The sequence below is a fragment of the Schistocerca piceifrons genome, chromosome 7 (genome assembly GCF_021461385.2).
Source record: "Schistocerca piceifrons isolate TAMUIC-IGC-003096 chromosome 7, iqSchPice1.1, whole genome shotgun sequence".
In the NCBI taxonomy this organism is placed as follows: Eukaryota; Metazoa; Arthropoda; class Insecta; order Orthoptera; family Acrididae; genus Schistocerca; species Schistocerca piceifrons.
This window is the reverse complement of record NC_060144.1, coordinates 203,900,209-205,053,641: the sequence shown is the minus strand read 5'-3', so window position 1 is coordinate 205,053,641 and position 1,153,433 is coordinate 203,900,209. Positions and strand designations below refer to the sequence as shown.

The 1,153,433-nt window shown below is 42.5% G+C and overlaps 2 protein-coding genes and 2 non-coding genes across 4 annotated transcripts; 2 read left to right on the top strand and 2 right to left on the bottom strand.

The window, feature by feature from the left end:
• Window positions 1-98,141: 98,141 nt before the first annotated feature.
• On the bottom strand, window positions 98,142-98,216 carry Trnat-ugu. Its single transcript has one exon. It is a non-coding gene; the product is annotated as a tRNA-Thr (tRNA).
• Window positions 98,217-276,752: 178,536 nt separating this feature from the next.
• On the bottom strand, window positions 276,753-277,793 carry LOC124805553 (TSA1-like protein). Its single transcript, XM_047266120.1, has one exon. It carries the CDS (start codon window positions 277,791-277,793, stop codon window positions 276,753-276,755), a length of 1,041 nt encoding a protein of 346 aa, XP_047122076.1.
• Window positions 277,794-306,309: 28,516 nt separating this feature from the next.
• LOC124805552 (neuropeptides capa receptor-like) lies at window positions 306,310-1,040,155 on the top strand. The gene is made up of 5 exons (XM_047266119.1): window positions 306,310-306,503; window positions 306,585-306,798; window positions 756,564-756,791; window positions 1,003,328-1,003,555; window positions 1,040,150-1,040,155. The coding sequence occupies exons 1-5, from the start codon at window positions 306,310-306,312 to the stop codon at window positions 1,040,153-1,040,155; spliced, it is 870 nt and encodes a 289-aa protein (XP_047122075.1).
• Window positions 840,565-840,639, top strand: Trnas-cga. Its single transcript has one exon. It is a non-coding gene; the product is annotated as a tRNA-Ser (tRNA).
• Window positions 1,040,156-1,153,433: the final 113,278 nt, after the last annotated feature.

The following is a 1,153,433-nucleotide window of genomic DNA, read 5'->3' as shown; positions in this document are numbered from 1 at the left end:
TAGCGGACTATGGGTGTGCCGTTGCAGCCGAATCAATAGGGAACAAAAGATGTTCGAATATCGGGAAGACTTCGTGTAGTCGGAAATTTTTGAACGATGGTAAAACGGAGAGCCACGAACGACATACGACAAATCCAGACTGGTGAAGGATGAGAGGCGGACGTGCGTTTGAAGGTAACTTTTGTACGTTATTCTTGAATACCCCAATAACCGTGGCTTCCAACTGAAACGTATCCCAGTACAAAGTTTGACTACATTAAATTTCCTACACGAGCATCTTGCTCATTTTTCTTCGTAGGAATAACAGTTTTCCCATCGCGAGCGGGAGAATATGAGAATGCAGAGAATGGTTCATGAAGGTCATATACAGTACTGGCCTTTAAAATTGCTACACCAAGAAGAAATGCAGATGATAAACGGGTATTCATTGGACAAATATACTAGTACTGGCATGTGATTACGTTTTAACGCAATTTGGGTGAATTAATCCTGATAAATTAATACCCAGAACAACCACCTCTGGACGTAATAACGGCCTTGATACGCCTGGGCATTGAGCCAAACAGAGCTTGGATGGCGTGTACAGGTAAAGCTGGCCTTGCAGCTTCAACACGATACCACAGTTTATCAAGAGTATTGATTGGCGTATTGTGACGAGTCAGTTGCTCAGCCCCCATTGACGAGACGTTTTCAATTGGTGAGAGATCTGGAGAATGTGCTGGCCAAACTACATTTTCTGTGAAACATGAGGTCGTGCATTATCCTACTGAAATGTAGGGTCTTGCAGGGATCGAATGAGGGGTAGAGCCACGGGTCGTAACACATCTGAAATGTACCGTCCACTGTTCAAAGTGCCGTCAATGCGAACAAGAGGTGACCGAGACGTGTAACCAACGGCGCCCCATACCATCGCGCCGGGTGATACGTCAGTAACGTTTGCATTGGGCGTTCACCGCGATGTCGTCAAACACAGATGCGACCTTCATGATGGTGTAAACAGAACCTGGATTCACCCGAAAAAATGATGTTTTGCCATTCATGCACCCAGTTTCGTTGTTGAGTACACCATCGCAGCCGCTCCTGTCTGTGATGCAGCGTCAAGGGTAACCGCAGCCATGGTTCCGAGCTGATAGTCCATGCTGCTGCAAACGTCGTCGAACTGTTCGTGCAGTTGGTTGTTGTCTTGCAAAAGTCCCCATCTGTTGACTCAGGTATCGAGACGTGGCTGTACGATCCGTTACAGGCATGCGGATAAGATGCCTGTCATCTCAACTGTTAGTGATACGAGGTCGTTGGGATACGATAAACAGCAGTCGCGATACGCTACAATCCGACCTTTATCAACGTCGGAAACTTGATGGTACGCATATCTCCTCCTCACACGAGGCATCACAACTACTTTTCACCAGGCAACGCCGCTCAACTGCTGTTTGTATATGAGATATCGGCTGGAAACTTTCCTCATGTCAGCACATTGTAGGTGGAGCCATCGGTGCCAACCTTGTGTGAATGCTCTGAGATGCTGGTCATTTGCATATCACAGCATCTTCTTCCTGTTGGTTAAATTTCGCGTCTGTAGCACATCTTCGTGGTGTAGCAATTCTAATGGCCAATAGGGTACAGTGTTGCGGGTTGCGTGAAATGACAGCAGTAGGGGAATTGAGTCACCCTGTATATGTTAGACGTACACTTTTTGTGTAACTTACATCGAGTGTCCGGAGATAGTGTTGCTACGACGGACAGGATGATTCATCATCAATAGTTCTCTGCTTCTAACCGAATTGTTCCACGTACTTCAGAGCAGTTCCGAATCAGCAACTAAAGTGGGTTCGCATGCGCAGTGATGCGTTTCCATATTTCACCATCCCACTACGTTCTGTCAAGTCTGAGTTTGTCAATGTGCTACAAGTTTGGTGTTGCTTTGCCAGAGGCACGGCGCACGGCAACAGTCATCACATGTCGCTCGCGGAGCCCGAGCTCTGGCCGCCTTGTCAGCTGGGCTGCCGCAGGGCCCTCGTCTTCAGCCATTTTCTGCGAGTGCACCTTATTGCGTCTGCAAAAGCGGGTCGTACCATTTCGGAATTCAAATAATATCTTCTGCATTTGCTCATTACAGTGCAGCTGCGAGATACACCGAGTACTCAACAGGGCATTCATTTTTATATACAAATGTTATGTATTGTCATCCTGTCATATTTTAAATGTTGGAGCAGATAGAGGTTATCAACGGCGTAGATCTTGCAAGATTTGAGCATAGACAGAATGTACCTTGTAAGAATACACATGCATCTGCTGACCTCTCACATCCGTGATGAGCAGCTAGTAATATGTTCTAAAATTAGTCTATATTTTCAGTTCTCCTCTGAAATCCAATACGATCCTACGACATTTGTTCCCAACATCAAGACAATAAGTACGTGAACAGTATCCAAATCTTTTGCTTTCATAAAATATACGCTTTGTGCAGATCTTTCAACTGGCAGAATATTCTCATACGCAACATTCCATTCTGCAATTTAATCTTTCACTTTAGTATTTTCGCCAGCTATTGTTGTAATCTTCAGGCAGTAACTAACTAGTTCACGAAGTTCATCTTTGACAGATGTTATTCCATGAACACATGAATTATTGCCTACCTCTTTTTAAGCTACCAAAAAATCTAATCGCTCGACCAATTCTCTTAGGTTATTCCACTGAACAAAATCGACTTGTATCGGCGGTTCAATGGAGTCTGTCATCCAGCTGCGAACTGCAAATGCATTTTCATGATCTTTCAGTGATGTTTGCAGCCTTAACGGTGTAACTACATTATACACTGTCTTCGAACTAATGTATCTGTAGGGGAGAATTCTTTGAATATGAGGACTGGTAGCGTTGAGAATTTTACCACAATTTTGACGCTCCCGCCCTAAGTAACTTTTCTTAAGTTTTTTTTAATTTTAAAGAATAGATTATAATTACATTCCTCTCGTTCATGAGTATATTAGATTATGAATTATTAAATCATCTCCTTAGACATCTACCCCCGAATCACCAGTCATCCACGGTATTGCTACAGGTCTAAATCTGAGATCGTACTTATTCCCAAGCTTTTAGTCAGATTCCTCAAGAGAACAAATGACGTTGCTAGTTTACCTTCTTCCTCTGCTATAATTTTCTTTTGTGACTCTTCATTATCATCAGCAGAAGCAGCAGCAGTAGCGTCACTACATTTTCTACGAAGTATTCATCTTTATCTTCTTCTTCTTCTCCAATCCCTGCTTTCACAACTACATTGCGTTCTATCGTTTCATCTTCATCTGTGTTCTCATTTCGGAGTTGCTGTTCCAACCTCTGTAGCGGTCGAGAAACGGATTTAAGCATATTTTCCAGTACAGAGTCAGCTTGAGCATGTGTTTTTTGGAACAAAATTTGTTTCCAGCGGATATTTTATCGAGAATTCAACACCTGATATTAAGAATAATCTTCTGTCCGGTGGACTCGAGAGACATGTTGATAAGTATAAGACTCAATCACATCTTAGTCAACGGAAAAAAACATCACAATTTAAATGACTCATCACAGCGTTAGGTGTTAAACCTTATACGTTAGGCGTTATGGTTTAGATATTCTGCACCGCCAGTCTTCGGTTCGAATTTTTAGGTCCAGACTTCATGTCCTGATAAGAACATTTTTGTTATGACATTGACCTCAAGACTCCCTCCAAGATGGTGGATAATTTAAAAAATTACGCAGTGATGAGATCAGAAAGCATTTCAATTTTGTACCAGTGACAACAGTAATAACAGAAGAATGCTGAAGATTAGATGACTAGATCATATAATTTATGAGGAAGTATTGAATAGGATTGGGGAGAAGAAAAGTTTGTGGCACAACTTGACTAGAAGAAGGGAGCGATTGGTAGGACATGTTCTGGGGCATCAAGGGATCACCAGTTTAGTATTTGAAGGCAGCGAGGAGGGTAAAAATCGTAGAGGGAGACCAAGAGATGAATACACTAAACAGATGCAGAAGGATGTAGGTTGCAGTAGGTACTGGGAGATGAAGAAGCTTGCACAGGATAGAGTAGCATGGAAAGCTGCATCAAACCAGTCTCAGGACCGAAGACCACAACAACAACAGCATTGTCTTTAATTACTTGTATCGGAATTTTGCTATATGACTGGCATAGATAAAAACTGTCTACACCGTAATGATGATCTGTCAAAAAGTAAGCTCACTCATCATAAACAATGTCGTCGAGAATAAAAATCGAAAACGGAAGTGCTTCATCAGACAACATTATCTCTCTTCTTCCTTACCTGAAAATGTGAACTATCCAGTATTATTCAGGTTTTCAAGCATCTTTTCTAGAAATTTATACTTTTATTGCTAAAACAATAGCCGGTCGGAGTTGCCGAGCGGTTCTAGTTGCTACAGTCTGGAACCGCGTGATCGTTATGGTCGCAGGTTCGAATCCTGCCTCGGGCATGGATGTGTGTGATGTCCTTAGGTTAGTTAGGTTTCAGTAGTTCTAAGTTCTAGGGGACTGATGGCCTCAGAAGCTAAGTCCCATAGTGCTCAGAGCCATTTGAACCATTTGCTAAAGCATTTGGGAATATAAATATATATTCTTAAATCTGAATTCTGAAAAGGAAGAGATGGAAACGTAGTAGGTGAGTATGGACTGGGAGTAAGGATTGAAAGAGGAAGCTGCCTGGTAGAATTCGGCGGGGAGCATAACTTAATATAGCTAACACTTGGCTTAAGAATGTTGTATACGTGGAAGAGGTCTGGAGACATTGAAAAGTTTCAAGTAGATTATATAATGGTAAGGTAGAGATTTAGGAGCCAGGTTTTAAACTGTATGACATTTTCAGGGGCATTTATCTGGACTCTGACCACAATTATTGGTTATGAACTGCAGATTAAAACTGAAGAAATGTAAGGAGCTGGGACCTGGAAAAAATGAAAGAATCAGAGGTTGTAGAGAGTTTCACAGAGAGCACTAGGGAACGGTGCACAGGAACAGGAGAAAGAAGTACCGCAGTAGGAGAATGGGTACCTTAGAGATGAAATAATGAAGGCAGCAGATGATCAAGTAGGTAAAAAGACGAGGGCTAGGAGAAATACTTGAGTAACAGAAGAGATATTGCATTTAATTGACGAATGAAGAATATATGAAAATGCAATAACTGAAGCAGGCGAAAAGGAATACAAGCGCCTCAAAAATGAGATAGACAGGAAGTGTAAAATGGCTAAGCAAAGATGGCTAAAGGACAAATGTAAAGATATAGAAGCATAAACCACTAAGGGTAAGATAGATATTGCATACAGAAAAATTAAATAGACCTTTGGAGGAAAGAGAACAGCCTGTATGAATACCAAGAGCTCAGATAGAAAACCAGTCCTAAGCAAAGAAGGAAAAGTATAAAGGTGGAGGAAGTATATAGAAGGTCTATACAAGAGCGATGTAATTGAGGGTAATATTATGGAAATAGAAGAGTACGTAGATGAAGATGAAATCAGAGATATGATACTGCGTGAAGAATGTGACGGAGTACTGAAAGACCGAAGTCGAAACAAGGCCCCGGGAGTAAACAACATCCCATTAGAACAACTAATGGCTTTGGGAGAGCCAACCATGAAAAAACTCTTCTATCTGGTGCGCAAATTGTATGAGACCGGCGAAATACCTTCAGACTTCAAGAAGAGTATAATAATTCCAATCCCAATGAAAGAAGGTGTCGACAGGTGCTAAAATTACCAAAGTATCAGTTTAACAAGTCATGGTTGCAAAATACTAATACGAATTCTGTACAAACGAATGGAAAAACAGGTAGAAGCCGACCTCAGGGAAGATCAGTTTGAATTCCGTAGAAATGTTGATCCACGTGAGTCAATACTGTCACTGAAACTTATCCTAGAAGATAGGTTAAGGAAAGGCAAACATACGTTTCTACATTTGAAGACTTAGAAAAACTTTTGACAAATTATGAAGGTGGTAGCGGTAAAATACAGGGAGCGAAAGGCTATTCACAATTTGTACAGAAACCAGACGGCAGTTAAAAGAGTCGAGGGGCATGAAAGGGAAGCAATAATTGAGAATGGAATGAGACAGAACTATATCATATCCCCGATGTTATTCAGTTTGTACAATGAGCAAACAGTAAAGGAAACAAAAGAAGAATTCGGAGTAGGAATTAACATCCATGGAGAAGAAACAAAAACTGTAAGGTCTGCCGACGACATTGTAATTCTGTCAGAGACTGCAGAGGGCAAGGAAGAGAAGTTGAGCGGAACGGACAGTGTCTTGAAGGCAGGATAGCCGGCCAGAGTGGCCGAGCGGTTCTAGGCGCTGCAGTCTGGAACTGCGCGACCGCTACGGTCGCAGGTTCGAATCCTGCCTCGGGCATGGATGTGTGTGATGTCCTTAGGTTAGTTAGGTTTAAGTAGTTCTAAGTTCTAGGGGACTGATGACCTCAGAAGTTAAGTCCCATAGTGCTCAGAGCCATTGAACCATTTTGAAGGCATGATATAAGATAAACATCAACAAAAGGAAAACGAGGGTAATGGAATGTAGTCGAATTAATTCTAGCGATGCTGGGTGTATTAGATTAGGAGATGAGACAGTTGAGTTTTGCTATTTAGGGATCAAAATAACTGATGATGGTCGAAGTAGAGAGCATATAAAATGTAGATTGGCTATGGCAAGGAAAGCATTTCTGAAGAAGAGAGTTTCGTTAACATCGAGTATAGATTTAAGAGTAAGAAAGTCTTTTGTGGAAGTATTTGTACGGAGTGGAGCCATGTATGGAGGTGAACTTGGAAGATAAACAGTGTAGAAAAGAAGAGAAAAGAAGCTTTCTAAATGTGGTGCTACAGAAGAATGTTGAAGATTAGATGGGCACATCACGTAACTAAGGAGGAGGTTCTGAAGGAAACTGGGGCGAAGAGTAATTTGCGGCACAACTTGACTAGAAGAGGGAGTCGGTTTCTGGGAAATGTTCTGACGCATCAAGGGATCACCAATTTAGTACTGGAGGGAAGCGTGGAAGGTAAAAATCTTACAGGGAGACCAAGAGATGAATACACTAAGCAGATCCAGAAGGATGGAGATTGCAGTAGTTATTCGTAGATGAAAAAGCTTACACATGATAGGGTAGCGGCCTCAAACCAGTCTCTGGTCTCAAGACCACAACAAGAACAAAAACCCTAACATAAGATCATAGATTGTAGTATATCACTCGTGCTATGGAATTCAAGCTACGAACAAGAATAAGTAGGAAAGCAAGGTGGATTTCCCCATAATCGTGTTATTAACAATTTACTTGTATGTAGAGCTTCATGTACCTGGCGTATCATACTGTATGCCAGGAACACATTTTGTGGAACGGTTAAGTAGAGGTGATTAGATGCCGCATGCAGGAAACACAATATCGCTTCTGCAATGCTTCCAGACAGACTTTCAGATAGACATCAAGTAGACCAGATTCTGGCTGAAAAAGTATGGCGTGGAGTGAAGGGGAAAGACGCTAACTTCAGTGAAAAATTTTGTGCTTTAGTAGGGACTGGTGTAATGAAAGCTAAAGTTAAAATGAGTAAGGATATGAAAAAGATGACAAAGAAGAAGAAGAAGCAGGAGGAAGAGGAGGAGGAGAAAAAGAAGATGAAGAATGCAGAGAGACTGGAATGAACAGATTAATTAAATCAGTTCCATCTAGTGTAAAGTGTATGAAGTCTGGCAATAATCTCATGGTACCCGCAAAACTCGCTTCAGAAGTTGCTTCAAAAGAAAAATCGCTTGACAGAGAGCTTATAATACTCCTCCCAAAGCATGTATGATATTACCTCTAATTCCTATATTTCCTGCTTAATCTGTACTTGCAGAATCACATGAAGTGCAACAGCGGTCACGAAGGCTGTAAATGGTATAAAAGCTGCTCCTAAACAATTAGCTCACATGCAGATACAGTGGGAGAAATAGCATTTCAGGAAAGGAGAGGTTGCATTTAGGATCATATACGAAAAGCAGGTTTGTTCTACATTTAACGAAAAGAAATTCCCCTTAAGCATGGTTCCACCTAGAGTACTGACTAACTTTGACTTAGAACAGTATGCTAGCAAACTGGATATACCACATTTTTGAGATGCGCTAATGAGAGAAAATTACCCAAAACACATAAAAGTATCACAGTGCAGTTGTAATTGTATATACCGGAATTGGTCTAATTCTCCAGAAGAAAACTACTCAGCTGATTTTAGCACACACACACAAAAAAGAAACACTGTGCGAGCTTGAGAAATGCACTGCAATTTTCAGTCGCTGTATTATGATGGAAGAGGATTATGGAGGAATCCATTTAGGAGTCGCACGGAGCTCAAGAAATATCCCATATGCTTCATCGATTGTTTGCATCAAGATCAAGAAGCACTGAAAATCTCCGTCACTTATATGAGAATTGAAATGCAAAAAAATAGCCGATTCTAAAAACCACGATAGCACACTGCCTGATCATTCATGGTTCACTTACACAAATGACAACTTCTACCAACCTGCTAACAAGGTTTACCCATATACAAGTGATTTAATGATGTTCACGTGAAATCAATCTCTCAGTTTCTCAACCGGATGTGTATCGTGTGTGTAAGGATCATTAAAAAAAACTACAATACATCACTAGAATGCCGGACATTCCCGAAAGAACTTGCATTTATGGTGCTGAGTGGTACCCGAATTAGAGTGGTAGCTTCCGGTGGTTTCATTCCATAGTGGACATTATGCTGCCTTGAGTTGGATATAACTTCTGCAAAATGGTTGATGGAAAACCAGTACCAGCATAGTATGAGCTCAGCTGGTGTGGCCTGGTAAATGGTGCTGACTGGTATATGCTCAGTTATTGCGCCAGAGTCACTAGTCTTCGTGAAAGATTTGGAGAAAGTGAAGTGGATTAAAGACTTCCTACCAGAATGTGATCTGTGTAATACTGAGGACAAGGTGTTCCCGTCGCTTCTTGCGCTACAACTGAAAATCGGTGTTGACAAATACGAACCAGTGGCTGAAGAGTATAATGTGAGGCTGGTGTCACTGGTGAGATTTCTCAGATGACACCAACCAGGGGTATGGACCATGTTGTGGAAACAGTAAAATAAATGCAATGTAAGTACCCTGTTAAAATTTGTGTCTGGAATTCATTCAACTTCGTAGTGTTGACAAATACGAACCAGATGCTGAAGAGTATAATGTGAGGCTGGAGTCACTGGTGAGGTAGACCAGATGACACCAACCAGGCGGATGGACCTTGTTATGGAAACAATAAAAGAAATGCAATGTGAGTACTTGCTAAAATTTGTGTCTTGAAATCATTCAACCTCGTAGTTGAACAATGAAATGTTACTTTTTATTTATAATAAAATTTACACGTACAGTATTATAATTTGTGTGCTTGCTCTTTCTTTCTTTTTCTTCTGTTCTGCCCTCTCCATCTCTAATAAAATATGTAAAGCAAGATTTTATTACTGATGCATCATTCCAACTAGGTCTTGCTGACGTCAGTGTAATCAACTTGAAAGCTGGAACAGATGAAGAGCTTCATCGCCCTTCGCATGTAGTTAAGAACAGTGATTTACACAAAAGGAACTGTTGACCTTCATCAGACCGATGTTGCTGACCTGATTGTATATTCCAAATACAATTCAGGTTATAAATATTTATTAAGAGTAACTGATGCGTACCTCATGTACGCATGGGTTACTAGTCTAAAGAGTAGGACAAGTACTGAAGTTGCAGATATGTTCCGAAAAAGTATACAAGAAAAGTAATAGAGTTTACAATCCGACTTAGGTAAGACATTATACAATACTTGTTTGAAGAAGCTAATGGACAAACATAAAATAAATCATTACTCGCCGTTTTCCACCTTGAAAGCTTCAGTTCAGTAACGATTCAATGGAAGTGTTTCAGGAAAGATGTTTGAGCATTCCTCAGCTCAGGATTCTTTCAAATGGATTGATATAGTGGAAGATGTAGTCAGTTACTGTAATCTTACAAAACAGAACAGATAATATGAAACGTGATGACGTGAAAGATAACAGCCTACTGTCTATTGTGTATAATAAGATCACATCATAGATGCACGAAAAGCTGAATTATAAGTCGGTAACTTGGTTAGAATTAGTAAAAGTAAATTCATTTTCGTGAAAGGCTTCAGTGCGAAGAGGTCTACTGAAATATTAAAAATTAGAGAAGTTATTTGCTAGAAGACGACATGTTGCGACCTGCAGTAGCAGTTTACTACAGTACACAACTACCAAAAAACAAATACCCACTCATTGATCTAGTTGAAAAAAATCATATGAAGAAAAGGAAAGCTTTCGTAAAATGGCTGGGTTTTGATAAATATACGTAATTCCTGGATTACTTTGTAACAGAGTGTGTGGTTAAGGACTGAAGCAAACTTGTTTACCCAGCTAATGTGTCCTTTATCGCTGGCGTATGTGCCGAATCGGGAGGTGCATATGTAAGTTACTACCAATGTCAGAATAGTTTTTGGCACAGTTCAGGATTTGTCGAAGTAAATTACGTGGTGTGCACTGTACTGCAGCTAATGGAAGAGAGAGATGCCGGGAGCAGTAATCCGCGCTAATCTCGTGCCACGGCGACGGCCGGCAACCCGCTTCACGATGCATCTCTCTGAGAGGTAAAGCAGCAGCCAGGCTGGTAATATTCATCCAGCACGTGCGGAGTGGCGTCAGTCCGAGCGCGTGCGTTGAATCTCAGAGCGAGACGCTTGTTGTCTGCTGCTCTCTGGCCGACATCTGGTCAGGCTGCCCACACGACGTTGTACAAGTTGCATGTCACTACGAGTATACACAAACTGGCAGTCGTATTATCAGAATGGCTGATAGTAGTGTGTACTGAATAGCACCGATGTACACAATTACACTCCTGGAAATGGAAAAAAGAACACATTGACACCGGTGTGTCAGACCCACCATACTTGCTCCGGACACTGCGAGAGGGCTGTACAAGCAATGATCACACGCACGGCACAGCGGACACACCAGGAACCGCGGTGTTGGCCGTCGAATGGCGCTAGCTGCGCAGCATTTGTACACCGCCGCCGTCAGTGTCAGCCAGTTTGCCGTGGCATACGGAGCTCCATCGCAGTCTTTAACACTGGTAGCATGCCGCGACAGCGTGGACGTGAACCGTATGTGCAGTTGACGGACTTTGAGCGAGGGCGTATAGAGGGCATGCTGGAGGCCGGGTGGACGTACCGCCGAATTGCTCAACACGTGGGGCGTGAGGTCTCCACAGTACATCGATGTTGTCGCCAGAGGTCGGCGGAAGGTGCACGTGCCCGTCGACCTGGGACCGGACCGCAGCGACGCACGGATGCACGCCAAGACCGTAGGATCCTACGCAGTGCCGTAGGGGACCGCACCGCCACTTCCCAGCAAATTAGGGACACTGTTGCTCCTGGGGTATCGGCGAGAACCATTCGCAACCGTCTCCATGAAGCTGGGCTACGGTCCCGCACACCGTTAGGCCGTCTTCCGCTCACGCCCCAACATCGTGCAGCCCGCCTCCAGTGGTGTCGCGACGGGCGTGAATGGAGGGACGAATGGAGACGTGTCGTCTTCAGCGATGAGAGTCGCTTCTGCCTTGGTGCCAATGATGGTCGTATGCGTGTTTGGCGCCGTGCAGGTGAGCGCCACAATCAGGACTGCATACGACTGAGGCACACAGGGCCAACACCCGGCATCATGGTGTGGGGAGCGATCTCCTACACTGGCCGTACACCACTGGTGATCGTCGAGGGGACACTGAATAGTGCACGGTACATCCAAACCGTCATCGAACCCATCGTTCTACCATTCCTAGACCGGCAAGGGAACTTGCTGTTCAACAGGACAATGCACGTCCGCATGTATTCCGTGCCACCCAACGTGTTCTAGAAGGTGTAAGTCAACTACCCTGGCCAGCAAGATCTCCGGATCTGTCCCCCATTGAGCATGTTTGGGACTGGATGAAGCGTCGTCTCACGCGGTCTGCACGTCCAGCACGAACGCTGGTCCAACTGAGGCGCCAGGTGGAAATGGCATGGCAAGCCGTTCCACAGGACTACATCCAGCATCTCTACGATCGTCTCCATGGGAGAATAGCAGCCTGCATTGCTGCGAAAGGTGGATATACACTGTACTAGTGCCGACATTGTGCATGCTCTGTTGCCTGTGTCTATGTGCCTGTGGTTCTGTCAGTGTGATCATGTGATGTATCTGACCCCAGGAATGTGTCAATAAAGTTTCCCCTTCCTGGGACAATGAATTCACGGTGTTCTTATTTCAATTTCCAGGAGTGTATGATGAAGAAGCTTACATAATTATTTTTGCCAGAAGAACCTACTGTAATGCAGTAAGACATAAAACAAGAAAATTGCTGACTTGTCATTGAATATAAACATATGTAGCCATCTTTACTATTTAAATGTATTATCCATCATCATCTTCAATATTTAAATTTCCTTACTACTGCCGCCATTTTTAATATTTGAAGTGTCTGTACATCGCCATCTAGATGACATCGTACGTTCAAGGTCATTGAAGACATCATTTTTGCAACGTCATTTATGACGTCATACATTCACGGTCAGTAATGACGTCACATCTGTACATGTGGGGACGTGTGACCTTCATAATCACGTCAGCACCTTGAAGGCCGAATAAAGGTCAAAAAGCGCTGAATACCGGTAAATGTACATATTGGTTTGGCTGTGAACTTTTGGTTCTTGAATGGTACTCGTGACACGAAACAAATAAACTTTTTGCGACCTATTTTGTACTTTTTATAGTCCTCTGAGGCTATTTTTGCGTCACCAAATTACTACATTTTCCAGCTGTCAATTCTGGATGTGAAAACGACTAACGCCACTCTACGTTTCACCTTCTAGGAACCGTAAATAAGAGTCATCAAAAACATCTTGCAACTGGCTGCTTTGTCTAAGAACACTGAATGTCTTTCTCTGTAAAATGGGGCGTGAAATTATCTGCTCAGCTGTCTGACAGAATGTGCCTCACTGAGCAGGTAATCGTCTCTAGAACGTATACAGTAATGAATGGTTCAAATGGCTCGGAGAACTATGGGACTTAACATCCGAGGTCATAAGTCCCCTAGAACTTAGAACTACGTGAACATAACTAACCCAAGGACATCACACACATCCATGCCCGAGGCAGGATTCGATCCTGCGACAGAAGCAGTCGCGCGGTTCCGGACTGAAGCACCTATAACCGCTCGGCCACCGCGGTCGGCTATACACTAATGAGCCAAAACATTATGAACGTCTGCTTAGTAACTTGTTTGTTTGTCTTTGGAACGAAATAAGACCCTGATTCTGCGTATCGTGGATCCGACAGTTTATTAGTAGGCTTGTAGAAATATGTGGCATTAGATGTATCCCATAGGTCATGTAATTCGCATAAATAACGGGCAGCTGATTGCGTTCGTGGTGATGACACCGATAACGACTCAGATAGGTTCCATAGGATTTACGTCAGGCGTATTTAGTCTCTGAGACATCAACGTTAGTTCACTAAATGCTCCTCAAACAACTGTACACGGTTCTGGATCCGAGACGCGAACTGCTGAAAGAGGACATCGCCGTCGGGAAAGACATCAAGACACCATTTGTGCAAAGTCATTTATGACGTCACATGTGTACGCGAGGGGAAGGAAGGCAGGTGGTTCACAGTTGTTAGTGTATCTTCGATTACTAACACAGGTCCCACGCATGCGCAGGACAATGTCTCCCATAGTATAATACCAGCCTGCATCCGTGGCGCGCTGCACGTTTCGAGCCGGTTCACCTCGATGGCGGCGTTAGTGGAGACGATCATCGACCAAGTGTGGGAAAATATGTGATTTACCCAAAGAGCCGACACGTTTCCATTGATCGACGGTCGAATCCTGATATCCCCCTGCCCACTGCAATCGTAACAGACGATGTAGTTAGGTTAACTTGTGAAAAAGCAGGAGTGATCAGCTGCTGAGCCCCATGTTCAACAGAGTACTATGAGCGGTGTGCTCCGAAAAACTTGTGCGTGCACCATCATTGTGCACTTTCGGCAGAGATGCCACAGATCACCATCAATCCTAGATTAAAGAACAGACAAGCCTCTTTACCCCACTTTCCGTGAAGAGTCTTGGATGTCCAGCTACTTAGCGCCTAGTGGTAGTTTCACTGTCCTACCTCTCTCCGTAGACGCTCACGTCAGTAGCACGTGAACATTTGACCAGTTTCGCCGATTTCGAGATACTCGGTCACCGTCTATGTCTAATAATAATCTGGCCTTTGTCAAAGTAACTTATCTTATTGGATTTCCTCTTTTGCAGCCCTTATCTTCCCTAGGATGTTCCGTCGTCCGTGTCCGCTCCTCTTACATACTTTTGTTATTGCATCACGCGACCGCAACGCCACAAGGCGGCATCTGACGTCACTGTGGGCAATGGTCATAATGTTTTGGCTTATCAGCTTATGTACTAGGACTGCGTTGTTTATTAGCCGGTCAGTGTTTCAGAAGTAAGTTAATAAGTGAAAGAATTAAAATTAAGGAGATCAGGAAATAAGGGAGTAGTTATAATAATATACTAAATTTTAAGTATTGTTCTGCACTTCAGGGAACATTTGTGTAGAGATTATAAGCCAGTGAGAACAAAGTTCAGGACGGCACGGCATGTTGACAGGTGTGGGAAACAGTCACATGTGACACGGCAGCGAAATCCTGTAACGCCTCACGTGCAGATGTCAGCAGAAGCTTGAAATTATAAGGTTGGTTACTTTTTTTTAGGGGGGGGGGGGAGGTAATGACCAAACAGCGAGGTCATCGGTCTCATAGGATAGGGAAGGATGGGGAAGGAAGTCGGCCGTGCCCTTTCAAGGGAACCATCCCGGCATTTGCCTGAGGCGATTTAGGGAAATCACAGAAAACCTAAATCAGGATTTCCGGACATGAGATTGAACCATCGTCCTCCTGAATGGGAGTCCAGTGTGCTAAGAAGTTATAAGGGTGCTTCGGTTTAGGTGTGTAACGTTAGTAGGGAAAAAAAGCTTAGAGGGAGATTTTTACAATACAAGCCGGTACAAGTAGGCAGAAAATGGCCTGCAAAGTTCAGAATGTAGGTAAATAGGAAAATTTCTGACTTAATACTCATTTATAATGGAAACACCAACGAAGTTATTCCTGTTTTTCACGTACTGTTGTTTGGCACATCCATACACTTTCTCATTCAAAAATGTTATTGCCTTTAACAATTTAGGGTTCGATCCAGCATGAAGCAGAACTTTTTCTCTAAGGTTCGCACATGTAGACTAGTTGCCAACCAAAACAAGTGTCTTGGAGTTCAGAGATGCTCTTAAAATTATTGTTTAGGAGAGCGTCCGTGGCGTAGACGAACTTATTCAACAGTTCGTGAGTTAAATGAAGACCCTACGCTGTAGACAGACGTTGATATACATCAACGGGAACAGTGAAAATGTGTGCCCCGACTGGGTCTCGAACCTGAGATCGCCTGCGTACATGGCAGACGCTCTATCCATCTTTTTTCTTCTTTTTTTTCGTTCGTTGCATCTGCTATGGGCAGATGTCGTAAGACACCCGTTTAAGTTCGTCGTTGATCAGTTAACTCAGCTTTTTTATTACAGAGGGCAGGTAACCCTCTGACCGTGCACGATGAGCTACGGTGCCGGCTATCTGAGCCACCGAAAGCACAGAGGACAGTGCGACTGCAGGGACTTATCTCTTGCACGCTCCCAATGAGACCCACATTCCCATCGTAATGTCCACACACTACATTCGTAGTGCCCCTGCCCATTACACTCATTACTCGCGGCAGACAGTCTTACCGAGTCCCAGAACAGTTCGAATACGTGTGCATCCGCACAGAAGAAGAAGGGCAATGGCCGTTTAGCCTTAACTATATGAAGATGGTATCTGCTCTTTTGGACATGTCCGAAAGAACAGATACCATCTTCATGTAGTTCGTGAATTCGTTAATACTTATGGACTAAAATGATGTTTGTGCATTTAATTTACTCTTCCTGAGAAGCTAATGACGGTAGCGAGTAGCAGTCATTAAAATCGTTGCTGAATGCTACCAGAGTCGTTTACAAAGCTCCGTGAACTGTGGTCTCAAAATAATAAAGAAATGATTTGAATGAAGTTAAGGAGACTGTTTAAAAAATCCTCATGAAGCTGCGAACTGTCTCGTAGAAAGAACGTCATGAAATTTTTTGTGATAAGAAACGATAGTTATTATCTTTTTAATTTTTGGATTCCACTGTTAGTTTCTAGGATATTATGGTAACAACAGATTTGCCTAAATAGCATTTGACTTACTTTGTAAAGCAAATACCACCATATCCCAGCACATCCATTTTGCAAAAGTTATTTTATTCATCCATTGGTCATTTACACATCGGTACTTTACATGTAATCTTAATACCAAGAGCCAACTAAAATTTAATTTAACTCAGAATGCGACACGTTGGGTCAGCCTCCTAGGAAACGAAAACGGAGATGGTGGAACGCAACTCATGATCAGGCATTGAACGTGAATCCAGGTCTGGAATAAGTTAAGCAGTAACTGCAAAAAAGAGACATGGTAAAATTTCCACAAAGTCTAGAAACAATCCTCAAAAGATATTAGAAAATTGACAAGGACATATGACAAAAACAGACTAAATGAAATCGAGGAAGACTTCAAGAGGAATAATACAAGAAATTTCTACAGAATATTTGGCGAAAATATAAATGGTTATCAGCCTCAAATATTTGCTTCAAAAGGACAGAGAACCTCTGGAAACAAGTACTAAAAGAAACTGCAAAATTCTGGAAAAAATTGTGATAAACTCCTCAATTGTGTGGAGCCTAAAGAAAAATTACATTTCACGAAAACAGTACCAACCCAGATTCAAACAGCTTTCAGTAACAGAAATAGAAAATATTATAAAACAACTACGAAACAACAGATCCCGAGGAGAAGATGCCATTAATTCTGAGATCTCGAAACTCAAAGAGCAAAACAATTCATAAAACTCTCACATAAGTGTGCAATACAGAGAAAATTCCACAGGAACGGAAATGAGTGTTGATTCACCCACATAAAGGGTGACTAGACAGCCCCTACTAACTACAGAGGCACAAGTGTCTCATTATTACCGGTCACCTATAAAATTCTTTCCAAGGCAATACTCAACAGACTGGAACCACAAGCTGATACAAGGTTAGATGAATTCCAACCAGGTTTCAGAAGATGAAAGTCCTGTGCTGAATAGATTTTGAACCTACGAACAGTCCTGAAAGTCAGACAGGTGAACAACACTGTAATCACCTTCGTGGACTTCAAGAGGGCTTACGAGTCCATAGACAGGAAGATTCTCTTTGAAATACCAGAAGAATATGGAAAAAACAGAAAAACTAGGACACTGATACAATAGATACTTGCAGACACGACATTCGAAATAAAATTTATGGAAGAAATCTCAGACCCATTCGAGATACATACAGTAGTCAGACAAGGAGACGGAATCTCACTGCTTTTGTTGAAAGTGGTCTTGAACAAAATTATCAAGCAATGGGAAGAGAAAGCAGAAGGAATTCGCTTAGAAAGAACATGCGCAAATATGACGATAGCAAAGTGTCTGGCTTTTGCAGATGACCTGGTAATACTCAGCAGTAACAAACAAGAAGCACATGAAGCACGAGCATACTTACATGAAGTCTCTGCCAAACTGGTATTCAGACATCGTATGAAAAAACGCAGTACACGAAAAGAAATATTAACAACCAAGCCATGTTCAGAGTGGAAAAGTTCAAATTTCTTGGGGAATTTATGCAAATAGGCGGATCAAACAAGACGTCCAACACAGAAAGAACAGAAAAATTTCAGAATGTGTAGAAACTAAAATGGACGCACTGCAATAAAAGAAATACTTCAAAGGCAGCTCCAACTCAGTAACTACATTACAGTTATACTACCAGAAGAACTCTCCGCATCAGAAGCGACCGCGATCGGACCATCAGGCATGACAGAGACAGAAGAAACAGAACGTAAAACCCCCTAAAGAAGTTTTGGAGCAATACAGAGAGTTGATACATGGATCGAGATACCAAACGAAGACTTATATGAACGAACAAACAGGCTCACAGACGAGCTAACAAACAAGATCATAAAACGCCGACTAACATTCTCTGGACTCATACATAGAATGAACAACAACAGACCCACAAAGAGGATTTTTGATGTGGTAAACAGTTCAATTGAAAAACTAATTGGTTTCAAGAAATACAGGAACACCTAAAACAAGATCAGTATTGAAATGATAAATGAAAGGCACACGTTCAGGAACATAATGACGAACTCGAAATTCGAAGAAAAAGGAAGGAAGAAACCAAGCAAAATACGGACAGAGTAAAGGAAACAGGAACACAGCCAAAGAATGAAGAGGTTTTGGGAAGAGAGAAACAGAAGGAAGCAAGAAGAAATGAATAATCATGTAACATTCAAGTTAACCACTGTCCTGGAGGCAATACGTATATATGAAGTAATAATTTGAAAAATGCAAGAACACAATAGTTTCATATTGCTCCACTTCTAATTCATTACACTACATTACACACACACACTCACTCACACACACACACACACACACACACTTCAGGCTGACATCAGGAACATCGCGATACTTCGGCCTTTGAATTACGTTTCACCTGTTTTACAATTTGTCTGTATACAAAAGGAATAAACATCCATCTGTATATGAAAAATGGAAGTGTGTTAGTATATTATCCGTTAGATACCTTAGGCATAAGGTTTCACAGTAAGGTACACTGTATTTTTACTGTAGAATGGTACATTGTAATGGGACACCCTCTTCTAACATTACTTTCCTTTTTTTGTAGAAAAAACCGATACCATATATGCTATCGATTCTTGTACAGGTGAACATTATATTAGCTGTTTAACTGGATGAACCCTATATGATTTTGTATACGATGTGTTATGTTTTGGTCTAAAATGTATATAAAGAAATCAATTCGTTAGTACTCTGTATGTACAGTTAAAATCACTCTTCTTTCAGAAATATGTGAAATTACGAAATATCTGGCAGATCCCAAAATTCATATTATTCATTTCACAATCTAATTCGGACTAAAATTTATAAAAAGAAATCAGTTTGTTAGTGCTCTGTACGTCCAGTTAAAATCACTCTTCTTTCAGAAATATTTGAAATTACGAAATATCTGCGTACCTGAAAATTCATATTATTAATTTCACTATCTAACGCTAATTATTAAATCTATTTCTACATTCATTTATAAAATAATGATATAACTTGGTGATGATTCTTCTTTTATGAAGAAAGCTTGTAAACTCTTTTGCTTTGTAAACTATATGTAATATTGTGCGTACCGCAGAATGTAAGTAGTAGTGGGCACGCCTGTGATGGAAGCGCACGTATTTGTTGATTCTGTTTACAACAATATAATCGCTAGTTTTATGAATATGGAGATGGGAACGGAAAGAATTTCATCGCTTATGCAGTTAAGCAGGAACCCACAACGTTATAAAAATTACAGCCTCAAGAATGTACGCCTAGATGCAAGAACTGCAGCCAACGACGAGATAATGAAGATAAGTAACAAGATTTTCTTTTGTATACTTTACGCCTCTCGAAGCTTTCAAAACCTGTGCAGAGATAGAGAATTTTACAATACTTCTTTAGCAATCCTTGCTTTGCTTTCACTAAATCATCCTTGAGTGCGTAGTTGTATTATTTAAAAATTATACTTGGAATTTTTATTCTCTAGAAGAAAATGGTGTTTTACCCTCATTCCTTGCTTTCTTCTCGTTAAAAGTAAGATTGGTCTTCGTTTTGCTCCATGATTATGAATGTCACTGACGTGCAATAATTATTGATGATATTGTTAACGTGAGCAACCAAATGATAGAAGTTGTACCATGGAGCAGTTATCATTCCCATTAGTGAGATCCGATACTTACATCACAGCGGTAAGTCGACGGTATTCTACGCTCCGTTTTGCAGCACTTCATGGGCTCACTTTTGAGTAAGATAATGCCCGCCCACATACGTCGATAGTTTCTACTGCTTTTCTTCGTGCTTCCCAGGCCCTACCTTGGCGAAAAAGGTCGCCGGATCTCTCCCCAATTGACAACGTTTGAAGCATTATGGCCAGGGTGCTCCAAGTAGTTGGGGATTTTGACGATTTAACGCGCCAATTGGACAGAATTTGGCACGATATCCGTCAAGAGGACATCCAACAACAGTATCAACAATTCTAAGCCGAATAACTGCTTTCATAAGGACCAGAGGTAGACCAGTGCATATCTGCTTGCTCAACTTGTGATGATCTTTCTCTTGAATACATTTTATTCTGTAATTGTGATCATTTGTTTGCCTGTATATGTGCAACACATTTACCGATTACTGTCCAATTCGGACAACTCCTTCGTCGTGCGACGTTTTTCCTTTGTATGAGGGAGTATTAATCGTTATTCGTGAATTTTCTTTTGTGTTTTGGAATTAATAATTTTTCTGATTGTGAATGGTTCTTGCATCTACTGTAAATCGCACTGAATTTACGTTGAGGATCACTTTTTATTCTGTCATATGTTTTCTTCATTTGATAAGCCACTGAACGTTTCGGCATTTTGATTCAGACACGAACTTCAAAGTTAAGTAAGAGTCTGTTCATAAAATCAAACCAAAAACTAAACTAAAAGCTACATACGTTGCACTCGGTGCAAATAAAAGGTCGGAACAACAGTAACAGAGACGACAGGCGGCAAAAGGGTACATTAAATAATAATGATTTGACATTGCCACAACGATCGAATGTTCCCGCTCAGAACTGAATTCGCCAGGGACCAGGCGACTCCAATTACAGCTGCCAGCGGTCCAGATGCTGCGAACTTAGTTAAAGATTGTTTGCAATGTTATCAGGAGATACGCTTCAGTGCGGAACTCGAAACTCGATTACCTCACGCTGCGTCACACGCACCGACATAGTCACGTTACACACCGCCATGTTACATTCTACGGTTCATTAGCGGCAGAGGGCTGTAGATATGTAGAAATGAGGAATAAAGATGGTAGGATGTCAATAGCACTGTTTGATATAAAAAGCTTTAACAGTTTTTACTTAACAATTTCGGAGACTTTTCAGCACCCCCAGATACTGTATTGTATTGAACTGGGGACCTAGAAACGACGGATAGGCTTCGTCTTGCTGTAGCCCCCAATGGTACACAACCCCACAACAGTCTACAGCAGTCAACTCACCCCATCGCCGCCCCACACCGAACCCAGGGTTATTGTGCGGTTCGGCCCCAGTGGACCTTCTCGACCACCCCCCCCCCCCCCCCCCCTGGAAACGCCTCACACCAGACAAATGTGACCCCAATAATTGCGTGATAGAGTAATTATCGTGTACGTGGAGAAAGTGTTTGCGCAGCGATCGCCGACACATTGTAACAGAGGCCGAATAAGGGGAACCCGCCCGCATTCGACGAGCAGATGGAAGACCGCCTTAAAAACCATCCACAGACTGGCCGGCACACCGGACCTCGACACTAATCCGCCGGGTGGATTCGTGCCGGGGACCGGCAAAGCCTTCCCGCCCGGACAGCAGTGCGCTAGACCGCGCGGCTAACCGGGCAGGCTGCCTCCTTGAATATGTTCCACGTTTATTTTAACTATGGCGTATCAACTGGGATACATACCGCCAATGATAGGTCTTCCCTTTGGGTTTCATACCATTATGTTAGTTCAGTAATAAAAGTACCACAGACCGGTTGCACTCATAAAAATGAAAAGAAAATGAATATATAACTGAGCCAGCTAAAACACTAGAGTGGTTTCATTTGAAAGTACGAAAATGTGCTTTAGCTAACTAGAAGACCATAAACTGGTTACACTTAAAGAGACAGAATAATTGTTTCAGTCATTATGCAAACCTATAATGCAATTGTATTCCACGGGAGGTGCCTGTGAGAAGTAATTAAGAAGTCCTAGATACTAGGTTCGAATCCTGACACTGCTTAAACGTTGAATAAAAATAATAAGCAATGGCAGCCGAGGAATTCCTACATAACAAGTTATCCTCATTCTGCCAACGGCCTTGTCAAAGAGGCTGAAGAGCTGTCAGATGTACAGGTACTCTCATGCCTTTGGCGTGGAAAACTGATACTAAAAGGCGGAAGAATCAGCAAAAATCAACAGCATGAGGATGCATAATGCATTGGAAACAACGGCATTAAATACACATAATGTGTATCCACAGGACACATGGCTTGCAATTGAGGAAGTGTCATGGTAATCCCGGCATTGGAAAAAGATTTCGAACTAGTTCCGCATTCGGATCTTTGGGAGGGGATTCTCAGTCGGGAGGTGACCATAAGAAAATGATCAAATAACGAACTAATGAAAAAGTTCTACGAGTCAAGGCGTGGAGTGTCAGAAGTTTTAACGTGGTAGGGAAGCTGGAAAACCTGGAAAGGGAAATCCTAATGCTCAATTTAGAGATAGCAGAGAACAATGAAGTGAAATGGAAAGAAGACAAGAAGTTCTGGTCCGATGAGTATAGAGTAATGTCAACAGCAGCAGAACATGGTACGTAGGGCAGAGAGTGAGCTACTGACGAAAGTTCAGTGATCGGGTTGTGCACAACAGAATCATCAGTAAACAGTAAACCAAAAGCGACAACATTAGTATCCACAGGACACATGGCTTGCAATTGAGGAAGTGTCATGGTAATCCCGGCATTGGAAAAAGATTTCGAACTAGTTCCGCATTCGGATCTTTGGGAGGGGATTCTCAGTCGGGAGGTGACCATAAGAAAATGATCAAATAACGAACTAATGAAAAAGTTCTACGAGTCAAGGCGTGGAGTGTCAGAAGTTTTAACGTGGTAGGGAAGCTGGAAAACCTGGAAAGGGAAATCCTAATGCTCAATTTAGAGATAGCAGAGAACAATGAAGTGAAATGGAAAGAAGACAAGAAGTTCTGGTCCGATGAGTATAGAGTAATGTCAACAGCAGCAGAACATGGTACGTAGGGCAGAGAGTGAGCTACTGACGAAAGTTCAGTGATCGGGTTGTGCACAACAGAATCATCAGTAAACAGTAAACCAAAAGCGACAACATTAGTATCCACAGGACACATGGCTTGCAATTGAGGAAGTGTCATGGTAATCCCGGCATTGGAAAAAGATTTCGAACTAGTTCCGCATTCGGATCTTTGGGAGGGGATTCTCAGTCGGGAGGTGACCATAAGAAAATGATCAAATAACGAACTAATGAAAAAGTTCTACGAGTCAAGGCGTGGAGTGTCAGAAGTTTTAACGTGGTAGGGAAGCTGGAAAACCTGGAAAGGGAAATCCTAATGCTCAATTTAGAGATAGCAGAGAACAATGAAGTGAAATGGAAAGAAGACAAGAAGTTCTGGTCCGATGAGTATAGAGTAATGTCAACAGCAGCAGAACATGGTACGTAGGGCAGAGAGTGAGCTACTGACGAAAGTTCAGTGATCGGGTTGTGCACAACAGAATCATCAGTAAACAGTAAACCAAAAGCGACAACATTAGTATCCACAGGACACATGGCTTGCAATTGAGGAAGTGTCATGGTAATCCCGGCATTGGAAAAAGATTTCGAACTAGTTCCGCATTCGGATCTTTGGGAGGGGATTCTCAGTCGGGAGGTGACCATAAGAAAATGATCAAATAACGAACTAATGAAAAAGTTCTACGAGTCAAGGCGTGGAGTGTCAGAAATTTTAACGTGGTAGGGAAGCTGGAAAACCTGGAAAGGGAAATCCTAATGCTCAATTTAGAGATAGCAGAGAACAATGAAGTGAAATGGAAAGAAGACAAGAAGTTCTGGTCCGATGAGTATAGAGTAATGTCAACAGCAGCAGAACATGGTACGTAGGGCAGAGAGTGAGCTACTGACGAAAGTTCAGTGATCGGGTTGTGCACAACAGAATCATCAGTAAACAGTAAACCAAAAGCGACAACATTAGTTCAGGTACAGATGCTGACAATACAATCAGAAGATGAAGAGATGGAGAAAATATGAAGATATTAAATGGTAATTCAGTACGTAAAGAGTGATGAAAATCAGTTATGCGGGATTGGAATGCGGTTTTAGGGAAGAAGTAGAAGAAAGGGTTGCAGGAGAATATGGGCTTGCGAGTGTTATAACTAACTTGAATCCTGTGTAGTTCTTTAGTCGAAATATGTGGGAGGAACAGATACTAATTTATTCTACATCTCGTAACAGATTGTCAAAACAATACGTAACTTCGCTGCTAATGATGCAGCGTAAGTTGCTAACAGTAGCTTTGTATGTTAAAACATATATAGATACTGCAGATTTATAAATCAGTCGTCCTTCAATACAATAACTATTCAGTGGATCAAGAGTCCTGGCCACAACGAAAGTCTGTAAATATTATTCAACTGGCAAACACACAAAATATGCTCAGTGCATCAATGTTCGAACTTAAGTAGAGCCGCCGCTGGAGCTGTGGAGAGGAGATGCTTGCATCTCACTGCCAGCGGTGTTGTCGTTCATGGCAGCGGCCTCGCGCCTCCGTGGCGACTGTAGGAAATGCAGTGGCGTAACCGGCGACCTGTGTGTTTGAAAGTGCGGCCGAACAGGTAGCGGCCGATACTGCACTCCTATCCACCCAACTTTGATGGTACGGAGGGGAGGAGGGGGGGGGGGGGGGTTGGCCTGTGCTGTGAATAGTGATGAGACGTTGCTTGGCTGGAGCTAGAGCAGACCAACCTGCTTCCCGACACTGTGTCTTCCGAACGCCAGGAAAGTTGGCCCTGGAAACCAGGCGCAGGGTGCATCCAACGGCCTAGGTAAGGTGGGAGGGTGCCGCAGAGGGTGCTGGCCTATAGCCGACGGTGACGGCGTCGATATCCATGGGAGAGACAACCTGCGGCGTTGGCGTCGGCATCGCAGATATGCAGGTGGAGACTTTCGTCGGTGCCGGCCGTTGGGTGGAAGCACCCACTCGATAAGTTGCGTAGGAGGCTGCGTTGCGGCGGCCGAATGTCGCGCAGTGACGAAATCTGAAGCAATTTGATCTACGGCAGGAATTCACGGAGCCGTAGCTGGTTAGGTGGCTCTGATGCGTGCCTGTGCTGCCACAGATTACTGCGTTCTGCCAACTGATCTGAGAACAACGCCTGATACCCATAAATGTGGCTTCTTGTACACTCGATCCGTCGGGTAGTTATAATTAAACTTTCCCTATTTAACACATTACAACACGGAAACTAATTACCGTGCGAATACCAAACTTGGTGGCATTAATGTCGAGAGTATGGGATGCATGATTTCCATGCGTCACAGCGCCAGCGTCTAGTTCCAACTACGGCCACCAGGTGCCGTGATCAGTCATCGTGATTCATAGTCTGAGACACCTCACCTGTCGCAGTGCATTTTTTCACGTTTCAACATGAGCTTGGGAAAAAAGACATTATTGGTGAAGCTCTATTACCACAACAACAGTAATTCTGTAGCTACACTCCGAGGATATCGCCGGCTGGAAGGATCACAGAAGGGTCCCCTTTCTCCAACTGCTATGTGAAGCATGAAGCGGAAGTTCAAATCAACTAGAAAACTGGGCTTCGCTCCAGGAAGAGGTCGACGACTGGTGCGGTGGTTGACGAGATCGCTGTTACTATGGCAGTCAACGCTGCGGGGAATCCCTGATCGTCAGACAGTGAGCGTGCTCCATCACGACAGTTGAACATCCCGGAAGGGGCTTCGAACCATTCTCAAATGATACTCTTACAAGATCCATATCGTACAGCATCTTCTAGCACAGGTCGTGTGGACCTCTCTCTACAGTTTCTCTGAAGGATTGAAGCCTGCACTTCATACTCGCCCTCTAGGAGGGAGACGTATTGAACTGTTAACAGTTTTCATGCAAGATGGAGCCCCGTCGCACGTCGCTCGTGAAATTCGCCTGCTTCTCCGAAATACATTTTGAAACGATCGAATTACCAGCGGATCGTTTCCAAATGCTTGGCCGGCACCATCATCTGATCTCACCCCCCTGTCATTTCTGGTTGTGGGGCTACCTGAATGACAGAATTGCCAGGGAACATTCACACATGTGTTGATCTGAAGCGCAGCGTATCGAGAGAGGTAGCTAGAATACCTACGGACATGCCTCGTTCTCCTGTGTAGAATGCAATCCTTCGCTTTCAGACTCTTCTGGACACTGATGGATGCCATACTGAGCCACATTTGAAGCAGTAATGGTACCGGTATGTAATGGTATGATATAACGTAGCGACACATTAAAAGTGCTTCAGTTGAATTGATTCTGGATTATTTCTCGTCCCCATGACCTTTACACTATCGCTGCCAAGTCTGGTACTCGTACGGTAATTAATTTGCGTGTTATAACGTGTTAAACAGGACAAGTTTAATTATAACCACCCGATAGACTCTGACTTTCGGGTGAAACTTCGTGCTGAAGCCAGAAGGTGGAGCAGAGCGATAAGAACTAATTAAATACAACAAAGTGTGATGGCGTCTCCCACGCAAATGTTCTCCGGCGAAATGTCAGGAGCAGGCGTTGTACGATACGAACTCAGGAACATCAGTAAGGGATCTCCATGTGAATGTCAACCTCGAAGTTCAAGACATGCTGCTCTCTTGACATGCTGTACTCCACTGTGTTTACAAAATTGCACAAATTTCTTGGAATAAAAAGGAAGTCTATTGTCACAAACAATTGTTTGTGGCAAGCCTCCGACAGTACAAAAAGACGCGAGCGCCCTGATAGTGGTAGCGGCATTCATCGAATGCAATAGGATAATAAAAGGGTATTTGTTCTAGGCATCGACGATAATCAACGTGTTCGTCAATAGGGCCCAGCGCAGTCTATATGGAAGCGTTGGAATGGAGCATCATAATGTGTCCAGGAGAAAAACTCCTGGCGTGGAGCGGCCTGGTTGTTCGCGCCAAGGCGACAGTGTCCCGTCACACGTTCTGTTTGCTTAGATAAACAAAGCAACGTAATATGTTGGCGCCACCAGATTAGATAATGTTACTTAAAATCCGTCTTGATTGCAATTTTTTTTTTTTTTATTATTCATATGACCGGTTTCGGTTCATTCAGAACCATCTTCAGATCTGATATTTCAGTTGCAGAAGTAACCCTTCCAAATCCAGCAACTTTCACGTGCTAGGTCACATGCTGTGACGTAGCATGTGAAAGTTGCTGGATTTGGAAGGGTTACTCCTATAACTGAAATATCAGATCTGAAGATGGTTCTGAATGAACCGAAACCGGTCATATGAATAATAATAATAAAAAAAATGCAATCGAGACGGATTTTAAGTAACATAAAATCACTGTTTGCTGTTATCCCACAAGACATTATGTCTGTTTTTGCCACCAGATTAGGGCGAGCTGTTCCCCAGATACCTCTATGAAGAAGACTTAACTCCCGCTGTTCCAACGACGCGGCGATGATCACTCTTGTCTCTTCGTTAGGCGTGTGAAGCAGATTCACATCATTCAGAGGAGATAAACTGCTGCGATGCGCAAAGTATCTTCGCACTAAACGATCGGGAATACATGTCAGAGAGCGTGGTCAACGTTTGCAAATTTAACTTTTTAGCAGTCGTTGTGATTTGTTATGCTCCTGTGACCTGTGCAACCCACCGTGAGTCACTAGGAAATGAATCCAGTGCTTGCGATCCGGAAGAGTCAGTATGTAAACAAGAAGCTTCCAATGCGTCGAATGCTGCATCTGTGCCGATAGGTGAACGAGGCAATGAATCGAGGTTTTGCATGTTGCGCCGTCGGGCGATATAGAATATCATACAGGTAATTTCACAGTAATAACTACCAACGTTAAGGATTTTGTGCCTTAAACGCCGGAACTTGCTTCTACGGATGAAGCAGTGCAGTCAAATGCTTATGGACCTTGAGCAGGAAAAATTTTCTGCCATACAGGTAATGAATGAACTCTCGTGACAACGTACACGAAGCTCCAAACAAACTGGTATAGGCATGCGTATTCAAATACAGGCAGAAAACGGCGCTCAGGTCGGCAACGCCTATGTAACACAACAAGTGTCTGGCGCAGTTGTTAGATCCGTTACTGCTGCTACAATGGCACGTTATCAAGATTTAAGTTAGTCTGAACATGGTTTTGTAGTCGGCGCACGAGCGATGGGACACAGAATCTCCGAGGTAGCGATGAAATGATGATTTTCCCATACGACCATTTCACGAGTGTACCGTGAATACCAGGAAATCGACAAAACAGCAAATCTCCGACGTCGCTGGGGCCGGAAAAAGATCCTACAAGAACGTGACGAACAACGACTTAAGGGAATCGTTCAACGTGACAGACGTGCAACCCTTCTGCACATTGCTGCAGATTTCAATGCTGGGCCATCAACAAGTGTCAGCGTGCGAACCATTCAACGAAACATATTCGATTTGGGCTTTAGGAGCTGAAGGCGCACTCAAATACCTTGATGACTGCACGACACAAAGCTTTACATTATCGCCTGTGTCCGTCAACACCGACATTGGACTGTTAATGAGCGGAAACTGGTTGCCAGGTCGGACGAGCCCCGTTTCAAACTGTATCGAGCGGACGGGTGTGTACGGGTATGGAGACAACCTCAGGAATCCATGGACCCTACATATCAGCAGGGACTGTTCAAGCTGGTGGAGGCTCTCTAATGGTGTGGGACGTTTGCAGTTGGAGTTATATGGGACCCCTAATACATCTAGATACAACTCTAACAGGTGAGACATACGTAAGCATCCTGCCTGATAATCTACAGCTATTCATGTCCATTGTGCATTCCGACGAACTTGCGCACTTGCAGCAGGACAATGCGACACCCCACAAGTCCAGAATTGCTACAGAGTGGCTTCATGAACACTATTCTGAGTTTAAACACTTCCGCTGGCCACCAAACTCCCCAGAAATGAACATTATTGAGCTTATCTGGGATGCCTTGCAACCTGCTTTTCAGAAGAGATCTCCACTCCCTCTTACTCTTAGAGATTTATGGACAGCCCTGCTAGAATCATGGAGTCTGGTCCCTCCAGCACTACTCAGGACATTAGTCGAGTCCATACCACGTCGTGTTGCCACACTTCAGCGAGTTCCCGGGGGCCCTCCACTATATTAAGCTGGTATACCAGCTTTTTTGGCTCTTCAGTGGAGATCAGGAACTATACAATCACGACTGGCTATCTAAGCTGCAACACCACTAAGGGGTCTCTACGCAAGAAACCCAAAATAAAGAAATATCTGTGAAGTTATTATTTTGTACGGACTTAATATAATGAATTTATCAGTAGAGGCGCTACAGTCGCAGGTTCGAATCCTGCCTCGGGCATGGATGTGTGTAATGTCCTTAGGTTAGTTAGGTTTAAGTAGTTCTAAGTTCTAGGGGACTTAAGTCCCATAGTGCTCAGAGCCATTTGAACCATTTTATCAGTAGAATGTTGATAGGAATTAACATTCATCTCTCACACACCGCACTCCGTCGCCTTCAAATTCCCAATGCCGCATGGCGTCCCAGTTTGAAACATCACAAAGACTTTCAAAATCACAGTTTATGAAATTTTTGGGGGTCTGAAGTGATTTAGACCTGACAGAAAGACGATTCAACTATATGACTTGTATTTCCTGCCGGGAGACACGAAATACTGAGCTATTGGAAGTGGGGAGCTTCACTTTCAGACATCTTTATTCGTCAACTAGACATTACAGGAGAGTATTTTATGTGATTGAAATATGTTGAATATCAGCGGATGAATTCTTTCGTCGGGTCACAAAAAAGGAGAATAATTTCCTGTTTAACCGAATCTGACGGAAAACTGAGGAACCAGCTGCCTGAATTCTCATTCCACCTTCCTCAACAAAACTTTTGGCATGCCAACATATCTGCGTTATTTTAAAACAGAACGTTATAAATCCTTTTAACCGATCTCCCTTTGTATCTAAGTCTTCATATTCAGCATGTCCCTCTCGCTCTCACATACCATGTATGTCTCATTCCCACTGCTTCCTCATTCTCTCATCGATTTACACTATATCCCACTGTCAATGTCCTCTCTATCATTTAAGCTGTCTCCTTTTGTCTTTCTTTCGACCAGTCACAGTCGCCACCATACCTCGGCAGCTGAAATAAACTGGGAGGTCCAAATTATTTTTCTCCCCTACACCAATGTGTTTAAGATTTCGGTTCAAAATGCGCGCTCACCTATACCTACGTGTAAAAAAGTTCGTCGGTCAGGAAGGAACCAGACGCCCCCTCCCCAAAGCGTAGGTAAGACCCTCACTCATCTGTATTCTTCATCACCACTGTCTTCCTTCTTTTTCTCCCAGTGCTTCTATCTCTATCCATCTGTCGTCAGTTACTGCGTCTATCTACCTCTGACCATCAATACCTCCTCTCTCTTTGGCTCGCACCTTTGTTGTCTTCATCCAACACTCTCTCTCTCTTTCACTGCCACATTGTCTAACCCACCATCACTATCTCCTCTCCATCCTTCTCTCCTGCTAGCACTGAATCCCCTATCTTCCAACACCACTGTATCTCTGCCACTGTCCTTTAGCATAAAAAAGGCGAGTATATTCCCGTGTTCTCGTGTCAAAATGTTTGGTGAAGAAGGCGGAATGAGCATTAAGGCAGCTAGTTCCCCTTTTTTAAAGAATCTTTTAAAGAGGAGCGTACTTGCATTTTTTGTGCTCAGGCAGGAGTGTTTTTCCTATGATTCCTTCGTTTTCTCTGCACCCGTTGGCACCAAAATGACACAACGAACTGATACAAACCGGTTACTTCAAGGTCAGCTCCTAGCCAGAAGGCCTGTGCCGTGCATTCCACTGACCCCAAATCACCTCCATTTGCGACTTTAGTGGCGTCTAACGAGAGATCATTGGAGATTATGTTGGAGGTGTGTTGGTAAAAGGCTTCGTACCATTGGTTAGGAGGAGACCAGCTGAGGGCCTGAACCCAACCTGTCTGTGTGCTGCCAACAGCCTGAAGTTATGATCTGGGGAGGGATTCTGTAAGACAGCAGAAGCACTCCCGTTGTTATTTCACGCTCTCTGACTGTAAATTTGTTCATAAATCTGATGATTCGAGCTGTTGTGCTAGCATTCGTCAGCAGTATTGCAGAACGACGCTCCCCAAATACCGCTGTTGGAACCGAACATGTTTCCTAGTGTGTCGACTTGTTGTCTTGTACTCCTCGATCAACCGATCTGTCTCCAATTGAGTACATATAGGACATCAACGAACAACAACTCCAGCGACTTCCACAAACAACATTAGCTGTCCCTGTATTTATTGACCACGCGCAATAGGCATGGAACTCCAACCCACAAACTGAATCCGCACCTGTACAATACAATTCATTCGCGCTTGCATGCTTGAATTCAACATTCTGGCTGTTATACCAGTTATTAATGTATCAGCATTTCACATTTGCAATGGCTTATCTAGTGCTTACATTAACTTGGGATCTTGCAACGTTAGTCACTTAAACAAGTTATCTAGGTAAATATATTCCAGCAATTCCATTATTCTGCGTTTGTAATTTTTGGTTTTTCGTTTTTTTTTTCGTCAGTGTATTAGAGATGTCAGCTCTTCAAGTTTGGCCGGCTTCGTTAAGTTCAATGCGAAGGCGGCTATACTCTTCGGCACATGCTATCACCTTTTCTATATGGAACTGATATGTAGAACGTGTGTCTTTGTATATACGTCAGTGAGGTTTATTCCATCACTGCTGTTTGAAGAGTCACTGTGGTATATTTGACTCTGAAAATGTGGCCACGGCTGCCGGCGATGTGGCCGTGAGGTTCTAGGCACTTCAGTCTGGAACCGCGTGACGGCTACGGTCGCAGGTTCGAATCCTGCCTCGGGCATGGATGTGTGTGATGTCCTTAGGTTAGTTAGGTTTAAGTAGTTCTACGCTCTAGGGGACTGATGACCTCAGATGTTAAGTCCCATAGTGCTCAGCGCCATTTGAACCATTTTGTTTTGTGGCCACGGCTGACAAACTGGCCGAAGACTGCTAGCAACCTTTTTGCTGTCGTGGGGGCTAACGGGAGCACTCGTGCCATATTGTTTACTTTAGATATAAGGTATATGTTCACCAAGACCACCCGTTGTAGTTCGTCCAGGGATCGGAGGGTATGTTGACATATATAGGCGTCTACTTTATTAGGTAAATCTTCGTTAGTGACTGCAACTGTGCGTGGAATGTCTCGAGTGGGTTTCACTACCAGGCACTTTTTCACCATGATCTCCTATATCTGTCGTTGTGTAGGAGTTCCCAGGGGCAGATATGGATGGGGATCACAATTTAGTTGTGACGAAGAGTAGACTGGAGTTTTAGAGACTAGTCAGGAAGACTCAATGTGCAAAGAAGTAGAATTCGGAAGTACTAAGGAATGAAGAGATACGCTTGAAGTCGTCTGAGACTATCGAGACTGTGATAACGAGAAGCTCAGTAAGCATTTCAGATGAAGAACAATGGACATTTCTAAAAAGGATGATCACAGAAGTTGAAAAGTACACAGTATGTACAAGGAAGCAACGGCGAGGAAAGCGTGGACAACACAAGAAATACTCCCCCTAATCGTCGAAAGAAGGAAGTTCAGAGAAATTCTGCCGTACACTTAGGAACAAAATAAACAGGAAGTGCAGGGAAGTTAAGGCGAAATGACTGAATGAAAATTGTGAAGAAGTCGGGGAAGAAATGAGCGTCGGAAGTACTGGCTCATTGTACAGAAAAGTGCCAGGTGAAATCAAAAGTAAGGGCGGTAACAATAAGTGTACAATGGGAATCCACTATTAAATGCAGAGGAGAGAGCGGATAGGTGGAAAGAGTAGACTGATGGCCTCTATGAGGGGTAGGTCTTAACTTATGACGCAATGGAATAAGAAACAGGAATCGACAGTGAACAGATAGCAGAGCCAGTATTAGAATCACAATTTAAAAAAACCTTCGAAACTTAAGGCCAAATAAGGAAGAAGGCATAGATAACATTCGATAAGAATTTCTAAAATCAATTGAGGAAGTGGCAAGAAAGAAGACTATTCACTAAGCTGTGTAGACCGTATGAGACTGGCGACATATCATCACCCTTTCAGTACAACATCATCGGCACAATTACGATGATAGCGAGAGCTATCAAGTGCGAGAATTCAGGCACAATCTGAGTAACAGCCCATGCATCCAAGCTGTTGACAACAATGATACAGATAAAAAGAAAAAGAAAAATGAGAATATGAAATTCATGATCAGTTTGGTGTTAAACAAAGGCAAAAGTATCAGAAGCACTTCCGACGTTGCGTTTGATAACGGAAGCAAGGCTAAAGAAAAATCGAGACACGTTCATTTCATGTGTCGACCTGAAAAAAGCATACAACAATGTAAAATTCTGCAAGATGTTCGAAAATCTGAGAAAAGCAGAGGTAAGCTACAGGGAAAGTTAGATAATTTATAATATCTACAAGAGCCAAGAGGGAACAATAAGACGGGAATATCATGAAAGAAGAACTCGGATTAAAGTAGGGTGTATGGAAGGGATATAGTCTTCCGCCAATACTGTTTAGTCTGTACATCGAAAAGCAATAAGGGAAATAAAAGAAAGTTTCAAAGTGGGATTAAAGTACAAAGTGGAACATTATAAGTGATAACATTAGCTGATGACATTGCTATCGCCAGTGAAAGTGAAGCAGAATTACAGGATGTGTGGAATGGAATGAACAATGTAATGAGTAGAAACAATGGACTGACAGTAAATCGATGACAGACTGAAATAATGGGAAATAGCAGAAATTAAAACAGCGAGAAACATAACAACGGAACTGGGGATCATGAAGTAGACGAAGTTGAGTAATTCTGCTGCCTAGGCAGCAAAATAACCTAAGACGGAAGGAGCAAGGAGGACATAAAAAGCAGTCTGTCACTGACAAGAAGGGCATTCCTGGCTCCAAAGTAAGTCTGCTGGTGTCAAACATGGGTCTTAATTTCAGGAAGAAATTTCTGAGAATATGCGTTTGGAGCGCAGCATTTTATGGTACTGAGACATGCACTGTGGGAAAATCAGAACAAAAGAGCATCGAAGCGTTTGAAATGTGGCGCTACAGATGAATGTTGAAAATTAGATGGACTGATAAAGTAAGGAATGAGGAGCTTCTCCGCAGAACTGGGGAGGAAGAGATATATAGAAAACTCTGACAAGAGGAAAGGACGAGATGGTGGGACATCTTTTAAAACATCAGAGAATAACTTCCGTTGTACTAGAGAGAGCTGTGGAGCATAAAAACTGTAGAGCAGAGGAAGATCGAGATTGAAATACAACCAAAAAATAATTGAGGACGTTGGTTGTAACTGCTACTCTGAAATAAAATCGTTGATATACTGGAGGATGTAGTGGCGGGCCGCATCAAATCAATCGGAACAACGACGACCAAAAATAAAAGGAAATAATTAAAAAAAATTATCATTCCAACGCCAAAGCATGTGTCGTGCAAGATATTCCACGGAATTCCGTTTAGTTCGAATATGGGCGTTAAACCTGCAGTATTCTCTATCGTGATACGTCCATTGTCTTTGGATATTGATTGTACAAATTTACGCCGCATGGTCAGAGAGAAAGGCCGGCCATGATTCTGTCTGCAAAATTTTGTGACTTACGGCTGGCGTCACGTAAATACGCTCAGGTCCGCTGCCTGAGTGGTTCGTGAAATGTGTAAATCGTTGCTGATCATCATTTACATGCTCCCAAGTATTAAACTAACGCCAGTACCTCATTAATGTAGTAGGTCTTGGCAACTGTGAAAATGCGGCATCTGGGCCTTTCGAGAAGAGGACGTATTTGTAGTCACCTCCGAAGATAATGAGTAATGTGATAGTACGTTTAGGCAAATAACGGGGCCATTTCTTGTTTTAAAGTTTCCGTCCCAGAAAGTGCGCAGACGGTGATGAGACATGGGCCCTGTTTGTTGAACGCAATACCACGGCCTATTGGCAGGTACTCTACGTCTTTCACCGCTATTCGTCCCTCAGCAAGTACTACTGCCCCAAGGTCTTGTGCAGTTGTTGGGTGAGTGTAAGCTGTATATCCGCTAATCATGTGGAGATCTATGTTCCGTCGCCTCCTGCAGTAGGACTAGTTGAAACTCCGTGCCGTATAGCATGTCACGTGAAGTCTGGAGCCTCAGGCTTCTGCTTATACTGTTGTACTGTTGCTGTTGAATTTCCGTGTTCTGTATGCCCGTGCCGGAATTGTTCTCTGAGGGGAGGCAGGGTATCCCTGCCGTTGCCTGTGGCTGCTGTTGAATTTTTTTCACAAAGGTGTCACTGCCCCATCCGTACGAAACTTGCCTGATTGCACTCCCTCTTCGAGACATATACCTTCGTTTCTTCGTTCATATCTTCACCTGATGGATTACTTTCCACATCATATGCCCAGTTTTCTGTCTTCCTGAGGTAACTCGACTCCGTACCGCCTTTACACCGCTGCATGGGTGGCCCGTTTTGTGTCGTCTCTTGTGTCCTGCCCTTTTCCATCTCATAAGTGGATGGATTCCATTTTGGGCGGATTTTTTCCCTATCGAGTAGGTGGGTGAGTGGGTTCCCTTCCGGGAAGGTGGTTCCCTTTCTCGGGCGACTCAGGGATGGACGCCTGATGGGGTATCTGGTGGATTCCGTACTGGTGTCACGGTGGCCATCCGATGTTCCTCCAAGTGTGCGGGCTATCCTGTACGCTCCTTCACGTATTTCCCTCGCGCTTTCATCCGCGTTTGAGGGAGCTAACCATTGTTTCTTTGTATTTTCATGGTGAGTGTTTTGCTCTGTCCTCGTCATTATCTGAGAGTGTGGTCGGTTCCGGCGACATAGCTCCGTCCACCTCCTGTTGCCCGCTATTTAAAACTGTGACCTCTCAGATTTGTTCTACTCCGTCATTGGTTGCTCATTGAACCGCTGAATTAGGGATTGATTCTGTCGTGTCCGTCTGCTTCTTGTCCATTGCTGTGACGCTTTCCTAAATAGCCACCACTCCTGGATCTTCCCCTCAGCTTATGACAGTTTTGTTCCCGTGCCCCGGACTCCTGCAACGTAGTCACTGGGAAGGTTAACATTTGCGTCGAACCAAGTGCTTCTCTCAATGATAAGTGGGCCAACCACCTCTACATTTAGATATTACATATCCTTCCTCGCCACAAGCTGAGCACTTTGTAGGTTACCCTTCGTAGATCATGATCGGTCTACATCCGCAGACTTACATCCATGAGGGAATATTTGGATAGAGGTCAATTGTAACCCGTCTAACAATGTTTAGAACAGGGAAGATTTCGAAACTTGTCCGTTGTTCCGCCGTGTCACGCAGTGCCGTGTCATACATGTTTAGAACTGAATTGATTTGCGCTCGAGTCACTTCGAATGAAAGCTCAGAAATGCTTATGGTCCTGACCCAGAATCCCACCATTTCTGCTGTTACTTTCCTCACGTTCCCGTCATAATAGTTGAATTTAATCGACTTCCCGCTGAGGCTATGGCTGTGTCAAAGCCTTCTGTGTTTATCACAGATCATTCGGCCATCAATCGGCAAATGAATGCCGATCGTTTCGCGAAGGCTTAGTTCTACCAAATCACGCAAAAACCAGGCTTTGGTGGTACACAGTAGTCTCTAAAAGCAAATATCTGAGTGTGATTACGGAGCTGAGATTCCACCGTCACGTCAGTATTATGTCTGACATGTTCTAGCGACTATTATGTCTGACATGTTCTAGCGACCGCTCTTCCCACTAAATTTACTCACCACTTGCATCGGTACTCGGCCCCCAGCGGCGGGGACGTGAACAGCGTACACCCACTCAGTTGAGATTTCGGCCTCTGATGTTCTTTTTTTTTTTTCAAACTGATTTTTGGTATATGACATTTGCCTATCAAAACACACCAGCTTTTAGATACAATACTTTATTTCTCAATGTGAAATGCTCGTTTTTGCATGGACATGAATTTCCACTCTTGTCCTTTTCTTTAAAAAATTATTCCTTTTCACTTTTGAATCTCGTCAGTTCATTAAATCAAGTACTGTGTAGTAAAATTTTATACAGTTAAATAATAAACCTTAGATGGAGCGTTATAGGCTTTGAGTTCGGAAATTGCTGTAAACTGCCGTTTTTCCAGGTCAGCTACCACAAAACTTCCTCTGTTAGGGCAAACGCCACAGCTTCACCCTAAATGTAGCCCTGTATGCAACTGTGTAAACTGTAAGATGTGGCTAAATAATTAGGATGAAGCCCTTTCCGAACCTTCGCTGGTGCATTCGCAAGAATTTAGCACGCTATAGCCTTGTATGGTGTAGGAAAACTGCAGGCGCTGTACGGAAGCGATGTGTCGTGTAGCTGATATGTGAGTCAATACAGAAGTAAGTGACTTTAGTCAACTGTGTTCCAGTGACGACCTCACGCACTAGAATTAGTACAGGTTATAAAGAGTCCATTTATTACTAGGCTAATTACTATTTAGCTCTACAGGGCCTTTATCCTGAAATGTTTCCCCACACCACCTAGTATTGTCTTTCTATGGGTGTGAGTGACTGTATGTTCACTGTTGTGGGTAAATACATACAGCGTACACAGGGCGGTGTGTGAAACTGATAGCGATTACACTCTTCCGCTGTTGTAGAAATCTGCTCCAGATGCTGCAGATACCGTGTTGAGCTGAAAGTGGTAACCAAAGTACGGAGAAATATTCTTCGGGGCTCTGTTGCATAGCGATCAGATTGCCTTCAGTTCTGAGAAATGTCCAGTTACTATTGTGGATTTCAATGATCCATGAAGTGACTTCTTTTCCGGAGAAAACATCGAACTATTTCACTAGAACTGAACGCTCCCGTCGGAACTGTTCTCAGCTGGTGTTTATTAGTAAATCACAATAGCAGTACATCGCTGGGTGTATAATAAGACGTACCTTCTTGAAATGAACAATATTTTATTGTTCTATTAACTGATTTCCTTCCATATGCACTTATATTTTACAATGTGAATCAAAAATTCGCAATGGCGTCGATTTTTTACATCACAAGAATGGCTCTCCTCTCCTAAAATTACTCTTAACAAGAACAAAACCTCTATATCCTAAGAATAATTATGTGAACGCTGACCGCCACAGAGTAATAAACAATATCTTTGTCTCTCTCTCGCACTGTCACAGCAAGTTACGCTGCATGATACATCATATATGCCCCTCTTGTGGAGGAACGTTTTTGGGCAAAAACAAACACGAGCGTTCACACAACACTATATGGGTGATTGTTTATGACGCTGTATTAAAGTCCACTAGAGTATTAATGTCCACTGTATTTCTTATGATATTTTGGTATTAGTGAATGACTATCTAGACGTAAATTATAGATTTGGGTGCATATACTGCTGACAAAGCCTGTGCTGAATACCTGATGCAGCTTATATGCATAGCATACATGCTTGATTTTATTCATTTGTCGAGGATGGCATGAGATGTGATCAGAAACCTTTTTCATCATCACTCAAAGCTTCTGTCACTCGCCTTGGGATGTCTCAAACGGATAATCTAGCCATTCGGCCAAGCCCCACAAAGGAAAACCAAGGAAAACCTCGGGGTAGATTTACCATCCTCGTATTTCTCATTTGCAAAGATAATTAATTGAATTGTAATGGAAAATAAAAAAAATATTTACAATATTGATTTTTTTTGAATGAATTTAAACACTGTTCACAAAAGAAACACAACACAGTTAATCTTCTGTGTCTTGAGGTGAACCGTCGACGCGTTGGTTTTACGTCCATCTACGATTCCCTTCTATCAGTCATCTCCGGGTAACTGATTGAATTCTATTCCCATTTCACCGTCTCCTCGTGGGTATTATGGTTTCCCGCATATGGTTAACATGAAAATAAGAGTCAGTGTAAGTTCCGTGGAAAAGGTGTTTGATCTATGCTGAGCTGAAATAGAATCTAATCTAAAGTTCTTTCTAATTCTCTGTCCTCAATTCGAAATATTCGGAAGTCGTAAGGTGTTCTTCATTTTTATCAACAACCCTAGAATGCACTATACACAAATCCAACTGGCGCTGCCGTGTCAACTTATGCTCGTCATCTTTCAGATGGACTTTAACACTTGTTGATGTGCTTATAACTGAAAGGCATTGGCTCAGTTGGTAACTTCGCGAGCAACAATTGATATAACATATTTTACATACACAGGTATGTTACAACAATAGTACAATTCTAAAGACAATGTTCATCACAAGAGACTGAAACAAAGTAATAGGCGTCCTTTTAAAACTGAGAACGGGTTACCCCTTCCGAACAGCATGACTTCAGCTCAGCGAGTAAAAAAGCAAATACAAACATACATTGAGATTGTTAAATTGACATAAGAAAAAATATCTTGCCATAGACCAGATTCATTTGAGTCACTAACCCATGGTCATTATGCATTGTGAAACCTGATTGAAGTTACTATCAACTAAATAAAAAAAATTTAAAAGAAATCATTCATACTATAGCTAAATTCTCTGCATACTGAAAAGAAAACATATCTTTACGGTGGAAAACAAATACATAATGTCAGCATATCTCTCGTACATTATGCCTGAAAAGAAAAACTAACTACTAAATTGCGAAATGAAACAAACTATCCTAAGTATGATTCATAGGTTTAATGGAAATTCTCTAATCAATGTTATTTGATAAGAATAGTATTTTCAATCTTCAGAATCTTCAGTCATCATGAAATTGCTTTAACAAGTGATGAGGATACATTCCTTTCACCTTTCCATTCTTCACATCCTTCAAAACATAAGTTCCTGGATGGGGTATTTTGGTAATCACAAATGGTCCTTGATACAATAATTGCCATTTTGTGTTCTTCCTCTGTATAAGTGAAGCCTTAGGATGAGTTTTTACTAAAACTTGGTCTTTCACTTTATATGTTTTTATTTTTCCAAGTCGATTGTCAAAATATATTTTCCTTTTTCTTGCCTTGTCCATTATATTAAGTAAGAATTGTCGTACTTTATTTTGTAGGTCTATTTTGTTAATAGCTACTTTAGTAATTGGTCGAATCCAGTCATTCTGTTCCTGTTTTCCAAACATCAGTTCGTATGGGGTGTATTCTGTCGTAGTATGTGGCATGTTGTTTACAATTTCCTGAAAATCGTGAAGATAGTCGATCCATTTGGGTTGCTGGTTGTGGCAATATGTTCTCATGAACCGGTTTAATTAACGAAAAATTCGTTCCACGGGATTCGCCGAAGGGTGGTACACTGATGTTAGAATTTGTTTTATACCACAACTGGCTAATGTTTGCCTCCAACGAAATCCAGTGAACATTGACCCATTGTCAGAAAGAATAGCCTCTGGTTTGCCTACCTTGACTATATAATCCTTGACCAGCTTCTTGGCTATGGATGCAGCAGTAGCTGATTTTAATGGATAAAGTTTGACATACTTAGTGAATATATCAAGAAAAGCTACAATATATTGGCATCCTCCCCTTGATGATGGTAGAGGACCCCAGACGTCGACCGAAATGACTGACAGCGGTTTAGTGGGTATAATAGGATGTAGGAAATCTTTCACACAAGAATTTCCTGGTTTGGCTAGCTGACAAATTTTACATTTCCTTAACTGTCTGTGCACTTTCCTGCGAATGTTTGGGAAGTAGCAATATGCTTGAATCTTCCTAGCACACTTTAATACTCCAAAATGTCCCCAAGTGATGTGCGTGTGCAAAATTAAGTCATTCTCATTCTTCTCGGGAATACACACCTTCCAATTATCTGAATCAAGATGCCCTTTGAAAAATAAGACGTCGTCCTGAACTTTGTACAGTCTCTTCAGATCATCGTTTCCAGGCTTTGCTAAAGTTTCCTTTATTGAATGCCAACGAGGATCTTCATTCTGAAGTTTTTCCATGTTCTTACACATGTCAATAAAATGTTTCCTATATATTCTATCAGTCATTATAAGAACATTAAATTCGGACGGATTGTCCGTGATGTTGATAGTTGACAAATCTCCATCTGGCATTCTAGACAGTACATCGGCGATGAAATTATCCTGTCCGCTTAGGTATTTAATTTCAAATTGAAACTCTTGGAGTGAGAGCGTCCATCTTGCTAATCTTCGATGTAATAATTTACACGTTTGCAAAAAACTTAACGCTTTGTGGTCACAGTACACTGTTGTCTTCGCTCCATATTAGTAATAGTAAAATTTCTTAAATGACCAGACTACGGCCAATGCTTCCCTTTCGGTAGTCGTATATGTTCTTTCACAAGCAGTTAAGAGTTGGCTAGCAAAGGCTATTGGACAGAAAGTTGATTTTCTGTCTATCATCTTTACTTGGAAGAGGCATTAACCTATTCCAATTTCCGAAGCATCTGCCATTAAACCGAATTCTTGGCTCATATCTGGATGATATAATAATTGTGGATTGACTAAGGCATGTTTTATTGCTTCAAATGCATTCTGACATTGTTGCGTCGACACCCACGGAGTATTTTTGCGCAACAAGCTGTACAACGGTTCTGCATTAATAGAGTGGTCGTGAATGAAACGCCTGAAAAAAGAGACAACTCCGAGGAAGCCCCTTAACTGTCTTTTTGGTGTTGGAACTGCAAAGTTTTTTATTGCCTTTAGTTTCTCGGAGTCCGGTAAGATGCCTTTTCCATTTATAAGATGACCCAAAAATTTGATTTTATCTCGAGCAAAATGGGACTTTTGCAGATTTGCGGTTATGCCTGCTTCCTTGAAACGTTCTAACACTCTTCTCAATAAATCAACGTGCTCCTTCCATGTGGTCGTAGCTATGAGCATGTCGTCCACAAACAAAGTTAAATTGCTTCGAAGTGCAGGTCCCAACGTATAATCTAGAGCATTTATAAAAACTCCTGAGCTCACGTTTAGCCCGAAAGGTAAAACCTTTAATTGATAGCTTCTACCTGCATGTACAAATGCGGTGTACTTTTTTGATGGTTCGTCTAGAGCCACCTGCCAAAATGAACTTCTCAAATCAGTATTTGTTAAGTATTTCATCCCCTCGAACTTTTGAATTAGCTCATCGATATTTTCCGGGTGAGTTCGCATGGGCACGATAATCTTATTTATCTGCCGTGCGTCTAGCACGAGACGAACTTTTCCTCCCTTTTTCGAGACAACATGAAGCGGATTACAGTATGGACTCGTCGAAGGTTCGATCAGATCCCATTCAAGCATCTGGTGGATTTCCGCATCAACTGCCTTTCGTTGGTGCCACGGTACTGGATAAAAAATACGGCAGAAAACTTGGTGTAGTATCACATCTAAATGGCATGTGTATCCCTTGATTACACCAGGTCTTTCTTGAAAGACTTCATGATATTCCTGTAGAAGATCATATAATTGCTTTCTTTGGTGTTGTTGCAAACATTCAGGTTCTTGTACCTTTTCATATGCCATATCTTCAGGGTTTAAAACTGGTTGAAAGTAATTAATTTGGTAATACTGTACAGGTTTGCTATGTATCCACTTTATTTGCAGATTTCGTCCCTGACAATACTTTCCATGGGTACTATATTCCCTGAGAAGATTCACTTGATGTTTCTGATCCATTATTGTAAAACTGGCACGACCTAGAGAAAAATCGATATGCCAATTTCTTTCTCTAAATTCATCTATACCCAGGATACAGTCCTCAACCAATTTTTCTATTACAAGGAACGTGCAATTTATAGCTGCATTTCCTATATCTAACTGGAGTTGAGTCTGCACTTTAACCTGAGAAGACTTATGACCAGTAGGACCTACAATTATACAACATTGAACAGGAAAAATCAGTGAATTTGCTTTCTGAAGTATTCTTGGAAATAACTTCTCAGAAACGACATTTACTGCTGCTCCTGAATCTAAAGTAACTTGCACAGTAATGCCTTCAATTGCCGTCTGAATTTTCGCAACAGGTTCAGTGATATGTTCTTCTTGACAAGGCATCATATCCTGCTGAAGTTCTTCTATTAATAATTTGCCATCATTGTACCGAAAGAAATTGACGCTTGAATTTTCGCCCCTGAAAACTTCCTCTACTGCACCGTCGGGGCTTCTGACAGTCGAGTTAAGTTTGACGATTGTCCATTATTAGTAGATGTCTGCTCCGTTACGTCGGTTATTATTGGTGGTTGATTTCTCCATCTATTTGCATTATCATTTGGTACCCAACCTGAAGTTTGTGGTTGGTTGTGATATTCTTGGGTTGGGTGCTGATATCGGCGTTTTTGCTGATAATTCCCTTCTTGATAGTATCCTTTCCTCTTCTTATTATTCTTCCTCCATTTCCGTTTATATGTTTGTTCACATTGTTGGTCATGATTACACTGGTCGAGATTTTCGTTACCAAATTTCACGTTTTTCTGGAAATAATTTACCTGTGGGTTTGGTGAATTGTGTGCAAAAGGTTTGTTTCCATACTGTTTGTTGTTACTATTGTATTTGTTAGGTTGGTAACTTGGCTGGTTGTAGCGCACACGTGATTCTTCGAACAGAATTTCTATTGAATCCACTGTGGCTAGAAAATCTTCCACATGTTGTTCAGGCACATGTAGAAGTTTTTGCTTAACTTCAAGTGGAAGTTTGCCCTTTAATATTCGAATGATATCCTGCGTCGGGATTGGTTCATTCCAGTATTTGCTTTTATTTATATACTTCTCGAAATACTTTCTTAGAGATCCATTTTTGAAAGAAAAGGGTTGTGGGTCAAAAACTTCCTTACGTAGTCTTTCTCGTACTCCCTTATTCCAGTATTTGTGCAAGAAAGCGCGATCAAATTGGTCATAACCTTGACACCAATCGGATGCTTCTGACGCCCACATCGATCCATCTCCATGTATGAATCCTGCAACGTACATAATTTTTTGTTGCTCAGTCCACATTCGCGGCAATATCCCTTTAAATTGCTTGATAAATACCACGGGATTGATCGACTTCCTTTCGGGAATAAATATCTGGAATTGACGATATTTAAGCATTTTTTCTTAATTCATAGTCACAGGTGTATTCTGGTGGCTACTTCGTGGCGAATGATAATCTCGATAATTTGTTTCTGGTTGATTACGTAAATATGCACCAATACATGGATATTGTTGCATGGATTCGGTTTCACTGGTTTCATCAGGAATAATGTCCGCCTTTGATAAACTGCAAGTAGTATGTGCCCCTCTAGTATTAACTAGACCTTGCTGGCATGCTTTTAATGTATTTTCTATCTTTGCTTTCCAAGCAGGAAATTCATCTCCTATATTCTCCTTAATCTCTTTAACTTCTGCTTTAAGTTGTTCTTGTGCAGCTTCGTTGTTAACTTGCACGTTAGAAACCGTTTCTTTCAAGGTTTTGTCAACATAATTTCGCACTGTCTCGGTTTGCTCTTTCGCCCAATCTTCAATGTCCTTAGAGAATGCGATCTTATGTTCATTGAAAAGTTTCTCTATGTGTTTCTCGCCTTCGAGACTGAGAGTGTCTATCCTCCGAGTAAGCTCAATGACAGCTTGCTCGTTATCGTGCTTAATTGTATTCACGTCTTGCGCAATAGTGTTCTGTACATGAATAACTGCCTGCACTTGATGATTTAGTGTATCTTGACGACATAAGATGTCTTTGTATTTGTTTGTTAATTCCTGATACTGCTGTTCTTGTGTAACTATGAGTTGTGCCTGACTGGTAATCAAGTGACTCTGCTTTGTTTCCAAACTCGGGAATTTTTCAGTAATCTTATCATTTATTTCTTTTAGTTTATTAGATTGCCAAATTAAATTGCGCACTCTCCAATACTTGGAATCTACGATTCATGTCATTTGCAAAAGTGGATTGCGTAGTTTCCAATGCCTGGAATCAAGGATTCATATCGTTTGCAAACGTGGATTGTGCCGTTGCAAGATTAGTTTGCGATGTTTCCAATGCCTTAATCCCTTGTGTTATGACAGTCAAACTTGACATCAGCTGGGATAACAAATCAGTATTCTCAGCAATTGGCGATTGCACTGGGCTTAATGAGGATTGTACCGACACAATTTTCGGTACAGTCATTTCGTTTTCGCACGCGTCTGTGTCAGAGATGAAATTCATGTTGTTTGTTGGTTGCTGCATATTTCTCTGGACTTCTTTCGACATATGAATGTCGGAACTAGCAACCGTTTGTGTCGACGGCGTGAGCGCATTAATTATTGCTGGTTGCTCAGCCGTAATCGACATATCGCTAACTACGGCGGTATTAAATTCTGTGGCACTAGTTGACGATGCATTCACACTATTTAATTCATTGTGTGGCATTGTGATGCGTGCTTGCTTACTGGCTTTGAACATAGATCTAGTTATCACCATGTAAATGAGAAATTGACAGTTTCTCCTCTAAATAAGTCCTACAAAGGTGACTATTGAACTTTTAGACACGCAAAAAACGTTAATGTCCTAATGCTGTCAATGTACACTTTACAATGTGACACAAACACAGTACATAGATAACACATAAAATATTGTCTAACTATATCTACTAAAATACAGGAAATCTAGTAAAAGTAATATAGCAACACTATTTATACTTAGAAAATTAATAGATGAAAGGTCACTAAATGCATAAATGCTCCAGAAAGCTAGTAACTCAAATGTTCTGGCCTTTTTGAAGTTTCTGCTCGGCTGCTGGGACGGCGTACTCGTTCTCCTCACAAGATACTCCCGCACGTTCAGTTAGCTTGAAACATACAAAGGACCATAATGTAGTTACTCTATAAAACTAGACATATATACACACAATGAAACATAAATTACTAAATTACTAACATGGTTATATTTCATGTTCACTATGAGTGTTGTATCAGGATCGTGTCCTGTCTAACGGTAGACATCTATAAAGACTCCATTTATTACTAGGCTAATTACTGTTTAGCTCTACAGGGCCTTTATACTGAAATGTTTCCCCACACCACCTAGTACTGTCTTTCTATGTGTGTGAGTAGCTGTATGTTCACTGTCGTGGGTAAATACATACAGCGTACACAGGGCGGTGTGTGAAACTGATAGCGATTACACTCTTCCGCTTTTGTAGAAATCTGCTCCAGATTCTGCAGATACCGTGTTGAGCTGAAAGTGGTAACCAAATTACGGAGAAATATTCTTCGGGCCTCTGTTGCATAGCAATCAGATTGCCTTCAGTTCTGAGAAATGTCCAGTTACTATTGTGGATTTCAATGATCCATGAAGTGACTTCTTTTCCGAAGAAAACATCGAACTATTTCACTAGAACTGAACGCTCCCGTCGGAACTGTTCTCAGCTGGTGTTTATTAGTAAATCACAATAGCAGTACATCGCTGGGTGTATAACAAGACGTACCTTCTTGAAATGAACAATATTTTATTGTTCTATTAACTGATTTCCTTCCATATGCACTTATATTTTACAATGTGAATCAAAAACTCGCAATGGCGTCGATTTTTTACATCACAAGAATGGCTCTCCTCTCCTAAAATTACTCTTAACAAGAACAAAAAACTCTATAACCTAACAATAATTATGTGAGCGCTGACCGCCACAGAGTAATAAACAATATCTTTGTCTCTCTCTCGCACTGTCACAGCAAGTTACGCTGCATGATACATCATAAGGTCTTCTCACGTTCTTTGTATTGCACCATGGAAGACTTAAGGAAAATGAAGACAGTTTCATGCCATTGGTCCGCACAGAAGAGGTATTCCATAACGTAAGCTGATGCAACACATCTGAGAAAAATAGGTACATACGATGGACAAAGACGAGTGTTACACAGTACATTCAAGAACCAAAAAAGAACAATACGAGTGGAAGACAACGAAAGAAAGTTGTTCAGATTAAAATAGACAATCGGAAAATATGTAATCTTCCTCTTATACTGTTTTAACTATCTGCCTATGAATGTAGACAACTAAAATTGAGAAATTACGTTTAGTTTAACTGATCTGATTACATAAAGTGCTATATAGTACTATAAGAAGTAGTCATTGACGTAACTTCCCTTGGAAATACCGAGTGGATTTAGTTTCATTAGTAAAAACTGAAAATTTCAACCTCTGCTATGTTTAAGTTTACTCCAGAAAATAACATTCTTTTACTCAAGTACAGCTTGTCAGTAGACCTGGTAATGTAACGTTATTGGATATCAGTACCGCTCTTGCACACGTGAAATATCTGATGACGGGGATAACGAAGGGAAATGTCTAATAAGACGCTTAGAGGATAACGTTACCAGGAGAAGTGGGTTAGAATTTAATAATAATTGACGATAAGGCGGCTAGATGTTCGATCGTTCTGGCATCAGATAAAGCACGATGCAATGCAGAAAGCAAAAATTCCGGAACTGTAGCTCTGGAAACATAAAAACTCTCAAGATTAATATTGGCAGTTATGTTAACTGTCGATAATAAATTCCGTATTATTTAAATATTTCCGCTATTGTGCTAGCATATTTTCTTCGTAAGACAAAATGGTTCAAATGGCTCTGAGCACTATGGGACTTAAAATCTGTGGTCATCAGTCCCCTAGAACTCAGAACTACTTAAACCTAACTAACCTAAGGACATCACACACATCCATGCCCGAGGCAGGATTCGAACCTGCGACCGTAGGAGTCGCGCGGTTCCGGACTGAGCGCCTAGAACCGCTAGACCAACGCGGCCGGCTACGTAAGACAATACGTTACAACAATGGCTTCAGTATATGTTCGTCTCAGAACGAATAGCGGCACGGTTCGTCCCGGGATAATTTATTCGGCGCGAGAGCGTTACAGCTGTACTTACTAAACTCCAGTGGCTGACGCTACGTTGTGCATGATAGAGAGGTTTACAGTTGAAATTTCGAAAGAGCACTTTCCGGGAAGTGTCGGACAACGTACTACTTCTCCTTACATACATCTCACGAAATGGCCACGTAGGAAAAATTCGAGAAATTTGAGGTAATACTGAGGCTTACTGACAGTCATTCTTCCCAAGCGCCATTTGCAAGTGGAAGAGGATAGGGGATATCAATTAGTGGTACCGTAGGTACCTTCTGCCATACGCCGTTAGGTGGCTTGTGGAGTATGGTGTAGATGTAAATGATGGTGTGCCATCATGAGCGCCTGTCGATTTTTTCAATTAGTTTTAAAGAAATTTAATCATTGCAGACATACAATTGTAGGGCACAGGTTGTCACAAGGACGCGTTAGTTATTAGCTCAGAGGTACAACAAAGCAAATGATTGCGTAATTAACAAATTCATACAGAAATACTGTACTGCCTCGAACGCGGAAAAATATTAATTACATAACTAATGTCATTCTGTGGTCTTCTCTTATCAGTTTATATCTTGGCCAACGGTTTATGTAACGTGTCTTTGTTTACAGAACAAACAAGGTCGGCCAGGGGACATAGAAATGTAAGTTGTTCATCGGATTACAAGTTATAGAATATACATCAATCGAGTTCATATTAGAGTTTGTGAAACATGCATGTATAGCAATTCTAAATTACTATACATCTTGCTGCGGTGAAGGCACGTCTTTCAATGCAAAGTGCACTTACATGCAGTATTTATCTAATATAAGTAAACAGTTACACAAGACATACTGTCAGAGGTTAGTGTATTAAGAACCTTGGATTGAAGTTTCATTCTTATGTAGGAACTTGGCCCTGATTTTCGGGAAGCCAAGGGAAAACCGTGAACAAGGTCTTCAGCCTTACATATCAACGGCTATTACAGAATAGCTTAATTTTTTCTGTACAGTAAGCGCATTTTTAAGTTTTACAATGAATTTTCAACACAAAAGCTCCAGTGTTCAAATCTGTGGAAACTATGTTCCAAAGCAGTGTATAACTGTGTGAATATTACATAACGTGTAAATAGAGTACAAAGTCATCAATATCAATACACTGTGGGCAGAGTACTATACTTATTAGCTTGATGATTTGTGAATTCGTTATAGTCTTAACGGCCAGTGTAATTCCTTGCTGAGTGGAGGACGACAATTTACGCAATATGCATATTTAAGAAAGGAGTACAGTCTTCATGATAAAGCACATAATAGTGTATAATAGACGTAGAACTGTTGCCGGTTGCATTGGTGTGTCATCCTGAATAGACTAGTCAAGAGTGTGAGGTGGTATCAGCAGAGGGACTCTCTGGTAGAACTAGCATCAGTTTACAGAACCGTTATCCAATACATCAGATAGGGAGTACATGAAACATACGTAAATACACATGAATAACAAACAAAATCGTAATCTACCTAAAACACGAACATCACTAACACATTGACGCAGTGGTTCGCACAAATTCAGTGTCCAGACGTAGCTAAGCTCGAAGAAACCTGGGGCCGACAAATTTCAGTCATTTACCTGACGTTTATAGACATACTGACATGCATCTGAAGCAGATCACAGTATGACATAACATGGTTTACAGAACGCATTACCGCAAATAATATTTCGTAGTTATTCTTAACGACCACAAGCGCACTCACTTAGTGTCCTTGTGGAGTTAATTGGAATACATGCACTGTACGTTTCAGATCAACAGTTCTATGACATACATAATTAATGAGTACCAATCTCTCTCGTTGATTCCCATGGGCTAGTATTTTGGCAAATATGCTCTTTAAAATTGTTCTGCATGTTCCCTCACCCACAGGACAGTATTGCCCTGCATGTAACTATTAAAATTGTATTTTCTGAAGATCTGACCAGCGTTTGGCAGTACACCACGGATTGATTAAATAAAGACGACTGGATGAATACCTCCTTAATTGGCTTGTGCTTCAGAAGGCTGTTTTCTAGAAAATCTGAGGGGAGAGTAAGCACAGCTCCCACAACAAAAGGTATGTGAGTGAGTAACTTGTCCCTTGGTCCAAATTGAGCCTGCTGTTGCCTACAGAACAGTAGAGTGGCTTCCTTAATGCTCTACAAGACGTTCGTGACCTCCAGTGACTTCAATAGATTACGCGGTGGACCTACTTTAAATCATCACTTAAATGACAAAATGGTTTATATTGAAATAAGTGATCATGGGACAGAAATTCAGCTGACGTCGCTCATCAGTGGGAAGGCCACTGGCCCTGACGCCGCGTCACCGATACGATTCTACACAGAGCATGCGAAATGACTTGCCCGTCTTCTAGCAGCACTGCGCAGTAGGTCTTTGGAAGAGCGAAGTGTTTCTCACGACTAGAAAAAACGCACAGGACTTTCCTATTTTCGAGAAGAGTCATCGAACAGATGCAGAAAAATACAAGTCCGTGCCACTGATGTAGATCTGTTGTACAATTCTGTAACATATTTTATGCTCGCTTATAACGACATTTCTGGAGGCCGAAAATCTCCTCTATAGGTTCTCAGAACAACGATCGTGTTAAATCCATTCCACTTTGTTCGTCCACGGGACCCAGAAAGCAGTGCATACAGGCAGCCAGGTAGATGCCAGGTTCCTACACTTCCGGAAGGCATTCGGTGCAGCTCGGCACTGCTGCGTAATAAACAAAGTACGAGCGTATGGGTTAAGAGACCAACTGTGTGACTGGACTGAAGAGTATCTAGCAAACGGAATATTTTAAATTGAGATAAGTGTTCAGAGTCAAAAGAAACTTCGAGCGTGCTCCAGGTGTGTGTCACAGGATCATTATTGTCCACAAACTATTAAGTTTATCTGGCAGATAAAGTCAGAAGTTCCATGAGGCTTTTTGAGGTGCATGCAGACAAGTCGCAACGCTAGAAAATTGTAGCTGAATGCAGCAAAGCCTGCAGACGATCGACGCTTGCTGCAGGGAGTGACAGTTGCCCTGAACATAAGCAAATGTAACGTATTGCGAACACACAAAGACGCGTTACCGTATGATGACACAATTTCTGAACATTCGCTGGAAGCAGTTACTTCCACAAAATATCTACGAGTATCAGTACGGAGCGATCTGAACTCAAATGATCACATGAAACTAATTGCAGTAAGACAGATGTCAGATTCATGAAAAGAATCCTCAGGAAATATAGTCCATCAACAGAGGAAGTAGCTTAGAAAACACTCGTTCGAGCAATGTTGATCGTCAGTATGGGATCCGTACCGCAGAGGGCTGGTATAGGAAATAGGAGAGGTCCAAAGAAGAGCAACGTGTTTCGTTACAAAAAATGGTTCAAATGGCTCTGAGCACTATGGGACTCAACTGCTGAGGTCATTAGTCCCCTAGAACTTAGAACTAGTTAAACCTAACTAACCTAAGGACATCACAAACATCCATGCCCGAGGCAGGATTAGAACCTGCGACCGTAGCGGTCTTGCGGTTCCAGACTGCAGCGCCTTTAACCGCACGGCCACTTCGGCCGGCCGTTTCGTTACAGGTTCATTTAGTAAGCTCGAAAGCTTCACAGAGATAACCATCGAACTCCAGTGACAGAAGCTACAAGAAAGACGTTGTACATCACAGTAGGGTTAATTATTAAGGTTTGGAGAGCTTTCGTTCCTATAAGTGCTTCCAACTACGAATATCTTGCGAAAAGACTGTGAAAATAAAATTACAGGGACTCGAGGAGACGTATAAACAACTGTTGTTCCCGTGAACTATTGACAAGTTTAACAGGAAATGGAGGAAGTGACATTGGTGCACAAGGTAACCTCCGGCAAGTTGGCTTGCGGAGTATACATGTAAATGTAGATGTAGGAAGTTCCCTTTTCATTACGTCATAGGAGTGTAAATAGTGTCGCACCATTCCGTAAAATCTTTTCGTAATTATTCCTTAATCTAAAAAAACTTCGGACATCACTTCCCTATTTAATTACTGCCTCACAATTTGACTCTAGATTTTTTTTCATTACCTACAGAGACCGAAATCCCGCACTTGTTCGAAAATCTTTGGCTCTATATTTCAAATTGCTCTTTCAGTTTCATTTCGTGTTCAGCGGCTAAATTGTCTGCCTTACTGTACATTTGCCGAATATTTCACGTTAATAAGGATTGTGGTCATGATCGTCGCCATTCCTTCTAACCTCCCAAATAATTATGCTAACGCATCTACATTTTGATTCTCCTGAGTGATATAATCCACACCAATGAGTACAACTCTGCATCGGAGCGCTCCGCAGAGTACATGTTTAATTGTTTTGCTATATTTACCTTACCATAAAATACAACAGATAAATCCCACAAAATTAGTAATTTCAATATTACAAAGACAATGAATGTGACCTATTGTTACGGCTATTGTAAGTCCAGAGCCAAGAATTAATTAATAAGAAGTTCGAAACTAAAAGCAATGTAATGATGCCTGACCATCTTGTATGCACCTGGCGCTAAATCAGCCTTCTTCTCTGCAAATGAGATTACAATCCGCGTGATTAGCTTCAAGAACGAAAATTTGCGTTTTTCTAAAAAAAATGTCCAAATGTGTGTGAAATCTTATGGGACTTAACTGCTAAGGTTTTCAGCCGCTGTGGCCGAGCGGTTCTAGGCCCTTCAGTCTGGAACCGCGCTGCTGTTACGGTCGCAGGTTCGAATCCTGCCTCGGGCATGGACGTGTGTGATGTCCTTAGGTTAGTTAGGTTTGAGTAGTTCTAAGTTCTAGGGGACTGATGACCTCAGAAGTTAAGGCCCATAGTGCTGAGAGCCATTTGAACCAATCATCTGTCCGTAAGCTTACACACTACTTAACCTAAATTATCCTAAGGACAAACACACACACCCATGCCGGAGGGAGGATTCGAATCTCCGCCGGGACCAGCCGCACAGTCCATGACTGCAGCGCCCCAGACCGTACGGCTAAACCCGCGCGGCACGTTTTTCTAAAACTTGTGCTTTGAACAAACTGAGAAGAGCGACTAACTTGCAAGCACGAGAACCCGAGAATAAACAATGATTTCTTTGTTTTCCCATTCCACTGCATTGACAGAAATTCTCTAGTTTGTCTCATCGTATCTTCAGTTTTGTTTTAGTCGCTGTTCACTCGTGATTTTCCTTCATTTGGTCATGAAAAACAAAAAACAAACAGTTGAAATTAGAAGAGCCATTATTGTATGTAAGGCATATAAAACTGTAGTTGACTGAAATTGATCTGATCTGATTACATGAAGTGACGTAGGTATCTTCGAAGACAGCCATTCGCGTAATTCCCTTGTGAGTACCGGCTGGCTTTAATTTTGCTAGTAAAAACTGAAAATCTCATCGCCAGCTCTGTTTCATTTTGTATATCACGCATCATGTATGGTTCACTGTTGTTATTGTAACGCTCCTGAATCTCAGTACTCATTTTGCTTACGTGAAATATCTCATGAAGTAGATGATAAAAGGAAACGCCTAACTAATACGACAAATCACAACTAAAAACGAAAGACAATGTTACGAAAAAAGCTGACACGACTTTGATAGGTAGGTGATTAACTACGGAGTTGTAAGGTGCCTCATCGTTGGAGCATCAAAGTAAAACACGAAGCAATTCAGACAGGAAAATTTCCGTAGTTGTTGCTTTAGTAACATAAAAATTCTCATGAATAATATTCACAGAAGTATTACATGTAAATAATCAATGCCGTAATATGAAAATATTTCAGCAATTAGGGTACCGTATTTGTATCTTAAGACATCAGCGTATGGTCATCTCACTTACATGTGGGAGGCCCAAGTAATTGATGCAAGATGCGTGCGCTCATGAATAGCAATTCAATTATTTTCAGTTCGTATTAAAAAAACAAACATGTGGTTCCTGAAGAGGGGCAGCAGCCTTTTCAATAGTTGCAGGGGCAACAGTCTGGATGATTGACTGATCTGGCCTTGTAACATTAACCAAAACGGCCTTGCTGTGCTGGTACTGCGAACGGCTGAAAGCAAGGGGAAACTACAGCCGTAATTTTTCCAGAGGAAATGCAGCTTTACTGTATGATTAAATGATAATGGCGTCCTCTTGGGTAAAATATTCCGGAGGTAAAATAGTCCCCCATTCGGATCTCCGGGCAGGGACTACTCAAGAGGATGTCGTTATCAGGAGAAAGAAAACTGGTGTTCTACGGATCGGAGCGTGGAATGTCAGATCCCTTAATCGGGCAGGTAGGTTAGAAAATTTAAAAAGGGAAATGGATAGGTTAAAGTTAGATATAGTGGGAATTAGAGAAGTTCGGTGGCAGGAGGAACAAGACTTTTGGTCAGGTGATTACAGGGTTATAAATACAAAATCAACTAGGGGTAATGCAGGAGTAGGTTTAATAATGAATAAGAAAATAGGAGTGCGCGTTAGCTACTACAAACAGCATACTGAACGCATTATTGTGGCCAAGATAGACTCAAAGCCCATGCCTACTACAGTAGTACAAGTTTATATGCCAACTAGCTCTGCAGATGATGAAGAAATAGATGAAATGTATGAGGAGATAAAAGAAATTATTCAGGTAGTGAAGGGAGACGAAAATTTAATAGTCATGGGTGACTGGAATTCGTCAGTAGGAAAAGGGAGAGAAGGAAACGTAGTAGGTGAATATGGATTGGGGGGGAAGAAATGAAAGAGGAAACCGCCTTGTATAATTTTGCACAGTGCATGACTTAATCATAGCTAACACTTGGTTCAAGAATCGTAAAAGAAGGTTGTATACCTGGAAGAATCCTGGAGATACTAAGAGGTATCAGATAGATTATATAATGGTAAGACAGAGATTTAGGAACCAGGTTTTAAATTGTAAGACATTTCCAGGGGCAGATGTGGATTCTGATCACAATCTCTTGGTTACGAACTGCAGATTTAAACTGAAGAAACTGCAAAAAGGTGAGAATTTAAGGAGATCGGACCTGGATAAACTGAAAGAACCAGAGGTTGTAGAGAGTTTAGGGAGAGCATAAGGGAACAATTGACAGGAATGGGCGAAAGAAATACAGTAGAAGAAGAGTGGGTAGCTCTGAGGGATGAAGTAGTGAAGGCAGCAGACGATCAAGTAGGTAAAAAGACGAGGGCTAATAGAAATCCTTGGGTAACAGAAGAAATATTGAATTTAATTGATGAAAGGAGAAAATATAAAAATACAGTAAATGAAGCAGGCAAAGAGGAATACAAACGTCTCAAAAATGAGATCGACAGGAAGTGCAAAATGGCTAAGCAGGGGTGGCTAGAGGACAAATGTAAGGATGTAGAGGCTTGTCTCACTAGGGGTAAGATAGATACTGCCTACAGGAAAATTAAAGAGACCTTTGGAGAGAACAGAACCACTTGTATGTATATCAAGAACTCAGATGGCAACCCAGTTCTAAGCAAAGAAGGGAAGGCAGAAAGGTGGAAGGAGTATATAGAGGGTTTATACAAGGGCGATGTGCTTGAGGACAATATTATGGAAATGGAAGAGGATGTAGATGAAGACGAAATGGGAGATAAGATACTGCGTGAAGAGTTTGACAGAGCACTGAAAGACCTGAGTCGAAACAAGGTAGTAGACAACATTCCATTAGATCTACTGATGGCCTTGGGAGAGCCAGTCATGACAGAACTCTACCATCTGGTGAGCAAGATGTATGAGACAGGCGAAATACCCTCAGACTTCAAGAAGAATATAATAATTCTAATCCCAAAGAAAGCAGGTGTTGACAGATGTGCAAATTACCGAACTATCAGTTTAATAAGTCACAGCTGCAAAATACTAGCGCGAATTCTTTACAGACGAATGGAAAAACTGGTAGAAGCAGACCTCGGGGAAGATCAGTTTGGATTCCGTAGTAAGGTTGGAACACGCGAGGCAATACTAACCTTACGACTTATCTTAGAAGGAAGATTAAGAAAAGGCAAACCTACGTTTCAAGCATTTGTAGACTTAGAGAAAGCTTTTGACAATGTTAACTGGAATACTCTCTTTCAAATTCTGAAGGTGGCAGGGGTAAAATACAGGGAGCGAAAGGCTATTTACAATTTGTACAGAAACCTGATGGCAGTTATAAGAGTCGAGGGGCATGAAAGGGAGGCAGTGGTTGGGAAAGGAGTGAGACAGGGTTGTAGCCTCTCCCCGATGTTATTCAATCTGTATATTGAGCAAGCAGTGAAGGAAACAAAAGAAAAATTCGGAGTAGGTATTAAAATTCATGGAGAAGAAGTAAAAACTTTGACGTTCGCCGATGACATTGTAATTCTGTCACAGACAGCAAAGGACTTGGAAGAGCAGTTGAACGGAATGGACAGTGTCTTGAAAGGAGGATATAAGATGAACATCAACAAAAGCAAAACGAGGATAATGGAATGTAGTCAAATTAAATCGGGTGATGCTGCGGGAATTAGATTAGGAAATGAGACACTTAAAGTAGTAAAGGAGTTTTGCTATTTAGGGAGTAAAATAACTGATAATGGTCGAAGTAGAGACGATATAAAATGTAGACTGGCAATGGAAAGGAAATCGTTTCTGAAGAAGAGAAATTTGTTACCGTCGAGTATAGATTTAAGTGTCAGGAAGTCGTTTCTGAAAGTATTTGTATGGAGTGTAGGCATATATGGAAGTGAAACATGGACGATAACTAGTTACGACAAGAAGAGAATAGAAGCTTTCGAAATGTGGTGTTACAGAAGAATGCTGAAGATAAGGTGGGTAGATCACGTAACTAATGAGGAGGTATTGAATAGGATTGGGGAGAAGAGTAGTTTGTGGCACAACTTGACTAGAAGAAGGGATCGGTTGGTAGGACATGTTTTGAGGCATCAAGGGATCACAAATTTAGCATTGGAGGGCAGCGTGGAGGGTAAAAATCGTAGAGGGAGACCAAGAGATGAATACACTAAGCAGATTCAGAAGGATGTAGGTTGCAGTAGGTACTGGGAGATGAAGAAGCTTGCACAGGATAGAGTAGCATGGAGAGCTGCATCAAACCTGTCTCAGGACTGAAGACCACAACAACAACAACATTTAAAAAAATGTCGATGCATTGCGCGGGCATAAACGAGAGCTGAAAGTGTCGCTGGGATGCGTTGATCAGTTATTGGTTCAGAGATATAACAAAGTGTATAAGTACGTAATGCTAACGATTTTGTACAGAAATACAACAATATAAAAGGTACTTTTAATCTTTATGGGTCGCAGAATGTTCTGGATGGTTCTGTGGTTCTCATGGGTGTGGTGTTGAACTTTATTTTTACGAAGAGTGACGTTTCTTCACACGACTCTGGTTGAATTACTGTGGGTTTTGGTCAGTGTGATTCTAATGAAAGCATCGGTGGTCTGGAGTTTTAATGGTTGTGCTGTTATTGCTTACCGTACTTTCCAAGAAATGGCTATAAGCACTATGGGACTTAAAATCTGAGGTCATCAGTTCCCTAGATCTTAGAACTAATTAAACATAACTAACCTAAGGACATCACACACATCCATGCCCGAGGCAGGATTCGAGCCTGCGACCGTAGCGGTCGCACGGTTCCGGACTGTAGCGCCTAGAACCGCATGGCCACTCCGGCCGGCCGTACTTTCCAGGTCATTGAGATGTGTAGTAGTGATTCTAGAACATCTTACTTTAGTTCTGGTATGCCTCTTATTGTTAAGATTCGCAATCATCGTAAAGCTGTCGAGTCAAAGGCGAGTTATACACTCCTGGAAATTGAAATAAGAACACCGTGAAATCATTGTCCCAGGAAGGGGAAACTTTATTGACACATTCCTGGGGTCAGATACATCACATGATCACACTGACAGAACCACAGGCACATAGACACAGGCAACAGAGCATGCACAATGTCGGCAGTAGTACAGCGTATATCCACCTTTCGCAGCAATGCAGGCTGCTATTCTCCCATGGAGACGATCGTAGAGATGCTGGATGTAGTCCTGTGGAACGGCTTGCCATGCCATTTCCACCTGGCGCCTCAGTTGGACCAGCGTTCGTGCTGGACGGGCAGAACGCGTGAGACGACGCTTCATCCAGTCCCAAACATGCTCAATGGGGGACAGATCCGGAGATCTTGCTGGCCAGGGTAGTTGACTTACATCTTCTAGAGCACGTTGGGTGGCACGGGATACATGCGGACGTGCATTGTCCTGTTGGAACAGCAAGTTCCCTTGCCGGTCTAGGAATGGTAGAACGATGGGTTCGATGACGGTTTGGATGTACCGTGCACTATTCAGTGTCCCCTCGAAGATCACCAGTGGTGTACGGCCAGTGTAGGAGATCGCTCCCCACACCATGATGCCGGGTGTTGGCCCTGTGTGCCTTGGTCGTATGCAGTCCTGATTGTGGCGCTCACCTGCACGGCGCCAAACACGCATACGACCATCATTGGCACCAAGGCAGAAGCGACTCTCATCGCTGAAGACGACACGTCTCCATTCGTCCCTCCATTCACGCCTGTCGCGACACCACTGGAGGCGGGCTGCACGATGTTGGGGCGTGAGCGGAAGACGGCCTAACGGTGTGCGGGACCGTAGCCCAGCTTCATGGAGACGGTTGCGAATGGTCCTCGCCGATACCCCAGGAGCAATAGTGTCCCTAATTTGCTGGGAAGAGGCTGGGAAGTGGCGGTGCGGTCCCCTACGGCACTGCGTAGGATCCTACGGTCTTGGCGTGCATCCGTGCGTCGCTGCGGTCCGGTCCCAGGTCGACGGGCACGTGCACCTTCCGCCGACCACTGGTGACAACATCGATGTACTGTGGAGACCTCACGCCCCACGTGTTGAGCAATTCGGCGGTACGTCCACCCGGCCTCCCGCATGCCCACTATACGCCCTCGCTCAAAGTCCGTCAACTGCACATACGGTTCACGTCCACGCTGTCGCGGCATGCTACCAGTGTTAAAGACTGCGATGGAGCTCTGTATGCCACGGCAAACTGGCTGACACTGACGGCGGCGGTGCACAAATGCTGCGCAGCTAGCGCCATTCGACGGCCAACATCGCGGTTCCTGGTGTGTCCGCTGTGCCGTGCGTGTGATCATTGCTTGTACAGCCCTCTCGCAGTGTCCGGAGCAAGTATGGTGGGTCTGACACACCGGTGTCAATGTGTTCTTTTTTCCATTTCCAGGAGTGTATATAGGAAAGTGTGTGGTGGTTGTAGAAGTGTAAATATTGTAGGTAGTCTTAGCCTGTATTATAATATATGAAGTCTACGACCTTAAAAAGAACTACATACCGATCTTGCCAAAGCCGAGAAGTGATTCTTGGTGCTGTAGCTCTCAGGGACACCCTGGGATGATCCCTGTGTGAAGCGCCACTGTGCATCCCTATGAATCGCAGATTGAGTGCGTAGCGCTACATAGAACGGAATGCTGCAGCTTGGGTAATGCGTGTTGCCTATGTACGGTTGCCCCAGCGGCGGCAATTAGCCTTACTTGCCGCCGGGGGGGATTGTTCGCTGAAGCCGGATGTTCCCGTAGTGATGGCTGTGTGGCTGCCGCAAGAGGCATGCTATCAGCGTGCGCTGGTCCTACCGGATCTAAAAGAATCCATGAAATCTCCCTCGGTCAGAGTTCTATTCCTCTCCACTCCTCTCGAAGCCTGTCCTAAGCCTTGAGCCGGAACAGCATCCCTCTTCACCCTCCCGAATTGCTCGTCTACAATTCAGCCCACGCAAACACCCTCTCACGCACTACCCCAACTGCTACATTCCCACGATACCCCTCTTCCTTGCACACTAGGCCCACTCATCACTTCAATCTGTGTATCTGTTTAATCAGTCAACACAATGACGTTTTACCTTTATGCACCTGTACCTCTGTCTTTTATATTTTGTGAAACATTCATTAACCATTTCATATGCGTCAGTCTTCTAATTGATCAACAAATCTGCCTTTATATTTCGAATTATGCAACTGAATCTATGTCTTTTTATTACGTCAAACATTCATCTTGTCAGATGCCGTGTCCAATTTTATTCTACTAGGTCTACAACTTTACGTCCACCGTTTTTTCTCAAAGTTCGGGGGTTTATTGTGAAAAAAACTAAAAATTAAAAATTGTGACTCATAGTATTGCCAATCGCTGGCCACTACATTCTCCCATCTTTCGTATTGCATACGAATCCCGTGGTGGAAGTGCTGGCTGTATTTTGTGGGGATCCATGAATCGATTCAATTTTGCAGTTGTTCATATGATCGGAAGTTCTGGTGAGCCAGACTGTATGCCATTGATCGAAAAAGGTGGTAGTCAGAGAGAGCAACGTATGGACAATACGGCGGGAGGGATAGGACTTCTCATTTCAACCTTTCCATGTATATTTTGACGGGTTTTACGGCATGGGGTCGAGCACTGACCTGTTGAAAACTTACCTTTATATGTCTGTCACTGTATTGTGTCCGTTTGTGTTTTTAACGCAACAATTGTTTTCGATAATGATGTCCTGTGACTGTCTTCGTCTGTCTCAGTAGCTACGAAAACTTTCTGTCTTCCCCCGCCGTGCCGGTCTTCGACATCAAAATCATCGTTCTTAAGGCGTTGAAAACATTCTCTGCACGTTCTTCCACTAATAGTTCCCTCACTATTGGTCTTACCCATCATTTTAAGAGCCACAGCCGCAGATTTCGTCATGTTAAAGCAGAAAATTAAAACTTTCCGCAAATGGCGACAAATGGGTACCTAAGTTGACGTACTTAATCGAGAATAATCTTATGATGCAATCACAAATCGAGTAATACTTTTATGGAATTATGTTTACAGATGCCTAAGCTTATTGTATTACACCTATGACCAACCACCGGAACCCCAATAGCTGCTACTGCAAAACGGCGGAAGCAAAGTTGTAGACTTAATATGTTTCAATCTTTTTGCTGTCATATGGCTGAAAAGCGGCGACTTGTATCCGCTCACAGCCCACCGCTCCCGCTCCCGCCTATATGGAAAGAATAGCACTGCCATTCTGTCTCGGGCTACTGCACAGGCAATTTCATTGAACGATTCACAGGATGCGTCGTGATAGGTGGAGTCGGCAGTCTCGCGCCGACTTTTATTAATGAGTGGTCGATGTAAAAGTAGCAGCTAAACCTTATGGGTCGCAGAATTTCTTGGATGGTCCAGCAGTTTTTGCAGGTCGAGTGTTACACTTTGCTTTTACGAAGAATGATGCTGATTCACATGGCTACGGTTGGATTACTGTAGCTATTGTTCGTTGTAGTTTTATTGACAACAAACAAATGAAAAGATTCCCTGTCATTGCTCCGAAAGTGAGGAATCTTTGCAAGACGTGTTGAGTGAGACGAAGAATGTGCTGAGCATAGAATATGCGTCAGTTAAAGACGGTATTGAGGAGTAGCAGAAATGAGTTAGCCTACAAAGTTAACAGCAAAACTGAGTTCAAAAAGTAGACAATATGAAGAAACTATTCTGTCTTACAAGTAAAATAATTAATAATGGACGATCAAGGAGGACATGTTAAAGAAGCCAGCACGTGCAACGTTTCGCCGCCCACGAAATTACTATAGTATCAAACATAAGTTTTAAGGACGATATTTTGTGCAAATATACGTTTGGAGCACAACGTAGTATGGTAGTGAATTGTGGAGAGTGGGAGAACTAGATAAAAGGAAGACTGAAGCGTCTGAGACGTAGTGTTAGGCACGACTGCTGAAAATTATGTGAGTTGTTAAAATAAGAATTAAGGGATTCTTCGCAGAAACGACAAAGAAGAGAATACGTAGAATAGGAAGGAACAAGATGATAGGATATCTATGAGGATATCAATAAGTAACTAAAGGGCGGAACAGTGGACAAACGTCGTATGGAAACACTGTGCTTCGATTATACAGATAAAATAACTGACGACGCTAGGTGTGTTTAGAAATCAGAAATCAAGACATTGGCTAGGAATGTACATGACTGGCTGCAGCCAAGTCCTCAAGAGGACCGATGATTCAATGCATACACAGACGTAGAAATAGGCAGGGAGACACGTCGTTTGCGAGATAATATCGACTGCAAGTAGTACGTGAAATGTATTCACATTTGCGAATATGGACAACTATTAGCTGTATAATGGATTGGCCACAAAAAAAATTTATGCTGGATCAGGACTCGAACCCGGATTCAGCGCTTATAGTGAGCGGTAGCTTTACCATTTTTTTGGTGTTGTTTTTAATAGGTTATGAAACTGAATTGCATCTTGAAGACAATGTTAGAAAATTGCAAATAGTAATCCGAATTGATTACGGTGAAAATAACTCTCTCTATAATACTATTGACTGCATTAACGGAACGCAAAATATTCTTCCATTAAAATTTAAACAAAAGTGAGAGAGAAGCAAAAATAAAAAGTAAGATAGGAAATTAAACTTCTTCAGTGATGCACGTCTTTTGCATGAGAATAGTTTTTCCTTGCTATTCTTGTGCTGTGGCATGACTCCTGTTACTTCTTGGGAAAACATGCTTTTTCGGGGTTCTGTTGAGGCCTTCACGGCTACCGTATCGGTCCCGGGGCACACGAAGTTCCCACCGTACTTCACCCTCAACAGCAATCCCCTACTCTGGCAGTCTATCTTGTTCGGTCGATTTCATATTATTTAGGTATTAACCGATGCCTTGTTTCTGAAACAAAATTTGCATCAAATTTCCGAACTTATTTTTATGGTCTTTGTTCCGGTATATTTTTAAGTATTCGTCTTTCATATATTCTCGATATTCTTGTAGATTAACATTGCCTTTGTTGCTAACAACATAATTGACAAAATTTCCGAATAGCCACAAGATGACATTGTTTTTTTGTGGTGGAAAGGAAATTTCTTCTGGGAAGAGTATATCGTTTAATGTGATTTCTCTTCCATCGTCCGTTTGAGAAAAGCGACTTGCAATACAATATCATTCCAAATATTCTTGTATCCATTGCAGATGAAGCGATGCTTTAAGGAGTTCAAATTGTGACATTTTGGGCACGCATTGGTTGCTTGTAGTCCTATTGAATACAGTTTTTCATTGGTACTAATAATGTTGTTGACAACTCTGTACCATGACGCTTGCACTTCCGTAGTCAGTGTTTTGTTATTTATATTTGCCGATACTTTTTCCCAGTTTTTGTTGGGATACTTCAGCTCCATTTTATTTTGGTTTTCGCGTGATCGTAACTTCTCTACTATATATTTACTTGTCCTCTTATTTTTGTCTGTTAAAATGCATGTCAAGTAGCTTAATTCTACATAAAAATCCTTAATACGCTTCAGGTTGTAATTTATCTTGTGAACATGTACTGGCGGCTGCGTGCTTCCGGGTTTGAGAAGGTCAAATAGAGCGGCAGTTATGCTGTTCGGCTGTGTGTCTATAAGTTTCAGCGTTCTTTTAATGAAGAGGGCAGTGTTTTTCCTCCTAAGGTCTGTCAGCCCTAGGCCTCCGTTTTCGGGTCTCGATGTAGTCGTTCCTACTGCTACTCTAAAAATATGGCCTTTCCATACGTATGGACAGATTGTGCTCATTATAGATTTAACTATGTCTGGAGGTGTTGGTAAGATCTGAACGACATATGCAGCTTTCGAAAGAATTGCACAGTTTATTAGTTTAATTCTTTGCTTGATATTTAAATCTCTCGTTAAAAAGTTATGCCCAAAGCAGTGTGACGGTCCACCCTGCTTGCCCACGGTAGCTGCACATTGTCAAGACCATGGAAATTTAAAAAGGAAGTCTTCGTTTCATTTATCCTCGCACCAGTTGCTGTGCAATAAAGCAATAACTTGTCTGTTAGTTGGGCACAGTCATCATCGCTCCTTACTAGAACCCCCACATCGTCAGCGTATGCATTTGTAACCGTCTTCAGCCCAGCTATTGTTATGCCTTCTAAGGTTGTATTCAAAAGCCGTAAAAGGGGTTCCAGAGAAACCACATAAAACTACATGGACAGGGGAATTCCCTGATGAACTCCACGGGATATCAATACTTCATTAGTATATTGTCCATTGATCGAGATTTTGGTCCGTATGCCTCTGACGATGATCATTAAAACCGCTAAGTTGTCATCATTGAAACCTATGTGTTTCAAAATTCTGAACAGATAACCGTAGTTGACTCTGTCAAACGCTTTAGCAAAATCAATGAAGGCAATGCCTCCATTCGCTGACGATGATGAGAAAATACACTCCTGGAAATTGAAATAAGAACACCATGAATTCATTGTCCCAGGAAGGGGAAACTTTATTGACACATTCCTGGGGTCAGATACATCACATGATCACACTGACAGAACCACAGGCACGTAGACACAGGCAACAGAGCATGCACAATGTCGGCACTAGTACAGTGTATATCCACCTTTCGCAGCAATGCAGGCTGCTATTCTCCCATGGAGACGATCGTAGAGATGCTGGATGTAGTCCTGTGGAACGGCTTGGCATGCCATTTCCACCTGGCGCCTCAGTTGGACCAGCGTTCGTGCTGGACGTGCAGACCGCGTGAGACGACGCTTCATCCAGTCCCAAACATGCTCAATGGGGGACAGATCCGGAGATCTTCCTGGCCAGGGTAGTTGACTTACACCTTCTAGAGCACGTTGGGTGGCACGGGATACATGCGGACGTGCACTGTCCTGTTGGAACAGCAAGTTCCTTTGCCGGTCTAGGAATGGTAGAACGATGGGTTCGATGACGGTTTGGATGTACCGTGCACTATTCAGTGTCCCCTCGACGATCACCAGTGGTGTACGGCCAGTGTAGGAGATCGCTCCCCACACCATGATGCCGGGTGTTAGCCCTGTGTGCCTCGGTCGTATGCAGTCCTGATTGTGGCGCTCACCTGCACGGCGCCAAACACGCATACGACCATCATCGGCACCAAGGCAGAAGCGACTCTCATCGCTGAAGACGACACGTCTCCATTCGTCCCTCCATTCACGCCTGTCGCGACACCACTGGAGGCGGGCTGCACGATGTTGGGGCGTGAGCGGAAGACGGCCTAACGGTGTGCAGGACCGTAGCCCAGCTTCATGGAGACGGTTGCGAATGGTCCTCGCCGATACCCCAGGAGCAACAGTGTCCCTAATTTGCTGGGAAGTGGTGGTGCGGTCCCCTGCGGCACTGCGTAGGATCCTACGGTCTTGGCGTGCATCCGTGCGTCGCTGCGGTCCGGTCCCAGGTCGACGGGCACGTGCACCTTCCGCCGACCACTGGCGACAACATCGATGTACTGTGGAGACCTCACGCCCCACGTGTTGAGCAATTCGGGGGTACGTCCACCCGGCCTCCCGCATGCCCACTATACGCCCTCGCTCAAAGTCCGTCAACTGCACATACGGTTCACGTCCACGCTGTCGCGGTATGCTACCAGTGTTAAAGACTGCGATGGAGCTCCGTATGCCACGGCAAACTGGCTGACACTGACGGCGGCGGTGCACAAATGCTGCGCAGCTAGCGCCATGCGACGGCCAACACCGCGGTTCCTGGTGTATCCGCTGTGCCGTGCGTGTGATCATTGCTTGTACAGCCCTCTCGCAGTGTCCGGAGCAAGTATGGTGGGTCTGACACACCAGTGTCAATGTGTTCTTTTTTCCATTTCCAGGAGTGTAGAAAAAATGTCTCGATATTCACATACAGTCTTAAAAATGGTAGGTCGAGGGAGACACGTCTGGTGGCATCCAGTGACTTTTCCTAAAATCGGTACCATTCGTTCTTTAATTACACGTGCAACTACCTTGTAATCTGAGTTCATTAGACTGATCGGTCTCATTTTAGTAATATCTTTCGTGTCCGTACTCCTTCCCTTTGGAAGTAGTACAGTTACACTTTCCTTGAAAGCAGCAGGAATTTCCTCTCCCCTCAAGACGTCATTAACTACTTCCGTGAATTGGGAACCTATTAGGTGCCAAAAGGTCCTATAAAACTCCACAGGCAGGCCGTCTGGGCCTGGAGACTTACGTGAAGGTGAAGATTTGAGTATATGAAAAACCTCGTCATTCGTAATTTCTATCGTTAAACCTCTGTTCTCCTCCTTTGTAACGACTGCATCTATTCCGGAGTTCTGTAAAAACTCTTGTACTGAGTTGTCGTCAGTAGCATTTCCAGAATATAATTGCTGAAAAAATCTATGTGCTTCAGTTAAGATATCCCTTTGTTCTGTCAGGACTCTGTTATCTTCCGTTCTGAGGCTGGCAATAAAATTTCTTCTTCTGTTTTTTGTGTGTTGTATCAAGTGGTAGATGGAGGTGTTTTCTGCCTCCACCGTCGTCCTAGTCTGTGATTTGACTTGTAATCCCTCCAAATGTACCCTCTTGATACTTATCATTTTGGCTTTAACGCTTTTAATATTGATAAAGACGTCTTGAGACATTGGTTGGTCGTAAAGGTCTCTTAAGCAAGAGTAGTAAAACTCCATTGTGTGTCTTGACCACATTGCCCTTTCTTTGGCGTAAGGTATCAGCGCTGCCCTTATCTTTTTCTTAGCGGCCATAGTCCACCATTCAATAGTTGTTCTATATTTAGTACGCATCCTTAACACAGACTGCCAAGTTTCTTGCATCTTTAAAGCTAGAGCGTTTTCAGAGAGGGTACTGATATTTAATTTCCATAGTGGGCGACCCCAATATGTCTTTTGCCTGGATAATTTGATGCTGCACCTCACTCCGAGGTGGTCAGAGAAGGCAGCTGGTATCACCTCGATACTACTGAATTTACTGCCTAAAGTGCGGGTGACATATATTCTGTCGATTATGCTCTGTGTAGCACCAGTGATATATCTGAAGCGAACCAGCGTCGGATATTTTATTTCCCACGCGTCAAACCACTTCATGTTGGTGACCAAAGCCTGCAGTTCTTGCGAGAAGTTAAAATTTGGTCGCTGATCCTTTTTATTTAAAACGCAATTAAAATCTCCACCAATGACAATTTCTGCAGGGTTTTCCTGGAGTAGAAATATAATGTTACTTTTAAAAAAGGCTGCCCTCTCACGTCTCGCATTGTTGCCCGAAGGTGCGTATAGGTTTATAAAAGTGGTGTTAAAAATTTTGCAGCTAATTCCCCTCCCCGACTCTAAAAGGCACACGTTTGTCATCTCGATCCCTTCTTTAGCAAGGATGGCTGTTCCACACGCGTTTTCTGGATCCACATTCAACACCTCTTTGTACCCTGAAACATACAATTCTTTGACATTAACTTCCTAGAGGAAGGCGATATCTGTATCTGACTGATACAGAAAGTCCTTCAGTGCAGCTACCTTTGCTTGACTCTGAATTTTATTTATGTTTAAGGTGGTCACGTTGTATGTATGTTCCACTTTGAGACGCTACGAGACAGTAGACAGAGGACACGGTATTGGAGCCGCGTACAGTAACTTCGGGTTAGATATATATAGTGTTATTTTATTTTACTTTTATTCCATTGACGGTTTTCCTTCTTTTTTCTTTTTTGTTTCTTTCTTCTTAGAGTTCGGTGTGACAATTTTTAATAAAAAAATTCTTCCTCAAAAACCCCTTCCGCCGCCATTGCATCGGTCTGATCCTCCTTTTCGTCCACCCAGTTAAATCGTGGCTCGGTGATGTCGTGTCCATGTCCTTGTCCAAGTCTGGTTTCATTGTCCATATCTGATGTCGTATTGTCATGCTAAGGTTCATACGTTCCGTGTGGCGTGTCAGCCCGTTCTTGTCCCTTGTTTCGATCCGAAGACTCGCCGACCGCTTCCTTTTGTGTATCTGCGTCCTTCCTTTCGGTCTCTCGTATCTTCCTCAGCCGCTCTTTTAAAGGAGGGGCCAAGTTCTCTGCAGCTTGATGTGCTCTGCGTCTCTTTTTATTTTTTGATGATTTCGGTGAAATCGTCGGTGAAACCTTTCGTGAACTTCCTGGCGACTCCATGGAAGGTCGAGGAGAAGTCACCTGTCCCGCCTTCGTGGCGTAAGATTTTTGAGCTCCGTTAATTTCGGATTCGGCCGTTGCTGCTGTTTCTACGACACGTGAGACGGGTGGTGTCATTGGTTCGTGTTCTTGCGCCCCTCCTTTTCTTTTGACGTTTCCTGAACCTGTCCGTGGTGTCCTATCATCTGTGTGATTGTCAGTTTTCTGTTGTATCACTTCCTCTTTATGTCCATCCACTGTAGTTCCCTCTGGGATGTTGGCCTTTTCGTGTGTAACTACCGCTTCGTACTCTGCCATGTCTACATCAGGTATGATCGATGAAGCTTGTCGCTCGTTGGAAGAGTTGTCAGACTCAGGGGGCAAGCGCGGTGCGTCCTCAGTGACGTCATTACTGGCCAGATTCTGATTGTCATCGTTAGTCAACTCCGCGGTGCTTCCGGTTTCCGTGCGCGCGTCGGAAGGTCCCGCCTGCTCGGCCATATTCTGTTGATAGGGGTCCCGGCTAGCTGCCGCGGCAGCGTACGTCACTTGCATGCTAACAACTTGTCCTGGGACAGCCGCCTCGTTAGTCGGTAACTGAGGAACACGCCTTCTACTGCACTCACTTCTGACGTGCCCTGTGGCGTTACATAACGCACAAGTCCGTGGTTGCCCATCATAAATTATGAGAGTGCGATGGCCACAAATATTCAAGTAAGATGGGATATGTCGTAAGAGCTCAATCTCAATCTGTCTAACTCCATTCAAAACCGGAAACATGTATTGCTCCGATCATTTTTCTGCAATATTAGATATAACCCTACCATACGGCTGATGAGCAGCAATGATTGCTCCGGCAGGGACCTCGAACGGCAGTTCGAAAACTCTCACTGTTCGAATGACTAGCCCAGCATGGGAAACAAGAACGTCACTAACGGTTCCGTCTGCATGATTAAATTTCATTTTGCCACCACACTTGTCAACTATCGAGGAGCACAAATCAGAGGAAATCAATTTCAAAAAGACAGAATTGGAAACAGAAGAAAGATGAACGCCAATAATTTCGTCTCTCGTGCTCTTAACTGTTTCTGAAAGCCACCTTTTGATCTCAAAAGCCTTTGGTCTTTTACAGGTCCAATCAAAAGTGAATCTAACGGTATCTCTTCTTTCACAGTTAATTTCGTTCATTTTGTCATTCTGTATCACTGAAAGATGCAAAGTAAACAAAGCGCTCTACTGACCGTAACAGCCACACAGCCGCTGTTTACGCCAGCCCTCCTAGTGCTGCCGCCACACGGCCGTCCGGCTCGGCGGCCGAGCAGCGAATACCATGAGCCTATCTCAACAAGTGATACAGCCACACAGAAACCTCCGTATATGGTTAACAAAGTGAGTATAGCCGGCACTCGTACATCTACCCTACAAGCGACTGATCACAATAATCAGAAAATCAGATCTTTATATCCCTGTCCGGCACACATTTTCATTGTCGTCGTTCCGCTATACAGCAAATGCGAATATATGCATGTCCGAAGGACGTCATACGTCTTAACAACACAGAAACTGCAGTATCGTATCGTAATTGTAACTGTGTGTTTATGAGGCCACATCTGAGTTCAAAAATGGTTCAAATGGTTCTGAGCACTATGGAACTTAACATCTGAAGTCATCAGACCCCTAGAACTTAGAACTACTTAAACCTAACTAAACTAAGGATATCACACATATCCATGCCCGAGGCAGGATTCGAACCTGCGACCGTAGTGGTCGTGCTGTTCCAGACTGAAGCAGCTAGAACCGCTCGGCCACACCGTCCGGCCGTCTGAGTTCATTACGTAAGTTTTTCCTAGTTGGTACATTTGTATTGGAAATGTAACCTTTTCAGTTAGGTCACCATCTGTTTGGGCTTGAATGGCCTCTGTGTATTTGGAAAAGCAAGGAATACTGGTAAAAGTAGTGATAATCAAGACGTGAAACCTTCAAGATATGCAAAACATGCAGTTGTGAAGTCCAAGAAAAATAATTTTTAAGCGCTGCCTAATTCTAAAAGATGATAGAAATTGTCACACAGACACATACTTTCATAAATGCTGCACAACAAAAGAAATGGGACTCCGTGCGTCAGATTTGTGTAGTAATTAGTGTGTACCGACTTGCAACGACGGTGAAAAAGTAGAAGATACGTATATTTCGGCTTGTAGTGTCCAGCTGTGCCATGTGAATGTCTCCATGGTTCTGTACACGTTAATTTGACGTGCAATGATAAAAAAAATCATTTGCGTATGGAAAAAAAATTCTCATTCTCATTCTTATATAACATCCGAATGTTACGTAGCACAACGTTTGACGCACAGAAATCCGTACAACAGCGTTCGTCGGCCGACTTTTAGCACCACCTGAAAGTTAGTGGCATGCAGAGGCATGTAATTTAATATCAGCATTTTGTGAGATCACGCTCCATAGTCTGATTTCCGATATACTCTAGTGGTAGTGGCGACACGCATTGCTACAGATATTAACAAGACGGGGCTCATGCTGCATGGCACGTTTCGTTGAGGAATGATACGGTTCATCGTGAAATAATTCCATAACAAGTTAATTAAAAGTGACATGGTGCACTGATATCAATGTGACCGCCGCCTATGTTCGGCGTCGACGTTCTATAACCAATCACAGACGGCACGTGAAGGGTTTATGAAACTTGTCGGAGGGACGCGGGGAACGGTGCAGTCGTTGTCATAATGCGGAAGCGGAGTGATGTAGCTAACATTGAAAAAGGCTTGATCATTGGCTTTCGTGTCAAGGGTGCAAACATTTCCGAAACGGCTAAGTTTGTAAACTGTTAGCATGGCACCGTGGTTAAAGTATACCGTGTATGGCAAAATGGTGCTACCCAAATTCGGCGCCAAAGCATTTATGGTGCAGCACGGACCATAGATGACATCGGTGAACAACAGCTGCGGATATGCGTAACGTCGAATATGCATGCAACAGTTGAGGAATTGACCGCCCAGATGAACCAAGGGGCTATCAATAGTGTCTCTTCAACGAGCGTTCAGCGAACGTCGCTGCTTGTGGGCCTCCGTAGTAGGCAGCTGATTCATGTACCAATGAAAATTGTTTATCAGCCACGAAGTATGAAATCTGCAAATCAATGCCGCAACTGAACGTTCACTGAATGGTGAAGGTACACTCATCAGATGAATCACATTACGTCACCACCGGACAACTGACCGTGGGACAATGTGCAGGATCCAGGCCGGAGGTGGCAGCGTTATGATCTGGGGAGTGCTTTCGTGGCCTTCTGTGGATGATATCGTCATTCAGGAAGACACAATGGGTCAACACAAGTGTGCCTCTGTCCTTGGGGATCACGTCCATCCATATATGCAGTTTGTTATATTTCGGTGCCTCGGCATCTGCCAGCAAGACAATCCAACACGTGAGACAGTTCGCCATGTACGTGTGGGATCCTAAGAGGACCAGCATGAGTTTACCACACTCCCTCGATTTACTACCAATCTGGGATCTATGCTCGATCGAGCTGCTCGCACCAAGGATCCTGAACGAGAAACTAGTACTACTGACAAAGTCACTGGAGTCAACATGGCTCCCGATCCTTCCCGGTACCTCCCACAACCTCACTGATCTCTGCCCGTACGTCTTTAAGCGGTTCGCATTGCAAAAGGTGTTTATTCAGGCTTTTGACAGGTCGTCACATTCATCTGGCGGGACAGTGTGTATTGTCACTGAATGCAAGTAAGTAACTTCACCGAATCGCAGGGATACTTAAACCTACACGTGCAAATTTTAGACTTATGATATGCACAAGGAATACACTACTCTCATCAATTCTTAACAACTAAAAGCTGCTTCTTTTACTTCAGGAATGGATAATACCCCTGAATTTTCACTGTCACGATGTAAAGTAATAAGCTACAACACCATACTCACGATCCGTTCAGCTACATAGTACCAACGTAAGAGCTTACATTTCCTACCCAAAGCCCTGTTCCTCCGAACGGATTGATTCTGACTGATATCCCCTCACCACAAGTAAGCTTCATCACGGCTAGTAAGTTGAAATGATCTCAGCCGATTCTTTATACATTGTAGGATCTACACAACAGTATGAACCTTCACCAGATGAAAGCAATGTTCTCTCCATGATACGGATCCACTTCAAGAATCCGACCGTCCCAGAACAGTACTCAGACTGGAATGTTATGCAGTAACGTAGCAGTGGCAAATTCTCTTTCGAACCTGGAAGACCACATGGGCAACAACCCCCCAATGATCCCCATTAGTCGAAAATAAAGCTGACTCTCACAGACTTGAAATTGCCACAGTGCCATATTACTACAGTGTTCATATCGATTAATCGAAACTGTTTACAGCAGATTCCCGTACATTATACCTAATATAAAAATCTCACGCCACTAGAAACAGTTTATAATAGGAAGAAAATGAAATCGCCGAATAAAATGACACCTTCCAGGTTCAAAGGTCAAGAATAGGCCAAGGTTAGAGAAGGTGGTACATGCATTATAGAGAAATCGCTCATTTTCCTGTAGTCCAGTATGGGGTGTATCTTGGCGTTCAGTATCTCTTGCCCACAGTGATACAGATTTTTATAAGTAGTCACTTCGGAAGTGAAGTGACAGCAGTCCTATTAAAATGGTTCATGCATTGGAGTACCGAATTTTCCAGATTTTTCCAGATTTAGGAGATGACACGGAAGTATTTTCAAAAATTCGTATCGCACTGCTGAGACGACCGCGGAACTGCATCTAATTGCGAGGATTATATACGGAACATTTCCATTACCAGTAAATTGCAACGTGCTGCAGCATTACCGTATCTCCTAGTAAGCTAAATCACGGGCGAAATTTGGGCTCTGTTTGAAGGGCACTCAATCGGAAAGTGTACGTTTCGAATATATTTGTACTATCAAACACAACGATGAAGTCAGAGGCGAGTCGTAAACACACATTAGCAATTATGTCGCAGATTCATCAATTGGAGACGGTACTCATCTTTATTGGAACATTTTTTCTTTTATCGGCGTGTACTTTCACACATGTCACTTTTCGTTATCTATCTAAAATACACATTCTGAACATATATAAATGCCTATTGCCGCAGAGATTGTAACTACCGAAGGACTCAGTCATTTTCCAAAAACTGGCTATTACAGGTCTACGGGACACCGGTAATCGATATCCACAGCTACATCTCTACCGTCACCACTCAAAAACCAGAAATTCCGCAAGTGAAAAAAATTTTCAGTCCACGGAACGACTATGTTTACGTCTCACTACATCTGCTGAGATATTCAGAATATCAACAGCAGAGTGTATAACAAAATGCAAAAGAAAAGGGAATAATTTCTCACTCAAATGTGCACACTGGCACTTATAGGAATTAACAAATATAAACAATCACAAACACAGTGAAGCAAACCGTTTTCAATTTATAAAATCAATGCATATGCAAACAGTAGATTATGGAAGCACCAGAAAGGACTGTTTGCACGAAAAATAACATGTTTTCACAAGTACAATGGACAAGGTAAATTTCGTCGAATGAGATACTACAGTGATAAAAACGTAGCTAAAGCGTTGTATAAGCAAATCAACGCATTAAGAAAATAAATCGACATTGATTTATTACGTCAACTGTCGTAAAAATATAGCCGTCGCTGTTGGAGGAGAGGGGGCGGCACATTGGTTAGTGGCACCAGACTCGCATTCGACAGGAGCAGTGTCCAGATATCCATACCACTATTGATTTTTCATGACTTCCTTACATCACTTGCGTAGCCGAATGTGCTTACGGAAAAAAAAGAAGCGGCCTCTTCCCCTAACACGCTGAAATGCGTCTGTGTAGTGTCTTCTTGGAATTAGCGGCTTCATATGCTAATTGTGGAAGAGATTTTCACCACTGATATTTGGCTGCCGAGAGAGAAGACGTAGTAGCGTAAAGTTTCTGATCGCCAGACTTTGGTTCAAGGCTTAATTTCGACCGGAACGTGCCGTAACGGCGTTCCGGAAACTCCAAGGGAATTTTTTTTAATTCACTCGAGCACGTCGCTAACGAAGATTTAGAATAGTACATGTCTATTAAATCGCAACGTAAGTTTAGTTTTTCACTGCACTGACACCAGTGAACGTGGTAACGGTCGACGTATTGTAGTGACGTTCGTGTTCAGTTTTGTTGCTTATTATCTAGTAATTAATCTGAACGTAGATCAGTTCATTCGGAATACAATTTAATGAGTAGAACTAAAATGACATTTAAAATACTAAATATCCGACTCAGTCTCCCATGTCACACAGCCATCTTTTTCTCTGATTTTTGGGAAGTCTGAATACCACGTGACCCCTATGGGCTACGAATATCTCCATGGTCATTCGTCGCGGAAGGCTTTATTAATTATTAGATTGTAGGCGTCCACAGAAATTTCCCCAGAGGATGGGTGGGTGGGGTGATGGTGGGGCGAGGGTGGGGCGCAAGACTCAAAAAACGCCATTTTTTACATTAATTACTTGATCAATTTTGAAATGTGTCATGCCACAAGAACTAAATTTTATAGGTGACACAAAAAAGTATTGTATTTCAGAGAATTAATGCTTATCTGCACAATATTTATATTCATTATATGTTACTTTGATACTTAATTGGTAAGCATTACTCATGATTACATTTAACGTAACCACTTTCGTATTATTTAAATGATTATAGATGTGACGTTTTAGAAGTTGACGATCTAAAATAATAACCCTTTGTGACAATATTTTACATGTATACAACAAAATTATACGAAATAAAGCAGCAAAATATTTAGAATAGACATTTTTATTCAAATACCGATAATGCTTATTGATTCTGAAATTGAAAAGTCTGAAGTAGGAAATCAGAAGTGAGAATCCTGTTAGTTATAAACAAAATAAACATCTATAAGGAACCGTTGACTACATATTTTCCTCGGAAGTACTTATACAGAGAAGAAGTTTTATGCATGCGTGTCTTACAAGGCATTCTGTGAAATTAAATAGCATTTTCTAAAAGGAAGGTGCTAATTCCATAGCATTATCTCACTGGGATCAGCCGCTTAGTGATACAATTAGATAAATGGGAGGTTTTGTGGAATCAGGAGGTTACTCCCCGAAGTGTATGAGAATTCTGTAATGAATAAGAACTTTGTACTCCAGATTCCAGTGTCTGTGGGGGGGAGGGGGGGGGGATGATGTCAAGTGCCCCCCCCTCTTTCTCCTCCCCCTCGCCCCTGCGGACGCATATGATTTTCATGATTTCCCTTGAATGTGTCCACCTACGTCAGTACTCAGCTAGTGACCTGACGGTGCGTGGCAGAGGATATTTCTGTTACCATTAACTGGTCCCCATGTAATGAGAGAATTCTGTAATGAATAAAAAGCGTGCCCCCCATGCCCACCATCCTCCCCTTGCGGACGTCCATGTACTGCACACAACTACAACACAACGGTTTGAATGTTCAAGATAATAGCAGCAGAAAACATGATGTCATAATCACTAATACTTTAGCCGATATGTATCGAGTAGAACTAAGGTGGAAAAAGTGACACTGCTTGGTGACAGATGATAGCAATGGTTGTTTATATTAACTTTGCTGTTTCACTGTTTTGATTATAAGAACTTATCTTTCGCAAACATCAGTTTCAGACCAGTATTTTGTAAGCAATGGTTTCTCAGTGTACGTTTTATTAGAAGTTTTTCAAAAATCGAAACTTATGATTTGTATGACTTGGGGTAGGGGGTGGGGAAGTTGTATGGTGAAAGAGGTGCATTCCGACACCTAAAACCTCCTAAATTAAACACTGCCTTCATTTCAGTGCCCCAGTTAAATTCCGTGCCTCTCTCTAATGGCACATGCATTGACAGCATTTGACGCTGCTGACGGTGGCCCATCCGTCAGTGTAGGACGTTAAGTTTGGCGGCTGTTCGAGAGAAGTGGCTATTTGTCAGGAAGCCAGTGTCTCTCTCTCCCTGCTACCATCATCATCATCATCATCATCATCATCATCATGATAATCGTCATAGAATAATCATCATAGAACAAGAGCATACCACAAAACCATCACAGTGATGTGCACTCAACAGGGACACTTAAGAGAGAACCCTCATACACTACATTGACAGAGGAAATTCTGCTTAGGGAAGGGTAGCTGTGCCAACAACCTCTCTGCATCGCGAAGCCAACATCGCCATCTGCCTGTTTCTTTTTTTGCCCACGAAAAAGGCTACTTGCCGCTTTCTGATCACATCATTGTCCTAGTCTATCCTTTTCCCCGCCTCTAACTACCTCTTGTTCGTGGGTACGTGGAACATTGCATCTCGTCCTATCAGTAGAAACGTCTGTCAAATTCAGATGTTACAAGCCCAAATTTTATTATTTTTATGTAACACGAAGGCGAATAGAGGTACAAAAGAAAAAATAGGCTCTCTCCTCCTCTTTGCAGCTTTATTTGATATCCTTCTGTCTAAACGACGCAAGTCGTTAAGACATTACAGTTTATACAACCAGCGATTTTGTGCGGCTGGAAACACGCACAATGTTATTTTTGTAGCAATGGAGGCACTTTCTTGCTTATTACTGAAATGTGTGAAGCTATACAGAAGGAATGTCACTAATTACATTCAAATTACCAAACCATTTCGGTGTCAGTAATGACACATCAACTGTGTTGTGTGCACACAGTTCAAGCTCTTAAAACAAAATTAAATTTCTCTGCTGGCAAGAGGTGTGTCAATGTTACTTGTCAAAAGAAGCACAGCTTTCGTAAAAGCTACGGCAGAAAATAAATACGGAATATCTAAATGTAAATAACCACTTGTCACACAGACAAAATCACAGATGATGTTCACTTAACGCCAGAAACTCTTTTTAAAAAAGACTCTGAACTAAAGAAAAATCTGTGTACTAACACTAACTGCTGACCGTTCCTGCCGTTTGGGTGACTGTTAGAGGGGGCAAAAAATAAATTAACTGATAAATAAGGGATTACTGAGAAGTGGCAGCTACTGTGATAATCGCTCGTCTGTTGTTATAGCGGCCATCATTAAAATAGGCACCTCAAGGTCGTCTCCCGCCGTACAATGTTACCAGTTAGTGGCTATTTCTCATGTTACTAAAATTCCGAAAAGATATTAGACGTCTCTACTTATAGTGTAAAATATGATGGAGTACTTTCCAGAAGCAAATCTTGCCAGCAACTACAAATAAATAAATAAATAAATAGAGAAAAATTAACATTACAAGAAATTTTGAAGAAAAACATTTCTTTACTTCAATCTGTTAACAAAATACAAGCACTGCTATATTTGAACAGGAAAAACTGGACATTCTGATACTATGTAGATGCATGTGATGACATCTTATCGTGAAAAATAGAACTATTCCGACGTAAATAATGAAATAGCGTAAGAGGCGTGAAAATATTCCGTATATGTTAGGATAAATGTCGTCGCTGATGAATTTGCGTTTTGTTGGACCTTGCACAAATGTGCAGCGAGAAGGTTGTTACGAAAACTATGAAATTGAATTTGGAAACGTCTGCGACATCATTATTGTATAATGTCACCTATTAACGCGTTTTATTTGCGAGAGACTGCGTGCGCGGGAGTACATGTGTGCCGCTGTTGGGTTTTTTGTTCCGACGGCTTGCCATAATACGACTAAGAATACTTCCTCGCTCCAGAAAATTGTTTTATTTGCAGTTTTTATTGACCCTTCGCCACTGCACCCATCAGAAAAATCGCCGATAAACGCTGTACAAAATTAACTATAGGTACTATGAGACGACTACTGTCGTTGTAGTTGGGCAAAATATATTTGTGCGTTGGTTTTGTGAAACCCAAGTTTTATCGGATTATACTACAAGACTATAGTCCTCAGTACGCCATAAATACGCTGTACACAAGACGTCGTTTTTGCTGCTGCTGTTTTTCCGTCTTCCATTAAAAGTTTTCGTACATTTTCTAAATAAAAAACCACGTGAGTGGAAAAGACAAAGAGAATATGTCTCTGAATCAAAATAATTAATTTTTTCAGTCAGGTTATTCTGTCCTTGAGTAGTCTCCTCTGTCGTAGTATCTAAGTACAATTGTACGAACTAATTTTTTGTCAGAATCGTCAAGTTCGTAGATTTCCGTTTTCACTTACATCTTTTTGTTTGAGAACCAAAACACAGTAACATCTAGAGATTCTGTCGAGCTAACTGTACTGTTAATGTGGAGTACAACCAATTCTGACATTCCACAATCTTTCGTTGTTATTTTATGAATTTGAGTAAAATTTATATTCTTCTCTTTTCTTCACTGTTAGCCACAACTATTAAGAAAACTTTAGTACATTCAATACGACAATTTTAGATCCTTTTCGAATATCTCTTCCCACTTTATGCACACTGACTGGTGTAGCACAACACGTCGGCGCAGCTCATCTGACATCAGAGCACCGTTCCCCACGGAAGACTGGAACTACAGGTGGCGCTGACGTACTGCACTGTGAACAGTGTGGCATCAGAGCTGTGTATAGTTCGCACAGGATGCGTTGGTCGATGCGCAGTGACCAATTTTCGTCCAAAGCGGATGGGCGACTTCATTTGTTTGTTTGGAAGGGGACGCCAGTAAGCGTTTTCCCACCTTTCGGCCGGTCAATTACGGCAGAATCGAGGTGAGTACACTGCAGTCTTTCTTAAACGATTTTACAGAAACTGCTGTGTAAAAAAAAATTCAATTTTGCTTTGCTGATAGTTTTGTATGTCAGATTCATGATGATGTGCCCATCATTTCGTTATTGGTAATAGTTACTGTCATATTTACGTGAAAGTAGGGCACTGCGTGAAATTCGGAAATGTATGAAATTAAAAATAAAGGTCGCTATAATTTTTCGTTTGGTTCATATTACATAATATGTTGTTGCATGTGAAATGTAACGTATTGAAATTTACTTAGACTAGGGTAGAGGTACCTATCTGTCAGGAATCTCGAGAAAACTGATCTGATGTAGAACACTCATTTGCCATCGCGCAGCGCCAGCGATAAAGTCAGAGGGAAATAACCATAACATTCCTCATATTTCACAAACGGTCCGAGTTACCGAAATGAGATTTTGGGAAATGATAGCATGCAAAGAGGAGAGTATTTTACCATATTATTATTATATGAGACTTCATTATCTATTGTATTATTTCAATAATTCCAGACTTTTTTGGTATGAGATTTAATTTTTAAGCGCCGTCGATAGCTGGTGAAACGAGAAATGCTGTCAGTTTTGGAACAACACAGACATTACAGATTTTTTTGTACAGAGGATGTGCTTTCTCATTAGTTACTGAGTTTACTTTTGCTCAGTTACTCATTAAATAAACTTAATAAACCAGTGTTTCAGAATTCTCTAGCAATTGTGTCTGCACAATATGTCAGTGAGGCGACACAGGGTAAACTCCGCTGTGTTTTGGCAAAAGAAGCAAATTTTGACGTGGTAACCAGAGAAATATGTGGGTTTTATTCAAAATCCGCCACTGATGAGGCTTCTCTGTAAGAAAAACGGTTAACGAGCCAGGCGAAAATAAATCGCTACATTTTCGGCGGAATTCTTTTTAGATGGTAACGAATGCAGTGGTAACAGAACTTTTTGAATTGTCACCATGCAAGTGTGGGCGTGGAATGGCCCCACTTAATGTTTACGAAAAATGTGAGGTTAGGATTCAGTTTAGAACAGCACATCCCCTCCAGCGCTCTGAGCGACCCCCCACTATAGCCGCTCTCCCTACGCTTTGCAAGCCGACTGTGCTTCTAGTAGCCACGGCATTTCGGGCGCACTGTGGCAAGTGAATCATTGCGCTTAGCTGCCGTGGACTGCAGGCAGCGTATGTGACCCTGAGGTGTCTAATTTCGTGACTGCCACTCTAGCTATTATCTTAATAACAGCCAGTAGTGCCTGATGCCACCCGTTCAGCGAAGCTCGTCCTACACTTTACATCATCTGAGATCTGACCATGGATAAATGAACAAATCAAAGGGGCGGATCATCTATGAGGTATTCTATAGCTGTTTATTCTAAGGTGTATTCGGTGTCGTGCTATCTAACTACATTGAGATTCCAAAGGGAATTTGTGTGATTATCGAAATGACTGTCAATAGTGGAGTAAAAGCTATTTTTCTGTGGCAGTTATAGCTGTCAGACTGTGCACTGTCCATGGAAATGACCGTCAGTCGATGAGTATTGCTGTAAGTTACTTTGCTGTGGCAGTTACTTGTCGCCCACAGTTTTATTTTCTCTGAAAGTTAGGGGCTACCACTACACGTAACCCGAAAATTGACAGCTGTGTCCAGGAATCCGGTAGGTCGTAGCAGACCATAATATTTCCAGACAGGACATATATGGGAGTGAAACAAGTAATTTCGTTCGTACTTCTCCGGCAATAACTACCGGCCGTCGGAGGAGGGTGTGGGATTCCAGCAAGCTTACAAATAAATGGATTGTCATCGCCCTTATCGTGACTCACATGCCATTACGTATGCAACTGCCAGCCACCTAATGTTGCTGTAAATGTTGGTACTAAAATTGGGAGATCAACACAAATCCAGTCACAAACTGAGATTGGGGAGAGACCTCAGACGCTTGCAAAATTTTAACCTATACGCCACTACTGAGCACAATACTTGTATAAATATATCTGGAAAGAACAAACGAGCCATTCTCCTCAGATGACACATTTTACATCAGGTTGTTTACTGGCATAATTATAAAACCCAGCACAGCTCAAATGCGCATAAGATGTTCTCAGTTTTCGTCACACTATAAACGATTCCATTGCCATCCATTGAGCTTCCGTTATGGAAAATTTCTCTTAGCATTCGGATATGCATGCGCCTATCAAGGAATATTGCTTCGTTCTCCTTAACACTGACACTCCAACATCAAATTTATCAGCTGATACCAGGCAGCGACTTTTAAAGTACGGGAATTACATAATGTGCGTATGGGTAGAGGCTGCGATGCAGGAACGGCGATGTGTGGAAGTTTGGATCTGGACTTCGTTGGTGCATGAACAGCGAAAACAGTTAATCCGACCACTCATGTACTGCGAGAAAGCTGATTGGGAGTCCCTGTGCGGCACTAATTTTCACTGTAATCATTCCCTTATACAGCTGTCGGTTGCTCGCATTCGCAACTGAAAATGCTTTTCGTGGCAATTCTGACTTATGAATGCTGAACTCTGCGTTTTTGAAAAAATCGATCCATTTGTTCTGGACAGGTAATACTGACTTCTTAATTATCCTCTGAAACTTTTAACGCAGAAAATTCTATACGAGTGTATACAGGTCAAACTTTCCTGACTGACAGTTATCTACATCTTTTCCCTTAAAATAACCTATTTCCTTCTATGTCTTCCCAATACAACAATTTAATCACAGACATCCACTTCAAAATATCAAAACCTAGTAGTTGATGAGACCAGTTTGTAAGGCAATGGCAGTGATATAAGGCTCTTTTACGTCAGTGTGAAATTGTTCGATGCCTTGTTCAGGAAAGTGATATACATTTTTAAAATTTCTGCACCTCTCATACCAAAAAAAATTTTCTTATTCTCGTGTAGTGGAATTATTCTATTATCAATAATGCCCTTAACTTCAATCACAGATATGTTACTACTCCCTCTTTTCTTTATTTGCTTGCTAAACTAAATCAGCTTATGGTGAATAAGCCAAAAGTAACCCTTGCTTAACGGAGCAGAGAAGAATTGTAATAAGATCTTTGGTGGTTTTTCTTCTGACAAGAAAAAAATATTTCAGAGCATCCCACTTTTCTAATATTCTCCCTACAACACACATTAAAGACAACCATCTAAAGTGTTAAGAGGCATCCTTATAGCAGGTGTGCACAAATTCCCAAGTTCAAAGTTTTGAGGTTCTGATTGTGTAGGCGGAAAAGTAGTTAAAAATGCTTCACCACGATTAACTCGATATCAACAAAAAATATATGTGCAACAGTTGTAGCACTGTTACGTAAAATGGGCGCTCAACATCCTACTCCTCCCAAGTTTCGCTTTTTAAACTACTAAATATGTTGTTTTCACCTGTATGCTACCCCCATAACTATCACCTCCTCCTCCTCCTCCTCCTCCTCCTCCTCCTCCTCCTCCTCCCCCCCCCCCCCCCCCCCCGCCCATGCCGCGAAACTGGTATTGCAGCTGACGCAGTAAAATCCTACACATTTTTTATAATTAATTTTTTTAAGATCTGTAAGCTCTGAAACGCATAATCTGGGTGTAGTCTTCCATGTTTCATTTTGTACAGAATACAGTTTAGTTTGTTTTTTATCCCTTCACCTGCAGCAAAATGCAGACTGACTACAGGAAATAATTTCAATCCTTTGTGATTGACACTATGAGTTACTGTTCGGTGAAACGTCTGTAGACACAGTGACATGTAAACGTTGCACCAATGGTTTTGCAGAACGTGACTGTGCATGAAGACGGTATCGATAATTATATTCTTATAGAAGAATTGAAAAAGAGACCTGTACTTCTCGTAAAAATCTGAAGGATTATTCGAACATAAATATGAAAATTAAAATATGGGAAGAGAGCAGTCGAATAATATTTTCAGGTGCTTGGGACAACTTCAGTTCTGCTGTAACCGACAATTTCATGTTCATATTTTTGTATGTTATTGTAGGTAAAACGCGAAGTACTTTGTTAAAACTTTCAACACTCACTCGAAAATATTAAATATTCCTTTGGATGTTATCGAAGTTTATGAAACATTGTGTAAAGCTTTCCACTTACGAGCCTATCTCTATAAACGGATTGTACACACCATTCTTTTGTGTGCTATTTTCTTATGAGTTCGCAAATAATGACCGTGTCTTCAAAGTCCAAATCGAAATATGACGTTTGGAATTCGTAAAAAAGTTCAGTGCTGTCACCCTTCGCGAGCACACTCCGCTTTGATAGTGTCACGTGACAGTGACGGAAACTTTTGTCACAGTGAGAAAAATCAACCGTGTGCGCTAGCCCGTAGTCATATTTGACACTATACTCAGTTGAAAAACAACAGCAACTAAGCTTGCAGAACGCTTGACCGCATCTTTGTTTCTTTTTATGAAAGGCCATACTTTGGTGTATCTATCACTGAGAGGGCACTTACGTTTCTCTTTTGACATCATAAAACTATATAACAACATATACAGGCTCTGCAATGGTAAGAATGAATAATAATTATGTATGCAGCATTGCCAACTGCTATCAGATGTACTAGATAGAGTATGAGAGCGAGCCGCTGCGTTACCCTTTATGCCGTAGATGTGCGGCTGATACTGCACACCAAAAACAACTTGCATGCCTAGCAAACCAAATAAAAGAAGTTAAGTATCTCAAGTGATGTTTCGAAGATTTATCCATAGGGCCACAATAAAAACTAATAAAAACATTAGTTAACAAAAAAATTGAAAAGCGGATCTATTATCACACAACTGGGCTGGGGGGATGGTGCACTGCCATTTGGTTATCTTGAAAGAGGACTACCTAGACATTAAGCGACATAACTTAAGGCCCCGTCAATAAGAAATACAATGGAGAGTCAGAGTTAGCTCGTACGCACGTTGAGGGAAATGTAGCACCTCCCGTTTCGCCGATGCTCACGATTAATCGTATCCATGTCTACTGAAGTCGATAGTAAAAATAGCTGACAGTTATAATCGTTATAAATAACCGGTAAAAAATAACCGTACCCACGATAAGTGATATTTCCAAATAACCGTCACGCTCACATCTAGTGGCTGTCCTTGTACGGTCTAGTAAACTACTGCTTGCAACAGTTGCAAATTCAGAGTGGATCAGGCAAAACTAGCGCTAAAGGCTGTGTGAAGCTGCACTACAAAATCGGCTTCCACAAAAGCTACTGCATGAAATAAATACGCGGCCACTGAACGCAAATAAGCACTACTCATCAGACAAATACACAAATAATGCTCAATTCTTGTCAGAAGATCGTTTAAAAAAAGACATTGAGCTAAACAAAAAGCGCCCGCATCTCGTGGTCGTGCGGTAGCGTTCTCGCTTCCCACGCCCGGGTTCCCGGATTCGATTCCCGGCGGGGTCAGGGATTTTCTCTGCCTCGTGATGGCTGGGTGTTGTGTGACGTCCTTAGGTTAGTTAGGTTTAAGTAGTTCTGAGTTCTAGGGGACTGATGACCATAGATGTTAAGTCCCATAGTGCTCAGCCATTTGAACCATAAACAAAAAGCCGTGTACTAACAGAGACTGCTGGACCCTCCTGCTGCCTGCGTGCGAGTCCTTACAATGTACAGTTCGACACCACTTTACCTCACCAAGAACAGCGACCAAAAGATCCCGAAACATATTCTGCTTGCTATCTCCTCACGTCGGTCAAATGACTTACTTTTTATTTGTTTGCGTTATCGATCTTCAGACTGATTTGATGCAGGCCGCCACGAATTCCTCTACCATCCTTTACATCTCAGAGTAGCAATTACAACTTATGTCTTCAATTACTTGCTAGATGTATTCCAATCTCTGACTTAGTGTTCCTCTACAATTTTTATCCTCTACAGCTGCTTCTAGTAGTAGCATGGAAGTTACTCCCTGTTGTCTTAACATACGTGCTACCATCTTATCCCTTTCTCGTTTCAGTGTTTTCCACATATCCCTTTCCTCGTCGATTCTGTAGGGAACCTCCTCTCTCCCTAACTTACTGACCCAATTTTCAACATTCGTCGGTAGCACCACATCTCAAGAACTTCGATCGTCTTCCGCTTATACCACATTCATGTTCACTACCATGCAATGCTGTGCTCCAGACGTATATTCTCAAAAAAATTTGCTTCAAATTAATGCGTATGTTTGATACTAGTAGATTTCCCTTGGCCAGTAATGCCCTTTTTGCCAGTGCTCGCTTTTTATGTCCTTCATCCGTCCATCTTGGTTATTTTGCTGCATAGGTAGCTGAACTCTTTAACGTCGTCTACTTCATGATCTTCAATTTTGATAAGTTTCTCGCTGTACTTGTTTGTTATTTCTCATTACTGTCGTCTTTCTTCGATTTACTCTCAGGCCATATTCTGTATTTATTAGACAGTCCATCACATCAACAGATCCAATAATTCTTCTTCACTTTCACTGAGGATAGCAATGTCATCAGCATATCTTGTCACTTATATCCCTTCGCCTTGAATTTTAATCCAACTCTTGAACTTTCATTTCCGCCTTTGCCTTTTCGATGTAGATCTTGAACAGTAGGAGCAACAGATTACATCCCTGTCCTACGTCATTTTCAAACCGGACACTTCATTCTCGCTCTCTCCGCCTTGTTTTTCCCCCTCTACGTTTTCGCACATATTGTATACTACCCGTCTTTTCCCATAGCTTGCGCCCGTCTTGGGGTTGGGTTGTTTGGGGAAGGAGACCAGACAGCGAGGTCAGCGGTCTCATTGGATTAGGGAAGGACGGGGAAGGTAGTCGGCCGTGCCCTTTCAAAGGAACCATCCCGGCATTTGCCGCGCCCGTCTTACTTTATTTGAAATTCTAAGGGCACCAGGGGTAAAATACAGGGAGTGAGAGGTTATATAAAACTTGTACAGAAACCAGACGGCCTTTACAAGGGTCAGAGTCGAGGGGCAGCGGTTGAAAAGGGAGTAAGACAGGGTTGCAGCCTATCCTACATGTTATTTAGTATGCACATTGAACAAGCGGTAAAGAAAACGAAAGCAAAATTTGGCGTAGGAATTAAAGTTCAGGGAAAGGAAATAAATAATTCGAGGTTTGCCGACGTCATTGCAGTTCTGTCAGAAACAGAGAATGACTTGGAAGAGCAGTTGAACGGAATGGACAGTGTCTTGAAAGGGAGGTATAAGATGAAATCAACGAAAGAAAAATAAGAATAATGGAATGTAGTCCAATCAAATCAGATGATTCTGGGGGAACTAGATTAGAAAATGAGACATCTAAAGTAGTAAAGGAGTGTTATTTGGATAGCAAAATAACTGATGATGGCTGCAGTAGAGAAGTTATAAAATGTAGACTAATATAGTCAGGAACGCATTCCTGAAGGTCAGAAATTTATTAACGTCAAATTTAAATGTTTGGAAGCCTTTACTGAAAGTATTTGTATGGAATTGAAACATGGTCGATAAACAGTTTATACAAGAAGAGGATAGAAACTTTTGAAATACGGTGCTGCATAAAATGCTGAAGATTACATGGGTAGATCACGTAGCTAATGAGGAGGTACTGAATGTAATTGGGGAGACAAAATATTTGTCTCACAACTTGGCGAAAAGAAGCGACCGGTTTATCGGACACATTCAGAGACATCAAGGGATCGCTAGTTCAGAATTGGAGAGATGTCAGGGCTAAATATCATATAGGGAGACCAAGAGATGAATGCGGTAAGCAGATACAGAAAGATGTAGGTTGCAATAGTTAATCTTGAATGAACAGGACAGAGTAGGAATGAGAGCTGTATCAAACCAGTCTTCGGACTATAGACCATAACAACCACCACCTCTAAATTCGCAGAATTTCGACATCTTGCTCCATTTGACATAGTCGAACGCTTTTCTCAAATCGACAAATTATATAAATATGGCTTGATTTTTCTTCGGTCTTGCTTCCATTATCGGCTGCAACGACAAACTATTATCTGATACCTTCCTCTTTCCTAAAGCCAAACTGTGCGCCATCCAATGCATTCTCAATTTTCTTTTCAATTCTTCTGTATACTAGTCTTGTCAGAAACTATGATGCATGTGCTGTTAAGCTGATTCTCTGATAATTTCCACACTTATCGTCTCTTACTGTCTTCGGACATTTTCCCGAAAGCCTGATGGTGTATCGCCAGCATCATACATCGTACACACCAACGTGAATAGTCCTTCTCTTGCCACTTCCTCCACTGATTTTAGAAATTCCGATGGAATGTTGTCCATCTTTTCTGCCACATTTGAACTTAAGTAGTCTAAAGCTCTATTAACTTCTGATTTTAATACTAGATTACCTAAGTGTTCGCTATCGACTCCATTTTTCTTCTGTTACCCCAGCAGGCTAGCCCTCAAAGAGGCCTTCAATGTACTCTTTCCACTTACCTTTTCTCTCCTCTGCGTTTAACAGTGGATTTCCTTTTGGATTCTTAATGTTCTGTTATCGCCCTTGCTTTAAAATTCACCAAAGGTTGTTCTGACTATTCTGTTTGTTTAATCAGCTCTTTCGATAATATTTCTCTTTCGATTTCTCATATTTTTCTAGCGGATATTTCGCTTTAGCTTCCCTACACTTCCTTTTCATTTCATTCTTAAGTGTCGATCAGCTGAAGCATTTTCTCTCTCACCCATACTTTCCTCGCAATTACGTTTCTTGTACTTAAGTTTTTACTTCCAACCTCTGTGACCTCCCTTTCCGGAGATATCCACCCTTCTTCAGGTGCAGTGCCTACCGAGGAATGCATTATCGCAGTACCTATAACCCCAGAGAACTTCAAGGGTGTCTCTTCGCTCCATAGTGCGTCCGTATCCCACTTCTTTGCACATTGATTATTCGTACATAGTCTCTTAAACTTCAACGTGGTCTTCTTCATTACTAAATAATGATCTGAATCTATCAGATCCTGCTCAACCGTACAGTCCAATACTTGATTTTGGAACCTCTGCTTGACAGTGACATAATCTAACGGGAACCCCAACTTTTCCAAGTGTATCTTCTTCTCTTGCGATTCTTCAGTAAAGTATTCGATACGTCTAGCTGAAAAGCATTGCGGAACTCAGTCTTCCTCCTGCCCATTCCTACTACCAAGCCCATTTTCTCTCGTAACGTTTTCTTCTACTCCTGCCCTACAAGAGCATTCCAGTCCCCCATGACTATTAGATTTTCGTCCGCCTTTACGTACTGAACTACTCGTTCGGTATCCTCATATACTTTCTGTATATCCTCATATTCGGCTTGCGACGGCGCCATGTATACCGGAAATATCATTGTCGGTGCAGGTATGCTGCCGATTCTCATGAGAACCATCATGTCATCGAACTTTTCACGGTAACTCACTCTTCTTTCTATTTCACTTCACTGACCTGCACTATACGTAGAGTGAGCCTTTGCATTTCCCTTTTCAGATTTTCTAGCTTCCCTAAAACGTAGAGATTTCTTATATTCTTCGCCCTGATTCGTTAACAGTAATCTGTACTTGATCAATTAATAAAAACAGTCAAGATAGCAGAATAACTCGTTTATTAAAATGACCGGTTCCGGCACGTTTAAACGGCCGTCTTCAGATTATGATCACCATTTGGCTGTAGATGACGCTGTGGTGAACACCTGCGTGTGATCACAACGATATCACTGTAACCACTCGCAAGCCCCCTGCTCCAGGCAAATTGTGATCATAATCTGAAGACAGCCGATAACACGTGCCGAAACCTGCCATTTTAATAAGTCAGATACTCTGCTATCCTGACTATTTTTACTAGCTGATCCCTCGCAAACGATTAATGAACACTTTATTAGCAATAACGTAGACAGGGACACTTCCGTTTAACAGGAAGGTCTGATGTTAAATCAGTTACAGAAAAACACCATAATATTTCTGGGTGCAGCATGAACTGATGGCTGTCTTGCTGACTGATAACCAATGACAAGTCTCAAACGTGGTTTTCCATTAAACACTCTTGCTGTAAGCGTGACTGAATAAATTTCTGTGTTCTGACGACCTCAATTTTGATAAAAAGTAAAACCTCTGCCCGAAAAGGCCATCAAGACCCAACGGTACCGACCGGCCGCCGTGTCATCCCCAGCCCATAAGCGTCACTGGATGCGGATATGGAGGGGCATGTGGACAGCACACCGCTTCCCCGACCCTTTTGTCAGTTTACGGGACAGGAGCCGCTTCTTCTCAATAAAGTAGCTCCTCAGTTGGCCTCACAAGGGTTAAGTGGACCCTGCTTGCCAACAGCGCTCGGCAGACTGGATGGTCACCCACACAAGTGCTATCCCAACCCGACAGCTCTTAACTTCGGTTATCTGACGGGAATCGGTGTTAACTCTGCGGCAAGGCCATTTGCCCTCAGTTTTGATGGCTCTCTGAAATGTACAACCACAGAAAGACAGTTGCTTAACATTTCCTGCTGTTGGAATTCGTGGAGGCCAAAGTTAAGAGCATTGCTCTTGTTGGACTGCTAGCACCTCGTGGAAGACGCCGAAGGCACTGCTGTCCACGAGGGAATCAGCTTCAGCTCGGTCCTGATTGTGTGCTGAAACTCCTGGCTTTAAACACGCTTTGGAGAGTTGATCATCGGTCAGGCCAGTGAACGGAACAGCTTTCATAATGCCTGGGCGGCACCTTGAACACCGGCCAAGCGGAAGGATATCTGTGAATTTCTCGCAGAACACATGAAAAGGAAAAGTACTGCTCGTGACTGCAGCGCTGTTGACTACAGTACTTGAATCGATGGTGGTGAGGCAGGCACCTCTCCTGGTGCGTCCAGCACTACGTTTCCATGGCGGCTGTAGGAGATTTCTTTGACAACTAATCGGCATGTTGTTCGGATATTCCGGCCAGTATTTGGACTGCTGGCGTGTTTGCTGCCTCACTCGGGAGACGCTGTATTGGAGAGGGGCCACCTTCCAGTTGCTGTAGTGGCATACGGACAGCGGTAATATAGTGACAACGTAATAAATATGGGGGCCGTTCCGAAAGTAAGGTTTGATTGGTCGCGAAATGGAAACCGCAGTGAAGATAAAAAATTTTCATGCGGCAGTTAACTACACCTTCCAGTTGCTCCCCTGCATAGTCTTCGCTCCGACTGAGACGTCTTTTGTAAGATTGTACCAACTTTCCAATACCTTCGTCATAGAAGGTAGCCTCCTGTGCTTTCTGGTAATTCTCCACACTTACCTGCATCACGTTGTCTGTGCCATGGTGTTGCATCATAGTCAGCGGTTCACGTGAGCAGAGATGAAAATCAGATGGAGCCAAGTCTAGGCTGTATGATGGGTGATCAAGCACTTCCTATCGAAAACGCTGCAGGAGCGTCCTCTTTGCCTCTGCAGTGTTGGCTGAGAATTGTCATGAAGAAGGAAATGCATGACAATTACGTTTTGTGGGCTGCAGGAAATAAGGCGAAATCGCTCACCAGACCCTCATACTTGGCGGGAGACACTACGGTTCCTGGCGTCTTTACATGCTCATTGTGAGCTCAGAAGCGAAAAGAGCGACGTGGCGCGATAGACGAGCGTACTAGAGACACTGTCCAACACATCTATGCGATGCTTCATCGGATTTTCATTCTGGTTTCCAATTTGGTGACCGAACGGACCTTACTTTCTGAATAGCCCTCGTATATAGTGACGATACAACAAAAGTATATTGTTACATATTTGAAGAGAGTGAATAATTTCGTAGTGAACTTTGAGCATCGTCAGTGACTGAGTCAGTAATGAATAGTAGTTTTCACAAAAACTCAATGATTACACTTCATAGCTTTAGCAACTAGGATTTTCGAAGACCACGAAAACAGTTGTTGTTGTTGTGGTCTTCAGTCCTGAGACTGGTTTGATGCAGCTCTCCATGCTACTCTATCCTGTGCAAGCTTTTTCATCTCCCAGTACTTACTGCAACCTACATCCTTCTGAATCTGCTTAGTGTATTCATCTCTTGGTCTCCCCCTACGATTTTTACCCTCCACGCTGCCCTCCAATACTAAATTTGTGATCCCTTGATGCCTCAGAACATGTCCTACCAACCGATCCCTTCTTCTGGTCAAGTTGTGCCACAAACTTCTCTTCTCCCCAATCCTATTCAATACTTCCTCATTAGTTATGTTATCTACCCATCTAATCTTCAGCATTCTTCTGTAGCACCACATTTCGAAAGCTTCTATTCTCTTCTTGTCCAAACTATTTATCGTCCATGTTTCACTTCCATACATGGCTACACTCCATACGAATACTTTCAGAAATGACTTCTTGACACTTAAATCAATACTGGATGTTAACAAATTTCTCTTCTTCAGAAACGCTTTCCTCGCCATTGCCAGCCTACATTTTATATCCTCTCTACTTCGACCATCATCAGTTATTTTGCTCCCCAAATAGCAAAACTCCTTTACTACTTTAAGTGCCACATTTCCTAATCTAATTCCCTCAGCATCACCCGACTTAATTAGACTACATTCCATTATTCTTGTTTTGCTTTTGTTGTTCATCTTATATCCTCCTTTCAAGACACTGTCCATTCCATTTAACTGCTCTTCCAAGTCCTTTGCTGTCTCTGACAGAATTACAATGTCATCGGCGAACCTCAAAGTTTTTATTTCTTCTCCATGAATTTTAATACCCACTCCGAATTTTTCTTTTGTTTCCTTTACTGCTTGCTCAATATACAGATTGAATAACATCGGGGACAGGCTACAACCCTGTCTTACTCCCTTCCCAACCACTGCTTCCCTTTCATGTCCCTCGACTCTTATAACTGCCATCTGGTTTCTGTACAAATTGTAAATAGCCTTTCGCTCCCTGTATTTTACCCCTGCCACCTTTAGAATTTGAAAGAGAGTATTCCAGTCAACATTGTCAAAAGCTTTCTCTAAGTCTACAAATGCTAGAAACGTAGGTTTGCCTTTCCTTAATCTTTCTTCTAAGATAAGTCGTAAGGTCAGTATTGCCTCTCGTGTTCCAGTATTTCTACGGAATCCAAACTGATCTTCCCCGAGGTTGGCTTCTACTAGTTTTTCCATTCGTCTGTAAAGAATTCGTGTTAGTATTTTGCAGCTGTGACTTATTAAGCTGATAGTTCGGTAATTTTCACATCTGTCAACACCTGCTTTCTTTGGGATTGGAATTATTATATTCTTCTTGAAGTCTGAGGGTATTTCGCCTGTTTCATACATCTTGCTCACCAGATGGTAGAGTTTTGTCAGGACTGGCTCTCCCACGGCCGTCAGTAGTTCCAATGGAATATTGTCTACTCCGGGGGCCTTGTTTCGACTCAGGTCTTTCAGTGCTCTGTCAAACTCTTCACGCAGTATCGTATCTCCCATTTCATCTTCATCTACATCCTTTTCCATTTCCATAATATTGTCCTCAAGTACATCGCCCTTGTATAGACCCTCTATATACTCCTTCCACCTTTCTGCTTTCCCTTCTTTGCTTAGAACTGGGTTTCCATCTGAGCTCTTGATATTCATACAAGTCATTCTCTTATCTCCAAAGGTTTCTTTAATTTTCCTGTAGGCGGTATCTATCTTACCCCTAGTGAGATAGGCCTCTACATCCTTACATTTGTCCTCTAGCCATCCCTGCTTAGCCATTTTGCACTTCCTGTCGATATCATTTTTGAGACGTTTGTATTCCTTTTTGCCTGTTTCACTTACTGCATTTTTATATTTTCTCCTTTCATCAATTAAATTCAATATTTCTTCTGTTACCCAAGGATTTGTACTGGCCCTCGTCTTTTTACCTACTTGATCCTCTGCTGCCTTCACTACTTCATCCCTCAAAGCTACCCATTCTTCTTCTACTGTATTTATTTCCCCCATTCCTGTCAATTGCTCCCTTATGCTCTCCCTGAATCTCTGTACAACCTCTGGTTCTTTTAGTTTATCCAGGTCCCATCTCCTTAAATTCCCACCTTTTTGCAGTTTCTTCAGTTTTAATCTACAGGTCATAACCAATAGATTGTGATCAGAGTCCACATCTGCCCCTGGAAATGTCTTACAATTTAAAACCTGGTTCCTAAATCTCTGTCTTACCATTATATAATCTATCTGAAACCTTTTAGTATCTCCAGGGTTCTTCCATGTATACAACCTTCTTTCATGATTCTTAAACCAAGTGTTAGTTATGATTATGTTGTGCTCTGTGCAAAATTCTACCAGGCGGCTTCCTCTTTCATTTCTGTCCCCCAATCCATAGTCACCTACTATGTTTCCTTCTCTCCCTTTTCCTACACTCGAATTCCAGTCACCCATGACTATTAAATTTTCGTCTCCCTTCACTACCTGAATAATTTCTTTTATTTCATCATACATTTCTTCAATTTCTTCGTCATCTGCAGAGCTAGTTGGCATATAAACTTGTACTACTGTAGTAGGTGTGGGCTTCGTATCTATCTTGGCCACAATAATGCGTTCACTATGCTGTTTGTAGTAGCTTACCCGCATTCCTATTTTCCTATTCATTATTAAACCTACTCCTGCATTACCCCTATTTGATTTTGTGTTTATAACCCTGTAGTCACCTGACCAGAAGTCTTGTTCCTCCTGCCACCGAACTTCACTAATTCCCACTATATCTAACTTCAACCTATCCATTTCCCTTTTTAAATTTTCTAACCTACCTGCCCGATTAAGGGATCTGACATTCCACGCTCCGATCTGTAGAACGCCAGTTTTCTTTCTCCTGATAACGACATCCTCTTGAGTAGTCCCCGCCCGGAGATCCGAATGGGGGACTATTTTACCTCCGGAATATTTTACCCAAGAGGACGCCATCATCATGTAATCATACAGTAAAGCTGCATGCCCTCGGGAAAAATTACGGCTGTAGTTTCCCCTTGCTTTCAGCCGTACGAAAACAGTTACTAATAATATTATATGAGGAGATTTGTGTTTAGTAACTGAAAATACACAGTACTGTAATCTATTTGTACCAATTGTAGTCCACCACATTTGGAGCTTGGTGGTTTTTCTGCCTAATCTCACAAAATATAGGTAAAAATCTTCTGCATTAACATTTGATTATCAAGTAGTGTCACGAAATTGTGGTAGGAAGGTCCTTGTGGCGTGAAAACGTACTAGTACCTCAGAATAAATTGTCTTTAAACAGTAGTTTACCAAAAACAAAATCAAATAATAAAAGATACACCTACAGTTGATCGGAATCGCAAGTGGTTGACAAGAATTAAACCAAGAAACATCAAATAAATGTCTCAAGAGTAAATGACAGGTGCCTTGCACAACACTACTTAAATTTTTAATTGTTGTAGTAACAAATAAAGGATCACAAATGAAATTTCTACTAAATAATTGACTTGGGTCTTTGTTCATAGACTGTTGAGGGAAATCAAATGACAACATCCGCAAGCTTACAAATTTGTTTCAGGTCGTAAAAAAAAAAAAAATGCCACAAGCAGGTACAATCAAAAAGGTAACGATGCAATGGAAATCTAAAATTGTTCTTAACAACTGTACCAACGACTTAGTGCCCAGTGAAAAAAGTTTATTATAATAATAGATGCAAATAGGAGAAACATTTACAGACGAAGAACGTGAAAGCTGAACCATTTAGATTTGACAGTTTCGTCAACGGACATTTGCCCCAATTAATTTACTAATCACGCTGAAGGCAACACCAAAATTTAATAGGACTACAAATTTTACAAACATAGAGCTTCGGTACTATTCAGTTCAATCAGTACATGTACACATTAACTAAATTTATGGCTGCTGGCCATGGAGAGTAGTTTTTTTGTCATCAATCTTCTGACTGGTCTGACGCGGCCTGCCCGCCACGAATTCCTCTTCATCCCAGAGTAGCATCTCCAAGCTACATCCTAAATTATTTGCTGGATGTAACCCAATCTCTGCCTTCCTCTACAGGTTTTACTCTCTACAGCTCCCTCTGGTACCATGGAAGTCATTCCCTGGTGTCTTAAGATGTCCTATCACACTGTCTCTTCTCCTTGTCAGTGTTTTTCACATATTCCTTTCCTCTCCTATTCTGCGCAGAACCTCCTCATTCCTTAGGTTATCAGTCCACCTAATTTTCAACATTCTTCTGTAGCATCACATCTCAAATACTTCGATTCTCCTCTGTTCCGATTTTCCCACAGTCCATGTTTCACTACCAAACAATTCTGTGCTCCAAACGTACATTCCCAGAAATTTCTTCCTCGAAGTTACCATGCGCTCTAAGGTTTCTCTGAAATTTCCCGAAAATGCAAGAATTACATTAATAACTATAGTGAGATTCACAGCACCGTGGTCAAGCAAACAATAGGCGGAAATTATATTGCAGTGTTTCTTTACTTAAACATTAAAAGATGTAACGTTTTAGTATAATCGCGTACTAATTCGAGAAATGAAAAATTCAAGTAAGGTAGGTCATTTCAGTGAGAGTAGCAAGAATAGAGTAAATACATAAAGTAAAATTATAGCCGTAACCAAATTTTATGAATTTAACACTACTTTAAAAGAGACACACTGAATTAACGGCTAACCGTCAATTAAGCAAGCTTTAAAATTAGTGGAGTTCTCATCTATCCTGAAATGTGATGAGAACACAAGAAGTCCATAAGTAATTGTACAACCAATTTCTTGCGGCCCAATGCCGAAGCACAGCAGCAGGCAAAGTTCCTACTACAGGGCGTCCTTAGGTGAAACCAACGCTTGACTTCAGGGGCAGTAAGAAACGGCAGTAGCTGCTCGAAACTACGAACAGAGTGGGCAAGGCCCAGGCAGCACGAGCAAATAAACGGTTGATAGGTAATTAATAGACAGAGAGCTAGTTCACAAGAAATAACACGGATTTACTCAGCTAGACAGCTGTCTTGCAAAATAGATGACGTTTAATGACTGTATTACCAATTCTATTTCATGTCTCTTACAGCTCTAACTAAAGCATACAGCGAGGTCACTGATAATAAAGGTTTAATTAGTGGTTAACAAGTCCTGCAGCATACACACAGAATTGAACATTATGTGATTTAAACCCAATGCGTCAAGTAAGTTTAACAAGTACTTAATACACCAGCAAAACACTTGAATAAACACTATTTCCATTAAACTTTATATCATCTGAGCCAGGGAAGCTACAGGAAACCTTACGCAGTAGTCGCCAAGAATTTGTTTTACAAAAAAGAAATACACACATACCAAGTGGACCACGTACGGATAGAAAATGGCTCTATCGACAATATAGGCAGCAAATGCAGAGAGATACTGAGACTTAGACCAAGGATAGATCGTAATGATCCAAAACTTCAGAATGAGGAAAGAGCACCTGTGAAACGGCGAAGCTTTTCGACTGTTAGCAAACATATGACGTGAATTTCTATAGAGAATCACTGAGGCATGCTGAAACTACGATAAGCGACGAGGTGTTGGACGTCGCAGCTCATCACAGACATCCAGGTGAACGGCTGCTAGAAATATGCACTACACAACATGCAGTACAGTTTGGACATTATTATGTCGCCGGTGATATTCTCCTGGACAGCAATGAACCTATTGACGCATATGATTTTGAATCATATGTATCTCCTGAAGTTTGAGATCTTCCTCAATGTCGATGGCATCTTCCAGCAAGGCAACTCTGCATGTCACAAGACCACAATCGTGCTACAAAGTTCAAAGAGAGTGACAGTGAACTCCTTTGTTGTCTTTTTCGCCAGATTCACCGAATCTAAAACACATTTAGGATGCTGTCGGGCGCCTGGTCAGCGCCCACAAACCAGTGGCTCGTAATTTACAGGAATTTCTACATCTGCGAATTGACACCTGACGCCGAATACTTAAGGAAACCTACCAACGACTTCTCGAATCCACGCCAGGCAGAATAGTTGTTGCACTGCGTTTCAAATGTGGACCAAGACATTATTAAGCAAATCGACATAATGTTTTCTCTCAACTGTGTCTACTTTGCCTTCAGACCGAGTGCCTTGTGTAGCTGGGTTCTACAGCACGAAGGCGAGCTGAAAAGTTATGCCTCCTAATTTATTATGTGAATATCTTCAAAGTTTTATAAATAAAAGTCTGTTTTAGAATTGTACATCATTATTTTTCATGTCTACATTTTTATTTCTCAACATACCATAGTCACCCAGTGCAACGAATACATTTCTCCAAACTATAGACCAGTTTGTTGAAACTTTTACTGTAGAATTCTCACTTTGTTGACGGAGCCACAACGTCACGCCGTTTGCTCGCCCTTCTCACTATCAAAATGGAATCCTCGAAGGTGTTATTTAGGTTTTTAAAAAAGATGAAAATCGGATATGGCGAGCTCGCGACTATATAGAGAATGATCGATGACAGTGAACTCAGGGGTCGGCCGCTGTGGCCGAGCGGTTCTAGGCGCTTCAGTCTGGAACCACGCGACTACTACGGTCACAGGTTCGAATTCTGCCTCGGGCATGGATGTGTGTGATGTCCTTAGGTTAGTTAGGTTTAAGTAGTTCTAAGCTCTAGGGGACTGATGACCTCAGCTCAGAGCCATTTGAACCATTTTTGAACGCATGGGGTCGGATTCCCTTAGATGTAGCTGCAATCGTGCGGTGTCATGCTGAAGGAGAGTGATTTCAGTTGGAGCCACAGTATCTGCTGTTGGAAACTCGATTACAGCACGCTGTTTCTCGCGTACAGACATAGGTACTTTGCGCTCCGCCATGTTACACGCTACAATTTGAAGCCCTCTAGCGGGAGAGGTCAACTCACATCGCAAAGTGGAAAAGTGACCGAGTAATATGCATGACATGAACAGAATGAGGCCGCGCGGTTTGGCCACGTGGTTTGAGGCGTCCTGTCACGGACTGCGCGGTCCCTCCCGCAGGAGATTAGAGTGCCCCCTCGGGCATAGGTGTGTATGTGTTGTTCTTAGCATAGGTTACTTTAAGTAGTGTGTAAGTCTAGGGGCCGATGACCTAAGCAGTTTGGTCTCTTAGGAATTCACACACATTTGAACATTTGAACAGAATGAAAAGTTCGGAGGCATTACCTTCTAGCACGCGCTGTACCAAAGAACCAAATGCTCACCATAATGATGAATTGAAGCTAGTTCTTGGAAACACTATAAAGTGCCTGACCTAAAACTTTCGAAATTCGACACATGATAAGATTTTGATGTTATTCTGCTGCCAAAAGAGTTCGGAGATATCTCACTTAGCGTTATCACAGAAATGATGATTTACCAAAATGAAACAATGGTCTCAACGATATTAATGGAGCTGATAAATGTACTTACACGTGTCTGTGCTCCAAATTAGCTACATCCTTGATGAACAGGAAAAAGAAGCAGCGCTGTACGTAGGAGAGTTCTGATTAAATATTAGATGCTGTAGTTAGCACCGTGAGCTGCTTTGGTACAGTTCCTATTGAATTTTGTTGTCCGTGACAGAAATAATAAACCGCCCGTTTGTGCAATCTATTCCAATTTCTAAAGTGAAGCATTATGCCATACCCTAATTAAGTTGAAATTAGAATTATAGTAATACCGTCAGCTGCACACGGGAGTTGATATAGATCAACGGGGACAGGTGAAAATGGGTGCCCCGACCGGGACTCGAACCCGGGATCTCCTGCTTACATGGCAGACGCTCTATCCCTCTGAGCCACCGAGAGCACAGAGGATAGTGCGACTGCAGGGACTATCTCGTGCACGGCTCCCGCGAGACCCACATTTTCACCTTGTATGTCCACACACTACAATTGTAGTGTCCCACCCCGACATACTCATTACTCGTGGAAGACATTGTTCCAAGGCCGGCCGAAGTGGCCGTGCGGTTCTAGGCGCTGCAGTCCGGAACCGCGAGATCGCTGCGGTCGCAGGTTCGAATCCTGCCTCGGGCATGGATGTGTGTGATGTCCTTAGGTTAGTTAGGTTTAACTAGTTCTAAGTTATAGGGGATTAATGACCTGAGAAGTTGAGTCCCATAGTGCTCAGAGCCATTTGAACCATTGTTCCAAGTCCCGTAAGAGTTCGGGGAATATGTGTGCATCCGCACAGGAGGAGGTCATGGCCGGTATCGCCAGAACTATATACTTACAAGGATATGGTGTCTGTTCCTTCGGACATGTCCGAAAGAACAGACACCATATCCATATAACTAAGTCGAGTCACGATATACATTTCCAAGGACACATTGCGATAATACCTGTCGGGAATAACAGGTGATCTTGCTAGAACATTCTCGAGATTTTATGAATTTCTACTCTGATATTTCTGTGTATAATCTACGTGTCAGACTTCGACGCCAGTTAAACAAACTACCTGCGTAAAAAGAGAACATAAAGGATTTTTATTCTGGAATGATTCTGCCTTAGTCTGAGCAGATCTCAAATTTTAAAGGAAATTTCTTAATGGCACTCCGCGTTTACGTATTGGGTATTGCAATTTCTCAGAGCAGGTGACGTTAATCTGCTGTACTTCACATTTCTTGTAGTAATGAATGAATGCACACTCTTTCTTCCGAGGTGATATTAAATTTGACCGTGGGGGAGGGGAGAATGAGTGTAGTAGCCTGCAAATTTTAGTGGCATTATACTAAAGAACAGATGTGCCATGTGGTTACATCGTTGTACGATTCAATGTCGATAGATCCTTCTGACTGGTAGTATCACGGACAGTGGTAGAGTCAGAGCGATTTTCCGCCATCAGAACGAAGTGGAGTGACGATTAGGTAGATTTAAGCGCGACCACTGGGGCGGTTGCGCTCTGTCAGTGATCGGGTGTCTAGCGGTTTGTGTGGCGACGGCGGTTAATAAGCGCCATGAAGTCGTGGCCTATGAGACCCTTAGCTCGCTGCTGCATTTGGAATGTTAACCAGAGCGGGTTACGTGATGTCCTGTGTCGGCCGTATCAGTGAAGACTGCCCTATGTAGGTGGGTATTTCTGTGTGTTGCTAGGGTAACTACTTCTCCTTTGATTTCGATCGTTCTGAAGATTCCTGTTTCCACTGTGGTGCTCCGTTGGTTTCGTGTCGGCCAATTTCAAAGGATTCAACACGACGATCACTGGTGGATATGCTCACCCGATTGCAGCCATGGACTGGGCGGTTGTTGACTTACGTTCCTACTTTCTGGGAATGAAGGTGAGCATCCATTTAGAGTCCCAATCGTATATGTGTGAACAAGCCCTTCTCTTATTCGCCATACCAGTTACCCGTCGTCATCTGTAGTTTTGCGAACCTTTGATATGATGTCATTCAGGTCATTCTACTGTGTATTTTTGACTATTGAACTGGCGGTGCGATAGCCTCGTGCCAGGGTTCCATCGCAGTAACTGACTTTAGTTGAATTTGGCAGTTCCTACTGCCGTTTCTTCGCACGACTCTTTTGCAAATTTTCTCCCGTCTCTTTTGGTGTTGTAATTTTCTCTAACCATTTAACTAGTAATTTGTATGTTACAGGTGTGTATATTACTATTGTCTAACCGCCATTTATGAAAGATGTTTATATTTTATTAATAGGATTAAGTAGGAATAATTAATATTTGTCATGTTGGAAATAATTGTGGTAGCAGGGAATGTCTGCACCAAAGTATTGTTGGCAGGAGTGACCGCACATTGAAATAATTTTAAAAAGGGTGTGAGAGGCCGTGTATGGATACATTTTAAGAAAAGAGCGGGAAAGACCGCGCATTGATACATTTTGTAATGGTATCAGGGGTCAGGGGCTGTCTGCACCAGGAAGCATTGTTGGCGGGAGAGACCGCACTTAGGAAGTCAGTAGTAAGCGAGATGTGAAGCGAGTCGGTAGCAGGTCTGAAGCGAGAGGAGCGGTGTGCCCGCCAGCCACCAGCTATGATTTACAAGAGATTATAAACTGATGTACAGAGACATCAGCTAACTATTATCATAAGAGGAAGTAATATTATTGAATCAATATTTTTTTTGAGGAACTCAAGACTACTGAAGGTATGTTTTCGAAATGGTAGTTGTAAGATTATTGTAAAAAGTAAGTCCCATTTGAAAGTTTGTAAAATCATTTCATTCAGAATATAATTAATTTTTGCTAAAAATATTGCATTACTGATTCTAATCATCCCAAAAACCATCAACGTAAAACTTTGCAAAATTTTATTGTTGTCAAGAAAAAGTTTAACTATGAATTACGTTACGTCAGTCAAATTAATTAAAGAATAACGTCAGCTTTGCTATTAAAGAATAACGTCAGGTTTAGTAATAAATACAGCCACTTACTATGACAGCCCACCAGCAGCTAATAAAGTAAATAGTAAAGTAATAGTAAAACAGAATAAGAATATTCATGTCGCAGTTCGATGTAGAAGTCAGATGGCGATCCAGTAACAGTAAAAAGGGTAAGGAACAGTTTTGGGCTATTGCAGATAACGACTGAGGGCCACGATGACAACACATTCTATGTTTCGTCGAAATAATCAGAAAATGACTTTTAATAAGCAGCAATTAAATTTGAAAGAGAAGATTGAGAGCTGGCCGGGGTGGCCGAGCGGTTCTAGGCGCTACAGTGTGGAACCGCGAGACCGCTACGGTCGCACGTTCGAATCCTGCCTCGGGCATGGATGTGTGTGATGTCCTTAGGTTAGTTAGGTTTAAGTAGTTCTACGTTCTAGGGGACTGATGACCTCAGAAGTTAAGTCCCATAGTGCTCAGAGCCATTTGAAGATTGAGAAAGAGAATGATTTCAAAGGGAAGATTTCATTTGTTGTTATTAAGGAAGAGATAGAAATCCTAAGGGGAGGTTTCATAGCTTATTGTAGAAGAGAAGGTTGCCTAACAAAAGAGATATAGGGGAGAGAAGGTTTCACAGGGTAGATTGTGTACACATGTCGCTTAGATTCTGAGTTCCTTTAACGTAGTCTTGAGTAAAAGAGGTGGTTAATCCTAAGACAATTGCTCTCTTTGTTAACCGTACTAAAGCGACATCCTAAAAGCCAGCTGGCCCACCAGGTTGAGTGTTGTTCATTGCCATAACTTCCTTTGCACGCTTTGTGGTTCTTTACTGGATACTGGAGCGCGGGACAGATGCGGTTCGTGGATAGGGAATTCACATATTAATTTATTCCACATTTAATATAAAATAGTAAAGCTACTATATACCTTCGTTTACTGTAGTAGCAGCGTCATTTAAAACTAGTAGATCTGAATGTATTTCAGTTACAAAGGTCTGCAATTCAGTCACTTTTCAATACAATGCGATTCCGTAGGTGACGAGCTCTGATCGCTAAATAAATGTTTTGAAATGGGAAACGCAGAAAATAGCGTATGAGCCTCGATGCTTGAACTGCAGTACAACCGCCGCTGGGGCTCCAGAGAGGGGATGTTTGCATATCTTTGGCAGCGGCGTGTTACTGGCAGCGCCCTCATGCCGCGGTGCCGGCTGTAGGGAATGTGGTGGCGTGACTGGCGGGCGGCACGCGTGTTGCAAAGTGCGGCCGACCAGATAGCAGCCGACACCGCATTCATAAACGAAAGGGAGAAATCGTTTTGGCCGTACACGGACACCTTGTCTGCACGACCAACTGACTGTATTTTGTGTAAGCTTGTCACTAGACTATTTACGAGGGGCGTTCAGAAAGTAAGCTCCGATCGGTCGCGAAATGGAAACGACTATGAAAATCCGATAAAGCTTTGCACAGATGTGTTGGGTAGTGTCTCTAGTATAACCCCAGTTAGCATCACGTCGCTCTTCTCATTTCTGAGCTCGCAGTGAGTGCGTAAAGATGTCTAGAAAATAGTGTCTGCCGCCAAGTACGAGGGCCTGGTGAGAAATTTCGCCTGAAGCTATGCAGCTAACATTACATAACTGTCGTGCTGTTTCGTCTTCACGACAATTCTCAGCTGCATTCTGCAGGGGCAATGAAGATGCTCCTGCATCGTTTTCAAATCGAAATGTTAGATTACCCACAATACAGTCCGCAATTGTCTCCCACTGAGTTTCATCTCTGGTCACATGAACCGCTGCCTATGAAGACAACATTTTGACACAGACAACGAGGTGTAGGCCAGCGTGGAGAATTGGCGGAAAGCACTGGCGGCTGCCTTCTATGATGAGGCTATTGAAAAGTTGGTACAACGCTATGACAAAAGTCTAAGTCAGAACGGCGACTACGTAGAGAAGTAGCTGAAAGGTGTAGCTAATTGTTACAAGCGAAACATTTCTGATGTTCACTGTGGTTTCAATTTGGCAATCAATTGGAGCTTACTTTCTGAACAGGCCTCGTACTTGCATTGCCTATTTCTCCTAAATGCTGTCTTGGCTGGGGTTGTCGGACATTAGTTGCCTGTCAATCACTTCTGTGGTTTTTAAAAGCTTAAATTTGGAATGCATTTTTAAACGGCACCTTGTTAATCTCATTAAACATCTCTGTTAAGACTTGGATTTACTGTCAGTATTTCAGGTAATTATTCTTAAAATTATGTTGTTAAATTTTTCTTAAATGTTATTACAAGGGTTTTGTGCTTTATACATCATTTGCCTTATTTACAAAAGAAAAAGTCACTAGTGGATTAAATTGTGGTGTAGTTGTTGAGATTATTTTTAGATATTTTTGTTGTGGCAATAATTAGGTTTATTTTTTACTATATTTGTTACTAAAATTATGACAGAGTATCCTACCATTCAACACCAGCCCCCTAACGCATTTCAGTAGCAGCGGTACTTATATTTAAAAGTTTCCCTTAATCTCTGATACTGAACTGGATTATACGTAAGTGCAAAGTAGGTATTGAATAATTAATTAGTTACTTGTTTTGCAAATCAAACTACCTTTTCCTGCTGCTATTTATTTTATTTAATCCATACGCGTTTCGCCCTCTACAGTTTTAAGGCATCAGTGGGATCTATAACGATACAGTTTCGTTATTTATAGATTATCAAACAGTTCACTTCGTGATTTTTTGTAAAAATATAATTACTTACGATTTGCTGTTCTGCGTTTCCTCACATCTGGTATGGAGGTCGCACTACCACTTTTATCACTGTGCTATATTCACCTCTTCGTGTTTTCGCCATCAACACACCGTTCAGCATGTTTCTCACTCTTTTTCGTGGTGGACTATCGTTCTTCTGTCACTCGATACAACTATTTCGTCGTTCGCTTCTTTTCACAGCGTAAATATTGCGACTCCATTACCTGTTTCATCGTCTTCTGATTTAGGTTTGCAGGGATTTCCCTAAATCGCTCCAAGCAAATGCCGGGATGGTTCCTTTCAAAGGGCACGGCCGACTTCCTTCCCCGTCCTTCCCTAATCCGATGAGACCGATGACCTCGCTGTCTGGTCTCCTTCCCCAAAACAACCCCAACCCCCAAACTAATACGTCGAGGCTTTTCATGTCGTATCTGTTCATAATACCATCACTTACGCTTCTCGCATATCCTGACCCATCCGCTTCCTTAATTTTGTTGTCACCTTATTCATTGTCCTAGATTATCTTTCTAGACTGTAAGTGGAAACGGGAACGCGCAGCACACATTCAGCAATTGTTCTTTGAGCTTCATAGCTTATGTTGGCCCTTAAGTTAAGAAAAAAGCAGCATCGAAACTGGAATCATCTAATGTATTACGAGCAACATACTTAAAACAGCCAAATCCACAACGTCAATTTTTTATGTCCTAACATGAAGCACAGTTCCTTAAACCGTTACCACTAAATTCTAGAAATGTTTGAAACTATCAGAATAAGCATTTGGTTCCGTATTTTTCACAGCCTTTTCATTGAGTCGAAGCTCAGTTTCGTTAACCACACTTTTCAAAAGTTTCCTTACAGTTGTCACAGTTTGTTTCTTATCACCAGTGAATAGCACGCTTTCAGCTTCTGTTGCGTCCACTTGTAGTTTTATTTTAATTTTATTTGGTATTTCCACGCTATGTTCATTACAATCACAAAGGCACAAATGTTTCACATATACAGAAACAATTACACGGAGCTGTGACATTCTGAGTGACTTTTTAAAAAACTTTACTTAAGTTTGAGACAGCATTTAACATATCGTCAAATACTTACAATGAAATTGTGACTCCTAGTATCTAACAAGGTTCCTCCCGCCAAACTTGTCAAATTCACACTATCCTTGTGTATAAGTTCACATAACATCATAATGAGCTTCGAGTATAGAAACAGGGAATTAGTGGAGGAGAGGTACTGAACCAGCACCGGTCAAAATCTTCAGGTATTTTTAAAACAGAATATTCTAAAGCACACTGAATTTGATGGAATACATTTTCTCGTTGAAGAGAAACATTAAAAACGTTATGTGTCGTTAACAACACATAATGTACGTTTTATTGTAGGGAGTTTATCCCTACAGTTGGTAGCGCAAAATGACAAAACATCTGCTCTGCAGTGAATGTAGGGCTACTGCTAAGAATGTTAACGCTTATGTACTCCATTATCAACCGGTTTAAACATGTATTCAGCTCTAGTACTTTACGGTTTAACCAGACATATAAACCTTCCCTTCGCATTCAAAGACGGTGACGGCGTAACATAACGAAATGGGAAATGCAGTTCACTTTGGTTAGAAAGACTTGAAGATTCGTCTACCATTAAGGAAAAATATTCACCATGGAGGATTGTTTCATTTTGATTGTCTTAGCGTCACCAAAGCAATGCAATTATTCTGAATCGGTATATGTGCTAACATATGTGGCCTTTTCACTCTGAAATTTAAAACATTTTTTTCTAAATTAGTGCTACTTTTTAGTACTATCTTACAAATTAGACATTCATACTTTGTGAGGGATTTCTTCCGCACGAAGCAAATACATATTTCCTGAGAGGCACCCACATGTCTTGCTCATACTGTGGCATCAAGCAGTCAGGCCTGCAAGATGAGTGGTCTGCCAAGCGAGTAGATTCATTCTTAATTTATCGAGTAACATGAACTCTCGTACTCACAATTTAAGTTACTAGTTATCCTCCTATATGATTAATACGCAACGGAAACACGCATCTGACTATCAATTATTTACAGAACTCTGACTGTACACTACGCACTGGCAATACTACATTTTCTTTTTGTCATTTATTTAACGGCTTTTGTCAACACGTGGCCACCGGACTGAATATGAATGGCGCACGCATTATAAATTTGGGACATTATGACAACACACAATTCGAAGGAATAGTCTACCAATCTTTTTCTTTTCAGTATCTTATTTATTCCGATAAATTCTCTAACCTAAACACACAAATTCTACAACCTAAAACAATAACACATGAGAAATTCCGCCCAGTGGGCATGGCTTTACAATGGTGAATCTCTATATTATGGTCTCGTAATTATTTTTAACGCTACAGTGCACTTTCTGGATAGGATGGTGGATCTTTTTTTGTACCTCACACTTCGACTCTCACAATCATCATCACTAAACTTTCCTCCAGACCGAGCGGTACAGAAGGAACAAGCATAACCCACTAATCTTTTGAAACTACCTTGCTACTCTCCCATGCAAACCACACATACCCAAATTACATGACATACATCACACTGCAATAAGAAATATAAAACACTAAATAGTCACAACACTATCACTTTCAGCTTTCTCACTTCAATTAATATTTATCCCAGTTTCACACGACACTGCCCCACTTCGTAATTCTACTTTCCTACTATGAACTCTGGAGATATATGCCCGTCTTCCTGTGCAATGCAAGCCAAGTGGCGTTGCTGGATAGACGGCCGACTCACCTTGCTTCTCTCTGAGTTTGAATCAAGCGTCACACGGAATCATATAACGCAAAGTAATATTAAGAACATCACACACGCGAGTCCTCAACTGATATCATGGACGAGTACTTCTCTTTATCCTTTGTCTCATACACAGATTGAGACTCACACAGTACTCACCACGTGGAACTACTCGTCTCTAATTTCAAGTCCTGCACACGCCATTTCTTAAATATTTCAACTTATTGTACACACGCTACTTCTTAAATATTTCAACTTATTGTACACACGCTAGTAATTCAGCTTAACTTAAGTACACGGAAGTATTTCAACTTATTGCTACACGTGGTTTCATTGTGACCGTTGGTCACTTCCGAAGATTACTACAATCCCTTTAATATGACCTGCCTGACATTTAATTCTCCCCACAAAAGTTCCTGAAATAGAGAAATTATTATTTCAAACTACTCTTAAATATTCCACATGCATACCATGTCTCCACTCTTTCGTCATTACAGAGCACAACTAAAACAGGTCTTAACAGCACAAGTTCCAGCGGCAGAGTGCCGAAACATGGCCGTTCTTTTAGGTTCTCTCCCACCTCTGTCGAGGTGGGGGGAGCACCTTGCTATTGTATTGGTCAGCCATATTTCAGGCGCTCAAAGCTCTGGTAAATTTCATCTCTTTGGTCCCACCAAAGGTGGCCAAAGGATCGACTCAAAGATGATCATATATTAACATTCACTATCTGCAGTTAGTAGACGACCATACATTCATTCATTTCACAGATCTCACCAAACTGGATGTAGGGATTTACTTTGTGGGAGTGCACATGTGATCAATTAAATAAATAAATTGTCATTCTTTCCCACACTGGTATCCGGCTTCGCTGTATTAATTGAAATTGAGTTATTTTACAAAAAAAAATGTGTTGTTCTGACAAAAATAATGAAGTATGTTGTACCTATTTTCAATGTCTGGCGGTACTGTACCCTTTCATTCCAAATAAAGAGGAAACTGCTCGCGATATAACATTTTTCAGATTCATTTTGTTTAATTGTCTGAGCATGAATTGGAGCGTTTAATCCCTGTAATTCACAGTTTTCTGGTGCAACGGATTTTGTATGATTTCAGACTCGGCATCCTTTTTTAGTTTTCTCGTCCTCCCAGTTTGTTTCCTAAATTTAGTGAAAGGCTCCGAAGTGAAAACCCACCCTTCTTTCTGTAGAGCTTCGATTTCATTTCTTTAACGCATTTCACGCGATTTGGAAAAATCTCCACCGGGATCGAGATCAAGGCATAAGCCGTTGTGCTTGCACTTTCATTATTGTTGGTACTTTATTTTTCGTTCAGCATTTTGTTTAGGATGACGACTTAATGTCTGGTCAGAAATAGCACTTTTTCGTTCGAAGGTTGAGGAAGTGTAGCTGAAGATTCAGTAAGTAATTCGGCATCAGGCTCAGTAGCATTTTTTCAACAGTGTTACACTCATCCATGTTTTCTGCAATACGCCGTCCTTTATTAGAAAAGAAAGAAAAGAAAGTTTGTAGTTTCGACAATGTATTTTGGCACCAACTCCTTTCTTTGTACGACGAATTGAGAACTTGATGTTTAAATAGCTGCATATAAGAAGATGAAACCTTTGTATTTAGTAGAACCTTTTGGCGCGTATCGGTATATGCAAAGCATCACGATTAGTCCATTGTTGATTCCAAACTTCGTAAAAAGTGGCTGCCGGTAGAGTAGAAATTTGTCAAAACAGTAGAACCTTATTAGTTATTACATTACACCAGCCCAGCCGATAGATTAAATTGATACATTATTTCATAAGTTATTTTGACTTTTAGCTTTATATACAAATAGATATTAATTTCTCGGAAGGGAGTTAAATTTTTAATTTTCGTGTTGGATTGCACCCACCTCTGGCCCATCCCTCGAATACATAACTGATACCATTATTTTTGCTTTCTTTCATTGTGTGTTAAGTGTATGAACTTAAGAATTTACTACATATTTTAACTTTCACTTAGGTTCCATTTTTAATGACTGTTTTTAACAAGGAAAAATATCTGAAAAATTGTCTATTCTACAGTAAATATGAGTAAAATGATACCCCGGTACCGTACGTTGCGTTACACGCTATTTCTCTGCTTCAGTATTTGTTACCAGTGTTGTCACGCCAGTAGTTCATGGGCAAGTAGTGCTATAGAGGCAGCGAAACACAACTCATTTTGCGCCAGCTGGTTGTTCATCTTTTCATTTTTGGTATTTCTGATGCGAATAACCTCTACGTTGAGATGTTTGAAACACTCGAAAATACATAGTGTAAAACGCTGCCTGGCTGCAAATTGTTGAGATGTTTCTTCTCCAAACCAGTATATTATAATCACTTAAGTAGTTCTAGATTGCACGTCAGTGTCTGAAACACATTTCATAAGGAAAAAGAAGAAACCTACACATTAAACTCACTTGTGACTCAAAACTTTTTGTTATTGGAAGCTAACCATCGTAAGTAACCCTTTTGGGGGAAAAATGAAATCCTCCTTTGTGACTCTGTAAAGGAGATGCTATTCCCCAAGGTCTCAAGAAGAGTTTACTGGGAGGCAGGTTGTGCTAATAACCTTGAAATGGATACCTACGAAGAGAGAGAAACGAGGTAGATTTAGTTAACGATTTGTAGAGGATATAATTTCAACAGCTAGTGCAAGTTTAGAGGAGGAAACGCTGTGATTTAAGTTGTGACGTCTACCGTGTGAAGAATGCCCCTTGATGTTTTAAAGAATGTCAGTTTATAGACAGATAAGTAAAAAAAAGTTGTGAAGAGCTATGGTCTTCTATGCAGTGCTTGCTCAGCTTTGCGACTTAAGAATGAAAGAGTTCTTTGTTATAATGCTGCAAAACACTGTAAAAATTCATTTTTTAAACTGCAAAAGCGACTTAAATTTAAAACCGTGTAAATTCTGACATTTAAGAAAACCAATTCGCCTTTACGTATCACACGAACATTTTTCAAAACAAGAAAGATATAACGCTGCCTGCTATTAGACTATAGCTAACAATATACCGCGCTTTACAAATATGTCTACTGAGACAATGAAAAGTCGTCTTGATAGTCCTGTTAAGATCAAACGGCGTAACGCTGGCGCAAAACTTAGCTTGCCTTCTTTCACACGATATTCTGCGAATAATGGATGACAAACTATAGGTAGATTTCATATATCTAGAGTTCCAGACGGAGTTTGGCACGGTGTCCCACTGCACTGTTAACGCTGGTACGAGCGTACGGACTAGGTTCCCAGAAAAAGTAAGTGGCTCGAAGACTTCTTAAGAAATAGAACCTATTACTTTGGCCTTAAAGGCGAGTGTTCAACAAAGACAAGTGTATCGTCAGCAGTGCCACAGAGAAGGGAGTGAGGTTCGATCTTATTCTCCTTATTCATAAATGATCTATAGGACAGGATGAGTAGCAATCGGCGGCTGTTTGCTGATGCTGTGGTGTACCAGAAGGCGTCGCCGTTCAGTGACTGTTGTACTTTGTAATGGAACGACTATTACCACGGTGGTAATTCACTTTTTGTGCCAACCTTGAAACCTGTTCCCTTGGAGATGTTTGGCAAAGAGTCAGCAGAGGGTGTAACCATGGTCCAACATGGCGGAAATATTATGCTTAATCACGCTAGAGAATGCACTGTATGTAGCACAGCGCACCACTGGCAGTCTTGCGACAAGCAACTGGCCTCCAATACTGGATAGCCTACGGCCAGGCGAGAATGTAACGGGTAACCATGGAGGTGTAAAAAGGGAGTTGCCAGGATGTCACAAACCTGAAGCTGAGGTGCACCATATTAAAAGCCCCAGACATTAGCTTTTGGTGGAATGATTTTGATAAAAACTACCACCTTGCACCATTCACAGGTATACTGGACAACTGATCATAGTCCAAAGTGTATAATAATCATATTTCATTCGTAAATGGTCTCGTTCAAGCGATATTTTCTTTTACATACATGTATTTTTGTTGCGGTGGTTACTTTATTCTGGTTTTATTTCTGTAAGTTTACTTTACATTTCCTATCTATATAACTCGTAGAGCGCTCTGGTCGAACGCTGAGAGAAGGAAATATAGCAAACCGCCCATACTACGAAAATATATGGCCAGCAATTTCGGAAAGAGAATATAGTCGGAGCAACGGTTTCGTCACTCCGAGCTAAGGAAAATTGTGGATTACGAAGGCATCCATTTTACATTACATAATTCGCTTCTTGGGTATTGTAAACGTGTAACAAATAACAAAAAGAAAGTTACAATAAAGAGACCAAATAATGGTAAGTATGTCCTTAAGACAAAAAGATCTGAAAATTACTTCCTGAGACTGTCATTCACGAAAATTGTTGCGTGGGCACAACGGAAACTAAGAACAAGAAGAAAATTGTAAACAGTAGTTGGCTATTGTCCTGCGGCTACTAACATGGTGGCGCCGGCTTCAAAGCAAAGTACAGCCCAAGGCTGTAGCGCTAGCTCCTTTCATTACACCTGCAGGCGGCTAACCTTCAGTTCACAAGATTTCTTACTAACTCGTCATTTTGACGTCAAACGCAGTTATCGAAGACCGCAGGAAATGTTATCGAATTTCGTTAGCGTCTATGCGGGATGCTCGGGAGTTACCATATTGGATTCAAGATACTTCCTGCTTTAAGGCACAGTAATATAACACAGTTAAAACCTTCCTGAAGTGTATGTTACAGTACAACGGCTGATATTTCGCTGGCTCATCGTGGTGTAGTGCTTATAACGAAGGGTAAAGTAGCCTGTTACTCCGAACTTTTTTCCATATTGGCGTTTTTAAAAGATTCCGCGACTTCCGTATTACCTTAATAGAAGTATGTTCTGCAATATTTGATATTTTGTTACTATGTACATTTGGAGTGTGTACACATGGAATTGATCTTCCCCTCCCATCTCTCTCTCTCTCTCTCTCTCTCTCTCTCTCTCTCTCTCTCTCTCTCTCTCTCTCTCTGTGTGTCAGTAGTCAGTAACTCAGAAATTAAACATGAAAGACGCAATAAATATAAATATTCAGACCACATTGGTCGTCTGGTAAAACAAAATACCACTCAGAATAAAAAGCCCAAAAAAGACGGACAAATCTGAAAAAGAATTAAAAGATAACTCCGTCTCAGCCATCTGTAAAGTATAAAAGAAAGTTGTTCCAGATACATGGTGGTTGGTTTGGGGAAGGAGACCAGACAGCGTGGTCATCGGTCTCATCGGAATAGGGAAGGATGGGGAAGGAAGTCGGCCGTGCCCTTTCAGAGGAACCATCCCGGCATTTGCCTGGACTGATTTTTAGGGAAATCACGGAAAACCTAAATCACGGAAAACCTAAATCACGATGGCCGGACGCGGGATTGAACCGTCGTCCTTCCGAATGCGAGTCCAGTGTCTAACCACTGCGCCACCTCGCTCGGTCCAGATATATGTAAAGTATAAAAGAATGCGTACGAGCTAGTTCTGTTAGCACATTTCTTTTCCACACAAGCACATATTCAATTAAAGTAATCTTTAACCACCAATGCGACGTTTTTCGACATTTTATTACAAAAAATTCTACCAATATCGACACATTTTTGAGAGATCCTCAATGTGCTCGTGTTTTGAAGCAGACGTTATTCATACGGTATGAAATAAAAGAGCTGATGCCTTAATTCATGTGCTTGAATGGCTTGCCCCTCTCCCCCTTTCTAATTACAGACGAAGTACTGAAACTAGTTTTCAGAGTTTCTGAAGATAAACTTAGGTTGGTGAGGCACCTTAATGAACACTGTTGAGTATATGTTGCCGGATTCAATGGTAGCTATTTTCAGCAGTGTTTTGCTTGTAAAACAAAGTTGCCTGACTTCTGGATTGATGAAGCCGTATGAGGAAAGATAATTAGCAAACAGTTTAATCTCTTCCTTATCTACTGGTCATTCCACGTGAACGAAAAGTTTACACATGTAACTTCTTGGTTTACATACCTTACAGTAATCAGAGTGTAACCCCAATTTCTCTCTGCTTAAGGTGAACGTGGTTGTTTCGAACCTCATGTTTCTCATGTGTCCAAAATCGAACGATCACGATAGAACTGTAGGTTATTTCAATGTAGCAGGCGTAACATAGATTGAACTGATACAAAATATTACAACAAAATGAAAAAAAGGTGCTGTGGTATGTTGGACTTCATCATCTACTACCCAACACAGCGTCAAGCTAAGATTGTGGAGTTATTCTTATAATATATTGAATTGAGAGATAGTTGGGGATTTTAAATGGTACGTAAATACATTCGTTAATAAGACGTATAAATGTTGATTGTGAATTTTAATGGAAGTGTTTAGTAATTTGTACGTGGATTACCGCTTCTGTTGAAACGTTAGTTTGCTATCGTGATTTGGACTTGGGCTTCATTGGAAACATTCTTGAAATAGGTTTGAAAGCAATTTACGCGAGTGACACTTTATTTATTCGGGAGCAGAGAGATTACTCTAGGACTCTGGTCAATTTTTGGAGCATTTTCACAGCTACGAATTTTTCCCGTACATTTCTTCTGCTTATTCATGCTTCACTGAGATAAGTCAGAGCTTATCAACGATTAGCAGAATCGTAATAATATTATGGGAATCTTTATTAAGTCCCGGTTTGCGTGGCTTCTCTATGAATCGGTGACTACATCTCAAAGCACTCAGTCTTCCTTAGGATAATCGGTTGATCGAATACGTGTGATGAACTGCACCGTACTGTACATGCAGGAAAATATATAAGTTCATGTGGTCGAGTGGGAAAAACTATCCCGCAAAATCCGAAGAAGCATAGTGTGCTGGTTGAAACATTCATGTCAATTAAATATCTAAGTGTAACTACAAAGTGATGTGAAGAACGGTAGTAGGAAAGGCCAATGGTCGACTTCTGTTTATTGGGACAATTTAGGAAAGTGTCTCATCTTCAGAAGAGACCGCGTATAGGACACTAGAGCGACCCGTTCTTGAGGACGGCGCGACTGTTTGGGGTTCCACTTCTTCGCATTATTGTAAGACACCGAAGAATTTCAGAGGTGGGTTGCTAGATTGGCTACTGGTTGATCCGATCAACACGCGAGTATTACGGAGATTAGTGAACTGATGTGGGAATCGCATCGACAAAGAAGACGTTCTTTTCACGGAACAATGTCGAAAAATTTAGAGAACCAGCATTTCAAGCTGATTGTAGAATGATTCTACTCCCGCCGACGTACATTTTCGCTTAAGGACCATGAAGATAAAATAAGAAAAATTATAGCTCATGCAGAGGCATATAGACAGTCGTTTTCCCCTCGCTCTGTTTGTGTGTGGAATGGGAAAGCAGTGGTACAAGGCAACTTCCACCACGCAACATAACGTGACTTGCGGAATATGTGTGTAGTTGTAGACTCCTGAAGGCAAGCTGGAAACTGTCGTAGATAAAACTCTGTATTCACACTTCTGTGCCTTATGGGTGGTGTACCCATCCGTTTTGGTTAAGATTTTTTAAAATTATCTCTCACACAGCAGAGAATAATTGCTGCAATAAAGCTCCAGAATTTTTTGCTCCGATCTCTAGAATGAGACATATTGAATCACATCTGATAAAACGCTATAAAGAAGTCGACATCTGAATACTACTTTATCACATAATGAGTTCTTACTTGCAGTGATTTTCGTTGGCTTCTGCTGTCAGAACCGTAGATCGTTCCTTACCTTTTCCCTCTTTACAGACGTTTCACTCCTTGATATCAAAGCGTTCCTTTGAATATTTTCCCCAATTCTCTCTTTAGTGGTAACTGTCGTGACGTGCAACGATGATTGACAGTGAAGTAAGTGGTGAGCCAACCATGGTGACCCGACATGTAAACAGTAACCACATGTTATGACATCGTTAGTTGCTGATATTACAGCTTACTAATATTAAATCCAACTGTTACTTTGGTTGCTGCACTTAAGTGAAAATACTTCTAAGCTTTTTCGCAGATTAAAACTAAGTGCCAGGCCGAGACTCGAACCCGGAAACTTTGACTTTCGTAGGCAGATGCTCTGCCGAGCCACTGAGAATCTCTTCTGTCAGTTTCTCCTGAAAAAATATTTTTATTTATAATCAGTCACAAAAATATGAGAACTTCCAACACAATTGGATAAGTATAACATCAAAAAGTACTAGATATTATATGTTTAGTCCATATCCTTTTGTAGCAAAAAAATGTTGATGGTATACTGACCGAATTCGAGATTATACTTTCTCATTTTTAGAGCGATTCCTTACACCAACGTAAATGAATATGTCACGTTTTCTTTAACAATTCTGGCATGAAGTACCTTACGGAGCGTGGTGTTTTCAGCTGTAGCATTTATTATGACAACGAAGCGAGGTGCAACTTATCGATGTTAACTACACTGATACGGTATCAAACCAGACTAGACGTACAGTAGATAGTAAGTATTTATATCTGGCGCAACATATATTTCAAGCAGTTATGGTAGCAATGTCGTGTTCTGTTATGTGTTGTTTATTTGCAACATTTAATTCCTTCCTCTTAAAGCTGCCACCTTATTACAATTACAGCCTAAAATTTGGTTAACAAAAAAAGGTATCAGACGGGGTTATGGTCGCATGACAGGAATTACGACTGAACGCGGAATGTTTGTTAGAAGTAGTTCTAAGTCTAGGGGACTGATGACCTCCTGATGTTAAGTCCCATAGTGCTTAGAGCCATTTGAACCAACTGAATCCCATTGGACGGAATCGAGAGGTCAGTTCGTGCACAAAATCAATCATCGGCAACACTTCCACAATTGTGGACGGGTGTAGAGGCCGCATGGCTCAATAATTCTGTAGGGGACTTCCAGCGACTTGTTCAGTTCATGCAATGTCGAGATGCTGTGCTACGTCGGGCAAAAGGAGGTACAACAAGATATTCGGAGATCTCTTACGAATATTGTTACCTCAATATGTATACGTAGTCCAGAGCCTTAGTCTAATAAGAGTTGATATTGTGCTGGCTGCATTCGAGTTTTTTCTTTCTCATTTTGAGAACGAGAAATAAATCAAGTCGTTCTTTTTAACATTAATGGTATGAAAACCTTACAGAAAGTGTTGTTGTTAGTTGTAGCATTCGTCATAAGATGGATGCGAGGTGCCAAAAGATACCAATGAAGCTTATCACTATTAACTATAGTGATATGATATCGAACCTCTTTATGCGTCGATAATAACTTTTTATGTATGTGGCAACATGTACTACACGCTATTGTCATAGCAATCTTGAATTTTAGTTATGTATTGGCGCAGTTAATTCCTTTCTTTATTATATTGCACCCCAAAAATTAGGTTAACGGGACATTCGCGACTTCAGCATCAGATAATAAACCGTTTGTGTTGTAAATAGTTCTAGTAGTTCAATCACGACTGGTGTCGGGCAATTATAACCCCATCTTCAGGTGAAGACGAGCAATTAGGTGCGTATCTCGCCTTCACGTGCGACTCTCACTTGCCTGCAGCCTGATGTCCAGTGCACATTGGCCACGCTCCTCATGGTTTTTGTTCACCTGAAGAGGAGCTTATATTCGCAGAAACCGGTCGTGATTCAACCAATAAAACTGTTCACGACTGAAGCTGTTCGTTAAGATTTCATAACTACAGCTGCTTATTTTTTTTAAGAGTAGCAACGATCAACTTTTCATTTGAGCATGATGACTGAACCACTCCTAAGTAAGGCATCTCGTCCACAACAATATTCTATGATTTTCTCAGCGAATTATAGAACATCTGCCTGCAATGAATTAATGAAAATCTTAATAGATATTTTTAAATCTGTGTTCATTAACTGCGTAAAATTGCATTATGTCACTAGTTACCTCGTAGTGTTACAGAAATAAAGTACTTCATGCTCACTATCATCCATGTCTTCATAACAGCTACTTTGCAGGAGACACCAGTACATACACGAAGGTGAAAAAAGTCGTGGAATACCTCCTCATAGTGTCGAACCTCCTTTTACCTGCCGTAGTGCAGCACCTCAAAGTGCCCAGGACTCGGCAACTCGTTAGAAGTCCTCTGTAGAAACACAGATGCATGCTGCCTCTGTAACAGCGCATAACTGCGGAATTGTTGTCGGTGAGGAATTCTGTGCACGGCCTTGTTTGTCACTCATTTCCCACAAATTGGTGGATAGATCGCCAAATCGTTCGTTTTAATAGTCCAGAATGTTCTTCGAAATAATCGCCAACAAATGTGGCTCGATGACATGGCGTATTGGCATCCATAAGAAATCCATCGTTGTTTGGGAACGTGAGTACCGCGAATGGCGGCAGATTGTCTTCAAGTAGCCGAACATAACCATTTCCAGTCAATGATCGGTTCAGTTGAACCAGAGGATCCAGTCCATTCCGTGTAAGCACAGCCCATAGCCATTGTGGAGCCACCACCAACATGCACAGTGCCTTGGAGACAACTTGGGTCCATTTCTTCGTGGGATCTGCACCACACTCGGACACTACAGTCTGCAGTAACCAACTGGAATTTGGACCTGACCAGGTCACGGTTTTCCTGTCTTGTAGAGTCCAACCGATATGGTCACGATCCCAGGAGAGGCACAGGAGGCATTGTCATGCTGTTAGCAAAGGCATTGCGTGTGTCGTTTGCTGCCATAACCTATCAACGCCATATTCAGCCGCACTGTTCTAACGGATACCTTTGTCATACATCCCACTTTGATTTCTGTGGGTAATTAACGCAGTGGTGCCTGTGTGTTGCCACTGACAGTTCTACGCATCCGTCATTGCTCACTGTCCTCAACTGGAGGCCGTCGGGCACTGCATTGACCGTAGTGAGACGAAATGCTGAAATCTGGTATTCTCGGTGCGCTCTTGACATTGTGTATCTAGGAATACTGAATTCATTGGCGACTTCAGAAAATGAATCTCCCATGCGTGTAGCTCAAACTAAGTTTCCGCATTGAAAGTCTGTGAATTCACGTAGTGCGGCCATAATGACGTCCGAAACCTTTTCACATGAATCACCTGAGTGATACTGACGACCTTACTGTACTTTGTTGGTGATCTATTATTTTCCATTTGTTTCTTATACATAAATTAGTATCTGCAGTTAGAGCTCCTCAAAAACTGTAAGGCCAGCGACTTACCTAATTACGTATTCTGCAGTCATCCTTTCGTTTTACTACATATTTGGAAATATTTCCATTATCTACAACAGTTCAGACTAGAAAACAACCTTAACCTCTCCCCCAGGGGGTCCACAACTCTTTTGTGGATACGTGCATAGCGAGCACGGGACCCCGAGCTAATGTGGCCCTCCTTCCTTTCCGGGATGCATACCTTCCTTTTCCGCATCCTTCCCTATCCCCCATCTTCGCCCCCCCCCCCTCCCCTAACCTCTGGCTCTTTCCTTCCCTTTCTCCCCCTGTGGGAGTATGGTTTGTGCCTACCTCCGGAGACGGACGCTCGTAAATTTTACGCATTCTTCGCCTTCCTTGCTTGTATGTCTCCATCCTTCCTTTGTCCTTCTCTTTTCCTTACCTCTTCTCTTTACCCTTTTCTCCACTGCGGCGTTTGAGACCTCTCCTCTTTCCTTTCCCTTTCTTTGTTTTTCCCTTTCTTTCTTCATCCTTGTGCGTGTCTGAAGGCCGACCCACGCATCTTCGTGCGTAGCCGGTGATGGGGTAACGCGTAATTCCCCGTCCCGGGTAGACAGGTAGGACACGTCCGTACCCCCTGGTAACGGCCAGCCCCAGGGAGGGGTGATTACCCGAGCTGATACCTTCCGAAAGTGCCGATTGGTCCCTCCGTCCGTTTGTCGGGAGGTGTGACCTGAGGTGTGAATAATCATCTAAGGTGGAAGTGCCCTCAGAGAGGGCCCCCACAAGGGAGGAGCGCGCCATCGGAGACGCCGGTAATCGTATGGGATTCTTCCGCAATGGTATCCTCACCTTCCCCTATGTCTGCTCACAAGCGTAAGTTCACTGAGTCTCAGCCACAGACAGTTCTTCCATCGTTGCCACAGTTCCTTGTTGTATCTCGGTCTGACGAATGTCACGACTTCTCCACGGTCAACCCTTTCATTATTCAGACAGGTGTCGACGCAATTGCAGGTCCTGTAAAGTCTTGTTCCAGATTACGGAATGGCACCTTGTTAGAAACAGTCAGTGCCCTCCAGGCACAATAATTGCTGCGTACTTCTCTGCTCCACACCTTCCCTGTCCGGGTTGAAGCGCACCACACTTTAAATTCCTTGTGTGGAGTCGTTTATACACGCTCCCTCGATGGATTGTCCGACGAAGAAATTCAGCACTACCTGTCTGACCAGGGCTTAACAACTGTTCATTGTTGTTGTTGTGGTCTTCAGTCCTGAGACTGGTTTGATGCAGCTCTCCATGCTACTCTATCCTGTGCAAGCTTCTTCATCTCCCGGTACCTACTGCAACCTACATCCTTCTGAATCTGCTTAGTGTATTCATCTCTTGGTATCCCCCTATGATTTTTACCCTCCACGCTGCCCTCCAATACTAACTTGGTGATCCCTTGATGCCTCAGAACATGTCCTACCAACCGATCCCTTCTTCTGGTTAAGTTGTGCCACAAACTTCTCTTCTCCCCAATCCTATTCAATACTTCATCATTAGTTATGTGATCTACCCATCTAATCTTCAGCATTCTTCTGTAGCACCACATTTCAAAAGCTTCTATTCTCTTCTTGTCCAAACTATTTACTGTCCATGTTTCACTTCCATACATGGCTACACTCCATACAAATACTTTCAGAAATAACTTCCTGACACTTAAATCTATACTCGATGTTAACAAATTTCTCTTCTTCAGAAACGCTTTCCTTGCCATTGCCAGTCTACATTTTATATCCTCTCAACTTCGTCCATCATCAGTTATTTTGCTCCCCAAATAGCAAAACTCCTTTACTACTTTAAGTGTCTCATTTCCTAATCTAATACCCTCAGCATCACCCGACTTAACTCGACTACATTCCATTATCCTCGTTTTGCTTTTGTTGATGTTCATCTTATATCCTCCCTTCAAGACACCATCCATTCCGTTCAACTGCTCTTCCAAGTCCTTTGCTGTCTCTGCCAAAATTACAATGTCATCGGCGAACCTCAAAGTTTTTATTTCTTCTCCATGGATTTTAATACCTACTCCAAATTTTTCTTTTGTTTCCTTTACTGCTTGCTCAATATAGAGATTCAGTATCATCGGGGAGAGGCTACAACCCTGTCTTACTCCCTTCCCAACCACTGCTTCCCTTTCATGTCCCTCGACTCTTACAACTGCCATCTGGTTTCTGTACAAGTTGTAAATAGCCTTTCGCTCCCTGTATTTTACCCCTGCCACCTTTAGAATTTGAAAGAGAGTATTCCAGTCAACATTGTCAAAAGCTTTCTCTAAGTCTACAAATGCTAGAAACGTAGGTTTGCCTTTCCTTAATCTTTCTTCTAAGATAAGTCGTAGGGTCAGTATTGCCTCACGTCTTCCAGTATTTCTACGGAATCCAAACTGATCTTCCCCGAGGTCGGCTTCTACTGGTTTTTCCATTCGTCTGTAAAGAATTCGTGTTAGTACTTTGCAGCTGTGGCTTATTAAACTGATAGTTCGGTAATTTTCACATCTGTCAACACCTGCTTTCTTTGGGATTGGAATTATTATATTCTTCTTGAAGTCTGAGGGTATTTCGCCTGTTTCATAAATCTTGCTCACCAGATGGTAGAGTTTTGTCAGGACTGGCTCTCCCAAGGCCGTCAGTAGTTCCAATGGAATGTTGTCTACTCCGGGGGCCTTGTTTCGACTCAGGTCCTTCAGTGCTCTGTCAAAGTCTTCACGCAGTATCGTATCTCCCATTTCATCTTCATCTACATCCTCTTCCATTTCCATAATATTGTCCTCAAGTGCATCGCCCTTGTATAGACCCTCTATATACTCCTTCCACCTTTCTGCTTTCCCTTCTTTGCTTAGAACTGGGTTTCCATCTGAGCTCTTGATGTTCATACATGTGGTTCTCTTATCTCCAAAGGTCTCTTTAATTTTCCTGTAGGCAGTATCTATCTTAGCCCTAGTGAGAAGCCACTACATCCTTACATTTGTCCTCTAGCCATCCCTGCTTAGCCATTTTGCACTTCCTGTCGATCTCATTTTTGAGACGTTTGTATTCCTTTTTGCCTGCTTCGTTTACTGCATTTTTGTATTTTCTCCTTTCATCAATTAAATTCAATATTTCTTCTGTTACCCAAGGATTTCTACTAACCCTCTTCTTTTTACCTACTTGATCCTCTGCTGCCTTCACTACTTCATCCCTCAGAGCTACCCATTCTTCTTCTACTGTATTTCTTTTCCCCATTCCTATCAATTGTTCGCTTATGCTCTCCCTGAAACTCTGTACAACCTCTGGTTCTTTCAGTTTATCCAGGTCCCATCTCCTTAAATTCCCACCTTTTTGCAGTTTCTTCAGTTTTAATCTACAGGTCATAACCAATAGATTGTGGTCAGAGTCCATATCTGCCCCTGGAAACATCTTACAATTTAAAACCTGGTTCCTAAATCTGTCTTACCATTGTATAATCTATCTGATACCTTTTAGTATCTCCAGGGTTCTTCCATGTATACAACCTTCTATCATGATTCTCAAACCAAGTGTTAGCTATGATTAAGTTGTGCTCTGTGCAAAATTCTATCAGGCGGCTTCCTCTTTCATTTCTTAGCCCCAATCCATATTCACCTACTACGTTTCCTTCTCTCCCTTTTCCTACACTCGAATTCCAGTCACCCATGACTATTAAATTTTCATCTCCCTTCACTATCTGAATAATTTCTTTTATTTCATCATACATTTCTTCAGTTTCTTCGTCATCTGCAGAGCTAGTTGGCATATAAACTTGTACTACTGTAGTAGGTGTGGGCTTCGTATCTATCTTGGCCACAATAATGCGTTCACTATGCTGTTTGTAGTAGCTTACCCGCATTCCTATTTTCCTATTCATTATTAAACCTACTCCTGCATTACCCCTATTGGACTTTGTGTTTATAACCCTGTAGTCACCTGACCAGAAGTCTTGTTCCTCCTGCCACCGAACTTCACTAATTCCCACTATATCTAACTTCAACCTATCCATTTCCCTTTTTAAATTTTCTAACCTACCTGCCCGATTAAGGGATCTGACATTCCACGCTCCGATCCGTAGAACGCCAGTTTTCTTTCTCCTGATAACGACATCCTCTTGAGTAGTCCCTGCCCGGAGATCCGATTGGGGGACTATTTTACCTCCGGAATATTTTACCCAAGAGGACGCCATCATTTAATCATACAGTAAAGCTGCATGCCCTCGGGAAAAATTACGACCGTAGTTTCCCCTTGCTTTCAGCCGTTCGCAGTACCATCACAGCAAAGCCGTTTTGGTTATTGTTACAAGGCCAGATCAATCAATCATCCAGACTGTTGCCCTTGCAACTACTGAAAAGGCTGCTGCCCCTCTTCAGGAACCACACGTTTGTCTGGCCTCTCAACAGATACCCCTCCGTTGTGGTTGTACCTACGGTGTGGCTATCTGTATCGCTGAGGCACGCAAGCCTCCCCACCAACGGCAAGGTCCATGGTTCATGGGCGGGAGGAGCTGTTCATAGAGTTACGAAAAGGGTTGACACGAACACCATTCCAACCCGCACTGTCTTCTTGACATTTGACATAGTTCAACTCCCATCCAAAATCAAAGCAGGCTATGAGATAATTTCCGTTCGCCCTTACGTCCCATACTCCATGCGTTGCTATCGGTGTCAGCGGTTCAATCACACCAGCCAGTCCTGTTCCAGACTTGCGACCTCACCTTCAGTGCCACGGTCGTCAGATCGGCCAGCGCAAAGATCGCCCATTCAACCTCACCACTTTCGCCTGCCCACTCTCCGGCTCACCCTTCGTCGGGTTCTGCTAAATCTCGAGCCCAAGTCAGACACCAAGACTTCGAAAAAAGAGCATACTCGTCAAGATTTTTACGTACCGCAACTTCCCAATCATCGGTTCCTCCTCCATCTAAACATCATACTTCCAAGAAGGCTACAAAGAAACCCAGTTCCTCTCCTTCTCCTCCAAGGCGTGTCCCATCTACAGCACCACCTGGCGGAAAACGCCCTCGGCCGTCTTCTGTGTCGCCGAGGCGCACTGCTGGCGGCCGATCAACCGGCCGATCGCTGGTGGCAGGAGCTGCTCCTGACCAACCTATGGATCAGGATCTTCTGCCTTCGGCTGAATGCCATTCCATGCTGTCGGTCGCAAGCTGAGCAGTCGTTGAGTTGACAGCAACCTTGGTCACATTCCTCCATTTTCTGTTCACTCTATGTCCATTATCCACTGGAATATCCACGGTATTCGAACCAATCGGGATGAATTGTCGATCCTCTTACGTTCCTACTCGCCGGTCATCATCTGTCTTCAGGAAACAAAGCTGCGCCCCCATGAGCGCTTTGTTCTCCATCATTTTCAGTCCGTCTGATATGATCTCCCCTCTGTTGAAGGCACTCCAGCACATGGAGGACTCAAGATTCTTCTCCATGAAACTCTCCATTATCACCCAATCCATTTAAACATTTCCTTCCAAGCTGTCGCCGTCCGTCTTTCCCTTTGCGGATACACGTTTTCACTTTGTACTGTATACATTCCATCGTCCACACCAATGGCACGAGCTGATCTCCTTCATCTTGGTCAGCTTCCACCCCCCCTATTTGCTGGTTGGGGACTTCAATGCCCACCACCCGCTTTGTGGTTCTCCGCATCCTTGTCCACGTGGCTCACTATTGCTAGACGTCTTCCACCAAGCGGATCTAGTCTGCCTCAACACTGGGGTCCCTACATTTTTGTCTGCCTCCACGATAAATTTATCTCATTTGGACCTAGTGGTCGGTACTGTTCCGCTAGCTCGGCGCTTCGAATGGTTCGCCCTTGACGATACACACTCGAGTGACCACTTTCCATGTGTCCTTAGACTGCAGCCTCAACTGCCATACATGCGCCCGCGACGCTGGAAGTTTGCCCAAGCTGATTGGACACTTTCCGTCTCTAGCGACATTCGATGACCGTCACTTTCCCAGCGTCGACGATGAGGTCACACATACTACCGACGTTATTCTTACAGCTGCGGAACATTCAATACCACACACCTCCGAATTGCCCCGCCGCCCCCCAGTTCCTTGGTGGAACGAGGCATGCCGTGATGCAATACGTGAGCGGCGACGTGCTCTCCCCGTTTTCCGCCACCATCCTACTTTGGCCAACTGTATCCGCTATAAGCATTTCCGTGCGCGGTGCCGTCGCGTCATCTGCGATAGCAAGAAGGCAAGCAGGGACTTCTTTACTAGCTCATTTAATACCTTCACTCCCTCCTCGGAAGTTTGGAGTCGGCTTCGACGGTTCTCAGGCGCACCTAGTTTCTCCCCGGTCTCTGGGCTCACTGTCGCGCATGATACATTAGTGGACCCCGTCGCAAATTCTAACTCGTTGGGTCAGCACTTTGCTGAGATTTCGAGCTCTTCAAATTACCCGCCAGCCAGCGTTTCTCCCGAAGAAACGTGCAGCGGAAGGGCGACCTCTTGCTTTCTTCTCCCAATATCGCGAAAGCTATAATACTGTTTCCTCCATGCGGGAACTCCAACATGCACTCTCTTCTTCCCGTTCCTCCGCCCCAGGACCGGATGGTATCCACGTCCAAATGTTGCTGCATTTACCAACCCATTGTATGCGTTACCTCCTTCGCCTTTATAATCCAATTTGGACCGACAGTACTTTTCCCAGACGATGGCGGGAAGCTATCGTCGTTCCTGTTCCGAAACCTGGAAAGGACAAACATCTCCCCTCTAGCTATCGCCCGATTTCTCTCACGAGTAGTGTATGTAAGGTTTTGGAGCGTATGGTGAATTGCCGTTTAGCTTGGTGGCTGGAGTCCCGAAGTCTTTTAACACTTGCCCAATGCGGATTCCGAAAGCATCGTTCTGTAGTTGACCATCTTGTTGCTCTCTCCACATATATCATGAACAATTTTCTCCGGAAACGCCAAACAGTAGCAATATTTTTAGATCTGGAGAGAGCATTTGATACCTGTTGGCGGACAGGCATCCTCTGCACAGTCTCTTGGGGCTTTCGAGGTCGGCTGCCCCTTTTTCTTCGCGAATTTATGGCAGACCGCACATTTAGAGTGTGGGTGAACACTACTCTCTCCCGTACTTTCTCCCAAGAAAACGGGGTACCCCAGGGCTCCGTGCTGAGTGTTGTACTGTTTGCCATTGCCATAAATCCAATTATGGATTGTCTCCTTCCTGATATCTCGGGCTCCCTCTTTGTGGACGATTTTGCGATCTACTACAGCTCTCAACGGACCAGCCTTCTTGAACGACGTCTTCAAGGATGTCTCGATCGCCTCCACTCTTGCAGCTTCGAAACCGGCTTCCGTTTTTCTCCCAGTAAGACCGTTTGTGTTAATTTTTGGCGACGTAAGGAGTTTCTTCCACCCTCCTTACATCTAGGACCTGTCAACCTTCCGTTTTCGGACGTCGCTAAATTCTTGGGTCTTACGTTTGACAGAAAACTGTGCTGGTCATCCCACGTTTCCTATCTTTCGGCTCGCTGGCTGCGATCCCTCAACACCCTCCGTGTCCTGAATGGTATCTCCTGGGGAGCGGACCGAGTGGTCCTTCTCCACCTCTATCGCGCCTTAGTGCACTCGAAATTGGACTACGGAAGCATAGTTTACTCCTCTGTTCGGCCATCTATTCTTCGGCGTCTCGACTCTATCCACCACCGTGGATTACGTTTAGTGTCAGGAGCTTTTTACACCAGCCCTGTGGAAAGCCTTTATGCTGAGACTTCTGAACCTCCGCTGTCCAATCGGCGAGCAGTCCTTCTGAGTCGTTATACTAGCCATCTGTCTTCCATGCCTGCTAATCCAGCCCATGACATTTTTTTCGACGCCTCCTTTGATGTAGGGTATGCAGGCCGCCCCTCCTCCCTACTACCACCGGGAGTCCGCTTGCGTCAACTGCTCCATTCTCTTTCCTTCCGCTTTCCTAAAACCACCTTGACAACTTGGGGTACAGCACCGCCTTGGCTCTGCCCCCGGATCTGCCTGCTCCGTGACCTTTGTCAGTTTCCCAAGGATGGTACCCCTACACTTGTTTATCGTCGTGCATTTTCTGCTCTATGTGCACAAATGAAGGAAGCCACATTTATTTACACTGATGGCTCAAAAACATTGTTTGGTGTAGGGAGTGCCTATATTGTTGGCGACACCACAAATCACTTTCGGCTTCCCGACCTGTGTTCAGTGTATACTGCGGAGCTTTACGCTGTTCTCCAGGCTGTCCACTACATCCGCCGCCATCATCGGATACAGTATGTTATCTGCTCAGATTCTCTCAGCTCTCTCCTCAGTCTCCAAGCTCTTTACCGTGTGCACCCTCTGATCCACCGGATTCAGGACTGTCTGCGCTTGCTCCACCTGTGGGGGGGGGGGGGGGGGGGCGGGCGTCTCGGTGGCGTTCCTCTGGCTCCCGGGACACGTTGGTATATGTGGAAATGAGGCGGCCGATATGGCGGCCAAGGCTGCAGTCTGTCTTCTTCGGCCAGCTATTCAATCGATTCCCTTCGCCGCTCTACGGAGCGTTTTATGTCGTCGTGTTGTTCTTTTGGTCGACACGTCCCCATAGTAAATTGCGGGACGTGAAAGCTCTTCCTTGTGCTTGGACCTCTTCCTCCCGAACGCGTCGTCGGGAGGAGGTAATTTTAACTAGATTCCGGATAGGGCACTGTCTTTTTAGCCATCGACATCTTTTAAGCGGCGATCCTCCCCCACTCTGTCCCCACTGCTCTCTGCTGTGGACGGTAAGACACCTTTTAATTGAGTGCCCCTATTTTACTCAGTTACGCGCCCGTCTACAGCTGTCGCCTGATATATCGTCAATTTTAGCAGATGACACGCGCTCGGCCGATCGCGTTCTCGAGTTTATTAGTGCTAGTGAAAGTCATTTGAAGCTTTTTTTTGGGGACAACCGACCCCTTTCTGTAGTGAATTTTTAAGCCTTCTGCTTTTAGTTTCTCCAATTTTTTGAGTTTCGTTCCCATTGCTACTGGTTTCCATTTTCGGTTTTTTACTGTTTCCTAAGTCACGGACCGGGCGCTAATGACCATAGCAGTTTTGCGCCATAAAACCAAAACAAAAAAAAACCTTAACCTCATTAAGCCTTTTGCGAATCACCGAAACTCTATTCTGCGGGGATCAGCATGTCTTATTTCGTAAATTGGTTATTAGAGTTTAAGATAACTTAAGTGTTGCTCCATTTCTCTGTCCTTTTTTTAAATTGCAGAGCTAATGATTCCACGTGGAGGAAAGGTTGGAGAGCCAGTTTCATCCTCTGCAATATCATCTGATATAGAGAACCAGCTGAGATATAGAGCGAAGAAAAAAGGTCATGAAAAAGTGATAAAGTACAGCGAGGTAGTGGAGAGATGCACCTGTCTAAAAATATCCGCTGCCCATAGTACCTCTTGTTGAGTATGGAGATTTACACCTTACCCTTCCCGCCCCCCCCCCTCCTCACTAGAGAGCATGACCCTCTACCCAGTCAGTGTAGAGTACTTAAGCAACGGTAAAAAGGAGACATAATAAACCGTTATTAAAACGAATATAAATCACTAAATCCTTGCAGAGGGCAGGTTTTGAATCACAAGCAATATAACAAGGAAGAAATTACCATCGTTGACTTGATTGCGAACTACTACGATGGAAATATCAGCAGAATTCTCCCACACGCGTACAACACTATCAAAGCTTATGCCTTGATGAAATCACCGCTCAGCAATAGAAGTTTCAATTTCACCTTTCAATACCCGAAATGTGTGCGATGTAAATCAAAAACATGTTACCCAAGGAAGCGTTCTTGCTCCCAAGCCATTATCTTGTATGCCAACGATGAAGCACGTAACAAGGCTTGAACCTCATTTATGTATGTAGAAAACTTGCCTTGATGACCTAGGAGAGTATTACGAAGCCAACAGCCTGAAGTCAAATAGCAGCAAAACAGTAGTCAACGCATTCCATTTCCGCCAGAAGTGTGGCAACTGCCAGTTAGAAGTCTCATGGCTGTGAGCTACTCTCACTCGTAGCTCGATTCCTAAATACCTTGGTATTATTGTTGACAGGAGTATGAAGTTCAATCAGCAAAGTGTCAGTGTCAGAATGAAGATCGTAGCACGAAACACTGTTTCAGGCACAACTAGGGTAGTAACACCACATGTACTTCGGTTGTCGGTTCTACCTGGAGAATATGCTTCTCCAGTGTGGTACCGATCCTGCCACTCGAAACGAAATATCTCTTCACCAGACTTGTCGCTAGATGTCAGAATGATTGACGCCAATTGCAATCGAGAAGATCCAAGTTCTGACCGGAATGGTACCATATGACATAAGACGGATAATAAGAGCCTCATCCTCAAGGAGAAAAGTCAATAAGGATGACAGGCATCCACTTCACGAGGATGAACCTGTTGCTCAACATTTTTTCCAGCTGAAAAAATCTCTCTCTAGATCCACTCCCCTTAGTGAAAGGCTAAGATGGAAGAGATTCCAATGCTGGGAGGACAGAGCTAATCCAGTAGTGGAGGCTGCTGTGTAATGGCACAAGAGCACGTGAACTGCCTAAATTTTGACACTTCGCGAAATTACTGGTTATTTTTCTCTGAGTGCTATAAAACGTAACATAGATACGGTAGTCTGAAATATACGGCACTCGACTGTAATGAGATGTGCTGTATCGTTATTCCTCTAGCAGCCGTGAAACTTAGCATCAGGATCGCGAGCACATCATCAGTTGTGCACGTTTGAACGAGCTTTTGCGCAGAATCAATTGGCATGATGTAATTGCCTTATGGATCAAATATGTACGGACTTGGTAAAGAATGTGCCATGTTCGTGGCGTGCACCGCTAGCTCTAAACACTCAAATAGAAAACTACGTCGGTGTCATTAAAGTGCAGATTTTCGGTTGGCATAAATCCCGCTTGATGATAGAACATTCCTGAAATATACCAATTCAGTCACTATATAGCAAAATCAGATCGAATGTCAGTAGTTGTACTGATGAAGAAACCGAAACCTATTTTGTGGGTTTCTGAATGTGTTACAGTGTATTAAGGTTTGGATATTATCATACAGTAATTCTGTTGTTTCTCAACAATGAAAAAGTATAAAAATTTTCTTGGAAACACAATGACGATTAACAGGCCTTTGGCAGTGGCAATGAATGATTGTAGTTGAGGAAAAGGTTGTGGATGTTACCAAAAACTTCAGTCATAGCTTGAGTGAGACATTTGCGCGATTTAAAAAGATACTCATGACCTTTCTTTATGAGCAGGCAGTGTTGTGTTGTATGGAACTGGGGACCTATAAAGAACAGAGAGGCTTCGTCCCGCCGTAACCCTCACCTCATCCCCGCCCCACACCGAACCCAGGATTATTGAGCGGTTCGAACCCTAGTGAACCCCCCCCCCCCCCCCCCCCCCGATCCTCCTCCCGGAAACGTCTCACACCAGATGAGTGTAACCCCAAATGTTTGTGTCGTAGAATAATTACGGTGTACGCGTACGTGGAGAAAGTGTTTGCACAGCAATCGCCGACATGGTGTAACTGAGGCGGAATAAAGGGAACCAGCCCGCATTCGCCGAGGCAGATGGAAAACTGCCTTAAAAACCATCCACAGACTGGCCCGCATACCAGACCTCAAACGAATTCGCTGGGAGGATTCGTGCCGGCAACCGGAACTCCTTCCCGCCCGGAAAACAGTGCGTTAGACCGCACGGCTAACTGGGCAGGCAACAGGCAGTGTTGTTCGTGTTTCCTGTATAGTTTTATCTATTTAATGTGTATGTGCAGCGCTGTGTAACGTGTATTAATATTAACTTTTGAGTGGCAACATGGGAGGACAGGACATTTCGTAAGAGGTAAATATGCCGTTTTCCCACTTCAAAAAATTTGAGTTGGTGGGTTATAATACTTCGATAATGGATTATTAATAATTGGCTGACGAAACTCAAAGTAATGAAAGACTACACATTATGTCGTTCCTGCCCTAAACTTCACTTAATTATGTACAAAACAACAAAATTGCCCAAAAACAATTTCTCAGAAAATTTATGCAATTATTATTATTATTATTATTATTTATTATTATTATTATTACTATTATTATCCTGGTTATTGTGTTGTCTAAGAAGCCTTCATACTAGGATCGCCAGACACACAATCAAACCAGTCGTATTAATGAGTTTTATTACAATAAGAACTTAACAGTACTTAACTTTGCAATTGCACAGATGTGCCACAAGCTAAGGGTGACATACGAAATAATAAAGCTTCTCCAGTATAGGCAATCTTAGGTCTTTGCTACATTGAGAATACAAGCGAATTGATCCAGCATTGACACTGCTATCGAAGTCACTAGTCTTGAAGCCGCTATTGAATTGGCCGTCACCAGTCGGTCGCGACGCTTATGTCCTCTTCACATAGGGTCCGCTGCTGTCGCGTTGTCGTCCTGGAGGGAGGTCCGGTCAGTGTGAGATGGGCTGGTCTCTTCTCATAGCCTTCCTTTATCTATCGTTCCCGATGGGCGTGCTGGAGCTTGACTTTACGCCGTAACAGTTATTATTATTAGTGACAGTTGCTGTAGTTCCATATAACTGTTCATATGATATCAGTTATAGAGCATACACTACTTCCCTCTTCCAAGTTTATTTGAAAGCAAAATTTGTGAAACCCCAAAATGTGTACTCATAGGCCGCCAGTGGCTAAACGTCACTGGGCCACGAAAAGCGAAGCAACTCTCTCTCTCTCTCTCTCTCTCTCTCTCTCTCTCTCTCTCTCTCTCTCTCTCTCTCTCTCTCTCTCTCTGTGTGTGTGTGTGTGTGTGTGTGTGTGTGTGTGTGTGTGTGTGTGTGTGTGTGTGTTTTTCAAGTAGATGATGAACCATTTCCTTCACTGCTTCGTTTACAGCATCTCCTCAGGCGCCGTGACTGAAGGGGATCTGGCATCAAGAAGCAAGGCGTCAGGGCGCCGTGCTGAGATGCTAAATTACATTTACTTCGTTGTCGGAGACACTCTAAGGAGACGAATACTATCTATTTCCCAATTAGAAATGAAATAATGGGGGAGAATTTGTACCTTAGGACGCTGTTCGAACTTTCACCTCTGCACCGTTCTTTAATAGAAGTTTAGTACATTTTCATTTTCAAATGATGGCGTTCAGTTTTCATGTGCTGCAGTCTTTTTCTGAAATTAAAAAGATTACTCCACAAAATTAAGATGCATTCAAATATCGTGCGTTCCAAGGTACAACACGGTCATGTACCCAGGAACACACATTCTATTGAAATTTAAAGGCATTGTGATCGAAAAAATATTTGTCAGTGCTGTATTTAGTCGTCTATCAGTTACGTTATTACTACACCACACACAGATAACCAGTAAATGAAACCAAATTAAGTGGAAGTGCCATGAAAATCCAGTTATAAGTTAAACTGATTTTGAAGCTGAAACTACTGGAGACTCACACAAATTTCCGTTTTCAAGACGGTAAAATTGTGAAGACACCAACTAAAGTCAATTAATTTGCAAATGTCCTGTTGCTGTTCGTAAAAAGACCTTGTTCTGTTCCAAGGTACATATGCGACGAAGTATGGCTGTGTTGTCCACATTTACGTATCGATTTCTAAAAGAGTTCAGATTTTTACTTGCGACAAAGTTCTGTAATGGAAGAATTAAAAATATATTGCCTAAGAATTAACAATGTATGTCAAATACCTTTCATACAATGTACAACACTTAAGTGTGTAGAGCTCCAAATACAAATCCTGTGCAAAACACAACTTTATGTCTAGTAATAACAAAAACAGAGAAAATATCGAAAACTGCTTACGACAGGCTCTAGTGCGCTACATCAGATTCTAAAATCGGTCACTAGACTGAAGTTCCTACCGAGAAACATCATGAGTTTCTGTGATACTACCTTCTAGGTGCAACACTATACGGCACTGCCAGGGCCAATACAGGGTGCGGCAGAACCGACTAAGCAGTTTCTATCGATTACTGCTGGGGCTGTGGTGGGGGTAGGCAGTTGCACGTGGTCTGCCTTCCTTCAGTCGTTGACCCCATTTCAGTAGCCAACATGATCTGGACTGGTGCACATCGTGGTTTCGCCGTTTACGGTTATTATGAAAACAGCAGATCTGTGATCACTACAAAAGAAGCTTTTCGGCGACAGTTAAACATTCTACGCAACAATTCCGTTCCTAATGCAAACACAATTCGGTGCTGGATTCGTCAGTTGGGGGAAACTGGTAGCACAGTAAGAATAGAAACACATGGCAGACGCAGATCCATCATAACACCAGAAAATGTGCGGCGGGTGAGAACAGCAGCTCAACAATCGCCTCACAGTTCTGCTCGACGACAAGCTGTTGTATTGGGGATTTCAGACCACAGTTTGAAAACGATTCTACAATGTGATTTGAAGTTCCGTCCTTTCAAAATATGACTGCTCAGGAACTGCGCCCAGCAGACTGTGTGAGTAAATGCTTGCTCAAATCGTGAATTCAGCTTTCTTTAGTTGTGACGAGGCACATTTTCATCTTAGTGGGTGCGTGAATAAGCAAAACTTTCGATACTTGGCTGAAAATAGCCCCAGAATTATTCATGAAAGACCGGAAGATTCTCCTAAATTGACCTTGTGGTGTGCCATAGGCCTTTACTTTTTTGAGGATGGAGTGCCCGTGGCACTAAATTCCACACGTCACCTTTCAATGCTGCAAAATTTTCTGCAACTCAGAATGGACTAGATTTTTAAAGAACGTGGACTGTTCGAAACTTCAGGGATCGTCTACAACAATGTATTTACGCAAACAGCCGCCATCATGAGGACATTATTTTCAAAACTTAATGAATGTAAAATTGTATATTGTACTAATTTAGGAAATAAAAAAAAATTTCTCTACACTTCCACATTTACATTTTATTGCTCCTTAAATCTGCTTACTCGGCTCTGCCGCACCCTGTACGAGTCTCTATGCGACACGTAATAAGACACGCAGTGTGGATGTCCGTTCGGTCTTTCTCGTCAGACAATCGCCTCCTTGGTTCCCTCACAGCTTCGTACGACGGCGCTGATGTTAGCTGCTCGCAGTGCACTGGTCAGGGACCCTGCACCCTCTGTCTGGTCGCCTCGCTTCCGCTCCGGTGTGGCGAGAGCCCTCCGCTACCTCCGGCTGGCCTTAGAATCGCTCGTCAGCTCCCGTAGTGGCACCAGACGTAACTAGAGCGATTGTCCTATTCAGAAATCCCGACTTGCTCGCTAATTAGCCTGGCCTGCGACCAGCTCGAATGACATGACCTTTCCATACCCGCTGCCGATCCCAAGGACACTACGTAATTTACTCTGAACAGCATGACATACAATCAAACCGAAGTTACATAGCAAACCCTAAAACTTCTGCATTTTATTTCATGCTCGGTAAAACTGGGATATATTAAACCAGTGATATAGTAGTACCCCAATAATTTCTGCAAATCGTTTAGACTACTTTCGTAAACAAAAAATATCATTTCTCTAGATCATTTTTGCAGCACCTGTTGGTGTGCACGACCTTGGTGTGTGTTCCAGGTGCTGATGTTTCTAAACTCTGTACATCTGCGCCAGTGTCTGATCCCAGCGAGTCTCGATGACGATATGTAATACCTTAGGTCTCTTTTCCATATTTAAATTACTCCCCATAATGTACCTTTAACAGACAAAAGAAAAACAAACAGTCTGTCTAGTGCATGTAATAAATAACTTTATTTGCACTCACTTAAACAACCACAATAATGCTACAATATTGCAGTCTCAGGCAACTGAACCCACACTGCTAACAGCAGCACCAGTACATGATGGGAGTGGCAACTGGGTGGAGGTAAGAAGGAGGCTTGAGTGCGGAAGAGAAGTGATAGTATGGTTGCAACGGTGACAATGAAGTGCTGCAGGTTAGGCTGAGGGCAGCGGAGAGGTGGGGAGGGGGGGGAGAAGTAGCGGAAAACGAGAGAAATTGAGAAAAAATAAAAAAAATAGAGTCTGGGTGTGGTGGTGGAATGACGGCTGTGTAGTGCTGGAATGGGAGCAGAGAACGGGGTGGATGGGTGAGGACTGTGACTAACGAAGGTTGAGGCCTGGAGGGTTACGGGAACGTAGGATGTATTGCAGGGAGATGAGAAATGTCGCGGCCACTATCCTTCCCACCTCTCTCACAGTGGTATTCCGCATTCCGCCGAAGCTACACAATTTACTCATCCATCCTTATACAACCCCTGCTCCCATTCCCTTACCTCATGGCTCATACCCCTGTAATAGACCTACATGAAAGACCTGTCCCATACATCCTCCAACTACCACCTACTACGGTTCGGTCACTAACATCACCTATCCCATCAAAGGCAGTGCTGCCTGTGGAACCACTCCTGTGGTCTACGGGATAAGTTGCAACCACTGTGCTGCATTGTATATAGGCATGACAACCAACAAACTGTCTACATGAGTGGCCACTGACAAACTATGGCCCAGAAACAAGTATACCACCCTGTTGTTCAACACTCTGCCAAACATGATATCCTTCATTTCAATGGCTGCTTCACAGCCTGCGCCATATGGATCCTTCCCACCAACAACATTTTTTCTGAACTGTGCAGATGGGAACTCTCCCTGCAGTACATCCTGCGTGCCCCGTAACTGTACTGGCGTCGGCCTTCATTAGTCGCAGTTCTCACCCATCCATTACCTTCCCTGCTCCCATTCCAGCACTACACAGCTGTCTTTCCACCATCATACCCAGTGTTTTTCTTTCTTTATTTATTTCTCTCCTTTACCGCTACTTCTCACGCCACCCCCCCCCCCCCTCCACAAAACCCCCTGCCCTCCACCTAACCTGCAGCACTTCATTGTCCGCCATCCCCACCATATTATCAATTCTCCTCAACACTCCAGCCTCCTCCTTACTCCCACCCAGTCGCCACTCCCATCATGCACTGGTGCCGCTGTTAGCAGTGTGGTTTCAGTTGCCTGAGACTGCAACCATATGTATGACTTGCGTTTGCGCGCGCGCGCGCGTGTGTGTGTGTGTGTGTGTGTGTGTGTGTGTGTGTGTGTGTGTGTGTGCGCGCGCGCGCGCCTATTGTTGATGGACGCCATTGGCCCCACAGTTACAATTGTGGGAGTCTTTCTGTTGTGCCTATCTGCGACTCAGAATCTCCGCTATATGGTGAATAGCCACTTTCCTTTTCATAATATTGTTACATCCCATCTTGGTTTTTGCTTTGTCAGACAATAATGCCACAGTATTTTGACAATAGGGAATGGCTTATTTTACATATACGAGACCGATTTGTGCACAGGTGTTGTTTACTTTGAAAACTGAGGCAATACACTTCCTGTAGTAAATTCCTATGATTAAATGCAGAAAGACCTGACACGAATCTGGACAAATTCACTGTAGTTCTTTCCTTCTCTTGTAGATTATTGTTAGCTGTTATATACGTGTAACTCTAGCAGTCTTTCTCTCACAATGTAACTCTGGATGACATCATACCACGAAAATAGAGCAGTTTGCAAAATAAACAAATAAATAAATAAAAACAGAATAGTGACAGCAAATTATGCACAGCAAGATATTTACGTAGGGTAAACCAGAAGAGAGCATATTTATGCAATGAATAGGCTGTTACTTATATTATAACTACGAGGTGCGGCTAGAAAAAAACCGGACTGATGCTGGAAAAAACATTTATTTACAATTATTTTCAATTTCATGTTCTCTCCTTCAATGTACTCTCCTCCTCGGTCTCTACACCGCTCCATACGAATTTTCCACTGTTCGTAGCAATGCTGCAGGTCATTTTCGGTAAGTCCATACATTACTTCCGTCGCTTTTTCTTTTACTGCTTCAACAGTCTCAAATCTAGTTCCTTTCAAAGCTGACTTGACTTTAGGGAAAAGAAAAACGTCACAGGGGGCCAAATCAGGTGAGTAGGGTGGATGATCTAAGATGGGAATGTTGTGTTTTACCAAAAACGTCTTCACTGACAACGCACTGTGAGCTGGGACATTGTCTTGGTGAAGGATCCATGACTTTTTTCTCCACAAATCGTTCCGTTTTCTCCGTACTCGCTCACGTAGGGTAGCCAGGACGCTAATGTAGTAATGCTGATTCACTGTTTGTCCCTCTGGTACCCAGTCAATGTGCACAATCCCTTTGATGTCAAAAAAAACAATCATCATTGCCGTGAATTTCGATTTTGACATTCGTGCTTTTTTTTGTCGTGGAGAACGGGGAGTTTTCCAATGCATCGATTGGCGTTTAGTTTCGGGATCGTAAGTAAAAAACCACGATTCATCGCAAGTAATAACATTTTGTAAGAACGTGGGATCACTTCCAATGTTTTCCAGGATGTCAGAACAAATCATTCTTCGGCGTTCCTTCTGTTCAATTGTGAGACACTTTGGAACCATTTTTGAACACACTTTGTTCATGTTGAAACTTTCATGAAGAATCTGCCTAACACTTTCCTTGTCAACTCCTGTTAACTCAGACACTGCTCTGATTGTTAAACGGCGATCTTGTCGAACAAGTTTACCGATTTTTTCAATGTTTGCATCAGTTTTTGCTGACAATGGTCTGCCAGTGCGAGTGTCATCACTGGTGTCTTCGCGACCATCTTTAAATCGTTTAAACCACTCAAACACTTGTGTTCGCGATAAATAATCATCGCCGTACACTTGTTGTAACATTACAAACGTTTCACTTGCAGATTTTCCTAGTTTGAAACAAAATTTGATGTTAACACGCTGTTCTTTCTGTACACTCAACATTTTCCGACGCACGGACAAAACGTCAACTACTTAAAACAGACGCCACGGGCAGACTGAGTGCAGGATGCAGATGAAACTCGAGCAGTAGGCGGAGCGAGAGTCACGTGACGGGCCACGCGACTTTCAGCCTTATTGCATTCGTTTTATTGTTTCACCAGTGCTAGTCCGGTTTTTTTCTAGCCACACCTCGTATTACTTCGCAAACCGTATCAAACTAATACCTGGGAGATTAAAACTCTGGACTCTGCTTTTCGTGAGCAGATGTTCTGTCGACTCAGCTACCCCAGAACAACTCACGACCTGGGCTCACAGCTGAGATGAGATAGAGAAGGAAATGTGTCTGCGAGAACGCCTGTTGATTCGTGCTTGGGCATCTCAATCGATTGCACACTTTCCCGCAAAAGGCGACGGCTCTTAGTTCGAGTCTCGACATACAATATCAGGTCCAGTAAATGAGCACTTACTTTCTTTTCCCTGTCATCAGTCTACCGAGTGCTTTGATATGGTTAACCACAAACTCCTTCTTTGCCGACCACTTCATATCAGCGTCGCACTTGCACCCTACGTCCCGAATTATTTGTTGGATATATTCCAGTCCATGAGTTCCTTTACAGTTTTTAATGCGATGGATGTTATTCCCTGACGTATTGACGCATGTGTTACCATCGTATCCCGTCTTCCTCTCAGCATTTTCCATATGTTCTTTCTTCGCCGTCTCTGGGGAGAACACCCTCATTTCTTACTTAATCACTTTACTTCATTGTGAACATTCTTCTGTAGCAACACATCTCAAATGCTTCAATTCTTTCCTGTTCGGATTTCCCTGCAGTCCATGATTCACTACCATGCAATTCTGTGTTCCAAACGTACATTCTCAGAGATTTCTCGTTGAAATTAAGGCCTTTGTTTGATCAGCGGACTTCTCTTGGCCAGGAGCGCCTTTTCCTACTTCTAGCAGAAAAACATTTAGTATGCGAATATTTCTTTGCTGTAGTGAATGAGGTTTCCTCGATCATTGATGAGATGTTTTCATTTACCTGACAGCGTATAAATTCACTGAACTGGCCACGTGAGCAAAAATATCCTGACAGTGGTTGTGGCCTTTACCTGGCACACTGATAAACGAGTGTCTTCAAAGTTCATCTCTATAAAGATTCATTCTAATCCAGTATGTATACCATACTGGGTGTTCAAATACTGGCCAACAGCCAACTTGCCAGTGAGCATGCAACACAGATTGAACTAAGCATCACTCTCATAAAATTGCTGAGCAGATAATACCAATTACTGCGAAGTCGGCCGTGACTGCAGCAATCAATCGCCTCATTCCGAAAATCGGTGCCCATTTCTATATTGGGAAGGAAATGCCCGTCCCTTCTGAACTGGAAGTACGTCACAGTCAATTGACGTAAAAGGAACAATAGGTAAGTAGGAGACCTTGGGTGTATGATCTAAAATGCGCAGCAAGCAAGAAGCTGAAATGATTCCTTCTTTTCCTTTTCTTTTCCCTTTTTTTTAAGAAAGTAGAAGTAATTAGGCCAACTCAGATGCTTAATGAGAGAAAATACGCTAAAATTTTTGCGTCACTTCTGAAAATGCCAAAATAAATTACAACAGTAGTCACATCGGTCACAAATTTAAATAGTTCTGATGTGGAAAAATGCTTTTACAGGCACTGGAATCATATTTAGGAGGTTGGAGGTAGCAATCTCAGTTTTGTAAATGAGTAGATAGACCTTTTGAAAGAGTACGCCCTATTTCGTTCTCTACCCTTCCCCAATGTGAGCTTGTGCTTTGTCTCTAATCTCCCCTTACAACAAGTTAGGAAATAAAGCTGAAAAATAATAGGATATTTATATATGGAAATGGAAATGATGTCCCATGCTTCTTGACACAGCGTAGGGAAACGATGAGGGAGGCCCGCACCGCTGTACTAGGCAAGGTCCTAATGCTAATGGTGGTGGTTTGCCGTATATGTATAAAGTGAAGGAACAGAAAATAAACTAGAAACTGCCGATTAAGCTGTATGCGGAATAAGTTAAAGAAACGTAGTGACACACTGCATGCTGTGAGCATTGCTTAGATTCCGTGTATGGGCCTAAGGTGTTCACGCTTCTGACGTTGGGCAGAGTGGCTTGGAAAGTTGAGTATGTATCCTCACAAATACTGAAACTGAGAAACCTCTTGTGCTTGATGAAGTTTACTAACTGTTGAAAATGATATTTCACTAGAAGGACGTGGTGGTACTGATTGGTTTTCAGCTAACAGAAATTGCCTGCTAAGCTTCTGATTGTATAGCAGCCCTAAATTTACACTTTCCTGTGAGACATCAAAAGTGGATACTTTGACGTTCTGTTCGTTGCTTGGTAAGTTAAGCCTGTTCCTTTCTTGGTAAGTTAATCAGTGCATTAGGTAGTCCGCAACATATTCTCTTCTAATATTTAATCAGCCCAGAGCATCGGCCCAGTGCAGTTACACCGACAGGCAGCATAATATACAAACGGCAGAAGTGTATCTACCCGACACCAGCCCCCAGTTTTAAAAAGGCTAGTATTTCCCTCCTCCTACATCTGCCAAAACACCAGTTACAGTTGATCCGAATTAAATTCCTGAAACTGGATATTTATCTTTATTTATGTATGTCTACTTTTACCAAATGGATTTGGAAGCACATTTGACTCCTAGACTCTGCTGCCGAACTCACTTGGAACTGGAAGATGAAGACAGTGGAAGAATTCAGATAACACACTTTTGTCTACAGAACTTCATATCTGACCAGCTTCATGGACTCCTTACGTTATACACTTACGTGACAGAAGTCATGGGATACCTCCTGATATCGCGTCGGACATTCTTTGGCAGGTGTAGTGCAGCATCTCGACATGGCATCGACTTAACAGCTCGTTGGAAGTCTCCTGCTGAATGTTGCTGCCCGTCAAAGCGACCATAATTATTAAAGGTTTCCCAGTGCAGGATTTTGTACACAAATCTACCTCTCGATTGTGTCCTATAAATGTCCAATGGGATTCATGTCGTGTGATCTTGGTTGCCATATCATTCGCTCAAAGTATCCAGAATGTTCTTCAAACCAGTTATGAGCAATTGGTGTTCCATGACATGGGGCCGGCCGGGGTGGCCGAGCGGTTCTAGGAGCTTCAGTCTGGAACCGCCCGACCGCTACGTTCGCAGGTTCGAAACCTGCCTCGGGCATGGCTGTGTGTGATGTCCTTAGGTTAGTTAGGTTTAACTAGTTCTAAGTTCTAGGGGACTGATGACCTCGGATGTTGAGTCCCATAGTGCTCAGAGCCATTTTTTTCGATGACATGGCGATTTGTCATCCATAAAAATTTAATTGTTTGGGAACATGAAGTCCATGAATGGCAGCAAATGGTCCCCAAATATCCGAACGTAACCATTTCCAGTCAATGATAGGTTCCAATGGACCAGAGAACCCAGTCCATTCTATGTAAACACGGCCCACACCAGTATGGAGCCCCCACCACCATCTACAATGCCTGTTTAAATCTTGGGTCCATGGCTTCGTGAGGTTGCGACACACTCGCACCCTACCTTCAGCTCTCACAACTGTAATCGGTACTCATCTGACCGGGAAAGGGTTTTTGCAGTCGTATAGGATTCAACAGTTACGGTCACTATCCGAGGAGAGGAGCTGTAGGCGATGTCGTGTTGTTAGCAAAAGGCATTCGCGACGGTCATCTGCAGCCATAGCTCATAACGATCAGTTCTGACGCACTGTTCTAACGGTTACGTTCGTCATACGTCACACATTTATTTCTGTGGCTATGACACACACCGTTGCTTGTCTGTTAGAACTGACGGAGCTACGCAAACGCCGATGCCCTCGGTCGTTTAGTGAAGGCTGTCCGTCATTGTGTTGCCCGTGGTAAGGGATAATTCCTGATATATGGTACATTCGCCACACTCTTGACACTGTGGATCTCGGAATACTGAATTCACTGAGTATTTCCGAAGTGGCATGTCCCGTGCGTCTAGCTCTCAATGACACTCCGCGTTCGAAGTCTGTTAATTCTCGTCGTGCGGCCATAAACGATCTGAAAGTTTCTAATCAATCACCTGAGTACAGTATATATGATGGATCCGCCAATGCACTGCCCGTTTACACCTTGTGTTGGTGATACTACCACCATCTGTATGTGTAAATATTGCCTTCATCACGTCACTGAATACTTGCTTTCTATTACCAGTACTCATTGGCGTAATAAAAATTCAGCAAAAATCTTTTCGAATTATTTTAGTTTGTTAACGTTTTACCTGGCATTCCAGCATTCGACAAGGTCAATGTGGGTGTAAAATTATGGGAAAAATGATTTGGAAATAATAAGGGAAATATTATTGAAAGGGCTAACTGATTTTTTAAGATTGCTCTGGAATATATTATCGCAAAATGGACGGGTTTCCGGCTATCCGACAGCCATAGTAGTTAATGGGGGAAAAATTGAGTAATACGATACCCTTATGAATCCATGAACATAAAATTTATATACGTTCTTATGTCCCTTCTTCATATGATTTCATATACATCTTCAACGCTGTGGCGACACATTGGTGGTTCCCCCCAATTATTTCTGTTGTCCTTGCAGGTCCTCACGATCGTCCAAACGTTTATTACGATGAACTTTCATGGACTAATAAATAAATATTCAAACAATTTGTTCTGAATATATTTCACACACAACCTTTACATGAAACATTCGCAACGTTAATAAAACCTGTCGAGCGTACATACACACATCAAAAAAAGTTTTGCATCACCCCAGTTCCCCGAACTCTTGAAGATAGACGTTAACTGTGGATTTTGTATCACAGACACAATCCCTTTGACTGTACAGAGATGTCACTAAACCCGCCCAAAGATGTAAACAACCATGCATGAGCAGCGCCTATTACACGGAGGGGATCTGACAGCCGATCAGTTCTCGTCATTCCACGAGAAAGGAGGGACACGGCTCGTGTTGTCTGTTGTCCAACCATGCCTAGTCGGTCAATACCGCGGTTCGATCGCGTTCGCATTGTTACTTTGTGTCAGGAAGGGCCGTAAACAAGGGAAGTGTCCAGGCGTCTCGGAGTGAACCAAAGCGACGTTGTTTTGACATGGAGGGGGGGGGGGGAGAGAGAGAGAGAGAGAGAGAGAGAGAGAGAGAGAGAGACAGGAACTGTCGACCGCTACGTAAGGATTATTTCTCGGAGGAACCCTAACAGCAACGGCACCATGTTGAATAAAACTTTTCTTGCACCCACAGGACGTCATGTTAAGACTCAAACTGTGTGTAATAGGCTACATGATGCGCAACTTCACTCCAAACGACCATGGTGAGGTCCGCCTTTGCAACCACGACACCATGCAGCGCGGTACAGATGGGCCCAACAACATGTCGAATAGACCGCTCAGGATTGGCATCACGTTCTCTTCACCGATGAGTGTCGCATATGCCTTATTCCAGACAATTGTTGCAGAGGTGTTTGGAGGGAACCCACTCAATGTGTGTGAAATCTTATTGGACTTAACTGCTAAGGTCATCAGTCCCTAAGCTTACACACCACTTAACCTAAATTATCCAAGGACAATCACACACACCCATGCCTAAGGGAGGACTCGAGCCTCCGCAGGGACCAGCCGTACAGTCCATGACTGCAGCGGCCCTGGACCGCTCGGCTAATCCCGCGTGGCGGAACCCAGTCAGGTTGAACGCCTTAGACACTGTCCAGCGAGTGCAGCAAGGTCGAGGTTCCCTGCTGTTTTGGGGTGGCATTATGTGGGGCCGACGTACGCCGATGGTGGTCATGGAAGACGCCTTAACGGCTGTGCGATACGTGAATTCCACTTCCGACAGATAGTGCAACAATATCGGCAGCATATTGGCGAGGCATTCGTCTTCATGGACGACAACTCGCGTACCATCGTTCACATCTTGTAAATGACTTCCTTCAAGAGAACATCGCTCGACTAGAATGGCCAGCATGTTCTCAAACATGACTGGGATAGATTGAAAAGGACTGTTTATCGTCGTCGTGACCCACCAACCGCTCTGAGAGATCTACGCCGAATCGCCGTTGTGGAGTGGGACCATCTGGACCAACAGTGCCTTGATGAAGTTGTGGATAGTATGCCACGACGAATGCAGGCATCCTTCAGTGCAAGAGAACGTGCTACTGGCTATTAGAGGGTTCGGTGTGTACAGCAATCTGGACCACCACCTCTCGCTGTATGGTGGTACAACATGCAATGTGTGGTTTTCATGAGAAATAAAAAGGGCGAAAATGATTGTTGATCTCTATTTCAATTTTTTATACAAGTTCCGGAACTTTTGAAACAGAGTTAATGCAAAACTTTTTTCATGTGTGTATTTTACACAGATCTCAACTCAAAGAGCTACTAATTAATTAACGCTTTTGTTGGCGTGGCCGGTTGGGTACACTTCTGCATTTGAGTGCCACATTCAGTATCACTGGCCACGGCCGGCTATTGTTCATTGTTAGAGTAGTCGTGTCAGTGTCTTGTCGTACACAATATCGTGAGAGCTCGCACACGAAATACACTTCTAACCGCACGGAGTCCGAGACTGGTTCTTCTTAATTTTCTCTGCGTAATACACAGACTCCGACGAGAGCACGAACGTGCAACGCCTTAAGAACCCGGCGGAACATCCACGCCCGACCAAATTATCCCATTACCTGAGGTGAGTATCGCTTGCATTCGCCAACAATTCGTCACAGTTCCGCTCTTAAGACTTGTCGTCCTTATTAAATAGATTTCTTCTCCGGGTATGCGGACAAACCTAACATACATTTTCATGGAGTTTCTAAATCTTACGAATTTTTGACATTCAGATTAGAGGTCTCATCTGATATAATCTTACTAGCTATTTTTGAAAAGCTCCCTTTTCAAAATTCATAGGTTTTTTCCTTTTATTTATTATAGTTTTCTCTTTCTGACAAAGAGAAAATGTCATTACACGAGAGAGAACATCCGGGAGCTGAGTCTGGAAATAATGTACATTGTTTCCGTAGATACTAGAGCATTTTCACCACACACGAGGAGAGAACAAGAAAACACTTCATTAAGCCGCTTACTAGTCAAGCTATTTGTTAAATTCTACCACTGCTAGCTATCTTAATCTTCAAAAGTTATTCAGCTTTTATTCCAATGAGCAAAAATCAGTGTTGATATACGTATTTATTGCGTCTCAAGAACATGTAATTTCGTATCTTACAGTACTAGAACATTCATTAATGCATTTGTACATTACGTATTATTTAACGAAAAGCGTTAAAAAGAATGTTTTGATACCTTCAAATTATTTGCACAGTAGCCTAATCATTATTGTTTTTGGCGCTCAAGGTTTGTGACAATATTCTATCCGGCAGGCTGTCATTAGTGCGACTTTTGATACGTTCTTTCCCATTGGAAGTAATGGAACAGAGTTCAGGTCTGCAACCTAAAAGAACAAGTGTACTTGGCCTGGACATTCCTCATTACCACTCGTACACAATCACAATCATATCTACCTATAAGCTAATAGAATAGGGGACTCCTTGTGTACCTGCCGCCTACACTAAATATTTACTCCAATCGGGTGGTGCAATCGCAATATACCCTGTGCAGTATTCATTATTATATACATTCTTAATTATGTGTGTCGTCTCCCATAGCGTAGACAAATTTTTCATTTATACACGTACATATACGTACACTCTTTGACTCCCCCGTTCTTTATCGAAAGAGCCTGCTACCGCTCATCGCTTTTAAAACGCTTTATTATTAAATGTTGCTCCACAGAAAATTTCTACGATTTCCATTCACGCTCGAAAGCAACGGAGACAGACGCCCTGATTAGTGGGTGGGTACTGTATTACATTAATCGGTAACAGCTGAGTATGACCCGAAATTAATTTTATAGACTGGGACGAAATTAAACCACCTCACTGCATTCGATGAATTTATAAATACTTCTTTTCCTTTCAAAGTCAATTATTTGTGCAACTTTTGGCCAATATTCGGATGTTTTCGTCAAGCCAGAGTGAGCGTCTGTGGTGTAAAGTGTATTACAGTTCTTGTTTCATTCCTTATGGTAAGTCTATGCGATAAACTGTGTGAATACCTTGCAATGCATGCTCTGTAGCAGTGCAGGAACAATGCACATTTGGAGTTCCGTGTATGGGTTCATGAAGTATTTAATGTTGATCGGAAGTGATACTTAAGGTCATCAGATTTAAACCAGAAAAATTTGTCGTTTTGGAGGTTTCAGAGAACGGAAAGGAATTGCTAACGCCGGTGTTAGAAAACGTCTACAGTTAAATGCTATTGCAAAAATTTAGAAGAAGGGAACTATATTAATCAACATGTGCACTTCATAAACAACCTCCTGACATGTTAGACCTATATGACGAACAAAGCTCAAATTCGTATCGTTGACAACCAGTTTGAATCTTTTCGGGAATTACTTTACAGTGAAGCACCTTGGCATTTGCAAAGGAGTCATCTGTGATATTAACATAATTTACTAAGTCGAAATTGCACGAAGATTGATGTGTAAAGACATTCTTCAGATTTCGTATAAGAAATTTTTACTAGCAGTATGCAACTCCATTAATTAAAATGGAAAATAAAAGGATGTATTCAGTGGCTTTCATGAGCTTGGAACTGCAATCTCATATAGCATTAGCATCGCAACGCATAAGGGAACCACTGAGCTAACGACACACTGGCGGCAACAGGCGGACTATAGTGACTGTGATATTGCTTGAGCCTCAAAATGCAACCTTAAACACACAAATAAGTGTTTCGTATGTGAAGAACTCCGTTCTTGGAGTCCAGAAATTAAATATACTTTCTAAGTGTCTCATATCTTACAGTGAGTTATATCGTGTGTGTCTTCGACGCGGAAAACGAATGTCAAGTGAATTCAGCGAGGTAATGCCAGGCTACACCCGAAAGTAAATGCACTATCACAGTGTTGACAAATACTTGCTACGACGCTGCCAATTCTCGGCTTTCTTACGAGGCAGCTCTTCAGCGAAATGCTTGTGATTGTCCGATACGGTTCTTCAGAGTGGAGACGCGCGCGCACGTTTAGCTTTGATGTGGCGTTCTCCCCTGATAGTTTCTGACCTCGCCTTGTGAGGTATGTATACATGTGAGGTATTCAATCATCATTAATCCAGAATGATAAAAGTTTCAGCTTCTGGCGTGGAAGAAGGCTGTTCACGTCGACATATCATTTCAACGTAGGAAAAGCAAAACGGATGATTCAGTGTTTCTCATTCAGCATAAAGCATGTGAGATAATTTTCCGTAACGTTCATAATCAACTCAAAATACAAACGAAGTAAAAATGCATCGGAGGCTTATCTGAATTGAATATAATGTAAGATACCAACGCTTTGCACCTCGATGTCGCATGTGTCCACGTGCAATCTTTTGAAGCATACATACAGAATGTCATGAAGAAACGTTGGTAGGCATGGAAGCAAGAAGAAAGAAGAGACGCAGTCAACAAATATTCGATTCCTCATGGCATTCATTTCATTTGAGATGTAAGAAGAGGTAAAGTGGGATATTACTTTCGTTAACACGAAAGATATGCCGCATATATGGATAACGAGGAAGTCTGCGTCTACATACGTTTCCTCCTCGAAATCTGTATGCTCTATTATACACTAAGTAGCCTGATCATTGTTTCCCTAATGTTACCCTCTTGTTTGTTCCCTTAACGATGAACAGATTCCAAATGCATGTCTCTCCACGAAACCCTTCCTGGGTTGTTTTTTGTGTTTTTTGCTTGGAATTCATGAAGCAGACCGCTGTGCCTCGCCCCCCCCCCCCTCCCCCACCCCCGCCACCCCTCGAGGGTTAGATCTCAAAACTAAACCGTTTTTTATCCAATGGCATAATTTATTCGGATAGCATCAGCACAAGAATATGAAACAAAGCCTTCCATTTACAGTTGCAACACTCTAACCAGCAGCTGACCCAAGGGTAATCCATGGTCATGGTCCGAAATTGGCAGCTCTCTGCTACAGTAGCAAAGTCCGTACAACATTTTCGATTCTGCAGCACCAGTTTATATGGTAACGCTGTGTTAAATCAACAGGAGTAGTTGCAGAGTTGTGCCAGTATATCTGTCCTCCCATTGTCAACTTTATGTATCTCACTTCTCCTGTACCGTTGATCATGAGGAGCCGAAGTAAATGAGTGGCTATGAAAGAAGGGAATACTGTGAATCGATACCAAATAGGGATGTGAAAACTCTTGCGAGTGAGAGAATGACAATAATACTCGTAACAAGACCACGCAAATAATGAAGTTCATTGCAATGCAGAATGAGAATGGCTGTGAAAATAAAAAACAAAAAAAATTGATCGTTGAGTTGGCACAATGCAAATATCTTCTTAGCATTTTGTTACTGAACTTAGTTCGGGATGTTTGCAGAGATAAAGGTCGGTAGTTCTCGCTAGTGTAAGATAATGTGAACCAGCAACTACTCTTTCCTTAGTGCACGACTCAAGCAGATCACCAAGTAGCTACCAAGGCACTGCTGCATTCTGTTCCCTGACATTGCTCTGAAGAAGGTTAATACGCCGGCCGGAGTGGCCGTGCAGTTCCAGGCGCTACAGTCTGGAACCGAGCGACCGCTACGGTCGCAGGTTCGAATCCTGCCTCAGGCATGGATGTGTCTGATGTCCTTAGGTTAGTTAGGTTTAATTAGTTCTAAGTTCTAGGCGACTGATGACCTCAGATGTTAAGTCCTATAATGCTCAGAGCCATTTGAACGGTTAATGCAGATAGTCCCGATTATGAAATACAAGACGTATTGCAGGTTAGTTCCTAGGATCGTAATATTAAATTTGCGATGTAGATGGCACATGAACGTGATGACTATCTGGATTATTCGTCAATATAAAAAAACAATATTTTGGGAATTTAGCAGGATTACTCAACATGAATTCTGAAATTGGGTGACTGACCGGGCAGGTGGTAAACGTCGTCAAGAAAATACGAAGTCCCAAACGCACTAACAATGTGAAGATCGTCTTCTCCACCCTACTGCAGACCGCCCTCGGTGGAGCTGCACTAAGATGCCGATGTCATGGAAAGCCTTAAAACCGACAACAGACCACATATTGAAAAATACAAGCGATCTCTCTTGCACCTTAAGCTTATTGTAAATAATCTAAAAATGATTGGAGAGCGGCATTGCCCTATTCAAAAAAAAGTTACACACTGTTGACGTCAAACAGACGTAATCTACGTCCTGTCTTGTGTCCTACTCATCTATAATATCAGGTGTACTATCAAAATGATTCTATATAATGGATACTAATGTAATGCGTTGATACCTGATGGTGGGTTCACAACACTACTGATGAGAAAATAAAACAGAAGTTCGCAAAAGTGCAGTTGTGCATTTTCGTACGTTTTCACCTCCAGATCTACCACAGATAATTCATACTAACAAACTTGGTCATTGTCCCTGTAGTTTTTTCCCCTCCTATTTCACACTGAGTTAATTAAAAAAAAAGGACAAATTCGTGGCTCTTACAGATGCTTCGAATCTGTTCAGTAATTTTGTCAGTAATTTTGATGTGACTTAAGATTAGTGAGGGCCGGCCGTTGTGTCTCAGCGTCTCTAGGCGCATAGTCTGGAACCGCGTGACTGCTACGGTTCGAATCCTGCCTCCGGCATGGATGTGTGTCATGTCCTTAGGTTAGTTACGTTTAAGTAGTTCTAAGTTCTAGGGGACTGATGACCTCAGATATTAAGTCCCATAGTGCTCAGAGCCATTTTTGTGATACCTTTACACCACAGATGCTCACTCTGGCTTGACAAAAACATCCGAATATTGGCCAAAAGTTACACAAATAATTGACTTTGAAAGGAAAAGAAGTATTTATAAATTCATAGAATGCAGTGAGGTGGTTTAATTTCGTCCCAGTCTATAAAATTAATGTCGGGTCATACTCAGCTCTTGCCGAGTAATGTAATACAGTACCCACCTACTAATCAGGGCGTCTGTCTCCGTTGCTTTCGAGCGTGAATGGAAATCTTGGAAATTTTCTGTGGAGCAACATTTAATAATAAAGCGTTTCAAAAGCGATGAGCGGTAGCAGGCGCCTCCGATAAAGAACGGGGGACTGCAGCGCCGCTGCTGTCGCCACGGCCGCTGCCGGTAGCCAGCAAGTGGATCCCGGAGCTTCGCCGCATACGGCGTCCAGAGGAGGACAGTCCGCAGAAAATCTGCCGCAAAATGCTTATCGGATTAAATTGTGATATCGGTGTGTCAGAAGGCGAAACAGATAGAATCAGCGCTACCATTACATTCACGTCCTCAGCATTCAGAGAGAGGAGGCTATAAAAAGATTTTGCGCCAGCTGCTCTCGATCCACAAACATTGTGAACACAAACAACGAACGCTACCGCTAGACCACAGGTGTAAACAGCCTACGACTCCTCTATCATGGAACGTGATTTCCTCCAGGAAGTGCCGCAGTCTACAGTGTTGACAGATTGTGCAGATAATCGGACTTAGAGAATTAGCGAGTTGGTCAGTTTATTTGTCCCATGTCGCGATCGGCGCGGACTTAGCCTCTGCAGCGGCCGGCCGCCGGTCAAGTTTTATGTCAAAGAGTGTACATTGTGCAGCTATATACCTCTGCAGATTGTTATGAACTTCTATTTGTTTGCTTCCCTCAGAACGGGTCTCTCTGTCACCTTCTTGTTTTAATATTTTGCAGTGAATTCACCTGCAGTGATGTTTCTCAGGGTCACGTTTTGTGTCGTGACGTTGCAACTTACCTTGTAGCTTGCTCCTGCTCACTGTGCTGCGTCTAATCCTTTCACGTGTACAGTTATCATTCCTTTCGGCGTTATAAAAAATAATTAGAAAATAATTAGAAATTTTTTCTCGCAAAATGTACTATTACGTAACAAAAACAAGAATAAACATTACTACATTGAACTATGTTGCCTGCTACAAAAGTTGAGAAACTCAACAAAGGGTGGGATTGTTGTGGAACAGCTCTCACTTGATCTCATCTTAAACGTTGTTTTGTCACGTTTTTTTCATAATTCGGAATTTTGTAAATTCCAGAGTAATTGGATGGTTTATGCGTTCCTTGTTCCCAGTAATTATTAACTGGCTTTTCCGTCTTTCTTCCTCATATACCATAAACACGCAATAAAATAATTGTTACTGCTATGTCGATCTCCAATTGTGTGTTCTAATTTTTATTATACTTACATGTAAAATTTTTGGAGATTGCCGTCATTGTTCGATCTCCATTTGTAGGATTATTATTGGGAAAAAGAATTTGTAGATAAGGGAAATATTATTTAAAGGTTTAGTTGATTTTTTAGCATTTTTCCTGGAATTCACTAATATGATCGGATAAAGGAAGGGTTTCGGCCATCCCAGCAGTCATTGTAGCTATTGAAGAAAAAATTGAGTAATATTCCGTTATGAATACATTAACATAAAATTTAAATATGTTCTTACGTTCCATCTTCAAATGATTTCTATACCTCGTCAACGCTGCGGTGACACGCTGGTGTTTCCCCCCATCATTACTGGTGTCGTTCAGGACCTCACGATCGTCCAAATGTTTATTACGATTTACTTTCATGGACTATATATAAATTACTCAGACGACTTTTTAAAACCGTCCCAAATACATTTTCATACGCAATCTTTACGTAATACATTCAGAAGGTTAATAATATTTCGAGCGTGTCCATTTTTTATTCGCGTCTGGTCTCTTTCAGATCTCAACACAAGCAGACAGCTACTAATTAAGTAGTGTGCAGTTGACTGATTATCATCATTTCTGGCATCGCTATCATTTATCGCCAGCCGCTGTGGCTGAGCGGTTCTAGGCGCTGCAGTCAGGAACCGCGCTGCTGCTACGGTCGCAGGTTTGAATCCTGCCTCGGGCATGGATGTGGGCGATGCCCTTATGGTAGTTAGGTTTCAGTAGTTCTGAGTCTAGGGGACTTATGACCTCAGATGTTAAGTCTCATAGTGCTTTGAGCCATTTGAACCATATCATTTATCGTTCTCATAGTATTATCGCTATGTAGCCAGAGAGCGCGTCTTTTAATCAACTTAAAAGTTACCGCCGCACTTTTGGTCGTGGTCTCCCCAGTGTGATACGTTACCGTACATCCCCGAGTACTAAGCTGTGTAATTCGTCCTCCCGACCGTGAAATTTCTCACATGTCCCCCCGCCCCCTGCCTCTACTTCTGCTACAGAAGAAACGTGTGGTTCCTCTATTCGTCTTATTACATGACGTACAGGAGAAAACACCTACAGACCTACAGTCCTTCATAGGAGTGTTCGGAGCGTAATAAAATCGCTCTACCGCATGGAACTGATGCTAGTCGCATTAAGTCTCGGTGAGTTTCCTTCGTTCACTGTCAGATAACAAAGTACAATTTCTCATTTATTTCCGTGTCTCTCGTCAACTCCGATAACAGCCACTTTATCTTCACGGGATGCCATGATTTAGTTGGATGCCTATATCCAATCATTTTAGCTTCTGTAACACTTTAGTCATCTGTCGGGAGGCTGGCTTGGGGCATCACTCTCCACTTCCATATCCTGTTCATGTCTCTTTACATCTATACGATAACTGCAACCTGCATCCTTTGAAACTGCTTGCCTTTTCTACCCTGAATTCGCTCTACAATCTTTACGTAACTGCCCTCCTTCACCAACTTTATGAATTCTTAATACGTCAGATTCTCCATATATTTCTTTTCCTCTATTCCATTCAGCGTCTCATTAGTTATTTGATCTACGCATACACTATTCAGCATTCTTCAACAGTACAACATTTCAAAAATTTGTTCCCTTCATCGAATGTTTATATGTTTCACTTACACGTAACAATACAAGCAATTACAGGTAATGACGTAACGTCTAAGCCCACACCAGAATTAAAATTATTCACTTATCCTTTTTATTCTTGTAACAGTTTCACAATTCCTCGTTCATACAGCACCTTGGCAAAGATGACCTCCATAATGTAAAAGGCGCGTCATTATACTATCGCAGCCGAAACAGATGTATACGAGTCCTCTTCCACTACGGAGTACCAAAATTTAGGTTTCCATACTAAAATGAAGACATCAGTACCACATTTTGTTTCGTATCATTTGATCCCAGTTCAAAATGGTTCAAATGGCTCTGAGCACTATGCGACTTAATTTCTGAGGTCATCAGTCGCCTAGAACTTCGAACTAATTAAACCTAACTAACCTAAGGACAGCACACACATCCATGCCCGAGGCAGGATTCGAACCTGCGACCGTAGCAGTCCCGCGGTTCCGGACTGAGCGCCTAGAACCGCTAGACCACCGCGGCCGGCTTTGATGCCAGTGTATCTTCGTGAGGCACTATTCATGTCATCTGATGACGTACACGATACACGTGAGCTTTGATAGAAATGCTATCTCTGTTTCCTGTTTATAACTAACGCGTGCACACTTTTTTGCCACGAGCTAGAATAATATTTGAACACAGTATTTCTAATGGTTAGCATCCTACCAGTTAATCTGAGACAGGTAACGGTAGTTAAAACTGTAATGCACATAAAAATATTAACCGAACTCCTTCAAATATTCTTTGCAAAATGGGCAGTGGCAACATGCTACAGTGAAAATTTGAACAATATTGGATTCAGACATTTATAGGTGAAAATGTACTACCTAAGACTTAGTTTCCACTTTATTGATTGCAACTGTACTGTAGTGTATCGTATATTTTTGGTCTAGTGGGGTTAGGGGTGGATTCTAGAATAATAATAGAGTAACAGAGACACCCAATGTAAATCCGTAGCCGTGTTTAAGGGGGATCAGCCAATAACATACAACTAAAATATCTTCCTACAATAAACAGAACGAAAATCAAAACTTTGCACAAGATACATAAACGTGTAACAACAGTAACAATTATAATATATGGCTCTCGCCCATAGACATTGAATGTGACGCATATCGGGTGCTCTAAAATTCCCTTTAGAAACTTGTAAGACTAGTAGAGGGAACTGAGTAGATAATGAAACTTCCTGGCAGATTAAAACTGTGTGTCAGATTGAGACTCGAATTCGGGACCCTTGCCTTTCGCGGGCAAGTGCTGTACCAACTGCGCTACCCAAGCACTACTCACGCCCCGTCCTCATAGCTTTAGTTCCGTCAATATCTCGTTTCCTACTTTCCAAACTTCACAGAAGCACTTGCCTGCAAAAGGCAAAGGTCCGGAGTTAGAGTCTCGGTCTGGCACACAGTTTTAATCCGCCATGAAGTTTCATATCAGCGCACACTCCACTGCAGAGTGAAAATCTCATTCTGAGTAGATCATGTTTTTAATGGGAACCCATGTCCGGAAACGTACCACCATGTGAAAACACGTTAGTAACGCGATCACTTTTACAAGTAATTTATCAGGCATGACCAGTACATCACTTGTTGAACAATTCCAGTCATTAATAACCAAAGAAACAAAAAGGAAACTTAATCGGTTTTCACAAACACCGTTGTTTACAGTTAAATCGTTGTCGTCCTTTTCAAAGAAGGTTTAGCATTCTGATCCATTGCAGGTAAAGTTCGATGTAGCGACCACCAAGTTCGACGTACATATTATACCTGCGATTGGTATTCTCTTCGATGTGGTGTACTACATTCGGGTGCGCGGCGTCTCCCTGGAGCACGACAGTCACGCCTTCTGGTCGTGAAGACACCCCTTTTTCGGAGCTGTTCCATTTGTAGCCAAAAGGGTATGCGATGAAGTCGGACTTCATGGATAGCGATCCTGACAAAGGTGACGAGCAGCTCTTACAGTACCGTGAGCTTCGGCATACAGGAAGGTCATACCAGTGTATGTTCCAAACGTGTACTCAACCAAGTTGCTCTCACACTCACAGACGCGTGAATGAGGCTCAAACCAGGTTACAGAGCTAGGACAGACGTCAAATTATATCAGCCGATCCCACTTAAGCAAACCCCCCCCCCCCCCCAAAATAGCACCCTGTTGCACACCTACCTCGCATAGATGCTTTCAAATGCCTGTAGTATGGACTAGGGTTCCAATTCAAAATATTGTCTACTGAGTCTCCTCTACAAGTCCTACAAGTTTGTAAGGGAATTTTATAGCACGTTGTATAGCTTCTCCAATGAAACATAATATACACTCAGACTTAATTATGATCATCTACATGGCATTTAACAACATAATGTTCTACTACAAATGAAGTTACCAAGTAGCTGCTACAACCAAGTACTATCAGTTATCTCCGAACGATCTACAAATATTCTCGTATCTCAATAAACGACAGGTATAAATTGAACACTTGCGTGGCACAAATAACGAGATGATTTTCTTAGTACAAAATTCAATCAAGAAATCAGTTACGTTCACGGTGTAGTTTAAATAGTCATTTTCTGTATAACACGATTAATCAGTCTCACGGTGTGTAACTTAACAGAGAAAATGGCTCTTATTCACAGAGAATATATCCGAATGCCCCGTGTGTCATCAGTCAAGCACAGCTTGTCACATGATAACACTGACTTCCATGTGCGATATCGTTTCCTAACCAATAACCCAATGCACTACTTCTCCACAGCTCAGAGTACTTGTGGAGAAATAAAACGAAAATGAAGGTATTACAACACGTGATCTAAGTTGTCAAATATTCTTATTCAACAGAGAACTGTAATAAAGCACTAAACCATCAAGGTGCAACGATCATCCGCTAAAGCTCTCAAGTAGTGATCCTCTCAACACACAGAAGGCACTTTATTTCCCTCCGCTGGAACCACCGCGCTCTCATCTGGAAGAAGACACCAACTGCTCCAGCCGATTGTTGTGTCCACTCGGCAACCACATCCTGCACTAACCGTTAGTGACGTCCGATCGACAACACTGCAGGGTACATGCTTGTTGAGGGTGCTGATCTTGGCTCTGCCGAAACAGGCTCGTTCCCCTTTTTCGTCCAACAGCTCACCGCAACGTCCATACCTGAGCCTTCTGGTTCGTACGGTGGTGTGCCCAAGACGCCCACCCCATGCCCACCTCCAAGTATAGCCCGAGTTGCTGACCTCATTTGCTGTCACCTACTCTCCACGCCCTGCGCTGACTGTTGGCGACAAGCTGCGACCATCCAACTCGGTCAGGGTGCTGGCCGGGAGATGTACTACGTTCGAAGCGAAGCGGAGGCCTGAACACAATCATATTGCGCCATTCTAACTTGTACCAGAGTGACACCAGCAGTGCCGCAAACGCCCCTGACGGCGCCCTTTTTCGAAGCCGTAGTGCGAGTGCAGCACTAAGACGGCCTGCAGTGTGAGGTAGTAAACTAGACGTGCCTCGTAGTGCAAATTCGTGGGACAGTGTATTTAATCGATAGTGCATTGTTTCAAAATGTTGCAATAAGAGTGTAAATCTAAACATGACATGTTATGTAAACTTCGTTACAAACAAAAAGTTAAAACTGTCGATTGTCACATACCAAACTGAAGGATTCTTAGAATTCTCTTGTCAATAAATATTTTGTTTTAATTTTGAAAACGCATTGGTTTGTAAATAGTCATCCTGTAAATTTGAGACAGTCTAGAGGATTCCAATATAAAATTGTAAATAAACAAACAACTATTACAACTTTTTTAGTTGTGCCATTTGAGACTTTCCCAGCGTATTAACTGCTTCATTGGTTAACGGTCGTCGCGTCAGATAGTTATGGATGCTGCACAATGTTTCGAAGAGAAAGGTGCTCATCATCTTCAGGTGCTTACTGACGTGTTGCGGTTTTTTCTTGGTTTATTGTAATTTCATGCCACTGCTCCACATGGGCAGGCGAGGTCTAGAAGTGGTACAGTCAATCGCTCTTCAGTCGAGTGGCCTTACACAATATATATATAAAGTGGAACTCATACATAGAGAGGAGGATATAAAAACAATCAGTGGAAATAATGGAAGTTAAAATTCACACTAACACAGGGACATTCACTGGGGTACAGTTGAAAAAGTCGACTTAAAAGAACACAGCTGGCAATTTGTGGGGCACTTAAAATACACTGGAATCACACAAAAGTGAAGTCAACCACAGTATAAAAATACACAGGGTGAGAGACACTTAAAAATCCACTGCAAACGATGGAGTACACACGAAGAATAAAAACCACTGGTAGGGACCTGCTAAGGAGCGGGAGGCCTGAGAGGAAGGAAAAAGAGGATGGTGCAGTGAGGAGGCTGGAGGGGGTAGGAGGAAGAGGAAAAAGTGGGGCAGGGGGTGTACCTAGAGGCAGGAGATGGGTGGGGCAGGAGATAGAGGGAAGACAAGGCAGGAGGGAGTACAGAGGTACAGAAGGGAGGCACGGAAAGGGATGGGGTCTAGGAGGGAGGAAAACCACTCAGGGGAGGGAAAGGGAAGAGGAGGGGAGTGGGAGCACTGAGGAGTAGGGAGACAAGGTAGGGTTAGAGTTCGTGGGAGCGGTAGAGATCATGGCAAAGATTATCATGTGGGAGGGGCAGGTGCTAGAAGTTGCATTGGAAAGAGAGATGGAGAGTGTGGAGATAGTGGGACATAATGGTAACGACGTGGCAATGGGCTGGGCGTGGAGAGGAGGCAAGACACCAGGGGTTGTGGGGGACTGAGTCTGCAGATGATGTACAGGGTGCAGATGTGTTCAAGGAAAAGGAGATAGGGCAAGGGATGAGGTGAGAGAGGATTTGCGTTGGGGATGGAAGGTGGATGTGGAATGTGAGGTGGATTGCATAGCATATCAGGATTTGCAGGGGGTTCTACAATATGGGAGGGGCGTAAATCGAAGTGACACTGGCATAACAAAGGATGAGTTGGGACAAGGATTTGTAGGTGTGACGGATGGTGGAAGGATGCGGTCCACATATTCAGCTGGGCAGGAGTTTCAGGAGGCGGAGTCTGTCGTGGGCTTTGCATTGGATCGTAAGGAGATGGGGAGACCAGGTGAGGTGACGGTCGAGAGTGAGGCCTAGGTATTTCAGGGTAGGAGTGAGGTGGATAGGACAACCATAAATGGTGAGGTAAAAATCGTGCAGCTGGAAGGAGCGAGTGGTACGACCTATAATGATTGACTGGATTTTGGTATGGTTGATGCGAAGGAGCCATCAGGTAGTGAACTGGTTGAGGTGGGTTTGAAGGGTACGTTGGGACCATTGAAGGGTGTTGCGGCAATCGCTCGCCAATATATATGCTGATTGGCAGGCGCCAAGGGGTGAGGCTCTAACGTCACCGTAGACGAATCACAGAGCACGGAGACATCGAGTCACGGTCCTCACATTCCCGATTTAGGAAAAGCGAGGCCACAAGTAGCGGCCAATCGCGCGCGAGTGCGCGCTCGCAGTCTTGGCATCCAGTTCAAGTGTACGGACTTCGATTGTCTGCCTGTGTTGACTCGGGTCGTTCATCTGCGGGAGACGCCTTAGCACCGCCAGTTCTTGTACCCATGTCTTGCTGAGTCGAAATCACGTGTCTGCATTGATCAGATAGTTACTTATACGTATTTCGACTCTTTCTTTAGTGATGGAGACCCATCACATGGAAGTTTATGCTTTGTCCCATGTCAAGGTAGTGTTCAGCCACACCAGACTTTTCCGGCTGATCCAGTATGGCCTGACGACGTCTGAAGTTCAGCACATCTACCCTTCACAGTGCGACACGTCTGGCCAGTCTTTGATTTTCCACACTGGCGCGAGATTTTATACACCCCTGATCTCCTTAGACCTAGCTTGTGTTTAACTGAACCCAGCATAGTTAGCACTCGCGCTGGAGTGCAGATGACACAATTTATTTGATTTCTTGAACAGCCTGTCAATCTTCTAGGACACGACGCCATCATACGGTAGAAAAACCGTCCCCGTGGAGTTCTTCATTTCTTCTGGCTGTTCTGGAGCTTTAGTGCAAGCAGGTTCAGATGAATGACAGATCTACTTATCAGAGTACCCATTTTGTACAAACACAGAGCGAAGATGGCTGAGCACTGCTGATAAGTTTCCTGCATCTAAAATAATTCTAGCGTTATGAACGAGAGACCGTAACACACCACTGCCTTGAGATGGGTGATGGGAGCTCTTAGCTCGCAGATATAGGTCAGTGTGAGACGTTCTATGCAACATACTGTTACACAAGGAGCCATCTTCTTTTCTGCATACCAGGACACCTAGGAAAGGGAGGTCTCCACTTTTCTCCACTTCCATGGTGAAGCAAATGCTGGTATGGAGGGTGTATAGTTGTTCCAGAAATGCAGAAGCGTTGATGCTCCGTGTGATCAAACTACGTGTCGTCCACACATCTCCACAAATATTTCGGTTTCCACACTACTGACTGAAGTGCTTTTTCCTCGAAGTCTTCCTTAAAAAGGTTAGCTACTAAGGGAGACAAAAGGCCACCCGCAGCAACACCGCGGGTCTGGTCAAAATATTGCTCATTAACTAAAATGTAAGTCGACGTTGGCACATTTTTAATAGATGCAAGATGTCCTCCTCCAAGTTACTTCATATAAGTTGTAATGAATCCACCAAAGGTAAGCGTGTGAATACAGAGGCCACATCGAAACTCACTAATACGCCAGATGGCTCTAGAAGCAAAGTCTTCAGTCTTGTATAAAATTTCCTGATTTTCGAATCTGGTGGTCACATTTTAGCAGTTTGGTTCTTGTACAAGATGGCAAACGATCATAATATAACAGTATCTAAAACTGAAACTAATATAATGGAATTCCACGGTAAGGCGTATTTAAGATCAAAAATAACAGTTGATTGCAAGGCGCTACACCAAATAAACTTTTAAATACCATCAATATAACGTCTCAAATAGCACACACAATATCAAGCATGCTAAACGCAAAAATTTCAGCAGTTGGTAGGTACTATAAACCGCATTCTCCTGAAGAAAGGTAGAAAAGAGATACTACTATAATTTTATAATTTGAAAGCAATGCCAGTTCTAATATATGGGTGACTGACTTGGACTCTAATTGCCAGTCAAAGAAGGGGGATTGAACCAGCAGAGATAAGACTAACACCTCCAACTGGTTACAAACTCGTAGATCAGATCAAAGTAGTGAATTGAGGAATGAAGTGGGTGTCAAAGGCATACTTCAGAAAATAGAAACTACAGAAAGAAATGGCATCAAAAAATTCAAAGGCTGCCAGAAGACCGAATACCTAAAATAATACGCAAAGGTACATCTCAAGGGAAACGGGATGTTGGGCATCCTGAGATGGGATGGAAAAACGACCTGCTACATACTAGAAATTAAGAGTAGACGAGGATGCCTAAACCCAAACTGGATCTGATGATGATGTTTAACAGAAGCATGAATAACAATAAATCACAAATATAGAGCAACAAATGTTCTTATTCACGAAGTTAAGAAGCCTGACCGCCTGGAAAACTAGACTTTTGTACAGATAGAAAATACTGCAGATTGAGTATAATAACTGGTTTTATATTCTTATTTGACCACTCGCCGTCGCAATGAAAATATCAGCCACCATATTAGCATTGGACTTAGTAGGCAAGTACTTTCCATTACTGTGATTTATGTAACGTTTAAGTTTCATGGACGATTTCTTTGCACGTTTTTGCAAATGCGTCGAAAGAACGTGTTCCACATCTACCGAATAAAAGGAAATAGAGACCTAAAAAATAAAGGAAATGAATATTACCTTTTAAACGGAATTATTAAGTTCTATTCCGAGGGAGGTTCATGTTTACAATCATTCTGACTGAGAGTGCCTCCTCCTGGATATCGGGCAAGGTGTCAGGCTGCAGCCATGTTTTCTTTAAGCTGGCTGTTCGGAACTGTAATCTACCTATGGCAATATGAAAAAGAGACAAAGAAAAGATTAGGAATTCAGTTTAACAAAATTCAAATCCGCCATGAGTATAGAGGACACACCGTTCCAAGGAAGCTATATAATTTGCCCTCAGCAGTCTGACAGCCAAGCAAACCGTAGCTGTGGAGAACTTGTTAAAGCCTTGTTGTCTCCAGCTGCATCGCAGTTTACACAGTTTTTTCTAGAAACACGTAAGAATTTTCTAGCGAATAAACTGTGACTACCACAGATTCTACGAGGAGGCCAATGCCCCTTGTACTGCCTTCAGCTCTCAATGCGTTTCATGTTTTATGCATACATGTCACATTACACATTTGAGCAGGTGGACAAACGCATAAATATGACACTATAAATTTAAACAAGTGAATAAATACTTAACTTGTCGGCTCTTTTGTTGATTTTAAGTTACTCCATACTTCGTAATCACGAAACGCAACTGAAATCAATCTCCACATCTTTGCACACACTCATCTGCTCTTTTTGCTGTAGTAGTGGTAACTTTAACCATTTAATCTTGTCAAAAACGATTTTCGTAGTTTACAGGGCGATTACATTTGATGAGTTTCATCAAGTAGATTTGCTGTACCGCTCTGATCAACTATAAGTAGGGAATCACCTGCATACCAGCCAATACGGTGTAAAATCTAGCAACAAACTGTCACCAAACATCAAACAGAACAGCAAATCATTTGTTTTTGGTAACTCGGAGCGAAGTTTTATTTAAAAGCAGCAATAAAAGCAGAAGAATGACAAAAAAATATTTTAATCAAAAATCATGTTATAACATTCAGGTCTGTAAAATGTAAATATTCTGAAGTACCAATTATTGCACAAAATTTAGGCCTTGGAGCAATTTGGTAATTTTGGTTGTTATTTTATTTTCTACATAACTGATTCCTATAGAATCCTCTTTGCAATATTGTACATTGGTGACTAAATGATGTTACAGCCACGTTGGTTGGTGAATTAATGCTTCAGTCTACCTTGTTGTTCTCAAATATTTCTTTACTAAATTTCACGATTACTTACAGTTATTTTAGAAATATCTGCCCCTATCTTCTTGTTTCTCTGTTTTGGAAATAAACGTTGTGTAAACGTTGTTGTTGTTGTTGTTGTTGTGGTCTTCAGTCCTGAGACTGGTTTGATGCAGCTCTCCATGCTACTCTATCCTGTGCAAGCTTTTTCATCTCCCAGTACCTACTGCAACCTACATCCTTCTGAATCTGCTTAGTGTATTCATCTCTTGGTCTCCCCCTACGATTTTTACCCTCCACGCTGCCCTCCAATACCAAATTGGTGATCCCTTGATGTCTCAGAACATGTCCTACCAACCGATCCCTTCTTCTAGTCAAGTTGTGCCACAAACTTCTCTTCTCCCCATTCCTATTCAATACTTCCTCATTAGTTATGTGATCTACCCATCTAATCTTCAGCATTCTTCTGTAGCACCACATTTCGAAAGCTTCTATTCTCTTCTTGTCCAAACTATTTATCGTCCATGTTTCACTTCCATACATGGCTACACTCCATACGAATACTTTCAGAAGTGACTTCCTGACACTTAAATCAATACTCGATGTTAACAAATTTCTCTTCTTCAGAAACGCTTTCCTTGCCATTGCCAGCCTACATTTTATATCCTCTCTACTTCGACCATCATCAGTTATTTTGCTCCCCAAATAGCAAAACTCCTTTACTACTTTAAGTGCCTCATTTCCTAATCTAATTCCCTCAGCATCACCCGAATTAATTAGACTATATTCCATTATCCTTGTTTTGCTTTTGTTGATGTTCATCTTATATCCTCCTTTCAAGACACTGTCCATTCCATTCAACTGCTCTTCCAAGTCCTTTGCTGTCTCTGACAGAATTACAATGTCATCGGCGAACCTCAAAGTTTTTATTTCTTCTCCATGAATTTTAATACCTACTCCGAATTTTTCTTTTGTTTCCTTTACTGCTTGCTCAATATACAGATTGAACAACATCGGGGACAGGCTACAACCCTGTCTTACTCCCTTCCCAACCACGGCTTCCCTTTCATGTCCCTCGACTCTTATAACTGCCATCTGGTTTCTGTACAAATTGTAAGTAGCCTTTCGCTCCCTGTATTTTACCCCTGCCACCTTTAGAATTTGAAAGAGAGTATTCCAGTCAACATTGTCAAAAGCTTTCTCTAAGTCTACAAATGCTTGAAACGTAGGTTTGCCTTTCCTTAATCTTTCTTCTAAGATAAGTCGTAGGGTCAGTATTGCCTCACGTGTTCAAGTGTTTCTACGGAATCCAAACTGAACTTCCCCGAGGTTGGCTTCTACTAGTTTTTCCATTCGTCTGTAAAGAATTCGCGTTAGTATTTTGCAGCTGTGACTTATTAAGCTGATAGTTCGGTAATTTTCACATCTGTCAACACCTGCTTTCTTTGGGATTGGAATTATATATTCTTCTTGAAGTCTGAGAGTATTTCGCCTGTTTCATACATCTTGCTCACCAGATGGTAGAGTTTTGTCAGGACTGGCTCTCCCACGGCCGTCAGTAGTTCCAATGGAATATTGTCTACTCCGGGGGCCTTGTTTCGACTCAGGTCTTTCAGTGCTCTGTCAAACTCTTCACGCAGTATAGTATCTCCCATTTCATCTTCATCTACATCCTCTTCCATTTCCATAATATTGTCCTCAAGTACATCGCCCTTGTATAGACCCTCTATATACTCCTTCCACCTTTCTGCTTTCCCTTCTTTGCTTAGAACTGGGTTTCCATCTGAGCTCTTGATATTCATACAAGTGGTTCTCTTACCTCCAAAGGTCTCTTTAATTTTCCTGTAGGCGGTATCTATCTTACCCGTAGTGAGATAGGCCCCTACATCCTTACATATGTCCTCTAGCCATCCCTGCTTAGCCATTTTGCACTTCCTGTCGATCTCATTTTTGAGACGTTTGTATTCCATTTTGCCTGTTTCACTTACTGCATTTTTATATTTTCTCCTTTCATCAATTAAATTCAATACTTCTTCTGTTACCAAAGGATTTCTACTAGCCCTCGTCTTTTTACCTACTTGATCCTCTGCTGCCTTCACTACTTCATCCCTCAAAGCTACCCATTCTTCTTCTACTGTGTTTCTTTCCCCCATTCCTGTCAATTGCTCCCTTATGCTCTCCCTGAATCTCTGTACAACCTCTGGTTCTTTTAGTTTATCCAGGTCCCATCTCCTTAAATTCCCACCTTTTTGCAGTTTCTTCAGTTTTATTCTACAGGTCATAACCAATAGATTGTGGTCAGAGTCCACACCTGCCCCTGGAAATGTCTTAAAATTTAAAACCTGGTTCCTAAATCTCTCTCTTACCATTATATAATCTATCTGATACCTTTTAGTATCTCCAGGGTTCTTCCATGTATACAACCTTCTTTCATGATTCTTAAACGAAGTGTTAGTTATGATTATGTTGTGCTCTGTGCAAAATTCTACCAGGCGGCTTCCTCTTTCATTTCTGTCCCCCAATCCATATTCACCTACTATGTTTCCTTCTCTCCCTTTTCCTACTGACGAATTCCAGTCACCCATGACTATTAAATTTTCGTCTCCCTTCACAATCTGAATAATTTCTTTTATTTCATCATACATTTCTTCAATTTCTTCGTCATCTGCAGAGCAAGTTGGCATATAAACTTGTACTACTGTAGTAGGTGTGGGCTTCGTATCTATCTTGGCCACAATAATGCGTTCACTATGCTGTTCGTAGTAGCTTACCCGCATTCCTATTTTCCTATTCATTATTAAACCTACTCCTGCATTACCCCTATTTGATTTTGTGTTTATAACCCTGTAGTCACCTGACCAGAAGTCTTGTTCCTCCTGCCACCGAACTTCACTAATTCCCACTATATCTAACTTCAACCTATCCATTTCCCTTTTTAAATTTTCTAACCTACCTGCCCGATTAAGGGATCTGACATTCCACGCTCCGATCCGTAGAACGCCAGTTTTCTTTCTCCTGATAACGACATCCTGCTGAGTAGTCCCCGCCCGGAGATCCGAATGGGGGACTATTTTACCTCCGGAATATTTTACCCAAGAGGACGCCATCATCATGTAATCATACAGTAAAGCTGCATGCCCTCGGGAAAAATTACGGCTGTAGTTTCCCCTTGCTTTCAGCCGTTCGCAGTACCAGCACAGCAAGGCCGTTTTGGTTATTGTTACAAGGCCAGATCAGTCTATCATCCAGACTGTTGCCCTTGCAACTACTGAAAAGGTTGCTGCCCCTCTTCAGGAACCACACGTTTGTCTGGCCTCTCAACAGATACCCCTCCGTTGTGGTTGCACCTACGGTACGGCTATCTGTATCGCTGAGGCACGCAAGCCTCCCCACCAACGGCAAGGTCCATGGTTCATGGGGGGGGGGGGGGGTGTAAACGTATGTTGTGAAAATGCACGTAGAAATGCGGTACCGTACATGTTTCTGAGGAATCCCATTCGCAAGATACTTTTACCTTTCACAAAACACAACGTTTATATTGCTGCTGTATGTCTTGTTTCAGCTGATATTCACTTGTTTTCGTATCAGTCTGGCATCAAATTGTAGAAAAACATAGTGTTAAATATTTTCGCACAACACAGTTACGTGTAGAGGAAGTGTGACTTGTCAGCCCGCCAGTCTACGTCACAGTAACATATTCTAGTTAATAGAGATTCAGAACCAAGGTGGTTACTGTTCAGAGAATCCAGTGAGTTAGTAAAATAATAGTACAACACATCCAGAATTTCTTAAGTCGATGGCGACTTCGGAGAGAACAAAGATGAATCTCGCCATTATTTCGAGTATATCAGTTGTTATATTGTTTCAGTTATTATATTATTTCGAGGATATCAGTAACATGTCCAAAAGTATGTGATGATTATCAACACGGAAGTGCGTCGAGTGTTATAACCCACCGATCCAGTAAGAAACAATTGATAGCTATAACAGATCTACCATAAAGAAAACGCTAACCAACAGTATTTACCAAATGTTGTTAAATTCATCGTAAGGCTTGTGTTCCTGGAAATAAAGGATACAAATGAAAAAAATTCTCGTTATACAAGTAATGGCGACATGTATTAAGAAAAAATTCACGAAAGGATAACTTTTATACTTGGTGTCCCAGGAAGAGTGGTCAATAATCAAGGATATGATAGGAACGCTCATTGGAAACAAGAAAACTTCATATTGTCATATACCCTATTGCAATTCGTTCCAGATACAGAACACATTTAATATTCATTTATTTTTAGGATAGTGTTTCGTTCGTATGTGTCTTATCTTCCCAACCTTCTTGAAGTTTTATCGTAGCTCAACCTACCTCGTAGCTTTCAACCTCTTCACCTGGGATGTCTTTCTGCCATTGAACTGGCCCGTTGAAAGCGCATTTTTCCAAAGTGTGTTGTGAATGACGTAGTGAGAGAGACTAAGAGTGCATCAGAGAGAGGTATCGGCTATTTGTGTCTGTACACTCGCTGGCTTAATACCACATATCCACACTAATGTTGGATGTGCAGATATGGTGTATGCTTCCAGCTTCTGCGTCAGAATGCTGCTCCTACGGTCGAAGAACACCGTCGGTGTTTTACCGTCACGTAGAATTCCTCACCGATAAGTGTTTACTAGAGTTCTCAGCACACTGCGTGAAACAGATGCTTTTTCAAGCTTTCATTTCTCTTCTGAACGTGTAGTTCAAAAACTGTGCAGCAAAAGCAAAGTTTGGTTGAAGTGGCTGAGCGTAGTCCTACTATTAGCACTTAGCGACTTTCTGCGCGTATAATTGTCCCATTAATACGTGTATGGTGTAAGATACATGTGGAAAACTTGTACCAATTTCGCATACAGCGTGTTCGCCATTTTCACGTTGGCGACAATCCCCTGCAACTTGAATTTCGTCAGTAGTGGATAAATGATAATCGTAATTTGCTTCCATTAACACTATTCACTGATGAAGCTATGTTTACGCGAAATCGAGTCAACAACACACGTAATGGTCACGGCGATCGAAGGAACACCGACACGCTACAACGGAGACCAAATTCGAAGTTCGTTATTCGATCAGTGTTTTGTGCAGAATGATCGGTAACATGTTAGGTCCAGTTATTATAGTAGAGCCAGTGGTGCAACACAGTTACGAACTTTTTTTTTTCGAAAATTCGTTTCTTGAACACCTTTAGGACGTTCCTTTGCCCACGCGGACAGCAGTGTACTCCTAGCATGCAGAGTCCCTTCACATTTTACCAGACCTGTGAGGGAATATCTCAACAGCACTAACCCTTATCACTGGATTGGCCGTGCTAGTACAATTAACTGGTTACCAACACTGCCAGACCTAACGTCATTTCATTTTTGTTTAAAGAATTATATGGAGTCTGAAGCGTTCAAAGGAAATGAGAATACACGAAATGAACAAAGTGGTCGCATTGTGGACGCAGCTGCTCTCATTAGGGAACGTGCAGCAAGCAAAATAACATGTTCTTACAATCGTGCACAAGTGAAATTGAAGTTTAAGGCGGGATATTTCAACTTTTATTGTGAATTATACAACACAAGTCAAGTGACGTGTATGATAGTACTTAGAGATGAACGTGTTAACAATACGTATATTTCAACTGATGTTTTGTGAAAACCCGTGTTATAGTGTTTACTTCCCATTGTACATGTGTAAACCTGATATTATAATAGAGAGTATAAATGACAAACTACATTAAATGTGTTCTACCTCGGAAACCATTCGGTGTCATATGTCCGTACGAAATTCTTCGCTCCAGTTGATCGTTCCTGTTATATTCCTGAATGCTAACCATCCCTCCTTGGACGCACTGCACACACAAATTCTACAAAGGTCTTTTCATTGCCAGTCGCCTCTGTGGCGGTCTTGGAATTGCTGGCCAACGTTACTGAAGCTGTTGCCTTGCGTGAGCGCGAATATCGATCCAGTGTTGCTACTAGAGACATTCAGCATTTATCTTTGATCACCGAAGTTAAACTGCCCATTACAATTCCTTTCCTGTCTTTCATCAAAGCCAAATTGAAATGGAAATTTACCTACAGTATAACTCGTTTCCCGCAGAAAGCTATTACGAAAAGAGTTCGAGTCACAATAACTTTGAAAGTATATGGAAGGGAGGACACAGCAAGAAAGTGTGAGGAGGTCTGACACAGAAGTAGTATTTATGAGAGGGGAAACTGTAACATGCGTGACGCTTCAAGAATAGAACACATTTAAAGAGGGGTTGCGCTGCGTTTGCTTGAGAACATTCAAATAATTACGCCAGTAGAAAATAAAGACGGACACTGCTCTCCGACGGAGTACAGTAAGTATTCCTTACGGCTCGTAAGTTGGCTGCAAAACAGTAATTCCGACAAAAATATTTTATTACGTAGAGATGGTTTGAATAGATCAAGTACGACCAAAGCTAATAATTCACAGCCGGCCGGGGTGGCCGAGAGGTTCTAGGTGCTACAGTCTGGAAACGCGCGACCGCTACGGTCGCAGGTTCTAATCGGGCCCCGGGCATGGATGTGTGTGATGTCCTTAGGTTAGTTAGGTTTAAGTAGTTCTAAGTTCTGGGGGACTGATAACCTCAGATGTGAAGTCCCATAGTGCTCAGAGCCAATAATTCACACTTCAGAAGAACATGTAATGGGAATCTTTTGAGGTGTAGGGCCGATTTTGCACTGTGTAATATGGTTTAGCAAAGTACCATATCTCATTAGGACACCACGAGAAAAAAAGAAATTAAAAAACAATTCACCTTCGAAGAAGCATCACGCCAATATCGTGTTAAACTATCTGTAACCTTGAAAAGGAAGAGAGGGAGAAGGAATAGACAAGTTCCTATAGACAATCCAAATCCACCTGAAGCCACTCATTGATGTTTGGGTCCCGTAAAACCACCAGAGCCGGGATGTTAAGTATTAAGTTTCACCCAATGTTCAGAATAACGCCAACCATTTACTGTTAGATTAATATCGGGTGGTTCAGCGGATCAGTCGAAGTCTTGTACGGTACCGGAGTGATCGTCAAACAAGTAACGTATGTTTATAACGTTATGATTACGGCTATTTTCGTTCTGGAAGACGGGAGTATCCGCAGCATACTCGTAATGAAGATGTGCCCGCTTCCTTCAACGGTCGGGTGACCGAATGAGTTGCCCCAGTGGTTAGCACACTAGACGCACATCCGGGAGGACGACGGTTCAATCCCGTGTCCGACCATCCTGACTTAGCTTTTTCATGATTTTCCTAAATCGCTTCAGGCAAATCCCCTCACCCCTCTCCGCTCAGCCGTGTCCATCCGCATGTATGCCTTCAAAACACCTTAAATACTACATTCACAACATGCCACTCATGCAGAATAGACTATAAAGTTTTTCAAAATCTTTGCGGCAAACGTCTATGGGTGATAGATAACGCCTCTGAGAACAACTTTTCCGAAAGACAAAATGTTCGCTGACGTTTCCCAGCTATGCTGTCGTCTTATTGAATTCGTCAGCCCTTGGATGACAAGATAGCTCCAAACTACTAGTGTCTACTAACCAGGTATGCTTCATCTACATACTATCTACCTAGTAAATAAATAGTGTTTCTGACAAGAAAGACTTAAGAATGGGTGCCTTATGAGGAGACGGGTATTTTAGTAGCTCGGCCTGTGTGACTGGCTTGTAGGCAACACAAATTGCAAATGAAGATCCCGGAGTGTTCTTGCTTTGCCGCTTCTCAAGAGCAAAACGAGTTTAAAAATAGCGCCTACGATCACCCGGAAATTGAAGTGAAGAAGGCGTGGGCGGTCGCGCAAGGCCGGAAACAAAGGGCGAGGAGTCAAGATTAGGTGACAGATTCGGGACCTTTTGACGAGGAACAAACCGCTTCGCTATCCATAATTTCATATCAGTTTTATTTCAAAGGTTCTAAGGATTCAAAAACGAATTAGAGTAGCTAAATAATTATAGAAACGAAAGAAACATTTTAACAATAATTATCTACATACACAGGAACCGAAACCTGTAAACAGATGTCGGCTGCCGTTATTTTGAGAGGAATTAATAAATTATTCGAAATGGCGGCTGCCGTTAAAAAGATTCAAGGTTAATCGCAGCGTCTTCTTCCTCTTGAGATGCGCATGAACACGAAACACCCTGCCGTCTCAACGGCCGAGGCTGCGCCGCTTCAGAAAGCTTCCGTGGCAAAAAGGAAGCTAGCCGCTTAACCATCCAGCACCGGAAATACTTTTCTCAGCTGCAGACACAATACTGTGATGTGCCAACCAGCTGACAAAAGCTCTGAGTATCGCCGTTCCAGGCCCACTCTGGAACTACTTCTCCGAAGGTCCACTAGCTGCCGCCTCGCCCAAAACCGCCAATCTTCCGTAATTACACTCCACCAAGTGACCGTAAAATGTCACGTTTCGTGACTTCGAGTACAATTTAATAGTGATGCTTGAATTCGATCGCTGTTTCCGTTATTTGCCGATTGCGAGTATTTCGCGATGCTACGTCAGAGCAGCAGCGGCTACCATGCGGTAAGGTTCACCGAATTTTGCCACCCCTCCTCCCCATTTGTTTTCGATATCTCGTTCTCGTGGTTCAGGATTCTAAGTGTCCTCAGTTCACCTTACATAGCTGTAGATGAATGCAGTCTCTATATGTCATTCTGCGAATATTTGTAGCTCAATGTAGGCTGCCATCGGTTAAGAGTACGTTGTTCTGTGCCAACATCAGAATATGTTTCCGTGTGCTAATTTCTAAATCTTTCATTATGTTCAGATTTCTACCACCTTCCCCCCTGTATCCATTTAAATCAGTAGCTCCTTGCAAGTAGGATCGTAGTCCATGCCTTCCCACGGTCTAATATAGGGTAGAATAATTACGTGAGAAGACGACGACCTCTCAATATTAATTTGACTAATTAACTGGGTGGTCTAGGAGTAGCGTCTTCGATTAGTAATCAAAACGTCCTCAGTTCTGGGTCTGAAACGAGCTACCGCTTAAATTTTGATTAATAATCAGCATTGGCTGCTGAAGACATCCGGCATAAGATGTCATACTCATTCTGCCAACGGCCTTGTCAAAGAGAGCGGAGGAGCGAACAGAAGTCGAGGGCACTCTCTTGTCCTTCGGGTGGGAAACTGCCCCTAAAAGTGGAAGAATCAGCAATGACGAAGGCGTCAGGGTGCAGAAGGCAATGGCAACCACTGCATTAAAGAAATATAACATGTATCCACGCGACATGTGGCCTGTAATTGAAAAAGTGTCTTAATGATCTGTCCATCGGCAAAAGATAACCGAATAGACCCGCATTCGTATCATCGGGAGGGAACTGCCAATGCGGAGATGACTATTAGAAAAAGATTCAGTAATCAAGTAAAGGATAACGTTCAAAGAGTCGGAGCAAGGCATGTCAGAAGCTTGAACGTCATAGAGAAATCTGAAAATCTGAAAAGGGAAATACAAAAGCTCGATCTAGATATAGTTGGGATCAGTGAAGTGAAATGGAAGGAAGACAAGGATTTCGGATCAGATGAGTATAGGATGTCAACAGCAGCAGAAAATGGGATAACGGGTATAGAATTCGTTATGAACAGGAAGGTAGTTCAGTTACAGGGTTGTTGTTACCAGAATCGACAACAAACCAACAGTGACAGCAATAGTTAAGTTATACATGCCGACGTCGCAGGCAGAAGGTGAAGAGCTAGAGAATGTATATGAGGATACAGAAAGGACACTAAGTACGTAAAGGGAGTAGAAAATCTAGTAGTCATAAGGGACTGGAATGCAGTTGTAGGTGAAGGAATAGAAGAAAAGGTTACAGGAGAATACTGGTTGGGGACAAAGAATTAGGGAGGAGAAAGCCTAATTGAATTCCGTAACAAATTTCAGCTAGTAATAACGAACACGTCGTTCATCACTCACAAGTGGACGAGGTGAACTTCGTAAAGATGGGATCATACGGAAATATTTCACTGAGATAACCTCGTGGTTAGACGGAGATTCCGAAATCAGACACTGGATACTTAGGCTTACGTAGGAGCGGATGTAGGCTCAGATCACAATGTAGTAGTGATGAAGCGTAGGCTGAAGTTTAAGATTAGTCAGGAAGAATTAATACGCAAAGAAGTGGGATACGGAAGCACAAAGGATAGACGAGATACGCTTGACGTTCTCTAAGGCTATAGATACAGCAATAAGGAGTAGCTCAGTAGACAGTACAGCTGAAGAGTAATGGACATACGTACAAAGAAGGTAACTTGCGTAGAAACTAAGGGTAACAGATGAAATGTTTCAGTTGATCTATGAAAAAAGGGAGTACAAAAATGTTCAGGGAAATTTAGGAATACGGAAATGCAAGTACCTCAGGAATGGAAGAAATAGGAAATGCAGTGAAGCTAAGACGAAATGGCTGCATAAAAAATGTGAAGCAATCGAAGATATGATTATCGGAAGGACTGATTTAGCATACAATAAAGTCAAAACAACCTTCGGTGACATTAAAAGCAAGGGTGATAACACGAAGAGTGAAACGGGAATTTCACTGTTAAGTACAAGAGCGGATAGGTGTAAGGAGCACATTGAAAGTTTCTATGAAGGTGAAGATTTGTCTGATGTGATAAAAGAAACATGAGTCGATTTAGAAGAGATTGGGGATCCAGTATTAGAATCAGAATTTGAGAGAGCTTTGGAGGAGAAGGGATAACAACATTCCATCAGAATCTCTAAAATCATTGCGGGATGTGTCAACGAAACGACTGTTCACGTTGGTGTGTAGGATGTATGAGTCTGGCGAGATACCATCTAATTTTCGGAAAAATATCATCCACATAATTCCCAAGACTCCAAGAGCCGACAAGTGCGAGAATTACCGCACAATCAGCTTAATAGCTAATGCATCCAAGGTCCTGACAAGAATAATATGCAGAAAACTGGAAAAATTGAGAACGTATTAGATGACTATCATTTTGGCTTTAGGAAAGCTAAAGGTACCAGAGAGGCAATTCTGACGCTGCGGTTGATAATGGAAGCAAGACTAAAGAAAGACACATTCATAGAATTTGTCGACCTGGAAAAAGCGTTTGACACTGTAAAATCATGCAAGATGTTCCAAATTCTGCGGAAAATAGGAGCAAAATATAGGGACAGACGTGTAACATACAAAATGTACCGGACCGAAGAGGGAAAGATACGAGTGGACGACCAAGAACGAAGTGCTCGGATTAAGAAATGTAAAACAGGGCTTTAGCCTTTCGCCCTTATTGTTCAGTCTGTACATCGAAGAAGAGATGATGGGAATAAAAGTAAGGTCCAAGGAGTGGAATTAAAATTTAAGGTCAAAGGATAAGAGATAATATTGGCTGATGACATACCTATCCTGAGTGAAAATGAAGAAGCCGGCCCCAGTGGCCGTGCGGTTCTAGGCGCTACAGTCTGGAGCCGAGCGTCCGCTGCGGTCGCAGGTTATAATTCTGCCTCGGGCATAGATGTGTGTGATGTCCTTAGGTTAGTTAGGTTTAATTAGTTCTAAGTTCTAGGCGACTCATGACCTCAGAAGTCGCATAGTGCTCAGAGCCATTTGAACCATTTTTGAACAGGGAGCGAAAGACTATTTACAATCTGTATAGACACCAGGTGGCAGTTATAAGAGTCGAGGCACATGAAAGGGAAACAGTGGTTGGGAAGGGTGTGAGACAGGCTGTTGCCTCTCCCCAATGTTAGTCAATCTGTATGTTGAGCAAGCAGTGAAGGAAAGAAAAGAAAAATTCGGAGTAGGTATTAAAATCCATGGGGAAGAAATAAAAACTTTGAGGTTCACCGATTACATTGTAATTCTGTCAGACAGCAAAGGACTTGGAAGAGTAGTTGAACGGAATGGATAGTGTCTTCAAGGGAGGATATAAGATGAACATCAACAAAAGCAAAACGAGGATAATGGAATGTAGTCGAATTAAGTCGGGTGATGCGGAGGGAATTAGATTAGGAAATGAGACAATTAAAGTAGTAAAGGAGTTTTGCTATTTGGGGACCAAAATAACTGGTGATGGTCGAAGTAGAGAGGATATGAAATGTAGACTGGCAAAGGCAAGGAAAGCGTTTGCGAATGAGAGAAATTTAACATCGAGTATAGATTTAAGTGTCAGAACGTCGTATATGAAAGAATTTGTATGGCGTGTAGCCATGTATGGAAGTGAAACATGGACGATAAATAGTTTGGACAAGAAGAGAATAGAAGCTTTCGAAATCTGGTGCTACAGAAGAATGCTGAAGATTAGCTGGGTAGATCATACAACTAATGAGGAAGTATTGAATAGGATTGGGGAGAAGAGAAGTTTGTGGCACAACTTGACTAGAAGAAGGGATCGGTTGGTAAGACATGTTCTGAGAGATTCGAATACATCCAGCAAATAATTGACGACGTAGGTTGCAAGTGCTGCTCCGCCTGAGGTGAAGAGCTCAGCACAGGAGAGGAATTCGTGGCCTGCCGCTTCGAACTAGTCAGAAGACAGATGTCTAAAAACTAAACTAAAACTTAAAAATAAGACCTGGAGCAAGCTATTTTCATTCAGGCCACCTGGGACACGGAAACAGTGGTGGTCAGTTAAGGTGCGGTAGCGCAAATTTCCAGGTTACATTTTACCTCTAGCAAAAGTTTTTCTCCATGACTTCATATATCGCTCCTTGAAGTTTGTCACTACGACGTTGAAAAAAGCTGTGAAATCCATATGTGGGGATCACGTTATTTAACTGTGCGCCAAAAAATCCAGCAGGGCAAGGCTACTTGAACACCTTGAATGCTATTTCAATATTAGACCTCGGAGTGACTGTTTTTCTAGGTGCACTCAGAAAATGTATGGACTACTCCGTAGAAAGACGCATAGGAAGTGGAATAGTGAACTCCTCGCGAAGGTGCCAGAGCTCACGATGACACGGGTCGGTACGCGCCCTGAAGGTCGAGCTGTCAAAGTATATCTGGGGCGACGTGATAAATGAGCAGCGCGGCGCGTTAGGGGGACAGAGTGCTTCATTGACGTGGCGCGGCTGCACGCGATTGGTGAGCGTTAGCGCAGCACATCACACCCTTGCGTTACAGCTGAGGAGCAGGTGCCAGCGCACCGTAATTCCGTGGTATTCGGTTCATGTTGATATTTCCATTGCTTGTAGGAAGAGCGTATAGAACTGTGGTCTTCAAATCACGGCTCTCACGCGGCCCCAATCTAGTATTTATGCAGCCCACGGTTATCAGTCGTATTTAATAAATGTACGCGTCTAGCATCTAACAGCCGGGTCAGCTAACGTTAGGTCTTTTTAAAGAGTCTATTTTTCTGATCAGTAAGAAATAAAACTACTCACAGGCAAGGTAATATTTCGATATTTCCTTCATTTTAATTGACGTTGGTGGATTTCACGTTGGTCTCAGCAGCATAATGTTAAATAGAGCGGCCACTGCGGGGCAGAGATTGTGAGAGGGACGCCCGTTTTCTTGTTTGTGTTTCAGTGCTGACAGCTCATTGGCGTATGTGCCTCGTGCCGATGCACTGTTACGGTATACACTTCAGACGAAAGTAACTTGGATTCGTGAATGCGCATTATCGAGACAGTCATCTCCAAATGCGTCACATAATTATAGCAATCAATATGAATTGAATTTTCCCGTTTTGAGAATACTGTAAGAGTTACCTGTTTTACTTGTCAAAAGCTTTCGGCAACCTAGATAAAATATTTTTTGTAACACAATCGTTTTCCACAGACTTTGCTGTCATCTTCACGTCTTAAAAATCTTTTTATTGTGAAACGTATTCATTTTCTTATGGACCTCACGCCGAGTTGTCATGTGGATAAAGATCAGCATATTATAGAAGGTTTGTTATGACTAAAACGTTTAAAAACATCACACCTTCTGCAAATACATATGGTGTCCCTTTTATCTCGACCACCCTAAATAACTGTTTGTCCAGATGCAAATTACAAAATGTTTCAAGTAAATGTTCTTTAGCCGTCAGAGGGACATGAATCATCATGATTTCCTTCGTTGTAGCTTTGTTTTTTGCAAATATATGAATAGCTGTATGACTTTTTTAAATAGCACCCTGTATTTTTTATTCGGTAATTCATTTCCTCTCCTAAAGACCTTTCAGAATTGTATCACGGTGTACCATTCACTGAAACACAACGTTATTGTTTACACAACACAACATTGACTTTGAGACCGGGATCACAAACTCGTCCACTTGCTGGAGTTGTCAGGAAACAAATGAAAACCAGGTAAAAACATTACACAAAACTGACTTTGACTCTCCTGTACCATAGGCCAGGAGCAGAACATTCAAATGTGCTCAAAGTGGTGACCCTGGACACCGATTCTGGTGTACTCGTTGAATCAAAGAGTTACTTACTGCTTCCAGTGCTGCCTGCTGAAGAGAATTACAAGCAAGCATGATACGTTCCTGCATGTCCTCCGGAGTTGTAGGAATATCGCGGTAGACAACGTCCTTAATGCATCGCCAAAGAAAAAAGTCCAGAGGATTTAAATCAGGAGACCTAGCAGGCCAACTAACTGTTCCTCCTCGACCAATCCATCTGGCAGGATACCTTCGGCTCAGAACACGATGTGCACGCAAGGCATTATGTGCTGTAAATCCATAGTGTTGATACCACATAAGCATTCTGGTTCTTAGCGGCAGATCATCCAGAAGAGGAGGATGAATTCCTCTGAGGAAGTTGGCATACGCTGTGCCGTTTAGACTAACATTGATAAAATAAGGGCCAATAATTATAGTACCAAGCATCCCACACCAGAAGTTAACTCTCCATTGACGCTGATCTTCCACCTGTCTAAGCCATTATGGGTTGTCGCTGGGCCAATAATGCATGTACCTAGTATTTACCTGTCCCTTCTTTGAGAAGGAACATTCATCGGTAAATAAAACATTGGCGAAGAAGTTCGGGTATACGAGTATTTGCAGCTATGCCCACTGACAGACCTGTACACGATTCTGGAAATCATTCCCATGCAATTCTTGATGTAGGTGTACATTGTGAGGATGGAACTGGTGACGTGTAAGATGCGATGTACACTGATTTTAGGAATGCCAGTCTCGTGTTAAAGCTGTCTTGTGCTCACATGAGGATTCATAGCAACGGAAGAGAGAACAGTAACTTCGGCAGCTTCGTGTGTGCGAGTGCTACGACGATTGCGTTGTCGTGCGTTGAAACTTCCCGTTTCCTGAAACATCGAAAAAAGACGAGAAGACATCCATCGGGAAGGTGTGTTCTTGTCAGGATGTCGCCTTCTGTACAGTTCTGCCGCCGGCGTAACATTTCGCCTACCTTCAACAACAGTAACAGCAGCAACAACAACAACAATAATAATAAAAGAACGTTATGTAAATGCAGTTTATATAAAGGACAGCCTTTCCTGTATGCCTTCTCTACACAACAGTATTTAAAAGGACTAAACTACTGTACTAAATGTACCCGTACATAAGAAAACAGTATTGCAATTACTGTTTTGCTAACTTACATTCTCGATACATGAGTAGCGTTTCTACATTATCTTCGTTGGTTTACATTCTACTTACAAAATTCTTCAGCTGACGATTGTTGACGGAATGACGGGTGTGCATTCTACTTATGATTAACTTTGTCCTCTGCCAAAGTCAGCACGTGGATGTGTTCCATTACCCTGAGTACCTGCACTAAGCTCTGGGAGCGTCAACGTCAATGTTGTGTTATGTAATTAATTTTTAAGATCTGAAGATGGCAGAAAAGTCTATCGAAATCGGTTGTTTCAAATAAAAAAAATATTTTATGCAAACTAGGGTGTTGAATGTCTTAACCATGAGTTGAAAGTTACACTGTTGTAAAAAGCCTCTATGAATAGAACAAAAATGCTATTCAAGGTATTTAATACACTCCTGTGTTTCATACTATGTAATGCAGTTACACGTAAGTAAAATTACTATTATTAACACTTTCACTGCCAGTCTCGTCAATTGACCAGACACTGAAATTGCGGAAGACTGCCGATCTCAACAAGTGAAGACTTCACAATTTACCCCGCGTTAAATATGAAGCCACATATACTGACGAGGTTCATCTATCTCCACCCTATTGCGAGGGAGGTATGGTTTCTAAGGCAGCCATTTGTTGTATGAAGTTAAGCTGTTGGGGTGAGGGGGGGGGGGGGGGGAGGGAGCAGTGGTTCGTACAGTATGTAAAGGAACGAAGGACACTTCTCCACGTTGTCTTACGGACGGCGAAAGTTTGGGTTAACTGGAACAAGACTTTGTTGACAATAACGGCGAGGTTGACCATATCGACGGTTCAGATAATGATCCTGACTTTGCGTGGGAAGAACTGTGTCAAACTTGAAGGAAGTGTTTCTCGTTTCGATTTCGTACGAGGTTCGTTTAAACGTTGTGTTCTTTCCTGATCACTCCTCATTGCTATGAATCACGAAACATTTTTTGATTTACTACAGGCAAGCAGAAAAGTCTGCAAGAAAAGACACTACTTACCAGTGCAGCGGGTGAAAAATAGTATGTGCAAGACGACTTGGTTAAAAAAATATGCTACTTGGAAGTAATGTTTAACAATCCATACATGTAACCCAGAAGAAGTAAAGGTAGATTCAGGCTTGTGTAAAAGGTTAAAATCGCAATTCACTACTGGCCAGTATCCTCAATAAAGTTGAAATCCATAAAGGCCGCCGGTATTCTAACAAACGAGAAGGCTTACGTGGCGGGCAGTCGAAGTTTTAACCCATTAATCATCTGTTCACACAGATAACACAGTAACCCTTCTTTAGGCAGTTAGTGTGACAACTTTAAGATTGCTGAGGGTGGCAGAAATCAGACAGAACAATCGCACGAAGTTTTCCGAATGGAGCTGACTTTTAACGATCAGTACTTGGAAATCAGGAGCCAAATTACCGCGTCCTTACTACATAGCTTGTCCATTTGGTGCTCACAGCATACTAATTTACGTAGGCTACCAATTAATAGCAAGGTAGTACCTATGCCCCCTATTGCCGCGTTCCAATTTCAGAACTGTCTGTTGGACAAACATTTTTGACGGCCACTGGTATAGTCCGTCTCAAGATGTTTTAAGAAAAGTATAACTTCATGGAGGCAGTGGTAACGTTGTTTGCACTTACATACGTATAACAAACGCTATACCGCACAACTACTGTTTATCAAAAAAATTGGAAAACCAAGGAGGATAGAAAATGACATTTTACTTAGTGTACGATAACGTATAATCGTCAGAATAGTAAATACCTTGGTGGTTACTAGGTATGGCGAGTGCGACATTTAAACACAGAACTGCCTCCTCTAGCTACAGCATCGGCTCTACGGTGGATAGGCACACAGTCGAACTGATCTTGGATGAAACAAACGTGTACGTCATCTGGCAAGTAGTGGATACATTGTTTCCCAGGAATTTATCTTGTGCCACTGATGGAATGATTGTCTCATGAAAAACTACTCTCCTGAAGCATGTCCCCGTCAGCGTTGGGTACAGTGACGCATTCAGGTACCATGATCTGCTACATCTTGTTGTCCTCTCCTTGAACACTTGACGAAATATCTCCAATCCTTCTTCCTTCACTTCCTTGAAATAGATTTTCGCATATAAAGCGTATCATTGCCTTAAAAGACATGGCTCTAAAAATGCAAATGACACTGTGGAACGATAGACTCGTGCTGACGATTCTCTCCAGTAAGTGCTAAACTGTTCATTAAAAAAAAGGATAAAAAGGGTTTCCACATGAATTATAAAAATTTTTCTCTAGTTTTAGTGCATAATTATTTTCATTGTTAAATGTGAGGTAAAATCAAAAGTGTTTTTCGGCGCTATTTTTTCCCTATGACAGCACAAGTGGCAAAGACGGAGCTCGTAGAAATTTATAAAAATACCGATTTACAAACTCCCGGAAATCATTTGGAGCACCATATGACTGTGGCAGCTTGGCTACATATGAGCAAATGTTGTAGTGGATTGGAGGTCTGAATAAAATGCTGGCCAGGGCAACCGTCGGACATTGTCTGTATAAAGGTAGGCCGGAACATTGTGTGCAGCATGCAGTCTTCTATGATATTGTTGTAAAATAACGTCACGGAGGTATCGGAGGATATGGTACTCTGTTTTGCCACTAACCTTAGATATTAAGGGCTGATGAACAAACTACCGGCGCTATGATGATCACTGTGGTGTGCGTACTGTAAGACCATGGGTACACACACCATCGGATTGTTTGACTTGTCGCTCTAACTAAGTAGGCGAGTGTCAGCAATATGTCTCGTGGTCTTATCGTGGCGTGTTTATCTTCTGCTGTTAGGTCAGACGATAGAAATGCCACTTGCACGCTTAGAGTAGCAGATTGACGCTGACCAACTTTAAACAGAACTTGATTAATTTTCACACACATTTATTAAAATAATAACAAGCATTAAATTATTTAACTTGATTCTGGATGCTATTTACAATTGACAAACTGAAGTTCCTTTGGCCCTGGTACGTTAACTTAGTCCCATATATCTCTGATACTTGACAAAATGTCTATTCATTTATCTTCATGGCTATGTACAGGAATATTGTAATCTTATTAGGCGCAGACTGAAACTTGACTACAGACTAATGCAGACTGACTAATCGGAGGTCTGTACACTCGTTACAATACCTCGAGCGTTCAGGTATCACGGCGCGAGTGTGTACCGCGAAGAGAAAAGGTTCTACGTTAGCAGCAATCTCATTGGCTGCGAGACATATTAATACGCGGATCGGCGGAAGCAGAATTTGGTCCGTCTGTAAGACAGCGCCATCTCGTAGTGCGGAGACAGACGAGCGCTGCGCCTGTGCTGTTGTGCTTAGCGGGGCGCGCTCTAGTGGGAAAGTTGTGTACGTGCTGACTACGCGGAACTGTGTACACAACAATCACAAACAGGGGTCAGCATTGTATATTCTTCTCGGGATCTCTGTATGTGGGTGTGTCCCAGGATCAAGACTCTTCTGAAAGACCGACGTAATCCTCTCCCGTGACTAGTGTTGTTGCTGGGCACATTGCTGACAGCGCGCTTGTCTTTACCAAAGCAACAAGGTCGCCATGCCTACAGTCCGTGGTGCTCCAGATGTGCTAGACGAAAATACACTCGCCGGTACAACGATGGGTACTTTGGCTTCTCCGGGGGAAGACTGAGGCGTACTATGTCACATAAATTGTTCACCTTATTACAATTTACTCTGGCGGAAAAAGCATGAAACGCCAAGGAGGAGTCGTGCGACATAAGGGAAAGTTGGTATACGTGTTTATACATCTGAAATACGATGTATATTAATCTTTCGCGCCAGTCGCATCAGAGTGGGCTAGTAGCGCCACTGTGAGGTTGCAAATCAAGTCTGTTTTATATAAATGCTGCAGTGTTCTGAGCGGTAATTACCTCTGAGTTTATGAGAGTCAAGGGAACAAAGACGCCATTATCAACACCTAACTAAGTTTGAACGATGTCGTGTAATAGGGCTAAGAGAAGCTGGGTATTCCTTCTGCTATACTGCAGAAAGACTTTTCAGGAATGTAGCCACAGTACGTGATTGATGGCCGCGGTGGTCACGAGAACGTACGGTCGTAACAAGATCGGACTCCGTACGGCCCCGTGGCACTACAAAGAGGGAAGACATTAGTGTTCCGCGTATATTTATGGCGCATCTTACTGAATCTGAAGCAGCAATCTGAGCAGCAGCTGGCATGTCAGTGACACAACGAACTGTTACATATCGGTTACTTGAGAGACAGCTCCGGGGCAGACTCCCTACAGCGTGTATTTCACTGACCCCCAAACCACCAGCACCACTTGCGACAACAGTGGGGTTAAGCAAGAGCTCACTGGAAGGTAGAGTGGAGATGTTTTGTGTTCTCAGATGAAAACTGGTTCTGTCTCGGAGCCAGTGACGACCGTGTGTTGGTTACAAGGAGGCAAGTTGAGCCTGCAACCAACCTGTCAGCGTGCTAGAGACATTGGACTTACACCTGGAGATATGGTCTGGGGCATGATTTCCTATGTCAGCCTGACTGCGAAGTTCAGTTTGCATAATCGACCTGTAGTTCTGCAATTCATAAACAGCCTTCTGGGGGCGCTTTCCAACAGGGTAACACTCGCCCACAAACCGCTGTTCTAAGCCAAGATTCTCTACGGAGAGTCGACATGTTGCTTTGGCCTGTTCGGTCACCAATCGGGCATATGTGGGACATCATTGGACGACAACACCAGCGTCATCCGCAGACAGTAATAACCGCCTCTGCACTGACAGACCAAATGGAAAAGACATGGAACTCTATCTCATAAACTGACACCTTTACAACACAGTGGAGTCCGTTTACATGTTTATATTCAACATACTGGAGGTTATATTAACATTTTACATTTGCAATGGATTATCTCGCCTCGACTTGAACCTGTATACTTGCAGTGTTAATCACATTCGTATGTTACCTAGACAAATGTATTCCCGTAATCTCATTACTCTACATTATTTTTTGATGTGGCGATTTCTTTTTGTCAGTGTAGATGTTAAGCTTCATTTAACTAGGAACGATCTGTTTCCACAGAAATGTTCTGAATACTTACAATCACTTGATAAACACAATTCTGCAAGGTGTTTCACTTAGAGAATACTGGCAAATCGTTCGCAATAAAGTTCCGCCTAATACATTTAATACACTGCCGGATTTTATAAGACGATACTGTCTTCTACATCGGTGACTGCGGACTGCGTCGAGCGTTGCGTTGTTCAGCCGTAAATAGATCATCGATTGCGGTGGCGTAGCGAAGTTCTCGAGGGCGTGACTATGCTGATGCTTCTCATTCATCACTGTGGCAGGCAGATACTACAGTTTTCTTTGCATCGTTGCGAGGTGCCAACCCTGTTTTGGCATCCCGTCCTTCGGACAGCACGAAACGTCACTGCACTCTCTGTGTGGATACTTAGATTCCTGAAAAACCGCTCATTTCCTTTCTTAAGATGCGTGACGTTGCCATAAGATCCTGCACGACCGAGTTGACGATGTCTCTGTCCTCTCAGGGGCAATTTGCACGAAGTAAACTCTGAGAAACAAAAAAAACTTAAACGAGTAATGAATATTGCAAATGGGACTCAAATCCGTAGATGTGAGGTATCTGCAAAGACAAACTAACTATTAAAATTTCAGAAAAGTTGGATGACTTATTCAGGAGAAAGAGCTTCACAAATTGAGTAAATAAATAACGTGTTTGTCCACATCTTGTCCTTATGCAAGCAGTTATTCGGCTTAACATTGACTGGCAGAGTTGTTAGATGTCATCCCTATCATGAAGGGCAAGAAAACGGGGCGAAGAATACCGTTGACGTACCACTGTGCTGCAAGGCTGCGGCGAATGACCACTAAATGCGTTCTCTATGAAATGACATGGCAACGCAGAAGATTACTCATGGCTGTCGGAGCGCATGGCGCATGGCAGTCTGGTTGGTATCCCATCACTGTCTGACGCTTCTCCAGACACGTCTTCACGCTGGATTCTAATTTACTGCTGTGGAATTGTCTCCAGTGATGACTCCCACTTCTAAATGAGCCCCGATGACCACCGAAGACATCTCTGGAGACGGCCCGGGGAGTGATGGGATACTAACCGGTCGTCCACCGTAATGTCCGAAAACCAGGAGTGATGCTCTGGTATCCCATTTATTACCATAGCAAGACCCCATTGTTTGTCATCCGCGGCATAGTTACAGCACAGCTGTATGCCGATGATATTCTACGCCCCGTTTTGTTACCATTCATGGCAAGCCATCCTGGGATTATATTTCCGCACACAACGAGATTTTCTACTGCTTTTCTTCGGGATTGCCGAATTCTGCGATGGACAAAAAGGTCGCTGGATCTCTCTCCGATTGAGAACGATTGGAGCATTATGGGCAAGGCCCTTCAACCAAGCCGGCCGAAGTGGCCGTGCGGTTAAAGGCGCTGCAGTCTGGAACCGCAAGACCGCTACGGTCGTAGGTTCGAATCCTGCCTCGGGCATGGATGTTTGTGAAGTCCTTAGGTTAGTTAGGTTAAACTAGTTCTAAGTTCTAGGGGACTAATGACCTCAGCAGTTGGGTCCCATATTGCTCAGAGCCTTTTGAACCATTTGAACCCTTCAACCAACTCGGGATTTGGACGATCTAACACACCAATTGGAAAGAATTTGGCACTACATGCCTCAGGACGCCCTCCAACAACTCTGTCAATCAATTTAGGAGCCGAATAATTGCTTTCAAAGTGCCAGAGGTGGACCAATGTGTTACTGACTTATTCAGTTGTGAAGATTTCTCTCTTGTATATCTCGTCCAATTTTGGGGAAATTGCAACTATTTTTTGCCTGTAAATGTACATCATATCCACCGATTTCCTTCCCATTTGGATAATTCGTTCGTGGTGCGTAATTTCTTGTGTTAGAGTGTAGCTGAGATATCGCATGCTATTAAGTATGAGCCTCCTGAACCCCTCTGTTCCATATTTGCACGACAGTCGGAGGATTCCGACCAGATTGAGCAGCACCAACGGGAAAGGAGAGTCACATTGTCGATATCTCTCAATCCTTCCTCTGTCAACATCCCATAAGGTGCTGGTAAACGTTGGTCTTTTTTTTACATCCGACATAACCCAAACTTATCAAGAATCGTCTAACTCAAATTCGATTTATGACTGAGAAACACACTACGCAGTCTCTTTCATACACTAATTGTAGATGTTGGTCCAGTGAGATACTAATAATTTTCATATACAATCATGTAGTATTCTTCACACATTTTTTACCTTCATGGTGTCGTACGTTGCGTGGCCGGTAGTGTAAAATGAGATCTACTAGGATGTTACAGCGTCAGCTGTAAAATTACCCTGCCTCACTGAATATTCAGTCTTCCTCCCCTGGTGGTCAATGTTCTTGGAGGACATCCAAGATAGAGTGCTGCAGGAAACGATCATTAAACTAACTGTATTTTAGAAGTATGTGGACGACTTGTGGTCTAATGGAGAGCATAGATTAATGGCCTTATTAAATACTGTGCTTCATTCATCAAAGCACTCAGTTCAATATGGAAATAAATATTACTGTCAGCCTTTCTTGTACATTTCGCTTCAGGTAAGGAACGGTGATTCTCCGGGACAACCATTTTATTACAAGCCTACTCTTAGCGATTTGCATTTTCTGTCGCATGTCGTCGTAATCTGAGTGTGTCCTTGAAATATTTAGATGCGGAGCCCACACCGTCTCTGATTTGAGTACTTCGCGTAAAGAGGTCCCCCATATAAAAACAGATATCCAGAAAAAAATGGATAAAGAATACGTGGAAATACACGTGACCCATCATAATGGATATCAGTTGTATAATGCACAGAAAACTTTCACTTCAACGATTTGCTGTGAGTGGAGGTGACAGAGTACGCCCATGGCAAGCCTGAGGATAGCTGAATTCCTCAGTTCCACCAGCGACGGCGCTGCACGACAAGTAGTGTGGTAAGCTTGTCACGACGATCTTAATGTGTAATCGAGATATACTAATGAATACACACTGAAGAGCTAAAGAAATTGGTACACGTGCCTAATATCGTGTAGGAACCCTACGAGCAAGCGGAAGTCCCGCAACACGACATGGCATGGACTTGACGAATGTCTGAAGTAGTACTGGAGGGAATGGCACAACGAGTCCTGTAGGACTGTCCATAAACCTGTAGCAGTACGGAGGAGAGTAGGGGGGGGGGGGGCGGTGGACATGTAAACAGCACGTAGCAAGGCATCCCCGATATATTAATGTCTGCGGAATTCAGTAGTCAGCGGAGGAAGTGTTTAAACTCGAAAGAGTATTCCTGTACCCACTCTGTAGCAATTCTCGACGTGTGGTGTGCATCATTGTCTTACTGGAATTGCCCAAGTATGTCGGAAAGCACAGTGGACATGAATGGATGCAGGTGATCAGACAGGGTGCTTACGTAGGCGACACTTGACGGAGTCGTATCTAGACGTATCGGGCGTTTCATATCACACACTGCACACGTTCCACATCATTACAGTCCCTCCACCACCTTGAATAATCCCCTGCTCACTCGTCCGACCAGGCAAGATGCTTCCAGTCACCAACAGTCCAATGTCGGTGCTGATGGGCCCAGTCGAGAAGTAAAGTTTTTTGTGTCGTGCAGTCACCAAGTGTACACGGGTGGGCCGTCGGCTCCGAAAGTCCTTATCGATGATGTTTCGTTAAACTGTTCGCACGCTGACATTTGTTGATGGTCCAGCACTGAAATTTTCAGCAATTTGCGGAAGGGTTGCACTACTGTGACGTTGGTCGCGTTCTTGCAAGATCTTATTGCGGTCGCAGTGATGTCGGAGACTTTGTTTTACCGGATTCCGGAAATTCACGGCACACTTGTGAAATGGTCGTACGGGAAAATCTCCACTCCCTCACTACCTCGGGGATGCTGTGTTCCCACCGGTCGTGCGCCGACTGTAACACCACGTCCAAACTCACTTAAATCTTGGTAACCTGCCATGGCAGCAGCAGTAACCGATCTAATAATTGTGCCAGACACTTGTGTTATATAGGCGTTGCCGATCGCAGTGCAGTATTTGGCCTGTTCGCAAAACTTTGTATTTGAACAGGCATGCCTCCACCAGTTTCTTTGGCGCTTCAGTGTAGTACAATGGTTAAAAAAATCATTGCGTCAAAATCGGTGAGATTTGAATTACCAGTTGTTCGCAGGTAATGCATAACAGTCTGTGTGATCCTGTATACAATGATTCGTATGTTAGAATTAGGGCTGTATGTGTTCAGTTCACAGCAGTGCAGAGGCAGTGCCCGTATAATGTGGATTCAGCAACATTGAGTTTGGAGCGAGAATTTGTTCTTGGTATACCAGTCCTACCTCAGTTTTCAGAGTTATTCTCATCATGCACAGGCCCTGACTGAAGTGATATTCGCCATAGACTAGATGAGTTTAGTGTAGGTGGAGTTTGGTGGAGGAATTCAATAGAAAGGTGTACAAGTTTCACATTATTGATGGTAGAGAAATTTTTGGCACCTTGACGTACAGATGGTTATGACCGTCCTGGAACCGCCCTGGTGGCAGGATACATCGCAGGCAAGGAAATGCAGCATGTGGACTCACCAGCCAAGTTTCTAGCTCGGTATGTTACAGACCAGTTTTAGTGGAGATGAACTGCAGCCCATCATCGTCCATCCGCAACTCTTACAGATCTTCTTCACACTGCTCCTTCTCATGAAGGAGAAAGACTGCCATAAGTGGTTATGAACTACCTGAGACAATATACAGTATTATTCAGAAGTACCTTTGCAGGGTCAGAGGCGCATAGAAAATACACATACATCAGTGGGCAGGGCTGCTCTCCAACTCGTTAACACACGTTACAGGCGTTCTATGTGGGCACTCTTAGTGACGCGGCGAACGTCAGTACGTGCTTGTAATTCACTGAAGATGGTGACTCGGACAAAATGGTTTGGTTCGACAGCAGCTAGTTCCAAAAAATTCTTTTATTGGGTTGCCTGTCTGCAGGCGCGAACTAATTCGACGCGACAGTGTTGAGTGGATGATTTATTGACACGTTCTGACGAGTCTTTCCCCTACTGCAACTGTACCAAAGCACGTATGACGAATTTACAAATTATCTGCCCACTGGTACATGTCTTTCTGCATATGTGTCGTAATTCCTGAACAGTCGTCATCTGAAATTCCAGAGGTACTTGCGATAAAACCCGTGTCGTAACGCTAATATACGTCTGTAAGTAACCACATCTTTTGTTAGCTTCAGTTAACTGCTCTATTATTGTGAAGACTTTTTAAATTAGGTTTTATTCTTATATAGACTCTATGATCAAAAAAACAATGCACTACGAAGCAATTATATGAATGAGATGGATATCGTTAGGTGTGACGTACATGTAAAGACAAACAAATGATTATAATTTCAGAAAACATGGACAGTTCATTCAAGAAAAAAAGCTTCACAAATCGAGCATGTCAGTAGCTTGCTGGTCCACCTCTGGCCCATATACCACTTGACATTGACGAACAGGGTTATTGGATGTCTTCCTGAGGATATCCTGCCAAGATATGTCCTATTGGCGCGTTAGATAGTAAAACTACCAAACTGATTCGACAGACTTGCTCATAAGGCTCCAAGCGTTCTCAGCTGGGGAGAGATACGGCGACCGTGGCTGCCCAAGGTAGGGTTTGGCAAGCACGAAGACAAGCACCAGAAACTCTAGCCGTGTGCAGGCGATCATTATCTTGTCAAAATGTAAGCAGAAGATGACTTAAATGTAACAAATGGGACGTAGAACATCGTCGACTTACCAATGTGATGTAGGACTGCCGCTGATGATAACTGAACGGGTCGTGGTGTGAAAAGGAATTGTGCCCAAGACCATCTCTTTCGGTTGTCGGGCCGTATGGAGGGTGACAGGTTGGTACCCCACCGCTGTCCACGGCGTCTCCAGACACCTCTTCGCTTGAGTTCGAAGGGGGACTCATGACTGAAGACAGTTCTACTCCATTCAATGAAATCCATGCCAAAGACGTGTCTGAGGATTCCCCTGACAACGGTGGGATCCATCCTGTTTGCCGCCCGCCATACGGACAGACAACCGGCAGCGATGGGCTGAGGGACCATTCCTTTTCATGGCTGGACCCCTTTGGTTGTCATCCGCGACACTCTTACATCCCAGCTGTCCGTCGACGATATTTTACGCCTTGTTTGTTGCCCTTCATTTCTGACCCCAGTGTTGTGATGACGTAAAAAGTTACCTCTAGTAATGGTATGGAAGTTCCACAAAATCATGGATTTTTCTGTTGTAATTGTTCCGCGATAGACATGAGAAATATACACAAGAGATCCTCTTTGTCGGATGACGACAGGCTTGTCCGAAACTGATTATAGTAAACTAAATCGTTCATTAAAAAGGTGGGGCTGCTTACAGTTTTTTTTATTCAGCGACTTTGCGGTGGCAATGAAGCCATTTTCTATTTAGAATTTGATATGAAAATTTTTCTAAAGATAATTAGCGTGATAGAAAATCGATCACCACGAAATTGAGAATATTAACAAAAAAAAGTCTCGTCAAAATGGAGAACCAGACATTGTATCCAAAATTGAAGTTAGGGTACTCTGTTAGAGTGGCAAGCATGTTTAACTCCAACAGAAAGAAAAATCTAGTTGATAGAAGATCTCTTGGAAGACAAAGAACACGCTACTTCGACAATGCCAGAGACGAGGTGTAAATCTTACTTGACAACATAGGACTAGAAAAGGGATTTCATAGCTTGTGAATTTTGCTAATAATTACAGTAATCATAATAATGAAGTGCCTAAAGAGAGCTACCGTGGCTCTACGTTACTGAGGCAACCGTAAAATTTTGAAGGTAACGGTGGTGTAATACCTAGATTGGGTTTAGTACTTTTACTTTAGTTGCGGTTGGACTTACACTGGGATAAAGTAGCAAAGTTTATAACATGGCTCAATGCGTCAACCAATTGAACTTGGAAAGTAAGAGTCATGTCTAAGTTCCGGTACGGCACACGTTTTCACTTCTCACGAGGTTTCCCGCAAGCGTGAACTCCACTGTAGTGACGAACATTTTTTACTTCAAAAAAAGAAAAAAAAAGAAAAACCTATGCCGTGACCGAGGCTATTCTTGCAATACCCCTTGTAATGCGCGAAACCGTTTTCAGCCCGAACAAAGCGCGCTACTTCTTTGTACCGCCTAAATTTATCATCGGCTTATATGTGCTAGAAGAATGAAGAGATTAAGTTGTTTACATAATTTTCTTAAACTTTTATGTTAAAATGTTGTAGATATGTGACGCTTGATGGTCGAGAAAAGCTGTGTCCCGTCAAGTGAGCGAGTTTGCAATGCACAGCCGATTGCTGAATAGCGGCGTGTGGCAAAGATAACAACTAAGACGCAGCGGGACACTACGAACTCCGCGTGAGTGCTCACATATAGTCAATTCCGGAATCTCGTTGGTTGCACTGAAGGTGAGGTCTGTATTAAAGAGATTGCACAGAAGAAACACTTTTTGTTGAAGAGAGAATTAGCGTGATATGTTTGTTCGTAGAGAATAGTTCTTGGCTTGTCCTTTGAGAATTTCAGTCGCAGTATTCGAGTAGTATCCGAGTATCGTTCTAGTAGCGAGCCTCGAGAGAGATTATCTCAAGAGTGTGATGAGATCGGCTCACACGTACCGTTGTTGTTGTTGTTGTTGTTGTTGTTGTCTTCAGTCCTGAGACTGGTTTGATGCAGCTCTCCATGCTACTCTATCCTGTGCAAGCTTTTTCATCTCCCAGTACCTACTGCAACCTACATCCTTCTGAATCTGCTTAGTATATTCATCTCTTGGTCTCCCCCTACGATTTTTACCCTCCACGCTGCCCTCCAATACTAAATTGGTGATCCCTTGATGCCTCAGAACATGTCCTACCAACCGATCCCTTCTTCTGGTCAAGTTGTGCCACAAACTTCTCTTCTCCCCAATCCTATTCAATACTTCCTCATTAGTTATGTGATCTACCCATCTAATCTTCAGCATTCTTCTGTAGCACCACATTTCGAAAGCTTCTATTTTCTTCTTGTCTAAACTATTTATCGTCCATGTTTCACTTCCATACATGGCTACACTCCATACGAATACTTTCAGAAGTGACTTCCTGACACTTAAATCAATACTCGATGTTAACAAATTTCTCTTCTTCAGAAACGCTTTCCTTGCCATTGCCAGCCTACATTTTATATCCTCTCTACTTCGACCATCATCAGTTATTTTGCTCCCCAAATAGCAAAACTCCTTTACTACTTTAAGTGCCTCATTTCCTAATCTAATTCCCTCAGCATCACCCGACTTAGACTACATTCCATTATCCTTGTTTTGCTTTTGTTACACGAACCATTCTGCACTGGGGGTAGAAGTTAAAGGTGTTTAAAGCAGTTATAAGTCGTTTAGAAAGGTATATTGAGGAGACTATCGGCTTGTGTAGTAAGCGATTATTTAGCCGATTTTGGTATGTGTAGACTCACCAAGCATAGAGAAAACTCCGATTTAATGAAGTGTGAGATTGGTTCCACCTTGATCTGATAAAAGGTGTGTTGTGCTGTTTAATAGCCATGCGATGGTAGGCGAACGGTATTTCAATATTTTTGAGATTTTCCTTTTGCAATGGTGTATGTGAAGAGACGTGTTCATGCGAAGTCGGTTAGTTGTTTTGTGATTGAGGATTAAAGCACGCATTAATGGATAGTAGCGTTGCATTGTACTATTGTGGTTGTATAAGTATACGCAAGTACTATGGAGTAGTGACTTAGCAATATTTGGATTATGATTTAATGTGTGACTTCGCGTGAGCGCTCACATATAGTCAATTCCGGAAATCTCGTTGGTTGCACTGAAGGTGAGGTCTGTATTAAAGAGAACAGTCGCGCTACGCAATAGATATTTATTGAGAAACAAACAGAAGTTTATTGAGAATGTGATAGCTTTTCCATTTGGCCCTAAACGAAAAATCAAGAATCATTTACAAGAGAAAACGCTAATTCTCTCTGAAAGAGCTCATGGAGTGATGGAGTGCTGTGTTTTGAATTTTAAATATTTGAGGGTCGTGGAAGTCAACGTCTGAGGTGGTTCAGCTTAATCTGATTATTTAAGTTCATACAGATGAAAAGTGGCGGTGACACTCAAACCTTTTGTTTCATTTTTTTATTACATTTCCGCTTAGTGGGGTATTGAATAGATAACCAGAAATCGAAAAATAAAATGCTGACTTCCACCTGTAGTTGATTTAACTGCAGGAAATTATACTGAAAGAGTCAGTAACTGACTTGTCTTGTATTCCCAAAATATTACGAAGGAAAATAATCAGAGGCTTATTTGAAAGCAGACTAAATCAGGAATATACCTTTTCGGAATAAAGTTAATCCGCAAATTTCAAAGAAATTAAAGAAAAGGCATAGTATTTTTTAGTGAACGACTTATAACGAAAAGAAAGATAACTAAGGGAAAATGGTTTGCGTGTTATGGAAAAGTAATTGATTATAAATGAAAAGTTGTCCAGTTAATTCTGAAAGATAGTATATTATGATAAAATTTCAATAGAGTCTACGATATTGTTGTAGCAAGGCACTAGATTTAGAGGTTATCGTTGATTGACAACGAGACATAAATAATATAAAATTATATCTTTGCTCTGTGAACGTATTCTCCAATGTAGGTTGCTGTTATTGATAAAGTAAATAAATCATTCCAACTGCCTGTAGACTTTCGCATGTAGAATATTTCTGGTGACTGATACTAGCTTTCGTTGTAGTTTATCTTTCGAACCTAGTGAACCCTGAATGTCAGATGCGTTGTAATTAATATCCAGATGGCTATCATTGGCCCCATTATACCACTAAAAGTGTTATCGTGTCCATCCTTTCGCACATAATGATGTATTAGCGAGCGGTAGTGAAATTTATAGCGTGAGAAGTTGAATATAAAACCTTACGTGACGTCGTTGTGTCTCTCAAGTCTCACACATTACGTCGTTGAGAGAAGTCAATATCTTGTCAGGACAACTAATTGTAGTATTACGACAGTGAGCTATATTGGCCGACGTTGCTTTCTACCTACATATTGCAATGCTGATATAGCTTATTCATACAGTACACCTCCTACGATTGAAACATAGCACAATGATGTAGTTAGTGGTATCTAAAGGGTGGCCCAGTACACACTTCTCCGGGAAGTGACAGTTATCTATTGAAGAGATCTTGTGACGTGCTTCGGAAGTATTATTGACACAAAGAAGCGGTGATGAGAGTTGTGAGTCGTGTGTCGATACCTCCCAAAGGAAGAGCCTTCATCGTTAATGGTAATTGTAGAAGCTCTCTCTCTCTCTCTCTGCCTGTCTCTCGTTCACCTGAAAGGTCCTTAAGACTGCAATCTCATCCACGTCTCACTAATAGATTGCACGATCTGCTTTCAGGTCTAACAAGTCCTTGAATTCATTTTAAAGCAATATGTAAATGAGCGGTTAGTCATTACGGAGAAAGGGGACAGGTTTTTAAAGTGCTTAACAAATGTGTGAGGAGGCTATAGAACGCCATGAAAAGAAGACGCTCCGACGCTGACGCCATTGTCTTCCCTACGCCTTACCTTGTGGAGGAGGTCGTTACTTCTGTGAAGCTATTGTGCTCTTGCCTCGTGGACCGAGCACTTCGCATTTCAAATGAGACAAGTGCGCATTACGAATGTACACGTCGGAGTGGGAAAGTGCAGCGTGTTACGTCGGTTACGCTGTGCGCTTTTGGCGGTTGAACTCCGGCGTAACGGCCACTTAACTGCTGTTCCTGTATTGCCTTCCATTACACTAGTCTACACTACACAATCTCCCAACAGAGACGCCTTCCTGAATGACGACGTACACTAAAGTCAAGAATCATCTCTAATAAAAGTTAAATGCTCTCCGCCCTACTTCCGGTGAAAGTACGGAAAAATCCTTGGACAGTGATCTCAGTGCACATTACTGGCTCACCATGTGTAACAAGGAGCAATACACTTTTAGCGCTGCCACCTGGCGTCTGGGAGTTGTTACTGCAAGCTGACGTCGAACACAGGCGGTTGTCACATTAATGTGACTCGACCACTCACTGCTGTTCGTGTACTGAAGTCCATTACAATTCTTTATGCTACACAATCACCCAGCAGAGGCGCCTTCCTGAATGACGACCTATAGGAGTTGTCACCAGACCGCCACCTGGCTTTCAACGACAACAGAGGTCAGTTCATGTGGAACAATAAAACCATACAAAACTACTACAGGCACTATTACAATGGTACCAGTGCGTCGGAAGGGCGTGAATGGCTTCAGTGTGGAAGTCTGGGTTGCCGACGGATCCAGTGGTTGTTCGACGTGTGCAGCGAGCCCTTCGTACATAAATACATCTGCGGACACCGTTTTAAAATTTATCCCCTGTTATGGTAGTATGAAAGGTTGGTTTAGATCCAGTTTTTGCGAAGTGAGGGCCTGATGACGGTGCAAACAATCACTGCAACAAATCGTGCTGGAATAAAGAAATTTAAATACACAGCTGAAGGCGTTACCCTGGACCTTCCGTTCAGTCGTGCACTCGCTTGTCACAGGTAAACCTTCGGTCATTCGGAGATCGATTTAAAGGGCCGAGTCACATGGAGAGATAATGGGTCTGTAAGGAGGATGTTTCACGACCTACTATCGAAATTTTTGAAGGAGTTCGAGGGTTATCTTTTCCACATGTGGTGTAGAATTGTTATGGACAAGCATTGTCCCATTCAGGAACTTCCTCCTGCGCTTGTTCTGTTTGTTGCAATATTGTTCAGCCAGTTTGTGAGTAGCTGTTCTTCTTTATCGAAAAAGAAGCTGAACATCACACTTCCAGTCTTCGGAGCAGACTGCGCTATAACTGGACGAGGGGAGCTAGGAGGTCACCTTTCCACGCCAATTCGTTTAGAGACTGAGTTTGAAGTGTTTTAGCCACGTTTCATCCCATGCCACAATATGAGGAATGATACCCGTTCCTTGCTCCGTGTTGTCAACTGACTGGACAGGCTAAGACACAATCTTGTTGTCTCCTGATGGTATGGAAAACGCTCGTGCACCCGCTTTGCAGATACTTCGCCATAATGAAGTTTCTCGTCAGTTATGTGATACACTGTTCCTTTCCTTATTCCGTCATTCACAGCAATGTCATGTGTGGTGATCCGATGATTCTTTCATCTGAGCTTCTCCGTAGCAGGAATAACAGCACTGGTGATGACTACGTGTGCCGCCTATTGACGCAACCGGAGTTTTGTTCATCGCGCGAGGCTCTGCTCTCAGTACTCCTCTTTCAACCTGCGTTACATACGTCAAATATGCAGCCCTCCTGCACGACCGCTCTTTGCGCCGCTCGGAATGAATTCATCGGGCAACGAACTGAGTCAAGGACTCTTCATAAATGAGGATACTGCTCCTAAAACTGTAACTCCGATTGTGCAACTGGGAATACGAACACCCCATATCTTAGCAAACACATTTATCCGTTAACATTACTTACAACCCCGCTACAGTGAAGATCTCTTTTTCAATTTTGCGTACCTAATGTTAAGAGTTGTCATGTTACACCAGCTCAGCCATCACTCTTGACTAACCACAGAACAGAGACGACGAAGCGCTCACCATCGCACCACTGTCTGCGCTGATGTAATCGTTGTCTCAGGGAACGATATTTGTCTGTGGACAAGTCATAGCTGCAAGTATACTCAATCATTATGAGGATAGACACTAACTACTGGCCATTAATATTGCTACACCACGAAGATGACGTGCTACAGACACGTAATTTAACCGACAGGAAGAAGATGCTGTGATACGCAAATGATTAGCTTTCCAGAGCATTCACCCAACGTTGGCACCGGTGGCGACACCTACAACGTGCTGACACGAGGAAAGCTTCCAATCGATTTCTCATACACAAACAGCAGTTAACCGGCGTTGCCTGGCGAAACGTTGTTCTGATGCCTCGTGTAAGGAGGAGAAATGCGTACCACCACGATTCCGGCTTTGAAAAGGTCGGATTGTAGCCTATGGCGATTGTGGTTTATCGTATCGCGACATTGCTGCTCGCGTTAGTAGAGATACAATGATTGCAAGCAGAATATGGAATCGGTGGGTTCAGGAGGGTAATACGGAACGCCGTGCTGGTTCCCAACGGCCTCGTATCACTAGCAGTCGAGAAGACAGGCATCTTACCTGAATGGCTGTAACGGATCGTGCAGCCTCGTCTCGATCCCTAACAGATGGGGACGTTTGCAGGACAACCACCATCTGCACGAACAGTTCGACGACGTTTGTAGCAGCATGGACTATCAGCTCGGAGACCATGGCTGCGGTTACCCTTGACGCTGCATCACAGACAGGAGCGCCTGCCATGGTGTACTGAACGACGAACCTGGGAGCACGAATGGCAAAACGTCATTTTTTCGGATGAATCCAGGTTCTGTTTACAGCATCATGATGGTCGCATCCGTGTTTGGCGACATCGCGGTGAACGCACATTGGAAGCGTGTATTCGCCATCGCCATACTGGCATATATCGCGGCGTGATGGTATGGGGTGACATTGGTTACACGTTTCGGTCACCTCTTGTTCGCATTGACGGCACTCTGAACAGTGGACGTTAGTTACATTTCAGATGTGTTACGACCCGTGGCTCTACCCTTCATTCGATCGCTGCGAAACCCTGCATTTCAGCAGGATAATGCACGACCGCATGTTGTATGTCATGTACGGACCTTTATGGATACAGAAAATGTTCGACTGCTGGCCTGGCCAGCACATTCCACAGATCTCTCAGCAATTGAAAACGTCTGGTCAATGGTGGCCGAGCAACTGGCTCGTCACAATACGCCGGTCACTACTCTTGATGAACTGTGGTATCGAGTTGAAGCTGCATGGACAGCTGTACCTGTACACGCTATCCAAGCTCTGTTTGACTCAATGCCCAGCCGTATCATGGCCGTTATTACGGCCAGAGGTGGTTGTTCTGGGTACTGATTTCTCAGGATCTATGCACCCAAATTGCGTGAAAATGTAATAACATGTCAGTTCTAGTATAACATATTTTTCCAATGAATACCCATTTATCATCTGCATTTCTTCTTGGTGTAGCAATTTTATTGTCCAGTAGTGTAGCCTAGTATTTGACAACATCGAGGGTGCAAATGAACTCCACCATACCAGTGCAATATGAAGCCGTGCGTTCGCTCACTGCACGTGCGCGGATGCCTGATGCCGACTCTCGTATTACATATTGTGTAATTTACGACCGGGGTGGTTTTATTTGGTCCCCACATGTTAAACGCAAAATCCCGTGGTAGAAAGACGCCTGGCGTTAGCTGCTGTTTCGCGATCCGCTTCGCACATTTACAACAGCCCTCCCACGCGGCTGTGAGTCTCGACACGATTCTGTGGTCTCATTTCCAGTATTTACGGTTGGCGTCACACAGTGCTCTTAACGCTTTTTGTCGCATCTCGGAAGGAGAGCAGGGCAGCTCACGGGAAGCTGCTTAACGGAAGCAAAGGCTTTACCGCAGTGTTGCCAATTATTCACACGTCTCAAGTTGTCCTGCATGCTAGGCTACCAAGTATTTTAATGCTGTGTGGCATACAGCTGAAACCTGCACATATATCGGCGCGTACAGTGAGGCCTATGCAGGATGTCGTCAAAATTTTTTTTGTAACTAGAGCTGGAGATGATTCATTCTAAAAAGAAGTTTTGTCCTGAAAGACTTACGCCGCTAAGCATGCAGAAATGTAATGAAATCTCTCGTAAGGTTTTTCATGAATCTGTAGACATAACACAATGAGGAGATTTCAGGGACATATTCTTCAGTTGGTTCCGGTTAGTCCAGAAATTTTGTGTCTAACTGAAAACGCTACCTATTTTCGTTTTCTCGTGATGAAAGCTTTTGTATATTTTTATGAATATCTAATGATAACACACTAGATGACGAGGGGGTAAAAATTGTAGGAACAAGAATATTGTACTTGACGGCTGTAGACACCTCCTATGGACTGCTGAACAATAATCACATGACACAAAGCACATCACTCAAGCCAGAGGAGATATTTATCGAATCAACATTAATACCAAAAAACGAAAGTAATGCCGATAGGAAGAAATATAAAGTAAAGATAATGCTGAATGGAGAAGTATTAGAACACGTGCAAAATCTTAAATAGCTCTGAATCGGGATAGAAAACCTACTGGAAGAGCTGCACAGAAATTAAAACCAGAATAGCAATGCCGAGAGAAGCATTTTATAAGGAATGGAGAATTTTACGCAGCAGTATCTACAAACAATTGAGGAAAGCAAAATGTTTTGCATGTAGTGTCCTTAAGGATGGTGCTGAAACGTGGACACTGAGGAAGAAAGACAGACCAAAGCTGGAGGCTTTTTGATTGTGGACATCGCAAAGAATGCAAATTGTAAGATGGATTGATAGAGTGAAAAAGAAAGAGGTACTGAAAAGAGGAGAGCAAAGGCAGTTACTGGATGTAAAAAAGGAAAGGAAACTGGACTGGATGTATACCAATATAGAACGAGGTCTTATAAAAACAGTCTTAGAAGAGTATGTCGAAGGAAAGAGGAGACCGAAGGAGGAAGAGATTGCAGATTCTGGATGATGTGGTGGACGGTTGCTCATACAACAACGTTAAGAAGGAAGAAAAGGATCGCAGTGAGTGGAGACACATACAAGCTTGTAATATACACTGAAGCGCCAAGGAAACTGGCACAGGCATGCGTATTAAAATACAGAGATATGTAAACAGGCAGAACACGGCGCTGAGGTCAGCAACGCCTATACACGGTGAAACGAAATTCACGCACTCGGGCTTAGCAGGGCGATAAGAAAACATCTCACAAAATTTCGTCCGGCGAGTACATCTGGCAGGAAAAGGACGGTAACGAGTGGCAAGCTGGCAATACTGTAACCATACATATGGTAAGTACCTCTGTCAGCAGCCGTTAGTCGTGCTGTACAGTTGGTGCAATGCATAGTTTTGGGTTATCATGCAGGAGGTAAAGGGTTCGATCCTCGGTTGCGACGCATTTCTTTTATTGGCTGATATCATTCTGACATTTCATACTGTAATATACATCATTTCTTAGGTCACATGTATCCTAAGTTTACAACATTTTGTAACGCTGAACGAGATATGTGGTAAGACAAATAAGAAATAGACAATAGAAACAAAAGACCTAAATGACCTGCCATAGGACAAATAACTACAAAAACAATATCAATTTCAAGATTCTGAAGATAACACAGTACAATAACATAACATCTACTTGTAATTTATGCAACATGTAATATGAGGGTTCAGATGTCGCACATTACCAACCAGTGTCAATAATATGTCCATATTAATGACGGCATGACTTTGAAACGTCCCCTTCGGAAAATTATGTATTACTGTGCTGGTAAACCTCTTACGTTATTTTTTTTTTTCAAACAGCTGAGCAAAACTGAACGTACTCAGACATTACTCTCTTTACTTAATCTCATCATCACCACACTGACAGTCAATATTTTTAGCGCAACACAATCTGACTTTGAATAATCCCCACAAAGGAATGGCCCTGACTTACAATAACCTATATCTCACTAAAATCTTCGTTCCTCGAACTACTGCAATAAAGCGAGCGCCAATACTGCCAGCTAAATAAAAGATTCTAACTACTGAAAGCACTAACTACTGATAGGTATAGTTATCAAATGAAAGATTTTCATAGAGAACAATGTATTTACCTTAGTAGTGTTCAAAAGTCATTATATATATATATATATATATATATATATATATCTACCAATTCATGACATCCATCTTTACAAAAAAAATGGTTCAAATGGCTCTGAGCACTATGGGACATAACATCTGAGGTCAGCAGTCCCCTAGAACTTAGAACTACTTAAACCTAACTTAGGACATCACAGACATCCATGCCCGAGGCAGGATTCGAACCTGCGACCGTACCGGTAGCGCGGTTCCAGACTGAAGGGCCTAGAACCGCTCGGCCACTGCGGCCGGTCCATCCTTACAAATTTCCTTTTTCTGGCGGACACACGTCCAGATAGTCCATTCTCAAAACTCTGGCATCTCTCTCTCTCTCTCTCTCTCTCTCTCTCTCTCTCTCTCTCTCTCCACATCTACCACTGCTGGCCGCTCACCTCCAACTGCGCAACGCTACGCGCTGTTCCCATCCAACTGTTCTACACTACATTAGTGAATATTCCAACAATGCCAATCATCCACAGACTGCACACAGCACAGTCAGTGATTTCATACAGAGCGTTACGTGGCGCTACCAACATAAAATCCTAAACAGCATACTTATAACTTTCACGACGGAATACATTGTCCTCAAAACAACAGAGTTTCAAAGTGACCTCCCTGCACGTCCAAACATTACGCAACCCGCCAGATCATACAGCTTTGGACCCTTCGCAGCAAAGCTGATTCCACAGTAACAAGAGCAGTATGAACACGCGCTACGAATTCTTCCACATCCGTCGGCGGAGTAGAGTACATGATCCCCTTTACGTTCACCCACAGGAAGAAATCCAAGGAATTTAGGTCAGATGAACGTGGTGACCATAAAACTGGACCTCCACGTCAGAGCTATTTCTCTGGAAACGTTTTTTTTTTTTTTCTTCCAAATACTGTCGGACATTAATTAGAGAACATGGAGGTGCACAATCAGGTTGGAACCACATCCTCTCCCGAACATGTAGTGGAACATCTTCCAGCGCATCAGGCAGATAGTTTGAGAGGAATGCATGATACACTCGTGCAGTCAACTGGTCAGGTAACATGTAGGGGCTCAATCACCTGTCGCTCATTATTCCGGCCAAGATTTTGGTACCAAAGCGAACTCGATATCCACGGTCGCGGATGATGTGCGGGTTAACGCCACACCAATGGTGGGCATTGTACATATTGCAGACACTCGCAAGAGTGCTCACGAAGACTTTGTTGGCTTCAAGTTGTTACTGGAACTGTTCACAGAATTGCATCAACTGATGACGATCTGTATGATGCAGGTGTTGCGTGAAAGCATAATGATAGGGGTGCAGCCCATGTTCGTTTACCAAATCAAAAGTATATGTCTCAACACAGCTTCGAACCCTCGACTTCCTGCATACTAACCCAAAACTCTACCCACTCTACCCACTGTACCAGCTGTACAGCGTATCAAAATCTTGTTGACGCAGGTACTACCATACATGTGGTTACAGTGTTGCCAGATTGCCACTGTTTAACGTCCTTTTCTGCCGGATGTACTCGCCAGACGAAATTTTGTGATAGACATTATTTTTTTATCGCTGAGATTGAGGAGTCGCGCAGCGAAGTCCGAGAGCTTGAATTTCGCTTCACCCTGTACAAAACAAGTGTCTGGGGCAATTGTTAGATCGGCTACTAATGCTACAGTAGCAGGTTATCTAGATTTAAGTGAGTCTGAACGCGGTATTATAGTCGGTGCTCGACAGATGGGACACATCTCCGAGGCAGCGATGAAATGGGGATTTTCCCGCACAACCATTTAGCGAGTGTACCGTTTTAACGGTGACACTGGTCGTCTTACAAAACGACAATCGATGCTAACGTTACACCTCGGCGAAGAATTTCTGAGAAAGTTGACAGTGAGATAACCTAATGGAAACAGAATAATCAAACTGGTATTCGTTTCAAAAAATGGTTCAAATGGCTCTGAGCACTATGGGACTCAACTGCTGAGGTCATTAGTCCCATAGAACTTAGAACTAGTTAACCCTAACTAACCTAAGGACATCACACACATCCATGCCCGAGGCAGGATTCGAACCTGCGACCGTAGCGGTCTCGCGGTCTCGCGGTTCCAGACTGCAGCGCCAGAACCGCGTGGCCACCTCGGCTGGTGGTATTCGTTTCCGAAACACTCCAGCAGAGTACAACCAACAGTAAACGGTGGGTCAGGAACAGACGTTGTCCCAGCACAAAAGCAAGTTGTAACACTGTATATTAAAACCGATCGCCAGCCTAATTGGCCATTCTTGTGTCAAGCAAAATGATACAGCAGAGGGCAGTGCTAATGCTAACATAACCCTCCTTGACACACACACACACACACACACACACACACACACACACACACACACACACACACACACACACACAAAACTCTTTCCTTACATCTGTTCACGCTACAACACAGCAACCTACAACCTTGCAGATAAATGTGTTACTAACTAATAAGTCAGACAAACAAATGGCCAATGACATTGTAAACAGTAATATATGCCTCTCAACAACACGTACTTTAAATGAACTAGGTGCAACAGTTTATAAAACCAAATACCGACACACACGAAACTAGTAGCAATACTGAACAGGGAAAAGCCGGAAAGGATTCTGAATTTAAATCACGGGGGTCTGCTAATGATCATACGCTTTAACTACACTGATTACCACAGGGTCTCTGTGCCTATGCATTAACCAACTTGCATTAGAATAGATAACACAGTAATTAGGACTTTCTTAAACTTGGTTGGAAGCAACCAAACAGAACGCAAATCTAGCTACACTGGCGTTTACATTACTTCATTCACTAACTAGCCTAGTACGTAAGGGCTCTTAAACTTTCATGGTTTGAACAACAATGCTTACTAACTAAACTACACCAGTGTGGTAAGTTTTCTTATCATTAGTTAGTAATTAATTAAAGCACAAGAAACTATAGCTCTTTAAATAATAAATGTGCTCATATAAGCAATCTTTCAATCTGCTCAAAATATATTTGGGTGTGCAAATGCCAACACTACATATTTAAAATTGCATTGGAAGTGGAGTATTTCTCAATGTATAAAATTGAACTTGAAACACTATCACTTCACACATTAGAAAGCAATCATAACTACTTTTACAGCTGCCAAGCAAGTCTTTCCATAATAAATTAGGACACTCGGAATTAAATTCACTGGGATGGGATTCCTGTCCAGTTTTGTACAATTGAAATAATCATTACCGTAAGATACAGTTTGTAGTAACATCTTGATTGTTATTAGAATCAACCAAATTTCACAAATACGTGATGCATTTATAGAATGTCAAATATAAACAATTTAGTGGAAGGCTGGTGGTACTAGTGGCGTAATTAGCAGTGGCCATTAACCTGGCGGCAGTACTATTGGCCTCACTCACTCACATATCTTCTTGGCGTCGAAATAATATTTTTATAGGGCCAAAAACCATCCCATGATAATGGTATCACAAAATGCATCATCCGAGGCCCATAAATACTGCCCTTCAGCTCTTCTGGCTGCAAAATTCCAAAAGTATGAACCACAATGATCTGCTAATACAAGCGAGATGTTAAACACAACACTGCTCAGCCCAAATTCCTTGCTCGTCACAAAGGAGAAGTTGACACTTGCGCACCAATCACACCTTTTCCACTCTGCCAGGCTACTTCTAAAGTTCCGGGGCTGCCCCACATCTTTCACATTCAACCCTAAGTTCCCTAACTATGGACCAAGTCATTTACAGTGTATTTTATAATACTCCTTCCAGTATCTATCAAAATCCACAAGCACAATTTCAACAACATCGTTCAGAAACATGTATACATAGTCAAAGACTTTCCATGCTAAATATAACACTCTACACGAGCAACACTTCAAATTGACATACAGATAAAAAATAGGTCGAAAATAAGTGTTACACCGTGAATATCAGGTATCTGGTAAAACATCAAATGTCCGACATCGCTGAGGCCAGAAAAAGATCCCGCAAGAACGGGACCAACGACGATTGAAGGGAATCGTTCAACGTGACAGAAGTTCTACGCTTCCGCAAATTGCTGCAGTTTCCAATGCTGGGCCATTGACAAGTGTCAGCGTGCGAACCATTTGCCTAGCACCCACATTATATGTATACAGGGTGAGTCACCTAACGTTACCGCTGGATATATTTCGTAAACCACATCAAAAACTGACGAACCGATTCCACAGACCGAACGTGAGGAGAGGGGCTAGTGTAATTGTTTAATGCAAACCATACAAAAACTCCACGGAAGTATGTTTTTAACACAAACCTACGTTTTTTTAACTGGAACCACATTAGTTTTGTTAGGACATCTGAACATATAAAGAAAGACGTCATCAGTGCCGTTTGTTGCATTGTAAAATGTTAATTACATCCGGAGAGATCGTAACCTCAAGTTGACGCTTGAAACCTCCAACGTTCAGTTGCGTGTTGTAACAAACACTGGCCACGGTCGGCGAGCAGCATCTGCAGGGACATGTTTACGATGACGACCGTGTTTACGAGTGTGGCTGTAGTGCACTGTTGTGGTTTGGTCTAGCTGTCGTAGTGTCAGCATGTAGCGCTTGCTGCTATTGTTACTCTGCATTCGTCTCCGCACGCAGACCAACTGTAGTACACCGTGTTACCAGACGTCTGTGATAGTGTAGTGCTGTAGGAACTGTTACCATGGTGTATTCGAACTCTGAAAAGGCGGAGATGATACTCATCTATGGCGAGTGTCGACGAAATGCAGCTGAAGCCTGCAGGGTGTATGCAGAACGGTACCCGGACAGAGAGCATCCAACGTGCCGCACATTGCAAAACATCTACCGCTAACTGTATGCAACTGCTATGGTCGTAGAACGCAAACGGGTCCGTAACAGGCCCGTCACAGGAGAAGCGGGTGCAGTTGGTGTGTTAGCTGCTGTTGCCATGAACCGACACATGAGTACATGGGACACTGCGAGAGCCGGTGTACTGAGTCAGAGTAGTGTCATGCGCATACTGCCTCGTCACCGCTTTCACCCGTTTCATGTGTCGCTACATCAGCAGTTACATGGTGATGACTTTAATCATGGAGTGCAATTCTGTCAATGGGCGTTAACAGAGAATGCGTTGCAGTTCTACCTGTTTACCGATGAAGCGTGTTTCACAAACCACTGGGCAGTGAATCTACGGAACATGCATTACTGGTCCATGGACAATCCTCGCTGGCTCACAGGTAGAGCGACAGCGACCGTGGATTGCTAATGTATGGTGCGGAACCATTGGCGACCACCTCATTGGTCGTCACTTCATTGCAGGGGCCCAAACAGCTACAACATACATCGCTTTTCTACAGAATGATCTGCCAGCGTTGCTCGAAAATGTCCCACTGGAAACGCGTCGACGTATGTAGTATCAGCATGATGGTGCACCTGCACATTCCGCAATTAACACTAGGCTGACCCTTGACAGGATGTTCGACGGGCGTTTCATAGGACGTGGAGGACGTATAAATTGGCCAGCCCGTTCTCCTGATCCTACACCTCTGGACTTCCTTCTGTGGGGTACGTTAAAGGAGAATGTGTACCGTCACGTGCCTACAACCCCAGAGGATATGAAACAACGTATTGTGGCAGCCTGCGGCGACATTACACCAGATGTACTGCGGCGTGTACGACATTCATTACGCCAGAGATTGCAATTGTGTGCAGCAAATGATGGCCACCACATTGAACATCTATTGGCCTGACATGTCGGGACACACTCTATTCCACTCCGTAATTGAAAACGGAAACCACGTATGTACGTGTACCTCAGCCCTCATGGTAATGTACATGTGCGTCAGTGAAAAAGACCTATAAAAAGGTGTTAGCATGTGGACGTAATGTGCTGTTCCAGTCTCTTCTGTACCTAAGGTCCATCACCGTTCCCTCTGGATCCCTACGTAATTCGGTGCTCTCCGATACACACGATCGAACAGCGGAGGAGTGGTACTCAAGCGTCAACTTTAGGTTTAAAATCTCCAGATGTAATTAACATTTTACAATGCAACAAACGGCGCTGGTAACGTATTTGTTTACATTTTCAGATGTGCTAACAAAACTAACGGGGTTACATTTAAAAAACGTAGGTTTGTGTTAAAAAAACACTCCCGTGCATTTTTTTTATGGTTCGTATTAACCAATTACACTACCCCTTCTCCTCATGGTCGGTCTGTGAAATCGAATCGTCAGTATTTGATGTGGTTTACGAAATATATCCAGTGGTCATGTTAGGTGACTCACCCTGTATATACAGAGTGTTCGGGACGGCCAAACTTTAAGGAAACATTCCTCACACACAAATGAAGAAAAGATGTTATGTGGACATCCGTCCGGAAACGCTTAATTTCCATGTTAGAGCTCATTTTAGATTCGTCAGTATGTACTGTACTTCGTCGATTCACGGACAGTTGGCCCAATTGAAGGAAAGTAATGTTGTCTTCGGTGCTCGTGTTGACATACGACACACGTAGCATCAACAGGTTATTGTTCATCACGAATGTGGTTTTGCAGTCAGTGTAACGTTTACAAATGCGAAGCTGGCAGATGCCCATTTGATGTATGGATTAGCACGGGGCAATAGCCGTGGCGCGGTACGTTTGTATCGAGACATATTTCCAGAACGAAGGTGACCCGACAGGAAGACGTTCGAAGCAATTGATTGGCGTCTTAGGGAGGACGGAACATTCCAGCCTATGACTCGCGACTGGGGAAGACCTAGAACGAGCCCCCCAGGGGGGTCCACAACTCTTTTGTGGATACGTGCGTAGCGAGCACGGGACCCTGAGCTAATGTGGCCCTCCTTCCTTTCCGGGCTGCATACCTTCCTTTTCTGCATCCTTCCGTCTCCCCCATCTTCGCCCCTCCTCCCCTCACCCCTGGCTCTTTCCATCCCTTTCTCCCCCTCTGGCAGTATGGTTTGTGCATACGTCCGGAGACGGACGCTCGTAAATGTACCGCATTCTTCGCCTTCTCTGCTTGTATGTCTTCATCCTTTCTTTGTCCTTCTCTTTTCCTTACCTCTTCTCTTTACCCTTTTCTCCGCTGCGGCGTTTGAGACCTCGCTTCTTTCCTTTCCCTTTCTTTGTTTTTCCCTTTCTCTTTCTTCCTCCCTTTGCGTGTCTGAAGGCCGACCCACGCATTTTTGTGCGTAGCTAGTGATGGGCTAACGCGTAATTCCCCGCCCCAGGTGGACAGGTAGGACACGTACGTACCCCCGGGTAACGGCCAGGCCCAGGGAGGGGTGATTACCCGAGCTGATACCTTCCGAAAGTGCCGATTGGTCCCTCCATCCGTTTGTCGGGAGGTGTAACCTGAGGTGTGAACAATCACCTAAGGTGGGAGTGCCCTCAGAGAGGGCCCCCACAAGGGAGGAGCGCGCCATCGGAGACGCTGGTAATCATGGGGGATTCTTCCGCAATGGTTTCCTCACCTTCCACTATGTCTGCTCACAAGCGTAAGTTCACTGAGTCTCAGCCACAGACAGTTCTTCCATCGTTGCCACAGTTCCTTGTTGTTTCTCGGTCTGACGAAGGTCACGACTTCGCCACGGTCAACCCTTTCATTATTCAGAAAGGTTTCGACGCAATTGCAGGTCCTGTAAAGTTTCGTTCCAGATTATGGAATGGCACCCTCTTGTTAGAAACAGTCAGTGCCCTCCAGGCACAAAAATTGCTGCGTACTTCTCTGCTCCACACTTTTCCTGTCCGGGTTGAAGCGCACCGCACTTTAAATTCCTCGCGTGGAGTCGTTAATACACGCTCCCTCGATGGATTGTCTGACGAAGAAATTCAGAACAGCCTGTCTGACCAGGGCGTAACGGCTGTTCATAGAGTTATGAAAAGGGTTGACACGAACATCATTCCAACCCGCACTGTCTTCTTGACATTTGACAAAGTTCAACTCCCATCGAAATTCAAAGCAGGCTATGAGATAATTCCCATTCGCCCTTACGTCCCTAACCCTACATGTTGCTATCGGTGTCAGCGGTTCAATCACACCAGCCAGTCCTGTTCCAATCCGGCCAGATGTGTTACGTGTGGCAAGGATGCCCATGAGGCTGCTTGTCCACCTCCATCCCCTCGCTGCATCAACTGTATGGGTGACCACGCTGCTTCCTCTCGAGATTGCCCCGTTTTTAAGGACGAAAAGCTCATCCAGAAAATCAGAGTGAAGGAAAAGGTGTCGACCCTTGCTGCTCGAAAATTATTCGCCAGTCGACAGCCCACCGTGCCTCAGAAAGGAAAATACAGCACTGTCCTTGCTTCTCCTGGGCCAACAAAGGAGGCAGCCACGCAGACTTGCGACCTCACCTTTAGTGCCACGGTCGTCAGATCGGCCAGCGCAGAGATCGCCCGTTCAACCTCACCACTTTCGCCTGCCCACTCTCTGGCTCACCCTTCGTCTAGTTCTCCTAAATCTCGAGCCCAAAAGTCGGACACCAAGACTTCGAAAAAAGAGCGTTCTTGGGAAGAGTTTTTACGTACCGCAACCTCCCAACCATCGGTTGCTCCATCTAAACATCATACTTCCAAGAAGGCTACAAAGAAACCCAGTTCCTCTCCTTCTCCACCAAGGCGTGTCCCATCTACAGCACCACCTGGCGGAAATCGCCCTCGGCAGTCTTCTGTGTCGCCGAGGCGCACTACTGGCGGCCGATCAACCGGCCGACCGCTGGTGGCAGGAGCTGCTCCTGAACAACCTATGGATCAGGATCTTCTTCCTTCGAATGAATGCCATTCCATGCTGTCGGTCGCAAGCTCTGAGCAGTCGTTGAGTTGACAGCAACCTTGGTCACATTCATCCATTTTCTGTTCACCCTATGTCCATTATCCACTGGAATATCCGCGGTATTCGAGCCATTCGGGATGATTTGTCGATCCTCTTACGATCCTACTCGCCAGTCATCTTCTGTCTTCATGAAACAAAGCTGCGTCCCCATGACCGCTTTGTTCTCCCTCATTTTCCGTCCGATATGATATCCCCTCCGTTGAAGGCACTCCAGCACATGGAGGACTCATGATTTTTCTCCATGATACGCTCCATTAACACTCAATCCACTTAAATACTTCCTTCCAAGCTGTCGTCGTCCATCTTTCCCTTTCCGGATACAGGTTCTCTCTTTGTACTGTATACATTCCATCGTCCACACCAATGGCACGAGCTGATCTCCTTCATCTTCTTGGTCAGCTTCCACCCCCCCTATTTACTGGTTGAGGACTTCAATGCCCACCACTCGCTTTGGGGATCTCCACATCCTTGTCTGCGTGGCTCACTATTGCCAGACGTCTCCCACCAAACGGATCTAGTTTGCCTCAACACTGGGGTCCCTACGTTTTTGTCTGCCTCCACGACAAATTTACCTCATTTGGACCTTGCGGTCGGTACTGTTCCGCTAGCTCGGCGATTCGAATGGTTCGCCCTTGATGATACACACTCGAGTGACCACTTTCCATGTGTCCTTAGACTGCAGCCTCAACTGCCATATATGCGCTCGCGACGCTGGAAGTTTGCCCAAGCCGATTGGACACTTTTTTTCGTCTCTAGCGACATTCGATGACCGTCGCTTTCCCAGTGTCGACGATGAGGTCACACATATTACCGACGTTATTCTTACAGCTGCGGAACGTTCAATACCACGCACCTCCGAATTGCCCCGGCGCCCCCCAGTTCCTTGGTGGAACGAGGCATGCCGTGATGCGCTACGTGAGCGGCGACGTGCTCTCCGCGTTTTCCGCCACCATCCTACTTTGGCCAACTGTATCTGCTATAAGCATTTCTGTGCGTGGTGCCGTCGCGTCATCTGCGATAGCAAGAAGGCAAGCTGGGACTTCTTTACTAGCTCATTTAATACCTTCACTCCCTCCTCGGAAGTTTGGAGTCGGCTTCGACGGTTCTCAGGCACGCCTAGTTTCTCCCCGGTCTCTGGGCTCACTGTCGCGCATGATACATTAGTGGACCCCATCGCAATTTCTAACTCGTTGGGTCAGCACTTTGCTGAGATTTCGAGCTCTTCAAATTACCCGCCAGCGTTTCTCCCGAAGAAACGTGCAGCGGAAGTGCGAACTCTTGCTGTCTCCTCTCAAAATCGCGAAAGCTACAATACTGTTTTCTCCATGCGGGAACTCCAACATGCACTCTCTTCTTCTCGCTCCTCTGCTCCAGGACTGGATGGTATCCATGTCCAAATGTTGCTGCATTTATCAACCCATAGTCTGCGTTACCTCCTTCGCCTTTATAATCGAATTTGGACAGACAGAACTTTTCCCAGACGATGGCGGGAAGCTATCGTCGATCCTGTTCCGAAACCTGGAAAGGACATAGTATGAAGGCTTTCACGACCGGATGACATATCTTCTGGTAAACCTTGCGGGATGTAAGGTCGTGGTCCATGAAACTCTTCAGCTCCTAACTTTTCGTCCAGTGCTTCGCTGGACATCTTCAGAGGGGTGTTTCTCCTCCGGTGAGTCTTGCCGTCGGCAAGACTCACCGGAGGAGAAACACCCCTCTGAAGATCTCCAGCGAAGCACTGGACGAAACGTTAGGAGCTGAAGAGTTTCATGGACCACGACCTTACATCCCGCAAGGTTTACCTGGAAAGGACAAACATCTCCCCTCTAGCTATCGCCCCATTTCTCTCATGAGTAGTGTCTGTAAGGTTTCGGAGCGTATGGTGAATTGCCGTTTAGCGTGGTGGCTGGAATCCCGCAGTCTTTTAACACCTGCCCAATGCGGATTCCGAAAGCATCGTTCTGCAGTTGACCATCTTGTTGCTCTCTCCACTTATATCATGAACAATTTTCTCCGGAAACGCCAAACGGTAGCAATATTTTTTGATCTGGAGAGAGCATACGATACCTGTTGGAGGACAGGCATCCTCCGCACACTGTTCTTTTGGGGCTTTCGAGGTCGGCTGCCCCTTTTTCTTCGCGACTTTATGGCAGAGCGCACATTTAGGGTGCGGGTGAACACTACTCTCTCCCGTACTTTCTCCCAAGAAAACGGGGTACCCCAGGGCTCCGTGCTGAGTGTTGTACTGTTTGCCATTGCCATCAATCCAATTATGGATTGTCTCCTTCCTGATGTCTCGGGCTCCCTCTTTGTGGACGATTTTGCGATCTACTACAGCTCTCAACGGACCAGCCTTCTTGAACGACATCTTCAAGGATGTCTCGATCGCCTCCACTCTTGGAGCATCGAAACCGACTTCCGTTTTTCTCCCAGTAAGACCGTTTGTGTTAATTTTTGGCGACGTAAGGAGTTTCTCCGCCCTCCTTACATCTAGGTCCTGTCGACCTTCCGTTTTCCAACGTCGCTAAATTCTAGGGTCTTATGTTTGACAGAAAACTGTGCTGGTCCTCCCACGTTTCCTATCTTTCGGCTCGCTGTCTGCGATCCCTTAACACCCTCCGTGTCCTGAATGGTGCCTCCTGGGGAGCGGACCGAGTGGTCCTTCTCCGCCTCTATCGCGCCTTAGTGCGCTCGAAATTGGACTATGGAAGCATAGTCTGCTCCTCTGCTCGGCCGTCTATTCTTCGGCGTCTCGACTCTATCCACCACCGTGGATTACGTTTAGTGTCTGGAGCTTTTTACACCAGCCCTGTAGAAAGCCTTTATGCTGAGACTGCTGAACCTCCGCTGTCCAATCGGCGGGCAGCCCTTCTGAGTCGTTATGCTAGCCATCTGTCTTCCATGCCTGCTAATCCAGCCCATGACCTTTTTTTCGACGCCTCCTTTGATGTAGGGTATGCAGGCCACCCCTCCTCCCTACCACCACCAGGAGTCCGCTTCCGTCAACTGCTCCATTCTCTTTCCTTCCGCTTTCCTAAAACCTTCTTGACAACTGCCTGCTACGTGACCTTTGTCGATTTCCCAAGGATGGTACCCCTTCACTTGTTTATCGTCGGGCATTTGCTGCTCTATGTGCACAAATGACAGACGCCACATTTATTTACACCGACGGCTCGAAAACATCGTTAGGTGTAGGGAGTGCCTATATTGTTGGCGACACCCCAAATCACTTTCGATTCCCGATCAGTGTTCAGTTTATACTGCGGAGCTTTACGCTGTTCTCCAGGCTGTCCACTACATCCGCCGCCATCAGCGGATACAATACGTTATCTGCTCAGATTCTCTCTCTCTCTCCTCAGTCTCCAAGCTCTTCATCCTGTTCACCCTCTGGTCCACCGGATTCAGGACTGTCTGCGCTTGCTCCACCTGGGGGGCGTCTCGGTGGCGTTCCTCTGGCTCCCGGGACACGCTGGTATCTGTGGAAATGAGGCGGCCGATATTGCTGCCAAGGCTGCAGTCTTCTTCTTCGGCCAGCTATTCAATCGATTCCCTTCGCTGATCTACGGAGCGTTTTATGTCGTCGTGTTGTTCTTTTATGGCACGCACATTGGTCGACACGTCCCCATAATAAATTGCGGGACGTGAAAGCTCTTCCTTGTGCTTGGACCTCTTCCTCCCGAACGCGTCGTCGGGAGGAGGTAATTTTAACTAGACTCCGGATAGGGCACTGTCCTTTTAGCCCTCGACATCTTTTAAGCGGCGATCCTCCCCCACTCTGTCCCCACTGCTCTCAGCTGTGGACGGTAAGACACCTTTTGAGTGCCCCTATTTTAATCCGTTACGCTCCCGTCTACAGCTATCGCCTGATATATCGTCGATTTTAGCAGATGACACGCGCTCAGCCGACCGCGTTCTCAAGTTCATTAATGCCAGTGAAATGACGTCAGTCATTTGAAGCTTTTTTTGGGGACAACCAACCCTTTTCTGTAGTGGATTTTTAAGCCTTCCTTCTGCTTTTAGTTTCTCCAATTTTTTGAGTTTCGTTCCCATTGCTGCTGGTTTCCATTTTCGGTTTTTTACTGCTTCCTAAGTCACGGACCGGGCGCTAATGACCATAGCAGTTTTGCGCCCTAAAACCATATCAAAACAAAAAACCTAGAACGACGAGGACACCTGCATTGGACGAGGCAATTCTTGTTGTAGTTGACCATAACCCTAATGTTAGCGTCAGAGAAGTTGCTTCTCTACAAAGTTAGGTTGACCACGTCACTGTATGGAGAGTGCTACGGGAGAACCAGTTGTTTGCGTACCATGTACAGCGTGTGCAGGCACTATCAGCAGCTGATTGGCCTCCACAGGTACACTTCTGCGAACGGTTCATCCAACAACGTGTCAATCCTCACTTCAGTGCAAATGTTCTCTTTACGGATGAGGCTTCATTCCAAAGCGAAAAAATTGTAAATTTTCACAATCAACATGTGTGGGCTGACGAGAATCCGCACGCAATTGTGCAATCACGTCATCCACACAGATTTTCTGTGAACGTTTGGACAGGCATTGTTGGTGATGTCTTGATTGGTCCCCATGTTCTTCCACCTACGCTCAGTGGAGCACGTTATCATGATTTCATACGGGATACTCTACCTGTGCTGCTAGAATATGTGTCTTTACAAGTACAACACAACGTGTGGTTCATGCACGATGGAGCTCCTGCACATTTTAGTCGAAGTGTCCGTACGCTTCTCAACAACAAATTCGGTGACCGATGGATTGGTAGAGGCGGACCAATTCCATGGCCTCCACGCTCTCCTGACCTCAAACCTCTTGACTTTCATTTATGGGGGCATTTGAAAGCTCTTGTCTACGCAACCCCGGTACTAAATGTAGAGACTCTTCGTGCTCGTATTGTGGACGGCTGTGATACAATACGCCATTCTCTAGGGCTGCATCAGCGCATCAGGGATTCCATGCGACGGAGGGTGGATGCATGTATCCTCGCTAACGGAGAACATTTTGAACATTTCCTGTAACAGTGTTTGAAGTCACGCTGGTACGTTCTGTTGCTGTGTGTTTCCATTCCATGATTAATGTGATTTGAAGAGAAGTAATAAAACGAGCTCTAACATGGAAAGTAAACGTTTCCGGACACATGTCCACATAACATATTTTCTTCCTTTGTGTGTGAGGAATGTTTCTTGCAAGTTTGGCCGTACCTTTTTGTAACACCCTATATACAGTAATTCTGTAGGAATGATAGGTCCTTTAAAAAGACCACTGTATTGTACTGCAGGGAACTGGGCAACAACAAACGACGGAGAGGCCTCGTCCTTGCCGTAGCCCTCAGGCTCACCCCACCGCCGCCCCACAACGAACCCGGTGTTACTGTGCGGTTCGGCCCCCAATGGAACCCTCCAGGAACGTCCCACACCCAGACCAGTGTAACCCCAATGTTTGCATGGTAGAATAATTATGGTGTACGGGTACGTGGAGAAAGTGTAGGTGCAGCAATCGAAGACATAGTGTAACAGAGGCGGAATAAGGGAAACCAGCCATCACTCGCCAAGGCAGATGGAAAAACGCCTCAAAAACAGTCCACAGTCTGGCCAGCACACCGGACCTCGACACTAGTCCGGTGGGCGGATTCGTTCGGGAAACCGCTAGGCCTTCCCGCCAGGAAATCAGTGCATTAGACCGCACGGCTAACCGGGCGGGCTAAAAAGGTCTTATCGTTTTCTATATCCTTGGTTTCACCAATTTCTGCCCACAAGGTCCTTCACAGCTCCGATAAGTTAGGGAACTATTTACGTCCCTCTATTACAATGGGTTTTTCAGTTTTCAATTGTCTATTTAATTTATTTTTTATTTTTGCATCTCAGGCCTGGTTTGACATGCATATGGTACAATAGGATAGATGCGTTACCTATGGACGCGCTATGTAATTTCCATAGCGAAGTTTTGCTGTTCGTGATTTTTGCCTAGCACACACATTATTACTTATTTTTAGAATTCAAATTCAGATTCTAACTTCCCTATGCTTTTTGTACTGAAGACTGTTAACAGGTATTTTATTTCCTTGACGTGGTGAAATTTTAGGCTGACTTCCAAGTTGTCATTTTTTTTTGGAAGCAGTCACAAACATACGTGACTATTCGGATAATAAAATCGGAAGAGAGAAGATAAAACTTCTTACTTCCATAAAATAATTGTTCAGTATTCTTCCGTCTCGTGAACCGGCACGTGTATCTGGACCAATAATAAATTGTATTTTAGAAAGTTTTTGTTTGCAGGATCCCTTGAATGTTTGGCTGGATTTCTAAGTATTTGCTACGCAATAGTCTACAGGCCCTGTAGCATTAACCCTGAGAAATCGTGTAGCAAAATTAAAAAAAAAAAAAGCAGACAGGAATTCGCAGTGAAGAATGATGTTCACTACTCACAGTGTTTTAATTTTTAACTGAACTGTGTGTATTTCAGTATGCCGCTCCACATATCGCGCGGTAACAATGGTTTAACATTAGTTTTTTATAATTAAATCAATCAATTTATTTATAATAAAATTGACTACAAAAGTTGATCAATCGGGTGTACTTATAACAATTTTTCTGATCCAAGGCTGGGTTTATCGGTAAATTAAATATTTCCTGGATCAATGTGAACTTAAAGATACTATGCCACATCTCTTTTAATGTTAAATTAATTATTATCTGATTGAGGACTTAAACGAAACGAACGCCATCTCACGTTCACATAAGCTTCTGGAAAATTTAGGAAAATTTAGGAAAATAATTAAACTTCCTTCACAACAGGTTCTAAATTAAACTTGGACCTTGACGAACTAGCTAAGTTTGAGCGCACATCACTCGTAGAAATAACGGTCACAAAGTTTTTGCTTCGCCAGACTTCAAACATTCGAAGTCACCAAGTTGAAAATATTTCAGAGTATTGGCTGGCTACAGTCGTGAATACCAAAAGCTCGTGACACATTCAGTTCACCTGATGCGAAATATTCTAGGTCCGAAAGCTGAAAATAATTCTGACACACGCAATTTGATAAGACCACGATTCAACACAGAATAATTGCGACACACTCGAGAGGATACCTACCGCCGCAAATACATACTCTGTCCCAGATTTCAATCCCGACTATTGAATGAAAGCAACCAAAGAGCCAAAATGGCTGCCACTGTTGAAGCCCTTGCCTTGGCATGAGTCAAGCAAGAGAACTGGTGACAGTCATCCTCTCTTTCTGCCGCCGGAGTAGGTACTGAAGCCGTCTGTAGTGAAGTTTATAATTTTGGTTAATATTTCCTGTGCTTATTTTGATAGGATTTCTATATTTCTTGGGATTACTATCTCATACTCTGACAAAATTAGTATCGCTAACAAAGTGAAACAATGACATTAAGAAGGGGATACACCTCCAAATTTTTTGCAGACAGAGTTCTTAATGTAAAGTTTTGATCCACAGGACAAACGTTAATTCGGAAATCTGCCGGGGCATCATCGAGTAAGTTTAGGTTCAGCCTGTTACTCGCAATTATGGTACGCTATTTAAGATTTTTGATAATGCATTTACAAATGTGGAGACTAGTTACGAAATACAGACTACACCTGAAGAAATGGTTAAAGGATGTGACGTGATAAAGTTGAAACAAGAAGAGGCTTTTAAGTGCTTGAAAGGTTACCTTAGCAATGAGTGACTCAGACAGAAGAAAAGAACGTAACAGACCGATGGGACACTTTCAAATAGTGGAGGCAGCAGAAAAATGTCGAAATAAAGAACAGGTCAACAACGCATATATTCATAAAAGTGTGGTGCTAATTTTGTCTGATGGTATAAAAAAAATACATAAACATGCTACAAATGAATTAGGCATGTGGAAACAGGGATTAACAGAAAGTGCCAACTGAGAGGACAGCAAGGGTGAATGGAGAAAGGCGCCCTTGCAGAGACAATGTGGAAAATATAGATGAAGCATTTTTGGAAAAAGTAATAAGACATTTGATCCATTAAAAGCAAAAGTATGGACAACAAGAGATCTGATGGCAAGAGAGAAAAGGGAAGGCTTAAAGAAGGAAAGAATATGTAGGAAGGCTATTTAAAGCAATGAAGATTGGAGACAGTGTTATGGAAAGGGTGGAAGAAATGGATGAAGACGATAGAAGTCGAAACAGGGTACCATCATGGAAAAAAAATGTTCCACCTAATATATGAGATATACAAGCGAAAAACCTTAGCCTTCAAGAAAGGCAGCTGGGAGTGTAACAGAACTGTGAGTGTAACAGAATCACAAGTTTCAAAATTCATAGTAGCAATATACTAGTACGAATTGTCATGACATGTCTTGTATGCGTAGTTATGTTTTATTGTATAAACTAGCGAATCCGACAATGCTTCGCAATAGCTGAATATGCATGGGAATAGGATATACGTCCTTATCTTTTTCTCCTGCCCACCCTCCTTCTGTATTACTCTTCCCTCCCCCCTCTAGTTGTCCATCTTCTCCTCCTTCCTCGTCTCTCGCTTTCCATCACCTGCACGTCTCTTACCCCACACTCTTGCTCTCTCTCTCTCTCTCTCTCTCTGCATATTTTCCTCCCTCATCTCTCCGGCCATATCCTTCTTCTCCTTCTTTACATCCATTTTCTCCCCCTTCTGTCGATCACCTCCTTCCCCTTTCTTTGATGTTATTTACTGTTACTGCAAACGCAACATTGACTGGGAATAGAAGTCAAAATGAATGGGTAAATCGGTTGGTATCATTAGTACACGGGGTACGAGAGAAAACTTTTCAGTTGGTGCAAATGGCTCTGAGCACTATGGGACTTAACATCTGAGTCATCAGTCCCCTAGAACTTCGAACTACTTAAACCTAACTAACCCAAGGACATCACACACATCCATGCCCGAGGCAGGATTCGAACCTGCGATCGTAGCGGTCGCGCGGTTCCAGACTGTAGCGCCTAGAACTGCTCGGCCACCCCGGCCGGCCTTTTCAGTTGCTTGGTCCTTGAGGGTAGTAGCTTTAATGACATTATTTCGGATGTTTCTATCAACGAACAGGCAGGATTTTAAAGGTAGCCATAAACACCACTTTCCTGTTTTCTGTTGAAAATGACAACAAAAAGGAGAAGAAAACTGCACATCATCACAGCACAGCTTGGCACGTTCTTTCTCGCACCCGGTTTAACTGTTCATCGTATAACATGTCTGTATCTCCAGTGGTTTAGGCTGTGCGTTGCCAGTCATTCAGTGTCAGTGAGTTGGTTGAGAAGGGATCTTTCCCTGTATTTGTCTGAACTGAAATAAAAAAAAAAATTCAGTAAGACCGCGAAATTAGTGAAATGAAGTAAGTCGGAATTCATTGTTTTGATAATAATTTTGTGGTATTTTTATTTTGTTCATCGCGACGCTTGGTGATGAACAATGTTCTTGCTTTCTGTCCGGAGAGAAAACGAGTAGCGTCCATGCTTTACCGACTCTCGAGAACGCCACGTAAAAGTGCCCATGGGGAAAACAAGGCAATTCCGCACACATCCAACAACTGGCCTTGCGATTTATTAATAGTCATTGCGAATACAAGGCGATCCAGAAGCTGGAAACGCTGAAAGCGAAACGCACCGTCGGTTGGAATCGATGGTGTCCTTGAAATCAGAACATTCTCGCCCTTGAACTTTCCTAAGATGACCGAAACTTCAGTCACATTGTTCATCAGATTCTTAACAGCGAGTCTTGTTCCATAGCACAGTATCGACTGGTTCAGGCTAAGTAACACGATTATCACCGAGCCGACCTTGAACTGCAAATTGTGCAATGACATTCCTGGCAAATCCAACAAGCTCGAGAGTGAAATGGTTAACTGACGATTTCGCCTGGATCGGTAACGTAACTGATCTAATTAAATGAATGCAGTTGGCCATCAGTTCTATTCTGAGACGTGTTCAAATCGTCTACGTCCTTGGTTTTCGGTGCCAAAATGACTCGTTCGCTCAACCAAACATGCGTTTTGTAATTTTCACCAACATTCGAGAACACATTCGTGCTGAGTGCTCCTTTTGATGTCGTGAACTGACAAAAATTAGGTGGTAACGAAATGCGGCCAGTGGAAGAGTCAACCGAAATTTTTTTATTGTCAGTGTCTAATAACTGCTTGCGAAACACTTCCGTCGATTCGTCATTTTCTACCGCGACTCACATATTCGTTGTTGACTTGAGAGTTTTCACGTATCTCCACAATGTCGATTATTTGATGCAGCTGTTGATCTTGCAATAACCGGCAGCGTTAGGCGAAAATCTCAGGCCAGCGAAAACATCGACCCTCGAAAGAGGGCTGGGTTCTACATCTACGTGATTGCTCTGCTATTCACAATAAAGTGCCTGGCAGAGGGTTCAATGAACCACCTTCATGCTCTCTTTCTACCGTTCTACTCTGGAACAGCCCGCGGGAAAATAGAACACTTAAATTTTTCCGTGCGAGCCCTGATTTCTCTTGTCTTATCGTGATGATCATTTTTCTCTATGTAGGTGGGTGCCAACAGAATGTTTTCGCAATCGGAGGAGAAAACTGGTGATTGAAATTTCATGAGAAGATCCCGTCGCAACGAAAAACGCCTTTGTTTTAATGATTGCCACTCCAATTCACGTATCATGTCTGTAACACTATCTCCCCTATTTCGCGATAATACAAAACGAGCTGCCCTTCTGTGTACTTTTTCGTCGTCATCCGTCAGTCCCACCTGATGCGGATCCCACACCGCACAGCAGTGCTCCAGAATAGGGTGGACAAGCGTAGTGTCAGCCGTCTCTTCGGTAGACCTGTTGTACCTTCTTAGTGTTCTGCCAATGAATCGCAGTCTTTGGTTTGCCCTACTCTCAATATTATCTATGTGATCGTTCCAATTTAGGTTATTTGTAATTGTAATCCCTAAGTATTTAGTTTAATTTACAGCCCTCAGATTTGTGTAACTTATCGCGTAATCGAAATGTAGCTGATTTCTTTTAGTACTCATGTGAATAACTTCGCACTTTTCTTTATTCAGGGTCAGTTGCCACTTTTCGCACCATACAGATATATTATCTAAATGATTTTGCAAGTCATTTTGATCATCTGATGACTTTACGAGACGATAAATGATAGCATCATCTGCAGACAATCCACGACGGCTACTCAGATTGACTCCTACGTCGTTAATGTAGATCAGGAACAATACAAGGCGCATGACACTTCCTTGGGGAACGTCGGATATTACTTCTGTTTTACTCGATGACTTTCCGTCTATTACTACGAACTGTGACCTTTCTGACAGGAAATCACGAATCCAGTCGCACAACTGAGGCGATACTCAGTAGGCACGCAGTTTGGTTAGAAGACGCTTGTGAGGAACGGTATCGAAATAGTTCTGGAAATCTAAAAATATGGAAGCAATTTGGCATCCCCTGTCAGCAGCAGTTATTAGTATATGAGTATAAAGAGCTAGTCGTGTTTCACAAGAACGATATTTTCTGAATCCGTGCTGACTATATGTCAAATCGTTTTCTTCGAGGTACTTCATAATGTTTGAATACAGTATATGTTCTAAAACCTTACTGCAAATCGACGTTAGTGATGTAGGCCTGTAATTCAGCGGATTACTCCTACTTCCCTTTTTGCGTATTGGTGTGACTTGAGCAATTTTCCAGTCTTCAGGTACGTATCTCTCTGTGAGCGAGTGGCTAAATATGGAGCGATTTTATCAGCATACTCTGAGAGGAACCTGACTGGTATACAATCAGGACCGAAAACGTCTTACTGTTCGATCGAGTACCACCAGCGCTAGTCTGTGCGCCGTCCTACAGTCATCCCAACTGATTATTTAGCAGTTCTGTAGTACTTCCGCCGTTGCTGAATTTTTGTCAATGTTACACGCCGCTACTCCCTGAGCGCAGAATGAGCTGTTCGTCATCCTTCCAACAACATGGCAGCAGTGCCAGATCATGCTACGGCCAGGGCTCTTTGACTTCATGTGCGAATCGAAAGTAAAATCAATAAAATTAGGAACTCGACTGAATCCATTGTTCCAGAGTCATAATGGATCATGCTGGAGAAATTATTGTTCGATTTGTCTGCAAACGCTGTCTACGCTCTTTGTCAGTCTCATTGACTCGTCCATCAGGTAGATGTCCTGCGTTGTGCGTACGCCGACCCATATTTCGAGGCCTCACTGGTGGCATTTTCTCCAAAAATCAAACCATGAACTGAAATCAACTGAATGTTTGCAACACAGACAACTACAACAAACTGACATCAATTTAATCTTTGGCATACTCAAATATATGATCACCACCGATAATCGCTTTCAGTTGTATTCTTTTTCTCAAAATATCAATATTCGGTGAGGAGTTTGTTGTTATAGAAACATGCGTTTGTTGTTATAGAAACATGCGACAGCAGAAATGTAAGACTGGACGTCGTATTTTTTGTTATGACAGCATGTGACAGCAGAAATGTCAAACCGACCGACACATTTCTTATATTGAGATTTTCGTAGAAAAATACATTAAAATTTCTGATTTTCTGGTGAATTTTCCAAAAATTTTATTACATATGAATCGCGAGAACGACGCGAACATCCTGCTGGATTGCCGAACATCCAAGATGTCAACAGATCGCAGGGAAAGCATGAAGAATTACAACTAGACACAGTCGTAGGAGAGTGTCGGGCTGCGTCATTCTTGGTACTGCGTGAATGGCCTCTACGTATCGTCAAAAGATGGCATGCGCCATGCGATACGCTACACTGAGTTTTGCCGTTCTTGGGCATATTGTTCGTGCCAGAAGTGCCTGACAAATGACGAGCCAGCAGGAACGAAATGGCTGACGGGAGGGGAATCTCGGCTTACTGGGGAGTGAAACACTTCAGGTGCATGTTCTGAATATGAAACATTGCACTTTCCACAACCATTTCAGACAACAGACCCATTTTCCATTGAATACCAGTGCAGTAATGCGTGTGATTTTTGGGCCCGGTGTACGTTACTTTTACAGTTCGTCTACCTTTTCCTGATCGAGGCAATCATGGGTTAAAAGAAGCGCACATTCCGCTTTCATGAATACGCAGCATAGATAGATTCATGTTCAAATCTGGTGCTCATGTGCAATACTGAATATGAAATTAGATTTAATCCCATTGTAAGACGTTAAGTGCTACACTGCAAAGATTTGTAGTAGTAGGAATGGGCAAGAAATCTGGCGATGAGAGGTATAGAAAAGAAAATTTAGAAAAGACAGACAATTAAATATCGCTTTCATTATTCAAAATAAAATATCGATTAGTCAGTGAATCGGTAATTTAAATATCGACGTTATCTTGATGTATCGATAGAACCTGGTATCGAGGTTTTATGTCGATCTGTAGCATGCAGGGTGGGGTGTGTCGAACCCGTGGTCCACGACGCGTTATGTGATGCAGGCAACAATGGCTACGACCAACTCGTCTCAATGACGGATCGACCTTGTGACGCTAGCATTCTTGGCTTGGCGGCGGAGCGGCGTCTTGTGCTGCAGTGGCAGAATGGTGCGTTTACGCCGAGAGCAGTTCATGCTGGCAGCGTGCCCCAGCCGTGACGAGTGACGGAAGTGTTGACAGCAGGGTTGCGACATCTGGCGTCGGCGGAGATCCAGTAGCTCAGTCGCTGGGAGGGTCTCTTGGCCCACTGAAGCTGTAGCACTATAGAGGCCGTCCTGTCAGAATGTCGTTGTGCGATGATGGCCTCATGGCGGAAATTTACACTGCAGCGGATGCCGACTCAATGACTCTGATGTCTAGCATAGCGAGACGGCCATTACTTATATGCACCAGGATGAGATTTTTGTAGCCACAAATGTCGCGTACACTGCTCACCGTACATCGACATAGGTTTCCGTGGTTATGGTACTTTTTTGGTCATTAACTGATTAGTTGCTTGTGAGTGTTCAGGTTCTACATCCGTGGTGCAGGAAACTTTTTGCTCCTAACGTTTCGTCCACAGCTGCAACGGATATCTTCGGAGGGGCTCCTGGTGACGCTGAATCTGGCAGACTGATGGGTCGGACGTTAGAGAGTGGCATAAATACTATGTAAAATGGACGTGGTCTAGTTTACACGTGATCAGCAAAGATAATCTTTGTCAAAGAAAAACTGAACTATCGAGAGTCACCTGTATAGGATAAAAAATTACCTATAGATTCTTTCTATGTCCATCCTTGTAATTGAGGTTACAGGGACTTTGGATGTTAAATACGAAAAGAAAATTGAAACATCCGCTACTATCACTTTTGCACTGAATTTATTTATACAGCTAGTTTCTGTTCCATCATAGCACCTTCAGGCCCCTTTAACACTGTGAATTGGGATGAATCCAGTCTTCTGTGCAATCATTACAGGAGCCAGAATTAAATAGCTGGTTCTGTAGATGTCTGATTTGTACGACACTATCCTTTGTTCATCTACCGACTACTCATCGGATGATAAAGTGATTGACGTTAGTCAACGGGAGTTGAAGATGGTGTAATGGGGCACCGAAACTGGTTTTATAAATAAATTATATGCTTTAATTTTCATTTCATATCTATCGATTGTACGATTAACCAAATAGTTGCCTTATGGCTTTTATACGCGCAGTGTTATGAAATGATGGGACAGAAGGGTTGTGGTACGCTTATGGCAACGATCTTTGACCTTGTCCACACCATGACGCCAAAATCAGAGAGATCCTAGCTGGTACAAAGATTCTGAAGCGAATGATTTGTGGCTGGAACGGGGCAGGGAGAAACAGACAGTAGTATACGAAGCACCCTCCATCACACATTATAAAGTGGCTAATAGGATACAGATGTAACTGTAGATGTCCCTTCGAAGTTCACTGAAATACTGTTGGTGGCTGGTCTCCCTCTGGATTCGTTTTAATGTCTTCTTGCTAGACAAACACAGTTCGTCTTTTCTGTCCACATCAGTTATTGTTCGGCCGAAAGACGACGTCCGAGGCATGGAAGCCAAGATTAAAGAGCCCAGATTAAATTTGCATTTGTAAGCAGGTGAATCATGTACTAGCATAACCTTTATTTTAATAATCGAGGCCTAATGGATAAGAGCTAATCGGATTTCACCGGTACGGAAGTTGTTTCGGTCGGATTTTGGCTGCTCAGTAATGCTCGTATGTTCAAAGGACATTACTGAAAATCGCGAAAGTTTGCACTAAAGGAAGTTATATATTCTCAGTAAATACAAACTGAGACACTCACTACCATTGTCGTATATTTCTGTTTGCGGCTAACCTCGACAGAGGTAAAATCTATTGAAATATCGCCACATTCGGTTGTAATAAGCTGCACACGTTATCCTCGCTGCGGTCCATTGGCCGACGTGCTAGATGCAAATGCGTAATATCGCTACTCCGTATTTCTAATCAAATTTCACTAAAAACGCTTTGTTACTAGCAAGCATAACTCGGTTTGAGTGGGTCGACCTACGGCGTCTGGGGACGCACACTCAGCCTGCACAGTACCCCCCCCCCCCCCCCCCCAATTACGCATTTAGAACAACCAGTTACTCACTGACTCAATTGAATTTGAATAACCTCACTTGCTGGGCGCATTCGGCGCTTGACTTCGGATTCGTGGCGTATTCTCGACCTGCGCGAGCAAAATAAGATTATCGACGAGTAATGGACCATGGATGCCTTACAATCCATCTATAAAGTTCTTCTTACAGAAGATGGCGTCTATTGCTTCATGCACAAGCGATTCAGTGTCAGCTCTCTCGAATGTTTTGCTCTTTTCTGCTACGTGGACTTTAACCTGTGCCCAAGTTAATTCATTACGGTTATAGTAATAGAGATACGTTTTCTAATGCAAATCCGTATGACCACATTCACGTGCAAACAAGTCCATTTCGCACGTTTTGCCACGTGAGTTGTTTAAATTAGATAGCTGTCGGAGTCTGATTTATCCTGTGCGGAATATTTTCATTTCTAAGGCAGAGCCGAATATCTGATTTCCTAGAGTTTTGTGCTTGGTGTTTCCTCAATAACGGCTGAAAGGTTGTGGGCATTGCCCAGTACTAGTATAGACTACAGAACAGGGTATGGCAAGAATTCTTCAGTGAACCACTTCTTGAAACTGACTGCATTCATTTCCTCATGAAAATCTCTGCTGTTTTTATTACCTCAAAATACAAGTTTGTTATGAGGGACAATATAAGAAGACGACCCTGCTCGTAGATTATTATTACTATTATTATTATTATAATTATTATAATTATTCGAGTGCCTTACCCAACGGGAACTCTGAAACCGCCAGTACCATTACTCATTTTCCTGGAATTATCTTGAATCACCTATGTTTTATCAAGGTAAACCACTGTTGAACTACCTTCAAATGGCTCTGAGCACTATGGGACTTAACTTCTGAGGTCATCAGTCCCCTAGAACTTAGAACTACTTAAACCTAACTAACCTAAGGGCATCACACACATCCATGCCCGAGGAAGGATTCGAATCTGCGACCGTAGCAGCAGCGCGGTTCAAGACTGTAGTGCCTAAAACCGCTCGGTCACTGCGGCCGGCTGAAGTACCTCCTCCTCTCACTTTGTCCATCTTTCTCAGAAATTTGGCTTGTTCCGCAACTATGTCGCTACCTTTCGTTCAAAACTATATTCCATAATTACTTTTAATGTACTTGAAGCTATTATCTTTTAAGATGCTTTGCACTGTCGAAGCGCTACCGTTGAAGCCAGTTTTATCATGCCTGATTGTAATAAGGTTTTGTGACGTATGAAATTCATATAAGTTTCAGATATGGATCGCCTTAAAAATCCTCGCCGAAACCAGTAATAGGTGTTATTGTTTTATTGCCATTTCGGTGCTTTCCAGGCGCCACAAAACCAATTTTTTCTCTCGTCCCACGGCTCTGACAGTGGCGCTTATAGCGCCAGTGTACAGTTCTCCTGCGACACCACATGCTTCCGAAGTTCGTTCTTCTGCCTTCAGAATGTCAGCAATAGGAATTCTTCTTTCATAATCACGTTTGAAGCAACTTTTTGCAGTCACCAGTTTTCTGACTCGTTTGACGCGAATTCGCCTTTTGTGCCAACCCCTTCATCTCAGAGTAGAGATTACAACCTACATCCTCAATTATTTGCTCGATATATTCCAAGCTCTGTTTCCTTCTGCAGCTCCCTCTAGTACCATGAAAGTTATTCCATGATGGGTTAACAGATGTCCTACGATCCTGTCCCTTCTTCTTGTCAGTGTTTCCCATATATTCGTTTCGTCGCAGATTCTCCGGAGAACCTTCTCATTTCTTACTTTAGCAGCCCCTAATTTTCAACGTTCCTCTGTAGCACCACATCTCAAATACACTCCTGGAAATTGAAATAAGAACACCGTGAATCCATTGTCCCAGGGAGGGGAAGCTTTATTGACACATTCCTGGGGTCAGATACATCACATGATCACACTGACAGAACCACAGGCACATAGACACAGGCAACAGAGCATGCACAATGTCGGCACTAGTACAGTGTATATCCACCTTTCGCAGCAATGCAGGCTGCTATTCTCCCATGGAGACGATCGTAGAGATGCTGGATGTAGTCCTGTAGAACGGCTTGCCATGCCATTTCCACCTGGCGCCTCAGTTGGACCAGCGTTCGTGCTGGACGTGCAGACCGCGTGAGACGACGCTTCATCCAGTCCCAAACATGCTCAATGGGGGACAGATCCGGAGATCTTGATGGCCAGGGTAGTTGACTTACACCTTCTAGAGCACGTTGGGTGGCACGGAATACATCCGGACGTGCATTGTCCTGTTGACACAGCAAGTTCCCTTGCCGGTCTAGGAGTGGTAGAACGATGGTTTCGATGACGGTTTGGATGTACCGTGCACTATTCAGTGTCCCCTCGACGATCACCAGTGGTGTACGGCCAGTGTAGGAGATCGCTCCCCACACCATGATGCCGGGTGTTGGCCCTGTGTGCCTCGGTCGTATGCAGTCCTGATTGTGGCGCTCACCTGCACGGCGCCAAACACGCATACGACCATCATTGGCACCAAGGCAGAAGCGACTCTCATCGCTGAAGACGACACGTCTCCATTCGTCCCTCCATTCACGCCTGTCGCGACACCACTGGAGGCGGGCTGCACGATGTTGGGGCGTGAGCGGAAGACGGCCCAACGGTGTGCGGGACCGTAGCCCAGCTTCATGGAGACGGTTGCGAATGGTCCTCGCCGATACCCCAGGAGCAACAGTGTCCCTAATGTGCTGGGAAGTGGCGGTGCGGTCCCCTTCGGCACTGCGTAGGATCCTAAGGTCTTGGCGTGCATCCGTGCGTCGCTGCGGTCCGGTCCCAGGTCGACGGGCACGTGCACCTTCCGCCGACCACTGGCGACAACATCGATGTACTGTGGAGACCTCATGCCCCACGTGTTGAGCAATTCGGCGGTACGTCCACCCGGCCTCCCGCATGCCCACTATACGCCCTCGCTCAAAGTCCGTCAACTGCACATACGGTTCACGTCCACGCTGTCGCGGCATGCTACCAGTGTTAAAGACTGCGATGGAGCTCCGTATGCCACGGCAAACTGGCTGACACTGACGGCGGCGGTGCACAAATGCTGCGCAGCTAGCGCCATTCGACGGCCAACACCGCGGTTCCTGGTGTTTCCGCTGTGCCGTGCGTGTGATCATTGCTTGTACAGCCCTCTCGCAGTGTCCAGAGCAAGTATGGTGGGTCTGACACACCGGTGTCAATGTGTTCTTTTTTCCATTTCCAGGAGTGTACTTACTTTCCTTGGTTTTCCAGTTTTCCCACAATCCATGATTCACTACCTTACAACGCTGTGATCCAAATGTACAATTTGAGAAATTTCTTTCTCAAATTAAGACCTATGTTCGATACTGGTAGACGCCTCTTGGCCAAGAATCCCATTCTTGCCAGGGCTAGTCTGCTTTTATGTCCTCCTTGCTCCGTCCGTCATGGGCTATTTTGCTTCCTAGATACCAGAATTCCCTAACTTCACCTACTTAGTGATCACCAATTATAATAAGATTCTTGCTGTTCTCGTCCGCAGCTCGTGGTCGTGCGGTAGCGTTCTCGCTTCCTACGCACGGGTTCCCGGGTTCGATTCCCGGCGAGGTCAGGGATTTTCTCTGCCTCGTGATGGCTGGGTGTTGTGTGATGTCCTTAGGTTAGTTAGGTTTAAGTAGTTCTAAGTTCTAGGGGACTGATGACCATAGATGTTAAGTCCCATAGTGCTCAGAGCCATTTGCCATTTTTTTTTTCCTTGCTGTTCTCATTTCTGCTACTCCCCATTACTTTAGTCTTTCTTCGATTTACTCTTGAACTGCATTCTATACCCATTAGGCTGTCCATTCCTTTCAGCAGATCATGTAATTCTTCTTCACGTTGACTATAGCAATGTCATCAGCGAATTTTATCATAGATATCCTTTCTCCTTGAATTTTAATTCTACTCTTGAAGCTTTCTTTTATTTCCGTCAATGCTTATTCGACGCGTACATTGAACAGTAGAGGCGAAAGAGTACACCCCTTGTCTCACAATCTTTTTAATCCGAGCACTTGTTCTGGTGGTTTTCCGCTCTTACTGTTCCCTCTTTGCTGTTGTACATATTGTATATTATGTCTTTTCCTGTAGCTTATCCTAATTTTTCTCAGAAGTTTTCTACCAACCTTGCCCCATTGGATATTGCTGAACGCTTTCTCCGGATCGGCGAATCCTATGACTGTATCTCGATTTTTTTTTAGTCTTGCTTCCATTATCAACTGCAAGATCAGAATTGCCTCTCTGGTGCCTTTACCTTTCCCAAAGCAAAACTGATTGTCATCTGACACATGATCTTCCCCCAAAGATTTTAGAAACTGCGGTAGGATGTTACCAATCGCTTCAGCCTTTTTCGATCTTAGATCTTACAAAGGTCTCTTAAACTCTGATTCTACTATTTCATCCCCTATCTCCTCTATAACGACTCTTGCTGCTTCTTCTGTCTCGCCATTAGATAGGTCTTTCAGCTCATAGAGGCCTTCAATGTACTCTTTCCACGTATTCGTTCTCTCCTCTGCTTTCAACAGTGGACTTCCCACTGCACTCCTAATGCTACGATCCTTGCTTTTAAATTCACCGTAGGTTGCTTTGACTTTTCTATATTCTGAGTCAGCCCTTCCGACGATCATTTCTTTTTCGATTTCTTCACATTTTTCAAGCATGCATTTTTAGTGCATGCATTTTTCATGCAGCTTGTGAAACTGTAGAGGGACGAGTGCGTTTACTTCATACAGCCCGCAACTGGCATACACAGGGTGAGTCACCTAACGTTACCGCTGGATATATTTCGTAAACCACATCAAATATTGACGAACCGATTCCACAGACCGAATGTGAGGAGAGGGGCTACTGTAATTGGTTAATACAAACCATACAAAAATGCACGGAAGTATGTTTTTTAACACAAACCTACGTTTTTTTAAATGGAACCACGTTAGTTTTGTTAGCACATCTGAACACATAAACAAATACGTAATCAGTGCCGTTTGTTGCATTGTAAAATGTTAATTACATCCGGAGATATTGTAACCTAAAGTTGACGCTTGAAACCTCCGACGTTCAGTTGCGTGTTGTAACAAACACGGGCCACGGTCGACGAGCAGCATCTGCAGGGACATGTTCACGATGACGACCGTGTTTACGAGTGTGGCTGTAGTGCACTGTTGTGGTTTGGTCTAGCTGTTGTAGTGTCCGCATGTAGCGCTTGCTGCTATTGTTATTCTGCACGCAGACCAACTGTAGTACACAGTGTTACCAGACGTCTGTGATACTGTAGTGTTGTAGGAATTGTGACCATGGTGTATTCGAACTCTGAAAAGGCGGAGATGATACTCATCTATGGCGAGTATCGACGAAATGCAGCTGAAGCCTGCAGGGTGTATGCAGAGCGGTACCCGGACAGAGAGCATCCAACGTGCCGCACATTGCAAAACATCCACCGCTAACTGTATGCAACTGCTATGGTCGTAGCGCGCAAGCGGGTCCGTAACAGGCCCGTCACAGGAGAAGCGGGTGCAGTTGGTGTGTTAGCTGCTGTTGCCATGAACCGACACATGAGTACACGAGACATTGCGAGAGCCGGTGTACTGAGTCAGAGTAGTGTCATGCGCATACTGCCTCGTCACCGCTTTCACCCGTTTCATGTGTCGCTACATCAGCAATTACATGGTGATGACTTTTATCATCGAGTGCCATTCTGTCAATGGGCATTAGCAGAGAATGCGTTGTAGTTCTACCTGTTTACTGATGAAGCGGGTTTCACAAACCACGGGGCAGTGAATCTACGGAACATGCATTACTGGTCCGTGGACAATCCTCGCTGGCTCAGACAGGTAGAGCGACAGCGACCGTGGACTGCAAATGTATGGTGCGGAATCATTGGCGACCACCTCATTGGTCCTCACTTCATTGCAGGGGCCCAAACAGCTGCACCATACATCGCGTTTCTACAGCACGATCTGCCAACGTTGCTCGAAAATGTCCCACTGGAAACGCGTCGACGTATGTGGTATCAGCATGATGGTCCCCCCTGCGGGTCCGGGGATTAGAATAGGCCCGAGGTATTCCTACCTGTCGTAAGAGGCGACTAAAAGGAGACCCTCCCCCTCAAGGGGGTAGTTAGCGCCTGCGTCCGGAGACGGACGGTTCCATGACCTCTATTTGCAGTCATTTTGCTTTTTCACTTCTCGTTTCTTCCTTCCTTTGGTTGGTTCCTTTCTTTGCTCTTCTCCACCTCACTGTCTTCCTTACTCTTTTCCCTTATCTTCTTCTCATTGCCTTCGCCTCATTGCCTTCGCCTCATTGCCTTCGCCTCATTGCCTTCGCCTCATTGCCTTCGCCTCATTGCCTTCGCCTCATTGCCTTCGCCTCATTGCCTTCGCCTCATTGCCTTCGCCTCATTGCCTTCGCCTCATTGCCTTCGCCTCATTGCCTTCGCCTCATTGCCTTCGCCTCATTGCCTTCGCCTCATTGCCTTCGCCTCATTGCCTTCGCCTCATTGCCTTCGCCTCATTGCCTTCGCCTCATTGCCTTCGCCTCATTGCCTTCGCCTCATTGCCTTCGCCTCATTGCCTTCGCCTCATTGCCTTCGCCTCATTGCCTTCGCCTCATTGCCTTCGCCTCATTGCCTTCGCCTCATTGCCTTCGCCTCATTGCCTTCGCCTCATTGCCTTCTCTGGTCTCCGCCTCGGCGTTTGAGACAGTCTGTCCTCTCTCTCCCTCTCTCTCCCTCTCTCTTCTTTTTCCTCTTCTTCCTTCCTCCCTGTGCGCGCCTGAAGGCCGACCCACGCGTTCGCATGCGTAACCGGTGACGGGGTAACGCATAATTCCCCGCCCTGGGTAGACATGTAAGGCACGCACGTACCCCCTGGTAAAGGCCAGGCCCAGGGAGGGGTGATGGCCTGAGCTGATACCTTCTGACCATGCCAATTGGTCCCTCAGTCTGTTTCTCGGGAGGTGAGACCTGAGTTGTAAACATTCACCTAAGGCGGGAGTGCCCTCTGAGAGGGTCCCCACAAGGAAGAAGCGCGCCATCGGAGACGCTGGCAATCATGGGGGATTTCTCCGCAATGGATTTCACTCCATCTCTCTCGACTTCTGCCCAAAAACGCAAACTTGACCAGCCACCAGTGACAAAAGTACTACCGCCTGCCACACAGTTCCTCGTCGTTTCTCGATCTGAGGACGGAAAGGATTTTTCCTCTGTCAACCCTTTCGTTATCCACAAGGGCGTAGATGCCATAGCCGGATCTGTCAAATCTTGTACCAGGTTGCGTACCGGTACCTTATTACTAGAAACTGAGAGCGCCTTTCAGGCACAAAAACTGCTTCGGGCCACACTCCTGTACAAGTTCCCTGTCCGGGTGGAGGCTCACCGAACTTTGAATTCGTCTTGTGGTGTGGTCTATACTAGATCCCTCGACGGATTGACTTACGAGGAGATTCAATCTTTCCTCGCTGAGCAGGGCGTGACGGCTGTCCATAGGGTCATGAAAAAGGTCAACAATGGCCTTGTACCGACCCGGACACTTTTCTTGACCTTTGATAGTGTTAAGCTGCCATCGCGCATCAAGGCGGGCTACGAGGTTATTTCTCTTCGCCTCTATGTCCCGACACCTACGCGCTATTACCAGTGTCAGCGTTTCAATCACACTCGACAGTCTTGTTCCAATGCGGCTAAATGTGTCACTTGTGGCAGGGATGCCCATGAGGGTGACTGTCCACCTCCGTCTCCTCGTTGTGTGAACTGTCAGGGTGACCATGCCGCATTCTCCTGCGACTGTCCTGTCTATAAGGAAGAACGCTGTATCCAAGAAATTCGGGTCAAAGAGAAAGTGTCCACCTCGGCTGCTCGCAAGCTATTGGCTAGTAGGAAGCCCACGCTGCTCCCAGCGGGCAAATACAGTACTGTCCTCACCTCTCCTCGGACTACCAGGGAGGTGGCAACCCAGACATGCGATCTGACCTTCAGCACCACGGTCGTCCGTTCGGCCAGTGCTAAGATCGCGCGGTCGACGTCTCCTCTTCCTCCCATCACCCCTCAGACACCAGCCCCTTCATCAGCTTCTGGTAAGACGAAGACCCCGAAGTCAGATGCACGGGCCTTCAAGAAGGAACCGTCCCGTGCAGACTTCCTACGTACCTCGACCTCCCAGCCTTCGACCGGTACTTCCACCAAACGACCTTCCAAGAAGGCTCATAGGAAGCACAGTTCTCCTTCTCCACCACGGCGCATTTCTTCTCCTGCGCCACCCAGCGGTTGCCGCCCCAGGCCGTCATCCGTTTCGCCTGGCCGCACCGCTGGTAGCCGAACATCTGGCCGTTCACCGGCAGAGGAAGCTCCCCCTCCCGGCCATCTTCCCAAGATGGCCGATGAACCTATAGACCCAATTGACGATGACTGTCCGCCTACTGATAGCGGCGGCAGTTTTCGCTCAAAGCCAGGCCCTCAGCGGCCTTCGAGGTGACCCCTTCTTTCATCTTCCTTTTTTTCTTACGATGGCACTTATTCACTGGAATATTCGCAGCATTTTCTCCAACCGAGAGGACTTGCAGTTGCTGCTCCGCTTGCACCATCGGCTCGTCGTAGCCCTCCAGGAATCGAAGCTATGCCCATGCGATCAAATTGCCTTGGCACACTACACCTCTGTGCGTTTTGACCTACCCCCTGTGGTAGGTATCCCGGCTCATGGAGGGGTTATGTTGCTGGTCTGGGATGATATTTACTACGAACCCATCACGTTGCACACCGGCCTGCAGGCAGTTGCCATCCGCATTACTCTCCCCACTTTTACATTTTCCATTTGTACCGTTTACACTCTATCGTCGTCTGCCGTTACCAGGGCAGACATGATGCAGCTTATTGCTCAGCTACCTGCAACATTTTTGTTAACTGGAGACTTCAATGCCCACCATCCCCTTTGGGGCTCTCCAGCATCCTGCCCGAGGGGCTCCCTGTTAGCAGACCTTTTCAACCAGCTCAATCTTGTCTGCCTCAATACTGGCGCCCCTACTTTTCTTTCGGACACATCTCACACCTATTCCCATTTAGACCTCTCTATATGTACTCCCCAACTTGCACGCCGGTTTGAATGGTATGCCCTTTCTGATACATATTCGAGCGACCACTTCCTGTGTGTTATCCATCTCCTGCAGCATACCCCCTCTCCGTGCTCATCTAGTTGGACCATCTCCAAAGCAGACTGGGGGCTCTTCTCTTCCAGGGCGACCTTTCAGGATCAAACCTTCACAAGCTGCGATCGTCAGGTCGCACACCTCACGGAAGTCACTCTCACTGCTGCTGAATATTCCATCCCTCACCCTACTTCTTCTCCACGTCGCGTACCGATGCCCTGGTGGACCGCAGCATGTAGAGACGCTTTACGTGCTCGTCGACATACTTCACGCACCTTTAAACGCCACCCTACAGTGGCGAATTGTATCAATTATAAAAGATTACGTGCACAGTGTCGTCGTATTATTAAAGAAAGCAAGAAAGCCAGCTGGCCTGCTTTCACAAGCACCTTCAACAGTTTTACTCCTTCTTCTGTTGTCTGGGGTAGCCTGCGCCGGCTATCTGGCACTAAGGTCCATTCCCCAGTTTCTGGCTTGACGGTCGCGAATGACGTCCTTGTGGCCCCTCAGGATATCTCCAATGCCTTCGGCCGCTTTTTCGCAGAGGTTTCGAGCTCCGCTCATTACCACCCTGCCTTCCTCCCCCGCAAACAGGCAGAGGAGACTAGGCCACCTAACTTCCGCTCTTCGAATCGTGAAAGTTATAATGCCCCATTCACCATGCGGGAACTCGAAAACGCACTTGCAAGGTCACGGTCCTCCGCTGCAGGGCCTGATTCTATTCATATTCAGATGCTGAAGAACCTTTCTCCTGCGGGTAAAGGTTTAATTCTTCGTACTTATAATCGCATCTGGATTGAGGGACATGTTCCCGCATGCTGGCGCGAGTCTATTGTTGTCCCGATTCCTAAGCCGGGGAAGGACAAGCACTTGCCTTCCAGTTATCGACCCATCTCGCTTACCAGCTGTGTCTGTAAGGTGATGGAGCGAATGGTTAACTCTCGATTGGTTTGGCTGCTCGAGTCTCGACGCCTACTTACCAATGTACAATGTGGATTTCGTAGGCGCCGCTCTGCTGTTGACCATCTGGTTACCTTGTCGACCTTCATTATGAATAACTTCTTGCGGAAGCTCCCGACCGCGGCTGTGTTCTTTGATTTGGAGAAGGCTTACGACACCTGTTGGAGGGCGGGCATTCTCCGCACCATGCATACATGGGGCCTTCGCGGTCGCCTCCCTCTTTTTATTCGTTCCTTTTTAATGGATCGACAGTTCAGGATGTGTGGGTTCTGTCCTGTCAGATACCTTTCGCCAGGAGAATGGGGTGCCACAGGGCTCAGTTTTGTGCGTCGCTCACTTCGCCGTAGCGATCAATCCAATAATGGATTGCCTCCCAGCTAATGTATCCGGCTTCCTTTTCGTGGACGATTTTACCATCTATTGCAGCGCGCAGCGTACGTGTTTCCTGGAGCGCTGTCTTCAGCGTTCTCTTGACCGTCTTTACTCCTGGAGTGTCGCCAATGGCTTCCGTTTTTCTGCCGAGAAGACGGTCTGTATCAACTTCTGGCGCTACGAAGAGTTTCTCCCACCGTCCTTACGACTCGGTCCCGTTGCTCTCCCATTCGTGGAGACAACAAAACTTTTAGGTCTTACATTTGACAGGAAACTTAGTTGGTCTCCACATGTGTCATATTTGGCTGCCCGTTGTACCCGTTCTCTAAATGTCCTCCGTGTTCTCAGTGGTATGTCGTGGGGAGCGGATCGAACCGTCCTACTTCGCCTATATCGGTCGATCGTCCGCTCCAAGCTGGATTATGGGAGCTTCGTATACTCCTCTGCACGCCCATCCTTCTTACGCCGCCTCAACTCCATACAACATCGGGGTTTACGACTTGCGATCGGAGCGTTTTATACTAGTCCCATCGAGAGTCTTCATGCTGACGCTGGTGAGTTGCCACTCACCTACCGGCGCGATATACTGCTTTGTCGGTATGCCTGTCGGCTACTGACAATGCCCGACCACCCATCTTATCGTTCCTTTTTTGATGACTCTCTCGACCGTCAATACGGGTTGTATGTCTCTGCCCTGCTACCCCCTGGAGTTCGATTTCGTCGCCACCTTAATTTTTCACTCCCTGCAACCTTTCGAGTGGGCGAGAGCCACACGCCACCTTGGCTCCAGGCTCAGGTTCGCGACCACCTTGACCTCTGCTCGCTCCCGAAGGAGGTTACCCCCGGTTCAGTCTACCACTCCCATTTTGTCGAACTTCGTTCGAAGTTCATTAATATGAGCTTCATTTATACAGATGGCTCTAAGGCCAATGACGGGGTGGGGTGTTCTTTTATTGTCGGGGCACAAAGTTTCAAATACCGGCTCCATGGCCATTGTTCGGTCTTCACAGCTGAGCTCTTTGCCCTCTACCAGGCTGTTCTTTACATCTGCCGCCACCGACATTCTGCATATGTCATCTGCTCCGATTCTCTGAGCGCTATCCAGAGCCTCAGTGATCCGTACCCGGTTCACTCTTTCGTACACCGGATCCAACGCTCTCTTCAGCAGCTGGTGGACGTCGGTTCTCCTGTTAGCTTTATGTGGGTTCCTGGCCATGTCGGTATCCCTGGGAACGAAGCTGCAGATGCCGCAGCCATGGCTGCGGTCCTCCAGCCTCGGACAGCTTCTTGTTGTGTCCCTTCGTCAGATTGTAGCAGGGTCATTTGTCGGCGCATTTTATCGCTGTGGCATGCCGATTGGGCTGCACTTACAGACAACAAGCTTCGGGCCTTGAAACCTCTTCCCGTGGCTTGGACGTCCTCCTCACGCCCTTCTCGGCGGGAGGAGGTAGTTTTGGCCCGGTTACGAATTGGACACTGCCGGTTCAGCCATCGCCATCTGCTGACGGCTGCGCCGGCGCCGTTCTGCCTATGTGGGCAATTGCTGACGGTCCGCCACATTTTAACGTCCTGTCCGGATTTTAACACACTGCGTCTTGATCTTGGCCTGCCATGTACTCTAGAAGCCATTTTAACGGATGACCCACGAGCAGCTGCTCGCGTTCTTCATTTTATCAATTTGACAACCCTCTCTAAGGACATTTGATTATGCTGTTTTCTTTTTTTAATCCTATGCCTGTCAGTATGTCTTTTATCGTGTTTTCCGTTTCGTTGCTGTTTTAAACTTGTGACTCGCGGTGCATTCCTAACGTAGTCTGGGCGTTAATGACCGTTGAAGTTGTGCACCCTAAAACCACAAAAAAAAGCATGATGGTGCACCTGCACATTCCGCAATTAACACTAGGCTGACCCTTGACAGGATGTTCGACGGGCGTTTCATAGGACGTGGAGGACGCATAAATTGGCCAGCCCTTTCTCCTGACCTTACACCTCTGGACTTCCTTCTGTGGGGTACGTTAAAGGAGAATGTGCCTACAACCCCAGAGGATATGAAACAACGTATTGTGGCAGTCTGCGGTGACATTACACCAGATGTACTGCGGCGTGTACGACATTCATTACGCCAGAGATTGCAATTGTGTGCAGCAAATGATGGCCACCACATTGAACATCTATTGGCCTGACATGTCGGGACACACTCTATTCCACTCCGTAATTGAAAACGGAAACCACGTGTGTACGTGAACCTCACGCTTCATGGTAATGTAAATGTGCGTCAGTCAAAAGGACCAATAAAAAGGTGTTAGCGTGTGGACGTAATGTGCTGTTCCAGTCTCTTCTGTACCTAAGGTCCATCACCATTCCCTCTGGATCCCTACGTAATTCGGTGCTCTCCGATACACACGATCGAACAGCGGAGGAGTGGTACTCAAGCGTCAACTTTAGGTTATAATATCTCCGTATGTAATTAACATTTTACAATGCAACAAACGGCACTGATTACGTATTTGTTTACATCAGATGTGCTAACAAAATTAACGGGGTTCCATTTAAAAAACGTAGGTTTGTGTTAAAAAACACTTCCGTGCATTTTTTATGGTTTGTATTAACCAATTACACTAGCCCCTCTCCTCACGTTCGGACTGTGGAATCTATTCGTCAGTATTTGATGTGGTTTACGAAATATATACAGCGGTAATGTTAGGTGACTTACCCTGTATATTTGGAAGTCGCACTTTAACAGATGCGCATTTACAGCTATATTGCTACAAGAAAGTAATATCGACAGTTGAATGAACAATTCGTCCGCTCTGTGAATGAAAATTTACTGTCGTGAAGTAGGGAGTGACGCTTGCTGCGCAGCAATAATTTGCGACTTACCGCTTGGAAAGATTATGAATCTTACTGGCTGCTGGAGGTTTATGGGAATGGATGCACAGACTGGCTGAAAATTGGGCTGCGTTCCAAAGCGACGAGGACTGTGCCCACTGATGCATATTTTGTCATTAACAGTCTCATCGAACAGTAGCTGATTTACGCCCAGTACGTTGCATCTATTTTGGTTCATAGCCAATTGCCGGTCCATGAGCCAATCTTCGACCCTCTGCATAACTTCAAGCATTTCCCTATAGGCTTCTGGCGTTGCTACATTTTTCTAGACAACATCTTCGTCTGCGGATATTCTTACGAAACCCCACTCAAACGTTGTTCTGCAGAACATTAACCCTTTCAGACCTGAACTTTTCTGGAAATAAGGAAAATTTTTCTTTATGCTGTAATGCTCCTAAGGGAAGTTTTATAAATTTAGATGCTAGGTTTATACAAAAATATGTAGCAGTCTTCAAAAAATACTTTATACGTCTGGCTTCTTTTTATGGGATAAAATAACTAATACTGAGATATTCACTGTTGTAATAAGTAAACTGATTATCCAATAATTATCATGAAAAATGAAAAAATATATTTATTTACACAGTGGAACATAGATAATCTACACATTTCCGTGTATTCTCGCTGACACAAGCTGCTGCGCAATGCTACATTGACTGTTGATAAATCGTTCAAATGGCTCTTAGCACTATGGGACTCAACATGTAAGGTCATCACTCCCCTAGGACTTAGAACTACTTAAACTTAACTAACCTAAGGACATCACACACATCCATGCCCGAGGCAGGATTCGAACCTGTGACCGTAGCGGTCGCGCGGTTCCAGACTGAACCGCATAGAACCGCCCGGCCACCCCGGCCGGCAGAAGTTAAGTCCCGTAGTGATCAGAGCCAGCCACTATTGTGTATACGAGGTGTCCACTGTCGGAAAAAATTTGTGTTGCAACTAAGAAACACTAAAATTTAATGTACACTAGTGTAGCCGGTTGTTCTGGAAGGGTTAATGCAAATTTTAAACAGTAACGGCCCAATAACACTCCTTTCTAATATTCCCGAATTTATCTTTACATCTCTCGATTTTGTTCTGTTGAGATTTCAGAAATGTATCGATTGCTTTCTGGAAATCAAGGGAAACGGCGTTATTGTCATTGTCTGGACGAGCAGATCGAGCGGTGTTTCGTAAGGATTCTGTTTGCGGAATCCTTGATGGTTTTTATGGAGGAGCTCCTCCTCCTCCAGAGAACCCAGTTAATTCCATGTAAACACAGACCACAGTTTCATGGAACTAACACCAGTTTGCACAGTGCCTTGTTGCAACTTGGGTCAATGGCTTCGCGGGGTCTGCGTCATACTCGAACCCTACCATGAGTTCTTACAGACTGAAATCGGTACCCGTCAGCCGAGTCATCTGTGCAGGAGAGGCACTGTAGGCGATGTCGTGCTACTAGAAAATGCAGCCGCCTCGGGTGCCTACTGCCATAGCCCAATAACGCCTCCTTTCGTCGCAGTGTTCTAACGGATTCGTTCGTCGTACGTCCCACAGTGATTCATGTAGCGTCGCTCGTCTGTTATCACTGACAACTCTATTCAAACGACACTGCTCTATGTCGTTAAGAGAAGGCCAACGGCCACTGCGTTGAGATAATGAGTGAAAATTGGTATTCTCGGCACAGTTCAAGATGGAATGTCCCGTAATTTTGGTTTTACCTACCATTCCGGATTCTAATTCTGTTAATATCTGTCGTGCAGCCATAACCACCTAAGTACAAATGACAGCTCTGTTAGTGTGCAGTACTTTTATACCTACCGGGTGATCAAAAAGTCAGTATAAATTTGAAAACCGAATAAATCACTGAATAATGTAGATAGAGAGGTACAAATTGACACACGTGCTTGGAATGACATGGGGTTTTATTAGAAACAAAAAAATACAAAAGTTCAAAAAATGTCCGACAGATTGCGCATCATCTGATCAGACTAGCAATAATTAGCATAACAAACTAAGACAAAGCAAAGATGATATTCTTTACAGGAAATGCTCAATATGTCCACCATCATTCCTCAACAATAGCTGTAGTCGTGGGATAATGTTGTGAACAACACTATAAAGCATGTCCGGGGTTACGGTGAGACATTGGCGTCGGATGTTGTCCTTCAGCATCCCTAGAGATGTCATTCGACCACGATACACTTGCGACTTCAGGTAACCCAAAGCCAATAATCGCACGGACTGAGGTCTGGGAACTGGGAGGCCAAGCATGACGAAAATGGCGGCCGAGCACACGATCACCACCAAACGACGCGCGCAAGAGATCTATCACGCGTCTAACAGTATTGCGTGGAGCGCCATCCTGCATAAACATCGTACGTCCCAGCAGGTGTTTATCAGCCAGGCTGCGGATGATGCGATTGTGTAACATATTGGCGTACCTCTCACCCGATGATGGTAGATGCGATTAATCAAACCCATACCGTGACTTTCTCGTCGAGCAGTGAAGTTTCCACGACAGTTCTAGGATTTTCGGTAGCCCAAATTCTGCAGTTGTGGGCGTTGACAGACCCTCGGAGCGTGAAATGAGCTTCGTCGGTCCACAACACGTTACTCAACCAATCGTCATCTTCCACCATCCTTTGAAACACCCACACCGCAACTGCCTTTCGCTTCACTAAATCGTCAGGTAGCAGTTCATGATACCGATGGATTTTGTATGGATAGCACCGGAGGGTACGCCTAAGTGCCAACCAAACAGTAGTGTATGGAATGCCGGTGCCACGTGCGACTGCACGAGCGCTGACTTCCCCGTGCATAGACGAACCCGCTACAGATTCCATTTCTTCTTGAACTGTCTCACAGCATTACGCCTTGTGCTCGGTCGGCCACTACGGGGTCTATCGTCTTAACATCCCGTGACTTCGAAGTTCGAAATCATTCTCGCCACAGCTGCATTTGTCAACGGACCTTTACCCGTTCGAATCCCCTTCCTAAGGCGATAGGATCGTAACGCTAAACTAGCACATTCACCATTCTGATAATACAGCTTCAGTAAAAGCGCGTTTTCAGGTAACGTCAACATGCTGCGACTGCTGGCGCATCTGATTCTCTATCATTACAGCTACTTTTATACACCATTCTCATGCGCAGTCACTGACGTTCTGCTGTCCAGCGCCATCTGTCGGACATTTTGTGAACTTCTTTTTGCTTCTAATAAAACCCCATGTCATTGCAAGCATGTGTGTCAATTTTTACCTCTCTATCTACATTATTCCGTGGTTTATTAAGTTTTCAAATTTATACTGACTTTTTGATCACCCGGTAGATTAGCGATACTTTCGTCATCTGTTTGTACTGACATGACTTTTTTTACCTCATTGCATATAACGTAGCAATAAGCAGATATGAATTACTATTTCTCATAGATTGTGAGAAAGCTTTAGATTCAGTGACAACATCTGTGGAACCAACTCTTCACATTCATGGCACCGATGCTGCCTCTGGCAATGTGGGTTCATCAATGCTTCCATCAGACTTGATCCATATAATGCGGAGTTGGGAGCTGATAACTGAAAGAGGCACGTGTACTGAGATAACATATAAACAAGACTGCGCGCAGCAGACCCAGAGGATGTTTTCAGATGTGTAAACTCCGAAATGTAAAAGGAATTTGTAGGGTGTTCGGAAATTCCCGTTACGAACTTCTAGAACTTGTAGGGGGGAGTGAATAGATAATTTTTTGAGTAGGAGTCATCCAAAGACGCCACAGAGCGTCAGAACCACAGGCGTCTGCGTCTGTAAATGTGTGTATATACAGTGTGATTCCATGATGATGCAGCAGTCTTTCAAGGAGAAGGACAAATATCAGTACGAATTGAGAACCCCTGTAACGGAAACGAACGACTCTAAAGTTACAATAATTAATCTTATTTGGTTCAAAGGGCTCTGAGCACTATGGGACTTAATACCTGAGGTCATCAGTCCCCTAGAACTTAGAACTACTTGAACCTAACTAACCTGAGGACATCACACACATCCATGCCCGAGGCATAATTCGAACCTACGACTGTAGCGGTCGCGCGGTTCCCGACTGAAGCGCCTAGAACCGCTCGGCCACACCGGCCGGCAATAATCTTATTTGGAACTCGTAATAATGAAATACTTACAAATACTAATTTATTACCGACTTCATAACGAAAGAGCACACATAACTCTAGAAACCGATGTATACCTGGAATGGTACGCTAATAAAGTATGATTTATTGCTTTCAAATTTCCATTGCTTTATTGATTAATTTATCCATATTTAAGCATTTCCCATGTGACTGATCTCAATAAAGAGAAAACAGAGTGTAAAACATACTCAGTGCTGAGACAAACATGCTTGATACATTTTAATCATTAACTATAACTGTGTTAAGGAAATACAGTACAGCAGTATGATACAAGAACATATTCGGAAAAGCACAAGTAATAGCGTGGTCATGTCATTCAGCAACTTTAGTAGCTTAGGACTTTCCTATTGCAAATTTCAAATCCTTCTCTTGTACAGAAGGCTTTTTGTTCAATCGACCCTTTCACAATATTTATGGAGACATTCAGTAATGCACTGTGTGGTAGAGGCGGTTATATAGTAAATAATTGTACCCCTATGTATATGTACTGTTTAGATTTTTTATCTAGTAACCTCATGTTCATCATCTGCCTTTGACGTGTGTCATAATTATGTACACTCTCTCACAGTATATGGCTGTCTTGATTTTCCTTGAAATGCATCAAGCTGCTGAGAAAAAAGTGATGCACCTGTTAGTATACTGAGCTCTTTAAAGTATTCTCTACATCGTATATTGTTTCTTACTGCAGCAACACAACTAATGGCCTTTTTCTGCCAAATAAAAATACTTTTTGTCCCAGAGAATTTGCCTAATAAGAGCACTGTGTACGTGAGTCGGCTCTGAAGAACGACATAATGGGTGTTCAGCAGTAGCTTTTCCGTCACACAAGTACTAAGCTTAGTTCTCAGACAGGTGACTCAGGCAAATTTTTTGCATACTTAATTAGTGTGACCTTCCCAGATAATTTTGGTAAAGATGAATGCCAAGAAACTTACCTGAGGCACTAAAATGTTGTCCTTTTTACATAGGTTGGAAAACATATTTACAGATTAAGAGTGGCTACTTTCTAATTCATTTGCTCTGAACCAAATGAAACGTCCTCTTAGAAAAATTATGAATGACTGTGCTGGTTAACGTCTACGTTATTTGATACAAAGACAGCCGACTACAACTGAACGTACTCTGACATTTCTCTCTTTACTTATTCTGATCATCACTAAACGACACACAATATTTTTACCGCAACGCAATCTGACTTTCAATAATCCCTACAAAAGAATGGCCCTGACTAACAATAACCTATACCTTTCACGAATCACTTACCTCACAAAAATCTTCTTTACTTTAACTACTGCAATCCAGCGAGCGCCAATACTGCCAGCTAAATAAAAGCTTCTAACTACTGGAGGTACTAGCTACCGATAGGCACAGTTATCAATGAAAGATTTTGATAGAGAACAATGTCTTTACCTTAATAATGTTCAAAAGTCATCATATATATAAATATATATATATATATATATAAATTCGTGACATCCATCTTTACAAATTTCCTTTTTCTGGCGGACACTGTATGCCGGAACGAGACTGGAACTCTCGAGTTCGAGTCTCGGTCCAGCACACAGTTTTAATCTGCCAGGAAATTGCATATCAGTGCACACTCCGCTGCAGAGTGAAAACTTCATGATGGTTTGTACTTGACAGAGATGTGTTCCATAGCGCCCATCAGTGCCTGCACCCTATTTCCGATGAGTTCATTTATATCTATGAATCAATCACTGGACTGGTTTTTCAACGTAAAGGACACTTGGCATGACTATATGGTCATCCACAGATACAAGAGAGTCGAAATTTCAGTAACAGGACTGCCACACATTTGCTATTAGACAAATGATGGCAGTGCATAAGAAGTACCTTCTGTCCCATTGGGACCAGTGGCGAATAACAAGGACACAGTCTGTAATTCACACAAGTGTTGAGACTGTGAGCGAGGCGGTATCGCCTCAGAGTCGCCCAGAAAGGCGCGTGGAACTTGTGGTGCTTCAGCCTTTCATCAGACACTTCACCGCCCCAATTCCAAGAGGAGCAATCTGAAGCCCGTCATGCGACGCAGCTGTCTGTTATTTTTGGGCGACAGCCAACTAATTCTTGCACCGGTAGCAACGACTCACTCAGAGCTTTCAAAATGCATCTGAAACTCACTACATTCTCACAGTGCCTAATTTATTAGGAATTCAGGTTCTTGATTAAAGGAGATAACATGTCCCAAAATGTTCGCAGTACGGCGTATGTGATGCTACCCAACCGAAAGAAGACGCGATGAAAATTTTCTTTGTGTTAATATATACGTTTTATGTGGTTGTACGCAAATTTTTATAACTAATGTCTGATGTTTCTACGACGACGTCTACTTTGCACTTAGCGTGTGGTTTTAAACTAACAGCGCTGTTGAAGTGTATGATTATTGCTGTAACCTGACTCCATAACAAAATTAGTGGAAAAACAATGGAGGAAATGTTGTGGAACTGTTCTTTTAATTTACGTGGTTAAAATTACAGAAGATAATGAAATGTTTGCAATAAATGGTCTACGACTCAGTTCGTTCCTCACACCTTAACTGAATTCGAAATGCAACGAACCGTTGTCACCAGTACTTTATCTATTCTAACAAAACTGCAATGCTACGACGAGCACTTAGTTCTTAACTGGTAGCAAAGAACAACTCTCATACTGTCAGCAACAGCATTAACTATTGTACGTTTACGTTTGAACGGCAATGCCTAACAGCGCAAAGTAAGTTACATATGAACTCTACAGCACAATAAGCGTGAAATAAGTTTATAAACCCTTTTATAAACTTAGACAAAAATATGACTGCAAATTGATATTAAGGCCAGCAGTTCAAATAAGACCTTGCTTTACAATGCAACTGAATTACGTAACCTGGAAAGTAGCAGGTGGAAGGTAACGTACTTACGTTAATTGGCGCATAAGCACAGCCATACAGTATTCCTATGCATGTGTGTGTGAGGAGGCTTTAAAAACTACGATACACACGTCGTTCTAGTGGCGCTATGTTAGAAGAAACTAAATTCCGTAGATTTTCTGAAAATACAGCTATGCTGCGGCACGGATGACAGGTGCATGACAATCTGCGAATGAAATAGCGCAGAAATGGAAGCGTACTCCAAAGTTGAAGTAAAGGGGATAGTGCAATTCATGTAGGCAAAACGATTAAATTCACACAGATTCGTCATGAAATTCTGGAGGTATATGGACCAAACGCAATGTGGATTCCAGCAGTAGTGATATGTTGCCAACAATAATTTATCAACGCCTCACAAACACGGTTGACGCTGATCCGAAAAGAAGTATATCGACCACAGATGACATTGCCCAACCAGACGAGGAACTTACGAGCAGCCGCAAATTTTCCAACGATGAGCAATTCTCGAATGGCTGCGTGACTAAAGATCTCTTCACAGGGGCCGTGTTCCCCATTGCGAAGCACGCCAGATGTGGTGTCCGTCATGGTTGCTGCTCTCTTGGAAATGAACTGCTACATCTCACGGAACGTGCTCGTCGTCGTATTTTGCGACCTGAGCACAGTCCAGCGGCAGTCTGCGGCGTGTGGCGCGTAAATCAAACAGGTTCTTTAAGGAAATGGACTGACGTAAGATAGCTGCGTCAACTCTGTTAGAAGCTGTCGAATTGAAACAGACGAAATCGCGAAGAAGATTCTGGAACAGCGGATAATGCTATACAAGGATCTTACATAGACACTAGTAGAGGCTACTCGTTAACTCAATTGAGTATTCACCGCATTTTCGGTTTTAAACAGCGTATATTTAAAGAATACCGTCTAATGTCAATCTGCAAATGCAGAATATCAAATTCTCGATGTTGCATTGACTACCATCAGTGTGAAGTACTGTACCTCATAGCATTGACTTTAAGATCGAGATTCGTTTTGAGATTTCATGTGAATGAAAGAGGAGATTTTTTGGAAACTGCTCTTTATCATTGAAAAAGACCGCTACTGGGTAGATAAAAACATGAGGCAGTCCACAGAACGAACAGATAGGTATACATATTTTACACGAAGTTTGATAATAGCCAAAACTTCCATTGTGTAACTTTTACGCAAGTTACAATAATTCTTTTGCCACGAATGTGATGTTTCTCATTATTTTATTGGAACGAATTACACAACTAACAACGGGTTTTCCAGTGATTCTCAATTTGCTGGTGCTCAGAAGCAGCATATATACATATAGGCTTGAAATGAATGCCAAATATGGCGTCTCACAACGCTCTACTGAAGGGAGACAGCGTGCTTGTGACATAGGTGGCGTTGTGCCATCTCATTGGTCAACACTCAGACGCACGCTCAGAATATCTGACATGCCAGATATTGCTCTGCACGTTCGGAAAGACTCCCGAACGTGCTATTACACGCTATGACGTCAGAAACTCGGAACGCTCAACTTTCGGATGCACGGCCCGTGTGCCGACGGCTTAAGCAACCTTCCTGGCAGTTATTTGAAGCGATTTAAGGAAATCACGAAAGGTCTCGGTCAGGGCTGGCGGAAGTGTGTGTGAACTGTCCTCCACCAGAATGTGAGTCTGGTGCGGGTTACCACTCTGCCACTTCGCTAGGTTTGAAAAATGTCAGGTGTCAGGTGATACATACTATGAAGTGTAGTGCAGCATTCTATGAAAGTTACTTGGTCTGTCATAATAATGTCTAAGAGACTTTTCCAAGTTACTTCGTAAATCATACAACATAGATGTAAACATTTCCGCATAGAAACCACAATCCTCAAATAGCATCAAACACGGTCCCACTCGTTGAGTGCCACGAGGGTGCCGGCGAACACAGCTGAGACTCACACCCGCTTTCCGGCGGCCAGGAGTTCAGCTCTCTTTAGTATAGAACATCTGTGGAAGGCGTGTTTGTACTACAGTAACAGCCATATGTGGCTTGAAGGTGAAACATACTGTCGATGAACGTCGCTGCAACTGTGATCATGGCGAGGTGTTACATTCAGCCTTGGTTTCAGATGTGCCTTCTTACAGTTCTACTCGCTGTAGATTTCTTGCAGTGCATTACCATCACATTTTTCAACACAATCGTTGTCATCGTCATTGCTGTCGCTGTACTCTGCGTCCAAAAACGCATCTTCATCAGAAAACTCAAGTAATGCTGGATCACCGACATCAAAATCTGACGGTTCCCACATACTGAGTAATCAATCTTATCCATTACCGAAGTTTTAGGACCGGTGACTGTTTATTCAATGTAAATAAATAAAACTGCGACCCAATACTTTCTTTTAAATAGTTCATTCCATGAGCCGGGTTTCGAACCATTTCAGGCTCCAGATGGTTTTCCAGAAGATACATAGCTATTTCAGCCATAATGATGGATGCTGGCTTGGGATAGTATGGACGGCTTTTGTTGTTAGTATCCATCTGTCTGGATGCAATGTCATGACCAGTTGGTACCACGTCACTCACTTTTAAACAATATGTATGCACATATACTGTGGTAATGAAACCTTGCCAGCATCCCACCGTATCCTATACATCTGTTATTTGTTACAAAGATCTTGACAAAAAGATATGACATAGGCCTACTTTGCTGAGAAATATTGTTTTTCTTTGACTGTACTGAACTCATTATGAGAGCAAATGGAAGCCCGAAAGAAAATAAATAAATAATTAATTACTACTGGAACAAACTTCAAGAGATCTGATGTCTTATTTCTATTCTTATATCAACGTATGATACCGTCAATTTATGAGCAAATACTTTAATCAGGATTGGCGTTAACATGAATGTCCGGGAATAAAATAATGTAGAGTTATAGTATTTGCAGTGAACTGCAACTGTTTGCTTGACCATTAGCTTTTTATTTAAATTTATAAAGGACAAAATTTCGAACGAATTGCTGACATATTTCCGTTCTTTCATTAACGTGATATGGAATATTAATAAAGACAGATTCTGTTTATTTCATCTAGAGTTAATATGTATGAAAGTCGCAAGGAAGTACCACGCATTATGTTTGAAACAGCTATGTAACTTCTCGAAAACCATCTGAAGATGAGCCTTAAAATTGTTCGAAAACCGGTTCGAAAAATGAATAAGTAAGCCAGAATCAAATTTTCACTCTTCAGCGGAGTGTGCGCTGATATGAAACTTCCTGCCAGATCAGAACTGTGCGCCGGACCGAGACTCGAGGAAAAGGTGCCGAGTTCCGAGTCTCGGTCAGACGCACAGTTCTGATCTGCCAGGAAGTTTCAATAAATGAGGCTTTCAAAAAAGTGACGTTGCAGTTTTATGTATTTACGTCAAACGGAGTAATTCTTCATCAGAGAAAGAAATAGATTTTCACCGTTTACTATATCGTGCCATTGATTGACGGTTCGGGTTCCATTAGAGCTACTACCATTTACGCTCGTACTATATCATAAGGTAGATATCACATTTCGCATCAAAATAGACTTGTACTACTGTCGTAGGCGTGGGCTTCGTGTTTATCTTGGCCACAACAATGCGTTCGCTGTGCTGTTTGTAGTAGCTTACCCGCAATCCTATTGTTTTATTCATTATTAAACCTACTCCTGCATTACCTCTATTTGATCTTGTATTTATAACCCTGTATTCACCTGACCAAAAGTCTTGTTCCTCCTGCCACCGAACTTCACTAATTCCCACAATATCCACCTTTAACCTATCCATTTCCCTTTTTAAATTTTCTAACCTACCTGCCCGATTAAGGGATGTAACAATCCACGCTCCGATCCGTAGAACGCCAGTTTTCTTTCTCCCGATAACGACGTCGTCCTGAGTAGTCCCCGCCCGGAGGTCCGAATGGGGGGACTATTTTACCTCCGGAATATTTCACTCAAGAGGACGCCATCATTTATCCATACAGTAAAGCTGCATGCCCTCAGGAAAAATTACGGCCGTAGTTTCTCCTTGCTTTCAGCCGTTCGCAGTACCAGCACAGCAAGGCCGTTTTGGTTAGTGTTACAGGGCCAGATCAGTCAATCATCCAGACTGTTGCCCCTGCAACTACTGAAAAGTTTGCTGCCCCTCTTCAGGAACCATACGTTTGTCTGGCCTCTCAACAGATACCCCTGCGTTGTGGTTGCACCTACGGTACGGCTATCTGTATCGCGCTATATATATCTTTGGATCTGATCCATATATGTACAGTCGTGCTCAATAGTATCCGAACGACCTGAATTGCATTTCGCTTGATTCCCATGCAACCCGCATAACGCAGCTGTCTTGCAGGTCCTCTAATCGCTCCTCGGTACAGTCGTTCGAATATTGAAAATGGTTCCAGCAAGTCACCACTGGAAAACACTGCTCTGTATCGCAATAACTCAAGACACAAAGTAATACCACGATACTACAAATATGAACGAACACCTTATCACAGACAAAACTGTCCTTAAGGCTTGTAAGCTCACATTTATTACAATAAATGACATACCTGCAATGTTACCACTCTAATCATTACGTCAGATACGTAATGCACATAGTAAGATCGTCGTATTCATGATTTCCTCTTCAAAGCAACATACCGTACTTGTTATTTAACCTTAAATGCCATACCAAATTTAAGTTATTCACGCGCAGCTAGTTGAAAATATGTACGAACTTCACATGACACGACGAACCGTCTCGTTTCATAAAGGATGTGGATATTTCATAAGAATTATTCATTAAAACTATGTAGAAGAAAAGGCTGAAAAAACCAAAATATTGAAAAATATTTTGTACTTCCCGTACACTTTTGTCAACTCGGTGAAGAAACAAAAGTTAATGCACACTACAGGACTACATATTGTACTAAATAGGTGTGGCGTGTAGCCACCGACCGGCACACGGTGGCAGCTGGAGGGTCCGCTGTCTCCATAGCAGCCTCGAGACAGCTAACGTGTTAATTAACATTCAATAATTTAGTTTGCTTTCCATTGGATCTGTCGATGCTAAGCATAGCGTAAATTTCACTACAGTAAGTGTTTCATACACTATGTGATCGAAAGTATCCGGAAACCTTGCTGAAAATGTCTTAAAAGTTGGTGGCGCCCTCCAATGGTAATGCTGGAATTCAATATGGTGTTGGCTCACCCTTAACCTTTGACAGCTTCCACTCTCGCAGGCATACGTTCAATCACGAGCTGGAAGGGTCGTTGGGGAAAGGCAGCCCATTCTTCACGGAGTGCTGCACTGAGGAGAGGTATGGAGTTGGTCGCTGTGGCCTGGTACGAAGCCTGCGTTCGAAAACATCCCAAAGCTATTTTATAGGCTTCTGGTTAGGACTCTGTTCCGGCCAGTCCATTACAGGGATGTTACTGCAGTGCAACCACTACGCCACAGGCCGCGCAATACGAACAGGTGCTCCATCGTGTTGAAAGATGCAATAGCCATCCCAGAATTGCTCTTCAACAGTAAGAAGGAAGAAGGTGCTTAAAACAACAATGTAGGCCTGTGCTGTGATGGTGCCACGAAAAACAAGGGGCGCAAGGCTTCTCTGTCAAAAAGACGACCACACCATAAGATCACCGCCTCCGAATTTTACTGTTGGCACTAGACACGCTGGCAGATGACGTTCACCGGGTATTCGCTATAACCACACGCTACCAACGGATCGACACATTCTGTACCGTGATTCGTCACTCCACACAACGTTTTTCCACTGTTAAATTGTCCAATGTTTACGCTCCTTATACCAAGCGAGGCGTCGTTTAGCATTTACCGTCGTGATGTATGGCTTATAAGCAGCCGCTCGACCACGAAATACGTTTTCTTACCTCCCGCCTAACTGTCATAGTACTTGCAGTGGATCCTGATGCAGTTTGAAATCCCTGTGTGTTGGGTGCCTATCACATATTACGACCCTCTTCAACTGTAAGCGGTCTCCGTCTGTCAACAGGCGAGGTCAGCCTGTACGCTTTTGTGCTGTACGCGGCCATACACGTTCCCACTTCACTATCACACCGTAAACAGTGGACCTAGGGATGTTTATGAGTGAGGAAATCTCGCGTACAGACGTAAGGCGCAAGTGACACCCAATCATCTGAACTTGTTCGAAGTCCGTGAGTTCCGCGGTGCACCCGACTCTGCTCTCTCACTATGTCTAATGACTACTGAGGTCGCTGATACGGATTAACTGGCAGTTAAGTGCCCGCACTATGCACCTAATACGAAAAACGCATGTTTTTAGGGGTGTCCGGATACTTTTGATCACATGGTGTAGCATAGAGAAATGTGGTTCAGAAGATACAAATTTCAAAATCGAACAAACAGCTTTACCACAAATATGGCTGTATTGTTCAGAAAATAGTGAAATTAGGCAACTGACTCAAAAATAAACATTCGCTAGGCACTCTCTGAAGGTGCCGATGCAACGCTGAAGCGTAACACACAAAGGAGTTATGGCGTAGATGCACTCGAAGCATTGAGACCCAAATCAGCGTCTATGATTCGCTTATTTAAATAAGTGTACCAGTCTAAAAGAATTTCCAACTTCCGCCTCAGGAGACATCACACTTATTGCGTGCAACCACCCCCCCCCCCCCCCTTCTTGATTATGACCTCAGTTCGCCGAGAAAGTGTGTCCCGAATTCTCTTCAGTCTTGTCATATCAAGATACAGCTACTCAATAATGATTAGATTCCGTAAATCGACCCGTAGTTCAACACGGTCCCATCCATTTACTGTCAGATTAAGTAGTTTGCTCTATTTAGCGTTGGAGCAGGGCGGGGGAGTGAGGGCGCGCGGGATGGCGGGCGTTTTGAAGTGCAACAGGGTAGGTCAGTACTCCTCAAGCCAGTCACGTATGCTTGTTGCTTTGGGAACACGGCTCTTGTCATGTCGCGAGTCGGCCTAGTGCGCCAAACCCATAACGCTTATCTTCGCTTAGAGTGCGTCCACGGGGGGCTTCCAAGAGGTCTCTGGCGAGCGGGCTGTGACCCGCCGAGGAAGCAGGTGGTGCCCAGCTGGAAAACTCGTGGGGCTTTCGGAGCGCCTGGCGGTTCAGGGTTGTCTGATGTGCTTTCGACGGCGCGCATGTGGCCCACATTCCGCCGTAATTAGGGGACGAAGCGCCTTTTCCACAGCGGCCTGAGGACTGGTGTCGCGAGCCGCCGTCTGCGCCGGAGATATACTTTGTAACGTGCAGCCACAGGACCGCAAGCTGGATGTTTACGTCTCTGCTTTAATACACTACTGGTCATTAAAATTGCTACACCAATAAGAAATGCAGATGATAAACGGGTATTCATTCGAAAAATATACTGGAACTGACATGTGGTTACATTTTCAAGCAATTTTTGTGCATAGATCCTGAGAAATCAGTACCCAGAACAACCACCTCTGGCCGTAATAACGGCCGTGATACGTCTGGGCATTGAGTCAGAGCTTTGATGGCGTGCACAGGTACAGCTGCCCATGCAGCTTCAACACGATACCACAGTTCAAGAGCAGTGACTAGCGTATTGTGACGAGCCAGTTGCTCGGCCACCATTCACCAGACGTTTTCAATTGGTGAGAAATCGGGAGAATGTGCTGGCCAGGGCAGCAGTCGAACATTTTCTGTATCCAGAAAGGCCCGTACAGGACCTGCAACATGCGGTCTTGCATTATCCTACTGAAATGTAGGGTTTCGCAGGAGTCGAGTGAAGGGTAGAGCCACGGGTCGTAACACACCTGAAATGTAACGTCCACTGTTCAAAGTGCCGTCAACGGGAACAAGAGGTAACGGAGACGTGTAACCAATGGCACCCCATACTATCACGCCGGATGATACTGCAGTATGGCGATGACGAATAGACGCTTCCAATGTGCGTTCACCGCGATGTCGCCAAACACGGATGCGACCATCATGATGCTGTAAACAGAACCTGGATTCATCCGAAAAAATGACGTTTTGCTATTCGTGCACCCAGGTTCGTCGTTCAGTACACCATCGCAGGCGTTCCTGTCTGTGATGCAGCGTCAAGGGTAACCTCAACCGTGGTCTCCGAGTTGATAGTCCATGCTGCTGCAAACGTCGTCGAACTGTTCGTGCAGATGGTTGTCGTCTTGCAAACGTCCCCATCTGTTGACTCAGAGATGGAGACGAGGCTGCACGATTCGTTACAGCCATTCGGATAAGATGCCTGTCATCTCGACTGCTAGTGATACGAGATCGTTGGGATCCATCACGGCGTTCCGTATTGCCCTCCTGAACCCACCGATTCCATATTCTGCTAACAGTCATTGGATCTCGACCAACGCGAGCAGCAATGTCGCGATACGATAAACCGCAATCGCGATAGGCTACATTCCGACCTTTATCAAAGTCGGAAACGTGATGGTACGCATTTCTCCTTCTTACATGAGGCATCACATCAACGTTTCACGAGACAACGCCGGTCAACCACTGTTTGTATATGAGAGATCGGTTGGAAACTTTCCTCATGTTAGCACGTTGTAGGTGTCGCCTCCGGCGCCAACCTTGTGTGAATGCTCTGAAAAGCTAATCATTTGCATATCACAGCATCTTCTTCCTGTCGGTTAAATTTCGCGTTTTTAGCACGTCATCTTCGTGGTGTAGCAATTTTAATGGCCAGTAGTGTACATGGTGAGAAGTTAAATGTTCTTGCGTACATTTAGCAGTGCAGCAGCGTTGTTGTAACTGCAGTTACGACACGTTATACCACACAGTGTCTTGCAAGACGCTGACACGGGTAATGCTGCTTAAATGGATGGACCTCTGAGTCAATTCGTTGCCCGCTAATTATCATCTTGCTATTCAAAACATTTCATTTGCTTGACAAGGGGTAGCCTCCCGTGGTAACTGTCACTTCTGTTTACAGGTTTGCTATTTATTGCGTTGGTTGTTTGGTGAGAGAAGTGGATAAGGGCATACAATCTTACGTTCAGTAAATTTAGCCGTTGTGAACGGTAAAGTTTGGTGTGAGTTTTAACGCTCCATCTATGCTCTCACGGCCATCTTTATGGAATTGGCCCGGCCTGAGCTCAATAAGTATTAATGGAATTCTTTATTTAAGCCCGGTAGTGCGGATCTTGCAACGAGAAAAAATTTCTACTTCTTGTAAATGAAAAAAAAACTTGCTGTAGCTCTGTGTTATATTACCTGGTACCAGGAATTGTTTGACTTGTCTTTTTTTTTTGTATTGTAAAACTGGCTGGTATTGACAGAAGGGGTGCAGGTAATCCCCTGACCTAATCCCCAAGTATGAGATGCAGTTGTTTGTTACCATGCTATATTCCGCGTGTTAATTTTATTTTTTTATTATGATAGTCTCAGATCGGGTGATGCTGAGGGGATTAGATTAGGAAATGAGACACTTAAAGTAGTAAAGGAGTTTTGTTATTTGGGGAGTAAAATAACTGATGATGGTCGATGTAGAGAGGATATAAAATGTAGACTGGCAATGGCAAGGAAATCGTTTCTGAAGAAGAGATATTTGTTAACGTCGAGTATAGACTTAAGTGTCAGGAAGTCGTTTCTGGAAGTATTTGTATGGAGTGTAGCCATGTATGGAAGTGAAACATGGACGATAACCAGTTTGGACAAGAAGAGAATAGAAGCTTTCGAAATGTGGTGCTACAGAAGAATGCTGAAGATAAGGTGGGTAGATCACGTAACTAATGAGGAGGTATTGAATAGGATTGGGGAGAAGAGAAGTTTGTGGCACAACTTGACTAGAAGAAGGGATCGGTTGGCAGGACATGTTTTGAGGCATCAAGGGATCACAAATTTAGCATTGGAGGGCAGCGTGGAGGGTAAAAATCGTAGAGGGAGACCAAGAGATCAATACACTAAGCAGATTCAGAAGGATGTAGGTTGCAGTAGGTACTGGGAGATGAAGAAGCTTGCACAGGATAGAGTAGCATGAAGAGCTGCATCAAACCAGTCTCAGGACTGAAGACCACAACAAGAACAACAGTCTCAGCTATGTTGTAGAATCGGTTAATCTGGGCTACTGGGCCGCGTTCTGTGGGAGTACCACGTGTTCTCCCACCCGGTGCGAATCGCTTACGGTACCAAAAGGTTGTTCAGAATATTTTGTAAAAATTTCACCTAGAAATTTCTTATAACAGTTGTTATATATGCAAAAGTGTAATATTAAAACTTCTAATTATAACTGTTGTATAGGTATTTTCTTAAAATATTCTTTAAATTGATTTAAATCCCACTGGATGTGCCTCGTTATGTTCAGTTGGGGGTAACTGTGCGTTGTGTACATTATTTCACGCTCTACGAAAAGCTTTTAGAAGTTTTTGGTTTATTTAAAGCCTATACCTTTAAGATTATGTAATTTTACTCTCAAATGCTCGTTGATATAAAGCATGTATGGTAAATTACACCATACCTAAATCTTTGCCTTGCAGTTCCCTTAATTTAGAAATTGGTAACTATACCCATTGGTTTTCGGGGCTATCCATTTAAGTTTGCTGATTTGTGCGAAACTTTATAATGTTAATAAATTGTAATTCAAATGTGCGTTAACGAATGATGTTCAGTCCCTGTTTGCCCAGGCATTTCTTGACCTTCCTTGTGGAGGCGTATTGAGGCGTCTCAGACTTGGAAGGCGGAACTTCCCACATTTTCAACAAGAAGATCCAATAGGAAAGTCAACATTTGGCCTCCGAGAATGTTACAGTAAACACTCTGGTTCATACTCATGGTAACGTGGAAGAGTGCTCCCAAGTCCTAATACAAAAAAAGAAAAACTCAAAATGAGCACCGAACCACCTCCGGTTTGAACTACAGCTTCAGCGCAAAGCGTGTTAACCGCATCATTGGGCTGTCGAAGCACTCGTTGCCTCTAAAAGAGGCGTAATCATGATTCGTCGTACTACACTAGCTACGCGTCCAGTCAGTTACTGCCCAGTTTCTGTGTTATGTGACCCGCTGAAGAAGTCACAGTCACCACTTGGCATTTGCGAAGTCCCCGACTCCAAATGTCCACTGCATGCCGTCTCCTCTTCAGTGCTCTTTCGGAAAGTGATTTATAAGTGCCTGCATTAATTGACAGTAGCCGTTCCCGTCGGGTCTGAAACAGATTGCCGGTGACAACAGATTGCCATTCACGAGTGGTGACATTCATTTGTGTCCGTCGTCCGGTACAATATGCTTATTGCCACTGACCTTCGTTATATTACATGGCTCTGAGTTACACACCTTTCCTAGTAGACACTTCGGATGCTACGGGTTGGTTCACCAACAATTTGCACTACTTCATTAACGTATGGTAATGGACACGCACAGCAGGCCAGTGTGGCCGAGCGGTTCTAGGCGCTTCAGTCTGGTGCCGCGCGACCGCAACGGCCGCAGGTTCGAATCCTGCCTCGGGCATGGATGTGTGTGATGCCCTTAGGTTAGTTAGGTTTAAGTAGTTCTAAGTTCTAGGGGACTGATGACCTCAGATGTTCAGTCCCATAGTGCTCAGAGCCATTTTGGACACGCACAAACATTATTGCTGCATTCTGCCACTCTGACACTTCCACACGTGGATCCATCTTACTGCGCTAAATCAATAAAAACGAGAACACACATTTGAACGTGTTACTGCTGTGTGCGGCCACAGCGTCTGAATATTTTACATATGAAAAATTAATACGCTGTATATTAATGTCCTTAATTAATTTGTACGACTAGCTAATTTCGACAATGTGTCATTGCCAAGTACCTGAAATGTCAAATATACCATCGGTAAAATAGTATATCTCTTATATACATTGTTATTTAGCTGTGAAACATTACACATATCGGATTTATATAACCACATTATAGTGTCATAGCTCTGCCGAATGCGTGATATCAATAACGTACATCATGTTGCACATTGTGTAAATTTCATATTCATCTCACACATATATGGCTACACGTCATAATACATAAAACTATGTGAGCAGAATGCAAATCATAATTCTACGCCGTCTTATGACATTAATAGTAGCTGCAAATAGGGCTACTGCACGGCTACTGCAGCCTAACATCTAGAACCAGCTCTTATAATGTCGTCAAAACATGCCTACAGCCAACACAGCAGAGTCATCGGTAGTTACATCGAAGAAGTACGTACATTTATCACTGGAAACCTGATTTAACCAATGTATTCTACTCTACCGAATCAGTGACGAAAGGCTACGTGAAGGCATACAGACAAACGTATTAAAATATTTTATGCAGTATATTAAAAGTAACTCAGAAAGTAAATAAAAGTTTCGGAAAATTTCACAAGATATACATTACATTAATTTTAGGCGTACCAGAATTAACCAATTTATTATATAGTAACGGAACTCTGTTGTACTGTATAGTAAGTGACGGAAGCGTACGTCGAGATACAATGATACCTATTCCAGTTTCATACAGGACAATAAAACTAATTTCTGGAATAAATACAAATTTTAAAAAATTATATTAAAAAGCCGATATATTATATTTCATGTCGGCATTATCCAATAAGTTTGTCAATTACTTATTATACATTAAGGTGACAAAAGTGATGGAATAACAATAAGTACACATACAGACGGCCGCAGTATCGCGTACACGAAGTATAAAAGGTCTGTGCGTTAGTGGAGCTGTTATTTGTACTCAGGTTTACGACGCGATTGTGACCACAAGACCGATTTAACAGACTTTCAACGCAGAATTGTAATTGGATCTAGAAGGATAAGACATTCAATTTCGAAAATCCTTAGGGAATTCAATATTCCGAGATCGGCTGTGTCAAGAACGTGCCGAGAACATCAAATTTCAGGCACTACTGCCACCACGGACAACGCAATGATCGACGGCCTTCTCTTGACGATCGAGAGCAGCAGTGTTTGCGTGGATTTGTCAGTACTAACAAAGAAGAAACACTGCGTGAAGTAGCCGCAGAAATCAATGTGGGACGTGTGACGAACATATCCGTTAGGACTGTGCGGCGAAATCCAGCGTTAATGGGCTTTGGCAACAGACGAACGACGTGAGGGCTTTTGCTAACAGCACGACATCGCCAGCAATGCATCTCCTGGGCTCGTGATCACATGGTTGGACCGTAGACGACTGTAGAGGGTGCCCTGGAGAGACGAATTCCAATTTATGTTGGCAAGACCTGATGGTAGTATGGTGCGGTCACCACGAAGCCATGGACTCAAGTTTTCAAAAAGACACTGCGCAAACTGATGGTGGTTCCATAATGGTATGGGCTGTGTTTATATGAAATGCGCTGGGTCCTCTGGTCCCAGTGAACCGATCATTGACTGGAAATGGTTATGTTCGGCTACTTGGAGACCATTTGCAGGCATTCATAGACTTCATGTTCCCAGACAGCGATGGAATTTTCTTGGAAGATTAATAGTCAAGTCATTCGCCATTGGTTTGAAGAACATTCTGGATTATTCGAGCGGATGATTTGGCCACCCACATCTCCCGACGTGAATCCGATCAAACATTTATGGGGCATAATGGAGAGGTCAGTCCGTGTACAAAATCATGCACCGGCAACACTTTCGCAGTTATAGACGGCTATCGTGGCAGCACGGCTCAATAGTTCCGCAGGGGTCTTCCAACAACTTGAGTCCATGCCACGTCGAGTTACTGCAGTACGCAGGGAACAAGGAGGTCCTAACTGCAGCTATATTATACGACACGATAGCATCTTTGGATCTGTCGTGTACTACGGTACAGTACCTCGAAAGGTAACACAACGCATCACAAATCCTGCTCGCACGTCTCAGTCTTGCAGTCAATATTTTGTTCTTTTTAAATGTGGCTAGCGATTCGAGTAGAACACACATCTCATATTAATGTCTACTAGCATCTGTGCATGTAAATTCTATCAGGAAGGGGAAGGGGGAGGCGTTTATAGAGATGCATTGTTTCAGCCTCCTGGTGCACGTGTGCCTGCAGAAGGGGATTCTTTCAATGCTGCTACTTCAGGTGTGACCATTGGCTGATGTATCGTGATATCAGTATGTATCTACTGGAGCGAGACGCAGTACTGCTGTAGATGTACCTTCAGATGCGTAGCAGAGGCCGTAAGCAACACTCCTTTTCAGCATCCTTCGGCATGCCAGAGGACAATGGCTGGTGACACATACAGGACAAGAGTGCCACTCTAGGCCAGGTTTCCTGTAGCCACCAGGAAGGACATAGAGCATTTTTCGTGTTTTTGCGTATAGGTGTAAGTGTCTGCTCCCTGACCTATCTCAGTGGTGGTGGTAGTGTTCTTTCTATAGAAAAGTGCACTTTTATTTACAACTCCATTACAGTCTTACACTGAAGCACCAAAGAAACTGGCGTAGGCTTGCGTACTCAAATATCGAGATATGTAAACAGGCAGAATATGGCGCTGCTCTCTGAAACGCCTGTGTAAGACAAGAAGTCTCTGGCGCAGTTATTAGATCGGTTACTGTTGCTACAGTGGCAGGTTATCAAGATTTAAGTGAGTTTGAACGTGGTGTTAGAGGCGACGCACGAGCGAGGTAGCGAAAACATGGAAATATTCCTGTACGACCATTCTAAGAGTGTACCGTCAATATCAGGAATCCGGTAAAACATCAAATTTCCGACAACGGTGTAGCTGGAAAAAGATCCTGCAAGAATGGAGTCAACGACGACTGAAGAGTCGTTCAATGTGTCAGAGGTGCAACCCTTCCTCAAATTGGTACAGATTTCAGTACTGGGACATCAAAAAGTGTCACCGTGCGAAACATTCAGCGAAACATCGATAGGGTCCTTCGGAGCCGAAGGCCCACATGTGTACCCTTGATGACTGCAGGACACAGACCTTTACGCCTCTTCTGTGTCCGTCAACATCAACATTGGACTGTTGATGACTAGAAACATGTTGCCTGGTCGTACGAGTTTTGTTTCAAATTGTATCGAGCTGGAAGACGTGTAAGAGTGTGGAGACAACCTCCTGAATCCATGGACCCTGTATGTCAGCGGTGGACTGTTCGAGCTGGTGGAGGCTCTGTCATGGTGCGGGACGTGTGCAGTTGGAGTGATACGGAACCCGTGATACGTCTAGATGTAACTCTGACAGGTGACACGTACTTAAGTACCCTGACTTGTCACCTGCACCCATTCGTGTCCATAGTGTATTCTAATGGACTTGAGCAATGCCAGCAGGACAATGTGACACCCAACACGTCCAGAACTGCTACAGTTTGGCTCGAGGAACACTCTTCTGAGTTTAAACATTGCCGGTGGCCACCAAACTCCCCAGACATAAGCATTATTGAGCCTATCTGGGATGTCTTGCAACGTGCTATACCTCCACCCCCTCGTACTTTTACTGATTTATGGACAGCTCTGCAGGATTCATGGTATCAGTTCCCTCCGGCACTACTTCAGACATTACTCGAGTCAATGCAACGTCGTGTTGCGGTACTTCTGTGTGCTCACTGGGACCCAACACGATATTAGGCGGGTGTACCAGTTTCTTTGGCTCTTCAGTGTATAGTCTCTGTCTGACATTTAGGAACCAGATTTTAAACTGTAAGAAATTCCAGGGTCGCATGTGGACTCTGGCCACAGTTTTTTCATTATGAACTGCAGATTAAAACTGGGGAAACTGGAAATGTTTTTGAAATTAAGGAGAAGGACCTGGATATGTTAAAAGAACTAGAGGTTGTTGAGAGTTCCAGAGGGAGCAACAGCTAGACATTTCATTTAGCATTGCAGAGCAGCATTTTTCGGCCGGCACAACTGTTTAAGATCGGCGGAATCTTGCTGTCAGTACTGGAAAAGGGGAAGGGAATACAGTAGAAGATAAATGGGTAGCTTTAAGAGATAAATAGTGAAGGTAACGTACGTTCAAATAGGCAAAAAGACAACTCATAGGACAAATCCTTGAATAACGCAAGAAGTATTGAATTCAATTGATGAAAGAAAATAATTTAATAACGCACCAAATGAAGTAGGCGAAAGGAAATACAAACGATTAAATAATTAGTTTCACAGGAAGTGCAAAATGGCTAAACAGGAATGGCTAAAGGACAAATGTAAGGATTTACAAACATATTTCACTGGAGGGAAGATAAATATCGCCTACATGAATATTAAAGGGGCCTTTGGGGAAAAGAGAAGCAGTTAATATCAGGAGCTCAGTTGGAAAACCAGTCCTAACCTAAGAGTGGAAAGGTGAAAGGTGGAAGGAATGTATAAACGGTCAGTCCAAGGGATATGAACTTGAAAGCAAAGTATTAGCGAAAGGGAAGTGGAGGTAGATGATGACATGGGTGATAAGATACTACGAGAAGAATTTGACAGAGCTCTGGAAGGTCTATATCGAAACGAAGTCCAGGTAATACATGATATTCCATCATAACTACTGGTAGCCTTGGAAGAGCAAGCCATGACAAAACTCTTCCTTCTGGTGTGCAAGATGTATGGGACAGGAGTACCCTCAGACTACAAAAGGACTGTAGTAATTCCAGTTCCAAAGAGAGGAATTGTTAACGGATGGGAAAAATTACCAAACTATCAGTTTAGCTGGTTCTGGTACCGCGCGCCGCGGAATTTGAATCCCCCCCAGACGTCATGGACGTAGAAGAGCCATAGAGGTCTTTGTACCATCGCGCAGTAAGCTGTGGCGGCGCGCACCTCCTGGCCCGCATTTAGAGTCTTCAGCGCCTGCCTGTTGCTCAGCCTGCAGTCTAGCCTCGCGTGCGTCTCAGGACATAATCGCCTCAGACAGCGTATTGACTTTCGTGTTTCTATACGAATGGACGTGGTTGTCTTGTTTGGTTCGTGACTCTGTTGTCTGTTCTTGTTGTGTCGTAAGGTCCTCCGTTGGTCGTGTTCGTCCTCTCCCGTTGTGTTGTTGTTGTTGTTCGCGGGCCGCTCCGTAGGTCTCGCCGCGTTTCCGTCACTACAACCCCGCGACCGTTCCGGTCGCCGGTACAACACTAGTCAATTTAGTGCACTGCTTTTACCCAGCACTGCAAGTTATTTTACAGGGCGCACTACAGTTCACGCATGCAGTGTGTGTGGGCCGTGTGCGGGCCGAGGCTCGGCCTGTCTCTCGGTTTTTCTCGGTCCTTCTCGGAAGCACACGGAACAGCTAGACATTTCATTTAGCATTCCAGAGCAGCATTTTTCGGCCGGCACAACTGTTTAAGATCGGCGGAATCTTGCTGTCAGTACTGTTTAACCTTCTCTGTTTGTTCGAGGCATGAAAGACTTTCACAGGTCCAATGGCTGTTCGTGAAATAAGAGGTAGTCTAGCAACCTGTCGTCACCGTCCTTTAAAGTGGATGACAGTGACAGGAGAGTGGTATGAGAATTCTGCACTTGCATAAGCGACAGGTACTGCTTTTTTGCTATGGAACGACATTACAACCCCATGCAGGGAAAATTTAAAGATGTAGTCGACAATGAAAGCGCAAAAAATTACAACGATCGACAGACGGGATGCATTGTTCCTTACATTAAGAAGCACGTAGCGCTAAATTTGCAGGCCTGGAGCACGTGAAGAAATTGATGGTATGAATAGTGAAATTTCTGAAGTCACAGGCATTATTCCATCGTGAATTGCTACAGTTTTAAGTGGAACTGAAAGAAGAGTAAGGAGATTTCATATACTAGTGAAAAGTGCATTAGATAAGTCAAGGGGCATCTCGAACGATTTTTCGATTTAAAACTGAGTATTCTTAAAATTATGAAGGAAAAGGGAGTGCAAGAACGAAAATTATAACATCCGGAATGGATTGAATATTGAGCGTTTTAAGTGGACTCGACTGTACACTACCCCCAGTAAGACAGTGCAAGATCACTTTTTCTGATTTGATAGGGATGCAATTAAAAAGGAAAATCGCGTTGTAGAAGGGACACATTCTGACAAAGACGTTACAGTTGCCTAAGCTCACTGTCGTTGAAAAAAACGAGAAGTTTGAAGAATTTGTTCTGGCCTTCAGAGCATTACAAGAATAGTTTCATAAAGATTTTGAGGACTCTGTCAATGTTACATTTGTTTCCGATGTGTTTCCGAAACCGTTTGCCATTTCAACTGAAAGCGGCCCTGTGCAAGTGCAGATGTTGGTTGGTTTGGGGAAGGAGACCAGACAGCGTGGTCATCGGTCTCATCGGATTAGGGAAGGACGGGGAAGGAAGTCGGCCGTGCCCTTTCAGAGGAACCATCCCGGCATTTGCCTGGAGTGATTTAGGGAAATCACGGAAAACCTAAATCAGGATGGCCGGACGCGGGATTGAACCGTCGTCCTTCCGAATGCGAAGTGCAGATGTAACTGATCTGTAGTGTAGTTCCCGTTTTAAAGACAGACCCATTTATATCCAGGAAGTCAACATGGTTTTCCTCAGATTGAGTTTCCAAGTCTTCGTAATGAGGTTGTAGAAGTGCTACAATGTTTCCATCGACATATTTGTGTGAAAGATAAGTAAATAAGTCACAATGACGGGGGAGCTTGAGTCTGAGTCTCTGAGAAATTTTGTGTGTCTGTATGTCGGCAGTTTATACCAGATAAAAATTAGATTACGTCTTCAGAGCGCCTAAAATAATTAAATAATACTGAAAATCTGTTTTGTTTGTGTCCCATGTTTTTGAGTAATGTAAAACCGAGTAGTACGCAGTGCGAATGCAAAGCCATTTAAATGTGGCGCGTTCGCAGTTTTCCCCTCTTTCCCATCGTCGCGCTCTGAAAGAGTGGCTTGGTGGTGAGGGAAATAAGAAGTGTGGCTGAGCGTTTCGCGCACTCGTGCATTGGCAAGACGAAATCTTGGCCGCCCTAGCCATAGTGGATCACGTAACCACTTGACTGCTGGAGACATGGTAGTTGCTTTCCGTAGTGACTGCGGTTTCGTTGTCGCTTTATACCGCTATGTGCGCTGGGACACCATGTTCCGTCTGCTAGAACCTACCTGATTGCTTACTTAGCTACACGATCTCCCTGGCCTCTGTTAAATATTCCTGGAGCACTGGGCTTGACAACTTTGCTGCTCTGCGTTTCGCCTCCTTCAATACAAGATACATACAGTTATTGTGACATCAATTTTTCACTTTAAAGCTCCTCTTAAAATGAATTACTTTACAGTCAAACACACAGGTGTATCAGTATTGTTTCACAACTAAGAATTAAATCTTTCCAGGAATTTTTAGTACGATATTAGAAGCGTATGAGAACAGCGATATGTCGCCTTGAACAGTAACTCGTCAGTAACTTAGTGTTCTTTCATAATTACCCTTCCATAATACCTGCTGTCCTGCATATATTCACAGCTGTAATAACTAAAGAAAAGGATGAATCACCCTGTGATATACCGCCCTAATATATCGGCAGCCCTTGAGAACCACAGAAATAATTTTATCACTCTATGTTCGTTGATTCTGTATGATGTGTCTTTTCATAAATTCATGTTTGATTTATTTTGTATACATATTGTCACAGGACAGATTGCCCCAGGGAAGTGTGATAGGACTGCTGTTATTCTCTTCATACGGAAAGATTGGCTGACAGGGTGGAAAGCAGTCCGCGGTTGTTGCTTACGATGCCGTGGCCTACGGTAAAGTGTCGAAGTTGAGTGGCGTTAGGAAGATACAAGACAATTAGACAATATTCTGATGCGCTGAGTGGCAGCTAGCCCTAAATGTGGAAAAACTGTAAGCTAATGCGACTGAGTAGGAAGATCAAACCTGTAATATTCGGATACAGTATTACTAATGTTCTGCTTGACACAGTCAGGTCGTGTAAATATCTGGGCGTAACGTTGCAAAGTGACATGAGATGGAACGAGTATGTGAAAACTGTGTTAGGGAAGGCGAATTCTCGACTTCGGTTTATAGGGAGAATTTTGGGAATGAGTGGTTAACCCAAATGAGACCCCATATAGGACGCTGGTGCAACCTATTCTTGAGTACTGTTCGAATATTTGGGATCCATAGCAGGTAGATTTGAAGGAAGACATCGAAGCAATTCAGAGGCTGGCTGCTATATTTGTTACCGGTAGGTTCGAACAAAACGAAACTGCTACGGAGATGCTCCAGGAACTGAAATGGGAATCCCTGGAGGGAACGCGACTTTCTTTTCGAGAAACACTTCTGAGAAAATTTGGAGGACTGCCATTTGAAGATGACTGCTGAACGATTCTAGTGCCGCCAACACACATCGCGCGTAAGGACCACGAAGATAAGATCCGAGAAATTGGGTCTCATGCGGGTCTCTCTCGTTCTATTTGGAGTGTAACAGAAAAATAAAGTACAATTAGTGGTACAGGGTACCCTCCGCCACGCGCCGTACGGTGGCTTGCGGAGCATCTACGTAGATGTATATCTAATGACAAGTGGTGTGATGTGTTTTCCCTGTCCTGCGTGCACAACAGAGCTGTGTTACACAGCCGGTCAGCGAAACTTAAGAGTGACATAACAGCCACTACGAAGAACTCGTCATCCGCTTTTAAGAAAGCTGTCTCGTACAAAAATTTGTTGGTTTCACTTCTTACAGCCTGATATCTTCATTTGATAAAAACTTAATTTCTTTTTGTTCCAATTTATTTTCGTTGTTTTTCTTATTGTTCTACGACTAATTAAGTAAAGAATTCCATGACGTTTTAAGAGTTTACAGAGGTAAAAACAAATTGAATAGATTTTGCGTATGGCTCACTTTAGTTCATCTAATGCTGTGTATGAAATGTACATAACATAGCGACATATATCAACGTTCTCGAGATTTTGGCTTTTCTATCTACGGGAAGGTAGCACGCAATGCGTCCAGTGTTCTACCCATGCGCAGCATGTATCATGTGATAGTAGCACCCATCTGTTTCACAAATGGTTCAAGATATGGAAACGAGGTTTCTAGCCAATGATTTCACGTAAGGTGGCGCTTGTTTTGCTGTATGTAATATGGAAGTAACTGTAGTTTCATTCCGATGGAACGACGTACCTGTTTAACAGTAAAAAAATAATAATGTGGCAGATCTGACTTAATATTCACCACATTCTATGTGGGCTATTCAGCCTGGTGTGTCACAATATTTAATCCCTAAGCAACTACGTATCTTAATCATTTCAGTTTCCATTCATATATTTGTTTACTAACAACTTTTTAAATTATTTATAGTTACTCGTACCGTTATCAGCTTGCCAACTAGTGTCTTCAGCAACACTACTGACGTGGTCTTTATGTGGAGGCATCTGATATTCTACACTACTGGCCATTAAAATCACTACACCACGAAGATGACGTGCTACAGACGCGAAATTTAACCGACAGGAAGAAGATGCTGTGATATCCAAATGATTACCTTTTCAGAGCATTCACACAAGGATGGCGCCCGTGGCGACACCTACAACGTGCTGACACAAGGAAAGTTTCCAACCGATTTCTCAAACACAAAAAGCAGCTGACCGGCGTTGCCTGGTGAAACGTTGTTGTGATGCCACGTGTAAGGTGGAGAAATGCTTACCATCACGTTTCCGACTTTGATAAAGGTCGGATTGTAGCCTATCGCGATTGCGGTTTATCGTATCGCAACATTGCTGCTCGCGTTGGTCGAGATCCAACGACTGTTAGCAGAATATGGAATCGGTGGGTTCAGAAGGGTAATACGGAACGCCGTGCTGGATCCCAACGGCCTCTTATCACTAGCAGTCGAGATTACAGGCATCTTATCCGCATGGCTGTAACGAATCGTGTAGCCACGTCTCGATCCCTGAGTCAGCAGATGGGGATGTATGGAAGAGACCACGGCTGCGGTTACCCTTGACGCTGCATCACAGACAGGAGCGCCAGCGATGGTGTACTCAACGACGAACCTGGGTGCAAGAATGGCAAAACGTCATTTTTTCGGATGAATCCACGTTTTGTTTCCAGCATCATGATGTTCGCATCCGTTTTTGGCGACATCGCGGTGAACGCACATTGGAAGCGTGTATTCGTCATCGTCGTACTGGCGTATCACCCGGCGTGATGGTATGCGGTGCCATTGGTTAAACGTCTCGGTCACCTGTTGTTCGCATTGACGGCGCTTTGAACAGTGGACGTTACATTTCAGATGTGTTACGACCAGTGGCTCTACCCTTCATTCGATCCCTGCGAAACCCCACATTTCAGCAGGTTAATGCAAGACCTCATGTTACAGGTCCTGTATGGGCCTTTCTGGATACAGAAAATGTTCGACTGCTACCCTGGCCAGCACATTCTCCAGATCTGTCACCAACTGAAAACGTCTGGTGAATGGTGGCCGAGCAACTGGCTCGTCACAATGCGCCAGTCACTACTCTTGATGAACTGCGGTATCGTGTTGAAGCTGCATGGGCAGCTGTATCTGTACACTCCATCCAAACTCTGTTTGCCGTTATTACGGCCAGACGTGGTTTTGTGGGTACTGATTTCTCAGGATCTATGCACCCAAATTGCGTGAAAATGTAATCATAAGTCAAATCTAGTATAAAATATTTGCCCAATGCATACCCGTTTATCATCTGCATTTCTTCTTGGTGTAGCAATTTTAATGGCTAGTAGTGTACTTCAGTTTATTTTATCACGTGATAAAGAGGAAACTTTAGGTCATTTTCAAGCACTGTATACTGTTCGCAACAGGGGAAGGGACTCGAGACAATGATGTTTGTAACGGCATTACTACGTACACTGACATAAATCTGAGACAATGTTTTGTGAACAATAACAGCACTGAAGTGGACTGGACTACCCAGAGTCGCAACCCGAGCCCAGTGTAACGTCTTTGAGATGTGTTTTGAACTGTTCGCTCCAGACTCCTGGGCCCTTCTCAGGTGCCGGCTCTTGACGAAGAACGGGCTGCTTCTGCTCCACAGACATTCCGACACCTCACTGAAAGCGTCCCCAGCAGAGATTAAGCCATCTTAAAGGCGAAGGCAGGACACAATCCGTAACAACGTCCACTCTATTTACTTTTAAGTCGATAATGAATATGCATCATTTGCCATGTACGTACAAGCAAATCTTGACACGAGACGTGGTTTCGGCTAGTGTTCCCGTTGTTTAAATAAGAACAAATTAGGATGTGTAATTGTGACAATATTACAGGGCGAATCAAAAGTCCTTGGACAACTTCATAAGTTGGAAGAGTATAGGGAAAATTGAAATGTGATGATGAAAACATAGGTTTGACGTTGGGCCGCAACTTTTGGAGTGAATGTCATTCATGGCCGCCATCTTGAAATCAGCCATTTTGGATTCGAGTAATTTTTTTAAATGGGAAGGGAGGTGTATGACACATCATATAATACTCGCTTGAGCCCTGAAATTGCGTGGTGTAATTTGTTTTTGTCTAACTTGTACAGTTTAGAAGTTATTAATGTTCATAGTTACCTTGATACCGATTCATGTCTCTCTTTGTTCCTGGTGATCTGAAACGTGTGTAGCAGTCGGTATGAAGGTAATTTCTCAACTTTGAACATTAATAACCTTTAAACTGAACAATATCGACAAAAACAAATTACACCACTAAATTCCAGAGCTCAAGCGAGTGTTATTTGATGTGTCATACACTCCCCTTCCCATTTAAAAAAAAATGACTTGACTCCAAAATGGCGGATTTCAAGATGGCGGCCATGAATGACATCCGCTCCAAAAGTTGCGGCCCCACGTCAAACCTATGTTCCCATCATCACATTTCAATTTTCCCATTAATCTTCCAACTTATGAAGGTGTCCAAAGACTTTTTACTCGCCCTGTATTTTTATATGTTATGACATTTATCGTTGTAAAGATTAACAGAATATTTAATTCAATCTTCAATGTAAACTCTTGGGTTTTTAAGTAATTGTTTACTTTTAAAGTATATTATTGAGTATACCAGACACTAAGAACCATACCACCTCTCTTGTCTACGTATGGTTATATAAAGATGTCGATACCCTCCATCTGCAGTAATTTTAAATTTTGAATTGCACAAGCTGCAAAGAGCAACGTATGACAGGATACATTTTTTACAGAGGATCGGAAAACAATTGATAAATGGGAGAAAATTGGTAGGTTGGCAAAATTCATCTAGTCAGAGAGACTGTAAACTGTGATTTGTAGTTCAAATTGGTGTGAAATCTTAAGGGACTTAACTGCTAAGGTCATCAGTCCCTAAGCTTACACACTACTTTCGTTGATTGTTTGTTGTGATGCCTTTCTTACTTTTAGCTTTATTTAATAAGTACTCTGACATAGGTGGAGAATGCTAACGCCAAAACCGGTAGTAATAACAAAGCGCATATGCGAGCATTGACTGAAAATAATTGTAGCAAAATTTTGCACATTCAGCAGAGCACATACAGATTCAATGTTAACGACGTCAGAATGACATGTGAGATACGTTGCAGCACTAGTGAGCGATAATGCGTACGATCTTATTTTGTAGCATGGAAGTCCCTCTGCAGCGTTGTGGCACTTACTAATAAATACTGCCACTAAATGCTCTAAGCACAACGGTCTTCTTGTAATAAACCGGAGATAGTCAAGTAATCGGAAGACCGCGCTACACTTACGCTGTGCAGAAAGGAAAAATAAAAGCCACTCAAAGTTTATAGCTACGTTACAGCTACCATTTAGAAGCAATCTGCCAGCTGTAGAAACCGTGTAACATCCACCAAAGAGCTCTTGTGTCGCACATACTCGCAGAGCGTTTATAGGACACATAAAATAGAAATGGCATCATTTTACGTCAAAATGGCTCAGAAGTACCGACGAACAACGTGGAGCTACGTAGGGAAGTGCTGTATCGACCTTTGAATCGGGCTGCTAGTCCAGCGAGGGAGTTTGCCGTCTTCTACCGAGCGCTCGTACCATTTGCTGGTCAATGTCCCGTGAAGAGCACTCCGCGAGCACCGATGTTGTCTTCTCAGTGGAACGCGCTGCACACCCTGGCAGTTCAGCTGTGATCCGAATCGTATGACTTGATGTTACTTAGGCCACCGAACAGACACGGGAATGAGCAATTTAGGCTTTGGATGGCCTGCGATCAGTATCTGGACTGCGATCTATGTGTATTACACACTGCATGGTAGTGCTCACTATATAGCTTCCCATATTTGCTACACAAATAAAGAGCTGTCTCGCGCTGTAACCAAATGAACGCTAATTTTTGGGGACTTCTGACGTGGAAATAAATATTTCTGAGATATTCTGATAGACAAGGGAAGCCAGCAGTGCACCACGGATGCAATAAAATGTTTCCTTTTATTACAAGAATGACCGGTTTCTCATAATTACCCTATAACGCGTGCCAGGAGTGTGGGTACGTTAGTTGCAGGTAATATAAGCTTCATGTCATACTGGACCACTAAATCTACCCCTTCATCCTACCTAGCAGATTACTGTGAAGCACATGACATTTCACCAAGTGTTAGCCGGCCGGTGTGGTCGAGCGGTTCTAGGCACTCCAGTCTGGAACCGCGCGACCGCTACGGTCGCAGGTTCGAATCCTGCCTCGGGCATGGATGTTTGTGGTGTCCTTAGGTTAGTTAGGTTTCAGTAGTTCCAAAGTCTAGGGGACTGATGACCTCAGATGTTAAGTCATAGTGCTCAGAGCCATTTGAACCTTTTCACCAAGTGTTAGGGTTTCTTCCCGTTTCATTCGCGGGTAAGAATGATATGTTAAATGTTTCTGTCGAGTTCTGTAATTAGTCTAGTATTGTCTTTACCGTTCGTATCTGTGCGTATTTTTACGATTCGTCGCTTAACATAGATTCATAAAATTCTTGACACAGTCTTCCGTGAAATAGTTCGTGTTCTTCTCCAGGCATCTGCCTATTCAGGTTTTTTTTTATTTACCCCACACTCTCCCGTAAGTGTAACGAAATAGGGATCATTCCTGTTGCCCCTCTTAGTATAGTTTCGACGTCCCCAGCTGGGCGAATATGATTTGGGTCACATACACTTGAACCATATTCTAGAATGGTTCGCCGGAGCGTAGAAAAAAATTGTTCAAATGGCTCTGAGCACTATATGACTTAAAATCTGAGGTCATCAGTCCCCTAAAACTTAGGACTACTGAAACCTAACTAACCTAAGGACATCACACACATCCATGCCCGAGGCAGGATTCGAACCTGCGACCGTAGCGGTCGCTCGCCTCCAGACTTCAGCGCCTAGAACCGCACGGCCACTCCGGCCGGCCGGAGCGTAGAGTTATGTCGTTCGTTGACTCGACGCATTTCCCCAATAGTCTAACAGTGAAAACTCACCTGATTTACTACAGTTGCGTCTGTATGAGCATTCTATTTCATACCCCCATAAACAGTTGCACCTACGTATTTTTACGATGTAACTGAATCTAAATGTAACTCGCTAATTTCATAGAAAAGTAGGTGTTAAGATTTTGTGAAGTGCACGATTCGAAACTTCTGAACATTTGTTGATAATCCTTGCACCAGTTTTAAATCCCATAAAGGCGGTACTATATATGTGTGTAGTTTACTTTCCGATGGTACTCCACTGCTGATAGACGCAACATCTGCAAAAGTCTGTGGTTACTATTAAGTTAGTCACATAGATCATCGGAACGATTCTTTTATCGAAATGAAGTGGACTTATTAGGTCATCAATATACAACAGTTGTCAGTACACTTCCAATCAGGACGCGTGATTTTATTTCTACGTCTATGGATGAAGGTTCATCAAAGATAACATATTTCGTCTTCTCTACCAAAATATTCTGTCCAATCGTGTATTTCGTTTCATAGCCCCCCCCCCCCCTTTGATGGTATTTTCCTTAATAAGCGCTGAAGTGGTGCCGACACAAAAGTTTTTCGGACGTCTAGATCTACTCGATTCACCTTGTTATCTTTCATAGGCGTTGTCCATTTTCACTGTTCTCAGCCAGACTTGTACCTACTCGCAGCCGCCAAGCTTCTGCAAGTGATTCATTCGCTTTCAAACCTCTATGTTGTCCAAAGCATTACATGTACAAGTATGACTAACGCATGAATAGACTCACCAACTAACACATGAACAAACCACGTACAATGTCAATTATCAAAGATATTTGTAAACCGTTTTCCATTTACACAGAAATTTTAATTCACCACAATACCAATTGGCTTAGCCTTATTATGTTCCTCATAAAATGCTTAGCAATTCATAGAATAAATACAGAACTTACACGGAACATAAATGAATAGGCTCTTCTGACACATACATCTCTCGATTACACCTCCCGAAACAGTAACGGCCACTAAAAACGGTTCTTGGCACCAAACATAAGACAGGTCTTATCACATAGCTTCAGAAGTCAGTGGAAATATTACATAAAACTGCGAATATTACCTATATCATGTCATTATAACACAGATTATCGACGAATACGAACTTGCAATACAATACCAAACTTTGTGGAAGATCTTTCGACCACTATATCGTCTACAGCACCTGCAGCAGTTGTAACCGAAAGACTATGGCCAGTGCCTTTAATTTTGTATCACAAAGCAGGAAGAATGCTAAGATGAACATTTCCCTTCCAGCCATATTGAGTGATGAAAGCAAACTTCCACTTAACAGGAAAGGTTAACTGCACCATTGTGAGACTGTGGGGCACTGAAAATGACCATAAAATTGTCGTACATCAACGAAATTCGCCAGAGCTTAATGTTTACTGTGAAAAGTCACAGACGATTATGTGTGGCATGTTCTTTCTCTGTGAGAAGACTGTGACGGGTACCTCTTAACTTCATATAGTGTAGTTGTGTTTGTTTCCTCGATCGTCTGATGATTCTGGAAGCTTTTTCTGCCTACAAGAAGCGGCACCTGTCCTTGGAGTATCGAGGTTTGACGCTAGCTGAACGACGAACTACTGCAGCTCTGGATTGGGCGTAATGGTGAAGATGATACGGGGCTATTCCCTTGCCGCAATTTTCTCCTCACCTAATGCTTGGTTACCTTTTCCTTTGAGTGTACATTAAGGACCGTGTGTACGTACTCCCACTGCCAAGAATATTGGAGCAGTTCAGTGAACGCACCAACGCTACTGTGACAACCACTGATAGGATGTTTCTGCATCGGTTATGAAACGAACTTTAAGTACAGCTTGGACGCGTGTCGTGTGACCTTAGGGGTGTTCATGGAGCATTTTCCTTGGTAAACGCAAACTTGGTTAGTTTACCGTTCTGATCATGGGTCAGTCATTTTTGTACATATAGTATCTTTTAAAATACACGGCTTTGAAAACGAATGAATCACTTGTAACAGCCCTGTGTATAATCCCATTAACACCAGTCAAGCAAATGTGTCTACACTTATCCGCAGGTACTACTATTAGGAAAATACACTCCTGGAAATGGAAAAAAGAACACATTGACACCGGTGTGTCAGACCCACCATACTTGCTCCGGACACTGCGAGAGGGCTGTACAAGCAATGATCACACGCACGGCACAGCGGACACACCAGGAACCGCGGTGTTGGCCGTCGAATGGCGCTAGCTGCGCAGCATTTGTGCACCGCCGCCGTCAGTGTCAGCCAGTTTGCCGTGGCATACGGAGCTCCATCGCAGTCTTTAACACGGGTAGCATGCCGCGACAGCGTGGACGAGAACCGTATGTGCAGTTGACGGACTTTGAGCGAGGGCGTATAGTGGGCATGCGGGAGGCCGGGTGGACGTACCGCCGAATTGCTCAACACGTGGGGCGTGAGGTCTCCACAGTACATCGATGTTGTCGCCAGTGGTCGGCGGAAGGTGCACGTGCCCGTCGACCTGGGACCGGACCGCAGCGACGCACGGATGCACGCCAAGACCGTAGGATCCTACGCAGTGCCGTAGGGGACCCCACCGCCACTTCCCAGCAAATTAGGGACACTGTTGCTCCTGGGGTATCGGCGAGGACCATTCGCAACCGTCTCCATGAAGCTGAGCTACGGTCCCGCACACCGTTGGGCCGTCTTCCGCTCACGCCCCAACATCGTGCAGCCCGCCTCCAGTGGTGTCGCGACAGGCGTGAATGGAGGGACGAATGGAGACGTGTTGTCTTCAGCGATGAGAGTCGCTTCTGCCTTGGTGCCAATGATGGTCGTATGCGTGTTTGGCGCCGTGCAGGTGAGCGCCACAATCAGGACTGCATACGACCGAGGCACACAGGGCCAACACCCGGCATCATGGTGTGGGGAGCGATCTCCTACACTGGCCGTACACCACTGGTGATCGTCGAGGGGACACTGAATAGTGCACGGTACATCCAAACCGTCATCGAACCCATCGTTCTACCATTCCTAGACCGGCAAGGGAACTTGCTGTTCCAACAGGACAATGCACGTCCGCATGTATCCCGTGCCACCCAACGTGCTCTAGAAGGTGTAAGTCAACTACCCTGGCCAGCAAGATATCCGGATCTGTCCCCCATTGAGCATGTTTGGGACTGGATGAAGCGTCGTTCCACAGGACTACATCCAGCATCTCTACGATCGTCTCCACGGGAGAATAGCAGCCTGCATTGCTGCGAAAGGTGGATATACACTGTACTAGTGCCGACATTGTGCATGCTCTGTTGCCTGTGTCTATGTGCCTGTGGTTCTGTCAGTGTGATCATGTGATGTATCTGACCCCAGGAATGTGTCAATAAAGTTTCCCCTTCCTGGGACAATGAATTCAGGGTGTTCTTATTCCAATTTCCAGGAGTGTATTATTACTGAGGCCTAGGCATTATTCATTTTTTTCCTTTTACGTAAAACTGTTTCTGACAAACATTTTATTTTGCATAAAGGTAAACTTGATGGAAGTGGAATAAAGTTTTACCAGCTGTGTGTTGTTGTTGTTGTGGTCTTCAGTCGTGATACTGGTATGATGCAGCTCTCCATGCTACTCTATCATGTGCAACCTTCTTCATCTCCCAGTACTTACTGCATCCAACATCCTTCTGAATCTGCTTAGTGTATTCATCTCTTGGTCTCCCCCTACGATTTTTACCCTCCACGCTGTCCTCCAATGCTAAATTTGTGATCCCTTGATGCCTCAGAACATGTCCTACCAACCGGTCCCTTCTTCTTGTCAAGTTGAGCCATAAACTCCTCTTCTCCCCATTTCTATTCAATACCTCCTCATTAGTTATGTGATCTACCCATCTAATCTTCAGCATTCTTCTGTAGCACCACATTTCGAAAGCTTCTATTCTCTTCTTGTCCAAACTATTTATCGTCCATGTTTCACTTCCATATATGGCTACACTCCATACAAATACTTTCAGAAACGACTTCCTGACACTTAAATCTATACTCGATGTTAACAAATTTCTCATCTTCAGAAACGCTTTCCTTGTCATTGTCAGTCTACATTTTATATTCTCTCTACTTCGACCATCATCAGTTATTTTGCTCACCAAATTGCAAATCTCCTTTACTACTTTAAGTGTCTCATTTCCTAAACTAATTCCCTCAGCATCACCGGACTTAATTCGACTACATTCCATTATCCTCGTTTTGGTTTTGTTGATGTTCATCTTATATCCTCCTTTCAAGACACTGACCATTCTGTTCAACTGTTCTTCCAAGTCCTTTGCTGTCTCTTACAGAATTACAATGTCATCGGCGAACCTCAACGTTTTTATTTCTTCTCCATGGATTTTAATACCTACTCCAAAATTTTCTTTTGTTTCCTTTACTGCTTGCTCAATATAGAGATTGAATAACATCGGGGAGAGACTACAACCCTGTCTCAATCCCTTCCCAACCGCTGCTTCCCTTTCATGCCCCTCGACTCCTATAACTGCTATCTGGTTTCTGTACAAATTTTAAATAGCCTTTCGCTCCCTGTATTTTACCCCTGCCACCTTTAGAATTAGAGTATTCCAGTCAACATTGTCAAAAGCTTTCTATAAGTCTACAAATTCTATAAATGTAGATTTACCTTTCCTTAATCTATTTTCTAAGATAAGTCTTAGGGTCACTATTGCCTCACGTGTTACAACATTTCTGCGGAATGCAAACTGATCTTCCCCGAGGTTGGCTTCTACCAGTTTTTCCATTCGCCTGTAAAGAATTCGCGTTAGTATTTTGCAGCTGTGACTTATTAAACTGATAGCTAGGTAATTTTCACATCTGTCGACACCTGGTTTCTTTGGGATTGGAATTATTATATTCTTCTTGAAGTCTGAGGGTATTTCACCTGTCTCATACATCTTGCTCACCAGATGGTAGTTTTGTCAGGACTGGCTCTCCCTTGGCCGTCAATAGTTCCAATGGAATGTTGTCTACTCCTGGGGCGTTGTTTCGACTCGGGTCTCTCAGTGCTCTGTCAAACTCTTCACGCAGTATCGTAACTCCCATTTCATCTTCATCTACATCGTCTTCCATTTCCATAACATTATCCTCAATTATATCGCCCTTGTATAGACCATCTATATATTCCTTCAACCTTTCTGCTTTCCCTTCTTTGCTTAGAACTGGGTTTCCATCTGAGCCATTGATATTCATACAAGTGGCTCTCTTTTCTCCAAAGGACTCTTTAATTTTCCTATAGGCAGTATCTATCTTACCCCTAGTGGAATAAGCCTCTACAGCCTTACATTCGTCCTCTAGCCATCCCTGCTTAGCCATTTTGCTCTTCCTGTCGAACTCATTTTTGAGACGTGTGTATTCCTTTTTGCGTACTTCACTTACTGCGCTTTTATATTTTCTCCTTTCATCAATTAAATTCAAAATTTCTTCTTTCACCCAAGGACTTCTACTAGCCCTCGTCTTTTTACCTACTTGATCCTCTGCTGCCTTCAGTACTCCATACCTCAGAGCTACCCATTCGTATTCTACTGTATTTCTTTCCCCCATTCCTGTCAATTGTTCCCTTATGCTCTCCCTGAAACTCTGTACAATCTCTGGTTTAGTCAGTTTATCCAGGTCCCATCTCCTAAAATTCCCACCTTTTTGCAGTTTCTCCAGTTTTAATCTACAGTTCATAACCAATAGATTGTGGTCAGAGACCACGTGTGCCCCTGGAAATGTCTTATAATTTAAAACCTGGTTCCTAAATCTCTGTCTTACCATTATATAATCTGATACGTTCTTGTATCTCCAGAATTCTTCCATGTATACAACCTTCGTTTATGATTAAGTTATGCTCTGTGCAAAATTCTACCTGACAGCTTCCTCATTCATTTCTCTTCCCCAATCCATATTCACCCACTATGTTTCCTTCTCTCCCTTTTCCTACTCTCGAATTCCAGTCACCCATGACTATTAAATTTTCGTCTCCCTTCACTACCTGAATAATTTCTTTTATCTCATCATACATTTCATCAATTTCTTCATCTGCAGAGCTAGTTGGCATATAAACTTGTATTACTGTAGTAGGCATGGGCTTCGTGTCTGTCTTGGCCACAATAATGTGTTCACTATGCTGTTTGTATTAGCTTACCCGCACCCCTATTTTTTATTCATTATTAAACCTACCCCTCCATTACCCTTATTTGATTTTGTGTTAATAACCGTGTATTCACCTGACCAAATGTCTTGTACCTCCTGCCACCGAACTTCACTAATTCCCACTATATCTAACTTCAACCTATCCGTTTCCATTTATAAATTTTCGAACGTACCTTCCCGATTAAGGGATGTGACATTCCACGCTCCGATCCCCTCTGTTGTGATACTTGAATACAAAAATACCTACTAACAGAGAACAGAACAGATGACCAGACAGTAAAAGTGTCATTAAATTTTCAGCCACCCAGTACGACGCACAATCTCATAAAGTTATTTGGTATATCATCTATGAAATACAATGAAAGAATATACTTTGATGCGGGAAGAAATTACTCAGAGGCATTGGTCTAATGCTTTTGAACGTCATTCCGGACTTTCGGCTGGGCTTCCTCACTACATGAGCAGACGTTTCGTGTTCCACCAAAGGTCGGTTGTTATTGGACACCGCTTAATATACGCTAGCTGTTCAAAAGTATCTAGACATATACTGATGAAGATTACTTCGTTGTTGGCGCCACACATGACGGCAGGTGACGTTCCCTAGGCATTCGCCAAATCCAAACCCTTCCTCTGGACTGACACAGGGTGCAGTGGGATTCATGGCTCCAGATCACTCGTTTCCAGTCACCCACCGTCCAGTGTCGCCTCTCTATGCACCATCCGATGCGCCACTTAGCAATGAGTGCAGGAATGATTGGATTCTGAGGAGCGCAGTCAGTGGACTAGTAGGACTGCTTGTAGTACTTAGGAAATAACGAGTGTTTCCTTCCACTGGTTTCATGAGATTTTTACAACCACACTTCGCAATGCTCGACGGTGGTGTCCATCAGTGTCTACACTACGATTATCCCCTGCAGAATCACATTACCAACAGACGGCTTGGACAACTTTAGAAGGCTGAAATGTCCCTGATAGATTTAGTATTCAGTTGACATCCAATGAACACTTTCGAAGTCGCTGAGCCCTCCTGGCCGACCCATCCTGCCTTACTGCTTCTCTACTAACAACACTGTAGTCACTGCGTCGTTTTATACTGATGGGTTCGCCTCCCGTCACACCTAATGGTGGGTTCCTCATTACGTAGTGATTTCGGGATACTTCTGGTCAGGTAGTGTATTAAGCCGTTTTTACATCGCCCCAGTCGTGGCCAAAGAACATTTCTGGTTATTGAAATGGGCTCTGCTGTCTTCCTATTGCACCTCTGTTTATTTTCTTTTGATTCTTTGTAAATTCGCAACGAAAATAGTGCGTACTTCTCTTTTAATGTGACTGCTATAAATCTTTCATTTAGATCTTCGTGCCAAGATAATGTTCATGTTCTCTCACCTACCTCACGATATTAAATAAATTATTACTTTCTTTTGTTGCACAACACAGCGAGTCCTTTAAACAGAATGATGACATGATTTGGAAGACATATTCCATTACCGGAGAATTCGCGGTATATAGTACTCTACATTTGCTCCTATATTCACTTATCCAAGCGTTATCACTTCTCACATAGTTAACCAACATGCCGATAGCGTTATGAGTAGCACTTACTTCATCATTGGGAAGGAACAGCAATATAGTGGTTCCTTAGACACACTAGTTGGAAGTAACTCATACATGGAGCCAGATTTTAAACATTGTAGAATGTCACTCCATATTCGCGATATCAGTTCAAGAACGGATAGAAATCGGGAAACCAAGGAACTACTGTTCAACTTTCTTGCTGTCCATAAAAACAGTGATGAATTGCGTTGGCGAGCTTATCAATAACTTGCCTTTCCTCTGTGGCTTTGCCCATATGCATGTATGACACATATACTACTCACACAGTCTCTTCCCCTGTCTCTCCGTCCATGTTGTTCTCCTCCCTCCCCTATTTCACCTCCTCCTCACAAATCAGTGTTCATCTTCTCCTCCCCACTCTCTTTCTCTGCATGTCCTCCTTACCCTCTCCCTGTCCGTCACCTTCTTCCCCACCCCCCTCTCCACCTCCTCCACCCCCCTCTCCACCTCCTCCACCCCCCTCTCCACCTCCTCCACCCCCCTCTCCACCTCCTCCACCCCCCTCTCCACCTCCTCCACCCCCCTCTCCACCTCCTCCACCCCCCTCTCCACCTCCTCCACCCCCCTCTCCACCTCCTCCACCCCCCTCTCCACCTCCTCCACCCCCCTCTCCACCTCCTCCACCCCCCTCTCCACCTCCTCCACCCCCCTCTCCACCTCCTCCACCCCCCTCTCCACCTCCTCCACCCCCCTCTCCACCTCCTCCACCCCCCTCTCCACCTCCTCCACCCCCCTCTCCACCTCCTCCACCCCCCTCTCCACCTCCTCCACCCCCCTCTCCACCTCCTCCACCCCCCTCTCCACCTCCTCCACCCCCCTCTCCACCTCCTCCACCCCCCTCTCCACCTCCTCCACCCCCCTCTCCACCTCCTCCACCCCCCTCTCCACCTCCTCCACCCCCCTCTCCACCTCCTCCACCCCCCTCTCCACCTCCTCCACCCCCCTCTCCACCTCCTCCACCCCCCTCTCCACCTCCTCCACCCCCCTCTCCACCTCCTCCACCCCCCTCTCCACCTCCTCCACCCCCCTCTCCACCTCCTCCACCCCCCTCTCCACCTCCTCCAACCCCCTCTCCACCTCCTCCACCCCCCTCTCCACCTCCTCCACCCCCCTCTCCACCTCCTCCACCCCCCTCTCCACCTCCTCCACCCCCCTCTCCACCTCCTCCACCCCCCTCTCCACCTCCTCCACCCCCCTCTCCACCTCCTCCACCCCCCTCTCCACCTCCTCCACCCCCCTCTCCACCTCCTCCACCCCCCTCTCCACCTCCTCCACCCCCCTCTCCACCTCCTCCACCCCCCTCTCCACCTCCTCTCCACCTCCTCCTCCCCCCTCACTCTGTCTGCCAGTTTGCTTCTCCCCTCTGTCTCTCATCTCCTCCCCTTCTCTGTCGAGCTCATCCTCCCATCAGTCAGTCTCCCCGTCACTCATCTTTCCCATTTCTCTCTCTCTCTCTCTCTCTCTCTCTCTCTCTCTCTCTCTCTCTCTCTCTCTCTCTCTCTCTCTCTCTCTCTCTCTCTCTCTCTCGTCCATAGTTACCTGTTCATCTCCACCTACCCTTCCTTCTGCCCATCTCATTCTCTCCCCTCTCACTATCCATCTCCTCTTCACCATCTCTGGTCTGAGCTGTGCCCATCCTCTTCCATACCCAATGGTATGCATTGTGATAGTACTTCAACACACCAGTCACGCAGGCCACGTAGAAGTCACGCGTTGCCAACAATTTTTCACCTTCAGTCCTGTGGGAGCTAGCTGGCACTTACCACAATAATACATCTTTGCAGATAATAAGTAGTAAATCTTACTAGTACGAGTTTTGTTGAATTCTTTACAACGGCTTAGGAAAATAATGTTGTACCAACATTTAGAGATATCCAGTTCACTCAAGATTTATTGCCGCAACAATGCATAGGGAGTATAGAATGATTACATTTTCAGACCAACAGCACAATTGGTTCTGAAGTACTAGTTGTGACCCATGATGAAACACTCATGTTGTTTCATGGTGTAGCCTCCATTGGCGGTAATGCAACTACTGACTCTGGCATCCAGTCGATCGTACAGATGGCGGTACATTATGCCACGCCTGCTCAACTTGTTCACGTTGTTCTGTAAGAGTTGTTGACTGACAAGTCACACTAGTCATTTGTCTTCACGAACAGTATGTGGGCGAGTATTATCCTGATGCAACAACGCATCTCGTTCCTGTTGCAAGAATAGCAAAAGAGCGGGCAAGTGCAATATGCTTCTAACGCCGGAGACCACTATCTGCCATTCTACTTTCTAAGTGTCCGCACCCGGCTGTCAATCCTACGGGCCCGAGTTCGTTTCCCGGCTGGGTTGGAGATTTTCTCCGCTCAGGGACTGAGTGTTGTGTTGCCCTAATCATCATCATTTCATCCCCATTGACGCGCAAGTAGCTGAAGTAGTGTCAGATGGAAAGACTTGCACCCGGCGAACGGTCTACCCGACGGCAGGCCCTAGACACAAGACATTTTTTTTGCCTTCCAAGTGATCCCCTAACGGCAACAGTCGTGCCGTGCACGTCGACGCTGTTGCGTGACTATAAGATGGGCTAGACGTGTGCGTGCCCTTTGTCCCACTGCTAATAACCTTTTCGCCACAGTTCGTGTTGGCACATCTGTACTCAGAAGGCTTCTTATTTGTAGTGTGGTGGGTGTACCCTCTGCCATTGCTGCCCTTACAATACGACGTTCCTGGCGGGCGTCTGTGCTGCGTGGACGTCCAGAACCTCGTCTACTGGTGTTACAATGTTCACGCGATACCACCGTCTTTGCACAACTGACATAGAACGTCTGTCTTGTGTGGCAATCCTCTGAAAGGACCATCCCGCCACTCGGAAGGCCGGAAATTGACCCCTTTCAAACCCGCTCGGTTAGCTCCAAGAGCCTCGAGTGCGTCTCCGTGGACTGGTTGACGGCTTGCTTCACACGTTTGTGTCACATTGGCCTTCTGTCTCTAAGAATTCTCTTCTAAAGTGTACACACAGATGGCGCTCTTTTATCTCTGCCTCTACGCTGTCTGTTGGCCGACGACTTTGACACCACTATCAGTACATCTACTATCCCCCATGTGGCATATACCGTCGTCGGATCAAAATCTATGTCGTCTTTCGAGGTGTAACATTCTTTTCCGACAGTGCATGAAGATCGAATTACAACATAGAAGCCTATATTAAATACAAAACAGACAGTGACTTTTGATATACCTGTCGTTATCCTAAATGGGGTAGCGATGTCGTAGAATGCAACTCCGATACGGTGTCCTCGTGTGTTCGTTTGAACTTAGAGCTAGATGTTCCATGCAATGATGTAATGCTGTGTAGCGTGGGGAATGCCAGACGTGGGTGAGGGGGAAGGTGGTGGGAGGAAGACAGAGATTTGTAGATCAATGCCGAACTGAACAGTTGAGAATCTCACCTTATCAAATGTAACTTTAAAGCCGACCATATAACTGTATAAATTTAGTTTGCTAATCTGACCACCAGGTGCAATGAGCGACAGGATAGAAACACAGGAAATGCAGCTCTTGTAGAATACATGGCGTCATGCAGCGAGGAAGGGAGGTGTCGCCACAGGTCAATTCACCAGCAATGCTATATATAGTTAACGACACGCCTGGCGAATCTGAATATTTTTAACCGCAAATTCGTTTCAGAACAGATGTGATGAAAAGAATAAAATGCCGGCCGGAGTGGTTCTAGGCGCTACAGTCTGGAGCCGCGCGACCGCTACGATCGCGGGTTCGAATCCTGCCTCGGGCATGGTTGTGTGTGATGTCCTTAGGTTAGTTTGGTTTAAGTGGTTCTAAGTTCTAGGTGACTGATGACCTTAGGAGTTAAGTCCCATAGTTCTCAGAACCATTTGAACCAAAAGTATAAAATGATATTCATTTACTTCTCTTTCTTTTGTACTGGCTTTGCGCCCATTGCTTCGCCCGTCTGCACAGATTTTCTTTTTTTTTTTTTGGTCTCTGAGATCAAATACTTATTTTGTTTGCAAGTTGCAAGTCCTTCTAAACTTTTCACGCTAATTAAGACCATAGAGACATGGGCTTTTCCGCAGGGAATTCCGACGAAAAAGCGATTCTGGTAGCTGGAGTCCAAGGTTTCTGTTAATGATGCCTTTTGCGTTCCTTTGCTGATATTCCGCTTAACATCTATGTCTTTGTCTAACTGAGAAATGAAGTATAAATTTCCGCAAATTTACCTTTAAAATGTTTTTAATACCTATATCGAAATATTTTTGTAAAACTTTTCACCCTCTTTTTCACCTTCTAAGGGACTGAATTTTCACAGACAGAGAAACACATTTTCTTTTTATTTGTAACAGAGTAGCCAAATACAAATTTTCGTAGATTTAGCTTTCAAATTGTTTTAAAAATGAAATAATTTCATAAAACTTTTCATCCCCTGTTTCACTCCCTTACGGTTCTGAATTTCCAAAAACACTCTCAACAACAATTTTTTTCTTTCAAACCGAGAAGTCATATACCAATTTTCTTAGATTTCCCTTTAAACATGCTTTCACAATGAAATATTTTCATACATTTTACCCCCTATTTCACTCCATTATGGATATAACTTACAAAAACATCTTTAATATGTGTTTGTATTTCTAAACGAAAAACATAATATTAATTTAGTTGGTTCTGTTTTCAAAAGTGCCGTAATAGCTACTTGTTTGCAAAAACCATATCATCCACTATTTTAGTTCCTTAGGGATGTAATCTCAAAAAAATCCTTTCTTAAACGACGCCTGCAGTATATGAGAACACACTCTACAAATTTCAAGTTTCTGTCTGTAGCGGTTTCGGCTGGACGATGATGGGTCGGTAGTCAGTAAGTCGGGGTACTGCCCTTCATACATAGATTTTAATATCTTCCCGCTATTTATTTTAACTTCAACAAAAATGCATTCACAACGCATATATAGACATTAAACATTCAAATACAAGACACCGACACCTGTGAAATAAAAAACCAATTATAATATTGGGTAACTGGAACTTTAATATAGCATGCCATTAATTAGTTACTTACCTCCTCCACAACATTTTATTTTTCAACGTGTAGTTAGCTATGAGGTATCGTGTCAGTTATTGATTCTAATTGTTTCTAATTAAACACCCGTTCTTCAGGAAAATCTTAACAACACTCTAGTTAATTTTGCCTGCAAGTATGCTTCTGACTTTATTCCTACATAAGAGGTGGTCATTAAATCGCATGTTGGTTCTTTTAACGTTCACGTGACAGTTTATTTTGTTCATTTTTGCTGTCAGTGTTTCTCGGTGCCCATTGATACGCGCAAAGAAAAGTCTCTCATTTTGTACCAGGAGGCGGATGATGCTGCAGTCTCTGCCTTCACTAATTGTGGTGATTTGGCGTGGTGCCTTTCTTTTTTCTATCTCAGTGTGTATTAAAATTATTATTGGCGCCCTTGCGCGGCAGACTGGCTTGAATTAAACAGCTTTCGAAAATTAAAAATAATTTCGCAGCAACATGATGGGATATTGAGGTAGGATTAATAGTTTCAATTTATTCTGTGACGCCGATTTACAACATTTGGTCGTTGCACCCTCTATATAAATATTGTGGAGCGATCCTTTATTAAACAGAAAAACACATAAAGCAAATAGTTGTGTAATACCTTCGCTAAAGAACTGTTTAGCAATTAGTCATTTCACATCATAGTTCCGTAAAAAGCCACATTCTTCCATCATTTGCAGCTCATACATTTGCTCCTCTGTGCTCATAAAATGCTTGCAGAATCTCAACAATTTTCATCTGCTGGAATCAAAAAATTTTATGCCACATTCATACACCTTATTAACTAACAGTTAGTACTGAGTCGCTCAGTTTGTGATCCCATACATCTGATAATAGTATAATCGCAAAGCAATTGTTTCTTTCTGCTGACTCTCCTGCCTTCCTCCAACTGCCTGTTCCTTTGATTGTCCTTAAATGTTTATCTCAGTGAGGAAAGCACACATACAACAGAAAATATACGTCTTCACTGCTTGAAGGCTATATAGATAATATTAATTACTGAAGAAGAAAACACGGTTGTAATAAACACGAGAGGCAAATACCGAAATAAGAGGTTTTGAAAATGGAAAAGCATAGACGTGTTAAAGGTTAATTTTGCCGGTAACAATAATCTACCAAAAATGAAAAATAGCTATGTGTCGTCGATTTTATTCCAAGTTTGTCTGCATCAAGTAACCTGCTGCATGGCTTAGGCGTAGGGCAGTTGTTGACCGCTTATCTTTTCATAAAAGTGCGAACATACCACTAGACGTCCAATCAACAAAATCTGCTTACACTTTGTGCTTTTACCTTTCAAAATTATCCATCCTCCTAGTTTTGTAAATTGCAGATGAACAGTCTGCTGCTTTATCGCTTACGGCCTCACATAACGGCGTATATGACGCGAAATCAAGTTTGTTCGCTATCAATTTCTGGACACTGCAACAACATAATTATCCAACAGTTTAATTACGATATAGGCGGATATCAATCTAAAGCATCAATTTACACTTACGTCGAAAGTTATAGAATGGAATGCAACAATTCAAAGTCAAAATATTATGAAACGTCCCCATAGAAAAATTAGTGAATTACTGTGCTAATAAACCTCTTAGGTTATTTGATTTTCAAACAACTGAGCAAAACTGAACGTCCTCAGACATTTCTCTCTTTACTTACTCTCATCAACACTAAACAGACACACGATATTTTTAGCGCAACGCAATCTGACTTTCAATAATCGCTACAAAAGAATGGCCCTGACTAACAATAACCTATACCTTTCATGAATCACTTACCTCACAAAAATCTTCGTTACTCGAACTACTGCAATACAGCGAGCGCCAATGCTGCCAGCGAAATAAAAGATACTGACTACTGAAGGCACTAACTACTGATAGGCATAGTTAGCAAATGAAAGATTTTGATAGAGAACAATGTATCTACCTTAATAGTGTTCAAAAGTCATTATATATATAGCAGTACATGACATCCAGTCTTTCAAATTTACTGTCTCTGATGGACACACGTCCAGATCGTCCGCTCTCAAAACTCCGCCATCTCTCTCCCCACATCCACCACTGCTGGCGGCTCACCTTCAACTGCGCAACACTACGCGCTGTTCACATCCAACCGCCCAACACTACAATAGCGAATTCCAACAATGCTAACCAGCCACAGACTGCACACAGCACAGTCAGTGGTTTTCATGCAGAGCGCTACGTGACGTTACCAACATAAATACCTAAACAGCCTTCTTACACAATTCAAAGTCAAAATATGACTAAAGTATGGTTAGGAGATGCTGCCCGAAAAATTACTTAGGTACTATTTCAGCAAATACCTTGATTTACGACTTTTTTGCAAAGCAATCAGCAGGAAAACTCGACATCCAAACTCGTTCCAAGTCAGTATTATAAAAATGTTGCCACCTTTCTTCCCGCGTTCTTGTACGAGGCCGTGCTGTCAAATAATGGCGTCGAATTTTTTTTCCGTTGAGCTATTACGTAGGCTACTTTTTATTCCGTCGACTTCCCTGCTTCGCTCACTCAAGTTCTAAATCTCTCCCACTAGAGGGTTCCCAATAGTAGCGTGTGACATGGTGCTGTGTAATGTAACTGTCTGTTCGTGAGAAACAGCGTGCTGTAATCGAGTTTATAGCCACAGTGGAGCACCCTCTCGTTCAGCATGGCAACGCCACACCACGCGAGCACCTGCGACGTCTGAAACAATCTGACGCCTTGGGGTCGCTGTCATCGACCATCCTCCGCACAGTCCCGACTTCACCACCTTCGATTTCCATCTGTTTCCAAAACCTAAGGATCGCCTTCGAGGATCTACTTCGACAATGATGGAGCGGTGCAACCTGAGATGACGTTATATTCTACAGTGACTGTATCAACAAACTGGTGTCTCCATGGCAGAAATGTGTGCGTTTGCGAGGATTACTGAGTTGATAAAAATGTGTAGATGCGAAGGATGTTGATAAAATTTGTTTTATTTAAAAATCTGTAAGAATTTTCGCATAAAAACTTTGCAGGCATTACTTTTCAGCACGCCCTCGTAGTTACTATTACGTTCACTGCACAACTCTGATAGGAGAGTATTTTAATTATTGGCAACGTGTGTCTTGTGCCGATTATGAAGATCATACTCTGTGTTCCCGTCGTTCGTGGCTTCAGGCCAGTGTAATTCTGAAGACAAGGACGGAAGCTTAATGACTATAACAGCGAAAACTGAGTAAACTTTCTCGGAAATAGCCTTATTAAGTTAGAGAGATCCAGGAAATTACATATTTATCAAAGATATTAAACACGGCGAAACCACTTCCCGCTCTATGATCGCCCGAAATCAAATTTATCGAGCCAAAATTGTGGGTGTCGTATCTGAACCGACAGATCTCATTTTCCATGTTAGTCAGATCTTACTTTGTTGGACGAAACTAAGCAAAAGTCGAATTACGAGGGGTCTTAAATACGTAACGCATCACTTTATTTTTCTCGGCAAGTTTGGATTGTAAAAATACGTTATTTGTTGTGTGACTTCGTGGAATATTCACAGTTCAGGCCGTACAGTTTCATCAAATTCCGACAGGTGACGCCGCTATACGTAGCCTCAAAATGGCATCTGTGACAGAGATGCGTTCCAAGCAGAGAGCTGTCATGGAGTTTCTTTTAGCGGGAAAGCATCACTTTATTTTTCTCGGAATATCGCAGATATTCATAGGCGCTTGCAGAATGTTTTCGGAGGCCTGGCAGTGAACGAAAGCAAGATGAGTCGTTGGCCGAGGCGTGTGCCATCATCGCAATAAGGTCCCGCCAACCAGTCCGATCTCCCGATTGCCAGTTGTGATTTCTGAAATGTTGGAACGTGGGGCCACTTTCGTTCGAGGTGATCGACGGATCACAATTAAACATTTCGCTGCTCAATTGGACGTTTCGGTTGGTAGTGATGACACACTCGTCCACCAATTCGGGTACTCAAAGGTTGTTGCTGCTGGGTTCGTCGCAACCTAAAAGAGGACAGTAAGAACAACGAAGGCCACATGCACGGAAGTGTCTCACGTTGCGAGGTGGATGGAGGTAATTTTTTCTCGAACATCGTGACGGCCGATGAAACATGAGTGCGTCACGTCGAATCGGAAATAAAACGTCAATTCATGGAGTGGCACCACACTGTATCTCCTCCGAATTTAAAAGTCGGACTCTCAGGCAGTAACGTCATATCGCAGATCTTCTGAGAATGTGAAGGGGCTATTCTGTTTGATGCAACGTGTGCATTGTGGTACCCTCAGGAAATTGAAGAAACTCATTCAGCGTGTTCGGCACCGGAAGAATACAAATGAACCTCTCCTTCACCGTTACAACGCAAAGCCTCATAGAAATCTTTGCAGTCGAGAGGAGCTCCCAAAATTTGTTTGGACTGTTCTTCCTAAACCACGCTACAACCCGGGTTTCCCACCTTCAGACCTCCATCTGTTTCGCTCAATGAAGGATGCACTCCGCGGGGAGCAGTACGAGGATGATGGAGAACTTATTGATGCAGCAAGGAGTTGTATCCGAAGTCACCCAGCAGAGTGATACCATGCAGGCACGCAGTCCCTCCCCGTAAGGCAGCGTAAGGCCATCGCAATACGTTGAAAACTAGGGTTTGGTACTCAAAAGAATGGAAAATGAAACGCTGTATTGGAATCCTGAATAAAACCAACCTTCTTTCAGAAAACAAGTGTGTTGACTTACTTATTGATGGACGTGCCTCGTAGTTGTTACCATATTTTCTCGCAATGCAAAGTTTGTCGTAAATATCTAGCGGTTGTTACGTCTAATGGGAAATGGCTCCCACAGGCCTGCAGTTAGGGATACACTGCTAATTCAGTTGAGGAAGATATTTTAAAATTGCCAGACATCTGCCACATATAAATCTACGAAAAGCGCCAAAGTCGGTATCCTGGATGTGCAGATGTAACGGCACAGGTAAATCATACACTGTCCGATAACATAAATGTGACTACCACCTGTGTTCGATGTCAGTATGTAATAACTATTCACAGAAGGCATGTGGCAGTACTAGTGCAGGGTATACAAAGAGCGTCGGGGAATTTAGGGTGGGTGGGGGTAGATGGGCAAAAACAGTTCAGTCGCTGTCGTAATACTTAGAGCGATTTATGTGACGTCCAAAAGGGCATGATCATTGGCTTTCGGGCCAAGGGTGAAAGCATTTTCCAATACGTTTGCTTGCTACCGTGGTTAAATTATGTGTACATGCCCAAATGGCGCTATCCGTGGCCGGCGCAGAGGCAACTGTGCTGCACCACGGCTGCGGAGGTGTGTACGGACGAATACACAAGTAAACGTTGAACAACAGGAAGCCCAGAAGAACCAAAGGTCTAACGACAGTGTCTTCTCAGCGCGCAAACTGATGCACCCATGCTGACTGCTGTTTATTCGACGAAGGTAGAATATGTGTGTCAATACCGCAACTGAACGTCAGTTGTGCCGGAGGGACTATCCAGATTAACCACGTTTTTTGCTACATCGGAGAGGCGGTCTTGGCGTGTAAGTCGTGAAACGTCTGAAAGCAAACACACAGCAACAACAGTCGAATGGGTCCAGGCCGGAGAACATATCCTGGGTGATCTCGTCGTTCTGAAACCCGCGATGGATCAAAACAAGTATCTATCTCTCCTACAAGTCAAGTTCACCCATACGTACTGTTTGTGTTTCCTCGAATGATGGCATCTACCAGCAGAACAATGCAACATGTCACACAGCTCGCGATGTACGTGCGTGGTTTGAAGTGCACCAGGATGACTTTACTGTACTCCCTTGAGCACCAGACTCTCCAGATTTAAACCCAGTCGAGAGTCTGTGGGAACAGCTTTATCAAGTTTTTCGTGCCCTGGATCCTCCACCGTGAAACGTAGAGCAGCTGGTGACGCTCCTGAGTTTGAATGTCTCTACAACCCTGTCCGTACCCTCCAGAACCTTATCGACTCTCTTCCCGCACGTCTCCCAGCGGTGCGTCCTGCAAAAGGCGATTATTGACGCCTTTGACAAGTGGTCACGTTAATGGGACTCGACATCGTAACTTTCACGTTAGTTGGAGTAAACATGCGTTGCGAGATGTTATGAACAATGTAAAGACAAACATATCCCCGGTTAGTTCTAGGTGTTTTATCTGTCACTTAACATTGATTTCACTCTTGCAAGGCCTGTTGATGACGAGTTGGACGTCGATTTTGGAGGCTACGTTCATTTTGGGTTCCCTCATAACTAGCTGATTAAATTGGCCCCAAGATCGCACAGAGACAAGGGCAAACGATACGCAATTGGAATAGGACCATGTCTAATAGTGTGTTGTTTAAACCGATCTTCTGGTTGGTATGAGTTACATTTTATTAATTTCCCATTCACTCAGACGTACATAACAAAATATAACAATAAAATTATAGCGTGCGGCTATGTAAGGATGCAAAAACACAGCAAATTTTGGGTTAAACTTCCTGGTTTATTAAAACTGTGTGTCGGACCGAGACTCGAACTCGGAACCTTTGCCTTTCGCAGGCACGTGCTCTACAAACTGAGCTACCCAAGTACGACTCACGCCCCGTCCTCTGGAAAATATTGCTTGCTTCTTGTGGGGCTAATCAGTTATTTATAGCAATACATAAAGATACATATAAATGTATAAAGTTATCTCAAACAAAAGCAAGATAGTGGCTACCACCAATGACAAAGAGCGAACTTCATTCCAAAGCAGAAAACGTAAATAGCTCTCCGATTATACCTGACAATATGCCAGAAGTTTGACGTTGCTATTTCGACAGAATGTTAATTTAAAAAAAAATATATGCGCCGTTAATACTACTGTATCGACGGACCTCACACTTCCATTAACTTGTATTCTTTCCACATTTACACTACAAATACCTTACTTCTTGTTCACTGTTGTAAATTTGTCTTCTTCTTTAGTGCCTGCAATTTTTTCCATGTAACTGTCATTACTATTCTTCTTCCTATTATAACTGTACTACTTGTATTTACATAATTAAGCAAGTATCTTTGGATTCAATTCTTCTCCAGATATTGAGGTCTAATTTTTGTTTTGCACATAATAAATAATTTCTGTTGCTTTCTTTACGACTGGCACATGACAAAGGCGACAAAACATAACAGAACTCTGAATTTATTGTCCATTAGATTTGGTTTTTGGGTTCCGAAGTTCTCAGAAAACTCTTACAGTGCAAGCCATTTGTTCCATTTTTCTGGTGTGAAGTGTGGCATGTCACCATAGTCAATATTTGTTTCATTGAGCTTGTACTACCGCTGGAGTTCAGGATGAAATGGGCGACGTACTTGCAGTGCATTATATAACATCTCTCTACAACTGTTTATGAAATTGATGATCAAATTGTGTGTATCCATATTTCTCCCTTACTGTGAATAACTGCGTGATTTTCGTATTTACAGTAGATTCCACTTTCAAGTATACAGAAAAACAAAAAAATATTTCACTCGCAAAAAAGAAAAGAGACACTGCGTAAACTATGTTGGTAAAGTCTTATATTTATTCGATTCCTTGAGATTTGTGTCCCTCCAAAGTTGTCTGAAATTGGAATTTCCTCGTATTTCACACCGGCATTCCTATTACATATATACTTGTATCTTTTGTCTCTGATTACTCCTCTTTCACTATCACATATTCATTTTTTCCACCGCTACCAGTGGAGGCGCCCGACTGAAAAACAGTAAAAAAGTAGATATTTCCACTAAATATTTAGAATATGCAATAAAAAATTTTAATGTTTTTTACGCTTGTAGCTAACACCTGTGTGAAAATCGTAAATGGTGTGATATTTTGATTTGCAGGCTCATTTCCACCTCAGTTGTTAAATATTGGCTAACTGTTGGTGGATGAGTTATCTCCTTGGCCATTAGTTAAGCAAACCTCGTTTTCGGAGCCATTAATTGTGCAGTACACAGCGGCGCTATGAAGCGCTCGAAAGGGCAATATTAGTCCACAAATGCAGAGTAGCAGATAACTGTTAAATTAATGCCAGTTGCATTCTCACTGCTATTCTCAAACAGCTCGTAGATTACGCGCTGTTTTCCCATTAAGGCTTCAGAGAAATCAGTAGTGAATGTTGTATGTAAGTTCCTGCCGTATGTAAAGGAAAAGTACGTTATTTCGTTAAGAAGACTAATTCTAGCTCCCTTGTGTGTAATGTACACTCAAAAAGTTACCGGGATGTGACCATAGATGAGAATGAACGAAGCACTACATAACTATAAATGATGGAATTATGATTCAAACTTGCTGACTCGGTATTCGTTAAACCTTTCCGAGAATTCGTCCAGCTTCGACTTAAGTCATTTACGGAAATTTTTGAGAGCTTCTGTCATCTCCTGACGTAACTACGTCAGTATAAAGAAAAGTAGGAGAAACGGAAACATTTCAGTACTAAACAGAAAAGTGGGGAACGTGACATACGAAATTAGATAGTACCTTCATGCATGAAAAACTGAGAGAAAGCGGTAAAAACCTGACAATATGGTTGTTGATTTAAAGATAGCCTGCAACTGCATATACAAGAAGAGGGTGTTCTAGCAATGACGGGTATCGCTGAAGCAACCGAATTTTGATTACACAGTTCCTTTTTCATCTCCAGTTTAACCTGCCTATTAATGCCGCTCAAAACAACCGGTTTCTGAAATAACTGATTTTCAGTTTTTTATTGTTATTACTTCCAGCAATAAACGTAGACACCGTAGGACTGAAAAATTCTAAGATGCCCTCAGACTTTTGGATTATATGAAGAATCTAAATATCATATAAAATACGTTAATAAAAGATAATTTGTTCTGTATTCTATTCGTTGCTTTCCTCAAAAACTAATGAGGGTTCGAATACTACAAAAAAATTAAAAATCAGCGCTATTCTCTCATCGATTCTAATTTTTTTCAACTCTGCTCAAGTATCACGTTGTAATAAAGGCTCATACAACTATTTCGGCATTAAGATAGTCAGTGCTGGATTGTAACAAATGATGTTGGAGAATCTGTTTCTCGTATTAAATTTTCCATTTTCAAGGACTACAAATAGATAATGAATTCATAGGTTTTTACCTTAATACTGGAACCTTAATCCCCTTTCTCTTTTGTTATTTTATAGCAATGACAAACAAATAATAAACTTCTATGTAAAATTTGTAGCGTTCTTTGTCTTTAATTATTTCGAATGAAGGAACCATTTTGTAGCCCAGTTTATTTGCTTATTAATGGGAATTTTAATACAACAGATTTCTTGTTGAGAAAACTAAAAATGCTGTTTCAAGAAATTCAAATGGTCAGTTTAGATATACGCAAAAAGAAACAGTTATAAGGAATGATTGCTTCACAACAGTTATAGTTTTTGCAATGAGTTAATCCATTTGCCACTGTTTGTCTATTCTGCTGAGAAATCTTCGTTCTGTAATGTGTTAGTCTGTAAGTCGACTCCTTTGATCAGGAACAACTTCATTTAAAAACGTCACCAATACTTCAGAGGCCCAGAAATAGCCAGCTTTCTGCTCTGCTTCCAAAAACACACAAGAACCACTGCTTCTGGGTAGTAAAGGACCACATACATTGTCTCAAGAATGCTGTGTCGATTCCCATGCCACATGTCCAAGTTGCTCGTTTATATCTGTCAGAGTTATCATTAATATAGCACTGATCGCTTTTCCCATTTCCCATAATAATTCAGTATTTCATAGTAGCGGAAATTTTACGGATAACCGTTACTCGTTCTTCAAAAGGGTTTTTGAATCAACTAGGAATTTTAACACTACTGCTACGATAAATCAATTACTTACTCCTAATTACTGCTAAAGAATAAAAAAGACCTATTATATCTAGAGCGAACAAATACAGAAATATACCAGTTATTCAGAAGTAAAATACCGGCCAGTTTTTCCCATCCTTAGTTTGTTCAGTTGTGAAACACGCTGTAAGGCCTGAGGATCAAAAACTTGTTAACAGGTGACTCCCAAATTGTGACGGGTCTGAGGCAAGGAGATGACTTACCTCTTGCCCTGCTCAGTTTTGCCATTGAGATGAGACCTTTAAAGAGAACTTCGAAGGGATGCAAGTCAAAGGGAAGAATTTGACATACCTAGCTTACACCGAATATATCTGCTTACTCATCAACTCCGAGGAGGAACTGAAACAAATGACCAGGCCACAGGAGAAAACCGCCGCAAATTTGGACTACTCATAAACGAAGCCAAAAAGATTACTTCATTATGACTCGTCGGCAAATGACTGGGAGACCGGCCGTAAAAGGTTGGTTGGTGGGTTGGTTGCTTGGTTGGTTGATTTGGGGGAAGAGACCAACCAAGCGAGGTCGTCGGTCCCATCGAATGAGGGAAGTATGGGGAAGGAAGTCAGCCGTGCCCTGTCAAAGGAATCATCCCGGAATTTGCCTGAATCGATTTGAGAAAATCACGGAAAACGTAAATCAGGATGGCCGGACGCGAGTTTGAACAGTCGTCCTCCCGAATGCGAGTCCAGTGTTCTAACCACATTGCTCGGTCCCTACAAGGTAGTCCGTGAATTTAAATACTTGGGAGCGCTTCTCATGTAGAGATCGTCAGGCGAAGGCAAACTATTTCTTATACAGCCTAAAACAACTGCTTGGGTCCAGATGTCTCTCGATACTGTTCGAGATTCGGCTGTTTGACAACCTGATCCAACCCGTGGTACCCGGCTGTAAGACGTAGAGTACTCTAAGGCGGGACTTGCACACAGTTCTCGTATTTGAAAGGAATTATTTCGGGAAATTTTGGAATTAAACGCGTGGGAATGGAAGATCAGACATAACCATGAGCTGCATAAACTGCACCAAGATGCCAATACAGCAGGGAACATCAAAAGCAAGTGACTACAGTTGGCTGGACATGCAGAGCGGATGGAAGACGACAGGTGGCCACGAAAGCTCCTGGTAGGAGATCCTTCCCATGAAAGATTTGGAGGGATGGCCTCCATGAAGATCTGTAACAGTCAGCGATAAGATATATGTGGACGGATTGCAGATGGCAGCGATGGATAGCAGACGATGGAGAAAAAAACGTATAGTAGAGTGCGGTCCATCGGGCTGCTCGCTTAATAACAAAAAAGTGGGAGCAAATGGAAGGAATATATGAAGCACAATCACTTTATTCTGGCCAAGAGAGAAGATAATAAGGATAGCACTGCCACTAGCGTGAAAATCAGTTAATAGTGTCTCATTCTGATGAAGAAATAAATAACTTTAATACAATACCGTTGTAAAATTATGTTGGACATCTGTGTCAGTGCGACGTAATCAGTTAAATCATGAAACGACTACAGGTACTTAAAACATGATGTTGCAGGAAGACGTCAGACGGTAAGTGAACTGGGTTTACAATGATAGTTCATCAGGCGGACTTTATAAACTCTCCTGGAACCCCTAAGGAACTAGACAGTTCGGAAATACTTATACTATGGTTAATTTGGACATTAAGAGAGCAAATACTTCGAAAGAAATGCTTTTATGACACTACATGGGAAATTTCCGTGGAGGAAATACACTGTCGAAATGAAAGTGAAGAAATGCAGGGAGTCCAATGGACGGGCACTCTGTCAGAACAATACATCCAAAGTCGTCGCTACAGCATGCACTGTTTTACGGAAAGTGGGTCTTTGCAGCGATTGACGCTGGTAATACTGGTGGCTAAAATATATTCATACAGCAGTCATCGGTAAGTTCTTGTATTGGTAGACAGGCTATACTTCATAAACCCAAGCGTAAAACAATGCTTAAATCGTGCACGTCCAATAAATGATACCAGTCTCTTCCAACACAAGTTTAAAATTTTCTAAATTTTAATGCGTACAAGCAACTGTACCCATCATCGCATCTGAGCTTTGTATTCATCATTACTACCTGGCCTCGTTGCATAGTTTATAGTACAGAGTTGGTCTTTTAAATAACGATTACGTAACCATCGCTACAATTTCACTTGATTGCAACTGTATGGTGTATATGTCTCTACGTAAACCACTTATATTAAGGGCGTTGCTGAAAGCTAACCACTAGTATACTTTCAGTTTCGTGTTCTATAAAGCAGCACGTAGTAATAAGCAGTCTGAGATAAAGAACTAGCGATGCACTCCTCAGTATTCTTTGTAAATAATATTTAATTCTGGTTTCGCAAATTGTACCCTTATTTAATTAATTTAGAATAAAAATCTGTTAATAGTTATTATTAATATTTATTTCTAGAGTCAGTCCGTAAGGAAAGAGCGCAACTTAATGGACAATTCAATCACAGTTACTGTACGTCGTTGCTTATTGTACAATTGAAATTGCGTAATGATTAGTCTCCCTAAATAATCAAAAAATCTGACAACCGCCGCCAATCATGGTTAATTAGATCTGCGTAAACCAACCGCTTAAGGAATTTGTTTCACTTCCAGTATTTATCAGTATATAATGGTAAAGATTCCCGTTAAATTGTTTAACTAGTGTAGACCATTTAAATCATAGAAGTAATTTAACATTGAATTAGCAATACAGCTTTAATCGACAGCGTCTCAAGTTTGTTTCAATGTAATTTAGTGGGTTTATATCTCCCTTACTTTCTTTTTCAAAACATTAACGCTGAAGTATTTTTTAACCTAACACTCATGTATAACGATAATACATTCTTCTTATTTACATTTGTGAATAAGCTTTGCACTCAAATAATATCGTTAAGTGGGATGTATTTCTAAATATTGTAGCTCTGATTTTTGTTTCTTTTGTTCAATTATCTGCCTTCCTACTAAGAATATCTTTGACTTTATCTTTTGTTTTCCGAAATTGTCCTCTTTGAAGTTTAGTTTGCTTTAATTTAATTACGTATTTCCTTTAAGACCTTAGATTGTTTCGAGGAAAGTATTTTCATTTGACGTACCGAAACTTTAACTTTTTCGGGTACATTAGATGCCAACTACAGTCAAGGAGCTCCAGCAGTTTCTGTCCTCAGTACAGTCATTTAAAATTCACAAAAACGACAAATGAAGAAACCTGCATGCCACCACCTTTTTTGGGCCCCGAAGTTCCACAATTACAGCTAAATTTATGCCTCTACATAGGTTGACAAATCGCAACCCATTGTTTTTCCCTAATTTAATGGTCGCTGGACACATGAACGATCTTAGTAGTGTTTATAATGTGACGTGTTAGTGTTAGTCGTTCCAATGGGCAACTATTTACCGTTAGGGAAAATATTTTGGTAGTTTCCGGGCAATCAACACTATACGACCAATATATATATATATATATATATATATATGGTTTCACTCCGAAATTCTCAGTGCCTGTTCAATCAGAACTGTTTCAAAGTTCAATCAGTGCCTCCCACTGCAAAATCACTAATCCATACTGTACACCAACAACGCACCACCTTACCTTCTTACAGTGTCCGCAGATCCTCGAAATCAGCACGGTGACCACTTCGTTCCCTGGAAGTGCGCTAACCAAATATACCAAGAACGTAACAACACTGAGTTGCCTCACAGTCTGCTAAACGGGAACGCAAGCTAGAAAATACAGAACAACCCAGATCGGTACTTCGCCGTAAATCCAATCAAGCATCTTGGCCTCAGTAGAGTGGTCACAACGAAATGTTTCTATCATGCAACGAATTACTTAAGTACGTTCGTTACACAATCTCATGTTCAGATCTCCCGCACTAACAATACAATGGTTGACAATGGGACACATTAGACAGCATTTCACCGGCGGAAATTCGCAGAGCTAAGCTAATCCACTCTCCCGAGCCAGTAATTACTCTGACCGTTATGTATACAAACTCTACTATTTCTACATGTTCCACCACTCCGCTGCTGCTCTTCGTCCTACAAGTTAGTGTAGCCGTCAGCACGTCACCCTCATTGACAACTTACTAGTGTGAACTTGATTATACAGTCGGACTCTTTCACAACACCTAACCATTAGACCCGTGTTACACCATTTTGAAACCACTTACACAAACAACCGTACAGCAAACTCATTACGTTTAATAATTAGATCATTGTTTCAGATAGTTGTCTTCTTCTCGTGCCCGGTTTCCCTGTTAAAAAATATTTGCCGCTCAAACTGCCATTACTGTTAACCACCGATGAAGATAGTATCTTAGCCGCTCGAACCATTACTATATTACTTCTGCATTGGCACCCTACAAGATACGTTAACATACATGTAGCAGCAAAATTAGTACAATGAATGATGAATATTCAAGGCGTGTCGTCGTAAATTCAGCTGCTGCGACAGTGAGTTAAAACGACAACACCACAGCGACGGTAGCTTGAATATACCAAATCTTTCCTGGACCCGCCACAAGCAAACAAATGAAACAAATACATGGATGACAATGATGAGAGCCACAGAAGAGAATAAATGTATTGTCGACGGTGAGGGAAGTAATAAGGGGGAGGATATTCCTATATTGAGGGATGACATTGAAAGGATCATTAGAGAGGAGAATATACAGGGTGTTCCCAAAATGACCGGTATATTTGAAACGGCAATAAAAACTAAACGAGCAGCGATAGAAATACACCGTTTGTTGCAATATGCTTGGGACAACAGTACATTTTCAGGCGGACAAACTTTCGCATTACAGTAGTTACAAGTTTCAACAACAGATGGCGCTGCAAGTGATGTGAACGATATAGAAGACAACGCAGTCTGTGGGTGCGCCATTCTGTACGTCGTCTTTCTGCTGTAAGCGTGTGCTGTTCACAACATGCAAGTGTGCTGTAGACAACATGGTTTATTCCTTAGAACAGAGGATTTTTCTGGTGTTGGAATTCCACCGCCTAGAACACAGTGTTGTTGCAACAGGACGAAGTTTTCAACGGAGGTTTAATGTAACCAAAGGACCGAAAATCGATACAATAAAGGATCTGTTTGAAAAATTTCAACGGACTGGGAACGTGACGGATGAACGTGCTGGAAAGGTAAGGCGACCGCGTACGGCAACCACAGAGGGCAACGCGCAGCTAGTGCAGCAGGTGATCCAACAGCGGCCTCGGGTTTCCGTTCGCCGTGTTGCAGCTGCGGTCCTAATGACGCCAACGTCCACGTATCGTCTCATGCGCCAGAGTTTACACCTCTATCCATACAAAATTCAAACGCAGCAACCCCTCAGCGCCGCTACCATTGCTGCACGAGAGACATTCGCTAACGATATAGTGCACAGGATTGATGACGGCGATATGCATGTGGGCAGCATTTGGTTTACTGACGAAGCTTATTTTTACCTGGACGGCTTCGTCAATAAACAGAACTGGCGCATATGGGGAACCAAAAAGCCCCATGTTGCAGTCCCATCGTCCCTGCATCCTCAAAAAGTACTGGTCTGGGCCGCCATTTCTTCCAAAGGAATCATTGGCCCATTTTTCAGATCCGAAACCATTATTGCATCACGCTATCTGGACATTCTTCGTGAATTTGTGGCGGTACAAACTGCCTTAGACGACACTGCGAACACCTCGTGGTTTATGCAAGATGGTGCCCGGCCACATCGCACGGCCGACGTCTTTAATTTCCTGAATGAATATTTCGATGATCGTGTGATTGCTTTGGGCTATCCGAAACATACAGGAGGCGGCGTGGATTGGCCCAGACATGAACCCCTGTGACTTCTTTCTGTGGGGACACTTCAAAGACCAGGTGTACCGCCAGAATCCAGTAACAATTGAACAGCTGAAGCAGTGCATCTCATCTGCATGTGAAGCCATTCCGCCAGACACGTTGTCAAAGGTTTCGGGTAATTTCATTCAGAGACAACGCCATATTATTGCTACACATGGTGGATATGTAGAAAATATCGTACTATAGAGTTTCCCTGACCGCAGCGCCATCTGTTGTTGAAAATTGTAACTACTGTAATTTCGAAAGTTTGTCTGCCTGAAAATGTACTGTTGTCCCAAGCATATTGCAACAAATGGTGTATTTCTATCGCTGCTAGTTTAGTTTTTATTGCCGTTTCAAATTACCGGTCATTTTTGAAACACCTTGTACAGTAAGTAATGGAGCACACAAAAGAGGAAATATAGAGGCAAAAATGAAGAGAGCAATAGAGGTTCCATAATGCTTGTACGAGGGAAAGAGAGAGAGATACAGGAGAGGGAATATATAGATGTCACGCCACTGAGAGCAAGAGAGAAGATAAAATGCTACGAGAAATCTTAAGGCAGCAGTGGAGTGGAGGAGTATTACACAGGAGTATGAAGTATGGAAATACACTCCTGGAAATTGAAATAAGAACACCGTGAATTCATTGTCCCAGGGAGGGGAAACTTTGTTGACACATTCCTGGGGTCAGATACATCACATGATCACACTGACAGAACCACAGGCACATAGACACAGGCAACAGAGCATGCACAATGTCGGCACTAGTACAGTGTATATCCACCTTTCGCAGCAATGCAGGCTGCTATTCTCCCATGGAGACGATCGTAGAGATGCTGGATGTAGTCCTGTGGAACGGCTTGCCATGCCATTTCCACCTGGCGCCTCAGTTGGACCAGTGTTCGTGCTGGACGTGCAGACCGCGTGAGACGACGCTTCATCCAGTCCCAAACATGCTCAATGGGGGACAGATCCGGAGATCTTGATGGCCAGGGTAGTTGACTTACACCTTCTAGAGCACGTTGGGTGGCACGGGATACATGCGGACGTGCATTGTCCTGTTGGAACAGCAAGTTCCCTTGCCGGTCTAGGAATGGTAGAACGATGGGTTCGATGACGGTTTGGATGTACCGTGCACTATTCAGTGTCCCCTCGACGATCACCAGTGGTGTACGGCCAGTGTAGGAGATCGCTCCCCACACCATGATGCCGGGTGTTGGCCCTGTGTGCCTCGGTCATATGCAGTCCTGATTGTGGCGCTCACCTGCACGGCGCCAAACACGTATACGACCATCATTGGCACCAAGGCAGAAGCGACTCTCATCGCTGAAGACGACACGTCTCCATTCGTCCCTCCATTCACGCCTGTCGCGACACCACTGGAGGCGGGCTGCACGATGTTGGGGCGTGAGCGGAAGACGGCCTAACGGTGTGCGAGACCATAGCCCAGCTTCATGGAGACGGTTGCGAATGGTCCTCGCCGATACTCCAGGAGCAACAGTGTCCCTAATTTGCTGGGAAGTGGCGGTGCGGTCCCCTACGGCACTGCGTAGGGTCCTACGGTCTTGGTGTGCATCCGTGCGTCGCTGTGGTCCGGTCCCAGGTCGACGGCCACGTGCACCTTCCGCCGACCACTGGCGACAACATCGATGTACTGTGGAGACCTCACGCCCCACATGTTGAGCAATTCGGCGGTACGTCCACCCGGCCTCCCGCATGCCCACTATACGCCCTCGCTCAAAGTCCGTCAACTGCACATACGGTTCACGTCCACGCTGTCGCGGCATGCTACCAGTGTTAAAGACTGCGATGGAGCTCCGTATGACACGGCAAACTGGCTGACACTGACGGCGGCGGTGCACAAATGCTGCGCAGCTAGCGCCATTCGACGGCCAACACCGCGGTTCCTGGTGTGTCCGCTGTGCCGTGCGTGTGATCATTGCTTGTACAGCCCTCTCGCAGTGTCCGGAGCAAGTATGGTGGGTCTGACGCACCGGTGTCAATGTGTTCTTTTTTCCATTTCCAGGAGTGTAGCTGTGTAGAGAAGAAACTATGAGGAGGACAATGAGGAGAACAATAGGACACAAAAAATTCACAGGTAACGATGATGAGAATATTAAATTGGAACCAATGGAGGGACATCATTGAAGGGAACACTAGTAGTGAGAAATTGTAAGGACCACAGTGGAGGGTGCTGCCGATATGAGGGGGGAGGGAGGGGAACTTCATGGATAACACTAAAGCGAACAGTAGTACAGATTAATTATACAGCCGCCTATATCTGAATCACCCAGGATCACTCATATAACGTCATCGTCCCACAGACAGTTAAAACTGCTAACACCCAAAAACGGGGATTCGAATATCAGGAGAACACAATGGACAACTGGTTAGTAATAACAACTTTCTTATGTTTTGAGTTATTGAAGAAAGACTTGACTTTCTGTAGGAGTACTTCATTTTTGTTTGAAATAAATATTACTGAGACACAACGGCTTCACATTCGAGGTATTCAGTAACGCATTCGGAAATTGTCCAAAGCGTAAGGCCAAAGCTGTTAGCAGAACAAGATTCAACTTTGAAATAAGCAGCACAGTTAGCAGCACTGATCCAGCCTGCCTCCTTGCCTTCTAAATGTAACCAACATATTCTAGCTCTTTCTGCGCGACATTTCACTGAAAAAAGGTGTAAGCATTGTACATAGAATGAATAAAAATAGACAATTTTTGCTGGAGTGCCCTTTGACCGGAATGTCGACGTGCCACTTCATTGCGAGATGAGCAAGAAGTTTTCCCCGCCCCCCTCTTTACTGTCAGGTCACATGAACACAGTGCTACTGACCACGGCTAGGACAGAGCGAGGTACGGTCTCTAACTTCAATGATTGTACGAATTTCGAAATGGCAGATGCTGAGATAACCGATCGCGGAACAGAAAGGCAACTACAATCCCCTTGTTAGTAGCGGAATGGCATCAGAAACCAGATGAGATACCTGTAAGATCTACAGACATCAAGCGAAAGAACTTAGCTCCTCTTCCAGCACCAGTTTATCGTAGTTAGCTGGAGCAACGAAGGCAACCTTACGTCTGTTTTCAAGAAGGGTCGTAGGACAGATGTAAATAATTATAGGCCTATATCGTTGGCGTTAATCTGTTGTAGAATTATGACACATGATTTCTGCTCAAGAATTATGACGTTTATGGATAACGAAAATCTCTCTTTGTACGGGCAAACGGAGATTTTGCGAAACTCGGCTCGCTCTGTTCCGCCACGACATCCATAGTGCTGTAGACAACGGCGCCGAAGTTGAGCCGTGTTGGTTGACCGCAGGAAAACATTTGACAACTGTCCGCCCTGCTGTTTAATGCATAGAATGTGACATTACTCAATACTGTACCAGATTTGTGACTCGATTAAAGATTTCCTTGCAGACAGAACTCAACACGTAGCTCTTAACGGAACAAAATCAACACATCACGGAACAGAATCATCATACTGATACTCATAGAAAGAATCTTAAGGAAATCTGACTCATTCACGATAGAAGTGGCTTACAAGGCACCTCTTGACTGGTTCTTGAGTATTGTTAGTCGATATGGAACTCTTAGCAAGTAGAAGTGATGGAAGAGATAGGGAAGATCCAACGAAGAGCGGGCATTTCGTCACGGGATCGCTTGGTCGGCGCGAGAGCGTTTCAGAGGTGCTCAACAAACTCCAGTGGCAAACGCTACAACACAGGAACTGTGAGTAATGATGAGGTTTACCGTTGAATTTTCGAGGGAGTAACTTTCGGAAGAGTCCAACGCACATCTCGCGAAATGACCACAACGTGAAAAATCGAAAATTGGGGCTAATGCAGGAGATTGCTAACGATCATTCTTTCTAAGTGCCATTCGCGATTGCACAGGGAGAGGAGCATCAGTTAGTGGTAACTGAAGTACCCTCCGCTCGCACCGTTCGGTGTCTAGCGCACTATGGTGTGAATGAGTCTTATTATTTGCCAGTGATTTACGCAATATTCACTTTATGTTGTATTACTAATAACATGCACGCATCAATCGACTCTGCTTAGAGATTAATCAGTGGAGTAGAGGGAGTTGACCACCAATAAATCCTTTGTACTCCTGTCAAGCAGAATTTTATTATTAGTTAAACATTTCGTGGCTGCTGGCATGTTATTGAAAAGGTGTGTTGCTGAACAGTGGACACTTTTCTAAACCACAGTTCGGGACTTTAAATTTTTGTGAAGGTTATTCTTATTTCTAGTATTGATACCATGAACTGAGCTGTTGATTTAAAAAAAAAAAAAAGATATATTTTTAATGACAAATTGTAATAATGAACAAATATATTTAAAAGCAGTAGTTAGTATTGCAAGTTCCTTAAACAGCCCTGTGCCGGACGTTCTTGCGGTCATGCCACAAATAATTACTGTTGTATGCTTTTGGTTCGAGCGACTTTCGTATGGCTTGATCAGTTACTCCAGAAAATAAACCCGTATGACACTATAGAATGAAGGTAAGCGTATCAGGCTGTTTCTTTTTTCATATTATATTCCCGTAGTAAATAGCGATTTACTTAGGTACTTCGGCAGATCTGTGGTATACTCTTCGCAGTTAAATTTATTGTCATTCTGTAATCACAAGAGCCGGTCGCTGTGGACGAGCTGTTCTAGGCGCTTCGGTCCGCAACCGCGCTGCTGCTACTGTCCCAGGTTCTAATCCTGTCTCGGATGTGTGTGATGTCCTTAGGTTAGTTAGGTTTAAGTAGTTCTAAGTCTAGGGGACTGCAGAACTCAGATGTTAAGTCACATAGTGCTCAGAGCCATTTGAACCATTTTTGTAATCCCAAGAACTTAACACTGTCACCTTCCTCTATCTGCTTGTCATATTTTAGGTATATACTGACTAGTATTGCCAACGGCCTTGTCGCAGTGGTAACACTGGTTCCCGTCGCTGTCTGGCTAGGCTAGCGCTTGGATGGGTGACCATCCGGTCTCCCGAGCGCTGTTGGCAAGCTGGGTGCATTCAGCCCTTGTGAGGCAAGCTGAGCAGCTATTTGATTGAGAAGTAGCGGCCCCGCCCTAGGAAACTGACATACTGCCGCGAGAGCGGTGTGCTGGCCACATGCCCTTGCACATCCGCATCCGGTGACGCCTGTGGAATGGGGATGACACGGCAGCCGGTCCGTACCTCTGGGTCCGCTAGGGCCTGTGAACAGAGATTACGTTTTACTCGATGGTATTACTTCATTTCGCTACAGTCTTCTGGCGTTGTTATCTCTCTCTACACAAGAGCAACGTCATCGAATATACTTATAGAACATCAGTTAGTAGTACCACATGTACCCTTCTCCACACACCCTCAGATGGTTTGTGAAGTACTGATGGAGATGTCGATGGATGTGTCTTGGACCAAGTTCTGATCAATGTCCGTGAACTGTGTGCATTGATGACCGACAATGAATTAGAATGCCTCCCCAAAGCTTTCGGTGTCTTAACGAATCGTCACATCGTGTGGACCCCATGACCAGGGGGAATGTATGAGCTGCACCTAAATCTACATCTGTACTCCAAGAGACACCTTACACTGTGTTACGGACGGTAGTTTATGTACCAGTTAGCTGTAGGTTACTAGTCAGCTATCTATAACTCACTTGCTTATGAGTGCTCATCGCTGTGAGGCACCAATGAAGACATCTTTAATGCTGTGGAAACAGTATTTCATTCCATATAAAGTCTGTAGTTGGCGGCACAACCTGATCTAATGGGCAGCAGCCATACTCTTTGTGTACGTAACATGTGAAAACTGATATTGCAACCTGTTGAAGGGTCGAACAGAGCATTGATGACAGATGTGGATAAATCAATCTACGTTGCTCAATTCTACACCAGAACTAATTGCAGCGTCTTACGAGTAGTGGTGTGTGCCAGTCTACTCGTCATCAGCTGTTTCCAGTGTGTGAGAGATCTGGAGAATGTGTTGACAAGGACAAGAGTAGCACACAGTCTACCTCGAAGTAGGTCAGGATAGCTCAGGCAGGCAGTTTGATGTCTCGCGTTATATTACGGAGAACACGAAGTTACGGCAGAGCTACCGGCATTAAAACGTCAGAAACGTGACGTTGGTTGTCAAAATCAGCGGGTATGTGAAGTAGAATACATCTTGTTATCAACCTGAGAGCATCTCTCGAGATGATGGACCCATATGACCATCACGAACGCAATCAGGCCACGTTTTCTCACCTAGGAGCTTCCACATGTAGGTACGTCCATTGTAATACTGTACACTACTGCCTGACCCGCCTGGAAAGATGTCATGGTGCTATTCCTACTTCCAGTATTTGGCGAGTTTCTCTGTGCGACCGGGTCAAGGGGCGCCGTACTGACGGTCCTTTCTGCCCCAGACGCTCTGTGCATGCATCCGGATACCTAGCTTGCTGCAGACAAGCTTAGTTCTTATTACAAGGCACGTTACATGGCTTCACGGTCCTGCACGACCAAGTTAAAAATATGTTAGCCCTTTCGGGTGCTAGTCGTGTAGGGCCACTGAGACTCTCCACCGTGTTCAGCTTTCTCAGGACCCCGAGCAACGCGAGCAGCAACATCGAGGATCGATGAACCACAGTCCAGAGAGGTCAGGTTTCTGTCGCTGGCAAATCGCTTGTTGTAATTTCTCCTTCTTACAAAAGTATGCTGTGGCCGAGCGGTTCTAGGAGCTTCAGTCCGGAACCGCGCTACTGCTACGGTCGCAGGTTGAATCCTGCCTCGGGCATGAATGTGTGTGATGTCCTGAAGTTAGTTAGGTTTAAGTAGTTCTATGTCTACTGAACTGATGACCTCAGATGTTGAGTACCACAGTGTTTGGAGCTATTTGAACCATTTGAACAAAAGTAATAACAAGATCTCACGAACAACCTGCAATGAGATGCAATTGCTCAAGGATAAACAGGTTGCATAAGCTTTCATTATAAATACAGAATGTAGATGAGTTTTGTCCTATGTATTTTGTGCGATTGCGCAGAAAAACTAACGATTTTTGTATCAAATTATATAGTTCTCTTCACGTCAATTCCATGTCTGTTACATATCGCTATCATGGTGCTGCAGGTTCAATGACTAATAGTGTAAACATGTAGTTCACACATTTTTATGCGAATTATAGAGACACCTCAAGTATAAATTTTTCATGAGAAACCCTCAGCAACGTCTTTTATATTTTTCACTAGCTGTACCCGGCTACACATTGCTGTGGCTCAAACTTCTTAATTGGAAAAGAAAGAAAAGAGGAAGCACACGCTTATAATGTGTATGGAAAATGGATGTACGTCCTAATCTTCTTCTCTGTACACCACCTCCTCCTCCTCCCTTTCTCAATCTGTCGATTACCTCCTCACCCTCTGTCAATCTGCTCCTCCCCCTCCTCTATCCCTCTATCCCCCCCCCCCCCTCTGCCCATTACGTCTTACCAGTTTCTTTGTCAATTTGGTCTCCTCCCCTCTCTCTCCAGCTCCAACTGTCCCTTCTATCTGTCCATCACCTCCTTCCCGTTTTCTATGTCCATTTCCCCCCACCCCTCTGTCCATCTCCTTTCCCGTCCCATTCTGCCTGACCTTCAGTCTCGTTTATTGTTATTGCAAATTCATATTCTGTAGAAGTATTATTGCAATCATAAGCCAATAAGCCATAAACACAACTTCTATGGTCCCTGAGAACGTTTTACTTCGTCTCCTTTTGAAACGTTTCCTTATAATGAAATTTATACAAACTTACGTTATATATATATATATTAAGAAACATAGGCAAATAAAAACTCCGGCGTATACCAATGGAATGTCGTGGCAAATTTTCAGAGGTACACTATTTTGAAAAAAGGAACATTTACATCTTTATATATAGTGATTTATTATTATTATTATTATTTTTCATTTTAATTTTCTACTTTTATTGATTTATTTATTTTTCACCGAGACGAATGCAATTGGAACGAAATCTGATTTTCCTCTTTATCTTCATTTTTACAGATTGTTCCGCTATCCGTGTTTCTGAAGACGGACAAGATCTGTGATGCACTCTTCACGAACTGTTACTGACCCCAGAATTTGGATGCCCAAATGACTCTAATGGCTGTGACTGTGCGTCCGCCTTTTCTCACTGACTGCGCAGTGTGGAATCCGATTCATCAGTCCCTGACGTGTCTACAATTAGCGCAGTATGAGGCTATAGCTGTTTTCATGTGAAGAAGATGAAAGTTATCATTCCATCGGGTTGATTATACGAGTCGCAAAGAAAGATGTAGTTCCTGCGAAATTACCCTATGTCTTCGTATGAGAGTTTTGAGAAAAGTTGAATCAGTGCTGAACTGTACGATAACTTAGTCTCATTTTACTCCCCAGTTGATCGGCTCGATTGCTACGTAGCGTGTACAGGACTGAACGTGGTAGTGGAAATATTGACGCATTAGTTTTAAAGATAACGGTGGATTGGGATGGTGCAGCAATCAGTACTAATCGGAAATAGGATTATGCATTATTCGTAAAGGTACAGATGTGGACAGGGAAGACTCTGGTCAGTCAGTAGATAAAATTTTGGGAAACTGTCTGCGAAGAGAGCTCGCCAAGCCATCGAAATCTGGAATCTGAAGAAAAGGTGAAGAATCGGACCAGTATGATGTTTCCGTTCTAAGATCGACAGGCATAATGTGAGATAAACAAAGACTACATGAAATAGTGTAACGAAGAGAAGAAGTCGATGAGATTGTCAATAAGTAGAGACTGTGGTGGATGACATAGTTCGATACGTGTTGGTTACTTCAAAATACCTTTGAGAAATAATAGCACCTTTTGAGGAAGCTGTACGTGCAGGCACGCTGTGGCAGTCCTCGTGCCATTCGTATACCTATATTTCGGTGGACACGTCCTCGATGAGTCAAAAGTGCTACATTTGCTCACTGGACAAATGAAGTTTCTAGATTACCGAGGGAGGAATCAGGCCGTAGGGAGATAATACGTAAATCGTTGGGTGTGATGTATCGAAGGGCTTGTAAAATCAGTCTCGTTTCGTGAATAAAGTGGAAGGGTGCATCCATACTGGGCGAAACAGATACTACGTTTGGAGTGGTACGTGAGGGCAGTCGGGTGTAGCGCACAATAGTCGTCATGGTGAAGTACGGGCTGCCGCTGGCAGAGGCGCCGGTGCCGGACACGTCGCAGCTGCTGCAGCTGTACTTCCGCGTGTGCGGGGGCGGGCGCGCCGGCAACGCCTCGCTGGCGTCCTCGCTGCCCGCCTCGACGCTGGTGTCGCTATGCGCCGGCACCAACTCCAGCTGGGCGGCGGCCGTGCTGGGCGGCGGGCGGCGCGGCCCCGCCTCCGTGGGCGGCGTGGGCGCCTACCCGGGCGTGGACGACGCGGGCGCCGCCGACGTGTGCAACAGCATGGTGGACGTACTCGACGTGCTCTACCTCTACTACATGCCCGCCATCATCCTGGTGGGCCTGCTGGGCAACGTGCTCAGCTGCGTGGTCTTCCTCAACACGCACCTCAAGCTCCGCTCCTCGTCCTACTACCTGGCCGCGCTCGCCGTCGCCGACTGCGGCTTCCTCACCACGCTGCTGCTCGTCTGGCTCAACAGCAGCGTCGGCGTACAGGTAGGGCGGCGCGCGGCGCTACACCTTGCCTGGCTTGTTACTGCCTGAGCAGAACAAGTATCGACCCAGAAATAGGGTCACACTGAAAGTTTACCGTCTCACCTCCTTGCCTAGAGACGCCAGATGAAATTTGATGTCGTCAAGCCCTGAATCAAAATTGCGCAACGGATAACTGGGGAGAGTAGCTAGAGAGCGTGTCCTTTCTGTACGATACTAACAAGGGAACCTCCCTATCGCACCCTCCCCTTAGATTTAGTTAAAAGTTGGCATAGTGGATAGGCCTTGAAAAACTGAACACAGATCGATCGAGAAAACAGGAAGTTGTGTGGAACTATGAGAAAATAAACAAAATATACAAACTGAGTAGTCCATGCGAAAGATAGGCAACATCAAGGACAGTGTGAGCTCAGGAGCGCCGTGGTCCCGTGGTTAGCGTGACTAGCTGCGGAACGACAAGTCCTTGGTTCAAGTCTTCCCTCGAGTGAAAAGTTTAACTTTTTATTTCCAGTTTATGTGACAAACTGTTATGTTTTCATCACTTTTTTGGGAGTGATTATCACATCCACAAGAAAACCTAAATCCGGCAAGGTAGAAGAAACTTTTTACCCATTCGCCAAGTGTACTAGTTAGGTGGGTCGACAACATATTCCTGTCAAGTGACGCACATGCTATCACCAGTGTCGTATAGAATATATCACACGTGTTTTCCTGTGGAGGAATCGGTTGACCTATGACCTTGCGATCAAATGTTTTCGGTTCCCATTGGAGAGGCACGTCCTTTCGCCAACTACTCGCACGGTTTTACGGTGCGGTCGCAAAACACAGACACTAAACTTATTACAGTGAACAGAGACGTCAATGAACGAACGGACAGATCATAACTTTGCGAAAATAAAGAAAGTAAAATTTTCATTCGAGGGAAGATATGAACTAAATACCTCTCGTTCCGCAGCTGCTCACGCTAACCACGGAACCACGGCGCTCCTGAGCTCCCACTGTCCTTAATATTGCCTATCTTACCCATGGACTACTCAGTTTGTATATTTTGTTTATTTTTTCATAGTTCCACACAACTTCTTCCTGTTTTCTCGATTGATCTGTGTTCAGTTTTTCAAGGCCTATCCACTGTGCCAACTTACAACTAAATCTTAGGGGGGTGCGATGGGGATGTTTCCTTGTAAGCAAGGGGCTGGAGGGCTCACACGCTGATGTGTGGGTCCCTGCATTCTGTAGCTTTTATTTTAAATAAATTCCTTTAACTTGACTTCTTTGTGATTTTTAAGGTATGTTAAAGATTGATGACAGTTGTTTTCCTATTTATTTTAAACATTATCACTCGACTTTACAGCGCTAGCAGCAATTGTTTGTTTACAAATATTACAGTTTTACAACTTATAGCTCGGGTATATTATACACTAATCTCTACGCACATTTCTACGGTAAGACGGAATTGCATTGGCCAAATGTATACCACCAAAGTCTCCCAACATTTTACATTCGCTATGAGAGGAGGATAACGGGCAAACTGAGGACCAGATACTTTAACACAGGGGGTCAAATTTCCGGAATTAAACGAGCACATTCATTACCTTACACAATCCGAAGCAGGAAATAATAGAATTAGTACAAATATTCAAATACCTCTCTTCCATGCGTGGAGTAAGGGTGGCGCTACTATGCTGCAGTACTACTTCCCAACAAAGATTTGGCCACGCTTTACGGAAATGTGTGAGGAGGATTAGGAAAGTTCATGTGGAGATTCACATCCAGGTACAAGAAATGCATAATACACGACACACGTAAATACATATTACGAAGCCTGACACATTTCTTTCCACCCGTCCACATGGGTTCTGTTGCACCCGCGGCCGGCTGCGTCGTGTAATAAAATTGGCTGCGGAGCCGCCTCTGTTTCTATTTCCCGGTGCGAGCGAGCAGCGAAACCTGCTGCTTATAGAGCGGAAACTACTGCACCGTTTCACTGGGGCAGCAGTGGAAATGCTACAGCTGTGTCATACTAACCCAAATGAATTCTATAGTCACATGTTCACGATAGATGAGTAAAGTCGAATCCCAAAACTCATTAAGCAAAATGATACTTGCGACTGTTTGACTGCCGTAGTTCGGTGGTAACACATTATGCTCGTGGAGGTCGAACCTTGACAGAAGCATTCTACTGAAATATCGTAAAGGGGATGCGGTAGTTTGTCAAGACAAAATGTCACAGAAAATTGCCTATGGGTGTGGTGTTACTCCCCAACAGGTCACTTCTCATTCTACACACCAGCTGCTTCTTTGGACTTTCCAACTGGCCTTCCTGTCCCCCACGTCCCTCCCTCTAGGACCCCTGCTGCTCCCACCTCTAATTTTGTTTCAACGTCGGCCTCCCGATTCGAACCTGGGATCGTAGCAGCAGCGCGCTTCCGGACTGATGCGCCTAGAACCGCTCGGCCACGACGGCCGACCAATATGTTATTCCGCGCTAGTTTGGCTACGAAACCCCATTTCTAACACCCTACGCAATCAGACGTGTGTATCATTATATCTGATCAAAAAGTAAGTTACTCTTCTAAGCTATAGCCATTTATTAAACCACACACACATAGACAACACGGCTGAGACAACATACAATGTGTCCACTTCTCCACATCCTCAAGGGACTGTAAACATCTCTCGGAATGGGCAACCAACTATTCGATTCCGGATGCCTAGAAATAACCTCCGGTGCTATGTAACACCTTGATGCAACTACTTTCACCGAGCGAGGTGGCGCAGTGGCTAGCACACTGGACTCACATTCGCTTCCGGCCATCCTGATTTAAGTTTTCCGTGATTTCCCTAAATCGCACCAGGCAAATGCCGGGATGGTTCGTTTGAAAGAGCAGGACCGATTCCCTTCGCCGTCCTTCCCTAATCCGATGAGACCGATGACCTCGTTGTCTGGTCTGCAAATGACCCTGAGCACCATGGGACTTACCTACTGAGGTTATCAGTCCCCTAGAACTTAGAACTGCTTAAAGCTAACTAACCTAAGGACATCAGACTCATCCATGCCCGAGGCAGGATTCGAACCTGCCACCGTAACGGTCGCTCGTTTCCAGACTGAACGTTGTCTGGTCTCCTTCCCCAAAAACAACCCAACAACCAACCAATTTCACCTCATCGTTTCGGAATCGTCCACCAAGATCCGCTTTCATCTTGCCGAACATTGGTAATCGCTTGGCGCTTGGTTTGGACTATACGGAGGATGTTACCATATCTCCCACTTGAATCGCTGGAGCAGTTCTGACGTTTAGTGGGCTGAGTGCGGTGTTGCTTTGTAGTGCAACAAAGTCGCACCGGCGATCAATTTTCCTTTAATTGCCTTACGCAACGGGTACAACGTTTGATAGAACGAAGCAGAGTTGACTGTCGTACTTCTCGGCATATCGGCATAAATTCCACGTGCAAAAAAAAAAAAAAAAAGTCATCACCTTTCCGGCTGAAGGTTGGACCCTGGCCGTCTTTCGTTGTGGTGATGTGGTATGCATCCATTCCGCCGATGTTCTGTTTGTTTTGGAGGTGAAGTGGTGGACGCACCTTTCATCTCCTGTGATGATTCGCCGCATAAACTCCGCGCCGTCCACAAAATATCGTTCCAAAAATGCCAGTGACAGTTGGAAAACTTGTCCCTTGTCAACAACGATAAGCAACCGTGGGACCCATGTGGCACACGGTTTGCGATATCCAATGTGCTGGTAAACCATGGAGAGCACCATACGCAATGTTCAGCGTGCTGGCAACTTCCTGCTGTGTTATGCTCCTATTCTCTCTAATGGTCACATCAAAACGGTCAACATTTGCAACAGCACTGGACGTTGCGTGCGTGCCTGCCTTCGCGATATTCATCATTGACATCCGCGCGCTCGACGTGAAATTGCTTACATCACTTTACAGTACCTGAGCGTCATAATGCACGCTCACCATATACAGTAGCGAATAGATGATGAATGTCAGCGCAGTTGAGCCATTTAGCCCACAGAAATCAGATTGTTGTACGTAGTTGTAATTTGCATTGAACATAAAGTAGACGCGCCATTGAGAATAGCCAGCTCTGCACACTTAACACAACAGGATACCACACAACTATTGCTATCGGACGCGGCAGCAGTTACTGTTGGGTGCTACACATTGGCCACGGTCTCGACACTCAGCGTGCTCTCCTGGGGAGCTAGTGTAACTCACTTTTTAATTCGTCCTCGTATCTGTGGCATCGAGCTTCCAAACGGAATATCCAATTTAAATGAAATTTTTCTTGTTTGAAAGCTGATTTAAAAGCTGATTTAATCGGGACAGTTCTTAACTACGTTCCATAAAAGTCAGTTAAAACATTTAAATTTAATCAGGTAAACATGGTGAATGGATTTTCCGCCAGCGCGCTCTCTTGATACACGCTATGTAGTATGTATGAACTACATCAAATTGCGTATTACGAGATTGTAGAACTCAAAGATTTATACAAAAGTCTGCGAGAACATATGCGCCGGCCGTGTGGCTGAGCGGTTCTAGGAGCTTCAGTCTGGAACCGCGAGACCGATACGGTCGCAGGTTCGAATCCTGCCACGAGCATGGATGTGTGTGATGACAAATGGGTTCAAATGGCTCTGAGCACTATGGGACTTAACATCTGAGGTCATCAGTCCGCTATAATGTAGAACTACTTAAACCTAACTAACCTAAGGACATCACACACATCCATGCCCGAGGCAGGATTCGAACCTGCGACCGTAGCGGGCGCGGTTCCATTGTAATGTCCTTAGGTTCGTTCGGTCTAAGTAGTTCTAAGTTCTAGGGGACTCATGACCTCAGATGTTAAATTTCATAGCGCTCATAACCATTTGAACTATTTGAGAACATATGCTTATCTCCTAAATATGACTAACAACCATGATTTTTATCTCTCGTACTCGTCCGTTACAGAACCTACAAAGCAGAAAATAGCTGATTGTGACCCAAATGTTAAAGATAAACATATGCTCTCGCAGACTCCTTTGTTGTTCTTTCTGACGTCTACAATTCAGAACTAAATCAGATGATTTTAACCTAGTACTTTGGGGCAGCTTGTTGCAGGGGAGCGTAATGGCAGCCCAGTTTCTGCAACTTGATGTAGAAATAGCGCTACTGCTTACTGCTAAGTTACCTAAGTTAGCTAAATATATACTAAATCACAGCCAAAGAATGTATGTGAGAATTAAAAGAAAAAACATGTAGATCATATAAGTGAAAAATATTTCGCATCGCAGCTTCGTGTTTCATCCTGGAAAGTATTTGTGTGGATGTGAGGATAGAGAGCCGATCGTATCAAATCTACTAGTAAAAAACAAATTTAAAAACCATGGGATAAAACTAATGTCAAAATTTTAAAAATCCCTGACAGAAAAATCTCTAAAAAGTAAAAAAGATAATATTGCATGCTGCCGGCATTGAGAGGTGGACATGTCACCCAAATTCACTAAAGAAATCCATGTTAGTTACGCTAATACACTCAACCCCGTTCAACTACCACAGTTCCTGTCATGCAACAGACTATTTATGGGGGAAATTATTTTATGGCCCAGTTTGAGTACCGTCTTAGATATGATTCTATTTACGATAATTTAATAGCTGATCACTCAATTTCAGGCAGACGGCGCTGATAATAAAGGTGAAATTAAACTATTAAATAATGCAATAACTTTGGTATCACAAAGTGATTTATTGTGAGAGTTCCTGAGGTAAGAGGGGCGTTTGAAAAGTCAATGCAAAGTACGAGAGATGGCACCATCGGCGTGTATCGATGTCATGTTTAGTTAATAGCATCTTTGGAAAGAACGCACACCAAGTTTCACCCATACTGGTCTACTTTTTGTGTTTAGCATTCGTGTGAATGAAGGAAGTCGAGTTATTGTCAAAAATTGGACGAAAAAGAATTTCGTATAGTGATTAAACATTACTTTATGAAAAGCCAAGCGCCTCAGGAGACTAAAGAGAAGCTTGATAAACAATACGGTGAATCTGCACCTTCTATTAGAACAGTTTATAAGTGGTTTCAATATTTTCAGTGTGGCCATAAGGGCACAAGTGATGCTGAACGTTCTGGGCGCACTGGGGACGTTACGACTCCTGAAATCATTGATAAAATCCGTGATATGACGATGGATGACAAAAGAAGGTGCGTGAGATTGTTAGTGCTGTGGGCATCTCGAATGAATGGGTACATAATATTTTGCGTAAACATTTGAGCATGAGAAAGCTGTCCGCAAGATGGGTTCCGCGATCGCTCACGCTTGACCAAAAACGGATGCAACTGTCCAGGAAGAATCCGCAGGATAGATGAAACGTGGATACATTACTATACTCCTGAGACCAAAGAACAATCTAAACAATGCGTTACCAATGGGGAATCTGCATCAAAAAAGGCGAAGACCATTCCTTCGGCCAGAAAGATTATGGCGACTGTCTTTTGGGATTCGCAAGGGATAATCCTCATCGACTATCAGGAAAAGGGTAAAGCTATTACAGGTGCCTATTGTTCATCGTTATTGGAACGTTTGAAAACCGAGCTACAAGAGAAACGCCGGCGATTGGACCGCAAAAATGTCCTTTTTCATCATGGCAATTCACCAACACACACCTCAGCAGTTGAGGTAGCAAAATTGATGCAAATAGGATTCCAACTGGTTTCACATCCCCCCCCCCCCCCCTATTCTCCGGACGTGGCTACCTCGGACTACTATTTGTTCCCCAATTTGAATAAATGGCTGGCGGGACAAAGATTTTACTCAAACGAGTAGGTGATTGCAGCAACTAATAGCTATTTTGCAAACTTGGATAATTCCTATTATTCAAAAGGATCAACAAATTAGAACAGCGTTGGACGAAGTGAATAAGTCTAAAAGGATACTACGTCTAAAAACAAAAAAGGTTTACCCCAAACATATAAGTAGTTTCTACTTTTGCACGGACTTTACAAACGCTCCTCGTATTACGAGACGAAAATATTGACTGGAATATAAATACGAACAGTGTAACTTGGGTAATGAGATGTTGGCTGAATTCGTGTGTAGGATCAACTATGACGTTACTGAGCCCTACAAAGTTGGTGAGTGAGCGTATGAGTTAACACGTTACCCTGACTGTTACAAACATCTACTTGGGAAGAGAGCCCTTGATACAGATCACACATGCAAGCCATGCTGTGTATGACAAGGCAAAAGCGTAAGCTGGGACGCGTCAAATTAATTAGAGAAGTACCTACTGCGGCGGTGCTGCAAATACATTACCACTTGCTACACTGGTCGCGCGCTTTTGTTCGGAGCACAGGGATTCTGTTTGCAGCTGCTGTAAGTAGGCTGTTTATCTTTTCTTATTGGCAACGTTACGTAGCGCTCTATATGAAAATCACTGGCTGTGCTGTGTGCAGTCTGTGGCTAGTTTGCATTGTTGTCTGCCATTGTAGTGTTGGGCAGCTGGATGTTAACAGCGCGTAGCGTTGCGCAGTTGGAGGTGAGCCGCCAGCAGTGGTGGATGTGGGGAGAGAAATGGCGGAGTTTTGAAATTTGTAAGACTGGATGTCATGAACTGCTATATATATTATGACTATTAAGGTAAATACATTGTTTGTTCTCTATCAAAATCTTTCATTTGCTAATTATGCGTATCAGTAGTTAGTGCCTTCCGTAGTTTGAATCTTTTATTTAGCTGGCAGTAGTGGCGCTCGCTGTATTGCAGTAGTTCGAGTAACCAAGATTTTTGTGAGGTAAGCGATTTGTGAAACGCATAGGTTAATGTTAGTCAGGACCATTTTTTGTAGGGATTTTTGAAAGTCAGATTGCGTTGCGCTAAAAATATTGTGTGTCAGTTTAAACACAGTCATGTATAATTTTTCAAAAGGGGACTTTTCACTGCTTTGAGTGGTGGTCCGCTCCCGTTGATAAAGACCCTACCGAAATTGAGGGAGCGCGAAACAACAAACAATACCGACTGCTGGCCCCAAGTGGTAACAGACAGGCTCTGCTCGGACTACCGTGACAAAAGTATTTCTGACTCCTGTTGTCACCTTCATGCTGGCTGACCAGAAAAGAACTATCGTTCGCTCTTTGTCCAAATGTGAACACGACCGATCCCATAAACTCCTCATTTAGCCTTCATACCTAAAGAATAGCGCCCGGTCCCAACCACACACGAAAATCTTCAACCGCGGGAGGACGGAAAAACAGCCGCCAATCATACTCTGATTCTGGCGCTCCTTTCCCTCCGAACCATTACAGTTAATTCTGCTTCTTTAAAGTGCCATTCCGCCAAATTCGCAGCGCGCTCCTTTCCGTCAGCACGTGTAATACCTGTCCACCAATCAGATGGCGTTTTTAGGTCTATGCACGAGAAATCATAGTCCTGAAACGGGGTTGAAACACTTGCACGGAGTGACACATGCACGGAGCCTCTGGTTCCTGCTGGACTAACCGGCTTTTCACAGGTACTGGAACACTAAGAAGTCTAGCAATCCAGCACAGCTACTCGTGCGAGCTGACTCGCGTTCACATCACAGGAGCCACCAACCATGTGTCGCTTCAGGGTGTCTCATTAACGCGTTTCGCAGCCAATTTTAATTTTAAGACTCTTGTATTAATGAGAACTTGCAATGAAATTCAACGTAATGAGAAATGGAAATGAAATGCAACATGGCAGCCTTATGATGACTGCCGCTTTAGATCGAAATTTAAATTGACACATTCACATTTCATTACTATTTTATTTAAACGTCAAACTAAATACATAGAATGTCAACGAATATTACTTATTTTAAAACTTCCAGGCAGATTAAAACTGTGTGCTGGACCGAGATTCGAACTCGGGACCTTTGCGTTTTACGGGCAAGTGCTCTGATTACTTATTTTACTTTTCACCAACGTGGCAACGTCTGGTACTATTTTCTGAGAAATGCTAATTCGAAGCCAAGCTCTCAAGTCTGCCAGTGAGCTTCTGTGGGCGGATCTCGTTACTAGTAAAAATGCAGGATGTACATGTAAGTCTAAACATCGACATAATAGTAGCTGCCGACTTCTTAAGTCGTGAAACTTCACACTGAAGAAACAGAAGTCGATGAGACTAATTTCACTATGAGTCTATAATCACACAATCGTTACACTGTAGGTGTGCAAGTTGCACCCTAGCTGTAGCCGAGTTTCCACAGTGTCAGTATAACCCGAAAATCATTGAAACAGCGCAACATGAAAAGCAGTTAATGGTAACGTGATACAACTGCAGATTCATTCGTTGAGTGTTCCTCCACAAAAACCAAAAATGTATTTCCGTAGTGAAAATGTTCGGAAACTTATTGAGATCTTTAGTTTCTCTGCTCCCTTATGATGAATACTTTCTTCAGTCATATCGCTTGGAAGTTTTTTTTCCTTTTTTTTCGACATCAGCTTCTTGCTGTTCGTCTTCCAAGTATCCATAATCTTTTGCATGGAATTTATTGTAATGCTGTTGTCAATTGAATTCTTTTGTTGTGTTCAAAGTATTGATCCGCATTAACAGAATACCAAGCGTATCAAGATACCATCACACACATCAAACATATAGACTAGGCATCCTGCACTGATACATGGATGTTAATGTGTCTGACTGCTTTGAAGTTCCTAAACCGAACAGTATGATACTTTCCATCATTTTAAAAAGAGATACCCTCCATTTTAAGGGGAGACTCCTCCCTAAAACTTCGAAGGACATTTAATGACTACTTCACATCTTTGGAGTGGTTACTCTTAGATCCCAAATCATTTGGCTCTATTCGTATAACAAGTACGTCTAAGAAATGTTCGAATTATGGACTGCATAAAGGGGTGTGGGGCACGGAAAGATGCCAAAGTTAATTTTTTATTTCCGTCGCCACCAAACAGAACCGAACTTGGCATAAAGCCAAACAGAGAAAAACGGAAGAGAAACAATTGGCAGTCAGTTGTTTGAAATCAATTTCTTGGCCCATTGACTGTGTAAATATAAATTTAGGGAATACAACGAAATACTCTTCAGTACAATAAACAACCGCCAAGGAAACAGCCATTGGCTTACGATCAGATATCCCTACCACTGTACCTCGTTAAAAAGACTGCACAGATTTTTATTCATAAAATTGAAGAAAAAGGCTACTTTGATCTGGAAATTACAAGAAGCCTCATACAAGCAAAATGGGAAAATGTTGTGGTGCCGGTGAATTTTAATTGGTATGTGTTATTCCAAGATTTATTTTTTGATAAAATGTAGAAATCCGTTTTACAACATTTTTTTTTTTTGGTTGTAGGATCATTGCACTTTTTTATCATAAATATTAACCTGTATGAATCAAATTATCGAAAATATAATTTGTTTATTTCATCATCACATTTCTGTACCGATAATTAGAGAAAATGCAAGGCTAAAATTTGAAACAAACTCTGAAATTTAAATTTTTAATACTTTTCATAAAATGAATGCTCAGAGCCGTGGAACTAGGTCTCGAGAAAGTACCTACAAAATCTATCACGTGAAAATTGTGCTGTGAGTAACAAAAGTTGGTTTTCAACAATACCATTAAAAACACATTAAAAATTAAAAACTCGAAAACCATTGAAATTATGGATCTCTAAACTTGGGTATTACTACATCTTTACAAAATAAACACGATTTTAAAATTTAATTGCTATTGGTAAAGTACAAAAAAATTGAAAATTTTGGGTGGAATTTCGCCGTATGCACTGCGCCGTATGTACTGTATGTTCGTATCTAAGGCTACGTCGAACCTAGTTATGGTCATTACTCTGAAGGCAGCAAATTGGTAGCAATTCTCTAGTGCTACCAGTCTGCCGTGCTGCGTTACGTAAAGACTTCTTACCGTCCCATGTTACCGCGAGGACTCACAACCCAACTGGCGAGGGAGGGAGATCGCTCTTACTCGCCTAGCCGCATCCTCAGCAGGCCTGCTGTAGTCGACGTCATGTGTTACTAGAAATAAGTTTTAACGTATGTTGAAAGCTTGCAGAACTGCGATAAGTCGCTTTTCTGTGATAATTTATGATGTCTTTTCTAGTTTCATGCTGGTTTGCTGATCTTCTAACGGTGGGACAAAGTGTGGATTTCATTGCATGACATTTTTCTGCGTTTCCGCTGCAAAGATGTTGTATTCGGTGTCCGCCACACAGATTTTAAGAACCTCTCAAGACTAATGCTGCGACTGTTCCCTAGAAAAAGTTAGAATTTGAGTAGTCTTGTCACTTTTCATTAGGAAAGATTTTGCAAATTTCAAGAGACATTTAACCGGCTTTTTGTCGTTTCCAGGGAACACCGGGCGTAGGTAGTCTCGTTTCGTCCCCATTAAATTTACTTACAATATTTACAATAGCGTCAATTAATACATTAAACCACTTTTCAATATTTACAAATGTTTCAACCATCTTGACGTTTCCTTCGCCATTGTAATTTCTATGAGTAGGCCACACAACTCAGAAATCATTTTAAGTTCCCATCAGTTTGCAGTTTCGTTGAAGCCTTTGCAATCGTTTCGTCTGTCTTCGTTTCTGACTTTTGTGTTCCCATCGAGGCTTAAAATTAGTCGACCAAATTGGTGGCCATTGTACTATGTATCTTGTCGAAGATTTTTCACTAAAGAGTAACCATTCGGATGAGCTTCTGATATTAATGTCTTCATTCTTCGATTCCATCGTTGGTGTTGCTGTTGTTGCTGCTGCTGTTGTTGTTGTTGTGGTCTTCAGTCCTGAGACTGGTTTGATGCAGCTCTATCCTGTGCAAGCTTCATCTCCCAGTACTTACTGCAACCTTAATCCTTCTGAATCTGCTTAGTGTATTCATCTCTTGGTCTCCCTCTACGATTTTTACCCTCCACGCTGCCCTCCAATACTAAATTGGTGATCCCTTGATACCTCAGGACATGTCCTACCAACCGATCCCCTCTTCTAGCCAAGTTGTGCCACAAACTTCGCTTCTCCCCAATTCTATTCAATACCTCCTCATTAGTTATGTGATCTACCCATCTAATCTTCAGCATTCTTCTGTAGCACAACATTTCGAAAGCTTCTATTCTATTCTTGTCCAAACTATTTATCGTCCATGTTTCACTTCCATACATTGCTACACTCCATACAAATACTTCCAGAAACGACTTCCTGACACTTAAATCAATACTCGATGTTAACAAATTTCTCTTCTTCAGAAACGTTTTCCTTGCCTTTGCCAGTCTACATTTTATATCCTCTCTACTTCGACCATCATCAGTTATTTTACTCCCTAAATATCAAATCTCCTTTACTACTTTAAGTGTCTCATTTCCTAATCTAATTCCCTCAGCATCATCCGATTTAATTTGACTACGTACCATTATCCTCGTTTTGCTTTTGTTGATGTTCATCCTATATCCTCCTTTCAAGACACCGTCCATTCCGCTCAACTGCTCTTCCAAGTCCTTTGCTGTCTCTGACAGAATTACAATGTCATCGGCGAACCTCAACGTTTTTATTTCTTCTCCATGGACTTTAATACGTACTCCGAATTTTTCTTTTATTTCCCTTACTGCTTGCTCAATATAGAGATTGAATAACATCGGGGAGAGGCTACAACCCTGTCTCACACCCTTCCCAACCACTGCTTTTCTTTCATGTCCCTCGACTCTTATAACTGCCACCTGGTTTCTGTACAAATTGTAAATAGCCTTTCGCTCCCTGTATTTTTCCCCTGCCACCTTCAGAATTTGAAAGTGAGTATTTCAGTTAACATTGTCAAAAGCTTTCTCTAAGTCTACAAATGCTAGAAATGTAGGTATGCCTTTTCTTAATCTTTCTTTTAAGATAAGTCGTAAGGTTATTATTGCCTCACGTGTTCCAACATTTCTATGGAATCCAAAGTGATCTTGCCCGAGGTCCGCTTCTACCTGTTCTTCCATTCGTCTGTAAAGAATCCGCGTTAGTATTTTGCAGCTGTGACTTATTAAACTGATAGTTCGGTAATTTCCACATCTTTCAACACCTGCTTTCTTTGGAATTATTATATTCTTCTTGAAGTCTCATACATCTTGCTCACCAGATGGTACAGTTTTGTAGAGACTGGCTCTCCCAAGGCTGTCAGTAGTTCTAATGGAATGTTGTCTACTCCAGGAGCCTTGTTTCGACTCAGGTCTTTCAGTGCTCTGTCAAACTCTTCACGCAGTATCTTATCTCCCATTTCGTCTTCATCTACATCCTCTTCCATTTCCATAATATTATCCCCAAGTACATCGCCCTTGCATAAACCCTCTATATACTCCTCCCACCTTTCTGCCTTCCCTTCTTTGCTTAGAACTTGGTTTCCATCTGAGCTCTTGATATTCATACAAGTGGTTCTCTTGTCTCCGAAGGTCTCTTTAATTTTCCCATAGGCAGTATCTATCTTACCCCTAGTGAGATAAGCCTCTACATCCTTACATTTGTCCTCTAGCCATCCCTGCTTGGCCATTTTGCACTTCCTGTCGAACTCATTTTTGAGACGTTTGTATTCCTTTTTGCCTGCTTCATTTACTGAATTTTTATATTTTCTCCTTTCGTCAATTAAATTCAATATTTCTTCTGTCACCCAAGGATTTCTATTAGCCGTCGTCTTTTTACCTACTTGTTCGTCTGCTGCCTTCACTACTTCATCCCTCAGAGCCACCCATTCTTCTTCTACTGTATTTCTTTCCCCCATTCCTGTCAATTGTTCCCTATGCCCTCCCTGAAACTCTGTACAACCTCTGGTTTAGTCAGTTTATCCAGGTTCCATCTCCTTGAATTCCCACCTTTTTGCAATTTCTTCAGTTTTAATCTACAGTTCATAACCAATAGATTGTGGTCAGAGACCACGTTTGCCTCTGGAAATGTCTTATAATTTAAAACCTGGTTCCTAAATCTCTGTCTTACCATTATATAATCTATCTGATACCTTTTAGTATCTCCAGGATTCTTGAACCACGTATTAGCTATCATTAAGTTATGCTCTGTGCAAAATTCTACCAGGCGGCTTCCTCTTTCATTTCTTCCCGCCAATCCATATTCACCTACTATGTTTCCTTCTCTCCCTTTTCCTACTGACGAATTCCAGTCACCCATGACTTAAATTTTCGTCTCCCTTCACTACCTGAATAATTTCTTTTATCTCATCATACATTTCATCAATTTCATCATCATCTGCAGAGCTAGTTGGCATATAAACTTGTACTACTGTAGTTCACTATGCTGTTTGTAGTAGCTTACCTGCACTCCGATTTTTTTTATTCATTATTAAACCTACTCCTGCATTACCCCTTACTGATTTTGTATTTATAACCCTGTATTCACCTGACCAAAAGTATTGTTCCTCCTGCCACCAAACCTCACTAATTCCCACTATATTTAACCTCCATTTCCCTTTTTAAATTTTCTAACCTACCTTCCCGATTAAGGGATCTAACATTCCACGCTCCGATCCATAGAACGCCAGTTTTCTTTCTCCTGATAACGACATCCCCCTGAGTAGTCCCCGCCCGGAGATCAGAATGGGGGACTATTTTGCCTCCGGAATATTTTGCCTCCGGAATATTTTGCCTCCGGAATATTTTGCCTCCGGAATATTTTGCCTCCGGAATATTTTGCCTCCGGAATATTTTGCCTCCGGAATATTTTGCCTCCGGAATATTTTGCCTCCGGAATATTTTGCCTCCGGAATATTTTGCCTCCGGAATATTTTGCCTCCGGAATATTTTGCCTCCGGAATATTTTGCCTCCGGAATATTTTGCCTCCGGAATATTTTGCCTCCGGAATATTTTGCCTCCGGAATATTTTGCCTCCGGAATATTTTGCCCAAGAGGACGTCATCATCAGTTGATCATACAGTAAAGCTGCATGCCCTCGAGAGAAATTACGGCTTCCTTGCACTCCCCTTGCTTTCAGCCGTTCGCAGTACCAGCACAGCAAGGCCGTTTTGGTTAATGTTACAAGGCCAGATCAGTCAATCATCCAGAGTGTTGCCCCTACAACTACTGAAAAGGCTGCTGCCCCTCTTCAGGAACCACACGTTTGTCTGGCCTCTCAACAGATACCCCTCCATTGTGGTTGCCCCTACGGTACGGCCATCTGTATCGCCGAGGCACGCAAGCCTCCCCACTAACGGCAAGGTCCATGGTTCAGTGACGTTATTAAAGCGATGGCGCCTTCCACTGCAGTCCCACATCTGTCTTGGCCTATGTTCGTTATCTAGCCACTGGTCCACAAAATAGTCATAAAAGTCCTGAAGCTTCTGTTTTTGAAGCGTGCTCTCCTAAATACACAGCCAACCATCATCCACCATTTCCAATGAGAGATGTTCTAAAGCACAACACACTTTTACGTGACAGTGCATTTCTATTTTTTCCTTATAGACTGGAACAAGGCCGTAACACTGAACTTGTTTCTACAAATATTGATTAAACTGACAATTGCAGCCAGTAATCTTAGTTCCAGGAAACAAACTGTTAGCTGCTTGGACGATGGCAATTTCAAAGTCCATCAGAGATGCAGGGTTCCATCCAGGCACGTTAGTTTTTTCTCGCTTGGCAACAAAGCGTGAACAACTGGAATGGTATTAGTTTCTGCAAAAAAAAAGAAAAAAAAACTACCGGTGCAAACTGCTTGCTCGAACTCTTGAACGTTCCATTCAGAAAGAATTATTTGCAATTTGCCAGCGAAAAGGGAAAAGCATGCTTATCAAACACCAGTATTGTCATACGGTTCCCTGTTATCACCTGCAAGTATAAAATTCCTACCATTATTCACCAGTAAATTATTTTTTTGGAAGAATATTATTCCAGAATCGTTTGACTTTTGCGTAGCGCCCATATATTTTCGCCTAATACGATGTAGCGAATGTTTCGCACGTGTGTGTGGTGGTAACGATGTTTCTAAGACGTAGCCCTCATTGATGAGCTGCCCTACTTCTTCAATGTAAACTGATTAAACTGTAGCGTCTGTTCTTTTTTTTCCGCCTGCTTCTTTGCACTGACAGTGTTTTCGAACTTCATTTGCTGCTTCATCTGGAATACAAGCCTGGCTACTTTCTCCTAAATCTGTTATCCTAATGTGGATAGTCTTCTTTTGCGTTTATTCTTTATAAAGTTTACTCAAAGCCAGTAAGTCACGTCTTGTTTCTTTGTATAGTCCACTACATACTGATGCCCATTGTAAATCAGCAAAGGCTTCCCTTTGTTGTTCTCAGTGAACTCCATTTTCTCACCCCTAAAACATGGTAAACTACTTTCTGGTAAAAGCTCAACTGCAGTACGGAACTCTGGGAGAAAGCCGCGCACACCACGAACTGGTGCGGGGACAGGCAATTTTGCGCAGGAAATGGGCTTTGCGCTTCCCACAGAACGTCGCAGGTATCGGGGACAGGACATTGTCCCTACTTCCGGAACGTCCTGCCCACTACATGCACTGTCCTGCGCTTCGTGTAAGTGTCCATGTTGTGTTGGCTGAAGAGCCAACGCCGTGTTACTAATGGGGGCCGAAATGCACGCGTTTTGGCTCACGCAGGCTGGCGTGAGGAGGGAAGGACTCTACTGACGTGAGGTCTGGAACATGACAAAGAGTTAGAATTCAGAAAGCGGACGTAATTAGTTTGATACTGAACTTTAATCCATTAATGATGAACGTCGCTCTTGGCGGTGCATGATTCACAATATTATCAGTTCAGAATACATTCTTGAAGAATATGGCGCCTTGCTAGGTCGTAGCAAATGACGTAGCTGAAGGCAATGCTAAACTGTCGTCTCTCCAAATGAGAGCGTATGTAGTCAGTGAACCATCGCTAGCAAAGTCGGCTGTACAACTGGGGCGAGTGCTAGGGAGTCTCTCTAGACTACACCTGCCGTGTGACGGCGCTCAGTCTGCAATCACTGATAGTGGCGACACGCGGGTCCGACGTATACTAACGGACCGCGGCCGATTTAAAGGCTACCACCTAGCAAGTGTGGTGTCTGGCGGTGACACCACAGTCCCTAATTTCCTCTCCGTACAGGTGTGTCTCCGTGCAAGTGTCAAAAACTCGCGTCAAACTGCCTCTGGCCGTTGGATGGCAGTGGTCTACATGAGCGACGTCACATTGACACCCCATGGACTCAGATATTAAAATTATCTGAAGTGGCACAGACAGTGAAGCGGTCCGGCATGGTCTGGTAGGCGACCAGCAAGCATCAGTCCACTGAAACGATTTGCGAGGTGCCAGCTCCGATGTTGCCCAGGTCCTGGACCCCCTGCTCGCCTCGCTACAAAAGACGAAAACGCCGGACTCCCCTGTGGTGCGACGAACGGGCTGCTACTGTGCGAATCAGGCCGAGCTCTCCAAACGCGTGGCTTACACTTAGTGATCAAAAGTATTCGTACACCTGGTTGAAAATGACTTAGAAGTTCGTGGCGCCCTCCATCAGTAATCCAGGAATTCAGTATGGTGTTGGCCCATCCTTAGCCTTTTCAGCTTCCACTCTCACAGGCATACGTTCAGTCAGGTGCTGGAAGGTTTCTTGGGAAATGGCAGCCCATTCTTCATGTAGTGCTGCACTGAGAAGAGGTATCGATGTCGTTCCAGAACATCCCAAAGGCGTTCTATAGGATACAGGTTAGGACTCTGTGCAGGCCAATCCATTACAGGGATGTTATTGTCGTGTAACCACTTCGTCACAGGCCTTGCGTTATGAACAGGTGCTAGATCGTGTTGAAAGATGCAATCGCCATCCCTGAATTGCTTTTCAACAGCGGCAAGCAAGAAAGTGCTTGAAAAATCAATGCAGGCTTGTGTTGTGACAGTGCCACGCAAAACAACAAGGAGTGCAAGCTCCCTGCATGAAAAACACGACCGTACCATAACACCATCGCCTCCGAATTTTACTGTTGACACTACACATTCTGGCAGACGACGTTCACCGGGCATTCGCACTACCCTGCCATCGCATCGCCAAACTGTGTTCCGTGATTCGTCACTCCACACTAAGTTTTTTCACTTAGTCGTCCAATGTTTACCCTCCTTACACCACGTGAGGCGTCGTTTGGCATTTATCGGCGTGGTGTGTGGGTTATGAGCAGCCGCTCCAGCATTAAATCCAACTTTTCACACCTCCCGCCTAACTGTCATAGTAGTTGCAGTGGATACTGATGCAGTTTGGAATTCCTGTGTGATGGTCTGGGTAGATCTCTGCTTACTATACATTACGCCCCTCTTCAACTGTGTCGGTCTCTGTCTGTCAACAGACGAGGTCAAAAAAAAAAAAAAATCGCTCTGAGCACTATGGGACTTGACATCAATGGTCATCAGTCCCCTAGAACTAAGAACGACTTAAACCTAACTAACCTAAGGACATCACACAACACCCAGTCATCACGAGGCAGAGAAAATCACTGACCCCGTCGGTAATCGAACCCGGGAACCCGGGAGCGGGATGCGAGAACGCTACCGCACGACCACGAGCTGCGGACAGACGAGGTCAGCCTGTACGCTTTTGTGCTGCTCGCGTCCCTTCACGTTTACACATCACTATCACGTCTTAAGCAGTGGTCTTAGGGATGTTTAGGAGTGTGGAAATTTCGCGTACAGACGTATGGCACAAGTGACACCCAATCACCTGACCACGTTCGAAGTCCGTGAGTTCCGCGTACCGCCCCATTCTGCTCTCTCACGATGTCTAATGACTACTGACGTCGCTGAGACGGATTACCTTTCAGAAAGTGGTAGTACTATGCATCTCATTTGAAAAACGCATGTTTTTGGGGGTGTCCGGGTACTTTTGATCACATAGTGTACCTGGCCTTGCCGCTCAGGTTGCAGTGACGTTACACAGCGACCCACGCCTAATAAACTGTACCAGCCCTCTCATTTAGCTTGTGTCTAAGGAAAATCAAATCTTTCATTCCAGATTTCATAACTCCAATGACCTTATCTGCTAGTAGCGACTCGAGAACTTCTTAAGAGAAGGGGACGAGTCTTGAGAGTTTGTCGTCTTTCATATACACTCCTGGAAATGGAAAAAAGAACACATTGACACCGGTGTGTCAGACCCACCATACTTGCTCCGGACACTGCGAGAGGGCTGTACAAGCAATGATCACACGCACGGCACAGCGGACACACCAGGAACCGCGGTGTTGGCCGTCGAATGGCGCTAGCTGCGCAGCATTTGTGCACCGCCGCCGTCAGTGTCAGCCAGTTTGCCGTGGCATACGGAGCTCCATCGCAGTCTTTAACACTGGTAGCATGCCGCGACAGCGTGGACGTGAACCGTATGTGCAGTTGACGGACTTTGAGCGAGGGCGTATAGTGGGCATGCGGGAGGCCGGGTGGACGTACCACCGAATTGCTCAACACGTGGGGCGTGAGGTCTCCACAGTACATCGATGTTGTCGCCAGTGGTCGGCGGAAGGTGCACGTGCCCGTCGACCTGGGACCGGACCGCAGCGACGCACGGATGCACGCCAAGACCGTAGGATCCTACGCAGTGCCGTAGGGGACCGCACCGCCACTTCCCAGCAAATTAGGGACACTGTTGCTCCTGGGGTATCGGCAAGGACCATTCGCAACCGTCTCCATGAAGCTGGGGTACGGTCCCGCACACCGTTGGGCCGTCTTCCGCTCACGCCCCAACATCGTGCAGCCCGCCTCCAGTGGTGTCGCGACAGGCGTGAATGGAGGGACGAATGGAGACGTGTCGTCTTCAGCGATGAGAGTCGCTTCTGCCTTGGTGCCAATGATGGTCGTATGCGTGTTTGGCGCCGTGCAGGTGAGCGCCACAATCAGGACTGCATACGACCGAGGCACACAGGGCCAACACCCGGCATCATGTTGTGGGGAGCGATCTCCTACACTGGCCGTACACCACTGGTGATCGTCGAGGGGACACTGAATAGTGCACGGTACATCCAAACCGTCATCGAACCCATCGTTCTACCATTCCTAGACCGGCAAGAGAACTTGCTGTTCCAACAGGACAATGCACGTCCGCATGTATCCCGTGCCACCCAACGTGCTCTAGAAGGTGTAAGTCAACTACCCTGGCCAGCAAGATCTCCGGATCTGTCCCCCATTGAGCATGTTTGGGACTGGATGAAGCGTCGTCTCACGCGGTCTGCACGTCCAGCACGAACGCTGGTCCAACTGAGGCGCCAGGTGGAAATGGCATGGCAAGCCGTTCCACAGGACCACATCCAGCATCTCTACGATCGTGTCCATGGGAGAATAGCAGCCTGCATTGCTGCGAAAGGTGGATATACACTGTACTAGTGCCGACATTGTGCATGCTCTGTTGCCTGTGTCTATGTGCCTGTGGTTCTGTCAGTGTGATCATGTGATGTATCTGACCCCAGGAATGTGTCAATAAAGTTTCCCCATCCTGGGACAATGAATTCACGGTGTTCTTATTTCAATTTCCAGGAGTGTATATTGCCCCTTTAAGTTTACTGTAAGTAGTAGCATTTGGATCCAAGCTTCGTCGCATTAGGGGACTGGTAACTAAATAAAATAAGAACATAATACATCTAAAAATGGTAAAATATGAAATTTAAATACAAGAACGCTACCTAGGCAACTGAGGTAAGTATCAAAACAACAATATTAAATCGTTGAGTCTAAGTCTTAATAAACGTACTCAGAGACATTGGCAACGTATACGATGCCTTTCCTTACGCAACTGCCCATTCAGGTCACTGCATTTCGTCGCATCCCTCGTGGAGCACGCTGCACACCGCGTGACTCAGTCTCGCGGTTTCATGAAGTGTGTGTTAGTATGCAGTCATCAAACCACTTCAGGGTATGTGCCTGGTAAGATAGACTTAGGCATGAAACTAAGTTCGTACGTAATTAGGCAAAATGTGATATAAAAAATATGTAACTCTATTCGTTCGCCGGCCAGTGTGGCCGAGCGGTTCTAGGCGCTTCAGTCTGGAACCGCGCGACCGTTACGGTCGCGGGTTCGAATCGTGCCTCGGCCATGGATATGTGTGATGTCCTTAGGTTAGTTAAATTGAAGTAGGTCTAGGTTCTAGGGGACTGATGACCTCAGATGTTAAGTCCCATAGTGCTCAGAGCCAACCATTTTTGCTATTCGTTCACAATTTAGGCCAGCTAAAGACGGTCTGGTTTCCACATTTGATATAATAAGTAATTATAATTTCAACAGCTATTCTGCGGTGTGGATGCAGTAGTGGAAGAGATGACGCGAAGTAGAAGAGGCTTATACCCAGCAAAAACGAAAGTATGCTGCTCGAGAAGGTATAACGGCTCTTAATGACATATTTTTTTATTTACTTAGCGGCCCCAAAATGATAACGCTTCGGTCATATTATTACTACTTATGCTAACGAGGCAATACATATATTTTTTTCCATTTTAGAGGTTTATTGCATCGGTTGCGTTGTAATTTCTTATTTAATTCAACGTAATCTTCGTTCAGTGCGATAGCCTTACGCCACCATACTGGGAGGGCCTGCATGCCTACATAGTACTACTCTACTATTCGACGTCGTAAACTTTGTCTTGCTGCAGCAATATCCTCTCCAACATCCATGTACTGCTCTCAGTGCATCCTTTATTGGGGCAAATAAATGGAAGTCGGAAGCCATAGGGTGAAGGGGGATGAATAATCCAATGAAGTTTTGTTAGCTGCTCTCATGTGCGGAGACTTGTCTGAGTCTTTGCGTTCTCATGAAAGAGGGGAGAATTTCGTTTGCATGTTTGCGGCGACGAATACGTTGAAGTAGTTTCTTCAGTTTCCTGAGGGTAGCACACTACACTTCAGAGCTGATAGTTGTACCATGAGGGAGGACATCAAACACAATAAGCCATTGAGACAACCAGAGAAGCATCGCGACGACTTTACCGGCTAAGGGTGTGGCGCCACTCCATGGATTGCCATGTGTCATCTCCTAAGACGATGTTCGACAAAAAACTGTGACGACCAGCTACGTAACGCGCAAACGATGACGCACAGAAGGTCTTTAGTAGCTCTTTGAAGTCTTGTGTTAGGCACCGAGGACACCAACGGGCACACACCTTTCAGGACCCCAGCTGGTGATGAAGTGTGTCAGCACTACGAACAGAGAGGTTCAGTTGTACAATGAGATATTTTACTGTGATCTTCCGATAATATTGAATAAGAGCGCCCTCACGTGCCGTCATTGCAGGAGTCACAGCTGTGTATGGCCGGCCGCCATGCGGGACGGGACATCGGATGTGTTTGTGCGACCTTGATGCGGTGATACAGACGCCTCCTCCAACGGCTCAACATGCTTTTGTATACAGCAACATGAGTTACGTGCAAACATATATCCTGGGAGTAGTGAAGCAGCTTGGATCACTTAACAAAAGCAAGTCTTCCGGTTCAGATATACCAGTTCGTTACCATTCAGAGTATGCAGATACAGTAGCTCCGTACTTACCATATACAACCGTTCGCTCGACGAATCATCCGTACCATAAGAATTAGAAATATTCAAGAAAAGCAGTACGAGTCATTCACTAAATTACTGACCCATATCATTAACATCGCTATGCAGCAGGCTTTTGGAACACATATTGTGTTCGTAAATTATGCATTACTTCGAAGAGAACGGTTTGCTGACACACAGTCAACAGGAATTCAGAAAACATTATTCTTGGGAAAAACAACCAGCTCTGTACTCACACGAAGTGTTAAGTGCTATTGACAAGGGATTTCAAATTAAGTAATTCCAGATTTCCAGAAGTCTTTTGACGCTGTACCACACAAACGGCTTGTAGTTAAATTGCGTGCTTATGGAATATCGTCTGTTACGTCACTGGATTTGTGATTTCCTGTCAGAGGTCACAAAAAATGGTTCAAATGGCTCTGAGCACTATGGGACTTAACATCTGAGGTCATCAGTCCCATAGATTTAGAACTACTTAAACCTAACTAACCTAAGGACATCACACACATCCAAGCCCGAGGCAGGATTCGAACCTGCGACCGTAGCGGTCGCGCGGTTCCAGACTGCAGCGCCTAGAACCGCTCGGCCACTCCGGCCGGCAGAGAGGTCACTTTTCGTGGTAATCAATGGAAAGTCATCGAGTAAAACAGAAGTGTTTTATGGCGTTCCCCAGTGTAGTGTTACAGGCCCTTTGCTGTTCCTTATCTATATAAACGACTTAGCTGCCAATCAGGGCAGCCGCCTTAGGTCGTTTGCAGATGATGCTGTCCTTTATCGACTAGTAAAGTGATCAGAAGATGAAAACCAATTCAAAAACGATGTAGAATAGATATCTGTACTGTGAAAAAATTGGAAATTGACCCTAAATAACGAAATCTGGGAGGTCATCCACGTGAGTGCTAAAAGGAATCCGCTAATCTTCGATTACACAATAAATCAGTCAAATATTAGACATGATGAATGGAAGTGGTGATGTCTGAAATGACAGCTGGAGTTTAAAATTTCGATCTGAATCTAGACAGTCATGGTTTTCGAGTGCTACAGATCTGTAGTGTGTATTTTCATTTTTAAAAGTACTATGGAATTCGTAAGTTGACCAATTTTTCACTGTTACAAAAGGAGGAAAAAGGAGGGAGGAAATGGTCTGCCACATTATGGGATACTATAAACAACAATAACAAATGCTGCTGAGATGTATGAGGAAGCACTTAACATGACGTACTTAAACCACATTCCAATCTGTAGTAATAAGTTTTCATGGCTATATATAGATCATGCCATGCTCACGTCTCGAGTTTCATGCACAGCATGCCGATCCCCTCATATACCACCAGAGTCAATATTCAGAAGTTGTTGAAAACTACCACCATGGCTGCAGGCGCAGTCATGCATGCACGTCTGTGCCAGAGTTCACCATCCCTGGCTGTGTTGGAGTGGCAGGAACTGGGATGTTATCAATACATCCAGCAGAAACACATCCGCTTTTAAATCTTCTCTCATGCAGCACACACATCCGCTTTTAAGCCTACTCACAAATCACACTTTTCACTTCACTAGACCTGGCTACCATGGGATAGATCAGACAGGTCGGCGCATTCTTTGCACATTCCTGCCCATCACAGGCTGAGATAGTCCATTACATTTGGTTGGCGACCCCTTGTGACCACCTATATCACTAGCTGTGATGCACTGCGGAATAGTGTTCTGGCTTGGATGTACACAGCAATTCTAACAAAGTCCATCCCTAGTTTAAGAAAACTCACTGTACCAAATCTGAGACAGTGATGTAGGTAGACCATAAACCTCGAATTTCTCACATGACGTGTAGATTTCTCTCAAGTTATTTTAGAAGACAAGACATCGGGGCACAAACGTTTTCACATCGATGAAGTACCGTTACTTGTTGTGAAAATAATTGTATGGTATAGGCTACATTTCCTCTAAGTATTCTCTCATCAGGTAGAAAAAAATATTTTCTTATCTGTTACATTGTGCATCACAGGACTAGTACATTAAACTCAGTTTTGGCTCAAGACGGAGTGCTGAGCATGCTGATGTTGGTCACAGGATGTCTCCTCACTTTTGAACTCTCTCTTAAAGTAACCAAATGCCTCATCACATACGATCTCTTAAGATAACAACACAGAGAAGATGTAAATATCACTTTATAAATTCGATCATAGATCTTATTTTATTGTGATGGACTCTCCGGGTGTGAGGTGAGAGATTGATATTTCATTAAGAGATATTGTTGCACCGAGAAAGAAAACGCCTGATTACTGCTCCAACTCAAGAATCATATCCGTGGTACCCTAGTCATCGCTTCCCCCTGCTAGGTGTCATGTCACTGATATGAAATTGATAGGGTAGTTAATTAAATTCGGCAAGAGTCACTTTGCATGGCGAATTATTTTTCTGTTTCAGCAAGAGGATTACACTCAGCAGGTAGCTCAAATGTGAATTCCTGGCGGGAAGACGATATTCTTTTCAAGGAACGCTATTGAGAACAGACATTTGAAGCTGACTGCAGAAGCATTCTGCGGCTGCCAACATACATTTCACGTATGGACCACACAGCTAAACACATGATGATGATACACACACAAGACTCACTGACAGTGTTACCCTTTCTGATGGAAATACTGTTGGCAATTTGGAGTCAAGATCTCGATTCAACAATATATTTGCGTTGGATTTTATGTACATGTATTTTAATAATTACAGCCACTGGTAAATCATATTCATGTCACTCTCATATCTCAAAATGAGTCACAGGTCACCTTTTTTGGCCCCGTCTGCTAAGGATACCATACAGCAAAATTCCAGTGTTGTTTTTGGATAGTCCCTCTGCATCTTGTAACTATTCCCCTCCTCCACCCAACCCTGCTGCTTTTTCCACGTGATCATTTCTATTTTAAGTTGAAACTGAATGTAAGCTCGAGAGGGCTGTATCCAAGACCTTCTGCATCCTGTGAAGAAGCAGGGTGAGCTACGTTGATGCAACAGTACTGCTACTGCATTGCGGTGCATCTCCAAACTACATGTGGATACGGCCGTCTGAAGGAGATCTGCGTCTCTCAGGGCACATTGATTTATGTCACCCAAACATTCTCTCTATCCTTGTTATTTTCCACTATCTAACAGAGTTGAACTATGAACTATAAAAACTTCACTAACGTTACCCAGTAGAGAACTTGATAAGTTTTTAAGTCATCTCTCGCTTATAATATATAGAAAACAAATACTGTCAGCTTGTTGATATTGACCATATGTGATCATTCCGTTAAATATGCATGTATTGGTCCATAGGAGATGGTGATCATCCATCGACATTGTTTCCACAGAACAGTGTAAAGTTTCATCCCCTGTACTGTAGGAGGACCATATCCCACAGACTATCAGTCACAAGAGAGCGTCCCTGTGTTGTTGTTTGATACATTGTTTTTCTTGCTGAAACACTTCCAAGCAGTGTATGACCGCAGCTTTGACTATCACCATGCAGTTTTTTTTTTTCAGCATGACTGTAAAGTCTGTGTCAGATGCTAAACTGATATTAAAACGTCTCCTTCCAAGTCTCATGAAGGAATGGAGTGAGCTGAGTCCATAGCTGCTGTTCAGCAAAGACTGTTCCACACCAGTCGTACTAATGGCACCCATCCAAGTCAACATGGTCTCTCCACATGCGCGCATGTTTTTACACTGACCACCCCCTTTACATTGTTTCACAGGAAACTAATGGGGGGGGGGGGGGGTTTGACCAGGAATTCGAGAATCTCTTTTTAAAGCACCAATGTTCTTGTACAGCACTTAAATGTGGCAAGCTGACGTCTGACCACGTCAAAAGATGTTTGACTACTGTTTCCTTTCCCAGTGTAGGAGAAAAATCTCTGTTGTTGTTAAATTCGTGGGGTGGTTAATGTGAAATGAACAATTTTGACCTTCGTACTTGAGGTGAAGGAACTTCATCTGGTGATCCCAAAAAGTTTGGCCGAACAAGTGGCCATGGTACGTATATGGCTTTCGAAGCAGAGAGAACTTTGTGAGAAAATTTTCAGGTCTAGTTCTGCTGAAAATATCAATCTTCACCTAAGAAACAATGTAATCATGCTAAAGCCACTAGTACATAATCATTTGTATTAGCCATTGTTTTTCAATTTACTGTAACATGCCTGATACAAAACAGGTTGTTAAGAACATCGCCCATCACAATTTGCGAACTCTCTTAAGTTTTAGTTGAAATTTGTGTTGTCCATTGTGTGTATTCCATGAAGAAATTACTCATTATGTCATGGTGTAAAAAAAAAATTATTTTAAGCTTCTCTTGACAGATAATCATTACTATTATATTTTTGTATCATGCTTATTATTTTCAAATAACAAAATTCACTTAAGTGAAAAGGTGAACTAAAAACAAAACTCTTAATATGTAAAATAACAATTGAAAAATAAAAGTGAAATAAGTAAAACAAATATATATAATAATAATGAAATTTTGGATATTTTAATTATTATACTGAAAATGCTTTGACTGCACATTATATACTGCTTATTTCCTGAAATTGTATTTCAGAAACCAGCTTTATTAAACATTGATGAATGTGGTGGCTTAACAAAAATCTTTAAAAGTTAGTTAATGGTGATCGTCTTCTGTACTAAATTCCAGATTGTTACAAAAGTTGAATATATAGTTTTTGAGAAAGTTAATTATGTTTCAATTATGTTTCAACATTTATAAGAAAACATTTTTATACATCAGGATTTATAAGACATTACCCCTTAATCTAATAGGCCAAATTAGCTTTTGGGGTGTGGTCTACACCGTAAAAGTGAAATTGTGAACAAACGAAAATATACATACTGGATTATTTTGACGCCTCTACACACCAGCCAACTTTAATCAATATCGTTCATATACATCTGGTAATATTCTCTTGTTAGCAGCGACGAAAAATAGTGATGGCGCTACGTCATTACCACATTCGTTTAGAATGTATAAATAAGTTTTTGTCATCACGAGCTAATTTCTTTTACTTTTTAAAAGTAAAAATTTCCCTGAAATGCTTTTAGTTTTATATCAAATAGTATTAAATGTGAAACCTAGCTTAATCGAAAAATATTAACTCTCAGTTAATGTTTGAATGAAAATAATCAGTGGTAGACGTCTGTGAAACGGTGTAAGCTCACCGACTGTATGCAGCTAATTGATCTCACAGCATGAAAAATGAGCAGGGGAAGCACTGATGCGTGGGACTGAAGTGGAGGGGGTTCGGACTTTGGCTTGTGCAGATGTGTGCTCAATTTTAATGACTGTTTACTTAACTTGCAGAATATCGACATACAGAATATGAATCAATCTGGCATAATTATTTGTTCTCTGTAGCCCAAATACAGCTCAAAAGAGCACAAACAATAACACAAAATATTCTTAAAATAACAATATCCAACACAGAATAATTAATATGGTCCTACAATGGGCAACCAAACACAGCATAAGTCAGGAGGATATTATGGTCGGCTCTTTAGTAGCGTGACGCTAGTCAGTTCTCATACTAGAGAATAATAAACTCAGCTTGGTTGGATACTGAATAATATTGCCTCTAACTTCCTCTCTAACTAGAAATCACTCCCAGTCACCAAGAAGTCAACAAGTAACAACAGTACCTAACTACCAATGGTTATATCTAAATGATTAGTCATCCAGTTACACAAATGATAAACCAGTCACATAAAACAATATAACAATATAACAACTTTAATTTCACTTAAATGAACCTCTGCTTTGATAGAAACAACATCATAGCCAAATTACAGTTCACTGTTTTCGGGTCAGGACCATTAATGTAACAGTTTCAACATTCATTCAATTAGTGCAGTCGCGCAGCGAGCATATACCGACTTCAAGGACTTGCTTACTGACAAAATATTCACTATCTCATGCGCTCTACGCTTTCCACAACAAGCTGTTACACAACTCTCACAAATGTTTACACCTCAGTGCAATACAATTGGCAGCACTTATATACTTTCGGATAGTTGTACATAACACTGTGCGTCGACTTGAAACCAAGGTCGTCCGTATACCAACATTAAAACCTGTGCCCTCTGATTGTGCTGCTTGCAATCCGCTGAAGCCGTCCATCGCTCCAGTGCAGTGTTGGGCGTGTGACCGGAGAAAACGACACCCACGCCCTCATGTTGCTGTCCACACGACAGTCGTCCGTGCTGACCGCTGTCCGTCCAGTATCGGTCCGCACCAACTCAGGGAGGCCCCTAGGACTTGGTCCCTTGCTGACCAGCCTTGTTCGTGTCTCTCCAGGAAATGATGGCCACCACGTGAAGTCCTTGGACCATGTACGCTGACACCAAAATTATGTGACCTGTGCGCCACACCCATAGAGAGTAAATGTCTATGGTGTGAGCATTCTGATGCGCTGAAGGAGAATTCTTTCTGTATCATCTCCTGCAGTTGAAGTCACGTGATTTTGGGCCTGTGAATTTTAGCCCGTGTAGCGCTTAGTGTATTTTGAGAGTTATTACTTAACTGCTACAGATGATCAGCTTCCAAAGCACTGTGAAGCTTTGATTACGCGTTTTGTAGAGATCTTGCCAATTTGATATCTGGTATTGATGTTACCTTAAAGATGTAAGTAGAAAGGATACTGTGCTTATTAGTCACAGTCTCATAGCTCAGATTCCACTTTATTTACCATATTTTCGGTTGCGGGAAATGTGACATCCAACAATATTCTTCTGCGTTTTTTGTTGCATTTATTCGTATTGTAAAATCTCTGTTCTAATTAATTATGTCACGATGGCATTGTATGGGGTGCTGAAGTGTCACGCCAAAACGACGCATAGGGAACTGCAGCGAACAGGCAAAGAAACTGATGCACCTGCCTAATATCGTGTAGGGCCCCCGCGAGTATGCAGAAGTTCCGCAAGACGACGTGACATGGACTCGACTAATGTCTAAAGTAGTGCTTGAGGGAAATGAGACCATGAATCTTGCATGGCTGTCCGTAAATCCGTAAGAGTGCAAGGGGGTGGAAATCTCCTCTGAACAGAACGTTGCAAGTGTTTAAACTCAGAAGAGTCATACTGGAGCCACTTCGTAGCACTTATAGACATGTTGGTTGTCGCATTGTACCGCTGGAAATGCCCAAGTACGTCGGAATGCACAATGTAGTTGAATGAATGCACGTTATCAGACAGGATGCTTACGTACGTGACACCTGTCAAAGTCGTATCTAGACGTATCAGGGATCCCATATCACTCCAACTGCACACACCCCACACAAAAACGGAGCCTCCACACGAACAGTCCCCTGCTGTCGTGCAGGGTCCAGGGATTCATGAGGTCGCCTCCATACCCGTATATGTCCTACCTCTCCATACAATTTGAAAGGTGATTCTACCGACCAGAGAACATGTTTCCAGTCATCAACAGTCCAATGTCGGTGTTGACGGGCACAGGCGAGGCGTAAACCTTTGCATCATGCAGTCTTCAAAGGTACAAGAGTGGGCCTTCGGCCCCAAAAGCCCATATCGATGACGCTGGTTTGACGCTGACACTTGTTGAAGACCCACAATTGAAATCTGCAGCAATTGTCGGAAAGGTTGCACTTTGTCACATTGAACGATTCTCTTCAGTCGTTGTTGGTCTCGTTCTTGCAGGATCTTTTTCCGGCCACATCGATGTCGGAGATTTGATGTTTTACCGGATTCCTGATATTCACGGTACACTAGTGAAATGATTGTACAGGGAAATGCACACATTATCGCTAAATCGGAGATGCTGTGGCCCATCGGTCGTGCGCCGACTGTAACACCACGTTCAGACTCATTGAAATCCTGATAACTCACCATTGTAGCAGCAGTAACAGATCGAACAACTGCGCCAGAAACTTTTTATCTTACATAGGCGTTGCTGACAACAGCGCCCTATTCTGCCTGTTTACACATCTCTGTATCTCAACACGCATAGCTGTACTAGTTTATTTGGTGCTTCAGTGTATACAACTGTTACAGTAAATAAGTGATTTACGCCACTATTTACTCCATTATTTTCAATTTTTCTTTATCATTCTTCTGATTTTTACACAGAAGTAAGATATCAAAAAAATTTCGCCATCTCGTTAGAAAAATAAAACCATACACTATGCACGTAAAGCTCAATGCTCGAATTTTGAAGCAATAAAAGAGGTGACAACCAACAATACTTCTACGTTCTGTATTGTACTTATTCACACTGTCGTATCTGTTGTAATGAGTTACGTTACAATGACACTGTAAGACATAAAAAAAATGGAGAACTGAAATGCAAGGAAAAAGGGCGTTTGGAACAATGACATTGTTACAGTAAGAAAGCTAGTGACACCATCCATCTATTTGGTCATTATTTTTTCAGTTCATCGTTCGGGAAACCATTATACAAAAATCACGTAATGTAGGAAACTGTCCCATGCAGAAGTACTTAAGTACATGCAAAGGTTTTAGAATCTGCGTAAATTACAGGAAATTCACCAGTCTGACTGTCGCACATAAATTTTATCTTCATAAGAACATAGCACGAATATGTTTACAGTGACCAGCAATTTACTCAAATACACTTGCAGATTTATAGAGTACTTGTCTAGTAAACAGATGGCTAAAAAAATCGCAGCAATTAGCTATACAATACAAGTCTTTGTAAAACCACAGAGGAACATGCTAATTCCGACGTATAAAGTGCTTCATGTCAATATGATATTTACAATGATATATATGATGTACCACCGCGCGGGTAGCAGTATGGTTTAGGGCGCCTTGCCACGGTTCGCACGGCTACCCCGTCGGAGGTTCGAATCCTCCCTCGGGCATGGGTGTGTGTGTTGTCTTTAGCCTTAGTTAGTTTAAGTTCGATCAAGTAGTGTGTAAGTCTAGGGACCGATAACCTTAGCAGTTTGGTCCCATAAGAACTTACCACAATTTACCAAAAATTTCCTGTCTGTTGTAAATAGCTATAAAAGATAACTGGTCTTCCTTTCATATACTTCTCTTTACATCCGAAGCAACTACAATACTGCATCATAGATATTAGTAATACTGATCACCGAGTGGAATGCTGCAGTGGTTATGACACTGGACTCGCATTCGGGAGGATGAAGGTTCTACCCTGCGTTTGTCCTTCCTGATTTAGGTTTTCCGTGATTTCCCAAAATTGCTTCAGGCAAATGCCAGAATGGTTCCTTTGAATAGGTGAAGCCGCTTTTCTTCTCCATCCTTCCCTAATCTGAGCTTGTGCTCCGTCTCTAATGACCTTTTTGGCAACGGGACGTTCAACACTGATCTCCTCCACTAATGCTCAAACGTGCAGAAAAGTATAACAAACAAGGCGAATACATATAATATTCAAGATTGGCTATTACCGCAAAGTTTAGACAAGCAGCGTCGTCTCAAAATCACGTGAGTGGCCTGGTTTGAGTTGAGACAGATACATATACTCTACGCATACAACGTCCTGGCGCCGGACCACAGCTTGTCAGCCACTACCCGCAGCAGCTTCCGGCGCTGGCTCTAGCTGATTTTGCTGCTTCCTAATTCCAACCTTCTTTCTTCTCTCTCTCTTTCCTTCCCCCCCCCCCCCCCCCCCCCTTCTGCTCGGCTGGACTTTACTCACCGCGCTCACCGATGGGCGGACTCTGCCGTCGTGACAATACCTGGTCACACGCGAACGGATTTCCGCCACGGGCCCGAACTGTGAGCCATTTCTGCGGATATATCTCACGGATCCGGCCCGCCGATCTCCGGACCGTCGTTTTTCACTAACGCGAAGGCTCCGCCCGTAGGATCTAACCTCTCAGATCTATGTGGAGATCGGTTTTCTCCGTGTGTGGCGTAAATCGCCAGTTTCGTGATTTATCCGCAGACTCAGATCGTGGCGCATGCTCGACGGACCACATGGCACAGGCAACGGAATTCAGGAGCTATCACTGAATCTCGCTGGAAGCATTTCGTACAGAGCAGCATTTTAAGACACTATTTGATTGTAGTACGTTTACTGAATTTGAAACTCGTTCATATTGTCGAGAAGTAGTTATGATTGACGACAGTTGGAAGAAATGTGGCAGTCGCACTGGATTTTTACGGTATGTAAATCATATATTTCTCGAAATAAATATAGCACAAAATGGATTAAAATACATACTACAAAAAGGCCAGATTCCACACATACAAATTTCTCGAAATAAACATTCCACAAAATGGACCAAACTATGTATTACAAAAAGGCCAGATTACAAACATATGAATTTAACTGAGAATCGTGAGAATTCTTCAGAGAATCATGAAGGTTCAATATGTCACAAAGAGGTCATTAATCATCGTTGTAAACTATAGTAAATCTACACAGTAGTGAACTGGCGATGGACATCGAAATATAAATATCTATATTCGATACAGTCGAATACCATTGTAATTAATATGGATACAAAATACCAACCAAATGAAAAATACCGATAATTCGGTATACAGGTCAATTTTTCGCCCCTTGTACAAAATCTAGGGACTGATCTATGAAGGGATACGGAATAGAAAAGGCCTAACGAACTTAAGTTCGGAAATGCATGGTTTCAATGCGAAGGAACATTTATTCAATCATACATTGTTACGGGGACAATGGTCTCCCTCCTAAAAGGTGGTACTGTTCCTCATACGTCATGCCCTAGCGCCCTCTCCTGCCATAATTATGTTGTACCCGATTCACTTCTATTGCTGACTCACCTTGTAGTGGATGTGATACAGCGTTGTACACGATAGTCCCGCATTTGAATCGAGAGCTTGCCGACATCGTGTTTACTTACGGAAAGGCAAATGGCAACGGACGGTGGGCAGCAATATTGTATCAGGACACCCATCCCCGCCGACAACAACCACAGTATTCAGTTTGCAATAGTGTTCCGCCGTTTGTCTGAGACAGGGTCGTTTCAGGGAGCAGGAAATTATGAGGGGTGTACCCGAAATGTTCGGACACCAGACATGGAGGAAAATGTGACTAACACTGTGGAAGGTGACTGCCGTGTCAATATCAGGCAGTTAGCTCGCCAGTACAAGGTAAGACAGTTGATCATAGGGAACATTCTCAGTGACTGTTGCTACTGCCCTTATCAATTACAGAGTGTACAGGGCTCACTAGCGACGGACTTTCCACATCGTGGGCAGTTTTGTCATCGGTTTCTTCACCAGGCGACCACGATTCCTGGATTTGTGTCATCCATCCCATTCATAGATGAGGCCCCCTTTACTCGGAGTGGTATCTTCAACTTTCATAACAGTCATCTGTAGGATAGTATGCGGAAATCAACAGCATCGGTGCAGCCGGAATTTGTGGTCAGGGATAATTGGCCACCTTATTTTGGGACCTGTCCTTCCACCACCACCAACAGGCCGCAACTATCGGCGTTTCTTGTGTATGACTTTTCCTCCAGTGCTGGAAGAAATGCCAATGATGATTCGAAGGGTTATGCGGCTGCTAAATGAAGGTGCTCCAGCCCACTTCACTGCTGACGTCCGGAAGCATCACAATCGTGTCTTCCCTGGTCGATGGATCGGATGAAAGGGCCCGGTTGCGTGGCCTGTTGGGTCACCGGATCTCAACCTGTGCAATTTCTGATTATGACGCCATCTCAAAAGTATCGTGTATGCAAAGCCCATTCCAGATGTGGAGACTCTGGAGCAGCGTATTTACGCTGCCTCTGACTCTGTTCGGATTCAGCCTGGTCGACGTGAGCGTGTGTGACAGAACTTGCTACGGCGCGTACTCGCATGTATTGAGGCCCATGGAAACCACTTTAGACTCATGCATGGTACATCGCGTATTGCCCGCATTGCCTGTAATAATGTATGGTTGAATAAATGGCCTGTAGCATGGAAACCATGCGTTTCCGGACATAAGTTCATGAGACCTTCTTTTTCCTTATACTCTCGTCGATCAACCCCTAGAGTTTGTACGAGGTAGAAGAAATCACCCTGTATAGGCGTCGAAAATTTAGTACGTAGACACTGCTGGCCTGACGACGTCTGCTCCACTGCCTGTAGCTACAGCTGTGACCTTACGATGAAGTTAATAACAGAAAACATTGTGAGTAGCAGGCCGTAATGTAGACGCTCTTTGTTTAAATCGTACTATTAGTTATATTCAACGAATTGTCATTTTCAAGCAAGATATTTGATATTTGTTATGCCGTAGTACTTACAGCGAAGTTCAGAATATGATGATTAAAGTTATCTCCCTAAAGAGGATCCATTCATGACAAGTCGTGGAAATTAACTAATCACAAAATTCAAATAAAGATCGTCTACATTACAGCCTGCTACGGGCCATGTTTTCTTTTATTAAGGATTTGAAGGTGGTGATTTCCCACAAAAACAAAATTTTATCATGAGGTGTTTTGAACTGTGTACAAATTATTTCTTCAGAACATGAGAAATATACCCTGCGGTACGCCGTTCTGTAAGTCGAAAAAGATCTAAGGAAACTGAATTTGTTTCATCCTTATCAGAAAAGACGTAATTGACAGTAACTCCCATAAGCCCGGTCTAAGGCGCTGCAGTCATGGACTGTGCAGCTTGTCCCGGCGGAGGTTCAAGTCCTCACTCGGGCATGGGTGTGTGTGTTTGTCCTAGTAAGCAAGCTTAGAGGACTGATGACCTTAGCAGTTCAGTCCCATAAGATTTCACACAGACATCGCATAAACCTTTTACTTTTATGTGCTGCAGTCCATACATCAGCGATTAATGTTACTGTATTTGGTTACTTAATTCCTGCGTACTTCTCCACACATTGCCAGTGATATGTTGACATACTGAATAATCGATCTTGTGCCGGTTGTTCGCGTTGTCCTCAGACGATACTTCGACAGCGTGACTCGCTGTAGTCTGTCCGTCGAAATACAGTGCGAGAACGACGCGAACAACTTTGCACAAGACCGCTTATTCAACGTACTCTTTTCTTGCTGGAGCGGCAAACGAAGCCGTTAATATTTTTCGTTCATTAAGTTAACAAAAGTCTTTAAGGTGGGTATTTTATACAAAGGCGCAAAAAGTACCTTTCACCACAGTATAAAATGGCACAAAAGCTATGCAAATATGAAATAAATTCGTTTCATTTATTTTTTTGTCGTCTTTTCTTACATCTGTAAACAAAATAACAATATTCAAAGCGGCAGCTTTACCTCCTTGTGTACAATCTGAATAAGCAGCTGATGAAGTTGAAGCAACTGCTGGACTAGAAGTGAGAAGTTTGCTTCCTATACTGCCAGCCTTCGATTTTGAAGCCATTTTTTATCGACGAGCCTGTAGCCGTCCGTTCCTGATTAAACGTTTTCGGATATTACTACTTTAATGAACTTTTATGCTCGTGGTGTTACCGGAAGTTCAGAGCACCTTCCCACAATAACTTCACTAAGTACTTTCACTCTCGTTTGTTCTAAAATAAGTCTACACATTGCTTTTGAAAGGCATTACTTTATTTACTATTTTTTCCTCACTCCAAAATCACTAATATAAATACACATCGATCGACGAGAAACAGAGACAGAAATGTTCCGAGACTTACTTGTCTACCAACCTTAATTTCGAGTGAGAGCAGATTACGAAAATACGCAAGTGTCAACAGTCAAAATTTCTCTAGGAGCCTCAACGTAAAAAAAAAAGCCTGCAGCTGGTGTTCTCATGTTTTGAATAATTTCATATTAAAACGAATGAGGAGCTGAGTTTTCTCTACTTCGACTTATATGATAATAAAATTATCCAATTATATTGCCACGAAATATCGGTCTTATCGGCATATCGGCTAGATAAATTGAAAGGTGGGTACACTGAGCCACTGCGCCAGAGATTGCGCCAAAGAGTATTATTAAGCCGCCTCCACAGTGCTTGTCGAGAGCTCGTGGTAGTCAGTGCCTGTCGAGGACTCGGGGTAGTCTGTGCTGAGATGTTGTAGCAGAGAGTGTTTGTTGAGATGTGCTAGTAGGCAGTGCTTGCTGAGATGTGATACTGAAGTCTTGTTGAGATGTGGCAGTAGAGCATCGGTGTAGAGATATATTGTAAGGATTAGAGTGATTTTCATCAATATAAATGAGGTAACTAACTCCGTTTCTTTTTATTTCAGTGTCCTAAATAATGCGTCATTACAGGTTCAGTCAACAAAGTATCTGGCTTGTGTTCTTGTATTAGAGTTTAATGTGCGTTGAGTCATACTTCCACATACAGAACAGTTATACTTGTGCTTTGGTTTCGTAGGTTTCATAGTTGCTGGGGACTTAATTAATTAATTGTGTTAACGAAAATTTTCATTTCATTCTTTGTTGTTGTTCTATGCAGTCAGACTGCGTACAAATACTAGTCAGGGCCAACCGTTTACGAGACTTGCGTAATCGGGGATACAGCTACCAAAAATAAAAAAGTATTTTCAATCATAAATAATTAAGCCCCCATGCACGTGGCGACCGCTGCTTCGGATCGTCCCTTGGAATTCTTCTGATTGTAAAAATAGTAGACCGTAGTATTGTTGCAGTAATTTGAGTTTAGTAATTGTAGTCTATTTTGCATGTGTAGATTTGGTAATTGTCATTCTTCTAATGGTATTTTTTTCTCAGAATTTGATTTGTTGTCGTGTATACGCGTTTGACAATCTAGTGCAATTATTTCAATTGTTCGACTGATCGTGTTTGAAAGAGACATTGCATGTAAATGGTATTGTTGGAGATAAGGAGGCATTGTGTGTAATTTTCGCACAGTGACGAGTTTTGTATGTCTTGCAAATGATTACGCGATCAATGAAAAAGGCAAAAATGATGAATAGTGAGAATGACGAAATTGTTAACATGGCGAACTCCCCAACAGAGGAAAACAGTATGATGAATAATGGAGTTGAAAACAATGTAATAAGTCGGGAAAATAGTCAGGAACCATTTCAAAATTTTTCTCAATCAGAAAATTCACAGAATACGAGATTAACGATAGAAGACTCTGGAATAGTATCGAACACAGATAGCTTTACAGCTATGACGAAGGAAACTGGTTTTGCGGGAAATGTTAGGGGCGAAAAGAATTTCGAACAAGTTAGTACGGAGCAGTTGATGAGTGCAATATTAAATTTGGCTAAGATCTGAATTTAAAACAGAAATAGGAACAGTTAAAACCGAGATGAAAGCAGTGGGATCACAGTTACGATCTGAATTAGAAACTGATATGGGAACAATGGAAACACAGTTAGGCTCACGAACAGGGACATGTTTCAAATACACGAAAGACGAATCAAATAAAGAAATTAGAGAAGTACAACCGATTCTGAAGGCTCACAATAATAGTTTAATTTCAACAGAAATCAGACGAGAGGAACAGGACAGAGAACGGGAAGAAAAAGATGGCGTGATAGTACAAAAATTTTCAGAATTAAATTTACAACGTGCACACGATAAGGAAGAAATAATTGAAAGAATCGAGGAATCCATACCAAATGACAGAATAAATAACTTAACGCAACAGTGTGAACAGTTAACTACTAAATGTGACAACACCGAAACCCGAGTCGCGACATTTACAGAAGACGTAAATAAACAGAAAGAACAATTAAGTGACTCATCGGAAAGAGTTGAGATCTCAGATAAATTGACAAGTGTTAGTTTAGCAGAAGGGTGTGAAGAAAGTAATTTGTTTCATTTACGGGATGCAACAAGAGAGCGCCAGGTGCGTGAATTTAACAATAATCGTCATTGGGACAGGGACAGACGCGGTAGGTCTTTGTCGCCACGAGGCGAAAACTTTGACTATAAACACTTCTTAACTGTTCGGAAGATTAAGATATTTCGCAAATCTAAGAATGACATACATCCATGTTCATGGTTAGATCAATTTACGTACGCACTTCCGCCAGATGTGCCACAAAGTCACAAACTGGAAATTATGTGCGGCTATTAAAGTCCTCAGGGGATTCACTACTCTAAGTGGATATGTGCCGTAGCGAGCATAGGGCCCCGAGCTGTAGTGGTGCTATTTCTCTTTTAGTTTTCTGCACCGCTGCCTAATCTTTTACTATTCTTTGCATCTGTCAAAACAACTCTTCGACTATCAATCTATCTAGTGAGTAAGTAAACAATAACCGGATATGACGATTTTACCCAATGGAGATTTCGAAAATTACTGTTTGGACTTACTGTACCTTCAGCAGCATTCATTCCTAGCTTAAATGAAATTTTACCTGTTTATCTTCGTGACAATATTACTTCATATGTTGACGACATTCTTATTGCCAAACATTCTTGGAGTGAACACAACAAAATTTTGGATTCATTATTACGTATCTTTGCAAGAGTTGGTATTACAGTGAACTTAGAATAATCTGAATTTGGTCGTTCTCAGGTGAAATTTCTCGGTCACATTATTTCTACAGAAGGTATTCTTCCTGATCCAGAGAAATTAGACGCTATTCGTAATTATGCTGTTCCTACTACAAAACGTGATGTTCGTAGTTTCCTTGGTGTCCGTAATTTTCTTCGACGCTTTGTTAGATTGGACGATTTGGCCACACCTCCTTTATGTGAATCATCTGGAAAGAAATCTAATTGGTGTTGGGATGAGGAAGCTCAGTCAGAATTTGAACAACTTCGTGATGCTTTATTTGCTGCTCCACTTCTTTCACATCCGGATTTATCTAAAGATTTTTGTTTGGCGACGCATTCATCATACAAAGGCCTAGGTGCACATTTATTTCAAGAGATAGAAGAAAACGGCGTTGTAGTACAAAAGACTATTGCATTTGGAAGTCGTGTTCTTTCTAAATCAGAAAAGAATTATTCGATTACGGAACTTGAAGCTTTGGCTGTTGTTTGGGCTTTCACAAAATTTCGCACATTTTTGTTTGGCAGACATACTAAGGTTTATACCGATCATCGAGCTCTGGAATTTCTTATGTCAACAAAATTAACTCATTGCAGATTGTCACGATGGGCGTTGTACCTACAGGAGTTTGATTTTAGTATTGTTTACATACAGGGTTCTTCAAATATTGTTGCTGATGCTTTATCACGTGCACCTATGGGTTTGAAACAAAGTGCTGAAGAGGACTGCATAGAAAACAATTATTGTTTGATGTATATTCAAGGTGTTGCGTTTGAGAACTTTATTTCGTCATCGCTCCAGGACATCGCTAAGGAGCAAAATAAGGATCCAATCTGGAAGGACATTAAGGAGAAGTGGAGGAGAAAGGAAAGCGTAGCGATTAGACAGCATTATCTAGTTCGTAATGACATTCTTTTTAAACGAAAATCGATCGACAACTCTGTTTGGTTAGTTTGTATTCCTGATGAGTGGGTCAATAAATTGATTTGGTATACGCATTTCAGTTATGCACACTTTGGTCACAGAAAATGCTTTCGTAAATTACGAGAAAATTGCTACTTCAGTAATATGGAAAAACGTATTCGATCTGTTCTGGCCAAATGCAAATTATGTCAAAAGGCTAAGCCGCCAACAGTTTCTCACAGAGCACCGTTGTTTCCTATCATTCCAGCGAAATTAATGGAGATGGCTGCAGTCGATTTGTTCGGTCCAGTGGTTCGTTCTACTAATGATTTTGCGTACATTTTCGTAGCAGTGGAGTTTACGTCAAAATATGTGTGTCTTACACCTTTACGCAAAGCAACAGCTCGTTCAGTATCTAACGCTTTCATCAAACATTTTCTTAAAGAAGTTGGTCATGTTGATAAGGTTATATCAGATAATGGATCACAGTTTCGTTCTAAAATTTGGCTTCGTACTCTACAGCGTCGTAAAATTAAACCAATTTTCATTTCACTTTTTCACCCTCAATCTAACGCTTCAGAGAGATGGATGAAGGAAATCAATAAATTGTGTCGTCTTTATTGTCATCAGAATCACAGAACTTGAGATCAGTATCTTCATATATTTCAAAACATTCTGAATGAACTCCCTAATGATTCAACTTCTTTACCGCCTTTACTGATATTAAAAAACAAAGCACCGACAAATCGCATTTCTGAAATCGTTCCTTTTCCACCTACACGGAAACTGCGGCATTCAGAAGTTGTCAACCCGGCTCTACGAAATATTGCATCTGCGGCTGCTAGAAGAGAGAAATCAGCTAAGCGTACTGGTCGTTCAAAAATCTTGTCAGTTGGTCAAAAAGTGTTAATTAAGTCTCATTGTTTGTCTCACAAAGGAAAAGGCTTGTGTCGCAAATTTTTTCTGCTTTATAACGGTCCATATAGAATTCGTAAAATTATTCATGATAACACTGTCGAAGTAGAAACTCTTAAATCTCGACGCTCTAAAGGAATACATCACATATCTAACGTAAAAAATTTTTGTGGAATGACGTACTTTTCAGGAACCAACAGCTAGATGTAAACATGCGGAGAGTACAAGGATACCGTGCTGTGTTTTGGCGGCGGCATATACTCAAAGCAACAGTCAAGTCTGCGCGCCGCACAAGGCAGTCGTTGACTGCGAACAATTGCTTCCTACGTCACGCGCCTACAGCTGATCGAGCGCTCAGTGCGAATGCACTGACAGCCGTAAACAAATACACAGTTTAATTTCTCCGATTAAATTCAGTATAAAGCTATAGTGACTTGATGAATTATGTTATTAACATTCAGTATTTTTCAGGATATGGTTCTATAAAATATTTAAGAACTTCAGGTTAATTCTGTGTGTCTCCGACGTTAAGAGGACTTGCTATCGAGAAATTTTCAGGAAGAATGTAATTTCGAAGAAGAAACTAATAAACTAAAAAAGGTAACTATTAATTGAGTTCATTTTTCAGGTAACATATTTCCACTTAGGTACGTACTTTAGACGTAATTTGCTGCTTGCGATTACGTGATTAATAATTTGTGCTAATTTCATGTTCTATGAATTTACTTGTGAAGCGACGTGCTTGCGTACATAAACTGATTTTGACTACGATTGATGATTGAATAGGGTTGTTATTTGTATATATTGTGTATCGCTTGGCTGCAATGCTTTTTCACTGATGTCATTTTTTATTATGTGCCTGCTGTGCTTATTTATTTAAATTATAATTGTCACCTGATTAGTTGTGCTGATATGTATGTAAGTTATACTTTGTGATTTATCTGCTTGCGCCTTCAGGTTTACTTATTCAGATGACATATGAACATTTATTTGCTTATGCTGATATGATGCTAATGACATGTTTACTGCTGTGCGTATGGATTGCATATTTATACATATCTGTTGTTGTCATAACTACTCTTTAATTTGGTGTGTACAAACAGAGAGTTTAGGTCACACTATTGTATTAATTATAGATTGTTTGCTTGGCAGAGCCTCGTTGTAGGAATTGTGCTGCATCCACTTGTTGACATTCTGTTCTCTACTGGTATATTTACTCGGTATTGCTTGTTTTGCTTACGCTCAGTGCCTTATATTTTTAAGATAAGAAAATGAACTGCTATAATTCGACGAACGACATTGGTACAAAGAACTTCGTTGAAGTCACATGAGCTGGAGGTTTTATGAAAGCTGTATAAATTTATGCTAATAGGAAGGAAGCTAACTACATGACATACCAAAACTAGGTTTAGACCATTAACAATTATTACACTGCATTTTTCGTGAGCAATTGAAATAGGAAGTGACACTTGACACAAGAAATACTCCACATGTTTGCTTCTGTTTGCCATAATTCTTGAAGTGGTGTACACACTGTGAAATATTACTATCATTCAAACTCCGTACTCGTACTTAATTACTGAGAATTATTCGAACTAAGTCTGTTAGAGGTCATGTATGCATTTCTTTGTTTATAATTCATAATGAGTAGAAGATTTGGCTCAGATGGATTACACAGATGTTGTGTGTTGACAATGTGTCTTCAGATTGTATGGGATGATGAGGTTTGCATTAGGATTTTATCTGTACTTGTTCGAGGAGACTGACTAGAGGAAAGAGTTGTTATGGAAGTGAAGTGATATTGGTAATAAGGTTTATATGTATCGACGTATTGAACAGGTATTGTTGAGGTATTGAGATTATATGAAGTTGATGATTATTGGAGTTTTTGTGGACAAGAGGTAAGGTAAATGCTATTAATGATAAGGTTTATATGTATCGACGTAAGAGGTATTATTGAAGTATTGAGATTATGTGATGCTGATGATTATTGGAGTTTTGGTATATAAGAGGTAAAGTAAGTGAGGAGCATATTTTTTTTTGTTGGTCTTATGGAACAAGGAGGATGAAGATAGCAGACTAGAACACTAAAGTAGAAGGAAGATAGTCTATACACACACTTTGTTAAATCACTAAGCAGTATATACTTTTTTTTGAAGAGAGGAAGTATTTGCATATCTTGGCTCACTGACAGTTGTTCAACAACAGTAATTTGATCTGGCTTGGCAAACATTGGTCTTGACATGATGACTATGACGTTGACTTAACTATTATTGACTGTTATACATTGCTGCCACTACTACTTGATACACATGATGAACATGAAATTTTGACAGAATTGCATTTACACAGTTAACACTATTCAATTACACAGTAGTACTTAATGTGGATGAAAGATGAGTGAGTGAGTTTTGTGTGTTTTCCTTTCCTAATCCTACCCACCTATCTCCTAAATATTATTTTATTTGTTTGTAGTGGCTTGCACTGACACTCATAAATATTATAGGTTTACTGATATTTGAGTATTTGTAATAGTTAATATGACAATTATCTGACATCATTTGAGTGTTTGTTATGATTTGTATGTTTAGTGTAAAAGCATTTGTATGTGCATTCAAACTATTGTTCATGCTTGAACTGTCTGATTAGTGATAGTGAATATTATGGACTGTTACTTGTACTTTTTCTACATGATTGGTGCCACTAGGACATGTTTAATTTCTGCTGATGAACAGTGTGATTAGTGATAGTGAATATTATGGACTGTTACTTGCACTTTTTCTACATGATTGGTGCCACTAGGACATGTTTAATTTGTGCTTATATACTCTGATGAACAGTGTGATCGGTGATAGTGTATATCTTGGACTGCTCTCTGGACCTGCTCATCATTGCTAGGTGCAACTGATGGACTACTTGTATGGAAATGAAGTCACTTGTTGCTGTCTGCACCTACTCAACATTGCTGGGTGCCACTGTTAGAACTGCTTCTACTGAAATGATGTCACTTGTTGGTGTCTGCACCTGCTCAGCATTGCTGGGTGCCACTAATGGAACTGCTTCTACTGAAATGAAGTCACTTGTTGCTGTCTGCACCTACTCAGCATTGCTGGGTGCCACTAATGGAACTGCTTCTACTGAAATGAAGTCACTTGCCGGTGTCTGTACCTACTCAACATTGCTGGGTGCCACTGTTGGAACTGTTTCTACTGAAATGAAGTCACTTGTTGCTGTCTGCACCTACTCAACATTGCTGGGTGCCACTGATGGAACTGTTTCTACTGAAATGAAGTCACTTGTTGCTGTCTGCACCTACTCAACATTGCTGGGTGCCACTGATGGATTGCTTCTACTGAACTAATGTGACTTGTTGCTGGGTGTACCTGCTAAACTTTACTGGGTGCCACTGATGGACTGCTTCTACTGAAAAAATGTTACCTGTTGGTGTCTTTTTTTGTATAAACTAATCATTGATAGCATTTTATGTGAACATTTGTATAAACTGATTTTTTGTGTATTGTGTGAACTCTTATGTAAAGTCACATGTATGAAAAGAAGTTGTATTGCTTACTGTATTTCATATATTAGGTTATTGAAAGGTCAGTGCAAAGCCAAAATTTTAACTAATTATGTGATATTTAGGTATTAATATTATCTTTTATTTTTGTCTGTATTTTTCTGGACGAATTTGGTGGTATTTTCACCACCAATGCTGGCAAAAATACCATCAAATTCTGGCCTGTGGAGGAGGGGCATATGAAAGGTGGCTACACTGAGCCACTGCGCCAGAGATTGCGCCAAAGAGTACTATTAAGCCGCCTCCACAGTGCTTGTCGAGAGCTCGTGGTAGTCAGTGCCTGTCGAGGACTCGGGGTAGTCTGTACTGAGATGTTGTAGCAGAGAGTGTTGAGATGTGCTAGTAGGCAGTGCTTGCTGAGATGTGATACTGAAGTCTTGTTGAGATATGGCAGTAGAGCATCGGTGTAGAGATATATTGTAAGGATTAGAGTGATTTTCATCAATATAAATGAGGTAACTAACTCCGTTTCTTTTTATTTCAGTGTCCTAAATAATGCGTCATTACAGGTTCAGTCAACAAAGTATCTGGCTTGTGTTCTTGTATTAGAGTTTAATGTGCGTTGAGTCATACTTCCACATACAGAACAGTTATACTTGTGCTTTGGTTTCGTAGGTTTCATAGTTGCTGGGGACTTAATTAATTGTGTTAACGAAAATTTTCATTTCATTCTTTGTTGTTGTTCTATGCAGTCAGATTGCGTACAAATACTAGTCAGGGCCAACCGTTTACGAGACTTGCGTAATCGGGGATACAGCTACCAAAAATAAAAAAGTATTTTCAATCATAAATAAATAACCCCCCATGCAAAATATCGGTAAAAAGTGGAAACTGATGTTTGGACACATCGCTGTCTTACATCTAAACTCAATAGTGAACATAGTGTCAGCAACATTTTATTGACACTCAGGATAGGAGGGGTATGTATATATATCTCAATCTCCCCGTTCCTCGCCTCCCCCCTCCCCCTCATTTTCCGCATTCTACGTTTTTTTCAGGTGGCCTACTCCTTTGTGAACTCTTTTCTGAAAGTAACGCCGATTTCTTTTTAATCCGTCTTTCCAACTAAAGGAAAATGCATATATCTGCTACAAAACGCGTTTTGTTTCATTGAAACAAGGGATGCTGTTTTTATTTGCGATATTTTGTCTTATTTTCGCTCACATCTGGAAGCGACATCTGTTCGCATATTTTTGAGTATTCCCTCGTTTTGGTATTGCTTCTTGTACTATAACTGCAAATACCCATTAAAATAGCTTGTGTAATTATAAAGCAACTATGGACAATATAGCCACAAAAATGAAGAATTTCCTTTCTGAATCTTTATTTCAAATTCTGTAGCTTATATATTGTAACACTTTGGACCATAATTGAAATACTGCCTATAAATGTTAAACCACCTTTCTGTGCGCCATGTGTTATACGAACTTGCTCGTGTAACGGTCATGTGTCAATTTTCAACAAACAAAATATTTCATGGTAAAATTCTGTAAGTTTGTTCATGTTATCATTGGTGCATCCTTTCACTATACAGGATGTTACAAAAAGGTACGGCCAAACTTTCAGGAAACATTCCTCACACACAAATAAAGAAAAGATGTTATGTGGACATGTGTCCGGAAACGCTTAATTTCCATGTAAGAGCTCATTTCAGTTTCGTCAGTATGTACTGTACTTCCTACATTCTCCGCCTGTTGGCCCAATTGAAAGAAGGTAATGTTGACTTCGGTGCTTGTGTTGACATGCGACTCATTGCTCTACAGTACTAGCATCAAGCACATCAGTACGTAGCATCAACTGGTTAGTGTTCATCACGAACATGGTTTTGCAGTCAGTGCAATGTTTACAAATGCGGAGTTGGCAGACGCCCATTTGATGTATGGATTAGCACGGGGCAATAGCCGTGGCGCGGTACGTTTGTATCGAGACAGATTTCCAGAACTAAGGTGTCCCGACAGGAAGACGTTCGAAGCAATTGATCAGCGTCTTAGGGAGCACGGAACATTCCAGCCTATGACTCGCGACTGGGGAAGACCTAGAACGACGAGGACACCTGCAATGGACGAGGCAGTTCTTCGTGCAGTTGACGATAACCCTAATGTCAGCGTCAGAGTTGTTGCTGCTGTACAAGGTAGCGTTGACCACGTCACAGTATGGAGAGTGCTACGGGAGAACCAGTGGTTTCCGTACCACGTACAGCGTGTGCAGGCACTATCAGCAGCTGATGGGCCTCCACGGGTACACTTCTGCGAATGGTTCACCCAACAATGTGTCAATCCTCATTTCAGTTTCAATGTTCTCTTCACGGATGGGGCTTCATTCCAACGTCATCAAATTGTACATTTTCACAATCTACATGTGTGGGCTGACGAGAATCCGCACGCATTTGTGAAATCACTTCAACAACACAGATTTTCTGTGAACGTTTGGGCAGGCATTGTTGGTGATGTCTTGATTGGGCCCCATGTTCTTCCACCTACGCTCAATGGAGCACGTTATCATGATTTCATACGGGATACTCTACCTGTGCTGCTACAACATGTGCCTCCAAGTACGACACAACATGTGGTTCATGCACGATGGAGCTCCTGCACATTTCAGTCGAAGTGTTCCTACGCGTCTCAACAACAGATTCGGTGACCGATGGATTGGTAGAGGCGGACCAATTCCATGGTCTCCACTCTTTCCTGACCTCAACCCTCCAGACTTTCATTTATGGGGGCATTTGAAAGCTCTTGTCCACGCAACCCCGGTACCAAATGCAGAGACTCTTCGTGCTCGTATTATGGACGGCTGTGATACAATACGCCATTCTCCAGGGCTGCATCAGCGCATCAGGGATTCCATGCGACGGAGGGTGGATGCATGTATCCTCGCTAACGGAGGACATTTTGAACATTTCCTGTAACAAAGTGTTTGAAGTCACGCTGGTACGTTCTGTTGCTGTGTGTTTCAATTCCATGATTAATGTGAGTTGAAGAGAAGTAATAAAATGAGCTCTAACATGGAAAATAAGCGTTGCCGGACACATGTCCACTTAACATATTTCCTTTCTTTGTGTGTGAGGAACGTTTCCTGAAAGATTGGCCGTACCTTTTTGTAACACCCTGTATATGTAGCAAATAAATCCTACTGTCACTTGAAAACCACATGACAACTCACGAAGCCTGTAAATGTTGCAATGTGGCCTGTCAGTGAAACCCTCACTTCCGTGCCAAGCTGGGGTTCCGCGTTCACCATTCCCGAGAATTACAGGTGAGAGCCTGCAACGCTTCGGTGGAGTCTGCAGGTTTAGCACAACCTTTTGGAAATGCCCGTGCCCCGTCGTTAAGTTGCGGTCTCAGGTAGGTAAGCTGGTGATGCATGGCCGCCGCGCGACGCGCAGCGGGATTTCCAGCAGCTCTGACGGCGGAAGATATTTTCAGCTGCTCGTCGTACAGCAGACTGGCCGTAGCCATCCGTTTCCGCTCCCAGGAGCGAAACGCGGGCTCCTACGGCGGTCACATATCCCGCGGCTGCTCTAGCTACACCAGTGCCGCTTAGCCAAGAACGAGTTCTCTGGCTCCGGGGAAAACAGCTGTGAAATTCGACACGGCACAGTATTTCACTCGTGAAGAGTTTATTAAAAGATTAAGTTAAACCTAGTGAAATGGAACGGGGTACGCCGGAGAAGCTTTCACGTGAGCCACGTGGTATGCGTTTATTCATAAATTACGCTCCATGAATTCCATGGAACAACAATCTTTTAAGTATGTGCAATGAGACAATGAGACAAGCTATGTACCTGCGGAAAAATGCCCCTGTCGATGCACAAAAAATGCAAATATGTTCCTGCTTATTTTAAAATATTTTGACTGAAAAGTGGTGTACTATCACCATTCTACCTTCCTCAGCTCCTTTAAGAATTACCGCAGAAATTTTAGCATCCGAACATACGCTGTTTGTTTCAAAATGCCACCCACCTTAAAAACCCACAAGCTCTAAAAATTGTAACTCACTCGCTCCCACTAGTCCATCGGCGCAAGTTGCTAAAACCCATCAACTCCCAGTTGCCCTTTCTCACTCATTCGGCGCAATTCATTGTCATTATTCCTTTGTGGCTTTCGAACTGTTACTGTCTCCTGTGTCACAGCCACTGCTCCTTAGCTTTTTCCTTCTGTCCTACTACTACGGTCTTACCTCACTGTCACTGTCTTCCTCTGGCTCTCTCTCACTGCTAATATCTCATTCCTTCCTTCTTAATGCTGCTGTATCCTCTCACTGACAGTATCTCTCTGTTCCTCGTTGTCATTATCAGGTATTCGCTTTCTCATTATCACTAGCTCTCACTCACTTGCATTGTCTCTCTCCCCTTAATTCCCCTCCCCCCTCACCTGACACTCTATACTTCACTCCTTTCCTAGCACTGTTCTTTTACTGTGAACTATGTTCCACGGCCACTGTTTCCTCTCTTTCTCTCACACTGCCATTGTCCCCTTAGCTCTTCCTATACCACAACCACTGCCTACTAACTTCCAGCATTTATTATTTTCCTTCTCTTTGCCATTGCCACTGTCTTCTTCTCTCCCAAACTCAATGAACAGCAATATATTAGAATTTTTTGTGTTCCGGTAGGATCACTTTTCCGCTGTTTTCCTCCTAGTCCGAGTTGCAGAAGGACTCGTATGAAAATAAATGTATTGGTCAGTAAAACTGAGGTAGTTTACTTAGGTGAAATTTGAATAAAACAAAACTAATTTTACACCGGATTTTAAGTGTTCCAGTGTTTCAGTATTACAACATGTCGGTTCACAGAAGATAAGACACTTTACCGCACGTTTCTTAGTGCTGCATCACTTCATAAACTATCTTTTCGCCTCACATCGGATTTTAAGTGCGTACTTCGCGTGTACAAGTAGGGTAGTTTGAACCTCTGTATCTCGGAAAGAGATAAAGGTATCAAGAAAATTTTCAAATCTGTTCAAGATCGGGACCGTAGCAATAAATCCTAAAAATTACAGCCATTTGCTATGCGTATCAATCTCGGAAACCTCGGCTGGGTTTTGGTACTCAAAAAAGCTTTTGAACTATTTCTAGATGACGGATAAAGAGTTTTGAAAACTGGGCGTGGTTCCTTCAATTAAATTCCTAGATAATGTACGGTTAAAGTTTGAGCAATTTGCTGCTATTATTTATTATTTAGATTAGGCGTCATATCTGAATTTACGTAGAAGTTGGGTAACTTTAAACTTCTGTATCTTGGAAACGGATAAAGATATGAAGAGAATTTTCAGAGTTATTCGAGACCGGTGTCTTAGGAATTTATCGTAACAATTTCAGGCAATTGGTGTGTATAGCCATCATGGAATCGTCGGCTGGCTTTTGGTCCACGGATGGTGGTGAAAATATTGTAAAAGAAATCTTTTTGTGGGGTTTTCGGAAGATCTGCCCATGTACTAATGTTGCATCCGTAAGTCTCATGAAGTTCATCGTAGACTATATCACATCCAAAGAGAACCAACCGATTTTCTCCATTTGCTAAACCAGAGGAAGTGCGTAATACGAGAGTTGTCCAGAAAGTAAGTTCCGATCGGTCGCGAAAAGGAAACCACTGGGAAAATCCGGTAAAATTTTGCACAGATGTGTTGGGGGGTGTATCTAGTATTCCAGTCGATCATGTCGCGTCGGTCTTTTCAATTTTGAGTGAACAGTGAGCACAGAAAGATGCGTAGGGAATAGCGTCTCCCGCCAAGTATGACGGCCTGGTTAGAGATTTGGCCTACGTCATGCAGCCCACGTAACAGAACTGTAGAGCAGTTCCTTCTTCATGCCAATTCTCAGCCGCACACTGCAGAGGCAATGAAGGCGCTCCTGCAGCGTTTCCTATGAGAAGTGTTCGATCACGCCCAATGCAGTCCGTAATTGGCTCCCCCAGAGTCTCATCTCTGCTCACAAGAACCGCTGGCTGTGTAGACAAAATTTTTCCACAGACAGCGAGCTGCTGACCAGTGCAGATAACTGGCCGAAAGCACAGGCGGTAGCTTTCTATTACGGGGATACTGAAAAGCTGACGCAACACAACGACAGAACTCAAACTTGGAGCGGTGACTATGTAGAGAAGTAGGTGGAAAGTGTACCTAACTGTTGCAAATAAAACGTTTCAGATTTTCACTGTCGTTTGATTTCGCGACCGATCGGAACTTACTTTCTGGACAACCCTCGTATGATATTTAGATTATATACTGTAGGATAGTGACACTAAGACAATCCTGCTGTTGCGCACGCAAATTGTTTCTAGCCCTTGGGCAGTCCAAAACACTTCACCTTACCTTTTTGTCACCAACAGAACGCGAGGTATGAGCACTGCAAAATTCTGTTTCTTATGCGCGGCGATTTGGGACATATTACGTACGCATGCTTTCTGATGCATATCGATTAACAGACGAGAACAGCGACTGCGGACTACTGCTGTAGAGTATAGCAACATCCAATAATGAGTACTCAGTTTTGAAGGTACTGAAAATAACTATGGATCACTAAATCAGGCAATAACCAGTTACTTCGAAAGAGCTGCTGTTCTACCTCTTACACACTTCTGATGCTGTTTTTATCTAACACTGGAAAGTAAGCATTTATGTAACGTACACATTCGACAGAACACTATTACCTTTCACTAAAGGGGGAAAGTAAAAATCCGCATCGAAATGAATTTCAGCATAAACCTCAACTTATTTACTCAGGTGTAAATATCCGATATATTATGAGATGCTAAGAAAGTACTCTGTTGCTATGATTTTAAATAGCGTTTTCCGGTTTACTGGCTGATGTCCGTCTGCAACCTGCATTAAATTTAATCTCGGGGATGAGCCTCAGTGCACTGCGCGTTGTCGACCGGCTGTCATCCTCTGCCATACGGCGTCATTGGGATGCGCATGGAAGACCAAAGGGTCACCACATCGCTCACTCTAGCACTGTCGGCTTTCCGGACCCATTCAGGTGGCCCCTCATTTAGCATCGCGGTGGTGGACTCTGATCCAGTCCTTCACCAAGGAGTAATGCCTTGTAGTACCAGGAACTGAATCTAAGTCCTCCACCTTGCAGTCAAATACACTACGAAGGAGAACTAACGTCACTGCATCAGCTAAAGTGGACAAAATGGACTACACCGAAATTATACTGTAGCACAAAGCTTGTTTCACTGCCATAGATTGCTAAAAGGTGGGCCATACAAACAAAGAACTGTTACAGTACAGTACAGAATGCAGCTGAAATGTACGCAGTGAGATGAACAGAAACGACACTGTCATTGAAAGATAATGGTTACTGTTATGTATGAAACGGAACTATGGGCGTCATGGAAAAAGGGTGACCGGGTTGATCACGCAATTTGACTCTTAGTCTGATCACGAGGTGTGGCCATTAATTGCACGCGTTGATCACGTAAGCTGACGTGAGGATCAATGAACTAGATGGGATGTATCAACATATTAAGTGATTAGAAAGTTTGTAGACAGGAATACAGTTAAATACTTAGCTTTAACTCAGCATCAGCGGTAAAATCCGTTTTTGAACTTTGTACAATAATATTTACAAGAGTAGTTACAGACGGAACTACGAATACTTCTTTACAATTCTGATTGCTTCACACATGTAGGTCAATTGTCGCTGCATAAACCGTATGTGGCGCCTGGCTAGGTCGTAGCTACTGACTTAGCTGAAGGCTTTGCTAACTAGCGTCTCTGCAAATGAGATCTCTCAAGCTATAACGAGTGAACCATTCCTATTGAAGTCGTCTGTAGAACTGGCCAGTGCGCTAGCTTGTCTCTTAAGACCAGCCGCGTGGCGGCGCTCGGTCTGCTAGCGTCGACAGTGGCGACTCGCGGATCCGATGTGTACTGACGGACCGCGGCCGATTTGAAGCCTACAACCTAGCAAGTGTGGTGCCTTGCGGTGACACCACAGTTACTCTAAAGTGACCGCGATTTGTGAAGGTCTACTATACGTCACAAATGGCAGGACATGATTCTTAATGTAACGTGTGATGTCCGCAAATTGAACCCATGCTGACCACAATGTTGGTAAGTTCTTGTGTTGGGACATTCGATTCCTCTACCACCATGGCTGTCAGTTGCTGAGTTACTGGTTCATGTAGTCATGCTGCAGTACTTCCCCCATCATGTCCTACATGCGCTCGATGGGATCTATGGGGGGGGGGGGGGGGGGGGGGGGACCGGGACCGGGACCGGGACCGGGCGTGCCAGTAAATTCGCCTTGTATCCTGTCGTTCCAAGAGGTCCACAACCTCCGCTGTTCGGTGCAGCCGCGCATTGTCATCCATAAAAAACAGTCAGCGCCGAATGCACCCCTGAGAAGACGCACATTGGGATGGAGTACAGTGTCACAATAACGTTTATCGATTAATTTACCGTGTTCAATGGAGGTCAGTACGCCAACGTCAGTGAACCGTGATTTATTTTCAAAGAATATTATTAAGAATTTATTTTATTTACTAGCGATTCATCAAGAACATTAAACATTTAATCACACTATGTAAGCGTGGAAGCAGTTGCCAGGGAGTAACTGATGAAATCATAACCAAATTCCTTTCAACAAATGGAATTTTATTCACTTTAATAGTGCCTAAAAGCATTTTTTAAAAGTAACAGATTTATAATTATAATCAGAAAGCACCCTCTAAATATCAAAGTTACAACTGATTCAGAGGCAGAAAGAAACAAGTTTTGACTACATGAGCTTTCGGCCAGAGAACCTTGCGGATCCCTTTTGACACGGCCGTAGTTACGACCGCTCACAACAGCCCCTGAAAGACTACACTGGTGCAAATCTGCAACACACCAGATAACTTTAAACTAAGACTTTTAACAATTTACACAAGCGCACAAACTATGCACCCCCCCCCCCCCCCCGTAGGAGGGTTGGAAATGGTACAAAACACTAACAATTAAACTATTAACCTTGCCACCGAAGATGCAACTTGATTTTAACTTCTAAGAAATGTATAAAATTCTACAAGGTTGGCCAAACAATAGTTAAGATGCTCTACAGTACACAGATACCGCCTCTCAACTCTCAAGATCGTCGGCAATAATATCAAAGTTTCCAAAAATCAAAACATATTTCAGGTATTAGGCCGTTATACTCAGAGCAATAAATTCGTTAACACACCAAATCCGACAAACATGACAGAGGCAGCTACTAACGTACGGTAGATTGATAGGGATATTACCGAACAACCCGAACCGCAGGTTGCTCTAACCCGCCCCTACTCCACAAGGGAAAAACCAACCACCCAATTGATAAACAACAACCTTCCCGCGGATGGGCAAACGAAGAAGAATGGTGGGACGACTCCAAAGCAAAACGGCTGGTAACCTCACCAAGAAAACAAGTAGAATTTAACAAGAGTAAATAAAACAAGATATCACCAATCACTTAACTTCAAATAAACTGCGATTTCTCGAGAAGACCTGGCGCAGCACCCCCGAATCCCTCTCCTGAACCGTCCGCTGCCAGCCGCTTCAACGGACGCAGGAAGGCGCGCCGATCTCCAGTCTCACGGCGTCACAGCTCGCACCGTCCAGACGTCGTGGATTGACTCCTGTTGCTCTCGTGTCGACCGCGAAACCACTACCCCTCGCTATACGCCGCGGCGCACTGGACTCACGTGGTGACCTCACATGCGCCTACGCTCAAGACGGGCAAGTCATCTTGTGTCTCAGTGGGCGACCGACCAACCGATAGATCCAACTGCCAATGACCCAGACTGGCGGTCTAACGCGCAGACTCAGATGCAGAAACTAAGCCCCTACCGAGCGACCACTCGCTTAGTTCCCTTACTGGCGGAGTGGAAAGACTCTCATTTCGCCGGCTTTAAAGGTTGATCCGAACGACAGACACACTATCACTTCGAACGACAGACAGACACACACTAACTGCCTAACAAGCCCGAACGAGAAACAGACTAGAAAGCTGGGGACGAGAGACTGACCCAAACTGACCGACTGGCGAGCTCATAGCGCTCCCTAAATGCACGTGAACAGGCAACCTTTCCCCTTTCCCACCAGAGGGAGACACCAAAGCTGCGACTGCCACAGCAGCGCCACCGCCAGAAACGGAGGGCAACTGCGTCACACTACGCGTTGTGGCGCGCTCTTCAAAACAGCAATTTTTACCACGGCTCAGTAAGATTACACACCCCCCGCCCCGGACACCGTAATACCTGGACCACCTAAATGACGATATTTGACAATGTTTCGGCCTGCATTCCGAGTTCTGACGTCTCTTCGTATGACGGTACGTTCAGCATTGTCGAACATGATCCTTCTGGTGGTCCATATGTTACGGAGTGCGGAGGCATAACACTTTATGAGTGTACTTACCTCCAGATGTTTGAACACTGTACACTCACCGGAACGTGTTACAGTGACGCTGTACTCCTTCTCCACGTAGGTCTTCTCATGGATACATACGACCCTTCTTTCATTTTGATGGATGGTAATGCACGACCGCATAGAACAGCACAGGCTAACAGCTTTTGGAACGAGAGAATATTAGGCGAATGGCTCAGCCTGCCGGTTCTCCAGATTAAAATGCCGTCGAGCACGTGTGGGATGATGTAATGCAGCACGTCATCATGCACCGACGGCCCTCTATCGCTTGTTAACTGTGGTATTGCAGGAATGGAACACACTACTCCCAGAACACCTTACTAACCTCCTGGCCATCATGGGAGCACGTTACAGAACATGCGTTGCTCTCCGTGGTGATCACACCCCCTATTTAGAAATATCCCCTGTCTTAAATAACGTCCAGGGGACGATCACAAGACACAATGATTTTGATGTAATTACCGCATTTGAATAAAAGTGTCATTTCTGTTCTTTACGTTGCGTATTTCTTTAAATTACCTTCAGTACCACCGTAGCAGTTCTTTCTACATATGATCAAAATTTCATCGACTTCGAGTGATAATATTTGACATTACCCACCCATTTCCCCAGAATATTATGCCATGGGACGCTACAAAGTGAAAATATGAAACAATTCCAGGAATAGGGCCTCTAGTCAGTATTCCGTAGTCCAGGGGCAACGTCTCGACTAATGGTCCTCGGCCGAAGGTTCGAACCAAGCCTCAGCTTAAATTTTGAATAAAAATCATCAGCAATGGTGGCCGAAGACCTCTGGCAGGAAACGGCAACCTCGTCCTGCCAACGGTCATCTCAAAGAGAGCGGAGTAGCTGACAGAGCTTCAGGGCACCCGTAACCTTGGGGTGAAAAACTGCCACTAAAGGCGGAAGAATCAGCAGTGAGCGACGACATGAGGATCCGGAACCGCAATGGAAACCACTGCATGAAAGACTCATGACGTGTATCCACAGGACATGTGGCTTCTTACTTGAAAATATGCCGTGATGATCTCTCCATTAGCAACAGTTTCCGGAGTCGTCCCTCATTCGGACCTCCGAGAGGGGACTGTCAAAGGGAGGATGACCATGAGAAAAACACTGAACAACCAACAAAAGGGTGACGTTCCATGATTTGGGGCGTGGAATGTCAAAAGTCTGAATGCGGCTGGGAAGCTAGGAAATCTGAAAATGGGAATGCAGAGGCTCAAGCTAGACATTGCAGAGCTCAGTGAAGCGAAATGGAAATAACACAAGGAAATCAGGTCAGCGAATATAGGTAATCACAACAGCAACAGAAAATTGTATAACTGGAGTAGGATTCGTTATGAAAAGGAAGATAGGACAAAATGAGTTAACAGCGAATAATTCACTGATAGGTTTGACCTCAACATAATGGACAGCAGACCAATTCCGACAATAGGCCAGGAATATGAGCCGATGTCGCAAGCAGAAGATAAAGTCGCAAAGTGTATGAGAAAACTGAACGGGTAATTCACTACGTAAAAGGAGATGAAAACCTAACAGTCATGTGGAATTGGAATGCGGTTGAAGGTGAAGAAGTAGAAGAAAGGTTTGAATGTGGGCTTGGTGGTAGGTATGAGAGAGAGGAGACAGACTAAATGACTTGTGCAATAAATTTCTGATGGTAATTGCGAAAAATCTGTTTAAGAATCGCAAGAGGAAAAAGTCAGGAAATACAGCAGGACTCCGGTTAGATTACATCATGGCCAGGCAGAGATTTCGAAATCAGATATTGGGCTTTAAAGCGTACCCAAGGGCAGATACAGACTCTGATCACAATTTAGTAATGATGAAGAGTAGGCTGAGGTTTAAGAGAATGACCGAGAAGAATCATTGCTCAAAGGAGTGGGATACGGAAGTACTAACGGGGGAAGAGATAAGCTTGAAGTTCACTGAGACTACAAATACTGCGATAGTGAATATTTCGGTAAGCAGTTCAACTCAACTGGAATGGACATCCCTAAAGAGCACAGTCACAGACGATGGAGAGAAAAGTGTAGGTATAAAGAAGGTAACTGTGAAGAAACCATAGGCAGCAGAAGAAATACTTCAGGTGAAACAAACTAGAATCGCAGAAAAGCAAAAGCGAAATGGCTGCTTGAGCTTTGAACGACTTAAGAGCAAGTAAGGCAAAAGGGACTGATAATATTCCATTATAATTACTAAAAATCATTGAGGAAAGTGACAGTAAAAAGACTATTATCGTCTGTGTGTAAAGTGTATGAGACTGACGATATACGTTCAGACTTTCGTGAAAACTTTGAAGATAGCAAGAGGCGAGAACTGTGAGAATTACGGCACAGACAGCTTAACAGCTCATGCATCAAAGTTGCTGATATGAATAATATGCAGTACAGGAGACTGGGAAAAAGCTGAGTATCCGTTAGATGACGATTAGTTTGGATTTAGAAAAGGTAAAGGCACCAGAGAGGCATTTCTGAAGTTTCTATTATAATGAAAGCAAGAATGAAGTAAAACCAAGGCACGTTCTTTAGACTTTTGACCGTCAAAAAGCTTTTTTTTTTTCGTCATTGCCAACCTCTTCATCTAAGAACAGCATTTACAACCTACGTCCTCAGTTACTTCTTGGATGTATTCCAATCTCTGTCTTCCTCTAGAGTTTCTGCACTCTACAGCTCCCTCGAGTACCATAAAAAGTCATTCCCTAATGTCTTAACAGATATCCTGTCTGGCTGTCCCTTTTGCTTATCGGTGTGTGCCACATATTCTTTTCTTCCCCGGTTCTCCATAGAACCTTCTCATTCGTTACCTTATCTGTCCACCCAATTTTCAACATTCTTCTCTAACAGCATATCTCAAATGCTTCGATATTCTTCTGTTCCGGTTTTCCCGCAGTCCTTGTTTCACTTCCATAAAATGCTGTGGGCCAATCATACATTCTCATAAGTTTCTTCCTCAGATTAAGACTTATCTTTGATACTAGAAGGTCTTTTCTTGGGCGGGAATGCCCATTTTGTTAGTGCTAATTTGCTTTTGATGTCCTCCTTGCTCCGCCTGCAGTTAGTTATTTTGCTACCTACGTATCAGATTTCCCTTAACTTCATCTACTTCGTGGTCTTCAATCCTGAAGTTAAGTTTCTCGCTGTTCTCGTTTCTGCTACTTCTCGTTATTTCCGTCTTACTTCGATTTACTCTCAGTCCATATTTTGTACTCATTAGACTGCTCATTCCATTCAGCAGATAATGTAATTCTTCTTCATTCGTTTCATTGATATCCTTCACCTTGAATTTCAGTTCCACCCCTGAATCTTTCTTTTATTTCCATCATTCCTTCTTCGATGTACAGATAGCACTATAGAGGCAAAGGACTACGTCCCTGTCTTCCACACTTTTTAATCTGAGAACTTCACTGTTAGACTTCCACTCTCATTATTGCTCTTGGCTCTTGTACATAATGTATATTAGCCGTCTCTCGCTATACCTTACCCCTACTATTGTTAGAATTTCGAACCTCTTGTACCATTTTACACTGTCAAACGCTTTTCCAGATCGATAAATCATATGAACTTGTCTTGATTTTTCATTACTCTTCCTTCCATTATAAACCGCAATGTCAGAACTTCCTCTCTGGTGTCTTTACCTTACCTAAAACCAACCTGATCGGTGTCTAACAAAGCCTCAATTTTATTTTCCAGTTTTCTGTATATTATTCTTGTCGAAAACTTAGATCAATTAGCTGTTACGCTGATTGTGCTATAATTCTCGTATTTGTCAGCTCTTGCAGACTTCAGAAGAGTGTGGATGATAATTTTCTGAAAGTCAGTAGGTATGTCGTCAGACTCAGACATTCTACACACCAATGTGCCTAGTCCTTTTGTTGTCACTTCCTCCAATCATTTTAGGAATACTGATGGAATTTTTTTTACCCATTTTGCATTATTTGATATTAAGCTCTCCGAATCTTTTCCAAATTCTGACTGTAATACTGGGCCCCTTATCTCTTCTAACTCGAGTCCCGGTTCTTCTTCTGCCACATCAGACAAATCATTCTCTTCATAGAGGCCTTTAATGTACTCTTTCCATCTATCCACTCTCTCCTCTGCATTTAACAATGGATTTCCCGACGCACTCTAAATGTTACCACATCGAATGTTTTTTGACTTTGCTATATGCTGTGCAAGTTCTTCCGACAATGATTACTTTTTCGATTTCTTCACATTTCGATTTCATTCATGCATTTCGTCTTAGCTTCCCTGCATTTCCTATTTATTTCATTCCTCAGCGACTTGTGTTCCTGTATTCCTGAATTTCCCTGAATATTGTTGTGCTACCTTCTTTCATCGGTCAACTGAAGTATTTCTTCTGCTACCCATGGTTTCTCCGCAGTTAGCTTCTTTGTACCTATCTTTTTCTTTCCAAATTCTGTGGTAGCCCTTTTTAGAGATGCCCGTTCTTGTTTAACTGTACTGCCTGCTGAGCTACTCCTTATTGCTGTATGTATACCCTTTGTTGTTGTTGTTGTCGTGGTCTTCAGTCCTGAGACTGGTTTGATGCAGCTCTCCATGCTACTCTATCCTGTGCAAGTTTCTTAATCTCCCAGTACCTACTGCAACCTACATCCTTCTGAATCTGCTTAGTGTATTCATCTCTTGGTCTCCCCCTATGATTTTTACCCTCCACGCTGCCCTCCAATACTAAATAGGTGATCCCTTGATGCCTCAGAACATGTGCTACCAACCGATCCCTTCTTCTGGTCAAGTTGTGCCACAAACTTCTCTTCTCCCCAATCCTATTCAACACTTCATCATTAGTTATGTGATCTACCCATCTAATCTTCAGCATTCTTCTGTAGCACCACATTTCAAAAGCTTCTATTCTCTTCTTGTCCAAACTATTTACCGTCCATGTTTCACTTCCATACATGGCTACACTCCATACAAATACTTTCAGAAATAACTTCCTGACACTTAAATCTATACTCGATGTTAACAAATTTCTCTTCTTCAGAAACGCTTTCCTTTCCATTGCCAGTCTACATTTTATATCCTCTCTACTTCGTCCATCATCAGTTATTTTGCTCCCCAAATAGCGAAACTCCTTTACTACTTTAAGTGTCTCATTTCCTAATCTAATACCCTCAGCATCACCCGACTTAACTCGACTACATTCCATTATCCTCGTTTTGCTTTTGTTGATGTTCATCTTATATCCTCCTTTCAAGACACTGTCCATTCCATTCAACTGCTCTTCCAAGTCCTTTGCTGTCTCTGACAGAATTACAATGTCAACAGCGAACCTCAAAGTTTCTTCTCCGTGGATTTTAATACCTACTCCTAATTTTTCTTTTGTTTCCTTTACTGCTTGCTCAATATACAGATTGAATAACATCGGGGAGAGGCTACAACCCTGTCTTACTCCCTTCCCAACCACTGCTTCCCTTTCATGTCCCTCAACTCTTATAACTGCCATCTGGTTTCTGTACAAGTTGTAAATAGCCTTTCGCTCCCTGTATTTTACCCCTGCCACCTTTAGAAATTGAAAGAGAGCATTCCAGTCAACATTGTCAAAAGCTTTCTCTAAGTCTACAAATGCTAGAAACGTAGGTTTGCCTTTCCTTAATCTTTCTTCTAAGATAAGTCGTAAGGTCAGTATTGCCTCACGTGTTCCAGTATTTCTAATCCAAACTGATCTTCCCCGAGGTCGGCTTCTACTAGTTTTTCCATTCGTCTGTAAAGAATTCGTGTTAGTACTTTGCAGCTGTGGCTTATTACACTGATGGTTCGGTAATTTTCACATCTGTCAACACCTGCTTTCTTTGGGATTGGAATTATTATATTCTTCTTGAAGTCTGAGGGTATTTCGCCTGTTTCGTACATCTTGCTCACCAGATGGTAGAGTTTTGTCAGGACTGGCTCTCCCAAGGCCGTCAGTAGTTCCAATGGAATTTTGTCTACTCCGGGGGCCTTGTTTCGACTCAGGTCCTTCAGTGATCTGTCAAACTCTTCACGCAGTATCGTATCTCCCATTTCATCTTCATCTACATCCTTTTCCATTTCCATAATATTGTCCTCAAGTGCATCGCCCTTGTATAGACCCTCTATATACTCCTTCCACCTTTCTGCTTTCCCTTCTTTGCTTAGAACTGGGTTTCCATCTGAGCTCTTGATGTTCATACATACCCTTAGAGATATTTAAACGCATATCGTAATACCTTAGTACTTCTGTATCCCACCTCTTTGCTTATTGATTCTTTCTTGACTAATCTCTTCAGCCTACTCTTAATCACTATAAAATTGTGGTTCAAAATGGCTCTGAGCACTATGGGACTTAACCTGTGAGGTCATCAGTCCACTAGAACTTAGAACTACTTAAACCTAACTAACCTAAGGACATCACACACATCCATGCCCAAGGAAAGATTCGAACCTGCGACCGTAGCAGTCGCGCGGTTCCAGACTGAAGCGCCTAGAACCGCTCCGCCACACCGGCCGGCTATTAAATTGTGATCTGAGCCAATATCTGCTCCGGGGTATGCCTTAGAATCCAGTATCTGATTTCGGAATCTCTGTCTGAGCATGATGTAATCCAACTAAAATCTTCCTGTGTCACCCGTCTTTTTCGAAGTATACCCCTTGCCTTTGTGATTCTTGAGCAGAGTCTCCTTATAACGAGCTGAAACTTATTACAGAATTCAGTTAGCTTTTGTCCTCTCTGTCATATTCCCAAGCCCATATTCTGCTGCAACCGTTTCTTATACTCCTTCTCAGTGGACAGTATATATCTCTGGAAAGCTATATTCTGCATGCATCACACAGAACCGATGTTTTAAGGAAGTAGTGTTTTTTGGTTTACAGTTTGTTGCCATAGTTTATCGCAGAGAAATTAGAATATTAACCACGGCCGGCCGCGGTTCTAGGCTCTTCAGTCCGGAATCGCGCGACTGCTACGGCCGCAGGTTAGAGTTCTGCCTCGGGCATGGATGTGTGTGATGTCCTTAGGTTAGTTAGGTTTAAGTAGTTCTAAGTTCTAGGGGACTGATGACCACAGATGTTAAGTCCCATAGTGCTCAGAGCCATTTGAACCAATATTAACCACATTACATTCTACACGACTAATAATAAACTGAAGCAATCTAAAATTATAGCCTATATTAAGTACAGAACCTTGTAGTCTTATGAGGACATGTCTTCATGATTTCTTTTACCAATTCCCTCCTGGTACTGACCCCAGACTCTAGAAACAATACTTCAGAATTGGTAGCGTAGTTGATTCATGTAAAATGCTTCGAACTCCATCCGTCTGGAGCTCCATGATGCATAAAAACCACCCGTTTCTTTCTTCTTAACTGTCTGGTATTACATCACAACACTTCCAAATCTACTACTATACACTGAAAAGGTGTGTTAACCTCCTCGGCATGCACGCATCTGGAGAAATCTTGTGCACTTGCATCGGTGCGGACTCTGCAAGCTCCATTCATTCACAAGACGCAAAATGTAGTGGTCTACTCCTGGTCAGCAGCAGATTAAATCGGTAATGGAGCTACAGAGTGGATTGGTCAAAGACAGTGCGAAGGGATCTTTCAGTCTCTAACTTTATCCTAACAATACGATAATGCCCTGTGACTCCCATCTGCATAGTGACAGATGGTAAATTACGCACTATGCTCGAGGTGTTAGAAATACGTAGATTGCTTTTCTGGCCTACTATGATGATGTATATGTTCAATAATTAACAATGAATGGATATCCTGCTCATTCATCTATCTACATTTGCAATGGTTCTCGCAAAGTAGAGGGGACGCCATTTAGCGATGATACTGAAATTGGGAAACACACTATCGCATCATTGGCCGGTGCTGAAATAACTGTAAAATTGCTAAAATTTTTCACACTATCAACTGTGAGGCTTATTATTACGGTACATCGACGGCGCCTTTTTCAACCCATCCATCCACTGGTGCGCTGTTGATTACCACATAATGATTCACTGACATCACTTTTTTGAGATGGAGAAAGAGTCTTGGTGGAGGGGCAACACCTTCTGGGGGTAGCTAGCACAGAAACAGTGATCACGTACTATACTGCAGTATGAGGAATCAATCGAAATGGAACACAGTCATCAGCTGTCCCATCACTGTGACCGATGAGTTTTACACTGTGCGATGTCTAGTTTTCTGTTAGTGGCAAAGGATCAGAACGTGTTAATTTCAGTTTAGAACCTGACACAGACCTCACAGTCGTTGCCGTAAGCACAAAATATATGGCAGTGTACAAAGCGTGTTACAGCAGAAGAAATGAAAGAGTGCTTCAAACAATGACAAAGGGAGCCTCTCTTGCGACTGACAGTTGTCTATGAGACATGGTCATCATCCTTCAGTACGGGGGTTGTCACTTTACACTGGTCTGTACAAGCGATTTCGATCACTGGCCACCTGCTCCAGTGGATCGATACCTGCATATTTAATAGAGCCGCCACGTGCACTGGATGAAGACAGTATTTGTTTTCGATATACGGAAAGACAGAGATGCGGTAAATATCTTGTCGAGTTTTCTTTCGGATGAAGTTGGTAGAGCATTTATAGTTCGTAATTTTTCTCTGTTGAATAATACGGAATAACGATGATAGAATGTTGAGGTGATAGACGTGAACTGACCCTGAGGGACACGGATATACTTTAGACGGCAGGTCCTGCATGATGTTGAGTCTTCCTAATTTTCCCGATAAGAAACACCACCGTAGCTGTTCGTACTGTCTTTATACTACCTCGTGTTGCAGGAGCGGTTTTCATTTGGTGCTCAACTTACACATCGTACTTCGTTGGTGAAGCTAGGACAACATGTTCCCATTTCCATTAAATGATGAAAACATGGTCTTGTTGCACCAACTCAGCTTAGTCTGTTTCTAGATAGGTTGCAGAATATGGTAGATATAGCTGTCCCCGATTTCTGCTCAGTTGCGACTTACTTTGGAATGATCACATGCGCAAAGATGCAGGATGGCAGCACAGCGTCTGAGGGGCAGTTGCAAGATGCATAGTGACTATCTAAATTTAACTGTAGCAGATATGTTCGAAAAAGGTGACTCATTTTGAGAGGAGAGAGTGCCATAAATGTGATTGACTAGTGGCATAAAAATTAAAAAAACTTCTCCGTTGGATCCAATGCAAGTTTGTGGTTGAATGAAAAGACTTGATTACAAATCGCAGGCAGCATTTCTACCAGAAATCTAGGCTCTAGAGATCTGAAAAAAAATAGTGTATATTTCTTACGACTTCAATCAGCACACCATCTACTGTTTGTGCTCCTTCTTAACCATCGACTGTAATCCAGTGGATATATCGTAGAATGTCTGATGAGGTATTGAGACAGAATTTGTTACAAACACTGGAGAAATATCTAGCGGCAGCGTGAGGCAGTTGTCGATACCGGCTTCATACCACGATCCTAAGCCATATAACTATCTGAATTCGGTCATTTTATAACGATCTTAAACCCGTCAGCGACGTGAAACCGCCCTGTTTGTCTGCTAATATACACACCGGCTGTCATTGTCTATAATCAGTATCGTGTTAATTGTCTGGAAAAACCGCTTCATTCGGAGGTAATGCCATACCTCCGTTTAGAAGGCCTGCATAGTTTTTAACACAGATATCGTTAGTGATACGTGTGAGCACCTGTAGCACAAAGACCGATTGTGATAGTAACATGGCCGTTGCGACCGTGTTTTTGACATCTGGTGGACTGTGAGAGTCGTATTTCCGGTATTTGCGAGTGGAAATATCAGTTTCCTCTATATTTTGAAACGGCCCCTTTGAAAAATTTATGAATGACTGTGCTGGTAAACCACTTACGTTAATTGATTTTCAAGCAGCTGAGCAAAACTGAACGTACTCACACATTCACTAAAGTGACACACAATATTTTTAGCGCAACGCAATCTGACTTTTAATAATCCATACAAAAGAATGGCCCTGACTAACTATAACCTATACCTTTCATGAATCACCTACCTCACAAAAATCTTCATTACTCAAACTACTGCAATACAGCGAGCGCCAATACCGCCAGCTAAATAAAAGATTCTAGCTACTGAAGTCACTAACTACTGATCGGCATAGTTAGCAAATGAAAGATTTTGATAAAGGACAAACAATGTATTTACCTTAATAGTTTTCAAAAGTCATAATATATATAGCAGTTCATGACATCCAGTCTTATAAATTTACTGTCTATGATGGACACACGTCCAGATCATCCGCTGTGAAAACGCCGCCATCTCTCACCCCACATCCACCACTGCTGGCGGCTCACCTCCAACTGCGTAACGCTACGCGCTGTAAACAGCCAACTGCCCAACACTACAATAGCGAACAACAATACAAACCAGCCAGAGGCTGCACACAGCACAGCCAGTGATTTTCAGACAGAGCGCTACGTGGCGTTACCAATATAAAAACCTAAACAGTCTACTTACATTTTTTCGAGTTTTTACAGAAACATGTTCGTAGATGGAATAAGTTTCTAGTTACTCAGTCGTTTGTAGCTCGCTGCACCTCGCTTAAGTTTTGGGTTTCTAGAGAAACAATTTCCAGTATATATCTTCAGAATTATATTGTGCAGGCGATACTGCTATGCAAGAGATACTGCTACGTGCTAGATAACGAAAAGTATCTCGTAAATGGTATAATACTCGGGCAAGCCATGTGAAAATTCACGTGTTCTTGTATCCCAGAGCCGGGAGTTTGGTGGTAGTAAGCAACCAAGCAAGCAGGTCGGGGCCAGAAACAGTGACGCCTTCTGCCGAATGGAACCGATCCAGCCTTTGTACAACAGTGTTCACGGTATATGTATTAGTGTCTGGTGGTCGCTACATCTACGCAAGATACAGAAGTGATGACTTTGTGTGGCACAGGATACGAGTTGCTTGTTTACTATATCGGTGTGGTATGTGATGATATATAACAGCGTTGCAAGCCGCTGTGGCCGAGCCGTTCTAGGCTCTTCAGTCTAGAACCGCGCTGCTGCTAAGGTCGCAGGTTCAAATCCTGCCTCGGGCATGGATGTGTGTGATGTCCTTAAGTTAGTTAGGATTCAGTAGTTCTAAGTCCAGGCAACTGGTAACCTCAGATGTTAAGTCCTATAGTGCTTAGAGCCATTTGAAACATTTTTTTTTTATAACCGGGTTGGAGATCGGCAACACGCTGAAGTATTCAAGCTTCCGTCGCCAGTGGCAGAGCAGCGTAATCGAGGAAGTGTCTTCCCGTAGTTTACAATGTGCAGACCAATTTTGCAAGGTTTAACTGTCAGTGCAACATGGCGACCCATACAAAGCACTTCTGCTGCTAGAAAAAAAAGGCGGATAGTTTTCCCACACTGGGAGCATCAGTAATTTGGTGGGTAAATTCAGTAAGAGCCAATCAGGATGCTCCATTCATTCACAAGACATCATTTGCGCTGGGACATAGGAGTCTCTATGGACTGGTTCTAACAAGATGGGGGCAAGGTATCGATGGTGGGATGCAGTCCCTCATCCACTGTCATGGCATTAGGACATCTCCAGCAGCTGTAAGACACCGAAGATTCCAGCCATTTTTCTCTACTCGAGGACTGTGATTGTAATTCTGTTGGTGTAATTGTCCTGATGTTATCGTCTGCGCCTAGACAGTGCTCGTTTTTTAAACAACAAGAATATCATTATGATTAACGGTATTTTCGCAAATGTGCACATACATCATGAAAGCCTTTAGTGATGAGGACGTTTACTATTTCTGAGACGTATGTTGAAATCAGGACACTTAGATTTCCTCCTGGACAGTAGGATGGATGGGATGCATCATTAGGACCGTAGGAGAGTAAAATTGCTGTTATTCTGGACTATATTCGTAAACAGATTCTGTTAGGGCAAGAATGTCTACGCTGACAAGCTGTGACACCACGAAAGCTCTTACAACAAAAAAAGTGACCGTTAACCGTTACTGTGGCACTTCACGAATGTCGAGAAGGAATTGATATGTAATGGACAGGCTGTCCCATTAGGACTGCTAGGAAGAATGCATCTGGTCATCATTCCGTCTTGTAACTCTGTAAGGAACAGTTCGCTGATATGTCGCGACCGAATTTCTTAACGATAGTCCGAAAGTGTTTTTACGTGCAATGAGTGTTCGTGCACTACACTATTTCGGGAGCTTAAGCGTTGTGAGCGTGTTTGCATAGCGGAATACACGCATTATTTCCCAATATTACACATAATGAACGTGTCTATGCATGAGTGTACTGCCCTGTTTCGGTATTTTAAGAGTAATCTGTGGGATATGCAATGCATTATTTCGACAGCTTACAGTTAGTGTGCATGTTCGCAGACCGTTAAACATGCATTATTTTCACAATTTAAGAGTTTTTTTTCGTGTCTGTACATCAGTGTACTGCATTATTACTCTGATTTACAAGTAGTTTGCAGGTCTGTATGCCCCCCTAGGGGGTCCACAACTCTTTTGTGGATACATGCGTAACGAGCACGGGAGCCCGAGCTAATGTGGCCCTCCTTGGCCCTCCTTCCTTTCCAGGCTTTTCAGCATCCATCCCTATCCCCCATATTCGCCCCCCCTCCCCTCCCATCACCTCCGGCACTTTCCTTCTCTTTCACCCCCTCAGGGAGTATGTTTTGTGCCTGCGTCCGGAGATGGATGCTCGAAAATGTAACACATTCTTCAGTTTCTCTGCTTGCACGTCTTCATCCTTCCTTTGTCCTTCTCTTTTCCTTACCTCTTTTCCTTACCTCTTCTCTTTACCCTTTTCTCTGCTGTGGCGTTTGTGACCTCTCTTCTTTCCTTTCACTACCTTTGTTTCTCCCTTTCTCTTTTTTCCTCCCTGTGCATGTCTGAAGGCCGACCAACGCATTTTCATGCGTAGCCGGTGACGGGGTAACGCGTAATACCCCGCCCCGGGTAGACAGGTAGGACACGTACGTACCTCCTGGTAACGGCTAGGCCCAGGGAGGGGTGATTACCCGAGCCGATACCTTCCGAAAGTGCCGATTGGTCCCTCCGTCCGTTTCTCAGGAGGTGTGACCTGAAGTGTGAACAATCACCTAAGGCAGGAACGCCTCAGAGAGGAATCCCACAAGGGAGGAGCGCGACATCGGAGATGCCGGTAATCGTGGGGGATTCTTCCGCAATGGTTTCCTCATCTACCACTATGTCTGCTCACAAGCGTAAGTTCACTGAGTCTCAGCCACAGACAGTTCTTCCATCGTTGCCGCAGTTCCTTGTTGTTTCTCGGTCTGACGATGGCCACGACTTCGCCACGGTCAACCCTTTCATTATTCAGAAAGGTGTCGACGCAATTGCAGGTCCTATAAAGTCTTGTTCCAGATTATGGAATGGCACCCTGTTGTTAGAAACAGTCAGTGCCCTCCAGGCACAAAAATTGCTGAGTACTTCATTGCTCCACACCTTCCCTGTCTGGGTGGAAGCGCACCGCACTTTAAATTCCTCACGTGGAGTCGTTTATACACGCTCCCTCGACGGATTGTCCGACGACGAAATTCAACACAACCTGTCTGACCAGGGCGTAACGGCAGTTCATAGTCATGAAAAGGGTTGACAAGAACATCGCTCCAACCCGTACTGTCTTCTTCACATTTGACAGAGTTAAACTCCCATCCAATGTAAAAGCGGGCTATGAGATAATTTCCGTTCGCCCCTACGTCCCAAACCCTACGCATTGCTATCGGTGTCAGCAGTTCAATCATACCAGCCAGTACTGTTCCAACCCGCCCAAATGTGTTACGTGTGGCAAGGATGCCCATGAGGGTGCTTTTCCACCTCCATCCCCTCATTGTATCAACTGTATGGGTAACCACACTGCTTCCTCTCGAGATTGCCCCATTTTTAAAGACGAAAAGCTCATTCACAAAATCAGAGTGAAGGAAAAGGTGTCGACCTTTGCTGCTCCAAAATTATTCGCCAGTCGAAAGTCCACTGTGCCTCAGACAGGAAATACAGCACTGTCCTTGCCTCTCCTCGGCCAACAAAGGAGGCGGCCACGCAGACTTGTGATCTCACCTTAAGTGACACGGTCGTCAGATCGGCCAGCGCAAAGATCGCCCGTTCAACCTCCCCACTTTCTCCTGCTCACTCTATGGCTCACCCTTCATCGGGTTCTGCTAAATCTCGATCCCAAAAGCCAGACACCCGGACTTCCAAAAAAGAGCATATTCGTGAAGATTTTTGGATCAGGATCTTCTGCCTTCGGCTGAGTGCCGTTCCACGCTGTCAGTCGCAAGCTCTGAGCAGTCGTTGAGTTGACCGCAACCTTGGTCACATTCTTCCATTTTATGTCCACACTATGTCCATTATCCACTGGAATATCCGCGGCATTCGAACCAATCGGGATGAATTGTCGATCCTCTTACGATCCTACTCGCCAGTCATCTTCTGTCTGCAGGAAACAAAGCTGCGTCCACACGACCGCTTTGTTTTCCCCCATTTTCAGTCAGTCCGATTTGATCTCCCCTCTGTTGAACGCACTCCAGCACTTGGAGGACTCATGATTCTTCTCCATAATACTCTCCATTATCACCCAATCCCCTTAAACACCTCCTTCCAAGCAGTGGCTGTCTGTCTTTCCCTTTCTGGATACACCTTCTCTCTTTGTACTGTATACATTCTATCGTCCACACCAATGGCACGAGCTGATCTCCTTCATCTTTTTGGTCAGCTTCCACCCCCCTATTTGCTGGTTGGGGACTTCAATGCCCACCACCCGCTTTGGGGATCTCCACATCCTTGTCCGCGTGGCTCACTATCGCTAGACGTCTTCCACCAAGCGGATCTTGTTTGTCTCAACACTGGGGACCCTACATTTTTGTCTGCCTCCACGACAAATTTCTCTCATTTGGCGCTTCGAATGGTTCGCCCTCGCTGATACACACTCGAGTGACCACTTTCCGTGTGTCCTTCGATTGCAGCCACAACTGCCATATACGCGCCTGAGACGGTGGAAGTTTGCCCAAGCAGATTGGACAATTTTTTCGTCTCTAGCGACATTCGATGACCGTCACTTTCCTAGCGTCGACGATGAGGTCACTCATGTTACAGACGTTATTCTTACAGCTGCGGAACGTTCAATACCTCGCACCTCCGAATTGCCCCGGCGCCCACCAGTTCCCTGGTGGAACGAGGCACGCCGTGACGCAATACGTGAGCGGCGACGTGCTCTTCGCGTTTTCAGACACCATCCTACTTTGGCCAACTGTATCCGCTATAAGCAGTTCCGTGCGCGGTGCCGTCGCGTCATCCGCGATGGCAAGAGGGGAAGCTTGGACTTCTTTACTAGCTCATTTAATACCTTCACTCCCTCCTCGGAAGTTTGGAGTCGGATTCGACGGTAATCAGGCGCGCCTAGTTTCTCCCCAGTCTCTGGGCGCACTGGAGAGGGTGATACATTAGTGGACCCCGTCGCAATTTCTAACTCATTGGGTCAACACTTTGCTGCGATTTCGAGTTCTTCAAATTACTCGTCAGCGTTTCTCCCGAAGAATCGTGGAGCGGAAGTGCGACCTCTTGCTTTCTCCTCTCAAATTCGCGAAAGCTATAATACTGTTTTCTCCATGCGGGACTCCAACATGCACCCTCTTCTTCTCGCTCCTCCGCCCCAGGACCGGATGGTATCCACATCCAAAAGTTGCTGCATTTATCATACCATAGTCTGCGTTACCTCCTTCGCCTTTATAATAGAATTTGGACGGACAGTACTTTTCCCAGACGATGGCGGGAAGCTATCGTCGTTCCTGTTCCGAAACTTGGAAAGGACAAACATCTCCCCTCTAGCTATCGCCTCGTTTCTTTCACGAGTAGTGTCCGTAAGGTTTTGGAGCGTATGGTGAATTGCCATTTAGCTTGGTGGTTGGAATCCCGCAGTCTTTTAACACTTGCCCAATGCGGATTCCGAAAGCATCGTTCTGCATTTGACCATCTTGTTGCTCTCTCCACTTATATCATGAACAATTTTCTCCGGAAACGCCAAACAGTAGCAATATTTTTTGATCTGGAGAGAGCATACGATACCTGTTGCAGAACAGGCATCCTCCGCACACTGTTCTTTTGTGGCTTTCGAGGTCGGCTGCCCCTTTTTCGTCGCGAATTTATGGCAGAGCGCACATTTAAAGTGCGGGTGAACACTACTCTCTCCCGTACTTTCTCCCAAGAAAACGGGGTACCCCAGGGCTCCGTACTGTTTGCCATTGCCATAAATCCAATTATGGATTGTCTCCTTCCTGATGTCTCGGGCTCCCTCTTTGTGGACAATTTTGCGATCTACTACAGCTCTCAACGGACCAGCCTTCTTGAACGACGTCGTCAAGGCTGTCTCGGTCGCCTCCACTCTTGGAGTATCGAAACAGGCTTCCGCTTTTCTCCTAGTAAGACCGTTTGTGTTGATTTTTGGCGTCGTACGGAGTCTCTTCCACATTCCTTACATCTAGGACCTGTCAGCCTTCCGTTTTCAGACGTCGCTAAATTCTTGGGTCTTATGGTTGACAGAAAACTATGGTGGTCCTCCCACGTTTCCTGTCTTTCGGCTCGCTGTCTGCGATCCCTCAACACCCTCCGTGTCCTGAATGGTACCTCCTGGGGAGCGGACCGAGTGGTCCTTCTCCGCCTCTATCTATGGAAGCACAGTTTACTCCTCTGCTCGGCCGTCTATTCTTCGGCGTCTCGACTCTATCCACCACCGTGGATTACGATTAGTGTCTGGAGCTTTTTACACCAGCCCTGTGGAAAGCCTTTATGATGAGACTGCTGAACCTCCGCTGTCCAATCGGCGAGCTGTCCTTCCAAGTCGTTATGCTAGCCATTTGTCTTCCATGCCTGCTAGTCCGGCCCATGACATTTTTTTCGACGCCTCCTTGGATGTAGGGTATGCAGGCCGCCCTTCCTCCCTACTGCCACCGGGAGTCCGCTTCCGTTAATTGCTCCATTCTCTTTCCTTCCGCCTTCCTAAAACTTTCTTGACAACTTGGGGTACAGCACCGCCTTGGCTCCGTCCCCGGACCTGCCTGCTCCGTGACCTTTATCAGTTTCCCAAGGATGGTACCCCTTCACTTGTTTATCGTCGGGCATTTTCTGATCTATGTGCACAAATGAAGGAAGCCACATTTTTTTACACTGACGGCTCAAAAACATCGTTTGATGTAGGGAGTGCCTCGACACCCCAAATCGATTTCGGCTTCTCGATCAGTGTTCGGTTTATACTGCGGAGCTTTACGCAGTTCTCCAGGCTGTCCAATACATCCGTCGCCATCAGCGGATACAGTATGTTATCTGGTCAGATTCTCTCAGCTCTCTCCTCAGTCTCCAAGCTCTCTACCCTGTCCACTCTCTGGTCCACCGGATTCAGGACTGCCTACGCTTTCTCACTTGGAGGGCGTCTCGGTGGCGTTCCTCTGGATCCCAGGACACGTTGGTATCTATGGAAATGAGACGGCCGATATAGCGGCCAAGGCTGCAGTCTCTCTTCTTCGGCCAGCTATTCGCACGATTTTATGTCGTCGTGTTGTTCTTTTATGGCATGTACATTGGTCAACACTTCCCCATAATAAATTGCGGGACGTGAAAGCTCTTCCCTGTGCTTGGACCTCTTCCTCCCGAACGCGTCGTCGGGAGGAGGTAATTTTAACTAGACTCCGGATAGGGCACTGTCTTTTTACCCATCGACATCTTTTAAGCGGCGATCCTCCCCAACTCTGTCCCCACTGCTCTCAGCTGTGGACGGTAAGACACCTTTTACTTGAGTGCCCCTATTTTACTCCGTTACGCGCCCGTCTACAGCTGTCGCCTGAAATATCGCCCATTTTAGCAGACGACACGCGCTCAGCCGATCGCGTTCTCGAGTTTATTAGTGCCAGTGAGATGACGTCAGGCATATGAAGTTCTTTTTGGGGACAACTAACCCCTGTCTGTAGTGGTTTTTTAAGCTTTCCTTCTGCTTTTAGTTTCTCTAATTTTTTGAGTTTCGTTCCCATTGCTGCTGGTTTCCATTTTCATTTTTTACCTTTTCCTAAGTCACAGACCGGGCGCTAATGACCATAGCAGTTTTGCGCCCTAAAACCAAAACAAAGCAAAAAAGGTCTGTAGGCTATTTACTGTGACCCCAAACATGACAGGACGAGTGTTTTGTATCAGCTTAATAAATAAACTATGCATAATTCATCCCTAAACAAATTGTTGTAACTTCCCACAGAAAAAATAAATAAAAGTTCACTCCTTCCTCTATCCAGCTGCTAGACACATACTGAGTCCTTTTAGAACTATTATTCCCCCAGACCGCAATGGGACGAGAGTGCTCTCTGGTTGTAGTACTGTGTGGTTGGTCAGTTGGAATCTGGACCTCATGTTGAACACACTGCATGCGTGTTTGGTTAGTAGAAGTAGCCCGATTGACGTACTTTCCTGCCGAAATTTTAACTTTCCGCCATGACGTCATTGCGTCGTTGCCAATTCTATTGCTGCTTTCTTGGATCCACCATCTTGAATAAATCTGGCGACAGCGCTGAGTCGAGTAATGCCCTCTTGCCCTACTGTTGACATAAAGGTGATCCCAAGATAGCGGAGATATTTGACACTGGGCACAGGTGCCAGATCTTAGGGGGTAGCCCATGACCAATAGACAGCGCCGTAGACTGAGTATCAGAATACTTGGTGCACCCTGTCAAACACACTGTCAAAATTCTCAGGAACAATCGGTGCAAGAAGTCTGCACACCTCTGCCAGCTCAGTCACGTCACTACAATCTCCAGTTGCTGTCTGGATGGTAACCGTGGCACCTTGCATAGTTTGCACAGTGTAGAGGAAAGGTGGTAAGAGCCTCTGGTGTCACCGGAGGTCCCTCCCCCGACTTCGCAACCGGATTCTGACCTGTCGTTCACGGATGTCGCCCCCTCCTTGTCGGTGACGGGTGGGGACCCGGCCGTATGACTGGATTTAGCGTGTTCAGCCCCCATTTAAACCATCGTTCTGTGGTTCTCCAATGGAATTGTAATGGATACTATCGTCACCTTCCAGAATTGATATCCCTTCTTTCGTCCTACTCTGCAGCTTGTGTGGTCCTCCAGGAATCTCATTTTACTGATGCTCACTCACCGACCCTCCGTGGGTTCCGCGTTTTCTGTCGAAATCGGGTCGGACCCCTTCGGGCTTCTGGTGGCGTTTGTACGTTGGTCCGTACAGACATTGCTAGCACGTGGATTCCTCTTCAAACTACATTGGAAGCGGTTGCTGTTAGGGCCCACCTAGACTCTGCAGTCACAGTTTGCAATCTTTATCTCACTCCTGACAGGACTCTTACACCTGCTGCCTTAACCGCCCTTTTTCAGCAACTTCCTCCTCCCTTCCTCCTCCTTGGGGATTTTAATGCTCATCATCCTTTGTGGGGCAGTGCCTTTCCATCTAGACGAGGTCTTATTATAGACCAAATTATTGCTGACCACGACCTGTGCCTTCTTAATGATGGCTCCCCTACTCATTTCAGTGCCGGTCATGGTACTTTTTGTGCCACTGATCTTCCTCTTTCTTCTCCCTCTCTCCTCCCTTCATTACACTGGTCGCCACGCGGCGACCTTTGTGACAGTGACCATTTCCCGTTGATTATCACGCTCCCTTCCCGCTCCCCGATGGACGGGTTACCTCGTTGGTCTTTCCAACGCGCCGATTGGCCTCTATACACTGCACAGGTCGTGTTTTCTCCCACTTTGTCGGGTTGTATTGATGACGTCCTACGTGACGTGTCTGACGCGATTGTTCGCGCTGCTAGCCTTGCTGTCCCGCGCTCATCTGGACCGTTTCGTCGTCGGCAAGTCCCGTGGTCGAGTACGGCCATTGCCATTGCCATCCGTGATCGCCGTCGAGCTTTGCAACACTTAAAGAGGCACCCATCCGTAGCCAGCCTTACTACCTTTAAACGCCTTCGCGCTAAAGCCCGTTATTTAATCAAACAGAGCAAGCGGATATGTTGGGAACGATTCGTTTCTTCCCTTGGTTCTACTGTCCCCCTGTCACGCGTATGGGCTACACTTCGCTCTCTCCAAGGTTGCCTTCGGCAGTCCACCCTCCCAGCCCTTCACCTCCCAGATGGCATTTGTACGGACCCATTAGTTCTTGCAGAACATCTTGCAACCCATTTTGCAGTGGTATCAGCGTCAGCCTCCTATCCAGCTGCTTTCCTTCATCAAAAACAGTGGGCTGAAGCTCCCACCTTATGTTTCACCACTTGTGAGTCAGAATCTTACAACACACCTTTTACTGAATAGGAATTTCTTTCTGCTCTATCTTCTTCTCATGATACGGTCCCTGGCCCAGATTCCATTCATAACCAACTGCTTCAACATCTCAGTGCTCCACAACGGCAACATCTTCTTCAGGTGTCTAACCGTATCTGGCTCCAGAGTGACTTCCCTTCTCAGTGGAGGGATAGCATTGTGGTTCCTGTCCTTAAGCCTGGTAAGAACCCCCTATCTGTTGACAGCTATCGGCCAATTAGTTTGACCAATGTTGTTTGTAAGTTACTTGAACGGATGGTAGCCCGTCGGCTCAATTGGGTCCTCGAATCCCGGAATCTATTGTCCCCTTACCAGTGTGGCTTTCGAGAGGGACGATCTCCAATCGATCATTTACTTCGCTTGGAATCCGCAGTTCGGCAGGCATTTTCCCAGCGCCGCCATTTGTTTGCAGTGTTTTTTGACCTTCGCAAGGCCTATGACACGGCCTGGCGCCATCACATCTTACTTACCCTTCATCAGTGGGGTCTTTGGGGCCCACTCCCGATTTTTATCCGCCAGTTCCTGATCCATCGGTCATTCAGAGTTCGAGATGGTACTACTTTTAGTTCTCCACGGACCCAGGCGATGGGCATCCCACAGGGTTCTGTCTTGAGTGTCCTTCTTTTCCTCATTGCTATCGATGGACTTGTGGCCTCTGTCGGTCCGTTGGTTGCCCTTGCCCTGTATGTGGATGATTTCTGCATTTGGGTTAGTTCCTCCTCGATGGCATCTGCAGAACGGCAGCTCCAGGTGGCTATACGGCGTGCCTCTGCATGGACCCTCTCACACGGGTTTCAATTCTCTCTCCTTTAAAATCGCGAGTGGTCCACTTCTGTCGCCATACTACAATCCACCCTAATCCAGAGCTCTATCTCGCTGCACAACGATTGCCTGTGGTCCCACAGTTTCGTTTCCTGGGTCTTCTTTTCGACAACACGCTCACTTGGCTGCCCCATGTCAGACTCCTCAAGGTAGGATGTTTCTGTAAACTGAATGTCCTTCGCTTCCTTGCCCACTCCTCTTGGGGTGCGGACCGTTCCCTCCTCCTCTGTCTTTATCGTGCTCTAGTTCTGTCTCGCTTGGACTATGGTTGTCAAGTTTATGGTTCAGCTGCTCCTTCCACACTGCACATGCTGGATCCAGTCCACCATCGTGGTGTCCGTTTGGCCACCGGTGTCTTCCCTACTAGCCCTGTTGATAGTCTCCTGGTTGAAGCTGGGATCCCCCCCCCCCTTTCTGTTCGGCGGTCCCAGCTTCTGGTGTCTTATGCACTCACTATCCGTTCCTCTCCCACTCATCCTTCCTATTCTATCCTGTTCCCAGACCATGGACGTCGCCCACCCGACTCCCGCCCTCGGGCGGGTTTACCGGTTGGGCTGCGCCTTGCGTCTCTTTGCCGTGATTTTCAGCTTCCTTCTTTGTCCTGTCTTCCTCGCTCCCTCCCCTCCACCCCTCCTTGGTTAGTTCCTCGGCCTCAAATTCGGATGGATCTCCGCCGAGGTCCGAAAGATTCTATCCCCCCCTTGGTGTTCCGTTCCTTTTTCCGCCAAATTTTATGGGAGTTTCGGGATGCTGTTGTTTTTTACACTGATGGCTCTAAATCTGCTGATCATGTTGGGTATGCCTTCACGTCCTCTGTTGGAACGGAAAGTCATCTGCTGCCACCTACATGTGGGGTGTTTACTGCGGAATTGATGGCAATTTCCCAGGCCCTTACCTTCATTAAACAGTCCCAACACAACCGTGTCTTGTTATGTAGGGACTCGATGAGTGGCCTTCTCGCTATTGACCGGTGTTTTTCGCGCCATCCCTTGGTTTCTGCCATCCATGACCATCTCGCTGATATTTACCGTTCTGCTTGTTCCATTGACTTCCTTTGGGTCCCTGGCCGTGTGGGTATCCCGGGTAATGAGCTCGCTGATCGTTTGGCTGGGGGAGCAGTTACTTACTCCCCGTTTTCTGTAACCCCTCCTGCAGCGGATTTACGGCTTCACATCATATCCCAATTCGCACACTCATGGGCCAATTCTTGGGAGGCTACTCCCCTGTCTAATAAACTTCGTGCAATTAAGGTGACACCAGGCCCGTGGCGTTCTTCCTTTCGCTTCTCCCGAAAGGACTCGACCACACTGTGTCGTCTCCGCATTGGCCATACCAGGCTGACCCATGGTTTTCTTTTGCGTGATGAGCCACCCCCACTACGTGGTTGTGGAGCCTTCCAGTCAGTAGCCAATATTTTGGTTGAATGCCCCCTTTTGGTTCTGCGTGCTAAGTACAGACTCCCCCACACTTCACATTTGATGTTGGCTGACGATTCCCGGATGGTCTCTCTGGTTCTCAGTTTCCTCCGGGAAAGTGGTTTTTATTCTCAGTTTTAAGGTTTTTGATCTCTCTCTGGTGTTGGGGCAGGGCGGTGAGTGTTTGGGTGTCTCCCACTGTAGGCAGTGTTCGGAGATTCCCGATTCACCTCCCTGCCCGATATCCTCTTTTCTTCCCCTTTTACTCTGTTTTTACCCTTTTCTTTTTTAAGGCTTGGTTAGTCTTTCTACTCCCATACGTACTTTCTACATTTTAGCAGTTGTACCTTTTAAGTCACAGGTGGTCTTGCCTATGCTGCTTCAGCATATTGTTGGGTTCGTTCTCTCGCCGACTTCCCTCATTTTGTTTTTTTTACCAATGACAACGTGACTGCCCTTTTACGTTTTTCCCTTTTTCCGTTTTATTGTTCTGACTTTACTGAGATGTCCCATTAGCGGAATGGAGCATATTTGAAACAAGGGACTGGTGACCTTGTTGTTTGGTCCCTTAAACCTCAAACAACCAACCAACCAACAAAAGGTGGTAAGAGGGGTCTGCAGTGCGCCAGCAATAACGGCACGAAAATCTTGCAATCAGTATTTAATAAGGCGATAGGGCGCTAGTGGTCCATACTAATTCCAAGCATCGGATTACGAATGGAAACAATAATGTCCTCGACAAAAGCTTACGCAATCGCAGCTGCATATGTGATCAGTTTATTACACATCTCCATCCATCATGTAGACATAAGACCACAAAACATTCAGAATTCAGTAGGGTGCCCGTCGATGTCTGGTGACTTGTGCAGTGCACCCATGAAAATATGCAGTAGTGACATCTGCGGTGGTGAAAGTTCCCATTAACGTAACACCCTCCTCAAGTTTAGGGTGTACGGAACGTCAATATCAACAGGGTCGTAGTCCAGGGAAGCCCCAACATCAGCGTGATAAACTCGGCAATATGTTCGACAAAGCTATCGACTATGTCCGCTTGACAGATGACCTGTCTATGATCTATGAGTTCGGTGACTAAGCTTTGTCTGCGGTGTCTGTGACCATGCACAGTATGATGTATGGAGGGATTCTTGCGCCACACCACATCAGGTCTGCGGGCATGCACCACAGCTGCTTGCAGTTTCCAGTGAGTAAACGCTAGTAGCTTCGCCTTAATCATGCTGTGTTAAGTTTGCACTTTCAGGGAAGATGGCTGGCCGTCAGTGTCGCGGAGGGTGCTGAAGTAGAGGTCTGTAATGTGTGTGTGCCAAGTGGACTACTCCCTTCTGTAACAGTTGAATGTGCGACAGAGCATCAGTTTGGTACATTTCAGTCTCCTGTCCGCCACTGATGCATAGGATCTGAGACGTCGTTCAAACCTTGTCTACGTCCTAGGATCCTACAGATGCTGAGTGTTGAGTTTCCTTGATGCCCGACTCCTCCAGACCTCCTGACGGGAAAGGAGCACTGTTCACATGTACGTGCAGTGGTCAGAGAAAACCAAAGTCGAGCGCTCTACATCGAGCACCGCATCAATCAGCCTACGGGAGACATAAATGCAGTCTAACCGAATAAGTGAATGGGTAATGTGAAACCTGGGTCGTCTCCGCGCCTTACCTCCCAGGTATCCCACAGGAAAACATAATGGACAATGAGACGCAGCTCCTGGAATGGTATAATATTCGATTATTGATCTTTGCTACCGAGTAAAGAAAGATGCTCATGTCGACCTAAGAAAATTGGGGCAGTCTCCTCCGCATAATATCTTGCTCTCTCAAGCAGACGTCCAGCACCAGAAGCAGTATAGACATTGAAGACATGCGTGGAGTGAATCGTATGTCATACCCCTGGTTGATGGCAGATACATGATCTCGTCAATGAGGATGCCTTCGCGTACACAGACCGCCACTTCACGGCAAAGGTGATCACCATGAGAGTCATAGAAGTCGTATCCTATTATCTGGGGTAGCGCTGCTAAGTTCAGCTCCTGTATTAGGGAAATGTCTAGTTCGGAAGCTTATATCATTTCTTTCAGAATATGGGTCTTGACCGGCACACGGTGCGTAGACCTGTGCCTACCATGGTGGGTGGCTGCAGGTCGCTTCTGTGAAGATGGGAGGGCATCCGGAAACAGGAGCTGCTGGCACCTTTCGCACGGCGCAAAAGTTGACATTATCACGTGACCTCCACTAATGGTGGAGAGTCCTTTACAGGGTCTGCTGTTTCTTCAAAATCCTCGCTCCTCGCCTGCGGTGGCTCCTCGCCGCGGTATCCATATGTCCGACGGCTGCAAACACTGCCAGATCGGCTGGTACCGTTCCTTCTTCAGTAGGGGCTTCAGAAGCAGGAACATTCCAAAATTTTGTACACGTTCAGAGACGGTGAATAGTTACAACTGAAAGAAAAATAGCCCTTGGACACTATTTTTAACAAATTAACCTGGTTTCGACACTGCTAGGAGTGTCTTCAGAATTTAAAACAAAGAATGGTCTACATTCTATAACATGATCACAGAATAATGACTGAAAATGTATGATAGGGTATAAGCACGTAATCATCGTAAAAGACTGACAGTACTTATGTCATTTACAAAATAATAAAGATAAAAAAAGGGCATTAGTCACAAAGATATTTAAGATAATGAAAACTGTGATGGCGAGCCACTAAGGGCTGCTCGTTACTTCCGTGGTGCAGGTTACAAAACGGAACGCAAGTAAGGAGTAGCCTTTAGTGGCTCGCCATCACAGTTTTCATTATCTTAAATATCTTCGTGATTAAAGCCCTTTTGGCATATTTATTATTTTGTAAATGACATACAAGTACTGTCAGTCTTTTACGATGATTCCGTACGTATACCCTATCATACGTTTTTAGTCATTACTCTGGGACCATGTTATAGAATATAGACCATCTTTTGTTTTAAATTCTGAGGAAGACACTCCTAGCACTGTCGAAACCAGGTTAATTTGTTAAAAATACTGACCGAGGGCTGTTTTTCTTTAAACAGGAACATTCCGTTCCGTCGATGCGAGAGACATTGGGGGCCGCCGCTCCACAGACGCTCTGCCGACGCACTTGTCCACGGTGTCAGACGCTGAAACATTGATTTCATCAACAGGTAGTGTATCATTTGGACAGGGTGAAGAGTACCGTTCCGACGTCATACGGCACCTACTTTTGCGTCGTTTAAGGGAGCGTTGTTTTGGGGAGGCAGTCGCGCCGATCAGGCAGAAAGGCCGCCGTCTGTACAACCAGAGCGTCGACCAAGGAGACGCTTTCGACATCAGCGTCGGCCATAGGCGCAGCCCGAGCAATCACCGGAACTGAGAAAATGGCTGAAGTCACATCGTCAGCCACGTCGTCAGCATCTTGTTCGGAAAGGAGAGGAACACTATCCATCAGTTGTTCACTTGAATCCGAGAACCACCGGGCGGCCGGCGGCGACTTAAGCGCCGTCGCATATGTGATCGAAAGTAGCGTAGACGACGAGGAACGTATCTCTCCTCCAGTTGTCAGCTGTGTTATGTGGTCTGATGTGTCTCTCTTCTCCACAACCAGAATAGGTCCGCGACTGTCAATCGTACATGATTACGTCCCGACATCCGCTGATGGTCAGATAAGACGGAACATGGCTGGGCAGATCAGTTGTGATCTGACGCACCCCATTAAGAACAGAGTGTGTGTGGAAGTGGGACCATGTTCTGCCTTATGATCACGTAAAGCGCCGTATGGCCGGAAAGCCACTACGACCGCCTCTACAGGTATCTCGAATGGCAGTTCGAACACGCGAATAATTCTAACGCCTAATCCCGCATGTTCGACCAGGACGAAGTGCTTGGATTAAAGAGGGTGTAAGAAAGTGTCATGATGATTTCTCCATTGGCAAAAGATTCCGGAATAGTCCCACATTCGGATCTCCGGGAGGGGACTGCCAAGGGGGAGGTTACCATGAGAAAAAGATTGAATAATCAACGAAAGGATAACGTTCTAAGAGTCAAGGCGTGGAATGTCAGAAGCTTGAACGTGGTAGGGAAACTAGAATATCTGAAAAGGGAAATGCAAAGGCCCAATCTAGATATAGTAGGGGTCAGTGAAGTGAAGTGGAAGGAAGACAAGGATTTCTGGTCAGATGAGTATCGGGTAATATCAACAGCAGCAGAAAATGGTATAACAGGTGTAGGATTCGTTATGAATAGGAAAGTAGGGCAGAGGGTGTGTAACTGTGAACAGTTCAGTGACTGGGTTGTTCTAATCAGAATCGACAGCAGACCAACACCGACAACGATAGTTCAGGTATACATGCCGACGTCGCAAGCTGAAGATGAACAGGTAGAGAAAGTGTATGAGGATATTGATAGGGTAATGCAGTATGTAAAGGGGGACGAAAATCTAATAGTCATGGGCGACTGGAATGCAGTTGTAGGGGAAGGAGTAGAATAAAAGGTTACAGGAGAATATGGGCTTGGGACAAGGAATGAAAGAGGAGAAAGACTAATTGAGTTCTGTAACAAGTTTCAGCTAGTAATAGCGAATACCCTGTTCAAGAATCACAAGAGGAGGTGGTATACTTGGAAAAGGCCAGGAGATACGGGAAGATTTCAATTAGATTACATCATGGTCAGACAGAGATTCCTAAATCAGATACTGGATTGTAAGGCGTACCCAGGAGCAGATATAGACTCAGATCACAATATAGTAGTGATAAAGAGTAGGCTGAATTTCCTGACATTAGTCAGGAAGAATCAATACGCAAAGAAGTGGGATACGGAAGTACTAAGGAATGACAAGATACGTTTGAAGTACTCTAACGCTATAGATACAGCAATAAGGAATAGCGCAGTAGGCAGTACAGTTGAAGAGGAATAGACATCTCTAAAAAGGGCCATCACAGAAGTTGGGAAGGAAAACATAGGTACAAAGAAGGTAGCTGCGAAGAAACCATGGGTAACAGAAGAAATACTTCAGTTGATTGATGAAAGGAGGAAGTACAAACACGTTCCGGGAAAATCAGGAATACAGAAATGCAAGTCGCTGAGGAATGAAATAAATAGGAAGTGCAGGGAAGCTAAGACGAAATGGCTGCAGGAAAAATGTGAAGACATCGAAAAAGATATGATTGTCGGAAGGACAGACTCAGCATACACGAAAGTCAAAACAACCTTTGCTGACATTGAAAGCAACGGTGGTAACATCAGGAGTGCAACGGGAATTCGACTGTTAAATGCAGAGGAGAGAGCAGATAGGTGGAAAGAATACATTGAAAGCCTCTATGAGGGTGAAGTTTTGTCTGATGTGATAGAAGAAGAAACAGGAGTCGATTTAGAAGAGATAGGGGATCCAGTATTAGAATCGGAATTTAAAAGAGCTTTCTAGGACTTATGGTCAGATAAGGCAGAAGAGATAGATAACATTCCATCAGAATTTCTAAAATCATTGGGGGAGGTGGCAGCAAAACGACCATTGATGTTGGTGTGTAGAATATATGAGTCTGGCGACATACCATCTGACTTTCGGAAAAGCATCATCCACACAACTCCGAAGACGGCAAGAGCTGACAAGTGAGAGAATTATGGCACAATCAGCTTAACAGCTCATGCATCGAAGCTGCTTACAAGAATAATATACAGATGAATGGAAAAGAAAATTGAGAATGCGCTAGGTGACGATCAGTTTGGCTTTAGGAAAAGTAAAGGGACGAGAGAACCAATTCTGACGTTACGGCTAATAATGGAAGCAAGGCTAAAGAAAAATCAAGACACTTTCATGGGATTTGTCGATTTGGAAAAAGCGTTCGACAATATAAAATGGTGCAAGCTGTTCGAGATTCTGAAAAAAAGTAGGGGTAAGCTATAGGGAGAGACGGGTCATATACAATATGTACAACAACCAAGAGGGAATAATAAGAGTGGACGATCAAGAACGAAGTGGTCGTATTAAGAAGGGTGTAAGACAAGGCTGTAGCCTTTCGCCCCTTCTCTTCAATCTGTACATCGAGGAAGCAATGATGGAAATAAAACAAAGGTTCAGGAGTGGAATTAAAATACAAAGTGAAAAGATATCAATTATACGATTCGCTGATGACATTGCTATCCTGAGTGAAAGTGAAGAAGAATTAAATGATCTGCTGAACGGAATGAACAGTCTAATTAGTACACAGTATGGTTTGAGAGTAAATCGGAGAAAGACGAAGGTAATGAGAAGTAGTAGAAATGAGAACAGCGAGAAACTTAACATCAGGGTTGATGGTCACGAAGTCAATGAAGTTAAGGAATTCTGCTACCTGGGTAGTAAAATAACCAATGACGGACGGAGCAAGGAGGACATCAAAAGCAGACTCGCTATGGCAAAAAAGGCATTTCTGGCCAAGAGAAGTCTACTAATATCAAATACCGGCCTTAATTTGAGGAAGAAATTTCTGAGGATGTACGTCTGGAGTACAGCATTGTATGGTAGTGAAACATGGACTGTGGGAAAACCGGAACAGAAGAGAATCGAAGCATTTGAGATGTGGTGCTATAGACGAATGTTGAAAATTAGGTGGACTGATAAGGCAAGGAATGAGGAGGTTCTACGCAGAATCGGAGAAGAAAGGAATACGTGGAAAACACTGATAAGGAGAAGGGACAGGATGATAGGACATCTGCTAAGACATGAGGGAATGACTTCCATGGTACTAGAGGGAGCTGTAGAGGGCAAAAACTGCAGAGGAAGACAGAGATTGGACTACGTCAAGCAAATAAGTGAGGACGTAGGTTGCAAGTGCTACTCTGAGATGAAGAGGTTAGCACAGGAAAGGAATTCGTGGCGGGCCGCATCAAACCAGTCAGTAGACTGACGACTCAAAAAAATATAAGAAAGAATACGAAACACAATGCAGGCAGAACTCATCGTCTTAATTCATTTACTTAATTTATGCTAGCAGCCCAGGTTCTCAGTCATCCGAATACTTCGTATTTTCACACAGGAAATTTCATTTACTGCGTACCTGTTCTTCTCAGTTTCTGATTTTAATTTGTTTGTTGCTGGATTACAAGCGTTTTTGTAAGATCCTGGCCTAAGCTTCCTGCTGTAATCAACTTACAACCATCTACCTTTGTTCTCGTAGTTGTGTTGGTATGCACGTGTTTGGGTCCTAAATCAGTAAAGTATTATCATCAGCAGATACCATAATATTTGAAGTGTTCTGTGATATGTTTGGTAATTTATGCGGGTACATAACGGAAGTAGGACAAGAACACGACGTTTGTAGGATAATATATTTAATCTTTCTCCGCTCCAGGTTTAGACCTATTCCTGTGGCACTGTCTGTTAGTTTGATTAACTGAATATAACGACCTTGTCGCAGCAGTAGCGACGATTCCCGTTAGATCACCGAAGTTAAGCACTTCAGGCTTGGCTAGCAGTTGGATGGGTTATCGCCTGGATCTCTTGAGTGTTGTTGGCAAGCAGGGTGCACTCACCCTTGTGAGACAAATTGAGGAGCTACTTGACTGCTCAGTAACAGCTCCGACCTGCTAAACTGACAACGGCTGGGAGAGCGGTGTGCTGACCAGATCCCCCTCCACATCCACATTCAGCAACACTTATGGGTTGAGGATGACACGGTGATTGGACAGTACTCTTACGCCTTCAAGGCCTGATGAATCCAGATCTGCGAGGGGTTTGCTTTACCGCTTTAAGGTTTTGGCTTCTTTTGTAATTCACACCATCGAATGATTTTGACATTGTGACAGATATTGTCAGTAAAGTGGTTTGTGGTTTAGTTCTAACACAACAGATATTATGGGATACTCTATTGCTTCCACTTTAGGCAATCCTTCACTCAGTCCCAGAAGTGAATTTGTTAAAAGGTTATTATCAGAAATAATGATGAGTACTCTGCTAAAAGCTCAAATTATTCTGATAACACTGTAAGCAGGTTGACTGAGTGATAATATGAGATTACTTACTTATCTCGACTTTTGCAAGTAGGTACGACTAATACATGTTTCAGTCTTTCAGGAAAAACACGTCTCATCGACTGGTTAAAAAACTAACTCATGGAGGTGTGGGAGAAGGTGCATTAATAAGCCATTACACGATTCCACTACTTTAATGGAAGTACCATCGTAGTGATAGGAGATACTGCTCTTCAGTAACTTAATATGTACCTGTGTTGTAACCTGTTGAACAGCTGTGCTGCAAAAACCGATGTATATTTACGCATTAGCCAATGCCTGATTGGATTAATGGATCATCTTTCTTCTATAATTACAAAGAATTCAACTAACGTAGAGGCCAATGATTTGAATCTAACATCATCGGTCTTTAGTAGCATTTTTTTTGCACAGTTATCTCGTTTCATACCGAATCATGCCAATCTTTTGTTACTGTAATGTTATGTATTTCGTGCATAGTTCATTAATTTTACTTGCGTTCTGTATACAATGAATAATTTTAAAGTATTTCGCCGTTACTTCTACAGTAGAACTAATCCCACTCTGCAGCAATAGAACTCTCACTTAATGGAACAGATGCTTCGAACCATACTGTTAGCCATCAATCCCTCGACATCAAATATAATTGTCCTTGATCTTTTGGAAACGACATACCTTTTTTAATCCACTGCCTGCCATTGGGAAGCCTTTCCCACCTTAAGTAAATTTTGCATGAGTAGTGTAGCAGTTACGATTCTGTGCTACTCTACTTCTTCACCATACGCTAAACCTGATGGATAGAGACGCTGTATTGCTGCCATTTAAACACAATGGTTGTATAGCTTCAATTAATCGGAAATAACGGCCCTCCTGTTGCAAAATACAGGTATGTTAGACCTTCACCATGGCTTCGAGAGCCTTAAAACTTCTTCTTCAGAAGGTATTGTACACATAATCACATATTATCTGAAGCAAATGTGAGAGTCGTTGACTGTGTGATACACGTGTGTGTCACCCACTAAACTACCATTTAAAAGAACTGGTTTAAAGGTAGTAGCTCTGACCTGCAGAGCTCTGTTTCAAATCATTTTAAAATACCTCACATTTCATAATAGATCCAACAACATGTAGTGTGCCATGGTCAACGTTTAAATAAACCATTATTTTGCAGCTCATTGGCTGTTATTTCCAATCTATTGAAGCTCTAGAATGTACAGTTGCTGAACCGCAGCCACGTTCAAAATTGTAATGAATAAGTGTTTCATATTATGGAGATCATTTCATTTCATGAGAAACAGATGGATTTTGAAATAAATTTTCAGTCGCTGAGTTATTATATTCCTTTACAGCAGTTGGTGATTTTGCTAGGGAGAAATAACGAAACTTATACATCACTAACACTAGTTGTACTCAATCAGTACTAACCAAGGAGGAATCAGTATTAAAATAATCTCCATCTGTGACTTCCCAATTATTTGTTGTAATTCTTACTAGCATTCAAAGTCATATGTGAGTTATTCATCACACGAAAGACGACTACTCAGTAAGTACAGTGGAAGACCATTACTCTTCATCGAATTACGAATAGAATTCCAGTTGTAGAAATTAGCTCAAACCAATTTTGTTGTCTTAAAACAATAAATTTCAACATGATTCGTACTATTTGAATAACTTATTACAGTCTTACAGCTGGTCTGGGTCTGTCCGTTTTTATGTACTTGATTTTAATATATTCTGCATGTAAGTTAATGTATTTCCAGAGAATATTTTATGAACCAGCAAACGAATGGCCTGTGCTATTGCGTGTAAAGCGATGGTATTCTCTATTGGAGGCTGGTTGATGAGGAGGGGTCACAAGCCGCCGCAAAGTAGTGGAACAATGATGGATTAAGTATGGGTCCCCCTTTTTGCAAGTACACAAAACTGTTGTTTTGTTTCAGCACTTAAATATGTTTCACCACAATTCTGAAGTCCTCAGTAGATTTTTAGTTTTGTTTGTCTAAAATACATAGAAACAAATTATGTTTAGGTTATAAAATATCTTTCTTTGCATTTTCGTGTTATTTAAATGATATGAACTTCACCTTTTACTTTACATTGTGTGTGTTCTGTGGCTGCCACGCGGAATAAGACAGAGGTCTAAATTGGTACATCATGACATCTGCAAACATGAGGGATATTAGGATATCGTTTGAACTCAGTTTTTCTTCGTAATGCAATTTTTAAACTATATGTTAGGATAAAAGCCGTAGCATATGTCCGATTTTTGCCTTAACATTGTAGTATATGTCTATTCCTGACCTGTAGGAAGTTTTGTTTTTGTGTGCCACACGTGGTTTTGGGTAGATGGGTTGACCTGTTGACACCGGCAAAAATGTTTTGGAGCTTAGGTACGGAGAACTTTTCGTGTAGTTTGCTGCTGATGGATTATTTTGCGTATTTTGACAGCGTTTACTCACGTTTTCTCCTGCTCATTTGAGAATACTGCATCTTGCTATGTTCCTGTGTCTTTAAAACATGTTTCACTGCACAAATTTATGTGCTCGCGCCTCTCAATTGTTTGCTATTTTGTTTTGCTGTGACGACCACGAGCTTTGAATCTATTCTGTTTGTTTTCATTCTGCATGGGTGTTTGTTTTATTTTGTGTTGTCCGATAGTTCACATAGAGTGCTGAAGAGCGTTTTGTTCGTTTAGTTACATGCTAGTGTTTGGTCATTGATAGCTTTTCTGCCCTGCGTGATAGCTTTTGCAGATCACATGAGTATCCAGTTAATTAATTGTCGGGCAGGATAAGCAAGAACTAGGGCGTTGTAAGGTCTGGTAGCCCAGAGAAAAAATATTATTTTTACCTGGAGACGTGTTGCAATGAAATTTGACATGTTACAATAGCGAAATAGTGCAACAGATAAAATTATATGCCTATCTCAAAATTTAAAAATAAGATAGTAATAACTTTACTTTTATGTACACCAAATCTGAGTCTGATAGCACAATAAACCTTAAAGGAAACATACTTCAACTTCCTGTAACTTAACTCCAATCGTAATTGAAATAGTGTTTGTATTGACCGAATTGAAATGCAAAATTTTACTGAATCGAAAGAGTCACGTAACGTGAATATAAAAAAAAATTCTTTCCTTCGCTCTTTTTGACAAGGATACAGCGAATAAACTAACATCTATTAGATACATAATTTGCAACATGGAAATTCTGGGACTGATAAATCTTTTACAGTGAAAGTAATTGTTGGCAAATATCACTTTCGACAAAACGGATACAAATAGTCTACCGCCACCACATGTACCGGCGAAACACAGTACAGTAAACAGCAGAGTGACACTTACAACTGATAGTAAGTACTGTACTTAAACCATATCACACGAATTCCGTGAATTCCAGAGTGAAATTTTGAAAAGACTCTTCAACTGACAACAGACCATGACAGAAAACATAACTCAGCGTACTTATTCGTAGCTCCAGTTTGTTTCAGGTTAAACAATAATGCCCACAGCTCACAGAGAAGGGACAGATCAATTCACTGTAACGTCATCTGGCGTATGGCTATAATAGGAGCAAGATCAGGAGCTAAATAGAGATCAGGGGACACAGTGTTCAATGTTTTTAAACGCAAATCCTCACCAGCAACAATGACCAGCGTGCAGTCGCTCTCATTCAGTTGTAGTTCTGATACCCAGCATGGTCCCAATGCTAGCAACGAATCAGCTTCTAAACGATCAGGGACATGTATAGCAGAAAACAAAATTTCTTCTGAAGACTGCACATCCATGTAATGCCCCGCTAGGAACGGTCACTGGTTGCTAAGTCTCGCCGTACTGACAGTCAGAGCCTCCTGCTGGCAGAAGACTAACTCGCTTCTCCTGTAGGCTCGGCCGCACTGCTCTCTTGCCGTCAGAGACAAAGTTTTCGAGGCACGCTACCCAATCATCTTTGGTAGGTCGATATCGATAAAACAGGATCAATCCGATCCGGCCCGATTCAGTTCAAAAATGATTCAAATGGCTCTGAGCACTATGGGACTTAACATCTGAGGTCATCAGTCCCCTAGAACGTAGAACTACTTAAACCTAACTAACCTAAAGACATCACACACATCCACGACCCAGGCAGGATTCGAACCTGCGACCGTAGGGGTCACGCGGTTCCAGACTGAAGCGCCTAGAACCACACGGCCACACCGGCCGGCTCCCGACTCAGTCTCTCCGCTTTAATCAGGAACCAGGTGGGAGGTGGGGTGGGAGAGGGGGAATGGTATAAGGTTCCCCACTCGTTCCCGTGCTTATCCGCGCCTGTAATCTGACTAATATGTGTCCTGATGGTCTTTACACATGGTCGTGCTCCGTACACAAAATGTATCTGGACTAAAAACTTCTGCAAATTTATAGGGACCAATAAAACGTGGCAACACATCCATAGAAATGTTATCTATGGCCTTAGTGTGGGCCAATTTTTTTTTCCAAATATTACCTCTCTGACTTTCAGTGGGGCAGTCCGCCTTTATCGATTGTACCTTTCACCCTCCCTGCGATGACCCACCCGATTATTCTTCAAGGCGCTAGCCGAATTTCTTTTCATCAACTTTGGATCCACTTTCTTGGGACGAAATCATTGATATTCCATAAGTTAGCGATGGGCGAACTAGTTCGATATGCTAACATTTGGCAGGGGTGGTTCCGTGCGCCTCATGGATCTCAGAGTTGAAGGCCAAGTTAGGCCAACACAGGGACTTGTCCTAATCAGACTGAGTGTCACTATGGTAAATAATCAATCCATATTTCAAATTCCTATTTACTCTTTCGGCAAAGGACGGCTGCGCATAATAAGGGACAGTGGTGACGTGGGAAACGCCGTTTCCAAAGCAAAACATGCGGAACTCCTTAGGCCTAAATGCCGAATCGTTATCGTTTACAAGGACCCTAGGCGGCACAAACGAGGAGTACACCTCTTCAAGACGCTTAGTGGTCCTCTCGTTAGTAATTTCCCTGCTAGGAAAGAGCCAGATGAAATGATTACAGGCGTCTGCGACCACTATTTTATCTTCGAGCCTATGGCAACGGTCCTAAGTAATAAACAAATAATTTTTCCGTAGAACCGCACTGTCCACTCGAACTGGGGATACCTCTACGGGAGTTTTGGCTAGGCTTAGCAATCCGACATTGGGCAACAATTTTACTAATATATGTATACAAGATAGGCCATGTTAGGTTTTCTCTAAACTCTACGAACGTTTCATACTTCCCCAGGTGGCCTCCAAACAATAACCCGTGAAAATAATGAAAGATAGCTGGGTCCAACTGCTTGGAGGGACATATTTTTGGTTTTGTTATTGGGTACGATAGCATAATACTCCTTTACTTAAATGTTACCTACTCAACGACTTTCCTTCCCTTGTCTGTCTCCTACTTTCCCCTCCAGCGTTCGTTCTCTTCCTGCTTGAGGGACAAATCCAGGAAAAGGTAGGTGCTCTCAGTCAACACAGTGACATTGACGAATGCCTTTCCACGACTATCTAGAACTTCACAATCAGATCCTTAAAGTTCGATCATCCGACTGAATGCATCGGCCACTGCGTTATCTGATCTTCTGATGTGTTTGACCGAAAACTGAAGTCCGGAAATGCGCACGGCCCAGCGGGATATTCGGCCAGTTTTTCGTGGCCTTGCGAGTACACAGCTCAGAGTTCTTTGTCCGTCTCCAGTCTAAAGCTTTTATGCTCAAGATAGAAATGGAACTATTCCAAGCTGAATAATACAGCAAGATCTTCAAATTCATTAGCGGAGTACTTCTTCTCCACCTCAGTCAAACACCCAGAGGCACAAAGAATGGGCCGAAGGCTTTTATCCTGCTCTTGCAAGAGTACTGCCACAACGCCAGTATAAGACGTATCGATCTGGAGAATGAAATCTTTGTCGAAATTGGGAATCCCTAAAACTGGAGCGTTAATTAGTGCTTCCCTTAGGGCGTGAAAGACTGCTTGCTGTGTCTCGCTGCAACTGAAGTGTGGCCATTCCTCCGAAGTAAATTTAGAGGTGCTGCCAACTGGACAAAATTCGGAATGATTTTTCTAACAAAAAATGTCATTCGTACAAAACAGGAATTCACCTTTTGTCCTTGGGCGGTTTGTAATCTCTAATATCTTTAGTTCTTTCCTGGTGTATCTTAACCTCCTCAGCCGACACCAGATGCCCCAATAAAAATATTTCAGGACGTACTATATTGATCTTGGTGGGCTTCATCCTCAGACCGGCGCCTCTAACACACTTTAGTACTTATCTAAGATAGTCGAGGTTTTAAGAAGAGGTTTCACTGTAGACAACGACATCATCTAAATAATAATACACAAATTTAAACATAACTCTCGAAAAATTGAACCCAACTCGCGGGACAGGGCTGCAGCACCTGTGGCTAATCCGAAGGTAACTCGCTTAAGCTCACACAAGTTCCAGAAGGTACAGGAGACCTTAACAAGTTTAGATTTCAGATAAAGTTATCTGATAGCACGCTTGATTCGAGTTTAGTACACTAAAGTAGCGAGCTCCGCTAAACCAGGAAAAACAATTATGGAGATCCGGCAAGGACATTGGCTACAGGACAACCTTATTTTTTAATGCCCGATAATCAACCACCGGTCGATAACTCTCCTCACCTCCCCCCCACCCCCCATGAACAAGAGGACTTGATGCCGCATGGGGTGACTTATAGATTCTATTTACTCTGTCTTCCAACAGATGATTAATGTACATTTTTAGCTCGTGCATCTTTGGTTGGGATAATCGGTATGACAACTGCCGCACTGGTACATCATCGGTCAATTGAAAATCGTATTCGATGTTATTTGTAACTCCCAGTCATTCGGTCAGCACACCAGGAAACTTTCCTAACGATTTCAAAACTTATCTCTAGATTGCTTCTACATTGTGTAGCTGAAACTTTTTCCCAAATCCAACCACACTATTTACATGCTAACCAGAGCTATGTTCATGCTACCTATATTTAACTTCAGGGAAAAACTTAAAAAAATACATTTCCAGAGTATTCCAACACACACGGTGACAGTTATAAAGTCGCAACCCAAAATCAGGTGCATAGAAAGGCCCTTCGCGACTATTAATTCCAAAGGCAAGGGAAAATCCTGTGCGCTCAACTTGGCTCATATCTTACTGACCAACAACAGATTCTCTCCGTTGGTAGCGCTGCATTGCTGCTGGACCGGCTTCAATGGGAGAAACTTGAATAAATATTTATGCCGCTCTAATTTATTAAGGAACAACTACTTCTAGACTCGAAGGGGCTGCACACCCACTCCCGATTAGCGGCTGCGGAAATGAGTGGAAGAGCACTATTCACACCCCTCATGTTATTATAGCCTTCAGGTGCCCTCCCCTTCTTTCGTCAACACCGTCAAATATTTTTACCGACCGAGTGGGGTCGAAGTTTTCAATCTGCAAAATGCCCCGGCTGGTTGCAGAGGAAACAGATCTGTAATCGAACAAGCACGTACCGGTTGTTCTCTTGCTTTGTCCTACCACAACTTCAGCCCTTTCATGACCTTTAGTCGCTCGCGTTTCATCCAGCAACTGAAATCCTTCCACAGTTGTCATCAATTCATCAATTTCCTTGAAATTCTTTGGCCTACCAGAAAAAGTCACTCTCGAATGGTCTTGCGGACGCATTACTTCTAAACTTTTATGTTTCCACTTCAGTAGTTTCAAGACAAAGAGGCAGCCAGCACTACGAACACCCGAGGTAACAGGCAAAACTCTAATTATAACGCTGCACCCTAAAATAATGCTCATTCATTAACTCATTTCTAATTCTGTTCAACAAATTTCTGCAAATGATGTGTGTACGTGATTTCTATGCTGAACCTTGCTCACTAATAGACTGAGAAACCAAACCACTTAATCTACCTTGTTTCATAGGATAATTCGAAGTACCAACGAAGTAGAGGTACGAGGGACATTAGCTTGTGTTTGAAACTTAACCGAAACACAGAAACTATTTCTTACCTTAACTCAAATGAGAACACATCAGTCACCTCTAGATGATTTGGTAGTACATTAGGCAACTTACTGAAACAAGACCATGCCCATTCGTCGCCAGTGTTCTGCACATAGCCACACTGAGAGGCCAAATTCACCCATCATCCTAACCTTCCTGGGCGGCCGCGGAGGCCGAGCGGTTCTAGGGGCTTCAGTCCGGAACCGCGCGACTGCTACGGACGCAGGTTCGAATCCTGCCTCGGGCATGGATGTGTGTGATGTCCTTAGGTTAGTTAGGTTTAAGTGGTTCTAAGTTCTAGGGGATTGATGACCTCAAATGTTGAGTCCCATAGTGCTGAGAGCCATTTGAACCTAACCTTCCTGTGCCTACAAGCCGGCGCTTATGGTTAGCAATTGAGGTACTCATTTACTTTTTACCGTTACGGCGTTTTCTTTGTTCACATTACTTAGGGACATATCCCGAATTCTATTAAGAAAATCACTTAGCTGAGCCTTAATACGCATTATCTGCTTACGAGTGGGATAAATGTATCGCAAGAATTCAATATTAGCGTGCACCGCAAGGAGCTGTTCGGGACATTGGGAAGTTGCTGCACCCACCTCGTTATCACTCTGTTTACCCAACTGAATCACAAATTGTAAGCTTCCTTTTGTGTTCTGATACCAGATTCTTAATTCAGAGCAGAGGAATTTCCTCTCCAAATGAGGTATGGCATTCACCTCTCGTGCACCCATATTTGCAGATGATAGCCTGAAACAAGGCACACACAGTACTAACCAGTACAGTTTGCTTAATAATATTCTTTAAAGTATGTTGCTAAAATGCCATATTTCCCTTACGACGAAACCAGTTAATTAATTACTGGGTAATGTAAGCCAGAGCTCGGGAGTGGTAAGGTGTGGTAGCTCAGAAACCAAATTTAAAATTCTCATAATATACTTATTTTAACCCAGAGACTTGTTACAACAGCCAAATAGTGTAACATATAAAATAGTGTAACATAAAATTACAGGCCTTTCGCAAAATTAAAGAAAAGGATGATAATAAGTTTACTTTTATTTACACCAAATCTGACATGATAGCACAATAAACCTTAAGGGAAAAATTCTTGACTTTTTGTAACTCAACAGGAATCGTAATTGATTTAAAATTGATACAGAGTGAATTAAAATGCAGAAAATAATTTGGTAAGATAAAAACAATTATTTCATTCCTTTCTGACAAGTATTATAACTAAAAAAACTAACATCTGACAAATATAAGATAGTGCTTTAGAACACGAAAGTTCTCCGAGTGATATATCTTTTCAAGTGAAACTAAGTGTAGGCAAATCACTTTCGACAAAACGGATTGAAATTGATTCTTCCACCATCACACGAACAAGCGAAACGCCAATTATGATAAAAAAGTGCAGTAAAGTTCTCCGTTCATAGCAGTTGAGAACAGTTGGTAGTAACTTTAGATGGTTCACTGCTATTGGTACAATTTCGTGAAGTCGAGAGTGAAATTTTGAAAAGGCATTTCAACCGACAACAGTCCGTGACCAGAAAACATAACTAAACGTACATAAGCGTAGTTTGTTTCTTTCAGATTAAACAATAACACCAACAGCTCACAGAGAAGGAGCAGATCAATTCAGTTTTACTGCATCCGGCGTGTGCCTGTAATCGGAGCACGACATAGAACCAACTATTGTAACATGCCCTTACGAATGATGAATGTGAAACAAACATGCGCCATTACAGATTTCGCTCTCTCCCTTCTGTCTGATAACGTGTGTGTGTGTGTGTGTGTGTGTGTGTGTTTAAATCCGTTAAGTATTTCAGCATATGATTATAGAGCATATATTGGAGTTATTTCAGTACTATAAATACCCTTCCATGTAAAATGCATTAAGACTTACAGCGTTTGGTATTTTTAGCTGTTCGAGCATCATCGCTTACTGGCTGAGCCCCTGCCATTACGCGAAAATTATGAATTTAAAGTACTGGTGCAAAAAGCGACGTGCAACTACACTCCTGGAAATTGAAATAAGAACACCGTGAATTCATTGTCCCAGGAAGGGGAAACTTTATTGACACATTGCTGGGGTCAGATACATCACATGATCACACTGACAGAACCACAGGCACATAGACACAGGCAACAGAGCATGCACAATGTCGGCACTAGTACAGTGTATATCCACCTTTCGCAGCAATGCAGGCTGCTATTCTCCCATGGAGACGATCGTAGAGATGCTGGATGTAGTCCTGTGGAACGGCTTGCCATGCCATTTCCACCTGGCGCCTCAGTTGGACCAGCGTTCGTGCTGGACGTGCAGACCGCGTGAGACGTCGCTTCATCCAGTCCCAAACATGCTCAATGGGAGACAGATCCGGAGATCTTGCTGGCCAGGGTAGTTGACTTACACCTTCTAGAGCACGTTGGGTGGCACGGGATACATGCGGACGTGCATTGTCCTGTTGGAACAGCAAGTTCCCTTGCCGGTCTAGGAATGGTAGAACGATGGGTTCGATGACGGTTTGGATGTACCGTGCACTATTCAGTGTCCCCTCGACGATCACCAGTGGTGTACGGCCAGTGTAGGAGATCGCTCCCCACACCATGATGCCGGGTGTTGGCCCTGTGTGCCTCGGTCGTATGCAGTCCTGATTGTGGCGCTCACCTGCACGGCGCCAAACACGCATACGACCATCATTGGCACCAAGGCAGAAGCGACTCTCATCGCTGAAGACGACACGTCTCCATTCGTCCCTCCATTCACGCCTGTCGCGACACCACTGGAGGCGGGCTGCACGATGTTGGGGCGTGAGCGGAAGACGGCCTAACGGTGTGCGGGACCGTAGCCCAGCTTCATGGAGACGGTTGCGAATGGTCCTCGCCGATATCCCAGGAGCAACAGTGTCCCTAATTTGCTGGGAAGTGGCGGTGCGGTCCCCTATGGCACTGCGTAGGATCCTACGGTCTTGGCGTGCATCCGTGCGTCGCTGCGGTCCGGTCCCAGGTCGACGGGCACGTGCACCTTCCGCTGACCACTGGCGACAACATCGATGTACTGTGGAGACCTCACGCCCCACGTGTTGAGCAATTCGGCGGTACGTCCACCCGGCCTCCCGCATGCCCACTATACTCCCTCGCTCAAAGTCCGTCAGCTGCACATACGGTTCACGTCATCGCTGTCGCGGCATGCTACCAGTGTTAAAGACTGCGATGGAGCTTCGTATGCCACGGCAAACTGGCTGACACTGACGGGGGCGGTGCACAAATGCTGCGCAGCTAGCGCCATTCGACGGCCAACACCGCGGTTCCTGGTGTGTCCGCTGTGCCGTGCGTGTGATCATTGCTTGTACAGCCCTCTCGCAGTGTCCGGAGCAAGTATGGTGGGTCTGACACACCGGTGTCAGTGTGTTCTTTTTTCCATTTCCAGGAGTGTATTTAAATTAAGTAGATTCTTTTTCAGAACAGCAGAGAAGCTGGGCAATGCAATTTCTAAGCGTTTTCTTACTGAATTCTCACGTAGAGCCCAACTTGAGTCTTGGCCTAGACTAAAGTGGGCACTTGCAGTATCGGGTGGTTGTAATTAAACTTTCCCTATTTAACACGTTGTAACTCGAAAACTAATTACCGAACGAGTACCAAACTTGGTAGCGTTAAAGTCTAAGACAGAGGGCAGAGAAATTATGCAGAATCGGTTAAACTGACATACTTTTGATGTGCTGCTACGGTACATCGTACCATTACATACCGGTACCACTACTACTACAAAAGGGGCTCTGAAAGCGCAGGACTGCGTTCTGCACAGCAGAATGAAGCATGCCTGTATGTATGCTGGCTACATACCTTGTTATGATGCTGCGCTTCAGATCAGCACATGTGTGAATGTTCCCATGGTAAACCCTGTCCTTCAGGTAGTCCCACAACCAGAAATCACAGGGGAATGAGATCAGGTGATCGTGAGAGCCAAGCATTTGGAAACGATCGGCTGATATTTCGATGGTTTCCAAATGCTTTCGGAGAAGCAGGTGAACTTCACTAGCGGAGTACGGTGTGGTGTCATTTTGCATGAAAACTGTTGAAATCAATGCGTCTTTCCACTGTAGGGCGGGTATGACATGCTGGTGATGCATATCGCAGTACCGGTGCAAGTCTTTGGTCCTTCAGCGCCAAGCTGTTCAAAAACGAATGGGCCAATGATGAACGCAGCCGTGAAACCACGGCATATGGTGACACGTTCACTATGCAGAGAAACTACATGCTCAGTGACCGGGGGGTGAAGATCTCCGCACTCGGCAATTCTGTGTGTTCGCCCCCCCATCCATCAGAGAAAACTGAGCTTCGTCTATCCGTAGGATGCTCCAGGGAAAGCCTCGTCAACGTCAATCCTGGTTAGAAAGTGGAGAGCGAAGTCAATACGTCGTTGTGCGTCCTGTGGGGCAAGCTGCTGTACGATATGGATGTTGTGCGGATACCAATTGAGAATGGTTGAAGAACATTCCGTACAGTGGACCACAGGGATGTTCAACTGTCGTCACACAGCACACGCACTGCCTGACGATGGGGAAGTGCGCCCAGCGATGTCTGCCATAGCAACGGCGATTTCATCGACCAACTGTGGTGCAACCGGTCGTCGGTCTCTTCCCGGAGAGACGCCCAGTTCTCCAGTTGATTCGAACTTCTTCATCGTGCTCTGCACAGCAGGTGGGGAAAGAGGATCCTTCCGTGATCCTTTCAGCCGGCGACATAAGTGTTGCTGCAGCATTACTGTTGTTATGAAAATAGATATTCGTCAGTAATGCCATGCGCCTTGTGCCCAAGTTCATGTTGACATGTCAACAAGTGCACTGCAGCTGGTCAGTTGACTGATTATGGCAGCCGCGGGGGGTAGCCGTGTGGTCTGAGGCGCCTTGTTACGTTTCGCGCGGCTCCGCCCGTAGGAGGTTCGAGTGCTGCCTCGGGCATGGGTGTGTGTGTTGTCCTTAGCGTAAGTTAGTTTAAGTTAAATTAAGTGGTGTGTAAGCTTAGGGGCCGATGACCTCAACAGTTTGGTCCATGAGACCTTACCACAAATTTCCAAATCGATCATGGCACCTTGTGGCCATAGTTGGAACTGGATGGTGGCGCTGTCACGCATGTAAATCATACACCCCATACTCTGGACATTAATGCTGCGAAATTTGGTACTCTTACGGTTATTAGTTTCCGTGTTACAACGTGTTAAATGGGGAAAGTTTAATTATAGCCACCGGGTACTTTTGTGAACAGTAAAGCGTTTTTCAATAGAAAGTCAATGAAAGCATTAAATAATGAACAATGAAGTATTTCTCTCGCAGTCAGTATAACTACAGATGCTACATAGGATGCCAAATAAACTCTATGCAGGCATATTGCGACTCCTTGCACCCTGATAGAGGAAACCCTCGGAGCACGCACCTCCATGCCGCTCCACTCCGTATCACTACCGCTCTGGGAGAGTTTTATTGATTGAAACAGTAGCTTCTTACTATCTTGCTGTGCGCCGAATAGCAAATTTTTCGTGGTAGCTGCCAGGAAGAGCAGACGGTCGTGTTTTACTGTGGTTAGAGCCAAGCAAACTGTCAGTGTTACATCTGCGTACAGCGCGGGAAGAAGTATCCGCAACAAGTAGAACAGGACGATTGTTCGGAAAGAAACGTGGACCTCCGGAAAACCGGAGTAAATAAGGCCGCAGACAAGACAAGAACAGAGTCAAGGTGAATAAATCCTTAATCTGGACAGATACTGGGCAGATGGCTGTATGGTGTTTGTCCGATATTGAGACCAAGGGGGACCTTACAGAAGTTCTCGGTTATGGATGCAAAATCACACCGATGGATAATGATCGTACTTGAGCTCCCGACGTTCTGTTCGAGTGACCAGGACAGAGTGAGGAAAATGATGAAGGATCCAATTGGGACAGAAGGCACCAGAAGTTGTGGCTCTGCCACGCGGGCTAACATGGATGTTCCACGTGAAAACAGTGCGACAGGTGCTGATGCACCGTGGATGGGATGCCACTGTGAAACCTCACAATCGAACTAGTGTCAAGAAACCACCACTGTTCAGTCTAGCAGTAGATCCGAACACTGATGCGGTTAGTTTCAAGATGACAGGAGACATCTTCAATTTGGCGGACTTAATTGGCTTCGAAGTAAAGACAGAAACTCACCCATCTGGATTCGATATTAAACGACAATGTTATAAATGTCAAGAGAAGGACCATGTAACAAAATATTGCTACAACAAAGTGAAATGATTTAAGTGTGACGGTAGGCAAGGCAACCGGAGCTGTATGCAAAAGATTGAAGATAATGCAAACTGTGCTCGTTGTGGGGGGATTACTCGTAGCGAGCTGGCGTGGCTGCAGGACCTTCAGAGTTCGTAACAATGTTGTAGATAAGAAATAAGCGAAGTCGGAGGAAATCGGTAAGAAGAGGAGGAGAAGACGCGGGAAGCGGGGGACGTCAACTCCGGAGAAGATCAAAAGTGGCCTAGCAGCGGCTCCTGAACCCGGTGACCAAGCGGCACACCCCGTCAGTGACAGTTGTGGTTGTGGTGGACACCGGGCGCACTGTGCGGAGTCGGGGCAAGCGGAGCCGAGACACCGAGATGAAAAAGTCTCTGCAGTGGCGTAAGGTACCGCGAGATTGGAAGCTTTGGATTCTGGGATGGAAAAGATCGGAAGATACAGGCACTCGCCGATATTGCAGTAAGGAAGATTTTCCATAAGCGCGGGACCAGACCCCAAATATAATCGAAGAGGTGGTTGAAGCTGCAGTTAAAACATCAAGATAGCGCTTTGAGCATTTTTCAGTCACAGCCTAGCTTTTGCAGAGGTTTTGTCAAGGCCGTAAGGCAAATGCCGGGACTAATATCACCTACTCTGCCCAGCAAATACTATGCATACTTGCCCTTGCAAAAAAATAAATTAATATTTCCCTAATTAAAACAAATAAATGGAATAAAAGTCTATGGCTGATAAGAGCTAAGTCTAGATACAGCCAACCCTCGGCGGAGGGGATGAAAGATGGAAAAAAATGCGTCTCACCACATTGTGTCAAAATTATCATACATACTATTCTAAATATAATATAACTGAACATAATTTCGCTCTCTGAAGATAAACTGTAACAACAATTAACCGTTTTCAAATCTCACTTTATAGCTAAAATAATATTTTAAGGGAGGGACAGCATACTGGATATCAGGGGACACAGTGTTCAGTCTTTTCAGACGCAAATTCTCACCAGTAACAGCGACCGGCGTGCAGTCACTCTGGTGCTGTTATAGTCCTGGGGGAAGAAGCTACACACTTCACCTGTGGTGTCACCGCCAGACAGCACACTTGCTAGGTGGTAGCCGTTAAATCGGCCGCGGTCCATTAGTATAGGTCGGATCCGCGTGTCGCCACTGTCAGTGATAGCAGACCGAGCGCCACCACACGGCAGGTCTAGAGAGACGTCCTGGCACTCGCCCCAGTTGTACAGCCGACTTAGCCAGAAATGGATCACTGACAACTACGCTCTCATTTGCCGAGACGATAGTTAGCATAGCCTTCAGCTACGTCAATTGCTACGACCTAGCAAGGCGCCATAGCATTGGATATTATTTTATATTGTGGTTATAACATGTATCGTCAAGAGAGATGTTCTACAATTGTGGATTAAAGTTAAGTATTATATCAACTACGTACTTTATTTGCTACTATTAATTCCCTTAACTGTTCCAGACCTCGCGCCAGCCTGCGTGAGCTTAAGCGCGTGCCTTTCGGCTTCCTCTCATTGTGACTTCGCTGTCTTGCCAAGTCACATCACCCGTAGGCTCGGCCGCACTGCGGTCAGACACAAATATCGCGAGGCAAGCCGCTCAAAGGCCTATGGTACGACGAGATCGGTTACTTTGATGCAATGGGATCGATCCGAGCCGACCACGGCTCAACACGGTGTACTAATTCAGACCTCTGTCTGCTTTCTGTTGGCAGCCATAGGACACACAGAATGTAAACTAAAAGGTAAAGTGCAGATATAATTTAAATAATAACAAAATTCGATCTAAGATATTTTCAAACCAAAACATAAATAGTTTCGGCGTATTTCAGAAAAATGAAACTAAAAACCTACTGAGGATGTAAAGCATATTTGGGTGTTAAAACAACAATAAATTTCTGTGCGTACAAAAAGGCGGATCCATTCTTAATCCTTTATTATTTTCAAGTACGGGAACAGAGCTAAAAACTCCAATCTATAAGTAGAACCCTTTTGTTAATTTGGTACAAGGTGAAGCGGCCGAGCTGCTTCAGGGCTGGTGCTGTTGGCGGTCACTGCTCGCGAGGCGCGGTACGCTGAGTCAAATGCCTAAGGGACCAAACTGGGGAGGTCATCGGTCCCTAGACTTACACACTACTTCAGTGTAACTTTAACTTACGCTAAGATCAACACACACACCTATGTCCGAGGGAGGACTTGATCCCCGACGGCAGAGGTCGAGCTATCGTGACATGGCGCCTCTAACCGCTCGGCCGAACGCTCAGTACTTCCTGGCTGCGGCAGGGTAAAGATATCCAGATTGCGACTACAGTCGTGGATAGATGGGAGAACGTAAGTTGGTCCACAGCCGGTCAGGTGGTGGTGGTGGTAGCAGAACCCCGTTGGAGGGATGACAGCAGAGCCGTGGCCACCCGACAGTTGAGGCCAACGCTATGACAGTTGTCGACTCAATGTCTCGCGGTTTGCACCAAAACAGGTTCGTTGTGGAGATGCAGGAGCAGAAGTCACGTGTGCCACGTGCCAAGGTGCTAGTGGCTTCGGCAACTGTCCGGGCACTCACCGGCAGGCGGACAGCGACTCACGTTGAACGACGTGGTGGGACACTGAGTCAGTGTCATGCTGTAAGTGGCCCACTTTACAGGACGAGGTCTACCTGACTAGGCTCTTGTCGCTACACTCTTCAGCTCTTCGAAGAATTCCGCACACTATTCTCCTTGTTCCTGCACCAGTCTGTGGCACCTCGACAGCCAAAATATACACCCAGACACACAATTCATAGGCTTCCAATCACTGACGGTCGCGGGAAACTAGCTCTAGTATTGGTAAGGAATACCAGAGATGTGTTACCAGATTAGCGCTACAGACTTAAATTCCTTTTCGTGGTTCACTCGCTGCTTGCTGCAGCACTCTCCAAACTACCACACTGAGGAGTGCATAGTATTTTTGCTCTGTATTCGTCTGCTTGACAAACCATTTCGTAGGAACAGAGGTGTGACAATCCGAGAGGCATCCTACAAAAGTGTTACCGCTAACATTGCAAACCCTCCTACCCACCGTTACCATATATCAACCTCTTCCATTCTGTATTTAGTGTTAAGCACGTAAAACACATGTTCTTGAACCTATTTATTCCATACTGCATGTGACACTTTTGCCTAATGTCCTATTACGACGTATGATTACATCCTAAAACATAAGCACATATGTTCGGAAAGAAGAGCTTAGCATAAACTCTACACAAAATAAATCCGTGATCAAATGAATATAATAGCATTTCTGATCATTATGGTCGCAGAGTCCCTAAACTTCATCTCGCATCACCAAGGGCCCCTTCCCGAGTGTCATGCTTCATAAGCTCTGCTGTTCCATTGATGAATTTACTTAACGACAGGTACCTTAACCGTTACAACCTATGCCTCTTAACTCTATAATACTCCACAATTCTTTTCTCATCATAATCCTTTGATACCAGATACGTTCTCGCGTTATGTCATACACTAGTTCTGACAGTAGTCCAAGCAGCCTTAAAGTGTGGGAGGTATAACCAGAAGTGACCACATGATTGTGAGACTGGAAGTGTCTACATCCTGGAATTTAGGAGTATATAGGAAGCCATGATAACTGCAACTGATCGGTCTTCTGTGGTAGCAGAAAGTGCCAACATGCTGTGCTCCAAAGTACTTATCATCCCTCACATGTTAGAGAAGAGGACGAAACCAACCGGCCGACGCTTAAGTTTGTGGATATTATCAGAGAACCTGAGCAACCTTATTTTTGACATTGGTAACGTAAATGAGACTAAAACGGCAACTGCGTCGCTGTATGTTGCATGGAATCTACAAAGCAATGGAAAATGCATGTAATTTTAAAACAAAAAGAAGTGTCACTATCTTCATTAAAACTGGGGTCATTAATATTTTTCTAAGCAAAGCCAACAGTCACAGGGTGGCAATGAGCCAGACGGAAAAGTGGGTGTGGTTTATTTCAATTCCTGTAATTACTATGAAGAAAGCATACCGCACTACGTATTTTAACCGTGCTGCATAGTCGAGAAAATGGAACTCCGTGCAGCATCCGTTCTGTAACGACTGAACGTCTTTTTTTCTCTGATTGTATAGTCTCTGTTCTTATTAGTTGCTTACCGATTTAGTGTGCACATTGCATTCATGGAGCTGTTATAGGAAATCTCGCATGAGACTGAATTCTTTATTTTAATTAGCGATTATTTTTTTCTTTGTGATTGCGAGCTACGTTTCCTGTCACAGTTTGAGACTAAATCAGCATTCTGTCCAATGGAATGGTATTGTTCTATCGTGACAGTAACTGAGTGTCATGCTTTCCTGTAGAAGTTGTTTAAAAATGCTACTTGCACACTACATATGATTGGGCAATTGTGTTTTATTGTTGGGGTAAATTCGTTACTGTATGTCTATCTGCTACTCGTCTTTCATGACTTACCGTGTCGCGAATAAAGCGGGATTTGTATACCTGCAATCGTACTGTATAAATGATGTAAATTTAGCCAGTGGCGATGTCCATCTTTGCAGCCACGACATCATGCAGCGCGGTAGAGATGGGCCCAGAAACATGCCGAATGGACCGCTCAGGATTGTCACCACGTTCTCTTCACCGATGAGTGCCGCATATGCTTTCAACCGTCAACGAGGCGTGCTTGGAGGCAACCCGGTCAGGCTGAACGCCTTAGACACACTGTCCAACGAGTGCAGCAAGGTGGAGGTTCCCTGCTGTTTTGGGCTGGCATTATGTGGGACCGACGTACGCCGCTGGTGATCATGGAAGGCGCCTTAACGTGTGTACGATACGTGAATGCCATCCTCCGACCGACAGTGCAACCATATCGGCAGCATATTGGCCAGGCATTCGTCTTCATGGACGACAATTCGGGCCCCCATCGTGCACATCATGTGAATGATTTCCTTCAGGATAATGACATCACTCGACTAGAGTGACCAGCATGTTCTCCAGACATGAACCCTATCGACATGCCTAGGATAGATTGAAAAGGGCTGTTCATGGACATCGTGACCCACCAACCACTCTGAGGGATCTACACCGAATCGCCGTTGGACAGTGGGATAATCTGGACCAACAGTGCCTTGATGAACTTGTGAATAGTATGTCACGACGAATACAGGCATGCATCAGCGCAAGAGGACGTGCTGTTGGGTATTAGATGTGCCGGTGTTTCCAGCAATCTGGAACACCACCTCTGAAAGTCTCACTGTATGGTGGTACACCATGCAATGTGTGGTTTTCATGAGCAATAAAAAGTGAGGTAACGATGTTTATGTTGATGTCTACTCCAATTTTCTGTACAGCTTCCGGAACTCTCGGGACCAAGGCGATGAAAAACATTTTTTGATGTGTGTACTATCGTTTCTTAATCCGCACATCTGCGTCGTCAGGTGGGCAAGAATTTTGCTGCTCATCGGCGATTCTGCCGTTTCCAATTTTTAAACGGCCTTCCCACTTACTCCTTTAGGAATACACGGACGACCAATTCGTATACACGTATCAGATATTCAGGGTGCCCGGAATGATGATCATCCTTGACAAGACACGCCTTCCCTTTCATTACTGTAATAATTTCCATTAGTCATAGTGCAGAGTCGTCAAGTAACTCAAGCCTTCGATACTGCACGGAAACCAAGCCTGTCAGCGAGGGTACTGCCTGACAGACGGTAACAACTGCTGGTGGACGGCTGGCGTAGGTCAGCACTGGGAGACGCTCTGGTCGGAAAAGCCACGGTGCCAACTTACTTGATTGGCAATCACGCTGCACCTGCTATGTCTCACAAAAGGGTCGCAAACAGCAGAATCATAAAGCACACGTAGCCATGTGAATGTTGGTCCAGTGAGCCACTTTCCGTTGATCCCGCTCCACAAGATTAAAACAGGAGTAATCAAAATGCCAGCAAAGACTCTGGCGTAGCACGGAACCTATACACCAGTGGGTAGTCCGACATCAGTGTAAACACTATGACCCGTTATTTGGTCAGTGTGGATGGTGGCATGACCGTTTCCGCAGAAATGGAACTATACAATCTAGCAACGGAGAGGGAAAGAACTGCGATATAATCCTTACACCATTTAGTACTCAAGACCTGTGTGTCTTTAACATCAACACACAGCTGTGCACAAAGGCACACAGAAAGCAATGGTTGTGCATCGACTGATCAATTCCGATACTTCATTTTATCCGTTATGAATGTTTATGAATGCAACTGTGCTGTCAAATCAAGTGCACATTCAAGGTGGCGCACAAATATTGTACATATTTAGTATTGTCATAACACTTATGTTCTGAAGCAAATATTTTCAGGTTTAACATACATGTGGTTTGGGTCTATTGAAACGAGTTTCACTTCATCAAGTGTTCAATAAGCGCTCCATTGTAGCGGACAACTCTTCGAAACGAGTACACACATTCCTCACAACATTTCGGCACAAGTCTCATTTGTTTCGTTGAACAACTGCACTATACTAGAACGCATTTTCATGATATTCTATGGTCTCAAAGGGAACAGTTTCTCTTTAAAGTACCCTTCCTCCCTCCTTCCCCACCCCCACCCCCCACCCCAAAAAAAATCACATGTGCTTAAATTTTGACTTGAAGGGCGTTGAAAGATTGCCCCACGATGGCGCTGCGGGTACAGATGCAACATCATACGATTGCCGAATATATCCTATGGAACATCCAGTACAGCATTAGCCGTATGAGGTGTCGCATCATCTTGTATAAGTCATTGGCTGTTCAGTGCAAGACTGGTGGCAAGAAGATGTGGCAAAAATCATTTTTCAATATTGTGTTGTATCTGTCGGCATTGACAGTTTCATTGGAAAACACTAGTCTGATTAGGCCGTGACTGGATAGAGCTACCCACACTATTACTTTTCCCCATGCGACATTTTCTCATGAACATTTTGTGGTTTTTCTCTACTCCAAAATCCAACATTTTGTTTAACTGCTCCATTGACTTGAATATGAGCTTCGCCGTGGTGAAAATTATTTTCTCTTTCCCTCCATACCCGCAATGAATAGTTCAGTCTTCTCAGTTTGTTCCGCTCATTCAGCTTCTGTAACACTATTATTTTGTAACGGAAAAACTCGACATCAGTCTGCACAATTGTGTGTTCAGAACGACTACCCGCCGGGATAGCTTGTTGAGACTTCGCTGAGTGGCGACCCGGAGAGCTACAATGTTTTCCGCAAAGTGAACAGTCGGTGCCCGAGGGCTTTCCCTTTCAACAATCTGTCTTCTTCTTCTTCGTATTTTCTCGTTAATCGGAGAAACATCTTCCTTTATGGAGCCCATCGTGTGTGGAATATTCTCCTAAATCATCTTTGCGTTACTGTGACACTTTTCAGTTCAGCATAAATAAGAACTGCCTTAACACGCTGCTGAACAGATAAACGTCCATACTCGGCCATAGTGAAACGCTAATTGCGAAACAAGGGACTGGTGATGCTAAGGTAACACGACATCGAGAGACATTTCGGTGAACGAAAACATACTGGAGCGAAATTTGAATGAAATTTAGCGAGTGTTGCAATTTATATCCAATGTTGAAATGTGTCAACTATTTTTGCGCCATGCTGTAAATACTGTGTGTGTTTATTGTCTTAAATGTCCTTTATCGGAATAAATTTGTCATGGATACCATGAGGCATTTTAGCCACCACAGCCCTAGCATCAAACAACGTGTGGTCAAGAAGAGAATGTTCCTGTAAAACTTCCTTCTGATGATCACCCTGCAGTGTTTCGAAAACTGTTTAGTGGCACAATAAATCTAAAACCGACTGGTTGCGTATTGTCACTATTACTAGCAGAGTAAGTCAGTCACCCAGTCCCAGATGCAGTTTTCCTGTCTAACAGTTTCCAAGTACAACAAAAATTTTATTTTCGATATTATTTTCTGAATTTAAAAATTTAAAATGCTGTCATTATCTGGTTATTAAAGTATAATGATATGCTAAACGTTCAACACAATTAGTCAAGACTCAAAGTCAAAAACTGTGTACGTGTCTTGAGGCAATGTCTCCACTTTATTCATGGAATATCTGAGAAAGAGAGCACTTTGCAACTTCCAACAAACCTTACACATTATTTCGAACATTTACAATTTTTTTTCTCCCTGACAGCCCCCACAGCACAGTGAAAGAATTTAAATATATTGCTTACTAAATTTTTGCTCTTCATGCAGTGAAACTTCAACATCAGACATGACGTTTTGATTTATGTCACCTTTCCTGCAGCACGCTTAGCTGTCGCCTCCGCCACAGCCACCATCTGTGCAGTGACATGGCTCCGCACTCTTTCCCGAAGGGAGGGGGAGTGTGGTATCTGGCTGGCGCCTTGTAATTCCACCACACGTCACATACCAAAGTGCTGCGGGTTGCCGGCCTGCGAAAGCGAATGTAACTCACTCGCCTCTCATCCTACCTGTGACAACCGCTGCAGTACCTGGGGCTGCCACATCGGCCTCATACAGAGCTGCTGTTGACAGCAGTAGCTCGCCTCCGCGAGCCTTGTGATGTTACACAACCTTCCAGTATTTCTCCGCTACGCTGCCTCATTTCAGGTGCGATCAAAAAGTTTCTGTGTGAGGGCGTTGTTGAAGTGTATGTGGAACATAGCCCGACTCCGATGCGGGTATGTAAGCACCGACATGTAGGCGGAGGAGTAGGGGGAGGTTAGCGTTAACGTCGACATCGAGATCATCAGGGACGGAGCACTAGTTCGGATTAGGGAAGGGTGAGGAAGGAAATCGACTGTGCCCTTTCGAAGGAGCTATCCGAGCATTTGCCTCAAGTGATGTAGAGAAATCACGGAAAACCTAAATCTAGATGGCCGGAAGCTGGTTGGAACAGTCGTCCCGCCGAATGAGAATCCAGTGTGCTAAACACTGAGCTACATCTCCCCGCGGCAAGACATTAGAGTGGCATTCGTGTCTTTCCAAAGTGCATTTGGTGAATGCGGAAATATGAACTACGCGACGTTATTTCTAAATGCATCCAAACAGAACCAACGTGTTGTTGTTCTTTTCTTGACTGTTGAAGGATGAACGCCAGTAGATAACTATCGGACAATGAAGAATGTATCTGGGTCAGCAAGTCTGCCGAAAACAACTATAGTGGAATGGTGCTCCCCTGAGAGTTGACTCCGGTTCATGATAACTGACGCCTACATCCGATACTGTTCCTCGAACAGTTCAGTCATAAAAAACGTCTAATAATACTGTGCTGGACCAGCCGGCAGTGTGCGATCTTTGACTCTCCTACTTCAAAGAAGCTTAGATCTTGTCGAATAGTTGTTAGTTCTCTCAACATGGAAAGAAAGAGGTTGCACTGCATTGTTTGAAATAAGAAGCTATCTTATGGTGGAAAAATTTTGATCTATAATTTATTGTTTCACAGCCACTTTTCAACTGATGCAGAGGCTTATAATGAAAATGACGATGATTGGACGTGGATCGTTCTGGGGGTTACGTACCACAATGTGTGCATCCATGTATCAGAAAAAATGAGCATTTAAGCTTCCTGTTTTCCATCGCGGACGGATGCCAACTGCCAGTTTCAGTACTGACGACGAGCAACAGTATCAGATTTGGTCAGTTGATGCGTTACTTGTATTTCGAAGAGTTAAATTTTACACTGTCCAGTCACATTTCTGTAACCACCTGTCAAAAGACTGAATACCCACCTCCTGCATCTGGGACCGCTGCGAGACGTGCAGTGGGAGGGACTCAATAAGTTTCTGAAAGGTACCTACACGGATGAGGAGCCATACCGACTACATTCTTCGATTGATGATCATCCATGGCGCAAACAGCCTGATGGAGGTGATCCCAGAGTTTCTCGCTTGAGTTTCAATTTGGTGAATTCTCAACAAAAACTCTATAATCAATCAGTAAATAATAAATGCCAAAAATATAGACCAGAGCGGTACGGTAAATTCGTCTCTGTTCTCTTCTAACCACGCATGTGCACTGCTAGCTGTCTGACACGTTGTGTTGTCCTGCTGGTAGATGCGGTCGTGCTAAGGAAAAGTAAATAACATACATCCACACTTCTTTTGATTCATTATGGTTTCAAATCACCCAGGAACTGCTTCTGGCCTGTATCTTTCATATTATTGTAGCGTGGTGTTCGGTTTCAGAGCTTTCACGCTGTACACACCAACGTGTCCATCTGTCTGACGGAGCGCAAACATGAATCATCAGGAAATGCCACCTCAGTAGACGTCTAGTTGTGGTACTGACGTGCAAACTCCAGCCTTCGTCGCCAATGAAAAGCAGCCAGCATGGCTGTATGAACCACGAACCTCCTGCGGAGGCCGATACGCAGCAGCGTTCTCTGAAGGATCGTTGAGAAGACACTGTTGGTAGCCCCTTGATATGGACAGTTCGATGGCAGACCTGGCAAGTCTAGCAGAAAGTATTGTATTTAATTATACCTTTTACAATGAACGACTCCACGAATGTTTCGTTATTTTCTATTGCACGCTAGGAAAACTAAATGAAGTGTCCACATGTGTGAGCCGTGGTAAATATTGCTATTTTGAAGAGCGCGCCGCAGCGCGTTGTGTGAAGCAGTCGCCCTCCGTTTCTGGCGGTGGCGCCGCTGTGGCAATCGCAGCTTTGGTGTCTCCCTCAGGTGGGAAAGGGGAAAGGTCGCCTGTTCACGTGCACTTAAGGGGCGCTATGAACTCGCCAGGGAGTCTGTCTGGGTCAGTCTCTCGTCCCCAGCTTGCTAGTCTGTCTCTCGTCCGCATTTGTTAGGCAGTTACTGTCTGTCTGTCTGTCTGTCCGTCTGTCTATCGTTCGGAGTGCTAGTATGTCTGTCGTTCGGATCAACCTTTAAAGCCGGCAAAGTGAGAGTCTTTCCACTCCGCCAGTAAGAGAACTCAGGGAGTGGTCGCCCGGTCGGGGCTTAGTTCCGGCATCTGAGTCTGCGCGTTAGGCCGCCATTCTGCTCGAGTTCGCTCAAGCAATGGTCATTGGCGGTTCTATCGATCGATCGGTCCAGCACTGAGACACAAGATGACTTGTCCGTCTTGAGCATCGGCGCATGTGAGTTCGCCACGTGAGTCCAGTGCGCCGCGGCGTATATCGAGGGGTAGTGACTTCGCGGTCTACACGAGAGCAACAGGAGTCAAACCACGAGATCGGTCTGGCCAGTGCGAGCTGCGACACCGTGAGACGGGAGATCGTCGTAACTACGGCCATGTCAAAAGGGAGCGGCAAGATTCTCTGCCCGAAAGCCCATATAGTCAAAACTTGTTTCTTTCTGTCTCTGAATAAATTGTAACTTTGTTATTTAGAGGGTGCTTTCTGATTATAATTTTAAATCTTTCTTAAAAAAAAGAAGCTTTTAGGCACTATTAAAGTGAATGAAATTCCCATTTGTTAAAAGTAATTTGGTTATGATTTCATCAGTTACTCCCTGGCAACTACTTCCATGCTTACATAGTGTGATTAAATGTGTTAATGTTCTTGATGAATCACTAGTAAATAAAATAAATTCTTAAGAATATTCTTTGAAAATAAATCACGGTTCAAGGTGCCCGAAGTTGTGTACTTCAGTGGTAGTTCTCCTATGAGTTACCATGTTTATGAGCATTAGATAAATCGCTTAAGGTCGAACATAGTGTGGATTAAAAAATTAAAAAATTGACTGAGAGTGGCCACGTTAGGAGCGAACAGCAAATCACAAGATATTCAACGTAAATGTAGGACGTACTAGCCATCAAAGTAGAGCACTTCGAATGAAACCCTGGGTTTCAGACGTAAGATAAACAGGCTGACTTTTATCAGATAGGGATCCAAACAGCTGGGAAAACGTACTGCCGCAAGTTCGAGTTTACAGTAATTTACGTCTAATCCATTGTGTAGTCTGTCTTTAAAACCCAAAGATGCAGGTAGAGAACTCTGCCCCTTGATATATGAACTCAACACACTCTATTCACCTAAGTACAGTTGACTAATTAACATAGTTATTTATTAAAGAAACACGAAGCAAACACACAGTAAGCTTTGAAAATCTTTAACGCTGATAGGATTACTCGCAAATACTATCACTGAAGCGAGTGGTACCGAGTGACGTTCCTGTCGTATCGCGAAATGTCGTCAACATCAGAAGCAGTAACATTTTAAATACAGTGTACAAACTACAAGTACATCCGAATAAGACTTAGTTACATAGTAGGTACATCCTGATGAGGACAGAATGCTTGTATTATAAAACTTATAGCTGCATTCTGTGTGTAGTCCCCTTTTACCTGAAATGTGAAATAAGGTTCATAACCACGCATCCTGGCTGACGCCATGTGCCACACATCGATCCACGCACGATCAACAGCAAAAGGGGCTCTATGTTCCTAGTAAAAGCGTAATGTTCAGCTTTGATATTGAAACTACATGGGGAGAAATGATCATCACGATAAAATAAGAGAAATCAGGGCTCACACAGAAAAATTTAAGTGCTCGTTCTTCCCACGCGCCGTTCGATAGTGGAATCGTAGAGGGGCAGCTTGAAGGTGGTTCATTGAACCCTCTGCGAGGCACTTCATTGTGAATAACAGAGTAACCACGTAGATGTAGAAACTGATAAAAATTTGATTGTGCATTCTTGGTTAACCTGTCTCACAGACCACGATTAAAACAGTTTCGACTATCGAAGAATCTACATAGGTCCCCCAGGAGTAACTGTCCTTCACTTTTACTCACGTAACCCTTTTGTACCTGAATTAAAATGTTGAGATTACTAACTTCAAATCAGTGTGCACTGCAAACGTCATTACTTCAGTAACACAATAGTACCAATCACAGAAACATAAATTCTGTAACTCAAGCTGGTATATTGCGTAAACATGTATTGCAACCACTGCACCTCTTGTTTCCATAACTGACCATTCCAACTCAGTATCAGACACTAGTGAAAATCTTGGCCAGATTCAGTTACGTCTGTTGACAAGAATACATGTTAAAGATATAACTGCGGATCAAAATCCCTATTTAGAAGGCTTCATAATGCAGCATTAGCGCCCACCACTCCGTGGCTGCTGATGTAGTCCCGCTATCACTGCTCCCGCATCCGTGGCCGGATGATTCCATATCCTCCAGCACTTCCGTATACAGTGTGTCGTTACAATAAATATCAATCTACAACGTACCTTCCGCAAACATTAGTATACATACATCTGCCCCCCCCCCCTCTTTTAGTTAGCTTATCCGGTCAGTATTACTGCTTGTTAAAAAACAAACTTCACGACAAACTTGAGGATCAAGTAAAGAACTAATAGTCGTTCTAGACAATCCGTCACAATCGTTGGTCATTACGTTGACAAGCTGCCAGTATCATCATCTGGGTTCTTTAATTTACTCCTCTGTGTCTGTGCAATTACGCTTCCCTACCCACTGAAATTGGCATCTAAGGTCTCAAGCGATTGCACTTGTGAAGAATCGGAAGAGCAATGGCTGTAGGTCCTATCGAGCCACCAATCTTGGCCTGTGCTCTCTACGATGCCGGCAGCTTGTAAACGTGACTTCAGGGTTCATGTTATACCCCCGGGTGGACTGGAATTTTGGGCAGAATCTCTGAGACGTCATTATGCTTGTAGATAGGCAGCCTACCCATTGGCAACGACTGCAGTGGCGAGAGCAAAGTAGAGTTTCGAGTTGGCTATGCAGGCTAGAGGAAATAAGATCTGGGGAATGTGGAATATTCGCGGCTGGTGGCGGGAAAGGCAATGCTGATGTCAGTGATACTGATCTTGGCGGTGCTGTCGCACTGCTGACAATGACTGCCCGCCCATATGACCACCTCAGACACAAATGTTTATGGGATAGCTGGAAGCTGATATCTCTGATGGCCATTGAATTCATTTGTCCACCATGAGTGACATCAAAAGTAGCCGATGTCTATCTAGGGCACCTCCTAATGTTAATGATCTATTCTGCTATAGAACCATGAAATGTTTTTGGAGTGGACCATGTAGATTGACTACTATAGATCTGGTAAAGAACAGCAACTAAGAAGAATTTCTCCTGCACTATTCTCACATCTTTGTGTGCTCCTGTATGTTGCCAGTGATACAGAATTTTTCAGCCCTGCCTAATTCCATGACTTGCCTAATCAGAAGTTCAGTCTCTGTGAATTATTCACTAATGTGTCTATTGACTGAGCTAAAAAACCTATGTGGTTGTAAACAGACCATATTCTGCGTGGCGATTTCCTCACTTCTGTGAGGACTAGCATGTTTCGAAGTTGGCTTCTAAAAAATTTAATACTCATTTGCATTTTTAAACACTACTGAGTACTTTAATTCCTGGTATGTTTCTGTGAGATACTATTTCAGGTACTACTAGCTGTTTGTGGTCATAAATCAGGCAGGATTTAACTCTGCAGAAGCGGATGGTTTTGTCCTGTACGGTACATGCACACACCAAAAAAGGTCTTGCGTCACCTCGGCTCCCGAAGTTCCGGTACCTGTACAGAAAATTGGAATGGATATCAACATAAACATCATTTCCGACCTTTTTATTGCTCTTGAAAGCCACACATTGCATGTTATACCATACAGCGAGACTTTCAGGGGTGGTGGTCCACATTGCTGTACATGCCGGTACCTCTAATACCCAGTAGCACGTCCTCCTGCCCTAATGAATGCCTGTATTCGTCATAGCATACTATCCACATGTTCATCAAGATACTGTTGATCCAGATTGCCCCACACCTCAACCTCAACGGCGATTCGGCGTAGATCCCTCAGAGTGGTTTGTGGGTCACGTCGTCCGTAAACAGCCCTTTTCAATCTATCTCAGGCACGTTCAATAGGGTTTATGTCTGGAGAACATGCTGGCCACTCTCGTCGAGCGATGTCGTTATCCTGAAGGAAGTCATTCACAAGATGTGCAAGATGGGGGTCCGAATTGTCGTCCATGAAGCTTGTCGCTTCCCAGGCTGTAACGCCGGGATAGAGCCAGCGTGTCTTGGACAAAGAACTGTACGAGGCAGCGCTGACCAGATCTACGCCGTACTTGCAAACAACCATCACTTTCTGCAGTCATAATATGCTTTCATCGCCGAAGACCACAACGCGTCATCTCACTTTCCAGATGATCCTCTCACGGCACCAGTCGGAACCGTACACGTCGTTACTGTGACGTGAGTGGAAGACAGGCTGGAGGTTGACTGCCTGTGGTCTATCGATAATAACAGCTGAAACAGATCGTGTTGACATGGTTGTGCTAACAAGCCTCTTATCTGTACTGTGATGGCTGTACGACATTCTACTGCTGCTCTTACAGTACGACGATCCTAGCCCGTGTCTGTGCTGGATGGACGTCCAGCACCTCGTGTACTGCTATGAGAACGTTCACGTGACGACTGACATCAGCGTCGTTGCACAAGTGGCGTAACACCACCAAATTGTGTGGCAATTCTCCGAAAAGACTATCCCACCCCTCGGAAGTCCGGAATTTGACCCTTTTCAGACTAGCTCAGTCGGCTGCAGGAAGCACGGGTGCGTTGTGGTGGAATGGTAGCCACCTTGCTTCACACGTTTGCACCACACTTTGTCTTCTGGCTGTAAGCATTCCCTTTTAAAGTGTAGATACAGAAGGCGCTCTGATAGCTATACCACTACGCTGTCCGTTGGCGGACGACGTTAAAACTATTATCACTACATCTTCTATCCCATAGGTGGCAACGTCGGATGAAAATCAACGCCACTTCCCGGCGTACAATTTTTTTTCCTCCGGTAGTGTACCTCGGACCTCATCAACGCTTCGCGCAGTGCTGTGTTTCGGTGTGTTTGGTTACTCAGTAACTCCTGCTGGGCACCCTGTGTTTGCTTCGTGCTCATACGTACGCGTTATTCGGTCTCTCTGCTCCCCCCCGTAGATTGACTCGCACGTCCAGTTTCGTATCCTCTTCACGGTTTCATTTCCTGGGGCTTGTAGTCGAGCCATTCTCGGCTATTTTGTGCCGAAATGATTGTATCGTGGTGTTTTCACGCAAATGCAGGTACAGTATTATCCATTACAGTTTGTATGTTAATACTGTTTTTCAAACCTCAAGTAACACACAAAAAATCGTTTCTTGACCCTCAAAATGTGTGTTGTACAACTTCTGTAACTACGTAAAATACCCTCATTTCGCGCGATATGTCTCTTTCTTTCGTAAGGCTCAGTGCAAACGGCATGGGTGGGGTAGCAGATGACTTACAATGTGAGACTAGAATGGTAATCCACGCCTTCGTGTAAATAATCTGGCAGATTACTAAGACAAATTGTCTATTTCCTTATAAGGATTAAAAGGTGGAACCATGTAAATGGAGTCCCACGCTCCTAAATAAAAAATTACGATGCTATACACAGCTAAAACGTTTCCGTCGTTCGGTACAGAGGTGCTGAAATGTTCGCTACAGTTTAGAGCAACTAGTAGCGTGCAGTACCAGATATCTTACATGTAACTTGTCTCATTTGGTAACTAACGCGAGTTAACTACGGGTTGTAGAACATTGTGTTTGGGGTTCTACGTTCACTGATTAAACTAACGGTCAGTCTTGAATATAGTTGAAATTTATAAATAACTTAGCTCCCGCTGCCTGGCTCACGTTGACTGTATGGTCAGCTCGGATTTGTTTTGTTTTCCTTCAATCGAAATTTTATTTTGTTCTCGAATTCCATTATCTTTCAAACTTTGCACGTTAACTAAGGCACGGTCTTTTTCCGGATGTTCCTCTGACCAAAAAGTGGCTCTGGCACCTAGAGCCGTATATATTTGTTAATGCTACCTTTTCTTGTAATGATATTTCCACGGAAACATTCACTCTCTAACACATATTTCTTTAGAAGGCAAATATAAATATTCATAGAGTTAGCTTTAAAACCATTTTAAGGCAACGGAATATTTTCATAAAAACTTTCATCCCTGTTTCACCCGACCATGGGTTGAATTTTAGAAACACTGAAACAGCTATTTTTTTGCGCCTAATCTGGAAGCCAGGTACCGATTTTCATAGACGTAGCTTTACAAATGTTTCAAATGGCTCTGAGCACTATGCGACTTGACTTCTGAGGTTATCAGTCGCCTAGAACTTAGAACTAATTAAACCTAACTAACCTAAGGATATCACACACATCCATACCCGGGGCAGGATTCGAACCTGCGGTCGTAGTGGTCGCCCGGTTCCAGACTGTAGTATCTAGAACTGCATGGCCACTCCGGCCGGCAGGCGTAGCTTTAAAAAAAGCTTCGTTGGTACTTTAATAATGAAGTATTTCCTAAAAAAAAAATTTCTCCCGCCATTTTACCTCCTTAGTGGTTGAATTTTCTAAAATATTCAATTTAGTTTCTGACAGAATTGAAATATCAATTTCTGTAGCTACAGCTCGAAAATTGCCTTAATAGCGTCATATATTCAAAAAACATGTCACATCCAATTTGACCTCCTTATGGATGGAATTTCGAACAAACCATTGCTAAACCATGCCTACGTTATAAAATAAAACACTTTCCGAATTTCATTTTTCTATCCTTAGCGGTTTCGTCTGGATGATGATGAGTGAATGAATCAATCAGACCGTATTTCACCCCTTTAGGGATTGAATTTCTCAAACCACTAAAACACATTTTTATCTCTGATCGAAAAGACAAATACTCATTGTCATAAATTTAGGTCCAAAAATGGGATACTTGCATACAAACTTTCATCCCCTATTTCATCTCCCTAGGTGCTGAATTTCCAAAAACAGTGAAACACGCATATTTTATTTCTAGCCGAGAAGTCACACCAGTTTTCATAGACGTAGCTTGGGAAATGATTTAGTAGTTCTTTAATAATGATATGTTTTCGAAAAAGCTTTTACCAACTATTTCATACGCAAAGGTGCTAAATTTCCAGAAATGGTGAAATACGTATTCCTTTATTTCTCACCGAGAGACCAAATACCAATTTTCTTAGTTCTAGCTTCAAAACTGCATTAATACCATTAATATTCAAAACACCTTTAATCCCCTGTTTAACCCCCTTAAGTACGGAATTTCGAAAAAATTTTCTTAAAGGGTACTTACAGTATAAGATCATCACCCTCTCCATAGTTCAAGTTTGTGTCCTTAGCAGTTTAGGCTGTGCGATGATCAGTCCATGAGGTCATTGCCCATATATATATATATATATATATATATATATATATATAGAGAGAGAGAGAGAGAGAGAGAGAGAGAAAGCGCAAGCATTTACATGGTGCCTGTGTACCAGGAGTTCACCGGTTTCAACTGAATCAATATTAATTTGTTGGGCATACGCAGGTTGAGTTTGTTTTCGTTCCCTGTAGTTTTGACGAACATGGCCTATGTGCCCACGTTTGTTGCAGTAGTCGCAAATTGTTTTAGGAACGGCTAATGGTGATAAAGCACACAATGTAACATGTTCCTGTGGGAGATTGGTTTTCTACATGACGATACTACGGCTTATTAAAGTGAGGGCAAACACCACGTTGATGCAAAAAGTTAGTATTCGGACGGGACTGGCACTTCGGGCTACACCGAGGGTGGAACGGCGCCGAACTGTCCGTTACCCCTGCGGCTGTCAACGGTGGTGTGCTTTATGATTTCGGAAGAGACTGATGTGGGTGGGCGACGCTTTTTCCTCTTGCAACTACCTTCCAGTGGCTTACGGCACCACGAATGTTTGGGCGAATTGAGGAACTTCGTCTTACGGCTAATCTGATTTCAACGGTTCTTTTTGCCGTATTCCGTTATCCGCTGTTGCTACAAAACATCGTAGTGGACTAAGGCATTTGCGTACTATTTGTGACATTTAGGAAGTACAAATTTACATTTACGGTTCATCACTCAAAGATTTGCAAACACATGATACCGCTCATAAAATAAGAATCTCGAATGCTTGGTGTTGCTTAGAGTTAAGATATTAATTAAAGGACATGTTGAAACCATTATGACACGCACTTGAAATATTTATATGCAAAAGCCAGGTTCACGTACATAATTTGTAGTACCTGATACAGAGGAACAAATAACTGTATGCACATTAATTTCTACGACATGACAACTGTATATGTAATAGCAGAAATACAAGTCTACGTACTTTGTGTAGGTCTATAGCAACGATATAAGTGTCACTTAATGTGATCGGATATCAAATTCGTCCAATGACGAGCACACTGGTATTGAGAGTATTAATTATGACACACAAAACTATTAGAAAGTTTCCTATAAGCTTGCAAAAATATTAGTGAATATAGGTAAATCGTATAACTAACTACAATGGTTGATCACATAAACATGTATCAAATAGCGAAAATTTTGGTAAATAACATGAGGGCAAAAGTCTTTTTAACTCTTCACTTAAGTGAGAAATGTTCGGTCACTATTTATTCAAGAATATAGAATACCTCAATCATCTTCAAAATTTAGAACAGTGTATGTTTCTGCCCTTACACAACAATGTGAAATCAGTAAAATTGTGTAGCACTCGCTATCTATTATGTAGCATGTTCTATCAAACTGATTCACTTTTCACATAGTATAAACAAACATTCAGTTGTTCAATATCATTAAGTGTCTTCAAATAGTGTTCATAGAGGCAATTTTCATTAGTACCTTCCTAATATTAAACACTGTCACTCGTAATTACAAGTGCTTTTCAATAACTGAATCTAATTAATGCACCAGCATTAAATCAGTGTATTTTTTGATGTATCAGCATATTTGAGTAATTTTAAGTAGTTACGAATGACGATATTAATGGAAGAAAATGTTTCCAAAAGACTAAAAGGATCGGGTAGGAATGTATGTAGAACAGAAACTAATGTGCAGAAATATTCCAACAGTAGGAGCCCTGTGCCTGCCATGGCACATCACATAACACAAATGTATGTTCTCCTGAAGTTTTAAACAATTTATTAATACAAAAAGCCAATTAAATTTTATGTCAACATTTAAATGTGTTTTTCTTAACAAAGCCATCAACTGTAACTAGCACATGAAAAATACTGTCAGAGAAAAGTTATCCTTTCGATCAACAACTAAATTTGCGGCCTCAATTTATTTACATAGTCATTCTTTGAGCTCCCTGAATACACGATGTCATATCTGTTATATTCCTTAGCCCAAGAAGTTTGCCAGGTTTCGGATGAATCGGTTTATATGCGTCTGGGTTTGTCAATATGTCAAATGGATTTATATACATACCGCGTCAAAGAATTTTTATAACTCGACAGCTAACAATTTGGATCTCTCATGTGTCTTAACTAAGACTAAATCTTTTGTCTTCATCTGTGTAACTCCAGCATCATCTCTCTGCTACCTTGATTAGCCTTGTGTTTTCGTTAAACAACAACTTCTTTTTCTTGTGCTGAAATAGTTTTACAATCCCGCAATTCAATAAATTTATTAATGACATTATATGATTTTTTAAATGGTATTTTATGTGGTGAAAAACCTGTGGATTTTTGTTGCAAACTGTTCATCGCATCTCCAAAATTAGCTATTTCAAGACTGGTGTTTATGATTGCAGTAGGTCCTGCACAACCTATCAGTCTTCCTCCTATATCTCCCTGCAGGATTGCTAGCCAGATGATAGGCAAATACTGTTGTTGTTGTTGTTGTTGTTGTGGTGGTCTTCAGTCCTGAGACTGATTTGATGCAGCTCTCCGTGCTACTCTATCCTGTGCAAGTTTCTTCATCTCCCAGTACCTGCTGCAGCCTACATCCTTCTGAATCTGCTTAGCGTACTCGTCTCTTGGTCTCCCTCTATGATTCTTACGCTCCACGCTGCCCTCCAGTACCAAATTAGTGATTCCTTGATGCCTCAGAAAATGTCCTACAAACCGATCCCTTCTTCTAGTCAAGTTGTGCCAGAAACTTCTCTTCTCCCCAATTCTATTCAATACCTCCTCATTAGTTGTGTGATCTACCCATCTAATCTTCAGCATTCTTCTGTAGCACCACATTTCGAAAGCTTCTATTCTCTTCTTGTCCATACTAGTTATCGTCCATGTTCCACTTCCATAAATGGCTACACTCCATACAAATACTTTCGGAAACGACTTCCAGACACTTAAATCAATACTCAATGTTAACAAATTTCTCTTCTTCAGAAACGCTTTCCTTGTGATTGCCAGTCTACATTTTATATCCTCTCTACTTCGACCATCATCGGTTATTTAGCTCCCCAAATAGCAAAACTCCTTTACTACTTTAAGTGTCTCATTTCCTAATCCAATTCCCTCAGCATCACCCGATTTAATTGGACTACATTCCATTATCCTCGTTTTGCTTTTGTTGATGTTCATCTTACACCCTCCTTTCAAGACACTGTCCATTTCGTTCAACTACTATTCGAAGTCCTTTGCTGTCTCTGACAGAATTACAATGTCATCGGCAAACCTCAAAGTTTTTATTTCTTCTCCATGGATTTTAATACCTACTTCGAACTTTTCTTTTGTTTCCTTTACTGCTTGCTCAATATACAGATTGAATAGCTTCGGGGAGAGGCAACACCCCTGTCTCACACCCTTCCCAACCACTGCTTCCCTTTCATGCCCTTCGACTCTTATAACTGCCATCTGCTTTCTGTACAAATTGTAAATAGCCTTTCGCTCCCTGTATTTTACCCCTGCCACCTTCATTATTTGAAAGAGAGTATTCCAGTCAACATAGTCAAAAGCTTTCTCTAAGTCTACAAATGCTAGAAAAGTAGGTTTGCCTTTCCTTAATCTTTCTTCTAAGATAAGTCGTAGGGTCAGTATTGCCTCACGTCTTCCCATATTTCTACGGAATCCAAACCAATCTTCCCCGAGGTCAGCTTCTACCAGTTCTTCCATTTGTCTGTAAAGAATTCGCGTTAGTATTTTGCAGCTTTGACTTATTAAATTGATAGATCAGTAATTTTCACACCTGTCAAAACCTGATTTGTTTGGGATTGGAAATACTATACTAAAATGCGTTTTATTCCAGTCGTCTCATTACATGCCTTCCAAGATGGAGAGACAAACAGTGATCCATTATCAGAAATCAGTTTTACAGGTATCCATTCTTAGTTTTGAAACCAGTGCTCCATTTGTTGCTTCCATAGAAGGGATAATTTTATGCACACTATGACATATATATAACCCAGTATTCTCCTTTTTTGATGGCAATGAGCCATATAAAATGATAGCAACAATGTAGTACATTTTGAATCTGACCCTGACAAGCTTTGCTACTTTCCTTCATTCGCAGGCATCTAACACAAGTTGAAATTAATTTTCTTACTCTTTTTGCCATATTGTGAAATTCTACATTTTCCTGTAATATGTTCAAACATTTAAAAACACCAAAGTGTCCATAGCTTTCATGAGTATATATAATGTGTTTGTCAATATACTGGCCAACACAATCTCCAATCCCCCCAGGGGATCCACAACTCTTTTGTGGATACGTGCGTAGCGAGCACTGGGCCCCAAGCTAATATGGCCTTCCTTCCTTTCCGGGCTGCATACCTTCCCTTTCCGCATCCTTCCCCATCCCCTGTCTTCGCCCCCCCCCCCCTCACCTCTGGCTCTTTCCTTCCCTTTCTCCCCCTCTGGGAGTATGGTTTGTGCCTACGTCCGGAGACGGACGCTTGTAAATGTACCGCATTCTTCACCTTCCTTGCTTGTATGTCTTCTTCCTTCCTTTGTCCTTCTCTTTTCCTTACCTCTTCTCTTTACCCTTTTCTCCGCTGCGGCGTTTGAGACCCCCTCTTCTTTCCTTTCCCTTTCTCTTTCTTCCTCCCTGTGCGTGTCTGAAGGCCGACCCACGCACTTCCATGCATAGCCGGTGACGGGGTAACGCGTAATTCCCCGCCCCGGGTAGACAGGTAGGACACGTACGTACCCCCTGGTAATGGCCAGGCCCAGGGAGGGGTGATTACCCGAGCTGATACCTCCCGAAAGTGCCGATTGGTCCCTCCGTCCGTTTGTCAGGAGGTGTGACCTGAGGTGTGAACAATCACCTAAGGCGGGAGTGCCCTCAGAGAGGGCCCCCACAAGGGAGGAGCGCGCCATCGGAGACGCCGGTAATCATGGGGGATTCTTCCGCAATGGTTTCCTCACCTTCCACTATGTCTGCTCACAAGTGTAAGTTCACTGAGTCTCAGCCACAGACAGTTCTTCCATCGTTGCCACAGTTCGTTGTTGTTTCTCAGTCTGACGAAGGTCACGACTTCTCCACGGTCAACCCTTTCATTATTCAGAAAGGTGTCGACGCAATTGCAGGTCCTGTAAAGTCTTGTTCCAGATTACGGAATGGCACCCTGTTGTTAGAAACACACAGTGCCCTCAAAGCTCAAAAATTGCTGTGTACTTCTCTGCTCCACACCTTCCCTGTCCGGGTTGAAGTGCACCGCACTTTAAATTCCTCGCGTGGAGTCGTTTATACACGCTCCCTCGATGGCTTGTCTGACGAAGAAATTCAGCACTACCTGTCTGACCAGGGCGTAACGGCTGTTCGTAGGGTTATGAAGAGGATTGACACAACCATCATTCCAACCCGCACTGTCTTCTTGACATTTGACAAAGTTCAACTCCCATAGAAAATCAAAGCAGGCTATGAGATAATTTCCGTTCGTCCTTACGTCCCAAACCCTACGCGTTGCTATCGGTGTCAGCAGTTCAATCACACCAGCCAGTCCTGTTCCAATCCGGCCAAATGTGTTACGTGTGGCAAGGATGCCCATGAGGGTGCTTGTCCACCTCCATCCCCTCGCTGCATCAACTATATGGGTGACCACGCTGCTTCCTCTCGAGATTGTCCCGTTTTTAAGGACGAAAAGCTCATCCAGGAAATCAGAGTAAAGGAAAAGGTGTCGACCTTTGCTGCTCGAAAATTATTCGCCAGTCGACAGCCCACCGTGCCTCAGAAAGGAAAATACAGCACTGTCCTTGCTTCTCCTCGGCCATCAAAGGAGGCGGCCACGCAGACTTGCGACCTCACCTTTAGTACCACGGTTGTCCGATCGGCCAGCGCAAAGATCGCCCGTTCAACCTCCCCGCTTTCGCCTGCCCACTCTATGGCTCACCCTTCGTCGGGTTCTGCTAAATCTCGAGCCCACAAGTCAGACACGAAGTCTTCGAAAAAAGAGCATACTCGTGAAGAGTTTTTACGTACCGCAACTTCACAACCATCGGTTCCTCCTTCATCTAAACATCATACTTCCAAGAAGGCTACAAAGAAACCCAGTTTCTCTCCTTCTCCGCCAAGGCGTGTCCCATCTACAGCACCATCTGGCGGAAATCGCCCTCGGCCATCTTCTGTGTCGCCGAGGCGCACTGCTGGTGGCCGGTCAACCGGCTGATCGCTGGTGGCAGGAGCTGCTCCTGACCAACCTATGGATCAGGATCTTCTGCCTTCGGCTGAATGCCATTCCATGCTGTCGGTCGCAAGCTCTGAGCAGTCGTTGAGTTGACAGCCACCTTGGTCACAGTCCTCAATTTTCTGTTCACCCTATGTCCATTATCCACTGGAATATCCGCGGCATTCGAGCCAATCGGGATGAATTGTCGATCCTCTTACGATCCTACTCACCGGTCATCTTCTGTCTTCAGGAAACAAAGCTGCGTCCCCATGACTGCTTTGTTCTCCTTTATTTTCAATCCGTCCGATATGACCTCCCCTCTGTTGAAGGCACCCCAGCACATGGAGGACTCGTGATTCTTCTCCATGAAACTCTCCATTATCACCCAATCCCCTTAAACAGTTCCTTCCAAGCTGTCGCCGTCCGTCTTTCTCTTTCTGGATACACGTTCTCTCTTTGTACTGTATACATTCCATCGTCCACACCAATGGCACGAGCTGATCTCCTCCATCTTCTTGGTCAGCTTCCACCCCCCTACTTGCTGGTTGGGGACTTCAATGCCCACCACCCGCTTTGGGGATCTCCACATCCTTGTCCACGTGGCTCACTATTGCTAGACGTCTTCCACCAAGCAGATCTAGTTTGCCTCAACACTGGGGTCCCCACATTTTTGTCTGCCTCCACGACAAATTTATCTCATTTGGATCTTGCGGTCGGTACTGTTCCGCTAGCTCGGCGCTTCGAATGGTTCGCCCTTGATGATACACACTCGAGTGAGCACTTTCCATGTGTCCTTAGACTGCAGCCTTAACTGCCATATATGCGCCCGCGACGCTGGAAGTTTGCCCAAGCCGATTGGACACTTTTTTCGTCTCTAGCGACATTCGATGGCCGTCGCTTTCCCAGCGTCGACGATGAGGTCACACATATTACCGCTGTTATTCTTACAGCTGCGGAACGTTCAATACCACGCACCTCCGAATTGCCCCGGCGCCCCCCAGTTCCTTGGTGGAACGAGGCATGCCGTTACGCAATACGTGAGCGGCGACGTGCTCTTCGCGTTTTCAGACACCATCCTACTTTGGCCAACTGTATCCGCTATAAGCAGTTCCGTGCGCGGTGCCGTCGCGTCATCCGCGATGGCAAGAGGGGAAGCTTGGACTTCTTTACTAGCTCATTTAATACCTTCACTCCCTCCTCGGAAGTTTGGAGTCGGATTCGACGGTAATCAGGCGCGCCTAGTTTCTCCCCAGTCTCTGGGCGCACTGGAGAGGGTGATACATTAGTGGACCCCGTCGCAATTTCTAACTCATTGGGTCAACACTTTGCTGCGATTTCGAGCTCTTCCAATTACCCGCCAGCATTTCTCCCGAAGAAACGTGCAGCGGAAGTGCGACATCTTGCTTTCTCCTCTCAAAATCACGAAAGCTACAATACTATTTTCTCCATGCGGGAACTCCAACATGCCCTCTCTTCTTCTCGCTCCTCCGCCCCAGGACCGGATGGTATCCATTTCCAAATGTTGCTGCATTTATCCACCCATAGTCTGCGTTTCCTCCTTCGCCTTTATAATCGAATTTGGACCGACAGTACTTTTCCCAGACAATGGCGGGAAGCTATCGTCGTTCCCGTTCCGAAACCTGGAAAGGACAAACATCTCCCCTCTAGCTATCGCCCCATTTCTCTCACGAGTAGTGTCTGTAAGGTTTTAGAGCGTATGGTGAATTACCGTTTAGCTTGGTGGCTGGAGTCCTGCAGTCTTTTAACACCTGCTCAATGCGGATTCCGAAAGCATCGTTCTGCAGTTGACCATCTTGTTGCTCTCTCCACTTATATCATGAACAATTTTCTCCGGAAACGCCAAACGGTAGCAATATTTTTTGATCTGGAGAGAGCATACGATACCTGTTGGAGGACAGGCATCCTCCGCACACTGTTCTCTTGGGGCTTTCGAGGCCGGCTGCCCCTTTTTCTTCGCGAATTTATGGCAGAGCGCACATTTAGGGTGCGGGTGAACACTACTCTCTCCCGTACTTTCTCCCAAGAAAACGGGGTACCCCAGGGCTCCGTGCTGAGTGTTGTACTTTTTGCCATCGCCATAAATCCAATTATGGATTGTTTCCTTCCTGATGTCTCGGGCTCCCTCTTTGTGGACGATTTTACGATCTACTACAGCTGTCAACGGACAAGCCTTATTGAACGACGTCTTCAAGGATGTCTCGATCGCCTGCACTCGTGGAGCATCGAAACCGGCTTCCGTTTCTCACCCAGTAAGACCGTTTGTGTTAATTTTTGGCGACGTAAGGAGTTTCTTCCACCCTCCTTACATCTAGGTCCTGTCAACCTTCCGTTTTCCGACGTCGCTAAATTCTTGGGTCTTATGTTTGACAGAAAACTGTGCTGGTCCTCCCACGTTTCCTATCTTTCGGCTCGCTGTCTGCGTTCCCTTAACACCCTCCGTGTCCTGAATGGTACCTCCTGGGGAGCGGACCGAGTGGTCCTTCTCCGACTCTATCGCGCCTTAGTGCGCTCGAAATTGGATTATGGAAGCATAGTCTACTCCTCTGCTCGGCCGTCTATTCTTCGACGTCTCGACTCTATCCACCACCGTGGATTACGTTTAGTGTCTGGAGCTTTTTACGCCAGCCCTGTGGAAAGCCTTTATGCTGAGACTGCTGAACCTCCGCTGTCCAATCGGCGGGCAGTCCTTCTGAGTCGTTATGCTAGCCATCTGTCTTCCATGCCTGCTAATCCAGCCCATGACCTTTTTTTCGACGCCTCCTTTGATGTAGGGTATGCAGGCCGCTCCTCCTCCCTACTACCCCCGGGAGTCCGCTTCCGTCAACTGCTCCATTCTCTTTCCTTCCGCTTTCCTAAAACCTTCTTGACAACTGCCTGCTACGTGACCTTTGTCGATTTCCCAAGGATGGTACCCCTTCACTTGTTTATCGTCGGGCATTTGCTGCTCTATGTGCACAAATGACAGACGCCACATTTATTTACACCGACGGCTCGAAAACATCGTTAGGTGTAGGGAGTGCCTATATTGTTGGCGACACCCCAGATCACTTTCGGCTTCCCGACCAGTGTTCGGTTTATACTGCGGAGCTTTACGCTGTTCTCCAGGCTGTCCACTACATCCGCCGCCGTCAGCGGATACAGTACGTAATCTGCTCAGATTCTCTCAGCTCTCTCCTCAGTCTCCAAGCTCTTTACCCTGTGCACCCTCTGGTCCACCGGATTCAGGACTGTCTGCGCTTGCTCCAGCTGGGGGGCGTCTCGGTGGCGTTCCTCTGGCTCCCGGGACACGCTGGTATCTGTGGGAATGAGGCGGCCGATATAGCGGCCAAGGCTGCAGTCTCTCTTCTTCGGCCAGCTGTTCAGTCGCTTCCCTTCACCGATCTACGGAGCGGTTTATGTCGCCAAGTTGCTCGTTTATGGCATGCGCATTGGTCAACACTTCCCCATAATAAATTGCGGGAAGTGAAAGCCCTTCCATGCGCTTGGACCTCTTCCTCCCGAACGCGTCGTCGGGAGGATGTAATTTTAGCTAGACTCCGGATAGGGCATTGTCTTTTTAGCCATCGACATCTTTTAAGCGGCGATCCTCCCCCACTCTGTCCCCACTGCTCTCAGCTGTGGACGGTCAGACACTTTAATTGAATGCCCCTATTTTAATCCGTTACGCTCCCGTCTACAGCTATCGCCTGATATATCGTCGATTTTAGCAAATGACACGCGCTCAGCCGACCGCGTTCTCCAGTTTATTAGTGACAGTGAAATGACTTCTGTCATTTGAAGCTTTTTTTGGGGACAACCAACCCCTTTCTGTAGTGGATTTTTAAGCATTCCTTCTGCTTTTAGTTTCTCAAATTTTATGACTTTGTTCCCATTGCTGCTGGTTTTAAATTTCGGTTTTTTCCTGTTTCCTAAGTCGCGGGCTGGGCGCTAATGACCATAGAAGTTTTGCGCCCCAAAACCACAAAAACAAAAAAACAAAAAAAAAACAATCTCCAATGGTCTAAATTTATTCTTCTAAATAGTATTCTCTTGTGTACTTCGTAATATTGATCAGTTTTCTCGCAATCCTTTCTACAAAAGCAGCCTTGATTCTGGTTTCTATGGATGTCATTACATATGCTCTTAATTACAAGCTCATCGTTAACGTCTTCCCAATACACAATTCTGAAATCTTTGTCTTCTTCCACCTTGATATTGCTAATATCCGTTCATAATGGGAACCAAGTGTATCTGCAGCAAGGTTCTCAGCTCCCTTAATGTATTTAATTCCCCAGTCAAACTTTTCTAAAAAATATGGCCTATGTTGTCAGTCTACTATGGTACAACAAGCTTTCTGTTCAATAAATTTAAGGCCTTGTGGCCTTGAGTAATCAATAGGTTTATGTCGGATGATGTAGGTCCTAAATTTAATAAACGACCAATGTACTGCTAACAAATCCTTCTCAGCAACAATACAATTTCTTTTATTACTTTTGCAACAGCTTATTGACAAAGGTAACACAGCAGCACGAGAAGATGAACTTATTGATGTTTTGGGTCGACCAGACATTTCTTTATGCACGTCCTGAACAGTACCGTCGGCTTCAAATTAATCGCGGACACTATAAATTGTTGTACGTATTGGTGGCGGAGATCCGTACACATTACGCAATTGCCGTTGTACCTCCGTCACGTTTTCGTACTTCCAGTACCACTTCCGGTGCTGAAACGACAATCGTACTTTATTCATTGCTGCTGTTGAGAAAACAATGGACTATGCCACCACCCAAAATTGCGTCAGACCTCTGCTTAAGTCAGTTTTACTACTCAGGACACATATTCGTTGAGAGCACCGATGATGGCTGTTAATCAGTCGAAATCAATTTGCGTAAGTGAATGAATAAAACATGATTTTGCGATTGGTTGCTGCTTACTTGGAACGTCTTCCTAATAATTCGGTTACAAGGCTCTTGCTATATGTTTTTGTGATAATCGCTTCATTTGTCGCATCTGCTTTTGTGGAGTTTTAATATAATCTTTCTGTCTGGTTACCTAAAAAACCGCCAGCAAAATCTTGTTATACCTCATACGTCATAACAGCGTTTTCCAAAATTCAACTACCCAGCCCGCTCTCCGAACAGTTCCTCGTTTTTATTCTAAATCATTTCATTTATTGTCTCGTGGCAAAATGTTCAGTGCAAGTAAGCGCTTCCATAGATAAACGCTTTACTTTCTGAAGAGGTATATACTTTTTTTTCCTACTATCTCCATCACGTAATAGTGTAAAAATATGAATGAGAAATAAATTAGTCTTCGTTTTCGAGCCGGCCGGAGTGGCCGTGCGTTTCTAGGCGCTACAGTCTGGAGCCGAGCGACTGCTACGGTCGCAGGTTCGAATCCTGCCTCGGTCATGGATGTGTGTGATGTCCTTAGGTTAGTTAGGTTTAATTAGTTCTAAGTTCTAGGCGACTGATGACCTCAGAAGTTAAGTCGCATAGTGCTCAGAGCCATTTGAACCATTTTTCGTTTTCGATTGAGCAATAAGAATGTGAGCCACATTATATTTATCTTGTGGTAGTCTTATATGTTCTGTTTCTACAGTGATTTATGGTGATACACATGTTTCTTCATTGGTGGTGATCACGGCAGCTCCTGCTGGTGCGCCAGGCTTGTAAGTTTCTTGCAGCTCCCAGATCGCCTGCTCACCATCTTGTTGCCCATCCACCTCTGGACCGCCTTTTTTCCCGCCGTCTCCGGGCTACGTTGCCGTTTGGGATCCGTGTGCAACGTGTACTAGAGTCCCTCGGTGTGGAGTCTGTAGAACCCCAAATCCAAGGTTTTAACCGCCTGCCACCCTGGTTACTGAAGAAGCCCGGAGTGATTTTAGATTTATTGCAGTACAAGAGAGATTGCACTCCTGCCACTGTTTTTAATGCAGCATTTTCTGCCATTTCATCTGAGCACCACGACTATGTAGCTGTTTTTACGGATGGGTCGAAACAAGGGGATTCTGTTGGTTGCTCAGTTGTTTTTCCATATCGTGTCCTGAAGGTCCGACTGCCTCTGACTTTGACTGTCTTTGATGCAGAATTGTTTGCGATCTTGCGGGCACTGGAGCACATGAGACATTCTTCCTCTCCTAAATTTCTTGTCTGTTCCGATTCACTCAGTGCCCTTCACTCATTGCAACGTTTGTATGCGGCAGACAAAATTGTCCACACCATCCAGGATGCCCTCCTCCGACTAGAGTGACTGGGAAAAGTTGTAGCTTTCTGCTGGGTTCCGGGGCATGTTGGCATTGCTGGGAATGAAAGGGCAGATCTCGCAGCCAAGGAGGCGTGTCTCGCCCCACAAGTATCTCAGTGTGCTATCCCCTTGCACGCACTCGCCTCGCTGTTGAGCTCACGGGTCATGCGTCGGTGGGAGGATGAGTGGCTGGAAGTGACTCACAATAAGCTCCGTATAGTCAAGCCCACAACGCGTATGTGGTGTACTTCCTTTCAGCCCCATCGACAAGACGAGGTTCTCCTCACTCGGCTTCGAATAGGCCACAGCCCTATGACGCATGGCTTCCTTCTCCGGCGAGAGAACCCTCCAATGTGTGGTGCTTCCGGCGTCCAGGTCACTGTGCGCCACGTTTTATTGGATTGCGTTTTATTTTCTGACCAGCGGGTCGCGACTGACTTGCCAGTGGACCTGCCATCTCTTTTAGGCAACACTCGGACGAATGTGGGTAAAGTTTTAAAGTTCTGTGCCCTGTCAAATGTTTTTATAAAGATTTTAGGGAGAGGATTTTAATTTGCTCACTGCGTGACAAGCTCGCCCATATTTTATGTAAGTCGCCAGCCAATAACAATTTCCTGTGACATTCTTGTTGCTATGTTTCCCCTTTCCTTAGGTTTTACTTTCTTAGGTAGCATTTTCCTTCTTTTCCTGATTTGTTTGAGTGTGTGCTTTAGTTTTCTTAGGTCTGTCCACATTCGTTCCTTTTAATGTGTGTCAGGGCGCTGATGACCTCGATGTTGAGCGCCCATAAGCCCCAACACACCACCACCACATCAAGGAAATAATCACTATAAATAATTTAGCTGTAACCATAATGGTATATGATAAGTTGTCGCGAAAATTTTCTCTGTCATTGGTATTGAAAACATAATTGAGGAGTGGCAAATGTTGACAAGAATAAGGCATTAGTGCTTTGCAACGACAGATGTGAGAAACGAAAACGTCAAAATTAATTCTCACTACAGGTAGTTTATACATAGTACCTTGATATGTCAACTGTAACGCTAAGTATTTGTCGCACAGTAGTTTTCGGGCATCTTCCATTGGACCGGATGTTCATATTAAATAAATGATGTGACTCGTCAGGAAGAAACGCCTATCGTTAACATCGTTCGCGACTCAGTAGCACGTGGTGTGTCTGTTTATGGACGTGTGAGTGGGTCAGTTACTGTGTGTGTGTGTGTGTGTGTGTGTGTGTGTGTGTGTGTGTGTGTGTGTGTGTCGGGAGGGGGTATTTGACTGAAAATTCCAAACCGAGCTCACGTCCTGTTGTTCAAAAATGAATCTACATCATACAAAATGGATTGACAGACTGATAAAATTGTGAGTTTCCCTCACCTTGTTGACTTTAAAACTGACGATACGGCGTACATTCAAAATAATACTATTTATTCCCTCAATACCCAAAATTTCTGCCCCATGTGTTCACAAAAACTACATACGAAGAAATAAGCAGAAGTGTTACACGATATTCAAGTACGTTGCTATCAGTGTCGCAGGGATGGGAAATCCATTTACTTGTCCGCCCCCCTTGTATATATGTATGTATGTATGTATGTATGTATGTATTGACCCGGGTATCTAAAAATGACGGAGACGCTTCGTCCCGCCGTAGCCGTCAGTGGTTCACAACAGACGACAGCAGTCCTTTCACCCCACCGCCATCCCAGACGAGTGTAACCGTAAATGTTTGCGTGGTAGAATAATTATGGTGTACGCGTCGGTGGAAAAGGTGTTTGCGCAGCAATCGCCGACACAGTGTAACTCAGGCGGATTAAGGGACACCTGCTCGAACTCGCCGAGGCAGATGGAAAACCGCCTTAGAAACCATCCGCAGGCTGGCCGGCACACCGGACCTCGACACGAATCCGCCGAGCTGATTCGTGCCCGGGACCGGCACGCTTTCCCACTCGGGAAGCAGCGTGTTAGACCGCGCGGCTTTCCTGGCGGGCTTGTACGCCCGCTAATGAGTGGCCAGCGAGTCTGACTGCAATGCAGCGGTCCGAGGTCGTTTCCCGCCTGCATCGGGGATTACATCCTCTTGGGGCATGGGTGCTGGATTGTTCTTATCATGGGCTAATCAGCATCGACACGTAAGTCACCCGATATGCCGTCGGCTGAAAAAACTAGGAGCTCGGCCGCCGAACTTACCCAGGTGGGGATTCCTGGCCGCCGGTGCCACACGATTATTTCATTTTATTCAGATCAGAAGTTTCTCTGCGTGTATTTCTCCCGCGTACTTGAAACCTTTGTGTGCAGTCACTAGACCGTGAAGTCAAGGGCACCTGAGGGTAGGTAGAAATCTTCTGCACAACAGTCCTGAGCCAAAAAAGACATGATGTGTACCGTGAGGAGTACCGATCGACGAGCACGTTCCACTTAAGATATGGTACCGCAGCATGGTTACCTTTTCGGTCCACTGAAGAGAATTTCAGCCACAATCATATTCTAAGGACTGAACCAATACGAATAGCCACCGCTTTCGAAAAGAAAATTAGATACTAACGTTTTATAAGCAACAAGATCGTTAAAAACAAATCAAGTCACTTTCACAGTTAAAGGTCCTCAGTACAATTTTTGAAAGACTTGTCTAGGGTTTTGATCTAACTAATTGATTGACTGAATGATATGTAATCATTCAACAATGCTCCAGTGTTATTAGTCGAGCGCAATACTACTGCACCCGGGAGAGAGAGCGCTTCCATCAGCTTAATGTTTATTTTAATCATTGTATTTCATGAGGACACGTTGAAACACTCGATAATATATGCACAACTATCTTGAAATCATTTACAGTGTGATGCGTTTTCTTTAATTAATGTTAAGTGTTGCAGTTCGGCAGTTTTTGAAAACTGCTGCTGTAGAAAAAACTTTTGGATCACTTACCGTGTGAATGATTATGCGTGGAGGAAGCTAATTAAAATTTGGTGTTTGTTTACTATAACGTCACCACGTGTTTCCAGAAACGGCCATGTGAAGTCAAGTGCCAAAATATCATGGTTGGGGCCGGCCGGAGTGGCCGTGCGGTTCTAGGCGCTACAGTCTGGAACCGGGCGACCGCTACGGTCGCAGGTTCGAATCCTGCCTCGGGCATGGTTGTGTCTGATGTCCTTAGGTTAGTTAGGTTTAAGTAGTTCTAAGTTCTAGGGGACTGATGACCTCAGAAGTTAAGTCGCATAGTGCTCAGAGCCATTTGAACAATATCATGGTTGGCGAGTTCCTGTCATGTACCGAGTTAGTGTGCGGAAAGATGTCGAGCTTCCGTATCTACCTTGAAGAATTTGCTAGAGTCTATAACTAAGAGTTGAAAGTGTTACATCAGTTCGTAGGAAAAGGCGTGCTGAGTTAGTTTTAATATTAGTGGTTGAAACAGTATCGTGTTTGTGAATCCGTGGAGGAACATATCGTCGGCCACTGTGACCGCGCGGTTCTAGATGCTTCAATCCGGAACCGCGCTGCTGCTACGGTCGCAGGTTCGAATCCTGCCTCGGGAATGGATGTATGTAATGTCCTTAGTTTAGCTAGGTTCAAGTCTGGGGGACTGATGACCTCAAATCTTAAGTCCCATAGTGCTTAGAGCCATTTGAACCATTTTTGAGGAACATGTCGATAGCAGAATTCAAAGGAAAAGGCTTCCATGCTCAGTTGTTACGTGTTTAATTAATACGGAAACGCAATGTAGAATTAGTAGAACGTAAGTGGTAAAGCTTCCATGACCAGCGGTCACCTGTTTAATTACTCTGGAAACGCAACGTAGCAATAATTACTTCAGAATGAATGGGAAACGAGCTTAACCGTGATCACAAAACTGGATGAGTTGTGGCACTGTTAAGGAAGTGTGTTACGTGCCAAAGCGACCATAAAACGAAACTGTTTGATATGTACTGTTATTATTTCAAAGCAACACTGTCAACTTTAATATTTGAAAAGGTTGAGACACGTGTTTGTATTAGGCACAAGGGGAAGTTCATTTTGCAATAAAGCGTTTTTTTTTTTTTACTACAGCTTCAATATGCGATACCCACAACCGAAAGGCGAAGCTTTATATCCGTCGCCGTGACAATTGCAATAGTTTTACAGAGATCAGAAGCAAACCGTCACCTATAACGAAATACTAATACTATATTTCATCTCGCGCGGTGCGAGCGCTGCATGTTTTTTATTACTCATTCCATTTGTTACATGCAGCAACTGTGCTGTGTCAATATGCATGCCTCCATGTTTTGAGGTATGGTGAATGCACATGATACCGTGGATAAACTACTTTGAATGATCTACTATTTTTTTGAGGCCGTTGTCAACGTATCCCAAATGACGTATAACCAATATGTGTGTCATCATAACGAAGACGTAATGAACATAATACTGTACTTCTTGGTGGCGTCAGGAGCGAGATAGAAAAATAGCCGTAGTGTACAATCTGAAATAATCAATGAAAATTCTGAAGTTGCAATATATCTTGCTACAGAGAAAGATGCATCCAAATCGCTAACGCCACTCTTACTTTTGTAAACATGTAACCGAAGAAAAACTTGTAATGGTATCGCTACTTGATGCCGTCAACAGTCTTCGCATACCAAAAACGAACTTACCAACTGTTCCAGGAAGTTTGGCAAGACACATATAACACACAATTTTAGAAACCTTTATCAACAATCGTGATAACCGAAGTTACTTGCAGTCGCCTCCATCAAAGAATGTCTCTGAATTACACAGTGCAATCTTAGACCAAATGTCTTCTACAGTACGTTGCAGTTGAGAATACTATAGTGAGCCATAGTGGACCTCAACACAGGTTGGAAAAGAAGAAACTTTAACCTGCAGATGTACAAGGAAGTGTTCGTGAAGAGTTTAACACAGTAAACGAACATACTCATTGATCAGTAGCTGCGAAATAATATCCCACGATAACGCACGTGAGCACATCCTACATTTTTCATAGTTAAGCAGCATAAATGTTTTGTGAAATACAGTAAATTAGAAAACAAAATGTAATATGGGAAAGCCCAGACCGTACACAAATCAGTAGCATCTTCTGGTGTCTAAAGAGATCTATTAAAACATTTTAGATTAACATACAGCACAGTATGAGAGCTAGCGAGGCGCGCAGTAGGGATAATTAGATCCACAAAATGAATTCAACAAAAAATATGAAACGGAAACTTCGAAAGACATTCAGTGAACGTAAAAACATTGAGAAAATGGCTACACTGCACAAGAAAGAGCTCGCAGGTGACTTGGCACCAGAACACGAAGACAACGGCGAAGTAATTTTGAGATTTCAGGAAAAATGACTGCATACATATGCCACTCAGCAATATCTATTGCATGCTCTGACATTCTTCAGCCTTACACTGAACGGTTATGTCTGTCAGTGTGGCAACACAGTATTCGCGTTCGGTTTACGAATACCATAATTTTGTTTTTATCGGGTGGTCGGAGGGGGTGACAGGGTCACCTCCTCCACTCCTCGATGGATACGCAACAGCATCCACAAGAAATGACTTTGAATTGAAAGGGGGTAATTTAGAAAATTTAATTATTCACTTACTTTACTGTACCAACGAATCTGCAGGAAATTATCATAAAATTTTCACTGATGTCAAATACAGCTGGTTAATTACTGACTATAATGAGAACGCACGTTAGCCTAACATTGAGCTCAGGAAGAATTCATAAACTGCGTCACCGGATATACCCTATTCTCCTAATCGTTCCATAACGTATATGCTATTTTCTACATGAAATGTGTATCTAGATGGATCCGCACACTGTAGCGATCACGTCAGTAAATGCTACGGGACCCCAGTGTTTGGATCATAAATGCGAGAATAATTCAAGGTAGTGTTCACTGATCTACTTAAAAGAGATGGCATGGCTATACATTTAACACAGTCTCACCCCAATCAGTCGGACTTTAATTACGTCACTTTTCCAGTTGCTTTGTGACATAATACATGTACTTTAAATCACTGATCTGTGACACCAAGAGCGTATCAATTATCAGAACTGGGGGTGGGTTGTAACTCATGAATTTCGTATGAGGGGGGGATGGTTTCAAGAAATGAAGCCCAGTTTATTAGAAAACTGAACACTAAAATAACTAAAAAACTACCTTTATCATGAAACACAGTAATACGCACTTTATATACGTACTTTAGCGTAGGATTTACGTGGAATGGGGATCGGGCTAGAGGTTCTGCAGCCATGGGCTCAGTTTTACAGTGAATTCGTTAAACATAAAAATTCTTCTTGGCAATGGAGAAATGATTACAAAATTGAACTTGGTTTTGGTTCAAATGGCTCTGAGCACTATGGGACTTAACTTCTGAGGTCATCAGTCCCTTAGAACTTAGAACTACTTAAACCTAACTAACCTAAGGACATCACACACATCCAAGCCCGAGGCAGGATTCGAACCTGCGACCGTAGCGGTCGCGCGGTTCCAGACTGAAGTGCCTAGAACCGCTCGGAAATTCCATCCGGCGAACTTGTTTTTACGGCCCAATATAGTTCCTGAAGTTATGGCTCAACAAGAAGATAACAATATAAAATACTTCTATCAAAATGAAAATAAAACCAGCTTCACCCCAGCTGATAGGATCGGGTCAATGATAGTTTACAATAGTAACTTACAGTATCTGCCCTGGTCATAGGCAGAAAAGTGACAAAGTAAGCATCTGCACTTAACCATAGGACAATAACTAGAAGACAACTCTCTGACTTAATTAAGCTTACTTAAATTAGCACTCAAGTAAATATAGAGCCACAACCACGACCTACACCAACTACCCATTAAAACAATTTATCTACCGCACTACCACCGCAAATTTCTGAGTATAATTTTACAAGAAATATGAGGACAGAACAAGTAAGCTAGGATATTATACGATACAATGTCACAAACAAAGTTAGTTACGCTACCTGCGTATAATAAGATGACTCACTGTCTTTGCAGTGTGACACAGAAAATCAGTCACGGTCACAGCGTGCAAGTAACTAAATCAATATCGCTCTCCTTCAGAGAAAACATCTGCGTGCATCAAAACACAACCATGACAACCACTTTACCCTCGAGCCTTTCATGCCTAATGATTTTACGTACTAAATGCTCAGCATACACTTCATATTGGCCGGCCGCTGTGGACGAGCGGTTCTAGGCGCTTCAGTCCGGAACCGCCCTGTTGTTACAGTCGCAGGTTCGAATCCTGCCTCGGGCATGGATGTGTATGATGTCCTTAGGTTAGTTAGGTTTAAGTAGTTCTAAGTTCTAGAGGACTCATGATCTCAGATGTCAAGTCCCATAGTGCTTAGAGCCATTTGAACCATTTTGATCTTCATATTGTGCGCAATGTTCATCACTCGACCGATCGAAACACTGCTGTTGGCCACTAAAGCACCCATATAACGCACCCCTTATAATCTGGAAGCTCCCATTTGCGTCTCCATCGGAATCGCGATCCTCTCGGCTGGAAAAATCACCAAACACCCCACTGGGTTGTATGTGCCACAAATTGGCCACGCCTCGCGCTGAGGGTTAGTGAGGCACCTTAGACTGCTCTTCAGGGTTCCAGCTTGGAGAAAGCTCTCTGCACTCCAACTGCTTTGCAGAAAAACATGTAAGATACTGTTCACGGCACGCGTGGCATTATGACCAGCCTCTGATGACCGCAAGACAACTTCGGGTGGCTGTCCCTCGCCACCACCGCAATGAAGTCCACCGAGACCTGCTGCTCTCAGTCCAAGGCCCTACTCATCTGTCTGGCTTGCCCACTGGTCTGTTCAAGATCCCGGCTCGAGTGCTAGTCAGCCCAAGACTTCTTGCACCCCTCTCGTGCTGCCCTATGCGGGCTCGGACTGGTGACAGTGTAGATTCAAGCGCCGCCGACTGCGTCACTACACAAGCAAGCGCTAGCACCAGAGCAGCGCAAACGTGGCTAGCCGGGAGCGGCAAGATACAACACGTGCCGCGAACCACAAATTCACAGCACAGTATACTCTATTTACAGTGTACGTAATGTAGGGTATGGTTTGTATGATATTTGAGTCGACTATTTTGGTGTCACGTAGGTTAAGGCCTATCATTGGCTTGCGAAATGTTACTGAACGTTGGATTAAAGTTTTAAACAAAGTATTACCGTAAATTTTGGCGAAATTTTTGGCGCCTTTCTGTGGCATGGTCGCCAGACTTGTAGAATCTGACAATGGTGATAGTATTTTCGCAACTGAAACTGCAAACTTTCGCTGGTCGTTGGTGCAGAATTCGAACTTGTAATAACTGGAGACAATTCCACTCCGGTCAATGAGCTTCCAGACCATAGCCGTGTCTGGAGACGCTCCAGGCAGCTGTGGGACACCAGCCTGACAATCTACCAGGAGTGATGGTCTGAGGTTCCGTTTCTTTTCATAGCAGGACCACTTTGGCTGCCATCCGCGACACCCTTACGGCACAGCATGGCGTCTACGATATTCTAAACACCGTTTTGTTGTCATCCTCGGCTTACATTTCAGCAAAATAATGCCTGCCTGCACACGACGAGAGTTTCTATTACCTGTCTTCGGCTTGCCAAACCCTACCTTGGCCAGGAAGTACGCTGGATTTCTGCCCAACTGAGAAAGTTTCGAGCATTATGAGCAGGGCCATGTAACCAATTCAGGATTCTGACGATCTGACGTGCCAGTTGCACAGAATTTGTCACAATATCCCTTAGGAGGACATCGACCAACTGTGTCAATCAGTGCCAAGCCGAATAACTGCTCGCATAAGGGTCAGAGGTGGACCGGTACGTTATTAACTTGCTCAATTGGCGACGCACTTAATCTCGAATAACTCATGTATTTTTTTTCTGAAATTGTAATATTTGTTTGTTTGTACATATACATCACAGCTCCGATTTCTGTCCCATTTTGATAATTTGTCCGTGGCATGTCTTTTTTTTTTTTTTTCCTTACAGTATGTTAGACCTAACTGTGTAATGAGTTTAACTTATAGCCCAAACTACTGTTAGCAAATATATTTGGCACCGCTATACTATGAAGCGAAACATTCCGAATACGAACCTTAAACTTCCAAGAAACTGAATAGAAATTATGCTGAACTGACTGATCTGCCACTGTTGTTGCCTCGAAATGTATAGCTCAGCAAACTGCATCTCCGTGGCTTACATGACAGCTCCCAATAGTGGGAAAGTCAGTTGGGTAATGCATGGCAAAGGAAAGTCAGTGAGTTTCTTAGTGTATTAAATTAATAAACTGGGGACCAGGAACTGTAAGGAAACGCTATAATGGTGCAAGTGTATATAAAATGGTCCATATCGCTCTCAGCACTATGGGACTTAGCTTCTGTGGTCATTAGTCCCCTAGAACTTAGAACTACTTAAACCTAACTAACCTAAGGACATCACACACATCCATGCCAGAGGCAGGATTCGAAAATGCGACCGTAGCGGTCGCGCAGTGCCAGACTTTAGCGCCTAGAACCGCTCGGCCACACCGGCCGGCACAATGGCTTTCGAATCATCAAAATATCTGTAGAACACATATTGAAAAACAACCATCATATGTTTAACCGAGAGAGAGAGAGAGAGAGAGAGAGAGAGAGAGAGAGAGAGAGAGAGAGAGATCCTTTATTTCTCATGGATGTTCACGGATGTGATTATCCTAATTAGATACCGCCTACTAGTGCTCCATGTTCGTTCACTCTCATTACAAACAAGATTTGATTTTTGTCATAACTTCAACAAATACATATCACGAGAATTTTTTTCTGTGTAAATGTAATTCAAAGGTAACGCAAGAAGCAAAACTGGATGCGTGTGAAATATACCAATTAAACCAAAGGCATTCAGGGACCTTACCCATTTATGTGAATCAGAACAATGTGATCAGAGATTGGCCTCGTCTGTAAGCAAACTATAACCAAAATGGCCCTCACCATCCAAATGCCTGACGAGGAAATTTTCTTCTCAGCCACATTTTCTCAGTAATTTTACCAGATGGACTCCGATTGGCCCCTCCAGGGCAAAGAGTTTCAGATCCGCGAGTCACCACACGTTCTGGCCAGAGTGATGTCACATGACAGACTACGCTACTGCAGCACGAGAACAGAACACAAGCTTTCAGTTGAAAGGAGTCACTGCGAGAGGCCTAGGCTTATAAAGGTAACGTTCAGATACATGTGAATAATATCTGTATTTGCAGTTGTAGTAGAACTGATCGTTATCGTCAGATAGTGATATCCAGATGCTGTGAGTCTATCGGGCTGATCGAACTTGAATCTCTCTCACATTGTTGTCTTGTAAACAAGCGCAACCCTTGACTGCGACAAGTTTTACAAGTGGAATAAGTTACTAATAGAATCACGTCTGCAGGAAACATATGTCAGCATTCCAACATGAACGTAATTTCTCCAAATAGAGCTACATGATGCCGTAGCTTTTCAGTTCACGGGACAAAATATTAGTCACCCCTCTCATCTACAGAAGGGCACAGCGGTCGCTTTGAAGTGCTGTAGATCGTGTAGGGCTCATAACAATGGTCATGTGACCTGGCACTGGTAACGAAAGACTTTGACAGTAAAGTGGCGCATGTGTGATATCGGTTGTATGGTTTAGCATCAGTAAGAAGACTCGATGTGGAGACATGACTGTATGGCAGGAGCTATAGTATGTGGACGTGCCCATGAACCATTCACCGTGAATGAAGTTGTTGTTTCAGTGCGCCTTACCTCAAGTGTTAACAATTAGTGGTGGAACATCGTCATACAGCATTTGGAGTGTGGTACCTCAGAGCAGGCCATTTCTCCCAGCGACACACAAAACTGCAAGTGTTCAGTGGACCAACGACAAAGAAACTGTGCCAGTAAACGACTACAGGGTTACAGTGTGGTCCGACAAGTCGCGATGCTAACTCTTTTCGAATAATTCAAGGCATCGAACACACCGACAGCCCAATCGGGTGTTTAACCTGCATTGTTTGGAGGGTGTTTCCAGGCCGGTGATGGTTATGCGATGTTCTGGTGCCATCACTTAGCAACCGACATTCAGTTTATCGTCAACATTAACCACTATGTTGTTTTCACCACTCGGGTCACCATCATTAGTCCCCCAAGGCCACAACAATGACACATATACGTTCCTGGACTGACGAACGCTGGTGACCAATCGTACCTGCCTGGCCCACCAAATGACTCGATTCAATTCCGTATTTAGAACAGGAGAACATATCAGTCAGAGTCCTCTTAATTTGTTGACTCCACAGGACCTTATCACCAATTAGTTGCTTTTACTGGATACAGTAGTGGAATGTCATTCTCGCCAAAACACGGTCAGTTTTTAGGCTACAGTGTTACACAGTAATAGTGTTAACTCTCCAGCGGGTGATCAGATTATTGTTGTGTGTGCTTAGGTAACTGGTATTGGGGTTAGATCGCAGTTCAGTTGTCCATCTGACCTATTGGAGTTTGGCTACCCAAAGTCCTCCTAATGCAAAGCCAGTACCTACGACGATGGTTTCTTCAATGAAGGCATAGCCGTTTCATCCTTCAACTCTTCTCTAATCAAACTATTTGTCTGACTCTAACGACCGATATGTTATCGAGAATAACATTAAACCTTCCCAACTTTATAACAGTCTGGAAACGGCGCAAAAATACGTCTAAAGCTACATGATTAATCTGCAATTCACAATTAAGAACGAGACAGAAGGTTCATCGTACTACCTTCAAGCTATTTCCCCACCGTTCCACTCTCGAAGAGCGCATGGAAAAAACGAAAACTTAAATCATTTCGTGTGAGCTCAGATTTATCTTATTTCATTATGATGGTCATTTCTCACTATGTAGGTGGATATCAACAAAATATTTTCGCATTCGAAAGACAAAGTAAGTTCTGAAATTCTACCGGAACGTAAAGCTACTTTGCTTTAATCATTGCCGCCCCAATTCATGTATTATTTCCGTGGCACTCTGTCCCCTGTTTCGTGACATTACATAACGAGCTGTCCTTTTTCGAACTTTTTCGATGTCCTCCATCAATTCTATGTGACTCGGATCCCACACTGCGCAGCAATGCTCCAAAAGAGGGCGGTCAAGCTTAGTGCAGGCAGTCTCGACACTAAACCTGTTAAATTTTCTATCTGTTCTGCCAAGAAACTACAGTCTCTGGATCACTTTCCTACAACATAATCTGTGTGATCGTTCCAATTTATGTTATTCGTAACTGTAATCCCCAAGTATTTACACTCCTGGAAATTGAAATAAGAACACCGTGAATTCATTGTCCCAGGAAGGGGAAACTTTATTGACACATTCCTGGGGTCAGATACATCACATGATCACACTGACAGAACCACAGGCACATAGACACAGGCAACAGAGCATGCACAATGTCGGCACTAGTACAGTGTATATCCACCTTTCGCAGCAATGCAGGCTGCTATTCTCCCATGGAGACGATCGTAGAGATGCTGGATGTAGTCCTGTGGAACGGCTTGCCATTCCATTTCCACCTGGCGCCTCAGTTGGACCAGCGTTCGTGCTGGACGTGCAGACCGCGTGAGACGACGCTTCATCCAGTCCCAAACACGCTCAACGGGGGGCAGATCCGGAGATCTTTCTGGCCAGGGTAGTTGACTTACACCTTCTAGAGCACGTTGGGTGGCACGGGATACATGCGGACGTGCATTGTCCTGTTGGAACAGCAAGTTCCGTTGCCGGTCTAGGAATGGTAGAACGATGGGTTCGATGACGGTTTGGATGTACCGTGCACTATTCAGTGTCCCCTCGACGATCACCAGTGGTGTACGGCCAGTGTAGGAGATCGCTCCCCACACCATGATGCCGGGTGTTGGCCCTGTGTGCCTCGGTCGTATGCAGTCCTGATTTGTGGCGCTCACCTGCACGGCGCCAAACACGCATACGACCATCATTGGCACCAAGGCAGAAGCGACTCTCATCGCTGAAGACGACACGTCTCCATTCGTCCCTCTATTCACGCCTGTCGCGACACCACTGGAGGCGGGCTGCACGATGTTGGGGCGTGAGCGGAAGACGGCCTAACGGTGTGCGGGACCGTAGCCCAGCTTCATGGAGACGGTTGCGAATGGTCCTCGCCGATACCCCAGGAGCAACAGTGTCCCTAATTTGCTGGGAAGTGGCGGTGCGGTCCCCTACGGCACTGCGTAGGATCCTACGGTCTTGGCGTGCATCCGTGCGTCGCTGCGGTCCGGTCCCAGGTCGACGGGCACTTGCACCTTCCGCCGACCACTGGCGACAACATCGATGTACTGTGGAGACCTCACGCCCCACGTGTTGAGCAATTCGGTGGTACGTCCACCCGGCCTCCCGTATGCCCACTATACTCCCTCGCTCAAAGTCCGTCATCTGCACATACGGTTCACGTCCACGCTGTCGCGGCATGCTACCAGTGTTAAAGACTGCGATGGAGCTCCGTATGCCACGGCAAACTGGCTGACACTGACGGCGGCGGTGCACAAATGCTGCGCAGCTAGCGCCATTCGACGGCCAACACCGCGGTTCCTGGTGTGTCCGCTGTGCCGTGCGTGTGATCATTGCTTGTACAGCCCTCTCGCAGTGTCCGGAGCAAGTATGGTGGATCTGACACACCGGTGTCAATGTGTTCTTTTTTCCATTTCCAGGAGTGTAGTTAAAATTCACAGTCTATACAGTAATGGCATGTATCGAGTAACCGAAATTTAGCAGATTCCTTTTAGTACTCATGTGAATGACACAACGCTTTTCTTTAATTACAGCCTGTTGCCAGTTTGTCACACCTTACAGATATCTTGTGTAACTCATTTTGCAATTATTCTTGATCACCTGACGACTTTGCAACACGGTATATGACACCATCATCTGCAAACAATCTAAGAGGGCTGCTCTGATTGTATCCTAAATTGTTCATACAGTGGATCAGAAACAGCAGAGGTACTAAAGCACTTCCTTGGGAAGCACCAGATATTATTTCGGTTTTACTCCATGACTATTAGTCACTTACTAAGATCTGTGGCCGGCCGAAGTGGCCGTGCGGTTAAAGGCGCTGCAGTCTGGAACCGCAAGACCGCTACGGTCGCAGGTTCGAATCCTGCCTCGGGCATGGATGTTTGTGAAGTCCTTAGATTAGTTAGGTTTAACTAGTTCTAAGTTCTAGGGGACTAATGACCTCAGCAGTTGAGTCCCATAGTGCTCAGAGCCATCTGAACCATTTTTTGAAGATCTGTGATCTTCCTTAGAGGAAAATACGAATCCAGTAGCACAACTAAGACGATACTCCGTAGGCATTGAATATAATTGGAAGTCGTTTGTGTCGATCAGTGTCAAAACTCTTCTGGAAATATGAAAACGTGGAATGAATTTCACATACCTTATCGATAGCAGCCATTACTTCGTGAAAACAGAGATATATTTGTGTTTCGCAACACCGATATTTTCTGAACCCGTGTTGGCTGTTTGGCATTAAATCGTTTTATGCATCTCTGTGTGGTTGTAACACCAAAAAGCACTGTTAACACTAAGAAGTGGAAGGTTTCGGTCTCTTTCCACTGAGATAAATAAAACCCAGTCAAATTTATTAGGTGTCACATTTTATTCAAGCACGATCGGTAACCGGAAAGCCAACTGCTTTCTCCCAAAACCACTACTTACAGACGTCAAAACATGTCCTACCCCTTTCTACTGACGCTGTCGAAAGTAATATGTAGCTGACCAGAATAATCAACTGTTGCGAGTGCCGTTAAAAAGCCTCTGTTCTCTACTTCTCATTCTCAGAAAGGACCATTGCAGACTGCTCAGGTGCTAGTCGGCTTATATCTTAATGACTGTCTAAGTACTATAGGATCCTGCTTTTCACCTGCAGAGAGCCTTCCGCTGCATTTCCCCTATATAAAGTTCGCAAATGTTCCGCCGAAGGCGAGCGCTTTCCTTGCCGTAACAGGCTTTACAGCTTTACAGCTGGCAGCCTCAACTTTGGGCGACACTAACGAAGCAGATTCAGGAAAAGTTAGCAATAATACAGATCACCTCAATAATGCAGAAGCTCTTACTCTGAAAGTAAAACTTTTGCTGTTATCTATAAAGCTACATTAACTTGTTCTGAGAAGTAGTCCGAGACATTAAACAACGAAATGGTAGGGCAAAAATTTTATTTCGGTGATAGGCTTATACTGACATTACAAATAACTACAAGTTATTTAAAAAAATAAGAACAAAAGCAGTAAAACCGGTAAAATAAAAACTCAGTTTACACTTACCATTTTTTAGTATTTAGTTATACAATGAAGCGCCAATAGGCATGCGTATTCAAATACAGAGATATGTAAAAAACACAATACGGCGCTGCGATCGGCAACGCCTATGTAATGCAACAAGGGTCTGGCGCAGTTGTTAGATTCGTTACCGAGGCTACAATGCAGGTTATCGAGATTTAAGTGTTTTAACGTGGTGTTACAGTCGTCGCACGAGCAATGGGACACAGCATCTCCGAGATACGGATGAGGTGGGGATTTTCCCGTACGACTATTTCACGAGTGTACCGTGAATATCAGGAATCCGGTAAAACATCAGATCACCATCATTGCTGCGGCCGGAATAAGATCTTGCAAGAACGGGACCAACGACAAGAATTGAAGACAGTTGTTAAACGGGACAGAAGTGCAACCCTTCCGCAAATTGCTGCAGATTTTAGTGTTGAGCCACGAGTGTCAGCGTGCGAACCATTCAACGAAACATCGTCGATATGGGCTTTCGGAGCCAAAGGTTCAGTCGTGTACTCTTGATGACTGCACGATACAAAGCTGTACGTCTCGGCTGGGCTCGTCAACTCCGACATTGGATTGTTGATGACTGGAAACATATTGCCTGGTTGGTCGGACGAGTCTTGCGTCAAACGGATGCACGTATGGACAAAACCTGACGAATCAATGGACCCAGTATGTGAGCAAGGGACTGTTCAAGCTGATGGAGGCTCTATAATGGTGTGGAGCGAGTGCAGTTGAAGTGAAATGGGACCCCTGATACGTCTAGATATGACTTTGACATGTGACACGTACGTAAGATTTCTGTCTATTCAGCTGCATACATTCGTGTCCATTGTGCATTGCACAGTTCCAGCAGGACTATGCGACACCCAACACGTCTAGAACTGCTACAGAGTGGCTCCAGGAACTAAACACTTCCATCAACCCCCCCCCCCCCCCCCCTCCGATTTGAACATTATTGATGCGTTGCAACGTACTATTAAGAAGAGACCTCCACACCCTCGTACTGTTACAGATTTATGTACAGCCCTGCAGGATTCATAGTGTCACTTCCGTCCAGCACTACTTCAGATATTAATCGAGTGAATGCCACGTCATGTTGCGGCACTTCTGCGTGCTCGCGGTTGCACTACACGATGTTACGCTGGTGTACCAGTTTCTTTAGCTCTTCATTGTAATTTGATGAAAAAACCGTTAACCCAACCACGCGCAAATGTTTCTTATTATTATTGTTGTTATCATCATTACGAATTTTCATGTTTCAGCACTAAACTATTCATAACGTGCAGTCTGATAGTTATTTTGTTTACTATTTTTGTACTGAAAATCAGTACCATTACTTAATCTGCAAAAACTACTTTTTCTGAAAGTGGAGAAGTTGTCATTTACCACTCGAAGTATTTTAATTATTGATAACATTTGAAATTGGAAGAAAAACTCACGAAGCAACGTGTGCACACCACGTTTCACAAAATCGTCCAATTTTCCCTACACGCATTCGTCTAGCAGAAAATGGACTCCTTACATGTGATCATTATTATTTTGAGTGCCAACGTAGTTGCCGCTGCCAACCGACCACGTGGTGAAGTGATGCCGGGACTGGACGTCAGTTAAGTAGTCTTAATTCGACATGGTACCACGGTACTATAGGTTTCAATTTTTAATGTTGACTGTGCCTTACTCTGGCATGTTATAGTAATTTTATGCTCCTGAGGAAGGCTAGATTATTCTAGACGAAACCTGGGTAAAGACCAGAAAATTTTCGCAATTTAGGCGGATTTTTCAATATATTGGTCTATCACAGTTGCTGACGGGACGGCAATATGCTAAAAATTCTTTGATCGTTATGTATTCGACAAAGAAATTCTTGTGAACTCAGAATATGTTCCTGCAATATGCCGTATACGTTCCTTTCTGACCAGTTTTCGGAAATATTACTCACAGTCCGTTTTTCACCTCTTTTTAAAGAGTTTCTGTGTGTGTCACAACCGATCAGGAAGCAACTTCAGGTATTTTCACAGCCATGGGGACAGCAAAGCAAGGTGACAGAGAAGCGACAGGACAGAGAGGCGGCTGAGCTAAGAGATCTGAAACAATGGCTGTACATGTAAAACGTGTTCGACAGTGAATAGCAAACATTCTGAAGCCTTTCAGTGCTTTAGGATGTCTCAGTGTGTCATTTGTGCTTCAGCCAGCATAACATCTCCTACACGTTAGTAGGAGTTCCCCAGCGACGTTGCACTCCCAGCACATGAAGGCGTTCCACAGCTGACCATCACTCGATGGACGGAGTTTGTATTTGCTATGGTTAGACTTAAAACAAGCAAAGTATACTAGTTGAAACCTATTACAGAACTTCAAAAGACGTGTGTTTTTGATGCTTCAAAAGCTGGATCTCCTAATTAAGGCATTTATCACAAACGATTTGGCAGTTTTTTTTTTTTATTTTACTTCCTTCACCTTAAGTTCTTCTTCTCAGCACATTTACGAGGTATCATCCGTGAGAAAAATTCGTGTGCTCCATCTATCTGAGAACCGTCTGAGCTTTGTTCTGAGGGGACTCGTACATGGCTCCATAGTCGAGTTCGCTAGTTCAAGTCTGTACGGCGGCACTCGATCAGGAGGTAGCCGGTTCGAATATAGGTGATGGAAGACACTGTCGTCACCATTATTTGGCTGGAAACGTGAGGAGATGCTGGTGCCCTCGCGCACCAGATTACAAGACATTGCGCCAGTCACCTGGATAAAATTCCACACCTCTTGATTAACCGTCAAGTAGTAAGGGCATGTGAACTGATTCGTGGTGATCCGTCCGTCGGATGTGGACGTCAACGCTGGCAATCTCCATGGTGCAGCAGGAGGGTACACATCATCATGCAACACAAACATTGTAAAACCTCACCCGTTGCTTGTCTGGATTTTGCGTGTGTTCACCCCTGACAAACAACTTACAGATAAATTGGGAGCGGAACTGTACGCAAAAATAGATAGCGCTAGGTTTAAATGTGGCCCTGTCACTCCTCATTAATCTGCGGTGGTAGTGTTGACTATAAATCTCACCTATTTTTGTCGGTCGCTGTGGCCGAGCGGTTCTAGGCGCTTCAGTATGGAACCGCCCTGCTGCTACGGTCGAATGTTCGAATCCTGCCTCGAGCATGGATGTGTGTGATGTCCTTAGGTTAGATAGGTTCAAGTAGTTCTACGTCTAGGGGACTGATTACCTCAGATGTCAAGTCCCATGGTGCTTAGAGCCATTTGAACCATTTGAACACCTATTTTTACTTCCAAGCATGAACGATCACGAACACTTAGGATGTTCAAAGACATCAAAAACACATACACAAAAGTAAAAAATAAGCATAAAACAGAATTTAGGATCAACTACTGAAAGTAAAGGCTCTACTGAATCACAATAACCTTCAGATCAATGCTGAATAAAACATAGTGAACAATTTACAATCGGTCCAAAACGCGATCTCTTATAACTTGGCTAACCGACTGACATCGACACAAAACGTAAGGTACGAAGAACCACTACACCCCAAAGTATCGTGAAACCTCTGTGGAAACAGCAATTGCCCATGGTCCAACTATTTCTCCGATGGAGCGGCTCTGCGGTCGGCGTGTGGCGTCCCGGAAAGGAAACTCCTACAATACTCAGACAACAGACCGCTGTCGGTAAACTTCTCTAATTGCAACAATCTTCCCCGCAGTAGAGAGCTGGCGCGGCTGACGCCTTCTCAGAACGACAGACCAAGATGGGAGACGACTTGGCTAACGTCCTCTCAGTACGAGAGCCCAGAACGGAAGACCTCTACAGAGAGTCGAGCAAGATCGCTCTTCACCTCTGTTTACCCACCTCAACTTTAACCGAGACAATTACATCACTAGAGGCTCTCAAAATACCCAGTTTGCCAGTGCAGACCAATGTACGGACAGGGAATAGAACTCTTTTCCACAATTCTTCCCTTTCTACAAAATTTCACAAGTAAACTCTGCCCACGCCGGCTGGGAAGAACCACAGCTGTGGGCAATAACACGTTTACTGGAATTTTTCTCCTAAGAGACCGCTCGAGATTTTCCCGGCAAGATTACCCGTCGTAGCGAACACAGTCTCCTGCATTGAAGCCGGCCGCGGTGGTCTAGCGGTTCTAGGCGCTCAGTTCGAAACCGCGGGACTGCTACAGTCGCAGGTTCGAATCCTGCCTCGGGCGTGGATGTATGTGATGTCCTTAGGTTAGTTAGGTTTAAGTAGTTCTAAGTTCTAGGGGACTGATGACCACAGATGTTAAGTCCCATAGTGCTCAGAGCCATTTGAACCATTTGAAACATCCTGCATTAAAAGTTTTGTTATTCGGAACTCCTTGCCTGCCCCACTTGAGTTACTCGAAGGCGTAAAATTAGTGGGAGATAGGCGAGAGCACGCACAAGGTGAAACGTCCCCTTTGAACAATTTATATACGAGACTGTGCTTAACCTGACACACAATACTTTGTTAGCGCAACGCAATCTGACTTTCAAAATTCCCTACAAAAGAATGGCCCTGACTAACATTAAACTATACCTTTCACAAATCACTTACCTCACAAAAACCTTCGCTGCTCAAGCTACTGCAATACAGCAAGCACCACTACTGCCAGCTAAATAAAAGATTCAAACTACTAAAGGCACTAACTACTGATAGGGATAGTTAGCAAATGAAAGATATTAATAGAGAACAAACAATGTATTTACCTTAATATCATCACAAGTCATAATATATATATCAGTTCATGACAAATTGCAAAACTCCGCCATCTCTCTCCCCACATCCACCACTGCTGGCGGCTCACCTCCAACTGCGCAACGCTACGCGCTGTTCACAGCCAGCTGCCTAACACTACAATGGCGAGTATTACAACAATGCAAAGCAGCCACAGACTGCACACAGCACAGCCAGTGGTTTTCATATTGAGCGCTACGTAACGTTGCCAATAAGAAAACATAAACAGCCTACTTACATAGCGAAAACATAAACAGCCTACTTACATAGCGAAAACATAAACAGCCTACTTACAAAGGAAGCCCGTCCAGCTATTCACTGGTCTGTATTGGTAAACACTTGAACAAACAAATGGTTCAAATGGCTCTGAGCACTATGGGAATTAACATCTCAGGTCATCAGTCCCCTAGAACTTAGAACTACTTCAACTTAACTAACCTAAGGACATCACACACATCCATGCCCATGGCAGGAATCGAACCTGCGACTATAGCGGTCACGCGGTTCCAGACTAAAGCGCCTAGAACCGCTCGGCCACACAGGCAGGCACACTTGAACACCTGCAGCCGCGTGTCCCTCAGAGGATGGTGGCCGATGTGGCCTCTCTACACGGATTACAGAACTTCCCCAGTTCACCATTCATGCCGTCAGGCTGTGGCCTTCGGCGGCTAGCCAGGGAGGTAGCCGAGATCTGATTACTCTCCTGCATCTCCACAAAATCGCTACCGTGCCGATGCGTTTCCACATGCATTTCCTACACCGTAATTTAGAGTATTAATCCAAGAAACTTATCTACAAAGCGATAGCGATGCTGTTAGTCGTTTTTATTGACCTAAAGGGCTCGCTAAGCGATTACACTCACCATAAATGGACTCATGTAAGGTGCAAGACCGTTGCCACCTTACAACATGACACCACGCTATACACACATCCTTACCGTCAGTCATCTCAACATATACTCTTCACACATCTACATCAACGTCATACTCAGCAAGACTGCTAATGGTGTGTAGTGGACGGCGCATGGGAAGAATGACTCTCGGTAAGTCTTTGTATGAGCTCGAACCTCAAGAATTTTCCCGTCGTCAACATTTCATGAGATGTATGAGAGGGGCGTTAAATAAGTAATGCAACATATATTTTTGTCGGCTAGTTTCGATTGAAAAAATGCGGAATTCGTTGTGGGACTTCATGAAATATACGCGCTTCAGCTGCTGCAGCTTTATGAAGTAAATTTCAAAATGGCATCTGTAAGGGAGGTCGTTCCAAACAGAGGGCTGTTATTGATTTTCTTTTGGCGGAAAACCAGAGCATCGCAGATACTCAAAGGTGTTTGCTGAATGTCTACGGACCCCTGCTAGCAAACAGAAGCACGGTGAGTCGTTGGGCAAGGCGTCTGTCATCAACACAACAAGGTCTCTCAAATCTGCTCCATATCCCTCGTGCCGGCCTGCAGCACATACCTTTTATTCCTGTGACGTTTCAACGTGTGAACACCCTCATTCGAGACGATCACATTCAGACACCTCGCTGCTCAACTGAACGTCTCTGTTGGTAGTGATGGCACACTCGTCGACTGAAAGGAGTGTTCTCGCTGGGTTCATCGCCGCCTAACAGAAGACCATAAAGAGCAACCAAGGACCATCCGTGCGGGATTGCCTGTGCGTTGCGAGGCTAATCGTGATAATCTTTTATCGAAAATCGTCACAGGTGATGAAATCTGGGTTCACCACATCGAACCGGAAACAAAAGGGAAATTCATGGAGTGGCGCCACACCACCTCTCCTCCGAAAAAAAAAGTTCAAAGCCGCACCTTCATCCGGTAAAGTCATGACGACGGTCTTCTGGGACTCTGAAGAGGGTTATCCTGTTTGATTTCCTCTCTTATGGTGCAACGATCAGCTCTTACGCTACCGACAGAAAACTGAATAAATATTTTCAGCGTATTCGTCACCTCAAAAATGCAAACGAAATTCTGCTCCTTCAAGACAGCGCAAGGCCTGACACGAATCTGCGCAACCGAACTTCATTGGACTGCCCTTCCTCATTCACCCTACTGTCCGGACTTCGAATCATCCGATTTCCATCTGTTTGGTCCAATGAAGTATGCACTCCGCGTGGATGTTGGGGTGGTTATTGGTGCAGCAAGACGGTTCGACGTCGAGCAGTAGATGATGCTGCTGCTGATGATGATTTTTGGTTTGTGTCGCGCTCAACTGCGCGGTTATCGGCGTCCGTACAAAGTTCCAATCTTTACACAGTCCATACTCGCCACTTTCAGGAATAATGATGAAATGATGCGGACAACAGAAACGCCCAGTCCCCGAGCGGAGAAAATCCCCGACCCGGCTGGAAATCGAACCAGAGACTCCATGATCCAGAGGCAGTAACGCTAGCCACTAGATCGCGAGCTGCGGACTCGACGAGTAGTGTAGCACCATGTAGGCGTAGAGGCCCTCCCAGTAAGGTGGTGTAAGGCTCTCTCATTGAGGGGAGATTATGTTGAGAAATTGGGATTTGTCGCCAAAAGAGTGACTAATAATACAGTGTACTGGGATCCTGAATAAAGCAACCTTATCCTAGAAAAGAAAGTTACATTACCTGTTGAACGCCACTAGCATGTTGTAAGACTCTTTCCGGGAATAGCTCTCTCGATATTTCGGTTATAAACCCCTTCGTGATGCACAACGCTCTCTTGGAGTGTCTGCCTCTGGAATTTGTTGATCGTGTGTGTAACGCTCTCGCTTCGACTAAACGATCCCGTGACGAACCGCGCAGCTCTTCGTTGATATTTTACCTATTCTGTCAGTTGTACCTGTGAAGAGGAGGAAAAGGGGCCGCTGCGTAGGAAGATACCTGTTTCTAACAATGCCATACCACTCACTCATCATTTTCGAGTATACCCATTTACCAAAGTCCTGTGTACTGCATTAGAAGATGGGAAACTAGCCCACCATTTGACATTTATCCCTCTCGACCATCCACGCCAGTGCCCATCTTTTCCCGTTACTTAATTTTGTTTTCGGGCTCTCACTTTCATCTCCACTGTCGACTGTTTGCACAATTTTGGAGCCACTGTTTCCTCAAATATTCGTTCTTTTCCAGTAACAGCAGCTTGTAACATGGCCGTTAGAGACTAAGGTGACAAACGTTTGCATCGTTTTATTACTAACTGGAATAATTCAAATACTACGCTGCTCGTAATACCTTGCCCATTTCACACTCACCTTCTGCATTCATGAAAATGCGTTCCGTATTACACTACTTGTTCACTCCGTCAAAACTGTTCCAGAGGTGCCAGTTACCCTACATACACGCATATATATAATAGTGTCAATACTTCTACCTACTGATTTCTTCTTCGTCAGTATTACTCTCCCAAAGAACCCATCTGAACCTTGTATGACATGTATACTGTGAATTACACTCCTGGAAATGGAAAAAAGAACACATTGACACCGGTGTGTCAGACCCACCATACTTGCTCCGGACACTGCGAGAGGGCTGTACAAGCAATGATCACACGCACGGCACAGCGGACACATCAGGAACCGCGGTGTTGGCCGTCGAATGGCGCTAGCTGCGCAGCATTTGTGCACCGCCGCCGTCAGTGTCAGCCAGTTTGCCGTGGCATACGGAGCTCCATCGCAGTCTTTAACACTGGTAGCATGCCGCGACAGCGTGGACGTGAACCGTATGTGCAGTTGACGGACTTTGAGCGAGGGCGTATAGTGGGCATGCGGGAGGCCGGGTGGACGTACCGCCGAATTGCTCAACACGTGGGGCGTGAGGTCTCCACAGTACATCGATGTTGTCGCCAGTGGTCGGCGGAAGGTGCACGTGCCCGTCGACCTGGGACCGGACCGCAGCGACGCACGGATGCACGCCAAGACCGTAGGATCCTACGCAGTGCCGTAGGGGACCGCACCGCCACTTCCCAGCAAATTAGGGACACTGTTGCTCCTGGGGTATCGGCGAGGACCATTCGCAACCGTCTCCATGAAGCTGGGCTACGGTCCCGCACACCGTTAGGCCGTCTTCCGCTCACGCCCCAACATCGTGCAGTCCGCCTCCAGTGGTGTCGCGACAGGCGTGAATGGAGGGACGAATGGAGACGTGTCGTCTTCAGCGATGAGAGTCGCTTCTGCCTTGGTGCCAATGATGGTCGTATGCGTGTTTGGCGCCGTGCAGGGGAGCGCCACAATCAGGACTGCATACGACCGAGGCACACAGGGCCAACACCCGGCATCATGGTGTGGGGAGCGATCTCCTACACTGGCCGTACACCACTGGTGATCGTCGAGGGGACACTGAATAGTGCACGGTACATCCAAACCGTCATCGAACCCATCGTTCTACCATTCCTAGACCGGCAAGGGAAATTGCTGTTCCAACAGGACAATGCACGTCCGCATGTATCCCGTGCCACCCAACGTGCTCTAGAAGGTGTAAGTCAACTACCCTGGCCAGCAAGATCTCCGGATCTGTCCCCCATTGAGCATGTTTGGGACTGGATGAAGCGTCGTCTCACGCGGTCTGCACGTCCAGCACGAACGCTGGTCCAACTGAGGCGCCAGGTGGAAATGGCATGGCAAGCCGTTCCACAGGACTACATCCAGTATCTCTACGATCGTCTCCATGGGAGAATAGCAGTCTGCATTGCTGCGAAAGGTGGATATACACTGTACTAGTGCCGACATTGTGCATGCTCTGTTGCCTGTGTCTATGTGCCTGTGGTTCTGTCAGTGTGATCATGTGATGTATCTGACCCCAGGAATGTGTCAATAAAGTTTCCCCTTCCTGGGACAATGAATTCACGGTGTTCTTATTTCAATTTCCAGGAGTGTATTATAATTACATTACTCTGTCACCGGTACAATGACCGCTAGATACGTCACATTTGTTCGTGTTTAGTGTTGTTTTAGGGTGTAAAATGATCTTTAATAGCGTCGCATGTTGAGTGATCACTGCAAAGGACACGGAAAGAACGCGTACTCATATGAGACTGCGTTATCAGCACCTGACAGCGTCTGAAAGGGTCGTCATATTTACAAATAAAAGAAAACAGCCCTCGGTCACTAATTTTTAACGAATTAACCGGATTTCAACACTGCTAGGGGTGTCTTCCTAAGAATTTAAACCATTGGATGGTAATATCATGGTGACAGAATTATGACAAAAACGACGATACTAATTATAAGCACGGAATTATCGAGAAAGACTGGCAGTACTTATGTCATTTATAAAATAATAAATATGGCAAAAGGGCATTAGTCACAAAGATAAAAAAACTGTGATGGCGAGCTACTATGGGCTGCTCGTTACTTGCGTGGTGCAGGTTGTAAACGGACTTATAATTTGTATCATACGTTTTTAGTCATAATTTGTATTACGCGTTTTTAGTCATAATTCTGTGACCATGATATAGACCATCCTTTGGTTTAAGTTCTAAGGAAGACACTCCTAGCAGGTTTGAAACCCGGTTAAATCGTTAAAAATGAGTGACCGAGGGCTGTTTTCTTTTAATTGTAACTATTCACGGTCTCTGAACGTGCAGCTATGATTTTCGATTTGGCCGGCCCGTCTAGTTTTCGTTCGACACCGTCCTACTCCCGGAAGGCAGTATTCCGTTTTCGTGACCATACACAGCGTAACCCTTTCACACCTACTACTGTCATCTCAGAACAAGTAATTGAAGTAATACACTCCCTGAAGCTTTCTGCATTATCCTATACTATTGGACGGAGAATAGCAGCAGCCAGATTAGGGAATTACCGTCTGCATTGGGAGTGGTTCTGTATCCGGGAATCATGGACTGCTGACGAATGGCGTAGCATTGTCTTATGCGATGCATCACGGTACTGCACTACCACGGATACTATCGTCGGCGAGTGTGGAGGCCACCTGAGGAGAGGCGTCGTGGTGTGAGGATACGTCTCAGATCACATCTCGGAGTGAATGAGAGGCCCCTAACGGCACAACTGTACGTTGTGGACATCCAACTTCCTCATTTGTTTCCTCTCATGAGACAGTGTCATGGTGCCATTTTACAACAGGACGATGCTCGTCCGTACGTCTCACATTTCTTTGAACTGTCTGGGTGATGTTGACCTACTCCCATGTCCAGCAAGATACCCAGATCAGATCCGACAGAACATGTGTGGCACCAACTCACACGTCAACTGCGTCCCATTGTCCCCGATATCAGGGGCCAGTTACAAGACATTATTCTAGAAGAGAGTACAATGGCTTTACGAAACCGTTCCCAACGGAATCGGTGGGTACATACTGGCCACAAGCAGTGCAAGTCACTTTGATGACTGTGCTCATACTGCTACGTTCTTTGTGAAAATTAACTTGCTTTTGTCGTAAATGAAATAGCATCACACATCCTCTCAACTACTGGAGATTTATTTCTTTTTCTTCCTCCTCTGTTGGGTGCTTCACCTTTCCGTCAGGCAGTTTTCTTAAGGGGGGTAGGACGTCAAACGGGCCGACTTGGAGCAGGAGAGACACCACAGGGCATTTTAAATTCCGCTGTCTATACTTTTACAAATAAATTCATAAACCTTTGTCAGCATGACCAGGAAGGATTCAGGATTCACACTCGTAGCAGTAAAAGCTAAAAAACATCAGGAAGTAAATTTCTTTTACATGTGAAATTTCATAATTTTTTCATTTACTATTGCCTTCATTTATTGCTAAAGGTACACTTTTCTTCATAAGTAAGAGAGATTCTTCCACGAATTTTGCACTGCTTGTTAAATACAAACTCCTTAATGCAAAACTCTTTTTCCAAATCTATTAAAATCTGTGGTAACAGTTGAGATAAGTACTTATAGAGTTTGAATTTCTTGTAAACATGAAGTTGAAAATGTAACAGCTCATTCATTTTTCCATAAATTAAATAAATTCTAGAGTTTCATACAACTGTAAGTATGGTTTGTATGCTGTGCAAAATTCATCGAGGAATCTATCTCACTTATGAAGAAAAGTGTACCTATAGCAACAAATGCAGCCAATAGCAAGTGAAAAGATTATGATATTTCACTTGTAAAAAAAAGAAAAAAATTTGGTGATGTTTTTGAACTTTCAGTCCTATGAATGTGAATCTTGAATCCTTCCTGGTCATGCTGACAAAGTTGTACGAATTTATTTGTGAAAGTATACACAGTGGAAATTAAAATGCCCTGTGGTGCCTCTCCTGCTCCAAATCGACCCGTTTGACGTCCTGCCCCCCCTTAAGTGACTTTCGTTGTCTTCTGCAACGCAGTGTCAGTGATTACGGTTGGTTATGGTGTAGTTTGGGGCAAGTCTTTCACCATAGGAGCACGAAGGTGCTAAAAGGCGCAGAGTAGCGGTCAGCGACGACTGTCCACGTATAGTCAGATACATATTATTAACTCTTTCAACCTTCCGTTGGTCACATGGTCCATACACCGAGAAGCAAGGGCGGGCCGCCTCACCCCCCCCACTCTTCTCTCTCTCTCTCTCTCTCTCTCTCTCTCTCTCTCTCTCTCTCTCTCTCTCTCCCCTAGCTCTGAGAGATAGAGAAACATAGTGTAGTCAGGTGTTTTTCTTTCAAGAAGTCGCTGTTGTCCAAATTTATAACGAGGTCTGAACTGGAACATTTTTATGCCAATTTACAATTCGCTTCTCGTTTTTTAAAATGTTAAAAATACTAGATACCCCAGGCCTAGCCCCCCCCCCTGCCCCCCCCCCCGCCCCCTCCCTACAAAATAGCGTACGGACGTCCTTAGTTGACCAGCTTCGTCTGGCATACATCTTGCCAAAGTACACTGTAACGTACAGTTTTGCACTTCAGTGTTTTGTCTTTTACTTTAAGATCACATGGATTTTTGTCATAATGTTTCTGTATAGTGCTGTTTGTAATTCTGCACCAGTGTCATTATCATCACTGCCACCGTCTCTCTGGTGTATGTCTAATTGCCGTTTTATTTTGTACAAGAGTGTGTTTGTATGCTAACTTCGTAATTTTGTGCTTCTTGTGGATTGGCAGGAGACCAACCCACTAAATTTAGAGGAAGCCGAAATGCACGCGTTTTAGCTCACGCAGGCTGGCGTGAGGTCTGGAACAGGACAAGGAAATTTGAACTGAGAAAAACGGACGCAGATGGTGGAATACTTAACTTTAATCCATTAATGTTGAACGTAGCTCTTGTCTGTACATTATGTACAATATCAATAGCAACTGGTAATGGGGCCTTGCTAGGTCGTAGCAAATGACGTAGCTGAAGGCTATGCTAACTATCGTCTCGGCAAATGAGAGCGTATTTTGTCAGTGAACCATCGCTAGCAAAGTCGGTTGTACAACTGGGGAGAGTGCTAGGAAGTCTCTCTAGACCTGCCGTGTGGCGGCGCTCGGTCTGCAATCACTGATAGTGGCGACACGCGGGTCCGACGTATACTAACGGACCGCGGCCGATTTAAAGGCTACCACCTAGCAAGTGTGGTGTCTGGCGGTGACACCACAGTGCTACTCTGCTTTTCTGCAATTATGTTTCGTTGGCACTCTGCAACCGTTGTTGGCTGTGTGACCCTTGCAACCCAAGCAAAAATAAAGAAATAAATTAACAAAATACTCTGTGACGACCGCTGTAGCGATCTCAAATAAATTACTATCCATTTTGCGATTACAATGAAATCAAATCAGCGCTCGTAAACCATACGGATACAGTACCGCTGCTTTGTAATCCCTTCGGAACGATGTCTGCAGCACCGACCAGTGCTCTGTTCATGGAAGAAGAGCAACATCTCTCTTCAGTGTTTGGAAAGTACATGTGGTGTAAAACCCTACATGAAAGATAGTATGCGGCTATCTGCAGGCAGTGACACAGTTTACCCCGAAACTGTAAAACAACACATACATATCGTATTATTTCACATAAATACACACGATTATATTCACTTAAACGTTTTAAAAGCCTAGTGAACATAAAATAAACTGTGATTGGTAGAAGCAAACTTGTTTCGATTGATATTTCTGCATAGTCTACAAAATTCATAGCGTGAAAAATCCAAACCTGGAGCCCTCCATTGCTCGTATACTAGTTGCTGGACCAGTTGTTTCGTTCTCCAAAAGAAGGCGCTGCTGAGTAGTAATGTCTAATTAAAAGGAGTGCTTCCTTACTGCGCATGTAGCATTGCCGACCAGATTTTTGAGTACATCTTCACCAGTCTTCCTCCTATGATTATATGATATAAATAGTTATTACATAGGTGTACATTTGACGTCACAAAAAAATGTCTGTGGCTGAAATTTGAATTAACCGTGGCGTTCTGCAGAAGCCAGTCACATAAAGGTGTGTACAGACTTGTTCACAAAAATAAAGAACTTTAGTAATGGTGAGTGTAGTAGAAGGATTAACCCTTTTTATACGCTTAACACAAGTACGCGCCCACAAAAAACATGCAAGACAGCTGTGTCTACGTCTACATGTACATGGATATTCTGCAAATCATATCTAAGTGCCTGGCAGACGGTTCAGCGGACCACCTTCACCATTCTCTATTTTTCTAATCTTGTATAGCGCAGGGAAAGAATGTACACCTTTATCTTTCCGTACGAGCTCTGATTTCCCTTACTTTATCATGGTGATCGTTCCTCCCTATGTAGATTGATGTCAAAAAAATATTTTCGCATTCGGAGGAGAAAGTTGGTGATCGGAATTTCGCGAGAAGATCCGTCCCAACGAAAAACGCCTTTCTTTCAATGATGTGCAGCCCAAATCCTATATCATTTCTGTGACACTCTCTCCCATCCTTCGCGATAATACAAAACGTGCTGCCTTTCTTTGAACTTTTTCGATTTTCTCAGCCAGCCTCATCTGGTAAGGATCCCACACCGCGCAGCAGAATTCTATAAGAGAACGGAGAAGCGTAGTGTAGGCAATCTTCACAGTAGATCTGTTGCATTTTCTAAGTGTCCTGCCAGTAAAACTCAGTCTTTCGTCGTTCGTAATTGTAATACCTAGATATTTAGTTTAATTTACGACTTTTAGATTAGACTGATTTAACGTTTAACCGAAGTTTGAGTTCCTTTTAGCACTCATGTGAATGACCTCACGCTTCTCGTCGACTGCCACTTTTCGCACCATTCGGATATTTTTTCTAAATCGTTTTGCAGTTTGTCCTGATCTTATGATGACTTTATTAGTCGATAATCGACAGCGTGTTCTGCAAACAGCCGAAGACAGCTGCTCAGATTGTTTCCCAAATCGTTTATATAGATAGGGACCAGCGAAGGGCCGATAACACTACCTTGGGGAACGCCAGGAATCACTTCTCGTTTACTCGATGACTTTCCGTGAATTACTACGAACTGTGACCTCTCTGACAGAAAATCACAAATTCAGTCACATAACTGAGACGATATTTCATAAACACGCAATTTCACTAAGAGACGTTTGTGTGGTGCAGTGTGAAAGGCCTGCTGGAAATCCAGAAATACGGAATAGATCTGAAATCCCTTGTCAATAGGACTCAACACTCCATGTGAATAAAGAGCTAGTTGTGTTTCAAAGGAAGGATGTTTTCTAATCCCATTTTGACTGTGTGTCAATAGACAGTTTTGTTCGAGGTAATTCATAATGTTCGAACACAATATATGTTCCAAAATCTTGCTGCATACCGACGTTAACGATATGGGCCTGTAATTTAGTGGATTACTCGTACTACCTTTCTTGATTATTGGTGTGACCTGTGCAACTTTCCAGTCTTTGGGTAGGGATCTTTCGTCGAGAGAACGGTTGTCTATGATTGTTAAGTATGGAGTTAATGCATCCGCATACTCCGAAAGGAACCTAATTGATATACAGTCTAGACCAGGTGACTTGCTCTTAGTCCGCAGCTCGTCGTCATGCGGTAGCGTTCTCGCTTCCCGCGCCCGAGTTCCCGGTTTCGATTCCCGGCAGGGTCAGGGATTTTCTCTGCCTCGTGATGACTGAGTGTTGTGTGATGTCCTTAGGTTAGTAAGGTTTAAGTAATTCTAAGTTCTAGGGGACTGATGACCATAGATGTTAAGTCCCATAGTGCTCAGAGCCATTATTTAGACTTGCTTTTATTAAGTGATTTAAGTTGCTTCACGACTCCGAGGATATTTACTTCTACGTTACTCATGTTGGCAGCTGTTCTCGATTCGAATTCGCGTCATTCGTGACCTTGCTGACCCAATAAAAGCGCTTCATTTATTGATATGCATTCAAGAGCTGTAAATGATACCTAAATTTCAGAAGCTATAGGATAATGCATTCATAAATCACTGGCAGCCGGCACAGTAGCTCAACATGTGTCGGCCTGGGGACTGGCCACCCGCTGTAGGTGCGACATCCACACAGAAGTGATAACGAAAAATGAAGAAGATACAGAGATAAAACGACAAAAATTGGCACATTCAGTGGTGTAGTAGGCCCGGCGATCAAATTCGGTTCGTATGTCGCTTAGTAATTTTTTGCGTTACATCACAAAATTAATAGAATCAACAGTTCACGGCTTGATTCTTTACCACTTAACACGCCATCAAAAGGTCTTCAACTTTGTTACAGCCGTATGATTTTCGCGATGCATGCATTCGACCGTATGGATTTCTGGCGTCAGCGCTCTTGAGCCGTGTATCGACTCGTGCTACACCTTCTGTTTAGATTGCATTGGTTTTCCTTTTCTTCCCCTGACATGTTTGTTTGATATATGTTGTCTGTCATTAAGTGGCTGCTTGGTTGTCTTTTTCCCTCTGGTATCGATACCTGTGTTTTTGCTTCCGGGAAACTGCTATGGAGGAAGTGAGATCTTTGACCGGTTGTAACCTCGTGTGGTGGCGCGGAAGTAGGGGCGTTGCGCACAGAGTGATTGTGGTGGACACTGGAGAACAGTGGTTCTCCAGCGCGAAGCAGGCGTGGTCGGTTGTACCGAGTCGCCACGTGATATATGTCGGTTGTGTGTAACGAGCGGGTCGAGTTGATGGAAGAGCTCCCCGCGTGTTGGTTGTATACTGGATCGCCCCACGAGTAGTTGCTGTTCATTTCGCCTTGGTGGGACGTTAACAAGCTTCTTTAAATCCTCCGTTTCAACACTGGAGTTTGAAAGGAGACACCTAACATGAAGCAGCGATCACTACCCGTCAACGTTGCAGAGAAGACGGGAACTCCGGTGACAGAGCGTGTGGTCGCGTGACCGTGGCGTGTTGGGTACACTGGCGACGCGTGCGCGGTCGGATGTGTGGATCCTTGCCATCGGAGGTCGTGTACTGCCTGATCGAGCATAATTGCAAGTTAAGTTCGTGGAAGGGTTAATCATTAAGTAATAATTTTGTGTAACCAGCGTCTCTTCTGCCTTGTGGCCTCCGGCGGCCGGATTTCCTGTACCTGGCATCGGTGTAATTGAAGACAGTGATCTTTCCTCCTCCTCTCGTTACTGTCCGATGGGAGGTGCCGTTTTGGCAGTTTAATTGTTTCGCTATTCCGGCGTGGGTTATGAGTAAATTCATGCTTCTTGTTGGGTGATCATGCTAGGCGTAGACTGGAAGCGCGGGAAGTGCTGCAGTGTCATCCGAATGATGGGTCAGTGTCCCGGAGGTTCCTGTTTAGTCGGCGGATGGCGGTGAGTGTATCTCATCGGAACTAGTGCCTCGCACTCCGACCGATTTTAGTGATCGTCGGCATTTAGTTTTGAATCGGAACTGGCTGATTAGCCTGGGCTGGAACAGTACTTCGTCCGTCTAGGATCGACTTCGGTCGCGTGCAAGTTCATACTCTAAATTAAACTGTTTTCAGTTAGCAAGTCTCGGTACAATTTTTCCAGTTTCCTCCGGGATAAATGTTGCGCTGAAGAGCGAGTTGCGCTTAGCGTTGACTGTAGTGTCACGAAATTGTACCCTGTCGGTGTTCTGCAAATTTCCATGTACGTCTGGGCTAATCGGATGTCTTTCTGCTGTAGACCTTCCGGGGTGTGTAAATCATGTTGAACTATGTGCATGATATTCTAGAGAAGTGACATCGGCTTCAGGATCCTTTGTGATTGAGGACACCTGGTCTCAGGTTCCACTGCCCGCATGCAAGAAAGTTAATTAATTTCTACGATTGCAAAGCTATTACAGTCCCATCAAAGTTTAACTGTATGGTTCCAAATTGCCTCATGTTCAAGAGACAGCGTGAATGTAAAGTTGGTTAAGACTGATAGAGTTTGGGACTGTATTAAAATGAGCCATGTACTGATGTATCTGACTCTGATGAAAGTTTGATTTGTGAGCGGCCGAATTAGAGGCTGTTATGCTTCAGTGAATTGTAATTAAATTTTGTTGTTGGTTCTGCAAAGAAACCATTGGTAACAGAAGAAGTGCTTCAGCTGATCTATGAACGAAGGAAGTAAAAAATGGTTCAGGAAAATTCAAGAATACAGAAATACAAGTAGCTGAGGAATCAAATAAATAGCTAAGACGAAATGGCTGCATGAAAAAATGAAGAAATTGAAAAAGAAATGATTGTCGGAAGGACTGACTCAGCGTATAGGAAAGTCAAAACAACCTTCGGTGAAATTACAAGCAAGCGTGGTAACACTAGGAGTGCAGGCGGAATTCTATTCTTAAATGCAGAGAAGAGAGCGGATAGGTGGAAAGAGTACATTGAAGGCCTCTATGATGGTGAAGATTTGTCTGATATGATACAATAAGAAACAGGAGTCGATTTAGAACTAGGGGATCCAGTATTAGAATCAGAATTTAAGAGAGCTTTGGAGGACTTAAGATCAAATAACGCAGGACGGATAGATAACATTCCAACAGAATTTCTATAATCATTGGCAGCGAAACGACTCTTCACATTGGGGTATGGAATGTGTGAGTATACCGTCTCACTTTCGGAAAAATACCATCCACACAATTCCGAAAACTGCAATAGCTGACAAGTGCGAGAATTATCGTACAGTCGGCTTAACAGCTCAAACATCCAAGTTGCTGACAAGAATAATATACAGAAGACTGGAAAAGAAAATTGAGGATGTGTTAGATGACGATCTGTTTGGCTTTATGAAGGGTAAAGACACCAGAAAGCAACTCTGACGTTGCGGTCAATGGAAGCAAGACTAAAGAAAAATCAAGACACGTTCATAGGATTTGTTCACCTGGAAAAAAAATTCGTCAATTTAAAATGATGCAAGATGTTCGAAATTCTGAGAGAAATAGGGGTAAGCTATGGGGAGAGACGGATAATATACAATATGTACAGAAGCTAAGAGGGAGTAATAAGAGTGCAGCATCGGGAAAGAAATGCTCGGATTAAAAAGGGTGTAAGACAGGGATGCAGTCTTCGCCCCTACTGTACAATCTGTTCATTGAAGCAGCAGTTATGGAAATAAAGAAAGGTTCAGGAGTGGAATTAAAATTCAAGGTGAAAGAATTTCAGTAATACGATTCGCTGTGATGTTGCTATTCTGAGTGAAAGTGAAGAAGAATTACATTATGTGCCGAATGGAATGGACAGTCTAATGAGTACAGAATCTGGATTGGGAGGAAATCGAAGAAAGACGAAAGTAATGAGAAGTAGCAGAAATGAGAACAGTGAGAAGAAACTTATCATCAGGATGGATGGTCAGGAAGTAGATAAAGCTAAGGAATTCTACTATCTAGGCAGCAAAATAACCAATGACGGGCGGAGATAGGACATCAAAATCACACCAGCGCTGGCACAAAGGGCATGCCTGGCCAAGAGAAGTCTACTAGCATCAAACACAGGCCTTAATTTGAGGAATAAATTTCCGAGAATATACGTATGGAGTACAGCATTGTACGGTAGTGAGACATGGGCTGTGGGAAACCGGAACAGGAGAGAATCGAAGCGTTTGAGATGTGGTGCTGCAGACGAATGTTGAAAATTACGTAGACTGATAAGGTAAAGAATGAAGAGGTTCTGTGCAGGATCGGAGAGGAAAGGAATATGTTGAAAACATTGACGAGGAGAGAGAAAAAGATGATAGGACATTTGTTAAGACATCACGGAATGACTTCTACGGTACTAGAGAGAGCCGTAGAGGGCGCAATCTGTAGATGAGGACAGATATTGGAATATATGGTTCAAATGACTCTGAGCACTATGGGACTTAACATCTGAGGTCATCAGTCCCCTAGAACTTAGATCTACTTAAACCTAACTAACCTAAGAACATCACACACATCCATGCCCGAGGCAGGATTCGAACCTGCGACCGTAGCAGTCTCACGGATCCGGACTGAAGCGCCTAGAACCGCTTGGCCACCGCGGCCGGCAGATACTGGAATACATCCAGCAGATGATTGAAGACGTAGGTTGCAAGTGCTGCTGTGAGATGAAGAGTTTGGCACAGGAGAGGAAATCGGGGCGCCCGCATCAAACCATTCAGAAGACTGACGACTCAAAAAATAATTGCTTCTTCTGTAACTACCGTTTCGCTAGTTTTCTGACAACCGGATTGGTTGAACTGGCGTTAAGCCATTAACATGTCAGTATCCCTATGGCCAGTTATGGTGCACTAACGTGGAAGAGTTTGTGAACTTAAGCTAATTTAGTTTAGGAAGAATACCTTGGATGTTTTCAAATTTTTGAAGTTATTGGTTTTAATGTTTAAACAAAAAAGAAACTTGGGCAGTCTATAACTGTAGTGGTTGTTCTACATACCTTGGTGCATTGTAATTTTTTTAAAGGTCATTGGTTCTAATGTTAGAGGGAAAGGAAATTTTGGGTAATTTAGAATTTAAGAAATTGTCTTCAAATATGCTGAATTAACTTCCATGCTTTTAATATTTGAAGGGTTATTGGTTTTAATGTTTTAAGAAAAAGAAAGTACGAATTTTCTGTATACCTGTGTAAACTAATAAATGTTCAGCTACTGTGCTCAGCCGCTTACCACAGCAGAATTGTTGTCCTAGCTTGACCAGCTACAAAGGTTACCTTTCTCTTTCGAATCCTTAAGAGAAGGTAACAAACTTCAATGGCTGTCAGCAGCTTGTAAGGAAGGGAGCGAATGAGGTGGATAACAAAAGTGCCATTTCGTACCAGCTTCCCGCAGGCAACTGCAGAGGCGTTCCCAAGGTCATCACGTGTTCCTGGAGCGAGGTCAGGCTAGTTTTCTCGTACAGTAGTTTCATCTCTGCACACAGGAGACCATTGGATAACAGAAATATCATTCTCTTTTGCTTCCAACAGCAACACCATCGTTGACACGAATATAGGGAACTGGTCCTGTGAAAACTGATTCCTCCATGGGTACAGTATATGTCGCAGAAATATGGGTATACTGGCAGCACCAACACTACCATCTATCCTGTGAAGCATTCCAAAAGCGGAAAGACATGTAGCCCCATACTGTTGTAGACACACAGACGTATTTGGGTTAGAATCTGAGATCTTGCGGCCTTTACATTCCTACTGAATCATCATTCGCTGAGGACAGTACCGATTCCTCGGAAAATATCACGTACCGCCAGTCACAACTGACAATGTCCTCGACAAATGCTAATCGGTATAGTCGGCGATCATCACGAAGCATCTCTTTAATGGCCTCACTTTTGCTAAGGAGTCCGGCCTGCCGAAGCCGGCGTCCAACAGTACCCACCAACAAGTATATTTAAACAGCGACTCGTTTAATTAAATTATTTTGCATCGACGAGTAGACATGTTCATTTTTCTGGGCATGTGTTGTTAAACGCCGAAGTCCAGTACCCACAAACCTACTTGATCTTCCAGTATCTGCATCACGTTTTATTCATAGGCACGCAATGAACTCAGGAACGCCATTTCGTGCCCCAGCCTCCGACGCCATCGAATTCCCTTCTTCCACAAGATCAATGGCGCCGTTACGAATAATCCGTTGACGATAAGGCATGGCTCGTGAATAATGTGACATGACTGAAAGCGATGTGGCTGGAGGTATTTGATCTTCCTGGTGTGCTGCCATTAGCTACTGACGAACAAACGGTGCTCCTGCAGACCTAACTTGGCGCGAAATACTGTATGCGTGTTAACGTCCAAAATCAGTCCAACTGCGAGAATAATTGTCACGTATTACGACAATTAGTGTTACTAATTTTGTACTTCGGCCATTCACCACCAGAAGTGACTTTCATTGATTTATAGCCAAACTTCCATGTCATTGTCTGGGAAAGTAGGTAAAACCAGCATATTCCGACTGCAGAAAATATTTTGTGCCATCCCGGGACGCATCTGGAATACTGACAAGATCATATTCCTGTTATTTTTGAAGTAAAATTTGCTAACCTGCATATTCCCAAGATAAATAGAAAAATAAGGAATGTTGCATTTCACTCACATCAGTGGTGTACCCGACTGTGGCTCCGCCTCCCAGTTTTGGTGCTGTAAAGTGTGCACTACACTGTCGAATTTACTTTTTCATTCTTTAAACATTTATTTGATACCAAACGTACTCACGATAATCAGCTTACTTCTGAAATAATAATATAGGGGTCTAACGCAGATCGTTAAGGTACAAAGACTACAAGTGTCTCACAAATTCACAAGTCGCAAAGATCAACATAGCAACTGTCTATCTTGACTGCACGACCAGGACTTACTGATACGTTGTGTGACGCACCTGCATAAACGCGCGTCTAGCACATATACTACATAATACACTGACGGAAAACGAAGGACGTATTGGTTCAAATGGCTCGGAGCACTATGCGACTTAACTTGTGAGGTTATCAGAGGCCTAGAACTTAGAACTACTTAAACCTAACTGACCTAAGGACATCACACAGATCCATGCCCAAGGCAGGATTCGAACCTGCGACCGTAGCGGTCGCTCGGTTCCAGACTGTAGCGCCTAGAACCGCACGGCCACTCCGGCCGGCGAAGGATTTGTTAAGCTGGCGTGAGTGTGGTCGGGAATGTCATACCCGAGGTGTTTTGAAGTGCTCATTATAGAATGTCTTATTTGCCACACACATCTTACTGTCACAATAGCTGATGGGGGGGGGGGGGGGAGGGGCGGGGGGCAAAGAGGCGGTGCTGAGTTCATTGCTGCGCCAACGTGAGAGGGAGATACAGGTAGGCAAAGGTGGCTAGGGTACGTCGCACCTGGCCTCGTAGTCGGTTTTTCATTTTTGAGCTGTCACTAAGTTTCTGAGATACATAGTTATTTATAGTATTCTTTGATTTATTTTAGATCATATATTTCGCAAGATGTCTTGTGAAGAAAATGAACATCCGGTACAAGAACTAAGAGATGTTTTAGAACACTGTTCAAATGATGGTTCCTGTGACAACGAGAGCAAAGAAGAGATTACAAAGTTTCTCAAAGAAGTGAAGAAAGTGATTCGGGGCAAGAAGGTATTCTGTATGATTCGGAAGAGCCAACATCTGCGTTAGCGGCTCCTAGTCAGTCACCTGAGGTTAGGTTCGTGGGATCCTTTATACGTCCAAAGGTTGTACGAAATGGATGAAGGATTGTCGCAGTCAAAGTGTTCGTATTCGTTCAGACAATATTATTGCCAATTCTCCAGGCGTAAAAGGTGCTACAAAACAGAGACTGATTGTTGGAGTCTTTTTATAACAAACAGTACCGGTATGTTAAATACTGTACTTACAAATACAAATAATCAAATAAGGAATATCAGGGGAAAATATGCAGAAAATAAAAAGCGTTACCACCTGATCCATACAGCATTTGAGGATTCGAAGGTACTTACGGGACTTTTACATATAGTTGGCGTGAACCGCTCAAATAGTCAAAACGATTTGTGGCGTACAGATGGAACTGGAGATGCAATCTATCGGACTACAGTGCCACTGCAGAGCTTTTACTTTCTCCAAAATTGTGTGAGATTCGATGTTAGGAACATCCGGAACGAAAGGAAAAACACTGACAATCTGGCAGCTATAAGAGATATTATTGACAATTATGTTGAAAATAGTCAATAACACTACGTGCCGTCTTTGGATCTTACTATTGATGAGATGCTGTTATCCTTCCGAATGAGATGTCCTTTCCGTATATACATGCCAAACAAACCAGCCAAATACGGCTTAAAAATATTTGCACTTGTAGCTGGTAAGACATTCTATATCCTCAAACTGGAAGTATACTAGGGAAAACAACCACCTGGACCTTACCAGCTTAGTAATAAAGCATATGATATTGTAAATTGTTTAGTAGAGCCAATAAGAAAAACAAATTGGTATTTCACGTTCGGTAATTGGTTTACTAGTTACCCTCTTATGACCCATATCTTTGGAGAACAATCATTGATTCTGTGGCACAGACCGTAAAAACAAGACTTGAGATTTTCAAAAAAGGAACAGAAATATATAGTTCTCGATTTGGGTTCCAGAATGACGTTGCATTAGTGTCCTACATACCTGAATAAATAAAGTTGTGCTGCTTATGTCAACTTTAAACCATGATAAAAACCTGGACCAATCGACAGGTGATAAAAGAAAACGGGAAATGATTACTTATTACAATGCAACTAAAGCCGGTGTCGATGTCGCAGATGAACTAAGGACCACTTACGATGTTGCCCGCAACAGCAGACGTTGGCCTATGACAATTTTTTATAGTGTATTCAATATGGCTGCTATAAATGCCGTCACAGTCTACAGAAAAAAATAACATAAGTGACGCAACACGCATGAAGCGCCACGATTTTATTCGTAATTTAGGTTTTTATCTGATGAATGACAGTCTTCGCATTAGACAAGAAAACGTAAGTTTTCCAAGGGAAAATCGAAAGAAGATTCTTGTTCAACTTGGAGAAACCTCATCGTCAGTTTAAAAAAAAACCTGGTAGATATGTCAGATGTGGTGACTGTACTGAAAAAAAGAAGACAGGGAAACAAAACACTTTTGTTCGAAATGTGAGAAGCCAATATGTATGGAGCACGCGATTCTTATGTGCGAAGAATTTGTTGATTTGTAGGTGTAAAGTTGGTGCTGACCTAATTGATCTCATAATGTTTTATTTTATTTTCTGTTTTATAATTAGAAGATGATATCATTATGTTAATTAATCAAAGAAACTGTAATTTTTTTCGAATTTTTACGAAAACTTGTGCTTTTTCTGAGAAAATATATACACTTCATTTCCCCCAGCAAAAGGTTATATATCTTGTATACAGTATTTTACTTACTCATCTTGTTCAATAAACACATTTATTAATATCCCAAGTAAAAAATACTTAATTCACGATTATAGTATCAAAAATTCGTCATCAAAGTTTCGGGTATCTCATACCAACCTCATAGCTGGTGTAATTATTTATCACCTCATTCACGCCGGGTTAAACGAAAGTTGGTTGGTGTGTTTCTACATCTGAAAAATGATTATTCAAATGTCACATCAGTCGCAGGGAGGATTCAAATTAGGTTTGCCTTAAATATACCCTGTAATGGTCTTAAAGGTTACTTACCTTTGAGATCGGACTTGGTGACGCTTGGTAGTCAAGAATGCCTTTAAGGCGACAAAGACGCCATTATCAACACGTCACTGGGTTTGAGCTAGGTCGTTTAGTAGGGCTACAAGAAGCTGGATGTTCCTTCTGCAATAACGGAAAGATTTGGCAGGAATGTAGCCGCTGTACATGATTGCTGGCGGCAGTGGCCCTGTTACAAATCGATTACTTAAAGGACAGCTCCGAGACAGACACTCTGTTGCGTGCATTCCACTGACCCCAAACCACCGCCATTTACGACTTCAGTGGTGTCAACCAATCGTTCATTGGCGGGCAGGCAGGAGGCCTGTTGTGTTTTCTAATGAAAAGGTCGGCCTCAAGGTCATTCATGGGTGTGTGTTGGTTAGAAAGGGGCAGGTTGAGAGACTGCAACTAAGTTCTCTGCGTGCACACTGGGCCTACACCTGGGGTTATGGTCTGGGATGTGGTTTAGTATGACAGCCAATTTGCACGCCAGTCTGGTGATGCAGCCTGTTGTGCTGTTATTCATGTACAGCATTCCAGGTGGTATTTCCAACCAGATAACGCTTGCCCATTTACCGCTGTTGTAACCCTACATGAGAAAGGTGGCTACACTGAGCCACTGCGCCAGAGATTGCCCCAAAGAGTATTATTAAGCCGCCTCCACAGTGCTTGTCGAGAGCTCGTAGAAGTCAGTGCTTGGAGAGAGCTCGTAGTAGTCAGTGCCTGTCGAGGTCTCGTGGTAGTCTGTGCTGAGATGTTGTAGCAGAGAGTGTTTGTTGAGATGTGTTATTAGGCAGTGCTTGCTGAGATGTGATAGTAGAGAGTTAGTGTGAGATATAATGTAAGGATTAGACTGATTTTCATCAATATAAATGAGGTAATTAACTCCGTTTCTTTTTATTTCAGTATCCTAAATAATGCGCCATTACAGGTTCAGTCAACACAGCATCTGGCTTGTGTTCTTGTATTAGAGTGTAATTCTGCTTTCATTACGCAATTATAGTGTTTGTAATATTCTTTTATCACGTCAGTAAAATTGGTATTTAAAAATTCTTGTCTTGTTGAAGAAGCACCGTGCCAGATGTGCGTTGAGTCATACTTCCACATACAGAACAGTGATACTTGTGCTTGGTTTAGTAGGTTTTATAGTTGCTGGGGACTTAATTAATTAACTGTGTTTACGAAAATTTTCTTTCATTGTTTGTTGTTATTCTATGCAGTCAGATTGCGTAATAATACAAGTCAGGGCCAACCGTTTACGAGACACAGTGTAATCGGACATACAGCTACTAAAAACTAAAAATATTTTCAATCATATTTAATTAAGCCCCCATGCACGTGGCGACCGCTGTAGTAATTTGTAGTTTAGTAATTGTAGTCTATTTTGCATGTGTAGATTTAGTAATTGTCATTCTTCTAATGGTATTTTTTCTCAGAATTTGATTTGTTGTCTTGTTTAAACGTTTGACAATCTAGTGCAATTATGTCAATTGTTTGTTAATCGTGTTTGAGGGAAACATTTCATGTGAATGGTATTGTTGGAGATAAAGAGTCATTGTGTGTAATTTTCGTACAGTGACGAATTTTTTGTATATTTTGTAAATGATTACGCAATCGATGAAAAAGGCAAAAATGATGAATAGTGAGAATGATGAAATTGTTAACATGGCGAACTCGCCAACAGGGGAAAACAGTATGATGGATAATGAAGTGGAAAACAATTTAATAAGTCGGGAAGACAGCCCGGAACCATTTCAAAATTTTTCTCAATCAGAAAATTCACAGAATCTGAGATTAACGACAGAAGATTCTGGAATAGTATCGAACACAGATAGCCTTATGGCTATGCAGAAGGAAGTTAGTTTTGCGGGAAATGTTAGGGGCGAAAAGAATTCTGAACAATTTAATACGGAGCAGTTGATGAGTGCAATATTAAATTTGGGATCACAGTTACGATCTGAACTAAAAACAGATAGGGGAACAATGGAGCAGTTACGATCTGAATTTAAAACAGAGATAGGAACTTTACGATCTGAATTAAAAACTGATATAGGAACAATGGAAACACGGATGGGAACAATGGAAACTCGGTTAGGATCTGAATTTAAAACAGAGATGGGAACTTTGGAAACACAGATAGATTCACGAATAGGGACATGTTTCAAAAATATGAAAGATGAATTAAAGAAAGAAATCAGAGAAGAAGTACAACCAATTTTGAATGCTCACAATAATAGATTAATTGCAGTTGAAATCAGACAAAGGGAAAAGGATAGAGAACAGGAAGAAAGAGATCGCGTGATAGTACAGAAATTTTCAGAGTTAAATTTACAACGTGCAAAAGATAAGGAATCCGTACCAAATGACAGATTAAATAACCTAACACAACAGTATGAACAGTTAACTACTAAATGTGTTAATACTGAAACCCCAGTCGCGACACTTACGGAAGACGTAAATAAACAGAAAGAACAAATAGGTGATTTATCGGAAAGAGTTGAGGAAATTTCAGATAAACTGACAAATATTAGTTTACATGGGGACAGAGATTCGGATGATACAGCTCCATTACCATTCGCAGAAACCGAAGAGTACCAGAACATAAATAAACATGTTGAAAATCAGGGAAAATTTAATGAACGCGTTAAAAGAGAAGGTGAGGCATTACGAAAGCAAGTCAAACAGATCGAAGGTGAAATTGTAGGAAAAGACAGCAAAAGAAATTTGGAATCACAGATAGCAGAGGGGTTTGAAGAAAATAATTTGTTTCAATTTACGGGATGCGACAAGAGAGTGCCAGGCGCGCGAACTTGACAATAATCGACGTTCGGACTGGGACAAACGCGGTAGGTCTTTGTCGCCACGAGGCGAAAACTTTGACTATAAACACTTTTTGACTGTTCGGAAATTTAAGATCTTCCGCAATTCTAAGAATGACATACATCCATGTGCACGGTTAGATCAATTTACGTACGCACTCCCACCGAATTGGCCACTAAGACACAAACTGGAAATTATGTGCGGCTATTTAAGTCCTCAGGGGATTCACTACTCTAAGTGGATATGTGCCGTAGCGAGCATAGGGCCCCGAGCTGTAGTGGTGCTTTTTCTCTTTTAGTTTTCTGTACCGCTGCCTACTCTTTTACTATTCTTTGCATCTGTCAAACCAACTCTTCGACTATCAATCTATCTAGTGAATAAGTAAACAATAACCGGATGTGACTGTTTTACCCAAAAGTGACTTTGGAATTTACTGTTTGGACTTACTACATTTTCTGCAGCATTCATTTGTAGTTTAAACGAAATTCTACCTGTTTATCTTCGTGACAATATTACTTCATATGTTGACGAAATTCTTATTGCCAAACATTCTTGGAGTGAACACAACAAAATTTTAGATTCATTATTACGTATCTTTGCAAGAGTTGGTATTACAGTGAACTTAGAATAATCTGAATTTGGTCGTTCTCAGGTGAAATTTCTCGGTCACATTATTTCTACAGAAGGTATTCTTCCTGATCCAGAGAAATTAGACGCTATTCGTAATTATGCTGTTCCTACTACAAAACGTGATGTTCGTAGTTTCCTTGGTGTCTGTAATTTTCTTCGACGCTTTGTTAGATAGGACGATTTGGCCACACCTCGTTTATGTGAACTATCCGGAAAGATATCCAATTGGTGTTGGGATGAGGAAGCTCAGTCAGAATTTGAACAGCTTCGTGATGCTTTAGTTGCTGCTCCACTTCTTTCACATCCGGATTTATCTAAAGATTTTTGTTTGGCGACGCACTCATCATACAAAGGCCTAGGTGCACATTTATTTCAAGAGATAGAAGAAAACGGCGTTGTAGTACAAAAGACCATTGCATTTGGAAGTCGTGTTCTTTCTAAATCAGAAAAGAATTATTCGATTACGGAACTTGAAGCTTTGGCTGTTGTTTGGGCTTTCACAAAATTTCGCACATTTTTGTTTGGCAGACATACTAAGGTTTATACCGATCATCGAGCTCTGGAATTTCTTATGTCAACAAAATTAACTCACGGCAGATTGTCACGATGGGCGTTGTACCTACAGGAATTTGACTTTAGTATTGTTTACATACAGGGTTCTTCAATGTTGCCGATGCTTTATCACGTGCACCTATGGGTTTGAAACAAAGTGTTGATGAGGATTGCACAGAAAACAATTATTGTTTGATGTATATTCAAGGTGTTGCGTTTGAGAACTTTATTTCGTCTTCGCTCCAGGACATCGCTAAGGAGCAAAATAAGGATCCAATCTGGAAGGACATTAAGGAGAAGTGGAGGAGAAAGGAAAGCGTAGCGATTAGACAGCATTATTTAGTCCGCAATGACATTCTTTTTAAACGAAAATCGGTCGACAACTCTGTTTGGTTAGTTTGTATTCCTGATGAGTGGGTTAATAAGCTGATTTGGTATACGCATTTCTGTTATGCACACTTTGGCCCCAGAAAATGCTTTCATAAATTACGAGAAAATTGCTACTTCAGTAATATGGAAAAACGTATTCGATCTGTTCTGGCCAAATGCAAATTATGTCAGAAGGCTAAGCCGCCAACAGTTTCTCACAGAGCACCGTTGTTTCCTATCATTCCAGCGAAATTAAAGGAGATGGCTGCAGTCGATTTGTTCGGTCCAGTGGTTCGTTCTACTAATGGTTTTGCGTACATTTTCGTAGCAGTGGAGTTTACGTCAAAATATGTGTGTCTTACACCTTTACGCAAAGCAACAGCTCGTTCAGTATCTAACGCTTTCATCAAACATTTTCTTAAAGAAGTTGGTCATGTTGATAAGGTTATATCAGATAATGGATCACAGTTTCGTTCTAAAATTTTGCTTCGTACTCTACAGCGTCGTAAAATTAAACCAATTTTCATTTCACTTTTTCACCCTCAATCTAACGCTGCAGAGAGATGGATGAAGGAAATCAATAAATTGTGTCGTCATTGTCATCAGAATCACAGAACTTGGGATCAGTATCTTCATATTTTTCAAAACATTCTGAATGAACTCCCTAATGATTCAACTTCTTTACCGCCTATAATGATATTAAAAAACAAAGCACCGACAAATCGCATATCTGAAATCGTTCCTTTTCCACCTACTCGGAAACTGCGTCATTCTGAAGTTGTCAACCTGGCTCTGCGAAATATTGTATCTGCGGCTGCTAGAAGAGAGAGATCAGCTAAACGTCCTGGTCGTTTAAAAATCTTGTCAGTTGGTCAGAAGGTGTTAATTAAGTCTCATCGTTTATCTCACAAAGGAAAAGGCTTGTGTCGCAAATTTTTTCTGCTTTATAACGGTCCATATAGAATTCGTAAAATTATTCATGATAACACTGTCGAAGTAGAAACTCTTAAATCTCGACGCTCTAAAGGAATACATCATATATCTAACGTAAAAAATTTTTGTGGAATGACATACTTTAGAGAAACTCACAGCTACATGTAAACATGCGGAGAGTACAAGGATACCGCGCTGTGTTTTGGCGGCGGCATATACTCAAAGCAACAGTCAAGTCTGCGCGCCGCACAAGGCAGTCGTTGACCGAAAACAATTGCTTCCTACATCACGCGCCTACAGCTGATCGAGCGCTCAGTGCGAATGCACTGACAGCCGTAAACATATACACAGTCTAATTTCTCCGATTAAATTCAGTATAAAGCTATAGTCACTTGATGAATTATGTTATTAACATTCAGTATTTTTCAGGATACGGTTCTATAAAATATTTAAGAACTTCAGGTAAATTCTGTGTGTCTCTGACGTTAAGACGACTTGCTATCGAGAAATTTTCAGGAAGAATGTAATTTCGAAGAAGAAACTAATAAACTAAAAAAGATAACTATTAATTGAGTTTATTTTTCAGGTAACATATTTCCTCTTAGGTACGTACTTTGGACGTAGTTTGCTGCTCGCGATTACGTGATTCATACTTTGTGCTAATTTCATGTTCTATGAATTTACTTGTGAAGCGACGTGCTTGCGTACGTTAACTGATTTTGACAATGATTATTAATGAGCTGGGTTGTAACTTGTGTATATTATGCATCGCTTGGCTGCACTGCTTTTTCACTGATGTCATATTTTTTTAAATTATGTGCCTGCTGTGCTTATTTATTTAAATTATAATTGTCACCTGATTAATTGTGCTGATGTGGTTGGGTATGTAAGTTATACTTTGTGATTTATCTGCTTGCGCCTTCATGTTTACTTATTAAGATGACATATGAACATTTATTTGCGTATGCTGATATGATGCTAATGACCTGTTTATTACGTAAGATATATGTTTACTGCTATGCGTATGGATTGCATATTTATACATTTCTGTTTGTCGTCACAACTACTCTTTAATTTAGTATATAGAAATGCTGATATACTGTGTACAAACAGAGAGTTTAGGTCACACTATTGGATTAATTATAGATTGTTCGCTTGGCAGAGCCTCGTTGTAGGAATTGTGCTGCTTCCACTTGTCGACATTCTGTTCTCTACTGGTATATTTACTCGCTATTGCTTGTCTTGCTTACGCTCAGTGCCTTATATTTTTAAGATAAGAAAATGAACTGCTATAATTCGACGAACGACATTAGTACAAGAAACTTCATAGAAGTCACATGAGCTGAGGTTTTATGGAAGCTGTATAAATTTATGCTAATAGGAAGGAAGCTAACGACATGACATACCAAAACTAGGTTTAGACCATTGACACTTATTACACTGCATTTTTCGCGAGCAATTGAAATAGGAAGTGACACTTGACACAAGAAATACTCCACATGTTTGCTTCTGCCATAATTCTTGAAGTGGTGTACACACTGTGAAATATTATGACCATTCACATTCCGTAATCGTACTTAATTACTGAGAGTTATTCGAACTAAGTCTGTTAGAGGTCATGTATGCATTTCTTTTGTTTATAATTCATAATGAGTAGAAGATTTGGCTCAGATGGATTACACAGAGGTTGTATGTTGACAATGTGTCTTCAGATTGTATGGGATGATGAGGTTTGCATTAGGATTTTATCTGTACTTGTTCGAGGAGACTGACTAGAGGAAAGAGTTGTTATGGAAGTGAAATGATATTGGTAATAAGGTTTATATGTATCGACGCATTGAAGAGGTATTATTGAGGTATTATTGAGATTGTGTGAAGTGGATGATTATTGGAGTTTTGGTGGATAAGAGGTAAAGTAAGTGAGATGCATATTTTTTTTGTTGGTCTTATGGAACAAGGAGGATGAAGATAGCAGACTAGAACACTAAAGTAGAAGGAAGATAGTCTATACACACACTTTGTTAAATCACTAAGCAGTATATACTTTTTTTTGAAGAGAGGAAGTATTTGCATATCTTGGCTCACTGACAGTTGTTCAACAACAGTACATTTGATCTGGCTTGGTAAACATTGGTCTATGACGTTGACCTAACTATTATTGACTGTTATACATTGCTGCCACTACTACTTGATACGCATGATGAACATCAGATTTTGACAGAATTACATTTACACAGTTAACACTATTCAATTACACAGTAGTACTTAATGTGGACGAAAGATGAATGAGTGTGTTTTGTGTGTTTTCCTTTCCTAATCCTACCCACCTATCTCGTAAATATTATTTTATTTGTTTGTAGTGGCTTGCACTGACACCCATAAATATTATAGGTTTACTGATATTTGAGTATTTGTAATAGTTAATATTAAAATTATCTGACATGATTTGTGTCTTTGTTATGATTCGTATGTTTAGTGTAAAAGCATTTGTATGTGCATTCAAGCTATTGTTCATGCCTGAACTGTCTGATTAGTGAAGGTAAATATTGTGAACTGTTACCTGCACTTTTCCAACATAATGTGTGACACTCTGATAGTAAATGTTATGGACTGTTACTTGTACTTTTTCTACATGATTGGTGCCACTAGGATATGTTTAATTTCTGCTTATAAACTCTGATGAGCAGTGTGATCAGTGATAGTGAATGTCATGGACTGCTCTCTGGACCTGCTCATCATTGCTACGTGCAACTGATCGATTACTTGTATGGAAATGAAGTCACTTGTTGCTGTCTGCACCTACTCAACATTGTTGGGTGCCACAGATGGAACTGCTTCTACTGAAATGATGTCACTTGTTGGTGTCTGCACCTGCTCAACATTGCTGGGTGCAACTGATGGACTGCATCTACTGAAATGATGTCACTTGTCAGTGTCTGCACCTGCTCAACATTGCTGGGTGCAACTGATGGACTGCTTCTGCTGAAATGATGTCACTTGTTGGTGTTTGCACCTGTTGACCATTGCTGGGCTGGAATTATCAACTATTTGTTTTTTTTAATAATTAAAAGTATTTTATGTGAACATTTGTATAAACTGATTTTTTGTGTATTGTGCAAACTATTATGTAAAGCCACATGTATGAAAAGAATTTGTATTGCCTACTGTATTTTATATTTTAGGTTATTGAAAGGTCAGTGCAAAGCCAAAATTTTAACTAATTATGTGATATTTAGGTATTAATATTATCTTTTATTTTTGTCTGTATTTTTCTGGACGAATTTGGTGGTATTTTCACCACCAATGCTGGCAAAAATACCATCAAATTCTGGCCTGTGGAGGAGGGGCATATGAAAGGTGGCTACACTGAGCCACTGCGCCAGAGATTGCGCCAAAGAGTATTATTAAGCCGCCTCCACAGTGCTTGTCGAGAGCTCGTAGAAGTCAGTGCTTTGAGAGAGCTCGTAGTAGTCAGTGCCTGTTAAGAATTCGTAGCAGTCAGTGCTTGGAGAGTGCTCGTAGTAGTCAGTGCCTGTCGAGGTCTCGTGGTAGTTTGTGCTGAGATGTTGTAGCAGATAGTGTCTGTTGAGATGTGTTAATTAGGCAGTGCTTGCTGAGATGTGATAGTAGAGAGTTAGTGTGAGATATAATGTAAGGATTAGAGTGATTTTCATCAATATAAACGAGGTAATTAACTCAGTTTCTTTTTATTTCAGTATCCTAAATAATGCGTCATTACAGGTTCAGTCAACAAAGCATCTGGCTTGTGTTCTTGTATTAGAGTGTAATTCTGCTTTCATTACGCGATTATAGTATTTGTAATTTTCTTTTATCACGTCAGTAAAATTGGTATTTAAAAATTCTTGTCTTGTTGAAGAAGAACCGTGCCAGATGTGCGTTGAGTCATACTTCCACATACAGAACAGTGATTCTTGTGCTTGGTTTAGTAGGTTTTATAGTTGCTGGGGACTTAATTAATTAATTGTGTTTACGAAAATTTTCTTTCATTGTTTGTTGTTATTCTATGCAGTCAGATTGCGTAATAATACTAGTCAGGGCCAACCGTTTACGAGACACAGCGTAATCGGACATACAGCTACTAAAAACTAAAAAAAATTCAATCATATTTAATTAAGCCCCCATGCACATGCTCTACATATTGTCGACATGTTCTTGGCCTTTTCCATAATCAGCTTCGACTCCAATCGAGCCACATACGGGACATCATCGGTCAACTCCAGTCCTACCCGCAATCAGCATTAACCGTGCTTATACCGACCTATCAAATGCAATAGGTGTGGAACTCCATCCCACAAACTGACATCCGGTACCTACACAATACAACGCCTGCACGTCTGCATGGTTGCAGTCAACATTCAGGCGGCTACACCGGTTATTAGTGTATCAGCACTTCACATCTGCTATGGCTTATCTGGCTCTTACACTAGCCCACCTGTGATCTTGCAGTGTTCATCACTTAAATGTATTACATAGACAAAGCTATTCCCAAAATTTCGTTACTCCACGTTAATTTTTTTTTCTTTTGCAATTTCTTCCCTCAGAGTATTAACATATAAGGATTTTATTATTTGTCTGTTAACAAAAAAGACGAAAAAGTGAAAAATATTAATATACGCTAGCTTTAAAAATAGTTCAGTTTAACTCGGTTATGCATATCCTTAAAGTGGTATAAACAACGTATCTAATTCATGTGGCGTACATTTTGAGGCGCACGTGGATCTAAAAACTTCCACCAAGAATTTTCTCGAAAGTTTAGTTTCATGATTTGAATATTTCTTAAGTGATTTGTTATTCTAGGGAAGTTAGGTATTTTTGGAATTAGTAAAAGGTCAAGGCTAGAAATTCAAATCAGCAAAAGTTTGACAGGATCATATTCTATGAGTTGAGCAATCTAGAACATGAAAATGTTGCATGCAAGTAACTTCTGAAGTACACGCATCAAAAAAAGTTTTGGATCACTCCGGTTCCCAGAACTAATCAAGACAGACGTTGACTGTGGATATTGCATCAGAGGCACAGTTCCTTTGACTGTTCACAGATATCACTAAACCTGGACAAAGATGTAAACAACCATGCATGAGCAGCGTCTATTAGACGGAGGGGTTCCGACAGCCGATCAGTTCCAGTCATTCCACCAGGAAGGAGGTACACGGCTCGTGTCGCCTGTTGTTCAACCATGCCTAGATGATCAATACCGCGGTTCGATCGCCTCTGCATTGTTACTTTGTTCCAGGAAGGGCTCCCAACAAGGGAAGTGTCCAGGCGTCTTAGAGTGAACCAAAGCAATGTCGTTCGGACATGGAGGAGATATAGAGTGACAGGTACTGTCCATGACATGCCTCGCTCAGGCTGCCCAAGGGCTAATGCCGTAGTGGATCACCGCTACCTACGGATTATGATTCGCAGTAACCCTGACAGCAACACCACCATGTTGAATAATCCTTTTCGAGCAGCCACAGGACGTCGTGTTATACTCAACTGTGCCCAGTAGGCTGCAAGATGCGCAGCTTCACTCCTCTCATCCATGGCGAGGTCCGTCTTTGCAACCACGACACCATGCAGCGCTGTACAAATGGGTTCAATAACATGCCGAATGGACCGCTCAGGATTGGCATCATGTTCTCTTCACCGATGATTTCGAGTATGCCTTCAACGAGACAATCATAATAGATGTGTTTGTGGGCAACCCGGTCGGGCTGAACGCCTTATACACACTGTCCAGAGAGTGCAACAATGTGAAAGTTCCCTGATGTTTTGGAATGGCATTTTGTGGGGCCGACGTACGCCGCTGGTGGTCATGGAAGGCGCCGTAACGGCTGTATGATACGTGAATGCCATCCTCCAACCGATAGTGCAACTATATCGGCAGCATATTGGCAAGGCACTCGTTTTCAAGGACGACAATTCGCACCCCATCGTGCACATCTTGTGACTGACTTCCTTCAGGATAACGACATCGCTCGACTAGAGTCGCCAGCTTGTTTTCCAGACCAGGAACGTATCGAATATGCCTGGGATGGATTGAAAAGGGCTGTTTATGGACCACGTACCCACCAACCACTCTGAGGGATTTACGATGAATCGCCGTTGAGGAGTGCGACAATATGGATCAACAGTGCCTTGATGAACTTGCGGGTAGTACACACCTGTGGATAGCATGCATGAAGAATATAGGCATGCATCAATGCAAGAGGAAGTGCTGCTGGATATTAGAATGTGTGTAGCAATCTGGACCACCACCTCTGAAGGTCACGTTGTATGGTGGTACAACATGCAATGTGTGGCTTTCATGAGCAATCAAAAGGGCGGAAATGATGTTTACGTTAATCTCTATTCCAGTTTTCTATACAGGTTCCGGAACTCTCGGAACAGAGATGATGAAAAACTTTCTTTGATGTGTGTATTAAGTTTTCGGAAAAAGTGAGGTGTTTGCTTGAATGACGAGAAAGCTACATCAATCAAAAGGAGATTTTATTGAGGTTGAACTCTGACGTGCGAGTGGTTGACAGGCAGTGTAAATTATGAATATTTCTTTAAGCAAATTGTTTCTACATGAACTATAAACACCATTATCATCTGCAACATTAAACTATACCGTGTATGAGACTATGTAGTGAAGTAAGCATGAATAATAATTTACGTCGAACGTACTCATTGTGTGTGCATTACTTGTATAATGGGAAAAGGAAAAAAATATTAAAGTTACGGAATTATAGCCAAATAGAGCTATTGTAGCTTGCTCCCCCTCAAGCAGTTTCCTGGACTATCCAGCACTTCTAGCATTACTAAAAAAAAAAAAAAAAAAACAACTTTCTTTCACTACACGTCTACTTTTTACGTGTAATGAGCAATAATTTGACAATCACGACACGTAATACGTAATATTACACGTGCGCTTGAAAATGACAAGTCGTCGAAATCAGCTAGTCGCACAATTTAAATAAATATCGTTACAGGCTACTGCTGACCATATTTTGTTTTGTTAAGCATTTGAAGCCTGCGGATCTCAACAAGAAGAAATTAATTTCTAAGATTGTTTCTCAGATCACGTTCAGCTCATCTGTCAATCCAACTAAATACCTAAGAATTAAAATTACGTACAACAGAAATTGTAATGATCACTCAATCAAAATGACAGTCACAATCGCGTGTACGGTTGGTAACTACCGCAGGCAGGGTGACAACGCCAGCGAGCGACCAAATGGTGTAAATTGCGCTGATGATGACCCCATCGCGGGTTGAAACCGGTTGGCGACAAAATAAATAACGAGATTGTGACTGTCATTTTGATTGATTGATTATAAGTAAACCAATCGCTATCTCCACGCAACTATGTTGTCTAAAAATGTAATGATCACGTAGATAATGTCGTAAGGAAGGCGTAACAAATACTGCGTTTGATTGGTGGAACTCTTAGAAGATGCAACAAGTGCCCTGAATAGACGGATTGCACTGCGCTTGACCGTCCTCAGTTAGAGTATTGGCGTACGGTGTAGGAGCCTTACCAGACACGATTCACGGAGGACATCGAAAAAGTTCAAAGATGTGCAGCTAGTCTTATGCTATCTAAAGTAGGAGAGAGTGTGTCTCTGAGATGATAAGAAAGTTGGGGTTGCAATCATTACAAACTAAGGCATTTTTCATTGCGACGATACCTTTTCACCAGCCGGAGTGGCCGTGCGGTTCTAGGCGCTACAGTCTGGAACCGAGCGACGGCTACGGTCACAGGTTCGAATCCTGCCTCGGACATGGATGTGTGTGATGTCCTTAGGTTAGTTAGGTTTAATTAGTTCTAAGTTGTAGGCGACTGATGACCTCAGAAGTTACGTCGCATAGTGCTCAGAGCCATTTGAACCATTTTTTATACCTTTTCACGAAAAATGGTTCAAATGGCTCTGAGCACTATGGGACTTAACATCTATGGTCATTAGTCCCCTAGAACTTAGAAGTACTTAAACCTAACTAATCTAAGGACATCACACACATCCATGCCCGAGGCAGGATTCGAACCTGAGACCGACCGTAGCAGTCGCACTTTTCACGAAATTTCAATCAGTAACTTTCTCCTCTGAATGCGAGGATTTTTTTTTTTTTTTTTGATTACCTCTTCCTTACATAGAAATGGTCAACGTAATAAAATAAATCGGAGCCTGCACGGAGAGATTTAAGTATTCGTCTCCCCTGCGAGCTGTTAGGGAGTGGAACGGTAGAGAGAGAGAATGAAAATCGTTCGATGAATCCTCTGCCAGGAACTAACGTGCGAATTACAGAGTAGTTATGTAGATGTAGACACAGACCTGGCAGGCTGTTTCCCCTATTAGATCTTCATTTATGGATTGGGCCTGCTACAATAAATATCTACCATCAACGATCAAAGCGTGTTTCCATCACGAAAATTCCCCCGCTTGCAGCCACAAGTACTTTTGCTTCATGTAAGTAATATGACCACTCTGCATCAAAATTTGTGCAAAAGGCGAAGAAACATAATATCACTGCTATCTTCGTTTCAGAAATTGCAAGAAACTCCGAAATAGTCATGAAGTTTTTGAGATATTGTAATCTAGTCACATAATTACCAGCTAATATGAAATCAGTGAGATGTACTACTGTTGCATTCTGGTACACTACCTGCATGGTGTGCACGGCAGTTGTCAATGAAAGAAAATAAAATCTATTCCGGTGCCACCAACCTAGCAAATTTCACCACTGAGTGGCAGTGCAGCAAAACGACCAGTAAGGAAGTTCGCCGTATGATACAAGGTGCGGTCTCAACTCGCACATACTGAGCAACAAACACTGAAACGACAAAAGTCGTGAGACACCTCCTAATGTCGTGTCGGATCTCCTTTTGCTCTGCGTAGTGCACCGATTCGACGTGGCACAGAATCAACAAGTCGTTAGAGATCCTCTGTGGAGAGGCATGCTCCCTCCATAGACGTTCACAATTGTGAAAGTGTTGCAGGTGCAGGAATTTGTACGCGAATAGACCTCCAGATTATGTCCCATAAGTGTTCGATGGGATTCATGTCGGGCGAGCTGGATGGCCAAATCATTCGCTCGAATTGCCCAGACTGTTCTTCAGACCAATGGTGGACAATTGCCGGGTGGTGACATGGAGCATTTGCATCCACGAAGATTCCATCGTTGTTTCGGAACGTGGAGTTTAGGATGGTTGCAAATAGTCTCCAAATTGGTCGAACATAACCATTCCCAGTTAACTATCGCTTCAGTTGGATCAGAGAACGAAATCCATTTCATGTAAGCACAGCCCGCACCATTAAGGATCCACCACCAGTTTGCATAGTGTCTTGTTGAGAGCATGGGTCCATGGCATCGTGGGGTATGCACAACACACAGATCCCACTGTCAGCTCTTAGGAACTGAAATCGGGACTCATCTGATCAGGGCATCGATTTTCAGTCGCATAAGATCCCACCATATGATCATGTGCCCACGAAAATAGCTACAGGCTATGTCATGCTGATATCAAAGGCACCCGTATCGGTTGTCTATTTTCAAAGCTCGTAACCGCCACATTTCTCCGCACTGTCCTAACGGATACATTCCTCGTATGTCCCACATTGATTTCTACGGTTACCTCACGCAGTATTGCTTGTCTGTTGGAACTGACGACTCTGCGCAAACACTCCTGCTGTGAGTCCTTAAGTGAAGGCCGCCGGCCTCTGCGTTGACCACGGTGAGAGGTAATGGCTGAAATTTGGTATTCTAGGTACACTCCTGATGATGTGGATCACGGAATACTCAATTCCCTGCTGATTTCCGGAATGAAATGTCTACGCGTCCAGCCCTATTATTCTTCGAAGTCTGTTAACTCCCGTCGTGCAGCCATCATCACATCGGAAGCCTGTTCACATCAATCACCTTAGTACAAATGACTGCTCTGCCAACGAACTATCCTTTTACACCTCGTGTAAGCGATACTGCTGCCACCTGCGTATGTGCATATTGCTATCCCATAATTTTTTTTTTCAGTTCAGTGTGTATCTGTAGAAAAGTCGGGTTTTTAGAGTATAGGCAGCTGTTCTCCTTCAGACATACACCTGCCCAATACTAGCGGCACAATTTCCTTACAATATCACTCGAAGAACGACAGGCGTTAGTCTAATACATATTACTGCATCTCAGACGAAATATATTAGATCAGGGATACCGGGAGTGACAGCTCAATATTAATAATAGGCGAGTGTTCGACAGAATGCCCAAACACTTCCAGCACAATCATCGTGCAGTCACAAATGATTAGATCGCTACTGACAGGCGTATAGCACCTACCTGGATGAAACACACTTCCTCCATAGCTGTTTTTCTTTATTCATTAATTTGTCCTCCCCCCCCTTCCACCAAGCGCCCCTCCCCTATGAGGTGAATGGGTTTCCTGGCAGAGACAGATTGCTATACTTTCATCAAATGATATTTCAAATAAAATGATCCCTTTTATAATTTACTGTAAAAACACTTATTGCGATGGTGCTACTGGCATTGATGGAATGATTAAGTTCCCTTTGTTTGAATTATACTTTTCACCAGTATTGCACAAGTTAAATGTTCAGCGCACACCAATAGCTCCTCGTTGGATGCTCTTACACAAAGGATGAAGATTGACATACTACAAGTCCTTGTGTAACGCCGAAGTCCGTAGCATTAAGCGAAATCTAGCCAGAGACGAAGGCCACACAAAAGATAATCCAAGCCCTCTGCAAAGGAGCCGGCCGCTGTGGCCAAGCGGTTCTAGGCGCTTCAGTATGGAACAGCGCGACCGCTGTGGTCGCCGGTTCGAATCCTGCCTCGGGTATGGATGTGTGTGAAGTCCTTAGGTCAGTTAGATTTAAGTAGTTCTAAGTTCTAGGGGACTGATGACCTCAGATGTTAAGTCACATAGTGCTCAGAGCCATTTGAACCATTTCCGCAAAGGACGTAAACAGAATTATATCCGTTGGATACCCGGTAAACATGAAGACTTCATAGGAAACTAAGTTCTTGTCACCGTATAGGCCACTTTAACCAGCTGTGGAGCCTAGGGATCGAGCCACGTTATGTGACGTTAAGTGACATGGTAAGGTAGTGTGTGTACCTGGCCTATTGACAACTTCTCGCTGCCTAGTATGAGTATGTGGCGCTATTTGTTATGGGGGAGAGTACATAGTAACGGTCTCAGTGCCTCTGCTCAACGAGTCATAATGTTGATGACAATGCTGATCCTGGCAAGATAACTTATTCGAAGTCAGCTCCCAGGAAGTGTTGTGAAGTTAGGAAGAAAATATTGTGAATATTGGCGGGACAGAGAGAGAGAGAGAGAGAGGTGGGGGGGGGGGCGTAGGGCAATACACATAGATGATTCGCTAATTCTGGATATGGGGAGGAGGAAGGAGAATGGGAAGATGTAGGAGTGGTAAGTGGAATGCATAATATGAAGCTGCTGGAGCAATGTGGTTCAAGAGGCTGGGACACCTATTGGAGCCCTTATCAACACGAAGAATATGAGGACAGCGGTACAGTCCAAGATGGTTGGATGAGCAGACGTAAGAACAGATTTTTGGATCAGGAACAGGGAGCCTGTTGCGGTTGCCTTGGGATTCAATATGAAGGGTGTGGAGAACAAAACAGGTGTTGGTTTCTGTGGCCAGCGCGAGCCATCTTTATAGGCATCTGCAGTTCAAACGTTGGCACCGCTACGCTTCAAGTCTCCAGCAGTGACGGAGAGCAGCGCCACAACCATACTATGTCGGCACTGTCAGAACCGGTGGAGATCACAGCAAGATAAAACTACTACTCTACCTTGTGCTGTTACATGAACATTCCAATCCAAAAAGCCTGGATATTATTGGTCGATAGCTCGCTCACTAATGTTCGCCAGCAAACGCCACTTCTACTTTGGGGACCACCATATGAGATGTTTTCAAAAAGTAAGCAACAAGTTACTATGGCGGGTCATGAATTAGTGAACGTTTCACTACAACTCAGTGACACATATGCATTACAACTCTGTGTCCCAGTAATTGTTCAATCCCTTGACGACAGAAATCTGCTCATTCGTCACTGAGCCGTTTCGAGAAAGTTCGAGCCACTTCAAGAACAGCTGTGCGAACGTCGTCATCGCTGGAAAATTTGCAACGGCCTGACATTGTCATCTTTGACCGATGCAGATGGCCTTCCTTACCGGTCAGCATTATTCACGTATGTTAGGCCTTCACGGTATTTTGGCACTTTTTCACGAAGGATGGAAGCGATACTGTATTTGATCCATATTCCACCAAAATTTGACGGCGAATCTCTGTCCAATTAACACGATTTGTCTACGATAATCGTTTTGCCTTGTCTACTTCAACTTCGAAGTTTCCAGTGGCTACGCCATTTCGATCACGTGGTATGGTATAATTGTTAACAAGACCGCTTATATTTCTGAAAGATTATTCTCACCCACACACGGCTCGTGTTGTCGCTCCTTAAATTCGTGCTTGCGAAACCCTGCCATGGCAATCAAGGCCGCTGGATTCCCCCCCCCCCCCCAACTGAGAACATTTGGTGCATTATTAGCAGGGACCTCCAACCAGCTGTGGATTTCGACGATCTAAAACGCCAATTTGACAGAATTTGGAACAATATTCGTGGAATGATAGAGGCCTAATCGAATAGCTAGGTTGGAAAACTTCAAAAGAGAAATGTGTCACTTGAAGTTACTTACACTGGGAATTATTGAAGATCGGCCTTGGGACCAACACAAGACAAGTGTAGTTTTCTGAATGTCTAAAACATTACATCAGTAGCAGCCAACGGAGATGCTTACATGCCGACTGTGGCGACAAATGAAAATTTGTACCAAGGTTTTGATTAAAATTTTCATTCACCACTTCAATCTGCATATATACATCATAGATATTTTGAACAGGTCTCTGGAATCACATAGTTTCGTTTGCTTAAATAACTCTTCAACGATATACAATATCATAGCACTGTGGATGGGTTATACATACAGGGTGTTTCAAAAATGACCGGTATATTTGAAACAGCAATAAAAACTAAACGAGCAGCGATAGAAATACACCGTTTGTTGCAATATGCTTGGGACAACAGTACATTTTCAGGCCGACAAACTTTCGACATTACAGTAGTTACAATTTTCAACAACAGATGGCGCTGCAAGTGATGTGAAAGATATAGAAGACAACGCAGTCTGTGGGTGCGCCATTCTGTACGTCGTCTTTCTGCTGTAAGCGTGTGCTGTTCACAACGTGCAAGTGTGCTGTGGACAACATGGTTTATTCCTTAGAACAGAGGATTTTTCTGGTGTTGGAATTCCACCGCTTAGAACACAGTGTTGTTGCAACAAGACGAAGTTTTCAACGGAGGTTTAATGTAACCAAAGGACCGAAAAGCGATACAATAAAGGATCTGTTTGAAAAATTTCAACGGACTGGGAACGTGACGGATGAACGTGCTGGAAAGGTAGGGCGACCGCGTATGGCAACCACAGAGGGCAACGCACAGCTAGTGCAGCAGGTGATCCAACAGCGGCCTCGGGTTTCCGTTCGCCGTGTTGCAGCTGCGGTCCAAATGACGCCAACGTCCACGTATCGTCTCACGCGCCAGAGTTTACACCTCTATCCATACAAAATTCAAACGCGGCAATCCCTCAGCGCCGCTACCATTGCTGCACGAGAGACATTCGCTAACGATATAGTGCACAGGATTGATGACGGCGATATGCATGTGGGCAGCATTTGGTTTACTGACGAAGCTTATTTTTACCTGGACGGCTTCGTCAATAAACAGAACTGGCGCATATGGGGAACCGAAAAGCCCCATGTTGCAGTCCCATCGTCCCTGCATCCTCAAAATGTACTGGTCTGGACCGCCATTTGTTCCAAAGGAATCATTGGCCCATTTTTCAGATCCGAAACGATTACTGCATCACGCTATCTGGAGATTCTTCGTGAATTTGTGGCGGTACAAACTGCCTTAGACGACACTGCGAACACCTCGTGGTTTATGCAAGATGGTGCCCGGCCACATCGCACGGCCGACGTCTTTAATTTCCTGAATGAATATTTCGATGATCGTGTGATTGCTTTGGGCTATCCGAAACATACAGGAGGCGGCGTGGATTGGCCTCCCTATTAGCCAGACATGAACCCCTGTGACTTCTTTCTGTGGGGACACTTGAAAGACCAGGTGTACCGCCAGAATCCAGAAACAATTTAACAGCTGAAGCAGTACATCTCATCTGCATGTTAAGCCATTCCGCCAGACACGTTGTCAAAGGTTTCGGGTAATTTCAGTCAGAGACTACGCCATATTATTGCTACGCATGGTGGATATGTGGAAAATATCGTACTATAGAGTTTCCCAGACCGCAGCGCCATCTGTTGTTGAAAATTGTAACTACTGTAATTTCGAAAGTTTGTCTGCCTGAAAATGTACTGTTGTCCCAAGCATATTGCAACAAACGGTGTATTTCTATCGTTGCTCGTTTAGTTTTTACTGCCGTTTCAAATATACCGGTGATTTTTGAAACACCCTGTATATGTATGTATATATACCTGACGGATCATACTGCGCGTTCATTTCAGAATGCTGCCTTTTACCAGTATATACATGTCAAAAAGCAAGTGGCTCCAAATGTATAAATGTTGACATAGCACCAGACTGTGAGTGTCAAATAATAGTGGAATCAAGGCTGTTCAAGGAAATACTAAAGTGCAGTTTCCCAAGGTTGAGTGGGGTGACTTACATAGGCAGATGAAGGACATTGAGGAGTCCATGACTATAGCGTATGACGCATCTCATCTTCTTCAAGACGTCAATAATTGATATGTATGGAGGTTCCGCAGTGAATTTATCATCAGAAGAACCTTCGCAAACCGCTTTTTACACCATTACATTGTAATTATCTTGCATTCTCTACACAGTGCAGTATGGACTGCAACAGACAGACTAAGGCAGTGGCAGCCATATGTGAAGGTACTGTTCGATGATGATGTAGTTTACACACATTAATGCAGCATACGTGATGATTTAGAACAATGCAATAATGTACACCGTCAGCCACCGTTATTCCTGCAGGCGTTACATCAGTACAAATTGAAGTTACTTATACAGTAACAAAACATGTCATAGCTCCTATTGGACTGAAAGCCACAGAAGCTGAGTTTATAGCATACAAAATCAGTTATTTAGGCAATTCTGGAGGATGTAAGGCATAGGAAATAGCAACAAAAGGAGTAAATATGTATTTATTCTCTTACAGTATTTATTTACATGGAAATAAATATTACTTTTATGATCAGTGGAATTAATCCCAGCTAATGCATACATAAAAATTTGGAGTTGGAATTCATATTTCTTTACGAATATGTAATAAAAGATCGGGGTTCCCATTTTAAAAACGCAGTTGATATCCGTTTGACCTATGGCAGCGCCATTTAGCACGACAACCATAGCGCCATCTGGTTTCCCCCTTCAAGCTAGACAAGTTTCGTTCTTTGTAGTTTTTTTTTCGTTTGATGCTTATTTCGTGAGATATTTGGCCCGGTCACTATCAATGGACCGCCCTGTATATATTAATCTAATACATGTGTAATGTATCTGTACTTTCTGCAGAATGAATGAAGCATCTTGTGAGTATTAGACTAACGCTGATGCTCTGAGGCAGTAGCCACATGTTTCTGATTTATTCGAACATTTTTCTTGGTCCCACTTGCTAGACTGTCATCATCGTCATCAAATGTTTAAATGTGTGTGATAACTTATGGAACTGCTACGATCATCAGTCCCTAACCTTACACACTACTTAATCCAAATTATCCTAAGTACAAACACACACACCCATGCCCGAGGGATGACTCGAGCCTCCGCCGGGACCAGCCGCACAGTCCTGACTGCAGCGCCTAGACCGCTCGGCTAATCCCGCGCGGCCATTGTTATCAATCATTTACATACAGACAGAAAAACACAGAACTACATCGTAATACGGAAATTTATAGCAGCAAATAATCACATGTTTTACGATGAATACATACCGAATACATCATCAGCAGCGGAATATTTCCAATTATGGTTAGATATGTCAGCTGTAATAACAGTCCTTAGTTTGATATGCCTATAAGGCAAGAATGGGGAAAAAGTAAATAATACCAGACTGAGGACGTTGACAGTTGATGGTTCAAATGACTCTGAGGGCTATGGGACTTAACTTCGGAGATCATCAGTCCCCTAGAACTTAGAACTACTTAAATCTAACAAACCTAAGGACATCACACACATCCGTACCCGAGGCAGGATTCGAACCTGCGACCGTAGCAGTAGTGCGGTTCCGGACTGAAGGCCCTAGAACCACTCGGCCACAGCAGCCGGCGCGGGCACTGTACGCAAATATGAAGTAATCGGGGCAACACAGGGCGCCGACGTGCTATGAAGAACCCATACGTTGCAGTTACAGCAACGCCTAGTGACACGTGTTTAGGGGCCGAGGCTGGCCGAGGAAAGCTGACGTTGGAATTATCAAAGAGTACCCCACTTGTCCCGTCCAGATGAACTACGTCGGAGACACGGGGAGAAGACGTGTAAATAAGAGAGACCGGAGGCTCAAATAGGCAGTCGTGTCGCCATTATATCTGCGTCTAGAATCGGAGAGAATGACGATTGTTTAAGCTGCAGGCCAACGACGACGATCTTCTGGTGTTTGTTATCGGCGGCCAATCAGCTCGATGAAGCTACTTCAAACGTCCGTTGCACGGACGCATCATTTCTGCGGTGGGGCCCGTCGGACCTCGGAGCTGCATCGGCGCAAGGAACGAGAGGTCTGCTGGCCTCCGCTCTCTGGGTGACATCGTCCGGCAGACTGCTAGCTGCCGTCCGCACGGGTGGTGCCGGGTTGCGAACTCGCGGGCTCCCATATGCAGAGCTGTCTGCGGTCACTAACCGAGGTGCCCTTCTGTCTCACTACAAAGGTGGCGGACGGCTGCTTCCGTTCGGCGCTCTACATGGGGTCGTCGAGTGCTCTACATGCGATCCACGAGTCACTCTTGAGGGATCAGTCAGCCGTGTTCTGGGCCACGGGCACCGTTAACGCAGGCGGCGCCCATTTAGCCGTGGCGAGGTTGAATCGCTTCGTCCGGTGCTGCAGTTTCCGGCATTTGTGTTTACGCACCCTGCACGGTACCATCGTTGTGTAATTCCCTACCGTGATCTGTGTAAAGGTTGACCGGAATGCAATATGTTCCAGTATGCAGTAACTGTTGCATCACCCTCGCAACAATATTCGCCATCTTTATTTACATAGGTGTGGCCTATGGATATTTATAAAATGTGTCCATGGTCATCATAATATATTTGAAACCATAGTCTCTCACAGGTACTGTGTCACTTCTATGAGATCACTTGCATTAAGTCCTCTAAGCCACACATATTACATCTGCACATAGTCTGTAGACCACTGTCTTCACAATTTTGCGAAAATACCTATTTGTCGGAGTTCTGAAATACATGAAGCCAACTGAGCTGCACTACTAGCAGTCTCTGAAGCCATCAACAGCCTTAACCTGTGTACAATACTTTTAGGGTCATTGTAGTAAATAAACTGGGTCGGCAAATTGTTCATTTTCAGCTGCTGACTATCAATAAAATTGCCCCACTACCATCATTTCAATTATGTAAGAAAGGTTAACAGAGTCTTCCGTCGGTTCTTGGTAGAACAACATTATAATAAATGAAAAGCACCAGTTTACTTTTGTTCTACAATATTGTAGAACAAAAGCAAACTGGTGTTTTTTATTTATGATGTAACAAAAGCTTAATAATGTGTTTGTATTTATTACTTTTACATTCTGTGTATCACCATCGCTTTGCTTGTATACATTTGTAATGCGTTGTATTTCCAAATACTTCCCTTCATCTTCTGCTAAAAAACTGTTGAGGTCTGAACTCTATTTTCCGAGTATATTAGATCTAGTATATTAGTTGTCGATTTGAACTCTCTACACCCAATCTCTATCGCTTTCATGCTTAGTTTTATTGAATGTGTACCAAGTCTATACTGTTGTTCAGCTTTGACACTAAGTTCTGTCTGAAACTGCCGTACTGTGTTTCTCAATAAAATTATCTGACAGTCTTGTGGTTGGTTGTGTTATTATCAGTTGCTTATGACATTCGTTTAGTGCATTCAGTAACCGGTTTAAAATGTTCTTTGCGATATTCACCATAATTTACACAAGCCCAGTGTTGAGACCAAGGTCTTCGAACCTCGGAGCTTGCATACCAGTGGCTTTAGAGCAATTACACATGCCCCAAAGCCTTGCGGCCCGAAGCTTGCGTATCTGGGAATCTAACAGCAAGAATTTCTAGTTGAATTACAGTTAAATCGGATGAAAATTACGAAATGTACACACGCCGTGTGCGAACCCAGAGGCTTGTATCCTCGAAGCTTCCATGTTAGAGGAGGCTACCGCACTCATGCAGACGTGCAGCTAAAGCAGCGCATTGTTGTGAAATTTCAATCAAACGGATGACAGTTAAGAAAACTGCACATGGCGGGACTCGAACAGAGAACCTTTGCGGCTCCGTAGCTTAGGAGTTGAAGTGGCATACCGGGAGGTCTTACAGTTTGTGTTGCAGTGACATATTTCATGTCAGAAGGGCTTGGACAGTCCAAGGGCATTTGAGATGTTTACACCTTGGATTGCATAATATCTGTTTATGTCCTCTGGTAATTCAGTTGTTTATGCAGTTAAGGAGTGGCAGCAAGAGCGTCTCGTAGAACTTCGCACAGAGAACGATTTAAACACATTATAAGCTTTGTCTAAGGAATTTTAAAGAATGTGTGTCTGGAAGAGACCTGGAGGTAACGAAAGGTTTCATATTGATTGCACATTACTGGCCATTAAAGTTGCTAGACCAAGAAGAAATGCAGATGATAAGCGGGTATTCTTTGGACAAATATATTGTACTAGGACTGACATGTGATTACATTTTAACGGAATTTGGGTGCATAGATACTGAGAAATCAGTACCCAGAACAATCACCTCCAGCCCTAATAACGGCCTTGATACCCCTGGGCATTGAGTCAATCAGAGCTTGGATGGCGTGTGCAGGTACAGCTGCCCATGCAGCTTCAACAGATACCACAGTTCATCAAGAGTAGTGACTGGCGTATTGTGACGAGCCAGTTGATCGGCCACCATTGACCAGACGTTTTCAATTGGTGAGAGTTCTGGAGAATGTGCTGGCCAGGGCAGCAGTCGAACATTTTCTGTATCCAGAAAGGCCCGTACAGGACTTGCAACATGTGGTCGTGCATTATCCTGCTGAAATGTAGGGTTTCGCATGGATCGAATGAAGGGTAGAGCCACGGGTCGTAACACATCTGAAATGTAACGTCCACTGTTCAAAGTGCCGTCAGTGCGAACAAGAGGTGACCGCGACGTGTAACCAATGGCACCCCATACCATCACGTCGGGTGCTATGCCCGTATGGCGATGACGAATACACGCTTCCAATGTGCGTTTACTGCGATGTCGCCAAACACGGATGCGACCATCATGATGCTGTAAACAGAAGCTGGATTCATCCGAAAAAATGACGTTTTGCGATTCGTGAACCCAGGTTCGTCGTTCAGTACACCATCGCAGGCGCTCCTGTCTGTGATTCAGCGTCAAGGGTAATCGGAGCCATGGTCTCAGAGCTGATAGCGCATTCGGGAGGACGACGGTTCAATCCTGTCTCCGGCCATCCTGATTTAGGTTTTCCGTGATTTCCCTAAATCGCTTCAGGCAAATGCCGGGATGGTTCCTTTGAAAGGGCACGGCCGATTTCCTTCCCCATCCTTCCCTCACCCGAGCTTGCGCTCCGTCTCTAATGACCTCGTTGTCGACGGGACGTTAAACACTGATCTCCTCCTCCTCCTCCTCCTCCTCCTCCTCCTCCGAGCTGATAGTCCATGCTGTTGCAAACGTCGTCGAACTGTTCGTGCAGATGGTTGTTACCTCGTACTTGGCACTTGATATTTTATAAAATAGTTGTATTTTAAATGCCTGATTCCACTCGAAGCTGTACTTGTTTTTAATGTATACAGGGAGGTCAGAAAATGTGTGAAATGCTTGTAGGGATGCTACAGGGCAGGTTGTACTGAGACATAAAAGTTAAGAAAGAAATTCGATACGTTGCTCCATTTCTGAGTTATTTAGCATAGAATTTAGCCAATCGGGGCGTCGCGCGGTCGCATTCAAGCGGCCTGCCAGGGGCGGTGTTGCCCAACGAGTGCTTTGTCTAGTTAGCTGAAACTTGAATTTACTCTCTCGACGATCTGATTGGCTAACTTCAATTCTAAGTAACTCGGAAACGGCGCAACGTATCGCATTTTTTCTTCACCTCTATGTCTCAGTACAATCTGTCCTACAACGTCACGACAAGCCTTTCAGACATTTTCTGACCACCCTGTATAGGTGTCCGTCTTTGACCAACGTTCTACAACATTGGGGTCATACTCTGCCCCAGCCCTTCCTTTGGGTAGGGGGCCGTAGAAGTTAACTGCACATAGATCCCTTAAACTCTTAGGTGCTACTGGGTAAGATTTTACGCTACAATGATGCATTAGGTCCTGCGCTCTCTGGCATCCAGTACCTGGTCTAATACTGTCATTCACCAGGTTTTCGAATATTAACCAACGATCACTTTTTTCTCTTGACCAACGATTACTCTCCAGAGCTTGGGTTGCCTGTAGTAAATGAGGTTCAGTCCTTCGATCCCTCAGTGAAGACGAGAGATCAGCTGTCTGTATAAAGTGAACATAGTATAGTTGCTGTGCTCCACGAGTAACCATTGGCACACACTAAAGGGGATGTTTCTGTCATTAGGATGGACGTAATTTGCGTAAAAGAAATTTACAAAGGTAATGTAGAATAAGTACACACGTGCAGATTCTTCACGATTTTATATATGTATCTATGTATGATAAATTTGGACTGTTTTGTAGGAACAATTTTCAAGTTGATATCTCTGGATGTTCTTAGACCTAGAGGTAGTAATATTATGCTTTTATGGGGTTATGAACAATCTACTGTGAAACTTAAATTAGTTTGTAGCTAGAAAATGACAATTTCTGTTTTTCTGGAGCTCACAGTTGTTTTGCCCTTCGTGCTATGTGAAGTCTCCTTCACATATTCCGTAGTGGGAATAGTTTATGTAGAGACATACACTCTTGAACTTAAACAATGACGTCCTAAACCTTTAGCAAATATAGTAAATTCGTGATGGTGTGCCTATCTGTAAAGTTCAGGCCAAATTGTCGCACTGTTATAGATCGTCGTGGATTAGTTTTGTTTCCTATGAACTGTGTAAACGCAATGTAAATATTTTCGATTTATTTTATATCACGAAAAATTACGATTCCTGGGCAAAATATTAGAATGTCTATTCACATAAAATGAGGATTGAAAGACTGTGTTGCTACGAGCTTCAGGTTGAAATGCTTGTACTTGGGCTTTGCAAAAGTGAATGATTAAGACACTTCTCCAGGTGAAGCTATCAAGTGTCCACAAGGACAAGAAGACTAGAGGATACATAAATTTACTGTGATTTCTCACTCACCTAATTCAAGTTTGTAGGAGGACATGTCCATATCTGTGATCCAATAAGAGAAGTCAACTCCAGACGAGACTGATGAACTGTTTATTTTGTAATCAAGCGCATTCAACGCCACAGTGAGAGAACAGTAAATGTCCACTGCATCCACGATCTCTGTAGGCGTCAATATTGTCTGCACTGTACCTGATCGTCGACGTGGAAGGCTGGATGCATTACTCTTATGGACTTAAACTGTGCACTCCAAATACTGAAACGTAGCCCTGTTAAGATACTCATCGGGTGCATGTACTGGACATTGACAATAGGTCATGAATAATAGACGAAAATTTAAATCAGTATATGAAAAAGGGTAGGATAATGAACAATAAGCAAACAGGAAAGAGTAACAGAAAAGTAAAACGGGTCCCCAATAAAACCACACACGGTTAGTAAAGCAATAATTACATTCTAATTAGGATAAAATAAACTGAACCGAACGGGGACATCGCACGGTGCATAGTAATAATACCTGATTTTTTTCTCAAAAATATGTACATGCTTTAAAACGAAATCTCTTCACTCTGCCTCTTGCAGAGAGTCAGAGAATCTCTTTGACTTTCAACTACAGTGAGGAGGTGTGCAATTGGTGTATGCAGCTTCCGTGTCAACGAACTTCACCTTTAAATCTTTGTAGTATTTACCACGCTAAGTGTTTGTTTTTTTACCATATCAACAGCAATATTTTTGTCACCAGTGTTCAGAAAGCATTCGCCTGAGGAAAAGTCGATTACTGCAGCCTCCTCCCTTAGCAGTTCTATGCCAAAAATGCACTCCACAGTTAACCCTCTTAGACTTGGGATTGGGTAGACTATGACTGCATTTACTACTGTAACTTCAACCTGTGTCTGCGTCTTGACGTTTTGCGACCTTGTAACTATTTCTCCGATAAGATCATAATAAGATGAAAAGAAATGAAATATCGTGTGGCTAGGACCTCCCGTCGGGTACACCGTTCGCCTGGTGCAAGTCTTTTGAGTTCACGCCACTTAGGCGACTTGCGTGTCGATGATGATGATGATGATGATGATGATGATGATGATAACAACACAACTCCCAGTCCCTGAGTAGAGAAAATCTCCGACCTATCCGGGAATCGAACCCGGCCCCTTAGCAAGACATTCCGTTGTGCTGACCACTCAGCTACCGCGGCGGGCTAATATTATAATTTTTTCTGGTACCATGGGTAGGTACCCTTGTAATCTCACGAATATTACTAAATAAACTTGCTGACATTACTTTCACCATAACACTCGTCCCCAGAAGATCTGTAGTCGGCACTTTCCCTACAATAGCATAAACAGTAGCTCGAACTATTTCTTTGCTATGATCATGGCATTTGTAGCGGTCAGCAGTTAATTCGTCCTTATATCCGTGGCGTTGTTACATCGCAGCAGATTTACCGTATTACTTCTTTTGTCCACACTCCATCCCTCGATCGAAATCGGAGGGTGTAATGAAGCCTAATTTAGTTTGTTGTACTGGTCGTTTTGACCTGGGGTTCTTCTGCCAGCTCAAAAATATTTACGGCGTGATTGTGTGTTCGCCAGTTTGTGTAAGTTGTATAATTTTGTACAGGACCTTCTTGGATATTAGTATGGCTCCAGTTTGGATGATGCAGTTTTCCTTTCGGAGATTCCACAGATGGTTGTTGCTATTATTATCCCGACAGTGCTCTGTCCTGTTACCATAGTAACCAGGGAGATGTATGCAGTCGTTTCTTCTCTTCCTACTGAAATCTGGTGGACCGCGTTCCGTATTTCGAGCATTGCGTGTTGGAGGCGGCACTGTCTGAGTCACAAGATTGATGGTTCAAATGGCTCTGAGCGCTATGGTACTTAACATCTGTGGTCATCAGTCCCCTAGAACTTAGAACTACTTAAACCTAAGGACAGTACACACATCCATGACCGAGGGAGGATTCGAACCTGCGACCGTAGCAGCCGTGCGGTTCCGTACTGAAGCGCCTAGAACCGCTCGACTACCGAGGCCGTCTCACAGGATTGCAGTCTTTTGTTCTGCTATGAATTAACTTGCACACGTGGGGGAGGGTACTTTGCATCATCAGTACTATTATTGTTAGTGTTGTCACACTGAATGTGAATACCCATTACTTTATTTTGGAATAAGCTTTCATTTAACGAAAATAAGGGGCTGTCCCACCTCGTAAGATATGTGGCTGGGTGAGATATTCGCTATTTTTGACTTCATTAAAACAGCAAATACGAGTAGTTAATACTTTTAGCCAGAAGGCAAATACTTGTTTGTAAATAATGATTAATGTATAATGAGGCGTCGCATGGCGACGGTGGAATTTTCTAAATAATGTAATTCGTCGTCTTTGGGCGGCAATAAAAACAGAAAAATACGGATAGATATACGATCCTTCACTATTTTGTTCGCTGGAGAACAAATGAAGCCTTGAGCGCTAAGAAGACTTGTACTGTTTTTCTGAAGTAAGAAGGGATTGAATATGATATACATCAAAGTGGGTCGGAAATTGATTTGGAAAACGGGGGAGAAAATGACATAGATCAACAGGAGCTACCAACAAATGACATCAGATTTTATATAGGTAAGGACATGGAAACTATTTGGGCTAGTAGTACCAATATTAGCAGCACAAAATCAAAGTCAAAAAATATAGTCAAAATTCTACCAGGTCCTGGAGGACAAGCCAGACAATGTGAAACTCGACTGGAAAGTTTTCAGTGTATAATAACTCCCGAAATGGTAGAAGGGATCGTAGGGGAAACGAATATTTATAATGAAAGAAAAATTTTGCACGTCAAGCACTGACAGAAGGAAGTACGTGAAAGGGATTATAAGCCGAAAACTACGGCTGAAATGCTAGCATTGTTTGGTGCTCTGTTTTTGATTGAGGTCAAAAGAGGAAACCGTGCAAATTTCTCTGAGTATTTCAATAGCAATGGAACAGGTCTGACAATTTTGCCAGCCAATTTCAGCCTAAACAGATTTAGATTTTTGCTACGAGCTATAAGATTTGCTGACCTAAACACGACATTGGAACGTCAAGCAACGGACAAACTTGTTCCTATACGAGAAATTTTGTCTTCTTTCATTGCTAACGGCCAAAAATCATTCAGTTTAGGGAAATTTGTCACTGCTGATGAGATGTTGGTTGCGTTTAGAGGACGATGTTCATTAATCCAGTACATGTCTCAAAAACCAGCCAAATACGGGTTAAAAATGTATGCATTGTGTGATGCACGCTCTTTTTATACATATAATTTAGAAGTGTACTGCGGAAAACAAGTGCCAGGCCCTAACGTACTCTCCAACAAACCATACGACTTGGTCGATAGAATGGTTGAATGCATAGAAGGAACAAGTAGAAATGTAACAAATGATAATTATTTTTCAAGTTAACAGTTGCCTGAATACCTCCTTAGCAAAGGCCTCACTTTTTTAGGTACAATGAGAAAAAATAAAAAAGAAATTCCCCCATAATTTGTGACAGTAAATGGAAATGCAGTGGCAGGAGACTACATGTTCGGTTGTCAAGATGACAAGACTTTGCTTTCTATGATTACAAAAAAAAGGAAAGCTGTAGTAGTGCTCTCCACAATGCATTGATGAAGATACCAAAAAACATGTAGAAATCACAGGCTATAATCCAACCAAAGGTGGAGTTGCTACTGTAGACCTCATGTGCTCCAGAATTTCAATATCAAGAGGAACACAAAGGTGGCCTGCATGTGTATTTTTCGCTCACTTGAATTGGCAGAAAAAATTCGTTACGCATTTTTCACTTCAACACAGGTAATATCAAAGAAAAAACGAGAAGACAATTCTTAGATTTGTTATCTTTGGAACTGATGAGCGAAAACCTGAAAGAAAGAGCTAAATTGAAGCATTTACGAAAAGATTTGTTAGTATTTTTGGAAAATTACAAAGAGAGTGACGTAGTTTATCCAGCTGTATCAACCCCTACAAGGAGAGTAATATGTTATTTGTGTGGCTCAAAAAAGAATATAAAAACAAAGCGAGAATGCGGTGAATGTGGAAGAATCGTCTGTCTACAACATTCAACCACGACAGTTACGTGCAATAATTGTTGTCAGCCTCAAAACGAAAATGAAATGGATACAGACTGGTCAGCATTTTTCATCTGACAGAAATGTTTGTGTCGTTTTCAATCAAAAATTCTTTTTTTCAAAGCAAAATTAGCTTTTCTTGTGACGAGTTAAGACAGTGAATAATTCTAGTCTTAAAGTATTACACTATATAGTCCCAAAACATTACAATTAAAAAAATGTTCTTATATTTCATTTGGGTATTTGGCTTCCTTTTTGTATTCCATTGTTAAATAATTTTGATTCAAAATTTGTTTTCAATATTGTGTGAGATATCCTATGTCGATATTTTACGGAAATATGACCTTTAAAATCGGAAAACCTCAAGATATCGATGAAAACTCTCGGGCAGTTGGCCGACCGCCCGCGCGTGCGCTCGCATGACTATTTCTAGTGCCAGCGCATGAAGGTTAACTAGGTTGATATTTCAAATGACATTAGATTTGATATTTCATGTACATGTAATGAAAATATTTAGACATTTGAATTCATCACTGCTTGTTACTTAGGATAAAATGCAGTGAATAGATACGGTGTGTGCCTGGTGTTTTGTGAAATAACTTCCTTCCTCAATTGCATTTTTCAAGCTGAATCATCAGTGTTTTCCAAGGCCGCATCAGCGTATTCGCGACCTCTGTCATTCGATTTTACCTCATTTTATGTTACTGAGTTCATTTTGGTGTGTTTCGCTATTTTTATCATAAAATAAAATGTGGATAAATTTACACGTATTTCAATTTGACATCAGCACACAAACAACAATACTTCTTAAATGGATGTTCTGGAAAACAAAATAAATTTTTTGACACTGTAAAGAACCGCTGCGCCATTTCACGCACTCGAGACGCAAAGTCAGCCATGTAGTAAAGAATGGCTCTGAGCACTATGGGACCTAACATCTGAGGTCATCAGTCCCCTAGAACTTAGAATAATTAAACCTAACTAACCTAAGGACATCACACACATCCATGCCCGAGGCAGGATTCGAACCTGCGACGGTGCGGTCGCGCGGCTCCAGACTGAAGCGCCTAGAACCGCTCGGGCACACTGGCCGGCAGCCATCTAGTACAATCTAGTTTATAATTATAACACATAGCCATAAAAATTCGAATAATCAAATTTCTGATAACAAACAGGTCCTGAATGATTTCATTCATAGCCAATTAACACCCTACACATAGGAAAAGATGAATAGATAATGATGTTCTTACCTTTTATGCATCATTGTATTCAAGTTAATGAATTTTATTTTCACATTTATACTTCAGAAAATTGTTTTATCAGCTTCTTGAAATTCATCCCTTCACATCTTGCTCTTCCACATGTGTTATGTTGTAGTTTTAAATTAATTTCTTCCGTAGTTAGTCATTGCCTGTGGGCATAAAACAAATACAAAATTTTGTGACAGGGCAATACTTTACACATAGAATATACGTCGAACGAAAGTCGTGGAAACCAGTTCGGCAGTGTAATATTACACTTGAATTGGTTGGAATTTTTTAAATTTCGTAAAATAAGAACGTAAAATGTTGACGAACGAAGATAACATCGCATTAATGACAACAAGAGACTAACAAAAACACGTAGAAACATAGACTTTAAGGCCCACATCTCGTGGTCGTGCAGTAGCATTCTCGCTTCCCACGTCCGGGTTCCCGGGTTAGATTCCCGGCGTGGTCAGGGATTTTCTCTGCCTCGTGATGGCTGGGTGTTGTGTGATGTCCTTAGGTTAGTTAGGTTTAAGTAGTTCTATGTTCTAGGGGACTGATGACCATAGATGTTAAGTCCTATAGTGCTCGGAGCCATAGACTTTAGGATCAATGAGTCGAAAGAACCGAAAACTTTCCTGCTGCATGTATCACTGTAAATTAATTAAATACCTATTCTCTTTGTGAAGCTAAAGCATCAGGTTCAGAAGTAGGTTCTCGAAAGTGTGCAGACTGGTGACACAGAAGCGTGTTTTGCGTTGGGTTTCTATGCAAAGAAATGATTTGCATGCTAACTATAATAATGACCGGACTTCGTGTAGCCTTGACTAATAAATACTGAAATTTGAAAACGACTGTGTGCTTACAGCCCACCATCGTTGTGTCTTCAAACTGATCACTTGCAAACAGTCTGAGAGGCTGAAAAATTCATCAAGGGTTTCATCGTTTAGAGGATGACTGGGTTAGATACAGTTTTTCCGAATGAAATATAGTTAATTTATAGTCACTATTGCAAAACAGTATGAAGAGCGTCAAGATTACATAACCTGATAGTCCAATGGCTCCATACAAAAGGAAATGAAGACGAGCACTCGTACTTCACGTAAAATAAGCACAAAATAAAAAACTGGAAAAGGCGTTAATTCGTTACGTAGATATTCGTATAAACTTTGCTCTAAACACCTGAATTATATCGTTAAAATAGCGAAATACAAAGGTTTATTTCACTAAGGGAGCTAACCGCGGCGAAACCTTGCGTATAAGATGCTAAACTTCAATCGACTGGCGAAATGAGGAAGAAGAAAAACGATCAGAGAAAGAAAGGAAAACAGCAACATAGATTCATTAGACATGAAGTAAATAGGAATTTCAGCGCAGACAAAGCGAAATGCCTACAGGAAATAAGTGAAGAAACTCACCGGAAAAAAATACAACCTTCGGTGAATGTAAAAGGTAGGTTAGTAAAGTTAACAGTGCAATGGGAATTCTATTCTTAAAAGCGGAGTGAAGAGTGGATAAGTGGAAAGAGTACACTGAAGGCCACTATGAGGCGGAGGAGATATGTGATGACGTGATGGAAAAAGAAATGGAGTCGGTATGGAAGACAAAGAGGATTCGATATTAAAGTTAGAATTTGAAAGAGCTCAGGAAGCCTTGAGATAAAATAAGGCAGAGTGTACAGGTAGCATTCCATCAGAATTTGTGAAATCGTAGGGGTAAGTATCAGCCAAACGACTATTACTATTGGTGTGTAGAATCTGTGAGACTGACGACATATCATTAGAATTTCGGAAAAATATGGTCCACACAATTGCAAAGACAGCAAGGGAAAGTAAGTGTGGGTACTGTACTACAGTTAGTTTAACACCTCATGCATAGATGCTGCTGACAAGAAAAATATGCAAGAGACTGGAAAGGAAAATTGAGGCACCTTGACGGTGATTAGTTTGTGATTAGGAAAGGTAAAAGCCCCAGACAGGCCATTGTGTCGTTCGGCCTCATAGTGGAAGCAAGACTGAAGAAAAAAAAATTGTTCAAATGGCTCTGAGCACTATGGGACTTAACTTCTGAGGTCATCAATCCCCTAGAACTTAGAACTACTTAAACCTAACTAACCTAAGGACATCACACACATTCATGCTCGAGGCAGGATTCGATCCTAGACCGTAGCGGTCGCGCGTTTCCAGACTGTAGCGACTAGAATCGCTCGGCCACCCCGGCCGGCGGACTGAAGAAAAATCAAGACACACTCATAGGATTTGTCAACCTAAAAACCATTCGATTATATAAGATAGTGCAAGATGTTCGAGATCCTACGAAAAATAGGAGTGCGCACTAGGGAAAGAACGGTAATATGCAATATGTACAAAGGACGAACAATAAAATTGGAAGGCCAAGAACGAAGTGCTGTCATTAAGAAGTGTCCGTGACAGGTATGCAGCCTTTCGCCCCTGCTGTTCAATCTACACATTAAAGAAGCCTTAATAAAAAAAATTCAAGAATGGAATTAAAATTCAGGTTGAAAGGATATCAGTGATAAGATTCGCCAATGACACTGCTATCCTCGGTGGAAGTGAAGACGAATTTTAGAATCCATTGAATGGAATGAACGATCTAAGGAGTATAGAAATGGACTGTGAGTAAACCAGAAAAAGACAAAGAATACGAAGAGGCAGAGATGTGAACAGCGAGAAACTTAACATCAAAATTTATGATCACGAGCTAGAGTAAGTTAAGGAATTCTGCTGCTATCACAGAAAAAAACCGGTGACAGGCTAGGCGAGAACATTAAAAGCAGACTAGCATGGGCAAAGTGGGCATTCCTGGGCGAGAGAAGACTACCGATATCAAACAGATGTCTTAACTTGGGACTGTATCGTAAGGTAGTGAATGATGGACTATAGGGAAACAGAAACAGAAGAGGATCGAAGCGTTTCACGAGTGGTGCTAGAGAAGGATGCTGAAAACTGTGTGTACTGACAAACTAACGAATGAGGAAGTTCTCCGCAGAGTCTGGGAAGAAAGGAACGTATGGAAAACATTGATATGAAGAAAGAGCAGAGTGACAGTCATGTTTCAAGACGTCACGAGAATATGTTCTGTGGTATTGGACGAGCCTGTATGGTGCCAGTGCTACTCTGCGATGAAGAGGTTTTCACAGGAGAGGAATTTGTAGAGGGCTGCATAAAAACAGACAGAAGACTGATGACTGAAGAAAATTAATTTTAAGTGGTTTATAACTGTTTACACAACTATACATGATTGTGACAGAAGAACCACTTGTTGGGTCGCAGACAGCCACCTTCGCCTCTGATGAAGAAAGAATAAAACAACGAGAAAGAGGAAAGACAGTGCTATCTTCAGATGACTTGTAATTTACGTCGTGTTCTCTGTTAGTATCCGCAGATGGGTTTGGCGAAAAATGTTTGATTTTGAGCACGCATGCGTTGTCTATAGGTACATTTACTGAAATGCAATAAGATAGCAGACTCAAATTTGGAATTAATTTCCCTTGTTAATAATATAACTGTCTGACTCCGTTACAAAGGCACTGTTACAGGACTTTCATGCGTGCCACTTCTAGTTATCTGAAGCCATTGAGTTTATCGTGATTAAGAGACGCTGATGTGAAAATACACAACTTCCGCCCTTGCAACAAATAAATACGAAGTAAAAATTTCGTACTACTTACGGCAGATAACTTCGATACCGATCCATATTTGCTGTGGTATATCAGTGCAGGCTTCTTTATGTTAGTCAGTGATGTTCACATCTGTAAATACCTCCATACTTGACAACATACACTGAAGAGCCTAAAAAACTGGTACACCTCCCCAATATCGTGTACGCCCCCCGCGAGCACGCAGTAGTGCCGCGACACGACGTGGCATGCACTCGACTAATGTCTGAAGTAGTGCTGGAGGGAACTGACACAATGAATCCTGCTGGGCTGTCCGTAAATCCGTAAGATACCGAGGGGGTGGAGTTCTCTTCTGAACAGCACGTTGCAAGGTATCCCAGATGTGCTCAATAATGTTCACCTCTGGGGAGTTTGGTGGCGTTTCTGGAGCTATTCTGTAGCAATTCGGGACGTGTGTGGCGTCGTATTGTCTAAGTGCGTCGGAATGCACAATGGACATGAATGTATGCAGGTGATCAGACAGGATGCTTACGTACATGTCACCTGTCAGAGTCGTATGTAGACGTATCAGGGGTCCCATAACACTGCAACTGCTCACTCCTCACACTATTACAGACCCTCCACCAGCTTGAGCTCTCTCCTGCTGACATGCAGGGTCTATGGATTCATGAGGTTGTCTCCATACCTGTACACGTCCATCCGCTCGATACAGTTTGAAAGGAGACTCGTACGACCAGGCAACATGATTCCAGTAGTCAATAGTCAATAGTCCAATGCCGGTTTTGATGGACCCAGGTGAGAGGCAAAGCTTCGTGTCGTGCCGTCATCAAGGGTACACCAGTGGGCCTTCTGCTTCGAGAGCCCATATCAATGATTTCTGATTGAATGGTTTGCAAGCTCACACTTGTTGATGGTCCAGCAGCGAAATCTGCAGCAATTTGCGGAAGGGTTGCCCTTTTGTCACGCTGAGAGATTCTGTTCAGTCGTCCTTGGTCTCATTCTTGCTGGATGTTGGAGATACGATGTTTCACCTGATTCCTTATACTCACAGCACACTCGTGAAATGGCCATAAGGGAAAATTCCCAGTTCATCGCTAACTCCGAAATATCATGTCCCATCGCTTGTGCACCGACTATAACACCACCTTCAAACTCACTTAAATCTTGGTAAACTGCCATTGTACCTGCAGTAACCGATCTAACAACTGCGCCAGACACTTCTTGTCTTATATAGGCGTTGCCGACCGCAGCGCCGTATTGTGCCTGTTTACATATCTCTGTATTTGAATATGCTTGCCTATACCAGTTTATTTGGCGCTTCAGTTTATCTTTTTATAGTTCGACAGCTAATTAGTTACAGTCGTCCTTCTTTCGTAATCTTCTCCTTCCAATACGGAGGCCAGGCGCCAGAAAACTCAACAAGAAAATCTTCGCGTGCCTCACTGAGTACTCCCTTATTTAGCTTAGGTAGTGGACTCTGGATGTGAGTAGTTACGAAAACAAATGTTCTTGGTCTTTATAGAAGCTTAGCTTTAAGTTCTTCGTTATAGGAGTTTTGCATAAAAATAAAAAGATGGCAGTATTGTGGAATGTAACATAGTTATGAAATCAGTCCCAACGGTATTACAATTTGCAGGTAAAAAATGAAACGCCGTTTCTGAATAGAAATGTGTCGAGAGGTGGGACTCATCACATTGACGACAAGAGAAATATTACAAGAATAACATGAAGCTGTGCACTTTTTAGATTAATGATTAAAATAATCTTTCTGCTGTGTCCAATGAAAACTATTACCTGAAATTTCATGTTCTGTTAAAAGTCAAGAGCAGGAGGTGTCGTTGGTAAGCGGAGAAGCTTGATGCCTCAAGATTGTGATACTATGAAATCGTAGTGCAAGAAATGGTTTGCAAGACAATAGCAACGATAACTGAACTTCTTGAAAGAGAAAATATGACTGCAGGTTCGACCTGTAAAATACGTAAAAATACATTTCACAGCGCGCTAATGGCGCGCAGTTATTACGTCAGGAAACCGTCTACTTCAACGGCTCAGTTAGCTGGAAACATATAAACATATAAACACTTCAAATAATAGTAATAGGAGGAATTTACCACTCTGTTAATAAATCGTAACACAGTTATATTCATTTGTGCTTATTATTAAAACCAAATTACGGATAATGCAATATACAAAACTTTGCAATATGTCGGAGTGGATACAGAAGGGTAGCAAGAAAAAAATAAACTTATTGCGTTGTTTTTACAAAACATAACACGAACGAAAATCGAACATAGATGTGTTTAATGTCAGACATAGAAGTTCTACTATAAACTGAAAATGATGTGATCGCTGACATTACGAACCCAATATTTCGTTATGGTATAAGCAGGGATTCTGTGAATATAAGTTTCTCTGCTCCAGAATTTCAGACAGATTTATTTCAATGAAAATCTGCATTTTCGGTAAGAAGCTGACAAACTTTATTTCGAGCTTTATCATACAACAGTATGTCATTAAATATACCTTCATCTTAAATTACTCTGTTTGTATAATCCTTATTAAAATTCACAGTAGAATGCGTCTATTATCATTAACACAAAGTCTAATGGGTAATTACAGTTATGAAGTAATTAGCAACCCGTCCCAGCGCCGCATAAGTAGCACTAAGTATCTGCGGTCTGGCGTAGCAACTTTTTGTTTATCTATCACTGCGTAGGCTACTGATGAAGATAGTTAAGAAAGTCAATGTCATCACTGTTCTGCAAGCTGGCACGTATTTCCTGTGCCAGTTCAGAGTAAGCTGTATCACGGAACAGTGACACGAAGCACCCTGAACATTGCAACATCAGTAGAGAGCACCCTCTCCCACGCCACACTGGTAGGCAGCACCACGCTACAAAGCACCCTCTGTCATGGAAAACTGATAGGAAGCAACCTGTGCACCACATCATTGGTATGAAATACCCTCTGCCACATAGCGCTGGTACGAAAACCCCTCACCACGCAACACTTCAGGATCCAGTGTGCTAAAAAGCATCCTCTGCCACTAACATAGTTACGAAGCACCGTGTGTAATTCAAACATTGGACTAAGCACTCTCTGGCACGCAGAATAGGTAAAGAGCACCCTCTGCCACGCAATATCGGTACGATATACTCTCAGACACTTAGCAATGATACTAGTCACACTCCGCTATGCCACGTAGCCAGCGCCAATCCAGAATCAGCTAACCCCGCCCTCTGCTACGCAACAACAGTACGAAGCACCTTGTGCAACGGGACATCGGTATCGTTCGCGGAACAATATTTAGAAAATTTAGAAAATCGATATTTTAAGCAGACTGCGGAGTGATTCTCTGCTACCAACGTGCATTTCACACGAATTAGAGTTCGTACGCAGAAACAGTCAATTTTTCCTCGCTCTACTTGGCGTGGAAAACCCATATGCAGGATATTGTTCAGAAACTAAATTATACTTTATTTATCATTTGAACAGTATGTGAGATAGCTGATAGTTCAACACGAAAAATAATCTACTCTGCTTATTTTTATTCGCTTATGACGTATGGTATTATTTTTGGGGTAACTCTTCTGTTTAAAAAAGGGTATTTTTGGCTCAGAAACGGGCGGTTCGAGAAATGAATGGTTTAAGTCCACGAACCTCTTGTTGAGCCCTGTTCAGTAGTCTGGAAAATCTTACATTGCCCACTCAATACATTCTTTCTTTAATGTCGTTTGTTCAAAACAATATCAGCTTATTCCCAAGAATTAGCATCTATCACTCAGTAAATACTAGGCAGAAATCAAGTCTGCATTTACAACACACGACCTTGACTTTTGTGCAAAAAGGTGAGCAGTATTCTGCTGCATCCATTTTCAGTATACTGCTACAAGAATTCAAATGTCTTTACAGTAATCCACGCACTTACAAGTCTAAACTGAAGAGTTTTTCTCATGGCTCACTCCTTCTGTTCTGTCGATCTCCTGGAAAAATTAAAGCAAATAAGCTAATTCGTGTTACGTTGTTGACTATGTTTATTTAAACTTATAGCTTGTCGTCTGCATTGTATTCCTACACATTTCATTTTACCTGTCACAACTGTTCTGTTATAATTTGGTGTACTGACTCGTTCCATGGTCATGGAGACTTGGACCTCAATTTGGTCCTACGGAACATAACATACAAAATATATATAAATAGGAAAACAAACAAAGATGTAAATGAAAGAACCCTTTGCCACACAACGTCGTCTGAAGCAACCTCTGCCACGCAACACTGAAGCACACACTGCCACGTAAGTCTAGTACTGAGCACCTTCTGCCCCAAAAGGTGTGAGGACGTGGTGGGGGGGGGGGGGGGGGAGAATTTATCATAGTTCAGCCGATTTACACGAAATATTTATAAAGTATTTCATTAAACTCACCTTGTAAATCAATCAACCTATTGGGGGAAACAGTATATAGTTTCTAAACTTGCTCAGAACAAGCTGACAAAAAAACGGCGACTGACTCATAAAGACACAAAAAAGATAGATATATCTCCTCCCTGATAGCTTCCATATTTCCGTATGTTTACTCCTTAAAGCCTTATTACAGACGGGTATTCCATTTAGTCCTTTTAGACCCTTATGTCACTTGTTCCATTGAGGTTAGAATAATATAGTCGATTTTACTACCCGACAGCAAACACGAAGAGACTGTGTAGAATTACTACTTCTGGAAAGACTACGAAGTCGCACTTTCTATTACGACAAGCTACTCTACCTAACGAGAATACTACCTTCTTTCCTTTTCTCTTAAGAAGTGAACTGCTTTGAAAAATTCTTATATACATTTTCCGGCTACTGAACGGGAAATATGACTGACTTACAAAAAATGGTTCAAATGGCTCTGAGCACTATGGGACTTAACATCTATGGTCATCAGTCCCCTAGAACTTAGAACTACTTAAACCTAACTAACCTAAGGACATCACACACATCCATGCCCGAGGCAGGATTCGAACCTGCGACCGTAGCGGTCACGCGGTTCCAGACTGAAGCGCCTTTAACCGCACGGCCACTCCGGCCGGCGACTGACTTACAATTAAACATACCACTCCATTTATATGGAGGACGCCGCATTTACTATTACCGTCAAATAAATAGAAGGGAAGATGATGTAATTGAAGTGATAAACTCAAAAATTACAGTATGGGCACATATTTGCTGATTCATAATTTGATTTTACAACTCCCTAGGTAATTATGATTATCTGGCAGACCCACACTATGATACATAAGAAAGTACAGAAAAAGAAGGGCTTCTCTGATAAATATGAAGTCAAGAGGAACGAATTATTCTGAAGAATCGTGTAACTATCTAATTAGTGTCAGGAAGAATGATTTTCTGGAGGAAGTCTCGTCTTTTAAGTTGGAAAAGGTGAACCTTAAACAGCAAATTACTACCTGATAAAATGCAAGTGGCTGTTCGAAAACCAGCACGGAAGTTTGCTGAGGTTTCCAGTAGCAATTAATAGATGAGATCATTTCCATCACAGATCACCACTTCCAACGAACTCTTATTCTAGAACATCATGGTCATCCAGAGCAAAACTACTTACGGCTTGTTATCACCCATAACTGTGATGCGATTAGCAAATCTTCAACTGTGATGCCATACGAAAGATGAGAGTCTCGTAACTAATGTCTATCTTTATCAATTGAAGGAGCCACTATTTCGCGGAAACTGGCCAGGCTCTACCGTAAGCAGTCTTTTTAGTCAAGCGAGAGACAATTCTAATTGTTTGAGATGGTTTACGTCGCTGAAGTCTTCACACATGCTCAGATAGTTCTTCATCCAGGATAGATGTCTCTTTCCCCGCCTTTTATATCCGATCTTAGCTGAGCGTACTTACCATAGGCGCAAAAGCAGCTTCAGCCAGCTTCATTCAATGATTTACCCCGAGCAACTACAGTCCGCGGTAACCCGTATAAATGTGTGTGGGCAAAGCGTTTTAATCGGTTATGTTCAACAACAGTTCCTCCATATAAGTATACTTCTCTCAGTCGCCTTCCAGTAAATAGACTTGACTCATTTGAAGACAGATACATCCCTGCCTTATTTCACTCCTGATTGGACGTGTATGCTCGGCTACTTAATAAGCGCATAGCCCACTGAAGTTCAACATCTCTCACAGCTGTTGCAACGAATAATCCCAGTTCAGTAGTCATCACTTTCAGCACCTTACAAAGAAGCTGCGCTTTGGAAAGTAGTCGTTACAAATACAGTGACATCCATTTGTAGTCCCTGTTCTAACTGAGCATGCGGTTCTTAATAGCAGAGTAAAAACAGCAGCTAAAATTAATTGTAGGGACAGGGCAATTATCACTACCGTCGTAAACATATCAGCTCTAGCTTTCCCAAAGTGACGATGCTTGAAGCTTGCTCAGTTACAAGGGTGCACTTTTGTTTAAGAGTAATCCAACACCATTCCTCGAGAAACAATTTCAAGCATAAATAATAAGATACCACTGAGGTGAAAGTGCTGTCAGCCTGTATGTTCCACTGGAAACGCCGAGAGCCAGAATCCGGAGAGCGAGGAAATAACAAAGTGGCGCCGGAATCCAGAGAATTTTGTCAGGAGCAGCGACGGCTGCGAACCCCATAACTATTTGGAACTTTTATTGAAGTAGTTCATAACTTCTACAAAAATTGTGGCACAACAAAGATAAATCAATATGATTACTGACCATGATGGCAAAGTGTGAGCATTGCGACTGTGCCATACAAATTTAATAATTATGTACTGGGTGTAGCAGATGCCATTACTAGCACAAAAGTAGTAGATTTTTAGTTTTCTGACTAGTTCGAAGCGATATACCAAGATTTCCTATCTAGCGCCAATCTAAGTGCAGCATTTTTACCCGACATCCCCACTTAATCGTTGTGCGAATTTCAGTACTTCTGTTCCACTTTGTACGACTCGCTCTAGTGCTGTGGAAGTTTTCTTTTTCTGATGTCTGGAAACACGCCCAAAAATAGGCGCTTTCTTCAAATTAGGGTCTCCCATGTATTCCTTTCCTGCCGAATCTGTGTGTGACAGTGCTATTCTCGGCAAATGTGCGGGTAAAAAGGCAGTAGTTACTTATTCCTATTGCGATCCGGGTCACTACACTATGAAATTATCAAGTCCACACATAAATTAGCAACTGAGTTAAACCCTTGTTATTATCTGCTAAGTACAATTCCAATATTCCATCAAATGTTGATGGAATGTTTGTTAATTGAGGCCAAAGTAGCCGACATTTCACACTGCGTACATCAAAGGACATAACGATTATGGAATGCGCAGCAAATGAGCGCACATACTTGCTGCTACCTCGCACGCCAAAGCGTGTTCGCAGAACCACTGTGGTTGCAGTATTGCGGTCATTAAAACAACGTTTATCATTTTTAATTTCAGAGCCAGTCCCGTCCATTGGAATGGTATTGTGGTATCTGCACAATAATGCATTACTCGCATACACAGTGCTTCTCAACTACTCTTTATGACAGAAAAGTGTTGTTACCATCGGAATGGTATTGTGGTATCTGCACAATAATGCATTACTCGCATACACAGTGCTTCTCAATTGCTCTTTATGACAGAAAAATGTTGTTGCCTACTTTCTTCTAAACAAGTGATTTCAGTACACATTAGAAACTAAAGCGCCAGAAAAACTAGAATAGGCGTGCGTATCCAAATAGAGCGATATGTTGTTGTTGTTGTTGTTGTTGTGGTCTTCAGTCCTGAGACTGGTTTGATGCAGCTCTCCATGCCATACAGTAAAGCTGCATGCCCTCGGGAAAAATTACGGCTGTAGTTTCCCCTTGTTTTCAGCCGTTCGCAGTACCAGCACAGCAAGGCCGTTTTGGTTATTGTTACAAGGCCAGATCAGTCAATCATCCAGACTGTTGCCCTTGCAACTACTGAAAAGGCTGCTGCCCCTCTTCAGGAACCACACGTTTGTCTGGCCTCTCAACAGATACCCCTCCGTTGTGGTTGCACCTACGGTACGGCTATCTGTATCGCTGAGGCACGCAAGCCTCCCCACCAACGGCAAGGTCGATGGTTCATTGGGGGGGGGGGGGGGGGGAGATATGTAAACAAGCAGAATACGGCACTGCGGTCGCCATCGCCTATATAGGGCAACAAGTGCCTGGCGCAGTTGTTAGATCGGTTAATACTCCTACAATGGCAGGTTGTCAAGATTTAAGAGAGATTGAACGTGGTGCTGCAGTCGGCGCAGTGGCGGTGGGACACAGCGATGGCTGTTACCATTCCGTCGCGGCACTTACGTCCTCTTCACATAAGGCCCACCGCTGTCGCGTTGTCGTCCTGGAGAGGGGTCGGTCAGCGTACGATTGGGTGACCTCACAGCCGTCTCTTTCGTTCCCGATTGGCGTGCCGGAGCTTGACTTTACGCCTTAACAGAGATAACCTGAGGAATCCATAGACCCTGCATGTCAGCAGTTGGTGGAGGCTCTGTAATGATGTAGGGCATGTGCAGCTCGAGTCATATGCGACCCCTGATACGTCTATATAGCACTCCGACAGGTGACCTGTACGTAAGTATCCTGTGTGGCCACCCGCATCCATTCATGTCCACTGTGCATTCTGACGAACTTGTGAAATTCCAGCAGGACAATGCAACACCCCACACGTCCAGAATTGCTACAGAGTTGCTCCAGGAACACTCTTCTGAATTTAAACACTTCCGATGGCCACCAAACTCCCTAGACTTGAACATTATTGAGCATATCTGGGATGCCTTTCAACGTGCTGTTCAGAAGAGATCTCCATCCCCTCGTATTCAACGGACTTATGGGCAGCCCTGCAGGATTTATGGTGTCAGTTCCCTCTAGTACCACATTAGGCATTAGCCGAGTCCATACCACGTCGTGTTGCGGAACTTTTGCGTTCTCTGCGGGGTCCTACACGATATTAGGCAGGTGTACCGGTTTCTCTAGCTGTATATGTATATATTAGGTTACTGCGTAAGTTTGTAGTGTTTTTCCATAAGTTTAATAAACGTAACAGACAGAGGAAGAGGTACAATTGTGGAACAGGGGTAAGGAATATGGAATACTATGATTTCTCACCTTACAGGCGCTGTACTTTTTTTAGCTGCTTTAAAACTATAGTACGTTCAGCAACTGAGACTGCTTTGGGATGCATTCGTATTACAGTTGGCAGCCACTGCGAGTGAGTGTAGGCATTTTAACGATTTCACTAGGTGCCATAATTCTTGCAGCTTTCTGGTTTTCAGTTTCATTCTTGTCATAACACACATATTATTAATATCTTTGTCAACAGACTTATATCTAATACATTATGCCGTAAAATGGCGCGTTTGTTGCCAATTTGCTTTTAATTTTCGATTTTATTTGGGTATCTGAATCTAAAGATAGCTGCATCACTGATATGAAACACTAGTATTCCATATTTGTATCCTAATACTCCGTAATTGTACCTTACTCTCACAAACTGTTTTAGCTACAGGAATTGTTTCAGAAATGACCTCATGAGCTCCAAAGCAGTGGGATGAGTCTGTTATGCAAATAACAATTAAAAATGTTAGAGAAAAGAAAACGAGTCACTCCAGGAATCAGGATGTTCTTAATTTCACACGCGAAACAATTTAAAACCTTTTGTCTGCCTCCACATGCCTCCCACAAGATATAACCGCGTAACAACCACGGACATCGTCGCACTCAAAGAGAAGGTCTACCTCAAATTCCAGGCAGGGTCGATAACAGTTAGTGGGCTTAGGGTTGTTGTTGTTGTTGTTGTGGTCTTCAGCCCTGCGATTGGTTTGATGCAGCTCTCCATGCTACTCTATCCTGTGCAAGCTTCATCATCTCCCAGTACCTACTGCAGCCTACATCCTTCTGAATTTGCTTAGTGTACTCATCTCTTGGTCTCCCTCTAAGATTTTTACCCTCCACGCTGCCCTCCAGTACTAAATTGGTGATCCCTTGATGCCTCAGAACATGTCCTACCAACTGATCCCTTCTTCTAGTCAAGTTGTGCCACAAACTCCTCATCTCCCCAATTCTATTCAATACCTCCTCATTAGTTATGTGATCTACCCATCTAATCTTCAGCATTCTTCTGTAGCACCACATTTCGAAAGCTTCTATTCTCTTCTTGTCTAAACTATTTATCGTCCACGTTTCACTTCCATACATGGCTACACTCCATACAAATACTTTCAGAAACGACTTCCTAACACTTAAATCAATACTCGATGTTAACAAATTTCTCTTCTTCAGAAACGCTTTCCTTGCCATTGCCAGTCTACATTTTATATCCTCTCTACTTCGACCATCATCAGTTACTTTGCTCCCCAAATAGCAAAACTCCTTTACTGCTTTAAGTGTCTCATTTCCTAATCTGATTCCTTCAGCATCACCCCACTTAATTCGACTACATTCCATTATCCTTGTTTTGCTTTTGTTGATGTTCATCTTATACCCTCCTCTATAGACACTGTCCATTCCGTTCAACTGCTCTTCCAAGTCCTTTGCTGTTGACAGAATTACAATGTCATCGGCGAACCTCAAAGTTATGGGCTTAGGGTGACAGGAATATATCCGTTAAATGCTCATATTTTCATAAGTGCAGATTTCATTGACAGCAGTGAAGGAATGATTCAGGAATTATCTAATAATCCAATCAATGAACCGCCTGCTGGGGCTGTGGATTCTAAAAGTGCAAAGACTCAGGTTGAAGTCGAGGAAGGAACATCTGCTGCCACATCTGAAATTACACCTTGACAAGTCTCACATATTGCACAATTAAAGAAGACGCCAGGACCGAAGCCAAGAAAAGCAGCTCCTTCAGCAGTCCTAACCTTGTCTCCAGACAAGAGATCTCTTGGAGTATCAGCGACAGCATCAGATGAACCGGAGGCAAAGAAGCAGGACCATCAAAGCCTAGGAAGCAATAATCATTTGATGTGACTACGTAGGCTTTCCCGGCGTAATAAGTCTTGAAAGTCTCTTCGGGTTTGCTGCCGGATCCTAAAATCAACTTCACTCGATATTTCGGCGATCCAACTGTGCGCCATCTTCAGGAAATGCTGCTTCTGCTGATGAGTCCCGCTGAGAACTGACGCAAGATTGCAATTCGACGTCCTATATAGGCCATCGTTCAGTACACGGTGAATGCGCCGCCCATCACGGTTTCTGCCTTCCAAAACAGGGAGGTGGCGCCGCCCTTAGTGAAACACTGCCGGCAACGATATATCGAAATCAAGGCCGCACCGAAGAACGTTCAGATTTGATGCGAGATAATACAGGATTCCACGTTTTGCTAAGAGGAAACCCATTGTTTCTGTTGATTAAATTATCAGCCAACCTAATTTCAGTCGCCTCTTTATAGACATTATTTCAAAAACCGGAAATGTTGGCAATCACAACAGTTTCCTCAAATTTCATTTTGTGTTCCTCATTTATTAGGCAGTGTTCCGCTACGGCCGATTTTTCCGGCTGGTGTAGCCTTGTATGACGGCGATGTTCCACACACCTGTCATTCACTGTGCGAATAGAACGGCCAACGTAAGCTTGCCCACATTGACACGGGATTTTGTACACCCCGGGTTTCCTAAGTCCCAAATCATCCTTCACAGACGGAACTTTGGGACACAGTGTTCACCGAAAGCCGACACACACAGATTGGTATCTGCACCCTAAGAGTTGTCATCCACCACACCAACGTAGTGGCGTCCTTAGTATTTTGGTACGGAGAGCATATGCCATTTCCGACGCAGACAGCTTAAACCAAGGATTTGTGCATTTGATGACAGTTTTTAAGGAAAATGGATACACCGAGAAACAGATTCGTCGGACTATGGAATTTGGACCGTCTCCGGAGGTGCTCGTAGAGGAACATAGATCTGTGGCCTTCCTTCCTTTTGCTGCAGGCTTATCGTTTAAGATTGGACGAATTTTAAGGAATTTTAACATTAAGAGTGTGTTCCGTCCACGTTCTAAGATTAGGGCTCTGCTCGGCCCTGTGAAGGGTGATTTGGGACTTAGGAAACCCGGGGTGTACAAAATTCCCTGTCAATGTGGGAAAGCTTACGTTGGCCGTTCTATTCGCACAGTGAATGACAGGTGTGTGGAACATCGCCGTCACACAAGGCTACACCAGCCGGAAAAATCGGTCGTAGCGGAACACTGCCTAAATGAGGGACACAAAATGAAATTTGAGGAAACTGTTGTGATTGCCAACATTTCCGGTTTTTGGAATAGTGTCTATAAAGAGGCGATTGAAATTAGGTTGGCTGATAATTTAATCAACAGAGACAATGGGTTTCCTCTTAGCAAAACGTGGAATTCTGTATTATCTCGCATCAAATCTGAACGTTCTTCGGTGCGGCCTTGATTTCGATATATCGTTGCCGGCAGTGTTTCACTAAGGGCGGCGCCACCTCCCTGTTTTGGAAGGCAGAAACCGTGATGGGCGGCGCATGCACCGTGTACTGAACGGTGGCCTATATAGGACGTCGAATTGCAATCTTGCGTCAGTTCTCAGCGGGACTCATCAGCAGAAGCAGCATTTCCTGAAGATGGCGAACAGTTGGATCGCCGAAATATCGAGTGAAGTTGATTTTAGGATCCGGCAGCAAACCCGAAGAGACTTTCATTAATCATTTGATTCTGCAGATGACGTTTCTAGTATGATAGATGATTCGTCCACCCTTAGTAGCATTACAGATAAGTATACTCACTAATGATGATGGGTATTGTCTCTATTTGCTCAGATAAATTTTCGCAGAACGAGGCAGGGAAAGAACCAGTAATGTGCCTAATGTGCGAAATGTGGGCACACACTGAATGTGCACGTTAAGGTAAAGGGCGGTGCGTCTGACTTCTGCAAGTGAAATTATTTAGAGTAAGGAATTTAATAGCTGGACATGGTATATTTCGTGTTTTTCTGTCCTGTTATTATGCTTTATAGTGTTTTCTTTCACAATGAATCATTAGATTTTCCATTATTTGTTTTAACTTCAACAAATTTGAAAAACGAATTGAGTATCCCATATTTGTATTCTATAATCTGAAGTGAGAAACATATTAAACTTCGTGCTAAGCCTAATTTAGAAATTCTGCTAATGTTTTATATATTCGAAAATAGAGGGAGCATTAATATACACTACCCACCAGAAGATTGGAAACACCTAGAAATTATAGACAATAGAAAGGAAATACAGAATAAACATGCATTTTGTTGTGTTCCAAATGTTTATTAAGCTCACAAAATACATAGGAAGATGCAACAACTAAATTTTCGGTTCCTCAAAATAATCACCATTTGCTTTCATCTCTGCCTTGCACACTCTCGGCATGCGCTGCGTCACTTTCGCAAAAGGTTTCAGTTGGAATTAATTTCCATTCTTGCTGCAGGACCTCCCACAATTGTGACCCACTCATGATTTCCCGTTTTGGATCCTCCTGTCCAATTCATGCCATAGCAGATCGATTGGGTTACAATCAGGCGATTGGGGCGGCCATTCCATGTTTTTCAGTATTTTACGAACCTCAAGAGACGTCACATAGTTCTGACACAAGCAAGACGTATGTTTCGGGTCGTTGTCCTGCTGCAAGGCAAACCCTTCCCAATCAGATGCAAACCAGATGTTTTAGCATGTCACTGGAGAACGGCATGATAATCCTTTTGGTTCAGTTTTCCATTTATTTTCACCAAATCTTTGACTTTATGCCCTCCAAAGGATCCCCATACAATCACAGAACCCCCTCCATGCTTTATAGTTGAAAAACACGCACTGAGGATTCAAGCGTTCATGGGGTAAACGGGGTAAACATTGGAGGCGTTTACTTCCAAATATTTCGAACTTGGATTCATCAGTGAATAAGACTCTTTCCCAATCCCTCGCTGTCCAGTGTTGGTGTGTCTTAGCCCAGTGAAGCCTTTTCTTCTTGTTAACAGGTCACAACAGTGGTTTCCTTGTTGCTACATAACCGCGGAAGTTGTCTGCCAGGCGTCGTCTCCCTGTTGACTCACTCATCGGTGTATCCCTCGTTGCGTTTAGTTCAGCAGTCAATTCACGGGCAGTTTTTAATCCATTACGTTTACTGGTCACTATCAAATACTTTTACTGGTGTTCTGATATTTTCCTGGGTGCTCCTGATTGAGGACGATCTCCATAGTAGACTTTTTCTCGATGCCGGTGTATGGTTTTGACAACTCCGCTGATGGAAATCATCAATTTCTTTGTTATTTGTCGGACACTACTGCCTTCTTGGCGCAAAGTGATTATCATTACCCGTGATTCATAAGGAATCTGGAACTTTATGGCCATTTTCAACTACTTTCGCGGCGTGTTATACCTTTATGCAAACGCTACTACAAGTGAACAGAAATGTATACATCGTACCTCTACATAGCCATGCTGTCTACTCTCGCCACCAGGCGTGTTTAGTAGAGCTGCTTGGACAGTTAACGTCGGTTTACATAAAACGGAGCAATACTAGTATTTTCCAGTATGTATGTATATGTACAATAATTAAGTGTACAATACTGTACGTATCATTAACCGTTATTTGACTTCGCTAGTGCGTTTTCTAACCAATAATTCACATAGATCACTTCCATCTTGCTCCGTTGTAATACGCAGCATGGTGTTTCCAAACTCATGGAGGGCGGTGTATATCCCAAAGTATGTACCACACATATTTTGTTTACTTCATGTGAAAAACTGAGGAATTTATGAACGAAAAACAAAATGATGTTCCATACGTGTACCACTTTTTCTACACGTAACAGAGACTTCAGTCATCAATAATCTCCTTGACTATTTACTACAGTCTCCGACTGCTGATCACGTGGTTTTCAAGCGAAGAACTCGTCCAGCCATGTTCGGAGCTTATTTTTATCCGGAAAATAAGTTCCTTGAGGGTTTTCGTTAGAGGGCGAAAAAGGTAAAAATCTAAGGTCTCACGTTCACGTGAAGAAAGTGGGTAGTGTTTTTTTGTCAGGCCAGCAGAATGCGTGCGAAGCGTTATCGTGGAGTAGAATCACTTCACGCAGTATTCCCAATTGTTGTTATCGGACTGCGTCTGCAAGACGTCTCAGTTGACAGTGAATATCAGGAGTGACGGCCACACGTGGGGGAAGCAAATCGCGCAGTACACCAAACTTTCACTGTACCATCAGCTATCCTCTTTTGCGGATGAGCGCAAGTCTTTGAATGGGGACTTGCTACTCTGTTTACGCTCTACAATTCCTTCTTTTCCTTACATTAACATCAAGACACCATTTCCCGTCATCAATAATGATACAAGGTAGGAATGGTCGGCGTTGGCTCTGAGCACCATGGGACTTAACATCTGAGGTCATCAGTCCCCTAGAACTTAGAACTACTTAAACCTAACTAACCTAAGGACATCAAACACATCCATGCCCGAGGCAGGATTCGAACCTGCGACCGTAGCGGTCGCGCGGTTAGAGCGAATTCCCTACGTACACCCTAAGTAGCCAAAAATTTAGAGATCAGTCACAGAAAGTGTGGATGTAGTTGTGAGTGTTGGGAGAAAGTCTTGTGGCCGTATAATATACGTTTAATGTTCTTTATTCCCCAGATGCACTGCATAAACGCATATGAGCCAAACCACTATGACCAGCTGGTCAATAGCCTGCTGGCCCACTTCTGAAACGTGATACAGCAGCGATGTCGCATGGCATGTATTTGACACGTCCTCTTTATTTTGGATGTATGTGTCACCAGATTTCCACAAAGATGTGACACAGTAAGCGCAAATTACGGGCCAGTTGCTTACGACGTGAAGCTGCCGCCCGCCTCGAACCATCGTCGTACGATTCTCGCGAAATGACACGGTCAGTTAATATCCTAGAAGGTGCCATCGCCGAGCGGTCTACGGCGCTGCAGTCACGGATTGTGCGGCTCGTCCCGGCCGAGGTTCGAGTCCTCCCTCGGGCATGGGAATGTGTGTTTGTCCTTAGGATAATTTAGGTTAAGTAGTGTGTAAGCTCAGGGACTGATGACCGTAGCAGTTAAGTCCCATAAGATTTCACACGTATCTGAAAATTCTTGGTGCCATCGCCATCAGAGAGGACACCAATCACGAAGAGATGCAGGTGGTCCGCAACAACGTTCACGTATGGTATTTCGTGTAAGAAGCTTTATTTATCCGAGCATGTAATGATGTCCGCCTCCGTAGCGTAGCGGTAGCGGTAGCGTTACCGCCTGCCACGCAGGGGGGCCGGGTTCGATTCCCGGCAGAGAACTGGGTGTTATGTGTCCAACATTTTCATCATCATTAACCCGCAAGTCGCCGAAGTGGCGTCAACTATAAACGACTTGCAATACGGCGGCCGAACATCCCCGAATGGGGACTCCCGGACAACAATGCCATACCATCATTTCATTTTTTTTTTTTTTTGTATCCTAGCAGTCTACACGTTTCCTTGGACCTACAGTCAAATCTCGATGACCGCGTGTCTACTATTATCGCAATGACGATATCGTTGGGTCGGCATGGGAACACTTAAAGTCATCAGCTGCGAAACACTACGTTCATCAATGTCCGCTACACCACATGCTCCGGAGCACGTGTGTTTGCGCAGACATTGTGTTCCATCGTCATATCTGCCGAAGATCGCAGTTTATCCTGCTTTCCAGAGGAAGCAAGCCTCCCACCTCCACGTTCTGTGATGAGGCATGTTCCTCCAACACTTACTCTTCGTTTCACCGTCAATCAGTCACTTCCCACGCATGCTCACGACAGCAGCACTCGAGCAGCCGACTATCTTCCCCTTTCTCGATGAGCTCGTTCTCAGATACTGGACCATATAACAATGCAGCCTTTGACCCACCAGGGTAGCTGAGAGCGCTAATGAGCTGCTTCCTGGACTCGGGTAGGCGCACCGGCCCTGGATAGAATCCGCCCAGAGGATTAATGACGAAGGCCGGTATTCCGGCCAGCCTGATGTGGTTTTTAGGCGATTTTCCACCTCCCGATGGTGAATACCGGGCTGGTCCCCACGTTACGCATCAGTTACAAGTTTCACAGACATTTGAAAACGTTTGCACTGTTACATGGCTAACATTAGACGCAGACTGCTGGGGTACACTATTTCCGTTGTAGGGGGTTCGGGATGGTGGCAGGAAGGGCATCCGGCCACCCTTTGCAACTAACAATGCTTCGTAAATAGTAACACTGCCGTCCCTGCGTGACGCGGGACGAAGGCCACAAGAAAGAAAGAAAAAAAGAAAATAACAATGTAGCCTTCGCTTTTGTCGCTCATGGCAGTGGAGTTCCCCTTTTGTGGCTCGCATCGCCGCTAGAATTATTGCCCATCCGTCTCTGCTTCATGTATATACTGTTGCAGCGTCACGTGCCGACAACGCCAGTAGGCAGCATTCAGTCTCGGTGTGGGTAGTGGACTTAATGTTTTGGCACATCAGTGTGATTTCAGAACAAAAACAGTTCGGTTGCAAAATTATATAACTTCAATTGACATTAAATAATTTCGCAACTGAGACTGTTTTAGTTCTGAAACATTTTTGAACCGGTTGCTGTAACAGTCCGCCACGATGGAATGGGAACATCAGTGTGAATTTAAATTTTATCATATAACAGGTGAGACCACGCCTATCACAATCTTAGGTATATTTTCTGTTCTTAGTCTTATTCAGTTAGATATTGTAATTATCGTCTTCTGCACTTTGTTAATCACGTACGATAGATATCAGTAAACTGAAAACAGTATTGATTATACAAGCAAGGTACAGGGTGGTTAAAGTTAATGGGCAGCTACTCATAGAGATCCAGTATGGGTTATCATTATCATATGGCAGACAAACTTGGTAGAGATTTTAATGTGTTAATGCGGAACCGATTGACGCTGGAAAAAAAATTGTTCCAATTTTGGTCACCAGGTGCTAATTTGGTGCTGTGAATGCAATGAAGACGTGTAAAAATGTCTTCACATGAAATAGTTTAGAAACGGGACGAGGGTAGTAAAGGTCAAACTAATGAAAAAGAGTATCTTTAACCATCTTTACACAATTTGTTCAATGTGAGTATCGGAGACGTCGACAGCACGTGTACAGCACCAAATTTGCTACTGGTGGCCAAAATTGGAACGATTTTTTTCCGGCGTAAATTGGTTCCGCGATAACGCCTTAGCGTATCTACCAATTTTGGCTGTTATACGACAATTACAGCTCACACTGGACATCCGCGAATAGCTGCACTTTAATTATACCCACGCGGTATATTCAAATGCTAGGGGTAGCGTCTTTGATTCATAATCAAAACGTCTTCGGTCCCGGTTTCGATCCCCGCCACTGCCTAAATTTTGATAAATAATCAGCATTGGCGGCCGAAGACTTCCGGCATAAGAAGTCAGCCTCATTCTGCCAACGGCCTTGTCAAAGAGGGCGGAGGAGCGGATAAAGATTCAGGGTACTCTCTTGTCCTAGGGGTGGGAAATTGCCCCTAAAGTTGGAAGAATCAGCAATGATCAACGACATGAGGATGCAGAAGGCAATGGAAACTATTGCATTAAAGACACGTAACGTGTATCCACAGGACATGTAGCCTGTAATTGAAGAAGTGTCATGATGATCTCTCCACTGGCAAAAGATTCCGGAATAGTCCCCCATTCGGATCTCCGGGAGGGGATTGCCAAGGGGGAGGTTACTATGAGAAAAAGATTGAATAATCTACGAAAGGATAACGTTCTACGAGTCGGAGCGTGGAGTGTCAGAAGCTTGAACGTGGTAGGGAAACGAGAAAATCTGAAAAGGGAAATGCAAAGGCTCAATCTAGATATAGCAGGGGTCAGTCAAGTGAAGTGGAAGGAAAATAAGGATTTCTGGTCAGATGAGTATCGGGTAATATCAACAGCAGCAGAAAATGGTATAACAGGTGCAGGATTCGTTATGAATAGGAAAGTAGGGCAGAGGGTGTGTTACTGTGAACACTTCAGTGACCGGGTTGTTCTAAGCAGAATCAAAAGCAGACCAACACCAACAACGATAGTTCAGGTATACATGCCGACGTCGCGAGCTGAAGATGAACAGATAGAGAAAGTGTATGAGGATATTGAAAGGGTAATGCAGTATGTAAAGGGGGACGAAAATCCAATAGTCATGGGAGACTGGAATGCAGTTGTAGGGGAAGGAGTAGAAGAAAAGGTTACAGGAGAATATGGGCTTGGGACAAGGAATGAAAGAGGAGAAAGACTAATTGAGTTCTGTAACAAGTTTCAGCTAGTAATAGCGAATACCCTGTTCAAGAATCACAAGAGGAGGAGGTATACTTGGAAAAGGCCGGGAGATACGGGAAGATTTCAATTAGATTAAATCATAGTCAGACAGAGATTCCGATATCAGATACTGGATTGTAAGGCGTACCCAGGAGCAGATATAGACTCAGATCACAATATAGTAGTGATGAAGAGTAGGCTCAAGTTAAAGATATTAGTCAGGAAGAATCAATACGCAAAGAAGTGAGATACGGAAGTACTAAGGAATGACGAGATACGTTTGAAGTTCTCTAACGCAATAGATACAGCAATAAGGAATAGCGCACTAGGCATTACATTTGAAGAGGAATGGACATCTCTAAAAAGGAAGGAAAACATAGGTACAAAGAAGGTAGCTGCGAAGAAACCATGGGTAACAGAAGAAATACTTCAGTTGATTCATGAAAGGAGGAAGTACAAACATGTTCCGGGAAAATCAGGAATACAGAAATACAAGTCGCTGAGGAATCAAATAAATAGGAAGTGCAGGGAAGCTAAGACGAAATGGCTGCAGGAAAAATGTGAAGACATCGAAAAAGATATGATTGTCGGAAGGACAGGCTCAGCATACAGGAAAGTCAAAACAACCTTTGGTGACATTAAAAGCAATGGCGGTAACATTACGAGTGGAACGGGAATTACACTGTTAAATGCAGAGGAGAGAGCAAATAGGTGGAAAGAATACATTGAAAGTCTCTATGAGGGTGAAGATTTGTCTGATGTGATAGAAGAAGAAACAGGAGTCGATTTAGAAGAGACACGGGATCCAGTATTAGAAACGGAATTTAAAAGAGCTTTGGAGGACTTATGGTCAAATAAGGCAGAAGGGATAGATAACGTTCCATCAGAATTTCTAAAATCATTGGGGGATGTTGCAACAAAACGACTATTCACGTTGGTGTGTAGAATATGAGTCTGGCGATATACCATCTGACTTTCGGAAAAGTATCAGCCACACAATTCCGAAGACGGTAAGAGCTGACAAGTGCGAGAATTATCGCACAATCAGCTTAACAGCTCATGCATCGAAGCTGCTTACAAGAATAATATACAGAAGAATGGAAAAGAAAGTTGAGAATGCGCTAGGTGACGATCAGTTTGTCTTTAGGAAAAGTAAAGAGACGAGAGAGGCAATTCTGACATTACGGCTAATAATGGAAGCAAGGATAAAGAAAAATCAAGACACTTTCATAGGATTTGTAGACCTGGAAAAAGCGTCCGACAATATAAAATGGTGCAAGCTGTTCGAGATTCTGAAAAAAGTAGGGGTAATCTATAGGGAGAGACGGGTCATATACAATATGTACAACAACCAAGAGGGAATAATAAGAGTGGACGATCAAGAACGAAGTGCTCGTATTAAGAAGGGTGTAAGACAAGGCTGTAGCCTTTCGCCCCTACTCTTCAATCTGTACATCGAGGAAGCAATGATGGAAATAAAAGGAAGGTTCAGGAGTGGAATTAAAATACAAGGTGAAAGGATATCAATGATACGATTCGCTAATGACATTGCTATCCTAAGTGAAGAAGAATTAAATGATCTGCTGAACGTAATGAACTGTCCGATGAGTACACAGTATAGTTTGAGAGTAAATCGGAGAAAGACGAAGGTAATGAGAAGTAGTAGAAATGAGAACAGCGAGAAACTTAACATCAGGATTGATGGTCACGAAGTCAATGAAGTTAAGGAATTCTGCTACCTAGGCAGTAAAATAACCAATGACGGACGGAGCAAGGAGGATATCAAAAGCAGACTCGCTATGGCAAAAAAGGCATTTCTGGCCAAGAGAAGTCTTCTAATATCAAATACCGGCCTTAATTTGAGGAAGAAATTTCTGAGGATGTACGTCTGGAGTACAGCATTGTATGGTAGTGAAACATGGCCTGTGGGAAAACCGGAACAGAAGAGAATCGAAGCATTTGAGATGTGGTGCTACAGACGAATGTTGAAAATTAGGTGGACTGGTAAGGTATGGAATGAGGAGGATCTACGCAGAATCTGAGAGGAAAGGAATATGTGGAATACACTGATAAGGAGAAGGGACAGGATGATAGGACATCTGCTAAGACATGAGGGAATGACTTCCATGGTACTAGAGGGAGCTGTAGAGGGCAAAAACTGTAGAGGAAGACAGAGATTGGAATACATCAAACAAATAATTGAGGACGTAGTTTGAAAGTGCTACTCTGAGATCAAGAGGTTAGCACAGGAAAGGAGTTCGTGGCGGGCCGCATCAAACCAGTCAGTAGACAGATGACAAAAAAAAAGCTATGTACTGGGCGCGTGTGCCGGGCAAGGTAAATATGGTGGTGACGTCTGCCGGCGCATCCCGACTCCGTTTTTTATTACCGAGCATGGATGCGAGAGCAAAGTGAAATGCGTTCGCCGCCTAGCGAATAGCTTCTTGCAAACCTTACCTCATAGCAGCGTATTGCAACTGGTTGGTTCCAAAGTGTGGAATACTGCTTGCAATGCCACGCAACAAGTGTCGCCTCCACTGACAACAGAGGGAACCTTGCATGTACGGAGAGGCAGCTCCGCGACAGTATTCAAAACAAGAGACAACTTTTCAACACTAACGTTCTAACATAAACACATCGTAAATGCCAACAAAAATATCCACCATCGCTCACATTCCCTCAGCACTCAGGGATTAGTACACACAAACATCTCGACGTACCGTCGTACAGCTCAACTACCACCTGTCTCTAACCACATTAATACTCAATCATCATCCACATAAACCCGCTTAATCGTAACACTAAAATTATTTTCCTGTAAGCATAAACGAGGCAAATTATGTGAGGCAAGTGACGCCACGCACTGATTTAAAAATCAGTTCTGAACAGATTCAAATGTATTTGTATGTCGCTCCTTTTGAATGGAGGTCATAGAGACTACAACAGTTCAGTCTTGTAAGAAAACGAGAACGCCTGCAGCCGTCGTTATGATGTTATTTATTGTGTAGCTACCAGTTCCGGCACTTCAATGCGCCACCTACGGGCTCAACCAAGGCCTCAAAATGGTGCATTGAAGCGCAGAAACTGGTAGCTACACAATAAATAACATCAAAACGACGGCTGCAGGCGTTCTCGTTTTCTTACAAGACTGAAATGTCACCTGGGACAAGCTGACTAAATTAACTGCTTCATCTGAATCCACTAATCTCCTCACTGAATTCTCTGGTTTACAGTTATACATACAGTATAGTAGGTTTATAGTAGGACTTCAGATTTTCCAAATGGTGCTAACTTCTATTTCCCACTATACAGGGTGTCCCAGGAGGAATGACAGGAACGATCGTTCGAAACAAAAGGTCTGATGAACAGGGGCTCTAAATCATATACCATAGGAGCTATGAGCACTTCATCTTCGATAACGTAAGCTCTTTATTTTCAAAATTTATGGGGGTGGTAGTATGGACCAAAAGAAGGAAAAAATATCTCCAGCAAATATGGGCTCCTAAGTGCATACCTTAAGGGCTATGAGCACTTGTTCCTCTTCACTACGGAGAAACACATCTCGTCTATTGAACTTCTTGTTCTTGAGGCACGCTCACGTTTACTAGAAGAGTTTTCTTGTTCTGGCCCATAATACCCCATCCAAAAATATGGAAAGCAGACAAGTTCCAGAAGATGTGATTTGTTTCGCAGTATCTCAGACGAAGTAGTCCACATGGCTTTTACGGCACATACTTTATAACCTAGGTTTTCTGCGTCTTTTTGCTTCGAATAACCGTTCGTGTCTTATCCCTGATCATTCGCCGTGCCGCTTGGGACATCCTGTGTACAAAATTTATTTACACTGCATTAAAATGTAAAATTTTGATGATCTTGAATAAATACTCATACTGTTGATGAATTATACTTATCTATTCGTCAGTCATCAAATATTTTCTGTGTGTTGGCAGAAGATTCCAGTCGTCGATACGGTATGTGCTCGGACGCACTAATTTATCGAGCAGTTTTTTTTTTTTCTCAACAGCTCGCTTAAAGATGGATTCCAGCACTGCTTTTCTTAACTTCTCCAGTGACATTTCAGTGGCGGAAATTGTAAATATTCTTCGGAATCATTATCTTGTTGCCAAAAAGTATGACAAGGTAAGTAATAATATAATCTCTTAAAGTAATTAAAAAATTCCCTCCCAAATATTCCCATTTGGGAGTAACTCTGTCTGGTGTGCTGCTCCCTCTGCCGCAATGCCAGCCTACTGGAATTTTTGGCGGGAATGAACGAAGTTTATTCTACATTGGCCTGCCCACCTTGGGAATTAGACAGATGGAATAGTTCTGTGTTTTTCCACGGTTTGTATCTTCATAATGCATGTCTTCTACTGTCAACTAAGATCGAAATCCCAATTTGCAACCACAAAAAGGTTTCAAATGGATTATACACACATCAAAAATGTTTTGCATCACCCCCAGTTCCCGGAACTCCTGAAGATAGACGTAGACTGTGGATATTGTATCAGAGACACAGTCCCTTTGACTGTTCAAAGATGTCACTAAATCCGCCCAGAGATGTAATCAAAAAAATGGCTCTGAGCACTATGGGACTCAACTGCTGAGGTCATTAGTCCCCTAGAACTTAGAACTACTTAAACCTAACTAACCTAAGGACATCACACACATCCATGCCCGAGGCAGGATTCGAACCTGCGACCGCAGCAGTCGCGCGGTTCCGGACTGCGCGCCTAGAACCGCGAGACCACCGCGGCTGGCGAGATGTAATCAACCAAGCATGAACAGCGCCTATTACACGGAGGGGGTCCGACAGCCGATCAGTTCCAGTCACTCCACCAGGAAGGAGGTACACGGCTAGTGTTGTGTGTAGTTCAACCATGCCTAGACGATCAGTACCGCGGTTGGATCGCGTCCGCATTGTTACTTTGTGCGAGGAAGGGCTCTCAACAAGGGAAGTGTCCAGGCGTCTCGGGGTGAACCAAAGCGATGTTGTTCGGAAATGGAGGATATACAAAGAGACAGGAATTGTGAATGAAATGTCTCGCTCAGGCCGCCCGGCGGGTACTACAGCAGTGGATGACCGCTACCTACGGATTATGGCTCGGAGGAAGACTGACAGCAGCACTTTCATTTTGAATTATGTTTTTTGTGCAGCCACAAGACGTGTTACCACTCAAACTTTGTGCAAAAGGCTTCATGATGCGTAACTTCACTCCCGACGTCCATGGCGAGGACCATCTTTGCAACCACGACACCATGCAACGTGTTACAGGTGGGCCCAATAACAGGCCGAATCAACCCTTACGATTGGCATCCCGTTCTCTTCACCAATGAGTGTCGCATATGCCTGCTGCCAGACAATCGTCAGAGACGTGTTTCGAGGCAACCTGATCAGGATGAACGCCTTAGACACACTGTCGAGCGAGTGCAGCAAGGTGGAGGTTAACTGCATTGGGGTGGCATTATGTGGAGCTGACGTGCGCCGCTGATGGTCATGGAAGACGCCGTAACTGCTGTGCGATACGTGAATGCCATCCTCCGATCCACAGTGCAACCACATCAGCATCAGATTGGCGAGGCATTTGTCTTAATGGACGACAATTCGAGACCCCATCGTGCACATCTTGTGAATGACTTCCTTCAGGATGACATCCGTCGACTAGAGTGGCCAGCATGTTTTCCAGACATGAAACCTATCGGACATGCCTGGGAAACATCGAATAGGGCTGTTTATAGACGACGTGACCCACCAGGCAATCTGAGGGATCTACGCTGTATCGCCGTTTAGGTGTGGGACATCGGAACCAACAGTGCCTTGATGAACTTGTGGATAGTATGCACTTATGGATAGTACGCTACGACGAATACAAGCATGCATCAATGCAAGAGGACGTGCATCTGGGTATTAGACGTATCGATGCGTACAGCAATCTGGACCACAACCTCTGAAAGTATTCCTGTATGGTGGTGCAACATGCAATGTGTGGTTTTCATGCGCAATAAAAAGGTTGGAAATGTTTATGTTGATCTCTCTTCCAATTTTCTGTACAGGTTTCAGGACCCTGAGAACCGAGGTGAGGCAAAACGTTTTTCAATTTGTGTATAAGGGTAAGACAGTTCTTTCTCAACCAGATTTGAAACAACAAAACGTTTCCATGGGTGGATGCCTTCTTGTACTATATTTTACTGGTTAGGATCTGCAGACTAATACTGAAGAGAATGAGAAGATGGGACCTGGACAATTTGAAAATCCCAGAAGTCGTTGAGAGTCAAACCTGCATTAGGCTACGGGTAACTGAAACAATGATAAGGATCACAATAAAAGACCAATCGGTACCTATCAGAGATGAAATAGTGTAGGCAGCAAAAGATCGCCGGCCAGTATGGCCGTGCGGTTCTAGGCGCGTCAGTCTGGAACCGCACGACCGCTATGGTCGCAGGTTCGAATCCTGCCTCGGACATGGATGTGTGTGATGTCCTCAGGTTAGTTAGGTTTAAATACAGGGTGTCCAGAAAAGGGCTCCCTGATTTCAAAGTTAAATATCTCGAAAACAAAGATCGCTAGAGGAATGCAGTAAACGGTATGTTTATTGTGAAAGCTGTAAGGAGTTTATACAGCAGTTTGAAACAATAGTTACAAAAGCTGCTAACAGATGTCGCTGTACGCTGTACAGCTCATATCAGCATACATAAGTGAAATAATCGTATGAAAACAATCTTTGCAAACAATCATAAGACAATGTTTTCAAAAAAACGAAGAATGAAATTCGCCATCACATTTCGTAGTGTCTCAACCGAAATGGATTCACATGCCACAGAGATCGCCGATTCAAGCTCGTCCAGCGTGGCGGGATGCTTCGGGTAGACCATGTCTTTCACTGTGCCCCACAAAATAGAGTCACAGGAAGTCAAATCCGGCGAATATGGAGGTCAATCCATGCCTGTACCAGTAAATTTGGGATATTCCAAAGCAATGACTCGATTCCCGAAGTATTCCTCAAGACAGCGAAACACTTGTTCGGTCCGATGTGGTTGGCTCCATCTTACATAAACCATTCAGTACCTTGTCGATCCTCTAACGCTTGCTGTGTGGGGACAAATTGTTCCAAAATTGCAACGTAACGTGCACCAACGACCGTTTCTCGAATGAAAAAAGGGCCAATAATGCCTCTGCTGCATACTGCAGCCCACACAGTAACTTTAGGAGAATACAGGGGTTTCGCTTCACACCAATACGGCTTTTCGGAACCCCAAAATCGCCAGTTCTGCTTATTCACGTATCCATTCAGGTGGAAGTGTGCTTTATCTGTAAACCAGATGCAGCCAACATCAAATCCTTCACTATCAATCATTGTGAGCATCTGATTAGCAAAGGCAACCCTCTGTTGCACAGCTCGTACGGGTATGGCCTGGTGCGTTTGAATTTTGAATGGAAACATGTGTAGGCTCTTTCTCAGTATTTTCTGCGTGCTGTAACGCTTCAAACCAGTATCAGAGGCAATTCTACGGACGGATGACACTGGATTTCGCTGAATAATTCCAGAAACTGTGGCGATACTTTCAGGCGTAACAGCGGTTTGCTTGCGGCCAACATGCCCCACTAGATCATCAGTTACGCTGCCTGTTCCTTGAAATTTTGCGAAGGGCGTACGAATGGTTTTCGCATCAGGTCCTTTTCGAACATTAAATCGTGCTCGAAAACTTCGTCTTGTTGCCGTAGGACTTCCTTCCAATCTGTGGTACTCTAGCACCAGAAAAACGCATTGTTCAATGGAGTACATGGTTTTAATCTCTTCCTTCGGTACGCTAACCTCCTTTCACGTTTCAATAGTGGATAGTGGAAGTAATCGCTCTGGGCTTCGGATTACTATTTATACTAGGCATTACGTATGGCGATTACAGCGCCATATGTTAGCAGCTTTTGTAACTATTATTTCAAACTGCTGTATAAACTTCTTACAGCTTTCACAATTAACATACCGTTTACTGAATTCATTTATCGATCTTTGTTTTCGAGATATTTAATTTTGAAATCAAGGAGTCCTTTTCTGGACACCCTGTTGTTCTAAGTTCTAGGGGACTGATGACCTCAGATCTTAAGCCCCATAGTGCTCAGAGCCATTTGAACCATTAGCAGAAGATCAAGGCCAACGGCATTGTCGTAGTGGTAACACCAGTTCCCGTCATATCCCCGAAGTTAAGCGCTGTCGACCTGGGCTAGCACTTGGATGGGTCACTATCCGGTCTGCAGAGTGCGGTTTCTAAGCAATAAGCACTCAGTCCTTGTGAGGCAAACTAAGGAGCTACTTAATTGAGATGTAACAGCTCTGGTTTCGTAAAGTGACATACGGCTGGGAGAGCGGTGTGCTAACCACATGCCCAGTGTCGTTGTTATTGTTAAATAATTACGCAGTGATTTCGATGTATTTAAGATTAGATCAGGCTTGATAGATTACAAATTTTTCTTGAGAATGAGAAATTGTTATTCATATTCTGATATAATTATTAAGCTTCGCTCTTCCGTAGCAATCGCTTGATTACGCACGGACGACCACATATTTTGTACATACTAAACATCAAGATGTTCATAGCAGTTGAGTACATTCATGAGAACAATTACTACACACGAATAACATGAGAAAATTTTTTAACTTATATTTGTCATTTTTTTCAAAAAGCTGAGATTAAAAATATAATAATTGGTGACTGTGCTCCTGCCCTGCCCCAACACTTGTACGTTAATGAGATGTACAGCGTAATGGCTTATTTAATGCGATATGCTCTGAAGCCTACACCAGAAGTAGTGCAGTGCAAGAGGAACATCGCGTAAAAACACGCGAGGAACGTAATTCTCAGCAGTGTAGCTTAAAAACTGTCTACCTGCCCGATGACCTTCAAAACATGTCTTTCGCGACTCATTTAATTAATGCGCTGTAAAAGTAGCAGCTGTAGGCGTTTAGGACTTATCATGGCTATCAAGGGAAACTAAGCCAATGTCTTACAAAGAGAAGAGGAAGAAGATGTAGTTGACATGGGAGATACGATACAGAGAAACGAAATTACACAACACAGAAAGACTTAAGGCCCCTGTAATCGGAGCTATTCATTCAGAATTATTGAAATCCCTGGGATAGCCAGCTTTAGTAAAACTGTTCCACTTAATATGCAAGTCAGGCGAGATACCAACCGACCATAAGAGGAACGTAATAATTAAAATTCCAAAGACGGCACGTGCTGACAAGCGTTTGTATTACAAAACTATCAGTTTAATAACAATTTGTTGCAACATACTGACACATGTTATTTACAGAAGAATTCAAAAACTGGTACAAGTCAACATCGCGGGAGATCAGGGTGGGTCCTGGAGATTAGTCGGAACGGGAGAAGTAATACTGACCCTACGACGTATTTCCGGAGAGAGATTAAAGAAAGGACAACATTTGCTAATAGCATTAGTAGACGCACAGAAGGCATTTGACAGTATTAACTAGAATAGACATTTGAAGGTAGGGAGGTTGCAATACACGGAACGAAAGATTACATATGATTTGTACAGAAACCAGACCTCATTTACAAGAATCGAAGGACATAAAACGGAAGAAATGGTCTGGAAGGGAGTGAGACAGGATTGTAGACTATCCCCGATGATATTCCAAGCTCTAAAGGAAGGGAAGGAGATTTGGGTGAAGGCTTTAAAGTTCAGATAGGTCAGCCGCCGAAACTACAATTCTGTCAAAATCAGGAAAGACAGCAGTTGAACTGAATAATTAGTCCAGAATGAGATTTTCACTCTGCAGCGGAGTGTGCGCTGATATGAAACTTCCTGGCAGATTAAAACTGTGTGCCCGACCGAGACTCGAACTCGGGACCTTTGCCTTTCGCGGGCTAGTGCTCTACCAACTGAGCTACCGAAGCACGACTCACGCCCAGTACCCACAGCTTTACTTCTGCCAGTATCTCGTCTCCTACCTTCCAAACTTTACAGAAGCTCTCCTGCAGTAGCTCAGTTGGTAGAGCACTTGCCCGCGAAAGGCAAAGGTCCCAAGTACGAGTCTCGGTCAGGCACACAGTTTTAATCTGCCAGGAAGTTTCATATCAGCGCACACTCCGCTACAGAGTGAAAATCTCATTCTGGAAACATCCTCCAGGCTGTGGCTCCGCTATATCCTTTCTTTCAGGAGTGCTAGTTCTGCAAGGTTCGCAGGAGAGCTTCTGTAAAGTTTGGGAGGTAGGAGACGAGATATTGGCAGAAGTAAAGGTGTGGGAACTGGGCGTGAGTCGTGCTTCGGTAGCTCAGTTGGTAGAGCACTTGCCCGCGAAAGGCAAAGGTCCCGAGTTCGAGTCTCGGTCGGGCACACAGTTTTAATCTGCCAGGAAGTTTGAATAATTAGTGCTTGAAAAGAGGCTATAGTATCAACACCAAAAAAAGTAAAAGCAGCATAATAGCATGTAATTTAATTAAAGCAGGCGATGCCTGATTGTAGTAGGGAATGAATTTTGCTATTTAGGCAGAAAAATAACTGATGATGACCGAAGTAGAGAGGATTCAAAATGCCGACTGGCTACAGCAATAAAAGCATTCCTGCAAATGAGGAATTAATTAACTTGTAATATAAATTAAAGTGACAGGAAGTATTTCTTTAAAACATTTTTAGTGTAGCCATGTACATACATGTAACGGGGACGAAAAGGATTTCACGCAAGAAGGAAGCAGAAACTTTTGAAATATGATGCTACACAAGAATGCTAAAGATCAGATGAGTAGATCAGGTAAGTAATGAAGAGGTATGGAAAAAGAAATTTATGACATAGCTTGACTAAAAAGAAATGTGTGTGAAATCTTTTGGGACTTAACTGCTAAGGTTATCAGTCCCTAAGCTTACACACTACTTAATCTAAATCATCCTAAGGACAAACACACCCACCCATGCCCGAGGGAGGACTCGAAACTCCGCCGGGACCAGCCGCACAGTCCATGACTGCAGCGCCTAAGACCGCTCTGCTAAATCCGCGCGGCGCTTGACTAAAACAAAGGGGATCTGTTGATAGGACACATCCTGAGGCGTGGTGGAATCTTCACCTTGTTAATGAAGGTGAGTGAGTGGATCAATACAGCAAGTGGGTTTAAATGGATGTAGGTGGGAGTAGATATTTGGAGATGAAAAGACTTGCACAGTACAGAATAGCAGTCTGCATACTAAAGACAACAACAACAAGAACAGCAACAGCAAAAATAGCATCATAATTTCCTAATTTGACGAGACATGTCGTTGAAATCGCAATACTTCAGTAAAACGTCTGTTCGATTATTTCGTTGGCCAAACTGTGCATGACCTACATGAATATACGTATTAAGCTTCACATCATGCTCTGGTACGCGAATGATCCAACAGACAGAATTCAGAATGGTTTTGTGATATAATATATTCTGACGAATCAAATAATAATTGTTTATTTGGATTTCGTAGGTGTTTTGATACTTTTATTTAATTATTATTCATATTGGGTCAGTTTCTCATTCTTCTGCAGTTTTTCTCAGCAATCTTCGCACATTTGTTTCACCTTCTTTTATGATATAGATAATACAGGTTTAAGAAAAAGTTACGCACTTAGAGATCGACATGTGATTCCTCATGCCAATTCAAAACAAATGCGTGTCTAGCAAAACTTAGTCTCGCCAATAGCTTTAATAGAAATGCCATTTAAAAACCAAGACTCTGGCAATGCGATAATTGCGTGCAGCGTGGCGAAGAACAGGTAGCACGAACCCTAACTGTCACACAGTGCTCCCATTAGTTCAATGAGATGAGGCAATACCGTGGGGAACGGATATGCTAATTCGCCGACGTTAGAGGCGAATTCCCTTTTTGTTGAACCTCCAAAATGCGGTTTCTTGTATATTTCTTTTTGTTACTGTTACTTTTATTTAAACATTTAGACATACCATGAACTTCTTACATATGTAATCGATCTCTTTGTTTCGTCCATGACACACATAAAGGCAACAGAAAACGATAGTGGATACAGTAACATCGTCTGTATCCAATGAGGTACAAAAAACACCATAGACAAGCTACACTAGATTGCACATTATACGAAGCACAATAATTCTGTATGTCTGATGTCCAGGCTTTTCTTCCTAGAGCTGGTATGCACAGATACTCCAAGTGACCATCATGCATTTGAAAAATAGGCCTACTTCGCCACTCTCTGGATCAAACTTAGGGACACAACGAAACATACCTGCAATCCACAATTGCCGAAGCGGCATACGCGCGGGCTATTAGGTTGTGTACGTCCATAGGAGGAGTACCATAAACTTCTCTTAAATGTCCCCAAAAACAAGAATTTAATAGATTCAGGTCCAGGGAACGTGGAGGCCAGAACATTGGACCTCCATTCCCAATCAGTTACCCTGGAAACGCTTAATTTAAATAGTCACGAACGTTCATTCCAAAGAGTGGCGATGCACCATCATGCTGAAACTATAGCTGTCGCCGAATGCCAAGTGGAACGTTTTCTAATGCGTCAGGAAAAGCATTGAAAATAAACGCACGGTACAGTGGCACATTCAACTTGGGGAGAAATAGGTAAGGGCTCAAAAGCACTCCTTCCACGATATCTGCACACAGGTTTATGCCAAAGCGTACCTGAAACCGACGTTCATAGTGACACGTGTGTTGTGTTCAGTCCCATAATGGCTATTTTGGAGATTGACAATACCTTCACGAGTCAAGCTAGATTCATCAGACCATATTATGTTATTTATAAAATCATCCTTATCTTCCACTTGGTTCAAAAGCCATTCACGAAACTGTACTCGTCCAAAGCGGTCTTCAGGCCACTGGTGTTGAGTTAACGTCTAAAGATACGGATGCAGTTCTTCATCATGCAACACGTCAGAGAGCAACCTTTGAGGCATCTTGAACTGAGTTGCTATATCACAGATGTTTCGTGAAGTTTCAAGACTCGTGTCCTCTGTATGTGTAGTTCGTTTGGTTCTTCGACGACCTCAGTCCACTACTTGTGAACAACGATTACCGGTTTCCCGAATGCGTTGCTCCAGGCGATGAAAAAGCATTCTTACCAGGATAGCACCTTTGAGGGTACAGTGCAGCATATGCACGAGCAGCAGCAGCAACTTGGTTGTCGGACAGACCCAGCATCAAAAGCATATCGACGTATTCATCGATGCGTACGCCATCGGGAAGACGAAGTACATAAACTTGGCAGGACCAGTTATGGCTGGGCAGTGCACTGTTAACAGACGAATTCGTTCTATTTATTGGATCCCACTGTCATGTGATTGACTATTGTCATGTGACAAAATGATGTCCTGCTTACAGATAACGATAACTAGAGAACAGACGTCTAAAAAATAAAAAAAGGAACCTGACGATGATTCTTACTGTATCCCAGTGGTAGATGTGGATTTGATGTCCCCGCGGTCTACTCAGTGTGGTACGATGGCTGTTGTTGTTCAGGTTGATACCCGTGTGTCTGTACATGCCTGTGCACTAAACAATGCGGCAGTGGTGCCAGCTCCACCTTTTCATAGATTTTTCAAAATGCACTTAAATCTGGATGAGGAATTGTATGCCATCCTTAAAGTGCAGGATTTTCTTCTTTACTCTGCATATCTTTGGCAGTGTGCTGTTGTATGTTGCCTATCTCCATTCTATATGGTAATCTGGTAATCTTGACATATAATCTTCAGTGGCATTACTTTTGCTTGGCTCATATTTCACTTCAAAATCGTGTTCCTGTTATAGCAGTTCCATCTGCTTGTGCTTTAGCTTACGTGGGCATATCTCTGAATTTTAATGTAAAAACTCATATAGCTTTTTGATTAAACATACATTACGAACATTCAACAATTTTATTTTTCACGTCTACATATTTGCAGCCATCTGCTGCTAGAATGCTAGAGAGATCCAAATTATAGCGTATGGTAGCGGTGTGTAACTCAGCTATTTCTGCGCTTGAGAAACAGCGTGCTGTAACGAGCACCGATTTCGAAGAATTCGTCAAAACATGTATCACCCTCTCATTCACTATGACAATGCCAGAGAACATACGAGTGCTGCGGCGTCTGCAACAATCCGAAGCCTTGAGTTTACTATCATCAGTCATCCTCCATAAATTCCCAAATATACATATGTTTCCAAAAATTAAAGCAAAACTTCGAGGACTTCACTCTGATGGTCATGAGCGGTGCAAACAGAAGTGAAGTTGTGGCTCCGTCAACAAACACTACAGCGACAGTATCAACAAAATCGTCTCTTGTTCGGAGAAAAGGGTTTGTCATCAAGGCAGCTATGTAGTGAAATAACTATTAATACATGAATAGTATAGATGTAGATTGTTAGCAGTGATTATTTACTTAAAAATCTTTAAGAATTTTCAAATAAAACCCTCTGAGCCATTATTTTTCAACAGCCCTCGTATGTTTGTCAGCGGGAATCCTAGGATACATTGGTTAGTCCTACGTATAGCGTGTCTCCCGCAAACATAACATCTAAACTTTTAAAGCAGCACTCGATGGCTAATGTGTTTCTTTCGGATGCTGTATATTACGTTATCAGGTAATTAGTGCTCTTTTAGTAAAAGCTATACTATGAAAGCGAATCCGTCCACCAACTTCGATGTCCGGATACATTTATCCATCGACGCCATGTTCGGATCAGTCCACACCTAAACAAAACTGAGCCTATGAATATGGCTAGTATAAAACCGGCGAACAATGTTAATTTAATGCGCGGAAAGCTGCCTTTATGTCATCCAAACTCATGCTGTGACTGTTTTCTCTAATTTTCATAACTCTACACCCACTAAACTCCGATCGTCAATTAAACGTAACTCCAGAAACTCAGCTGAAAGCTTTTAACTGTTCCTTACATTTTGACGAAGGAAAGCGGCACACCGGTTTTGACTTTCCTCGATCTGCTTCAGTGCCCTTATTTAAAATTGGATGCCCCATAAATTTAATTTGTTTCTGAGTAGATTCTGACTTCGTAAAATTAACTGTAACAGAAACGTTCTGAGTGGCTCTCCACACTTCAAACAACTCATCCCAGGTGTCAGAGTAAGTTACAATATCATCTACATACATGTTGGTTTCTGCAGCAGCTCGTTATAAACCATCTGATCGAATGCGTGCATAAAAGCTCCAGTTGACATAGGCTGACCTAATGCCATTACTTTAAACCCATACATCTTTCCATTACAGAGAAAAAGTGCATATTTTCTAACTTCTAGTGCCAACTGCAGTTGCCAGTAACTACTGGGAAGGTCTCTTTTAGCCAGACACAGCACAACTTTAAAACTTTGCAGCAACTTTGAGCGAGTTTTGAGGCTGATATCGTCGGGAGAAAACTATACGATTTATTGCTCTAACATTGATGACTAATCTCAACTTCCCATATTTCGTTGGAACAGTATGTCCTTCTGTTAAATCGCTCAATATCTTCTTGTAGCGAATGTCGCCTTTCAGTTTCCACAGGAAATCTTCTAGCAGATGGTACGAGATATGACCTGCTGTGAAATGGCCCATGTGCAGGCACTTCGACATGACGTACACATGTCGTATCATTTCTCCTGATACATCGAAATAGCTGCCTATTGCATTTCAGTACCTCTGTGTTCCCCTAGCACCTGTTTTTCCCTCAATTCCGTCTTGATGTTTCCACAAATAAGTGTTGTGCCTCATAACCGCATTTTGCTTAAACAAATGAGTTTCATCTGTCTCACTATCATTTATCAACACAGCTTCCCAATACTGTATTAAATAATATTCCCGCCAAGTTTTGTTCTCAGCTCCATCCTTTTTTTTTTGAGTTCACACACTGCTGGGTAAAAAATTATTTCACCTGGAAACAAGACGTTGATTTTGATCCGACGATAGCGTATGCCACCTGGGACTAGTAGATAAACTGATAATGGTTTGAACGTCGTCCGTAAACAGATAACGTAGTTACGGACTACCAGATCGCCGTCTGTGTCTAACGTTTAATAAGGAATGCTGGCATCCAGAAGGCTCAGTGTCTTGGGAAAGTGTGAAGCAAGCAGGTAACAATGCCAAGGAGAAGCACTCGTGCTCCCTACAGCCAAGTGAGCGAGTTTCAAAGGTTAAAATTGTGCCCTTCCGAGAGGCGGGATACCCTTTCGAAGAATTTCCACACAAGTTGAAATTACTCCGTCAGTTGCACAACTATGTCGGTGTCAGTGGTCTAGGAGCTTCAGTCTGGAACCGCGCTGCTGCTACGGTCGCAGGTTCGAATCTTGCCTTGGGCATGGATGTGTGTGGTGTCCTTAGGTTAGTTAGGTTTAAGTAGTTCTAAGTCTAGGGGACTGTAGACCTCAGATGTTATGTGCCATAGTGCTTACGTCCATTTGAACCATTTTGGCAGTGGTCACGTGAACATTTTCACACATGCTCTAGAAGTCCATGCAGCACAGACGCCCACCAGGATCGTCATATTATAAGGACAGCAATGGCAAATTGTTCCACAGCTCAGAAAAGTGGCCTTTTGAGCCCAGAAATGTCAACACGAACTGTTTCAAACCAGTTAGTAGCATTGTGACTGTGGACCACACACCTCTTACCTGTACTCCAATCACGCCACAGCATCAATGTTCACGGTTCGACTGGTGCCGCCAGAAGATCACGTGGAAGATGGAATGGCACGCCTTGGTCTTCAGCGAGAAAGCAGATTCTGCTTGCACGGAAGCGGTGGTCGTTTCCGCGTACGTCTAGACCTGGTGAGCACGTTCGTCCAGCACACGCGAGTGCTACCCCAGGGATTATGATCTGGGAGGCGGTAAGGTGCAACTGTAGTTAACGTCTGGTGTTTCGGCAGGGGATGCTAAACAACGCTCGCTACATGAAAAATGATGTTAAACCCGCACTTTGGCCGTTCTTGTAACAGGAAGCGGTTGCTTTGTTGTAACAGGGTAGTGCTCGCCCACACACTGCCCATGAAAATCAACATTCTCAGCAAGACATGCAGCACTTTTCCTGGCCAGCCAATCGAGCACGTGTGTGATACGATGGGACGAAAAGTGACCCATGCGACTCATCAACCAACAACTCCTACAGAAATACGTGAGAAGGTCGAGCAGACGTTGCATAATATATCCCAGGATAGCATTCCTGGATGTCGGATTTATCACCTGCATTGCCGCTCGTGGAGACTACTACACGTAATAATACGGGCGTTTCAGCATGGGTCGATACCTGATACCTCAGAATCGCTTGTACTATTGACCTATAAATGTAATTATTTGATGTACGCCATGTTCACTGTTGCAACACTAAATTTAGAGTGGATTGAAAACTTCTAAAAGGATGTACTAATTTCTTTCCGGCAGTGTATACGATTCCTTCGAACTGCAGCCTACTGTTATTATCAGCATCCTTAAAAATTAAGCATCAAGAATCAAAATCTATCTTCTCTATCACCTCGTTGAGAAAGTCAACACCCACGATAAAATTTAATGATAACCAGTTCTTTAATATGTTTACTGACACTACCAACAGCGCTAATAATGTGTACAGGTTACTTTTCTTTCTCCATAAACTTCTGAAGTAGTGTGGATGCTGTCACATCATTAGATGGTCCCCAGTTGAGCTAATCTGGAGACAACCTTATCGCGATACTTTTGCATTTCTGTATAGGTGCCTACGAATACTAGATCATTCCGTTACTTATGTTGTATGTTTTATCGATTGCACGTTACTTCTTTTCCAGCTTTTGTGAAGGTATTTTCACAGAAAGAAAGTTAATGGCCGTAAACACACGGAAAAAATCGTAACTAAATAATAAGTCATCACTGCATTTGGTGACACAACACATTAGGTGAAAATCAGCTAGCCGTCAATAAAGCAATTCATACTGCAGCGCAGAACCAACACTGCCGAAAAGAGAAACCTGTGACAGAACCATCAGTACTGAATGAAATCAGGAGAGCGAAGGGTAAAGTGGGCGTTATTGATGCCGGCAGCAAGCACCGTGAGTAAATGCAACAAGCTCTTTTTCTCTAACAAAATAAACAGTGCGTACTGCCGAAATTTCAGATTTTTGCAAATATTTTCATAGCAATAGAGATATAAGGGTATTTTTCGAGCCCTGAAAACAAACATTCGTGGCCGTCGATTTGCTTAGGCCGAAGACGTGCACATACGGGTACAGTCATAGTTGCGATGCTAACCGCAAACATTTTTCCATGAAGGCATTCCATATCTAAGGCGTACTGAATAACACACTTGAATTTGTATGACAGTTGAGATAATTTGTAATCTATATCCTGCGGTCCTTGTTAAGTAGGCTGCTGGACTGTTTTGAGGGAAGAGACCAAACTGCTAGGTCATCGGTCTAATCGGTTTAGGGAAGGACGGGGAAGGAAGTCGGCCGTCCCCTTTCAAAGGAACCATCCCGGCATTTGCCTGGAGCGATTTAGGGAAATCACGGAAAACCTAAATCAGGATGGCCGGACGCGGGATTGAACCGTCGTCCTCCCGAATGCGAGTCCAGTGAAGTAGGAATATTTTCGTACCTTCGTTGGCAGTCATAGGTGAGATTGGGATTCAAGTCAATTTTTCCACTTACTCTATCTAGCCAAACTACTGAAGCGTGTTAATAGTTTATTATATAGTAATTTTCTATTAGTTATGCACACGTAACACAATTCGATGAGTACCTCAGCAATTTCCTACTGCAGACTTAGCACATTCTTTGTTTCTTTCCACATAAATTTCCCATTACTGCACTCCTCTCTGTCTGTATCTCTCCCCCCCCCTCTCCCCTTCCTTCCCACTCTCCCTCCCTTCCTGTCTGCCTCCTTCTGTCCCTCCTTCTCTCTCTCTCTCTCTCTCTCTCTCTCTCTCTCTCTCTCTCTCTCTCTCTCCCCCCCCCAGCCCCTCTCTCTCTCTCTCTCTCTCTCTCTCTCTCTCTCTCTCTCTCTCACTGCTCCCCCGCCCCCCCCCCCTCCCACACACACAAAAACACACGCACACGTACACAAATGTGCTGAACATTACAATACAGGCTGAACATTAATAAAACCGTCAAACTGCAGGGGCGGTTTCCTGACGGGAAACCAAGGAAAAATGGTCATATGAACATTTGTCCGCAAAGGTATCGTTGCCACGGTAGATGGCGCTGACGAATGAAAGTTCCTCTGACAAAGTGCCGTGTGTTGCTTATGTGTTGCAGGCTATGTGGTTGATGCAGTGTACCGTAAGCAGCAGAATGGTCCAGTGTTCATGTCGGAGATGGTGTTTGTGTACGGCCAAGTAGATGGAAAAGGTCGAGAAGCAGCATATCCTCTGGAACGTGGTCCTCCAAATCTGGTGTTCCCTCAGTCGGCAGCCTTCTCGCACGTTTGTCTTTCTGAAAGGGCCCATGGTCACACAAACGTCCAAAATGGGCTTGAGATGTTGTATGATGTGGTTGGTGTCTGTGAGGCTGCTTGTCTTGGTGTAGCCGTGCTGCCACTCGTCCGTTTCTATCTGCTTTGCCGTAAAGAAACATCATCCGTAGACATGAACAAAATGAGACTGACAGGAAGTGCAAAATGGCAAAGCAGTAATAACTAGACAAGAAATGCAGGGGTCTAGAAGCGTGTGCATCTAGGGGAAAGATACAGCATTACTCCACAAATCAACTTGTGTGTGGTGGAGAGTACTTCGTGTACTACAATCACTTCCTGCTTTTCCTGTAACAGTCATGAAAGGTTCATGGCAAGAATGATGCTGGTAAGTTTCCATGAGGTCTCAGATCTCTCCAATTTTATCTTCATGGTATATACCTAGGAATAAGGAATTATTTGTTTACTCTTCTAGGAACCTACGCTTTCAGAACTTTTAACAATAAACCACACAGTGATGCTTCTCTTGCAGCATCTGCCACTGGAGTTGGTTGATCATCACCATGCCTCTTTCGTGCGGTATTGAACAGCATATTTCATGACAGGTGGATTGGTCGTCGAAGCACCATCCCATGGCCCGTACGTTCAGCGGATCAGACGTCCCCGGATTCCTTTCTGTGGGAAAAGTTGAAGGATATTTGCCATCGTGATCCACCGACAACGCCTGACAACATGCGTCAGCGCATTGTTAATGCATGTGCGAACATTACGGAAGGCGAACTACTCGCTGTTGAGAGGAATGTCGGTACACGTATTGCCCAATACATTGACGTTGACGGACATCATTTTGAGCATTTACTGCATTAATGTTGTATTTCCAGGTAATGACGCTGTAACAGCATGCGTTCTCAGAAATGATAAGTTCACGAAGGTATATATATCACATTGGAACAACGGAAATAAAATGTTCAAACGTACCTACGTTCTGTATTTTAATTTAAAAAACCTACCTGTTACCAACTGTTGGTCTAAAATTGTCAGCCATATGTTTGTGACTATTACAGCGCCATCTATCACAAAGCGAGAAAAGTGGTCCAACTAAAACATTCATATTTCTATACGTACTACACGAATATGTAATAAAAAAATGGGGTTTCCTATTTAAAAAAACTCAGTTGATATCCGTTTGACCTATGGCAGCGCCATCTAGCCGGCCAACCATAGCGCCATCTGGTTTCCCCCTTCAAACTAGACAAGTTTCGATCTTTGTAGTTTTTTCGTTTGACTCTTATTTCGTGAGATATTTGGCCCGGTCACAATCAATGGACCACCATGTATACACTCAAAGCGGCGTGCTCACGGAACACTACCCCGGTAACAAGAACGCCTAATCTCATTGTGTATGCATGTGCATTCGTTACCTCGTCGTTCAACAAATCACATTTTTCTCTCTCTCTACGTGGGTACGACGGGTTCGGTAAGTACCAAGAAAAGAAATTTCAAACAGGGTTTTATCGTAAATGAATCCTTTTGAAAGTACTACCAGTACTAGTCAGTTGCGAGTATACCTCTTTTTCAAGCGTACCAACAAACGTAATAAGTCATCAGAATTGAATAAAAGTAAATAATCTATCTCTACAACAGAAGTTGATTAGTTTTTTCCCATAAATATAGCGAGTTTACTTACAAATGTATGTGGAGATAGCGTCATTTTATGCCCGTAAGAAGCATTATTTGCCATGTACAGTTACAGATATCATGGTCGACAGGGTGGACAATATTTACCCATCATTCTCCATACCTGATGGTGTAGCAGACACCACAAATAACGTTCTATGTAGAATCAATTGCCATATATCAGGCGAGGTTATAGTGTGGGAGAAGAAATATAAATTAGAGAAGTTCCGTTAACGTACGGGAATGCAGCTGGGTGACGTCTTAGGCTGCCACCGACAGATAAGCAACCAGTCAAATCATACTGCAAATGCAGCAAGGAAGCCCTGTGCAATGGAATTTGATACCTCGGTTTACAGAGCATAGCTGACAAGACAAATCACACACACACACACACACACACACACACACACACACACACACACACACACACACACACACACACACAGTAAACAATATCGCCAACTTACAAGCAAAGGAAACCGACGTCAGACTTCCCTCGAACCAAAAGGAATTTCAACAAACAATAGTCAGAACCGATGAGATAGAAACAAAAAATAGACATAAAAGCGGTTAGCTGTCAAGTCTCTTGTGTTCACAAGCAGACACGCAAACATTTGGATCTGCTTGCGAACGAAAAATTTGGTGTCCGGCTTTTGACCTGTACTAATTACAGTACATTAGTTTTCATTTGAGTGCGGCATTTACAACATAAATAAAAGGACTGGGAGCGGACACAATCATTTATTTTTACAAACCCCAGAACATACATAATTTATAAATAGCTAGCGTGTTCGAACAGCTGAAGCGGATAAGGCAACCGCCCGTGTAAAGCAGGAAATCCGCTTTCGAGTCCCGGTTCACCATTTATTTTTATTTTTCATCATTTAATTATTTCAATGATGTCGTGCGGTTGACAATACTGGCCATTAAAATTACTACACCACGAAGATGACGTGCTACAGACGCGAGATTTAACTGACAGGAAGAAGATGCTGTGATACGCAAATGATTAGCTTTTCAGAGCATTCACACAAGGTTGGCGACTGTGGCGACACCTACAACGTGCTGACATGAGGAAAGTTTCCAACCGATTTCTCATTCACAAACAGCAGTTGACCGGCGTTGCCTGGTGAAACGTTGTTGTGATGCCTCGCCTAAAGAGGAGAAATGCGTACCATCACGTTTCCGATTCCGATAAAGGTCGGATTGTAGACTATCGCGATTGCGGTTTATCGTATCGCGACATTGCTGCTCGCGTTGGTCGAAATCCAATGACTGTTAGCAGGATATGGAATCGGTGGGTTCAGGACGGTTGCACGGAACGCCGTGCTGGATCCCAACGGCCTCGTATCACTAGCAGTCAACATGACAGGAATCTTATCCGCAGGGCTGTAACGCATCGTGCAGCCACGTCTCGATCCCTGAGTCAACAGATGGGGACGTTTGCAAGACAACAACCATCTGCACGAACAGTTCCACGACTTTTGCAGCAGCATGGACTAGCAGTTCGGACACCATGGCTGCGGTTACCCTTGACGCTGCATCACAGACAGGAGCGCCTGTGATGGTGTACTCAACGACGGACCTGGGTGCACGAATGGCAAAACGTCATTTTTCGGATGAATCCAGGTTATGTTTAAAGCATCATGATGGTCGCATCCGTGTTTGGCGACATGGCGGTGAACGCACATTGGAAGCGTGTATTCGTCATCGCCATACTGGCGTATTACCCGGAGTGTTGGTATGGAGTGCCATTGGTTACACGTCTCGGTCACCTCTTGTTCGAATTGACGGCACTTTGAACAGTGGACGTTACATTTCAGATGTGCTGCGATCGTGGCTCTGCCCTTCATTCGATCCCTGCGAAACCCTACATTTCAGCAGGATAATGCACGACCGCATGTTGCAGGCGCTCTGCGGGCCTTTCTGGATACAGAAAATGTTCGACTGCTGCCCTGGCCATCACATTCTCCAGATACCTCACCAGTTGAAAACGTCTGGTCAATAGTGGTCGAAAACTGGCTCTTCACAATACGCCAGTCACTACTTTTGATGAAATGTGGTGTCATGTTGAAGCTGCTTGGGCAGCTGTAGCTGCCATCCAAGCTCTTTTCGACTCAATGCCCAGGCGTATCAACGCCGTTATTACGGCCAGAGGTGGTTGTTCTGGGTACTGATTTCTCAGGATCTATCCACCCAAATTGCGTGAAAATGTAATCTCATGTCAGTTCTATTATAATGTATTTGTCCAATGAATACCCGTTTATCATCTGCATTTCTTCTTGGTGTAGCTATTTTAATGGCCAGTAGTGTATACGGTCACAGAATCATGACCATTAATACTAAATGTAGGAAAGTTTAAGTTAATGCAGGTGAGTAGGAACAGCACTCCTGTAACGTTCGAATATAGCATTAGTATGGTGTTGCTTGACACAGTCACATCAGTTAAATACCTAGGCGTAGCGTTGCAAAGCAGCATGAACTGGAATGAGCAAATGAGTTGGGTAGGCGAATGTTCGACTTTGTTTTATTAGGAGAATTTTGCAAAACCGTAGCTCAGCCATAAAGGAGACGGCGTATAGACCTCTAGAGCGACCCTTCTTTAGTACTATTCGAGGGTTCGGGATCCACACCAGTTGAGATTAAAGAAAGTCATTGAAGCAATACAGAGGCGGATTGCTAATGTGTTATCGGTGGGTTCGATCAGCACTTACGTATAACTTGGATGCTTCGTGAACTCAAATGGGAGTCCCTGGAGGGAAGGTGACACACATTTCCTGAGGGACTATAGCGTAAATTTAGAAACTGGCATTTGAGCCCTATTGCAGAACGATTCTACTGCCGCCAATGTGCATTACCCTGAAGGACGATGAAGATATGAGAAATTAGGGCTCTTACAGTGGCTTTTAAACAGTCGTTTCCCCTCGCTCTATTTCCTATTGGAACGAGAAAAGAAATTATTAGTAGTGGTACGTGGTACCGTCCGCCATGCACCGTGTGGTAGCTTGCGGAGTATGAATGTAGACATAGATGTAGATGTACTTGTGAAATAAAATAATAATTTGCCCATTTTCAGTAATAAGGTTCTCGGGGTCGTCACCAGGGTTTTAAATCGTGGTTGCTGTGAGACGAACGGAACTGGCAGGTAGACTCTGACGAGATCAATTTAGCAGGTGCTGTTCCCGCTGCTGACGGCACGGCAGAGTGCGTGCAGGAATCGGCTAGTAACACCTGACGCAAGTGCAGAGACAGCAGCCAGAGTTTAATATTCGGCGTTGGCGGCTGTGATTCCCTGAAGCCAAAACTCAAGGCCATCACTGACGTCCTGCTCTGGCGCCTCCAAGAGAAGAGCTGTCTCTCAGCTCGAGCCAGGAATGTCCAAGCCTCCCGGCTCCAACACAAGTCTCTCCATAGGACGATCCCTTCACGTTCTTAAGAGTTTCCTCCCCAGGTGTGACCATACATCCATATTATCAGCTCATGTTCTTCATCTGGCTAATAAAATTAATTTTCGTCATCCTTTTGAACTACATTACGCAGCACAATCAAACACTGTCTTCCTCTGCGACCAAGAAGTTTAAAATTTGGCTGAAATGTGCCTACAACTTCCCTGTTTATTGATGAACATTGTGCCGCCCTGCGACGTCACCCTTGGTTCCAGCGACGCATCACACTACACGTTGTCGACAAATACGAAGAAAAGGCCAGAGTTCCGAAGTTATGTGAGGTGTAAGCTGAGTTAATTATGTCAAATAACCACCATATTTCACCTCAATTCAACCGAACGCCACCGTGGACGTGTACACGATGGGAGGTCATTACATCCCTTCTTATCAGCATTTTCCCCATCTTCTGAGGCCTCTGCGATGGACGTCAGAACCGCAAGGCCCAGATTAGGAATTACACGATTTTCTTATAGGACGTCAAGGGAAATATTTCAGACATACCGCTGCTCAGTATTCACACGAAAAGGCCTCAAGGGACTGCATACAGAACGTCAATGAAACCGCCCCTTCCATTGGGGCGTTCATCTACACACATTTCACGGTCGAAAATGACGGTTCGAAATGCATTGAGAAATCGAACGACGTATTCAGTAGACTTCGACACTGCTGACACCATTCGGTCGTTTCACACATTGTCTAAGTATATCGCGGTCCTGAAAGCACACTGAACGTGATCGGACCCGTTTGGAGCGTAGCGCGACGGCAGTTTTTGCCCTGGTACAGTGTGGAACCAGCACGACCGTTCAAAACGACTGGACAAAATCTGAACGTACTGGAAGCTGCAAAGAATGTTTATGCTTTTTCAGCCATCCTATTCCTCTCTTGCTTTTGGCGCCTTCACAGGGTTGGCGGGGGGGGGGGGGGGGGGGGGAGGGGGAGGAGGACACGGATGCAACATTTAAACCCGTATGAACAAAGCGAAAAAGAATTCTTCCCTCTAAGAGCCCTTGTTTGGCCACACCTTTAGTGCCATCCGCGCACGTTTGTTGAACACTTTAAAATTTACCTGTACGGCCAGTCACTCACTGCTTGGCACTTGTGTCACCGGCATCCCATTTGACTATCCTTGGCTTTCGCATGCGGCCAGCAGGCGCTAGTTCAGTTACGTAGCGCCACTCAGTTCAGGAGTGTCTAAATAGTTGCCTGCCACACTGGCACGTAGTAACGATGTTGGGTCGGTGGCACCGAAAGTGTTGCCGAACTGGAGGTTTGTCATTTTGGTCACGCACGTGTAAATGTCGCAGGGGACGAAAGACGTGGTCAGAAAAAGCATAATCACAATTTTCTGCTTCGGATCACGTGCTAATTTCGTCTAATGGTTTTTGAATGGTCATTAACTGTTCGCCGGCCGGAGTGGCCAAGCGGTTCTAGGCGCTACAGTCTGGAACCGCGCGACCGCTACGGTCGCAGGTTCGAATCCTGCCTCGGGCATGGATGTGTGTGATGTCCTTACGTTAGTTAGATTTAAGTTGTTCTAAGTCCTAGGGGACTGATGACCACGGCAGTTGAGTCTCATAGTGCTCAGAACCATTTGAACCATTAATTGTTCCACACTGTACACCAGAGCAAAAACTGCGGTCGCACTGCAATACAGAGGGGAGCGATCAAGTTCAGTGCGACATTTAATAAACCATCTTACAGCTCACATGAATTTCTGAGCTCTGGTCCTTTTTCCGCATGTGTCGATACCTTTCTGTTTAAAGCGTAGCCGGGCCCGAGGGTGACTTCGCAGGACCACACTCTCTTTATCACTACAGAGGAATTTTCTGAGCGCATTTTGCCAAATTTCGAACTTCTGCGTCGCAATGCAAGACGACTGGGGGGGGGGGGGGGAGGAGAGTGGTTCAGTAAAGTGATCCTCTAATTGTACTGTGCAGTGTATTTCAAACCAACTGTAATACTTACACCGGAAACACCGCATATACGTGCCAAGAAATTCACTCATAGAACGCATTCCCTCGCCTAGCAAACTGCATGTTTTCCGTTAACAACTGACATCCTGTGCCCTGTGGTCGCAACCATTTATCTCTGCCCCTGCAATTGCCAACGTCCACCTTCGCTACAGCTTGAGAGTATGAGCTTGGGTCCGCCACAATCCCGATACCTCTCCCAACATACATTAGCGGCTGGGTGAACGTACTGGGGCGTCACTAGATGCGCGCTCCCACAGGGTGATGCTGGTCCCTTCTCATGCTGCTATTGTATTATGGCAGTAGTCTGTTCTGGCCAATACGTTACAACACACATTCAGAAGAGCTATGTGGAATTTTCTTTTGTACATGAGTCTTCTGACTGTTTTGAGATGCCCCGCTACGAATTCCTTTCCTGTACCAATCTCATCGTCTCCGAGTAGCATTTAGACCCACAATTCTCAATTATATGTTGGCTGCATTCCAATTTACGTTTTCTCCTACAGCTATTACCATCAAGAACCATATACTTTACTTCGTGATGTCTTAACAGGTATCTTCTCGTCCTGTCGCTCCGTTTTGTAAGTAATCTCCCCATGTTCCTCTCCTCGTCGATTCTGCTGAGAAACTTCAGACCACGTAATTTTCAAGAGCATTTTGTAACACGTTATCTCAAACGCATTGTGTCTCTTCTCTTACATTATTCCTAAAATTGTTGTTTCACTTCCACACGACGCCGTGCTTCGTACTTAACATTCTCAGTGATTTCTTGCTCACATTAAGTCTGATGTTGGATACTAGTTGACTTCGTTTTGTGAAGAAAGCCATGGTTGCCTGTAACAGCGCTTCATACGACCCCCTTGCTTCGTTCTACGCGCGTAATTTTGTTTCCATGGTAACAGAATCACATAACTTCTTCTACTTTTGATGTTAAGTCTATCTCTATTCTAACTTCAGCTATTCCTCGCTACTTTGATGTTTCTTCGGTTTACTTTCAGTGCGCCGTATGCGATCAGTATACTGTGCTTTCAGTTCAAGGGATTCTCAAATTTGTTTCTCACTTTCATCGACGGCAACACTGTCAGCATCGAATTTTGTTAATGATGCCCATCCACCGTGAAATTTTTTCTGATTCTTGCATCTTTCTATTACTTCCATCATTATTTCATCAGATTTAGACTGAACAGTACGAACGAAAGGCCACCTCTTTGTCTAACACTCTTTCTAGTTTGTATACATTGTTTTTATTTTTCCTTTCTTTTGTTTACTTCTTGATTGTCGTACATTTCGTGCTTAGCCCGTCTCTCCTCATTGCTTGCACCTATTTTCCTGAGAATTTAGAATCTCTTGCACTATTTTACACTGTCGAACTCGTTTTCCAGGTCGAGAAATCCCATGAAAGTGTTTGTATTTTCCGTCACTAAGCACGAAGGAAGAATGTGACGGTACATCACATTAATGCACATTTGGAGAAAGTGAAAGGAAGTTTTTGTTATGAGATGTGTGAATTATAAATTATTTCAAGACTGTGTACGTGTGCGCGATGTATAACAAATAGTAAAGAACGTAAGTTATTACTATAAAAACAGAAATATCGATGTAATTAACAAAACAGTTTTTTTTGGTATAATCTTTGTGTAACATAGGCCGCCATTGAAGTGCTGTTTGATAATTAACGTAAGTTTTATCTGTATTTTTGAAAAATATAATAGAAATTGTTGTTAGAAAGTGTGTATTATTGACTTAGTTGTCACTTCTCATGATCGCAACCATTAATTATAATTAACAAAGTTCTTACAGAACTTCGTAGTGCAGGGAGCTCATCTTCCCTAGCTGGATTTAGTCGGCCATCACTCTGACGATTCATGTTATTAAATGTAAAAGGCAGGCGAGATTCTCTCCAGTTTTGCCGTGCAAAGAATGAACAATAAATATTTAAAATCATTACATTCCCCAATTTCTCAGTGAATCTTTATGTAATTTGGTACATAAATAACCAGTAGCCCCAGAGACCCATATTAATAATTACAGTTTGCGTAAGAATACTCATATTTTCTTTTCTGAGTAGCAGCGCTCACGAAAACTATTTATTACAAGGCGGTGAGTCGCGCGCTGTGTTATCGCGGCATAAGTTAATTAAGTGTCTCATGCTAGCTCACAGTATTTAAAGCCACCCCAAACCAAAATCATAAAATATATAATTATAAAAATAAAAAATATATAATTATCCCGTGATAAAGTGGTATCACATACAAAAATATATACACTTATACTGTGATAAAAACTACCTCTCTATTGCCTCTGTTTTTCCTAAAATTAAACTGATCGTCTTATATTAGATCCTCTATTTTTTTCAAAAAAATGGTTGAAATGGCTCTGAGCACTATGGGACTTATCTGAGGCCCTCAGTCCCCTAGACTTAGAACTACTTAAACCTAACTGACCTAAGGACATCACACACATCCATACCTGAGGCAGGATTCGAACCTGCGACCGTAGCAGCAGCGTGGTTCCGGACTGAAGCGCCTAGAACTGCTCGGCCACAGCGGACTGCTATTTTTTCCGTTTTTTAGTTTATTATTTCTATCATCATCTTAGATACATCTGACGTTAAGCTAATTGTGCCGTAATTCTCGTAATTATCTGCCCTTGGTATCTGCGAGATGTGTGGATGATATTTTTTGAAGTCTGAGTGTCCTACAAAGTACAATCCTAAATTAAGTCCCTAATACGCGTAACTATGTATTTGTTCCATGTGTGAAATGATATGTGTTACCTACATCACTGTTTACCTGCTAAGTTTCCTACTGACCAACATTTTACTTTTATGTTTTATAGTTTTACTCCATGCTGTCTGCACAATATTGGATATTTTCACTCATGATTAGGTAATGGTGTACTACGTCAATACGTTGCACTGTTTTTACGGCTTCATCTTTAACGTTTCGGTAGCAGTTTTGTGGTTACACTTGGTAAGTGTGCGTACATTCATTTATGCTTTACCATTAGTACCACGCTTACTACGTCCAAGGAATAGGACTATGGATGTGGCTACTACATTTATTATAATCAATGTACTATTCACTGACTCTCATTTACTGATTATAGTTCATCACCCACTGCACGTAAATTTTTTTCCTTACAAATGTTTGTGTGTGACAACGCTCTGTTAATCATAACGCAATGTACTTCCTCGCCATATATGTAACCGTTACTGTACGAAGAACGATGAATTGTAGAGCCATATATCGATAGCTCCGTAATGTCTTCTAGCTGGACACTTTCAGTAGTCAGTTTAGCCTTGCCTGCGTATACCTGCAAGCAGGTGTGGCTACATTGCAAACAGTTATGTACATGTGGATTCTGGATACTCACTGCGACGTTTGTCTTCCCATTGTTTGTTGGCCTATGTGGCCCTTTGTCTTCTGTTACTGCTGTGGTTCTTACTATTATCATACCGCGCATGTTATATTTCGCATCCATTGACGAACATGTCATGTTCGTCAATGGAGAGAAGTCTTCCGAAGTAGGAGTGATTTCGGGTGTGCCGCAGGGGAGTGTCGTGGGACCGTTGCTATTCGCAATATACATAAATGACCTTGTGGATGACACCGGAAGTTCACTGAGGCTTTTTGCGGATGATGCTGTGGTATATCGAGAAGTTGTAACAATGCAAAATTGTACTGAAATGCAGGAGGATCTGCAGCGAATTGACGCATGGTGCAGGGAATGGCAATTGAATCTCAATGTAGACAAGGGTAATGTGCTGCGAATACATAGAAAAAAAGATCCCTTATCATTTAGCTACAAAATAGGTCAGCAACTGGATACAGTTAATTCCTTAAATTATCTGGGAGTACGCATTAGGAGTGATTTAAAATGGAATGATCATATAAAGTTAATCGTTGGTAAAGCAGATGCCAGACTGAGATTCATTGGAAGAATCCGGAAATGCAATCCGAAAGCAAAGGAAGTAGGTTACAATACGCTTGTTCGCCCACTGCTTGAATACTGCTCAGCAGTGTGGGATTCGTACCAGATTGGGTTGATAGAAGAGATAGAGAAGATCCAACGGAGAGCAGCGCGCTTCGTTCCAGGATCATTTAGTAATCGCGAAAGCGTTACGGAGGTGATAGATAAACTCCAGTGGAAGACTCTGCAGGAGAGACGCTCAGTAGCTCGTTACGGGCTTATATTGAAGTTTCGAGAACATACCTTCACCGAAGAGTCAAGCAGTATATTGCTCCCTCCTACGTATATCTCGCGAAGAGACCATGAGGGTAAAATCAGAGAGATTAGGGCCCACACAGAAGCATACCTACAATTATTCTTTCCACGAACAATACGGGACTGGAATAGAAGGGAGAACCGATAGAGGTACTCAAGGTACCCTCCGCCACACATCTACAGGTGGCTTGCGTAGTATGGATGTAGATGTTAACTGTCCAAGGAATGTGATGCTTGCCAAATCCTTTCGAGGTTGAAGCGTCTTCAGCCATTTGTAAGTATCCAGATTGTCTTTTTGAGAAAACATTATATCCAGTTTGGATGAAGAGAGTTCTAAATTGTTTTACTTTCGTTTACCTCTCATGGGTTATTGCCTTTAGGTGCACGTGCATGCATTTCCTTTAGAACTGTGAGTAACACAGGCACTGCAAAACCGTATTTACATGCCGACACTGGTGGAAGCGACTTTTTTCTCACCTGTACTGGGATATACATAATGGATGCACAAGGGCAGGTTGTAGACATCTGGTTGACAACATATGGAAGTTAGGGCCTGGCCGTGAGTCATGGTCAGGTAGCGTAATGGTAAGGTGATCGCTCGCGATAAGTGTGAAATTCGGGTGTGAGTCTCTCTCCTGCACAAGTTTTCATTGTCGTTATTTCATTACGCTGCTGATAGATGTCCATATTCGCCATTGTGAATGTATGAGGGTCATTCAATAATTAAAGAGATAAATTGGTCTGGGGAAAAAACTGTTAGTAGGGCAATTTTGGAACTTTTATGGCCTTTAAGTTGGCATCACTGGTATGAGCCCTGATCAGCTGATGTACCAACATTGTTTTGTTTATAACCTCAAAAATACATTTCAAAATGCGACTCCGCTTGAAACGTCCACATTAGTTGAACAAGGTTCTGCTATTCCTTTTTTACTTTCTGACGGCGAGAAACCTCTGAATACATACTGTAGGATGCCAAAGTTTATGGTGAAGGTTGTATGAATCGTGAAAATTTTTGCAAGTGGGTAGAGCAGTTCAAAAATGGTCGTGACTCAGTGACTGACGAACACAGTTCTGGCTGACCAGTTGCAGTTTCAACTTCCTCACTTGAAAATCGAATTGATAACATTATTCGTGCCGAACGACTTGTGACCGTGGAAATGATAGCTGATAAGGTTCAAGTTCGCACTGGTATACTTCATAACATTATCTGTAACAAGCTAAAATACCGCAAAACATGTGCAAGAAGGGTGCCAAAGGAGTTAACGGGCTACACAAGGAAACAAGGTTGAGAGTGTGCACAGAGCTAAAGGAACGTTTTAAAAGAGAAGGTGAACATTTTCTCAACAAAATTTTAACTTCTGATGGAACTTGGATTCACTATTACGAGCCATAATCGAAAAGACAAAGCATGGGGTAGAAGCACACCAACTCAACCTTTGGTTAAATTGTCTGGCTGATGGTAAGTCAGCGAAATACAACATATAATAAAAGTTATAAGAATATCGGGAACTAAATTAACGAACCATATAGGCTACACAGTTGCGATTTGGTTAGAATAATGTTTATTAAGAAAACAAGCTAATAGCGAAAGTGAACGTATTTAGATTTACTGTTGCACGCGAGTGCATATCCGTTTGAGAGAGTTCGATCATTCACAATATCATCGTGAATTACAAGTCCACTACTCCACCTCGTTAACTATGCGAAAAGTTACACCCCAGTCGCGCGGCTGCTCACCGCGCACAGACTAAGTCCCGCAATACCACACAATGCGAAATTTTCTAAGTCGTTTCACTTCCTAGCTGCCTAAGGACCGACCGTCCTCTTTCGCGTCTGCAACCTAAATGTCCCTTTTGCTGTCTCCAGCCGAACTGTCCCTCTGCCCGTCTCCGGCCGCGTCGCCCGCGTGCCCAACATTGTCGCTCAGCTGACTAGGGCAGTTCCTTTTCCTGAAGCCGTCCATCTGATAGGCTACAGCTTATTCTACATTAGTTTACATTTCAATATATTTAAATAATCAAAATTTGACCACTTTCACGTTCCAAACAAAGTAAAAATAATATCCATTACATAATAAACGTTAAATTCTTTTACATAAAACCAATACAATTTCCATCTTGACTTCGAATGTCACGGCCAGTAGCCTTGCAGCAACGTGCTTTCTGATAAATAAATAAACAACAAAAGTAACTATTATGCACTAAACTTAACAACACATACTCTATTACGTAATGATTCAATAAGCTGGCATGCCGTCATTGTTCAATGTGTTATGTGTGGAGGATATTATGAGCTGATCCTTCAATGAAAATACCGATAATTTAAATTTACTATATATTTTTTTACAAATGAAGCTACAGAGTTTATATTTACAACATTTGTCGTGTTAATGATGTGCTTCTATATGAAATGTCGATCGTGAAGATCGACAAAGCGTTCAGATTTTAGCATTCAAGTCTTTGTTACAAAACTTGTTAATTTCACTTTTCAGTAAATCCCAAACTATTATAGATATGATCAGTATACAAGTTTTATTGCGATCACCATAAAAATTTATGGAAGATGGCAGATTAAAATTATTGTGGCTGCATTCCCTGCGTTATTGCAGAATTAAATATGAAACGTTTCCCTTTATGGCCGATCTTAGGTCCGCCTTATTTAACACTGCTACGTCTCCTTGGCCCTAGAAGGCTTCTACTAGGCTTCTCTATGATGTAGGTTCTCGTCTGTCTCACTCGCACACAACAGCACTTAGACCTCAATAGACAACAGATGCCTGTGAGTTTCCCCATATCGTGGTGAATCTTCGCCCTTTGTGGCATGCGGTTCTGGACGACAGGGTTCGTTTCAGAATTCATGTAGGCTGACTCTTTCGGCCATATATTTAAATGAGAGCTCAAAGCTTGTTAACTCTCACACCTCCACTTCACTTCATAACATGTTGGCGTGCCATATATGTTATGAAGTAGCACTCAAATTTACAATACACACATTTATAATACAATAACATTAAATATCCCAAGGGCCAGATAAGAGGTGTAATTATTTGTAGTGGTGTTGATGCATCATGTTTTATATTTAAAGAAACTTATATCTAACACAAATTATGAAATGTGACATATTAATTAAATGCCAAATAAAAGTACACTTTTATCAGATTAGACTGTTTATTGAAATGCGCTCACTTTCACAGAACCTGTTTGTCACAACGAAGTCTCTAGAGGCGCTCCACAGATTCGGAGCCGAGTACCCGGTCGAAATTCTGTATGACTCTGCATTCCATCGCCATCGTTTTGCGGGAACAAATCTGTTGAAATTCGAATCGGGTGTAGATACCAGAAAACAGACACATTCTGAAACCATCCATGATTGCACTGACCGCTTCCCCCAGTGGAATCCATACAAACAGATCTAAACTACACAGTTAACAATTGATTTACAGCGTTCGCTAGATGCTCGTAAATTCTTCAATGATTCTGAAACATTATTCAAGTCCCACTAGAGACATGCATCTCGTGACAAATTCCGTATCGACTTCATGGGGAAATTAATATTTTCTTTTAATTTAAATAACTGCCATAGACTCAGAAGTAACAAGAAGTATGAACAAATCCCACCCCTCGTTTAATTCCGTGCAGTGAAGCTGCGTACACAAATCGTTACTCCATACAATAATAGATTATTCTCCTAAAATATTCCCAGATAAGTAGATAAACATACATCTGACTCCCAAGGTAAGCATTATTAATTCTTATTTTACAGATTTCTCCAACCTCCAAGAGCCCAAATTGGCGTGACCATTACTTATAATTTGGAAATTACAACTAACATAAAGCCATCCTAAAACTTAAGACTAACACATACATACACACAAATAAATCCCTTATATAGCCCCAATAACCTATTTATATGCATACTGTGTGATTTATATGCATACTGTGCACTGATTTTTGACTTTGTACCGTTCATCAAATAATTGCGTTCTCCGACCTCCTCGCATGCAAATGTGAGTCTAAACTATCTCTTTACAATTGCACAGACCTTGTGCCTAAAAAAAATTCTAACGCAACAAAGCAACAAACAAGCTACAATAAATCCTGAAATAGACATTGCAAATTACCCCTCCAAATAATCTTACAATCTAAACACAGATATACTTATTTCTTAACCGATTTCATTTTTCTTTTCCTTCTACATCTCTCTCTGTGTTAAACTTCTCTCGAGTCCACAAATTAGGCAGTAATAATCGTAATGTTCTACCATACCATCGCCACTCAGTTATAGTAAAATCATAGTCCTCCTTGAGACACCATTCTGACCATATATCACTTTCTACATTAGAATGAAACGCACTTTATTCTCCCTTAAAATTATCGACATTAGTAGTTACACCATCATTATCATGAAATAAGGCATTATTGTTTACTTCCACGTCATTACAAACACATTCACAAACAGCACTTTCAACAGCCGCTGGTACATCATACAACTCTCTACATAAAACCTCATTTGCCTCCGTCGACAAATCACCGATATAAGAACTGTTCATAGTTTCACCATCCTCTTCCGTAGCATACATAAATTGTAGTTACAGCGTCTTGCAAATTCATAATCAACAGTACCATTAAAATCCGATGCGTTTTGATTTAAACCTGTTCATAATACCTTTTCCTCTCCTACACGCTCCTGCGCCACATTAATTCCAGATCGCACATTAAATTCAGATCCACATTCATTCTCAAACAAACATTCAAGCTCCACAGTTCCATCCAGAATTTCGGGTTCACCTCCATTTGTAGAAACATACGCACAGAGTTCTTCCTCTGATGTATCAACACCAGCACATAAAATATCATTACTACCTTTCTTCAAAATTAATTCACCAATATCCGCCGATACACACACAAATTCATCAACAACTGACGAGACTAGTGCTACGCCGCCCTTATTAACCTTTTTCACAACTTTGGATATCACAATGTGACCTAAAACATCATCACCTTCATCACTATCATCGTCACTGCTGGTTAGTACCTACATAGAATTTTCTATACCATATTTTGGCACATAGAATCTTTCGTTAACATTCACACACTCTTTTGTCTCACATTCATAAAACAAATCACTTAGCCCTAAATAGTCGTCATCACCTTTAACATTATCTTTCATTATCTTAGGATTACGCCACTAAAGTATGATCTGATTTTCATCTCTTACTAATTTCATTTCAATATTCTGACGCCTTTCTGCCGCTAGTATTTCCGTTTACTCGCGTCCTATTCATCGCCCATTTATTTTGCCATCTTTGGACATGAGATGCGGTGAAACTTATTTTCCCGATCTCCTGTTACGCTGGTTCATTTCATCAGGTGCCGATCCCTCAAATCAATGTTCTTGGTGTCGGCCCCTGTCACGAAAGTATCCGTTCCCATTACCCCTTTGAAGTTTACCGTTGGATGTCTTCCTGTTACCTTTTCCCTTATCAAAACTGTTGTTTGTGTTACGTTGATAACTTCCCGGATGTCTTTCATAGTAGTTACTCGGACTGTAGTTATGATTTCCAATCTGAAAACTATTTGTCTGCTTACTTGGCGGTTAAATTTCAACGCTCGTTCTAATTTTCCTACAAAGTCCAAAAATTCGTCTATTGAGTTGGTAAGACTATGCACTAGATCCCACTGTAAGTTTTCCGGTAACCACCTTTTCAACGTCGTAATTCCAGTAAGCACTCCCAATGCAATTTTATCATGCATTAATCACGCAAGTTCACGTTTACAAAATTCTCGCATCGACCCGTTCCCGTATTTAAGAGTTGGCCCGTTCAGAAACTCATTTTGGAGTCTCTCTTGCTTCGCTTCAGTCCAGAACTTGTTCAGGAAACTGCTTTCAAATATTTCTTACGTAGTTTACGTTTCACCGAGTATATTTGCCCACGATTGCGGCTCACCATCCAAATGTCTTTTCACGAATTTTATCTTCGCCTCGTTGGACATTCCCCTTATAAAACCATCCCTGCATGCTGCTAGAAAATTTACTGGGTGATATTTCCCGTCGTCTGCAAAACATTTGACCGATACCTAGTTCATCCACGGAACACTGATCACTGTAGAGGTTTGATGTGCAGCTAACGAATTCAGTTCGCTTTTTATTTCATTGATTTGTTTTTTAACTTCACTATTTTCAATTTTAATGCCAGATTCTACTTGTTGCTTTATTTTACCTACTTCTTTCTCCCCTTTACCCATTCGAACGGATAAGTTGCTAATAGCCTCTGTCGTCTCAGCCATTAAAGCATCTTGCCTACTCATACAATTTCTTACGTTGCCTCCCAGTTCTGCCTGCAACTTCGCCGCCTTATCACTGAAATTTTTCTCCGCTTTATCTACCTTAGAGTCAAGTATCCCAACTTCATTAGAAATTGTTCCCATTTCATCCCAAATGGTTTTCAATTTTCCGTCTATCAATTCCTCGATTCCACTAGCCATTTTACCTACTTCGTCTTTCACAGTCGAAGCTATTTCGGATTGAATCGAATCAATTTTTAAATTTACGTCACCCATACCGATTTTAACAGAATCAGTTTTGGATCCCAATCCTCTTATCATTTGCATTAATTGCGACATCATGTCTCCCCCAATTTCATTTCCCCTGCCTGATTTCGGACTACTTGCCCAACTAAATTCACCGCCGGTCACGCTCTCCCGCTCCGACTTTGGGCTAAGCGGCTCGCTAGTATTTTTGGACCCACACAAACTGGCCGACTGCTTAATATTAGCGACGTCTATTATTGGCGATTCAACTACAGAATCATACATAATCTCGCTATCAGCGCAGGTACTTAGCTCTGCCGTGCTGGATCCTTCCCCCGTGATATTACTACCGATGTTGCAGTTGAAGCCTACGCTGAAGATCTCGTAGCCTCTGCTGTGGTACTGCAACCGCCGCTGCGCGATGAATCGCCGTTGAAGATGACGCTGCTAGCTGGAACCACGTGCTTTCGACGTGGCCTCTTCTTCCGCGTTACTTTTTTTATCACTTCTGACCACTGCTAAACCTCGGTGCACACAACTGTTGTAAATTTCGTAGCTCAGAGCCCCCACGCAAACTGCCTAAACTGCCACAGACTTGGGACCTAGGTCACAGAATGTCGATAGCTGCGAGAATTACAACTGTAATTTCACAACTATTTAAGGAACCTAATATTCAGTCGTGAACCGATCTCACATTTAACTTTTGTGAGAGGTCCTGCCTATCGAAGATCAGATAATTCTTTTGGAGACACTTTGCAGAATTCAAATCCAGTTCTAAGCTTTCCAGATTTCATATTCCGCAACCAACACTTTCCAAAATCCAATTCTGTTCCGACACTTGGTAAGATTCTTATCCCCCAACTAATACTTTCCAAGTTCCTATCCAAGAAGAGCCCCAATTGCGAGCTAACATCCCAAAGATGTTCGGGCACACATGCGGTTCCTCTTCGTCGAATACATAGAAAAATTCTAAGAGCAATATCAACATTCGGAAACACAGTCTGCAACCTCTCTCTTCGTAAAACTTCACTCATTTCGACTGGTATATCACCATTCTCAGAAGGTTTCAAATGTTCAGCGAAATGAACACATTCAACAGGGAAGGGAGGCTCTAAAACTGTGTCATATGACGCTTGGATTTTTGCTGCACGTTCAGCAATATCGTCAGGTGAACTGTTCTTAAGGTTACTGAAAACTGTGAAAGAGTCCAACAGTGTTACATAGCTTTCCTTCCTTCTCACTAATTCGGTGTACGAGTTGTCGAGTGCTGATAGAAATGTTTAGACTGTATATTTTTCCCTTCCAGCCAAAATAACTTCAGAGTCAGCTTCTTCGCAACCACGAAGTTTATGCTTCCGTGATCTTTTGTAGGTGCATTCGTAGTCTACATCAGTCACAATCTCCATGGATCTATTTTCATAATAGTCGAACATGCCACGAATAGATACAATAAATCCTACAAGTGATTCATATAATTCATGCACTATTTTAGTACCAATATTTAGATTTTGCAATTTCAGATTTACACTATTAAATCTCTGGAGTATGTCCTTCCAAACTGTCATCATGAATACTGTTTCTAGTCTGCTGAATTGATTCAGTAAAGCTGAAGCCTAATTTCGCACAAGTGGTTTTTCAAACGTATTACTGGCAATATGTGTGAGCGCATTGATAACGCCCTCCCAGTTTTCATACAGTCTTACGCTTCCTCTATTGCTGACCAACATGTTGTTAATAAACCTTTTACCGTTTTGCTTCCTGGTTTCATGAAAGAAAGAAGTTTATCCCAGCGCTGTGTAGAAACAGAGAAAAAATTATAAAGGTTCTGCACTACACTGAAAAATGAACATGCTTTCGGATTACAGCTTACAGCACTAGTGCCGACTAAATTCAAAGAATGTACTGCACAAGGCAGATAATGCGCTTTCGGATTTCGTTCTTTAATGGGTGCCTGCCAACGAGTGTAGGTTCCTGACATATTGCTTGCGATGTCATATAGCTGGCCTCTACAGTCAGTAATATGAATGGAATTTGTAGACATCCTCAGCTGTTTTCGGACTTGTGTCCCGGGGTTGGCAAAACAGAAGGAAACGTTCAACAGGTTCACCATTCTCGTTCACATATCTTAATATGAAAGATAATGGATCAATATGTGAAATGTCAGGAGCAGAATCTACTATTACAGAGAAATATTTGGTCTGTTCTATTTCACTTACGATAATTCTTTTTATTCGTTCAGAAAGAAGCTCTATTATTTCATCACAGATTGTTGAAAAAATATAACTTGCATGTCCCTGCCCTGGATTTCCATATCGTTCAATGCACTCTGCGAAAAAAGGATAAAAACTTGGCTTTAAGTTCAAGAATCATCATAAATTGACCATTATGTGATGAATGCAATCTTTCAACGTGTACACGTAGGGGAAGTTCACGACTTGTTAGCTTCTTCACCACTGCAAACACCTTTTTCAACAAACTGCGCCAGTACATTTGTTCTGTCTCTAGATATGAATCGAAATGGTTATCTATTGTTCCAAGTGACTTTTTTCTTGTTAAGAGTGATAACTCAGAATTTTTGTGTTCTAGTGAATTCTCATGATGAGATAAAATGTTGGAAATATTTTTCCTGTTTGCAATACCATTAGTATCAATCGCGGCCTTATCTCCGAAAAATTTATATGGTTAACAAAAAAAAGCACAGGTGCTACAGGATTATACAAGAAAATCACGCAAAGTTGATTCACCATTTAAAAGTTTACGGTAAAATACATTTTTGTTCAAATATCTGGTTCTATCGCCTATTGATCTTCTTGAATCAGAAAAATCACCGTTACAATTTTGATTAATGTCACGTTGTAAGAGAATGTCGATTGTTGATTCATTGACACACCATTCTGCAGGATCATCACTAACGAGGTTATTTCTTTTTGTAATGTCTGACTCGACGCTCGACGCTTAGTTTTTCATGAAACTCGAAATCAGGAACAATTATCGTGTCCTCATTTTTAACTTTGTTTCGTCTGTATTTACTTCCTTTACAAGAGCTGCACTTGAACTCGAAGTCGAACCAGCAACATTTTTTGTGAAAAATTTATCTACTGTGCCAAGCGTTTGTAGAACATTGGCTTCTCGTTCTCGCCTTTCCTTCGATAATTTCCGAAATGTCGCCCCACTTAATTTTGCACGTTCGCTTTTTTCACTATTTATTCATGTTAAGGCACTTACAAAGTTATCAACTAACAGTCAAAATAAAAAAAAATTGTTAAAGGAAAGAAAGAATGACAGACTCTATCCAGTTCCAATCGTACTACAGAATGCAGAATAATTTAATTTCAATGTCACCTGTTTCTCTGTTGTCAGTGAACAGTAGAAGCTCACCTGCCGGCTGGAATTTGTCTCGTAAAGAAAGCGGGACAGTCCCTTTGTTGGCTTCTGTTTCCGGCGTCAACGGAATTTTAGCTGGGACGCAAATATGTTCTGAATATTCCTGACACTGACTATCTAACTTAAAAACTCAACAAAAATTTGGAATTTCTTGCAGTGAGGTGTGCTGGATCGACTATTACCCCACTTATTCTTATAACATTTTAGTGGTTTCTGTGGGCGGAGAAGACAGACTACAAAGTTTAAGTAGTCTTGTTGGCAGTTGATATGGTGTGTTGTCATTTGTGTGAACACAGCTGTTATGTCTACACGCAAATGCACCGTTTGTTCCAACATAAAATAAAAACAACCTTTCCTCGAATAAAAAAAGATTAGTTACGAAGTTAAATATAAAATTTACAGTGCCACTTACCATTCGATTACACAGAGTGGGAGCTTTGATATCGTGCAGGCCGCAACACAATAAATGAGACAAAGGAAAGTTGGTGGTCTCTTCTTCTTTTTTCGCCAAAAAAGTAACTAAGTAAATAAATAAATATAATTCTTAAACTGTTGTGAAGTGTATTTCACACATTATTAGATATTCTGGTTATGTTCTTTTCGTACAAGCATATGTTTAAAAATGTAAAACATTCCCAGTATCAACATGTTTTGTTAAAGAGGGGTCATTAAATCAAAGCTCAGATATTGAAGACCACAGAGCTTTCACATTAATTACAGTAGAGTCGGGTTTTACATGCTGAGTCCCACACGTGTTAAAGTATTTAAGAAATTGTAGATTAGTTTATCAAAGCTTTTCAGGGGTCCCGGTATTTTCACGGGGCAAATGCAGTAGGGTTAAGTAGAAGCAGACAACCTTCTCGGATTAATAACGTTTCAAACATTCTATTGTAGATTGCCGTCCCGACAGCTGCAAAATATTTTGAACAATCATGAAGATGATACCAGACAGAATCCCAGTGTTAAATTTTTTATTCCATCACCACGTAAACTATGTATATTTCCAAGTTCGTATTGTCGAATTTCGCTATTAAGGCTTATTTAAACTAGCAAGTTGTTTAATAAAACTAAATTTTTTTTCGTTTGTAAGCGCAGTTAATTTAATACGTAAAAGGTGAAAATGAGTACAGAACAAAAAATGCCACCCCCCCCCCCTTAAGGTGCCGCCCCTAGGCCCGTAGCTAGTGGGCCCATATGTAAACCCACCATTGAACTTTCACGGACAGAGCTAGACACTTGCAAGTGAAAAATTACAACAAAAATAATAATTGGGTTTCCAACAATGGCGTCAAAATGTGCAACAGTAAAGGTAACTGAAATGGCACCTCTTAGCTGGACTGTATACTCGCTAAAAGACACGAAAATTTTGACCATCGTTGTCTCAGAAGCGGTCTAATATCTACAGGTGTTCCGAGACATGGGTTCGCTTAGTTTGACACCACCTTCCACTGGGCGAAGTTCCTGGGAAATCGGGCTGTGGCATTTGCAGTGTTCTCGTCACCATTGTTCAGCTGGTATCATTCGGTTACTTTCGTTGTGGTATGTCGGATACACTTGTAAGACCCAGAATTTTTATCCTTCCACTTATTTTATTTCTGTGCTACACTTTACGACTTCCACTCGTCTTACTTTCATTATAGTTTCCTGTATTTCACTACTGTTATACGATTATAGTACGGTCTACATCATGGCCCTAAACGGTATGGTTATTTTCGTCCTGGTGAGCACGTTACAACAGACTTTTATGAGTTTTAACCATTCCTCTGGTTGTTATGTTCTTTATGACATTATTCTCCATGGTTCTTTTTAGAACCTGAGCCATTTGCCATGGCCGTCTCTTTCATTCCGCCACTCTTATTTTGACTACTGTTTCTTTTAAGGACTTTTCATACAAGCTGCCTGAAAGTGATGGGGGCTTCCAATAATCCCTACGTTTTACTGTAAATTATTTGAAAGTATATATTCTGCTTATTACGCAACCGATTCTCTTGAGGGTTATCTAAATATCAGGGAAGTTACATACTGATTTCACTGGACCTCAGCTTTTTCCTCCAATCTATGTTTATCTTTTCAGATGTATCTGACGATGCAACTTTAGGTAGCGAAACCGGTTGTACCAATAAACAATTATTCAACACCTTGTTTAACAAGAATCACTGCGGTTAAGACTAATATTCTTTCTAATAAAACATGTCTAGATAAACTTAGTTAAGCTAAGCACAAGTGTACTTTCACATCTGTGTACGGTTCATGCTACATAGTGCTGTTCAGTATTAAGAATTAAATTCTTGTGCTTTGTTCGAAAAAAATATACTGTTAGAAGTATATGTTTCACAATAGTTTTCGATAAAGCCGTTACAATTGAACAATTTGATTGGGCACATGTAGATATCTCATACTTCTTACTGAATCTTAAAAAGAAACTAATATAAACCCTTTAAAAAGAAAAGGTCATATATGCGTACACTAATCGTACGTTGCTAGTCAAGTGGCCAGGAACACAGATTTCTCATCTTTTCAAAACTTCTGTAAAGTAACAAATACTATAATAACAGCGAAATGAAACTTTTAAAAAAGATTTAGTATAAAATATCCATGAAACCCAGTCAGAACGTCAAATTACTATTTATGTGGTACATATTTCTGACACTCCACTCTTTTTCACGTTCGTCAGACATCAGCGAAAACACCCTCCGAGTGCGTTAGCGTCACTGAATAAAATTTTGGGTTAGGAGTGGACTCTTATTCTACGACAGAGCACATCGGTGTTTAGCTGTAAAATTGGTTTAATTTCTCTAGCATTGTCAAAGAAGCAGACGGGTTTACATAGATTGTGACATGACAATTTCAGGACAGTTATCAAGATAACGGATTACATCCTGTTTAGTAGAAATAACACTGAACACAACAATATCAAATTTAAATAGAAGGTTCTGTGCAAGATTTTTCTTACTTCTAGACAGTGAAGTTGGCCGATATTACTACAAATCAGCCAATTCCGATTCTAATTTCGCTACTATTTAGTATGACAATCAAGTCTATGGAGGATGGTTAGTTTTTGCGACAATATGAGCAAAATATTACTCCAGGTTGCTAGAGTTCACAGTGGGTGCAAGCTGGTGAACTAACAAGTTTACGCCTCTACCAGCGGCATTTAACTTTTAGCTATGATGTGCTGTCAGCTGCATGGCTGCTCTCGCCCTCTGAAAATCCTATAAAAAGCTAATCAAAATCTTCACTGATTTTGTCAACTGAATCTGCCTATGTTTCTCGCTAGGCGATAAAACATGCACACACCCCTAGCCGGGTAAATATGGCAATATACACGTGCACGGATGTTGCAGCATGTATACTTCAATGCCCTCTCAGTTCTCGCAAGAACAATTCACTACTTGGCTGTTTCGTCTCTCCACTATCGGAGCTCAACGACTCTTCAGCTAATTTCTAGCTGAATGTCAGCCAAAGTGAACACAGTGTTCACACAGAAATTCATTTTTTGGCGTCGAACAGTGTGTGATGCTCCCTGTTATACACTTGACACTGGTTCATAGAAGAGTCCCCGAAGTATTCAGTATTGTGTCTTTTGGAGAAAACTGTCCTTTCGCGCTTCACGTCACGATTTTTTAGACCAATGGGAATGTTCCTTTCATCTTGTGAAAACCACCTCTGCCAATCGCAAAGGACCTACCTTTAAACTGTGTCGCAATATCGCCCCTTTTACTCCTTCTTAGTTTCTTTCAGCCAATCGAACATTTGTACCCGCTCCTGACGCCTAAAAGCTACATGCGTATATCACGAGTGTACCGCGGGACTTTCACGTAATCAACTGCATCGCTGGGCAGTTTCTATCCATCGGGAAATTCCCCATCGCAGCCTTCTAAAGAATTTCTCCGTCGCAAGCACCACTGGGCCATTACCTGCTCCCTCACTGTATCGCTTGGCGCGTTCGTTGTCTCTCCGGCTGCAGGCCACCAACCCCCGTTGTATGTGGACCATGACAGCACAACTCGCGTCTGCTCCCAGACTAAAATGCTACTTCCAGCAGTTTTTTTCACCTTTTGCTCATTGACATGCAGGATTTAGGCCGAATCGAGTGTCGTCCCTTTGCATTACATACTGTACGTTTTACTAGGCGAATCTGCTCACTAGCACTGAAGTATGTCACGTGACAGAAAATGGTTCAAATGGCTCTGAGCACTATGGGACTTAACATCTATGGTCATCAGTCCCCTAGAACTTAGAACTACTTAAACCTAACTAACTTTAGGACATCACACAACACCCAGTCATCACGAGGCAGAGAAAATCCCTGACCATGCCGGGAATCGAACCCGGGAACCCGAGCGCGGGAAGCGAGAACGCTACCGCACGACCACGAGCTGCGGACTGTCACGTGACATATTCATCTACTTGTCACTACGTGTAAAATCTCATGTAAGGTGCGAAATTAACATTCAAAACAAGCTGCCACCTTCCATACTATTTCGGCACTAGATAGAGCAAAACTTTCAACAGCTGGCTGCAACACAAACTTGTTGAAGCACTTCCAACCCAGTCACATTGTGCTGAAACACATCAATCATGTTCTAATACTGAAAAAATATTGCTTAATGCTATAAATAAGAAACTGAGAAACATCATTCTTTATAGTTCAGGCAGACAAAAATACATCCGCCTTTATAACTAATGAATCTCACTATAATGGAAAAGCTGAACATTTTTTTACAGAATATAGTAAAATAAAAGTTCGGCTCCACTCTTAAACATGTTGCAAGTCTAACGAATATTCTGGATAAGTTCAAAGTCGTCATTAATAAATTAAAAAAAAAAATAACATAACCCCAATGAAACTGCCTGCCACAAAACTAAGTGCTACTATTAGGCGGCATAAAAATACTTGTAATTTTCTAATGAGAACTATAGTGTATGCAAGACTGAGGGAGGTGGCTATGATATTGGAAACTCAATTGCAGAATACCTCAACAAATATTATCAGCTGATCTATCATAACGGATGCTACAGGGAGCGTCTGATTGAGATGTAAAGTAATCTTTGTACTCCCATAGAAACACATATCATGTCATTAGACATCCACAATATGTACACACATATTCCCTTTGATAGAATACTGGACATTTTCATTCACAGTTTATGTGCCCTTAGTGATAGACATTACATGAACTTAATGACGAATTGGCACTTGTCGAAACCATTTTGAAGTACAATCATTTTCAACTTGGTAACGAGAGAAACATCCAAAATGAAGGATTGGTTGTGACATTGCCACTAGCCTATTGTCTGGGAAATACAATAATTACAGTCTGAATAAAATGCATAGCTAACTATCCTCTTGGACTGCTGCCTGTCCCTACTTATCCGTTTGGAGGCAGAGTGGAAGTGGTGACGTCACGTTTCATTACATGCCATAATCTGAGAAAGAAAATCCATTTCTTGCTCCGCTTATCACAACAGAGGGATCAGGCAGACATCTATTCTCGCCGTCTTTTGATTCTCTGAAAGGTTTGGGCTTCCTCTGCGCACAAACTTCGCCACAACGAAACTCCTAGTGGATTATGTGATGTACATTTTCTTTGCTTATCGACAGTCCAACAGCAATGTCACAAGTGATAATCCGACGATTCGACAGTGTCAGCTCTCTCACCACAAGGAGTGACTGAAAAGCAACTCGTTGTCAACTTGAGTTGGTAACGGGTCGGCAGTGAACCGCTATTTGTGTAGTGAATCACGGTTCCGCAGAAGGAGTGACTTCAGAACGAGTCACCAGTCAATCGCTTTCAACGCATTCTCAAACAGTTGCAAGCGATTCGGCTCCAACGTTGCCAACGGATCTGTGTTGCGTCTTGTCCGCTAACACACTTCTGCACTAGTTTAATTCGAAGATAAACGAGCGGGTTGTGAACATTAACTTTGCACGGGAATTCGACAAAGAACCCGTGTTATACAACAACAAGCAACCCGGCTACTGCTAAGGAAACTGGACAGAAAGAATAGGGTGTTGAAGAGTGGAAAGAATTTCATATGAAATGTGTACTGTAGTGGACATCTAAAGTTTAAAACAAAATTACCGGTATGTCAATGGAAGCAAATGTACCAAATATTGTATAGGAGATTTGCGGCTTTTCACTTACGTTTTCACTAGAAATGTAAAGTTACAGAACGACGAAGGCTGCTAGCCACACAAAATTCGTTACGTGTAAATATAAAGCTGTTCACACACAAATGATTTAACGAGCGGAAACCACCATCATATTTTCGTGTACCGGTATACATATCTGACGGTGTTTGGGTTTTCAAACTAAAGGTAACGATGTGGTATCACAGAAGAAAAAAACTGCGCCAAATTTCTGTAGCATTGTTTCGTCGTTCTGTAAAAAGCTATGTAATTCGAATGTCTCCGTTACAGCTCCTTCGCTGCTACATACAATCTGCAGCTTATATTTGTTTGGTTATACTGACGAATCTAGAATTTTCTTAGTTTTCTTATTCGTGTGAAATAACAACAGAGCAGCACATCGTCCTCTGCACTTAATCTGTGCTGGACCTGCCGAGTGTAGCCAAACGTTGCTCGGATGAGACGAACAATATTCCCTCTCCATCACGCTCACACGGGGCAACCGCAGTTGCTCGTTTATGAGATGCCACGTTTGCGTAACTGCGTTGCCAGCAGACAGCAACCAGTTGCCAAAGTAAATAGCCACCTGTTGCGTTTGTTTTCAGTCACTCTATGAGCCGAAGGCCCTTACATTCTGCGATAAATTTGTGAAGCGTGTTTCTTTTCTGAGGAAAAAAAATGGGATAACAGCTTTTGCCGCTGATGGAGAGGAATCCATCATGCAATGAACTGTGGAAAACTAATCTCAAAAAAAAAAAAAGGAAAGAAAAGAGTAAACTGCTACGAATACGAAGCCCCTAACTCCACTTGCGCAACTGCGAATACCACCACGCCATTCAAACACTGGGGTAACAAACAACACTGCTTAACTCATATGTCTGAGTGCAGGTAGGTCTATAGTTCCGACATTGGCACATGACGTCCAGTATGTTTTGTCTCAAGCATGTATCTGTGAAGTACTGTGTCGTCAGTTTCACCAGAGCTCACTTGTATGTCTTACATTGTGATTAATATTTGCTGCTTCAACTGCTAGCGTTAAACCTAGCGGTAAGGACAATTAGAAAGAAATTTTCACTTTCGCAACAACGACCAGCGACCCGCCACGCCTAACAGCTTTCTCTGTTCTGCCACCTGACAAAACCGTTGGATGGTCCGAGAACCTTCGGCATCAGAGGCCTCCACTTATTCGTAACAGAGGGTGTAAAGCACGAACCTTCTTGCTGCCATGTTAACTAATAAATGCTTTTACTACAGGGTCCACCAAGCGTGTTCGTAAAGCATTTCTTAGGTAACTGAGTCTTTTGTGGCAGTGGAATCGCTAGCCCAAAATAAATTTTCTCCGGACGACAACATGTGTTGTGACACTTGGAAAACTGAGACCCACGGACACGAAATGGATTTGCTGCGTGGTTTGTCGTACTCTTCCGTCAGACTGGATAGGCTAGGACGTGTAGGAAGAGCTCAGATCGTTCACTTCGATAATGCTGGCCAACTCATTGGAGAGGGACCCTCATCCTCATCCAGGCGAACTTTGGAATTGTTAGTGGTTTGCTTTTAGTTGAATATTTCACAATTACGAAGAACGGGAGAAATTTATGTACCTCTTAAATCTATACTTTCCACACCACTGTCAAGTGTGTGGCAGAAAGCACGTCCCGTTGTACCAGTTGTTATGGCTTTGTCCCATTTCCGTCACGTATGGAGAGTGGGAAGAAAGACTGTTTACGTGCCTGCGTGTGCAGTGTAATTAATTAAGTCTCGTACTGATGATTCTTACGGAATGGATACACAGGACTTGTAGTACATTCGTAGAGCTGTCGTTTCAAGCCATTTCTTTAAAGTTCGTAAGTTCTTTGCATAGTTTACGTCTACCCTCAAGGGTCTACCATTTCAGTTTCTGCAGCATCTCTGGAACGCTTTGGTACTGGGTCCACACATGTAAGCAGTATTCTAGGATGAGTGGCAAGAGTGATTTGTCAGCAATCTCCTTGGCAGATTGTCTACCCCGTTAGCTGAGTGGTTCCCGGCACGGTAGCTTAGCGTGTTCGGTCAGAATGCTGGCTAGCCTCTGTAATAAATAAAAATCTGAGTGGAAGGATCAACAAACGAAATTTAACGGATGTCATGAGACGTCCGCAACGACCAAACCCAACGATCAACAACGGAAAAGAAAGTGGTCAGCGTGACGGATTGACGTCCTACGGGCCCGGGTTCGATTCCCGGCTGGGTCGGGGAATTTCTCCGGTCAGAGACTGGGTGTTGTGTTGTCTTCATCGTCATTTCATCCCCATCCGGCGCGCAGCTCGCCCAATTTGGCGCCGAACGTAATAATACCTGCACGAAGGCGGCCGCACCTTCCCCGCAAGGAGCCTCCCAGCCAATGACGCCAAACGCTCATTTCCATTTTTTTCCTTGGTGGATTGATTGCGTTTCCCTCATATTCTACTTATTAGCTTACCGCCTGCTGCTACACTCAAGTAAAATATATGATCTGCACAGATTCTTTTTTTGTTTACTTTAATCGAATTTGTGTGTTGTTACGAGTATTGCTCTTGTGTGTATACAGACACTATAAAAGAGTAAGTGATCTTTAACATTACTACCAGTCTTTGCATAGTAAAAGTGTTCCATGTGTTCATTTTAATTTCATATCGCGAGATAGAAAACAAGGGACAAATGATATAAGTGTATAGCTATTAGCCCCAGTCTAAGATCTGGTACTGAATTCTCTTATCTCCAACGGATATTCCTGTACATTTAATCCCATTTAAAGGTGGTATCTGTTTTGTCATCAGTAATGATAGGTTTACGTAGTAATTACAAAAAGCCATCTTGTCGTGGTGACTGCTAAGTAGCTTTCTTTGATTTAGTTCGCCAAACACAAATTTTCGTATATTATCTTCAAAAACACTTTTGTAATGAAATATTTCCATAAAAATGTCATCCTCCGTTTCACTCCCTTAGCGATTTCATTTCCAAAACCATGGAACATGTAATTTTTTTTAATTATATGCTTCAAGCAAAATAAAAATTTTCAAAGATTGAATTTCAAAAATGATTTCATAATGTAATATTGTCACAAATATTTTCAACCCCTATTGCATCGTCTAGGGGCTCAGTTTCCAAAAACATTGATCATTCCCTGCTTCACCCCCTTAGAGATGGAATTTCGAACAATCGTTACTAAACAGTACCTGCAGTATAAGACCAACACTCTGTCCTAACTTTAAGTTTCATCCCTAGCAGCTTGTGCTGGGCGACGATGAGTCAGTGAAACCTTCGGGTGCTATTTTACTCCCTTAGGGGCTGATTTTGCAAAAACACAGGAACACGCTATTTTATTTCCAACCGAGAAGCAAGATACAAATTTTCTTATATTTATCTTTAAAAATGCTTTCATAATGAAATATTCTATAAAGCATTTCATCCCCAGTTTTACGGTCTTGAGTGTTGAATTTTTATGAACACCTAAACGTTTTAATTTGTAACGGAGAACACAAATAACAGTTTTCATACATGTGGCTTTAAGAATGCCTTAGTAGTTCTTTAATAACGATATAGTTAAAAAAAAACTTTCACCCACTGTTAAACTTTCAAAAATTCTGAAATATATATTTCTTTAAATCCTGTCAAGAAACAAAATACTAATTTTCGTAGTTCTAGCTTCAAAACTACCTTAAAAGCGACAGGTTTTCAAAACATTTCGTCTCTTATTTCATTTCCTTAGGGGTGGAATTTCGAAAAATCCCTTCTTAAACGACGCCTACACGTTCGTCAAATTTCAAATTTTTGTCCTTAGCTATTTTGACTGCGAGATGTTGACTCCGTAAGCCAGAACATTGCCTTTTACACTCCTGGAAATGGAAAAAAGAACACATTGACACCGGTGTGTCAGACCCACCATACTTGCTCCGGACACTGCGAGAGGGCTGTACAAGCAATGATCACACGCACGGCACAGCGGACACACCAGGAACCGCGGTTTTGGCCGTCGAATGGCGCTAGCTGCGCAGCATTTGTGCACCGCCACCGTCAGTGTCAGCCAGTTTGCCGTGGCATACGGAGCTCCATCGCAGTCTTTAACACTGGTAGCATGCCACGACAGCGTGGACGTGAACCGTATGTGCAGTTGACGGACTTTGAGCGAGGGCGTATAGTGGGCATGCGGGAGGCCGGGTGGACGTACCGCCGAATTGCTCAACACGTGGGGCGTGAGGTCTCCACAGTACATCGATGTTGTCGCCAGTGGTCGGCGGAAGGTGCACGTGCCCGTCGACCTGGGACCGGACCGCAGCGACGCACGGATGCACGCCAAGACCGTAGGATCCTACGCAGTGCCGTAGGGGACCGCACCGCCACTTCCCAGCAAATTAGGGACACTGTTGCTCCTAGGGTAGCGGCGAGGACCATTCGCAACCGTCTCCATGAAGCTGGGCTACGGTCCCGCACACTGTTAGGCCGTCTAACGCTCACGCCCCAACATCGTGCAGCCCGCCTCCAGTGGTGTCGCGACAGGCGTGAATGGAGGGACGAATGGAGACGTGTCGTCTTCAGCGATGAGAGTCGCTTCTGCCTTGGTGCCAATGATGGTCGTATGCGTGTTTGGCGCCGTGCAGGTGAGCGCCACAATCAGGACTGCATACGACCGAGGCACACAGGGCCAACACCCGGCATCATGGTGTGGGGAGCGATCTCCTACACTGGCCGTACACCACTGGTGATCGTCGAGGGGACACTGAATAGTGCACGGTACATCCAAACCGTCATCGAACCCATCGTTCTACCATTCCTAGACTGGCAAGGGAACTTGCTGTTCCAACAGGACAATGCACGTCCGCATGTATCCCGTGCCACCCAACGTGCTCTAGAAGGTGTAAGTCAACTACCCTGGCCAGCAAGATCTCCGGATCTGTCCCCCATTGAGCATGTTTGGGACTGGATGAAGCGTCGTCTAACGCGGTCTGCACGTCCAGCACGAACGCTGGTCCAACTGAGGCGCCAGGTGGAAATGGCATGGCAAGCCGTTCCACAGGACTACATCCAGCATCTCTTCGATCGTCTCCATGGGAGAATAGCAGCCTGCACTGCTGCGAAAGGTGGATATACACTGTACTAGTGCCGACATTGTGCATGCTCTGTTGCCTGTGTCTATGTGCCTGTGGTTCTGTCAGTGTGATCATGTGATGTATCTGACCCCAGGAATGTGTCAATAAAGTTTCCCCTTCCTGGGACAATGAATACACGGTGTTCTTATTTCAATTTCCAGGAGTGTATATTCCACCTATCAATCTAAGTCTGCCACCTGCTTTACTTACAACTGAGCCTATGCTATCATTCCATTTCATATGTCTACAGACTGTTACATTTAGATATTTATGTGCGTTGACCAATGCCAACTTTGACTTGTTGATATTATAATCGTATCACACTACAATTTTTCGTTTTGTAAAGTGTACCAATTTACCGATCAGAACATTTAAAACAAGTTACTTCTCTCTGCCCCACTTCGAAATCTTATCAAGATTTGACTAAATGCTTGTGCAACGTATTTCAGAGAGTACTTCCTTATACACTGTGATGATAGATGGGATAGTGATATGCTAATACACAGATGGCAGTAGTACGTATACACAAGATACAAAAGGGCAGTATCTTGGCGGAGCTGTCATTTGCACTCAGATGATTCTTGAGAAAAGGTCTCCGACGTGATTATGCCAGCACGACGGGAATTAGTAGACTTCAACCGCGGAATGGTAGTCGGAGCTAGATGCATGGCATCTTACATCCCGGAAATTGTTAGGGAATCCAGTACTCCGAAATATACAGAGTCAAGAGTGCGCCGAGAATACCAAATTTCGGGCATTAGTCTCTCCACGGACAACGTAGTGGCCGATGGCCTTCACTTAACTACCGAAAACAGCGAAGTTTTTGAGAGTTTGCAGTGCTGACAGACAAGCAACACTGCATGCAATAACCGCAAAATCAATGTGGGACGTACGACGAACGTATCCGTTCGGAAAGTGCAACGAAATTTGGTGGGCTCGTGACTATATCGGTTAGAACTTAGACGACTAAATCTGTGGTCTGGTCAGATAAGTCTCGATATCAGCTGGTAAGAGCTGATAGATCACGCAACACGAATATCATCAAAAATTTATCTGCCATTATCAAGAGGTGAGTTCGTACACAAAATCCAGCTCAGTCAACAATTTCGCAATTATGGATGACTGTAGAGGCAGCATGGTTCAATATTTCTGCAGGGGACTTCCAACGACTTGTTGAGCCCATGCCTCGTTGAGTTGCTGCACTTTTACGTAAAGAAGGAGATCCGACAAGATATTAGGAGGTAGCCAGGGACATTAATCACTCCAGACATCATCTGAGAAACGTCTGACGTTACAATTAATAATATCTACAATGCGATTAATATGCAAGACGAAGGTTCGCAACTCACGGGTTCCAGCTCATTTCCCTGGAGCACACCTGAAGCTATCAGGATGTTACATCTACGAAAGTGGTAGTTGGAATTTCTTGTACACACAGAATAATGTTAATACCGATAAAAGAATTTGTTCACTGTTTTCGTATCTCTGTTTCTGAATACATCCTCATCGTAACGTAGCGAACAACCTCATAATCTGATAATGGTGGCTCCACGCTGCATAACATTTTGCAACGATAGTCGTTTGGCCTTTCTAGTAATGTATAAGGGTCAGAACACGTCAGAGCCACTCAACTGTGCTACGCTCTCGCCACATGTTTTAGCGTAAATTGGAATGTTGTATAAAATCGTAATAATTTTTTCCCAGTGGGTTTTAGGTACTTCCTAATGGACAGTAAATGAGGTTCAATAATGTTTACCCTATGTTCTGTAATATAATTTATTTTTATGGGCAGAAACATTGGCACAAGAAAGGCTGTTTTTTTATTGTTGTTAAGCATAAATAATTCTGAAGCTAAACCGTACAGTGGTAAGTTTTATTTCATCGTATACTTGATTTAACATAAAATTTAGGATACGGTCTTCTGATTATTTCAGAAAACTCTTACCACGAGGCACCTCTGCGTTTTTATCATCACCTTTAATATCACAACTATCGACGTTCGCCGATGCTAGATGCGCGTACTACAGAGCTGGGACACTTAATTTGGTGTCATTGTACAATTTTAAAGTGGGACCAACGATGTTTTCATCAGTGACAATACCAAATAGCTAAAATTGTAAGGTTTTTAAAAGTCATTTCTAAGTATTTCAGCGAATACAGCAGAGGGCGGTCGGCAGCAAATCTTAGATACCCTAAACAAATAATAATAAGTTCAACTCTTCGAGAAACAGTTTACTGTGAAGTTAATGAAACTATTTAAATTTCACACAGTCGTTCTAATGTAAGTTCTTTGATGAGGATTAAGTACTAATGTAGATCTTGTTACTGAAAATATGTTAGTAGATTTTTTTCCGTTCTCTTATACGCTAAAGTCAGTTCACTATGTGCTGATTCATGATTCCCTGATCGTGGAACGGGCAGCACCACCAACCGGAAACTCTGACTCGAAACTCAAGAAGAGCGAAACAAATACATAAAAGATATTTGCGAAAGCTACTCTAAATTGGTTGCTTGTGTCATTAGATCCTTAATTTTGTTATTGCGTCTGCTTATGCAAACTTAATCTTCATTGTCGATTCTGGTGTTAGCTTCGATGGCGAGTGTAAACAGATGATAATTTACTACACCATTAATTCTAGCGTATCTTTATTTTATTTTAAATAAACTGTTAAAACAGGAACTTGACGTTTCTCAGAATGGCAGCGTCCGCAACAGCTGTTATATATACACTCCTGGAAATTGAAATAACACCGTGAATTCATTGTCCCAGGAAGGGGAAACTTTATTGACACATTCCTGGGGTCAGATACATCACATGATCACACTGACAGAACCACAGGCACATAGACACAGGTAACAGAGCATGCACAATGTCGGCACTAGTACAGTGTATATCCACCTTTCGCAGCAATGCAGGCTGCTATTCTCCCATGGAGACGATCGTAGAGATGCTGGATGTAGTCCTGTGGAATGGCTTGCCATGCCATTTCCACCTGGCGCCTCAGTTGGACCAGCGTTCGTGCTGGACGTGCAGACCGCGTGAGACGACGCTTCATCCAGTCCCAAACATGCTCAATGGGGGACAGATCCGGAGATCTTGCTGGCCAGGGTAGTTGACTTACACCTTCTAGAGCACGTTGGGTGGCACGGGATACATGCGGACGTGCATTGTCCTGTTGGAACAGCAAGTTCCCTTGCCGGTCTAGGAATGGTGGAACGATGGGTTCGATGACGGTTTGGATGTACCGTGCACTATTCAGTGTCCCCTCGACGATCACCAGTGGTGTACGGCCAGTGTAGGAGATCGCTCCCCACACCATGATGCCGGGTGTTGGCCCTGTGTGCCTCGGTCGCATGAAGTCCTGATTGTGGCGCTTACCTGCACGGCGCCAAACACGCATACGACCATCATTGGCACCAAGGCAGAAGCGACTCTCATCGCTGAAGGCGACACGTCTCCATTCGTCCCTCCATTCACGCCTGACGCGACACCACTGGAGGCGGGCTGCACGATGTTGGGGCGTGAGCGGAAGACGGCCTAACGGTGTACGGGACCGTAGCCCAGCTTCATGGAGACGGTTGCGAATGGTCCTCGCCGATACCCCAGGAGCAACAGAGTCCCTAATTTGCTGGGAAGTGGCGGTGTGGTCCCCTACGGCACTGCGTAGGATCCTACGGTCTTGGCGTGCATCCGTGCGTCGCTGCGGTCCGGTCCCAGGTCGACGGGCACGTGCACCTTCCGCCGACCACTGGCGACAACATCGATGTACTGTGGAGACCTCACGCCCCACGTGTTGAGCAATTCGGCGGTACGTCCACCCGGCCTCCCGCATGCCCACTATACGCCCTCGCTCAAAGTCCGTCAACTGCACATACGGTTCACGTCCACGCTGTCGCGGCATGCTACCAGTGTTAAAGACTGCGATGGAGCTCCGTATGCCACGGCAAACTGGCTGACACTGACGGCGGCGGTGCACAAATGCTGCGCAGCTAGCGCCATTCGACGGCCAACACCGCGGTTCCTGGTGTGTCCGCTGTGCCGTGCGTGTGATCATTGCTTGTACAGCCCTCTCGCAGTGTCCGGAGCAAGTATGGTGGGTCTGACACACCGGTGTCAATGTGTTCTTTTTTCCATTTCCAGGAGTGTATATATATATATATACATATATATCAGTAAACCTCCGATTCCTTACGGAGTCGAACTCTCATGTATGAAACAGTTTCAAGTGTCTGTTTGCAAATGATTTAATATTTGATTTTAACTGTGTTAGCGAGGAAAAGTTTTGGAATTATGCTTAAACTCTGTAACCTAAGGATTCTAGGGTATCATTGACTTAAATCAGATATAAAAACAGTTAACATAACATTTGTCAGCATGGCTACCGTCCACAATAAATACTATATATAAACCAGTGAAATCCCGAGTTTTTAAATAATTGAACTTCTATGTATAAAACAGCTTGGAACGTCCGAGAACCAATGTGGTAGTATGTTAAATATATCACTTTAAGCATGCAGGGGAAAAAAATTTAGGAATTATGCTTGAGGTTTGTTAGGAGCCACTACGTTCTTCATTATGAAACAGTGGATGAATATAGTATGGATAATTTCAGCTCCTTTTTAAGAAGCAGCTAGTTTTTCGCGCATCTCAAGGCTCTAAGCACTATGAGACTTAACTGCTGAGGTCATCAGTCCCCTAGAACATAGAACAACTTAAACCTAACTAACCTAAGGACATCACACACATCCATGCCCGAGGCAGGATTCGACCCTGAGACCGAAGCGGTCGTGCGGTTCCAGACTGTAGCGCCTAGAACCGCTCGGCCACTCCGGCCCGCGCGCATTTCAAGGCTTATGAATTTACATCTGCGGCAATATGTGTCGCATAAACACATAATTTGGCAAGTATATTCAATGGTATATGTGGATATTGTCTGCACCTGTTTTGCGAATAGAGTCGTCCGTAAAGAAATAAGAAATTAAAATGTAAACTCCTAATCCTGAAGTCTGCGTGAATAGCAAAAAGGCAGAAAGCGACAGATTTCTACCTTTCGTTTTTTTTTTTTGAGGGGGCATAGGTAGTTGCAGCGGTAAAAAGTTTCATAAAGGTTAGAAATTATGTATGAAGTTCGGTTGCAGTAATTAAGTGTTGTCATTCTATAATATTGCAGGTAGGGAATCATTGGAGATTCGGACAGGAATTTCGCTGTCGTCAGCATCAGCACTTCTGGGACTGAAGACATCAGCATCTACTTTCTTGGAGCCACTGACATGAGCATCCAGCACACACGCAATGACATTACCCCTCCTACTCTCCCCGTAGCCAGTGGCATTACGTTTTACAAACCCCAACTTGCCAGTACCTCCCTGTCTACTGGTAAATCAGATCATAGTTCTTAAGAAAAATAATTGGTTTATCAAATGCAGTTTATTATCTGCATGTCTGTAGCCTTAATTATTTAACAGAACCATTGGAACCTGATGTTTCACTACTTGCAGCACATGGTTCATATATTTTTTGTGTGTTAAACTGATTTAAAATTATAATATTTACCCTACAGTAGGAAGAAAATGCTATGCTACTGCACTGCGGCTGTACCAAGAATAATGACGTTAGCATGTCCACATATCATCTTTGGCAAGTGTGACGTGCCAGAAAAAGTGGGGGAATAGATCAAAATGCAAGCGTAAAGATAACTGGTAGAATTATCTGCCTGAGATTACGATAACACCACCCCTTTTGAATAATTGAGTAGCTGCCTTTATCTCGATTAGGTACACTGCCTCCACTAGAAAGAAAGATAAACTTTTACTACCTACCAAAGGATCGATGTATTGTCCGTAAGCACAACAAAGCAAAACCACTTTACTTCTTTGCACAATAAATCGTCACCTACAGCAAAAATATAGCTCTATGAATCTGCAGTATGATCCACCCAGTAATCGGCTACCCCTACCAAATGCATGGGAAGTGCCTGCCAAAGCTGTCAGCTGAGCTACACATTGTAGCCGGCCCCCCTGCTGTGCAAGAAAAAGAGCACCTTTTCCCCCCCAGAATACTAGAATAACACGCATCATGCATCTTAATGTATACCTATAAATTAACTTACAGGTAGAGACTGTAGAGCACGAGGATGTCCCGCAGCCAGCCACCTCTACACTAAATCAATTTCACATCCTCAGTCTAAGCTCGAGTGCAAAGCGACATGCACGCACAGGTGTCGCTAGCCTTCACGATGGGTGTCAGATACCACACACGACCACTGCGTGTCCACACAGAGTGTGTTCTTGTTCCCATTTAGCAGCATGCAAATCACATGAACTGTAAATATCAGGACATTTATTTGTGAACTAAATTTATTGCTCAAATCAGAAAGCTTTCGATATGCAGGCAGAGTATGGAGCAGTAGTTCATAATATGCTCTTGGTTCATGCTGGTTTACCACCCCAGTAAAATAAGCTTCCATCATATTTTCTTATGATAACTGTACCTCACATCTATCAGTGTAATCTGGTAAGTGTCCCAGACTGACGTAAATATCCCATATTTTATACGTAACTTGGAATGAAAATCCTAAGCATGTTATGCAATATATATATGGGATCGAATATACTGGTAACTGAGGGTACTTTCACGAATGCATATTGACATTAGTGTAACGTGGTGAAACCATAGTACATTTACACATATAATGTTATCTGTTGTAGCATTAGAGCACTAAGCTAACACATCGAAAAGTGACATCATGGTCATATGACCAGCTTAAGGGGTCTTAATAGCTAATGAATTAATTCAGCTCAACACTCTGGTTCCCTAGGTATTTATATCTTTGCCAACAAGACAGTCAGGGCCCTAAAGATCTAAAACTATTCGTTGCATTCCTTTTACTAGCCTTTGTCCTTATTCTTAACTCTATCAAAGAAAATCAGTGAGAAGCTGGTGCTTTTGCCAGCTACAGTAACCACATATAACCATAAATGGAAGTACTGGTCGAAAATGTCGGATCGAGACTTTTTATTGTATTAAGCGACACACGAAAAGAAATCTGTTCTATAAAACTCCATTCACCTCTGGATGTCCTAAAAAACATAACTACATTGTATCTAAATGTAGGAGACCTGATGTTGTGGTACAACTAGTCCTACGCATAGAAGTAGCTGTTTCGGAAACAAATAGATACCTACAGATTTACACAAAAACAGAATCTGATAGAGGGGAACAGAATGGATCACGTGTTTGCCTGCAGACCAACAAACAGTATTTACAATTATACTCTACATCTACCACTTCCATATAGTATCAATTGATAAATAAGTTAGGAACAATTGCTGTTTGGCTTTGTGGGTAGTAAACCCCTACGCATGGTTAACGTCTTATGTAGACCAAAAAAGAATACTGGAAATGGAGAACTTCAATGTAAGAAATAGAAACCTGAATTATATGTTTCAGACAACTTCCATAAGGGAAGAATACATAAACTAGAACTGGAAAAAAGAAATTATTGCAAAAGTATGTGCAAGGATGGTTTCCGCATTGCTTTAAACACAGGAGACATTAACATTTACAGTAAAATAGCAACGCTAAGAGCCATACATTGGAGTACTGGTCCGAAAATACAGGAACTGAGACTATTTACTGCATCGGGGAATACAAGAAAAATACATTTGTAAGGCTCCGTTCACATCTAGTTCTGCATAAAAAAGAGTTGTTGCATTTCATCTAAATATGGCGGACTAGATTTCATTCACTTTGCAATATAACAAATGTTTGCGGACCATAAAACCTATGGAATAACAGCTTTAACAGCAATTGATTTTTAAAAATTACTAAACATAAGTTCTACATGGAAGGTAAGCAAGAATGTGGAATAGAAGATCTAGAAGCATACACCAAGGCCGATGTGGATAGTTTTAACAATAGCATTTTGCAGGCGATAAAACGTAAAATAATACACCTTCTTTGTACTTGTCAAAGTATACTGTTTAGAGAATTTAAATCCTTAATTGATATAAATTCTTCATTGGAGTATTATTCGAAAATGCCGGGGATGAAAAGCCTTTACTGCATTAATGGATGCACAAAAACCCGTTTATAAAGCTCATAAACTAGGTGTAGCTTGCCTAGCAACGGAAGAACCGCTTTTGTATATTTTAAAACAATGGAACAACAGCTTTTAAGGGTAATTCATTTTCATGAATTGTTAACTTTAAATTCTACACAGAAATTCTCCAAAAATGTGGAATAGAATAGCCAGTACCGTATACCCAAGCAGATGCGACGAGTTTTGAACAGATTATGCAGGGTACGCTCCGCACAGTGTGTTAAGCGTGGACTGAAGTGGCTGACTGCACCCCAGGCCCCCTGCTTCTGTGCATGAAACTGCTTACGTTGTGAGAAAGTAGGTACAGTTTCTCAGTAGTGCGTGACATAATCGAGTTTGTAAAATTACGCAAATGCGCCCTACTGGCAGACTGGGTCCTGATAATAATTAAGAGTACATAATGGTATGCTGTACAGAAGCAACCATCCTGCCACTGAGGCGCATATAACACCAGGTTTGATAGTTCAGGTAGGCATCCTGTGGAGAGTGATTGTACTGCTACTGAAGCACAAGTGCCTTAAAAAACACCTACATGTCGTTCTCTGTAACAATAACAGCAAAAACCTAAGTGCAAATACGTTAGTAAGAAATGACAAAAAGTTATTAATTTATCAGGGTAGCTGTGCATCTCTAAAATACACATGTAATAGTTCTCCAAGACTTCCATGGAAGGAGTATAACGTTATTTGCTGCCGTTGCGCCACATTCAAGTTCTCTTATGTGCACACGCAGATTGGTCAGTCTACCTGATAATACCCATTTTGTTACAACAAAACGAATTGACGAATTATTAGTGATAGTCTTTTTCCTGCCAGTAATTGCTGCTGCTGCTGATGGCTCTACATACAGGATGGCCACGTGGACTGCAAATCGCAAACGAACGATCAAAATTAAAATTGCTAGAAGATTTGGGGGAGGGGGGGGGGGGGCGTGAGCAGAGCTTACAAGCTATTGGCGTCCCAAGGACCCATTGGTGACAGGGAGATGAGAGTGATAATGCCAATGCGCAAGTCATCCGTGCTGACATTGGTGATTGCGAGACAGCTCATGCTGATGTCATCAATTTCAGGAATGCTGGTGCTGCTGTCAGCCAATTTCTCGCCAGAATGCCCACTGATCCTGTACAACCGCATGAATGCAGTACAGGTATTTGTGTGCCAACAGTTAATGCTGCTTGGAGACAGATGCACAATTTCTAACTGTAATAATTGTCTTACTGTGTTAAGGATTTAACATAAACCTATACCTGTTAATGAGTAGAGTATGATAGCATTTTAAATTATTAAAAGCTGTGAAGAATTATACAGTGTCAATTTTTTTTTCTCTCTCGTACCTGTTAAATACACAATCTGCAACTCTCATTGAGTTGTGGGGCAGCGGTTTAGCGATATACATTGTCAGTATGTGGGTATCATTTGATGAGTTGCGCAATGGATTGATCTGACACGTACCCTTTGGCTCCTTCAAGAAGCAATTCCCACCCCACACTACTACAGAAGTCAGAGAGACACTCCTAACGTAAAAACAAGAAATGCCTGAAAAACGTTCGGCAATTAATATCTTCCGGAGTCGTTTGCTGTAAGGAAAAGCCACAAAAATATTCCATTTTCTTACGTAACTAGGGGGGTACCAGGGTACTGGAGTATTGGTAATGTAAGAAAAACAGTAAACGAACAGAAAATATTATTTATTGCACAATCTGAGAAAGTCAAGTAAAACTTTTTCTTATAAACTGATACACAAATTTCTGGGTTCTTTCTGGAATAGGAGGTTACCTCTTATGGATAGAAATCCTGTTAAAGAAATTTATATACAAAGTGTGGGAAAGCTCTTTTATGCCTTTTCTTTAAGAATGTTATTTGCTCAGCAGAATGGCTGAGAGCCGTGCCTACTCTACTTGAATAACCATCTGATTGAATTTTTCTAAGTACGGTCGAGGCTGTCGCGTGAGAAATGTAATGGAGTGATGTGAATGAAGTATGTTATTTCCAATGGAGGAAAGATGGGGCTTGCTTACGCTGTAGCTCACAATACCGTGAGTTGCGACGACTGCTACCTGCATCGTTCGCTGCTGAAAAATGACAAACCTATCTCTTTCTATCTGGATTGACCTATGCCAATCGAGCTCTCACTACACCTAGATGAAGTCAAGGACTCCTATCTGCCCCTAGTCTGGCTATAAGCATGGTACACTGGTCAGATAACCAGTCCACCGCGATGCCACCCAGTGTTCACTCGCCGACGCTAATGCGTATTCACCAGCAACTCACTACAGAGTATCACTCCGATTCACTAGCGACAGAGGTGCTCTCTCAGTGCAGTACTGAGTAGAGACTTTGTTCCTCGCTTTCTGCATACACGCACGAGAGCACTCGCTCCCACTAAGTGTTCCTGCATCAAGAGCATCAGTGGAACGACCCCTCTCCACGCAAAAAGCGAAAGGGTATATCACCCGCTGTCTTTCCCTCACTCCCTTGGCTCATTGCATCAGAAATCGTCCGCCAATCAGTGTTAGTCTTGCAAGTTGGAGAATAGCGCTCCATTTAAGCCGACCAATCCGGAAATATATAGCATCTGCGTTAGGTGTTTACTGTCCACCTGTGAGAACTCTGAAACTGCGCACTAGGTCCGTCAAAAAATGCGTATGCTGGGGCTCTCCCCAACAATACAGAGGGTTTTGCTTTTAAGGTGAACACGCAGGCCATTATGCCTTTTCTCTGGCAAAAACTGTTTTGGTCTGTGGGCAGTTGGCTAGCTGGCGCAGCTGCGTGCTAACTCACCCTCCTACGGACTTACCAGCGTTCTGGTTGCCTCCGCCAAACAAACACTCCTGTGGCCATCGTGTCTTGAATGTTTGTCTACGTCAGCGTCGACTTTTTAATCTCGGTGCGCACTTGCGATTTGTTTATTGGATTTGCACATCGGGTAAAAGGAAATATCTAAAATTGACTCTACCCTATCTACTTTGGGCTCGAATGATACGTCTTGATATGCAGAATACGATTGTGAGGTCGGAATATGTAAGAAACGAAGGTCAGGAGACCAGGCCGCCTTATAACATTGTTACTGGTAGATCTGAATTTCTCCTAGGCTACACAATGTTCACCTAACTTAGGAATGCAGCCAGGTGACGTCATCGACAGCTGCCGATATTTCGAGAAGAGTACACCCTGCCATTTTCAAGGTGCAGCAGCAGCATGTAAGCGCTGCGCAAGGGAATTTAAAAACTCAGTCTGCACAGAAACTCTTGGCAGATAAAACACACACACACACACACACACACACACACACACACACACACACACACACACACACACACACAACACAAACACTGTTAACATGGGTGTGGGACTGGTGATTTCGCTGTTTGGTCCTACAACCCCTCCTAATTAACCAATCAACATGGGCATCATCACAAACCAAAGATGACCGACATCAGAAGTTATCGGTGGAGAAATTCATATTCAATGGTTGAGGTAGCATTAACTCTGTTTCTTGACAAAAAAGCAACCAGGATTCCTAGCAGAATTCAAGCAAAAACATTCATAAAATTACTTGCTAATTTAATTTCAATTTAATAACACTATCCGATTAGCTGCAACTGCATGCCAGGGTCTCTGTATTGTTATATTCCAAGGGATGACTGGTACCAGATAATGTTTCGCAATGGCAGATTTGCTCTGATGTCGTAAGTGTGTATGCTGCTTATTCCCAGTACACTGTCCTCCATAGTCTTGACATTCTGACCAATATACTAGCTAAACTCTGTCCAACTGGCCTCGTAGGATCAACGGTAACGACCTACTGCCAACCAGGCCCAACAGCAGTTGGCTTCGGTGATGTGACGGGAACAAGTGTTATCATCTTAGCAAGGCTGTTGGCTGAGAAATAAATGACGTATCACGACTGCAAGGAATACAGTATACACCTGCCTTACAAAAACCAAGACCACCTTTACAGAACCTAAAAGCACCACGATCTCAGATGGTGGTCAAAAACTCATTTCACATGACATTTCCGCAAAATATGACCAATACAGTTCGAAATGCTCCATGCATAAGGCAAAAAGGACTTGACATATCATTCCTCGGCAAGTGCACACCTGGTCAGTAGTGCAGTGCATATCTGATCTGTGTTTCACTATAGTCACTCCCATGAAAGGTGACCTCGAGGTGAGCTAACACAGGTGAGAAAGTCTCAGGGTCGGAGATGACGTGGACCCTCTCAATGAAGGTACGAGGTACCCCTTTATATTGAGGCATATGGGTGAAAACTATAAACCTGCAGGTACAACTCAGTATGAGTAGGGTTCGTATAAACGTAAACGGCTTATCCCTACATGCCACCACCAACACATCACAAAAAGCAAGACAGTCATCCTTGTACACCTCCATCGCGAATCCAACTGAATACTTGTTTCACGATGTAGGTGGGAAAGGAACGCTTCCTGTGTTGATTTTACGTTGAGATATACCTTTTGTAGTAAGTCTAGTCATACTGACTTGTATCTGCAGGTTGATTGTTGATTTTTGTCATCAATTGTGACTGGATACTTCGTACTTTCGTTCACAGGGATCATCTCACCTCAGACCCTGAGTGTTTGCCACCTGAGTTAGCCCATCTCGAGATCACCGTTCGCCACAGTGGTTATAGTGAATGACAGATCACACATGGGTTGTGGCGCACAGGGAGAGTGTTGATAAATGCGAGGCCTTTTCGCCATTTCGAACAGGATTGGTCTTATTTTGCGAAAAAATTATGTGAACGGTGTTTTTCCACATCATCTAAGATCAGAGTCCTTTTCAGTTTCGTAAAGAAAGACCTTTGTTTGCTTAAGTCTGGTGTCTCTCGCATTCTTTGCCATTGTGGAGGTTCATATTAGTCAGACTATCAGGACTGTTGGGGGCGGTGTACTGAGCATAAGCGGAACATACCATTAAAACAGCTGAGCAAATCGGCCATTGCAGAACATTATCTTCGCACCGGTCATTCTTTGGCACACAAAACGCAGTTTCTGGCATGCACTGCCTGCTATTGGTACAGTGTCATTAACGGAGAAGTTGAAATTACTTTGGCAAGTAATCTTATAGATATATATGGTGGTTTATGTTTGAACTTTGATGGAATCCTGCTCTCTCCCTTGCCAAAATGCAAAGAGACAGAATTAATGCTACCTCACCCACTGATATTAATTTCACCATGGATAACTTCCGACGTCCGTTATCTTTGGTTTATGATGGCGCTAGTGTTTACAGTTTGTTTGTGTGTGTGTGTGTGTGTGTGTGTGTGTGTGTGTGTGTGAGAGAGAGAGAGAGAGAGAGTGTGTGTGTTTCTCTGCAGATCGAAGTTTTAAATTCCCTTACACACCGTTTACTTGCTGCAGACTTGCTTTAAAACTGGCAGGATGTTGTCCTAACGAAATATCGGCAGTTGTCGACGACGCCACAAGGCTACACTCTCGTAAGTTACATGAACATAGTTTCTGATTTTACCATCTTAAAGTAACTGCAGTTAAGAGAACATACTTCACAAGACTCGTTTCGGTTTTATTTACGAAGCATTTACTGTGATCATTTTGCAAAAGAATGGTATATGTAATTCTCTCTAGATTTTGGGATTTAAAAGTTAAAAAAGTGTGTTTCCTTATAACGTACGATTTTTTTTTTTGCCTCTTGTTTATATATTCTGAAGCGAGATGTGCCTAGGTGAAAATACTCTTTTATTTTTCCTTCAGTGCCAAAGATTTTCTAATAAATAAACCTGTCAGTTAAATGATCTCCATTATCGACAGAAATGTTTTTTCCGACATTTAAACGTATAAGTGTTGTGTCTAGACAAGACAGCCTAGACACAATGAGAGGAAGCCGAAAGGCACGCGCTAAGCTAAAGCAGGATGGTGTGAGGTCTGAAACAGGATACGTAATGAATGCAAGAAAATAAAGAAAAGTACGTAGCTTCTGGAATACTTAACTTTAATCCATCCTTTTGGTACATCTGGAGATTGTGGCGATACAAGTGAGACTCTTTAGATACATGCAATGTTACTAATGGCGTCTTGCTAGGTCGTAGCCATTGACTTAGCTGAAGGCTATTCTAACTATCTGCTCTGCAATTGAGCGAGGCTTCGTCATGTAGTCCCTAGAAAGTCGTCCGTACAACTGGGGCGAGTGCTATTCCGTATCTCGAGACCTGCCTTGTGGTGGCGCTCGGTCTGCGATCCCACAGTGGCGACACGTGGGTCCGATATGTACTAATGGACCGCGGCCGATTTAAAACTACCACCTAGCAAGTGTGGTGTCTGGCGGTGACACCACAATAAGAATTAGGTAGTTTTTAAATATAGATTTCTTCGAAATCACTATATGTAACAACAGTGCTGCGAAGTTCTGTTTATAAAATCATCTGTTAAGTTACGAGTTCCATTGGCTTACTATCAATGTATTCTTAATTATTTCATAGAACGCAGATTTATAATTTATATTGTGTAAATCAGAGAATAAATGGTCTGTATCAGTTATTAGTACCGATAGAGGTAACCTACTCGAGATTAATGCTTCCTATTCTCTCTCTCACTTCTAATCAGTTTAATTAATTTAACTTTAAACACCTATTGATACATGAAAACATTTTTACTACATTTTCACCGTATCCAACTGTGCACGATTGAATCTTCAGGCGGCAGCGTAATTTAGAAGAAAAAAAAAGGAAACGAAGATCTTAATGAAGAATTTCGTAATTTCCTTTCCATCACAGTTCTGTAAGAAAAATTGCGCATTTCGTTTCTCTGTCCGAAATGAAAGTTTTAGTCAGCAAATACTTGTATATCGTGTTCCAGGGTGATAAAAAAATCTGTGTCAGTGCCAGATGCATTTCAGCAATCGGTGAAAGTAACACAGCTTCAACGACATCTTACCAAATCGTATAAATCTCCACTTGGAATGGAAATACCTGTTTCATCCTACATATGTAAGAGACATATTTCTTTAAAAAATGTAATTCAGATTTTTTTCTGTTAGCTTTCAAAATTACATTAGCATCTGGTATCACTAAGAAAGCATCTTTCCTGATTGTTGCCCAGGGCTCACCGAATCGCTTTCTCACATGATTGGAGTTTGCGGATGGTCATAAAGTAGTTGATATTAGTCAACGATTTTGGTAGTATTTTACTGAAGCTAAAAATGTTCCACCAGGTTCGGAAATTGTAGTTGCATGTGGATTCTCGCTCAGTGTTAACAATTTTTTAGCCAGATACGATCTTTTATTACAAAACTGCGTACCCCGGAAGTCCCCAAAAGCTTATTTTGAAGTTCAACCGTCCTCGAACGTTCCATACATGCAACTAGTTTCAAATCGAGTTGTTAGCATTTACGAGTATTCGATACTTTCCATTTCGCATGCGCTAAAGTTCCACGTGTCCTGGTTAAGAGTGAACAAGAAAATTTGTCGTTATTCAGTGTAAGCTATATATCGGAGTTCTCCAAAGAACGTCAGTAAATGAGGACAAATAATGCCTTTGTTGCTCACGGGTCTTACAATGCCATTTTCGGTAGTAGACCTCTTGGGGTGTCTGTACCAAAAATTCCATATTATCCGTATCATAAGTTTATGCACTCGTTGATTTTGTGACTCATTTCTAAGCATTACAATAGTGTGGCAAAGAGAGAAATAATAATTGTGAAATACAGCGGTATTAGAAAACAAAAAAAGCTACAAATAAGTTATCAGCCAGTAAGTGTACATCAGGTAACTGATTTCCGTTATAGTGTCGTTAAGACCGGAATTATCGTATGACGTGTCTAACACGCTGCAGAACATGTGGAACTCACAAGCGGCCTGTTAAAAGCTTGGTAGCCATTTAGTGACCTACGAAGGTCTTAGAATTATTGAATGGTCATCGAATGAGACAACATTAATTGTTGTGAAGGTACATTCTCAGTGTTATTTGTGAACGTAACGTAAAACAATGACTTTACCAGTGGAGTGAATATGTTACACTTGTTCTTTTTTTACGAAAGCTATGGAATCACAGACAGGGGTGGTGTAATCAATGAAAGTGTGTGGAATTCGGGAGAACCTATTTTAATATTTCTTTTTGGCTTTACATATTTCGGTTAGCCGCGGCTTTCCTGAAGAATGCAAAGAATACACGATTAGCTTCATTCCTCAGACCGACCTGTTGCATCATCTGTAGTGACTGCACCATTACCAGGCATTAAACATTAAGCTTTCCTCATTCCTTCAAAGGAGGATCTGAAAAGAGGTTGTGGAAGAAATATTAATCTACAAGTGGCTCGTTAATAAAGTGGCTCATTAATCAGGTTGGATGCCTCTCGGAAAGGAAATTTAACCACCCCACTGTCACTGAAGATAAATTGCAAGACAGCCCTGGAAGAAAAAATAAGAATATGGTCACGAGAAATATGGTTGTATCACATGATGAGAGCACCAAACACTAACTAAGGAGAAGTGACGAAACGTATTTCGTAATTTGTTTTCGTGAACCCATCCTTAGCCAGCAGATATAACAACAACTTCATTATTCTCTACTGTGAAGTAATACAAAGGAGTAAAGAACGAAGAATTTACAGTATACGAGACCTCATCTAATACAGATATTTTAGTTGGAATTTCACTTTCTTAAGCTATAAATTGGAAACACACGAATTCCACAAAACTTTCAGAAAGGGCTTGATACAAAAACACACACAGAGATTACCTACGTTTGAGGCGCAGGCAGGATTTTCCCATGCTGGGGTGCTTCTCCAACATCGGTGGCCAACGGCAATCCTGACGACTTAAGAAGGGGAAAATCAAGAGCGGCAAGGGACTGAGTTATGAATTGAAGTTTGCGTTACGAGGGAGGGGGGGGGGGGGGGGGGAGGGGGCGCTGCTGCGCTAGGATAGCCCTTGCAGTAGTGTTAGTCTCAACGTCATGGTGGTGTAGCGGATAAGTAAGCAGGAGACATGGGAGCAAGTCCCGGACATGGCGTAAATTTTAACTCATTAGTTTAGTCTCTATATTTCTCTAATTTCTTCTTTGTTTCGTTGCGTATCTGTGGGAATATTTATTTCGAAATTTCTTCTGCGAACGCATACTATGTTTTCTCCGCAGTATAATTGTAAGTTAATCAGTTAACACGGTTAAAAATTAATTTAAAATGACTAAACAACGCTCATAAAGTGAATAACACTGACAAAGTGAATAACCTGACGGACTGTCTGTACGTCACCGCTCAGAGGTAACTCAATATACCCAAACACACACAAAATGACACCTATTCCCTTGCTACTGTTCGTCAAAGTCATTTAGTAGGGGAGAATCCTGGATACACTTTTCGAAACTTTCATTTCTACACAGCGTTGTAATTAGTGTTTAATGTACTTCCTTATCACAGTTTGAAATTATGGCATTCACTTTCTGCGTCCTTCAGTATTTTTCTGAAACGGCAAAAATTACACCGGAAAATTTCAATTTTTCCAAATGCGAAAACATTTTTCCAGGTACAGCATGCTCATGTACATAGGGCCAAATATCCAATTGAAATTTAAAAGCATTGTAGTAGGTAAAATCTTGTCATTACTGTACTACACACCAACAATCAGGAAGTCGATTGAAACAAAGCGGAGTATTATCGAAAACCAATTGTAAGTGAAAGCATTCTGAAATAGAAGGTACTGATGTCTAACACAAATTTCCATTTACAATACAGGTAAAGTTGTTACGATAATTTTAAAACTGGAGCAAGTACAGCTAAAGCTGTTATGCACAATTGATTGACAATTGATTCGGTACTACAGGTGTTTAAAATACGAGACGGCAGCCAACGCACACGCACGGATAACATACAAGAAGCCTCTTAGCTTGTGTTGGTGACAGACGCACATAAGCGTGAAACTTCCTGGCAGATAAAAACTGTGTGTTGGACCGAGACTCGATTTCGGGGCCTTTGCCTTTTGCAGGCAAGTGCTCTACCATCTCAGCTATCCTAAGCACGACTCACGACATGTCCTCACAGCTCCAATTTTACCAGTACCTCGTGTCTTACCTTCCAAACTTCAGAGGCGCTCTTCTGCGAATTTTGCAAACTAGCACTTCTGGAAGAAAGGATATTGCGGAAGCATGGCTTAGCTACAGCCTGAGGAATGTTTCCAGGACGAGATTTTCACTCTGGAAGATTAAAACTGACAGAATTGAAGATGTGAGAAGGGGTCGTGAGTCGTGTTTGGGATAGCTGAGAGGGTAGAGCACTTCCCTGCGAAATTAAAAGGTCTCGAGTTCGAGTCTCCGTCCAGCACACAGTTTTAATCTCCCAGGAAGTTTCATATCAGAACACACTCCGCTGCAGAGCGAAAATCTCATTCTGGACACATAAGCATGTCAGCTTTTGGACCCGATACTTTCCGGATAACATTTACGACGTTGTTTGGCATAGGCCGACAAGAAGATATTTTGATGATTGAAGTGATAACAGTTCGTGATTTTTACGCAGACTGGACATTCGTCATTGATGACGGTTTCTGCCAATTGTGAAGGTCTGAAAACTGCCTAGCAACGCCAATTGTTGCGGCACTCTGTAACTCCCTATACCGTATGATATAGCATTCATATACACCATAAGATACAACTTAAAAGTTGTGAAACCGGTTGTGTGAATCTCTAACCGACTTAAATAAATACAGCTAAAGCGGACTGTTGCAGATTTTATTCAGTTTTATATTTAAATATTTTTAAACTGTATTTAAACACCTGTTGTACTGCATAAATTGTCAATAAATTAAGTAAAAATTGCTGCGTGGAGTGACCGCGGGGTTTGAGGCGCTTTCATGGATTGCGCGGCCACTCCCGCCAGAGGTTCGAGCCCTCCCTCGGCCATTGGTGTGTGTGTTGTTCTTCGCATAAGTTAGTTTGAGTTAGTTTAAGTAGTGTGTAAATCTGTGGACCGATGACCTCAGCAGTTTGGTGCCTTACGAATTCACATACATTTCAAAATTTTACGTAGAAATTGTTAAGACTGTAAAGAAAGTTTCACACGTACCATGGTAAAACACTTTCTTTTGTTGGAAGGTAGAGACGACGCTTCAGTTAACTAGCTAGTTTTACAAATATATAGCTCTTTATGCGACGTAAAATTCTATACATAAGGAATTGACAATATATCTGAAGTAGCTGTAACATATTATGTAGTACATAAAGGTGTAGAAAGTTGCATATTTACAAATGCTGTACCAAACACAACCAGATGGGTAGCAACAAGAAGAACTGTAGAAAATGGCGGAAACCACTTACGGGGATCTGTAGAGTGCGTTACATCATGTGATTCTAAAATCATACACTTATCTGAAGCGCCGACCAAAATATAGCGTGCACTCTCCGCTACTAGACAAATACTTTTCTCCTAACCTACATGTGGCTGGCCTTGCTTTTGCGCCGGCCGGGGTGGCCGAGCGGTTCTAGGCGCTACAGTTTGGAACCGCGCGACCACTACGGTTGCAGGTTCGAATCCTGCCTCGGGCATGAATGTGTGTGATGACCTTAGGTTAGTTAGGTTTAAGTAGTTCTAAGTTCTATGGGACTGATGACCTCAGAAGTTACGTCCCATAGTGCTCAGAGCCACTTGAACCTTACTTCTGCTCTTTACTGTGACAGGTGACTTAATTCCACATTCAACATAAAATTGTTCTAGTGATCTTAAAGAAGGAATGTTTCTGCTCACCAAGAGAGGAGATGCTGAGTCACATATAGGCGCAACAAAAAGATTCACACAATTATAGCTTTCGGCCAACACACACACACACACACACACACACACACACACACACACACACTCACGCAAACGGAACTCGCACACACGACTGCAGTCTCAGGCAACTGAAACCACACTGTTCTGAATGAATTCCTGTTTGTTAACACAATTAGGGGAACTTTCCGTTCGTAGAACTACGAAAGCATATATTGATTTGAGTTACTGAAATTGATTGAGCAATGTGCACGTAAAATGAAAATCGGGAACATAGTTGAAGCATAATAATCACGACAAGTGCGTCATGAAACGTCTGTAAGATTATGATTACAATGTATGCAATCGCGGTAAATGTTCAGTTTTATTGCATCTACACAATATCTGAAAATCAATACTTCTGATTGCAATGTATGCAATACTGCAGTAGTATCACCGTTTAAATGAAATACTTGGTAATAAATACGTCTTCACATTCCACAATTATATTGCAGGTATCTCAAATTGTGCCTAACATGGGCGGGTGGAGGTGTGGCGGGTCCCGTACGCCAGGGCAGGGGTGTCGTGATGAAATTGGTACGACTCCTTGTCAGTTTAACGAGTGGGACTAGATATTTGACTGCGAGAAACTTCTGCGTTTCACGGATTTCTTTTTTTTTTTTTTTTTTTACTTATAATAGGCCATCTGAGGACCTCGTTCCAATTTCAGTTCTTCATTCTTCATTTTTCTTCCAGTATGCTTACATCTGTTCACTATGTTTCTTCTTTCTGTCTTCAAACCATTTTTTAACTAGTCTTTTTAATTACCCTTTCTTGGAACACTCCATTTCATCACTTTTTCCCAAAAGACTTCTCTGTTGTTTATAGTCTCTGCTTCTATATTGTTTCTTTCTAAATCCATTTTTACTTTGTTGACCCAGCTTGTTGTGGTCTTCTTACTCCACGCATATTTGAAAATCTTATTAGTTAATCTACTGTCTTGCATTCGAAGTAAATGTCCAAAAAACACCTGTCTTTCATTTTCTCATTACGCTTGAACTATTTTCTTTATTTTGGTCTATCTCAGCATTACTTTGTAATTTTCAGTCTTGTGCTATCTTTTGTGGTTCTAATATTTTCCTGGTAATCCGCCTTTCTAATACTACTGATTTATCTAAATTATAGTTTAATGCCAGGCATTCGCTTGCGTACAAACATTCTGGCTTGACTAATGTGTTGTAATGCTTTATTTTTATATGGGCACTTTTTGTTGTAGAGGTCTTTGGTGACAGCGTATGCTCTCCCTATTTTATCCAACCTTTCCTCTATTGCAGATTTCTCCAAACCATTTTCTTTGATTATCTCCTGTAGATATTTGAATTTATTTACCCTCTCTTTATGGCCAGCATCTGTTGTCAGGAATTATGCAGCATCCTGAAGGTTTGTCAAAAATTTTGATTTTTTTTTCAACAGAAATTGTTAAGCCAGTTCTGCTGGCTATTCCTTCCATGAGATTTATTCTTATTGTTCTGAAATAGCTGACAAGGTTGCAACTTCCTTCAGTGTTATTTATCAAGTTATATGAAGTCACCGGTGTGAAAAGTAGACTGGTTGACGCCAAGGAATTATGAATGTCTCTTCACCTGAAATAAATCTTCCGCAGCAGCAGTAGACAACCGCTGCCATTATAGAGCCTCTTCGGTCTGCAAGAAGCTGCTAAGATGGTGATGAATCGTCTGGAAAAAATGCAAAATTGTGAAATTTTAAGTGACGTAAACAGCTGCTTCGACATAAGTTCTTCTGTTTAAAATCTCTTAAAACTCTTCAGAAGTGAAAATTGGAATAGGATGTGCAGGACTGAAGTACGTACGGACATAGATTTATCACTGTGGTGTACGCCTCCATAACGGTGTTGTGGGATGGCGTCTGTTCATTAATATTTTGCTGTCAAATTTAACGTATGCTTTGTCCCTCACAATAAATGCTTTTAACAAATGGTTCCTCAATTGTAAATCTACTTCTCAAATACAAATGATCAGTAATGGTCAGTTTATTAACAGAGCCTGTACAACCACTGTAGTTCAGCTCATCTTGTCTTTTCTTAATTAAAATAACGCCATTATTATTTCGTATACAGTCTCTGTTAGTGCGGCGTACACTTGCGAATTGTGATGACGACTGGTCTCTTCTCTTACTTTTCCATGTTGTGACTCTTTGTCTTGAAGATCTACTGGCCTCTGCATCTATCTTATGCCGAATCTTCATTCATCAAATCCGATCTATTGTGCCTCTTTTCTCTTCTGTCTTCTCCATTGATCATCGTGTTCTCTTGTTAATCTCCGAGACTTTAATATAAACAACATATAAACAATATTTAATATAATAAAAATTCTGATATTTTACTGCAACACATAATCTGACAGTTGCTGGTCGGGGTCTGCAGTGGAGGGTGAATCTTTGACGATGTCATCCACTCGCGGTGGCGTAACGTCAGAAAAATCATCAAACATAGTCCAAAGAATCCGAGACAGAAGCCTACAGGCTATTTGTCAACAAGCTGCCACGAAAGCCTCAACATTTTTGTAACAGATAATTTTCTGGCTGTTTTCCTCGTTGCGCTCTCATTGATTCCACTGGCTGCGTAATAATAATTTACACCTCCGCGCTACACCTTCCGGCTGTTACTACGAGTACTAAGAAAACTGCCTCTTTCCTGCGGGATTATCACTATTTTCCACTATTAAAACGGCTCGTCCCATCTGTTCCAATCAACATTGCCACGTACCAGCATCAACTGTTTTTTCATTTGTTACTTTCCCGTTAACAAAAATTTGCACAGATTAAGTTTCTCCTATGGGGCCAATGAATTCTCTCTTACATAGGGTCAAAATACGTAGGATACCGCATGTTCACAGAACACAATGAATCCTTTTATTTATAGCAATCAATGGTGTACATGTTACATTAAATCATTGTTACATTTATTTATCATTGAAAGTACGTTGTGTTCGTCTATGAAGGAGATTATCTCCGTCAGAGTAAAGTTCGCCTCCCTCTCCTCTTTCCAAAGGAGTCGAACGATGACAAAAACACTGGTTTATATGCACAAACAAATGGCGGATCAATGGACAAAATATTTAAAAATACAATCACCAGAAAAAAATTACATTTAATAAATACGGGATGAGTCAAAAAGCAAGAACAGATGGATTATTACAGGTAAACTATGAAAAATAGAACATTGCGCACATTGGATAAAGAAAGGTTCAGTTTTATTTTTGCGCAGACACTATACCATACACTCAACATGAGAAACATGCATTGCTCGAGAAACCGCGTAATGATAATCCATTCTATTACACACACGAACCAACAGATCGCTGTTTATTGAACCGACTGCTTCAACAGGTCGATTTACCAGCTCTTGAAGAGTAGCTGCCATAGGTGGGACAAGGAGCCCTAAAGTAAAAAATCGCTAGGTGACCTGGGAGGCCACAAACAATGAGCAAGATCTGTCTACCTCTTCCAATCCAACGTTGTGGGTTGGCGTTGTTAGGATAACGACAAGGTGAGAGTGAGACAGGGCACAGTCACCTATAAATATCAAATCATTGGAATCGTCGCGAAGTTGAGAAAACAACTAATTTTGAAGCGCGTTCAGGTATGACAATCCTGTCACAGTTTCCTCCGCAAAAAAGAAAGGCTCCTAAACTTTGTAAACAGAAACAGCACAAAACACTTTCAGTTTCAGTGAGTCTCTTTAATGTCCGACGATGACCCAAGGGATTTGTGACCCCTAAAATCTTTCACTATGTTTGTTTCACCCGATTCGTCAGAAAAGATTAGTCGTTCTAAAAAAGTGTCTTTTGTCATGTCCTGAAGAACTGAAATTCAAAATTCGTACCTTGTATTATAGTAACCGACACGCAATTGCTGCAGCTAACTGCAACGTGTAAAGCTTCAAATGCAGGCGTCGTTCCACAACATGCCAGATCTCGCCTGCCAGTCTTGTGGACTTCGAGGAAAGAGTGTGAACAAATCTCATCTCGGGTACGCTCGAGATTTTCATCAGACGTGTCTTTCCCTTTGCAACCAACTTCCAAGAATTTTGTAGCAAGTAATAACACTGCTAATACAGGGGCGACTCCTTCCTGAATCGACGGCGGAATGCACGTTGTACTGGAACAATGGATTGACTTCACAAGTTCATTCAAATTTCAAATCACAAAATGATTTCTCTTGTGACGTAGATGTGCCAAAACTTTGAGTGTTCCTCTGTCAAGTGACATGCCTAATTCGGGTCTCTCTTTTATAGTTTGTCTGTAATATACAATTGAAATCTGTTCTCTATATGCTCCAAAGTGATTTAAAATTTATAATTCCTGCTACATGTCTATATATCGTGTACATGCTCGATACGTTGGATTACTGTTTAAGTAACAACGCGCATTTACTGATGACGGAATGTAATCATTACAAATAATGCCTGTAATCTAAAATTAAAATTTATTATTATTATACCATTATATGACGATATCAAGTGTACTGCTTTGAGCCAGGCGACAAAACAAAGCTTGAAGATATCGGCGAATCATAGGCATTCCTTGTGACAGTCTTGTTTACCTTCCCAAGTACGAAGGTACGTCTTAATCGTCTAAAATAATAGAACTTCCTCGTTTATCTGATACAGGCTGACTGTCACAAAGAAAAATTGTGCTATTAGCCAAATCCATGCAGCTGTCGCTCCCTGTTTCTTGTCCAGTGCTGATTAGATACCTGCGTCTCACTAGTATTCCCTTCCTGCTACAGTCACACAAAGTTGTGTCCAGAACCTTTTTCTGGTAGCACGTTTGGAAGGTTTCAAGTTTTCGCTGCCGCTTTTCAGTAGTTCTATTGTTATTCGCTCAAGAAAGTAATTTACAGACTCGGCGTCTGAAAAATGCCCATCCTAGTTTGTGTTGACTGTTTTGTTGTCCTCCTAATGCACCTTAAGTGATAGTAATACAGGACATCCCACTTAAAAGCGGTACGCCTCACGCTCGAGATTCAAGAAACAATGAAATAATTAAAAAATAACAGATAACAGTAACGTTAAGAAACACGTAGTTACCTGTTTATAAAAGATGCTGGAAATGGTGGCTATGGGCATCCAAGAATCACTGACTTCGTGTGCTGACGTTACCTGCAACGCGCTGTAATTCTGCAGCCGTAATGTTGTTAATTTATCTATTAGTATTCCGATTAAGATCACCTATTATGCGAAGATTGTCAACATACACTTTCCTTTTTAGTGTGCCCCATACATAAATATCACAAAAGTCCGGGGACCTTGGGGGCCAGAGGTCTCTACAGACAGATCTATCTCCAGGAAACACGTTGGTATTGTCGGCCATGCTTTGGTTGGACGTATTATGGTTGCTCATCTTGTTGTAAAACTACATGCAGCTTCTCTGTATCTGCTAACTGCGCAGAGAAGAAGTCAAAGACCTCTAGATATCAGGCACTGTTTACAGTGCACTTGAAACTTATAGGGACAACAATGCGCCTGCCGGACAACACCTGTTTTCTCTGAGTGGAGAGGTTCTTCATGCGGAATATATAGGTTGTCCTGCGATCATTATCTGCAAATCTGTGAATATACATAAACTGACAAATGGCACCAGGTTTCATCTGACATGAAGTAAAGCTAGGGTCCAAGTTACCGTCAGTAATTGTTGTTGTTGACAGCCAGTTACATTAGTGAACTCTGGTTTTTCCCGCTCCTCAGATTTCAGCGCTTGTACCACACTCACATGTCAGGCTTTCACCATCCCATCTTTTAATAAAAGAGGTACCAGATACGGCAGCCTCTTACAGTTACTTCCATACCGATCTGTGGGGACTTGTCCATACGAATTTTATATATAGTTTGAGGCCCGGACTGTTGGTCGCCTATTCTTCTGCACATTGTGAACGGACCCTAGACCGTCCATTATTTGTACACACCTTGAATAGTGCTACTCGTGGGGAGATTCCTAACAGGATACTTCGCACTAAACTTTTCTTTATATTCCTTAATGGAGCCTGTCTTTATGTGACGCTCCACAATATCAATTCGACATTCTAATGCAAACTGCCCCTTTCTGTTACAACTCAACAATTATACACTCCTGGAAATTGAAATAAGAACACCGTGAATTCATTGTCCCAGGAAGGGGAAACTTTATTGACACATTCCTGGGGTCAGATACATCACATGATCACACTGACAGAACCTCAGGCACATAGACACAGGCAACAGAGCATGCACAATGTCGGCACTAGTACAGTGTATATTCACCTTTCGCAGCAGTGCAGGCTGCTATTCTCCCATGGAGACGATCGAAGAGATGCTGGATGTAGTCCTGTGGAACGGCTTGCCATGCCATTTCCACCTGGCGCCTCAGTTGGACCAGCGTTCGTGCTGGACGTGCAGACCGCGTGAGACGACGCTTCATCCAGTCCCAAACATGCTCAATGGGGGACAGATCCGGAGATCTTTCTGGCCAGGGTAGTTGATTTACACCTTCTAGAGCACGTTGGGTGGCACGGGATCCATGCGGACGTGCATTGTCCTGTTGGAACAGCAAGTTCCCTTGCCGGTCTAGGAATGGTAGAACGATGGGTTCGATGACGGTTTGGATGTACCGTGAACTATTCAGTGTCCCCTCGACGATCACCAGTGGTGTACGGCCAGTGTAGGAGATCGCTCCCCACAACATGATGCCGGGTGTTGGCCCTGTGTGCCTCGGTCGTATGCAGTCCTGATTGTGGCGCTCACCTGCACGGCGCCAAACACGCATACGACCATCATTGGCACCAAGGCAGAAGCGACTCTCATCGCTGAAGACGACACGTCTCCATTCGTCCCTCCATTCACGCCTGTCGCGACACCACTGGAGGCGGGCTGCACGATGTTGGGGCGTGAGCGGAAGACGGCCTAACGGTGTGCGGGACCGTAGCCCAGCTTCATGGAGACGGTTGCGAATGGTCCTCGCCGATACCCCAGGAGCAACAGTGTCCCTAATTTGCTGGGAAGTGGCGGTGCGGTCCCCTACGGCACTGCGTAGGATCCTACGGTCTTGGCGTGCATCCGTGCGTCGCTGCGGTCCGGTCCCAGGTCGACGGGCACGTGCACCTTCCGCCGACCACTGGCGACAACATCGATGTACTGTGGAGACCTCACGCCCCACGTGTTGAGCAATTCGGCGGTACGTCCACCCGGCCTCCCGCATGCCCACTATACGCCCTCGCTCAAAGTCCGTCAGCTGCACATATGGTTCACGTCCACGCTGTCGCGGCATGCTACCAGTGTTAAAGACAGCGATGGAGCTCCGTATGCCACGGCAAACTGGCTGACACTGACGGCGGCGGTGCACAAATGCTGCGCAGCTAGCGCCATTCGACGGCCAACACCGCGGTTCCTGGTGTGTCCGCTGTGCCGTGCGTGTGATCATTGCTTGTACAGCCCTCTCGCAGTGTCCGGAGCAAGTATGGTGGGTCTGACACACCGGTGTCAATGTGTTCTTTTTTCCATTTCCAGGAGTGTATATTAGCAGAAAACTTATAAGATGCAACAGTTGTGGCGTTTGCGCCACGTCTCCATCTACATTTCATTACAGTATATTACTATTGAGTATGAGGAGATTCACGTTGCTGTAAGGCAGCGAACAGCGTAAACGTTACGTTCAGCGGCAAATGGCCTCAGAGCGTGAGGATGGTACGATGAGGAAGAACCGTGTCGTGCTGGAACCAGTACAAATAGCAGAAACTGACTTGCGCGGCTTGGTGCGAAGGAACAAAACTTTCTCCATTTATATTTGTTATTCAAATATTAATACATTTCTGCAACCGTTCTTCTGACATTATTTGCACTGATAGCTTGTTAATAATAATAATTCAATGACTTTAAATGCACACGCAAAAATTAAAAGACAACTTTCGCTTAACGTCGATTCTCAGTTCTGGAAACCACTGAACCAATCAAACGCCCACCATGAGCAAACAGTCAAGCTGTTAACATAGCTCATGACGCAGTCTTTGGGTAGTATTCGGGCCAACAACGTGTGGACAGTGCAGTTGCATATTTTGTATTTTTCAAATTACGTTCAGTTATTACTTGGATTGGTAAGCATTTATGGATCATCTTGTGCGAGCTATGAGATAGTGTTTAGTGTTACGTTGTAACATTTGTGGTGGTCTGAGAAGTAATTAGTACCCCTAAGCTCTGCCGTGATTAATAGAGCCAAACAGGCTCTCAGAATAGTTTCCTGATTTCTAGTTCTCTGAAAAGGAATAAAATCTAGTGGCTTCTCAACATTTAGCAACTTCAATTTTAATGGCACTGAACCTGTTCCAACTTCCCTTTTCGTTATGCACCGTTTACTGCTTGCACGTCAAAGCCTGGGGCCCGAGGAAAAGAAACCAATCGGGACTACTGCTACTAGATATGTTCAAAAGGCGTGATGTAAGCCAGTTGCAACAAGTTGTACAACAGAAAGTAATCGCGGCCATTATTTGGTAAAATTAACTGTGCTGTTTGTTAATAGCCGCACATTTTTTTGGAGGGAAGGGTATTGATTATAACCCACTGCGTAGCTTATAAGGGTTAAGAGTTGAGTTTACTGTAAGACTGCTAAAAAAAACATCAAAAAAGTTTTGCATCACTTCGGTTCCGAGAGTTCCGGAACCTACACAGAAAAATGGAACAGAGATCAACATAAATATCTTTTACCCCATTTTCGTTGCTCATCAAAACCAAACATTGCATGTTGTACCACCATACTGCGAGACCTTCACAGGTGGTGGTCCAAATTGCTGTACACACCGGTACGTCTAATACCCAGTAGCACGTCCTCTTGCATTGATGCATTCCTGTATTCGTCGTGGCATACTATTCACAAGCTCATCAAGGCACTGTTGGTCCAGATTGTCCCACTCCTCAACGGCGATTAGGCGTAGATCCCTCACAGTGGTTGGTGGTTCACGTCGTCCATAAACAGCCCTTTTCAGTCTATCCCAGGCATGTTCTGTTAGGTTTGTGTCTAGAGAAAATACTGGCCACTCTAATCGAGCGATGTCATTATCCTGAAGGAAGTCACTCACAAGGAGCATACGATGGGGGAGCGAATTTTCGTCCATGAAGACTAATGCCTCGCCAATATGCTGCCGATATTGTTGCACTATCGGTCGGAGGATGGCATTCACGTATCGTACAGACGTTAAGGCGCCTGCCACGGCTACCAGCGGAGTATGTCCGGCCCACATAATGCCAGCGAACCTCCACCTTGCTGCATTCGCTTGACAGTGTGTCTAAGGCATTCAGCCTGACCGGGTTGCCTACAAACATGTCTCCGACAATTGTCTGGTTGAAGGCATATGCAAAACTCATTGGTGAAGCGAACGTGATGCCAGTCCTGAGCGGTACATTCGGCATGTTGTTCGGCTCATCAGTACCGCGCTGCATGGTGTCGTGATTGCAAAGACAGACCTCGCCATGGACGTCGGGAGTGAAGATGCGTATCATGCAGCCTATTGCGCACAGCTTCAGTTGTAACGCGATGTCCTGTGGCTGCACGAAAAGCATTATTCAACATGGTGGCGTTGCCGTGAGGGTCCTTCCGAGCGGTCATCCACTGCAGTAGTAGCCCTTGGGCGGCCTGAGCGAGGTGTGTCACCGACAGTTCCTGTTCCTCTGTATCTCTTCCATGTCCGAACAACATCGCTTTGGTTCACTCCGAGACGCCTGGACACTTCCCTTGTTGAGAGCTCTTACTGGTACAAAGTAACAATGCGAACGTTATCGAGTCGCGGTATGGACCGTCTAGGGATGATTGAACTACAGACAATAAAAGCCGTGTACTCTCTTCCTGGTGGAATGACTGTAACTGATTAGTTGTTGGACCCCCCTCCGTCTAATAGGTGCTGCTCATGCAAGATTGTTTACATCTTTGGGCGGGTTTAGTGACTTCTCTGAACAGTCAAAGGGACTGTATCTGTGATACAATATCCACAGTCAACGTCTATCTTCAGGAGATCTGACAGCTGGAGTGATGCAAAAGTTTATGTGTGTAGTACTAACATTGAGGACATTAATAAATGCAGTTAGTATTTCCCCTCACCCTCATGAATTCTACACTTAGATGCGCATACCTACATAAATTCTACAAGGTCTACTAAGAGACTGCGTACACTATGCTTGACCGTCCTCTCCTAGAGTACTGCTGTGCTGTATCGGATCCTAACTAGGTGGGATTGTGTCCAAAGAATGACAGCTCCTTTTTTTTATTGTCTCAAAACAGGCAAGAAGTGACACGAAAATGATAGGTTAAGTGGGGTGGCAACCATCAGAACAAAGACTTTTTTTGTAATTCAGTCTTGTACAAATGGAAGATGGGACTGCAGATGCTCGATGACTTGCAGAAACAGATATCGAAAAGGCGTAAACGTGTCGAATAATTTTTTTAAGCTTCTTGGTTCGTAGCCCCACTAGCGCCATATTCTGGCCCCCGTTTGTGCTTACTTAAGTGGTTGGATGGCTTGTCTCGTTTCGAGTATAGAAGCCAGTACATGGTGCCAATGAAGCACCGAAACTTCCATTAATCTACGGCGGTCGGAGTGGCCGTGCGGTTCTAGGCGCTACAGTTTGGATCCCTGAGACTGCTACGGTCACAGGTTCGAGTCCAGCCTTGGGCATGGATATGTGTAATGTCCTTAGGTTAGTTAGGTTACATTAGTTCTAAGTTCTAGGCGACTGATGACCTCAGGAGTTAAGTCGCATAGTGCTCAGGGCCATTTGAACCATCCATTAATCTACGGCTGTTGGATATCTGTTTTCTGAAAGACGTTTTCCGTTGCGGGGAGATCTTTCGACGAAATTAGAATCATCAACTTGCTTTGCTGTACTTTAAATATTTTACTAACGCTAACCTACATAGGAAGAAATGATCTTCATATTAAAATAAGAAAAATCAGAACTCTAACAGAAACATTTAAGTTTTCATATTTTCGACGTGCTGTTCGAGCATGGAAAGCAGAGTAATAGTCAGAAAGTGATTCCATAAGCCCTCTGCCTGGCACCTAAGCGTGCATTGCAGGGGAGTCAGTTGGATATAGATGCAGATGTGACGAAAAGGTGCACATCGTCTTCAGTGTATAGTAAGTATATTTGAAACATAAGTGAGCGTTATCTATATACTTCTTGCATAGATCAGTTGCATCCAGAAGCAGTCAACTGAGGTCTAAATAACGTGCACAGTACAAGACAAATTACTTTTACAGTCTGCGAAATATACGTTTCTTGCACATACACAGGTGTGCAAAACCTAAGGACGAAAGTAACTTCAGCATGATCTGTTACTGCCAAGTAACGCACTACATGAAATTTGGACCACACATAGAAAGTAGGCATAGTGCTGCAGTATACTACAGAAAGACATGCACGATGAGACGACCGGAAATGAAACTTTTATTAAAAGACAATGTAAGTTTTCTGCATTATGACAAGCCGGCCAGTGTGGCCGAGTGGTTCTAGGCGCTACAATCTGGAACCGCGCGACGGCTACGGTCGCAGGTTCGAATCCTGCCTCGCGCGTGGATGTGTGTGATGTCCTTAGGTTAGTTAGGTTTAAGTAGTTCTAAGTTCTAGGGGACTGATGACCTCAGAAGTAAAGTCCCATAGTGCTCAGAAGCATTTGAACCATTATGACAAATGACAGTTTTGTTTGTGATATTTGCCACTGAACGCTCATTTCCTGTGTACGTGCATAAAGGAAATTCTCTTGATTCCAATGTTTGTATTGTTGTCGAGTAGTCTGTGCTAGCGGACACTTCTCTTTCGGAACCTGGTTGAATCGGTTGCCGTGAATTGTCTGTGCTGTTGTGGTCACATTTGCATTCACCTGCATAGCAGAAAACAGAATGCCGGGTTTATGGAGCATTTTCAGTTTTCGTTTGTCTGTACCGAAATTTGTGGTGTAACTATTAGAATATTGTTGGTTCAAACCAAATGAAACTTTGCGTGAACTGAGTAATTAATCACACCACTCTTTACCTCATTTCTTTCTATACAGTGAACATATGAGGAAGTTTTTTCTAAAGGATTAATTTCATAAGGTAAGATTAAGTTCTGACCTAAGACTTGATATGCTCTGCAGGCGCTTGCATTGAGCAAGATTCATAGAGAGTGGTCACAAACATTCTGAAAAGCTTTTAAGACAGCTACACTAGAGCTCCTGTTGAGGAATAACTGTTAAGAAAAAAATTCGATACGTTGCGCTGTTTCAGAGTAATTTAGCATTGAAGTTAGCGAAACAGGTCGTTGCGTGCGTAATTCATGCACTTACTCGCAATAAGGTGCGATAACGCACAGACATCTGTAGGCCCGTGCGTTACCACATGTTGGAATTCTCATTAGTAGTTTAACTGAGCCTTTTTCGAAATTTATAGGTTTAAACTAGGTGAGAAAAAGTTACGTTTCTTCGGTTTGAGGAAAACGAAGTAAGAACACTTTTGGCAACACTGCCTCTGGCAGGCTGTTTGAATTTGTGCTCGCGGTGACCCGAATAGCTAACTTCGATGGTTAACTTGAAACGCTCCAACACATGTATTTTTTTTCTTAACAATTCTCAGCACGATCTCCGCTGTAAGACCACCACAAGCTTTCCATTCTGTTTCTGACCATCCTGTATAATACTCTTTCAGTTCATGCTGTGGCAGATGGTTTTAATTGCGAAGCATAGGAGAGCTACGTTTCCGTTGTTGGGGGGTAAGCCATGCCTTCATTAGGGCCAAGCTCAGATACGATACGATACTGCGGTGCCTATGTTATTCCGAATTACGATGCATGCTTGCATATCTGAAGAAACTTTGCATCATAATTCAAATAAAACAGAAATTGCAATATCGTATTTATCAGCTGAAACCGGACAACCTACTTTCAAGTAAAATGTCTCTCCTGTACGGGAATGCACACATTGTATGTAAGAGTACAGGTTGTAGACACATGGTTGACGACATGTGGAAGTTACGGTCTGTCCTCGAATAGTCATATGGTAAGGCGACAGCTTGCGATAAGCGGGAAATCAAGGTTAGAGTCCCGGTCCAGCAAATTTTCATTGTTGTCATTCCATTAAACAGCTGATGGTAGTCTATATTCGCAACTGATAAATACATTTAATGATGTTTGGTTGTTGTTCAGTACATTTAGGGAACAGTGAGTGTTTACTCATCTTGCACAGATTCAAATACATTCAGTGAAGTGATCTACAGGTTTACATATCGATGTTGTACAATTACAAGGGTTGTGAAAATGTTTCTTTTATTAGAAGTCCAAAGATAAATATTATGTATAAAGTTAATATAGTAACACAAAAACAACATCTAGAAGGTCATATATGTAGGCTTAATACGAACTGACAAAACATATACAACTACACCAATAGGGATTCGAAATTTCATTACATACAATGAGTGCTTATAGAGATGCGAACGAGCGTTATCTGACACTACGTAGAGAGTCACGCTGATAGAAAAGTAGCACCTAGAAAACATACAACAGTAATTGCGCTGAAGTCGCCGCAATTCATGATTGTCCTTGCTAAACTACAAAAGGCGAACATGGTTGTTAAAAAGGCGTTTGATCGCCGCGGACGGCAGTGTGCGCTATGCAACGTGCTCCCACGCTGGCCACGAATTTTTCTAAGGACCTTTTGTGGTGGTAAGGCGTTCTGTTCCTGTTCCAGCGTGATTAATAACTGCTGCATGGTCGCTGGTACATGTGGATGTGCTGCATTCCGTTTCCATAAGGCAGCCGATATGTACTTGAATGAATTTAGGTCGGGGGACCAGGCAGGCTAGTGCATTCGCTGAATATCCTCTCGTTCTAAGAGCTTCTTCCCTTGAGCTTTTCGAAGTGGTCACGCATTGCCATCCATAAAAATTAAGCCGAGGCCGAATGCATCAGTTGAGAGACACACTTGAGAAGGAAATACCGTGTACACTGTGACAGGTGAGTGAGTGCATCGTACTCAATGATCTGGATGTTAGTATGACCAAGCAACATTATGCCTCTCCTCACCACAACACCTGAAATACCACAACAATCATGTTAGACGAAGTTACTAGGTGCATTACACTCACCGATCACCTTTACTGTGGCACTATACTGCTTCAGCATGTGCGTCTTCTCGGCCCTGACTTCCTATTATGGATGATGATGAGCCACCACATAGAAATACACAAATGGAGAGGTCCTTGGAATGAGAGGATATTGTGAAATTACAATGAAATCCAGACCATTAGCTGCTTACAGGCGTTGATAAATATCAACGGGGACAGTTGAAAATGTGTGCTCCGAACGAGACTCGAACCCGGGATTTCCTGCTTACATGGTAGACGCTCTATACGACTCAGCCTTTTTTTAAAAATCAGTATGACTTGGTATTATCATGACACTTCAGTAGCCCATTGTCAAATTATCATGTAATATAAGTTGCAAATGGCAGAAAAAACTAATTATGATAACAGAACAATAAAAAAAGAAAAAAGAAAAATAAAAGGAAAAAAATAGAACATAGCCGGCAAACCACTACCAAGCTCACACAATATGTATCAACAATAATTTTAAATTGTTTTTTTAATTTTTTACTTATTTTGCGTTTTTTATTTATTTTTATAGTTTGTAATAGAATTTACAAGTAGAAGGAAAACGAAACCAGATCACATTCGAAACACCAAATTAAGAAAAATACCAATTTTGTTGCAAGGATTGCCGACGCTCATGTGTATATATACTTCATCTATACATATCTTACAGTAGAACTGGAGCGATGCTGAGTCAATACACAAAACAAAACGAACAGGTAAACCAGGACAGGAAAAGCAGAAGCAAATCAGATGGGAACATACATAACAAAGAAAGACACTTATCAGAAAAATTAAATTATCGAACACCTTGCCGACGGAAAACAAGATTCAGCATGTTGGCGAAGAGGTCTGGAGATCGAGGAATTCGCAAGCATGTCCATTAGGCAGTGATCATGTATTGCATGAAGTTCATGTGATCTTCGCCCTCGCCTTCTAGAACATAATGAACGAAGTGTCCGGGTAACAACATAACGGTGTGGGTTTTCGACCGTGGAGAGAAGGGAGAATCTGGGCGCAATATGATGTCCGTAGTGTATGCACTCTCAGAAGACCGAGTAAGGAAGGCCAGTTGTGTCCTGATCCAAGACCAGTTTGCCATACGACCTCCACAAGTAAAGCGATGTCGTATCGTATCTAGAGACTGACAGCAACTACATAAATCCGTGACACTAAGCCCAATACTGAAAAGTCGCTCGTTCGCTGGAATCAAGTTATTTACTACCTTACACCACGATCACGCTACGCGCATCGGCAAAATCGGAAGACTGATATTGAATCAAACTGTCGTCCAGGTTGTATGCGGCGATTCTCTTTCAACGGGTTCGGGCTAGGGACTGCTTCCCATCGAATCTTTAGGAATTTCATGGTGAGGACAGGTCCCCATAAGATGTCAGCCCCTAAATAGATCACCGCAAGATATAAGTCAAGAATGTTTATATCTTATAATTTATGCGACCGACATCAATAGGTGATTCAAGACTAGCAGGATGGACACAGTCATTGTCAAAACAGTGCGCCGCACATATAGCATCTGCATCTTCCTCCGTATATCTGTCAGGCCCAACCCTCCCAAAACGAACTAGGCTTCGTCCTCACCTCATATCGTAAGTGAAATACATGTCTCGTCCATAGGAAACGACCAGACAATTGTTGGAGTTTCTTCGCCATCATCGAGAGATGCGGATAAACTTGGGCCACGCAGTAAGATTTGCATAAGACGTATATATCCAGTATTCACACTTTCTGCAGAATAGTAAGAGAATGCCTTTCATGCTCTAGTATCGCTCCCTGAATTTTGTCCGCAACGGACTTTAAGTTGAGCGTCGCCATTTTGAGTGGAGAACGATCAATGATGAGACCGAGACACGTATGCTGATGCACCGCAGTAGTCCATGGAACTACTGCGTCATCAAAACCTCGTAAGGGAAGAATCTTCACTTAACTTCATTAAGTTTTGCATCTGAACTATGGCTTAAAATCATAGATTAGAGCCTTCAGTCGAGGTATTTTAGCAGGATCGCGAAGTAGAACCATCACGTCATCCGCTTATGCTCGAACAACTATAGTCATGCCCGAAAGCGTCCAACCTGTCAGTTGGGATTCTAACATCCGAAGTAGGGGCTCCAAAGACAACACAAGCAAAGTCATTGACTGCGGGCTTCCTTGAGGCACTCCCCTACGGATATTTATTGGGGGCGTCAGGTGGCCATTAACAACCACCGAAGTCGAAATACCCGTAAATAGATTTGAGAGCAATCGCCGTGTGTCAACGGTGAAACCAACTGCCTCCAGATTCCGAAGAAAAAGTCGTGATTAACACGATCAAATGCCTTAATAAAGACTAGAAAACCAAGGGCACAAGGAACGGACGTTACAGCAGCAACGGAAACAACGTCACGACACTCGACTAGTGGGGTAAGAATGGTACTACCAGGTATGCAGCTTTGATGTTTTGCAACAATCATATTCATAAGAGCCGACATCATACTGTTAACTGCCCTCGACACAGTCTTATAATCAAAGTTTGACAAAGTAAGTGGATGAAAGCTGTCAGGGGCAGCCGGTCCAGTGCGTTTCGAGATTAAAAAAATTTTACTCGCTTTGAACGGCACTACTCTACCGTGTAACACTTCATTCAGAAGGGAGGTACAGGTAGCACCCAACAAAGTCGAAAAGCGCACGTAACTTTCCTGTGGAGGTCCATCTAGACCCGGGGGCCTTTGAGAAGGCGATCCCACGATAAGTTTGTAAACTTGCACAGGCTGAAGGGCAGCTAAGAGCGTTGAGTATATTCAGGTGTATTTTTCGTGTCCAAGATGCTGACAAGTGGGTCGTAAAATGTTTCGTTGGACTCACCGACGTCATAGATTTCTTCATAGAACTGGTGTAAGAGACGCACTATAACAGCTTGCTCCATTACGGTACGTCCATCATTTGTCGTGAGAGAAAGAATACAAGCACGTCGAGGACGAGTCTGATGCCAAAGCAAATGATATAAGGAAGTCAGTTCTTCCATAACCAATGAATGCAGCTTCGATCATATTTTCAAGTCTCCCATTTGTATTCTCTTCTAGGTCAACAATTTTGCTTTTACACGGCTAACATCCGCAATCCGAAGCAGCATAAAGATCACGCACGATGGAATAGTAATATTCATAAAGTCTCCGAAAGTTTCGCTCTTTGGCAGCACAGAAAAGTATCAGTTTGCCTGAGCCTCGGGTTTGCAAGCTGTTTCCACCAGTCAAGGGTGGAAGAGTATTTCCCAGTGGACGGTAGAGTACGCTCCCCACACGACTCGCACCACGTCATCGAGAGAGGGGTGAGTTAGGTGAGCGACGTTTAACATCCACGGAGGGCGAAACAATTTCAGTGGTTGCCGTTCAAGATTGAGAGTTGTGGCCACAGCACAGTGATCCGTAAAGGAAGCTGGGATGACTTAAACAATAAGAATACTATCGCTCAGGCAGTCTGATAAGTATAACCTATCTAACCTCCTACTAGAAGTCGCAGTAAAGTGGGTAACTTTAACTAACGTCGGGTATTTACATATCCAGACATCTTTTAGGTGTAAGGAGGGGACCAATTCACTTAACTGACGAGAGAAATTAGAATTAGATCTGCAGGACTTAATCACCACCCAACAGAATCCTCAGAGGACTCTTAGAAAACAGATAAACAATATCCTCTATAAAAACGCGAAGTATCCAATGCGCGACCAATGACAGAAGGGGCATATAAAGGTACCAAAGTAAGATTAAAAAGTTGACAACCTACACCCCTGCTACAATCAAACATTTCCATCTCAGCAATAGGAATGCCTTCGCGAAGAATAAGGCCGTCCCCGTAGAATATTGCTACATTAAAGATCATACGAAAACCAGGTAAGGAGAAATTACAAAATAACACCTCCTGTAAGAAGACCATGTCCGCACATGAATCGCAAATGAACTGACGCAGCGAAGCCAATTGCAGTTCTGATTCCGAACGATTAACGTTTGAGGAAAGGAACGTGTAGGCTTGGGTCATTGATCACAGCTGGACAGGGATGTACGGAGCCTCCGAGTAGAATTAGGTAGACAGCTGAGAGTCAAGGTCCATTGCGGAATCCACAGAGGAATCAGACATCGGGGGACCAGAACCCCTGTCATCGCAATTTTTTTTCGTAGATTTCTTACGTGCCACCGCACGGTCACGTTGTATACGTTGTTTCTGTCAGCTACGTAGGATGCCCGCCTCTGCAGACGGAAGTGTGGGCACAGCTTCCTGCCCATCAGAACCAGGGTCATATAATGCATTTCCAGACACTAAGGCGGAAACATTCCATGGAACTGCCAATGCAACAGGTGATACGTGGTCTTTAATTTTATTCTCCTCGGGAGTTGCTATAGTCGGTAAATGCAGGAAACCGTCGGCGGCTTAAGACGAAGGAGCAGAGTACATTGTATCGTCTCAGACTGTAACGGAGGACACACAGACGAGGGGGGGGGGGGGGCGGAGGGACACTGCTCCCTTTCCACATACGGGCAGCTCAGAAGGAGTCAATTCGCAAGCAGAGGGGATGCTGGATATAACTTCTTCGCCACACATCGTACCACGGACGGAAGGTACCGTGGCATCGATAGGAGCAGGGAACACAATCGATGCGTAGGAGGTTGGCACAGAAGGCACAGCCAAATCCTCACCATCACCATCCTGACTGCGACCTCGCTTATTGGTCGCCGTTATAAGTTGTATCCTGTGGCCAATAGGATTCTGAATCTGTCGCGGTGGTAAAGGCGAAAATTCATTGGCACAATTATCAGGACTGACTGTTTGTTTATTATAATCCCAAGCAGAAGTAGGCCCGACCGCGGGAGTGAAAGGAACTAGATCTTCAACCGTCAATTTGCGACGCTGCACTAATGGCGGCTTTAATACAAAAACCCTCCGCGGACAATTAGACCGGACATGTCCACTTTCATTACATAGGAAGCAGGTTTCCTCTTGACGAGTATACATGACACGGACGCGGTAACCACACACTTGTAAATGTGATGGAATATTGCGTTTGACGCATTTCCACGGAACGAATTCCACTATAACATTGTGGTCTGTGTTGAGTAGACCAACGTTCATGACGGACGTTTTTCACATTACCATAAGGAGTCATTCTGTCCATCAGAAAGTTCTCATCAACTTCCGGCGTGAGGTTGACCACTCGAACATTGGTATATTCGATTTCAGCATCTGCAGGGGACACCATACTAACGGAATTATCTCGTTCCTTAACGGGGCGTGAGAACCTGCGAGGGACACCATATTAACGGAACTATCGCGATGCTTGAACAGGACTTGAGAACCATGTCGCGACAGTAATCTTTCAACTTGAAGGGGATCCATAAATTTCACGTAAAACACGTACTGGTCTGCTTCAAAATAAGCGGTGTGGACCTGATCAGAGTTCGCATGAATTGTATCGACAAGCCAGTCGTGAATTTCTAGAGACCCGGGCTGCTCGTGTCGCGTTGTTTTATCGAAAGTAAAGGTCACAGTACCTATTCGTGGAACACACGTGGAAACCACGGTAGTCATAGCGGAGCGGCCGACGCCACTGCCAGTAGACGAACACAAACAGACAGTAAAGGCCGAGCGGAGGCGCTACGACACAGTCGGCAGACAGAACAACACTGATGAGGAAAACTCTACAGAAACGACGCTGCGGCAAGTAGAATAAACTAGAACCTTCCCGCTCGGCGCTCGAAGCGGAACTATGATGGTCCACCACATAGAATTACACAGATGGAGAGGCCCTTGGAATGAGAGCATATTATGAAATTACAATGAAATACAGACCATTATCTGTTTTCAGGCGTTGATAAATATCACCGGGGACAGTTGAAAATGTGTGTTACGACCGGGACTCGAACCCGAGATTTCCTGCTTACGTGATTAACGCTCTATGCGACTGAGCTATCGAGGACACTGAGGATAGTGTGACTGCAGGAACTTATCTCTGGCACGCTCCCGGTGAGAGCCACATTTCCACCTTGCTGTCCACACACTGCACTTCTAGTGCCCCTTCCCACTATACTCTTTCCTCGCGACAGTCAATCTACCAATTCCCGTAAGAGTTTGATCAGTGTGAGTGCATCCGCACTGAAGAAGATCGTAGTCCGGTAAGCCTTATCTACAGGGTTATTACAAATGATTGAAGCGATTTCACAGCTCTACAATAACTTTATTATTTGAGATATTTTCAAAATGCTTTGCACACACATACAAAAACTCAAAAAGTTTTTTAGGCATTCACAAATGTTCGATATGTGCCCCTTTAGTGATTCGGCAGACATCAAGCCGATAATCAAGTTCCTCCCACACTCGGCGCAGCATGTCCCCATCAATGAGTTCGAAAGCATCGTTGATGCGAGCTCGCAGTTCTGGCACGTTTCTTGGTAGAGGTGGTTTAAACACTGAATCTTTCACATAACTCCACAGAAAGAAATCGCATGGGGTTAAGTTGGGAGAGCGTGGAGGCCATGACATGAATTGCTGATCATGATCTCCACCACGACCGATCCATCGGTTTTCCAATCTCCTGCGGTGGAGCACCATCCTGTTGAAAGATGAAGTCGGCGCTGTCGGTCTCCAGTTGTGGCATGAGCCAATTTTCCGCGGGCTACGCGTGAAACTTGCAAGCACGCGTTCAACCGTTTCTTCGCTCACTGCAGGCCGACCCGTTGATTTCCCCTTACAGAGGCATCCAGAAACTTTAAACGGCGGATACCATCGCCGAATGGAGTTAGCAGTTGGTGGATCTTTGTTGAACTTCGTCCTGAAGTGTCGTTGCACTGTTATGACTGACTGATGTGAGTGCATTTCAAGCACTACATACGCTTTCTCGGCTCCTGTCGCCATTTTGTCTCACTGCGCTCTCGAGCGCTCTGACGGCAGAAACCTGAAGTGCGGCTTCAGCCGAACAAAACTTTTTGAGTTTTTCTACGTATCTGTAGTATGTCGTGACCATATGTCAATGAATGGAGCTACAGTGAATTTATGAAATCGCTTCAATCATTTGTAATAGCCCTGTATATGGAGATGAAGTTTATGTCCGAATGAATATATACCATCTTCATATAGATATACGATTTGATATGGTATCGTGACTATATTCTGTCGCCATATATTTTTTGCATACAGTCTATACTGTTAGACAAGAACACATGAAAGGCTGTGACTTTCTCTTCCCTGGTAGTAATATTATGAGTTCAGATGACGTTAGAGACTTTTGTAAATGACAGGAGATGTCCTCGGGGTGCCAATCTGCAGCGCTGGTGCACCCAGTCTGACCGCAGAATGTGCGGCACTAGGAAAGATCGGACCGCCCGAGTCGTATTTAAAGGTCGCAAAAGCCTGTTCTGGGACGTTGATGGACGCCCTGTTTGCACTACGCTGCCGCCCAGCGTGATGTTTGGCGAAGGCGTCTTTAAACAGGGGGCGGGGAAGTACACTCAAAGGAAAGTTCCCAGAGAAACGCGCAGTCACCACATGGCCCCGCCACTGACACTAATATGACGTACGTCAGGTTAGTACGTAAGGTTCAAACAGTGGTTTCCGAAATGGTAATTTAAGCTAACACACTGGCTGACTGGTTTCCCTTTAGTCATTACGACCTTAGTAATCATGCTTTTTCATCAGTTCATTTGGATTTCCTACAACGTTTAATAATAATCTCATTTCGATGTAAGCTTTAGGGTAAATAGGTTTTCCTGTTAATGCATTCCATACAAAATTACTTCTCCCCCCCCCAACCTCCCAATTCTACAATGTGGAACTTGCCAGAATTGCATCTCAAAGAATTTTGTCTCAGTTGGTCGCATTCTGCCAATATTACTAAACTTCTATAATTGCAACTCTCTAAAGTTGCTTGACACTTGTTATTAGGCAGACTTCATAAAGCTAATGATGGACTGTCTCAATCACTACACTATAAACATTTACAGCGATAAAAAAAATGGTTCAAATGGCTTTGAGCACTATGGGACTTAACATCTGAGGTCATCAGTCCCCTAGAACTTAGAACTACTTAAACCTAACTAACCTAAGGACATCACACAACACCCAGTCATCACGAGGCAGAGAAAATCCCTGGGTGTCGACCAGTGTCACTAATGTGTCAGTTGTATAAACCCTCTGAAACAATGTTGGTGAATCTCTTACAGCTGTGAGGGAGCCATTACTAATTCACCAAAAAGCAAGTTTCAAACCAGGAAGGAATTGTACGTCTCAGATTCTTAAGCTAACTCAATATATAGAAGATGGGCTCGCAACATATAACATCACATGTGTAGCTCTCTTTATTCTTGTGGCTGCCCACGATACTATCAGTCATTTTATAGTGATAAAGAAGGAGGTTTGGCCTTTCGGTGCATGTGGTTTCAACAAAGCTGTTGCAAAATTACTAGGAAACGGAAGATTCTATATAAGCTTCATGGAAAACATAGTCGACGGAAATGTCTGAAAAGCTGGTTACCACAAGGGAGCGTAATGGTCCCGGAACTTGTATACATCTACGCTAATGACAAGCCACTTCCTTAATACACCAGTTTTTTAATGATTATGTAGATTTGTAAACTCAGGCTCGTCCCTTTGAAACAGTGCATATTCAACTAGCAGGCTTTGATGAAGATGATTATTTATTACAATAACAATCGACTTCGCCCAAACCCAATTAAAATTCAACAGTGGGCTTTCAGTCTTAAAAACGGGCATGCTCATCGTGAAGTGTCCCATGGCAAGGACTATACTCGGGTTTGTCCTGTACCAAGCAAGAGGTGCATGTCAAATACTGCACAGGCACAAGCATTCGTCTGTCATCTTCCAGATGGCGCTCACAAACCCGGACAGCTTATTCCAGTGCCCCGTTCGTGCGCACAGCTCTCAACCGAGGACTACATCGCTACACAGTTCACTTCAGTGCCTGCAGTCTGCTCAGTACTCAGCAGTCGCTATTTACGGAGATCTTGGACAACTAGAAGTGTCTTCACAATTACAATCAGTTATAGTTACAAAGTTTTATGCTTGAAGAGTCACCAAAGTTATTTAGTTTTCAGAGTGTTAGGTTTAGGATATCCAGTCCTACGCATCAAATTGTACCAAAATTAAGTAACATTTTATATCATATTTTTATAATGCTATGTGTTATATCTTATTCTGTTGCCACATCTCTCTTTTAGTGCGCCCTATCAAACACGTATTAGTTAGCAAGCGTGTAATTACGCCTGAGCTGTAGCAGTTTTCTGCTGTCGTGATATTTTTTTGCCGAATTAATGGTAGCATTCAGTTACTATATTCACAACAGGGATGACCGATGACCGTAGCAGTTTGGTCCCTTCAATCCCACAACAGGGATCTACACCAGATACAAAACACCAGGGCGTGCTGAAAAGTTATGCCTATGAATTTTTTATGTGGAAAGTCGTAAAGCTTATTAATTGAAAATTGTTATTAACATTCACATCTTTATTCTTCATGTCTACATTTTTATTTCTGAACCAGCCGCCCTGGCGAGGAACACATTTCTCGCTAAAAAGAGACCGTCACTGTAGAACGTTTGACTTCGTTGACGGAGCCACCGCCTCACCTCTGCTTGCACCGTTTCGTCATCATCCAAGTGAAGATCTCAGTGGCGTTCCGTAAGTTTTGAAAACACAGGAAAATCGGATGGGGCGAAGACGAGACTGTAGGGAGGATGAACGATGACAGTGAACCCAAGGCGTCGGATTACTGCAGACGGCGTAGCTCTCGTGTGCGGTCTGGTACTGTCATACTGACGCAGAGGCTGCTCTGTGTGGATGAACTCTTTCAATTTTCTGAGGGTTTTTCAATACATTGCAGAGTTTATGCTGATGCCTTTAGGCATGAATTCCGACTGCATCAAACCCTGAACGTCCCAAAACACTAAGAGCATGACTTTTCTCTGTTCATGGTACGGTATTGAACATATTCGGATTGGGTTATCTTTTGTTGCGGAACTCCACTGATGATCTATTGTGCTCGGGATGAGAGGGCCTAACCCAGTTTTCATCACCTGTCACAATGTTGTTCAGCCCCATCACCCTCAAGCTCCAGTCGCAAAACCAATTGTTGACAGATATCGAGTCTTCCCTGCTCCATGTCAGGAGTGAGTGTCCGAGGCACATCCCGTACACACAGTTTTGTGTGTCGCAGTTCTACAGTGGTGGCCCGTATACGCTCTAGTTATACGCCACACTTACTAGACAGCTGTGTCTGTGTTATCCGACGATTTTCTGTGAAGAGTTCATGAACCTGATTTCAACGAGTCTCATTGGTTGCCGTTCACGGTCGTCCGCTCCGAGGTCCGTCACACACGTGAAGGTTGGCACGACCATTTTCTTCATTACAGGCACGAACAACTCACTTTACTGATGGAGATACAATGATCAACGTACATAGCTTTCATTCTTATGTGGATTTCAATTGCAGGCCCGTTTTCTGCGGTTAGATCCTGTCGGAAGTTCCATGCGGCTTTTCGCGGATAATGCTGTAGTAGACAGAGAAGCTGCAGCATTAGAAAATTTCAGCGAAATGCAGGAAGATCTGCAGCGAATAGGCAGTTGGTGCAGGGAGTGGCAACTGATCCTTAACATAGACAATTGTAATGTATTGCGAATACATAGGAAGAAGGATCCTTTGTTATATGATTATATGGTAGCGGAACAAACACTGGTAGCAGTTACTTCTGTAAAATATCTGGGAATATGCGTACGGAACGATTTGAAGTGGAATGATAATATAAAATTAATTGTTGGTAAGGCGGATACCAGGTTGAGATTCATTGGGAGGGTCCTTAGAAAATATAGTCCATCAACAAAGGAGGTGGCTTACAAAACACTCGTTCGACCTATACTTGAGTATTGCTCATCAGTGTGGGATCCGTACCAGGTCGGGTTGACAGAGGAGATAGAGAAGATCCAAAGAAGAGCGTCTCGTTTCGTCACAGGGTTATTTGGTAAGCGTGATAGCGTTACGTAGACGTTTAGCAAACTCAAGTGGCAGACTCTGCAAGAGAGGCGCTCTGCATCGCGGTGTAGCTTGCTGTCCAGGTTTCGAGAGGGTGCGTTTCTGGATGAGGTATCGAATATATTGCTTCCCCCTACTTATACATCCAGAGGAGATCACGAATGTAAAATTAGAGAGATTCGAGAGCGCACGGAGGCTTTCCGGCAGTCGTTCTTCCCGCGAACCATACGCGACTGGAACAGGAAAGGGAGGTAATGACAGTGGCACGTAAAGTGCCCTCCGCCACACACCGTTGGGTGGCTTGCGGAGTATAAATGTAGATGTAGATTATACCTCGCCGTTTCTCACACACCGACATTGTTACATTAAATAACATCATGTTATACGCTAAAATGTGGAACCCTTTAGCGGCAGATGGTTGCAATTTGCGTGAGCGGAGCGAGAAAGTCGGCCAAGTAAAGCACATCAGTTACACGCAGCATTTCTACAATGAGGAAAAAAGAATCGCAACACCAATAAATATTTAAAGTAGAGCAACGAAATCTTGGAAATGCATTTTTCTGGTCAAAATATTTAAGTGATTAACATTGTACGACCACAAGTTAATGTAAGCATGATATAAGCCATTGCAAATACGAACATACATTAACATTCGGTGCAACCCCTGTAATACTGTTCAAAAATGGCTCTGAGCACTATGGGACTTAACTTCTAAGGTCATCAGTCCCCTAGAATCTAGAACTACTTAAATCTAACTAACCTACGGACATCACACACATCCATGCCCGAGGCAGGATTCGAATGTGCGACCGTAGCGGTCGCTCGGTTCCAGACTGTAGCGCCTAGAACCGCTCAGCCACCCCGGCCGGCTGTAATACTGTTCATGAATGATAGCTCAACAGATCGAATCACCAATCTGACGTACAACTTTGCAGTCATGGTGCGCAGGATAAGCAGGAGAGTCGTCCTGCGGTCATACGAAGTCGCACCGCACACTGTAACTCTAGGTGTTCATCTAGTGTGTCTAGCACGTAGATGCGTGGTTTGCAGCCCCTCGATTGACCTCCTCCTAACCAGCTCACGGCCATCACTGTCTTCGAGGCAGAGTTTTCATCAGAATACACAACGGGATCACCACCCTCATCTCCAATGAGCTCTCGCTTGACACCACTGAGCCGCAGATGCTCGTGGTTTGGGGTCAGTAAAATCAACGCTCGAAGAAGTCTGGATAGGAGCTGTCGCTGACGTGACCGATTCCTGAGAGTTCATTGTATCACTGTGATGCCAACTGCTACTCAGACTGGCGCTGCAGAACGAGTACAAAGCGCCAGAGTCATATGCAAAACATCTTTCCTCTCAATAGAGCCTGGCCTTCTTGCGACCGTACATTTTCGTGACACAGCGGTCAGAAATCATGTACAGTGGCTACATTCCTTCCAAGTCCTTCTGCAATGTAGCTTGTGGTACCCCTATTACAGGACCTCCTTTAGAGTCAGTGAGGTGTTCATAATGTCGCATTTATCACCTTAAAGGCGTTCTTGACGGACCTTAACGGCATCTAAAGACTAAGAATATGCTAAAAGCAAAACCTGATATTCATCCTCATAATGGCCCTTCTAGCGGCACTCTTACGTGACTGGTGCGAAACTTGGTTCAAATGGCTCTGAGCACTATGGGACTTAACATCTGAGGTCACCAGTCCCCTAGAGCTTAGAACTATTTAAACATAACTAACCCAAGGACATCACAGACATCCATGCTCGAGGCAGGATTCGAACTTGCGACCGTAGAAGCAGCGCGGTTCCACACTGAAGCGCCTAGAGCCGCTCGGCCACAAAGCCGGCAGTGCGAAACTTGAAAAGACACCATGTTTCACGTGTAGGAACACTCCTGTCATCTTTTGTTTAAGTCGCTCATCTTCTTCTCGGTGTTAGATTTCCTTTTTCCGTCAGTTTACAACACAAAGCTAAAAGCGGAAAGCCGCGCGGGATTAGCCCAGCAGTCTTAGGCGCTGCAGTTATGGTCGTGCGGCTGGTCCCGGCGGAGGTTCGAGTCCTCCCTCGGGCATGGGTGTGTGTGTTTATCCTTAGGATAATTTAGGTTAAGTAGTGTGTCAGGTTTGGGACTGAAGACCTTAGCAGTTAAGTCCCATAAGATTTCACACACATTTGAACATTTTTGAAAGCGGAAACAAGGAATAACAGCTTGAGGCAGGTAGTCGGTGGCACATGGGTCTCTCAGCCACGGACCCTAAGAACAACGGCATTATCAGTCTGTTAATCCATGAGAGAAAACGCGTGCCCTGACTGGTACAACTCTGCCCACACCAAAGGGACCGACAAAGCATTGAATGAGAAGTACGAGTTTATTACTGAATGTATGCGGGATACAACAGTGGCTAAGGTATATCATCTGACAGATATTACTCTTGAGACATCGATGATAAGGTTTGAGCTAGAGCGGATACAACTGACCTTGCTAGCAAACACAGCAATCCCTACATGATTATGTACCAGCCGTCTAGAGTCTGAGGTCCAGGAAAAGGTCTATGACAACCATGAATTTAAAGCAATAATATGAATGTGAACGCACGGGGTGTAAACGATCCTGACGCCCCTCAGCAATCTCAGAATCGATTTGCTGACCACATGTTGTCACTGGCCTACTCTGTGCCGTCGTCAGACGTGGATGCAAGTTCCGAATCAGGGAATTTTCAGTCATCACTATCAATTAAGAATGTGGAGAAGCACAGAAACCAGAGACCACTTGTCATTTACCGGCGCTGTCCTGCATCAGGCATTGAAGAAGATTTATTTCAGGACTCACCAACTGCTTTTGAGATCTTCCTTGCTCGTATACCCTAACAGCTTACTTAAAGTTACTGCTTTTAAGCTTCCTGTAATTTCACTTCTGGTGTTTTTTGTACCAATGCTTCTCAAATGAATAAAAAATATTGCTATATTTCAGTAAATTAGTCATATTTCCGCCTTTATCTGAATAAATTTTTCGGAAAAAAGCCGTACAGTATAGTATAGGCACACCTTTATCTTTTACTTTGGCATTTTGTGACGATTTCACATATTCTTCCATTTGTTGAAATATTTTCTGTTCGTACTATGTGTAACTGAGCGTCTTCCGCTTCGAAAGATATCTTTTTCTCGTATTCCGTTGGACACACTTTTCCAAAAATGGATCATCTTAATGTACTTATGTTCTTCTAAACGCGTTGCTATTTCAGTTCCACTTCAGTGCAGTCTGAATGAATACCTAATTTAATGATGAGAGTTTAAATTCAAAATCCAAATCGCTTTTCAGAATGAAGAAAGCAGACCGTATGCCCGAACACTACAGTGAAAACAGGGCCTGTTTTGAAATGCCATAAACGGCCGGCCGCAGTGGCCGAGCTGTTATAGGCGCTACAGTCTGGAACTTCGCGACCGCTACGGTCGCAGGTTCGAATCCTGCCTTGGGCATGGATGTGTGTGATGTCCTTAGGTTAGTTAGGTTTAAGTAGTTCTAAATTCTAGGGGACTGATGAGCTCCGATGTTACGTCCCATATTGCTCAGTTCCATTTGAACCATTTGCAGCAAACGTCGAAATTTGTTGTCTGTACGCCACACATAGTTCCTGCTCGGAGACACTGTATTTCAGCACGGAGAACTATTCGTGTACTGTAATGATATCAATACGTAGCAGAGTCGTAGAAAATTAAAATCTTCTCGCAGAGGGAAGTCACGTTTGCTGAAAGAACGTTAAAACTCTGGAAGATTCTTTTAACCGACCGTGTACTCTTTCTCTGCGGTCAGACAGGGTACTGTCTAAAAGGTGAAGTGAAACAGTCCTCTTTAATTCAGTAGCTAATTAGTCACTGCTGATCACGACGTACTCTGAACTAAAACGTACCGCAAGCAAAGAAAACCCTTTGAGAGGTGATTTCCTTCAGACCAATGTGATAATTTTGCTGCGCCACACAACGAATACCAGATTCCGCTTAATTAGTGCGATACAATGAGAGTCTGTCTTGCCTTGTCCGTCTAATAAGCACGCATTCTAAGTTGTTTGACGTGACATAGGTTCAAAAAGAACTTAATTCGCAGACGCCACTGTAAAGGCAGTCGATTTCATATTGGAGGCAAATCATACTTTCTTACATAACGTTAATCCAAGGTTGTCATCGTGGTGACCTGACAGACTTAGCTCGGGAGGCGCCAGTTGCATGTAAAAGAAAGTAGTGGTGGCTTTGGCTCTTCATTTCGCCAGTGACTTCCCGTCTCTAATGACCTTGATGTCGACAGGACATTAAAATTTAGCCTTTCTTTCTTCCCGTTAGTGACTTCGCAGTCGATGGGACTTTAAACCCTAATATTTCTTATTTCTTCTGTCCCTCGAAACAAAGTCATCCCATTCACAAAGCTGAGATCGGAGTTGTCTTGATCCGTGTCAGCATACGCCTTCCGAAGTATTTTTCGAGATATAGCCTAAAAGAAAGTATTTAGTACCCCTTGAATAAAGCCGCCACAGACAGAACTAAATCTGCAACCGTGATTATTTTGCTTGGCACTTCCTCGTTTTGTGAGTCGTCTCGCTCACCACTTTTAAACTCAGTTCCCTGCAAGTGTACAATAACTGAAGTACTAGGGTGGTGATGGAATAAGCTGCTATACATCAATAGATAATCTGTTTGTAATAACACGGAACGTTTATCTAATAAGCATGACACGAACTGCGACCTAGTGCATAAATGTTATCTTATAGTGAACACTAACTCGGCACGAAGTCTACTTTCCACTGCTCAGTCGTGCAGCAATTATACTTGAAAATAAATTTCAATCTAAAATCTGTTCGAACGCTTGTGCTTAAAGAGTGGTAAACAACAAGAAAGAAGACTCGTCTATTCGACGAACCTTAAAAAAATAATAGCTCTAACAGTGGCTAACACACTAAATAGTCAAGCACGTCAATGGCATAGTGTACTGAAACACTACAAGTTCGCAGTCACCGCTCTCGAAAAGACCTGAAACAGCGTGAAGTAAGAACTGCGACTCGAGTCTGGCAATTCCACATATGCTGAGGGCGCATCCCCGAAAACCGGTTCATTTCGCACGGTTAATGAGCCACAGAGTCTCCCGCTTCCTGTGTCCACCGTGGCTGACAGAGAATACGACACTCCAACCACTGGCAGGTGGTTTAACCGATCATTAGGTTCAGCATTTACACCAGTATACATTTACAGTTTCCACATCCATAATACTATCTGAAATCTTACTTCACAGGAGGATGCACCAGTACACGTTTAAAATTTCCACATCCGTCATGCCAGCTAACCGTCTAACTACAAGGCAGGACGCACGGTCCCACACCAGTCTTTCTTCATGGTGCAATAATCAACTCTGAAGTGTATTCTTCTACCACCAGGAAATTGAAGAAACGACTTCTGCGCGTTCGTCGCCACAAAAATGCTATCGAACTTCTTCTCCATGACAAAGCACCCGAGTGCTCAAACAACTTCATTGGAGTGTTCTTCCTCATCCAACCTACAGCTTAGATCTCGCACATTCCGACTTCCAATTGTTTAGCCCAATAAACATCACTCTGCGATAAGCAGAACATGAATGATGGGGTGCTTATTGATGCAACAATACGCTGGCTTGGATGTGCGACCACTAGCGTGGTACCGTAATGTAACCTCCCAACAGAAAAAAATACAGGGCGAGTCAAAAGTCCTTGGACACCTTCATAAGTTGAAAGATTAAAGGGAAAATCGAAATGTGATGATAGGAACATAGGTTTGATGTGGGGCCGCAACTTTCGGAATGAATATCATTCATGGGTGCCATCTTGAAATCTGCCATTTTGGATTCAAATTTTTTTTTTTAATGGGAAGGGGGGTGTATGACACATCAAATGACACTCGCTTGAGCTCTGGAATTTAGTGGTGTAATTTGTTTTTGTCTATCTTGTACAGTTTAGAGGTTATTAATGTTCAAAGTAGGGAAATTACCTTCATACCGACTGCTACAACACATGTTCTACGTGTTGTCCGTACCGTGCAATGCACAACTGTAGTCGCCGCAACCAGTCTGACTGCACGCGCAGTGTGTCTCCTGCAATTTGGTCACAGGCGTGTTTTATGCGTTCCTACAGGTGTCTCAAATCACGGATGCTCTCAGCACACACTGTCTGTTTAAGACGTCCCCATACATAAAAATGAAGGGCCGTTAAGTCAGGGGATCTTGGCCGCCACTCCATAGGACCATGGCGACTAATGCACTTCCCTGGCAATTGTTCCTCCAACCATTCACGGACACCAATGCCATAGTGTGGAGGGGCTCCATCGTGCTGAAAATAAGATGGGAAAATGCCGTCAGCGTTCAGCGTGGAAGGGAATACAAGATCCTGCAGCAGCATCAGATACTGTGGTGCAGTTAGGGTGTTGTAAATGAAAAATGGCCCAATGATGCTGGTGTCCCATATGCCACACCACACCATCACCTTCGCTGGCCTATGTTCTCGAATTGGGGCAACCCAGTTCGGATTTGCGTCACTCCAGTATCGACAATTATGTCGATTAACCTCCCCATTCAAAGTGAAATATGCCTCGTCGCCGAACATTATGCCCTTGGCAAACGAGGGATCCAATTCGTGTTGTTCAGTAGCCCACAGACAGAACTCCAACAGAACTTCTAAACTGTACAAGATAGACAAAAACAAAATACACCACTCAATTCCAGAGCTCAAGCGAGTGTTATTTGATGTGCCATACATCCCCCTTCCCATTTTAAAAAAAATGACTTGAATCCATAATGGCAGATTTCAAGATGGCGGCCATGAATGACATTCACTGCTAAAGTTGCGGCCCTACGTCAAATCTACCGTTCCCATCACCACATTTCAATGTTCCCTTTAACCTTCCAACGTATGAAGGTGTCCAAGGACTTTTGACTCGCCCTGTATATATAATTATATGTATAACATCCACATTTAGTGTAACCTCCCAACAGTTTGTTATCCCGTAATCTCGCAATAATAACGTGACTATCCTCCCAATAAAAAATGTGACTCATATATAGCTTTTCAATCATTTACTGACTGTGAATCTAAACTGGTAAATTTGGACGTCAGCAGTGCTGCGTCATGGCCCTGAAAGATCATTCTGAATAAATTGAAAATTCTTACCTCAATGAAGTCGCCGGATAATCTGCTCCTATAAGAAATTTTTCTGGCACAACCTAGTGCAATGCTGGCCGCTATATTTGTCATGTATAAAAAGAAACAACTGGTTTTTCTTTACGATAATCGGGATGACCCTGGATTGCAGAAATTAGTAAATTCTTTAAATTCAGATGAATTATTGTCAAAAAGTTAATTTTATAAAACAGATTAAAAGATTTTTTGGAACATTTGCATGGGACTTCATATAACGATAGTACACATTTAGTTCTAACAAATTAGATATGCGCGCGGCTGTTTTTAGCTTATAGGCCCTACTACATCGCTCAGGAACGACCGGCCCAGCCGCCCAACTACGAGCTACCACCACTACCGCAAGCCGACACTGCTCTCTGGTCTGCGATTCTATTATAGCCTACATATCGCAGGCAGCGCGTGAGCAATCCATCGAAATTACACCTGCTCGAGTGGGATAGCAATAAATTCCTTAGTCATGGACCTCTTACAATATGGGCGTGATGGTCCCCGCCCCCCCCCCCCCCCCCCCCAAAATAAGGTGGTCTAAGGCTATTCCCCACTGTACGGAGCTTCTGTAGCGAAAGGAGTGGGATGTGCAGGAATTCTCAATGAAACCAACCTGCCATCAGAAAAGAAATATGCGTTGCTTATTGAACGCCCCCGTTATATGTTGCAGTCAGCCGCAGATGTAATATCAGACATTGTTTCCCATCTTAATCTTATGGCAATTACAGAATTTTTTCACCATTTCACTTTCCAAGAATTTTCAGTGGTCACTGGTATTTATTACTCCTTTCTACATTGATGAAGTACACTGCTTCTACACTCGTTGTTACGGAGGGTGGAGTTGAAAGGAAGCTTGGTTGCACGTTCATATTTCCCTGTTTTCCCAATTTCACGGGATAGTGTTTTCTTTTGCTGCGTTTGCGTTTTCTTGTACTTCATTTCGCTTTCGTAAAACTTCTCAAAAATTTTCTTCGTAGGAATATGTGTAAAATAAACCACATCTCGTCCAGTGGATAACACAAAATGGCAGTAAGCCTAAGACAGAAGAAACAGTACTAATAATGACTGTATTACTACTGTTTTGGTAGTTGGCCATGCAGGCAAACAACTTAATAGATTAAATAGTTGACCCTCGATAAACGAAATCATAATTAGTGACTTTGTTTAATTTATAAATATTAAAACTGTACCTAAATTTACTTAATAACAAAGAAAATAGTATTCAATTCTTATGTGAAAGCATCTCCTTTTTTATATTGGTCCAGTCAGCCTTTTTATAGCTTCAATGAATTTTAAACACGGGTTATTTTAATTATTAAAATATTAAGTAGCACAAAATAAACCAATAAATCGTGTAAGGCAGGGGCAGGCAGGAATCCTGCACACGTGCGGTGCACTTGCACGCGTGCAGTTAACAGGTGTTCCGCGTGCACACAGGGGCAAGCTGGCCACCCGCTTATCTCCCCTCCCCTCCATACCTCCTTCTGTCCGCTCCTTCCTCTGTAATGCGTTTTGTTTCCTAGCTTGCTTTATTGAGTGAATGAATAAGGTTAGTAGGAGTGCTTGAAAGAAATCATGGTTTGAAAGAGTACCTATTACCTACGATATGTTTTATTTAATTTTCACAGGTGGAGTATACAATACTTTAATATCTGGAACAAAATTTCTACATACAGACAAACACAAACAGTTACGTAAATTTTCATCACTGATGTTTGCTCTTAACCGAGACTTATTAATTCAGCAAATGTTTTTCCAGCTCTCGCTATATTAAGCGCAGTCTCATAACTTGCACATACCGCTGGGCTATTATTGATGTCGTCCTGAAAACTTGAAAACAGTGCTCCATAAAATGTTAAATCAGTTAGATGAGAGACATGACGAGAGAAAGTCGCAGATCTCTCGTGACAACAGCAACTACGACAAATTCAAATGGCTCTGAGCACTATGGGACTTCACTGCTGTGGTCATCAGTCCCCTAGAACTTAGAACTACTTAAACCTAACTAACTTAAGGACATCACACACATCCATGCCCGAGGCAGGATTCGAACCTGCGACCATAGCGGTCGCGCGGTTCCAGACTGTAGTGCCTAGAACCGCTCGGCCACTCCGGCCGGCCAACTACGACAGATTCATCTGGTATCGTCAGATCGCTCTTCTTAAGCTCAGTCAATTCCCCATCCGCTCAGAATCTGACAATAAATTGTACTCGTCCTTGTGAAATTTATTATAATGCCCTTCAATACTAAACTTCCGTTGACCAGCGAGAATACTGCCACATATTAAACATTTCGAATTTTCACGTTTTTGCACAAAGAAAAAATGATTCTCCCATTACTTTTTACAAGATAGCAAATCTCCACTTCTCCGTTTCTTGAAATGCAACGTTCACTACATAGTGCTCGCTTCGCATCAACGTCCGCAGCTTAGCCTGGCACTACACTGCCGCAACCTGCCGGCTGTCGCCACAGCCCCGGTCGACTCCTGCACGCGAGCAGCACACGTGCAGCGCTGCGTGCTCATGAGCCGCGTGCAACGTTTGCCCGCCCCTGGTGTAAGGTATACACTGTAAAACACGAAGACTTCATAGCCCATGTTGCATTGATAATATATTAGCTACCTTGTTCAATTAAGTTTTGATTATATATGTATGTGATTGTCGAAAAAAGCGACTACATCAGTTGACTTCATTTGATTCATTAGAAGTTAAGTACTTTCTGCTCTCGACTTACGTTCCTGTCGCCACTGCGATCTGCAGTCTGAAGACTGGTTTGATGCTGCTCTCCATGCTACTCTATCGTGTGAAACCCTCTTTATCTCCGAATGACTACTGCAACCCACATCTTTCATGCATACACTTTATTCATCTCTGGGTCTCCCCCGATAGCTTTTATGCAGGGCACTTCATACTTCCCTCGAGATCTAAACTGGTAATCCCTTGATGTCTCAGAATGTGTCATATTAACCGAGCCTTTCTCTTACTCAAGATGTGGCAGAAATTTCTCTTCTCTCCAATTATGTTCAGTACCACCTCATTACTTACATGATCTACCAAATTAATCGTCAGAGCTCTTCTGTAGCACCACATTTCAAACGCTTCTCATCTCTTCCTGTCTGAGCTCTTTATCGCCCATGTTTCACTTCTATACAAGGGTACATTCCAGACTAATACCTTCAGAAAAGACTTCCCAACATTTAAATCTATATTCGACGTTAACAAATTTTCTTCAGAAACACTTTTAATGCCATTGCTTGTCTACATTTTACATCTTCTGTACTTCAGCCATCGCGTGATTCAATTCGACTACATTCCAGTACAGCGGTCTTGCTTTTCATTAATGTTCATCTTATACCCTCCTTTCAAGACTCTGTACCTTCCATTCAATTGATCTTCCAATTCCTTTGCTACCTCTAACAGAATTACAACGAAATCAGCTATTCTCAAAATTTTCATTTCTTTTCCCTGAACTTTAGTTCCTTTTCCAAATTTACCTCTGGTGTCGTCTGCTGCTTTGTCAACGTACATGTACAATTGCATGTGTAAATTTCTCATCGAACCATTGAGGATAGGCTACAACCCTGTGTCAATTACTTCTCAACCCTAACCATCGAGGGTAAGGTACAACCCGGTCTCAATTACTTCTCAACCACTGCTTCCTTTTATGTCCCTCGACTTTTATAACTTCTGTCTGATTCTGTACAAGTTGTAAACAGCCATTCGTTTCCTACATTTTACTACTGCTGCCGTCAGAGTATCAAAAAACGTATTCAAATCGACACTATCAAAAGCTTTCTCTAACAGCACAAACGGTATACAAGTAGGTTTGCCTTTCCGTAACCTATCTCCTAAGAGAAGTCGTAGGGTCAGTATTGCATCGCGTGTTGCTATATTTCTCTGGTATCCAAACTGATCTTCCCCGAGCTAGGCTTCTACCTTTTTCAGTCCTTCTGTGAAGAAGACCATGACTTATTAAACTGATAGTTAGGTAAAATTCATATGTGTCAACACCTGCTTTCTTTCGAATTGGAATTATTACATTATACTTGAATTCCGAGGATATTTCATCTGTTTCGTATATCATGCACAACGGATGGAAGACGTTTGTCATGGCTGGCGCTACGAAGGCTATCTGTAGGTCTGCAAGAATGTCGTCGACTCAAGGGGTCTTGTTTCGATTTAGGTCTGTCTGTGTTGTGTTAATTTCTTCTCGCAGTATCATACCATCCATCTCATCTTCATATACATCCTCTTCCTTTCCATGTATTGCCTTCAGTTTCATCTCCCTTGTATAGACTGTCTATATACTCCTTCCCCCTTTCAGCTTTCCCTTCTTTGCTTAGAATATTTTCCATCTGAGCTCTGATCTTGGTACAGCTGCTTCTCCTTTCTCCAAGGGTGTCTCTAATTTCCCTGTGGGCGATAACTATCTTTCCCCTTGCAGTATTTGCTTCTACTTCTCATCTAGCCATTCCTCCTTATCTATTTTGCACGAGCTGTCATTCTCATTTTTAGACGTTTGTTTTCCCCGAATGCTTCATTTTCTGGATTTGGATGGTTTCTCCTCTCATCAATAAATTCAGTAACTCCTATATTATAACTATGTAGTCTCCCACGGCAGGTGTCATATTGATTAAAATTCTTCAAGATGCTGTATTGTCTCAAGTAAAAATACTGAGATTGTAAACTCAGGTCCAACACTTCGACCATAGTACAATGCCCCTCCTCAAGGCAGTTGTTGTCCTGAAGATAGGGAGTACAAAATTTAGGAGGATTGTAGTACATCTTCAGCAGATCGTCAAAAATAGTAAACTTTCACCGAATTTCCTCTAAGATCTTATAATTATATTTCTCCCTAAGAGATTCAAGTCTCTACTTTATGTAGGGTAATGATTGAAGCGGAAGAAATGAATTAAAATTTGTGCACTCAACTTGGATAATTCGAGCAGCAATGATAACCATAGTCTTGTGGTGGTGTAATGGTTAGACACAGGTTCGATTCCCGGCTGCAGCACAAATTTTAGTTAATTTCTTTTGCTTCAATCAGTTTCCTCTAAATTTCACAGCTCTTTCCGTTTCTTTGCTAAAAATTATCTACAATCCATACAAAATTCTACATAGAGAAATGACCGTGTCTTCAAGCATATTCAGCATTTTAAAAGCATTTTGACCATTTTTAACAATTTTTCACGTTTATTCTGCACTGCCATAAATGTTTATATTCTTTTCAGGGTCTGCAAGGGTGACCAAATTTTGCTTGACTTTATTAGTTTCACGGGTTCTAATAGGATGTCCTGGATTAACATCACAGCTAATGTAATCTGTTGTTCCATAATGAATAAAACGCGAAATTTCTAGGGATTAAATACCTAATCCCTGAGAGCCATATAAATTTGCAAGTGAGATGCTGAACCTGCGTAGAATATCAGATTAAGGATCATGTTTGAAAATGTTACTATAAACCAAACTGATGAAGACTAATTAAGTCATCAATCAGCCCACTCAGCTGGCTGTGCGGTCTAATGCACTGCTTTCCGTGTGGGAAGGAACGCCTGGTCCCCGGCGGACTTCTGTCGAGGTCCAGTGAGCCTGCCAGTCTGTGGATGGTTTTTAGGCGGTTTTCCATGTGTGTCAGTGAATGCGGGCTGTTTCCCCTTATTCCGACTCAGTTACACAATGTCGGCGATTGCTGCACAAACAATTTCTCCACGTATGTGTACACCACCATTACTCTACCATGAAAACATTGGTATTACACTCGTCTGGTGTGAGACGGTCCCTGGGTGATCCGCTGGGGGCCGAACCGCACAATAACCCCGGGCTCGGTGTGGAGCGGCGGAGGGGTGAAGTGGACTGCGGTAGTCGTCGTGGGGTTGCGGACCACTGCGGCTGCGGCCTGGACGGAGCCTCTCTGTCGTTTCTAGGCCCCATTTAAATACAATACAGTACAATAAAATACTGGTGTGTACTCACGTAAAGTATTTAAATAATTGCGATAGCAGACAATGTGTAAATTTTTCTGGTTCTCTAGTATAAATTTAACGAATTAAGATCGCAATTAATTCGTATCAGGTCTTTACAAATTAGATTCATACCTGTAATATTGCTCATCTGCTACTGCAGGGTTATTATTTGTGATGAAATAACACAATAATTATATTCACAGTTATCATTTCATAATTTTAAAAGAACGAAAGCTGGTCTTAATTCTTCATTAGCTGTTTGACATATAACATGTGGAGCCATTTCTCGAATTAAATTATTTCTTTCTGTTAACCAAATAATTCATCTGACATTTGTATACAGTTACCCTTAATAGTGTTCAGACCCTTTCAATGATTTACTTGAATTTCATTCCTTTCCATATCAACTATAAGGCTTTCATACAATTTTTTTACCATATCCTTAATTTTATATTCTCCATGTTTACAAATTTATGGTAAAACTTTGTCTCACTCATTTTTTGAATTGTTTGGCTCTTTCGTTTTGAGATTTTAAAATTAGAGAATGGAGACCTTTCTCACTGAGGAAAAGAATTGGTCATTCATTTTCTTTCAATATAGCCAAATTGGAAGGATTTAAATTTTCTACAATTATTTTGTCATCGTGATCGATAATTTTCATTTTTTTGCAGATGGAAAGTGTAAATTGAGATGCAGTGGAATGAAACAATTTAAAAACCATAATAATGAATTTCATGATCTGCAGTTTTCATTTCTACGATTTTGTGTCTCAAATTACTTTTTATCAGTTGAGCTATTCTCTTAATTTCTTACAAAAATTTTTAAGTTGGCCAAATTATTTTTCAAAATACGAAAATATATATAACATCGTTTTCTAAAAACTCCATTAGTTGTCTTTATTTTCGTAGAATATTAAAAATAAAAATTAAATAAATAAAAATTGGTAAAAATGATGAAAATTGTGTAAAAATAGTAAAAATTCTTATACATATGGTAAAATGCCTGTAACAATGATGAAGATGCATGAAAAATGGTCATTTTGTTGCTTTTCTGTTACCATTTTGCAGTACCATATTTGTAGGTGTTGTGGATAATTTTCCGCGAAAATTTGATCGTAATGAGCTATAATACCCAAGGTTGTTGTAATACTGTAGAAACATTGGTTCTAAGTTCACAATCAAAGTATTTTGTATTATACTGCAGTACAACACCCAGATGAATTTTAATCATTTCCTCTATTATCCAATGATTTCTGTTAGGCTTTGTCTTTTTACTTATTTTATCCTTACGGCTTTCACTATGTGATCAGTCAAAGCTACCCATTAATCTTCTACTGTATTCCTTTCCCATGTTGTAGTCAATTGTTGCCTGATGCTCTCTTTGAAATCCTCAACGGCCTCTGGTTCTCTCGACTGTACCCTGTCCCATCTCCCTGATTCACTATCTTTTTGATAGTTCTTAGTTATATCAACAGTTTGTTACCAATAAATTGTGGTCAGAGATTACACCTAACCCCACAAATGTCTTAGACTTTGACATATGCTTCCGAAATCTCTATATTACCATTACACACGGACGAAAAAAATAACTGTACCAAAAAATTATTACACTAATGAAATTTCAAGATTAAAACTGTCTGGGTAACATATTTAAGAGATTAACATTGCTAAATAATAGGTTAATGAAAGCTCTAGTTAAGCTGCACTGGTAAATTAATAGCTGATAGAACCTCCAGAATGTTGAATGTAACGATGAAAATGTGGATTTATTGTGTTGTTTAGATGCCGGTTGTCGTTTTGTGGGGTGGAGGCTCACACCTGTGGCACTCAGTCGGTTAGTACAGGGGCAGATAAAGCTGTTCATAGATGAGGCTGGAGTTGTCGTCTGGTGACGTCCCATATGTGCTTGAAAGCAAAGAGATCTGGCAACTGAGGAGGCCAAAGCAATATGTTGACACTCTGTAGAGGATGTTGAGTAATAACAGAGGTATCTGGGTGTTATCCTGTTGGAAAACACTTCAAGTAACGCTGTTCGTGAATGGCAGCACGACAGGTAGAATCACCAAATGGAAGTACAAATTTGCAGTGAGGATGTGTGGGATTATGATAAGAGTGCTCTTGCTGTCATACGAAATAGTACCCTTGATCATAACTTCAGGTGTAGGTCAAGTGCGTCTAGCACACAGACAAGTTTGTTGCAGGCCATCAACTGTCATGCTTCTAAGCAACACACCTCCATCACTGGCACCGCAGGAGAACCAGATTTCATCAGAAAACACAACACATCTCCAACATGCCCGGTGAGGTCCTCTGACAAAAGCCTTCAACCCTTATCTCTCTTGACACGACTGAAGTCGCCAATTCGGTGGTTTGACGTGTAGCGCACGATAAAGGGCGTCTGGCTCGGGGGTGTTCCTGGAGGAACCGATTTCTAACATGTCGTTATGCCACGGTGGTACCAAGTGCTGCTTAATTTGCTGCTGCAGACGCAGTACGATGCGCCAGAGCCATACGCCGAGCGCGATGGTCCTCCCTCTCGGTAGTTTCACGTAGCCATCCGGAGCACGGTCTTCTTGCTACAGTACCACAGCTGCCAGCAACAATTTTCAATAAGTAAATTTCTGCCAAGTCTTTCTGTAGTTTCGCAGAAGGAACTTCCAGCTTCTCATATCCCGCTAAAATTCAGTGCGGTGTTGATAAAAGCGTCCTTATAACTCTGAAGGCATTCTTGACTAACATCTAATCATCACGTCCACTCTCAAAGGTAACTATGGTTACGACCCTTACAGTGTGTATTTAAAGAAAACCTGATTTTCATCCCCACAGAGACGCTACTAGTCCGACTCTTACGTGAGTGGCGCGAAATCTGAATAGACATCATCTTTCAGATGTAGAAACACGCCTACCAACTTTTACGTCGTTACCTTCCCTCTTGGTGTTGCGATTTCTGTCTGTCAGTTTATAATCAGTCCGAAACATTCCAGACTTCCCATGTCTCTGTATAAATCTTCCCTTCATGACTTAAACCAATTGTTAGCGATGACGAAATTATGATTTCTCAAAATTCTGCCAGGAGGCTATCTCTTTTCTCCTTTCCCCGCAGTTGCTAATCTACAGCTATTTTCCTTACCTTCCCTCGCATACTATCGAAGTCCAGGAACACAACAATAAATCTCCGTGTCGATTAACTATCTGAACAATTTTCTTTATCTCAGCACGCATTATTTCATATGGTTCATCACCTGCGGAGCTATCTGGAATGTTCTTGTCGTGGTCTTCAGTCTGAAGACTAGTTTGATGCAGCTCGCCACGATATTCTCTCCAGTGCAACACTCTTCATCTCCGAATAACTACTGCAACCTACATTCTTTTTAACATTCAATTTATTCTTCTCTTGGTTTCGCTCCACGATTTTACTCCCCAAACTTCCCTCCAATACTTAGTGATCTCTTCATCTCTCAGAATGTGTTCTATCAGCCGATCTCTTCTTCCGGTCAGGTTGTGCCACAAATTTATTCTCTCTCCAGTTCCTTTCAGTGCCTGCCCATTAGTTACGTGATCTACCCACTTAATGTTCAGGATTCTTCTGTACCACCACATTTCAAAATCCTCTACATCGTGTCTAAACTGTTCCTTGTCCATATTTCACTTCCATACATGGCTTCACTTCAAACAAATACCTTCAGTAAAGACTTTTCTACACATAATTCAGTATTCGATGTTAACAAAGTTCTCTTCTTCTGAAACGCTTTTTTTTTCTGCTGCCAATCTACCTTTTATATCCTTTCTACTTCGTCCATCATCAGTTATTTTTCTGCCCAAATAGCAAAACTCATCTACTAATTTAAGTATCTCGATTCCTAATCTAATTCCCTCAACATTATCTGATTTAATTCGACTACATTTCTGTATCCTTTATTTTCCTTTTATTGCTGTTCATCTTATATCCTCCTTTCGAGACACTGTTCATTCCGTTCAACTAATCTTCCGAGTTCTTGGCTGTTCTTGACAGAATTACAATTTCATCAGCAAACATCAAAGTTTTAATTTATTCTCCCTGATCTTTAATTATTATTCCAAATTTTCCTTTGGTTTCCTTTACTGCTTGCTCGATATACAACATGAATAACATTAGGATAGGTTACAACTCTCTCACACTCCATTTTCAGACAGGGATTCTCTTTCATTCCCCTTGATTCTTATAACTGCCGTCTGGTTGCTATACTTGTATTTTACTCCTGCTGCGCTCAGAATTTGAGAGTATTCCAGTAGACATTGTCGAAAGCTTTCTGTAAGTCTATAAATGCTATTAAACTAGGTTTGACTTTTCGTAACCTCTCTTCTAAGATACGTCTTAGGGTAAGCCTGCCTCACACGTTCCTCCATTTCTCCGTCCAAACTAATCTTCCCCGAGGTTGGCTTCTACCAGTTTTTAAATTTGGCATATTAATTTGTATTATTATGATGGGCATTGGCTTCATGTCTATCTTGGCAACAACAATGCGTTCATTGTGCTGTTCGTACTAGCTTACAGTATTACTTTTTTCTTAGTCATTCTTAGAACTACTGCTACTTGATTTTGTGTTTGCAGCTGTATACCGACATGACCAGAAGTCCTCTTCCCGTAACCACCGAACTCCACTAAATTCCTGTATATCCAACTTACCTAGTTCCTTTTTAAATTTTCTGACTTACCTGACCGATTAAGAGATGTAGCGTCCCACTCTTCGACTCGAGGATTGCCAGTTTTGTTTCTCTTGGTGACAAAGTCCTCTTGTTTAGTCACTGTCCGTAGATCTGGATGGGAGACTATTTTACCTCAGGAATATTATACACAAGAGGATGCCATTACCATTTAACTATACTTCAGAGCTGCAATTTCTGGTATATGGATATTGTCCTCCCGATGTCACTTACTTAAATATTGGAAATGAAGCAGTATCGTAAAAGCAAAAATATGGGCCATATTTGTCACATCAAAAGATAATTCCATTACAACTAATAGACGGGTAGACTCTATGGTGAATTATTATTCCTACAGCAAGCCCCACTCATTGTTAGAAAATAAAAATTAAAACTGATAAGTAACAGTCTGATGCTGTTTTCGGTAACGTACAATATTTGCAACAAACCTGTATCTACCGAATTTATAAAATTTACAATCTGTTGTAAGTACGTGCAACGTGCGCTAGTGGCAACCTTCTTTCCTAGCGAAATAACGCCGCAAGTTTTGACTGTGTATGGATCAGCTGAGTGTAAAATTACATTTTTATTCCAGTAAAGTGATTTGTTATATCAGTGCGTTGGTTTGATGGAAGTTCAACGGTATGTTATGATTGTCATTAACAGCGTATCCAACGTTCCGCATTGTGGCAGTTAATGTTCCAGTGCAGCTCTTAATTGCTTTCATTCTGAGCATTTATCACAGTTCATAATTTTAGGAAATTAATGGTTTTATGAAGTCTATGATACTGTGCCACATCTTTCTTTCAATCGAACTGGGTGTATATATTTGCATTGTAATTTGAACAAATTATGATTCCCACAAGAACGATAAACAGCTGCGTTCAGTTTAACTGAAATAATTGCATTTGTGTGCTATTACTGTGTAATAGAACTAACAAAGTGTCTTGGTAATACTACAATAGAACAGTATGTCTACATAAAAAACTGCACAGTCACATAGACGCACAGATAACATTGCGAACACTTGTAATGTATGTAAACTCTGGATAATATTGGGATTTCGTTTATAAAACAAGTGACTGAAGAACCAGATTCAGCTTCTTGTATCATATTCTTTCTCGCGTTTCTCCCGTTACAACGGTCAATATAAGATGGTGACATTCTAGTTTAGTATTTATTAGATTAATAATACAGTCTTAAGACAGATAACGTTTTTACTTAATGTTATCAAATTTCTTGTACTTTTTTTTCGGTGAGCGACGATTTAAGCAGGACGGTGCTAATCTTGTGATAGCATTGACCGGCTGCCATTATAGCTGTCTTAAATACATGTAGCATGATCAATAATAAAACCTTATAACGAATCATTACTTTACTAAGCCCCTACAGGCATCGAAATACCGATTCACAATCACGCGTCACCGCGTTAACAGCGAATCAGCGACCACCGATTACACCGATTTTTCCCCAGCTCACGATGTAAGATAATTCCAGTGTCTCTTCTTGATAGTATTCAAATAATTAACTTTTATTCTTTTATTCGAAGTGAAAGAGGTATTATGATACGTATGATTGCAATTAATGTTAAAGCATTTTCCACATTTTATGTGGCTTAAGGGGTTGGACAGATATCATAATATTAATACGTGAACACGACAATTGAAGTAACGATTTTTAACATTAATTGTAAAAGGATACCAATGATCTTTCTATAATTCGAAACATACTTTGCCATAAATCCCGACAGTGAAAAAATAGTGTGTTTGTGTAGCCGTTAAGTGTGGTAACAGAAAGTAGAAGCTTTCACCGTCATAACACTGATGTTACATTCTCTATCACGCATTAAAATCTCCAATGCCTGGACATCGAAAATTTAAGAGTTACCAACCTCTGCCCTGAGCACCGGTCAGCTGCTACGGCAGAAGTGAGACACAAAAGTAACAACATTTCGCGAGATCGCATTCTAAGGGCTTTCATGTTTTCATAGTTCATTTGTAGTAAAACATACATGCCGCGCAGCTACAGTGCGACAACTTCTAGGTCGATGACGCTGCCAACAGTGACAATCAACATATCGTAGTAACCAAATCTGTAAATAACGTTGTATATTGGCATCGTTATTTCGCTTACTTTTCTGCAAGAGTAACTGTGTGGTCATTTGCTACCATTACCACAAAATTTGATGTAAGTTCGTAAGTTTTAATTTCTTCATTTTGAGTAACTACCACTTCAGACATCCCTTATTATACGGAAACTATATTTTTTCAGTGTTTGCCTAGAAGGAGAACGCTAACAAGTCAGAGTGAAAGACGTAGAACTAGACAGACACCGTTTTTGCGTAGAAAGACTAATAGCAATGTGGACATTCATAATGATAATGCATCTGTTTTATTTAACGATCATAATATTAGTACACGAGCATAGAAAATTGAAGTAACTATTTTTAAAATTAATTGTACAAGGAGGCAAATGAAACTTATATAATTCGAAAGTAACTTTGTCGTGCTTGTACACAAAAGAAAGTATCATATGTATACATAGTCATTAAGGGAGTTAAACGGAAGTAGACAGACACGTGAGAAAAGGTTTCCTGTGCCTCTGACATTGCTACCAACTGCAGCCACGGGTAACGATCGGTTGCTATGGTAGAAACGACACACAAAAGCAACATAGTTTCGTGAAGATGCATTCCAGGGACGTTCACATTTCAATGTTTATTTGCTGTAACTCACGCGTACCGGACAGCTATTAATGCCGCAACTACTACGTCGTTAATGATGCAACAGTGGAAAACGAAACGTAGTAACGAAGCCGTCGAGGACAACAGACGTTGCTTATTAGCATCATTTTTTCACTTACTTTGATCTAACAGTAAGAGTAAACGGAACTGACTCTGTGTTCGTTTGTCACCGTCAGCACTAAGTTTAGAGTGTTCTTCATTTTCAGGTTCATCAATTTGAGTAATTACAACGTCCCTCATTATAATGAAACTATATTTGTTTTAGGCTATGCCTCGAAGAAGAACATTAACGGGGCAGACTGAAAGACGAGTAACTAGAGAAACATGATTTTTGTATAGAGAAGTCAATCGGAAAAATGCAGATGTTGATAACGATGATTCACTTGTCGTTTTGAAAGATATATTTAAATGTCAACTGAACATAATTCCAAATAATTTTGAGAACTATAATTGCGGTTTTATGGATTTACAGTGCACATTTTGTAATGCGAAACATTCCGCGCCTGAGAGGACAACGGCATTCTCATTGTGATGTCATAAGGGAAAAGTTAATTTGCCACCATTAAAACAAAATTACTTTCTCGACGCAATGTATCAAAGACCCTCTTCAAATGATCGAACAATTAAAGAGAAACCAAAGATTTATCTCAAGAATACACGTACACTATGTGATCAAAAGTATCCAGAAACCTGGCTAATAGCCGGCCACGGTGACCGAGACGTTCTGGGCGCTCCAGTCCGGAATCGCGCCGCCGCTACGGTCGCAGGTTCGAATCCTGCCTCGGGCATGGATGTGTGTGATGTCCTTAGGTTTAAGTAGTTCTAAGTCTAGAGGACTGATGACCTCAGATGTTGAGTCCCATTGTGCTCAGAGCTATTTTTTTCAACTTGGCTAATAAAGACAAGTTCGTGGCGCCATCCATCGGTAATGCTGGAATTCAATATGGTGTTCGGCCACTCTTAGCCTTAGTGACAGCTTCCGCTCTCGCAGGCATACGTTGTCAGGTGCTGGAAGGTTTATTGCGGAATGGCAGCCCTTTATTCACGGAGTGCAGCACTGAAGAGAAGTATCGATGTCGGTCGTTGAGGCCTGGCATGAAGCAGGTGTTCCAAAACATCCGAAAGGTGTTCTGTAGGATTCAGGTCAGGACTCTGTGCAGGCCAGTCCATTACAGGGATGTTATTGTCGTGTAACCACTCCGCCACAGGCTGTGCATTAATGAACAGGTGCTCGATCGTGTTGAAAGATGCAATCACCATCCCCGCGACTGCTCTTCAACAGTGGGAAGTATGAAGATGCTTAAAACATCAATGTAGGCCTGTGCTCTGGTAGTGCCATGCGAAACAACAAGAGGTGCAAGACCCTACATGAAAAACACGACCACACCAGAACATACCGCTTCCGAATTTTACTGTTGGCACTGCACAAGCTGGCAGACGGTGTTCACCGCGCATTCGCCATACCGACACCCTGCTTTCTGATCGCCACATTGTGTACCGTGAATCGACACTCCACACAACGTTTTTCCACCGTTCACACGTCAAATGTTTACGCTCCTGACACCAAGCAAGGCGTCGGTTTCCATTTACTGACGTGATGTGTGGCTTACGACCAGCCGCTCGACCATGAAATCCTAGTTTTCGCACCTACCACCTAACTGTCATAGTACTTGCAATGGACCCTGATGTAGTTAGGAATTTCCGTGTGATGGTCTGCATAAATGTCTGCATACTACACGTTACGACCTTCTTCAACGGTCGGCCGTCTCTGTCAGTCTACAGACAACGTCGGCCTGTACGCTTTTGTGCTGTATGTGTCATTTCAATTTCCACTTCACTATCATATCAGAAACAGTGGACCTAGGGATTTTAAGGAGTGTGGGAATGTCGCGTACAGATGTATGATACAAGTGACACCCAATCCCGTGACCACGTTCGAAGTCCGTGAGTTCCGCGGAGCACCCCATTCTACTCTCTCATGATATCTAATGACTACTGAGGTCGCTGATGTGGAGTACCTGGCAGCAGGTGGCAGCGCAAAGCATCTTATATGAAAAACGTATGTTTTTGGGGCTATCCGGATACTTTCGATGACATAGTGTGGCTACGATGCAGCATTTGCCTCAGATCATTTCTATGGCTAACATTTCAAACGCTTTAAGATACATGAATTTTATATTACGAATCAGGTCCAATGACGCTATTGCTCGAATTTTGACCATAGGCGGTATTTAGTAGTCATAAAACCACATGCAACTTGATGCAGCAAGTTAAAAGTTCCATGGAAATGTGCATTGTCCAGCCACATTATAGTGACCAACTATTAAAAGCTTGAATAACTACAGTTTTCAATGCGCACTGCTGCGAGAATTGTAGGAAGAGAGGCAATGACGTTTGTAGATGGTCCTGAAATGATGTGGAGCCATGCTGACTCCAGCGTAGCAGTCAGCTATGCTAGATTTTTCGGTTGAGGATGCATGGTGCCAACAGCTCGATCGAGGTGGTCCCACAGATTCTCGGCTGTGATTAAACGCAGGAAGTCTGGTGGCCATGTTAGCACGGTAAAGTCACCCTGCTGCGGTTCGAACCGTCCATGCACACTGCTAGCTGAGTGACACGTTCCGTTGTCCTGCTGGTAGATGCCATCGTGCTGTGGAAAAACAACCTGCATTGAGGGGTGAACATGGTCCTCACGGATAAATGGATATATGTGCCGGTTCATTGCGCCTTCCAGAATGACGATTCCCCAAGGGAATGCCACGAAAACCCTCCCTCCTCTGGCCTGGACCTTTCCGACGATTGTTGCAGGGTGTTTCCTTCCACATGCTTCAGGCCGCACACGCCAACAGCGATCTGTACGATGGAACATAAAACGTGGTTCATTTGAAATGGCCATCGCTGTCGCCACTCAGAGAACTTTCAGTTGCGGTATTAGCGCGCAAACTCCAGCCTTCTTCGCTGATGGACAGCAGTCGCCATGAGTGTATAAACAAGGCGCCTTCTGCGGAGGCCCATACGCGGTAACGTTCGCTAAACGGTCGTTGAGGAGACACTGGTGGTTGTCCTGTGGTTCATTTTGGAGAGGAAAAAGAAGAGAGACCAGACTAACTTGTTGAGGCATGCGACGTAGTCCAGTGAATTTACACCTATTTCATGGTAAGGAAAATGTATATCTTTGACAAAGACGGTCACAGGAAGTAGCTTTCTCGGCTACATTTCGTTCTATTTATTTATAAGACACCGTAAAATGTTACCTAATATTTGACAATGGCATTTACGTCCTAGGGCATTCTCCACGCTAGGTATTCCATGCTTCCAACACCAACTAATATTCAGTAAATCGTGTTGCTGTTAGTTTCTAGTAACTCCAATCTGCAAGATGGGGTCATGCTACTTGTAACGAAATACATATTTTTGTGTAGGTCATTGTGAAAGTGTCTGAATCAGACGAAATGCGTCATTTGTAAATAGATAATATAGATCCCTGCAACTAAAATGGAATGTTTGCTTCTTCAAACATAAAAATATAAATAGCAACATATGTTTTGTCTGCCTTCAACATTCATTGTTAAAAATAATAATAAACAATTTAGTTTTGTTTTTACTGCACTTGTTTTCAAATGTTTTAGAACTAATCTTCATAGTGCATCCTCGCAGTATGTGAACATATCATGTAAGTAGGCTGGTTAGGTTTTTTTATTGGTAACGCCAACTCTGTATGAAAATCACTGGCTGTGCTGTGTGCAGTCTGTGGCTGCTTTGCATTGTTGTAATACTCGCCATTGTAGTGTTGGGCAGCGGCAGCTGGATGTGAACAGCACGTAGCGTTGCGCAGTTGGAGGTGAGCCGCCAGCAGTGGTGGATGTGGGGAGAGAGATGGCGGAGATTTGTAATTTGTCATGACTGCTATATTTATATATGATGATATCAAGGTAAATACATTGTTTGTTCTCTACTAATATCTTTCATTTGCTAACTATCCCTATCAGTAGTTAGTGCCTTCCATAGTTTGAATCTTTTATTTAGCTGGCAGTAGTGGCGCTCGCTGTATTGCAGTAGCTTGAGCAGCGAAGATTTTTGTGAGGTAAGTGATTTGTGAAAGGTATAGTTTAATGTTAGTCAGGGCCATTCTTTTGTAGGGAATTTTGAAAGTCAGATTGAATTGCGCTAACAAAATATTGTGTGTCAGTTTAAGCACAGTCATGTAGAATTGTTCAAAGGGGAAGTTTCATATGTCGACCCTTAGCCTAGGATACCTCACTGGAATCTTCTGATTTTTTTCTTGTAGTTTGTGTAATTAGTGTAGCTATTGTTTATTGCTAGCGCGTAATTGTAGAGAAAATCTCCTTTGTAGTTGCAGTCTTTCATTGTTGTACAGTAAAACAGTTGTGGCATGCATGTAGATTTGCACCAAGTATTTCGCAGCTGCAATTAACTAGATATTATTTTCAGTGCTATGTTAATGTGTTCTCTTATTTTTGATCTTCAAATTGTGTTTTTCTGTGTTGTCGTGTGAAATACTGTGACAATAATGGCGTGTGAAAAACGTAATACTAGGCTCCAAAGTAAACTGAGAAATGACAGTGAAAATGAAAGCAGTGTGTTAGCGCCACCGAGTAATGAATTAACTGATGTTCGAAGTAGTAATTTGGTAATTGTGCATAGGAAAATGGAGCGGGCTGCAAACAGTGGTGTAGACAGTGAAACAGGTAGTGAACAGGGAAGCATTATCGATCGATCGGTCGGCAACAGCTCGCCTCAGGAATCCGAAATGACAGGACACAATTTCGCAAATACTGTAGATTCAGGTTTTGGGTCATCACCGTTTTCTCAAATAAGTCAAGACACATTTTCTGCTTGTCAAAATGTGAATGTTGCCGGTGCAAATGCACTGCCGAAAAGCGTAGAGAAACAGATTCCAGACACTAATACATTATTATTGCAATTAATGCAACAAATGGAACAAAATCAGAGACAAACACAGCAACAGTTAGACACAATGGAACAAAATCAGAGACAAACACAGCAAAAGCTTCAAAAGTTAGACACAGTGGAACAAAATCTTAAAAAGTTAGACACATTGGAACAAACACTTGAACAAACACGTGAAGATTTAACTACTGAGTTACATAACATTGAATCGAAATGTCAAAAAGTCTGTAATGACGTAAAAACACAAATTTGTGAGCATTTTCAACCTATTTTTTCGCGGCATGAAAATGCATTACAGAATCACGAAGCAGCCATAAAAGAACTGCAAACCATTGTTCATGAAAATCATGAGACCTTGTGGTCTAAAATTGACTCAGTTGCATCTACCGATTTGGTTACGCAACTTGCAAAAACTCAGGAAAACTTGAAGGACACAGTAGATTCGATTTCAACACAAATGGACACTCTGAAACTTGGTTCAGAAAAACACACTGAGGAAATGTGTTCACTATCGGAGAAAGTAGCCGAACTTTCGGATCAGGTCACTAACTTATCTACAAAGGTAGATGATGATCTGAATGACACAAGACCTGTAGCCTTCACTGACACAGAAGAGTATGAACAAATTAGAAAATTCAAACAAAATCAAAATCAAATCAATACACAGTACAAAAGAGAAATCCGGGAAGTACAAGATCATTTGGCACAAGTAATACAAGAATTACATATTTCAGAGGACACTCGCGCTCCAGTACGGGAAGAGGGACATAGAAATACGGAACAGACACAAAATAACAAGACAGGGCACTTCGGAAATTGTGAAAGAAGTTGGCAAGGTACGCCGAATTTTGAGATGGAACCGCCGAAACGACGTAACAATGACCGACATGCGACTTGCCGACATGATGATTTTGACTATAAGCTGTTCATTACTACACGTAAATTCAAAACATTTAAGAATTCTGGCAACGACATTCATCCACAAGCATGGCTCCATCAATTCTCTCATTGTTTTCCTCCCAACTGGTCGTTAGAACACAGATTAGAATTTATGTGTGGCTACTTAGAGAATGAACCAGCTGTAAGAATACGATCGGTCATTCACGATTGCCACAGTGAAGGAGAATTTTACCATGCCTTCCTCTCAGCATATTGGTCTCAAGCCACACAAGACCGAGTAAAACATGGCATCATAATGATGAAACATTTCGAACAATCTGAATTTTCCAGTCTTGTCAAATATTTTGAAGACATGTTGCATAAGAATCAATATCTTTCAAACCCATACAGCCCTTCAGAACTCATCCGCATTTGCTTAATGAAATTACCTGAACATTTACGACATATTATTTTAGCAGGACGTTGCAAAGAAGACATTGAGGCTTTTCAGGGACTGTTACAAGAACTGGAAATTGACACTGACAATCGGGGAACGCGGGAACAGGAGCACAACAATTACAGGTCACATCTGTCACAATTCCGCGATGACAGAAATAATACACGACAAGGCTATTCTTATAACGTAAATCGTGACCAAAACAGACACCACCCGTATGACAACCGTTGGCAGAGTAGTAATAATTACAGGGAAAGATCACCTCTCTGCGGTAATGACTATTACAGAGACAATCAGAGAAACAGACAATATGGGATCCAAAATAATTATTATCAAGGGAGACAGAATAACTTCAGACGCAACAGTTCAGCGCACAGTTACGATTCAGGGAGAAATTCTCCACCACTTAACCGACAAGAAAGAAACTACAGGAACTACCGACATGACGACAGACGATGTGATCGTAACGACAGACCTGAATTGCATCAGAACTGGCGGGATTCAAACAGAGCAGGGCCCTCTCGAGGAGGTGAATTTGTAGAAGTTAGGTCTCCAAATCCCAATAACGACGCGCGCCAACAAAGAGACAATAGGCAATGACTCACACCGCTGGCAGTCACAAAACGTTCTTATGACACTAACGGCGCAGCAGCTGCCGTAGCTAGTAATTACGTAAAAATGGAAGACATTAGGGACATCTTACTCCAGGAACACGACGTAAAACATAACAACATTGCATATCCTGTGATTCACATTACTGTAAATGACGTAAAATTTACGGCAGTACTTGACTCTGGCAGTCCCATTTCAGTAATCAGTGAAACAGCCTTTAGCAAATGCAACAAATCGAACGATTGCCCCATACTTCCGTTACGTAAGATTAAATTACAAGGTGCAATCTTTGGAAAAAGTGTAGATGTATGCCAACAAACCAACTTAGAATTCTTTTGTCAAAGCCACAGCTTCTCTACGAACTTTCTTATTGTTCCATTATTGTCGACGGAAATTATATTGGGAGTAGACTTTTTGAATGAATTCAAAGCAATCTTAAACTTTCACGATGCTGAAATAAGTTTAGAGAAGGAAGGTAGGTCAATAGCTTTGAAATTTGAAGATTGGCTCTCAAACCATGATGAAGAAATTAATCGGCTTTACCTCCTGTTAGACAACAGTTCGGAATTTTCGACGGAACTTGACACTAACAATCACTCTGCAAGTACTGACAGGGGTGATATCGACGGCGCATTTGATACTAATGAGTTAATTCAGAATAAAATTCAAACAATTGAGAATTGTAATGACAATGATAGGCAAGACCTTTTTGAGATTTTACAAGCACATTCCACAGTTTTTACTCATAAAACATAAAACAGGAACAATCAAGGGATTTCAATACCAATTTCGTGTTCGTGAGCATACTAAATTTTGTGTTAGACCATACGTAATTCCGGCGCATTATAGGGACCGTGTTAGAACAGAAATACAATCTATGCTTAATGAGGGCATTATTGAGCCTGCAGTAAGCTCATACAACAATCCATTACATGTTGTTGAGAAGAAAAATGGATCGATTAGGCTTGTCTTAGATTCGAGACAAATCAATACGATCATTATTCCTGAAACAGACAGGCCGCAAACGTTAGAAGAACTTCTTCAAAATTTTAATGGTGTAAAGGTGTTGTCTTCCATTGATCTCAGATCCAGCTTTTATCAGATCGAACTTCATCCAGAGTGTAGAAAATACACAGCTTTCCTTTGTTTCGGCGTTTGTTATCAGTTTCGGAAACTTCCTTTTGGTTTGAACATTTCTTCGGCAACATTCATTCGTGGGTTAAATTCCATATTACCTGAGTTCTTAAAACGTCACATCACCTTATATGTGAACGATATTCTGATAGCAGAAGCTTCATGGGAACAACATAATTGCATCCTCAACAGTTTGTTACGTATTTTTGCAGAATCTGGAATTACAGTTAACTTGGAAAAGTCTGAATTCGGTAGGACAAAGGTGAAGTTCTTGGGACATATTATTTCTTCTGAAGGGATTCAGCCGGATCCTGAAAAGTTAGAAGCAATCAGAGCCATTCCAGTTCCATCCACAAAAAGACAAGTCCGCAGTTTTCTAGGTCTCGTAAATTTTTACCGTCGTTTTCTGAATATGCAAATTCTTGTTACACCAAAACTTTGTTCTCTCACTGGAAAAAATACTATTTGGAACTGGGACGAACAAGCACAATTGGAATTCAATTCTTTGAAAGAAGCGTTACTTCACGCGCCAATCTTAGCTCATCCAGATCTGTCACAAGATTTCTGCCTTAGCACGGATTCTTCTAAAGTCGGTCTTGGTGCCCATTTATTTCAAGAAGCCATAGAAAATGACACTACCATTCAGAAAACCATTGCTTTTGCTAGCCGAGTGCTAACAAAATCTGAAAGAAATTATTCCGTTACTGAATTAGAAGCTTTAGCTATCGTTTGGGCATTTACCAAATTCCGTTTCTTTCTTTCTGGTAAGCACGTAAAAGTATACAGTGATCATCGTGCATTACAATTTCTTATGTCTTCAAAATTAAATCATGACAGGTTAAAACGTTGGGCATTGTTTCTGCAAGAATTCCGCTTCACAATAGTCTACATTCCTGGCAAGGAGAACATTGTTGCGGACGCACTGTCACGCGCACCGGCTGGGCTTGAGAAAAGTACCACAGAAGGCAACCTCGAGAAAAATTTCAGTATTCTTTACATTCAGAAAGTCGCCTTTGAAAACTTCATCACCACATCTTTAAAGGACATTGCTCATGAACAAGATAAAGATCCGATTTGGAAAGACATCAAGAGCAAATGGCATGAAAAGACACACACACAGATTCGGCATTATTATCTGGTTAGAAACAACATACTGTTCAAACGCTGCACTGTTGATGACAAGCTATGGGTACTTTGCATTCCTGACGATTTTGTTAATAAGCTCATTTGGTACATTCATTTCAGCTACGCACATTTTGGTCCACGAAAATGTTATATTCTTCGAACGACTTGTTATTTTAACAATATGGAAAAGAGAATTCGAAGAGTCTTGTCTATTTGTAAACTTTGTCAAAAGGCGAAACCATCTACTGTCTCACATCGTGCTCTGTTGTTTCCTATCATTCCTTCTAAATTAAAAGAATTTGCTGCTGTTGATCTCTTGGGACCGCTTGTCAGAACATCTAATGGATTTTCGTACGTTCTAGTCGCTGTTGAACTTACTTCAAAATTTGTTTCTTTCACACCGTTACGTAAAGCCACTGGACGGTCTGTATCCAACGCCTTTGTTAAAAATTTCTTACGTGAAGTTGGCCACGTTGCTAAAGTCATTTCAGATAACGGATCGCAATTTAGATCTGCTGTTTGGTCACGCACGCTTCGGAATCATAAAATCAAACCTGTTTTTATTTCATTGTACTCACCACATTGTAACCCGTCTGAACGGATTATGAAAGAAATCAATAAGCTTTGCAGACTTTATTGTCACAGAAAGCATCAGCATTGGGACAGATATTTACACTTATTTCAAAACGTGCTGAATGAAATGCCTCATGATTCCACTGCTTTACCACCTACTCTTGTACTGAAGAATGAAGAACCACCGAACAGAATCAGAGAGCTTGTACCTTTCCCGAATACACGTAAACTTCGACACAAAGACATAATTGATGTGGCTCTTAAAAATATAAAATCTGCAGCAGACAAAAGGAGAAAACTACACGGTAAAGCAAATGCAAAGAAATTGTATATTGGTCAGAAAGTTCTCATTAAAGCTCATTCATTGTCACATAAGTAGAAACACTTGAGTCACAAATTCTTTTTAGTTTACAATGGACCTTACAGAATCCGACGTGTACCACATGATAATTGCGTTGAAGTTGAAACTCTGCGTACCAGGAAGAGTAAAGGTTTACACCACATTTCACATGTAAAACCGTTTATTGAAAGATAATCTGCTTTTTAACTTTGTCTTTGCCATAAAACTTTTCACTTCACATTTCTAGTATGCATTGTCAGATTTAGAATCTGTTAACATGTAACAATGTTTGAAGTGAAATATCCAGTCAAGAACCAAGAGAACTTATTTAAACAGAAATTACGAATGCATTGTTATAATGAACAGGCGACACAGTGTTGTTACTTGTACATTCTTGCTTGTTAGTTGCACGATTACGTAACGACTATCAGGCTTACATACTTGGGACACATACTGGTACTGCTAATGAGATTTTAATGCAACATTTTGGTTTACTTGAAAATACATTCTGGGTTTAATGTACTTTCTGTGAGATACTAGACGACACAGTGGTTAGTTTAAGTGACAACTACACGGTTTTATCACGACGCTACTAATGAGTGACAATTTACAATGTTGCTTTTGCGGTGTATCTGTTTTATATCTGCACAGTTTTTCTGAATTCTTCTGGAAATCAAAACATGTTTTATTAGTAACTTTTGTGGTATAGCTACAAGGAGACAGCCTTTTCCATAGCACAACAATATGTTACAGCACAGTACTTTCATCATCACAACAATAAGCGTAATAAGTAAGATATCTCTACGCAAAGCATTTCACTTTTGTTTATCATGAGGTAAGTACATTGACTTCTGCAGAACTTAGCTTTCGGAGGACGATAACTACGACACTTCCACAGAGATTATGTTGCGACAAGATGCACAGTTTAGCGCTACAGTACACGCATTTGAGTGATTAATCTTATACTTAAAACACTTATTTTTAAAGATTTTTTTAATTACAAAGAAAGTTTTCCGTGATACATTTCATTCCATTGCTGTAATTTGTAACACCTGGGAGTATAATTACATTTATCCTCAGGGGGGTACATGCTTACTTTGTGTACCATGTGTGTGGCAACCACAAGGAACCCTAGCTAATATGGTATTTGCTTATACAACTTTACACATCGGTACCATATTTCTCTAACACACAAATTACACAGCTATCTGATCATTTAACTGAGAGATAAACATGTTTTTTTACTACGTCAGTCACACATGTTTACGTAATTACACCGTTGGATAACTTCACACTTACGAAATTGTATTTTGTCTGTACTGTGTGAACTCTTCATATTTTTTCGGAACCATTGTGATACTATGAGAGCTTTGAATGATGTATTTGGTATGGATTCATAATTTTTAAAGTACGTTTGAGGGCGATGACACTTTTGACATGAGCAGAGAATTTTTTTTAATTATTGGAGGAAGCTACGACGATTTTGAGATTTGACTGAGTTGTTATGATGTTATTTTTACGACGACGATGTGTATTATGCTGCTGAGGTATGTTTATGATTAATAGGCTGAGGCTATATGAGTTATTTGATTATGCTTCATATTTATAATGACGAAATATTGACGAGTGTCGATGGATACGTATATGTGTAATAAGGTAAGGAGTAATGAATAGTGGGTAGGGACTCTTGACTTGTGAAACAGGATGTTGGAAACCAAGAATCGTACTTTAAGAGTTATGAAATGTGTGTAAATGCGTGAATGTATCACAATGCCGGCGAAAATTTTTTTGGGCACTTATATTTATGGGATTTTGTTTCTACAGATTTGCAACGCTAATTCTTGACCTGTGAAATATTTTTATGTGAGACTGTCACTGTAGCGGAAACTGCTGTCGTAAATATTTCCGTAAGAAAGTTAAGTGACCACCTGCACGTAATGCGTCGTGGGCACCTACCTGGGCGACAGCCACCCGAAAAAAAAAAAAAAAAAAAAAAAAAAAGCCATTAGCCTTTCAGCGGCACAGGTAGAAAAAAAAAAGGGGAGGCCATTGTCCGTACTACTGACATTTCCTTGTTGAAAGCATACTGTGGAGCTCGTAATTTATGATATTTACTGAAATGCCTAATAAAATGACAAGAAATATTTTTACATCTGCACACCTGATTATGACAAGCGTCTTTCTATGAGAGTTGAGAGAATTTCTACTAACTTATGAAATGTCACATGACTACTGAATGATATTTTTATGCTTTGCTTTTCATAGTTGCTTATTTCATTCGATATCTGGTTTCCAGCTGTGTTGCAGCATTGCTTTTATAAAATGAAATGCAGTTGCTAATGTGAACACTTTCTGTCAACAGATCTATTAAATAATTATTTTATGATCCACATTCTTTAAAAAAGGAGCACTTGGAAAGGAAAGAACAATAAGAAGGAACTAGTAACAGTAACACATAATTTTCTTTTCAAGTACATGGTAATATTTCTTTTTACAATCAGTTGTTGTGGTGCACCACTTTAATTACATAGGTATTAAGATGTGAATATACATTTCCCTTATCTGCATTGTTGTTTTTACTGTAATATTTTTTCTGCTTGAGCTATGTCATGTTTAGATATAAGCTGCTGTTTGCCAGGCATAGTGCTACTGAACTTTAATTTGTGTTACTCTGCTAAGCCAGATTTATTTTTTTGTTTGCTGCGCATTGCCTCATATTAGTTGTAATGTTGAATTGCTTGGTAATTTAGATTTACTGTAGCTTGCTTTGCGATTTTCCATTTTTTTTTCATTGCTGTTTATATTAATTGTTTTGTGCTGCTGCATTGCCTCGTCCCTTAGTTTAGCATCTGAGCTCAGTAGATTTAAGTTAGCTTAAGAGGGGGTAGCCTATAAGAGAATGAGTTGCGATGAATTTGAAGAAATGCACTGAGAGGCTATACGAGAAAAGTACAGAAAGCAGGTATAGATAGGACTTTTGGAAATAATGAAGAACAAAGGGAGATCTCCGAGAAGTAAAGAAAGTTTTGTTTGCAAAATACTGCAGTAAAACAAACCCTGTCCTTTCCTTGTATTATTCCGCTATATGTTTGTGTACCCTTGGGTATTTATGTTTTTCCTGTATTTATATGTTTATCTGATAAGACTTATATTGTAGAATTTTTCTAATACTAAGCTACATTCACTATGATAAGGAATACTGTTATCCTCGAATATAATTGGCATTAATAATATGTTATATACTTCGTAAAGATGTTAGACATAATTTATTCTGTTTTGTGTTAATGCTCATGTGTGAAGTTGATGTTTCGAAAGTTATTCCGATCTTTTATGTATGTACTCATGTCATAATTCCTGTAACATTGATGTATATGTTTATTTCTATTCTTTTGTAAAGCCCCTATTATCTACAAATGTTATCTGTATTATTATGTTTCAATGATGTTTTCTGTATCTTTGTAATTGTATTCTCATGTTATAAAATTGTACTTGACACCAGTTCATCAAATTAAGTAACTTGTGAGTTACATTTCACTGCACATGTTTCTGTTGGTCATAGTATATGGACAATATGTGAGAAGTTGGGACTGTTAGTGTTTGCACGTGTGTTACTAATTCAGCAAGGGACTGGATAACAGCATTGCTGGTTCTAAGGACAATTCTAAAAACTTTGTGAGTGCACAAGTGGTGGTTTATGGACTTGCTATATTCTCCACAAGAATCTTCGATGGTGATTGTGCACCTGCACAGTCGCAACAGATGGCTGCTGGCTGTCTCTACATGGACTACAGTGGGTCTACATCTTCGATGGCCCACCAATACCATTATTTCTACAAGGACTGCAGTGGGTCTGCACCTCTGGTGGCCACCAATACCATACTCTCTACCAGGACTACAGTGGGTCTGCTCTGTGATGACCTACCTACCAATCTTCTTCAAACTGTCGAATGACTCTGCTGTGGGTTTGCTCTGTTGTGGCCCATTACCTGCCAGCATGTCAAGAGTCAGCACTGTCTTTCAGTTGGAAGGACAACACTACTTCTTCAAGATTGCATGGAAATCCACTACTTCTGTGTGCATTTTCCTTTACTGCTCAGACTTTGAGAAAAACACTGCAATTTTACTGTGACGAATGATGAGGACTGTCTTTATGGACTGTGAGAAAATTTGAGCTTTTGACCAACATTGTATCAATAAGTGTGTGCATTTGATTTCTTTGTTATTGTAATTATGAAAAAATTTTTCAAATCTGTATTGGCCACTGCCCAATCCAATTTGTAAAATTTTTTGTGGGGAGCATGGGGGCTATGTAAGTAGGCTGGTTAGGTTTTTTTATTGGTAACGCCAACTCTGTATGAAAATCACTGGCTGTGCTGTGTGCAGTCTGTGGCTGCTTTGCATTGTTGTAATACTCGCCATTGTAGTGTTGGGCAGCGGCAGCTGGATATGAACAGCACGTAGCGTTGCGCAGTTGGAGGTGAGCCGCCAGCAGTGGTGGATGTGGGGAGAGAGATGGCGGAGATTTGTAATTTGTCATGAACTGCTATATTTATATATGATGATATCAAGGTAAATACATTGTTTGTTCTCTACTAATATCTTTCATTTGCTAACTATCCCTATCAGTAGTTAGTGCCTTCCATAGTTTGAATCTTTTATTTAGCTGGCAGTAGTGGCGCTCGCTGTATTGCAGTAGCTTGAGCAGCGAAGATTTTTGTGAGGTAAGTGATTTGTGAAAGGTATAGTTTAATGTTAGTCAGGGCCATTCTTTTGTAGGGAATTTTGAAAGTCAGATTGCGTTGCGCTAACAAAATATTGTGTGTCAGTTTAAGCACAGTCATGTAGAATTGTTCAAAGGGGAAGTTTCAATCAGTACATTAAGGTAAAAGTACGTTTACTGCAAAATTCCGCCCGCCGACTATAAAACCCTGTGAACATCCATAGTTATAAGTAATATAATAGTAATATTATTCACGAATTAAAATGAATCTAAATATTGCCGCAATTTAGGTGATATAGCATATTTCCTCAACTGAGCAAAATTTCCGTGAGATAATGATTTTTTTACGCAACGGTACCATGATTGTAACCAGGCGTGCACTTCTTTGTCCGATGCAAATCAACTGCAACGAACGTATTACTTTAGAGCTCCAAAGATACGGAACTCACTTGGGGAGAGATTAAATCTGTATGGAGGGGGTATACGGGTTTTCATAGGGAAACTATTGCACCGAGCCTACATCTTCCCAAACTTATTTAAAATGCGCTGCAGAAGTTTGCTCGGAAGCGCTTACACATTCCCCATACACTCTCTATCCCTCCCCCTGCGAACTCCACATTGTGGAAGCCCTGAAGAAAGTCATTCGTCTCCATCGACTTGCTTCGGAAGAAAATGTGCGCGCCTGGGTACATTGATGGTTCCGTGGGCAACCGCAAACATTTTTCCATCGGAGCATTGGCCACCAGGTTTACAGTGGAATAAATGTATTAACAGTTTGAAACAATAAACAGTTTAATAACATTTTTGCCATGTTTCTTGTTTTCATTTGACACCAATTATACACTCCTGGAAATGGAAAATAGAACACATTGACACCGGTGTGTCAGACCCACCATACTTGCTCCGGACACTGCGAGAGGGCTGTACAAGCAATGATCACACGCACGGCACAGCGGACACACCAGGAACCGCGGTGTTGGCCGTCGAATGGCGCTAGCTGCGCAGCATTTGTGCACCGCCGCCGTCAGTGTCAGCCAGTTTGCCGTGGCATACGGAGCTCCATCGCAGTCTTTAACACTGGTAGCATGCCGCGACAGCGTGGACGTGAACCGTATGTGCAGTTGACGGACTTTGAGCGAGGGCGTATAGTGGGCATGCGGGAGGCCGGGTGGACGTACCGCCGAATTGCTCAACACGTGGGGCGTGAGGTACATCGATGTTGTCGCCAGTGGTCGGCGGAAGGTGCACGTGCCCGTCGACCTGGGATCGGACCGCAGTGACGCACGGATGCATGCCAAGACCGTAGGATCCTACGCAGTGCCGTAGGGGACCGCACCGCCACTTCCCAGCAAATTAGGGACACTGTTGCTCCTGGGGTATCGGCGAGGACCATTCGCAACCGTCCCCATGAAGCTGGGCTACGGTCCCGCACACCGTTAGGCCGTCTTCCGCTCACGCCCCAACATCGTGCAGCCCGCCTCCAGTGGTGTCGCGACAGGCGTGAATGGAGGGACGAATGGAGACGTGTCGTCTTCAGCGATGAGAGTCGCTTCTGCCTTGGTGTCAATGATGGTCGTATGCGTGTTTGGCGCCGTGCAGGTGAGCGCCACAATCAGGACTGCATACGACCGAGGCACACAGGGCCAACACCCTGCATCATGGTGTGGGGAGCGATCTCCTACACTGGCTGTACACCACTGGTGATCGTCGAGGGGACACTGAATAGTGCACGGTACATCCAAACCGTCATCTAACCCATCGTTCTACCATTCCTAGACCGGCAAGGGAACTTGCTGTTCCAACAGGACAATGCACGTCCGCATGTATCCCGTGCCACCCAACGTGCTCTAGAAGGTGTAAGTCAACTACCCTGGCCAGCAAGATCTCCGGATCTGTCCCCCATTGAGCATGTTTGGGACTGGATGAAGCGTCGTCTCACGCGGTCTGCACGTCCAGCACGAACGCTGGTCCAACTGAGGCGCCAGGTGGAAATGGCATGGCAAGCCGTTCCACAGGACTACATCCAGCATCTCTACGATCGTCTCCATGGGAGAATAGCAGCCTGCATTGCTGCGAAAGGTGGATATACACTGTACTAGTGCCGACATTGTGCATGCTCTGTTGCCTGTGTCTATGTGCCTGTGGTTCTGTCAGTGTGATCATGTGATGTATCTGACCCCAGGAATGTGTCAATAAAGTTTCCCCTTCCTGGGACAATGAATTCACGGTGTTCTTATTTCAATTTCCAGGAGTGTATTTTGCACCCTTGCCACCCTTTCTGTGACACAGTTAATATTGTTCCTTTTTTGTTACTTCATCTGTCCCTATTACTGGATTACTCATTGACAGTTGGAACGTGTCACATTTTGAACAAAGACCACTGTCAGGCAGTTTGAAGCCTGTGGTAAATTGGGACACTGGTACAGTGAACGCTTTTCTTTTCGGTATTCCTAGTGTTTAGTCCGAAATAGTGATGCAGTTTTGAGACCACATTCCAAATACACTATGTTCCAGTTCTGTTGCCTGTCGTACTGTTCCTATATATTGGTATCGCTGGTTGCTTAATTTGAAGGAGGGGACGATACAGCTAGGTCATCGGTCCCATCGGATTTGAGATGGATGGGAAAGGAAGTAGGTCGTGCCTTTTCAGAGGTACCATCCCGGCATTTGCCTGAAGCAATGTAGGAAAAATCACGAAAAACCAAAATCAGGATGGCCGGACGCGGGCGAATGGGAGTCCAGGTTGCTAACCACTGCGCTACCTCGCTCGGTGTATTGGTATGACATTGACAAGATCTCCGATGCCTTTAACAGCTCCACCATCAAATTTATATGTATTGTCTTCATGTTTAGGTGAACGAAATACGTATTAAAGTTTATATTATGGCCGACCGGTGTGGCCGAGCGGTTCTAGGTGCTACAGTCTGGAACCGCGCGACCGCTACGGTCGCAGGTTCGAATCCTGCCTCGGTCGTGGATGTGTGTGATCTCCCTAGGTTATTTAGGTTTAAGTAGTTCTAATTTCTAGGGGACTGATGACCTCAGATGTTAAGTCCCATAGTGTTCAGAGCCATTTGAACCGTTTTATATTATTGTACCCAGTACAAATATTTGAATAAAACGCTATTAGGCGCCAATGGATAACTTTTAGTACCGTGTAATACACAAACCTCATTTATCATCCGTTGGTACCCAGCTTTATTTGCCGTTGTAAATTCCTCACTGTTGTCGCATATTTCTGTAGCGTTGGATACTTAGGAAAGCTTCTTTGCAAACCATGAGCAGCATTTCACATATTTTCACGATATACGAACACGAAACTGCTCTTGATAACTTTTTCTTCCTAATCGGTCTTGGACAGCTATGAAACAAATAAGATAAAAATAATAAACTGAAAAAAATCTCCGCTTTTTCGATGGCATTTTTATGCAATTCACTAGCTAAAATTAAAATTTCTAGAAGAATTACCAAAAAGAATTGAAAATGTTTACTTCTTCCGGAAGTAGTTTTGTGTAGCACTTTACTGAAGAAGCTGCCTCAACAGTCTTCCCGGTTTTGCAAGAGAGACAATGCTGACCAGCACTACGTCGACGTATGCCTTCTATTTTTTCCATTGACCAGTATTTCGCTTTTTGTTTCTTGAAGATTTTGGTTGTTAGGGCTAGTCTTCGTTTACTTGTTTCAAGTTGTAATAAATGAGAGGTACCCTATCACAAGTAAATAAAGTTTTCTGCATACGAGCTAAGAAACTGCCTAGAAAAAGACTTGCTGCATGTCAAGACACAAGAATAATTAGCCACGAAACAAATTACCAACATCGTGATGAATGGTTTAACCCTGAATTAAGATAGAATGCGCCAAGAGGTATCTGAGATGTTAATAGTCATGAGAGTTGACGAGACCGGCCCAGGCAGGGGCAATTTAGATTGCCATTCCGGAAGCGTAACACATTCACTGCGCCTATGGTTCGGTACACGCGCTATTCCGCCGCGTCGGAATTATTGCCAGTTAGCATGCGGCAACTGATTACTCAGCCTAATGTAACGACCGCACGATCAATTGCCGTTACCGATGCGAGAAGCATGCTCACCCGCGCATAATGGCAGCAGCACACTAACTGACGGTGGTCACGAACCTGCTCCATCAAAATACACTTCATTTGCATACAGAGACCCAACGACACGGTAAGACTGCATCGGCAAGAAGAGGTCTCTTGCGAATTTGTTCCGGCCCATGTAGGCGGATCCGACAGCCCACAGGTTGGGAGGCGTGGAATAGTGGGTCTTCCACGAAAACTGTGAGTAGGATGTGCTTCGCCGGTGACGAAGAGTGAAATGAAGTCAAACTAACGCCTACCTCGGCCTTCCAGGAATACGCCATTTTGTACAAATTCTGAATTAATTAAACCAGGTAACAAAAGATTACAATCTCTTCACGAGCCAGTAGAGTCCTGGGGTTAGGCGAGCCCATGAAGCTCCTTAATTGCTGGGGAAAATACGTTTGATATGATATAACCGGCTTTTAATTAAATCAATTTTTAAACTACTGGACCGATTAGCCAGAGCCCTGTATCAGCCGACTCGTAATTTTAAGACATAACTGAATCTAGTCAAAATTAGTAATTAAATTTTACTTGAGCACTCTCACTTTTTCATAGGGCTAGACAATGTGCTACTGTGCTTCCACATGATTTGTGACTAGGTAGCTCAAAATATCAGTGCTACAATTGCATACCGCCGAAATGTCATTTATGAAAAAGTATTTTGAAATCTTTGTTGTCATTAAAACTATATTATCAAAGCTTTAAGATGTCATTGAACATAATGGTCAAAAAAAGTTTCTTATTAACGCAGAACATGGCGACAAAATATGTCAGTAAAGCTAAGAGAAACAAAGTCACAAGCCACTGAACGGTGGTTCAAATGGCTCTGAGCACTATGGGACTTAACATCTGAAGTAATCAGTCCCCAAGAACTTAGAACTGCTTAAACCTAACTAATCTAAGGACATCACACATATCCATGCCCGAGGCAGGATTCGAACGTGCGACGGTAGCAGTCGTGCGGTTCCTGACTGAAGCGACTAGAACCACTCGGACACTGAACAGTGGTTACCAATAATAAATACGTTTATTCACTTACCGAGACAATATCTGGACAGCTTGAGGGGGGCCAAAATTTACCACTATCAAACTCAAAAGAATCGGAAGTCTCTTTCCATTGCCGTTACGAAAAAAATTTCACAGAATATGAGAAGAAAAATAAGAGGCTCCTGAGTTATCGGCCAGTTTGTAGCGGCTTGTGACGATATATCTGTATTCGTTCATATCCTGCCATATGCTTCAGTAAGACGTAAGTTTTTCAACAGAAGAAGAAAGAGGGAATTGTTAAGAATGTCGCAGAGTGAGAAATTCACTTTCGAAAATGTTGTTGCTTATGACTATCTCTCTCCAGCACTTTCAATTATTGCAAAGTTTTAGGAGTGCTTCGCCATAGATTGCATTTACCCTCCAGTTATGTCATCACAGTTACTTTAATTGGAAAGTAGCTTTTTGGTTCGTACAGAGCTTATCTAATAAGCTTTTTTTTTTTTTTTTTTTTTTTTTTTTTTTTTTTTTTTTTTTTTTTTTTTTTTTTTGAATGGTCAGGATATACCTTGATTATAGAGAGTTACTTTCTCCAGTTACTAAGTCAGCCGTTAAACTACATATATGTTGACGTTCGAACATTTTCATGCCATACATCCATAGATGCTATAAAATTGGATGTACTTATGTAGGTGTGTACAATCCACATTTCCTCCTAAGCCATTAGATCGATTTCTACCTAACTTGGTACACAACCTAACTTGGTGGCGCAAATGCCACGTACCTATCAAAGGAGTTACCGATAGAGGTGGAAAAGCAGCGTACCTCACGACGTGCGAATACCATTACTTTAGGCATCGTGACACATTTTGCAGTCAGTATTCGCATATACCACTGAATATACAAACAAAATTACGAAGCATAGTTCATGAAATATGACGTCATAAACAAGGATCTACATGACAATTTTTGAAGCTGCAGGCCGAATTCGCTAGCCATGCATGTGAATTACGTGTACAAATATGTGTGAAGTACGTTAAATTCACTATTTGATCAAAAGTATCCGGACATCTGACTGAAAATGAGTTATAAGTTTGTGGCGCCCTCCATCGGTAATTCTGGAATTCAATGCGGTGTTGGTCCACCCAACGTAGGCCTATGCTGTGATAGTGCTCCTCAAAACAACAAGGGGTGCAAGCCCCCTCCATGAAAAACACGACCATACCATAACACCATCGCCTCCGAATTTCACTGGTCGCACTACACACGCTGGCAGATGGCACTCACCGGGCATCCGCCATACCCAGACCCTTCCATCGGATCGCAACATTGTGTACCGTGATTCGTCGCTCCACACAACTGTTCAGTCGTCCAATTTTGACGCTCCTTACACCAAGCGAGGCGTCGTTTGGCATCTACCGGCGTGATATGTGGCTTATGAGCAGCGCTCGGCCATGAAATCCAAGTTTTCTCACCTCCCGCCCAACTGTCACAGTACTTGCAATGAATCCCGATGCAGTTTGGAATTCCTGTGTAATGGTCAGGATAGATGTCTGCCTTTTACACATTACGACCCTCTTCAACTGTCGGCGTTCTCTGTTAGTCAATAGACGAGGTCGGCCTGTACACTTTTGTGCTGCACCTGTCCCTTCACTTTTCCACTCAGCTATTACATCGGAAACAGTGGACCTAGGGATGTTTAGGAGTTTGGAAATCTCGCGTACAGACGTATGAGATAAGTGACACCTAATCACCTGACCATGTTAGAAGTCCATGTCCCATTCTGCTCTCTCACGGTGTGTAATGGCTACTGATGCGGAGTACCTGGCAGCAGGTGGCAGCACAATGCCTCTAACATGAGAAACGTACGTTTTTGGAGGTGTTCGGATACTTTTGATCACATTGTGTATATGTGAACTATATTTGATACGAGTCTACTTGGGTAAAGCCGAAGGTATAAAGCTGATTCGAGACATCTGGAACGATTTCAGTCAAATTTTATACGCATATTTAGTGACCATCTGGATAGAGATACTGTGGGAATGAGAACCAGCAGGCTCTTACTGGGGTGAGGGAGACAACGTGGAGAGAGAATGGGTAGGAGGAAATGGACAGATAGAATGGGGGGAAAGAGGAGATGGACGGAGAAAGGGGATAGGAGAAGATGGATCAAGAGAGAAGGAGGGGGAAATGGAAAGAGAGAGGGGAGAGGGGGAAGGAAAGAGGATGTGAATTTACAGACAGAAGGGGTGGAAGAGGTAGGTAGAGAGAGGATGGAGGAGGAGTTGAACAGATAGTGAGGAGGAAACAAGAGAAGAGGAGGAAATAGACTGAGAGAGGGGTAGGAGGAGATGGACACAGAGAGAGAGGTAGGAGCAGATGGACTAACAGAAAGCTGGAAAAAATACATATCTGGGCAACACCGGTTACACAGCTAGTTATGTTGTAAATGGAATTGCCAGTTCTGTATGTGGCAAAACAGCAACGAGGGTGTATTAAAGGAAATTTGGAAATTTGTGGTAAGATCTTATGGGACCAAACTACTTAGGTTATCGGTCCCTAAGCCTACACACTACTTGCTCTAACTTAAACTAACTTACACTGTGGACAACACACATACCCATGCCCGAGGAAGGACCCGAACCTCCGATTGGGGGGGGGGGGGGGGGGAGGGAGCCGCACGGACCGTGACGAGGCGCCCTAGACCGCGCGGCCACCCTACGCGGCGTTGTATTAAAGGGTGGTGGGTTAAACTTGAAAATCAATCCCCCTAGTTTTGTACACTGTCTTTACTTTTAAACGCAGCGACCTACGTGCACTGTGTTCAATTTACTCTGCCACTCGTCTATTTCAGCAGTTGCCTTAGGGGAATAATCTGTTCTCTTTCAGTTTAAGTGACATACGTCTTTTCATAAAATAAGACTCACAAAGAGTCTAATACATTTTTAGTGAGCTTCTTTACTCAGTTCAGTGAAATATATTAAATATCCTATAAAGGAGGACCAGCCTAAATATATGTTTACATACGTTAGCCTTTCTTAATTAAGTAATTATTAGTGAAATTACCTTGGCTTCTAATCACTTGACATCGACCTGCAAAGGTGAATAAATAAATCATGACTTTGCGACTGGTTGCTGCATATTTGGTAATTTTATGGTTTACGGTCGCTGCACGACTTGGGAACCACATGGAGCCCACCATTCATAAATTCTTAGTGAGTCAAATGCTATGGACCGATACTTATTTTCATCTATGCCTGGATGCCGATAGGTAATGCCGTAAGGCTGGTGTTGCTAATGAATAGTCAAACCACTTCTATGGAAATTACAGCCCTCGAAGAACAAGTATTTCCGGAGTTTTTAGAAGAAGGTACTGTGTTCACTGGTATAATTAACCAATAGTTTATGTTCTTCCACGTGAGCTCTGAATCCAACCAGATTCCTGTAAATCATTGGTGCCTTCGTTTTCCGAATTGGTGATGTGCAGCGAACCTCGCGGTTACAGTAATAGAATAGCTGGGTTCTTTCCCGAAGTCATCTTAACTTCAATATAGCTTATAGTATCACACAGGGTAGCACTGGGCGTATTTTCTTAAGTTTCGAAAGGAAAGTACTAATCCAGTTTCTACAGCCACCACCAAGCTGTTCAAAATGCACGCGCTTCCTTATGAGAAGTTACAAGTGACATTCTCGGTAAACATAATGGAGTTCACATCTTACCAGATCATTTGAGTCGAACAAGGCATTGGAACTTCCAAGAGTATACCTCATTTGAACTTCTAATGGACGTTCCCTTGCCATTTTGCGCTAGTTGCTTTGATCGTCGAGCCAGGCACATCTAACAGACAGCTTCAGGCCGAGAGAAATTGGAAGGGATTTCTCAGTCTATTGGTGTGTGCGTTCCCCTGACCTCACCCCTCTTGACTTTTTCCCTCTCGGTTTGTATTAAGTTCCCTGTGTACTCGATTCCAGTAGGAACAGTACCTCATCTCACTGAGTGCAAGTTTACAGCGTTTTATACCTTAAGAGGAAAGCAAGGAATTTTATAGAGAAAAAGCATGGTTCAACATTGCAGATTATCTGATGTAGTTGATGGTCGCCACACTGAATGTTTACTCCACAGTAGTGGAGCCAAAGGCTCTGTATACAATATCTGATTGCACTCTACCGTAAGTAAAATTTTCCCAAACTGCAGTATTCTGGTGTTTCAGTTAGCCTACTGACGTGCAGAAAATGCACAGAGCTGTAGAAACTTTATTTCACATTTCTGGTTGTAGGTTCTTCAGTATCTGGCCTGGCATGAGGGCACCACTACGCAACACGTCGCTGCAGGTACTTCACGGGCTGACGCTGGCTCAGTAATAACCAGGGAACAGATCCCCGTGAGAGGAAACTGAAACCTGCTAGAGAGTCAATCTAAGGGAACAAGAGAGGCCGAAACCTCATAGGGACGTTCACGGGAGTAATTCAGTACGTGGTTGACGCAAGTGGCTGTTCAGTGAGTTCAAATGGTTCAAATGGCTCTGAGCACTATGGGACTTAACATCTATGGTCATCAGTCCCCTAGAACTTAGAACTACTTAAACCTAACTAACCTAAGGACGTCACACAACACCCAGTCATCACGAGGTGCTCAGGGAGCACTTGGCAACAATGCTCGGCACGATGCTCAAGGCGAGGACTGCGGTAGTTGATCTCATTGCAAGCAATGGTCGCCCAGTTTACTGTTGCCCGAAGGTGAATACGTTTTTCAGCGGGTCTGTCCATACTATGCGTTATGTGCGCGCTACATGGCAAGTATCAGCACTGTCCGCTGTGCTGTCAATGCCAGTTCATCTGCCTCCATCACGATGTCCGCTGGGGGCATACTAAATCCCTCAACTCTGATAACGCCACGTAGGGCTGAAAATGGCCAGACTTCGATCGTGACCCCAGCATTGAACTAGAGAGCCCGCTGGAGAATCCAGAAGCAGAATTGACCACTGAAAGAGGCAACGCCAACGCCGCCAGCTCTGCTGGAAGAGCATAAGAAAGTGGAGGCTGACGCAATGGAGGTCTACAGGCTGCAGTGGAGATGAGGCCACCTCCATTGGCGAGGGGGTTGAGGAGGAAGAGGTAGAGAACACAACTGAATCCATGGGCTCCACATCTGCAGGTGCAGACACGATTCTCGTTAGATTGTGCCATTGTAGGCGATGGGTGGACTGCGAAAAACACATAGGGGGTGGCAACGGAAGTGTAAGCCGCTACAAGTGGGGAACCGCACCTGGCAGAGTGTCATGACACTGCCTCTTGGCTGTCTGGTACACAGTGGCGTTGACGCAATTGATTTCCAGCCGCTCCCTACCAATATCCATCACAAACAACTGCCGACCTTTGTGGCCCACCACGACACCCAGCAGCCACCCCTGCCGCTGGCTAGATGATCACACCCAAACGACGGCCACGGGAGGGGATAGCAGCAGGCCGTGGTGGTCAGTGGCATGTGACAGCGTGCAACAAACCCAGGAACACCACGTCAGGTGTCCGTGCGATAGCCCTGTTGAACTGCACCTGTTGCCTTCCTTCGTCCAATATGAGCCATAAAACTCGATAATGCATCATCGCGGGAAGAGGAAGACACCAACTTCTTCATTTGGGTCTTCAAGGTACACACCAAGTGCTCCATCTATGACTTACCCTACGAATCTAAAAGTGTCGATCACCAGTTAACTATAACCTTTATTTGAATGTATAAATACGTCGTACAATATAAATAGACCAAGAAAGACCATTTTATATCTCTTTCATTAACTGCAGTGCAATATGGTATAGATTTTAGCCTCTCCGGAGTATGTGCCCTTTGCCCTCAAAACAGCTGCGCAAACCTTTGGCATTCTGGAGATAAAATCTTGTAGTGCTTTTCAAGATATTTCGGTCCAATACGTCTGTCAATTATTCCGTAGACCTTCAACATCACGTGACACCCAGTTTCTGATCTGCCTCTCAAGTTCATTTCATAATGGTTCAATGGGATTTCAGTTATATGACTCACTTGGCTAAATCATATTCTTCAGTTTCCCCACATTTCTCTTTCCTATTAACATACTTTCTGCACAATTTAGAAGCATGTTTGGTTCGAAATGGTTCAAATGGCTCTGAGCACTATGGGACTTAACATCTGTGGTCATCAGTCCCCTAGAACTTAGAACTACTTAAACCTAACTAACCTAAAGACATCACACACATCCATGCCCGAGGCAGGATTCGAACCTGCGACCGTAGCAGTCGCGATCATGTTTGGGATCGTTGTCCTGCTGGAGAACAAACCCATGACTAATAAGTCGCTTGTCAGTGGAACTGCATTGTTGATCAGTGTACTGTGATATCATTCCTTCATTAATGTTCCATCAATCATCACATGCGAGACATCTCCACACTACAATCAACCCTCTACTATGATTCACCGTTGGCGTCGCACAATGACCCTGCTACATTCTCCATTCAGTCGATGAATAAACATTCCACGATGACCTCCGAATACATCAGACTTACATTCGTCCATGTTATTCACACCTTGATCCCTTGCTGCACACTCCAATTTTCATGTTATCCATTACAATCGTTTCACCTTACTTTGTTTGCGTAATATTAGTAAAGGCTTTTTGACCGCTATAGACCCCTTTAAACCTTGTTCACCGAGATGGCGTTACACTGTTGAGACAGAGATTGTAGTTGCTTTTTTGCAAATTTCAGGTGTAGTACGAGTCCTCTGAGATTTACTCTGCACACATATGAATTGATCTTCCCTGTATGATGTTACTCGGGGTCTTCCAGACCCTTACTCATTTGCACTGGCACCAGTTTGCTTCAATCGCTGTAACGTAATACGCTTTACGCTTGGTTCACGGTCCATTTTCATTCATTAATATTTTTTGTGTGGGGAGGTTACACTTGTTTTTTTTAAGAAAAAAAGAAACTCCTCACAAAATTAATAATTAACTGAATTTTTCTAATATTGTGACCTCTGAACAAAATTGGCTCCCATTTGTAGTCTGTGAGCAGAAATGTATTCGCATTTAATGTAACCTCAAAATTCAATTCGTAAACCCGGAAATAATAATAAAGAAAATTTGTAACCTGGTAAATTTTATAAGGACAGCAACGCTGCCCTTCGGCCTTGTATTCTGAATAAAAAAGCAAAAATTCTTACCTCAATAAAAACTGCAAATATATCTGCTCTTAAGTAGAAATTTTTCGACACAGCCTCGTGCAATGCTGGCGTATTTTTTTTTTTTTTTTTTAATTCTTGGAAGGAATGATCATGCATTGGAAATATTCTTTAAATTGAAATGAATTCTTTCCTTTAATAAAGTTACTTTATATTGTAAAAATTATTATTGAGGCATTTTTTTTGGAACAAATGAAATGACAATTAACATACATTATTAGATATGCGCAGGGCTGCTTCTTTAGCTTCTACAACAATACTTATCCTCCAGAGTCCTGACCAGAGTCACGAGCAGAGCACACAGCCGACTTACGCAGACTACTCTAGACTACGGTCGACTCGCGCAGACTAGCGACAATCAACAACTAACGACATACTACTCTCTGGTCAGATACTCTGTCATGCCTCGCCCATCGCCGGCAACGCATACGTCTTACAAACTAGACTAGCCAAGTTTTGTTCCTAGATTAGCCATACTGGTGCAAAATTAAAATTACAATTTTTTTTTTTCAGTTCCCATCTACTGCTTCCATCTCATTAAGAGGTAACACTCTATAAACCAGACCAGGTACATATAACTTCGCGCAAACAATGTATTCTAAACGAATCCTAAATTATTTCTTCACAGACAGCTTAATGAATTAGACATATTCGAATGAACTGTCCTAGGTAAAGTCACATCAGTGTTGTTGTGAATATTCATAGTGCACCTCTAGGCGAACAACCTGTAAAATACAAATCACAGGCCCTTCGTTTTTACATCTTTATATTTGTTTTGTTAACAGAATGGGGATACGATAGAATACTGAAAACGAAATCCTTGTTTTATCCTGTAGGTGATCGAAAATTGTTGATCAGCATAGAACTAGGTTGCAATGTGGTGATAGTGAGATGTTGAACACCACTGTGAACGTAAAAGGCTTCTAACTTCCGCGACACAAATTGCTTACCGTTATCAGACACAACGGTCTTGGGAGATACCTCAATGACAAAAGTAATGGACAACACACGAACAATGGCCATCAATAACGTGGACAGCTTGGCTATGTGTTGGAAATTAGACAAAGCGTTGACCACACAACCACATGCTGCCAAAAACTGGACCAGCATAGTCGAGGTGTCTTCTGTCGCAAGAGTGCTCCAGAATCAGCCAAAGAAAAACCGGCGCAGCGATACAGCCTGATTCTGTGCACAGATCCCGCAATCCCACACCAGATTTTCGATGTCTGATCGATCGCCACCCATTAGACGTGACGACATGCCATACTCCAAACGACTCACGCCCGGTACTCACAGCTTTACTTCTGCCAGTACCTCGTCTCCTACCTTCCAAACTTTACAGAAGCTCTCCTGCGAGTACCGGGCGTGAGCCGTGCTTCGGTAGCTCAGTTGGTAGAGCACTTGCCCGCGAAAGGCAAAGGTCCCGAGTTCGAGTCTCGGTCGGTCACACAGTTTTAATCTGCCAGGAAGTTTCATATCAGCGCACACTCCGCTGCAGAGTGAAAATCTCATTATGCCATACTCCAGTACAATGCATGCAGCAGCAAGTGTAAGTAAGGGTGCGACAAAAAAATGTTCAAATGTGTGTGAAATCTTATGGGACTTAACTACTAAGGCCATCAGTCCATAAGCTTACACACTACTCAACCTAAATTAGCCTAAGGACAAGCACACTCACCCATGCCCGAGGGAGGACTCGAACCTCCGCCGGGACCAGCCGCACAGTCCATGACTGCAGCGCCTCAGCCCGCGTCTCGTGGTCGTGCGGTAGCGTTCTCGCTTCCCACGCCCGGGTTCCCGGGTTCGATTCCCGGCGGGGTCAGGGATTTTCTCTGCCTCGTGATGGCTGGGTGTTGTGTGATGTCCTTAGGTTAGTTAGGTTTAAGTAGTTCTAAGTTCTAGGGGACTGATGACCATAGATGTTAAGTCCCATAGTGCTCAGAGCCATTTTTTGCAGCGCCTCAGACCGCTCGGCTAATCCAGTGCGGCAGGGTGCGACACCTAGGGAGCAGGCCAACCACTTGTCATCATTGTTCCTCCATGGCAAGCGTGAGGCTCCCCTGGAGAATGTTAAGTCAGTCACATAGGAGATAAAACGTAAGCCACGCCAGATCCACAACCTAAGTGACACACTTTGACCAACCTATCTCGACCGCCAAAACGATCTCGCAGGAAAACAGGCCACCTGGCGTGGTAGAGACGAACTCACGTGCCATCACTGAAGGATCCGGCAAGGTTTGCTGCAAGGCATCAACCAGCATGAACATTAGAGCTTCCTGGTGATCGATTTGCGTCAGACACCACCATTATCTGGGACAGGGCACAGTATTAACATTCTGGGCGATGTAGCAGTAATGAATGACATAACAATAGTTACTGAGGAAGAGGGCGCACAGGTGCAGTCAGTGGGCAGTCCTGTCAGACAGCTTGGGGTGAGGGTTAAATAAGGAAACCTGTGGCTTGTGGTTGGCGATAAAGGGGAACTTTACCCCGTTCAAGGAACGTGAAACTTTTTATATTGAAAATAAGAGCCTACACCTTCTTTTCCACCTGTGATTAATTACGTTGTGCATCAGAAAAGGCTCTTTGACGCGTACATGATAGGCTGTTCGGTGCCATCAGGGTTCTAATGGAACAGGCAGCACCAACCCCATGGTGGGACACGTCACAGCCCAGGGTTCAAAGTTTGAACAGTTTAAAAGAAGTCAGCCAGGGAGCACAACACAAACACTGCTTAAAAGACCAAGAAAGCAGTAGACAATGTGAGGCCATACAAACATAATGCCTTTCTGAAGAAGCCAGCGAAGAGTAAGTCAGATGTTAGATATTTGCAGCCCAGGGAATGAACTGAACATAGTGTGAAATCTTCAGGTTTTGGGATCTGGCAAGTTGTTGATGGCTTTGTTATGACCATCCATCAGGATGAGGACATCTTTGTTAAGCTCATGTCCCAAACATTCTCTTTGGGAGAAAAAAACTGCACTGTCCCAGCACGCAATGAATGCCATTCCCCAGGAGGCATTAAATAACCAGCTGAAGGTTTTGTACGTTTTCCTCTTTGGTAGGTCTTGTTACCCAGATGCCTTCAAAATAATTATCTCAAGGCCGAATGTCGTGAGTCAACTGCTTCAAAGACCGTTGATAAATTTCCGGCGCAGACGAGATTCTAAAAGACAAGTGATTAAACTTGCAAAACCCAAAGCGGGTGTTGAGGACCAAGGCAGTCCCAAAGACTGCATCTAGTGGCAACTGCAGATAAGAAATGTGCAAGTCGATACGTGAAAAATGTTGCCCCCCTCCTCCCTGACAACATTGGCAACAACTGAGCAAGCCGCGTAATTGGTTAAGAACCCTTGACACACAGCACATTGTCAGTCTGCTTGAAATCCCCACGAAAGCACACAGCGCCATTGCGCTTTTGAATCACTACCAAAGGGTTGGCCTTCAGATTCGAGGGGACAGGAGAAACGGCGCCAATGCTGCAACTCAACCTTTACCTTGTCGCGCATGACGAAGAAAATAACGCAGGATCGACTAAATTTAGGTATCACTTACAGCTCTGGAAAGTCTTATGCCTCGAAATTTTGTACCTGGGCCAAAGTATTTTCAGAGAGCGAGCCACATGACTACAATAAGAAGTCCATATTGTAAAATAGTACAGATTGAGACACTAACACCCAAACCTCCAGATGTCAGACACTCAGATAGGTGACTGACGTTGTGTGTCGATAGAGTATCAACCAAAACACTGATTTAGTACGTGGTGTGTGCTGTGTCTAGTAGAAGATGCGTAAACGGCAATTAAAAGTAACAGTAGAGCTATAGAGTACAGGAAAAGCGTATCTGTGAGATACGAACGTGAAGATTATTGGTAAGTTAGTTGGTTGAGCGTGGGATCGTCCTACGGAAGGTTCCGAGATCGAAACACACTGATAGCGAACCTTTTTTAACAGTTTACGCGTGAAATTATTATATGGGAGAACATTTTTCTGACATCTTAAAAGACGTTTCGGAGTTTGTAACACTGTTCCTTTGGCAGTCTAGTTTCCCTTCATTAGATGAAAGTGGCAAACCAATAACGTACATTTGTATACATAACACCACACGTATCTATACCATTGTACACCACAGGATTGCTACTTTCAGCTAACGAAGCGAAAGCAGATTGCCAAAAGGACAGTGCTACAAACTCCGAAACGTCATTTTGGATGTCAGAAAGATGTTCTTCCATATAACAATTTCACGTGTGAACTGTTAAAATAGGCGCTTCAGTTTGGAACCGCGCGGCCGCTACGGTCGCAGGTTCGAATCCTGCCTCGGGCATGGATGTGTGTGATGTCCTTAGGTTAGTTAGGTTTAAGTAGTTCTAAGTTCTAGGGGACTGATGACCTAAGAAGTTAAGTCCCATAGTGCTCAGAGCCATTTGAACCATTTTTGAACTGATAAAAAACAGAAAAGAAAGTTCTCCATCAGGAGGTTTGGAACTCGGGACCATCACTACGAGCATTTAAAGCTCAACCAACTCACGTACCAATGCTCTTCAAGTTAGTATCACACAGATGCGCTTTTCCTATACTCCGTAATACTAGTGTTACTTTTAATTACCGTTTACGCATCTGCTACTGGATGGCAGCACACAGCACGTACTAAATCAGTGTTATGGTTGTTACACTATCGACACACAACGTTTGTTGCCGATCCGAGTGTCTGACATCTGGAGGTGTGGGTGTAAGTTCGTCAACAATTTGGAAACAAAAACAGAAAGCGCATCAAACACAAAAATATTTTGTGCCAACAATGAAATGAGAACTAACAATATAAGTTACTGATCCACATTGTTATAAAGCGCAGAGACAGAGAATTGCCCACACAAAGAAATGCATTGCTTTTTTTATGAGGAACTACCTTTATTTAATAGCTGTGGCAACTCCAGGAACCTCAACAGTCTGTACGTATCTAAATTAATGAGGCTGACTGTAGTTCCCTTATTGGCTTGAAATTCGACCGGCCACCCCTCCACGAACGTCGTCGGCAAAACATTCTGGAGCAACACACGCAAGGCGGCAGGGACAGCCCCTGAGTCCACAGTATCGTCCGACGACTAACTCACGGCTCACCAAATGTTACAAGTAGTTGCCAAATGGCCTATCTGTTCACATACAAACATCAAAAAGATTTTGCATCACCTCGGTTCTAAGAGTTCCGGAACCTCTACAGAATATTGGAATAGAGAGCAATATAAACATCATTTGCACCCTTTTTATTGCTCATGAAAATCTCACATTGCCTTCAGAGGTTTTGGTCCAGATTGCTGTACACACTGGTACGTCTAATAACAAGTAGTATGTCCTCTTTCATTGATGCATGCCTGTATTCGTCGTGGCATACTGTTCACTAGTTCATCAAGGCACTGTTGGTCCAGATTGTCCAACTCCCCAAAAGCGATTCGGAGTAGATACCTCAGAGTGGTTGCTGGGTCACGTCTTCCATAAACATCCCCTTTCAATCTCATACGCATGTTCGATGGGATTCATGTCCGGAGAACATGCTGGCCATTCTAGCCGAGCGATGTCGTTATCCTTTAAGGGCGTTATTCACAAGATGTGCACGATGGGGGCACGAATTGTCGTCCATGAAGACGAATGCCTTGACAATATGCTGCCGATATGGTTGCACTATCGGTCGGCGGATGGCATTCACGTATCGTACACCGCTACAGCGCCTTCAATGACCACCAACGGCGTACGTCGGCCCAACACAATGCCACCCCACAACAGATTGGAACCTTCATCTAGCTGCACTCGCTGAACAGTGCGTCTAGGGCGTTCAACCTGACTGGGTTGCTTCCAAACACGTCTCTGACGAGTGTCTGGTTGAATGCATATGCAATACGGTGAAGAGAACGTGATGCCAATCCTGAGCGGTCCATTCGGCATCTGTACCGCGCTACATGGTGTTGTGGTTGCAAAGATGGACCTCGCCATGGACGTCGGGAGTGAAGTTGCGCATCATGCAGCATACTGGGCACAGTTTGAGTCGTAACAAGACGTCCTGTGGCTGCACGAAAAGCATTATCAACATGTTGTGGTTGCTGTCAGAGTTCCTCCCAGCCATAATCCGTAGGTAGCTGTCATCCACTGTAGTAGTCGCCCTTGGGCGATCTGAGCGAGGCATGGCATCGACAGTTCCTGTCACTCCGTATCTCCTCCATGTCCGAACAATATCGCTTTGTTCACTCCGAGACGCCTGGACACTTCCTTTGCTGAGAGCCCTTCCTCGCTCAAAGTAAAAATGCGGACGCGATCGAACTGCGGTATTGACCGTCTAGGGATGGTTGAACTGCACACTACACGAGCCGTGTACGTCCTTCCTCGTGGAATGACTGGAAGTGATCGGCTGTCGGACCCTCTCCGTCTACTAGTCGCTGCTCATGCGTGGTTGTTTACATCTTTGGGCGGGTTTAGTGACATCTCTGAACAGTCAAAGGGACTGTGTCTGTGATTCAATATCCACAGTCAACGTTTATCTTCAGGAGTTCTGAGAACCAGGATGATGCAAAACGTTTTTTGATGTGTATAGTACAAAGTTGAGACCTACTCAGACTGTCCAAGCTCGTCGCAGGTGAAGAAAGGCAGCACTGCAACGCCTCTGAGCTGGAATCGTTAATGGTGTCCACACATGACGGCTAGGTACTATACGAAGCCGTCTGGGGCAGCCTGTGGGGCACAAGGGATTCTCCACCATGCACCATTAACTGAGCCATTAGCCAATTATTAGAAAGGACGTTCCTTGCGACCGCTGTCAGATCATGTGAATCTGCAGTCTGGGCCAAGTCGGCCAAGGAAGTGTCGGACAAGTGTAAGTAGGCTGTTTAGGTCGTCTTATTGGTAACGCCACGTAGCGCTCTGTACTAAAATCACTGGCTGTGCTGTGTGCAGTCTTTTGCTGGTTTGCATTGTTGTCTGCTATTGTAGTGTTGGGCTGTTGGCTGTTAACACGCGTAGCGTTGCGCAGTTGGAGGTGAGCCGCCAGCAGTGGTGGATGTGGGGAAGTGAGATGGCGGATTTTTGAGAGCGGATGATCAGGACGTGTGTCCATCAGAAACAGTACATTTGTAAGAATGGATGTCATGAACGGCTATAAATATTATGACTTTTGAACACTATTAAGGTAAATACATTGTTTGTTCTCTATCAAAATCTTTCATTTGCTAACTATGCCTATCAGTAGTTAGTACCTTCAGTAGTTTGAATCTTTTCTTTAGCTGGCAGTAGAGGCGCTCGCTGTATTGCAGTAGTTCGAGTAACGAAGATTTTTGTCAGGTAAGTGATTTGTGAAAGGTATAGGTTAATGTTAGTCAGGGCCATTCTTTTGTAGGGATTATTGAAAGTCAGATTGCGTTGCGCTAAAAAATATTGTGTGTCAGTTTAAACAGAGCCATGTATAATTTTTCTAATGAGACGTTTCACAAGGTCAACGCCCTAGTCTGAACCATGGTATCAGGCATTAACCGGTGAATCACGTCCCAAGTTGGCGATTCTGAGTAAGAAGTAGAATGTATGGGACTCTGAAAACAACATTTGCCTGAGAAACCCTGTAAATTGGCGATCCATGTCGCTTACGGCTGCCCAGGGTTCTTTTGGAGCTGGTTAAACTGCGAACATGCCACCACCACATGGGTCTGATTTTTGATTACTGCATCAGCTAGCAACAAAGCTCGTCACAGGGTAGTTTTTCAGGATTAGCGGAGAGCTTCAAATTTAGCACAATTTCGTATAAACTGGTGCTGGTGAACAACAAAAAGGTGGCTCTGTCAAATAGATTGACGATACACCTTATCTGCCTGTGCAGCAACAACCGACGGAAGTAATTCTCCCACTTTTCCGTAGACTGCTGGAAACCGGCAAACGGCGTCGCTGGAGACGGAGAAGAGTCCTGTACAATGGGCGCCTGGGCTGCCGCCAGCAGGGCAAGGGCGCGAGCTAACTCTATATTCTCTTTCGTTCACATTTGCATGAGCGTCTGCATCTGTAGTGTTCCTTTTGTAGGCGTAGCTGTTCCTGCCAGCCCTGTTGAAACGTTGTGTGCATGGAGACCAAAAATTAACACTACGGAAAGAAAAACAAGGAATAGGAGCGTCACACGCGTAACAACGACTTTTCATCTACATCTACATTTATACTCCGCAAGCCACCCAACGGTGTGTGGCGGAGGGCACTTTACGTGCCACTGTCATTACCTCCCTTTCCTGTTCCAGTCGCGTATGGTTCGCGGGAAGAACGACTGTCTGAAAGCCTCCGTGCGCGCTCGAATCTCTCTAATTTTACATTCGTGATCTCCTCTGGAGGTATAAGTAGGGGGAAGCAATATATTCGATACCTTATCCAGAAACGCACCCTCTAGAAACCTGGCGAGCAAGCTACACCGCGATGCAGAGCGCCTCTCTTGCAGAGTCTGCCACTTGAGTTTATTAAACATCTCCGTAACGCTATCACGCTTACCAAATAACCCTGTGACGAAACGCGCCGCTCTTCTTTGGATCTTCTCTATCTCCTCCGTCAGACCGATCTGGTACGGATCCCACACTGATGAGCAATACTCAAGTATAGGTCGAACGAGTGTTTTGTAAGCCACCTCCTTTGTTGATGGACTACATTTTCTAAGGACTCTCCCAATGAATCTCAACCTGGTACCCGCCTTACCAACAATTAATTTTATATGATCATTCCACTTCAAATCGTTCCGCACGGATACTCCCAGATATTTTACAGAAGTAACTGCTACCAGTGTTTGTTCCGCTATCATATAATCATACAATAAAGGATCCTTCTTTCTATGTATTCGCAATACATTACATTTGTCTATGTTAAGGATCAGTTGCCACTCCCTGCACCAAGTGCCTATCCGCTGCAGATCTTCCTGCATTTCGCTACAATTTTCTAATGCTGCAACTTCTCTGTATACTACAGCATCATCCGCGAAAAGCCGCATGGGACTTCCGACACTATCTACTAGGTCATTTATATATATTATGAAAAGCAATGGTCCCATAACACTCCCCTGTGGCACGCCGGAGGTTACTTTAACGTCTGTAGACGTCTCTCCATTGATAACAACATGCTGTGTTCTGTTTGCTAAAAACTCTTCAATCGAGCCACACAGCTGGTCTGATATTCCGTAGGCTCTTACTTTATCAGGCGACAGTGCGGAACTGTATCGAACGCCTTCCGGAAGTCAAGAAAAATAGCATCTAGCTGGGAGCCTGTATCTAATATTTTCTGGGTCTCATGAACAAATAAAGCGAGTTGGGTCTCACACGATCACTGTTTCCGGAATCCATGTTGATTCCTACATAGTAGATTCTGGGTTTCCAAAAACCATTTTTTAAAAATGAGTAATTTTTATTTTTTTAAATATTCTTTGTTTCGAAATATTGCTCTATTATTGAAAATTGGGAAAGCGATAAATGGTGCAGCATTGGTGAAACAGTAACGTAACCTGTTATGATGTGCCGGCCGATGTGGCCGAGCGGTTCTAGGCGCGTCAGTCTGGAACTGCGCGACCGCTACGGTCGCACGTTCGAATCCTGCCTCGGGCATGGATGAGTGTGATGTCCTTAGGTTAGTTAGGTTTAAGTAGTTCTAAGTTCTAGGGGACTGATGACCTCAGATGTTTAGTCCCATAGTGCTCAGGGCCACTTGAACCATTTTTTGTTCCTTTCACATTACTGTGTGAATCACGACGTGCAGCAAGATAATTTTTTTCACCAGTCAACTGGGTGGTTTGTTGCGACCTGTCATTACTTCTTCTATTTACAGGCTGAACATTCTGGGGCAAACACTACATCCTTGCCTTGCAACTGTTCTTAATCTGAGCACCTCTCTCTTGGTCTTCTATTCTTTCCACGAACAATACGAAACTGGAATAGAAGGGAGAACCGATAGAGGTACTCAGGGTACCCTCCGCCACACACCGTCAGGTGGCTTGCGGAGTATGGATGTAGATGTAGATGTAGATGTAATGGTACCCTGTGGGTTCTTGAATATATTCCATATCACTCATCTATCCCTAAACCTTACAGCTACTTCTCGTGCACTATTTTACGTTGGCGCACGCTTTTTCTTGCCACCATTATCAATCGCGAAGTCATAACTGCCTCTCTTGAGCCTATACCTTTTCTAAAGCCAAATTGGTCGTAATCTAACAGGTCTTCAATTTTATTTTCTGTCCTTCTGTATGTCAGTCTTGCCGGAAACTTGGATGCATGAGCTGTTAAACTGATTGTGCGACATATTTTACATTTTTCTTCGTTTGCTGTCTTAAGATTGTGTGGTTGATATTGTTCGGAAAGTCTGATATCATGTCCCCAGACTCACAGATTCTGCACACTATGTTGAATTATCGTTAGGTTTCCACTAACGCCGATGATTCTAGAGTTTACGAAGCGTCGGTTTTACCTTGTTTGATCGTAAGTATTCCACCGTGCTTTCACACTCTAAATCTCCTGTGTCTTCCAAATCGGCTTTCATCTCTTGTTTATCATGTCAGCAGACAGTTATTTCCTTCATAGAGGCTTTCAATGCACCTCTCCTATCTATCTGGCCTCTCCTCTACACCTCTACGTTTAATACTGGAATTCTTCTTGCGCTCTTAATGTAGGGTGTCAATTTCATTTTTATCAAAAAACGGAACATTTTAGAAAGTTTAGAAAAGAACTTGCGACAATTAAGGAAAAAACGAGACACAAATTGTACTGTGAAAACATAATGGACAATTACTTTCGCATCATGGACTCAGATGATCCCAAATCATATTTTTCAATTGTGGCTTGCAGGTATATAACGAGTGAAGCTTCAAAAAATTAAAATTTGAGATACTGATGACATTACGCTGTGAACGCCAGGGCTAACAACATATATTATAACACAAGCGCCAGAACAGCGGAAAACATTATTCACAGCTGTCACAAAATGGCACTCGTGTCTAACACCAACATCGGTGTTCAAATAATGAGTCATGCGCTAAGCCTCTGTTTATTTCTTGGCGTGCACTTGTGTGAACTGCTGAAAATTCAAGTAGCTCTGTGGTTTGTTTGCAACAATGGGGCATTGCTAAAGTAACTACTACAGTTAAATAATAAACAATACTGCAAAATGAGAATAAAAACTGTACCCCATCGGAGGAAGAGAAATGAAGGTAGTGTCCAAAGAAAGGAAAAATCTCCGCAGCGAAGGAAGAGTATAGTCTTCCTTCATTATGGCACAGTGAAATGTACTATTTATGGCGGCTCTCAAATTACCACTTTTGCATTCGCATTGGTGGTAATCAAACTGCCTTGATGTTTCCCTGACATGAGGATGTATACAACAGGGATAGGAATGAAACTGCTTTCAGTATGTACAAAGCCTTTAAATCGAAACTTACTTGTGAAAAGAAATTGATAATTTGGAGTAACAACTGCTTTTGGCAGAATTAAATAAGATGATGATGATCCTGTTGGTTTCCTTACAGCAAAGGATTACATTGCAGAAATAGTACACAATTCTTTTGGTGAAAGAACACTCTTTTATGTCTTGCTATCGTGATTTTGATCACATTGAGAGACAAAAGAGGGTAACTACGAGTGAAGTTCCAAAAGATCGAGTTTGCCTTATCATTGAAGCTACGCACACAACACTGTACGCAGAGACTATTATGCAAGAAACATAAATTTTTAGCCACCTGCTAAAAAATATAAAATTTCACCAATGTGCATACTTCCCAAGCACAGTGTATCAGACTGACTGCTGAACCGCTAGGGGCTCTGCAAGTTTCGTCAACTCTCAGTGCAACTGAAGAGTTCAAGGAGCATTACATATCAGAGAGGAGCTGCTTCTGATCCTCAACAGGTGCTGCTGGGAACAGTGCACTGTGAACCCAGGTTGTCTAAATGGAAGAGAAGAGATTAAGCTAAAATGATTCCATTTGTAAATTAGGAGAATCACTGGTCTTACGAGAACCTTGTGAAATGAGTGAAAACCGACATGATGATACCTGAATCGTTATTTATGTTGTAGCCAGTGCATACAGAACGCTTCATTTCCTTCAGATTTTGTATAATTTTATTTTTAAATTTACTAAGTAAAACAAAAACATGTATATAACAAAAAACCTGCGTTTTTTGTATTTGTGTTGTGATTCCTAACTGTTATACTGTTTTTGTTTAACTATTATACATACTTTGCATATTATCTCTAAATCACATTTTTGGCGCTTGACCCACAATTACGAAGTATCTCTGAAACTTTTAAAAACCTTGGATCTGGCATCCTAGCTGCATTTCAATTTCAAGTCATGGGGGATGTTTGAATATCCTCTAATTGCAAGCTCATATAGACAATAATGGAGTATTAAAACATCAGTTCAGTTATAAAGACCTCAAATTATGGTCCTACACTTCAAAACAATAGAAAAGTGAACCTCAAACATCTTTCGAGTGAATTTGACGCAACCTGAATAGGTACTACGGACAGTGTAAAACACTAACATTAAATAAACGAAGATTGTAGTGCATATTGTACAAGTGGCGCTTCCTTGCGCAGTAAGATGCTAGCGTAAAATACTTTAGCCAAGTGTATCACAAAAATGTGGGACATTTTTTGTCACAAAAATAATTTTCGGCATAGTGGAACACTTTGGATAAAGAAACTGGACCTGCCCGGGAAAGACGGAACGAATGGCGGGAAAAACGGGACGAATGGACGCCGTGTCTTAATCGTGACGCATTTCTTTTAGTTCCACTTAAAGGTGTTATGACTTGGTTACAAACTGAATTTTTCCTTCCAAACGACATTTACCTATTCGATTTCTTCAAACATTTTTTGCAGCAGTTTTACTTTAGCTTCTCTACACTTCTTTCTGACTTTTTCCAAGTGATTCACATCCCCGTATTACCTTCTTTTCTCGAACATTTTTGTATTACCTTCTTTAGCCAATGAGTTCAGGTATTTCTTGTATCAGCCAGACATCTTCATAGTTACCTTCCATGAATATATATGTGTCTGTCCCACACACGAGTAGAAAATTTCTTGTCAGTGGTGCCGCTATTTAATTTCCTTAAGCCATATTGCAACACTGGTTGACAGTTTGTGAAGTGTTCAGGATTGTTTGTTTACATTCAATCAGGCTGATTACATTACAGTTCCTCATTTACAAGCATTCAGGTAGCGTAAAAATAATTACCATCCTATAAATACTATTCGTATTGTATCGCTCAAGTAATCGTTAGGAAAAATTTTTGAGCAAGCAGAAAATCAGCTCAATGTATGTCTATTTTGTGGTATATAACCGAGTCTGTATGAGTAGATACATAAATATACTCTCCCGAGGATATAATTATTTCAGAAGAGGTCGTTTCGTATAAAGCTGTTTGTCGTTCAGAGGCATCTTAAAGGTTTAATAACAAACATTAACTTTGCGTTATATTTATTATTATCCTCCAGCATAACGAAAGCCATATATCTTCCGCACTCAAATGTTTTGACCATCAGTAATGCCACAGTACTTTTACTCTAAAACAAATATACGTTGCCGTCTGAAATAATACACAGATGTCGCCCATTTCACTCGTTATTAACTGCAGGCAGCTGGCGTAACAATTTACCTTCAGTTGAGGTGGTTTATTTTATAACTATGGTTTGTGGCCTAAATTCTTTCGGCGCCAACAAACCCACACATCAGCACCACTAATATCTTTTGCGTCAACTTATCTTTCATACTATTAAAAATTTTTGAAGGGAAACTGTATGTAAGTTTCCGTACATCAGAATAGATTTCGGGAGCCTCAGGGATTTCCGGTTATGGTTTGCAGGCAAATTATGTATAAGTTTACGGCCGTAATTATTTACGAGACATCTGGTTGGTGCAGCAGTTTTACCTTTCGTGTACGAGGGAATTCATTTTTTTCACTGATGAAAATGCCGGCCGCGGTGGCCGTGCGGTTCTGGCGCTGCAGTCCGGAGCCGCAAGGCTGCTACGGTCGCAGGTTCGAATCCTGCCTCGGGCATGGGTATGTGTGATGTCCTTAGGTTAGTTAGGTTTAAGTAGTTCTAAGTTCTAGGGGACTTATGACCTAAGATGTTGAGTCCTATAGTGCTCAGAGCCATTTGAACCATTTGAACTGATGTGAATTAGTACAGCAGCCGAATTAACGGCCTGGTATTTAAAGTTTGATCAATGATTTGCGTTCATATATTGGTCTGTATCTAAGTTATGTATTGGATTTCTGCTGTGTAATCCTTGAATTCAGCAGTCTGGCGTATGTTGCTGTAGCACAGGGCTTAACAACTGGCCGGTTTTGAGCGCGAGTACTCGCGTCTGCTCAGGCTGGTGCTCGCGAGCAGCTGCAAGGTCGCGGAGTAGGGAGGGAGGGGAGGAAGGGGAAATGCGCGCGCACGTATGAATAGGACCGCATCTTGCCTATTGAATTCGCGCCGACTGTGTAACGTTAAAAGTACTACGATCAGCTCTGACAGTCACTTCGCTGGTTAAGAATCATGTCAAGTCGCCGTTGTGTAACCCCAACCATGCTCTCGCAGTTCAACCCCCATTGGGAGGATTTGTATCTGTTTACAGAAAAAGATGATGTTGCAAAATGTTTAGTGTGTCACAAAACGCTGAATTCTTTTAGGAAATTTAATTTGCAGCGACATTATATGTCGTACCACGTGAAAGACTACGGAAGTGGAAAATGTGATGGACCAGATCGTGCACAGGAAGTTATTAAACTTAAAAGGAAGCTATCCGAAGAAGATCTGGACGACGAAGAAAAATCAACTGAGGCAGCTCTCAGAATGAGTTACAAAATTGCTTTGCTTTTAGCAAAATCCCTGCTCCCCATCACTGATGGCGATTTAGTAAAAGAATGTTTGGTAGTTGCCGCGGAACATTTGTGTCCATCTCAAGTTGAACAGTTTCGGATTGTGCCATTATCTGACATGACCATTATGCGTCGCATACAGGACATGGCAGACGACGTCCAGAACCAGCTTGCAAATATCCTTAAAGATTTTATGGCGTATTCTCTATCTCTGGACGAAAGTGTTGATATCACAGGAACATGGCAGCTTACCATATTTATTAGAGGTGTTAATAGAGATCTTCAGGTGAGGGAGGAGCTGCTCGATGTAGTAGCCATGAAGAACACTACAACCGGAAGTGATATTTTAAGTAGTGTTGAAGAAAGTGTTGAAAATATAGGATTGTCGTGGAATTCTTTAGTTTCAGTGTCTACAGACGGTGCACCAGCGATGACAGGGAAAAAATCAGGTTTCGTCGCGCTGTTGAAGGAGAAAATGCAAAAACTGACCGTGCCGAATGAAACAAGGGGCGGTCACTGGCTGATCCACCAGGAAAACTTATGTGCAAAGAGTATCACTCCAAAAAATGTGATGAGTTGTTTTTCGTACAACCAATTATATAAGGAAGCATGGGCTACAACACAGGCAATTTAAAAGCTTTCTTCAGTATGTAGAAAGCCAGTATGGTAGCCTGCCTTTTTACAGCGAGGTCCGCTGGCTTAGTCGTGGCGAATTATTAAATCGATTTTTTTGCCTATTAGATGAAATAAATATGTTCATGGAAATAAATAATATGTGTGTTCCTGAACTGAAAGGGCCTTCATGGAAATGTGATCTCGCGTTCTTAGCAGATTCAATTAGCCATCTGAATGCTTTGAACATTTCACTACAAGGTAAAGATCTGCTAATTACTCATTTCGTAGATCGAATACGAGCTTTTAAAATGAAATTGACACTTTGGGTGAGTCAGCTGGAAACAGGAAATCTAGCTCATTTTCCTACATTATCATCCATGCAAGATGTTCACAGAGACTGTGAACGTTATTCACATACCCTTAAGGAAGAATTTGATCAACAATTTCAAGATCTGACAGCATTAGACAGTGATTTTGATCTGTTCTCCTCTCCATATTCAGCGAATATTGAAGAGATTCGTCCTGAGCTGCAACTAGAAATTATTGACCTGCAGTGTGACAGAGAATACAGACACAAATTTCAGAACAAGAAAAACGTTTTGGAATTCTACAGAGGCTTCCCTCAGGATAGATTTCCTCGTTTGCACAAACTGGCGGCTACAATAATATCAGTGATCGGTTCCACATATGTTTGTGAACAACTGTTCTCTGCAATGAAATGTAACAAGACGCGCCTGAGAAACGCATTGTCTGATCGAAATTTAAACTGCATGCTGCGCCTACAATGCACAAGAACAATTACTCCGAACATAGACGCAATTGTAAAGGGCAAAAAGTACAAGATAACCGAGAACCCCACACTTCAGTGACACCTTTTATTGTGTAACAGTTCACAAATTAATACGAATGTAGAGGCATACACTAAGCTAATAAAGTTATGTGGCACGTGTACATTCTCCTTTATTTGTTTCATTTGTCGCAGTAGTAATTCGTGAGTGATATCCCCGCAGGTGGCCGCGGATTTACATTGACTGGCGGCAGCTGTTGTGTGCCCCACATGACTCTCCCCACTCTCCGCTCTGGTCCGGTAGTGGGGGTAGCGTGCTCGCGCCTTGCTGCTCACAGCTTGCTCCGCGAGCACGCATGTTGTGAAGCCCTGCTGTAGCAGCTATAATGGCTGCTACAGCAACATACCGGGGAGGTTGATAATTTCTTCCACCTCGTAATTATCATTTTCGTCTCGGGTACGAAATTCGGATTTATTATTAAAATCTGATTTTACTGGGTTTTTTATAAGGAATATTCTACTTTATTCAGAAGGGAAAACGCAAGTGGAGTGAATTGGATTCGTTTCATAAAAAAAAAGAGAAAAATTAAACCTCGCGCCACAAAACAAAGTAGGTCCATTTATAAGAACAAATTGAGTAGTTTTACCTACTCCCCTTACTTCGTTCTTTTTTCCCTTGGAGGTAGATGCAGAAGCACCAAGAGTGCCGTCCACATTTACAAGTGTTTTGTAGACAAGCAATCGTCGGCGACGACGATAAGAACGTCTACGAACCATTGTAAGAAGCAGTGCCTCAGTGGCTATTCACTCACACAAGAGTGAATGCGCTGGCAGGACAGTGTGCTCCTTATATAGCATCAGTCCTGGCGCACGCAGCGGATGTGGACGACTGGGCGCCCATTGATAAGCGCCTTATCACCTGCAGTTGCGCAATCGGCAACTTGATTTTAGCCCGCCGCGAGCCTAGTAATACAAACTCCCATGTGGCATAAGGTAGGAACCCTCACCTGAGATAATAATCTCAGATACAGGTATAGTACGATAAGCCAAAATTTCACGGGTTTCAAAGGATTCCAAACCGGCTCTACCTGCACTGTTACAGGCAACGAAAGCAACAGTTATCCATCCGTTACCTAAACTGGAAGAAGTAGAAGTTTTCATTAAAGAAAAATTAAACCTCGCCCCACAAAACAAAGTAGGCCCATTTATAAGAACAAATTGAGCAGTTTTACCTACTCCCCTTACTTCGTTCTTTTTCCCCTTCGAGGAAGATGCGGAAGCACCAAGAGTACCGTCCACATTTACAAGTGTTTTGTAGACAAGCAATCGTCGGCGACGACGATAACAACGTCTACGAACCATTGTAAGAAACATGTTTTTCATCTACACAGACGTACGAATTCCTACGTTATACCTGTGTAGAAGGCTGAAAATGTCCTGCAGACGTTGTTCATTCACGACTTGAAGTGATTTATGACAGTGAAGTTGTTTGGCAATGTTGGAATAGAACATTACATTGAAATTAATTGCACTTTTACGAATTTTTATTCGGGACGGAGAGCGAACTCTTTTCTTGTATTTCCGTTTTCCCAGTGTTATTGATTATGCTAAATATTGACAGTAGTATGTTATAACAGTTTAATTGTAGCGTACGTGTAAGTGAACAATAAATTCAGCAACACATGTATCAATTTTCAGCCTTTTCCATGGGCTTTCACGGGTTATACAGGTTCTGCCCTCTTAAGGTGACGAAACTGAGGACCTGCATCATAATGTATTGACTGCATAGGGTTTACATAGGAATATAAAAAGAAGAACATTACAAGAACCCCATAATAATAATCGAACAAAATCTGCGTGATATGAATTTCAAAAGGTCTTCTTATTAGACTTCTGCAAGGTATATTAAAATAGAATGGAGCCGGAGGTCGTAAAATGAAAGCAGTTGACGATAACCCTAATGTCAGCGTCAGAGAAGTTGCTGCTGTACAAGGTAACGTTGACCACGTCACTGTATGGAGAGTGCTACGGGAGAACTAGTTGTTTCCGTACCATGTACAGCGTGTGCAGGCACTATGAGCAGCTGATTGGCCTCCACGGGTACACTTCTGCGAATGGTTCATCCAACAATGTGTCAATCCTCATTTCAGTGCAAATGTTCTCTTTACGCATGAGGCTGCATTCCAACGTGATCAAATTGTAAATTTTCACAATCAACATGTGTGGGCTGACGAGAATCCGCACGCAATTGTGCAATCACGTCATCAACACAGATTTTCTGTGAACGTTTCGGCAGGCATAGTTGGTGATGTCTTGATTGGGCCCCATGTTCTTCCACCTACGCTCAATGGAGCACGTTATCATGATTTCATACGGGATACTCTACCTGTGCTGCTAGAACATGTGCCTTTACAAGTACGACACAACATGTGGTTCATGCACGATGGAACTCCTGCACATTTCAGTCGAAGTGTTCGTACGCTTCTCAACAACAGATTCGGTGACCGATGGATTGGTAGAGGCGGACCAATTCCATGGCCTCCACGCTCTCCTGACCTCAACCCTCTTGACATTCATTTATGGGGGCATTTGAAAGCTCTTGTCTACGCAACCCCGGCACCAAATGTAGAGACTCTTCGTGCTCGTATTGTGGACGGCTGTGATACAATACGCCATTCTCCAGGGCTGCATCAGCGCATCAGGGATTCCATGCGACGGAGGGTGGATGCATGTATCCTCGCTAACGGAGAATATTTTGAACATTTCCTGTAACAAAGTGTTTGAAGTCATGCTGGTACGTTCTGTTGCTGTGTGTTTCCATACCATGATTAATGTGATTTGAAGAGAAGTAATAAAATGAGCTCTAACATGGAAAGTAAGCGTTTCCGGACACACGTCCACATAACATATTTTCTTTCTTTGTGTGTGAGGAATGTTTCCTGAAAGCTTGGCCGTCCCTTTTTGTAAAACCCTGTATACAGTATGAGAGTATTTAAATGCGCAGCTGTGAAGTGTATGGTCCTGCTCACTAGTCGCTTATAGGGTGCCTAAGGGATGCTGCTTCTCGGGTTGTTACACAACAATTCAAGCAAATCACATTAATAGTTTTTATTACAACAAAGAAGATAGACAATACTTAACTTTGGATTTCTAAGAACGTGTCACAAGCGATGAGCGACATGCAAACAATCAAAGTCCTTTGCTGTATACAAGGTTCACGTAAGCAACTGCTATGGATCACAAGTCACTGCTATCGTAGTGCTCTGCTAGTACTGCGCGGCCTGGGCTGGCAGGAGCGGCGCTTATGTTCTCTTCTTGTAGAGGCCGCTCCTGTCGTGGAGCGCTCCTAGTCAGCGGGCTGCTGGCTGCTGGCTGACGCCGTCTCACAGCCTTCTCTGCTCTTGCGGTCTTCACCTCCGTGCCAGCGCTTTTCGATACACCGGAGCGTTCCTTATCTTTATATATTACGTTCTTTATATTATTAAAAAAAACCATTAACAACTGTATACCAATAAGAATGTAACAATGAAAAGTGTTTGCTATTAGATTCAGAAGCATCCGCCCCATCTTACATTTCAAGGCGATGGGTTACTCTGTACTGTTAATGAAATAAACAAATAAATAAATAAATTCCTCCACCCCAAAGCGACAGAACCGTCGTCGTGTATGGAGTGCGACCACGGCGGGGGGGAGGAAGGAGGGTGGGCGCCTCACGGGACTGGAAGCTTTGGCTGCAGGGGACGTCAAGTTTCCGGTTGTACCCCGCCATCCGACCTGCCTCTGGCGGAAACGTCCCCCTGAAAACGACCAGAAGGGTACGCGTCCACCTCCTGATGACAGAACAAGATAAAGAACGCGGCGACTGCGGCAGTGTGGTCGGGTCCATTTCCATCGGTAGGACGAGAGGAGACGGAGGAGGCGAGGGTTCCGTCTCCCCGGGGTCGTTCTGCGGTGTTGTGAGGACACCCTCTGGCGGCTGCTGTGGCCGCCCTGTCCTCTGGACCCGTGAATGTGGGGGAAGAGACACTGCAAGATCATTGTGCACATGACAGAGGTGAAGCTGATTTTGAGGTAGCCGCTCAAAGTCATCTGGACCTGAAATAAGTTACAAGCAAGCGCCAAGTCGACGGTCGATCTCGCCTCGCACCCATTGCCTGCTGCCGCTAAAACTCCTGTAAAAGGCAAGATCAAGCGGCGCGAAGCGATACTTGCGGCCTTCATTCGGCGCCGGATGCTGAGAAGAGTGGAGCGGGTGGAGCAGTGTCCAATGACGCAGGCCGTGAAGCAATTCCGCCGGCGGCGGTCCATCTCGTGGATGCGTACGATATAAGGCGAGAGACAGTTGCAGTGCTTGATCCCAGGCGTGTGCGGAGCGAAGTCTGGCCATCCGCTGCTTGAAAGTTCTGACAAAACGTTCCGCTTCGCCTTTTGACTGTAGATGAAGCGGTGCTCTAGTTAGATACTGTACGCCATTGCGTTTCAAATTCATTTGACGTGAACGGATGTCCGTTGTCGGACACTGTTACTTCGGTTAAACCTTCGAGGCAAAAATCGATGACAACACCTGAATTGTACTGCGTGACGTTGTCGAGTTCATTGGCACAGCAAAAGGAAACTTGCTTTATGAGTCAATCACAATCAACCAAAGTCTATGCGCACACGTTGCCATGGCGATTGCGACTTACGCCAAGCAAATAATTTTTGTGGCGTAGCGGACTGATTTTCCGCACATGCGTGACACTATGACCATCTGTTCTATTTGGGTGACCAAACCCTGCCAAATACAGTGTCGACGCGCTAACTGTTTCTTGCGAACAATCCTCCGGTGCCCTTGGTGAAGTCCAAAGCTTTAGGGAACAACACACGTGATTGTCCACTGTCATTTCGAACAAGAATCACACCTTTATGTACAGCCAGACTATGCCGATGAGCAAAGTATCGGCGCACTACGGGGTTCTGTATGCTTTGCAAGGAACGAGACCAAGATGTGCGAATTTATTTTAGCAAAACGTTCAAACCTGAATCAGCTTCTGTGGCCTGTGCAATTTTCTTATAGTCCAGCGGATAAGGCTGAAGCAATTCAGAGTCTGAGCATCGATGTGACAACAAGATGCAGAAGAATCGTCAAAGTCTGTATCAGGGCCAATCGCGCAACTGTATTATCATCTTGAGCTGTCGGACGATACACAGTCTCTTACCGGTATTGAGACAACAACAAAGCCCATCTTTGCAATTTTTGGGCAGTTAGTACAGCAACAAATTTCGTCAGATGAATCAAGGCTCTCAAAGGCTTGTGATCCGTTACTAAGTAGCATTTTGTGCCGTACAAATAGTGGTGGAATTTGGTTCAAAATGGTTCAAATGGCTCTGAGTACTATGGGACTTAACATCTGAGGTCATCAGTCCCATAGAACTCAGAACTACTTGAACCTAACTAACCTAAGGACATCACACACATCCAAGCCCAAGGCAGGATTCGAACCTGCGACCATATCAGTCGCGCGGTTCCGGAATGAAGCGCCTAGAACCGCTCGGCCACCGCGGCCGGCATGGAATTTGGTGACACTATACAAATAGCCAATGCCTCTTTCTCAATTTGTGAATAGTTCAAATGTTCAAATGAGTGTGAATTCCTAAGGGACCAAACTGCTAAGGTCATCGGTCCCTACGCTTCCACACTACTTAAACTATCTTATGCTAAGAACAACACACACTCCTATGTCCGAGGAAGGACTCGAACCTCCGACGTGAGAGCCGCGCAGTCCGTGATATGGCGTCTCAAACCGCCGGCCGTGAATATTTAAACTGAGCTTTGAACAACACTTTTAATGGAAAGGCAATAGACCTGTCTTTATCACGAATTCTGTGCCAATGCACTGCAGCGATTCCGCAAGAGGGAGCGTCAACTTGTAATATAACTGGTTTGTCAGGATCAAAGTGAACTAACCATCGATCACTGAGCAATAGATATTTAAGTTTTTGAAAAGTTACCTGGCACTCATATGTCCAAACAAAGGGACATTCTTTCGACACAAACGATGCAATGGAGCCGCGATATGTGCAGCTTTCGGTATAAACCGAATATATAATAGTTCGTTTTCCCTAGAACTGACTACAATTCTGTGACATTGCGAGTAACTGGCAAGTCTTGTATGGCTAACAAATGCGACTGAAGAGGATGTAGACGTTGATTGTTTATGACATGACCAAGATACTGTAACTCAGGTTTAAAAAATCACACTTGTCAAGTCTACAATTTAGTCCTGCACCCAATAACACTCGAAACAAAGCACGCAAATTTGCAATTGTTCTTCAGGTGTACGACCTGCTACGACAATATTGTCCTAATAGTTTCAACAGTTTGGCACTTGTGATGTCAGCTGTTCCAAATACCGTTGCAAAATGGCGAGTGCGGAGGGACTGCCAAAATGCAAACGCAAATATTTAAACAAGCCCATGTGAGTATTTACTACACACACTTTTTGAGAGTCTTCATCGAGCGGTATTTGAAGATACGAGTCGCGCAAATCAATTTTTGAAACGTAGCGTCCAGCGCCTAATCTGTCCATGAGATCCTTTGGGCGTGACAGTGGGTAAATATCAATGACAGTTTGTGGGTTGACTGTAGTAAATAGATAGGCGAATGCGACCTGATGGTTTGGGGAGCAAAATCAGTGGTCTTGCCGATTGTCTAGCTGACTTGGGTGCAATAACTCCGCTATCCTGTAATTCTTTAAGTTCAGCGGCGACTTCGTCCCGTAATGCAGTAGGAACAGTTCTGCCGCGGCACAATTTCGGCCGAGCATTGTCCTTCAGAGTAATATGTGCAACAAAATTGTTAGGCTTGTCTAAACCTTCAGAAAAGAGTTTTGGGAATTCTTTTAGCAAGCTGGCTACACAGTCTTTTGCATGGAATGCAGATAATGACAACACATTGTCCTGAATGTTAAAGACAAACAAATCTAAAGAATCAAGATCAAATATGTTCTCAAAATCACATTATTGTAGCACTGTAAAAGTCCTTGTAGCAGTAGAGTACATGTTCTGAGAATGGGAGTGTCTTGTCCATTATAAGCCGTCAGTTGCATGCTAGTTTTAGATAGGCATGGGGAGCCTAAGAGTTCATATGTGTAACGATTTAGCAATGTGACAGAGGCACCCATGTCCAACTGAAATTTCATAAGTTTCCCACAAAACAGGAAACGAACAAAAAGTTTGATTGGCGTTTGCTAATGCCTGTTGTAGGATTTGAATATACTGCATTAAAGACATGGGCCTTGTGACAAGATTTTTGCCAGCGGGCTGAATTCTTATGTTTGTTCCACTGCAAACATAGGGATTGTATATTTCCTTTCTAACCACAAGCATAACACTGAGCTTGTCAGGAGGGGCAGTCTTGGCATTTGTGCCATGAATAACACCGAGGGAAGACTTAATTCTGTTCGCCTGTGTAGCCGTTGATGTAGTAAACTGCTTACGTGGCGTGTGTAATGGTACTAGAATTACGTAACCATTATGGTACCTCACATGAACCTCTCGATACCAGTAATATTCTACTGTATTTCTGTTAACTACTTAACATATTTCTGAGACAACATTCAGATTTGATTTCACTTTTGATACATCGATATGTTTATATTTCAATGATATTATTCTTATGTGTATTCTTTCTTTTGTCGCTATGATCTTTGACGTACTTGTAACTCTGATTTTTGGGCGCGGAAGCGATAGTTAGTTGTTAAGTTGTTAGCGAGCCGGACCTTGAGAAAGGCAAGTGTTGGTCGTCATGTTGGAAAGACGAATATTGTCGTCAGCTTATAAAATGTGAACTTTAACAGTGCCTGTGAGAAAGATGTTTTCAAGTATGTTTTGTATTGTGAAGTGATGTTTAGTGTGTCTCGTGATATTGCAATAAAAGCAATTAAAAGGAAGTGTAACTTAAATTCGGAGTGCTGATTATTTTTTTATATCACCATTGTCCAGTAAAAGTGTAATCTTCAAGAATGGTTTGTGAAGCGCATCTACAAAACTTTTGAATATAGCAGAATAAAACCTAGGCCTCTTTGCATCCGAGCTTGGAATCATAACCACCTAGATTTTCAACGATTGAGCCATGATTTTACGACGAGACCAGCGTGGGAAACACAAAAAGATGAGTGCCTAGTTTTTTGATTATTACATGAAATGACCATTAACTGTGCTCTAATGACACCTGCCACATAATATGACTGTTGTTGCCCGAAAATGCAGTATTTAGCAGCGTGAGCAATACCACAATCGTTATTAAATGCTGACCTTTGTTGTGGTAGGGTTGTTAGACGTGGAAGGTTGTTTACTCGGCGTGGCGAGCTGCTGATGCCGCCGAATGGGCCGATCAGAAACAAAGAACTCAACCCAACAAATAGCTGGCTGCTCCAATGTATGAACTGACTAGACACCTGAATCGTACTGATCTAGTATTTGCAGTACCTACTGAAATGATGAATCGGACTGTTTCAAAATCTGTTCTCTGAGTTTGACATCACGTACATTGTAGAGTATCGCATCACACAACATAACAGCTGAATATAAAGCACTGCAAGGACATTTGAATTTTTCATTTCCTTGTCATGCCCTGCAAATCTATTACCCACTCGCGATAAGTTTGTTCTGACCGTTCTTTGCAATTAAAGAATTGATACCTAGCTGGTACCTCATTCACTTGTAGGCCATACAAGTTTGTTAGAAGTCGACCAATTCATCATTAAGACAGTTCACCCTGAGTGGCGTTAGGGAAAAATTTTGCGATTAGGCAGAACATTGCACTTCCTATCATTGATAATAGATACGGAAGTTTCACAGTAACTGAGCAAGGAGGTACGCCTGAAACTGTGACAACCACTCGAGCCATTCCACTCCTTGGTCATGAAACTGTCGAAAAGGTGATAATTCAGCTGTAGTAGTCAGTGCTTGTTCCCTTGAGAGCGCAGCGTTGGCCAGTAGCTGCTGCACCGTTTTGAGTAACTTGGAGATCTGTCGCGTCTGTAACTGAAACATCTGCGTTAGTTGTATCGCATCTAACGCTTGCGGCTGTGCCGCCTGAGCAGGGGGTGGGACAGCTGGGGTGGTCATGTTGGAAGAAACAAATGCAACAGATAGATAGAGCAAGCAAGCAGATGCAGAGAAAATTTCTGCAACGCCCACCTGAAAACACTGATTAGCAAATAGATTAAGAAACTGTTAAATCAATGAAACGCCCCTGCAAAGAAGAGACAAAAGAGAATTAAGGCACCAGCAAAAAATAAATAAATAAATAAAAATCCGTGGACATCAGGTGCGGGTTTGGATGGTAAGTCCTGGTCGCCAATATGATGTCCTGCCTACTCGTCACTAATAGGGTACCTAAAGGATGCTGCTTCTTGGGTATCTATACAACAATTCAAGCAAATCACATTAATAGTTTCCATTACAATAAAGATAATTCCGCGCGGTCCTTGTCAGCGGGCTACTGGCTGTCGTCGTCTCAGCACCTTCTCTGCTCTTGCAGTCTTCACCTTCGTGCCGGCGCTTTCCATTATCCCGGAACATGAAACATTAATATGGTCTAAAATAGTAGCTGGCCCCTACTGGAGATGGTCGCTGCTATTCGTATGACCTGTAGTGTCATGTGCTGTGACGCACACCACATGGTCCGAGTTAGTCGTTGGCCCTGAACTGTGGGTAATGACATCAGAATGATTTGACAATCACTGCGAGGGTCATTGTGTTTTATTCAAATTTCTTTTTTTCTGTGTTATAACTTGCTGAAGGATGTATCAAGGCAATGGCGAACTGACGATTTATCGACGACTTATAATCGACTTGTAATAAGAACATCACCCTTGGTATCATTTCTCATAATGAAATGTCAGGGTGTGACATATCGGTGGTAAAAGCTTTCAAGAAGATTGAGACAGACAATACTAAAGCTAAGGCTTGCATGTCTTTGCAACAGCGCAGTGGTTAAAAACATGGATCACAGAGTCGTAGGAAGTAGGTTCGTGTCCTGCTGTCGTTTAAATTAATTTTTCCAATGCGAGAATTTGACACCCTCTGGGACTTTATTATGAATGTAATATAATTATATTCTATAGTACTGGGTGTTACGTACATACAAGGTGGTCGGAAATTCCCGTTGCAGACTTCTAGAACCTGTAGAGGGGAGTGAGTACACCGTATTTTGAATAGGAACCCACGTCTGGAAACGTCAGCCAACGAGACTACAGAGCATCAAAGTTATAGGCGCGGGCGTCTGTAAATGTACGTATACACGTGGTGATTCCGTGATGATGTTACAGACTTTCTAGGATGATGGAGAAAGATAAATGTATTAATTTGAAGTAAGGATCCCGGTAACGGAAACGAAAGAGTCGAATGTTACAAACGAAAACCGTTCTGATACCTCTGATAGTTGAATACATGTACCGGTTCTTGTGTTGCGAAGAGTGTAGGGCTGGTAACTTTCAGTGGTGGTAGTGTGAACAGAAACGAGAAAAAATGTCCAATAAACGTGGGCTCTAAAGTGCGTACCTTAACAGCTATGAACACTTGCTCAGTAGAGGTGTGTTTCACATTAGCGAAGATGAACGAATAGTCATAGCTCCTCAGGTATGTGTTCAACTATCAGAGGTATCAGAACGGTTTTCGTTTATAACTTTCGACTAGTTCTTTTCCGGTACAGGGATCCTTACTTCAAATTAATAAATTTATCTTTCTCCATCATCCTAGAAAGTCTGTAACATCACGGAATCACCCCGTGTATACGTACATTTACAGACGCCCGCGCCTATATCTTCGACGCTCTGTAGCCTCGTAGGGTGACTTTTCCGAACATGGGTTCCTATTCAAAATACGATGTACTCACTCCCCTCTACAAGTACTGGAAAAATTCTTGGCCCATTTTTCTTCACATAACGCCCCTGATTTTCGCAGTGTTGGTCAAAAATTATTTTTTGTTAAGCTGTTTCCTCGTCACGTAATCATTATTCTCGAAATAAGTCCCTTGGATACACAGAAAAAATACTGATTATTCATCACTATTAAATACCTTTACCTGATTTGACCTGAGCTGAGGCATGTCCTAATGCTAAAGACACTTTTTATAAGTTCGCTTGAGGTACTCGATATTTGCAACTGTACGCCTTTTTGCACTTTTTCTGATACTATCCGATTCAATTTCTGTCCTGCCGAAGTCACTTCAGTTAAAGACGAGAAGAAGTAGTGGGCGAATGTTATAATTTGTCTTTCCTTTTTTGTTTTCATTCTTAAAACTACACTTAAAACTACACTTAAGCCACCCGGTATATATTTAAAAATTTGCTCTAAGCCAGTATCATTCGTTCACTAACCGCTTTACATTTGCCGAAGAATAATCCAATGGACGGACCAAGGACCAGACACACTGCATGACCAGAAATGTGAACTTCTTGATGCAATAATTTACCAACAGCCGTATGTATTGCAGAAATTTATTTTATTTTAAGAACTCCTACGTGCTACCAGTTTCGGCGTTACATTGATGCCATCTTCAGGCCCCACTCGTCATAGTCGTAAATTCGCTATACACGGAAGGAGCCATATAACTGGATCCATAAACCAAATCGTCCTGCAACAGTTCTTGATAGCCATGCGGTTTTACGACTATGACGAGTGGGGCTTGAAGATGGCATCAATGTAATTCCGAAACTGGTAGCACATAGAAGTTCATAAAATAAAATAAATTTCTACAATTCAATTCATACGGCTGTTGGTAAATTATTGCATCGAGAAGTTCATGCCAGCCGTCGTCCCACGATCCATAATGGATCAACGAAGATTAAAAAATGTGAAGCGCCCAGAATACGTGGTCGGATGTCTTTGTAATTTCGTACAATACTCACTAATGGTGTCAATGATTAAAGTTGCAGTTCCCTGTGACAAGTAGAACGGGTACCAGAGTGCATTACTGTTGTTCGTGTTTGTGTCGTTAACAGGCCAAGTATGGTACATAAGGCAGTGAGCAGCGTCAGATTTCGAGTGATCACTGTGAAGGACAAGAGATGTGTGATCTCCATTTGACCAGCTGGTTGAGTCGTGCAATGTCAAGACTTGTGGGGCATCCGCATATGATAGCAGCCCATAATGTTGGACTGCATGGGAAGGTGAGGGCAGACACACTCATCGACGAAGTTCCGGTCCACCTCGTCTGATCAGCACAGGGGCGATCGCCATATTGTGCACAAAATCTTCATAGTCACTTGCAATCCCAAAACAAGTAATGGGTTACATGGAACATTATGTGTAACCAGCATCGTCGATCAGGGACGTTATCACCACAACACAAACGACGGCGTCTTGAGTGCTGTCGTGAAATGGAAGCATGGACTGCAGATGAATGGCGCTTCATTATGTTTGGCAATTAATCGCTGTTCTGCACTGCACAGGATGATCATAGTCACCGAGTACGTTGGCATCTCATTCTTACAATGTCCTGGAGTGGCACAACTATGTTACCTAAGGCGTCATGATGTAGGGTGCCATCAGATATGATTTCAGGTCACGGCTAGTAGTCACTGAGAGTCTCTGATAGTCACTGAGAGGTCTCTGGCGGCACAACGGTATGTCACGAGAATCCTGCTTCCCCATGTGTTGCCCTCTCATGCGTTTGTACCATGGTGTCGTTTTTCAGTAGGACAATGCTCGTCCACACGTGGTGCGTGCTCCTATCAGTGGTTTTCAGGATGTTGAGATACCTCAGTGGCCAGCAAGACCCCCCAGACCTGCCCACAACAGAACCAGATACGACGTCAACCCCCCGAGAGTGGCAGTACACAGATCATCAACGACCAGTTACAACGTTTGTGAGATAGCTTGTCTCTGGAGAAGATACAATACCTTTTGACATCCCTCCCAACCGAATAATTGCATACGTTCAACCTAGATAAGTGGATTCATGTTGCTAAGTTCTTTCTACATTATACTCGACCTTGTAATCACTTAAATAACTTCACATACCCTCTAAACCGGTGAAGTTTCATTTTGTTTCTTCATCACTGTCTGGATGCTTCACTTTTTTCAGTAGGCAGTGTGTTCCCCAGCTTAAGCGATGCATCATATGCCACAAGTGCCAGAGCAACGAGCCAGAGCATATGCAATGGTCAGTCGCTCTTTACGGAGCTGTTTATTCCCGCGCAAAGCCGGACGCTTTATTTGCTTTCCGCGTGAAATACCCTATATCAACAGACCGTATACTTCAGTTATTTCAGAATAAGAATCGTTCGGAAAGTAACAAGTCGTCTACGAATGGCACGTTTAGAGCCTCACTGAATTATTTTGGTGAATATAAAATGCACGAAGTTACCAATGTTAGCGATCAGTGTGTGTGATATCTTTGTTTCTTAGTCAGAACAGGAATAGATACTAAACTTCAGTAAACAGAAACTTACTTCGAGAGGTGGGAAATTGATTAATTATTTCATACTTAGACATGTAACTCATGTGGAAGCCAAAAACAAATTTATTAAAATGTCCCGTCACGGACGTGAATTGGATATGTGCGGCAGAGATCACCTAGAAATACTTAGGCACAGTGTACTATAAGCTGCCTACGAGAATAGTTACTATGCCTTGAGAAAGACATCATCTGAGTGGAAGTACTTGATGACATCAACATGCGGCTCGCCAATAGTGCTGAATATAAAACTCGGTCATTTGGTTACATATTCCCCCACAGATGGAAGTAATAAGACCGAGGAGTCAGCCCTCCTAATAAGACAGTGGTGAAATAAAAGCTACAAAATTCACCACCATCTCAATAATCGAATGGACTTCTACAGTTGGAGTTACAAATAAAAGAATTAGCTAATGTTGGAATTAGCTAACTCGTGACTGTTGTACCACTTGCAATGATAATTAAAGGAAAAGGAATAACTATAGGAAAAGCTACCTACTACTTTTAATCAGTGAATTAGCGCTAAAGGGAATGAAATGTTAACAATGCAAAGAATCCCACAAGAGAGATGAGTTTCTGTGAGCTGATGCATTACTTTAATTAAAGAGTTCAGCTACGCTCCTTCTTTTGTTCAAATTGAACATTTTTCCATATGTCTTGGACCTGATAACCGTAGGTGTTGACGTTGTCGCATTTGGCATCCGATATTCAGTCTGCCATGAGATGCTCTTCAACACGTTAAGTGTATCTTCAATACCACCTATTATCGATGTTTCCCTAGGGCTTTTTTGTGTTAGTTTATCACTGTGCTGTTACAGTGGCTTCCATAAAGAAAGGAAAAATTGAGAAATACGGGATGTTTCAAAGTGGTTCATGTGATTTTCAAGGTTATATCCTCTACCTGACTGAAGACAGAAATTTGGGATGAATTTTGACCTACGCGTAGAATTACAAAGTTTTTATTTTCAAAAGAACCATTCGGTTTTACAATCTTTACTGATAATACATCTACAAAACAGGTGTGCCTGTCTGTTTATCTAGGCGCTACAGTCTGGAACCGCGCGACCGCTACGGTCACAGGTTCGAATCCTGTCTCGGGTATGGATGTGTGTGATGTCCTTTGGTTGGTTAGGTTTAAGTAGTTCTAAGTTCTAGGGGACTGATGACCTCAGAAGTTAAGTCCCATAGTGCTCAGAGCCATTTGAACAATTTTTTCTGATATCTGTTGAAAGTATACGCAAGTAACCAGAATAGCTTGGGGCATCGTTTACACTGATCGTCCAGAACATTGTGACCACCGACCCACTATTGATATAAACTACTCCAGGTGGTAGCAACGTCACCTGGCGAGGGAAGACCGCTAGTCAGACACACGTATTGTGCATGTGCTATCAGTGAGTTTGATGTCCGTTTGGGAGGCGCGCTTATCTGTCTGAGTTTGACGGGGAGCAGATTGTGATGGTTGGAGGCTTGGCACGAACATTTCAGAAACAGCACTTCTCGTCGGATGTTCGAGGAGTACTATGATGAGTGTCTTCAACACGGGCGAAACCAGGATGCAAATCACGTTCAGGCGTCGTGGTGTTGGGAGGCAATCCCTCATTACAGATGTTGGACGTCGTAGGCTAGGCAGACTGATAAAAGGAACAGGCGGCGAAGTGCACTGAACACTCCTAACGACGAACCTCTGCAGCTGACGACCCATGCATGTGCCAATGTTAAAATCACGACATCGGCCAAGACGACTGAAATGGGCGCGTAACCATGGCCATTGGACGCTGGGGCAGTGGCAGAGTGTTTCATAGTCTGCTGAAATGCCGATAATTTTATCGTCATGCCAATGCGAGGGTGCGAATCCATCGTCTTCCAGAGTAGGGGGGGGGGGGGCACCTACTTGACACCTGTACTGCTGGACGGAGTCAAGCTGGCGGCGTCTCCATTACGCTCTGGGGAACATTCAAGTGGCCGTCCATTGGTCAAACACTAAGCAAAGTAAAGTATGAAGTTTTTCTTTTAAAGTCACCTACTGATTGTAAAGAACCATAATTGCTCAAGGGGCTAGCAGCATGACTCCGGAGGCAAGAGAATTGACTAGCATCTCAAACGATTAAGCTTACCTTTGTTAAGCAAAACCTCCATTTCATTTCAGACACATGAAGGTGTTCCGAAATGTGAAATAAATAATCGCAGCATTTCCCTGCCCCCCCCCCCCCTTTCCACCTAAATCATGAACCTGTGAGGGGGCCTGCATTCCTCAGTGATACCTATATTCATGTCGTAAGTGCTAGTACCATGGATGGGTGTCCGTGGAGAACTTCGTGTATCATATAATTCCTGAGAAGGGTCAGGGAGTTTTCAGTAACTGCAGAGACTAATTCCTGAGTGATTGATTGATATGACTTTGTAATATTAGCCAGTATGACCTAGCTTCGCTGATTCTGTGAATGGCTGAAACTAAAGAGAAACTAAAGGCGTTAATTTCCGTGCGCCGAGGGCATGCATATCAACTGTGTGGCCTAATGATGATATCCTCACCACGGCTAAAGAATTCAGGAGGTAAAAGTGGAGACAAATTTTGCAGATACTGTCCTCAGGAAAAACAGAACTTCATTTCAGCGGGATCCAATGTAGTCTAAGATCCCTTAATCGGGAAAGTAGCGTAGAAAATTTAAAAAGAGAAAGGATTTAGTCACAGGGGAAATCGGTGAAGTGCGGCCGCTGAAAGAAAAGGACCTTTTATTAGGTGAGTACAGTAGGTAAGTACACTATGTGATCAAAAGTGCCCGGACACCGCCAAAAACATACGTCTTTCATATCAGGCGCATTGTGATGCCACATACTGCCAGGTACTCAGCGACGTCAGTAGTCATTAGACATCGTGAGATAGCATAACGGGTCGCTCCGCGGAACTCACGGACTCCGAACGTGGTCAAGTGATTGGGTGTCACTCGCGTTATACGTCTGTACGCGAGATTTCCACACTCCTAAACATCCCTAGGTCCACTGTTTCCGATGTGATAGTGAAGTGGAAACATGAAGGGACACGTACAGCAAAGAAGCGCGCTGGCCGACCTGGTCTGTTGACTGACAGAGACCGCCGACACTTGAAGAGAGTTGTATTGTGTAATAGGGGGACATCTATCCAGCCCATCACATAAGAATTCCAAACAGCACCAGGATCCACTGCAAGTACTGTGAGAGTTGAGCGGGTGGTGAGAAAACTTGGATTTCACGGGCGAGGGGCTGCTCAAAAGCCACACATCACGTCGGTAAATGCCAAAAAACGACTCCCTTGGTGTAAGAAGCGTAAACAATGAACGATTGAACAGTGTAAAAAGGTTGTGTGGAGTGAGGAATCACAGTATACAACGTGGCGATTCGATGGCAGGGTGTGGGTGCGGCGAATGCCCTGTGAACGTCATCTGCCAGCGTGTGTAGTGCCAACAGTAAAATTTGGAGGCGGTGGTGTTATAGCGTGGTCGTGTTTTTCATGGATGGGGCTTGCACACTTTGTTGTTTTGCGTGGCGCTATCACAGCACAAGCCTACATTGATGTTTTAAGCACCTTCTTGTTTCCCGCTGTTGAAGAGCAATTCGGGGATGGCGGTTGCATCTTTGAACACAATTGAGCACCTGTTAATAACGAACGGCCTGTGGCGCTGTGGTTACACGACAAAACATTCCTGTAATGGACTGGCCTGCACAGAGTCCTGACTTGCTTTGGGATGTTTTGCAACGTCCACTTCGTGCCAGGTCTCACCAAGCGACATCGCTACCTCTCCTCAGTGCAGCACTCAGTGAAAAATGGGCTGCCATTCCCGAAGAATCCTTCCAGCACGTGATTGAACGTATGCCTGCGAGAGTGGAAGCTGTCATCAAGGCTAAGGGTGGGCCGATACCATACTGAATTCCAGCATTACCGATGGAGAGCGCCACGAACTTGTAAGTCATTTTCATCCAGATGTCCGTATACTTTTGATCACATACTGCAGATCTAATGAATAACAAGACGGGAATGGGTATGAACTTCAACGAACCGCGTTTTAAACGCATTATGGTAGACAAGTTAGATAAAGAGCAAAAACTCACTACAGTAGTAGTTTATATGAACGCTACCTGTGCAAGGGATGTAGAGATTGAAACAGTATATGATAATATTTACTCAGATGGAAATTTGTTTGGGAATCTGGAATTCGACAGTAGGAAAGGGACGGGAAAAATACCTATAGGGGAAGGGAACGATATAGGATTCACCTCACGGAATTCTGTGGTACTACAATTTACTCATCACAAACACTTGGTTTAAGAATCGTGACAGAAGGCTGCATTTGTAGAAAGGGCCAAGTAATACTGAAAGCATTCAAATAAACAAGTTGATCGAAAGTATCCAGACATCTTCAGTGGGCATTAATGTGGGGTGTGTGTGCCCTTCACCGTTATTACGATTTCAGGTCTACTGGGGACACTTTGTAGTATCAGCATGTGTGCGAGGAAATGGCCGCTCATTCATCCTCAATTTCCGAAATCAGAGATGGCAGTGATTTTGACTCTGGGGCCTGCAGCGAAGTCGGCGTTCTACCTCATCCCAGAGGTGTTCCACTGATTTCCTGTCGGGACTCTGGGCAGATCAGTTCGTTTACAAATGTTACTGTATATGAAAGATTACCTCACAGATCTGCTTTATGACACGGTGCAATGTACTGCTGATACAGTCCTCGTCTCCGAACTGTTCCTCTACTGTATGCAGTACACAGTGCTGCAAAAGGTCTTCCTATGATTCCGCATTTTGCTTTCCCTTGAGAGCAGTATCGGGACCACGGTCTAACTGTGGAAAAACCATACAACATAACACCTCCTCTTCCGTACTTCACTGTCCTCACTACACATGACGGCAGGTGACGTTCTCCAGGCATTCATCAAACCCATACCCTTCTGTCAGATTGCCGCAGGGTATAGCGCGAATATCTGCAAATCAGTCGTTTCTACTAATCCATTGCCCAGTGTCCACGCTCGTCACACCACAGTAAACCGTCGGCACACGGACCGTGCATCCGAACGTTGAACGTTGAGCGTACCGAGTTTCTGACGTCATAGCGTGGAATAGCACATTCGGAAGACTTTCCGGAGGTGCAGAGCAATATATAGCCTGTGAGATACCCTGAGCGTGCGTCTGAGCGTTGTCCAATGAGATGGCACAACGCTACATAAGTCACATACACGTCATCTCCCTTCAGCACAGAGTTGTGCGGCGCCATATTGACATTCAGATCAAGCCTAGACGTATGTATGCCGTTTCTGAGCGCCAACAAATTGAGAATCACTCGAAAACCGTTGTTAACCGTATGATTCGTTGCAACAAAAGATTATGAGAAACATCGTATTCGTGGCAAAAGAACTATTGTAACTTTGTATTATCAGAATATGCCGTTTGAAGGCAACGAAACACTGAGGATCCACCAAAAACGAATTGTTCTTGGTACGATTTGTTATAATTACATTTCAATTAGTGAAATACCTAAGATTAATACCTTTCTCCCCAACATTCGCGTTTTTAATAGGTTCTGATATTTTATAATTAGTTTAATATAAGTATATACTATAATATTTGATATTATGTAGGCCGGCCGCGGTGACCGTGCGGTTCTGGCGCTGCAGTCCGGAACCGAGGGGACTGCTACGGTCGCAGGTTCGAATCCTGCCTCGGGCATGTGTGTGTGTGATGTCCTTAGGTTAGTTAGGTTTAAGTAGTTCTAAGTTCTAGGGGACTTATGACCTAAGATGTTGAGTCCCATAGTGCTCAGAGCCATTTGAACCATTTTGATGTTATATAAATATAAGTTCACATTTTTTTGAGGAGCCAGTTTGTTACATTAATTAATCTATAGGACAGCTTGCGCTACTTGTATAAAGATATTTTGCTGCTTTTTCTTTCAAGTTTCGTAATTCAGATGTAAAGATTCTGCTATTGGATAGGAAAAGTAAGAATGACCTTGGGGTTTTACTAAAATACGGCAATAATGAAATAATGTTTATCTTATGTGGAGAACTATTGCAAATTTGTATCGCACTGTTTATAATGGAACTTTTATTGGCCTGTGTCCTTATTTATTGGAAATGGTACGTGAATGTACATGAATATTGAAGTTTTTATTTGTGTATATTACATAAAGATAAACGCCTATTAAGTAATTACGAAGAGAGTATACTAAAGAAACACACATTGCTTTTATTGACTGTAAAAAAGCTTTTGATAATGTCAATAGACAGAAACTTTAGAAGGCTACTGCATCTCTCGAAGTTTGTTCAACATCTACATTAATCAAATAACAGATATATGGAAATCAGAATTTCAGAAAGGCATATACCTTGTCTGGAACATTCTTTTAAATAATTTACTATATGCTGATGATGCAGCGATCCTAGCAGAAAAGGAAGATGACCTTCAGAAAGGAACCTACTTGCTGAAACAAATAAGTGCAGAATTTAACATCGAAATTTCAAAATAAAAAACTAAGACAATGGCATTCATGGGGTAAGAACCAATCAGAACCAAAACAGTGATAGATCAGAAGATTTTAGAGCAAGTCAACCATTTCAGTTACCTCGGATGTGAAATGACTTAGCCGGCCGAAGTGGCCGTGCGGTTGAGGCGCTGCAGTCTGGAACCGCAAGACCGCTACGGTCGCAGGTTCGAATCCTGCCTCGGGCATGGATGTTTGTGATGTCCTTAGGTTAGTTAGGTTTAACTAGTTCTGAGTTCTAGGGGACTAATGACCTCAGCAGTTGAGTCCCATAGTGCTCAGAGCCATTTGAACCATTTTTTTTTTTTTTTTTTGAAATGACTTATTTGCTACAGCAGAGAGATATAAATTAAGGTTAGTAAATTCAGTCGGGTATGTGGAACAATTAACAGAAACCTAAAAAACAAAACCGGGAAAGACACTCAAATTAAACTTTATAAAACTGTTGCACTTCCCACAATGCTCTAAGGAAGTGAGACCTCGGTGATTACCAAGAATCAAGAAATCCGGATTCAGCCACAAGAAATGAAATTCCTTAGAGATGTTAAAGGTTGCACAAGAGAAGACAGGATAAGAAATAAAGATATTAGAGAAGAACTGCAAATCTTTAGCCTTAACGACAAATTAGAGATTACAGAAGAAAATGGAACGAACATCTACAAAGAATGAAGAGAGAGTGACTTCCCCTTAAAGGCAAGAAATTATAAGTACCATGGGAGAAGAGACAGAGGAAGACGCCGACAGAGATGGGTGCCGTAACAGGCACTTCCTGCCAAATACCTGAAGAGAAGGTGACATGACATACAGAACAACGTGAGAAGCATGTGGATAATGGAGGAAATGTGCGTTTTAATAGAGCTAAAGTGGTTATTTTAACCACGCCATTTTAATAAACAGTGGGATTTATGAACCAGAAACAACCTGCAACTGCCGCTGAAGTGCGTTGCAATCGCGTATACCACGTCGGGGCCGTACGTAGCGTTTTCACGAGTCGAGTCGTTTCTGATTCTTCAGCAGCACGTTGAACCCAGCACGCTCAACGTTGGCGTTCGACAGCGCGGTCCGTGTGCCGACGGCTTAAGAGTCGCTTAGTATTGACTGCAAAAACCTGAGGCTTATGACCATTGTGCCCTATTCATTTTAACTCCTTACGCACAGTTACATTGTTAACTGGACTGCTGGCACACTTTCAAATTCATGAGTGATTCCTTCCGCTTATGTGGTGCGATTTTTTTACTACTGTTCTGCGCAATGTCCGACTGTCTCTGTCTGTCAGTAGATGAGGTCTGCCTGTTCTTTATTTAGCTGTGATTGTTCCTTCGCCTTTCCACTTTACAGTCACATTACTAACCGTCGACATGGGCAGCTATAGAAGCGTTGCAATGACCTTGGAGAATCCATTACTTTGGTGACATCCAAGCAGACCTGTGGTATTCTGCTACTGCATCTCGGCTGACAACACAATACTGGTGGGTCGGCATCTAGTGATCTGGAAGTCAGTTCCGCATTACATAGTGTCGTCGTAACTGCCGTCTGCGTCACGTCTGCTGTGTAGCGAGCTACGTTGATTTAAGAATTAACTGTATTTTTCTTACTTGTCACTTCTTCCGTGTGTTTTTGCTTTTAGAAAGCTTTGATTGTCGAGTGCCAGTAATAGTGTTCCATAGATTTCGTGTTTGTTTTGAATACAGTCAGAGAGAGTGCCTTTAGTCAGCCACAGTGCCAGTAGTGCTAGTGTGTTTTGAATACAGCAAGAGACAGGTAGTGCTATTTTCATTGTTTTCTAAAAGAAGTGTCTAGTAAGCACAATTTAGTCAACTATCAGCCGCCTTTAGTCAATTAGCAGTCTAGTTAAAAGTTGATTGACACTCTACAGGAAATTGATTTCTTAGGATGGATAGGTTGTGTCACTGCGGTGTACGGACGCAGGAGGAGCTGGCCACTGTTCGCGAACAGCTGAACGTGTTGATGGCCGCGGTCAGCCGTCTTCGGGCTGCTGCTTCGGAGTGTAGCGGCAGTGGGGAGTCTGGTGCGTCGCATGGTACACCCCAGGTATTGCATGCTTCACCCACTGTCCCTGCTGTCGAGACATCTTCGCGGGTACCGGGCGCGGTTGGGCGACCCTCTCCCCAAGGGGAGGGGCGGGTTCAGCGGCGTTCGCGGCGCACGAGGTGGAGGGTCAATGTGGAGGCTGGCCGTGTGGTATCGCCCGCTCTGTCTGTAAGTGGACATGTGGCCGCTCCTTCAGCAAGGTCCGAGCAGGCACACGGGGGGAGGGGTTTATTAGTGATTGGGAGCTCCAACGTTAGGCGGGTGATGGAGCCCCTTAGGGAAATAGCGGAAAGGTCGGGGAAGAAGGCCAGTGTTTACTCTATCTGCTTGCCAGGAGGTCTCATCCGAGATGTGGAGGAGGCCCTGCCGGCGGCGATAGAGAGCACTGGGTGTACCCGACTGCGAATTGTTGCTCATGTCGGCACCAATGACTCCTGCCGTCTGGGTTCAGAGGTCATCCTCAGTTCATACAGGCGGTTGGCGGAGTTGGTGAAGGCGGAAAGCCTCGCTCGCGGGGTGGAATCTCAGCTAACTATTTGTAGTATCGTTCCCAGAACCGATCGCGGTGGTCCTCTGGTTTGGAGCCGAGTGGAAGCCTTAAACCAGAGGCTCAGACGATTCTGCGGAGATCTGGGGTGCAAATTTCTTGAACTCCGCTATCGGGTGGAGAAATGTAGGGTCCCCCTGAATAGGCCAGGCGTGCAAGACACGCAGGAAGCGGCTACAAGGGTAGCGGAGTACGTGTGGAGTGCACATGTGGGTTTTTTAGGTTAGAGAATTCCCTCCCTAGGCCCGACAAGACGCCTCCTGAGACGCGACAAGGTAGGAGTAGGCAAAATGCAACGGGGAATAACAATATTAATCTGCTAATAGTAAACTGCAGGAGCGTCTATAGAAAGGTCCCAGAACTGCTCTCATTAATAAACGGTCACAATGCCCACATAGTACCAGGGACAGAAAGTTGGCTGAAACCAGATGCAAACAGTAATGAAATTCTAAGCTCAGATTGGAATGTATACTGCAGAGACAGGACGGACAGTGAAGGGGGAGGCGCGTTTATAGCGATAAGAAGTGCAATAGTATCGAAGGAAATTGACGTAGATCCGAAATATGAAATAATTTGGGTGAAGGTCACGGTTAAAGCAGGCTCAAACATGGTAACTGGATGTCTGTATAGGCCCCCTGGCTCAGCAGCTGTTGTGGCTGAGCACCTGAAGGATAATTTGGAAAATATTTCGAGTAGATTTCCCCACCATGTTATAGTTCTGGGTGGAGATTTTAATTTCCCGGATATAGACTGGGAGACTCAAACTTTCATAACGGGTGGCAGCGACAAAGAATCCAGTGAAATTTTTTAAAGTGCTTTATCTGAAAACTACCTTGAGCAGTTAAACAGAGAACTGACTCGTGGCGATAACATATTAGACCTTCTGGTGACAAACAGACCCGAACTATTTGAAACAGTTAACGCAGAACACGGAATCAGCGATCATAAAACGGTTACTGCATCAGTGATTTCAGCCGTAAATAGAAATATTAAAAAAGGTAGGAAGATTTTTCTGTTTAGCAAAAGTGACGAAAAGCAGATTTCAGAGTACCTGATGCCTCAACACAAAAGTTTTGTTTCAAGTACAGATAGTGTTGAGGATCAGTGGACAAAGTTCAAAACCATCGTACAATATGCGTTAGAAGAGTATGTGCCAAGCAAGATCGTAAGAGCTGGAAAAGGGCCACTGTGGTACAACAACAGAGTTAGAAAACTGCTGCGGAAGCAAAGGGAACTTCACGGCAAACAAACATAGCCCAAGCCTTGCAGACAAACAAAAATTCCGCGAAGAGAAATGTAGTGTGAAGACGGCCATGCGAGAGGCGTTCAATGAATTGGAAAGTAAAGTTCTATGTACTGACTTGGCAGAAAATGCTAAGAAATTTTGTTCTTATGTCAAATCGGTAGGTGGATCAAAACAAAATGTCCAGACACTCTGACCAAAATGGTACTGAAACTGAGGATGACAGAATAAAGGCCGAAATACTAAATGTCTTTTTCCAAAGCTGTTTCACAGAGGAAGACTGCACTGTAGTTCCTTCTCTGGATTGTCGCACAGATGACAAAATGGTAGATATCGAAATACACGACAGAGGGATAGAGAAATAATTAAAATCGCTCAAAAGAGGAAAGGCCGCTGGACCTGGTGGGATATCAGTTCGATTTTACACAGAGTACGCGAAGGAACTTGCCCCCCTTCTTGCAGCGGTGTACCGTAGGTCTCTAGAAGAGCGTAGCGTTCCAAAGGATTGGAAAAGGGGGGCACAGGTCATCCCCGTTTTCAAGAAGGGACGTCGAACAGATGTGCAGAACTATAGACCTATATCTCTAACGTCGATCAGTTGTAGAATTTTGGAACACGTATTATGTTCGAGTATAATGACTTTTCTGGAGACTAGCAATCTACACTGTAGGAATCAGCATGTGTTTCGAAAAAGACGATCGTGTGGAAACCCAGCTCGCGCTACTCGTCCACGAGACTCAGAGGGCCATGGACACGGGTTCCCAGGTATACGCCGTGTTTCTTGACTTCCTCAAGGCGTTCGATACAGTTCCCCACAGTCGTTTAATGAGCAAAGTAAGGGCATATGGACTATCAGACCAATCGTGTGATTGGATTGAAGAGTTCGTAGATAACAGAACGCGGCATGTCATTCTCAATGGAGAGATGTATTCCGAAGTAAGAGTGATTTCAGGTGTGCCGCATGGGAGTGTCGTAGGACCGTTGCTATTCACAATATACATAAATGACCTGGTGGATGACATCGGAAGTTCACTGAGGCTTTTTGCAGATGATGCTGTGGTGTATCGAGAGGTTGTAACAATGGAAAATTGTACTGAAATGCAGGAGGATCTGCAGCGAATTGACGCATGGTGCAGGAAATGGCAACTGAATCTCAATCTAGACAAGTGTAATGTGCTGAGAATACATAGAAAGAAAGATCCCATATCATTTAGCTACAATATAGCAGGTCAGCAACTGGATGCAGTTAATTCCATAAATTATCTGGGAATACGCATTAGGAGTGATTTAAAATGGATGATCATATAAAGTTGATCGTCCGTAAAGCAGATACCAGACAGATTCATTGGAAGAATCCTAAGGAAATACAATCCGAAAACAAAGGAAGTAGGTTACAGTACACTTGTTCGCCCACTGCTTGAATACTGCTCAGCAGTGTGGGATCCGTACCAGATAGGGTTGATAGAAGAGATAGAAAAGATCCAACGGAGAGCAGCGCGCTTCGTTACAGGATCATTTAGTAATCGCGAAAGCGTTACGGAGATGATAGATAAACTCCAGTGGAAGACTGCAGGAGAGACGCTCAGTTGCTCGGTACGGGCTTTTGTTGAAGTTTCGAGAACATACCTTCACCGAGGAGTCAAGCAGTATATTGCTCCCTCCTACGTATATCTCGTGAAGAGACCATGAGGATAAAATCAGAGAGATTAGAGTCCACACAGAGGCATACCGACAATCCTTCTTTCCACGAACAATACGAGACTGGAATAGAAGGGAGAACCGATAGTGGTACTCAAGGTACCCTCCGCCACACACCGTCAGGTGGCTTGCGGAGTGTGGATGTAGATTTAGATGTAGGGATCCAGATTCATCTGGTCAGACGGTGTAGATTGCATAATGGTAAGACAGTTCCCGAAACCAAATTTGAAGCTACGAAACATTTTCAAGTCAGATGTGACCATAATGTATTGGTTGTTACTTGCAGACTAAAACTGCAGAATTTGTGGAAAAGTTGGATATTAAGAAAACGATACATGCAAAAATTTAAAGTATGGGAGATTGTTTCGACGTTGAGAGAAAGCGCTAAAAGTTCGAAAGGAATAAAATATGAGACGAAGGGGAAGTTTTGAGAGGTAAATTATTGAAGGCAGCAGAGAATCACGCAGGCAAAAAGCCAAGTTATGTTGATATCCTTGGTGAACTCACGAGATACAGAATCAAACCGAGGATAGGACAATTTATAAAAAGCAGTAAATGAATCAGGCAAAATAGGATGCAGGCGGTTAGAATATGGGGCAAGAATTGTAAAACTGTAAAGCAGGCATGGCTAGAGGACAAGTCGAAGCTGTAGAAGCGTATATGAGTATGCGAAAGACAGATTCCATCTCTATGATTAGTAAAACGACACTAATCGAAAGTAACAGATGCAAAGGTTTTAATATTAAGAGCTAAAATGGCAAGTCTGTACCAAGAAAAGAAGAAAATGCTGAAAGGGGGAAGAAATGTGTGGAAGTTCTTCAAAGAGAACTACGTTGATGACAATATTACAGAAAAGTAAATTGGAGGAAACAGATGAGATGGAAAATGCGCTATTGAGACATGGTTCAAATGGATCTGAGCACTGTGGGACTTAACTGCTGAGGTCATCAGTCCCCGAGAACTTAGTACTACTCAAACCTAACTAACCTAAGGACATCACACACATCCATGCCCGAGGCAGGATTCGAACCTGCGACCGTAGCGGTCGCGCGATTCCAGACTGAAGCGCCTAGAACCGCTCTGCCACCAAGGCTGGCTATTCAGACATGAATTTGACGAAACACTGAAAGACGTTAGTCCCTTGGGGTCAACGACATTCCCTCGTAATTATTAAACTGGTGCACAAGTTCATACCGTTTTTGCTTTGCATGTTGGTAGTCTGGTTGCGATGAGTTTGTTTATCGATTGTCATTTTTTGTCTGTAGCTCACTGTTGCTGTTTTAGTTTACCTATTGTTCTTTTGTCATTTGGAGATAATGAGTGGAGCTGTAGACTTTGTCAAATGGAGTGTCAAGTGGAGGAATTGGAACATTTCCAACATTTTCTTCTGTTTAAATTCAGTAGAGGGGTGGCAGCAGAGGAAGCAGCCAGAAACTTTTGCGCCATTTATGGCTATAATGCCTCTGGACAGAGAACAATGAGAAAATGGTTTTCTCTTATTGACATTAGTGACTCACCAAGTTCAGGAATAACATTAGGATTTGATGATACTCGTGTAAACGCTTTGATCCACAATGATCCACATCACTGTACTCGAAAACTGGTAGATGTGATTAACTGTGATCATTTCACCCTCGTTTGACATTTGCTTGCAATGTGGAAGGTTCAAAAAACGGGTGTATGGGTATCGCATACTCTAAACCAAAATCAAAAAAAGTCAGCTGGTGGCCATATGTGCATCTCTGCAATGGTGTTTCTATGTTAACTTAAACAAAATAAAGGAATGGTTGACCCCAAAAAGAAGCAGCAACTGCTCGTACAAAGACCTGCTAGCATCCACAAAAAATGTTACGCATCTGGTGGAGCAGCGACGGTGTGGTGTAGGACTAATTGCTTCCCCGAGGTGTAACAATCACTGCCGACATTATTGTGAACAACAAACACGTCTCGCGAACGCAGTCCGAGAACAACGACCGGGAAGACTGTGTGAAGCAATGGTACCCACGATAGCGCCAGCATACTGGTAGATTGACAGAAGTCACTATACAGGAGTTGGGCCATTCCGCAACCATCGTATTCCTTCGAGAACCTTCAAAATTCTTCCTTTCCGGATGAAAATACGCTGCGATCACTGTTCAACGAGTTCTTCGTCTCTGCAGAATCGAAAAGTTACATCGGTTGGCTGACTGCTGTAGATAGTGAAGGAGAATATATTGTTGATCACTAAAGACTCTGTTATGTATATCTGTTGTGTTTGTTAAGCATATGGAAAAACTCACCAACTCAATATTTAGATTCAAGGGAGAGCCGGTAATGACAAAACTATTCCTGGTATGCTATAAATAACAAAATGGAAATGAGCGTATGGCATCGTTGGCCGCGAGGCCCCATTCGGGGAAGTTCCGCTACCAAGTGCAAGTTTTATTTCAGTCGATGGCACATTGCGCGACTTGGGCACCGGTGATGAGGATGAAATGATGGTGAGGATAAAACAACATCCAGTGCACGAGCAGATAAAATCTCCAACCCTGCCGGAAATCGAACCCGGGCCCGAAACATTACCCACAGACTTCAAAAATAATGTAATAATTCGTATTATAAAGAAGACATGTGTTGACAAGAATTAATACGACCGAACTATCTTTTTAATAAATCGTTGTTGCATAATACTGACGTCGAGGAAGATAACTTGGTGTTAATATAGGCGCGATCGAGACAGTTCCGACTCTGTGACTAAAGAAAGACAAACCTACATGTATGGCATTTTTAGGCTTAGATAAAGGTTTCGAGAATCTCGATTGTAACACGCTTTTTGAAATTAAGAGCTGGCACCTATTACGCACAGAGAGCTAAAAGTTATCTGAAACTCCTACATAAACCAGACGACACTTACGAAAGTCGAAGGCAGATAGACGCAGAAACTGAAAAGGGTGTAAAAAGCCCGGAAGGCATATTACGCAGGAGGCCTCTTTTTGGGAGTTCGACCGTCTGGTGCAGTTCTTACTATCTGACGTCACTTCGGCGACATGCGCGTCGATGATGATGAAATGATGGTGAGGGCATTACAACAGCCAGTCCACTCGCAGAGAAAAATCTCCCACCCAGTCGGGAATCGAACCCAGGAATCTCGCCAGGCAGTCATCTACACTGATCACTCAGCTACGGACAGCGAGGGGATGGGAGTGAGACAGTCGTGTAGTTTATTCTCGAGGTCATTGGAATTGTGTATGAGCACACTTTGGACAAAAGTAAGCAGATATTAAATTACGGGCAGAAAAAAGCAATCTTTATGGTTTGCAATTGACATTGTGTCAGAGACGACACGTGATGTGAAAGAGCACTTGAACGGGTTGGGTGGTGTCTTGAAAAGAGGTTACAAAACCAGCAAAAGTGAAACAATGATAATGCTTTGCAGTTAATTTGAACAACGCGATGCTGAGGGAATTACATTACGACATGAGGCAAGAGAAGTACAAGATGAGTTTTGTAATTTGTGCAGAAAAATAACTAATGACGAGTGGAGTAGGGAAAACATCAAATGCAGAATGGCAATAGCAGGAAATGCATTTCTGAGAAATATGAACTTGTTACAATCGAATGTAAGTTTAAGCGTTAACAAGTTTTTTCTTAAAGAAATTTATGTAGAATGTAGACTTTCACAGAAGTGATATATGGGCAATGGATGTTTCGATACAGAATAGAACAGCAGCTTTTGAAATGTGGTGCTACAGAAGACAGCTGAAGATTAGACTGAGACAGTAAATAGCGAGAAGGTAATAAAACTGATAGCGAAGATAGGAAATTCATGCTCGAACAGTCCACGGGTATACGGCCGGTTCATGGTGTCCTACGGGCACAATATTTCGGCTATCAGACATGTCGCCATCGTCAGCGCAACTGACAATGGCGACATGTCTGCTCGCCGAAATATTGTGCACGTTGGACACTATGAACCGGCAGTATACCCGTGGACTGTTCGAGCAACAAATACGCCGGGAGAAACTGAAGAATCACAGGAAATTCATGACACACTTGGCTAAAAGAAACAACAGCTTATATGCTGCAACATATCTTGAACACTAAACGAATCGTCAGGTTGGTAACGGAGGAAATGTGTGTGCGTGGGGTGTAAAATTGTAGAGAGATACCAAATCTTGCATGCAGTAAGTAGCTTCAGATGGAGGTATGTTATGTTAATTATAGAAAGATGAAGGGACCTGCATAGGAGTACTAAAATGGAGAGGTACAACCAACGAGCCTTCGGACTGAAGACCGAAACAACAAATAATAGCTGTACTTGAATTATTTCTTTGCGCGTTTAGATGCTATTGCATTTGTGTACCGAAATCATGTACGGTTGGCCTACTACTATCATAATTAGCGTCTTCACAGGCAGATACATATGCGCCTGTGGACCGCAGTTTTCGCAGCAGAAACCACCTGCAAAGCTCTTGTTAATCTGTAAGGACCATTTGTTTCCGAGCTGCCACCGAGTTGGCGCCGGTCTGCGGCAGCATTTGTTAGGGGAATTAGTAATACTGGATTATTGTGCGGGGGCCGTACCGCAGAGCTAACTGAAACTTCACGAAATTCAGGACAGCGGTAAATTAAGCACCACAGAGATGGAATGAATAGCGAAATTTGTGACCGCACGGAAGGGGCTGTGCCACAAGCAAATGCTTATATTACACCAGCTGCTGAGTGAAGACGGGGAGATTGCGTGGTATTCTGCGTGACACCTGCGCACGGAACATTGGGGAGTAAAAGCGAAATTGTATATTTGGCGTGTATGAACGGCAATGCTAGGTGGCATCCCTCAGGAATTGTGGGGACCTGTTCGTCCTAGCTCACAAATGTTCCTTATTGATCCAAAGCCTAAAAGATTTCTGCAATGTGTGTGTGTGTATGTGTGTGTGTGTGTGTGTGTGTGTGTGTGTGTGTGCGTGTGCTCTCGCGCGTTTGCGTAGCATTTCACTGAATGAATGGTGATGAAGCGCTAGTGAGGAACTTTCCCCGTGGCTGATTTACAGGAACAATGCCTGAAAGTAGAAGAACTTGAAGTTATGAAGTAATCTAAAAGAAAGGCAGTGTTAAGAACGTTTCTTCTGGATGAATTATGTTCGTTTATAAAATGAATGCGATAGTAGACCAGGAAAATCTTCGATTTGGAATGGAGAATGTCACAGTTATAAATACTGGAAATGATGCTGAAGAGATTGCAATGTGAACTGCTTAGTTTCATGGGACTTTAATCCAATGATGTGAATGGGTATCGTGTTCAGGAGAAGTTTGTTCATCGTTCGATGGTTGTGTAACAAGAATAACATCGAGTTGTCACAGAAGCATTGTGCGTCACGGTGTGGTTTATTGTTAAAGGTTCATGACGTACTTTTATATACAGGTCAACCATTATATTGCGTACCCTCATTTATATCTCGCGAAAGAACTATGAAAGTGATACTGTAGTCATTTGAGCTCACGCTGAGGCTTATCAAGAATCGTTCTTCCCGCGCACCGTTCATGATTGCAACAGCAAACTGGTATAAATGATAGTCTTGAGAACGTACCCTCCATCACACACTATAACGGCCTTGCAGTCCGGCCCCGGTAGCTGAGTGGTCAGCGTGACGGAATGTCGATCCTAAGGTCCCGGGTTCGATTCCCGGCTGGGTCGGAGATTTTCTCCGCTCAGGGACTGGGTGTTTTGTTGTCCTAATCATCATCATTTCATCCCCATCGACGAGCAGGTCGCCGACGTGGCGTCAACTCGAAAGACCTGCACCAGGCGAACGGTCTACCCGACGGGAGGCCCTAGCCACACGATATTTCATTTCATTTCACGGCCTTGCAGATAATAGATGTAGAGTAGATATAGGTAGGGCAACCGTTCGCAAGGAATTCCTTTAGTTAAATGAGGAACATTCACGTAAAGGCTCATCACAGAACCCTGAAATATTCTCCGCTACTTCCTTTCCTATTTTACGTTAATCTGACATGAAGGTTTTAGTGTCAAACGAAACGAAACACATCAATTGACAATGGAAGCAAAAACTTACGTCCAAACCCTAACAAACAGAGTACCATAAACAAACAAACTGTCTGCGCAAGATCGGGAGGTCTAACAAGGGTGCGTGGCTCTAGTGAATAGCAGACTTACCTGTAGGTTCTGCATCTTCGACCAACTGTGCTATCATTACACCAGTGTGCTACAAGGGGGGGGGGGGGGGGATGCAAGGGGGGGTGGCGGAACGTTTGGGGGCGGCATTGGTAAGCCCACAAATCTGGAAAAACCTTAATATATTGTCGGTGCCCAGTGTCCTCCAATTTTGTAGGTGTAAATTCATTACAGCAATTGCACAAAGTTACAAATGCTTTGGTCAATATTTACGGAGGTCACGTGACCATAATCTCTTACTTTCTGGCTGGCAATACCATCACTCAAGAAAAAGTTATTCTTGCTCGAATTTACACAACTATGCTGCCATAAGCCCACTATGCTTTCCGGCATATGTTTGTTGATACCTGCCACACGGAACTCCTTACCTCAACATCAGGATAATTTAGGAGTTGCTTTAATGTATGAATCCGAAATTCTCCAGACATAAAATTATAAGCCCGCAGATCGTGGTCTCGCGATCGCTTTATCGCTTCCCGACAACGTGGTCCCAGGTTCGATTCCCGGCAGGGTCAAGGATTTTCACCTGCCTCGAGATGACTGGGTGTTTGTGTTGTCCGCATCATTTCATCATCATCATTCATGAAAGTGACGAATTGGAATGAGCAAAGGTTGGGAAAGTGTCCTTGCACTGATTGCGCGCAGTTGAGCGCCCCACAGATCAAACATCATCATCAACAAACAAAATTATAAAACGATATCGCTATCGCAACCAAGCAGTCGTCAGCGATCCCGATCCACAGAGACAGTGAATACTGGAAAAGTCAAAGCATCGAATTTACAGACATGAATTTCAACGATGGTGTCGCTCCATGCATAAACTTTGCGCGTTGTCTGACATCGCCAAAGTATGCGTAAGTTGTCAACAGTTTGAAACATACGAGTACTTTGGAACAACGAAACAAATTCACTACCTACGCGACATTTCTTACTGAGACATTATGGATTTAACTTGCGCAAAACAAAGCTTATTACGCCTTAACTGTGGAGCATACACTTGCAGCATGTAGAACAGCTCCAATTCCCAACCACGTTCGCTTAACAATGGCGCCTAGCCGGCGAGTGCTGTCTGTCGCGAGCGTCAATGACGACACACCATCCAGTTTAAGAATTGTTAATGCTTTTAATATTACACTTACATCGATGGCTCCATGGGACACACTCTCATAACGTTATCTGACAGAATTTCTCCTATCTAATGGCTCTGAGCACTATGGGACTTAACATCTATGGTCATCAGTCCCCTAGAACGTAGAACTACTTAAACCTAACTAACCTAAGGACATCACACAACACCCAGTCATCACAAGGCAGAGTTCTCCTATGTCTTAGCTATGACAATGCGTAACTTTATCATGCATTGTTTTTCCTCCGTCCTACAACGCTGAATGGATTCATCCACCAAGTCACACTGAAGAGGTGTCCACTTCTGCAAATTCCGCAGCACTTTTACGTAGGACACAGTACAACTCCGCTAGCGTTTGAACATTCCCGACGACGTGGGTTCAGTCCATGTCACCTATGTATGACTTGCATTTTGTGGCCAACACCCTTATGCTATGAGACTATGGAGGTCCGCGATCACCTCTGGCTCTCGTGAATTCAAGTCAATAACCTGAATTAAAATTCAAATACTTCGTGATTCTCCACTAGGATCATGATGCTGTCTTAACCAAACTTACTCTAATAATTTTTTCTGTAGATGTAGGTATGATTGCACCTCATTAATTCTAAAAAAAATTCTGTAGATATAGATATTAATACACCCGATTATTTCTCTCTTTTTTTAATGTATTAATTTATTGTGCAGTGAGAGTGCACACTTTACAGGCATTGTTAGATTCTTATGTCTCCTATTTCATCTTTACTTATTTCCTCTTCTCATCCTATAATACTGTCTTCAAGTTTGTTCCTCATATATAGACTTACAGTATATTCCTTCCACAATCCAGCTGTCACCTCTGTCTCCACTGGTTGGCCATCTGAGCTCTACAGCTGCTTCTCTCTTCCCCAATGTTCTGTTTATTTTCCGATAGGTGGCATTCATCTTCCCCATTGTTATGTATGCTTCTACAGCCTTGCACTTGTTCTCTAGACATTCCTGCTTAACCATTTTGCATTTTCTGTCAGTTTTTCTGACATCTGCTTTCCTTTTCGGCTACTTTATTCGCAGCATTTTTATGTTTTCTCCTTGTTTCAGTGAAATTCAATATCTCCTGTATTATCAAAAGACTTGCACTAGGTTTTGTATTTTTACCTATTTGATCGTCTACATACTTTACTACTTCATCTCTCAACGTCACCCAAGTGCCTTCTACTGTATTTCACACCCCTCTTTAAACACAATGTTGCCTAAAGCTCCTTCTGAAATCCTGAACCACCTGCGGTTCATTCGATTTATCCAGGTCTCATCTCCTTCATTTCCAAAATTCTTGCTATTTATGAAGTTTCACCTGTAGTTTATAAGCAATTAATTATGCTCAGAGACCACATGAGCCCATGCAAATATTCTACAGTTTAAAATGTGATTTATAAATCTCTGTCTTACCGTTATGCCGGTATAATCAGTCTGAAACACTCCAGAATCCTAAGGTCTCTGACACATATACAACCTTCTTTTATGACTCCTGTACCAACTGTTAGCGATTATAAAATTAAGTTTTGTGCTAAATTATATCGGTCGGCTTCATCTTCCATTCCCACAGTATTCTTCTGCTATTTTTCTATATCTTCTTTTCCATACTACCAAATTCCAGACAACCAACAACTAAATTTTCGTCTCTCTCAATTATCTGAAAAATTTCCTTTGTCGTGTCATACATTCTTTCATTATATTCATCATCTGCGGTGCTAGTTGTCACGTAAATTTGTACTACTGTGGTTGGTGTTGGCTCTGCCCCTGTCTTGGCTATGATAATGCATACACTATGTTGTTTATAGTAGCTTACTCTCTTCCCAATTTTTTTTTTATTCGTTGCTGTAGCTGCTCCTGCATTAGCACTTAATGATTTTGTATTTATAACCTTGTATTCACCTGACCAAAACTCCTTCCTGCCAGCGCACGTCACTAATTCGTGCCCGACCTGACTTCGGCCTATCCATTTCCCTTTTAAATTCTTTGACCTGCCTTTCCAAATGAAGGATCCAACATTGCAGGCTCCGACCTACACAATGCCAGTTTTGTTTCTTCCGCTGACGACACCATTCTGGGCGAATCCCACCCGGTGAACCGAATGGGTGCTATTTTATCTATGGAATATTGTACCCAAGAAGATGGCATCATCATTAAGCTACTCGCATATATTGCAGGCCCTCGAGAAAAAAAATGTTCTGCACTCGCATACTTACTGTTTGCACGTATGAAGGACATTGCGTAGTCCACTGTAAAACAAAGATGATGCAAAATAGTACTACATACCTGGATAGGCCGTGACAGTAATAATAGACCCACACTGTGAGTGATTCACAGCACCTGTGCTAGCGCAGACCGTGGACAAACGGTGACATTTAGTGGGTTGGACCAATTCTGGATGTGTCACGGATATCCGAAGTGGTTACGGCTACTGCTCGCGATCAGTGGGAAATCTGGGTTCGAGACCGTGCTCCGGCACATATTTTCATATGCCACTAATAAATTATACAGTTGACTTTTAATCGTATTCCTAATTGCGCGTGCGTCTTTTATTTCAGACAACCGTACTTCGTCTGCAGTGTTTGCTCCTCCAGACATGCATGCATGTCTGACGAACGTTGTACAGTACACCGTAAGATACAGACACTGCAAAACAAAATTGGTAATGCACTGTCCAATCCACGTGCGCTATTAGCTCTCGGTGAAACGTCCCCTTTTTGAAGAATTATACAAGACTGTGCTTAAACTGACACACAATATTTTTAGCGTAACGCAATCTGACTTTCAAAAATCCCTACCAAAAAATGGCCCTGACTAACATTAACCTATACATTTCACAAATCACTTACCTCACAAAAATCTTGGTTACTCGAACTACTGCAATACAGCGAGCACCACTACTGCAAGCTAAATAAAAGATTCAAACTACGGAAGGCATAGGCATAGTTAGCAAATGAAAGATTTTAATAGAGAACAAACAATGTATTTACCTTAATAGTCGTAATATATATAGCAGTTCATGACAAATTACAAAACTCCGCCATCTCTCTCCCCACATCCACCACTGCTGGCGGCTCACCTCCAACTGCGCAACGATACGCGCTGCTCACATCCAGCTGCCGCTGCCCAACACTACAATGGCAGACAACAATGCAAACTAGTCACAGACTGCACACAGCACAGCCAGTGATTTTCATACAGAGGTGGCGTTACCAATAAAAAAAACCTAAACAGCCTACTTACATCGGTACCATGCAGTTTTGAACAGAGATTGTCGAGTATTAGCACAGGAGAAGGAAAACCAAGAGATATAACTTACATAACGCATATCATACTCTGAAGCAGAGAAGTAATTTATGGTCATGCAGCCATATACCGTCGTTAAGCCCTTTCACTCAGCACTGAAACAGACTGTACCAAAGACTAGTGTTGGCAGCCAGTTATCGAAAACTGAACAGTGTGCAAGAATCTACGCCTTTAAATCATCACATAAATGTCTTTGGAACATCACTTTAGCGGGGTCGTTCATTGTCATCAGTTCTCCATAAACTCTTCAGCCCTTGCACACACTTCTCAACGGAAAACAGTCAGTGACTTGCATTCAAGTGACGCATCCCGATCTGGACTGACGCGCCACACAGTGCGATCCCAGAAAGAAAACCGCTTCGACGGGTGCTAAATGGGGCAGGCTGCAAACTCTCTAATCAACATGCTGTGTTTAAACACATTGAAAGTGTCAAAAGGTAAATTCGCGGGTCACATTACTAAAGCAGTCCACCACGCCGCTGATGCATCCATTCCAGAGTGCTCAAGGTGAGCTTAAGAAGGCAGCCTATCCATTCGTGGTGTGCCGAATCAAGCTTTTCCGGCCGGCCGGAGTGACCGAGCGGTTCTGGGCGCTACAGTATGGAACCGCGCGACCGCTACGGTCGCAGGTTCGAATCCTGCCTCGGGCATGGATGTGTGTGATGTCCTTAGGTTAGTTAGGTTTAATAGTTCTAAGTGCTAGGGGACTGATGACCACAGCAGTTAAGTCCCATTGTGCTCAGAGCCATTTAGCCAGCTTTTCAAAGCTCATAGAAACCGAGAAACCGCTACGATGGGCAGATAGGACTGGGTTCCAAATTTAATGAACAATAAAACTGTTCTTTTTCCACGTAAGAGCAAGATTTGTCATTATCTGTGGGTCGTAACACATCAGCTGATCACAACAGATGTCATTACAAGACGTTGTAGCAGTTCACAAGACGAAATAAATATATCCTCAGCGCTCTTTTTAAACTGTCTGATTCAAGAACAACCGTTCCAGCGTATTTTTTGCTTTTGGCTGGAACCTGTCTCCAAAAACAGTGGAGGTCTGATAGGATAAGTGTAAGTAGGCGCACGTTTAGTAATTTCAATATTTTAGGACGTGTATAGCTCGGACATAAGCCTGTCCTACTGTGCTGTCATAAACATTAATTCCAATGTTTATTAATTTCGACTGAAGAATATTCAGAAGTTTTATAATAAAAACCGAGAGAAGAGTACAATCTTGATATTATTGTCTTAACAATATTTCAGCAAATTTGTTGCACATTGTGTTATAACTCTCCGGGCGTCATCGGAGACAAAGTACATTTCCGATATCTGCGTGTAGTTCTTCCATTACGACTACTTACGGGTCACTGTCCACCGTATTCTGTACCTGTTGTTACCGTGAACAGTACTCGGTAACCGAATCGCAACATGGTATTTCGCTCACAGCCGCTAAGCTCATCCTTGCCCCAAGGAACCTCTTGAGTTTGAGGTCGTAAAAGGCCAATGATGTTTACGGCATTTGACGCCGCACTTATTGTCTGCCATACAACCACAACGTTGCCTGCTAATGGCAACTGGGTTCGGGACTGGTGGTAGCCAATAGTGAGCACAGCGTGAGTCTACGAAGCGTAGTTGTAGTGCTTATCCGACGAGTAGCTCACTACAGTTCAACAATTCTAGTGGTGTCGATACAAAGCAGAGCAATGGCAGTGATAAACAAAGCAAAGATTGCATTATATCTGCAATAACAGTTGGTGAAGTTGACATTTCGTCAGAAGAGAACCCAAGGAGTTTTGCAGAGTGAGAAAGAAATGACAGATGAAATATTAGCGTTTCTGCAAGATGAGTATGTGGAATGTGTAGTGTTGGAATGGCGGACAATGTCAGGGGCAGCTCGTAGATATACATTTTGGGTGTTCACAAATTTTTCATTTCAGATAAATATGAGAGTGCGAAATTAATAGCCTCTGTTGTATAACAGTTATGCTCATCATCATATTTATACAACTTCAGGTGCTGTCAATAATAGTAATAATAATAACAATAATAATAATAATAATTTGCATGGCTTGTCTGCAAAAAAAGGTACAATTGTTTTTATGGAATTTTGTTGTTTTGTACGTAATTAAGTACAGTTTATGGCAAGACCGAAATTAGCTACTCTTCGTTTTGCATTTTTGTGTAAGCGGGTGTTTTCGTGCTTTTCAATTTTTTCGGACAAACGTACAAGATCCCTAATTCATGTATTAATTAACGGATCAGGCATTGTTACGTTGTACCTACATAACGACTTAGGCTTATCATTTGCTTATTTGTTATATGTTCGCTTGTAGTCATGGTAATTTGATTTCGTGACTTTCTCAGACAACGAATCTGACCAGGAATGACCTCGTTTCCTCGCGGCTAACTTTTCCTGATAATTTTCTTTTCTGTTGGTGCTTAATACAGGTTCAACAGAGTTCATTTTGAGACTCAACAGGAAAGCCGATTCCTGTACAGTAGACAACCAACTCCAAACACAAACTGCCGTTTGCGGAAATAATTAAATACAAGTAGTGCAATCTACCAGAAAGGTCACTTGACTAGAATACAAATGAGACACTAAGAGCCATAAGGGCCAAAAGCTTACCGTCTTCGGCCCACCCTATTTAAGTGAATGTCAGAGAAACCGGTGAGACAGCTTTCCGAGCATGTTCAGATATATGTAGAATGTGGGCCTACAGTACAGATAAACCATAAAGTTAACAGATGTCAGAAGCGCGAATAAATGCTAGAGTCTCGAAATCGACGATGATGTGCTTTATGGTTCTCAGCGCCTTAAATGGATTACTCTATGATACAATCCAAAAGCTTATGAACCACATCTCATTCAGAATCCCACAAAATAGGTTTTCTGTCTGTAGAACTACAATATATATTGATGCCCTGTTTAATTTTAGTATATAGTATGTGAATTCGCATATTTGTAGAGTGTGATACCACCTAGCGGGATTAATGGCGAACGTAGACAAAAGTTTACAGCAGTGTACTACCATCTGGTGGCATTGACGTAAAGTAGTAGTTGAGTAGTAAGGTCTGGCAGTGTACGGCGTGAACCGTGTTCATTGACAACCAACTCCGCACGTATATGGCCCCTAAAAGGCATTTACGTCACCCCAGTTGAGCTTGTGAAGAAGCTCCCTAAAACGTGTACAAGTGAAGGTGTGCTCACGATCCTGATTCCAAGTTTCACCGGCTCTAGTGCAGCAATATGTAGCTCAACACGACACATTTAGTGCCGTATATTTCAGATTACCGCATGTACATTACCGTTAACACAATTCAAAAACAAATAACCAATAAATACGAAAGGTGTCAAAAGTTACATTGTTCACATACTCTTGTGCTCTTACACAGCAGCCACCACTGGAGAATGTACATGAGGATTACAATGATGATGATACGTGCTTGACAAGTGAAATTTATATTGAAACAGGTGTCAAGCCATGCAGTTTATCATGCTTTTCGGACAGGAAGTCACGAATCCCGTCTCCAGTGAAGAATATAAATATATTTCGAAAACGTCCACAGCAATACGACCATGTAGTGCATGAGTAAAACTGTGGATATTCAAGGAAGAACAAGACACACTTGTTACAAAAACTGATATTTTTGCGCGTTTCAAGGAAGCTCGATACTATTTACGCGATGTGTGTGATAGTGGCCTACCACGTTCTGCACATAAAATTGCGCGCGACATAGTTTAGAGTGATTTCAAGGGAAGTAGTGGACGGTTGCCTAACTTAAACATTAAACAGTGCTACAGAATTCATTCAAATGGTTCAAATGGCTCTGAGCACTATGGGATTTAACTTCTGAGGTCATCAGTCCCCTAGAACTTAGAACTACTTAAACCTAACTAACCTAAGGACATCACACACATCCATGCCCGAGGCAGGATTCGGACCTGCGACCGTAGCGGTCGCGCAGTTCCAGACTGTAACGCCTAGAACCGCTTGGTCACCACGGCCGGCCACAGAATTGGAAGATGTACGATAAAGAAATTTAAATCAAAGCATCAACTTGACGATGCACTGCAAACTGCAGAATCAGCACGAAAATTTGTAGATGAGATAGACAAACTTATCCTATCGTTCAGTAAGAAATTTGTTTTCAGCTCCTACAGATCGGAATTTGAAGTCGAAGTCCATATGAAAGGAACCGTGGAAATTAAAGGTACCAAGCGCGTTGTATCAAGATCAACTAACATCAATGCCTTAATGCGTCCGTATGAAATTATGCCAACTTTTAGGATGGTAAATTGGTTCTAAAGTTGGTTATAGTGCTATGAGAAGTTGGAGGTTCTCTGTCCTCTACGATTCTTTGTCGTGTGCGTGATCTTGCGCGGGCAGTGGGGAATGTTTACGACACAACAAAGAAGAGAGGGAAAATGTGCGTAAAAGAACTACTATTATAATATGAGCACCACTTTTGGCCAAAATCTGGTCAAAATGACTCGCTTTTTGTTTTGATTCCTGGCCTGTGTATAAAAGGCGTACTCCCTTAGAGCAAACGATTAATCCTACAAAGTGTATGAGATTGAAGTTCCTACCAACTGGAATCACTGGACAAATTGTTTGTGGATGTTTGTTTTTCCGTACCTACAAAACATTATAGATGAAGACATAGATATTAGAATACATCCAGCAAATAACTGGGCACGTAGTGTGCAAAAAAAGAAAAAAAAAAAGACTAACACTCTGACTGCCGCTACGCCTTAAAGGGTTGCCGGGTTCGCGACAGACTGTTTCGCATTCGGTTGCGTGCTATCACGTTCCATCAGTTCTCAGTTCTCATCACCCCGATACACCAATATGATTGTATATGCATTCTTTAAGAGTAGATACCTAGCTGATAGTCCTGCACAGCTTTTAACTTCCAAGGGTTTTGCCTTCGATCTTGATGGAGCGAACCTTTGTAATCACCGTGGTGCACCATTCGGTGCTAATGGTGCAAGTTAAGGGTTTGTTTTGAATATTTGATGAATTCGACGATGTCCATTTTATGTAGTGTGATACATACATCCTATAGAATGCTGATCTCCTCACCTCGCTGACACTCACTGTATGTCGCCCTCCTGATGAACATAGTGAGTCATTGGATGATGATGGTGAAGTCCCATACTTCTCGACAAAGCGTAGGAGACGATGCGGGAGACCCGCACCGCTGTACTAGGCAAGGTCCCAGCGGAGGTGGTCTGCCATTGCCTTCCACCGACCGTAAAGGGAATGAATGATGATGATGATGAAGACGACACAACAACACCCAGTCATCTCAAGGAAGGTGAAAATCCCTGACCCCGCCGGGAATCGAACCCGGGACCCCATGCTCGGGAAGTGAGAACGCCACCGAGAGACCACGAGCTGCGGACAGTGAGTCATTAGTAGATTTTATTTTATGTCATAAAAATTGACACAACACTTTCAAATGAGCCTTATTAAAGATTGAACTTGCGATCTCCCACTCAAGGCGTCCCTTTTTAGTGCTGTACTGCGCTGTCCCTTTCTTGGGTCGTGATTTCTTACTTTCGGTAGTTCCCTAGTTCCCACGTTTCTTTGTCTTACGTTGCACTAGCTAGATTACACATTCTGGGTCTAAAAAGTCTGAATTTTTTACGTCGCTGACGCTAAGTGCACACACAGCTTTGAATGACTTCACGTGCGACTGCATTTATCAGCGACCTTCGAGAAGTTCCACTGTTATGCAGACAATCCCGCTGTACTGAACACCATGCAAAGCTATAGACTGTTCGGACGAAAACTGCAGGATTGCGCATTGTGTACCGATATCACTAGCATTTAACAGTTAGTTCACCCAAGGGCGTACCCAGGATCTGAACTAGGAGGGTGGGGAGGGGGGGCAGGTCATACTAGTCTCAGGAAACAAGGACTCGAGACAACGTACAGCACTTCTTATTAAATAAAACAGTAAACCAGTGAAAAACTGCTTTTAATAAACATTTTAAATAGAAGAATGCACTTGTACAATCCTAGAAAACATGCAGCATTTCTTATTAAATAAAACAGTAAACTAGCAAAAAACTGCGAATATCTACTGGTGGGGGGGGGGGGCAGCTGCCCCCCCCCCCTGCCCCCCCACTGGGTAAGCCCATGAGTTCACCACTAGCAGTGATTATTTCACGCATGTAATTTCGGAAGCTAACTCGACTAGTCTCGCCGTGTCGTTGTGAAGCACTGAAACAACTAAAATGCCAATTTGTCTCTTGATATCCTTCCGTTGATATAGGTTCACTTAATAACTACACGCTTGATAGACGGCGCGTTTTCACACACACGTGTTATATTTGTTTTTCTAAAGATGTTTACGATCATTTTGTATTGAATTTATGCCTACTTAATGGTCACTGTAGACACTGATTTCCGCAATGCGGACCACCCCTTCCTCGCTCTCAACAACGGCTAAGTGCACTGGGTTTTCCCAGCTGCTGAAGCCAAGCACAGGGTTACCTGCGGCTCTTTTTCTCGTACTGAGTCTGCCGTTCACAGAGTCTGGATACTATAAAAAAAATGGCTCTGAGCACTATGGGACTCAACTTCTGAGGTCATCAGTCCCCTAGAACTTAGAACTACTTAAACCTAACTAACCTAAGGACATCACACACATCCATGCCCGAGGCAGGATTCGAACCTGCGACCGTAGCGGTCTCGCGGTTCCAGACTGTAGCGCCTAGAACCGCACGGCCACTCCGGCCGGCTCTGGATACTATAGTTGTCTGCTGAGCTCTGCCGCCATCTCCTCGCGGACGCCACAGCCCAGGAGTGGCTCGCTGATGGTTCCGGCCTAGGGAACTCAGCACGTCCCGTCACCAGTCAATAACACGCGCGCTCTCCTGCCTCTTTTTCCCGTCACAACAAGACGCGCGCGGCCGTGTATGCTTTTTGAAAATTGGTCGTTCAGCCGTATTGGGCTGTGCACTCATACAGTCAAATGATGAAGCTCGGGGCTGCTCGAAACGAGCAATTTGTTCCTCGTCTCCCCACCCTCCCTCCATACCACCCTTTCCCACAGAAATCATCACTGCTGTTGACAGAAAAGTGACATTCATCTGGCCACCAACGCATAGGAAATGAGGTTAACATTACCTTCATCCTTCATATTTCAGTTTACGCCACAATAAGTTGACACTTTATAGTTCGGTCTAAAGAACTTACAACACTTCACTGCTTTCATAACATCATCCCACTGTAATATTCCTCTACGTGATAAAAATATGCTGAACAAAGATTGCATCATAGATGGTCACGCAGATCCGACTGCTTGAATTCTGCGTCAGAAGGGCAGTATACAATACCTCATAGATTTTGTGCATTTTGCCACAGTGTGATACATACGAACACAATTCCTTACCTGAAATGTGTTTTTAAGGTTGAATAACAAGTACACTGTTTTTGCTGTATTGATTTTTTTTATTTCAAACTAGATTTCGGCTTACTGGGCCATCTTCAGGAAACAACAGACTATCGTCTGAGAAGCACAGTAGTTCTTAGGTAACCAAACATTATAAACATAGACTTGCAGTATTGTGTAGCTTAATTATTTATTGTGCTTAATGTTGTCCATTGTGTAAAGTGTACTTTCAACGTTAAGAAACAAGTTAGATACACAACACTATGTGCACTTTCGTTGTATCTGTGGTTATAGCGTTTGGTTATCATAGGACTAGTATCCTTTTCAGATGCTAGTCAGTAGTTTCTGAAGATGGCCCCACAAGCCTAAAACTAGTTTGTAATAAACAAAAAGCAATAGAACAAAAACAGTGTACTTACTATTCAATCTTAATCATGCAGCTATTCTACCGAGAAGTAACGGAAGAATTCATAAACAAGGACAGTCCGTGTAGTCAGTCGGAGAGCTGGTAAATGATGATGTGTACGATATGAATAACGTCTCTAATTACGGAATTAGAAGCTGTTACACCATGAACACTTTGACCAGGTACTTCTAAAATGAAAATCCAGTACTTTCATGTCTGCTTTACTATCTACTTTATTGAATCTATTATTATGAACTTTTTAATTTTGCCTGGTCGTGACAAAGGTCCTTACAGAACTCATCTGCCACCACGTTGAGCTTTAACTGAACTCAGTTCGGCTATTGTTTCTTTTGGTCTAATTTGAACGCCTATAAAACGTCGTTACCGGATTAATCACGTCATGTTAACCAACCACAAACATTAGAACACAACCTTCTCTGATATGGCTCTGCCTTACGATTTTTGCCGGCCCTTGTGGCCGAGAGGTTCTAGACGCCTCCGTCCGGAGCCGCGCTGCTGATACGGTCGCAGGTTCTAATCCTGCCTTGGGCATGGATGTGTGATATGTCCTTAGGTTAGTTAGGTTTAAGTAGATCTAAGTCTAGGGGACTGATGACCTCAGATGTTAAGTCCCATAGTGCTTAGAGCCATTTGAACCTTACAACTTTTACACAAACAATAGAAGTATGAGCGCACACACACACACACACACACACACACACACACACACACACATACATACATACATACATACATACACAATCAAGCAATTGTTAAAGATTATAAAATAGAGTGAAATGTATTATATGTCATGGCTCTTGTCGTCAGTTGTTATGATGACAGGTGGCCAATGCAAAATAGAAACATATGTTGCAGGTTTGGCAGTGAAGTCGGTAAGGAACTAACTGCATAGTCTGTATCTGCAATGACTGAAATAATTAGTAGTCGTTGGTAAAAAAAAAAAAAATATATTTTGTACATCATATGTTGCATACATATAATTACAAACATATCTAGAGAGGCATTACTTATGCCATACTTGACTAAGCGCCTTGTTAGAGGTTGCTTCGTATCAGCTGAAGGCTATGCTACATTCCTAGTTGACGTCCCGAGCAAGAGTGGACGAGAGCTCGCTGCATACTTGTCACAAGCCGCGGAACGGCACTAGAGGCGCTAGTCGCGACTCCCGGGTCCAGCGATATCTGCACTACTGGCCATTAAAATTGCTACACCAAGAAGAAATGCTGATGAAAAACCGGTATTCAGTGGACAAATATATTATACTAGAACTGACATATGATTACATTTTCACGCAATTTGGGTGCATAGATCCTGAGAAATCAGTACCCATAACAACCACCTCCGGCCGTAATAACGGCCTTGATACCCCTGAGCATTGCGTCAAACAGAACTTGGATGGCGTGTACAGGTACAACTGCCCATGCAGCTTCAACACGATACCACAGTTCATCAAGAGTAGTAACTGGCGTATTGTGACGAGCCAGTTGCTCGGCCACCACTGATCAGACGTTTTCAATTGGGAGAGATCTGGAGAATGTTGTGGCCAGGGCAGCAGTCGAACATTTTCTGTATCCAGAAAGGCCCGTGCAGGACCTGCAACATGCGGTCGTGAATTATCCTTCTGAAATGTAGAGTTTCATAAAAGAAATTATTCAGGTAGTGAAGGGAGACGAAAATTTAATAGTCATGGGTGACTGGAATTCTAGAGTAGGAAAAGGGAGAGAAGGAAACATAGTGGGTGAATATGGATTGGGGGGAAGAAATGAAAGAGGAAGCCGCCTTGTAGAATTTTGCACAGAGCATAACTTAATCATAGCTAACACTTGGTTCAAGAATCATAAAAGAAGGTTGTATACCTGGAAGGATCCTGGAGATACTAAAAGGTATCAGATAGATTATATAATGGTAAGACAGAGATTTAGGAACCAGGTTTTAAATTGTAAGACATTTCCAGGGGCAGATGTGGATTCTGACCACTATCTATTGGTTATGAACTGCAGATTGAAACTGAAGAAACTGCAAAAAGGTGAGAATTTAAGGAGATGGGACCTGGATAAACTGAAAGAACCAGAAGTTTTAGAGAGTTGCAGGGAGAGCATAAGGGAACAATTGACAGGAATGGGGGAAAGAAATACAGTAGAAGAAGAATGGGTAGCTCTGAGGGATGAAGTAGTGAAGGCAGCAGACGATCAAGTAGGTAAAAAGACGAGGGCTAATAGGAATCCTTGGGTAACAGAAGAAATATTGAATTTAATTGATGAAAGGAGAAAATATAAAAATACAGTAAATGAAGCAGGCAAAAAGGAATACAAACGTCTCAAAAATGAGATCGACAGGAAGTGCAAAATGGCTAAGCAGGGATGGCTAGAGGACAAATGTAAGGATGTAGAGGCCTGTCTCACTAGGGGTAAGATAGATACTGCCTACAGGAAAATTAAAGAGACCTTTGGAGAAAAGAGAACCACTTGTATGAATATCAAGAGCTCAGATGGCAACCCAGTTCTAAGCAAAGAAGGGAAGGCAGAAAGGTGGAAGGAGTATATAGGGGGTTTATACAAGGGCGATGTACTTGAGGACAATATTATGGAAAAGGAAGAGGATGTAGATGAATACGAAATAGGAGATAAGATACTGCGTGAAGAGTTTGACAGAGCATTGAAACACCTGAGTCGAAACAAGGCCCCGGGAGTAGACAACATTCCATTAGAAGTAGAAGAAGAAGCAATGGTCGAAGTAGAGAGGATATAAAATGTAGACTGGCAATGGCAAGGAAAGCGTTTCTGAAGAAGAGACTGCCTTGGGAGAGCCAGTCCTGACAAAACTCTACCATCTGGTGGGCAAGATGTATGAGACAGGCGAAATACCCTCAGACTTCAAGAAGAATATAATAATTCCAATCCCAAAGAAAGCAGGTGTTGACAGATGTGAAAATTACCGAACTATCAGTTTAATAAGTCACAGCTGCAAAATACTAACGCGAATTCTTTACAGACGAATGGAAAAACTGGTAGAAGCGGACCTCGGGGAAGATCAGTTTGGATTCCGTAGAAATGTTGGAACACGTGAGGCAATACTAACCTTACGACTTATCTTAGAAGAAAGATTAAGAAAAGGCGAACCTACGTTTCTAGCATTTGTAGACTCAGAGAAAGCTTTTGACAATGTTAACTGGAAAACTCTCTTTCAAATTCTGAAGGTGGCAGGGGTAAAATACAGGGAGCGGAAGGCAATTTACAATTTGTATAGAAACCAGATGGCAGTTGTAAGAGTCGAGGGGCATGAAAGGGAAGCAGTGGTTGGGAAAGGAGTGCGACAGGGTTGTAGCCTCTCCCCGATGTTATTCAATCTGTATATTGAGCAAGCAGTAAAGGAAACAAAAGAAAAATTCGGAGTAGGTATTAAAATTCATAGAGAAGAAATAAAAACTTTGAGGTTTGCCGATGACATTGTAATTCTATCAGAGACAGCAAAGGACTTGAAAGAGCAGTTGAACGGAATGGACAGTGTCTTGAAAGGAGGATATAAGATGAACGTCAACAAAAGCAAAACGAGGATAATGGAGTGTAGTCAAATTAAATCTGGTGATGCTGAGGGAATTAGATTAGGAAATGAGACACTTAAAGTAGTAAAGGAGTTTTGCTATTTAGGGAGTAAAATAACAGATGATGGTCGAAGTAGAGAGGATATAAAATGTAGACTGGCAATGGCAAGGAAAGCGTTTCTGAAGAAGAGAAATTTGTTAACATCGAGTATAGATTTAAGTGTCAGGAAGTCTTTTCTGAAAGTATTTGTATGGAGTGTAGCCATGTATGGAAGTGAAACATGGACGATAACTAGTTTGGACAAGAAGAGAATAGAAGCTTTCGAAATGTGGTGCTACAGAAGAATGCTGAAGATAAGATGGGTAGATCACGTAACTAATGAGGAGGTACTGAATAGGATTGGGGAGAAGAGAAGTTTGTGGCACAACTTGACTAGAAGAAGGGATCGGTTGGTAGGACATGTTTTGAGGCATCAAGGGATCACAAATTTAGCATTTGAGGGCAGCGTGGACGGTAAAAATCGTAGAGGCAGACCAAGAGATGAATACACTAAACAGATTCAGAAGGATGTAGGTTGCAGTAGGTACTGGGAGATGAAGAAGCTTGCACATGATAGAGTAGCATGGAAAGCTGCATCAAACCAGTCTCAGGACTGAAGACCACAACAACATAGAACATGTTGAGTTTCGCAAGGATCGAATGAAGGGTAGAGCCATGGGTCGTAACACATCTGAAATGTAACGTCCAATGTTCAAAGTGCCGTCAATGCAAACAAGAGGTGACCGAGACGTGTAACCTATCGCACCCCATGCCATCACGCCGGGTGATACACCAGTATGGCGATGAGGAATACACGCTTCCAATGTGCGTTCACCGCTATGTCGCCAAACACTGATGCGACCAACATGATGCTGTAAACAGAACCTGGATTCCTCCGAAAAAATGACTTTTTGCCATTCATGCACCCAGGTTCGTTGCTGAGTACACCATCGCAGGCGCTCCTGTCTGTGATGCACAGTCAAGGGTAACCGCAGCCATGGTCTCCGAGCTGATAGTTCGCGCTGCTGCAAACGTCGTCGAACTGTTCGTGCAGATGGTTGTCGTCTTGCAAACGTCCCCATCTGTTGACTCAGGGATCGAAACGTGGCTGCACGATCCGTTAGAGCCCTGCGGATAAGATGCCTGTCATCTCGACTGCTAGAGATACGAGGCCGTTGGGATCCAGCACGGCGTTCCGTATTACCCTCCTGAACCCACCGATTCCATATTCTACTAACAGTCATTGGATCTCCACCAACGCGAGCAGCAATGTCGCGACACGATAAACCGCAATCGCGATAGGCTACAATCCGACCTTTATTAAAGTCGGAAACGTGATGGTACGCATTTCTCCTCCTTACACGAGGCATCACAACAACGTTTCTCCAGGCAACGCCGGTCAACTGCTGTTTGTGTATGCGAAATCGGTTGGAAACTTTCCTCACATCAGCCCGTTGTAATTGTCGCCACCGGCGCCAACCTTGTGTGAATGCTCTGAAAAGCTAATCATTTGCATATCACAGTGCCTTCCTCCTGTCGGTTAAATTTCGCGTCTGTAGCTCGTCATCTTCGTGGTGTAGCAATTTTAATGGCCAGTAGTGTACTACGGACAGCGGTCGATATCTGCAACACCTAACAAGTGTGGTATCGAACGTTGATACCACATTATATCTATCACCTTTCATTTGCACTGAAGTTTGTATGGAGTGTGAAGACTGACTCGTACTTAAGGTCAGTATTTTCTCTCTAGTTAATTTTTAAACGTATACATTATGTCGTGCTAGCAAAACAAGAAACTGATAAGTATACATTGTATGAATATGAGGTGTAATTCATCGAATAATACCTGTCAGCAGCATGAATTTGAGTGCACATATGTATACAGAAATGGCAAAAAACCAACTACGAATGCACGGCAATTTCTTTCTTTCAGAGTCCTCTATGTTTCACAATCTAGCTTCATTGAAACCCTTTTCATTTGGGTCTATGGTTGATTTTTCACTTTACTTTCAGAAACCGAGTTTGTGAGAGTTGTTATACTAAATATACGATTTTATTTTTTTATCGCCGGCAACGAAAGATAAATTTCAGAGATTCGTTTGCCTTTGCTGTAGAATGTCTTCTTTACTTCTCCACTTGAAAAATCTCTTGCAGCAAGGTCAAAGACCTACTAAGCCGCTTATGAGAGCTTTATTTTTTCCCCATCATTACACGTCGCGTCTCGACTCCCTTCTGGGAACGGCAGCGCAAGGTGGCAGCGCTGCCTCTGGTACAGCAGATCCTCCGACACTGGAAGCGTATTCGATTGAGAGCAAATCAACTATGGAAACTGCTCACATGGTGGGAGCATGCGACCCTCGTAAAAAGAAGTATTTCTCATAATGGGTGCATGATGATGTATAGCCGCAGCCTTACGTCCTCTAGAGTACTTTTAAACTGCTATATATGATTTCTGACTTCTCAGTAGTCAATAAAAGTAGAGAGTGCAAGCTACTATATAATAAGACAAAAAAAAGAAAAGAATACTGGATGGGTGTCATTTAAGCTATTGTGGTGAAGAACACCGAATGAGTTGGCACTGTGGTAAGACGTTGGACTCATTTTACTAGGACCACGGTTCATAACACCATCTGGCCACCCAGATCTAAGTTTTCCGTAATCTCCCTAAGCTGCTTAAGTAAGAATGCAGTGGGCTTTCTGGATACAAACCGATCTCTAGCCTCTGAGCTTTGTGGTATCTAATTACAGGGGGCAGTCCAAGAGTACGACCACATCATGCCCCTCCATACCTTCTCTTCCTCCCATTCTGCCTCCTCCTTCTAAGCCATGTAACTTCCTAGGGGATAGTCCTATCGAAGAGCTTGTAAGCCAATACAAATATGTTTCGATTTCCCAATGAAACCCCATCATTTTACCGCCATTAAAACTCAAAAACGAAATCAGTAAGAAACCAACCTCCTTCTCTGTACCTCACATGGAAACCAAATCTGACAATGTTTCTTACTTTATACCACACATAAGAAAGCATTTCAAAGAAGTAAAAAATCGGAGCTGTTATTTACCAAAGTTCTTAACCCTCGCAGTGTCAACAGGGGAGGTCAGCAAGTATTTCACATTCACCTTATAAAAATATTTTAATCTGGACAGTTACTTTATATTTCAAAATTCTAAATAAAAATATTTATTGTTTTTAATGTAGCCTTGTACCAGATTCCATACATATTTTAAATTTTTCATTTAAACTGAGCATAGAAATGTAAGTCTCAGCAGTAGATGTCATTTTCGCTAGTAAATTTCATACACAGTATTTCCAGGTTCAGTGCCATATTTATACATCACTGTCTCCTTGATAAGTATATTGAAAGTAAAAGTCAACAACAAGTAAGGAAATTTCCAGTTTTGTAAATTTTTTATTGTGTTCCCGAAGTCGGCAGCACACGTTATTGAAAGTGCGTCGATATTGCTAATAGTATGCTAAAAGATAGTTTCATGTCCTGGATCCAATTATCACATCAGTAACTGTTTAAAAGCTATGTTGTTAATTTAATTCAGCAGTAGTTAGCGACTTTACTTTTTTTAGGGTTGGCATTAAGAACCTCCCCTTGATAATGCTCGTACGTAAAATGTCATACTATTGCTAGGGTTCATGATAACGACTTCAGCAAACAAGTAATCCTTAACTGTAGTTACTCCACCAGTTTCAAACAGTGGCAGTGGCTTGTCTATTGCTAGAGGTATAAAGTCAAGACCACCACATTTAGGTTCAATGAATCCATCGTTATTATGCAGATTCAAGTGGGAATACAGGTTTACAAATATATTTTTCCTATAAGCCCTAACGTAATAAACGTCCTTGGACCCATTGTCTTTTGCGAGTCCAGGATATTTACACTAAATGCAGATGTCTTGTTGGTCCCAGGCATATCCAGAGTTTTTCCGTATAATATGTTTAAAGTAATCCGTAAGCCTTCCTTGCACATCTTCACTGGCCATTTTTTTACCAACAGAAGCTTGTATTTTTCCTTTAAATACTGTTTTTTTCTTTTTTGACTTTGATCGCGACCATGTCCACTTTTCTTTTTCCTACATATTGTATGCAGTGCGTTAAATTGTATTTATCTTGACAGTAACAGTGAATGTTATAAAATTGCTCTTACAATTGTCCTGGCTGAAGATGCCTCTATACAAAGTCAATGAAGGTGACAGTAAGTAATATTATTACGTGATGTGACTGTTCTTAGGAATGACTTATGCGACCATTACGTAAAATACGTTGTTTTGGCATTTCAAATCATCTACTATTGACTGTAGCTCAGCAATGTAACGATGTCACGTAACACGAGACGACTAAACAGGTGCTGCCCAGACACTCACGAGGCAAATGTACATTCAATAATTTGAAAATAAATTTGTAGTTCAAAAAATTCTTGGTACTTGAATTAACTGCTAAGAGAAGAAGCGGATCCAACTGCGCAATGAAGCCAATTAAAGCACGAGAATACTTCTGTAATTATCTCTGCGTACGGAATTTGTGCAAGCCTTATGGATACTCAGTACTGCCAGCTTGAAATATCGTACTTAATTTGAATTTCATTGATAAAGGCAATGAAATAGCGATAAAAACGCGAGGTTTTCTGTTAAATTTAGGGTTATTATTTGATATCACAAGGCACAATAATTCTACACACGACAGTCGGGTTAATGCTACATGAACCACATTGTGCTTTCAGCACAGTCATACGAAGATTTACTCCCTAGCGTGAATTTGAGAACCACATAAAATCTAAAAGTTTTGGTGAATCAGATACCGACTTGCTAAGCCTTATCACAAATTAGAAACAACACGTAAACAAAACAGGGTCTGTTCCATATTGGTCGTAACCGCGAGTGCCACTCTGCTATTTATTCGATAACACTGCCTAAGCAACCACACTGCTATAATATAGATCGTCAGGTCATAAAAATAAAAAAAAAACACACATTGCCTTATGTTTCGGATTAGACGCTTAGAGAGAAGCTCTGTATGCTTGTTACAATCACTTCATGAACACTAGCTCGCTAATGCTTCCACGCATGGTTTTCTCTATTTTTCTTAGCATATGTTAGGGCACCCACACACATTATAACACCATATCTAAAAAAAACACACACATTCACTCCATAGTAACCCAAACAGGATATATATGAAAACTAAACGCCTTGTTTTCCTTTGAAACTGGCAAGCAATGTGTGGTGAACACACCCTCTCTACACAGTGGCCAAAGACACTTCCGCCTCAGAGACCTCAGGCAGGTAAACTCATGTTGCCGGAGCAGTCATGAACATGTGTGAGTCGATCAGTGTGCCACAGTTGTAATAGCAAAGCTTGCTACATGAAAACACAATATATGTGAGATGGCCAGTTATAATGGGCCAGTTATAATGGACAGCTTTCACATTAGTCTTGTGGCTGGCGCCATGACGCCGACCACAAGTTCCTCTCCTGTGTCAACCACTTCTCAGTGTTGAGTAGCGCTTGCAACCTGCTGGATGCGTTCCAATCTCCGTTTCCCTCTAGTTTTTAACCTCAACAGCTCCCTGTACTACCATGGAGGTTATTTCGTGATGTCCTGCTATCCTGTCCCTTCTTGTCACTGTGTCCCATATACTTTTCTCTTTCTTGATTCTCTGGAGAACCACCTCATCACTTACCTTATCAGTAGTAATTTCTGTAATAGTGAATGGTTTAAATCTGTCCAATACATTGCTTTTTTTCATACGACCTATGGAATAATGTTATTCATTGTTACCAATCCTGATTTGGCAAAATCTATATGTGATGGTACTGCGAGAAATAATGTCGTAGATTGAGGAAAACTATGTTTCTCCACCTTTAATATAAAACTTACGTTATTCTCGTTGAAGTCTTTGTTAATAATTTCCACTTAGTTTACAGGTATAAACTTAAAAAGATAGGAGACAGATCATAGTTTATAACCTTTTCTCGGTCTTCGTTGTCTGATAGGTTTACTTGCTCACGATCAACATTATTGCTCCTCGACTACACAAACTGGAGGACACTTTTAAACAAAACACAGCCATTGTTCTGTAAACTATCCGATAGTTTGCACCACATACAAGTGACTCCCACAAAGTGCAATGGAATATCCTGTTGATTGCTTTCCAAAATACATACGTCTTGTTTCTCCTGTGACGTCTGTTTGACATAAGATATCACTGTCAGTATTGTAAGACAAATTGTTTGTACAATCTCACTGGATAGTTACGATATTGCTCAGCTTCAAAGGAATTTATGATGCTTTTAACTAATCTATCGTACCCTACATCCAGGATGATGGTTAATAACCGAAACCGCTAGATGACTATTGGGACAAATAAACAGATAACGATTAAAATGCGTTTTATAATATACTTTACAACTGTTGAACCTCATCTAAGGGAAACATTACATTTATTATGTAGTTATAAATCGTAGCTTCCAGTCTGGTAGTAATGTACCATTCAGTCGAGGAAGACGAAAAAGGTTCTGATAGACATATATCAGACCATTTAGACATTTGATAATATGATTAACAATGTCTTCGTTCATTCATGAGCTTGTGATTTAATATATAAATTGATTATACATCTTTATTGTACACTTGGAGCTCATAAATATTCAACAATCTATTCCACACGTGTTACTGTTGTTCACATTCACATTGTTGTTTCCTTTATAATCTTCTACCACATAGAAACCATAGTTTAATGTTAGATAATCAAATACAAGCAGCCTCTCAGTTGCCACCCCTAGTTCAGCAACACATAAACACACAAACTGGGGCACCGCATCACATAGTCCAAAAATACTGCATCATACCATCTGTACATACATCTCTGTGTGCGAGGCACCTGAAGGAAATTTTTTCTTACATTTTTCTCTTGATGTCATACTGTTATTCCCTCGTAAGACAATAGTATTATCGCTTGACACCATGCATTGCAGATTTGAAATTGGCGAATTCACCACATAGGTAAGTGATACATGCACCACAAATTTCATTGCATGCCATTACAGGGCATTCTTTGTCCAGTTATTCTCAGCAGTCAGCCAGTACACTGGTGCAGATAGCTCTCCTCCTTCCAACTACAACAGTTTCTTGCACAGCTTGCGTTGTTCTCAAATTTATCCAAGATGGCGGATCCAAGATGGTGGCTACTGATGTGACAATGACACTCTTACTTCTTTGTGGGAAATCTAAGTTTTGGTAGAAATAGGGAAACTTTGGTAATTGCAGTAAAATAACACTACCCCCTCTCCTCAGTCCTATGATGCCAACTACCTCCACCACCACGCCACCCCTGAAAGTGGTGGAAATGGTCAGTCTCTGTCCAGCTGCAGAGAGGAACGTCAGGTTAGTGAACTTTATTTATTTTGGTTCTTATTGACAGTGTTATCTTGCTGTTGAATTAGCGTCCTCACTCCACCACCCCATACCTCCACTTCCAGCTGCCCCCTGCAGCCATTTTTTCTGACTGTCCTTGTGTACATTTACCTGCAAGTTTGAAGGCGGACTGCTCTAGTCCACAATACCACCACCAGAGGCTGCTCGAACATATCCTACAGCACCCTTCTAATTTCCACCACACCCTCACTCCAACTTTTGTGGTTTGGAAACACTGTTGTAGAGCAAAAAATTTCTGAGTCCTACAGCTACTGTGGTGTTCATCACTTTTCTGAAACACTAAGTGGGCTTAGTTTATTTTTGCTGATGGTGTCTCAACACATCATAAACCCTTGACTTGTCTGAGCAAACATACCTAGACATTTCAACACACTCCCTATGACATTACATGCATGTGGATTCCCTCCCATTTACCTTCTATCTGCATAAATCCATATCAGTTTCAACATTAAAAAGATTTCATACCTCCCACACACATAATTGACATAGATGTGTATACTACATGCCACAGCTGATAAACTATGAGCCCGAATATTGGACTTTCAATTAAATATTTGTACATGCAGCTCATGTTGTACCACAACTTGTCTTTTAACAGTTATCTACAAGCGGGGGGGGGGGGGGGGGGGGGCGGCACCACAAGTCGTGCACATTTGGTTTGGAATACATAATATGAAGATTGCCAAGTAACTTAATGCAAGAGCTAACTAATGACACCATTGCTATTGTATTATAAGATGCAAATTTTTCCCGAGGGCATGCGCCTTTACTGTACGGTTAAATGATGATGGCGTCCTCTCGGGTTAAATATTCCAGAGGTAAAATAGTCCCCCATTTGGCTCTCCGGGCAGGCACTACTCAGGAGAAAGAAAACTGGCGTTCTATGGATCGGAGCGTGGAATGTCAGATCCCTTAATCGGGCAGGTAGGTTAGAAAATTTAAAAAGCGAAATCGATAGGTTGAAGTTAGATATAGTGGGAATTAGTGAAGTTCGGTGGCAGGAGGAACAAGACTTTTGGTCAGATGAATACAGGGTTATAAATACAAAATCAAATAGGCGTAATGCAGGAGTAGGTTTAATATTGAATTAAAAAATAGCAGTGCGGGTAAGCTACCATCAACAGCATAGTGAACGCATTATTGTGGCCAAGATAGACACGAAGCCCATGCCTACTACAGTAGTACAAGTTTGTATGCCAACTAGCTCTGTAGATGATGAAGAAATTGATGAAATGTATGATGAGATAAAAGAAATTATTCACGTAGTGAAGGGAGACGAAAATTTAATAGTCATTGGTGACTGGAATTCTAGAGTAGGAAAAGGGAGAGAAAGAAACATAGTGGGTGAATATGGATTGGGGGACAGCAATGAAAGAGGAAGCCATCTGGTAGAATTTTGCACAGAGCATAATTTAATCATAGCTAACACTTGGTTCAAGAATCATAAAAGGAGGTTGTATACATGGAAGAATCCTGGAGATACTAGAAGGTATCAGATAGATTATATAATGGTAAGGCAGAGATTTAGGAACCAGGTTTTAAATTGTAAGACATTTCCAGGGACAGATGTGGACTCTGACCACAATCTATTGGTTATGAAATGTAGATTAAAACTGAAGAAACTGCAAAAAGGTGGGAATTTAAGGAGATGGAACCTGGATAAACTGACTAAACCAGAGGTTGTACAGAGTATCAAGGAGAGCATAAGGGAACAATTGACAGAAATGGGAGAAAGAAATACAGTAGTAGAAGAATGGATAGCTGTAAGGGATGAAGTAGTGAAGGTAGCAGAGGATCAAGCAGGTAAAAAGACGAGGGCTAGTAGAAATCCTCGGGTAACAGAAGAAATATTGAATTTAATTGATGAAAGGAGAAAATATAAAAATGCAGTAAATGAAGCAGGTAAAAAGGAATACAAACATCTCAAAAACGAGATCGACAGGAAGTGCAAAATGGCTAAGCAGGGGTTGCTAGAGGACAAATGTAAGGATGCAGAGGCTTATCTCAGTAGGGATAAGATAGATACTGCCTACAGGAAAGTTAGAGAGACCTTTGGAGGAAAGAGAGCCCCTTGTATGAATATCAAGAGGTCAGATGGAAACCCAGTTCTAAGCAAAGAAGGGAAGGCAGAAAGGTGGAAGGAGTATATAGGGGGTTTATACAAGGGCGATGTACTTGAGGACAGTATTATGGAAATGGAAGAGGATGTAGATGAAGACGAAATAGGAGATAAGATACTGCGTGAAGAGTTTGACAGAGCACTGAAACACCTGAGTCGAAACAAGGCTCCGGGAGTAGACAACATTCCATTAGAACTATTGACTGCCTTGGGAGAGCCAATCCTGACAAAACTCTACCATCTGGTGAGCAAGATGTATCAGACAGGCAAAGTACTTTCAGACTTCAACAAGAATATAATAATTCCAATCGCAAAGAAAGCAGGCGTTGACAGATGTGAAAATTACCGAATTATCAGTTTAATAAGTCAAACTTTCAAAATACTAACGCGAATTCTTTACAGACGAATGGGAAAACTGGTAGAAGCCGACCTCAGCGAAGATCAGTTTGGATTCCGCACAAATGTTGGAATACGTGAGGCAATACTGACCCTACGACTTATCTTAGAAAATAGATTAAGGTAAGGCAAACCTACATTTCTAGCATTTGTAAACTTAGAGAAAGCTTTTGACAATGTTGACTGGAATACTCTCTTTCAAATTCTGAATGTGACAGGGGTAAAATACAGCGAGCGAAAGGCTATTTACAATTTGTACAGAAACCAGATGGCAGTTATAAGAGTCGAGGGGCATGAAAGGGAAGCAGTGGTTGGGAAGGGAGTGAGATAGGCCTGTAGCCTGTCCTCAATGTTATTCAATCTGTATTTTGAGCAATCAGCAAAGGAAACAAAAGAAAAATTCGGAGTAGATATTAAAGTCAATGTAGAAGGAATAAAAACGTTGAGGTTCGCCGATGACATTGTAATTCTGTCAGAGACAGCAAAGGACTTGGCAGAGCTGTTGAACGGAATGGACAGTGTCTTGAAAGGAGAATATAAGATGAACACCAACCAGAGCAAAACGAAGATAATGGAATTTAGTCGAATTAAGTCGGGTGATGCTGAGAGAATTAGATTAGGAAATGAGACACTTAAAGTAGTAAAGGAGTTTTGCTATTTGGGGAGCAAAATAACTTAAAATGGTCGAAGTAGAGAGGATATAAAATGTAGACTGGCAATGGCAAGGAAAGCGTTTCTGAAGAAGAGAAATTTGTTAACATCGAGTATAGATTTAAGTGTCAGGAAGTCTTTTCTGAAAGTATTTGTATGGAGTGTAGCCATGTATGGAAGTGAAACATGGACGATAAATAGTTTGGACAAGAAGAGAATAGAAGCTTTCGAAATGTGGTGCTACAGAAGAATGCTGAAGATTAGATGGGTAGATCACATAACTAATGAGGAGGTATTGAATAGAATTGGGGAGAAGAGGAGCTTGTGGTACAACTTGACAAGAAGAAGGGACCGGTTGGTAGGACATGTTCTGAGGCATCAAGGGATCACAAATTTAGCATTGAAGGGCAGTGTGGAGGGTAAAAATCGTAGAGTCACACCAAGAGATGAATACACTTAGCAGATTCAGAAGGATGTAGGTTGCAGTAAGTACTGGGAGATGAAGAAGCTTGCACAGGATAGAGTAGCATGGAGAGCTGTATCAAACCAGTCCCAGGAGTGAAGACAACAACAACAACAACAACAACAACAACAACAAGATGCAAAAACACGCAAAATAAGCATGCATCTTTTATTTTCTACACATGTAATTGAGTACCATGCCACAGAATATCTGACAGGTAATAGTGCTATATTTATGTATTGCTTACTTTTTATGTACTACCTTTTGATAAACACTTAAAACCTGCAGAGCACCAAGAATATGAGTTTCAGATCTATTTTCTTTTATTTCCACCTCTGTGTGTATGTAGCAGTATCAGCCCAATGGAAAGTGTGTACTAATATCATAGCTGTTGAGTATTCCAAATTGTCACTCATATGTATATGTATGTGTAGGTGCACACATTCACACACATGCTCATTAATCGTTATCTTTTCTGCTATAATAACCAGAGTGCTATATGTTGCCCACACCACAGTGCTTTCTTAGGATGTGTTATCATTTCCTACATGACCAGTATGGATTTATCTGATATTTATAAATTACATATTCTTGCACTTCAAAATTTACGTTGTATGGTTCCCCAAAGCAGATGTGCTAGAATCAATTTTTAATGTTAAGTGTGAAAATTTTCATTATGTTCTGTCGCGTCGGAATTTTTTGCAAAATAAGGTACATTCTTTAAATATTTAAGTAACTGAGGCCCAAATATTAAAGCAGGCTTCTAAATACACTCCTGGAAATTGAAATAAGAACACCGTGAATTCATTGTCCCAGGAAGGGGAAACTTTATTGACACATTCCTGGGGTCAGATACATCACATGATCACACTGACAGAACCACAGGCACATAGACACAGGCAACAGAGCATGCACAATGTCGGCACTAGTACAGTGTATATCCACCTTTCGCAGCAATGCACGCTGCTATTCTCCCATGGAGACGATCGTAGAGATGCTGGATGTAGTCCTGTGGAACGGCTTGCCATGCCATTTCCACCTGGCGCCTCAGTTGGACCAGCGTTCGTGCTGGACGTGCAGACCGCGTGAGACGACGCTTCATCCAGTCCCAAACATGCTCAATGGGGGACAGATCCGGAGATCTTGCTGGCCAGGGTAGTTGACTTACACCTTCTAGAGCACGTTGGGTGGCACGGGATACATGCGGACGTGCATTGTCCTGTTGGAACAGCAAGTTCCCTTGCCGGTCTAGGAATGGTAGAACGATGGGTTCGATGACGGTTTGGATGCACCGTGCACTATTCAGTGTCCCCTCGACGATCACCAGTGGTGTACGGCCAGTGTAGGAGATCGCTCCCCACACCATGATGCCGGGTGTTGGCCCTGTGTGCCTCGGTCGTATGCATTCCTGATTGTGGCGCTCACCTGCACGGCGCCAAACACACATACGACCATCATTGGCACCAAGGCAGAAGCGACTCTCATCGCTGAAGACGACACGTCTCCATTCGTCCCTCCATTCACGCCTGTCGCGACACCACTGGAGGCGGGCTGCACGATGTTGGGGCGTGAGCGGAAGACGGCCTAACAGTGTGCGGGACCGTAGCCCAGCTTCATGGAGACGGTTGCGAATGGTCCTCGCCGCTACCCTAGGAGCAACAGTGTCCCTAATTTGCTGGGAAGTGGCGGTGCGGTCCCCTACGGCACTGCGTAGGATCCTACGGTCTTGGCGTGCATCCGTGCGTCGCTGCGGTCCGGTCCCAGGTCGACGGGCACGTGCACCTTCCGCCGACCACTGGCGACAACATCGATGTACTGTGGAGACCTCACGCCCCACGTGTTGAGCAATTCGGCGGTACGTCCACCCGGCCTCCCGCATGCCCACTATACGCCCTCGCTCAAAGTCCGTCAACTGCACATACGGTTCACGTCCACGCTGTCGCGGCATGCTACCAGTGTTAAAGACTGCGATGGAGCTCCGTATGCCACGGCAAACTGGCTGACACTGACGGCGGCGGTGCACAAATGCTGCGCAGCTAGCGCCATTCGACGGCCAACACCGCGGTTCCTGGTCTGTCCGCTGTGCCGTGCGTGTGATCATTGCTTGTACAGCCCTCTCGCAGTGTCCGGAGCAAGTATGGTGGGTCTGACACACCGGTGTCAATGTGTTCTTTTTTCCATTTCCGGGAGTGTATATAATTTTATTATTATTGGTTTATTTTTAGACATATACTAAAAACTTCTCTTAGCGACATATAATTTTCAGAACTCGTTTCCTTGTGTTTTTTCGCAGAACCTTCATGTTTACTGCCCCTATTCAATATGAACGATAGACAGCCATCATTCTTTCATTCGACCTTCCCTGATAACCCTCCTCCAACTCCTTGGTGTTTTGGGGAATGGTTTCTCGTTACTTTTCACTACAATGTCTCAGATTTACAAGGGAGTAGCCATTTTGTCAGTGTAAGCAATGACCCTTCACATTCACGTAATAACTCAGCTTCCTGAAATTTTCCAATTGTTTTGTAGTTAACTGAAATTTTATATTCTCTAGACAGTTTTCAGTCACTTGCATGAATGTAGTCCATGTACCTTCTTCTCAAACATTCACTATATTCTCAAATTCGCGATCTTTGATCTACTTGTGAATCTGAGAACCAGCAAAATTTCTAGCTTTCATCGTTCCTTGGCTTGTGACGAGAAAATTCGTAGAAAGTTACTGAAAGCAGGACCCAGGTTGTGCAAAATACTTAGCAACTTGCTTCATCAGATTCATGTTCATATGCAGTCGTAAAAGCAATGCTCTTCATGGCCTTCAAATGGCTCGTACAATATATTTTGAGTGTCAGGTACAGAATATCTTTGACTTGACTAAACTTTTGTACTCTTATGCTTTTGCTTTGACCGACTACTACTGTAAAGTTAGGAGCAAGGTATGTCTGTGTATCCACCTTGCTACCGTGACGAATTTCCCGTAACTAAAAACAAAAGCAATTTGTCTTATGAAAATACATTATGTGGCAGAAGGAAACTCTCAGTAGGTTTGAAAGCAACGGAAAAGTTAACTATGAAGACATATTTAAATTATAACTGTATCTCCCAATAATATTTATATGCTTTCTCTATCCCTTGACATCAATCGCACTTGAAATCTCGACTATATAAGGATCTAACTTGTACATTCAAACCAGTTCCTTTAACGGCTACCGCATCAATGCTAGGTATTATGTAAAAAGTACGGGTACTCGCACCCAACTCCTCCAAGTCTAGAACAAGTGTTTTTTTTATCTTTTCTTACATTGACTAAACGTAAGTTTGCAGAACAATGCTGTCACAATGTTGAGTTCATCTAGGTCTCCCGCAGTGCATATACATTAGCATTTTCGTGCAGTTATTGGTTCGTGTAATGATATTTAACTTATTTACATTATTCAAAAGTCATGATACAAGAGGGAATAATACATTTGCCTGACTACCAAAAGGCATGTGTTGTGTACATAGTTCCGCGTAGTCAGCGCGTACACAACTTTCCCACTAGAGCGCACCCCGCTGAGCACAACAGCGCAGGCGCAGTGCTCGTCGTCTCCGCACTACGAGATGGCGCTGCCTTAAAAACGGACCAAATTCTGCTTCCGCCGATCCGCGTATTAATATGTAACCGCAGCCAATGAGATTGCTGCTAACGCAGAACCTTTCCTCCTCGCGGATAACACTCGCGCAGTGATACCTGAACGCGCGAGGTATTATAACGAGTGTACAGACCTCCGATCAGTCAGTCTACATTTATCTGCATTAGTCTGTACCAGTCTATAGTCAAGTTTCGGTCTGCACCTAATAAGATTACCATTTTCATGTACATAGCCACGAAGATAAATGAATAGACACTTTGTCAAGTATCAGAGATATGTGAGAATAAGATTAATGTACCAAGGCCAAAGGAACTTCAGATTGTCAATTGTAAACAGCGTCCAGAATCAAGTTACGTGATGTCTATGCTTTTTATTATTTTAATAAAGGTGTGTGAAAATTAATCAAGTTCTGTTTAAAGTTGGTCACCGTCAATCTGCTACTCTAAGCGTGCAAGTGGCATTTCTATCGTCTGACCTAACGGCAGAAGATAAACACGCCACGATAAGACCACGAGACATATTGCTGACACTCGCCTACTTCGCTAGAGCGACGAGTTAAATAATCTGATGGTGTGTGTACGGAAGGTCTTACAGTACGCACACCACAGCATGTTTGCGTGTCCAAAGTGCCCCCTTAATGAAACTCCTGTAACTAAAGGCAAAATAAAGTTTATTCTGTTACGAAAAATGTGTTCGTGGCAGAAAGAAACTCTTAACTGTTTCGGAGTAACATAAAAAGATTAATTAAGAAGACACAAAAATTACTTTCAATCATCGTATCATTTACAATGGTGCTATCTGAAATACTGCAAAGGTAAGGTAGCTCTGGCGACACAATGGCAATGAAAAAATTAAAAAGCAACAGAGTACCGAAGGTGTATTCGCGGTGCTTCTTTGCATATGGCTGCTTAGAACCAACTGGCCCCATGCAATCCGAGGAAAATGAATGTATCCCTTACTCTCGCAGCGCAGTTTTTTGAAGTAGTGAGCAGGTGGGCCTAACACGCGCCTCCCTCGTGTGTGTCGTAGGTGTTCAACCGCAACGGCTGGTGCCAGAGCCTGGTCTACATGAGCTCGGTGTTCTCGTTCCTGAGCGTCTGGCTGATCGTGGCGTTCACGGTGGAGCGCTTCATCGCCGTGCAGTACCCGCTGCACCGGCCGCGCGTCTGCACAGTGTCGCGCGCCAAGACCATCGTGCTGGGGCTGGTCGGCGTCGCGCTGCCCTCGCACATCTACAGCTTCTGGACGGCAGGACTGGTGAGTACCCGCGGCCAGCTGTCAACCCAGCCTGCAGCGTTCTCCAGGTGCACCGCTCACTACACACAGTCCCCGAGGAGGGTCTAATGAAACCAAAGAACAAGTAACAAACAGTTTTCTGACACCTGGGTAGATTAAAACACAGTGCGGGAGGGGCACTTGATTCTGGAACCTTTGCTTATCTTGGAAAAAAGCTTTAATGACTGTATACTTATATGGACATGGTGTCTGTTTTTTCGGACATGTCCGAAAGCATAGAGACAATTGATGACCTGCAGCCGTCTAGAACGAAATTAGAATTATATATTAATACCTTCGGCTGGTGACGGGCGTTGATGTATACATACAGGTGAAAATGTGTGCCCCCACTGGGATTCGAACATGGGATCTCCTGCTTACAGGGCAGACGCTCTAGCCATCTGAGCCACCGAGGGCACAGAGGATAGTGTGACTGTATTCTAACCAAGTGCCGTAAGAGTTCAGGTAATATGTGTGCATCCGCACAGAAGAAGAAGGTCATGCCTGGTATTGCCTGAACTATATACTTATATGGATATTGTGTCTGTTCTTTCGGATATGTCCTTCTTCTGTGCGGATGCACACATATTTCCCGAACTCTTACAGGAGCTGGTAAGAATGTCTTCTATTAGTAATGGGTGTGTTGGGTAGGGACACTACGAATGTAGTATGTGGACACCTAAGGTCAGAATGTGGGTCTCGTGAGAGGAGTGCGCGAGACAGTTCCTGCAGTCGCACTATACTCTGAGCTCTCGGTCGCTCATATGGATAGAGCACTGCCATGTAAGCAGGAGATCTCGGGTTCGAGTCCCGGCCGGGGCGCACATTTGCGCCTGTCCCCGTTGATACACATCATCGCCCGTCAGCAGTTGAAGGTATTAATACATAACTCTAATTTCCTTAATGATTGAGTTACCCGCGTACGACCCACTACCCACTGTTCCAACTCCACTTCCACCATGTGACTGGAACACTTGTGCGGACAGACAGTTCTGCAGAGAGATTTTTCTGCGGAGCCTGAGGCTCATTCTGGAATAAGCGGTTTCCCACGGGCATATGAGGTGACAGACCGATGTATAGCCTAGGTTAGGTTGGAAGGTGATAGTCTGGATGTGTCTTGCCAACGAATGTGAATGGTGAATGCCTGGCTGTGGTGACAAATTTATAGCGTAGCAAGTTCTTACGAGTTGTCATCTTGCATTGAAAGCATAGCTTGCAGTGGAGCCGGAAGGTAGCACATTCTGGTTTTCACGCTGGCACAACTGAAGTCGGCCGTGCCCGTTCAAAGGAACCACCCGACATTTGTCTGTAGTGATTTAGGGAAATTACGGAAAACCTAACTCAGGGTGGCCAGACGCGGGATTGAACCGTCGTCCTCCGGAATGCGAGTCCAGTGTGTTAGCCACTGCGCCACCTCGCTCGGTCAGCTGACGCTGGCTACGGAGCCGAGCGAGCAGTGTACTTGCCTGCCACTGCCTGCAATACGTTACACATACTCTCCATGAATCTGAAGAAGTGCTGTTAATGAATCGATCTTTTTAATACTTAGTATACCAAATTATATGGATAACACAACCATACTGATAGAATTTAAAAACAAATGGTTCAAATGGTTCCGAGCACTATGGGAGTTAACATCTGAGGTCATCAGTCCCCAAGAACTTAGAACTACTTAAACCTAACTAACCTAAGGACATCACACACATCCATACCCAAGGCAAGATTCGAATCTGCGACCGTAGCAGTAACACGGTTCCATACTGAAGCGCCTAGAACCGCTCGGCCACAGTGGCCGGCAATTTAAAATCAGTAATTTCAATAATTTCGGAGATGTACATCTTAACCTATAACACATAATAATCATGTTGGAATTGTGTAGCCGAGTTAGGTGCTGTAACTATAAACAAGACGATAGGTTCATATAATCTAATTTTCTGGAATTTTCTTTTGTTTCATTACCAGGGATTTCTGACACGATTAAAAGTACCTCGGAAAATTATTAGTCTATCGTGAATTCGTTGTGTGAATGTTTTGGGGACTCTGGGAGAGTAAATGGAGGACATACGTAAAGTGAGAATGTGATATTTTTGAAAACTATTTAAATGTATTAATGAGAAAGTTGTGCAGTAGAGGAATTTTTGACGTATGTCTAAATGAGCTAGACTTTGTAAAAGGCAGATAGAAGGGGCGATGATTGACAAATTTACTAGGAATTTGTTTTGTGGAATGGAATAGTATTTTGTTTTCATTAAATTTTATGCTGCTTCGGAATTACGAGATTTCTAGTCTAAATTACTTATAGTAATCTGATTGGCTGACATTAGAAGTACTGCGAGTATAGAAATGTTCGAGATGATCTGATTCGCTGCTTAACAAATTAGCCAATAGGAAGTTAGCACTTCCTGCGCGTTTGAGTATGATATTGTGCCTCAGCTCTATGAGTCAAGATTGTCGCTCGGGAGCCGTATTCTGGTGAACACCTAAGCTAAACCGCGCTGAATATATTTGTACCAAACTGAAAGAAATTCGGTGTTTGATCGGTTCTCGTGTCGTTAACGAAAAGCAGCTACAAATTTGAGTATTTTGTTAAAGTTTGAACTTCGTGACTCAAACAATGGAAAATCGAGGAGGGAATGTAACAATATTATGAAAAGGAAAGTTGCTATTCACCATATAGCGGAGATACGGAGTTGCAGATAGGCACAATCAAAGGACTTTCGCAAACAAAGCTGGAACTGCCATCCCCGAACTGCTCTTCAACAGTCAGAAGCAAGAAGGTGCTTAGAACATAAGTGTTGGACTGTGCTGTGATAGTGCCACGCAAAATAACAAGGGGCGCAAGCCCCATCCATGAAAAACACGACCACACCATGATACCACTGCCTCCGAATTTTACTGTTGGCACTACGCACGCTGGCAGAAGACGTTCTATGGGAATTTACCATACTCACACCTTGCCATCGGATCGGCACATTGTGTACCGTGAATCGTCACTCCACACAACGGCCGGCCGTTGTGGCCGAGCGGTTCTAGACGCCTCAGTCCAGAACCGCGCTGCTGCTACGGTCGCAGGTTCGATCCTGCCTCGGGCATGGATGTGTGTGATGTCATTAGGTTAGTTAGGTTTAAGTAGTATTAAGTCCAGGGGACCGTTGACCTCAGATGTTAAGTGCTCAGAGCCATTTGAATCATCCATACAACGTTTTTGCACTGTTCAATCGTCCAATGTGCACGCTCCTTACACCAGGCGAGGCATCGTTTGGTATTTACACGCGTGATGTGTGGCTTATGAGCAGCCGCTCGACCATGAAATCCAAGTTTTCTCACCTCCGGCCTAACTGTCATAGTACTTGCAGTGGGTCCTGATGGAGTTTACATTTCCTGTGTGATGGTAAGGATAGATGTCTTGTTGTTACACATTACGATCCTCTTCAACAGCCAGCGGTCACTGTCAGTCAACAAACGAGGTCGACTTGTACGTTTTTCTGTTGTACTTGTCCCTTCACATTACCACTTCACTAGCACATCAGAAACAATGGACCTAGAGATGTTAAGGAGTGTGGAAATCTCACGTACAGACGTCTGACACAGGTGACACAATCACCTGACCATCTTCGAAGTCCGTGAGTTCCACCGAGGTCTCATTCTGCTCCGTCACGTTATTTAATTACTACTGATGTCTCTGGTACGGAGTAGCTGGCAGTAGGTGGCAGCACAATCCACCTAATATTAAAAACGTATGTTTTATGGGGGTGTCCGGATACTTTTGATCGCATAGTGTTGGCCTGAGAACAGCTGAACACATCACAAAACAGGGTTTGATAGTGTTACCCCATCCACTCTATAGCCATTCCACTCCTTTGGTCTATTAAAGGATCCCATTCATGGAAGACGTTTTGAGGACAATGAGGTCAATACAGAATTGCTGAAGAAAAAAAGTGCATTACCTTTTGGGCAAGCCTCGTACCATTCCTCTCAATTGTAACAAACTCGTCCGCCAGTACATCTGCCCTAAGTATGGACCTCAGAAAGTAAGTTACACATGTCGTCCCACGATAAGACCATTACGCAGCGAGAGTAGCGCATCGGCGGAAGAAGTTACACGTTCTGAGTTTTCTGCAGAGACTGTTCAACTGCGGTACGGATAGATGGTGCACCACACTGTGCGAGTGAAATGGCGCGGCAAATGGAGATGCACTAGGAAGCTGAATTACGCGGGACAGTACGATTCTTGTGGATAAAACGTCTAATTTGCAAACAAATTCTGGCGATAAATGAATGAAGTGGAACTGTGCTTCCTGCCGAAGTGAACTACTCCCAACAATTTGAGTAAGGCCGCACAGACATGGATGATGCTGGTGCCAACAGATCTCGCACAATGCGATTTCCATCTTTCCAGCAAGCTGACAGGACATCTGGGGATCGGGGGAAGAGATTTTCCAACGAAGAGGATTTTCGCGCAGTGCTTCTCGGACGCCTCTTTGTCCAAGAAGCGGATTCCTAACGTCGAGGAATTTAACGACTGGCGGTATGTTCCGGTGTTTTCTACAGAGAATTGCTGACTTTGTTGAAAATTAGTGTAATGTATCTGTCTCAGTTCCGAGTGTAGTGCAACATTCACAAAAAGTTGTTAGGAGGTGTCCCGTGCTAGTGTAAAATCTACTTTTTTGAGCTCCCCCGTATTTTCCAGACATCACGTAGTTTCCCTACATACCTCGCGGGCCAGGCTCTGCCGTTAATAAAGGTTAATGCGGATATTAAATTGTTTCCACAATGAAATACCACTCTGCATTGGAGTGAGCGCTGATCTGAAATTTCCGCTACGGAATGTAAATTCATTCTGAATACATTACTTCTCTTCCTCAAAACGCGATGCTGGTAAAAACATGTCCCTGCTGCAATAGTAGCGGAAGAGCTCTTTCCTCTTTATGTGAGAAGCACAATAGCCGGACATCGGGCTACAACGAGCCATCGAAGGCACTTGCGTGTCTACGCAGTAAGTTCTTCAGCGTAAAACAGTGCTTTGAACCTAATGTCGCAGTTAAGCAAGCTTCTCATTCAACTTTGTGTGGAATCTGAAAAATTACGACATAAATTAACTGATTAATCGTTAAAGATTGTTACCTGAGTGACCACAATGAAACGTGAAAAAAAAAATTCCTCTATATTACACCCAACATACTCTACGGGCCATTAAAATTGCTACACCACGAAGATGACGTGCTCTATACGCGAAATTTAACCGACAGGAAGAAGATGCTGTGATATGCAAATGATTAGCTTTTCAGAGCATTCATACGAGGTTGGCGCCTGTGGCGACAATTACAACGTGCTGACATGAGGAAAGTTTCCAACCGATTTCTCATACACAAACACCAGTTGACCGGATTTGCCTGGTGAAACGTTGTTGTGATGCCACGTGTAAGGAGGAGAAATGTGTACCATCACGTTTCCGACTTTGATAAAGGTCGCATTGTAGCCTATTGCCATTGCGGCTTATCGCATCGGGACATTGCTGCTCGCGTTGGTGGAGACCCAATGACTCTTAGGAGAATATCGGTGGGTTCAGGAGGGTAATACGGAACGCCGTACTGGATCCCAACGGCCTCGTATCACTAGCAGTCGAGATGACAGGCATCTTATCCGCGTGGCTGTAACGGATCGTGCAGCCACGTCTCGATCCCTGAGTCAACAGATGAGGACGTTTGCAAGACAACAACCATCTGCACGAACAGTTCGACGACGTTTGCAGCAGCATGGACTATCAACTCGGAGACCACTGCTGCGGTTAGCCTTGACGCTGCAGCACAGACAGGAGAGCCGGCGATGGTGAACTCAACGACGAACCTGGGTGCACGAATGGCAAAACGTCATTTATTCAGATGAATCCAGGTTTAGTTTAGAGCATCATGATGGTAGCATCCGTGTTTTGCGGCATCGCGGTGAACGCACATTGGAAGCGTGTATTCGTCATTGCCATACTGGCGTATCACCCGGCGTGATGGTATGCGGTGCCATTGGTTACACGTCTCGGTCACCTCTTGTTTGCATTGACGGCACTTTGAACTGTAGACGTTACATTTCAGATGTGTTACGCCCCGTGCCTCTACCATTCATTCGATCCCAGCGAAACCCTACATTTCAGCAGGATAATGCACGTCCGCATGTTGCAGGTCCTGTACTGGTATTTCTGGATACAGAAAATGTTCGACTGCTGCCCTGGACAGTACAATCTCCAGATCTCTCACCTACTGAAAACGTCTGGTCAGTGGTGGCCGAGCAACTGGCTCGTCACAATACGCCAGTCACTACTCTTGGTGAACTATGGTATCGTGTTGAAGTTGCATGGGCAGCTGTACCTGTACACGCCATCCAAGCTCTGTTTGACTCAATGCCCCGGCGCATCAAGGCCGTTATTTCGTTCTAGGTACTGATTTCTCAGGATGTATGCATCCAGATTGCGTGAAAAGGTAATCACATGTCAGTTCTAGTATAATAACTTGTCCAATGAATACCCGTTTATCATCTGCATTTCTTCTTGTGTAGCAATTTTAATGGCCAGTAGTTTACATTCAGTAGTGCAAGGAATAAAAAAGAAGATAATAAGCCGGCCGTTGTGGCCGTGTGGTTCTAGGCGCTACAGTCTGGAACCGCGTGATCGCTACGGTCGCAGGTTCGAATCCTGCCTCGGGCATGGATGTGTGTGATGTCCTTAGTTTAGTTAGGTTTAAGTAGTTCTAAGTTCTAGGGGACTGATGACCACAGATGTTAAGTCCCATAGTGCTCAGAGCCATTTGAACGATTTTTTTGAAGATAATACATTTTTAAACACGTACACTCGCAGTATTCCTCTTGGAATCGTTACGCGGCCGAATTTGCTATAGTATTTTTATAAATGAATAATTTTGCTGCAGTACTCAGCCATTTATTTATTTAATGGTATGGCTAGGGCCCCCCGTCGGACAGAGCGTTCGCCAGGTGCCGGTCTTTCAATTTGACAGCACTCCGGCGACCTGCAGTCGATGAGGATGATAGGATGATGGTGATGAGGGCAGCACAACACCCAGTCCCTGGGCGGAGAAAATTCCCCGACCCAGCGGGGAATCGAACCCGGGCCCAGAGGATTAACAATCCGTCACGCTGACCATTCAGCGACCACGGGGGGAATGCTCATCCATGATGTCCTTAAAAAACTGTACATGTCTGTGAATCGCAACTACGAGAGGTCTGATACAAACTGAAACTACAAACACACATAATGAAGCACTGAATACTTTGATCCGGTACTGAATGGCAACGACCGAGCGAGGTGGCACATTGGTTAGCACAAAGGACTCGCATTCTGGGGGACAACAGTTTCAAACCCGGCCTTCCTGATTTAGGTTTCCTGTGAGTTCCCTAAGTCATCCCAGACAAATGCCGGTATGGTTACTTTCAAAAGCTACAGCAGATATCCTTCCCCATCCTTCTCTAATCCGAGCTTGTGCCCCGTCTCTAGTGATCTCGTTATCGACGGAACGTTAAACACTAATCTTCTCATCCGCCTCCTCCTCCTAACTAGCATCGCAGCCAGTTGACACAACGAAGTTTTGTCCATATAGAAGTAAACTAAGTCATTAAAGTTTACAAACATCCTGGGCTATGACTGAAACTTCAGACGGCAATTCAGACGTTTTACCATTTCGTGTGGCAGCAATTAGTGGCAGTTGAATTTCCAGCTCCGTGTTTATGAGCTACACGTCTCTGGTTTAGACACTGAGGAAATGCTTTTGAATCGGCTCGGCAGCTCTTCAACAGCCCGCTGATCAAATACAACACACTCATGACTTTCTTCTTTCCATCAAAACTGATGCGTGCCTCTGACTGTTGACAGGTGGCGTGGGTTGCGCTCTGGTACCACTGACAGGATGGTTAATCATGTTCCCCCAATAGCTAGCAGATGGCGTCACACAACAGTCAGACATTACTCGTTCAGCGTAGATACACAAACATTAGACACAAACCACTGCATTCTTGTCCGTGATATATTAGGGATTTACCATCTACATGTGAAGTTCAAGACGCGCACAGCTGAAATGCAGCAGATATTCTTAACTGAACCATAGTGGTGAAAGAATCATTAATTCTCAGACCGAGTTCAACTCTCAATCCTGTTATAATAAAAGGACTTAGTATATTGGTAAAATTAGGCAGCCTGAATTGAATCTGCGTGGCAAATTAAAAAGTCACAACTATGACACAGCTGAAAGCATCATCCCCAGCAATCACAGAATGGAAGAGAAGTCTTGAGATTATTGTTCAGATATACAGGCTGTTTGAAAAAAAGAGGTAAGCCTGGGAAAAACTATAAAAGTAGTACCAATAATGATGTCTGGAAACCCTTACCTATTGAGATATGGACCAATTTGTCCTCTCTTTTCCATCCGTAGAAGCAGTATCTATAGGCAGTGCCGCATGTCTTTACCATGCATCCTGACACAGGGATGTATCCTTCTTAACAGCAAATCACGCACTCTTTCAAAGATACCTGATTCCACTCAGACTGCGTCACATGTATGCTGTAACGGAAATTTGGAATTTGTGGTAAGGATTATGGGACCAAACTGCTGAGGTCATTGGTCCCTAGGCTTACACACTAATTAAACTAACTTACGCTAAGTACAACACATGTACGCATGCCCGAGGGAGGACTCGAACCTCCGACGGGGGGAGCCGCCGAACCGTGACAAGGCGTCATTCACCACACGGCTACCCCGCGCGGCACTGTAACGTTTAAATTTCGTACTTGAATCCGTTGGAGTTTTCGCTATCTTCTTCTTCAAGTGACTTCCAATAGCTTTCTTGTACGCCCGAAAATGTGTGACAAGGAACTGTATTAGTGCAGCTCTGCATCATGCATTTTCTAATGTAATGGGTCTGGGATAATCAGAACAGAGCCAGATGTATTTGAAAGAGTGAATCATTCTTCACAGTGGAAAAGAGCTGAAGGATGAGTCAGGGTGGTTGGTAACCACATACAGCATACGTGTAGCGTCTAGTTTTACGCAACAGACAGCTGGGATTGCGAGAACAGATTGTCCCACTTTGACATTGGTTCCCGTCTATACATACTTATTCCCAGTTTTCATCAATACTGCCTCAGCAGGAATACGTGGAAATTTGTAAGACCCTGTCTCAGGGTCACAGATTCGTCGGCGAGTCGAACAAGTTTCAAACAATTTGTTTTCCTCGGAAAAAACGGATAATTCCCACTCAGAAACTTCGTCAAGTTCGTTGCTACAATGTGTCCGCCTATTAGCTCCCTAATATAACAAAACTGCTACCGAACAGAACAACCCCCTTCTGCTGCATCACTACCTCTACTACTGTCGTTGTCACGATTGAAGATTCACTATTGCTACTGCAGAAACCACAACCTTAAAATCACATGCAATTTGGATTTAATGATAGCATCAAATGAAGCTCTAAGTCTCCAGAGACATTTTCAAGTCTCAAAAAAAAAAAAAAAAAAAAAAAAAAAAAAAATTGGTTCAAATGGCTCTAAGCACTATGGAACTTAACAGCTGAGGTCACCAGTCTCCTAAACTTAGAACTACTTAAACCTAACTATTGTGTTATGAAAATTTCTATCTAGGCCAGGGTTCCAAATTGAGTCTACTGATGCCTAGGCAGATGCGCTAACCAGTATGCCACCTTGGCACAGTGGCTTTGCATAACTGCGGACTACCAAAGCACACTTGCCTTCTCAGTCTAAATCCCCATTCACGCATCAGCCCACTTCGGTATTCCACCAACATCGAACATCATTGTACAGCCCATCCACCTGCATTGGAATAGCACCTTAGTAGCGAACGAAACTGGGGACCCAGTCTGAATCCCGAGCATAGTAGCGAAAGAAACGCGGGATCCAGTCTGAATCCCAGGCACGGGTGCTTCTAGTCAAATGGAACTTTATGGTTGCAAAGATTTTCAAGTCTCAAATATCTATTGTGTGTATACGCAGTCTGAACCGACGAATGTAAATTTGTACCAAGACAGCGATTCGAACCCAGGTCTCCTGCTCACTGGTCAGATGTGCTAACCACTGCGCCATCCTGGCGCAGTGGCTGTGCACCTCTGCAGTGGCTACCCAACATACCTCCCCCCTCAGTTCAAATTCCCATTCATATCTGAGCCCACTTTGGTATTCCCCCTAAACTGAAACAACATTGCAGAGGCTCTCCATCTGTGTTGTAGTGGCGGAGATATGCTAGGGTACTTCTTTCAGTTATGCAAAGCGACTGTGTAGGGTGATACAACTGCCTAGTGAGCAAGAGACGTGGGTTCAAATCCTGACCTTGGTACTAATTTTCATTTGCCATTTCGTCTGAAGAAAAATTCGCGCACTTTGATTTCGCAGCGCGATTTCTCGCATGCTAGCAATACAAAAATGTCTCTCACACTATTTCGTCCTGCGCATATATCCAGCAGTAAATGGGCGTTAAAGACTGGCAATCTGTAAGAATATAATCACATATTTGGTAGTTTCCTCTGTGTGGCTTTGTGAGCAGTGCTCTTCCGTTGGTGCAGTGGATATTATTTTGGATTAGCATGTAGGAGATCATGGGTTCGATTCTACGTTAAGCCGTATTTGTTTTTATTTGCCAGTTTCATTCTGCTATATAATACTGTAGTATACGCCGTTCCTTAAGCCACACGTATCCGAATTCACATAATACACTGGTCAGACAAGTCAGAAACAAACAGGTGAAACGAATCCTCTCGTTGGACGGAATAACTACAAAAACAATAACAATTTCCAGATGCTAAAGATGACTGCACAGTTAAATTATTCAGCAATTGCACTGAAGATCCAAAGAAACTGGTATAGGCACGCGTATTCAAATACAGAGATGTTAACAGGCAGTATACGGCGCTGCGGTCGGCAACGCCTATATAAGACAAGTGTCTGGCGGAGTTTTAGATCGGTTACACATGCAGATTTAAGTGAGTGTGAATGTGGTGTTATAGACGGCGCACGAGCGATGGGACACAGCATCTTCCAGGTAGCGATGAAGTGGGGATTTTCCCGTACTACCATTTCACGAGTGTACCGTGAATATTAGGAATCCAGTAAAACATCAACTCTGCGACACCGCTGCGGACGGAAAAAAATCCTGCAAGAACGGGGCCAATTATGACTGAAGAGAATCGTTCAGCGGGACAGAAGCGCAGTCCTTCCGCAAAATTTCTGCTGAATTCAATGCTGGGTCATCAACAAGCGTCACTGTGCGACTCCTTCAACGAAACATCATCGATATGGGCTTTCGGAGCCGAAGGTCCACTCCTGTACCCTTGACGACTGCGGGAGACAAAGCTTTAGGCCTCGGCTGGGCCCATCAACATCGACATTCTACTGTTGATGACTGGAAACATGTGCCTGGTTGGGCGATTCTCGTTTCAAATTGTATCGAGCGGAGGGACGTGTACGGATAGGGAGACAACCTCATGCATCCATGGACCCTGCATGTCAGCAGGGGACTCTTCAAGCTGGTTAAGACTCTGTAATGGCGTGGGGTTTGTGCAGTTTGAGTTATATGGGACTCTGATACAGCTGTGATAGGTGACACATACGTAAACGTCCTGTCCGATCACCTGCATCCGTTCCTGTTCATTGTGAACGGACTTGGGCAATTTTGGCAGGACAGTGCGACATCCCACACGTCCAGAATCGCTACAGTGTGTCTCCAGGGTCACTCTCTGGAATTTAAACACTTCCGCATGCCACCAAACGCCCCAGACGTGAACATTATTGAGCATATCTGGTACGCCTTGCAACCAGCTGTTTAGAAGAGATCTCCACCCCCTCGTACTAATATGGATTTATGGACAGCAGTACAGGATTCATACTGTCAATTCCCTCCAGCACTACTTCAGACATCGGTCGAGTCCATGCCACGTCGTGTTGAAGCACTTCTGGGTACTCGCGGGGGTCCTACACGATATTAGTCACACGTACCAGTGTCTTTGGCTCTTCAATAAACTAATAATTTATATTACACGCAGTACGTGTGCTGATATGTAGCACATTGACAACCAATGACAGTAATAGTTTTCATATTAATGACTGTATGAAATTAACAAAAGAGTACGTTGTCCTCAGAGCAGGTGTTCAAATCGGTCCCCCTGCGCGTCCAAGGATTCCGGAACTCGTTGAATCATACATCTATATTTACGTTTGACTTCGAAAGCTCTTAGTGGTGTGTTACGGAGGGTACTTTCGGTACCACAATCTGGTCCCTCCAACTCTGTTCCACTCGCGAATAGTGCATCGGAACAATGATTGTCGGTAAGCCTCTGTATTGGCTCTAATTTCTCGAATTTTCAGCTCTGAACTCTTCGTCACGTGGCTGCAACCACAGATACAAGAGCAGCATGAACACGCGCTTTCTTCCACATGGCATGGATGTGTGTGATGTCTTTAGGTTAGTTAGGTTTAAGTAGTTCTAAGTTCTAGGGGACTGATGACTCAGATGTTAAGTCCCATAGTGCTCAGAGCCATTTGAACCATTTTTCTTGCAGACAACGAGTCAGTCTACAAGTAAGGACCCAAACTCCTGTCATCCAAAATTCTACCCCAGACGTTGATGCCAAAGTGAACTTGATACCCACTGTCACGTGTGACTTGCATGTTAACGTCATACCAAAGGCGGGCACTGTGCATATTTAGGACACCACCAAGAGTGTACGCTGCTTCATCCGACCTTATTACAGTGCTTATGAAGTCGTTGTAGGCTTCCTGCTCTTGTTGGAACCATTTACAGAATTGCATCCGCTGACGGCTGTCTGCAAGATGCAGGTGTGGCGTTAAAGAATAATGAGATAGGTGCAGTCCGTGTTCGTGCAGCACTTCAATGACCGTGCGTTGCGAGACAGGCAGCTGTCTTACTACACGGCTTGTACTCCGCTGGGGTTCTTGGTGCATGACTTCCAGAATATTTTCCTCAGTAGCTGGAGTTCGGAAAGTCCATGGACAGTCACACGATGGTGGAAGGAAAGAACCTATCTCCCGAAGGCGAATCTGTGGAAGACGAAACACATTTTTATCTGGATGATGTCGTCAAGGATATCTTGAAGCATATTCACGAGCAGCAACACCAGTCCGTCTATCAGATGCACCAAGTACCAGAAGAATATACACATAGTCATTCTTTGGGTACGCCATACGTCTGTACACTGGTTTAGAGTAAAACAATAAGAAACTACGATATGTGTACGAATGTAGATTGAGTCTGTCACGGGCGCATCACTCCGCTAGAAACAAGTGCTTGCCCGGTGAACATCGCATACAGAATAACCACGTCACTAGTGGCCGCAGGCTGTTCCGCCTGATATCACCTGTTTTACAGTTTTTGTTCTGCATTGTTCATACCGACACTACTAATTGGGAAATGTTCGTTTTCGAAGTACACTGTTTTGCTAACGGTAATGGACGTGATGTTTCCTCATCTCCATTGATGATAATAATAATAATAATAATAATAATGTTTGGAGATACATACTAAACAGCATGGGATTATCAGACTCAATTCTGAAAGACGTAATTAGTGGCTCCATGGTGATAATGCACAGAAAGCGTAACCGAATTTGAAAATTATTTTCAAAGCATGTTGTTACTGGGACGTAAGGTCCTTATGGAATGTAATGGCTCTGAACGTGGCAAGAATAATAGTTGGTAGTTGTCGATGGGACCTTTGGACGATTGTACTTCCATTTCTGTGTTCGCACTGCGAAAGAGAAAATGTTCTATGGAAGACCCACTGTAATAGCCGTATTACGGTTAAGACGCCAGTTACTGTGCCACGCAGACTATCTTTAGCTGATAAAAACAAATACTCCATTTTTTGCAACTTGTGTCGTAAGACTTTCCCGAATCTACAACTTTTTTATAAACTTACCCCTACAAATTTCAACACTGTGCTCACGGCAGTGGCCTCATTTCTACTGATGCTTCAGTTCGTGTGGGAGACTCTGTTGGATCTTAACTCATCGGAAAATACTGCAACGTCCAGTAAATTGTACTGACTTTCCACTCATTCAAAGTACTGTAACCTCCCCTTAGAAAAATTAATGAATTACGGTGCTAATAAACCCCTTACGTTATTTTATTTTCAAACAGCTGAGCAAAACTGAACGTACTCAGACATTTTTCTCTTTATTTATTTCAATCATCGCTAAACTGACACACAATATTTTTAACGCAACGCAATATGACTTTCAATAATCCCTGCAAAAGAATGGCCCTGACTGACAATAACCTATACCTTTCATGAATCACTTACCTCACAAAGATCTTCGTTACTCGAACTACTGCAATACAGCGAGCGCCAATACTGGCAGCTAAATAAAAGATTCTAGCTACTGAAGGCACTAACTACTGATAGGCATAGTTAGCAAATGAAAGATTTTGATAGAGAACAAACAATGTATTTACCTTAATAGTGTTCAAAACTCTTAATATATATGTATATATCAGTTCATGACATCCAGTCTTACAAATTTACTGTCTCTGATGTACACACGTCCAGATCATCCGCTCTCAAAACTCCGCCATCTCTCTCCCCACATCCACCACTGCTGGCGGCTCAACTCCAACTGCACAGCGCTACGCGCTATTAACATCCAACTGCCCAACACTACAATATTCCAACAATGCAAACCAGCCACAGACTGCACACAGCACAGTCAGTGATTTTCATACAGAGCGCTACGTGACGTTACCAACATAAAAACCTAAACAGCCTACTTTCATAGCCCCCATGCTCCCCACAAAAAATTTTACAAATTGTTTTGGGCCATGGCCAATACAGATTTGAAAAATTTTTTCATAATTACAGTAACAATGAAATCAAATGCTCACACTTATTGATACAATGTTGGTCAAAAGCAAAAATTGTTCTCTTAAAGACAGTCCTGATCATTTATCACAATAGTAATTACAGTTTTTTCACGAAGTCTGATTAGTAAAAGAAAATGCACACAGAAGTAGTGGATTTCATTGCAGTCTTGAAGAAGTAGTGTTGTCCTTCCAATGGAAAGGGTGCTAACTCTTGACATGCAGACAGGTAATGGGCCACAACAGAGCAAACCCACAGCAGAATCTGTCGAAGTTGAAGAATATTGGTAGGTAGGTCTTCACAGAGCAGACCCACTGTAGTCCTGATAGAGAATATGGTATTGGTGAGTCACCAGAGGTGCAGACCCACTGCAGTCCTTGTAGGAATTATGGTATTGGTGGGTCATCAAAGGTGCAGACCCACTGCAGTCCTTGTAGAGATTGCCAGCAGCCATCTGTTGCAACTGTGCAGGTGCCAAATCACCATCGAAAAGTCTTGCAGACAATATATCAAGTCGATAAACCACCACTTGTGCACTCATAAAGTTTTTGGAATTGTCCTTAGAACCAGCAATGCTGTTAACCAGACCCTTGCTGAATTATTGATACAAGTGCAAACACTTTTCACATATTGTGCATATACTATGACCAACAGAAATGTGTGCACTGAAATGAATGCTTAATTTGAAGAACTGGTGTCTTCACAATTAGAAGTTTACGATATGAGAATACAATTACAAATGAACAAAATACGTCCTTAAAGAACATAACAATACAGATAACATTTGTAGTAATACAGGATTTACAAAAGATTAGAAATAAACATATACATCAGTGTTACAGGATTTATGACAAAAGTAAATACATAAAAGATCAGAATAGCTTTTGAAAATAATGTCTAAACATCTTTACAAAGTAAGTAACATGTTATTAATGCAAATTATATTTGAGGAAAACAGTATTGCTCATCATAGTGAATGTATTCCAGAAAACTTTTATGACGACTGATTCTGGCCACAGAAGCCTACACAATTATAATAGAGAATGTAGCTTAGTACTAGAAAAATTTTACAACATAAATCTTATTAGCTAAACACATAAAGACAGGAAAAACACAAATACACAAGGGTACATAAATACATAGCAGAATAACACAAAAGGAAAGGACAGGGTTCGTTTTCAGTGTAACATTTGGTACTGCAGTCCAACCCAAAACTTCATTCCATAGATCTTTCCTGCAAAAAGAAAAAAAAATCTTATCTAACCTTGTTGTCCCTAAACCCTACTGTTCATATCCTCTTTCAAAATAAATATTTCTCATTGTACAATACTCATTTTTCCCAAAATCTTTTTCATATAACTTCTCAATGCATTCTTTCCCTATTCTTCATAGTTAGTTTCTTATATAGTCTACCCACTCTTAAGCTAACTTAAATCTACTGAGCACAGATACATAAACTAAGGGACAAGGCACTGCAGCAGCACAAAACAATTAACACAAACAGCTATGACAAAAAATGCAAATTGGCAAAGCTAATAGCAATAAATATAAATTAGCAAAGCAAATGCAACATTAAAACTAATATAAGCCAATGTGCAGCAATAAGAAAAATAAATCAGTAGTAAAACTGGCTTAACAGAGTAATACAAAGTGAAATTCAGTAGCACTATGCCTGGCAAACAGCAGCAGCAAATGCAGTAACTTATACCAAAATATGACATAGCTCAAGCAGAAAAAATAGTACACTAAAGACAACAATGCAGATAAGGGAAACGTCTATTCACATCTTAGTGTGTATGTCATTAAAGTGGTGCACCACAAAAACGTAACTACAAAAAATTACCAAGTACTTGAAAAGAAAATTATGTATGCAGTTAATGTTGTTAGTCCCTTCTTATTGTTCTTTCCTTTCCAAGTGCTCCTTTTTCGAAAAATGTGGATCATATAATCATTATTTACGAGATCTGTTGACAGAAAGTGTTCACATTAGCAAATGCATTGAAATTTATTTTATATAACCAATGCTGCAACACAGCTGGAAACCAGATATAAAATGAAATAAGCAACCATGTAAAGCAAAGCATAAAAACATGATTCAGTAGCCATGTGGCATTTCACAAGTCAGTAGAAATTCTCTCAACTCTCGTAGAAAGGCACTTGTCATAATCAGGTGTGCAGATGTAAGAATATTTCCCATCAATTCATAAGCATTTCAGTAAGTAGCACAAAGTATGTGCTCCACAGTATAATCATTTGTTTCCAAGTAATAGCGTGTCATATTTGCGATGCTTTCTACAAAGGAATGTCAATAGCGAGGTTAATGGCCTCTTTTTTTCTCCACCTAATGGCTTTTTCTCCAGGTGGCTGGCACAACTGGGTGCCCACAACGCATTATGTCAAGGTCACTTAGCTTTCTTACCGAAATATTTACGACAGCAGTTTGCACTACAGTTGCAGTCTCATATAAAAAATTTCACAGATCGAAAAATTACAGTAGAAATTAGTAGAAACGAAATCTTATGAATAGCAGTGTTGTGATACATTCACGCTTGGACACACAAGTTATAACTCTTGAAGTACGGTTCTTGGTTTCCAACATCCTTTTTGACATACCAGAATCCCTAACTTCTATCCAACATTCATATACATATAAACACATAATCACATATACGGTAGCATCATCTTATTGATCTTAAACATACCTCAACAGCATAATACACATCTTCGTCGTAATAATAACATCATAACACCTCAGTCAAATCTCAGAATCGTCGTAGCTTTCTTCAATATTTTCAAGACCTAAAAAAATTCTCTGCTCATTTCAGTTGTGTCATCTACCTCAAACGTACTTTAAAAATCATGATCCCATACCAAATACATCATTCAAAGTTCTCATAGTATCACAATGGTTCCGAAAAAATATGAACAGTGCACAAAGTACAGACAAAATACAATTTCATAAGTGTGAAGTTATCCAACTGTGTAATTACGTAAACATCTGTCACTGACATAAAAAAAAATGTTTGTCTCTCTCAGTTAAATGATCAGGTAGCTGTGTAATTTATGTGTTAAAGAAATATGGTACCGATGTGTAAAGTTGTATAAGCAAATACCATATTAGCTAGGGCTCCTAGCGCTCGCTACACACTTAGTACACAAATTAGGCGTGTACCCCCCTGAGGATTAATGTAATTATACCCTCAAGTGTTACAAATTACAGCAATGGAATGAAATGCATCACGGAAAACCTTTGTATCTTTGGAATTCAAAAATCTTTAAAAATAAATGTTTTAAGTACAAAATTAATCACTCAAATACGTGTACTGTACCGCTAAACCGTGCGTCTTGTTGTAAGATAATCTCTGTCATTACTTAAGGGTAAAAAATGTGCCAAGTGTCGTAATTATCGTCGTCCGTAAGCAAAGTTCTGTAGAAGTCAATGTACTTGCCTCGTAATAAACAAAAGTGAAATGCTATGTGTATAGATATCATAGTTATTACGTACATTACCGTGATCAAGAAAGTACTATACTGTAATGTATTGTTGTGCTACGAAAAAGGCTGCCTCATTGTAGCTATACCACAAAGTTACTACTAAAACATCTTTTACTTTCCAGAATAATACAGAAAAACTGTGCAGATATAAAACAGATACACCGCAAAAGCAACAATGTGAATTGTTTCGCACATTATTAGCGTCGTGATATAATTGTGTAGCTGTCAAAGAAACCAAATACTAAGTCACCTTTAATTTCACAGAAAGTACTTCAAATAAAGAATGTCTTTACAAGTAAACCAAAATGTTGCATTAAAATATCATTAGCAGTATATGTTCTAAGTATGTAAGCTGTATATTCGTTACGTAATCGTGCAACTAACAAGCAAGAATGTACACACATAATAACACTGTGTCGTCTGTTCACTATAACAATGCATTCGTAATTACTGTCTAAATATGTTCCCTAGGTTCTAGACTGGATAGTTAACTTCAAAACATTGTTTAATTGTGACAAAGTGGACTAGTAAAGTGAAGTGAAAAATTTTATGGCAAAGACTAAGTTAAAATGCAGATTATCTCTCAATAAACGGTTTTACATGTGAAACGTAGTGCAATTTTTTACGCTTTCTAGTGCGCAGAGTTTCAACTTCAAAGCAATTGTCATGTTGTACACTTCGGTAAGGAATGCTAAAATTTTTCTCAAGGTTAGCGTCTATGTTTTTTTTCTCTGAGCCAGCTGGCGCACGTGGCTGCTTGCGGTGCGAGTCATTGTCTGCCTCTTTGTTGGCGCGCGTCGTTATTAGGATTGGGAGACCTAACTTCTACAAATTCACCTTGTCGAGAGGGCCCTGCCCTGTTTGAATCCCGCCAGTTCTGATGAAATTCAGGTCTGTCGTTACGATTATATCGTCTGTCATCATGCCGGTAGACTCTATAGTTTCTTTCTTGTCAGTGACGTGGTGGAGAAATTCTCACTGAATCGTAACTGCATGTTAAACTGTTGTGTCTGAAGTTATTCTATCTCCCTTGACAATAATTGTTTTGGTTCCCATATTGTCTGTTTCTATGGTTATCTCCGTCATATTCTTTACTATGGAACTATTATTCTGCCGACTGTTGTGATACGGGTCTGTTTTGGTCACGATTTGCATTGTAAGAGTAGGCTTGTCGTGTCCAGTTATTATTTCTGTCATCGCGGAATTGTGACAGATGTGACCTGTCATTGTTGTGTTCCTGTTTTAGTGTCCCGCGATTGCCAGTGTCAATTTCCAATTCTTGTAAGAGTCCCTGAGAAGCTTCAATGTCATCTTTGCAACGTCGTGCCAAAATAATATGTCGTAAATGTTCAGGCAATTTGATTAAGCAAATGCGGATGAGTTCTGAGGGACTATATTGGTTTGACAGGTACTGATTCTTGTGCAACATATCTTCAAAATATTTCACAAGACTGGAAAATCCAGATTGTTCGAAATGTTTCATCATTATGATGCTATATTTTACTCGGTTTTGTGTAGCTTGAGACCAATATGCTGAGAGGAAGGCATGATAAAATTCTCCTTTACTGTGACAATCGTGAATGATCGATCGCATTCTTACAGCTGGTTCATTCTCTAAGTAGCCACACATAAATTCTAACCTGTGCCCCAATAACCGGTTGGGAGGAAAACAATGAAAGAATGGATGAAGCCACGCTTGTGGATGAATGTCGTTGCCAGAATTCTTAAATGTTTTCAATTTACGTTTAGTAATGAACAGCTCATAGTCAAAGTCATTATGTCGACGAGTCGCATATCAGTCACTGTTACTTCGTTTCGGCGGTTCCATCTCAAAATTCGGTGTACCTTGCCAATTTCTTTCATAATTTCCAAAGTGCCCTGTGTTATTATTTTGAGGCTGTTCCGTATTTCTATGTCCCTCTTCCCGTATTGGTTCATGAGTGTCCTCTGAAACATGTAATTCTTGTAACACCTGTGTCAACTGATCTTCTACTTCCTGGATTTCTCTTTTGTACTGTGTATTGATTTGATTTTGTTTGAGTTTTCTAATTTGTTCATACTCTTCTGTGTCAGTGAAGGCTACCGGTCTTGTGTCATTCAGATCATCATCTACCTTTGTAGATAAGTTAGTGAACTGATCCGAAAGTTCGGCTACTTTCTCCGATAATGAACTGATATCCTCAGTGTGTTTTTCAGAACCCAGTTTCAGAGTGTCCATTTGTGTTGAAAGCGTGTCTACTGTGTCATTTAAGTTTTCCTGAGTTTTTGCAAGTTGCATAACCGAATCAGTAGATGCAACTGAGTCAATTTTAGCTTGCAAGATGTCGTGATTTTCATGAATAATACTTTGTAGTTTTTCATGGCTGCTTCGTGATTCTGTAAAGCATTTTCATGACGCGATAAAATAGGTTGAAAGTTCTCATAAATTTGTGTTTTTACGCCATTACAGACTTTTTGACATTCCGATTCGATTTTACGTAGCTCAGCAGTTAAACCTTCGCGTGTTTGTTCAAGCGTTTGTTCCATTGAGTCTAACTTTTGAAGCTGTAGCTTTGTTTGTCTCTGATTTTGTTCCATCGTGTCTAACTGTTGCTGTGTTTGTCTCTGATTTTGTTCCATTGTGTCTTACTTTTGAACCTTTTGTCCCATTTGTTTTTTGATTTTGTTCAAGCGTTGTGTCTAACTTTTGTAGCCTTTGTCCCACTTGTTGCATTAACTGTAATAACAATGCACTGGTGTCTGAAACGTGTTCCTCAGTGCTATTCGGCAATGAATTTGAACCGGCAATATTCGCATTTTGAAAAGCAGAAAATGTGTCTTGACTTATTTGAGAAAACGGTGAGGACGTAAAACCTGAATCTACAGTATTTGCAAGATTGTGTCCTGTCATTTCGGATTCCTGAGGCGAGCTGTAGCCGACCTGTTCACTAATTGTTTCACTGTCTACACCATTATTCGCAGCCCGCTCCATTTCCCTACGCACAGTTACCAAATTACTACTTTGAACATTAGTTAATTCATTACACAGTGGCGCTAACACACTGCTTTCGTCTTCACTGTCATTTCTCAGTTTACTTTGGAGCCTAGTATTACGTTTTTCACATGCCATTATTGTCACAATATTTCACACGGTAACACAGAGAAGCACAATTTGAAGAGCAAAATAAGAAAACACATTAACACAGCATTGAAAATAATATCTCGTTAATTGCAAGCGCAGCTGCGAAATACTTGGTGCAAATCTACATGAATGCCACAACTGTTTTACTGTACAACAATGAAATACTACAAGGAGATTCTCTCCACAATTATGCGCTAGCAATAAACAATAGCTACACTAATTACACAAACTACAAGAAAAAATCGGAAGATTCCAGTGCGGTATCCTCGGCTAAGGGTCGACATATGAAACCTCCCCTTATAAAAATTAATGAATTACTGTGCTGATAAACCTCTTACGTTATTTGATTTTCAAATAGTTTAGCAAAACTGAACGTACTCAGACATTTCTCTCTTTACTTATTTCAATCATCGCTAAACTGACACACAATATTTTTAGCGCAACGCAATCTGACTTATCCCTACAAAAGAATGGCCCTGACTAACAATAACCTATACCTTCATGAATCACTCACCTCACAAAAATCTTCGTTACTCGAACTACTGCAATACAGCGAGCGCCAATACTGGCAGCTAAATAAAAGATTCTAGCTACTGAAGGCACTAACTACTGATAGGCATAGTTAGCAAATGAAAGATTTTGGCGGGGTCAGGGATTTTCTCTGCCTCGTTATGACTGGGTGTTGTGTGCTGTCCTTAGGTTAGTTAGATTTAAGTAGTTCTAAGTTCTAGGGGACTGATGACCATAGATGTTAAGTCCCATGGTGCTCAGAGCAGTTTGAAAGATTTTGATAGATAACAAACGATGTATTTACCTTAATAGTGTTCAAAAGTCATAATATATATGTATATATCAGTTCATGACATCCATTCTTACAAATTTACTGTCTCTGATGTACACACGTCCAGATCATCCGCTCTCAAAACTCCGCCATCTCTCTCCCCACAGCCACCACTGCTGGCGGCTCAACTCCCAACTGCGCAGCGCTACGCGCTGTTCACGTCCAACTGCCCAACACTACAATATTCCAACAATGCAAACCAGCCACAGACTGCACACAGCACAGTCAGTGATTTTCATACAGAGTTCTACGTGACGTTACCAACATAAAAACCTAAACAGCCTATTTACAGTAGTTGGCCTAGTGCAGTGACGCACGAGGTTTCTGAACTCGATTGGTGATCTACGTATCCGCAGACAAAATAATCCAGACATGTTGCCAATGTACTACTTTTTATAACTAAAAGGAATTTGGTATGAGCATCTGTTTTGGACGTTGAAATACATGCAACAGGCATGGGATCCATTCCACAGACTGACATCCGACACATGTAGAGCATAATTCATGCACGTTTGCATGTGACATTTTGGCGGTTACCCAGTCATTAATATAAGCCTTTCATAGTTACAATGGCTTATCTCGCGCTTACCTGAACTTGTGGTTTTATGATGTTAATCAATCTACATTAACATTTTTTTGGCGCGGCGATTTTTTTCCCTCACTCTAATTCAAGAGCTGCACTTAAAAGTTTGTGACCGCAGCGGGAGTCGAACCTGCATTCACCACTTTGTTCTTCTTCATTTCTTCTGAAAAACGACATTTTCAATGGAATAAAAATTGTATAATACTGTTACCTATCTGAGTTTCAAACAATATTACTAAATATTTTTATAGTATCTATAATGGTTAGCTGTAGAAAAAGTAAAAAGTAAATCAGTAGCCTGACCCGGGAATCATGGCGATGCCGTTGTCAGTAGCCTGCTGCTTATGTTTGACGGCAGCCAATCGCAGCCTAAATAAGGCCTTCACCTGATTATTTATTATTTAATTCTATTTTTCAAATTTCAGACAAGGGGCTTGAAAGGTGGCTACACTGTGCCACCGCGCCAGAGATTGCGCCAAAGAGTACTATTAAGCCGCCTCGACAGTGCGTGTTTAGAGTTCGTAGCAGTCAGTGCGTGTTAAGATCTCATGGCAGTCAGTGCTAGTAGAGAGCACAGTGTGTGTTAAGAGCTCGTGGTTGTCGTGAAGTTGGAGTAAGATGTTGTAGTAAAGAGTGTTCCATGTTTTATGCAGTTATTTGATGGGAGAGATAGCAGATGTTATTGTAATGAGTGCATTTCGTCAATATATATGAAGGTAAAATTTATAATGTTTTTTTTTTATTAATTGTCTATCTGAAATAATGTGTCACTACAGGTTCAGTCAACAAAGCATCTGGCTTGTGTTCTTGGATTAGAGTGGAATTCTGGTTTTCTTGCGTAATTATAGTTTTCTAATTTTCTTTTGTCACGTCTGTATAGTTGGTATTTAAAAATTCTTGTCTTGTTGGAAAAGAACCGTGCCAGATGCATACGTTGAGTTACACTCCCACATACAGAACAGTTACATTTGTGCTTGGATTTTGTAGGTTTTTTAGTTGCTGGGGACTTAATTAATTAACTGTGTTTACGAAAATCTTCTTACATTGTTTGTTGCAGTCAGATAGCGTAATAATACTAGTCAGGGCCAACCGATTACGAGACATTACGTAATCGGACATACAGCTACAGTTACTAAAATTAAAAAATCATTTTCAATCAAATATATTTAATTAAGCCCCCATGCACGTGGCGACCGCTGCTTCGGATAGTCCCTTGGATTCTTCTGATTGTGAAATTGTAGACTGTAGTATTGTTGTAGTAATTTGTAGTTCAGTAATTGTAGTCTGTATTGAATGTGTAGATTTGGTAATTGGCATTCTTCTAATGGTATTTTTCAAAATTTAATTTTTATTGCCTTGTATACCCGTTTGACAAATTAGTGCAATTATTTCAATTGTTCGATTGATCGTGTCTGAAGGAAACATCTAGTGTGAATAGTATTGTTGGAGATAAGGAGTCATTGTGTGTGATTTTCGTACAGTGACGAATCTTTCGTATATTTTGTAAATGATTACGCGATCAATGAAAAAGGCAAAAATGATGAATAGTGAGGACGAAATTGTTGACATGGCGAACTCGCCAACAGAGGAAAACTGTATGATGGATAATGAAGTGGAAAACAATGTAATAAGTCGGGAAGACAGTCCGGAACCATTTCAAAATTTTTCTCAATCGGAAAATTCACAGAATCGGAGATTAACGACAGAAGATTCTGAAATAGTATCGAACACAGATAGCCTTACAGCTGTGACGAAGGAAGTTAGTTTTGCGGGAGATGTTAGGGGCGAAAAGAATTCTGAACAATTTAATATGGAGCAGTTGATGAGTGTAATATTAAATTTTCAATCTGAATTAAAAACAGAGATAGGAACAATTAAAACTGAGATGGGAACAATTAAAACACAAATGGGAACAATGGAAACACGGATGGGAACAATGGAAACTCGGTTAGGATCTGAATTTAAAACAGAGATGGGAACTTTGGAAACACGGATAGATTCACGAATAGGGACATGTTTCAAAAATATGAAAGATGAATTAAAGAAAGAAATCAGGGAAGAAGTACAACCGATTCTGAATTCTCACAATAATAGATTAATTGCAGTAGAAATCAGACAAAGGGAACAGGATAGAGAACAGGAAGAAAGAGATCGCGTGATAGTACAAAAATTTTCAGAGTTAAATTTACAACGTGCAAACGATAAGAAAGAAATATTTGAAAGAATCGAGGAATCCGTACCAAATGACAGATTAAATAACCTAACACAACAATATGAACAGCTAGCTACCAAATGTGACAATACTGAAACCCGAGTCGCGACACTTACGGAAGACGTAAATAAACAGAAAGAACAATTAGGTGACTTATCGGAAAGAGTTGAGGAAATTTCAGATAAACTGACAAATCTTAGTTTACATGGGGACAGAGATTCGGATGATACAGCCCCATTACCATTTGCAGAAACCGAAGAGTATCAGAACATAAATAAGCATGTTGAGAATCAGGGAAAATTTAATGAACGCGTGAAAAGGGAATTTGAGGCATTACGAAAGCAAGTCAAGCAGATCGAAGGGGAAATTGTAGGAAAAGATAGCAGAAGAAATTTGGAATCACAGGTAGCAGAGGGGTTTGAAGAAAATAATTTGTTTCATTTACGGGATGCAACAAGAGAGCGCCAGGCGCGCGAACTTTACAATAATCGACATTCGGACTGGGACAGACGCGGTAGGTCTTTGTCGCCACGAGGCGAAAATTTTGACTATAAACACTTTTTGACTGTCCGGAAATTTAAGATCTTCCGCAATTCTAAGAATGACATACATCCATGTGCATGGTTAGATCAATTTATGTACGCACTTCCACCAAATTGGCCACTAAGTCACAAACTAGAATTCATGTGTGGATATTTAGAAAACGAACCGGCGACGCGGATGCGCGCACTCATTAGAGATTGCAATAATTTGAATGATTTTTATCATGCATTTCTATCGGCATATTGGTCCGAAAACACACAAGACAGAGTCAAACATAGTCTGATTATGCAGCGTAATTTTAAACAGTCTGAGTTCCGCACGCCGGCAGAGTACTTTGAAGATATGATTCGAAAGAATCAGTTCCTGTCCAACCCGTATAGCCCGACTGAATTAATTCGCATTTGTTTAACTAAGCTGCCACAATCAATAAGACAAATTGCTTTAGCTGGAAGATGTAAGGACGACATCGAGACTTTTAAGACTTTGTTGCAAGAACTTGAGTATGACAACGATGACGGGACCTCTTGTAACTTTTTCTGTAACAGTAATTATAATAGATTTTCAGAGAAAATTGATAGTGGTCGGAACGGACGTTATAGCGGTAATTTTGAGAACGATAGACGTAACAGACAGGACAATAGATACCAGCCCTATGACAATAACAGACGTTCTAACAGAAATTACACAGACAACAACGGTAATTCGTATCGGAATGATCAATCATACGGAAACAGTAATCGGTATTATCAAGACAGAAATTATTCATACAGTAATAGAAATTCTTACTACAGAAATAACCAGGGTAGTAGGTACAACAATAATTTCAGAAATGACAGTCGAAATTACACAAGAAGTAGTTATGCAGACAGACAGGAAAACAGAAATTTTAATAACAGACACAGCCAAGAATTTGCATCTAACAGACAGGAAGGACCTAATTGGCATCCTTCACGTGACAGAACTTCTGAGAGACAAGTGCAAATCGTTGAAATTGATCCGCGAAATGACGCGAATAATCAAAGACGTGACGCAAACAATCGACAATGACTTGTAGCTTCGGCTTCTGGCAGCAATATAGACGGCTCAGAAAGTAATGACACTACGACTTTACACTACGTACGCCTGGAAGACATGAGAGACATTTTATTAGACGAAAAGGAAAATAATGTAGACGCATTTTTACACCCTGTTATTGAAGTATGTGTGGGTAAGAATAAGTTCACTGCAGTATTAGATTCTGGGAGCCCATTGAATGTCATTAGTGAATCAGTTTTTCGTATATGTGTAAGAACTATCGCTTGTCCTGTGTTACCTATTTCTAAAACTACAATTCGAGGTGCGATTTCTGGAAAAAGTGTGGAGGTCAAACAACAGACCAATTTAAATTTCATTTGTCAAGGATACGAATTTTCTGCTAATTTTATCATTGTTCCATTACTCAGTACACAAATTATATTAGGTATGGAGTTTCTTAACGCACATAAGGCAATTTTGAACTTTAAAGAAGGAAGTGTAAATTTGACTGTTGCTGGAATGCCGAAATGTCTAAAATTCTTCGAGTGTTTAACAAGATCTGAGTCAGATACAAAATGTTTAAGGTTTCTTACTTCTGATGTTTTCGTTGAGCATTATGATGACAGTGTGTTTATTCATGATAATGACAATAGATACAAAGACGTGATGGATGATATAATTAATAGCGAAGAATTAATTAATGAAAAGGTTAAGAAAGCTGAAGTGCCAGATGACGTTGCAAGAGAAGAGCTGCACCACATTATGACTTCACATGCTACAGTGTTTAGTCATCACACAGGAACTATACAAGGCGTACAATATTTATTTAAAGTAAAAGAACACATACCATTTCGCGGAAAAACGTACGCTATTCCTTTGGCTTACAGAGACAAGGTTAAGAATGAACTTCAGTACATGTTAGATCAGGGCATTATTGAGCCTGCAGTCAGTCCTTATACTAGCCCATTACACGTTGTTCTTAAAAAGGATGGATCAATTCGTCTGGTTCTGGATTCCAGACAGATAAATAATATCATCATTCCTGAAACTGACCGCCCACAAAATTTAGATGAACTTCTTCAACATTTCCATGGAATTAAAGTTTTATCCACGATTGATATGCGCGCAAGTTTTTGGCAAATAGAACTCCACCCTGATTGTAGAAAATACACTGCTTTTTTAGCCTTTGGTAACTGTTACCAATTTCGGAAATTACCGTTTGGACTTACTGTATCTTCAGCAGCATTCATTCGTAGTTTAAATGAAATTTTACCTGTTTATCTTCGTGACAACATTACTTCTTATGTTGACGACATTCTTATTGCTAAACGTTCTTGGAGTGAGCACAACAAAATTTTGGACTCATTATTACGTATCTTTGCAAAAGTTGGCATGACAGTGAACTTGGAAAAATCTGAATTTGGTCGTTCACAGGTGAAATTTCTCGGTCACATTATTTCTACAGAAGGTATTCTCCCTGATCCAGAGAAATTAGATGCTATTCGTAATTATGCTGTTCCTACCACAAAACGTGATGTTCGTAGTTTCCTTGGTGTCTGTAATTTTCTTAGACGCTTTGTTAAATTGGACGATTTGGCCACATCTCGCTTATGTGAACTATCTGGAAAGAAATCTAATTGGTGTTGGGATGAGGAAGCTCAGTCAGAATTTGAACAACTTCGTGGTGCTTTAGTTGCTGCTCCACTTCTTTCACATCCAGATTTATCTAAAGAATTTTGTTTGGCGACGGACTCATCATACAAGGGCCTAGGGGCACACTTATTTCAAGAGATAGAAGAAAACGGCGTTGTAGTACAGAAGACTATTGCATTTGGAAGTCGTGTTCTCTCTAAATCAGAAAAGAATTATTCGATTACGGAACTTGAAGCTTTGGCTGTTGTATGGGCTTTCACAAAATTTCGCACATTTTTGTTTGGCAGACATACTAAGGTTTACACCGATCATCGAGCTCTGGAATTTCTTATGTCAACAAAATTAACTCACGGCAGATTGTCACGATGGGCGTTGTACCTACAGGAGTTTGATTTCAGTATTGTTTACATACAGGGTTCTTCTAATATTGTTGCCGATGCTTTATCACGTGCACCTATGGGTTTGAAAGAAAGTGCTGAAGAGGACTGCAAAGAAAACAATTTTTGTTTGATGTATATTCAAGGTGTTGCGTTTGAGAACTTTATTTCGTCTTCGCTCCAGGATATCGCTAAGGAGCAAAATAAGGATCCAATCTGGAAGGACATTAAGGAGAAGTGGAGGAGAAAGGAAAGCGTAGCGATTAGACAGCATTATCTAGTTCGCAATGACATTCTTTTTAAACGAAAATCGGTCGACAACTCCGTTTGGTTAGTTTGTATTCCTGATGAGTGGGTCAATAAATTGATTTGGTACACGCATCTCAGTTATGCACACTTTGGTTCCCGAAAATGCTTTCATAAATTACGAGAAAATTGCTATTTCAGTAATATGGAAAAACGTATTCGATCTGTTCTTGCCAAATGTAAATTATGTCAAATGGCTAAGCCTCCAACGATTTCTCACAGAGCACCGTTGTTTCCCGTCATTCCAGCGAAATTAAAGGAGATGGCTGCAGTCGATTTGTTTGGTCCAGTGGTTTGTTCTACTAATGGTTCTGCGTACATTTTCGTAGCAGTGGAGTTGACGTCAAAATATGTGTGTTTTACACCGTTACGCAAAGCAACAGCTCGTTCAGTATCTAATGCTTTCCTCAAACATTTTCTTAAAGAAGTTGGTCATGTTGACAAGGTTATATCAGATAATGGATCACAGTTTCGTTCTAAAATTTGGCTTCGTACTCTTCAGCGTCGTAAAATTAAACCAATCTTCATTTCACTTTTTCACCCTCAATCTAACGCTTCAGAGAGATGGATGAAGGAAATCAATAAATTGTGCCGTCTTTATTGTCATCAGAATCACAGAACTTGGGATCAGTATCTTCATATTTTTCAAAACATTCTGAATGAACTTCCTAATGACTCAACTTCTTTACCGCCTCTATTGATATTAAAAAATAAAGTACCAACAAATCGCATTTCTGAAATCGTTCCTTTTCCGCCTTCACGGAAACTGCGGCATTCTGAAGTTGTCAACCTGGCTCTACGAAATATTGCGTCTGCGGCTGCTAGAAGAGAGAAATCAGCTAAGCGTCCTGGTCGTTCAAAATTCTTGTCAGTTGGTCAAAAGGTGTTAATTAAGTCTCATCGTTTGTCTCATAAAGGAAAAGGCTTGTGTCGCAAATTTTTTCTGCTTTATAACGGTCTATACAGGGTTCGCAAAATCATTCATGATAACACTGTCGAAGTAGAAACTCTTAAATCTCGACGCTCTAAAGGAATACATCATATATCAAACGTAAAAATTTTTGTGGAATGACATACTTGTGAGAAACTAACAGCTACATGTAAACACGCGGAGAGTACAAGGATACCGCGCTGTGTTTTGGCGGCGGCACATACTCAAAGCAACAGTGAAGTCTGCGCGCCGCACAAGGCAGTCGTTGACCGCAAACAATAGCTTCCTACGTCACGCGCCTACAGCTGATCGAGCGCTCAGTGCGAATGCACTGACAGACGTAAACAAATACACAGTCTAATTTCTCCGACTAAATTCTGTATAAAGCTATAAGGATTTGTTGAATTGTGTTATTATCATTCAGTATTTTGCAGGATACGGTTGTATAAAATACGTCACGCGCCCACAGCTGATCGAGCGCTCAGTGCGAATGCACTGACAGCCGTAAACAAACACACAGTTTAATTTCTCCGACTAAATTCAGTATAAAGCTATAGTGACTTGATGAATTCTGTTATTAACATTCAGTATTTTGCAGGATACGGTTCTATAAAATATTTAAGAACTTCAGGTAAACTCTGTGTGTCTCCGACGTTAAGACGACCTGCTATCGAGAAATTTTCAGGAAGAATGTAATTTCCAAGAAGAAACTAATTAACTAAAAAAGGGTAACTATTAATTGAGTTTATTTTTCAGGTAACATATTTCCACATAGGTACGTACTTTAGACGTAATTTGCTGCTCGCGATTACGTGATTCATACTTTGTGCTAATTTCATGTTCTATGAATTTACTTGTGAAGCGACGTGCTGGTATACATTTACTGATTTTGACAATTATTGATTAATGAACTGGGTTGTAACTTGTGTATATTATGCATCGCTTGGCTGCACTGCTATTTCACTGATGTCATATTTTTTAATTATGTGCCTGCTGTGCTTATTTATTTGAATTATAATTGTAACCTGATTTATTGTGCTGATGTGTTTAGGTATGTAAGTTATACTTTGTGATTTATCTGCTTGTGCCTTCATGTTTGCTTATTAAGATGACATATGAATATTTATTTGCTTATGCTGATATGATGCTAATGACCTGTTTATTACGTAAGATATATGTTTACTGCTATGCGTATGGATTACATATTTACACATTTCTGTTTTGTTGGCATAACTGCTCTTTAATTTGGTGTATAGAAATGCTGATATACTGTGTATAAACATAGAGTTTAGGTTACACTGTGGTATTAATTATAGATTGTTCGGTTGGCAGAGCCTCGTTGTAGGAATTGTGCTGCATCCACTTGTTGACATTTTGTTCTCTACTGGTATATTTACTCGCTATTGCAAGTTTTGCTTACGCTCAGTGCCTTATATTTTTAAGATAAGAAAATTCACTGCTATAATTCGATGAACGACATTAGTACAAGAAAGTCATTGAAGTCACATGAGCTGAGGTTTTATGGAAGCTGTATAAATTTATGCTAATAGGAAGGAAGCTAACGACATGACAGACCGAAACTAGGTTTAGACTATTGACAGCATTACACTGCATTTTTCGTGAGCAATTGAAATAGGAAGTGACACTTGACACAAAAAATACTCCACATGTTTGCTTCTGTCTGCCATAATTCTTGAAGTGGTGTACACACTGTGAAATATTATGATCATTCACACTCCGTAATCGTACTTAATTACTGAGAGTTATTCGAACTAAGTCTGTTAGAGGTCATGTATGCATTTCTTTGTTTATAATTTATAATGAGTAGAAAATTTGGGTCAGATGGATTACACAGAGGTTGTGTGTTGACAATGTGTCTTCGGATTGTATGAGATGATGAGGTTTGCATTAGGATTTTATCTGTACTTGTTCAAGGAGACTGACTAGAGGAAAGAGTTGTTATGGAAGTGAAATGATATTGGTGCTGAGGTTTATATGTAGCGACGTATTATTGAGGTATTGAGAGTATATTAAGTTGTTGATTATTGGAGTTTTTGTGGACAAGAGGTAAGGTAAATGATATTGATGATCGATGTATTGAAGAGGTATTAGTGACGTCTTGAGATTATGTGATGCAGATGATTATTGGAGCTTTGGTGTATAAGAGGTAAAGTAAGTGAAGAGCATATTTTTTTTGTTGGTCTTATGGAACAAGGAGGATGAAGAGAGCAGACTAGAACACTAAAATAGAAGGAAGATGGTCTATACACACACTTTGTTAAATAACTAAGCAGTATATACTTTTTTTTTTTTGGAGAGAGGAAGTAATTGCATATCTTGGCTCACTGACAGTTGTTCAACAACAGTACATTTTGATCTGGCTTGGCAAACATTGGTCTTGACATGATGACTATGACGTTGACTTAACTATTATTGACTGTTATACATTGCTGCCAGTACTACTTGATACACATGTTGAACATCAGATTTAGACAGAATTTCATTTACACAATTAACACTATTCAGTTACACAGTAGTACTTAATGTGAATGAAAGATGAATGAGTGTGTTTTGTGTGTTTTCCTTTCCTAATCCTACCCACCTATCTCCTAATATTATTTTATTTGTTTGTAGTGGCTTGCACTGACACCCATAAATATTATAGGTTTACTGGTATTTGAGTATTTGTAATAGTTAATAGGACAATTATCTGACATCATTTGTGTGTTTGTTATGATTTGTATGTTACTGTAAAAGCATTTGTATGTGCATTCAAACTATTGTTCATGCCTGAACTGTCTGATTAGTGAAGATAAATAATCTGAACTGTTACCTGCACTTTTCAATATGATGTGTGACATTTAGTCATGTTTAATTTCTGCTGATGAACTGTTTTTACTGAATTAAGTCACTGGTTGCTGTCTGCACCAACTCAACATTGCTGGGTGCAACTGATGAACTGTTTTTACTGAAATGATGTCACTTGTTGCTGTCTGCACCTGCACTCAACATTGCTGGGTGCAACTGATGAGCTGTTTCTACTGAAATGATGTCACTTGTTGGTGTCTGCACCTGCTTAACATTGCTGGGTGCCACTGATGGACTGCTTTTACTGAAATTGTGTCACTTGTTGGTGTCTGCACCTGCTCTCAACATTGCTGGGTGCAACTGATGGACTGCTTCTACTGAAATGATGTCACTTGTTGGTGTCTGCACCTACTCAACATTGCTGGGTGCCTCTGATGGACTGCTTCTACTGAAATGATGTCACTTGTTGGTGTCTGCACCTACTCAACATTGCTGGGTGCCTCTGATGGACTGCTTCTACTGAACTAATGTGACTTGTTGCTGTGTGTACCTCTTGAACTTTACTGAGTGCCACTGTTAGAACTGTTTCTACTGAAATGATGTTACTTTTTGCTGTCTGCACCTACTCAACATTGCTGGGTGCCACAGATGGACTGTTTTTACTGAAATGGTATTACTTGTTGGTGTCTGCACCTGCTCTCAACATTGCTGGGTGCAACTGATGAACTGTTTTTACTGAAATGAAGTCACTTGTTGGTGTCTGCACCTACTCAACATTGCTGGGTGCCTTTGATGGACTGCTTCTACTGAAACAATGTCACTTGTTGGTGTCTGCACCTGCTCTCAACATTGCTGGGTGCAACTGATGAACTGTTTCTACTGAAATGAAGTCACTTGTTGCTGTCTGCACCTACTCAACATTGCTGGGTGCCACTGATGAACTGCTTCTACTGAATTAATGTGACTTGTTGCTGGGTGTACCTGCTAAACTTTACTGGGTGCCACTGATGGACTGCTTTTACTGAAAAGATGTTACCTGTTGGTGTTCTTTTTTTGTATAAACTAATCATTGAAAGCATTTTATGTGAACATTTGTATAAACTGATTTTTTTGTATATTGTGTAAACTATTATGTAAAGTCACATGTATGAAAATAATTTGTATTGCCTTCTGTATTTCATATGTTAGGTTAGTAAAACGTCAGTGCAAAGCCAAAATTTTTAACTAATTATGTGATGTTTAGGTATTAATATTATCTTTTATTTTTGTCTGTATTTTTGTGGACGAATTTGGTGGTATTTTCACCACCAATGCTGGCAAAAATACCATCAAATTCTGGCCTGTGGAGGAGGGGCATATGAAAGGTGGCTACACTGTGCCACCGCGCCAGAGATTGCGCCAAAGAGTACTATTAAGCCGCCTCGACAGTGCGTGTTTAGAGTTCGTAGCAGTCAGTGCGTGTTAAGATCTCATGGCAGTCAGTGCTAGTAGAGAGCACAGTGTGTGTTAAGAGCTCGTGGTTGTCGTGAAGTTGGAGTAAGATGTTGTAGTAAAGAGTGTTCCATGTTTTATGCAGTTATTTGATGGGAGAGATAGCAGATGTTATTGTAATGAGTGCATTTCGTCAATATATATGAAGGTAAAATTTATAATGTTTTTTTTATTAATTGTCTATCTGAAATAATGTGTCACTACAGGTTCAGTCAACAAAGCATCTGGCTTGTGTTCTTGGATTAGAGTGGAATTCTGGTTTTCTTGCGTAATTATAGTTTTCTAATTTTCTTTTGTCACGTCTGTATAGTTGGTATTTAAAAATTCTTGTCTTGTTGGAAAAGAACCGTGCCAGATGCATACGTTGAGTTACACTCCCACATACAGCACAGTTACATTTGTGCTTGGATTTTGTAGGTTTTTTAGTTGCTGGGGACTTAATTAATTAACTGTGTTTACGAAAATCTTCTTACATTGTTTGTTGCAGTCAGATAGCGTAATAATACTAGTCAGGGCCAACCGATTACGAGACATTACGTAATCGGACATACAGCTACAGTTACTAAAATTAAAAAATATTTTCAATTAAATATATTTAATTAAGCCCCCATGCAGGCTCCATAAATTTTAAAACTGAAATCAATGGGTGACAAAAAGAAGTTCAAGCCTGTGTAAGTTTAATTTTTATGGAAGTAGTGTTCACATTTAATACATGAATAAAGGTTTTTAAAAATTATTGTTGTTATTGTCACGTTATTGTTATATACCTGTATAAAGAACAGACATTGAGCTTCAACACGAATCCTAGGTCACTAAAAGCCGATATAAGGTTCTTAAGTTACATGGCAGACGAATTGTTGCGGTCAGAAATACAGGGTGTTACAAAAAGGTACGGCCAAACTTTCAGGAAACATTCCTCACACACAAATAAAGAAAATATTATATGTGGACATGTGTCCGGAAACGCTTAATTTCCATGTTATAGCTCATTTTAGTTTCGTCAGTATGTACTGTACTTCCTCGATTCACCGCCAGTTGGCCCAGTCGAAGGAAGGTAATGTTGACTCCGGTGCTTGTGTTGACATGCGACTCATTGCTCTACAGTACTGGCATAAGCACATCAGTACGTAGCATCAACAGGTTAGTGTTCCTCACGAACGTAGTTTTGCAGTCAGTGCAGTGTTTACAAATGCGGAGTTGGCAGATGCCAATTTGATGTATGGATTAGCACCGGGCAATAGCCGTGGCGCGGTGCGTTTGTATCGAGACAGATTTCCAGAACGAAGGTGTCCCGACAGGAAGACGTTCGAAGCAATTGATCGGCGTCTTAGGGAGCACGGAACATTCCAGCCTATGACTCGCGACTGGGGAAGACCTAGAACGACGAGGACACCTGCAATGGACAAGGCAATTCTTCGTGCAGTTGACGATAACCCTAATGTCAGCGTCAGAGATGTTGCTGCTGTACAAGGTAACGTTGACCACGTCGCGGTATGGAGAGTGCTACGGGAGAACCAGTTGTTTCCGTACCACGTACAGCGTGTGCAGGCACTATCAGCAACTGATTGGCCTCCACGGGTACACTTCTGCGAATGGTTCATCCAACAACGTGTCAATCCTCATTTCAGTGCAAATGTTCTCTTTGCGGATAAGGCTTCATTCCAACGTGATCAAATTGTAAATTTTCACAATCAACATGTGTGGGCTGACGAGAATCCGCACCCAATTGTACAATCACGTCATCAACACAGATTTTCTGTGAACGTTTGGGCAGGCATTGTTGGTGATGTCTTGATTGGGCCCCATGTTCTCCCACCTACGCTCAATGGAGCACGTTATCATGATTTCATACGGGATACTCTACCTGTGCTGCTAGAACATGTGCCTTTACAACATGTGGTTCATGCACGATGGGGCTCCTGCACATTTCAGTCGAAGTGTTCGTACGTTTCTCAACAACAGATTCGGTGCCCGATGGATTGGTAGAGGCGGACCAATTCCATGGCCTCCACGCTCTCCTGACCTCAAACCTCTTTCATTTATGGGGGCTTTTGAAAGCTCTTGTCTACGCAACCACGGTACCAAATTAGAGACTCTTCGTGCTCGTATTGTGGACGGCTGTGATACAATACGCCATTCTCCAGGGCTGCATCAGCGCATCAGGAATTCCATGCGACGGAGGGTGGATGCATGTGTCCTCGCTAACGGATGACATTTTGAATATTTCCTGTAACAAAGTGTTTGAAGTCACGCTGGTACGTTCTGTTGCTGTGTGTTTCCATACCATAATTAACGTGATTTGAAGAGAAGCAATAAAATGAGCTCTAACATGGAAAGTAAGCGTTTCTGGACACATGACCACATAACATATTTTCTTTCTTTGTGTGTGAGGAATGTTTCCTGAATGCTTGGCCGTACCTTTTTGTAAAACCCTGTATACGCAAAATTTACCGAGTTTTAACGCGAAAACTAGTAAATTTGAAAGAGATAAGTTTGTGAAAGTTGTGTCTTTTACAGTGCTTGACGAAAGAAAAATAATTTAATAATTTTTAAAAAAGAGACGTCTGTTTTGTATTTTTCGTCCGATTTGAAATGGGATAACTCGTATCTGCTGATTGTTGTCGTGCTTTTGTGTGTGTGTGTGTGTGTGTGTGTGTGTGTGAGAGAGAGAGAGAGAGAGAGAGAGAGAGAGAGAGAGAGAGAGGTAGGGGGGGGGAGGGAGGGATGGAAGAAAAGAGAGGCCGCTGCTACAGCACGTAGGATTCTTTGAAAAGAAATGAAATACGCATGGTTGCAAGAACCAGAAAGCGCAGCTCCCGTCCCGTTGTCCATCAGGCAGTTGACGCGAGGAACGTGTCTGTCGAGAACAACACAGTTGCCAGCGACGCGAGAAACGCCTCCGCTAGAGCGCCCTCGTCCACACCGCTGCGCGTGATTCAGCACCGGCGACGTCCGTGTCGCTGGCGAAACACTGGTCGCGGTTCTTTCTAAACGGCCGCAACCGTTCGATCGCAGGTGCGCAAGCTCGCTTTCCAAACGTAGTGTTTCATTCTCTCCATAAATAAATTGCGCGGCGCCAAAACTTACGTGCGTGCCTAGTCTAAAGCCGTCGGCACACGGACCGTCCATCCGAACGTTGAGCGTGCCGAGTTTCTGACGTCATAGCATGGAATAGCACGTTCGGGAGTCTTTCCGAACGTGCAGAGCAATATCTGGCATGTCAGATATTCTGAGCGTGCGTCTGAGCGTTGACCAATGAGATGGCACAACACCACCTACGTCACACGCACGCCGTCTCCCTTCGGTACAGAGTTGTGAGGCGCCATATTGGCATTCATTTGAAGCCTATATGTATATATGCCGTTTCCGAGCACCAGCAAATTGAGAATCACTGGAAAACCCATTGTTAGTTGTGTGATTCGTTCCAATAAAATAATGAGAAACATCACATTCGTGGCAAAAGAATTATTGTAACTTGCGTATTATGAGAGTAGGCTATTTGAAGGCAGCGACACACTGAAGATTCACCTAAAACGCATTGTTCTTGGTACAATTTGTTATAATTAAATTTCAATTAGTAACATAATTATCTACGATTAACGTTTTTAGCAAGTAGTGTATCTGTCCAGTTTTGTGCTTTTGTTGGGGCAGTGGTTCGCGTCTTGGCACTTCCAAAAATTTTTCCTAACGTGTTTATTAGGTTCTGATACTTTATTATTAGTTTAATATAAGTGTAGGTTATAATATTTGATGTTAAGTATATATAAGCTCACCTTTTTTTTAGGGGTGACTTTGTTCGATTGGCTTATCTACAGGACAGCTTGCGCTACTTGTATAAAGATATTTTTTCCATTTTCTTTTACGCTTCGTAATTCACATGTTGCAAAGATTCTGCTACTTGGTAGGAGCAGTGATCAAGTAAGACTGACCTTGGGGTTTTACTAAAATGTGGGAATGATGAAATAACTTTTATCTTTTGCAATCCGCCCCCGGTAGCTGAGTGGTCAGCGCGACAGAATGTCAATCCTAAGTGGCGTCAAACCGAAAGACTTCCACCCGACGAACGGTCTACCCGACGGAAGGCCCTAGTCACACGACATTTATTTTTTTTTTTTATCTTATGAGGAGAAGTATTCCAAATTTGTACCGCACTGTTTGTAATGGAACTTTTATAAGCCTGTGACCTTATTGACTGGACATCGTACCTTCCTTTTCGTGGACGATGAAGGATATGTGCATTTTGATAGAGCTAACGTGGGAATTTTACGCGCGCCCGTTGAGTAAACAGTGTGATTTACGAACTAGAAACATCCCTCAACTGCCGCTGGAGTGCGTTGCGATCGCGTATACCACGTTGGGGCCCACGTACCGTTTGCACAAGTCTCATCGTTCCTGAGCGTTCAGCAGCACGTTGAACTTGGCACGTTCAACGTTGACGTTCGACAGCACGGTCTGTGTGCTGACGGGTTTTAAAGCTAGGTGTTACGTGACTGACAAACGAGATCGATAGCATCTAATCCAGGAATGCTTGAACGAACGGCTTGCAGGAAGCCGTACCAGTCGACATGGTTAGTTCGTTGGTTCATTCGAGGGACGAGACCAAATAGCGAGGTAATCGGTACCACCGGGTTAGGGATGGACGGGGAAGGAAGTCGGCAGTGCTCTTTCAAAGAAACCATCCCGGCACTTGCCTGAAGTGCTTTAGGGAAAACACGGAAAACCTAAATTAAGATGGCCGGACGCAGAATTGAACCGCTGTCCTCTCGAATGCGAGTCCAGTGTGCTAACCCCTGTGCCATCTCGCTCAGTCCGGTCGACATGTTTCGATGCCCTACGTGCGAGCTATAAACTCTTGTTGCCAGCTGACTGGTAATGGCGCTGAGAAACCGCTGGAAGTTGGCATAAAATCCATTTCGGTGTTAAGCCCCGTCATTAAGAAACACTAAAATTATAAAATCGACGTATCGTCCACCTTTACAACTGTCCTCGTCAGACAGGCTAACATATTGACCATTTGACAGGGCTTTGGATTGGATTCGACATGCGATGTGCAACAGTGAAATTCCTCTGTAGTTATTAGGCTCTGTTTAGTCTCCTTTCATGTCGACGGGATACATTAGGGACGGCTTACATTCTTTTGTTGCCTTTCCTGTTGCTGACATGTTTTCGATGAATCTGTTTCTTTTGGAGGTAATGATTTTGTGAAATAATTTCCTGATTTCCGAATTTAATCCACGTAAACCAGACATATATTGCGGATTAACTGTGTTGCTCCAGTAGGAGGTAGCATTCATATTCTAAATTGTAAGTGCTAAACTGTCAGCCTGTTTCGCCAATATAGACGTTGCTAAATTCACAGCGAAATTCGTAGACATCTGCACCTTGGCGATCGTCTACGCAAACCTTCATGGACCGCGGCAGCTACTGGATCTTGCGGCCTTTCTGAAACGTAGTCTTAGTTTCTCCGGAGTGTAGCACGCTGTCTACTCGCTCACTGACGCCGATAACTTGAGGTTAGCGAACAACAAGACAATTTTTCTTTTGTCCCTTCGTCAGTTTTGTCTTCACTGTAGCTCATATGTCATTGCATATTTCCGTCTGTCTATGAGCCTCATTTGACGAATGTTGCTATTCAAGACTACGGGAGCAAAATTAACTTTAAACAAGAGAATGATGTGCCCTGGACGTGAAATATATCTTCGAGGACACTTTTACAGTTTACATCCGCAACAAAGATCACCATAAAAAAGTGAGAAAACGCACACACACACACACACACACACACACACACACACACACACACACACACACACACACAAGGACGCACATTTACATATGTACAGGATGACGTGCTACCTCACATGTACTAGCAACATAAAACTGTCTGTCACAAAATTTTGTCTTGTGCATATTTCGGGCAGTAAACTGGAAGTAAAGGTTAACAATCTGGAAACGCTGTTGTCACGAGTACAGTAACTATCTCTGTCAAGATACACCGGCAGTGCTTTGTAGTTGGCGCTGTGCATAGCGTTTTAGGTTAGTATGCAGGAGGTCGAGGGTTCGCTGCTATGTTGAGGCTTATTCATTATTGTTTGCTATAAGTAATCTGCGTGGTACTGTATTTGGCGTCTTCATCGCCATACAGCAATTACAGTGTGTCCCCTACAAAACCTTTTGCGGTCGTGCACGCGAATTTTTTTCACCAACGCGTCTACTAGATTCCAAATTTGTTTTGTGTGTACCCTCTCTCAATGGTCCCTTCGATTAATACCAACAATTATCCTTGTCACGTTCAGTTCCATAACATTTCGTTAGGGTGTTAAGTCACCAGAAAGGCTAGCAACTTGCTTTGCAAATAAATTCAGTGCGACCATTGGGGAAGGACACACAGAACTGTTTTGTAGAAGTCCCACTGTAATCGCCGTATGATGATTAAGACGCCAGATACCGTACCACGCAGACTGTGTTTAGCAAATTAAAACAAATACGCCTCGATCCAACACTGGAACCTCGACCACCTGCATTTAATCCAAAACGCTGTCCGCTGCACGAACTGCACAGCACTACTCTATCTCATGACAGAGGTATTTACTGCTACATGTGATTACAGTGTCGCCATATCGCCAATTTTAACCTTCTATTTACTGCCCGAAATATGCTCAAGACCAAATTTTGTGACAAATATTTTTTTTATTGTCAGTATGTGAGGAATCGCGCTGCGAAGTAGAAGTGCACGAATTTTTCTTCACGCTGTATATATACTGCCATAAACACGACTTTACAGGAGTTCGACGTGGCATCCATTAATGACAGTGAACCCCTCCGGCCTTCGGCATAAGGAATGACACAGCGTTTGAAGTATACTTGGTTGTTGTTGTACCTGCTGGCACGCATGTAAGACGTGACCCTGTAGTGTCCGCGCATCGTTGATTAGCGTGGCGTAGACCAATTCCTTCAATTGTCCCCATTCAAGCATCCACAGAGATGTTCAAGGGAGACGCCACAGAACAGTTCGATCTCAATATTGGAGTGAGAAAACGAGTGGCCTTTCATCTATTTCGTTTAACTCATTTTTGATGAAAATTATCAAAACGTAGTACAAAAGAGTCAATGGGAAAAGGAATAACATTGGGCATATCGTCCCGTCAACGTCCAGGTCATACGAAGTACGAGCTCTGATGGTGTGAAGTATAGGGAAGGAAATCGCTCGTGTCCTTCCAAAGGAAACATCCCGGCATTTGCTTGCAACCATTTAGGTTAACCACGGAAAACCTAAATCTGGGTGGTCAGGAGCGGGTTTGAACCGTCGTCCTCCAGAATGCGAGTCCAGTGTGTTACCACATCGCCGTCTCGCTTGGTCGGAGTCAGTGCCGTAAGATGGAGAGACAAAAGTATAGAAACGTCAACATAAAATTTCTGGCCTTTGCTAATCACAACAAATAACAAAAAATAATTCAAAGAAGCTGTAAAGAAATTACAATAAAATGTAATACGGAACTACGAGTCTCATTTCAAAAGATGCAGTACATGGATGCAATATCCACAGGAGGACTGCGCACGGAAAGATAGCATAAACAGAAGATTTCCAATACCTACGAGAGATTATACAGGAAACAGGACTGAATTTGACATCCTATAAATAAAGAATAACAAATCTAGAGAAAGCTTAATGAATTACATGGAACTACTGCAGTGAAAGAAGTATCTCCATCAATGCCAAATTAGGACACTATAATACAGTCATCTTAACAGATGCCTTGTATTCCTCAGGGGAAGAACGAAAATGAATAAGACAGAAAAGCAAGAGAGGAAAATACTGAGAAGGGTCTGTAAGCCTCTTCAAGAGGAGGGATGTATATAAAGAGACCGGTGAGAACTATACCAACAGACTGAGACGGTTACAAACACCAGGTAAAGAAGGACAATGTTTTATAGAAACATACATAAGATGAGCGAAGACAGACGGAAAAAGAAGATTTATTATATAGTAGCGACAGATACAGTGAAAAAATAACTGGATGACGGAAACCATGGAAGATGTCAAGAAACTTAACCTATCCACATAAAACATTGCAGATAGGAAAAATACAGAGAAAAATCAGAAAAAAAAACAAATCTGAACTAACGCTGAAGGGGAAAAAGAAGAAATGAAGAGAACGGAAGAAACAAATGTAATATATGGAACGTTTCTGAAAAGAAAAAGGCGACGGGCAGAAAAAGGTCACTGAAGGTGTGTTTTAGAGCTTTCCTCGAGGAGGAATTACCATAATAATAATAATAATTATAATAATAATAATAATAATTATTATTATTATTATTATTATTATTATTATTATTATTATAATTATTATTATAATTATAATAATATACACTCTATTAATTCGGTTATCGTAATTCAAGATGAAACTTCTTAATTTAACATATTTTTAAAGTAAAATTGAATGCAAGTGTCACTTTGCTATTTTTTTATCATTTCATTTCTGACCTACAGAACTGTTCCTCACAAATACAACTCAAACTTGTCCTATACATTTATTGTCGACAATATACAAGCGCAACGCAATCTGACTGCAAATAATTAACACAAAAGAATGGCCCTGAATCAGAAGAAATCCTAACAATAATCCATACATTTCATAAGTCACTTACCACATAAAAAATCTTCACTACACCAACTACAACGATACAACTAGCACCAATACAGCCAGCTAAATAACAGATTCTATCTACTGTAGGCTCTAACTACTAATAGGTATGCGATTAGCAAAGGAAAGGTTTTCTTGCAGAGCAAACAATGTATTTAGCAAATTTTACCGTAATAATGTTACATCCAGTCCAAAGAAATCATATAACTGTCCGTGACATTCAGTTCAAAAAATTATATAACCATCAACAATCTTACATTTCCATGATGGACACACGTCCAGACCGTCCGCTCGCGCTAACACTTCGAACCTCTAACCTTAATCACTGCTAACTATTAACATCCAACCTTCATCACTGCTGGCTATTCACCTCCAGCTGCGAGTCCGATGAGCCACAGAGTCTCCTACAGAGGGCACACAGTGCTGTCACGGTTATTAATGTAGCCTATCGCGCTGCCAACATACACACATATAAACAGGCTACTTACAAAGAGAGGGAAGTCAATATTACTGTGACGAGGTGGGTATTAGGAAGAGTGTGGTCTGTGCTACTCGGGGAGGTGAATGGTAGACAAGAGCGGATCGACAGCTTGTAGTGCTTTCCTGCACCGAGACGTTAATGTTGCAAGGCAGTTCTCTTGTGACCACTTGTTTATACTGTGCAACCCGGGTCTTGTGGATCGCCCCTTTCGACTGAGATTGCTACAGCCAGGCCGTCGGTAACCGCGTGCTGATGCTGTTGGAGCCTCTCATTACTTGAGTAATCCCTCTTACGATGGGCGTTAAATAAATGTTGAAACACATTTTTTCTCGACCAGTTTTGGTTGAAAAAAACGCAGAATTTGCTGCAGGACATCGTGGAAAATTCCCGCTAACCTCCTATAGTTCCAAGAAGTTCCGATAGGTGGCGGCGCTGTACGTGGCCTTCACAATGGCACCTTTAATGGGGAGCCCAAACAGAGCACTGTCATTGAATTTCTTTTGGCTGAAAACTAGAGCTTCGCAGATATTTAGAGGCGCTTTCAGGATGTATACGGAGACCTAGCAGCGAACATATGCACGATGAGTCGTTGGGCGATGCAAACCGGTACGATCTCCCGCATGCCGGTCGGCCACACAACTTGTGATTTCTGCAATATAGGAACGTGGAGACACTCTCAGTTGAGGTGACTGACGGATCACAATCAAACACAGGTGGACGTATCTGTTGCTAGTTCTGACACTCTCTTTCACCAGTTGGTACTCGATGGTGTGTGTCCAAAGGTTCCGCGGCGCCTAATAGAAGACCATAAAAAGCAACAAAGGACCATCTGTTCGGGCGTTATGAGGCTGATCGACACTGTTTTTTCGCCTAACATCGTCACAGGCGATGAAATATGTGTTCATCACCTCGAACCGGAAACAAAACGGCAATCCACCTCTTCTCCTCCGAAGAAGAAGCTCAAAGCCGCACCCTCACCCAGTAAAATTATGGTGGGAATATTCTGGGAGTTTCAAGGGGTTGTTCTTTTTGATGTCCTCACTCATGGTGCGATGATCTACTCTGAAGAGTGTTTTGCTAACCTAAGTAAACTCAGGAAACGACTTCAGTGTGTTCGTTGCCACAAAAATGCAAACGAACTTCTCCTTCATGTCAACGTATGGTCTCGCACGAGTCTGCGGACGCGAGAGAGGACGTCGCAAAACGTTATTGGGTTATTCTTCTTCATCACCCTACAGTCTGGATCACACCTTCCGACTTCCATCTGTTTGGCCTGACGAAGGATGCGCTGCGCAGGAAGAAGTACGTGGATGGTTGGGAGGTTATTGTTGCAGCAAGACTTGGATCTGAAGTGGATCTGTAGAGTGATACCAAGCGGGCATACGGGTCGTGGCTTACGGCCGTAGCATTGAACGGAGATTATTCTGAAAACAGCGTTTCATAGTCAGAAGTCTGGGGAATAATATGGTCTATTGCAATCCTGAAAAAAACTTACCTGATTCCAGAAAAAAATGTGACACATAGAAAACGCCTCTTGTATTTGCACTGCTTCGTTCATAGCTGCCACCCAAGAACGAGAGGTTCTTTAAATTTAATAGATAGGGCTCAGTCCACGTGGTGCTCTGATGTTGCCGATTAGCTGGGTTACCACAGTCGCAAGTGGCATTCATATCCTGCAACGATAGTGCTAATCAGTCCCCCTTTTTCATCAACATAGACGTCGCCGAATTCGCAGCGAAGTGCCTATAGGTCTGCAGCGTGGGCGGCATCTACGAAATCCTGCGTGGGCCGCATCAGATCTCAGATCTTTTGGATAATCTAAAATATAGTCTTACAAGGGAACAAAACCAAATTGACACCATATTTTAAGGGGGGAAAAGCTCAACTGCGAGATATCGGCCTCTGGAATCGATCCCGAGCGAAAATTTGGTCCATAATTTTGGTAGTACCCGGTTATGACCTTCTGAATGTACAGCTTTCATATTTCACGCACACCGCTTGTTTGTCACTGGCCCCCTGCACTGCAGCCGCTTGAATCCTGAGCACGAAGTTTTGTACGGTGGAGTAAGAGGTCCGCGGAAGCATGCTTTGTTCATTAAGTGAAAGTGCTTGTTTTCAAACCCTCTGCTTCTGCCCGGGATCTCTTAGTTCTGAACATTTTCGTGTTGCAAATCACCAGTAATGAATAAAATGAATGAAACGAATGACTGTGACATTAAAGAAGTGGCGGAGGACTAATTTAATTATTAACATCAACGTTTTGCTTTATTTTCCTTGGATTTTATAGCTGTCAATGGTATAGTGAAGTACATTTGCAGCAGATGCAGTATCCCTCAACGTGACTGGCATGATTAAACTGCTCATCGAAAATTATTACCTAGCTCTCTAGACACAGAAGATGCAGAATGTCAGTTCGGGAGCATTGTTAAACTGAGCGTATATGTACTCAGGTTGATATAAAAATTAATCCAAAAATTCAGTTCACCATAGAAATGGAAAATGATAATAAAATATCTTTCTGGGATGTTTTAGTTTTGAGACGATCCGATGGAAGTTTAGAGCATAAAGGTTTTCGGAAAGTAACACATACCGACAGATACTTGCAGAAAAACTTGAATCACCATCCACAGCAAAAGAGAGGTGACATTAAAAGTCTTGTAGATAGAGCCGAGCAGATATACACATCGGAACACCTGGACGCTGAAATAAACATTCGAAGCAAGCCTTCGAGAAAAATGGCTAGTCAGGGAAAGAGGTAAAGTGAATTTTACGACGAAGAAACAGAAGACCGAAGGATGAACCACAGCGACGGAAAAATACGGTTTCTCACCCTTTTATTAAAAAAATAACGGATCAGACCGGTAAGATTTTACAGAAACATGACATCAGATCGGTCTTTAGACCAACAAAGAAAATAAGTCAAGTACTCCGATCTGCGAAAGATAAACTCCCTCCTCCGTCGACAAGTAGTGTATACAAAATTCCGTGTATGTGTGGTAAAGTTTATACTGGAATTACCAAGAGGAGCGTTAATACACGGCTAAAAGAGCACAAAAGTCTTTGAGGACTAGGAAAAATAGAAAAATCAGCTGTAGCAGAGCATGCTCTTCAGTCAGGAAACCACGAAATGAAGTTTTCTGAAACAGATATTTTATCTACAACGTCAAATTGTTATCCACGACTATGCAGAGAAGCCATTGAAATTTATAAGCATCAGGATAATTTTAACAGAAAAGCGGAGGCAGTGAAACTTAGCGACATATGGACAGTAGCTCTGCAGAATCGCTAACCAGTTTTATCTTTGACAAGACGACAATCGATAGTTAAGTTTTATCTTTGACAAGGATTATCTCTGCTTATCACGTGTTATTTCGACCACGCCCCCTTTTCTACAATATATGTGTCGCTCTCGGACGTCCGACCAGTCAGTCGGCAAGAGTGGAATAGCGTCTCTGAAAATGTCCAGTGCAGTTCTGGACGTAACGTCAGGAACGGAAGAGTTTCTTGGAGCACGACCTCACATCCCGAAAGGTTTACCAGCAGCCATATCGTGAAAACCTTCATTTTGTGATTCCATAGTTGTTTGGGAACACGAAGTCCGTGAATGACTGCCAATGGGCTCCAAGTAGCCGAACATAGCCATTTCCATTCAACGATCAGTTCATCGCGGCCAGAGGACACGGTCGAGTCCACGTAAACGCAGCCCACGCCAGTATGGAGCCATCACCAGCATGCACACTGCCTTGCTGATAACTTGCGTCCATTGCTTTGTGGGGTCTGCACCACATTGGAACCTTACCATGAGCTCTTTCCCACTGAAATCGGGACTCATGTGATAAGACTACGGTTTGCCAGTCGTCTAAGGTCCAATCGATATGGTCACGAGCCCAGGAGAAGCGTTGCAAGTGATGTCGTGCTCTTAACAAAGGCACTCGCCTCGGTCACCTGCAGCCATAGCCGATTAACGCCAAATTGTGCCGCACTGACCTAACGGATATGTTCGTCGTACGTCTCACATTGATTTCTGCGGTTATTTCATGCAGTGTGGCTTGTCTGTTAGTACTGACAACTATATGCAAGGACTGCTGCTCTCAGTCGTGAAGGCCGTCGGGTACTGTGTTGGCCGTGGTGAGAGGTAATGCCTGAAATTTGGTATTCTCAGCACACTCCTGATACTGTGGATCTAGGAATACTGAATTCACTAACGATTTCTGGAATGGAATGTCCCATACGTCTAGCTCCAACTACAATTCCGCGTTCTAAGTCTGTTAATTCACGTTGTGCGGCTGTAATCACGTCGGAAACATTTTCACGTGAGTAAGCTGAGTATAAATGACAGTTCCTCCAATGCCTGCCCTTTTATATCTTGTGTAAGCGTTACTACAGTCACCTGTATATGGGCATATGGCTGTCCCATGATTTTTTGTCACCTCAGTGTAATGTAGCCCTTTTGCACCGTCTGCTGTTAGTGATTGGCTGGAGGTGCGCCACGTGACGTATCCGACTTTGCTGCGTCATCAGTATGACGTATGACGTATGTGGCATAGGAAGCATTATGGGTAGTTATTTGGGGAAGAGACCAAACAGCGAGGTCATCGGTCTCATCGGATTAGGGAAGGCCGGGGAAGGAAGTCAGCCGTGCCATTTCAAAGGAACCACCCCGGAATTTGCCTAGAGCGATTTAGAGAAATCACGGAAAACCTAAATCAGGATGGTTGGTCGCGGCATTGAACCGTCGTCCTTCCGAATGCGAGTCCAGTGTGCTAACCACTGCACCACCTCGCTCGGTGAAGCGTTATATATTTTCGGCTGTACGTTTCATGGCCAGAAGGGAGTGAACACTAAAGGATTCCTGTGAGATGAACAGATGCGCCAAGGAAAGATGAATTATAACCTACGCAACACAACTGAATATCATTTCGTAGTTAATGAGAAGTTCTTGGAGACTGTCACATGCTTTTCTCAGACTTTTACTTGAGTCATGTATCGTTACACCAAACAAACAAGTAAAATAAGAAAACGCAAACATCAGTACATGCAAATGTAATCGGAATGGTAGAGTAGAAATTTTGATTCCTCGGTATTTTACGGCTGTTTATACACTATGCTAAATAGGCTCGAAAACAACTTCTAGGTACAAAGATCAATTTATTTTTGAGAGAACTGTGTAAGGGGTACTGTTCCTTGCATACCCACTATCCCTGGGGCATTAATATTTTTCATCATGCATTGTGTCGGTAATACTTCATTGATAAAAATTTAGCGTTGTTGCTACAAACAAAATACATAAAGGATTGAGTTTGTTTATACAATAAACGTTTTCTGCTACAAGTTGCGATTTCCTTTTTATTTATATGTTGCACAACCGACTTTAGGAAATGATTCCCATTTTCCATCGAGACTTTGATGTGCTAAACCCTTTATTCCTGATGTTTCGCATGTGTAAGGTACTACATTTTTCTGTTGTGTTTACTGTAATATACAAAGATGCAAGCAATTTTGATTTATGATCGATCTCTCATAGAGTCAGTGACTATTTTGGAAATGACCTCTATTTATGATCTTCATATGGTCCACTCTCACTCATAGGCCCATCCTGTCTGTTATAAGGGGCAGTCATAGGAGAATGGCACATTTGGAAGAAAAGTACATAAACTGTTGTTTTTTTTTCATTTCAAAGGTAATCGCCATATCCGTTAATAAATTTATATGGGACGAGACAATCTGTGCATTCAAGGAATTACGTTTGTGGTTGCCTACGAAACTATGATTGCGCCCAGGTGCACATCTCCTCATCCAGAGCAAATCGACATCCACCAATGTCTCTCTTCAGGGCTCCAACAGTACGGAAATCGCATGGTGAGAAATCTGGAATGTACGGATGACGTGTAAGGTCTTACCAGCGAAACTTCGGCAGCGTACTCGAAACAAACTTCGCAATACGCCACATAAGTTTCGCTGCAATCCCCTAACTCATATTCCATACTGTCCTGATTTCTTCACATGGTATATCTATATTTTTGGAGCCCTGACGAAAGACTTTCGTAGTTTCGATTTCCTTTGGACGAAGTGGTGTACGCATGGATAACATCACGCTTCCGTCAGCAACTACAAACAACTTTGAACGCAATGAGACCCTCGTCTGACAGTGGGATAAATGTATCAACAGTTATGACGACAGCATCGGAAATGATAGACAATTTGTTTACTTTACTCCGCCTGTCTTATTTCCATTTGACTGCCCCTTACATTTAGCGACGTAATTTTTCAGATGCATTCGTTATTGGCCTCTTAACTCTGTATCTATCCTCGATGATGACAAAACCGATAGGATACTTGTAAATCGTTTGTCTCCTGCTTAAAATCAAAAAGACTTTTGAACCAAGCACTGTTTTACTGTCTACCTCGGTACTGCCCCTTTCAGTCGAGTCCGTTCTTCCCAATGGAGTGTTTCCTCGCATTCTGTGCGCAGTGCCTTTGTCTCTACAGAAACCTCTCTCTGAAAAAGTCTTATAGTAGCTTCCGTATCATGGTTTTATGTCACACCAAACATCCACTTTGGCATCGTGTGCTGCGATATGTTGCATCTAATTCCTTTAGCACTTAACAGAAAACGAAGTAAAAAATCAGCCAGTACAACGATACTCCATTCCATGTTGTGAGAAGAAGTTTAACACTGGCTAAATTCATGAACATGGACTCAAGGTTTTAGTTTAATTAACATTCAGTAGATGGAATTGAGATTTAAGCTGAAACGCGGTTCGAATATTAATTACATGGAAGACTGCTTACAGAGGAGCGCTTTTGGAACCTGAGCACTGCTTACGCAGTCACAACCCATTCTGGACGGGTAAATAACGTTCGGATATTAGCACTTCAGCAAAATGTTCTATTTTATACATCCTATCATTTTCTGAAAACTTTGATTCCGTCTGTTGATCAATTTGTGTAATAAGAGTTAACGTCCTGTATATGCTACGGCAGTGACATGGCGCGGTACGCCGAATCGCCTCTAAATAAATTAATCTAATGAATATGACACAGAGGCAGAGAACTCTCCATTCCTGTTTAAAATATTTTTCCATATATTTGCTCCATTTCGAACACAAAAGCGCATGACTTAAAGAACGCCAAATGAAAAAGTTCCTGCAAATTCTATAAATCACTTTTGGTGAGCCATTTAATCTCAATGCGGAGAAGTAAGCGTGTACAGTATCGAAAAGATAGCCAGTTCATCAATACGCAGTGATTTGAAATTATGAGATGATAAAATATCAGTTTCTCTTGCCGTTTAGTTTGCTTAAAATTGGTTTTGAAAGACGGCATAACAGCAAAACATATGAATACAAAGACCGGGGCATTTAATAACGTCTACAGAAAGCAAAGCATTTCACGAAAGAACAGACCAAACAAATGGACGTCGTCGTGTTTTATCTGCATAAAGCAATTTATGTAACTAATCAGCAGATTACACATCTTTTGACACTCCTTCCGCGTAGCATTCTTGCAGCACCACGTGGCTGCCATTCTGAAGGCTATATGCGTTCGTGTCCTAATGATATTGTCGTTAGAGCAACATTCACAATTAGTTCTTCATTTACTGTACGTGATTGTCTAGATGAAGGTGAGAACGGCCAAAAGATTGAAAAATCAACATAAGCCACTCGTAACACGCAATATCAACAACCTAAATGTCATAGGGAAGATAGAAAATCTGAAATAAGAAATGCAAGGGCTGAATATAAATGTACTATAATCTATAATATCGAATGAGGAGAACACACACATTTCGGGCATACGAATTTATTTTAATGTTAGCAGCAGCAGAATATTTTAAACAAGGAGTGGGATCCACTATGAGTGGGAACGTAAGCTAAAGCGTGGGTTACAGCGAATAGTTCAGTTATAGACCTATTCTCATCAGAATAGTTTGAATAAAAGTAACTTGAAATGTAGTGAAATTAGGATATCATAGAGGGTGTGTAGGTGACTCTGCAAACACTGTTAAATTTTGTAGTAATAAAGAAAACATACATATGGCAATGGAAATATTTGAGAATTAAATGCCTACGCGTTAGGCCGTATAAAGGACTATCGATCAAAGGAGCAGCTGGCAACCATATGTGATAAAGATATGACGAAATTCAATGGAGAATGAGACAGAGGTTGCATGATGTATATTTCAACTGAGAGAGGAATCTGCTATCAGACATTATGATAGCTGCTGTTTACTAATGCGGGATAGTATACATAAATCCGTCATGCCAGACAGGAATAAAATTAGGTCTTACATAAAATGGTTTATACGCCATTCTATATGAAAAGGTGTGAAAATAAATAAAGAATTAACTATTCTGGTATATTCCTTATAAAATCCCCTACATCCTATTGTAATCCTTTAATCACCAATATATTGGTTTGGAAGGAACCACCTCTTTACGAAGAACTTCTAACTGATTGGCCGTGACATACTATTAAAAAGCAGAAGCTAAATTGAAATGGCTCTTTCCTACCCAACAATATACACGCTAGGTCTCTCAGAGTATGACACCATTAACCCATTCCGACGGACTCTGCTGCAGACATGTATATATATTTTCATATAAACTACTTCAACCAAAATATCAGCTATTAAAAGACATGCTATCAGATATTGAAAGTGTAACATATATTGATATGTCTGTACTACCACCAGATAAGGTAAAACAGAAATCAGTGAGACCCAAGACCAGATAAGAAATTACTTGCTTTGATGGACATAACTCGAACAAATTCAGGAATCCCTAAAGAGTTGGTGAGTGATAACACATATCACTATTTATTTTTCCCGACAAAGCGTGTGAAAAACTAGACCAGGTAAGAAATTACTTCTGCTCTGGTAGACATTACGCAAACAAATTCACCAATCCCTAAATAGTTGGTGAATGATGATACAAATCTTACTATCACTTTTGAACATAATAACATAAATATGAAACACATTTGTGAAGACCCTAGTAGTAAAGGATAAAGTTGTGTTTTTCAACTAATTTAAGAGCATTTGTGCAGACTGCTGGAATCACTGTAAAAATTTATTTCCATTTATGGAAGAAAAAGAGTGACCAACAAAACAGGAATAATTTTCGGGAGTGTTTGAAAGATGAGGTAGAGATGTGTAAGTATATAAGTATGCAGACCGCTATGGATAAATACATATGTGTGCTACATCTACGTAACTGAGCTGGAGTTGAGGAAACGATATGCTGAAAGAGTATGAAGCCAGAATCCATAAACTGAAGCAATTTATTAGATGAAAGTAGTAAAATGAACGTGCATACAATGAAACTCAAAGCTCACAATCACACAAATCTGAGGTCATCACACAAAATCATTGAGCACATATTTTGCTTCAGGGTAAGTTTTATAACAACTCACAGCTTGTAATATATAGCAGTCACTAGCCAAAATACACCATTAAACAAAACACAGTCGATAAGTTTACAAGAACGTCCCATATTCAGTCCAAGTGAGTGCATTGACAGAATTTAGGTTTATATGTTGATGCAACAGTTGAACGTATAACAGATATTAGTATGAGAAAAGGTAATATGCAAGGGGTATTCAACATAAAAGTCGATATAACTGTCGCTTATATTAAAGAAAAAAATTTAAAAAGATGAGGGGCATTCAGTACATTGAACGCATGATTAATGAAATGGAAACCGCTTCGAAAAACTCAACGCAACTAGTTTGAAAATGCATACATAAGCAGCCTGCACTTTCCAGGCAAGTTTAATGTACAGCATCATGTCGACAAAATGGAAAAGCATTGAACCACATCAGGCTATTAAAAAAAATTACAATTACTGAGAACAGAGCAGCTGAACAGTGAGAAGCATCACAAAAATACATTTAAACCTGTTATCGAAATCACTGATTAGCTCTCACAAGGAGTAATTAAAACCACTTATATGGAGAATGATGATGCGATTGATGATGTTATTAAAGAACACAGAGCAGAAGATTTACGTGGAATATATGGTGTTGGCAGTGAACAATCTAATAGACTTAGTGTAGACCCAGTAAAATTAGGCAAGAAAAAAATACTTAATGGAGACAGCTAAATGGAGTCAAAACCTGGTTTACTAGACAGATAGCAACAGCTATTTAACCAAGAGATACAAAAAAAAACATGTGTGGAAACAAAATACAGGATGTCACTTCCAAAGATCGTCAGGCGCTTTTCTCTCGTGATTTTACAGATATTTGCATTTCCGTTTTTCGTTATTTAACTGCAGTCAGCCCGAACAAATACTGCTCGTGAAGTCTTTCATACAATACCCAGCATCGACGGAAAGTGCGTTTGTTTCACGTTTCAAAGAAAACTACTTTTACAGCATAATTTTAGGTGCCCATTTGATGGAGTGGTCTCAAATCATCCTAATGCGATATTCGTGTTGTCATATATATTAACAGAGACATTAGAACACGGAGAACAAGCAGCAGACCAGCAGTGACAGCAGCGCCCCAGCCCACCCTGACTGCTACCGCCATGCAGCAGCACTGCTCACTCGCTGCTCGAGTAATGGCTATACATTGCCTTTTACTGTCCCTGTTAAAGCATATCGATAAAATTAATATACGAGGGTCACTCCAAAAGAAATGAACACTATTTTTGTAAAAATACAGTTTTCATTCTGCATGTGTGAAAGTTTTCAAGTGTGTAGATAAATCCTTCCAGCTTGTTTTCAAACTTAGTTCAATCTGTTCCTGTGAGTGGCGCCATCACAGCATGTCTTCAAGATGGCTGCTACACTTGACGTTCGTCAGAAGCAACGTGCTGTCATAGACTTCCTGTGCTGTGAAAACTAGATAGTGGGAAAGATCCACAAGAGGTTCAAAAAGGTGTTGATCGCAATACAGTTTGTCGGTGGGCAACCAGGTTACGTGATCAAAGCAGGCACGGCAATAATGAGGATTGTCCTCGCAGCGGCAGGCCTCGTACTGCACACGCTCCAGACAATGTGCAGAGAGTTACCTAAATGGTGACTGCTGACAGACGCATCATAGTGAACGAATTGTCACGCTACGTTGGGATGCGGGAAGGATGTGTTTGCAGAATACTGAAAGTGCTGGCGTTAAAAAAGGTTTGTGCGAGGTAGGTTCCCAGGATGTTGACAGTGGCTCACAAAGAAACAAGAAAAACGGTATGCAGCGAACTTTTGGAACAGTACGTGAATGGTGGAGATGAATTTCTTGGAAGAATTATGACAGGTGACGAAACAAGGCTCCATCATTTTTCACCAGAGATGAAGAGGCAACCAATGGAGTGGCATCATGCAAATTTACCCAAGAAAAAAAAATTCAAAACCACACCTTCTGCTGGAAAAGTTATGGCTACAGAGTTGCTTGTGGACATCATGCCACGTGGAACCACCATAAATTCTGATGCATATGTGACGACAATGTAGAAACTTCAAACTCGACTGAGTCGTGTTCGACCACATCATCAAAAGCAGGATGTTTTACTGTTGCACGAAAATGCACGGCCTCTTGTCAGTCAAAAAAACATGGAAGCGATCACAAAACTCGGATGGACAACACTGAAACACCCGCCTTACAGTCCTGACCTGGCTCCATGTGACCATCATCTCTTTGGGAAACTGAAAGACTCTCTTTGTGGAACAAGCTTTGAAGATGACGACTCCCTTGTGCACGCTGCCAAACAGTGGCTCCAACTGGTTGGTCCAGAATTTTACCATGCGGGTATACAGTTGCTACTTCCAAGATGGCGTAAGGCAGTTGAGAGGGATGGAAATTATGTGGAGAAATGAAAACATTGTTCCTAAAGGATGTATCTACACAACGTAAAACTTTCAAACATGTAGAATAAAAGATGGATTTAAAAAAAAAAGATGTGAATTTCTTTTGGAGTTACCCTCGTACCACGAGCCTAATTTTGTGCCGTTCTGTAACAGGGGCACGTAAAAATTAGCTTTAAAAATATTTTTTTTAATAACAGGAAAGAAACAGACGTTTTCTGTCTACACTGGGCGTCGCACAAAAGGTGTGATGAGCAGTACTTGCTTAGACAGACTTCAGCAACCCACTGCAAAAACTAAATTCCAAATGTTTGCCGAAATACCCGAGGAAACACCTGAGAACCTTAGAAGGGAAGACTACTTTGTAAACAAGTACACAAGAAAAGCAGTGGTGGCATTAAAAGCTATCACGGTAATAAATACGATATCAACAATAGACTTCCATTATATGGTATTTATGGTGGTGGGATCACAAAAGATCAAGAATGTGTCGGTACAGTATACAAGGTGTTTCGGAAAGAGCATGCAAAAATGAAACGAACATAGAGAATGCTCCACTGAACTATTTGAGGCACAGAACCTGGGATCGGAAAGACCAGCTTAAGGAGATACTGAAGTAAACTTGCCTCTCACTTTGTCTAGCATTACTGTTTTCCAGCTTATTTATAACTAACATGTGTACAAGTTTACATGTACTGTGCGGTTTATAAGATGTACATTCTTGGCCGGCATTGTAGGCTACAGTCTCATTGGGCCATATCGCCTTATTAGCAGTCTGAAAGGCCACCTGTACGTGAGGTTCGTGAAAATAGCTCAACCTGAGTTGCTGGGGAACGTACACTTGGAAGTTCGTAAGAGGCTTTGGATACAACATGACGGTGCACCACCCCACTTCAGTGAGGATATCCGCAACCATCTCAGTGCCGTCTTTCCTGGTCGCTGGATTGGAAGGACAGGTCCTATTCCATTGCCTGCGAGGTCACCTGACCTGAATCCCCTTTCTTATTTCCTATGGGAATATCTAAAGTCACTTGTGTACGAAACCCCAGTGCATACGGAGATGGAATTAATTGCCAGAATTGTAGCTGCCCGTGATGTGATTCGAAACATACCAGGGATGTTTGTCAGTGGGCTTCAGAATCTTGTTCGCCGATGTCATGCATGCATTGAGGTTGATGGCCGTCGGTTTCAGCACATTTTGTAAGATACAGTAGAAATGGTACTTCCATTGTGTCAATGATGGTATTTTCAGTTCATTGTAACTAATGTAAATAAAAACGTACACAGGAATCTAATTTTATTCCTTTTTTATCTCCATATGCTGCTTTCTCCGATCCCGGGTTCCCTATGTCAAGTCGTTCAGTGTAGCATGCTCTACGTACTGTTAAATTCTTGCACGCTCTGTATACAGGGGGACCATAATTAAAGTTACAGTTTCAAAATGATACGGGTAACAAGACCCACAATATTTATCCTCGGAAAAAGAGGGAACTGCGATAAGCGATCTCATCAAATCGCACCACAGAGTCACGTTTGCAGAATGAAGTGGTACAGAGTGATGTGCGTGCGGATTTTCCGTTGCCCATATTCTGCAATTCAGCACATTGACATGTCCTTGGAGATGGTAATGGGCTTCGTCTGTTCACAGAATTTTCCGTCGCCGTTCATTGCCCACTTCCATGCAAGCAAGAAATTCCAGAACGAACGGTTGCTTGTCTTGCTGGCAGGTCAGCAGGAAGCAACTCTTGAACGTGGATCATTTTGTATGGATAGCAATGCAGGATCTTTCGTAAGATATTATGCATTGTGTTCGCAGGCTCGTCCAAGTTTCGTACAAATCCCCAAGCACTGCATGTTTGCACACCACCGCTCGATCCTTTCTGCAGTGCTGTGGCCGCATCTTTGACAGACGTCGATTCAACTGCTATCCTCTCTCTTCCACATTGCATTTCAAAAGAAATCGTCTTTTCCAATTTTGTAATCATTTTCTCCAGACCCTTAGCAGACATCGGACCGATGCATTTTTTTTATATCCTTGAGTTTCTGCGAGTTCTGCAGAGCTACTGGTGGACAGTTACCGTTCTTGTAAAAGAGCTCTACCAGCAGCGTGCGATCCTACAATGAGACATACATGTCGAGCGTCTGGCACTCAAATTTAGGAACACCCGTTGGCCGTGCGTCTATTCGTGTGCATATTCTGGTGCTTACAGCACCTCAATTGGTCGTATTTTCGTAAGTTTCTTTTCTTTTTTATACACGACATTTCCCCCCTGCGCCAGTTATATGTTGTTCTAATTTCTCGGCATTCTGAGCTGTATCTCTTTCTACAGCTTTTTGAAACTCGAACTTCAATTATGTAAACGTTACAAAAGCTACCCTCCATGATACACCATACGTTGGCTAGCGGAATATTAATGTAGATGTAGATCTTTGAGCTTTTGAAAAAAATATTTGTATTAAATGTAGATGATTATCCCAGCTTTTCGAAGTGAACAGAATATCATCTATCTCTAATATCACATTTTTGGTAGTTCCTCTCCTAAGACAAGATCAAGTATCCTAATAAATTCAAATGTGCATTTCCACAGGCCGAAAATAAGCGCATGAAACTTTTAACATTTATCTTCGAACTGAAGGGCTGTGTACTTACTTGAATTGCATCCAGCATCACTTTCCAGTTTACTTCAATGAAATCAAAAGAAAAGAAATAGTTGGTCCCAGTAAATTTCATTAATAATTCATCATTGTCAGTAAACCAGGTCTTTTCATGTTCCCCTAACTAGGTAACTGTTCTTGCATCTGACCTCTCTGTCGGCTTTCTAAACTAGTATCTTCAGGTTGCTGAAACGGCTAATAGGACATTTGGTAACGTTCCACTTACTTATACCATAGATCTCTTTCCTCACCTTGAGTTGCATACTTTTTATATAGGATAAGATGGGCGGCAAAATTTTGTATGTATGTTAAACTGGCAAAATTATCTTCCTAACTGTTCAGTATCTCACTTAATTGCTCTTGTGTCCTCAAAAATGACTGTTGCAAACACATCAACTCAGTCAGTGATATTCATTGATTTGGTTTATTTCCGTAGGTGCAATGTTGAGATTTCTTACTGCTTCTCTCATATACACTCCAAGTATTGGTAGCCTGATATACAATGGACATTAAATTTGATTTGTTGTTTCTGATTACTGTCGTCGGCTCAGATAATTTACTCTCAAATAGAGTATCAGCTTGTATATTACAAAGCCAGATGGCTGGTAAAAATAGATCTACTTTCAGTCCTGGTGTCTTGAACATTCTTTGTTTAAAATGTAACCTTAGCAAGTTAAAATTTATCGCTACCTCCTTGTCCGTCCCTTTACATTTATTACCGACCACTCCATGCGGGTAATGGCCTCGGCAGCCAGCACTTCAAAGTCATTATGTCTAGAAATTTCTGCCCCTAATTCTTCATTAACTACACAAACATATCACTACTTACGTAGATGGTCACTTCTTTTCCTTCAAAATTAGTTTCAGTGTTTAATGTGTTACTGATTTTCACTCCGTCCATAAATTAAACAAAAGCGGACATACACTTTTCACCACATCCTGGATCATTGTCTAGTCATGTACCCACTGCTCTAGTGCTGAAATTTCCCTAACGACTAAACCAGATTGTTGTGGTTCGATTGCTGATACTTGATAAGTTCAGGGATATAGCCCCCGTTTATCTTTTTGAAATACTAATGGTAGTTGTTGTATGGTTGATTATTATACTTTTTTGTCACCAAATTTACTTTTAACATGAAACTGACCTTTGTGATCATGGTTACCAGACTGGATGTGTCGATTTTCTTTCGATATAATCTGTCCGTAATTAACGTTATATTGTCGTTTTTGTTGTTGTCCTCCCCTTTACTAACACCGAGTGGTTAAGGTTCCCACTTCTATTTATAGTGTAGCCCATAATGCTGTAACATACAAGTAACGGAGCCGATCTAAAAGTACAAGTGAGTTTTGAGCACCGTCCTAGGAGCGCAAAACTTAGCTCTGTCTAACTTCAGAAGGTCAAACGTGTAACAGCTCCCACCAAGCGTTCTTCTGGTATAGGATCATCCAAATGTTAAGGCCGATCGAGGTGCCATTCAGTAGAATCTTTCAGACTGCCCCAAACATCAGAATGTGGCTCTGGTCCTAATAACTGTGGTCGCAGAACTTTCTCCCCCCGTGAGACCAAACCTTAGAACTAAATGCAGGGTTTCTTAAGTGGTTTGCTATTAAACGTATGTTTCCGCGTTCGTCCCAAGAACTTGTCAGAGGAATTTGAATGGCTTCCAAAAATAATACTGGTTAATTCTAATTTGTTTAATATTACTACAGAAATTGCTGTGGCACTCCTTTATACATTTCAAAGGGGAACTCGTACTTCAGCTGCCTCTTTCAAAGGGCAGGTCGTACTACAACTGTCCCTCAGTGCTACTGTTTAATGGTGTATGATTGTTCCTGTGTTAGTCAGCATCACTGTGGCAAACGGAAGCGCATCTCCAGTCCAGTTCTTAGTCTACTGGTATTTTGTTTTCACTTACAGTACTGTATGGTGTCTTCCTTTTCTTCCATGACCTCTGATATCCAGTTTTTTTTATGATATTTGAGTATTCCTGAACTTCAGAACTCTTAACACTCGCGCTGTCCACACTTAACTGGTAGTCACGCATTTTTTCCACAACCAGTCCCTGGGCATCAGAAATATCTTGTGAACAGTGTGTATCAAATGATATAGTATTCCTTCACAGAACTGTTGGTTTTTTTTAACATCGTCAACAAGTCCCTGAAGTTTTTTTCTGTTTTCAACATCTGATGAATGACGATTTCATGACCATTGTCTGCAATTCGTGGTTTACAACTACATTTTACTCCCTAAATCAGATAACGGTGATTGGCGAAGGGTACTTATGGTACCATAAGTGAACTCCCTCCCTTCCCTGTTTCACTCACAAATACCGCATTGGAACAATCAGTAAGCCTCTGTATTACTTCTAATTTCCCGAAGTTTCTCGGTGTGGTCATTTCACGAGAGGTACGTGGGAGGAAGTGCTATGTTGTCCGATTCTCCGCGGAAAGTGTTCTCTGTTAATTTTGATAGTAAAGCTCTCTCCGTAATGTGAAATGCCTCTTTTGTACCGTCGGCCACTGTAATTTGTTGAGTATCACTCTAACGCTCTCACGTCGACTAAACAATATTATGACAAATCGCACCGCTCTCCGTTGGATCGTTTCTGTCTCTTCAATAAGTCGTACTTGGTAAGGATGCCAAGTTGATGAACAGTACTCAAGAACCGTTCAAAGAAGAGCCTTGTAAGCCATTTCCTTCGTAGATGAGTTATATTTCCTTAAGGTTCTCCCGGTGAATCTGAGCTTGTCATCTGCTTTGCCTACTATTTGTTTTACTTGATCATTCTGCTTAAGGTCAGTCTGGATAGTTACTTCTAGATATTTTGCGGTATATAAAGCCTCCAACAATTTGTCATCAGTAGTGTAGTGGTCCAGTAATGGGTTTCCTTTCCTGATTATGCGCAATACGTTACATTCATTTACGTTCAACGTCAACTGCCAGAACCTACCCCAATCCCCAATCCTTTGCAGGTCATTCTGCAAATCGATACTGTATTCTGATCTTGCTATTTTCTTGTAGACAACTGCATCCTCTGCAAACAGTATCAAGGATCTTCAGACGCTTTCTGCTAGATCATTTATAAGCATTGTAAACAGTAACAGTACTACCACACTTCCTTGCGGTTCTCCTTTACGCCTCTCGAAGTTGATGTATTGGTTAACGTCGTTGTCTCTAGACTGCAATATCGTGGGTTCAACTCCCGGCTCTGTTGGAGATTTTTTCGCTTGCTCACTGGATGTTTGTGTTGTCCTTATAAATTCATCTCTTCTTCATCGCAAGAATCTGCAAGCCGTGTAAGTGGCGTCTAAAAGGAAGACCTGTACCCGCCGCCTGAACAACCCCAGAAGGGGTCTCCTGGTAAATAATGACTTGAGATCATCATGCTTTTCATTAAAATTCTGTAACGTAATTTGTACATTTGGAACCTGTGTTTTGTAATTTGTTCTCTCATTAAAGTATGGGATTCATTTAGTTTTTTCTGCTAAGCACTTTATCCCCTTTATTCTCCTATCTTCTCTTTGCCTGAGTTGATAACTAACTTTGTCTTATTTCTTCGCGTACCAACTGTTTCTGCATTTTTCGTTCTTCTTCACCTAATCGCTCCCGTTATTTGCTGTCTTTTACAGCTGAACTCTACTTTTCTTTACTTTAAATTTTAGCCAGTTTGTGAAACAAGGTCCTCAAATGATAGTTAACCTTCCTAACAGTATCTACACTTTTCTTCTGAATACCAGAGAAATAATCATTTTAAAATTAGAATAGCGTGTGTGATTCTTTAGTTGTGATCATTTCACTTTAGTTTCTTAAAAATCATAGAAAAACGTTAATGTTAATCTGAATTAGCAGACAGTAAACATATCTTACAGATCTGCTGCCAGTTAATTTAGATCACGCCTAACTCTCTTTGTGGACATCCAGTTACCTACACTACAAACCACCACCACTAATGATTCGTATTCACATGCAGTCCTTCGGTTAATAAACAAAAAGCACACATAAGCAAATGTTCGTTTCCGTTTCAACACGATTCGCTGCATTTAAACGGGGTGTTCTGTCACTAGTTGTTTAGACTGTCTGGACTGCTTAATGGACTAGTGTTACTCATCAAACAGTGGCTGCTACGGACAGTTGGGTTTTCGAGCTGTAATTACGTTAAATTCAGCAACACTTCCGTTCATATATCCCTAATTACACACAAAAGTATATAACTGTTACAGTATTCAACTGAATGACATATAACAAAAACAGAACTTCGTACTCTCTATGAAATAACGTTTCAAAATTATATGTTACTATGTTCGTGGTCAGAAACCAAGATACACTGTTTATGCCTGCGGCCATCAATCCTTGTTTCAAACGACCCATACGATTACCAAACGGTAGCTAGAATCGACTCTGAATGATTAGGACAGTTTAATCATATACATTTTAAAATATTTTTATAAACTCTACACAGAGCTACTCCTGCTTCACTGTGAATGATATTTTAAAATAAAATAATTTTTTGGCCTGACAATGGAACCGCACTACTCCACGAGTTTATTTGCTGACCGTGTGCAACTACAGGCACTGCTGGCGACATAAAATAATTTTGAAAGACGTTTGGTAAACTGTTTAATAGGCTGCAAGTGTTCTTCAAGAAATAATTAAATTGGAAATACTATACACAATCATCTGATTATGATGGTGATGATGTTTGGTTTGTGACGCGCTCAACTGCTCGGTCATCAGTACCCGTACAAAGACCTATTTCTTCACAGTCCAATTTCACCATTGTCACGAATGAGGATGATGGTGAGGATGATGAAATGATGAGGAAAACACAAAAACCCAGTCCTCGGACAGAGAAAATCCCCAACCCGGCCGGAAATCGAACCCGGGACCCCGTGATCCAGAGGCAACAACGCTAGCCACTAGAGCGCCAGCTGTGGGCTTCATTTTATTATGGTTACAATTTTCGTTTTCTCTAAAAAAAAAAAGGAACATCACTTACCCTTTAGATTAGAACTATTGCTTAGAAACTTAGGGCTTCGTTATCTTATCACATTAACGTTCTCCGAGTCTGATGTCGGCTGATCGCTCTGTTACACACTTGACAAATGTTCGTTACAGATTTGTCAAAACTGAGCCATATGACTGACTAATTGTTGTCATGTTTCAATAACTCTATTGTCTAATATGATTACAATGATGATTAATTACATTCTTCCGTCCAGTTGATAAAAAAATAATTTACTCACAATTGCGTGACACACCAAAACACTGATCACTCAGATTACCCATGAGAAACACACAAATGAAATATGAATAACGTATTTTACAATTGAAAGCAAAAAATTGAAGACTGTGTACACTACAAAATGTAGATTATTACTTTCAGAATAGGCTCACTACCTTTTTTTGGATCATTTAGCTGGCAAAAAAAGAACTGATAGATAAATATCACCCTCATAAGTGCAATTCTTAACATTGTTACAGACTACGGAAATCGTTGCCTTTAAGACAAAAGTCAAAGTATAAATTACTCGACTTTAGTTTTCGGTGACATTATGTAAGACACATGCCGTGTAGCAACCCCACCTGGCTGTAGTATACATGCAACAAGTAGTTTAACTGTTCTCTACAACATGTCACTCAGGGCAAAGCATCTCCTTCTGTTAAAAGCAACTTTGAAACAAGAAAAAAACGAAAGTGTTAATATCGCTTTCTTATCTTGAATACACCGTAAATTAATAGTGAGGCTGTTAAACAAAGTAATCAAAATGTTGATGCGCTATCCTCCATATATATTCGTCAGCGTACGGGGAAACGGGGATGATGATAATTAAATGAAAATATATGCTGTCCTCCTCCTCCTCATCTTCATCATCTCAGCCTTTACCCACGTCATGTGGGGTCGGCGTTGCTTTGCTGGATCCTTCTCTTCCATAAATGCCTATCCAGTGCTTCTTCTCTGAGTCATCCTTTCTCCTGTAGGTCCCCTGCTACCTTGTCTTTCCATCTCAGTTTCGGTCTTCCTCTTCTCCTTGATCAATTTCTAGGTCTTCAACTCTTCTCCCCACGTAGTACTCCCCTCTTTTCTGCACATGTCCGTACCATCTCAGCCTACTTTCTTGGATCTTCTTACCTATGGGTTCCACTTTCACTGTTCCGTTGATGTACTCATTCCTTAGTCCATCCTTTCGTGTCACCCCACTCATCCACCGTAACATTCTCGTTTCTGTCCCTTCCACCTTTTTCTCTTGCGCTTTTGCAATTGGCCACGTTTCTGTGCTATACAGCATCGCAGGCCTCACCACAGACTTGTAAGGCTCTCCTTTCATTCTGCAGCTAACCTTCTTATCACACAGTACTCCGCTCAGTTTCCTCAAGTTCGTCCATCCACTATTTATCCTGTGCTGTATTTCGGTCTCCAGTCTTCCATCACTTTGCAAGTAAGAGCCTAGATATTTACATATCTTGGCCACATATATATATATATATATATATATATATATATATATATATATTTGACATCCTTTGTACACATATACTCTGTTTTCACCCTGCTAATTCTCATCCCCTTTCCTCTACACAACCTAAAGTATTTACACACAAATTCCAACAACTGGTTAATGTGCTCAGTATGGGGTGTGAACACCTGTGGCAGCAATACAGACACGACAACGACGGGGAATGCTGTGAATGATATCATCAATTTTATGTTTAGGCAATAACGCCTATTCTTCCTGCAACGCTGCTCGCAGGTCTTAGAGAGTGGTAAGTGGATGATGACGTATGGTTGACGACATATGGAAGTTCGGGTTTGGCCGTGAGTCGTGCACGGATAGCCAAATGGTAAGGCGACCGTTCGCGATAAGCGGGAAATCCGAGTTCGAGTCCCGGCCCGGCACAACTTTTCATAGTCTTCATTCCACTCTACAACTGATGGTAGTCATTATTCGCAACTGTGAATTCATCTGATGTGTTTAGTAACGGCTACAATCGCTGCAGTGCATCGCCATCAGAACAACACCGACACTGCAATATCGAATGATGCAACACATGTCCCTAGTGCATTCCAGACGTGGTCCATGTGATTCGAATCTGGAGAGTGAGTAGGCCAAGCCACACATGCAATATGTTCCGTTTCCAAGAAAACATCAATCATACCTGCTCTATGAGGTCGAGCGTTATCGTCACACAGCACCTCCGATGTCGATCTCTTTCCACAACCGATCCTAAATCGTGTTTCACGTTCCCTCCAGATGCGAATCCGTCGAGAATCACTTTCCAGACCAATCAGGACTCATGTGTGAAACGAACATTGGCTCACTGTCAGATTGTCCAGGTGGCATGTTGACGGCTCTACTCTAGACGCGTCAGAGATACACTCACAGCAGATCTTCGACAATATAGCCCACTCTACCGAAGCCATCTGTACGCCGTCTGCCTCGACACTCGACGTCCAGTGGGTGCTGCGAGGTCAGATTCCAGTTGCTGTGCAGTACTAAGGCAGCCTTTACGGCCAAATAACGCATCTGTCTTCATGATGTTATACATGGTCGGCTCCGCTCTGGTCTTCGGGATACGGCTTCGATCTCTATAAACTGTCGCATATCCGAGAAATAACAGGACGATTCACATTAAGCCACCGGGCCACATCTGCTTCCATTCTTCTCATGGCCCTCAACCGCAAAGCGCCTGGTAGGCGTCTTCTGTGTGCCATACTGCACTGTATGTGGCTGTGTACACATTGACTTTAGATGTGGGAATATCCAGCTAACTCTCACCCGTTCGGTAGGTGCTCTGACGTCATCTTTGGCGCGGTTGTCCTTTCACCAGAATGCCATCTTCCGTGCAGGACACAATCGTAGGTGCATCTGTTGACCTTTGTATGATTATATCGTGAATTAGACATAGGACGGGGAAGTAGTGGTTTGCTGCTTTAATTCTGGACACCAGTGAATCAAAATATAACATAGTTTCTGCCGAAGACGGATGCAGGTGAGTCAGAAGAAGGCAATTCCTAGATAGAAGAACCTCTTTGTTGCAGTTTGTTTACATCGATAAGACTCTGATATTGGCATCGTTGTTGGTGAGCGATGCAAACACGACGACACGGCGTAGCCCAGTGTGCCGACCTCTGATCCGACTCTAAAGGTGATACTGTAGAGCATGCGCCCTGGCAGCGGCTGTGTTGGAGAAGGCTCAGGTTACCGCCTGCAGCGTGTGGACGGCACGCTGTGGCTGCTTTGCTGTAAATACGGCAGACTGCTTCCCGCCCCAGTGGCACAGGGCAGAGGAGTGCTTCGTTGGTACCGTGACAGAGGAAGGGGTGGCTGGACGCCGTATAAATGATTCCATGCAGGCGACATGCTGCTGAGGTACGTTTTCACCTTGCTCAAGCGGTACACAGGGACTCGAGGCCTGGTAACAGGAGAGACAGTTGCAGCACCGCTGTGGCATTGTCCAGTACAGAATGGACGTCACTTTGCTGCCAAGCTGTTCGATAGTGATGGCTGATCTGGGACGTAGATGTAGCTGATCACAGCCGACTTTGCGAAAGTGTACCATGCAGTAATGCTCTTGAACAGAGGCAATGACAGAGCTTCAGCTGCCAGCAAGCAGTACTCAGTCAAACCGCTGAAGCTTCTGTAGGTTGTTGCAGTCTGAAGCCGGTGGCATGTGGAAATCTCTGGTCATGGGAGTGGTGATTTCTGTGGTGTGCTGAAAATGCGGGTCGATGGTCGGCAGTGGCCAATGTCCAGCTCTTTGACTTTCACAAGGGAATGGCTCAAATGGCTCTAAGCATTATGGGACTTAACATCTGAGGTAACCAGTCCCCTAGAACTTAGAACTACTTAAACCTAACTAATCTAAGGACATCACTCACATCCATGCCCGAGGCAGGATTCGAACCTGCGACCGTAGCAGCAGCATGGTTACAGATTGTAGCGCCTAGAACCGCTCGGTCACAATGGCCGGCTACTAGCTAAATTCGCTACACATTTTTCTCACAATAATCACATATAGCTCTGCACATGAATGTTAAATCATATCATTGTACAACACGTAGTTCAGAAGATACGGCATCATAAACATTGAGTGCGTGAAAACAAAACTGAAGCTCAAAATTCGCTGGAGATACAAGTGAAATATATATACAAATATATGCGAAATACATGTGAAATTTGCGTATGTGGACTAAAGTGTACGTAGAAAACTCCACGCAATCCCACTGGATCGATTTCAACCACACTTGGTACACGTATTACTCACTATCTCGAAAGAAATCCTGTGAGGGTAAGAACCAACATCTTCCTAATGAGGTGGGTGTTGCACAGTGCTTGTTTCATACAGGGCTTGTACGCTCAGTGCAGCCACAATTGCGAAACAGAGGTGACATGCCTAAGCTTTCTTATAAACAATTTTATTGACAGTTTCTCACATATTTTCTCACGGACGTGAAGTGTGTGTTTTTTGTTGCGTAGACGGACGTTTACTAATTTAGTCAGAGTTTTTTCCTTTGCATAAATTTTAGTGCATATCTGTGTGAGGCGACCTCCGAATTAATGTAGGTAAATAGATTATAAATTACTGTCATAATGGCGAAGTGCATTTTGAAAAAGAAATTAAAGTTTTTATATAAATGAAATGAGCGTACGGCATTGTTGGCCGGGAGACCCCATGCAGGGTGTTCGGCCGCCGAAATTGCAAGTGCCGGCCGGTGTGGCCGTGCGGTTCTAGGCGCTTCAGTCTGGAACCGCGTGACCGCTACGGTCGCAGGTTCGAATCCTGCCTCGGGCATAGATGTGTGTGATGTCCTTAGGTTAGTTAGGTTTAAGTAGTTCTAAGTTCTAGGGGACTGATGACCACAGATGTTAAGTCCCATAGTGCTCAGAGCCATTTGAACCATTTTTTGAAATTGCAAGTCCTTTTTAGCTGACGCCACGTTGACTTGCGAGTCAGTGATGATGAAATGTTGATGAAAGACTCACAACACCCATTTATCTCGAAGTAGATAAAATCCCTGACCCCACGCGCAGGAAGCGAGAACGCTACCCCAAGACCACGAGCTGCGGAGTTTATATAAATGAAAGTCAGATTAAGAAAATGTTACTATAACCAGCCACTGTTAGAAGTACTGAGACATCTAGTGCTTTAGATGCAGCGTGTTTATTTCCTGCAGTAGCTTTTGTGCAATCAGAGTTTCTAGTAAATTGTAACTGCTATTACATCCCTTTTCAGAAGAGAATTTTAATTCTGTTTTAAGACCTAATAGACCTTACGATCTTGGCCTGTAGTGAGAAATCTGCACAGCAAATTTTAGTTTCTGTTTTCCTCGTCAATATTTTGCTTCATTACTTGTTTAGTACTAGCTACAAAAATGGTTCAAATGGCTCTAAGCACTATGGGACTTAACATCCGAGGTCATCAGTCCCCTAGAACATAGAACTACTTAAACCTAACTAACCTAAGGACACCACACACATCCATGCCCGAGGTGGGATTCGAACCTGCGACCGTAACAGTCGCGCGGTTCCGGACTGAAGCGCCTAGAACCGCTCGGTCACAGCTGCCGGCTTCACAAGGGAAACTCCCCATCGCACTCCCTCGGATTTATTGATTTAGTGGTAAGAGGACCATATTGACAGCCCGTCGAAACCTGAACATAGATCAAGCATGAAAGCAAGAAGAAGGTGCACTGAATAGTGAAAAAAAAAATAGGAACAGGGAACCGTCCAACAACAAGAACTAACCGTGTTCGCTCAGTGTTAACTACCCTCTGCAGAAAAAAAAAAATCTGTGTGGATGGGTCAACGATGAACTTGAACGGTTATCATGGGACGACCACTCCAAACAAATGCAACCAACAATAGCGAGAAAAATGACACAAAAAAATGGTGATAGTGTCGGGCTGCCAAGCTGCCGAGCCGTGTTCAATCCTACCTTGTACCAGGTTTTATTTTTGTATTTTTTTCCGCTGTTCGCTGTATCCAAATTTATGTTTGTGTCTTGGTGTGAAGTAAGACTGTGACAGTGAGGGGTAAAGAAAGAACCTATAATGACACTTGATTCCGCACAACTACTCTGTTAGCAGCCGAAAGGAAATGGCTTTCGAATAGGAAACGCAAACATTTGATGAGAAGGCGAAAAGTCAACACTCGTTTGGTAGCCACTTTTCGGAATGATTTTCGAAATTTCGGTGGAATGTTAGCAATACCTCCTACCTCAGTTCATCTCATGTCTTCATCACCTCTTTTAAATTCTGACTCTAATACTGCATCCGCTACATTATGCACATCGACTCCAGTTTTTTCTCCTCTCACGTCATCAGACAAGTCTACTTTCTCACAGAGGCCTTCAGTGTACTTTTTCCACATACCCGCTCCCCCCCCCCCCTCTCTTCTGCATTTACGAGTGGAGTTCCCATAGAACTCTTGAAGGATATAATAAAGCCTAATGGTTATTTTAACTCTTACGAAACATTTACAAACCTTGAAAACGATTTAAATCGGGTGATTTATTAAGTCAAGTGGCTTACCTTTTCAGTCTTTTCTCTCAAAATTGATTTACTGCACGTGGTTCTCTTTTGCTCTGAATCCTCCAGTTGTAACAGAGGCCATCTAATACACAGACATGGTAACACTGATTCACAAGCAAAACAAGGTAGCGTTACAATACAGACATCTACATGGTACTGTAACTTTATACTGTCAGTATCCGTGTGCGTAATTACTTTTGGAAAAAGCCGGACGCTACGGAGTGACACGACGCCCTGGGAATCCAAAATCAAGCATAGCGTGCGCTGGCTGTGACGTCAGCTGGCTTCCATGTTAGCTAGCCAATCAGAAGTGGCTTTATGGCTCAACCAGCGAGGCGTCCCATTGTACTCCTTACCCCTCAACCTCTCAGCTGCGGTGTACAGCGATCCCGTATCGTAAAGCAGTGATTGCAGTTGCGAAACCCTCTTGCAAAGACAGTACATGTCGCAAAAAGAGCACTTCCTCGCTTTAATGTTGACACCGATTCAGATGATGAGTCAGACTGCGCTTTTAACCCAGATTTGTTTAAGTCAGTGTGTGTTTATATCTGTTGCTCCTCTTTAGACTCCATGACAATCCTTACAGGGATGACAGTCTAGAAAAGAATGAAAAGAAAAAAATCACATACAGTGATTACAAAAAGTATTCATCTGAGCAAAGCGTGTAGAATATAACAAGCACAATTACAAAAATATAGCTAAGAAACACACGATAACTATTTCATTACGTAGGTTAACAGCTACATTTAGAAATCAAACGCTAGTTGCTTAGTTTGTTACTAAATCCGCTTATTTAAAATCGTGCCCCAGTTGTTATCTAATAAATATTCGTTTACTAAACAAGATACCGTATATTTCTCTATTGTAATTTCCTTTTCACTGAATAATAAATAGGTCCACGTCTCTGTTGGCTGGCCGGTGTGACCGAGCGGTTCTAGGCCCTTCAATCTGGAACCGCGCGACCACTACGGTTGCAGGTTCGAATCCTGACTCTGGCATGGATGTGTGTGATGTCCTTAGGTTAGTTAGGTTTAAGTAGTTCTAAGTTCTAGGGGACTGATGCCCTCAGATGTTAAGTCACATAGTGCTCAGAGCCATTTGACCCATTTGTCTCTGTTGCACTTCATTTTGACAATTTTCCACTAAGGCTTTGAACATAAATTCATGTATTAGATGCACTTAGAGTCACCCCTCTGCCTTTAATTAAGCCATTGTGTTTCATCCACGATATTGGATAGCTATCTCTAGGTTTTCAAAACCTTTAAAAGATATTTAAGTAATATAAGTCGCAAATGTCAGCGAAAGTACAAAACAAGAGAAAAACCTTAAGGAGAAGTCGGAGAAACCATTCGCAGATTTGCTAGTACGGTGAACTGTGATGTAAACATATTTTAAGGAGAACAAAACGTATGAAACAAATCAAGTAGCGATCGTCCTGCAGTCCTATCCGAGATGGGAAAACTTAAAGGCGTTAAGAAAATTCCAAAACTCTGGGCTTCAAAACCTGCTTCTTCACTTCAAATGTATACAGGACTGTCTATTTCACCACAGACTGTAAGAAATTTGCTTTATGAGGCTGGGTATGGAGCTCTTAGAAAACCACAAATCTGTAAAAGCAGCAGAAGGAAGCGAATTGCACTGGTAAGAGATCATAAATCCGATGGATTTCATTTCTGAAACAAGCTTTTATTTGCTAACCAGAATAGATTTGAGCTATTCAAGACAGGTAGGCTAGTAATGGGGTGGAGAAAAAAAATTTGAAGATGAGAGAAATGCACTGAAGCGCCAAAGAAACTGGTATCGGCAAGCGTATTGAAATAAAGAGATATTTAAACAGGCAGAATATGGCGCCGCGGTCGGCAACGCCTATATAAGCCAACAAGGGTCTGGCGCAGCTGTTAGATGGCTTACTGCTGCTACAATGGCGGGTTATCAAGATTTAAGTGTGTTTCAACGTTGTGTTACAGTGGCGCACGAGCGATGGGACACAGCGTCTCCGAGGTACCCGATGAAGCGTGGGTTTTCCCGTATGGTCATTTCACCAGTACCGTGAATATCAGCAATCCGGTAAAACGTCGAGTCGCCGAATCGCTGCGGCCGGAAAAAAATCCTGCAAGAACGGGACCAACGTCGACTAAAGAGAATCCTTGAACTTGACAGAAGTGCAACCCTTCCGCAAATTGCTGCAGATTTCAATGCTGGGCCGTCAACAAGTGTGAGCGTACGAACAATGCAACTATACACCATCGATATTGGCTTTTGGAGCTGAAGGCACAATCGTGTAACCTTGATGATTGCACGACACAAAGCTTAACGCCTCGCCTGGGCCTGCCAACACCGGAATTGGACTGTTGATGACTGCAAACGTGTTGCCTGGTCGGACGAGCCTCAATTCTAATTGTGTAGAGCAGATGGACGTATCCGGTACTGAGACAATCTCATGAACTCATGGACCCTGCATGTCAGCAGGGGACTGTTCAAGCTGGTGGTGTCTCTGCAATGGTGTAGGGCGTGTGACGTAGGAGTGATATGGGACCCTTGATACGTCTAGAAGCTTCTCTGACAGGTGACAAGTACGTAAGCATTCTGTCTCAACCCCTGCATCCGTTCATGTGCATTGTGCATTCCGACGGACTTTGGCAATTCCAGCAGTACAGTGTGGCAACCCAGACGTCCAGAATTGCTACAGAGCGGCTCCAGAAACACTCTTTTTTGTGGCGGTGTTCGTAGCGACAAACAATTCGCTGTAGAAACGGCTTACGAAGTCACCGCCACACTTTGAATAGCGGGCCGACCGGTCCGCTGGAACAGTGAACAGAAAGATGAATACCCAAACACTCTGATTAAATAAAAGTCGGTACTTATCTTTATTCACGAAAATATAGAAACAAGGTCGTGAACTCCGTGTCTACGGAAATCTGTCTAGTTCGAGTCGGAGCGGCTAGGTCAGCGTCGGCTGACGACAAACAACAACTCTGCTGCGATGAACACCCAACTGACTAGCAAGTACACAATTCGGAGGCGAGTACACAACTGAGCGGCGAATACAGAACTGTCCTAGCGCTCGCGACTCCAGCGCTTAAGAAGCCAGAAGCCAGCGGTGGCGCGCGCAGACTTGCGGCGATTTGCTGTCTCGCTGGCGCTGCTTATGCGGACGGCGTCCGGACTTTGATGCTGCCAACCTTTTGGCAGCGGGCTCGGGTGGCATTACTGGCTAGGATATAACACTCTTCTGAGTTTACACACTTCCGCTGTCCACCGAACTCCCCAGACGTGAACATTATTGAGGATACCTAGGATGCCTTGCAACGTGCTTTTCAGAAGAGATCTCGACCCGCTTGTTCTCTTACGCATTCATGGACAGCCCCGCAGGATTTATGGTGTCAATTCCTTCCGGCACTACTTCAGATATTAGTCGATTCCATGCCACGTCGGTGTTGCGGCACTTCTGCGTGCTCGCGGGGGCGCTACACGATATTAGGCTGGTGTACCAGTTTCTTTGGCTGTTCGGTGTATAACAGCCTCAGTTAAACGTGGAGAAAATTAAGTATTTGTGTGAGACTGCCTGAGTGCAGATGGTATGAGAGATTTGCGTTTTATTGATGGAATTACGGACTACACGGTTTACATAAACATCCTTAAAACACATATATCCAGGAGTGCGAATGATGTGGATTTTTCTGCGTATCGTATTTTCACACAAGGTAATGACGCATACCATACGACTCTACATGCAAGGCTGTGGCTGCTGTGTAACACTCCCTGCTCGATGACGACACGACAACAATCTCCAGACATAAATCCAATAGAAAATTTGTGGAATGTACTCGACAAAAAGAAGAGGAGTCATAGAAATTATCTAAAAAACACTCTAGTAGAGGAATAGCGTAAAACTATAGTACAAACAACATAATCTTCGGTAAAATCCATGCCAATTAAATTGGAAGGAATTATACGGAGGTAAAGAGCATGGAGTCCTTACAATGTACTCACCATAACATTGTATGTTCGGAGTATCATTGTCAGTATTCCACATAAATACTTACTTTGCATAGCAAAAATTGCCTATATTTACTTTTGAATGTTTAACGATGTTTATGTAAATAGAAATCTCTACTTGTTTATTGTGCCTGCCTTTTCACTGGTTAATAAACAAGTCCATGTGCCTATTGTACTTCATTCTGATAGTTTTCCACGAAAACTTTGAACATATGTTCATGTATCAGACGATTACTTTCACAAGTTCTGCAGTTAATATAATGAAACATTTCAGAGAGCACATCTCCAATGTTTCTTAGAACAATATTTTAATCTACAACTTCTCTATTTATTGAAATACTTGTCAAAATTTCTTTAACCCAACCTCAATAATACGTTCGCCAGAGTGGCAAACGTGCACCAGTAGCTTAGTAGAGAGCTCTTTCTCAGCCAGGGCAACTCCCATTGATAGACTGCCTACCATTACTCTTCAAATCATAAACTTCGTCTTTATCCCTCGTGAAGAGAGGGAAAGTGACAGCCTTAGATTCGAGACGTTGCGCTACGCAGCTACTTTCATGCTGTTCGAGAAGAATAGGCTTTGTTCGTGCCCCCTCATTCATCTGATCGATTTCGTTATAGCCATAAAAACAATTATAGGGTAGTATACTGGACGACAGGTCACGACCCACTTAATTTTTAACGGATTGTCCACAGGAAAGACAGGGAATCGTCTTCAGTTTTTCATCATGTCCAAAGAAGACCAATGGACTGGTCTCAAAATTCTTAGATTCGAAATAATTTCGGGCATTCTTATATCAGAGATGATGGCAGAATGTAGCTTCGTTCGATGTATGAGGAGTCTGCAAACAAAACAAATGATAGATAACTCATTTGACGATAAAACGACACGTAATGGTGCACATTAACGGAAATTAATCTCTTAGGGAAACAGTATTTAAGGACATAACCCTATCGGTCAACCAGGAAAATATCTCCTCGGCCTTGACATGAAGCTGTAATTAACAACTCATGCACAAGTAACCGTTCGGAATATAATGACGCCAGCATGCTGCCGAAACGCGTGTAAACACCGGAAAGAAAACGTAAGCCACGAAACTGTTATATTTTATACCGTCGCATACCTCTACCAGTCTCATGCAACATGGACAAATTTAATCTTAGCGGAATGCTTATATCTGCGTTGATTTTCATTTTGGGTCTTCAAGATCTCCTGTCCATGTGATCTCACTTAGTGTTTGCATTCCTCTGTCTTAAAACTGTTAAAGAAGCGCACTGTTTAAGAGCAGTCTCATGTGTTAATGGAACATTATTGGTGACGACATTGTACCCTGAGGAAGTCCGACTCTCTTTTTCCTGTATCTAGCCGTCTAGTCTGCTCGTTCCTATTTTTTTCCTTCTTCTTATTCTTTCTTCCTCATATTGGTAAAAAAGCAGAAACCATGGTTTTCTTTGTCTCAGGAAATGAAGCAGTGTCATTAATCATCTTTTTGCGTTTTGCCTTACACGTTTGAACTCACAAGGCTCATCGGCTTGAGCTGATCTATCACATATGTCAGTTCAGGGTTTTCCTAAGCATGTTTTCGATAGTTATTAGATACCGTCTTTCCAAATGAGAATTTTTTACTTTTACATTAGTCTCTCTCGCGGTATAGATATTGAAATGACCTACCGCGGTAGTCCAAATTGCGAACAGTCTTGTGGCTAGTTAGACAATTGGTCGTGGAAGAAATTTTCGTCCCAGGATTTTGGCGACATCGAGAGAAGCTATGTGAGCTAACAGTGCCTGACACTACGTTGAAGGGACATGTAGTTCTAACACAACAGGAACTGTCGACCTCATTTTAGATAGAGTGAATGTGAATTCCAGAGGTGACCTAACATCGTTATCTTACACTGAATGAACGTAAGTGTATTACTTAACAGTCACTAATTTTACTTGTCGAATTACGAGGTAAAAAGAAGAAATTAAGTTTACTGTGTGTCCTATAAATACTCATATACTCGACCTGTAACTTTATTCAAACGTACAGAAACTAGGATCAAGATGAATAAATATCATTCTCGGCCAATAAATAAAATCTTTGCAAGTGCAATTTATAATGGTACAATAGTTACTGAATAATGGGTGAGGCGCACAATCCATACAACTCGTACAACATTCTGAAAAAAGCAGTCCGAAACACGTGGACGCCATCTTCCTGAATCAAATACAGTGCGAGTTGCGGTTCACGGGCAATCAGAACAAAGCAAATATTTACGATAGACCCGCGCCCACGCCCCACAATGGCCGTTTGCAAATATGCTCATTCCAGGGAAATATTCGTTTACTACGTCACAAATCAGAATTAGCGTAACATGGTCAATACGCAAAATTAATGGGAGTATGTGTGAGTAATCTTTTAGAAATAACCAGGAAAAATGCAGGTAGGAATTTGAAACAAATGCTGCCTTTACGAGTTGGTACGTTTGCAGTGGATGTTGTTTCCTAAATCGGCAAAATTACTCTTTTACGACTAGAACATCAGTTTATTTTGAAGAGAAAACTGTTACTACATTTTACTTTAGCGGTTCAAAATCTGATCGCATTTTACAGTTTTTTCAAAATCGTCGGCTTTGGTCGCACCTCATGTATTAGCAGCATTCCGAAACAGTGGCGCGACGATGACAGATCATGAGCATTTAAACATTTGTTAACTCCTGGCACTATCTTTTGAAATCCGGCATCGAAGAACTTCGCCGCCCGAACGTTGAGTTGCTTTCAACATGTCATCTTTTCCAAGTGCTTTCCACCAAGAAATTCGTTCGGTGTTGGAAACAGATGAAAGTCTTAAGCTGCTAAGGCAGGGCTGTGTACTGTAGAGATGGGGAGCTCGTGAATGAGTCGTTCAAGTGAATGACTCACTCCAGTGAAGTGTGAACAACCACTCAATTTCAACGAACTGGTACTTCACACTCTTCACAGATAGCACACTCCACACTTTTTCCTAGTCCACTCACTCTTTCCCCTCTCCCATTACATCGGCGCTACGTCACTCATCCTCCCTTCACTTCAGTCCTCCCTCTATCGCCTGTCGACGAATCGCGCGGTGTTTGTGGCGAACGATAGGTTTACGAGGGGATGGGGAGGCGTGGGGCGAGGGGAAGGCAGCGTCAGCTGCTTCTGCAGTGCTGACATTATTACCCGTGACTACTTGTGCAGTTAAACTTCGCGTCTACGGGTAGCCTACTGTTGGCAACGCTTGCAGACAAATGAATATTAAAGATACAAACGAAGAGGCTGGCTGTGTGAGCACGCACAGCCGCTCACACAGCCAACATGAATATAAAAGGTCTCTTAATAACACTGAAAGAGGGATTTTACCTGAAATCGTACCAATGACTACAGGTGACAGTTTACGTTTAGAATCTGGAGGGTTATTATTCTCAACAAAAATAAAATCTACAGGAAAACTTCTGAATAATTACTTAACGTAGGTATATAGACTTTGTGACAGTGGTAAACATACTCATTCTATTTCGGATTAAATTTTAAAAGGAACATAAAATTGGACTGCATTTCCTTGGTAGCCCTAATTTTTAGTCCATGAATGCAACAATAAGGTTTCATTTGGCAGATGAAGACTTTTTTGGGGGCTTCATGAGAAAACGTCGAGCAAGGTTAAATGTAATACCTTCTTTATATGTGACAGGCTTCTCTGTTTATCTTTCCTGTGTCCCCTTCGACCATGTTCTATTTAAAGTTAACTCAGACGCTGTAAGAGCATAAAACGTTGCGTGCACGTTACTGCATAGTTCGGCCATCTGTTGGTAAAATTATGAAGTATTACGAAGCTTTATTCTACGAGCGAGGCGAAGCGAGCGTAGCCGCGGCTGAGCGGTGAACTGAGCAACTTCGCCAGACTTCCTTACTTCATGAATGAACTACTTCATTTAAATGCTTCACGGCAAAGAGTGAAATGAATGAAGTAGTTCACGGGAATGAACGAGTTCGACCCATCTCTAGTGTACTGGCTGATCCAGCAATTCTCGATTAAACTTGTCCAGCGGCGTCTTTGTTCTTGCCGCAGCGTGAGGCCGAGCATTGTCGTGAAGCAGAACGACGTCGCTAGAGAGCAGTCTCCGCCGGCGATTTTGAATAGCGCGCCTAACCTTTAACAATGTTTCACAGTACCTCTTAGCCTTTGTCATTCCTCTTGGCACAAAGTCTAACAGAAGAATGCCTTTCCGATTCCAAAAAGCCGTAACCGTCATTTTCTGTGTTGAAAGTTCTTGTTTGAATTTTCGTGGTTGTTTCGGGGACTATGAATGATGCTACTCACTGGATGGCGTTTATTCTCTGCAGTGTAGTGCGCCATCCACGATTCATCACCGCTCAAATGTGACTCAAGAACTCCTTACCTTCCTTGTGATAGAGGCCCAAAACGGACAAAGAATGTGCCATTCGCTTTTTTTGTGTTCTTCTGTCAATATTTTTGGCACCCATGACGCATGCATTTTTTGTGTTGAAGGTTGTTAGTAACAATGTCAAAAACTACTGATCTTGAAACGCGTGGAAATCTCGTCAATAGTGGAGGGCCTGTATTGACGAACTGCCTCATTAACTTTTCGTGCTAAGTCTTCATTCATGACAATAGGCCGCCCAGTTCGTTCTTCACCATGAACATTTGTCCTTCCTTCATTAAACAGCCTACACCATTTACGCACATTTCCATCATTCGTTACACTTGCACCATAACCTTCAACAAGCTGCCTGTGAATTTCACTAGGGCGAACTTGTTTTGCATTTAAAAACCGAATAATCGAACGTGCCTTACAATCTGCGGGATTATTGACTGACATGGAACAAAGTAGTGTAAGCATATAACCAGTAACCATATAACCAACACCGGCAGAGACGCGAAGCGTAATGGCAGCATAGTGAGAGACTGGTCAAGAGTGGCCGGCCGTGAACCGACGTCACGTGACAGGATGCGCGGACACGATGCGCTATCGGTTCTTGACCTTCGTGTTTAGCGACTCTGCTTTGAAAAAAAAAATCTAGAATCGTAATAAATCTTTTGCCGGCAATGGTAAGACTTGTGTACAGTGGCAGCTGTCGTGAGCTTGATGACACGGAATTGCCGTTCCAGAGTGCGCACAATTTGAAATATGCGGCACTGCCGTATCTACTCAACATATTTTTCTATGCGGTGTCCTACTCCAGGACACCAGTGAAATGGTTTCATTTCAGTGGGTGATACGACACAGTTCAAAGAACAGTTAATGAAATTTTAAAACCTCATATCGTTCACACGCATCGCATCACCAGCAATCCATCTACCTGTGTCGATTAAAACGTAAACTCCTTCCTTCCACAGAGCCTAGTGGGCCTATCAGTACCGACCGAGCACCGCATCATACTACATCCCTCTTCCGGCCGTTGTCTGTTTGCGTGATCTGCAGCCGCTGCTGCTCGCTCAAGTAGCTCCTCAGCTGAAATCATGAGGCTCAGTGCCAAAACCAAAAAAAAGAAGAAAGAAAGAAAAAGCCCCTGATAGTACAGAGAATCAAAACTGGGACCTCTGCATGGCAATCAACAGCGCTGATCACTCTTTCTTTCACTGTTTCTTCGTTTTCATCTTCTTCCGAGATTCTGTGCGGATGTTGCATCGCATCTTTCAAATCCTGTCGCTAAGAAACTTCAGCCGCATTCTTTTTATTTATTTTTTATTTATTTATTTATTTTTTTGTACAAAGGGTGTCCAGTCCCCTGACCGAATTCGATGAGCTACCGTCCTGGCATCTGCGTCTACATCTACATCTGTACCTTGCAAACCACCGTGAGGTGCATAGAAGCGGGTACGTCCGATCTAGAGTTCCTTCCTGCTCCATTCACGTATGGAGCGCGGGAAGAATGATTGTGTGACTGCCTCTGTGCATGCAGTAATTATTCGAATCTTATTCTCACGATCCCTCTGTCAGCGATATGTAGGGGATTGTAGTCTACCCTTGAGTAATCATTTAAAGCCGTTTCTTGATACTTTGTTATTAGACTTTCTCTGGATAGTTTACGTTTGTCTTCAAGAATCTGCCATTTCAGTTTTTTCAGTATCTCTGTGACACTCTCCCATGGATTAAGCAAACCTGTCACCACTCGTACTGCCCTTCTCTGTATACGTTCTATATCCCTTGTTAGTTCTATCTTGTACGGATCCCACACACTTCTGCAGTGTTCTAGGATGGGCCGTAGGAGTGATTTGTAAGCTATTTCTTTGTAGTCTGATTGCCCTTACCCAGTATTCTACCAATAAACCGAAGTCTACCACCTGCTTTACCCACGACTGAACCTATGTGATCACACCATTTCATATCCCTACGAAGTGTTACACCCAGGTATTTATATGAGTTGGCCGATTCCAACAGTGACTCATTGACATTATAGTAATAGGAGACTACGTTTTCTTTTTGTGAAGTGCAAGATTTTACATTTCTGACCATTTTGAGAAAGATGCGAATCTCTGCACCACGTTGACATCTTATCAAGATCTGACTGAATATTTATGCAGGTTCTCTCAGATAGTGCTTCATTATAGATGACTGGATCATCCCCAAAAATCCTGATTTTACTATTAACATTGGCTGCAAGGTCATTAATATACGACATGAACAGCAAGGATCCCAACAAACTTCTCTGGGGCACATCAGAAGTTACTTCTACATCAGACGATGACTCACCATCCAAGATAACATGCTGTGTCCTCCCTACCAAAAGGTCCGCAATCTAGTGACAAATTTCACTTGCTAAACCATATGACCGTACTTTTGACAATAAGCGTAGGTGCGGTACTGAGTGAAATGCTGTTCGGAAATCAAGAAACACTGCATCTACCTGGTTGCCTTGTTCCAAACTTCCAGTATGTCCCGCGAGAAAAGGGCGAGTTTGGTTTCACTTGATCGATATTTTCGAAAACCATGCTGGTTGACATTGATGTGGTCATTCTGTTCAAGATACCTCTGTATGTTTGAGGTGAGAATATGTTCTAAGATTCTACAACATATCGTTCTCAAAGGTATTGAACGGTAGTTTTGTGAATCACTTCTAAAACCCTTCTTGCTGACGGCGTCACCATTACGGTACGAGCAACAGACAACCACTCAGCTACAGAGGCCGACATTTGCATACACGGCATACGCGAAAGCTGTCGTAGTCCTTCCACGAATAAAAGCGCAGCGCACATTTTATATTTCATTTTATATTAATCTTTCTGCTGTTCATATAAATACGGTGTACATATTAATTAAATATCTTATCCCTCTCTTTTGCATCCAGTGGCGCCTGTGGACTGAGGATGACACGGCTGACGGCAGGTGCCGTTGTGCCTTCTTGGATATTTCGCACGGAGTTAAGTTTCTGTTTCTTTATTTATTTTAACCCTGTCTTTGCGCACGCAACGGTACACCAGCCACGCCGTAACGTCGATAATCAGCATTCTCTTTATTGTCCTCTCACTGCTACTACTCGGTTCTTCAGTTTCGATAGTCGGTAACCGGCTGCCTCAGGACAGAAATACATACAAACACAGTGAAACATTCAGATTTTGTAATAGTTGAAAGTTGTGACGTTCGTTCTTAAACACTATGAATAAAACAAAATAACACAAGGAATCAAAATTTTTTATAGGCTCCTTTTACCTAATTTACCCCAATATTTCACTACCGACTGACAAAAAGGACATTGCCCGGGCATTTATTCTACCAACTTTCTATTAGAAAAAAAATGAAATGTTTTTGTAGTGTAACATCGAAAAAAATAGTTACATGTATTCCTCAGAATATCTTTGAAATTGTGAAACAGTCAGGCAAAGAGTCAAGCATAATGTACAAACGTGTAAGTATTAACCGACCACAATACTATTGCATCTGGGGCGGGAAGGCATTTCAGTTGTGCTTCCGAATGTACTCTGCTGTTCTAACGACCAGACACCTTGCGTAAGAAGCTGTTTGGTCGCCCACAGAATTTAAGAGAATACAAAAAAATGTTGTGGTTTTGATTTAATGTGAAGTCTCCGAGCCTTTCCGATGGCAGTCACGAGAGGCCAAGTCGAATAATATCGTGGCTGGGTAGTACAGCTGCTTGGCGCTCTACAACTCCATTTTGCAAACATCTCTATGACACAACCTCTTTGTAGCTCTACAGACGGCGGCATTTATTCAGACATCTCAGTGTTTATGTTGTCATATCTCTTACACTACCTGTGGTACGATGCCACACTGTGTGCGAAATTTGTTACAAATAGAGTTATTAGCACAGGAGCAATAAATTTAAAGGTAGTCCATGACGCTGCATTTTTTCACGTCTCTCATTGTTTATTACGTTATATCTCTTTAACCATGACATGTAGGTTGTCCTGATCCCCACGGCGACTGTTATCCCAAAGATTGGTAGAAATCGGTCCAGTGGTTTGGGAGAGTATGTCGAACGCGCGCACACACACACACACACACACACACACACACACACACACACACACACGAACACAGATACGCGCACACACACAATCCATTGTATAATATGTATGGATGTACGAAGAACACCTGTAACACCGGGCCACTGCATTCGGCATTAAAGTACTCAATTCGGATACATGTACAATGAAATACTGTGAGTACTTGTACTGTAATAACATTTCTGAACCGTCAGAGAAATAAATGGGCACTCATTTGGTTCGAAGAAACTGCTAGTGAATGCATACAGTGATTTGACAGGCATTGTAAGAACGGCCATTCTTGTAAGTTACGACAAAACATCACTGTCAGTAATTAAGTGCTTTGAGGATGTCAGGCGTTACATATCTGGTCTCGATCAGATTTTGTGTGTCCATCAAAAAGCTTTACCTCTACGTGGCTGCGATACATCTCAAAACATTATTTCTGCCTCAGAAAACATTTTCACCTGGGAGGCAAAACTTATTGTTGCTTCACGTGCTAGAGAACAACGCAGAAAGTTTTTCTAAGGCCCTCGAAAACTTTTACATTTCTTTGCTACTGTTTCAGAACGTCTGTAACAACTAATGCAATTAAGGCGCCGAAGCCAATCGTGGTAATCAACAGGCCCGCGCTCTCATTTTCGCAAGAAGGAGAAGCGGATCTGTGTTACATCGAAATAAAAGATATTTCTTTGCAAATATCACTTACATGTTGCTATATTTAATCGCAGGTGCAGAATCCAAGAACTATAAACCGTAATAATTCACAATACTGCCATTGTATTATCATGAATAGAGGTTTCAAAGACTTATTTGTAGGCATTCTTTTGAAAAGGCCTATCAGCACCCGCAGCGTTCAGCACTAGGTGCTATTATCTCAAAATATAAAAATGTATTCTTGAGTGTCCATAAATGAGGGGTCCTTATTCCCATGGAGTCTCCATTAATTCAGTGGATCCTCCATTAACGTGAACGAAATTGGCAGCCGAATAAGACGCATTTATCGCCCAACTACCTAAGGAAACTTTTATTTCCAAAACATTCTAGAAAACAATGCATTCAAGTACAATGTGAAACTTATGTAGAAATAGTGTGTTTCATATCTGAACTGGAACGAGTATGTGTTAATGAGTCATATCTGAATCGCCTTAATTTTGCCAAAGGCTATTTCGATTAGCCTCTAGTGCGGGTAGGATTGAATAGGAAATTAAATAAATTAATACAGGTTGGAAAGTAGGGCTGAAATTCAGATATAATAATATTAAAATAATATATCATTAAGATATCGAAAAGAAAACGGTACAAGTGAACAATGCTGTTGTAAGAGCGGTGGATGTAATTCTTTATTTAAGGCACCTGGAGACAACTGCATGAACAACGAAGGAAGTAAGTAGAAGAGTTATAACCGGCTGGAGTGCTTCTGGTACACCAGATAGGTTTTTAAACTCATACTTCCATTGTATATGAAATGAAAATTTTGCCAGTGGGTATTACCAATGTTGACTCGCAACAGTTATCTATGGCCTTAGATCAAGAAAACCATTCAAAAACAGGGGCTATCTCTGTGACCCTACAGGACAAGTGTTTTTGTAATCTTTCCGGAGACAGATGAAAATAAAGAAACAAATTGGGGAACAGACAGAAGCGGAATATCTACTTACGATAGAAAGTATAGTTTTTGCGGCTGTAAGATTGGATGTAACTAGGACCAAGGAGGTACTTCGCTGTGAAACTTCCTGGCAGATTAGAACTGTGTGCTGGACTAAGACTCGAACTCGGGACCTTTGCTTTTAGCGGGCAAGTGCTCTCCTTTCTTTCAGGAGTGCTAGTTCTACAAGGTTCGCAGGAGAGCTTCTGTAAAGTTTGGAAGGTAGGAGACGAGGTACTGGCAGAAGTAAAGCTGTGAGGAAGCGGCGTGAGTCATGCTTGGGTAGCTCAGTTGGTAGAGCACTTGCCCGCGAAAGGCAAAGGTCCCGAGTTCGAGTCTCGGTCCGGTGCACAGTTTTAATCTGCCAGGAAGTTTCATATCCGTGCACACTCCGCTGCAGAGTGAAGATCTCATTCAGGTACTTCACTGTTTTCCAAGGGTCAAGAGTAGAGAACGACGACCATTTAATGGATAGTTGGTAGAAGACACTACAAAACATACAGGAGCACAATTGGCGTGTACCCTTGACAGCGCACGAATGCATGAAAAATGCTGGTGTAGGGCTTTTTTTAAGCTGTGTCTTGAAGTTAATGGAGACACTGATGATGACTTCGGTGGATATCCTTTGCTCTTCTCAAGGGTTCCTCGACCAAGAATGCCTCTTGCAAATTTCTCTCTGAAGTATGTGTGTTACATAATAGAACACCAGTATCTGATATTTTCTCTGACTATCCAAAGTATTTGACAACACATATCAAATATTATATAAAGGTTAATGTGTAAAGGAATTAATGGTATAACAACAGTTGATTTGAGTAACACTTAGCAAAAGTAATGCAAGAAATGACATTAAATTAATCAGATATTTCAGGAAGAACAGAAAAAATTTAATTTTTGAAGGACCTTTTACTGCCACATTAGTAAATTTTACGGCAAAATATAAAGCAGAAACTCGCTAATTCGTCCCCTGCGGGACCGGGAGTATGTTTAAAACACAAAAAAGTTCGTTTTGTCAGAGGAACACTTTTATCGATCCGTAACGTCACATTACAGGAAAATTTTAATTTTGATGTGGGAATACTGACTGAAAGTTTGTTTCAGTTTAAGACAGTAACAGAACTAAAACAAAACCTAGACACACTAAAAAGTCTTATATGAAGGTGTCTGTAGGGAGCCGGCCGCTCTGGCCGAGCGGTTCTTGGCGCTTCAGTGCGTAGCTGCGCTGCTGCAGCGGTCGCGGGTTCGAATCCTGCCTCGGGCATGGATGTGTGTGATGTCCTTAGGTTAATCAGGTTTAAGTAGTCTAGGGGACTGATGACCTTAGATGTTAAGTCCCATAGTGCTTTGAGCCATTTGAACCATTTTGAATCTGTAGTGTAAAACACATCTATACGGTGCGTCAAGGTATTGTTACAGTGAGTGAAAGCTTAACAACAGTACTGGATTGACAGAAAACTGATCTCGTGTGAACGTTTACGCAGGACGAAAAAAGCCTGCGATGTTCTTTTGCTTAGCAGACAACGACACGATGTTCCGCCATTTCCTAATCCACAAAATGTCTGTTGGGGTAGACGTAGAACTTTGTTGTACGTATTGAAGGGCAGTGTCAAATGCATTTTTAGCATCTGTATGTGACACTCGAGCCATATATTCATTGTCTATGTTCCGTCACCATCTTTCTTCTTTTTTCAACTGAAAATGTAAATGATTTACTTGTATTTCGAGATCGGAACACGCTATTTCGTTTGGATGAGCTCCGAAGTAAATGCCATCTGTAGTATCCATTATTTGGTCGACAGTTAATTCTTCTTCCGTTGTGCAGTCAACGTCATCTGTACTGACCCAATCATTTTCGCCACTGGGCTCTATGTCCAGTTGTAAGATTTCGAAAACACTGAATGTAGCTGAGTGTCTACGTCTTGTTTTCATCACGTGTTGCATGATCTGGTTCATCTTTATTCTCTTCACTCGTTTCATTAGACGTTTTATCGTTAACTACATTCATTTTGGCCCACAGTTTGCGCCAAGATTTTTCAAGCGTTGATGCCGGCATTGCTTGCTACGCTTCGGCACCTATATAGATTGAATTTATCCACTTCATTGCCTGAAACAAGCCGTTGCTTCTTGAGTGCTCTCTCAGAAATTATTCCTATTTATTTTCGATGATATCGCCTCTCCGCCACCCCCCTTGTCCATGGGTCGGATTATACATGTTACTTTGGCAGATGGACGAGACGTCACATTTCCGTGTATCAATACGACACGTTTAGTAGTTTTTTCTTTTAGATATTTTGAAACGGCAGCGACAAACTGGACATGAAACCATTCCTTAAAGAGGCTGGATTCCGTCCATGTCCACTTTTTGTAACGATAATATACCGGTAGTGATCCCATATTAATATTTCTCAACGCCCTTGGTTTTTTGCTTTTCCGATCACGAACGATTGCACCTTGTGTTTGCCATTAGCATATTAGCATTACCACAGATAGCAATAGTTGTTGTATCTTTAGTAAGTTTGGTAAGTTTTGTACGTCTTACAAACTCATTTTCTGCATGAAGAGTTCTTGTAGAGAGCATTTTCTAATTTAAGTCAGACTCATCAATCTTATACAGCTGATCAGGTGGAATCTTTTTAAATTTCAGAACACATTCACTGGCGGCTGTTTCGGCAGCAGAAAGCTTCTGTCCGTAAATAGTTACATTTCGAATGCTATTTCCTTTCTTCCACCGATGTGGTCCGCCTTCAGTAGTGTAAACTTTTCGTTTCCATTGCATCCATCTCTGTTTTCGTAAAAAAAAAAATCAGCGCCTTTTTGTGAGTGGTACAGATAAGAGAGTTTATTTCCTTCTCTCCTGCTCAAACCACGCCAACAAAGCGATGTCTAGAATCTTATCTCTTTCTTCAAAGAACTGCTGAACTTCAGTTCTTTCTCGTCATCAGTCTTCGTTGTATGACATTCAAGAGTACTTCTATTTTTCCTAGGTTTTTAAAGTTGATATCCCAACCGGTTCCTCACTTGTAGTGTTTTGAAGATCCTTACCTTCATCTAATTTTCCAAGCGCATTCATATTCTCTGCTAAAGCCAGCGATACATGTTTACCTTTAGTTGATGCCTTAATTTAGTTTTACACATTTTAATACTGTATGTGGAAATAACGCTTTGAGTAATTTATAAAACAAATGCGTGCCAAGTAACACTTACTGAACGAGTTAGAAACAAGTTTTTTCATGCTGAAACTGATCTAAGTACCGCACTTATGAGGAGTCAACTACCTACAAACAAAATCGCAAACGATTACCCATCGACTTACTATAGTGACGGCCCATCTGCGTAAACAAACACCGGCAACAGGATGGTCGGACTAAGCGGGGAGTCGGATCATCTGAAAAGGACATACATTAAATGTATTCGCAATTGCGAATAAGAACAGTCATCAGCTGTAGAATGGAATGAAGACAACGACCGGGACCCGAACCCGCATTTCCCGCTTATCGTGACTGTACGCCTTACCTTTTAGCTACCTGTGCATGGCTCACGGTGAGATCCAAACTTCCATATGTCGTCAACCACGCATATATGATCCGAATTCGTACATCCGTTATGTATATTCCCGTAAAGGTGAGACCCTGTGTTTGAAAGTCGCTTGTCCGGTATGAACAGATAAATACGATAATGCAGTGCCTGTGTTATTCTGATTAAGATGCAAAGTTCCTTTGTACACGCGTACCTGGTGATGAGGACTGCGGCCTAGTAAGAGGTGGTGACGAGACTAGGATAGCTGTGGGGGACAAGGGAAGAGGTGTAGTTGGTATTGGGATCTGTAAATATGAAAGGAAATATGGGAATGGTGACAAGGAAGTGGAGAGAACGAGAAAGGAGTCCTTGGGAGTGGACGGTGGACAGCATGGGATGCCACTGTTAAAATATTGATCTTTGTTTACATAGGGTCAGCATTAATAAAATGTGTGTGAAATCTTATGGGTCTTAACTGCTAAGGTCATCAGTCCCTAAGCTTACACACTACTAACCTAAATTATCCTACGGACAAACACGCACACCCCTGCCCGAAGGAGGACTCGAAACTCCGCCGTGATCACCCGCACAGTCCATGACTGCAGCGCCCTAGGCCGCTCGGCTAATCCCGCGTGGCAGCTTTAATAAATCTGACAAATTGCAGGGACGGATTTCTGACTGGAAATGAGGGGAAAAATGCTCCTATAAACATGTGTCCGGAAATTGATGGTGTGCGTGAAACGACATTAAATCGTTCTAGAACATTGCAAACAACTGCTTCGCATCCATATCACAACAGATGTTCAGTGTGGCCTCCGTGGAATGCAGTGCACGCGTTCGCACATCACATCATGGAACCGAAAACTAACCGGTGCAAGTATGTGGTCACCAATAATCCCTGCCCACTCACTGATGCTGTACCGATGCTGATGACGCCTCAATCATTACCTGAGAACTATCTCTAGCTCACAGATGTCGATTATGCCGACTAATGATGCCAGTTCTGGTAAAGGTTGATTCGTCGGTAAAGAAGACTAATGACAGAAATCCGATAATTGTGATGGTCTGGGTGCAAAAAAACCATCAACAAACTCCTTCCCGCAGAGAGAAATCCGCTGCCGATAATCCTTGCACTCGAGGCAGCAGATGATAGGGATAGTAGCTATTGTCATGCAGAACAAAAGTAATCGTACTTTGACTTAAACCGCGTTGTCGACCGTCTTGCTTGGAGCTTATACCAGAGTTCGTCTCAGTATCCTGTAGAACCCAGTCCTCCTAATCTGGTGTACGCAGCACAGGTCACCGCCTCCCTGCACGTTTGTCTGAAAAGACCCGTGATCACACAAACGCTCAAAAAGGGCTTGAAATTTTCTGTCATGTGGTAGGTGTCTGTGAGGGTACTCGCTTTGGTACAGCCGTGCTGCCTCCCAACCGTTTCCATCTGAAGGATCACACACAAACACCTTGTCGGTTTGTTCCCGACATGGATACTGGACCATTCTGATGTTTACAATACGCTGCGTCAATCACACAGCTTCCAACGCCCAAGGAACACACGGCACGTGGTCTGCGGAACTATCATTCGTCAGCGTCATCTACCGTGGCAACGACCCATTTACAGACACACATTCATTGCACCTTTTTTCCTCTATTTCCAGTCATGAATCCTTCCGTGCAATTTGTCAGTTTTATTTATGTTCTCGCAGAATAAACCTGATTCTTACGAAGTAAAAGTGAGAACATTTTGTGATATGTTAACTGGCTGGAGGCTTGCATGAGTTATTAACAGGATAAGCCTGTGAAATAAAATGTATGTCGGAATCACAGGTTTACACTTCATTTCACAGTGGAACACACATTTTCGTGGCATTGGTTCAAAATGGTTCAAATGGCTCTGAGCACTATGGGACTTAACATCTATGGTCATCAGTCCCCTAGAACTTAGAACTACTTAAACCTAACTAACCTAAGGACATCACACAACACCCAGCCATCACGAGGCAGAGAAAATCCCTGACCCCGCCGGGAATCGAACCCGGGAACCTGAGCGTGGGAAGCGAGAACGCTATTTCGCGGCATTACGAAAATTAATTTACAACTCATACGTATGTATTACTCTGTGGCGAGAGATAATACTGCAGACCAGACCGAGCCTGTGGAAACTGAACGGTGAGTAGGAGCAGGGAAATTCAGACGTAGGCCAACGATCTTCTCTTTTTAACGAGAAAAATCTCATACATCTGGTACAAATTGTATAATACCGATATTCGATCAGAAGCCAAATACACGGGTCATTCTAGAAAAAAGCTGAATTCTGTCAGTAACTTTGAGAAAACACGATGTTCCGGCCTAAAGTCAAGCGCAAGCACCCCAGGAGGGAACGTTAGATTAGAGAGGGCTGTGAGACTACGCCAGCCAATTGCACACTGACAGACCCCTCTCCAGGAGGTTCAAAATGGCTCTGAGTACTATGGGACTTAACTTCTGAAGTCATCAGTCCCGTAGAACTTAGAACTACTTAAATCTAACTAACCTAAGGACATCACACACATCCATGCCCGAGGCAGGATTCGAACCTGCGACCGTAGCGGTCGCGCACTTCCACACTGTAGCACCTAGAACCGCTCGACCACTGCGGCCGGTCCTCTCCAGGAGAGCAGCGCCCTCTACACTAAGAGGACACAAGCGCTGCGCCGCCAGTTCTACGAGAAGCGTCAAGACAGCAACCTGGATAGGAGCATTCACTGTATTACTTCTCTTCTATGACGAATTGTATATACGGGAGAGATTTCTTATTAGTATGTCGCCCTTTGCTGGCGACACATCTGTTTTCCTCAAAGTTAAATACGGTCATTTATTTTCTGTAAATAAAATTCATTAATACGATTTGCTTGAATTGTTGTCTAGCGATCCGAGAAAGCAGCTTTCCTAGGCACCCCATATTTGACGAGTAGGCAGTATACAATACATGAAAGCATACTGGCAAGTGTAGTTCGGTAAGGCATATCCAAGCTGCTTTTTCTAAAATTTCAACTGAAAATGTAAATGATTTACTCGTATTTCGAGATCGGAACACGCTATTTCGTTTGGATGAGCTCCAAAGTAAATGCCATCTGTACTATCTGCCATCGCTCAGCCACCGGCAAACAGCGGCGAACGTCAACACGCGCAAAGCGCGGCCAGCCAGGCAGCAGCAAAGTTAACACATGCGGACCGGGCATATAGATTCGCCGACTGGTCGCATAGTCCACTTAGAGATGACCGCAAGAGGGCCGATGTCGCGAGGTGGAAGCGAGTCTCCATTGGACCGCTGGCGCCACCCACGCCGTATTCCCAGACTACCAGGACGATATATAGGCCACTGCAACAGCATCGTACAGCCAGTCCTGTGCCTGCCTTCGCTTGTACATGTGACTAGTGACCGCACGTGCTAGGAGCCTTGTGTAACTTAGGATACTGTCTCAACTATCTCGGATGTGAACTGAAGTGCCCTGAACTCGTGTAATTGCAACGGATTGTGAAGTGCTATTGTGAACCAGTATCGTTGTGAATAAGTCATTTAAGTATTTGGGATGTTATTGTGTTATACTGATATAAAACAATAAAATGGCAATGAGTCAACAAGAACCGACGTCTCTGGAAACTCTCATCACGCGGTTTACCCACCAACAGGCGGAGAATCAGCAACAACTCATGGCCGGTCTACGAACTCTTCTCGCGAGCGTATTACATCAGCAATCAGTTCATAAAATTCCGGCCCACCCTTCTTTTGATGAAGCCCTTGAGGAGTGGGAATCGTATGAAACAAGACTGGCGGAACACTTCCAGGCATTCCAGGCAACTGACATCAAGCTCATGAGATCTCCGTTACTTTTCTGGTCTAAACCAGCGGTCTATCATTAGCTGTGCAAGTTGGCTCCGTTATCCGCGCCTTCCGAATTATCATTTCCGTAGATAAATGCCATGTTGACGGAATTTTACCATAAAAAATGGTTCAAATGGCTCTGAGCAGTATGGGACTCAACTTCTGAGGTCATTAGTCCCCTAGAACTTAGAACTAGTTAAACCTAACTAACCTAAGGACATTACACACATCCATGCCCGAGGCAGGATTCGAACCTGCGACCGTAGTGGTCTCGCGGTTCCAGACTGCAGCGCCTACAACCGCACGGCCACTTCGGCCGGCTTTTACCATCACCACGCGCACATTATTTCCTAGCGAGTGGCTTTCTACAAATGTAAAAAGCAGGAGTCACAATCATATCGCGAGTGGGTAGCAGAATTACAAGGTCCCAGCCGCAAATGCCATTTTGTCAGTGCAAATATAAGGAATCTTACGCTGAGGAAATGATTCGTGATATGATTATTCGTGGTGCACCAGACAGAGAATTCCAGCATGACACCCTACAACTTGAGGATCCCTCGTTAGACAAAGTATTGGAACTGGCTCAAACGTTCGAAGCCTCGCGCGCTGCAGGCAAAAAATTGGACACTTGGACAGACATTGCAGCTCTCCATGCTCTCTCGCTCCGTCGTCCGGAGGGTCCCTATACGCCCACTGACGACGCGGAGGTTGCCACTGTCCATCCCGACCGGCGCCCTGCACGCCCGGCCCGATCTCAGCAGAATCCCGGCCGCTTTTCCCGCCAGTGGACCCCGCGCCGTCTTCCGTCTTGTCCAGACTGCTACAAACAACATGACAGGGACGACTGCCCAGATCGCAGGGCCTACTGCTCTCTCTAAACCTTACAAGGTCATTTGTCGTCGATGTGTCGTTCCGTTAATCCAGGCCCAAGAAAACCCTCCGAAAGACGTTAATCAGATTTCCATTATTGATGTCCAGGACACTTCCAATAAGTTGTCCCTGGACGTCTCCATTCACAACAGGTCACTAAAATTACAGCGGAGCAGCAGCTAGCATGATGAATTATGCAATTTACGTACATCTTGGAGTACCCCCGTTCCACACTACCTCTCGCTGGCTATTTGCCTACAACGAACTCAGCATTCCTCTCCTTGGCCAGGTCGATCTTCCTAGAACTTATCGTGGCGCAACATGGATTGCCACATATTTGGTAGTCAACAGCGGTACTAACGCCAATCTTTTTGGCCTTGACATCTTTCGTGCCTTTGGATTTCCCATCAAGGACTCTGTCAATCTGATTTCTGACGAAGTTCCATATGCCAACCTGGAAGACCTTTGTCATGAATCCAAGATATCTTCTGCGAGGAATAGGGTAAAGCGCGCAATTTTCTGGCACACGTTTCCATGATGCCTCGTGCACATCCTCGTTATTTTCGTGCCCGTCTAGTCCCTTTCGCTCTTTGTGATCTCGTCAAGGAAGAACTAGATCCTCTCACTGCAGCCAATATCCTCCAGTCCATGGGCCACACCTGTCGTCATCATCAGGAAACCATCCGGAAAAATTGGTTTGTGTTGCGACTTTAAAGTGACCATCAACTCCCAATTGGAAACAGACACATACCCCTACCTTATACAGAAGAAATATTAGCGAAACTCCACGATGTCAAATATTTTCTCCAAGACTGATTTAGCAGAGGCATATCTGCAGTTACCCTAGGATGATGCTTCTCAGAAATACCTCACACTCAATAATCCACATGGTCTGTATCGCCTAAAGCGCCTTATGTGTGGCACTGCTAGCACACTGGCCATTTCTCAGCGCTTTCTTGAACAATTGGTCAAGGCTGTGTCAACTACCTTGATGATGTGATTGTTACAGGACGCACAATGGACGACCAACTCCAGAATCTTTGACAACTCTCCCACATTATCTGTAACAATAATCTCCACTGTCGCAAAGACAAATGCTGCTTTCTCCACCGAGAAATTGAGTATCTGTGGCACAAGATCTCCAGCGAAGGAATCAAGCCAATAGATCGTCACATCCAAGCACTCATCCAGTGGCCTAGACCCACCAATCTCAAGCAACTGTGGTCCGTTTTGGATAAAGTGTCATACTACCGGAAGTTCCTTCTTGCGGCAGCTATAGCGACGGCTCCTCTTCCCAGCTTTATAAGAAACGGATGCCTTTCACTTGGTCTCAGTCTTGTGAAACTGCGTTCTAGACCTGGAAATCACAACTGCTTACAGCCCCGTGCCTAGCCCACTTTCACCCAAGGCAGCAACTCCTCCTGGCCACAGATGCATCGGAGGCAGGTGTTGGGGCAGTATTGGCGCATCGATTCCCTGATGGCTCTAAGCGCCCTATCGCCTATGCATCTAAATCGTTTTCGGACACTCAGCAAAAATATTCCTACATCGAAAAAGAGGCTCTTGCCATTGTCTTTGCACTCAAGAAATTTCACAAGTTTCTGTATGGGACTAAGCTCTACTTAATAATGGATCAGAAACCTGTCGTCGCTTTGTTCAATCCTACCGCCAAAATTCTGGATTGGGTGGCTCATCATTTGCAGCGCTGGGCGCTGTTCCTGCCCCCTTATCAATATGACATTTAATTTCAGCATACTTTAGAACATGCTAATGCAGATGCTCTCTCGCACCTTCCCTGGGGCCCCGATCCTGAATTTGACAAAGAGCATCTATGTTTTCAGATGAATGACGCAGCCCAAGCGGCAGTGAACTCTTTCCTGCTGACTAATTCCACAGCTGCTGAGGCCACAGGTCTCTGATCTCTGGTGAGTCTGCAGTAGCATTCTCCATGGATGGCCAGAGAGGCAGCCCGCTCACTCTTCTCCCACCTATTGGCACTACTTTGCCATGCGCCACCAGCTCATCACTAGAGATTGAGCTCATGCTCCCTGAGGATGGATAACTGTGAGTGGTCTTGCAGATGCACTGCACTCCAAGGTCCTGCAACTTCTTCATGAGGGCCATTGGGGCATCACCCACTCCAAGGTCCTGGGTTTTCCGTTATTTACACAGGCCTGGCACGTTTATGTATTATGAACTCATTTTACAAGTGAGGGGTGGAAAGCAAACCGATATAAGTCATCTTCTTATAATTTTGAGGAAAATGAAGTTAAAGCTCACAAGCTTTCAGAATCGTCTTGAGATTGCAAAATGGTATAACAGGCCAATATAAATGATTAGTTCCATATAACAATTTGTAAAAATATTTATTAGGTAATGTGCAATATTGTAGCATTAAAAATCTGTGTAACCCTGCATGGAAATAATAGATCTTCTTGATACTGCAATTAAAATGGTACTACAGAACAAGAAACGCTCTATTCATAATCTGATACCAGAAAGTCTTTCCATCATTGGTTTAAGTTCTTCATGTGGGCTATCCCTAGTTGTTCCTGATTTTCCTTTCTCATGGGGAATAAATATGTTGTATCACATACTGATATCATCCCACACGCTTCAAAGTGGGCAACGGAATTGCCCGTTTCTTTCGGAAGTCGAGAGTGGTCGTGCAAGGTGTGGCGGACCCAGTGGACCACACCTGCTGTGGCTCTGGACTGTGACACCCACCCTCTGATGCCGCAATACGGGACGGCCAGTGGCAGCCATGCATCCGACCTACCCTTGGAGCCAATTCGCTAAGGAACGCTACACGGACTCTCGTAGTAGCAAATCTGACACGATCGTTCTTGCTTTAGTCCAGAGAGCCCCATTCTTGTTGACATTGTGTTAGCTGAACTCTGTTTCTTGCTGCATTATTTGGAATGAGTTTTTGTACACTTGGACAGATACAAGGTAAGTAAATCTTCTGTTTGATGCGTTAACTTGTTCGCATTTCTGCTCCTTTCCAGCTTTCCTATGACAACAGTTACCACACCACTCTGTAGCACTCCACTGCTTACTGTTGTGTACAAAGTTGTACACAACAGAATAGATGATTTCGAACTGTTAACTGATTTATCCAAGACCAAAACTCCTTAGAGATTTTACTGAAGTCGGTTGACAAATTTTTCCTTACAAAGTCTTTGATACTTCTCCCATTGCTTTCCTTACTGTCATTTCCACCTCGTTCAGCTTTTGTTTCTCTGCTAGGTTTTCACTTCTCTGGAATCTGTGAAGATGCTCGCTTTGTTTATGGAGCAGTTTACTAAAGGGCTGCTAAACCACATTGGGTATTCCACATCCCTTGAGACCTTTGCTCAGAACATATTAGTCTAAAGCATATTGAACGATGCTTCTGTATTTTTTCATTTGTGCGCCACATATTCGTCCTCAGAACTGAATATTTGATAGTGACTATTTAGATGCTCTCCAAATTGTAACCTGTTACTCTTGTTAGGTAAAAATATTTACCTAGCTTTCTTAACACTCTTAACACACTTGAAGTCTTACTATCATCTACGTTAACTGATTCAGGTCTGCTTATTGCTAGGAGGTCTAAGAGGTTAAGTTCAGAGCTTAGTTTTCTAATTATCTGCTTGAAGTAAGTTCCGGATAGGCCATTCAGAATGACATCACACGAACCCATGTCTCTGGCACTAGCGTGATCAGGAAAATTACTAACGATATTCTGTATGTTCCACCTGAAGTGCTCTAGTACTACATCTCTAAAGCCATGCAGTTTATAAAAGCGTCCCATTAACATTTTTAACGACCTTTGATGCTTCACTTCACCCAGATTAATTCAAACTCGGAAGGTGTTACAACCTCGCTGGATATCATCGAGTTCCTTACAGCAAATATGCCGCCACCACTGGCGACTAGCCTATCCTTACGATAAACATTTCAATCTGAAATAAAAATTTCGTTGCTATTCACTACCGTTTCAACCAACTATCTGTACCGTTGTAGCCCCTTCCTGGGTGTAGTACACGCCTGAACTTTTATTGGGACCCCTAGAATTCAGCACCAGAAAACTGAAGTCGAGAAATTCGCACCTGATACCGCCACAGAGTCATATGAGCCTGTGCGTTAGGCCTTCCACTCTACTCCAAACCAGAGAATCGATATGAGTGGTAGTGGGACAGAGTTCATATGGCCCCGAAGTACCGTTATCCAAGATGGCGGCCATCACACCAAGGGCAGTTGCGGCCTAAAAGTATCGTTATCCAAGATGGGGGCCATGACGCACGTACATGACGTCATATGACATCAGCTGATGATGCATTTGACGCCATCTGATGACGCGAGTACCGTTATCGAGGATGGCAGCTCTTAGTGGGCTACCTCTACTAACCGAAGAAATTGTCACGCCACCTGGTGGCAAGTTTGAATTTTGGAGGGGAAAATAGCTCAATTGCGCTACCTCTACTAACCTAAGAAAATGGCTGGGAAGAAAGGGCACTTGGGCTACCGCCACTAACCTAAGTCATTCGACCGCCACCTTTTCCTATGAACTGGTAGGAAATTTGAATTCTGGAAAGGAAAGAAAGGGCACTTGGGCTACCTCCACTAACCTAAGTAACTTCTTCCTAAGAACTGGAAATAAGTATTCATTTAAACAATTTCAACCAGTACTACCATCAAGTATGCTCCCCATCCTCTTGCAAAATGGACTTTAATTTTGCTCTAAGAGCTTACTCCTGCAGCTGATGGAGGTCAATATTGTGTTGCCTCCACTAGACACTGCTCATTCAATTACAATATAATTTGTTCAAATTTATTATCTACCTACAGCGTTAGCGTCGTGTTACCGACACAAAAGGCTGAGATATCGGTCGTCGGTGTTTTAATACCTGTATTACATGCACTCATTCAGCTCTAGACATAAGCCTTTATTTAAACAATTACAGCCACTATCACCATCAAGTGTTTTTTCCATCTGTAAGTAGGCTGTTTAGGCTTTCTTATTGGTAACGCCACGTAGCGCTCTGTGTGAGAATCACTGGCTGTGCTGTGTGCAGTCTGTGGCTAGTTTGCATTGTTGTCTGCCATTGTAGTATTGGGCAGCTGGGCTGTTAACAGCGCGTAGCGTTGCGCAGTTGGAAGTGAGCCGCCAGCAGTGGTGGATGTGGGGAGAGAGATGGCGGAGTTTTGTAATTTGTCATGAACTGCTATATATATTATGACTATTAAGGTAAATACATTGTTTGTTCTCTATTAAAATCTTTCATTTGCTAACTATGCCTATCAGTAGTTAGTGCCTTCCGTAGTTTGAATCTTTTATTTAGCTGGCAGTAGTGGCGCTCGCTGTATTGCAGTAGTTCGAGTAACCAAGATTTTTATGAGGTAAGTGATATGTGAAACGTATAGTTTAATGTTAGTCAGGGCCATTCATTTGTAGGGTTTTTGAAAGTCAGATTGCGTTGCGCTAAAAAATATTGTATGTCAGGATAAGCACAGTCCTGTACAATTTTTCAAAGGGGACGTTTCACATCCTCTTGGAAAATGTGTCCGAATTTTGCTCTAAGTACTTACTTCTGCAGCTGAGGGGAGTTACTATCGTCTTGTCCCCCCACTAGAGCCTGCTCATAATGTCATTCAATTCGAATATAATTAGTTTAAATTTCTTTAAATTTGTTTAAATTTCTTTAAATTTATCATCTACCTACAGCAACAGTGGCCTACATCGATGTTACCACCACCACAAGAGGCTTAGATATCAGTTAGTGTTCAATTAGCAAGATGTTGGTACCAGACAGTGCGAGTTTTAATAGCTGTATTACATGCGCCCATTCAGCGTGCCAGAACATATGATCAGAAAGAATACGTCCTGCGAATAAATTCTTTGCATTAAAGATTCACTACACAATACATTGAAATCTTTGTCTCTGCTTGAATTGTCTGTCATTTGTAAAAAAATACGTAAAGCTCCCACCACACAAGAGACAACGGCCTTCGACCCACCAGGCCAAAGAACTGACCTAGTTCATTGCTAGAGGGCACCTCGATATGTTAACGTTATCGTGCAGTTCATTCCATAGGAGCATGATGATGTCACGTGTTTTTCTAAGCTGCAGGTCTCCCCCATCAGTCTGGAGGGAAACTACTGGTCGGAAATACATTCAGCCTGTTCTGGGCTGCTGGAGAGAGGTATGAGTGTACTTTACTTATTTCTTTACCATTTTTTTAAGTACAGATCTCAGCTATATAATTTATCATGCTGATACAAAACACTCATCCTGCCTGCGCTCTGAAGAGGGGAAAATGTTGCCAAAAAGGAATCAGTTTGTTCTGCGCTAATGGAGAGAGGAACGAGGTTATTTGTTCCACAATTTGTTAGCCATGGATTTCACTTAATTTACTTATCACGCTAATGCTAAACGCTCACCCATATGTGCCCTGTGTCATAATACACAGTTTACAGACCTGGAAACTATTCCTAAATAACGCATTATGGTGATGTGCAGAGACGCAAACAACTCCTAAATTACCCAAATAATCCACCACACACCATACATACGTTTAAACTAGTCCTGGATCACCAAAATAATGCATGCAAACACCCAAAAGTAATTCAGTGCACAATCACTCAGTGCACGTAAAAAACGCAACTTATCAGCAAACTGAACCCTGATTCTACTGGATGGAAACCCTAATTGCCCCCCCCCCCCCCTGCATGCGGAAGAGGAAGGTTAGGTTAGAGTTCTTTATTTATTTTGCTCGGCACACCTGACTTAATTACCTAGCCTATATACTTAATTGATCACAAAGATAATTTCACAACTATATGCATAGCGCTGCACAAGAAAATCGCAAAAACTCACAACTAGTCTTATCCTGTTGGGGGGGGGGGGGGAAATTATACCACTAGAAACCAGCGACAGAAACACTCAAACTCTACGTTATACCAACAAGCTAGGGGGTAAAACGTTCAACTGACTAGATCCTGGTGTTGGACAGAATTGAGTTTAAAAAAAATCGTATTACCTGCAAGCACATAGCATCTATCCCTGTTTGAAGCCAGAGTCCACTACACACGCCTATTAAAAATCACCCTAACCTAAACAAATACACGTTATCACAGATGATGGAAAAAATGCATCACAACACTGGGGCAAATCCTCGTCCTAAAAGACTCCGTTCTCCCCACTGTACAATCACAAACTAGGTCATCGAGCTACTGCGCCAACTCTCTCTTGGTCCCGTGTGGCCACCTGCTGGCCAGCGAGAGAAAGCCCTGCGGACCGTCCCAGCCGACCACTATCTGAATCAATACGCCAATACAATAACAGTACGGCTCTCCACCCGAAATGTATTTGCTCTTCTAAAAGTATACTCGGGCATCCGGCCCTAACAGCTACGAAGCGCCCAACGCGTATCGTTCTGTCACTTTCTTTGACGTCACGTCAGACACTCTGGCAGGGAACCTGCCCACCGTTCTGCACTCCATCTTTTATTTAAAATCATTTCGAGCCCTATAATAAAGCAACTATTAAAAACATTTTCCACCATAATAAATGTCCTTTTTCTGCAGTAACTGACGAAAACCAGTTTAATGATCAAAATCGGTATAATTATTTTACACCTGCTAAGACATTTATTTGGAAACCAATATTTCCAGATGTCAGTGATTTGGCACATTTAAACTCATACCTATAACTTACAAAGTCAAATAAGGTCCTTCTCATATCCAGAGAACCGGTAAATGTGTCATCCACCTGCTAGATGCATGCACCCCAACTTATCTTCTCTCAACTAAATGTTGTTGTTGTTGTGGTCTTCAGTCCTGTGACTGGTTTGATGCAGCTCTCCATGCTACTCCATCCTGTGCAAGCTTCTTCATCTCCCAGTACTTGCTGCAGTCTACATCCTTCCGAATCTGCTTAGTGTATTCATCTCTTGGTCTCCCTCTACGATTTTTAACCCACACGCTGCCCTCCAATACAAAATTGGTGATCCCTTGATGCCTCAGAACACGTCCTACCAACTGGCCCCTTCATCTTGTCAAGTTGTGGCACAAACTCCTCTTCTCCCGAATTCTTTTCAATACCTCCTCATTAGTTATGTGATCTACCCATCTAACCTTCAGCATTCTTCTGTAGCACCACATTTCAAAAGTTTCTAGTCTCTTCTTGTCCAAACTATTTATCGTCCCTGTTTCACTTCCATACATGGCTACACTCCCTACAAACACTTTCAGAAACAACTTCCTGACACTTAAATCTATACTCGATGTTAAAAAATTTCTTCCTTCCCATTGCCAGTCTACATTTTATATCCTCTCTACTTCGACCATCATCAGTTATTTTGCTCCCCAAATAGCAGAACTCCTTTACGACTTTAAGTGTCTCATTTCCTAATTTAATTCCCTCAGCATCACCCGACTTAATTCTACTACATTCCATTATCCTCGTTTTGCTTTTGTTGATGTTCATCTTATATCCTCCTTTCAAGACACTGCCCATTCCGTTCAACTGCTCTTCCATGTCCTTTGCTGTCTCTGACAGAATTACAATGTCATCGGCGAACCTCAAAGTTTTTATTTCTTCTCCATGGATTTTAATACCTACTCCGAATTTTTCTTTTGTTTCTTTTACTGTTTGCTCACTATACAGATTGAATAACGTCGGGGAGAGGCTACAACCCTGTCTTACTCCCTTCCCAACCGCTGCTTCCCTTTCATGCCCCTCGACTCTTATAACTGCCATCTGGTTTCTGTACAAATTGTAAATAGCTTTTCGTTCCCTGTATTTTACCCCTGCCACCTTCAGAATTTGAAAGAGAGTATTCCAGTCAACATTGTCAAAAGCTTTTTCTAAGTCTACAAATGTTAGAAACGTACGTTTGCCTTTCCTTAGTCTATTTTCTAAGATAAGTTGTAGGGTCAGTATTGCCTCACGTGTTCCAACATTTCTATGGAATCCAAACTGATCTTCCCCGAGATCGGCTTCTACCAGTTTTTCCATTCGTCTGTAAGGAATTCGTGTTAGTATTTTGCTGCTGTGACTTATTAAACTGATAGTTCGGTAATTTTCAAATTTGTCAACACCTGCTTTCTCTGGGATTGGAATTATTATATTCATCTTGAAGTCTGAGGGTATTTCGCCTGTCTCATACATCTTGCTCACCAGATGGTAGAGCTTTGTCAGGACTGGCTCTCCCAAGGCCGTCAGTAGTTCCAATGGAATGTTGTCTTCTCCCAGGGCCTTGTTTCGACTCAGGTGTTTCAGTGCTCTGTCGAACTCTCAACTAAATAAATACGTCAAATGCGAAGAAGCAGTCAACAGAACAATTTACGTTTGAGGGAGTAATAGCCTAGCGCAAACACACGGCCATATTGAACCTTGTCAAATTTCCACTTGATCACCAAAGCTGTCTAATACACATACTAAGTATTACTTCGCTATCCGACCATCTAGAGGACTATACGGTTAAGTCAGCTATATTCGGACGGTCCCCGCCGTCAGCGGGAAACGTGATTCATTCCCACCAAAGGCCGTGAATAGACAGAATCATCCTACTAAATCGGCCACATATATATTTGATTGCTATACTTACAATTAAATGTTACGATTGTGGTTTCAGCTGAATGACATTCGACAACGAGCAAAGTATCGGAAATATACCGTGCTGACGGCTGTTGCTCCGGAAATAGAAATACCTTTACCATTCTCATGACTTGGCATACACCATCACAGTATTGTACATCAAATCCATACCTTCCTTACGATTGAACATAGTGATTTCCTTTTCACATGTCAGAACACAGGGCGAACCTGTCACACATCCCCTACTACTAAGTATAATACTTTGTCAATAACTGATTCACATTGATACGAAATAGAACTGACCGAAAATCAATCATAGATGGACATGTCTAATTCGTTTTCGTGTGACTGGTACCACTGTTTCCTAGAAAGAGAGGACTAATCGTCTTGCAAACAGGGACTAATCGTCTTGCAAACAGGGACTAATCGTCTTGCAAACAGCGAAATGTTAAAAAACACAACCATAACAAGAGGTCTTGATTCTACAGGTGCTTTCAGATATCCATGTTAAAAACTATACCAGCTTTAAATTGTCAGGTACTTCATTACCTCTGAATGAGGTGGTTTTTTGTCCAGACAAATACCGTCTTGCAGTGTGGTTACACGTCGCCGATGGTGCAAGCTCCTAATGAAATTACCCAATTAAAAAAATATTCCGCTAAGGAACGTGGTATGAAACCGTCTTTTTTAAAGCCCCTCAAGCCACCGCCGCAATATACAGGGTGATTCAAAAAGAATACCACACCTTGAAACGTCCCCTTTTAACAATTTATACACGACTGTCCTTAAACTGATACACAATACTTTGTTAGAGCAACGCAATCTGACTTTCAAAATTCCCTACAAAAGAATGGCCCTGACTAACATTAAACTATACCCTTCACAAATCACTTACCTCACAAAAATCTTCGCTGCTCAAGCTACTGCAATACAGCGAGCGCCACTACTGCCAACTAAATAAAAGATTCAAACTATGGAAGGCACTAACTACTGATAGGGATAGTTAGCAAATGAAAGATATTAATAGAGAACAAACAATAATGTATTTACCTTGATATCATCATATATAAATATAGCAGTTCATGACAAATTTCAAAACTCCGCCATCTCTCTCCCCACATCCACCACTGCTGGCGGCTCACCTCCAACTGCCAACGCTACGCGCTGTTCGCATCCAGCTGCCGCTGCCCAACACTACAATGGCGAGTATTACAACAATGCAAAGCAGCCACAGACTGCACACAGCACAGCCAGTGATTTTCATACAGAGAGCGCTACTTGGCGGCGGCGTTACCAATATAAGAACCTAAACAGCCTACTTACATAAAGAAAACATAAACAGCCTACTTACATAGCCCCCATGCTCCCCACAAAAAATTTTTACAAATGGTGTTGGGCACTGGCCAATACAGATTTGATAAAAATTTTTCACAATTACAATAACAAAGAAATCAAATGCACACACTTATTGATACAATGTTGGTCAAAAGCTAAAATTTTCTCACAGTCCATAAAGATAGTCCTCATCATTCATCAAAGTAAAATAGTAGTGTTTTTCTCAAAGTCTGAGCAGTAGAAGAAAATGCACACGGAAGTAGTGGATTTCCATGCAGTCTTGAAGAAGTAGTGTTGTCCTTCCAACGGAAAGACAGTGCTGACTCTCGACATGCAGACAACTAATGGGACACAACAGAGCAAACCCACAGCAGAGTCATTCGAAGTTTTGAAGAATATTGGTAGGTAGGTCATCACAGAGCAGACCCACTGTAGTCCTGGTAGAGATTACGGTATTGGTGGGCCACCAGAGGTGCAGACCCACTGCAGTCCTTGTAGAAATAATGGTATTGATGGATCATCAAAGATGTAGACCCACTGTAGTCCTTGTAGAGATAATAGTACAGGTGGGCCACCAAAGGTGCAGACCCACTGTAGTCCATGTAGAGACGGCCAGCAGCCATCTGTTGCGACTGTGCAGGTGCACAGTCACCATCGAAGAGTCTTGCGGAGAATATAGAAAGTCCATAAACCACCACTTGTGCACTCATAAAGTTTTTGGAATTGTCCTTAGAACCAGCAATGCTGTTATCCAGTCCCTTGCTGAATTAGTAACACACGTGCAAACACTAACAGTCCCAACTTCTCACATATTGTCCATATACTATGACCAACAGAAACGTGTGCAGTGAAATGTAACTCACAAGTTACTTAATTTGATGAACTGGTGTCAAGTACAATTTTATAACATGAGAATACAATTACAAAGATACAGAAAACATCATTGAAACATAATAATACAGATAACATTTGTAGTAATATGCGTTTACAAAAGAATCGAAATAACATATACATCAGTGTTACAGGAATTATGACATGAGTACATACATAAAAGATCAGAGTAACTTTCGAAACATCATCTTCACACATGAGCATTAAACAGAACAGAATTAATAATATGTAACATCTTTACAAAGTAAATAACATATTATTAATGCCAATTATATTCGAGGACAACAGTATTCCTCATCATAGTGAATGTAGCTTAATATTAAAAGAAGAAAAAAAATTCTACAATATAAGTCTTATCAGATAAACATATAAATACAGGAAAAACATAAATACCCAAGGGTACACAAACATATAGCGGAATAATACAAGGAAAGGACAGGGTTTGTTTTACTGCAGGATTTTGCAAACAAAACTTTCTTTACTTCTCGGAGATCTCCCTTCGTTCTTCATTATTTCCAAAAGTCCTATCTATACCTGCTTTCTGTACTTTTCTCGTATAGCCTCTCAGTGCATTTCTTCAAATTCATCACAACTCATTCTCTTATAGGCTACCCCCTCTTAAGCTAACTTAAATCTACTGAGCTCAGATGCTAAACTAAGGGACGAGGCAATGCAGCAGCATACAACAAATCAATACAAACAGCAATGATAAAAAAATGCCAATTTGCAAAGCAAGCAGCAGTAAATCTAAATTAACAGAAAAAATGCAAAATTACAACTAATATGACCCAATGTGCAGCAACAAGAAAAGCTTAACAGAGTAATACAAAGTTAAATTTAGCAGCACTATGGCTGGCAAACAGCAGCAGCAAACATGACAAATCTCAAGCAGAAAAAATATTACAGTAAAGACAACACTGCAGACAAGGGAAATGTATATTCACATCTTAATGTCTATGTAATTAAAGTGGTGCACCACAAATTATTCTACAAAAGAAATTACCAAGTACTTGAAAAGAAAATTATAGCTGCAGTTACTGTTACTAGTCCCTTCTTATTGTTCTTTCCTTTCCAAGTGCTCCTTTTTTGAAGAATGTGGATCACAAAATTATTATTTAATAGATCTGTTGACAGAAAGTGTTCACATTAGCAAATGCATCGAAGTTTATTTTATAAAACTAATGCTGCAACACAGCTGGAAACCAGATATTAAATGAAATAAGCAACTACGAAAACCAAAGCATAAAAATATCATTCAATAGTCATGTGACATTTCATAAGTTAGTAGAAATTCTCTCAACTCTCGTAGAAAGACGCTTGTCGTAATCAGGTTTGCAGATGTACGAATATTTCCCATCAATTCATAAGCATTTCAGTAATTAGCACAAAGTACGAGTAACCATATGTTTTCAGGTAATGAGCGTGTAATATTTGCGATGCTTTCTACAAAGGAACGTCAATAGCCAGGATAATGGCCTCCCTTTTTTTACTACCTGTGCCACTGAAAGGCTAATGGCTTTTTTTTTTTTTTTTTCGGGCGGCTGTCGCCCAGGTGGGTGCCCGCGACGCATTACGTGCAGGTGGTCACTTAACTTTCTTACCGACATATTTACGATAGCAGTTTCCGCTACAGTGACAGTCTCATATAGTAAATATCATAAATTACGAGCTCCACAGTATGCTTTCAACAAGGAAATGTCAATAGCGGGGACAATGGCCACCCCTTCCTTTTTTTTTTTTTTACCTGTGCTTCTGATGAGGCACTCACTAATGACTTGTTCTCCCGGCGTCTGACACAGCTGGGTGCCCACGACGCATTACGTGCAGGTGGTCACTTAACTTTCTTACAGAAATATTTACGACAGCATTTTCCGCTACAGTGACAGTCTCACATAAAAATATTTCACAGGTCAAGAATTAACGTTGCAAATCTGTAGAAAGAAAATCCTATAAATATAAGTGTCCAAATAAAATATTCGTCAGCATTGTGGTACAGTTACGCATTTACGCACATTTCATAACTCTTAAAGTACGATTCTTGGTTTCCAACATACTTCTTATTCCTCATATACGGTAGCATCATCTTATTGATCATAAACATATCTCAACAGCATAGTACACATCGTCGTCGTAATAATAACATCATAACACCTCAGTCAAATCTCAAAAACGTCGTAGCTTTCTGCAATAATTTCAAAACCTAAAAAAAATTCTCTGCTCATTTCAATAGTGTCATCTACCTCAAACGTACTTTAAAATCATGCTCCCTTACCAAATACATCATTCAAAGCTCTCATAGTATCACAATGATTCCGAAAAAATATGAACAGTTTACAAAGTACAGACAAAATACAGTTTCATAAGTGTGAAGTTACCCAACTGTGTATTGCGTAAACATGTGTCACTGATGTAGTAAAAAAATGTTTATCTCTCAGTTAAATGATCAGATAGCTGTGTAATTTGTGTGTTAGAGAAATATGGTACCGATGTGTAAAGTTGTATAAGCAAATACCATATTAGCTAGGGTTCCTTGTGGTTGCCACACACATGGTACACAAAGTAAGCGTGTACCCCCCTGAGGATTAATGTAATTATACCCTCAGGTGTTACAGATTACAGCAATGGAATGAAATGTATCACGGAAAACTTTCTTTGTAATTCAAAAATCTTTAAAAATAAATGTTTTAAGTACAAAATTAATCACTCAAATACATGTACTGTAGCGCTAAATGTGCGTCTTGTTGCAACATAATCTGTGTGGAAGTGTCGTAGTTATCGTCCTCCGAAAGCTAAGTTCTGCAGAAGTCAATGTACTTACCTCATAATACACAAAAGTGAAATGCTTTGCGTATAAATGTCTTAGTTATTACGCTTATTGCCGTGATGAAGAAAGTACTGTACTGTAACGTATTGTTGTGCTACGGAAAAGGCAGTCTCATTGTAGCTATACTACAAAAGTTACTACTAAAACCTGTTTTACTTTCCAGAATAAAACAGAAAACTGTGCAGATATAAAACAGAAACACTGCAAAAGCAACATTGTAAATTTTCACTCATTAGTAGCGTCGTGATAAAACCGTGTAGTTGTCACATAAACTAACCACTGTGTCGTCTGGTATCTCACAGAAAGTACTTTAAATCCAGAATATATTTTCAAGTAAACCAAAATGTTGCATTAAAATCTCATTAGCAGTACTGGTAAATGTTCTGAGTATGTAAGCCTTATAGTCGTTCCATAATCATGCAACTAACAAGCAAGAATGTACAAATACAACACTGTGTCGTCTGTTCACTATAACAATGCATTCGTAATTTCTGTTTAAAAATGTTCCCTAGGTTCTAGACTGGATATTTAACTTCAAACATAGTTGTATGTTAACAGATTCTTAAGTCTGACACAGCATGCTAGTAATGTAAAGTGAAAAGTTATATGGCAAAGACAAAGTTAAAAAGCAGATTATCTTTCAATAAACGGTTTTACATGTGAAATGTGGTGTAAACCTTTACTCTTCCTAGTGCACAGAGTTTCAACTTCAAAGCAATTATCATGTTATATACATCGACATCGGTAAAGAATGCTAAAATTTTTTTCCAGGCTAGCGTCTTATGTTATTTTTCTCGGAGCCAGCGGGCGCATGCGGCTGCCTGCTGTGCGAGTCATTGTCTGTCTCTTTGTTGGCGTGCGCCGTTATTGGGATTAGGAGACTTAACTTCTACAAATTCACTCTGACGAGAAGGCCCTGCCCTGTTTGAATCCCGCCAGTTCTGATGCAATTCAGGTCTGTCGTTACGACCACATCGTCTGTCGTCATGTCGGTAGTTCCTGTAATTTCTTTCTTGTCGGTTCAGTGGAGGAGAACTTCTCCCTGAATCGTAACTGCGCGCTGGACCGTTGCGTCTAAAGTTATTCTGTCTCCCTTGATAAAAATTGTTTTGGTTCCCATATTGTCTGTTTCTCTGATTGTCTCTGTGATAGTCATTACTACGGAAATGCGATCTTTCTCTGTAACTATTATTACTCTGCCAATGGTTGTCATACGGGTGGTGTCTGTTTTGGTCGCGATATGTGTTGTGAGAATAGGCTTGTCGTGTCCAGTTATTGCTTCTGTCGTCACGGAATTGTGACGGATGTGACCTGTAGTGATTGTTTTCCTGTTTTCGCATCCCGCGACTGTCTGTGTCAATTTCCAGTTCTTGTAACAGTCCCTGCTTCAATGTCGTCTTTGCAACGTCCTGCTAAAATAATATGTCGTAAATGTTCAGGCAATTTGAGTAAGCAAATGTGGATGAGTTCTGAGGGGCTGTATGGGTTTGAAAGATACTTATTCTTATGCAACATGTCTTCAAAATATTTGACAAGACTGGAAAATTCAGATTGTTCAAAGTGTTTCATCATCATGATGCTATGTTTTACTCGGTCTTGTGCAGCTTGAGACCAATATGCTGAGAGGAAGGCATGGTAAAATTCTCCTTCACTGTGACAATCGTGAATGACCGATCGCATTCTTACAGCTGGTTCATTCTCTAAATAGCCACACATAAATTCTAACCTGTGTTCTAACGACCAGTTGGGAGGAAAACAATGAGAGAATTGATGGAGCCATGCTTGTGGATGAATGTCGTTGCCAGAATTCTTAAATGTTTTGAATTTACGTGTAGTAATGAACAGCTTATAGTCAAAATCGTCATGTCGGCGAGTCGCATGTCGGTCATTGTTACTTCGTTTCGGCGGTTCCATCTCAAAATCCAATGCGCCTTGCCAATTTCTTTCATAATTTCTGAAGTGTCCTGTTTTATTATTTTGTGGTTGTTCCGTATTTCTGTGTCCCTCTTCCCGTATTGGAGCGCGAGTGTCCTCTGAAATACGTAATTCTTGTATTACCTGCGTCAACTGATCTTGTACTTCCCGGATTTCTCTTTTGTACTGTGTATTGATTTGATTTTGATTTTGTTTGAATTTTCTTATTTGTTCATACTCTTTTGTGTCAGTGAAGGCTACGGGTCTTGTGTCATTCAGATCATCATCTACCTTTGTAGATAAGTTAGTGACCTGATCCGAAAGTTCGGCTACTTTCTCCGATAATGTACTCATTTCCTCCATGTGTCTTTCTGAACCAATTTTCAGGGTATCTACTGTGTCCTTTAAGTTTTCCTGAGTTCTTGCAAGCTGCGTAACCGAATCGGTAGATGCAACTGAGTCAATTTTAGCTTGCAAGGTCTCATGATTTTCATGAACAATAGTTTGCAGTTCTTTTATGGCTGCTTCGTGATTCTGTAATACATTTTCATGACGCGAAAAAATAGGTTGGAAATGCTCACAAATTTGTGTTTTTACGTCATTACAGACTTTTTGACATTTCGATTCAATGTTATGTAACTCAGTAGTTAAATCTTCACGTGTTTGTTCAAGTGTGGTGTCTAACTTCCGAAGATTTTGTTCCATTGTGTCTAACTTTTGCAGCTTTTGCTGTGTTTGTCTCTGGTGTTGTTCCATTGTGTCTAACTTTTTGAGATTTTGTTCCACTGTGTCTAACTGTTGCTGTGTTTGTCTCTGGTGTTGTTCCATTGTGTCTAACTTTTCAAGCTTTTGTCCCATTTGTTGCATTAATTGTAATAACAATGCACTGGTGTCTGAAACATGTTCCTCAGTGCTTTTCGGCAGCGAAGTTGCACCGGCAACATTCACATTTTGACAAGCGGAAAATGTGTCTTGACTCATTTGAGAAAACGGTGAGAACCCAAAACCTGAGTCTGCAGTATTTGCAATATTGTGTTCTGTCATTCCCGATTCCTGAGGCGAGCTGTTGCCGACCAATCGATCGATAACGCTTCCCTGTTCACTACGTGTTTCACTGTCTACACCATTGTTTGCCGCCCGCTCCATTTCCCTATGCGCAATTACCAAATTGCTACTTTGAACATTAGTTAATTCATTACTCTGCGGCGCTAACACACTGCCTTCGTCTTCACTGTCATTTCTCAGTATACTTTGGAGCGTAGTATCACGTTTTTCACACGCCATAATTGTCACAATATTTCACACAATAACACAGAAAAACACAATTTGAAGATCAAAAATGAGAGAACACATTAACATAGCACTGAAAATAATATCTAGTTAATTGCAGCTGCGAAATACTTGGTGCAAATCTACATGCATGCCACAACTGTTTTACAGTACAACAATGAAAAACCACAACTACCAAGGAAATTCTCTCTATAATTACGCGCTAGCAATAAACAAAAGCTACACTAAATACACAAACTACAAGAAAACAATCAGAAGATTCCAGTGAGGTATCCTAGGCTAAGGGTCGACATATGAAACGTCCCCTATTAACAATTTATACACGACTGTCCTTAAACTGATACACAATATTTTGTTAGCGCAACGCAATCTGACTTTCAAAATTCCCTACAAAAGAATGGCCCTGACTAACATTAAACTATACCCTTCACAAATCACTTACCTCACAAAAATCTTCGCTGCTCAAGCTACTGCAATACAGCGAGCGCCACTACTGCCAACTAAATAAAAGATTCAAACTATGGAAGGCACTAACTACTGATAGGGATAGTTAGCAAATGAAAGATATTAATAGAGAACAAACAATAATGTATTTACCTTGATATCATCATATATAAATATAGCAGTTCATGACAAATTTCAAAACTCCGCCATCTCTCTCCCCACATCCACCACTGCTGGCGGCTCACCTCCAACTGCCAACGCTACGCGCTGTTCGCATCCAGCTGCCGCTGCCCAACACTACAATGGCGAGTATTACAACAATGCAAAGCAGCCACAGACTGCACACAGCACAGCCAGTGATTTTCATACAGAGAGCGCTACTTGGCGGCGGCGTTACCAATATAAGAACCTAAACAGCCTACTTACATAAAGAAAACACAAACAGCCTACTTACAACCTTTAAAAATGTGTATTTAATGAAAGAAACATAATATGACCTTCTGTTATACATCATTACAAAGAGTATTTAAAAAGGTTTTTTTTTCACTCAAAAACAAGTTCAGAGACGTTCAATATGGCCCCCTCCAGACACTCGAGCAATATCAACCCGATACTCCAACTCGTTCCACACTCTCTGTAGCATATCAGGCGTAACAGTTTGGATAGCTGCTGTTATTTCTCGTTTCAAATCATCAATGGTGGCTGGGAGAGGTGGCCGAAACACCATATCCTTAACATACCCCCATAAGAAAAAATCGCAGGGGGTAAGATCAGGGCTTCTTGGAGGCCAGTGATGAAGTCCAGAACTTTTCCCTTTGCACAAACACCCATTCTCTGTAAACTGTTTATACCAACGTTTAATACACCACCTATCAGGAGGTTTAACGCCATACTTCGTTCGAAATGCACGCTGAACAACTGTCGTCGATTCACTTCTGCCGTACTCAATAACACAAAAAGCTTTCTGTTGAGCAGTCGCCATCTTAGCATCAACTGACGCTGACGCCTAGTTAACAGCACCTCAAGCGAACAAATGTACAACTAAATGAAACTTGATAGCTCCCTTAATTCGCCGTCAGATAGTGCTTAGCTCTGCCTTTTGTCGTTGCAGAGTTTCAAATTCCTAAAGTTGTGGTATTCTTTTTGAATCACCCTATATTTCTCCAGTCTTTGTAAAGCATTGTGTCTCGATGCCACGTCAGAGGTTCCTTGACATATCGACTGGGCTATGGGCGATGCTTGATTGAAAAGGATCACAAACAGGGGTGAAGTGCTGATTGAGGTAGTAAGAAATGTACACTAGCTTTTCATATCTCTAGTGCTACACTATCCGCTAGAAATGCTGTCTGGGATTTGGAATCAAGTCCTCCCATTCAAGCACATACCTGCGTAGGATGCTATGGAGAAGTCCTTTAGTGATTACAGCCACTAATGAATCATATTTATACACTCTGATATTGCGAAACGATTCACCTTTCTCGAACCGATCTCCTGTAGTAAAATTCCAACCTCGTTTTAGTTAACCCCCGTCGATCTTTCAACTGCTGCCATTTCTCCAGCTGTACGCGTGTCACGGTTCCAAGTCGGAACTGAGTAGGAGTCAGAGGAAAATATATCTACCACCTTCTGCAACCCATATAGAAACACGCTAAGCTGCAACAGCACTGTGTTTTGACCATTCGATGGAAACGGTAAATACGAGAAAGACAAGGATTTTTGCTATTGCACTGTGTGTGCGTCCGCAAACGACATACACCTATTACAGATCCGCGTCCATTCACATCTATCTTCGTTATTTACCACCCAACAGAGAAAAATTACCAACTACAAAAACACCATTAATTTCATCCGATAGAAAACTCGATAAGAATTTTACCCCATCTTTCTCCTCCCATATATCGAAAACAAATACCGCATGTGTGCCGGCATCGTGCACATGTCACGATCTTATTAAATACATACAGGTATTGATCAACTGCACATCCCACTTTAAAATTTCATCACAAGTACTGTAGGAGGGTAATCGTATCTCGGTAACTATACTGCAGGTCGCAAGAGACGCTCTCTGTGACCCTGTCTCGTTGTTTGAAATATTGTTTTTTTCTGCTATAACTTTCCTTGTACACTGCCAAACATTTTGTTTACCCGCCACAACTTCGAGGTCCGTGTTAGGTTCTAAACTGACATGAACACGTTCCTGATCCACGTCCACTCGCAGAAAACTAGACGCCGCACGGTGACGTGATTGACGTCATTCAAGATGGCTGCCATGACGTCAGTTGATGACGTGAGTACCGCTATCCAAGATCGTGGAACAGTGCCACGCCTCCCTGCCAAGCTCCACATGAATTCTGGACGGAGGATAGGTCATTTGGGCTACCTCTAGACGTTGTACAGTCTAAATCGTGTTCTTTTTGCTGTTAGCGTAACACCTCACACACACTGGATCATTTTACATAAAAACTCAGTTACAACATAAAGAAATAGGAAGAGTTTTCTCGTGTTGGCGTGGGTTTGCAAACTACAGTCCGAATGTGACTCACGAGATCTACATTTAAACTCAACTATCACCGAATAGCTCATGACTCTGCGTTCCGTTTCGATTCCTCATATCACAGTCATGTATGCAAACACTGTTTCGGTGCTAGCCATCCCCGGAATGCCAGTGGACGGAAAAGACACCGTCGATGTACGGATTTCTGCGGACTCCTTGTGAAACTATGGCGGGTGCGTTCGACGCCTGAGTCAGATGCTTGGGGACCACCTTACAATTTGCCTTTACATAAACAACCTGTTTCTAGGAACTGTTCATGCCAGCGCCTACTGCTCTGTCCGATAGCAGTTTCCATACCATAACTAGTACGAAAGTCACGCTGAACAGTTAATACTTACCCGCACTGCGCAAAACGTAGAATACAAGACGCTTTCTTTTGTCCCGGCACCATTTTTAATAGAACTGAAGACGGGACACACTGTTGCTATCTAACGAGAACCATGTAGAACATGAGAGTTTGCTCTTTCCAACAATACACTGTTCACACATATATCTCATATAACGTAATACAGGGCTATTACAAATGAGTGAAGCGATTTCATGAATTCACTGTAGCTCCATTCATTGACTTATGGTCACGACACACTACAGATACGTAGAAAAACTCATAAAGTTTTGTTCGGCTGAAGCCGCACTTCAGGTTTCTGCCGCCAGAGCGCTCGAGAGCGCAGTGAGACAAAATGGCGACAGGAGCCGAGAAAGCGTATGTCGTGCTTGAAATGCACTCACATCAGTCAGTCATAACAGTGCAGCGACACTTCAGGACGAAGTTCAACAAAGATCCACCAACTGCTAACTCCATTCGGCGGTAGTATGCGCAGTTTAAAACTTCTGGATGCCTCTGTAAGGGGAAATCAATGGGTCGGCCTGCAGTGACCAAAGAAACGGTTGAACGCGTGCGGGCAAGTTTCACGCGTAGCCCGCGGAAGTCGACGAATAAAGCAAGCAGGGAGCTAAACGTACCACACCCGACGGTTTGGAAAATCTTACGGAAAAGGCTAAAGCAGAAGCCTTACCATTTACAATTGCTACAAGCCCTGACACCCGATGACAAAGTCAAACGCTTTGAAATTTCGGCGCGGTTGCAATAGCTCATGGAAGAGGATGCGTTCAGTGCGAAACTTGTTTTCAGTGATGAAGCAACATTTTTTCTTAATGGTGAAGTGAACAGACACAATGTGCGAATCTGGGCGGTAGACAATCCTCACGCGTTCGTGCAGCAAATTCGCAATTCACCAAAAGTTAACGTGTTTTGTGCAATCTCACGGTTTAAAGTTTACGGGCCCTTTTTCTTCTGCGAAAAAAACGTTACAGGACACGTGTATCTGGACATGCTGGAAGATTGGCTCATGCCACAACTGGAGACCGACAGCGCCAACTTCATGTTTCAACAGGATGGTGCTCCACCGCACTTCCATCATGATGTTCGGCATTTCTTAAACAGGAGATTGGAAAACCGATGGATCGGTCGTGGTGGAGATCATGATCAGCAATTCATGTCATGGCCTCCACGCTCTCCCGACTTAACCCCATGCGATTTCTTTCTATGGGGTTATGTGAAAGATTCAGTGTTTAAACCTCCTCTACCAAGAAACGTGCCAGAACTGCGAGCTCGCATCAACGATGCTTTCGAACTCATTGATGAGTACATGCTGCGTCGAGTGTGGGAGGAACTTGATTATCGGCTTGATGTCTGCCGAATCACTAAAGGGGCACATATCGAACATTTGTGAATGCCTAAAAAAACGTTTTGAGTTTTTGTATGTGTGTGCAAAGCATTGTGAAAATATCTCAAATAATAAAGTTATTGTAGAGCTGTGAAATCGCTTCAATCATTTGTAATAACCCTGTAGTTATGATTTTTTAAAAATCAGATGATTCTTTTTCATAATCCCTGTATTATCAAAAGTGAGTAGCACCACGTCGCCATTTTACCTTTTGCTAGGGCGTAAGAAACCACTCGTGGGGCCTCTGCCCTATTATGCCCACCATCCAGCGACAGGTGACCTCACCACTGTCCGTCACAGACTCTCGAAGACCTACTGATCAGATGCTTCGTGTCAGAAGCCGTAGCGACAACCAGGTCACCAAGGGATTACAACAGCACCAAGGTGTTGCAGATCTCATCGCTGGCGCCTTTATGTAATCGCCGCCTTGAGCAGCACACACAGGTCTTTCGATACTGTCCAATGCAGCCGCCAGCTGTTTACAACCTATTGCTCTTGCGTCAACTCACAACAAACATAGTCCCTATCCATATCGTACTGTGTAAGAGAAAACAGAATAAGGTTTCAAAAATACAAACAGAACAGTGAGGAATAACTGAGGAAGTACAAAGAGGCCCCCACAACAGAGAAAATTTAACCGGTTGTGGCACTACTGAGGTTGGAATTTACGCTAAATATAAACAAGGAAAACAAACATTAAAATCCGCTGTGCAGAGTGCTCAGTACAGCCTAAGATCGCAAGCTCTGTTACCTCTTAAAACAGAATTAAAATTCTCTTCTGAAAAAGGATGTAATAACAGCTGCTTTTTTACGAGAAACTCTGCTCGAAAGCCACTGCAGGAAGAAAATACGCTACTTCTAAAGCACGATTCTGAACTATGCAGTGTGTACTAACACTGTATTTAAACACAGTCACGCGACGCGGCTCTTTGGCGTTGGTCGCATCACACAGATATGCACTAAAATTTATGCAAAGGAAAAAACTCTGACTAAATTAGTAAACTTCCATCTACGCAATAATAAACATACAATTCACGTCCGTGAGAAAATATGTGAGAAACACAAAGTGAATTAAATTACTGTTTATAAGGCAGCTCAGGCACGTCACCTCTGTTTCGCAATTGTGGCTGCACTGAGCGTACAAGCGCTGTATGAAACAAGCTCTGTGCAACACCCACGTCATGAGAAAGATGTTGGTTCTTACCCTCAGAGGATTTCTTTCGAGACAGTGAGTAATACGTGTACCAAGTGTGGTTGAAATCGATCCAGCGGGATTGCGTGGAGTTTTCTACGTACACTTTAGTCCACATACGCAAATTTCACATGTGTTTCGCATATATTTGTATATATATTTCACTTGTATCTCCAGCGAATTTTGAGCTTTAGTTTTGTTTTCACGCACTCAATGTTTATGATGCCGTATCTTCTGAACTATGTGTTGTACAATGATATGATTTAACATACATGTGCAGAGCTATATGTGATTATTGTGAGAAAAATGTGTAGCGAATTTAGCTAGTAGCCGGCCACTGTGGCCGAGTTGTTCTAGCCACTTCAGTCTGTAACCATGCGGCTGCTACGGACGCAGGTTCGAATCCTACCTCGGGCATGGATGTGTGTGATGTCTTTACTTTACTTAGGTTTAAGTAGTTCTAAGTCTAGGTGACTGATGACCTCAGATGTTAAGTCCCATAGTGCGTGAATCATTTTTGTAGTTAGTGGTAAACAAGTAATGAAGCAAAATATAGACGAGGAAAACATAGACTAAAATTTGCTGTGCAGAGTTCTCACTACAGCCTAAGATCGTAAGGTCTTTTAGGTGTTAAAACAGAATTAAAATTCTCTTCTGAAAATGGATGTAATAACAGTTACATTTTGCGAGAAACTCTGACTGCACAAAAGCTACTGCAGGAAATAAGCACGCTACTTCTAAAGCACTAGATGTATCGGTACTACTAGCAGTGGCTGGCTATGGTAACATTTTCTCAATCTGACTTTCATTTATATAAAAACTTAAATGTCTTTTTCAAAATGCAATTAAGTTTCCCACTATCACAGTAATTTCAAATCTATTTACCTAAATTACTTCCAAATAGTAATAATTCATAATATCAGACGATGGTTTAAGCGATACATATTAAAAATTTTCCCACTTCGAATTTTGGTTCATATAGACCGCATGACATACCGGCTGAGTGAAAAATCAAAATGTACCCAGAATGTTTTACATATCTGACGTTTCTCATTCGGAAGCATAATTAAATCTTTTATTCAACTTTCCAGTTCCCCAAAGACGTTTTTAATCGAGCATTGTTAATAACTGTGAGATTACTAGGCTACTATATACCTAAATGTCTTTTGTATTGAAACAATATGTGTCGGATGAATAGTACAATACACTCGCATCAAAGTAAGTTTTGCATTGCCTCGGTTCTGAGAGTTCCGGAACCTGTACAGAAAATTGGAATAGAGATTAACATAAACATCACTTCCGCCCGTTTTATTGCTCATGAAAATCACACATTGCATGTTGTTACACCATACAGCGAGACCTTCAGAGGTGGTGGTCGAGATTGCTGTACACACCGGTACCTCTAATACCCATTAGCACGTCCCCTTGCACTCATGCATGCTTGTATTCGTCCTGGCATATTATCCACAAGTTCAGCAAGGCACTGTTGGTCCAGATTGTTCCACTCCTCAACGGCGATTCGGCGGAGATCCCTCAGAATGGTTGGTGGGTCACGTCGTCCATAAACAGCTCGTTTCAATCTATCACTGGCATATTGGATAGGGTTCATGTCTGGAGAACATCCTGGCCACTCTAGTCGAGCGATGTCGTTATCCTGAAGGAAGTCATTCACAAGATGTCCACGATGTGGGCGCGAATTGTAGTCAATGAAGTCACCTCAATATATATCAATAACTACATGATTTTCTGCAATTTGCAATTAAGTGCCTGGCAGAGTGTTCGTCGAACCACCTGCAAGCTTTTTCTCTACCGTTACATATCGAACAGCATGCAGGAGGACGGTACACTTAAATCTTTCTATGCAGCCATGATTGCACTTATTTTATTATGAAGGTCATACCTACCTATGTAGGTGGGCGCCAACGAAATATTTTCGTATTCGGATAAGATAGATGGTATTTGTATTTTCATGAGAAGATCGTGCAGCAACGCCTTTGTTGCAATAAGACAGTGTAAACGGAATGTAGTGGAATAACATCAAGCGACGCTATGGGAGTTAGATTATGAGATGAGACACTGAAAGATGTATATGAGCATCTTTCATTTGGTGAGTAAAATAACTTATGATGTCTGAATTAAACCGCATATAAAATGCATACTTTCAATAACAAGAGAACCGTTTCAGGAAAAAACGAATTTGCTTACATCTAACATTAGTGTAAGTGTTTGGACATCTTTTCCCTCTGTTGTGTAGCCAAGTACGGAATTTCAGACAAAATGGAACAGAAACTTTTGATATGTAGTTCTTTGAAGAATGTTGAAGATTAATATCGGTAGATGGAATAACAAATTAGTAGGTACTGAATCAAACTGAGTAAAAAATAAATTTATTGCACAACTAGACTAATAGAGGAGATCGGTTGACAGAACACATCATGAGATGTCAAAGAGGTGACAAGGAATATTGTGAGCAGGTTCAAATGGATGTTGGTTGAAGCAGGAGTGCAGCTATGAAGACGCTTGTACAGGACAGACAAGCACTGAAGACGACAATGACAATAAACGTCAGCAGCACTATCAAAAAGAACGTAAACCACTCGTAACAAGACCATCAAGAAGAACGTAAACCACTCGTAACTTTAATATGAGAATGTTAGTGTGTTTGTTGTTTGTGTGTGTTTACGTTTTAGCGGTTACCTGTCACATAATATTGTAATAATCTGTTTGTAAAAACATACAACGTAAGTGAACCTTTGCCTGTATTACGTTTGTGATGAAATTACTATGGCCAATTCCATACGCAAACAGGACTCAACTGATCCAACCGATAGGATCTTTTCCACTGGCAAGCAACGATGTTATGACACGGATAGACAGCATACGTAACATGACAAAGCTTTTTCATTATAACCGTAAAGGTTTTATATTTCATCACTCCAAGTATTTGCCCTTCTGATAGTCGCTGCGAAAGTTTGTGAGTATTTATGATAAAGACATTCTATTTGTGGAAATTTTCTGTCAAACATTTAACATAATTTACGACGTTATGTTTTCTCCATGGTCGTAACTCTGCCACCTTCAAGGGAATATTTGTAACTGAGCATAAACGATCTAGGCGCGTGTGTAGAGGGGACAAAATAATGTAATACATATTTTTCCTATTTGTGTCCATTTTCCATTTTAAGGGTAAAACATACCTCAAAAGTAAATTGGCGTGTTAGGTTTACAGGGAGTATTTTCGAAATGATAAAATATAAAAAAGTTTTACAAATAAAAGTTGGTACGTAATTAACGTTCTTGAAAAATATAATAATCAACTTTTATAATAAGTCGAAACTTTTGAGAATACCCCGCCACCATTAATTTATTCAGAAAACTGAGGACTTTTGCCACAACATAAATAAAAGAAGCTTTCTAGGCATAATAAATCTACGTGTAATAAAGATGGTTCCTTAAATACCATTTCTGGAAAATGACCTGGACACATTGTTCTGTCAGATTACTTTCAATAAAACTAGTTAAAATATCTACACATTCATTATTGTCATAATTACTTATTTTATTTGTATTAGTTTTCTTTTGAATATTAATTTTACGCTGTACATTCACGATTTTTTTTTTTTAGTTTACACCTTCACATACATGTCTTCTGCTTACTGAAAATAATAATCAGTATGACACAAAATCACTATATTAATGATAACATGTAGCAAAATGCTTCAAAAATAACCATTTTTTACACCAAACACGTAAAATAAAAGAAATGTCTTTACATAATATACACGAAGGAAAACACAATACAAAACAAAGCCGGCCGTTGTGGTCGAGCGGTTCTAGGCGCTTCAGTCTGGAACGGCGCGACCGCTTCGGTCGCAGGTTCGAATCCTGCCTCGGGCATGGATGTGTGTGCTGTCCTTAGGTTAGTTAGGTTTAAGTAATTCTAAGTTCTATGGGACTGATGACCTCAGATGTTAAGTCCCATAGTGCTCAGAGCCAATTTTACAAAACAAAATTCAGTATGATTTCAAATTGTCACGGGTTATCCTCTAAATATCCTGATTTGTATCAAGCATGTATCACTGTATTGGTAAGATGTGGCAGAGAGAATTTATTATGCACTAGTAACTGCAACGTGATTATATTGATTCTCAAGTAGGGACTGACATCATAATCATTCAACAGAACTAGATCTGAAAATCTTCTCACAAAGGTCTTCCGACATCGAGAGCCGTATTCGTCCCACGGCTCTACAAGTGCCGTCGAGCTCTTTGGACTCTCCAGTTCCTCGTTCCAGGTTATTTTGTTCTAAAATAACATTACGGAGGAACAACTATCAGATCAGTGGTGAGAGAGGCGATGCCCAAAGTTAAATAACGGCGAAAAACTATTTTATTTGACAGACTGAGACACCTGTTCACGCCAATATCACTAAATGGTATCGGTAATTAAGCTGCATATGAACGCATGCAGTTTACTAAAAGCCCTATCGCTATGAAGATACATGCTCAGGCTGCCAACCCCATCCTCAGCTGATGAATATTGTTCCTCTGGGATTCTAAACGTGTCACATGCGTTGCGCTCGGCATGATTGTCTTGTAGTGCTCTCACGCTCATCGTCATTTGCATAACTGTTTGTGGTCGAGAGCTATTGATGTCACTGGCGTATGCTGTAGGCGTATTCAGTTACGTCTACATCTACATCTACATCTAAATTGATACTCCGCAAGCCACCCAACGGTGTGTGGCGGAGGGCACTTTACGTGCAACTGTCATTACCTCCCTTTCCTGTTCCAGTCGCGTATGGTTCGCGGGAAGAACGACTGTCTGAAAGCCTCCGTGCGCGCTCTAATCTCTCTAATTTTACGTTCGTGATCTCCTCGGGAGGTATAAGTAGGGGGAAGCAATATATTCGATACCTCATCCAGAAACGCACCCTCTAGAAACCTGGCGAGCAAGCTACACCGCGATGCAGAGCGCCTCTCTTGCAGAGTCTGCCACTTGAGCTTATTAAACATCTCCGTAACGCTATCACGGTTACCAAATAACCCTGTGACGAAACGCGCCGCTCTTCTTTGGATCTTCTCTATCTCCTCCGTCAGACCGATCCGGTACGGATCCCACACTGATGAGCAATACTCAAGTATAGGTCGAACGAGTGTTTTGTAAGCCACCTCCTTTGTTGATGGACTACATTTTCTAAGCACTCTCCCAATGAATCTCAACCTGGTACCCGCCTTACCAACAATTAATTTTATATGATCATTCCACTTCAAATCGTTCCGCACGCATACTCCCAGATATTTTACAGAAGTAACTGCTACCAGTGTTTGTTCCGCTATCATATAATCATACAATAAAGGATCCTTCATTCTATGTATTCGCAATACATTACATTTGTCTATGTTAAGGGTCAGTTGCCACTCCCTGCACCAAGTGCCTATCCGCTGCAGATCTTCCTGCATTTCGCTACAATTTTCTAATGCTGCAACTTCTCTGTATACTACAGCATCATCCGCGAAAAGCCGCATGGAACTTCCGACACTATCTACTAGGTCATTTATATATATTGTGAAAAGCAATGGTCCCATAACACTCCCCTGTGGCACGCCAGAGGTTACTTTAACGTCTGTAGACGTCTCTCCATTGATAACAACATGCTGTGTTCTGTTTGCTGAAATCTCTTCAATCCAGCCACACAGCTGGTCTGATATTCCGTAGGCTCTTACTTTGTTTATCAGGCGACAGTGCGGAACTGTATCGAACGCCTTCCGGAAGTCAAGAAAAATAGCATCTACCTGGGAGCCTGTATCTAATATTTTCTGGATCGTCGTGGTATGTCATGCAGCTGACAATTCTCTGATGATCATAACAAGGTTCAAAAATGGTTCAAATGGCTCTGAGCACTATGGGACTTAACTGCTGTGGTCATCCGTCCCCTAGAACTTAGAACTACTTAAACCTAACTAACCTAAGGACATCACACACATCCATGCCCGAGGCAGGATTCGAACCTGCGACCGTAGCGGTCATAACAAGAACTGTAGTGTGAATACGCTACATGAAGTACACTCTCCGACCACAACACATATCGCCGCTTTCAGTCTCTGCGTCAGAAACAATACTCACCTCATTTCCTCGTAAAATAACACTGAACGTTAACTAACGCAAGATTATTCATCCCTACTTACTTTACAGGGTCTGAATGGAAGAACACAGTATTGATCACGAATCGCTGTTTGAGCTTACTTTATTTCGCCCGTAACAGAGATTAATCAACAAACATAAGCACATTCCCACAAATTCCCTAAGCTGGACGAAGAATTATTTAACAGTTAATACGATTGTGGAGTCATCGAACAAAACTGTAAAACCGCTGACAGGGATTATTCTATCGACAAATTTTAACTTGTTATGACATACAGCACTCAAATTAACATGGCATCTAAATTCTAATGGGGAACAGTGTTCGACAGATATATTATATCAGTCCTACTGTAATTACATACTGGAATATTTGTAAATTATAAACTGGTCTTGAACTTTTAAACAAAACTGTAAACTATTGCGTCAGCGATACAAAGATAAATTAAAAGGATGCGATAATGAACAATGGAAGAAACAAGCCAAGACTAATACAAAGAGTAGTAACACTGACTGACTCTTGGCAGAATATTTCATACATTATGAATCAAAACGCACACAACACTGGTGTAATATCCTACGTGATTTATAATTTATTTTACAAACCGGTTTTCGAATTATTACGCCATCATCAGGTACAAGATCTTTGAACCTGACGATGTTGTAATAGCCAAAAACCAGTGTGTCATATAAATAATAGATATTGTAGAATATTACACCAGCGTTGTCTATGTTTTTAATCATAATAAAAACTGTAGTCTCCATTGCTTGCTTTATTTGCCTATCTGAAGATATTTCATGCCAGCGTTTTCAAAAGTCTGTTTCTTACTGTCTCTCTAAATTTACATGGGGAACTGATTCAGGGCATTAGAAGACGTTTCATGAGCTTTGCTGTGATCGCAGTAGAAGCATCACGCAAAACTCAAAAGTGATAAGCTCAAGACTGCTGCGTATTATTTTCCCAGCTAATGAGGCGATGTTTTGAGTGTCATAGTGTTAGAGAAGTCTATATACCAGGTGTAGTCATTTGGTTTTCATTGGTTGGTCCGAAGATTTGTTCGATGTAGCTCTCCATCTTGTGCAAGGCTCTTCATCTCCGAAAGAAGCTCTGAAATCTACATTCTTCGCAACCTGCTTACTGTATTTCGTCTCTTGGTCTCCCTCGAAACACTTCACACTTACCTCCAATTCTAAAGTGGTGATCACTTGATGTCGCAGAATCTGTCCTGTCAACCTGTCCCTTCTTCTAGCCAGATTGTGCCACAAATGTCATTTCTCCCCAGTTCTGTTCAGTGCCTACTTATTAATTACGTGATCTACCCATCTAATCTTCAGCTTTTTTCTGTAGCGTAACATTTCAAAAGCTTCTATTCTCTTCTTCTCTTAATTCTTTATCGCCCATGTTACTCCATACAAACACTTTCTGAACGGGTTTCCAGCACTTAAATCTGTATCCGATGTTAACAAATTTCTCTTCTTCAGAAACAATTTTCTTGCCATTGTCAATCTGCATTTCATATGCTTTCTACTTTGGCCATCATCAGTTTTTCGCTGCACAAATAACAAAACTCATTTACGACTTTTAATGTCTCGTTTCCTAATCTAATTCCCTCAGCATCGCCTGATTTAATTGGACTACGTTCCATTACCATTGTTCTGCTTTTGTTGATGTTCATCTTATATCCTCCTTAGAAGAAAGTGCACATTCGGCCCAACTGCTCTTCCAAGTACTTAGCTGTCTCTGACAGAATTACAGTATCATCGGAAAACCTCAAAATTTTTAGTTCCTCGCCATGGAGTTTAATTCCTACTCCAAATTGTGCTTTGTTTTCCTTTATTGCTTGCTCAGTGTGCAGATTGAACAACATCGGGGACAGGCTACAAACCTGTCTCATTCAGTTTTCAACCAGCACTTCCATTTTATGCCCCCAAATCTTGCCCTCTTGTTTCTGTACAAGTCGTACACGGCCTTTCGCTCCCAATATGTTATTCCTGCTGCCTTCAGAATTTCAAAGAGAGTACTCCAGTCAATAATGTGAAAACTTTTATTTAACTCTACAGATACGAGAAAAATAGGTTTGCCTTTTCTTAACTTATCTTATAAGAGAAGTCGTAGGGTAAGTACTAACTTGCACGCTCTAACATTTCTCCGAAATGCAAACGGAACTTCCCTGTCGTCGGCTTTTTCCAGTTTTTCCATTCTTATGTAAATAATTCGTTTAAGTATTTTGCAACCATGACTTATTAAACTGTTGGTTCGGTAATATTCACACCTGTCACCACATGCTTTCTTTGAAGTTGAAATTATTATAGTCTTCTTGACGTCTGAGGGTAGTTCGCCCGCCGTATGCATCTTGCACACCAGATGGAAGAATTTTGTCATCGTTGGTTCTCCCTATGCTACCATTAAATCTGACGGAATCTCGTCCACTCCAGGGAACTTGTTTCGACTTAGGTCTTTCAGTGCTCTCTCATATTCTTCTCGCAGCATCGTATCTCCCATCTCACTTCTTCAACGTCCCCTTTCATTTCTATAACACTGCACTCAAGTACATCTCCCTTGCATAGACCCTCTACATACTCCCACATTTTAGCTTTCCCTTCTTTGTTTATGACTGATTTTCCACCTGTGCTCTTGATATTCATGCAGCTGCCACTCTTTTCTCCAAAGGCCTCTTCAATTTTCCTGTAAGCGGTATCGACCTTTCCGCTAGTGAAATATGCTTCTAAACCCTTCTAGTTGTCGTCTATCAATTCCTGCTTAGCCATTTTGCACTTTCTGTTAATTTCGTTTTTAGGCGTTTGTATTCCCTTTCGCTTACTTCATTTCCTCCATTTTTATGTTTTCTCCTTTCATCAATTGAATTCAATCTCTCCTGTATTATACAAGGATTTCTAATAGGTCTCCTCTTTTTACCTGTTTGATCCTCTGCAGCCTTCACTGTTACATCTCTCAAAGCTACACATTCCTCTTCTACTGTATTCCTCTTCTCTATTCCTGTAAATCGTTGCCTAATGCTCCCTCTGAAACCTCCAACAACCTATGTGGCTTTCAAGTTATCAATGTCCCATTTCCGTAATTTCCTACCTTTTTGTAATTTCTTCAGTTTTAATCTACAGTTCAGCACTTGTGAATTGTCGTCTGAGTCGACATGTTACCCCGCAAAAGTCTTACACTTTATAATCTGATTCCCATATCCCTGTATTTCCATTATATAGCCAATCTGAAATGTTCCGGTGTCTCCAGGTCTCTTTCACTTGTACAAACTTCTTTCATGATTCTTAAATCAAGTATTAATGATGGTTAAATTACGCTCTGTGCACAATTCTACAAGGCGGCTTCATCTTACACTCCTTTCCCCCTGTTCATATTGAGCTAATATTTTGCATTCTCTTTCTTTTCCTGCTATGGAATTTCAGTCCCACATCACAATTAACTTTTCTTCTTCCTCAACTATCTGAATAGTTTCTTTTATCTCGTCATACATTTCTTCAAACTCTTCATGACCTGCAGAACTGGTTGACGTAAAGACTTGTACTAACGTGGTGGGTGTCGTGTCTTTCTTGGCTGCAAAAATGCGTTCACTATGCTGTTCATCGTAGCTTACTCGCATTCCTGTTGGTTTACCCATTATTATACCCACTCCAGCATTACCCGTATTTGATTTTGTACTTCAACGGTGGGTTCACCTACCCAGGAATCCTGTTCCTCCTACCACCGAGCTTCACTAATTCCCACAATATTTAAATTTAATCTATTGATTTCCATTTTAACTTTTTAACTTTCCTGCCATTTAAGCGATCTAACATTCCACGATCCGATTTGTAGAACGTCACTTCCGTTTTTCTTGTTAACATGTCCTGGATAGTCCATATCCGGAGATCCGAATGTGGCTATTTTATTTCTGGAAGGATGCTGACGTCATTTATCCATACAGTGGAGTTGCATGCCATTGGGAATAATTACGGCTGTAGTTTCCCCTTGCTTTCAGCCATTCGCAGTACCAGCTCACCAAGAGCATTTTGTTTGATCTTGCCATGTCAAAACCGTCAATCATCTAAACTGTTGTCCCCGCAGCAACCAAAAATGCTGCTACCCCTCTTCAGAACCCTCCGGCCTCTCAACAGACACCCCTCCATTGGGGTTGCACCTATGGTACGGCTAGCCTCACCAAGGTCCATTGTTCATGAGTGGGGGGGAGGGGGCTGGAGGGGGGAGGAATTTCACTAACACGTCGAAAAAACTCTGCAACGGAGTGTGCGCTGATATGAAACTCCCTGGCGAATAAAAACTGTGTGCCGGACCGAGAACCGAGCTCACCACCTTCACCTTATAGGGGCAAGTGCTCCACAGACATCTACCCAAGCACGACTCACGACCCTTCTTCAAGTTTTACTTCCACCAGTACCTCATGTCCTACCTTCCAAACTTCACAGAAGGTCTCCCGTGAAAAATGCAAGAGGCTAGGAGAGCTTCTGTGAAGTTTAGAAGGTAGGATATGAGGTACTGGTGAAAGTAAAACTTGAAGAAGGGTCGTGAGTCGTGCTTGGGTAGATGTCTGTAGAGCACTTGCGCGTGGAAAGCAAAGGTTATGATCACCAAGAAAAAGAAAGGCGCAACCTACTGATGAAGTGAAGTACGGAGTGGTTACTCATCATTTGAATGTGAAAGAAAACTGCGCTGCAGCAGTACATGCTGAGGTGGTCCAACTGTATGGTAGTCAGTGATGGCAGCGTCTTGGTCTCTCGGCCACCCTTGACCAGGTGTTTTCAGTTGGTGAAACACCTGTAGATCTCTGTATGATATGACAAATGCAGTCTGCAAACATTCGTTGCCCGCAGAACCTCCACACATCGAGACACGTCCGCCGTGACACTACACGTGGAACTGAGACTAATCTTAGAGACGCGATGTCACTCTAGTGTTCGGTGACGTGACTGGGTTCACCTCAGACGGGTCGGCGCTTCTATCTCTGATATCGCGTCAAGGAAAGTCGCAACATCGGTCGCTGAGTTGACGATACGTGCTGGTCCAGGCGTCGTTGCACTCGCCGCGCTGCAGGCAACGCGGGGGCCGTGCCTACTTGTCATCATCGATTTCGTCCAAATTCATGGTGCATGCAGGGTTTGGCTGGAAATGAAAGTGTCAGATATGGTGCCTTCAGATGGCCGAGAGCTTGATAAAAATAACGTTCTTGGCGCGGCTCATGAGGCATTTACGTTAGCTTTGCCGCAGCGGAAAGAGTACAGAACGATAAAACGACGGCCGTTGGGTCGAGCTCCTACGTGGAAAGACATGTTTGTTTTTTATATCAATTCTTTCGTTACGGTCACTACAAATTAAGCGAAATAATGCTCATTGTACTGTATTTATTAATATGTTCATAAAAGGCTGGTTCGTTGGTTTGGGAGAGGGGACTAAACAGCGAGGTCATCAGCCCGGCTTTGCAAAGGTGGGAAAGGAAGTCGGCTCTTTCGAACGAAAATTATGTGATAATGCTGTGTGCTCGCTCCACGGATGTTAATAAACTGTCTCTAAATCGAAGCTGGTTGGTAGATGAAGCACAGACAGCCACTACTTACAATATTACTGTTACCCTAGACAAGCCGCCCAGCCGTAGATCTTAGCACTATCCGTGGATAGCCGAGGCAGCTCGCTAGTTTACTCCTGTTCGCATCGCTCTCATTCCTAACAAATTCAAATAGGCATATCTTGGAAGCTACTGAGATGAAGGAATAAATTTAATGCTGCACTTTCTCCAGAAAGATGCATACGACTTAAACTATGACCGTTTCTCCCTCAATCACTGTCCAGCAGATTCCGTGCACGACGTTCATTGCGCGAAAATTGTTATGTGCACAACTATCCGAAATATATTAAGTTTCACAGCTAATCACGAAGTGGAAAGGAACTAACGTTGTGGAGTCGATGTATTCTGCTCGATATTTATCGCTGCTCAGCATCTTCATGTGCTTGCCGTGGGCGTCCGAGAGGTCACGGCTGTAGCACGGGTTGCTACACGGACTCAAGGGAACGGTCGCCGCAGCAAATACAGGCGTGCAGCAAAAAGCGTAGCCGAACCGCATCACCAATTTATTTCTCCTCCCAGCTTGTCGTGACCGTGGCGTCGACGACTCCGTCCCTTCCCCCTGACGGTACCGGGGCTGATACTGCTGCGATGAAACCTCGCAAAAACCTCCGCTGCTCCGCCAACGCCATCACTCAGGTTGACTCCTCGGTCGCCGGCCACGGGCCTCCTTTTTGCCTTTTTGTGTCCCGAAAATTATCACTGCTTTATTTCGCTCCACTGGAAAAGGTTCTCATCACATGCATTTCTCCTGTGTGGCGAATGAGATTTCGTTATTCACAGGAGTGTCAATATCTACGGTCGTCCACCAAACCTGCAAGCTACTTAGCTTAACTTGTAATCTGCAGATTGTCCTACGTGTAACTGGTTCATATATATATATATATATATATATATATATATATATATATATATATATATATATATATATATATTATATATAGGGTGAACCAAAATTCGCGCAGTCAGACGTCACAATGCGATTCCTTGCATATTAACAGTACAAAAATTTCGGTAGAATGGTGCGTCAAAGGAAGGCGATCTGGTAAAACAGTGTTCACATGTATGAGAAGTACCTTTATTCAGGCCGGCCGCTATGGCCGAGCGCTTCTAGGCGCCTCAGTCCGGAACCGCGCTGCTGCTACAGTCGCAGGTTCGAATCCTCCCTAGGACCTAGGTTAGTTAGGTTCAAGCAGTTCTAAGTCTACGGGGCTTATGACCTCAGATGTTAAATTCCACAGTGCGTAGAGCCATTTGAACCCTTTGAACCTTGTAACCTCCCCACAAAATAAATTCTGTAACCTCCCAACAGTAAAAAACAATATAATTATTTATTTCTTTCAGTGTAACCTCCCAACAGAAAACTTCCGTAACCTACCAATAATACGATGTGACTAACCTCTCAATTAAATTGCGACTCACTTATAACCTTTCAAAAACTGACTGTGAATTTAAACTGGTAAATTTTGGACGTCAGCAGTGCTGCGTCACGGCCCTGAAAGATCATTCTGAATAAATTGAAAATTCTTACCTCAATGAAGTCGCCGGATAACGCATATATATGTCTGCTCCTATAAGAAATTTTTCTGGCACAGCCGAGTGCAATGCTGGCCGTTAGATTTGTCATGTATAAAAAGAACAACTGATTTTTCTTTGCAATAATCGGGATGACCATGGATTGGAGAAATTAGTAAATTCTTTAAATTGAGATGATTGATTGTCAAAAGTAGCTTTTTTATGGGAAAGATTATTATTAAGAGACTCTTTAGACACATTTACATAGGACTTGATATAACAATACTACATAGGTGCGAGGCTGCTTTTACCTTATACTACAACGCTCAGGCTCCGCCATCGCTCCACCACGACCGCCCCAGCCAACACGATACACCAGACTGCCAGCTAGCAACTACTTACTCCAACTACTACACAGTTCCTACTGCATACAACACTGCTCTCTGGTCTGAGATTGTCTTATACCTTACATATCGCAGGCAGCGCGTGAGCAATCCATCGAAATTACATCTCCTCAAGTGCGCTAGCAACGAATTTCTTAATCGTGGACCTCTTACATAACCCTCCACTGGGGGGGGGGGGGGGGGGGGGGGGCGGGCAAGCAAAAATTACTAAGTCTACAGTCTCAGAGTATATACATTATTGATAAGTGCAAAACATATTAAGAAATGAAATAGAGTGCACACGCACTGAGTACAGAACATATCAAGAAATGACAAAATGTATACACAATGAGTACAGAACATATTAACAAATGACATAAAGTGCACACGCACTGTATAAGTCTTTAGCATTTTTTTACATGAACTGAAAACATTAAGAAATGAAATAAAGTGCACACGCACTGTAAAAATCTTTAGCATATTTAGGACAGCTGATCATATTAATAAATGAAATGATGTGCACATGCACTGTATAAGTCTTTAGCATGTTTTTACAAGAACTGAAAACATTAACAAATTAAATAAAGTGCACACACACTGTAAAAGTCTTTAGCATTTTACAAGAACTGGATACATTAAGAAAAGGAATAAAGTGCACATGCATTGTATAAGTCTTCAGCATTTTTACAACAATTAAACATATCAAGGAGTGAAATAAAGTGCACATGCACTGTAGAAGTCTTTAGCATATTTAGGACAACTGGTCTTATTAACAAATGAAATGAAGTGCACACACACTGTATATGTCTTATCATTTTACAAGAATTTATATGTACTGTATAAGTCTTTACCATTTTACAAGAACTAGGAAAGGAGTGGGATGGATTGCATCATGGTTGTAGCACAGTAGGTTGCACGTAGCTGCACTGAAAGTCCATATCTTTCTACAGAAGCACAACACCAAGTGAGACAATCTAAATTTCTCTTCCCTGAAGTAGTCACTAGTGTAGCCAAGACACTGAAATCTTGTATCAATACTGTATGTTATCATTTTGGTAGTACATTAGGTACACCAAACAGTAGGACCATAATAACATATCCATCGTTCAAGGTGGTGGACAGCGTGGTACGTCAACACCACATTCCTGTGGAATCCATACTCTTACATCAACGTAGAGTCAGTGCAAAAACCAAATATAGTGCTCCATGATCATGAGGTTTGACAGGACATACGGATATTGCAGTAATTGCTGGTAATAGGGTCAGATGGTGAAGGACATTAAGTCTTATGCTAGTCATCTTTCTGAATTACACTAGTGTATCAACCGATTTGAGTAATTGTTGGTACTCATTGGCTAGTTACTAAAGATTTCTATGTATGTATGGAGTATTACAGAACAGTATTCATAAGTCATCTTATTACAGTAATTATTGGCATAGGATTTATGCATAAGTCATCTCATTACAGTAAGCAGTGGCATTCATTTATGCATATGTCATCTTGTTACAGTAATCAGTGGCATTAATTTGCCAGTTACTAAACATGTAGCAAGTATTGAGTATTACAAAACACTATTCATAACTCATCTGGTTGCAGTAATTATTGGCACTCATTGGCCATTTACAAAATATTCATATAGTTTTACAAAACATTATTCACAAGTCATCATTCAAAACAGGAGCTATTGAGTGTAGCATCAAGCTACTGGTGTTTATATATGATATCATGTAAGTGACATAAGACATATTTAAAATGTAAGACATTGGAACTATTACTCAAGGTCGGTACTCCAATAATACATAGACATAATGGAATCAATACATAGAAAAATTTGCATTATATTTAAGACTAGAAATATATCTTACGCTCGTAGCATTATTTAGTTATATACTGGAAACAGCAGGGACTGGCAATAAAATTTCTTTTTGCTAGCAATGCATTGCGTTGGGATCGATAGTTAATTGCTGGGGCATGAAAATATTTCTTTTGACTTATTGCTGGAAATAAGGATTAATAACGTCATTTGTCATGAGTCAGCTGTACCAAGGTTATCAAACAAGTAGAGTATATGTGATCACATTCATGAATGATACACAACTGCGTAAAGAAAATGCAAGTACTAGAACAGGTGTAATAACTAAATGCTTATAGCATATTAATATCATGAAAAGCTTCTCCTGGAAAAAAAATACAAAATGAATTATTGCCCTGAACGAAAAAATGAATATTATGCTGAAAAGTAGTAAACTTCGAATTAACAGGTAATGAAACGTGTGCTTAATATGTATGTACTCTAGCTGTCTTTCCCAAAACATTCCATCATTATACTATGCAACATAAGACATACTGTCAAAAGGAACTGCAACAAATACTTAAATAACTACATAGCATCTCTTAACTAACAATAAATATATAAACATCATTATTCTCATCCGCAAGGAAAAACTTCATTATTCATATTATAATTACTTCATCATTATCATCATCTGCAAAGAAAAACTTCATTATTCATATTACCATATTCTTCATACAACTATTCATCATCATTTATTATCATCTGCAAAAAATAGACACTTCATTATTCATATTAATACACTCCTGGAAATTGAAATAAGAACACCGTGAATTCATTGTCCCAGGAAGGGGAAACTTTATTGACACATTCCTGGGGTCAGATACATCACATGATCACACTGACAGAACCACAGGCACATAGACACAGGCAACAGAGCATGCACAATGTCGGCACTAGTACAGTGTATATCCACCTTTCGCAGCAATGCAGGCTGCTATTCTCCCATGGAGACGATCGTAGAGATGCTGGATGTAGTCCTGTGGAACGGCTTGCCATGCCATTTCCACCTGGCACCTCAGTGGGACCAGCGTTCGTGCTGGACGTGCAGACCGCGTGAGACGACGCTTCATCCAGTCCCAAACATGCTCAATGGGGGACAGATCCGGAGATCTTGCTGGCCAGGGTAGTTGACTTACACCTTCTAGAGCACGTTGGGTGGCACGGGATACATGCGGACGTGCATTGTCCTGTTGGAACAGCAAGTTCCCTTGCCGGTCTAGGAATGGTAGAACGATGGGTTCGATGACGGTTTGGATGTACCGTGCACTATTCAGTGTCCCCTCGACGACCACCAGTGGTGTACGGCCAGTGTAGGAGATCGCTCCCCACACTATGATGCCGGGTGTTGGCCCTGTGTGCGTCGGTCGTATGCAGTCCTGATTGTGGCGCTCACCTGCACGGCGCCAAACACGCATACGACCATCATTGGCACCAAGGCAGAAGCGACTCTCATCGCTGAAGACGACACGTCTCCATTCGTCCCTCCATTCACGCCTGTCGCGACACCACTGGAGGCGGGCTGCACGATATTGGGGCGTGAGCGGAAGACGGCCTAACAGTGTGCGGGACCGTAGCCCAGCTTCATGGAGACGGTTGCGAATGGTCCTCGCCGATACCCCAGGAGCAACAGTGTCCCCAATTTGCTGGGAAGTGGCGGTGCGGTCCCCTACGGCACTGCGTAGGATCCTACGGTCTTGGCGTGCATCCGTGCGTCGCTGCGGTCCGGTCCCAGGTCGACGGGCACGTGCACCTTCCGTCGACCACTGGCGACAACATCGATGTACTGTGGAGACCTCACGCCCCACGTGTTGAGCAATTCGGCAGTACGTCCACCCGGCCTCCCGCATGCCCACTATACGCCCTCGCTCAAAGTCCGTCAACTGCACATACGGTTCACGTCCACGCTGTCGCGGCATGCTACCAGTGTTAAAGACTGCGATGGAGCTCCGTATGCCACGGCAAACTGGCTGACACTGACGGCGGCGGTGCACAAATGCTGCGCAGCTAGCGCCATTCGACGGCCAACACCGCGGTTCCTGGTGTGTCCGCTGTGCCGTGCGTGTGATCATTGCTTGTACAGCCCTCTCGCAGTGTCCGGAGCAAGTATGGTGGGTCTGACAAACCGGTGTCAATGTGTTCTTTTTTCCATTTCCAGGAGTGTATTACCATTTACTTCATGCAACTATTCATTATCATTCATTACTTCATATAGTATAGAGTTTCTTACTTCTAGCATATATCATCACTAAAATTAACCCCTGTAGTTCTGTCTGACAGCCTGCATCAATCGCCTCGTATTCTGGAAGAAACATAATTAGTCAAGACTGCTATCATACGATGTGTATAGTATATTCTGGTTAACGTTTGTTAATTCTGATCCATTTACTCTTCATGACAAGATATTGCATTTTCTTTCCTTCATTCTGATGGTAAAATTTCCATTTCATAGTAAACCACTGTGGTTGTTTAATTTACTTCTTTTTCACGGTATTGCTTTCTGAAAATTATGAATAAGGATTAATATCTTGCATTTAAATCACATACTCATTAAAAGAAAACTTGTTTCTAGTGATATAATTAAGCATACAGCATAGCATGACAGAAAACATATTAAGTCAAAAACATAGATAGTTTTTAAGTGCATAAAAAGTACACACAGTATCATAATGTAGTAGCAAAAAATGTAGAATGGTCAAGATGTTGAGATATCATAAGGCAAAATGTCAATGTCAACTGGTGTTTGTTACATCTTAAACATTTCATAGTGCATACAGACAAAAATTCTACTTTCCATAAGAAAACAATCCTACATACACAAAAAATCGAAAATATGCACTGTCTGATGTCTAACGACAAGAAAAGCGACCTGCTAACCTTACCAGGCACTTGCCAAGAAAAAATATAATCATCATTAGTAAGTGGTCATATAAATATCTCGAAATGGCATTACAGTGTGATAAATCATAAAGTATGTTCATTCAATAAAGGGTTTAATATTGGAGACATGGTGATTGCCCTTGCTTTTTCTGGTTCTCAAAGTTTCGATGTGCACTACATTAGGGTGAGGAATGCTTCGTATTCTATATGGACCTGCGCATAGAAGCTCAAATTTACTGCATCTACTCTTTCCTCTGTTGGATAAAAAATGCGTGCGTGCTAATATCTTCTGTCCAATGTGAAAGTCACGGCGTGTACAAACCTGTTTCTGCTGTCGTCTCCGGCGTTCTTCGGCACGTTTGATGTTGTTGAACGCAATGTCAATCATTTCATGGTGACGTAGTCGACGAGATGTAGGAAAAGATACTAATTCTTTAATTTTGTTAGGTGGTTCAACATTTTTCAATATAACAGTCGGAGATAGCATAGTAGATTCATTTGGTAAGGAGTTAATTACATCCTGGAATGAGAGTATGTGTGTGTCCCAATCAATATGTTTTTTATGGCAATATATTCTACATAGTTTACCAATTTCTTTCATCAGGCGTTCACAAGGGTTCGAAGAAGCGTGATACTTGGATATACAGATCGGAGAAATGTTTCTTGTTCGTAACATACGTGTCCATATAGCAGATCGAAACGGTGGTCCATTGTCGGAAATTACTTTCAATACATGCCCTAAATGAAGTAGAAAATGTTTTACAAATGCATTCGAAACAGATTTAGCAGTAGCTTTGCGTAACGGAGTGAAGGTAACAAATTTTGAAGTGAGTTCAACAGCGACAAAGATGTAACAAAAACCTCTATTAGATCTGGGAATCGGACCAAAAACGTCTACAGCGGACATATGTCTCAATTTGATCAGTACAATGGCATGTAACGGAGGAATATGTGAAGTCGTGTCTGATTTAGCTTTCTGGCAGATTTTACATGACGCTAAAACTCGTCGAATACGTTTCTCTATGCTGGCAAAATAACAGTTCTGTCTCAGTACAAGAAAACATTTTCTGGCTCCATAATGTGCGTAACTTAAATGAATATACCAAATTAATTTGTTAACAAGCTCGTCAGGAATGCATAATAACCAGTTGTTGCTGTCAGGGTGAGAGCGGCGAAACAGAATATTCTTGCGAACAGTATAATGGTTTCTAATGTTAACATTATTCTTATCTTGCCAAAGGCGTTTAATTTCTTTCCACACGTTGTCTTTGCTCTGCTCTTGTGCTATGTCTCGTAATGACGATGAAATGAAATTTTCAAATGCGACTTGTTGAATATACATGACGCTAGAATTTGCTTGGCAGAAGTTGGTTGCGATGTCTTGCTGATTGTTGCTGAGAGAACGGGATAGTGCGTCTGCTACAATGTTTTGTGTACCGGGAATGTGAACAATTTTAAAATTAAATTCCTGTAAATAAAGTTTCCATCTGCTTAACCTGTCGTGTGTAAATTTATTGGAAAGTAAAAACTGTATAGCTCTATGATCTGTGTAAACGGTCGTATGTCTTCCATAAAGAAAATGCCTAAATCTCGTAAATGCCCATACAACACATAATGTTTCAAGTTCTGTGACAGAGTAATTGCGTTCAGCAGGTGACAGAATGCGACTTGCAAAGGCGATGTTTTTAATCATTGTAGAACCGTCTTCTTCAATTTCCTGAAAAATGTGTACGCCTAAAGCTGTGTTAGAACTGTCGGTGGCAATGGAAAAATTTCTGGTAGGATCTGGGTGTGATAAAAGTGGTGCGTTCGACAAAGCTTGTTTCAGATTGACAAATTCTGACTGTGCTTGGCTATCCCAGGACCAAATAGCGTTTTTAGCCGTCAATTGGCATAATCTAGAGGTGTCTAAAGCAGAGTAATGAATAAATTTACGGAAAAAGATAATTAATTCCAAAAAGTGCGTAGTTGTTTCTTCGTCGTTGGAACAGTAATGTCACGTAAAGCTTGAAGTTTTTCCGGGTCAAGCGCTATACCTTCTGCTGAAATTACATGTCCAAGAAATTTTATGGAAGTTTTGCCAAAGTGCAATTTGCTAAGATTAACTGTGAGTCCTTGTGCACGAAAAGTTTGCAACAGTTGTTCCAGAATCAGATTGTGTTCAGACCAGTTAGCTTCTGCAATAAGGATGTCGTCTACATATGTTGTGATTCGGTCTTTAAGTTCTGTCGGAAGTATAGTACTGAAACAGCGAATAAATGCTGCTGAAGAAATTGTTAGACCGAACGGTAATTTACAAAATTGCTAACAACCACCAAAACAGAGAAATGCTGTGTACTTTCTGCAGTTCGGATGGAGCTGAATTTGCCAAAATCCCGATTTCAAATCTAATGTGGAATAAACAGCAGTACCATGAAATTTCTGTAGAAGTTCTTCTAGTGTTTGAGGGCGATCTGTTTCATTAATAATAATGTCATTGATGTGACGCGAATCAAGTACGAGCCGAAGTGAGCCATCCTTTTTCTTAACAATATGGAGCGGGTTTATGTACGGACTAACTGCCGGTTCAATAATTCCTTGGTCAAGCATAGCTTTCAATTCTTTCTTAACTTGTTCTCTGTGAATATATGGAATGGGATAATGTTTGGCTTTAAACGTGTCGTGCTGTTTAACCTGAAATTCACACATAAAACCGGACATAGTACCAGGGAAGTTGTGAAAAACTGGAGCTTGCTGTAATAGAATTTTGCGTAGCTCTGTACGTTCGTCGTCTGTATTTGCACTGCTCTGTTTAACTTTATCAGAAATCATTTGCATAACGTCATAGTCGGCTTCGTCTGGTGTATTGTAGTTGTGAAGATACGTATCTGTGAACAATGTGGAATGACAGTTTATGTCACGTGATGCAGAAATGACGTCTGTCCGATTAATTGTTTGTTCTTCTGCAGATAAAGAGTGCTGAAATTCTAATGCCAGTTGTACATTTTCATCCTTTAACATTAAATAGGAATTTTGAAAGTCAATAATTGCGTCGTGTTGTACCAGAAAATTCGAACCTAAAATAACGTCTGTTGTCAATAAGGGAACAATCCAAAAATTTGAGTGGAACGTATGACCTGCAATACAAAATGATAAGTGTGTCTGTAACTTTACATCTACTCCTTTACTAGATACTGCTCCTTTTACTTTAGTTGTACCTAATGGTAACGTAGGATAAATATTCTCTTTGTTACATTCATTGAAGGTTTCTTCATTTTTGACTGACATAGGTGATCCAGAATCGATTACTGCTGAAAATGTGGATAATCCTATCTTTACTTCAATGACAGGGTGGGAAATGATTTTTTGAATAACTAGTTTTTCATGCAAAAGAGTGTCTCGGATGTCGTCAAAAGTAATAACATTTTCGTGAACAAGATTCTCTGTGTCAATATTATTGCTTGCGTTTCTAGAAGATGCAACCTGTACTGTACCTAGTCAAATTCTTTCTTCCGTGCTGTTATTTGCGGGAGGATGCTGTGGCATGTCGACTATTTGTACTGTTCTGTTAATCCTTCCTGACGTATTAGGTTCGGGATGATACCGACTGTCTGGTTCATTCATGATAATATGTTGTTGCGGATGATTCTGCTGTTGGTAAGACCGACTGTTACGCTGAAAACTATGCTCATTACTTTTACATCTGTCATGATAGTCATTGCAATATGGCGCGTTGCGATAGGAATTGAAATGATGGGTTTTCTGTACGTACTGATTTCCTTGTTGCTGCGCGTTACTATTTGGTGGAGCCGACGCTATACGTGTAGGCGGCGAAACATTGAAGCTTGGTTGACCTTGTATATTACATTGTTGGTTAGGAATGCTAACCGGCTGATTTTGTTCCTGTTATATTGAAAAACCTCTATTGTTACCAAAATGTGTTAGCTGTTGCTGATAATTCGACGATACTGATGATTAAAATTTTGTCTGTTATGAAAATTACGCTGGTAGTTCTTGTCATTTCAGGAGTGGCTAATGAAAACTGTCACTTTCAGGTAAACTTTGTCGTATCAGGTTTTCTTTACTCATTCTTAAATACTATATAGACCGATAGCCGAAGAGCTGTTTTGATAGATATAAAGGATAGTAGAAGTGAAGGCAGCAATGCAAAAAACTAAAGATGAAATAGCACTACTACGGCTCGGGGCCCTGTGCACGCTACGGCACATATTCATCGAAGTGTAATGAATCCCCTGAGGCCTCTTACGCGCTGCAAATAAATTTTAGTTTCTGCTTTACAGGCGATACCGGTGAAAATTCAAAAAGAAATTGTTGTATCCCGTCAAAAGGGTGAATCTGTGTTCTGTCATTCTTGAATACCTTAAATTTTCTCACTGATGGAAAATGCTTATAACCAAAATTATCGTCTCTGTATGTCTGGACAGGTTCAGGATTGTATGATAATCTGTTTGTCTGTGACTGTTCGGAATCTAAGTCACGTACTCTCAGTAAATTACCTAAATTATAGTGGCTGTGTGAGTGTGAGAAGTGTTCGGAATGTGGCGTATGCTGTGCTGTGTTAGAGGCTGAAACATTTTTCGTCTCTGTCACTTCTTGCTGTAAAGACGACACTTTCCTATGCAATATATTATTGGACGAACTCATCTCACTGATTAACTGCTGTAAAGTTTGGAATTCGGGTGTTTGATTAAACGAAATTGGTGACGTATCGTCTGATTTAGTGTCATTGTTATTTTCGATAACCTCAATACGACTGGCCAATTCATCAAATTTTTCAATCAATGCTTTAACCTGATCATCATTTTTAGTGTCACAAGCATTAATTTGTTTTTGCATTTTACGTGTGGTTTTGTTTAATTTCTTAACGTCTGCTTTAATGGCATCGGGATCCTGTATTAATTCAAATTGTTCAAGTCTTTTGGTCACTGTCTGAAAGGCTACTGTGTGTGTGTATGTCTGTTTTTGTTTTAAGAGTGGAGATTTCATCATGCAATTCGTGTTCAACTGTTTGATTTCGTCTGATACTGTAGCAATATTGTTGTCTACGTATGTTTCTGCCTTTGTAAACATTTTACGCTTATCTTCCTGTCTCCGTGCAGTAATTGCTTCCATGACTTGTTTCTTTACTTTGTTCTCTTTCTGTATGAATTTACGGTAACGCGTTTCACTGTTTTGTAGGTGGTGATTAAAACGTTCGTCAATTTGGCTGTTCTGTTGTTCAAATTTCGTGTCTACTTTCGCATCCAGTGTGCGTGAAAGTTCTGATGACATTAATTTAAACTCGACGCGTAACTGTGTTGCGTTTTCAGAACATTGTTTAGCGACTGCACTAATTTCATCTCTAAGTAAGTTAGTTGTGGCTGCATGTGTATTACTTAATTCTTGTGTCACAGATCTAATTTCTTCACTACTGTTCCTAGCACAAGCCTTAATTTCCTCACGTAATTGTTCTTTAGTGTCATGACATTGCACGGCAACGGCTGTAATCTGTTCACTAAGTTGTTTGAAATTGTTGTCTTGTTTATCATTCGACTGTTTGAGATTTTCATTAAGTTGTTTGTTCGATTCATTGAGTTGTTGTTTGAGATTTTCATTATTTTCATTAATTTGTTGTTTGAGATTTTCATTATTTTCATTAATTTGTTGTTTGAGATTTTCATTAAGTTGTAGCAATAATGCCATAACTCGATCCATGCCAAAATTGGCTGCTGTATTCTCTGTGCTGTGTGATGGTGTATCTGCATGTGTCAAGTTTTGTATAACCATTTGGTCATTGTCTGATTCACAAAAAGGTTTGCTAATCGGATGTGCTCTGTTGGTCACTACATCGGAATCAAGTAAATCTGACGCGTTTTGTATATATTGTTAACCTTCGTTAGAAACATTTCTCTGTTCACTGTGTAAATTTTGCGAATCAGGTGTTTCAAAATGGGCAGCGTTCATTGTAACGGAACGTGCCGCGTCATCAATTGTCGTTAAATTTACAGTGGACGCAGTTGAATTTGTTTGCTCATCATTAGGATTAAAATCATTACTAGTGGTCGGTACGCACTGATTGTCTGTAACTGGAGGATTATCATTAAGACACTGAGTGTCGCTAGTATTATCAGTCAAATTAGTCTTGTCGGCTTTTCACTCATTACGGATCGCGATGTACTGTTAGCCGTTTTTCGCGGCATTTTCACAAGTCAACGATAAGCACAAAATCAAACAAAGATAAAGCAAAAATGGAACAAATCCAATTACAACAAAGATCAATAAATTGCCGATGATCTGTGAAAGAAAGAGGGACAAGTTAGTAAATGCTTTGAGCCAGATGCAAACTACATTTAAAATTAAGTAAATAAGAGCAGATATATGACTACTTCTCAGAAATTCACAAAGAAAATACGATCCTGGCCGGTTGTCGACAAGTGTAACCTCCCCACAAAATAAATTCTGTAACCTCCCAACTGTGAAAACAATATAATTATTTATTTCTTTCAGTGTAACCTCCCAACAGAAAACTTCGGTAACCTACCAATAATACAATGTGACTAACCTCTCAATTAAATTGCGACTCACTTATAACCTTTCAATAATTGACTGTGAATTTAAACTGGTAAATTTTGGACGTCAGCAGTGCTGCGTCGTGGCCCTGAAAGATCATTCTGAATAAATTGAAAATTCTTACCTCAATGAAGTCGCCGGATAACGCATATATATGTCTGCTCCTATAAGAAATTTTTCTGGCACAGCCGAGTGCAATGCTGGCCGATAGATTTGTCATGTATAAACAGAACAACTGATTTTTCTTTGCAATAATCGGGATGACCATGGATTGGAGAAATTAGTAAATTCTTTAAATTGAGATGACTGATTGTCAAAAGTTCCTTTTTTATGGGACAGATTATTATTAAGAGACTCTTTAGACACATTTACATGGGACTTGATATAACAATACTACATATGCGCGAGGCTGCTTTTACCTTATACTACTACGCTCAGGCTCCGCCATCGCTCCACCACGACCGCCCCAGCCAACACGATACACCAGACTGCTAGCTAGCAACTACTTACTCCAACTACTACACAGTTCCTACTGCATACAACACTGCTCTCTGGTCTGAGATTGTCTTATGCCTTACATATCGCAGGCAGCGCGTGAGCAATCCATTGAAATTACATCTCCTCAAGTGCGCTAGCAACGAATTTCTTAATCATGGACCTCTTACAACCTTTATCAGTTCTGTACACTGAGATTACAAAAGTCGTGGGGTACATTCTAATATCGTGTCGGACCTTCTTTTGCGCAGCGTAGGGCAACAAACCGAAGTGGAATGGACTCAACTAGTCGTTGGAAGTCCCCTGAAGAAATATTGTGCCATACTGCCTCTAGAGCCGTCCATTACTGCGAAAGTGTTATCGGTGCAGGATTGTGTGCACGATCTGATCTCTCCACTATGTCCCACAAATGTTCGATGGGCTTCATTTCGGGTGATGTGGGTGGCAAATTATTCCCTCGAACTGTTCAGAATGTACTTCAAACCGATCGCGAACATTTCTGGCCCAGTGACACGACGCATCTTTGTTTGAGAACATGAACTCCATGAATGGCTGCATATGGCCTCCTGGTAGCCGAATATAACCACTTCTAGTCAGTGATCGTTTCAGTTGGACTGTACGACGCAGTTCTTTCCATGTAATCACAGCCCTCCCGTTATCGAGATTGCACAGTGCCTTGTTCTCTAGATTGTCGCACAGATGACAAAATGGTAGATATCGAAATAGACGACAGAGGTTCAAAATGGTTCAAATGGCTATGACCATTATGGGACTTAACATCTGTGGTCATCAGTCCCCTAGAACTTAGAACTACTCAAACCTAACTAACCTAAGGACATCACACACATCCATGCCCGAGGTAGGATTCGAACCTGCGACCGTAGCGGTCGCGCGGTTCCAGGCTGAAGCGCCTAGAACCGCACGGCCACACCGGCCGGCAGACGACAGAGGGATAGAGAAACAAATAAAATCGCTCAAAAGAGGAAAGGCCGCTGGACCTGATGGGATACCAGTTCGATTTTACACAGAGTACGCGAAAGAACTTGCCCCCCCTTCTTGCAGCGGTGTACCGTAGGTCTCTAGAAAAACGTAGCGTTCCAAAGGATTGGAAAAGGGCACAGGTCATCCCGGTTTTCAAGAAGGGACGTCGAACAGACGTGCAGAACTATAGACCTGTATCTCTAACGTCGATCAGTTATAGAATTTTGGAACACATGTTCGAGTATAATGACTTTTCCGGAGACTATAAATCTACTCTGTAGGAATCAGCATGGGTTTCGAAAAAGGCGATGGTGTGAAACCCAGCTCGCGCTATTCGTCCACGAGACTCAGAGGGCCATAGACACGGGTTCACAGGTAGATGCCGTGTTTCTTGACTTCCGCAAGGCGTTCAATACAGTTCCCCACAGTCGTTTAATAAGCAAAGTAAGAGCATATGGACTATCAGACCAATTGTGTGATTGGATTGAACAGTTTCTGGATAACAGAACGCAGCATCTCAATCTCAATGGAGAGGAGTCTTCCTAAGTGAGAGTGATTTCAGGTGTGCCGTAGGGGAGTGTCGTAGGACCGTTGCTATTCACAATATACATAAATGACCTTGTGGAAAACATCGTAAGTTCACTGAGGCTTTTTGCGGATGGTGCTGTGGTATATCGAGAGGTTGTAACAATGGAAAATTGCACGGAAATGCAGGAGGATCTGCAACGATTTGACGCATGGTGCAGGGAATAGCAATTGAATCTCAATGTAGACAAGTGTAATGCGCTGCGAATACATAGAAAGAAAGATCATTTATCATTTAGCTACAATATAGCAGGTCAGCAACTGGAAGCAGTTAGTTTCATAAATTATCTGGGAGTACGCATTAGGAGTGATTTAAAATGGAATGATCATATAGCCGGCCGAAGTGGCCGAGCGGTTAAAGGCGCTGCAGTCTGGAACCGCAAGACCGCTACGGTCGCTGGTTCGAATCCTGCCTCGGGCATGGATGTTTGTGATGTCCTTAGGTTAGTTAGGTTTAACTAGTTCTAAGTTCTAGGGGACTAATGACCTCAGAAGTTGAGTCCCATAATGCTCAGAGCCATTTGAACCATTGAATGATCATATAAAGTTGATCGTCGGTAAAGCAGATGCCAGACTGAGATTCATTCGAAGAATCCTAAGGAAATGCAATCCGAAAACAAAGGAAGTAGGTTACAGTACACTTGTTCGCACACTGCTTGAATACTGCTCAGCATTGTCAGCATTGTGGGATCCGTACCAGATGGGGTTGATACAAGAGATAGAGAAGATCCAGCGGAGAGCAGCGCACTTCGTTACAGGATCATTTAGTAATCGCGAAAGCGTTACGGAGATGATAGATAAACTCCAGTGGAAGACTCTGCAGGAGAGACGCGCAGTAGCTCGGTACGGGCTTTTGTTGAAGTTTCGAGAACATACCTTCACCGAGGAGTCAAGCAGTATATCGCTCCCTCCTACGTATATCTCGCGAAGAGACCATGAGGATAAAATCAAAGAGATTAGAGCCCACACGGAGGGATACCGACAGTATTTCTTTCCACGAATAGTACGAGGCAGGAATAGAAGGGAGAACCGGTAGAGGTACTGAAAGTAGCCTCCGCCACACACCGTCAGGTGGCTTGCGGAGTATGGATGTAGATGTAGATGTTGACAACGTGCATCCATTGCTTCGTGAGGTTAGTGCCACACTCGAACCCTGCCAACCGATATAGGGACTCATCTGAGCAGGCCATGGTTTTACATTCGTCTAGGGTCCACCCGATATGGTCACGAGCCCAGGAGAGGCGCTGCAGGTGATGCCGTGCTGTTAGCAGAGGTACCCGCGGTAGTTGTCTGCTACCATAGCCCATGAACGCCAAATTTCGTCGCATTGTCTTAATGGATACGTTCGTCGTATCTCACGCATTCGTTTTTTGCGGTTCTTCTTAGCGGTGTTGCTTGTCTGCTAGCACTGACAACTCTAAGCAAACGCTGCTGCTCTCTGTCGTTAAGTGAAGGCTGTCGGCCACTGCGTTGTTCGTGGTGAGAGGTGTGGCCTGTAATTTGGTATTCCGAGCACACTCTTGACACTGTGGATCTCGGAATATTGAATTCCCGAACGATTTCCGAAATGGAGTGAGGTGTCTGAATACCTCTGGTGGAGTAGCAGCCTATAATTTCTCAAAAGCCAAAAACCATAGATTGTAGTGATGTTCTGTGCTAGGGTTCGGAGCGAATTCGACATTTTAAATCACCCCGAAGTACTCAATTTATTTCAAGTCGGAACTTTGGACAGTGAGCCGAGCATGGCTTGCGTTGATCCCATTTATTGTTTGCCATCTTCTATTATGGTACTGCCGTCTCGTTTTGTCATTCTATTTACTTGCGTCACTAACTTACTGCTTACTTGCCCGTGAGCAGCAGCAGCGGCGTGTATCGATAAGTGCACTGTCGTACGATCTCTGGAGCGACCGATAATATTTCCGGGTCGTCGTGTGTCTGGCAGTCATTTCGGGATGGAGCAGAAGTGCAGTTGGGACGCGGCTAGAGTGAAGTCGTGGACGGAGCGCCGGTGAGGTGCTGACAGCCAGTGCTCGCCGATCGCTGGTGATACACATGAACTGTCTGAAGGAGGGAGATTGGAGCGGGACGACCGTTGGTTGGTCGTTCGGTTGGAAGTCTCATCGGCCCACGTATATTTGGTCCTTTTACCGTTTCCGGGCCTGGGCAGTTGGTTGGTTGGCGTGGAACAGCGAGGAAGTCTCGGTGGCGCGAGGCTGGTCGGGGCCTCGCGGCGTCCACGCGCGGTCAGAGGGTGAGTGGCTGTTCCCACTGCTACGAGGTCCGTGGCTCACCGACTCAGGGCACGAAAGTTCAATAAATAAAAAGGTTTTCTTGTCGGTGGGTCCGTGGACTGCCGGTCGGTTGGGTTGTCGTCTGGTCGTGAATGGTTGGCCCGACTGCCTGTCTCACCTAAGCGAGCGTTAGTGTTTGAATTCCAGGCCGACCCTCGAACATCTGAGCGCCCTTCGGTGTACTGCCTTTTTTTATTTGTTCTTGTTGTTTGTACTTGTATTTCTTCTAGCTGATTTTTTAAAATTAAGGTTGTTTTGCCCTTAAGGCGTAAGATTCTTTAGGCCTTCAGCCTAATTTAAAGAACTGTTTCACGTAAGACCTTTGGCATTTTAAAGGTTTTAATGTTGTTGAATTTTAAGTGTTGGACCAATTCAAATTGTTTGCTCTGAAAATCTCAGATTCTTTGGGTCCTCTGCCTAAATAGAGAAATGGTAAGATGAGGCTTCCCTTTTAAATTTATAATTATGCTTGCGTTTTAAGTTATTGCCCTTCAGCCGTTTTTAAATTAAAGTGGCTTTCAGCTGATAATTACGTCCCAAAGATTAAAGCTGTGTGTTGAAAAAAAATTTGGGCTTTTGTAATGTTTGATCAAACAATAAAGTTGTATGTCCGAGAGTAACTGACAGTCCCTTATTTTGGCCCCTTTCCACAATTTAAACTACCTGTCCTGTCCTGCTGCTTAAGCGGGGCGTCCCAGACAGATCAGTCCATTTCAGGAATGGTATTGTCCACACACCATATCTCACAGATGCTAGCTTATGTCAGGGTCCATTGTTATGCTGATAGAAACAGTCATAGTCTCCGATGTGTTCCCCTATTGTAGGCAGTACACAATGCTCGAAAATGTGTTCACATCTTTCTACATTCAGTGGCTCTTAAGTGCAACGAGAGGACCACACTATAACAACGAAAAAGGCCCCCATGTTGTAACATCATCTCTTTTGTACTTCAGTTTCGTATCGTTCTTCTGGCATCTGGCAAACCCAAACCCTTCCAACGGATTGCCAGAGGCTGTAGCGTGATCTTTGATTCCAAATCATTCATTTCCTGTCATCCACTGTCTAGCAGCTTCGCCCTTCACACCACCTCAGATGTCCATTAGTACTGATTAGAGAAATGTGCGGATTCCTAGCGGCTGTTCGACCATTGTGCCCCATTCTTTTTAAGTCCCTACGCACAGCCACCGTGCTGGTTGGATTGCTGGAAGCGCTTCGGAATTCTCGAGTGATTCTGTCCACTGCATACAAGCGGCTGGTTACATCCACCTTTCTCCGTGCTCGACGGTCACCTTCCGTCAGTACTCGAGGTCTGCTTAGTCTAATTTAGCTGTGGTTGTTCCGTTGCGTTTGCACTTCACAATCATATCACCAATAGTCGAGCGTCAGAATGGTTGAAATGTGCCTGCTGTATTTGTTACTGAGGTTCCCTGACTCCTTTTGTGCTGACGATACTCCTGTCGAGACATCTAGTGGTCAGTTCCGCATTAGATAGGAGTGTCTGAATACTTTTGATGAGAGAGTGTACTTTATGATTAATTATTAGTTAAAAATAAATTACCTGGTGTAGGATAGAAAAGATACAAAGACCGTCAATGTGGAGATGTTACACGTTCATACTATATTCAATAAGAGAATAAGTTGTAAATCTTTAAATACACCATCAGTGAAAGACTATCTTTCACAGTAAAGCATACGCTTCAAGGAGATCTCTCTGCGTTCTCCAATATTCAGCGACTCGCTGGATCACGGTTCTCTAAAATCTTCGCACTATAATTGCATCCACAGCGCAGTATGGAAGCGCGGAGCAAGTTGTTCCGCATTCATTGGCGAAATACGAGTAGAATAAACAAACTACTTAGACTGTCTCCACAAGTAGCAATGCATATGATTTAGCTCAAGCGAACTTGTACGACCAGTCCATTTTCCAGGAGCAACTCTGCTTACATATCGCGGCACATTTCTGTCAATGCGTGCAAGTGTGCCAACACATTTGAACCAAAACCTCTGACGAAAATAAAGTGAAATATCTTGTAGAACTTCAGGATAACTGTTTACGACAGTCCGTCAGCATGTTGTGATCCAAGATACCACGTGAACAAAGTTTCATTATACGTCTTTAAAGTGGAACAAGAACATCGATTGTTGTCTCGTTTCTTTATTTTATCATATCACTACACTTGCTGTAACTCCTGAATTATGATTAAAGAACCAGATAATATATCCCGCAGTCTATAATTATAAAATAAAAAACTCACACCTAGACCCTGAATCAGACTCTGGAACTGGAATTGTTGTTGTTGTTGTGGTCTTCAGTCCTGAGACTGGTTTGATGCAGCTCTCCATGCTACTCTATCCTGTGCAAGCTTTTTCATCTCCCAGTACCTACTGCAACCTACATCCTTCTGAATCTGCTTAGTGTATTCATCTCTTGGTCTCCCTCTACGATTTTTACCCTCCACCCTGCCCTCCAATACTACATTGGTGATCCCTTGATGCTTCAGAACATGTCCTACCAACCGATCGCTTCTTCTGGTCAAGTTGTGCCACAAACTTCTCTTCTCCCCAATCCTGTTCAATACTTCCTCATTAGTTATGTGATCTACCCATCTAATCTTCAGCATTCTTCTGTAGAACCACATTTCGAAAGCTTCTATTCTCTTCTTGTCCAAACTATTTATCGTCCATGTTTCACTTCCATACATGGCTACACTCCATACGAATACTTTCAGAAATGACTTCCTGACACTTAAATCAATACTGGATGTTAACAAATTCCTCTTCTTCAGAAACGCTTTCCTTGCCATTGACAGCCTACATTTTATATCCTCTCTACTTCGACCATCATCAGTTATTTTGCTCCCCAAATAGCAAAACTCCTTTACTACTTTAAGTGTCTCATTTCCTAATCTAATACCCTCAACATCACCCGATTTAATTCTACTACATTCCATTATCCTTGTTTTGCTTTTGTTGATGTTCATCTTATATCCTCCTTTCAAGACACTGTCCATTCCATTCAACTGCTCTTCCAAGTCCTTTGCTGTCTCTGACAGAATTACAATGTCATCGGCGAACCTCAAAGTTTTTATTTCTTCTCCATGAATTTTAATACCTACTCCGAATTTTTCTTTTGTTTCCGTTACTGCTTGCTCAATATACAGATTGAACAACATCGGGGAGAGGCTACAACCCTGTCTTACTCCCTTCCCAACCACTGCTTCCCTTTCATGTCCCTCCACTCTTATAACTGCCATCTGGTTTCTGTACAAATTGTAAATAGCCTTTCGCTCCCTGTATTTTATCCCTGCCACCTTTAGAATTTGAAAGAGAGTATTCCAGTCAACGGAACTGGAATGTGCTGATGGAAAACTCTATTGATGCCTCTAAAGGACACCGTAGCTACAAAGTATTGAATGATGATATGTATCGTACATGTAACTGTAGTATTGAAATATTGGAGGACATAAGGGAGAAGTGCTTCGCAAGGTGAAACAATTTCATGGCTGTGGCAGGGGCCTCAATATTTCGGATTCTGGATTCTTAAAAATGTTGAAATATGTGTGAAATCTTATGGAACGCCGGCCGCGGTGGTCTCGTGGTTCTAGGCGCTAAGTCCAGAACCGCGGGACTGCTACGGTCGCAGGTTCGAATCCTGCCTCAGGCATGGATGTGTGTGATGTCCTTAGGTTAGTTAGGTTTAAGTAGTTCTAAGTTCTAGGGGACTGATGACCACAGATGTTAAGTCCCATAGTGTTCAGAGCCATTTGAACCATTTGATCTTATGAAACTTAACTTCTAAGGTCATCAGTCCCTACGTTTACACACTACTTAACCTAAATTATCCTAAGGACAAACACACACACACCCATGCCCGAGGGAGGACTCGAACCTCCGCTGAGACCAGCGGCACAGGCGATGACTGCAGCGCCTTAGACTGCTCGGCTAATCCCGCGCGGCTGGATCCTTAATATGTCCCTTATCTTATGGAGCCGTACTGCCCCCGTAGTTCAGAACTGCGATCGACCGAATTGTTTACTCTTAACGCTTTTGAATGATTAGGAACGTAGCTATCGCTGGTATTTCTGATGGATGAAAGATGGCTGCAGAAAATGAAGACATCTACGAGGCTACCTAGGTGAATGTTGTCCTGTAATTACACTGGTGTGTAAAACTAAACGACGAAAGTAACTTTCGTATGGTTTGTCACTAGCAAGTAACATAGCTCTATGAAACTCGGACCGTATGTAGAAATAATTGCTACAGTGTAGTACAGTACGGTCCCCCCCATGAACCATGGACCTTGCCGTTGGTGGGGAGGCTTGCGTGCCTCAGCGATACAGATAGCCGTACCGTAGGTGCAACCACAACGGAGGGGTATCTGTTGAGAGGCCAGACAAACGTGTGGTTCCTGAAGAGGGGCAGCAGCCTTTTCAGTAGTTGCAAGGGCAACAGTCTGGGTGATTGACTGATCTGGCCTTGTAACAATAGCCAAAACGGCCTTGCTGTGCTGGTACTGCGAACGGCTGAAAGCAAAGGGAAACTACAGCCGTAATTTTTCCCGAGGGCATGCAGCTTTACTGTATGATTACATGATGATGGCGTCCTCTTGGGTAAAATATTCCGGAGGTAAAATAGTCCCCCATTCGGATCTCCGGGCGGGGACTACTCAAGAGGATGTCGTTATCAGGAGAAAGAAAACTGGCGTTCTACGGATCGGAGCGTGGAATGTCAGATCCCTTAATCGGGCAGGTAGGTTAGAAAATTTAAAAAGGGAAATAGATAGGTTGAAGTTAGATATAGTGGGAATTAGTGAAGTTCGGTGGCAGGAGGAACAAGACTTCTGGTCAGGTGACTACAGGGTTATAAACACAAAATCAAATAGGGGTAATGCAGGAGTAGGTTTAATAATGAATAGGAAAATAGGAATGCGGGTAAGCTACTACAAACAGCAGAGTGAACGCATTATTGTGGCCAAGATAGATACGAAGCCCACGCCTACTACAGTAGTACAAGTTTATATGCCAACTAGCTCTGCAGATGACGAAGAAATTGAAGAAATGTATGATGAAATAAAAGAAATTATTCAGATTGTGAAGGGAGACGAAAATTTAATAGTCATGGGTGACTGGAATTCGAGTGTAGGAAAAGGGAGAGAAGGAAACATAGTAGGTGAATATGGATTGGGGGACAGAAATGAAAGAGGAAGCCGACTGGTCGAATTTTGCACAGAGCACAACATAATCATAACTAACACTTGGTTTAAGAATCATGAAAGAAGGTTGTATACCTGGAAGAACCCTGGAGATACTAAAAGGTATCAGATAGATTATATAATGGTAAGACAGAGATTTAGGAACCAGGTTTTAAATTGTAAGACATTTCCAGGGGCAGATGTGGACTCTGACCACAATCTATTGGTTATGACCTGTAGATTAAAACTGAAGAAACTGCAAAAAGGTGGGAATTTAAGGAGATGGGACCTGGATAAACTAAAAGAACCAGAGGTTGTACAGAGATTCAGGGAGAGCATAAGGGAGCAATTGTCAGGAATGGGGGAAATAAATACAGTAGAAGAAGAATCGGTAGCTTTGAGGGATGAAATAGTGAAGGCAGCAGAGGATCAAGTAGGTAAAAAGACGAGGGCTAGTAGAAATCCTTGGGTAACAGAAGAAATATTGAATTTAATTGATGAAAGGAGAAAATATAAAAATGCAGTAAGTGAAACAGGCAAAAAGGAATACAAACGTCTCAAAAATGAGATCGACAGGAAGTGCAAAATGGCTAAGCAGGGATGGCTAGAGGACAAATGTAAGGATGTAGAGGCCTATCTCACTAGGGGTAAGATAGATACCGCCTACAGGAAAATTAAAGAGACCTTTGGAGATAAGAGAACGACTTGTATGAATATCAAGAGCTCAGATGGAAACCCAGTTCTAAGCAAAGAAGGGAAAGCAGAAAGGTGGAAGGAGTATATAGAGGGTCTATACAAGGGCGATGTACTTGAGGACAATATTATGGAAATGGAAGAGGATGCAGATGAAGATGAAATGGGAGATATGATACTGCGTGAAGAGTTTGACAGAGCACTGAAAGACCTGAGTCGAAACAAGGCCCCCGGAGTAGACAATATTCAATTGGAACTACTGACGGCCGTGGGAGAGCCAGTCCTGACAAAACTCTACCATCTGGTGAGCAAGATGTATGAAACAGGCGAAATACCCTCAAACTTCAAGAAGAATATAATAATTCCAATCGCAAAGAAAGCAGGTGTTGACAGATGTGAAAATTACCGAACTATCAGCTTAATAAGTCACAGCTGCAAAATACTAACACGAATTCTTTACAGACGAATGGAAAAACTAGTAGAAGCCAACCTCGGGGAAGATTAGTTTGGATTCCGTAAAAACACTGGAACACGTGAAGCAATACTGACCTTACGACTTATCTTAGAAGAAAGATTAAGGAAAGGCAAACCTACGTTTCTAGCATTTGTAGACTTAGAGAAAGCTTTTGACAATGTTGACTGGAATACTCTCTTTCAAATTCTAAAGGTGGCAGGGGTAAAATACAGGGAGCGAAAGGCTATTTACAATTTGTACAGAAACCAGATGGCAGTTATAAGAGTGGAGGGACATGAAAGGGAAGCAGTGGTTGGGAAGGGAGTAAGACAGGGTTGTAGCCTCTCCCCGATGTTGTTCAATCTGTGTATTGAGCAAGCAGTAAAGGAAACAAAAGAAAAATTCGGAGTAGGTATTAAAATTCATGGAGAAGAAATAAAAACTTTGAGGTTCGCCGATGACATTGTAATTCTGTCAGAGACAGCAAAGGACTTGGAAGAGCAGTTGAATGGAATGGACAGTGTCTTGAAAGGAGGATATAAGATGAACATCAACAAAAGCAAAACAAGGATAATGGAATGTAGTCTAATTAAGTCGGGTGATGCTGAGGGAATTAGATTAGGAAATGAGGCACTTAAAGTGGTAAAGGAGTTTTGCTATTTGGGGAGCAAAATAACTGATGATGGTCGAAGTAGAGAGGATATAAAATGTAGGCTGGCAATGGCAAGTATCGGTCAAACGAGTGTTTTGTAAGCTACTTCCTTCGTTGATGGACTACATTTCCAGAAGGTTCTACCAGTGAATCTCAGCCTCGATTCTATCTTGAATGTGATTAATTTTATGTGGTTGCTCCATTTAACATCCCTCAGTTCGCATTCTCTCACATATTTTTATGGGTGCAGCTGCTTCCTCTAATTGTTCTTCCATTGTGTAATCATACAATGAAGACTCTTTATGTCTGTGTATCCGCAGTACATGGAAGTTGTTTATGTTGAGAGTCAGTTGCAATTCGCTGCACATGGTGTCAATCTTCTGAAGGTCTTCCTGAATTTCGCATCAGTTTTATAGCTTTGTGACTTCTCTGAACATAACAGCATAATCCGCGAAACGCCTCATGGATTCGTCGTTACTGCCTCATTACACTGATCAGCCAGAAGATTAAGACCACCTACATAATAGCCGGTACGTCCATTTTTGGCAAGGATAACAGTGGCGGCGCATCCTGGCATGGAAGCAGTGAGGACTACGTAGGTTGCTGGAGGGAGCAGGCACCACTTCTGCACACACAAGTGGACTCTCGTAAATTCAATCACGTGCCAGATGTGTTCCATTTGGTTCGATCTAGCGATCGATGGGGGGGGGGTGGTGGGGGGGGGCAAGCACATCAGTTGGAAGTCGCCACTGTGTTCCCCGAACCGCTCCGTCACACTCCTGGTCTTCTGACATGGCGCATTATCTTGTTGAAAAACGCCACTGCCGTCGGGATACATGACCGTCATGAAACGTTTTACGTGGTCAGCAGCCAGTGTGCGATACTCCTTGGCCATCGTGGTGCCTTGCACGAGCTGCACTGGACCCACGGATGCCCACATTAATGTTCCCCAGAGTTTAATGGAGCCGCCAGCATCGTCTCCGTCCTGCTGTACAGGTGTCAAGGAGTTGTTCGATTGGTAGACGACGGAGGCGCTCCTTCGTATCGGCACGATGAAGAGGGTACCGGGCGTCTTCAGACCATGCAACGCTCTGCCACAGTGCCAACGTCCAGTGCCGATGGTAACGTGCACATGTCAATAGTGGTCGCCGTCCGTGGTGTTAACATTGGCACGTGCATGGCCCGTCGGCTGAGGAGGCCCATCGTTAGGAGTGTTCGGCGCACTCTTAGTTCAGACACACTTGTACTTCACACAGCATTAAAGTCGGATGTTAGTTCCGCCACAGTTCGCCGCCTGCCCTCTTTACCAGTCTGACCAGCCTGTGACGTATAATATCTGTCATGAGGCACAACCATACGACGTCTGGACGTGGTTTCACCTTGGTTTCGCCACGTGTTAGAGAAACTCACCACAGCACTCCTCAAACACCTGACAAGTCGTGCGGTTTCCGAAATGCTCGTACTGAGCCTCTAGGCCATCACAATCTGGTGTTGTTCAAACTAAGACACATCGAGCACCTTCCTCATTCAACACACGGACAGCACGCTCATGATACCAGATGCACCATGCTTGTTTCTGACCAGCAGTCATTTCTCGCCATGTGATGTTGCTACTGCATGGACGGGTTTATATCGATAGTGGGTCGGTGGTTACAATGTTCTGGCTTCTCAATATATATACAGTGTGGTCCATTAATAGTGACCAGGCCAAATATCTCACGAAATAAGCATCAAACGAAATAACTACACAGAACGAAACTCGTCTAGCTTGAAGGGGGAAACCAGATGGCGCTATGGTTGGCCCGCTAGATGGCGCTGTCATATGTCAAACGTTTTTTTAAAAATAGAAACCCCCATTTTTATTACATATTCGTGTAGTATGTAAACAAATACGAATGTTTTAATTGAACCACTTTTTTCGCTTTGTGATAGGTGGCGCTCTGATAGTCACAAATGTATAAGTACGTGGTATCATGTAACATTCCGCCAGTGCGGACGGTATTTGCTTCGTGATACATTACCCGTATTAAAATGGACCGTTTACCAATTGCGGAAAAGGTCGATATCGTGTTGATGTATGATTGTGATCAAAGTGCCCAACGGGCGTGTGCTATGTATGCTGCTCGGTATCCCGGACGACATCATCCAAGTGTCCGGACCGTTCGCCGGACAGTTACTTTATTTAAGGAAACAGGAGGTGTTCAGCCACATGTGAAACGTCAACCACGACCTGCAACAAATGATGATGCCCAAGTAGGTGTTTTACTTGCTGTCGCGGCTAATCCGCACATCAGTAGCAGACAAATTGCGCTAGAATCTGGAATCTCAAAAACGTCGGTGTTGAGAATGCTGTATCAACATCGATTACACCCGTGCCATATTTCTATGCACCAGGAATTCCATGGCGACGACTTTGAACTTCGTGTACAGTTCTGCCACTGTGCACAAGAGAAATTACGGGACGATGACAGATTTTTTGCACGCATTTTATTTAGCGACGTAGCGTCATTCACCAACAGCGGTAACGTAAATCGGCATAATATGCGCTACTGCCAACGGAAAATCCACGATGGCTGCGACAGGTGGAACATCAGCGACCTTGGCGGGTTAATGAATGGTGCGGCATTATGGGAGGAAGAATAATTGGCCCCATTTTGTCGATGGCAATCTAAATGATGCAGTGTATGCTGATTTCCTACGTAATGCTCTACCGATGTTACTACAAGATGTTTCACTGCATGACAGAATGGCGATGTACTTCCAACATGATGGATGTCCGCCACACAGCTCGTGTGCGATTGAAGCGGTATTGAATAGCATATTTCATGACAGGTGAATTGGTCGTCGAAGCACCATACCATGGCCCGCACGTTCACCGGATCTGACGTCCCCGGATTTCTTTTTGTGGGGAAAGTTGAAGGATATTTGGTATCGTGATCCACCTACAACGCCGACAACATGCGTCAGCTTGTTGACAATGCATGCGCGAACATTACGAAAGGCGAACTACTCGCTGTTGAGAGGAATGTCGTTACACGTATTGCCAAATACATTGAGGTTGACGGACATCATTTTGAGCATTTATTGTATTAATGTGGTATTTACAGGTAATCACGCTGTAACAGCATGCGTTCTCAGAAATGATAAGTTCACAAAGGTACATGTATCACATTGGAACAACCGAAATAAAATGTTCAAACGTACCTACGTTCTGTATTTTAATTTAAAAAACCTACATGTTACTATGAGTTATAGTGTTGTCCGGCAGGTGGAATAGACTAGTAGTAATTAATGTACACGCACCAACTGGGGACACTGAAGAGGTTGTTAAAGACGGCTTTTATGAAGAACTAGATCAACTATGGGATGAGTTCTCCTCGTATGATACAAAATTAATCATAGGTGATTTTAATACAAAGATAGGGAAGGAGGAAGCTTTCTGGCCTACAATTGGGAAAGAAAGTTTGCATAACATTTCGAATGATAATGGCACAAGGGTGGTTAATTTTGCTGTTTCAAAAGACATGATTGTTGAGAGCACATATTTCAAAAGGAAGGACATTCATAAGACAACTTGGGTGTCTCCGGATGGACACACCCGAAACCAAATTGATCATGTTCTTGTAGATCGGAGATGGCACACTAGTGTAGAAAATGTTAGGACTTTCAGAGGAGCAGACTGCGATTCTGATCATTTTCTTGTAGTTGCCAAAGTTCACCAACGGCTATCTACAGCAACATCAATGTGTCACAATGCAGAACTTGTTAGGTTCGACACTGATAAACTAAATGATGAGAACTTTAGAAGAAGGTACATGATAGAAGTTTCAAATAGGTTTGATGGTCTCAGGACACACGAAGATCAAGATGAGAATGTAAATAAACAGTGGATCAATGCGAGGAGTAATATCAAAGAGGCAGCGAAGGTCACAATAGGTACAATTAAGAAGAACAGGAGGAAGCCGTGGTTTGATGAGGAATGCAAGAATTTGGTAGAGGAAAGGAGAAAAGCGCGATTAGATTCGGATAGAATGGGAGACAGAAAACGAGAGGAGTTCTTGAACGTGAGAAGGGAAGTTGGTCGTAGGCTACGCGCAAAGAAGAGGGATTATTTGAACAATCAAATTAAAAAAAATGGAAACAAACAGTAAAACAAAAAACATTAGGGAACTTTACCTAGACATAAATGGGTTTAGGAAGGGGTTCAAGGCTAGGACAACTGCACTTCGAGGGGATGCCGGGGGAATACTGACAGACCCCAGTGCTATATTAAGTAAATGGAGGGCGTATTTTGAGCATCTATTAAATGTACACCAGGAAGCAGGAAATGAGCAGGCGTACGAAATACATGCAGCAGAACCCCAGATAACTGAGCCAACGTTAAGGGAAGTAAGAGATGCAATCAACAAATTGAAAAACCATAAAGCACCAGGATCAGATTGCATAACTGCACAATTAGTAAAAAATGGGGGACAGAAATTGGTGGAAGTAGTTCACAAAGTGATAACTAAAATATGGAACTCAGAGATGATACCTGAAGAGTGGCAGGGGTCGATTCTGATCCCAATTTTTAAGAAAGGTGACAAAATGGATTGTAGTAATTATAGAGGGATATCGCTATTACCTGTATGTTCCAAAATTTTCTCGAATATTCTGCTAAGCAGGATTACACCATATGCAGATGAAATTATGGGGGATTACCAAGCCGGCTTTCGGAGGAACAGATCAACTATAGACCAAATATTCACACTGCGTCAAATTTTGGAAAAGAAATGGGAATACAATAAACCAGTTCATAATCTTTTCATAGATTTTACAAAAGCTCATGTTTCAGTATTGCAGTCAGAATTGTACAGAATTCTTTTGGAACTTGGAATACCAAAGAAGTATGTAAGACTTATAGAAGCAAGTTTGAAAAACACAAAAGGTAGAGTACGTGTGGGGAAATTGGAGTCAGAAGAATTTGTAATAAAGAACGGACTTAAGCAGGGAGATGCCCTGTCTCCTCTACTTTTTAATTTAGCCCTAGAATATATTGTACGAATGGCAGCAGATAATTCAGAGGGTGTGGAGTCAAATGGGAATATTAAGATATTAGGGTATGCAGATGATCTAAACATCATTACCGATAGGAAAGAATCTGGAACAGCAAATGCGAATGCGTTAATCAAGGCTAGTGAAGATGTAGGTCTAAGGATAAGTGAAGACAAAACTAAATACCTGGTTACTACTAGAATGCCAACAGCAGTAAATCAGGAAATGTTAAGAGTTGGAGACATGCAGTTTGAAAAAGTGAACACATTTAAATATCTAGGCGTGGACATCACTTCGAGAAATGAGATTTAATCCGAACTGAAGAAGAGATTACGGGCGGGAAACGCGTGCTACTTCTCACTGAATAGATTACTTTCATCATGGATATTGTCTAGGAATTTAAAGATTAGAATATACAAAACTATCATTCTACCAGTTATGCTGTATGGGTGTGAGACTTGGTCTCTCACTGTGCAAAATGAAAAGTCGTTCCGAGTATTCGAAAACAAAATTTTGAGGAAAATTTTCGGAGCAAAAAGGGATGACATAAGCGGAGAGTGGCGAAAACTGCATAACGAAAAGGTTCACAAACTCTATTCAAGCCCTGACGTAATCAGTATTATTAAATCACGTAGGCTGCGATGGGTGGGTCACGTAGCTCGAATGGATGAGGGCAGGGCAGCGCGCAGAGTACTGGTAGGGCACCTAGAAGGAAAACGTCCTGTGGGGAGACCGAGGCGTAGATGGGAGGACAATGTGAAGGCTGATTTGAGGAGCCTAGGTATTGAAGGTGAATGGAAGGGAATAGCCCAAGACAGGAACAGGTGGCGAAAATACGTTGCTGCGGTAATGGACTCTCGAGTCAGGTATGACCAGTGAGTAAGTAAGTAAGTACCTGTTACCAACTGTTGGTCTAAAATTGTGAGCCATATGTCTGTGACTATTACAGCGCCATCTATCACAAAGCGAAAAACGTGATCCAGCTGAAACATTCATATTTCTTTACGTACTACACGAATGTGTAATAAGAAATGGGGGTTCCCATTTTAAAAAACGCATTTGATATCCGTTTGACCTACGGCAGCGCCATCTAGCGGGCCAAACATAGCGCCATCTGGTTTCCCCCTTCAAGCTAGAAAAGTTTCGTTGTTAGTAGTTTTTTCGTTTGACGCTTATTTCGTGAGATATTTGGTCCGGTCACGATCAATGGACCACCCTGTATAGTTTGTTTTGAAAAGTAATGATATTGTAACACCCCACTACGGCAAACCCAAAGTTACTTACTTACGTCTGGAGACTTCTCTCCATTGAGAATGCCATCTGTGTTCTGTTTGCTAGAAACTCTCCAGTCCAGTCACACAGTTGATCTGACATTCTGAACGCTCTTATTTTTTTCATTAGGTGGCAGGGAACCTATCTGGGTGTCAATATCAACTGCTTTCTTGAACTCGTGGACGAACGGAACGAGTGGGTTTCATTCCAGAAACGTCATAATACACGAGCATACAAACTGTATCAAAATTCCACAACAGATTGTCGTCAAAGTTGTAGGCCTATAGTTTTGTGCGTCTTTTCCACGACCCTTCCTGACAATGGGAACGACGTTTGCTTTCTTCCAGTCTTTAGGAATGCTTTGCTCGTCCAGAGACCTATGGCATACTGCTGCTAGAAAGAGGGGAAATTTGGTAAATTTGGTTTACTCTACGTAGATTGGAAGTTGTATGCCAACAGGTCAAGTAGCCTTTCCTCTCTTGATTAATTTCAGTATCTTCTCTATCCCTCTATAACTTCTTTTGATATCTATTATTTTGTCATCCATGTGGTGATTTAAAACAGGAACTATTATGCTTTCCTCGAGTTCTCGAAAAAGACGTATTATATTTCGGCCATTTTTATGTCGCCTTCCATTTCGATGCCATTGAGGTCAGAGAGTGTCTCGATAGATGGCTTCGATCTGTTTACTAATTTAACATAAGACTAAACTTTCTTAGCACTATAGATTTTAGACAGCAGATAGAATTTTAATCTCGAATCGTTGAACGCATCACGCATGGCCGACCCTACGTTCAGTTTGTCTCTGAGGCCTTTCCTTCGTTTAAATTTGTGGTGAAGCTCACTTTGCTTTCATAGCAGTTTTCTAATACGACTGTCAGATTTTAGACAGCAGATAGCAGATAGAATTTTAATCTCGAATCGTTGAACGCATCACGCATGGCCGACCCTACGTTCAGTTTGTCTCTGAGGCCTTTCCTTCGTTTAAATTTGTGGTGAAGCTCACTTTGCTTTCATAGCAGTTTTCTAATACGACTGTCAGATTTTAGACAGCAGATAGAATTTTAATCTCGAATCGTTGAACGCATCACGCATGGCCGACCCTACGTTCAGTTTGTCTCTGAGGCCTTTCCTTCGTTTAAATTTGTGGTGAAGCTCACTTTGCTTTCATAGCAGTTTTCTAATACGACTGTCAGATTTTAGACAGCAGATAGCAGATAGAATTTTAATCTCGAATCGTTGAACGCATCACGCATGGCCGACCCTACGTTCAGTTTGTCTCTGAGGCCTTTCCTTCGTTTAAATTTGTGGTGAAGCTCACTTTGCTTTCATAGCAGTTTTCTAATACGACTGTCAGATTTTAGACAGCAGATAGCAGATAGAATTTTAATCTCGAATCGTTGAACGCATCATGCATGGCCGACCCTACGTTGAGTTTGTCTCTGAGGCCTTTCCTTCGTTTAAATTTGTGGTGAAGCTCACTTTGCTTTCATAGCAGTTTTCTAATACGACTGTCAGATTTTAGACAGCAGATAGAATTTTAATCTCGAATCGTTGAACGCATCACGCATGGCCGACCCTACGTTGAGTTTGTCTCTGAGGCCTTTCCTTCGTTTAAATTTGTGGTGAAGCTCACTTTGCTTTCATAGCAGTTTTCTAATACGACTGTCAGATTTTAGACAGCAGATAGAATTTTAATCTCGAATCGTTGAACGCATCACGCATGGCCGACCCTACGTTGAGTTTGTCTCTGAGGCCTTTCCTTCGTTTAAATTTGTGGTGAAGCTCACTTTGCTTTCATAGCAGTTTTCTAATACGACTGTCAGATTTTAGACAGCAGATAGAATTTTAATCTCGAATCGTTGAACGCATCACGCATGGCCGACCCTACGTTGAGTTTGTCTCTGAGGCCTTTCCTTCGTTTAAATTTGTGGTGAAGCTCACTTTGCTTTCATAGCAGTTTTCTAATACGACTGTCGAACCATCGCGGGTCTTTTCGTCCCTCACAACTTTGCTCAGCACGTAACTTGTAATGTCCCTCCCAATCTGCCTCAGTCTTCTTTTAAAGATGTAAATGTAAACAATCATTAAAATATTTAAACGTTTCATAATACTGTTTAACACCAAATGTTTTGATTATTATGAGGATGATAACATGTGTTTACCGAATATACTCAACTGGTGGAAATCTAGTCCAGTAATTAAAGAATAGTGTTTATAGTGTTCATCACAATGGTAAAGATCCCCGAAAATGTCCTATTTAATTCAATGTAGTTATCAGCTTATATTCGTTCAATGGTGGCTCATTAAAATCGGATCACTGACATCAGTTCACGATCTTGCAGTGCCTGTGTTATTCAGAAGTACATTGCAGTGTTCCTTCGAACAGGCATGTGCGTATTCATGCATGAATGTCCAACTTCACAATTATTATTTAAGGGATTACGTAGATCAGCAACGTCAAAGATCTCATCTGGCACATCATTACTTATCTCTCCTTCTGACACAACCTCGTTCACCATAGTCAGTTCAACCATATGATTGAGACTCTTCTTTACAACTTTCAGCATTCCTTTCTTTGTCACTATCATCGTGTCTATCCCATCCCTACCCTCCTTGCTCTCTTCAGTAATTTCGTATTCTCTTCCTCTTTTACTGTCTCATGTACCCTATCTTCTATCTTGTTGCCACTTCATTCCATTCTAATCTCGTCCATCCTACCATCTTTCAGCCCTTCACACGTCAACTACTTCCGTGATACATTCATCTACTATTACTTCCATTTCGTCAGAACTCCTGTACATTGTCACCCCTAGATGTTCAGAAGCACCAACCCATCTTCTCCAACTAGGTCTATTGCTTTGCACTTGTGCTGAAAGACTATTTCCTTAAATATGCTGATTAACATTACAGTTGGTTCCTCTATGCTGGTTCACGTCACTATGGACCCTTCTTGAAGTGAAGCCTCATTTCTCTCTCTGGAGTCCAGCATACCCTGATGGTATCCTCCTCTGTAAGACCCAAGACCTCTGCTATCTCTACCTCTGTAGTTATTAAGTCGCGTCCTATTTGTGTCTCCCGTTTCATAGCTACCTTCGTTCTGCCTCAAATTATCTACATCCCATCAGTTACCTTCACTTAATTTTTTCAGAAAAATCACCAGTTTTTCTATCACTTGGTAGGAAGTCACCCCTCTTGCTCGCTGGTAATTTTGCCATCAAACTTTCTATCGAATCACTACCATCAAATGGTTGATACAAATGCTTTAATCATTTCATTAGATGTTCACAATATTCTTTCATCGAGTTTGCAGACTGCCTGCTGGAATGCGGTGCCCTTGTAAGTGACCTCATCATGTCCTTCTACTTTTCTCAGACCAGTATTTATTATTCATATGAAAATGACGTGCGTAACGTCGTCCTGAGTCGTGCGTACTCAACTCCAGCGTTAATTTTGTGCTGTGCTGGCTAATAGGTTGTCGTGCATCTCACCGAGTGTCCAAGGACATGGGCGCAGGAGCCCTCCATGATTCAGCCATCTTCATTTGCCCCATTGGTATCGACCGGCTCCCATTACGTCATCAGATACCAAGCTTCTGTCAGTGACCCAGCTGCTGGCGTAAGTCAGTGGTTCCCGTTACGAAAGCAAGCAGACACCACCTGCCTACCCGCCTCGCTTCCACCAGCAGTGTGACGTCAGTAGGGGAGAGCGGGGAGGCTCGGTTAATTGCGTCACTGGCCCGCAGATGGACTGCCCATGCCTTTCACAGCCACCGACGGCTCACACGCGAAGACGCTCGGACCCCACTCTCAACGGCCTCGCCGCAAGGGAGGAAACTGCATTCTCCCTAGGCCAACTGCTTCCTTCCTTCTGTCTGTACAATTTTAACACGTAGAAAGGAATCCTACGTACACCTACATAAACGTACAAACCACATACTTCTTTAACACTAATCCTCCCCTGTTGACGTCATAAAGCAAATGGTGCCTGTTCTAATTCACAGAAATCATTATGTTTTTACACGGTAAACAAAGCCACTACAACTATGAGATACTCCTATACATTTGTGTAGTAAGTGGGAATCTACACATTATTTATTTTAGATAGGAGTTTCACGTATTATAGCACACATCAGTCACTTAAATTCGATTTACAACGCACATCTCCCTGTAACTTTTGCTATCCCACAACCGTCTATACTCAACAGTGTTCAAGTGTTATCGTCACCCTGTCATACCATTCCCCCCAACTACTCATCTAATTACCAGTTCATGCAGTAACATACAATTAATAATTATGGCGCGCTCACCTTATTTTTACTTTCATCGAATCCACATATAGATAAATACGATTCGCTTCCTCATCTGAGGAAAAATAAAGCATCTAACAAGAAAAGGCCATTGTAATAAAAATAAAAGAAGCTATAAATAAACTGCGTTCTTCCACTGGAATTTTACTCCCTCTTCACACCACAGTTCCTTTTATGAGTTATCTTACATCCTCTGAGGTGTTCCGGCTTTTTTTTTTACTCTTTTTGTTATTCACTTCATTCCGTTTTGTCATTACGCTCCCTTCTGTTTCCTGTAACTCAGAAATCACTTTAGGAAATAGTCTTATTCTACTAACGAAAGAAAAACTTACTACAAATCTAGCTCGTATACTAACATTTCAAGTAAAGAAAATCTACACACATGTCATACGGGTGTTCAAAAAGTCTCTCCGCAGTGCTGTATGATTGTTAGCCATGCGCGCCGTATGCCGCAGTGAATATACCGAAATGAAACTCCGTGAAATACAAGTTATTAATTTATTGAGTATTCATTTTTACTTAGAAATTTTCACATTAATGTTGAAAGTGTCCCCCCTGTTGTTGAATACACAATTCAATTCGTCTAATTATGTTTCCAAACCTAAGCTGTACAATTTCTTCTGTAACAGAAGCAGTGAAAGTGTATATTGCAGTTTTCAATTCATCGATGAATTTTGGACGGTTTTTGTAGACAGTTGCTTTCGCTGTACGCCAGAAGAAAAAGTCAGATGGAGTTAGGTCAGGCGATCGTGGAGCCAAAGTCCCTGTGAAATTATGCGATTACCAACTACATCAGCAAGCAGTGATATTGAAAGGCGAGTTGTATGCGTGGGCCGGCTGGTGTGGCCGAGCGGTTCTAGGCGCTGCAGTCTGGAACTGCGCGACTGCTACGGTCGCAGGTCCGAATCCTGCCTTGGACATGGATGTGTGTGATGTCCTTAGGTTAGTTAGGTTTAAGTAGTTGTAATTTCTAGGGGATTGATGACCGCAGATGTTAAGTCCCATAGTGCTCAGATTTATTTGAACCATTTTGTATGCGCGGTTGCACCATCTTGTTGAAAATAACCGTTCAGTATTTCACTTAACACAATTTCTCCTATGAATGGGTACAGAATATCACTGCAGTATCGTTGTGCGTTTATTGTTTCGTTGAAAAATATGGGACCCAAAATCCGACGTCGAGACATGGCAATCCAAACTGCTATTTTCACAGAATGAAGTGGATTCTCATGAATACACATTGGATTTACAGTACTCCACATACGAGAATTTTGCGAGTTCATGTACCCGTATAAATGAAACCACGCCTCCTTAGTGAAAAACGTTTCATGAAAAATATCCCTTCCATTTTTTGAACGAAGTTTTTGAACCATTGACAGTAATGCAGTCTCTTGCCATGATCAGTATTTTTCAGTTCTTGCACGACTGTCACTTTGTATGGGAAAAGTTCTCATTTTTTACTTACAGCCGTGTGGGCCGTCCCGACACTAACATCGATTAACTGGACGAGGTTTCTTACTGACTTGTTTGGAATCATGGACATTTTATCGTAAATATCGAGTAGTTTATCCTCAGACAAAACGCTTGGACGACCACTTCTCGGTGTATCTGTCACTGAAACTAGCGTCTAATCTGAATCGACAACAATGGCCACGTTCCTCTAATTCAGGCAGGCACAACTAATCATTCATCAGATAGGTCGCTTGTGTAAGGACAGCCTTCTCATTTAAGGCACTAAAATCATCAATCCTAACTCACAATAAAATCTGGAACAAGTATAGGTACTATGAACATCTTCCTATTCACTGCCCAACTATATTCACTAATCGTACTTCGAAAAATCATCTCACGACAACCTCTGCATCAAGAAGAAATCAACAAGCTCAAATAACTCAATCGTTAGAACACTGACATAGCTATCAGAGACACAATGTCACCCTCAGTAAGAGCGAATCAATAAAACTTCGCCGGCCGTTGTGGCCGAGCGGTTCTAGGCGCTTCAGTCCAGAACCGCGCTACTGCTACGGTCGCAGGTTCGAATCCTGCCTCGGGCATGGATGTGTGTGATGTCCTTAGGTTCGTTAGGCTTAAGTAGTTCTAAGTCTAGGAGACTGATGACCTCAGATGTTAAGTCCCATAGTGCTTAGAGCCATTTTTTTTTATAAAACTTCAGAATCATCCTCAGTAAGACGGAATCAAAGACAAAAATTATATCAATGTCTTCCTCACTAAGGGAGAATCACTAAACACGAAAACTCACATACAGTAAGTTACCCATCTCTTAGAATCATGATTCAGTACCAACACGGTCTGCCCGGAAATAACTATACCACAAAAAACACTGAAAATACTACCTCGTCAGGGCCTGGAAACCAAACCTTTCCTGAATTTACATTTTAGAAATCCACAACCTTAGTATTGAAACTAATTTATCCCTTAAATTTCTCAATTACATTGAAACGTCCCCGTAGCAAAATTAATGAATGACTGTGCTGATAAACCTCTTACATTATTTGCTTTTCAAACAGCTGAGCAAAACTGAACGTACTCAGACATTACTCTCTTTACTTATTCTGATCAACACTAAACTGACACACAATATTTTTAGCGCAACGCAATCTGACTTACAAAAATCCCTACAAAGGATGGCCCTAACTAACAATAACCTATACCTTTCATGAATCACTTACCTCACAAAAATCTTCGTTACTCAAACTACTGCAATACAGCGAGCGCCACTACAGGCAGCTAAAAAAAAAGATTCTAACTACTGAAGGCACTATCTACTGGTAGGCATAATTAGCAAATGAAAGATTTTGATAGAGAACAAGCAATGTATTTTCCTTAATAGTGTTCAAAAGTCATAGTATATATCAGTTCATGACATCCAGTCTTACAAATTTACCGCCTCTGATGGACACACGTCCAGATCAAAATGGTTCAACTGGCTCTGAGCACTGTGGGACATAACATCTGAGGTCATCAGTCCCCTAGAACTTAGAACTACTTACACCTAACTAACCTAAGGACATCACACACATCCATGCCCGAGGCAGGATTCGAACCTGCGACCGTAGCGGTCACACGGTTCCAGACTGTAGCGCCTAGAACCGCAAGGTCACTCCGGCCGGCCGTCCAGATCATCCGCTCTCAAAACCCCGCCATCTCTCTCCCCATATCCACCACTGCTGGCGGCTCACGTCCAACTGCACAACGCTACGCGCTGTAAACAGCCAACTGCCCAACACTACAATAGCAAACAACAATGAAAACCAGCCACAGACTGCACACAGCACAGCCAGTGATTTTCATACAGAGCGCTACGTGGCGTTACCAATATAAAAACCTAAACAGCCTACTTACAACATGACGCATTCTTCAGAAACCCAGAAATTTAGAAACAATCTGAACACTCGCATGGACGCATACTTTGTTACGGGACGATAAACTGCACAGTACGTTCACACCAAGCATATCGATAGTAAGAGATTCACGCTCGTACAGATAGAACAGAATGAGAATAGGAAACAGTGCAGAAATATAAAAATGAAGAACTCACTGTCTCAGCTAGGGACCCTAGGCTTGCCACGCCCCTGATAACGATTACATGTGTCGCCGTGAGGGTTTCTCTCCGTCAGAAAACATTTGAAAATAAAATCAGCTCCTCCCAGCATTGAAGCAATTAACAATAACATCGTCCTGCATACTTTGGTCACACTGACCAAACAGCAAATAAGTGACAAATGCAAAATCTTCCTGGCAAAATTTAAAAGTAGATCAACAATCTCACCCAAAGCAGAAAATTGTAGGAAAAAATCTTAAGTGGACTTAGCCACAAATTCCCTTCATCCTGTCAGATCATGTCAACACCTCATACACACAAGTAAGCCGAACAGAATACTACGCAAAATCAGTCCCTATTTCTCTTCCATTTATAACTACATCCACACAAAATAACGACCTAGAGAATTACTTAATTAACCGACAGAGCGGAACTGTGACAGAATTACATACATGAACAGCACAATACTGTCCTAGAAGAATGTCACTCCATGTGAATTAAAAAATCATCAAAACTGCATCATCGCATTGTATAAATACATTTGACAGTAATCATACTGTGTGAAAACAAATTAAACTGATCATATAAGATACAAGATACATGTTTACATTTATCACGACTTTATTACTCACAGTTGCACTATCACTTTGTGGTTCAATTTCCTAATCAAAGAAAGTTCCTTACAGTTTGTCGTTCTCGTCCTCACACTCTCCTCCGTCCATACTATTACCAATCACGACCTCCCACGGGCTCCACCAATTCGTACTTGGCACTACTAATATTCTGTCACCGAATTCTCTCCAGACTGGACTCAGTGACTCAGGCTCTTCTTCGCAAGTAAAACTGCAGAGTGGAACGTCATGTTCCTCAAATTTTGAATCATCGCAGTCCGTGTCTTTCCATTATTCACCGTCACCACCATCATCGTTTTTATCGTTCTCATCGTCTGCCACAAGCATTTCTCTTGGTTCTCCATCGTTTATTGTTTAAACGCGCAGTACATTTGTTATCTCAGTCTTCTCATCAAATAAATTTCCAAAAGTTTTGTCGCCGTTCCCAGCACTGATATACTCATTTTCCCTAAGCACTTGGCTCAGCTGTCCGTCGCCTGTTGTAGAAACCCCCTGTACATTTCCTATCACAGTCACCTCATCAAACATATTTCCAAACGATTCGTCGCCTTCATCATCTTTATCATTATTTTCCAAATTCACTTGCCTCAGCTGTCCATCGTTGATTGTGAACGCCTTGCACATTTTCTATTTCTCAGTTTCTTGGAACTTCATTACTTCCCCCAGCGAGGGCATCACTCCTGGGGTTCCACAGCTAATTTCGACCCGTAGTGGACTTACAGATCTGTTGTCATTTCTTGCTTCGTTTCCAAATCGATTTTCGTTCCCGTAAGCGGGCCTATTGAAATTCCGTCCATCCAAGCTCTCCCGAAGATGATCGTCTGTACTCTCATAACTCTACTTATTTTGTCTATCCCATCCATTCTGACGACAGGAATGTTGTCCCCTATTAGTTTTGTCATTTCCGCACGTGCTATTGCACCTGTTGCATGGGTTCCTGCTGTGCCCTCTATTACATGGCGGTCCGTTATAACAATACAGACCATATTGACCACCTCGCATCACGTTTTCTCCCGCATCGTATCCCAGTTCCTGAAGTAGGCTTTCAAAAGCATTGCATCTCCTACCTAAAATTATATGCCTCAGATTCACCGGTGTCTAGTTCAGCGGGATTGTATGGATTGTATGAACCTGATTCTTCTGAGCTATATGTTCAAAGAATTTCCATAGACTTGTGAGTCCTGACTAATGATAGTCTGGTAATATTATGAAGCTGTGCTTGCCATGATTAATGAGCTCTTCTGCAATATCTGACCAATTTTCCTTCAACGAAACTTGGTGAAATTCTCGGTACGTACGACATTCTCATAAAATTGGTTTTATTCTGACAGCTGGTTCTTGTTCTAAATAACAGCACAGATACTCTGTTTGCATGCATTAGGCAATGTGGAAGACAGTGAATAACGGAATTGTTCCAGCCAAGCGCTGGGATGAATGTCATCGATGAATTACAGAAGAGTTCAAACTTACGGACGGACAAGAAATGCTTAAAATCAAAGCAGCCCATTTCTTATTACTGGGAAAATCCTCGGACATCTTTTACCTCGTGCAGGGGCGTACATTTCTAGTTGGCACTCCCACTAGTCTTCCACATTGAAATCTACCCATCAACGCTTTTTACCACAGAATTCCTTCTTTTGTGGCTGTGAACTAATTTTCTTTCAGGTGCACCCGCTATGCCCCTGGTTAATTTCACTTTGCCATTCTTTAAATTTCAACAAGGAGTTAACGGCACTGTCGACCAATCGGTGCCGCATCAGCACTGATTTAATCCACAAACGTTCATGCCTTCACACTCTCGGCTATCTATCTCACCCTTCGGCACTTAACTTGTCTTTCACAACTTCTATGGAATTACTGTGGGCCGTAATTTGTGTCTGATATTTCATCCCTTGTGCTCGATATCTTTCTTGCTGTTTCAACATGCCCTTTAGCCTCCGTTCTTTATTTAATTATTTAATCTGTTCAGCTTCAGATTTCCGCGAACTTTGTAAAATTCGCGTCTTGTTCAGTCTCTGGTTTTTCTCTCATCTGAAGGCTAAGCGTTTGGAACCGTTCACCTGTACTGAAACTGATCTCCTCGATTTCAAAAGTCAGTTTCTCTGCCACTTCGTGGCATTCCTTCAGACATGATTCGTGTAGCTAACTTCGCTCGTTTAACTTTTCATCGCGACATTTGCTTTGTTTAACTATCTTTTCCCGTAATCTAGCCTCTATACAGGGTGTTCAAAAAAAGTGTCGAATGCTTTGATGAGTGGTAATAATCTTCAAAACAAGAAAAATAAGACCAATAAACATAGATCTGAAAATGCATACTGTCTAAGATAAGTCCATTAATTTGGGACCGGAAACGCGTACTTCCTGCGATAAACACGTGTTTACTGGTTTTCAATGCGGTGTTGATTCATGACAATGCACCCCTCTGCCGTCCAACGTAAGGAATGACGCAGCCTTTGAAGTATACCCATTTGTTGTTTCACCTGTTGGCACGCATTGAAGACGCGACCCTGTAGTGTCCACAAATCGTTGACTGGCTTGGCATAGACCAATTCCTTCAAGTGGCCCCATAGCCAAAATTTTGGGGGACTGACGTCCGGGCAACGAGTAGGCCAAGGTCCTTAAATGTCTGCGTCAGATGTTCGCGCTCATTGTGACGAAAGCGTGCTTTTGTGCCATCCTACATGAACCACATATGTATTCGTTCCTGCAATGGCACACCGTCCAGCAAGGTACGCGATACATTAATAATAAATTCCAGATAATGCGCCCCAGTTAACCTCTGTGGGAACACATATGGCCCAACTAATCTATCGTCTGCCCATACGTTGATTGAGAGTCAGCGTTGGTACCCTCTTTCCTGAATTGCTTGGGGATTTACATCTACCCATACATGCTGGTTATGGAAATTGACAACACCATCTCTTGTGAACCCTGCCTCAATGGTAAATAAAATCTTGGATGTGACCAGTGGATCTGCTGCACACTTAGCAACAGCCATTGACAGAACCGCGGTAGTGTTGTCTTAGGACCTGAACGCGTTGTAGATAATATGGGTGCAGCAATTGTACGTGAGGAGCCCCGCAGATAAGAGAGTGAGACACGGCTTCTTCTGCCGCTGCTAATCGCCACACCATAGTCTCAAGGGTTTCTTCCAATGAACATTGCACACACTCGTCCATGTCAGGCGTGCGGACTGTGGGGGCCTCCAAAGTGAAAGGGTACCTGTGTGTCCCAGACACTGAAAAAGTCTACCGAATAGCTTAACATATGGCACTCTGCGCTATGGATATTTTTTTAGTGTAAAGGGCGTGGACTCGCAGGAGACTTTCATTTGCTAATCAGAAATAGAATGTCATGTCCACCATTTCACATGTTGAGAAGTAGGCCTCCATTGAAAACAGGTGCTAGAAGAAAGAAAACGTAAATGTACTACACCATTTGTATGTACAAACAACTTAAAAACAGCAAATACATTAGAGAACTCGCATTTGAAAGAAAATAAAACAGAATTATATGTACCCAGAGTTGACAGTACTGTACAATAAGTCACACAAGCACTAATGGTAGGTGGAGTACTGTGAGTGAGACATCACAATACCCTGCCGACACATTTGACGGAGCGCCAATGCAACGACTATGCTAACATCCGCAATCAAGCGTAGCGCTGTCTTTTCAAAAACCATGTGTTTATCTCGGTAAGTAGGCGTTTCCGGACCCATGTTTACTGGACTTATTTTCCTTGTTTCGAGGAGTACCACCACCTCGCAAAGTATTCAACGTTTTTTCTTAATGCTATGTATGTCTACTTTCCCACTTTCATCTTGGCTTGATTTGTTAAAACACTCTAAGAACCATTCTCGACTCATAGCTACCGCTTTTTATTTTTCCTTTTCATGCATTTGCATATTATTGGAGTCAGAGCTGTGTGAAACGTCTTGTGTATGATTAATATCTCTCATTCTACAACCGCTTGATGTTTTAACTTCACCAGTAACAGTGGCAGTATCTTGCCCACTGGAGCCGGCCGGTGTGGCCGTGCGGTTAAAGGCGCTTCAGTCTCGAACCGCGTGACCGCTACGGTCGCAGGTTCGAATCCTGCCTCGGGCATGGATGTGTGTGATGTCCTTAGGTTAGTTAGGTTTAATTAGTTCTAAGTTCTAGGCGACTGATGACCTCAGAAGTTAAGTCGCATAGTGCTCAGAGCCATTTGAACCATTTTTTTTTTTTTTTTTTTTTTTTTTTTTTTTTTTTTTTTTTTGCCCACTGGACAAGTAAAGCAGTTTCCTGTGCACAGTTTACATCCTCTAACCATTATATTCGCTAATGCATCTATTTGATATTCACATGTATTTCATACTTCTTATTCTGTCGATCTTTCCTCCTGATCACCATTCACTCGCCTTGAATTACTCTTAGGTCTGTTACATGACTCCATTTCAGATGAAATAGTGATATGTATGCACAATTATAAAGATAATACCCACTGAAAATTAGAAGCACACACCTCCCGATTTTCCTACAGTTGTCACCGTAAAAACACGATGCATTCAACATTTTATGTAAACTCTCAAATCACTCCACACGAAATTATCATCCAAAGAACACATCAAGCCAGCATGCAACACCGTTTTTCAAACAAAAATGAAAGGCCATGAAGATCATTAGAGAACTTATTGTAAATTACATGCTTTTGCTGACGTTGCAGTCTGACTACTTATCAAACAGTTTGCATCATTTCACAAATCCTGCGGCAGGGTTCACCAAATGAAAGAAGTCTGTTATTGTCCTGGCAGGCTCGCCCAAATGAAAGAAGTCTTCACTGTCCTGGAGAAAAATTTGGGCCTGTGGGGGGGGGGGGGGGGGGTGGAGGGAGGGGGTCGAGGGAAGCTATTTGGTCCTCTTGGAACGGTTAGTTAGAAGAAAAAAGTATATCATGATCCTGGCAGGATGAGCAAAATGAAAACTGATCTTTACTACAAGAAGTGAAGGAGGAAACAACATGAGCAATTGCTGTTTAATTTTTCTAATTATTCAGTTCGAGGGTCGCCAGACGCTGAGCGTAAGTGATTAAAACAAAAATGAAGTAGTATTTCCCATGGCCTGTAGGCTAATCAAAAGCTTGAAAAAGGTGGCCCCTGCTGAGTACTTTCTCTCCATAATTTGAGAGGAGAAAACACAGGTGGACTAGCCGGCTCAAGACCGGTACCTTTTTTTTTTTTCATTACACAATGCAGGGCACGATCTTGCCAATGGCTCCCTGTTATGGAGATGGCGATGTTGTAACGGTAGCCTGTGCGTACCTATTATTATTTCCTGCCGGAATTTACCCTTTGTTACAGAAAAATACCCTACAAAACCTACTTCAGTATATACGAAAGAACAGTGTAATGTAAGAATGGTCCCTCGCACTATCAGTGGCAATGACGAACAAACTTAGTAACCCCATCCAAAATAATGATTCAGATGTTCTGCACTACTGAAATCAAACATTTGCTAACGGGAACGAAACCCTTCAAAGTTGAAAAAATGCAACAGACAAATAATGAATTCAAAATATAATACAATAAGTGAAAATAAACTTTGTGTATAAGTAATGTCAAATTACAAGTTGGCAATGGTGGAACAGGAACGGAATAACTCCCCTTATTTCCTGCGAATAGAAATTCGTATAATGTGATCTGACTGTAAATGATATTCGGATGTATCTGAGATTTTGAACCAATCAAGATGCCCTAGCTACAATTATCTGCTCAAATCAAAACCTGGTGTAAGTATACTTTCCGCAAACAGTGAATCAGCACACGCCTTTTCCTAACAGCGAAGTACCGAATATTCTTGCCACGAACGGCAGGCAGTTTGCGCCAAATACCAACTCCACGCTCGTCTTCACGATTCCAGCAGCTATAGTCGGTCGCTGCGGCCAAAAGCAAACTCTAAATGATCATACCGTGTTCTGGGCGGTGCGCTCACAGGACCAGCTCCCCACTAGGGCGCCCAGCGACCGTCTTCCTGGAAGTAACATCCAAACAGCCTCTTTGACGACCAGCACCGGTTTCTCAGTCTACCCATTCCGACGGCCGGCACCAGAATCTCCTTCTCCTCACTCGCAAAGCACTGCGCGGGCGTGTGGCGCCGTCTGGCTCGCGTCAAAACAGCTCTTCAGCAAATCAGAAATTTCTCTGCTTTCACTGCACCAATAAAATCACCGAACACCTACACCAGCACTCCGCCCATCATAATAGCAACAGAGAGTCAGACAGTCGGAGCAATGCTCGCAAAAAAACCAGGGCCACTGTACGATTACTTCTGATGCCACTAAGCGCACAGCCAATCAAACCTTGTTCCTCCGGTATCCGGGGCAAACGACTACCCTGCTTGCAGGAGGAAGGAAAAGAATTTCATATGACGTAATTTATATCGGTAGTGATTTGTTATTGCAGTTACCAGTGATTGGGGGTACATTCGGTTTTCTAATAGATATTTCCATTTTATATTCTGATACCCAGCTGAAGATGCGACTTTAACACAGCAATCCCCTTGTGATCTCAAATAAAAGAGCTTAATGGCAGTTTCTTGCAGTTTTCATTCCAGAAGATGTATATTCAGCTGCGGAGCCCTGAACACTAAGTTACGTTGCCCTGAACACTAAATTATTTGCAAACAATTAATCGTGTAAAGCTGGTTCAGTCAGTACTTTTCCATCTCATGAACGCAGGTCCATGTCATCACCCATAACATAAGCTTGATACATATTATTCAGCATTTCACTGTAACTCGTCACCGAATCATCGTTGTTTTTACTTCATTATGTCTCTGAGCATAAAATTGCTTCCCTGGAGCATAAGCTAATAAGCAACAAAGAAGTATGCATTTGACTGACTGTCAGTAGCTACCAGGACCGAACTGTTTCTTTTTACTTGAAATAATCGGAACTGTCAAATTAGGACATGCATTTTGGAACGATGTAGACTGAGTCCTCAGAAAACCCTTAACATATCTTTATTGTCATTATTGGATCGCATTCACTCAGCTTACCCGCACTTCATATGCTCACAACACCATGTATACCGCACATGACAACGATAGCTCAATTAAATACCATATATACATACATATAATCAACAGTGTACTAACAGTGCCTCACTTAAATGTCAGTTACTTAGTTTTCCCGCCTAATGTCAACATATAACGCATAAACTGTCTTTTTTCGTCAGCGTAGCCCTATTATATACAATGGCCTTATTAGTCTCTCCGAATACATTAGTGATACCGTCGCGAGCTAGTTTCGCTGGGACGTACCTGACAGTTTGTTGACTTACTGTGATAACATTCGCTGTTACTACCTCTGTTTGACCCACTTCTTCCTCGTCTTAGCGGGCTGCGATGGTAATTACGCGCCTCATTTGCATCTTCTCGCGGCCTGTTTTCCCATCCGTGACGTAAATAAAACGATACGTGACGTTTCGCCTTCGCCTTGGCGTCTGCCTATCTCATTGACCTCATTATTTGGTATGCCACTCAATTTACAGTTAACTGATAACTGTAGCGTAGTTATTACGCTTGGAAGATTTCCTTTTAACTGTTACAGCACTTCTTTCAAAATTGCTTTCTTATAAACATCTCTTCTCACGGTACTCGACTAGGATTACAGCGCAAAATAATCATATTACACTGGAGGTCGTTTGTCATTGTCCACAGTAACGCGTCTCCTTCCAGTCTACTTATAACACCGTCAGTGTGAACATTGATCCAAGTCCCTCTGTTCTGGTAGGATGTCCTCGAATTCTTTAGTGAAAGCGACAAGGTGGATGTTGTCCCTAGTCAAGATACTACGGAGTAGGGAAATCCTTAAAAAGTTATCAGAACTTTCACAGCTTTTGAGTTCGCTTTTCTCCCTTTCCTGCGCAAAGCAGATTTCAACGCATTGTTTGCTATTATTTCACTTTGATTTGCATAACCAGCAACTTTGTTTTTTTTTCTTTTGAAAATATCTTATGAATCTCTTTTTCGTTACAGATGAACATCGTCTGCATTCTCGTTACATCTTACCTTGGACCGTTTCTGAACACTGTGTTCAACAGTATCTACATAATTTCCTTGAGCTATTGACAAAAATTAAAAGTAACACAACCCCAGCAGCCAGAGCTCTAAACAAAAGTATCCTTATTGAAATACAGGGTGATCCAAAAAGAATACCACAACTTTAGGAATTTAAAACTCTGCAACGACAAAAGGCAGAGCTAAGCACTATCTGTCGGCGAATTAAGGGAGCTATAAAGTTTCATTTAGTTGTACATTTGTTCGCTTGAGGCGCTGTTGACTAGGCGTCAGCGTCAGTTGATGCTAAGATGGCGACCGCTCAACAGAAAGCATTTTGTGTTATTGAGTACGGCAGAAGTGAATCGACGACAGTTGCTCAGCGTGCATTTCGAACGAAGTATGGTGTTAAACCTCCTGATAGGTGGTGTATTAAACGTTGGTATAAACAGTTTACAGAGAATGGGTGTTTGTGCAAAGGGAAAAGTTCTGGACGGCCTAGAAAGAGTGATGAAAATGTAGCACGCGTCCAGCAAGCATTTGTTCGCAGCCCAGGAAAATCGACTCGCAGAGCTAGCAGAGAGCTGCAAATTCCACAATCGGTTGTATGGAGAGTCCTACGAAAAAGGTTAGTTATGAAACCTTATCGTCTGAAATTGGTTCAAGCACTGTCTGCAGCTGGTAAGATTAAAAGAATCGATTTCTGTGCTTTTATCCTTGCTCAAATGGAAACAGATGAATCTTTCGTTTCAAAGATTGTGTTTAGTGATGAAGCAACTTTCCACACTAACGGGAAAGTCAACCGTCACAATGTCTGTATATGGGGCACTGAGAATCCGCGGGAAACAACTCAGTATGAACGTGACTCGCCTAAGGTGAACGTTTTCTGTGCCATTTCAGCCAATAAAGTTTTGGTCCCTTTTTCTTCGAAGGTGCTACTGTAACTGGACTACAGTATCTGGAGATGTTAGAGAATTGGCTGTTCCCTCAGCTCGAACAAGAAGCACAACAATTCATATTTCAGTAGGATGGAGCGCCACCACATTGGCACTTATGTGTCCGTAACTACCTGAACGTCAACTACCCGAGGCGATGGATCGGCCGCCAGGCAGCCCGTGACAGAGCACTTCATCATTGGCCTCCAAGAAGCCCTGATCTTACCCCCTGCGATATTTTCTTATGGGGGTATGTTAAGGATATGGTGTTTCGGCCACCTCTCCCAGCCACCATTGATGATTTGAAACGAGAAATAACAGCAGCTATCCAAACTGTTACGCCTGATATGCTACAGAGAGTGTGGAACGAGTTGGAGTATCGAGTTGATATTGCTCGAGCGTCTGGAGGGGGCCATATTGAACATCTCTGAACTTGTTTTTGAGTGAAAAAAAAAACCTTTTTAAATACTCTTTGTAATGATGTATAACAGAAGGTTATATTATGTTTCTTTCATTAAATACACATTTTTAAAGTTGTGGTATTCTTTTTGAATCACCCTGTAGAATAACACCTGCACCGCGTAGCGCCATAAAACTCTTATAAGAGAAAACCAGAGCGGGGCGGCGCAGTGGTTAGCACACTGCACTCGCATTCGGGAGGACGACGGTTCAAATTCGAGTTCGGCTATCCTGATTTAGGTTCTCCGTGATTTCCTCATATCCCTTCAGGCAATGTCGGGATGATTCCACTGCAAGGGAATTGCCGATTTCCTTCCCCACACTTTCCTAGTCCGAGCTTGTGCTCCGTCTCCAATGACTTCGTTGTCGGCGGGACGTTAAACACCAAGCTGCTCCTCCGCCTCCTTACAGGAGAAAAGAGACACAAAACTATTGAGGGCACTAACTCTCAGAATATCCAAGTATCAAATTTTTTTGTTTAACATCTCCTTTAACATTTTGTAAGTATAACTTACAAATATTTATTTAAGAAATAAACTCCTTACGGTGTTAGTATGAAAATTAAATTTCAACTGTAATAATGATCAAATGTCTTGGTCTCCTCCCATCCTCCACTTTAACTAAATAACTTATAATGTATAATATACACACATAAAAAAATAGTATTGCATCACCCTGGTTCCAAGAACTCCTGAAGATAGACGTTGACTGTGGATATTGTATCACAGACACAGTCCCTTTGACTGTTTAGAGATGTCACTAAACCCACCCAAAGATGTAAACAACCATACATGAACAGCGCCTATTAGACGGAGGGGGTCCGACAGCCGAACAATTCCTGTCATTCCACCAGGAAGGAGGTACATGGCTCGTGTTGTGTCTAGTTCAACCACGCGTAGACGGTCAATACCACCGTCGCGTCCACATTGTTATTTTGTGCCAGGAAGGACTCTCAACAAAGGAAGTGACCAGGAGTCTCGGAGTGAACCAAAGCCATGTTGTTCGGACATGGAGGAGTTACAGAGCGACAGGAACTGTCGATGACATGTCTCGCTCAGGCCGCCCAAGGGCTACTACTGCAGTGCATGACTGCTATCTACGGATTATGGCTCGGAGGAACGCTGACAGCAACGCCACCATGTTGAATAATGCTTTTCGTGCAGTCATAGAACGTTGTGTTGCGACTCAAACTATCCGCAATAGGCTGCATGATGCGCAATTTCACTCCTACCAGTGGTTACGAAGGCAACCGTAAACAGTTTTCCATGAAGGCATTGACCGTCTGGTCTCAGTGGGACACATGTATTGACGATGTGACTACAGTGACAGACTCCATGGCGAGGTCCATCTTTGCAAAAAAAAATGGTTCAAATGGCTCTGAGCACTATGGGACTTAACATCTATGGTCATCAGTCCCCTAGAACTTAGAACTACTTAAACCTAACTAACCTAAGGACATCACACAACACCCAGCCATCACGAGGCAGAGAAAATCCCTGACCCCGCCAGGAATCGTACCCGGGAACCCGGGCGTGGGAAGCGAGAACGCTACCGCACGACCACGAGATGCGGGCCCATCTTTGCAACCACGACACCATGCAGCGCGGTACAAATGGGCCAACAACATGCCGAATGGACCGCTCAGGATTGGCATCATGTTCTCTTCACCTATGAGTGTCGCATATGCCTTCAACCAGATAATCGTCGGAGACGTGTTTGGAGGCACTCCTGCCGGGCTGAACGCCTTAGACACATTGTCCAGCTAGTGGAGTAAGGTGGAAGTTCCCACATGTTTTGGGGTGGGATTAAGTGGGGCCGACGTGCGCCGCTGGTGGTCATGGAAGGCGTCGTAACGGCTGTACGACACCTGAATGCCATCCTCCGACCGATAGTGCAACCATATCGGCAGTATATTGGCAAGGCATTCGTCTTCATTGACGACAATTCGTGCTTCGATCGTGCACGTCTTGTGAATGACATCATTCAGGAAAATGACATCGCTCGACGAGAGTGGTCAGAACTACTCCAGACATAAACCCTATCGAACATGCCTGGGAGAGATTGAAAAGGTCTGTTTATGGGCGACGTGACCCACCAACCACTCTCAGTGATCTACGCCAAATCTCCGTTGAGGAGTGGGATAATCTGGACCAACCGTGCCTTGATGAAGTTGTGGATAGTGTGCCACGACGAATACAGACACGCATCAATGCAAGAGGATGTGCTACTGGGTATTACAGGTACTGGTGTGTACAGCGATCTGAACCACAACCTCTGAAGGTCTCGCTGTATTGTGGTACAACATGGTATGTGTGTTTTCATGAGCAATAAAAAGGGCGGAAACGATGTTTATGTTGATCTCTATTCCAATTTTCTGTACAGGTTCCGGAACTCTCAGAACCGAGGTGATACAAAACATAATTTGATATGTGTACAATGATAATCAGAAGTTCTGAATCTAATGTATAATACATAACGTGTAATAGATAATGATAATCACAACTCTGTACGTAATACATGTGGTGTCCATAATAAATGTTCCAGTTTCAAAATTCTATAGAAAGAGAATCACAGCACAGAAGGACGTCAAATTTGAGTCGTATGTTCTTGACAATGGAGGAAATGTTATGGAACAAAAAACAAATCATCATAAATTTGACCAATAGATGGTGTTGCAGACGTCAGAATATACACCCCAATAGACACCAGGTACAAAGCTTGTCCTTAGTTTGCGTCCGAGATACCCAACACGACTGTCGTCATGAAGGATCCTGCACTGCTGGTAAAGCTCTTTTGCAAGAACAGAGACGAGAGTCTCAAGAACATGAATGACAGCCAGTAGTTCGATGTCAGCTAGGGGTCTCTGTAAACTTAGAAGATTATTTTGAAGTGCAGTGTGGCAGAGGGAGGAAAGCAGCTAATACGACGTCTGTCGAAGATGTGCTCCTGAATTTTTTGTTCTCATGGAAGTTGGCAATGAATGGTCCACGAACATTCTGTAGGCAGACGAAGCCAATTCTATCTCCAAAGACATGTCAGAACGCAGAATTTGAGAATATGGGCAACAGAAAATCCGGGCGCACATCAAACGGTACAACTTCATTTTGTAAATGTTGCTGTGTGGCGCCGGTGTCGGCATCGTTTATCGTAGGGCCATATTTTTTCGAGGTGATGAGTCCTGCGGGTCCTATTGCCTGTACCGTCTCTGACAAATGCTATGAGAGTCTTTTGCTCACAAACGTCATTCCAACCCTTCAGGAACGTGGACGTGTGGGTAGGACATTTTTTATGCAAGATGCAGAAGTCATTTGCTTTTTATGCGGAATTTGGCCTCAAGACGCTTAAAAATAGATTTTTCTCATCCAGTGGATGGGCTTACGTAACTGAAGCTCTCTGCCTTCAGGCCACAAGTGGCCCATCGGGACCATCCGACCGCCGTGTCATCCTCAGATGAGAATGCAGTTAGGAGGGGAGTGTGGTCAGCACAACACTCTCCCAGTCGTGATGATGGTTTTCTGTGACCGGAGACGCTACTATTCAGACGAGTAGCTCCTCAATTGGCATCTCGTGGCTGAGTGCTCCCAGAAAAACGGCGACAGCGCATGGCGGCGCAGATGGGCACCCATCCAAGTACCGGCCACACCGACAGCACTTAACTACGGTGATCTGACGGGAACCTGTGTATCCACTGCTTCAAGGCCGTTGCTCTTACATAACTGACAATGTCACTAATGTTTACTGCCGAACTTGTGCAGTAATGCATATTGAACGGTATGGATGATGTAACTTAAATGATAGCCATCACAGAAAGGGCAGGCTGGTGAAACAGGACATGCGGCATCTGACTTCAATGCTGGGAAGAATAGAATTATGTCTGAACACACAGTGCACCGAACACTCCTAACGAGGGGCCTCCGCAGTCGACAGTCCATGCATGTGTCCATCTTAACTCCACGACAGCGACAACTACAACTGAAATGTGGCTCTAAGCACTATGGGACTTAACTGCTGTGGTCATCAGTCCCCTAGAACTTAGAACTACTTAAACGTAACTAATCTAAGGACATCACACACATCCTTGCCCGAGGCAGGATTCGAACCTGCGACTGTAGCGGTCACGCGGTTCCAGACTGTAGCGCCTAGAACCGCACGGCCACTCCGGCCGGCCACAAATGAAATGTGCACGTGACTGTCGGCACTGGACGTTGGCGAGGTGGCAGAGTGTCGCATTGTCTGATGAATACCGATACCTTCTTCACTATGCCACTGGGAGGGCGCGAATCCGTCTTCTTCCAGGGGAGCATCTCCTTGACATTTGTACTACTGGAGGCAGACAAGCTGGCGATGGCCTCATTATGCTCTGGAGAATCTTCACGTGGGTATCCATGGGTCCAGAGTAGCTCTTGCAAGGCACCATGACGACCAAGGAGTACGGTACACTGGTTGCAGACTACGTACAACCCTTCATGGCGATCATGTTACACGACGGCAGTGGCATTTTTCAGCAAGTTAATGCGCCATGTTACAAGGCCAGGGGTGTGATGGAGTGTATCGAGGAAGACAGTGGGGAGTTCCAGTTGACGTGCTGGTCCACCAGCTCGCCAGGTTTGAACCCGTTCGAACCCATCAGGGATGTGATTGAACGTGGCATCAGAGCTCATCGCCCCTCTCCCCGAAAGTTATTGGAAGTAGATGACTTGTGTGTGTGCAGATGTGGTGCCAACTCCATCCAGCAACCTACCAAGGTTTCATTGCTCCCATGCCACGATGCGTCGCCGCTGTTATCCGTGCCAGAGGTGGACATACCGTCTGTTAGTTATATGGCCACAGTCTTCTGGCTGATCAGTATATATTTGTTCCACGACGTTTCCCCCTGCGTGAATAACGCGCTGTTCGTATTTTACGCCATTCTCAGCAGTGGTTCTCGTTCTACATCGTTTTGAAGCTGGAACTGCAATTTAACGGACAGCCCGTAGATATGTGAATGCGCATTTATGTATAAATTATAGCATGCAATCCTATGGCTTAATAATGTTTCGTTAAAATTTTCGCTGCTAGTTCTTGTTTAAAAAAATACTCAAAACAACATGTCCGAGAGTCCTTGAATAATAAGTTGATTGTTGCAGTAAAAGCTTTCTTTCTGTATTTAGTATGTCCATCTAGGTTACTTGCTTTGTTGAGATCTTCACCCAGTAAGAAATCAGTGATAATGTACATTGCTCAGTGTGTAGTCTACAAAACACACTCACAGAATACGGCACAATAACTGTTAACTTTGCTGGTCAAAAGAGCAAATTATCACTTGACAACGGATGAACAGAGAACTAAGTGAACAACAAACTCTCAAAAAAAAAAAAAAAAAAAAAAAAAGTAAACGAGTATACATCAGTCTGCCAATCGTCCAAAGATTAATTAAGTCTCTTCACTCGCTGTACGTAACTCTTGCTTCTGACACAGCTGTCGCCTCCACCCACCTCTACCATCTCCCCGCTGTAAAGCAGAGTCGCGGTATATGCGGTAACTTGTAGCATATACTCGTCGACGCACCCTCGTAGAACTGACCGGCTCTCCTTGCTTCTTATTTGAGCTCGTTTTTTCGTATCGAAAGCGGTGCTGCTGGTAAATGTACGGTCTCCATGTTGGGTAAGGTCGAACTGCCGGCGTTGCTACCACTTTTTCTTGCTGGTGCGTAGACGTATCTGTAAATAGCAAATACTCGTATGCTGGTTTCACCAGCTCCCATGACACTTTCAGAGGCTTGTCATTATGCGTTGTGCTTTAATACATGGGAAGTTCCCGAGTATGGTGTTTGTAAGGCGCGCGTACAGCATCTGTTCGCGCATCTGTTCGCGGCATCACATAGTGGCATCTCTCAGTGTCCTTATGTATAAACGCTTTCTGAACCGCGTGACGTGAAGCAGCGGACGGACGTAGCTGGGTTATCCAGACCTTCACCTATTGCAGCATATACAGCACTTCTGGTTCCATAGGTGCCAGCTGCCTTGAAAAATCGCAGACGGTAGACGTAAAACTTTTCCGTGTAAACCATCTCGACTGTTGAAACCCCAAATTCCGGCTTAACTGCTGTATGAAGCCCTGACAATGCTATTGGTAGAGCAGCTGTCCGGCAACTACCGTGGCACATAAGCGCCGTCTTCAGTGTTGTACGCCATCTCTCCACCATTCCATTGCTTGATGGATGGTAGCTTGTGGACACATAACAGGTCAGGAAACAACATTGACTCCCATTGTCACCCTTGGTCGGTGATGACGTGAGCGTGGCATCCGAAAAGAGAAATCATGTACTCACGATGCCCTTTCCGTAGTTTCCGCTGATATACCCCCCCCCCCCTCTCCTCCAAAGAGTTGTTCATGCCCAATTTGTACATCTGTCCACCGCTGTAAGCCAACAGCGGTATCTTTCCGATGGTGGGAGAGGGCCTACAAGATTTATATGCACATAAGAGAACCGATTTGTCTCATGAAAGTCCCCATCTTACGGGTGGCCATGTCTGGCAACTTGAACATCTCTCACAGTCCAACACACCCTCCCCCCAATGCTGCAATCTTTCTTCATACCTAGCCATACAAATTTCTCCCACGTCAGCTTCAGCTTCAGAGTGGTGTTCACACCAGGTTGCGAGAGGATGTAGACCCCGTCAAAAACTGACTTTCACAGTGAGAGTCACAAATGGTCTAGGCTGGGTCTTGGACAATAGCACCAAATTCTTCGCCACATAAGAGACACATGTGCTCGAGCTCAAGCGTTGATGAATCGCTTCGCAACAGATGCTGTAGTCGTTCATCTGTGGCTTGGAGACTGCGCTGATTTTTGTGAAAACATCAGCCTCTAAGTTCTCTGCCCCTTTAATGTGTCTTACATGAGTAGTAAATTGGCCGTTAAACTCCGGTTCCTGGAGTCGCCAAGGAGAACACCTCTCTTTCATTCCATGGAAAGCGAACGTGATCGGTTTATGATCGATGTAGATCGTAAATGGTCGAGCTTCCACATATGGCTAGAAGTGTCGTGTGCCCTTATAAGTGGCCAGTATTTCCCAATCGTATGCACCTACTTGGACTGTGCCTGTGTTAGCTTTCGAAGTCACTGAGGACATTTGGGAATGCATAGGGCTTCCTGTGCTCTCCACATTCTGCAGCACCAATAGCCAATTGGCTGACGTCTACGACAATCGCCAGTGACACATTATGAACTGTGTGAGACAACAACACTGCTCTTTCTAAACTAGCTCTTACATTTTCGAATGCCTGCGGCATGATTGGTATCCATTTATAACACTCCTGTCTGCTACTACTGTATCATAACCTTAAGGCTGGAAACAGGATGTGAATTAAAACTATTTTGTTATAGCAATTATGGTATAAAGCAACAGAGCAGTGTTACCCTCTGAGAGGAATTTTGTTATGTTGACCGTGTTATTCCTAACGGAGGTGGCTTATCGGAAATGAAAGTCATAATTACATAAATAGTTAAACAGTGACAAACAAAATATTGCCTATCTGCACTGTTTAACGGATAACGAAAACGGTCGCCAGCCTAACTAGGCAAGAGAATGATTAACATTCTCGTTCAAGAAAATAGTTATTAGTAACTTTAATGGATAAACACAACCTATACTTGGCCACACGCGAGTGCAATGAACTCTGACACACTCATATGTTTACGGTAAGATTGAAACTAACAGTTGGAGCAGCACAAACTATTTGCAAAATTATAACAGGTACAGAAAAACTATATCACTTTCAGGGCTTACACAAACTGAGTGGTCTTTATAACACTACCATTAACATTCCCTCTAGGATCATAAATTGGCCATAGGTTTAGGTTAAGTCTCTCTCAGTTAAATACTTTACTATTTAAAATGAGAGTTAGTTGAAATTCACTGACAGGTTACTTATCACTGTTTTTCTAATAAAGAGATTATGATTTTCATAAATAAAGATCTTTCCGTTATTTGTTATCTCGCATTAGCACACTAGACAAACTGTGGATCCTGTTATACTGTTAATATGCACTTATAATACACAAGAGAGACAAACACTTGGTAATCATGAACATATAATTTCCTACTATGCAGTTTTCCACTTTTACTACCGTGAGACATAAAATTGACATTTATGTAAGATACTGATCCACTTTCTGCGATTAACAACAGGCAGTAATGTGATCATTTACTAAGCAAAACTCTATAAGCCTCAGTCTTGAGAAATTTTAATTTGAATTTGGCAACAACACATTAATAAGCAGTTTTGCTAGGAAAATTATTTCAGCAAGCATCATTAACTTTAACTCACTCTCTTGCCACATTAACTTTAACTTTCTCTTTACTATGTTCAAAGGGGGCATTAATTAGAAAACTGGGTTTTAATGTACTTTCAGTAAGGACACTCGGTAATCACTTTAGTTCAAACGGAGAGGACCCTGAGAGGTGTTATGATGAGGAGAAAAGTCAAGGTAGGTACATAAATTCAGATATAAATTACCTTATATTTCAGCACATTAGCACATCCATTAAGCTGATCCTTCACTGTACATCATTATAGTATTACGTTACAGTGATTGCGCAATGTGGTGGCAACTGCATGTTGGTAGGTGGAATTGCAGGCAGAATTGCTGGACTCTGTCATTTGTTGGTGGCGACGATAGATACAAATTCCAGAATAGTTCCAGCTATTTATCCATCCATCCGAGGCCTTTGAAAGAAGCAAGAAAAGCCTCTCTCGGAATCAGCACAATATGCATCTTTTACATGGCAGAGCACGGACTCGTAGCTCGTCCCCGACTGGTGGCTCGTCCCCGACTGATTATCAGTTCCACCTAGGCCAACCACAATTTGCGCGCGCTACACAGTTCCGTTCCCGAGGGGAACCACTACACCAATTACATACAAACTAACTAAGAACACTAAGTGAGGATCAGCAATTTACATAACAGCAACCAAATGCATTAAATAAAACAAAACATTTACACATATTGACATCTCTACAAAAAATTATTCACACAAAATTACAATTACATACAGTAAGTTTTGTTCCCTCCAAATGGGACAAAGAGTTTAAATGAAAGATATGCTACACAGCATAGAACCAAACCATGACATCAAAGTTTGTATAAAGAAAGCAGTATACAATTTTATGTTATCGATTCAATCACACACATTTACAGAAGCACAGCAATGTAATATTAAATGAAACGAAAGCAAAATAAATCAGTACAGCATTAGAGCTATGGTGTTACACATGCCCCATGTTTCGTTGAAGTTCCCGTAAGGGACACATCAAGGAAACATCTATAACACCTAAGTGGTGTTGGCTGCAAAAACAATATTATTCCATCCAACTTCAGTTGGAAAAAAAATTACATATTACAGACATACAGCATATACACTAAGAAATTTTATACTTTTTTCCAAAAACATTTTCAAAATTGAGATATTTACCCTAATTTTCATTTTCACACTGATTTAAGGAAACTAATTTTGCATCGTTACACAAGGTACCTTTAAGTATGTTCATTCCATACACATACAGTTCAAAAAACTGACAAACAGTACACAAACTAATCTACACATTAGTAGAATAGGTATAGCCTTCAAACAAAATAAATTATACACATATACAATAGCACAGAACATTCTAACTCAACAAAACAGAAATTTGCGTGTCAATGTTTTTTTTTTTAAAGAATGTAACTTTCAGAGAGACACAAGTGTACTCATGATCACAGTACATTTTGCAAGGTTCAGCAATTAATGAAATATTGAAAAATTTAGTTTGTATCCACATATGTACTAATATTTACACAAAACAGCTATGAGAACTTTTTCCACCTGATTCCTTAAACACAAAATTAACTTTTCAAGGTTTTTTGAAAATAATGAACTTTAAAGCTGCCCTTCATTGATAGCAATCCAAAATATTTGTTGCATATAAACACACTAACATATTCAGAACCTATTTTTAAACATCACTGCTGTGTTTTAAAACAAGACAGTCCAAAACTTTAAGTAATGCCAAAAGACCTAGTATCAAAACAACTACATCCATTTGAATAAAAATGCATAAATATTTTATAATAACTTTTCACTGACTTCAATGAGAATAGTCAGTTCATAACACATTGACCAATAAACCTAACTTACTTCACTGCTTGCCTCAGTGCTAGCAGTCCATGTTACACATTCTGCCCACTATTGGTTTGGCAGTCTTTATCCATAAACATTTAGGCACAAAAACACAATTTAGATTAAAAACACTAAAAAAACACATTTTTAAATTGACACACTGCCCCATCCTCTAGGTTTGGCAGTTCATGACCACTTATCAGCTCCTTGCCCCACAATGGCAAGTCCTTTGGCTACTGCTCACATAGCATATATGGTAGTCCTCAACTTCAGGACCACAGCATTTTTATTGTTTTGTATTGTTTTGCTGCCCAACAACATATCTTTGAGCAGTTTATTGTCATCATCTCCAGATTTTTTCATCTTTATGTCAAATCTTTGGTAATTTTTGCTTTAATGGTACAAAACATAAAACCTGCAACTTTGAAATAGTAATTAGACACTGGCAACAAAACCACTTCTTTTCAAATGACAACATCAGGAAACATATACATTAATCAAGAAAATTTTAAATGACATTTTTGGCATAATGACAATGTTCAGGGGTTATTTGAGTCCCTGATTTGTGGTTTTTCTCCCCACTTTCTTACTCAGCAATATTTCTTATGAAGTCAATATTCAGTTTAATTACACATTTAGATTATCAAATATGTCAAGATCAGAACAATAACTTTACGTCCTACTGCAAGTGATTTCTGCCCACTTTTGGTGTCACTAGACACATACCTCTCACATTTATTTCGCATACATTAGTCAGGTTTATCTCCTCAGTTTTAAACACACATACAGTTTTTCAACACCATATTTGCCCCTTTTACTTTTCAAAACATTTACATTTAGTCATATTATAGTGTTCATTTACTTTGTTTTTAGTATTCTTACCTTTTCTCATGTATACTTCTCTTTCCAGTTACTTTTCCATTACATTTTCTCTTTACAATACCCATTATACTTTCATTATTCTTGGTCATTTTCTAGTGTACCCAATTTCATCATTCATTTACTTGTCCACAAACAATACACAGTATCTTACATTATTTCCGCACTTTTCAGTTTATTCTGATAGAGAAGAAGGAAAGAATATAGTAAAAGTTCTGAATGATGAAGCGGAAGGTTGCCAACACGAAAAGATACAGAAGTAGTACTGGCAACGACTCGGGTCCCTGGTGCTCATCAGGCACCTGACAATGCAAAGAGTGCATGTCCCCTGAGGGTTCAACAGCCCTCATCTGAGGACATGTAGCTTTAAGTAAACCACATATTGCAAACAGAAGCCCTTTCTGGTCTTTAAGTATATTATGAATTAATTATTATCTTGTGGAGTTCTTTGCACTTGCATAAAGTTACCATAAGCATCATTATTCATAAAGTTTTCAGGTTTCTCATACTAGATGGCTCTATCTTCATAATTAGACTGGCAACAATAAGTATACAATTAAAATTGAAACAGTTCCTAAGTAGAATCATACAGTATAGTACAATAAATAAGCAACCTCCCCCAGGTCTCAGGATCAACAAAACAATAATTCACTTTCAGGTAACACTCCGGTACAATAATAATAGTCATGCATTATATTAACAGTATATATACATATAGAATCCTGCCCCCAGTCTCTTTATTAACAAGGCAGTCTCTTATGGTTCATAAAACAGTTACTCAAGTCTGGTGGCTTTTTAGGCCTCCTACTTTCTACATCTTCTTTCACTAAGCTATTCAGATCTTGCCAACGTTTTGTTTCATCAGGTGGCTTTTTAGGTTTTGGGATTTCAAAGTCTTTAGGAAGGCACATCTCCTGTTCTGTTATTATTTTATCAGGTGGTTCTTTTTGTTCCTGTAATTCACACTCCTTCAAAACATTTATCAAGGCTTGCCCCAGTATAGTATCATCTGGAGGTTCCTGTAAATTATGCCCCTGTGTTACATTACTAAATAATTCATTCGGTTTTGGCCCAGTTTCACTTTCTGTATCTTGCTTTGGTAAAATGTCACTAATTTTTTCGTACCCTCCCTCAGTAAAAGTATATTCACTTTCGTTTACACCTGAAAATTCATCTTCATTAGAGTCGTCACTACTCTCTTCCTTACTATCAGATTACTTAAGACCTCGACCTTTGCACAATAGGGAAAGTTAGTACATTCATTCTTATCTGTATTCATATACCTTTCATCATCAGAACTATCACTAATTTCATTTTCGTCATCAGATTCGAGCAGGAAAGCAACTTTTAAACAGTGAGGCGTATTATCACTAGATATTTCAGCCACTTCGTTTTTCGACTCATTTTCTACCCACTGCACATCGTTTGGAGACTCAGGCACTTCTGTTGTATCACTTTGAACGATTTCAGCCTTAACTTCATACTTAGTATAATCGTCATATACTTCGATAACCTTTATTTCATTTTCTTCCTTACTATCAGTTTCAGACAATCGTGCGAAATTTCTACTACACCCTTCTACATCAGAACCACAAAACACCTTTCCATCAACAATAATTTCATCTGCACTGCTTATAATGTCATGTTCACTAACGTCCTCCTTTACATCATTTTCACCTATTTTTAATTGTGCACACGTCTTTTGCGTGGCGTATTCTACCTTCCTTTCCTCATTATTCATCATAATCTCCCCCATATCTACGTCTTTTACCTCATACACATCATTAACAGTGCCAATATTCCCCTTTTCATTCGTCTTTTCTGTCTCCCTTTCATTCTTCAATAAAGTCTTTCCGCACGATTTCGACATTGACTTATCCTTGTCACATGACATATTAACTTTATTTTCAGTTTTACATTCGTCTACTACTGAAACCGGCCAACGGAAGTGTCCGATCCCGCCTCTTCTGTTTCTCTCTACGGCAGCCATCTTGTTCTGACGTCTGCCATTTGTGTGTGCTGCCAAGTGCAATGTACGCTGCTCCGGCAACCGCTGGCCCGAGCACGAACGGTCACGTGACTTCGCACTGGGAACGCCACTATGTATCACTCCGCGCCCGTCTGCTATAGGCGCGTCCTTAACCTTCCTGCCCCATAGTTTACATCTTTCCTTCCCGAATCTAATATTTGACATCTTTTCTTTGGGCCCAAAACCAGTTTCCGCGTGAATCCGGCCCGTAACACACGCGGTTTTCAATTTTCCTTTTCGTCTCTAGTTTGGAAATTCCGCGTCATGTATCCTCTGCCGCGCGTCGTATAATTTCCTCTACCTCTCGTACGACCTCTTTGAATCGCGTTTACACGATATCTTTCGTTTTCAGGTCGTTCATTTTGGTCATTACTTTCTCGCAAATAATTGTTGTCATTGCGGGGGCGAGATTCGCGATTTCTTCGCCAGTGATCTTCATCCTCGACCCTTTCCAAAAAGGCAGAAAAACTTCTATGGGTACTCCCAACATATCGTTTAGAATCCTCAGGCAATTTCTGCCAAAGAACCCAAACGATCTCTGCTTCAGTTCTTCTTGCTTTTAGGTGTATTAGTTTTCTGTACCATGATTCGCAAAACTCTTTCATGGTTTGCCTGCCTCTGTTGTCATACAACCTGGCCATTAGAAATTCACGCCACAACTGGTCTTGTTTTTGTTCTGACCAGTATTCGTCAATAAATTTTTGTGTAAAGGTTTCAACAGACATCTGGTTAGTATCAAGATTCAACCCCCACCTTTTTGCTTCTCCCGTTAGTGCACTGATTACAACATTAATTTTTTCCTGGTCAGACAAATATTCAGGAAAATTTCTTTCGCAATCCTGTGGAATTGAATGACTTGAGACTTGCCACACAGACCTGCCTTGCACAGAACTATTTCCAGTTCCAAGGCACTCTTTATAAACAATTAGATGGCTTAGCTATGGGTTCCCCTCTTAGTCCACTGTTGGCTGAAATATTTATGGACCATTTTGAACAAAATTTTCTAAAAACAGAACCTTTGAGTGCAAACATCAAATACTGGTTTAGATATGTAGATGATGTCCTGTGTATGTGGACTGGTACTACAAGACAACTCAACACATTCTTGAAAAACCTAAATGGTCAACATAAAAATATCCAGTTCACTATGGAAATTGGCAACAAATCCATAAACTTCTTAGATCTCACCATTGACATCAGTACACACACACATTGTTTCAAAATTTACAGAAAAACAACAACTACAGACACAGTAATACCTTCTTGCTCACAACACCCCATAGCTCACAAACATGCAGCTTTCCACTCAATGGTACACCGTCTCATATCCATCCCCATGTCCAGAGATGATTTTAAAGCAGAGTTAGATACAATAAAATTTATTGCCTCAGCCAATGGCTACAATCCAGTTCTTATTGACCACATCTTGCACAGGAAACAAAAACGGAAAATTATACCCCTCCTCTATGCCCCACCTGCTTCCCCATCCACTGTCTGCAAGAAATGGTGTACTCTACCATTTCTAGGTAAGGTATCACAGACTATAGCCAAAGCACTGAAATCCTGCAAGTATAGGGTTTCCTACTATGTCAGGAACACTACAGCCCAGTGTGTTTTTAATAGCAAAGATAAGATCCAGTTATTAGCCAACAGTGGGGTATACAAAATCACCTGTTCTGATTGTGACAAATTTTACATTGGTCAGTCAGGCAGAGACATATCAACTAGGCTGGCTGAACATGAACGCAGCTGGAGGTTGCAGAATTCAGACTCTGCATTTGCTGAGCATGTACTGAGTGAGGGTCACAACTACCAGCCAGTGTCCCATGTACTTCACTTAGCAAACAAAGGCCATAAACTCAACCTGCTGGAAGCCCTGGAAATTAACAAACATCTTGCTCACAGTCCAGATCTCATCCTAAATGACCAGACACAACTCAACACTTCCCCTCTCCTAAACTTCATATAATCATCTTTGTTGTTCATTACTTCCCACACCCTCTCTTCCTACATATTCCCATTTTCCTGTAGTCATTAAGTTGTTTTATTTGTTGCAGTTGTCTTTGTATTCCACATATGCTGTAATTTCGATAGTTAAGGGTTTGCTTTTAACTTGTACTTGTATTACTGTCCATGTTTAACTCCCCTTGTAGTTGTCTCATCAAATACTGTTCATATTATATTTTGCTCATTTATTTAATGTAAACTGGTATACAGCCACTGCTTTGATTATAAAGTTAATGTTAAAATGCAGTACCACCACACTCTCAAACTGTAGGTTCCCTCAAACACCTCAATTTTCCTGCATTTATTAATTTCTGTTTATCGTATTGATATAGCTTAAGTTCTTCGTGTATTCTGTATTTACATTGACAACTGTCTCTTCTTTTTTAATTGGTTGTGTATCACTCTCCATGTTTCATACCTCTTGATGCAGCCTTGCCTAGTACTAAGTTTATCTTATTTCAATAGTTTTGTTTATCAATAGATACCGTTATGTAGGCATGTTATTCTTATATTGTGCTAAATGTTTTCCTGTCAACTCCATTGTTATTTATGTACTGTTCAGTTTTTACTATTTCATTGCAAAGATGTTACTCACTGTATGTTTCTACTTCACTCTAGATGTGTTACTTCTCTTCCAGTGTTGTCTGCTAACATTTAACTTCTTTGGTGATAATACTCAGTAAATGCCTGAAGATGGCCTTGTAAGCCGAAAACCGGTTAGCAATAAAAATAATATTGTAGAACAAAAGCAAACTGGTGCTTTTCATTTATTATTGTCCTTGTACATTGGCAATATTACCATTGATGACAGTAATTTCGCTTTTAATACTTTTGATTTCATTACTCACTGTTCCTACCCTTGAGTTAACTTCTTCAATTTGTTTACTAAGATTTTTGCCTTGCTCTTGCATTTGTTTACTAATATCACTACCCTGTGTTGTAATTAGCTGCCTTTGTGCTGCATTTTGTTGCCCCAGTGCTGCAATTTGTGCCTTAATATTGTCATTTTGTGCAGCGTTTTGTTGTCCTTGTGCTGCAATTAGCTGTCTTTGTTCTACATTTTGTTGCCCCAGTGCTGTAATTTGTGCAGACAACATTTTTAACAAATCAGTCACATCTGGTGTCTTTTCACTTTTGGTTTCAACTGCATTTTCGTGTTCAAATCCTACAGCCCTTTCTGTTTTTGGAGATTCAAACATATCCCGCGATTCATTAACATAGCCACTGTCTTCCACATCACCACTCATACTGTCTTGCTTAGTACGCGCGACACACATAGCTTCGATCTGTTTATTGACGTCTGCGTGATAACGTACGTAATTTAACTCGCGCCTAATGCCATCTGTTGGCATGCTGCCTGAACTGCTCTCGATCGTATTCTGTTCTTGCGTGTCTAGATTTATTTCTAGTTTCCTGTCCATTTTAGCTATTATTAAGTACTGATACCTTTTATTTTCAATTTAAACTGAACTTTCACTATCCGGTCTGTCAAATGATGCACAGGTTCGTGCCACTGGACGTTTTATGTTCACTCTATGTTTGTAAAATGCTAACTACTTATAATTTTTTCCGTCTGTAGGTGCAAACTGAACAACGTCCTGTCACGCGGCGCCACGTATAACACTTCAATAGCGTATTTATGTAGCTTTCGTAATCAAATACCAAATTTGGTTTATTACTTATTATGCCCCAATAGAACAAATAGTCCTGTCATGGTCGCCACGTATAACACTCCTGTCTGCTACTACTGTACCATAACCTTAAGGCTGGAAACAGGATGTGAATTAAAACTATTTTGTTATAGCAATTATGGTATAAAGCAACAGAGCAGTGTTACTCTCTGAGAGGAATTTTGTTATGTTGACCGTGTTATTCCTAACGGAGGTGGCTTATAGGAAATGAAAGTCAGAATTACGTAAATAGTTAAACAGTGACAAACAAAATATTGCCTATCTGCACTGTTTAACGGATAACGAAAACGGTCGCCAGCCTAACTAGGCAAGAGAATGATTAACATTCTCGTTCAAGAAAATAGTTATTAGTAACTTTAATGGATAAACACAACCTATACTTGGCCACACGTGAGTGCAATGAACTCTGACACACTCATATGTTTACGGTAAGATTGAAACTAACAGTTGGAGCAGCACAAACTATTTGCAAAATTATAACAGGTACAGAAAAACTATATCACTTTCAGGGCTTACACAAACTGAGTGGTCTTTATAACACTACCATTAACATTCCCTCTAGGATCATAAATTGGCCATAGGTTTAGGTTAAGTCTCTCTCAGTTAAATACTTTACTATTTAAAATGAGAGTTAGTTGAAATTCACTGACAGGTTACTTATCACTGTTTTTCTAATAAATAGATTTTGATTTTCATAAATAAAGATCTTTCCGTTATTTGTTATCTCGCATTAGCACACTAGACAAACTGTGGATCCTGTTATACTGTTAATATGCACTTATAATACACAAGAGAGACAAACACTTGGTAATCATGAACATATAATTTCCTACTATGTAGTTTTCCACTTTTACTACCGTGAGACATAAAATTAACATTAATGTAAGATACTGACCCACTTTCTGCGATTAACAACAGGCAGTAATGTGATCATCTACTAAGCAAAACTCTATAAGCCTCAGTCTTGAGAAATTTTAATTTGAAGTTGGCAACAACACATTAATAAGCAGTTTTACTAGGAAAATTATTTCAGCAAGCATCATTAACTTTAACTCACTCTCTTGTCACATTAACTTTAACTTTCTCTTTACTATGTTCAAAGGGGGCATTAATTAGAAAACTGGGTTTTAATGTACTTTCAGTAAGGACACTCGGTAATCACTTTAATTCAAACGGAGAGGACCCTGAGAGGTGTTATGATGAGGAGAAAAGTCAAGGTAGGTACATAAATTCAGATATAAATTACCTTATATTTCAGCACATTAGTACATCCATTAAGCTGATCCTTCACTGTACATCATTATAGTATTACGTTACAGTGATTGCGCAATGTGGTGGCAACTGCATGTTGGTAGGTGGAATTGCAGGCAGAATTGCTGGACTCTGTCATTTGTTGGTGGCGACGATAGATACAAATTCCAGAATAGTTCCAGCTATTTATCCATCCATCCGAGGCCTTGGAAAGAAGCAGGAAAAGCCTCTCTCGGAATCAGCACAATATGCATCTTTTACATGGCAGAGCACGGACTCGTAGCTCGTCCCCGACTGGTGGCTCGTCCCCGACTGATTATCAGTTCCACCTAGGCCAACCACAATTTGCGCGCGCTACACAGTTCCGTTCCCGAGGGGAACCACTACACCATTTACATACAAACTAACTAAGAACCCTAAGTGAGGATCAGAAATTTACATAACAGCAACCAAATGCATTAAATAAAACAAAACATTTACACATATTGACATCTCTACAAAAAATTATTCACACAAAATTACAATCACATACAGTAAGTTTTGTTCCCTCCCAATGGGACAAAGAGTTTAAATGAAAGATATGCTACACAGCATAGAACCAAACCATGACATCAAAGTTTGTATAAAGAAAGCAGTATACAATTTTATGTTATCGATTCAATCACACACATTTACAGAAGCACAGAAATGTAATATTAAATGAAACGAAAGCAAAATAAATCAGTACAGCATTAGAGCTATGGTGTTACACATTGTATAGGCTCCTTGCCCGTTGAGTTTGTACCTGTTAGTTTTCTCGTCAGTGGCTCCAGTATCTCCACTGTCCACAGTAGAGGATGTCTATAAAACCTGATGATCCCAATAAATCTTCGCACCTACTGATAATTGCTTGGCCTAGGAATGTTCCATAAAGGCTCCAGTTTCTCCTTGAGTAGACAGATATCAGCTGCTGATACCACGTGACTGAGAAATGTCACTTGGTTCTGAAAGAGAAACACTTTGCTTCATTCACCTAGAGCTCATATTTCTTTACCCTATCAAATGCTGCTTGAAGGTACTCGCGTATTAAGTCAGCTCTCCGTGAAAATATTAAAATATCATACAAATATACTAAGAAGAAATCTAAGCCCATCAACGCTTCATCTACAAATCTATGCTAGATCTGCAGTGCATTTTTTAATCCAAATGGCGTGGGAGGTGTTAAAATTGTGTGAAAGGCGTTATCACAGCCGCCTTGGAATCGTCCTCTTGAGTATCGGAATCTGATTATATGCCTTTTTATCGTCTATCACGCTGAAGATCGTAGCAGCGGATAAGACGTCCGTAAGATCTCCCATATTGTGAATGCAATAGCACTCATGTACTTCCGTGCACACAGAGCCAGATATTCCCCACAGGATCTCCACATGCAGTTCTCTTCCTAAACAGGTGCAGTGACGATACCCATGGGCTATTCGATCTCTTTACAAACATCCTGCAACATCTTGTCAGATGTTGCTTTTGCCTGTATTAACTGGTTGTCCACTAATGTTTTTAAACCCTAAGGGACCAAACTTAAATTAACTTACGCTAAGAACACCACACACACCCATTCCCGAGGGAGGATTCGAACCTCCGGCGGGAGGGACCACGCGATCCGTGACATGGCGCCTAAAACGGCGCGGGCACTCCGCGTGGCGTGTACTAATCTTCTGGGTCATCACGAGACCTATTGGTCTTCTGTAGTCTCAATGTTGTACCCCACTCCACGATATGCACTATCTTCTACCCTGTTTCGGGTTTAATTGAATCAACAGGTAAAGTGAAAGCATTGCTTGTACTTCCGCCTATCGTGCCCATTATCATCTCAATCCTCCACCTAACTTGCGCTGTGCTCAGCTGTAATTACGGTTGATGGTGGTGGATGAAATCTGCACGTAGAATCGGCGATTGCACATCAGCCAGTATGAGCTTCTATTTAAAACCTTGCCGAACCGTGTGTTCACTGTCGTCTCTCTCTTCGCCATAAGTCACCATGGGCGTGTTGTTATCGGCAGTTGGGTGGAGTGCTGCGCCCACTGCCTCTTTCCCATTGCAATTAAATCGTAATGCGCTAACGCTTGAGGCCGAGTTGACCACGTACATCGATTTGCCTTTCTGTCCACCATTTGCGCTATACAACCTAATGTGGCTACTGCAGGCCGCAGGGGCCGTTTGGGAATGCGCAGTGATCTTTGCATCTCGCGACCAGGCCACCGAACCTTGTTTGGTACCAACATACTCTACCATCTTGTCCCTTCAGTGTTTGCTTCCGTTGGCTCGGCGAATATCCCTCTACTTTACCGCTTCGCTCCTTGTCTCGTTTGTTCGATTCCAATACTAATAAGTGTTTTTGCATGTCATTTACACATGTTGTAAAATATAATAGGGTATTAGAAGGCAGGATCACTTGCTGTGAAATAGTTCCCTTCATGGCCAGTTTAGACAGTAACTAGCTATCATCCACATATTCTCAGATCTCCAGCAAGTTGTCGTGGTCTTGTTGTTATTGTAGATATTTTAATATGTGGTTCTCTTGGGCTCTGGCGTTGTCATGTGTGCAGATCTTGATATACACTACTGGCCATTAAAATTGCTACGCCACGAAGATAACGTGCTACAGACGCGAAATTTAACCGACAGGAAGAAGATGCGGTGATATGTAAATGATTAGCCTTCCAGAGCATTGATACAAGGTTGGCGGCGTTGGCGACACCTATAATGTGCTGACATGAGGAAAGTTTCCAACCGATTTCTCATACACAAACAGCAGTTGACCGGCGTTGCCCGGTGAAACGTTATTGTGATGCCTCGTGTAAGGAGCAGAAATGCGTACCATCACGTTTCCCAGTTGGATAAAGGTCGGATTGTAGCCTATCCCGATTGCGGTTTATCGTATCGCGACATTGCTGCTCGCGTTGGACGAGATTCAATGACTGAAGGCCGGCCGCGTTGGCCGTGCGGTTCTAGGCGCTGCACTTCGGAACCGCGGGACTGCTACTGTCGCAGGTTCGAATCCTGCCTCGGGCATAGATGTGTGTGATGTCCTTAGGTTAATTAGGTTTAAGTAGTTCTAAGTTCTAGGGGACTGATGACCTAAGATGTTAAGTCCCATATACATATATACACAATAGTGTATATCGTATGTAGGATTGCCGGAGTATGGTAGCTCTTATTTTGTTTTATTTGGGTAACACGGTGACGAAGCTTCAATTCAGTTATTGTACTGTGGCCACTTATACAAACACAGACTAAGAACGAACACCTCGCTTCAAGATGACACAGCTCGTTTCCATTTAATTTAAATAGTTTATAGTCACTGCGTGCGATACTAATTAGCTGTTTATTGCACAAGCTACAGAAAGAGCTGCGTCGACGTAATTATATGGCCTGCACTATTGATTCTGATTTTTAATTACAAGTTAGAAAATTTACAATCTTTCCTATTTTGCTCTTCAGATAGGCCAATAAATATTCATTAACAAGTTACCAAAATGTTCCAGCTAACTCAAAGTTTACGTCCGACCAGAGATTCTAACAGTCTTCACTACTGGAATTTTATACTGATATTTGAATGTCGATATCAATACTGTTAACTTTTGCAAACATTCATACTATAGTGCAGTTAATTTCACCCTTTACTTTTCACTTGATAATTCTGTTTAACGTCAAATATCACAGATTTTCAGTTCTAATCAGTAAAGAATCTATCTTTATCTCTCTTTAAATAAATTCAAGTCCTTGAAACTATATCTCTGGATGACGAAAATTACGCCGACTTGGTGCGGGTAATGCTTTTGTAAAATGATCGGTACGCTTTTTAAAATAACTTGCTATGCCTTCCGTACATCACTCAACACAACACGCAATATTAGCAATCGCAACAATAGTAATAACAGCAATCCCAGGACAGGAATCGGAGCAACAATGATGGTTACGTGCATATACAGACAATAACGAACTACGGTATTACAGCTTTTGCCGGCCGATGTGGTTGAGGGTTCTAGGCGCTTCAGTCTGGAACCGCGCGACCGCTACGGTCGCAGGATCGAATTCTGCCTCGGACATGGATGTGTGTGATGTCCTTAGGTTAGTTAGGTTTAAGTAGTTCTAAGTTCTAGGGGATTGATGACCTCAGATGTTAAGTCCCATAGTGCTCAGAGCCATTTGATTTGGTATTACAGCTTTGTTCTCTTATAATTTTAAATTCTTAGTCGTTTTACATGCTTTTAATTAAAATTGTTACTTAATTATTTCAAATAACGCTAATTAAAAATTATTATGAAAGAAAGAATTATTGAAATATTTCCCTGACACTGGCAGAAACGCGAGAGTGGTTATACAAGCGATCTTGGCTTCTAATATTATATATTAATTGTTGTTGCATTCCGTCCAGTTGTAGCCTTAGCGGAGGTGCTCGTCGACAGACTTCTTTGGCTCTTGTCCCACTGCCGTGGCTTCCCCAGTGCTTCAGCCGCCAGTTACACGTGTTATTGCTGAGGCGCTCACTCGCCCATCTGTCGCGTGTACTTCGTCAGCGACTGACAGAACAGATGTGTGTCTTCCTTCCCGCAATTGAGCACTGCCGTTTCCTCTGACAGCAGCAGCTGTATGAGCCACACATGCCGAAGTATCTCATCCGACATACCTGCCTCCCCCACAGTACTCCGGAGATGCCACCATAATACGGAAGGCGTCCTTTCGTCAACACGCTCCGGCAGGATCATCGGCATTTGTGTTTTTGTCGTCGGCTTGGCGGACGCATATTACTCCGCATTTCCTTCGTCTGACGTTTATACTGCTTCTGGGCTTAGCTCTCTGCGTCTACGTGACGCATCTTGCTTCTGCAGGTACCTACTCTCTCTCTCCAGCGCCTTTTTGAAGTGTGAAACTTGTTTTTCCACCACGCCTTGATCATCGTCGTAAAGCCAAGTCACCATCTCGTTCTGCTCTATACTTGAATTTACTGATTCCTCTTGTGCTTTCGGGGTCATCATTTTGTAGGTATTGCTCATAGTGTAGTCGGTCACACTCACAGAATACCACGCAATAACTATTTATTTCACTGATTACAGCAGAAAATTATCACAACAATCAGCAGAGAAATACATTAAGAACAAACTCGAAAAAAATAAACGAGTAAACTCCACGCTGTCGGTCGGCCAAAGATTAATTAAGTCTCTCCACTCGATCTTCGTACCTGCTGCTTCCCACAATATCTTTGTTTAGTGAATGCTCTTTGCAATATGAGCAGAAATGTGTCGAGACCGAAGCACATTTGTGAATCTCAGTCTAACGTGAAGAACATTTTCAAGCGTATTGTAAGTGCCACAGTGAGTTGTTTACAATGTGTGCGGTATTTACAATACAACATCTTACACATTGTTCTGGAAGGGCATGTGGGACAATAGGAAGACGGAACACCATCGACTGGAACACGTGTAAGTGTATAAAACTGTTTCACCATATATGTAAATAACAGTAGGTATATTAGCGAGTTCTTACCATCGACATAATATAAATGTCGCACTATGTATTCAAACATTCCTGTGCTGTACTTGAGCTGAGGAAATGTGAGATGTCTCGTCCAGTTACTATTCATGATGATGACTTCCATCAGTTACGTAAGCTCTAGCTTGGTATAACATGAGTATTTGAATGCCTCACTTCGTTTAGTAGCTCCGAGAGCCAAGCCGGTGTATTCTAGATTTAACAAGGCGTTTTCCTGTTCCTTCTAATGCAACGGATTTTAATTATTATTCTTCGAAGGATCTTTCCGATAGTATACATGACCGCATTAATCGAAGGGGCATACCTCATACGAAAATTTCTTCGCAAGTAAATATATATCTTTTTGAATATGGAATACATTCCAGTTTCCGTTTGTATATATGTATTGGGATCAGTCTGGCTATTAAAGAAAGGACTGGCTTTTAAATTCCCAATAAGTAGTTTTCTGTTGCACTAAAACATGCACAAAGCCGTTGAAAAATTCGATCGGCCGCATACATTCTGTAACAGCTCTGATGCGTAATGTCTTAAATGTCAGTTAATACAAGACATGAGAGTGTAAGGATTGGTACTCATTAAAATTCCTATGTTCTCTTTAGTGTCAAACACGTCTGTAACATGAAAAGTTAAAAAGTAAGCTTCACAGGTTCCGCTGCACAATGAAAATTTCACGTAGCCATATTGTCCAGTGACTTCTTTTGGAAGACTACAAAGGTCAAATTTTCACTCACCCAATAAAATGAAACTATTTCGCTACATTGCTCAATATTCGTCAACTTAAAAGCAGATACCACTTTCAGAAATTTTATTTTCGCAAACTTCTACTATACATTCTGATGTGAATCACATTAACAAAATTAACTTACTCGTTAATAACTTTAGCGTTGATCACAATAATCAGCACAAGGTTACATTGGAAAATCTATCTTTCCAACAAAGCAATCTTCATCTACATCTGTGTCATTACTATGCTCTTAACAATAAAGCGCCTGGCATAGTGTTCAATGAACCACCTTCAAGCTGTCTCTCTACCGTTCCACTCTCAAACTGCGAGTCCTGATTTCTCTTATTTTACTGTGATGTTCATTTCTCCCTGTATAGTTGGGTCCAACAGAATTTTTTCACAGTCAGAGGAGAAAACTGGTGATTGAAATTTCATGAGAAGATCCAGTGGCGACGAAAAGCGCCATGTTTAAATGATTGCCACACCAATTCACGTGTTTTGTCTGTATCTCTATCACCTGTATTTCGCGATAATATAAAACGAGCTGCCCTTCTTTGTACTTTTTCAATGTAGTTGGACTTACTTCAAGATAATGCTTAAATCCCCAGATAAGGTACCTGTATGGTGCAAAAACTGGCAATTGACCCTGAATAAAGAAAACTGTGAAATTATTCACGTGAGTTCTAAAAGAAATTCGCTAAATTTCGATTATGCGATAAGTCACACAAATATGAAGGCTGTAAATTCAACTAAATACTTAGGGATTCTCGCCGTCGCGGACCGTCGGCGATGTTGTGATTAGTGCCTCGCACTGCCGATTTGTTGCGTCGGTAAGACAGCGATGAATCACCTACCAGAATCTCCCCTGTACAGCGTGAAACAGACAGAAAAACATTTCAGTACACACATTATAAAAAGAAAATTACTTAATTAAGTCGTCCACTACCATGGCCTACCTGATCTCGCTCAAGCGGAAAATAAGGGAGGTGTTGCTCTTAAAAATCTGGAGCACTACATATCCTCGCCCCGAGCTAAATGGCTTAAGGTTTAATTTTATGTCATATACAAGTTCATCACTGAATTTTAAATACATACATCTCTTACTATACTTTAGAGACACATTGTTTAACGAAACGGACTCTTTTCTCACTGAGTATTAACACAGTACATTATTATTTGCTGAGTAACGTTGCTTACATAAATCTATCTTACGAAACTGATGAAACGATGTTCTTTTGTCTAATTTTCGAACTCCATTATTATTAACTATAGCCATCATTTTCTCTCACTTCCTCCAAAGTGTTATGTTGTTAATCGAGCATGGCAGTAATTCTCAGTTCAACCATTCATGTTTACTTCCTTGCCTCTGTAGCATTATACTACAGCTTCCTCTTATCCTATTTTTGCTCATGGGTTAGGAGCAGTCGCTTAGCCTGCTATGCAGTTATGTTCAATAAGGTTACAATGATGGAAATAAGAAGGGTCCTGACAATAAGATCGTCTGCGCAAAAAGAGGGCTTATGAACTGGCTTCTGCACTGATTTGCAGAGAAAGAAAAAATTAAGATAGATTCAGGCCTGTTGGAACTGAAGAAGAAGATGATGGCCCCCTAAGACTAGTTAAGCCTTACCACCCCCACTCCAGGAATCTGTGCTGCAGATAGGGCTTATCCCTGTGACCACGAGGGGTGATCTTCGTCCTTCTACAGAATAGGTAACGTATCTCTTCCGTATCTTAGCCCCAAAATATGAGTTCCAAGCCCAGTAACTGGAGAATATCCTTCAGCTCACACCAGAGCTAAACTCTTTTTCCTGTATTTTATTCAGATGGATGCTGTATTACACTCCTCTATGTTTGGATTAATTACTCTACAACAGATCTCACATACTTCACGTCTATTAGATATTGTCATCCTCCACTGGTGTTGTTGGTCACTCCTTCCTCTTGTTACACTATCAGCACTGTAAAACAATTTAATGTTTTCTGTCTCCCTGCCAGTCATTAAAGGGTCTACAGTAATACAAAGCAAGTTGCTTTCACTATACTGTTGTACTCTGTATGCTCTTTGCGTAGTTTTGTAACTAGATATCTTATTATTTGTACATCTTGATACTTCTGGACATGTGATGCATTGTGTATTCCTTTAATAGACAGACTTACAGTATCATATAAAAGTAAGGCCTTTGGGAATGGGATACTTATCACCTTCCATGGTCCTTGGGATAAATGAGAAACTTTCCCTCTTCTTTATGCAGTTCAGAACTCCTTGCATGTGTTTGTACCATAACTTTACCTCCTATGTGAAATGCAGGAATCACAGCTGCTCTGTTATATCTTCAAAGTCTCTGATAAGTCCTGTTTTTCAGTTCGATTGATATTCACAAGTTGATTATTATATTCCGGCCATCTTCGTAATGCTTACAAAGTTTCTCCCAAAATTTCTGTACCTACAACTTCTAATGGCATCATACCCATACTGGTAATTATGAGGTAATTCGTTGAACACGATTTCAAAATCAAATAGCATGTGTGCCCATAAACTGTTATTTATGAACTGTAATTGTGACAAGGATGCCCCAGTTCTTTCATTATCGTGGGGTTAGTTTGTGGGTAAAATTTTGAAATTAGTACTTACTGAATATTTCACTTAGCTGATACATTTTAAACGTATTTACTAACTGGCGAACACACCAATGCCTGACAACAGTTGCTAAATATGTCTGGGAGTTGGATTTGACCTGCTAATCTCATTCTGCCCCCTTTCTCCATGCATTTCCTCCTCACCCCTCTCTTTGTCCATCTCCTCCTTCTCCCCCTCTCTCTGTCCACTGCTTCCCCCCTCTTTGTCCACCTCCTCTACCACTCTCTCTCTCTCTCTCACCTTCAGGCTTCTTTATTGTTGTCATAAACTAAACCTTGATTGGAATCTGAAATCACTTAAAATGAATGGGAAAATGGTTGGTAACATTGGTATGCAGGATATGAGACAGAGTTGTCCAGCTACTGGATCTTTGAGAATAGTAGCTTCAGTGACAGACTTCGTATGTTTTCATCTGTTGATGGCATGATTCAGATTCTGCAGTAGTATTCTAGGCATAAGCCGAGAAGCCACAGAAAGTACTTTAATATTTTCTGTTCAAACCAAGTGTGTGGAAAAAAACAAAATAGTAGATTGTTGTATATGCAACTTTTGCTTAAAATTATATACAAGGAGAAATAGTGTATTTGAGAGAAAAGTTTCTCTAATGGTTTAAATGTTGAACTATCATATCAAATAGTGCCTGTTAACGAATCTGCACGTTTTCAGAGCACAACATTTTCACTCTTGGAGTTAGTTTAAACTCAAAAACTGTAAATTGAGATTTTAAAAATATGTACGTTCTGTTGATATATTTATTTATTTATTACATTTATTCAATAACATGTAGCTTATGTCTGTCCAAATGTTTATTAGAGTAATGTGTACCAATCTGTAGGAAATCGGTTAAGAACATTTTGAGAGTTTCGCCAAACTTTCCCCTTAATATTTATTTAAAAATGTATGGTCTGTCCATCCAAAATATCTATGAGATGATTTTGTAAATACATGAAATAAATCGGTCAAAAACTTTTTGAGATTTTAGCTAATAACCGATCCCCTTTGTGTAGTATACTTACATTTATGTACAGCATATATTAAAAAATATATAACCCATGTCCACTGAAGCACTGACTAGAGGATTGTGTAAATATTTCGGTAATGAACTTTTCTCGATCTGTTTTGACAACCTATCCTTGATATATGAAAAATGTACTTACAGATATATATATATATATATATATATATATATATATATATATATATATATATATATATGTATGTATGTATGTATGTATGTATGTATGTATGTATGTGTGTGTGTGTGTGTGTGTGTGTGTGTGTGTGTGTGTGTGTGTGTGTGTGTGTGTGTGTGGGTATACTATATGTATAAAAAATATGTAACCTACGACTGTGCGAACATTTATTTGCATATTGTGTAAAAATTTAAAATATATCAGTCAAGAACAGAATTAAACAACAAATCGTCTTTACATATTCATAGCCCTTAGGTGATGTGGTTACCTGTATCTGACAAGAGGCATTTTAGAACCTGAACATTAATTAAATAATCTCTCTTCCAAACATCTTGGGGGAACCATTCTACTATTCGCCATTTCAGTGGGTATAATCGTACATATTTCGACCATTATTCTACTACTACAAATATATACTGACATCCGACCCTTTCTTTGGGTAAATGACCAGAAAGATCGAATGCAAAGAAGTGCCAAATTTTCTCAAGGATTATGGGATACATCTTACAATTCAACATAACATCAGTTTCTTTCATCTTTTGACCTAGTTGCCAAGTGTCAAATACCCCACTTCCTGTTTCAATCCCACTCCTAAAATAACAATACTTAACCATATGATTCAAACAGCTTATAACTACAAAATATGATACCTTAGTGTGCATACTCAATGAAACAGAACATTGCCTGAGTAGGTAGGAAAATCCTCCACTTTCTTCTATTTTCCTAATTTCTCCAATACAATATTACATTTATATTAACCAGTTTCCCTTTACACTGTGGCTAGAAATACTTAAATGTATGTCTTTTATAATTTCATTTAACCTAGTATAAAAATCCTGTTCCGTCATTACAATGGTCAACAGTGATTTTGTTGCCAATTAATTGAAAGTGAATTTAGGGTAACTTTATGGTCCTCAATTGGAATATGTCACTCGTTTTGCTAGATTGGCTCTATTTATTGTGGTAATGTACAATATGTAGATAAACAAACAAACAAAAATTCCAAATATTAATTGAGACACATTGCATACATAGTCAAATGAAAATGAGAAAAACATATGAAAAGGATAACAAAAATGCAGTTTTGTTGTTGATCCAGCATGCAATAGAAGAAGAAAGGAAAAAAACAGACAGTCTTTAAAAAATTATAACTAGCATATGGAAAAACTACTACTGTGTGATTTTCTATTCTGTTGATTGTCAGGACAGTCACACTGAAGATTTCAGCAGTACTCTGCCATGATATGCTTGTCCCATCTACCTTATATCTTTCTTCCATCGCCGGAAAATCTTAATAGAATCTTTCACCTTGTTCCTTGCTGTAGTCACCAAGATTGTCTGGAAATATATCAAGATGGCTGTGGAGGTCGTGATGTTAATGCTCATATTAGCCCCCAAGCTCTTGGAATTTCTGAGCATGTTTTTCACCAGTTCCTCATTATTATGTGCTTTATGATTACCCAAAAAATTCTTGACAACAGAGACAAAACTGCTCCAGGCAGATACTTCATAGCAATTCATAACTTTAATGAATTCCAAATCATGTATAAGCTTCCAAATTTGTGGACCATCAAATTCGCCAGCATTTAATTTTTCATTACTGAGTACAGGGAATGATTATAAATAATTGAAACAGTCACTATTATTGTCCAATGCTTTCTCGTCGTCGCAAACCGTCAACGGTCTCGTGATTAGTGATCCGCACTACCGATTTTCTGCACTTGTGGAACACTGACGAATGACATACCATGATCTCCTCCATACAACATGATGAAATAGACACAAAAACTACAATCTTTGATTACAGTTCAGTATATAAAGAAAATTCCACAATTAAATGGTATATTACTCGTATTATGGCCTAACTGATGTCGCTTTAGCATAAAATAAGGATGGTGCTGCTTACTAAAATCTGGAGCACCACACATGCTTTGAAACTTTGCGCAGATGCATTGGGCACTGTCTCTAGTATGCCTGTCGATCGCATCATGTCGCTCATCTCAGTTCTGAGCACACAGTGAGAACGTAAAGATGGCTAGAAATTAGCGTCTTCCGCCAAGTATTTTCTGGCGGAAGATTTCGCCTTAAGCTATGCAATCCACATAACATACCAGTCATGTTGATCGTTCTACACAACAATTCACGGCCGCACTCTGCAGGGGCAATGAAGATGCTCCTGCAGCGTTTTCGATGGGAAATGTTTGATCACCCACAATACAGCTGGTAATCTGCTACCTCTGATGTTCATCTCTGCTTAAATGAACTGCTGGCTATGAAGACAAAATTTTGACACAGACAATGAGCTGCAGTCCAGAGCAGAAAATTGTCGTAAAGCAATGGCGGCTGTCTTCTGTAACGAGGGAACCGAAAACTTGGTACAGTGCTACTACAAATGTCTGAGCGGCGACTGTGTAGAGAAGTAGCTGGAAAGTGTAGGTAACTGTTGCAAATAAAACAGTTTTGATTTTCACTGTGGATTCCATTTCGCGACCTATCGTTCCTTACTTTCCCAATAGCCCTCGTATTTGTGTAATTAGGAATGATAGCCACCTATAGAATGGCATGAAGAGCACTAAATCGGTTATGGCTTACAAAGAAGTGGGTTTTAAAAGTATTTATGAGTGGTTGCCTATTCACACAGCTGTGGTTTTTCTTTATCATAGAGCTGATTTCGGTTAATTTAAGACCCTCTTTTGATTGCTTCAGAAGTACTTAGCTAATCATCATGAACAACTTCTTTCAGAAAATGTAAACCATTTAGGGTATTATAAATACCAGATCTGGCTCATGTTGTCTACTTTTATAATCTTCCTCGTTCTGCAGTGAGGCATGAAACCTATAGTAAACCAAAGGTTAGCTATTCAGTGGCGATTCACACAGCCGTCCATTTCTACTTTAAAAATAATTACTACTTGTTTTTACTATATGCACATTGAAATGCAAGCACTTTCATTAGTGCGGATATTCGAAAAGAATAGTGGCAAAAGACATAGGAAACTTGCACTAGTGTATTTCAAGACTGTTTAAGTAATAACAGTGTAGTATAACGCAAATTTTTCTTCTTCTCTGTAGTTCAAGTTCTGCACTTGTACCTGTTCTATCAACATTTTCACTGCCACCTGGTTCTAAGTCTTCCTCCATTGTTTCTTCCTCTTGGCTAATACAGAATGACGTGACGTAGGGTTCTCTCTACACTCATTCTTTGTAGATGATGTTTCCATAATGTTTTATTTTCTTCAGTGTTTTCACTAATATCAAAAATATCCACTTCATTCCTTATTTGTCATTTGTTATTTATTCTTCCCTGGTAAAACCTCTCATTTTGCTGAGATGTCTCACTTCTGCTTCTTGCAGTTTACTTTTACGAAATTTCTTAGATGTCCATGATACACTCCTTTACAGAAATACATGTGTAGCTATTGCTTTATGAAATTTTAATTTTGTTTCTCGTTGTATTTATCGTATTCTGTTCTCGAAAGTTTTATTTATCAACCTACATATTGATTGATATGTGTTAATCTTATTTTCTTTATCTTTGTCCCTGCCATAATTTATTTAGCGTTCTATAAAAATTACAGCTGCAGACCAGCTCAAGTTGTGTATTACTTGTTATTATTTTTTATATTGTGCATGACGAGCTGTGATTTTAGGTTTCTTTGTTGATATTAGAAGGTTACTCACAAGCACACACACCATGTAGAATAGTCTTTTACCACAGACTAACCGTTTTGCATCCATGTGTCCACACTTCAATACATGACCTGCTACCCAGGGCATAATAAGTAATAATGACTTGCTCTTGTCACATGAACTTCGAGGTACTACACATCTGAAAACATAACACTTCTAATTAGACTTCTAAGACTTCTAATTAGTCTGCTAATAACATAAATGCTGATGTAATGTTGTTCAGTAAACCACCCTTGGTCACCAACAGAAACATTTCCACTTATACTCACTAAAACCTGAATACATACATTAAATAAGAATGGCGGCCCTATTTGTAGTTATTTATTTGGGTTTAATTTTTGACAACTTTTGTTATTTTTGTATTTTCGTGTAAGCTTTCCATAAATTCAAAAAGATGGGTAGAATATCTACCTATAATCATTACATCCAAATTCATATCGGAGCATACTCAGTCGGAACACTGTGATAAAATTACATTGGTACTTTGAAGTGTTCCATTTCTTTACTGCTAATGGAATACGGATCTTGCATTCTGCTGTTGATATTACACAGACTGTGTTTCGCGTGTATGCTTGCCGTCATTAATGACACAAATAATTACCTCTATCTGCCGGTCGAAGGCGAATGGTGCAGTGAATATTTAAGATTGCAAAACAGAAACGAATTTCAGAAGACCTGAACCAGGAATGGTAACTGATTATAATCTACAAATTTGCAAAACAAACTACACACCTGAGAGCCTGCTGTGGCCTCTTAAGAATTTCTTGCTTCTCACGGCTTGCTTCTCAGGGGGGGGGGGGGGGGAGGGAGAGAAGGAGAGAAATTTACATAGAACAACTACATTAAAACTAGAAAATAGTAATAAGAACATCAGATGAATACATTTATCCTTCTCCATTGTCCTAGAAAGTCTGTACCGACATCATGGAATCACCCTGTACACACATAAATTTACAGGCGCCGACGCCTGTAACTCTCACATTCCGTAGCGTCGCTGGATGACGTTTCCGGACATGGATTCCTGTGTAAAACTTGATCTACTATGTCTCCTCAACAACCTCTAGAAATGCGTAACATGAATTGTGAAACACACTGTATCAAACACTATCAAGATAAAAATAGAAGCTGAAAGCTGATGCATTCCTGAAAATTTTCCGAATCCGTCCGTTGCCGTAATTGTAAGTGATGTACAAAAAAATCATCGGCAGAACTCGAAGTATGTGAAATATTGCAGCTGAATAACAGAAATTTACGTAGCAGTCTTCACCCGACATCAGGAACTCGTTCATAACTTTTAATCTGCAACCTTCGAGTACAATGAGGGACTGCGGATAGGTCAGAAGATCAGTGCCGTAAGATGAAGCATGTTACTGTAGAAGTGTGTGTCATTATTTTATGACCACTGCAGTCGATTAACGGGGATGTATTGGCAGAATGAAGCTCAACAATGATCCTAAAGTGCAGCATATAGTTTGTTCGTCTAAAATAGAAATACTGGTTGTGTAACAGCTTGGACTAGTCGCTTTTGAAATTATTACATCCGATTAGCATCTCCCCCGACAACAGTTATAGATTCCGGCTCGCTGTTAAATGATGGCCAACAGTTATAGACTATAACAGAATGCGAAAATGTAAAGAATGTAGTTTGCTTTCTTTCTCATTCAGTTATCTGTGATGTTTACTAGCAATCACGCTCATGCTTTTTAACGTACACCAGTGGAGGCTGACAGTCATAAAATGACGCAAATACCATACCGACACAGCAGAACTTCGTCAGTCTTTCATCTCCAGAAGGGTATAATGACTGACTGACCTTCTTAGAAACTTGTATAAAATATTCGTAAGAAATAATGAAAAAGAAATGTAAATAGGGTATAAAATAACTCATTCTAATTTTTCATTTGTATTAGTATGCCCTTCGTTGGAGACCCACTTAGGAATACTTGCAAGAGGAGTTCTAGCTCCGGAATGTGCTTTACAGACAAGTAATCGTCCAAACCACCTTAGTCAGAATCGAAGGATGGGAAGAAATGAATCCTCCCAATCACAACGGTAAGAATCGAAGGATGGGAACTACATTCAGTTTAATCCTTGGACAACGTGTCGCAGGCAAAAATATAACGGACTAATAAATATATAGGTGCAGTGCATGATCGTGATGGCACAAGCTGGTATCCCGCACCTGTACCTTTGATGAAAAAGACAGAACCGCTGATTTTGATATGTGGTACGGTAGACTTTCGTATTCGCACTTTATAAATACTCATAAAATCGTTAAATCAACATTTTAAGAGTGGCCGCTGGTTGCACAAGAGGTAAACTGGTTAACATGAAGCTCTTCTTCACTGTCAACAAATGATAAGCTACAAGTGATTAGCAGTGGTGTATGCTTTGGTACCTTCACAAGAAATTGTAGTGAATGTAGACAAGAAAACAGGTGACAACACCGGAAGGGCAATAAATGTGAGTATTGCAGAATGGTTTTCCATCTGTAAGTTTATCTTTACTATGAAGTTGCTCTTACGTTTCCTATAGTTGGCATGTATCTTTTCCTCTTGTTTATATATGTATATGGTTCTGCAGTTTTGCATTTGCCCTTTAGACATTCCTGCTTAGCATTAGGAGCTTCGTGTCAGTCTCACTTTGTGGACGCCTAAATTCCCTATTGCCTGATACATCTGCTACATTTTTATATTTCTCCTTTCGTAAGTTACTTTAAATACTAATTTTACCGGAGGATTTCTACTAGGCCCTGTCTTTTTGTTTATTTGATACCCTGCTGCCTTCTGCGTTTCATTTTCCAAGGCTACCCATTCGTCCCCCTGTTTCAGTCAATCGTTATCTAAAGCTACTTCAGAAATTCTCAATTACCTCTCGTTCTTTCAATTTTTTAGATCCGAGCTCTTCAATTGACTACCCTTTGGCAATCTTCGCAATCTCTTCAGTTACTATCTGCAGTTCATAACCAATGTAAATTACAGTCAGAGTCCACATTTCCTTCTGGAATTGTTTTGTGGTTTACAAATCGGTTTCGAAATCTCTGTCCTACCATTATGTAATCAGTCTGAAACCTTTCAGTGTCCCTAGGTCTCTTACACGTAAGCACGCTTCATTCGTGATTTATAAACCTAGTATGAGCGAGGAGTAACTTGTTCCCCGTGATGAATTCTAACAGGTGAAATTGTCTTTCATTCCTTTGCCTCAGCCCACATTCTGCACCTACTATTGTCCCTTGCTTTTCTTGATATCGAATTCCAGTTCCTCAGCTATATGAATAATTCATTTTGTCTCATCATCTGTGGCACTAGTTGGTACATAAACTCGTACTGTTGTAGTTGGTGTTAATTTCATGCCTATCTTGGTTACGACAACGCATTCAGTATGTTGTCTGAATTTTTTTAACCGTATTACTATTTTTTATTCATTATCAGACCTACTTCTACTTGTTCCTGTTTGAATTTGTATTTGCAGCCCCCTGATGATCTGATGAGAAGTTCTGTTTTGCTACCACCGCACTTCGCTAATACCCATTACTTTTAACTTAAGTATTTAGTTTTCCTTTCCAAATTCACTAGGCTACCCACCCAATTAAGGGATTTAACAATCACACGCCTACCCACAGAAAGGTAGTTTTGTTTTTCCTGTTAACGACATCTTCCTAAGTGCGTATATCAAATTTCAAACATCCTATTTCAATCACGTTTCGAGCTACCATTTTGGTACTTCACTTGTGCCATCCTCAGGCCCTTGTGCATCAGGACATCAACAGGTACGCAATGTAGTGAATGTCTGGTGTAATGTTTTCTAGCTAAGGCTGACAGTGACAGGGAACATTGTGGCGCACTATTTTGTCGCGGGACTCTGTGGCCGAGCGGTTCTAGGCGCTTCGGTCCGGAACCGCGCTGCTGCTACGGTCGCAGGTTCGGATCCTGCCTCGGGCATGGATGTGTGTGATGTCCTTGCGTTAGTTAGGTTTAAGTAGTTGATGTTAAGTTCCATAGTGCTTAGAGGCCTTTGAACTCTGTTTTGTTTACAGCTAAGTCTGACAGTGGCAGGAGAGGCTACTGCCTGCTTTATTGTTTTCTAGTTAAGGCTGACAGTGACAGGAAATGTTATGGCGTGCTGTATTGTGTACTTGATAAGGCTGACAGTGATAGGAATTGCTACTGAGCGCTGTATTGTTTCCTAGCTAAGGCTGACAGTGACAGGGAATTCTGTGGCGCTCCATTATTGTCTGTAATTAAGGCGGACTATGCCAGGAAAGGCTACAGAGTGCTGTGTTGTTCCCTAGCTAAGGTTGACAGTGGCAAGAAATGCTACTTCATGCTGTACTTTGTTCTAGCTAAGGCTGACAGTGTCAGGAAATGCTGCAACACGCTGTATTGTTTTCTAGCTAAGGTTGACGGTGGCAGGAAATGCTGCAGCCTGTTGGATTGTTTTCTAGCTAAGGTTGATGATGGCAAGAAATGCTATGGCGCTCTGTATTTTTTCTTCTAGCTAATGCTATTATATGCATTGGGGCTCAACTAAATGTTTTACGTATGTCTGCTCCAGATCTATGATTCTCTGCAGCAGAATATACTGTATCAGTCTGGCAGAACTCGGCACACGCCAGTCTCATTGTTCTTAACTAGGTAGGCTTCATTGTAAATGTAGCCTACGACAAATTCCAGTTGTCAAATTCTACCATTTTATTGGCAAAGCAGCCCCTAGTGTCAGAGGAAGAACACTGGCGGAGGCTGGGAAGAAGATACAGGAAAGTATCCAGGCATCCCATGTTTGAAAACGAAGCTTCATGTCCTAGGCTGAAGTCAAGAGAGAGAGAGAGAGAGAGAGAGAGAGAGAGGGAGAGAGAGAGCGAGCTTCCTTTGAACAAATGTAATCATTGGATAATCATTTTCTGCTCACCAATTAGAGCTGTGGCGAAATCAGGCAACTGTAACTGACATCCAAAGTCTGTATGAAGAACCTCCTGCTCGTTTACAACTACTCTACCAGATATGGGGGAATCTGAATAAACTGCAGACAAAACTTGAAGCATTTGGGTATATTATTGGAGATGCAAATTTCGAATGTGGAAAACTTCATCTGCCCGAAGTTTCCTGAAGCCCGTACGTTGGAGGATCTGGTTTAAGCAAATGTTCCAACAATCAACACTGCAGAATTTTAGGCTTCAGAATCAATTTTACATGTACAAAGGCTATATTGCACCGTATTATTTCGAATTTTTACTGTCCTGGATATGAAAATAATAATATGTGGTAGTTTACACACCGAAAACTCTAAGTAATACGTTTTCTTGAAGAGGACATAACATACCCCAAATCTTCGGACCGGGACGGAATAACTGTTACTTCTGGAGAAAGTGATCTACATTGACAGTCGTCGGGTCACGGTATGGATGACATATCGTCACCTTGGCATTATCCTTTCAGATACGAAGCGTCCTGCGCACACTGCACTTTAAAACATCTGCTGTATCTTCCTTCCTGCAGCTGGTTCTCGTAAATGCTCTAGTTCAGAATAGTGCTACTCGTTGCTGGAAACCTTTTTTTGAGCAGTCTATTTTTCATCATCCTCATAATTTACATAGAACGTGTATTTTCTTCCTTTTTTGCGGCCACTTGTGTGAGGTAAAATGCAGTTCAATAGTGCGCGCTGTTTCTCCAGTTGTGAATGAAAGAGTGTGGATTGTATACAGTGTTCAATCTGTCAGGTGCCTGTAATGGACGTTTCAAAGTTGTAACGTACGAGCAGTGTTTGCTTATTGCATGGAGGGATGTCAGCGCGGGAAGATGGACACCTAACTGTCTTACAACATAGCGTTGTTAATTGAACATTCAGCAGCTATCGTGATATTCGAAATAATGAAGATCAGTCTCGTAGTGACCGCTCGGGATCAATAACACAGGCTGATGGCCGCTACCAACGTATTATGGATGGTAGGTACCCATAACAAACTCTGGGCCATCTCGGCCGTAAGCATCCGTCTCCAAACGATAAATTTTCTCTATAGGTGTCCGTTACGAGCAAAACTACGAACTACCCAGCACCAGTGTGTGCGAAGAAATTAGCTTAGGGAACGCTTGGAACTGAACCTCGCAATGGCGTCTGAATTCCCTTTCTTCACGGTGCAGTGTTTTCCCATGCTTGATGATTATAGTGAAAGAGTATAGAAATGGTCTGGTACCATTCCAAGCCTCAGACTTGAAGTCTCATGAAGAAGGTCAGTTATGTTTTGGGCCAGTGTCATGAAGAAAAGTATAGCGCGTCTGATGGCTATCGAACTGTGTAGTATCGGAATAGGATTCTCCAACGTATTATCCAGACCAGCAGGCAACAATTCGGTGATGGGTTCCTCTTTCATGACTATAATGTTCATTCCAACTGCGAGCGTCTCGTGAGCACCTTCTTCCATGATTCAGGGATCAATAGATCGGAAGGGTCTTTTGTGTGTCCTGCAGCGAAACGAACGGAGTGTGCTTGGGAACAGTTGAATCTCTCAGTGTGTCGTCACAGGTATCCTTCCCACAAACACGATAACTTGAGGGTGGTGTTCAATAATAATGGGACACAATTGAGCAACAAAGTCTCGATTACCTTGTAGACAACATGCCGATGATGATCCACGCACGTTACTAGAAGAACAAGAGGTATGTTATTGAATGATAGACGCCAGCTGGTTCTTCAATGGTAACTTGCCTTCCAGCGTGATCTCCGCGGTAAATTTGATGTTCCGATGAAGACCATCAACGTTACCTTGAAAGCCAGCGAGCCATTTCACCGCGTAGTCGTGCGAAGAAAATATCGTCTCCGCACCGGAGTAAAGAAGCCGGGAAAAGCGATACGGAGCTGAGTACTCCTTTCTGGAAATACTCTGAATTCGTAACCCCACCTCCTCCCTGTGGCGGTGGCGATCCCAGCCGAAAGGGACGCACACAACCATGCCCCTGCGAAAACCTCTGTCGTATTTAGTCCGATAAGTAAACAGGAAATGACTACTCGGTAAAAAGTACAAAGTCTGCGGTTTTCAGGTGGTGCTAATTTAGTTTCATAAACATAGTATAACTCCAAAGTATTTATTTGCACTTATCTTCCCATTCCTAAGGCCGAACACCTCTTTCAGTAAGCATTGCGTTTACGATGTCACCCCGTTTCTTCGAAAAAGTTTCGTTATACCTTGATCTCCTTTCAACGTAAATGTCACAATAAGCAGAACGAGAGTCCAGTGGACAAAGACTGCGAAGGAAAAATAACCTTGTCTTTGTTTAAGGACACATCCTGCGTGTGCATTAATTACTGTAGGGAGAAGCGGATAACCTGAGTCTGAATATCCTGATTAGGATTTAAATTCCCCTCCTTCGAGTAAGGCTACCGTCATACGGCAGTTACTTAATATTGGCAATACATGTGTCCCAAACAAGCAATGACTCGTGAAATAATGTCAGGTTCTTCAGGAAATATAAACTATCTTAGCATTACAACATTGCTTAAAAAACGGTTTACACAAAAAATTTGGAATAGTACTGATGATATAAATATTACTTGAGTGGTATCTGTAGGAACTGTTCTTCTGTTCCGTTTTTTGTTTGTGGATGACAACTACAAAAGTTATTTTTAGCAGTAGGTCCTAAGTCGCATGTGGTATCAATGATCCCCAAAGTATCAACTAATGTTTTTGCTTCACTATTTAATTCTCATCCCATGCGAAATCATCTGGCTGATATCACTGCTGACGATATTTTAGAAGCAAAATATTGTTATTTTCGAATTTTTTATTTTTTTGTTTGGAAAAAAATTGCGTTTTCATTGCTTACAGATTACAGAAATTTTATGATGGTCCATAATTATTCTAAATCTATAGTGATACGGCTATAAGAGAGAAATAAATTCTCCTAAATTGTAGATAGTATTAGGATATCAGTAACATTAACTTTTTTAATGTTAGGATAATGTTGGCTCATAGGGATGATATTCAAAACCAGTGTCAGCATAAACATGGTCAAAAAAATTAGCAAATATTTGAAACCCTTCACACAACAATGTAACAATCACTGTTAATACTGTGGAAAATCTTTTTTTCTATTTTCAAGTAAAGCCCATTTTATTCTGTTTTAAAAGTTAAGATTACACTGGTTTTGCGTGAACATCGTGAGTGAACGTACACTAACAATTGTTATACCCTTAATTACAATACTGTCGAGTCCGACCATTACAAAAAAAGTTTCCATAAGGTTGGCTAAGTGTTTTTTATTTATTTTTTGTCTACAACTGGCAGCTTTTGAAAACAGAGTCCCAGCATGACCATGAGGCATAGCAACACCGATGTATTCTTTTACAAAAACGTAGTGACGGTTATACACGCTTCACAGTTTCCCAATTTCTCTAAGGGACTCGCTCTTTGAGGAACAGTCACAGGTGTTGACAGAAAGAGGAATAGGTATAATAAGCTTTCAAGCCAGTGGGCCAAAATAAATTTTGGATAGCATGTATTTAAAGCCCAGAGAACAGCTGAGAAATGGAATTACAAAGTTTGCTGTGTCATGGAGTTCCCTAACAACTAACTTGTCAAACGCTCTAAATTTCATAAAGTTCTACACCTCTTTAGTACTTTGAACTGCGTAGGAGTAATCATGGGTGGAGACTCAGACATAACAACATAAAAGCTGCTGTAAAACAGAAAACGGATATTCGTTTATCATGTAGAATTTGGTATTCAACAGCGTCCTCTTGTCCAGCAAAATTTCCAAACTTTCTCTTTCTGAAATTCCTTTCATTCTTTGGCTCTGTCTCCAATGCACACTGGTGGTTTATGAATTGAGCTGTACCTCAAACTTTCTTTATTACGTCATCTTACCCATCTACATTATGAAAGATAACTACGGCTAAGAAAACAGTTTGAGAGAGCCAAGCATAGGATATGCTTATTTTTGAAAACGAGTAATTCAGTGTCTTTACTATTAACGCCTCATTATGATAAACAAAACCTACTACACGTTTGTTTAAAATATTCCACTAGTTATGAGCTGACGAAATCTGGTAGTTTAAATAACTCACAGATTGCGATTGATATTCATCGAGATTTCCTTAAATCCTTTAAATCAAATGTCGTGATGGTTCCTCTGAGAGGACATCGCTTGTGTTATTACCGGTTCTTACTAATCCAAGATGATTTTCCATTGAGTCTGCATCAGTGGGACCTTAAACAAAGATCTTCGTTCCTCGAATGACACGGTTCAGTGATCCACCTTCTGTACCAAAAACCTAAATAACTGGATGAATTTTTATTCGCTAACATCACCCAGACATGTTAAGAATATAAACACTATTACCTAAGAATCAATGTTTTAGAATCTCTGTAAGAAATTTAAGTCTTCATTTAAATTATATTGTGCTCTGAATAAAACATGAAAGTGTGTTTTAACACTGCTATATCATTCATTTATCGTAAAGAATATGTTTATGGTTCATGCCTACTGTAGGTTTGGCTTACATGACTCGTCATCTTCTGCACAGAAAGAGCCATTACAGTGTTTTGTATGAAGTCTCACACTCACAGTACCACGTTGTTGTTTGAACTGCCAGTTTTTTTGCTAAAAGAAACGGGTGTAGCCTCAAAGTTCATTATTCTCTAAATATATAAAAGAAGCAAAGTCAAAAAAGGAGAGAGGATAGAGGAGGGAGGGGGGGGGTGCAGGGAACAGTGAAATTTCTTACCGATATTTACTTATGTAAGAAACTGAAATCAAAGAAAAACGTTATTTTCAGTACATGTATAGGGCCTCCATCACATTTTTCGCTTAAATGACCCTGAAAGGCGCAAATGGGCTAGAAACTTGAGCTCTGCTGCCCATGACATCACAAGCCATATCGCTTTATAGATGACTACATCATCATCATGTGACAAGCCACTCCTCTTCATCTCTTATACCCTCTCCCTATCGCTTCCCCCACACCCTCCTCTCTGTAGCTAATATCAGCATCGTATTAAAACGAAACAGTCAATTACATCATGGTATTTTAGAAGGCATTAAAGTGAAATCACAACATAGTTCCACAAAATATCTTCATTGTTCTCAAAGGTACCCCACTGATATTCTTTTTTGTTTGCGCTGTGTTCAGCAGAATGTATCGCAAAAATTACATAAAGAATGTACCTTGCAGTATTTCCACATCCAAAATAAGTCAGCAAAACCCGCGCGCACACAGACACACACACACACACACACACACACACACACACACACACACATGCACACGCACACGCATACATCGTACTACTGCCTAAAAAGTTATTGTGAACTTTCAAATTAGCCCTTTGACTGCTACAAACGTGCTCGCTGCATTCCATGGAGAGGTCGACTTTGATGTCGTCCTGTACTGCTACCCGCACTGGGAAACCGCGTTCTGGCCGTGACCTGTGGACTTGTTCTGCCGCACAGTCCGGCTCCAAAGTGCTGAATATTCCTCGAGCGCTCGGCGTCACCATGTGGTATGCCGCTCGCGATTTCGCAGCCCTTGATATGAAAGAAATACAGTTACTCTAACAACTTACGTTTCTCACTTAAAAACTCCTCTAGAAATGAACCACTGCATAGACAAATTCTACATCTACATACATACTCCACAATCCACCATACGGTGCGTAGCGGAGGGTACCTTGTACCACAACTAGCATTTTCTCTCCCTGTTCCACTCCCAAACAGAACGAGGGAAAAATGACTGCCTATATTCCTGTGTACGAGCCCTAATCTCTCTTATCTTATCTTTGTGGTCTTTCCGCGAAATGTAAGTTGACGGCAGTAAAACTGAACTGCAGTCAGCCTCAAATGCTGGTTCTCTAAATTTCCTCAGTAGCGATTTATGAAAAGAACGCCTCCTTTCCTCTAGAGACTCCCACCCGAGTTCCTGAAGCATTTCCGTAACACTCACGTGATGATCAAACCTGCCAGTAACAAATCTAGCAGCCTGCCTCTGAATTGCTTCTATGTCCTCCCTCAATCCGACCTAATAGGGATCCCAAACTCTCGAGCAGTACTCAAGAATAGGTCGTATTAGAGTTTTATAAGCGGTCTCCCTTACAGATGAACCACATCTTCCCAAAATTCTACCAATAAACCGAAGACGACTATCCGCCTACCCCACAACTGCCATTACATGCTTGTCCCACTTCATATCGCTCTGCAATGTTACGCCCAAATATTTAATCGACGTGACTGTGTCAAGCGCTACACTACTAATGGAGTATTCAAACATTACGGGATTCTTTTTCCTATTCATCTGCATTAATTTGCATTTATCTATATTTAGAGTTAGCTGCTATTCTTTACACCAATCACAAATCCTGTCCAAGTCATTTTCTATCCCCTTACAGTCACTCAACGACGACACCTTCCCGTACACCACAGCATCGTCAGCAAACAGCCGCACATTGCTATTCACCCTATCCATAAGATCATTTATGTAGATAGAAAACAACAGCGGACCTACCACACTTCCCTGGGGCACTCCAGATTATACCCTCACCTCCGATGAACACTCACCACCGAGGACAACGTACAGGGTTCTATTACTTAAGAAGTCTCCGAGCCACTCACATATTTGGGACCCAATCCCATATGCTCGTACTTTAGTTAGGAGACTGCAGTGGGGCACCGAGTCAAACGCTTTCCGGAAGTCAAGGAATATGGCATCCGTCTGATACCCTTCATCCATGGTTCGCAAGATATCACACAGACATTTCAATAGAAGGTGAGTCAAAAAGGATTTTTTGTCTTTGGAATGATACAGAAATTTATTGAGGTAACTTATAGAGTCGGTAGATGTGTCATTTTGTAGTATCAGTACCTCATTCCGCCATCAGGAGCGCAAGAGTAGTGAAAGTTAAAGTGGATGCGTATGATTTGGTTTCATGAAACGAACTCTGCTACGAATTTTCGGCTAAAATTTCGCACCAAATACGCTAAAAAATCTCCAGGCCGGCCTAATATTTAGTCTTTGCACAATAACTTTGTTGAAACTGGTAGTTCATTGCGACATATTAAAATAGCACGGTTACGTCTTACAGGTTATGGAGAGTTTTGACTACAGTCCACAAAAATTAACGCGATGTGCTTCTCGCGAGACTGACAATCCACAAAACACTGTTTCGTGAGTATTGGTTGGTTGGTAGGATTTCGGGGAGAGGCCAAACAGCGAGGTCATTGGCCCCATCGGATTATGGAAGGATAGGGTAGGAAGTCGGCGTGCCTTTTCAAGGGAACCATCCCGGCAGTTCCCTGAAGCGATTTAGAGAAATTACGGATAACCTAAACCAGGATGGGTGGAGGCGTGTTTGAACCGCCGTCCTCCCAAACGCGAGTTCTGGGTGCTGACCCCAGCGGCACCTTGCTCGCCTTGCAGCGTACTGCGCAGACGTTTGCACTTGAAACCACTCGTATTTACGGTGGCACAGCACACCAGTGAAGCAGATAAGGTTCCTAGTGGGGAATTTTATGCAGAAATGTTGCGCGAACAAAGGACGATGAGACATTCCTAAGCGCAATAACGTTTCGGAATGAGTCAACGTTGCATATCAGTGTCATGATGAAAACCCGCAGCCGCAGAATATGCAGCAGCGAAAATCCACTTGTGACCCTGGTACACGTCCGTTACAGTCCCGAAGTTAATGTGTTTTGTGCCCTTAGCAAACTGAAAATGTACTGCCCTTTTTCCTTCACGGAGAAAACTGTCACTAGTGTTTACTACCATCAAGACGGTGCACCACCTCAATTCCAAATGGAAGTTCGAAGTTTCCTCGATAATCGTTAACCAGGTCGGTGGATTGGTCTCTCTCCCCATACTTAACATCACTGGATTTCTTTCCCTGGGAGTTCATTATAGACCGTGTGTACGTTCCTCCTCTACCAAACAATTTAGCCGACCTGGAAAATCGAATCTAGGCTGCCGTTGCACAAGTTATGCCCGATTTGTTGCAACGAGGGTGAGATGAATCTGGTTATTGGTGGTATGTTTTTCCCATCACCCATCACAAATGGTTGTACATTGAACCAAAATGACAGTCGACACTTTTATGTGCAATTTCAGGTTGTTTGCTACAAAATGACGTACCTACCGATTCTGTCAATTATCTAAATAAATTTCTATATAATTCCAAAGTTGTAAAATCCTTTTTGACTCACGCTGTGTTGTTTCACCCCTAAGAATTATATCTTTTCTGTAGTTTTAGTGGGACGATAAGAAAGCTTATGATGAAACTGATGAGTCACTTTGTGTTCATCTCAGTAACTTAGTGTTCTTTCATAATTAAGCTTCCTAAACCTCCAGTCATACATATACTCTTTACTGAAATGACAAAAGGAAAGGATGAATCTATCAGTAATATAGCTCTATACACATCGGCAGTCGTTAGGAACCAAAGCACTGTAATAACTTTTTCGCTCCACGTTTGTTGATTCCGTTAACGCGTTGATACCGATGTTGTTCAGTGGCGGATTTACATATAGTCCACAAGGCACGGGCCTAGGGGCGGCACCTTAAGGGGGACGGCAGCTATTGCTCTGTACCCATTTTAACCTTTTACGTTTTAAAACAACTGCGCTTACAATCGAAAAAAAATTTTAATGTTTAAGCCTTAAGAATGAAATTCGACAATACAAGGTTGGAAATATACATAGTTTAGTTGTTGACTGAATGGAAATTTAACATTGGGTTTCTGTCTGGTAACATCTTCATGATTGTTCAAAATATTTTGAAGTAAGCTGTCTGGACGGCAAACTACAATACCATGTTAGAAACGTTATTATTCCGAGAATGTTGTGGGCTGCTACTTACCACTACCATATTTTCCCCGTGAAAATACCGAGACCCCTGAAAAGTTGAGATAAAATAATCAGCAGTTTCTTAAATACTGTAACATGTGTATGTAGAACCCAACTCTACTTAAATTTCTTGTAGAAATGATGGGGAAGTATCAAGTCAACCCTCGATTACTGTAATTAATGTGAAAGCTCTGTGGTCTTCAATATCTGAGGTTTGATTTAATACACCCGTTTAACAAAACATGTTGATACTGGGAATGTTTTACATTTTTAAACACATGTTTATACGAAAAGAATATAAGCAGAATATCTAATAACATGTGAAATACACTTCACAATAGTTTAAAAATTTTATTTATTTATTTACTTAGTTACTTTTTTTGGTGAAAGAATAAGAAGAAACCAACTTTCGTTTGTCTCATTTATTGTGCTGCATCCTGCAAGACATCAGAGTTCCCACCCTGTGCAATCGAATAGTACGTGGCATTGCAAATGTTATATTGAACTTCTTAACTAAGCTTTTTTTTCTTCGAGGAAAGATTATTTTTATTTTATGTTGGAACAAAAGGTGCATTTGCGTGTAGACATAATGGCAGTATTCACACAAATGGCAACACACGACATCAACTGCCAAAAAGACTACTTAAACTTCGTAGTCTGTCTTCTCTGCCCACAGAAACCGCTAAAATGTTATAAGAATAAGTGGGATAAGAGTCGATCCAGCACACCTCATTGCAAGAAATTGGCAAAAATTATTTGCTTTTTTAATGAGAAAGACAGTGCCAAGAATATTTAGAACATATTTGCGTTCCAGCTAAAATTCCGGCGACCCAGGAAACAGAAGCCAAAAAAGGTACCGTCCCGTTTTCTTTACGAGACGAATTCCAGCCGACAGGCGTGCTTCTACTGTTCACTGACAATAGAGAAACAGGCGACCATGAAATTAAATTATTCTGCATTGTCGTTCTTTCATAGCACAGTTACATCGAGTAATCCGAGTTGCTCAGTTCATCGCTCCGTGCTTAAAGGAAAAATCTTTGTGCTCGTGTGCCGTGTTACGTAAAAATCTGTGTGCTCATGTGCGGGTGTAGTACGACTGGAAGTGGATACAGTCTTTCTTTCTTTCCTTTTACAAATTTTTTCTTTTGTTTTGACTGTTGGTTGACAATTTTGGAAGTGCCTTAACACGAAAAACAGCGAAAAAAGCAAACGCGCAAAATTAAGTGGGGCGACATTTTGAACATTATCGAAGGAAAGACAAGAACGAGAAGCCAATGTTCTAAAACCGCTGGTAGAGTAGATAATCTTTCTTGCAAGAAATGTTGTTGGTTCGACATCCAGTTCAATTATTACGGATGATGTTTCTGGCACTGGTGCTGTTGTAAAAGAAGTAAATACAGACGATACAAAAGTTAAAAATGAAGAAAAGCAAATTGTTCCTGACTTTTAGTTTCACGAAAACCTAAGCGTCGAGTTAGACATTACAAAAAGAAATAACCTTCTCAGTGATGATCCTGCAAAATGATGTGTCGAATAAAAATGTATTTTACCCCAAGTTTTTAAATGGTGAATCAACTTTGCATGACTTTTCTAATATACTCTTGTCGCACCGGTGCTATTTCTTGTGCACTACTGTAAATTGTTTGGAGGTAAGGCCGCGATTGCTACTAATGGTATTGCAGACTGGAAAAATATTTCTTACATTTTTCTCATCATGAGAATTCACTTGAACACAAAAATTCTGAGGTATCACTGTTAACAAGCAAAAAGTCGCTTGGAACAATAGATAACCGTTTCGAGTCATATGTTGCGACATAAAAAATATACTAGTGCAGTGTGTTGAAAAGGATGTTTGCAGTAGTGAAGAAGCTAACAAGTCATGGACTTCCTCTAAGTGGACACGTTGAAAGATTCCATTCATTACATAATGGTCAATTTATAATGTCTCTTGAACCTGTAGCCGGGTTTGATTCTTTTCTCGCAGAGCACACTGAACGATACGAAAATCCAGGGCAGGTACATAAAAGTTATCTTTATTCAACAATCTGTGATGAAATAATAGAACTTCTTTCTGAACGAATAAAAAAACAATCGTAAGTGAAACACAACAGGCCAAATATTTCTCTACAATAGTAGATTATACCGTGCACATTTCACATATTGATCAATTATCTATCATCTTAAGATATGTGAATTACAATGGTGAACCTGTTGAACGATTCCTTCTGTTTTCACCAAACATGGGACACAAGTCCGAAAACTTAGCTGAGGCCGTACTAAAAGTCCTGTCTACAAATTCCATTGGTATTACTGACTGTGGAGGCTAGTCACATGACAACGCAAGCAATCTGTCAGAAACCTACACTGGTATGCAGGCGCGCATTAAAGAACGAAATCCGAAAGCGCATTATTTGCCTTGTCGTGCACATTCTCTGAATTTAATGGGCACTATTGCTGCAAGCTGTTTGGAAGCATGTTAATTTTTCAGCGTAGTGCCAAACCTTTATAATTTTTTCTCTGCTTCTACACCGCGCTTGAGTAAACATCTTTCTTTCGTGAAACCAGGAAGCAAAACGGTAAAAAATGTATCAAAAAGACGTTGGTCAGCAAGAGAGGAAGCATGTGTAAGTGTATATGAAAACTGGTAGGGCGTTATCAGTGCCCTCACACATATTGCCAATAACACGTCTGAAAAATCATTTGTGCGAAATGAGGCTTTAGCTTATTGAATCAACTCAGCAGACTAGAAACAGTATTCACTATGACAGTTTGGAAGGACATACTCCAGAGTTTTAATAGTGCAAATCTGAAATTGAAAAATGTAAATATTGATGCTAAAATAGTGCATGAATTATACGAATGACTTGTAGGATTTATTGCATCTATTCGTGGCATGTTCGACTATTATGAAAATAAATCCGTGGAGATTGTGACTGATATAGACTATGAATGCACCTGTAAAAGATCACGAAAACGCGAACTTCATGATATCGATGAGGCAGACTCTGAAGAAGATTGTCTGACTGGAAGGGAAAAATTTACAGTCGAAACATTTCTTTCAGTACTCGACAACGTGTACGCCGAATTAGTGAGGAGGAAGGAAAGCTATAGAACACTGTTGGACTCCTTCACAGTTTTCTGCAACCTTGAGAACAGTTCACCTGACGATATTGCTGAACGTGCAGCAAAACTCCAAGCGTCATATGACACAGATTTAGGGTCTTCCTTCCGAAGTGAATGTGTGCATTTCGAGGAACTTTTGAAATATTCCGAGGTTAGTGATATACCAGTCGAAATGAGTAAATTTTTACGAAAATAGAGGTTACAGTCCGTGTTTCCGAATGTTGACATTGCTCGTAGAATATTTCTATGTATGGCACTTACAAACTTTTCGGCAGAACGCTCGTTTTCTGCTCTTAAAAGACAGAAATCGTACCTACGTTCTACGTTATCTGAGGAGAGGTGGAACGTCTTGTCCAGTCTTCACATCGAAGCCAACTTCCTAAGTGATAACCGACTGAACTATGAAGATATGACCAACGAGTTTTCTGCCGTCAAAGTCAGACGCAAACTTTGCTGACTGGTGAGATTGTTTATTTATCCATATTAGTTTCAAAAATTTAAGATTATTATGTGATTTCTACTATGGCTTTGGGCACATTCTTTGGATTTAGAAACTACATATTACCCGCTTATTTTACAATTGCCGATGACAGAACTCGGAATTAAGCCTCGTGTACGTGCAGACGTGACCGAAGTCGCCCGACATTACTAAACAATACCCGAATGACCCAGGCCGCATGGCGCTGCACAGTCAAGTCATGCTGATACTGTAGTATATTACAACTGATGGGTATTCTTGGCATCTACTGAAATGTACAGTTATCGAGGAAATATATGTTATTGGAGAGTACGCTCGGATGAAAAAGTGTTAATAAATAACGTACGGTACTTCAGTTCTGGCGATAAATACGTAAAAGCTTTGGTAATACTGTTAGAAAGAACTATGGTGAGAACAGTAGCTGCAGTACAAAACTGTTCAGCCCTTACATGGATTAAAGGTATTGTGTACGCTTATTATGCAGCATCTAGCTACACAGACCCTGATGTTTCATACGTTAACTATTAAATTATAGAACAAATTTGATTTTACCACACTAGTCTGTAAAATTATGTAATAGCAAATCCAGATCTGTGTTTGTTCGTCTGTATTTAGTTAGCAGTTTGTACACCGAAATCCGTATTTCATTTTCATTTCTTACGGTTTCCTATAGATTCACGTATTAATACAGTACGTGTTTTTTCATCGGCTACACTTTCAAGTTATTAGATCGTAAAACGACAGTTTAATTTTAGTTTTCAACGCATCTCTGTAAAGGTACGTATTAATTACTAATGTACGACACGTTCGCTTCAATTTTAGATCCTAACAAAACTTTTTTCTTTTCATTTTCAAAGGTTTCATGTAAAAGAACATCTTAAAAGTAAATGTATAGCGCGTCGTTCCGAACAACGAATAGCACAGCATGGAAACACTTCACAGCGCTCCCACCCAAAACGGCAATTGTAAAATGATCGGGTAGTAGTTATAATTCAAAACATGTTTCTTTTTTTTCGGAGGGAGGTGGGGGGAGGGGACGCATATAATACGGTGTGACTAGGGTAGCAAAATTTTTAAATCCGCCTCTGACGTTGTTGTGCTGACATGGGAGCCGCCAATCAAATACTGATCATCCGAGTTTAAGAAACCTATTCTTCGAAAAAAAAAATTTTCTTTTTCACCTTACAGCATGGTATCTCCGCTCGATAGAGAAGTGAATTTCTTTTCGTTATTCGTCTTAGTTACTGTGATGCATCCGTTTAAATTAAACACCAAACGAAATTTTAAGATTTTTGAAGAGGTAAAAAGACATTGGGCAAACTTTACGTATGGTTCGTTTTCGAACATCGATTGCTACCTAGAAAATACAGCTAACATTTCGAAATTGTATTTAAAGCTGAGAGCCCGCTCTCAAGATATTGATTTTTATGTCTCTGGGAGGGTTACACGAATTTTCAGCAACGCGCTTGAATGGACACGCCGAACATTATGAAATACACGTCATCCGATTTTAAAAAATCAGTTTGATGAAAAATATGGTTCTTTCGCATCGTAGAGTATGGCATCTTCGCTCGATAAACGACTGAATTTCGTTTCGTTATTCTTGTTAGTTACTGTGCTGTAGCCAGTTAAGCAAAAAGCACTGCACCGTATTTTAAGATTTGTGGAGAGGTAAAAACAATTATGTACGTTTCGTTTAACGCCGTTGATCGCTTTATTGTAAACGTAGCTAACAATATTATGTTTAGAGTTACGTCGAGCGCAGCGCGAAATACATCACAGTTCTCAAGATACACTACTGGCCACTGAAATTGCTACACCAAGAAGAAATGCAGATGATAAACGGGTATTCGTTGGACAAATATATTATACTAGAACTGACATTTGATTACATTTTCACGCAATTTGGTTGCATAGATCCTGAGAAATCAGTAGCCAGGACAACCACCTCTGGCCGCAATTACGGCCGTGATACGCCTTGGCATTGAGTCAAACAGAGCTTGGATGGCGTGTACAGGTACAGCTACCCATTCAGCTTCAACACGATACCACAGTTCATCAAGACTAGTGACTGGCATATTGTGACGAGCCAGTTTTTGGCCACCGTTGAAACACGTATGTAACGCAGCAGCGATGGCGAGGCATTGTAGCATCTGTGACCAGAGAGTATGCGCTTGACCGCGCGAGTGTTGCGAGCGGTTCTCAGTCAGTCAGTAGCAGTCAGTCTGTCGTTGCGAGTCTGTAAGTTTAGTCGTTGCGAGTCTGTCAGTAGTAGTCGTTGCGAGTCTGTAGCTCTGTCTAGTTGAGAGCAGTACTCAGTCTGTAGTCGTCATGCAGAGCGGTCGGTCAGTAGTAGCAGCCCAGTGCGGTTGTGTGATGTAGGCGGTCGGCAACACTGGTCAAGATGAGGAATAAGGTATACTGTTAATTAATATAATCATTAGATAATGAAAAATTTTATTTATTGTAATTATTCTCCAACAAGTCTCCCAATAATAATTTTTTATTTCAAAAGCATTTTCTCAAAAATTTAATTTTTTATTGAACTCAAGATTTCGTTGCACTTCCCATTTCATTCCACTTCTTTTGAAGAAAAATTTCACTAGAATCAAAAAAAAAGGAGAAATTATTATTTGCAATGCAGTTCCTCCAAGCGGTGCGCAACAACAAGAGCAGATATGTGACATCGATTTATTCTGAGGTAAGACTTTAATTCTGATTGTTTTACACAGGGCCAAAGACCGATATTTCGGTTTAATTGTATTTTCTTGTCACTGAACGGACTTTAAATTTTGTGAAGAATTTATATTTGAGTCAGATTGCGTATTTCACATTTTTGTTGCCATTGTCAGTACATTTCATTGTGGGCAGGTTACGCTTAGAGCAGTGTCCATTAGCATTCTTAAATAATATTGCCCATACGTTTTCAAAATTATTGTGGGGAGGTTACACTTGGTTCCCATTTCTATTAAGTATTGCTTTATTTTCTTTAAAAATTACGGTGGGGAGGTTACACTTGGCGACACCCAATCCAGGATCGTATTTCGTTGAGAGTCTTTTGAGCGACAGTCAGATATCTGCTCTTGTTTGCTTAGATATAATTAGGATTTAGCGCAACGCTTTTAATAATATTGTGACTTTCTCTCTACAGGTCAACGGCAATTTGTTGCTTTGTTGTATTTGTGTGTTGCTTTTGCATTGTGCTTGTTTATTTTTCTGAAAAATTGTGACTATTGTAAAAATGCCGCGAAAGACTGTGAATAGTGTATCGCGAGGTATTTTGAATGAAATTACCGACTCAAACAGCGTGACCGATAGTAATTATGACACGCAGTGTGATGATGACAATCCTGCGTTCACTAACAATCAGTGCAATACAACCATTAATGATGACTTTCACCTTAATGATGAACAAACGAACTCAATTGTCTCGTCTGTTAACTTGACGACAATTGATGACGCAGAACGCTCTATTGTAATGAGCGCTGCAGAGCTTAACACACCCGATTTGGAAAACCCAAGTAACGAACAGACAAATTTGTCTAACGAATGTGAACAGATCACACAAAGTACGATGGATCTATTTAATTCCGAAATAGTGACCGACAGTATACATACGGCTGATAAACCTTTTTGTAAATTACAGAATGACCAAATGGTCATACAAAACGCGACAATTGTAGAAACACCATCAAACAGTACTGAGAATAGAGTAGGTAATGTCACCTTGGAGCAATTTATGGCAATATTGATAGATATCAAACAACAGAATGAGAAAACAGACAACAATTTCAAACAACTTAGGGAAGATAACAAACAACAATTTAGTGAACAGGATAAAAAATTTAATAAAATTAACGAAAAACTTGACAATAATGACAAAAAACAAGACAAACTTAGTGAACAAATTAGAGACGTTGCCGCGCAGTGCCATGACACTAAGGAACAGTTGCGCGCGGAAATTGAGGCGTGTTCACAAAAAAATAGCGAAGAAATTAAATCTGTTGCGCAAGAATTAAGAGAAATGCAAACAGTCGCAACAGAAACACTCAGAGACGAAATTAGCGGAGTCGCTAAACAATGCTCTGAAAAAGCTGCACAATTACGGGACGAGTTTAAAGCAATGACGGTAGAACTTTCGCGCACTATGGACGCAAAGATAGACACGAAATTCGAACAGCAGAACACTCAGATTAACGAGCGCTTTAATCAGCACATACAGAACAGTGATACGCGTTTCCGCAGATTTATTCAGGATCAAAACAAAGTAAAACGACAAGTCATGGAAACAATCACTGCACAAAGACAAGAGGACAAACGTAAAATATTCGCGAAAGCGAAGACGTATGTAGACAATAATATTACCACAGTGTCTGACAAAATTAATACCATAGAACAATTGAACGCGGAATTACGGGATGAAATTTCTGACCTTAAATCAAAAACAGATACACACACAGTAAATATTCAAACAGTGACAGATAGATTCGAACAGTTAGATCTAACACAGGATTGTGATGTTATCAAAGCTGATGTTAAAAAACTGAGCGAAACTACGCGTGAGTTGCAAAAACAGATTAATGCATCCGATTCTAAAACCGATGATCAGGTTAAAGTACTGACTGAAAAGTGTGATGAATTGGCCAGTCGTATTGATATTATCGAAAATGCTAATGACAATAAATCAGACGATACTGCACCGGTTTCATTTATCCAAACGCCTGAATTTCAAAATTTACAGCAGACAATTAATGAAATCGATTCATCTAACAACACGTTACGTCGGAAGTTATCAAATTTACAACAAGAAGTAACAGAGATGAAAAACATGTCAGTTAATAACATACCACAACAGACGCCACGTTGCGAACATTTGTCTAACACACGCAGCGTGTATAATGTGAATAATTTACAAAGACTACGCGAAGTAAAATCCGAAAAGCCACGCGACTTAAAATCTGAAAAGCTACGTAACTTGAAGTACGAAACGACACAGACAAACAGATTCACACACAAACCCGAACGTGATCTCAAATTCAGTGACGAGAACGTTGATAATAAGCAGTGTGCATTTGTAAGAAAATGTAAGGAATTTAATAATGGGAGAACACAGATACACGCTTTGCACTGTATACGACAATTTATCTTTGTACATTCACCGCTACTACCTGTAATGCAGAAACTAGCTTTGAACCAGATGCGACAATTTATTTTTGTATTTACAACAGCATTGCCTATAATGAAGAAACCAGAATTAACTTGGATACAACTATTTGCTTTTGAATTTATACCGCTATTGCCTGTAACGCAAAAGCTAAAATTTATTTGCAGTGCGTAATTGACCTCAGGGGATTCATTACGCTTTAATGAATATGTGCCGTAGCGAGCATAGGGCCCCGAGCTGTAGTAGTGCTGTTTCATCTTTAGTTTTCTGCACTGCTGCCTTTTCTTCTACTATCCTTTATATCTATCAAAACTGCTCTTTAACTATTGCTCTACCTAGAATTAAGAAAAATGACTAAAGAAAACCGGATATGACAAATATTTTACCGAATGTGACAATATTCAGTAGGCACTCCCGTAATGACAACTACCGCCGTAATTTTAATAACGGATAAAATCGTAATCATCAGTATGTGCAAAATTATTAGTAACAGGAACCACATTTTTGTAACAACAAACGTTTTTCACCGCAACAGCATGAAAGTCAGCCGCTTAGCATACCTAAGCAACAATGCAGTCTACAAGGTCAACCAAACTTTAATGTTTCGCCGCGTGCACGTATAGTCCCAGATCCAACAAATAGTAACGCATGGCAGCAAAAAAAAATAACTACGTACAGACAACACACCATTTCAATTCCTATCGCAATGCGCCGTATAGAAATTACTATCATGACAGACGTAAAAATAACGAGCACAATTTTCAGCGTACATTTAATAACAGTCGATCTTTTCAGCAGCAAGAACATATTATCATGAATGATCCAAACAATAGGTGTCATCCATAGCGTAACACGTCAGTAAGAAATAACAAAGCAGTTCATATAGTGGATATGCCACAATATTCTCCCGTAAATAATAACACGTACGATAAATTTTAAGCAGATAGAGCACAGATTGCATATTACAGTAACGCAAACATTACTTTTGACACGCAGAATTTTGTTCACGAGAATGTTATTTGAAACATGCTTTGTTGAATGCTCCACTTTTATCGCACCCAGATCTTACTAGAAATTTTTCCGTTGCCACCGACAGTTCCAACACCGCTTTAGGCGTACACATTTTCCAGGAAATTGAAGAAGATGGTTCAATAGTAATTAAAAACATCGCATTTGCAAGTCGCATTCTGTCACCTACTGAGCGAAATTACTCCGTTACAGAATTGGAAACATTATGTGTTGTATGGGCTTTCACGAGATTTCGGCACTTTCTTTATGGCAGACATACCACCGTTTACACAGATCACAGAGCGATACAATTTTTACTCTCGGCTAAATTTACTCACGACAGGTTAAGTAGATGGAAACTATATTTACAAGAATTTAATTTTACGATAGTTCACATTCCCGGCGCGCAAAATGTTATAGCAGACGCACTATCGCGTTCTCTCAGCAACAATCAGCAAGACGTAGCAACCCACTTCTGCAAAGCAAATTTCAGTGTCATGTACATTCAGCAAGTTGCATTTGAAAATTTTATTTCATCGTCATTACAGGACATAGCACAAGAACAAAACAAAGACAATGTGTGGAAAGAAATTAAACACCTTTGGCTAGATAAGAATAATGTTACGATTAGGAACCATTACACTGTGCGCAATGACATTCTGTTTCGCCGCTCTCATCCTGACAGCAACAATTGGTTATTATGCATTCCTGACGAACTGGTCAACAAATTAATCTGGTACACTCATTTAAGTTACGCACATTACGGAGCACGAAAATGTTTTCTTATACTGAGACAGAACTGTTATTTTACCAACATGGAGAAACGTATACGACGAGTTTTAGCGTCTTGTAAAATTTGCCAGAAAGCTAAATCAGACACCACTTCACATATTCCTCCTTTATATCCCATTATACCTGTTAAATTAAGACACATGGCCGCTGTAGATATTTTTGGTCCGATTCCCAGAACTAACAGAGGTTTTTGCTACATCTTTGTCGCTGTTGAGCTCACTTCAAAATTTGTTACTTTCACTCCGTTACGCAAAGCTACTGCTAAAACTGTTTCAAATGCATTTGTAAAACATTTTCTATTTCATGTAGGGCATGTAATGAAAGTAATTTCTGACAATGGATCTCAATTCCGTAGTAGCGTATGGACACGCATGTTACGAGCCAGAAACATTTCTCCGATCTATATATCCAAGTATCACGCTTCTTCGAACCCCTGTGAAAGATTAATGAAAGAAATTGGTAAACTGTGCCGAATATACTGCCACAAAAGACATATTGATTGGGATACACACATACTCTCATTCCAAGATGTAATTAATTCCATTCCAAATGAATCCACTATGCTATCTCCGACTGTTATACTGAAAAACGTTGAACCACCGAGCAAAATTAAAGAATTAATAGAATTTCCCAAAAGTCGTCGCCTACGACACCACGAAATAATTGACATTGCGCTGAACAACATCAAACGTGCCGCAGAGCGCCGGAGAAGACAGCAAAAACAGGTTTGTACACGCCGTGACTTTCACGTTGGACAGAAGATACTAGTACGTACACACTATTTATCCAGCAAATTGAAAGGTAAGTGCAGTAAATTTGAACTTCTATACGCAGGTCCATATCGGATTCGCAGCATCCCTCACCCCAATGTTGTACACGTCGAAACTTTGAGAACCAGAAAATCGAAAGGCAATCACCATATCTCAAACATTAAACCGTTTATTGAGTGAAACCACTGTATGATTCAACACACTATGATGTCATTTACTAATGCAATTAATTCACCTGACTAATTACTGATGATTATCGTATTTTTTCTTGGCAAGTGCCCGGCAAGGTAAGGTTAGCAGGTCGCTTTTCTTGTCGTTACACATCAGACCGTGCACATTTTCCACTTTTTGTGTATATGATTGTACTCCAGTTTTGTTTGTATGGACTATGAAATAGTTAAGATATAACACACACCAGTCGACTTTGACATTTTTTTTTTGCCTTATGACATCTCAACATCGTGACTGTTTCACATTTTTTTTTTGCTGCATTGTATTATTCTGTGTATAATTTTGTTTTTGAACACTGTCAACGTCTTTAACATATTACGTTTTCTGTCATGTTATGCTGTATGGTTAATTATGTCACCATAAACCAGTCATTATTTAGTGGGTATATGATTTAAATGCAGGACATTAATCTTTGTTCATCAGTTTCAGAAAGGAATGATGATTCTAAGAAATAAATTTAACATAAATGGGAATTTCACCTGCGGAATAAACGAAAGGAGATGCAATAACTTTATGAGGAAGAGTAAATGGATCAGGATTAACAAACATTAACAAGAATATACAATACTCATCACAGAATAGCAGTCTTAACTAATTTTTTCTTTCAGAATACAAGGTGATTGATGCAGGCTGTCAGAGAGAACTACACACCTTAGTTTTAGTGATGAAATATGCTAGAGATAAGGAATAGTTGTATAATGAGTAATGAAGTGATTTTTTGCAGATGATAATGAATACTGATGAATAATGACGAAGGAAATGATGTTATGAATAATGAAGTTTTTCTTTACAGATGATGATAATGGTGAAGTTATGATGATATGGATAATGAAGTTTTTTTTCTTTACAGATGAGGATAGTGTTGAAGTTATGTATTTATGCTACGTAGTTATTTAAGTATTTGTTGCAGTTTGTTTTGACAGCAGGTGTTACATTGCATAGTAGGATGACAGAAAGTTTTGGAAAGGACAGCTATGGAACACAATTTTATACACATTTCACTACCTGTTAATTCGAAGTTCACTACTTTTCAGCATAGTGTGCGTTTCTTCTTTCAGGTCAATAATCCGTTTTTGTATTTTTTCCAGGAGAAGTTTTTCATGACACTTACTAAACCTGTTAGTTATTATACCTGTTCTAGTACTTGCATTTTTATATTTTTTACCCATTTGTGTTTATTATTTATAAATGTGATCACATGTACTGCCTTGTTACATAATCTTGCTACAGCTGACTCATGACGAATGACGTTACCTATCCTCATTTGCAGCAATAGGTCAAAAGCAAAAAGTATTATGCCTCAGCAATTAATTATCGATCCCAACGCAATGCATTGCTACCAAAAAAATGTATTACCAGTCCCACATAATGTCACTAGTTTATGATAATTTTGAATAATACTGATCAACTCTGAATAGCATGTCACTCGAGTAATGACCTCTTAATGAGACTATATTCAAAATAATGCTTTGTCACTAGCTAATAACTGCCACTGTTTATTGTAATGCCTGTGATTACTAATGATTTGACTGTAATTAACTGATTTTTAATAATGACTTTGTAATGATCTGAATAATACTGAATGATGAACTATGTTTTATTCTATTCAATACTTGATGGCCACTGAGTGCCAATAATTAATGTCAATCAACGAAATTGTTATTAATTATGCCATTAATTAACTCTTGTTTTCAATGTTGATACTTTGTTGTTGGAAATGAATGTGACTGTTTCATAATGCTTTGTAATTAGGAAAAGACTAATGATTCTTAATAGATTGGAATGACACATAATTAATTAACTATGGTACTGTTTAATAATGCTTTGTAATTAATTAAGGCTAATAATTCTTAGTATATTGAAATGACAAATGATTAATTAACTGTAATTAGACAAATGATTAATTAACGACAGATGATTAATTAACTGTAATTATACAAATGATTAATTAACTGTAATTAGACAAATGATTAATTAATGACAAATGATTAATTAACTGTAATTAGGAGAAGGTTAATGATTCTTAATTATACTCTGTAACTGAAAAGAATGCGATTATTTCATAATATTTTGTAACCAGGAAAAGAAGGCTACTGATTCTATGTAAAACAATTAATGAACATTTTTCTGTAATACTACATACTTGGTACAGAAATGTTCAATAACTGGGCTATGAATGCCACGAACTATCAATGAAGACTGTAATTGTCAATATTATGTGACTTGATGTCCTTCACCTCATAAGCTGACTACCCTGAATTACTGCAATGTCCATTTGTCCTGTTTATCCCAGTGATCATGGAGCACTATATTTGGTTTTGCACTAATTCTACGTTGGTGTGCCTTGTAAGAGTGTGGTGTTGACACGACATGCTGTCCACCACCATGAGCGATGAAGACATTATTATGGTCCCACTGTTTGGTGTACCTAATGTACTGCCAAAATGAAAACATGGAACATTACTACGACAGTTCAGTGTCTTGGCTACACTGATAAATTCTGATGGGAAAAGAACTTCAAGTTGTGTCACTTGGTGTTGTACTACTGTGGAAAGATATGGACTTTCAGAGCAGCTGTGTGCAATCTAAAGTGCTACAACCATGATGCAATCCTTCCCTTTCCTATCCTGATTCTTGTCACATAAAGAAAAAAATTTTTTTGGTAACATCATTTATGTTCATAGGTTATACATTTTTCGATTCGCTAAACTCCAGTGTGAGTACACTTATGTCACTGGTCGACATGATGTTTGCCATTATGTTTATTTGTTGTGAAAATACTAAAGACATTTTTCAGTGCATGTGCACTTTGGACATGAATTTTTTTTTTTTTTTGCCATTATGTTTATTTGTTGTGAAAATGCTAAAGACATTTTTCAGTGCCTGTGCACTTTGTTATCTGTCAAATAATTTGTATATATTTTTCTGATTTGTTACTATGTTTAGTATTCACATTTTGTCTTTGTCTGATATATTTTGTACTTAGTGCGTGTGCACAACATTTACTTTATGTACTACATCTAATTATTCTTGCCAGTCTGTTTATTTGTTCTGCATATGCTAAAGAATTTTTTCAGTGCCTGTGCACTTTATCTGTCAAAAAGTTTGTATATACTTTTTTCTGATTTGCTACTATGTTTAATATTCACATTTTGTCCTTGTCTGATATATTTTGTACTTAGTGCGTGTGCACAACATTTAAATATTCTGTAAGTTGTAGGATTTTGTTAATTAAAGAAAAATTTTGCCGCGCTTGGCAAGTCCAAATGACTCACCATCGCTGCCAAATTTTTGCCCCCCGAGTGGAGGGTTATGAAACACGTATGTAACGCAGCAGCGATGGCGAGGCATTGTAGCATCTGTGACCAGAGAGTATGCGCTTGACCGCGCGAGTGTTGCGAGCGGTTCTCAGTCAGTCAGTAGCAGTCAGTCTGTCGTTGCGAGTCTGTAAGTTTAGTCGTTGCGAGTCTGTAAGTTTAGTCGTTGCGAGTCTGTCAGTAGTAGTCGTTGCGAGTCTGTAGCTCTGTCTAGTTGAGAGCAGTACTCAGTCTGTAGTCGTCATGCAGAGCGGTCGGTCAGTAGTAGCAGCCCAGTGCGGTTGTGTGATGTAGGCGGTCGGCAACACTGGTCAAGATGAGGAATAAGGTATACTGTTAATTAATATAATCATTAGATAATGAAAAATTTTATTTATTGTAATTATTCTCCAACAAGTCTCCCAATAATAATTTTTTATTTCAAAAGCATTTTCTCAAAAATTTAATTTTTTATTGAACTCAAGATTTCGTTGCACTTCCCATTTCATTCCACTTCTTTTGAAGAAAAATTTCACTAGAATCAAAAAAAAAGGAGAAATTATTATTTGCAATGCAGTTCCTCCAAGCGGTGCGCAACAACAAGAGCAGATATGTGACATCGATTTATTCTGAGGTAAGACTTTAATTCTGATTGTTTTACACAGGGCCAAAGACCGATATTTCGGTTTAATTGTATTTTCTTGTCACTGAACGGACTTTAAATTTTGTGAAGAATTTATATTTGAGTCAGATTGCGTATTTCACATTTTTGTTGCCATTGTCAGTACATTTCATTGTGGGCAGGTTACGCTTAGAGCAGTGTCCATTAGCATTCTTAAATAATATTGCCCATACGTTTTCAAAATTATTGTGGGGAGGTTACACTTGGTTCCCATTTCTATTAAGTATTGCTTTATTTTCTTTAAAAATTACGGTGGGGAGGTTACACCGTTGACCAGACAGTTTCAGTTGGTGAGAGATCTGGACACTGTGCTGGCCAGGGCAGCAGTCGAACATTTTCTGTATCCAGAAAGGCCCGTACAGGACCTGCAACATGCGGTCGTGCATTATCCTGCTGAAATGTAGGGTTTCGCAGGGATCGAATGAAGGGTAGAGCCACAGGTCGCAACACATCTGAAATGTAACGTCCACTGTTCAAAGTGCCGTCAATGCGAACAAGAGGTGACCGAGACGTGTAACTGATGGCACCCCATACCGTCACGTCGGGTGATACGCCAGTATGGCGATGACGAATACACGCTTCCAATGTGCGTTCACCACGATGTTTCCAAACACGGATGCGACCATCATGATGCTGTAAACAGAACCTGGATTCATCCGAAAAAACGACGTTTGGCCATTCGTGCACCCAGGTTCGTCGTTGAGTACACCATCGCCGGCGCTCCTGTCTGTGATGCAGCGTCAAGTGTAACCGCAGGCATGGTCTCCGAGCTGATAGTCCATGCTGCTGCAAACGTCGTCGAACTGTTCGTGCAGATGGTTGTTGTCTTGCAAACGTCCGCATCTGTTGACTCAGGGATCGAGACGTGGCTGCACGATCCGTTATAGCCATACGGATAAGATGCCTGTCATCTCGACTGCTAGTGATAGGAGGCCGTTGGGATCGAGCACGGCGTTCCGTATTACCCTCCTGAACCCACCGATTCCATATACCGCTAACAGTCCGTGGGTATCGACCAACGCGATAAACCACAATCGCAATAGGCTACAATCCGACCTTTAACAAAGTCGGAAACGTGATGGTACACATTTCTGCTCCTTACACGAGGCATCACAACAACGTTTCACCAGGCAACGCCGGTCAACTGCTGTTTGTGTATGAGAAATCGGTTGGAAATTTTCCTCATCTCGTCACTTTGTAGGTGTCGCCAGCGGCGCCAACCTTGAGTGAATGCTCTGAAAAGCTAATCATTTGCATATCACAGCATCTTTTTCCTCTCGGTTAAATTTCGCGTCTGTAGCACGTCATCTTCGCGGTGTAGCAGTTTGAATAGCCAGTAGTGTATTTGTTTTCGTATCTATGGAAGGGTTGCGCTTATTGCATCCAGTATTCTGTTCATGATCAACGTGAATCATGTGATCGCAAGATGTACTTCTTTTAAAAACATTAAATATCACATCAGAAATTAATATAGTGGCATTGCACACAAATATTTATTTATTCTGTGTGGGATACTCAGCTTTAATCGAGGCTTGTTTCTTGTTATCGCACAGTATGTAATCTCTAAGTAACTAAGTGGTTTATTTCAGTTTCTATTGAGACCTTTTGTGTATTTACAACTTTCAGAATGTATTATAGCTAGATAACAACAGTTTCATTAAAATTACTTTGTATTTGACGCCTATCTCTTGCCGCTACATTGTTGCCACATCAACTGCCGCCTACCTCTCGGTTACAGGCTGCATGGTAAAACACGAACTGTCACTTCACTAATGCTGGTAATGGGTAACACGGAGCAATGTTAGGGGCGGCCGCCGCCGCGAGGTGTGACGCAAATGCGATGTTCTCTGTCGGCAGCTGTTTTTGTGTGACTGAACTACGGTCGCCGACGCGTTTTGTAGACCTAAATTTAAAATCGCAGCCTAAGCTAACCACAAATCACAAGCTCGTACCGTCCAATATATCCGAGGAAATGGCTGTCACTATCTACGGCAGAACTAAAATCGTGGTCGCTTTCATTAAATTAAAGCTAACCTCTATGACCAAGCTCAGGGTAAAAAACATTCAGTTTCAGCGCTAAAAGCAAACTTTAATTTCTGTTTCATTGGTTACTTGAAACTAGCCTCACACTTGAGACACGAGTTGCTCTGTTACCAACCGACGAGCAGTCGTGATATGCATTTGGCTGCAGATTATAAAGCGACGCGGGCTGCTTCTAAGTGAAAATGATAGGAACAGAAACTATGAGCAAATAAAAACAATGCGATGATAAAAATGACACGGGAAAATATTTGAAACAAAAAATTACATTTAAAACAATTACTTTAATAAATATAATAGTTTTTGTATTAGATCTACAAATAAAAAAATCCTATGCAATCAACAAGATTCGTACCTACAATGTGTTACACGCCGAGTTTTACGATAACCATCGGGTAGTACGTTGTGTTACTGCCTTATGTTGAAGAATACAGTCACCCAGTCGCAGTGATGAACTGAGCTTCCAAAATTTCGGCTTCATGCAATGTCGTGTGAAGCTTATCTAACACAAGCCGATCTCTGTCGCTGTAATAACTGTATATGTGACTCTGAAAAGCGTCTTGTGGGAGAGTATCCAGTATTATTCGAATAGTGCTCAGTATGAAACGCGTGTATTTCGGTAGCACTGTTTTGATGTGTGTTGTTTTTGTTGTGGTTATCATGTATGATGAAAAACGAAATAAAAGGTCAGATCCAGTATTCGAGATCCAAACAGATAAAGGAAAAAAGCCCAACAACGAACTGAAAGTGACTTGATCAATTGTTGTGGCAGTATGGCAACGATTTGGGCGTGACGTTGAGCGCTCTGATTGGAGGAAACCACTTCGAATGCGTGAAGGTTCAAAATGGTTCAAATGGCTCTGAGCACTATGGGACTTATCATCTGAGGTCATCAGTCTCCTAGAACTTAGAACTACTTAAACCTAACTAACCTAAGGACATCACACACATCCATGCCCGAGGCAGGATTCGAACCTGCGACCATAGCGGTCGCGCGGTTCCAGACTGAAGCGACTAGAACCGCTCGGCCACACCGGCCGGCCGAATGCGTGAATGTTCAACTATCAAGTAATTTTAATCAGGCCATAACGTCTCCAACAACACTATTGCAATGGTATATGGAGGCATCGGACATTCTGCTTCAGTGTCTTTTATCCTGTGATGCTAAGTAAAGGTGTAATTGCCTGTCACCATCTTCATGACTTCTTTCTCTGTACAAACACATAGGAGTATTATTTTCCCCAGTCAAAAACAAAGATGAAAACAGCAACACAAATAAGATCGTGGCAGCAAACGCTCACAGGCCAAACGACGGAAAGCTGCTGAGCACTCGGAGCGAAAATGCGGCTGCTTAGCGGCTCAACCTGGCCACTAAGTGACTCTCGCGCGATCGCGTCCCGAGCACACAGACGGCTGAGCAGCTGGCTGGCTGTGTCAACACGTCAGGAGCATAAAGGTGGCGGCAACGTGGTGTGCAGATACACGTCTAGACCACCCACAGAGCGTAGAAGTAAACAGAGTGGCGTTTGGGAAGAGCAAGATGTGTCAAGCTTCCGCCACCCTCTGGGTACCCACTATTCCAGAGGTGCTGGTTGATCCACGAAACCCGAGGTGTTGGATACATAGGGAGTGAAATTTAAAGCTATCTTATTTGCCTCAAAAATAACTTATGTAGCTGAAGCAAAGCTACATCTGCCATTGTAGTTAATTTCTCAGTAAAACATTTACTTTTTGCATACGAAAATAAAAATCAATATTTTGGGATTTACGTGTGTTCTCCACTATGTAGTGTTTCTCATTCGATTTTGAGGAAACTATTTGGTTAAAAAAAATATTTTTCTCCATCTTGTAGCAACATGTCACAGCTTGATAGTGAACTTGATTGCTTTTTGTTATTGCTCATAGCTGTTGTGGTACTTCATACTTAAGTACAACACCTTGCTTACTTTGAAAAGTTTGCAGTGGGAATTTAGTCGGTGTCCTGCTTGCGTCTGGTGCGTGTTATGACAAACATAACTGCATACAGAATATAGGCAACGTAGCGAAGCTGCTTTTCACGGTTGAAACAGAGTAATACCTCTTTCAGTTCTCGAGAAAATAGATGAGAGATATAGGAGATGGTCCGGAACGAGGTTTGCACCTACGCCCCACACTTGCTGCCTGCCCGTGGGGCTGCTTCTCGTGTTTCTCTTCTTTATATGCTGTCGATACAAACCGACGCTGTAAATGAAAGAGAAACTTAGAAACTTAATGAAACGAAAAGACACTGTGAGTCAACAGCTCATGAGGCTGACTACATGTTTTTAAGGTTCCGTACCTGAATCGGTAAAAAGGGAACCGTTATACCATCACTTTGTTGCACTCCTACCTGTCTGTCTGTTCAGTTATTAAGAATCCTTTTTCTCAGGAACCGACAGACGTTGTTGTTGTTGTTGTTGTTGTTGTTGTTGTGGTCTTCAGTCCAGAGACTGGTTTGATGCAGCTCTCCATGCTACTCTATCCTGTGCAAGCTTCTTCATCTCCCAGTATCTACTGCAACCTACATCCTTCTGAATCTGCTTAGTGTATTCTTCTCTTTGTCTCCCTCTACGATTTTTACCCTCCACGCTGCCTTCCAATACTAAATTGGCGATTCCTTGATACCTCAGTACATGTCCTACCAACCGATCCCTTCTTCTAGTCAAGTTGCGCCACAAACTCCTCGTCTCCCCAATTCTGTTCAATACCTCCTCATTAGTTATGTGATCTACCCATCTAATCTTCAGCATTCTTCTGTAGCACCACATTTCGAAAGCTTCTATTCTCTTCTTGTCCAAACTATTTATTGTCCATGTTTCACTTCCATACATGGCTACATTCCATATAAATATTTTCAGAAACTACTTCCTGACACTTAAATCTATACTCGATGTTAACAAATTTCTCTTCTTCAGAAACGCTTTCCTTGCCATTGCCAATCTACATTTTATACCCTCTCTACTTCGACCATCATCAGTTATTTTGCTCCTCAAACAGCAGAACTCCTTTACTACTTTAAGTGTCTCATTTCCTAATCTAATTCCCTCAGCATCGCCCGACTTAATTCGGCTACATTTCATTATCCTCGTTTTGCTTTTGTTGATGTTCATCTTATATCCTCCTTTCAAGACACTGTCCACTCCGTTCAACTGCTCTTCCAGGTCCTTTGCTGTTTCTGATAGAATTACAATGTCATCGGCGAACCTCAGAGTCTTTGTTCCTTCTCCATAGATTTCAATACCTACTCCGAATTTTTCTTTTGTTTCCTTTACTTCTTGCTCAATATACAAATTGAATAACATCGGGGATAGGCTACAACCTTGTCTCACTCCTTTCTCAACCACTGCTTCCATTTCATGCCCCTCGACTCTTATAACTGCCACCTGGTTTCTGTACAAATTGTAAATAGCATTTCGCTCCCTGTATTTTATCCCTGCCACCTTCAGAATTTGAAAGAGAGTCTTCCAGTCAACATTGTCAAAAGCTTTCTCTATGTCTATAAAAGTTAGAAACGTAGGTTTGTCTTTCCTCAATCTGTTTTCTAAGATAATTCGTAGGGGTCAATATTGTCTCACGTGTTCCAACATTTCCACGAAATGCAAACTGATCTTGCCCGAGGTCGACTTCGACCAGTTTTTCCATTCGTCTGTAAAGAATTCGTCTTGGTATTTTGGAGCAGTGGATTATTAAACTGATAGTTCGGTAATTTTCACATCTCTCAACACCTTCTTTTTTTTTGGGATTGGAATTATTATATTCTTCTTGAAGTCTACGGAATATACGACCACTAATACAACTAGAACGTTCGTAGATGTGGTGCTGAAACTCCCCAGTCTCGTAGCAGAAATCGTTGCCACACTTTTCTCACCACAGTAGCTTGTCTGACCAGCCATAAAAAGTGGATATAAACACTGCAGTGAACACAGGCTCGTGGTACAGTGTACTTACATTCAGGGGCAAACGGAACCTCTTTCGTCATTGATACTTTTTCTATGTGGGCACGTGATGTTTAGTGTTCGTCTAGGTACACACCTAAATACCTATTGACTATATGCCTCAGAATTATTGGTCTTCCTTTAAGTAAGCATATACGAGTATTTTTGTGATGCTGTCTTGAGTCCCACCTATTAGTCATGATTCCAAGGAGTGTTCTACAATTAGTTTTCTAGAGAATCTTGACTGTTGTAATGCACAAAAAGTAACAATACATCAGCATATGCTACAACCCTTACCAATTCTTTTTTGGTTTGTACTCCATCCAGAAGTCGATCTAAATTAACATCCGAGAATTCGGTATCGCAAAATGAGTCCGTTGTGGTATTTGACAGCGTCACGAATCGAACTCTGTAGTACTCCAGTACACAATAGTATAACATTCTTGGGCGGCCCCATTTTCTCGTTAGTGTTCTAAAACTGAAGGACGCCATATGTAATCGAAGGCCTCAGTATATGTCTGTTATGCCTGTACTTCTTACATATTTTGTGATTGCAGCGCACAGTAGGTGTCTTGCCTCATTGATTGCTTTCTCCGTACATTTATTCTTCCTGAATTCATGTTGAGCGTTATTTAATTCCATCAGAATTCAGTTGCATTTTGCTCTGTTGATTAATACTTTTTTCAAAATCTTACTCAGTGCATTTATTATCTGCAGAGATCTTCATTACACGATAAACCGTAGTAATCATGTCGGGAAGTAGGCTTACACACTCCTGGAAGGCTATACAAGATTATTTTAAACAAACATGTTAAATTATGGTCTGCTGGTTGACGTGGGGTTGTCAGTTTGCAGTTCTCTACGGTAATTGAAAATTAACTATACAGCATGAAACCGAAATTCTCGGGCGAAATTTCGGACGTTGTTCAGGGACATTTTCTGATTATTTTGGTATCAACGAGTCGTGGGCCACCGTGACTCGTAACAGAGCAACAATACTGTATACTTATTATTTGTTCGATTTGTTACACCAACTATCTTTGTTTCTGTGATTCTGTGAAAATGCCTTCACAAGAGTTAACAAACCTGTAAAATGCAGTCACCCAAACATAGGACACAAAACACATTTGCCTGTGAACAGACCGAAAGATACTGTAATGTGGTTTCCGTCACTGCGTGAAAAGTCCGGTATAGCGTAGTTGTGCCGCTGTTACATTTCATTCAGAGAATCATCACACGGCGTTCGTATCGGTCACTTCTTCATCAGTCAAACAGTTTATACTGCAATGTATCTCCGTTATCATAACTAATACTGCCGGAATGGCAGATCGTAGACAGATCCTAGGAGTACAAAATGGTAGCCTGAGGGCGCGAGTAAAGACGGCATTGCTGGTTTAAACAGCAGGTACCGTGAGAGAATGGAACAAGCAGAGCATACTGTGAATATTTGCGTCGTTGTGTAGACAGATTCAGCGCAGTGCAGCCATAATGATAACGGAGGATAGAAAATTAAAAGAAGTGAAGCTACTCTTTCACGACAAAAGTGTCACTTGCGCCAAAACGCTATACATGAACAACGTGCGAAATTTCGGATATGCAGTTGTGATTCACCGTGTATAAGTAAGCTACTGTGTCCAGAAAAAGAAATAAGACACCTGTTGTAGTATCAATATTTCTTATGCGACACATGCAAGCACATCAGTATGCTATCGAATTTCCTTGTTTTCAAGCGCAGTCAGCAAACTGTTGCAACACATTCATAGGGGTGACTGGTACCCTAATAGCTTACCCTGTAGCACCCAACACGTTTAACATATGATACATCTAGCCATGTTTTAGCACGTAGTAGAGTACCCGCAGCTACAATTCACGATATAATAAGCAGCAACCGTGTGAGTACCATCGTTGTGCCGCAGAGATACGCTGTCTGAGCGTTCACGAAAGGCATGGCCACTCCTTGAGGGATCGCCATAGATATTAGCCACTTCACTTTATGATATACATTCGTGTCACAAAAGTTATGGGATAATTGCACATATCGTCTCGGACCACCTTTTGCCCTGCGTAGTTCAGAAGCTCGATTTGGCATGGACTCAACAGCTCGTTGGAAGTTCCATGCATAAATATCGAGCGATGCCGCCTCTATAATCGTCCATAATTGCGAAAGTGTGGCCGGTGCAGGACTTTGTGCACGAACTGACCTTTCGATCACGTCCCATAAATGTTCGAAGGGTTTCATGCCGGGCGATCTGGGCGGCCAAACCATTCGCTCAGACCAGAAATTTCATCAAACCAATCGCGAACAGTTGTGCCCCGGTGACATGGCCCGTTGTCATCCAGTAAAATTCCATCGTTGTTTGGATCATGAAGTCCATGAATGTTGCAAATGAACTAGCCGAATGTAACCATTTGCACTGAATGATCGATTCAGGTGGATCAGAGGATCCAGTCCATTCTATGTAAACACAGACCACACTATTATGGAACCATTACCAGCTTGCACAGTGCGTTGTTGAAAATCTGAGTCCATGGCTTCGTGTGGTCAGCGACTCAGTCGAACCCTGCCGCCAACTGAAATCCGGACTCATATGACCAGGACATGGTTTCGCAGTGACCGAGACGCAGCAGGCGGTGTAGTGCTGTTAGCAAAGGCACTCACAACAGTCGTCAGTTGCCATAGTCCATTAACGTCAAATTTAGCCGCGCTGTCCTAACGGGTACGTTCTTCGCACTCCCACATTGATTCCTGCGGTTATTTCACACAGTGTTGCTTATCTGTTAGCACTGACAACTCTACACAAACGGCCGCTGCTCTCGGTCGTTAAGTGGAGGCCGTCGGCCACTGCATTGTCAGGCTGAGAGGTGATGCCTGAACTTTGGTACTGTCGGCACACTCCTGACATTTTGGCTCTCGGAACATTGTATTCCCTAACTATTTCTGAAGTGAAATGTCCCATGCCTCTACCTTCAACTACCATTGCGCATTCAAAGTTAATTCCCGTCGTGCGCCCATAATCGAGTCAGAAACTGTTGTTGGGTTGTTTTGTGGGAAGAGACCAAACTGCGAGGTCATCCGTCTCGTCGGATCAGGAAGGAAGTCGGCCGTGCCCTTTCAAAGGAACCATCCCGGATCAATTTAGGGAAATCACGGAAAACCTAAATCAGGATGTCCGGACGCAGGATGGAACCGGCGTCCTCCCGAATGCGAGTCAGAAACTTTTCACATGAAGCACCTCAGTACAAGACACAGTTCAACCAAGCATTGACCTTTTACACCTTGTGCACGTGATACTACTGCCATCTCCCTAAGTGCATATCGCTATCCCCCGACTTTTGTCACTTCATTGTTGGCCATACATATCTATCGCGCAGCAGATAGTGTATTTCGTACCGGTGTGTGTTTCAGGTGCAGCAAGATGACGGGACCGTCGTGTGTGAAATGCTGCCGGAGTACCACGAGATCATGCGCGCCATCAACATCGTGGACAGCCTGGTCACGCTGATCCTGCCTGTGCTGCTCATTATCTTCATGAACGCGATGATAACGCGCAAGCTGGTACACTTCGGCCGGCGCTTCCGCCAGCAGTCGTCCTCTGGGACGGACGCCAGCCGCTCCGTGGAGGGAGTGGCAATGGTGGGCTCCAACCGGGGAGCGGCCAGCGGTGGCAGTGGTGGCGGCGGCGGCAGCGGCAGCGGCAGCGGCGGGGGCGGTGGGAGCGGCAGCAACAGCGGCGTCGGGGGTTCAGGAGGTGGAGGTGGCAGCAACCGCGTCTCCTGTGGCAGCCATGGGCGGGTAAGTCTGCACCTCTACATACGTGTGAGTGTTAGTGTGTGTGTGTTAGAGAGAGAAAACGTTTTGGTCGCCACGCGCGATGTTTCTTACTAATATAGAAAAGTGTCAATTTTCTTTCTCTCAGGGCGTAACTTTTCTTGGAAAGGTAAGTTCTTCGTCATGATAATCCTCTACGGGGATTCTCCCCCTTCCTCGACTGCCATTACTGTAAAGGATGTCGGTTGTAGTCTGTCGGTAAAGTGAAGAGTCAGCGAGCGAGTCCCGGCTCCGCCAACCCAGCTACGTCACAGGGCGCTCCTACAGGCTGTTTCACAACGCAGTACCGGCTCTGCCACGGCGCCCGCTTTAAATCTGTGGCGACGCCGTGTAGAGATACGTCTCGGCTGCGTTCATTTTTAGACAAATCCACTAAGAACATAATACAAAAAGCGATAGCTTCTTCCGAAACACAACATTATAGAGTAAATATTATTAACATAAGAACGGAAGCCAGGATTATACTACAAAGATAGAACCGAATGCCTGTTCATGTAAATGTATGTCCCTCTATTGCTATTCGTGAAACCAACCCCATATACTGCAATCCGTCTGTAGAATTTAAGGCCGGTTCTTCCTTTGTGTTTCTACCAAGAGGTAGAAGTTTTCTTTGAAGGACTGCATTGAAACTTAACAATTCTTGCAACACGAAGAGTGTTTAAAAAGTATGCAGAAATTTATAATTTTGTGTGTTGTACTAGTCCGATTTGCACTACTTCTTTGTCACTGTCTTTGTAAACATGCCTCTAAAGTATGTGTATAATGTTATTCATATTGGGTATTTACTCTGTTGTCAGCTGTCAGAAAGCTTACATGTGTTTTGGTAGCATCAACGATTATTTGTTTTGTATAAAATAAATTAAAGAATCTGTATTAAATTTTGCTATATGAATGGAGTAAAGTGTATGCAATTTTTAGAAATGGTAAATATTGCTTTTGGTGTGTTATGAGTAAATCAGAGGCAGACAAGTGGTATAAACATTTCAAAGCAGGCCTAAAAGGACAGCGGTTTTACAAGCATGGATGAGATTAAAAATGCATAATTAAGAGACGTATCAACTGTCCCGAAGAAACAGCTCCTGAAGTGTTTCGGGAATTGGAAAAAGCACTGGCATAAGTGTATAGCATGTATTGGGGAATATTTTGAAGAGGATAACATTGCTATAGATTAACAAATAAAGTTCTTACCAAAAAATAAAAATGAATATGTGAAGGCACCTCGAATGTCAGCTTTTTGCTTAGAAGTCCAGAATCGGTGTACATGTTTCGAAGGAAATTTCAGCAGTGTTTAGAATAGCTATTGCGCACATGTTTTAAGCAATATGTCTTAGAATCAGGTGAATAGTGACCGAGAGAGAGATTTGGTGTTCCATAGGCATCAAAGGTTTCACGTGATTTTGAAACTGTCTATAACGATGGGTTTCCTCCCAAAATTATTAGTTTTCCTTCGTGGCGATTCCAGTAAACCATGCGGCTTATTTTTCCGTTACTTACTTATGTGTCCTATTGGGTGAGGCTGATGTTTGCATAGATTTCAGCCCTTTAATTGGGACTGGTAATATCAGCCAACAGTTCTCTTTGGGTCGCCTCTTTAATACACGCTGTAATAACACTAGAGACAATCGAACGCTCGTTACTCCGCTAACACCTCCACTTCTTCGTATTCTGCCTATTTTTCTTGCAATGCTAGACGATTATCCATCACTTCCGGATATCGAAGTACATCAGTAAGTATACAAACTTAACTCATTGACACTGACAGCTAAGATCCCACGAACAGAAACGACATGTATCACTGCACGCCGATCTACACCGCTAGACCGATAACGGGCAACAGATTTTGGGTGCCCCTGTAGGCCGGTGGCAGCGTTCTTCCGGGAAAGGCCACTTCCCCACCAAAAGCGCTGCTCGCTTTTGAGTTTACAGACATAATCCTTGGGAGATGTCGACATAATGTCATCTTGGATCATGTCTTGCGTGTATTCCGGATATCTTACATCTGAAAAGCAAATGCAATTTAATCTGCACACACAATGTTGTGTCAATTCTCCAAGAGAATAAAGGAACATGTATGACATGCCACAAGCTTGTCTTGCGAGTAGAGGACAGCGTTGCATCTTGGTACAATTTACAGACTTTCGCCTCTATACACTGCCCAGTCATATTAGTGCGACCACCTGCCAAAAGCATTTTGTAGCGCGGAGTGCTACCAGACATGCTGGAAGAGAACCATTGAGGTCCTGGAAGCTGCCGACTGGGATGTTGATGCCGTCACAGTGCCGTGGTGAGCTGCGCTAGATTCCTCGTTTGAGAATCCGTGGCGTATACGGCTCAATCGTGGTGGTCCCACAGATTCTCGGCTGGCTTTAAATCCGCAGTGTTTGGTGGCCAGAGGAGTACGGTAAATACATTCTGATGCTCTATGAACCACGCACGTACACTACGAGCTGTGTGAAACGTTGCATTGTCCTGCTGGCAGACACCATCGTCCCTCAGAAAAACAAACTGCATACAGGGGAGGAACTGGTCCCCAAGGATAGAAGCATAGTTTTGTTGATCCAGTCTGTCTTCCAAAATGACGACATAACCTCGGGAATGCCGAGAAAACATTCCAAAGAACGTAACGTTCCCTCCTCTGCTCAGTACACTTCCGACGATTGTTACACTGTGCACATGTCCTATGGAGCACAAAGCGTGATTCATCGGAAAAGACCACCTGTCGCCACTCAGTGGACGTCAAATTGCGGCACTGGGGAGGTAGTTCCTGCCTTCGTCGCATGAACAGCAGCCAGCATGGGTGCATTAGCCACGCATCTGCTGTGGCAGCACATACACAGTAACATTCACTGAACAGTCGTTGAGGAGACACAGCTGGTAGCCCCTTGGTTCATCTGCGTGGTCAGTTGCACGTCTATTCGCCCGTTCACATCTCCATAGCCGTCATCCACCCCTGTCAACTATGGCTCGTGGAGCGCCAGAGTTGTCCTTGTGCTCGTTTCTGATAATACCATTTTGCCATGCACGTTATAGTCCAACCACGGCGGCACGCGAACAATTTCCAAACTTTGCCATTTCGAAGAAGCATCCACCCTTGGCCAGTAACCCAATGACCATGCCGTTCTGTGAGTCAGATAATTCGCTCCGTTTCCGCATAACGGCAACGGCTACACTGTTTTCCGTGCCTCACAACATGCTTTATACAGTATATTCTCCACTGCTGGTGCTGCCACCTCATGTCTGTGCGTGGCTATTGCACATTGATACCCAACATAATTTGTAGTCACGTTAATGTGACTTGGCCATGTACCAGTTTCATATATTTTCTTATTCGTTTTGTAAATGATGGCATTCACTGTTTACATACTGCAGTCTTTTTCTGAAATTACGAAAATTACTAGGGGAAAATAAGATTTTTCGAAATGTGAAACCTTGTTCTAAAGTGCGAACAAATATTTTATTGACATATAAAAGTATTGCTACCGAGAAAAAAACCATGTCATTACCGTATTTAGTTGTCTGTTACATTATTATGTTACTGCAGACTAATAATCAGTAAGTGAGATCAAACTAATCAGTAATATTATCAACAACGAGTTACAAGCTAAATACACTTTGAAATACAGACTATTGGAAATTAAAGCCAATATCCGTTTTCAAAACCGTGAAGACATGGAAGAAAGTCACCTCATCTGCAAGAATCTCATGTTCCGTGGTAAAAGACATTCTTGTGTTTCACGACACAGGATGGTGTACCGCCGACGAATTATGGCTAAATTGAACACGTATTATATACATGATTCTAAAATATGTAGAATTTTACTCGCCCTAGAAGTCTGTACCGGCAACGGCCTTACCGCAGTGGATACACCGGTTTCCGTGAGATCACCGAAGTTCAGCGCTGTCGGGCGTGGTCGGCACTTGTATGGGTGACCATCCAGGTCGCCATGCGCTATTGCCATTTTTCGGAGTGCGCTCAGCCTCGTGATGCCAATTGAGGAGCTACTCGACCGAATAGTAGCGGCTTTGGTCAAGAATACCAACATAACGACTGAGAGAGCGGTGTGCTGACCCCACGCCCCTCCTAACGGCATCCTCCATGAGGGTGACACGGCGGTCGGATGGTCCCGGTAGATCACTCGTGGCCTGAAGACGGAGTGCTTATAGAAGTCTGTACCCGTCTAATTAACAATATATTCCAAACATTGTTGATGTATTTTACAGCATTTAAATGTGTCGAACGCGAAATGTTTACAAGCGCTGCACAAGACGTTTTGAGCTTCATGTCTACAGACGCGTCCACACGGGAAGCGCCAAACCGCGAAGCGCCTTGCAAAGGCTCGCGGCACAGCAGCGCAGACCGGGACAGAACAGCTCCGAATGGAGTCGAGTGCTCTTCAGTGAGCAGCAGTGTTCCATTGTGTTAGAGCACGTGTCAGTAAAAAGAATGGAACACGACAAACACTCCAAACTGAACTTGGTTCATTGTTGCGTAGCTCGACGCAGAGCTGTGCGGTTTGACTTCCACGTAGGCCGCGCCGCGCTGCGCCGAAACTCTTTTCCTGGTTTAGTGCAGCGCAGCTGATGTGGACGCACCTTTACAGCAGTAAAACAGTAGCAGATGGCGAAAACAGAGTGAATTACCGACCAAAACACATCATGTGTTCCTAACTACACTGTCTTCTCAGGTACAACTCTCTCCTGCTACAGACCGCTGTCTACAGTGATACTATTATTCCCCGTGTGAATGGAATATGGATAGCGCCAAACCTGTCTCTGTTCAACATCTTTGACTTTCAAATTCCAATTTCTGATCGTTGAATGTGAACACAAGGGCTAAGTTTGAAAAGACGTAAGGTAACGGCCTGAGAAGTGAACTTTAGTCATCTGTCCCTCCTTACATAAATAGAGGGTGATTCATCGCCTCTAACACTGGGTTCTCTGCAACCCCTTGAGGTACCACTCGCAAGATCTTCATATTCTCCTCTCGCTACACTCCAACTATTCATCCAACAAAAAATTAACAGGACCTTTCTGTCGGAAATTTAATATAGTTAAATTTTGTATTGGGTTACGTTTTCTCTGGCGGCCGTAGATTTCGAGTTATTCAAGAAAAACATGGTTGAAGGTCACGTTTGTGTGTTATTCTCGAATAATTCGAAAACTAAGCTCTAGTGAAAACGCACCCCAGTACAAAATTTAACTACTCTAAATTTCCTACAAATACTCTGTTCATTTCTCCCATAGGACTAATAATTTTCATGTAGGAACCGAGAGAACATAAAAGCTGGCCGAGGTGGCCGAGCGGTTGTAGGCACTACAGTCTGGAACCGTGCGACCGCTACGGCCGCAGGTTCGAATCCTGCCTCGGGCATGGATGTGTGTAATGTCCTTAGGTTAGTTAGATTTAAGTAGACTTCAGGCATAAGAAGTCAGCCTCATTCTGCCAACGGCCTTGTCAAAGAGGACGGAGGAGCGGATAGAGGTTCAGGGCACTCTCTTGTCCTAGGGCAGGGAAATTGCCCCTAAAGGCGGAAGAATTAGCAATGATCAACGACATGAGGATGCAGAAGGCAATGGAAACCACTGCATTAAAGACACGTAACGTGTATCCACAGGACATGTGGCCTGTATTTGAAGAAGTGTCATGATGATCTCTCCATTGGCAAAAGATTCCGGAATAGTCCCCCATTCGGATCTCCGGGAGGGAACTGCCAAAGGGGAGGTTACCATGAGAAAAAGATTGAATAATCAACGAAAGGATAACGTTCTACGAGTCGGGGCGTGGAATGTCAGAAGCTTGAACGTGGTAGGGACACTAGAAAATCTGAAAAGGGAAATGCAAAGGCTCAATCTAGATATAGTGGGAGTCAGTGAAGTGAAGTGGAAGGAAGACAAGGATTTCTGGTCAGATGAGTATCGGGTAATATCAACAGCAGCAGAAAATGGTATAACAGGTGTAGGATTCGTTATGAATAGGAAGGTAGGGCAGAGGGTGTGTTACTGTGAACAGTTCAGTGACCGGGTTGTTCTAATCAGAATCAACAGCAGACCAACACCGACAACGATAGTTCGGGTATACATGCCGACGTCGCAAGCTGAAGATGAACAGATAGAGAAAGTGTATGAGGATATTGAAAGGGTAATGCAGTAAGTAAAGGGGGAGGAAAATCTAATAGTCATGGGCGACTGGAATGCAGTTGTAGGGGAAGGAGCAGAAGAAAAGGTTACAGGAGAATATGGGCTTGGGACAAGGAATGAAAGAGGAGAAAGACTAATTGAGTACTGTAACAAGTTTCAGCCAGTAATAGCGAATACCCTGTTCAAGAATCACAAGAGGAGGAGGTATACTTGGAAAAGGCCGGGAGATACGGGAAGATTTCAATTAGATTACATCATGGTCAGACAGAGATTCCGAAATCAGATACTGGATTGTCAGGCGTACCCAGGAGCAGAGATAGACTCAGATCACAATATAGTAGTGATGAAGAGTAGGCTGAAGTTCAAGACATTAGTCAGGAAGAATCAATACGCAAAGAAGTGGGATACGAAAGTACTAAGGAATGACGAGATACGTTTGCAGTTCTCTAACGCTATAGATGCAGCAATAAGGAATAGCGCAGTAGGCAGTACAGTTGAAGAGGAATGGACATCTCTAAAAAGGGCCATCACGGAAGTTGGGAAGGAAAACATAGGTACAAAGAAGGTAGCTGCGAAGAAACCATGGGTAACAGAAGAAATACTTCAGCTGATTGATGAAAGGAGGAAGTACAAACATGTTCCGGGAAAATCAGGAATACAGAAATACAAGTCGCTGAGGAATGAAATAAATAGGAAGTGCAGGGAAGCTAAGACGACATGGCTGCAGGAAAAATGTGAAGACATCGAAAAAGATATGAATGTCGGAAGGACAGACTCAGCATACAGGAAAGCCAAAACAACCTTTGGTGACATTAAAAGCAACGGTGGTAACATTAAGAGTGCAACGGGAATTCCGCTGTTAAATGCAGAGGAGAGAGCAGATAGGTGGAAAGAATACATTGAAAGCCGCTATGAGGGTGAAGATTTGTCTGATGTGATAGAAGAAGAAACAGGAGTCGATTTAGAAGAGATAAGGGATCCAGCATTAGAATCGGAATTTAAAAGAGCTTTGGAGGACTTACGGTCAAATAAGGCAGAAGGGATAGATAACATTCCATCAGAATTTCTAAAATCATTGGGGGAAGTGGCAACAAAACGACTGTTCACGTTGATGTGTAGAATATATGAGTCTGGCGATATACCATCTGACTTTCGGAAAAGCATCATCCACACAATTCCGAAGACGGCAAGGGCTGACAAGTGCGAGAATTATCGCACAATCAGCTTGACAGCTCATGCATCGAAGCTGCTTACAAGAATAATATACAGAAGAATGGAAAAGAAAATTGAGAATGCGCTAGGTGACGATCAGTTTAGCTTTAGGAAAAGTAAAGGGACGAGAGAGGCAATACTGACGTTACGGCTAATAATGGAAGCAAGGCTAAAGAAAAATCAAGACACTTTCATAGGATTTGTCGACCTGGAAAAAGCGTTCGACAATATAAAATGGTGCAAGCTGTTCGAGATTCTGAAAAAAGTAGGGGTAAGCTATAGGGAGAGACGGGTCATATACAATATGTACAACAACCAAGAGGGAATAATAAGATTGGACGATCAAGAACGAAGTGCTCGTATTAAGAAGGGTGTAAGACAAGGCTGTAGCCTTTCGCCCCTACTCTTCAATCTGTACATCGAAGAAGCAATGATGGGAATAAAAGAATGGTTCAGGAGTGGAATTAAAATACAAGGTGAAAGAATATCAATGATAGGATTCGCTGATGACATTGCTATCCTGAGTGAAAGTGAAGAAGAATTAAATGATCTGCTGAACGGAATGAACAGTCTAATGAGTACACAGTATGGTTTGAGAGTAAATCGGAGAAAGACGAAGGTAATGAGAAGTAGTAGAAATGCGGACAGCGAGGAACTTAACATCAGAATTGATGGTCACGAAGTCAATGAAGTTAAGGAATTCTGCTACCTAGGCAGTAAAATAACCAATGACGGACGGAGCAAGGAGGACATCAAAAGCGGACTCGCTATGGCAAAAAAGGCATTTCTGGCCAAGAGGTCTACTAATATCAAATACCGGCCTTAATTTGAGGAAGAAATTTCTGAGGATGTACGTCTGGAGTACAGCATTGTATGGTAGTGAAACATGGACAGTGGGAAAACCGGAACAGAAGAGAATCGAAGCATTTGAGATGTGGTGCTATAGACGAAGGTTGAAAATTGAGTGGACTGATAAGGTAAGGAGTGAAGAGGTTCTACACAGAATCGGAGAGGAAAGGAATATATGGAAAACACTGATAAGGAGAAGGGACAGGATGATGGGACATCTGCTAAGACATGGGGGAATGACTTCCACGGTACTAGAGGGAGCTGTAGAGGGCAAGAACTGTAAAGGAAGACACAGATTGAAATACGTCAAGCAAATAATTGAGGACGTAGGTTGCAAGTGCTACTCTGAGATGAAGAGCTTAGCACAGGAAAGTAATTCGTGGCGGGCCGCATCAAACCAGTCAGTAGACTGATGACCAAAAAAAAAAAAAGTTCCAGGGGACTGATGACCTCAGAAGAAGTTATGTCCCATAGTGCTCAGAGCCATTTGAACCATTTTAGAACATGAAAATCTTATGAGTGGTATTTGAAGGCAATGCGGGTTGGATAATACCAAGTGGCAGGGGCAGCTGAATCACCTTGTATAATGACACTTTATTCAGAAAATGAGATACCCACAGCGCGAAACAGTGCGACCTCATCCAGGAGATAATGGAACTGCTTTATAACACACGCAATACATAGCAGGACGTGTGAAGTGCTGGGGTGGTTAGTGCACTGGACTCACATTTGTAAGGACTGGAGCTGCCTAATGTAGCATTTTATGTTTTTCCTGAATCAATCGAGACGAAAATTTGCGTGCCCCCCTCCCTCCCCCTCTCCAACGAAAAACGCACCCTGTTTTATCTTTTCCTCCATCTCCAATGAGCAATAATCTTAGTAACTAAGCGCTAATGCTTCTTCCTTCTCACACATAATAGCCGGGTGTGTAGATAAAACGTTCATTAAAAAAGTGCCAGTGAATACTCTCAGTCTCAAAAAAACTTTTGTGAATTGACAACTGAATGTAGGACCGGGGTTCGAGACCAGCTCCCTATTTATGTGGACAGTCCACATTTTCGGTAATCGTGGACAGAGCACGGATCGACTCATATTTTGAACTTGTCAATTATTTTCACCCTTAGATTACAAGTTCATCTGATAGGCAGCCGGTCTGTTGCCACTAGGAGAATGGAGAATGAACACAACAGAGATTTATCTTAATCACTGTCTCGATGGATTTTCTCTGTTGATATATCGGACTCATTAGCACAAAAGTGATGGGGAGCAATTGTAAAGAAGAAAGTTTAAATCAGTTCAGTAGGCTTGCATGTACAGAACTTTCTGTCGTTGGCAATACACGGAAGATAGTGATATGGGGTATAAACACAGAGACGTCACTCGCAGCGTATACACCACCAACAAGTAGAAAACTGTCACCTCTGTCCTATAAATTTGGGTCCAGCAAGAATACCACGAGGTGCGTTCAATAAGTAATGCAACACTTTTTTTCTCTGCCAGTTTCTGTTGAAGAAATGCGGAATTTGTTGTGAGACATTTTGGAATATTCCCGCTTCAGCCCCAATAGTTTCATAAAGCTTTGACAGACGGCGCTGTACGTAGCCATCAAAATGGCATCTGCAATGGATGTACGTTCTGGGTAGAGAGTAGTCATAGAGTTTGTTTTGGCGGAAAACCAGAGCATCGCATCAATTCATAGGAGCTTGCAGAATGTCTAGGAACACGTGGCATCGAAACAAAAGCACGCTCAGCCGATGAGCGAGGAGTTTGTCATCATCGCATCTAGATCGCGCAGACCGGTCCGATCTCCTCCGTTCCAGCCGGCCGCTTACAACCTTCAGGAAATTGAAGAAACGACTTCAGCGTGTACTTCGCCATAAAAATGCGAACGAACTTCTCCTTCTCTGTGAGAACACGTAGATCTGCGCACCCGACAGGAGTTCACAATACTTCATTGGACTGTCCTTCCTCATCCACCCCACAGCCCGGATCTCGTACCTTACGATTTCCATCTATTTGGCCAATGAAGGATGTAATCCGTGGGAACCAGTGTGTGATGATGGGAGCATATGCAGTAAGATACTGACTCCAACTTCGACCACTAGAGTGGCACCATGCCGACATACGGCTGCTCCAAGTAAGATGGTGTTAGCCCATAGCATTATGTTATTAGCTTATGTTATTAGATTATATTAGGTTATGTTATTAGATTATGTTGAAAAACAGGATTTTACAGTGAAAAGAGTGGGGAATAATACGGTGTACTGGAATCATGTAAAGAATCAATCTGCTTCCAGAAAAAAAAGTGTTGCATTACTTTTTGAACGCCCCTCGTAGTACGAAATAGCAGCCGAGGGCACCTTCAGAGTCACAGATAGCGCAATGACCAAATTCTGTAGTCTGTCTTCCCGCCATTGATACTGATAATGCTCCGAAGCAGTGACGGCTAACTTCACGTTTCAGTTTTTGTTACTGACTGTGGTGCCGTATTGGCTATGCACCAGGTTACTGATATTAATTTTTATTAACGTTTCTCATAGCGTGTTTCCTCCGGCAGAAAAGTCTGTATGTTTCGGGGTGCTGAATCCGAATTTCATGTTTGCTGCCTTGTATGAGGTTGGCTTCGTAACGAAAAACGCAAAAATTTTAAAATGTTAGCATTTTCCCCTCTTTCTCGTTTATATTTTGAAAACAATGCGTTTTCCGAAGGTGACCACTCCCTACAAAATTAACATAGACAAGATTTCCTAGAAGAAGCATTACCCATATTTGATTTTCTTACGAGCGGTATTGGTTCTAGAACGCGTTGAAAAGCAACGAATTTTCGGCCCTTTTGCAAAAACGTCAAAGTCACCCACTCACACTCCATACAGCAGAGTGAATGTTTCTACTCCAACATCAACGACAGTTTTGAGGCCAAGCAGCTGAAGTAACAGAAGTTATTAATTCGTGTAATATTTTGCATCATTATGTGTCGTTACTAATCAGGTTTTCTCTATCATCGCATTAATCATTGAATTACATTTCTTTAAATTAAAGAAGAGTGACGTCTCACTTTTGAGCCCGAACCTTCAACAGCCCCTGACACTTTGCCTTGGCTACCATTGCCCCCTGGACCTACTAGCGCCAAAGAAACATTGCCCAGGTCACCGGCAGCCAAACGGAGACGCGTAAAGAAAACGTTCAAATATGTGTGAAACCTTATGGGACTTAACTGCTAAGGTCATCAGTCCCTGAACTTAGACACACACACCCATGCCCGAGGGAGGACTCGAACCTTCGCTGGGACCAGCCTCACAGTCCATGACTGCAGCGCCTGAGACCGCTCGGCTAATACCACGCGGCGGAGACGCGTAAAAAACTGAGCACGTGACATCAGTATAGGCATTTTTTCATACCTCCATAGTTCACTATACAAAATACATGCCCACTCGCAGTGACGACTCAGTCGTGGGCTCGACATCCACTCATTTCATGACACATGTACATGAGTACACACGGATTTCATATTCACCTTTCTGTTCGGTTTCACATGCCGAATATGATGTTTTTACGATTTCTTAAGGTTTTTATTAAACACTTAAAACAACCTCTTTTGAGGGTAATAAAGAGAAGGTATAGGTCCGACGAGAGACAGGACGAAAATGTCGTTTGACTGTAGGGTACAGAACGCATTTTTCGAAATTTTCACTTTCCTCTTTCCCCTCTTGTGAGAAAAATAGGTTTTATATACGTATCGTATAAGAAATTTAGGGTAGTTCCATGTGCTATGGGCTTTGGTTGATACCAAGTATATTTTTCGAGCTGTCTGGCATGGGATGGCAGCTTGGTTGGCAGCCCTGACGCTGGCTACGAGCGCTTTTCGCTTGCTGTGTTACGAGATAAGTAATTTAGCTAGTAATATTTTTTTACTGTATATTCTATAGTAGTTACGTGCGTTAGTGTCAGATAGACTTGATAAATTGAAGGTTTTAGTTTTTATTTGCGTCTGAATAAGGACAGCGAAGTTTCTGTTTACGACAGTTTCGCGTGTACGCAAACGTCAGTTTACCTTCTTAACTGATCTTAAATACGCGGGACTATCAATTAAGTCAGTGTAAGCAATACTCAGTATTTACGTTTATTAGTGTCATTTAGAGTCGATACATTGAAGGTAGCAGTTTTTATAGTTTTATTAGGTCATTTTCCCGTGTACGTAAACGTTTGTTTACATTATAAATACGAGGGACAATCAATAGGTGTAGCTTACCGTAGGTTACTGTTTAATTCTTCAATAATATTCACTAGACAGCCTCTAGCAGTTCACTGTTTTTCTTTTTTTAGTATTCACTAGATAGCACCTAGCAGGAAAATAAGCACCAGATATAGCTTCTAGCATACATTTTTATTATTTTTCATTGTTGAGTGTCCTTTCCGCCAACTAGTGTTTAGCTGTTAACCTTGTGTGGCGGCAGGTATCCTTAAGTTTCTTATAGTAAATCACATATTAACGAGATGGATAGGGACTGTGTCTGTTGTGTGCGGATGCAGGAGGAGTTGGCCACAGTCCAAACGCAGCTGGGAAGTTTTGTTGACCACAGTCAACAGGTCCCAGAGAGCCACATTGAGGTGCGGTGGGATGTGGAGTGCCTGGGGTAGCCTCTGCTGAACTTGATGTGGAGGGGGAGATGTCACAGCTCTCTATCACTGAGCCGACCTCAGGTGCGACTGAGCCATCTGGCCCACTCTCACCTCAGTGTAGGTGGCGGGCTGTGTCGAGGTCTCAAACCTCAATGCGAACTCTGTGTGGGGGACGCAGGCTCCTCCCAAATCCCATGTACTCTGCTAATAGATTCAGTGTGCTATCTGATGCTGGGGGGAGAGGCTGAGCCGGATCAGAATGCACCTTCTCCCAGGACAGTGGCCACTCCTTCAGCAAGGTCTGGACAGGCATGTGGGGGTAGGGGTTTTTAAGTTATTGGGAGCTCCATTGTTAAGCGGGTCATGGAGCACCTCAGGAACATAGCGGCTACGGCGGGGAAGAAGTCCAACGTTCACTCAGAGTGCTTGCCGGGTGGCCTTGTCCGGAATGGGGAAGAGACTCTTTCTGCGGCTGTCCTGCGTGCGGGGTGCAGCCGGCTGCAGATTATTGTACACGTTGCAGATTGCTGTGCATGATATACAACAGGCTCTAGATACCGGTACCCAGGTTGATGCCATATTCGACTTTCGAAAGAAGTTCGACTCAGTTCCGCACTGTCGCTTGCTCCAAAAAGTGCGCACTTATGGTCTATCGGATGACATATGCGGATGGATAGAAAGTTTTCTAACAGACAGAGAGCAGTACGTCGTCCTGAATGGGGTGACTTCAACAGAAACAAGCATAACTTCAGGTGTACCCCAGGGTAGCGTAATAGGTCCGCTGCTTTTAACGATTTACATAAACAATCTAGTTGATGGTGCATTAGACTGTTTGCCGATGATGCTGTAGTCTACAGGAAAGTGGTATCATACGAAAGTTGTGAACAAATCAATGAAAATTTGCAGAAAATAAATGCGTGGTGTGATGACTGGGAGTTATCTCTCAATAGTAGTAAGTGTAATCTACTGAGCATAACAAAGCGAAAATCCCCATTAATGTACGGAAACAAAATAAATGCCCAGTCTTTGGAAGCGGTAACATCCGTCAAGTATTTGGGTGCGACTGTTAGAAATGAGCTCAAATGGAACCATCAGACTACACAAGTAACGGGTAATGCGAACTCTAGATTGCAGTTTATTGGTAGAATCCTGGAGCGATGCAGTCCTTCAACAAAGGAAATTGCTTACAATACTTTAGTTCGTCCAGTCTTAGAGTATTGTTCGTCTGTATGGGACCGTTACCAGTTGGATCCGATTCAAGAGATTTAGGAGGTACAAAGAAGAGCGGCAAGATTCGTGACTGGTACATTTAGCCATCGCGAGAGCGTTGCAAATCTCATAGAAAGTTTGAAGTGGGACACACTTGCAGGTAGACGACGCGCGAAACGGAAGAGGCTGCGCACTAAATTCCAAAATCCGATCTTCGCCGATGATTTAGAGCAAATATTATTACCACCAGCTTTCAAATCGCGCAATGATCACCATTCAAAGGTAAGGAAAATTAGAGCTCTTACCGAGGCGTTCAGACAGTCGTTTTTCCCTCGCGCTTTCCGCGAGTGGAACAGAGGAGGAGGGGGGGGGGGGGGGAGGGACAAATCTGACTTTGGCACAAATAGTGCCCGCCGCCACAAACCCTGCTTGATGGCTAGCGGTGTATATATGTAGATATGTAGGTTAGGTGTTTTGACGTTTACGCAGAAGGGCAAAAAATTCGCTGCTTTCAGCTCATCAAAAATCAGACCTGAGTAGTGCATTTTGTAGGAGATTGTATACTTTAATTTTGTAGAGAGTGGTCAGCTTCCGAAAACACGTTATTTTCAAAATATAAACGAGAAATTGTAGGTTTTTTGCGATATTCGTTGTTAGCCGACCCCCTACATGGCAGCAAATATGAAATTCTGATTCAGCAGTCCAAAAAACATACAGAACCACTAAGAAAAAACTTTCGCGATTTTGTTACGAAGACAACCGTTTTGAACACTATTTGAGTGGACTATAAGTTCTTTTACACATTTAAGTACACTGGATGTTACGGAAGGACGTGGGCATAAGTTAGGCCTTGGTAAAATGCTCCTCTCCGAAAGCAAAATAACACTTAAACGTACGCTCTGTTTCCAGCAGTACACCGACACAGGTATACGTTAGAACGCGATATTGTGGACCAGAAAAGAAAAATGTAATTTAAACAGACATTTATTTTCTAGACTGTGCCGATACAGTTATTTCGTACTGTAATGTTGCATTTGCGGAGATAATTTTGTTGTGTCTGTTACGATTCTCATTCCGGTACCACCACTGGTACCCTACCATCGTTACACAAAATTACTACAAGTAAAAAAAGAATTAAAAACTTTGAGGCTCAATCAGGTACACTGAACTATCAGTTAGTACAACGATATTATTATGTTGTATATTGTAGTTCAAGTCCATTATTAGGAGTCCAGCCCGTGTATCGCAGTTAAAATGCGGCACCAATATTTATAACAGTTGCAGCACTACCAACATACTAAAAACTGTTGAGAATTATTCAAGTCATTATTCGATGAAACAACACCCCCATATAACAATGGAATTGCTCTCGCACACTATGACATAAGTTGGAATACAGCATCTAGTTTTCTAAACACTGATTAGCTCACTTGATGTGACACTAGATGACTGATTTATCTGTTTTAGTTAGCCATTCTGTTAAAAAATACACCCAAAGTTATGCAATCCGTAAACCATTACTTTAAATCTACGATGATACAAATTTCTCTAAACTCATTCTTTACTAGACTTACTTCACTTTCTAAACTATAGCCGAAATGATTGAACATATGGCGCAATATAAGACTACCCTATCAGACGAAGTTAAAATAGGAAGGCCAGTTTGAGACCCAGTTTCGAACAGTTAAGCTACAGTAACGCAAGGGTATTGTAGTGATAATGACTAAGTTTGTTCACAATCTAAGACGTCATATTAATATGACATCAAATTAATATGCCTTAAAAGAGAATATCAAATATGTTCTTCCGCTTTGACAAAGCACATAGATTTAAATTATGTACAAAAGTTAACAAAATGCTCTTCCTTCTGTGTACGAGTGACTTATTTCTTCATTCTACTCCCTTCGCTCACAATAAAATTTTTAAATACTGCGACTGTTCTGAAATAGCGTAGCTAGTTTCGCGCCAATAATACACCTGTGTTAATTTCAAAGTTGTATTATTTTTATTCTATCGTTATGTTTGCGAACCTTGAACATTATATCTACCCCAGCGCATCAAGAGCTTCCAAATCAGGTTCCGCGGAATAATAAGTTAATTAACGCTTTCAAATAAGTACAACTAGCTACGTCCTTATGGCGAGAGTAATTTCACTTCTGGGAATTTTAAAACCACGAAACACAGTTAAATAACACAGTAGATGTATTACATTAATGCGTTGATACTTCACAGCAATTCCGAGGAAAGCAGTTAGAGGGCTCTTTGTAACGTGAATAGTGTGTGTATATAGCGATTTCCCTTTCATAATGTTGCCTGAATTATTCGGTTTCTGGCAAATTGACTGAACCGTACCCACATCGTACATTTAGTGAATTGGTTTTCGATATCTTGACTGCTTTAATAGCGCGCAGCTACTTCATAAACTGTGGTAGACAAGACTGTTCACGCTGAGATCGATGTGTGTCAAGAGTGGCACATAAGTCAGAAGAGAGTACGTGTTCCGGATTTCCTGCAGACGCAGATCTGCTGCGTTTCGCATAACAGGAGGGTCGCAGCGTACGAGTGAATGGTGCGGCAACTGCGACCGAACTCCGAATTTCAAGTACGCTAGCCAGTGCGGTTTTTGTGGTCAAAACGTTTAAACTGAACACACAATCGAACTGAAATTCTGGCGATGTGTGGTCCAAATGCAAAGTCGCTTCCAGCTGTAGCGGAGTTGTGACAACAATGTGACCAAAGTGGTACAGACGTGGATGATACTGATTCCGAACGCCAGAACTTGCCACCTGCGATTCCCATCTTTTCCGGCAAGCGCAGAGAGAGTTTCCCAACGATTAAGAGGTTCACACACAGTGGTTCTCGAAGGATTGCGTGAACAAGGATTGGATTTTTGCTGTCGGGGAACTAAATGACTGGTAGAGCGTTCCGGCTGTTGTTTACAGAGACTTAGTAATTACGTTTGAAAACAATATCACTTATCTGTGTCATATTGAAGTGTAATGCGCCATTCAGTAAAACTTAGCCTGCCATAATAATGTTTAACTTACTTTTTGAAAATTTATGTCGCAGTTGATAAGGAAATGACGTGTTGGAACTCATTGACCAGTCCATCGTCAATAGGTGTGGCGATACGTTGGTAGCCTCCTCGTCGATACTCTCTTCACACCCGTTGCCAGTGAAGAATAAGTAGACAGCGTCAATGACGTCACCTATTTTTCATGTGAATTGTGGAACATGTAGTAGCCGTTCACATGCATTATCTCTGAGCGGCTTCCAACAACCAGCTGTTCTTTTTCACAAATGACTTACGTGAACACCTATTTAGCGCAGCAACTGAAGACCTCGGTGCGATATGGGGATAACACCACCTTTTCCCACAACGTATACCAGGTCCTGGAAGCCTTAGAATCGTATCCGATTATCACTTCGGTGGGAGAAAGGGATAATACTGTAGATATCTCTGTTTTGCGCTGAACGTACTCGATCCAGTCATATTAGTCTATGTAACTTGTCGGATTTGTAAAATGTGAGTTTTCCTTTTTTATCTCCGAGGACTTCAATGACTGTTATTGAACAGATGTATTCTTCATAATGTGACACTGAATGTGTAACGATTGTGAATCTTTCGAATGTGAGATTATTTTAAATCATCGGTCAGAGTCGTAATCTTAGAATGTCACGCAAGTTTTCAAATATTACCTTTTGAGTAATTATTAAACACGTCACGTTACCTGTCCTAAACGTTGGCTAGAACACATAAATTTTCTCGATGAGTAATTTTATGATTAACAACTTTAACATTTGGACGATTGTGATACACTCTTATTCATCAGTTTCCTTATTGTTAAACAGTAATTACAAGACTTCAATTAAAACATGGAACCTGTCCTCGAATTTTTGCAGTTGCTCACCTCAAAAGTAAGTGCTTGTTAAAGCGAGTAAACTTTTGTCGGTAAAAAAGGTCTATTGGTATCGACACTCAAATGAAAAAAAGTTGATGCAACCACAGCTGTGTATGGATAAGAAACAAGAACCACAGAATACCTGGAGAAGAAGAAACTGAACACTTTTTGTAATATGGTGATATAGAAGGATGTTAAAGAAATAAAGGAACAATAAAGTACAAAATGAAGAAGTACTGAAATTAACAGATAAGGAAAGAAGTCTGTGGATGGCTCTTACCATACAGGTTAGTGAGACATTTGGTACCACAGTTCACAGTAAATTTGATATTGTGAGGAGAAGGAAAGAAGAAAAAATTACAAAAGTACAAATATGAGCATTAAAACAGAAGAAATACTAGTGGAAAACAGACTTCGTGCACTAATAATACTGTTGGAATGCAGGGCAATATTTTTCCATTATATACATAATTCTGTGACTATTACTTCACTTGGACGCAAAGTTTCTCGCTCGTGAACATCGTGGCTCCAGAGCTGAGAATCTGGCGAATCTAACAGTGATGCTCCAAGTTTAGACATGACTGGTCAAATATTTTCCTTATTGGGAAGAAAATTTGGTACGTTCACTCTCGTGGAAACAAGCTAGAGTTAAATTGGAGAACTAATGCCTTCCGTTTGTACACTAAGACAAAAAGAAAAAGTCGCACCACGAAGGAAATATCAGAATAGTACGGAAATCGGTAGGCGTGATGTTGATGTACAGACAAACAAATAACATCATTTTCACAAAAATTGGATGATATATTCAAGAGAACGTCCTGTAAGTATGCTGTTTAGGTTTTTATGTTGGTAACGCCACGTAGCGATCTGTATGAAAATCACTGACTGTCCTGTGTGCAGTCTGCGGCTGGTTGGCATTGTTGGAATATTCACTACTGTAGTGCTGGGCAGTTGCATGTGAACAGTGCGTAGCGTTGTGCAGTTGGAGTGGTGGTGGTGGTTAGTGTTTAACGTCCCGTCGACAACGAGGTCATTAGAGACGGAGCGCAAGCTCGGGCTAGGGAAGGATTGGGAAGGAAATCGGCCGTGCCCTTTCAAAGGAACCATCCCGGCATTTGCCTGAAACGATTTAGGGAAATCACGGAAAACCTAAATCAGGATGGCCGGAGACTGGATTGAACCGTCGTCCTCCCGAATGCGAGTCCAGTGTGCTAACCACTGCGCCACCTCGCTCGGTGTGTGCAGTTGGAGGTGAGCCGCCAGCGGTGGTGGATGTGGGGAGAGAGATGGCGGAGTTTTGAGCGCGGACGATGTGGACATGTGTCCATCAGAAAAAGGAAATTTGTAAGACTGGATGTCATGAACACCATTAAGGTAAATACATTGTTTGTTCTCTGTAAAAACCTTTCATTTGCTGACTATGCCTACTAGTAGTCAGTGCCTTCAGTAGTTAGAATCTTTCATTTAGGTGGCAGTATTGGCGCTCGCTGTATTCCAGTAGTTCGAGTAAAGAAGATTTTTGTGAGGTAAGTGATTCATGAAAGGTATAGGTTATTGTTAGTCAGGGCCATTCTTTTGTAGGCATTATTGAAAGTCAGACTGCGCTGCGCTAAAAGTATTATGTGTGATTTTAGTGATGGTCAGAATAAGTAAAGAGAAAACTGAGTACGTTGCGGTTTGCTCAGCTGTTTGAAAATCAAAGCCAATAATGTGTTGACCCGTTACTGGCAAGCAGTTACTCCGCTTAGCATTGACTAGTAGACTTGTTGGACGCCTTCCTGTGAGATATCGTGCCAAATTATGTCCAACTTGCGCGTTAGACCGTCGAAATCCCGATTTAGTTGCAAGACCCTGCCCATAATGCTGCACACTTTCTCAATAGGGGAAAGATCCAGCGACATTGTTGGCCAGCATAGGTTTTGGTAACCACGAAGACAAGCAGTAGAACTCTCGTCATGTGCGAGCGGGCATTATCTTGCTGAAATGTAAGCGCAGGAAGGTTTGCCACGAAGGACAACAAACCGTGGCGGAGAATATCGTCCATGCACCGCTGTGCTGTAAGGATGCTGCAGATGACATCCAAAAGGGTCTGAAGATGAAAAGGAATGTAAACACCGTCCACCACTCCTGTCTCTCGGGCTGTTTGGCGACCGCCAGTCAGGTTGGTATTCCACTGCTGTCCGGGAAGTCTTCAGACACGCCATCGCTGGTCATCGGGGCTCAGTTCTAAACGGGACTTGTCACTAAAGACACTCAAGTCAATGAGATTCCAGGACGAAGAAGTGTCTGGAGGCGTTTCGGATACCGAGGAGAGGCTAGCCTCACTGTCGCCCACCAGGCAGCTTGACAACCAGGAGTGAAGGTGTCGTCCCATTTTATTTCATAGCAGGAACCTTTTGGTTGTCACACGCGGCACCATTGCAGCACAGTGGTAAGTCGACGATGTTCTACGCCCCGATTTGTTGCCCTTTATTGCAAGCCATCCTGGGTTTACGTTTCAGCAAGATAATGCCCGCCCACGCACGGCGAGTGATTCTACTACTTGTCTTTGTGCTTGCCACGCTGTAACTTGGCCAGCAACCTCTCCGGGTCTCTCCTCAATTCAGAATGTCGGGAGCATTATTGGCAGGGCCCTCGAACCAGCTCAGGATTTTGACGATCCAACGAACCAGTTGGACAGATTTTGGCATGAAATGCCACAGGACATCCAACAACTGTGTCAACCAGTGCCAAGCCGAATAACCGCTTCCATAAGTGTCAGAGGTGCACCGATGCAGGCCGTAGTGGCCGAGCGGTTCTAGGCGCTACAGTCCGGAACCGCGCGGCCGCTACGGTCGCAGGTTCGCATCCTGCCTCGGGCATGGACGTGTATGATTTCCTTAGGGTAGTTAGGTTTAAGTAGTTCTAAGTTCTAGGGGACTGATGACCTCATAAGTTAAGTCCCATAGTGCTCAGAGCCATTTGAACCATGTTTTTGCACTAATGCGTCATTGACTTTCTCAGTTCGAGAGGTTCTTCCACTTGAATAAATCATCAAATTTTATTAGAATTGTTATCATTTGTTTGTTTGTACGTGTACATCACATTTACCGATTTCCGTCCCATTCGGATAATTCATTCGGGATGTGTTGCTTTTTTTGTAAAAAGAAATCTGATTGTTTATTTGTAAAATACTGGTTGCTAATCATATCTACCACTCCAATAGTTCTGTGGAATGATACACTGGTTATGATTAACTAATTTCTCAACATTTGCCATCATTTTGTGTCCCAAAAACAGTGTTCTGAAAAAGACCAGCAGTCTTTATTCTACAAGCAGAACAAAAATCTTCTGCTCACACTGGATATAGCTCCTGTATGAAATAGTTTGCATGCAGAATAATTTGGCCTATTGTAACTGCATGGCAGAAGAGGGCTAAGGTCAGTGGTGAGGATCCCATTGTAAAGCGGTCACCGTGTAGCATCTGAGGTACAGTTCTATAGCTCAGTCCACAACAGAAACATCTCTCCTACCCACAACTTGATATTAACAGGTGAGTTCAACAGGACCATCAGAGTAAACAGAGTATCTAAAAATAAATTGTCACCTAAACAACCACTGGAAAACCAGTTCGACCAGAATAAAATATTATGAAACATAAAACCACTAAGAAAAGTAGTGAAGTAGTCGGTGTTGCTTTTAAGTTACTCACGATGTAAAATAACGAACAGGGTCTACAGGGGAACTATGTGTGAACACCCGATAGCATATCCAGTAATCAGTGCGATCAGAAGGTTTCCGTCAGAGGACGCTGCTGCAGCGTACATTTAATGTAATGCGACTTCGATTTTGGTGTATAACCACCGTCCTCTGGGGAAGGAATTGACGTCCATGCGGTAAGTGCGGTATCGTGAACTAAGCCGACTTCATTACCAAACGCGTTCCAAAACATGACCGTTGTGCTGTTGTTCTTAAGTAGGCTTCCTGAGGACAAATACCGGTAGACACCCATTGGAGAATGCGGAATGTGTGTGGGGCAGCATGTCCATCGAATATCACCGTAGTGGAACAGTGCGTCAAGGGGTGCTGCCGCTTCATGATAGCGAACGTCCCTTATGAGAATTGTTGTAGCGCAAATGTTACGCCAAATGAACTGCGAGACACTCAAGCTCTCGTCCTATAGACGTGATCTCTCCCCAAGCGATTATCAGGCCTTCGATCCTTAAAAGACGGCCCTGAAAAGTCGACGATTCCTGACGAACGATGTCATACTGCAAGCAGTGGCGGACTTCTTCGCATAGCAGGACACAGGGTTTTACCAAAAGGGTATCTTAAACCTGGTGTGTTGGTGGGCTGATTGCCTCCATGCTGATGGGGATTTTCCCTGACTGGCATACCGATTCTGATCTGTTATGCCTTCGAATGGATACTTTTTAATCGTCCCTCATATTATTTAAACATAAAACTTAACTGCTTGCTTCTTCAGCTACCGTTCCGAGTTAAAAAACTTCTTGTGAAAATAACTTTTTGCAATTGAATGTGACGTCAGTCTATGTAAAGCACCAATTACGCCCTGTGTACTCGCTCCTCTGTGTTACCACAAATTTCACATGGCTGCGCACGTTTGTACTGTGAATCCAGGACGAGTGAGGGGCCTGGTTGCGCTCTGCCAGATCAGGGCAGAACACAGAGATTATGAAATTGTTCACCTACCTGGTGTCTTCTACAGATGCCCGTGCTCCTGCATAGAAGTAGCACTCACTCGTAGGTACGTGTAACTGTAAGAACTTTCTAGTGAATGTGCCAAGGCTCTGTGTTTATAAATGAGCAGCCAGATTTCTAAAAGTGACGCCAGTATCTTTCATTCTTATAAACGGCACTGGAGTAAAAGCTATAAATCGGCTAACAAGACATATAACAAATGTGCACCTACACTGCTACACACAACACAGTTCAAGTATGTAACATACATAAAATATTTTGCATTAAATATAGTCACATATCGAAACAAACTTCCAATGTACACTGCTCCTCTCTGCATTGCCCGTACAGTCGCATTTCATTAAGAACATTACGTGCGAGTATATGGCGCGCAAGTAAGATGTTAATCGTGTGGCCTTCAGGCTAGAATCATACCGTCCACCTGTTCAGCTCTTACTTTTTCACGTTACTCTCCAAACTCGACTGATCAGCCTGAAACCCTTCGGTCGGTTCCCATTGTATGTGCGAGCCAAAGGCGCTCAGAGTGTTCATCTAAATTTCTTAATACTATAGTTCAAAATGGTTCAAATGGCTCTGAGCACTATTGGACTTAACATCTATGGTCATCAGTCCCCTAGAACTTAGAACTACTTAAACCTAACTAACCTAAGGACAGCACACAACACCCAGCCATCACGAGGCAGAGAAAATCCCTGACCCCGCCGGGAATCGAACCCGGGAACCCGGGCGTCGGAAGCGAGAACGCTACCGCACGACCACGAGATGCGGGCCAATAATATAGTTGTTAAAGGAAAATGGTTCGTTATCTTCTGACGTTCTTATGGTGGAGAGAAGCGATCTAGGAAAATGTTAAACGTTACAGTTTTTTAAATAAAATCCTTTAGTAGTTCCGATTGCTATATTTTAATAATTATTGCTTACTATTTTTGTCTGAGCAATCAGCAATCTGTAGATATGAAATGGTACAGAAGATTGCACATGAAAGGGAAAATAGTGTAAACCACACTGTCGTGTTTAACAAGAGTAAATGAAGACAAATACAGACGAATTAATAAAATGAGCGTAGTGTCTAATCACAAAACTGGATAACAACGCATTTTCATCAATATAACAAATCACTGTGTACAAAAGCGACCTCAGGAAATATTTTGCATGTCACAAATCAATGAAACATTACGTAAGCAATATCTAAAAATGTAAATAAACCAAATAATATCAAATGTAACCTAATGCGTCATTACACCAGTCTAAGTACATGAAAACAAACCTTCCTTATTCAAACACATGAGAACATCATACATGTGGGAAGCAGCGACTTCAGAATAACATGCGAAGTGTATTTCATTGTGCTTTGGACAGCAGACGCACATTAGCAAATTATTTTTACCCTTCGGAAGTGCAGTTTTGACTGTTCTGCATTTATTCGCAAACTGATTGTTGTGTTAAGGGGACCTGGACGTGAAATGACAAATTTTTGAAAACATTTTTTGCCACCATCTGAAAGACAATTTTACCCAGTTTATAAAAATGTGTTTGCTATCTAACTTTCAGTTGTTGATTTGGTCTTAAACGCTCTTTGAACAAATGTCTTCAAACCAGCCACGCTCATACGACAGGCAAGGAATATCACCATAAACATTTATTGCCTGCCACAGTCATGGAAACAATAAATTCAACATACAGGGACCTTGCACATACAAAGTTACTTAGCAAATGTCCATATGGCCATACACAAAACCCTAATGAGAGTTTCAACAGTTTCAACGAGTACCAAAAGCAGTGTTTGTTGGATGGACAGTACTCAAAATGCGTGTGATGGATGCTGTCATCTGTTTCAATGATGGTGCAATCAGCAGGACGGAAGTAATGGACAAACTAGGCATCCAGCCAGGAAATAATATGATAGCTGCGCTGATTGCCATAGGTCGTCAGCGACTATTTGAAGCTGAAAGGGCTGTGGAAGCCACCACTAAAGAGTCCAGAGTTAGGAAGAGGCTCCTGAAGAAGTCTACAGAGGATAAAGAAACAGCTGGCCAGCAAGATTATACTGTTGGAATGTTCTGAAAGAGGCATATGGTGAGTCAAGAACACTGTGAACATCCTTTTCTCATTTTCTCGAAACTACATTTTCTGAACATTAGGTACATATAACGTCACAAAGGTTTTATCCATGTCCACCAAATTTCTCTCAAGTGAAGAGTGGGATAGTATCTTTGTATTACGCCTAATACTTCGCAGAAACGATCTATGTTTGTCATTCTGTATATAATTTTAGCGGTATTTTTTAGACAAAATAGTAATGTAGTATAATAAATGTTTTTCTATTTCCTCAGATATACTCCAAACTACAACACGATAGGCATAATGTGTTCCTATGAATGTTGACAGCAGCCTGCCACAGTATAAATGCTATTGGACTGATGATGGACCAGAAAGTAGTACCAGAATGGGAATGTGTATTATAAAAATCTCTATTAGGCAAAATACTGTAAATCTGAAACTTTGACAGGTATTTCAATACATTTCCTTATACAGCTTGGGTTAATGTCATTCATTGTTGGTAAAAAAAACCACAACTTCCTTCGCATTGTACATCAAGAGTAATGTTCACTGAGAGCGAGGTATTAAAATGCAGCCCGTTGACGTCCAGGTCCCCTTAAGAAATCATGTGTATTAAATAGTTGAATTTCTTCAATAATGTAGGGCGAAATGCAGGATCCCTACAAATTGGTGACGCCAAGATTACTGAAGAACGCGAGACCCTAGAGACAGTGCGGAGACATACGGTGTCTTACAGCCAAGATGTCAGACAAATTCAGACTGAGATGGAACTGTTACAACTGCAAGAAGATTTGGAAAAACAAATCGACGAACGCCAAGCTAAAACCCAGATGAATTTGGAATTATCTCCGCGAATGTCGAAGAACACTGTACACACTGTAAATTCGGCAACAATTTGTCCGATAGTTGTTCGCGAAGCGGAAGAACGTCACCAACGATCGCACGAAATCTACAGTAACAGTGGACAGCTTAGACGCTAGGGCAGCCGCAGTGCTCCCAGATATTTATACTGAAGCCACCTCCAGAACGACAGTATCAAGACTTGAGAGAGACACTAGTCAGTAGATGTCCAATTCACTGGAACAACGCCTACAGCAGGTATTACGAAGTTAACCTACTTGTTGATAGAACACCTTGAGAGTTCTGGTGGCATTTAAGATGCATAGTTCTAGAGGAGGAAACCTCTGATGCGACGTTATGACGAGCGTGGTTGACGCAACTACCAGTAGCAGTGACGACAGCTGCAGTGGCGTGCGGGAGAACGGACATCAACAGTGTAATCACAGCAGCAAACCACATATGTGCCACGGTAGATAAGGCAATCACGTCGTTAGTAACGAAGATAGCTGGCGAAGTCGACACGGAAGAAGCACCTGCTATTCGTGAGGAGCCGTAATTAGTCATTAGTTAAGAGCTTAGCTGTTTGAAAAACCAAATAGATGCCCTGCAAAAGCAATTTTCGATACTGACGGCGGACAAGAGGAGGCCACCCAGACAGAAGGAAGAATATAGCAAGACACCGTTTCAAAAAAGTTAAGCAGGTGGACAAATGACACAAGAGATGCAACAAAATAAAGTGTGTTGGTTCCACAGACGTTTTGCTGAGTGGGCCCCAAATTCGACGAACTGTCCTGACGGATACGTTCGTCGCACGTCCAATATTGATTTCTGTGGTTACTTCACGCAGTGTTGCTTGACTGTTAGGACTCACAGCTCTACGGAAATGCTTTTGCTCTCGATCGGCCACTGCACAATGCTCGTAATTTCCTATTCTCAGCACACTCTCCAGACCGTGGACCACGGAATATTGAATGCCCTAACGATTTTCGAAATGGGATATCCCATGCGTCTAACTACCGTTTCGCGTTCAAAGTCTATTAATTCCCGAAGTGTGGCCATAATCAGGTCGGAAACCTTTTCACATGAATCACTTGAGTAGAAATGACGGCTCCTCTAATGCGCTGCCCTTTTATACCTTGTGTGCGCGTTTCTGCCACTATCTGTATATGTGCATATCGCTTCCCATGACTTTTGTCACCACTATGTATTGATCACCAAACAGTCAAGACAAAACTCAGTACGCCGCAAATTAAAACGGACGGAGATGTCATAGCAGGTTCTACAAGCCGAGGTGCTACGAGAACCATCTGCCCACCCCGCAGCTTAGATACACAGGAGAACAGACAGGATGGTGGGGACCAGATAAGAAAAGTGTCTCTTAATACAATTAACCATATGAAGGTCACCTTCCTAGCCAATCTTCCGGTACCCGAGAATATCTGCACCCGACCACTTTACGGCAGCAAAAACGATTTTTGAAGAGTTGCTGAAAGCAGGGGTTTTACGCAGATCTCGTCAACAAAAAGGATTGCACTTCAAGCTCACGCGAAGATTATCGCGCATGATCTAGTAAAGTTTGCCACAGGTTTTCTGTTGCATTAACAGAAATCTCGTTTTGTGTATTTGCTTAATTTATTATAGGGAAGTAGTGATTCTGTATCTCAAAAGATGAAAAGGTAGTCAGCAGTCTTAAGTTATTTGTGCATTGTCCTGTAATACAATGCACCAGCCAAACTTCAGCCCGAGTGTGAATTCTGTACCCGAACACGAGATGAATTGACTGACATTCGTTGGAGCCGGGAATCGCCCTGACTACTTTCAAACGATTAGAAACTGATGTGAATAAGGGTGTTTGAAGAGCTCCCAAGAATCGTGTACCTGTGGTACCAGCACCAAAAGTACTTCAAGTACTATCCTCTCTTGTGGATCCTGTCTCCTCTTTAGAAAGCAGATGTGCAGAGTGTACGGGGACCAGGGAGGACTCAGGGTCTTCCTAACCATAAATTTCGCTGACTTCCTCTGACACCATAACCTAAACTAATGGGACTGAGTTCTGCTCTTCCGGGAAAATCTGCTTTGTCGTGCGTCAAGAGGGGGCAAACGCAAAAAGGAAGTGGTCAATCTGTCGTCGTCAGTTCCAGCGTCCATTGAGTGAACATGGTTCAACCAACTGAAGACTGTTGCGCACGTCCGAACAAACGATGCTTGTCGTCTGGGCTCCGAGGACTTACTTGGATCTTCCCAGTGACTGACAGAGAAGCTTGGGAAGACCAACCTTGCACCCACAGTTTCACCGAAGTTCACAAATTGCAGCATTTTTTCCAGAAATGGTCGTGATCTCCTGGTTCTAACTCGAGTGGAAGTACTGAATCGGAAATTTCCAGTGTTCTGTAACAAGCTAGGCTGTCATTTCCTGGACTTGCGCCATAGGGTTGAGAACTGTAAAGTCCTCGTTAGTGGGTCAGAGGCAGCTACCCAGGTAGCTGACTGTATGTGTTGTGCGACTCTACATTCAGTCCAGGCAACGACAGTTACAGAAGACCCCGAAGTATAAGTGTAAGACACAGAAGAATGCCCCCTCCCCCCAAGCGAGACTATTAATCGTAGTAGATAAATGCTGAAGCAATCACAAAAAAGTGCCAGAGTTGAAAGCTCTCCTGAAACGCAGTGAAGCTCGCATAATACTATGCACAGTTGGAACCTGAAAGTGATAACAATGAGGTTTTGGGGGAAAATTTATATGTATATCGAAAGGATACACTAATGGGGAACAGACGTTGTGTATTTGTCGCAGCAGACGAGAACGTCAAATTCACCGAGACAGAAATTGAAGCTGCATGTGACATTGTTTGGACAAGACTCACTATCTGGTGTGGGCACAAAATGATAAATGGATCCTTCTGCCGCCCACCAGACTCTTCTCCTCATGTCACCGAAGACCTTAGTGAAAAACCTCAGTTACCTTGTACGTGAATTCTCAAATCATACTTTAATCAACCGTGGCGGCTGTAATCGCCCTGTGATCAGCTGAGGGAATTATAGTTTTGTTAGTAGTAAGTGTGACAAGATCCTGTGAAACATTACTAAATGCCTTCTCTGAAAACTACCTGCAATAAATACACACATCTAAAAAAGTTTTGCATCATCCCGGTTCCCAGAACTCCTAAAGATAGACGTTAATTGTGGACAATGTATCACAGACACAGTCCCTTTGACTGTTCAAAGATGTCACTAAACCCACCCAAAGATGTAAAAAAACCATGCATGGGCAGCACCTGTCAGACGCAGGGGGTCTGACAGCCGATCAGTTTCACTTATTCCACCAGGAAGGATGTACACGGCTCCTGTTGTCTCTAGTTCAACCGTCTACGGACGGTCAATACTGCGATTCGATCGTGTCCGCATTGTTACTTTCTGCCAGGAAGGGCTCTCAACAAGGGAAGTGACCAGGCTTCTCGGAGTCAACCAAAGCCATGTAGTTCGTACACGGAGGAGATAAAGAGCGACAGGAACTGTCGATGACATACCTCGCTCAGGCAGTCCAAGGGCTACTACTGCAGTGGATGACCGCTACCTACTGTTTATGGCTTGGAGGAACCCTGACAGCAACGCCACCATGTTGAATAATGCTTTTCGCGCAGCCACTGGACGTCGTGTTACCACTGAAACTGTACGTAATAGGCTGCATGATGCACAACTTCACTCCAGACGTCCATGGCGAGGTCCATCTTTGCAACTACGACACCATGCAGCGCGGTACAGATGAGCCCAACAACATGCCGAATGGACCGCTCAGGATTGGCATCACGTTCTCTTCACCGATGAGTGTCGCATATGCCTTCAACAAGACAATCGTCGGAGACGTGTTTCGAGGCAACCCAGTCAGGCTGAACGCCTTAGACACACTGTCCAGCGAGTGCAGCAACGTGGAGGTTCCTTGCTGTTTTGGGGTGGCATTATGTGGGGCCTACGTACGCCCTGGTGATCATGCAAGGCGCCATAACGGCTGTACGATACGTGAATGCCATACTCCGACCGACAGTGCAACCATATCGACAGCATTGGTGAGGCATTCGTCTTCATGGACAACAATTCTCGCCTCATCGTGCACATCTTGTGAATGACTTCCTTTAGGATAACGACATCGCTCGGCTAGAGTGGCCGCATGTTCTCCAGACATGATCCTTATCCAACATGCCTGGCATAGATTGAAGAGGGCTGTTTATGGACGACTTGACCCACCAACCATTCTGAGGGATCTGCGCCGAATCGCCGTGGAGCAGTGGGGTAGTCTGGACCAACAGTGCCTTGATGACTTTGTGGATAGTATGCCACGACGAATACAGACATGCACCAATGCCTGAGGACGTGCTACTGGGAATTAGAGGTATCGATGTATACAGCAGTCTGGACCACCATCTCTGGAGATCTTGCTGTATGGAGGTATAACAGGCAATGTGCGGTTTTCATGAGCAATAAAAAGGGTGGAAATGGTGTTTATGTTTATCTCTATTCCAGTTTTCTGTACACGTTCCAGAACTCTGGGTACCGAGGTGATGAAGTGTGTAGTTTGAACCCTAATCATGATGGAAAAATATTCGATCTATTGGCAACAAATAAACCTGAACTCTTTGAGAATGTCCCCATCTAAACTGGTTTCAGTGACCATGACATAGTTCTGGAAAGGTTGATTACCAATGTACTAAATATACTAAAACACGTGGAAACATATGTACGTTCAGTAAATTAGGTAAAAAAGCAGTGGTGTCGTATCTCAATGAGAAACTTGAAACTTCCAGCATAGAGAAGGAGCATGTAGAGGACCTATGGCTCAAGCTTAAAAGCATAGTGGTCAAACGCTGGATAGATATACGAGTATATCCAGAAGAACAGTCCATAATGGTTTCCGGAGGGGGCTCTCCATGGTATACAGTCACTCTAAAGACACTTGTGAATAAACAGAGACTACAGAAAAATAGCTGTAAAACAAAGTCTAGGACTGCAGGTACAGAGTTGCTGAATGAAACGCGTTGGTTTGTCACGAGAGCAGTGCATGAAGTCTCCCGCACCTAACGTAGCATAATATTTTAAAATGATCTTTCACAGAATCTATAGAAATTCTGACGGTATGTAAAGGCTGTTATTGGCACCCAAGTAAGTGTCTAGTCACGCGTGAATGAGACAGGAACTGAATTTGGAGGTACTAAAGCAGAAGCTGAAATGTTAAACTCCATTTTCAAACTTACTTTACAAAGAAAAACCTAGGAGAACTGATCAAATTTAATCCTCTTACCAACCGACAGATGGGAGAAATAGGTTTTCGTGACAGTGGTGATGAGAGCTAAAATTGTTAAAACTGAAGAAAGCTCTAGGGTCCGAAGGAATCCCTATCACATTCTACAGTGAATGTGCACAGGTCGCACCCATTTCCAAGAAGCGTAGTAGAAGTGACCCATAAAACTACTGTTCAGTATCCTTCACATCGGTTTGTTGTAGAATCTTACGACCTATTCTGCGCTCAAACATAATGAGGTATCTCGAACAAAATCACCACCTACATGCCAACCAAAAAGGATTCGAAAAACATTGATCATACGAAGCCGACATCACAATTTTCTCACTTGACGTACCGAAAGCTATTGATCAAGGCAGTCATGTAGATGCTGTATTTCTCGATTTCTGAAAAACAGTTGATTGAATACTACAGCTACTTATTGTCAAAAGTTGATCATAAGGGTTACCAAGCGGAATTTGTGACCAGGTTGCTGATTTGTATTAGAGAGGACGCAGTATGTTATCTGTCTTGGATGGAGAATCATCTTCGGAAGTAGGAATAACTTCAGTCTCCTCCAGGGCAATGTGTTGTGATCCTTGTTATTTATATTTTACATGAATTAGCTAGTGAACAATATGAATATTAACATCACACTTTTTTGCAGACGACGCAGTTATCTACAGGGAAGTACCGCCTGAAAGGAGTTGCATAATATTCATTCAGATCTTCATAAGATTAAAAAGTGGTTCAGAGATAGGCAACTTGCTTTAAATGTTCAGAAATGTAAAATTGTGTACTTCACAAAATCAGAACATGTAGTATCCTATAATATCAGTAAGTCAGAGGTGGAATTAGCCAGCTCATACAAATACGTGGGTGTAACACTATGTAGAGACATGAAATGGAATGATCACAAAGGCTCAGTCATGGGTAAAGCAGGTGGTTGACTTCAGTTTATTGGTAGAATACTGGGAAAATACAATCAGTCTACGAAGGAGATGGCTTAAAAATCACTAGTGCGATCCATTCTACAACACTCCTCAAGTGTATGGGACCTGTGCGAAATACGACTAACAGGGGATATTGAACGCATGTGGAGAAGGGTAGAACAAATAATCAAAGATTTGTTTAGCCCATGGGGGGAGTGTCACAAAGACGCTGAAGAAATCCAACTGGCAGACTCATGAATGTAGGTGTAAGCTATACTGAGAAAGCCTGCTTACAAAGTTACAGAAACTGGCCTTAAATTATGACTAGAAATACACTGCAACTCCCTTTGTATCGCTCACATAGGGATTGTGAGAAAAAGATTAGATTATTTACAGCACATACAGAGGAATTTAAGCAATCATTCTTCCTGTGCTCCTTATGTGAATGGAATGGGGAGAGGCCCTAATGACTTGTACATTGGAATCTACCGTCTGCCATGGCGTTAACAGTGATTTTCAGAGTAAGAATGTAGATGTAGATGAAAAACACGCACCATTCCAGACTGCTTCCCGGTACTGAATGTAAGGGATCGTACAAGCAAGAGCCTCAGTCTTCAGCACGAGCGATTGTAAGGAAGCTTACAATCAAATATTGGTAGCAGAAGAAGACATTCCAAAGACAGCAGTGGCAAACCTGTTCCGTATTTTCGTTTATTTGCCTATTGCATTCCGTTTGAATAGAGCCGCACAGATATGGCAGTATTTTGGAGACAGAGTCTTAAGTGAATTCAAATTTAGCTTCGTTCATCACGACGATCTTCTGATATTTTCCAAGATGACAGCATTGCAGGTGGAACATCTCAGAACAATGTTCAACAGAATACGTGAATATGGAATAATAGACATGGAAGCAAAGTGTGTTCTGTGACAGAAGCAAGTGATGTTCCTCAGACATACAGTTTCAGTGGCTGGAATTCGTCTGTTAAAAGATAACATCTACACTGCTTGTAATCCAGAAACAGGGGCAGCGACAGCAGACGTAGTCTATGGTAAGACTTTAAACGTACTGTTAGAATTTTTTCAACACGGTAAATACTGAGGGAAACAGAACTGCCACATTTTCTAAAGCAAGTGAAGGCCCAGATTTTCAAGCTGCACCCTTCATCGGCATCACGTCTTGGGAAACGTAAAATTTTCCCACACAGAGATCTGAAAGCAAGCTTGCAAGTAACGCTAATGACAAAACTAGTGGAGAGACTGGGCAAGAAACCACAGCGTCACCGTCAGTTCTGCAAGCAAATCCGAAAGAAATGATGAAGACACCAGCCGCCTACGCCAGAGCAGGCAGGCCACTGCGGTACAGGTACCCACACATTCCAAGGTTTCCGGTCTACCATGGTGTGGTCGGAGGGGAGTCATGTCTGTGTGGGAAGCAACGTCTTCAGAATAACGTGCAAAGTGTATTTCTTGTACCTTAGACAGCAGACACATATAGATTATTAACTCTTTGACATTGTAGTTTTCAAAGATCTGTGTTTATTCGTGACTTGATCGTTATGTTAATTAATCATGCATAATAAATACACTGAATTCAGAATTGTTGATTCATTGCTTCAGCAACGTAGGGAGAAATGGAGGATACCCACATACACATTGTACAGTAACACTGTACCAATTAATAACAGCATGTGCTTGGTAGAATAGCAAGATACATTATACATAGTGCACATTCATATTATCAGTGGGGTTATGTAGATTGCTATGTTTGATGTGTAACATACCTACACTATACACTGTGTAAGATATACTTAGAGTATCTACTACGAACTGTCCGTTGACTGAAAGTCAACATGTACATGTTTACAAATCCCTCCTGTCTTTTGTTCGGTTTTCCTTAGCATTGCAATATACAAAACCGACATTACGATTACTCAACACTTTAAGTTAACTTTATGTTTCGTGTTTCTAGGAACTAAGGGAGCATTTTGGTGTTTTGATTTTATGCTGAATGAGAAATTTACCGTAAATATACCAATTGTCGTAAGCTTCATTTAAACTTTCAGATACGTAGACTGTGGCCATCTAATCTCATCTTGGACCCTATACAATAAGAGTGCTTCCTCATCTTAAATCTCTTGAGTGTTTTATGTAAGAAGTTATCTGCTTCCCGGTTTTATCTGCTATTATTGTAGTCCTCTTAGTTTCACTAAATATTTGTATTACAAACATACACGTTTCATTTATATATTTTTAACACAGTGCCACCTATGGGTACGTAGATTTCCCGTGAGCTTGAGCATGTAATAGCAGTCAGTGTATTCGTTGTTCTGAATTGAGCATACATCACTAATACTGAGTGATAGTACAGTACAGCAGCAAGTATATTCACTTCTCTGTACTGGGTACATAACACATGGTCTTAAGTGGTACAGTAGTACTGTATAGGATTAATTACATTCTTACATGTCTGAAGAAGAAAGGATTGTCTTCTTAAACATACACTGCTGTAATGACGCATTTATACACATATTCAGTTATTCTTAAGTAATGTTCCATCTATCTGTAACATCCATGCCGGCCAGAGTGGCCGAGCGGTTCTAGGCGCAACGGTCTGGAACCGCGAGACCGCTACGGTCGCAGGTTCGAATCCTGCCTCGGGCATGGATGTGTGTGATGTCCTTAGGTTAGTTAGGTTTAAGTAGTTCTAAGTTCTAGGGGACTTATGACCACAGCAGTTGAGTCCCATAGTGCTCAGAGCCAACCATTTGTAACATCCAAAACATTTCCGGTAATCACTTTCATGTACAAGCACATATTACATTGATGACAATGTGTCTTCATCCAATGTTGTGTTTAGACACCAAACTCATTTAATTAACTGGTAAGCATTTGCCTTCATCTACCTCTTGTTGAACTTATCCGCTTTATGTGCCATTTCCTGTAACATTTCAGATCTGAAGACGGCTGATTGCTCAGACGAAACTGTTTATCAATGATTGTTAAAATATTGCGGCCTGGACTATTAAAGTATTTTATGCAAGAAAACCTTTGATGTCTAAAAAATGTCTATTAAAATAAACGGAGTACAGTGTATGAGAGCTTGCTACTCAGAGGACTGCTGCTACAATTTTCAATACATTCTTAATTATTCATAAAGAAATGTTGATAAATGAAAATACACCTGCACCTCACTCGACCTCGTACACTACATATCAGCTAACATTTGATCTCTCAATAACGAATTAAGGTTTGGTAGTGAACACAATGCCTCCCAGAGCCAAAAATGTTACAAGCTACTTTCCAGAATAACGAGTTCTAGCAAGGCAATTGCATCTGTGTTTTCATGTTCCTTATTTATTCCCCCTACTGTGCCACTTGAATTGCTGGCGGTACCTGCGTACCTCCTCAAGTACAATTTTAGTGACGTTTTTACTTCCTAGTTTGCTCATCCAACAGAAATTTTGTGGGTTTATATTAAACACACGTTTGTAATCATAAAGATATTATCTTGCATTTATGCTGTGGAGGCATTCCGGTGTCATATTGTGTAGTAAAGAGACCGCTGGAAGTACACAGGTTCGCAGACGATGGAGACGGCGAGCGGTCTATTTCTTCCGTGGAATGTGATGGATTCAAAGACAAGAAATGTGAACCATTAATACGAGTAAAATAAATAGCTGTAACAGTTTCAGTGGATGGTATGGTGTTCTAGAAGTTAATTCTGTTTACAAAGCAATATCATCCGATTAATGAAAAGAAAAGACGCTTCAGCCTAATAAACGAAAAAGAAGATAAGATTTTAGCTCTCAGTCGACGTAGCGATCATTAGAGTTGGAGTGCAAGTGATGACTGTGGGAAGAATGAACTTGATTGTCGTGTCACTGGGCTTACGTCTTCAGCAAACAATAATTCCTTGAATGATGTTCTTCGTGTTGAGGCTTTATAAATTTTTTTGCTAGAGTCGTGTGTAAGACCTTCCAGTCAGGATTTTATGTCTTCCAAATACCGTAAGCATTTATGGTTACTGTATCCATCGCGTACAAAAAAATGCTGTATCAGTCATGCACAAGAATAGTCCTATATTATGAATAATCACTTTTCATTTTGTCCATTGTATCAACAGAACCCTTGGTTTTATTGTCGTGTAGAACAATATCGTGTCTGAACTTCTCTTTTTCCTGTACTGCAGTTGTCATCATGACGTTCCGAACTCAAAAGGATTACTGCCTTGTCGTTTTCAGGCATATATGATACTAGGGTAATATTTTCAATGAATGCAAACATAGATGAAAACTGTGATTTTAGTGGCACTGGTTGAAGTTCAAATGGGGTTTCGAGATTGTTTTTATAAGAGCGCTAATCAAAGCTAGCCCCTTTTTCAAGGCCTCCTGTGCAAGTGAAACAATCATAAAAAAAGTTCTCCATTGTATTATTATATCCAGTTTCTAAAGGAGCTGTAAGGTCCATTACAGCTCTAGTACCTTGATTCATTTCCGTAGATCCTTCTTTCCCTGTGTATACCTATGAAACTGAACATTTCTGATGTACTTGTTAGGATCCAGGATGCACTTTCGTTTGTTAGGAGGATGAATTGCAAGACATAGCTGGTTAACTACCTCTGCTTTTTGGACTGTGTATTTTATAACTTTTTCCACTGTTTTAGGAATAATGAACAATATGAAAATCACCATCATCGAAGTCACAGTCCTGGAAGTCATTGTGAGATCGCTAGTTTTAGACAAAATGTCCCGTTGCTGACGCCTGCTTGGGTGTTTGTACGGTGACTGCCTGTCATTTCATTTTTACTGTGTATGTAGGTTTCTCCAGTATCTGAAACTTATCAATCACTACTTTATTGTCCCTTCCTTCACAGACATCTTCAACCATGTCCACTTCTTCCACATTGCCTTCTACTTCTGAACAAACAATCTCTACACCACCATCTTCTAGTTCTGATTCTACTTCCGTTATTAGCATTACTGCTTCAGCATCTCGTTCACTGCACAAATCATATTTCTTCTGTAACTTTAGATTTTTCGCTATGTTCGTTTCACAACCCAACATGCCATGATGGCAACAGAACTGAAGGAAATAACAGAGAAAAATATTTGGTTTAACGTTACTGCACACAACAACGCATTAAAATTTAAAACAGTCGTTTCACACATGTACCAGCATAGCTTTCTGAAAAGTGCTTTTATAAAAGTGTGTTTTCTTAACACACCGAATCCCAAGCAACCTACCAAAAGTCCTCTATAAACATTGCAGTTGTTATTTATTACATATATAAATTAATGTAAAATAATTCAGTAATGATAGTGATTAACAGGTACAAATAGTAAAATAGCTATGTTGGGGTCCTGTAGTACCCACTTGGTATGCAGAAGGTTAATAAAGTAGGGTGCTGTTTTGCGATGAAAATATATTTTGAAGGTTTTCACAGTTAATTTAAATTTAAATAACTAACACAGATACAGAGCAATAGAGTGCGCCAACTCGTGAGCTGAAAAGCTATAGCACCATCAATTTGTTGGGCAGCTAGAGGGAAACTTCAGATTTCTGCAGGTACACATCACAAAGAAATGTAGAGCAGCAGACAAACGATATCGTTAGCAATTGGTGGCAGGGATTTAACACCGTCATAAAAATCACATTTTATAGGTTGCATTAATCTGCTGTTCTTTGAGAATTTCCAACAATGACGTCGACATTTGCGCTTATCGGTCTTCTGGCAACAGCCTTGCTTCGTTGAATACACCGGTTGAAATCATTATTTAAACAACGTCAGGTGTGGCCGGTACTTGGATGAGTAACTGCCTGGGTACATCGCGCACTGTTGGTAATTTTCCGTTTGCCTTTCCTTGCAAGGAAGAGGAGAATGGTGGTGACGAGAAGTTCCAGATCACCAGCGCCAATGTCCTGAATTTAATTCAAAATCTCTCTGCACCGTCTCATGGAGTGAGCATGAGCATATGTGACACTAGTGTTGGTGATCCATCCGTCAGATGGAGAGTTAATTTCGGTGGCCCCAATGGTGCTATTCAGGAAGAGTATGATACATGTCGACACTGGTTTCCACCCTCCCCCTTCTCACCTCATCATACAACAGGTACATTAGACCACATTACACACATTCCCTTTACAGTCTTCCGCGTATATCGAACACACTTAACAGTCAGATTTAAAACGTCATGGAGGAAATGTGCCAGAAGGATAGGAAAAACCTTTCCAGTTAGGTGACTAGATGCATTCTTTAGAGTCTCCCAACCAGTCAAGACATATTACTTTACTTTTTATCCGATATCTCACTGTAGTCGCAGCGAAACTGAAAGCAATCATCACCAACAGAGTTTTTTTTTCCTTACAGGACCACATTATAAGAGCCCTGCATACTCATGGGCCATACAGCTGCACTATCCAGATTTCGGTTGAATATTACACAGTAGAAGCTTTAAATTCAAAATAGTAATACTGTTTAGGATTATATTAGGCACTGGAAATACTAAATCACAGAAATTTCTGGACGTATGAAAAATTCATTCATCATTATTCTTCTTTGTTGTGCCATTGTTATTATTATAATTTGACGAAAGTATTATTTACTTGTTACGTTCCACTGTGGGCTGCTATACGTTCTGCCACATTATCTCCGACAAATATTGTTTCTGTTACATTGTTAACAAAGTTCGTCTATTAATCGTCTGTTGTTGCACTCTCGGACAGTGCTGCGAAAGTGCCTATTTACACGTTCCTTTTAGAGCACAAGAGTCCGAGGAGTTTCACAGTCTGACTATTCTTGCTACCCCAATCTCGGTCCTGGGTGTTGCATGTGCAGAGGGCGTTCAAAAAGGTTTGCACAGTCGCCTCTCATTTTTTTTTATTTTTTGCAGGAGGAGAATGAAATTTTTTGTGAACATGCTTAGAACATTTAGGTTTAAGTTGGTGTATAAAGTATTTTATTTTATTTACATGTGAGCCATAATGGACCGTGAAATAGATGTCAGTTTGCGACAACGGTCGGTGTTGGAGTTCCTCTTCAAGACCGCCGATGACTCTGCCACATCGATTCACGGGAAGTTGCTCCCTGTTTATGGGGAGGACACAGTGTATCGCAGCAGCATCCAGCGAAGGTGACTTCTCTCATCTGGACAATCCTCGATGTGGTAGACCATCGACGGCAGTGAGTGATGTGACTAAGGAGACCATTGATCAAATCATCCAAAATGACAGATGTGGGACGACACGACAACTTGCTGAAATGATTCGTTTGTCATTGGGTAGTGTGGTATCACTGGTACAATAACTAGCGTACAGAAAAATCTGTGCACGTTGAGTGCCTAGATTATTGGCAAGAGAAATGAAAACGATGAGGAAGAATGCGTGCGAGGGTCTCATGAAGACCTTTGCTGAAAAGTGGAAACAGTGTTTCGACGGCGTCACTATCCAGGATGAAACATGGTTGTCTTTGTCCGAACCTGACAGCAAAACCCAATGCATGGAGTGGCGTCATCCGGGTCCCCTCAAAAGAAGAAACCAAGAGTTTCACGCACAGCAGGCCGAAAGGTGGTGTCATTTTCATTGCCTTTTTGGAACCTGGCTCCACAATTAACCGGAACCATTACTGTTTGTCACTGGACAAGCTGCGACATGCCATCAACACCCACAGACCACAGCTTCAGGGTCAGCTAATCAGACCACACCATGACAATGCCAAACACCATACAGCCCTTATGACGCAGGCGAAAATCAGGAAAATGGGTTGGAAGATTGTTCCTCATCCTCCATACAGACCGAACTGGGCTCCGTCTGATTTTTACCTCTTTGGTCGACTGAAGGTCCATCTGTGCGGTAAAACATTTGATACTGAGAAAGACCTTCTTTCCTGTGTCAAGCGATGGTGTAAAAGTCAATCCCCTAATTTTACCAAAGTGCGTTTACTTCACGGAAAGAACGTTGAGCCAGATGTGTCACAGCTGATGGAGGCTAACGTTTAGCTAAATGCTCCAAGTATGTTCACAAAAAATTTCATTCACCTCCTGCAAAAAATGAAAAATGAGACACGACTGTACATAACTTTTTGAACGCCCTTTGTAACTAGAGGCACGTCTAATATCCATGCGTGAAAGTACATATGCTGTCATACGAATGATGGCGCTAGAAACTGAAGCGTTAACTCACAAGTGGATCTTCAAGTAGTGAAGACGTCCACATCTGTGCGCTTCACAGCTCCCAGGCATGTTGTCAAAATGTTGTTGAGACGAAAGAAGGTATAATATTGAGAAGCTATAATATGGCAACATGATGCAAAGAACACGTGAGTGTTTTAGTTGAACAATATTAACTGAAGCCGTGTCTTTTTGACATCTGAAGTGAAGATTATCACAGTAGGAGTAGACGTGATACAGCGTTAAACGAAATATGCCGTGCATTAAAAGAGTGTAGGCCATAGACAGCGCTAGAGGAAATTACTAAGAAGTTAGAAACAATGCATTCACAGTACTGGCGAGAAAGACATGTTGTTGACATCTCAAAGACAAGTGGCGCTGGCAGTGATGAAGTTAATGTACCAGAAACGTACTTTTCTCACTGTCTTCGATTAACCAGTGGTATGGAATCGGACACAGGTATACTGGCAGCTCGCTGCTCACTGCTTTCACTTCGCAATTCGCTGCCCGCTGTTAGCCTTGTTACATTTATGCGGCAGCCTCGCTGCAGTCACACAGCTGCTCACTGGTCGTGCAGAGCCTCACTTATCAGCCAGGAACCTTTATCCTGCGGCAGTTCACATCGTTAGTTGAGTGTATTACTTGCAACGTATGAATCAAAAACTATGTCCTATGCATCGGCTGACGACAATTATTAATAGTGGTTCGTCCACATCATAAATGTGGTAACTGATAACGGGAATAAAGAAGAGGTGTGAATATACACTTCGAATGTAGAGGGTCCACTCTCACCAGTTCCAAAAGTAGCTCGAAAATTACGTAGAGCACTTTTTCAAACAGTTAAAAATATTGTAACAAATTATTCAGTTTATTTTAAATATTATTTAACCAGAATAGGTAAAGATATGAAGATTCGACTCAAAATTATTAGCATACTCTCCATTGTAACGCGTTTCAAAGGCCAACTCACTCTCAGATAATATTTCGTCGGCTTTTATCCACATCTACTTCATACACTACAGGGTGTAAAGTATTTAAAGCGACAAACTCTGGGAGGTTGTAGGGGACATCAAAACAAATATTTTTCCCCAATGTCATTTTTTCCTATGAGGAGTATTTAAACCGGTCCAAATGGTTGAAATGGCTCTGAGCACTATGGGACTTAACATCTATGGTCATCAGTCCCCTAGAACTTAGAACTACTTAAACCTAACTAACCTAAAGGACATCATACAACACCCAGTCATCACGAGGCAGAGAAAATCCCTGACCCCGCCGGGAATCGAACCCGGGAACCCGGGCGCGGGAAGCGAGAACGCTACCGCACGACCACGAGCTGCGGACATTTAAACCGATAGAGGAAGATTTCTCTGGCGGCAAATTAATTAAACCAACGAACACTTTTCCATTTTTATGACCAAGAGACAACACATTAACACAACCCAATTTCAATTACAGTAGATTTTCAAAAATGCCTCCATTGACCTCCATCGGCGCACACAACGACTGAAATGTGCCGGCGCTCCGTCATGTTGGAACCACATGCGTTGTCTTGTAGGGAGCGGGACGTCATCCAGGAATTCTGGCAATGCTCTGGCGAGATTATTGTAATACTGCCTGCCATTTAATGGCCCAGGTAGCAGATACGGCCCAATTAAACAGTCCTCAACAACACCGACCCACAAATTAACGAAGAACCGCACTTGATGAGCGGTAATAACTGTGGCATGTGGGTTACCATCACTCCAAACATGCGAATTGTGCATGTTGAAGACTCCATCACGCCAGAACTTTGCTTCATTGGTAAACAACACGGAGGATGGAAACGTAGGATGTATTTCACACTGTTCCAGGTACCACTGTGAAAACTGTGCTCTGGGTTGATAATCAACTGATTCCAGGTTGTGGACACGCTGTAAGTGAAATGGACGCAACAATTGATCTCGAAGGAATGTTCTTACATTCGTCTGATTCGTCCCCATGTTACGTGCAACTGCACGAGTACTGATTGAAGGATGCCGCTCCACGTGCTGCAAGACAGCTTGCTCAAATGGCAGCGTTGTTACCGTGCGACGGCGTCCTTGCCCAGGTAATCTGCTAAATTACCCGGTCTCACGCAGACGTTGGTACACAGCAGGAAAGGTCGTATGATGCGGGATACGGCGATTAGGATATTGTTGTTGATAAACCCACTGTGCAGCTCGTCCGTTGTGCTGCGCTACGTATTACGCATCAACCATATCAGTGTACTCACTCCAGAGGTATCGCTCCATTAGTAAACAGAGACAATGCACTACTACACTGGTGGACAGCAGTTGCCTACAACTGAAGATCGTAATACGGCCTCTAACAACTGAAGAGCGATTCCAAGGGAAAAAAAACAATAAATTACGTGAAACAGAGGAACTAGTTTCCACGATTACTACGTTATCAATCATGAAGCCATTATGATAAGTGTGGCTCTGGTCCTAAACAGTTTTGAGTCCAGAAAAGGATGAAATATGTGCTTGCGTAAAATCGTCACTTATAACAAACAGTTCCAACGTTACTTCTTGTCTATGGCGGTTCCATCGTTAGCACATTGGGAAATTACACCCGAACTATTTCTCAATAGACCACTAATAGTGTTTCAAGTACCAGCATAACTGATTAACGTACTACAGGCCCATTACAGCTCTTGCTAGGTTAATCTAAGTACAGCTTGCACTGTGATATTTATGAAGTCATTTTTCCTCTGCTCCTTGCCTCAACATATGGGACTTAGAAATTTTGACCGTCCAGTATTTTTACTTAACCTGTGTTGCTGGAAAATTCACTTCCGGTACGTGTTATTCTTATGGAGATTACGGCGCTGATAGGCAATAATTCCAGAAAATTAACTTCCGGTTTTTAATGAGCGTTGATAAGGACTTCCGCCGCACTGACGCTGCAACGCAACACGGGGCCTTTGCCGTGCACTTCACACTAATTTGTGGAATATAACTGTGTAGGGAGATGTATGTGTAGATACATACCGTGCAAAGACCAGAGAAACACAGCTCTGCTAGAATACCTTGAAGCAGCGAATTACGCCTGAAATTTCGCGACGTACAACGGTGGCCGCGGCGCCAAATACAGACCAGCTTGAGGTCATCGCCTAGGGAGAATCGCAGCGAACAGCGAAGCCAGCAGGTTAAAGGCGCTGGCAAGACTGGCGAGCAACGAGGTAACAGTATAAACGCACCTTGGAGTTGCCGGTATGTAATGCAACGGCCACAGAGAGAGGAAGAATTGCCGGTTTCCTTTTAGCACTTGTGACGACTCTCGTGATCTTGATATTCTTTGACCAGTTGGTAGTGGTTAGTAGTCGTTAACGTTGTGTTCTCTGTGACATTAGGGCGTGTTAACTATTTTCTTTGCGAGAAAACACCTCAAATTGATGTCTTTAAAATTTGTCGTAAACCAGGGTTGGTAATAGAACACCATGTTTCGTAGTATCTTTCTCTTTTTAACTTTCATGGATTAATCAATGAATGAAGACGATAATCTTTGAGCAACTCCTGTCCAAATTAATTTTACACTGTTGCAAGTAAGTTAAATTCACGTAAGAAGCTATTATTGCTAGTTATTATGACTTCAGTATTCATTTATGCTGGCGGTCAAACATCCTACACCTATGTTAAATATTTGTTCGACTTTATTAAACAAATTGACAATCGCTGCTCTGCGTAATGCAACGATTCGAAAATAATTAAAGTTCTCACAGTTTAAGCTTTGAATTAGTTTCTGTTCTCTGAAACTCCCTACCTCAATTCCCTGAATTCACTTAAAAATTTAATTATCATTTCTTTTTAGTAATAGAACCTTTTCCTCTCGCAAAGATAATTGCTTTCGGATATAATAGAAGGTACTTCTGAAATTAAAGCTTTGAATACTTTCACGCTATATATTTTCACAATAAGCGCTCACACGAGGTGGCACAATACAGACAACGTGAGACAAGATGAGCAGAGATAAAATGACAAAATGAGATCGAGACACTATTGTCTCGACTATTTATAGAATTATACAAAGCAAAAGTTGACGCAACTATAACGTCTTACGCGTAAGAACTTCTAGAAGTTTTTAGTACACTATTTATTGTTTTGAAATGGTTATTCTTAAATTATTCACGAATATACAAAAGAAATAGTAACGAAATTGCTTAAAATAATGGCTATTGGCCGTATAACAGTGACTTCTTTAGCCCCCGGATTTGAGGCAGGGAATAATTGTTTCACTGACCTCAGTCCAGAAGGAGCCACATCACGATACTTTTAACTTTTAGGTTAAACTCTCGACGTTATTTGTGAGCTTAACAATTTCTTTCCTTGATTAATCCTAAATATTCTAACTTAATCATTAATTGAGCCTAACAGTCTTTGCTCACTATGAGTTTCAATTATTTCATTTCTTAAGTGTGGCAACTTATAACTACACTCATGCTCATATATTAAGGGTAATTGCAGAATGTGGTGTCACACAACATGGCTCTACACAAAACTGGTACCAATAGCATAGGCAGACAGGGAACACACAGGACACAGATCTGTAAATCCACGGTACTGGTGATAAGTTGCGAAAACTGCCCCGAAACACATGTGCTACAAAACGCCACTGTTTCCTGCGCATATACCCCGACATCAATATGTGATATGATTACGATGCACACGTACAAAGGCCGCACAACGGGTTGGCATACTCTGGATCAGGTGGTCGAGCAGCTGCTGGGGTATAGCCTCCCATTCTTGCACCAGTGCCTGTCGGAGCTCCTGAAGTGTCGTAGGGGTTTGAAGACCAAGAGCATCCCAGACGTGTTCGATGGGGTTTAGGTCTGGAGAACAGGCAGGCCACTCCATTCGCCTGGTATCTTCTGTTTCAAGATACTCCTCCACGATGGCAGCTAGGTGGGGCCGTGCGTTATCGTCCATCAGAAGGAAGGTGGGACCCACTGCACCCCTGAAAAGGCGGGCGCATATTGGTGCAAAATGTCGTCCTGATACACCTGACCAGTTACAGTTCCTTTGTCAAAGACGTGCAGAGGTGTACATGCACCCCACACCATCAACCCACGACCTCCATACAGGTCCCTTTCAAGGCCATTAAGGGGTTGCTATCTGGTTCCTGGTTCACGCCAGATGAGAACCTGTCGAGAATCACTGTTCAGACTATATCTGGACTCGTCCGTGAACATAACCTGGGACCACTGTACCAATGACTATGTACTGTGTTCTTGACACCAGGCTTTACGAACGCTCCTGTGACCTGGGGTTAGTGGGATGCACCTTCCACGTCTGTGGGAGAATAAACCATGTCTGTTCAGTCGTCTGTAGACTGTGTGTCTGGAGACAACTGTTCCAGTGGCTGCGGTAAGGTCCCGAGCAAGGCTGCCTGCAGTACTTTGTGGCCATCTGCAGGTACTGATGTCAGTCTTCTTGTGGTGTTATAGACTGTGGACGTCCCGTACTGTAGCGCCTGTACACGTTTCCTGTCTGCTGGAATCGTTGCCATAATCGTGAGATCACACTTTGTGGCACGTGGAGGGGCCATGCTACGACCTGCTGCGTTTGACCAGCCTACAGTCGCCCTAGTATTCTATCCCTCATAACGTCATCAATATGTGTTCTATGAGACATTTTCGACATACAGTCATCATTAGCACATCTGAAAACGTATGCACATTTACTCGCTGCACCGTGCTCTGACATGCACCATCACACCTCTGCGTACGTGGACTGCTGCCAGCGCCACTGCGGGTCAAAGGCACCGCATGGTCATACCTCAAGTTGATTTAAACCCACATACCGCCCACCAGTGTTGTTTCACCATGTATCAGCATTATCCTTAACTTATGAGCATGAGAGTAGATGAGCTTAACAGACTCCTCACTAAAGACTGCAATTATTTCAAATGTTGCAAATAATTTTACAATTTTTTATGTCTCTTTTTGTTCTGTCTTCTTTCTGTAGCCAGGCGAATGATCTCAGGATGTGTCGACAAACTGGGACTGTGGCTTCCGGTTTAAGAACCGAGCTCAGTGTGATAGTTCTCTCGAAGGTCATTGAGTGCACAACTGTGTCAGCCCACTAGGTCTGTGGCTGGCGGTGAAGAACCGAGCCCAGTTGCGTCATTTTCTCGATGACTTCTGTCCGCCCAGGCCACAGCCGGTTGTATAATGGGCAGCTCCCTGCCGCCGTTGGATAAGCAGCTGAGCAGCAAGTCGTATACTCCTAGCTCACTCATTTGTTACATAGTTTAATTCTTAATTTCTTAGCGTGTTTTTGGTTCTTGCATTGTTTAATTCATAAATTTCGGGCGTAATATAATATTTGAGAGTGTAGCACCGTGTTTTAGTACCTGAATAGTGTAATTTCGCTTAGTCTCCTTCCGCCGCCGAGCAGTGTCAGCAGTGCGCAAGTAGCAGCATTACTGCATTTACTAGGCAATCTTGTATTTTAATAACCGTTTAAATTTTGTCGATTTGTTTGCGCTCTCTGTAGATTAGTTCAGACGTTCTTTGCAAAACAGTTTTTAGCATGGATAGGGACTGCAACTGCTGTGTTCGGATGCAGGCTGAGTTGGCATACCTTCGTTCCCAGCTTCAGGCAGTGTTGGCTTCGGTCACACAGCTTGAGGCTGTTGCCAATGGGCATCACTGTGGGGGTCGGGATGGGGGTTTGTCGGGGACGGCCAGCTCGTCCCACGCATCCCCTGATCGGACTACGACTGTGGTTGCCCGGGATACTGCCCGCATTGAGGCTGATCCCTCACCTGTGGTAGAGTGGGAGGTCGTTTCAAGGTGTGGCAGGGGGCGAAAGACATTCCGGAGGGCTGAACGGAAAGCCTCTCCAGTTTGTCTGACGAACCGGTTTCAGGCTCTGTCTCAGGCTGATACTGATCTTCGGCCTGACATGGCTGCTTGTCCTGTTCCAGAGGTTGCCCCTCAGTCTGCAAGATCCGGGCAGTCGCAGAGGGTGGGCTTACTGGTAGTTGGGAGCTCCAACGTCAGGCGCGTAATGGGGCCCCTTAGGGAAATGGCAGCAAGAGAGGGGAAGAAAACCAATGTGCACTCCGTGTGCATACCGGGGGGAGTCATTCCAGATGTGGAAAGGGTCCTTCCGGATGCCATGAAGGGTACAGGGTGCACCCATCTGCAGGTGGTCGCTCATGTCGGCACCAATGATGTGTGTCGCTATGGATCGGAGGAAATCCTCTCTGGCTTCCGGCGGCTATCTGATTTGGTGAAGACTGCCAGTCTCGCTAGCGGGATGAAAGCAGAGCTCACCATCTGCAGCATCGTCGACAGGACTGACTGCGGACCTTTGGTACAGAGCCGAGTGGAGGGTCTGAATCAGAGGCTGAGACGGTTCTGCGACGGTGTGGGCTGCAGATTCCTCGACTTGCGCCATAGGGTGGTGGGGTTTCGGGTTCCGCTGGATAGGTCAGGAGTCCACTACACGCAACAAGCGGCTACACGGGTAGCAGGGGTTGTGTGGCGTGGGCTGGGCGGTTTTTTAGGTTAGATGGCCTTGGGCAAGTACAGAAAGGGCAACAGCCTCAACGGGTGCGGGGCAAAGTCAGGACATGCGGGGACCAAGCAGCAATCGGTATTGTAATTGTCAACTGTCGAAGCTGCGTTGGTAAAGTACCGGAACTTCAAGCGCTGATAGAAAGCACCGAAGCTGAAATCGTTATAGGTACAGAAAGCTGGCTTAAGCCAGAGATAAATTCTGCCGAAATTTTTACAAAGGTACAGACGGTGTTTAGAAAGGATAGATTGCATGCAACCGGTGGTGGAGTGTTCATCGCTGTTAGTAGTAGTTTATCCTGTAGTGAAGTAGAAGTGGATAGTTCCTGTGAATTATTATGGGTGGAGGTTACACTAAACAACCGAACTAGGTTAATAATTGGCTCCTTTTACCGACCTCCCGACTCAGCAGCATTAGTGGCAGAACAACTGAGAGAAAATTTGGAATACATTTCACATAAATTTTCTCAGCATGTTATAGTCTTAGGTGGAGATTTCAATTTACCAGATATAGACTGGGACACTCAGATGTTTAGGACGGGTGGTAGGGACAGAGCATCGAGTGACATTATACTGAGTGCACTATTCGAAAATTACCTCGAGCAATTAAACAGAGAACCGACTCGTGGAGATAACATATTGGACCTACTGATAACAAACAGACCCGAACTTTTCGAATCTGTATGTACAGAACAGGGAATCAGTGATCATAAGGCCGTTGCAGCATCCCTGAATATGGAAGTTAATAGGAATATAAAAAAAGGGAGGAAGGTTTATCTGTTTAGCAAGAGTAATAGAAGGCAGATTTCAGACTACCTAACAGATCAAAACGAAAATTTCTGTTCCGACACTGACAATGTTGAGTGTTTATGGAAAAAGTTCAAGGCAATCGTAAAATGCGTTTTAGACAGGTACGTGCCGAGTAAAACTGTGAGGGACGGGAAAAACCCACCGTGGTACAACAACAAAGTTAGGAAACTACTGCGAAAGCAAAGAGAGCTCCACTCCAAGTTTAAACGCAGCCAAAACCTCTCAGACAAACAGAAGCTAAACGATGTCAAAGTTAGCGTAAGGAGGGCTATGCGTGAAGCGTTCATTGAATTTGAAAGTAAAATTCTATGTACCGACTTGACAGAAAATCCTAGGAAGTTCTGGTCTTACGTTAAATCAGTAAGTGGCTCGAAACAGCATATCCAGACACTACGGGATGATGATGGCATTGAAACAGAGGATGACACGCGTAAAGCTGAAATACTAAACACCTTTTTCCAAAGCTGTTTCACAGAGGAAGACCGCACTGCAGTTCCTTCTCTAAATCCTCGCACAAACGAAAAAATGGCTGACATCGAAATAAGTGTCCAAGGAATAGAAAAGCAACTGGAATCACTCAATAGAGGAAAGTCCACTGGACCTGACGGGATACCAATTCGATTCTACACAGAGTACGCGAAAGAACTTGCTCCCCTTCTAACAGCCGTGTACCGCAAGTCTCTAGAGGAACGGAGGGTTCCAAATGATTGGAAAAGAGCACAGATAGTCCCAATCTTCAAGAAGGGTCGTCGAGCAGATGCGCAAAACTATAGACCTATATCTCTTACGTCGATCTCTTGTAGAATTTTAGAACATGTTTTTTGCTCGCGTATCATGTCATTTCTGGAAACCCAGAATCTACTATGTAGGAATCAACATGGATTCCGGAAACAGCGATCGTGTGAGACCCAACTCGCCTTATTTGTTCATGAGACCCAGAAAATATTAGATACAGGCTCCCAGGTAGATGCTATTTTTCTTGACTTCCGGAAGGCGTTCGATACAGTTCCGCACTGTCGCCTGATAAACAAAGTAAGAGCCTACGGAATATCAGACCAGCTGTGTGGCTGGATTGAAGAGTTTTTAGCAAACAGAACACAGCATGTTGTTATCAATGGAGAGACGTCTACAGACGTTAAAGTAGCCTCTGGCGTGCCACAGGGGAGTGTTATGGGACCATTGCTTTTCACAATATATATAAATGACTTAGTAGATAGTGTCGGAAGTTCCATGCGGCTTTTCGCGGATGATGCTGTAGTATACAGAGAAGTTGCTGCATTAGAAAATTGTAGCGAAATACAGGAAGATCTGCAGCGGATAGGCACTTGGTGCAGGGAGTGGCAATTGACCCTTAACATAGACAAATGTAATGTATTGCGAATACATAGAAAGAAGGATCCTTTATTGTATGATTATATGATAGCGGAACAAACACTGGTAGCAGTTACTTCTGTAAAATATCTGGGAGTATGCGTACGGAACGATTTGAAGTGGAATGATCATATAAAATTAATTGTTGGTAAGGCGGGTACCAGGTTGAGATTCATTGGGAGAGTGCTTAGAAAATGTAGTCCATCAACAAAGGAGGTGGCTTACAAAACACTCGTTCGACCTATACTTGAGTATTGCTCATCAGTGTGGGATCCGTACCAGGTCGGGTTGACGGAGGAGATAGAGAAGATCCAAAGAAGAGCGGCGCGTTTCGTCACTGGGTTATTTGGTAACCGTGATAGCGTTACGGAGATGTTTAATAAACTCAAGTGGCAGACTCTGCAAGAGAGGCGCTCTGCATCGCGGTGTAGCTTGCTCGCCAGGTTTCGAGAGGGTGCGTTTCTGGATGAGGTATCGAATATATTGCTTCCCCCTACTTATACTTCCCGAGGAGATCACGAATGTAAAATTAGAGAGATTAGAGCGCGCACGGAGGGTTTCAGACAGTCGTTCTTCCCGCGAACCATACGCGACTGGAACAGGAAAGGGAGGCAATGACAGTGGCACGTAAAGTGCCCTCCGCCACACACCGTTGGGTGGCTTGCGGAGTATCAATGTAGATGTAGATGTAGATGTAGCTTCCGGTACTCCAGCATGTGAACATGTAATAAACGAACATAGCGTAAGACTGTTACAAACATGCACAACTCCTGTACAAATGTACAGTCATGGATTAGTTACTCTTATTCCAGATGTGCACATTTTCCTTCTCATTCATCACGGCGAAATAATATCTAGATTCTGTCCGTTTGCTTTTTATCATTTTTGAATACACAGACCTCGTACATTTGTCGTGAACACTGTGGTTACAGTTTCTTCACTGTATGTCACCGATTTGTTTTTGTAATTCTAGTGCGCTGCCACGGACCAACAACTCAGGTATTGAGAATGAAATTTTCTCTCTGCAGCGGAGTGTGCGCTGATATGAAATTTCCTGGCAGATTAAAACTTTATGCCTGACCGGGACTCAAACTCGGGACCTTTGCTTTTCGTGGTGAAGTCCTCTACCAGCTGAGCTACCCAAGCACGACTCACGACACCACCACACAGATTCATATCAGCGCACACTCCGCTGCAGAGTGAAAATTTCATTCTGGAAGCACTCCCCAGGCTGTGGCAAAGCCATGTCTCCACAATATCCTTTCTTCCAGGAGTGCTAGCTCTGCAAGATTCGCATGAGAACTGTGAAGCCTGGACGGTAAGAGATGAGGTACTGGCGGAATTGAAGCTGTGAGGAGGGGTCGTGAGTCGTGCTTGGGTGGCTCAAATGGTAGAGCACCTGCCCGCGAAATGCAAAGGTGCCGAGTTCGAGTCTCGGTCCGGCACACAGTTTTACAGTGCCAGAAAGTTTCAATTCACTTATTGTTCTGGTGTCTATCAGTACAGTCCTTTTCACAGGTAATGTTGCGGAATGTATCAACGAGTCTTTGTGTGGTGTCACCGCCAGACACCACACTTGCTAGGTGGTAGCCTTTAAATCGGCCGCGGTCCGCTAGTATACGTCGGACCCGCGTGTCGCCACTGTCAGTGATTGCAGACCGAGCGCCACCACACGGCAGGTCTAGAGAGACTTACTAGCACTCGCCCCAGTTGTACAGCCGACGTTGCTAGGAATGGATCACTGACAAATACGCTCTCATTTGCCGAGACGATAGTTAGCATAGCCTTCAGCTACGTCATTTGCTACGACCTAGCAAGGCGCCATTATCAATAGATATTTATCTTATGATGCCTGTACCGTCAGACCGATGTTCATCAATTATGAATTAAAGTTAAGTATTCTACCAGTTACCTCCTGTTTTGCTAGTCTTATTTCTCTGACCTGTTCCAGACCTCACGCCAGCCTGCGTGAGTTTAAAAGCGTGCATTTCGGCCTCCTCTAGCAACACGGTGTTGGCTCTTCTGCCAACACTTCACTTTGTGCTGTTTTGTTTTCACATGTCGCCACAATTAATCACTTTACACTTGACGTCACAAGATTATGACTGTAAATGGTTAAGTACAAATGAGTAATGACTGTTTAAATGGTTCATCGAGAGCTTAGCAGATGCTGGTATTTGCGGTTAGCTATTATCAATACTTAACACGAGCAAAACTGCTGGCCTCGGTCTGAATAGGAAAGGAAAATCCAATCGGGAAACACGTTAGGCCCAAGCGATGTCCCTTGGTTTTACTTTCGGACTTTAATCATGATGAGCAATTAATTGGTTTGTTAATGACAGTTCAATACTCAAGAATCTTTTCCAGCGAAACAAGCGCATTTTTTAAAAAAATATTACTGGCTAGGCCCACAATGAGCGCTGGAGGATAATATCGCCGTCGCTCGTATCAGACAAGCCCTGTAGTCTTAAGTTATTACGTGCGTTAAAGAGTGGAATATTTTTAACGCAAGAGGAAAAGAAAAACAAGAGATTTGAAGCTTCGCGATACTCATGAACACACATGGTATATCTTCTTGATGGAGCTGTTCTCTTTCTCACTGGAGTTCTTTGTGAGCATTGGATTTCACTGTGGCTTGTATAGACACTTACATATTGAAGTTTTAAAACGTGTTCACAACGTTGTTTTTTTTGTGAATGCGATAGGCAACTCTCCTTCTAGAGACAACTGAGAAACTTAGTGTGATAAGCCCCGGATTAAAATCATGGAACACCAGTTTTTTCTGTCAGAACAATAACTCTCAGATTTCTTGGTTTTATCTGTTCCCTCACATTTGGTGGGATATCAGTACTTCAGGGACTGTGATTGGATAACCTCTGATTCAGAGTATGAGGTAATAAATTCCTGCTGACTCAGTAAGGAAGTTTGAGTATAAAAGCAGGAAGACTTGCCAAGAGGCTTTTCAGCTGATGCTGAAGTATTAGAGAGGCAACACTATCATCAAAGTTGCTGTCTTTACAAAGATATATACCTACAAGAAACATTGGTTTTAATAAGAACATAAATGTTCTGCTCATCAGTTACTTGCTGTTGGGAAAAGGACAGCACCACCAGGTACTGAGCGCAGAATGCATCACCACCAAATTTGGAGTAATGGTGAAGGTTCATCTAAAAGACTGCAAGACACATCTGATACCAAGTTCTTGAGCATCAGTCACACTGAACTCCACGTGCTCAACAGCGTAATATGTGTGTAGCAAATCGTGGAAAAGAAAACAACATGGACACAGTCGATTCTGAAAATATTGAAACGCAATTGTTGGCGGAACAAAACAAAGTAACATGCAGTGGACGAATAAGGGAAATGTTAATACTATACATAGTCTCTAAATGACGGCTGATGTGATTCTTTATTTTATTCGCAATATCTTTGGTTTTCACATATCAAGTCATTGGTGATGTAGAACATTTTACAGAGGTGAATATTTTGCTGAGTATGGGGAAATACATATTTGAAACTCAATAAAGTATGCTGCATTCATCTCCCCATTGCGGAGTTCAGCATATGCTGTGGCAGCCATTCCTATCTAGAATGGGAATACGCCGGCATTCCTCTCCTGATCCAACCCCGTCGTGTACCACAACGCATAATGTGCGAAACATAAGGTTAGCTCATCCTAAAAACATGACATATGAGGCGAGACTAGCGACCTTCAGTCATTCGTCGTTAGCTGTTACGCAGCTTCCAGACAGACCCGTTGAAGCTGGATTCCTTTATAGAGGTAATGAAGTTCAAACAGTGTGTTTTCATTTTGGTGCGGGTTTGAAACATTAGGAAGTATCATACAATCCATGTCTTGAGCATGCTACGTATTTTCCTAAGTGTTTGCGGTTCTTGTGTAGATACTACATGTCAGAACAAAGATGTGTTAATCATATCGAACGATGCAGCTGATACTGAACTTCTTCCAAATCTTCAAGAAGCAGCAACGAGTGTTAACCCAAAATGAGCAAGTGCTTTGTCTTCTGAACAGGAAATGACATCGAGATCTTCTGGCAGTGCTCGCCTGTGCAAAAACTTATTTCCAGGAGGAGATGGGAGTGCTATTCTTTCTATGCAGACCCATCGCTATTCCCTTTGAATGTACAACTTCACTTGATTAATGTACTGCTTATGATTTTCTTAGGTTAGTATGGATGATCCAATTGACCTTTCTTTACCGCCAAAATTCAAACTTCCCGCCACTCCCTAGGAAGTCAGATGAGTTAGCGTAGTGCAGGTAGCCCAACTTTCCTTTCTTTCCCGCCATTTTTCTTCTGTTAGTAGACGCTGCATTGTCCTGGTGGAATTTGAACTTTCCGCCATTTTCTGGGGGAGGGGGTTAGGTTAGTGGATGTAGAACAATTGGCCTATCTTCCCGCCAAAATCCGCCACCTTGGATGACGTCATAGCCGTCATCTTGGATGACATCATGTGCTGTTGCCAAGTCTACATGCCGCCATCTTAGATGACGTCATCGGCGTCATCTTGGATAATGGTACTTTGGGGTAATGTCTTCCTTGCCCCCATACTAACGTCGGTGCCATCAGATTCGGTAAGGATAGGGAAGGAAGTCGGCTTGTCCTTTAAAAGAAACCATCCAGGCATTTTCCTGAAGCGATTTAGGGAAATAACGGAAAACTTAAATCAGGATGGCTGGTGGAGGGTTTGAACTGTCGTCTTCCTGAATGTGAGTCCACTTCACTCGGTAGTTTGAAGTTGTAAGTGTCGCTTTTGCTAATAGCATGAGGTGTTAGTTTCATATCTCAGAGTCCGTACATCGATCAACTCATATTTATCTGGTTGTGTGTACATCTTGTATCTGGAGTACATTGTATTATTTCTCTAATTTATTTGAAAGCGTGAGTCGCATATACGAAAACTCTGTTTGTTCTTCTTCAGTCTTCTTAACGACGTTAATCGAAATTCCACATTACTAGTTTCATTTTTTCTTGTTAATTTTGTGTGTTTTGGTTTTCCAAGAGCGTCACTGAGGTAAGATCCCGTGTCTTTTTTTTTAAAGTGAATATAATTTAAAATTCTGTAAAATCCACTTCCATTTGTGAACACTGTTTCGTGCCATTTCTCCCATGATTAAACGACCCTTTGTAGGGAAGCAGCCTACTCACGCATTATAAAATTCTCATCAGTCTTTCCATTGTGTGCCAGCCTAGTCCGCTGTAACTAGCTCTGACGTCATAAATGTTGCGCATTACTGTAAAAATCAAGTAAATAACCTGAAACGGTTCTAGCATGTCAGGAGTAATACTAAATCAATATGTGTTAAATGTCAGTTCAATAACTTTAACCATTTTCGAAATTTGGACGTTTTTCTGTAAAAATCATTGGCGCAGCATTAAAGAGCTAGAGACTTAAAAATGTATGTTTAGATTCCTTTTTCATAATAATTTAATAGAAACAGTACTGTGGATCTCATAAATTAAAATTTTAGTGGAAATTCATGATTTTCTGGTTTTTGTCTTAAAAATTAAGGAAGCAAGATAGATTAAGTAGGCTAATAAATAAGGCTAGGATGTTTAAATTTAAGTAGAATGGAGATCCGCTATAATTATAAAGATGTGAGAAGTTTCAATTGAATAACTATAAAACTATAGCGATAGCGTATCTCCAAAGGGCAAGTTCAGAGCTCGTCTACTGCGTTTAGTGTAATTAAATTAATTCTCTCGCCTAAAATATTTGACTTAGCCACGTCAAACTTTTATTATGATTACTTACCTGTGTGCTGATTGCACATTTAAATTGAGAGCTTCATCTGCCATCAGCAAAAGAAGCTATGATTTATTCAATAACTTAAAGTGGTGCATTACTAGCCCAGCGGCTAGTCGGGAGGGCCGATTTGATCAGGCGTTCCCTTAGCCGTCCGCACCGCGGCCTTATATATAAGAACGCTGCGCGAGGAAATAAGGCCCAGTACTCTCCAGACGCTGAATAGCACACCATCTGTGTCGGGAGTCGCGTCGCGTTGGTATCATTGCTATAAACAGCCTCGGATGCCGTATTAAGTTACTCGGGAAACGCGTAACCATGAAATCATTTTCGAGTGAAGTGTTAATTCTGGGATGACTTTAATAACCTATCTTCAGTTTGCGCACGTCGTATTTTCACGTGCCGTCGCGGGACAAACATTCTACAATTATTTTACGTGGCGTTTGATGAACATTATCATCAAATTATGGCGAGCGTTCACTTAAACATTTAATTTGGACAGTTATAGTTGCATCAGCGCATTAGACTCTGAACTACTCTGTTAGTCAGATTGTGTGAAATCTTTTTTTTTTTTTTTTTTCATCTGTGACTTTCAGAATACAGAGAACGTTTTTTCCACGATCGTTTTTGATTATGAATCCCAGACAATCTCCTAATTCCTCAGAGCTATAAGCTGTAGCTACAAGTGTATTTCTCAGATGAAGTGGGCACTGGGAATTCTAATTACAGGCTTCACGTTTTGCTAATCACTTTCTGGTTGCCAAAATTGTAGTTAGAGAGCCAGTGTTGAGAACGGCGAAACAACTGCATAAATAATAGGAACATTTTAAATAACAATTATTCCACCCGCCGCCCCACATATAGTTAATCGGCCAGGAAATGCATCCTTTGCTACATTACATGCTACATTATTAAACAAACAACATAAAATCCACCAGCCGCCCCACAATTGTTTAAAACGGCCGGGAAATGTATAATTTCTACATTCCACATTATATTTAAATAGCAATCATTCTACCCGCCGCCCCACACCTTCTTTAACAAATATAATCAGGTTTGGTTTCAATATGGTAGTGTTTCCATTGTATGCAGTGGTCAAATTAGTAATGATATTTTGCATAACATGCAAAACTGTTCGTTGTGCTGATAGTGAGCTTTTATTTCAGAGCTCAAACAGTGACTACTGCAGGTTAGCTTCCAAATTAACACATGGAAATTATATAACCGGAAGATCTTTGGTGGGTCACAGAAAGCTGCTGTGATCATCAGTGCAATGGACTCCTAGCGAGATTTATCTGGCTTTGATCACCGCCACTAGAAAGATAAAATGTCAAAGGCGTCAAGACAGTAATGTCTTGATCTGACTCGCTGCTATTCCTCCTTGGTTGTACAATGTGTCGAATTGAGAAAGTTTGTTCATCCTGCCACATAGTACTTTTATGTGTTAAGGGACTGTAACACGACTAAGGTTGCAGGTAGTCCACCGTCAGGTGTTGGCGACATGGCCACCAGCTTCCTGTCCACGCTGCAGTCCTTGATTTGTGTTTATAGCTATGGTACACCGTTTGTGTCCCACATGCTGGATTTTCTACCGTGCCTGGCTGGAACACTCTAGGAAACGTTACACTACGGTACTCCGGTAATTCCTCTAATGCAGCCTCTATTTGCGCGTCTACAACATTGCTCTGCAATTCAAGGAACGACTGTCGTCTCTGGCGCAACTCGTATAAACTGTTGTGGAAGTGCCAGTCAACAAGTAGGGCAACATGTTTTTCTTTCGGTCGGTTGCGGTTGAAAAAAATGCGGTATTTGTTGTGGGACATCGTGGAATATTCCCGCTTCGGTCCCTATAGTTTCATGAAGTTCTGATGGATGACGGAGCTTTATGGAACATTCAGAATGACGTCTGTAACGCACGTGCATTCCAAGCACATAGCTGTCATTGAGTTTCTGATGTGAAGGTCGATGGCAGCATGTCATGCAAGATGCTTTTCGATCGGTACTCCTTGGATTTGCAGTGGGATGATAGAGGCTAGCACGAGTGCGGTGGCTGTAGGAATCTGGAACGTACTATAATAATTAGTACTGGAATACTTTAGCAAATAACTTTTACTTAACTTTGTCCTGCTACAGCACTCCAGGAACATAACTAATAACAACTATCTTTCTTGTATACAAGTGACTCATTTACAAACATTAACTGTATGAAACATCCCTAAGAAAAATTTAAACAATAGCAATACTAATTACACAAACTACTAGAAAAAAATCATAAGACTCCAGTGAGGTATCCTCGGCTAAGGGTCGACATATGAAACATCCCCTTAGAAAAATTAATGAATTGCTGTGCTGATAAACCTCTTACGTTATTTGATTTTCAAACAGCTGAGCAGAACTGAACGTACTCAGACATTTCTCTCTTTACTTATTCTGATCAACACTAAACTGACATACAATATTTTTAGCGCAATGCAATCTGACTTTCAATAATCCCTACAAAAGAATGGCCGTGACTAACAATAACCTATACCTTTCATGAATCACTTACCTCACAAAAATCTTCGTTACTCGAACTACTGCAATACAGTGAGCGCCAATACTGCCAGCTAAAGAAAGGATTCTAACTACTGAAGGCACTAACTACTGATAGGCATAGTTAGCAAATGAAAGATTTTGATAGAGAACAAGCAATGTATTTACCTTAGTAGTGTTCAAAAGTCATATATATATATAATCAGTTCATGATATCCAGTATTACAAATTTACTCTTTCTGATGGACACACGTACACATCTTCCGCTCTCAAAATTCTGCGATCTCTCTCCCCACATCCACCACTGCTGGCGGCTCACCTGCAACTGCGCAACGCTATGCGCCGTTCACATCCAACTGCCCAACACTACAATAGCAAAAATTCCAACAATGCAAACCAGCCACAGACTGCACGCGGCACAGTCAGTGATTTTCCTACAGAGCGCTACATGGCGTTACCAACATAAAAACCTAAACAGCCGACTTGCAACTGGATTACACAAAAAGCAAGATAACACAATTCTGGTATTACGTGCGTAATACACGCGCGAACTAGAGGCTGCGAGCCTAGCGAACTGAAGGCTGTTCTAATCTGACTGCAAGCGCCAGCGAGTCCCGCGAGGTTGCAGGTGCTGGACCGCTATCGAATATCGCAACCTCTAGCGTGGTGTCTAACGTTGACACTTCAGTTTCTTTTGTCGGTAAACCAGAGCATCGCAGATATTCATTGCCGCTTGTGTCTAAGGAGACCACACAGCGAACAAAAGCGCTGTGAGTCTTTGGGCGAGGCGTCTGTCATCATCGCAACAAGGTCGAGCAGACCATTCCGACCGTCCCGCGTGCCGGCAATTTTGTAACGTGCGGGGGCACTGTCATTCAAGGCAAACGACGGATGACAAACAAACACTTTGCTGCCCAAATGGGCATCTCTGTTGGTAGTATTGACACACTCGCCCACCATTGTGCCCTCTGGGTTCGTCGCCACCTACCGAAGTCCATAAAGAGTAAAGGACAGTGTGTGCCGAATTGCTTGCCCGTTACGAGGCTGATAGTGACGATATTTTGTCCCTTATCGTCACAGGCAAAGAAACATAGATTCATCATTTCGAACCTGCAACAAAATGGCATTCCATCCAGTGGCACCAACCATCTCACCTCCCAATAAAAAGTTCAAAGCCGCACTCTCAGCCGTTAAAGTAATGGCACCAGTCTTCTGGGACTCTGAAGAGGTTATGCTGTTTGACGTCCTCTCTCAAGGTGCAACGATCAATTGTGAAGTGTATTGTGCTACCCTCAGGAAAAATGATTTCAGCGTGTTCTTCATCACACAAATGCAAACGGACTTCTTGTCCATGATGACGCAAAGCCTCATACAACTCTGCGCACCCGACAGAAGTAAAAAAAATTTAACCGGATTGCTCTTCATTATCCACCCTACAGCCCGCAACTCACACCTTCCATCTCTTTGGTCCTTGAAGGATCCAGTCAGAGGGAAGCAATGCATGGATGATGGGGAGGTTATTGATGCGGCAAGACGTTGACTCCGACATCGAACTATAGAGAGGTACCATCCGTGCACACAGGTCCCCTCAGTAAGGTGGCGTAAGGCTGTCGCATCAAATGAATATTACATTTAAAATAGGATTTTGTAGCCCAAAGAGTGAGGAATAATATTGGATTCCCTAATACAAACTATCTGCTTTCAGAAAAGAAGTGTTGCACTACTTATTGAACGCCGCTCGTAGATATACACTTCTGGCCATTAAAATTGCTACACCAAGAAGAAATGCAGATGATAAACGGGTATTCATTGGACAAATATATTATACTAGAACTGACATGTGACTACATTTTCAAGCAATTTGGGTGCATAGATCCTGAGAAACCAGTACCCAGAACAAACACCTCTGGTCGTAATAACGGCCTTGATACGCCTCAGCATTGAGTCAAACAGAGCTTGGATGGGTTGTACAGGTAGAGCTGCCCATGCAGGTTCATCACGATACCACAGTTAATCAAGAGTCGTGACTGGCGTATTATGACGAGCCAGTTGCTCGGCTACCATTGACCAGACTTTTTCAGTTGGTGAGAGATCTGGAGAATGTGCTGGCCAGGGCAGCAGTCGAACATTTTCTGTATCCAGAAAGGCCCGTATACGACCTGCAACAAGCGATCGTGCATTATTCTGCTGAAATGTAGGGTTTCTTAGGGATCGAATGAAGGTGAGAGCCACGGGTCGTAACACATTTGAAATGTAACGTCCACTGTTCAAAATGCCGTCAATGCGAACAAGAGGTGACCTTCACGTGTAACCAATGGCACCCCATACCATCACGCCGGGTGATACGCCAGTATGGCGATGACAAATACACGCTTCCAATGTGCATTTACTGCGATGTCTCCAAACGTGGATGCGACCATCATTATGCTGTAAACAGAACCTGGATTCAACCGAAAAATTGACGTTTTGCCGTTCGTGCACCCAGGTTCGCCGTTGAGTACACCATCGCAGGCGCTCCTGTCTGTGATGCAGCGTCAAGGGTAACCGCAGCCATAGTCTCCGAGCTGATAGTCCATGCTGCTGCAAACGTTGTCGAACTGTTCGTGAAGATGGTTGGTGTCTTGTAAACGTCCCCATCTGTTGACTCAAGGATCGAGACGTGGCTGCACGATCCGTTACAGCCAGCAGGGCGTTTAGTATTACCCTCCTGAACCCCGCCGATTCCATATTCTGCTAACAGTCATTGGATCTCGACCAATGCGAGCAGCAATGTCGCGATACGATAAACCGCAATTGCGATATGCTACGTGCCGACCTTTATCAAAGTCGGAAACGTGATGGTACGCATTTCTCCTCCTTACACGAGGCATCACAACAACGTTTCACCAGGCAATGCCGCTCAACTGCTGTTTGTGTACGAGAAATCGGTTGGAAACGTTCCTCATGTCAGCACGTTGTAGGTGTCGCCACCGGCGCCAACCTTGTGTGAATGCTCTGAAAAGCTAATCATTTGCATATCACAGCGTCCTTTCACGTCTGTAGCACGTCATCTTCGTGGTGTAGCAATTTTAATGGCCAGTAGTGTAATATTGGATACCCGTATACAACCAACCTGCTTTCAGTAAGAAAAAAAAAAAAAAAATGTTGCACTACTTATTGAACGCCGCTCGCAGATAAGAACTAAATTAGGAATTGGAAAAGAGGACTGAATCAGAGTTTTTTCTGAAATCGCGTTGGTAGTAGTATGGTTACTTGCAACACATACTTCCTTCATTCTTTAGAAAGAGGAGGCAGATCCCGTGATCGTATATGAGCTATGTGTCCTGCGTAATTTTGATTTCGTTTGAAAACGGTTACTTGACCGTCAGCTACATTAAACGCGACACTCGTAGCAGAATATGTCAGCGTTCTGCTGTTTATCAGCCATTCTACGACCTTCATTTCTCTATTTATCGCTATAGCAACTCTCGTAAAGTGGCTGCTGTAGCTGAGGATGCATTTCCAAAGTACAAGAAGTAAGGATATTTAGCTTTAACGCGACAGATAAATAAAACCGCTTAGGTCATGTAAATCACGTTGGCAAGATGGTGTCTGCAATTTGAACATCAGATCAATGCAAGTAAGTAATTCTACGTTAAAATACAATGTCTAGTTCATGGTTTTATGTTTAATCTGGAAATATTTTGTTTCCAACTGGAAATCTGTAGAATAATAACTCGATGATAGGAAACAGAAACTTGTATTTTATTGTATTTCTCTGTAGTTGATAGTTTGGTATTTAATTTGAAGTAAACGATAAACTAATTTTTCATTTACTTCTTTTAATTTGACATCTTCAATTTTTTGGTCCTGTTCTCCTCAGTTGCGCGTAGTACTACGGTATGTTGATGATTTTCACTTATGGACCGTCTGACAGCAACTGAATAAAACACAATTTTAGTGCCATACGCGTTTCGCCTTTATTTTCTGCAAGGCATCATCAGTGGCCTGTAATATGTTTTAATTTGTTTTTGCAGACGTTGTCAGAAGTGCTTCGAAGGCGTAGATAATATCGCACAGGCAGGTATTTTAAGAAACGTTTGTCGCTTGGAATCTAAAAATGCACCAAATGTTTCTCCATGGCTTCATTGATTGCATACGAATTACAAGGCAACGAAGTCCTGCAAAGAAGGCAATCCGAAGAGTTTTACATTTCTATACTATGTTGTGGTTAACACCATTGCCAAAAAGATTTGTGAATCTTCGTTTAACGGTTTGCCTGGAACAACAAAGAAACTTGTTGACCTACCTTTTCAACTCAAGGTAGTTAGAAAGTCACCAGTATGTGAGAGAGATAAAGCACCAAATCCAAAAGCTGTCTGAGGAGAGGAACCGCTTGAAATCCATAATCACATCTTTGCAATTCCTACCAAAAACACTCGTTGTGTGGAGGAAGAGACACAAACTACCTGGATACTAGACTTACAACGAAAATAATGCATTCTCTGTTTAAACGGAAATACCTAACACATAAGGCAACATACGAACACTATCCGAAGCACTTCCATGACAACGTCTCATACAGGTTTGGAAGGCCACAAATAGACATCTGTTCTAAGTGTGTGGAACTGAATGTCAAAGTAAGGAATCCCCACTTAAATGATAAAGCGCAGAGACTAGCGCCGGCCGAATGTTTAGTGTACAGAAGGAGAAGGATAAAATTTTACAGGAAGATCAAGAAAGTTGAAAAATAAGCCATAGTGAAGAACATGGGGCAGCTATTGGTTTTGATTTCAAACGAAATTTCCCACTGCCGGAAATTCCTTTCCAAGAAATCTTTTGCAGCAGAAAACTTGGAGCAAACGTGTTTATCTTCAAAATAGGAAATCTTTGTTTATACTTTTACCTTGAAGGTAAAGCGAAAAGGGTTATAACGAAATTCTCTCCCTTGTAAAGAACAATATTGACAGTGAAATACCTAGTGAACAAACAGAGTTACATTTGTTTTCAGATACTTGCCCTGGGCAGAATCGGTATCATTCAATGGTGAAAGTCCTTCTGCCACTTACAGATGTTGGGAGATTCAAACTAATATGTCATTACTTGCCTGTAAGGTGTCACTCCTGGCTTCCATGTGACAGACACTCGAAAAGAATGTGTAGAAATGATCCTTTCAGCACATACTCAAAGATAGTATACTGTTACTATGGTGGATGCAAGTGACGTTTCTATAAAATGACATGCCTGTTTTTAGAAAGTGTACCTAAGTATAAGAAATTCAGCTTCATCATTGCCTTGTTTTTAATCTTTGAGTACAGCTCAGCAAACGCAGGAGGAGTCATAACAAGACAATATTATATTGATGGACTTTCTAGACTTGTGTTTCCACTTGACTTGCTAACAGTTCAAAATAGTCAGTTGTCTCTGCCACCAACGTATGCCGATCAGTGCAAAGAAGTTTGATGATATCAGGAAAGTAAGGCGGTATGTTCCCGACGAATTGTCTGAATTTTGTGTTGCTGTTTTGGTATGGCCATCTATGTCAGGTGACACGCAGTAAAATATTGAAGAATTTATCATTCCTACGGTATTTAAATATACTGTACCACGTAACATTATGTTTAAAAACTGCCTAAAGTGTCGTTTCTACAGAAATGTTGCAATGTTTTATTATTTGTCTTATAAAATGGAAAAAAGGTGGCAAGTCCACTATTCTAATTGGCATAAATATGTCACTCTTTACTTGAAAATATTTATGTTTCTTGTATGCTCCATAAAACATTATGTTTGAGAGGCACCTAAAGTCTTTTAATATATAAATAGTGCGATAAATCATCATTGGAAGAAGGGAAGAAGTCCATCAAACAAATTCCAGGTAATATGACACTCTTTGCGTAAAAACACTTATATTTATTTTTATTCACAGTCATTCCGTAGTCCTCTGTCGATTAAAAAGCGTTACAGGTTACAATTGTTAATAAATATTGACATAAACAGTTTTATGTCATTGTCTCAAAAGTAGCTTAACCAAATTATACAGTTACCTATTCTGTTTGCTCTCAGAAGGTTATAATACTCTAAAAGCTATAATACTCTAAAAGCAGGGTGGTTTTGTTCTGAATTCCAATACACCATACTATTCGACACACTTTGGGTACAAAACCCCTCTTTTTAAACATAATCTCCGTTGCAGCCCGTTGACGCTCCCCGTTGATGCTCTATTAATTAGTCCACAATGCGCAAGAGTTGTGGCACGCTAAGCTGTCACATCCTGAGGGTGGGGGTGGGGGGCTTATTGCTGTTCCCAGAATTATGTGATGCGAAAAATGAGCACTTTCATTGTAATATTAGAGCGTAGAATACACGAATTTTAGCGAGGCTACAAGCGTCGCGGTTAAACATCGGACCCACACTCAGAGAAAGAACTTGCCCCCCTTCTAACAGCCGTGTACCGCAAGTCTCTAGAGGAACGGAGGGTTCCAAATGATTGGAAAAGAGCACAGATAGTCCCAGTCTTCAAGAAGGGTCGTCGAGCAGATGCGCAAAACTATAGACCTATATCTCTTACGTCGATCTCTTGTAGAATTTTAGAACATGTTTTTTGCTCGCGTATCATGTCATTTCTGGAAACCCAGAATCTACTATGTAGGAATCAACATGGATTCCGGAAACAGCGATCGTGTGAGACCCAACTCGCCTTATTTGTTCATGAGACCCAGAAAATATTAGATACAGGCTCCCAGGTAGATGCTATTTTTCTTGACTTCCGGAAGGCGTTCGATACAGTTCCGCACTGTCGCCTGATAAACAAAGTGAGAGCCTACGGAATATCAGACCAGCTGTGTGGCTGGATTGAAGAGTTTTTAGCAAACAGAGCACAGCATGTTGTTATCAATGGAGAGACGTCTACAGACGTTAAAGTAACCTCTGGCGTGCCACAGGGGAGTGTTATGGGACCATTGCTTTTCACAATATATATAAATGACTTAGTAGATAGTGTCGGAAGTTCCATGCGGCTTTTCGCGGATGATGCTGTAGTATACAGAGAAGTTGCTGCATTAGAAAATTGTAGCGAAATACAGGAAGATCTGCAGCGGATAGGCACTTGGTGCAGGGAGTGGCAATTGACCCTTAACATAGACAAATGTAAGGTATTGCGAATACATAGAAAGAAGGATCCTTTATTGTATGATTATATGATAGCGCAACAAACACTGGTAGCAGTTACTTCTGTAAAATATCTGGGAGTATGCGTACGGAACGATTTGAAGTGGAATGATCATATAAAATTAATTGTTGGTAAGGCGGGTACCAGGTTGAGATTCATTGGGAGAGTGCTTAGAAAATGTAGTCCATCAACAAAGGAGGTGGCTTACAAAACACTCGTTCGACCTATACTTGAGTATTGCTCATCAGTGTGGGATCCGTACCAGGTCGGGTTGACGGAGGAGATAGAGAAGATCCAAAGAAGAGCGGCGCGTTTCGTCACTGGGTTATTTGGTAACCGTGATAGCGTTACGGAGATGTTTAATAAACTCAAGTGGCAGACTCTGCAAGAGAGGCGCTCTGCATCGCGGTGTAGCTTGCTCGCCAGGTTTCGAGATGGTGCGTTTCTGGATGAGGTATCGAATATATTGCTTCCCCCTACTTATACTTCCCGAGGAGATCACGAATGTAAAATTAGAGAGATTAGAGCGCGCACGGAGGGTTTCAGACAGTCGTTCTTCCCGCGAACCATACGCGACTGGAACGGGAAAGGGAGGTAATGACAGTGGCACGTAAAGTGCCCTCCGCCACACACCGTTGGGTGGCTTGCGGAGTATCAATGTAGATGTAGATGTAGAGAGCTGTTTAATTCAATTAGCTACATCATATCGTCAATTTTTTTCTCGCTTTTACTTCGTATTAACTGAAAGAGATCCTTCGATAATATCAGCACCCCATATAGTCTGAAGAGCTACTTACTCCCGATTATATTACATTGGCGAGTATTGAATGCTATATAGAACCCTTGACGTCCGGATTTAAGCTGCTTTTCACATTTACACAACTAGTCATTCTATCATAAAGCCCGTCGGAGGCCCGAGGCTGTGAACCTATATAGGTCCCGGTCTGCCTGGAAACTGATGTATTTGTAGTGTGCATTTTGTAAAAAAAACTGTTAATATAAATGTAATGACTGACGAAAATGTCAGATATGCATAGTGTACGTACTCTACGCTCTAGTAATTGTAGTATACATTCTTAAAGATATAGGTGAGAAACGTACGAAGAGCAGTCAGTAAGTACTGCAACACATTTTCCCCCCTAAAAGCAAAGTGCTTTTATTCTGAATTCCAATACACCACGCTATTCGCCACACTTTTGGCTACAAAACCCTATTTTTCAACATAATCTCCGTTCAATGTGACGGCCTTACGCCACCTTACTGGAAGACACTGTATACCCGCGTGGTGCCGTTGTACTGGTCGACGCCGGAGCCAGTGCCTTCCTGCGTCAAAAACGTCCCCAGCATTCACCTACTGCTTTCCGCCGAGTGCATCCTTCTTTGAGCCAAACAGATGGAAGTCGGAAGGTGCAAGGTCTGGGCTGTAGAGAGGATGAGGAAAAACAGTCCAACGCAGTTTTTTCAGCTCCTCTCGGTGCACGTACTTATGTGAGACCTTGCGTTGTTGTGGAGAAGGAGAACTTCGTTTGTAGTTTTGTGGCGACGAACACGCTGAAGTCGTTTCTTCTGTTTCTTGAGGGTTGCACAGTTCGCTTCAGAATTGACTTTTGCACAGTGAGGGAGGATAATTAAAGAGAATAATCCCTTCAGAGTCCCAGTAAGTCCGTCGATCACCTCGAACTAGAGTGTTCGCACGTTCTAACAATGCAGGAGTTACAACAGTGGGCGGTCGGCCGGCACACGGGTGATCGGACAGGTTTGCGCGACCTTGTTGCGATGATCTTCGTACATCCATATTTAAACTGGATGAAAATGGGACGCAGCTGGTATAATTTTTATTAAATATGAAATTCCTCCACCTGTACTTAAGATTTTTTATTTACTTCGCTACTAGTTTCGGCGTTGCGTCAACGCCATCTCCAGGCCCGTACACTTTGATGAAATCAGTTGTGTGTGGCTCAGTATAGAAGTCCGTGGTGAAATCAACACGTGCTCCACATGTATGGCGGGCAGTACAAAATCTTAAGTACAGCTGAAGGAATTTCATTTTTAATAAAAATTGTTGCGATGATGACAGACGCCTCGCCGAACGACTCAATGTGCTTTTATTCACTGGCAGGTCTCCATAAAAATTCTACAAGCGTCTATGAATATTTTCTATGTTCTGCTTTTTCGCCAAGAGAAACTCGGGACAGCTCTCCGCTTGAAACGCAGCTCTGTTACAGACCCCTTTTTGAAGGCAACGAACAGCGCCGCCACCTGTCACAGCTTCATGGAACTATAACCACTGAAACGAAAAATATTCCACGTTCTCTCACAACTAATTCCGCATTTTTCCACTTAGAAAATTATTGAACGCCTCTCGTAAATACCAATCAATTTTCTAGTACGAATTCATATTGATTATATAAGGAGTGATCCAAAAGTTTCTTTTCGAAGGACTTGCAGTCTAAAATCACTATGCCAGCAAGGCAAAATCGCCGTGAGCATCACCGACGCACCAGGCTGAAGGTACCCGTTGTCGGAACACCGCGTCCTGTTACGTGGAAAAAGTCTCTAACTGCCTGCTGCACATCCTCTTCCGATATAAATTGCTGACCCTTCAAGGCCGTTTTTAAGGAAGGCGTGATAACTGCACGGGGAGAGATCAGGACTATACCGCAGGCACCCAGTGTTTCCCACTTTGGCGATGAGTCTGGCCTCCCAGATCTACAGGAGTTTTGTGTCGAACCGCGAACAACACGAAAAGTGGCCATCATTCCTTAAAGGTGGGTTTGGAGAGACATGCTATTCCATACACTTTCTTCATTCTCCGATAAATGTTTACTGGTGTTTTTCCTTCGGCAACCCAGAAAAGAATAAGAGCACGTTAGTCTTATTTGGACGCTTTCGGTAATAACGTCGCCGTAGTTAACGTTTCCGCACCGTAGGAAAGACACGAAAGCCACACTAATCCCTACCATACATGTCGGTGCCTAAGTCCTCACATTGGATTCGCGCTACATTGCATACGCCGGCCGAAGTGGCCGAGCGGTTCTAGGCGCTTCAGTCTGGAACCGCGCGACCGCTACGGTCGCAGGTTCGAATCCTGCCTCGGGCACGGATGTGTGTGATGTCCTTAGGTTAGTTAGGTTTAAGTGGTTCTAAGTTCTAGGGGACTGATGACCTCAGAAGTTAAGTCACATAGTGCTCAGAGCCATTTTGAACCCATAGTGCTCAGAGCCCTTTGAACCATTTTATATTGCATACACGCTGCCGCAAGGCCCTTAAACGGAAACTTTTAGATCACTCCATATGTTTTCGTGCCTACATTTTACTAAAATTCCAACAACATCGTTGATACCAATTTCATTTGAAACTTTTCTTTCACTAGATAAAATGGACAGGTTGGCCAGTCGCTCTTGATTCATCGTATAGCGGAAACAATTTTGTATTAATTCAGTTTAGAAACGCTCTCGCATGATGCGAGAGACACACAAATTGTCAACAAGTATTGGATTGTAAATGGCGTACAGGTTAATGGTTCACTGAAGACCCATTTAATTGTAGTTTGAAGGAGGTCTTTAGCTAGTTATCCAACAGCAACGCCCACACTGGGTGCATGTCGGTACCTGTGATACTTTTTCATTTCTTCCAGCATCTGCTCCTAATGAAACTCATCGTAAATTTTTACCAGATTCTCCAGCGCCCGGATTCGATTCCCGGCTGGGTCGGGGATTTTCTCCTCTCAGGGACTGGGCGTTGTGCTGTCTTCATCATCATTTCATCCACATCCGGCGCTCATATCACCCTATGTGGCCTCGAATGTAAGAAGACCTGCACCAAGGCGGTCGGACATGCCCCGTAATGTCGCCTCCTGGACAATGACGCCAAATGCTCATTTCCATAATGAGATACGGGCAAGGGAAAGGAACAGGTGGGTGCAAGGGCACCCAAACTCGAGGCAAGGGGTTGCCCCCCTCCCTCCCCCTACTGTGAGGGAAAGGGAAAAATGTAGTGTAGTAAGGTGTTTTTCTTTTCCTAACAGCTATTTAAAACTTCTGAGTCACGAATGTGCGAGTGTCTGTGACGATATGTATGGGGGCTAAGGCCATCCCCAACCTAAAAAAAATAACCCAGTAAAAACATCGAAGTAAGAACAGAGTGTATTATTTCTGATTATTACAGTTTGGTTCTTTAAAACGTGCAGCCAGCCCCTAACATTTCATTCACTGCACTAGGGCATAAATTATTGAGCAAACAATATCGTCTGCATAATGTTTACGACACTGCACATGCGCGGCAAGGAAAGATAGCGGTTGGTTGGCCCCGGCGACAGCAACGCTTTCTCCCCCGACTACCTACATTGAAGGTAAAGTGCGATACTGTACACAACTGTTGCTCTTTTAATGTTATAAACACGGTGTTTACGCGAAGTATTGTAATTATGTTTTATTATAAATATTTTAATAGCTACTACGTTCTTACCTTGACGTTTGAGTTGTTTTTTTTAGGTTGAGGTGGCCATAGTCCCCAGTACATTTTATCATAGACGCTCACACATTTGTAAGTCCCAAGTTTTAAATATCTGGATATAAATGTTGGGAATGGCTTTACACAGTTTAAACAGAATCCTTAATCTTTTGACTGTAAGCAGACATAGACGTTGTCCCCTCTATTTGTCCGTTAAGAAGTTTTTGCTAAATTTCTGATAATTTCTTTTATACCTTTGTATACATTGAAGTACCTGGATATGCAAATTTAATTTGCAAAATTGGTCGTCTTGTCCAATAAAGAATTACAACAGTCGCGGCGGTCTCGTCTGTTCAAATCTAGGAATTGTCGGCCACATATAATGTAGCCTGACTCAGAAATCGTAGCTGTAGGTATTGTGAAACGTCCCCTTTGAACAGTTTATACATGACTGTGCTTAACCTGACACACAATATGTTTAGCGCAACGCAATCTGACTTTCAAAAAATCCCTACGAAAGAATGGCCCTGACTAACATTAACCTATGCGTTTCACAAATCGCTTACCTCACAAAAATCTTAGTTACTCGAACTACTGCAATACAGCAGGCGCCACTACTGCCAGCTAAATACAAGATTCAAACTATGGAAGGCACTAACTACTGATAGGCATAGTTAGCAAATGAAAGATTTTAATAGAGAACAAACAATGTATTTACCTTAATATCATCATATATATAGCAGTTCATGACAAATTACAAAACTCCGCCATCTCTCTCCCCACATCCACCTATGTCGACCCTTAGCCGAGGGTACCTCACTGGAATCTTCTGTTTTTTTCTTGTAGTTTGTGTAATTAGTGTAGCTATTGTTTATTGCTAGCGCGTAATCAAAGAGAGAATTTCCTTTATAGTGGTAGTTTTTCATTGTTGTACAGTAAAACAGTTGTGGCACGCATGTAGATTTGCAGCAAGTATTTCGCAGCTGCAATTAACTAGATATTATTTTCAGTGCTATGTTAATGTGTTCTCTTATTTTTGCTCTTCAAATTGTGCTTTTCTGTGTTATCATGTGAAATATTGTGACAATAATGGCGTGTGAAAAACGTAACACTAGGCTACAAAGTAGACTGAGAAATAATAGTGACGACGAGCGTAGCTTATCAGCACCACTGTGTAATGAATTAACAGACATTCAAAGTGGTAATTTGGTAATGGTGCATAGGGAAATGGAGCGGGTTGCAAACAATGGTGTACACAGTGAAACAATTACTGAACAGGGAAGCATTATCGATCGATCGGTCGGCAACAGCTCGCCTCAGGAATCCGAAATGACAGTAAACAATCTCGCAAATACTGTAGATTCAGGTTTTGGGTCCTCACCGTTTTCTCAAATAAGTCAAGACACATTTTCTGCTTGTCAAAATGTGAATGTTGCCGGTGCAAATGCACTGCCGAAAAGCATAGAGGAACAGATTCCAGACACTAATACATTAGTATTGCAATTAATGCAACAAATGAAACAAAATCAGAGACAAACACAGCAACAGTTAAAGCACAGTCCTGTACAATTTTTCAAAAGGGGACGTTTCAATTGTATCGAATTAATACACTGCCAGAAAAAAATTGTACACTCTTTTAGAGGTTTCCAGTTCAGGGAAGAGTTATTGTTGCAACAGTGCACATGGAGTAAATGAAATTATTACATTTATAGATTAATAGCACAAGCGGTTGTAAACACTGAGTATCGACGCATGCTGGAACACCAATATTAGTGCGCGGTGTAGCCTCCACGGATGGCTATACAGGCGCTGACTTTAGCATCGAGTCGTTCGTACGTATGGCGAATACTGTCCTGGGATGCGTTATGCCACGCATATTCTACCCGTTCACGTACCTCTGTAAGAGTTGCTGGTTGACGAATCGCACGGCTCACATCTCGTCCCATCAGATCCCACACGTGCTCGATTAGAGACAAGTTCGGAGATCGTGCTGACCAGAACAGTTGCTGCACGTTTTGCACATCGCATTGAGTTTTACAGGCAACGTGTGGGCGCACATTATTCTACTGACACAATATATCACCTTCCCGTTGAAAGAACGGTTCTGACAACATTCTGCACGTACCGTGGTGTGGTGGTTAGTGCACCCTACAGAAACACGAAGGCTGAGCGAGAGTTGTAGGTTATGGCACCCTGGACCGTAAGGCCTGGGGTGGGGCCACTGTATCTTGCACTAATGCACTCTACAGGGCAGTGATTTTTACCAGACGATCCCGTGAGGACCTGTAAATTTATTGCAAACATACAGGTGTTTATAAATGAACATCGAGGTTTTAACGCTTTATAATTGTATTACATTAAACTTACAGTTGAAAATGATACTTCAAATGAAAGAGCAACTCATACAGCTGTGTTTGACACCAGTGCGCATGCGCAGCGAGCAATGTTTCCGCCGCAATACGCTAGACAGCGGTTGTGGCGAAGAATGCCACTATTGAACGGAAAGAATTTTGTGTTTTGCAGTTTGCTAAGACCGAATCTGTAGTTACTGTGCAACGTGCGCTCAGGCTGAAGTTTGGTTGTGATCCTCCAAGTGATAATAACATTCGTAGATGGTATCATCAATTTGAAGATACCAGCTGCCTTTGTAAAGAGAAGAGCACAGGACGACCAAGAGTTTATGAAGAGACTGTTGAACGAGTGAGAGAGTCGTTCACTCGTAGCCCAAAGAAATCAGTCTAGAAGGCTAGTCGTGAATTACAAGTTGCCTTGTCGACTGTTTGGAAAGTTTTAAGAAAACACGTACAGCTACGTCCTTAGCATTTACAGTTATTACAGGCTCTTCTTGCCGGCAGACCACGGATTACGTGAAAAGTGCGCAAACGAAATGTTGTTTTATGACGAAGAAGATTTTCTAGATCATGTTGTCTTCAGTGATGAATCGACCATTCCCCTTAGTGGACATATTAACACACAATATGCACATCTGGGGCTCAGAACATCCTCACGAGGTGGTACAAATGCAATGGGATTCCCCTAAAGTGACTGTTTTTTGCATCGTATCCCAGCGGAAAGTTAATGGGCCTTTCTTTTTTGGTGAACCTACTGTAACTGGCACTTCTTACCTTGATACACTAGAGCAATAGCTCTTCCCTCAGTTGGAAGAAGATGAGCCGGAGAACTTCATTTCCCTGTAAGATGGTGCGCCACCTCACTGGCATAGCAAAGTACGCAATTGGTTGAACTTCATTTTACCCAAGCGCTGGATAGAGCGCAAGGGGCCCAATGACAGGGCTTACTTTGCATGGCCTCCACGTTCACCTGACCTAACGCCATGTGACTTTTTCAATTGGGCTTCATCGTGTGTACATGCTTCCACTACCAGCAGACCTCCCTGATTTAAGAAACTGGATTGAAGTAGCAGTTGCTACAATCACTGAAGACACACTTATCAACATTTGGGAGGAACTCGGCTATAGACTTGATGGGTGCCGTGTGAGTGTGACAAATGGTTCTTACATTGAACATTTATAAGGTTCTTGGTAAAAAAGTTTGAGTTGCTCTTTCATTTGACATATCATTTATAACTGTAAGTTTAATGTAATAAATATTATAAAGTGTTAAAACCCCGACATTCATTTATAAACACCCTGTATTAGCAGTTGTGGCATTGCCAGTTTAAAAATGGGATACTGTGACCGTGTTATTTGAAACAGAAATAAAGACAGAATTATCTTAAGGCATTGGACTTCGAAACCCCTGAACTGAACGTTCCAGGCGAGGAAGTTTGTACATATTTTGGCTGTGAAACTTGCACTATCAGTTTTGACTATATCTGCTGGCCAAATACATCTCTTTGTTATCGGCATATGGCGGCTGTCCCACAGACAATGTAGAGCTGTAACGAGAAACACGAATAATTATTTACTATACTGATGGTCAATGTTAATTAAATTATTAGAACAACTGACTGAGTAAATCTAAATATATTTTACGATTTGTGCGTAAATATTTCGCATTACAAAATGGTTACCGCACCTTTGATGGGGAAAGCTGTCCAGTCGTAAGTAGAGATAAACAGAAGTGTGTCTCCTCCACGGCAGCGAGGGAGATGTAAAATAACCATTCATTTATTTAAAGAAAATATATCACAGAGATTAGTTAATTATTTTTCAACACATCTAATTGCTGCTTTAGTGAAATGGCGGTGTTTCAGTTCATCTACTGAAATTAAAGTAGAAATCGTTAAAGTCAAGATTTATTGACATAGTTTGAATGTATGTACAACAGCACAGGGCATGAAATTAAAAATCTGATTATCTCACAGACTGGAGATGAGTGCAGGACGGAATCTGAATCCGTGCAAATTAGTTCCTTATGACACTGTATTTGAACGGATACTCCAAGGATAAATGGAAGAAACTCTTGTTATCAACTCACAGTGTACCTGATTGAATAATAAATGTAGTGTCGCATCAGTCATGACGATTGTGTCGATTCCGAAAAGTGGAGGGGTGAAGAAAGCATGAAGACCAAATACCAAAGCCGTGATTAGTACATCAGCTCGCGATGTGTGACTCATCTAAATCCCTAGCAGCGTGAAGCAAAGGAACGCGCCTATTCCATGTCAGTACTACTCGCTGGCCACATTTCTGCGTGAACTTACTGTTAATGTATCGAGCTGAAAGTCGAGCAAGCGCTGTAGTAGGTCTTGGTTAGGCAATCTCTTGAATGTCAGACGTGGAAGCCATAGCAAATGGTTCATATGGCTCTGAGCACTATGAAATTTAACATTTGAGGTCATCAGTCCCCTAGAACTTAGAACTACTTAAACCTAACTAACCTAAGGACAGCATACACATCCATGCCCGAGGCAGCATTCGAAGCTGCGACCGTAGAGGTCGAGGGGTTCCAGACTGAAGCGCCTACAACCGCTCGGCCACCCCGGCCGGCGAAGCCATAGCAACTACAAACCCAGAGCTCTAATGAAATGACGAAACCTGCATGTCTGCCGTGAAATCCCAAAGTTTAAACTCGAGTCACGAATCGTGAATCTAGAAAAGATGAATCGTGAATGAATCCTGAGTGGTTAACCCAGTTAAAATTTGCGCCGCGCCACACGTTCACCCGCGATGCTGCCAAAATTACACACAACCCATGTTCTCATCAAATGAAGTGACAATCGTCGAGCCACAGCTGTGGGTTCTTTGAATGCTCTAGGGAATGGTACGCTTTTAACTACATCAGGTGAAATATCAGTTCTCTTTATTACGAAAGGAATAAAACATTTACGTAACTTTGACACAATCCTTTGCCAAAGAGTTCTGGATAATTTAGGCTACCGTATTGATTAACGAACTGTTCTCTTGAGGTACAGTATTCAACATTGACAACGATGCAGTTTCATCTCAAACGTCAACTACTCGCTGGTCCTAGACGATGATTATGACTGCTGCAACTCAAGTCTCGAACTGACATGAACTCTTGCATGCACCACACTATACCGACCTTCAGCGCGAGGGCGCCGCTGTGCTGCGAGGGAAGGCTGGTCTTCAGGAGCACCTTCTGTACATCGTCCAGGATTGCGGCGAGACCACGATACCGTCTGTGGTATCGACTTGCGTTGACGACTGGTGTGGCATTGCAGTCTCTGGTCGATACCACAGGCCAACGTGGAGGATTGTTCAGTCTTGGCCAACGAAAGATATCTTCAACGTTTCTCTCCATCATCCAGAATTTTTGTTAAAGCTCTAGCCAATGGTATCATATTTAGTACGGTAAGCCAGTAGCGGGAGATTACTGTTTGAGAAAGTTGCGAGTTCCGTCGATTGACAAAATTTTATCCCTACACATTATGAACAGCGACTACACAGAATCCTGCCCGATTTCTGTGTCCTAATTCCAGGTGAACTGTTCGTAAAATAGTGGCGCCAGCAAGGGGTAGACAGACTATGAAGCTGGCCCTGACATGCATTTCCACCGTTTCTGGATAGGCTATAAGCGCTTGCTGTCAACAGCCCGACGTCCGGTGACCCCCGCCCGCCTTGCTTGTGGTCGCCCGCTGTCGTGAGACACTCTATTCACAAAATTTCACAGCCTCGCAGACATGCTTTTGGCTGTAAAAGGGCCGCTCCAACTAGGCGCTCCCAGTTCGCCGAAGTGGTAATCCCCTCAAAGGGCGCTTGCCGACCGCACATCTGGTGAGATGCGACGACACGGCAGCTGCCCACAGCCACGCAACAATCCAGGTCCCAGGCCGTTTCGGGCCTCCAGTCCTAACTGCCCTTGCTGTCCTAACAGAAACGCCTTCCTCACAGCTGGGCTGTTACAGTCCGTACCTGCGTATGTACTCGCTACAGAAACAAACATTACGAACCTAGAAAGAGTGACCTTCGCGAACATCATTCCTTATCCTAATACGAATCAAATCCACATCGAGCATGGATCAGTTTATCGAAAGAAAATCTGCATATTACTTTACAGAATTAATTCATGTGCTTATTAAAAATGATACGTCAGGCTGGCTACAGCAGGAGGCGTTTCAGAATGTATACTTTGATAACAGAAAACTGTTATCGCTTTTCTCAGTTGTATTAGTGACTGGAACTAAAGATGATACACAAGAGTCAATCAACTGATTATTCTTCCTTTTCTCTGTAAAAAAAAAAAAATGGAATAAGGCATATCAGATTCCGCAGAATTATAGTAACTGGTGATATCTAGTTCTAAATTTCTCTTTCCAATCAATCCAGCAAGCTCTATAGTTTGTGGTTCAAGGAAACATATGGGATTCTTCGTATTTTTTAGTCTGTTTTGATCTAGCTTGAGTGAATACTCTGGTTCACATTATAACACCCCAACGACCCCATAAAGTCAATTAAGACAGAATATCATAATATGAAGTAGGGAAGAGTTATCTTGACAAATACAATAACTTCAGTTCAAAAACAAAAAATTAAATTAAACACTTCAGCATCAATCTCAGTGTTTATAATACTTACAAAAAATTAAAGTTCTTAGCAGATGCAACTTAGAGAATGTAATTAAGCAGTTCAAACAAATTAAGTTACATTTTTAAAGCAGCTAAAAGTTATATTTATTCTAAAGGTGGAAGACCGGTAGGTATTAAGGACCCTGTAAATCTTTATGATGCAGTTACCAAACAATATTTACAAAATTAGGTAGCTAATCTTGTTACAAAACCTGAATATACTACAATTCTCACAAATTTTAAGCAAAGAAACTGACTGTATGATGGCATCATGGAACATCATAATAAAGAAATAACTATATGGAAACAAGTCTCCATCAAGCATTGGAAAAGATAAATTTAATAGAAAGCCAACTTAAGTCATTAGATTTGTTAATTAATCAGAATTTACATATGAGAGTTGGTAAAGACCTAGGAATACTAAAATCCTTAGAATCAATTTAATGAATATTTTATCTGTAAAAATGGATACCTGGTGCTTGAAGTGCAGAAAATGTACTGAAACGCATAATTCTCCCAGAGTAACAATAAAAATGGAAGACAATGAATTAGAGGTCTTTAAACAGTATATTAAACTAAAAAGAGTATATTTGTTAAGAAAATTGTAGATAAATGGATGAGTGACTCACTCAGATCAGATATTACTAATGAATTACAGATACCAATGAGAAAATATTTTAAAAGCAGGCTTAGTATTTCTCTTGGTGCATCTCATTTATGGCAAGCTAATCTAGGAGAAACTGATTCTGGAAACTCGAAAGATACTTCAAAAATAAGTAAACGATATGAATATTTATTAACTGTAATCAATGTTGTTTCAAAATCTGCTCAGGCTATTCCAGTTAAGAACAACACAGGCAAAAATTGTGGTTGACATTTTGGTAACATTTTAAAGATGAGGTGTTCAAGAAATGTACAGACTGATAATGGTAAAGCTTTCTGTAACAAAGAATTTCAAAAACCTATGAAAAAATATAATATTAATCATAGTTCAACATTTCCAGCAGAAAAAGCATCTGCTGTAGAAAGATTTAGCACAACACTTAAAGAAAAAAATGTGATAAAAATTTGACTTACAAGGAAATTTTAAATGGGTTGATTTTGTTAAAAATCTAGTTGATGAATACAATAATACAAAACATTCAACAATAAAAATGAAACCGGTAAAAGATAGTGATAACATTTATAAGCCAGATGAGCAACATGGTAATGTATCTATTGATAAACGCAAAAATAGCTAGAATCAGTCAAATCACAGGAATTTTTGCAAATGGATACACAGCAGATTAGTCAAAGATATTTTCGAAATTGAAAGTCTTATTAATTCTAATCCATTGACAAATGAATTGAAGGTATAAGATGGAGAAGAAATGAAAGGAAAATTTTGTGAGCAAGAATTGCAGAACACAAAATATCCTGATGTCTATATTGTCAAGAAAGTATTGAGAAAGAAAGGAAGTAGGGTAAATGTTAAATGATTGGGTTCTGATAATTGGGTAGATAAAAATAAAATTATTTTATAAAAATTTTTATTTATAAATGGAAGTCATTTGATAAATTAAACATGTTTGGAACTGATTATAGTATCAGTTCTGTTTACTGCTTTATTAAAGAAAGTAGTATAGATTATAACATTAAAATAACAGTTAATAAACTGACATAAGGTCAGAGTTATTTGAGAATTTAAAACTGAATTGTTTGAATCGATTGGTTTCAGTAAATTTTGTTTATTAGATATGTTTAAAAATCGTTTTGAATTTAATTACAGAAAAAGTAGTTGGGTTTTTTCTTTTATTCATGAAGACCAATTACATCATTAATCTGTTCTTCTTGTGTACAGCCATCTACAATATTAATATAATTGTGCCAACTAGTAATACACAGTTTTTGTCTCATTCTCTGACTGAAATTTATTGAACTTTAGGGTCATAACTGAGTCTTAACATTTGTTCTAAATTAGGATAGTTATCTCTAAAATTTTTCAATTGTTTCTGCAACATTCTTTTTTTTTGCTCTAATGACATAACATATATACTAGCAGTTAGCATCAAATAATCTTAAAAAATTAAATAGGTCTTAAATTCTGACTCAATGTTTGAAGAAGAACACAAGTTAATAAGGTATCACTATCTCTGTTTCTTTCTTTTATGATTTATAAAGCATTATCAATTATTCCAGTTAAGTTTTGAATGTGATCTTCTAAAATTCTATTTCAATTTTCCATGTGAGTTACTTTCTCTTTCAATTTGTATCATCTTGTTTGTGAATTCATGGTAAAACTTAGTGTGATCCCATTTTCTGAGTTTAAGGCGTTTCTTCCTGTGAATTAAAAATTAAACAATATAAGACAGATTCATTGATAAATATTGATGACTTTTCATTACCTCTTAACTGTGAGGATTCCTCAGGGGTAAAAGTTCCCAATTTTTTTATCCATCTATGTATTCCAATATTTCCGCAAGATCTTTAGCTTTAAATCAGAGATTACTTTTTTCATTAATTATCATGCATGCATGGTGACCACTGTATGTAAGATTCTTGCTGAAAAGGTCTGCTTATGACTGCATTTATACAGAATAAAAATATATTAGTAAAACACAGCAGGTGCAGTCAAACTTTCATCACAAATATTCCTCTTCTCATTTATTTCATCAACAATATCATAAAATTGATCACATTACTTCTCAACAAAATAAGGTAGATTGTCAAAGTGAATATTGTCCATTTCTTTACTTTTATCTGCTCTGTCTACACCAAAAAACATATTAAGCACATGTTCTGTTAATGTATAACGTGTAGATCCATATTTTCTGGCGTAAAGTACCTTATCTTCTTTAGGTCTCTCACTATTATAACCAAATAATCTTCCAGAAGGATGATTTCAAAACAGTACACCACTTACTTTAAAATAATTTTCCTTGGCATACTGCTTGAATGCGGCAATGTAAATAATTCGTTATGTCTTCATATTTTCTACATCATCTAAACTACACTATCACAGAAACTGGTGTAGGCATGTATGTTCAAATACAGAGATATGTAAACAGGTAGAATATGGCACTGCAGTTGGCAACACCTATATAAGACAACAAAGGTCTGGTGCAGTTGTTAGATTGGTATCTGCTGCTACAATGGCAGGTTATCAAAATTTAAGTGAGTCTGTACGTGGTGTAATAGTCGGCGCACGAGCGATGGGACGCAATATTTCAGAGGTAGCGATGATTTGGGGATTTTCCCGTATGAAAAATTCACGAGCGTACCATGAATATCAGGTATCACATCAAATCTCCGACATTGCTGCAGCTGGAAAAATATCCTGCAAAAATGAGACCAGTGATGACTAAAGAAATCGTTCAACATGACAGAAGTGCAACCCTTCCGCAAATCGCTGCAGATTTCAATGCTGGGCCATCAACAAGTGTCAGGATGCGAACCATTTAATGAAACATCATTGTTATGGGCTTTTGGAGCTGAAGACCCACTCATGTACACTTGACAACTTTTTCGGATGTATGGTCAGCCCTGAAGGATTCAGGTTGTTAGTTCCCTCCAGCACTATTTCGGAAATTAGTTGAGCCCACGCCACATCATTTTGCAACTCTTCTGCGTAATTGCGGGCCCTACATGATATTAGGCAGGTGAACAAGTTTCTTTGACTCCTCAGTGTACTATATCATTTAAAGACCGACTTTCCTTCTCCTGTTCTTGTAGTAGTACTTGTAATTCTTGATATTCCTTATCTTTTAATTTTATACTTTCTTGTAGTTTATGTTAACCATATTTTCTTATAGATGGCAAGACATCTTTTGTTATCCATTTTCTGATGTGTTTGGCTTCTTTTTTGATGATAAAATTAAAAAATATGAATCAGACTCATTTAAGAAAATATTATTTCTTTCATTATATGTGAGGGGTATGTGGGACACACGATTTTATATTTTCATAAATAACAAACAATAGAAGCCATGAATGTTACATACAACAAACATTGCAAAAATGTGGTATTCATGAAAGAAAACTTACTGAAAAGTTTATAGGCACAGGATGTGAAAGTTGTCTTAAAGAAGATTGTTGTATTAATGCAGAATTGAGAGTTTACTGTTTTCCAATGCTTTCATGATATGTGTAGCCTTTATCTAGCTGTGGTGCATTATGATTATTATCCTGAATGACACAAAACAAAAGTATATGCATGGTGATATTATTCTAAAAGATGAGTTGGTTTTATAAAATGTGAAGTATTGGAACCTAGAGGATATCATCGACTTTTTCAGTACAAATTACGACCAATGAAAATGAAAAACTATTGATTCCTTTGAGTGTCAATGGTGCAGAAGAAAAATAAATAAATCCATTAACAACAAAGAGGAAAGAAATTTCACTGGTACTTGGGTTGCTGATGAAGTAAAAAAACCTGTGGGAAAGGGATACAAAATTTCAGATGTCTCTGAAGTATAGAATTTTAGAAATAAAAGCAACATGTTGTTTAAAAATTGTTTGAAAGATTTTGTGGAATATGATTGGAAACTAGTCCCCACAATTTTGAGAACAATGAGATCAACATCAAAACAGTGAAAGAAAAATTGGATAATGACTTAGATCCAGGAAAATGTGTAATTGCTAAGTTGTATATTAATTCATTATGGAAAAGATTTGGAGAACGACAAATTATGAGTAAACCCAAATATGTGTCAGCTTTACAACAATTTAATTAGATACTATTGGATGACCATTTAGATAATATAGATATAAATTTTAGTAACAAGAATACAATAAAGGTGAAATACAATTTCAAGGATTATTATGTAGAAAATAAAATGACTACAAATATTTTTATAGCAGCGTTCACCACATCAAATGCAAGGTTCAGTTTGTGTGAAAGGCTAAATAAGATAGTAAAAATGTTATTGTATTTTGGCTTGGATGGTGTAATATAATCGTTGATGAGGAAGTCAATGTAGAAAAAGGTTGTATGTTAGATGAATGGACAGATGAATTAGAAGGTAATAAGTGGGTTAAAAATTGGCCTTTGACTGGACCCAAAGTTATTATTATGCTGAAAACGGTAAAAGCACAGTGATGAAGGTAAAGAGCTTCAGTTTAAACTGAAAAAATATTCAAAAGTTGAATGATGAATATATGATAAGAGTAATTGAGAGTAAAGTGAAAGAAAAAATGGAATTAGATTACAATCAGATAACCAGAGACGTTTATACTAAAAATGTAATCAACAAAGAAGTTAAGAAAGAATTCTGATTTCAGTATGACAAAAGAGTAGTCCTAGAAATTTTTATACAGTGCCTTATGGGTATTAATATTAGTTTAATAAAATGAAATAAGGTTTCTATACCTGGTAATGTAACTTAAAAACAATGATGAATTTCATGATATTAGACTTTCTAGTTGCCTTTTTAAATTCTCTGTTTACCTCACACTTAGATTTTTTTATATTAACCTCTTACTCGCTGAAGCTCTGTCACTGCCGCCAGGTTCATTATTAGTTTCTTGAGCTATCAATTTTATTTTTTTGTTCAATAATTCTTTTACAGCAATGCATGTAGCATGTGGGATGTTGTTGATCCTTATATAGACGACATCGTTTGCTCATTGGTTTATGTCCTTGTGTACCTACTACTCACACCACTTGTAACATTAGTGTTTGAATGTATTACTTTCATGAGGTACCCTTCAGGCACATATGTACATAACTTTTGTGTCATTCGGTTCCTGCTGGTGAATTCTTTCCTAGTGTGTGGATTTTTTACTATTTTAAACACAGAGTATAATAACTAATATCGAAAACTGACATGGGTGAAAATACAGGGTGATTCGGCTGTCCCTGTCTCTAGATATTATGCACCTGCCGTTCCTTTAAATACAACCCACAGTATTTTCATATTCTCTCGTTCACTATGTACAAACTATCAGTCCTACAGAAAAAACGAACAGGATCTTTTCGTAGGAAAGTTAATGGAGGCTGGAATCCACAGTTTTCGAGTGATTCAAGAAAAATACATTTCAATATTACTTTTGCCCGTGTTTCTTGAATATTTCTAAAACTGTGGCCTCTAGTAGCACAGTAAAAAATTTAAATGCAACAACTTTCGCGCAAAACGCTCATGTTCATTTTTCCTGTAGAACTAATAGTTTGCATGATAGCAAGCCAGAAAATCTTGAATGTGCCATTTGAAGGCGTTGCATGTTGCGTAACAGTCAGCAATAGGGGCAGTTCAACCACTGGTGGATACGATAATTGTAACATTCAAGTAAAGACAGATTCGTGAAATAGTTATTTGCATAGTAACGGCAAATTTGTACCTACAAGCTGTCACTGAGTACTGTATGATATATTCAACATCTACGTTTGCATACACACTCCACAAGTCACCGTGTGGTGAGTGACGGAAGATACATTGTAATACTCCGCCATTTCCTTTCCTACCCCACTCGCAAACAGAGAGAAGGAAAATCGAATATCTATATATCCCTGTACGAACCATAGTTTTCCCTATCTTATCTTCGTGGTCCTCGAGCGAAATGTGTGTTAGCGGCAGTAGAACCGTTCTGCAGTCGGCTCCAAATACTACACTCCTGGAAATTGAAATAAGAACACCGTAAATTCATTGTCCCAGGAAGGGGAAACTTTATTGACACATTCCTGGGGTCAGATACATCACATGATCACACTGACAGAACCACAGGCACATAGACACAGGCAACAGAGCATGCACAATGTCGGCACTAGTACAGTGTATATCCACCTTTCGCAGCAATGCAGGCTGCTATTCTCCCATGGAGACGATCGTAGAGATGCTGGATGTAGTCCTGTTGAACGGCTTGCCATGCCATTTCCACCTGGCGCCTCAGTTGGACCAGCGTTCGTGCTGGACGTGCAGACCGCGTGAGACGACGCTTCATCCAGTCCCAAACATGCTCAATGGGGGACAGATCCGGAGATCTTGCTGGCCAGGGTAGTTGACTTACACCTTCTAGAGCACGTTGGGTGGCACGGGATACATGCGGACGTGCATTGTCCTGTTGGAACAGCAAGTTCCCTTGCCGGTCTAGGAATGGTAGAACGATGGGTTCGATGACGGTTTGGATGTACCGTGCACTATTCAGTGTCCCCTCGACGATCACCAGTGGTGTACGGCCCGTGTAGGAGATCGCTCCCCACACCATGATGCCGGGTGTTGGCCCTGTGTGCCTCGGTCGTATGCAGTCCTGATTGTGGCGCTCACCTGCACGGCGCCAAACACGCATACGACCATCATTGGCACCAAGGCAGAAGCGACTCTCATCGCTGAAGACGACACGTCTCCATTCGTCCCTCCATTCACGCCTGTCGCGACACCACTGGAGGCGGGCTGCACGATGTTGGGGCGTGAGCGGAAGACGGCCTAACGGTGTGCGGGACCGTAGCCCAGCTTCATGGAGACGGTTGCGAATGGTCCTCGCCGATACCCCAGGAGCAACAGTGTCCCTAATTTGCTGGGAAGTGGCGGTGCGGTCCCCTACGGCACTGCGTAGGATCCTACGGTCTTGGCGTGCATCCGTGCGTCGCTGCGGTCCGGTCCCAGGTCGACGGGCACGTGCACCTTCCGCCGACCACTGGCGACAACATCGATGTACTGTGGAGACCTCACGCCCCACGTGTTGAGCAATTCGGCAGTACGTCCACCCGGCCTCTCGCATGCCCACTATACGCCCTCGCTCAAAGTCCGTCAACTGCACATACGGATCACGTCCACGCTGTCGCGGCATGCTACCAGTGTTAAAGACTGCGATGGAGCTCCGTATGCCACGGCAAACTGGCTGACACTGACGGCGGCGGTGCACAAATGCTGCGCAGCTAGCGCCATTCGACGACCAACACCGCGGTTCCTGGCGTGTCCGCTGTGCCGTGCGTGTGATCATTGCTTGTACAGCCCTCTCGCAGTGTCCGGAGCAAGTATGGTGGGTCTGACACACCGGTGTCAATGTGTTCTTTTTTCCATTTCCAGGAGTGTATTTCTCTGCTCTGAATTCCTCAAAGAGAACGTTACCTTTCTTCCAGGGATTCTCTTTTGAGTTTATGAATCATCTCCGTATTACTTGCATGCTGATAGAACCTATTGGTAACATATCTAGCAGCCTCTCTCTGAATTGCGTCGTTGTCTTCCTTTAATCCAACTTGGTGGAGGTTCCAAACACTCGAGCAGTACTCAAGAATGATTCGCACTAGCGTTCTATACGCCGCCTTCTTTACAGATGAACCACACTTTTCCTAAAATTCTCTCACTAAAACTAATCCGACCAGTCGCCTGCACTATTACAGTCCTCACATGCACGTTCCATTTCGTATCACTTCACAACTTTATGCCTAGATATTTGAACGAACCTAGAGAGTCAAGGAATACATTACCAATGTTTTATTCGTACTTTGTGAGATTTTTTCTTTCGCATCGGCATTAACCTTCATTTTTCTACACTTAGAGCTAGCTGACGTTCTTCACACCAACTATAAATTCTGTCTAAGTCATCTTGTGCCCTCCTGCAATCACTCAACAATGCAAACATCCCGTACACCACTGCATCATCAGCAAACGGCCGCAGATTTCTGCCCACCCTGTCCGTCAGTTCATTTGTGTGTATAGAGAATAATAGCGGCCCTATCAAACCTCCCTGGAATGCTCCTGACCATACCCTTGTCTCTGACGAACACTCACCATCGAGGACAACGAACTGCGTTATATTACTTAATAAGTGTTGTGTCGGTATCTGGGCCGACACAGTGAAGTGGAGATGGCTGAAAACGCACGCTAGACTAACGCAGGCGGGCGTGAAGTACTGGAACAGGCTACGTAATTAATGCTAAGAAGAAAAGTACGTAGCTTGATTAATACTTATCTTTAATATCATTGTGGTACATCGATCTTGACTATACACAGGAGACTTTAAGTACAATCACTGTATGGCTAATGGCGCCTTGCTAGTTCGTAGCCATTAACTTAGCTGATGGCTATTCTGTCTCTCGGCTAATGAGAGAGAAAGGCTTCGTACAACTGGGCGGTAGCTAGGTTCTCGTACAACTGGGGCGAGTGCTCTCTCATATGACGAGACCTGCCTTGGTGGTGGCGCTAGGTCTGCGATTACACAGTGGCGACACGCGGGTCCGACATGTACTAAATGGACCGCGGCCGATTTAAGCTACCACCTAGCAAGTGTGGTGTCTGGCGGTGACACCACAATAAGTCTTCGAGCCACTCACATATCTGTAAAGCGGTTCTAGGCGATTGAGTCTGGAACCGTGAGACCGCTACTGTCGTAGGTTCGAATCCTGTCTCGGGCATGGATGTGTGTGATGTCCTTAGGTTAGTTAGGTTTACGTAGTTATAAGTTCTAGGGGACTGATGACCTCAGATGTTAAGTCCCATAGTGCTCAGAGCCATTTGAATCATTTGAACTTAACATCTGAAGAGGTCATCACTCTCCTAGAACCTAGAATTACTTAAATCTAACTAACCTAAGGACATTAAACACATCCATGCCCGAGGCAGGATTCGAACCTGCGACCGTAGCGGTCGCGCGGTTCCAGACTGAATCCCCTAGAACCGATCGGCCACACCGGCCGACCCTGCGTTTGGACATGGTGTCAAATGCTTTTATGAAGTCTAGAGATAAGGAATCTGTCTGTTGCTCTCCGTCCGCAGTTGATGGTATATCATCTGCCAAAAGGGCATGCTGACTTTCGCACGAGTGATGCTTTTTAAAACCGAGCTGATTCTTGAACAGAAGCTTTTCGGTCTCAGGGAAATTTATTATAGTCTAAATGAGAATATTTTCAAGAATTCTGTAGCAAACCAGTGTTCAGGATATTATTATGTAACTTTATCGGTCCGTTCTTTCACCCTTCTTTCATACGGGGGTCACTTGCGCTTTTTCCAGTCCGTTGAGACTTTGCTCTGGGCGAGAGATGACCAATGAATGCAAACTAAGTAAGTGGACGATGCCGCAGAGTACTGTCTGTAAATCCGAATTGGAATTCCGTCCGGGCTTGGCGTCTCTGTATCGTGGATGCCTGTTACTACGTCCTCCTTATGGGTGTCTGTGTAATGGTCAATCGACAGTATAGCTGTACGTCCTGGTTGCGTCAACGGTTTCTTAAATTCGAAATTCATGACTTGAGTTTTCCTTTTGGTATTTTCCGTTGCCATATCCGACTGGTCAACGAGTGAATAGAAGCACTAGAACTTTCTACGGTTCTCTGCTAGATCTTTTGCTGAAGTATAACGGTGGTAGTTGTATCCTTGCGCATCTATCTTTTGACACCCGCGCGAATGTCTGTTACCATTTGCCTGTCGTTGTTCGCACGTTCTCTTTGGAACCGAGAGGGGCACCACTCTTTGCTTCCTCAACATTTTCCGAATTCTTTTGTTAGACTGCGATTGGCCATCCTTAGTCCACTTCCTCGGCACATACTTCTCCAGAGAGCGGTTTGCAATCCATTTAAACTTTGAACATAATTCCTTTCCGTCCATCGTACTGGAACTAAATGATGTCCATCCATTGGCTAAGTGGCAGGCTAACAACTGCTTGTCTGTTCTTTTTAGAAAAAATGCGCACCTAGCCTTCTTTGACTGATTTTAGTAGATATCGTCACCATGATGACATCATTAATTCCTCGTTCTATACTGACTCTGTCGAAAATACAGGTTCATTCTAGATACGAGGTCTAAAATATTCATAATGCGTGCGGGCTGTCGGACTAGCTGCCTAAGACAGTATTCAGAAAGCTTGTTCAAAAGTAGCACCTGTGTGTGTCTGTCTTTACCCCCCCCCCCCCCCGCCCCCCGGCATTGAATCCGTAGATGTCCCACTCTGTACTCCAAAGGTTAAATAGGCCTCCAGCTAACATTGCATGACTGTCCCAGTTAGTACAAATCTAATGAAATGTAAACTTGTTGATTAACTTCCATCTCTCTGAGCTCTTAACCCACGGCCTACCTTAACCATAATTAGATGATACTATATACCGTACACTTGTACCTTTAGAAGGTGTTCGTCGGAATCACATTTTCATTTAATACTCGAGTCGTCGTCTTAGCAGTGAAGTCTGTCAAACAAACCCAAATGATCTCGGAAATCTGCTCCAGTTCTTCTACCATTTCAACGGGACTCCTGTACTTTTCACGTTTGAGAGGGCCCGAACTTAAAAATTAGAAGATTGAGGTCAGGTTTCCAAAACCCATGGTACAGAATTTCCCATAACCCTCAAAAGCAAATTATAGGCAGGCCACTTCTTTAAGAACTATTCTCTAAATTCTAGATAACACAAAAATTACAGCTCTGGATGTAGCTCTCAGAGTGGGGAACTTGCACAAAATTTTGCTTTGACGGACGTTGTCTGACTAGAGCAGTATGTTGGCTATAATTCCGACCTGACTGCTGTTGTCTTCCTCGACCCAGACTAAAAGCCTACAACTTTAAGGAAAGCGGTCAAGCAGAATAAATGATTATACCAAATACATTATTTACTTGATCAACATATAAAATGAATAATTAAACACCAGTGGCAATTAGACCCAACCAAATTTGCGTGAAGATTAAATCGAAATCAAAGTCACTCTCCTGTAAGTTAAATTACTTTTTGCCCGGTTAAGATCATAACTGCTGGTATTTGGACATACCTAGAACTGCGGTTGGGTCAGTAATGAGTCGGATATGTCAGTGAGTTATAGTTGCTACTAATGAATCTGTTCCTTGAAGTATGAGAAATTTTACTATGAAATCAATGAGAATAAAGTAGCTTTTCACAATCTATTATTTACTATTTAAAAAAAATTACACTTTTCCTAGGTGCCTTTACTCGCTACCATCACATAATGAGCACTAATAATAGTCTTTTGGTGTAAATTTGTTGCAGACAGTTTCCTTGACGTATTGTACTTTAGAAATGATTTATTTCCTCCACAGTTAGACTCAGTAAAGACAACGTGTTCGCCTTTGTTGTCTCTGAGTAATGTCTTGGGATGTGGCGGGGGTACTAGTCCTCCACGTTGCTGCATATCGTTCAGCAAGCTCCTCCCCCAGCTGCAGTATGAAGTCGCTGCGTTTCAACTTTTTCTCGTTTAGAGCATCGTACAATACACAGGCATTTATCCCAGCCAAATCCAGCAAGTTGTAAAATGTGTGAACAGGCCAACGTCTCGATGGTGCTTTGACAGAGTATTTGCCAGCCATTTAGTCGACCATGTCCACTCAATATTTAGAGACATTATAAAATATAACTGTATCTGATTTCGTTTTCAAACCATCTTCAGTTTTAACATAAGGATACGCAGTGCTGTGAATCAGGACATCCTTTTTGCTCTTTCCCTGGTAAACTGTCAGTGTGGTATCATTCTTCTTCAACATTACTGTAATATATAAACTCCCTTTGCTTTCTTGATACAGATTAGAATATCTCTGCGAGATCGGGTTATGGTGTTCACTACACTTGTAGCATTCGTTTTTAAGATTTCAAAGAGAGACAAAGAGAAGAAAAAATTCTGACATGTGACATTTCCTCCTTTATTGAGGTAATGTTGCATCAATTTTTCACAACAAAATCGCCAAGACGCTCATCACTCAGCCTTGTGTCATCCTTTCCTAGACAACGGAAAGCATTCACAATATATATGTGCCATGCTATACTTTTGCCCGTATTTGTACAGTTTTTAGGCAAAGAGCTGTGTGAATCTGCATCAGCACTTTGAAGGAAAAAGCCGTTCGTCTATTGTTGTATATGGACCCAGTGTGTAACTACACGGTGTTTTCGCATTAAAATCATACTAGATTTCTGATACCAAAGCAAACTAGTCTTCTTTAAGTCGTTATGATCTTGTGGATGTAATGTCAACTTTGAGTTATCTCTCTGAATCTGTAAAGAGCCATTCTTGAGTTCACAAAATTTTTTTCGGACATCATTGACCAACAAGCTCTTCTCTCCTATAGTACCACAGATGTACAATATCACTATAAAAGCTTACAGTTCTCCAACGTTAATAGTTGTGTCATCTGAACCCAGTACTCAATGTGCTTGTCTCATTGCATTTTACAATGTGTTTCAAAATTTTGTCCGTTATCATAAAACGTCAAGCACCGTAGCAGGTCTAATTCACGTTTTCTTTTGCATGTGGGGATGGTCCTGCATGGTCATTGAAGAAATTCTGTTGCCCTTACCTGTCACTTGAACAGTCACATGTAACTCCTACTTTCCATTTCGATCAATTTGGGACTACAATATCTCTACGTGAAGGAAACTGAAATAGACTATAACCTTGGTCATTTCATTGTCACGACGCCCTAGGCACGAGTTGACCTAGCCTTTTTGGCAGCTGTTCCTATAATATTAGTAATTAGTATTACCACAAGTATAGATATTCAATATATTGTTGAATATTAGAACAAAAGCACATCTTCATTAATGTAATCTAAAACCTGTAAAAGCTCAAGAAAGCAGCAACATATAATCATAAGTGTTGCAATTGAAATCTGTGCCTGTGCAGCGCAAACAAACAATAATTATTATAAAAACATACAAATAAACACGCATAACTTTCTCATTAATATTCAGTAGAACATCCCGACGAGTGATGTAATCTTCTGATAAAAAATGTGGAACTACAGCTGGTGGCATTTGTATCTCAGATGAAGGCTCCAGGGACTCGCCCTCAGATTCACGATCCAAAATCTCATTTAGCGCATTTACAGTGTCCTCTCTGTTCGTAGAGGTTTGGCCATAACAGATTTGTGTGTTGCAAACAATATTTACACAGTTCGAATGTTCTAAAACCGTATTTCATGAAACAAAGCACTGGCTGCGTACTGCTTGCACACACTGTCAGACTTGTTTCAACGTGATCTCTCTCTCCTCCCCTGCTGGAAAACTGCAATGTCATGAGGTGGTGAGATAAAAGGGAGTATTGCGATTGTTGACCGAACACAGTCTAACAATAAGCATGAAGTTACGTGAAAAATGGGATTGTTATAGCGGCTGCAGCAGAGGGACCAGAACTGACCCGTCCGCGGTTCTAGATGAGTCGTAACATTTCTCTTGTAAGGTAAAATTAAGTACAATTGCTAATTACCTCATTTCATACAAAGTCACAGTAATTCAGCACTGTAGGCAATAATTCAAAACAGTGACAAACGAAAGAAATAACCTTACAGCCGCGGCTTTAGTGCTACATTTAGTCTGCCCGTAGTTCAGTGATAACTCACACTAGGCCGTGCGGTTCTAGGCGTTTCAGTCTGGAACCGCGTGACCGCTACTGTCGCAGGTTCGAATCCTGCCTCGGGCATGGATGTGTGTGATGTCCTTAGGTTAGTTAGGTTTAAGTAGTTCTAAGTTCTAGGGGGCTGATGACCACAGATGTTAAGTCCCATAGTGCTCAGAGCTATTTGAACCATTTTTTGAACTCACACTATTTAATCCTGTAATTCTCAATCAGAGCAGCGACTGGAGGTTGACGACTAAATCACAGGAGTCCACACGTTCATTACGAGTGCAAAAGACGATGAGACAGTCGATCATGCAGTGTACGAGTGTGCAATCGAACTGAATTATTTCGCCATTGCTGCAAATTGTGCTCATCGAGAGTAAGACTGTGGCTCCGAGCTGTGCGCTGCAGACGTGTTGGCCTTCGCGAAGACAGAGCCGTCAGCACCTCTGCGTATCTACAAGATGTGGCAGCCTCCAACGCGCTGCTGTGCCAAGTCGTTCATGACAACATGACGTCCTAACCCGAACTCGCTGCGGACATTCTCGCATCCTATGCCGATCTCCTTCCGTCGAAGCGCTCACTTGTCCGCTGCCCTGTCGCCAAAAGGTTCCAGTCGCCAATGACAAAAATTACGAGCCACTGCGGTCCAAACACGAGGGTTCCGTCCAACAGAGAATCACCCAAAAACAGCGTGTCTTTTTCAGCATATAATGACAATATGAAATTTCCGCCACTACCAAAGAGCATCCATTTCAGCGCTGCGGTCCGATGTTACACACCTTTACGCCAACCACACTTCATTCCATCAATGTCGATAGCTTCGCAACTGTGTTCGAGAAGTTCAGAGGACCGCTACGAGGTTAGAGTTTCTTTCCTGCAGCCCTCAATTTCTATAAGAAGCAGGTAGTTGTCTTCAAAAGAAGTCAGAAAACACTGAGAGATGCCCACGACTCTTGCACGCATCGTCGTCCTGCCCTCCGGCTGGACATCAGCCGCAAGCAGTCTCGTTGGAAGTCAATGCCTGCCACCTCCTGTAGGTTCCTGGCGGACGTAACTTCCAACAATCTTACCTCGACCACGGTCCTGTCGACTAGTCAGTGATCCGCTTGGCCAGAGCGTTTCATGTTGCCCTGTCTCCATTCCAGTGCGCTGCACATACACAAGGGACCCTGAAATATTCACAATACACTACTGGCCATTAAAATTGCTACACCAAGAAGAAATGCAGATGATAAACGGGTGTTCATTGGACAAAAATATTATACTAGAACTGACATGTGATTACATTTTCAAGCAATTTGGGTGTCTAGATTCTGAGAAATCAGTACCCAGAACAAACACCTCTGGCCGACCGCCTTGATACGACTGAGAATTAACAGAGATTGGATGACGTGTACGGGTACAGCTGCCCATGCAGCTTCAACACGATACCACAGTTCATCAAGAGTAGTGACTGGCGTAATGTGACGAACCAGTTGCTCGGCCACCATTGACCAGACATTTTCAGTTGGTGAGAGATCTGGGGAATCTGCTGGCCAGGGCAGCAGTCGAACATTTTCTGTATCGAGAAAGGCCCGTACAGGACCTGCAACATGCGGTCGTGCATTGTTGTTGTTGTGGTCTTCAGTCCTGAGACTCGTTTGATGCAGCTCTCCATGCTACTCTATCCTGTGCAAGCTTTTTCATCTCCCAGTACCTACTGCAACCTACATCCTTCTGAATCTGCTTAGTGTATTCATCTCTTGGTCTCCCTCTACGATTTTTACCCTCCACGCTGCCCTCCAATACTAAATTGGTGATCCCTTGATGCCTCAGAACATGTCCTACCAACCGATCCCTTCTTCTGGTCAAGTTGTGCCACAAACTTCTCTTCTCCCCAATCCTATTCAATACTTCCTCATTAGTTATGTGATCTACCCATCTAATCTTCAGCATTCTTCTGTAGCACCACATTTCGAAAGCTTCTATTCTCTTCTTGTCCAAACTGGTTATCGTCCATGTTTCACTACCATACATGGCTACACTCCATACAAATACTTTCAGAAACGACTTCCTGACACTTAAATCTATACTGGATGTTAACAAATTTCTCTTCTTCAGAAACGCTTTCCTTGCCATTGCCAGCCTACATTTTATATCCTCTCTACTTCGACCATCATCAGTTATTTTGCTCCCCAAATAGCAAAACTCCTTTACTACTTTAAGTGCCTCATTTCCTAATCTAATTCCCTCAGCATCACCCGACTTAATTAGACTACATTCCATTATCCTTGTTTTGCTTTTGTTGATGTTCATCTTATATCCTCCTTTCAAGACACTGTCCATTCCATTCAACTGCTCTTCCAAGTCTTTTGCTGTCTCTGACAGAATTACAATGTCATCGGCGAACCTCAAAGTTTTTATTTCTTCTCCATGAATTTTAATACCTACTCCAAATTTTTCTTTTGTTTCCTTTACTGCTTGCTCAATATACAGATTGAACAACATCGGGGAGAGGCTACAACCCTGTCTTACTCCCTTCCCAACCACTGCTTCCCTTTCATGTCCCTCGACTCTTATAACTGCCATCTGGTTTCTGTACAAATTGTAAATAGCCTTTCGCTCCCTGTATTTTACCCCTGCCACCTTTAGAATATGAAAGAGAGTATTCCAGCCAACATTGTCAAAAGCTTTCTCTAAGTCTACAAATGCTAGAAACGTAGGTTTGCCTTTCCTTAATCTTTCTTCTAAGATAAGTCGTAAGGTCAGTATTGCCTCACGTGTTCCAGTGTTTCTACGGAATCCAAACTGATCTTCCCCGAGGTTGGCTTCTACTAGTTTTTCCATTCGTCTGTAAAGAATTCGTGTTAGTATTTTGCAGCTGTGACCTATTAAGCTGATAGTTCGGTAATTTTCACATCTGTCAACACCTGCTTTCTTTGGGATTGGAATTATTATATTCTTCTTGAAGTCTGAGGGTATTTCGCCTGTTTCATACATCTTGCTCACCAGATGGTAGAGTTTTGTCAGGACTGGCTCTCCCACGGCCGTCAGTAGTTCCAATGGAATATTGTCTACTCCGGGAGCCTTGTTTCGACTCAGGTCTTTCAGTGCTCTGTCAAACTCTTCACGCAGTATCATATCTCCCATTTCATCTTCATCTACATCCTCTTCCATTTCCATAATATTGTCCTCAAGTACATCGCCCTTGTATAGACCCTCTATATACTCCTTCCACCTTTCTGCTTTCCCTTCTTTGCTTAGAACTGGGTTTCCATTTGAGCTCTTGATATTCATACAAGTCGTTCTCTTATCTCCAAAGGTCTCTTTAATTTTCCTGTAGGCGGTATCTATCTTACCCCTAGTGAGATAGGCCTCTACATCCTTACATTTGTCCTCTAGCCATCCCTGCTTAGCCATTTTGCACTTCCTGTCGATCTCATTTTTGAGACTTTTGTATTCCTTTTTGCCTGTTTCACTTACTGCATTTTTATATTTTCTCCTTTCATCAATTAAATTCAATATTTCTTCTGTTACCCAAGGATTTCTACTAGCTCTCGTCTTTTTACCTACTTGATCCTCTGCTGCCTTCACTACTTCATCCCTCAAAGCTACCCATTCTTCTTCTACTGTATTTATTTCTACTGTATTTATTTCCCCCATTATCGTGCATTATCCTGCTGAAATGTAGGGTTGCCCAGTTATCGAATGAAGGGTAGAGTCACGGGTCGTAACACATTTGAAATGTAACGTCCACTGTTCAAAGTGCTGTCAATGCGAACAAGAGGTGACCGAGACGTGTAACCAATGGCACCCCACACCAACACGCCGGGTGATACGCCAGTATGGCGATGACGAATACACGCTTCCAATATGCGTTCACCGCGATGTCGCCAAACACGGATGCGACCATCACGATGCTGTAAACAGAACGTTGATTCATCCGAAAAAGTGACGTTTTGCCATTCGTGCACCCAAGTTCGTCGTTGAGTACACCATTGCAGGCGCTCCTGTCTGTGATGCAGCGTCAAGGGTAACCACAGCCATGGTCTCCGAGATGATAGTCCATGCTGTAGCAAACGTCGTCGAACTGTTCGTGCGGATGGTTGTTGTCTCGCAAACGTCCCCATCTGTTGACTCAGAGATCGAGACGTGGCTGCACGATGCGTTATAGCCATGCAGATAAGATGCCTGTCATCTCGATTGCAAGTGATACGAGGCCGTTAGGATCCAGCACGGCGTTCCGTATTATCCTCCTGAACCCACCGATTCCATATTCTGCTAACACTCATTGGATCTCGAACAACGCAAGTACCAATGTCGCGATACGATAAACCGCAATCGCGATAGGCTATAATCTGACCTTCATCAAAGTCGGAAACGTGACAGTACGCATTTCTCCTCCTTACACGAGGCATCACAACAACGTTTCTCCAGGCAACGCCGGTCAACTGTTGTTTGTGTATGAGAAATCGGTTGGAAACTTTCCTCATGTCAGTACGTTGTAGGTGTTGCCACCGTCGACAACCTTGTGTAAATGCTCTGAAAAGCAAATCATTTGCATATCAAGCATCATCTTCCTGTTGGTTAAATTTCGCGTCTGTAGCACGTCATTTTCGTGGTGTAGCAATTTCAATGGCCAGTAGTGTAAGTTACATAACGTCACCGAGTTAATAAAGTGAAAGATGTAAATTACATAGGGTGCCAGTCACAGCAGTTTATAATACGGTATCAGTAACATTTTTGTAACGATTTTCCTTGTTGCCAGATTGAGCATGATAAATTTATTCTAATATGTGATGAATATGGCACGCAAACTGATGTCAGCGTTTCAAGGTGATTTTGTAGGGTCTGTCACAGTCCCTGAGCGACCTGTCGGTTTCGGACCTTAACGGTGCGTTATATGTCGTCTTGCTTGGGCAGTAATATATTTCAATCGTCCACCACGCATCTACCAAATTCTCCAAATGTTGAAAATTAGTGAAATTTGATACCAACGTGGATCTCCACCCAGGAGAAGTCGTGGTAGCTCGTAAACCACGCATTTTCAGTTACTTTGTGATCCATGTTTGCTGGAACGATTTCATTTCCGATATTGTATATTTCCACCCATGCCATTTTTCGTGGTTAATGGTGATACAGCATGTATCCGCTGTATCTCATTAAAATGTGAGAGATCTGTCAGCATGCGTCACGTTAACCCTGAGCGTGAATTTTCTGCAGCCATGGGAGCGGAGGCGCCACAATTTCCCGGTCGGCTGCCGCGGGCCCAGCTCAAAATACCCGCGCGCCGCAGGTAATCCAAACATTGGACTGGCGCCAGCCGCCCGCAAATACTTGCCGTCTGTAGGGCCCGTCTGTTATTCCGCACAGCAACTGCAGCCGCTTTTATTGACTCTCTGTGCTTTGATTTGTCCCCTCTCGCCTAACACCGAAATGCATTTTTCAGTAGTGCCTTCCGCTGCTGCGAGGTATGCGAAACCGCAGTTCCCAGTATCTGGTTCTCCTACCTACATTTTAGACGCCAAAGCAAGATATCTTAGCATGCAGACTTAAAATGCAGCTCTGTTTCGAATTGTTTGTCGATAGTGCACGGAGGTAACAAACCCACGGGACATCGATGTACACATACACACATGGCGGTAGCATGGCGTGCAGAAGTCATAGAAGAGCAATGCTTTGGCGGAACTGTCATTTGTATTCTGGTTCAAAATGGCTCAAATGGCTCTAAGCACTATGGGACTTAACATCTGTGGTCATCAGTCCCCGAGAACTTAGAACTACTTAAACGTAACTAACCTAAGGACATGACACACATCAATGCCCGAGGCAGGATTCGAACCTGCGACCGTAGCGGCCACGCGGTTCCAGACTGAAGCACCTAGAACCGCACGGCCACACCGGCCGGCTTGTATTCTGGTGATTCATGTGTAAAAGTCTCAGACGTGATTATGGCCGTACGACGGGAATTGATAAACTTTGAAGACGGAATGGTAGTTGCATTAGACACACAGGACATTCCATTTCGGAAATCGTTAGGGAATTCAGAATTTCAAGATCTACAGTGTCAAAAGTGTCTCCAGAGTACTAAATATCAAGCGCTTATCCTTGCCACGAACAACACAGTGGCTGACAGCCTTAACTTAACACCGATCGAGGTGGCGCAGTGGTTAGACACTGGACTCGCATTCGGGAGGACGACGGTTCAGTCCCGCGTCCGGCCATCCTGATTTAGGTTTTCCGTGATTTCCCTAAATCGCTCCAGGCAAATGCCGGGATGGTTCCTTTCAAAGAGCACGGCCGACTTCCTTCCCCGTCCTTCCCTAATCCGATGAGACCGGTGACCTCGCTGTCTGGTCTCCTTCCCCAAAACAATCCAACCCTTAACTTAACGACGGAGAGCAGAGGCGTTCGCCTAGAATTGTCAGTGCTAAGAGACAAACAACATGACGTGAAATCATCGCAGAAATGAACGTGGGCCATACGACGAACATGTCCGTTAGGACGGTGCGGCGAAATTTGGCGTCAATGGGCCATGGCAGCAGACGACCGAGGCCGTCCGTTGTGACCGGGCGGTTCTAGGTGCTTCAGTCTTGAACCGCGCTGCTGCTACGGTCGCAGGTTCGAATCCTGCCTCGGGCTTGGATGTGTGTGATGTACTTAGGTTAGTTAGGTTTAAGTAGTTCTAAGTCTAGATGACTGATGACCTCAGGTGTTAAGTCCCATACTGGTTAGAGCCATCTGAAAGATTTAGACGATCGTCGATAGAAACTTTGATAACAGTACAACACTGCCTGCGGCGTCTCTCCTGGACTCGTGATCATATCGGTTGAACGACTGCAAAAACATGGCCTGGTCTCATATACTCTGATTTCAGTTGGTAAGAGCTGATGGTAGGATTCGAGTGTGGAGCAGACCCCAAGAAGCCAAGGTCCCAAGTTGTGAACAAGTCACAGTGCAAGCGGGTAGTGGCTTCATAATGATGTGGGATGAGTTTACATGGATCACTGACTGGATATGGTTATGTGCTGCCACTCCGAGACCATCTGCATCCATTTCTGGACTTAATGTTACCAAAAAACTATGGAATTTTTATCAACAACGGTGCTCTATGTTACTGGGCCACAGTTGTTCAAAACATGGCTCAAATGGCTCTAAGCACTTGGGACTTAACATCTGAGGTCATCAGTCCCCTAGACTTAGAACTACTTAAACCTAACTAAATTAAGGACAGGATTCGAACCTGAAACCGTAGCAACAGCACGGTTTCGGACTGAAGTGCCTATAACCGCTCGTCTACAACGGCCGGCCAACAGTTGTTCGCAATTGGTTTCAAGAATGTTCGATCGAATCATTTGACCACCCAGATCGCCCGATATGAATTCCATCGAGCGCTTATGGGACATAATCGAGAGGTCAGTTCGTAAACAAAATTCAGCAGCGGCAATACTTTCGCAATCATAGACAGCTGTAGAGACAGCCTGGCTCTGTACTTCTGAAGGGGATTTCTAACAACTTGTTGAGACAATGCCACGTCTAGTTGCTGCACTACTCCGGGCAAAAGGAGGTTCGACACGATGTTAGCAGGTATCACACGACTCAAGTTACCTCAATGTACAGTAAAATATGTGGTGCTGAAGGAATTTCGGATCACTGTCTAGAAACAGACGTTGACCCTTTCTGTCTTGAAATGATTCTGCTGCACCTCTGTGCCCTGTCGAACTGTACCCGTTTGAGTGGAAACAAATTCGGCGTAATTCCGTTAATATGCGCCTCATTAGCTACGTGAGAGCTACTGGGTTTACAGCCCCTACAGGCAGCTTTCCCCTTTCAATAGTTGCCTCAGCAGAAATTAATTTCACTGAATGTGACATTTTCGTTTAATTTCGTGCGTATCTAACTCTGCGTGGTAGATCTGATGACTGTCGAGGTTTTAGAGACTCATCATCGGTGTTCACTGAATGTATTGATATGACGTATTCAGATCACTCATCAAATTGATATCAGTAATTACGTAAATAAAAGTTTATAGGGTAGCTTCTGTTTCAGCTTGCAGGATTTATTCAGGAGAACTATTCACGACGAAAAGTACTACACAACTGCCTGCGTCCGAAATATATCATCATGTGTAATGCAACACAAACATATAAATTACAAAAATGGATGTACGTAAATCTATATGTTTATTTGTAAGTATGTATGTTCCACGTCTCCTCCTAAACCTCGGGACCAATTTTAACGCACATGGTACACATCATTTACTGTCTGTAAAGAATCAGTGTGGGGGATGTGAACCACTCACCTATCTAAAGCGTGGCACTACGGCTGAAAAAACAGTGTAGCCCACGACGCGAGAATACTCGTACTTTAGTCATCCAGTATTTGACAATGAGAGCACTCAAAGACTTGCAACAAACTTTAGACATAATTTCGAACCTTCACGAAAGTTTTTATCGCCAACGACCCCCACAAAATGATGAAAGGAAACTTGTTTCTCGCTTCCTACATTTTCGCTGCAGGTGCAGTAAAACTGCCACATTAAGTACAGTATGACGTTTTGATTTATTGCTTCTTTACTACCAACCGTATTCGCGTCGTATTTTCCAGATAGTATTTACATATGCCACTGAATGTACCAGGAAAATTACATCATTGTGCGACACCGAGATACGTGGAAAGCTACCTCATCATGCAACACCTTTCAATTTATTACTTATTTGCTACTAACCTATTCACACCACTTTCGGCAGCCAGTATCTACATCTTCTGCTCAAAGTACCTACAAAAATATTTCACTGTACGACACGTAGTTCGCTGGATACTAAGCTGGTTTACTAATGAAAAAGCTGATCACACAAATGGTTTGAAGCTGTTGAAGTAGAAGAAACGTCATATAAGTGAGTGGTAAGTGCTGAGGGAGTGTGAGCAATAAACATAACTTGGCTAATAGGGTGATGAACTACTTGTTTAGGAATCTGTTTTAAATCTGTGGTCGCCATAAGGAAAATAATAAGCTCGTGTGTTTCTGAGTGAGTGTGTGTATGTGTGTGTGTGTGCGTGTGTGTGTGTGTGTGTGTGTGTGTGTGTGTGTGTGTACGAGAGGGGGGGAGTGAGAGAGAGAGAGAGAGAGAGAGAGAGAGAGAGAGGGGGGGGGGGAGGGAGAGAGAGAGAGAGAGAGAGAGAGAGAGAGAGAGAGAGATTCCAACTTTGGAGCCCTGTTTTCAGAAGGGCAGCGAAGAAGTGAAGACCTAAAAAACTATACCAAAGATCCCAGAAAGAATCTTTCACGCTGCAACGGACTGCGAGCTGTTTTGAAACTTCACGGCCGCTTGAGCCTTTGTGACGGAAGAGAGCTTGAATGCAAAAACTTTTCCATTGCTGGGAAATCTCTTCTCGACAGAGCCATCCAGGCTTGACACGCGCCCCATCCCGACTGCTTCAATTTTATCAGTAATTTTCTCCTACTTTACAGACTTCGCAGTAGCCATCCTGACTATTTGTGGCACTGGAGCTAATGGAGGAACGAATACTGCGCAAAAATGGCCTAGACGAAGCCTAGGGAATTTTTTTTCAGAATAAACATTCAGTAGTGCCGCGGATTGTGCACCGTTTGAAAAATATTGCACCTGTGAGGACGGATGGTGAGAACTGCGCGAATAACGGGGTCCTTAAGAACATTTTCCGCAAATGGCAATGTTCTGGGTAAGAGCCTCGGTCTGTCACACGGTTCTGACGTGTCAGGAAGGTTGCAGCCCTGCGGTAGAAGCGAGCAAGGAGACAGGGGCCTTAGAGAAAACGCTCTTGTGAATTTTGTATTCCGTTTTTTCCTGTGTGACGCATGGATGTAATAAAGCAACAGGGAGTTTATTTCTACATTACTGAACCTACTAGCATTTTATTTGTTGGTTGGTTGTCAGATAACACAAAGATCTCATGTAATGGTGAAAGGTGAATTAAAGCTATTCGCAAAGGAAGGGACCAACACGTTGATATTCATGCACCATTTAACGGATGGATGATTCCTCGCTTATATGCAGATTTACTGTCCGAATTGGATGTAGTAAAATTTCATGATGGGGAAGACAAGTCATACGGGAGACATTCAATATTTACCAGAAAAAACTTTATGTAGAAATACTTGTATGCATATGGTGTCTGTTCTTTCGGACCATTGATGACCTGCAGCCGTCTAGAATTAGAATTGTATTAATACCTTCAGCTGTTATCGGGCGTTGATATATATCAATGGGGACAGGTGAAAATGTGTGCCCCGACCGGGACTCGAACCCGGTATCTCCTGCTTACTTGGCAGACGCGCTACCCATCTGAGCTACCGAGAGCACAGAGGATAGTGCGACTACAGGGACTATCCGGCTCACGCCTCCCGCGAGACCCACATTCTCACCTTGTATGTCCACACACTACATTCGTAGTGTCCCACCCCAACACACTCGTAACTCGAGGAAGACAACCTTACCAAGTCCCGTAAGAGTTCGGGGAATATGTGTGCATCCGCACAGAAGAAGAAGGTCATGGCCGGTGTTGCCACAGCTATATACATGTCCGAAAGAACAGACACGATATCCATATAAGTACATAATTGTGGCAACAGCAGCCATGACCTTCTTCTTCTGTGCGGATGCACACATACTCCCCGAACTCTTACGGGAGTTGGTAAGAATGTCTTCCACGAGTAATGAGTGTGTTGGCGTGGGACTCTACGAATGTAGTGTGTGAACATACAAGGTGAGAATGTGGGTCTCGTGCGAGGCGTGCGCGAGATAGTCCCTACAGTCGCGCTATTGTCTGTGCCTTCAGTGGCTCTGATGCAAAAAAAAAAACAAGATGAAAATAAAAGTTTTGCAGCAAAGAGTCATCGACAGGAATGAAACGTTTCCTTTGCTGCAGAAGCAACGCACCTTGAAATTTGCACTGCAGTGACAACACTGTTTCTTTTCTTGATGCAGAAGAAGCATCCTCTGTATTAAACGTTCTGTTAACGGCATAGAAGCCAGGCCGAGAAGACAGAAATTGGCGAGCGTAAGGATGGGTTGAAGGGGAGGATGGAGACAAAAAAAAATGAATAGAGCGTCTGCCATGTAAGCCGGAGATCCCGGGTTCGAGTCCCGGTCGGGGCATACTTTTTCACCTGTCACCGTTGATATATATCAACGCCGGTTAGCAGTTCAAGGTATTAACACAATTCTAATTTGATTTAGAAATAGAACAGCCTGCAAGAGTTTTGTACTTTCATTACGTAGGTTGGCATCACTGGGATGAGCTGAGAATAGCTTACGGATAAATGTTGTTTGGTTTAGAAACTCAATATTTCACTTAACCATGGCGTGCCTGCTTGAAATTTCCACGTTAGTTGAACAGCGTTCAGTGATACCCTGTAGGTGTCTTTTCGTTTCTGAAGGTGAATGATTTTACGATATGGAGAAAATTGTACGAAACGCGGAAATAATTATAACTGAGTAGAATGATTCAAACACGATCGAATCTTAGTAACTGATGAGCAACGTCCTGGCCGGCTAGTTGAAGTGTCAACTCCTTTTCTTCAGACCGGCATTTACGACTTTATTCGTCGTGTTACAGTTGAAAGTATAGCAAAAACAGTTGGCGTGTTGGCAGAGTTCACTGCGTTATCAGTAACAAGCTCAAGTACTGATAAATTGATGCAAGCTGAATGGTGAAAGAGTTCACACAACAAGACATAAACTATATACAGACTTGAAAGAATGCCATGAAAGAAAAGTTTATCCTTTTCTAAACAAGATTTGGAAATGTGATGAGACTTTCAATTGAATGATGCACTGAAGGAGGCATGAAGTCGGAAAACGTTCAGCAACAACGAGGTGGTCAAGGAATTCATGGAAAATATGCTCAAATAACAAGAGAAAACCTTCATTGCAACAGATATAAGAAAAGCTTTTTCATCGTTGGGACAAGTGTATAAATATTGGTGGGGATTGTGATGAGAAGTAGTGAAAGCATAATTTTCTGAAAATACGGTTTCTTTTCTACATCAGTTTGTCCCATTAATTATTAAATGTCTCTCGTATATATCTGGAGTTTCTATTTCTTCTTGTCAGTACTTTATTCAGGCCAGATTTGACTCAAGATATTAACATATGGTTGATCACTAACGCTACGTACTAACGTATTAATTCAGTATCTCTGCTCCCACAATAGCTGACAATCCTTTTACATGATTTATCATCACCAAAACAGCACTAGATGCAACAGCAAGAGAGCGACATAGAACAGAAAATGTAGTATCACAGGTAATTATGCTCTGAAATAATATCCTTGGAACTTATCCTAAGCTGTAAAGCAAACGTCATAGATCTGTAGCAAACACTCATCATGCAAAATTCAACTTGTGCCTTTCACACCATATGTGGCGTTGAGTGGAGCGCTCGGGTGGGTCAGTTTGCTTACACTTGATTACCACAAACACACCCACAAAAGGAAACAGAAATAGAAAATAGTTACATTTGAGATATGACCTACGATTGCGACTTAGGGCTCTAAGACTGACAGAATGGAGTACTCTATACTAAAATGGGAACCAGAGAAGAGAGCACACGCAATTTAGGGCAAGCACTGCACATATATCATAAAGGCACTATAAGCACAGCGGATAAAGATTCATTCATCCCAGGAGTAATCACACTAACATCAGAACACAAGATGTCCGTCGAAAGAGATCACAGGTATTTTCTTCGTCCGCTAAAATAACTTATTTAAGAGGAAATAGTGTCAAATTTAGATTTTCTTTGTTTTGTATACTTGCTGTAGTGTTCGTTCTTGTCACATAACTGAATATTAGCGTCCCAGCAGCGCTTTTTCTTGGAAAAAAACTTGTTCATTAGCTGAAGTCCCGATAATCGTGACATACCCGAAATTTTGCGTGACATAAACACAAAAAATTCTATTCAGGTGTTCTTGATAGTGCAAAAACCGTTTAAAAAGACTGCTACTAGTTTCATCAGTGTAATTAAACGGTTCTAAATCATATTTAAGTAACTCATTTTGTGTTGTTTACTAGTTGGACAGACGCGATCTAGGCCTGAATTTTCCGAGTTATAAACGTTTAAAAACCTGAGCAAACACGCCTGATAAGGTAAATTGTCTAAAAGCAAATTAATTACAAATTCATTCTTCTGTCATTGTATCTCTAAATCAGTACAAAAAAAGCAACCACCGCACATAAGACCTTTGTGTCGTTTTTTGTTTACACACAGCCAATCTCGCGTCCTTCTCAAATTTAAAATATTCTTTAAACATAATTATTCTTTCGAAACTGAACATGAGTGAGAAATGTGGGAGCTGTTATAGGGTAGTGAGCAGAGGGATTTGTTTGCCAATCTTGTAGGAAATATTTTGACTGGGGGGGGGGGGGGGGGGGAGAATGTTGGGAGAACAGAAGAGAAGAGGCTCTCTCCTGGAACTGCAGAGTATGCAGTAGGAACATTTTGATTGGGGAACAGGAAAGGAAAGCCTGTGCCTTTCAGACACAGTTGGAGGAGGCAAGGAAGGAACTCATAAGAATCAAGGGGGATAGGGGGGGGAGGAAGGCGGCTGGGAACTGGCAGCTGGTAGGAGGATAGGAAGAAAGAGAACGCGATCTGACAGTTTTATCATAAACGCAAAAAACACGTATCTACCACTGCCAGAGTTACATGTAGAATAGCCTTAGGTAGAACGATGAGCAGGAAATGTGCAGCACACTTCAACCGAGGCCAAGAAGCCTAGGAATAAACAAAGTGTTAAGAAGAAGAAAGTGCTGCTGCTAGGGAGTAGCTATGGGAGAGGTGTAGGCCCTCAGTTATAGGAAAGTTTAGGGGCCGCGTACCAGGCCACCAGTATCTTCAAGCCAAATGCAGGGCTAAGTCGTGTGATAGAAGACCTAGGGTCTTTATGTAAGGACTTTACAAAAGAGGACCATGTAGTGATAGTGGATGGGGCTGGAAACAGTCTGGGCAGGGATGGGAAATATGACAAACCTGGACAAGATAGCTTCCCTGACTCCTGGCATCGATGTACACTTTGTTGAGCTGTTCCAGCGTCATGATCGACCACATCTTGATGGAGCTGTGAGGCGAACCAATGTGGGGTTAGGGATGGCACTGAGGACAGCCATCTTTGCTCATGTTTCTCTGGTGCCCGTCGGAACTATCAACAGATGGGGTTTCACTAGGCATGGCCTACACCTAAACAGGACTGGGAAGGGAAGATTGGTGTGGTTGATTCATGAAAGTATAGGGGGTGGATCTCGGGCCATACATGATCAAATACATGTTGTCACAGGTAGGAAAAGTAGGTCTTTTTTAGGATAAATCCAGACAACAGGTTTCCCTGCCTATAGAGTATCTCCATCAATTTAAAATATACTGAAACAATCACTCACAAGACAGATTTTAACGCCTCAAAAATCACATATACCAGATGTCACAAAGAAAAACAATCCATTGGAAAGAGCAACATGGGGCATTTCACAGACTGAACAATCCTCCATCAAAACATGCAATCAATAAAAAACTAAGTACAACTATTAGAAGTTGAGTTCCAATCTTTGAAGTACACAGTAGTTTGTATTACTGAGCACTGGTGTAAAGACACAGAAATCCAACATGTAGTATTATCATTGTATGAAAAGCCAAACTCTTACTGCAGAACTACTTCAAGGGCGTGGAGGATATCAGAAAAGGAACACAGTTCAAATCAAGACATGACCTTAGTACCATAAGTAAAGAGAAACACTTCGAAATATCAGCTATTGAATTAACATGGCTTGATATCACCAAGAAATTAATCATTTTGTGTGTCTATAGATCTCCCAGTGGTAGCGTGGACACTTTTTTCAACAACTTAACAGAGGTTCTAGATAAAGTCTCAAGTACAAAGGTCAACGTAATTCCGTGTGGGGACATTAACATCAACACTAACATCATAAATAAATCCAGCTGCACCTTCATAAATATCCTTCAAACTTTTGGCATGTCCCTATTGGTCAACAGTGCAACAAGGGATACCACAACGACTTCATCAGTAATTGACCATGTGGCCACAAATATGGACAGGGAAAAATGTGATTTAGCTGTAAAAGATCTCGGACTATCAAACTTTCTCTGTCAAATAACAACAATAAAGTCAGGCATCGAATCATTCCGTAAACTACGAGCCTACAAACGACACCTATCAGAATACAAAATAAAAGATTTTTCAAAAGAAGTAGAAAAACAAAGCTGGGACGAAGTGTATAAAGGAACCAATGTGAATATGAAATTCTCTAAATTCTCCACATTGTTTAAATTGAACTTTGAAAAGGCATTCCCAAATGTACACGTGCCAACATCTCACAAAAACAGATGAATAACAGCAGGTATTAACAAGTCCTCCCAAACAATTAAACACCTCAGTTCCATGGAAAAGATTTGCAGTGATCCAGAATTCTTACATTTCTATCATAGATACAAAAAGATCTATGGGAAGGTGCTGATTGCTGCAAAAAAGTCATTTAATGACAAAATAATATATAATGCAGAGAATAAAAGCAAAGCAGTCTGGGATGTTATAAAAAAGGAAATGGGGGGAGGGCAACAAACGCAGAATAACATACTGCTAATGGAGGGGGATAAAGTAATAAATGATCCACAGCGCTCAGCAAACTATCTAAACGAGTATTTTTCAAGTATTGCAGAGAAGTTACAGCAAAAATTCCCCCAAACAAATATAACACCTGTAAATAACGTTGCACTAAATACAATGATGTTACTTCCAACCTCAGAGAATGGCATCATTAAAACAATGCATGGCCCGCACGTTCACCGGATCTGACGTCTCCGGATTTCTTTTTGTGGGGAATGTTGAAGGATATTTGCTACCGTGATCCACCAACACCTGACAACATGCGTCAGCGCATTGTCAATGCATGTTCAAACATTACGGAAGGCGAACTACTCGCTGTTGAGAAGAATGTCGTTACATGTATTGCCAAATGCATTGAGGTTCACGGACATCATTTTGAGCTTTTATTGCAATAATGTGGTATTTACAGGTAATCACGCTGTAACAGCATGGGTTCTCAGAAATGGTAAGTTCACAAAGGTACATGTATCACATTGGAACAACCGAAATAAAATGTTCAAACGTACCTATGTTCTGTATTTTAATTTAAAAAACCTATCTGTTACCAACTGTTCGTCTAAAATTGTGAGCCATATGTTTGTGACTATTACAGATCCATCTATCACAAAGCGAAAAAAGTGGTCCACCTAAAACACTCATATTTCTTTACGTACTACACGAATATGTAAAAAAAATGGGGATTCCTATTTTAAAAAAACGCAATTGATATCCGTTTGACCTATGGCAGCGCCATCTAGCGGGCCAACCATAGCGCCATCTGGTTTCCCCCTTGAAGCTAGGCAAGTTTCGTTTGACGCTTATTTCGTGAGATATTTGGCCCGGTCACGATCAATGGACCACCCTGTATAGTTCATATCACATGATATGTTAGAGTGGACTTGCATGTCTGGGCGTAATTCAAAACATTTGTATAAATTAAACTGCAATGCAGCCTGCTGTCTTTATTTTAAAAAAATACGTATGTGTTATTTTAAGGTCGAAAACATGGATGGAAACTACAGCACTGATACAAACACAAACTCCTGTAAAGTGTCCCATAACAGCTGCTTCAGTTGAAAGTGCATTTATCAGCTCATACTTCAAAAAAAAAATTAACAAGATAAATAAAATTAATGCGATGTAAAAACCTATATTTACGATCATCGCCATCTGGAGCTAAAAGGGTGGCAGCTTGCACATGTGAACAATACTTAATTTGAAAGCTTATGTGATAAGTTTTTAACTAAATATTTATCGCAACTTGTTTCATTAGGATTCCTATCGTAAAAGTTCTCATTTGATCGGTTGGATTAGTTCCGTATCGTCAGAATGTATTTCGAGCCGTAGTACTAAGCAGCCATCATTCCGCGTTTACACGGTTTCAATATGGCGTCAAGCACAACGCTTCACTTCATACAAATCAGAGGAGCCGCCCTCTGCTTTCCTTACTCTGTTCTGTGTCTCTAATGGCATGCGAGACGGAAGACGGCTGGTACAACCCGATTTAAGCCCTAATTCCTCTTATTTCCTCGTCGTGATCATTTTGCGAGATGTATGTGGCAGGAAATGACGTTTCCCGATGCTTCTAGGAACTTGTGCTCTCGAAATCTGAGGTGTTAACCTCTCCGCGATGCACATCGCCTCTCTTGTAGTGTCTGCCACTGGATTCTGTTGAGATTCTCCGTAACATTCACGCACCGAGTAAACGATCCCGTGACGAAATACCAGCTCTTCCTACGATTTGTTTCATGTAGTCATGTCACTTCAGGTTGCTCCAGGTACCTTGCTCCGGGTACCACCTCCTAGTTATTTTACGCTATTTACTGTCACTGGTAAATTCTCAATAACTGTGTAATTATACAGTACCTGCTTTATTTTCGTATTTAAGAGCTGTGTATTTACATTTCCCTGCAGGGTCGCCAACCAGTCCATGCTCCAATCGTCGATTCTCAGAAACTCTTCCTGTAGGTCGCTACCTTACTATAGGTCAGTGGTTCTCAACAGGTGTTCCGCCGACCCCCAGGGGTCCGCGAGCTATCCCAGAGGGGTCCGCAAGATGCTATTAGACTAAAAAAAAAAAAAGCACTCCGTCTTCAGGCCACAAGTGGCCCATCCGGACCGTCGTATCATCCTCAGTTGAGGTTGCGGATAGGAGGGGTGTGTGGTCAGCACATCGCTCTCCCGGTCGTTATGATGGTTTTCTTTGACCGGAGCCGCTACTGTTCGGTCGAGTAGCTCCTCAATTGGCATCACGAGGCTGAGTGCATCCCGTAAAATGGCAACAGCGCATGGCGGCTGTATGGTCACCCATCCATGTTCCGACCACACCCGACAGCGCTTAACTTCGGAGATCTCACGGGAACCGGTGTATCCACTGCGGCAAGGCCGTTGCACTATTAGACTAAAAAATATATTAAATATATATCGCATGATAACAGATATTTTGTTTTGGCCGCTTCCTGCATGAGCAGAGCTTTAGCGAACGCCAGCTTCTACGTCTAGCGTCTTCCTAAAGTGTAAAGAGATCGGCAGTGAGCATCAGCAACTTCTCATTCATACAGAAATAAGATGGCTTTCTCGAGGTAGGATCTTGTCAAGATTTATCGAACTTAGAGACAAGTTTCGTGTCTTCCTTCTTGACACAAAGTACGCGTATTTTCTCACTAACTTCTGTTGGCTTTGCTCAGTTGCGTACTTAGCTGATGTGTTTGAACACTTGAATGTGTTAAATTTGAGTTCACAAGGAAAAATGGAGACATGTTCAAAGTTGAGGATAAGATTAGTGCTATGGTCAAAAAGTGTCAGATCTGGACGTCAAGGATAGAAAACGAGTCACCAACTAACTTTTCTACTTTAAAACCTTGGAGTCATCAGAGGAGAGTTTGCCTGACCAGATCAAGATCAATGTAGCCGAGCATCTACGCAGACTAGCCCCTACTTTTAGAGAGTATTTCCCTGAACCTGACCCTGTCGACAGATGGATTCGAAATCCCTCCAGCTGTGGAGAAATAGACTACATCCAAGGCCACAACGAAGAAGAGCGAGATCAACTTGTGGATCTGTCCAACTGTTGTACGATGATAAACATTTTCACCGGTGATAAAATTACAGAATTCTGGGCATCAGCACGCAAGGACTACAAGAAACTTGGAGATAAGGCAATGAAAAAAATCCTTCCATTTGCAACCACATACCGGTGTGAGCAATCATTTTTTCCATGTACTTCATGAAAAACAAATATAGGAATCGGCTCGACATGCGGTCGGATTTCAGAGTGAAAGTTTCAAGTTTGTAACCTAATATTTCAGAAATAATGGATTCAAAGGTCAGATTGAGCTCATCTCATTAAGAACTGAAAATTAAAACTAACTGTATCTGATGGAGTACTCTGCTGTAACTGTATTTTTTCAAATAAATAATAGCTTGTATGAAATTAGTGTTTTCTTATTTTTCACACATGTCTACTCAATGCAATCTTAAGTGTAGTACACTTGAAAGACCAACACACTCAGTTTTACTTTTTCCTGCCAATTTAAGTTCATAATCAATTTATATTTTTTAAAGTAGTTTCTCATACTAAACACCCAGATTTGAAGACAAAGGTTTTGAGCAATAATCAAAAATTTAACAATGACAATGATGGTGAAATTGCAAAAGTTTTAAGCTCAATATTTTTTCGATAATGAATATCTCAATGTTTTTTTTTCTAAGTACCAAAAATAGGAAACGTATAAAATGACTCTTAATTTGGCTTTTTTAGGCACTTGATACTGTGATATGACAAGGTACCAATCATGCTAGATGAGGGGGTCTTCGAGAAAATTTTGTTGGGAACCCCTGCTACAGGTGGTGCCTCACGCTCGGCTCTACCAATACAATAACGCTATGATGTAATACTTAGCAGCCAGGCGTAACGTAAAGCTTCGAATACGATTTGGTGTCACTTTTCCACCCTCGTAACACCTACGAGGCACTTTGTGCTCACATTTTAAAAGTATTGTAATCAGTTTCTTTATATTTTAAGCTTTTGAAAAAACAATATTTATTCTTTGGAATGAACTCTTCTACCAGATTCCGCACATGTTTTCAATTTTTCAGTTGAACTTAACTCAAAAATTTAATTTGCAGTAGTAGATGTCACTTCCTCAATGAACGTCGTATTCAGTATTTTCAGCTTCAAGGCCTTACTTACACTTCAGTAACTCTTTGAAAATCATGTTTGGAGTAAAAGTCAACAACAATGAACGAAACTGATTTTTTTTTTCAAGTGGTCAGTAAGTCGGTAGTACACGTTATTGAAAATGAGGTAATATTGCTAAGTGTGACTTAAAAGGAATTACGTGTTTATCTTTATCTTTCTTTTCCTCGTAGCATATTTATTAAATTTCGTGCGTGTTTTTATATTTGAGATCGTTAATTGCGCGTTCAGGTCACCAAGTGGCGTCAAATCGAAAGACTTGCACCCGGCGAACGGTATACCCGACGGGAGGCCCTAGTCACGAGCCAGTTATTCTATTGCGCCTTTTTGTAGTGTAAATCCATTCAGTCTGTAGCGCAATTGTTGCTCACTGAGCAACCAGCTGCATACCTCATTAACGCATCAGCATTTATTGGTGACACATCAGGAAGGTAGCAAGTTGATTATCTAGAATTCTGTCTGCTTTTATAGTTTCTTATTCAGTTCGTCTCTCTAGGATGGCTGAGATGTGTGGCTGTTGTGCGCTGACGCAGGAGGAGCTGGCCGTAGTTCGCGAACAGCTGAACCTGCTTTCCGCTAAGGTCAGTCACCTTCAGGCTGCTGCCTTACGATGCAGAGCTGGTGGAGAATCTGATGCATCGCATGAACACCTCAGGTGTCGCTTGTTTTGCCCACGGGCTCTGCTTCCGGGGCACCACCTCCTAGTGCACCCGACGTTGTGGATCCGCCCTCACAGCAGGTTGAATGGGGAGTGGTAATGCGTTCGCGTCGCTCGAGGTGGAGGGCCATTGTGGAGACTGGCCGTCTGGCCTCGCACATTCACTAAGAGAGTGGACATGTGGCCGCTCCTTCAGCAAGGTCCGAGCAGGCACACGGGAGGAGGGGTTTATTGTTTCTTGCGAGCTCCAATGTGAGGCCGGCTATGGATCCCCTTAAACGGATAGCGTTCAGAGCTGGAAAGAAACCCAGTATTCACTCAGTATGTCGGCCAGGAGGCCTCATCCTATATGTGGAGGCGGCCATGACAGTGGCTATCGAGCGTGCAGGGTGCAGTCTTCTGCAAGTTGTGGCTCACGTCAGTAACAAGGGCGCCTGTCGCATGGTTCTGAGGCGATCTTCAGGTCGTACAGGCAGCCGGTGGAGATGGTAAAGACTGCAGGTCTCGCACGGGGGATACAAGCTGAGCTCGCAATCTGCAGGACCTTTCGCAGAGTTGATCGGGATCCTTTGGTTTGGAGCCGAGTGGAGGATCTCAACCAAAGGCTTCGTCCACTCTGTGACGGCTGCAGATTTCTAGACCTCCTTTATCGTGTGGGGATTTGTAGGACTCCCCTTGATAGGTCATGGGTGCACTACACAAAGGAAGTAGCTACTCAGGTATCAGAGAACTTGTGGAGTGCATACGAGGTTTTTTTTAGACTAGGCAGTAATTTGAGGTGCCCTGATGAACACCAATCAGTCGATATACAGCAAGGGAAGTCAAACGGCGTTCAGAATAGAGACACTTCGACCGTCATATTTTTTTCAATAATCTGTCGAAGCATTCGTAAAAAAAGTTCCCGAATTTATTGCCCTCCAGCAAAGTTCTCGCGCTCAAATTATCCTTGGGACCGGGAGCTGGCTGAAATCCGAGTTGAAAAGCTCTGAGATATTAAGCGAGGCGTGGAACGTATATCGGAAAGACAGATTAGGAGCCATAAGAGGGAGAGTGTTCACTGCAGTTGACAAAAATATTATCTCTATTGAGGTCGAAGTTGAATGTGAAGTCATCTTGTCGCGTAGAACAGGTGTAGGTGAAAGCAAGTTAATCGCTGGATATTTTTACCGGTCACCTGATTCTGTTGTGACAGTTTTAGAGACATTCAAAATAAGTCTACTGTCAATAGCGCATAAATGCTCAGATCATTGAGTATTAGTTGGAGGCGGTGGTAGATTAAGAACATCTTCCGAAATTGTACTAAATGCTTTCTCTGAGAATTACTTTGAACAATTAGTTCATGATCCCACACGAATTGTAAATGGTTGCGAAAACACACTTGACCTCTTAGCCAAAAATAATCCTGATCTAATAGAGAGCGTCATGACGGATACAGGGATTAGTGAACACAAAGTTATTGAAACTTTCTGGCAGATTAAAACTGTGTGCCGGACCGATACTCGAACTCGGGGCAAGTCCTCTACCACTGAGCTACCCCAGCACGACTCACGAGCCGTCCTCACAGCTTTAATTCCGCCATTACCTCGTCTCCTGCCTTCCAAACTACACAGAAGCTCTCCTGCGTACCTTGCAGAACTAGCACTCCTGGAAGAAAGGATATTGGGGAGACATGGCTTATCCACAGCCTGGGGGATGTTTCCAGAATGAGATTTTCACTGTGCAACGGAGTTCCTTTCAGAGAATGCAGACACAATAGCGCCTTTCTTAGCAATCATATACAACGCTTCACTTGACGAAAGGTCTGCTCCTAAAGACTGGAAAGTAGCATAGGCCACACCAATATTCAAGAAAGCGAATAGGAGTAACCCATTGAATTACAGACGCAGGTCACTGACCTCAATTTGCAGTAGGATTTTGGAGCATATACTGTACTCGAACATGATATCTGGCGTTCCGCAAGGCAGTGTCATAGGCCCTCTGCTGTTCATGATTTACATAAATGATCTAGGTGATAATCTGAGCAGCCCCCTTAGACTGTTTGCAGATGACGCTGTAATTTACCGTTTAGTAAAATCATCAGACTATCAATTCCAATTACAAAATTATCTAGAGAGAACTTCTGTATGGTGCGAAAAGTGGCAATTGGCACTAGACAAAGAAAAGGGCAAGGTCATCCACGTGGATACTAAAAGAAATCTGATAAATTTTGGGTATACGAAAAATGGCGCAAATCTAAGGGTTCTCAATTCGACTAAATACCTAGGAATTACAATTATGGGGACGGCGAAACAAAGGCTACGCTTTGTTGGCAGAACACTTAGAAGATGCGACAAACCCATTGGAGAGACAACCTACATTTACACTTGTCCGTCCTCTGCTGGAATATTGCTGCGCGGTGTGGGATCCTTACCAGGTAGGATTGGCGGAGGACATCGATAAAGTGCACAGAAGTGCGGCTCGTTTCGTGTTATCGCGCAATAGAGGCGAGAGTGACACTGATATGATCCGCGAGTTGGGGTGGCAGTCGCTGAAACAAAGGCGGTTTTCTTTCCGGCGAGATCTATTTACGAAATTTCAATCGCTAGCTTTCTCTTCCGAATGCGAAAATATTTTATTGACACCCACCTACGTAGGGAGCAATGATCATCATAATAAAATAAGAGAAATCAGAGCTCGAGCGGAAAGATTTAGGTGTTCAATTTTCCCACGCGCCATTCGAAAGTGGAATGGTAGAGAAGCAGTATGAAAATGGTTCGATGAACCCTCTGCCAGACACTTAAATGTAAATTGCGGAGTAGTCATATAGATGTAGATGTTCTAAAGGGAACGCACAAATGGCGACAAGCGAAGGTTAGTAGAGATTCGTGCGTCTCTGAGAAGATCTGTGCGCGAAGCATACAACAACTAACACCGCTACACCTTGGCGAAAGATATGGCAGAGAATCCGAGAAAATTCTGGTCTTGCGTAAAATCACTAAGTGGGTCTAAGGCTTCCATTCAGTCGCCTGTTGAGCAGTTTAGTGTGGCAGTTGAAGATAACAAAATGAAAGCCGAAGTATTAAATTTCACTTTCAAGAAGTCGTTCACTCAGGAGAATCGTACAAACTTGCTGTCAGTTGATCATCGGAGAGACTCCCGTATGGACGACATTAACACGCATCCCAGGCGTAAAGAAAAAACTGAAAGATTTGAAAGCACATTAATCAATAGGTCCGGGTGAAATGCCAGTTAGATTTTACTGCTCAACGGGTTATTGTGTGGGGGGAAGAGACCAAACAGCGAGGTCACCGGTGTCATCGGATTAGGGAAGGATGGGAGAGGAAGTCGGCCGTGCCCTTTCAAAGGAACCATCCCGACATTTGCCTGGAGCGATTTAGGGAAATCACGGAAAACCTAAATCAGGATGGCTGGACGCGGGATTGAACCGTCGTTCTCCCTAATGCAAGTCCAGTACTGCTTTACGGCAGTGGCCCCTTACCTAGCTTGCATTTATCGTGAATGTCTCGCCAAGCACACAGCCCCAAGCAACTGGAAAAAAGCGCAGGTGACTCCAGTATATAAGAAGTGTAAAAGAACGGACCTGCTAAATTACAGACCAATATCCTTAACATTAGTCTTTTGCAGAATTCTTGAACATATTGTCAGCTCGAATGTAATAGAGTGTCTTGAGACTGAGAAGCTTATGTCCACGAAACAGCGTGGCTTTAGAAAGCAATGCCCATGCCATACTCAATTTTCCAGTTTTCTCACGTGATATACTGCGAACGTTGGAAGAAAGACAACAAGCAGATTCCATATTTCTAGATTTCCGGGAAGCATTTGACACCGTACCCCGTTGCAGGCTGTTAACGCAGGTACTAGCATATGGAATAAGTTCACAGATATCAGAGTGGCTGGAAGACTTCTTAAATAATATAGTACACTATGTTGTCCTCAACGGCCAGTGTTCATCAGAGAGAAGGGTATCGTCAGAAGTGCCTCCAGGGAAGTGTGATAGGACCGCTGTTGTTCCCTACATACATAAATGCTTTGGAGGTCAAATGGTTCAAATGGCTCTGAGCACTATGGGACTCAACTGCTGAGGTCATTAGTCCCCTAGAACTTAGAACTAGTTAAACCTAACTAACCTAAGGACATCACAAACATCCATGCCCGAGGCAGGATTCGAACCTGCGACCGTAGCGGTCTTGCGCTTCCAGACTGCAGCGCCTTTAACCGCACGGCCACTTCGGCCGGCTTTTGGAGGTCAGGATGGAAAGCAATCTGCAGTTGTTTTCTGATGATGTCGTGGTGTACGGTAAGGTGTCGAAGTTGAGTGATTGGGAAGATACGGGACGACTTGGACAAAATTTCCAAATGGTGTCATGAATCACAGCTAGCTCTAAACATGGAAAAATGTAAGTTAATGCGGATGAGTAGGAAGATGAAACACATAATGTTCGGATACGGCATTACTGGTGTCCTGTTTCACAGAGTCAAGTTCTTTAAATATCTGGGCGTGACTTTGCAAAGCGATATGAAATGGGACGATCATGTGAGAACTGTTGTAGGGAAGGCGAATGGTCGAATCCGGTTTATTGGGAGAATTTTAGGGAAGAGTGGTTGACCTGTAAAGGAGACCGCATATAGGTCGCTGGTGCAGCCTATCTTGAATGCTGCTTGGGTGTTCGGGATCTGTACCAGCTCGGATTAAAGGAAGACATCGAAAGCAATTCAGAGGCCAGCTGCCAGATTTTTTACTGTGACGATGCGCAAAACGAGCAAAGACAGTTAGAAGCTCCGAAAATATGGGTAAAATTTCTCTCTCTTTGGGCATTCTGGTTGTTATTTATTTATTTTAATTTTTTTATTGAAGACGAACAGCCATCTCAGTGCTTTGCAAATTTTCTAGGACCTTACACGTGGTATCGTGGATCCATACCACCCCCACCAGCGTCTCACAACAGAAGTGCACGTTTACGACAGACGTCGGTAGCGCTTTTGCAGGAACCCAGCGGATCCAGTTATGTGCGCGCGCTGAGCCACGGCTTCAGCTGTTCCATCTAACTACCAGCGCCCCCCGCCAGCGCGATGCAGAATGGCCGGCAGCAGCTACACGGCCCAGTCTCAGTCACAGTCTTCAACAGCCTTCTGTCTGAGTCACCCTTCGACAGTTCACTAGCGGGATTCCTACACTACACGATGCTCCTTAGCTTCTTGTAATAGCTGTACTTCATTGCAGTTTGTTCTTTTGCAAAGTTTCTTCGTGACGCTTGGAGAAAACCGTAAATTTAGTAAAATGTCTGTTTACTATCTTTACGTATTCACTAATCATTTCCCCTACTGTCCAGCATCCCTACGATGCAAGCTACTGCATCACTCTGTAGCCCCCCTCTCCTTTCCGTTGACTACGAAGTAGAACTCAACACTACAGGGTAAGGCTGCAGTTGCTGTATTAATTGGTGTCGATTATTGAGATTTGATTAAGTTTTGTGTGGAATTAATTTACTGATTTTCATGCATTCGACAATAATGTGACTGATGTCTCCTACTCTTAATCCATCCCATTTACAGTAAGAATTATTTGAACACTTATTCAGTGAAGGTGGCCGCTAAAAGCTCAATGATTAAATCTCATGCGAATTATGGAAGTTATATTTTTTTCCATTTGCCTTATTTGCATGCATCCAGGACTTAGAAGTTACGTCTTGCTGTATTTGTCTTCAGATCTTACGGTGGTAATAAGATGATTTTTGAATATGTCGCTCTGAGACTTCGCTAAGTCGTCAGCTATCTCATTTATCTTCTTCCCGAGATTTTCCTTTCCTTTGGGGGCTTTCTTGTATGATAGGTACATAACTCAATGAAACGTTGCGACAAGACGACACCACCGCTCGGCTGATAACCGGAGAAGAATTCGTCAGTGGAATACGCTGGGAAAGACTGCAATCGCTCTCGTGGTGTGTTTAAAATGTTGATCACAAATCTGTAGAGGTTTAATGGAGGTGAATTCCAAGCAGGGAGCTCTCACTGAGTTTCTTTTGGAGGAAAACCAGAGCTTTGTGGATATTCAGAGATGCTTGCCGAATGTCTAAGGAGACCTGGCAGTGAACAAAAGAATGGGAAGTCGCGCGAGGTGTGCGTCATCATCGCAGCAAGGTCGCGCAAGCCTGTACGATCGTCCGCATGCTGGCAGGCCGCACACAGATGTGACTCTTGAGATGTTGGAGGGTGCGGACACTCTCATTCGAGGTGATCGATGGCTCACAGTCTAACACTTCACTGCTGGACTGAACGTTTCTTTTGGTAGTGCTCACAAAACTTCAATGGACTGTTCTTCCTCATCCACCGTACAGTCTTCATCTCTCACCTTCCAAACTCCATTTGTTTGTCCCGATGAAAGATGCTGTCTGCAGAAAGCAGTACGCGAAAGAGGGGTAGGTTATTGACGTAACAAGATGTTGCCTCCGACGTCGACCACTAGACTGGTATGTACCTTGTGGGCATACAGAGCCTTCCATTAAGGTAGGGTAAAACCGTCAAATTGAACGGGGATAGTACTGAAAAACAGTGCTTTCTAGTCAGATGAGTGGGGAATAATATGTAGTATTGAAATCCTTTATTAAACCAACCTGCTTTTAGAAAAAAAAAATGTTCTGCATTACTTATTGAACGCCCCTTGGGCTATACGATAGACACATCAGAGTTATTTCATTATCTACGTTAATTCCATCATACTAGTATTGTATTGGTAAGTCATTACAGTGGCGCAATCTGTTACCGTGCTGTAAAGCATTGGGTTAACGATCAATACATTATCTTTCACCCTTTAATGAGAAATTTCAGTCGGACATGGTGTCAGAAAACACTCATCGAGTCAAATGTTAATGAAAATTATGACAGCTGTATTTCAGTTTTGTTTATTACAGCACAGACGGTTTTATTTTGATGAATATCGTCAGGTGACATGTAAAATTCAGCACCAGCCCTCGCAACTAATTACCACAAATTGGCAGAAATGTGCCGGTGATGTAGCTCAATACCTGCATTGTAGTGCAGCATGTTGCTGTGTTTCCTGGAATTATGCCAGGCGGTCGGTGAAGTTATACAGTATGCCATCCATGTTGGGTTATCTATTTCGACCTTGTGGAGCTGATGCGACAGTCCACTATGAAGAAACGTCACTGAATGGTTTTGCATCTCAGCAGCCACTTTCTTAGGATATCATGATCCTTGTTGCAGGAAACGATCACTAATAACCTGCTGTTCAAGGGAGTGTGTGCCACATGGGTGCCGAAAAACCTGACACCCGAACGCAGAACGAATCGCTTAGGAATAGCGCTGACATTGAAACCAAGCAGTCGTCGATTAATGGGCGTCGTAGTGAATCACCGACCGAGTTCAAAGTGTGCTGGTGCGGATAGTGATGTGTGTTCTGGGATAATAAAAGTGTTGTCCTCTTTCACTTCTTGCCAAAAGCTTAAACAGTGAACACTGACTGTCACAGTGAAACACTGCAGGAATTGCCGGCCATTCATAGCAAGAGGCGTGGATAGTCCAGTACGGTCGTTGTGCTGATCCATGATAATGCTCGTCCACACGCCGCTCGCTGCGCTGTTCTGAAGGAGCTAGGCTGGGAGCTGTTTGGTCATCACTGTACGCTCTTGATCTTTCTCATATTATCTTGCACCTTAAGAAATCCCTGTCCTCCGGACAGTATTTGCAGAATGTCAGGAAGCTGAACATAGTTGTAACACGCTGGTTTCATTCCTAGGCGGCAGATTTCAACAACATAGGAGCACAAAAGCTGATTCCACGCTATAACAAGTGTCTCAGTTCCGGTGGTGATTATGTCGAAAGAGAGCTCAAATATTTCTCTGTCTGTTATCAGTACCGCTTTCCATGTAGCTATGATTTTCTTTCTAAACAGGTAAGCAACGAATATTTACTAGTAAATAGTGGATGGTTGTTTCTTTAAAAATTCCACTGGAGATTGTTTTAGAATATACGGACATTGTGGCTCTTCAGAGTTGAATGTTCCATAAACATTACCCAAAAATAATGCTTTCACTATAATATCTACATGTTTGTTCCCTCACTTTTCCACCAGCTTAAATTAGTCACATATCATATCCATGTGTTGTTGTTGTGGTCTTCAGTCAAAAGACTGGTTTGATGCAGCTCTCCATGCTACTCTATCCCGTGCAAGCCTCTTCATCTTCGAGTAGCAACGGCAACCTTCAGCCTTCTGAATATGCTTACTGTGTTCATCTCTTGGACTTCCTCTACGATTTTTACCCTCCACGATTCCCTCGAATACTAAGTTGGTGATCCCTTGACGCCTTAGAATGTGTCCTACCAACTGATCTCTTCTTCTAGTCAATTCCTCTTCTCCCGACGTTAGTTACGTGAGCTACCCCTCTAATCCCCAGCATATCAACAATATACCTCCACAATTTGGGAGTGATTCGACGCATTGATAATCGCCATGCTGTATATCCACAGTAGGAGCTCAAAGCCAAGAGTCAGCCACTTTGAAATGGATAATAACCCAGGTCTTCACGGACTCTGAATTATTGTAGAGCACTCGGGAGATAACAACGTATCATGCAAATCTTTGGTAGAACTTAGTTACGAAAACCAACGCTCAACAACTGTTTTAATGCACATATTGAACGCCATTAGAAGGTCCAAATACAGCACCAACGCTTTCATGTTTTACAGCAGATAAACGGCGACTGATGACGGTCACTCTCAGTAAGCGAGAACACTACCGTCGGAAACTGTAAATGAATACTCTAAGCATTATCAATTACGAATAAATTACCCAAGACCGGAGTGAATAGCACGCAATGACAAGAAATGAAAATCTGAGGACTAGTGACTGGCGACAGAAGGTACTTGCAAAACTTTTTTTACTGTTGCCTGAAGTCTCGCTATCAGCTTGCTACAAAAACAAGTTAAACACTTACCGAATTCTAAATTCCATGCTATATAATGCACCACTCATGGTTAAACATAGCTTCAATACGGCAGTCCCTAAAGCTAAATGCATCAATAAATAAATAAAACATAAAATAACAGTACCGACAGCTGTAGAACGTTACAAGTAATAATCTACTTCGACATCTTAAGAAATTTCTGCATCATTTGAGTGGCGTTTAATTCATAGTACACCACAAGTAGGTTATTTATTTATTTAACGTGATCCGGTTAGGATCTTCATGCCCTCTCTTACACGGGGGCCATCGTTTCACGCATATAATACCTTTTTTAAATCTTAATTACCTAAGAAATGCCGCGCGGAGTAGCCTCGCGGTTAGAGGCGCCATGTCACTGACTGCACGGTCCCTTCCGCCGGAGGTTCGAGTCCTCCCTTGGGCATGTGGGTGAGTGTTGCTCTTAGTATCAGGTAGTTTTAGTTAGTTCAAGTAGCGTGTAAGTCTAGGGACTCATGACCTCAACAGTTCGGTCCCTTAGGAATTCACACACATTTGAACGTTTGAACCTAAGAAAAATAGTAGTAAAATGATTAGAGTGTCTGTAGAGACATTTTGAATAAACAGTACTGACTAAAAGCTAAATAAAGATAATACTGACAGTATTTCTACTACTGTAGTTTCCATAAAAACAACAACAATAATAATAATAATAATAATAATAATGAAAAAACTAACAATGACAATGGTAGATATTAAAGGATTTTTATGTCTACGAAACTGATAACTTCTGATATAGCGACTTCCGAAGAAACGAAATTTAGTGAGACTGCACCAGCTAAGGACAATGGGAAACGAGGAAATGTTGGAAAGCAGTATTTAAAGGGGCAGTAGCAGTCATCAATGTTGCTTCAATAGATTTGTCAATAACACTCTTTTTAAACTGAAAATTTTATTCAGTTCTCTAATAGAATGACGGAGATTATTCCAGAGTCGGGTTTCTGCTACTGAAAAGGACTTCCAGAAAGTGGATAAGCAATAAAATCGTCCAAAAGGACTTTGATCTTATGGAGAATGGTGTTTTTGCCATGTTCTTGAGATACGAACATTATGGTTGAGGGGATATATGAAGGACTGTGTACCTTGATAAGGAAGTAGAAGACGCAGAGTGTATGGAAATCTCTGCACTTGTCTTTACGCAGCCAAGGTAGTTGTGCATATGATGGTGAAATATGATCAAAGATTGGAGCGTCACAGAGATATCGAACATAGGCGTTCATAACCTGTTCCAGACGCAGTGAGATTTCCTGAGAGAGTCCTTGCGGGACAACGTCGGTGTAATCAGTAATTGGAAGTGTAAGTGTTTGTACAAGTTTATTTTTCAGGTCAAGAGGCAAGAGCTTTCTATATTTGCGTAGAGTATGGAAAATGCTGATCCCTTCTTGCACTTTGAAGTTACGTGCTCATTCCAAATTAAAATTTTTATCTATTAGTACTCCTAGACTCTTTCTTGAGGGAGAGAAGACGATATTTGTCTCCATTAGGATTGAATATGGTAGAAATTCTCAATATTTCTGGTTAAGGAGCCTAGAATGACCAACCAACACCGTTTGGATTTTGGATCGGTTGAGATTTAACCCTGTATTCGGCGCCTAATTTGATACTGTGCGCAGGTCAGTATTGAAATTCTCGATAGGTGTCTTCAAGGTTATTAGTTTTGCACTTAGATGCAACTGGTTGTCATCAGCATACGTACTGTATTTACAACAGGACAAAACCGATGACATACTGTGGACCTACAGTCGATCTTCAGTTTCTTTGATCATTGTGTGAAATAAATTCTCTGCAGAGAAATATTGTACGCTGGACAAGTCACTCATGGTCAAGCGCACGTGGTTGTATAAATTCAAAGACGACCTAGGATTACGAAGAAAGTCTTCGATTTTTTAATCGTTCAGTAGACGCTGTGTCCACACCAGATACGCATTTCCTCTTTCTGCTGTAATGTCCTTTGTGATACGGAGTACTTTCTACTGGGATTACACTCACGTTCATAAAAAGAAACAGAACAACCTGAACTACTATAAATGGGACGTTTGTGTTCGTAAGACATGTACATTAGTATCTTCCGCAGAAATAATTAGCATTTGAACCGTGTCGGACAGCGCGTTCACTTTGAACATCGATATTGCGGCGCAACACCAGCTACCAGTAAAATATGATTTTGGCTCTCGTTGTTATTATAAACAGAAGGAAATGGATCAGCGTGACTTGAGTAGACGTGCAAGATGCCTCGCAGACGAGCCGTACCGTCAAATCAGTGGTTTTGAGGGAGGATGTGTTATTGGCATGAGAGAATGTGTTTCATCCATCCTGGAAGTTGCTGCGCATGGGGGACGAAGTGTTTCTACAGTCAACGGGTGTGTGCAGAATGGTTCACGGAAGACCGTAGAATACGAGGAGGTAGGTGAGGTCGCACCATCCAGACCACCCGCCGAGAAAATTGACTCGCCATCCGTATGGCACGGCAGGACAGACCTGCGTCCACCCAGGCTCTCTCTCAACAGTGGAACACGTAGCATACTATCAGGAGTAACAGTCCGTCGCCGTTTATTACGGCATTGGGTTACGTGCGCATCGCCCATTTCTCCACCTACCTTTGACGAATGTTCAGAAACGTGCTAGACGGTAATGGTGTATGGAGCGACATCACTGGGGACAGGAATGGTACCAGATACTGCCGCATTTTGGTCCGCCGCAGAAAGAGGAGCGGCATCACAGTGACTGCATTCGCGCAGAACATACATCGTCAGCTCAAGGCTGCATGGTGTGGGGTGCTATTGGGTAGAAGCACAAATCACACTTGGTCCGTGTCCAGGACACTGCGACCTGTATGGCCTACGTGAATGACATCCTACGTCCTGTAGCCATACTCTTTCTGCACAACAACCCAGAGGCCATTTTTCGCCAAGACAATGCACGACTACATGATTCTGCAGGAACACAGGCCTACCTGGGGTCATAGGATGTCAGCCTTTTGCCCCGGTACGCCAGATCATCAGAATTGTCATCAATGGAAAATATGTGGGATGTAGTGAAACGATGGGTGCAGCGCTGGGCCTAATGCCAAAAGGATGCACTTTGGAACTAGAGAATGCAGCATGGATGGTTACACCACAGGACTCCATTCGCGCCGTACACTATTGGCGGCCTTGGGAGAGCCAGTCCTGACAAAACTCTACCATCTGCTGAGCAAGATGTATGAGACAGGTGAAATACACTCAGACTTCAAGAAGAATATAATAATTCCAATCCCAAAGAGAGCAGGTGTTGACAAATGTGAAAATTACTGAACAATCAGTTTAATGTCACAGCTGCAAAATACTAACGCGAATTCTTTACAGACGAATGGATAAACTGGTAGAAGCCGACCTCGGGGAAGATCAGTTTGGATTCTGTAGAAATATTGGAACACGTGAGGCAATGCTGACCCGACGACTTTTCTTAGAAGCTAGATTAAGGAAAGGCAATCCTACGTTTCTAGCATTTGTAGACTTAGAGAAAGCTTTTGACAACGTTGACTGGAATACGCTCTTTCAAATTCTGAAGGTGGCAGGGGTAAACTACAGGGAGCGAAAGGCTATTTACAATTTGTACAGAAATCAGATGGCAGTTATAAGAGTCGAGGGGCATGAAAGGGAAGCAGTGGTTGGGAAGGGAGTGAGACAGGGTTGTAGACTATCCAGTGGACGAGCGGTACTAGACGCTTCAGTCTGGAACCGCGCTACCGCTACGGTCGCAGGTTCTAATCTTGCCTCGGGCATGGATGTTTGTGATGTCTTTAGGTTATTTAGGTTTAAGTAATTCTAAGTTCTAGAGGGCTGATGACCTCAGATGTTAAGTCCCATAGTGCTCAGAGCCATTTGAACCATTTTTGTAGAATATCGCCGACGTTATTCAATCTGTATATTGAGCAAGCAGTGAAGGAAACAAAAGAAAATTTCGGAGTAGGTATTGAAATCCATGGAGAAGAAATAAAAGCTTTGAGGTTCGCCGATGACATTGTAATTCTGTCAGAGACAGCAAAGGACTTAGAAGAGCTGTTGAACGGATTGGATAGTGTCTTGAAAGGAGGATTTAATACAAACATCAACAAAAGCAAAACCAGGATAATGGAATGTGGTCGAATTAAGTCGGGTGGTGCTCAGGGAATTAGATTAGGAAATGAAACACTTGTAGTAAAGGAGTTTTGCTATTTGGGGAGCAAAATAACTGTTGATGGTAGAAAAAGCGTTTCTGAAGAAGAGGAATTTGTTAACATCGAGTATAGATTTAAGTGTCAGGAAGTCGTTTCTGAAAGTATATGTATGGAGTGTAGCCATGTATGGAAGTGAACCATGGACGATAAGTAGTTTGGACAAAAAGAGAATAGAAGCTTTCGAAATGTGGTGCTACAGAAGAATGCTGAAGATTAGATGAGTAGATCATATAACTAATGAGGAGGCATAGAATAGGATTGGGGAGAAGAGATGTTTGTGGCACAACTTGACTAGAAGGAGGGATCGGTTGGGATGACGTGTTCTGAGGCATCAAGGGATCACCAATTTAGTATTGGAGGGCAGCGTGGAGGGTAAAAATCGTAGAGGGAGACCAAGAGATGAATACACTAAACAGATACAGAAGGATGTAGGTTGCAGTAGGTACTGGGAGATGAAGAAGCTTGAAAGGTATGTGCTGAGATTCGATCAGGGTAGAGCCAGTGAAAAATGTCGATAGTTCCCAACCGCAAGGTTGGACGAGTAGTACATCTTCGAGTACTAAGATCTTTGAAAGCTAACAGAGCTAGGTGCACGCGGTAAAAGTTTGAGTAGTGGTGAGGAGATGCGCACAGACAGCAGACGTGTTTCGAGTCGGAGCTTGATGCCTGCAGGAGGCAGCCGGGTCGTGACAGCATTAACGTAAGAATTGGCGCTACGGACATAATGAGCTATATATTGAGCGAAACTAGGCACATACCTGGGGAAATAATTAATAAAATAGGTTTTCTTTGGTTAAATAATGTCTAAAAGCTGGAAGCTGGATAGAAATTCCATTGTTGATGCAACAAGCGTTTTGTGAAACTTTCTCGTAAATCCATGCTATAGAAGTTTTTTAGTTTTTCACATGTGCCTTAAAAGTTTGAACAATAAATATTTTTTAGATAAAATTAGAGTTTCATCTCACACCTTATGTCGTTCTCCGCATCCTGTGCTTGCATTGAACCAAAAGGTACATTAAAGTAAAGTTCCCAAAAGTAAAGCTAATAATTTCATTTATCAGAGTAAAATAATCTATATGCCATTGCACAGTTGGCAAATTATTCAGATCAGGACAGAATTTTTATTAAGTAACAAACAGGGTCAAAATGAGTAAAGTTATCTAGAATGACAATTTTATGCCATTGCACTACAGCTAAGTTGAATATATGTTTTATTATCGGCTAAACGGGGAGGAGTGCACGAGCTAAGTCCACAGACGCAGTCAGATGCAGGTTGGTGACTTTCATTTATTTTTACCACTAAACTTTCATGTGTATTTTGAGTATTAATTTTCCAACAATATTTTCATGCAGTCAGATAAAGTTCAGTTCAGTTAAATACGCAGTCAGATGCAAGTTTTATTAAAGACTAAAGCAGTCACATGCAGTTCAGTCTAGTTTAAATACAGAATTTTTATTAACAACACTTTCAAGCTTGCACAGGATAGAGTAGCATGGAGAGCTGCAACAAACTAGTCTCAAGACTCAAGACCACAACAACAACAAAGCATTGATGCCATCACGTACGGAAGCAGTTATCAGGGTCCATACTAAACCCAGTGCCTACTAGACTACAGGACACATGCTGAACCGAGGCGCCTGAATTGCTAATCATTTCTGCAGAACATACTAATGTACATGTCCTGTGAATATTGACGTCCTACCTCCAGTTGTTCACGGTGTTTTGTTTTCTCTGAACATGGGTGTACATGTAGGTTTAGCATGATTTCATTGACTTCACAAAACCCATATCAGTAGGACACTGTGTCTTCTTCAGAACGGCAATCTACGCAAAATGTTGACCCTGAAAATAAAAGAAAAACATCATCAAATCCTTTTAATTTATAATGTGCTGAGTTATAAGTCTCCGTAATAAAACAGTATTCAGATTCTGCCTTTCCTGCCATGTCCCCCTCACATGCTGTTGATAGTCATATACAAGGTGTGATTGGAAAGTTTTAAGAATGGATCCGCTACTGCTTACTCGTTTGGCGGGCAGGTACACGGAGGGAGGGTTCAAATGGCTCTGAGTACAATGGGACTTAACATCTGAGGTCATCAGTCCCCTAGAACTTAGAACTACTTAAACCTAACTAACATAAGGACATCAGACGCATCGATGCCCGAAGCAGGATTCGAACCTGCGACCGTTGCAGTCGCGCGCTTCCGGTCTGACGCACCTAGAACCGCTCGGCCACTAGGGCCGGCTCGGTGGGTGGGGAGTGAATCATTGCCTTGTCCTTCAACGCCCTCTGACAGGAAACTGCGATTCCTTCATTCAGTTCGTTGTGGCAGCTGGTTGAATGTGAGTCTACGGAGCAACGAGTTTGTGTGAAATTTTCTTTTAAAACCGAGAAATCAGCTGCTGATGAGACTTACAAACTATTAAAACAGATTTTGGAGATAACTGTATGAGCCAGTCAAATTTTTTTGTCTCGTTCAACAGATTTAAAAATGGCTTCAAATCATATGAAGATAAACCACGGTCCGGCCTTCCTTCCACCTCAAAAACGAATGAAAATGTTGTGAAGTTCGCGACTTAGTGCGCTCTGATCGTAGACGTACAGTTAGGGAGATTGCTGATTAACTTGAATTAAGTTTCTACGCAGTTCCATCAATTTTAACTGAAGATCTGAACACGCGTCGAGTGTCCGCAAAATTCATTGTGTTGTCAAGTGACCAGAGACAACACCGACTTGAAGAGTGCCAAGATCTGATTTATCGGACTAAAAATGACCCAGATTTGTTTCATAGTGTAATTACAGATGACGAATCGTGGGTATATGGATATGATCCTGAAACCAAAGTGCAGTCTTTGCAGTGGAACACTCCAGGTTGACCACGACCGAACAAAGCACAGGAAACTCGGTCGAAGGTGAAGACAATGTTGGTGATTCTGCCGGTATTGTGCATAATGAATTTACCCATGGAAGGCAGACATTTAACAAGGAATACTACAAATATGTCATTGAGCGTTTGCGCGAAAAGGTGCGGAAGTAAAGGCCTGCATTGTGGGAAGACAGGAGTTGGGCGCTACACCATGACAATGCTCTGGCTCATCGTGACATCTCCATCGTTGAATTTTTGACCAAATTGAAAATTTCTGCGCTTCCACAACCGCCATATTCCTCTGATTTGGCCCCTGCGGACTTCTACCTGTTTTCTAAACCGAAATTTTTACTGTAAGGGAAGCGATTTGACTCGACTGAAGACATCCAGGCAAATACAGATAGCGTCCTTAACACACTTCAGGAAAAAAATTTCGAGGAATGTTTCCAAAAGTCGAAACACCGTTGGAGTCTGGTGTGTTCAGTCAGAAGGGGACTATTTTGAAGGAGATGCATCACAGAAGCATGTAAGTACCACCATTGTACAATTACAAGCCCTTCTTAAAACTTTTCAATCACACCACATACGTTTTCAGTATTCTTACACAAGTATCCTGTGCTCCCTCCGATCTTTGTGAAGTAATTCACATCTCACCAGGCCTTATCAATGTAGTTTGCGGCCAACGCGTTTCAAATATAGCGGTATAACATTTTTCGCAAGATTTCCAGTTTATTTGTGCTGCTTCGTTGCCTTTCACTGATACGGCCTCTTATTGAATTTTATGTACCTGAAGCGTAGTTTCCGCATAATGGTGTTTCAGTTCCGAGAAGGATAAAAAAATGGAAATTTGTAGTAAGGACTATGAGACCAAACTTCTGAAGTCATCGGTCCCTAGGCTTACGCACTACTTAATCTAACTGAAAGTAATCATAACATGTAAGCCTTCACGCCCAGCGTCTTCATCAGTTAAAACTTCAGGGCTGAATTGCCGTGGTCCATACATAAAACTACTTATCATTCCTGACGTTTCGTTGCCTACTGCGGGCAACATCTGAGGTATGTCGGCAACGCAACTGGCTGGTAGGCGCTGGAGGTCCCGCTTATATAGATCGCTTAGATGGCGCCACCACTCGTCACGTGCTTTCGGCTTTAAAACTATCTCCGGCCAGTGCCATCACTCTCGATTACAGATAATCTATTGTCACTTCGTTGGTACAAAGTCGACCGCCGTGTATATTGTCTAGTTTTAATCCTTCTTCTTTTTTATTAAAATTATTTTCGTGCTTGTAGATCTCTATAGCTTCTCTACACATGCGGGTATAATAATGTGAGGTTCTAGCTATCACGTTTGTCTCACTAAATTTTATTTCGTGATCACCGTCTTTGAAAACGTGTTCCGCTACAGCTGATTTGTCAATTTGTCCCAATCTACAGTTCCTTTTCTGTTCCAATATAAACCATGCCACAGCTACACGGAATTTTATACACACGTGGGGCAGCTGAGGGGTGTCGTGCGTCTTTCACCGATCTTAAACTTTCACTAATTCAGCCCTGAAGTTTTAACTGAAACTAACTTACACTAAGGACAAAACACACACCCATGGCCAAGGGAGGACTCGAACTTCCGACGGGAGGAGCCGCGCGAACCGTGGCAAGACGCCTAAGACAGCACGGCTACCTTTCGCGGTCGACAATTGGGAACTGGTTTTGTTAAAGGATGTTTTTAGTGTTATGCTTTTTTGGGTGCATTAATCCATGCCAATTCTTTGTCCTACTAGAGTTCGCTGCCGACTACACAACGCTGGAATATCATGATACTCTCACGAATGTCGTCCGCCGTAGTTTCACACATACTGACTCGCTCAACGGTTGCTTTCACTGACTGTTATATAGTATTACTGACCTCCTGCATTTTTTCGGGCATGAAATATGCAAACATGTTACTCCCGAGATGCATCATCACACACAATCAATTAAGCCGACAAATCTCAGACGAGAAATCGGTACTGTTAGACAGCGTGTGTGTTTGACACGTGTCTGAAATGAAAGTATGGCATCAGAACGACGGGGACTGACGGTATGGAGAGTGGGGAACGTGGCGTTCCGGAACACCTGGCACGATGACGTGACATCAAACGAAATTAAATCGAACTGTCAATAGTGTGAGGTGCTTTGTGCAAATGAAAACATAACGTCTTGACAGGGTACTTAACGGCTTCTATTTACGCCTTTTTGAAAATATTGATAATATGTCCATCAGCTGAATTACAACGTTAATATACTTTAACGTTATAAAGGGAAAATAAACCCAGCGAGATCGAAAAGGTACGGCGATCATACACTTGTTATTCATTTCAACTTAACGCGTTAGATAGTCCACTGAAATTTTGTAATGTTGAACGGTATCTGTAGAAATCATGAATTGTATCCATTAAAATTACGCGAAGAACAAATGATTTTAAAGTAGCGCACGGAGGATAAGTATCTCTCATCAAACGAGTCTGTGCATTCTCTTCTCAGTCAGACGATCGATCTATTCATAGGCAGTGTACTTTATAAAAATGAAACGTTACTTAACGAGGAGTTAAATAAATAGGCCAGCATAAATATGAGGCAAACGCTGTGGAATATATCCTACGCAACAGAAACCGGGATATGTGGGATAAGGCATTAATAGTGAAATTTGATTTAAACTGGGTTGAACTTTTATTCTATGTTATCAAATTAAAAGTAAGCATAATACATATGCATGTAACATAAAGGCTGGTGGTGGTTGGGTTTGACTGTTAAGTAACCACAAAAGTTAATTAAATTTCTCTCCTGATAAGATAACAATGATGTGTAGTGAACGGAAAGAGCCTAGTAAAAGAAACGCACACACACTCTCCACGTCCAAACTAACATGATGCAGGAGGAAGAAAGTAAACTCGAAGAATATAACAAGTCCTACAACACTCATAGTGACGGCATGGGTTTGTTCCACCGCCCTAACCCACGCAGGAAATTCATCCGTAGAATTAAATGAAAACTACGATCCAAAATTGAATTAAGGTCGACAACAGAGATTCCGTTACATACAGGAATACGGACGAAGTTAACACTGAGCAGAAGAGAACCACGTGGCCCGAGCCACATATACCCACAACAACAAAAACAGAAAATTCTGGAAGGTCGGTTAGTTCACTAAAGGAACTACATTCATAAGCAAATCATTGTTAGACTATTGCAAGCTAAAGCTGAAGGCTCTTGAGACCTTTACTGAAACGTGGAACAGAACAAAGACACACACACGACATTATAGGCAGTGTTGGACACAGTGTTGAACACAGATGACAATTAACGAACAGAAAACTAAACCAATACGAAAACGCGAACACGAACTCTAACTGTAATCTGGCATGGTCCTCACACCGGTCTCCCACACTTCTAAGTTCTGAATGAACAAAGCCACTAATCATGAAACTCAGCTATTACAAAAGCTATCGTTCCCTAAATTGGATAAAATACTCTGCATGACTATTAATAGCAGAGGCTGTGACAGAAATCGATTAATACTGCAATTAGAGTGAAAAAGACGCCGTTCGAACAGGCCTGGAAGGCCCAATGACACCGACCGACAGCCGTGTCAGCCTTATGCCTTTAGCGTCACCGGATGCAGATACGGAGGGGTATGTGGTCAGCACACCGCTCTCCCGGTCGTTGTCAGTTTTCGTGATCGGTGCCAGTACTTCTCAATCAAGCAGATCCTCAGGTTGATCTTACAAGGGCAGAGTGCAACCCGCTTGCCAACAGCACTCGGCAGACCATGACGATGACTCATCGCAGCCCGACAGCGATCTAACGGGAATCCCTGGCAACTAGAGTGAAACTCACATAAATTCGGCTATCATATTTAGCTCCTAACAGCCACTTCGCCAACTTCCCAGGACTGAGTGACCAGAAACATGACCAAATCGGGATCCACACACGGGTAGCGGGAATTGTCACAGAACACCCTTGCTGCACCTTGCCAACTTAAGCAGAACAGCGCTTCGACCAGGGAACGAAACCTCTTTGCCAATCTATAATCTTATACCAATGTTGGCTAAACTGCCACAGTAGCAGACAAGAAGTTTAAGCGCCACCACACATTTGAAAGCTGGATATATCGGGTGATCAAAAAGTCATTATAAATTTGAAAACTGAATAAATCACGGAATAATGTAGATAGAGAGGTACAAATTGACACACATGCTTGGAATGAAATGGGGTTTTATTAGAACCAAAAAAATACAAAAGTTCAACAAATGTCCGTCAGATGGCGCTTCATCTGATCAGAATAGCAATAATTAGCATAACAAAGTAAGACAAAGCAAAGATGATGTTCTTTACAGGAAATGCTCAATATGTCCACCATCATTCATCAACAATAGCTATAGTCGAGGAATAATGTTGTGAACAGCACTGTAAAGCATGACCGGAGTTATGGTGAGGCATTGGCGTCGGATGTTGTCTTTCAGCATCCCTAGAGATGTCGGTCGATCACGATACACTTGTGACTTCAGGTAACCCTAAAGCCAATAATCGCATGGAATGAGGTCTGGGGACCTGGGAGGCCAAGCATGACGAATGTGGTGGCTGAGCACACGATCATCCCCAAACGAAGCGCGCAAGAGATCTTTCACGCGTCTAGCAATACTTTTTTTTTGTTCTAGTAAAACCCCATGTCATTCCAAGCATGTGTGTCAAATTTTACCTCTCTATCTACATTATTCCGTGGTTTATTAAGTTTTGAAATTTATACTGACTTTTTGATCACCCGGTACATATGCATTCACTCACTCTGTCATTCTAAGAAGGATAGCAGTACAATACGAATACATTGTAGTCAAGTGTGGGGAAGGTATAGGAACCAAAGGTACGTAATAAATCAGTACATGGACAATTAAAAGAGACATAGAATAAATATGAATTCAGAGAATGTATGCAGTTGTAGCTGAATGGAGCATACTGAACTGCCAATCCTTCCTCCTGGGATGGTTATTCAATGCATCGATACTAGTAGGTGCTAAAGGACATGTAAAATGATATCAAATTTTATTGAAACATAATGAAGGGGCTAATATGGTGACCCTTCAATGTACCTGTAAAGAGGCTGCAGCGGGCCGGCCGGTGTGGCCGTGCGGTTGTAGGCGCTTCAGTCTGGAACTGCGTGACCGCTACGATCGCAGGTTCACATCCTGCCTCGGGCATTGATGTGTGCGATGTCCTTAGGTTAGTTAGGTTTAAGTAGTTCTAATTTTTTTTTTTTTTTTTTTTTTTTTTTTTGCAGCGTAAAGGGAAAATTGTAACAGACATTGACAGAAAAAAAATTTGTGTATGTTGTTGTATGAACACCAATGTGGCACTAAAATTAAATGTATCCGCAATTGCGAATAAGGACAACCATCAGCTGCAGAATGGAATGATTACAATGAAAATTTGTGCCGGACCGGGACTCCAAGCTGAAGATTTCCCGATTAGCGCGAGCGCTCAGTTTACCTTTTTTTTTTTTTTGTAGCTCTCATTTTGTTCGTCCTATTTGTTCGGAGTGGACGTCCCATCACGTATTTTCAAGTTCATCGTTGATCCATTAATTCAGCTTTTCTTTATGACAGAGGACAGCTAACCTTCTGACCGAGCACGCTGAGCTACCGTGCCGGCGCCATTTGGCTATCCGTGTACGACTCACGGCTACACCCAAACTTCCACATGTCGTCAGCTATGCGTCTGAGACCTGCACTCGTAGATCCATTATGAATATTCCCGTACAGATTGCATCGTAATCAGAGTTACACAGCCACTGCAATATCGTAATCTGGCACTTCGTTTTAATTTGCCGATTAGTTTTGCAACGGCTATTTGGAGATTGGAAAACCGATTCTAAAAAAGGAAAATGCACCCTCTCTCGTGTTCATAATTATGCGTAAAAATTTGTTTGTTGTGCATCCATATTTATAAACCCCAAGTCGCCAAACGGTGTGTTGCGGAGGACGCTTCTGTTATTTACTACCTGTTCCTCCTTCCGTGCTCTATTTGCGAATGGCGCGTTGAAAGAATGATTGTCAGTAAACTTCCGTATTATCTCTAAATTTTCCAATTCTCTCGTTTTGGTCATTTCGCGAGCCCTATGATAGAGGAAGTAATATCTTGTCTGATTTTTACCGGAAGGTACTGTCTCGGAATTCCAGTAGTAAGCCTCCCCGTTATGCCCAAAGTGTGACATACATTTCTCAAGTTCATGAACTGTTTCCATGTTCTTTCACTAACACACTATCGTGTTGTTTCTTTCTCAACAGTTTATCCACTTGCTACACAAAGGCCACATTCTTTAAATAATGATTTTAGAAAATGTCTTCCTTTTTTTACAGTAAAGAATGTTGCGTAACATCTCGATGTTTCTGCTGTTTGTCTTACAAGCACAAAGAGACGAAATTTAGTTGCTAAACATGTCTAGTTTCCGTAATTTCTAACTACATTTATTTGTTGGTCAACCAAATTCCGGGCTTGCAGCCGATCGTCCTTTAATTCATCCCACGACATTTCAACTGGGCACCTGACTGTCGTCTCCAGGTGAGCCATTGAAGATTTCTGAAGACATGCTCCGTTCTGCAGTATACAGCGCGTTCCGAGCATACCTCGCATGCATGAAAATCGAGTTGGCAGGACTACACTCCCCCGGGGCAGAGCCCTTGTTGGTGAAACCGCGGAACTCAGCTGTCCTCTGCATTACCACTCGCTGCGGCCGTTGGGACAATCTGTTGTCTTCAATTAGAACAAATCTTTGAGATGACGTGGTTCCGTGCACAGTCCAACAGGTAGCCATTATCATCATTCATCAGATTTTCCGCCAAACGTATTTCCGTGGATTCTTTGGTATTGGAGTCCCAAAAAGATGTTGCTGTGTTCAGAGTCATAGTTCTAGCATACTCGAGCACACGTCCGGTTGAAATACAGTGCTCGGCAATAGCATACATGCTTAGCTGTAAAAGGCGAGTGCATCGTTTATGTTCCGTGCAGCCTCATTTCACAGTGCATCTGGTCTGCCATACGTAAGCCATATCACGTTGACAAGGTATTTCGTAAACTGCGGCCTTCCACAATAACATGTCATCCTTCACGAATCTCAAAAAGTAAGTAATCTTATATATCTTACATTGTGGACTGAATATACACTACTGGCCATTAAAATTGCTATACACCACGAAGATGGCGTGCTACAGACGCGAAATTTAACCGACAGGAAGAAGATTCTGTGATACGCAAATTATTAGCTTTTCAGAGCATTCAGACAAGGTTGGCGCCGGTGGCGACACCTACAACGTGCTGACATGAGGAACATTTCCAACCGATTTCTCATAGACAAAAAGCAGTTGACCGGCGTTGCCTGGTGAAACGTTGTTGTGATGCCTCGTGTAAGGAGGAGAAATGCGTACCGCGTTCTCCAGATCTCCCACTAAGTGAAAACGTCTGGTCAATGGTGGCCGATCAACTGTCTCGTCATAATACGCCAGTCACTACTCTTGATGAACTGTGGTATCGTGCTGAAGCTGCATGGGCAGCTGTACCTGTACACGCCATCAAAGCTCTGTTTGACTTGAAACGTCCCCTTAGAAAAATTATACATGACTGTCCTTAAACTGATACACAATATTTTTTAGCGCAACGCAATCTGACTTTCAATAATCCCTACAAAAGAATGGCCCTGACTAACATTAACCTATGCGTTTCACAAATCGCTTACCTCACAAAAATCTTGGTTACTCGAACTACTGCAATACAGCGAGCGCCACTACTGCCAGCTAAATAAAAGATTCAAACTACGGAAGGCACTAACTACTAATAGGCATAGTTAGCAAATGAAAGATTTTAATAGAGAACAAACAATGTATTTACCTTAATAATGTTGAAAACTCATAATATACATATCAGTTCATGACATCCAGTTTTAAAAATTTCAAAACTCCGCCATCTCTCTCTCCCCACATCCACCACTGCTGGCGGCTCACCTCCAACTGCGCAACGCTACGCGCTGTTCACATCCAGCTGCCGCTGCCCAACACTACAATGGCACACAACAATGCAAACTAGACAGACTGAACACAGCACAGCCAGTGATTTTTATACAGAGGTGGCGTTACCAATAAAAAAACCTAGACAGCCTACTTACATAGCCCCCATGCTCCCCACAAAAAATTTTACAAATTGTTTTGGGCAGTGGCCAATACAGATTTGAAAAAATTTTGCATAATTACAATAACAGAGAAATCAAATGCACACACTTATTGATACAATGTTGGTCAAAACCTAAAATTTTCTCACAGTCCATAAAGACAGTCCTGATCATTCATCACAGTGAAATTACAGTGTTTTTTTTTTCTCAAAGTCTGAGTAGTAAAAGAGAATGCACACAGAAATAGTAGATTTCCATGCAGTCTTGAAGAAGTAGTGTTATCCTTCCAACGGAAAGACAGTGCTGACTCTTGATATGCTGACAAGTAATGGGTCACAACAGAGCAAACCCACAGCAGAGTCAGTCGAAGTTTTGAAGAATATTGGTAAGTAGGTCATCACAGAGCATACCCATTGTAGTCCTGGTAGAGATTACAGTATTGGTGGGCCACCAAAGGTGCAGATCCACTACAGTCCTTATAGAAATAATGGTACTGATGAATCATCAAAGGTGTAGACCCACTGTAGTCCATGTAGAGATGGCCAGCAGCCATCTGTTGTGACTGTGCAGGTACACAATCACCATTGAAGAGTCTTGCAGATAATATAGCAAGTCCATAACCACCACTTGTTCACTCACAAAGTGTTCGGAATTGTCCTTAGAACCAGCAATGCTGTTATCCAGTCCCTTGCTGAATTATTAACACACATGCAAACACTAACAGTCCCTACTTCTCACATATTGTCCATATACTATGACCAACAGAAACGTGTGCAGTGAAGTGTAACTTACAAGTTGCTTAATTTGATGAACTGGTGTCAATTACAATTTTATAACATGAGAATACAATAACAAAAGTACAAAATCACATCATTAAAGAACATAACAATACAGATAACATTTGTAGTAATACAGGCTTTACAAAAGACTAGAAATAGACATATACATCAGTGTTACAGGAATTATGACATAAGTAAATAAATAAAATAATGAGAATAGTTCTTGAAACATTAATTTCACACATGAGCATTGAAACAAAACAGAATTAATAATGTCTAGAAACATCTTTACGAAGAAAATAACATAGTATTTGAAAAATTCTACAACGTAAATCTTATTAGCTGAACACATAAAGACAGGAAAAAGACAAATACGCAAGGGTACACAAACACATAGTGGGATAACACAAGGAAAGGACAGGGTTTGTTTTACTGCAGTATTTTGCAAGCAAAACTTTCCTTACTTCTTGGAGATCTCCCTTCGTTCTTCATTATTTCAAAAAGTGCTATCTATACCTGCTTTCTGTATTCTATTCATATTTCTTTCAAAATAATTATTTCTCAGTGTGCAATACTCATTTTGGCCCAAATCTTTTTCATATAACTTCTCAATGCATTTTTTCCCTATTGTCCATAATCAGTTTCTTATATAGTCTACCCCCTCTTAAGCTAACTTAAATCTACTGAGCTCAGATGCTAAACTAAGGGACGAGGCAATGCAGCAGCACAAAACAATTAACACAAACATCTATGACAAAAAATTTAAATAGGCAAAGCAATTGCAGTATTACAACTAATATAAGGCACTGTGCAGCAAACAAGAAAAATAAATCTGTAGTAAAACTAGCTTAACAGAGTAATACAAAGTGAAATTTAGTAGCACTATGCATGGCAAACAGCAGCAGTAAATGCTATAACGTATACCTAAGCATGGCAAAGATCAAGCAGAAAAAATATTACACTGAAGACAACAATGCAGACAAGGGAAATGTCTATTCACATCTTAATGTCTATTTAATTAAAGTGGTGCACCACAACAACTTATTGTAAAAAAAATATTACCATGTACTTGAAAAGAAAATTCCGTATGCAATTCCTGTGAAGGGAAATGTCTTTTTATGCTCCCTCATTTTTTTTAATAGATCATAAAATTATTTACTTTATTGGTCTTACATCAGTCGGATGTGGCACCTAGTTGGTACTGAAGGCGCCGAATGTCGACGTGAATATACTTTCCGCTGGTGAAAAAAGTAATATCGTTGGCAAATTGTGCAGCTTGTACCCCTGTGACAGTTGGCATGTCATTTACATAGAGATTAAATAGTAGTGGGGATAAAACAGATCCTTGAGACAGCCCCACCTACGCCAGTATCAGACGATTGGCCTTCTACTGCAGCAATAATCTTTCTGTGAACAGAAAATCACTTTCACCTGAATTTTATAGAGGATTCTTGGTATTTTGAACGAAATGTTGCCCACAAATGGAAGAAAAGCTGAAGCTCTTACCGGCGTGTTCTCTTCTTCATCCACTTGCTGACTCTTGGTTTTAACTGACACTGCCGTGTTTTTGGGACTCCATTATTAAAGAATCCGTGGAAATACGCCTAGCTGGAAAGCTCATAAACCGTGACTTTGGCTACCAGCTGGATAGTGCGTGGAATCCTATCATCTCCGCAATCTGCTCCAAAAACCGCGGCGATGTTTAACGCAGAGGACAGCTCAAGTCTGCGGTTACACCACGAGGACGATGCCTCCGGGGAGTGTGGTCCGTCTGTCAACTCGATTTTGACGCCTGCGCGGTATGCTCGGAGCGCGCTCTATATTGTGGAACGAATCAAGTCTTCGTTAATTTTCGATGGCTCACCTGAAGATGACAGCCAGGTGCCCAGTCGAAATATCGTGGGATGAATTATAGGACGACCGACTATAAGCCCAAAAGTTATTTGAACACACATTTCATACGGAAAATTTTAGAATTCACATTTATTTGTTAAAGTCTCACTTTCAATTGGTTAATCAGATGTTTTGCCACCTTACTAATTCATCTTTACGTTATAGGTATGAAGAATGGGTTCTGTGCAGTGGAAACTATTCGCTGTTTGATCTACAGCAGAGCCAGCTACGTAATAAATTACTATGTGCTACTCACTTCAGTAACGGTTCTTTTATGAATGACTTGAAAACAGTTCCTTACATTTAATGGTGTGCCATTCCAATAGCGTCTGGAAGAGCCTGCAAAGGTAGAAAACTAAAAAGAGATCAGTACAGGACACAGTGATTTCGAAATGCACCAAGAAGGAAACAGTTTGCTATGTGTTGAAACACGTATGTAACGCAGCAGCGATGGCGAGGCATTGTAGCATCTGTGACCAGAGAGTATGCGCTTGACCGCGCGAGTGTTGCGAGCAGTCAGTCGTTGGGAGTAGTCTGTTAGTAGCTGTAGGCCAGTAGCAGTCAGTCTGTCGTTGCGAGTCTGTCAGTTCAGTCGTTGCGAGTCTGTAGCTCTGTCTAGTTGAGAGCAGTACTCAGTCTGTAGTCGTCATGCAGAGCGGTCGGTCAGTAGTAGCAGCCCAGTGCGGTTGTGTGATGTAGGCGGTCGGCAACACTGGTCAAGATGAGGAATAAGGTATACTGTTAATTAATATAATCATTAGATAATGAAAAATTTTATTTATTGTAACTATTCTCCAACAAGTTCCCCAATAATAATTTTTATTTCAAAAGCATTTTTTCGAAAATTTAATTTTTTATTGAACTAAAGATTTCGTTGCACTTCCCATTTCATTCCACTTCTTTTGAAGAAAAATTTCACTAGAATCACAAAAAAAAGGAAATATTATTATTTGCAATGCAGTTCCTCCAAGCGGTGCGCAACAACAAGAGCAGATATGTGACATCCATTTATTCTGAGGTAAGACTTTAATTCTGATTGTTTTACACAGGGCCAAAGACCGATATTTCGGTTTAATTGAAATTTCTTGTCACTGAATGGACTTTAATTTTGAAGGATTTATATTTGAGTCAGATTGCGAATTTCACGTTTTTGTTGCCATTGTCAGTACATTTCATTGTGGGCAGGTTACGCATAGAGCAATGTCGATCAGCATTTCTAATTAGTATCGTCCTTTTCTTTTAAAATTTTTGTGGGGAGGTTGCACTTGGCTCCCATTTGTATTAAGTATTGTCACTTACATTTCATATAAAATTACTGCGGGGAGGTTACAGTGTCCAAGAGCCGGTCCAAAGTTCGCCGCCAGCCGGGGTGGCCGAGCGGTTCTAGGCGCTACAGTCTGGAACTGCGCGAACACTACGGTCGCAGGTTCGAATCCTGCCTCGGGCATGAATGTGTGTGTTGTCCTTAGGTTAGTTAGGTTTACGTAGTTCTAAGTTCTAGGGGACTGATGACCTCAGAAGTTAAGACCTACAGTGCTCAGAGACATTTTTGAAGTTCGCCGGATACGTGGTAGCTCCGTTGTTGTGGTCTTCAGTCCTGGGACTGGTTTCATGCAGCTCTCCATGCTAATCTATCCTTTGCAAGCTCCTTCATCTCCCAGTACCTACTGCAACCTACATCCTTCTGAATCTGCTTAGTGTATTCATCTCTTGGTCTCCCTCTACGACTTTTACCCTCCACGCTGCTCTCCAATGCTAAATTTGTGATCCCTTGATGCCTCAGGACATGTCCTACCAACCGATCCCTTCTTCTAGTCAAGTTGTGCCACAAACTTCTCTTCTCCCCAATCCTATTCAATACCTCCTCATTAGTTACGTGATCTACCCATCTAATCTTCAGCATTCTTCTGTAGCACCACATTTCGAAAGCTTCTATTCTCTTCTTGTCTAAACTATTTATCGTCCATGTTTCACTTCCATACATGGCTACACTCGATACAAATACTTTCAGAAACGACTTCCTGACACTTAAATCTATACTCGATGTTAACAAATTTCTCTTCTTCAGAAACGCTTTCCTTGCCATTGCCAGTCTACATTTGATATGCTCTCTACCTGGACCATCATCCGTTATTTTGCTCCCCAAATAGCAAAACTCCTTTACTACTTTAAGTGTCTCATTTCCTAATCTAATTCCCTCAGCATCACCCGACTTAATTCGACTACATTCCATTATCCTCGTTTTCCTTTTGTTGATGTTCATCTTGCGGTAGCTCCAGTAGATTTAAAACCAAGAAAACAATTGACAAAAAGAATTAACGAGCACAATTTACTATTGGCAAAACAATGGAAGGAACAAACGACATTCATTCGTATTTGCGTATATTGACGACAATGAAAATCTGTGTCAAACCGGAAGTCGAACCCAGATTTCCAGCTTATCAGGAACGTTCGCCTTACCATTAGGCTGCCCGAGCACAACTCACGCCACAGATTTTCATTGTCGTCATTACATTATACTGCTGACTGTTGTCCATCTTCGAAAATACGAATACATTTCGTGTATATCATAACGGCCGACGTCACCGTAATGCCTGTTCCTTCGACATGCATGCATACCCAAAGGAACTTTACTTCGTACTTCTGAACAACACATGCATTGTAATATCGTATTTATCAGCCGGGCAAGCGATTTTCAATTAAAGTGTCTCCCCCGTACGAGAATTTACATAATGAATCAACAATTCCAAGTTGTAGACACATAGTTGACGACATATTTAAGTCTGGGTCTGGCCGTGGTGGCCTAATAATACGTCTTCGCTCCGAGGGTTATCTGCCATCTGCAATAAAAAAATTAAGTGAATGGGTTAATGAAGAACTTAAATGAATGTCATAGGACGTCCGCCCCGAACAAATGGAACAAACTATAACGAACAAAATGAGATTAAAAAAATAGCAAGGCGACTTCCTGCGATAAATGGAAAGTCCAGGATCGAGTCCCAGTGCGCCACAAATTTTTACTGTCGTCATTCCATAATACAACTGATGGGTGTCCATATTACCAACTACACATACATTTCATATCTTTCATAACGGCTGTAACCGCCACAGTGCATACATTCATGCATGTCAGAAGGAATTTATGTATCGTACTTCTGAACAACACATGCATTGTAATATCGTAGGGTAAAAGACTGTGGAGGATCGAAAATCTTGCCAAGAAGAAACCTGATCCAAAAGTTGTGATAGAAGAAGCTGTGCCTCCGAAATGTGGAACGTTATTTGATATACAGCTTCCACACAAGTAAGTAATGGCTCACCGATGACGTTAAATGCATTAACAACATAACCAACTGTCTTAAAACCTAAAATAAATTGTTCTCTCTACTGTTTATAGGCCTTAAACTCCTTGGACGGATGGGTAAAAATGAGTGAGGCTAAGTCTGTCATGTAAAAGCCTTGTACCATATGATCGTTTCAAGGTGCGCATTCATGAGGCCATCGAAAGCTAATGAAAGAAAGCCAATCGCTTCGTTGGTCGATAATTGCTTAGTGTGTCCGGCGGGCAAATCGGAACCAGCGAACGGGTCGGCCTCATCTGCTGTTCGTCTGCTGACGCTAACATCAAAGTGTTGGCAGTTAATTGGCGGGTCGAATGTTCGTTGGTAGCGATTTCTTGTGTCTCTACAAGGAGTGTCTATTTACGTTTTCGGGCCAGCCACAATTCCCCCTTAGTATATTTTATTGACTCTTTAATTTAACAAGAGCATCATCAGAAACTTTGGAATTTACAGTTTCAAGTACAGTAGTTGGCTCTTAAAGAGAGAAACTGGTCAATGAAACATAGTAAATTCGACGTGAGACTGTACTGAAAAACTTAATTTCAGCAGTCACTGATTCCCTGATGCTCTCTCTAAGGTTGTGCATTTGATATGCTTAAAAATGTTGGAGTATAGAGCGGAATATCGAGAAGGCACTACAGCTGATAGTTTTATTGAATTTTCTCATTTCTGGGAGTTTTGAACGACTTGTCCAGAAGGCCATCTCCATACACATACCGCTCACAGATGCTTGTTACAAGACACAAATACGGCACACAAAAATAGATGTGCTGTTGTGTACCGTATTTGCATCGTGTAACAAGCATCTATCAGGAATATGTATACGAAATCGCCTTCTGGACAAGTTCCTGCGTGTTTTTAAATATTTTGACAATGACAAATGTTTATTATGTGCTGAGATTTATCTACGTGACATTTTGCGCCCGATGTGCAGCGTAAAATGAACAAGTTTTACTAAGAAAAGTTAAAGACATGAAGAGGACAGCTGAGACTGTTGAAACCGGTTGTTTGAATAAAGAAAAATAGTGCTATTGGCTTTCGAATGGTTTTTAATGATAGTTTTATCCTGAATGGGAATGTTGAAAGGTGGCTACACTGAGCCACTGCGCCAGAGATTGCGCCAAAGAGTATTATTAAGCCACCTACACAGTGCTTGTCGAGAGCTCGTAGCAGTCAGTGCTTGGAGAGAGCTCGTAGTAGTCAGTGCCTGTCGAGGTCTCGTGGTAGTCTGTGCGGAGATGTTGTAGCAGAGAGTGTTTGTTGAGATGTGCTATTAGGCAGTGCTTGCTGAGATGTGATATTGGAGAGTTCTGGTTGAGATATAATGTAAGTATTAGACTGATTTTCATCAATGTAAATGAGGTAACTAACTCCGTTTGTTTTTATTTCAGTTCTAATTGTTCCTATCTCTGTTTCTAAACGCGTTGCCACTGTTTTTAATTCAGATCCCAAATTTAATATTGCACCCATCAACTGCTCCATATCAGCCGCTTCGAAATTCTTTTCGCCCCTAACATTTCCCGCAAAACTAACTTCCTTCTGCATAGCTGTAAAGCTATCTGTGTTCGATACTATTTCAGAATCTTCTATCGTTAATCTCGTATTCTGTGAATTTTCTGATTGAGAAAAATTTTGAAATGGTTCCGGACTGTCTTCCCGACTTATTAAATTATTTTCAACTCCATTATTCATCATACTGTTGTCCTGTGTTGGCGAGTTCGCCATGTGAACAATTTCGTCATTCTCACTATCCATCATTTTTGCCTTTTTCATTGATCGCGTAATCATTTACAAAATATACAAAACTCGTCACTATATGAAAATTGCACACAATGACTCTTTATCTCCAACAATACCATTTACATGAAAAGTTTCCCTCAAACACGATTAATCGAACAATTGAAATAATTGCACTAAATTGTCAAACCCATAGACAAGACAACAAATTTAATTCTGAAAAAAAAATTCCATTAGAAGAATGACAATTACCAAATCTACACATGCAATATAGACTACAATTACTAACTACAAATTACTACAACAATACTACTGTCTACTATTTTTACAATCAGAAGATTCCAAGGGACGATCCGAAGCAGCGGTCGCCACGTGCATGGGGTCTTAATTAAATAAGATTGAAAATATTTTTTAGTAGCTGTTATGTCCGTTTACGCTGTCTCGTAGTCGGTTGGCCCTGACTAGTATTATTACGCTATCTGACTGCAAAGAACAACAACAAGAATGAAACGAAATTTTTCGTTAACACAATTAATTAATTAATTAAGTCCCCAGCAACTATAAAACCTACTAAACCAAAGCACAAGTATAACTGTTCTGTATGTGGGAGTGTGACTCAACGTACACATCTGGCACGGTTCTTCTCCAACAAGACAAGAATTTTTAAATACCAATTATACTGACGAGATAAAAGAAAATTAGAAATACTATAATTGCTCAAGGAAAGTAGAATTACACTCTAATACAAGAACACACGCCAGATGCTTTGTTGACTGAACCTGTAATGACGCATTATTTAGGACACTGAAATAAAAACAAACGGAGTTAGTTACCTCATTTATATTCATGAAAATCATTCTAATCCTTACATTATATCTCAACCAGAACTCTCCAATATCACATCTCAGCAAGCACTGCCTAATAGCACATCTCAACAAACACTCTCTGCTACAACATCTCAGCACAGACTACCACGAGACCTCGACAGGCACTGACCACTACGAGCTCTCTCCAAGCACTGACTGCTACGAGCTCTCGACAAGCACTGTGTAGGCGGCTTAATAATACTCTTTGGCGCAATCTCTGGCGCAGTGGCTCAGTGTAGCCACCTTTCAATGTTTATGGGCCCCTAACAACTGTGATTATAAAAGGAAATTGAGGAAACTAAATGCTTGGTAGAAAATAGCACAGCTATTAGAAAGTGATATCCACGATGTGAAAAATAAAATGGTGTTTTCGCTGATATCTTTCCGTCGTGAACGACAAAGAGAAACAAAACAAATCTGGAAGTGACAATTAACTTCCTGCTGCAGTAACAGCTCTCTAAAAGAGGTGTTATCGTTGGAAATTTTAAGGTCTGTACAATCTAATAATAATTCGAAATCTGTAGCTTTGATTCGCAAAAATATGAAAATAGCCCATTAACTAATTCAGCTTTCTGTTAAACATTACTTTTGCCCCACAACACTGCTCCCTGCTTTTGAGAAGAGAGATCCTCCACCGACGTCGTTTCTTCTTCTTTTTTTTCTGGTGATCAGCTTCTTGCAGTAAAGTAAATGCTTCACATGAGCTGGCAGCTAAATCCTCTTCTTCCCTCGTAATATAGGATGGTGAAATTGTAATTAAGGCGCTACTTTATAACAATAACTAAACGGGAGCAACGTCGGCAAGTTGTAAGAGCCAACTGCGGTTCCACATGGCCGAATCCCTTGGCCCCGAGCCCTTAGTTTTATGTGAATGAGAAGCCGAACTCCATTAGTGACCGACATTCGGCCAAATCCAGTCTCTGTCGTTCGATGGCCTTCGTTGGCCTAGTGTACAAGCGTCTAAACAGAGAAGTTGGGGTGGGGCTACCTTAAAAACAATGTAAAGAAGTGGGTCAATGAAATGGACGTTGTAGGCGTCACAGAAACTAGTTTATTCGAACATCTCAATGAGAAAGTTAAGACATTAAACGAAAGTTTCCTAGATAGTGTATTGGTGTGACTGCAGGGCGAAGTACACACTCCGCGATATAACTACCAACAATGATACGTTGTATATGTGGCTAAAACCGCTCTGAGGCATAAAGGAGTTGATAAAGCACGCAGCGTTCTGCTAGTACCCAAGATATAAGGTGGAATTATAACCCTCCTAACTGCAGTCCTTGCAGGTCTCCCAGGTTCACTGACTGAGAACTTGCAGGAGGAACTAGAGAATGCAAGAAGACGTAACTGCATCATGAAAGCAGCAGCTATCGAATAACAGCTACATCTGAAACAATATGAAAAGGGACTGGGTCTTTTGACAAATAAAAAAAATCCCTTAGCCATCCTACTGAATAGAGCACTTTCAGGTACAGATGTATTTAAGTTTGTTTGAGAAAACTTCAGTACTCCAAGATTTCTCAGTATGTTTATGCAGGATACATTACCAAAGACGTTCCGTGAATCCAGAGAATGTTGTATTGGGAATTTAGACGCTGCTGGAGGATCTGGGACCCACTGGATGGCATATGTAAGAAAAAGGATAGAAACAGATATCTTCTTCTATTTCGAATCGTTTGGTAACGTGAAACCTCTAGAAGAATTACAGTGTTCTTCACGAACAGTAGACATGTGTTCTGCAATTTTCAAGACTATCCACACTTTAATACTTACCTCTGTTGTTATCTACGCATCATGTCCGTCCTAACATCTGCAGAGAAGGATATATAAGGAGGTGCATAAGATATCCATTCACCAGTTGAGGTTCAGATGTGGGGTTCTGTACTCTGACTTCAAAAGAATGATCGTCAGTATTACATGCTAATTACTTCTCACCAGTTGATTAAAACATTGGAGATTGGAGTCTTACTTTGATTGGGCCGATGACATACAGCAGCATCCCAAATATCACAGCGGGTAACAATAAACTGCATCTGGAAATTATTCGTGAAAATGAAATTGTGGAAATTGGGACTTGTGCAAAAGATATTGATAGTTCAAAAGAAGTTTTAAAAGACTCTGGAGAAGAGATTATGCTACAGGAAAACATTGGTACACTTATATCCGAAATAAGGATGGCGGATGCAATGCTTGACTTTAACCAGAAAGACACACTAGGACGAGTGACCTTAATAAATGGGCAGGTTTTGAAGAAGAATTCTAAGAAATCTTACAGATCTTATCAGATAGTGGATACACTCCCTGCCAGTGCAATGCTTGTCAAGTGTAACCTTGCAGTAAACGTCTGTCTCAACGATAGATTGATTCATTGCCATTTATGGATTCTTCCCATCTGTTGGGTTAGGGTATAAGAGTGTTGAGACTCCCACCAGCGCTGTATACCTTCCAGTGACCGTTCAGATATTGGACTATCAGGATCTGCGTATTGTCCACCAGAATAATCAGGCTATCGGCTTTTCTGATGAGGAAATTATTGGATGACTATATCTAAGATGGGATGGGCGTAAGATTTAAACTCAACACGCACAAACCCTGGCGCAGTACTTTGCAGCAGAACCACAAGCTCATAACATGTATGAACCGCAAGTTTCTTAAATCAATAGGCCTGAAATCCTGCAATGACATCTCTCAGTGTAATGGGTCCAGCAGGATACGATGAGCGAATTATAGGCCAAGAATGCTTCTTGCATAAACCTTATGCTTCAGCCACATTTAACAAGAACGAGAAATTATGATTGTTATTCAGCATTAAGAAGCTTTAACTCATGCATGAGTCTTACACATTTGGGTAGTGTATTTTTTTTAAATGGGAAGCTCTCCCACAGTGGGATAGGAGCTTCCAAGTAATGCGTTAGCATTCCTGTTTCAGTGATAGCAGCATGGTCTAAGGCGCCGTGCAAACGGTTCGCGAGGCTCCCTTGTCAGAGGTTCGAATCCTCCCTCGGCCATGAGTGTGTGTATTGTCCTTAGCATAAGTTAGGTTAAGTTAGATTAAGTAGTGTGAAAGCCGAGGGACCGATAAACTCAGCAGTTTGGTCCCATAAAAACTTACCACCACCAAGATATAATATGAACTTAATTGGACTGAAAGTGGCTGTACACACAACGTAGGCACAATATCAATCCTTATAACATTTGTCTCAGCGTCACCCTTAGATTTGAATAATTTAGTAAATGCAGTATGGTTCACAGCGGAGCCAGTGGTTAGAATAGTGGACGAGTACAAGAGATTTACTGCATGTACACGACTAAAACTGGTTATGGGATACTTCCAAGACATGCAGAAAATTATTATGAATGCTATTTTGGTATGAAGTGCAAAGGACAACAGTTCATAAATTTAAGGAACCCAAGAAGAAAATGAAAGCATCATCAATAAAATAATATGGAAACTACCTGACATCACTGTAGCAGACAAGAGCGTTTAAGGCTTTTAAAACTTCTGAATGCCGGTTCTGTTCATGGGAGCCTTTTAAATACCCAGTGGCAACAAGACAAACGTGAGTTATTAAAACCTCTGATCAAATGGAGGCACTCATATTCATCATACTTGCATTTCAGACCGATGGAAAGGGGATATAGTAAATGAATCTACTGCATTTCACAACAGCAAGTTAACTAATGCCAGATTATACTTGAATTCGGAATTCTTTCTGTATGGCACTTTACTGCTACTGTAGGATGAAAATGTATGCAGTCTGGCATTTGACATGTGTGCGAGGTTCCATACTTCTTACCCTGAAGGTGTTGAAGAGGAGGGATCTCTACCCAGTCCACAGAAATTCAAGGAGCTGGCACCAATCGTCATAATAGACTGCTCGAAACAAAATCAAATAGTAAAATCAGGACTGATAGATGTAGACATTGAATCTACATTTTCAGCAATTTTCCCAGGAGGCTATGTAGTATAGTCTCTTAGTTTTACTTGACCATATGATTAACTACTGCCCACCCACTGGTGTTGTGCATCGGGATGTATAAATGAACTGATTTTATGTCATACCCAGAGTATTTCAAAGCATGAACATCATTGCAGACGTTCAAAGATTCTATGATGACGAGTGCAGACAGTTCGTATTTAAAGATGCTTCATTTATAGCATTCACAGAGGATTCTGGTGTAATAGACACATTCTCAGCACACATAGCATTACCAACGCCGTCAAGGATGTGAAATGTGCTGAAACACAAAGTAGTGTATAGTGGTTAACAGTTTCTCCCATACAATTAACTGGGACGATACAGCTGCACCCTATAAAAATGTGGTGAGATCGCTTTGATAATTCGACTACAGAGACACCATCATCTACATCAACAGCAAGCAGAAGGTCACTTGTAGGTGCGAAATCTGCAAGGATGGTCTATTCAAGTCATGGAATTCTATGGGTGCCCTACCTTCCGTTGGCTTAAGAAGATGTATGGAGAAAATAGTGTTGTGTATGCTTCTGAAAATGTAAAATTCCTTTTAAGCTGGATGAGAAATAAGTAAATTTTTTCAAAGGGCAATTTACAAGTGTGCATTGTCAGCTCATATGGTATACGTATATTTACATGATTGTTGGCCTATTTACACTATCACTGCATATATGGTGTGCATATATCTACAAGTGCCAAAATATTCTCTATTGACCTTATCATTGTGTACATGGTGTGCATATATATTTACAAGCATACAACTATGTGAGCACATGTGGTATGGATATATGTTTACACTAGAAAAATATTCACACTATGCTAAATGGATCATACCATTCCACATACAACCACTACTCACACCTACACTCACATTCTCATACACACCAGTCTCATCAAGTGAACATTGTGATATTGTGAGTACGGGTGAGTTTCAATCCTGTCATCACAAATACTCCATTTATTATCATAAGGCGACAGATTGATTTTAGATTACAGCACAGTGTACACCTTGTGCCCTTGTGATTTAATAGTAGTTTTCTGTGAGACATACGAGTCTCAACTTTATCTATGATACTGACAGAAACTGAAGAAATGAATTAAAACTTGCGCCGAAACCAGAACTTGAACCCAGTTCTTCTGCTTAGTAGGCAGATGTGTTAGCCATTACAGCAGTGGAACAGTATAGGTATCACAGCTCCACAAATTACCATAGCCCAATGCCTACATTAACACAAACTTCAATTCACACTTTCAGCCTATTTTCCCCTCCTTAAATCATGAGTATTGCTAATGCTATCTGGTACCTGAATAGCACCCCAGCTTTGTAATTAATGGGGATATTCTGTCTGTAAGTCAGTCATAGGTTATCTGTAGATCTGATGTAATTAACTTTTCCTTGATGTACATGAGTCTCCACTTTAACCATGATAATGATAGAAGCTGAAGAAACGAATTAAAATATGTACCACAGCCAGCTAGCCATTAGAACACCATTGCAGTGTACATAACCCACGTACATGGACTACTGCAGTCAAATGCTCTCCCTAACACAAATTCCAATTCATGCCTTCAGTGGGTTCAAGTCATGGCCATGGCAGAAATTAGATCTTTCAAGGAAAATTTA

Coding starts and splice junctions, on each gene's coding strand:
- LOC124805553 (XM_047266120.1), bottom strand. CDS start 277,793: ATGAGAGACAGAGGGGAGAAGCAAACTGGCAGACAGAGTGAGGGGGGA.
- LOC124805552 (XM_047266119.1), top strand. CDS start 306,310: ATGGTGAAGTACGGGCTGCCGCTGGCAGAGGCGCCGGTGCCGGACACG. Junction 306,504..306,584: donor GCGGCCGTGCTGGGCGGCGG/GCGGCGCGGCCC, acceptor CGTGTGCAACAG/CATGGTGGACGTACTCGACG. Junction 306,799..756,563: donor ACAGCAGCGTCGGCGTACAG/GTAGGGCGGCGC, acceptor TGTGTGTCGTAG/GTGTTCAACCGCAACGGCTG.